Genomic DNA, 1,060,745 nt, shown 5'->3' with positions numbered 1-1,060,745 from the left:
ATGGTGGCCTCGTAGAATGAGTTTGAGAGTGTTCCTCCCTCGGCTATATTTTGGAAGAGTGTGGGAAGTTAGCTCTTCTCTAAATGCTTGATAGAATTCTCCTGTGAAGCCATCTGGTCCTGAGCTTTTTTTTTTTTTTTTGGAAGATTTTTAATCACAGGTTCAATTTCAGTGCCTGTGATTGGTTTGTTTATATTTTCTATTTCTTCCTGGTTCAGTCTTGGAAGGTTGTCCTTTTCTAAAAATTTGTCTATTTCTTCTAGCTTGTCCATTTTATTGGCATATAGTTGCTTGTAGTAATCTCTCATGATTCTTTGTATTTCTGCCATGTCAATTGTTACTTCTTTTTTGTTGTTGTTGTTGTTGTTGTTGTTGTGGTATGCGGGCCTCTCACTGTTGTGGCATCTCCCTTTGCAGAGCACAGGCTCCGGACGCGCAGGTTCAGTGGCCATGGCTCACGGGCCCAGCTGCTCCGCGGCATGTGGGATCTTCCCAGACCAGGGCACAAACCTGTGTCCCCTGCATCGGCAGGTGGACTCAACAACTGTGCCACCAGTGAAGCCCTTACTTCTCTTTTTTCATTTTTAGTTCTGTTGGTTTGAGTTTTCTCCCTTTTTTTCTTTATAAGTCTGGCTAGTAGTTTATCAATTTTCTTTGTCTTCTCAAAGGAGCAGCTTTTAGTTTTATTGATCTTTGCTATTGTTTCCTGCATTTCTTTTTCATTTATTTCTGATCTGAACATTATGGTTTCTTTCCTTCTGCTAACTTTGGGGGTTTTTGTTCTTTTTTTAATAATTGCTTTAGGTGTAAGTTTAGGTTTTTTGAGATTTTTCTTTTTTCTTGAGGTAGGATTGTATTGCTATAAACTTCTGTCTTAGAACTGCTTTTGCTGCATTCCATAGGTTTTGAGTCATCATGTTTTCCTTGTCATTTTTTTCCAGGTATTTTTAAAAAATTTCTTCTTTGATTTCTTCCATGATCTTGGTTATTTAGTAGTGTATTGTTTAGCCTCCATGTGTTTGTATGTTTTACAGATCTTTTCCTGTAATTGATATCTAGTCTCATAGCATTGTGGTCAGAAAAGATATTTGATATGATTTCAATTTTCTTAAATTTACCAAGGCTTGATTTCTGACACAGATATGGTCTATCCTGGAGAATGTTCCATGAGCACTTGAGCAGAACGTGTATTCTGTTGTTTTTGGATGAAAAGTCCTATAAATACCAATCAAATCCATCTTGTTTAATGTATCATTTAAAGCTTGTGTTTCCTTATTTATTTTCATTTTGGGTGATCTGTCCATTGGTGAAAGTGGGGTGTTAAAGTCCCTTAGTATTATTGTGTTACTGTTGATTTCCCCTTTTGTGGCTGTCAGCATTTGCCTTATGTATTGAGGTGCTCGTATGTGGGGTGCATAAATATCTACAATTGTTATATCTTCTTCTTGGATTGATCCCTGATCGTTATGTAGTGTCCTTCTCTGTCTCTTGTAATAATCTTTGTTTTGAAGTCTATTTTGTCTGATATGAAAATTGCTACTCCAGCTTTCTTTTGATTTCCATTTGCAGGGAATGTCTTTTTCCATCCCCTCACTTTCAATCTGTATGTGTCCTTAAGTCTGCAGTGGGTCTCTTGTAGACAGCATATATACGGGTCTTGTTTCTGTATCCATTCAGCCAGTCTATGTCTTTTGTTGGGAGCATTTAATCCATTTACATTTAAGGTAATTATCAATATGTATGTTCCTATTACCATTTTCTTAATTGTTTGGGGTTTGTTTTTGTAGGTCTTTTCCTCCTCTTGTGTTTCCTGCCTAGAGAAGTTCCTTTAGCATTTGTTGTAAAGCTGGTTTGGTGGTGCTGAATTCTCTTAGCTTTTGCTTGTCTGTAAAGGTTTTAATTTTTCTGCTGTATCTGAATGAGATTCTTGCTGGGTAGAGTAATCTTGGTTGTAGGTTTTTCCCTTTAATCACTTTAAATATGTCCTGCCACTCTCTTCTGGCTTGCAGAGTTTCTGCTGAAAGGTCAGTTGTTAGCCTTTTGAGGATTCCCTTGTATGTTATTTGTTGTTTTTCCCTTGTTGCTTTTAATATTTTTTCTTTGTATTTAATTTTTGATATTTTGATTAATATGTGTCTTGGCCTGTTTCTCTTTGGGTTTTTCCTGAATGGTACTCTCTGTGCTTCTTGGACTTGATTGACTATATCCTTTCCCATGTCAGGGAAGTTTTTGACTGTAATCCCTTCAAATATTTTCACAAACCCTTTCTTTTACTCTTCTTCTTCTAGGACCCCTATAATTCGAATGTTGGTGCATTTAATGTTGTCCCAGAGGTCTCTAAGACTGTCCTCAATTCTTTTCATTCTTTTTTCTTTGTTCTGCTCCATGGCAGTTATTTCCACCATTTTATCTCCCAGCTCACTTATCCATTCTTCTGCCTCAGTTATTCTGCTACCGATTCCTTCCAGAGTATTTTTAATTTCAGTAATTGTGTTGTTCATCTCTGTTTGTTTGCTATTTAGTCTTCTAGATCCTTGTTAAATGTTTCTTGTATTTTCTCCATTCTGTTTCTGAGATTTTGGATCATCTTTACTGTCATTACTCTGAATTCTTTTTCAGATAGGTTGCCTATTTTGTCTTCATTTATTTGGTCTTTAGGTTTTTACCTTGCTCCTTCGTCTGTAACATATTTTTTGTTATTTCTTTTTTTTTTTTTTTTCTTTGTGTGTGTGTGGTGCTATATTCCTGTCTTACTTGTTGTTTGGGCTGAGACGTCCAGCACTGGAGTTTGAATGCAGCTGCATACAGCCAGGTGAGGACCTCCAGGAGTCCTCACTTCAATTAATATTCCCTGGGGTCTGAGGTTCTCTGTTAGTCCAGCGGTTTGGATTTGGAGCTCCCACCACAGGAGCTCGGGCCCAACCTCCAGCCTGGGAACCAAGATCCCACAAGCTTTGTGGCACGGTAAAAAAGAAAGAAGGTAAAAAAGAAAGGAAAAAAGGAGCAGTACAATATCAAAAAATAAAAAACAAAATAAAATTAGAAAGATAAAAAAATATTAGGTAAAATAAAACTATAATTGAAACAACTGCAACAAGGTCAAATAAAATCACAACAGAAAGAAGAAAAAAGGAAAAAAATAAAAGGGAGGGGGAAACAAACCAAAAGGAGAGAACAATAACAAAGTATAAAGAATAAGATATAATTTGAAAAATAAAGATTTATTAGGAAAAATAACCATATAAAAGAATCAACAATGAATCAACAAGGTAAAACAGAACCCCAATCTAAAAGAGCAAGAAAGAAAGAAAAAAAAGCCTTGGCTATGGTGGCAGAGTTTAAGCAGGTGTGGGACTTAGGTGGGGTGGGGATTGGGGTGGGGAGGGTCCTAGGTGGGGGGGGTGACGTATGAGCTTGGGGCGGGGCCTAAGCAGAGTGACATTCAAGTGTGGGGCGGGGCCTCTACTTAGGACCTGCACAGAAGGGGAGATGCAGCATGTAGAAAGGAGGGCCTCTGGAGTGTGGAGTTCCTGAGATTGGATGGAGGTAGGTTCCTGAGTGAGGGTGTGTGGTTGGGGTTTAGGTCCAGTGCATTGAAGGGGGTCTCCGAGTGTAGAGGTAGGGCCCTGGGTGAGAGTGTAGGGGAGGAGCTTGGGTTCTGAGCAGCAGGAGGGAGGATCTGAAGGCAGAGGATTAGGCCCGGGAGCCCAACAGCCTCCCCGGTGCTTAAGTGGACAGGGAAAGCACTGGCCGCATTCCCTTCCATTCCTTTGCACCACTCCCCCACTGTCTCCCCCAGGGTCTCCCCCATCGCCGCTGGACCCCTAACTGTGAGTGCATCCCTCTGGGTGTAGGAACTCCTCCCCTCCCCCAGCCACCCCTCAGGGGTGTCAGTCCCAGAGGTCCGGACCTTATTTTTGCTCCCCCTTCCCTCCCTCGCACTCCCTCAGGATGCATGTGGCTGGAGGGGGTCTCAGTGGGTGGAAGATCAGGCCCGGGATCTCAGCAGGTTCCTGGGGGCCCAAATGGGCACGGGAAACCTGACCACACTCTCTTTTGATCCTCTGCCCTCCCAATGGTTCCCCTATTTCCCCCTTCAGGTGTGGGATCCCTTCCCCTCCCCCAGCCACCCCTCAGGAGCACCAGCCCCATCCCCCCTCCACTTCTCCTCCCCCTTCACTCCCCCCATGTCCCATGTCCTACCTGGTCACTGGGGGTTCCTCCCATCCATTTAGGTGTCTGTGGTCCCCTCACTGGTGCCTGGTAATTGCCCTAGTTGTGCCCCCTTCTGAAACTCTTGAGTCACATGTTAGTTATTCTGGTCTAGGTCCACATGTCTATTTCTTTCCCAGTCTTTCTTTGTCTTTATTCTTAGTTTTGTTTATTTTTTCTTGATCTGTCTTTGAGGTCACTAGTTAATGTCATTTCTATGAACAGTGTGTAGTTAAAACGATCCAATGTGTTCTTGTTCTTTTAATTCTTTTTTATAGCTTTTAATAGACTCTTGAAATGTTATACTTTTCCTCTACTTTGTCCATATTTTCTTCTATTTCCTTTTTGTTAATTATAATTATTTTAACATGCTTCTCTAATTTCAATGCATGAAGTTCTGAGCCTGCTTCTATTAATTGGTTTATCTCCTGATTTCCTGTTTTATTTCACATATGTAGTAACTTTTGCTTGTATGCTGGATATTATGAATAATATGCTGTAGGGGCTCTGGATTGTGTTATCTTTTCCCTCCAAATGTTGAATTTCATTCTTTTTGGCAGTTAAAGAATTTATGGATCACTTGGATCTTATTTACATTTGTTTTAGGCTACTTGAGGAGGGTATATTTCAGTTTTGTCCCATCCTAGGTTTTAGTCTTTACTATTATTCCTAGGTATGACCTTTCTAGAGTTAAAACTAAATCTCCTGGGTGTTGTTCAATGTCTTTTCATTATGGCTGGGATGAAATTCTAAACTTTCCCCAATATTGTGCTATTATTACTAATCAGCTCTTAATTCACAAGCAGCTCTTTTCTACTAGGGATATTAGAGTTTCATCCAGTAAATACACAGCTTAGAATTTGGCCAAGGACCCAACAAACCACACCGCTTGTGGAGTTTTGAAGATTCTTAACAACTCATTCCTATTGAGTATCTTGCCCTCTAAATACCAACTGCCTTACCACTCAAACTTTGACACCCCAGAAACACTGATGCTCTCTTCTGGGCCTAATTTTCTTGTGCTTAGAGAATAAGGGAGAAAGCCATGTTAAATATGGGGTTTCTCCATGTGCTTCCTTCCCTCATCTCCTTGTGATAGCTTCTGTCTAATGCCAGAAAGCAGTTGTATTAAGTTTTATAGTTGCTTATGGGAGAGTAAATCTAATAAGACTCTGCCATGGCTACTACTAGAAGTATGCAATAATTCTTTTATTAAAAAGCTGTTCCTTTTCTCTCATATATTGAAACAATTGTTACAGTTTTTCACTTATGATTTGACTTTGTAGTATTATTGCCATTCATACATTTTGCATTCTTACATTATTACATTTTTCAACTTTTCCTTCATTCCTTCTGGGTTTTGCATCATACTTAGAAAAGTATACCAAATTCTAACACTTCATTGATAATTAATTTTTCTTATAGTTATGCTGTTATTTGGGGGTTAATATTTTTCATTTATTTGGAATTAATTTTGATATAAGGAGTGGAATAATAAGGAGTGGAATAATGATTTAGCTTTTATGTTTTCCAAGTGGCTAACCAGTTGTCCCAACACAATTTGTTTCTGGGGAAAAAACACTTTTTTTCACTCACATAAAATACCACATTTATCACCTACTAATCCTCAAGTATATTTTTATTTCAGGGCTCTCTATTATTTTTTATTGATTGTTCAATCTATTTTCTTCTACTACTAAGTTTATTAATTATCACCAGCTACTCAATATTTTAATATCTGGATGGCTGGATCCCTCAGCTCTGCTCATTATACCTCACTAATATCTTTCTAGACCAATTGTAGTTTAATTAAATTTTTGTTAAAAAAATTCGTTTGGTATTTCATTCAGAGTTAAGATAAAAATACTGAAAAATGCCATCACTACAGTATTTAGTTGCCCAAGATTATCTGTCAATTTTTAACTGTTGAGAGCAAAAGATTACTTTTAGCTTCCTAAATAATAAAGACAAATAATTCATATCTATAATGTTAAACTCTTCCCAGAATTCACCTTTGATACTAGAGAATACAAATGTGATAGGTGCTCTACACTTTGTGCTTTAGATGTGGAGTTATAAATAAGGTGATTATCCATCTCACTGTGTCTGGCCTACTCTCCCTTTATGTATATATGAGACACCTTTCAATCTTATAAGTGTCTCAGTTTCGACGACAAAGTATATGTTCATCCTGTAAAGAACTAGCCTTGTTGACAATAATTGTTACCATTGCTTTTTTCTCTTTTATCTCAGTTTTTATCAAATTTTTTCAGGTGTAGAACATTTGGAAATCATGGAACACTTTAAAGAGCATCAAGATATTGCTTTAATTTTCTTATTTTATCACCTGGAAACAACTGTCTCTTAGCAAATTACTATTATTTGTATATATGTATCTCCTTCTCAAAAGTAACATAAAAGCTCTCTTTATTCATCAATACAGTAAACTAGATGTTCAGAGAAATCTCTCCCAATATAGCATAGCTAAAAAAAATGCTAGATTAAAACATCATTTTAATGTATGGTTACACTGAAGAGAAAGTAAGAAAACCCCAGAGGAGTATGCTAACTTTGGAGTCAACTGATCTCCATGACCTTTAACCTAGTTTTGAGAGGGCAACATCTAGGGAGAAAAAGAGTGGGGAGACCTTCCCATGAGTTGAGGACCTCAGGGTGAACAGGATAAAATCGTGCTCAGCAGAGAAAAATTTTGGGGTTTACGTTTTTATCTCAGCCGTTACTCAGGACTGAGTCGAAAAAAGAAAAGCTGCTCTGAGTATTCCTACCTCAGTTTTCCGTCCCCCTAAGATTTCTGTCCTCAGATTTCCCATCACATGGATTTGGGGTCAAAATTCATACTACTTGTGTGGCCCAGCAAAACATAAGCAGAATATTTAGTCTTAAGAGTCTCAGATTGGTTGAGAATTGCTTGCAATTTCAAAGACTATTTTGGCAACACACTGGGGTACATGACAGAGAGAAATATGTGTCTGTGTGTGTGGGTGTGTGTATATAAATAGAGGTAGTTTTATATGTATATATTTTAAAGCAAAATTATATACTTATAAAACAAGACACCAGAGTACATTAAATGAGTATTGATGGCCTATCTTTATGAAAATCTCTTTACTAAATATTTTGTCTACGGCCTCATAGTCTGATATTTCAAGGAACTGTAAATTCATGGGAAGGCTGTCAGGGAATATTTTTGAATCTGTAATGGTTTTCAAGTCCCTCTGCCACCATTCTAGTCCAGGCTTCCACGATATCTCATTAGATGATGGCAATAGTCTGTTTATTTAAGGCATCTGGGTGAATGTGTAATAGTATGGTAGAACAATGTTTTGCATTTCCCTGATAAGAAATGAGATTAAGCATCTTTTCTATATGTTTTGGTCATTCAGGTAATCTACTTTTTAAAAGTATTTGACTAAGTCTTCTGCCTATTTGTTCTACTTGGTCATTTGCTTTTGTTTTCAATTGATTTGTAAAATTTTAAAAATATATTCTGGATGTGAATCTTTTGTCACATATGTGAATTTGCAAACATAATTGTAATATAGTACAATTTATTATTTTTCTCAATGGTTAGCATTTTTGGAGTTCTGTTTAAGAACTTAACCTATCCTAGGATCATCAATATATTCTTCTACTTATTTTCACAATCCATGTAGAGTTAGTTTTTGGTTTTTTTTTTTTTTTTTTTGTATGGTATCAGTTAAGATTCTCTGTATTAGATTTTTATTGCTGTGTACAAATCACCATAAATATAGTAGCTTAAAGCAACACATATTTTATTATCTCATAGTTTCCATGAGTCAGCAGTCCTTGAAATTGCTTAGCTGGGTCTTCCACTCAGAAAACTACAATCAAGGTGTAAACTGGGCTAGGGGCTCATCTGAGGTTCGATGTCCTCTTCCGAGCTAATATGACAGCAGAATTAATTTTCTTGCAGCTTTGAATAATGGCAGCTTGTTTCTTCAAAGTCAGCTAGGGAGAGGGGGATATTTGGCTTGTTTGGGTTGCTCACCCCTAGATCCTATTGTAAAGGGCTGTCTTGGTTAGGTGAGGCCCACTCAGGATTATCTGCCCTTTGATTAATTTAAAGTCCACTGATTGGAGAACTTAATAACCTCTAAAAAATCCTTTAACCTTTTCCATATTCTATTGATTAAAAGCAAGTTACAGGTCCTGCCAACAGTCAAGGGGAAGGGAATTTACAAAGGCATGGATACCACGGGGTAGAAATCATAGGAGATCATCCTTAGTACTCTGCTTACCACAACCTCTATTTTTTTCCCATGGTATAATAGACTCAGGTCCATTTATTGAAGAAACTATCATTTCCCTCACTGAATTATAGTATCACTTTATCCTAAATATATTATGTGTGGGCTTGTATCTGGACACCATTCTGTTCCATTATTTTCTGTCTGCCTTTGTGCCAGTATCCATATTGTTTCATGACTGTAGCTTTACCATAAATCTTGATATCTGATAAGTCCCTCAGCTTTGTTCTTTCTCAGATTGCATTGACTGATCTTTGTCCTTTATATTTCCATACAAATCCTATACAGTAGGTCCCCTACCTACGAATCTTCAAGTTGTGAACTTTCAAAGATGCGAACATGCGTTCCATCAACATCAGGCATGATTGAAATTGCAGCTTGCCCTCCATCTCCTATTGCTGATGGTCCTTCAGCTCTACCATCTCCCACCTCCTCTTCCTCCTCCAGTCAGTAACTCTTCTCGCTTGCTGTCTCAATGCCAGCCCCTGTATGCCAGCTGTTGTACTGTACTCTGTACTTTTCAAGGTGCTGTATTGTAAGATGTTTTATTTTTTGTGTTTATTTGGTTTTTTGTATTATTTGTGTGAAAAGTATTATAAACCTATCACAGTACAGTACACTATAGTTGATTGTGTTAGTTGGGTACCTAGGCTAACTTTGTTGGACTAATGAACAAATTGGACTTACAAATGCAATCTTGGAATGGAACTAGTTCATATGTAGGGGACTTACTGTAATCAATTGTTTAATTTCCCAAATCAATGTGTCAAAAATTTTGAGGGGAATTTCCTTGACTTTATATTTCAAAAGTATCAGATATTCCAATGCATGAACATGGTATAGCTCTTCATTCAGATTTCCTTTAATTTGACTCAATAATGTTTTTTTTTTCAGTGTGGAGGTTCTTATATAATTTTCTTAGATTTATTACTAGATATTTGATGGTTTTTTGATGCTGTTGTAAGTCATATAATTTAAAAATATTTATTTCCTATTAGTATTGTCAGTATATAGGAATACATTTGTTTTTGTATACAAACCTTATAGTGTTTATAAACGTATTGATTAATTCTAATTAATAAAAGGTCTGTAGATCCTTTTGGATTTTCTATATCCACAATGACTTAATTTGTGAATAATGACAGTTTTATTTGTTCTCATACATTCTTTTTAAAAATTCTATTTATTTATTTTTGGCTGCATTGGGTCTTCATTGCTGCATGCAGGTTTTTTCTAGTTGCAGTAAGTGGGGGCTACTCTTTGTTGTGGTGCACAGGCTTCTCATTGCAGTGGCTTCTCTTGTGGAGTGTGGGCTCTAGGTGTGTGGGCTTCAGTAGTCGTGGCACGTGGGCTCTGCAGTTGTGGTTTGTGGGCTCTAGAGTGCAGGCTCAGTAGTTGTGGAGCACGGGCTTAGTTGCTGTGCGGCATGTGGGATCTTCCTGGACCAGGGCTCAAACCGATGTCCCCTGCGTTGGCAGGTGGATTCTTAACCCCTGCACCGCCAGGGAAGCCCTGTTCTCATACATTCTTAATCCATTTATTTCTTTTTCTTGTTTTATTTCACTGGCTAACTCCTCCATTATAATGTTGAATAGAAGTGGTGAGAAGAAGCATCTTTATCTCATTACCAATACTGCGGGGGATCTTTCAACAATTTACTGTTAAATATAATATATTCAGTAGTTTTTTTCTGGTAGTTTCTTTTATCAAGATTAAATATGTAAGAGCTACACCTGATCATAGCAACCTATTTTAAACATAAAGACACAAATAAGCTAAAAGTGAAATGATGAAACAAGTTATATGACGCTAACACTAATTAAAAGAAAGCTGAAGTGCCTATAATAATATCAGACACAGTAGATTTTGAGGCAAAAAAGTAATAAAGACCTAAGCAGAAAATGATGACATAGAAGACCTAAAAACAAGAGAGAAAAATAAGAATGTGGTTCTTTAAGAAGACCAATAATATTGATAAAATCTAGCCAGACTGAGCAGGAAAAAAAGGTGAAGACACAGTTACCAAAATCGGGAATGACAGAGATGATTGATATCCAACAGTTTCAGCAGATATCAAAAGGAAAATAAGGGAATATTATAAACATTCTTTTCTTAGTAAAATCAATACTTAGATGATATGGACAAATTCCTTGAATGACCCAAGCTACCAAAGATCACTCAAGTAGAAATAGATAATTTAAACATCGTAATAACTAGTAAAGAAATTAAATTTGTAGTTAAAAATCTTCACACAAAGAGAACTCCTGGCCCACTTAACTTCAACAGTGAATCCTACTAAATATTTAAGGAATAAATAATACTAATTCTACAGAAATTCCTCAAGAAAAACGAAAGCAGAGGAACTTTTTTTCCTACTCACACAAGCAATAAAACCAGTTTTGCCTAATGCCAAAATCAAGAAAAAAAACCTTATGACTAAATAAAACTACAGAATAACATCCTTCCTGACTGTAAATTCAAAAATTTCTAATAAAATTTTAGCTAATTATTTCAACAATATATAAAGGAATTATATATCATATCCAAGTGAGATTTATTCCAAACATGCAAGGTTGCTATAACATTCTTAAAATGTTATATACACCTCACATATGATCCAGCCATTTCACCCAGAGAAATAAAAGCACGTGTTCATACAAAGATTTGCACACCAACGTTTTTAATATATACCAACGTCTGTAATATATACAGTAACATGGATATATCTTTTTATTGAAGTATAGTTGATTTACTATATTGTGTTAATTTCTGCTGTACAGCAAAGTGATTCAGTTATACATATATATATATATATATATATATATACATTCTTTTTTAAAATATTCTTTTCCATTATGGTTTGTCGTAGGATACTGAATATAGTTCCCTGTGCTATACAGTAGGACCTTGCTGTTTATCCATTCCATACATAACAGCTTATATCTGCTAACCCTGACATCCTATTCCATCCCTCCCCCAACTCCCTCCCCCTTTGCAACCACAAGTCTGTCTCTATATCTGTGATTCTATTTCTGTTTTGTAGATAGGTTCATTTGTGTCATATTTTAGATTCCACATATAAGTGTATCATATGGTATTTTTCTTTCTGACTTATTTCACTTCGTATGATGATCTCTATTCGCATCCTAACATGGATGAATCTTAACATAATTTTATTGAGTGAAAAAAACCAGACCCCAACACCACCACCACCACCTAAAAAAAGGGGGGGGGTATATACCATATAATTTTATTTGTTTAAAATTCTGGAAAATTCAAAGTAATTTATGGTTACAGAAAGTAGGACAATGTATGCCTGGGGTCAGTGGGTTGGGGAGGGGTGAGAGGAGGAATTACCAAGGAGCACACTTAGGTCTAAGTTCTTGTCAATAAAACATGAACAGAATAGAAGTATACCACTTCCAGGATGGAAATGTAAGGCCTATATAACTCCTCCATTCTTTCTTCTCCCTTCTAGCTATCTGGAACCCATGACAACTCACTACCCCAACTATAGATGAAAACAAGGACCTGGACTATAGTGTATCCCTGAATGGCTAAATGAAATAGAGGCTCAACGTTTACCTTGATCATTCCCTCAGACTATTATGTGGGAGGAAAGTAAACTTTAGTCTCCTTTAAGGCACTGAATTATTGTTGGATCTTTTTGTTAGAGTAGCCTAGCCTTATTGTATCAAATATTTATTGAATTTTAAATTTCAATGACATTATTTTTTAACTTGAGGAATTCTCTTTCAAATCTTCTAGGAATTTTTATTATATCTTGTTTTATGCTTATTTTAAAAAATCTCAATATCTATTTTTAACATAGCTTATTAGTAATTACCTTATATTCAGTAGCTGATAATGTCAGTATTTGAAGTCCTAAGTCATCTAAATCTATTGTTATTTCTGTTAACTCTAACTCATAGTGGCTTGTTTACTGTTGAATGTTTTTTAAAATTGTGGAATCATATTTGATTGAACTTCATTTCTGGAAACTATAAGATATCTGAGTTAAACATGCTTTCCCTCAAAGTGAATTTGCATTGTCTTCTGAGTCAGGGGCTCTATCAAGCTTTTAGAACTTTAATTTCACCCACCAAACTGTAAATACAAATTGAATTCCAGTCCATATTCTCATGGGGAGACTTACTAGGGCTATGTATTTTTTTTCTAATCAGAGATGTAGGAGAGACAGACATATTTCCCTATTGGTTCCCTTGGACAGAAAGAGGGTCCTAGCTCTGTGTGACGCTCCCAGGTTTAGCCCCCACTGTTTGCAAACACAAACCTCATCCCAGTAGCATATAAGCAGTAACCATTTGGTCCTGGGACAGTATTATCAGGTAAAATACAGGTCACTTGGTTATATATGAATTTAGGATGAACAATGGATAATTTTTTAGTACAAGCATGTCCCATAAAATAATTTTTTTTCACCTAAAATTCAAATTTAACTGGGTGTTCTATATTTTTATTTGCTAAATTTAATATCCAAATTTTGATTTTCTTATCTTGTTTCAGCTCCCTGGTCAAATTTTTAGACCTTGAGGATTTCATTAACTTTTTGTCCAGCATTAAGTGTTTTGCAGTGAGATGTCTATTTGTTTGAGACTCTCTAGTCTACCCTCCTGTTTAAAGCAGAATCCCCACTTCTGCTTTATGTAATACTTTGGAAGGTCTTGGACCTTATCTAATTACTTTAAGGTGTTGTATATCTGTGAGTGAGATAAGCTCTTTGATTTCAAAGAATAGTTAGGAGAATTTAAGGAAATAAGTGTTTATTTTAAGGAAATAACCTTAGCCAGATAGATCTTCTATGGTATGTTTCCCAATTATTCTGGGAATAATGGAGCTACAAAAGAATCACTTTATCAACCTTACTATTTCAGACCTAATGTAAATCTCCCAAACTCAAGAAGTTTTTATATGCAAGAATCTTTCCTACTTACTACTTTAGTTGGCTCCAACTGCATGTAAAATCTTTCATCTTTGCAGAACTGATATTATTTGAATGAATGGGGATACTTTAGATTTAATTTTGAAAAATTACATTCTTAGTTACCTTAGTACTGAGCACCTGGGCTCTTAGTCTGCCCCTTTTGCTTTCCCTGTGATGATCCATGAACACCCACCTATCCAGCCAATTACTTCAGATTAAGATTGGAGCTGGCACCGGAACCGGAAGCCTGTCGGCGACCGAGGCAGCTCCAGGAGATGCTAATTTCATGATCTCTGTCCCAACTCCAGGGCAGGTTGTCTTTCAGGCATCTCCTTTTCTGAATATGTGTAGATTCAAGCTCTTCTCTGTATTCTACTCTCTGAATAACAGAGGCAGATAGTTTGATTGGTTTCACTAATTTCCAGCACTCCTATTAGGCAGTTCTATCTGCTTGGATGCATGTCGCTTTTAGTCATGCACCCACTGCTGATACAGTCCTTGGGTATCATGTGGAAAGAATTACCTGTTGTTTCTTCCCTGGGGTAGGGCTGGGAGGAAGCTTAAAAGTAGAAGGTCACTTTGAGTGCTGTGTGCTCTAAAGCCCTCTGTGCCACATAGAATTATCACATTTTTACGCTTCCTAATATCATCAAAACATCAGAGGAAAGGATGATTGTATCTAACAAATGAGGTCATTTAAATAGGAAAATGCCAAAAGGAAATGAAAGCCTGGTGAAGTGGATGAGAGGTGCACAGGAGGCAGCTATACTTTCTCAGCTCTGAGGTATTGGATCTGCAGTAGAGGGCACTTGAAGTGAGAAGTGTTCATCATTTTCTCCAGGGCAACTGACCCATTAGAGTCCTTGTAGCAAATTGACTGCCTCAAATTCCCTAAATTCCCCTTTCAGTAACTTCAGCAATATGTTCTCAGCATTTTCTGGTACAAGCCTATCTGCCCTGCATGCTCTGGTCATGAAGACTGAGCAGAGAAACTACTCCCAGCTGAGATCTGCAGATAGATTCAATAGCTCCACCAGATGTGTAGGCCAAGCCTGCTGGAGAGTATGGGGATTAACAGGTGTTTTGGCCATGGAGAGTATAGCATAGCAGAAGAGAGAGAATATTTAGAAAGAAAAATCAGTCTGGGAAGGAAGAGATTCATGCTGTGTAGTACCTGGAAGTATAGAAATGCAGGTCAGCCGTATCAGCCTTAACTTCATCAGAAATATGCACACTTACAGATAGAAAACTATATGGTTTTAAAACATTCCATAGGAAAGGATTAGTTTTCTAAAAATAAAAATTCCTTACAGACATGTAATGTTAATCCTATTTCAAATAGCTAACGTATTATGATCATTACTTTTGAAATCTTACCCAGTTAAAGACTAGCATCTTAAGCACTGGGAGGCATATGCCAGGGAATTTACAAATTGAAAAATGAAGCCATTGGCTTTATAGTAATGGCAAAATGTTAGCTGGAGCTAAACTGTAGCTCTGAATGGCTTGATGTGAATCAGGCCAAGATGGTGTTTTTGTATATTTGTGTTGTCTGCTTTATTACAGCTAGGGTATGCATCAGCTTTCTAGACCAATTCACTTGTACCCCTTGTGGCTACCGTAGGAGCTGGATAGCTAGGTGCATATTCATGAATCATGTCTGGGAAACAAAGAGAGGCAGATTCACTGGCCACGCCCTCAGTTCTAAGGTGACTATCACAGGTAGTTTTTGAAAGCCTAAATCGAAAGTATAACTATTCATTTTCTGTAATAATATCAGTTCTGCAAAGATGAAAAAGTTTATGTGCAGTTGGAACCAACTAACATTCTAAATAGGAAACATTATAGCATATAAAAATTTGTTGAGTTTGGGAGATTTATATTAGATCTGAAAAACTGAGGTTGATAAAGTGACTCTTGCAGCTCCAATATTCTCATATACTGGAAAATGAAGAATATTTATTTAGATTATATCCTTCTTTTCAAGGGCTTATTGTACAAATAATGAAATAATCATCCCCTTCTTCCAAAGCTTTGTCATACTAAAAACATCCAATAACAGCCAAGAGTGTTCTCTTTATCTAAAACTGTTAAGGGTGTGGGGAAAGCTATAATACACACTTGGACATTTACAAATGGACTGGACGTTAGATGGTATCTGGGAATTATTGTTCAACGTTCTTAGGTTATGTAGGAAAATGTCTTCATTTTTAGGTGAGGTATAAAATGTCTATAACTTACTTTCAAATGATTGTATATAAGTATATATACATATACATACATATATAATCTCCTTATGCATACATGTCATTTAAAATGTAGAAAAATGTAAACAATTATTGAATCCAGGTAGTAGATTTGTAGGTGTGCATTATATCATTCTTTTAACTTTCTATTTGAAATTTTTATAATAAAATATTGAAAGAAAGAGAACTATATTTTAAAAAGAAGATACTGGAAAAGATAAGCCTTATTAGCCAGTATATTGTGAACTATTACCTGACATACTTTTTCTTCCCAGTAATTTCCTGACTTCCTTATTCCACAGCCATGTTCCTAGTAACACTAAGTCATGGGCTAAAGTTCATTACTCCAGGGAATGGGGAAGATATATACAGCTCAAAGAGGTCACTTTTCAGCTTTGACTTTCCAAATAAAATTTTTAAGATTGTGGCCAAAATAATAGTCTTTTAAGACTATGGCCAAAAAATGAGTCTTCCTGGAAAGCCAGAATTTCATTTAAAAGAGCCATGCTTTGTTAGTGGTGATAAAGTGCTGCATACAAAGAGCCATAGCTTAAAGGGTTAATATTAGAATTATATTCTAAATAATGCAGAAGGAGGTCTCTTCTCCCAGCATTAGAGTAGGTTAAATAAGTTAAACATTCTTCTTATTAAAAAAACTAGAAATACTCATTAATTATGATAAATATCTTTTTAAATGCTTAGATAATCCCACAAAAATGAAGGCATATTTTTGTGGGCTTAAAACAAATAGGAACTGAAAACCAGAACCGTAGCACCTGAACTTCTGCTGCTGATTCTCTGCACTGTTTGCTGGTCTAACACAGGAGTTTGGTGTTTTAGTAGCATCTTAGGGGCAAATGAGATGTCAAGTCTTTGGGAGACATAGATTTAGAACTAAGATCAGGTTCCTTGAAGGACTCCACCACCAGTGAAAATGTTAGATAAAATTTTGCTATTAGCAAGAGGGAATAACAGTAACCTTGTCTATTTTGTCCTGGGATATGAGTAGGAAAAAATCTTCCCTGAGAATTTATAACCAGAGTTCTGTCCAGGCACAAGTTTGGGAAAAAAATTTATACCCTTTGCAAGGTCTGTAACCTTCAAGTCAAGATGTTAATATACATGTGGTCCTGTGTAATATCCTTACAGCTTTTGCCAAAAGCAAATTCTAAACTACTCTAGAGGGATACATCTTCAATCCAGACTCCACAGGATTACATAGATTTAAATCAGCCAAACATGAACTCACAGTCCAAAATTATGAAACACATGAGGACACAAACATCCATGAATAAGAGAGAGAAGAAAAACATCACAATTAGACCCTTCAAGAATTTAAGAGATTGGAATTATCAGACTCTTAAGATGAATGAGAGTAACTTAACTGAAGTAACAAAGGAATAAAATACATGAGATAAGAAAGAGATATTAACAAAGATCAGGCAGATCTGAAAAACACACAAGTACAACTTACAGAAATAAAATATATAGTTATTGAAATTAAAAGGTAGTGACTGCCACTAGTAAATCTAAGGTACATAGCAGGAGCAATTGCCTTCAACTGAACTACACCTGATTCCCACAGATAACTTTCACTAAAGAGAAGCTCACAATCAAAAGAATAAACCATGCACTATGGAAATAAGTTATCATACCCAATGAAAAACAGGTTAGATACATAAGAACTTTAAAATTAGTGTGCTGATAATAACTAAAGATGTAAAATTAAAAATGGAAAGTGACACAGAAACTCATTATTACTAATCAAACATGTGGATTCTAAAAAGAACTAAATTAACTTCTAGAAAGTAAAACAATAGTCATTACAATTTTAAAAGTAATGGAAAATTCGACAACAGAATAAACACAATCAAAGAGAGATTTAGTGAACTAGGAGATAAAGCTCATGCATTTACCCAGAACGCTGCCCCTAAAAATAAAGAAAAAGAATATATGAAAGAGAAGTTAAAAGATATGCAGGTGAAGAGGAAAGGTGTGTAATAGGAATTCTAGGAAGAGATAATGAAAAGAATAAAAGAACAGTACTATTCAAAGAGTTGTCTGACAGACAATGACTCAGAATTAGAGAAAAACATGAATCTTAAAACCCAGGAATCACAAGGCCAAATTGTAAATAAAACTATATCCATACCCAGACATATGATGAAACTTCCAAACCATGAACACAAAGAAAAGATACTAAAAGAAATCAGAGAAAAAATGACAATCTACGAAGGAAGAACAATTAAACTTTAAATAGACTTCTCAAAAGCAACAGTGGGAACCAAAATAGAATAATATCTGTGAAGTCATGAGAGAAAAGAACAGTGCACCTAGAGTTTACCACTGACAGATCTTTGCTAAAAGAGCCACCCAATAACATTGATAAGAAAGAAATGGGGCTTTCCTAGTGGCACAGTGGTTGGGAGTCTGCCTGCCAATGCAGGGGACACTGGTTCGAACCTTGGTCCGGGAAGATCCCACATGCCGTGGAGCAACCAAGCCCGTGTGCCACAACTGCTGAGCCTGTGGTCTAGAGCTCGCAAGCCACATCTACTGAACCCGCAAGCCACAATTACTGAAGCCCATGTGACTAGAGCCTGTGTTCCGCAACGGGGAAAGCCACCGCAACGAGAAGCCCACGCACCGCAACGAAGAGCAGCCCCCGCTCGCGGCAACTGGAGAAAGCCTGTGCGCACCAACGAACACCCAACGCAGCTAAAAATAAGTAAATAAATGTATTTAAAAAAAAAAAAAAAGAAAGAAAGAAATGGAATTCAGAAGGACAGAGTGAGATACAAGATGTATTCTTCAGCAAACAAATTGGTAAGCATGTGGGTAAGCTGACTGAATTAAACAATAATACAAACACTAACTCACAAGAAGAAATTTCTGCATATAATATTAAAGGATTACCTTGCAAATTTTATATATCCATAGGCACTGCAATGTAACCCTTAAACCTTATCACAAATTCCCAAGCTCTCCCTTGAAATCAACAAACTCAAATGGTGGGTATCTGTAACAAACCTCAGATATTTCTCATGTTCCAGACCATGACTGGGTTTACCCTCAGACCTTTAACCAAAGAACATTCTTTCCTCTTCTGTGATGTCAGACCTACTAATTTGATAGGGAAAGCAGAATTGCAGGATTGTTTTAACCACAAGGATCTGTGGTGATGGCCAACTGATAACAGAGTCTCTAGAAATGAAATGGATGGGCAGTCTAGTAAGATGTTGCTTGACATATATAGGATGAAACTTCGGGGGTTTGCTGAGAAGACATGGGGACCCATAGTGGAGATTCACGACTTCTTACCAGGTTGCTAGAATTAAGCCAGTTTATAGAACCAAAGACCCTCCACAAAGAGAAGCTGCAGCCATTTACTAAGTTAACGGTGCACTGCAGACAGGTAAATACCCAGATCTTCCAAATGTTATTAGATACTCGCTGTGAATTTACACTGATTCCCAGAGATCAGAAACATCACAGTTCCATGGATTAGAGTTTATGGAAATCAGTGATGGGGGAGTCTTGGCCTGAGCCTCAGATTTACGTTATTTCTTTTCCCAGGCCCAGATTATGGAGTGGGCATAGACTTTCTTTGTAACTGTCAGAATCACCATGTTTGTTCTCCGACCCAAGGAATGAGAGCTATTATTGTGGGAAAGGCCAAGTGGAAGGCCTTGGAGCTGCTCCACCCAGGGGGACAATTGCAGAGCTAATTGCCACCATGACAGCTGCAACTGTGGTGCTTCCTATCAGACCTCAAGCAGGGGATTCTTGTGAATCTTCTGGAAACGTACGGTCTCCTTTAAGATGACAGATCTCACCCTAGACCCTCAAACCTTCAAACATGAAGATGACTGCATGAAAGATATAAATCTTTTCCTCCAGATTTGATGAACAAGACATAGATTGTCATGCTTAAATCTTCATTCTTTTGTTCTTTATTTTCCTAGCTATCTTCTTTCCTCATTTTCTAGTTTAAGGCTACTGTTAAATACTCGGATTAACTCTCTGTCCGGCGGCTTACAGTAGCATTGGTGCCACTTTATTGCTTTTCTTAAGTGCCGTCTCCTGGCCTCTACCACACCCATATCTATTTTTCCCATTGAAGCCAGGAGCCCAATTCCACGGCATCATACTGCATGGTCATTTCCAGTCCCAGAGGAGTCACCACCGAGCTCTTCAAGGATGCAGGTGTCTCTTCACAAGGACTTGGTTAGTGAAGGGAGGGTCCTCAAGTCCTCTGAGGAGGGTGTGATAAGAGATCCTGAGCAGGTCGCCCATCATATATCCATTCCAATCCACCTATTCCTCTAAGACTTTGGTCTCCTTTTTCAAAAGGATGCCAAGAATATAGCAACAAAACTGTTACTGTCCTGGGTCCCAAGAGATGAGGGGATGGAGCTCCCACCCTAGAACATGAGAGAGAGAGACAGAGAGAGAGAGAATCAGCCACTTTGAGAGGAGCAGTGGGGTTGGCTGAGGGACACAGAAAACTGGAGGCCTTGCAGCTTCCCTCAGTGAGAGATCCAGGGAAAAACCATGTCAACATTGCTCTCCTCACCTCCCTCCAGTTTCCTCTCAGAGCTTCAACCAGCCAAACCCAACCTGAGAAAGAGGGCTTGGAGTCCCGTTGCTGCAGTCCATACAGGTCAGCCTTCTGGGGCAAAGAGAAGTGTGGAAAAGAGGGGAGCAAGGCAGAGGAAAGGCAGAGAAATGTTTGTATCCTCTCAGCAGAAAAGAAATGGAAATTCATAAGTTAGTGTCTTTGTAGAAAGGAAAACGTTACACTTCTTCCAACATGGTAGTAATACATGTTAAAACGGGCTGCATGAGTATTTTTTTGCTCTTCCTAAAGGAAAGCTAAAGAAAAACACAAATAAGGAGGACCCACAAAGTTCCTTGTCAAGACGTCAGATAAATGAACCTGGATAAGAACATATTGAGAGTTAGACTGTCAGAACACTGACACTCTGGTTCTCACTTAGAACCTGTGAACCCGAAATGCTCCAGTGTGTTCGTGGGTCACTGCCTCACTTCAGGCAGCTCTCTGCTCAAATTGATTTCCTCACCTCAGAGAGACCATCCAAAACCAAACTAGCTAAGTTGTGCCTTTTCAAGTCATTTTTCTTCTTTTTAAAATAAAACCATTCTTTAAAGTTATATTAATAACTTATTTTTTATAGCCTGTATATGTCATTAAAACATAATCTTATAAGTTTAAAAGGGCATGGAATTGTTTTTTCAATTTTATATCCTTAATGCCTAGAACAGTGCCTGAAACAAAGTACACCCTTCATTTTTTTTTTTTCCCGAATAAATACATGTTGAGCTGCTAGAAGCCCGACCATAATCTCAGCGTCACCGGGCTCGTCATCACATTTCAAGCCAGGCACTTTTCAAAGTCAGTCTTTTTCTAGTTGTTATTTTCTGCGCATTGTGCTTTCCGTTTAATAGCTCAGAGTGGCACAACTCAATAAAAATTTAGAGAGTACAACAACTTACATAAATTTTACCAATTCCTTGAAAAACACAAACTACTAAAGCTTAGTCGAAAAGGAATAGTTAACCTCACCAGTTCTATATCTATTAAAGTCATTGAATTTGTTGTTAAAAATTTTCCCACAGGGAAAACTCTAGGCCCAGATGTTTTCACTGATGAATTTTTCCAACTTAAAGGAAGAGACAATACCAATTCTGCACAATCTCTTCCACAATCAAAAAAGAGGAGGAAATACTTCCTAAAACTGGAGCGAAAAATGCCCCAATACTGAAACCAGACAAAGACATTACAAGAAAAAAAGAAAAGAAATACAGACCCAAACATCAACATAAAATCTTGAAAATATAAACCAATCAAATGTCTTATGTTTATACCATCAAGGTCTACGATAGTGTGTGCTACCTAGCAAGTCTTTGGCAACTGTTTATTGAATGTTATTGAACAAGATCAGTTTGAGTCAAGTGTTTAGGACAAAGAAGTGTTGGCATGCTTGCATTGCACAGCAGAGTTAAAAATAAATTAACAAGCAAAAATGCTGGTTTGAGAATCATTTTCTCTGCCTCTTTAAAGCTCTTTGAAATGATACCTCTCCCTATAATAGATAATCTCTTGATTCACCTCACCATTATGTTGTCTTGCCTGCGGCAAGGTAACGGGGCACTTACTGAGAACTTCCCACGTGGCCAGTGTTTTGCTAGTGATTTAACCCTATGTTCTTATTTTAATTAATCCTCATAATGGTCCGGTGTTTTGCTAGTGATTTAACCCTATGTTCTTATTTTAATTAATCCTCATAATGGTTAACATCTGCAGGAGAAAATGGGGCTTAGTAACTTTTCCAATTCAGAACTAGTAAGTGGTTGAGTGAAAAAAGGAGTCCAGGTCTAAAGATTGAAACCAGCTTATCAAATATTGTGCTTCTTATAGGAAAGATCTTCTAACTTGGGAATGTGAAAACCAGAATGGTGGTGGGTGAGGACATAGGATCCCCAGACTCCAAATCTCCAAAGGTTTAGGAGACAATCATGGGCTAATCAACAACGGTGGGACTCATTAAGTTATACATGAGGTGAAAAGAGCATCCATCAATTTAAAAAAAAAAAAAGCACGATGGTTCCAACTCTTCTTTCCCAGTTCTTTGCCCACAGCCCTCCTGATTTGAATTGTGCTCTGCTACCACCTGCTGGTCATCTATGGGAAGCTTCGCATGTGAAGCTGTCATTACCAGTCCAGCCCTACAGAGTGACTACAGCGTCACCTGCAGTTGTTCTTAAGCGGCTGGTTTTGAAATCCTTGGCTTGTCTCTATTTCTCAGGTGTTTCTGAAAAATTCAGAGTGAAGGACTTCTCCCCAGAGTCTGATGTTCCGGCCGGCTTTCAAACAGGATGCCGACAGAGGCCTCTCCCCTGCGTCCCCTGAACCTTTGATATAAATAATGGTTCACTCAGCAGTGCCTGACTGGTGCATAGTGGGCGTTTTCCAAATGAGAGTTCTTCATTCTTCTCCCCGTCCTCCCCAACTATCCCCTGCCCCAAAGGAAATGCTTGGCCCTTGCAGTCCTCCCATTTGGAGCACGCTTAGAGCCTGAAATAGCCCCAAGAATTTGGAGACTTCTTTTAGGAGTCCCTAGCTGAAGAAATCTGTCATGGACTTAGGCAAGAGAGACCCTCCTCATCTGGGGTGTGTGCACCACTGCAGAGTTGGCAGGCAGCTGACCTGGTTATGCCAGGGCTTTAGCTAAGTGGGCTTTTGAGGTCAGCAGGGGACTCAGACTCCAGATTGTGCAGTAGGACTGAAAAACAACCATTAGTGACTTCAGAAGACTGACCATTATTTTTTTCCACCTAAAATCTGGGAGAAACATTAAGAAATAATGTGTGAATGCATATATTCACACATATACAAATAATATAAATTTCTGATAAAAGACCAAATATCAATAGTACTTATCTGAGAAGACAAGGTGATGAGATAATTATTTTCCCTTACTGCATTTTCTAGGTGTTTCTTTTTTTTCCCCTAAAGTGAACATTTATTACTGGTGTAACTTTTTTTTTTTTTTTTTTTTTTTTCGGTACGCGGGCCTCTCACTGTTGCGGCCTCTCCCGTTGCAGAGCACAGGCTCCGGACGCGCAGGCTCAGCGGCCATGTCTCACGGGCCCAGCCGCTCCGTGGCATGTGGGATCCTCCCGGACTGACGCACGAACCTGTGTTCCCTGCATCGGCAGGCGGACTCTCAACCACTGCACCACCAGGGAAGCCCGAAAGGTGAGTTTTTGAAGGCATTTAGGCAGAAAAGTGACTCCTTGCCACAGACCTTATTTTATTTCATCTTTTGGCAGCATTTGAGTCTGTTGATAACTTTTCCTTCCTTTAAATATTACACCGTCTTGGCTTCTATAATGTCATACTCTCCTAGTTCCTCAGTAGCTTGACTAGATGGATCAGGAGGCAATGCATGGAACTAGGTTTGACTTCGTTACTTCCAGTGACTCAGTTAGGGTATGGTGCTTTATGTCCTCACAACCTTCAGTTCTGCTATGTGAGAGGTCCTGATTCCCATGGGAGTGGGAGAGGCCCCTTTCAGGGCAGGCCTCTGCACAGTTTCCTGAATTGGAAGCAGTGACAGCCACCTGGCCACAATGGGCGCCTCATGCATGTAAGCCATCCAGTAAATAAAGGAATTACTATGTTGATTGTCACAGTGGACCCTGATTACCATGAGGGGCTAGTATTGCTGCTACACAATGGGGAGGGGTAGGAAGGAGTATGTTTGAAACTCAGAGAATTCATTGAATTTATTCAAGCCTCTAGATCAGCAATTTGCAAATGTTTTCTTGAAGGGCCAGGGAGTAAATATTTTCAGCATTTCAGGCAATACAGTCTCTGTCATAACTATTTAACTCTACTGATGTAGCAGTCACAGACAAGATGTAAATAAACAAGCCTGGCCATGTTCCAAAAACAGTTATTTACAAAAACAGGTAGCTGGCCTATAGTTTTGGCCTACGGTTTGCTGACTTCTCTAGATTTAACCTCAAGTAACCAAGAATTCCAGAGCATAGAGGAAGTTGTCAAATGATACTATGAAGTTGCCATCAGCCGAATCCAGAATGTGAGAAATTCCACAAAACAAATGACTTGTTTTCTTCAACAGATATGTGATATGTAAACAAAGGAGGAAGAACTTCTATATATTGAAATATACCTAAGAAACATATTAATAAAATTCCATATGTGGACCTTCAATTATAAAAAAATAGTTTTAGATTATCAGGAAAAATCAAACATAGGTTGGGAATTACATGATTTTGGAGAACTGAAAAAAATTTTATTGGGTATTATATTGATATTGTGGTTATGTTCATGTCATATATAGTGTATATGCAAATATATATACAGAGAAAGAATGCAGTATCTGGGATTTGCTTTAATATAGTCCAGCCAAAGGAAAAATAATTGTGTGTGTGTGTGTGTGTATGTACTGTGGTGGGGGTAGGTATCGGTGAAATACTAATAATGGCAAAATATTGACATTAGCTGAAACTGGTTGATGGGTACTTCATTATACTATTCTCTCTGGTTTTGTGAATGTGTGAAAAATTCCATAATAAAGACTTTAAAGAACAGCGAAAATAATTTAAATTGAATGGAAATGTTGAAGATGTTGCCATGCCAAATTTCCGATCACTTGGTTGCTCAACTCTTTACGTGCACATCTTTCTCAGTTTTCCCTGTTGTAGTTGGGTTTCTGATCTAAACCTTTGGGTAAATAATTTATTCTACTAAATTGTAATTTCCACAAGGAATTCTTTAATCTTTTTATGGAGCTAAAGTATGTCTGCTGAGTATGTACAAGAGGACATGAGAGATAACATTCTCTCCCTTCCTTGAGTCTCTCAGTGAAAAATTTAGGGAAAGAAAATGTTCATTCACTTGCTTTTTTCCATTTGAACCTTGGGCACATACACTCCCTGTGCTACACACTCCACATGTCCAGTTGTTTTATAACTGGCCGTTTCCAGCACTAACCTTACCAGCCTGGTGCCTAAAGGCATTTGAGCTTGGACCCCTCTGTGATACCACCTTTGATACCTAGAACGTATCTGTCCCTGCCAGGCTGGCATGTGCTCTAAAGTTCAATCTCCTGTTATAATGCCATTTTTAGATTAGGGAGACTCTTCATCTTTAGCTTCCTTCCCCCATCGTTTTAGTGAATTGTATTGACTCAAGCTTTCAACACCCATGATGAAGATAGTGAACCCCCAAGCCCAAGGATCTTTCAAGTACATATCTTGGGAAAAGTTCAGCCTTAGAGGTTTCAACCTTAATCTTTATTGAAAGCCAGAAAAGATAGACAATAAAGGCTATTAATTAGAAAGTGAGTGTTGGGCTGAGGAATTTAGCCCCCCTGAACATCCTTTGGAGGGACTGCCTGATAAAGGGCAGGGGAAATCCAGGTGAGAAGCCCAGGCCTCCCAACCTTGAGTCTTTAAACTCACCCCACACAGAACCTCAGACCCAACCTCAGTCCTCCTTGGCTTAGGAAGGCAGCTTCTTAGCTCTGAAGCCCCTCCGCCTACCTTCTATCACCTGCTGAATCCTAACTGGAAGTGCAAAGGCCTTGAATTTAACCCAAGAAGGGTGAGCATTTTAAAAAATTCAATTGCCTAGAGGGAGGCACCTTTGTTCAGACCTAAAGCCAAAATCTCTAGGACCAACTTGCAGAAAGCTTATGAAAATATTCAAGGCCTAAAGAACAAAACACATGGGCTTCAAAATACACACACACACAAATGCAAAATTGAAATGAATAAATGAGTAACTACATGTCTTTCCCAGAAAAGTTTGCCACTGAACTGAAACATATTGCACCTGCATTAAATGTAATGCAGGTGGGTGGGATGTGGGTGCTTGTAATATGCTTGGTATTTGAAGGGTGGGCTCTTCAAAAGTAAGAGAGCTCAGGGCCTCTAAAGACTAGAAAACAACCCCACAGGACACAACAACACCGGGGTCCCACTTCTTTTCTGGAGTCAACATAGATTCCATGATAGCCCTTCGGGAATCAGAACACTGACCGTCTCACGCCAGACTCAAAGTGAGAATTTTACTCTGCCCTGGAGTTTTGTCATCTTCCACTCTCAGTGTGGCCCTGGCTTCGTGTATTCCCCTTTCTGAGTTTCCATTTCCTTCTCAAGGAAGTAGACTAGGTTCTGAAGGAAGTCGGGGTCCCGGGTTCAGGAGGAAGAATAGTTTTAAGCTCAGAGCTGAATGCAGTTCTCCAGCCAGTAGAGGTAATCTGGAGCAGAAGTCTCCTCCCACTCCCACAAGGAGTGTCAAGAAGTGAATCTCCTTCTCACACCTCCTAGTCTTAACATCCACTTCACCTCCACCACACACACTCCCAGAAGTCTGTTCAGCTCCGGGTTTCTAGTGCAAATGAAGTGTCTCGGCTGAAATTGATCTGAAGTTCTGCACAGGACTCTAGCCAGGTGCCTTGAAACCACGACTTGAACCCCAATCCCAAAGTGACATTCTGATTTCATTTGTCATCTCAGTGAGTGGCTACCTGGTGGTATCTTGGTGAAAGAAAAGAATACTGTGGCATCTGAAAACAGCCTGTACTTTTAAATGTCTTATTTAACAAACAAATAGTAGCCAAACACCTACTCTGTGCCAGGTTTTTTGCTGCTCATGTCCCCTGTCTTTCCCAAGGCACCAAACCTCTCCTTCCTCAGACCTTTATTTACTTATTTATTTTAATTAATTAATTAATTAATTTTTGGCTGCGTTGCATCTTTGTTGCTACGCACATGCAGGCTTTCTCTAGTTGCGGCGAGCAGGGGCTACTCTTCGTTACGGTGCACGGGCTTCTCATTGCAGTGGCTTCTCTCCTTGCAGAGCACGGGCTCTAGGCACGCAGGCTCAGTAGTTGTGGCACGTGGGCTCAGTAGTTGTGGCACGTGGGCTCAGCAGTTGTGGCATGCAGGCTATAGAGTGCAGGCTCAGTAGTTGTGGCGCATGGACTTCGTTGCTCCCCTGCATGTGAGATCTTCCCAGACCAGGGCTAGAATCCGTGTCCCCTGCATTGGCAGGTGAATTCCCAACCACTGCACCACCAGGGAAGCCCTAGCCCTTTATCTTTTAATTTAAGTGTTTAGCACATCAATCCAGACGGTACCCAAAGGAGCAATGGAAAAAGACTGGAGAGCCTGCTGGAATATGCCTGTGTGGAGTTCGCATTTGTGGGCGCCTCGGTTTCAAGGAGGTGGTGGGAGCAGGAGAGAGCTTGGAATTCAGCAGAGTGTGGGTGGAGCCCCTGCTTTGCAAGTTATCTGCTGCAGGGTCACATAGGTCACTTAATCTTCTTGAGTTCCAATTTCATCCTTTAAAAATAGCAATGACTATAATAACTACCTAGACAGTAATTGAGGGATTAAGTAATATATGTAGGCAAATTGCTGGGCCGTAGTAGATTCTTAACAAATATTAGATCCTTCCCATCCTTCCAACCTCCAGCATGGTCTCACTGAATATTTACTGTGCACCACAAAAGTGCTTTTTATTGAAAAGTTTAAACTGACCCTTCCAATGTTACTGAACTCAGGTTCAGCAGCTTGCTGCTTGAAAGCCAATACTTGAGAGCCAAGCGTTAGATGGAAAGGAAAGTTTGCTTTGTTCAGCAGCCCAGCAACCTGGGGAGAAGGTGGACTCATGTCCAGGAACCAACTCCCAAGATTCTGCTTGACCAGAAAGTTTTTAAAGGGAGAATCATTTGAGGAGTGGGGTCAGAGTCTTCGTTATCTTCCATCATGTGCAAACTTTCTTCTGATTGGTTGGTGGTGAGGTAACAGGGTGGTGTTCCAGGACTCTTGTGTTCAGCCTGAAGTCACCATCCTCCACCTGGTTGGGCCTAGTTCCTGCAGAGGAACTCAAAGACAGTGTCCTGCTGGGTTTCACCAAGAGCTACCCAACAGCAAAGGTGGAAATTCACTTTCATACATGCACTCCCAGTGAAGTGACAAGTGAACAGGAATAAGCAGAAAGTATTGTAGTCACTAATGGGAATGGACTAGAGGTGATACAAATTAATTGACCAAATACAAGGAATGTTGTTTTATGAAAGAAATACATGACCAGAAATGCCACTGAACGTTTGTGTCATTTTCCTCACCTCTTGGCTTTTATCTTTTCCTCTAGACATGGGATTAATTTTGCTGTGTCCCCAGTTATGTATGCATTCAGGTTTCACCCACAAATTGTCCTTACTCTTGGACAGATGCATAACCTCCACCAAGAGCCTGCATTACTGTAACGAAAAAGGACACCCAGCGAGTTCCCTATTTATAATACAAACTTTCTGAAGAGTATCTTTCAAACCAAGCAGGACCCTCGCAGGGACCCTCCTGGGTACAAATTCTTTCTGGGTCTTCCATTTCCTGTTTGCAGGAAAAAGGCTTCAGCCTCCTAGACCTTCCCTGAATTCCAAAGGGCAGATTCAAATAGTGGCTAATCAGAAATGTGAGGGAATGCAGAAACAAAGGAGGAACAATCAAGAAACAATAATGCAGTGATAAAGCAGGGTCCTGCTTTCTCCTCAAGGGATACACATAACAATAGCTTTGAGTCCTTCTGCAGGAACTAAGTCCCCCAGCGAGGTGGAGGAGTACAAGAGTCCTGGAGCACCGCACTGTTACGTCACCTCCTGCCAAACAGAAGAAAGTCTACACAGGGTGGGAAGACAACAAAGACTCTGATGCCCTCCCCAAACGATTAACTGCGATCAGCTTCCTCTTTCTCCCTTTAAAAACTTTCATGTTCAAGTAGAATCTTTGGAGTTGGTTCCTGGACATGAGTCCACTTTCTCCCCAGGTTTCTGGCCTCCTGAACAACAAAGAAACCTTTCCTTTCCAACCAACACCTGTTACATGAATTCGGTAACATCTTGACTGTATGTATACATCGAAAGCCTTAACATGGATATACTCCTTAACTTGGCAATTCTAACTCTAGGAAATTATTCAGAGGAAATAATTAAAATGTGCTAAAAATATATGAACAAGCATGCTATTTATAAATTAACATGGGATGTTATGTAGCTATTAAAAATGTGCTGTAGAAGAATAATGACACAGGGAAATATTCATAATGAATTTCTATTCTGAAAAGCAAGTAGGTCTTATGAAGTCTAGAAAGAAATAGGCAAATTATTTAGTGATTATTTCTGGATAATAAAATTGTCAGGGAGAAAAACTTTCCTCTGTCCTCTTAGGTTCTGGCTTGTCTAAGAATTAAATTGACATGAGACAAACAGGAGAAAATCAAACAAAAGTTCAGTAACATTTATACATGGGAGAGTAGGGGAGTAGAATTTGCCACCCTAAAATATGTCTCTTTGGCATATTCATTGTTTTAGTGTGGTTATTTTTTGAGAAACAGCTGACATGGGAAGGGCTCTGAAAACCAACTAGAAGTTGCCCTTTTGTAAGAAACACATCTGTAAAGGAAACCTCCACTTAAGTGTGTCTCCCTCTCTGTACCTGGAAGAGGAGGATGACCAAATCTCTAGAAACTCTTATCATGAAGAAGGCTACAACTTACATCTGCATCACAATCACCCTTGTTTACTGTGCTTCTCCTAGAAACCTCCCATAACTGACTCTCTCCACCCTCAACTTTCTCTTTTGTCTTTAAGTACAGAATGAATATTTATTATGATAGAGAAGGAGTAGAAGGAAGGGGAGAAGAAGGAGAAAGAGGAAAGAGAAGGGGAAGAAACAAAGAGGCAGAACAGGAAAAATAGGATTGCAGAGAGAATAAAAAGTATGTGAAGCTTTGGGACCATACAACTTACAACCCACTCACCTCTGCTTTGCAGAAATCCTCATTCAGTGATGTAAAAACAATTTTTTTTAAGCTTCAAACTTCTTTTTTTTTTTTTCATCAAGTGACATGTTGTACTGAACACTAACATATAAAACGGATGAGACTGGGATGGAACTTGCTGTATTCACCCAGGTAATTCCTAGCCTCCCCTGGCCCTCCTCAAGCTCTGAGACACCTCTGAAGAATTGTTAGGATCTGAGAAAAATTTGAAAGCCACTGACTTAATTCATTTCTAGGTGATGGTCCCAAGAGTGCCTTTGTGAGTAGAACCCTTATCTCCTATAGGATCAGTGTTAAAATTTGTGATGTTTCTGAGACCCCATTTCAAACCATACTAAATCCAAGATCAGTCATTAAAATAAGGGTAAAGAAAAGTGAAACAGTTATGAAATTGGAATTCACATAAAAGATGTTCCCTTTGGAAGACTTTTTCCTACATGAGTTTTATTGGCTGAAGAATTTATTTAACTTGAGCCTGATAAACATTTCTATACCAAGTATAGGTCGTCTCATTGCTCCAAGGATTTTCAAACTGTTTTCAATATTAGTATTATTTATCCCAAAATTTTTTATGGTTATTTGATATGCATGAATGCCTCTGAAAATGTTTGAATGAAATAAGAGAAGGTGAGGGAGATTTTCCAAGGTCACTTTACCATCTTCATTGATTCTTTGCTCAAAACATAGAGTGTATCTGACTTCAACCAGCTCATCTATTTATTGCCAAGCAGGATCCATGATAGAATTGCCCAAAGTCATTAGCAATTATACATAAAAGTGCTGATCATTACAATGAGGTTTTATTTATGGTAAGGAAGATTACAAAAGCAAGATTTTTGGGGTCAGATTAATATACTGGCTTTATCCTGTACATTAGTTTAGAGCTACCTTTGAGTGAACAAGATATAATTTTATTTCAGCCGTAACAGTCATGGGGAGGTCTTGAGAATGGTATTTATAGATGATGTGGAGGAGATATTTATGTAACATAGGTTATGTTGCAAATGTCTTCTATACCAGTTTACACATCTGAGACACGACGTGTGAAGTATAATATAGCTTCCTTGATAGTAGGCTAGCTTGTGGTAAATTCACGTCATTAACTAGAAAGGACTCTTCAAGTATCTACCTTATAATCATGTATCCTTTAAATAAGTATTGCATTTGCAAATTAACTTTGACATATCTTTGATATTTCAATTGTTTTATGAATCAGGAAAATAGCTGCCATTTATTACTTTCTAAATGCAATCATCTTATCATTAATTTGACATGCATTATCTGATTTTTATCCTCAAGACAACTCTATGAGTAGGTACCATTAATGTCCATTTATAAAAATGGCTCATAGTCTTTGACTTGCCCAAGGTGACACAGGTGGTAAGAAGGGTAGGGGTGGAAAAATTTTCCCTTCTTCCCTTCTAGGTTCTTTGGCTGGTCTGATAATGAAATTGACATAAGACAGAGTAATAGAAGAAAAACAAATTTAATTTTGTATATACTAGAGTCCCAAAGATATGAGACCCAAGGGCAAGTTGAGACTTATCTGCCATCCTGGAATAGGGGCCTGGGGCTTCAAAGGGGAGGAGAAAAATTCACAGAACAATAAAAAGAGCAGATGTTTGGTAATTAGATGTCCACCCTGCCATTTCAAATAAAAAAGTTATCTCTGGTATTAGCTCTCTTTCTGGGTCAGTCCCACTATATAAATTCTTTTTAGTTAAGGGAGAGGTAAATGTTTTTCTTGAGTTTGCTGAATCTTGATTGCCTTCGGTTCAAAACAATCCACATGCCAAAGTGACATATTTTGGGGTCACATATTCTGCTCCCCATTAGAAGTATGGTCAGAAAGCAAACCAGTCCATCTGACTCTTATGCCCATACTCTTGACTGTCCTGCTAAATGGATGCTTGCAATGTTTTCCAGTTAGAACTGTATCTTTATTCATTGTACTTATTCTTCCACAGTCTAGCACATATGCATTTAAGAAATAATTTTTAGTGAATTAATGAATAAAAATGATGATTTGAATTGTGAATAACCAAAATAATATACCAATTACTTCTTAAATACATCTAGGCTCTATTTACTTTTTTCCATTTGTATTGTCAGCATTAGCCCAAGCCCCCATCCGTTTTGCCTAGACTTCTTCAAACTTGGCTTCCTCCAATATATTCTCACTGTAGCAACCAGAAAGTACATTCCAAAATGCAAAACCTTTCCCCCTTTGATGCAGGAAAGAGAGTGGGGTGCGAAAGGATGGTCCCAGGTCACGTCCTAGTCCTTGGGACGGCAGCCAAGTGTGGGTTCTTAGCTTTGCACAGGAAAGAATTCAAGAATGAGCCATAGTAAAGTGAAAGAAGGTTTATTCATGGAGATACACACTCCATAGACAGAGTGTGGGCCGCCTCAGAGGGTGAGAGTGGCACCAGGGTATGGGAGTTGTCAGTTTTTATAGGGGTGGGTAATTTCATAGGCTAATGAGTAGAAGGAGTATTCCAGCCATTTTGAGGAGGGCGGTGGATTTCCAGGAATTGGGCCACCACCCACTTTTGACCTTTATGGTCAGCCTTGGAACGGTCATGGCCCCTGTGGGTGTGTCATTTAGCGTGCTTATGAGTTACAAAGAGCATATACTGAGGCTCAAGGTCTAGTGGAAGTCAACCCATCTTGGACCTTCTTGGTTCCAATCAGTTTATGTCATGTCCTTGGGCTATGTCATTCTTTTTTTTTGGGGGGGGGGGAATACGCGGGCTTCTCACTGTTGTGGTCTCTCCCATTGCGGAGCACAGGCTCCGGACACACAGGCCCAGCGGCCATGGATCACGGGCCCAGCCGCTCCGCGGCATGTGGGATCTTCCCAGACCGGGGCACGAACCCGTGTCCCCTGCATCTGCAGGTGGATTCTCAACCACTGCGCCACCAGGGAAGCCCTATGTCATTCTTTTAAAGGTTGTGCCCTGCCCCCTTCCTGTCTCACCTTCACCCTCAGAAAAAATCTTAAATGGTTTTCCCATGCCTCTAGGATCAAGTCCCAAATCCTTAACACAGGATTCAAATGCCTTTCAGCCTCCTCTCATACTGTGTCCCCCATGGCCCTCTCAGTCCCCCTGTTTGGGCCTTCAGTCCTCACAGTGCTGTTTCTGACCTCAGAAATTTGCCCATGCTCTTGCATGTGTTGGAAATATACTTTCCTCTTCCTTCCATCCTCCACCTCTAGTAATTCTTCTTCATCTTTGAGATCTCAGGTCAATTGTCCTTGCTCAGAAAAGACCTCCTAGACCCCTTAGTCTAGATCAAATTCTTCTAAAATTCCCCCTTTTGGCACCTTGAACTTCTCCTTGTTTGCACTGATCACTATTACAAATTCACACTCATTTGACTTATTTTCCCCCATTTAAATGTAACTTCCAAGGGGCAGGGCTATGACCATTTTTATTCACTTTTATGAAGACCAATTGTGCCTGTCCCATAGTAATCACTCAATAGCTACTTAACATTCAAAGATTTGTTTGAATGTAAGAATACAATCAAGATACTGTGAGCTTGGGTTTTCTCATGTTCCCATCCTCCATCCTTATGATCATGATTGAACATTTCTGGAGCAACTATTTTGCTCAGGGCACAGTGATGTTTAGAGTGGATTTTAAAACTATCAGTACATCTGCTGCCAGGGCTCAATGCTAGGGAAGCTCACAGAGTTAGGATTAGAAAAAGCAAAGCACATGTGTGATAGGCAGGTAATAAAGGGAGGCAACAGTCCCAGCATGGCTGGGTTACTGACCACCTGTGAGCTGCCTTCACTTTCTTCTCATCACCACCCTCTATTTTCATTCAAGTGGGAGGAAAGGCAAGTACAGAATGCAGACCGCCTGCTGGCCTGGGTGCTGCTGAGAGCCACTGATTAAAGCTGGAGAGGAAACTCTTTTTCTCAGTTTCATCTTCTTGATCCTAATACCAGCTGTGTTTCAAGCTGAGCTACTACACACCTGCTGGCAAGCCTTTTGCTACCTGATGTTATGAAAAGGATGACATTTAGTCCTTCAAGTGAGAGAGATGATCAGTTCATTAGGAGGCCAGAGGAAGAAAAAAAATTTTTAATTTGGTGTGCATCTTTTGCCCTGTGACCAATTGAAGGGTTAAGAACAAAAGCACAAGTGTGTGTCTGCATGTGTGTGAGTGTGAGTGTGTGTGTGTGTGTGTGTGAGAAGCAGTGTTGATGTGAGGTTGTCTATTTCCAAAGCATCTATCAGCGTGGGCAAATTTAATTTCATGAAATCGAAATGGTGGGTATCGTGCTGGCTCTTGAAAGTGCCGCTGGCCTGAAGCTCTGGAGTCCTTCCTATGCTTTGTCTCTGACACCCCTGGCTCCACTTGTAGAACTAGAATCTAAAGAGGCAGAGTGTTCGCACCCTCCTTGACTACATTATTAAAAAGCATAATTACTTACCAAAAAGGAACAGAGAGAAGCCAAAGAAAAGAACAAAGCTTTTCTCTACTGGGCACAGCATGTTTTCTAAGACCTTTTAGAACACCCTAGGGAAAAGAAAGAATTCAATATGCAGTTATCTTTCTAAGGGAAAAAATGAACTGTGCTAAGATGGATATTTCTATTCAGATTTGCACATCATATCTGCCCTGAATGATTAGTGCTCTCAAGGAGTAAGAATTTTCTTATTTTTACTTTTTAAAAAAAGCTTCTTTTAAGATTTGAATTTAGAAGTGTTAGATTTGGTGCTGCCTGGGGTTGAGAGCTTTGGGGTCAGATCGTGAACTTTATAATCTAAATATTTCCCACCCTGATTTCTAGGATACCAGCCAAGCAAATTTGTGGAAGTCAGCAGCTCCCTTTCAAAGTAAAGAGCATTTACCTTTCTACATGGTCACTACAAGTTTTTAAGGGTGGTAAATTTGGAATATTGCATAGTATTCATCTGGACCTGCTAGACCATGTCTGTCTTGTTCTCTATTGCATTCCCATTGTAAAGCATAGTGCCTAGGTCATAGTAAAGCCTCAAGAAAATGTTCTGATGGGATGAATAATTAAATGATTCTTTCATCATCATGATCATCATCAACACTATCCTCTTGAGCACCCAAATTTTGTAGGGAACCCAGGAAGGTCCTTATTCCTTCCACTCTGCTTAGCTATAGACATCAATGACCATCATCTCATAGATCAGCACCCAACTCCATCCCTGAGTTTGTGTTAGGAGACTTTGCCACATATCACTTCCTTACCAGTGGGTGGATTCTGGAGTAGCTCTCATTGCCGTAAGCCCAGCATCTGTTGTATCTGGATGAAACCTCAGAGTGAGATGCCTGGAGGTGCTTGACCTCCCAGTCTCATTCCTGTGCTTGGGAATATGTCCCTCTTTTACTGTCTAGCAGGGGTTTTGCTGCAACAATGGCTAACTAATAAACAGCCTTAGACAGTCTGACTGCAAGTTCCACCTCTGCCTGGTGCCTCCTACCAGGCTACGTGCACAGACTTGGCCTTGTAACTGAGAGAAATTAACAAATATAACCAATACTTGCTGAGCATTTATATACTTGGTATAATTCTAAATGTGTTGTCTATTCTAGCATATTTAATCTTCTTAACAACACTGTGAAGAAAGTACTATTTTTATACACCCTTTAAAGATAAGGAGATTGAGTACAAAGAAAACTTTTCTATGGTTAAACAGCCACATGATTCAATGCAGTTTATTTAATTGAGAGCTCATATTCCTATATTTATGCCATAACTAGTATCTCCTTCGGCAGGGAGAATATTCAGCCATTACATGCAGCCATTATAGCTGGTGTCCATTCTGATTGTTTGGGAGTCCATTCTGCTTCAGTATTTTGAGTATCAGCTCTTCTCTTTGTGAGGGAGATTCTTGGCCATCTTTCAGAAACTGCTGTGTAGCTAAGCTCCGTGATGCCACTTCAGCCGGGTATGGATTTTATTCCTTCTCAACTTATTCCACACTGAGAGTATGTGGCTATAGGACAAATGGAGAGAAATGAGGCAAGGTCCTTGATCTCAGTGCTGTTAAGACAGGTCTTGAATATCAAATAATAGATAATGCCTAGTTAGAGGTAGCTACAAGTCACAAGACACCAGCTCAGGGGTATAGACAAGGCCACACAGAAGTTCAGAGAGGGAGATATCGCTGAGACTTCTCACAAAGGAGGTGGACTTGAGCTGAGTATTGGGGGAAAATTTGGGCCAATAGTATAGAGACTTGTATCTTTGGCATCAGCCATTTCTTAAGTAACTTTAATTCAAAGTAATATGTCCCTGAGGCATATTTTGAGACTGCCAGCCCTGGGCTCCAACACTATCATTAAGTCTGCCATTGGGGCTTCCCTGCTGGCACAGTGGTTAAGAATCCGCCTGCCAATGCAGGGGACATGGGTTTGAGCCCTGGTCCGGGAAGATCCCGCATGCCGTGGAGCAACTAAGCCTGCGAGTCACAACTACTGAGTTCGCACATCACAACTACTGAAGCCTGCACACCTAGAGCCCGTGCTCTGCAGCAAGAGAAGCCAACGCAATGAGAAGCCTGCGCACCGCAACGAAGAGTAGTTTCCACTCGCCACGACTAGAGAAAGCCTGTGCGCAGCAGCAAAGACCCAACGCAGCCAAAAATAAATAAATAGTGTTATATTAAAAAAAAAAAGCCCCCCATTTTTCTCATAAATATTTTTTGTTTTTGGAGAGGAAATAGTGCCCTTTTCCTGGATAAAACTTTATTTCTGTCAGGTCCCAAGAGACAATTCTCATTAACTTTCAAATCAGTCTGGATCGTAAGTTTAAAATATCCAGTCCAAAATATTGATTTTCCCTTATAGGTTAACTGAAAAGTTGGACTTCTTCTAGTTGGTGAGCCACCAGCTTCCAGGGCCTCTGCTCTCTGTTCACTTCCTGCCCAAGGAGGCCAACTGCTATTTCTGGCCTTGGCCACATAGTTTCATGATCTTCAAGTGGACTCACTTTTTGGGGGGCTTTTGTGGCCTCAGTGCAGCTCCCTGATGCAGGCAAAGCTTTTCCTTTCACTCTCCACCCAATGCCACCATGCCACGCCAGTCCTTAGTTTTCCAGCCCTCTCTCCAGCAGATTCTCCTTATTGGAGTTCTTCACCCTTCTATATATTCCTCTAGAAGGGGCTTAATATAGCTCCAGGCTGGCCTTCTCTCTTGTCTGGTTCATATCAGACCCACAAGGAACTGGCACTCATGGCTCACCCTGACAGTCTGGGAATGTTGGTTCATAACAAGGCAGTGACTTTTATCCTTTACCTGCAGGTCATGTTAATCTTTCTCATATGAGGGTTAAGGCAACATTCCTTAGTGTTCTTCAGCTTTAGAGAACAATTTAAAGTTCTTGCAGAACTTGCAAGTAGCTAAAGGGGACAGAGATGAACCCTTTTTTCATTTTGGGTGGAGTAGGTTGGGGTATCACAGAAAAGCCAAGCTCTTTCCAAAGAAATCTCTCTACAAGTCCTGTCTCTGTATCCACCCCTCACCCCCTTTATAGGCTGAACCTGTAGTCTGATATCTGCTATGTACCACATTAGTCAAAACTGAGATAAAGGGCTTCCCTGGTGGTCCAGTGGTTAAGACTCCGTGCTTCCACTGCAGGAAGCACAGGTGTGATCCCTGGTCAGGGAACTAAGATCCCACATGCCACATGGAGTGGCCCAAAACACACAAAACAAAACAAAACAAAACCCCCCAAAAAACCCTGAGATAAAAAGATCTCATTTTAACGTTCTGTCATTATTATTTTTTTTAATTACAACTGAGAACAGGAAAACCTACAGAATTTTATTTCTCCCTTTTGCCATATCAAAGACCTGGAGATTCAGCTAAAGAAAAATGTCTGGTAATCTCTCCATTTTGAAGAATATTGGTGAAGAATCACCTATATAGAAGCAGTTAGAAGTTTAAAAAAAAAAAAAAAAAAGCTGGGTCAAATCTCAGTCAGAAGATGGTAGAAGTCCCAAGTCTTAAACTGGCAGCTCAATTTAAGCTTCTTTTCTATTTTGTTTATTTCATTAAACCACTGGGAAAGGATGCCAATATTCAGCCTTACGGACTAGGTTAAAAGCTTTTTAGATTGATAATTGCAGGATCTTGAAATGAATAGTATTCTCAGGTTTAATAGTGGCTTTGTTGAAAACAAACAATTCTTAATACATTTCATTTAACTACAGGAATAATTAGGAATATGGATTTATATTACTATGAGTTAGAGATTGAGATGGGGCTCCATGATGGTTCAGTAAATGGGGAACAACAAACAGACCTTTTGTAATTTTCAAAAAATGATATGATCTTTCTTTCTTTGTTCTTTTAACCCATAGCAAGCACTTTTATAATAAAAATATGCCCTTTAGGAGTGAATTAGCATAAATATGTAAATACTTGGTATTGATGAAGTGTAGGTATATAGGACTTTTACATAATACAGGTGGAAGTGTAATTGCTACAACCTTTTCAAAGAATAATTTGACAAAATGCATCAACAGCCTTAAAAATATCCTACTCTTAAACCCAGTAATACTCTTCTAGAAATCTATCCTACAAAAAGAGAAAACATGCAGAGGTATTTTTTAAATAACATTTTTGTAAGTGAAGCAATCTTAGTGTTCAACGATAAAGTTTTTACTAAATTATCACATATATATATCATGAAATTTTATGGAATCCTATGAGTCTATATTTATCAACACAAAAATGTTCAAATGAAAGCAGGTATGGAAGAATATGTAGAATCAAATATCATGTTTGTTTTACATATTGTATATTAATGCATGATACACAGGTCAGGAAGAACCAACATTTAAACAGTGGTTATCTCTGAGTAGTAGAATTTTGAATGATTCACCTTTTCTGCCTACTGGTATTTTATAATTTTTCCATAACATATATGAATTAAGAACACTTAAAAAGAAGAAAGTAATTAGAAGAGGTTTTATGTGGTCCAGAAGAAAGAAAAAAATCAAAAGATGAAAAAATGCATCTACCTAACATTAAATACAGATGGGTATAAGAGAAAAAAATAGCTTAGTGCTATGGAAAAAGCAAAACTGGAATCTTCTTCTCAATGAATGTTATTGATCACCTGTTAACTATATGGTTCTGTGCAGCAGAGAATCCCTGAGATACCTAAGGCAAAAAGGTGAGGTAAAAGGAGCTTTTTCTTTCTTAATAAGGACACATTTTATAGTTGAATTAAGAGTTCAATTAAATTTCTTAGATTCTGTCCCCAATAATTCATCTACTAATGTCAATAGATTTTGAATTCTATCTTACTTTTTAAAAACTGAATTAGGGAAAATTGGTCTTTTATTTTTGCATGTTTCCCTTCTACAATAGAAGATATCAGTTATGTGTAATTGACATAGGGTGCATGGTAGTTTCATTCCATCTGAGTTCAGCTAAAGTCTCCAGAATGACCCTTATACCAAACTCCCATCTACAATGCAAGTGCATTCTTCTGCAAGGCAAATGTTTCTAAAGAAACTTTATGGAAATGGAAAAGCTCCAAACATACCATCTTATATCCAAAGGAGAAAATGACACACTCATTAATAACAAATGTGATTGTCTCAGGCTCAGTGAAGTAAGAATTTGTTGTTGCTGTTCAGGATGGAAACCAGTAATAAAAGGGGATTCTCTAGCTCTGTTTCTTATGCCAATGAGAGAAATGTGCTCACATTATATCTTATCTATAAATCATGAAAGGGAAAAAGTTTTTGTGGGAATAAATGGAAACCATTAGCAGGTTTCTGTTAAGAGGGCAAGGGAGCTAATGCATTAAGGCCAAACTGGCTTCTCAGAATATGTTTATCAGATCTATCACCTTCTTCCATCAACCTTCTCACTGTCTTCGCTTTCTCTTTTCAGTTGATCTGAAACCTTGGCCTGTAAGAGAAAGAAATTGTTAATACCTAAATTCTATTGGTAAAATAGGTGAACCAACACAGAATAGCCAATACGATATTGCAAGAGAAGAACAAAGTTGGAGAACTGACACTACCTAACATTAAGACTTACTATAAAGCCACAGTAATCAAGAAAAGTGCAGTATAGGAATAGACCAAAAAAAAAAAAAAAAAAAAGAATAGACTAAAAGATCAATGGAACAGAGTAGAAAGCCCAGAAATAGACCTTCATAGATATAGCCAACTGATCCCTGACAAAGGAGCAAAGGCAGTGCAATGAAGCAAAGACAATCTCTTCAACAAATGGTGCTGGTACAACTGGACATCCACATGCAAAAAAAAAAAAAAAAAAAAAAAAAAAAGAATCTAGACACAGACCTTACACTCTTGACAGAATTTAACTCAAAATGAATCATAGACCTAAATGTAAAGCACAAAAATATAAAACTCCCTTAAGATAACGTAGAAAAATACCTAGTTGACCTTGGATATGGTGATGCCTTTTTATATACAACACCAAAGATATGATCCATAAAAGAAATCATTCATAAGCTGGATTTTGTTAAAATTGAAAATGTCTGTTCTGCAAAATACAATGCCAAGGGAATGAGAAGACAAGCCATAGACTGGGAGAAAATATTTTCAAATGCCATATCTGATAAAGGACTGTTATCCAAAGTATACAAAGAACTCTTAAAAGTTAACAGTAAGAAAATAACTTGATTAAAAAATAGGTCATGAACCTTAACAGATGTCTCACCAAGGAAGATACATAAGTGGCAAATAAGCAAGTGAAAAGATATCCCATCTCATATGTCATCAGGAAAATTAAAACAATGAGATACCACTACACATCTATTAGAATGGCTAAAATATTGAACACTGACAACATTGAATGCTGGTGAGGATGTGGAGAAACAGGAACTCTCATACATTGCTGGTAAAAATGTAAAATGATATAGCTACTTTGGAAGACAGTTTGGTTGTTTTTTACAAACTAAACATACTCTTATCATAAGATCTAGCAATTTCATTTCTTGGTATTTACCCAAAGAGGTTGAAAACTTATGTCTACACAAAAATCTGCATAAGGATGTTTATGGCTACTTTATTCATAATTGCCAAAACTTGGAAGCAACCTAGATGTCCTCCAGTAGGTAAATGGACAAACTGTGGAACATCCAAACAATGGAATATGATTTAGTACTAAAAAGAAAAAGTTATCAAGTCATGAAAAAACATGGAGGAACCTGAAATGCATATTGCTAAGTGAAAGAAGCCAATTTGAAAAGGCTATGGATGCATTGATTTCAACTATTTGATGTCTGGAAAAGGTAAAAATATAGATGGTGAAAAGATCAGTGGCTGCTAGGGGGGAAGGGATGAATTGGCAGAGCACAGAGGATTTTTAGGGCAATGAAATACTCTATATGATATTATAATGATGGATACATGTCATTATATATTTGCCCAAACCCATAGAATGTACATCACCAAGAATGAACTCTAAGGTAAACTATGGACTTTGGGTGATTATGATGTATAAGGTAGGTTCAACCTTGGTAACAAATGTACCACTCTTGAGTGGTGTTGATAATGGGGGAGGCTATGCATGGGTAGGATCAGGGAGTGTATGGGAAATCTCTGTATCTTCTTTCCGTTTTTGTTTTGAACCTAAAACTGCTCAAAGAAAAATTAAATTAAAAAAAGAAAAAAGCTGAACCACACAGTTATCCACACACCTATAACCAAAGGAGGAAGAGAAAAGAACCCTCTCCTGGTACTTACCTGGCAGTCCAGTGGTTAAGACTCCGTGTTCCCAATGCAGGGGACACCGGTTGATCCCTGGTCTGAGAACTAAGATCCCGCATGCCGCAAGGTGCAGCCAAAAAATAAAAATAAAAGAAATAACCCTCTCCTTAGAATGGGCTCTATACAAAGTGATGTATTCTGAGATTAAAGGATGGAGAGACTGATCTGTGGTATGTGCACTATACATGCGGTAACTGACAGATAATTTGGTCAGTTTTTAAGATAGATGACATTTTGCTATGGGACATAAAATAATTTAAATCCATTTAGTGATGTATCTTGCTCCAAGATGGGGAGTTGCATTATTGTAAAAATGTTAACCATCCCCAGATTAATTTGACCCTTGATGGAATTCCAATGAAATTCCCCCACAGCAAAATGATTCTAATATTTATTTACAACAAGGGTCTGTAAGCTGAGGCCCAGGAATCAAACTTGGCCTGATATTATTTTTGTAAATAAAGTTTTATTGGAACACATTTATTTGTTTACATATGCTCTATGGAGTCTATTGCTCTACAAATGCAGAATTCAGTAGTGTGACAGAAACCATTAGGCCAGTAAAACCTAAAATATTCACTATTCATAGTAAATGATTGCAGCTCACTGATCTAGAAGGAAAAACAGGTAAAACAGATAAGAATACATTGAAATAAAAATGAGAGGGTGTATGTACTTCCACATTTTAATTCACAATAAACAGCTTTAAGATCCAAAGTTTCTTGTTTCCCAGAAACACATATTTTCTCACCACTTTAATGTCCTAAAACTAATGTGAATGTTACAATAGGTATCAAAATAAACTTGTCATCCACAAGATAGAATAAGTGCCACAGTTGTTAATGCCTATACTTGTATAAATTTGACATTCTGTAGAAAATCTTTCATCTTCTCCACCTTATAGAAGTTGCACATGTGGTTAATAGTATACACTGTTCAGTTGTAAAAAATATGAGTTCACTTCTTTACATCAAAAACATAAACATTCTATAAATATGTCCTAAAGAAAAACCAACGTGGGCATAAAGATGAATTTTTAAGGTTGATAATGAGGGAGTCTATGAATGTGTGAACACAAGGGTACAAGGGAAATATCTCCACTTTCCCCTCAGTTTTGCTGTGATCCAAAAATTGCTCTAAAAAAGTAAAGTATTAATTTTTAAAAAGTGAAAAAAAAGATGAATTTGTAAGGATAGTAGTGCAAATGTTTCAGGCTACAAAACATCAAAGGTGACCCAACTTTTATAAAATGATATGTGTGTGCCTGTTTGTACATACACATTTCTATCCAGTCATCTATGTATCCATCTATCAAGGCTGGACAGATATACAACAAAATCTTATCAGTTGTCTCCAAACTGGGAAATTACTTGAGATTTCTCACTTTTTTCTTATACTTTTAGTTATTTTCTGATTTTAAAAATGGTACATATATTTTAAAAGGAATAAAAGCTAAATATTTTCATTAAAAAATAAAAGGCAAATGGAAAATTGAAATTTTTGGTAATGGATATAGCAAATTATTATTATCCTACCTTATCATGTGTTACAAATCAACATCAAAAGATAACTCTCCAAATAAATATAGTTAAAGTCAAGATGAGGAAATTCACAAAATAATAAAAAGTTCAGCCTTCGAGTAACCAAAGTAATGAATTAAAATGACCCCTTTTTCTAAGTGTTCTCATCACAAGGAAAAAATGCATATATATATTTTCTATTTCACTAATTTTGTATCTATATGAGGTGATGGATATTCACTAAACCTACTGTCATCATCATTTCATGATGTATATAAGTCAAATCATTATGTTGCACACCTTAAACTTAGGCAGTGCCACATGTCAATTATATCTCAATAAAACTAGGAAAAGAGGAAATTGACAATAACACAATAATAGTGGGGAACTTTAACACCTCATTTACACCAATAGACAGATCATCCAGACAGAAAATTAGTAAGGAAACACAAGTTTTAAGTGACACAGTAGACCAGATTTAATTGATATCTATAAGACATTCCATCCGAAAACAGCAGATTACACTTTCTTCTCAAGTGCACATGGAACATTCTCTAGGATAGATCACATCTTGGGCCACAACTCAAGCCTCAGTAAATTTAAGAAAACTGAAATCATATCAAGCATCTTTTCTGACCACAATGCTATGAGATTAGAAATCAATTACAGGGAAAAAACTGTGAAAAACACAAACACATGGAGGCTAAACAATACGTTACTAAATAACCAAGAGATCACTGAAGAAATCAAAGAGGAAATGAAACAATACCTAGAGATGAATGACAATGAAAACACGATGATCCAACATCTATGGGATGCAGCAAAAGCAGTTCTAAGAGAGAAGTTTATAGCAATACAAGCCTACCTCAAGAAACAAGAAAAATCTCAAATAAACAATCTAACCTTGCACCTAAAGGAATTAGAGAAAAGAACAAACAAAACCCAAGGTCAGTAGAAGGAAAGAAATCATAAAGATCAGAGCAGAAATAAATGAAATAGAAACAAAGAAAACAATAGCAATAATACTAAAAGCTGGTCCTTTGAGAAGATAAATAAAATTAATAAAATTTTAGCCAGACCTATCAAGAAAGAGTGGAAAGGACTCAAATCAATAAAATTAGAAATGAAAAAGGAGAAGTTACAATGGACAGCACAGAAATACAAAGTATCATAAGAGACTACTACAAGCAACTCTATGCCAATGAAATGGACAACCTGGAAGAAATGGACAAATTCTTAGAAAGGTATAAACTTCCAAAACCGAACCAGGAAGAAATAGAAAATATGAACAGACCAATCACAAGTAATGAAATTGAGAGTGTGATTAAAAATCTTCCAACAAACAAAAGTCCAGGACCAGATGGCTTTACAGGTAAATTCTATCAAACATTTAGAGAAAAGCTAACACCCATCCTTCTCAAACTCTTCCAAAAAATTGCGGAGGAAGGAACACTCCCAAACTCATTCTATGAGGCCACCATCACCCTGATACCAAAACCAGACAGAAACACTACAAAAAAAGAAAATTATATATATGGCTTCCCTGGTGGTGCAGTGGTTGAGAGTCTGCCTGCCGATGCAGGGGACACGGGTTCGTGCCCCGGTCCGGGCGGATCCCACATGCCGCAGAGCGGCTGGGCCTGTGAGCCATGGCCGCTGAGCCTGCGCATCTGGAGCCTGTGCTCTGCAACAGGAGAGGCCACAGCGGTGAGAAGCCTAAGTACCGCAAAAAAAAAAAAAAAAAAAAAAAAAAAAAGCAAATTATAGACCAATATCACTGATGAACAGAGATGCAAAAATCCTCAACAAAATGCTAGCAAACAGAATCCAACAACACATTAAAAGGATCATACACCATGATCAAGTGGGATTTATTCCAGGGATGCAAGGATTCTTCAATACATGCAAACCAATCAATGTGATACACCATATTAACAAACTCAAGAACAAAAACCATATGATCATCTCAATAGATGCAGAAAAAGTTTTTGATAAAATTCAACTCCCATTTATGATAAAAAAAACTCTCCAGAAAGTGGGCATAGAGGGAACCTACCTCAACATAATAAAGGCCATATATGACAAACCCACAGCAAACATCATTCTCAAGGGTGAAAAATTGAAAGCATTTCCTCAAGATCAGGAACAAGACAAGGATGACCACTCTCACCACTATTATTCAACATAGTTTTGGGAGTCCTAACCATGGCAATCAGAGAAGAAAAAGAAATAAAAGGAATACAAATTGGAAAAGAAGCAGTAAAACTGTCACTGTTTGCAGATGACTTGATACTATACATAGATAATCCTAAAGATGCCACCCGAAAGCTACTAGAGCTAATCAATGAGTTTGGTAAATTTGCAGGGTACAAAATAAATGCATAAAAATCTCTTGCATTCCTACTCACTAACAACGAAAGATCAGAAAGAGAAATTAAGGAAGCAATCCCATTCACCACTGCAACAAAAAGAATAAAATACCTAGGAATAAACGTACCTAAGGAAGTAAAAGACCTGTACTCAAAAAACTATAAGACACTGATGAAAGACATCAAAGATGACACAAACAGATGGAGAGATATACCATGTTCTTGGATTAGAAGAATTAACATTGTGAAAATGACTATACTACCCAAAGCAATCTACAGATTCAATGCAATCCCTATCAAATTAACAGTTGCATTTTTTACAGAACTAGAGCAAAAAATTTTAAAATTTGTATGGAGACACAAAAGACCCCAAATAGCCAAAGCAATCTTGCGGGAGAAAAACGGAGCTGGAGGAATCAGACTCCCTGACTTCAGACTATACTACAAATCTACAGTAATCAAGACAATATGGTACTGGGACAAAAACAGAAATATAGATCAATGGAACAGGATAGAAAGCCCAGAGATAAACCCACGTACCTATGGTCAACTAATCTATGACAAAGGAGGGAAGGATATACAAGGGAGAAAAGACAGTCTCTTCTCTTTTTTTTTTTTTTTTTTTTTTTTTTTTTTTTTTATGCGGGCCTCTCACTGCTGTGGCCTCTCCCGGTTGCAGACCGCAGGCTCAGCGGCCATGGCTCACGGGCCCAGCCGCTCCGCGGCATGTGGGATCCTCCCGGACCGGGGCATGAACCCGTGTCCCCTGCATCGGCAGGCAGACTCTCAACCACTGCGCCACCAGGGAAGCCCAAGACAGTCTCTTCAATAAGTGGTGCTGGGAAAACTGGACAGCTACATATAAAAGAAAGAAATTAGAATGCTCCTTAACACCATACACAAAAATAAGCTCAAAATGGATTAAAGACCTAAATGTAAGGCCAGACACTGTAAAACTCTTAGAGAAAAACATAGGCAGAACACTCTATGTCATAAATCACAGCAAGATCTTTTTTGACCCACCTCCTAGAGTAACGGAAATAAAAACAGAAATAAACAAATGGGACCTAATGAAACTTGAAAGCTTTTGCACAACAAAGGAAACTATAAACAGACAAAAAGACAACCCTCAGAATGGGAGAAAATATTTGCAAACGAATCAAAGGACAAAGGATTAATCTCCAAAATATGTAAACAGCTCATGCAGCTCAATATGAAAAAAACAAACAACCCAATCCAAAAATGGGCAGAAGACCTAAATAGAGGTTTCTCCAAAGAAGACATACAGAGGGCCAAGAGGCACATGAAAAGCTGCTCAACATCACTAATTAGTAGAGAAATGAAAATCAAAAGTAAAATGAGGTATCACCTCACACTAGTTAGAATGGGCATCATCAGAAAATCTACAAAAAACAAATGATGGAGAAGGTGTGGAGAAAAGGGAACCCTCTTGCACTGTTGGTGCAAATGTAAATTGATACAGCCACTATGGAGAACAGTATGGAGGTTCCTTAAAAAACTAACAATAGGATTACCATATGACCCAGCAACCCCACTACTGGGCATATACCCAGAGAAAACCATAATTCAAAAAGACACATGTACCCCAATGTTCATTGCAGCACTATTTATAATAGCCAGATCATAGAAGCAACATAAATGCCCAACAACAGACAAATGGATAAAGAAGATGTGGTACATATATACAATGGAATATTACTCAGACATAGAAAGGAACACATGTCCTTGTAGAGACATGGATAGACCTAGAGTCTGTCATACAGAGTGAAGTAAGTCAGAAAGAGGAAAACAAATATTGTATAGTAACGCGTATATGTGGAATCTAGAAAAATGGTACAGATGAACCAGTTTGCAAGGCAGAAATAGAGACACAGTTGTAGAGAACAAATATATGGACACCAAGAGGGGAAAGCAGTGGGAAGGATTGTGGAGGTGGTGGGATGAATTGGGAAATTGGGATTGACATATATACACTAATATGCATAAAATAGTTAACTAATAGTATGTATAAAATAGTTAACTAATATGAAAAAAATAAAATTAATCCATACTATGGAAAGAAAACCAAAAAAAAATAAGAAAGGAAGTAGAGGAATGGACAAAATATGTGTATACAAGTGTTTAGCATAGTTTTATTTATGATAGCAAAAATTGTTACCAAGCAAAGGGCTCACTGTCGACACCCATAGAAGCCAATAGCATGGCACTGGCTTTTGACAAAAGAAAGAGCTTTATTGCGAGGTCGACCAGCACGGAGACAGGAGAAAGGACTTAAATCTCTCTCCTCATCTGGGGTTCAATCAAATTTTTATAAATTAGGGCACGATAGTTGATATGTGAAGGGCTGGTAGACAGATTTTGGTTGGAGGGTTTGGAACTTGGCAATTTATGGTAAGGTATGGTTAAGAGACTTCAGCACCTGATCTTCCAGATCTGCCTTTAGGTTCTGGTCATATTCTAGTCCTTTGTTTACATGGTGGGGGTGGGAGGTGGAGAGAAAACTTTGATTCCCGTCGTTAGTTGAGGTCAAAATTTTCCTCTTTGCACATGTTTTTGCTGCATGACTTGTGGTTTTGTTCTGTTGTCTCTGAAAAACAACTCAGTATCTTGTTAGAAATAGGAAGGGACCAGTTTGGTCTGGTTCTGCAGTTACAAAATTGGAAAAAACAAATGTCCAACTATGTAGGATAATTAAGAAAAATGTATTTGTATATCATACAAGGATATTAAAAATCATGTTGTGGAAGAGTATTTTTGGTGGGGGAAATTGTTCACTATATATTGCTTTATTTAAAAAATGAGTCTACAGAATGGTGCATGCAATATGATACCAACTTTGCAATGCATTTATAAATCTTATAAGCTTGAATTTAAAAATACTGGTAGAACATGTATGAAAATATTGATAGTAGTTACTTTTATATTATGAGATAATTGTTTCTCTTTTGATTTTCCAAGTTTTATAATGTATTAATAAGGTAATTAGAAAAATATTTCTCAAATATAATTGAATGTAGATATAGCAAATTAATAACCTTAATTTATTACTATATTTATAAAAAGCTTTCTTTCCTTAGAATACCAGCTAGTAATTATGTTCATGTTTAAAAGAATTTTTATATATAAGGAAGAAAAAAATTTAATTAAAATGACTGAATGTACCACAAATCCAAAAGAAGTGGATTAATGTCCTGGCTTTGTTATTTGTATGAATTTATATCTTCTAAAGCTCAGGGGATTATAATACATACTTGCAGAACTGTGGAGGATGAAAGATCATTTATAAATCAGTGAGCCTGAGATGAAATATGATCTCAACAAATGGTTAACATATTATTATTAAAGCACAATGATGGCATTTAGAAGAAAGGGGTGGCTTTCACCTGGGGTCTTCTTAAGAAAATGGAAATTCTTTTCCCATAAGTCTTCCAGCCGACTTGCTCTCATGTCTCATTTGCCAGAACAGATTTCCTTTTCTAAGCCTATGCTTAGAAAAAGGAATGAGGACTTCCCTGGAAGTACAGTGGTTAAGAATCTGCCTGGCAATGCAGGGTTTGAGCCCTCTTCCGGGAACATCCCACATGCTGAGGAGCAACTAAGCCCATGAGCCACAACTACTGAGCCTGTGTGCCACAACTACTGAAACCCGTGTGCCTAGAGTCCGTGCTCTATAACAAGAGAAGCCACTACAATGAAGAGTAGCCACCGCTCGCCTCAACTAGAGAAAGACCCCACGCAACAACAAAGACCCAATGCAGCCAAAAATAAATAAATTAATTAATTTTAAAAAACAAAAGAAAAAGGAATGAGATGATTTCAGTTGGCTTACAGTACTTAGGAGTCGCCCAAGGGGAGCTCTTTTCTTCTGAAGCACATGGCTTTGTGGAGTAATGGTGGTTACTTGAACCAGATCAGAGTTGTTCTAGAAATAAAGAAAGTGAGAGTAATGGAGGTTGGGTCAGCTTCTATAGAGCTAAACACTAAGTTCTTTCTCTGGAGGGAAAATTATGAGAAAAATTACTCTTGTTAAGATTAGGAGATATACTGAGGAATGAGGGAATGCCCAGATGCTAGGGAAAAAGAGGAGAAGTTAGAAAAGAATGAGAGAAAAGATAGAGTATTCCCAAAGAGAGAACACAGAAGGGAACTCATGGTACAAGAATGGTGTACCAAAAGTGTTTGCACAGAAGGTGTGAGCCCTGGTAAAAGTGGTTCTTAGAAGGCCCTCTAAGTGTTTAGATTAATCCAGATTTTCTTTCTATGAAAATCTAATGTCTGGATTTTTTTTTTTTCCTTCTCTCGTGGCCTAAGGAATAATTTGAATGTAATTCTGTGAATGTGTGTGGAAAATTTAAACCAGGGATTTAGCCTTAATAAAGGTAACCTTTCTGACATCTATTATTAGTCCTCCTTTGTACTCTTATCCTGCCTGTATCCGCACTCTGTTGTTTTGAGATGTAACACTGCACATTGTAATGTAAAAATAAAAAGTAAAATTATATTTCAAATTTAAAAAAAAGAGGCAGCAGGATGCAGAGAACTCAAGATTTAGAGAGATACAGGGCACAGTTGGAAGGGTGTCTGAAGAGAGATAAGAAATAAAGTGACAGGTAAGAGAAAGGAAATAAAAGGATGAGAAGCCCTGCTGGCCTGTAATTAGTCAGAGGAAGGTGCTGTTGCTGGGATACCTGTTCAAGGGCTGCTGGGAATTACAGTTTCTGTCAGCTGGGTTCTGAAAAGGAGTGGCTCTTAAATGGCTGGCATCCTTTGTGCCTCTGGTCATTAAAAATACAATTTAATAATGAGGAATTCAGCAGAGCTGTGATTCTGAGGCTATTACCTTGTGCTTACTGTCTGGTAAGAGAAGTTTCACATTCTTCTGTTTTGCTCCTGGATGAATTTAAAGCTGGAGCATTTGAGTGTGTGGGAGCTCAACATTGCAGTGAGTAGCATCTTAGTTTCTCCCCAAATTTTCCCAGAACGTCTATGTTACTAAACCATAAGCCACTGCTGTGTTCCTCTGGAATGCTTTCTGGGACTATCACTGTACAGATGCTTCCAAGGAACCTTCCAATCTTCAGATCTCCATCTCCTGTGATTTCTGTTATGTTGTATTTTAAGTTTAGGTCTATAGTACCTGACAGCATTAAGATCAGATATACAATGATCTGTGAATGCATATGTCAGCTTTACAGGTATCTTATGATCTAGGTATCATATCAAGTGTATAACAAGTGGATATCTGGTGTTTGCATTTAAATGCAGCTGACTTGTCTAAGCATAAGGCTGCAAAAAGATGGAAAAAGCTAGCCTTAGAAAACAGCCCTTTTTCTGGTACCTGCTTAACCTATCACTTTTTGGCTCTTTGATTCTCACATGTATATTCCAACTGCTATCTCCTGGCTGTGGTTTCATTTTCTGTAACCTGTTTAGATTCTGTAGATAATCTTAATATCTCAGTCCCATTCTCAACTTTCCATTCAAAATTTTCCTCTACTTCAAGCTCCCATGGATTTCTATAGAAGAAATTTCCTGTAACAGCCCCAGCTATGGTGGCCTTAGCTCCAAATCTTATAGAAGAAGGGTCAGATAGATGGTATAAATGTTCCTGCTGGGAACATGCTTTTGCCTTTCAAGAGCCAAACACTGAATGCATCCAGCAGATGTGTTAGGCTGATTGTTTTTAGGATGTATTTAAATTAGGATTGAACCACATGTACCACCTGTGATCTTGGGCAGAAAGCAGGGGAGAGACTAGTTTTTCTTTGGAAAATCAAGATTCACTACTAGGAGAAGAAAGCACAGATACCGGGCGCCAAGATAGTAGGTAGCTACCGTAATCATCCACATAGAAGTTTCAGTAATTTAGTGGGTTATCAGCCCTAAGTGTTTACATTTCAAACCTGCAATTGGATTTTTGAATCTTGAAGTAAAGGTCAGATCATGGAGTCTGAGAAACCCTAGATCCTTTATAACCAGCGGTCACCAACATTTTTTGGCACCAAGGACCAGTTTCATGGAAGACAATTTTAAAGCAGGGGCTGGGGACCCCTGCTTTATAAAATACATCTTGGAAACCTCACCTTTCCTCTTTGTTTTATAAATTATGTATATAAAAAAGGCATTATATTTGACTGACTTACATTTTAAAAATAAAAAATCATGTTAAATTCTTTGAGAGACCAATACTAAGTTTTTCTTAGATTACAGAGCCTCTGCTACACCTCATTGTAAGTTATACAAATACATCGATTTCCACACTTGCTAAGTTGGAATAATTCCACAAAATATACAATACCATCAAAAGTGACAAAGCAAGTAGTTTAATATATATTTAAACTTTACCGTACACGTATAAAGCAATCTGAAGTTTAATTTACATGTATAATGCAATCTTCTGGAAAGAAATGTGGAGCTCATTGCAACCTGTGATTTAGTTTCACTGTATAACAGAGTATAACAGACTATACTTATTGCAAAGAAATACCTTAACTAATAGTGGGATGTTATTATGCAGAAATTTGTATTTCTGATTAGAGAACAAATACCAAGTGTTTACCTGCTCCACCGAGACCTTCTAGTTTTGCATACTGGGCACATACCCGGCTACATGCATGGCAGCACTCAATCTGGAAAGCGCTATGCTACTTGATAACATCCCCTGACCTGCTCCGTAACAACTGAAGAGATTGCCAATCACACTCAGTCTTGACAACGCTCTTTGCACAAGCAAGAATAAGAACTAATTGTCATATGATCTCTTCTTTGCTAAATACTCAGGGTAAACTAGGCTTTAGGGCCTAATGAGGTCTGTAATCTCAGCAGCTTCTCTTTCCTATCCCTGGATGTTTGCAGAGGCCAAAGGTACTCCTCTGAAAGCTGAAGAATCTGGAGATAAATACAATTCAGAGATAATTACTTAGTTAATAAAGTAGAATTTCTTTGTTTTCTTGTTTTTGTAGAATCCACACATGGATGTCAATCTATATCAATTACTTTTATTGTTATTTGTGGTTTCAGTTCTACAGTTCTTTGAGTACTAACAGCCTTCTTTTCTGGTACAGGGATCATTCTGCTATTGTCAAAGCTTTTGGAGGAGATAAGAGAGAATAGCAGACATGGCTGGTGATGTAGACAAGATTGGGGATATGAATGATTAACTAGGGAGCTTGAAAAATTTGTAAGTTGCCAAAGTGATAAAATCAAAAGTACTGGCTGATGTAGCTTGGAGAGGTTGGAGAAAAAGATCATGAAAATTTTGCATCATGGAAACCTTTTTTCTCCTCTGGCCCATGGGAGTGTAGCTACATTACTTGGAACAAGTAGGTGTTTCATAAATAGATATTGCATGTTGAATGAATGAAATATAAAAACATTATTTTCCACTAATAACACCTGGGTAAAAATGATGGAGTGAGGATGAATCACATAATTTCCTTATTAGTACTTAACTGAATGAGAAAAAAAACAGTAAAATAAACAAAAACTAGCAAAAATATAATCATAAGAAATCTAACAGGGAAATAGGAACAGTGTTTTATGACATAACATTAAAAAATATATGTAGCCATGGAAAGAAAGAAGACCTGAGCCTTGCTTTGTTGGCACCTGATCTGGCCCCAACTCCACAAAATCAGTTCTAGTGAAAGAAAAGAGGTCAAATTCTGATCTTTTATTTTTCTTCTCTTATCTTGGATGGAATAGAAGTGGCTTCAAGGACAGGGGCAAAACAGGCAAAGTTAACAACTAGCATAGGCTAACTCTGATGAAGTATACGTGGTTCATATTGAATGGTGGTAACACTAAAAGGACTGAAGATACCCCCAGTGAATAGATTATACACCCTCCAGGTCAAGTAAATATTATAAGAGATAGTTAACAGAACACCAAAAGACAGAGCAAAACTAAGGCCATTTTACAAAAACTGCACTAACCCAAGATGATATCTCACCAAACCCATCCCTTATTCTCAAACTACAGCTCAGATAGCATGGGAAGAGAATTTTAGAGAATTCATCAGTAGAATATCAGAGAAATAAAATATATATTCAGAGTAGTCAACATTAACATTAGATATATATGGAAAAATCTATGGCAACTATGCAAACAATATATAATTTAAAAATCTGGAGGAAGGAAACAATATGAAAAAGAAAAGTGGACAACTGAGACTGGAAAAAATATAACTCAAGGGTCAGAAGGCAATCACTTGCAATCATTTTTTTGCTATAAAAGGATTTAAAAAAGCACAAGTTTGGTAAAATGAAAATTCATAGAATAAGATGACAGGAAACTGCAGAGATGAGAAAAAAAATGTGCTACCAAAATAATGACATTATGTAATGAGTAAATAAATGGGAACCACCAAGAACAGAATATATATGACATATTCAAATTACTGACGTGGAGAAAAGGGTTGAAATGATCACATTGAATGAAGAGAAAAGAGATGAAGAGTTTAAAGCAATTTTGTAGATATTAGAAGTAAAGAAAAAAGATGACAAAACATAACTACACTTGGTGTTTTTGAAATAGAGATTCCAACAGAGGCAGAAAAGATCTACAAAAATTTTTTTGAAATGAAAGAACCGAATATGAAGACTGATAAGTAGGAAAATCAATTTAGAATGAATGACATGGACTTTCTTAAGATTCCTTGAAAATTAAGAAAAAAAAAGAAGTAAGAAGTTGAAACCAGAAACCCTTAGAAAGAGTCTCCATCCTTCTATAGGATATAGGAATACTTCTCATGGATTGTTTTCAACTTTGGGTCTGACTGAAATGTTGACAGACAAAAGCAAAAGTTCTGTTCTTTACTCTGTCCCTGCACATATGTACAAGAGGTATTGGCTATTACATTGTTCTCAATGGGTAGAGGAATGTGACTCAGATATTTTTTAAAATTCCATGTATTATTTATAATGAGCCTGTATCATGTTACAAAATTAATTTGTCATTATTCTTTTTTTTTTTTTTTTTGTGGTACGCGGGCCTCTGACTGTTGTGGCCTCTCCCATTGAGGAGCACAGGCTCCGGACGCGCAGGCTCAGCGGCCATGGCTCACGGGCCCAGCCGCTACGCGGCATGTGAGATCTTCCCGGACCAGGGCACGAACCCGTGTCCCCTACATCGGCAGGCGGATTCTCAACCACTGCGCCACCAGGGAAGCCCTGTCATTATTCTTTAAAAAAAGTCTACAGAATATATAAACAATTTTCCTAAAATTGTTTATGTACTTATATATAGAACAGTAGCTATTATTTACAATATCCTTCAAGGAATCCTAGGAAAGACAAAAGAACTGAGTTCCAGTGTCTTCCTTGGCCAGCCTTCTGATAGTACCTTGGGCCAAGTCACTTACTCTTCCTGTTCTTCATTTTCTTTACCCGTCAAATGGGTAGGTATTACTATCCTCTCTTTATAGATGAGCAAACATGCTTAGAGAGACTGAGTGACTTGTCCAAATGCAGACTAAACTTTCTGATTCAAGACATTGTGACTTATCCATTGTACTACGTGTACTACATTGTACTACCTGTTGAAATTAATGGTTCGAAAAGTGCTTCTCAAAGGAAAATGGTGTATGCAAAGTTTATAGTATCAGTTTTGTGGTGGCATTATATCAGTGGAACTTAGAAGTAACGTCATGGTTTTTACCTTTTTATTTTATTATTATTATTTTTATAAATTTATTTTATTTTATTTATTTTTGGCTTCATTGGGTCTCTGTTGCTGCACACAGGCTTTCTCTAGTTGTGGCGAGCGAGAGCTACTCTTCTTTGTGGTGCACTGGTTGCTCATTGTAGTGGCTTCTCTTGTTGTGGAGCAAGGGCTCTAGGTGGATGGGCTTCAGTAGTTGTGGCATGAGGGCTCAGTAGTTGTGTCTTGCAGGCTTAGTTGCTCCACGGCATGTGGGATCTTCCTGGACCAGGGCTCGAACCTGTGTCCCATGCATTGACAGGCAGATTCTTAAACACTGCACCACCAGGGAAGTCCCTATTTTGTTATTTTTTAAAATATTAACGTAAAGCCAAGTGCATGTTTCTATAGCAATGCAAAAGAAAATAATTTCCTATTAATTTTATAGTGTTTTATATTCTAAAAGAATTTTGGGAGCTGAACACTTGTAAGAAATACAGGTAAAAGATGATTTCCTTCTTATTTAAAACTGGTAAATAAAGAAGCATTGTATTTCTGCCAGGCTCATTTCTGTTGGCTCCACTTACTCCCTAGACCCTAGCTTTAACCATGTAACAGAGGACACACTGTTATTTGTCCTCCTATCCCTTTGTTTGTATGGAATGGTCTTCATTTATAATGATATCTGATCACAGAGAGCAGCAAAAATACATTCCCAGGCACGGGGGAAATGATGGCTCTTCCTGTTCCTTCTTTCCACTCCCAAACTGCAGCTAGTTCACCCAACAGGAAGAAGGGAGATGGAGTTTACTAATACATCAATACATGGAATGGAAAAAAAAAACCCACCAGGAAGAAGGCTTCCAGAAGCAACATTTTGTACATTATGTACTTTTATTAAATAAAAGTACATTGAAACATATCTCATCCCTAAAAATCCAATTAAAACATACAGCCTTGATGAACTTGGTATTTCCGAACCAATTCTTGTCTTGCTTTCTTGAAGCTATCCAGACAGCACCAGTTTAGGATCTTTGCAGTGTTGTAAACAAAACATCACCACTAACAAAACCATGTGTTTTCTGTATACTGTTTAAAAAATGTTGTTCTTGAATCATTCATTCAATTAATTCATTAATTCATATTCAATTCAATTCATGATTCAATCATTAAGTTCCTACTGTGTGTCAGGTACTAAATTAAATAAGAAAATGTTCATCGGCAGCAACATGGATGGACCTAGAGATTGTCATACTGAGTGAAGTAAGTCAGACAAAGACAAATATCATATGATATCGCTTATATGTGGAATTTTAAAAAATGGTACAGATGAACTTATTTACAAAACAGAAATGGAGTCATAGATGTAGAAAACAATCTTATGGTTACCAAGGGGGAAAGAAGAGAGAGAGATAAATTGGGAGTTTGGGATTGACATATACACACTACTGTATATAAAATTGATAACTAATTAGGACCTACTGTATAGCACAGGGAATTCCACTCAGTATTGTGTAATGACCTATATGGGAAAATAATCTAAAAAAGAGTGGATATATGTATCAATATATGTATAACATCCACTTTGCTGTATAGCAGAAACTAACACAACATTGTAAATCAACTATACTTCAATAAAAATTTAAAACACACACGTAAGAAAATGTTAATATATTCAACAAGGCACTCTGCCTGTTGCTAATGGGTGAGACTGATTAGTCTCATAGGGCTGATCAGTCGGGACTCTCTTGGCTCACCTACGCCACAGAAGAGCCAAGCTGGCAGGAACTCTGGCCTGGCCTCAGGGGATGCTGCATACAGGGACTTGACTGTTGTATTCCCTGTCTTTTTCCTCTCTCTTCCTTGCTCTCCCTCCTGTACTCCCTTTCTGCCTTTCCATCTAAATATCTCCTATTTCTCTCTAGATGTTAACTTTGTTCTCCCAGGCTACCTAGCCCCATAAGCATACAACTACAGTCACAGGGAGTTCTGGATTTATATCTTTACAGGTTTGTTTCTGGAGAAGAAATGATACTTTTCCCAACCAGCTTCAGTTAAATAGAAGGTTCCTACATGACCTAAGGATGTGCCCAACTTTTGACCAGTTGGTTGGGTACATTATTAGCCCACTCATTGTCATATGCCCACCTCCCTGGGGCCAGGAAGGTAGGGTCTGTTACCAGCCTATAAGGGTGGGGAGAGGAGGAAAAGGGTACAATGTTATGTAAAGAATAGCCATCACAAAGACAACATTTCACTAGTGTTCTGTTCTAAGACATGCCATGAGAAAAACCATCTAAAATTATACATTGTCTGTTTAAAAACAGATGCAAGTTTCAATTAAAAGTGTACAGAACACATGATCATAAAGTCTATAAATGAAGAAATAAAATTTCCAAAAACAATCTTAAAAATGTCTCACCAACTAACACTAATCACCAAGACTCAGCTTAACACTTTAAGTATTTACTCCACACCCAAGACTGGATAGGTCTTCCTTGTTATCCTGGTACTCCCTTGCAGTACCAGTACTTTTCTTCCTTCACTGTTGACACAATAGTAATTAATTAGTTATTTGTGTAGTCTTTCTCTGGTGAGAGTATAACCTCCATAAAAGCAGGGACAAATCCAGAGTCTAACATAATGCTGGACAGTAAGTACTCAATAGATGTTAATTTAATGAATGAAGTGAGATGAAAGCAACAGTTTGATATAATTCTTGCGTTCAAAATTTGCAAGAAGTTTTAAACTGATAATTTTCAGTGTTAGTTAAGATCATTAAAAAGGACATTCTTATACACTGCTGGTGAATTTGTAAATCGATGTCACATCTCTAGAGGGTAATTTGACAATTGGATCTAGAGCTCAAAAATGTTCAAAGCCTTTGAATTTTATTCAGAAATATAACTTAAGGGAATAATCAGAGTTACACACAAGGCTGTTCTTGCAAATGCAGTAACTTTCTTGTTGGTAACTTCTTAACCACCCCCATCCCCAGCTTTAAACATATTTAAGTAGAATATACCACCTGCTACCACTTCTTGTGCAATTTTTTTTGTAATTTTTTAAAGATTGTGAATTATTCCCTCTCACTCAAAGATGTGATCTCCTGACTCACTACCAATATCTCAAGCACTGCTGCTGCATCAAATCTTAGTGACTTCAATATCTGTATCGAGAATCCTTTCAAAACCCTGACCTCTTAGTTAGAAGTATTCCAAAGCTTTCCTTGGGAGGAGCAGCTGTTGGGAAGTGTATGGGAGAACTTAAAATTTTCATTTTCCATCCTCTGGATTGTTTGAATATTAAAATCACTTCATGTTTTATTTTAATTTTCTTAACAATGTCATCATGTGTTACCTACATGATGGAATGATGGTCTTCTTTTACTTTTGTTTCTTTATATATGTAAGAAATTTTAAAATAATGAATTCTACTCAGTTTTTTTTCTTTTAAATCCCAGTAGTTTGGAGTCTGGATAATCCTACATCCTGTATACCCTTCAAGATAACTCTATAAAATGTCCATCTATGTTAATGAGTAGGGAAGTCTGTTCTAAAGAACTTTAGAAGACAAATACAAAAAAATTAAACTTTATTTTGAGAATAGTTTATCTGTAGCTGTTCTCTCTGCAATAATCAGGTAATAGGAGTAGCTGATGTAAAAGTCACTCCTAGATAATGGTATAAAATCATTTTCTCTGTGACAAAGTGATATGAATCTTATTGTCCTTTATAGTAAAAGAACATGCAATCATCTTATCCTAATAGACTCAAGTTCACTTAAGAACACTTAAAAGGTATAGAATTCCACGTTAGAATGTTTTCACTGCCAATTTTTAACCTCTTTTATTGAAAACGGGCACTAAAGAAAAAAGTCTTCGCAGATCTCATGTTCAAAAGCTAAAGAAAGCATATTTACCCAGTATATTATTGTGGTTTCAACAATAATACAGAAATAAAGATCTTTAACATACACTAATTCATTTAGATTGTCAGAACAACCCTTTGAAATTGGTATTATTATTTTATTACCACATCCCTTTTATGGATGACAAGCCGGGGCTTGAAGGAAGTAAGCTTTAGGGGAAGGTTTCAGCACCAAGGACAGTACCTGGAAACCACAGCCAGCAGTAATATATTTAGTGAATGAATAACTTCCTATTATCATAGTGACAGTAAATCAAGGGCAGAGATAGGAAACATATAATGATCACTGATTATGCATTATTAACATACTAAGTCTTTTACATATGATAAATCATTTAATCCTCACAACAATCCTATGAAGTGAACACCATCATTACCTGATTTGACAAACAGGGAAATAGAATCTGAGCAAGGTTAAGTAAGTTGTTCATGTTCTCACAGCATATATGGGCAGCAGTGGCATAGCCAGAAGCCCCAGGCAGCCCAGTTCCTTACCTCAACCCCATGTGCACATACACTGGGGGCCCCATGGAGCAGGCCATCCAGCAAACCAGCCACCAGACTCTTGTCTTGTGCAGCAGCCTAGAGCCACTACAGCCCAAACCATACACAGAAGTTCACTAGGCTTATGAAGGAGGTCTTTCCAGTTCGCAGTTCTAGAAGCACACACAGTGGCACCTTACTCCCTCCACATGCTTATTCATCAGCCTTGGATTGACTGCACCACTGGAAATTTGCTTTCCATGGCCTTCTGATGCAGACGTCATGTGCTTCAGGCCACACATGGACAGTAGGGCTTGTTTCCTTCTGAACTCACTCCGTCTGTGTATCTGCCTCCAGTCTCAGCTTGCCTGCATCCCACTAGGTCGTTTGTGCTTTGCTAGAGGCTATGCAGTGAAACTCAGGGAACTTCTCCACTATCCATTACTTTCTTCAGTAAGGTATGAATCACCCTTCCAAGTTTGTCCTTCTTTGAGTATTCTCCCTCAGTCCTAAAGTATCCTTCAGAGTTCTCTTTCCAACCTTATAGTTAATCTCATATGATGGCTCAACAATTCTTTATATTAAAATGACCCTGTTTAAATTACTCTAGTTTTTGTCTTCTGACTGAAATGTACCTATAGAGAGGGCTTGAAAGGACAGTAAAAGCCTCATTTTGTTATTCTACAACACCCCACCCATTTTTCTAGACTCAAGCATTCATACCTGACTCATTGGTTATTGCTCTTTAATGTCTCTTTATTCCAACCAACTAAGGTAGAAACATATTGATAATTACAAATTACTTACTCCTTGCAAGATAATATACATGAAAATGATTGGGCAATAAATAAACAAGGCTTTTAAATCTTATTGCATACAAATTATGATTGTATTTCTTTAACAAACTTCAGGGCTATTTTGTGTTTACATTTAAGACTCAGACATAATAATTAGATATGTTTCTCAATAGTAAGTTCCTTTCCATGTAAATGGTGAAACAAGAGTTTGCAAATGGTATCCCAGTTGATAATTTCATTTTACTTCTGTTTTGACAGAATTAATGACATTTCTTGTTAGCCAAGGTTGCTGAACTGCAAGGCTGCTGAACTGCAGCCATGCTTAAGGGATCCCTAACAGTTTAATGTGGCTTGACTCTGATTAATCTAGTATAAAGTACAAGAGAGCTAAATAGCTTGATGTATTGTCAAAGATCACCTTTAGTATATTTAGTGTAGGCTGTTTGGTTTACTATAGTTATACTCTGCAACTCCCCTTTATGTCAACACTTTTTGTTGACCTGTGCTGTCATCCACCAAAAGTAGCCTCAAGACCTTGGGAAAGAGATACAAATAAGCAAGGCAACATATGTGCTCCATCTGTTGGAAAGTCCATGCAATGAAGATCACTGAAAACACAGGATAGTCTAACACTATGTTAACATCTATGGGGCATGTGCTCTGTGTCAAGCACTGTGTTAGCTCTTACAGGAAATATATCTCACAGATTCCTGAAAAATTCATTTATTGTACAAATATTTCTGAATTTCCATTATGTACAAGCCACTACTGTTCAAGGTTCAGAAGAAATAGCAGTGAATTAAATAGACAGAGTTCTTGATGCTATGTTTGTGGCAAAGTCAACTAGTCTACTAAAGACTAAGACCCCCTTCCAGAAGGTAGCGATATTATTGAATGTTGAGAAGTGGTTACTCAGATAGGGAATACGTCTTCCAATTCTCCCTCCCCCTCCAACCAGGAGGGCTCATGTGACTGAGTCTTGCCAATAGAATGTGGACAGAAATATTGCGTGCCCCTTCCAGGCCTAAGCCATAAAAACCTTCCATACATTCTCCAAGTGCACTCTCTTTCCCAAGCGACTGGCTAGATATTGCAGCCTAGAGAAACCATTAAAGACTATGAAGGCTTCAATGACTGGGTTCTTAAATAAATAATTGGCAGCAAGGCTTTATCTGCTGCAATGTTATCTGACATATTTTATAATGTTCATCTGAGACTTCTATGGAGAAAAGAATTAAAGAGGTGAGGCTGAAAGCAGGGAGACCATGTAGAAGGCTATTGCAATAGTCAAAGTGACAAATGATGGTGGCTTGGTGCAGGAGGTAGTGGCAGAAGTGGTGGTAGAAGTGATGTCTTTTACTCCTAAGCCTGACCTATTAAACCCTTACATGAACTCTGCTTGCTATCTCCCTTCAGTCAGGTCTTTTGAAGGTAGACGTGACAACTACCATCATTTTATAGACAAAGGTATACATGGTTACACAGTTGAGGAAGATGGGACTTGAACATAGGTCAGACTGTAGAACCTGTGTATAGTGAGTCACCTGAGTGAATCACTGTGGACATTTTAAAAGTAGCAGTTAAGTTTTGGCAAGAAAATGCTTATTTTGTTTCATTGTCAAATTGGGAACACTGCAGCAAGCGTAATATACTCAGAGCATGACCTTGTTGCTCTTCAGCTTCTGGATCTGTCCATGTAGGCTGGCCAGAGAAACAGTTGACTCTGATGTGATTCAACCCCTTAAAGCAGAGACTGTCATGAAGAAAGCAATACAAATCTTTAGTTGAGCATAGTTTCCAAATAGGCAACCAACAGATACACTTACTAATGTACTAGATGGACTACTGATAATCTATGAAGCAAATAGGCTACATTTCCAAAGGTTTTGAAGCAATTCAGGAAAGATAATAACACTGAAAATTTATAACTGGGCTCTTTGAGAGATGTGTTTTGATCAAGGAATCCTTTGGTGCCCTCATACCTGAGATTCCTTACATTTACATAGCAAATTAAAACTTGGTTCTTTATAGTTTACTTGTGTTATCACATGGGTTTTCTCTCTTGAGCTGTGAAAAATGATGTGAAGTAGGCAGGAAGGTATTCCTCCATAGAAGAGGAAATTAAGTTTAAGAGGAGTTACATATTTGGTCCAAAGAGATCAAATGGATACAGTACTCATGTCTGTACATTTCTACCCCTGAATTCTCTCCACTATACCACAGTGTCTCTCAAATACTACCACCTGGGCATCAGCCTGGCTTTCTTTTTCTCTTATGTGGGAAACCAACCCTGATTGCCAGTATCAAGTCATCCCACAGAGAAGGATTTATTATTGCAGAGGAAAACATACACTATAAAACTCAGAAAATATGAAGAAAGCCCTGTGGATTAAAGAAGTGTTTCACCTTTTTATTGGTTTATTACTCATACTCAGAGGCTAGGATCTGCTGGTGTGCTATACACAGTGTGAGCCACATTCCATGTGGCTATCTATCTTACTAATTTTGTACTCAGTCACTTTTTTCTCTTTCACTGCATACAGTAACATTCAGTACTGCACACTCAAAATTATTCTGCCACCGTGCTGTGAAAGCTCACCTCTTTAAAAACATGTAGACTTTAATATATTACTGTTTAAAAACTCTGAAGAAGGTTGGATAGTATATATATATATATAAATCATCTAGGCATTCATCAGGAATTAATTGTTTTCAAATACCAAGAATGCTCAATAAACAGCTGATGAAAGATAAAAGGGTATCTTAGCAGAGATGAATTATCAGGAAATTGGGATCTTACTGTGTGATCGGTCTGTTATGAAAGCATTAGTGAGCTGTTTAATTCTTTATAAGATCTGACTCCAAGGGAACAAGAAACATTAACCTTTTATTTTTTGAAAATAAGAATTCTTATAAAATAGATCCTGAGAGGAATAATTTAATCATCTTGCTTTTTTTCACTGAGAAATCTGATACAGCATAAAGAATAAACACCAAACTTCCCAATGTCTTTTCTTTAGAGCAGAGGTGAGACTACAAACCTTGATTTCTAAACCCACCAGTCATCATTTAAACTTTCTTTTATTGGCCTATTGGTTACCTAAATTTCCAGTGTTGTTTTTTTTAATTAGTTTTTAAAGATCTACTCCTTAAGTATCACACCTAATTTATCTCTTCCATAGCCATCATTTCAAACACGTGGCTGTTCTCAACAGAAAGCCATATAAGAACATCAGAATCACCTACAAAGCATTTCAAAACACAGCTCTTTTTTCTTTTTCTCTTCTCTACCATGCTCTTACCCTACCCCTGAAGACCATTTCTGAAGTCACTTCTTATAAATGTCCTTGGAACAAATTCATGGAAACACTAGTTAGATCTTTCCCTCCTAAGCCTTTTTGACTGCATAATCACCAAGAGAGCAAAAATGTTTACCGACTAGGAACAAAAGTCACAAATCACCCAAGCATAGTGAAACACAGACTATAAACTAAGATAATAAAATATGAGAAGCAAATTACATTTTAATATTCTTTTCATGTTAATAATCTCTAAACTGTTACTGACAATAGTTACAAAGAATTTTAAAATGTATTACCTCTGTACATTCATGCTCCAAACAGTTTACTATAATTAGATTTTAATTTTACAGAGTTTTTCCAATTCATTCCTCCAAGATATCATTACTTTGCAGAATAACTAAGAGATAGTAAGTGCCTATCCCACATACTCTATGATGTTTATCATTAAGCTCTGAATACCTAGACCTGGAGAGCTGAGCTCACTCACTATACTTAAAAATTAACTGGGTGGAAGAAAAAGTAAGAGTAAGTACCTTAGAGACAGCTTGGTGTTTCCCAGAAGAAAGGCCTTGAATTGGGTGTGGGCCAGGAAAAGTTAAGGAGGCAGGTTCAGGATATACTAGAAGAGTGAAGAGGAAGCAGAAAGAACTAGTATCTGATGTTAGATACCCCTGACTTTGCTTATGGAGTATCCTGTTTCTAAGTTGGAAATATCTGAAAAGTCCTGCCCTCTCTGAGGTCTTCCTCCCACAGGTGATTGATTCTCTTCTTGATGTATTATTACTACATGTATTGAACACTGTACCTGCCCCACTCTACTCTCCACTCACTGCCATTGTTGTCCCCCTGCCTATAGCTAATTAGACCAGGAGAAGAAAACGGATCTAAAAGATTTCATCCATAACCTGGCCAAACCCCCTGACCTCGAGTGAAAGTATGGGCCAGGGATTTGGGGATGGAAATCCAGTTCCTGGAAAGAGAGAGCCAAGATGGAAATCATGAAAACTCAAAGGCTGAGTCTAAATCAATAAAAGAAATGACTTGTATACTTACTGATTTTATGAACGGTAAAAAGGGGTATTACAACAGAAAATAGGGAATCAGAAAAATTATCTAAAACGTAGAAATAGGAAAAAGATTATTGGGCATTCCTTCAGGGTGCTACTGGCTGGGCTACTGACTAGGGTATTTTATAACTCAGTGGGAGCAGAAGTTAAGCTGTAGATTTTTGTATGGTATAGAGGCAAATAATTTCCATCCAGTGGAACAGATACAGCAAAGCTTACAATTTGTTGCCCTGGAAGAACTAAACCACTCTTGTATCTTATCCAGCTATCTTATCCTAACATTTTGGATTAAATTCCCTATATATATCTTGTTATTAAAGTGTTCTTTGGGCCAGTTTTAATATCTTTAATAACCTTTTCATTAATTGATGAATTAAATAAAAAATATGACATGTATTTGTATGAAATCATGATTTTTAATCTCTCAAGAATTAGACCTTTAACAATTTTGGAGTTCATCCACCAAGGTGACCAATAAAACTCACCTGGCAAAAACAAGTGAATTGTGTTGACAGAGATGTACACTTCCTGGGCTACTAAGCCCACACACATCTTTTCTTGGCTCCTAGGGTGAATTTCAGTGTCTTTGCGGAATCTCTCGGTTTTTTCCTCTCCAGTTTCATCCCCCACCTCCTCCCCTCACAGCCCCGCTTTGTCCTTTCCTGGCTGATAAGTTATTCTTTGTGTGTAGCAGTTAAAATTGTGTATTTGGCTTTATGATCTGATCACTTGGAAAGTTGATGCAGATCTATTCTCTGCTGGGTGAGAGAAAACAGAATCCAGTTGGGTTGTGTTTTTTGTCTATTAGTGAGCTCAAATCAATTAAAAATTTCATGCACACTAGGAAGAAAAACAGTTGTTTGAGATCTAGATCAGTGAGGTTTTGTATTTTTACGTTGACATCTGACCTGTGAATGAGTTGTAAAACAAGCTAAAAACTCGGTTTCTGTGTGCCTGTGATGAGAAAAGTAGTTTCCTAACTGCAGAACGTGTTAATAGATTAGATAATTGTGTCTTAAAATACAGGAACTTTGTTTGGATTCATTTGATGAGATAAATAAGTGATTTATGAAATAAAATATCTACCAAATTCACAAATAAAAAGAAGCCCAATTTCTATGAATGTAAATATGCTAGACCGTTAAAAAAAAAAATTCTTCTTACATAAGCTGCTGGCTTAGGACAACGTTTGTAGAACTTAAGAATTTAAGTTTACTGGGATTTCCCTGGTGGTCCAGTGGGTAAGCCTCCACGCTTCCAATGCAGGGGGCCCGGGTTCGATCCCTGGTCGGGAAACTAGATCCCGCACGCCACAACTGAAAAAGATCTCGTATGTCGCAATTAAAACATGCCACAACGAAGATCCTACGTGCCACAGCTAAGACCTGGTGCAGCCTAAATAAATAAATATTTTTTTAAAAAAGAACTTAAGTTTACATAATTTTGATGAATATTGGAACAAATTAGACTGGTTTAGTGATTTTGATTTTAAAAAACAATAATAGCTTTTTGTCTTTTCTTTAAATGAATCATTATGGAGTATGAAGTAAGCATACGTTAAAAAAAATTAGGTTTGGATTTGTTTTTCTCATGAAAAGACTAGCTAAGCTAAATATTTTAAACTTCACATATTGGTTTCTTGATCAAATAAGTTAACATTACTCCTACATACAGTTTAAGGTTATGAATAAGGCAAATTTGTGTTCAACTGAATTGAACAATAATTCCAACAAACTTTTTTTTTTTTTTTTTTTTTTTGGTACGTGGGCCTCTCACTGTTGTGGCCTCTCCCGTTGCAGAGCACAGGCTCCGAATGCGCAGGCTCAGCGGCCATGGCTCACGGGCCCAGCCGCTCCGCGGCATGTGGGATCCTCCCGGACCAGGGCACAAACCCGCGTCCCCTGCATCGGTAGGCAGACTCTCAACCACTGTGCCACCAGGGAAGCCCTCCAACAAACATTTTAATAGCAATAACCATGTTTTATAGTGTGTCAACTTAAAATTAATTTCCAAGATCCTTAGATAACTTAAATATCTGTATTAACGTCGTTATTTTTGAACAATCTTTGAATAGCTGGATAATTTGGAATACTGAAACATTGATTATTAAGCATAATTGTAAGTTTATAAACTTTTGCTTCTTATTTTTACATACTCTACAGAGTGGATATATATTTTAGGATTATATTAATGAAAATGTTTATTTTGCTTCTTTAAGATAACATCAGATGGTTGAAAAAAAGAGATGCATTCAATTTATTGAATTATGTGTATTCATGAGATTTGCTGGTTGGCTAAAAGACTTGTGAATGATGGACTGTTACGAATTACCTACCTTTTGGTTTCTCTGTAAAATAAGAGTAGTTACTTTAACTAAAAGTTATAATCAATATGGGTGGTTGAGACTATCTTTGGAGACATACAACTGGGTATATGATTTTGTTTTTCAAGAAAAAGGAGAGTCCTTTTCTCCTAAAATAAAAGCACATCCTGTTCCAGAACAAGAAAAAGCCTAGTAAAGGAGAAAACCTGGGGGAGTAGATGAATGTAGGTTTAAAAGGGATGAATTTACTTGCTTTGGTTTATAATAGTACATAAATCTGTAAAGGACTTATGAAATGTGTTAAATTTGGCAAATTTTATATAATTTTGATGGGCATATTCACAAAGTTAAGGAAGAAAGAGAGCTTATGAAACCTTTATTACTAAAATATATGCATATATATATATATATATATATATATATATATATATATATATGTATTCTACTGTCTCTTTCTGTGCCTTCTCTCAGCTCCCAGGCCAACAGTGGCCAAATCCCTAGTGATAGACAGTGATGCCTGCCTACATCCCAGTCTGGTACCTGGACCTTCACCAGGTGAATAGATGTGTTCTCAGAGTTGTCCCAGGAGGCCTGGAGCCTTGAAAGTCAGTCTTCTCCGTGCCTTGCCTCCTGATGTTTTCTTAGAGCAAAGTCACTTCTCCATCACAACCAGATTTGAGGTTGGCACTCAGTGGCTGGATCCTTGGGCTCAGCCAGTCCTCCTCTCAGCCTCTGATTGTAGAAGGGACCATTGGAGGAACAGGCCCTGGTCCCTGCTGCTCCTGGTGGCTGGGCCTAGCAGGGAAACTTGCTCTTGAAGTTCAGGACTGGCCATTGACCAAGTGGGTCTGTGCTCACTCCCATGTGCTCCATCCACCCAAGGCCACGGTTGCCCAAGGGATGCTCTTTTCCAGGACAGATGGGCACCATGCCTTGGGGAGATAGCAGGAGCAGCCTTTAGAGGCAGCTCACCCCTGCCTTCCCCAGTCATGCACTGGGGTAAGATTTGGAGGCATGGGGAGGGTTTTAAGGATTAGGTATGGATCTTTTCTAAATGTTATTACTTGTAAATAAAGTCTATTTTTCTCCCTTGGGGGGAAAATGTTACTAAATGCAAAACTAGAATTTGGCTATCTCTGTAAGATAATAAATTGATGTTAGAGCTTTACTGTTCAGGTAATGCCCCCAAATAGCAGGAACTTTACATCTCACCAGAATAAGCTCTGCCTTTGGTCAACTGTATCATATCCTTGTTTTGTTGTTGTTGCTATTTTTTTTAATGGTTTCCTTTGCTGTGCCAAAGCTTTTAAGTTTCATTAGGTCCCATTTGCTATTGTTTTTAAGGAACAAAATTTCCTCACTTGTAAAAGAGCTGTTTCCACATTGTGCTTCTATGTCTATTTGAAAATATTTTATTGTCAATTTGACTACCTAGGTAGCCAAGTGTTATTTCTCAGGGATCCAGGATGCAGTTTTTTAAAAACTGGGATATAATTGATGTAGAACCTTATATTAGCTTCAGGCGCACAATATAATGACTCAGTATTTATATATATTGTGAAATGCTCACCACAATAAGCCTAGTTATTGTCCATCACTGTATATAGTTACAAATATTTTTCTTGTGATGAGAACTTTTAAGACTTACTCTCTTAGCAGCTTTCAAATATGCAATACAGTATTATTAATTATAGTCACTATGCAGTCCATGATATCCCCATGACTGACTTAGTTTATAACTGGGAGTTTATGTCTTTTGACCACCTTCACCATTTCATTCACCTCTGATTTGTCTTAATCAAACAACCACATTTTCTTATACTTTTGTTTTCCCTTTTTCATTCTCAAGACTAGATTCTAAATTTAAAAAAATAAAATAAAAAAATTTTTCAGGATATTTTTCAAACCTGAAATTATTTTTGAGTTTTCTTAAAGCCCCTAGAATTGGCAAAAGTTTGTTATTGTGCCTTATAAGAATAGGAGTGCTAAAAATAGGTTTGTTTGATTTGCTCCATATTTCTTAATTAGGTTAACACTATTGTAATTGCTTACTTGGAAGAATCATCAAATTAGAAATGATGCTCAACCTTTCCCTCATTAAGTTTATATAGGAAGCATGCTATTCATAGAGACATTTCACAAAATTTACACTTCGTGGCAAGACCCTGGAGATTTTTCAGTTTTCATAATCTATAATATGCTCTTACCCTTAAGGGAAATTTTGATTAACCTCCTGGAAAATAGTAATGTACTATCAATGGAAAATTTTACTTTCCTCCATTCTGAGATTACTGGTCACTGGATTAAAATAATCACAACACTCAGTCTCATTCTCCAATAGGTTTTTGTGTCCCTCTGATACTGGCTTAAAGAGCCTGCTATGTAAGCTTTAGTATACAATTTATATCTTCAACATATATAGACACACTTTGAACCTTGAAGAAAGGACTGTTCCAGGTTCTCTGAACAATTGATGCTTTGAGAAACAAAATCTTGGATAAAGCCCTCTCAGCTGACATCACTTAGACAATTTTCAGACTGTATCAGTGTACTGAGTCAGCATTTTCAGGATTTTTTCCAGTCTAGAAGTAGATGTACTTCCCAAAAGCTGACTGCTGACACAAGATCTAGATCATAACAGGACTGAAGAGGGAAATTTAATTGGAGTTCGCTTGGATTATTGTTGTTGATATTACCTTTAATATTGCTTACATTACCTATTATTCTCATCATAGCCTACATAGAAAGTATTTTCCCTGTTTTACTGGTAAGAAATTTGAGTCTCAGGGAAAACCGAGTCTCCAAGTTGTACAGCTTGTAAATGGCAAAACCGTTTTAATCCAGGTTTGTTTGATTAGAAAGCTAGTCTCTTCCTCTCTGATGATCAGTCTACTATGCTACTCACCCTCCATTATTCCAGTCCCTATCTTCAAGGTGCTCACAAAACTGAAAGGAAGAACTTTTTATATGTGCAAAAATGTCTGCAATACCTACCTCTGGAATGATGGAATAAAGACCTCCAAATATCTATTCCTCCATAAAAGCAACAAGAACACTGGCAAAATCTGTCAAAATCAACCCCTTCAAACTCTGAAAGTTAAAGATTTGTAACACTCCAAAGAGTGTTTATTCAAGAAAAATGGCTGCATCTCAATAAAACTGAGCCTTTTAACTTGCCCTAACCCCATATCCCTTTCCCCAGCTCCATGGTAGCCTTGAAAATAATCAACCCTGTGTGAAGAGAAAACAGCTATTTTGGGTTGTTGCCTAGGCACTTTACAGTATGACAACCCTGCTCACACCAAGCATGGACATTTAGATAAGGACCTGATTTTAGGAAACCTGCCACAAGTTCCTGCCTTGCTTTCCCCAGCGCATCTTTTAAAATAACTGGAGTTGAGCCCATGAAAAGTTAGTGGCTGTCACCCCAACCACCTTGTAAGTAATAGGTGCTTGCTACTCTCCTCTCTTATCTCCGGCCCACTGGTGACCTGGGACAGAGGACTGCCCTTCCCCCTGTGCATTGCACCCTCCCAACCCTACCCTCCCATTTCTAGAATTTGTAAGTAATAAATCTTGTGACTTTACTTCCTTTGTGTGAGTATAATGAAACTGCACTTTCAATCAAAAACGCCCTGGGCTTCCCTGGTGGCGCAGTGGTTGAGAGTCTGCCTGCCGATGCAGAGGACGCGGGTTCGTGCCCCGGTTTGGGAGGATCCCATGCCGCGGAGCGGCTGGGCCCGTGAGCCATGGCCACTGAGCCTGCGTGTCAGGAGCCTGGGCTCCGCAACGGGAGAGGCCACAACAGCGAGAGGCCCGCGTTACAGCAAAGAAAAAAAAAAAAAAGGCCCTGAGGTTTCCATTTCCCCGAAGTGGGAGCTTGGTTGTTGAGGGACCTGCCTGCTGACCCCACGTGAGTGGCTTGTGCCTCCTCATTTTACAGGTCATAATCCGTGTAAGTTTAATTTAACGCACCAGCTACAAGCCCAACAACACACCCTGCAAATATAGTGTCTGTGAAACTAGTAACCTGGTAGCCAATGAAAGGTTCAGAACAGGTTTTGAGCTCTCTAAAAGCCCCATCTAAAGCAGATTGTTAGTATTGACCTGTCTGGAAGTTCATTGGAAAACTCTATTCTCCGGGTCTTTTACTTGGCCTGATTCAGAGCTCTGCTCTGTGCAAACAGCCTTCCCCACAGGCCATTTGTTGAATAGAATTAGCAGCAGTTATTTAGCATAACAGCTGCCTGCCATGGTATTACCAGTGGGGCTAATAAGAAACTGACCAAAAATCTTTAAAGAAAACCTGGGGAAAAAGAAGTCTATAAGAGTTTTGAAAAGCTCCAAATATTCCTGAGAATCTAGAAAATCACACTCATATACAGGGCTGTAGACATGCAGCAGAAAAACCTGAGAAGGCCCTACACTCTCACATATAGTTGTCCTTGAGGCTTTGTGCAAGCAGCAAGTGAAGCTAAGGCAGAACATTAAACTGACTCTGGGGTGTTGAAGGCATGCCCCCATGCACATAGAGAGTCCTTCAACAAAGGCTGGGAGACCGAATGAGTCAAGACATTAAAGAAATCCCTGTCCAGTAGTTACCTGGCCACACTAAGATGACTGAGCAGAACCCAAAGTGGTTGTACATGATAAAGAATATAGATTTCATAGAATTGGTCCAGGAAAGTCACTAAACTAATAAACAGAAAAGACAAAAACAACAAGCAGCAATAACAACAAACACTGAGGGGTGGGGATCTGATTTCTCAGAATTAATACAATATATTATTTTAAACATCCAGTTTTCAACCAAAAATTATGATTCATGCAAAGAAATGGGAATGTATGGGCCATACACAGGAAAATAAAAACACCAAATAGAAAGTATGCTGAGGAAGCCCCAATGTTGGACCTATCACACAAAAACTTTAAATGAGCTATTAATATCTCCAAAGAACTAAAGGAAATCATGTCTAGAGAATAAAAGGATAGTATGAAAAAAAGTACATGAATGATGTCTCACCAAATAGAGAAGATAAAGAGAACTATATAGGAAGACTTGGAGGCTGCAGGAGAGTAGCTTGCTCAGAGACAGCAAAGAAGCTCTGCGCCATTTCCCCAGACCTTGCCCTATGCATTGCTTCCATTTGGCTGTTCCTCTTTGTAACAAAAATAAGATTTCCAACTTGGGGAAAAAACCTGTTACCTTTCTGTGAAAAGAGTTTAGAAAACCAAATTTTGGAGAGATTGGTTCAAGATAGCAGAGTAGAAGGACGTGTGATCACTCCCTCCTGCGAGAGCACTGGAATCACAACTAACTTCTGAACCATCATTGACAGGAAGACACTGGAACTCACTGAAAACAATACCCCACATCCAAAGACAAAGGAGAAGCCAAAATGAGATGGTAAGAGGGGTGCAATAACAATAAAATCAAATCCCATGACTGCTGGGTGGGTGACTCACAAACTGGAGAACACTATTACCACAGAAGTCTACCCATTGGAGTGAAGGTTCTGAGTCCCACGTCAGGCTTCCCAACCTGGGGGTCCAGTAACGGGAGGAGGAATTCCCAGAGAAACAGACTTTGAAGGCTAGTGGGATTTGATTGCAAGACTTTGACAAAACTGGAGTAAACAGAGACTCCACTCTTGAAGGGCACACACAAAGCGGTGTGCGCATTGGGACCCAGGGGAAGGAGCAGTGACCCCATAGGAGACTGAACCAGACCTGCCTGCTAGTGTTGGAGGGTCTCCTGCAGAGGTGGAGGGTGACTGTGGCTCACTATGAGGACAGGACACTGGCAGCAGAAGTTCTGGGGAGGACTCCTTGGCATGAGCCCTCCTAGAGTCCACAATTACCCCCACCAAAGAGCCAGGTAGGCTCCAGTGTTGGGTCACCTCAGGCCAAACAACCAACACAGAGGGAACCCATCCTCACGTATCAGAAGACAAGTGGATTAAAGTCTTACTGAGCTCTGCCCAACAGAGCAACAACCAGCTCTACCCACCACCAGTCCCTCTCATCAGGAAGCTTGCACACACCTCTTAGATAGCCTCATCCATCAGAGGGCAGACAGTAGAAGCAAGAAGAACTACAGTCCTGCAGCCTGTGGAACAAAAACCACATTCACAGAAAGATAGACAAGATGAAAAGGTAGAGGGATATGTACCAGATGAAGGCAGAAGATAAAACCCCAGAAAAACAACTAAACAAAAAAAGATAGACAACCTTACAGAAAAAGAATTCAGAATAATGATAGTGAAGATGATCCAGTACTCGGAAAAAGAATGGAGGCAAAGATCGAGAAGATGCAAGAAATGTTTAACAAAGGCCTAGAAAAATTAAAGAACAAACACAGGGAAGAATTAAAGAACAAACAAACAGAGATGAACAATACAATAACTGAAATGAAAAATACACTAGAAGGAATCAATAGCAGAATATTGAGGAGAAGAATGGATAAGTGACCTGGAAGACATAATGGTGGAATTCATTGCCACAGAACAGAATAAAGAAAAAAAATGAAAAGAAATGAAGACAGCCTAAGAGACCTCTGGGACAACATTAAACACAACAACATTCACAGTATAGGGGTCCCAGAGGGAGAAGAGAGAGAGAAAGGACCCAAGAAAATGAAAACTTCCCTAACATGGGAAGGGAAATAGCCACCCAAGTCCAGGAAGCGCAGAGAGTCCCAGGCAGAATAAACGCAAGGAGAAACAAACTGAGACACATAGTAATCAAACTGACAAAATAACATACAAGGGAACTCCCATAAGGTTAACAGATGACTTCTCAGCAGAAACTCTACAAGCCAGAAGGGAGTGGCATGATATATTTAAAGTGATGAAAGGGAAGAAGCTACAACCAAGATTACTCTGCCTGGAAAAGATCTCATTCAGATTTGACGGAGAAATCAAAAGCTTTATAGACAAGCAAAAGCTAAGAGAATTCAGCACCACCAAACCAGTTCTACAACAAATGCTAAAGGAACTTCTATAAGTGGGAAACACAAGAGAAAAAAAAGGACCTACAAAAACAAACCCATAACAATGAACAAAATGGTAATAGGTGCATACATATCAATAATTACCTGAAATGTGAATGGATTAAATGCTCCAACCAAAAGACACAGGCTTACTGAATGGATACAAAAACAAGACCCACATATATGCTGTCTACAAGAGACTCACTTCAGACCTAGGGACACACACAGAGTAAAAGTGAGGGGATGGAAAAAGATATTCCATGCAAATGGAAATCAAAAGAAAGCTGGAGTAGCAATACTCCTATCAGATAAAACAGACTTTAAAATAAAGAATGTTACGAGAGACAAGGAAGGACACTACATAATGACCAAGGGATCAATCCAAGAAGAAGATATAACAATTATAAATATATATGCACCAACATAGGAGCACCTCAATACATAAGGCAACTGCTAACAGCTATAAAAGAGGAAATCAACAGTAACACAATAATGGGGGGGAGACTTTAACACTTCACTTACACCAATGGAAAGATCATCCAAACAGAAAATTAATAAGGAAACACAAGCCTTAAATGACACAATAGACCAGACAACTGATATTTATAGGACATTCCATCCAAAACCAGCAGATTACACTTTCTTCTTAAGTGCACATGGAACATTCTCCAGGATAGATCACATCTTGGGTCACAAATCAAGCCTCAGCAAATTTAAGAAAATTGAAATCATATCAAGCATCTTTTATGACCACAATGCTATGAGATTAGAAATCAATTACAGGGAAAAAAACATACAAAACACAAACATATGGAGACTAAACAACATGTTACTAAATAACCAAGAGATCACTGATGAAATCAAAGAGGAAATCAAAAAGTACCTAGAGACAAATGCCAATGAAAACACAATGATCCAAAACCTATGGAATGCAGCAAAAGCAGTTCTAAGATGGAAGTTTATAGCAATACAAGCCTACCTCAAGAATAAAGAAAAATCTCAAATAAACAATCTAATCTTGCACCTAAAGGAACTAGAGAAAGAAGAACAAACAAAACTCAAAGTTAGTACAAGGAAAGAAATCATAAAGATCAGACCCGAAATAAATGAAATAGAAACAAACAGAAAAATAGCAAAGATCAATAAAACTAAAACCTTGTTCTTTTTTTTTTTAAATCTTTACTGGAGTATAATTGTTTTACAATGGTGTGTTAGTTTCTGCTTTATAACAAAGTGAATCAGTTATACATATACATAAGTCCCCATATCTCTTCCCTCTTGTGTCTCCCTCCCTCCTACCCTCCCTATCCCACCCCTCTAGATTGTCACAAAGCACTGATCTAATCTCCATGTGCTATGCGGCTGCTTCCCACTAGCTATCTATTTGACGTTTGGTAGTGTATATATATCCATGCCACTCTCTCAAAAGCTGGTTCTTTGAGAAGATAAACAAAATTGATAAACCATTGGCCAGACTCATCAAGAAAAATAGGGAGAGGACTCAAATCAATAAAATTAGAAATGAAAAAGGAGAATTTACACCAGACACTGCAGAAATACAAAGCATCCGAAGAGACTACTATAAGCAGCTCTATGCCAATAAAATGGACAACCTGGAAGAAATGGAGAAATTCTAGAAAGCTATAATCTCAAAGACTGAACCAGGAAGAAATAGAAAATATGAACAGACCAATCACAAGTAATGAAATTGAAACTGTGATTTAAAATCTTCCAACAAACAAAAGTCCAGGACCAGAGGGCTTCGCAGGTGAATTCTATCAAACATTTAGAGAAGAGCTAACAACCATCCTTCTCAAACTCTTCCAAAATATAGCAGAGGGAGAAACATTCACAAACTCATTCTAGAAGGCCACCATCACCCTGATACCAAAACCAGATAGAGATACTACAAAAAAAGAAAATTACAGACCAGTATCATGATGAATATAGATGCAAAACTCCTTAAAAAAATACTAGCAATCAAAATCCAACAATACATTAAAAGGATCATACACCATGATCAAGTGGGATTTATTCCAGGGATGCATGGATTCGTCAATATACACAATCAATCAATGTGACACACCATAATAACAAATTGAAGAATAAAAACCATATGATCATCTCACTAGATGAAGAAAAAGCTTTTGACAAAAATTAACACCCATTTATGATAGAAACTCTCCAGAAATTGGGCATAGAGGGAACCTACCTCAACATAATAAAGGCCATATATGACAAACCCACAGGAAACATCATTCTCAACGGTGAAAAACTAAAAGCATTTCCTCTAAGATCAGGAAGAAGACAAGGATGTCCACTCTCGCCACTATTACTCAACATAGTTTTGGAAGTCTTAGCCACGGCAACCAGAGAAGAAAAAGAAATAAAAGGAATACAAATTGGAAAAGAAGAAGTAAAACTGTCACTGTTTGCAGATGACAGGATACTATACATAGATTATCCTAAAGATGGCACTAGAAAATTATTAGAGCTAATCAATGAATTTCGTAAGATTTCAGGATATGAAATTAATGCACAGAAACCTCTTGCATTCCTATACACTAATGATGAAAAATCTGAAACAGAAATTAAGGAAACACTCCCATTTACCATTGCAACAGAAAGAATAAAATACCTAGGAATAAACCTACATAGGGAGACAAAAGACCTGTATGCAGAAAACTATAAGACACAGATGAAAGAAATTAAACATGATACAAACAGATGGAGAGATATACCATGTTTTTGGATTGGAAGAATCAATATTGTGAAAATGACTATATTACCCAAAGCAATCTACAGATTCAATGCAATCCCTATCAAATTACCAATGGCTTTATATACAGAACTAGAACAAAAAAATCTTAAAACTTGTATGGAGAGACAAAAGACCCCAAGTAGCCAACGCAGTCTTGAGGGAAAAAAACAGCTGGAGGAATCAGACTCCCTGACTTCAGACTATACTACAATGCTACAGTAATCAAGATAATATGGTACTGGCACAAAAACAGAAATATAGATCAATGGAACAGGATAGAAAGCCCAGAGATAATGCCACACAGCTATGGTCAACTAATCTATGACAAAGGAGGCAAGGATATACAACGGAGAAAAGAGTCTCTTCAATAAGTGGTGCTGGGAAAACTGGACAGCTACATGTTAAAGAATGAAATTAGAACATTCCCAGACACCATACACAAAAATAAACTCAAAATGGATTAGAGACCTAAATGTAAGACTGGATACTATAAAATTCTTAGAGGAAAACATAGGAAGAACATTCTTTGACATAAATCACAGCAAGATCTTTTTTGATCCACCTCCTAGAGTAATGGAAATAAAAACAAAAATAAAGGAGCTTCAAGATGGCAGAAGAGTAAGACATGGAGATCACCTTCTTCCCCACAAATACATCAGAAATACATCTACATGTGTAGTAACTCCTACAGAATACCCACTGAACACTGGCAGAAGACCTCAGACCTCCTAAAAGGCAAGAAATTCCCCACGTACCTGGATAGGGCAAAAAAAGAAAAGAAAAAACAGAGACAAAAGAATAGGGATGGGACCTGCACCAGTGGGAGGGAGCTGTGAAGGGAGAAGGGTTTCCACACACTAGGAAGCCCCTTCACGAGTGGATACTGCCGGTGGCGGAGGTGGGAAGCTTCAGAGCCATGGAGGGCAAAGCAGAGAGATTCCGCACAGAGGATCGGTGCCACCCAGCACTCACCAGCCCGAGAGGCTTGTCTGCTCACCCACTGGGAAGGGCAGGGGCTGGGAGCAGAGGCTCTGGCTTCTGTCGAATCCCAGGGAGAGGACTGGGGTTGGCTGCGTGAGCACAGCCTGAAGGGGGCTAGTGCACCACAGCTAGCCAGGAGGGAGTCCGGGAAAAGGTCTGGAACTGCCAAAGGGGCAAGAGACTTTTTCTTGTCTCTTTGTTTTCTGTGGGGCAAGGAGAGGGGATTAAGAGCGCTGTGTAAAGGAGCTCCAGAAATGGGCGCGAGCCACGGCTATCAGTGCGGACCCCAGAGATGGGCATGAGATGCTAAGGCTGCTGCTGCCACCACCAAGAAGCCTGTGTGCAACCACAGGTCACTATCCACACCTCCCCTCCCAGGAGCCTGTGCAGCCCACTACCACCAGGGTCCTGTGATCCAGGAACAACTTTCCCCGGAGAACGCATGGCACACCTCAGGCTGGTGCAACGTCACACTGGCCTCTGCCGCCATAGGATCACCCCCCACTCCGTACTCCTCCCTCCCCCTGGCCTGAGTGAGCCAGAGCCCCCTAATCAGCTGCTCCTTTAACCCCATCCTGTCTGAGCAGGAACAGACTCCCTCAGGCGACCTACAGGCAGAGGCAGAGCCAAATCCAAAGCTGAATCCCAGGAGCTGTGCGAACAAAGAAGAGAAAGTGAAATCTCTCCCAGCAGCCTCAGGAGCAGCGGATTAAATCTCCACAATCAACTTGATGTACCCTGCATCTGTGGAATACATGAATAGACAACCAATCATCCCAAAATTGAGAAGGTGGACTTTGGGAGCAATGATATGTATATATTTTTCCCTTTTTCTCTTTTTGTGAGTGTATATGCATATGCTTCTGTGTGTGATTTTGTCTGTATAGCTTTGCTTTTACCATTTGTCCTAGGGTTCTGTCTGTCCCCACCCCCCTTTTTTTTAGGTATAGTTTTCAGCACTTGTTATCATTGGTGGATTTGTTTTGGTTTGGTTGTTCTCTTCTTTCTTTCTTTTCTTAAATTGCTTAAATTTTTTTTTAAATAATTATATTTTGTTTTTTATTTTAATAACTTTTTATTTTATTTTATCTTTTTTTTTCTTTCTTTCTTTCTCCCTTTTATTCTGAGCCGTGTGGATGACAGGCTCTTGGTGCTCCAGCCAGGTGTCAGGGCTGTGCCTCTGAGGTGAGAGAGCCAAGTTCAGGACATTGGTCCACCAGAGACCTCCCAGCTCCACGTAATATCAAATGGGGAAAATCTCCCAGAGATCTCCATCTCAACACCAAGACCAGCTCCACTCAACGACCAGCAAGCTACAGTGCTGGACAGCCTATGTCAAACAACTAGCAAGACAGGAACACACCCCAACCATTAGCAGAGAGGCTGCCTAAAATCATAATAAGGTCACAGACACCCCAAAACACACCATTGGGTGTGGTCTTGCCTACCAGAAAGACAAGATCCAGCCTCATCCACCAGAACAGAGGCACTAGTCCCCTCCAGCAGAAGCCTACACAACCCACTGAACCAACCTTAGCCACTGGAGGCAGACACCAAAAACAAAGGGAACTATGAACCTGCAGCCTGCAAAAAGGAGACCCCAAGCACAGTAAGTTAAGCAAAATGATAAGACAGAGAAACACTCAGCAGATGAAGGAGCAAGGTAAAAACCAACCAGACCTAACAAATGAAGAGGAAAGAGGCAGTCTACCTGAAAAAGAATTCAGAATAATGATAGTAAAGATGGAAATAGAATGGAGAAAATACAAGAAACATTTGGAAATCTTGGAAATAGAATGGAGAACATACAAGAAACATTTAACAAGGACCTAGAAGAACTAAAGAGCAAACAGTCATGAACAACACAATAAATGAAAGTAAAAATTCTCTAGAAGGAATCAATAGCAGAATAACTGAGGCAGAAGAACGGATAAGTGGTCTGGAAGATAAAATAGTGGAAATAACTATGGCAGAGGAGAATAAAGAAAAAAGAATGAAAAGAATTGAAGACAGTCTCAGAGACCTCTGGGACAATATTAAAGGCACCAACATTCAAATTATAGGGGTCCCAGAAGAAGAAGAGAAAAAGAAAGGGACTGAGAAAATATTTGAAGAGATTATAGTTGAAAACTTCCCTAATATGGGTAAGGAAATAGTTAATCCAATCCAGGAAGCGCAGAGAGTCCCATACAGGATAAATCGAAGGAACAACACACCAAGACACATATTAATCAAACTATCAAAAATTAAATACAAAGAAAAAATATTAAAAGCAACAAGGAAAAAACAACAAATAACATACAAGGGAATACCTATACGGTTAACAGCTGATCTTTCAGCAGAAGCTCTGCAAGCCAGAAGGGAGTGGCAGGATATATTTTAAATGATGAAAGGGCAAAACCTACAACCAAGATTACTCTACCCAGCAAGGATCTCATTCAGATTTGAAAGAGAAATTAAAACCTTTACAGACAAGCAAAAGCTAAGAGAGTTCAGTACCACTAAACCAGCTTTACAACAAATGCTAAAGGAACTTCTCTAGGCAAGAAATACAAGAGAAGGAAAAGATCGACAATAACAAACCCAAAACACTTAAAATGGGAATAGGAGCATACATATCAATAATTACCTTAAATGTAAATGGATTAAGTTTAACTTTATTAAACTTAATAGCTTTTGCAAAGCAAAGGAAACCATAAACTAGACAAAAAGACAACCCTCAGAATGGGAGAAAATATTTTCAAATGAAACAACAGACAAAGGATTAATCTCCAAAATTTACAAGCAGCTCACGCAGCTCAATATCAAAAAAACAAACAACCTAGTCCAAAAATGGGCAGAAGACCTAAATAGACATTTCTCCAACACTGATATACAGATTGCCAACAAACACATGAAAGAATGCTCAACATCATTAATCATTAGAGAAATGCAAATCAAAAGTACAATGAGATATCATCTCTCACCGGGCAGCATGGCCATCATCAAAAAATCTTCAAACAATAAATGCTGGAGAGGTTGTGGAGAAAAGGGAACCCTCATACACTGTTGGTGGGAATGTCAATTGATACAGCCACTCTGGAGAACAGTATGGAGGTTCCTTAAAAAATTAAATATAGGGCTTCCCTGGTGGTGCAGTGGTTGAGAATCTGCCTGCTAATACAGGGGACACAGGTTTGAGCCCTGGTCTGGGAGGATCCCACATGCCATGGAGCAGCTAGGCCCATGAGCCAGAACTACTGAACCTGTGCATCTGGAGCCTGTGCTCTGCAACAAGACAGGCTGCGATAGTGAGAGGCCCATGCACCATGATGAAGAGTGGCCCCTGCTAGCCACAACTAGAGAAAGCCCTTGCACAGAAACAAAGACATAACACAGCAAAGTAAATAAATTAATTAATAAACTCCTACCCTCAACATCTTCTTTAAAGAAAAAACAAAACAAAACTAAAAATAGAACTACCATATGACCCAGCAATCCCACTATTGGGCATATACCCTGAGAAAACCATAACTCAAAAAGAGTCATGTATCACAATGTTCATTGCAGCTCTATTTACAATAGCCAGGACATGGAAGCAACCTAAGTGTCCATCGACAGATGAATGAATAAAGAAGATGTGGCACATATATACAATGGAATATTACTCAGCCATAAAAAGGAACGAAACTGAGTTATTTGTAGTGAGGTGGATGGACCTGGAGTCTGTCATACAGAGTGAAGTAAGTCAGAAAGAGAAAAACAAATATCATATGCTAACACATGTATATGGAATCTAAAAAAAAAAGGGGGGGTTCTGAAGAACCTAGGGGCAGGACAGGAATAAAGATGAAGACATAGAGAATGGACTTGAGGACTCGGGCAGGGGAAGGGTAAGCTGGGACAAAGTGAGAGAGTGGCATTGACATATATACAGTACCAACTGCAAAATAGATAGCTAGTGGGAAGCAGCTGCATAGCACAGGGAGATCAGCTTGGTGCTTTATGACCACCTAGAGAGGTGGGATAGGGAGGCTGTGAGGGAGACACAAGAGGGAGGGGATACGGTGATATATGTATACATATAGCTGATTCACTTTATTATACAGCAGAAACTAACACACCATTGTAAAGCAATTATACTCCAAAAAAGATGTTAAAAAAAACCCCGTGGAATGCCTTTTTATGTGTTCATACTTCTGTGTCCTTCAGTAGTCTACCAAAGTTTTCTGTGTATAGATCTTATACATTTCCTGTTTAGTGTATTCTTGGATATTTCAGCTTTTTATTGCTAATATAAATTAGATATTATATTCATTATATTGTCTGTTATATGTAAAAATATTTTTATATTGATATACTGCTTATTATTTGTAATAGTATTCAATTTAGTTGCTTCAGTTTTCCAGATATTCTCTCATATTTTCTACAAATTGTGATGAAAAATGGGCATATATTAAGCCATTAAAAAAACTTCAATAAAAATCTAAAAATAAGGAATTATGGACCCAATCTATGCTGAAAATGCAATAAAACTAGAAACCAATAGAAAATCAAAAATCTTTCCACCTGGAAATTATTTAAAAATTCTCTTACATACTCATGAACAAAAATTGAAGGATTTTTAGAAAATAATGATAAAAGAAAACACTACCTAGGAGGATTCTGTGACACAGCATCAGCTTAATTAATTAAATAAGCATCAACTCAAAAATGATAAAAAACACTACTAAGTAAAAAGAAGGAAAACAGAAACAAAGAAATAAGTCATTTAGAAGAAGAAAAGAAAGTGATTAGAATTAATACATAATTCTAAAAGCTGTGTTTTTATCATTATAAAAATAAAACATCTAAAATACTGTAAAATTAATCAAGAAAAGAGATACAAACTACTAAGTATAAAATAGATAAGCAACAAGGATCTATTGTACAGTACAGGGAAATATAGTCATTACTTTGTAGTAACTTTAAATAGAGTGTAATCTATAAATGTACTGAATCACTATGTTGTATATCTGAAATCAATACAATATTGTAAATCAACTATACTTCAATTTAAAAAAATTAAAAAGATATAAATACTAAGAATTAGAAATGATAAAGGGTTAAAGCACAGAAAGAGAATGCTAATATAATCCTAAGGATTACTCTAATCTACTATAATCTAATTGAATATAATGTGTCCCCATAATTTTTTTTCATTTTTGCTTCCCCTAAGAGAAAATTTTAACTTAATTTCTCCCTAGTGAGAGAAATTAAATTGTAAGGAATAATATGTCTTGAGTTAACTATCATAAACCAACTTTCTTTAGTGCATGTTGTTTACTTTCAACATTTAGATTCAGGACATTTTTTTTAATTTCAGGAAAATTCTTTCATAATTCTGTTTGAAAGTATTTGCTCTGTCCCACTGCTAAGGTTTTCTCCTTCAGAGACTCTGATTTTAGGTATGCTGGCTCTTCATTATATTTCTTCTATTGCTGTCATTTTCTTGTACTACTTTAAAAATATATTTCTCATTATTTTCATTTAATGTTGGCCATTCTTCTTATACCTGTCTTCACTGTTACTTACTTATCCACAGTGCTTATTCCTCTCTGTTTCTTCCAATTTGTGTTGTCTTCATTTTTGTGATGGTTTAGTTCTTGTTCTTCTTCATACCTGATTTATATCAGCTCATTTCAGCCTCGTCTCTTTTCTTTGTTTCTTCATTTATGCTGTTATCTTTCATAATAGATCATATTGCTTCATTTACATAATAGTAAATATATTTCATTTAGGGAGGCAATATAGCTTAACAAATAAGTTACAGACACTGGAGAAAGAATGAGTGGGTTTCAATACTGGCTCCTCCTCTGACTAGCTGTGTGATCTTGAACAAGTTATTTAACTTTTAAGTACCTTAGTTCTTTTCATATACATAATAGGAATAACAATAATGCCTAATTTACAGAGTTGTTTTGAGAATCTATTGAGTTCATATCTGCAAAGTGGTTAGAATATTGCCTGGCAACAATAAATCCTATTCATGTTTTATCTATTGGATTCTTTTTCATTGCAAAATACATAGTCACAATTTTCATTGGCTCTGTGGCAACTCTTTTTTCCTCATCTCTTGGTAAATTTTGATGCTTCTTTTTAAATGGTGTCTTTGTATCCTTTTTGTGCCAGTTTCTTCTTTATCACTCCTCACTACTGAATGAATTATATTTTTCTGGTCAGTACTTATAGAAAGTTCCTGACATGGAGGCTTCAAGGTAGCTTTCCTGTTCTCTCAGTCAAAAAGCCCTTACTTTCTGTGGTAGATTGTTGTATTAAAGATCTCCAACAATGATACCGTTCCATATCCATGCCCTCCCACATTGACTCTATCCTTAGCTGTATGACTTGCTTTACCAATGAGACATTAGCAAACATGACACATGCAGAATTCTGAAAGGGTGTCAACATTGGGACCTGCCCTCTCTCTTGCTACTGGGAATTCTTTCACCTCCATGTGAAACAGCCTGAGCTAGCTTTCCGGAAAGAGTCTCCAGGTGTCCAAGCCTTTCCTCCTGAGTCCCAAATACATGAGTGACACCTGCTGACACCACATGGAGCAGAGATCAGCCATCCCAGTTGAGCCCACCCCAATTTTTCACCTCACTGAATTGTAGGCCAATAACTGGTAGCTTCTTAAACCATTGTTTTGGGTGGTTTGTCATGCAGCAGTACATTACAGATTCACTTTTATTGCTGCCTCAAAAACAGACTGCTTCCAGTAATGATGGCTTCTCTGTAAACGTACTCCCTTTGAGTCCCTAAAGTAAATTTGGTTCAGGAGACCTTTTGCTAACAGCTCTGCGCTCCCCAGTTCTTGCAAACAAGGAATAGGGCTCCTACATCTCATAGCAACTACCTCATCTTTAAGGATTATAGTTTTGTTGACCCTGAGACCTGCTACTGGGTTCCCTGGAAATCCTCTGCGCCTCTTATCCCCTCCATGTGTGCCTCTTCTGCCTTATAGTTTAATCGATGACATCATCTTCATACTGGAGTCCATTTAATTCTTTTTTGCAACAAGAACAGTTTGGACATATTTTTCAGAAGAAGATATAATAACCTTGAGTGCTTTAGTAATCGTTAATACTTTTCAAAGTTCTAATATTCAGAGAGGGGGAGCATGCCACTCAGACTGGTTCTATTTTTCTGAGACTGAATCACAGTTTAGGTTCCCATCCAACGCTCTATTCGGGCAACTGTCTCTTTATATTTAATGACTCTGACTAATTAATCATCACTGGATTTCAGGAAAAAGAGATTATATTGTCATCATTTTACAGAGACTGTGTCAGAACCATGACCGCGTTGCAGGATTTATTGGCTTCTCTCCAGATGCTCATTTCTTCCATATTATTAATTTTGGCTTTGGGCTCAATTTCAAGCTAATAGATAAGGTAGATGGTATAGGATGTAAAGCAACAGGTCCAAGAAGGCAGCATCTCAGCTGGGGAGGACCAGGTGTTCTACACTCCAAGGGCTAGTGTTTGGTAATGTTTCTTCCAAAACTGTAACTGGGAAACAGTGCAGGGCAGGAGTTCATTACCTATCTACATTAATAAGCTCTCAGGTGTGACTTTGAATGAGTGGGTATGTAAAGCTGGTTTGGATTAATTGCTGAATAATAGAAGGTTATTGCTACTTCTTTGGGACACTGCTATTTGCCCCTTAATGCACAGTTCAAAAGGGATCGAATTCCATCACCCATTCCCCCTCCAGCTAGAGAAAATTCCTCCCACTAATGTAATTGGTATGTGTTTCTGTTGTGTAATACTTGTATCGTCCATTCTGGGCTTTCATAGTTGCTTCTCCCACTAGGCTGTGAGCTCCTTGGGTTTAGGAACTGTGCCCTAATCATCTCTGTACCCCAGCATCTGGCACAGTATATTGTGCTCACTGCAAATGGGTGTGCCCTAATATTTATTGGCATAAACTGAGAAATAAGCCAATTTTATCCATTAAGGTCTTTCTGGTCTCTAGCTTGTTGGAGCAGCTCAGTAGGCAGAGTTAACTTCATTCCTATCTTTCTCTTTTCCTTGCCAGCTTTCTTCTCTCTTTCTATGACTGCAAGGGTTGGACAACTGGGGAAAAGGAAGCCTGTGTTTCTCACATCGCCCCCCGCCCCCCAAGACCCCCATAGCTGGCAGGCCTCCACGCAGCTGCGTTCTTTCAAGGTGGGGCAGTCAGGTTCCTGGGTGCCTGTTGCTGGGTCACACAAATTCCCAAGTTTTGGGACCCACTCCCAGGGTATCTTGGTGGGGCACCTCCGCGGTGGTGATCTGACCGGTTGGCTCAGTAGCACTGCGCTCATCCACTCTTGGACCTCCTTTGTGCAACCCGACAGCAGCGGGCTGTCACCCTCCCTCGGGCTCCTTCCACGTAATTGCCCCACTCACTCCCTCGCCTCCCCGCACCCGAGCTCTGCCTGAGTGCTCTCCCTCCCCATCCCTCTTTGTGTCACCCTTGGCTGCGGAGCCTCTAGCACCGTATTCACGGCAGTTGAAGAGCGCGTGAGTGACACGTTCCAGGGACTGCCAATCGCGGCGAGCGCGGCCGGCGGGGGGAGGGTGCGTAGTGGCAGACGGCCGCTGGGATTATGAATGGGAGCGGGGGGGCTGGCGAGTGTGGGGTTCTAACCAGGCTTTTCGGCATCTGGCTTTGGCTAGGTATGCAGGGCTGTGCGTAATCCTTCAGCCGGGGAGGAAAGGGAGATGCCGCGAGCTCCCGGCTGAGAGTGAGGGTTATTTTGCAAAACTCCCTTGGTCTAGTGCTGGTGGAGTACTGCGGGCGGTCGGCGAGGTAGGTGGGGGAGGAAAATAAGCGGGGTGGGGAACCGGGGAGAGGCCAGACGGCTGGGGACCGTGTGCCTTGCTCCTTAGAACTGACAGGTGGCCGCCGCAGCAGTTACAACCTACTACACGGCATCTAGTCCGTGCAATATGATCCAATTGTTATTCCCCGCGCCGGGCTGAAGAGCGCAGCGCGGCCAAGTGCCGCCGGCGAGCTGTCTCTTCGGGGGAGCGGGGCAGTGGGAGTCCAGAGGGGGAGTTTGGGGGGCCAGCTGAGGAGACAGGAGCTCTGGGGCGCGCCGCGGCCGTCCGTGTCGCCCCTGCGGGGTGCTCCACGCCGGCGGGTCCGCGCGCGCTCGGCAGCCGCCCCCGGTTTGTGCGCGCCTTTCCGGGCTGGCGGCCCCGCTTCCGCGGTGGCTGCGGGCTGCGGATCGCCGGCCGGGCTGCACGTGAGCGGCGCGCCAGCGTCTCCCCGGCGTCTCCCCGCTGCCTCTTATGCCCCGGGCAGGGAAGCGCGGAGGCCTCTCTCGCCTCGCACGGAAGAGCTGCGCCGGCACGGCCGCGGCTGTGCAGCGGCGGCGCGTCGAACAGGACGAAGGCGGCTTCCGCGAGGGTAGCCTGAGGTAAGGGCTGTCCCGTAGGTTGCGGTTTATTTCCCCCCGTCTCTTACTCGGTCACACAGCGAAGCCGAAATGGAGAGTGTGGGTGCTGCGGCGCTGGTAGAGAGCGCGGGGGAAATATAGGGCCGCGCCAGGATGGTCGTTTGACCGCGACGTTCCTACCCCTTGTGGTAAATCCGCCAGCCGGCCCTAACTCTTCGCTCGCTCCTCCTCTGCCTCTGCCTTCGGCCCTGAACTCCGTGGAAAGTCCCTGGGAAGGAAAGAGCCAAGGGAGGATGGAGAAAGGCAGAAGAATTCGCCCGGGAGTGGGCGAAGGGTTGGCGCGCCGTGCCGGGTGATTGACAGCGGGCACGGGAGGGAGCCTGAAGTACCCGAGAGTTTGCAGGGCTGCGGCCCCAGGACGGTCCTGCGTGCCCGGGGTTTGGGGCACCAAGTGGGTGCACGCAGGCCACGGCTTAACGAAGGCTCCGCTAGGAACTTTTGGGAAGCTTTGTGTCATGTTTGGGGAGGGGTGCTGGCGTGTGTTTAGGGTCTGGCCCTTTCTAAGCTACGAGTGTGTGTGTGTGTGTGTGTGTGTGTGTGTGTGTGTGTGTGTGTGGTTGTTTCCCGCTTCCTTCCTGCCTTCCCTCCTCTTCCATCTTCCTCTTTTGCTTCCTTCTTTCCCTTTCTCACAGACCACCCCCTTCCAAGTGCTGTATTTCAAAATATTATGAACCTACTGTAGTCAATAGCTTTCAAAGCAAGTATGAAGAAGAGAGCACAGAGGAATAGCTCTTAAACAGTGTGGTTCATTTTAAAGACAAATATATGTGTATACACATGCCTGGGATAAATTTAAAGAAATATTTTGAGGCTCCTGCCTAAAATTACATTACATTTACATTATGTTTACATCACATGTGTATGATATTACTAAACAGAAATGATAAATCTGTGCATTTCGTCTCTTCGATCTGTATGAGATACAACTGTTCTTTGAATCACATCTATCTTTTAAATTCAGAGGTTTCCGGCTACTTGAAAGCCCTGGGCTACAGTGTAAGAATAAAAGGCACATTAAATTTTAAAAAAAGTACAGATGCTGGTTTCTTTTTAGTGGACCATCCACGTTCCCCATCTTCCTTTTACTGAAAGCTGGTTGTTATGCCAGTAATTTTCATAAAAGAAAAAATAATCTGGGGACTTTTACCTAGTGTTTTTACCTACGCCTGAGGTGTAGGGAGGGGTCTGGAAGTTATCTGTGCATGAATTCGACATGAAGGTGGATAAGGTAAATGATTTCACTTCAGGTGAAAGGAAATTCAGCTGCACTTCCCTCTGAGGGTATCTCATTTACATTACGATATGCCAAGAGAGAAATCCCCTTAATGTCAACGTGTGTCTTCAGCATAACAATGGTCTATTCAACTTTTCAAACCTGTACTTGTAGGTCTTGGCTAGTAACATCTGCTGGCTGTTTGTGTTCTTTTTCAACAACAGAATCCCAATTACAAAAAATGAATAAAGTTGTTGAGTAGACTGGAATGGTTGAGACGGCATGATTGATACATTGAGGCCATCTGTCTGTATATCTATCATCTCTCTATTTCTCAAAACAGTTGTGAGATAATCAATTTTGCAATATGTCTACTTGTATTTTTTTTCTCAGCCGATCTGCCTTTTAGTTGATTTCTAACTTGACATATTTTACAAAGATAAATTATATTGAATTTCTCTAGAGGGTACCCACTTAAGCATGCTTGTTTCTTTTGAATAGAACTGGTTTTGATATGAGGAATGAGATATCACTCGTAAATGGTTTTCTGATCTTGGAGTCTTTTGCCTGTCTAGAGACAGGTATTTAATAATAGTACTGTGCCCGAGTAAGGATTTGTGTTTAATAAAAATATTAGACACAGAAATGGTATTTTCATGTTGTTTACAAACTGAAGCTTTAAAATTGTGAAGGAATGAAGAGTCCCAGGTTGCTCTTAATCTCTTATTTGGCTTATTCTGATTAGGGAGCAAGAAGTACATGATGTAGTCTTGAGTTAGAAGGATTTGGGGGTTAGATTTATCTTTTATTATTATGGCATAAAACGGCATTGCTCTTTCCAAGAAAATTTGAGCAGCAGGCTTCGGAGAAAGTGTTGGGGATGTTGATCACGGGATAAATGGGTTCCTTTGAGCGCTGTTTTTTTTTTGCAGTCACCTTGTGGTAATATGGCAGACGCTGTGATGTACCAACCCCCTTCAAGGAGAGCTTGTTGCCCCAGCTTGTGGGAGTGCTATCAGCAGACGGTCTTCGAGGGCCAGTCCCTTTGAGGATTGCCTGAACTGTAGAAAGCCCCTTTGTCCAAGGTCACGCCACTTTCCAGGGCAGCTCACATCCAATGGCTGATCCATGTTAGAGTGTAAAGGCCCGGCCATCTCAGTCCAGCTCCAGGTAACTCTGAAGGACCATTCTGGCTCTGGAAACCCCCATGGGGCTTGTGTGGCAGCACCAAGTCTCCCTTTGCCCATGTCTGCTTCCTTCCCCATTCTCAAATGTTGATAGCAAGGCAGTGCTTAATAAAATTGCATGCTCAACTTCATCTTGGAGTCGGCTGCCCAGGGGAAGCCATCCTATAGCAACACCTCCTTCATGCACATTAGTTTTGCCCGTTTTAATCTTTTAAAATATAGTGTCACTTCTCACTGGAGGACATTTCTATGTCCTTGATCCTCTTCTGTCCCTCCTTGTTATACCATTCTTTCCTTTTAGTGGACTTATACTTTCTTTAGTCTCTTTTCGGTCTATTGATTTAAATATTGTATATATTTATATACTTTGAGTAGTAGGTATTTTTATGTTTTCAACATTCATGTTTTGTCTTAACAGATGATATTAATCAAAATATCTACTCTCCTCTCGAATACTAAAAGGCTCTACAATGTTATAATTCTTAGCATACTTCATGTTTCATAATATTGTATAGTGATATAGTTCTACTACATTTTTTACAGCCATTATGTCATTTTTTATATATTTAGTTTTTCCTTTTTTTTGATTGTTTTCATAGTCAATGCTCATTTAAATTTACCCACGTTTTCTATGTTTGCTATTGCTTCTTGCATCCCTCTCTTTCCTTCTAGATTCAAATTCCTCTTTATTAGAAGTATGTAGCTATTTGGTAAGCATATACAGATAAAACTCTTAAATCTTTTTACTGTTGTTGTTTGTTTGAAACTGTATTTCATCCTAACACTTGAATAACAGACTATCTGAGAGCAGGATTCTAAGTTGACAATTATTTTTCTCATCATTTTGAAGATATTGTCTCTCGTTGATGATGAGTAGTTTCTTATTGCTTTTAAGATTACTCTGTAAATTAGAAGTTTGGGATTAACAGATACACACTAATATATAGAAAACAGGTAAACAAGGACCTACTGTATAGCACAGGGAACTATGTTTAATATCTTGCAATAACCTATAATGGGAAAGAATCTGAAAAACTATATGTACATATATATATATATATATATATATAAAACTGAATCGCTTTGCTGTGCATCTGAGACTAACACAACATTGTAAATCAACTATACTTCAATTTACAAAAAAGAGATTACTCTGTCTTTGGTGTTCTGCAGTTTTACTGAGGTATGCCCAGGTGTGGGTTTATTTTTACGTTTTCTTCATGGGATTTCTTATGCTTCTTTAATCAGATGACTCTTCTGTTTCTTGAATTATTAAAATTTCATAGAATATCTCATTATACATTATGTTGCCTTCATTGTCTCTTTTTTCCACTGGAATTCTTAGATATCTGTTGGACCTTCCTGTTTTATGTCTCGTGTCTGTTACCTCTGTATTATTTTCTATTAAGAAATATTTCAAAAAGGCATTTGGGTAATTATTCAGGACTATTTTCCAGCTAACTAATTCTTCACTGATATCTATTGCTTAAATTTCCATTGAGCTGTGATTTATTTTTTTATTTCTAGGAGTGCTATTTGATGCCTTTTCATATCTTCCTGTTTTTTCCCTGAGTTTTTCTATCCTTTTATTTTGGATTCTATCCATATTTTGTCTCTTTAATAATTATACATGTACTTATTTTATAATAAGTATCAGATTGTTTTCTTACTTGAATTCTTCTGGGAGTTACTCGTCCCAGTGGTTGGATCTACTGGTTCTTCCAGAACTATATATCCGCTTAAAGGAGGATCATTTCCTCATGTGGTTTATTATTGGGATTATGAACTCATCTTCAGCTGGGTTTCTGCTTTTGGTTTTTCCCTGTGGTAGCCATATTCTTCCTAGTTTTTGGAAATTTCCCTGTAGAGTGATATTGTGTTTACTTCTGTAGAAGCAAGACACTGGTCTAGGATCCATCAGATTTAAAAAATTATTAAGGTATAATTGACATGTAATATAATTGACATTTTATTAGTTTCAGGTGTACAGCATAACAATTTGCTATTTGTATGTATTGTGAAATGATCACGTTAAGTCTAGTAATCATCCGTAGAATTGGCTTTTTCATTAATTTCTTGGCTTGAGATTCCTATACCATGCAGGTGATGTAAATTCAAACTGTATGGGGGGATGTTGTTTAGGGATTTAATTCAAAGAATCCTTTTTCTTTTTCTTCTATCCAGAGCCCCAGGAAGAGACAAACTTTCTTGCTGCTTCCAGGCCAAACTTCTAGTCCTTCTTAAACTAAATGGTCAATTCTTTCAGGGTTCTTAGGCAGAGGTCTCAGCTCCTTCTTTTCATGGGTCCCAAACTAAATTTCCTGTCCCTAAACACATGTGAAATCTCCAGCCTCTTGGCATTTGTGCCTGCATCTAAGTTGTGTATAATTTTGGGTTGCTGTATTACCGATTTCTGTGCCTGCTATTACCATATCTGTTTCCTTTCTGTTCTGACAGCTACAGATTACCTTTCTTTTTTTTTTCTTCAGGATTAACACTTTAACCTATTTCAATTTTTCTGGTCTTTTAAAAATCTAAGTATATATGTGTTTGTAGCGGGAGGGAATTTGGTTCACATGAACTCAGTCTGCCATGCTGGTGGCATAAGACGTCTTTCTGTGACTATATACACTCTGAGAATCAACTCTTTCAGTTATTTTCTTTTTTTAAATACTATACTCACATTATTTTTAAAAGCTTAATTTATGCTAGTCCCCTTGTCTATTTTTTCTTTTTGTGACATTAATATTTATGTTGAGTCCAGGGCAGTTGACTTACAGAGTGTCTCTAAGTATGGATTTGTCTAATGGCTTACTCACTTGGTTAGGTTCAGGTTAAATATTTTCAGCAAGAATACTCCTACATTGGTGATATGTACTTCTTATTGCATCACAACAGGAGAGTCTGTTTGTCCCATTACTGGTGACTAAGTCAGAGCACTTGAAAGATGGTCCCTACCAAATTGATCCTTTTTTTTTTTTTCCTTGGAGGTTCATATAGACTCTGTAAAGTGATACTTTGAGACTATGTGAAAGACCAGCTTCCCCACAACTTTCACCCAGTATTCTTTCTAATTAAATTTTTTATTTTGAGACCATTGTAGATTTACATGCAGTTGTGAGAAATAGTACAGAGAGATCCTGTGTACCCTTCATTCAGTGTTCCCCAAGAGTAACATCTTGGAAAAGTATAACACAATATCACAACCAAGAGACTAACACGATATAATCTGCAGCTCTTATTTGGATTTACCAGTTTTACACTTATTTGTGTAAGTGTTTAGTTCTGTGCAATTTTATCACATATGTAGGTTCCTGTATTCACCACCACAATCAAGATACAGAATAGCTCCATCACCACAAGGAGCCCTGGTGCTGCCCTTTTTATAACTACACCCACATCCCTCACACTCCCTGCCCCATTCCTAACCTCTGACAACCACTAATCTGCTCTTTATCACTATAAACTTGTCATTTCCAAAGTGTTATATAAATGGAATCATAGGTTGTATAATCTTTGAGGTTGTTTTTGTCCTCCACTCACCATAATTCCCCAGAGTCATCCAAGATGTCATATGTGTCAATGGTTTGTTCATTTTTATTGCTGAGTACTGTCCCGTTGTATGGGTGTACCCCAGCTTGTCTAGGCATTGAAGGACATTTGGGTTGTTTCCAGTTTTTGGCTATTATGATTAAAGCTGGTATGCACACGTGTGTACAGGTGTTTGTGTGGATATAAGTTTTCACTTCTCTGGGATAAATGCCCATGGGTGTGATTGTTGGGTCCTATGATAATTGCATGTTTAGTTTTATAAGAAACTGTCAAACCATTTTCCAGGGGGGGCTGTATCTTTACATTCGGACCAGCAATGTATGAGTGATCCAATTTCTCTGCATTATGTTAGCGTTTAAGTCTGCCATTTTATTATGTTTTCTCTTTGTTTCCTCTGTTTCTTGTTCCTTTATTTATCTTTTCTTGTCTTCCTGTGAGTTATTTGAACATTTTATAGGATTCCATTTTCAGTTATTTATAGTGCTTTTGAGTGTATCTCTTTGTACAGTTTTCTCAGTGGTTGCTCTGACTATTCCTATATGTATTTAGGTCTCTTGGTTCTATTTAAATGCTGTGGTTCTGAGTGTAAGACAGTGTTATGTTATTTGTTTCACTCATTGCATACTATTTAAACAACTCATATTGGGAAAGAATTTGTGGTTGATAGTTCTTTTCACTCAGCACTTGAAAAATGTGTCACTTCCTTTAGGCCCCCATGGTTTCTGATTAGAAAATTGTTGTAATTTGAATTGATGCTCTGCTAAAGGCAATGTGCCATTTCTCTCGGGCTAGTTTAAGATACTTTCATTGTCTTTAGTTTTTTAGAAGCTTAGTGATGTTGTGTATTGGTATAGATTTCTTTGGGTTTATTCTGTTTGAGATTTGATCAGGTTCTTAAATCTATAGGTTTGTGTCTTGCACCAGATTTTTCCTAGCATTATTTCATTATTTCTTCAAATACTCTTCAGCTCTACTGTCTTTCTCATGTCATTCTGGGAAGTGATAATATGAATACTGGATCTTTTGTTACTGTCCCACAGGACCCTGAGGCTCTGTTCTTCTCCTTTTCCTTCTCCTCCTCCTTTTTTTTTTTTTTTTTTTTTTTTGTCTAGTTTCTCTCTGTTGTTCAGATTGGATAAACTCTATTGATCTATTCTGAAGTTCACTGATTCTATCCTCTGTCATCTCCACTATTGAACCCATCCAGTGAGTGTTTTATTTTGGTTGTTATATTTTTTAGTTTTATAATTGCCATTTGGCAATTAGAACTTATGCATCTTCGTTGAAATTTTCCATTCTTTTTTTTTTCAGAGAATTTGAATTTGCTTGTTGAAGCACTTTTATAATGGATGCTCTAAAATTCTTACTAAATAATTCCAAATTCTAACATCTGATTCACTTCAGTGTTGGTTTTAGTTGATTGTTTTTTCTCATTACAGTTGTGATCATGTCTTGGGTATTTTGGCTACAATGTTAAAAGGGTCTGGATCCTATTGAAATCTTATACTTTAGCAGACAGTCACCCTGTGTAGGTTTAGTACACATGTCCAGGATTACGTTTGTGGGCTGTGGTTCCAATGACAATTTACTTTCCAGAAGCTTTATGGTGCTGCTTCAGTCTGCCTGGCTTGACTGGTGCTTCTGGAGCTCCCACTGAACCCTGCTGATGCCCCTGAAGGGGGCACAAAGGGCCTGCCAAGGCCAGTCCCACTGATGCCTGTAGGTGAGGGAAGGGATTTTTCGGCCTGCAGGGATAAGGAGCACTCCTGGGCCTGGAGCCTGTTATGGCAGGATTCCCCCTGCCTGTGCTGAGAGGCCATCTGGTGTTGTTGGCTGGATCGCAGTTAGACACAAGGGAGGAATGTAAGCTCACCTGTATCACCTACTGCTAGATTGGGGGGGGCGGGGTAGGAGACCCTGGACCTGCATAACCTGCCTATTGGGTAGGGGGTCATAAGGTACCTTCTGTGCTGTTGTTCCTCTAGTCCAAGGCCACTAACCAGTCCACCTCCTTTTCACTGTTCTGAGTCCTCCTTTGGTTGCCTCTTTCCTTGTTTTCAAGGTTTAGAGTTATATTAAGTGGGGAGGAGGAAAGTGTATGCCATCTTGTCTGCACTGGCAGTATATGCTTTTTAAAACAACTCTTAACTCCTCAGCCATGTTATCTGTTAATATAGTAGAAAACACTAGTTTGACTTGTGTTTTGTAATTTGCATTTGTTTCAGAGACACAGTATAACCTCAGTTTAAAAGATCAGTACATACTTATTTACTTTAATTAATATTACTATAATTGAATAATTCAATGTTAAGTCACATCTTGCCAGTGGAATATAAGACAAAAAAATCTATGTATACTGTATTTTCTGTATTGAATATTTTTTTCTAAGTTGCCTTAAAGCATTTGAAAAATATTAATATCTTTTATCTGTTGACATCTCTGGGAATTGCTAAAAAAAATCCTATATCAGATGGACTTTAAACAGTAGAGAAAATAAATGACATTATTTGCACAAGCAACGTACTGATATTTCATGTAGATTAAGGAAAAGATAACAGGATTCTGTTTTTGGCTATCCTGGTTTATACCACAGTGCTGACTCATAGAATTACAGCCTTTCTAAACTGAAAGTGAACTTAGAGATCGCCTATTTCAATCCTATTGTTTTATATTTAAGAACATTGATACCTTGAAAGGCCATAGGGAGCTTAATTTATTTTAATTCAATAATGGCAGGGTTTATTTATTATAAGTTGTTAGCATTTCTTAATTTTATGTTTTCTTTAAGAAATCAGAATCACTTTCTTTTGAGAAGACTTAAAATTTATATTGAGGCATGGGTTTTCAGTACCCTTTTCTAAAGAGAAAATAATACTTTAATAAGTTGGGATGGCGTGATGGTACTCTTTAAAAAATATGTTTGAAAATCTGATGAACATATGGACCAATTATCCTGCAAAATTAACATAAACTCAAAAGTTTGCATATAATCTTGGAGATTTATGAACTCCTGAGGAAGAGTCTTAGATTCTGTTTTTGTATTGTTTGTACCATGTGATGATGTCTGTGGATGGTCTTTGCTGGGAAAGTGACTTAAATGTCTCATTTTATAGACAGACTCACCTTTAAAGGCTTGTGGGTTGTGGCACCATGCATTGGTGTGCTGAGGAATTTGTTTTCCTGCAGGTTCTAGAGAGCCAGTATGTGAGAAGGATATAGCAGGACCAGCAGATGTTAAAACAGACTGTGGGAAATAAAAACAGGCAACTCAGCCTACAATACTTGCTCCCTCCTCCTCCATACACACACATACACAGATCTCTAGATTCCTTGGAGAGATTCTCCCTCTGCACCTGTCTCCTTTCACTCTCTCACTGTAGAGAGAAACATTGCCCTTGGAGGCTATTCTCCCTTCCTCTAGTAAGGCTGCTCTGGTGGTCATTTTAACCTAATTTCACCCATATCAAATGTTATAGGCTGAAAGAAGAAAGCATAGAGTGGCATTTGGTGTATTGACTGGGGACTTTTTGAGAGTAAGAAGAAAATGACATCTATGGTTTTTCTGTATTATGGATCATAATAATTTAAGAGCACAGAATGATACATGTCTCTAAATTCAGAGATTAGGAAGTATTTATTGGGGTAGTTGAAATTACTTTTAGGAAGCTACCTAGATATCCTTAAAGGAAGCTACTTGTACTTCTCTGTAACTAAGACCCTGGAATGACTTGAAGTGCCATGATGTATACTATGGTGAAAAACTCAATGCAGAAAAATGAGGCGGTTGTAGGGAAACAAATAATAGAATGACAGGTTTTTCTTCCTAGTGATTTTACATCTTTTAAAAGAGTGAAAGGAGTTTTGTTTTTAGGCTTTGCTCTTTAATAACTGCATAAGTGAGGACTGGGAATAAGAAGCCCTGAGTTTCTGTTCTGCTATGCAACTAAGTGGGTAAATGACATCCCCTGTGTAAGGCTCAGGGTATAATTAAGACTTTGAATTATGATAATTTCTAAGATTCTTTCTAGCATTATGATTTGGTGAAACTTCAGATTAAGAGGTATTATTTGACACAAAATTAGTGGAATTTTCGGGTAAGCCTTTGTAATTAAGCATAGTCAATATCCACAGGTGCCCACACCTGCCGTTGAATGAGGGCTGACCTACTATGTGGGTGTGGAATCTGTGGATACTGAGGTGCCACTGTACTATGCCATTATATATAAAGGACATGATCATTCACATATTTTGGTATCTGTGGGGGTCCTGAAGCCAATTTCCCCACCCTCTTCTCTCCCCGCAAACTGAGGGACCACTGTATTATTCATAAGAAAGCACTCCAGGGAATCAAATTTTTAGTTTGAAGTTATTATAATATAATACCTTGATTTGGTCTGAAATTTACAATAATTAGAGAGGTCATGGTTGGATGAGGACTACCCAACTATATGGATACAACACAACACAATTTGGGGAACAAACACTTTAATGCTGATGGTGACAATTACAATAGTGAGGATGCTAATGAGGATGGCTCTAGATTTAATTGGTCTGGAGGTGTAGCGATATTGTGGATCGTTCCTTTAGCATCCATTCACCCTCTTTCTCTTTCATCTTCCTCTGCTATACAAGCTGGAAAGGAAATTATTCAACTTCCCAGTCTCCCTCGAAGCTAGGAATGGCCCACATTACAAAGATTAGATGGAGATTTCTGGGGACCACGTACATTTTTGAAACAGCAAAGTTTCTCAAGGAGAAGGCTCTTGCCCTTGACCCTTATCATGTTTTTGCTTTGAGGTGAGCAGCTATCTTGCAAGCATGAGGAATAAAACCACAAACTTAGGATGATAAAACTTGGATTTTTGATGACATCTTAAAGTGGATATATCAGCTCTGCACTGCCTACCTCCAGTCTATTATTCCAAGAGAAAAAAATTAAAACTCCTAACTATTTCTTCCACTATTTATTAGGTTCTCTGTTACCCCCAGCCAAATACATTCCCAACTGAATACGTAAAGTGATTGTTAGGACTTTGCATTTTACATTTTTGAAGGATAAAATTAGTGTTGACAGATCTTTGTAATAACTGATCTTGGACTGTGAAATTTAGGCTAGTTGGTATAAATATTATCATTCTGAGGAATCTTGGGTGTGAAAATGTTGGATAACTTGTAAAATTTTTATTTTATTGTTCATAGCATGAAGAATAGCATAAGACTCCAAAAGTCTCTATTTTGTATTGCTCAGAGAATATTTCAGATTTTATTCAATGGGTGAAATTTATGTGAGGAAAACTATTTCTGTGAGTCACACCTCCTACTTATCTGTAATCTTCAGTAAGATGGAGATACAGCTGGAGAATACCAATGAGTCTTGAAAAAAATGTTTTCCTCATTTGGTTTATAGGCAAAAATGTATAGCAGAGTTGGTTACCCTCTTGCTGTTTAGTCTAGGTTTGTTTCCTTCTGACTTCACACTTTCACATGAATGAGAAATACTTTAAAGCTAGACTTTAAAGGTTAAAGAAGGATGGTCATTCACAGTAAGTGAATATAAAAGATGGAAAATAATTTATTGTGTGACAGAGTATCTGCCCACTTTTCATTTGGATTTGCCTTTCTTCAGTGTAGGGGATTAATTTTTGCATTAAGCCATTTGATGAGAGGAAAGAAGAATTCAATTGGGATATATTTGTTATTTTATCAGGATTGTATTCATTTGAGAGTAAAATTTGACATGTAATACTAACAAGGAAGGAGTTTATATATTTTCAAAATTTTTAATTTTAAAATTTTATATTGGCATATAGTTGATTCACAATGTTGTGTTAGTTTTAGGTGTACAGCAAAGTGATTTAGTTATACCTATTCATATATCTATTCCTTCAACGATTCTTTTCCCGTACAGGTTATTACAGAGTATTGAGTATAGTTCCCTATGCTATACAGTAGGTCCTTGTTGATTATCTATTTTACATATACTAGTGTGCATATGCCAGTCCCAACCTCCCAATTCATCCCTCCCCTTCATCTTTTCCCCTTGGCAATCACAAGTAAGGAGTTTATTATTGTTTTACATGCCATGAGATATCTGGAGGGAGAGAGTACAAGGCTGGAGCAACTGCACCATCCTTGAGGTAATCAAGAATTCAGGCTCCTTCTTGCTTTTGGCCCTACCACAGTTAGTGTATGGCTTTCCCTCTCTTGGTGGAAAGACATTTAGTGAGCCTCCAAGCATGGCTTCTGTACTACAGGCAGGAAGAAGCAGCTGGACAACAGGCAAGGCACACATCAGCTGACGGTCCTTTTTAATAAGGAAAATGACAGTTCCCAGGAAGATGCATCTGGTAGACTTCTACTAATATCTTATTGACCAGAACTATGCCAGTACCCATCCTTAATGGCAGGGAGGTCTGAGAAATAGAAGGTTTAAAAAAAAATTTTTTTTTAATCTGGGGAAATCAGTACTTGCCCAAATGCTAGGATTCCATTATTATTAAGAAAGAAGGGGAGATTGGACATTGGGTAAGCAACCATCATTGTCATTGCATTTGAAGAATATTTTTCAGCTTTAAAAATATTTGTTGTGTTGTATCAATAATGTGTAATCTGGAGATTTCTTAAAATATGGCAGTTTTAAAATAGTTATTATTACTTGTCTTAAAGTCCTAGAAGTTACAGTCCTTTAAAGTTTTGTATAAGTTGTTACTTTGTGTCAAGATAGCTGACTGACATATAAAACTCAAAGTATATATTAATAGAAATTAGTATTAAGCTAATTGTGGGTGGAAAAGGTCATAATTTCTTTCTGCAGTGACATCTGTAAGTGTGAAATTCTGACAAATCAGACAGTGACAATATTATATACTATTCATTCATGAAATACTGTGCTTTATTTTTTGTGTAAATTTGCATTTAGTTATTTTGGGCTATTTTGTTGTTCTAAAAATTTTAATGACATATATGAATAATATCCAAGAACAGATATTTATCTTAAAAAGAATAAAATTGGCTGAATTCCAGTATTTCTACTTTGCTATTCTCATTCAGGGTATTGACAGAAATATTCTGTAATTGAGGGTTTATTCTCCAATTGATGTAGGCACTCTACTTAGAAGCTGTTTATCCACATCAAGGATAATAGATCTTTTCTGGTTAAGTTTTTTTCCGTTAAAATAGGGTGAGGCAACTGTTCTCACTACACTTCAGAGGGAGAGTACAAAGATAAATGAAATAATGGATGTGAAGTGCATTTTTTTCCCTCTGAAAGAAGGTGTGATATAAATTCTATTAGTAGTATCAGTACTGTGTAAATAAGATAATGGGTGAACATTTCCAAAAGTGAGTATTATAACCAGGAATTTTGAGTGCCGTCCTTAGTGTCTGTTTGGTTTTTTTTTTCAATGAAGAGCAATATAGCAACACACTCTTACCATTCTTTTTTTTTAATGAAGAGCAATATAGCAACACACTCTTAACATTCTTTTTTTTTTTTTTTTTTTTTGCGGTAACCGGGCCTCTCACTGTTGTGGCCTCTCCCGTTGCGGAGCACAGGCTCCGGACGCGCAGGCTCAGCGGCCATGGCTCACGGGCCTAGCCGCTCCGCGGCATGTGGGATCTTCCCGTACCCACGAACCCGCGTCCCCTGCATCGGCAGGCGGACTCTCAACCACTGCGCCACCAGGGAAGCCCAGACAGTCTTACATTCTTGCATTGATTTCAATGCAAGGTAAAGGTAAACCTCATTGTGAGGGGAAGAGAATATATAGAAAGAGTTTCAGAGAGAGGGATTTATTGAATAATGCAATGTAGTAGTAAGTTTTGTCCAAATATAAAAGGTCTTTGGGTCTCTTAAATGGTTGAAGAAATGGGAAAACTGTGATTAAAATGCGAATGTTGGTTACAACCTAGAATTCAACTTTAAATGGCTCTCTCTTGAAAACAATGAGGCTCTGCCTGACTCATAAAAATCTTCAAAAAAGGTTTTTGTAATATCTTCAGTAAAGGTTTTTGTCATCTCCTTGGCCACAAGATATTTTCCTTGAAAGAAAATTTGAGAAAGGCAGTTTTTCCTTATTTCCGGTTTAACTGCCATGCTTTTTATGTGCTGATCCGCAGTAAAGATGAATTGCATTGTATGGTGATAAGAACCCTTGACTTTGAGCCAGGGAGTAAGGTTCCTGTCTTAGGTTTGCTACCAATTTATCTTTGTAACTGGGAAAGATTTTCAATTGCTCTTTGTGAAGAAACACCTTCAGGCCATATCCTTCTCCTCTTCTGCCATTCTAGACTTAAGTTGCTAAAGTTGACCAATTTGAGGTCACAGGAGAAAGTCATATTTCTGTGGGAAGAATGCTGGGCCTTTTTCACGTCAGTCTTTTGGGATGTGTGTTAGTCGTGAAACTGGCCTGTGAAAGATGGTCTGGAAATGGGTATGAGGAAGGAAGCTTTGCTTTTTTTCTGTCTTATTCACTTGGATGATTTGTGAAAGGTAGTGTTTCATTGTGGGCTTATTGGTGGTATATACTAAACAGACAGTAGCTAAAATGGAACAAAGTTTGCTGGTTAAGGAAAGCAAGTCCTACTTTGTAAAGATTATCCAGATTATTTTTTATCTATCTATCTATCATCTATCTGTCTATCTATCTATCTATCTTCCAAATCTGTAGAAAGTCTTGTTTAATTGTCTTATCTGTTTTATGAAAATTAAGGGGAATATCCAATCCAGCAATAGCTATAGGTGGGAAGAGTGCCCCCAGCCCAAACCAGTGTGGTAATAGCAGAGGAGATTATGGTGGAAATTGAGGAGCTGTGGCTGCCAAACACTCGAGATGTAGCTCCATTTCTCAAATGAAGGCTCTTCTTCCACTGCACTTTAAAAGCTTGGGGTTTACTTTTGTGGAAGATGGTAGCAGATTCCCAGAAGGGTTACAGTTTTCTTATCTAGAAAATGAAAGGATTAGGCCTGGTTAGTTTCACAGCCATTTTTATTTCCCCCCCTCTGACTCCCTTGTTTTGAAATATTTTATCTATCAAATTATTTCCATAGTTATATCTTTTAAAAGTAATCAGCAGCATATAAAGCTGCCAATTAGGGCTTCCAGTTAACATGAGAAAACTAGTGTTACCTTTTGGAGAAGTTATAATTCAGCCTAAAGCAAACAAATTTGGTATTTTTCTTCAAGCAAGAATGTAATAAATGTTGGCACATTTATCAAATTGCAAGTTTACAGTTTGATATATCATCGAAAGCAGTGGTTCCATTGCCCTGTTGTACCCTTTCGCATCTCTGATTCTTACTTCCTAGAGGGATTACCTTCAAATAGTTTACTGTTTTTTCATGTTTGCCTCCATTTTGTGAAAACAAGATGCTTATGATGCTATTTCTTGATTTTTTTAGTTTTCTTCTTTATATAGTTATTTCCTGCTATGGAAGATGACACATATACATTCTCCTACTTTGCTTCCTCAGTTTAATTTTTAAATTGCTCTGACTGTAACTATCACTCACAGCTGAATCCTTTGGCATATTATGATATGATTGCATTTCCTTTCTTATAAATGTTTTTATTGGGTTGGCCGAAAGGTTCGTTCGGGTTTTTCTGTAATATCTTACAGAAAAACCCGAACGAACCTTTCGGCCAACCCAATATTTTCCCCATATTTTATGACTTTTAATTATTTTATTTTGCTCAGTTTTCGAAGTCTCACTATTTTACCATCAAAATCTCCATCTAAATTGTAAATCTTTTCTTAATATATTTAGTTTAATCAGACAACCTATACATTCGTCTTTTTCTTGGCCACATGCATCCTCAAGCTGTTCATACATTTGCTCATCATTGTCATTTTGGAATCTTCCTTTTACATCTAAATTAGTTAGGGTAATCTTAGGCTGAGGGAACAAGTAGTCCACAAATGGATAATGGTTCAAACACAACAGAAGTACATTTCTCACTCGTGTAAAACTACTGAGCTCTTCTACGTGAATAGGGTGGGGTGCTGATCTGTTTCCCGCAGTCACTCAGGGACCCTGGTTAGAGGTACTACTATTTTCAGTACATGGATTCAACAGTTGTCATGGTCAACTCCATTCAGTCAGGCAAGGACATAGTTCTGGGAGTGGCTCACACCCCTCTTACTTGGATATCATCATCTAGAACTCAGTCTTGTGGCCAAGTCTAATTTCAAGGGTGGCTGAGATAATGTCTAACTGTGTGTCCAGAGAAGAGGGATGGGTTTTGGTGGAGAGCTAATATTATCTGCAGTGTAATCATTCTGCAGATTTCTTTACCTCTTTCTTATGTTGGATCCCTTGTTTCCTGATTTCCATATCTTTTGCTTTTCCTTGATTTAGTATCTTGTTTCCATGAATGAAGCACATCCTCCAGTATCTTCCTAACAAAGGATATGTTGAAGGTGAAGTTTTTGAGACGTTTTATATCTGAGAATATTTTTATTCTGTTTTACACCTGGTGGATAGTTTTTCTGGTTGTAGGATTCTTGTTGGAGGTCATTTTCCCTCAGCATTTTGATGGAGTATTTCATTGTCTTCTTGCTGCCATTTTTAGCTATAGAGAAGTCTGATGCTATTCTGAATCTTGATCCTTTAAATGTGAACATTTTTTTCCCAATTTGAAGCTTTTAGCATCATCTTATTATCTTTGGAATTTTGAAATTTCAAGATGATGTGCCTCAGTGTATGTCATTTTTAATTGATTGTGTGGGGGAAGGAATGGATCTTTTCCTTTTGGACATATGCCTTTCAGTTCCAATATTTTTCTTGCATTACTGATTTGATCAATTGTAAAGTCAACTTCCCCCTGCAATTTAACATCTCAAATCAGGATGCATATTAAATTGATGGTGTCTTATAATAGCCATCAGCCAGGTGGCAGTTATGACATGGCTGTGTAAAAAAACATTCTGGGGCTTCCCTGGTGGCGCAGTGGTTGAGAGTCCGCCTGCTGATGCAGGGCCCCGGCCCGGGAAGATCCCACATGCTGCGGAGCGGATAGGCCCGTGAGCCATGACCTCTGAGCCTGTGCGTCCAGAGCCTATGCTCTGCAACGGGAGAGGCCACAACAGTGAGAGGCCTGAGCACCGCAAACAACAACAACAACAACAACAACAACAAAAACAACATTCTGTTGACACTTTCTTGTATGATAAGAAAAGGGCCAGCATCAAAGAATCTTAGGTTCCATGAAATAATGTAAATTCTTTCATTTGGATTTCTTGGTTCCCTCTTTCTAGAACTTCTGTTCCTATATTTCAATTAATCTAATATGCTTTTTGTTGTAAGATACACCATTATTTTATATATCACTAAGAAAAACATACTTTCAATTAAGCTGTAAAAATGTTTTGTTATCGCTTAGAATGTTAATTTTACTCTGATTCAAAGAATATGTTTAAACTTAATTAAATATAAAATGTATCATATATTTCTCCTGTGGGTGCATAAAAAAGAACATGCATTAAAATAAATTGGATAAGTTATTCTAAAAACTTATTCATATTCAGAATTCATCTCTTCTGAATCCCTTTTGAATTCCAAGTCATTCATTTCTGTGCCCATTCATGCACTATCACTTTGTGTGCCAGGAATAGTGCTGGTCCTGAAAAGATGCTTAGCAATCGTGTAGAGTGAGCTTGCTTTGTGATTCCTTCTACAAGAATGTTGTTTAAAATGGTTGATTCTCAACTCTTCCTTTTGCTTCCTTACAAGCATATGGTTTCTAGATGTTGAAACAGTGTTCCATTATTGTCTCTTGGGTTTTCTTGCAACCAAACTAACACTCATTCTGCAGGTTTTCATAAATGTGCAGGTCATGACAACTAGCTCATTACTGCTGCCTCTCTGAGAACAATTGTAAGATACTACCGATTGTGAGATGTATCTGATTCGAGGGCTGTAATAATGTGGAAAATGTGCATGATATTTAGATGTTGAACCAGATGGGCGAATCCTCTAGAAATGTCTTATCTTTTAAAATTCAGTTTTCACATCTTACATGTTGTTATAAATGACATTTTAGTATAGATAGACACTCTCCTACTGTGTGCCTTAATTGTAAGGAAGAACTTGAATTTTCTCAAGATGAAATGGTAAAGATCCTTGGGGGTCCTTGACCTCTAAAATCAGCACATGTGCCAGAAGACTCACCTGAACTTGGAGGTGATCAATACACAAGAAGTACCACATTTATGGTTCAGGAATCCTTTTACAGGTGCATCAGGGAACCATACCTAAAAGCAGTGGAAAACATTTTTCCAGCTGTCGCTCTGTATAGATGGATGCCTTCCAGATACCATAGGTTTTGTTACTTTGCCTGTGGTGTCTTTGAGGACATAGCTGCAACCTCCAGACTGTATGATCCTCACTAATCCCACAGACTGAGTGGCCTTGGGGCAATAAGTAGGGGAGGTGTAAGTGGGGCTTTGAATCAATAGAGAGTAAAGGGAGGGTCTACCAAGTAGGTGAAGAGCACAAGCATTTGAAAGCAGACAGTATAAGGCAGAGTGAGGGAAGTTTAACTATAGACAATTGTCCATATAGGAAAGGAAGGGAGGATGTGTTTGAAAGGTGAAATGAGGTCACGTTGTAAACTTGAGTGTGCCTTGAATGTGAGTCTATGGAGTATGTTATTTATCTTAAGGGCAGAGGGGGACTTCTAAAATTTTTGGAGTCCTAGTATGGTAAGACCTGACAAATGTCATGATTTTGGAAAATTAATAGCATTAGATCTCATTGGAAATGGATGCAGGCAATACAAAAGGTTGTATTCCTGGTTTCTACATGTATCTTACAGTTGATAAAGGCTAGAACCTTTTCTTTTCTTTTTTTTTTTTTAATTTTATTTTTTGGTCATGATGCATGGCATATGGGATCTTAGTTCCCTGACCAGGGATTGAACCTGTCCCCTGTACAGTGGAAGTGGGGAATCTTAACCACTGGACCTAGAACCTTTTCCATGTGGCTGATTTATGTTCAGAATGACATAGAATCAGGTGAATGTGTCCAGTGCATGGTTGTTGTTATTCTCTATTTCCCAGAAAGGAAAGTAGAAAGTAGGAAGTAGTTCATTTTTTGACAGACAGGTGAGGCATTTAGAATATGTATAGGTTGTAACAGAAAGTAAAATTGTTTTTGAACATGTCATGTGGTAGGTGGGTAGATATTGGGTATATAAAAAGGCAAAATGAATTCAGAAACTGCATCAGAGAATCATATAGACTTAACATAAGATCATCAACTTTGCCAAATGGCAGCTAATTTCAAATGGAAAATGCACTCATTAAGCCATTTAGACTGGCAAAGTTTTATGTGTTACATTTTTTATTTCATTTGTATATGGACACATCTTTCATACTTGAAAACTAGAGTAAATAAGATCTAAACATTGTCTTCATTTGATTGGGAAATTATCTTAAGCACAATGGTACAGGATATTTAAAAAGGCCTTAACGTTAATAGCTTAGAATTGGATGGTTTATGATTATTTTCTTATTTTCATTGAAATTTGAACTGTGTTTTCTGAAATAGCATTTATTATACTCTTAGATATAGTCTGCCTTGGCAGTCAGTAACTGAATAGGTAATTTCATCTCTGGTATTACTGCCTGACTAACAGTGACTTTCAGAGATGATCATAAAGCTTCATTAATGATTATTTTTTAGAGGTAGAATGGCAGATGTCTTCTAATAAATCATGCCTTGTGCTTAGCTCATTTATGAATAGTTATTGCTGTGGATCTTTCTGGTTCTCATAAAATGCAGTTACATTTGTAGTTGAATAATTAAATTTCTGTTCTTCCAGTAACTGCAGCCAAGGGCTGTGCTCTCTTTGGGCCTAGGTAAGTCACAGTGGCATTCCTAGGCCAAAAGAGGGATGCTTGTTGAAAGTTGAAGAGTGGTGTGAAGGAGATGCGGTGTATTTGTAACTTCCCTTTCAAATGCAGAGGGCTTCTCCAAGGTGGACTGTTTGTAAATTACGGAGTATTCCCAGTCCTTCTCATGCCAGACTTTCTGCTCTAGCAAAGGCAATTTTTATTATTTGTTTCAACCTTGGTACCTTTATAAAAACTTTTTTTTAACCCTTTTGGGAGAAGGTAACTAATATTTATCGAATACTGCCCTGCCCCATATGCCAGGCACCTTACTCAGTGCTTTAAAATGCTGATTCGTTTAATTCTTAGTGTAACTTTTCAATAGAGGTATTTTATACATATTTTGAAGATACAAACCATAAGTCTCTACTAGATTAAGTATCTTGCTTAAGTTTATATAGAAATAAATGATTTATTTTTCCTTTCACTAATCCAAAGTACTTTTTCTAGGCCCTGCTTAAGCCTCAATATATTAAAAATACTTATTGAGAGTTTTATTATGTTCCAGGCACGTAAATTATCTCATTTAATCATCACCAAAACAAAGAGAAGTAGATACATTTATTTTCATTAGAAAGATGAAGAAACCAAGAGGTTCAAAGTCTGAGTAATTTGTTCAGCATCACACAGACCTGGTATTCAAAGGTAGGTCCATCTGATTTCAAAGCCTATGCTCTTACCTACTACATTGCTGTGTGAAGTCTTTGTCTTTAAAGGTTATGTTTTAAAATTATTATACCTTTTTCACCATTATTTTAAAATTATTAATATTATTTTGCTGCTCAAGTACATACAGTGCCATCTTTTTATGTAAATGCAATAAGAGCTAGTATGAAGGTACTACATACCATTAGCACTCTGCTACATGCTTTTTCTACATTAGGGTTTCTTAACCTGCCCACTGTTGACATTTAGAGCCAGCTGATTCCTTGTTGTTGGGGAGGAGTGGCCTGCCCTGTGCATTGCAAGGTGTTTAGCAGCATCCCTGGCCTCTTGCAATAGCATTCCTACCTTTCTTTCCAGTTGTGACAACCAAAACTGCCCCCAGACATTGCCAAATATCCTTTGGTGGGGAGAAACCAGCTGAGGTTGAGAACCACTGGTCCGTATTTTCCCATCTTATCCTCAGAGGCTCCTATGAAGCTCACACCCTTATGATATCAGTTTCACACAGAAGGAATAACTTGCTCAGGGTTACATTGCTGGGCAGGGGCATCTCTAGGACTCAAACTCAAGGCTTACATGTCACATTGGTCTAATTTTCGCCTTATTTCATGGATTCTGTCTTTAAACTTAACTTCAGAGTTCTAGAAGGCTTGGGCTGTATCGGATTTTTCTTTTTCATTTGCCCCAGGGGTGCCTGGAAAAGTACTTAATATCGCAATGCTTTGACAGCTGTTCATTAAACAAATGGCCCATTTTATGTGGGTCATATTTCAACAAGAATCTTTTAAACAAAATTTAGCTTAGTGCGGTAATGAAGAACACAGGGTTTGGAATCAGACACGTCACAAATTTAAATCTCATTCCTGCCATCTATTAGTTCTAGGATCCAGGGAAAAGTTTTTGACCTCTTTTAGCTTTGGTTTCCTTGTCTGTTTGGGGACTAATAATTCCTCCTGTAGATATCGTGAGGAATAAATGTCACCTAGCACAGTACATGACATGAGGTTACAAAAAATTTAGTAAATGGTAGCTGCTAGTAATACAAATAATCATAATATTAATGATAAAAAATGTTTTGGATTTTCCCTTTATAATATGAGATCATTACATATACTTAATTTCAATCAAGTTAAGAAATATTCTCTTTTGTTTATGTGGAACAACTTGAAAGTTGCTTTTACATTAGCATTAAATAAAAATTACATAAAATAGAAAAGCATTCAGAAGAGAAATGAGGAAAGTAGGGGGAAACATAAAGTAAAACCAAAAAACATAGCATCATTACACAGACTAAAAAAACGTACTGAATTATTTCGGTTTTGACAAAGAATTAAGTTTCGTTCATTTCATTTCAGTAAAGAATGATTAACCCTCTTGGTGGCTCAAAGGAGAGCCCTCTTTTGACCTCAAGAACAGCTGACTTGACTCATCCCTGATCTCAGCCCACAGCCTTCTGCTGATTTGGCATCTCTTGCTTCCTTCCCCAAAGGTCTGACCTTTTATATTTCCTCTGACTCATTTTTGGGTTTTGCTCCTGGCTTTCAGCTTCTGCTCTGAGGATTCCTTTTCTAGATTCCCAGGTTGTCCAGTTAGTTCCTGACTGGATTTAGTTTCTCCCCTGGACTCCTTCCTTTGGTGAGGATGCTCCAAGCCCCGCCATGCCTGAGCTGCACGGACTGCTCAGAGCTAGCATTTCTCACCTTTTGCTGCTCCCCCGGCCATAAACCAACTTCAACAAATCCCTTCCGTGTAATTGACCATAACCATTTAGGTTTAGGTTTTAACTATAGGTTGGTGACATTGAATTCCCCAGGCAGTAAAATGCCATGATGCAAATTCATTGTTTTTAGACTCTTGAGGGTTTTTTTGTGCTTGCAATGCCTCTCAATTTTTTTCATCTTTTGGCACACTTTGGAAATTTTTTAAAAAATTAATTAATTTTTTTAAACATTAAAAGCTATTTATTTATTTATTTATGGCTGCGTTGGGTCCTCGTTGCTGCACGTGGGCTTTCTCTAGTTGTGGCGAGTGGGGGCTACTCTTCTTTGTGGTGCGCGGGGTTCTCATTGCGGTGGCTTTTCTTGTTGGGGAGCATGGTCTGTAGGTGCATGGGCTTCAGTAGTTGTGGCTCGTGGGCTTAGTTGCTCCGAGGCACGTGGGATCTTCCCGCACTGGGCTCGAACCCATGTCCCCTGCATTGGTAGGTGGATTCTTAACCACTGCGCCACCAGGGAAGTCCCCGCTTTGGAAATATTCGTGTTTGTTGGGAATGCTGAGATACATAGATAAAGCTGTTCTTAGTTCCAGGACCTGTGTAGCTATCATGGGGGCATGAATATCTTAGCCTCCTGTATGAAACTGTATGTGTCATACTAGGAAGCTTATTATTGTGAAGTTCCCCAGGAAAGTGCAAATAATAGCACCGGATGTGGGGTGGGAGAGTGTAAACAGTGGTACTCTAGCCTCTTTATTTTCTATTTAATTATCATATGCTTTCTAAAAGGTCCAGGCAGCCCTGGATAAGTTGCCCTAGGGATAGAAAGACTTAAGAAAGAGGATAAGGACACCAGTTTCTGTAGGGCGCCAGTGAGGGAAAAGTTAAATCCACGTTCATACACGGTGAGAGATGTTAGAACTGGAAAAGATTGAGAACAGGGGGAGTTAGGAGGCTCTTGACGCAATCCCAGGGTGAGGTCTTGAGGATTATTGGCTACCAGACTGGAAAGGAGTGAGTCACTTGCTTTATTCATACAGAAAAGACTCGAGTGTATATGATGGGCCATTTACCACCTTGGCGAGTGAAGCTGTATTTACACCCTTGACCAATTTTGTCAGACGACCATCATTACCATTTAGATGTGAGGGGGGTGGGGAGAAAGGAGTTAACAATACTATTCAAGTTACTATTTTAAATAATAGGGAGGACAGTGTTGTGAGTCACTTTAAAAAAAGGAGCAAGAAAAAGGTGCAATTTTGGGTGGGGAGATGGCACATTGAGTTTTGAACGTCCTGAGTTTGAGATATTTGTGCAGTGTAAAATAACAGCTGTCTGGAAAGTACTTGGAAAGTGGTTCTGGAATTCTCAAGGAAGAGCCACATCACAGAATCCCGATTTTAGAAGTGAACAGTATAGAGATCCATACATTTTTGGTTAGGGGTTGGGAGTGGGGAGTGGTCCATGAAAATGAAAAACTATATGAAAATGTTGTGTACCAGTGTGGTGTTTTGGAGGAGAGGGTCCACCATGGTTTCAAGGAATCACTGCCACAGACAGTAAATTAAGACCGGAAGACAAAAATTGGCAGAAATTAGTATTTTTAAAGTAAAAGAGGTGAATGAATCAAAGATAACTTCAGGGTATTTTTTTTCTTTGGCAGTAATGCAAGAGTATGAAAAGGAACTGGTGTGGGAAGATATATGGTTAGAATATTTGAGTTGGAATAGAACTTTGGAAATTAGTGTGTCCAACAGGCCGCAGGGATTGAGGCAAAGGAAAACCAGTGAGAGATCTGGAGTGCAGAATTGTTAGTCTTCAGCGTCACAGTGATGTTGGGAGCCGTGAGTGTATTCGAGCTCTAAGCAAAGGTTTCGAATAAAGACAGAATAGTACACAAGGCCAAATTTTGAGCTCTGGGCAATACCCAGAGTAGAGAGCCAGGTAAACAGAAAGACTGGGGCACTCCGGACACTTGACAGAAAATTCAGTCCTGAGTTGACTAAAGCACGTTGCTTGCAAAGCCTTGCTTGAGACAGCTGCTGGTTGATAGAAACAACTCAAGAGACATATCATCATTCTTTTCCTCCAGTTTTCTGGATTGGTAGTCTTTAAATCTTTTTGCTCCTTTATCCTTATAACTAAATTCATGTAAAGCACACTATCCCAAACTCCTAATTTACCTAAATAAAGAGTTTAGGATTAACAGATACACACTACTATATATAAAATGGATAAGCAACAAGGACCTACTGTATATCACAGGGAACCATATTCAGTATCTTGTAATTATCTATAATGGAAAAGAGTCTGAAAAAGAAGCAGTATGCTGTACACCTGAAACTAACACAACATTGTAGATCACCTATACTTCAATAAAAAGAAAGTCATTTAAAAATTAAAAAGAGTTCATTTTTAAAAAAGCATACTATGTTATATGTGTGTGTAATGTAGAGGAAACATGAAAACAGAAATTTATAATGATGAAATAAATTGATAAAGAATGAGTTGTAATGTATATTGCTATAACAAACAGACTATTTTGTGCACCTTCTGCAATGTTTTGAAAGCAACTTTACTGAGGTATTTCTTAGGTACAATAAACTACACTCACTTGAAGTCTACAATTTGGTGATTTTTTTGGTATTAAATGCATTCACTCATGAAACCACCACAGCAACCACAACCATCGAGATATTTCTAGTAGCATCAAAAGTTTCCTCCGTCTTCAGTCAGTTGTCCCTCCGCCTCAGCCATCCCTCTGCCTCAGCCCTTGGCAATCACTGATCTCCTTTCTTTCACTGTAGCTTAGTTTGTAGTTTTAGAATTTTATATAAATAGATTACAATATGTATTCTTTTTGTCTCTGTTTTTCCCTCCAGTCAATGCCTTTCCTTTTAATTGCTGTATGGATATACCAAACTCTGTTTGTCCATTAACCTACTGATTGGGATTTAGGTTGTTCCCAGCAATGGGCTATTACAAATACACCAGCTACAAACTTTTAAAAAATTAAGTCTTTGTGTGCATATATGTTTTCCTTTGTCATGGGTAAATACCTAGTTATGGAATAGCTTGGTTGTTCTAGGTTATCAAAAAGTATATGACTGTACTAAAATTATCACATTTTGCAGAAAAAATATTCATTCATTCTGCATTCAACACACAGTTTTGAACAAACGCATTTTGTGCTTTGAGAGCCAAAGTTAAATACTGCATCTCTGCTTTTGTAGGAATTTAATTTAAGAAATACAAATTTGGAAGTTATTTATAAGATTAAGTTGGTGTTTGTAGTCACTGGAGAACACAGTAATTACTTGTCAAATGATTGGTCAATTTGAGAGAAGAAATTTAACATTCTTGGCTCTGTAAATTAAATAAAAAAGTACAACCAAAATTAAAAATCAAACTGAGATTAAATGCAATATGGTACCCTGGATTGGATCCTGGAACAGTAAAAGGACATTAGTGGGAAAATGGGTAGACTGTATATAGGAACTCTGTGCAATCTTTGCAAATTTTCTGTAAATTTAAACTTATTTAAATTTACAGAAACTTAAAAAAAAGTTTCATTGAGATACCAAATGCATAATTAAGAGTTTCTGCTCAATAAAATTATAAGCCAAGAAATAAAGTGAGAAAAACAATTGATGTATATATGACAAAGATGCATCCTTAGTTTTTTAAAAAATTCATTTATTTATTTATTCTTGGCTGCGTTGGGTCTTGGTTGCTGCGCGTGGGCTTTCTCTAGCTGCGGCGAGCGTGGGCTACTCTTCGTTGCGGTGCGTGGGCTTTTCATTGTGGTGCCTTCTCTTGTTGCGGAGCACGGGCTCTAGGCGTGTGGGCTTCAGTAGTTGTGGCTCATGGGCTCAGTAGTTGTGGCTCACGGGCTCTAGAGCGCAGGCTCAGTAGTTGTGGCACACAGGCTTAGTTGCTCTGCAGCATGTGGGATCTTCCTGGGCCAGGGTTTGAACCTGTGTCCCCTGCATTGGCCATTACACCACCAGGGAAGTCCCAAGATGAATCCTTATTAAATAAAATGCAGTTGTAAGTCAATAATAAAAATACTAATCCCCTCTAAGAAAAATGGGCCAAGAACATAAAGGCAGTCAATAAAATAATTTGTATGGCTTATGTAAGGAATGGATCCTATTTCCTTGACCCATGTTTCCATAGGAACCCATCAGCCTTAGCCCATTTCCCCATTTCTCACTCTGTCTTACATGAGGAGAATTTACTTATCTGGTTTTAAGGATTTAGGAGAAAAAAATCGCAGATGCATGGCTCAGCTCTTTCTCTATTTTCTCTTTTCTTTGGATGCACCTCTGCTGCTTATGTTTAAATGTTAGAAGAATCTTGGGACTCCCGATTGTTATCTAAAGTTACATTTTCTTTTTTGATCAGACTAAACATTAAGAAAGTTATGGTTAGGTTAATGTGATTCCTGCTTCAATTTTTAGTGATTATTAATGTACTGTTTGTGTGTGTGTGTGAGTGTGAGAATGTGTGTATGTAAGAGAGAGATGGAGAGACAGAGACCGAGAGGGGGTGTGGTGTGGTGTGTGTGTGTGGGTGGGGGGAAGAGTGTTGTTAATTATCCAAAACTCTGACAGCTAATAAACACTTGAAAATATTAATTCTGCATAGTAATCAAAGCAATGCAATTTAAAGCGAGGGTACCATTTTTTTCTGCTACCAGACTGTTAATTTACAAAAGGTTTCAGAAGGAAGGATAGCTAGTATTGAAGAAATTGTTATGAAAGGATCTTTTAAACTGTAGGTAGAAATAAAAATTGGTGTAGTTTTTTCAAAAGGTAAATAAGTCATCAGTTTTTATCAATAACCGTAAAAGGTTGATACTCATTTGCATCTTTAGGATAAAATCTAAGGTAGTAATCAAAGATATAGAAACAAGAATGTGAATCACAGCATTATTTATAATGGGCAAAAATGGGAAACAACTTGTCTATAATAAGAAAATATTGTACTACTTATGATTAAAGCCATAAAAAGCATTTTTTGAGAAGTAAAGAATTGAGAAAATGCATGCGATCAAGTACACATTAAATAAAGTAAGATAATACCATGTGTGTGATCCTACTTTTGTAATCAGCCTTTCTCTATGAAATAAGTTCTGTAAAAAGCATTTTTATAAAATTATAATTTGAAAAAGAATTTTATAACAAAACAAAAACATTCATAAACATAGCCATGGAATAGAATATCAGGTGAGATAATTCTTGTTTTCTGGACTTGCAGCTGAGTTCCAAAGCTGAGAACAGAGGTTAATTACAATGTACCCTGGAGAGATGGTTTTCTGCGGGGAGTACAGTGTTTGGGAAGAGAGGCCCAATGCAAGGGACATTATCAAGATACCTGCTGCATGGAAGCCAGTGTGTCATTATGAATCAGAGAAACAATAACCAGGAAAATAATGGGAGAGGATGCTAGTCTCTCCCAGTAAAACTAGGAGAGATTTGCTCCTTTTACCCTCCCCTCCTTTGGAGGAGTTAGCCTTTAAGAGGAAGGAGGTGGGGTGTCAGGATGCCTCACTTCACTTTCACAGCTTTTAAGAGTCAACTCAGGGCTTCCCTGGTGGCGCAGTGGTTGAGAGTCCGCCTGCCGATGCAGGGGACACGGGTTCGTGCCCCGGTCCGGGAAGATCCCACATGCCGCGGAGTGGCTGGGTCCGTGAGCCATGGCCCCGGAGCCTGTGCTCTGCAACAGAAGAGGCCACAACAGTGAGAGGCCCGCGTACCACAAAAAAAAAAAAAAAAAAAAAGAGTCAACTCAAATCCAGCTTCCACTGGTGGCAGGGGAATAGAAGTGCTTTGAACTCAGTTTAAGGTTGAAATTTTAAAACAAAAGGACTGAGCCTTAAATATCAAAGCGAGACTGTTCTAATAATTGAAGGTTTATGTGTGTGTGTCAGTGGGTGTGTGGTTTATTGAGGAGTCTTAACTCATTGCAGTATACACAGGGATTGATTTTATTTTCTTTCAATCCCAATTGGAAAACTCTAGCCTTCCTTTTTTGTTATTGCAACTTATTATGTCGGCCGGATTCTACATTAAAAGTTTACTTTAAGAAAATAATAGATTTGTGTTTGTGTTTTGTATCTATATGAATGAGCAAAAAGAGCTAGAAGAATACACACTAAAATTAAAGATAGCTATCTGTTGGTAGTGGGATTATTTAGGCATTATATTCATATATTTAGTCTTCCCTATCTTTTCAACAACCAATAAGTATAATTTATAATCTTACCATTATATATATTATAAGAATATGTCTTTTGAAAAATTGTAGTTAAACATAATGTTCATTGTGTTACTTGATTTGCATTTTAGAAGGATCCATATACTGGTGTCATTCTTCAGATATTAAGACCTCAGGAAAATGTTTCTCCAGATAAACTTGTAAGATTTCTTCTGTCAGACAGAAATATGGGACCTCTTCTGCTTTATTTACCAGAACACAAAGCTAAAATTCATTGCTCAGCTGTCACTGCCACTGATTTTGCTCTCATCACATCTCATCTAGAATGACTTGGCTGCCTTCTAACTAGCCTCTGCTCCAGCCTCTTCTACCCTCAACACTGCCTTCTGAGGGATGTTTCTGGAATGCAAATCTGGCTGTGGTTATTTTCCTGTTGAAAGCCAAATCTGAGCCTGGAACACGGTGCCTTTCCCCCGTAGACTCCCCTTAAATGCCATCCCGGGCGTCTTGCTTCTTTCCATATTTGCATCCTATTCTTTAACTTTATTAAATTACTTGTAATTTTCCTAGAGTGCTGTGATCTTTTTTCATGCTTTTTCTTAGTTTCTCATGCTTTTCTTCTCTTCCCTCCTTCATTCTTGCTACTGTCTCTTTCTTTGGAGAAAACTTCTAATTTTCCTTTAATGAGCTTAGTTTTACCTGGCAGAATAATCTATTCCTACCTTGTGTTCCCAGCATCATATATACAAAACCACAATTTTTTTCCTTATTGTGTGCCTTGCATATAAATATGGGAAGTACTCAAAGAACTCAAGCCATGTTTTCCTCAGCTAGCTGAGGGCTTGTTATGTGATGAATGTTTAATAGTTACATGTATAAAAGTTAGGAACTTTATGTACATTGTCTTTTTTAATTCCCTGCAACACACCTAGGAGGTGGAAGCTTAGAGACACATTTATTGTGTTATTTGCTGACAGAACGGCCTTCATCTGGAGTGTTGCCAGTTGTCAAGGAAGCAGAAGGAAAAGGGACATGGAACCACATGGTGGGTTTTGAATATTTGCCCGTTTTATTGACCAAAGCAAGTCACATGACCACTCCTAAGTACTGTACAACAGGATGGGTATATATAATCCTTCTATGAAGATGGCACCCAAGAGAGGAAAAGTGAAATATTTATCAAACATTAGTATAATCTACCACAGGGAACTACTTTGTTTACCACTGCCTATTCAGCACTTATTACTATGCCTGTATGTTGAAGTTCTCAGTATTTGGTGGCTGAATGACTGAATGTCACAAAGCTAGTAGGTGCGCCAGAGCTGTGATTTGGTTAGTCTGACCTCAGAGCCCATTCTGAATGAGTTTGCTGTTTGTATTACTTAGTCTCAGATACTTACTAATATCTCTTTCTCTAATATCTCTCTGCTTATTCTCTCTTATGTTTGCTTTTATTCTGTAAAGTGCAGGGAAATATCTGCAGTGATGATTAAAGAAGAGAAAGAATGACCTCAGAGGTAGAAAGTGGCCAGAAATGTATCATTTCAGAGAAATCAGGTTAAGGAAAAAAAAATTCTGAAGCAAAAGAATGAGAGCAGTATCAAACATAGAGATTGATTAGGAAAAAAGACTGTAAGATTTGGTTAGAAAAGGTCTTTGCTGTCAGATACTTCCGTGAGGCCAAGGGGGCAAATAAGTGAGTATTTGCAGATTTGATTAGACTTTAAAAGGCATAAGTGATAGTGACAATATTTATCTTTCAGAGCATTTGGAGACTGAGATCAGGGGTGGGAGTGCTGTCAAGATCCTGTATCGGAGAGATACAGGTTTTTCTCTCTGCAGTATATTCAGGTGGTCTAGTTCTTCATTTTCTCAGATACACAGAAGGAAATATCTTTAAAAATGAAGAATGGATTCTATCCCTGAATAACCACATTAATCTCCTTGAATAACTGCAGTTAGTCTCAGTAATTCTCTACAGAAAAAAAAGTGGACCTTCAAATATTTAAGTTAGATAGGCACTTTTTGAAATTCTAGTAATCTTATTTTATGGGTAAGGTAAAGTATGAAATCGTAAAGATTAATCGAATCATTGATTTCTCACTTTTGAGATTAGACTGTGTGTGGTCAGAAATGTGTATTAATACAAGAGATTCAGTGGGGGCAATTAGAATTACTTGAAGAGGAGATCTAGAAGCAGCGGAACAGCACACATTTTCAGTAAGATGGATCAAAAAAATTTTTTTAACCTCTTGGATTTAGATTTTGAATTCAGCCTGTACTCCTTGTTAGCAGAGACCCTGGGAAAATTAATCTCTTTGATTCCTCCTTTTTTCATCTACAAAGTAGGGATAATAATGTTTACCTTGATGTTTTATTATAATAAATAATAACGTATGTGGAATATTGACAATCAGTGGTAGCTCCGATGATGTACTAATTGAAATAATTACAGTGATAATGACTCACTCATCCGCTTTTAGTTCTTAGGAACTTGCAGGATAAGAGAGGTTAGAAATAATTTGATCAACACTGATTTACTTTTGGATACTTCCCGTATCCCTGTAAGATAAATCAGGGTTAATAGTGATGCATGGAGGTCCCCAGCAAGGGAAATTTCTTTCCCCAGAGCCTCAGAATCCATTTAACTACTTGAAAACTTAATAAAAAAATTTCCGGTACCCTGACCATAATTTGCAAACCCTACAGCTTGTGTGAATCCATTGAGGAGAGATGCGTGCAGAGCAGGAGACAGGGCACTCTGTCTCTAGTGATGACTCCCAACTTGAACACAACTTGGTCGGGCACAGGGAGCATAGCTCATGCTGCCCTTGGAAATAATAAAGTGGTGTGTCATTTATAAACAGCAGCCTTTTTATTCTTAAGGTTGCAGGAGAGTAATTACCATAGCAACAGCTATCTCCTCCAATGAAGATAAGCACAAGAATATCCCTTATTAGAGAGACTGGCAATTTGGGAGGTTCTAATCCTGTTATGATTTATTTTAAAAACCCTTTAATTTTAAAGCAATTTAATAAGTCCTTTGTCATATTTTCCTGGAAAGTTGCATAGATTCCATATAATAGTTCTTGGGGCTGGAAGCTACCTCCTAAAGAAGTCTACTTTCTCCAGTCCTGGTCTTCGGACAGATAAAGGTTCTCTGTTTAATGAAAATTAACTGAAAAATTAATTGCTTTAACCAGTTACCTTCAACAAATGATCCTGGCCCTATTCGTACCTTAAATTTATCTTGATCATAGTTTTTCCTAATCCAGTTCTCCTTCTGAATTCCCTGTTTTGGTTAATGGTACCTGTATATCTCTCTAGAAATAAAAGTTCACAACTGAGTGTCATTTGATACTCCTATACTACCGCCTAAAATTGTTGACCTCCTGCCAAATTTGCTGTCCTAATACAGTGATTCCTAGCCTGTGTGAGAGTCACCTGTGGAGCCTTTTAAAAATCCTGCTCGTAAAACCCATCCCTGGATATGTTGGAGTATAAGTACCTGTATTTTGGGTCATGAAGGTTTCATAGATATTGAAGAATAAATACAATATAAAATACAAAAATAAAGTGTGGATATAATAAAGTGGTTTTTTAAAGCTACCATGCAGTTCAAAAAGATGGAACATTACCAGTAGAACTGAAGTCTCTTAAGTACTACTGGTCTACCATTTCTTTCTCCCTCTCTTCAAGGGAAATTTCTATTGTGAATGTTAAAATTATTTTCCCCTTAGGTTTCATTGTAGTTTTCTTACAGATATGTGTCTTCCTAACCAACATATGGTCAATTTTGTTTGTTGAACCTTATGTCTATACTCTGTGACTTGCCTTTTTTATTCTCCATTATCATTTTGAGATTCGTCTGTGCTGGTGCCTACAGCTGTGGCTCATTTATTTAATATAGTACCCCACTTGCCACTACAACCCAATTGATTCATCCACTGTTCCATTGATGGATATTTAGATTGTTTTTCTTGTTTTCCCCAGAGGTACATATTATATAACTTTTTTAGGGCATATACCTAGGAGCAGAATTACTGGACTGCATCTTCACATTTACATTTTCAGCTTTCCAAAATAATGCCACTTTTCCCCCCCATAGCGGTTGTATCCATGTACTCCCAGCCATGCATGAGAATTTGTGTTGTTCCATATTTCTGTCTTCATTTGTTAATGCCCAAGTTTTTGGTTTTGTTTTTTGTTTTCATACTGGAGGATGTAAAGTAGAATCTCACAGTGATTTTAATTTCCCTTTTCTTGATAACTAATGAGGCTGAGCATCTTTTCTTATGTGTATTTACCATTCTTGTTTCCTCTTCTGCAGAATTGTGTTCTCTTTTGCCATGCATCTGAATTTTTAAAATTCCACAGGTAATTCTGAAAGCAGCCAGGAGTGAGAGGAACTGCCTCTGTGCCTGTCCTTTCCTCATTGTTCTTACTGTGTCTGCATATGTTCAGGCCTTCATCACTTCGGAACATCTTATCTATTTACAGTACTCCTCTCACTGGTCTCTGAGCATCTGGTCTCCCACCATTAATTCATCTGACTAGGTTCTTCTTCCTGGAACTTAGTTCTGACTGATTATCCAACTTCCTTGTAGAAAATGTTGCTGACTTCATATTGCCTGCAAATAAAGTCTGAACTTCTTGTACCTTTTTGATTAATATCTACCTACATATTGGGTACCTCTGGTTTCATCATATACCTTTTACTTCTGTCAATCCTAATATCATAATAGCAACATGAGCACCACGATTTCTTCTTTCATGCCTGGTCACCCATGAGCTCCACTGCTGTAACATTTTGTAATTGTATATAGTTCCTTTATTCTATTTACCACTTTCTACCTGGTGTTATTGTTGACTTTGCCAGGCAGTGAATCCATGAAGGTACAGTCCTTCATTTTCCCCACCCCATCTCAGTGCCTTTTATATACTAGGTGATAGTAATTTTTTGTGGATGAATGAAATTGTGGAGTGGAAATAGAACCCAACTTTTAGAATTTAGTCTTCTTTTTTTTTTTTTCTGTTAAACCGATCAACTCCTCAAGGCCAAGAACTGAGTCTTATGAGTTGTGTCTATGATTTTTCCTAACTAAAGTAACTTTCACATGCTTGGTGTGAAGATGAAAGAAGGTCATGGGCTTTATTGTTTACAATATTATTGTTTATAATAATACCAAAGGTCCAGTAGACCTAACCTATCTCTCAGAGTGAAAGTAGAAGAATGTGGATATTTCTTTAATGAAATTTCCCAATATCATTTAGATCAGTAGCAGACCTGCTTGGCTGGTAACTCCAAAGTATTTCTTACCCCTTTCTTCTTTTATGTCTTGTCCCCTTACACTAGAAGTTGAAAATCCAGATACTTGGATGTGACCCAAAGAGACTTGGGGAAAGACTATTGAGAACCTTCTGAGAATGATAATTTTCTTCCCAATGAAAAGGATAGGCATATGAAGAGAGGTCATTGGCAATCATTCCTTCCCTTCTTTCTTGGGATGTTGTTGAGGTGATAACTACATATGAAACTGTAGCAGTCATTCTGTGACTATGAGGGCAAAAAGCCAGTGCACTGAGCTGAGGTATGGAATACAAGAATGGAAAGAGGCTGGTTCATGATGATCCTATTAAGCAACAGAATGAACCCTGGAAATGCCACCTCCACACTTGGTAGAAGTGAAAAATAATTGTCTCATTGTTTACTGTTCATTGGGTTTTCTGTTATTTGAAGCTGAATACATCCTAAGTGATAGAATCATCCATCTGTAATTCTCTCTATAATCTTCATGAAAATATCTATCTATCTATCTATCTATGTATAATTTTAACAACCTCTTGGTGAGTTTTTCTGTTATTTGTCCTGAAATGAGCTTCACAAGACTCTCCTTTAATTTCTCTCCCAAGATTTTATAACAACTTCTTACTCATTCTTTTTATATACTACATCTTTCTGGCACTGGGTGTGAATACTCTTATGATGATATTATCATCATTATGGAAATCTGACTCATTAAAATTTCATCATATTTTACATCTGGACTGCCTTAAAATGTCTGTGCTCATCTACATGTAGGAATGCTTGGTTTACAGAAGAATTGCTAATTTTGCCCCTTTACTGAGTTTTAACAAACTCTTCACCTACAGGACAACTTTCCTTCCCAAAGTCCACATTTCCGAGAAATTCATGAGACTTCTTATTTTGGAAAAATTTCCTTACTGGAGCTAGGTTTACCCAGAAATCCTTGTAATGCTTCCTTGCAAAATAACTTTAGTAGATAAGTTGTTATTTATTTTTTTGTCCAGGCTTCCTAACTTCCTGATGGAATTTAATGGAATCATTGAACTTCAACCATAGATTTCCAGTGAATTATGGGGCTTTTTGTTCTAGAGTGGGTGTAGGCAGATTTTTCCTGAAAAGGTCCAGAAAGTAAATGATTTAGGCTTTGCAGGCCATGTAGATGGTCACTTTTGCATATTTTTATAACCCTTTCAAAATGCAAAAGCAATTCTTAATGGTTCATACAAAAACAAGGCGTAGGTTGGATTCTGTCCATGGATTGTAGTTTACCAACCCTTTGTTTAGAGGGTTATTTTGCAATGTAAGGGTAAGAAGCTTCCACAACCCCCCAAATAGAGGTAAAATAGCTGAGAGTACTTAACAATAGTCAAGAGAGGGAGAAGAGAAAGAAAAGAAATATTCTAGCATGTAGCATTTGTTGAATGTAATAAGCGAGAGTACCTGAGTAGACTCAGGTACATATCTTTTGGAGTGGGTTATTTCTACCGAGAACTAATTTTGCCATTTGTGGTTTGTTTCTGAAGGTTTCGTTCTCAGATGGCAACATTAAGTTCCCTCATTGTCATCACAGACAACCTCTTTGAAAGTGTTAAAAGTCAAAATCACAAGTGGTGGAAAGATATGTTTTCTTCTTCAATCAGTGGTTTTCAATAGGGAATAATAGGTTAAAGTAATGATAAATGTCAGAATTTCATGTGTCACTTTTAAAGATCAATTTTTGTATAGTCCTGGTTAAAGTTATTAGGGATATAAGTAGTATATAGTCCAGTGAGTGGAAGGGTGTACTAGGCATTAGTGCAGTTCAATACTGTTTTCAGTTCTGCTCCTCTGAGTATAGGAAGTATGCCCTTCTCTGCTTCTTCCTTGAACATGTAACCTTGTCACTTTCTATGATGAGTGAAAATGAGCAAAAGTAAGCAATGTCACATGGACTTGGAGAACATTTAATGAATGAGAAATAAACTTCTGTCGTATTAAAGCACTTAGACTTTGGGGATCATTTTGTTACTCTTGCATAATCTAGCCTGTCCTTACTGAGACAAAGATATATATTGTTGTGGAAATTTATAAATTGGTGGAAGTATATAATATACAAGTGTATATAATAAGTAATATGTAAGTAATAAGTATATATAATTATAGAAGTGGGTTTCAACTAGGTTTTAAAAATAAAACTATATTCTCAAATACAAGTTTGAGGAGATTTCTATTATATAAAGGTACAAATTGTGCAACTACTTAGAGCAGAAGCTGGAATGGCTCCTTCTAGCCAGCCTTCCCATCCCTCTCCTCACCAGACTTTGAGGTCTTTGAGATCCTTGGGTCCCATTTATAGAACTCCCAAGTCTTAATCAAGCTCAATTTATAAACCACAACTACAAGAAGATAGATTTTAGTTCAATAAAAGGAAATACTTTCCCTCAGTCAGAAATATCCAGAGATGGAGTGGGGCACTAAAGAGGGAGCTGCTGTCACAGGAAATGTTAAAGCACTGATTGATTATACTGGGTATGTGGTAGAAGACATTGTCTCATTGGCTGGCCATTTCTAGCCTCAGGATTTCTGATTCTTAGATCTCTTTCAATGCATAACCTCCTCTATTATTTTTTATTTCTCCCCCCTTTTTCTGGTCTAATCTATCACTTAATTTCATTTTATTAAAAATCCATTTATCTATCAATCTATCTGTATCCAGTAGTGTGCTTGTACAAAGCCAAGATAACCAAATTTTAAATTTTCAGTAATTTTTAGAGCTAGTTGTTAAGAACACAGATATTATTAAAAGTTCAATTATGTAAACTTACAATGAAATAATTTATATTAAAAAATTAGGTAATAACACTAAAAACTCATCACTGCCTAATTACTTTCCTACGTTTTACTATTATTTATGCTCTTGAGATTATTTTCATCGATCACATCTGTATGGTGGAAACATACAATGGCATGCTACTGATGTCTCTCCCAACTTTGCCTTCAGTGATGTACATTGATAGCTTGAAATCAGCTATGGTGGGAGTATTTATAACAAATCATCAAACACTATAAGTCAGAGTCTTCTCCCTGGAGAACTGCTTGCTAAACATTTACCAGCACACACCATGTCCATCTATATCTCTCCCTGCCTCTAGAATTTAAGCTCCATGAGGATAGAGTCTATGTTCACTATTGTTAGTGCTCAGTAAGTGTTTATTTATTGAATGGATTAATGACAGGGCCAGCAGAGTGTTCTTTTGGCTGTGCCTGCCTGGGCTGTATTACACAGACAGTGCATAGGAAATGGCACCTGACATCATCCAGTTTGCAAACAGGGATTATCCTTCCCAGTTCTCCAAGGAGATCTTTCCAAAGCAATCTCTGCATCATTCATAATTTCCTGAAGAAAATTTGACATCTTTACTTTGCTTGTGGTATATAATGCAATTGCATTTGTAGGCAAGGCTGCTGATTTTGGGGGCAAAGAGATAAAATCTTCACTCAGAAGAACCTTAACCCCCAAAACTCACTCTCAGCAAAACCAAAGAAGATAAGGCTGTGAAGTGGATTGTCTATCAGTCTAGAGAAGCCAGTACAATTAGGTGGCCATCAAGGAAAACTGAGAAGGGAAAATGAAGGCAACTTACACCAACCATCTTAAAGAGGTTTCACTGAAAAGTTCCCTAGCCTGAAGTCTATTGGTTATCTTAATGAAGTAACTAGAGACACCAACTTTTGACCAGTTGACCACGTATAAAAAGGTTTTCTGAGGACATTTGAGCCGCTGTACACCAAGGTTCATGAGCTAGCAATCTGTAGGCAGTGTCTGGGCTACAGATATTTTAGGTCTATGTGGAAGTTAAGAAACTTGAATTAGTTTCTCACAATTAAATATCAGGGGATTTCCACTAAATATCTGGATTTCTGACTTCTCTTGAAAATTCAGTATATCCAGTAACAACAGACCTGTATTCCCACAAGGCAAAAATCCACTCGAGTCAAGTAGTTTTACCCTCTTTAGATGGGTCATAAACTCTACAGCTCATCACCTTCCCCACCATGTCCCAATGTCCTGATGTCCATACCTGGTCTGCCCTGTTCCGTTAGGTTATTTGCCCGGTCCTTGTATTCTTTTGATATTGTTGAATAGCCATTTTCCTATGTAATATTGATAACATCTGACAGTTGGGTGGCTAACAGGGGCTACATTCTGTTGTTTAGGAGACAGTAATCCTTCCACTAGACAGTTAACCTCCCTGAGTCTCATTTTCTTAGGTATAAGTGAAATGGTTACCCCACATGATCACTAAGGCTTCTTGCTACTCTGGTGTTCTATGCTCACACTGAATAACCTCAACACTTATACTGTTTTCTTACAGTTTTTGTTTCTAACTCACATTTATATCTCTATGCTCTCTTTCTCCATCTCCACCTCTATCACTATCATTATGCAAAAGATTATTTTTCTCTTACTGTGTATTTTAGACCATGATGCCTAAAGGTTATCTGTGGTAAAGAGAAAGAGTGTGGGACTTGATGGAAGTAAAGAAGTATGCCTAACTATCCAGTCTCTATTCTTTCTTCTTATAAGAGGGAACATTTGCTTTGTTTAGAGTCTTTATGGGGCTTGAAGCAGAAAAAAAATGGTGATTCTAAAAGAGGATTCTACAGCTCAGGGAAAATACTTCTTTTTTTTTTTTTTTTAAGTTTCCACTGTATTTTCTGAGTATAATTTGCTTGAAATATCAAAGAGGTCAGTTGCTGAAAATGTTCATTGTATACTTTTCTAAGTAGAATATAACAGTCAGCCAGGTCTTTGGCATTAAGCGACCATGGTGATAGATATCCTAGACTTACATATATAAAGAAAAAAACAATTTACATTTTTCTTTGTAGTCTACGTAAAATACCCATTTACATAAAGGATAAAGTGTTTACCACATCTAAGTGTACAGCTTTTGAAACAGTATTTCTCAAACTTGATTCACAGTGATAAAGATACTGTCTCTAGTATGCTAGCTTCTGTAGTAGCTTGAGGACCCGATATAAGGTAAAAGCTGATGGGCAGCCTTGTTGGGATATGGTTTTGTTTCAAGCACTTCTAATGGATTGTACTTTTATTTTTATGATGCTTTTTTTTCTGTTTGGATATAAAACATTATAAAAACGGAATACTTTTTTTTCAGTTTCATAGCTGAATGAGATATGCATAGTTACTTGTGTGAAGAGTTTTTTTCCTCTCAATTTTTCTGTTCAAACTAGGAATGTATCTCTAGCCAGTGAAGCCTCTGTATGTAATTTGTATTTAAAGTGCCTAAGAATTGACACTGTCTTTCTTAAGAGGAAAGGTATTTCACTGATACTTTTTGCTATTTTGTGTTCTAGATTATTAAATAAATTTTCAGAATGACAAGAAATTTAATTGGCTCCTGAGTGCAGAGGATAATATTAGAGTTTATGTGGAAATAAAGATGTTAAAAAAAACCCTATAGCAGAAAGACATACTTTTAAGATTTAATAAGGTGTCTAATTTAGAAAATTTTGTTTGTACAATTTACAGTTTGGTCCCACTTATTCTTTCTTCTTCCTCTAGATCATTGCATTTTTTTTTTTTCTTTTCCATTTCTTTATGGCAGGAGCATATAGTGCTAGTGACTGATCTCGTCCTGGGAGATGACTTGAAAATACCATGGTACTCTAATTGCATTCATCCCTTTACTTTCTTTTCCTTTTAATAAGAAAGACAGAAAAAAATTTCCTGTTTTTCCTTGGATTTTTGGGAAAAGCTCTCCTAATGTTAATCATTCCTACTGATTTATAAGCTCTTAGGTTTCTGTTGCTTAAAAATGACAAGTGCAAGTGAAGGTTTTTGTGCAACCAAAAGAGACCTTGAAGCTAGTAAGTGCTTTGTATGATTTCACTGTGTTGAATGATGAGCTTGAAAAGATTGTACTAGGAAAAATAATTTATTTCTGAAACCAGTTGTAACTAGTGGCTTGTGCAGTAGGCATATGTAAGATATGAAATTTTGTTCTACCCTTTAGGATTTGGAAATAACTATAACAGCTGAAGTTAAAATCCCATACTTTTACCTTCAGCTTTCCAAGATTAGGTCTGAGTTCTTTTGTTAGATGCATATTTTTCTGTGATTTTAAATATAGGAAAAAAAGAAATAAGCAAAATGAAGATAGTGTATGTGTATGCTACAAAACATGAAACAAAAAAAGGTGTTCATCAAAGTTAATAGAAAGCTAAACTGGGGAATTCCCTGGCGGTTCAGTAGTTAGGACTTGGCACTTTCATTGCTGTGGCCTGGGTTTGATCCCTGGTGGGATTGGGGAACTAAGATCCCACAAGCAGAGCTGCCAAAAAAAAGAAAGAAAGGAAGAAAGAAAGAAAGAAAGCTAAACTGTGAAATCTAACCATGTCCTTACAATTCAGTTAATAAATAGTATAACAATCAGGAAAGAAGAAGAAATAGAAGGCATCAGAATTGGAAAGAAAGAAATAAAATTGTCTCTATTTGCTGATGACGTGATTTTGTATATAGAAAATCTTAACAACTGTAACAAAAAACTGTTAGATCTAATCAATGAATTTAGTAAAGCTGCAGGGTACAAAATTAACATACAAAAATCAGTAGTATGTCTATACACTAACAGCAAAATTATCTGAAAAAGAAAGAAAATGATCTCATTTATGAGAAAAAAATAGTTCAATTATTCATCAACAAATGTGGTAAGGATTGTGGCTTAAATATATATATAGTTATATATATATATATAAAAATGTATATATATACACAAAACTATGGAAAGCATGAAGAAGTTGTAATGGAAGTAAATGAATGTAAATTCTTCAAAATAAATGTAGATTAAACCAAGAAGCTGTATTCAGTGTAGCATACTTTAAAATAATTTATTTAAAAGAATAAAAGTTTAAAGAGAGAAACATATAGTTATGCTTTTTAAACTTGATGCCAAAAATAACGACTAATTGGATTTTAACAGAATGATTTTCTTAGGACATTAAAAATATTATCCTGAATTTTTAAATGAATAGGTGTATTTTCATTATAACTTCTTAAAAGTTTAGTTGGTTTGTCTTTAGAATTCTTTGGTATTATGATTAGCACTAATGATACTAAAAATTTTAAAATGCAACAGCTTGATGATTCAGTCTGGGAAAATAGAAATAACAATGAAAAAAATTTTCAAGAAAATATGAGCTGTTTAAGGCCATGTACCGCCTCTTATATTATTTTAAACAAAAACCTTAGGAGTGCTCATTAGTTACCAGGACCTGTGCTGGGCACGGGATGAATTAGACATACTTCTTGTCTCTAAGAACAGATGAAGTGGCTAGCTTTGTTCCTTGTATGTGTATTATTCATCTCTGTGCTTTTAGCATCTAGTGCAAAGCTCAACACATAAAAAGCAGTCAATATCTGCTAGACGCATTGAATCAAATATTTGTTGCCAGAGTGAAAAACTAAGATTTTGCACTCACTAAGTTGAGTCATGTTTGGGCTTCTCAGAAGTTTGTAAATGGAAGAAAACACAGGTGTATGATCTCTTGAACTTGCTAGGATGCAAATTTTTTAGCAGTGTTCAAATAACAGCATTGCATTTAAGCATTTATAGTGTTAAACATTTCTATTTGTTTTAACACTTAGTATAGTGGAAAGAGCAGGAGTCTGGGGGTAAGATACTTGTGTGATTGTGGGCAAGTGCCTACCATCTTTGAACTTGAGATTTTTCATCTTTAACACGAGGGCCAAAGAAAGTTTCTTAATCTGAAGTCACAAATGACCTTAATGGAGGCCTTGAATGACTTTATATGGTATACAAAATGATGTGTGGATGGTTGAGAATATATACTTTTACCTGGAGAAAAACTTCAATAGATTCTCAAGAGTCTACACTCAAATTTTCTTTCTGCCACCCAGGTTTAATTTCTGGTCTAAACTGTCTCTAAAGTTTATTTTACTTTAAAAAATAGTCTTTGGCGTAACATGCAAAAATTTTGTTCAGTAGATTAAAGTTAGGAAATAAAACTTTCAGCTTGTTATTATATAAGAGAAATCCCATTTTGGGTCATTCTCTGTTTCCTACCTTAATCAAATAATTAACCTATCAACCCGCTAATGAACACCTATTGATAACTGTTATATATTTTGAACTGTTGTAACAAAGGGGAATAGTGAAGTGTATACCAAGTCTTTCTTCAAAGAACCCGGACTAAAACCCAAAGACTAAATCAAACTAATCTTTCATTTCAGTGTAGTTGTGGAGATGAATCTTACACCATGGAAAATTAGAGGGAAGCTATATTTAATACTATACTGGCTGTAAGTGAAACATATTATTCATTCTAACTGATGTATTTAGGAGATATTTCCAAAGTTTTGTGTTAATCCATGCAAGAGAAATTTATTGAGCACTGACTGTATGCCAGGTACAAAAATACACTAAAAAATAATACATGGTCTTTCAACATTAGGGACTGTCATAGTGTGGGAAAAAGACACAAAAACAAATCATTATAGTGTTGTGATCCAGTATTATATTCAGATATGCAAAAAGTGCATGAGAAAACAGAAGAGTCACTCTAAGCTGACCCACAAAATGGCTCTCAGTGGTCTCAAGTCTAATTGAGTGGTACAATAAATAAACAACTAAAACACAGGACAAAACATATTGTAGCAAAATTTGCTATGAAGTTCCATGCTGCTTCTGAGGACGGAGAGTTCTCTGTCATCTATGGGGAAGGGAGTTTGAGGGAACAATCTAAAAAATGCTTTGAGGGCTTCCCTGGTGGGGCAGTGGTTGAGAGTCCGCCTGCCGATGCAGGGGACACGGGTTCGATACCTGGTCCGGGAAGATCCCACATGCCATGGAGCAGCTAAGCCCGTGCACCACAACTACTGAGCCTGCGAGCCACGACTACTGAAGCCCGCGCGCCTAGAGCCCGTGCTCTGCAACAAGAGAAGCCACTACAATGAGAAGCCCGAGCAACACAACGAAGCATAGTCCCCCCCCACCGCAACTAGAGAAAGCCCTCGCACAGCAACGAAGACTCAACACAGCCAAAAATAAATAAATAAATTTATAAAAAATAAATAATTTAAAAAAAACGCTTTGAGAAAGGTGTGGAACCATGATTTGGATTTAATAATAGTTCAGATGAGCACAGAGGGAGCAACAGAGCAAAGACATTGGCTAAAGGCATATTGTTGACACATATGTGTTTACCTGAAGTGAACCTCTAACATTAGAAATGTAAAGCAGCGTCAAGGGAGGAGTCTGAACCTTATCTGTGAGGTAGTGAGAAAGTATTATTATGGATTTATGAACAAAGGTAAAAATAAATAGAACTATAATAGAACTCTGAAGCTTAACCTGGAGTGCATTGAAATGGGGAGCGGGACAAAGAAAGAGAGCTGCTGTAGCAATAGACCGGAGAGAAGTCATGAGGGGCTGGATGGCGGTAAATGCACTGGGAACTAAAAGGAGGGAACAGGTTGCCGTGGCATTGCAGGGGTGGATGCGGCAGGATTCAACAGCTGCTGAGCAAAGGAAGAGGCAAAAATGAGTCAGGGATTTATTTTATTTTATTTTATTTTTTCAGTACGCGAGCCTCTCACTGTTGTGACCTCTCCTGTTGCAGAGCACAGGCTCCGGACGCACAGGCTCAGCGGCCATGGCTCACGGGCCTAGCCGCTCCGCGGCATGTGGGATCCTTCCCGGACTGACGCACGAACCCATGTGCCCTGCATCGGCAGGCAGACTCTCAACCACTGCGCCACCAGGGAAGCCCAGAGTCAGGGATTTTGCACTGGGTCACTGGGAGGAGGCTGTGGCTGTCGGAAGAAGTAAGAAAGTCAGAATGGTGAATTATAAGAGGAAGGAAAGATGATGGTAGTGAGTTTAATTCTTATGGAGGTCAGCATAGATGAGATTGGTTATGTAAAGCTTGGGAGCATGGAATGTGAGCTGTATTTCGAAGGACAAACTGAATTTGGGTAAACGTGGAGGGAGGAGGGCATTGGATATTCCAGGCCCAAGGACCAGCATGCATGGCTGCTCATGAGTGGGAATATTTAAGCAAACCATAAGGAATATGATTTAATTCAGCAGATACTTATTGAAATTTACTGAAATGTAAGTTCTATAAAGTCAGAGGTCAAGTTCATCTGACTTGTCATTCTGAGATAGTGTGGTGCCTAGTACGTGGCATGTGATGAGTAAATGCTTAATAAATAAATGAAGACCCACTCCATGCCAAGCATTGTTCAAAATACTGAGAATAGAGGCAGAGAAGAATAAATCTGTGCCTTCAAATAGCTCACAGTCAAAAGGTGTGTGTGTGTGTGTGTGTGTGTGTGTGTGTGTGTGTGTGCGCGCGCGCACTCAGAAACATACTCATTACGTTAGGACAGTCCCAGGAAGATCCTTAAAGGAAGATACTTTACAAGATTAATATCCTGGCTTTTCCTCCATTATTTGACTTCAGTCTTTGGAGCTAGATACTCTAATTCCTACATGGGAACTTTTACCCATGTAGGAATTAGAGTTGTATGTAAAGTACCTGAGGTACTTTCAAGAAGGCTTCACATGGGCATCCTCAGAAAATGGGTGGCATCTAGTGGGATGCATGGGAGCTGTGCCAGACATCTAAGGAAGTGGAGGAAGCAACTCCATATAGAGGGCATTGCATGTGCACAGGCATGGAGGTCTGAAAGTGTATGATTGTTGGGGAAATTACTAAATTCCTAAGATCCATATGGATAAGGGAGAGGGAAAAGATGAGACTGGAGATTTAGATGGAGGCCATTTCTTAAAGAATCATATCTATCATGCTAAGGAACTGTGGATTTATTCTGAAGGCCCTGGGGGTACACTGAGGGATCATGAAGAGAACAGGTGATGTCAGAGTTTCATTCTTAGGCACAGTTGCCAGAAAGAGCAAGGCTGAGAAGGCCTAACTTCCTAAACACTGCAAACGTAGTCAGACTCCTTAGGAAGGTCCCAGGAAAAATCCTAAGGAAGATACTTAAAAAGATTCCTTTGCTGGCTTCTCCTCCTTCATTTGGCTTCACTCTAATTCCTGTATGGGAAACTTTGCCCTTTCATTCCCAAGGTACAGCTATTTAGAGAGTCCATGAAAATTTCCTACTACTAAAGCCATGTGTGGCCATGAGAGGCACCACATGTTAACAGTTAAAAACATGAGATATATTTTGGACTTTCACCTTTTTCACTTCCTAGCTATCTGACTTGGGGTAAGTTTGGTCATATATCTAAACTCGACTTTCTTCACCTGAAAAATAAGGCTAAGATTTCATAAGAAAATACATGTAATCACTTTGTTAGATTATTTTTAAATCAGTAGATGTTGAAAGATAGAATATATTTTTTCCAAGCAGCTTTGTTTGTTACATTTGCAAATAAAAAGTTTTGTACCTAAACATATCATTCTTTCAAATGTTTTTAAGGATAAAGATACATATTTTTAAAAACTGTAATCTAAAATTTCCTTTCAGTTAAATATAATTATTCTAAAAATGGCATATCTCTACATATACTTGCATGGTGAAATTGAATATTACTTGCCTGTTTCTAGAGTGTGACGTAAGTGGGAATAAGACAGTTATAGGGCTTCCCTGGTGGTGCAATTGTTGAGAATCTGCCTGCTAATGCAGGGGACACGGGTTCGAGCACTGGTCTGGGAGGATCCCACATGCTGCAGAGCAACTAGGCCCGTGAGCCACAACTACTGAGCCTGTGCATCTGGAACCTGTGCTCCGCAACAAGAGGGGCCGCGATAGTGAGAGGCCCACGCACCATGATGAAGAGTGGCCCTCTCTTGCCACAGCTAGAGAAAGCCCTGGCACAGAAACAAGACCCAACACAGCAAAAATAAATAAATTAATTAATAAGACAATTATAGACAATTCTGGTAACAAAGTTGCCATATAAGGCTTATCTGAGTGGATGGCTTAGTTAGATTTGTTTGTCTGTTTCAGGTAGTTGAGTTTATTTTTTCTTGGTTTTTACTTTATATTTGATCTTGAGGGAAACAAATTACCATCTAACTGCATGTAACTCAAACATTTCTTATCCACGGCTTCAATATATAATCATAATACTTGGTATATCTGAAGTACCTGACGTCTGACATTCATAAATTGCTTTATAAATGTGGATTTAGGCCTGTGGGCAAGATGGGAAAAGCAGCCAGTAGCATAAGAGCATTTATTGGACACTAATGATTTTACTGGTGCTGTAGGAGTGCTGTAGGAGCTAACAAAATTGAGAAAGAAAAATTTTGCTATGCTTTTGGGTAGCCTAATTTAGCCAGGCAGTCCAAACACAAATACTTTTTTGAAGAGGAATAATAGTAGTACACATGAGAGTGTTCAGGATTGCCTTGATGATGGGTCTAACGTTACTGAAGAAATGTGTTCTCAGAGCTGGAAACTTAGAGACCATTGTATTCTCTTAGACAAATGGAAGCTTTCCAGTTAAACTGGTTTACTCATTACTGTTAACTTGGCAGCTGAAAATGGTTTACGAACTCATTTTGTGTTGGATTTGAAATTCAAAACACTTGAAACAAAACAAAACAAAAACTGATTTGCGTTTCTTATAATCTCTTTTGTCACAGGAGTTTTGTTCCAAGACCATTTAGTGACCAAAACCAAAAGCCTGCTTTCTTTAACATGTAGTTTATTTTCCACCTGACCATATTACTTGAAAGAACAGCAACTAAAAAAGGGAGATAAAAAGAAGCAGGGGGCAGACACAGGACATTCTATTTTGCTGCTTCTTGGCTCAAAAGTCAGAAAGAAGTTGTGGTATATGTGTATATATATATATATATATATATATATATATATATATATAAAAATATACAATGGAATATTACTCAGCCATAAAAAAGAATGAAATAATGCCATTTGCAGCAACATGGATGGACCTAGAGATCATCATACTAAGTCAAATAAGTCAGACAGAGAAAGATGAGTATCATGTATCACTTATATGTGAAATCTAAAATATGATACAAGTGAACAACTTGTTTACAAAACAGGAATAGAAAACAAACTTATGGGCTTCCCTGGTGGTGCAGTGGTTGAGAATCCGCCTGCCGATGCAGGGGACACGGGTTCGTGCCCCGGTCCAGGAAGATCCCACATGCTGCGGAGTGGCTGGGCCCGTGAGCCATGGCCACTGAGCCTGCACATCCGGAGCCTGCGCTCCGTAACGGGAGAGGCCACAACAGTGAGAGGCCCATATACCGGGGAGAAAAAAAAAAAAAAAAAAGCTTTAGCTTGTTCAGGGCACAGACAAGTAGATCAACATGATGGAGAAGAGTGTTTAGCAAAACGACAGGGAATGAGATTACAGATGTTAAAAGAAACTAGAACATGAAGAACATGCTTTTCATACATTACCAAGAAATGTGGTCTTGGTGAGTAATAAAAAAAAAAAAGAAAACAAACTTATGATTACTAAAGGGTAAAAGGGAGGGAGGGATAAATCGGGAATTTGGGTTTACAGATGCACAGTACTATATATAAAATAGATAAACATCAAGGACCTACTCTGTAGCACAGAGAACTATATTCAATATCTTTTAATAGCCTATCATGAAAAACAATCTGAAAAAGAATATATATATATATATTCTCTCTCTCTCTCTCTCTTTCTCTCTCTCTCTCTCTCTCTCTCTCTCTCTCTCTATATATATATATATATATATATATATATATGTGACTGAATCACTTTGCTGTACACCTGAAACATTGTAAATCAACTATACTTCAGTAAAAAAATATTTTAAAAAAGATGGTGTGACCAGTTGGACAGCTTTCCAGAATCATAAGCAGAAGAATGGACCAATTGTTTTCATTATAGAATTGTTAAGGAATTATGAGGTAAAAGTGATTTGTAAAGCAACTGTTTTGGAGTAGTTGTTCTTAAGTTTGTATCACTTCAGTGGGCTGTAGTTTGACATCCACAGTGATAACCATAAGCCCAGACAACCCTAGCTGTTGAATTTGTAATTGCCATGGAGAGTTCTGCTCACCCCCGCATCTGGCTAAGGGACCTCTCCACCTATCATTTCTGTGTTCTGGGTTTCTATGACATGACAGACTAATTAGTATTGCAAACAATTTATCCTTCTCTGGATAATAAATATCTCAGCATCCAACAGAACCTCCAACATAGCATCTTTGGCAGTTTTCAGAGGTGAGTTTATATGACGTACTTCTTTCCACAGTTGTCAACACTTGTAAATGATTTTTTGAGGTATATACATTCATTACACTATAAATATGAAATAACTTTATTTTTTCAAGTCTAAATATTTAACTGTGCTACGTGAAACCCCTGTTAGCATCCCTTAACAATAACCTGGATAGATTCTATAACTTTTAAATCATTTTCAGCTACTAAAACTTAGTTTAGTCTAGTTTAAGACTTCATTCTCATATCTGAATCAAGGCCCCCTCCTTCTATACTGTGGGCTAGTCAGGCTGTAACCCTGACTTTATTGTAGGGTTGAGGCACATCTGCCTCAGAGATACCTTCACCACTTTATTCTTCAAGGTTAAGCTCTTTTGGTTTGGGGAAAGGTGGGCAGAATGGAGGAAGACAGAGATCTTGTAGTATAACTGGTTTTATGTTGGTGATGCTGGAAAGTACCTTTGCTGTCACTGTAGGCCATCTTGGATATGGCTGATCTTGGTGGTCTGTTAGTATGCAGGGATGTCCACACAGGTGCTGTGCATATGGTCTTTTTTAGGTAATGGTTAGATTTATGCCTGCTCCCTTTGTCCCCAAGGACCCCTTAGAGTGGGGAAGTCAAATCTTTCTTGAGCTCGGCACCTCCCTTCTCTGGATGGGTGTGCCATTGGAAGAATTCACGAGAACCCTCAAGGTTCTCTTCAGTGCCTTCTGGTAGGCTTAGAATATAAAGAAGAGAGTTCTCTTCTTGTTCTTCAAAATGCACTGTACTATAGTGTCTTTAAGCCTTGCTGGCCTGGCCAGTTCAGTGGGCTCTCTGGCTTCAGAAATCTCTTTTCCAGAAAAGGGCCTCAGGCTCTGTGGTCACCTGTCCCTATAACCTTTGGGGTCTTTGTTCCGCATTGTCTTGGCAACTCCATGATGGCACTCAAGCTGGCCTGCATGTTCTATCTCTATCCAGCCAGGGTGGATGTCAGGACTTCCTAATCTCCATGGAAAAGTTTCTGGGAGCCTCTCTTCCTTAGTTCCAGCAAGAAAAAAGCACAGGATGAGGAGAGACTGGCCTCTCTCCATGAGCTCTGCACTCTTCAAAGCTTGTCAGGACTGACAACAAGCATCAGGAGACTTGGTTGAATATTTAAATATTTGATAAATTATATTTCAACAAATGGATATAGGGAAAGATTGTGAGATTTTAGAGAATGAACCTTGAGGTGAGAAACCATAGGACATGCTTGGACACAAAGAAATAGTCCATTTTGGTTGTGGCATAGAGAGGTAAGCTGTAGAAAGGAGAAACATTTGGGATGTGCTGTGGAGGGCCCTGAATGCTGGGATGAAGAACTTCAATTTAATTTAATTTAGGGAGGGTTATAAAGTCGTTAAGTGTTTTTAACCAGGAGAGGAATAAAATTATGATTTTGTTTCAAACTATTGTTTTGTCAACCATGGGTCCTTTTCTTAGCCTTTCTCCTTACTGGATGTCTCTCAATCACTGTCTGACTGGAACAGATTGGACATCTCTAAATTGTGGGGCCTTGGTGAGGTACCATGCTTTTCTACAGTCTCAGTAGCCTGTATGTGAGTGACACAGCTGCATTCACTGTCCCTGCTTTATTGTTATTCCCACTTTAATGTAATCGTAGCACAGAGAGAACTCAGAAAGAGAGAGTATCAAGGGAAAGTCTAGCAAATGGAACTTCTTTAGTATAAAATCACCATGCAGTACCAAGTCCTCAGTTTTGAATATCTGGAAACTCAGTCTTGTCAGTATATTAAGAGTTGAGTGAGCTCAGGGGGACAACGTCACCAAAATTGAATGAACAGGGACTAATGTATTATTAATCAATTTGTGAACTCATTAATTTTTAAATCAACTATGAGGAATAATTTTTAAACAGTAAAATTGACCAGTTTTTAAGGTGCAGTGTGATGAATTTTACAAATGTATAGAACTGTGAAAAATCAACTACAGTTAACGTGTAGAACTTTCCATTCTTCCTCAGAGTCCCTCATGCCAAGTTCCAGTCACTTCCCATACCCTACTCTCAGGGTCAGGCAACCACTGACAGGCTTTCTCTCACCATAGATTAAATTTTCTTTCTTAAGTTTCATATAAATAGGATCATGTAGTATATACTCTTTTGTGGGTGGTTCTCTTGTTCAACAAAGTATTTCTGAGATTCATTCATGTCATTTCACATATCATTAGTTTGTTCATTTTTATTGCTGACAGTATTTTATTGTATCTATATACTATAAATCGTTTAACCACTTCCCTGATGATGAATATTTGAGTTGTTTCCAACTCTTAGCTATCATAAATGAAGCTACTCTGAATATTTATGTACAAGTCTTTTTGTGGATGTAACTTTTCATTTGTCTTAGCATACTAGTCAGGGTTCAATCAAGAGATAGAAACCACACAGTAATTTGAACATGGAGAAATATTGTTAAAATCATAAAAATAGCAGGTAATTATTACTAGGAGATTATTATTAGAGGATTGGGGTAATGGGAACTTGGCTATTAAGAGGTAAAGAAAATTCTAAGGAATACAGGATTAGCATAATAGGGAGCAGCCATTACCCCTAGGATTGAGATAGAGCACCCACGAAGGAGGCCATTCCCCCTTCCTGAGCTGAGATCCAGGGCTCATTTGAGAGGGTATGTTCATGGCTCAACGGAAGGTGACTATCCATGAGGTGCCTGATATCTGCCTTCAGGAGTGCTGGAGAGGGAGGGCAGCGTCCACAGGGAGATGCTGTACTCTGGAACTCACTGCAGAGATACCCAAGGGGGGCTAGGAAGCTGTTCAAGGGCAGGTGCCTAGATGGCCACACTCAATGGGAAATCACTGTCTGGGGTATCAAGGGAAGAAGATGTTCACCAAGAGGGGCATGCAGTGGCACTCAACAGGGAAGCATCCTAAGGGAGTGCTGAGGGAAGCTGGTAAAGTGGAGTTGCCTTGCCAGTGATACTTTTGTCTGCTGCCAGGGAAAGCTGTTCAAGGGAAGGTGCTTAGCAGGTGGTACTGCTAGGGAAGCAATTATATGGGTCCTGGGGGAAGCTATTCACAGTGAGGTGCCTTGACAGTGGCATTCTACTACAAAGTGCTACATGAAGCTGCTCACAAGAAGGTGCCGTATGCTTTTGATCCCTGGGCACCTCAGGGAAGCATTGTGTATACTTCAGGAGCCTGATGTGAGGAGCATACCCGAACCAGAAAGAGAAACCTCTTCTTTCTCCACTGTTTTTCCAGAACCCTCTACGACAAAGCCTTATGTTGTACCCTCTGGCAGAGGAGAAATATTTACAGGGTTAAGCTCCATTTTCACAGAGCAGACAATGAAATGTGAATATGGAGCTGGGAGTCAATAAACTGATAACTGGCACACTTGATAAATCCATAGAAGTAGAGTTGCTGAGTCATATGTTACTACTGTATGTTTAACTATATAGGAAACCTCCAAACTGTTTTCCAAAGTGGTTTTAACATTTACATTCCCACCAGCCAGTGACATATGAGGGTTTCAGTTGCCCCACGTCATTACTAACACTTGGTATTATCAGTCTTTCTACTTTTAACTATTGCAGTGAATTTGGTATGGTATATCTTTTCAGTTTTAATTAACATTTCCCTGATGGTGAAAGATAAGCTTTTGATTTGCTTACTGGCCATTTGTATATCTTTTTTTGATATGTTTGTTCAAATATTTTGTTCATTTAAAAATGTAGGTTTTGGGAATTCCCTGGCGGTCCAGTGGTTAGGACTTGGCGCTTTCACTGCCGATGGCCCTGGTTCAATCCCTGGTCAGGGAACTAAGATCCCACAAGCCGTGTGGCATGGCCAAAAAACCAAAACCAAACAACCAACCAACCAAACAAAAACCAAAGTAAAAAAGTAGGGTTTTTTTGTCTTCTTATAACTGAGTTGTAAGAGTGTGTGTATCTATGTATGTTTGTATGTACATACATGTGGTATATATATATGTATGTGTATATACACATATATATATATATATATTTTTTTTTTTGAAAAAGATCCATTGTCATATACATGTATTTTAAGGCTTTCTCCTAGTCTGTGCCTTGCCTTGGCATTTTGTTAATTATGTGTTTCAAAGAGCAGAACTTTTAAAATTTGGTGAAGTCCAATTTAACAATTTTTCTTAAACAGTGATTTTCTGTTCAATCTAATAAATCTTTGCCCAGATAACAGATATTTTTCTCCCATATTTTATTCTATAAGTTTTAGAGAGTTACCTTTTACATTTGGGTCTATGATCGATTTCAGGTTAATTTTTCTGTATGGGGTGAGATAAAGATTGAGGTTTATCTGGATATGAATATGAATCCACCCCTCCCCTCACATGTGGGCACTGAATTGTTCTAGCACTATTAGTTGAAAAGACTTTCTTTGTTCCATTGAGTTACCTTGGGCATTTTGTCGAAAATCAATAGACTATGTATGCCTTGTCTATTTATGGATTCTCTGATCTGTTCTATTAATCTATGTTTTATCCTTATGCCAGTACCACACTGTATTGATTACAGTAATTCTATGGTAAAATTTGCAATCCAACAGTATAATTCCTCCATATGTTTTTATTTTTTCAAATTGGTTTTTGCTTTTTCTTTGTATTTTCATACATAGTCTAGCTTTTTTTTTTTTTTTGCATTTTCACACATATTTTAGAATCGTATTGTCAAAGTCTGCAAAAGAGTTTGCTGAGATTTAAATTGTGATTGAGTTGAATCTGTAGGTCAATTTGGTAAGAACTTACATCTGAACAATTTTGGTCTTGTATTCTATTAACATAGTATGTTTTTGTACTTATTTAGGTCTTTTAAAATTTCTTCCCCCCAGTGCTTTGTAGCTTTCATTGTACAAGTCTACACATATATTTTGCCATTTTTTCAATGAATAATTCATGATTTTAGATACTGTTTTATTATTTTTTTTCTTTTTTTCTTTCCTTCATATTTTAAAAAGCATTTCTAATTGTTTGTTGCTAGTATATAAAAATAAACTTGATGTTTAAATATTGGCTTTAAATCATGAGATCTTGTTAAACTTATTCTATAAGCATTTTTTTCTAAATTATTTAGGAATTTAATTATTTCTTTCTAGTCTGTATATCTTTTATTTCCTTTTCTCACCTGCTGCAATGGCTAGGATTACTATTATACTGTTGAACAGAAGTGGTGAGATTGGAATCTTTGCTTATTTTACTGAATATTAAGGGGAAATTATTCATTCTTTCATCATTAGAAGGAGTTTTGATAAGTATGTCTTCTGTTGCTAGTTTTCTGAGAGTTTTAAAACATTTTAAAATCAGGTATCCTTTTTCCAGCATCTATTGAGGTGATAATATATATCTTATTTTATTAATGTGGTGAATTACATTGATTGATTTTTGAATGTGAAACTAACCTTACATTTCTGGGATAAAACCTTTTTGGTTATGGTGTAGTACCCCTTTTTGTATATTGCTGGATTCTATTTCCAAAAATATCTTGAGTTTTTTGTATCTATATTCATGAAGGATATTGATCTGTAGTTTTCTTGTTTCTTTATTTGTCTGGCTAAGGTATCTGAGTTATGCTGGCCTCATAAAATGTGTTGGAAGTATTCCCTCATCTTCACATATCTAAAAGAATTTATGTCGCATTAGTATTATATTTTACGTAAATATTTGATAGAAATCTTCAGTGAAGCCATGTGGGTTTGAAATTTTTGTAGTTGCTAAGATTTTAATAATAAATTTATTTTGTTTAATTTATATAATATAAACACAAGAAAAACACACACACACATCAAAATTAAATTGCCAAAGGCTAGCGATAAACATAAATACTTAAAAGCAGTCAGAGAATATGAGACATATTATATATAGAGAAATGAATATGAGAATTATTTCAGACTTCTCAAGCGAGGATGTAAATGGAACACCCTCTTTAAAGTGATAGAAGATAAACTTTATTATGACTAAAATACTCACATTTGTTATCCTGGGTACTGTCTCCCTAATATCATTGGGTGGATTGCATTAATGATTGAAAGTTTCCTGGTGAGCATGGAATCAACACACAGGGAGATGGAGATTTTTAAGTGTTTGTTTGCCTCAGCCACAGAACAGTCTTGTGAACTCTGTCAGTCTCACAAATATATTCTTCCCAAGTTGCCCCACCTCAGATAACTGCAGCCCTGCCTTGTCAGAGGATCATGCTAAATATCTTGGAGGCATCCTTGACGTCTCACTTTCTTTTGCATATCACCCAATCTCTCAGGAAATTCTGTCAGTTCGACCATCAAAATCATCCAGCGTCTTGTCATAATTTCCACTGCCACCATGCTTGTCACCATTAACGGTGCTTGTCATTATTAGTTTGTGCCTGGAATATTGTAGCTCCCCATCTGTTTTCTCTGCTTTGTCCCTTACAACCTGCACACACTCCTCCCCCCCGTTTAATGTTGACAAAGTACCCAAAGTAATGCTGTTAAAATGCAAGTCAGATCATATTAACCCTCTGCAGTGATTTTCCATTTGACCCTGAGTAAGAGCCAAACTCCTGAGAATAGTCTATAAGGGCCTACATAGACTAGCCTCAGTTGCTTCTTTTTTCCTATGATGCAAGCATTCCAGACATAGTGGTGTCCTTGTTATTTCTCAAACACCCCAGGCATGCTTTTACCCCAATGCCTTAGCATTTCTGTTTTCCTCATTCTTTGTTTTTTGCATCCGGTATCCACATTGCTTCTCTTACCATCAGCAGGTTTAATTTTAAGTCACCTTCTCTTTTAGACCTATTTAGAATTCCCTAATCAACCTATTTAGAATTATACCCCTCTACCTCTTCGTTATTCTCCTTCTTTTCTCTATTTTTTCCCCAATAGGATTGCTCATCATCAAACATAGCCAAATATTTTCTTTTTTGTTGTTGTTTATTTTCTCTCTATTCCACCTAAAATGTAATTTTTATCCCATTTAATCACTAGATTGTCCCTGTTGCCTAAAACACCATTGAGAACATCATACACACTCAAGAGATATTTCTGGGGTAAATGAATATTTGAAGTCAGTTATTTTAGTGACCAGATATTTGTGCCTTGCAAACTCAGTATTTCTTTGCTGTTGGTGGTGTTTTACAAAAACTTGCAGGGACCTGACCTATGACTCCCCCTTTTTTTGAGACTTCATACAGACCGCAATCTCTTCCTGCAGGCAGTTTCACAATACCCATATCTAAGAGAGCTTTCTTTTGTTTTCAGACATATTTTCCTGGCTTTGTACATTAGTTATTTTGCTTAGACTTGAAAGTGTCCAGGTAGACTCAGGTATATACCTCTTGGAGTGTGTTATTTCTACTGAGAATTAATTTCGTTATTTGTGGTTTCTTTCTGAAGTTTCATTCTCAGATGGCAACTTTAAGTTTTAGGGCAACTCATTGTAATCACCGATAACCTCTTTGAATGTGTTAAAAATGAGTTCAGTCCAGCTGTGAACATTCGAATTCATATAATCAGTGTTTATTCCTTGCCACCTCCTTGTTATAAATGGTGGTTAGGTCCACAGAAGTCTCTTTTATCCACATGAAGCTAAACGGTAATTCTAATAATATCATTGTACCTACATGATTTATAAGCTTTTTTATATGAGAAATTATATCTGAGTTCTAAACAGCTGTGAGGGTTATCTGGCTACAAGTTCCAAGTAACTGATTTACAAACACTTTTGAAATATAGCTTGATGACATGTTGGGGATTACGTTTACTTGGAAACATTTCATTATCTTGAATAAAATATGACAATGTTGATTAAATGTAGTATAGAGGAATAAGAAGTTTAAAAGCATTGTTATAACATTTAGGCTTAATTTTGTAGTTTTTTTTTTTCATCCTTCTCTCATACAAACATGTGGCCCTTCTTACCAGCCTGTATACAGCATTCTCTTCTTTTGACCTACATCACCTGGTTAGCAAATCAGACTTTAGGATTGGCCATTTTAACATTTAAAAGACTAGCAATTTTGTTAACAGAAGGACAGAGAATTTACCACAGAATGGCAACAGACCATTCCTGTGGCCCTGATTTTGTTTGCCAAACAACCTGTTAACAGAGGAAATGAGAGATAGGTGATGCAGTTCAGCTCTGAATTCTGGTCTGGAACATTTGTGAAGATAATCTATGTTCCTGCCATCATTATGCTGTAACTGTGGTCCCTTAGAATCACACAGTGACCTACAGACAAAAAGAGACTAGTTCATCCTCTAGAAGACTGAACAAACTTCTCATCTCATGTTGAGATTAGACTGTGCAATGTCTCTGGGCTGATTCAATAACTCTACAGTAGATTTTGTGTATGTCCTTTGTTCTCTTCAGCCTTCCTTCCATTACTTAACAATCCCTATTCTGTAGTAGACCATTTTTGAATGGGATGGGAAGAAAGAGCCTTTTGCTCTCATTTTAGAGATGTTTGCCTTTGGTAGTATGTGAATTCTTAGTTTTCTCTGGATATGTTTGAATTTTATCACTTGCTGTATTACCACATTTTGTCATCCATGTATTCAACCTCAGATATTTGTGTATTCCCCTTCTCTGCCCAGTACTTCTCAAACTGGCATCTACAGATACTGGGAACCTTGACAACTTAGTTTTAGTTATCCATGAATATAAGGAGATTGTTTAGATTTTCTATTTGATGATGTAAAATAATTGACATAAAATATTCTAGATTATCTGGATGCCCATTTTCTGTTGACTTTACATTTACATTGGAACAAAGTGAAAGTCAACTGACATCACCATAATTAATGCAAAAGTTTTGCCCTAGTTTGAATTGAGAAGAGTTGGGAGAATTGAATCATCACAGGACACTGCTATAGGGTTGTCAAATACAAAAGAATATGTACCATAAGGATATTTATCTTGTATGTGAATGTGCTGGGTGATTGTGTGGATTCTACCTTTGTACTAATTGCAACATTTCTTTCTTTATGCTTTGCAATTCAGTGAAGATATTTTCGTAAGCAATATTTAAGAAACATTGGTGTTGCATTTTGGTATACTAATATGTTCTTTGTCACAGAAACCAATTGGTTGTCCAAAGGAGTTTGCCATTAAAAAGGGAAAATAATGAAAGTTAATCAATGATCAAAACATGCTCAAAGCAATAATAATCGAGCCAGTAGCAACTGACATAAAACATATAAATACTGTAGACAAATACAGCTTTCTACTAGTTCACTCAGTTTTAGAAAAACATTATATATCACATTAACTTAATGTAGTTAAATTGATTGGTAATTGTTTCGTAATTTCAGTGAGGGGAAATTTCTTCCCTCTCCCTATTTCTGTGTGGATATATGCCCATTAAAGAAACACTCCTGACATCTTGCTCCAACGCTCATTCTTGTCCACAGAGGTGGAGTGAATTACCTTATTGAAGGATAATAAGCACTCATTCATTACATGTTGTGGCTGCTCAGTAGACCCAAACTTTGTACAAGTATGTTGTCCCGAGGTTTGGACTTGGAAGGGCTAGGGCAGGGAATGCTTATCCTAACACTAAGCCGTGTTCTTTAGCTGCCTTATCAGTATGAAAGATGATGTTTTGATTTCCATCTGTCTGTCTCCTTCTCTTGATTGGTTTCCAGTTTGGGAGGGAGAGAAATTAATCATTACTGAGCATCTTAAACCCTGATAATTTTCTTTTTATTTATTTTGTAAATTTGTTTTATTTTTAAGATTATATGAGAGCAAAATTCAAAGGATTTCATTCCTGTTTAGTGTCACATAAATATAAGAAAAGTTATAATGAAAATAATTTGTCAACACCAAGAATCCCCGAGCATGCTTTTCCTTTAATATGCATCCATATGTCATGTAAGTTAGAGGAAATCTAAGATAAGAGAACTGTCATTAACATACTCAAACTCAAAATAAATACTAAAGCAATATCTCTTGAAACTTTAAAAAATAAAGTCAATTTTAAGAAATATTTTTAGAATATGGTAATGATGATAGCTAGTTTTAAAATTTTCCTGAATTCACCATAAAAAACCAAAAAAGCAGCTAGGATAGCAAGGCCCAAAACCTATAGAAAATACCTGTAACAAAACTAGCTGATGAGGTATGAATTCCAAAATATGACCAGGTTAGGTAAAACTACCAACAGCAATAACGTGTACATCATAATGAGCTCTAGATGTGACTACTCATTTCCTGGAAATACAGCCTAGGAACATGTTGAACCCGGCTATAGGAATACAATCAGCATATTTTAGGTTATGGGGAGAAACCCTGCTAGAGAAAAGGTACCTTTAACAAAGAACTGAAACAATAAAAAAAAAAATAGACTAAAGAGACTTCAGAGACACATTAGTATACTAACCAGTTGCGATGTCTGGATTATGTTAGGATCTTGATGCAAAGTATAAAAATTATTAAAAATTTAGAAAATATGAATAGAACAGTCTGATGATATTAAGGAATTATCATTAATGATATTTTAAAAGATGTGATAATAGTATTTTGGTCATTTTAAAAAGAGTACCTAACTTTTAGAGAGGTATAATGAGGTACTGGAAGATAATATGATGTTTGAAAGGGGAGAAAAAAAATGGTGGAGTAAGATTGGTCAGGAGTTAATAATTTTTGAAACTGGTGATTGAGGTTCATTATAGTAGTCTGTCTCTGTTGTGGAATATGTTTGAAATTTTCTGTAATGAAAATTTTAAAAACATCTACCAAGAGAACAAAGAATGGTACTGATGAACCTAGGGGCAGGGCAGGAATAAAGATGTAGACATAGAGGATGGACTTGAGGACACGGTGTGGGAGGGGGAAGCTGGGGCAAAGTGAGAGTAGCATTGATCTATATACATTACCGAATGTAAAATAGGTAGCTAGTGGGAAGCAGCAGTGTAGCACAGGGAGATCAGCTCGCTGCTTTGAGATGACCTAGAGGGATGGGATAGGGAGGGTGGGAGGGAGGCTCTAGAGGGAGGGTGTATGGGGACATATGTATGCATATGGCTGATTCACTTTGGTGCACAACAGAAACTAACACAGTCTTGAGAAGCAATTATACTCCAATAAAGATCTGTTTAAAAAAAAGAGAACAAAGATGTTTAAATGAGACTCTAAGAACGAGAGGATGGGCCAGTAAGACTTTAGAGAACGTGGTTTTCAGAGTATAAAGTGAAGGAAGGCCAAAGAAGATTTAATAATCCTGGATAAAATCAATCCAGTTCTGTTCAAATATTGTGGTTCCCTGGCAATCTACAATAGCAGTCCCCAACCTTTTTGGCACCAGGGACCAGTTTCATGGAAGACTGTTTTTCCACGGATGCGGGGGTGGGGTCGGGGGATGGTTCAGGTGGTAATGCGAGAAATGGGGAGCGATGGGGAGCGGCAGATGAAGCTTCGCCATTCACCCGCTGCTCACCTCCTGCTCTGTGCTACCAGTCCGCGGCCTGGAGATTCTGGACCCCTGATCTACAATAACAGGTAAATGCAAAGTTTTTTTTTTTTTTTAAACTTTGTAATATATTTGTGTCTTACACTTAAAAAGGCCTGTCTGGGCTTCTCTGGTGGTGCAGTGTTTGAGAGTCCGCCTGCCGATGCAGGGGACATGAGCTCATGCCCCGGTCCGGGAAGATCCCACATGCCGCTGAGTGGCTGGGCCCGTGAGCCATGGCCGCTGAGCCTGCACGTCCGGAGCCTGTGCTCTGCAACGGGAGAGGCCACAACAGTGAGAGGACCGCGTACCGCAAAAAAAAAAAAAAAAAAAAAAAGGCCTGTCTGACAGATTGTCAGTTCCCCCAACTTTTTACCAAACTAGAGTTTCCCAGCTTGCATAATGAGCATGGATTACAGATTTGCTTTAGCCATTAGGGTGCCTGGGATATATAATCTCCTGGGCTACGACTTTCAGTGTCCAGCTGTAAGTAACATTGTCTTTGGCCTTAATATATGATATAGAGATTATAATTTCTTATCTGTGTCATACTCTAAAAATGCTTGGGAAGCACTAGACTAAATTATAAATCTGACTTGTTATCGCCTTTACTTAGGAACTGTTCTCTATGGCCTACATCATTGTTCAGAGTGGTCAGTGTCTTTTTTCAGACAGAGATGCACACTTCAGAAAGGAGCAGATGTAAATCTGTCAACCAACCCCTATTTATTGATTTTCTAGGCGTAGTGGGTGAGGGAAAATACATACTTTGCCTCACCATCCTGTTCTTGGTCAAAATCTGTTTATTTATCCACCGACTCTGATATTGCAAATTCCACTGACACTGTTGTTACAGAAGTCACCACTGCACTCACTTGGTGGTCATTTAATAAACATTTAATGAATGGCTAACAAATGCTGACTCAGGGCTGGGTCCTGGAGATAAGAGGTGAACATATGAGGCATGGTTCTTGCTCCCCTGTTCTTTTTCTTTTTTCTTTTTTTTCCCCTGTTCTGTCTTTTCTTAGTGCTCAGTCTCTTTCTCTTCAGTGCTATATTTTACATTGATGTCCTCTGCTTTATAAAAACATTCTAATTCCTAAGGTCCCAGATGGCTCCCTAGACTCCCTCTGGTGTAAGCTTATTCCATCTCTTGGACAATTCACCAATTGCTGCTGCCTCTGATGAAATATAGGCATTTCTCTCATCATTCCCCATTCATTTAACAGTAGTTGAGCATCCTACTATGTTCCAGGCCCTGGGAACACTGCTCTCTAGTGAGAGACAGAGATGGTTAAACACTCTGATGGTATAAGAGTATACAAGGAACAGAGGGAATTCTGCATGATGCTGCTGGGTGGCTAAGGAAGGGCTTCTCAGGGTGAAAATTAGTTTGGGTTTCAAAGGATGACATACACAATTGGGTTAACATTTTCTTTCCACTGCCCCTCTCTCCTCCATGTAGCTGGGGTTAGCCATAGAGCACTAATTTATTTATTGACTCATTGAACAAATATTTATCAAGTACCTACTATACGGCAGGGACTCTGCTAGGTACTGATTGAGCAGGTGAAAAGGGCACCAATCCAGAGACAATATAGGGAATACTGATAATCTGGGTCATGGACGGGTAGTAGAATAGGATCAGATGTTCACAGATCAAGTCCAGGTATGGGGAATGAGACACTCAGTCTGATTCTTGGCAGATGCTCTTGGATAGGCTCATAATCTGACAGCTTTGGAAGTGCAAGTAGATAAGGCAGGTAAATCATTTTCCATTTCAGGTATCATCAGTGTCATTTCTGTGGATGCAAATTCCAAATGTGTTATCTTGGGCAAAGCTATTCATTCTGTGCCCTCGTTTCCACATTTGTAAAGTGAAAATAAGTATAGCCACCGTACAGATTCTTGGAGTAATAAACATAACTTATGTAACTCAAGAATATTTGTCACTTGGAAGGTGTTCAATAAGTATAATTGTTTAAAGTCTGGGGATTTTGAACCAATGTTAGTTGCAACATTTCCAAAAGGATGAAACAGTAGGGGTCTGGGTTTGTTTGTGTGTGTATGTTATAGGTACACAGAGTGCAGGAGCTTACAGAATGTTACAGAAAGAATTAATTTGTGAACCAGTGATAGTAACCAATCATTATCATGGAGTTAACTATCAGTTGTCAGTTTCCAATGTACAAATTACATCAAAGTGTGTTGGAGTTTCACCTTATTTTTCTGAGAAGGAGGCTACATGGTTCATGCACACTTTTCAATAGCTGAAATCTATTTAAATCCACTCTTAAATTTCTGAGGTGATATTAGTATTAGTTTATTTAACTTTTGGTAACCGGAGTGCTTGAATAGAGCTGCACCTATTACCTGCCTTTATCACATTTTTTTTTAAAAGTGGATTTTTGTGTCTTTTATATGGAAGACAAAATTCCAGTTTAAGGTATAACTCGTGATTTTTTTCATCATCTCATGAAAATGCTCCCATAAAGGCAATTAGAGTCTTTCATCATTATCTCCAGAACTTTGACTGCTTTCATTAGAGATGAGAAAATGTGAGTATGATTGTGGGAAGGATTTGAGAACTGAGATAGCTCACATATGTCATAAGATTAATTTTAGACTAGGTATTTTTTCCATTCAATGCTTGCTTACTTTCTCCATTTTTATAGTATCATGCTAAGATTTAAAATACCCAAGAAATTTTTGACCACAGAGACAGAGAGAATTATTTCCCAAGAGGATTGTTTTATTTTGCATTTATATCCTTCTCCAAGCTGAATAAATTTCAGAGCTAGGCCAAGAAATGTGTAAAAGTTTTGCATATTCTAACCATGTCTCCAGAACCAACATATTCATGCTCTTATGTGTTACTTTGTCTTCAAGTCATGCCCTGGAATGCTCACAATAACGCATTCAGTTGATTATTGAGCACAAAGTTATTTTATCAAAGGATATCATTTCTCAATAGTCTTCCACCAACCCCTTTACCTCCCTTGCCACTAGCCAAAAACAATAACAACAAAAACAAACCAAAACAAAACTAAAAATGCAAAGAGTAGAGGGTTAAAAAATCCCTTTCTACTTAGAACACATTAAAATCATCCAGATCATATTTGGGGTTTAATTAAAAAATAAATTCTCATCTGAGTGCCTAGATGGCACTCCTTGGTAAATGTCTTTGAGACTAACAAGAAAATTAGCAAAATAGTTTCAATGCAGTAATTTATCTTTTAAACCACCAATAACTAAAGTTTATAGTGAGAGGAGAGGGACTGCATTTTCATTTTCCCCACGTAGATCAGACCATTTAAATAAATTACCAACACTAAAATGAGTATCTTATTGTCACTAATGGGTGTGGCTAAGCCTGTCCTTGTTTAATTGAGAGCCATGGAAGATGATCAGAGAGCAGTGTTAGATAGCAATATACTGTGACCTAGGTAGGTTGAAGTATAAATAATTTTAATGGTCTAAAAGCCAAGTAGGTAAGAAAAAGAGTATCCGGGTAAAGAGAGTTGGACCTATTAAATTAGAGATGGCACAATTAGAGGAAGGACCATGCCTTAAGCCTGATGTCCAAGGGCAGCACTGCAGCCCTGGAATGTGATCAACATTGAGATCCTGGGCAGAATAATTTGACCAGCAACAAGAGGACATAACAGGGACTTAGTTTTCAGAACTGGGGTTCAAGGTAGATATTTACTGCCAAGCACAAGATAGAAGCTTGGCTGTTAGGGTAAGACGTACAGTCAGGACCCTTCAAATGGCAGGGTAAATTGAGCTCTTTTGAGTCTGCTTTACATCTCCCCAAATTAAAGTCAGACTTGGTCCTGGACCAGGAGTGCTGAACCAGGGATTGCAGATGAGAATTAAGATCTAAAATATTCACATTCATGATTCATCCCCTGGTGAAACACAGTTCCGCTTTGCTCTAATCTAAACAGATCTGTTAGTTTAACTGCTAACTAATGTATAGGATGGTGGTTAAACACAGAAGTTCTGGTCTTAGACATATCCCTTCACTAGCTTTGGGACCCAGGACAGGTTATTTAACTTCTCAAAGCTTCTGTTTCTTTATCTATAATATGAGAATAAGTAAAATACTTCACAGCCTGATTGTTAGCATTGATGTAAAACCAGTTTGTGTAATGCCAGGCACAGAGGTCATTAGAATTTGCACTTTATTTTTATTTCTAACTAGTTTGGTTGAAGTGTTGATACTCAGACACACAGCCTTCCGTCATCTGACCAGACATTCAGTGGGCTTCCCACTTCTACCTCTTCCCTTGTGCCTGTCAGCCTGGCTGAATCGTGTGGCAGTTCCATAATAAGTATCAATAAAAATACTGAAATCATGCTTGCTAAGAAACATAACATCCTAAATCCTATCTCTAGAGGTCTGTTTAATATATTAATCAATTTTGCCTAAGCTCTGAGTATGACTTTTCTCTTCTGAATACAATATAATATGGAGAGTTCTTGTGTGTGTGTGTGTGTGTATGATTCTTTTGTGAAAATGTTGAGTATTGTACTAAGAATAAGATGCAAATATGCTTTTAAAAAAGAGTAGATGAAATTAATAATTGTTTTCTTAATGGTTACCATTTTGGTTTCATGATAAATTTTATGGGAAAACCCTACATATGTAATGTGTAAGTTATCCAGTTTCTTCCTTTTTGCTTATCAGACTTATTTTTTTTTCAAATTTATAAGTGCCAGATTTAGCCATATTTTAGAAAAGGTAAATTTTTAAAATAATTACCACCTACACAGCAAATTATTTAAAAAAAAAATTTTTGAAATCATTTTTAGAAAAATAGTTATGTTTATGAGTAATGACATAATGAAGGGTTATGTTTATGAGTAATGAAATAACATGCAATTTATTGAATAATTGTTAGTAATTAATGACAAATAATGAAACACAGTCAAGACATAGATTCTAGCCTTGAATAATGTACAGTCCTTAAAATGCAATCATGAGAGATACCTCTCAGTAAGGTCGGTGTTTCATCTGAAACTGGGTTCACTGTGAGAATGGGAAGTAAAGAAAGAACAGTGTACAGTTGAACGACTGTACCTTACTTAGTACTTAGATCAAAGAGTTACTAACAATTCAGAACCATAGCAGCCTTGTAATCCTCAGCACTCAATGAATAGATTGCTGAAGTAAAGGTCAGGTTGCTTAATGTCTAGAGAAGAGAAAAAGGCAGCTAGCTATTCAGCCATCACAGTTTTCAAAGGGGGACAGAATGGCAGTGATAATGGACATGGATTTTTTTCTCCGTCTTCAATCATTCAGCATGCTTCATTGAATACTTATTGCATGCAAAGCACTATGTGCAAAGTACTGTATATTAAGCATTGTGGAGGAATATTAAAAAGTATAATAAAAGCATTTGTAAAACACATTTCAAGTAAAGAAAGTTCTTTCACATATATGATCTCATGGAATCTTGACAACATCCCTGTAAGAAAGAAATACAGATGTTATTATTATTATTAATTTATGTATTTTTGCGGTACGCGGGCCTCTCACTGTTGTGGCCTCTCCCGTTGCGGAGCACAGGCTCTGGACGCGCAGGCTCAGTGGCCATGGCTCACGGGCCCAGCCGCTCCGCGGCATGTGGGATCTTCCCAGACTGGGGCACGAACCCCTGTCCCCTGCATCGGCAGGCAGACTCTCAACCACTGCGCCACCAGGGAAGCCCCAGATGTTATTATTTTTCCCACTTTAGAGGTAAGACAGTTTAAGGCCTTTTGAAATTAAATGATTTGTCCAATCCTCTGCAGAATTGTCATCTGGGTCCATATCTTCATATACAAATATTCATTCATTTGAAAATATTTATTGTGGTCCTACTGTGTGCCAAGCACCATACCAAGTACTGGTGCAATGATAGCCCTTGCTCTTCCAGAGCTCACAGTCCAGAAGGGGAGAGGGGAAAATAACAATCCTAAGTAGAAAATGCTGGGCTCTGGGTGGGTGGTACAGAGGGCAAGTGAAATCAACTGACAGTTTAGAGAGGGAAGTCCTTTTCACTCAGGCAAAAAAGGCAGGGCTTTGAAGTTGTGTGTGTGGGCGGGTGGGTGGGACAGGGGGGTCAGGAGCAACAAAATAGAACCCAGGAAGTGTGAGATAAGGAGTTTTTAAGCATTAGAATAATCTACAAAAAAATAATGAAGATAAATGGTAGAGTGTGATGTGTGGATTATAAAGGGTGAGATAAAGTGCAAGAAACTAGTTTTTTGTTGTTGTTTTTTGTGGTACACGGTCCTCTCACTGCTGTGGCCTCTCCCGTTGCGGCGCACAGGCTCCAGACGCGCAGGCTCAGCGGCCATGGCTCACGGGCCCAGACGCTCCGCAGCATGTGGATCCTCCTGGACCGGGGCATGAACCCGTGTCCCTTGCATCGGCAGGCAGACCCTCAACCACTGCGCCACCAGAGAAGCCTGAAACTAGTTTTCTTAATGATCAGTTTAAAGCATTTATCTTGTAAACCTAACTATGTTGTATGAAGCAATTAGTGTAATAGTCATCATAAAACTTTCCTAAATTGTTCTTTTAAAAGACATTTAAAAATATTTTGGGAATTAATTAGGAATTTGGTATAAAAGAACTCTTTTAATTGAATATATGAAAATGAACAATTATCTTTTGTTATCGAGATATTTTTTTCATCAGATCAGTGTCTAAGACTTATTTTTGCAGAAGCATTGAGTTCTACATATACATACTGGGGCTTGACATGGTACTTCACAAATGGAGCTAGAGATTTTTGCCAAATTCTGATTTTCTTCTCCACAGTTTATTCAAGAGTATTCTCTGTAATTCTTCTTCATTTTTCTTTATATTATATTCTGACCTTCATCCTATTGCAGCTCATTTATTTTCATGTACAAAGTAGTTCAAAAATTGATATAAGGGGGAGGGGCAGGATGAATTTCTCTGGATTTAAAGGTCAATATAGATAAAAAGTTTTATTACATATTCTAAACCTCCAACTTTAACCTGAATTACTTGTTAATTGTTTTATTGTAGTTTTAATTTTAGATTTCCCCATTATTAATCAGTAATACACAGTATTTTTTATCAAAAACATTTCTTTATATAATTTAATGCTGTCCATCCTTACAAAAATTCAATTAACTAAAAGATGCTCTCTAAAAAGTGTTTGTTTAGGACCATAAAGCTTCTTATGAATATCATAGAACACAATGAAAAATACTTAGCATTTTGTCAAATGAGCAAAACAAATATAAACAGTTACATATATATTATATATGTATATATATATGTATATAATAATGTGTGTAAAATTTTATTGTTGGGTTGAGATTGATTAAATTAGAAAAATAAAATGGATGTATATTTTATTTACTATTAAATCTTTCTTTATTAGTGTCAGTGCACAGGCCAAATTCTTTAGTGTCCTCTTCAGTAACTTATTTAAATTATTGGTGGTCAGGGTTCCCAAAATATGATCTTAAAACTGTCAATTAATACATTTTTTATAATTATCACACATTGTAGATATATAGACTTACTAATCACTGTTGTCTCTATTCATACAATTTGAAATATTTTCATGGTTGGGAATGATAGCCTGGAAGTACGTTTCTGTGTAACATTTTCAAATTAATGCAATTAGCAGAGACGTTTTCAAAGATTATAAAGTCATGAAAAATTTTAGAAAGTACTTAAATAATGAGAAAAACTAATTTGTTGAGGCGTTATTATATGCCAGGTATTATTATATTACTTGAACTCTTTACACATTTATCTTTAAGTATACTCTATGAGATAACTATTATTCTCATTTTAGAAATGAAGAAATTGAGATGCAGAAAACTGATACCCTGGATTCTTTCTTCCTCTTGCCTTCCAATCTTCTATCTTTCTTTTTTTTTCTTTTTAGGCAAGGCTTTATTGGGGCCCCTGCTACAGCAGGGAGGAGCAAGAACAAACAACAGGTTCCCCTGCTTGCTTGCTCGCTGAGGGGGGGTGAGCTTGTTCCTTATATGGGGTGAGGGTAGGGGTGTGTCCAGGGGTCGGGTCAGAGGGGTAGCTTAGGTGGTTTGCCCACCCCTTAAGTGGTGTTGTGTGCAGGGGGCATGCTCAGTACGCTGCTTTTGCTCCCGACACCCTGTTTTTGCTCCCAGCTCTTCAGAAGTGGCAGTTGAATTTTTTGGTTTCCGTGTCTTTAGTGCATAATTTTGTCCCAACTGCGCGTTATTTTTAGTCCCGTACAGTTTCTTTGCATTTTGTTGCTTAAGGAGAGGTGTGTCCAGGTGCAAGCATTGCAGCACTGCAGCAAAGGGTCCCAGGTCCCAGACCTGTCTCATTCCTCCCTCAGAGATTCTACACCCTTATTCTTAAGGTGTAAGGGGCCGAAGCTGTCTTTTTCTGAAACTTCTTCCTGCTGGACAGGTGCCGCGGACCCTAGCCTACCCTAGAGGTGTAAAAGTCCCTCTGTGACTTTTCCAAGGACCTGTAGGGACTTGGACCACTTTCCACTGGAATGGGCTAAATTCCTTGAGCCATTGTGAGCCTTACTTCAAACTGTTGAAGCCTAAAAGACACAAACTTAACTAAAATGTTAAACAAACAAAGGCTAAAAAGGAGAAGAACGACAATAGCCATTAAAAGGCCTAAAAAGGGAAGGAACCTGGTTAACTCTGGAAGGGCTTCTTTAACTGTTGACCAGGCAGGGGAGGTGATGTCGCCCCTGCCAAGAAGCCATTCTGCTTGGGTATACATTTTTGTTAATCTCTGGGTTAAAGTTTAACATGTTTCTCCATTTTTAGAATGGAAGGTCTGGATCTGTTGGTCCTAGGTCTCCTTCTTGGACCGAAAAGTCTTAGTCACAAGCTTACAACAGTAGGGAAGACAACAGAGTACTAGACGAAATATGGTATAAATCAGTATGACTGAAAAGAGAAGGGTTATAAGAAAATGAAAACCTTCTGACAGAAATTGTTTTATACCTTGTGGAGAGCCAGTTTTCAATTTCCCTGCCCATATTGAATAGCGAGGATTGGTGGTTAATTGTCTGCTGAAGCCGAGTGGCTTGTTGTTGATTTTTCTCAATATTGGTTTTTAACTGGTATGGGCATCAGGGCTGCTTTCTTTGCCTCCCAGTCTTCCCTGTTGTTCCCTTGGGTACATTGAGAATTTTCCTTTTAGTGCCTATGGCAGTGAATGACTGCTGCTAGTTTTGGTTTTTCTATGAGATGTAATATCTCAGCCCCATATTTCACAGGAGAATTTTTGCATTTAAAACTCCTTTTTTTTTTTTTTTTTTTTTCCAGATAGCTGCATGGGCATGTAAAAACAAGGAAGGCATATTTTGAGTTTGTATATATATTTATAATTTTTCCTTTCCCTAAGGCTAAAGCTTGAGTTAGGGCTATATTAGTTCAGCCCTTTGGGCTGAAGTGTTAGGTGACAAAGGTTTTGCTTTTATAACACTGCAAGTGCTCACATACCCTGCCCTCCTGACTCCATCTTTAATGAAACTACTGCCATCATTAAACCATTCTTCCTCCCAGTTTTCTGTGGCCTGGTCTGTTAGATCAGGCCTGCAGGAGTAAAGCTGGTCAAGGTTTCAAGGCAGGAATGTGTTAGTTTGGGGCTTTCAGTGGGCATGAGTGCAGCTTGATTAAGGGTATGGCAAGTTTTGAGGGTTAGCTCTGGGGAGTCAAGGACTAAAGCCTGATATTTAGTAAGGTGCCTCCAGTTAGCCGTGGTGGCCTTTAATCTCCAGAATCCCTTGTCCTTGATGGGGGTCTGGACTTCCAGTGGCTGTCCAAAGGTAAGCTTGTTAGCTTCTTCCGCTAATAAAGCAGTACCAGCTACTACCTGGAGGCAGCCCAGTCAGCCTTGGGCCATGGAATCTAGTTATTTGGAAAAATAGCCTATAGGCTGAGGAACTTCTAGCTTTTGTACAAGGACCCCCAGAGCTGTCCCATGTTTTTCAGCTACGTACAAGATAAATGGTTTTTTTTTTTAAACTGGGGAGACCCAGAGCAGGAGCTCTGGTGAGGGCTTGTTTGATATTATTAAAAGCCTTTTCTTGTTCCCCAGTTCACAGTAATGGTTCTGTATCTGGGCCTTTACTGGCTTCATATAGAGGCTTAGCCATTACTCCAAATCCTGGAATACAAATTCTGCAAAATCGTGCCATGCCTAAGAAAGTACAAAGATTTTTTTTTTTTTTTTTTCCTTTGGGATGCTTAGGCCTAATGTAGCTTGTTTTCTATCTGGAGATAACTGTCTGCTTCCAAGGTTTATAATGTATGCCAGATATTTAACTTGTTGCTTTGAGATTTGTGCTTTTTTTCTGGGAGATCCTATACCCCTGGGCCCCAAGGAAATTAAGGACTTCAATGGTGTTCTGATCTGAGGCCTCCGTGGTGGGACAACATATTAATATGTCTTTTACATACTGTAGAATGGCCCCTTCTTTTAGGTGTATTTCCCTTAGTTCTTTTTCTAGGACCTAGGCAAACAAGTATGGACTGTCCCGAAAGCCCTGAGGCAATACTGTGTAGGTATATTCCTGCATTTTTGGCCTGAATGAGGGTTTGTTCACTCGAAGACAAACAGATACTGAGAGGAGGAATGAACTGGGATGCAAAAGAAGGCATCCTGAGGTCAAGCACAGTAAACCATTTGGCATCTCCAGGAATTTGGACTAATATATTGTAAGAATTGTCCACAAGGGGTTGTATAGGGGCCACTGCATCATTTACTGCTCTAAGGTCTTGTACCATTCGATATTCCCCATTTGGCTTAACAACTGGTAGAATAGGGGTGTTGAATGGAGACTGACAGTGCACCAAGAGGCCATGTTTTAAGAATTTATCTATGAGGGCTTGCAAACCTTTTCTGCTTTCAACTTTATGTGGTACTGTCTCTTGTTACGTTAAGCGACTTCTGGCTTAAGGCTAATTTTTACAGGTCGGACATTTATAGCCTTCCCAGGAATTTCTTTGCCCGAAACTGCAGGGTTTACTGTGTGTAGAATATGGCTAGGAATAGGACCTTGCTCTTCCCACTGATTTGTCTTAGAGTTGAGAAAAGGGGCTGCTCGGGACCTCCTAATTGTAATATGGCTCTGAGGTAGCCCAGAAAGTCTCTCCCCAGAAGTGGGGTAGGACACTCAGGCACAACTAAAAAGCCATGTGAGGTCAAACACTGTTCAAATTGACAAGTGAGAGGCCCAGTGAAGAAACGGGTGTGAGACTTTCCATCAACACCAGTCACAGTACAGTTTTTGGAGGAAAGTGGCCCAGCATGAGAGATCAGGACAGAGTAAGTGGATCACGTAAAAACAGCCCACCCGGGGCTTCTGGATGAAGATAGACATCTTGCTGGGGGGAGCCACCAGAATCCCTGGGGCCACTTCAGTCATCCAGCATGGCCATCTTGGGAGAGGGAGCCCCCTTCCCCTTTGGGACTGAGGACAGTCCCACTTCCAATGACCTATTTGTTTGCAGACTGGGCATGGACCAGGGAGTTCTTTTTGGCACTTTTGGGCCCAGTGGCTGGTTGACTTACATGTGAAGCATTCCCCCTTGCTGGTTTTACCTCCAGGTGGATGGTTAAACTTCCTTGACTCCCTTGGGTTGTCCTGCGGTTGCAAGGCATGGCTGACAGCTATGGCCATCAGTTTAGCTTGAGCCCTGGCCTGCCTGTTTTCACATTGGGTTCTCTCTTCCTCCTGAGCTTGATAGCGATTATTAAATACCCCAAAGGCCACCTCTAGGAGTTGGGGCATTGGGGTTTGTGGGCCTAATTGTAACTTTTGGAGTTTCCGCCTAATATCAGCGCAGACTGGCTGATAAAATGTTGTCCCAGCAGGGATTGACCCTCGGGAGTGGATGGATCAATGTTAGTAAGTTTTCTCAAAGCCTTCACAAGCCATTCCTGAAAGAGGGCTAGAGTTTTTTATTCTTGGGTCATTTCTTTAACCTTTTCATAGTTAACTGACTTTTTGATACACTTCCTCATCCCTTCTAATACACATTGGATCATGTGCTTCCTAGCTTCTGTTCCCTCCCGGAAATTATAATTCCAACAGGGCTTCTGGTTTGGGACTGTGTCTCCTCCATAACAAAATGTTCAGGTTGGTCCCTGGCAAGCTGGTCACCATGCCCCTGGGCTGCTGCCCAAATTCTCTATTTTTCTTCAGGGGTACAGCAAGTAGATAGAACTATTTTGACATCTTTCCAAGTTAAATCAAAGGCCAGAGTTAGGGCCTGAAACCCTTCAACAAACTTACTAGGGTCTTCAGAAAATTGGCCCAGTCTCTGTTTGCATTGGGCTAAATTGGTTAAAAGGAAGGGCACATGTACTCTGATTGTCCCTTCACCATTTGCTACTTCCCTAAGAGGGCATATTTTTCCTGATCCTGAGTGATAGGAAGTTCCACTACGAGTCACCCTGGAGGGATTAGTTTCTCCCTCCTGGGGTATCAGAGGGTATAAAGGGACATAGGAAGGCAGAGTTTCTGCCTTCTGCCTATTTTCTGGTGAAGTAGGTGCCTCTGGGGAAGCAGGTGGCTCTGGAGAAGCAGGGGAAACTTGGTTCCCCCCCCTGAGAATTGGGAAATGTTAGGAGATCATCTAAAATGTCGGGAGTGCTTTCTGATTCCCCAGGCTTTTGATTACAGGAGCCACATAGAGTGGGGTTTTGGTAAAGGACCATAAAGGCTTGGACATATGGAATCTTAGTCCATTTCCCCATCTTGTGACAGTAAAGATCCAATTGCAAGATGGTATTGTAATTTAGAGACCCAGTTTTCAGGCCATTTTTCTCCATCCCCACAACTTATATAAAGGCCAGGCAGTGTTACAATAGAGGTTAAGTTTTTCCCTTTTCAGCCCATCTATTTTTAAAAATTTCCAATTTTTAAGGATACATTCCAGAGGTGTTTCTTCTGGCTTAGAAGAGGAGCCTCCATGTTGAGTAACGTGCAACCAAGAGTGCTCCTAGAAATGAAGTCTGGCGTCCCGGAGACATTTACCAGGGGGCTTTTGTTGGAAGGGGGTCAGAGTGTCCTCCAAATTCCCTTCTTATCTAATGGGATTTTGAGTGTCCTCTATTCTCCCATCAATTCCTAACCAGACGTCTCTGGTCCCAGTCCCTCATGCTAGGGGTCCCCTATAGAGGACGTTTGAGCCAGGGCCAGTGCATTGCCAGGGCTCTTCCTTGAGGGGGAATCTGTTGTCTATAAAGCTTATGTCCTATAGTAAGTTTCCCTGTGTTGGGGTGTATTCCTAGAGATAGAGTATCTGTAAAGCGTAGGATGTGGGCTGCTTGGAAGTGGCCAACCCAATAGGTAGTCTGTAACAGTGAATGGGATGCCAAGGCCTGGAGTGAAGGGGGTCCTAGAGGTGCAAAAAGGAACTCCTAGAGGAATTGGAGTTGGACGCAATGCAAAATGCCACGGGGGTCAGGATCTGAGGGCCTAGAGGTGGGAGTATTCCACAGAGGATTTTTTTTGGTTATAGATTAAGGTGAGAGACTAGACAGGGGAAGAACCCCAAACCCTTTCCCCTAACTGTTTGGCGGCTGCAATAAAACTGGGGAGAGCCTGATGATTCCATCTGACACAGGCAATAGCGAGTTTGGACAATGTTTCCCATGTAATTTAACATACCAAATGAACCCAATTAGTTTAGGATCTCTCTTTGGGAATGCTCCAAGGGCCCTTTGAAGCACCCCAAAGTTACTTGGAGGTCAAAAGAACTTTAGTTAGAATTTGATATTTGGGAAGTCTGTCAAAAATATTAAAAAATTTAAAAACACCTGGTCAGATAGACTCATAAGTTGCTGTGAAACAATTATACCTTGAGCTAAGGTGAAAAAAGATTTCAAAAATAAGTACAGATCACTTAAAGGCACAGAAACTCACACAATCTAATATCAAAAACAGCATTCCAGGAAAACTTTGTTCTCTTATGAGAGAGAGAATCCAAATCCAGTCTTACATCAGCCTACTCTTAATAAAATCCATTTACCTAATTAAATTTAATTCAACCTTAGAAAATCCTGACCACATACAGAATTCTTTTCTCAATGTTCCTCTTCTGCAAATGTTCTGCTACTTTCTGTAGCCATACTTTGTCCCTTTTCTTTCCATTTAGAAATAACCAGCTTTGGAACAAAAATCAATCTTTTTCCTTTAACAAAATTTATTTCCATTCCTCATACCTTCTTTTCTGAAAACACACATCCTACTTTCCTTAAACAACCATGAACTGTCTTTTACATCATTGTTCTATAGATTGGTAGAGAATGTCTCAAGGTGGCACCAAACATCTTTAGTTTCTCTCTCACAAGAAGACAAAAATAGGTAAATTTAGACCTGTTTAGCAATTAATGTTCCCAATATTTTATCTTATTTGAAATGGCCTGGATAGTCAATGAATTCCTATCATTTAACTTACTTTAAAGTTACCAAAATTTGGAGGGACTGTTTTAGATGGATGTTTCTAAAACATAATTATTCCTATAGAGTTTACCAAAAAGTTCTTATCCCAGTTACATTTACTTAAAAAATTAATCATGTCAGGTTATTTTCCCTGTTGACAAGTTTCATGACAAAAACAATATGCACTTACTGACTTTCAGTAACCCTAGGTACAATAAAATGTTGATGATTCTAAAGACAGGTCTGTATTAATTAAACCTACAAGGTTAAGCTAGTTTTAATACCAGTTATTAATTTAATATTGAATATTTCCCAGATCACATGAACCCAAAATATATTCTGGTGAGCCTCTTTTATATTTCTGAGAATGTATATAAGTGCTTAGTTTCCGTTAAGCTAATTAAATACAGCTCATTTACAAGTGAATTTTTACATAAAGACAGACAGAACCAGAGATCTCATAGTTTTCCTGCTTGAATTTAAAATGGCCCCCCTTTTTTCCCTCAGTCTGGGGGACTACAGATGAATCAGGTAGTTCCTGAGAGCCCAGGCAGAATAGTTAGATTGCAAAGGCAGAGGAGAGAGATGCAAGCTCCTTGAGCTCAGGAAGAAAGAATAGTTACATTGCAAAAGCAGAGGAAGGAAAAATGCAAACTCTTTTCTTTTCTTTTTGTCCTTTAAAATCCCACCAAGTAACCCAAGGATGGAGTCTCAGGCAATGTAGGCTGCGTTTGTATTTCAAGATTTAAATGCTCAACCGTGCCCGTAATTTTGGTAGAGAGTTGCAGGAGCAGTTGGACAGACAAAACTACATAAAACAAAGATACCAATGACAAAAACTTAAAGACACAAACAAGAAGCTTTCAGGATAAAAGGGACAGGAGTGCAGGTATAAGGATCAAGGGAGAGATGAAGGGAAGAGGGACAGAAAAGACTGAAAAAGAGAAAGAGGCAGCAGGAAAATAAAGGTGAGAATACTGGGATGATAGGACTTCCAGCCACTACATGCAATGAGGTTTAAATCTCTATCACTCTCATAAATCTCCCATCAGGGAGAGCCTGATGGACCAGGGTCTGCATGGTGTGAGGCGAGCCTCTCCCACCTCTGCCTGTCACCCGTCAAGGTGAGCCATTGCCGGCCAGAGGGAGCATGGCCTCACAAGCTGAGAGGAGTGATGCTGTAGCTGCCCGATGTCCACTCTCAGAAGGATAGGACAGAAGTAAGAGAGGACAGAGAGTGGAGAACTAGAGAGATATCAGGAGAGAGGAAAGGGGGAGAGGAAAAGCGTTGCCTGAATGTGGGCACTGAGGCCTCCAGGGGCCAAGAAGGCAGACTTAACAAATGTGGTAACACTGAAACAAGAGGTTCAGGTGGCCACTTGTCACCTACGGGGAAGCTGCGTTCAGTGGTCCTGGAGGTGCCCAGATCCTCTCCCTAGAAGAGGACAACTGCCCCACATTGGGCACGATAAATCTGATACTGACCAGGGTTCTTGGCCTTCCCCAATCAATAGAAATTGACTAGAGGCCAGACAAGAAATTCAGGCAAGGCTTTATTGGGGCCCCTACTGCAGCAGTGGGGAGCAAGAACAAACAACATATTCCCTTGCGTTCTCTCTCCCTATGAGTCTTTGTGGTGTCTGAACCCAACCATAAGCCATCCATCAGGGCTTCCTGGGAAATACAGTAGTCAAAGTTCAATACTCCTGAAATATACACCAAACTGGGGAAGGGTGAAGAGTGGATCCAGGACAAACAGGCCCAGAACTAACACATGCCTACTGTGTAGCAGGCACAGGTGTATGCTGTTTTTTGTCCCTGATATTTTCAAGGTTTCATATGAAATATTACTTGGTCATTCATTTGTTTAACAGATGTTAAGTACCTGCTAGTGAATGTGATGAAAAGATATATAAAATAAACAGCTTAGTAGGGGAAGAGTCAAGCTCCCAAATAAACATAGGTAAAACATAAATAATATAAAGTAAATATGTATAAAATGTGTTATAGAAGAACAGGTGAGAAAATATTTAATTCAGACCAAAGGAAGCAAAAGTGTGAAAGGCTACAGAGAAAGAATGTGATAGGAGTGGGTTTTAAAAGAAGTAGGAGATTGGCTGGAACCCAGTTAGGTAGGCATTCAGGCACAGAAAAAGCATGAGTAAAAGCATTGAAAGACTTAAAGGGTTTATCAAGTATAGTGATGAGGCCTCTATAGCTGGAGTACAAGGGATGTGAAAGAAACTTGGAAAGAGAATGGTCAATTGCACTTTAACTCAAGGTCACTTATGCATTTGAAGAGTACTGATTCCTGACCAGACTTCAGGACTGTTTACCCTAGATTATTGAAGATTAGTTGCATCCGTCTTCTTTCTCTTCTCATTGCTTGCATAGACCAGCATAGGTCTAATACTATTCTTGGTCTGAGTATCTTCCTTGCCTTATATAAGAACTCTGAAAAAGAATGACAAAAGGAGGAAGTGCAGCTGGCTTGCCTTTCCCACAACGTTAGTATATGCTGCTTCCCCACATATTCAATCATGATCACTACAAGACAGGATAAGGTGACACAATGGCTAGATTTGAGGTCTGACCAGAAAAGCAATAATCTGGACAATAGCTCCAGCTGTGCTGCTTCAAGTTCCCTTTAATACCTGGACAGAAGGAGTCTCCAATGATACCAGCCACTGAGAAAACCTCTGCTGACTTTTGACTAGTAAAGACTCAGAATTTAAAGAAAAGTGAATCAGGTCAGGACTGAGGAGGTGGCCATCAATACAATTTTAAATCTTCTGAGTAGCAAAATATTTCCCTGCCTAGGCTGGTCTTTCTCTGTTTGTTCCTCCAAATCCATCCTCTGCTCTTCTCTCTTCTAGGAGGCTGATCTCTAGTTCTACATTAATGGTATTCCTGTCCTTTGGAATCCTCTTGATTTTGGCCTCTGGGAAGCAGTAGAGGAAGAAGAAAGGGAAGATGAAGAGAGCTGAGGTGTTCATTATTCCTAGACCATAGTGTTGGCAGTGGCTGTGTTCCTGTAGCTACTGTCAGATAGCCCCTCATTCTTGACTCCAGCTCTTATCAGGTTTCAATGACACTGTACCCTTCCCTCTCTCTTCAGATTGAGGGATGATAACAACTCCCCACTGTTGCTAGTCTTTGGCTGCTTCACCATCTTTTGTCAGTTTCCTTAACCCTGCATATACCTCAGTTAAATGTCCCTTAAATTAATGGATACTGTGCTATACCAAGCAGACCCTCCATCAGGACTGATGAATGGTTCTCAGTTCTCTCAGGAATTACCCTCAATCAGTTGCCCTCACCAAGGTTCTGTCCCCTTCCTGGAGCAGCCTGAATCTAAGGACTGATCAACGTCAAGTATAAAGGGTCCTTTGCACCCAGTATAGGATTGCTCTAGACCTTTGTTGGGGATGCACTGAAGCTTGGTCTCTGCCCCTACCAGACTTGCTTCCTTGTCCTCATTTTCACAAACCTGAATCCTGAGAGTGCTCCCTAATAATTACCTGGAATGTTGAGCTCAGACTCTGCATCTCCCTCACAAGGAGCCCAATTTACAACACTCCCTCTTAAAAAGCATGTGAGCTGGCTAATTCCTCTGAACAGTAATGGTCTTCTCTTGCCTGTAGTTACCAGTAGGACCCACAATGGGCATAATTTTGTTTCTGTACCTTCCCAGTTCACTTCCCTAGTATCCTTTATGGTATTCTCATACTCTTATGTCAATCTGTGCCCTTGAAACATTCTCTAAAACTAGCATTAAAACTAACTTAAACTACCAATTTATGCCTACTAAGTCAGCAAATTTTTTTTGTGGTACGCGGGCCTCTCACTGTTGTGGCCTCTCCCGTTGCGAAGCACAGGCTCTGGACGTGCAGGCTCAGCGGCCATGGCTCACGGGCCCAGCCGCTCCGCGGCATGTGGGATCTTCGCAGACCAGGGCACGAACCCGTGTCCCCTGCATTGGCAGGCGGACTCTCAACCACTGCGCCACCAGGGAAGCCCTAAGTCAGCAAATATTTTAAAATATAATAGCATCCAGTATTGTTGAAGTTGTTAGGGCACAGATATATTTATACACTTCTGACAACATTGATAATCAAAATAACTCTGAGAAAAATGCATGACATTATATGTCATTGTGCTATTTTGCCTAATAGTCACTTTCCTGAGAATTTATTCTTAAACAATTAAAAGGAAGAACAAATCTGTATGCATAAATTATCATCTTTGTTGAGAGACGAGACCATCACTAAATATCTGAAACAAAATACTGAATTTCTTACTATTATAAGCATGGGAAAGTCCTGCATTTTAGGCACGGCCCTTTGTGAGCAAAGCATGAATCTGATTTTGTGAAATTTGAGAGAAGCATAGAGTTTAGGTATTTGGGGGCCTAAAACAACACAGAACTGCTTAGTGATTCGTAGACCGTTTGTTGTAGAAGCATAGTTACCAGTGTATGTCTGTTGTTGATTTTCTGACTTTCAAAATTGTGATCACTGGCTTTCATAATTCTGAGGTGTCATTGATTGGCTGATTTTCAGAAACTTGGTTCTTGAGGTGAGTTGTCACTGACCAGTTAAATAAGTTTGAACCCCCACTGGGTAACTACTTATTACCGTGGTAACTGAATAATCAGTCTTTTCCTAGAAGTATAGGCATTTGAAGATCAAAATGCCTTTAAGATACACATGAACTAATTTCAATTTAGGCCATAAGAGTAGAAAGAACACTGAACTTGGAATTGAGGTCTTAATTTGAGTCCTTAATTTGTATCATATTACTAATTATGTGACTTTGGGCAAACCATTTGTCCTTTTTGAGCCTCATTTGCTCATCCATAAAATGGAACTAGTAATTATATATGTACCTTATGGGGTTAAGAGAATTAGATGAGACTCCTATATGAAAGGGCTTTGTAAAACTGTACAATGTTTTGCAAACTCTATTATTAATATCCTGCTTTTCACACCTTAATATTTACACTATGGGTAACTCATAGCTAATTGCTAAAAATGTAAAATAAAACTAAATCATACATTTTTTTTGACAAATAAAATGCTCCATAAGGTCAAGTATGTTTAGAATTGAAGCCAAGGAAGGCACATATTGCTGCTGAAAATATTTGTCCTTTTAATGAGGTGCCAGATAACTCAGCATCTGACTGAGAGGTGGCCAGGGAAAAGACGGGGACATCTTCCTAGTACTCTGTGGCAGGCCTCACACTGTGTGGTTGCTGCTCTAGTGGGGGCCCTAGAACAGGCACGTTGCATTAACATTATGGCTACAGTGTTCCTCTGCTCAGAAGTTTCCTTCAGTTTGGGGCATTGTGTTCAGTAGACATCCTCATAGAAAAGCTAAAATTCTATGTTATTATGTATTGAATACTACAGAGTACACAGTAACTATAGCTATGAACAATATATGTAGCAGATATTCCTTCCTATTTTAGAGCCTTCACTGGATTCATAATCCTGCCAAAGGTTAAACAATCCCCAACTGAATCACGCCAAGTTTGAATAGATGTTAATTTGGCTAACTCAATAGTTTTTAAGTTTAACTATCTTCAAATTAAATAGCTAATCCATAAATTAAAAAAAATCTCATGGCTATCATCAAAAAGATCACAAATAATAAATGTTGGGAAGGATGTGGAGATATTGCTCATACACTGTTGGTCGCGATGTAAATTGGTGCAGCCACTATGGAAAACAATATGGAGGTTTCTCAAAAAAAATAAAAATAGAACTACCATATGACCCAGCAATTTCACTCCTGGGTATTTTTCTGAAAAAAAATGAAAACACTAATTTGAAAAGATACATGCACCTTGATATGCATAGCAGCATTATTTACAATAGCCAAGATATGGAAGCAAACTAAGTATCCAACACAGGTGAATGGATAAAGAAGATGTACGCACACGCACACACACAATGCAATAGTATAAAGCCATAAAAAAGATTGAAGTTTTGCCATTTGCAACAACATGGTTGGACTTGGAAGGTGTTATACTATGTGAAATAAACCAGACATAGAAAGACAAATATTGTATGATATCACTTATATGTGGAATCTGAAAAATAAAACAAACTAGTGAATATAGCAAAAAAGAAACAGTCTGATAGATATAGAGAGCAAACTAATGGCTACCAGTGGAGAGAGAGAAGGGGAGAGAGGCAGTATAGGGGTAGGGGATTAAGAGGTACAAACTACCATGTATACATAAATAAACTACAAGGAAATATAGTACAACACAGGGAATAAAGCCAATATTTAGAATAACTATAAGTGGAGGATAACCTTAAAATTTCAAATCACTATGTTGTAAAATTACAAATCACCTGAAATTTATATAATATTGTACATTAACTATACCTCAATTAAAAAAATTCTTAAAATCTTATTTGTACCATTGAGAATACAAATGATTTCCACTTATGATGATTTGACTTAACAATTTTTCAGCTTTACAATGTTGTGAAAGATATATATGTTCAGTTGAAAGCTTAAGTTGAATATTTAATTTTGATCTTTTCCCAGGCTAGCTATATGCAGTAGGATACTCTTATATTGCTGGGTGGTGGCAGTGAGCTGCAACTCTCACTCAGTCATGTGATTGTGAAGATAAACAACTATTACACTTACAACTATTCTATACATAGACAACTATTCTCTTTTTCACTTTCAGTACAGTAGTCAATAAATTACATGAGTGGGACTTCTCTGGTGGCACAGTGGTCAAGAATCCACCTGCCAATGCAGGGGACACAGGTTCAGTCCCTGGCCTGGGAAGATCCTACATGCCATGGAGCAGCTGAGCCCATGTGCCACAACTACTGATCCTGCATGCCGCAACTACTGAGCCCGTGTGTTACAACTACTGAAGCCCGCGCGCCTAGAAGCCTGTGCTCTGCAACAAGAGAAGCCACTGCAATGAGAAGCCTGTGCACTGCAATGAAGAGTAGCCCCCACTTGCCGCAACTAGAGAAAGCCCACACACAGCAATTAAGACCCAACACAGCCAAAAAAAAAAAAAAAATTACATGAGTAATAAATTACACTTTATTTTAAAATAGGCTTTGTGATAGATGATTTTGCCCAACTGTAGGCTAATGTAAGTGTTCTGAGCAAGTTTAAGTTAGGCTAAGCTAAGTTATGATGTTTAGTAGGTTAGGTGTATTAAATGCATTTTTGACTTAAGATATTTTCAACTTACAATTGGTTTATCGGCACATAACCCCACTGTAAGTTGAGGAAGATCTGTATGAATGATTTAGTATTGCTGGAACTGTAAATCTTATAATGACTTGGGGAATTTCTGTAATTTAAAGCTTGATGAATTTGTTTTTCCCCTCTATGGCAAAATCCAATATGATCTTTGCTTATTTTTCAAATTTGATTTCAATTCTTCTTCTTAAATGAAACCAAAAGAATTATTTGCCTTATGTTGATTTTCATTTTCATGGAAAGGCTGTTTCTGTGTCTAATCATATGTGATTATATGTGTGAATACATGTGTTTGAGTACATCAAGTTGTATGTTTATTTTAATACAGTTAAAATCTAAACATTTTTTACCCTGGAAGCTAGAGAGTTCTGAAATTTATTATTTTTTTAAATTAATTTTTATTGGAGTGTAGTTGCTTTACAGTTTGTATTAGTTTCTACTGTACAGCAAAGTGAATCGGCTAAATGTATACATATATTCCCTCTTGTTTGGATTTCCTTCCCATCTAGGTCACCACAGAGCACTGAGTAGAGCTCCCTGTGCTATACAGTAGGTTCTCGTTAGTTATCTATTCTATACATAGTATCAATAATGTATATATGTCGATCCCAATCTCCCAGTTCATCCCAACCCCCCCTTCCCCCCTTGGTATCCATATGTTTGTTCTCTATGTCTGTGTTTCTATTTCTGCTTTGCAAGTAAGGTCATCTATACCATTTTTCTAGATTCCACATACATGTGTTAATATACAATATTTGTTTTTCTCCTTCTGACTTACTTCACTATGACAGTTTCTACGTTCATCCACATCTCTACAAATGACCCCATTTCGTTTCTTTCTATGGCTGAGTAATGTTCCATTGTATATATGTACCACATCTTCTTTATCCATTCCTCTGTTGATGGACATTTAGGTTGCTTCCATGTCCTGGCTATTGTAAATAGTGCTGCAATGAACATTGGGGTGCATGTGTCTTTTTGAATTATGGTTTCCTCTGTGTATATGCCCAGTAGTATGATTGCTGGGTCATATGGTAGTTTTGTTTTTAGTTTTTAAGGGACCCTCCATACTGTTCTCTATAGTGGCTGTATCCCACCAACAATGCGAGAGGGTTCTCTTTTCACCACATCCTCTCCAGCATTTATTGTTTGTTGATTTTTTTTTTTTTAAAGAAGATGTTGGGGGTAGGAGTTAATTAATTAATTAATTAATTTTTGCTGTGTTGGGTCTTCGTTTCTGTGCGAGGGCTTTTTCTAGTTGTGGCAAGTGGGGGCCACTCTTCATCGTGGTGCGCAGGCCTCTCACTATTGTGGCCTCTCTTGTTGTGGAGCACAGGCTCCAGATGCACAGGCTCAGTGGTTGTGGCTCACGGTCCAGTTGCTCCGCAGCATGTGGGATCCAGACCAGGGCTCGAACCCATGTCCACTGTATTAACAGGCAGATTCTCAACCACTGCACCACCAGGGAAGCCCTGTAGATTTTTTAATGATGCCCGTTCTGACAGATGTGAGGTGATACCTCATTGTACTGTTGATTTGCATTTCTCTAATAATTAGTGATGTTGAGCATCTTTTCATGTGTTTGTTGACCATCTGTATGTCTTCTTTGGAGAAATGTCTATTTAGGTCTTCCACCCATTTTTTGATTAGGTTGTTTGTTTTTTCAGTATTGAGCTGCAGGAGCTGTTTGTGTATTTTGGAGATTAATCCTTTGTCTGTTGCTTTGTATGCAAATATTTTCTCCTGTTCTGAAAGTTGTCTTTTCGTTTTGTTTATGGTTTTCTTTGCTGTGCAAAAGCTTTTAAGTTTCATTAGGTCCATTTGTTTATTTTTGTTTTTATTCTCATTACTCTAGGAGGTTGGTCAAAAAAGATCGTGCTGCGATTTATGTCAAAGAGTGTTCTGCCTATGTTGTCCTCTAAGGGTTTTATAGTGTCTGGCCTTACATTTAGGTCTTTAATCCATTTGGAGCTTATTTTTGTGTATGGCATTAGGGAGGGTTCTAATTTCATTCTTTTACATGTAGCTGTCCAGTTTTCCCAGCACCACTTATTGAAGAGGCTGTCTTTTCTCCAGTGTATATTTTTGCCTCCTTTGTCATAGGTTAGGTGACCATAGTGGGTGGGCTTATCTCTGGGCTTTCTATCCTGTTCATTGATCTATAGTTCTGTTTTTGTGACAGTACCATACTGTCTTGATGACAGTAGCTTTGTAGTATAGTCTGAAGTTAGGGAGCCTGATTCCTCAGGCTCTGTTTTTCTTTCTCAAGATTGCTTTGGCTATTCAGGGTCTTTTGTGTTTCCATACAAATTGTAAAATTTTCTGTTCTAATTCTGTGAAGAATGCCATTGGTAATTTGATAGGGATTGCATTGAATCTGTAGATTGCTTTGGGTAGTTTAGTCATCTTTACATCATTATTGATTTTTCCAATGCAAGAACATGGTATACTCTCCATCTGTTTGTGTCATCTTTGATCTCTTTAATCGGCATCTTATAGTTTTCTGTGTACAGGTCTTTTGCCTCTTTAGGTAGGTTTATTCCTAGGTATTTTATTCTTTTTGTTGCAGTGGTAAAAGGGATTGTTTCCTTAATTTCTCTTTCTGATCTTTCATTGTTAGTATATAGGAATGCAAGATTAATTTTGTATCCCATGACTTTACTAAATTCATTAATTAGGTCTAGTAGTTTTCTGGTGGTGTCTTTAGGATTTTCAATCATGTCATCTGCAAACAGTGACAGTTTTACTTCTTTTCCAATTTGTATTCATTTTATTTCTTTTTCTTCTCTGATTGCTGTGGCTAGAACTTCCAAGACTATGTTGAATAATAGTGGCAAGTGTGGACACCCTGGTCTTCTTCCTGATCTTAGAGGAAATGCTTTCAGTTTTTCACCATTGAGAATAATGTTTGCTGTGGTTTGTCATATATAGACTTTATTATGTTGTGGTGGATTCCCTCTTTGCCCACTTTCTGCAGAGATTTTATCATAAATGGATGGTGAATTTTGTCGAAAGCTTTTTCTGCATCTACTGAGATGATCATATGGTTTTTATTTTTCAGTTTGTTAGTATGGTATATCACATTGATTGATTTGCATATATTAAAGAATCTTTGTATCCCTGGGATAAATCCCACTTGATCATGGTGTATGATTCTTGTAATGTGTGAGTTGTGAAATTTAAATCATTGGATACATTGGACACCATAGCAAATGCAAATATTCATAGTCTCAGTATTGTTTTTTTTTTTTTTTTTACTGTGGTAACTCAAGTATCAAAACCAACTTAATGAATTAAAAAACTAGATATTGTGACAGATTGAAAAATATATGTTTTCATTATCAATGTGCCTACACTCTAGTTTAGAGTAATATTGACCAATGAAAGAATAATTGAAGTCTGCTGTAATCAGAGTTGAGAGGGGCATAGAGTCCCATGAGAGGGATGAGATTTTAAGCTGATTTTAAAGAATTTGAATACATGGAAAAGAATGGAGAATTAAAATAAAGAAGTGTATGCAAACATCTTGAAGGGATTTCCATCCACCAAGGGATGCCACTTAGATTATTTTTATAGCGTATTGTAAATAATGCTACAATGAACATGGGAGTGCATATATCTTTTGAAATTAGTGTTTTCATTTTCTTCAGATAATATAAACCATACCATTTGGATTACTATAGCTTTGTAGTATAGTTTGAAATCAGGGAGCATGATTCCTCCAGCTCTGTTCTTGCTCAAGATTACTTTGGCTATTCAGTGTCTTTTTGGTTTCATACGAATTTTAAGATTGTTTGTTCTATTTCTATGAAGAGTGCCATTAGAATTTTGGTAGGGATTGTATTGAATATGTAGATTGCTTTGGGTAGTATGGACATTTTAACAATATTAATTCTTTTAATCCGTGAACAGAGAATACCTTCACATTTGTTTGTGTCTTCTTCAATTTCTTTCATTGGTGTCTTATGGTTTTCAGTGTATAGTTCTTCTACCTCCTTGGCTAAATGTATTCCTATGTATTTTATTCATTTTGATGTAATTGTAAATGGGATTGTTTTCTTAATTTTGTTTCCGATAGCTTGTTATTAGTGTATAGAAACCCAACAGATTTTTGTATATTGATTTTGTATCCTGCAATTATACTGAATTTTTTAATTAGTTCTAACAGTTTTTTGATAGAGCATTTAGAGTTTTCTATATATAATATCATGTCATCTGCAAATAGTGACAGTTTTCCTTTTTCCTTTACAATTTGGATGACTTTATTTATTTTTATTGCCTAACTGATCTGGCTAGGACTTCCAATAATATGTTGAATAAACAATGGTGAGAATTGGCATTCTTGTCTTGTTCCTGATCTTAGAAGAAAAGCTTTCAGTTTTTCACTGTTGAGTGTGATGTTAGCTGTGGGCTTGTCATATATGACCTGTATTATATTGAGTTATGCTTCCTCTATACTGACTTCATTGAGAGTTTTAGAATCATAAATGGATATTGAATTTTGTCAAATGCTTTTTCTCCATCTATTGAGATGATCATATGATTTTTATTTTTCATTGTGTTAATGTGGTGTATCACCTTGATTGATTTGCTGATGTTGAACCATCCTTGCATCTTGGAATAAATCTCACTTGATCAAGGTATATGATCCTTTTAATGTATTGTTGAATTCAGCTTGCTAACATTTTGTTGAGGATTTTTGCATCTATGTTCATTGGATATTGGCCTGAAATTGTTTTTTCCTTGGGGTATCCTTGTCTGGTTTTGGTATCAAGGTAATCTTGACCTTGTAAAATGAGTTTTGATGAGTTTCCTCTTCTTCTATTTTTTGGAAGAGTTTGAGAAGAATTGGTATTAATTCTTCTTTGAATGTTTGGTAGAATTCACCACTGAAGCTGTCTGATTGTGGACTTTTGTTCATGGGGAAGTTTGTCATTACTGATTCAACCTCCTTACTAGTAATCAGTCTTCAGATTTTCTAATTTTTCATGATTCAGTCTTGGAAGATCATGTTTCTAGGCATTTATCCATATCTTCTAGATTGTCCAATTTGTTGGTGTATAGTTGTTCGTGGTAGTCTCTTACAATCTTTTGTATTTCTGTGGTATCAGTTGTGATGTCTCCTTTTTCATTTTCAACTTTATTTATTTGAGCCCTCTCTCCTTTTTTCTTCGTTAGTTTAGCTGAAGGTTTGTCAACTCTGTTGGTCTTTTCAAAGAACTGCTTTAGTTTCATTGATCTTTCTATTGTCTTTGCAGTCTTTGTTTCAGTTATTTCCACTCTGATCTTTATTACTTCCTTTCTTCTACTAACTTTGGGCTTCATTCTTCTTTTTCTAGTTCTTTGAGGTGTAAAGTTAGGCTGTTTATTTGAAATGTCTTGTTTCCTGAGGTAAGCATATATTGTTATGAACTCACTTATATGCTTTTGCTGCATCCCATAAATTTTGTTATACTGTATTTACATTTTAACTAGTCTCAAGGTGTTTTTTGACTTGTCTTTTGATTTCTTTGTTGACTTATTTATTGTTTAGCAGCATTTTGTTTAATATCACATATTTGTGAATTTTCCAGTTTTCTTCTTTTAACTGATTTCTGTTTTCCTATCATTGTGGAAAAGATGCTTGATATGATTTCAGTATTCTTAAATTCATTAAGACCTGTTTTGTGGCCTAAAATGATTTATCCTGGAGAATGTTCCCTCTGCACTTGAGAAGAATATGTAATCTGCTGCTTTTGTATGGAATGTTCTGTATATATCTGTTAAGATGATCTGACCTATGATGTTATTTAAGGCCAATGTTTCCTTGTTGATTTCCTGACTGGTTGATTTATCCATTGATGTAAATGGGTATTAAAGTCCCCTAATATTATTGTGTTGCTGTTCATTTCTTCCTTTAGGTCTGTTAATATTCACTTTATATGTTTATGTGCCCCTATGTTGGGTGCATAAATATTTTCAAATGTTATATCCTCTGGTTGTTTTGACCCCTTTATCATTATATAGTGCCCTTCTTTGATTGTTATTACAGTCTTTGCTTTAAAGTCTATTTTGTCTGATGTTATTATATAATTATAGCTAGTCAAGCTTTCTTTTGGTTTCCATTTGTGTGGGACATCTTTTTCCATTCCTTCACTTTCAGTCTATGCATGTCCTTATATCTGAACTGAGTCTCATGTAAGCAGAATTAGATGCTCTGTTTTTTAAATTCATTCAGCCACTCTATGCTTTTTGACTGGAGAATTTAGTTCATTTACATTTAAGGTAATTATTGATAGATATGTACTTACTGCCATTTTGTTAATTGTTTTCTGGTAGTTCCTCTCTGTTTTTTTATTTTTCTCTTCCTCTCTTTCATTGTGGTTTAATGACTTCCTTTAGTGTTATGCTTAGAATGCTTTTTCATTATCTTTTGTGTATCTACTATAGGATTTTGCTTTGTGATTACTATGAGCCTTATATGTAACTACCTATATTTTATAACAGTCTGTTTAAAGTTGGTAGCAACTTAAGTTTGAATGCATTCTACAGCTCTAAATTTTTACTCTCACCCCACACACAAATTTTATGTTTTTCATATCCCATTTTACATCTTTATATCTTGTGTATCCCTTAAATAATTATTGCAATTATCATTATTTTTTTACCACTTTTGTCATTTAACCTTCATACTAGCTCTTTAAGTGATTAATCCACTATCTTTACCAGTGATATTTATACTTTCATATGTTTTCTTGTTGCTAATTAGCACCATTTCTTTTCAGCTTAAAGTAGTCCTTTTAACATTTCTTATAAGGCTGGATTAGTGGTAATGAACTTCTTTAGATTTTGCTTGTCTGGAAAATGCTATTGCTTCTTTAATTCTGAATAACTTTGCTGGAAAAAGTATTCTTGGTTGGTAGCATTTTTCTTTCAGCACTTTGACTATATCATGTCACTCTCTTCTTGCCTGCAAAGTTGCTGCTGAAAGATCTGCTGATATCCTATGAGAGTTCCCTTGCATGTAACAAGTTGTTTTTCACTTGCTGCTTTTAGGATTCTCTCTTTGCCTCTAACTTTTGACATTTTAATTATAATGTGTCTTGATGTGGATTTCTTTGAGTTCATCTCATTTGGAACTCCCTGAGCTTCCTGGCTCTGAACATCTGTTTCCTCCCCCAAGTTAGGGAAGTTTGCAGCCATTATTTGTTCAAATAAGTTTTCTGCCACCTTCTCTCTTTTCTTTCTGGGACCCCTGTAATGCAAAGTTAGTTTGCTTCATGTTGTTCCATAAGTCCCTTAAGCTATCTTCACTTCTTTTTGATTCTTTATTCTTTTTGCTGCTCTGATTGGGTAAGTTCCACTGTCCTGTTTGAGTTCACTGGTCCTTTCCTTTGGTTCATCTAGTCTGCTGTTGAACTCCTCTAATATGTTTTTTAGTTTTATTACTGTATTCTTCAGCTCTGTGACTTCTATTTGATATTTTCTTCTACTTTCTCTTTGTTGAAGTTCTCACTGTGTTCATCCATTCTTCTCCCAAGTTCAGTGAGCATCTTTGTGACCATTACTTTGAACTCTTTATCAGGTAAATTACTTATTTCCATTTCATTAAGTTTTTACTGAGTTTTTATCTTGTTCTTTTGTTTGGAAAATATTTCTCTGTTTTAGATGAAGAAACCACCTCTCCTAGTCTTGAAGGAGTGGCCTTGTGTAGGAGAAGAAGCTTATCATTCAGCAGTGCCCTAGCCCTTGGTTGTCTCCCAAACCTTTGTGATTGTCTGAAAAGCTTATTTTATTTTTAGTAGCTCCCAGTTTTTGAGGTTGTGCCTAGACTTTTCAGTGTTCCACAGTGGGGTATCTTGGTCAGCATCTAGATTTAGGCTGATTGGAAGTCAGACACTCAGTCAACAGCTGTTAAAGTATGCAAAAGTATACTGTCCTGTGGGACCATAAGCATAAGCACTGATGGCCAACCGGGCAGGTCATCTGGATTTGTCCCCTGGACAAGAGTCATAAAAGTTGGGGCTCCAGATGAATGTATAAGTTTCTTTCTAGGAGATACCAGTGCACTGTAGTGAGGCAGAGGGAGAGCACAAGGATGACATCCCCAGCCTATGTTTTCTGAGAGCCCCTGCACAGACCTCTAGATGTGTGCCAAACCTGAAGCCTGTCCCTCAGGCTGAAGCTCCAGAACAAGCAAATAGGCCTCTTTCACACAAAGACTGGAGGTATGTTTCAGTCTGCTGTTGGTTTTGTGCCTGGGGGTGATAGCCTACCAAGGACTGTCCCGTGGGACCTGGGAATCCCTGGACACAAGAGCCAGGCATTCAAGGGGCATCCCATGGGCAGCAGCTGCAAAAACTGGGGCACCAGTTATAAATACTGAGGCACAAGATGTGAAAGAGCTTCCCTCCAAGAGATGCTGGCACTTTGGAGTGCAGCAGAGGGAGAGTACAAAGGTAGCACCCACCTTCTGAGGTCTCTGGAAAGGCTTACAGTCAGACTTTATATGTGTATTTAATTAGAGGCTTGCCCCTTGGGCTGCAGCTATGGTGATTAGCTAATAGGCCTCTTTCACAGAAAAACTGAGCTCCTGTGACTGTTGCTTCTTGCTGAGCCCTGATGATGGTAGCTATTTAAGAACTCTTTCTCTGTTGGTTATAGTCTTATGGGACCTCTGACCATAAGCCCTGCTGGGCACCAGAGCCAAGCGATATAGAGGTGACCCCTGCAAGCAGCTACAAAAATCAGGATGTCAGACGAAGGTATACATCTCTTTGGGAGATACGAGGGAGCTGGAGTGAGGTAGAGAAAGAGTGCAAAGATTGAATCCACCAGCCTCTGTTCCTTGAGAACAGGTCTGGAAGACTCTGGAAATGTGCCAGACCAGGGAGACCTTCCCCTCAGGCTAAAGCTCCTGGACAAGCAAATAGGCCTCTTTCTCAGAAAGACTGGGGGTATGTTTTAGTCTGCTGTCTGTTCAGTGCCCTGGGGCTGTAGTCTGCTAAGAACTCTCTCTACCATTGTTACAGTCTCGCAGGACCCATGAATGCAAGCCCACCTGGCCTCCAGAGTCATTCTTTGGGAGGAATATTCTTTCTGTGCCATTTTTTCACCAATATTTGGATCTTTTAGGAGTTCATGGTTATCTTCCACTCTAACTTCACTTAGAAATAAAGCTATAGTAAGCTTTTAAGATATTACTTAAATTTATATTGAAATATAAAGGGCTTTCGATAGCTAAACAATTTTGAAAAAGGAAAATAGAGTTAGAGGAGTTATACTAACTGATTTGAAGACAGTGTGATGTAGGGATAAACACTAAAGACCACTGGAACATAGTGGAATCCATGCATATATGATTAAGTAATTTTTAGAGTACAGCACCTAAATAATTCAATGAGGGAAATGATAGTATTTTCAATTATTAGTGCTGGATGTTTTAATATGTATATGGGGAAAAATAATCTGGATCATAACTCATGCCATATATTTAAAAAACTCAAATTGGAATTTAGACTTACATTGGAAGTTAAATATATATACAATTCCTAGTAGAAAATGTATGATAATCCATGTGACCATAGGTTAAACAAAGATTTCTTATAACACACAAAAAAACATACAATATAAAATAAATAAATAAATTGGAAAACATAAAACTTAAAAAAAATTGCTTTATAAAAGACACTATCCAGAAAATAGAGCTACATGCCTTAGCTTTGGAGGAAATATTTGCAGAATATATGTCTGGTATGAAATTTGTTTTTAGAATACATGAATAACTCCTACAAATCAGTAAAGAGAAAAACAACCAGATAAAATTATAGACAAAAGATTTGAGTACATAATTCGCAAAAGAAGATATATGAATGAAAATAAACACATGAAAAGATGCTCAACATTATTAGTAAGGGAAATGTAAATCCAAACCATGATAAGATACCATTACACTCCTATTAGGATAGCTAAAATAAGAAAACAAAAAAATGCTGATAATAGCAAGTTTTGGCAAGTATGCAGAATGTTTGGAACTCTGATACACTGCTAAGGAGAATGCAAAATAGTTTAGACGCTGGTAAACAACTTGGTAGTTTTTTAACGAAGTTAAATATACACTTACCAAATGACTCAACTATTCTAGTCCTAGGTATTTACCCAAAATAAATGAAAGCATACATATTTTTAAAAAAATGTTTTATTGTATTTGAATGTTTACTGCAGCTTTTTTCATGGTAACCCAAACCCCAGAGCAACTCAAATATCTATCAACTGGTTAATGGATAAACAAATTGTTGTATATCCATATCATGGACAATTATTCAGCAGTAACAATAAAACTATTGATACACATGACAACATGGATTAATCTCAAAAGCATTATGCTGAGTGAAGGAAGCTACACATGACAGATTACATGCTGTATTATTTTATTCATATTAAATTCTAGAAAAGGCAAACTTACAGAGACAAAAAATATGTTGGTGGGTGCCAGGAGCTAGTTGTAGGAGAAGGGATTTATTGCAGATGGGCAAGAGAGAACTCTTTGGGATGATGGAAATATTCTATATCTTGATTGTGTTGATGTTATAGAACTTTGTACATTAGTTAACTTAAAGTTAGTGAATTTTAACAGGTTATTTTTACTTCAGGTATATTGATTCTTAAAACGGCACTTTAACAATTGGATAAATATTGGAACAACATGACCATTGGTCCTGTCTCCTACCTCATACAGACATTAATTTCATATGGGCCATAGTATTTAACATAAAGAGTAAAATTATAAAACTTCTAGAAGAACAAATAGGAAAAGCTCTTTGTGCCTTTGGATAGCAAAGATCTTAGAATATAAAATACACTAAATGTAAAAGAAAACAATGTATAATTTGAGTTCACTAATATTAAAAACTTCTCACTAAAAAAACACTTTTATTAAACTGAATAGGCATGCCACAAACTGGAGGAGATATATCTAGTAAAGGACTTGTATCAATATATAAGGAACGCCTATGAAAATTAATAATGAAAACACAAATAACTCAGTTAAAATAGTCAATTGTATTTGATCAGACTCTTCATAAAAGATGATTTGCCAAAGGACAATAGCACATGACAAAGTTCTCAACATTACTAATTATCAGGGAAATGCAAGTTAAAACCACAGTTTGATACCACTTCAAACCTTGTAAAATGTCTAAAGTACAAAAACAAAAAACCAAAAAACCCCAAAAACTGACACTTCCAAATGCTGGTGAGAATTTGCAGCTACTGGAATTCTCATATATTGCTGGTTGTCATGTGAAATCTTAAAATCATGGTGGAAAACTGCTTAGTAGTTTCTTTTTAAATTTAAGCATACTCTGTGATTATATTCAGAAATTTCACACTTAGGTAATTCCTAAGAGAAATAAATATATGTGAACAAAAACCTGTACAAAATATTTTTAGCAGTTATATTCATAATATACTCCCATTATATTCATAATACTCCCATAATACTCCCAAATACTCCTGTCAGTAGGAGTGTTATATTCATAATACTCCTACTGGTAGACAACTCAATTGTCTATCAGTAGGAGAAAAGAAACAAATTTTGATATATTTATAAAGTGGAGTTCTTCTCAGCAATATACATTTATTTATTATTATTATTATTATTATTATTATTATTATTTTTGTGTGTGTGTGTGGTATGCGGGCCTCTCACTGTTGTGGCCTCTCCCGTTGCGGAGCACAGGCTCCGGACGCGCAGGCCTAGTGGCCATGGCTCACGGGCTTAGTTGCTCTGTGGCATGTGGGATCTTCCCAGACCAGGGAACGAACCCGTGTCTCCTGCATCGGCAGGCAGATTCTCAACCACTGTGCCACCAGGGAAGCCCAGCAATATACATTTAAAAAAAAAAGAATGAACTGCTGGTAGATGTGACAAAACAGATGGAACTCAGTGACATTAAGTTGAACAGAAGAAACTAGACACAAGAGAAGAGCCTGTATGATTGCTTATATGATACAGTGATAAAAATGTTTACTTTTAGAAATTTTATTAGTGGCCTAATTTTTTTACTAGAATCTACATTTTTTTACTCAGTCCTTTTTTCTCTGGTTTTTTTTTTTTTTTTTTTTTTTTTTTTTGCGGTACCTGGGCCTCTCACTGTTGTGGCCTCTCCTGTTGCAGAACCAGGCTCCGGACGCACAGGCTCAGTGGCCATGGCTCATGGGCCCAGCTGCTCTGCAGCATGTGGGATCTTCCTGGACCGGGGCGTGAACCCGTGTCCCCTGCATCGGCAGGTGGACTCTCAACCACTGCGCCACCAGGGAAGCCCCTCTTTTTTCATTTTTGAATCTATTAACTTTAATAAGATATGATTGTTATTGGTCACTTTTTCCTGGAGCATACTGTATATGTATTCATTCTTCTTCAATGTTCTTTTATTTTTAAAAAATTGTCTTAAATTATACCTTTAGATATTTGTCTCATATTATTGCCTCCTTTTTTGGGGGTTCTTTTTTCAGAGATGCTAATTATGTGTTTCTTCTTTTCTTTATTTGTCATTATTTCTCTAATTCCTTTAAACTCTTTGCTCATTTCCAATTTACTTAGCCTACTTTAAGTGAGTCTGTTACCTAATATGTTTCTAACATCGCCAGTTCGGCTTTTTGCTGCTTCCAATTTGGCCTTTATTTTTATGTTGATTTTATTATGTACTTCATTTCATTAAACTTTGCCAATTCATGTTTATCTTCTTTTGTTGTTTTACAGGTCATTCACTTGACAGATATTTATGGAATGTCTTCTACCATGTATTGGACACTTCTCTCAATTGTTGCATCTCTTCTATGTGATCAATTGATCTCTCTCTCTCTTGCTCTCTTTCAAACACGTGCTCTTTCTTTACACGCACATACACACAGACACAATTTAATAGCAATGTGCTTAATTAAAATTTTTATCTAGTCTCATGATAGTATTTTTCTAGTGGTATTCTTTCATTTACTTACCTCTTTATTCTTTTATTCATTCATTGGTTTGCTCCTTCATTCATTCATTTCCTTGCATAGATCTGTGTTCTTTCCTTTTTGATTCTCATTTATCTTTGAGTAAAATGAGTTCTTCTTGGCCAGTCATTTGTTGGAGATTTGTATGAGGGTGGAGTCAGTACTTTATTCTAGGAATAAAGAAATCCTCCTTTTGTCATAGGGTTGAGTGTATGCTTGATTTATTTTAGACTTTTTTCTTCTCAGGTAACGGAAATTGGCTCTTCAGTATTGTTTTCATTTTGAATCCCACATGGGGAGACACTCAATCTTTTCAGTGCTCAGGGCTTCCAAAGATGTTAATCTCATCCTGTAGACACTCAAATCAAGCTTCTATCCCTCTCACTTTTTGAAGCCTCTTCTTTTCAAAGCTGGTTAATGACCAACTACTTTCTCTGTTTAGTAATTACTTCTCAGTTCTTATCTTGCTTGACCTTTCTGTGTCATAAGACCATGTCCATTGTGCCTCCTCCTTAAAGCTTCTTGGTTTCTGTCACTATTGATGCCTTATTATCAGTCTTCTTACTATCCTTCTTTCAAAATTCTCCTCTTCAGCTTACTTTCTTCTTGCCATAAGAATACATTTTCTAGAGTACAGAGCTGAACATTTCAATCCCCTATTTACATTCTTTCAAAACATTTCCCACCTCCATTTAAAGTCTTACTATTTAACATTACGTTAAAAGATTAACATGTTCTGTCTCTTCCACATTTCTTAAGCTGATTTTCTATTGCTTTTCATCCTTCAGATCCTATTCTTCAGAGCCATTCAAACTGGATATACTTCACCAAACATACCATAATGTTGAACATCTCTGTGATGTGTCTTCCAGTTGGATTATTCTTCCAGCTCTTTTGCTCTCAGGAAATCCATTCATCCTTCAAAACCATGCTCCTATAAATCTATAATCCTCTTATTTATATTAATCAATACTTTTCATGTGTTTCTTCTCTACGTAATGAATAATAATGCTCATTATCACCATTCAGTACTGAGTGTCCTAGACTGTGAACTCTGGTAGGCAAACGGGATCTTCTGCTGGTAGCAGTGCCTGTCAAATAGTAGACCTATGCTATTTATTTTCTTTAAGTAAATGAATAAAGATCTCATAAGATTTAGGCTTGAGACCATTGCCTCATTTCCTGTCTGGCACTTAAAAACATGGCCACTTGATAATGAAACAGGAGAACTCACGGACAGAAATTGTAGACTTTGAAGGTAATTTCCTCTCTATTCAGTATTAATTAATATAGTCCTAGATTTAACATGATTAATGAATGATAATGGTAGTTGTTTTATTATCATCTTGGCAAAGATAAAAAAGAAAATAACAATACTATCTCAAATTATCTATAATTCCCTAAGAAGGAAGACCTGTGTAACCTTTGCATTCTGTTATTCTGTGTTTGAAGTTCATACTTTCACAGAAATTTGATCTGTATTTTCATTATACACACACACACACACACACACACACACACATACATGCACACACACACATATACACAAAACCTGTAAAACAGAGGGAAGGCCAAAAGACTTTTTGTGACACAGATGATGTTATTTAGCTTTATGATAGAAGAGAGAAATAGGTACTGCTTCTTATTCATTAAATACTGAGGAATAGTGTTCTATATTACATTCATGGTTGTATAATAATTTTTCAGTATTGTTATTTCCCACAATCATCCATGAATGGACTATAAAGGACTTGGGATTAATGCCATTTCAGACACTATATTATTTCCTCATCTTATGATTTGCCCTTTTGTAATGTTTGTAGTATTTACCTTGTCAGATTCATCTTGACTCTCTGCTCAGATCCCTGGAGACTGTCTTTCCCCTGTGAAGCAGTTGTTATATTCTCTTGATAATAAAAGTCAGGCATAAATAGCTCTAAAGCACAGTTATATAACGTTGTGTTATTTCAGTTGTGTTTTTTAAAAGGAAAGAAGTTGAAAGAGGGCATCTTTGTGGTGAGGTGTCAAGAGATAAGACTTAACTGAAATGTTTTGATGGGATTGTGATTCAGCAAGCCACTTAATGAAGACCTATTACATACAAGACCCTGCTAGGTATTGCTCACTATTTCATTTAATCCTCACAATAACCCTGTGAGATAGGAGGCATTGTGCCTGTTTTTACAAGGAAGAACACAGTCTCAGAGAGGTCATGCAAATTGCTAACATCCCACAGTTAGTACGTGATAGAGTTGGAATCTCAACCTAGAATTGTCTGAATCCAGTTTCAGAGAGCTTTCCTTTATACAACTGCTGGCTTGCATTGAATGTAGTTTATATTGGAGAATCTACAAATGCCTATCACTAAAACCAGAAATCTTACTGCTTCTGTCATTCTAAAGCACACAACATTTTAACCACATTTAATATTTATTATATGATTGCAGCCATATCAAAAATAGACACAGCAAATTGTTTTTCACCAATAGAAGTACAAGATTAGGAGGATCAAATGACTTAATAAAGATTCCATAATGACTAATTGGTCTCTTACTTGTAGCTAAAGATCAGTGAGAGGGAGTCTTGTTTTGTTTTGAATGAACTGCTCTCCTTCACTTTTCTGATAAAATTTTATTTATCCTACAAGAGCATGGTTCAGTTGTATCTTTGTGATTTCTTTCCTGGTCCTCCTAGGCAGTCTTATATAACCTTCCTGTATGCTGTTGCCACCCCTATAGTTACATCAATTGTCCATTTCCACTCTGTTACTCTACTTAGACTGTACAATCCTTGAAGACAGAGCTCATGCCTTTTCATCTATGTATTTTCAGGACCTATACAGTACATGGCCCTCAGTAGTACTCAGTGAATTATTTTCAGATAAATGAATGAATAAAAGAGTACCTGAGTACATGCATATATAAATTCATAAATGAATTGCTTTGTGTTGAAGCCTTTTGTGTGTGTGCTTTAGCATGCTCTTTAATGTATAAAGTTTTGCTAAAACAAAAACAAACAAAAACAGACAAACCCTTTAATTTAGAGGTAGCAAATGTAAGCACTGAAGTGGAACCAAATCCAGGTTACTGGAATTTTTATCCTCCTTGTGCCATCATTAGGTGAATGGCAAATCAGCTTTTATAGGGTCTATATTTCATCTGTAAAATGAGGGAATCCCATATGGCAAATGTTACAGAGATGGCACTTGAATAAATAAACTTTGAAAAACACTGCTCTAAGAGCTAATGGGGGAGGGGTGTTATAGGCAGTTCTGGTTTTCAGACTTTTCTAACTGGCAGAACTTCTTGTCAAATAAAATCTTGCATAGAGCCCCAGAGAATAAAATAGGTAAAAATTGAGATTTTGTGGCTGCCAAACATCTTTGTCTTCTAATACCTGCTCAGTCTGTTCACTCATCACTTATATATCAGATGTATTAGGTACTTGTCAAGTTCATGAGTGAGCCCATTCTTAGGGCGAGGTCTAATTTTGCATCTTTAAAAATAAACAAAGAAATTATAGTTTCTGAATATGAAGATATTTAAAGACCAATAAAAATATTTCCATATATTCCTTAATGTTCTATCAAAATAATGTTATACAACATTCTGGTATTGCCATATTAGTTTCAGCCTTCTGTTTTTGAGAGATTTCCTCTTTTTTTCATATGTTCACCTCAGTCTGGACCCCCAAACTTTTAGTAGGGCTGGGACAGACTGTTTGGCCCAAAATTGGGTGTCTGCTTCTAAATAGGTGGTAGTCATTGCCAAAATTAATATCCCATTAATTCAGTTAAGCCAGTAAATGGCATGCCATTAATTCATTTGAGGTCCTCAGAAGATTCCTCACATTTTTTGCATCTTTCTCATAGAAAGTCTGTAATGATGTAGTATTTCTATTTCTGAGAAAGGAGCACACAGAAATTGTGTGTGTGTGCTTGCTTGCTTAAAATAATAATGAAGTTTGTTATTTCAGTCTTCTTCCCAAGAAAAGAAGAATTTTACACTGATGATGAGCATTTGGGGTTTTTGAGCCTAAGAAGAAGACTTCGACCAAAATCTTATCCATCTCCCACATGTTCCATGAAACATGTTTGAAAAGCATTATACTGGTGGACAGTTTTAAAAAGCCTACAGACATGGCACTTGTGAATGAATATTAAGAGTCTTCTGCATTAACTTAAAATTATTTTAGATATTGAAGCAGAGACATAATTTAGAAGAAGAAAATACTTGTGAATTCTTGCTCAAGCATAGGAGAAAGCAGAGGCAAATTATTATGCCATTTTAGCTGTTTTAGATCTACAGTTGTTTCGTAGTCCAAGTTTTTCAATTTGATGTAAATTTGTATGAGATTACATAAAGGAGTAGCTTTTCATAGGCTCCATACGTTCTGCAAACTACAATGCAAAATTACGCATTCTTACAAATAAATATATAATTATGATGAATAGTATGAATAAGAAAAAAGTAATGATGTGATAAGGCCCCGTGACACATAGGGGAAGTCAGTAAAGTAGTTTTTGAAGAAATGACCCGTAAACTGAAGGCTGAGGAATGAGTTCACCAGGCAAAATGGAGAGATTCACCAGGCAAAATGGAGAGATTATTACAGTGCAGGAACAGTCCTGCGGCAAGGAAGGCATGTTGGGTAAACCCTAAATGCAGTGTGGTTAAAGATAAATGAGTTAAAGGGAACAGTGATGTGGGGTAAGGTGAGGAAGCGAGTAGCAGCCAACATAGGAAGTTGAGGCTGAAAAGGCAAGCTGGGATGAAATCTGTAGGGACTGGTATGTCACATGAAGGGTTTTGGCTTATCCTAAATGTAACAGGAAGCCATGAGGGATGTAAAGCAGGGAAGTATATAAGGAACTTTGCATTTTCAAAAGGTCATTCTGGAGAATACACAGAGGGGGAGCAGAAGGGCTTCTTTCTTTATCCCTTAGTTACAGTACCTGTAAAAGGACTGGAACCTCTTCTATGAAGCTTTCCTTGATGATTTTTACCCATAGCGGTGGCCTTCACTAATTTGTTCACCTAATGAACCCATTGTTTGTTCCTGTCACAGCACTTATCACTCTGCTCTGTGAGCCTGGCGCCTGCCAAGGAGGCATAAGTGTTGCAGAATGAAAAATTTTGTTGATTCATCTCTCTGAAGACTAGACAGTGAACATTTTAAGGTTGAGGATTATGTCATATTCATCTTGTATTACTCACAGCATCTAGCAAGTCTCTGTCACACGCTGGGTTCTCAATGGTTTTTGTTGCTGCTCTTGGGAAACTGAAGGAAAAGAAGTGTCATTATTCATTTTGGGTGAAAATGGGAATTTGGGATCATAGATGCAATTTAATATGTTATACTATCATTGAAATTTGGTAACATTAATTGGGGTCTTAGAGCAGCTGTAATAGGTTTGTGAAAGTTACTAAGTAGCTCTGAAGGTGGAATTAAAATATTTCAATTTGAGCCTGAGCACGTACCCCACAAATACTTAAGGGAACTGAAGATCCTTCATCCATACTGGCCCTTTACATTTGTTTCTAGACCTTCTATGGTTCACTTCAGGAGGTAGTAAAAATTTCTCATGCTTCCTAAATCTTCCTGATCACATCATCACTTTGGTACAGTGATAACTGAGATGAAAACCCTCAGATGTTGAGAGAGCTTACAATATCAAATTGTTCATTGATCTGAATATATGGCTTGAATATGTCATTTGAATGTAGGGCTTCTTTGTTCTTTCCCTCTTATTTAAGAGGCTGAAAAAACAAAGCAGTTTATATAATGTCTTATGGCACTTTAAACTATAAAAAATTAATCAGTGTACCAGTTGCTTTTTTTAGAGTAGGAAAAATAATTCAACACTTAGAAATTTTTCCATTTAGACAGTTTTTATTGGGGAGAAACTCATTAATAAACCCATTAAGGCATTACAGTATTTATACTAGTAGAAACATGGGAATAGTTTGTCACTTTCTCTCTGTTCTGTTGTTGTCAGGAATTGACATTCATCCAAACAAATTATACAGTAAGAATTCTTTCTTTCTTGTCAACATGTGTATTGATTTCAAGTTTGTGTTCTATTAGTAAGTTACAAAGAATACATTTTATAGTAGAAATTGGTTTTAAGTGGTTGTTTAGGAGACATGTTTTACTCAGAGCAGAATTTAACCTAGCTACTTTGCAGTCTGACAGCTATTAAAAGAATGCCATTATCTCTTTGATACTTATAATTCTCTCAGGCTAAGCTAATGGTTTAAGTACTTATTAATTTTTTTTTTTTTTTTTTTTTTCTATACACGGGTCTCTCACTGTTGTGGCCTCTCCCGTTGCAGAGCGCAGGCTCCGGACACGCAGGCTCAGCGGCTATGGCTCACGGGCCCAGCCGCTCCGCGGCATGTGGGATCCTCCCGGACCGGGGCATGAACCCGCGTCCCCTGCATCGGCAGGCAGACTCTCAACCACTGCGCCACCAGGGAAGCCCCATATTAATTTTTAATACTTCTCAATTCTTATCTCAAAAGTCCTTGATGCTTATTGACTAATTAAACAAACATTTTTCTCTCCCAGAAATGCCTATATCTAAATGTTGGGTGCTTATAGTCTTAAGAAATTTTACGTAAAACAAGTCTTTTTGTATTACATACACTTTTTTTTTTTTTTGTCAATTGTTTTTTGCTCTCCATCATTTGAATCCCATTACAAGAGGTTTGGGGAGGAAGCACATTTGTCTCTCCTTTTTATCTCCCCAACAGTCAAATCCAAAATCAGCTCTAACTGGGCACAGTAGCCCTGAGTTTCTGAAAGTGTGATGAGACCAGTAGATATAAACTCCAGGGAGGACTTCATATTTTCTGTTTTGACTTCTGGACATGTTTATCCATTTGCCGAGTCTAGAGAGTTGGTTTTATGGTTTGTGTTTACTTATGCTAGTTTCCTGGAATTTCATTAGATTCATAAAGTTTGTGGATAATTATACCACAACCCTTTTACAAGACCCAGAGCGAGGTTGATAGCTCTGCTAGGCAGCTGTGGGGCTGTGAATGCGGATAGCACGTCACACTCCTCTTTGGCCAGCATTTCTTCCTTCCAGTCATACTACATTAGATCCTAGCCCCAAACAGAAAACCCTTGTCTTCTTGAACTAGACTTTATGCTATTTATTTTAAAAGGTTAATATCCACTGGTCTAGTAAAGAGGTTCTTAGACATTTGTACTTTATGAATCAGTGAAACTTCCCGAGAACTAGAGGAATGACATAGAAATTGCCGATGTCTAATTTTCTCAATTGAGGCCATTAAGAAACGGAAGAAAGAAATGCTCATGCCTCATTACATTATCATCATCTCAAAAATGGACATTTTCACATCTGAAAGAATGATGAGTAGGCCTTTTCCTGTTTAAAAAAATGGGGACTGTAACCCTAAACAGGGGACCAAGAGCCATCCAAATATCCCACATTCTCCAAGGAGAGCTGTATATAAAAGTGCTCGGGCAGCTCCCTCTGAGAGGGAGCCAGATGGGTTCTGACACCAGTCATCACCCCAGCAATCTTCCAAACCTCATATAAACTGACTCTGGGTGGGGGGAGGATGGTATGTGAAGAGGTGTTGGGGAAGTGAATTGTTGGCCTACTGAAGATGAAGAACCACTTCTAGAGATTGGGGGTGCCATCAATAAAAAGAAGATTAGATCCTATATCCTTTAGGAAAGCAAAAGGGATGTAATATAATAAATTGATTACATAAATATGAATAATGAAAGTGAAAACAGGCCAGCCAGGTAACCCAAATATTAGTGAAGCAGCTACCATTCCTAGTGCTGGGGGAGAAAGGGAAGGTAGTATTATGAGAGTCTAGCAGTGGAAAGGAGGGGTCACCACCTTAGGAGCTGGAACCACCAAGGGGTGGCTCTGAAGCTAGTGAGCAGACATCTGACGGGGTATTGTATGGCTGCTTCTGGCTCTGCCTGGAGGGAGGGCCAGTGTTATTTATGCTCCTGATAAAAGGAAGAGAGTCCCTTCTCTCCAACTCTCTTCTTCCACCTTCCTCCTCACGATTCCTGTTGTCAGCACCTAAAAGAAGCCAGCTGGGAAGAGAATTTGTGATATACAGTTTGCAATGTCTCAACCCCAGTGTCACACAGCAGAGTAACTGAATGGTTGACTTTGGTCTGAAAGACAGTGATAAAAAGACTGACACGGTATCTCATTTCTCCATTGATCATTTATGCAGAAGAATTTCTGATTGGTTCTTTATGTCCCCTTGAGCAAGGGAAAGGGAAAATGGAGAGAGATAGCAGGGCAGAGAAAAGAGATGGCAGCAAAGAAGCTTAACCTTCGCCACTTGGGGCAACAAGGATGCTTGAGCTTATTCTGGATAAGTACATTGTGGATCGAGCCATCTTGTCATTACTTCAATCAGAAGAATAGACTTGCTCAAGGGAACCTTACCAACAAGAGTTTCAATGTGTACCTGTGGGGATGGGAGCTGAGGAGATGAGAAAACATTTTTTTTTTTCCCATTGAAAGCTCCTACTTACCCCTAAGGAGAGAGCCAGCATTTGGACACCTGCCTTAGAGAGGCCATCAATATACAGTCTCTTTTTGTCAGAGAAGCAATGACACTTACCAGAGGACTGCAATTAAATGCCCAGTTACATAAGAAGACTTTCCTTTTCATTAACTCTTCCACTCTGTTGCAGTGTGGAAGCAGCTAGAACCTAAAAAAAAGAGGAGGGAGGAGGAATAAAAGAGTAGATTATTCCTTCTGGCCATTCCAAGTCCTACACACGGGCCACCAAGTGGCCCCACAGATCCTGGCCACTGAGCAGAGAAAAGGGAAGGAGATGGGATTTAAAGCAGTTATAAGTTATGGACTCAATTTGAGCTGCTGTTAAGGAAGAGGAAAGAGATTTAACATTGCAGATGGAAAACAGTTACTAGAGAAAACTTAAAACATGTGCAGAATGTTCAATAAATCAATTATACAAAAAACAAAATGAAACTTTTTTGAACATCATCTCAGAATAAAGGGCAGTCTTTAAACTGGAAAAAACAACTTTCTTAGAAACTCAAAGTATTACCCTTATTTTTTTCATCTCTTCAGGGTTTGGTCATTTCATCATGGTTTTATATCCATAATGTAGGATTTTAGAATGATTATCATTATTAATTGAACTTTCTATCAATCAGGGATTACTAGTACTGATAACTGAAACCTGCTGAAGGAGAAATTTACACTATAGCTATAGCAGTCAAGTCAGGGTCTTTTTCCTCATTTTAGCTTTTATATCTCTGTGGAGAAAGAGGGAAATACATAATTATATGAAGAATACTGTAGTCTTAGAAAATAACAGAATGTTGTGAAAGATTAATATAAGTTTAAAAGCATCTTTTAAGTGGTGAAAGATAAAACCACAGGAAAACCATTCATATATGCCAGAAATGGAATTTATAGTCATCATACTTACTCATAACTTTGAAATTCTTAGAAACACTTTGTTTTAATGAACCAAATGGCATTTTATGTATTGAGAAGCAAATTTTGCTAATGAAAGAATTATCTCAAATTGAGAGAGCCTGACTTCTTCTCTTGTTTACATTTGCCTTAAATTTGAGGTGCTTAAAAACGTCAGTATCTTTTAAAAATTACTGCTTTTTGTCCTTACATGATTAGGGAGCATGATTCCAGAAAACTGATCAAATTAACTTGTATTCCAGTATCAGAAAAATAAATAAAAATCACTTCGCTCACTTCTACCTTGAAAAGATGTGAATAAGACCCAATCAGCTGCATAGTGATTGGTTAAGAGACTTGGCCTTAGAAATAAAGTTCTAGTCTGAACCAGCAGAGTGTGTGACTTTGTGCGTATTTTATTATTGTTTCGAGACTTGATTCCCTCACCTGTTGTGATAATTGTGCCCACCTTATTTGGTTGGCTGCTCTAATGAGACATAATTGAACTCTTATATGTATAGTATAAACTGGCACAAGGTAATTTCTCCATCCATGTTAGCCTAAACGAAAGGCAACTGACACTAGCAATCAGCAATAACATGGCATATATAATCTCTATTCTTCTATTTCATAATATTATAACACAATATATTATAATGTTAAATTATATCGTATACTATTATATAACAACAGTATAATACAATAGTATAACAATGTAATATTAAACATGTTATAACATTTCTCTGAATTCCCAAACAGAATCACCATTGCCACCCACGAGTGATGACATAAAACTATTTCTGCCTCACAAAAGCAATTTGAGATAATGCCTGCTGACCTTCTTTTCTAAAAGCCATAAAACCATTCTAGAACTCCAACTAGATTTTACTTATTCCTTCTCTAATAGTTATTTATTGAGACCCTGCTTTGTGTCAGTCACTGTACGAGGCACTGAGGAAGGATATTTTAAAATTGCCCTCTGGCTTTGTAAACTTTTTGCAGCAAATCTGTTATTGTTAGACCTGAACGGTCTCCGAGGGATCCCAGCTCGCCCAAGAACCGCCAAGAGTCGAGAGTCGCTGCAACACGCAAGAGGTTTATTAGGAGCCGGTGCACCGGGGTTCCTTGGTCCTCACGCAGGAGGCCGAAGAGGAACCCCTCCCAAGCGGAATCACATACATTTTATAGCTTTCATTTTTCATTATGCAAAGTGTGGATATATCAAGGGTTTTTTTTCTCATTGGTTTGTTTGTTCCGGACCGGAGTGGGGACTTGGCTCTAGTTCCTTGATTGGTTAGCTGTCGGATGCCTACTTTACATTTACCGGAGTGGGGTCTTGGCTCTAGCTCCTTGATTGGTTGGCTGTCGGATGCCTACTTTACATTTACCGGAGTGGGGTCTTGGCTCTAGCTCCTTGATTGGTTAGCTGTCGGATGCCTACTTTACATTTTCGTGTTTTTGTGGTGGGGGGTTGAGTCACATGAGTTATGGTTGGCTAGGGCGACCTTTAAACTCTGGCTTAATCATTCTTATCACCCGCCATACTGGTTTGCTCGAGGTCTCATCCCCCGCCATACTTGTTTGCTCGGAACGGTTTCTGCCCAGGGGGGACATTCCAGTATCTTATTGCCAGCCGAAAAAGCTTAAAGCTCAAAAGTATCGATAGGGAAGTAGGGGTGTAAGTATAGTTAAGGCCCTACATTATCAGTCAGGGTCCCAGCAGGAAACAGATTGCACTCCCACAGGGAGTGAAAGAGAATTTAATGTAGGTACTATTTACAAAAGGTGTGGACAAGGTTGAGGATAACCACAAAGGCATGATGCAGCACCATGAGGCTAGCAACAGTGGAAAGTTGCAACCGGCCTTATGTCTGAAGGGTCAAGTGGAGACAGTAGTTAATGGAACCCCGGGAAACCTATCTCCTTAGAGAGGGTTGACTGCAGGAGCTGTGATCTAGAGTAGAGGGCTTTCGCCACTATTACACTCTAGCCAGCAGAAAGGAACCTTTCTTTCCTCCTGTCTTCCTGCTGCACTTCCCAGGAGCCAGAGGGCTAGAGAGCCCATGGACTCAGTCTGTGAGGACCAGCCTCCTAGGGCACAGCCAGTATGGAGAAAGTGTTGGAGTGGATCTTGAGGGGCAAATGTATACTATCTAGAAAGCAATCTCTCTAGAAAACAATCTCTCCTTTCTTTTATTTGTTTTATCGGTTTGGCCAAAAAGTTCGTTTGGGTTTTTGTAAGATGGTATGGGAAAACCCGAACGAACTTTTTGGCCAACCCAATATATAACAGACGCCGGGTTTTATTTCTGAATGTAAAAGTAATATATTTTAAATGGAGAACATTTGGAAAACTTCCTTGTAACTTGAGATCTTGCTTTTTCCTAGCCAGGACATGCTCCCAGTTGAAGGCACATGAATTTATCCAGTCAGCTCTCACAGTCAAAGTGTTTTAAAACATAAGTTTATTTTCATGGCTAAGACCTCACAAAAATACTCTTGCATGCCCCAAATCTACTGATGTTACCCTGGAACATGTCTTTCTGCCTGTCATAAATTTCCTTAGCATGGCATCTTCCTGCATGTGTCACACCCTTAGTACATTAAATTCTTTCCCATATTTTTGCACACCATATACTTTTCTATTATCTCCACTAAACAAATTCTACTTATTATTTAAGGCTAAAAAGAAATGTCATTTCCTTCCCGAAGTCCTCCCTGAAACCTAAGCATTTTAGCATTTAATTATATTCTTTGATTCACTCATTTTACAAACATATTTGAGAACCTACTCTGTAACAAGTGCACATTTAATATATGTAAGTCTTCCCTGCCAGACTAGACCTAAAATTCTTGAGGGCTAGGTTTGCATTGAGCTTCATCTGGATCCTAGAATGCCTTGTTCACATCTGAGAAGCTATAGCTAAGGTCTTACTCTTCATTTCTGCTGGGGAAACTTGATCCTTGTTTCTCCCTGCTGAAGACAGCCTAGAGATTTCTACTCCAGTTGTGTTGTCTTATCCTATTTTTAAGTGCATTTCCTGCCAAGCAAAATGGATCATTTTTCTGGCTCAGAAAAGAATACATCACAAAAATTTGGAAAATATGAAAAAGAAAGAACCTCCAATAACTCTAATAATGTTCACTGTTTTAATTTTACATAGCTTCTTAAATAATTTTCTTTGCTCATATTTTTACAGAATTATACTGATTGGGGATATCTAATCCTATATCCTGCATTTCAAACTTACATCTTTTAATCTTGCTTTTTCTTTGCTTAGGAGTATAAACATTTTTTTTTTTTTTTTCATGTTCGGCCTTATAGAGGCACTCAAGACTGAAAATAACAGAGATAAAATGTCTGTTATTTGTTGACTTTTGTTAAGTTTCGAGCAGCCTTTGAGTAAAAAACTCTAAAATTCTGCCTATTCCTCTTTGGTCAGTGTTAGAGGAGTTCAGTAATTGTAATCATTCCTTGGTGGATGCTGAGGAAATTCTTTTCCGTGGCATATTGAATTGAACACCTGAAAGGCGTGTGGGGTTCTCTCCCTAGAAGACTTATAAAGGCAAAGTTTCTCCCTCCCCCCACTCTCTTATCCACTCTGTCAGTTTCACTGCCAACTCCTGCATAATGTCATCAAATTATGTGTTAGAAGTTCAACCCTGGTTTCCTGGGTGATGGGACAATGCCACTACTTAGTATTCCTAGTCACATAGCTACAATTCCATCACGCTCTTAATCTATATATATCTTCATGTTTGAGAAGCAGACTTTTCAAATCAGGCGTGTATTAAGAATTTTAAATGTACAGAGTGAGAAAACATAGGAGCTTCTTGAGCTCAGCATAGATGCAGGCCATTTTTGATGTTAAGATCTTGAGAATCCGCCATGTGGACCATGCTTCTTGGATTCAATGGTTTCTATACTGTAACATTTCCAGTTCAATTCTGCAAACTCAGAATTCTTCATATTCTCTTTTAGACTATTGTATGTCTGAACTTTAAACTTGGGCCTGTTTTAATAGCCTGAGTTTTCATAAACCAGTGACTCTTTTTCCTCTGGAGCTGGCACAAATGGGGTGCATCCTTAAATTTTGGTAACGTTATTGAGGTTCTTTGTAGCTGAAGTGGCTTCCAGTGATCTACACAAACCAAATGTCATGAACTGTAGTGTCTCTGCTTCAGAATGGCCAAGTTTGTGTGATTTAAACCAGGGAATACTAGCTCTTTCTAACTATTGGTTGCTAAAATTCTCTGTGATGAATACTTGCCTATGTACTTATACATGTAAGAGGTTTAAACTGATGGTAAAATTGAAATTAAGATTTGTTTTGGTCATGCATATTTTTGTATTGGTTTTCTTTCTTTTCCTTTTTTGTTTGACAATAGTATCAATGGATCATATTCATTAAATTCTAAATCTGCCATGTTTTAGCTGTGTTACCTTGGCCCAATTATTTTTCTGATCCTTTGTTCTCTCATTAGAAAAAAAAGATGAAAATAACCTCACAGACTATTATGGGGATCAAATGAAATATTATATGGGAAAGTACTTTGTAAGTTTAAAGCCCTTCACTAATACATATTATTTCTCTATTCTTAAGGATCATTGATTATTTGGGAGCCTAATTGTTATCCTCTATTCTTTTTCTCTCCTCTCAAATATCTTTGCACTGATGTCTTGGGTTTTTGCATTTTGTGAACCTCTTTCCTCACATGTTAGATTTAATTGGCTTGGTAAATTGTGATATTTACTTATACATGTGCATTGTGTACATTCAAATGTTAGTGTGGAGAATACAAATAAGCTACATATTTGTATTTAAGGATACCGAACTGTTCTTTTTTTTGAGTGTCTTGTTTTCCCCTGCAGGTCTTAAAAATTGTCAGCAAAGCTGCACTGAATAACAGATACCCTAAAAGGGGCTGCTTTTCCCCTTTATAATGAAGAAAAGCAGGAGTGTGATGACAGTGACGGCCGATGATGTAAGTTCCAAAAGTCAGAGTTGCCAATTCCACCCACTCTTTGCTCAATAAAGAAGTCACTCCATAATTCTGTTCCAAGGGCAGCCAAGGTTGTCTAATAGTACCACTCTGCCTCTAGGTGCTTCTGTGACCTGGACATTGCCAGCCCTTGTACCCAGCACTCTGCATGCTAGGCAGCAGGAACACTGCCCTCTCTGCAGCTTGGAGATGGGCTCAGTTTGAGCTTTGTGATTTTCATTTACAAAACCACCAATCTGTGGAAATTTTTCTTTTCACCCTTTTTGCATTCTTGATGACTTTCTTGCACACTTTTATCCAAGTTCAGCTGATTCTTGAGTCATCTCCTATGGTGGGGTCTTTGACAGCTGTTTGTAACCCATCCTCTAGGACTTGGCTCAAGTGTGGGCCTCAGAGCAGCAGCACTAGCTCACCTGTGTATTTATTAGAAATGCAGAATTTCAGAACCATCCCTCAGATCTAAAGATCAGAATTTATTCCCTAGGTGATTACATATGTACATTATGTGCATATGTAAATTTCCATTATCTTCACTAAACAAATTCTACTTATTATTTAAGGCTAAAAAGAAACCGCATTTCCTTCCCAGAGCTTTCCTGGAAACCTAAGGATTTTAACATTTAATTATATTCTTTGATTTACTCATTTTACAAATAGTTTTGAGAACCTACTAAGTACCAAGTGCATTTTTAATATATGTAAGTCCCAGGCTGACTACATATGTACATTATATTTGAGAAGCTCTGCTCTGGGTCATTTGAAGAAGTCTGTAGACTCATCATTTTTAATAGCTTTGCATCTTGGTCAGCTGAGATTATCTTTTTTTGCTTTCAATTGACCAGTGCCCCATTAGTGTGTTTTTAATTGTCCAGCATTTACTCAGCTTCTGTTTGTAATTGAGCCAAAAATTATATGCCACTAATCAGATGTGCAGAAAGAAGGAAGGGAGGGAGGAAGGAAAAAGAAGTCATTTTCCTTGCTGTCTGTAATAGCTCATCTCGTTGTTAAACTTCTATTTCACGGGTGGGGGAGGGGCTGGGAGGAACTTGAACTTGGTAATTAATAATGTAAACTGGTAACTTTTGAGTAAATGCCCAGTCTATGAGTATTTCTCCAAGTTGTTACTCCTTCCTTTCCATGTGGGCAAGTGGGAAAACAACATTAATTGACGTTATAGTCACAGGTGTGTGGTATTGTCCTCGTCTTGTATTTCCACTGATTCTTACTGTCGTTCCATTGAGGAATAGCTCATTTCCCCAGATATTTGGTTGTCAGTCTCTGTCCTTGGTCCAGTGTGCTTAGGCACATGGTAGGTATAACAGATGATGAGTGCTCTCAGCCTGAGCAGGGGACCTTAGCTCGCTGTAAATTTGACCTTCTCTCCTGCTGCCTGGGCTCTTCACCTAACCTTTCAGTGGAGCTCTGATTGTTTAAAAGACTCAGCTTTGCTTTCTGTGCAGCCCTTACCTTTGGGCTGCTCACCCCATGAACCCCTGGTCCCTTTATCTTATGTTGCAGAAAACCCCTTGGCAAGCAAGCTGAGGCTAATTCTCAGTTTCCTTCTCTGTCCCTATCTGGGTTTGTAAGAACTTCTAGGACCCGCAAATGCAGAGTGAGACTTAGTTGTGCCATGAGGCTCTTGCCCACCAAAGCACACTCCTTTGCCATTGCCGTTTCTACTCTTTTGTGTTGAGACACTTGGTTAGTGATCTAGTCTCATCGCCTGTGTCATATTTCCTTTTCTTCTTTCCCCCTTCCCTGTTCCTTGACCACAAGGGAACTGCCCTTAAGTCATATTCTAAGTCCTCAGTACCAGTGGTAAAAAGCTGTGTTCAGACCTTCATGCTCTGGTTAGGATATCTAAGGGGAAACTTCTGGAATTTAGAAATTCTGTTTCTCTTTTAAAAAAAAGCTTGGGGTTGTCCCATAATACTATTTGTATACTGTGTGCTCCAGATTCTATTTCTTTGGAAGAATAAAACTAAGCAATGCATCCTGTCTATAAAGGATGATCAATGTTTTTTTTTTTCCTTTTCATTCTATCATTGCAGTAATAATCCTAATCCTCTCTGAGGTAATGGTTACCACAGTCAAAAGACAGGGAAGGTTGCATAGAAGAATGTGCAAAAAAGAAAAGCACATTTGAAGAATACTAACCCCACCTAGACTGGTGGGGTTAGTATTATTACCTAGATTTGCACTGTCTGACGTGGTAGCCTCTAGCCACACGTGACTATTAAGCACTAGTACGAATGGGGAGGTGCTGTAAATGTGAAATACATCTTGGATTTTGATTACATAATAGTACAAATAGAAAAGAATATAAAATCTATTAATAATTTTTGATATAGATTACATGTTGAAATGACAATATTTTGGATATACTAAGCTAAGTAAAATATACTATTAAAAGTAATTTCACCTGTTTCCTTTTTTTTTTACTTTTTAATGTGACTACTGGAATATTTAAAATTATACATTTGGCTCCCATTTGTGGATTGTACTTTATTTCTGGTGGACAGTCATAGCCTAAAACTTTTCACCATGCACCTCAACCTTTCTGGTATAGTACAGAAAATCATATCAAATGTTATACACAGTATCTCTTCCTTTATAACAAAAGCAAATTGGCAGATATTATATTTTTTTTATACCACACTCTGAAGAAAGGTTCACCTTTAAGTCAAGGATATTTTATTATATTCTCATTATTTCAGCTCAACAAACAGTTACTCAGCGATTTAAATATTCACCTAATATTAATTTAGCACCTATTATGCACTCCACACTGGTTAGGTTCTAGGGATTAGAGTCCTTGTCCCTTTGTAGCTTATATTCTAGAGGGAAGGGCATACATCAATCAATAAATTATAAAATAATCCCAGCTATGATAAGAGCTGTGGAGAAAAATGAAGTTGGTCAGGGGGCAAAAAATGGTTGGATGGTGACAATAGGTGTTCATAGAAGGATAACATGAAGAGAGGAAATATGGACAGTGAGGACATATAAGCATTGAGGGAGTGAACCCTGTGCAGATCTGGGGGAAGAGAGTTTCTGGCAAAGGGAACAGTGTGATATCCAAAAGTAACATTCAAATTAATGTTTTTTTCCCCCAAATCTTTGATCTGATGAGTGGTGTAGTTGGCCAGTATCATGCTGGTTAAAATAGGAAAATAAGTCCAAGATCACAAATTCAGGAGTTTATAACTGGCTGAATTAGATTTTGCCTTTGAGGATGTTAGCAAATTTGGGGCAGTAATTATGAGTATGAATTAGAAAGTTTGAGGTAATTATGAATAACTTAACTTAGGTTAATGAGCGTTTGCATAACAATGTTACTGTTTTTAGTATTTAACTTAATTTCTAAAAAGCTATTCCATAAAGCTCTTTTGTGGGAATGCATTTTCACATTAACTGAGGTCTTTTGAAACAAATTCTTCAAAGAATGGCTACAAATCTGTAAATTCAAGCTTGTTCTCAAGTCAGTATGGGATATATTTTGTGATAGGTGTGACTTTGTTACTTTTCAAATAACAAGTACCAAATAAGTACCCAGTTAGTTCATTCACTGCAATTAAACCTGGTTGGTAATATTTCCATTTCTAAAAGAGGAAAAATATCCAATAACTTTATTATAAGACTATTATGGTTGGTGGTTTAACTAAGTGACATCCTCATTTCTGTTCTTTGGTACAGTGTTTCTTGTATAGGTGGTAAAGTATATGCTTTACCACCTATACAAGAAACACTGCTTTGCTTTCCAGATAATCAGTACTTTCTTTACATGCATATTTGGAACAAACTGAGTTATAAAAGTTCTGACTTTTAGTTTGTTCTTGAATCTCTTTAGGAAGACTTTGTCTCTCCTAAGACTTTCTGTCTCCTCAACTAGTCTCTAAGTCTTTTGAGAAAGAAACTTACATATACTATGCTTTCTCCTCAGCCTCTTATTTCTAACACATACACACGCGTGCGCGCGCGCACACACACATAAGTGCTAGGCCTACAGTAGATTTAATATAACCAGTTACTAAACAGTAAAACACTGGCCACATTCCAGAATATTTCAAACTCTGAAAAATTATAAATTGTTTTGTCTCCTTCCTGTTACTGAATTGTGGTTCTTCTGAATTTTATTTCTTATTTTTTAATTTTTCTACTGAATTTTAAATAAGTGGTATTCCAAAACCATAAGACAAGCACAAAAAATATGATGATATCCCATTTCCAGGTGGAGAGAGTGGGGCCCCTGAAAATTGTCAGTCCTATTCATGCCCAGATTTTCATCGTGAAAATGTGGTTTTGCATGGATGAGATAAGCATAATCACTAGAATCCAGGTTCTGTCTCTTTTTGCTGTTGTATCCTTTCTTAAGTAGCACAGAGCAAGACTTTAATAGGTGTGCAGAAAATATTTGTTGAATGAACCCAGCTAGACCCTTACACTTGAGTTAATTATCCTTGTATGAACTAGTATAGGGATGGGTGGAGGAGTGGTGGGTGGAGAACTTTAGTTTGTTTAAACCTAAGGCAGTCTAGTCCCAGGCTCTCCTAAGTCTATTCTGAAGGGCTAGTAGGAAGTACCTGTCTTTTTAGGGCTACAGAATGACTTCCAGGTGAGAGACCTTGGCCTGGTGTTAGGACTTCCATTATTGCTTAAGATACGAGTGGAGAGTGACATTTATAACTTTTAAACTCCAAGTTGCTATCAGTGGCTACTTGCATTGCTGTAACATTTCTTGTCTTTAAGCCGGTATGAATGGTGATGCAGGCAGAGGTTCTTTGGGGGCTTCCACTCCCCACAGTACCAGGAACCAGAGTCACCAAGAGATATAGGAAGAATGAATAACTCTTACTATTGGTTATAATACAATGCCTCTATCTTCTCACAAGTATTTCATTCATGTCAGCATTAAGGCATATATTGAACACATGGCAGTTCAATTCGGGACCAGATAAAGTATATTCTTCTTTTTCTGAGCTCTTGTATGTGTGACCAGAAAAAAACCACCCCCAAATCCCCTCAACTCTGAGGAGATCTTTTATAAGAAGAGGAAAAGTCAGTTACCCAGTTACCCACAATTATGAGTATCTTGCTGGCCTGAGATAGAAAATATATTTACTTTAAAACATTGAACAAGAAATGTTATAATTTAGCTAGTATGGTTTGTTCCCATGTTGCAGAATGATAACACTGATGTCCAAAATATATTTTCTATGAAAAGCTTTCCTTTTAGCAAGTTAAAAAAAAAAAAAGAATAATTTTAAAAAAAGAAAGAAGATAAAAAGCCCTGCAATCCACATGCTTCTAACTGGAAGATATTATCAACAGTCCTAAAAATCACCAAGGCTATGCAACTGATGTGTTTAAAATTTGAGAATTAGCCCTCTGTGCCTATGTGTTTTCTCTTAAACTTTTCACATCAGTGTTTTTATTCTGATTGTGAGATAATGAATCAGGATTTTATGAGTGACAGCTTGATCATTTAGCTTCTTATTTTACTCCATCGTGCATCATTTTAAACATTTGAATTTCATTTTCTTTTTCTCTTTTTTCTTTCCCTGTGGTTCCTCTAGAATGTTAAAGATTATTTTGAATGCAACTTGAGTAAATCCTACAGTTCTTCTAGTAACACACTTGGTATCGACCTCTGGAGAGGGAGAAGGTGTTGCTCAGGAAACTTGCAGTTGCCACCACTGTCCCAAAGACAGAGTGGAAGGGCAAGGACTCCTGAGGGAGATGGCATTTCCAGACCAACCACGCTTCCTTTGATGACACTTCCAAGCATTGCTATTACAACTGTAAGCCAGGAGTGGTGAGTAGCCCCCAACTTAAATGTCAGTTCTAAGTTTTACTTTCCAGTTACTCCCAGTACAATTTCTTGTTATTAAAAGTTAGTTATCTGTGGAGTAACTAAGGCTTTTGACATTTTGAGAATTTGTTTCCCTTTGGGTAGCAAAATGAGGAGTGGAGGTATCTCCTACTTCTTAAGATTGGAAGGGGCCTATTGAGGAAGGAATGAGATGCATTTTTATTAATGACAAGGAAAGCAAAATTACTGCCTATGATCTTTTTAAAAAAACTATTAGTGTATGTCAATATGATGTTTTAATTTAGAAAAGCAAAATTATATGAGTGCCTAAAGAAAGTAAAACATATATATTATATAGATGAATGACAGGAGATATTCTTATTACTGTACTCAAAATATAATTATTCTTAGCTTCTTTTTGTTATAATCCCACTTTACTAATTTCAGTTTGTGATTATCTAGAAAATAAAACATTTCATTATAAATCAAAAGAGGAATGAAGATTGTACTATGAGAGATGCTTGGACTGTTTTGCAGAGTCTATGTTTGTGAAAGAGGCTATTTTAATCTAGTGTTGAAATGTTAATTGAATACATATAATTTATAACTGTGGTTAAAATTGTGCCATGATATTTCTTCAAATACGTGTTTTTAATCACATATTTAGTTTTTAGCACTTTCTCTGGTTTTTCTTTTTGCTCTACATAATTTCCAAATATTTTCCAAGAATAGTCTGCTTATATAATGTGGAGTCTTATTAAAAAGAAAAATATTTTCTCTATTTGTTATGTAATTTTAAATTATAATAATATGGTGCTTTAAAAAATCACTTTTCATTTAACTTGTTTGTAAGGAGAAAAACTAAATATATTAAATCACTGTGCAATATTATCACAATAAATCCTTAACATATGTAGTTTTTATGGTGTGCTGTATACCCTTGCCACATGCTGAGCTGTACAGTGCTGATGAGTAGTCCAATATGTGCTCATTGAATGATGCAGGAAAGCTTTTAGTTGGTCGTTATCAAATACACTAAGAATTAGATCACTGAGACTTCAGCTATCACAGTTATTAGCCTGAAATGGTTCATCAGTCTGTATGTGATAGAGAAGCATGTGAACACGTCGTAGGGGGAATGGGTTAAGAATTTGAAAAGCACTGGCTAACATCTGCTCCTCAGCTGAATTAACATTAGAATAGTCATAACCAATCACTGAGCACTAAAACGGGCATATTGCTTCTGCATTGCTTACTCAGTCACATAACTTATGTGTTTAGTCTTGGTTTGCTTCTGCATGATGGCAGGTTTGGAGTTCAGAAGATTTCCATGGATTTATTTTTCAGCAAGTTGGCACTGGTGCAGTATTACCAGTTGTTACAATATTGAAATGCTTCCATACCAGTTGGTAAATACATACTTTCTTGAGCTCTGATTGCCCTTATTACCATTCCAGACTCTTCCCCAGAAGCAAATTCCTTACAAACCAACAACTAAAGAGGTGATGACTGGCACAGCAGGAGTCCAGTTTTGTTGGGCGTTGGTGTTTTATCTGTTAGAATAACACTCCAGATAAAATATACCTTGCAATGCTGGAGTTCATTTTACTCAAAGACCCTTTGGGAGTTGCAGAATTGTTCCTTCCTTAGAAGTGTCAAATCCAGACTCTGACATGTGGGGCACACTTGCCTACCTTTCTAAATTGAATATATTCATCTGTACAAAGAGAGTAATTATACTCACCTCATAGGCTATTGTAAGGATTAAATATGGTAGTATCGCCAAAGTACCTAGTTTAGTAAAAAGCACATGTTAGGCAATCAACAAACATTAGTTTCTCTTCTCTTGAACATTATCCATTAAAGCCTTTTGAAAATTAGAAACCATGTTTCAAGTATCACTAGCCTCATGCTGAGTGAAATGGAAGATTTAGCTATTATCCAGTTTGTCATGCAGTCAGTCAACACCACATATTAGTAATTCATTCATAATATGTCCAGTTTTTTTTTTCAGTTACCTGGATAGTTTTTAAAGTGTGAGAGTATTCAGTCATTGACTCCAAATTTATTTTTAAGTATAAGCAACTAAAAGCATTTCAATACATCCTTTAAAAATACTTCCTTTGCAATGTTCATGAATGGTGGAATTGCTGGCAGAGGAATCTAAGTGAAAGATCATTTGATTAGAAGTGAGGATGTAGGGTTCCAGATACCATCATTGCCATCAACTTGATGAAAGGTCCTAGAGGTAAGGGGTACAGCCTACAACCATGTGTGAGAAAGAATTGTACTCACTACTTAGAACACGGAGAATGTGGAATCAATCTCCAGGTCTAGACGAGGGGTCAATAAGCTTTTTCTGCCAGTTAGTAAATATTTTTGGCTTTGTGGGCTTTATAGTCTCTGTTGCCACTATTCAACACTGCCACTGTAGTGTGAACATGGCCGTAGACAGTACGTAAATGAATGTGTAGCTCAGCTCCAGTGAAACTTTACTTACATAAACAGGCAGCAAGCTAGATTTTGCCTGCCAGTCAGTTTGATGACTCCTATTCTAGACTAGTAAAAATCTCTAGGATATGACTCCTGCTCTGATAATTGCTTTGACAGTTGTAACTGGATGAAACTGACCTTGAGTTCCTGGTTGGTGTTCTAAATATGTCAAAAGTCTGGGAATATGTGCTACAGATCAAGTCTTTAAAGCCAGTGAAGGAATTTGAGTGAGAGCAAATGAAAGTTACTGCCCAAGGTATATAAAGTTAAATAGAAAAACATTGATATAAATTTAGCCCTTGTTTGGGGAGAGTATATTGGTGAAGGGAGGTGGTCATCACTGCAGGCAAAAGGCCTGGAATAGAAGGACAATAATTTGATTTACTATGGAGAAAGAAAGAGTGAGGACCTGAGTCCAGTAGGGTGGACTTACATCTTGCTACCTTTTGGATGAGTTTCTTTATCCTACAAAAACGCAAATGAATAAACAGTGGAGATGATACAGCTTTTCAGAGTTGTGTGAGAAAGAAAATGTAATATATGTAGCACTTAGTGGTTATTTTGATGTTATTGTTATATTTTTATTTTATTGTTATACATAGACTGAATAGCCAGAAGTACGCATTTTCTATTATTGGGGGTTCTGGAGGAACTTCACCACCTGAGTTATTGGAACCATCTTGGAAATATGATGAAAGAAGAAGTCAGATATGAAAACAAGATGTTATCCTTATTACTGATAAAGTTAATATTAGAATATGTACTCTGTATCTGTGGGCAAATAGGCTGATAACACTGTACACCGTAATCATACAGACTTACCACCCAGCAATAGGAGGTGCTGGGCCTGTGCAGGCAGCCCTCGTCCTCAGAGGGAGAATCTACCTCTATGAAATTTGAAAATGGAGGAGTTGTAGAATCCTGCCCCGGTGAGACAGTAGGAAAGAAGGACTGAGTTGTGCATGTCTACTTTCTCCTTCTGGAAAGACCAGTGCAGATTAAATTACTCCTTCTTTCCAGGGAAGACTGAGTGAAAAGGCAGAAGGAGGTTAGGAATGTTAAGCTGGTGGCATTCCTGACACTTGGAAGACACATCAAAAAGTGGGAAAAATACATTCTTCCTGACATTCCCCAACTTTTTCCCCCCTCTTTTTACCTTTAGTCTGGGGTCACACTCAGGATGTGGCCAATGCCAAGCCTCTGGTGGTCTTCACTTTTTGAATAATTAAAGCAGTTTATTGATCTACCAAATTTATCAAAGCAATGTCACCACAACCAAGTTAGGAAAATAAGCCAATACTCAGCCTTGAATATCTACAGTTAATCTATAATTTTAACTCTCCTCCATGAGGATATTTTAACTCTTTAACTCCTTCTAGCCCTTCCCTGTTTACAGTTTTTAATTATCTATATATTTTAACCCCCAAATACACTAGCTCTCTGTCTGGGATCACTTGCCTTTTTGCTTGAAGTAAGTCCTTTAGAATTTACTCTTATTTTTTGGTTTGTTTCTCTGAAAATGTCCTTATTTTGCTCTCATTCTTGAAAGTGTTTTCTTTTTCATGATGTAGCAGTTTCTTTATTTCAACACTTTTCCCCTTGCCTTTTGGCTTCCATTACTGTTGTTGGGAAAATGGCTGTAAGTCTAATTGTTTTTCTGTGTAAATAATCTGCATTTTTTTTGGGGGGGGATCTTCATTTCTGAATCCCATCTTTGATGTAACTAGGGGTGGATTTCCTTTTATTTATCCTATATGAGATTTACTGGACTTCTCAAATATGTCAGTTGGTATCTTTCTCATCAGATCTGGAATATTCTTTGTTATTATCTCTTCAGATATTTTCTCTGCCAGTCTTTTGCTCCTCTGCTATTAGACTTATGATTAAATATATTTTGAATCTACTTCTTTATCTTCCATTTCTTTTAATGTCTTTCATATATATATAATTAAAAATTTTGTCTTTCTGGGCTGTATTCTGGTAATTGCTTTTGGTCTGCCTTCTGGTTTGCTAATTCTCTTTTCAACTATGTTAAATTGGCTGTTATACCTATTATATTGAGTATTTCAATTTTGATTATTGTATTTTTTGTTTTTAAAGTTTGTATTTATTTAGTTTTTAAATATGTGAGATAATTTTATGTAGTTTTCTTTTCCCTACATGTGTTAGTTATCTATTGCTGCATAACGAATAATCCCCAAATTTAATGGCTTAAAGTTACAAACATTTGTTATCTTATATTTTCTGTGGGTCAGGAATCTAGTTGTGGCCTAGCTGGGTGCCTCTGACTGGGTCCCTCACAAAGCCAAAGTCAAGTTATTAGCCAGTGTTACAATCATTTCAGTGGTTGACTGGGTGGGAGGGATCTGCTTCCAAGCTTACTCACACGGTTTTTGACAGGTTCACCTCCTTGCTGACTGATGACTGGAAACATCAGTTTTTTGCTATATGGGCCTCTGCATTGTGCTACTCATGACATGACAGTTTGCTTTTTATGGAGCAAGGATTTTTGATAGAGAAAGACAGACCAATAGAAGGTGAGCAAGAGAGAAGTCAAAATCTTTTTAGTGACATCCCATCACTTTTACAAATTCCGTTCATTAGATCTAGCCTACACCCAAGAGGAGACACTGTGCAAGGGCCTGAATATGAGGAGGTGGGCATCATTGGCGACAAATTTAGAGGTTGCCTACCACATTGCAGATGTTTCCAAGCTTTTAGAAATTTCTTTAAATATAGCAAGAGTAAGGAGAAATAGACAAATCCACTATTATACTTGTAGACTTCAACACTGCAGAAAATTAATAGACCAAACAGGGAGAAATCATTACAGATATATTTGATGTGAACAGCACTATCAATCAACTTGATTTAATTGAAGTTTTTTAGAATACTTCATCCAACAACAACAGAGTATACATTCTTCTCAAGTTTGCATTGAATGCTCACCAAGATACATCTATCACACACACCTTAACAAATTTAAAAGAGTAAAAATCATATAAAGTACATTCTCAGACCACAGTGGAATTAAATAAGAAATCAGTAACAGAAAAATAACTGGAAAGTCCCAACTATTCAAAGATTTAAAACCCAACTGTAAATAACAGACCAAATGAGCCAAAGAGAAATCTCAAGAGAAAATTAAAAATATTTTGAACTAAGTGAAAATAAAATTAAAATTTACTATTATTTATGGGATCCAAGCAAAAGCAGTGCTTAGAGAGAAATTTATATCTATACCTATATATATGTCTATATATCGGTTTCCGTCTATCTCTATATAGAGATATATTTGACAAGAACAAAAAACTAAAGCAGTAGTTCTTCTATCTTAGAAAACCATAAAGAAAAGGAGTAATTTAAGACTCAAGCAAGCAGAAGAAAATCGATAATTAAATCAGAGCAGAAATCAGTGCAATTGAAAACAGGAAAACAGTAGAGAAAGTCAGTGGAACCAAAAGATGGTTCTTTGTAAAGATCAATACACTGATAAACCTCTGGCCAGGCTCACCAAGAAAAAGAAGAAAAGACATAAATTACTGCTTTAAAAAATGAGAGAACATCACTATTGATTCCCTGGAGATGAAAAGAATAATAAAGGACTACTGTGAACAGCTCTATACCCACATATTTGAACATTTAGATGAAATGGACTAATTCCTTGCAAGACTCAAAATTACCAAAACTCACAGAGGGGAAATAGATAACATGAAAGGTCTGTATCTATTAAAGACATTGAATAGAAAATTATTAACCTACCAAGAAAAAGAAAGCTCTAGGCCTAGATGGTTTTCTTACAAATTTTACCAAACACTTAAAACAGAAATGATACCAACTCTTCACAATCTGTTCCAAAAAATTCAAGTAGATGGAACACTTCCCAACTCATTCTATGAGGCCAGTGTTGCCCTAACACCCAAACCAGACAAAGACATTATAAGAAAGGAAAACTGCAATATCTCTCATGAACATAATAGATACAAAAGTCCTCAAAAAATTTAGCAAATAAACTTCAACAATGTATAAAAAAAATTACACCCTATGGACAAGTGGGGTTTATTCCAGGTATGCAAGGCTGGTTCAACATTTTAAGGTCAATCAATGCAATCTACCACACCAGTAGATGAAGAACAATCATATAATCTTATCAGTTGAGGCAGAGAAAGAATTTGGCAATATACAACACCCATTCATGGTAAAAACTCTCAGCAAACTAAAAATAAAGGAGAATTGCTTCAACTTGAAGACCTCTACAATAAACCTAACATACTTAATGGTCAGAAGCTAGATGCTTTCGTTTAAGATTGGGACCAAAGTAAGGGTGTTCGGTCTGACCAATCCTATTCAGCATTATGCTAGAAGTCCTAGCTAGTGTAATAAGCGAAGGAAAGGAAATAAAAGGCATACAATTTGGACAGGAAGAAATAAAACAGTCTCTGTTTGCAGATGACATGAATGTCTATGCAGAAAATCCCAAAGAATTGGCAAATAAAACTTCTGAAACTAATAAATGAGTAGAGCAAGGTTGCAGATTACAAGGTTAATATATAAAATTCATTATTTCCCTATACATTGGAAATGAACAATTATTTGAAATAAATAAATATTATAATAATATTATTTATAACTGCATGAAAACAAAAAGAGAAGTATTTAGATATAAATATAAAATATGTATATGATATGTATTCAGAAAACTATGAAATTCTGATAAAAAACCAAAGGAATTCTAAATAAATAGATATATGATGGTCATGGATTAAAAGATTCAAAATTGTTAGGGTGTAATTCTTCCTAACTTGATCTATAGATTCAATGCAATTCCAGTAAAAATTCCAGCCAGCTATTTTGTAGATATTGAAAAACTGATCCTAAACTTTGTATAAAAGACAAAAGATCTAGAATAGCCAACACAATAAATACTGAAGAAGAAAAAAGATGGAAGAGTCACACTACCTGAATTTGACTTAATATAAAGCTACAGTAATCAAGATAGCTTTATATTGGCAAAAGAATAGGGGCATAGATGAATGGAACAGAATAAAGCGTGCAGAAGTAGACTGATAAAGTACAGTCAACTGATCTTTGATAAAGGAGTAAAGGCATTTCAGTTGAGAAGCCATAATCTTTCAACAAATTGTGTTGGAAAAAATAGCCATTCATATCAAAAAATTAATAATAATCTAGACAGAAGCCTTACATATTTCACCAAAATTAACTCAAAATGATTATAGACCTGAATGTAAAATGCAAAACTACACAACTCCTAGAAGACAACATAGAGAAAACCTAAGTGACCTTGGATTTGGCCATGAGTTTTTGATAAAACACCAAAAAAACCACCCCATGGTCTATGAAAGAAAAAATAATGATATGTTGGACTTCATTAAAATTAAAAATTTCTGCTCTGTGAAAGGCACTGTTAAAAGAATGAAAAGACAAGCCACAGATTGGGAGAAAAGATTTGCAAACCACATATCTGATAATAAACTTGTATCCAAAATATACAAGAAACATAAAAAATTCAACAATAAGAAAACAAATAATCCAATTAGAAAATGGGCATATGATCTGAAGAGAGAACAAATCAAAGAAAATATACATATGGCAAACAAGCATTTGAAAATATGTACAACATTATTTGCCATTAGAGAATTGTCAATTAAAAAAAAAAAAAAACAATTGCTGGGGAGAATGTAGAGCAAGAGCTCTCATTCATTTCTGGTGGAAATGCAAAATGGTACAGGCACTTTGGAATACAGTTTGGCAGTTTCTTACAAAACTAAACATAGTGTTATCATATGATCTGGCGGTCATGCTCCTAGATATTTACTTAACTGATTTAAAAACTTACACTGTCACAGAAGCCCACACAAACATAGTTATAACAAATTTATTAAAAACACCAAAAGCTGGAAGCAATAAAGATATGCTTTAATAGGTGGTGAATTGATAAATTGTGGTACATCCGTACAGTGCAACATTAATGATGAAAAGAAATAAGCTGTCAAACCACAAAAAGACATGATTGAATCTTAAATGCATGTTGCTAAGTGAAAGAATCAAGTATGAAAAGGCAACATACTGTATGATTCCACTTATATGGCATTCTAGAAAAAAGCAAAACTATAGAGATGGTACAAGATCAGTGGTTGCCAGGAGCTCAGGAGAGAGGGTTGAAAAAAATGAATGAATCTTTAAAACCCACAGATTTAGTAAGAAATGTAGACGTAGACAAATTAATATAATATAGTATATTTAGTTCTAGAATAAGAATACAGGTGAGGAGCAATGAATTCTTCCTTGGAGGGGAGAAGCAACAGTGAAAGCTGTTATTTGTCCTTGACTTGAAGCTGAGCAAGCATATATCTGCTGGACAGAAGTAGAAGTAACATTTCAGACACAGGAAATAGCATGGACAAGACCATGATTCCTTGAGACAAAGTGACATATTCAAGGAATGCAAGTATTCATAGGACATGTAGGGTATGTGAGATGGTATGGGTGGAGATATGGCTTAAGTAAAAGGTGGGAAATCTGAGTTTGAAAAGGTGGGTAGAGGTCAGAATGTGAAGGGTCTTACAGTTTTGCCTTTATCCAAATTAATAAATTGAAGCCATTGGAGTTTTTAAATAAATTGAATATAGATCTGTAAGGTAATAAGATAATGAGAGACAATGTAGAGGCTGTTTGGAAAGACAAAGGTTGAAGGTTGAAAATCTAGAGAGGAAGATTTCAGAGTGAGGTGGTTGATGGATGCTGAGGGATTTGAACAGGCAGTAGGTGTGGAAATGAGAAGGAGGAGGAAAACTGAACAACACTGGGGTTGAATGGCTGGGAAGTGGTACGCAGTTGAATGTGGGTTAGGAGCAAAGAGGAGAAGCCATGAACATGCAGCAGTCTCTTGTTCAGCTGGATGCATGGAAATGCCATGAACAAGGACAAGAAATGAGGGGTTAAGGTATAAAGGGAAAGATGGTGGGTTTAGTTTTGAATAGGGTGAGTTTAAACATGTTACTAAGTGGATATTGTCTGAGAGCTGTTAAAAATGTGTGTGTGTGTGTGTGTGTGTGTGAATATAATAGTTTTGAGATCATAGGTGTACAGGTGGTAATGAGGTAATGGAATGAATGAGATTACCCAGACCAAGTATGCAGAGATTAGTCAATATCAATTTTGTCTTGAACTAAGGATATAGCCCTAAGGAGTAATAATAACGTGGGGTCAAATAAGGGGGAAAGAAGAGCAGGGAGAAAGCAGAACATGAACAGAGAAATAGGAGGAGAATTAGAATAGAGAATTATTATAAAAGGACAGAAGTTGGGCTATAGGGAAGGTTTGGTTGGCAAAAACAGAAGTTGCACAGAGTACAGGTAAGATGAGGACGGAGAAAAGGCCTTCGGATAATTCAATTTAGGGGACATTGGTAACACTAGTGGAAGTCTTAGTAGAATCATGGAATCAGAATGCATGGGATTAAGAGTGAACCAGGGAAGCGGAGGGACGCAGAGGAATGCACAGCAATGCATAGGTCCTGTGCTAGTTCTGTTGGGCAGGTACATATGTTCTTTTGTATATCAGATACTATATTAAAAGTGATACTAGAGGACAAAATACAACTTTAAAAAAGCAAAAATTAGAGCTGAGGAGGAAAGGATAGCAATAAAATATTACTCGTTCAAGTTTTTTGTTAGTGAAGAGTGAGAATGGAAGCTGATTGGGGTAGACAAGATTGTGGAAAAGTGTTATAATGTGGAGAAATTTTTATCTATGCTGAACAGAAGGAACTGGTAGATAGGGAGAGATTGAAGATAAGAGAGATGGGCAATAATTAATACAGACTATAGTAGGAGTAGCACAAGGAAAGATAAACTTTAGACAAGATTAGAAATATCTTCTTTTGAGACATGTAAATCCAATGCAGAAAAGAATGAATATATTGGAAATGACAAGGAGAGAAATAGGAGAACCTTATTTCCAAAGGTAGAGATCAGTGGTTGTCAAATATTAGAGTGGTTCAGAATCACTTGGACAATTTATTGAAAAAGTTGGTTCAACTTATCACTGAACCCCAACCCTAGAGGTGGGAGTCTGAGATAGGGCTGGGGATCTGTAGTTCTAATAAGTTCCTAGGTGAAACTTGTGGAACTGACCTGGGGACCACATTTTGAGGACTCTGGCCTAGATTTTCTCAGAAGTAGGAGGTTAAGTCATCTGCTGAGAATAAGGGGGTGCGGACCCTTTACTGTCCTTTCAACCAAAGGCATACATTGTTCCAGATCAACAAGCATGCGTTTCTGTCTGGGGGTATTTCTTTTTTCTGTGCCATGCCAGCTGACCTGTGGTGGGACTGAACTCTCAGGTGTGAGATAACAGTACTGCTCTAAGAATGCTTACATCTTAATGATGCAATAGAACTATTGTCAGCTGCATTTTCAGTTGAATAGGAAGAGCTCAGAAATAAAGTAGGCAGGGAATCTTGTTTCAGCATTTTCCTAGTGGTGCACTTTTTCATAAGAAACAGTTCTGGCTTCTCCTTTGTTATTCCCTCAAAGAAGATATAAATATCAGTTTGCTTGTTTCCCACCTCTGTCTGCCTGAGGGCTGTGCTTTGCTTCTCTAAATGTTTCAGTTGTGAACATGATGATTCTGTTTGGGCATCTATTAACTTAGGTGTGATGTCCTTAATGTTTGCTGTCCCAACTTTCACCTACATTGGGGAGAGTGGTGTCAGTTGCCCTGTTCCTGTCTGGAAGGCTAGGAGCAATTTCAACTGTTCTCATTATCACGGAAGGGAGATGTGGTCAGTCCGCTGAGGTGGTGGCTCAGAAACATGGGCTATGCTTTATTGCTCACAATCTGTAACAAATTTACAGTCTGATGAGGTTTTCAATAAAAATATTTTATGCTTTGGGGTTGCCTCTCAACTACAGAGCCTAAAGCCCTGTTTTAAAGATCAAAATACCCACAGATGCTGTGCACAAATGCCATAGATTCAACAAAAGCTAGTGTGAAGATGGGAAATTGATGACTCATCTGTTTAGCTCCCACCAGGCTTTACCACCCACTGAAACCTTTTAGCTACAGAAACTGCATTTGTGACTTGTGCATCAGGCATTGCAATCTACAAGTCAGCAATTCACAAAGTTCCCCCTGGATTCCCCCTGTCAGGTATGTGAGATAATAGACAGTGGATATTTAAAATCATGCATCATCCACTCCATACCTCGTTGCTTATATATTCTCAATAAGCTCAAAATTGTATTAGAATATTAGGATATATATTAGGATATATATTATATAGAAGGTACTTAGGATAGGATCTGGTCTATATGATTATAATAATTGGTATAATACTTTAATATTGGTATTAAATATAATACCAATAATATATTATACAATAATAATATAATATAATAATGTAATGTTGGTGTAATATAGATAATATTCTCGCTATAATACATTATAATATATAAGGCCCTTTCCAAATCCTATTTTATTTAAATTTAACTCCCACAACAACCTTGCAAGGTGGGCACTTTTTCCTTAAGGTAAAACAAAAATAGAAATGACTTCAACCTAAGTACGATCATGGGCATGAAAGGTTTCATAATAGAGAAAGACTCCATTTTTGATGATTGGTGGCTGACAGCTTTCAACTCTCTGCCTCTCCCCTTTCCTTTTTGCCCTACATCTAGGAAGGATAAGTAAATCTGCACACTCCCCCCCTTGGTGCGTGTGAAAAGTTCAAAAGATGCAAAACTCTGCTCTCTCTGGGAATCCCCATCCCGGCCCTACCCCCCACCCCTTAATCATAATAAAACCCTAAGCCACCTTCCACCTCCCTCTCAACTTTGTTTCACCTTAGACGGAACCTGAGCCCTTCTCCTTGGGGAATCCTTTTGCTGTTTATTATATGAGTAGTAAACTAATTTCATATCTATTAGTCCTATGTGTCATTCATCCTGACATCCATAAATTCCTGGGCAGGGGCTGCCCAGTATCCTGCAGGGGATGTTAGGTGCCTGGATAAAACAGGTTTCTTAGTTTTAGATAAGCTAATAGTGCTTTATTCCTTCCGATATGTGTTCATTTCAGACAACAAAAATAATGAAAAAATATTGTGGTTAACTCAGGGCTAAGAACTGAAAGATGAACAGGACATGCTCTCTGTCCTTCTCTTCAGTAGTTGTAGTCTCATAGAAGAGGCAGACATGTAAATTTAAAAACTACAAAATTATGTCATATGTAGTATGTACAAGGTACTATGGGAATGCAGGAGAGTGAATGGCTGTGAATCTTCCTGGATTGAACAAAACATGTGTAAAGTCATTAAAGCATGAAAGAGGATGGAATGTCGAAGGAACTGTATTCATATTTATTTGGCTGTAGAACAGGGTGAGTGTGGTGAGATGCAGTTGGCAAGGGTTGAAGGCTCTGCTCATACATTGGATCTTATCCTGAGGACATTGCTGAGCTACTGGAGGGCTTTAAGAAATGGAATCAAAGAAGAATGTTTTTATTTTAAATAGTTCACTTTGATGGTAGTGTGGAAGATAGGTTGAGACACAAAGATAATTTAGATTTGCTGTAGTCCAAGTGAGCAGTGATAATGGCTGCTGAGTCAGGACAAAGGCAAGGAAAATGGTCAGAGGAGGACATATTTGTGCCAAACACTGTTCTAGGAGCTGAGATACAATGGGATGTAATGGAGAAATCTCTGTTTTTATGAAGTTTACATCCTAAAGGGGTACGTAGGAGAGAACCCCTAATGTCCACCCTTTCCTGCTCTCTAACAGTAAGAAAACTTTAGAATTGTAACTGAGCACGAGGCTCCCCAGAAAATAGATGGTTCTTTTTGGCCTTTCCTGCAGCTTCCTTTTAGTCTAGCTAGAACCTAGTTACACTAGATTCTGGCCAGGTCATGCCCTTGAAATCAAAGGGCATCCTTTTCCTTCCATTCTCCCTGTTTCTATGGGCAGGAATGAGTATGCAGTGGTGAGGTTGCTTGCACTTGGTGGCCAAGGTTAACACCACGGGCCTGATGGAGCAGCAAAACTGAAGGGCCCTGAGTATGTGACAACATCATAGCCACCACACCACAGTGGGTTTTAATGTGAAGTAAATACATTTCTATTGTTGTTTTGTGCTTCTCTATGATATGGCATCTGAACCTGTATCATAAGTAATACTGGGAGAGATATACAATTGTAGTGGAGGTTTACATAAAGGGGATGCCCAGATCATGAATCTTACAAAGGCAGTCATCTAAAAGTATAAATAAGTTATATAAGTATATTGTATACAGTTGGATCTGTTATGCTTAATATATTATTATTCAAAATAACTACTAGCTGTAATTTTAATGCAAGGAAGAGGTTTACAGAATGCCCAAGCCAGTTAGTTGGTTGTTCTTCAGACAAGAAAGACCCATTTGTACAAAGTACTTACATCTGAGTATGCCAGCCAATGTGATGAGAGCTGAATATCCCTTCATTATGTCTTCTTATTATCTGATGTACTTACTAATCCAATCTTAAGTAAAATGGTTAGTTAGTTGAGAAAGGCATGAGTCTGTTCATTGAGGTGCAAGCTGATTGCAATAATTAACAGAAAACTATAGACTGAAATAATGTGATGAAGGAAATAACCAGGGTGATGTGATGGAGTAACTATGAGCTGAGCAAAGGAATGGTACTTAGATAAGGTAGCTATGAAAGACCTCTGAGAGGAGATGATATTTGATTGATACCTAAATGATAGAAAGCAGTTAATCTATTGAAAAAGTGGTGGTGAGGGGGCGCAGGCTCTTAATAGGCAGAGGAAATAGAAATGTAAAAGCCCTGGGATGGGAAAGAGCCTAGTATATTTGAATAGGAGACTGGAGACCAGTGTGGACGGAGCACAGAAAGCAAGGGGGAGGAAGTAAGTTGGGATTTGAGAGGCAGGGAGCAGTCAGATCACCTAGTTACTTGTAGGCTATAGTAAGGAGTTTTGTTTTATTCTATGAGTAATGAGAAGCCATTACAATGTTTTAAAAACATGACAGGATCTGACTTTAAAAGAATAGTGTTTTGGGTACAGGTATAATGAATTGCAGGGTCAAAGTGGAAGCAGAGACTATTGCAGAAAAGTGATTTGAAACAGGATGCTTCCAGAGGAGCTGGAGAGAAGTGAAAGGATTTAATTGCTGTTTAGAAGTATATTGATAGGGCTTGCTAAAGGGAATGCATGTAGAGGTCTGGGGCAGGAACAACAACCAATCCTATGCTTTTTGCTTGAGCAGCTGGGTTGATAGTGGTGCCATTTGTTGAAATTAGAAACACCTGGGGAAAGATTTTGGTGGGTGTAAACCAAAAGATGCATTTTGGACAAGTCAAGTATGAAGGTGACGATAGTTTGTGATGGCCATAGGCAGTTAGAGGTATATGGGTCTGGAAGAGAGTTAGAAATTTGATAAGTCATCAGAATAAATATAGCATAAATACTTTAAAAGTTCATTTTGTTTATAAATACTTCAAATAAACTAAAAGTACAGAAAATAATTCAATAAACACTCACCATCTATTGCTATACCTGCTATCTAGATTTAACAAATGTTGACACTTTGCCTTTTTTTGCTTCAGTCCTTTTAAAAATATGATGTTGCAGATAAAAGAGTGAGAGCATTCTTAAAGATGCTGGGAAGACAGTGGCTTAAATGCATTTCAGTTCTCATCCACTCTGATCTCTTCCTCTTCGGCCAGTAGACAGGTCCTGAGGATAAGAAAGAAACCTCAGATTCTTTCACAGCCTTGCCAAAGATAGGACAGGACTTTCTCCCTTCTGGCAAGGGGAGAACCTGGAAATTGGCAGTGAAGTGTCCCACAATGAGGATGAGCATGCCCACATCCTGCGACAGCTTAGCCCTAGAAACTCGTGATCTCATGCAAATTTACATGCATAGGAATATATCTAATATTCTACTTCTGGATTCCTAAACACTGAGAAGTAACTTAACCAGTTGCTGGATCCTTTCTACCTTTCAGGTTGGGAGAGCATGTAGAGGCCAAAGCAAGAATATGAGAGAGGTTTCCTCCTGATGCCTTGACATGATACCAGTGAGGTACCAACCCCCACACTACTGAATTATAAGAATGGAGGTTGGCAAGACTGCTACTGCTTAATGAACCCCATCACCTTAAGCCCCCAGGAGAAGACCAGGAAAAATATCAATGCAACTAAGGGCATTAAGTTACCAGAGAAATGAAGAGCAAGGAGAAAACACAGAGGAGGTTCCTGGGAAGTGGAGTTATTGGGGAAGACAAAGACTTAAGGCAAAAACAAAGTACTTGACATTCAAGTATTGAAGAAAGAAAGACTTTTTGAAACCAAAATTATTTAAAACATTCAGCAGATGAATCAAAACAGAGTAAAATCTTTGAGATTAAAAATAGCACACACACACAGACACATACAAACACACAACTAGCATACACGTACATAAACTAATGTTCTGAAAGATCAAGTGGTAGAACTATCTCAAATGTCAGACAAAAATACAAGGATGTAAAAAACTCTTTAAAAAAATACTAGAAATTTACTTCAGTAAGCCCTAATGTGTAAATAATAAGGGTTCTGGAAGAAGAAAAAGACATAGATGAAAGATAGGCAATAGTTAAATAAATATCAGACAAGTATTTCCCAGAGTTTAAGAAAGACCTGAATCTGAAAACAATGTGCTTACAATTCCAGGCAAGACTGATGACAGCAGATTCACGTCTAGATATACTCTAGCAAAGTGCTGGGATTTCAGGTACATATAAGAAAAATGTCTTTAAGCTTTCAGCAAGAAAGAACAATTCAGTTACAAGAAAAAAATATAAAATGAAATTTGACTATTAATCTTCAACATGAGAAACTAAATAGAAGGATACAACCTACAGACTACTAAGAAAAAAGGACTGCAACCCAAGAATCCTGTATTCAACCAAGATACCAAGATGTAATTCACAACTGTATTAAGGAAAATGATGGGTTTGATTAATATGAAGGATCTTGAGATGGAAAGATTATCCTAAATTATCCTGGTGGACTCAATCTAATCACATATGTCCTTAAACATAGAGAACATTTCCCAGCTGGAGAGAACCAGAGAAACGGTAGTGTGAGAAGGACTTGGCCTGCTGTTGCTGGCTTTAGTGATGGAGGAAGGGGCCATGTACCAAGGAATGTGGGTGGCTTCTAGAAGGTAAAAAAGGCAAGGAAACAGATTTTCCTCTAGAGCTTCCAGAAGGGAACCCAGCCCTGATGACACCTTAATTTTAGCCTGGTGAGACCCATATCAGACCTCTGACCTACAGCACTGTAATGTCTTAGTCAGTTTGGGCTGCTATAACAAAGTACCTTACACTGGGTCACTTACAAACAACAGACATTTACTTCTGACAATTCTGGAGGCTGGAAGTCTGAGATAAAGGTGCCAGCATGGTCAGTTCTCATAAGAGCCCTCTTCTGGGTGGCAGCCTGTGAACTTCTTGTATCCTTGCAAGACAGAGAGACCTAACTAGCTCTCTGGCCTCTTCCTTTTTTTTTTTTTTTTTTGCAGTACGCGGGCCTCTCACTGTTGTGGCCTCTCCCGTTGTGGAGCACAGGCTCCGGACGCGCAGGCTCAGCAGCCACGTCTCACGGGCCCAGCCACTCTGCTGCATGTGAGATCTTCCAGGTCCAGGGCATGAACCCGTGTCCCCTGCATTGGCAGGTGGACTCTCAACCACTGCTCCACCAGGGAAACCCTGGCCTCTTCTTATGAGGATACTAATTGCATTCATGAAGGCTCCACCCTCATGACCTAATTACCTTCCAAAGATCCAACCTCCAAACCACTGGGATTAGAGTTTCAACATAAGAGTTTTGAGAGGACACAAACATTTAGTCCATTGAATGTAAAATAATAAGTTTATGTTGTTTTAAGCCACTACATTTGTGGTCATTTATTATGGAAAGAATAGAAAATGAATATAATCTCTCTTGGGAAAAAAAAGGGTATTTGTAGAGATAGAATGGTTTAGAGCATATATCATCTACATACCCAATCTGAGGAAAATACTCGATAAAGAACTTCAACAAGTAGCAGATTAAAACAGAAAACTCCACATAGATGAAGACAAAGAGCAGAAACAATGATTAGAAATGAATCTTGCAATATATAAAGTTAAAACTAAGTGGACAATTGTGGACTATAAGGGAATATGTAGTACAGTTGATAAATAAGAATTATGGATGGGCAGCCACTATGAAAAACAGTATGGAGATTTCTCAAAAAACTAAAAATAGAACTACTGTATAACCCAGAAATTCTATTCCTAGGTACATATCCAGAAAAATGAAAACACTAATAAGAAAATATACATGCATGCCAGTGATCATAGCAGCAGTATTTACAATAGCAAAGTTATGGAAGCAACCCAAGTGTCCATCAACAGACAAATAGATAAAGAAGATGTGGCATATATATATATATATATATACACACACACACACACGCACACACACATAGTGGAATACTACTCAGACATAAAAAGAATGAAATTCTGCCATATGAAACAACATGGATCGACCTGGAGGGTATTATGCTAAGTGAAATAAGTCAGACAAAGACAAATACTGTATGATATCACTTATATGTAGAATTTTAAAAAATAATACAAATGGATGTATGTAGCAAAAGAGAAACAAACTCACAGATATAGAAAACAAACTAGTGGGTACCAGTGGGGAGATGGAAGAGAAGTGTATGGGATTAAGACATATAAACTGCTATGTATAGAATAAATAAGCAGCAAGGATATATTGTGTATAGCACAGGGAATTATAGCCATTATCTTTTTTTTTTGAGTAACTTTTTTAATAAATAGATCTTTATTGGAGTATAATCACTCACAATGCTGTGTTAGTTTCTGTTGTGCACCAAGGTGAATCAGCCATATGCATACATATGTCCCCATATCCCCTCCCTCTTGAGCCTCTCTCCCACCCTACCTATCCCACCCCTCTAGGTCATCGCAAAGCACCGAGCTGATCTCCCTGTGCTATGCTGCTGCTTCCCACTAGCTAACTATTTTACATTTGGTAGTGTATATATGTCAATGCTACTCTCACTTCACCCCAGCTTCCCCCTCCCACCCCGTGTCCTCATGTCCATTCTATGTCTACATCTTTATTCCTGCCCTGCAACTAGGTTCATCAGTACCATTTTTTTTATTCCATATAAATGCATTAGCATATGGTATTTGTTTTTCTCTTCCTGACTTACTTCACTCTTTATGACAGACTCCAGGTCCATCCACCTCACTACAAATAACTCAATTTCGTTTCTTTTTCTGGCCGAGTAATATTCCATTGTATATATGTACCACATCTTCTTTATCCATTCATCTGTCGATGGACATTTAGGTTGGTTCCATGTTCTGGTTATTGTAAATAGAGCTGCAGTGAACATTGTGGTACATGACTCTTTTTGAATTATGGTTTTCTCAGGATATATGCCCAGTAGTGGGATTGCTGGGTCATATGGTAGTTCAATTTTTAGTTTTTTAAGGAAGCTCCATACTGTTTTCCATAGTGGTTGTATCAATTTACATTGCCACCAACAGTGCAGGAGCGTTCCCTTTCCACCACACCTTTTCCAGCATTTATTGTTTCTAGATTGATAATAGCTATTCTGATTGGTGTGAGGTGAAACCTCATTGTAGTTTTGATTTACATTTCACTAATAATTATTGATGTTGAGCATCTCTTCATGTGCCACTTGGCCATCTGTATGTCTTCCTTGGTGAAATGTCTATTTAGGTCTTCCACCCATTTTTAAATTGGATTGTTTGTTTTTTTGATATTGAGCTCCATGAGCTGTTTTATATTTTGGAGATTAATCCTTTGTCAGTTGCTTTGTTTACGAATATTTTCTCCCATTCTGAGGGTTGTCTTTTCGTCTGGTTTCTGCTTTCCTTTGCTGTGCAAAAGCTATTAAGTTTAATAAGGTCCCATTTGTTTATTTTTGTTTTTATCTCCTTTACCTTAGGAGGTGGGTCAAAAAAGATCAAGCTGTGGTTTATATCAAAGAATGTTTTTCCTATGTTTTCCTCTAAGAGTTTTATACTGTCTGGTCTTACATTTAGGTCTTTAATCCATTTTGAGTTTATTTTTGTGTATGGTGTTAGGGAGTGTTCTAATTTCATTCTTTTACATGTAGCTGTCCAGTTTACCCAGCACCACTTATTGAAGAGGCGGTCTTTTCTCCATTGTATGTTCTTGCCTCCTTTGTCGTAAATTAGGTGACCATATTTGTGTGGCTTTATCTCTGGGCCTTCTATCCTGTACCATTGATCTCTCTATATATATTTTGCCAATACCATACTGTCTTGATTACTGCAGCTTTGTGGTATAGTTTGAAGTCAGGGAGCCTGATTCCTCCAACTCCGTTTTGCTTTCTCAAGATTGCTTTAGCTATTCGGGGTCTTTTGTGTTTCAATACAAATTGTAATAAATTTTGTTCTAATTCTGTGAAGAATGCCATTGGTAGTTTGATAGGGATTGCACTGAATCTGTAGATTGCTTTGGGTAGTATAGTCATTTTCACAATATTGATTCTTCCAATCCAAGAACGTGGTATATTTCTCCATCTTTTTATATCATCTTTGATTTCTTTCATCAGTGTTTTATAGTTTTCTGAGTACAAGACTTTCATCTCCTTAGGCAGGTTTTTTCCTAGGTATTTTATTCTTTTTGTTGCAGTGGTAAATGGGAGTGTTTCCTTAATTTCTCTTTCTGATTTTTCATTGTTGGTATATAGGAATGCCAGAGATTTCTGTGCATTAATTTTGTATCCTGCAACCTTACCAAATTCATTGATTAGTTCTAGTAGTTTTCTGGTGGCATCTTTAGGATTTTCTGTGTATAGTATCATGTCATCTGCAAACAATGACAGTTTTCCTTCTTCTTTTCTAACTTTTATTCCTTTTATTCCTTTTTCTCCCCTGATTGCTGTGGCTAGGACTTCCAAAACTATATTGAATAAGAGTGGCGAGAGTGGACATCCTTGTCTTGTTCCTGACTGTAGTGGAAATGCTTTCATTTTTTCACCATTGAGTATTTTGCTTGCTGTGGGTTTGTCATATATAGCCATTATTATGTTGAGGGAGTTTCCCTCTATGCCCATTTACTGGAGAGTTCTTATCATAAATCAGTGTTGAATTTTGTCAAAAGCTTTTTCTGCATCTATTGAGATGATCATATGGTTTTTATTCCTTAATTTGTTAATGTGGTGTATCACATTGGTGTTTTGAGTATATTGAAGAATCTTTGCATCTTTGGGGTAAATCCCACTTGATCATGGCGTATGGTCCTTTTAATGTGTTGTTGGATTCTCTTTGCTAATATTTTGTTCAGGATTTTTGCATCTATGTTCATCAGTTATATTGATCTATAATTTTCTTTTTTTGTGATATCTTTTTCTGGTTTTGGTGTCAGGGTGGTGGTGGCTTCATAGAATGAATTTGGGAGTGTTTCTCCCTCTGCAATTTTTTTAGAAGAGTTTGAGAAGGATGTGTGTTAGCTCTTCTCTAAATGTTTGATAGAATTTGCCTGAGAAGCCATCTGGTCCTGGACTTTGGTTTGTTGGAAGATTTTTAATTACAGTTTCAATATCATTACTTGTGATAGGTCTGTTTATATTTTCTAATTCTTCCTGGTTCAGTCTTAGAAAATTGTATGTTTCCAAGAATTTGTCCCTTTCTTCGTGGTTGTCCGTTTTATTGGCATATAGCTGTTTGTAGTAGTCTCTTATAATCCTTTGTATTTCTGCAGTGTCAGTTGTGATTTCCTCTTTTTCATTTCTAATTTTATTGATGCGTCCTATCCCTTTTTTTCTTGATAAGTCTGGCTAAAGGTTTATCAATTTTGTTTATTTTCTCAAAGAACCAGCTTTTAGTTTTATTGTTCTTTGCCATTGTTTTCTTCATTTCTATTTCATTTATTTCTGCTCTGATCTTTATGATTTCTTTCCTTCTATTGACTTTGGGTTTTCTTTTTTCTTCTTTCTCTAGTTGTTTTAAGTGTAGGGTTAGATTATTTATTTGAAAATTTTCTTGTTTCTTGAGGTGAGATTGAATTGCCATAAACTTCTCTCTTAGAACTGGTTTTGCTTCATCCCATAGGTTTTGGGTCATCATGTTTTTGTTGTTATTTGTTTCTATGTATTTTTAAATTTCTTCTTTGATTTCTTCAGTGATCTCTTGGTTATTTAGTAGTGTACTGTTTAGACTCCATGTATTTGTGTTTTTTACAGTTTTTTTTTCCTGTAATAGGTTTCCAATCTCATAGCATTGTGGTCAGAAAAGATGCTTGGTACAATTTCAATTTTATTAAATTTTCTGAGTCTTGATTTGTGACCCAAGATGTGATCTATCCTGGAGAATGCTCCATGTGCACTTGAGAAGGAAAGCTATTCTGTCACTTTTGGGTGAAATGTTCTATAGATATCAATTAAGTCTATCTGGTCTATTGTGTCATTTAAAGCTTGTGTTTCCTTATTTATTTTCTGTTTCAATGATCTGTCCATTGACGTAAGAGGGGTGTTAAAGTCCCCTACTATTATTGTGTTACTGTCGATTTCTCCTTTCATGGTTGTTAGTATTTGCTTTATGTATTGAGGTGCTCCTCTGTTGGGTGCATAAACAGTTATAATTGCTATATCTTCTTCTTGGATTGATCCTTTGATTGTTATGTAGTGTCCCTCCTTATCTCCTGTAACAGTCTTTATTTTAAAGTCTATTTTATCTGATATGAGTATTGCTACTCCAGCTTTCTTTTGATTTCCATTTCCATGGAATATCTTTTTCCATCCCTACACTTTCAGTCTGTTTGTGTCCCTAGGTCTGAAGTGGGTCTCTTTTAGATAGCATATATATGGTTCTTGTTTTTGTATCCATTCAGCCAGTCTGTGTCTTTTGGTTGGGGCATTTAATCCATTTACATTCAAGGTTATTATTGGTATGTATGTTCCTATTACCATTTTCTTAATTGTTTGGGGTTTTTTTTATGGGTCTTTTTCTTCTCTTGTGTTTCCTGCTTAGAGAAGTTTCTTTAGCATTTGTTATAAAGTTGGTTTTGTGGTGCTGAATTCTCTTAGCTTTTGCTTGTCTGAAAAGCTTTTGATTTCTCTGTCAAATCTGAATGAGATCCTTGCTGGGTAATCTCGGTTGTAGGTTTTTCTCTTTCATCACTTTAAGTATATCCTGCCACTCCCTTCTGGCCTGCAGTTTCTGCTGAAAAATCATCTGATAACCTTATAGGGATTGATTCCTTTGTATGTTATTTTTTGTTTTTCTCTTGCTGCTTTTAATAATTTTTCTTTCAATTTAATTTTTGTTAGTTTGATTAATATGTGTCTTGGTGTGTTTTTCCTAGGGTTTATCCTGTATGGGACTCTCTGTGTCTCCTGGACTTGGGTGACAATTTCCTTTCCCATGTTAGGGAAGTTTTTGACTATAACCTCCTCAAATATTTTCTCAGACCCCTTCTTTTTCGCTTTTTCTTCTGGGACCCCTATAATTCGAATGTTGTTGCGTTTAGTGTTGTCCCAGAAGTCTCTGAGAGTGTCTTCAATTGTTTTCATTCTTTTTTCTTTATTCTGCTCCTCTGCAGTTATTTCCACCATTTTGCCTTCCAACTCACTTATTTGTTCTTCTGCCTCAGTTATTCTGTTATTGATTCCTTCTAGTGTATTTTTCATTTCAGTTATTGTGCTGTTCATCTCTGTTTGTTTTTTCTTTAGTTCTTCTAGATCTTTGTTGAACATTTCTTGTATTTTCTCAGTCCATGCCTCCGTTCTATTTCCAAGATTCTGGATCATCTTTACTATCATTACTCTGAATTCTTTTTCAGGTAGGTTGCCTATTTCCTCTTAATTTATTTCGTCTTGTGGGTTTTTACCTTGCTCCTTCACGTGTGACATATTTTTTTGCCGTCGCTCTCTTTTTTTTTTTTTTTATTGAGTGGGATTGTGTTCCTGTCTTACTGGTTGTTTGGCCTAAGGCTTCCAACACTGGAGTTTGTAGGCTATTGGGTAGAGCTGGGTCTTGGTGCTGAGATGAAGACCTCCATGAGACCTTACTGTGATAATTATTCCCTGGTATCTGAGGTTCTGTATTAGTCCAGTGGTTTGGACTTGGAGCTTCTACTGCAGGAGCTTCGGCCAGACACCCGGCTCGTGAACCAAGATCCTTCAAACTGTGTGGAGTGGCAAAAAAAATAAAAAAGAGAGAATGATAACAAAGTAAAAAATAAAATTCGACTAGGAAACTAACACATATGTTAGAAAGAATATAAAAATTAAAATATAGATGAATCAACAACTGGAAGGTACAACAGTACCACAATAGTGAAAAAGAGGAGGAGAGAAAAGGAAAAAAAGAGAAAAATGGGGGAAAAGGCCTTGGCTGTGGAGGGCAGGGCCTAAGCAGGGGCAAGGTTTGGGCAGTGGGTGGGGCCTATGCTCAGGATCCACAGGGCTGGAAAATGCCCTGGGGGCTGTGGGGGGTGGGGCTTAGGCTCAACGGAACAGAAGGGGCCCAGGTGTGCCCCCCACTCCTGGTCTCAGAGGGCAGGGGACCTCACCTGGGAGCCCAGCAGGCTTCCTGGGTTTGAGTGTGCAGGGCAACCGCCCTCCTCTCCTCTCCTGCTCTGGTCCCAGAGGGCCCCTCTCCTGTTCTCCCCTCAGCCTCCTTCCTATGCCCTCAGGACCAATGTGGCCAAGGGGAAGGGGGGGTGTCTTGGAGAGCAGGGGACCTCACCTGGGAGCTCAGCAGATTCCTGGGGCCCAAGTGGGCGGGGCAGTCGCCCTCTGCTCCTTTCATAGGGCCCCTCCCACCTGCTTCTCCTTATCTCCCCCACCTCGGGAGCTGATCCTGTCTGGCCTCCACTTCTCCTCCCCCCTCAGTCCTACCATGTCCTATCGGTTCACTAGGGGGTTCCTCCTCTCTACTTGGGCGTCAGAATCCCCCACCAGTGGCTGGCAGTCACCCTAGTTGTGGGGAGACGCTAACTAGGTGTCCTCCCACACCGCCATCTTGACTCCGCCCCCTTGAGTCTATAGCCATTGTCTTGCAGTAACTTTTAATGGAGTATAAACTGTAAAAATACTGAATCGCTAAATTGTATGCCTGAAACTAATATAATTACTGTAAATCAACTATACCTAAATAAAAATAAATCAACTAAGCAACCAACCAACCCAAGCTTAGAGCAAAGGCAAAAAAAAAATTCTGGAATAAAAATGACATGATGAAAGGAAAACTCATAATAATTTGAAAATAAATATAATAACCATTTTAGCATAGCCTGGGACTTGGGGGTTTCAATGAAAGCCCTGCAAAATTTGCTTCTGAGTAGTTGGGGGGTAGGGAAAATATTATAAAAGACCAACTGTATTTGGGAGAAATGAGGGAAGAGCACATAATGGTAAAGGACATAACATATCTTTTGGTCACATAACAGTAGAGAAGCTGTTTTGATTATAAGCACTGGGAAAGGGAAAACAGCTATTAATGGAATACAAAAGTATAGTAGTCTTTTCAAATTAAAATGGGGAAAAAAAGAAATAAAAATCAATGTAATCAAACCAGAAAAAAGAAAAATACAAAGAGGGTACAACAAAGTGAAAAAAATGTCCTCTTGCTATTTAGCTTTATAAGGTTGTTAACTATAAGGAAAATTGGAAGTAAAAATATACATGGTATAACACTAAATGTGAATAGACTGAATGATCTCATTGAAAGACAGAGCCTGTCAGATTGGATCATATGACCCCTAAGCCTCATGCTGTTTTTAAGAAACACAGTTAAAATAAAAGATTAAACAATCTTTGAAAATACATATATAGGGAGTTTTGATAAAATGTAAGTGCTGCTTGAAAAACACAGCCGTTGCAAATGAAAGAAATTCTCTAGACCTGAAATGAAACAGAAAAACAAAACAGGGGATAGGGTTGAAGCCATTGACTGGCTGGTCCCAAGGAGTGGAAACAGAAACTGAAGAAAACTGTTGAAAATGCTCATCCAGGGCCGTAGGTTTTCAGCCTAGTTCCAGAAATGGTGGAACCAGAAAGACTGGAGGACAAAAACAGTCTTACCTTTATAAGGTACTCATATCATTTGGGAAGTGGTGAAAGTTATTACTAACTATGGTGTTAAACTTAATCAAGAATGCCTTTGTAATTTCAGCAAAGGTTATACAGTTTTTGGATAATTGAAATAACTCATAAGATTTCCTCAGCCCAAATTCATGGAAGCCTCTTAATAAAGATAAAGTATAAGTGATTGCAGGAGAAAAAGTGCAGAAGACTTCCAAGAGGAGTCCTCAGGGTCCTTTCTTAGTTGTACAGAATGCACTTTGTCTCTGGATCATGAGCCAGCAAGATGCAAGTGAGGAATTGTTTTTTCAGGAGAGCTCTGGCAGAATTTTCCAGGCAGATCTCTCTCCTATAGTCAAGTTAGTCTCTTTAATTGGTTACAGTAGTTGTAAACCATCAACAATCAAGCTGGCCCTGAGTGCCATCAGTGGTGTTAAACTTTAAACAGCACATTATACATTGTTAGCCTACTCATTGTTATCTTGACCAAAAATCAGCTCCTGATGTCTGGTGGTCCCTGGAGATAAACAAAAACTCTTCCAGTCCAGCTGCAGTGTAACTGTGTTATACAGTCCACCCACCTGACTTTTGGTCAAGCCTCTTAATTATAACTTGCTTGTACTGTTCTTTTTTTATGCACCTTTTGCACCATTTATAGAACCCCCCCCGCAAAATAAGCAGAAATGCAAATAACAAAATACTAATTACTTGTTTCATCTAATAGAGTATAGGTATTGTTTTAGAGAAATATTTTGGTTTTCCAAATATCCAGCACAGGTTTATTTGTAATCTGGCACATGTTTGTCAACCCCTTTACCTCCTTTTATCACCAAAATATGACTTTTATGTAAGGCATTAATAGATTGATTTAATGTAAAGATTAATTGATTGCCAAGTAAATCTAGTTCCTCCTCTAGCCAATTAGTTTCCATTGGGAGAAAATTCTATAGGGATTTTAATTCAATTTCCTAATACATTTGATCATTGATATTAATATTATGGTAGGATTTTTAAAAAAATAAATCAAGTTATCCTTACCAATTTCCTCATTATTATGTAGTTACATTATGAATTAGACTACAATCATTACAAAGTGTCAGTTAGAATAACTTCCTAACAAGAGCAGCTCTTGCTGCTCTAATAGATGTTGATGTTGTAACAACATCTAATAGATGTTGTAATGGACTGGAGTATAAATTAAGTGCCAAATCTCAGTAAGTTCTGATTTTGAGTCTCTTATGGGTATAGCCATATACCCTGTTTCATACTACACGATCTCACTGATACAGGTCCCCAATGGACTTTATATTAAGTGATACCCATCTTTCTGCATCTGTAAACTTATAGTCAATTGTAGTAGGCTTCCAATTCTGACACTCCTATTAGTATATGTTTAGTTTTCGTTATGTGTAGAGACTTGGCAATTACAGAGCATCCTTCTCTATGAACTTCCATAGGCTAGGGCACCGTAAGTATCCCCAAACTTTATGCCTTGTACTTTTACTACCAAGACCTCAGGCTAGGGCAGGGAATGTGAATTGAGTTTGACAATTTGGAGACCATTTATGACTTCACAATCCCCCACTTTAGGCTCTATGAGCCTAGTGGTGCTGGTTCCCAAGAGGGGCACTCAAAGCATGTTAAGAGTATTTAACATGTACAGTGCCCCATGCCATAAGGGTGTCTCCTTCAAGCTAGCACCTCAATAATGACTTTAAGTCCACTACATTCCATTCTAATGCTGGCAACTTCTAGATGGTATAGTGGTAGTAGGATTAGTGTACCCCTTGGCATTTCCTCTCCACCATACCTCCTTTGCTGTAAAGTGATCCTTTGGCCCAAGTTGATAATATGTGAGATTCCAATCTGGTCATTATACAGTTTGAGTCCTTGGCTAGTGGGCTGGCTGAGACACTGTTGGCAAGAAAGGCAAACTCAGACCAAGAATGCATGTTAGTCCTAGCTTGATTAAACATAGATTAAACATTCACCCATTTTCCTGCGTGAAAAGTGTCTTATGTAATCAATTTGCTACTAGGTGGCAGGTTGATCTTGAGGGATGGTCTCTGCATTGCTCTCTGTTGCTGGCAGGCCCAACATTAAGCAGCAGCAGTTACTAGATAAGCTTTGAAGAGGTGGAGCCCATGATATTAGGTCCATTCACATTCTCCATTGCTACCACTCTGGCTGCTCTGTTCAGAAGACCATTGACCAGGCTTCAGGGTAGCCACATGTAGAATCTGGCTGATATCTACTCTCTGATTCATCCTTGGTGTTCTTTTCTCTTCTTCTGCAATGGATTCTCTCTGGTAGGCATGAACATGCACTTTAACAATCCCCATACTTTGTGCCCACCTTCATAGGTTCATCCACATGCCTCTTACCCTGACCTTCCTATACCCATCTTCCAAAGTTGCATATTCCAGGGTTCTGACCAGCCAGTCAACTAAGTCCTTAGTTCATATATCCCAGTCTCAGTCCACTTCTCTTCTTCTTCCCTTAACTACAATTTTCCAGGTCTGCTCTGTAGCACAATAGCAATTCATTCTCAGCTTACACCAACATACTGATTTGACCTAGCCATGTACCCATCTTGGGCTTTTTCCTCCTCATCAGTAGGTCACAGGAAGCCTTCCATGAGTTCATAGTTGTGAAATGAGGGAAAAGCATTGCTGTCACAGTGACAGATGACATGGGGGTTTGGGACATATATTTGTGCAGCTCCCTCCACAAATATATTTCTAGGCCTGCTCACATTTGATCCCAGATGTATCACATTCATGTTATGGTGGATTGCCGCTGGGGTTGCCTAACTGTATGACCTGTTGGGTCTATTAGTATCAATGGTGTGCTGGCAAATGTTTAATAATCACCTCTGGAAAATACCACCTGGTTTTGTAGCATTTGTTGAGTTTTGTGGTGTAAATATTTCCATCATGGCTGATTTCAAGCTGCCAAAGTAAGGTCACAGAATGTGGAGTTGGGAAGAGTTGTGCTTATATGAACTGTCTCTAGCACACCACTGCATACAGCGAGTTGTGGGCAATTCTGGCTATATGGTCTGCTTGATGTCACTTGAGATCCCATTGTTTGATGCTCAGTTTCTAATGGGGCCCCAGGACATGCCAGGTGTTGTTTATCAATAGTTCAGAGTTCTCTGCTATAGATGTCATAGCTTTTCTCTACAAACCTAGGAGTGTGTACTGTACATTATGTATTTTGCTGCCACAAATATCAATAATTCCAGTACCATGGGTGATGTAGTCCAAGCAACCTTCCTAGACCTTATACAGAACCTTTCCTTGTCCTGAGCTCCACTCAATGGCTTTCTATATCATCTGAAAAATGAATCATAGCAGTATTCTCAAATGTATTATATGCTGCTTCTCAAAAGCAAAGATGCCCATCAAACATTATGATTCTTTTTTACTGCTAAGAGATGCAAAGTAATAACTTATCCTTTACTTTCAAGGGAATATCCCAGGATGCCTATAACACTGGACCCCTAGAGACTTTACCTGTGTGCAAACTTCTAAATCTTTCTGGGTTTTGTCTCCCTCTGGAGCACGTGTGTCTTTCTAAAGCATCCTTCTAAGGCATGATTAACATGGCATCATCAATATAGTAGACCAGTGTGATGACCTGCAGAACGTCCAGAAGGCTCTTCTGGCAATATTATGACAAGAGGAAGGAGAATTAAAACAGCCCTGAGGCAAGACTGTGGATGTGCACTGTTGTCTGTCCATGTGAATGGGAACTTACGATTCTTCTTCCTGATAAGAATTAAAAAGAAAACATTTGTCAAGACTATATTAACCTGCTTTGGTAAATATGCCACATGTGGTATAGCAGCTGCAATTGAAGTGACTGCTTGATTAACTTGTGATAGTCCATAAGCTTCTATGGTCTACCTAACTTTTGCAGGGGCCAGACTAGTGTATTAAATAGTGTTATGCTGGGGACTACCACACCTATGTTCTTTAAGATTTTGAGGGTGGCACTGATTTCTGTTACCCCTTTTAGATGCTGTTACAGGTTGAAATGTATCCCCCCAAAGATATATTGAAGTCCTACCCTCTTGTACCTGTGAATATGACCTTATTTGGAAGTAGGGTCATTGTAGATGTAATTAGTTAAGATGTACCCATACTGGAGTGGGGTGGGCCCTTAATCTAGTGAGACAGGTGTCCTTATAAGAAAAGGGAAATTTAGACACAGATACAGATACAGAGGGAAGACAGCTGGAGGGAAGACAGCTAGAGAGAAGACAGAAGGAGGCAGATTGAAGTTGTACTACCACAAATCAAGGGATACCTGGGGGCTACCAGAGGCTGGAGAGGCAAGGAAAGATCCTCCCGTAGAGGCTTTGGAAGGAGCATGGCCCTGCTAACACCTTGCTTTCAGACTTCCAGCCTTCAGAACTATGAGAGAATAAATTTTGGTTGTTTAAAGCCATCCAGTTTATGGTACTTTGTTACAATAGCCCTAAGAAACTTATATGGATGCAATATAAATATTAAAAAAATTATTATTCTCATGGAATGGTTGTAGGGGCACTTTCAGGATCTTCTCTTGGCTTTCCTACAAAACATCTCTAATTTTACAATTCAAGGAACAAAGTTAGGGTTCTGTCAATTGCTAAGTATACTCATTCCAATTATGCATTTGGAAACCAGGGAAATGACCACTGTGAGACAAACATGGTTAGGATACCATTTATCAGCTGACTTCCACACACATCTACTCTTAAAGGGAAGGCCATGATGGTATTCGGGATCTCTGGTTATCAGCATCAATCTGTGTTCAATAGCCTTGAAAGGTCTGCATAATCCACACGGCTAGCTGTGGTGTTGCAGGGACTTCCCTTTAGATGATGTGTTCTGGGTCAGAGAACTGGGCATGTGAACATAGCTTTTCATTGAGGGTGGCTGACCTCAAACTTTTTCTCATCAGTTCTTGATCTCTATTGTATATGTATGTGTCTATACCCTTTTTGGCTGCCCATCTATCTTGTTCCTAGGAACACTGTGTTCTGTGAGCCATTTCTATAAATTTCTGTGGGTTAGGCCTTGCTGACTCATTCTGAACTTGCTACAGTATATAGTAATTCTGTCCAACTCTCTTCTAATGTCTCTGTGCTGCCACCTGGCATCTGCTATTCCCAGAGTCTATCATCTGTACCACTATTAGGGAACACAGTACTATCACAATATCTCCTGATGTTATTTCCAGCCTATTGAATGATGCAGTTGTCTCTCTAACATCATTGCCTTTATAAAGGGAGTGTCTTCTGGACCTTCCTAAGGATAGCTTCAGGGTTTTCTGTCTAATAGAGGACCTATACATGCTTCTGTCTGATTTTTAAACCCTTCTTCTACATTTTGCTACAGCAATTTTGGCATCTCTATTTTGTCTAATATAGCCGTTGGTTTTTTCAAGATTTTAATAGCCTTTGCAACATCCTGTTACAACTGCTACCAGGGTCCCTACTAGGGCATTAAATCCTGTATCAGTGGAAAGTACTATCACATTGCAGAACTCTCCCCAGTTCAGCTTTATATTCTGTCCCCTCTTGATCTAGCCCCATCAGGGACTGCTCCTAGCTCCTGATGGTAATGTGTTATCCAAGTCCTGAAGTTCTTTAGGCATAAACTTTCTCTTCTGCCTTAGCTGGTCCAGCACTTCCTGAGTTAGGTTATGCTAAGATTTGATTCTAGTTATGAGCCAACAGAGGAGGTAGGGCAAATTTTGAGAAGGATAAGAAATAGCGGGACTTCCCTGGTGGCACAGTGGTTAAGAATCTGCCTGCCAATGCAGGGGACATGGGTTCGATCCCTGGTCCAGGAAAATCCCACCTGCTGCAGAGCAACTAAGCCTGTGCACCACAAGTACTGAGCCTCAGCTCTAGAGCCTGTGAGCCACAACTACTGAGCCCGCGCACCACAACTACTGAAGCCTGTGCACCTAGAACCCGTGCTCCACAATAAGAGAAGCCACCACAATGAGAAGCATGCACACCACAACGAAGAATAGCCCCACTTGCCACAACTAGAGAAAGCCCACATGCAGCAATGAAGGCCCAATGCAGCCAAAAATAAATAAATAAAATAAATATATTTTTTTTAAAAGAAGAAATATCTTCTAAGGCACTTGCCTCATTTGAGGCCTTTGTATAACTTCAAGTGTGTGTGTGTGTGTGTGTGTGTGTGTGTGTCTAGCTCTATCTGCCGATAAGGGGGAATCGGCTATTTCTTCAGGCCCATAGGATTCAGGATAACCTCAGGATTTTAGGTTCTTAACTGTATCTTCACAGATATCTCCTTACAAGTGTCAGGACGCCTCTCCTTCCCTGCAGGACCCTGAGTTTGTGTAAGAGACTTGCCTAGGCTGAGATTCAACCTTTTCTGAAGCTCTGCTAGCAATTAAGTTCTGTCCTTGTTTTACTATGACTGCTGTCCAGCTGCAGGAGCAGAAGTTCTCTTTAAATGCTATCAAGGAATCCCTCCTGTTCTCACATTTTGATGAAAATTGGTGATTAACAGATCCAAGTCTGTCATTTTCTCTCTTAAATCAATGGTGCTTAGGAACAGCCAACCATTTCCTCAGTTCTTATAGTTATTATTTCCTCAGACCACTAAAATACTCAGGGTGTTGTTCCAGCCATTGTATCCCCTTCCACCTGTATCCCGTCACAGGTGACCACTGCTGGAAGCCAGAAACATGCTCTAGCATTCCAAGGACTATCCCTGCTCTACCTGTCACCAGTGATGGGGTTCTTATTGGCATCCAGCTTGAAAATGATCTAATTCCAGAATTCCCATCTTTAGAGTCTGCTTCCCAGGATCACTTCTGGTATCAACTGTCTTAGATTGGGTTTCTTAGAACAAAACCTGAAATAGGGACCCATGATTAAGGGATTTATTGGGAATGTGCTCTCAGAAGAAAGTAAGTGAGTAAAACATAACAGGGCAGGGGAAATATGTCAGGCAAGAATGTCATCTTACACAAATGAACTTATCTATGTAACAGAAACAGACACAGAGAACAGACCTGTGGTTGCCAACAGGGTGGGGAAGGGATAGATTGGGAGTTTGGGATTACAGATGCAAACTATTATATATAGAATCGATGAACAACAAGGTTCTGCTGTATAGCACAGGGAACTATATTCAATATCCTGTGATAAACCATAATGGAAAAGAATATTAAAAATGTATATATAGGGGGCTTCCCTAGTGGTGCAGTGGTTGAGAATCTGCCTGCCAGTGCAGGGGACATGGGTTCGAGCCCTGGTCTGGGAAGATCCCACATGTGGCGGAGCAGCTAGGCCCGTGAGCCACAACTTCTGAGCCTGCACGTCTGGAGCCTGTGCTCTGCAGCAAGAGAGGCTGCGATAGTGAGAGGCCCGTGTACTGCGATGAAGAGTGGCCCATGCTTGCTGCAACTAGAGGCAGCCCTAGCACAGAAACAAAGACCCAACACAGCCAAAAATAAATAAATAAATAAATAAAATAATTTTTTTAAAAAAGTATATATGTATAACTGAAATTAACTTTGCTGTATAGCAGAAATTAACACAATATTATAAATCAACTATACTTCATTTAAGAAAAAAGAATGTGGTCTCAGTAAAGACTGGCTTCAGTCTGATCCCACAAGATACTCTAGAGCATAAATGGTGTGACAGAGCTAGTCTCACATTCAGGCAAACGGGCCAGCCTTCTCTATTTCATGCCAGCAGGTCACTGACGGAGTCAACCCTGGTGGAGAGTGGGGAGAGGTATAGCCTCCCAGGCAATGTGCTTTCATTTGGTCCAGGGCAATTCTCTGTATTGTTATCTCCAACAATTACAGCAAACAGGTTAGGGGTGCACCAGCCTGAGGAGGGGATCTGGGTGGACATAAACAGCATTCAGTACAACAGGGAACTCTACACTCTTTATGATCAGTAAACTCTTTCTATTCTGTATCCAAGGTAAGAAATATATTTCTTTGAACTGTTTGGAAATCTTCTCTATGCTTGGGTAGGAAAGTTGTGTTTATCTTTCCTTCCTTTTAGCAAAATTACACTCAATCCCGTTGGCCATAAGTCCCAAATGGCTAATTCACCGTCTTTGACTAGGGACCCTCATGAAAATGAGGTGTTCCCTCCTGCTGCTATCAACTCAGCATCCTCAAATTGAGAATGTTATTCTGCACTGTGACCCTTGGTTAATTTCATCGATTCCCCCCTCCTTCTTATCCTTACTTTTACTCTATAGTAGTTGGAGTGAGAGATTATGAGGACATTGTCCCATTTGGAATGGCACGATTGTACTGTGAACAATGCTTTACCCTTTTACTTTCCATGTACAAGTGAAAATGTCTCTATACCAGTACACTATTTATGAAAAGGGGACAGAAAGTAAAAAAGGAAAGAGAATATAGAAGATCCAAAGGTAGTATACAAATGGATGAGAGTGAGATTTTGATTTTCTGTTATTTCAGTTTGAGTTTGGGAATTCGTACTTTTTTGCCAGCAAAACAATGTATAACCTCACTCAGGACTTCAGTCTTCTTGAAGGGTCTGGAAATAAATCACTGTCTCCCAAGTTGACAAAAAGCAGTTTATGGTTAGGAACATCCTGTTCTTCACTCTACAAAGCTTAGAGTACACTGCGGAATGAGTAGTCCCTGCTCCATAAACACTTGAAAAATGGTGATGCATGCTAACATGCTTTGAAAACTGTGAAAATCCACATTTAAAAATAGGGTATTATGGTTTCTTTAAGCGAACCTCTCCAAAGTCTGCCCTAAAGTTGTCTTTCAGCTTATATTCCATTTCCCCCATACATAAATCCCTTGTTCTAGCTTGCGATTTTTCCTTCTACTTGCTGCAGAATCCCCTTTTCATCTTCTCCTTCCTAGCTGTCAAAATTCCACTCATAATTCTAAGCTTGGTTTGAAACTTGGCTCTGAGGAAACAAATCCTGATACTCCAAGATTTGCCAACAGAAGGTGAATCTCCCTGTGGCAAACCATGGCGGAAACCTGTGGGTTTCACTCTTGTCTACTGCGATTCTCCTTCCTTAAGGGAACTCCTTTCCTTAGGATGATGTTCTCAAAGTGTGGTCTCCAAGCTAGAGTATTAGCACTGGAGAATTTGTTAAAATGAAAATTACTGGCTCCACCCCAGACCTATGAAATTAGAAACTCTAGGTGTACGGTCCACAATCTGTGTTTTATGAAACCTTCCAGGTGATTCTGAGGTCTGCTAAAGTTTGAGAATCACTGTCTGAGGGAGTCTTTTACTGGTCACCTTTGATACATCCTTCTGACCTCAGGGAGTACTTTCCCATGTACCACTGAAGCCAAATAAACCCTTAATTGCCATGACACAATTGTAACATTTAAACAACTTTCCTAATGGCTTGTCCATAATAAAAGGAAAATGAACTTCCCCAGTAATGTAAAATTACATACAATGATTCATCAAATATGGAAATACATTATAGTGGCTAAAAGCACCAGTTTTTTGTTTTTTGGTTTTTGTTTTCAGTACACGGGCCTCCCACTGTTGTGGCCTTTCCTGTTGCGGAGAACAGGCTCCGGACGCGCAGGCTCAGCGGCCATGGCTCACGGGCCTAGCCGCTCCACGGCATGTGGGATCTTCCCGGACCGGGGCACCAGCCCGCGTCCCCTGCATCGGCAGGCGGACTCTCAACCACTGCGCCACCAGGGAATCCCGCACCAGTTTTATAGTTAGACAAGCTAGACTTTGAATCCAACTTGTCACTTAATCATGTTGATATTAAGGCTCTGCATCCATAATAATAATACCTACCTTTTAAAGCTATTGTGAAAATTAGATGAGATGATGAAATTTAAGCAATTAGCAGAGCACCTGACTCATAGAGGGTGTTCACTAAAGGGTAATAAACTGGATTTTGCTTAGTCATCATCAGTGCATAGCCCCCTGTTGGCAGTGGATCTCAGCAACTAGCTCTCAGGCCACCTCCATAGGGCTTGGAACATTTTTCACCATTGGAATTCCAAAGCACCCTCAACAATATCTAGGGTACTTGAAGTCTAGGCCAAAAGAATTACAGGAATTCTCTCTTCAGCCCCAATACTAATTTATCATCTCAGTGCCTACCTATTATCTAGGCTGTCATTTTGAGGGAACATCAGGCCCACCCCCAACATTTACAGGGTTTGGAACAAGAGTATAAATTGGAGTCCCACACAACATACACTTAACATTTATAATTTAACAGGGCAAGATTTTTAAAAAGCTTTATCCTCTGTGTGGGCAGAATAACAGGCCCACAATCCCTGGAACCTGTGGATACATTACTTTATGTGATAAAGGGACTTTGTGGGTGTGATTAATTAAAGACCTTGAGGTGGGGAGATTATCCGGAATAATCAGTCATGTAATCACAAGGGTCCTTATAAGACAGAGGCAGGTGAGTCAGAGAAGGACATGTGACAACAAGCAACAGTCATGGTTTGGTGCCCATGAGTGAGGAATGCAGGCAGCCTGTAGAAGACAGAAAAAGAGAGGAAATAGATTCTCCCCTAGAACCATCAGAGAGAACACAGCCCTGCTGACCAATTTTGGATTTCTGAACTTCAGAATTATTCAGTAACACATTTGTGTTATTTTAAGTGAATAAGTCTGTGATAATTTTTATAGCAGCATTAAGAAACCAATAGCCCTCCTACCTTCATAACTAAGAAATTTTAGAAAAAGTATATATGTGCTTTTACAAGAGTACACATTAGCAAAATATCAATGATGATTAAACTTAATGATTATTTTGCATAGTGAATGGTCTGTGAATGATCCAGTGATATTTAAATGAATAATACAATTAATGTATATCATTAATTATTTTTATTCCATTTAATTTATTTTTCTTACCTTTATTTCAGCATAATTATGAGTTATATTGTTCAGAGAACTTGCTTTTAATAGAAAGTATTGCCAAATTAGATCTTAGATCACCTTTTTTGAGTTATTGTAGTTCTTAGATAATATTTTTTATTAATTACAACATTTGGCTCTACTGAGGCAGTGACAACTGAATTGTCATTAAAACTCTTAATGAATACTTAGATTTAAAAATAAACTATTAGTTTATATATCACGTTCACACGTTTTAAGGGAATTACATATAATAAATTATCATGATCTTGGAAAAAAGACCCAAATATTTAACTTAAGGAAATAGTTCACTGTCATATATAGCTGTGATTTTTCACATCTGCAAAGCAATATCTAGATGCATAGAGCTTTTCGTAAATTCTTTTTTTTTCTTATTTTTAAAAATACTGGGATATGAAGAGAAAATTTTTTAAAAAATATAATGCTTCATTTGTTCAAGCCTCTCACCTCAGCTGAAATTACAGCAAGACCTAGAATGGCCAGAATGAGTCTCAAGTTTATTTGTATACAAATCTTATCCTTCATGCAAGTTTTTCATTTTCTTCTTCCAGTTTCTTTATATTTTATTGGAATGTCACTTTCTTGCATATTTTACATGCAGTTTTTTTCAATTTAGAAACTTTAAAAAAAAAAATTTAAAAATCCTTTTAATTCTTTTTAAAGTAAAGTAGCCAAACTCATGTCTGTTTGTGTTTTTGCTGAAAATACTGTACAATTTGTGAGTACCTCAAGAACCATGAGCAGGAACACAGATGTAAGATAATGGATGCTTGACCCACTGGAAAATGATATGTTATGAGAGAATCTATTGCATTCATTCTATAGGAGAAGATATATTTAAGTAATTTGTGTTGTCTTTTCCTTAAATCCTTCCCCATACTCTGAAGCCATACCCGTCTCAATTTCAGTTATGGCACAGCCCATAAACCTGGTATTGAGACACAGTGACTTTCTATTTTGAAGATTGGGACAAGAAATTTGACAAGTGCTTCTCCAGGCCATGGACAGTTTATGAAATACCCTCTAAAGTCAAGTATGGTATTGGGGGAACATCTACCCATTTAGGGGATATTCTATTCTCTACCCACAGAAATGTGTCTTCTCCCTATTGCCTAAAAAAAAAGATGACAACAAAGGCATAATCCATTACTACAGTATAAGTGGCACATGTGTGCAAGCTAACACACACATACACCTACACAAGTGAAGCATTTAAGTAAGTTGCTCAAGCTTGTATTAATAGCAGTGAGACTTGTGATTCAAGCCCCGGTCTGCTTCACACAAAGCTCATTCTTGTACTCTAGCCTGTTTCCTGAAGAGTAGGGATTTATACCTCTTTCTCTCAGTTAATTGTCTAGTATCTTAACCATAACCTTTGTCACTCAAATCCAGTTCATATTTTGCTTCTTTGGGAATTCCTCCTGATCCCCTTTTGAATTTTGTAAACATAATTCTGATGTTACAAGTAACACATCTATTAATCACCTACTTCAAGACCGACTGTTACTGGCATAAGGATAGACATACAGATCAATGGAACAGAAGTGAGAGTCCAGAAATTAACCCATGACCAATTGACTTTTGGCAAGGGTGCCAAGACCATTCAGTTGAGGAAGAACACTGTTTTCAATAAATGGTGCGGGAACAACTGGATAGCCACATGCAAAAGAATGAAGTCGAAACCTTACTTTACACCATATACAAAAATTAACTCAAATGGATGAGAGCCCTAAGTGTAAAAACTAAAACTATAAAACTCTTTGAAGAAAACACAGAGGTAAATTTTTGTGACCTTGGGTTTGGCAATGGATTCTTAGATATGACATCAAAAGCACAAGCAACAAGAACAACAACAACAAAAAGATAAATCGGACTTTGTATAAATTTAAAACTTTTGTGCTTCAAAGAACACTATCAAGAAAGTGAAAAGACAGCCATAAAATGGAAGAAAATATTTGCAGATCATATATCTGATAAGGGACTTATAGCAAGAATATAAAGAACTCTTACAACTCAATAGTAAAAAGAAAAATAACCCAATTTTAAAATGGGCAAAGGGGAGGGGAATGATGGGAGGAAAGAGATAGGTGAGAGAGATTAAGAGGTATAAACTTCCAGTTGCAAAATAAATGAGTCATGATTATGAAATGTACAGTGTGGGGAGTATAGTCAATAAATATATAATATGTTTATATGGTAACATACAGTAACGACTCATCATGGTGATCATTTTGAAATATATAGAAGTATCAAATCACTATGTTGTATGATAGGAACTAACATAGTGTTGTAGGTCAATTATACTTCAAAAAAAAAAAAGAGAACAGACTTGTGGTTACCAGAGGTGTGAGAGGGGGTGGGGGGAGAGGCAACTGGATGAAGGTGGTCAAATGGTACAAACTTCCAGTTATAAGGTAAATAAGTGCTAGGGATGTCATGTACAACATGAAAAATAAAATTACCATGGCTTTATGTTGTATATGAAAGCTGTTAAGAGAGTAAATCCTGAGAGTTCTCACACACACAAAAATTTTCTATTTCTTTAATTTTGTATCTATATAAGATGATGGATGTTCACTAAACTTATTGTAATAATCATTTCATGATATATGTAAGCCAAATTATTATGCTCTACACCTGAAACTTATACAGTGCTATATGTCAACTGTATCTCAATAAAACTGGAAGAAAAAAATCACCTACTGTATTGCATGCTAGTCTATTGATCTCTGAGTTTCTTGAGGACAGGGAGTGTCTTATTCATTTCTGTATTTCTGAGACCTCACAGCATGCCTGGAATATATTAGGAACTGAACAAATAAGTTTTAACTAAATTAAATGGAATAATAAGGAAGTTATTGATCTAGAAAAAGAAATCCACCTCTTATAATTCAGCAAATACAGAGCCATAAGTATGTCATGACATACAGAAGTCACTCAAATGTCTTTAGGTTCCAGACTGATTAGCCCCTGGGATATTTTAAGAGGGATCCAGAGAAGATTCCACAGTTTTCTTCAAGGCTATTTCATGCTGTCAGCAAATTCTTCGTGATATTTAACTTGAAGCAGTGCTTTCTAAATGATGTGCTGCAACTCTGAGAGAGCTGCTGTAATTGCTAAAGTTTCATTCTTACCACTGGGGCATATTTAAGGTTTGAGAATGTCTTAACTCAGCGCATTTTAAAGAGCAGTATTTTTAGTTTCTTGGCTGAATGGTCCTGTTTTAATTCAGGAAACAAAAGGTGTTGGCTTTAGTAACAGTGATAGCATCTCATTGTTTCCTCTCTTGAGGCCTTTCCATCAACTATTCTCCTTTCCAAGCACAATAGTTCACTCCTTCCTCCATGTTCTCAAAGCCACTTTATTTAAAACACACATACACACCTGCTGGCACACACATATGCACACAGAGTATTACATCATGCATAGATGCTATTTTAGATGTAGATATGCAAAGCGATATAAATATAGATTGTAGTTCCTTGATTTTCTGAGGGTTTTCTCCTTGTGCGATTCTCCGATGACTTTCCAGTGACTTTCAGTAATTGTGAAATACCTGAAATAATGAGTGAGATAAAGTAAGGTGGAGCTTGAAATAACCTTGTTACCTTTGTTTCTATTGTTGTGAATGTTATGTATACTTGTCTCCCTGGTACATTTATGCAAGATTTTCTCTAAGAAATATGCACTGGTGACAATGCTGGCATAGAGGGTGTACACCTTGAACTTTACCAGGAAACACTAAGTTATTTTTCAAAGAGGTCAAAAATGTACATTCCTACCAGCAGTGTGTAAAAGTTCCTATTTATCTATTCACTATCTGACCCTTGATATTTTCAGACATCTTGGTTTTTGCCAATCTAGTCAGTATGATATCTCATTGCAGCTTTAATTTGTGTTACATAATTACTAATGAATTTCAGCACGTTTTCAAGTGTTTATTTGCCATTTTTTGACTTTATTTTTTAGAGCAGTTTTAGGATTACAAGAAAGTTGAGAGGAAAGTACAGAGATTTCCCATACATCCTTTGCTCCCCCCCTCCTCACATGCAGTCTCCCTCATTATCAACATCACTCTTCAGAAATACGTTTTTTTTTTTTTACCAAGGATGAACCTACATTGACACATCATAATCACCCAAAGTCCACAGTTTCCTTTAGGGTTCACCTTTGGTGCTGTACGTTCTATGAATATATATTCATCTCTATAATATAATACAGAGTATTTGTCCTAAAAATTCTTTGTGTTCCACCTATTCATCCCCCACCCACAAAACCACTGATCTTTTTATTGTCTCTATAGTTCTGCATTTTCTAGAAGTCATATAGTTGGAATCATATGTACATATCCTTTCAGATTGGCTTCTTTCACTTAGTTATATGCATTTAAAGTTCCATCATATCTTCTCATGGCTTGAAAGCACCTTTCATTTTAGTGTTGAATAATATTCCATTGTCTGTATGTCCATATTTATTTATCTGTTTATTTACTGGAGAGAATCTTGGTGCCTCCAAGTTTTGGCGATTATGAATAAACCTACTATAAACATCCCTGTGCAGGTTTTGAGTGTACATAAGTTTGCAGATGCTATGGGTAGATATCAAGGAACATAATTTCTGGATTGTGTGGTAAGAGTATGTTTCATTTTGTCAGAAACTGTCAAACCATCTTTCGAAGTGGCTGTGCCAGTTTGCATTCCCACCAGCAAGGCATGAGAGTTCCTGCTGCTCCACATCCTCAGAAGCACTTGGTTTTGTTGGTGTTCTGGATTTTGGCCATTCTAATAGGTGTGTAATGGTATCTTGTTGTTTTAATTTGTATTTTCCCAGATGACATCTGATCTTTTTATATGCTTACTTGCCTTAGTATATCTTCTTTGGTGCAGTGTCTGTTAAAGTATTTGGCCCATTTAAAAATTGGGTTTATTTTCTTATTGTTGAGTATTAAGAGTTCTTTATATATCGTGGATAACAGTCCTTTATCAGATGTCTGTTACAAATATTTTCTCCCAGTCTTTGGCCCGTCTTCTAATTTTCTTGACATTGTCTTCTGCAGAGCAGAACATTTTAATTTTAATGATGTACAGCTTATCAGTTATTTCTTTCTTGGACTGTGTTTTTGGTGCTGTATCAAAAAGCCATCACCATGCTCAAGGTCACCTAGATTTTCTCATATGTTATCTTTTAGGAGTTCTTTAGTTTTACATATTATACCTATGTCTTTGATCCATTTTGAGTTAATTTTTGTGAAGGGTATAGTCTGTGCCCAGACTATATACCTTTTTTTTTGCATATCGATATTCATTTGTTCTAGTGTCATTTACTAAAGAGACTTTGCTCCATGTATTACCTTTGTTCCTCTGTCAAAGATGACTTGACTGTGTTTATGGAGATCTATTTCTGGGCTCTATCTTCTATTCCATTGATCTAGTTGTCCCTTCTTTCATCAGTACCACACTGTCTTGATTACTGTAGCTTTACAGTATGTCCTGAGATCAAGTAGTGTCAGTCCTCCAACTTTGTTCTTCTCTTTCAATAGTGCATGGCTATTCTCCATCTAAATTTTAGAACCAGTCTCTTGATATCCATAAAGTAGCTTGCTGGAAGTTTGATTGGGATTGTATTGAATCTGTAGATCATGTTGAGAAGAACTGACATCTTGACAATATTGAGTCTTCCTATCCATGAACATGGAATATCTTTTCATTTATTTAGTTCCTCTTTGGTTTCATTCATCAGAGTTTTGTAGTTTTCCCCCTATATATAGTGTACATATTTAATTAGATTTATACCTAAGCATTTTATTTTGGAGGGGTGCTATTGTAAATGGTACTGCATTTTTTTTTTTTTTTTTTTTTTGTGGTACGCGGGCCTCTCACTGTTGTGGCCTCTCCCATTGAAGAGCACAGGCTCCAGACGCACAGGCTCAGCGGCCATGGCTCATGGGCCTAGCCGCTCTGCGGCATGTGGGATCTTCCTGGACCGGGGCACGATCCAGTGTCCCCTGCATTGGCAGGCGGACTCTCAACCACTGCGTCACCAGGGAAGCCTGGTACTGCATATTTAATTTCAAATTCTACTTGTTCAATCTTATAATATAGGAAAGCAATTGACTTTATATTAATCTTGTATCCTTCAACCTTGCTTTATTTGCTTATTAGTTCCAGAAGGTTTTTGTTGTTGTTGTTGTTGATTCTTTTGGATTTTCTACATAAATGATCATGTCATCTGTGAGCAAAGACAGTTTTATGTCTTCTTTCCCAATCTATATACCTTTTATTTTCTTTTTTTGCCTTGTTGAATTAGCAAAGACTTCCAGTTCATTGTTGAAAAGGAGTGATGAGAGGGGACATTCTTACATTATACCTGATTCTTAGTGAGAAAGTTTCAAGTTTCTTATGCTTAAATATGATGTTAGCTGTAGGTTTTTATAGAAAGTTTATCAAGTTGAGAAAGTCTCCTCTATTCCTAGTTTACTGGGAGTTTTTACTGTGAATAGGTGTTGGATTTTGTCAAATACTTTTCTGCATCTTTTGATATTATCATCTGATTTTGCTTTAGTCTGTTGATGTGATGGATCATTCTAATTGATTTTCGATGTTGAACCAGCCTTGTGTACCATTTAATTCCATTTGGTTGTCATGTATAATTATTTTTATACCTTTTGGATTCAAATTTGCTAAAATTTTGTTGAGTATTTTTGCATCTATGCTTATGAGAGATATTGCTCTGTAGTTTTCTTTTCTTGGTATATATTTGTCTGTTTTTGGTATGAGGGTAATGCTGGCCTCAGAATAAGTTAAGAAGAATTCCCTCTGCTTCTATCCTCTAACAGAGATTGTAGAGAATTGGTATACTTTCTTCCTTCATGTTCAGTAGAATTCACCAGTGAACCCAGCTAGGCCTAGTGCTTTCTGTTTTGGAAGGTTATTAATTATTGATTTAATTTCTTTAGTAGATATAGGCCTATTCAGATCATCTGTGTCTTGTGTGAATTTTGGCCGATTGTGTTGTTGAAGGAATTGGTCCATTTTATGTACATCAGTTTTGTGGGCATAGAGTTGCTTATTACCATTTGTTTTTTTATTTCTGTGACATGCTTGTGTGTTTTATCCATTTTCTGTATTTTCTTCTCTATTTGTGATTTTCAGGCATTCTTTACATATTCTGAATACTTATGTTTTGTCAGTTGTATGTGCTGCAAATGCCTTTAGTATAATTTTATGTATTCTTGATGTAATAAACTTTCCATCACTATATAGTGACTCACTTTAGTGCTAATAATGATAGACTTTAACTCTATTTTGTCTGATTTTTTTGTTTTTTTGTCCATCATGTATTTGTCTAGGGTGCCCTTTTACATGCATTTATTTTCAAAATTTCCATGTCTTTTTGAGCTAGGAGTGTTTCTCATAAATAGTGTATATCTGGAATGTTTTTTCTTTCTGGTCTCATAATCTCTGTTTTTTAAAGGACAAATTTAAGCCTTTCATAGTCATTATGATTATTGGTACCACTGGGCTTGTTTCCATCATGTTATTTTTGTTCTCTCTCCATTTTTCTCCATTTTTTTTTTTTTTTTTTGGTCATGCTGTGTAGCTTGTGGGATCTTAGTTCCCCAGCCAGGGATTGAACCTGGGCCCTTTGCATTGAAAGCATGAAGTCCCAACCACTGGACTGTGAAGGAATTCCCTCTAAGCATTTTTCTTCTTTTGATTATTTTTGATTGATTGAAGCAGTTTTTCCACAATTTTATTCTTTGTTATCTACTATTCTTAGTGGTTACTCTTAAGCCACGACCCTCCAAAAAAAGCCTCAAAATCTTCAAACATTTTCCTTATTTATCATGCTATTTTAGTTCTGCCCTATTTTTAAACAATTGCCACATATCTGATGATCTTATCATATTTGTTTATTTGGATTAAGTAACACATCTTCCATTTTGTTTGCTCACCATTTGCTCTTTCCTCTTAGATCTGTTGCCCTGGGATCATTACTTCTTGAATTACATCCTTCAGAAGTTCCTTTAGTGAGGGTTTGGTGATGGTCTGAGTTTGCCTTTACTTTCTCTCTTTCTTAAAAGATTGCTTCGTTTGATTGAAAATACTAGTCTGATGGTCATTTTCTCTCAATGTTTCCACCTACTCATTTCTGATTTTCATGTTGGTCAGAAGACTGCTCTCCTGTCTGACCAGCTGTCCTTTGTAGGTGATCTGTCTTTTTGCTGCAACTGCTTTTTTTTCTGATTAACCTTTTTATTTTGAGATAATTGTAGATTCATATGTAGCTGAGTACCCTTAACCTGGTATACTGTTTACCTAGTTTTCCTTAACATCTTGCAAAACTACAGTGTAGTATCACTCTTCTTTGTAATTTTATTCTGCACTTATTTAAACATTTCAAACCTAGTAATTCTACATTCCGTACTGGACAATTCCAACATCTATAGTCCTTGGAGATCTCTGACTTTCACTCATTGCAGCTGACCCTAACGTGCTCTGGGACATTTTAATGTGAGCTCATTACTTAATCATATTATGTGAGAATCCTGCCAGGCTAAGCTGGGGTGGCTTCTTCCAGAGATATTTGTGTCTGTTTTGCTGGTCTGTTTTTGATGCCACCCACCCAGGACCATTTTGAGACCCTTAGAGGCCTGGCTTGGTGAAGGAATAACAGGCTTATTTCCCCCCATTCCGCATCCTTTGGCAGTCCTGTTGTGGTCCTTTGCCCTCGAGGCAACTCTGTCTCTCCTCAACTCTCACTGCTTACTGCATTCAGGGGCTGCCCTGCTTAAGGTTTATTTGTTTTTTAGTGGGGCTTGTGAGCACAGCAATATATCACAAATTAGGTCCTATTGAAGATCCAGCTGCTTTGTTGCAGAAGGTCGGTAAAACTCTTAGCCTACCATATTGCTGGAAGCAGAAGTTCTGGAGAAAAGGTGACAGTGGTTATTGATCTTTGGAATGAGTACTGAATAAAATTGTATTGTCTTTGTAGTGTTCGTCTTGGATTGTTGTCAGTATCCCCTCTTGACCCCACCCCCCCGCCCTTACAGGACTGAAGCACTCATTTCCCCAGCTGCTGGGCACCACTATCCTCTCTGACTTGCCCTTGTCTGAAGAGGACTGTCATGCCCAAGGGTCAATCTGCATCCAGTGACTATTGATGTATCTGTGTGTGCCCAATTCAGGACGCCTCTCAGGGACCATCCTAGCTGAGAGTCCCCTGTGGAGATGGTTGAGACCTTTATCATGACTGTATCACGTTCTCTGCAAATCCTGCTTTTGTCACTTCCCCACAGGTATTGATGATCTTACGGACACAGCCCCCACAATAAACTTCTTGCATTCAAATCGGCCTGAGTCTGCTTTCCTGGAGGACATTGAACTAAAACAGTCTCATTTTCAAAAATTTTTAGAATTTACATGGCCCTGTAGAGTACATACTTAAAATATCTATACCATGTCATGAATTTTAGTCCTGGGAGACATTTAGAAATAATCTAGTTTTACATCATTCTAAAATAAAAAAATTGAGAGCCAGAGTTGAAATATTTCATAAAAAGTCATTAACTCACTTTGTGGTCTCCTGTTGTCTCCAAACAGAGGGGACTGAACTCTGATCTTTACTCTTTAAGTTCTATTATTCAAGTGATCTATGGTTCTGAGCTTTGAGACCAAGACACTTACCAGCCTTTAGTGTTGTGTTCCTTCTTTGCCTCTTTGTGTATTTTTCTGTTCTTTCCCTGGATACTCCTAGCAAATTTCTTCAAATAATCAATCTTGAACGTGGCCATAAAATAGAGTATAGAAAAGGTAGCCAAAGGTGTTATAACAAAGAAATTTGATCTATTTTGCTTGCTTGTATCCTGCAACACCCTCATAACTATTGGGCATGGATGTAGGTGCAGGGCCAGCTTCATGGATGTGTGACTGGTCCCAAATTTAGAGGGTCCCAGCTATTGATTTCATGCTTAGTGGATGCCTTGAAATTCATAATCATTTTTTAACCAGGAGTGCCACATTTTAATTTTTCAATGGACCTCACAAATAATATAGCTGGTCCTGGGTAGACAATTTGGTATAGAAGGAGGAACATGGCCTTTAGATGTCTGAAAGATGTGGGATTGAATCATGCCTCTGTCCTCTATATTTTATGGCCTTAGGCAAAATTCTTAAACCCTCTGGACCTTTTTCCTCATTGAGAAAATATTGATGACAGGGCCTATAAGTATTTGAAATTTGCTAGTTAAAAAACTAATTAACAAACACTACTACAGTAGCTGTCATGTGAAAAAGTTAGAATTAGTGAAGTTAAACCAGGGGGTTCTAGAGTCAGATTTCCTGGGTTCATATCTGAGCTTTGTGATTTACCAATGTTGGTACCTCAGGTAAGTTCCCTAAACATTCTTTGTGTCCCATCTGAAAATCATAGGATATGTGTGAATGTTACATGAGTTAATTGTAACTTCTCCATGGCAAGGTACCTGGTATATGGTATTAATTCAAACGTTAACTGTACTTGGTTTTAGAAAAGATACCCAAATGCTTCTAAAACATGCATGCTATGAGAGAAAAATAATCAAAAGGGTCCTTTGTAGGGAAAAGTTTGGGAACACATGTGAACAACACTGTAGTGAAGGACATCACAACTACAAACCAAAGAGTAAAACGTTTGTCCTGGTCAGCACAGCAGCTCCACTTAACATTCACCTCTGGATGGGTCAATGTGCCCTTGAGGAGAAGAGGTAATCTCTTGTCAATATGTTCTAAATAGTTAATTCTGGTGTACAGTTTTACACAATTTCACCTCTGAAGCAGAAAACCTGGAGGCACAGAGTCCCCATGATGGTCGTATGCCCCTTGTCTTCAATTTTATATATAGTGCCTGTTTGGAGTACAGACTCCTTCTGTCATGATTTACCTCATTAGTCATCCCAAAGTGATGAACTCTGAGAGGGAAGTCCAAATTCTTGCAAAATAGCTCAGGATGTTCCCAAGGTATAGTGCAGTGAATATCTAAACTAAAGCAAATAAGCCCCCTCCCCCCCCAAAAAAGCAGGCATGGGCTTCCTCTAGATTACTCTATCCTTGCTGTGGACTGAACTGTGTACCCTAAATCCCTATGTTGAAACTGTAACCCCTATTGTGGTGGCATTTGGAGAAGGGGCCTTTGGGAGGTAATTAGGGTTAGAGTGGGTTTTGAGGATGGGGCCCTCATGATGGGATTAGTGGCTTTTTACAATAAGGAAGAGAGATATTTCTCTCTCCACATGCTGACACCAGGGAAAGGCCATGTGAGGACACACAGAGAAAGCAGCCTTCTGCAAGCCAGAAAGAGAGTGCTCCCAAGAACATGACCATGCTGGCATTCTGATCGCAAACTCCCAGTCTCTAGAACTGTGAGAAAATAAATTTTTATTGTTTAAGCCACACAGCCTATGATATTTTGTTATGGCAGCCTGAGCTAAGATAATCCTTTTTGACAGTTTTCTTCTGTCATGTGTTTTTTCTCCTATACTCCTTTGGATTGATGCTCTCTGATCACTAATAGATTAATTTACCAGAAATATTTAGGTAAAAATTAATAAATTCTTCCCCGTAAGAGCATTGAGAGAATATTTAGCTTGCTCTTGTGGGTTGAATTGTGACCCCCCCCCAAAAGACATATTGCAGTCCTAACTCCCAGTATCCATGAATGTGATTTTATTTGAAAATAGGGTCTTTGCAGGTGTGATCAAGGTGAGGTCATACTGGAGTAGGGTGGGACCCCCTAATCCAATATAACTAGTTTCTTCATAAGAAGAGGAAAATGCCATGTGAAGACACAGACACACAGGGAGAAGGCCTTGTGATGATAGAGGCGGGTATTGGAGTGGATGCAGCTGAAGGCTATGGAATGCCAAGGACCTATGGCCACTATCAGAAGCCAGGAAGAGGCAAGGAAGTATTCTTCCCAGAATCTCAGAGGGAACCTGGCTGTGTTGCCATCATGATTTCAGACTTCTAGCCTCCTGAACTGCGGGAGAATATATTTTTAAATCACTCAGTTTGTGATATGTTGTTCCACCCTAGGAAATGAATACACTTGCCTTCTTTCATTCAAGCAGTATTTTATTCTTGCTTTTAGTCTCTTCTGTCAGTGATTGTTATCAGTAGAATTGCCTTCAAAGCAGATGAACAGGGCTTCCCTGATGGCGCAGTGGTTGAGAGTCCGCCTGCCGATGCAGGGGACATGGGTTCGTGCCCTGGTCTGGGAGGATCCCACGTGCCGCAGAGCGGCTGGGCCCGAGAGCCATGGCTGCTGAGCCTGTGCTCCGCAGCGGGAGAGGCTGCAGCAGTGGGAGGCCTGTGTACCTCAAAAAAAAAAAAAAAAAAAAAAAAAAAGCAGATGAACAAGATACACAGGTGTGAGGACCTTTTAGTCATCTAGCTTTGTGGAATAAAAGATGATCTGAAAAAGAATAGATACATGTATATGTATAACTGAATCCCTTTGCTTTACACCTGGAACTAACACAACATTGGTAATAAACTATACTCCAATATAAAATTAAAATTCAAAAAAATTTTACTTAAAAAAAGAGTTGCAGGGGGTATGGAATCCATGCCACAATACCACCCAATCCCCCAGGGCCCACACATTCTTTAGCCTGTTAAGTAAACCCAACCAGCCACTAATGAACAAAGTGTACATGCATATTCGATGGTGGATGGGAGACAATTTCAGTCTTGTTCTTGCCAAGTTTGTGATGGATGAAAGGCCACACAGCATGTTTATCTCAGGTGTAGAGAGAGCTATATAAAATAGAAAGGGCAATAGATCTATGTAGTGAGTTGTATTACAGATGCCTTTTATTTATGGAATCTCACTTCCAATTGTGAACATGCTCTTTCAAAAATTCTTCTTGAAATATTTAAGTTTATGTATCATTCAGCCCCTCCCAGATAAGCAGAAATAACATATTTTCATTTGTTTTATTTTCCAACACAAGGGGGCAGCATTGTAGCACTGTTCATTTCCTGTAGGCCTAACATTGCTATACTTTGTGCAGGTTTAAATATAGTGTACCTTTTCCAAATGAATAATCATTTGAGAATTGCACAAAGGATGACCCAGACTATTTAACCCTCACATGATATTTATTTTAATTCAAGCTTTGAAACAGTACCCTATGATGAGCATTCATACAAATTGTATACATTTCATATTCGTTTCATTGTTTCTGATTCTATTATATAATAATCACCCTATTCTGAGAAGAAGACAAGGTACTATTGTGTTTTGTAGTGTTTATGTTGGGTAATTTTCTAAAAATCTGAATTCATTTAAATGGGATTTTCAATCACATTATTGGGAAGTACATAGGGTACCAGGAGATAGGCCTGTTTGACATAAAGGATGAGTAACCCTCCGAGCAGGTGAGCTTCCTGTCAGATGTGATGCAACAAGTCTGTGAGAGAGAGAAACCAGTGCCAGGGGTTCTGGCAGGTCCATACAAATGAATGGACTTGCAGATGGGGGTGGAGTGCAATAACAATTGTAATAATGATTATGGTAAGAAGTACCATTCTTGGCTGCTCATTTTATCTTAGATCCTTATTATTTGCTTAACTATATTATTCTTAATATAATACTCTTGAAAAATTACTCTCATTTTTTATAGGTGAGGAAGTAGAAGCTTGGTTAAGTGATTCACCCCTCAATTCATGAAGTTCATAGGTGGCAGCACTGACTGCTAAACCCAGGCTTCTCCCACCCCTTCACACTGCTTCTCCATCCACAGTAAAAGAGATTGAATTCAGTGATTCACTGTAAAAATTTATTGGATTTGATATTCAAACTTCTTTATCCTTACCCCAGCAAATTCATATATTTGATTTAGTCTATGCTACTGTGATGGTTAATTTCATGTGTCACCTTGACTGGGCTAAGGGATGCCCAGATAGCTGGTAAAACATTATTTCTGGATGTGTCTGTCAGGGTGTTTCCGGAAGAGATTAACATTTGAATCAGTAAAGAAGATGATCCTCACCAATGTAGATGGGCGTCATCCAATCCCTTGAGGGCCTGAATAGGACAAAAAGGCAGAAGAAGGGTGAATTTGCTCTTTGTTTAAGCTGGGACACCCATTTTCTCCTGCCCTGGGGCATCATCATTCCTGGTTCTTGGACCTTTGGACTCAGACCTAGACTTGGCTGGATTACACTACTAGCTTTCCTGGTTCTCCAGCTTGTAGGCAGCAGATTTGGTATTTTTTGGCCTTCATAATAATGTGAGCCAATTTCTACAATAAATTTCCATTATGTATATGTGTGTGTGTGTGTGTGTGTGTGTGTGTGTGTGTGTGTGTGTGTGTATTGCATTTATTATTTGTAGGTCTTTACATCTGAGCATTCAACGCCTTATGTCTGAGAATCTTGATCTCAACAGAACTGTGGAGGAGATCCCGAAAGCATCCAGTCCCTTTAGAGTTGTGTTTCACTGTACTAGTGAATCAGCGACTAAGGAAGGGGTATTTGCTTTTGTATGGTAGCACAGTGGATTCACATCACACATTTTCCTCTGAGAAATCCAAGGCACAGCAAAGGTGGTGGGTTACTATCTCCATTACCTACCAGTGGCAGATATGGAAGACAGCATCTGAACCTTTGAAAAAGAGAAACTGAGGCAAGAACAAATTGCTGAAGTAGATTGCCCGTGATTGCTAATTGAAATCTTTGAACCACCAGTGTTTGTTCCTGAAACAGGACTGTATCATTTGAGTTTAACATCACTTTAGGAGTCAGGCTTGAGTTTTTGTCCCAGGTTTGCCTTTTGCTGCCTCTTGGCTTTGGGCAAGCTCCCTGAGCCTCAGATTCCTCATTTGTGAAAGAAAGATAAGAATAATATCAATTTCTTGGGATTATGAAATAAATATTTGTGTGTATATGTATATGTGTGTGTGTGTATATATATATATATATATATACATTTTTTGGTACACACATACCCATTCAGTAAATAATGGCCAACCTTTTAAAAAATTTTCATTTTAATCTACTCTGCTCTGTGACAAGGGCACCAATCTTTGTAACTCAGAGCCATCTGCAGTTTCGAGCAGTGCCCATTGAGGCCACTGGGTGTCTATAGAAAGCTTGAATTTTAAGAGTAAGAAAAAAGATGCTTGTGAATATTTTTTATAAACTGTAAAGCTTTGTAAAAAAAATAAGATTATAATGTTTCCTTCCCTGAACTCAATTTCTACTTGATACATACCTATATTTTTGCATTTATCTAGTTAGTTCAAATCAATACACATTTATAGAGCACCTAATATATATTAGGGAAATATTCATCCATTTTACAACGTGCACTGTTCTAGGCACTGTATATTCAGCAGTGAACAAAATGGGCTAATCTTTTTCCCCTGGAGCTTATATTTGTAAGGGTGAGAGTAAGCAAACACATACACACATGTAGAACGGTAGAATGTTTGGTAATAATATGAAGAAAAATGAAGCTTGGTAAAGAAGAGAATGATGGTAGTTGTCATTTTAGGTAGTATGTCTTAGAAGCCTTCTTTGAGACGGTTAAAACTGAGCAAAAACCTGAATTAAATAAAGGAATGAGCCGCATATATATCCAGGAAAAGTGAGCTCTCATCAGAGAGAACAAAAAGTAAAAGGCCTTGAAAGCAAGTTGTGTGGTTGTTATGTTTGAGAAACAGCAAGGAGACCAGGGCAAACCGTGCAAGTTGATGGGTTTCGTATGTAATTCATTGTCTCTTTGGGAGACAATATCTATTATAATATTATAACTTTATAGCTCCTCTATTATAAGTGTATTCACCTATAATATTATAATAAAAATAATGATAATAATTAGTACTTATTGAGTACTCACTGTATACTAGGTTAGTCCTTACAACCCGACCCTATTATTCAGAGAATCTAAAGAACCTTCTTAAGGTAACATATCCAGGAAGTGGGTGAGGCAATGCTTTGTCTTGTTTGAAAGTGCAGGCTGCAGAGTAATTCAATGGGAAGACAGATAAGAGAAAAACAATAATGTGACAGGAGTTATGGAAAGCTACCAAGAGCAGGTGACATGTGACTTGTGCCTGAAGGATGAGCTTGGGTTCTTAAGGGAGGAGAAGTTGGGGATGGGAGTGGAGAAAGAATCTCCTGGCAGAAACAAAGCGTTGGAGTCTTGGAAGAGCACCATTTATGCAGGAAATAGCACACAGTTAAGCGTAGCTGGAGAATCTGTAACACTAAACGTAATAGATACGTTCTTGTGCGTACAGGTGCCAGGATGAAGGTCTGCTACTGTGATATAGGACACCTCCCAGCCATGGCCGGGTGGAGATAGAACACTGACCCAAATGCAGCAGAGTCTATTGTCTTATTAGGGACATATGATCTGTGTTGCTTGGCTTAAATGTATGAGTTGGCTGAATCAGATTCTCTCTTTCAAAATTTTGAAGCAAGGATACCAAGACTATTGCTAGTCTATGGAGGGCCCTAAAATAGGGAGGTTATCCGAATTTGGGGGCTCAGGAAGTTATTTGAGGTCATGTGGAAACTGATTAGGAAACTGACTCTAGAAAGAGAAAAACACAGCAAGTGCAGAGATGAGCAAAGATGGAGCATCATTAGGTCTCTGAGGAAAAGAAGTGCGGGCATTAGCTCTTTAGTTTCTGCTGCATTCACAGTTCCCAGTTCTTTAGGGCTCATGAAGCAGGTCTAGTTCCTGTCTTGGATCCCAGAGATCTCTGTATCCTAAAATTGGGGGATCATATAACTGTTATCGAAACTGACATACTTTTGAGAGTGAAAGTGGGTGCTGTTAATAATTACAAGCATAAAATGGACAAGGACAGATAAAAACTGGGATGTAGGCAATGGTGGATGGAAGAACCACTTGCTCTCCAGAAAATAACAGTGATGACGATGAAAACAACAGAGCAAAATTTCATTTGTAGTGTTTGCCGATTTCTGTGGTATAAATACTCCCACCACGGCTGATTCTAAACTCCCAATGCAATATCAACTGGTGGCAAAATTCCTGAAAATTTAATAATCAGCCTTCTCAAGCTGTGACAAGTCAGCTCCAACATCCCACTGGATTTATATTGCCCTGCCTAAAATACTCTCTCTGTCAGGTCCACTCTCCCTCATTTTCACTTAGGTTTTTTAAGTGCATGTGATTCTTGAAACTCCAAAATCACTGATTAGAACAGTGCTGCCTTTGGCTCTGAAACTACAGGCAGGGGGAAGTCTGCCTCCCAGCCTCCCTTCCAGCTCCTTGAAGGGAGAGACTGCCTGCAACCTCCTTTCCACTCCCAGTGTGCCCAGCACAGTGAGGAATATGCAGGAGCTGTCAACTGCTGATTAGTGCTTCAGGGGTCACTCACTGGCTCCCCTAGAGTAAGTTTACTCAGCTGTGGTCTGCAATTTGCCTGTCAACAGTGGGAAGCACCTTTGTGACAGATTAGCAAACAGCAGCTTCTCGGGATTCTGAGACCTGTGCTCTGACATTCTCACCCAGATCTGATTGCTGTCAGCTCAGCATCCCCTGTCAAACAGCAGCCTTCCGTGCGCAGAAAGTGTAGTTTATTCATTCAGTGGTAGGATGGTCTTCCCCTATAGCCACGTGTGTACTAAGTGCCTGATCAGGGCTCCTCCTTGGCTTGTTCACATTGGCCTGAGGCAAGCGCTGACACACTTATTCCTTGGTCTTCATTCTTCAAATAACAGTCTTTGCCTTCTGAAAAGCAGAATCTTCCAAACTGCTCTGGAAATAAACTCGTTACCTGAGGTTATTAGCTGAGCCTGGCTTTGTGCAGATACGTTCTTAATTGGCCTCTAGATTTTTCTTTTCTTTTCCCCCCTTTCTGTTCTTATTTCTGCATGTACGTAAAGATCTTTATACCTGTCCAAAGATTAGTGATATATCAGAAGAATTCAGTTTCTAACAGACTTCCTACAAGCAATTTTCCTTGTTTCTGAGAAGTGATAAGACTGGGAGACATTGCCTCTGGAAATCCTAAATATATTACTGTTCAATGGTTGATAACTGCACTTTTGCTGGGACAGAATTTATTCCAAGTCAGACACGTGTGCTCATACACACACATGCTAACACACAGACACACTTTCTGTTTTAGCAGTTCTCAGCTGAAATGAAATCAAGTGAAATGACAGTTCTTGTACTTGTACTACCACTGTCCTTTTTAAGTGAATTGCTTAAAGAGTTGTTTACTTAAAAAGTCTTCCCAGCTTATGTGCCAACCAATAAAATGATCATTTTCCAAGGTGAATTATTCCGAAGTACTATGAAAAATAAGGTACAAAATCACACCTGTAAACAAAGACTCTTAAGTCTCAGCTTTTAGTAGACATGCACCAGAATCAAGAAGGATTCACTGTTCCTGGTACTTTTGGTCTTAGCAAGAGTAGTTAACTTTCATAAACCATAGTGTGACAATCAATTCACCACAAAATTCTATGTGCTTCCACTGTGTCCATTAATGTCTTTGATAATGTGAAATAATGATATGAATCTAAATAACAGATATTCATAAAGTGGCATATATATGTGTGTATATATATTAAAACTGTTTGCTAAAGCATTGTTTAAAATTCTGTAGAAGGGTAAAAATTCTACAGTCTAATAAGTAAGCATGATTTAATTTGCAGCCACTTAATGGATTGCTATCAGATCATTTAAAACGATGTTGTAGAAGAATATTTGCTGCAGTGGAAAGATGTTCAAAATATATTGCCAAGTGGTGAAAACAATCTACAAAACTTTATGACAACATTTTTACACATATGGGTGTGGTGTGTGTTGTGTGTGTGTGTTTCATAAGACTAGAAAAATGTATACCAACATGATCTATTAACAGTGCTTATACCTGGGTGGAATGATTAAAGTTAAATTGCTGTATTTCCTATTTACCTTGCTCACTGTGATCTGTTTGTACTGCCCTGAGCATGCCTGACTATTTTGTTCAAAGGAAAAGTTATTCTCAATGAACTTACTGAATTTTGAAGGGGGTAGAGTCATACACAATTGACTATAAAGTGAGTCATATATATGTGCTAAACTTATGGATGGAGACATGTGAGTAATTCATTAAATTCCTGTCCTTCTATTCAGGGATAAGCTTTAGAAAGGTGAGCAGGGTGACCTAGAGGAATGGGAACACCTTGGACGACATGAATTGATGCCTGCTTAAAGAGTTAAGGCATCTATCTCATCCCCCCACAGAGCAAAGAGAACAAAGCTTTTACTGTACTATTAATTAGAATTCAGCTTTGCATAGTCTGTGGTTACAAACTTCAGTGAAATTGGTGCAGGATCCTATTCTCAAAGGGTTACAAAGCACATATTGTTGTCAAAGTAATTCTAGTACAGAAAGATGGCATCCTTGGAATAAAGATTAAATGCATTTTATATGGAGCAAACCGCATTAGACAATTTCATAGTTTTAAATGTTAAACAGTAATGAACATTTCCAGGAATTTTGTCAGCTTTTTAACTTAAAAATAAATGCCTTTATTTCCCATAAATGCAAAACAACATATTTTAACAGTTTATCTGGTGGGAAAAAATTGAACTGAATTATAACATTGTTAACTGTGATGGTTCCCAATTAATGGATAGGTAACCATGAATAAATTTCTATAAACCAAACATCATATCTTATCACCTTCTCCCCCAAGTGCTTGGCACAGTGCCTGACACATAATAGGCACTCACCAAAAGTATGCATACTTGATAGAGCTGGAAAATGTGCTTACCTGTACGTCTCCAATCTGTGCTTGCTGTTGAGTAGAATGGCATGATGGAAAGAATAATGGATGGAGAGACCAGTGACTCGAGTTCTAATCCCAGCTCTTTTATTAACTCAGTGTATGACTTCTCTTTGTGGCTTCATTTACCCATTTGCTAAAAAGGCGATTTGTTTCATATTTAAGTACCTAAGATTCTAAGGGATCCCTCAGGGGTTTTTTCCTTTCTCTCCCTATTGCCCAAGCTCATGTATTTATTAATGTATTACACAGATGCTTACTGAATGTCTTCTGTGTGTTAGGCATTGTGCTATGTCATACAGAATAGGCCTGCAAACAAGGCACACACAGTCATTGGCCTTGGGGTCCCTTCCTCCAGTGAGAGAGTTGTGTGCCCTTTTACTCAACAGATTACATTTTGAAACTTTTTATTCGTTGCTTAAAGTATGATCATATAATAATGGGATGTTATTCTTATTGGAGGGGTTGTTTGTAATCATAGAGCTCTCTTTGATAAGATAAGTTAATTCAGAAAGCTTAAACTCATAATTTATATTTCCTTTTTAATTGTTTGGACCAGAACAGTGACAAATTTAGTATTTTCTAGCTTTTTAGTGACATAGTGAGTATACTTCACATTACAATGTAGATGTGTGTTTAAAATACAGTTTATAAATTATATTTTTATAAGCTCATATTTTCATTGTACCAGAGCAAACTGATGATTAAAAGTAATATTTCAGTGACATAATGAAGGCATATTGTCGTGTAATTATGACCCAACCTACATATATTTTTCTATTACTTTAAGATTTTTCTTAATGCAAAGCATCTCTATACTTTAATAAAATGAATTATACTAAAATAATCATAGGCATATTTTGGCACAGCATAGATATTTTTATTACTTTGATCTATTAGGTGATATACTAAAATATTCTATCTAGTTTTACTTCAGAAACATCCTGCTTTCTCAGGGTAAGTCAGAATAAGCTGGTCATGCTGCTATAATAAAACCCCCCAAACTCCCAGAGGCTTAAAACTGTATAGGTTTTCTTCTTGCTCATACTGCATATTCACCTTGGATATGGATGAGCTAGACTGATCATAATCCTTCTGAGATCCAGGGTGACAGTAGCCACCTCAAATATTTTCATAAGACATGCAAGGGGACAAAGAGAGCTCTGGAGGGTCTCACGCTGGCAGTGAATTATTTGGCTACATCCAGTTGCATATCATTGGTCAGAATTAGTCACATGCTCCATCATCTCCCAAGGGGGCCAGGAAGTGTTATCCTACCATCTGCCTGAAAGGAAGACAGCTGGGATATTTGATGAGTAACAGCAATTACTACCATACATGGTGTGAAAGACTTGTTTTCAGGCATTAGCTCTCTTAATTGGCTTGGGAATCAATTAACTGTTGGTTATCCTAGACACTTGTTTAGTTGAGAAACCATTCTTTAAAAATATCAAAGTACCAGGGGTTTCCCTGGTGGCGCAGTGGTTGAGAGTCCGCCTGCTGATACAGGGGACACGGGTTCGTGCCCCAGTCCGGGAAGATCCCACATGCCGCCGAGCGGCTAGGCCCGTGAGCCGTGGCCGCTGAGCCTGCGCGTCCGGAGCCTGCGCTCGCTGCGCAACGGGAGAGGCCACAACAGTGAGAGGCCCACATACCGCCAAAAAAAAAAAAAAAAAAAAAAAAATCAAAGTACCATCTTTCTTGAAAATATCTACTGCATTATATATATTGCTGAAATTTCATCAGCATCTTCAAATTTTAGATTTATGACATTTGCTATGGTGTATATTTCTAAATCTTGCCCATGGACATTAATCAGCTTATTACTATGATTCTTAAAAGCATTAAAAAAGAAATAACTTTAGGTTATGGTAGAGGTTTTATTTCTTTAATGCTTCTTTTACCTTTTGTGATTTCATTAGACCCTTTAAGTGTTTTGCTTTGCATTGCTATTTCAGTATTATCCTTTGACAGCACTCTACTAGTGCTTGCTCATTTTCCATTCAAATACAGTTCTGAGCCAGAGTAGATAGGAATTTGTCAGAAAACCATTTTAGACTCAAAATCCTTCTGAATATCAATCTGGAAGGTTCATTTCACTATTCAGCTTTCTTAGGTAAAATAGTAAACAATGTATTAATGGCTTTTACTTTACATCCTCAAACTAATGCATTTTTATATGCATTAACAATTTTATTCATTTATTTACTTATTCAACAAATGTTTATTGTACTCCTAGTGTAGCAGGCACTCAAACTGATTTAATTATATGACTATTACTAAGAATTTATGAGGAATCACAGGTAATTTTCTAAGTAGTTACACTTTAAGAGTTTTAAAGTTTCTATTCTTTTACATGAAACTGGCAATAGAAGCTTAACAATGGAACATGCACTCTGAAACACATGTCCAGAGGCCGGGGCCAGATTACATTCTTTCCTGTGATCCTTTGCAGAAGAGTAATACATGCATTTGGAAGATTATTGACTGGAGGTACTGGTATGATATGTTTCCATTAAATATTCTGGAATACATACTTTATTCACTTAATTAGCCAAAAGTGACTATAGGTCTACAGTATGCCTTATTTACTCTTTGGTAGAAACTTAGAATATAAAGATCATTAAAATGTAAACCATATTCTCATGGAGTTCACAGTAAACTGGGGGAAATAGATATGTTAATGTATAATTAACAGGTGTATAATGTAATAAGTTTTATGATAAATGTACCTACCGAATACAATGGAAGTACCAAGAGCTTGTGGAAAAGCAACCTGGAGGTGTTGGTGAGATCTTCCAAGAGTGAGGTAATCAACTGACATATACTGGGGTCTTGAGTGTAATTCACTGAGCAGGAGAGGAGAGAGAACGTTGCAAGCATAGCAAGTGACATGAGTTATTAAATGCACAGATGTGTGAAAACATGCACAGCCCAAGGGCTGTGTACATGGGTTTGGGGAGTGTTGGCAGGAGATGAGGCTGAAAGAAAGCCCTGAACCAGACAGAACAGGATCTTGGCTTGGGTTTGCCTCAGAAGAATATATTACTTTTTCAGGATAAGAAAAGAGAGGCATTAACTAAAGGGATTGGAATTTACCTGGAATTGTTGAAACTTACAAAGCAAGAGAATGATAGTCAGGTTGATAAATTTAGGAAGATAAGTAATCATAGTGGGGGATGGAGAGGGAGGAGAAACTAGAAATAGTGAGACTGGGAGGCACACAAAGCTTAAATCTTGTTTTCATCAGCTTAATTCTCCAGCGACTAGATTCTAGGCGATTGAGATAGGTGACTAATTCTTGTACTTTAGCTTATAATATTATGACTGTGTGCTTTGAAAATGGCAGCTGGTCCTTTAATAACTTGACTGCTTTTTCTACATAAGACATCTCTATTAAATTTTCTTTCAAGTATCAATACACTTGTTAGAAAGCAGCATACATGTTAACAGCAGTCATTGCCTTCCTCGGCTATGTAAATCTGCCTTGTACTAAGTACTTATTTAGACATTTCTATTAATAGATAGTAATAGGTATACTGGGGAGATTTCTCAGCAAATTATTTCATGAAGAGCCTCATGTGACTTAAATGCAAGAATGCATCAGTGAATAAGGGAAAGATGTCACATATGTAACCATCAGTAGTTTGAAGAATGATACATAGTTGAAGTGAAATGAAAGTGCTGAGAATGATATTTATTTCAACTATTTCAAAAGTAGAATATGATAGTCCCTGACAGTGTTTAGAGAGGTTGCTGTTATCAGGAGTATTAGCTATTTTTGACAAATCAAGAATAAAAACGAGGGAGAATGATTAGTGCCAAATTGAGTAATTCTAAATAATTATCCCTAGAATGCCTAAGTAGGTGTCTTGCTATAATCTAATATAACAATATATAATTTGAGAGATTTCAGAAATGAGCATCATTATTAATGAAACAAAGTAGGTCATGATCTATTCTTCCTTTGGACTTTCAAATGCCATGTCTCGTATCTTATGAATATGAAAGCCATGTGTTACCAAGAAATATCCACTATTCTTGTGTCTTCCTGTTATGAAATCATACTGTTCTTTCCATCCAGACTGGGTAGAGACTATGGTATAAAAAACTTTGTTAAAATGTTATTACTGTATATTTGTTGGATTTTCTTTTTCTTTTAAACTGATATATTTGATTTTTAAGCTTCTAAGCATTTAGGTCCTTTGCCCTTTCACATACAGGTGTGTTTTGATGCTTACATTTTGTGGTCAGATGGCCAATTGTTTTACAAATCAATTTTCCATTTAGATGGTCAGTCTCCCAAAAAGCTGAGAGGTTATTCCTTCAAGTGGTCTACTGGGTGTGTTTGTACAGTTCCCTAGAGGACGATATTATGCTGTGTTACATAGAAGATTTTTTTGTCATTTGGATTATGTGTTTACAGATCTTGATATCTCAGGAAATCCATGAGATCAAAATCCTTTTGAGTCTTAGGTTGTTTTTTTGTTTTTTTGTTTTTCCTAGAATACTTTCTAGGTCTCGGTTGTTTGGGAAGAGGTGTAATAAAGCTGAATATTTTTCTGAAGAAGGGATAGTTTGTAATCTTCTAGATCAATCTTTCTGGGATCAAAGTAACTTAGGCCAAAGAATGATGATACTTTTCAATTGGTGAGTGTGGATTTGGAAGAGACAGAATCAACCTGAAGGTCTGTGATATTTACCAAGAAGTAGTGGAAGTGGAGGAACAGATATAAGGGATTACATCCTATTTGATATACTCCAACTTGCTGTTTCTGCCTATTTCTGGACAGTATTTTCATTTTTCCCCTTATTTAGATGCAGTTATACTATAACTAATTAGTCTTACCTTTTCAGTGAAGAGAGGAGAAGATAACCCACTCTACTGTTTTTAGCTTCTCTAGGACCAAACGTTTACTGAATGCCTATTTTGTGGCATAAAGTTGATTGTGACAAATGGTTGCCCTAGAGAATTTCTAGTCTAGTGAATATTTTGTCTTGTACATTCTTTTGATTGCATTTAGGTAAAATTCTAGGAGCAAAGTGTTCTTTTGGCTGAAAATCTATCCCTTCTGTTTTTATCAGGAAACCCCAGGGCTAGCCAGCTTTGAGCATTAGCTAATTGACAATATTGGAGAAAATATCAGCTCCAGAACCAAGTCCCTTTTCTCATTGCTTGGAAACCACAAAGAATTATTCCTTAATATAGTTACATTTCCACAGAACTAAACTGAAGATGAATGGATGACAAAGAAATGCTTTAATTCATAGATAATTATGAATGAATGTAAGTTTACTTATATAGGTATTCAAACTCAGTGACTATTTTATGTTTATCTGTAATAGATATTATAAAATAATAAATATATATTATATTTTATAGAGTAATTGATTATTAGAGAAGACACTCTAGTTGGAGAAAGAACTTTGGAGTGAGACAGCCAAGTTTGAATCAAGCCTTCAGGAATTACCAGTTTTCAGCTTCGACCCTTACCTATTGTGCAAAGTTGTTTTAGTATCTGCAAAGCTATTAGAACACCGTGGACACTTCACAATTAGTAGCTATTTGCCTTTTGTTGTTAGCTTATTTTTAAATGAATATTGAAATGCTATTATGAGCAAAAGATTGCAGGAAGATATTATGGGAGGAACGCAAAGAGAAACAAAATAAGATCTGTGTCTTTGAAGGAGCTTTGCACAGTTTGGATGGGGAGAAAGACACATTCATACATCAAATAATTCTGAAACAATCTGAATATAATACATACAAAACAATGCAAAACCTTTATAGGGCAGAAATGTAGTTCTGAAATAATTTTTATGTCACAAGGATGGAAATTCTATATTGTTATTGGCCTCTCTCCCAATCTGTATTTAGAAATCTCCTCCCTGGATGAAGCTGTAATAGAATACTTTGTTTTTTGAAGAAAGACTTTATTTTTTAGAGTAGTTTCAGGTTTACAACAAAATCGAGAGAGAGGTACAAAGATTTCTCATACATCCCCTGCCCCACACATACATAGCCTCCCTCAGTATCAGTATCATTCACTAGAATGGTACATTTTTTTTACCAAGGATGAACCTGCATTGACATTCACGATCACTTCCCAAAAGTCTATGGTTGGTCTTCCCTGGTGGCGCAGTGGTTGAGAGTTCGCCTGCCGAGGCAGGGGACGCGAGTTCGTGCCCCGGTCCGGGAAGATCCCACATGCCGCCGAGCGGTTCGGCCCGTGAGCCGTGGCCGCTGAGCCTGCGCGTCCGGAGCCTGCGCTCCGCAACGGGAGAGGCCACAACAGGGAGATGCCTGCATACCGCAAAAAAAAAAAAAAAATGTCTGTGGTTTACCTTAGGGTTCACTCTTGGGGTTGTACATTCTGTGGGTTTGGACATCAGTATAATGACATATATCCATACATATATACAGAAAATACTCTGTATACAGAGTATTTATGCTGCCCTAAAAATCTGCGCTCTGCCTAATGATCTCTCCCACCCACTCCACCTCTGGCAACCACTGATCTTTTTATTATCTCGATAGTTTTGCCATTTCCAGAATGTTATATAGTTGGAATCACACAGTATATAGCCTTTTCAGGTTGGCTTCTTTCACGTAATAATATACATTTGAGGTTCCAATACAATACTTTTAATAAAGTCAAAGATGTTCTTGAGAATCATTATCAATAACTGGTGTTATCAATAACTGGTCCAACTGCAATAATAGGGCTGTGCTTGTTATTATCATGAATTGCTTCAACTCAATTCTGTATTATTTCCAGTAGGCCCTCCAATCTCTAAAACTATATCTTTAAGCTGGCTCCTTATGTAGGAAGTACTCAGATGTAGATGTAATATGCCTACTCAGATGTAGGCATAATTAGAGGTGCTCAGAGTTGATCACTACACTGCTTGGGTACTTCAGTGTAGTGGATGCCTTCTCCCTGATGCATGGCAGACCTTACTGATTTTTTTTTCTTTTTAATATTTGGCCTCACCACGGGGCATGTGGGATCTTAGTTCCCTGACTAGGGATCAAACCTGCACCCCCTGCATTGGAAGGTGGAGTCTTAACCACTGGATCGACGGGGAAGTCCTCAGACCTTACTAATTGATCACAGCATTCTTTCCCATTGAATGCAGCCTCACAAACCTGGCCTCCACATTTCAGGCAGTCACAACAAATTGATTTGATTTGACACCTGTGATAACATCTGTGTGTCATCCTGACCTAAGCATTTCTTAGGAGTTTGAGAATGTCCCTGCTCACTCTCTTAAATGAAGGCAGATTTCTCTAGCCCAGTAAATCTATATTTAGGAAACTTGACCTATTATTTATTTCTGCATTTTTCCCCTTTTGATCTCATTATATGCTTGAATTCCATGAGATCAACTCCGGAAACATCATGGAATATCATGGTTCACAAACATTGGTGTGCATCATAATCTTCTGAAGACTTGTTACACAGCACGTTGCAGGTCTCGCCATCAGGATTTCCGATTCAGCGTAGCAATCTTTAACAACAGGTCCAGAACACTCTTTAGGAAATATTACCACAAGAGGCAATATAACCTGGTGATGCAGGTTATGCAACTACACTTGGAGAACCACTGGTGTAGTGAAAAGGACACAGAATTATAGACAGAAAAGCCCTGGGGCATCATTACTAGTGCTCTGACTTTGAATGTTTCCTAACCTATCTAGGCTTCAAATGTTTATCTATGAAATTTTCTATGTAATAAAACCTGTATCATGGAATTATGTTAAGCATTACATGAAATGATATTTCAAGCACTTAGTGGAAATAATCCCTCAACAAATGTTTATTCTCTTTGTGTACTTTTTTTATACTTTGTAATTGAAAAACAATCAAGTTGAGCATGTTTTTGGATACTGTAGAGAAACAGAGACAGTCATGTATTGTTCTTGCTCTTTCTTCTAAGAAATGTTACAGATTCTAATCTTCACAAACTAATTCTATGGTATTTTAAAGATAGTTTCTCTTTGCTTTGAAAATCTTGCCTTAGGCCCTGAGGAGAAAGTTTTACTTTATTTAAATTTAGGAAAGTGGACAAATGGTAACTTAGCAGGGAGCTGTGTATATAAAGCCAAGGAGCCACATTGAGGCTGGAATTTCCCTATTTACAGGGAATACTTAAAAGTGAATGTGATTATGTCTGTAACACTTTATAGATCCTCCAAGGGAGTGTACTAACTAAATATATGTACCAGATTGCATTGCAAGTGCAATGCCATTTACATTTTAAATTATAATTTGTTAATTTACATGAATTACCCTGCAAAATACTTGGTATGAACATTTACATCTTACAGGCGAGGAACTGAGAAACAGAAAGTTTGAAGGAATTGCCCAGTGATGATGAAGAAACTGGCTTATTTTAGATCTCGAAGCACAGACTCCTGATAAATAATTCATTCACTTAGGTCATTCTCCTATTTGATTGCTCTTCAGTTTACCAGGGGTTTAATTTGTTTCCAATAAGTATTTTCACATATAGATTTTGTAAACATAGATTGCTATATTTTTGTGCTTAGTAAGCTTAATAAAAAGCATCAAGATTACTCTTTAGGAAATATAATGCTATCTATGGCAAAATAGTTCTTAATTATCATGCAGTGCTTCTGGATGGTATAAATGATAGCCTAGAATGGAAAGGAGAATTACTATGCTTACCATAAATCTCCTTGACAACAAACTCAATGTTTTGAATACTGAATCATTTAGAATTTTATGCAGATTTAAGGGTCTTTCACTTTAGCATCTCAATTTTTTATATATATCTGGGTTTTTCATAGGTAATTTTCAAAACCACATTGAACATTATCCGTATATGTTTTTGTCATTAACTCAGTTATATTTGCACTGTTTCCCTAATTTTTATCATCATCATCATCACCACATTTCTCCAATATTTATTGAGCTGTGAAAAACTGAAAATCAAGTTCAAGAAACATTTTGATTAGTTTACCATAGTGAAGCTCCTTATTGGAACTCCACTCCAGAACAAAGGAGGAATTCACACATCCTGGGTCTTCCCACCTAAGGGACACATATTGCTGCTTGGATAGTTACCATCCCCCCAAATGCTTGTTTCTCATTTTGAAATGAAAAGAAAGCCCTCTCAGCATATAGTATTCTGTACAGATTGCCTTCTTGCCTTTGGCGGAGCTCCTGTTTCTCCTGTGAATCATGCCTCCGCGCACAGTGTTACCATTGTGCTATCTGAATCCTGCTGGGTGGTGGTGGCAGAGCTACTCCACTGGGAAGGTCACAAGTTCATGTCTGCTTTTCCTTCTGTCTAGCAAGAAGTGCTCCAGCTAAGCAATAGATAATTGCAGAATTCCTCTGCATATTGAAGGTTAGACTTTCAGTGGTGTCCTAGTAGTGGTGGCTAAAAGGCCATTAGAAGTGGTGAATTCAAGACAAGTCTTAATCCTCGCTTTTGCTCTGTTGTTCTGAACATGTCTTTCAGCATCCTTTGTAGTGGCCTTATGAATGAATTTGCTTAAGGACCTGATTGAGGTGACTGAGAAGGAGACAGATGGTGCTTAATTGGAGCACAGAGTAAATGCTCTTGCTGTTTAACTAAGTGACCTTTGTTTATTAAGTAGACAAGTATTAAACACCTATTATATGCCAGGCACTATTTTGGGTGCCGGCATCAGTGTGGAAAATAAAACGAATGGAATATGTCCTCATGGGACTTTTATTATAGTGGGAATGACAGACAATAACAAAGTCAAGAGAGCGATAGATGCTGTTAGCAGAAGAAACTGAGTAAGGTGAGATGAAGGATGGGGTTCTTTAAAGAATGTAACTAGGGAAGACCTCTCTCAGGAGAAGATGTGTGAACAGGTCCCTGAAGGAAATAGAAAGCTCTAGAGAAAGAGCTTTCCAAGCAGAGGTAAAAGCAAATAGCCTCTCAGGAGAGCGTGTGTAGGCATGTGATGAACCATGTGTAAACAGCGTTTATTTGAAATAGGGATGTTTTGTTTATAATAAAGAGCATACACATCTATATAAAATAGATTAAAAATATTATATCAAGAAAAAGAGCCATTGCCATTTTAAGGATGTGGTATAAGGAAGGCATAATAAAACATTTTCTGTTATAAATCTTTTCCCCAGTGAGGCCATCACAGGGTTAAAATGGTATATTTCACACATAATGTACTGTAATTGCTTTTTTAACAACTGAAAATGTACAGAAAATGCTGTTTTGACTGTCTATCTTTAGTCTTCAGCTGTTGCCGTCACGATTCAGAAATTTGGATCCCTGCTTTAAAAGGCACATTTCCTTAGCTGTAAAAAATAATCTGATGGAATCTACAGCCGTAATCATAGGCTGTGATTTTAGAATACAAATTACCTGCTATAAAGGGGATAGGGCATTTCTTTTCTTTTCATTTGATTTTCATTTATGTTCTCAATATTCCTTACTTTGAGTTTGTTTATATTCTCATGAAGTTGAAATTTTCTTTGGCTTCTGTGCTTGACAAGTGGTGCCCATTAATTTTAGTGGATACTGTACCAATTGTGTCCCAAAATGTGTCTGGAAATCCAGATAACTGAACCAAGAAATGGTGCTAGGCACAGATTGGAAGGAAGAATTAAAGAATTCCTAGATTTTATTTTGGCAGCTGGTGTGAAGCGGCACCTTCGAGGATCTTCTAAAAGTGGACCTGCTTTCCAAAAAAAGAGAAAAATTAGAAGAGATTAAACAAAAGCAGTATCATTAAGAATTTGGTCTCCCACTTCTAAAATTTCTGAATTACCAAAAATAAGATGAAAATATTGGTTATGGCTAATGTAGCACAAATGAAATGATTTAAAATCTGCGTGTAGAATTTGCAAAATCAGTATAGATTTCATACCAAAATGCTGTTTGTAGTAATCTCAGCCAAGAGAATGAAGTTTCTAACCTGGGAGTCCCCAAAATGTAACTCTCGGGAATGTCTATTAGAAGCTAAAACAGGCTAGAAATAGAATCATAGGAGGATAGTTCTATCTTTAATATTTAAGATCATAAAGAAAGGGAGGTATATAAGACAATTTTCTAGTTTTTAACTACACATGAAGGTTAAACAAATTCTCATTTTGACTTGCAATGAATGAACACGCTAAGGTACGTTAAGCCAATATCTTCTCTTTCAAAATTGACTTAAAACTGATAAAGGTGCATTCAGACAAAGTTATTTTTAAAAAATAATTCATTAGTGAAATTTATGGCTGCCTGGGTGAAACTAATCATTTTTGTTGCATATTCAAATTATTTTGTATTACATTGAAACATGGCATGTATAGAGAAGCAAATCTAGTTTCAGGATATAACAAAATTGGAGCTAACAGGTTTTTATGCATTTGATTATCTTTAGGGCATATCCTTATGCTTCTTTCTCATTTTTCCTTTGCAATGCTGTATGGTGGATTAAAGCATGAGTTTTGAGTTTGGTGACTTTGGGTACAAATCCGTACTGACTGGGTGATCTTGGGTAATTCATCCTATGTTTCTTTAATTCAGTTTCTTTATCTGTAAAGGGTCTATTATATATTTTAAAGGGGTTTTGTGAGGTTTAAATGTGAAAATAATGTGTGCAAAAGTGCCTCAATAGTCCGCCCTCAATAAATGCTAGTGATGTCTTATTCCTCACCTTGTTCTCTCTTTCTCCTTCTGCCTCCTACCTGAGAGAGGCCTGCCTGGAAAAGATCTTTTTTTCACAGCCCTCAGAAGGAACCAACTCTGCCAACACCTTGATTTTGGACTTCTAGCCTCTAAAACTTTGAGACAATAAATTGATGTTGTTTAACCATTCAGCCTGCGATACTTTCTTACAGCAGCCCTGGCAAACTAATAGAGATTTTGGTATCAGAGAGTGGGATGCTGCAGTAACAGGTACTTAAAATATGGAAGTAGCTTTGGAATTGAGTTGTGGACAGAGACTGGAAGAGACACTTGATGGAGGGAGGGAGATGCAAGAGGGAGGCGATATGGGTCTATATGTATAGCTGATTCGCTTTGTTATACGTCAGAAACTAACACACCATTGTAAAGCAATTATACTCCAATAAAGTTGTTAAAAAAAAAAAAAAAGAAAAAGCCTAGATTGCCTTGAGGAGACTTGGTAGAAATGTGAATGTTAAAAGTATTTCTGTTGAGCAGATGGCAATGAGGAACATGTTCTTGGACGCTGGAGGAAGGCGATCCTTGCTATAAAGTGGCAAAGAACTTGGCTGAAATGTGTTCTCATTTTTTTTGGATGGAAAGTAGAAATTATGAGTGATGAACTTGGGTTAGTAGCTGAGGAGGTTTCTAAGCAAAGTGTTGAAGGCACGACTTGGTTTCTTTTTTCTGCTAATACTAAAATGCAAGAGTAGAGAGATAAATTGAAAAAGGAATTGTTAAACAAAAAGTAACCAGGACTTGAAGACTTGGAAAATTCTCAGCCTATTCCTATTGCAAAAATATGAGAAAATATATTCTAGAGAGAACATCAAGGGTGTAACTGGACTACTGTTTGCCAAGGAAATTAGGCATGTGACTCATGGATCCAATCAACTATCTTAGCAAAAGTCAGGAATAGAGATGTGGTTATGCAGGAAGGATCTGTGGGGGACTGCTGACTGATAGTTTGGACCCCCATGAATTGCTCAGGAGGCCAACAAGATTTTTGAGAAATTTATATCAAAGGAAACATTGCCAGCTTTGACTGAAGGATAGACAGGATAAAATGAAGGAAGGCTCTCAGACTTCTGGGATACCATGGGCAGGAAACAGGCTGATATCTATCCAGCTGCAAACATGTGTCATCTTTCAAGGAAAGCGAAGACTGACCTTGAAGGCAATTCAGAGGCCAGCAGATGTTCCCGACACCACAGGCCCACAGGACACACAAGCCCCTGAAGGTTGGGCAGCCTCCTTCTCAGTTTCAGAAGGTGGGGCCACCTTCTTAGTTTCTGAGAATGGAACCACCTCCTTGGTTTCAGAGGGCAGAGCCCTTACTGCTCAGGGCTAAGGGGGTGGGACCACCACCCTAGTGAGCCTAGAGGTTAGAGCATTGAGCCAAAGAGGATTATTATCAAGCCTCAAATTCTAATGGAATTTGTCCTACTAGGTTTCAGACTTGATTGGGAACCTTTTCTTCCTTAAAATTTATCCCTTTTGGAGTGGGAATATCTATCCTATGTCTGTCCCATCATTGTTGTGGTCTGATTTTATAGGTTCACAGATAGAGAGGAACTTTGTTCCAAGATGAGTCTTGCCTTAAGTTTTACACATAACTGATTTGGATGGTTTAAATGATTTTGGACTTAGAGTTGATGACAGAATAAAGACTTTTGGAGACATTAAAATGGGTGAGTGTATTTTGCGTGTGAGGATGTGAATTTTGAAGAGTCAGAGGGTGGAATGTTATGGGTTGAAGTGTATCCCCCAAATTCATATGTTGAAGTCCTAAATCCTATTACCTTAGAATGTGACCTTATTTGGAGATAGGATTGAAGAGAGGTAGATGTCCATGCAGTGACACACACCAACAAATACAAACAAACAAAAAACCTCTTGTTTCAAGGTAACTTGATCACCTTTACAGAGGTAATCAAGTTAAAATGAGGTCATTAAGGTGGACTCTAATCCAGTAGTACTGGTGTTCCTATAAAAAGGGGAAATCTGGACACCAAGACATACATAAAGTGGAGATGATGTGAGGAGATATAGGGAGAAGATGGGTATCTACAAGCCAAGGAGAGTGGCCTAGAAGAGATCTTTCCTTCACAGCCCTCAGAAGGCACTGACCCTGTGAACATCTTGACTTTGGGCTTCTGGCCTTCAGAACTGTAAGATAATAAATTTCTGTTGTTTAAATCACCCAGTCTGTGGTACTTTGTTATGGCAGCCCTAGCAAACTAATTAATATACCTCACAAAGTTTCAGTTTAAGTATTATAAAAAAAAAAATCTAATATGTGTTTCACAAGAAAAAGTTGAAGGAGCTGTAGTTATTTAGGAGGGAAAATAAATGTGTTAGAAGATACAGCTTTGAAGGGCATTCAGTTGATTTATTCATTGTAATTTGAGGTGACAACTAAAATCAATAGGAGGACATTATTGAGAGTCAGACTTTGGTTCAATAGAAAGAAGAACTACTTGCCATTTATTATTAAAATGGGACAGAGGGCTTCCCTGGTGGCGCAGTGGTTGAGAGTCCACCTGCTGATGCAGGGGACAGGGGTTCGTGCCCCGGTCTGGGAGGATCCCACATGCCGCGGAGCGGCTGGGCCCGTGAGCCATGGCTGCTGGGCCTGCGAGTCCGGAGCCTGCGCTCCGCAACGGGAGAGGCCACAACAGTGAGAGGCCTGCGTACCGCAAAAAAGAAAAAAAAAAAAAGGGACAGAAATCATCTGTGCCCGAGTTGGAATTCATGGAGAGTTGAAACAAGAGGTTTTTTGTTTGTTTGTATTTGTTGGTGAATATCACTGCATGGACATCTACCTCTCTTCAATATTAAAAAAAGCATAGGCTGAGTTAGGAGCAAGGAAGTTTGCTCCTAAGGCACTGACAGGGTAGACTAAGGGGAAAACACTTCCTGAAACTCTGTACGAAGAATGTGTCCATATTTCGTCTTGTAGCACAGTCAGGATAAGAATAATCCACTGTGGATTAGGACTACTGCAAGTACGGAGGGAAATAGAAGAGAACCTGGTTTTGACCTCCTTTAAAAGGAGATCAGGTGAATGAGGAGGCAAATTAGTTTTGAATATTGATTAGAATTAGGCTGTGATAGTTGTGCCATTAGACTTTAAGTACCATGAGGGCAGGCATATGTCTCGCTTATTCATTGCACCTTTCCTCAGACTAGCACAGTGCTTGACTCATAGTTGACATTTAACTAACACCGGTAAATGAAGAGATAACTGTTGATTCATATTCCTGGGTTTTTAAACATTTGTTTAGCATGCACAAAACACTTTCTATACTACCAAATGTAAAATAGATAGCTAGTGGGAAGCAGTTGTGTAGCACAGGGAGATCAGCTCGGTGCTTTGTGACCACCTAGAGGGGTGGGATAGGGAGGGTGGGATGGAGATGCAAGAGGGAGGGTATATGGAGATATATGTATATGTATAGCTGATTCACTTTGTTATACAGCAGAAACAAACACACAATTGTAAAGCAATTATAGTCCAATAAAGATGTTTTAAAAAAAGGAAATTTTAATTAAAAAAAAGTAACAGTAAAAAAAATACTTTCTAGTTGTGTGCAAGAAGTTTAGATAAAGAAGCTAACACATAAAACAATATATTCAGAGAAAACTCTAATTCGAAAAGATACATGCACTCCAATGTTCATAGCAGCACTCTTTACAATAGCCAAGACATGGAAGCAACCTAAATGTCCAGCAACAGGTGAATAAGGAAAATGTGGTATACACACACACACACACACACACACACACACACACACACACACACACACACACACACACACACACTGGAATACTACTCAGCCATAAAAAAGAATGAAATAATGCCATTTGCAGCAACATGGATAGACCTAGAGATTATCATACTAAGTGAAGTAAGTCAGACAGAAAAAGACAAATATATGATATCACTTATTTGTGGAATCTAAAAAATATGATAAAAATGAACTTGCTTACAAAACAGAAATTGACTCACAGACATATAAAACAAACTTATGGTTATCAGAGGGGATTGGAGGGAGAGATAAATTAGGAGTTTGGGATTAAAATATACACACTACTATGTATAAAATAGATAAACAACAAGGGCCTACTGTATAGCACAGGGATATACTCAATATCTTGTAATAACCTATACTGAAATGAACAAACAAAAACAAAAAAACAAAAAATAAATTATGGCCTTTACTCTCTAAGAGCATAAAATATTTTGTGTGGCACATACATACAAGAAAGGAATTGTAAGTCTGATGCTGAAACTTTCTCAGAAAGTGTACTGTCACGCCAGTGATGACTTACTATATATGTATAGAATAAAAGATTCTTCAAATGCAAAATAAATTTTAAAAGTTAATTAAAATAATTTAAAAACTGATTAAGGCAGATAAAATTAAAATTGCATGAAGCTTTTTAGAATTATGATTATGTTAGATTATGTTAGTAACAAGTGTGCAAATTTCAAGCAATAACCCAGGCTTACCAAGGAAAATCGGGAATCATATTCTTAGCACAGTACCTACTCAGTAAGTGTATCTTTGAAGAGTGTATGAATTAGTAGAAATAATAGAGAGAACTAAAGAGAAGGAGCAAAAAGATCAGGTTTCTTTAAGAAGTATTCATGGTGCCACAGCTGGCAGTGGGGAAAGAAGATACAGATTGAGAGGCTAGGAGATGCAGACTGGGAGTCCACTAGAGTCCATTTCTAGAAGGGATCCTTTCAATAGCCACAAAAGGAATGAAACCTTCTGCTGTGCCTTGACGGTAGTTACTGCCCTCCGCCTCCCCGCTCCACCACCTTGCCCCAGTGGTGGCATGGAGGACTAATCACTGCAAGAGTGAGCTTTAGGAAATGACTGAAAATGGGCCAAGCTGCAAGCCCCAAGAAGCAGAGAAACAACAAAGTCAAGAATGTAAACATTGGGGGCTTTGGAAAGAGCACTGATTAATTAAAAGGGTTATAAACTATAAAATCAATTTGAAAATTTCAGATTTTGTAACTGATGTTACAACTCGTCCTCCTGCTGATTTGCGGGTTCCACATCAGCAGATTTAATCAACCACAGGTTGAAAATATTTGGAAAAAATCAGAAAGTTACAAAAAGCAAAACTTGAATTTGCTGCATGCTACCAACTATTTACACTATTTATGCAGCATCTACATTGTATTTAAAACTATTTACATAGTATTTACATTGTACTAGGTATCATAAGTAATCTAGAGATGATTTAAAGTATACAGGAGGATGTACATAGGTTATATGCAAATACTACAGCATTTTATATAAAGGACTTGAGCATCTGCAGATTCTGGTATTGTGTGGGGTCCTAGAACCAATCCCCTGTGCATACTGAGGGACAACTGTGTTCTATTAAAGGTTCTGGTTCCAGGGGAGTTGGGAGTAATCACATTCCATTTTGTTTCAACCACTGAATACAGCTTTAAATCCTGGATGGAATGCGTGGATTGCTATTTGAGAACTCTGAAAAGTAAATATTAGTGGGCAGATTGGGGAAGAATACTCAATTGTTAAAAAAGAAACAGCCTAACTAAAAAATGGGCAAGAATCTTGAACAGATACATTACCAAAAAGGATATACTGATGGCAGATAAGCACACAAAAAGATAATCACATTAACCATTAGGGAAATATAAACTAAAATCAGCATGAGATACCACTACACATCTATTAGAATGGCTAAAGTAAAAAATAATGAAAAGAGGTGCTGGTGAGTCTGTGGAGCAACTGGGAACTCTCATAGAGTGCTGATGGAAATGCAAAATGATGCAACCATTCTGGAAAACAGATTGACATTTTGTTGTAAAGATGAATGTACACTTTCGTATGAGCCTGCAATCCTACTCCTGGGTATTTACAATAGAGGAATGACAGCATATATTTATAGAAAGACCTATACATGGACATTTATAGCAGGTCTATTCGTAATTGTCCCAAGCTGGAAACAGCTGTGTTCTTCAATGGATGAACAAACTGTGGTACATCCATACAGCAGAATACTATTTGGCAATAAAAAGGAACGAGCTATTAATAAATGTAACAAAATTATAGTGATGGAGAGTAGATTAGGGCTTGCCATCTTTTAGGAGTGGAGGAGAATATGACTATAAAGGTACAGCACAAGAGAGATTTTTGGGGGTGACAGAACTGTTCTGTATTTTGATTGTAGTAGTGGTTACATGAAGCTATACATGTGTTAAATTTCATAGAACAGTGCACCAAAAATGTTAATCATATTGTATGATACATTTAAAAATAAAACAAAAGAAATAAAAGAGTAGCCAAGGGACCTTGACAAAAATATATATTTTATTTAAAAGTGTTTGCTACAAAGCTCAGCATGCTTATATAAATATGTCTCCTGTCTTGAATTTTACATATGCTAATATTACAGTGTTGATGATATGAAATATTTATATGAAATTAAGTTTGAATTACTTCTTAACACTAGTCGCTCTTGGTAGATAAAATTCTATTTTCTTAATTATGAGTCAAAAAGCCATCATTATTAATGTTACTGAATTTAAAAAAATTAATATGAATAGATTTAAAATTAACAAAATGTGTAATAAGTAAACAAATCTTGAAATTAAGTGAGGCAATCTTGATCTAACCCACTATTTTGGAAATATTTTCCATATTGATATGTATTCTGTACCCTTTTTAGACTCATGCAATTAAAATATTAATTTAGGAAAATTTTGTTTAGCTTGCAAATGTATACTTAAACACAAAGTGGATCCCTGAAAATTATTCTCTTTTTAAGAGCAGTGGCATGAATTTGACTTAATTTTCATGTGTGCTGTATTCTTTCTATGATCTCTGTAGTATCATAATTAATTGGTCTTACAGAGATAATTATTTACATTTAAAATTTTAAACTGTAGATTAATACTACACCATTTTTTCTTACATATTTCATTGAAGACTGCTGACAGGGTGGAAAATAACAAAAAGATGAAAGCTCATTTTAGAGAAAGAGGTTTTCCCAAATGTACTTTTGTATTTAACATATATGTCCCTAATATCGTATTCATTTGAAATCACCCTTTAAGGTAATTTGCTGACAGGCTAGTATTATCTTTGGGAACTGGAGTACCCTCTTTTGATGCAGATTTTAAAACACCAAGGCAAGAGTTTCTCTCCTTGCATATAGGTATCTGACTCATCCCTGCTAATATATCTTGATGTTAACAATGACCTGGGAAACAAAGAGAGGAGCTTCCTTAGTTTTTTTTGTCTATGCAGTCTCCCTTCATAGAATGTGCCTTGTGAAAGAAGCACCTAATTACTCTGCCAAAACCAGAAGCAGTGTGAAGAGAGGGCATAGCAAGTCTGTCCTGCCTGTGTACGACCAAATGAACAGAGATTGCAATGCATAGGTATTCTGCTTTTGTATTGCAGTGAGGATATTAATAATAATGATAATAATAATATTTTTTAAAGAACAAAGAAATGCTAGTTAAAATGGCAAAACATAGCCAAACGGCTATGATTTAGGAAGTTCATTTTGGAATCCTGTGTAAGATCAAGTATAAGTTAGGATATTGACTGGACTAGCTTTCAAGACAGAAAGAAAAATCTGAGACTAACAGGAGAACATGATTTGGGGCAGTACCTTAATTTTCTATTCATATTTTCCATCAATAAATACTAATCAATCAAGATGCAATCTCAGGCTCTGGAGATACAAAGGTAAGTAAAATATTGATAGCTTAGGTCCTTAGAGAGCTCATAGGTTAGTTCAGGAGACAAATGAAAATATGTACTATGGTATACTATGAAACATTCTGAGAGATGAATCCAGTGCTGGTGGAGTACATTAGGCCATTGTGTGGGCTTCTGCTTTTACTCTGAGTGTAATGTGGAGCCCCTGGAGGGTTTTTCTTTCTTGAATAGGATAATCTCTGAGAACCTTATGATACCATGCTCAAGCATTTAGAGTACAGGCTTCCCACTTCCTCCCTAGGATTCAGGTGACACTGCAGGTGGTTAAGGCTAAAACTGATCTTTCTGGAACATCAGTTTACTAATGATGAGTAATTGTATCATATGGATAAAAGTGAAGCCTTCATATCATCGTATAAAATAACATGCTAGATAACTTCAGACTCAAGGCATTTAGTACTTGTGAACATATACTTCTAGTGACATGACTAGACCACCCTAGGAGCCTGCATTCCCTCTTCTATCTCATTAGGTATCTTCTGTTATAAAAAGCTTGGTGTAGGATCAACTCCTTAAATGCTATGCAATTTTGTGTCTTGATATTCTCATTTGAAAATGGGCAAAATAATGTGCATTCGGTCTACAAAATTTATTGAGTATCCACTCTGCCAAACTCTGTTCCATGTCCTAGAAATGAACAAGACTCAACCCAGCCCTAAAAGACCTCATGGTTTAATACTAGGGGGAAGTCCAACAAGCATTTCAATAGCACTTGTCTGATATGTTTGTAATGAGAACCAAATGAAACAATTTATTCAAAATGCTTACAATAATATCTGGCATCCAGGAGGTATGCAATAAATGTAAATTCCTTCTTTGTAATCTCTTAATTCTTAAGATTTGTCAGGTAATTGTTCTTCTCCAAGATGGCTAGACAACTATTAATATTTTCATTCAGTTGAATGTTGTCTTTTCTTCAATCATGTTAGAATAATTCTCTAGTTCCATTTCTGCTAACTGAAATAGAGAAATTGGGATGAGTTGCTGTCTGTGGTGAGTACGGTATTCTGTTGAAAGAGGCAACAGTTGTTTCTTGCTGTTCTGTATTTACTTACTACCTTGTCTGACTGAAAGAAGAGCTTGTGTATTTTCTACTCAATTGAGTAGAGCCTAATGGCGGTGCTCAGATGGTGTGTTGTTTTAAAAAAAGAACTGAACAATGATATAAATAAAGGTACAATCCACAGTAATTTAACTGTTAATATTGACAGTCTTAAATCTGTTCCTCTTTAAAAAGAAACTTCTGAATAAACTCTGTCTTTTCAAATCTCCAGCTTTGTATTTACAGTAAATGTAAGCCATGTTATATTGCATTTAATATTGTTATGTATAATATTATTGCACAGAATCAGTAGTTTTGTGCCTTTGAAATACTTTAGTTTTATAAGAACAGTTAGTTAAAATTTAGTCACTCAGTTCAGAGGAAATATATTCCAAGTTAACTTTTAAAGTCTGAAAGATATTGAATATAAAAAGAGTACAATTATTTTCATTTAAAATAAATTGATTACAAAGCTGTTACCTTTAAAAAACATTTTAACTATTATAATACTTGCACTGTAAGTTTATAATTTTGTTTGGTTGAAATTAATTTTCTTTCCATTTCAATTTAATGAAAAATCAATGTTTTGATTTGTCCATAATATTTATACATAAAACATTATTGACTGTTATTGACCATAGAACTCTATTCAGATCCTTGAATGATACTTTATGATGATCATTCTTGATTCTTGTTGCTTTGACAGGGTGTGGATACCAGGAATTTCATTATTTAAAATTGAGACCTAGCTGTAATTGGAATTCTCAAGTAATTCCCAAGGTGAATTATCTGCACATGAATAAATTGACTCAGTTACTCATTTCTCCCTTTGAGGAGAAACAGCTAAGCCTTATGTGTGGACAGGAGGGTTTTCACTGTGGTTCTTTAGCTCCTTCCGAGGCACTCAGAAGTGCACAATAACTCTGTTTACTTTCTTCTTGGCTTTTTTCTCCTGTTCTCTGGCTCTCTCTCTCAAAACAGTATATTCTTTGCTAAACTATGGCAGGGTGTTATTTGCTTTTACTGTGCTTTTGTTTTACATTTTTTTAAGATACCATCTCCTGTTTTTTACCGTCTATATTCATCTTTGATTTCAATATTTAACACAGTATCAAGTTTTTCTATAGCATTTTGACTCTAGAAACAAACTTTTGTGCATGTATCTGTAAACGTGCACTTCCTTTTCTCAGAGGTAACTAATTCAGACTTTAAAACAGTCTGGTTATCTTTTAAGTTTTGTATTTCAATTAGCTGTCTTTGGTATTTGTAAATGTTATTTATAGTTGGTAGAATTAACCGACTTTACATATTTTTGAGAGTTCTAATTCTTAGGATGATTCTCAAAATTTCTTTAACTGGGACATTGGCTGTCATAGTAGGCAAAGAGAGAATAATGTGAAGTGTCACATAATGTCACGTAAGTTGACAGTAAGAATTAGAAAGTAATTATAATTGTACCGCTATGCTGCTTTAGGTAAGTTTATGTCAACATTTCCTTATCTGAATCCCAGTTCACATACTAAATCTGGGTTGTGAAATTTGCCATGATTTTGAGAGGGGTAAAAATCCCTAAAATGCTTATTGTGTTTTGGCAGCCTTAAAAAGTGAATAAGAGAAAGACTTCAAATTGCTATTTCATTTTTTTGCAAATAAGTCACTCTGAATACTGGCAGGTTCACATATTCTCACATTCCATTTTATATCCCATTATTGTTGGAAGAAAGTCCTAGCTTTGTTTTCATAATGCAGTAAATAATAGATAGCTTTAACTATATTTTCTCTCATGACATTACTAACAATTTATTCTCAAATAGAACAGTTAAAATATCTTCAAATATATAAAGTGCATGTGCTAGGGCTTTGCTGGACAAAATGACTATGTTGACCTCTCTTATCATATAATGTAAGAACATTCAACTGGGAATCAGAAAGCCTTGGTTTTAGCTTTTGCTTTAATGTCAACTACAAATAGGACTTTGGACAAGTCACTGAAGTTCTCTAGGTCTGTTTCCTTGTCTTTAAAATCAGGAGCCAAACAAGGTGATTATTGGGATTCACTCAAACTTTAAAATTCCATGGCTGTGCCTTTGTTCGTAATATATTTTAGGGTACTATTGCAATACTTATATCCTTCCAAGGCAGTACCTGTAAACTCGGAGTTTAAATCCTTCCTATTAAGTTTAAACCATTTCCCCCAAAGGCTAGAGTGGAGTTTATTTTTTCCTATACACAGGTCATCGTCTGCTCTTATTCAGCCCTTTAGATATTCAGCCAGAGTATATGACATATATAAATGATTTTATAAAGGTGGAAGTTCTCACGCCTTAGAGGAAAAAATGAATTTCTTGCTTTTTCACTGAAGTCTTACTGTGAATCAGTCCTGAACTGTCACTCTCATTGACTAGCCCCAGTTCTGTTTTGCCAAATTTGTGTGAGATCAGGCTGGCCCTAGTAGTAGACATTGCAGGTACAGAATTTCACAGCATCTGTACACTTCAAGCACTAAAATATTTTTTTTACTTCTTTTAAAGTGTAGAAGCTGCATGCCAGTATATTTCTAAATGAAATTTCAGGTTACAGTGATCTGCTTTGGAACTTGAGACATTTTTTTGGACTCCCCTGCCCATATGTGTCACTGGCATGCCCTTGTGAACCAAGTACACACACACTAGCAAGTAAAGATACCCACACACAGACACTGTTGTGTACATCTACCTGCACGCGCATGCGTGCACACACATATGCATGATGCTTGACTTTGGACCCTGCAGGTGTAACGGAGCATTCATCTCTCCTGGTTGTTACCTCAATTTCCATTCTAGGGAACTTTGACTTTCAGAAGTGACTTTACATCTAACAGAGAGTGGCTGCTGTGGGCACCTCAGGGACAATGAAGTTAAGCAGAAGAATGAGGGCAATTTTTATTGGATTAAAGATTAGTCTTTAAATTCCTTAGGGGAATGAACCAAATCTAATGTTTTCCTGTTAGCTGACATTTTCTATATGGATGTGGTTTTGGATCTTCTGGAGGAAAGAGGGAAAAAAAAAACTTCAGCAAATCAACTCTTTCATTCAGAAATGGAATTGGGGGGGCTGTTTTAGCTAGGCTTTTTGACAATCCCTGATTTAATGTTTTCACTGATGATGAGAGTGGCTTCACAAATGTTGTGAAAATCTGGGCAATGGAGGGTGTTGTTGAGGGGGAAACAGAGTGCAATTGTTTAAATAGTCCTGGGCCAATAAGCATTTGGTAGGTGGAGTTATTGTGTGCATTACAGAGAAAGATAATTCTGAATGAAGGCTTTAAACATCGCACGTGCTGGATGGGCTCTGGTTCTGTGCTTTGTGCAAACAAAAATAGGTGACTGGATTTTGCTTACTATCCGTTAGTGGATGCAGCATGTTTGAAAAGATTTAAAAAAAAAATACATGCAAAGGATTTATCAGAAGCCCTCATGAATATTTCATGAGTTGATATATTCAGCTGAATGAATTCAGTGAGTGTCAGTGTGTAGCTTGCAGACAGACCTCATCCACAAGGAGGCTACTGACATAGGAAGCACTTTGGCGCATTTTCAGAGGCAAAGCCAGGCTGATAAAGCTCCTTGTGACAGCCTGACTTGCCATTCTTCGACTATGCTGCTCTTCCTCTAAGCAGCTCCTACACTGGAGCCACAGCTTCCTAAATTAAACTGGGAACAGTTTGCAGACTTACCAGCCTCCTAACCTGCAGCTGTGTCTCTGCTATGTTTGAGGTTTTTGTTTTGGATGGTGAAAGCCAGCACTCCATATAAGACATGACAGCAAAAGATTCTTCAAAAGAACTTACTGCTTCTGAATCTGAGGTTTGCATAAAGACTTTCAAGGAGCAAATGCGCTTAGAACTTGAGCTTCCGAGGCTACTGGGAAACAGACCTACATCTCCTAAAATTTCTCCACGCAGTTCGCCAAGGAACTCACCATGCTTTTTCAGAAAGTTGCTGGTGAATAAAAGCATTCGGCAGCGTCGTCGCTTCACTGTGGCTCATACGTGGTAAGATGGGACTTGGAGGTGTCTGGAGTGCTTTTCATTAGCAACAGTGATTTAGAAATGTAGCAAATAGGACATTTGAATTTTGTTCATAATACAGAACACATGTGTGAGATGAATGGCGAGCAGGTCAGCTGAAGAATACATAGTGCTCTGTGCGTTAATATCACTGTGCCACTAGCTGTTTCCAGATAAAATGAGCCTCTCACTGTAGAGACTCTTTAAAATTACTGCTTTTAAAAAAACACCTAGCTAATTCTAGGGCAACCGAGTATTGAAGGAGTTATACAAATTCAGTTTTTTGTTTAATGTCTGTTGAGGTGATTGCTGACTTTTTTGTGTGTATCTTGCGTTTGTTGTTGATGATGTTTTTTAATAGTATATTTTTGGTACAAGGATAAGTGATTCAATCTTAGTTTGGATTTATTTCTTGAGACAATGTATAAAGTCAAACTTAATTTACAGCATTGCCATTTTTGTAGTATGTAAACTAGTGGTTTTGATTTATTGCCTCTATCTTTACAGTACTTAAGGAAAGGGAAAACTAAGTTCCCACTTCTGAAATTACATGGTTAATTAATTTTATTTATGATTCAAATTGCTATTATCTTTAAGAGATTCTTGTTGTAAGGAAGTAACATAAAATTTATAGATAATAATAAATAAATTCCCAATTTACTTGGGAATGCCCAAGTAAATTCCAGAACCCTCTGTAAAAACTATATTGAGGCTGCCACTTTTAATATATATGTTATGTACAATAGAGTGGCTTCCTTAAACCAGTATAATAACCGAATACAAGGAAAAGCACAAAAGAAATTTTAAAACTTTAATTGTAAAAGCTAGGCCTTTTCAGATTTCTTTGAAGGTTATATTTTCTTTCAGATTAATATACCTTTAAAAATTGGGTACCTATAATTTTTATTCACCAGGGACCACAGCAGTGCAGGGAGCTACTACCTCTTAAAGACATTTCGAGCACAGGGATTCTGACTGCATAATAGATTGCCAACCAACATTCTAAACTGAGGATATCTGGTTTTCAAAAATTAATATTTACTTGAATTCTGTTTTTTTACTCATCTGAAATGTTTGTCTGCCTAATCTACTGCACAGTATATTGGCAAATTCAAGTTACCCCTGGAAATATGTAGCTTGCCTTTGATGGACACCACATGTTAAAGCCAGTACACATACTTTACCTAGCGAAAAATGATATGGTTATTTTTGTTTTCTGACAACGCACTGTTGTTCACATAATTGCTTTATTGGGGAACTTTTTTTGGTCATCTTTTTGATGAGTTAAATCTTATTATTTAATTGTAATCTCATATTTGTAGAGTCCACGTGATAAGTTTTTCAAAAACTACCAGTGGTAACATTTAATAAATAGAAGGTTTATATATTAGTATGTATTGATTTGAGGAAGTCTTCTGTCTCATGATTTACCCCACCCCTAATGTGTGTATATTTTCACATAGTTTGCTAAGTAGTATAACTGAATAGGAGAAGTTATATAGGTATATTGTTAATTAGTTCTCATAAAAGGAATAAAGGTGAGAAAACATATAATTAGATACTAGACTCATATGTTTTACTAGTTGGGTTAATAATTTGACAAGAAGGATACTTAATTTTAATTAACTGATTTTCAGATAGTGGTAAATCTTCATAAAACCTTGGTAATATTTCCTTATTGTAGAGTTCCTGAATATAATAACATGACCTTTCTTTTACTTAGAATAGATTTTTGATGTGCTAGGAAGGTAGAGCTATAAATACTGAATTTTTTTCTTTTCAAAAGAACCCAAATTTTAAAATGACTAAAGAGCCAGTTTCACTCCTGCATTATACAAATTTTTTTGCAGCAAATTACACAAAGAACAATTAAATGGTATTTGAGGTAACTTATGCTATTAAAGTGATCTTTTTCTAGCTAAGTTAAAAAAAATTTTCTGCAAATTGCTAAAAAACAGAACACATGACTTTGGTATGATGTACCATAATATAGCTTTAAAGAATCCACTAACCACCAAACTTATAAAATAACTTTAATTATGACCATGATTCATTTTCACCCATTTTTACCTACCAACTCACAAACTCTTCTTCTGTTTCTTAGAAAAGTTGTATAACAGTTTGTTTTAACTCCTAAGTCTATATTTATATTTATTTCTATTGTTTTATCTGAGTGCATGTTTAATATTTTTCAAATTTACTTTCATGAAACATTCAATGAAAATTTCTTTTCATAAAATACACACATATATATTTGAATGACTTTTTCACTAATCCTAAAAATTGTGTGCTCCTTTTTTAAAGCATCATATGTGTACATGAGGAAATAAGAGCATAAGTACTTTATTTTTGCCTCTTTGTCATGATGAAATGTAACCATTCTTTCACGATCAACAATTGGTATTTTCCAAACCTTGCATTTAAGTTAGAAATTCCAAGATATGTACTTAGAAGTCTCCAAAAACATGTTATTACTTTACAGTAGACAGTAGATGTCTTTTAAGAAGACTGGATTGTTTTGATTCCAGCATTGAAATTAAAGTAATTTTCATGATGAAGCTAAACAATGCAGAGGATGCAGTTTATATCTAAACCCACTGAACAATTTTTTTAATCTTCAGTTATTTGTAGATTTCATATTTTGGTCAGATGAATGTGTAGTTCTGGTTTTGAAAACCCAAGTTATGAAGTGTGGATTAATGGCAGAAGATTTAAGAAACACTTGTGAAATACTGACTCTGGGATTATTTTTAGAATATCTGACAAATAGTAAATATTCAATGTGTTGTCGCTAATCAGAGTATTTACGCAATCCTAAATCTGGAAGGAATTTGGATGATTATCTCATTGCTTCCTTTTACCCTTGGGCAGGACCACAATTGCTCCATCTTTGACATATGGGAATCTGGCCTATTTTTAAGACTCTGGAGAAAGCAATTCTATAACCTCACTTAGTACACAGTCTTACTACTTCATAGTCCAGGTATTGAATTATATACGTATAACATATATATATATATATAAATTTTTTTTTTGGTCTTCAATGGATATAAAGAAAAAATTTATAAAACCTTGCATGAAAATAAAGATCATTATTAACCAGTCCCAGGATTATTTTTTTTTCACTCATCATGTATAATTGAGCACTGCTGTGATCAAGAAAAGTAAAAAATGCTGATTAGATCTGCATGGATTCCAACACCTACTATATTTTAGGTTCTTTACTAGAATATTCACATGTATTATCACATTTAAGTTTCATTTGGGGGATGAGAATACTCTAAATTTGTGTTCTTTTCAATGTTGCTTGCTGCAGATATAAAAATGTTCTGAATTGCTTTAGCTTCTTCCAAGTAGTTCTACCCCATTAATCATTACTTTGACTCTGTACCATTATCCCAAATTTCTAATTTCTTCTTTGAATTCTGAAACCAAGAAGTGGACACCAAACTCCATGTTAGTTGAAATGAGACAATATAGATAAAAAACATATCCTACACTGCAAAGTGTCAGTGGAATGTTGAGCATTGATGAGTGGGGAAATTAATGCCAGAGTCCTTAAGGTCGACATATTATTGATCCCTAGCCCCAAATCAGGGATGACAACTCCTGAGACATAACCTTATCCTCCTTGTCTTATGGGGCCTGCTTGTTCTTGACTAGCACTTACCACATGGTGTTCAGCTTTGTCAACCTTCTCTCCGTTGCTCCCTTTCCAACCTCATTCATCAGTTCTCCTCCATCATCAGCAAGCAGCACGATGCTCTGTGATGGAAGCTACTGATGATGGTCCTGAGTACATCCCAGGCCTACCACACTGCAGATGGATTGGTGAGCACCACTCTGTCTGTCTGTCCCTGCTTGCGCATGGTATATGCTTCACAGAGGACAATATGCTTTCAGAGTTAGTATTAGAAACAAGACTTAGGTTCTTCTTCCTTTTCCCCATTTAGTTCTACCTGTACCTTGGAAATATTTCCTCATTTTATCAAAGGTTCATGAAATGTGCACTTTTGTGCCTCATATTTGACCACAGAAGTATTAAAAGACATAGTTCATACTCTAAAGGAACTTACTCCTGACAAGACAAAGCTAGAATAACTGGTGAAGGGTAAAATGAAAGTGATGAATAGTATATGCCTAACCTTTCTCTGAACCTTTAAGCACATTTACTGTCTTATACAATTTAGTCCTAGTTTGTTAGCTAAATCTACTAAATCTGTGCATTGTGTTATTCTTAAATTTCCTTGAATTATTTCCTAGCAGTATTGGACATTTTTTTGAGAAATATCTGTCTTTAAATATTTACTGATTCAACATTTGATTGAACAAAACATTTGTTGAGAGCCTACTATGCTCTGGGCCCTACTCTGGGAGATACAAAATGAGAAAGATAGAGCACTTGCCTTCAAAGAGCGCATATACCCCTGGAAGACAAACTTATGCATTAATAATTAATAAATGGTGTATAAATAATGCTGTTGAAGAATGACACTCATCTTGTCATAAGAGCAGCAGAAGAAATAAATACTGTTAGAAAGTGAGTCAATGTGTTGGGGAAGGTTTGGAGAGGAGATGACATTTGTAGAATGCATAGGAGTTTTTGAGGAGTGGGCAGGAGGGCTTTTTTTTTTTTGGACAAAGAAACAATAATAGGAAAATTCCATCAACAAATAACAGTAATAATAGCTCACATTTATTTTGGCACTAAAAATGCATCTGGCATTGTTTTAAATATATTCGCTTACTTTGTGCCATAAAAGGCCCATGGGTTATATACTGTTACTTCCATTTTATCAGAAAATGAATGAAGCACAGGGACGACAAGTAATTTGCCCAAGATTACACGGCAAGTAAGGGGCTGAGCTGGGATTTGACTCAGAGCGTGGGGGAAGGTGAGCAAAGTTCACTGGAGTTAAAGCCTAAAGTGCAAGGTGGGAGAGCTAGGAAGTCAGACTCCGCCTATAGATTGCAGCCATACCCTAGGGCTTCCAATGTCATGAACTTGGGGCTTTATTCCATCATCATTGGGGAGCCACTGAAAGGTTGTGAGAAGGGGATTGCCATAAATAACTTTTACTTTGGAACGATGTTTTGCACTCCATTGTGGAGAGTGGATTGGAAGATGAGAGGATTAGAAGGAGGGGGAAAAGGGAGAATGTGCATTTGAGAGATAATGACTTCTAATTGTTGTGTATATCCCAAAACATCAAAAACTGTGCTTATGACATTCTTTATGACTTAACAAATTATGGTTTATGGAAACTGGGAGGGAAGTATGTAAATTTGGTAACCCTTGCATTTATCACCTCCAGCATGAGGGTGTGCATAGTTCTAGTCGATGCACTACTTCCAAATGTATCAATCTTAGCGAAGGTGCTTGGGAGGATGGGTGCATCTGGGGAAAACCTAGTATCTCAGTCCTCATTTACTAGGGGTGCTTTGTGTTGTGTTTTGTGTATAATCCTGGTGAGTTTTTTACAAAGATTATTTTAGTCCACAGTCTGAACTCAATGCCAGTGGAAATCTATGCCTCATAGCGTGATTCTATTGCTTTAATCGGAGCAAGCATTTTCTCAGTAATGCAAGTCTATAAATGTTACTTTCCTGGCCTTTTAGTGTCCGCAAGTCTTCAATATATTGGATTTTTAAAAATACTTACTGGAAAAAGGGCTTTGTAAAGTAATGATGACAACCCCCCAGAACACACACCGGAAGGTGGTCCAGCAGGCATGCCTGCTGCCCAACTGCTAAAGTCTAAGCCCTTTTGTGAAATTCCATTTGCTTTCTTTTCCCATTCTTCCTTCTTTTGTTGTCTCCTAGTTTTTCTACTTGGATGTTGTTTATGGTGCTTCCTTCTCTAACATCACTGTCAAGACGTCAGCAACATTATACTTGAGGCATTTAAATGATTCCCAGGAAAGAATCTAAAATGCTTTCCATGGTTTACAGGGCCCTGCATTATCTGGCTCCATGCTACCTGTGACCTCATCTCCTATTCTCCAGCCACGTTAGCCTCCTTTCTGTTCTTCAGCAACCTTGCATGTTTCCACTTCCGGGACCTTGCACTTGGTATTGCTTCTGCCTGGAAGTCTAGCTCCCTAGATGTTGGCGTGGCCCACTCTCTCACTTCTATTCAGGCTTCTACTCAAGTATCACTTGCTAGAGAGGCTTCTGCTGACCCCTCTGTCTAAAAAAGCACCTTTCCCTTTTTTGTCCCTTGTTCTGCTTTATTTATCTTCTTGGGTCTTATCATTACCTGGAAATACATTACTGGAAAAGACATGCTTCTTTGTTACATTGTTTTTCTCTTCTATTGTATACCAACCCAGCAGAATTGCATGAGGGCAGGGATTCTGTCTTGTTTACTATATCCCAGGCACCTAAAGAAAGGCTGGTGCTTGGTAAATACTTGATGAAAAAAATAAAAGAAAAAAATGAATATTGTTCCTATGTCCTGTTCTTTATTCTTATAGCACTTTCTCTTTAGCCTGTTATGAAGGAGGAAAAAAGGAAGTTTTTACTCTACAAGCCTCCTTACTTCATCCATCTCTTAATAGTTGTGTTCCCTTTCTGCCAGTAGGGCTACTCTAACTTGCTTTCTATTTTGTGTTCTATGATACTGTAGATACAGGTTTAATGACAATATCTCACTAGAGGCTAAGTGTTTTACATGGTAGCCTATTTAATTAAGCCCCCGTGTACAAACCATATTACCTAGCCTGTAGTGCTGTAAAGTAAATATTTGTCTGTAGCACTGTACAGTTATTTATTTGGGTGTTCTTCATGTATCAAACAGCACAGTTGGCGTTTCAGCTCAGGGAAGCTCCACATATCTCTTAACTGTCTCAGTGGAAGTGTTGTACAGAGGAATATATTTGTTATTTGGTCTTTAAAATATCTGCATATTATATATTTTCCCATTGACGCAGCATCTAAAAAATATTGACACTGAGCTTTTGATAGAATTTCCCCGGGGAACTTGGAAGTAAGAGTCCATGACTTGTAGAGTGAGGAAATTGTGAATTGATAACCCTGTATTCTAGAAGAGATATCCTCAGGAGTGAAAATTGTCACTTGGTGCTGCCTCATTTTTTTCTGAACTGAGAGGTTGGGACCTCTGTCACTCCTAGTAATTTGTTTGACAGAGATATGTTTGAATCCCACTGTGTACTTTAAGTTAAAAAAATAAAAGTAATTTGTTGACCTTCTCAGATTGCTTCTTGCTAGAACTTAGACATTTTCTCTTTGAGGGAGAATACGAATGACTACTTCTCTTGACCTTTTGAGGAAAAGAACACTTGTCATTTGGCATGCACCCCTGACAGGCCCAGCTTGTCCCCCTCCTCCTCCCTAAACCCTCACAACTCCAACTTCTGCAAATTACACAGATTGGAAATAAAGGGGTAGGGGTAATGTGGCTTTAAGGAAAACTGCTTTCAAACTGTATTTTGTGAAACATTAGTGTTCTTGGACCCATTTTCGGAATTCCTTGAAAAAATAAGATAGTGATGATCTTTTTCCTGGTCCCGGGTCCCAACAAAGAAACATGGATGAATCTAGGCTTGGAGAAGTTTGGAGGAGTCTCACACATAGATTCTGTAATCTCCAGATTCTTGAAAACCACCAATGTAAGAGATAAATGAGTAGATAGGGAAAAAAAATTCTGGGTAGCTGTGCTTGATAGAGTCATAGAAATTTCCAGACAATTTATAACATTAAGATTATATGCATCTAAGATATCCAGGAATGGCAGCAGAATAAATGAGGAGGATGGACCTATCTGTGGGTCAAGGAGAGGTTACTGGTAGTGAAGATTTACAATTTCAGAAGGTTGAAAGAATAGTAGTACAATAAACACCCTCTACCTAGATTTACTGATTGTTAGTGTTTTTACATATTTACTCTATGTCTGTGCCTCTCTCCATATATAGACTCTTATATATGTTTTCTTTAGTTTGAAGGGAGCACACTGAGATGGAAAGTATTAGTTTGGGATCAAAAAGAGCCTCATATTTTAAAAGTACATAACTTTCCATTTCATCATGTTCTCATATCAAAATTTGAGTTTAATTCTTAATAGTTGACTAATATACTGACAAGTTATGAATAAGTTTGTGGGCCATTTTAAAAAGTAAACTATTGAAGCAGTTATAGTGGAGGGTTAGAGGCATCTATAATAGTTTATGACTTTTCTTGGTGATAAATTGTTGGTTTCCGGTACTTGAAACCATTTCTAAGAGGATGGATGTCTGTAGCATTCAATTTTTTCTTCCCCCCAAAAGAGATGGGTTTTTTTCCTAAAACTATAAAACTTATATCATTAATATGGAATATTATATAATTTCTTAATATACTACACATGGGGTTCTATCATTGTATAATTTTGATGTTATCTTGAATTTTATTTTTACTGTTGATCTTTGTTTTATGTTACAGTATCTGGAGTCAAGAAAGCTAGGTTGGGTTTCAGTATTTTCTCTTGACTTGCTATTGAAATTTTAGACCAGTTACTTATCTGTCTTGGACCTCAATTCCTTCATTTTCAAAGTGGAGAAAATAGCCTTATGTTTAAATATTTTCAAATGTTAATTTAATTTAAAAAATGTATTTACTATCTATCCCACTATCTATCTCCTAAGAAAATGTATTAAAGTACTTAGTGGAATACTTCATGCATTATAAGTCACATAATAGATGCTACTGTTTAATTATCTTACCAAATCTCTAGGCATACACAAACATTCACATTATTGTCAACCTTGGTTGGTAAAGCAGAAATTACTTTTCATTATTTGAAAAGCATCAGTGGGTATGAAATGTGCTAATTTGAAAGAGTCAAAGTGCACTTGCATTTGTAAATAAATAATTTTATAATATTCACAGTGTGACCCTTCTACATACTGAGGAAACAAAATATCATTCATTTATTATCATGTGATAATCACATTTTAATGAACCAAGCTAAATTATATTGAAATGCATATCAGAAGACCCAATGTGAATAGCTTACATCCCCAATAAGAAACTTTATAGCCTTGTTTGGCTGCTATCACCAACATATTTGAAAAAGCCATGTGTTATCATATACTGTGCGAAAGAGACAGGAAGAAAAGCACTTTGAATTCCATCCACTTGCACCAATAAGCTTGAGAGGAAAAAAAAGTAAAAAAAGAAAAAGCATAAGAAGATGCCTTGTCTATTTTAGGATCCTACATATAAAAAGCCAATATAAGATTCAGTGAACAAATGCCTTGGAAAAGTTCCAGTGTCATCAAAAACTCATTTTTCTCAAAATGTCTCCTTGCTACTCTTTATATTTCTGCACAAATTAATAAGCACAGACTGTTTGTCACAGTGCAGAGAATCTGAGAGTGCTTTTGTGGCTTATTTGGGCCACAATTACCTCAGCAGTTTACGCAGGAAACCTGTCTCTCACCATCAGAACTATTTAGGCCTCCTGAAGAGCAGTTTAGGCAGGCAGGACAAAGAAACTCAGGGATCCAAGTCTCTCTTGCTGATGTCTTAACTGCCCCAGACTTCCTTCTGAGATGTTACCATTGAAATCCACATGCAGATAGATGTTAACTTCCTGGGGATAACCACAGCCTTTGTTCTTACCTATCAGCCCGCTCAGCCAGGACTGAGCTCACCCAGAAAACAGGGTTATGTCTCTAACATGCTCAAATTTACCAAAACAACATGGGACTTTAGGAAGCTGGGCAGTGCAAAGAGCACAGCATTCGAATCCCAGCTCCACCTTTTACCAGATACTAGGTTTTAGGCAAACCATTTAACCTTAGTTCCTCTTTTCTTCATCTGCAAAATTAGAAAAATACTACTTGTATCTCATTAGGCCACTGTGAAGATTGAATGAAGTAATCCTTAGCACAATCCTTGACCAATGAGAGGTAACCAGCAGACATCAGTTCACAAATGTATCCAGAGCTTATGATTTCATATAACAATTTGTAATATATATATGTATTAATTAAATATTTGATATGACATGGTTTAATTAAATAAGTTATTATTGAGCAATGTTGTACATATTAAATGCATTCTTTTTAGACCACTTAGATATTCCTTAGTTTCATAGGATAGTACGTTATCTTAAAGCCCATATTAAGTGTTCTTACAACAGTAAAATAAAATTTAAAAAGAAAAAGAAATCACTCTGCGTTATGGGGTTTAATCACTCTCATTTTTCACAGAGACAACGGCAAATGACTTTGGCCATAAAATGCTCTTTATTCTTTAAAATTCCAGTTACCTTTCAGAATTTGATACTTGTCTCCATTAGTGAAACTAGATGTTGATGAAACACTTTTTCCTCTAAGTGAATTTAAATAAATTACTACTAAATTGAAAAAAATAATGTTCTTTTCAAAGTACCAGAATGTCCCTGTGTTGTTTTCCCTAGTCAGTAGAATCTAACCTCCTACTGATTTGTTTATGTAAGAAAGTTTATTCAAGAGAGGCAATGGGAAAAGAGCTTAGGACCTAGAGTCATAGACTCTAGACATGCATCCTGGCGCCACCACTTACAAACTGTTTTGCTTTGTTTTGTTTTGTTTTTTGAGCAGCGTAGGGATAGTCATTTAACCTTTTGGAATCTCAACTTCCTCATCAGTAAAGTATAGATAAAAAAATTATTTCCCTATTCATATATGATATTTATACAATTAAATAGAATTGTTGAAAAGCACAAAGAATTGGAACCTGTTTTCTGAAAGAAGAGGAAAGATACGTTTATAGGACAGAAAGTAATGATAAACTATTGCTAATGAGTACAAAATGCTGCAGGTGTATTTGGGTTGTATATAAAGAACATCATTTTAATAAACATGATTAAATACCATGAACACTGCCTCACAAACATTTTATTTTTCAGAAAGGGAGGAGTTTCTGCTCTGTGGAACCACTTAAGGGAGAGAGAAAGGGGAGAAAGGGGCTAGACTAAATGGTACCTTTGGGTCTTACTACCCTCATGGGTCTTTACATCACTTTCATGCTTCCTGCAGAAAGATAACAGAAAGCTCAGATAACCAATGTTCAGTCCAGTGAAAGTTGTATTTCACCTCTATACAGATGACTTTACAGCATTTAAGTCAAATTACTCTGTATTTCTTGGTCGTTTCCAAGAGTATTTAAGGATGAAAACAGAAATAAAGGTTATGGCTTCTCTTTTGACAAAGACTTCCTTCTCAACATTATTGATCAGGTTGATTCGTCTCTGAGCAATTGAAAGGCATTAAAAGGTTATATTTTTAAGACTAGGGGTTCTGTTCAAGTGAATTTGTACATCATTGAAAAATGGCTATCCATATAAACTCAAAGCTTTGTGACAGTGCAATAAAGTAAAGTACTTTTGGGCTTCAAAAGAATTATGCCAAGTTTCTGATTCTGTCTAAATTAATAAAAATAAGATTTTTAGGAACCTATCTGGAAACTGTAGATTAAATTAAGCAACTGCTTCATCTGAATAAAGCTTTGCAGAGTCTAATATTATGAAAGAGCTATCTTATTATGAAAGAGCTATCTTTATAAACACAGTACTTGTTCGGGATTCAAGGGATTTAGGTTTTAATGCCAGCTGCATCCAAAATGCCCAGTAAGCACATATGCATATATTTGTGGCTGGTAGCTTTTTTGTCAAAAGGGATTAATAATTACCTACTCTATCATACTTACTTTATGCATTATGGTATGAATATTGAATGCCAGTGTTTATAGAGTGCTTTGGTTTTCTGCAAAGTAACTTGGCAAAGACATTCAGAAGGAAAAAAAAGGCTTCTAAGAAGTTTTATACATATCAGATTTTCAAAAGTGTGACTCGTCTTTTAAATGTATTAATGAATTTTATATTTTATGTGAACCCTAAAAATGCTTTTGCCAAGTATTTAGTACTCTGGAAGTTTAGATGTTTATGTTTAGAGTTTCTTAAAGCATTACTGTATTTGTGTATGTTAGTCCTTTTTCAATGGCTGAAAACTAGATAGACATTGCTTAGTGAATTAATTCTGATACGTGGCTTGCATTTTTACTTTTTATTGATTCCAGTCAACAAAAGTGTATTGTGGAATGATGCAAACATGATATGCTTTGCCATTAAGGATCTTTTATCTAACCAAGGAGTGTATATAATAATTTGGCATGTGAAATCATTTTATTTGATAGATTCTAGTGTTAAAAGTATACAAGTATAAAATATAGTGCTCTCTCATGACTACCAAGTGGTGTCAATCTGATTATGAAACTAAAGGTCTACAGAGCAACTGTGGTGCTCCCCTTTCCAAATGTCTGTGAGCCTTGAATCAGCATCTGTTATGATGACTTATTTTCTTGAGCAGTTAATCAGTATTAAGTATAGTAAGCTGTACTTGGGAGGAATCTGATGTACCAGCAAGAGGTCGGGTATAAGCAGACTGCTGGTGTGAGCAAGCAGAAAATATGCTCCAGGAGAGGAAGGAACAAGACAGCAGTATTTTAATTTCTTAAATAAAAAATGGGGCAATAATAGAAAAATGCTACCACATACACGTTATATCATTTAATCCTCATCTCTACTTACAGATGAGGAAACTGAGACTCAGGAAGGTCAACTGACTGATGCTGGGTAACCAAGCTACAAAGTGGTAAACCAAGAATTAGCCCATGTGTTCTGATTTAGAGTTACACATCATATAGGCAAGGTCCAAAGATTCAGCGGTGCTCCTTCACACAATCCACTCCACCCCCCTTCTTAACCCCCAACTCCCAACTCCTATGGTAAAACATCCAGAGTTATCATACTCTCATTTTCCCTTATTAAAAGCCTTCTCACAGTGAGGGCCTGATAAATTCTTTCGCACTTAAGCATAATTGACTTACGGGGTTTAATATGTTATTCCATTTTAGCAAAATAAACATTAAACCAGACAAATTAATCTCTGAATTTGACACAATAGAGAGCAGAGGCAAAGGGAATTCTTTTGGAGGATAAAAGGGCGTTTTCCAGTCCCCTCAAGGCCTGGGACACAGATGATGGGCTGAATGTCCCAGGCGTGTAGTTGTGTTTGAAAACCTCTCACTCATTCACTGAATTTACCACCTGTCTGTTCCATGCCCATGTTTCCCGCCCTCCTTCCTATTTCTCTGTGTACCTGGTTAAGGCCAGCCTCTCCCCTCTTCCCCTCAAAGGGCTTTGCTCTTACACTTGTCCCTGCTGTCTTCTGCATCATCAGTTTTCCTTCCTATTTGATTATGTCTATCAGTCTATAGCTCTATTCTTTCAAAGGCAATCTTTGACCCCATGAACCCCTCCATCTATTACCCTATATCTGTTCCCCTTTATAGCAGAACTCTCCAAAATAATAGTCTATATGTCTCTCTACACATACTCTCCTCCAGTCCTTCTTTGAAAACTTCTAATCAAGTTTTCCTCTCACAACTCCACTAAAAGTGTTCTTACTGAGGTTATGGCATCCATGTGCCAAATCTAATGATCAATTAGCAATCCTCATCTTACTTAGCCCATCAGCAGCATATTATACAGTTGATTACTTCTTCTTTCTTGAAACATTGTCTTCACTTGGCTTCCTGGATACTATAATCTCTCTCCTTCCTCAGAGGCTGTTCTTTCTCAATCTCCTCAGCTGGTTCTTCTCCCCAAGTTCTAAACATTGGAATGTCCCCAGAGGAATGTGCCCCCCCACCTCTCTCTCTCTCTCTCTCTCTCTCTCTCTCTCTCTCTCTCTCTCTCTCTCTCTCTCTCTCTCTCTGTTTTGTCTACACTACTCCCTAGGCCAAGTATCTCAGACTCGTGACTTTAAATAATATCTATACACTGATGATTCCAGTTTGTATCTTTAGCCAGACTTCTGTGAACTCCAGACCTATGTATCTATCCAACAGCCTTTTTGACAGCTAAAACTGAGAATGTCCAAAACTGACGTCATAATTTTCATCCCTGACATCCCACCCTTGTTGCAATCTGTTTCCCAGGCTTCTCCATCTTGGTAAAATGCAATTCCATTTTTCTAATTGTTCACGCCAGAAATCTTGGAGTCTTCCATGGCACCTGCTTTTTTCTGGTATTTCACATTCCAAATGCATCAACACATTCTGTCAGTTCTGCCTTTGTAATGTCTCCAGAATCTGACCACTTCTCATCACCACCACTGCTGCCATTCTGATCCAGGTCGCCATTATCTCATACCTGGATTATTAAATTAACCCCTTACCTGACACTCCTGTTTTTCACCCTTTCCTCCTTACAATGTGTCCCCCACGCAGCTGCCACAGTGATTCTTTATAACGTGAGCGATTGTGCCACTCCTCTATTCAGAACCTTCAAGAGCAGCCCATGTCACTCAGAGTGTGGATTGACATGCGTGTGCCATACCCGCAAGGCCCTATTGGTTTCAGCCGATTACTTCTCAAACTCCTTTCTCTCCCCACACCATTCCAAACACACTGATCTACTTGCTGGTCCTCAAACAAACAGTCTAGGCAGCATCCCTTATCAAAGCCTCTGCCTTTTTTTGTTGTCAGAAAACAACATCCTCCAGATATCTGTATGGCCTTCTTCCTTTTTTTCAGATCATTGCTTGAATTCATCTCATTGGAGAGGATCTTCCTGACCATCGATATAAAAGCAATATAAAATAGCCTTCTTCCTATCCTTAACTCTGTTTTTATTTCTTTAGAGTACTTATCCATACCTGATGTATAGCTCTACATCTTTGTCTGTATGTATATATCTACACGCACAACTATATTCATGTCCATATTTATATCATCTCTCTCGGCCTATCATCTATCTTACTATCTGCCTTTTCCCACTAGAATATAAACTCCATAATGACAGAGACTTTGTCTATTTTGTTCATTGCTAAATCTCCTAAACCCATAACACAAGCTAGCACATAGTAGGCAGTTAATACATATTTGCTGAATGAATGAATGAACGAATAAAAAATGAATTGGGCAGACTGTTTGCATACCTTCCAGGTTTAAGCACTGAACCCCCAAGTTGAATAGGAGAGAGAAATGTGAACAGATAATTTAAAGTACAATGAGAAATAATTACTAAATAATTATAGTGATAAATAAAATAGTAAAAGTAACTGCTCCTCAAAGAAGCAATTTTATATGCAAATATACATTTTTTAAATTAAAAAAATATTAAAATTTCACAATAGATAATTATGAGAGAGAGGAGAGAGAGATGCACAGACAATAAGGAAAGTATATCAAAGTTACAATGAAAAAACTTGAATTCCTATTCTGATTATATTGTTTACTAGTTGTATGATCTTAGGTAAATAAATAATCTAGTCTGTTCCTCCCATTATACCCACTGTACCATCGACTTTATTTTTGTGAAGGTTGAGTCAAATAATATGATGCATAATAGGCACTGAGTAGATACTATTCTTTTTTTTCCCTATATGCAGGACTTCAATTTACACTCACAGATTAGCCCTCTACAATCTGTCTTACTCCTCCGCCACACTGAAGTGACTTTCTAAATTTCTGCCCCATTGACTTTCTTCTGTTTTCTTCCTACAAGACTTCTTGGCATCATGTGATATTATAATCAACCTCACCAACCTGTCAAAGATTAATCAAACTTCTCTCCTTGCTTTAACATATACATATAAACTGATGAGTCCTTTAGCTGTATTTCTAAGGGCAGAAAGTTGGATCAGTCTTCAGCATTATAAGACAGTCATACATGTATATTTCTTTAATTGGAAGTATGTTTCTTTGACTCACACTAGAACAGTGGTTCTTCCCATGTCACTAATATGTCACGAATCAGCAAGAGTGAAAAGAGTATTCATAGAGTAAATGCAGTGTGAATTGCACATAAGTTTAAATTACCATGACCATTTTTTCCCCCATGCTACAACCAGGCTATTAAAACAACAACAGCAACATGAGTATTTTTAGGACAGAGTATCAGAATTGTAAATGTCATTCCTAAGACACTATGTTGAAGAAAAAATATCAGAGGTCATTGTATTAGACTAAATTTTTTTAAAAAATTATTTTATATTGGAGTATAGTTGATTAACAATATTGTGTTAGTTTCAGGTGCCCTCTGGTAACCATAAGTTGTATTAGACAAATTTCTTTGAGGCCAGTTGCTATTTCTTTCTTTTTTTTTTTTACTGGCAAAGTATTTTATTTTATTTTGTTTTCATTTCTATTTTTATGGATATATAATTGACATATACCATTTATACAATGGTACAACCTGTGTACACATACTAAAGTGTACAACATGTTGATTCTATATATGTATATGTTTCAAAATGACCACCACAATAATTTAGTCTTATATACCTTGCATGGTGTCTGGCAAGTAACTTTTGAACTGAATTTCTTAATTTTTTTTTCTAAGGTGTCTGTATTTCTGTTGCATATGAGACAGACTTATTTTGGTCACTGTTTTACCACTGAGATATTGGCAAGGCAGAGGGTAATATAATAATGTAACATCCAAAATTATAGGCTGTGAGGAAACCTGCACAGACACTATTTGTCAAACAATTAGAATATTTCTAAAACATGAATGGATGTATAAAATGAAAGACAACCCATTTTTTGTTTTTGATATAAACACAGAGAATTTATATATGGTTTTCTAGGTTATGGTAGTTAAAACTTCTTCCTTCTAGGTACTCAAGAAACTTATTGTTAATTGAGACCTAGAATTTATAATTGTTTTCCTTTTTCTATTGTAATAATGACAGATATCAAGAGTTATGTCTTATCACTTTTTGCCCAGGTCCAAGTGCTGTTTCTTGAACTTCTATACAAGATTTTTTATCCAAGTTTTTACCAGTTGGGAGTTCTTAAGAGTTGTTTAATTTTCAATGAAAGACAACCTTTTTAGGAGTTTATGTTCTAAATATTTTCTGGTTCTGCAGTAGCATACATCAAACATAGTTATAGTTATAGTGTTTGGATTGGGATTTTCATTTTTAACATGTTCTCAATTCTCTAGGCATTTATTGTTTCCATCTGGTTCTCATAAAAGATTTCACATTTGTAATGCAGCTCAGGCTCCTGCTCGGAGAGCATCATTACATTCTATCCATGACTCTACTTTGATAGAGTAGATACGTTTTTAACTTTGCATTTTTTTGTTTTTGCTTTTTCTTTCTTAAACAACATTTGATTTTAATGGTGCACTTCTCTTTGAAAACAATCATAGTGTGCACACCATGACAACGTGCTTGCTCCCCACTTCCTTCTGTGCAGTTCAAAGCTGTGAGGACAGGAGAAGTAACTACACTGTGAGTCCGGTACGAGGAAACTTAGCAGTCGTCACACCTCCTCTTCATTAAACAATCTGTTCTCAGTCATCACAGATGGAGGGGATATTTTCAAGGACTTGAACATTTTCTTGAAATAGCCCAACATCTAGGAATCCCCTTTCACTATGTTAAGTAGTAGGTTCTAGGGCACAGTTCAAGCAAATGTTCAGGCTTCTAGCAGGGTCTTTTTTATTTAATTAGGTGCTCAGCACATGTTTGTGAATTTGTTTAATGAGTACTTATGTAGCCCTTATTACATGTCCGGTAATGTTCTAACAGCTTCAAAAATATTAAAACATTTAATCCTCATAGCAACTTTATGAATAAGGTATTATTAGTAACCCCAATTTAAGGATGAGGAAACTGAGGCAAAAAAGCAAAATGACCACTGCTAGCAAGTGGCAGAGCCAGAATTCAAACCTAGGTGATCAGGCCTGAGTCTGTGTTCTTAACCACTAAACTATGCTATGATTGTGTTCAGCTGCAGATTTCCAAAAATCAACTATTGCTTTCCCAGAACTGAATTACACACTCTTCCTCCCTCAGTTCTATGCTTGACTTATAATCGGCACTGGATGAATTTTTATTTACTTAAGTGTTTAATTAAGAATAAGTGAAATAGTGACTGAGTTTGACATACTTTGAAATATGCAGAACAAAAGGCAAGTCACAGTGGTACCCAGTGGAGAGGCTGCTCTTTTTTCAGAGATGCTGGTGGGTCCTAGTATCTAATAATAACCCATATTTAAGGCCCTGATACTCCTAGGATGATGCTTTGCATCTTGGATTTCCAAATCTGAGAGAATTTGTCTTCGTTTCACTCATCGCTCCTTACTGATAACAATTTTTAAAAATTAATTGTGGTAAAATACACATAACATAAAATTTACCGTCTAAAGTATTTCTAAGTATGTAGTTCAGTAGTGTTAAGAGCATTCATATTATTTTGCAGCCAATTTCCAGAACACATTCATTTTGCAAAACTGAAACTTTATACCCATTAAACAACAACTCCCCATTCTCCCTTCCAGCCTTTGGAAACCACCATATTTTATCTAGTCATTCACCTATGGACCTTTTGGTCTCATACTTCCACTGATTGGCTATTGTGAATAATGCTGCTATGAACATGGGTATACAAATATCTCTTTGAGACCCTGCTTTCAATTCTTTGAGGTATGTGCCCGGAAGTAGAATTGCTGGATCATATGCTAATTCTATTTTTAATTCTTTGAAGAAACATCATAGTGGTTGTTTTCCCTAATGGCTGCACCATTTTACATTCCCACCAACAATGCACAGTGTTCCAGTTTTTCCACATCCTTGCCAACACTTGTTATTTTCTGTTTTTTTGACAGTAGTTGCCCTACTGAGTATAAGATATATCTAATATCTCATTGTAGTTTTGATTTGCATTTACCTAATAGTGACATTGAGCATTTTTTCATGTGTTTGTTGGCCATTTTTATATCTTCTTGGAGAAATGTATATTCACGTCTTTTACCCATTTTTTTAAAAAATAGGGGCTAATTTTTAAAATTTTTATTTATTTTTTGGATAAGTAAATAAATATTATTGGGTCTTCGTTGCTGCGTGTGGGCTTTCTCTAGTTGTGGTAAGCAGGGGGCTACTCTTTGTTGCAATGTGTGGGCTTCTCATTGCGGTGGCTTCTCTTGCTGCAGAGCAGGGCCTCTAGGTGCACAGGCTTCAGTAGTTGTGGTGCACGGGCTCAGTAGTTGTGGTGCACGGGCTCAGTAATTGTGGCACACGGGCTTAGTTGCTCTGTGGCATTTGGGATCTTCCCAGACCAGGGCTTGAACCTGTGTCCCCAGCTTTGGCAGGTGGATTCTTAACCACTGTACCACCAGGGAAGTCCCTTTTACCCATTTTTTAATTGAGTTGTTTTTTTGTTGTTGTTGAACTCTTTCTATATTCTGGATATTAACTCCTTATCTGATATAGGATTTGCAAATATTTTCTCCCATTTTATAGGTTGCCTTTTCACTCTTTTGGGTGTATCTTTTGATGCACAGAAGTTTTAATTTTTTATGTAGTCTAATTTTACTTTTGTTGCCTGTGCTTTTGGTGTCATAGCTAAGAAATCATTGCCAAATCTAAAGTCATAAAGCTTTTCTCCTATGTTTCCTTCTACTTTTATAGTCATAGCTCTTATGCTTAGGTCTTTGATTCACTTTGAGTTAACTTTTGTGTAGGGTGTAAGGTAAAGGTCCAACTTCATTCTTTTACATGTGAATGTCTAGTTTTCCCAGCATTGTTTGTTGAAAAGACTGCTACAAGTTTAAGTGAAATGCAAGCCACATAGCTGTAAACCTGTAGTTCTTCTCATACTTTGGTCCAAACTGCAGTGGATTTAGAAGGAATTATTTCTAGAATTCTCAATTTAGGGCAGTTTTATCCCACTGGGGACATTTAGCAATGTCTGGAGATTTTTTTGGTCATCATATCTTGGTGTGGGAATGGGGGGTGGTTGCTAATTGTATCTAGTGAGTGGCAGTCAGAGAAGCTGCTAAACATACTACAATGCACAGAACACACTTCTACAACAAAGAATTATCGGGCCTCAAATGTCATTAGTGCTGAGGTTGAGATACTCTGGCCTAGTGTATAGTGAGAAAGGGATCCAGAAAATTGGGTAATCCTCTCTTATGTCATTTGAAGGCTTGACAATGGTGATTGCAGAGGTGACTGCCTAGGGGACCAATTTTATGGCTCAGTGGTTTATAAAAAGACCTGAATTTCATATATATCTAGTTAGATTTTAACAATGGAATACTATTTTGCATTTTATTTTTCCCTTCAAGATTGTTCTTTGTCACTTTATGTCACCATGACTTTGCTCATTCGTACGTTAATTTTTTCCTTTTCAGTCAGGAAGCAAATTAATATTTGTAGGGTTAATCATAGAATTTGGGGTGCTATTCGATTGTATAATGGCCAAAGATTACAGGCGGGCCTACAGCTTGTTTTGGCCCAGCTACTCCTCTTATTTCTGAGTTACTTTTGGGAGAAAAATGCCCAAAGGACAATATAAGTTGGAAGTAAGTTACTTTATAATAACCAACACTTGTATCTAAAATTCCAAAGTTTATCTCCCTGCAAAACTGAACTGGAGCACATGGCTTCTGCCTAAGGTAATTTTATATTTGGTCAAGGAAACTTCATTGAGCAGATCATGACTGAGCTGAGATCTGACTGGCTAAAGGTCTCTACCCATGAGAAAATTTGGCAAAAGAGCATTTCCATCAGAAAGAACAGAAAAGGCTTTCAGGTGGGAACATGCTTTGCATGTTTAAGAACTAGAAATAAGGCCAGTGATGATGATATAAGGAAGTGAGGATGACAGCAGTGTGATATAACCGAGATCAAAGTAATATTTCCTCATCCAGAGGCAAAGAGAAAAAAGGGTTGGGCAGAGCATCCCCTGTGATAGGGAAAATGGCTGGGATCTCCTCTCAACTTTGGAGACCTGTAGTTGGCAAGTATGTCAGGAATTGGTTTTACATTGTATGGTTGGTTCATATTATTCATTACTCTTAAGATATCTATGCATTCATTTATCAAAAATTACCAAGCACTTGCTATATTCCAGGTGCTGTTCTATAACTATGCATTGGAGAAACTGAGATAAACAATACAAAATGCTTACATCAAGGAGTTCTTGTCTGTTTGTGGGTGGGCAGTTTGTTGACTGCGTGACCTGAGGTAGGTTAACTTCTCTGTGTCTGAGTATCTTTATCTATAAAATGAGGAGCTTATTGTAGCTACCCTATGGAGTTGCTGTGAGGATGAAGTACGTTAATACCTTGAAGGCATTTTAAATGGTGTCTGACACAAAACAATCTCTCGGTATCTATTAACTACCATTATTGTTGTGATTATTTTACAGAACAGCAGAAAGGGATGAATTAATTCAGTTCCAAAGGTTAGGAAAGTTTAAAAGAAAAAGTGAAGTTTGAGTTCATTCATTCACTTTTATACTTATTTAATAAATATGTATTGAATACCTACCATCCCCCAGACACTATTTTTCTGTTTTTCCACATACTCCTATTTTATTGCCTGTATTATCTTTGCCATCATTATTCGACTGTCATACTTTAACATCTGCATCATCCTCTTTAATGCACCCTCCTTCGGTGGAGGGAAGAATATAGATATTAGAGACATAAATTACACAAATAATTTTTAGGTAAAATTGTGAACTGTGATATCAAGTGTAATGCAGTCAGTGAGAGGAAAAATGCCAAGAGAATCTAAAAGGAATAAAAGATGAAATGTCTTAGCTAAGTGACACAATACAAGAGAGACAAGAAATACAAGATAACATAAGAAGAAATGGAATAATCAAGCATATTCCACTATATATTTATCCAGCCAAAATCAATTGAGAGCCCACTGTGTGCTGAGGCAGAATACAAATGTGTATGATAATAATGAAAAGGTTTTGTGATATAGATTGTGATCTAAGGATAAAATGCTATAAGATGTAACAGTTATATAATTTCATATTTTATAATGATGAAACTACCTATAAAATTGAAAACACCATTTTTTGTTGCCTTTGGGAGTAATTATATTCTTAAATTAATGATAGGAGTTCTTATTTTCACATTCAGATGCATCTAGATGTGATGACATATAGTGTTGATGACCTGGTTAAAACTGGCAAAAACTTTCAGTGTCATTGATGGGGGCTATTAGTTGCTGCACATTTTATTTTGATATTATTGAAGTGACAACTAAATGTATTAGTGCTTTTCCTAGCCTAGAAATCATTAGTTAAGGAACTGAAGCCTAATTTATTTTAAAAGCAATTTTTAGAATAAGTTTATGGTTCACATAGAGTTATTTAAATGTCCCATGCAAATTTATGGGATGCTCCAGCAGCATACTTTAGAAATTATCCAGCAGCATTCTATTGCTCCAGCAATATTTTAGAAAATTATTTTCAATATATTGCATCCTTTGTGCAATCTTTTGCAAATCAGTACTGCATGGGAGTTTCTTTGCATCCAGAAACACAGTTAGATATTTACACATGTAACCATACTCTTTTTTTCTTTTATTCTACTGTATAGCACTAACCTAAATCTAAGCTGGAAGTCTGTCCAGATCTGGTTTGGAGGGCTAGTTAGACAATACACTCAGAGAGTTGCAGAAGCTAAGTATACTTCTCTGGTTCACTTGTAGGCATCACTCAAGCCCTGGGTTTGGCTTCTTCAGTTTAGGTCAGCCGAACAAGAATTCACTGTGTGGTCACTCATGACAGAGGCCTGCACTAGACTGTATACATAGAAGTCAAAAAAAAATTAAGTATCACAGGGAGTTCACCTCTGTGCTTTGTGACCACCTAGAGGGGTGGGATAGGGAGGGTGGGAGGGAGGGTGATGCAAGAGGGAAGAGATATGGGAACACATGTGTATGTATAACTGATTCACTTTGTTGTAAAGGAGAAACTACACACTATTGTAAAACAGTTATACTCAAATAAAGATGTTAAAAAAACTGTGGTATATCCATGCAATGGAATACTACTCAGCAATAAAAAGTAATAAACTTTGGATATACTCAACAATATGAATAAAATTCAGAGCCATTATGCAGAAAAAATAAATAAATAAATAAATAAATAAAAATTAAGTATTCATTATCAACAAGAGTTATTGATACACAGAGGCACAATTTCTCTTTTAAGAGTTTTCATTAATGTTGGGAGACTAGATATATACATTTTTTTAACGCCCATTGGAAATTTGGTCAGGCAATTTTGCTGCTGGTCAACAGTGTAGATAGCCAGGCCAGTTGCAAAAACATGTCGTAATTAAGTCAGGATAATAGGTGCACTATAGCATTTTGCTAGGTACAGTAGGATTCAGATTAAGGCAGGTGTCTGGCATTATAATAGTGAGAGTCACATAAATAAGTATATAAGTAAACAAGTAAGTAAGTAAATAAACAGTGTCCCCTAAAGAACACAGAGAAGCAGAACTCTTACCATTGTGTGGGTAGACTGAGTGGCTGTAGTCCTTTGGTACCTTGGAGAGCTCTCAATAACCTGTAACTGATTTTGCTTAAGGTCCTATTGAGGCTTTTTGTCCTCCTAGGCTTAGGCCTACCTAAGGTTTATCATTGTGGTGGCACTGAAAGATAGTTACTATAGCTGTACTCCAGTTAGCTGCGATTAAACTGCATGGTGCAAGGATATCATCTTCATCCTGTTAAACCTTTTGGCCCTCTCACTAGACCATGGGCAGTGTTTTGGGGTTCCTCAAGGTTCCTATGTACTGAGGAGGACAAATAAGCTTATCATGGGTTCACAACATTGGCATGCTTTCTCTCCAGGGGAAGGATTCTGTTTTTTGGCTTAGACAGCAGAAGTGTTGCCAAGGACAAGGTGGCATATGCTCAGTTCCAATTAGTGGTGGAGACAATAAACACTCTACATAAGAGTTCAGAAAAGGACGTTGTTACTAAGAGCTATAGAACCTTTGAAAGACTCCACACAATAACTGGCCCTGTAGTAATGAAAGAGTTCAGACATCTGGGAAAAGGGAGAGGGACTTCCAGGTGGAGAAAATGGTTAACATTAACATTCTATTGATTTCTGGGGAAAATAATTACAAGACAAAGTCTATCTTTAAATAGCTCTCAATCCACCTGAGGAAGAAAAGAAACACGCAGGCCTGAATCAACATTAGAATAATTACCAGTTATGTAGTAAAAGAATAAAGAGGTAGAGTATAAACTTAATAATGATGCTTAGGAGATAAAGTCTTAGGAATAAAGGATCAGTATGGAGAGGGCTAATTAGGGCAGTGTTATAGAGATTAGTCTTCTGAACTGAGTTACTATTTTCTGTTTCTTATATTAGTACCTCATAAAGTTATGTTGTGTTTATTTACCTGGAGAATTGACCTCAGGAAGAAATGCTTGTAAAATAAAGGAAAAAACTCTTGTATTCAGGAAGATCTCAGTTATACATATTTGATCATTACTTCTGTGGGTTATTTCAGCCTGAATTCATTTTTTAGCTCTTGTACTGCTTCTCCACTAGTGCTTGTGCTTCTGTCTGCCTCTTGGCTCTTTGATTCTCCACTCTGAGAGACTCTCCATGCAAGTATCTTCCATTAATGTGGAGTAGAGCTGCTTGTCCTTATGAAGCATTCTAGAGACTAGAGAAATAATCATTAATAGGTACAAACAATAGAAAAACATTACTTTCAGTAGTATTCTATTAGATCTTTACCAAGGCATTTTCAGCATGTCTCTAAAAATTATAAGTCTAACATCAATATACCTTGGAGTTGGAAGTACTTCAGAGGTTGCCTCATTTACTCCATACCCAATCAAGTAGCCACTCAACCTGTATTACATCTCTGGAAGCTAGTCACCAGGCTCTGTGTGAATGTTTTCAAAAATAGGAGGCTCACTACCTAAGGAAGCCATTCCACTGTTGACTAACTTTAACACTTGGAAAGACCTTGCATTAAGCTAGCGTCTGTATCCAAGACTTTAAATCTATTTTTCCAATTTCTTTCTAGGGAAGCTACACCAAACTAGGTCAATTCATACATTTATTCATCAAAATTTATCAGGCACATAATGTGTGCAAGGAATTTTCTAGACCCACAAATGTTAAAATTATGAATAAGGATATAATGTTTTTCCTGGTAAGAGGACAGATTTTTAATAAATGTTTCTTATATCAGTAGATGGATGGATAGATAAATAAATTATAATGATTTCTCTTTTTCACTATGAAATAATAAACTCTATGTAAGTAAAGTTGACTTATTTCTTGATAAATGAAGAATGGGAAATGGAGCATATTAATATTCTCTAGAAGGATATTATTATTTATTTATTTTTATTGCATAGTATAAAAAATTCAGGCAAATTCAATATATATTTATTTTAATACATATAAAAATTATAACTATGAAATACTGGACTAAAGTATTATGTATTTATACTAAATAGACATATTTTAAAATATTTTATACAAATATATATATATATAAACAGTTTATTCCCATATCTCAATATCTCAGTAAAATACCTTCCATGTCCCGCTTTGAAGACCATGTGCGTGATAGAGAGTTAAGATTTATAGCCTTATTGGCTCTTCAAATTTATAGCCTCTCAACCAGCATTTCAGTTGTCCATTACATCTTTATTCTTTTTAATAGGAGTCCAGTGATTGAAATATGGTAGCATTTAAGATTTGGTTGAAGGACATATTAGAACTTACTAACTTTTAAAAAATTGGCTTTGAGAGAATATTAAGAGAGTTAGGGTATTTTAAGGAAGGCTATGATAGAAGTAATGTCTGAAAAACAAACAATTTATAAGAAAGCTGCATATTTTTAATATAGAAGTACTACAGAAAAATACCCTACTATAGCAGTGCATAAAAAGGAGTAAAAGTTTGAAACAATGCCTAAGAAGCTAATATCTTGATTTCCTCATGGGCCTAATAAACCATTTGGAGTACCACATATAGTAGAAATCTAGGATTTTATTAAAGATAGATATTTTCAAAGAACACAATTGTACCAAGACGAAATGTAAGTGCAACAAAGGGGGAAAAAAAAAGAGAAGACTACCTTTCTACCCTTCATCCCTACTATCTGCTATGCCAGCTTAACCTACCACACTACAAATTTAACAGGCTTGAAATAATTTGAACTAATTTCTTCCCAGACTGATGCTTTCATGAATTTCCTAATTTGGTTTATGGTATCACACCCTCTAAATCTCCCAGGCTGCAAATTTTAAACTCAACCTCCTCTCCCCCATTTCACAACTAATTAGTTACCAAACTCTGGTTCTCTGTTTGCAAATCCAGCAAGCAAATTATTTTATCTCCTTAGGTACAGTAAACACTTAGATCTTTACCAACCATAGAAGTTTTATGCTTTTATTTTCGTTGTGAGTACTGGAAAATTTCACAGTATTAAATGTCAAGCTTAGGATGGCAAATAGATTTAGACTAGCAATTTTATTCTTAGTTTCAGTTTTGAAGAATCTAGTTGAATATATGTTTCAGAATATAAACACTAATAATATACTTTTTTTTGGTTGATGAACTATTTTATTGTTTTCACTGTTCTTTTTAGTTAGTCAGGGTTACAACCCTTAAAAAGAATTTTAAATGTCAATAGCATTTGGTCATTATTGCTTTATAAGATAAGATGTGAATACAAGTTTAGTTTTTTACTTATACAAACCTAGAAAATGCCCTTGAAGTATCAATGATAGGTTTTTTTTCTCAAAAGTTTAACCTGTACAGTAGAAAGGGCCATGGATATGATCAGAACTCACGGCTATACTTTCTGCTTTGACCTAACTGGCTTTGGACCTTGGGTAAATAATTAGTCTCAGTCAGAATAGAGCTTGGACTTGATAATTCCTTTCTAGATCTAGATAACACTGTGTCTCATGTCCTCCATTATCCCCATGTCACCCTAATTAGTAGAGGTCTATAGGATGGCAGCATGGCTTCAAGATTAAGCGCTCAGGCTTTGGAGTCAGGAAGTTTGGGTATACATCCCGGTTCTGTTAGCTCTGATACCAGGGAAAAGGTACTTAATTTCTCTATGTCTTTGTTTCCTGCTCTGTAAAATGGGGTTAATAATAGCACTTAATTCATATGACTGTTGTGAGAATTTCACAAGTGAATATATATTAAAAGTGCTTAGGACCCTGATTAGCACATAAAAACTACTATTTTTTTGCTATTATTGATATTTTTATAATGCACTCAGCGTAGTTTTTGGCATGTAGTGGGTATTCAGTAAAGTGCTGGCTGTTATTCTTATTTCCAGAAACTCCATTCCAATTTCTGTAAGCAGTATTTCAGATTTTGGCCACACAGAAAAACAGATGAGAATATATCCTCTTAACACAAATCTGTGTTCTTTACTTCAAAGAAACCAACAAAATAAGCTGGGCAAATGGCCTTGTGAGGGAGGATGTACACTTCACCTTGTAATGCCATGACATATGCCTGTAAAGGACTACTATACAGTACATGACTGAGTAAACTTGCTCTTTCTCTTTCCCACTTGCAAACCAAGATTTGCTTTGAGTAATACTATCAGTTTGTTGCCCATTGTTACTGTGAAAATGCATATCTATATTTGTTACCCTTATTTTACCTGTTATCTTTATGCACTTTTTAAAAGCATTGTAATCCAGTAAAATTTGAAACTGTATGACTATACAGGAAGATTGCTCTAAGCTGGTAGAATGTAATTTTTTTTTTTTTTTTTTGCGGTACGCGGGCCTCTTACTGTTGTGGCCTCTGCTGTTGCGGAGCACAGGCTCCAGACGCGCAGGCCCAGTGGCCATGGCTCATGGGCCCAGCCGCTCCGCGGCATGGGGGATCCTCCTGGACCGGGGCACGAACCCGTGTCCCCCGCATCGGCAGGCGGACTCTCAACCACTGCGCCACCAGGGAAGCCCAGAATTTAATTTTTTTTTTTTTTTTTTTTTTTTTTTTTCCTTTTGTGGTACGCGGGCCTCTCACTGCTGTGGCCTTTCCCATTGCGGAGCACAGGCTCCGGACGCGCAGGCCCAGCGGCCATGGCTCACGGGCCCAGCCGCTCCGCGGCATGTGGGATCTTCCCGGACCGGGGCACGAACCCGTGTCCCCTGCATCGGCAGGCGGGCTCTCAACCACTGCGCCACCAGGGAAGCCCCAGAATTTAATTTTTTACAAAAGAGTTTGAGTAGAAACATTTTGAGATAAACATGATTTACATTACAAATATTTTAGAGCAAATAATTTTCCAATTTACCATTGTTAAAAATGTTTTAGATTAGAAGATAAAGAGTCTGTTGACTCTTCTTTCTTAAGCAGTGACAATCCCAATATCTATTTATATATGATATTTATGAATGATACTTTTACTTTTTAGGATAATTACAAGTCATGCTACTATAATAGAACTGTGGACAAAATTTCTTCTTAATTGTAATCATCATAACATAATGAAATTATTTCCTTACACCTAGATGTAAAATCATGAAATATTTTGACTCTTAAATTTATGATATTTTTGTTTTATAATCTTAACTTTGAAATGACCAGTTTTAAATTTTTCATCCAATGTACATAATGATAAATTATATTTACTTGATGTACAAAAGTATTTTCAACTGGTATCCTGTTTTTTTTTTTTTTTTTTTTTTTTGCTCACCAGAAATTATTAATCCTAATTTCAGAAAATTCAGAGAAACTAAGTGACATAGTCAAATGTAGTGACAAAATTAGTATTTAAATCTGGGCTTCTGATAGCAAATACTGCATTTTTGGGTATTTAAATAAATCAACTAAAATAGTTGATTAGAGAATCATAGATGAGGCTATAAACTCTTTTGCCATGGATTAATGCAATAGGAATTAATAACACTTCTTCTTTTATCTGGCATTCCTTTACAGAGAAGGGCAATGGAAATGGGGATGGGGCAAGGAGACATGGTCAAAGAGGGAAATGGTTTCATGATCAATATGTGTGGTTTAGCCAGGAGGAAAGCCATCCCCCACTTTTGAAAATTTGGTGCAGTACACCCAAAACGAAAAATCAAATTCATATTTTTTAAAATGACAAAATTTTGGAATTGATAATATAGAAGAAAAATAAAATATTTCAGTGACCCATATATTTACTTTTATGTGTGTGTCTGTGTCTGTGTGTGTGTTTGTGTGTTTGCCTATTCCAGAATTGGGCGCAGTCTGCAAGTAAATTAGAGAGCACTTGTTTTCATTTTTAATTATTGATCAGCTGCCTGTAAGATTCATTTTCTATTAATGCGGAGGTGGAATTGTGTTTTTCCTTTCTCTTTAGTTCTTGATGAACCCCATATGGTTCTGGTACTCACTGCTCTTCAATAATTCATGCTTATCATGGAAAAAAGTCAAGTTTAAAAAATCTAGATCAATGGTTCTCAATGTTTTTCTTTGTTTCCTATTAGCAGTAAAAATAGTTCTTCAAGTTAAATTATAATCTAGACTCAAGCTTTTAAAACTTATTTAAGCAGAGTTGCTTGGTTTGCATTTGAGAAAGACTATTACTCCATGGTCCCCTCAACTTTCCATCCCTCTGTGGTGGCCCCAGAGGTGGCTCCTTTAAAGCTTGGGGCTTCCATTGAACAGAATTTGAAATTTATTGAAGTAGATGATAAAATGATTAGTTAGATAGAACATAGTTCTGGCCCACGGCTGAGACAGACCAGATCTAAATGTAAACCATGACCATACCACCAACTGGCCTTATTACTTGGGCAAGTAGTACAATTTTTCTAAATGTTGTTACCTCCTCAGTAAAAATGGGGATAAAATGGTGCCCACCTCATAAAACTGTTCTGAGAATTGAAGTAATACATATAAAGTGCTTGGCACTTATTATTACTGATGTCAATATTTAATAATCTCTTCTAAGACATTCTCTACAGTGTTACAGTGTTGGCAGTATAATGAAGTGGTAGAGATAATACTGCTCACAGTAATTATGGCTTTCTTTTTTTTTTTGGTACACGGGCCTCTCACTGTTGTGGCCTCTCCTGTTGCGGAGCACAGGCTCCGGACACACAGGCTCAGCGGCCATGGCTCACGGGCCTAGCTGCTCCGTGGCATGTGGGATCTTCCCGGACCAGAGCACGAACCCGTGTCCCCTGCATTGGCAGGCAGACTCTCAACCACTGCGAATTATGGCTTTCTTGATGAGAGACTTAAATCTTTCAATTACAATACCGAGACACTACAGTTTATGCTTTTTTTTTTCTTTTTCAACTCTAAGATTTGTGTAAAGACATATGTAAAAGGCACCCACTTTAAATGATCAACTGTAAAGTATCCTTTAAGATACTGAACTGGTGAAAATCCTTAGGATATGGTCTAATTTTCTTTGATGGTATGTACAAACAGTTAAAATAATTTCATAAGGGCAAGGTGGCATACCTAATCTTTCCATGTGCAAATAGACTCTCAGTTCCATTCAGGGTAGGGTCTCTAAAATAGAGGTTGATATGCCGTGGTATCATTATTCAGTTCTTAATAAACAATCCATTTTGCTTTCTGCCTTCCCTCCCTCCCTTTCTTCTCCCCTTCCCTTACTTCTATTCTGTGCACACACTGTGTTTTAATTATGAAATAAAAAATAAAATGGGTGTCACAACCTAAGAGAGTGGTGGCTGTCCAAAAATAATTGAGCCTTCTATTCCTAGATGTCACTTTAATCTCAACACTATGCAACTGAAATTTTCAGCAAAAGCATCGAGAACTCTCTAGGAGAAGGCACCCTACAAGGCAATATGGGCAGAGTGGAACAGTGAACACTTTGCATCCACCAGACCATCTTGCTTCCCATGGTTTCTACCACCCAGTACCTGACCCAGGCCCTCCTTGCTCATCCTTCCTCACTGCTCACTGGCTTCTTTGAGAGGGGCACTTAGCTTCAAGAGGGTAGTGCCTATTCACCACTGAATCCGAAGACTAATGCATACTATTCTCCAATTTACTGAATGCATTAAGTGGTCTCTTCTTTTAAAATATACATGCCTCTGAGAAATAGTATACAGGCATACCTTGGAGATATTGCAGACTGGGTTCCAGACTACCACAACAAAGCAAATATGGCAATAAAGCTGGTCACAGGAATTTTTTGGTTTCTCAGTGCATATAAAAGTGATGTTTATATTTACTGTATTCTATTAAGTGTGCAATAGCATTGCATCTGAAGAACAATGTATGTACCTTAATTAAAAATACTTTGTAGCTAAAAAATGCTAATCATCTTCTAAGCCTTCAGTGAGTCATAATCTTTTTGCCAGTGGAGGGTCCTGCCTTGATGTCGATGGCTGCTGACTGATCAGGGTGGTGGTTGCTGAAGATTGGGGTGGCCGTGACAATTTCTTAAGATAAGACAATGAAGTTTCCCATGTTGAGCGACTCTTCCTTTCAAGAAGTGATTTCTCAGTAGCATGCAATGCTTTTTGATAGCATTTTACCTACAGTAGAAATTTTTTCAAAATTAGAATCAATCCTTTCAGGCCCTGTGGTTGCTTAATCAATTAAGTTTATGTAATATTCTAAATCATTTTTTCCTCCAAATTCTCAGTACTTCTTCTACTGAAGTCCTGAACCTTTCAAAGTCATACATGAGGGTTGGAATCAGCTTCTTCCAAACTCCTGTTAATGTTGATGTTTGACCTCTTTCCATGAATCATGAATGTTCCTAATGGCATCTAGAATGGTGAATCCTTTTCAGAAACTTTTCAATTTACTTTGTCCTGATCCATCAGAGGAATCACTATCTTATGTAACTATGGCTTTACAAAATGTATTTCTGAAATAATAAGACTTGAAAATCAAAATTATTCCTTGATATGGAACAGCACTTGCTGCTTCACCTTGAGCTTTTATGTTATAGAGACGGTTCCTTTCCTTAAAACTCATGAACTAACCTCTGCTAGCTTCAAACTTTTCTTCTGCAGTTTCCTCACCTCTCTCAGCTTTCATAGAATTGAAGAGAGTTAGGGCCTTGCTTGGGTTAGGCTTTGACTTAAAAGGGAATGTTGTAGCTGGCTTGATCCAAACCACTGAAACTTCCCTTGTATCAGTAATAAGGCTGCTTAGCTTTCTTGTCATTTGTGTGTTCACTGGCTTAGCACTTTTAATCTCCATCAAGAACTTTTCCTTTGCACTCACAACTTGGCTAACTGGTACAAGAGACCTAGATTTCAGCCTGTCAGCTTTGAACATGCCTTCCACACTCAGCTTGATCATTTCTAGTTTTTGATTTATTTAATGTAGGAGATGTTTGACTCTTTCTTTCACTTGGACACTTAGAGGTCATTGTAGGGTTATTAGTTGGCCCAATTACAATAATATTGTGTCTCTGGGAATAGGGAGGAGAGGGAGAGAGGTCGGGGAACAGCAGGTCTTTGTAGTAGTCAGATGGAATACACACGTTTATCTATTATGTTTGCTGTCTTATATGGGACTGGTTCATGGCTCCGCAAAACAATTATGATAGTAACATCAAGGATCACTGATCACAGATCACCATAACAAATAAAATAATAATGAACAAGTTTGAAATATTGCGAGAATAACCAAAATGTGACACAGAGACACGAATGGAGCAAATGCTGTTGAGAAATGACACTGATAGACTTGCTCAAGGCAGGGTTGCCACAAACCTTCCACTTGTAAAAAGCACAATATCTGTGAAGCTCAATAAAAAGAAGTGCAATAAAACTAGGTATACCTGTACTTGAGGGTATACTTTGATTTTTAGTTAGAACTTTAGCTGGAATATGTTAACAGCCAGCTGAAAGCAAGACAAACCCAGGAAAGATGCCAGAAAGCCAGTAGATGTGCCAAACAGGAGAATGGGAGGGGCAGGAAAGGAGGCTGAAAGTAAATTTCTTTTTTTTTTTTTTTTTTTGTAATTTTGCCTTAAACTTTCCATTCAAATCACGTGTGCTTCTTGGACTATCTATTAATATTAGACTTTTAATTAGCATTTCAAAGAGATAGAGACAATGGATGATGATTCTGTGAATCACCAGCTTTGATGAATGACAGCTTGACTAACCCAGTGACACAGGTCCCAGCCCACCCATACGCTGCACTTCTCAGAATTCTCTCCCCTAATCTTGATCTTTTTGTGTTTCTCTGTGATTGTATTTTATCAGACTCTTTTTGCCTCTTCTACTGAATCTTCTGTTTTCCTAATCTTTCTATCTCTTTGTTTCTATAGTTCTTCTCCACCACTATCTTTGTGAATTAGCTTTTTCTCTCCTCTTCTTTTTTTTCCCCTTTAAGTGGTTTCCATACCCTTAACTCTTATGTGTATGTGGATGTTGAATTGTATGTTGAACATATTAACTGTAGTTACTTCGTAAAGATTTACAGCCTCGAGTTTTCCCCCTAAATAACGAATCGAAAGCTTTAAATTTCATGTTTTAAAAGAGAGAAAAAGAGGTTTTTTTGCTATGTAATCAACTCCTCCTTTGGACTCTAGGTCAGAATGTTTCAGTAGAAAAAGAGTCATCAGCCCTAATTTAAGCTATTATTTTAATGTTATTAGACAATAAATTTAATTTATACATGGTATCATGGAATATTGCTGGGTTGCCTGGTCCTCTAGTTATATCCCACATAGTTTCATGAATTGACTTAACTACAGAAAATATTCTCTGAAATATATAACAAACATTAAAAGGATTTAAAAGGGGAGAAAGCATTCAGACACTGAACAATTCTGTACAAACCTCTGCCTGTAAATCTGTTGAACTCACTCACCACCTTTGTTCTTTTTCCTTCTATGTTTTGAGAGACCCTTACTTTTCTGTTCAAACCCTTAGCGTTTCTAGGAACTCCTGCTGCATGTGCTGAATCTTAGAAGTAACCATATTTCCTCTTTATTTCTACCTCTATTCAGTTCCATCTGCTCTAGCTTTCCCCCTCTGGTCCTAAAGTTTTGATATTACTGTCCACTTTCTCCCAGAAGCCCCTCAACTGGACTGGCATTGTTATTTCTGTTTGCTAAAGTATTCACTCCCTCTACTTGATAGAATTGAGGTGGGGGATTACTTAAACCTTTTCACTTTCAGGTCACCATCTGCTTCTTTTCTGGTATCTTCTCTTTGCTGGAGAGGAGCTTCTCAATCTATCTGAGTCCCTCAGAGCCCTCTTTGCAGCTTAGTCTTCGAATACTTCTTTGTATTATACTCTTATTCTATGTAGTTTGGATCATTTCCTGGTGTCAATTGCAAAAATGGGCTAAACTATAATTCAAATTTTAGTTTGATTAAAGACTGTCATCATTTTCAACAATAAAAATATTTTTTAAAATTTTGGGTTACAATAAAAATTATTTATGGAGGGTATTTTTATCATTGGGTAAAAGATTATGAATCAGAAAAATGTTACTGGAAAGAGAATAAGACATGTTGATGCTGCCTTATTCAACTTATGTCTACGTTGTATGATAAATCAGAAACAGAAGAGATCAATAAAATAGAAGGCTTTATTAAGCTTTTTCTAGAACTTTGAAGGATTTACACAATTTGAATAGAGAAAAATTAGGGAGGATCTTTCAGTAGCTCAGAACAGCAAGAGTAACAGGGCTTTAGGTGGTAGAATAAAATTGGTACATGTTGGTATGGTACACACGTAGAGCGAGATGTGTACAGTGGGCAGGATTCATTGATTCAGTCAGTCACACATTTAAAATATTATCTAGTTGCTCTTACCTCGTGCCCCATCATTATACTAGGTTTTGGAGTTTCAGTGGTAGTTAAAAACAGGTAACATAAAATATACTCCTATATAGGCATTAATTGAATAATTGCATAAGAATTTATTGGTAAACCATGTAGTATATGTTTTGCAAGGGAAAGAACTTGAAGTCATAAAAGTATACAGCTGAGGGTCTTGATATCTAGAGTATGGGATCAGAGAATTCCACGATGAAGGGACATTGACTTAAGATTTAAAGTGGGGTGAAGAGAAAATTCTTTTTGTTTTGCTTTGAGATTGGCAACCCACTCTAGGGAGTGGTTGAAAATATGGAAGAAAGGAAGATGTCTGTGAAGTATCCAAAATGGTAGAAGTAGGATATGAAGTTGCAGGATTTTAGATGACAGTTCACAATTTTGTGGTCTTTTTAAAATGGGAAAAATAGTTGAGATTGTTTAGCACATAGGCTCTTGAGCAGGGAGTGAACTGATGAAGGCATTGCTTTAAGAATCTGGTGGCAGTAAATTGTTGAATGATTGGAGTAGGAAAAGGTCAGATGGAAGATTGCTGCATATGAGCAGGTATGGAGTAATAAGGTCATGAATCAAGAGAGCATAATGTCCATGTGAAAAATATGCTGTATGTGTTTTCAGTTTTTGTGACATCTTTTCACTCCTATTTTTAAAAAAATGGAGTTGAGCGTGTGTATCTCAAAAGTCATATATTTAGTAAAATCTCTCCCTATTCCCCCAGGAAGAGTTATAGCTACTCCCCAGAATCCCACAGAATTCTATTTCTACCTCTGTTAGCACACACTTTATGAAATAATTAATTATTTATGTTCTTGTTCTCTGAATAAAACTGGTAACTTCCCATGGGCCGAGAGAGTTGTTATTTATTTTACATAGGGCACCTAAGGCAGAGTTCGGAAAGTAGTGAACACACTGTGGCTATAGTTATTGATTGACTGAGTAACTAAATGAGTAGAATGAACATTTGCATTGTATTGCATTTGCATTATATTTTCCACATGTAGCCTGTCTTGTTGCCTAGCTTCTTAGTGTATCTTCAAGTAAAGGACTTTGTAATTTGGAAAGAGTACCTTTCTTGTTGAAATCAGTTGCATGCCCAAAGCAGAAAGATTCATTACCTTTTAAGACACAAAGAGTGAGTGGTAAATGATTTCTCTGAAAGTTTATTTAGGTTTCAGTATGCTACATACCAAAACACTTTTTTCCATTCTTAGTGGCCGATATCAGAGGTCACCAAAGACAGTATTCACTCTCTCTCTCTCTCTCTGTCTGATCTATCTCTTTCTCTCTGTTTATCTATCTATCTACCTACCTACCTATTGTCACATGTATACGTACTCTGAAGGCAGAAAAACATGGGTTTTAATCTTGGCTTCAGTCAACTGTAACCCAGAAAAGCCATATAGTCATGAGCTTCAGTTTCTGAATCTGAAAAAAGGTGAATAATTTCTTCTGTCTTGTGGAGTTTATGGCAGGATTAGAAAAAATATCTATGAAGGATTTCATAATTGGTATGCAATACAGAGTGGATATTATTTTGTTATATTTTATGGTATTATTGTTCTGCAGTTGAAAATAGGCATACATGGCTATTGCTTTCCATAACTGACTTAATCAATGTTTTCTAATCAATTTTGGTGAGTATTTGAGAGGAAAGTCTGAGTTCAGCAGCTTCTCCATTAAGAATGGAAGGTTGGGAGGATGCAGCTGGGGTTCGGCATTCCCCTCCCTCCATCAGCATCCAAACTGGAGCCTTCAGGATGGAGGATGAGAAGGGTCCTCCTGTCAGGGAAGGTAGTTGAACTATCTGAACACTGGCTGTTCCTAGGACTCTAGGTTCATCTTTCAGCCTTCTCAACTAGGAAAACTCTTGTATTGGCAGGGAGAGTGATTCCTGATATTAGTTTTGTCTATGCCTAACTCCTAGCAAGTAAATCTTTTAGCAGAGGGCACCCAGGACACTCAGGTCCTCATTGTCATTGAATGGAGAAACAAGCATTCTGTTCTCTTTAGAGGAATCTTAAAGTCTGTTAAAGGCATACTTAATTATTTCCCCTTCCTTTGCCAGCAGGAAGAAGGGGGCTGGAGGCACAAACACATATTTCTTTGCATCCCCAAAGAGAAAGGCTACGGAGAGGGAGTAAGTTGGATGTTTGTTTGGTTGGGTTTTTTTGTTTGTTTTTAAAATTATTTATTTATTTATTTATTTTTAACATCTTTATTGGAGTATAATTACTTTACAATGGTGTGTTAGTTTCTGCTTTACAACGAAGTGAGTCAGTTATACATATACATATGTTCCCATATCTCCTCCCTCTTGCATCTCCCTCCCTCCCACCCTCCCTATCCTACCCCTCTAGGTGGTCACAAAGCACAGAGCTGATCTCCCTGTGCTATGCGGCTGCTTCCCACTAGCTATCTATTTCACGTTTGGTAGTGTATATATGTCCATGCCACTCTCTCACTTCGTCACAGCTTACCCTTCCCCCTCCCCGTATCCTCAAGTCCATGCTCTAGTAGGTCTGTGTCTTTATTCCCATCTTACCCCTAGGTTCTTCATGACTTTTTTTTTTTTTTAGATTCCATATATATGTGTTAGCATACGGTATTTGTTTTTCTCCTTCTGACTTACTTCACTCTGTATGACAGACTCTAGGTCCATCCACCTCACTACAAATAACTCAATTTCGTTTCTTTTTATGGCTGAGTAATATTCCCTTGTATATATGTGCCACATCTTCTGTTAACGTTCTTTGTTGCATTAGGAGATTAAAATGACAGGTGACACTTCTCTTGATAAGCCTGACACCTCGGGAGAAAGGTTGTTTGTTTTGGGTTGCCTGTTTAATAAGAAGAATATACTCAGGCACGGGGTATTAGAAAATAAAGAATAGGTAAAGTGTTTGATGAAATGACTGGGAATAAAAGCAGGTGCATTTCTCATGTGGCACACACAAAAATGTCATCCTGAAATGTCTGAGACTTTTTTGGATGCAGTTTTAAAGAAGTAACTTTACTCAGGAAATGAAAATTTTGATCAGAAAGAGCAAAGATAAAGATGGGATTAACAATTTGAGCCCATTTTAAGAAGGAACTCAGGTGTTGTCATGTAAGAGCCATTTGGGAGTCAGCCCTGAGCTCAGGGTATTGGGATAGGGGAGGGAGAGGAAGGCTTATCAAAGGAAGTAGTAAAGACAGAACCAGCCTCATTCACTCTGTAATTTTGCTTAAAATCTGATGTGCCTGATCTTGGCTCCAACTTCTTTGAAATCTTTCAGCCTATCTTTTCTGGAATTGGTAAGGTTGGAAGTGGGTAAGAGCTGAGAGAATCCTCAAATGATTTATTGTTGAATAGAATAATTCCTTCACTAAAACTGACCCATATTAACATTGCGTTGTAAACAGAAGTATTAAGGTCTTAGTAACTGCTTCTTGGGTAAACATACTAAGCAAAGTAGCTTAGAGAGCATGATGGCGCAAAGAAAAACTGCTGGCTTTTCTTTAGTGAAATATTGTTTAAAATGACTCACTTTTAGTAATTGGCTTCTCAGTTTTTTGGCCACTCAGTACTCACATATGTGCAAAAAGCTTCCAGTATTGTCCCAGTAGTCAAATGGGCACTATCTTTGTATTGACAATGCCCCTTTGTATTGGTTTGTTTTGCATTTATGATCCAAAGTCAGAAGTTGTTAATGTGGCCTCAGATGCTTTTTGTCACTAGACCTTACCAACTTCTCTATTTTCCTTTTGTCTTTTTCTTCAAACTTAGGACCCAGCTTCTATATAACTATTTGCAGATTCTACAACATGCTGTCTTTGACTATGCGATACCCAGTTTTGGGAACACTTTCATTTCCTTCTCCACTTGTCTCATTCTTCTGAATTTCAAAACAGGGCTCAATGTCCTATAGAAGCCTGGCTGGTTGCAGATGAAGTCAGAGTTAGCTGTCTCTCTTACGTGCTCCAGTTAGGTTTACTGTGCTTTATAATAACATTTATCACAACATAGAACATGTTGTTTTCCTGCCCCTCTCTTCCTGGGTCATGAGTAACTTGAGGAGAGAGATCGTGTTCTTGCATATATAAATAGAGCGCCTAATGTATGATTCGATGTGTGATTCTGACTTAGTAGGTAACCAGTAGATGGAAAGAATAAATGAATATATGAATTTCAAGTGCTTTACATAATGGATATATATGATATGTTAATATTAAATAAATATTTTTAAAGGAGTTACTTTTCTTGGAGAAAACAAACCCCTCAATTTTATTTTTAATATAAAAGTTTAGAAAGATATATAGGGTTTGATTACCCATTTTCAAAGGAAATGTCATACGTGGAGGTCACTAATCATGCAGTAGTTCCTTTTTAACCAACTTCTGTTTATTTCTTTTTCCACATAGCTTTAAGTAAGTATTAAAATTCTTTGTGTAGAAGTTGGAGTGATTCATATAACTATTACATTTAAATAGCTTTAAAAATGATGTTTTAATATTTATATTCTCAAACCAAAAAATAGCATAAAGTATATTTTCTTCATGTGTTTTCCAGAAGAAGGAATTTATTCTACTGCTACTTAATTCATGAAGTATTTTTAACATTAATAGATGAAAAAATAATAATGCATTTATTTATCTGAAGAAAGTATATGTTGGGGCTCAGTATATCTTAATATACTGGTTTATTACTACATACATAATGGCAGTGACTCTTCTCATACGTCTGAAGTACATTTTTGAATAAGAGATTTACTTACTGAATTTGAGGAAGAGAATAAATTAAAATGAAGTAGAAGGCCTGGCCAGAGTTGGGAAAACAAAACTGTAGAGAACAACACAGTTCAAATTCGGAGTCCCTCACTTAATAGCCCTGAGAACTTAGTAAGTTACTTAACTTTCCTGAGCCCCCATTTCCTCATGTGGAACAGGTTGATAATGTTACCTAGTTCACATTGTTAAGAAGTTTTGAAAGAGATAATGCAGGGAAAGCAATCAGCCCTGTTCCCAGCACACAGCAGGTGCTCAATAAAGCAACATTTTTCTTTTCTTTATATCTTCACTGTTCTTGAGGAAGTGTATTGTGGTGGGTTTTTTTTTGTCAGACAGTCCATATTTAAGAAGGGACTTCACTGGCATTGAAAAGTTTTTGATATGTTAAAGGAAGAAAATTTTTATTGAAAAGACTGATTATTTTGTATTATCAAAAGTAGATATAATTGTTAATATAAAATAGATTGGATGGTTATTATAGTTAATGATATTTCTTATGTACTTGAAAGTTTCTAAGAGTAAATCTTAAATGTTGTCATCATGAAAATAATTGGTAACTATGTGACATGATGGAGGTATTAGCTAATGCTATGGTGGTAGTCATTTTGCAGTATATAAGTGTGTCAAATTGACACGTTGTACACCTTAAATGTACACGTGCTATTCGTCAATTATGTCTGAATAAAGCTGGAAAAAATTAATTGAATGTATTAAAATATTTGACTATGTAATGCCTATGAAATTTCTAAGCAACATCAATAGTTTGAGCCCAGTAACTAGTGAATCAAATTGCAACTGTACTCTAGCAATGGTGTAATTCTTTACAATGTAATCTTCAATATTAACTATCTTCTTACTGTGTGAAATTCATGTGTTTTTTCCATAAATGTACAGTTGTAAAATGTCTGATGTAATTCTGAGTTTAGGGCTATGGGTTGAGCTTTAAGAGGCATCATAAAAGAAAAAGGGGACAGATGGATCAGAGTGCCTACTGTGTGTTCTACTGAGTAGCTACATTTCTTAGTGCTTTTGGAATAAAAATAGGTCTGAGCCCCTGCCTTTAACAATAGCTCTTTAGAGCTTTTAGAAGAAGGAAAGTAAAGTAAAGAGAATTCCTTTGAATTTTGACCATAGATGCAGTTATAAAATAAAGTGAAATGGAGAAGTCAACTAATTGGATTCATTCCATTATTTCAGTTAATCTGTATCAAATCTTTGAGTAAAACTGGTCGAGCGGCTCTACATGACAGCCCTCCAAGTAAATGGAAAATTTCCCAAGCTCATGCTGGTTAGGAAACAGAAAGCCTCTTTTAAAGCAGTGCAAGACTCAGCAGTTTGGGTTTCATGGAACTGGTTTAGTGGTTTCAACTTTATAACTTCCATATGGAAACTCAAGGGGAGCATAGAAACTAAAACCTCCTATTGTACCACCTGAGAGCAGCAGCTATTTCAGGGGTCTCTATTCAAGGGCCCCAGGACCTTGAAGATTTTTTTTTTTCCTGAAAAACTGGATTTCTTTCCCAAAGATGAACAGAACCAATCAAACTTATGTAAACAGATTTCTGACGGCAGTGAAAAGAGGAAATCCAGTTTAATCTCCTTTAAAAAGTTCTGGAACACTTGGAACTGGTTCACCTAAAAATCAGCAAAGGGTCCAAATAGAACCAAATAGGCATCAAAATTGTGTTCTGTAGTGAAACTTGGATGGTGCAATATTTTGTTTTTCTTTTGCAGTAGTCTAGAGGCAAATGAGAAAATTAGGTTAACCATTGTAAATTATAGTCAGTTGGGACACTGATTGGCAAGGACTAAAGGTATAGTCTTGAAATTAAAACAAAAATCTCTTTCTCACTTGGTTATAGGAGGGCACTGAGAGTCACACTGAAGGTTGACCAAACATTATGCTAAGCTTCTTACATGCATTTTCTCCTGTAATTTTCTCACCAACAATATGGGGTAGGAATTATTTTAGCCTCATTTTTAGCTTCTGAAGAAACTGACTGAGAGATGTAGTGTCTTCGGAGGGTCATATAGCTGAGAAGGGGTGGATTCAGGATTGAATCTCAGGTGTGTCTCAAGCCCTTTTCAACATACTGCACTCTATTTTGAGGAGTTTATAATTTATCTCTTATTTGTATGGATTTAAAAATTGTTAGAGTAGGTTGATTCATCCTCAAAGTACTGACAGATTAAAAAATAAAATAAAATAATTATTTTAAAAGGCTTTGCATGCCTAAAAATTTTGACTACTGCTTTGAGTAAGTTTTTACATAGGTGGATATCTGCTGTGAAATGAGAAGACTTATGTTTTAAAAGAAAAAAATAATGGACTATTTGATGACTCAGCAGTGTTTCTATATGCTGCTTGTTTCAAGCCTTAGCGGGGGGACTATAAGCTCAATATTTTTTAGGTAAATGTTTGAAAGATTGTCTATATCTTTCATTAGATAAAACTTTCTGGACTTACAGAGAGCAAAGGAACTTGAGAAAATTGGTATTTTATGCCAATTATATTTGACTATATATTATAGCTTATAGTATTATATTAAAGTCAAAACTCACATGTTCAGCAAAGTTGCACTACATTTCTTTTATGCTTTGCAAGGTGTAAATGAGATATTCCACATCGCTAAAACTGAATTTTAACTCTAAGAGGGAAAGGTATTAGTTTTAGAATTTTGAATAAAGATTTCTATAAAAAATTCCGTATTCCTCCCTTATGTTATTATGTCCTAAGTAAAATTTTACCTTTCCTTGAATCTTGGTCATTATTATATACATCAGCTATTGAATTCTTCTGTTTACTGCCACTGATGACACTTTTATGAAACATAAACTTGAGTAACTACTGGTCCTAGCTTAAAAAGAAACAAAAACCTAAGATACCCATTTCCTTGTAATAATGATGTATTTTTAAGTTCCCTGAAACTGGAATAACCAACCAATATGTGTATTTGACCCACCTGCATTTCAATTCCAACCTCATGGTATAGGTGAAGCTCCTGCTAGGTATATGATGTATGTTTAGAGATAGAACTTTAACTCAGAATTTATGACTCTTTCCCAACTGATCTTTAATCTCCTTTAAATCTTTTCCTTCATTTTAGAGTTTCAAAATAGTGCTTGGTGCCACATTTCTGTTTCTTCTGTTTTGAAGTCTAATTAACTCTTCTTGCTTCCTAGAGACAATGTTGATTCTCAAAGAGAAGGCATCCTTAACTCAAATTTAGATCAAATCCCTACAATCCCTCAGGTAACTCGTTCCAGCATGTTTCACTAAAGTGATTCATATCACAAAATTCTCTTACCAAAATGTTTTCCTAATATGTGCCTCATAATTTTGTTCATATACATAGCTGGAAGTTCATTAAGCATTGATAAATTACCTACGATATGGGAGGCACTCTCTAAGATGCTGCACACACAAAGAAGTCTAAGGCATATACTGAACACCCAAGATGCACTAAGGTAGGGGACAGAGACATAAAGATGTATATGTGTGGATTATTGTAAAAAGATATAAGGTTCAATCAAAGAAGAGTTGTTCATGCAAAATGAGTCTTAAAGAGTGAGTGAGAGTCTGACTAAGAAATTGGGAGTGGACATGACAGGCAGTGGACAAGGGACATGGAAATAAATGCTGTACTTAGGGAACTGCATGCAGTAATATGCTGAGCAGAGAAGTGAGAAAGATTGCGGGTAGAGGGAGAGCAGGCTGTGGAGTGAGAACCAGATCAAGACTGGGGCTGTTGGGGAACCAGACTTGATTTTGTACATGGTGGGGGCACTACTGGAGTGTTTTTAGTTTAGCTAAATTATTTTCTAACAGCAGTGTGCAGAGACACTTGAAATGGGCAAAACTGGAAGCAGGGAAACCAGTTAGGAAGTGAGTACAAATGACCTGCGCTGCATATAGTGAAGACTTGGACTAAGTCTGTGGTGATAGAGGTGTGGGAGGAGACAATTTAGAGAAATAGTTAATAAAGTCTTAAATGACATAGAGATTTCTAAATGTTTACACGGAGCAGAACAAATCCAGGTTTTGTGGGGCCTGAAACTTAACACAGTTGATGAAAAAGAATGCAAAATTTTGAATTCAAAATGAAGTACAAAAGTAAACATTTACTTAAAATTAGAAAAGAAACCACAAAGTTACACATTTTAAGAACATGACAGAAACCATAAACCTCACAAAATTAAGACAGAGAAATATATTTCATTAAGCACAAACTAAACGTATCACCACCTCAACTTTCCTTTAGCCATAGCCCAGAACTGTCAGTACTCATTTAAAGTATCTCCCAGCACAAAGAAATATGACAGAGATGAAAGCAGAGCAGAGTGGAAAGACAGGAGAGAGTAGGACACCCAAAACATTTTGTTCTTGGTGGTAAATTGAGTAATCATGTCTGGCGAATAGTCAACATGGATATATACTATTCTTATTCTTTCTTATCTGCACAAAATATTGTCAACTTTTTATCTATAAGATTCTGAATTATTAGGAATTACATGTTTTTGGCCTTAAGAATAGAATAATGGTTATAACTGTTAACAGTGAGGAGTGAGGAAGACTATACAATGGGGAAAAAAATTGTATCATTGCTTCGCAAAGGAACACTATCCTTCTTCAGTATTTATTCTTTTTGTATCTTACTGGATAAAAGAGACCTGCAGTGTTCACATACATTGGACTCTGGTATGAACCACTCTTAGAGTGTACTTTTTAAGAACCAAAAAACGTGAAACCTCTAATGAGTCAATGCAAATAAACCTCTCTGAACTTTAGATTTTTTTAATCCAGTATGCGATCTCTAAGTGGAAGCAAGATAGCAAAACTAAGAGTGAGAGGATTTTGTAAATTGCTTTATTTAGAGAATAGCAAATGTTAGCCTTACAGTATTAATTCCTATGATTTTGTTTGTAATTGTTAGACAACTGGTCAGTCAGTGAGAAATGAGGCAAGATTTGGTGAAATACAAAATTTATGAAGTTTTCTATCTCTACTTTGAGAAGCAGAACAGCACTGAGATTACGGGTAAGGAACCTGGAGCCTGACTGATTGAGTTGTGCTCTCCGCTTCACTGCTTACTGGTCGTATTTAACCTCCTTGTGCCTCAGTTCCATCAACTGTTAAATGGGTATAATAATACCTACCTTTCTGGATTGTTGAGTGGATGATAGGTATCAATGGATGCAAAGATCTTAGAAACAATGCCTGGCATATAATAATAAGCATTATATTAGTGTATGCTTCTTTTGTTTTCCAAAGAAAAGGAACCATAGTTTTCCTTAGAATGGGCTATATTCCCTGTATACTGAGGGGTCGGATTTCCAAACTTTATCGCTAGCCACTGCGCCAGATATGCTGAGCTCCAGCCCAGGGTTTCCTAAACTCTTCCACGTGGGTGTTCTGAGATAATTTATGGTGCCCCACAAAGGTTGAGCTGAATTAAATTAAATGTTTTAGAGGTAGCAGAAATTTCCAAGTAGTTTTTCATGACCTAGACCCATAACTCCAAATGGTACAGACATGGGCTCTGAAGATTGAACAATAACTTTTCTGTTTGAGGATATTGTGGAAATACTGTTGTTACCATGGGCTTTCACTGATTACGATCTGCTATGATAAGACTTTGGCCTTACCTACTTTGGGTGGTGCAAATTCAGGCCCTTTGAAGAGGCAGATTGGAAGTGCCAGTCAAATAAATCACACCCCAGCATCAGCTGTCCTGCCCTGCCCAGGGAAGTGTCACTTGTTTATTTAGTATTTGTGACCTTGTCAGTACTGGCAATGGCTACCTGTTGGCGTTAATAGGGCTAACGGGGTAAGTGACAGATGAGTCATTTCCACCGGGTGTGCACATCAGTTCTGTTCTTCGGATCGTGACTAGAGTTGTCCTTGGCAGACCATTGCCATTTTCAGATTTGCTTCCAGTATCCTCTCTTACTCATCGCACGCCAGCAACTTGTCCCTTAACTCAGGCAGAGAGCTCACCGTTTCCTCATTGCTGTTCCTCTTGTACCATTCTCTGAACACGAGGTTTAGGTGACTGCCATCATCACTTCCCTTGGCTTTTGATCACTAAAATTCCATTACCCAGGCATCACTTGTATTTATGAGTAAACTTTTCCTTTTGAGCCACCCCCATACTCGAAGGCTTCTAGATGAGCCGTTTCCTGACAGCTAAGGAGCAGTCAACTCCACCATCCTCCTACATAACAATGAGTAATCTTTTCTTCAGTCAATATTACAGGCTCCCACGAGTGTACCCTCTTTCGACTTGGGGATGATGGAAAAGAAACTTGACCAGATATTATCTGCTTTGAGATAGTACAACAATATGAATATGGTATTCAATATGCTTTTTAATAATTCTGTGGAATGTGTAGCTATATAAGAAAATAGTCAAGGAGAAATAAATCATGGAATTCATGGGTGTTTAGTGATAAAAGGAACATGATGGTTGTCTAGTCTGGCTCCTTGATTCAGTAGTTGTGGCAGGTAAGGAGTTAACTTGATCAAGAGCACACATTTAGTCAAGGAGCTGTGGTGATACTGGAATAGCTTTCTGATTCACAGCCCAGTGTTCTTCTTCCTCAAACGAACATTTTATATCTGATAACATGGTTGAAAATGTCTAAACGTTTCTGGCTGGGAGACTACTTGAGGTAGCTTCCTTTTCACTTGATATGTCAGAGGACACACAAGAAGTCTACTTTTAACCTGTCAGTTAGTCAGTGATGGAGTACATATAGTCTTCTTCATATTTAAGTTATATTGTTGGGGGAGGGGAGAAAAATTCCCAATTAATTCGTTCTTGGTTCATCTTGAACCTGTCTGCTACAGTTGCTGCAGTAATTGATTGACCCCCTGAACTGTGGAGCTTTTACTAGATTCTCTATCTTTTATATTTGAATTAATTTTTAAAAAATTAGGGCTTCCCTGGTGGCACAGTGGTTGAGAGTCCGCCTGCCGATGCAGGGGACACGGGTTCGTGCCCCGGTCCGGAAGGATCCCACATGCCGCGGAGCGGCTGTGACCGTGAGCCATGGCCGCTGAGCCTGCGTGTCCGGAGCCTGTGCTCCGCAACGGGAGAGGCCACAACAGTGAGAGACCCACGTACTGCAAAAAAATAAAAACAAACAAACAAAAAAAATTAGTTACTTGTGATTTGGGGAGACGAAAGAGTATAAACTTAGGATAAGTAATTTAAGTTCTACTACAAGTTCCACTTTGAACTTGAAGCCTGATCATGAACAAGTCACTTTACCAGTTTTGGCCTCAGTTTATCCTTTCAGTTATGGATGGGAAAAGCTTCTGGCCCTTGAATGTTACACCTGTCCTGTCAGTTAGCCTCATGTGTTTAATACATTTCCAATGCCTGCTTGTTGGAAGAGGGACTAGGGTGGGAGTTTGGCATCTGTGTTTGTACTGTCAGCTGATGGGCTTTAAAATAGGAGTCTTATGGCTTGAGTAGCAAAAAGACCATCTCGGGGTTTCTCACTCAATAATAAGAGGATGCTGAAGAGATTTTCTGAGTGAGAGCTCTGAGATATTTTTGGAGGTTTTTCAACTAGGCCTCTATTTCATATTTTTTTAAAAAACTCATGTAATTAAAATGTAGCTGATTTGTGTTAAAAATAGTATGTTAGCATATGTTCTAAAACTGGATCACACAATCATGGATTTTCTAAATCTTTCAAGGGAATAGAGCAGGAATTTGGGTTTTAGGGCCTGACCCATGCTCATTTGCAGTGTGGTCTGGGTCTTCCTGAAAGTATAAACATGGAAGGCATTGGGGTGGGTCTTGATACCAGTGATGCCAAGAACTTGCTTTTAGCATCTCTTGGCCCTTGGTATTCCACTGTTATGCACCTCATCAAAATGCCTTTCGCTTTTCTTTTGCAAAAATACAAATTGAACCCTGAGTTACTTTCTGCCTTAGGGAGGGAAAAATCTATTTAAGATTTCCCATACTGATGCTGAAAATTAAAGAAAAGCAGTGTGAAAAACCCACATAAAGAAATAAAAATATATTTTAAAATATTCCTGGAAGTATAACTTGAAATGGAGGCAACTTTGGGGACTAGGCAACAACAACAAAAAATTTCTTTTGACTAGGTTTCTCTCATTCAGTGCTTTGTCATCCAGGCTTATTGAGACAGATGTGGACTCAATGAATTAAAGAATACAGGTTGTTGGACTTCCCTGGTGACACAGTGGTTAAGAATCTGCCTGCCATTGCAGGGGACATGGGTTCGAGCCCTGGTCCGGGAAGATTCCACATGCCGCGGAGCAACTAAGCCCGTGCGCCCCAACTAGTGAGCCTGTGCTCTAGAGCCCGCGAGACACAACTCCTGCCCACGTGACACAACTACTGAAGCCCGCGCACCTAGAGCCCATGCTCCGCAACAAGAGAAGCCACCACAACGAGAAGCCTGTGCACCGCAACGAAGTGTAGCCCCCGCTCGCCGCAACTAAAGAAAGCCCGTGTGCAGCAACAAAGATCCAACACAGCCAAAATAAATAAATAAATCTTAAAAAAAATTTAAAAAATACATAATGTCATATATCCCAAAAATTAAAAAATTTTTTAAAATGAACAGTACAGGATATTCATTGTCACTTAATGAAACACTGAGCAACTTTTAAAATTTGTTTCCGTAAATCATAAGCTCAAGTGAGAATATACATTTAATTCAAGATCAGTAGAAAATCTATTGTTTGTTACTAATGACTCAGCTGCTCAAATGATCTATTGTATCAGTGGCCAGTGGCAGGAATGAGGCTTTGTGCAGTATTGTAACCATGACATTAGTGACATCATTCAGTGGAAATAGAATTTGGAACATTTGGGAAACAAAGCAGTGGCTTCTTTGTTTGACTCTGTGAGAACTTAATGAATACTTAGTATAATGGGCAATGTTGATTTCTCTGCACATATTTAGCAATTTTATATATGTGTACACACATATATACATAAAATGTTTACTTAAATTTTCATACTAATGCATGAGATTCACAATGCTCTATAGAATCTGCAAATAATGTTGTTCTTGTATTGCAAAGCCATGCCCTACTTTAAAAGCAATACCTTTAGATTATATAGCATATAGATTCAACAGGACCCAGAAAACACACGACATTGGTTCCATTCTGAGGTATGCCTTCGTGAAAAAAGATCCCTTCAGCTTTTCCTTTCTGGACCTCACTAACTAAAAATAATGAAAGGGGGGTTATCCTGCAAGGCTGTGTTAGTCAGTAGTGTTGGGAGATCTGTGAGGGGAGCATCATTGTTACCATAGAAATGAATGCTGCTCCTGTTGGGGCAGGAGGACACACACAAAGGACAGACTGAACATTGAGGAGTGGAAAAGCAATGGGAAGAAAGGCTGCCATCCAATGAGAATGGGAGAAACTACACTGAACTACTTTATTGACAAAAGAACAGCATGAAGCAGGGTGGGGGACCTAGATCTTGAAAATTCCCAAAGGAAGTGTGAAAAACAGTATCACAACTTGGGTGGAGAGTGCAAAGAAATGGTGACTTTTCTACTTTTAAAAATTAAACTTTCAGAGTTCCCTGGTGGTCTAGTGGTTAGGATTCCGGGCTTTCAGTGCCGGGGCCCGGGTTCACTCCCTGGTCGGAGAACTGAGATCTCACAAGCTGGAGGGCACAGCCGAAAAAAAAACAAAATTAAATTTTCTTCTAAATTAGACATATTGTATCTTTTTGCTTTTAGAGCTACTTCTTGAATCCTGTAGTCTTTCTTAAAAATTAAGTTTGGAAGAAAACAAAATGAGGAAAATATTAACGTTTGTTCTAGAGTATGTATTTTAATCCTGAGTTCTTTTCTTCCTAGTCTTGGAATTTGGGGCAAGTCACTTGATCATACCTTAAAACAGGGTATTAAATAATACCAACCTCACAGTTAATGGGTTAATATATGAGAGAATCAAATTCAAACCCCAGTCCATGGAGTGAACGTTTTTAACTGGGGGAAAAGATTAGGGAATGGAATCTGAGATACAAATCATTAAGAGAATGACCCATCCATGTTTGATGACCATGGGTAGAGGTAGAAAACAGTATACACATGTGAATATATAAGTGGATGATAATTTGCAAAGGAAATTAATAAAATGCTATTAAAATGTTACTTTTGACCTTCAAAAAGATCTTAATGGACTTAATACTTTCATTTATTTGCTAATTTGGGTAGATTATCAAAGTAAAATTTTATTTTAATCATCTATTCGTGCCATGAATAGAATGCAAAGGTGGTATTTTTATAAAATTTGATATATCTCCTGGAAAATGTTTATCTATAGATTAATATTATTCATGTGCTATGGTGAACATGGTGATATGCCATCCAGATACTCCTCCAGAGAAAAATTTCTTTCAGCTCTGTCCTCCTCATTCAAGATCATGCCATTGCCATTCCCAGATCAGCCCACTTTCATGGCTGATGGAGGCTGCGGGTGTAAGGGTCCAGCCATTTTGCTTCAATATGGAACAACTCTGACGTCCAATGGGGTTAAACCAAAGCAACGGGAGGACCTGCATTGCAGCTCAGACTCTCCCTCTGGCAATTCTGCTCCCTCCCCTCCCTTCCGCAGGTGTTCATCCCCAAAGCACTCCTTAACAAACGTCCTGCATCCTGAACTCCGTCTCAGAATCTGAATTCTGGAGGACTTAATTGGTTTCATAAACTTCTTTCTATTGTGTGCAAATTCTCATATGGATAAATATATATGCATAAAATTTAAAAGTCAATTTTAAATGTATACATGCCATCAAATCATCTATTTTATATTCTTCAAGAATTCACAAGGAAAAGAAGTAATGCTTGCAAAATTTCAGTTTGCTCATGTTTTACATGCAGAGCTTTAGCTACTAAAGAGTTCTAAGGAAATACCTAACTACATTTACAGGGTTTAATGAGACCCTCCAGAGCCCACTAAATGCACTCATATAGATGAGAAAACTGGAGCCCAGAGGGGTAAAAGGACTCAGTCAAGGTCCTACTGTCATACTAAAGGTTAGAACACAAGGCAGATTTACTACTCCTTAGCTTCCTGTGGTCGGAGACATTTTTTCATCGTTCTTCTCTCCTTCTTTCCTCTTCTGTTTCTTGAACCCAGTTTCTTTCCTCATCATCCTAAGCCACAGCTGTTTACCACAAATGTAAAATCCTTTTAGAGAAATGATTGGGAGCATGGTGTGTATAGGAAGGTATACAAAGGGTACGTATAGCTCTTGTAATTCTGTCAGCTTATAACTGTGCTTAAAATTGATCAAATTGGAGGGTGCTTTCTGAACCCCGTGACACAAAGCTGTTCTCCACAGTGCAATGAATATTAGCCCTCTTCCTCTGAGAATGCAGGAGGTGGGCTAAAGGACTGTTTCTTCATTTCACATTCAGGACCTTCTTCCCATGACCACAAGAATTGTATTCAGTATTTCTTGGGAATTAGAGCCTACAAAGTAGAGATATTTCAGTCTAGAAAAATGTATTTTTTCAGAGACCATGTTAGCCTTTGCAGTGTGGAAAAGATGTTATATTTATTGCTAAATGTGTTCCAGAGGGGTGGTCTGGGTGTAGTCTGTATTTATCTCATTCCTGTTGATCTCTATCTGTAAGTAGTTGAGATCCATTTAACCTTCCTCTAATACCTTAATAGTAGTTTTATAATTGTTTAGCATTGTACAAAATGCTTTCCCTTATATACATTAAATATTTATCAAATAAATAATAACGTGATTATATTCAGATACTAGAGAACGGAGTTATATATAATTTCACTTAATATTTACTCACAGTAAACATGTGAAGTAGATATGATCATCTTCATTTTTGGATAAGAAATCTAAGCTTCATCAAGTTTAAGTTACGATAACTCCTTTCACTTGCCATTTATTATGTACCAGACATTCTCTAAGAGCTTTATGTATATTAATTATTTATTGCTCTGAATGGCTCCATTAAAGTAGGCCCCATTATCATCACTGGCATTTTGTAGATGAGAAAACAGACACACAGAGATGAGGTAAACTCGCCAAGGTCTCACAGTGGTTTAACGATGGGAATGGAATTCAGTGCAGGTAGGGTGACCAGCCATCCTGGTTTGCCCAGAACTGAGGGGTTTCCCAGGACACAGAACTTTCATTGTTAAAACTGCAATAGTCCCAGGCAAACTGGAATGATTTGTCACACTACATCCAGGTTGTCTGTGCAATTGCTTGCACTCTTAGGCACTTAGCTCTTCTGTCTCTCAGGTAGAGGTGGTGCATTCAAGGTTTGAACCCTCCTCTATGTAATTCTGAAGGCTGCCTTTTCTATTTCCATCCTGTGGCCATGCTTTGTGTTTTGGTACAAATATATCACAAAAGAGATCATGATTTGCTAACTTGTAATGTGTTTGGACAGGTAGTCATAGACCTCATATTTGTTACTATTCTTTTATTTTAAAAGCTCTATTGAGGTGTAGTTGATATATTAAAAACCACACATATTTAATGTATACATTTTTATGAGCTTGGACTTATGCATACACCTGTGAAAAGATCATCACTACAATTAAAGTAATAAACATATCCAATACTTCCAGAAATTTCTTGTGCCCTTTTTTTTTATAAGTTGTAGAGATCCATCATACAACATAGTGTCTATAGTTAACAATACTGTATTGTGTGATTTTTTAAAAGTTGTTAAGAGGGTAGAGCTCATGTTATGATTCTTAATTGGCTTTGTCTCATTTGATGGCAGGCCATTTATTTTTCTTACACTTTGGTTTGGTTTCTCCCAGGCCTATCCCCTGCTTCCCCTAAGTCACTAGGACTCGTAGTATGGATTGATGCCTTATTTTCCCCTCTCCCATGAGTCACTCCTGAATGACACCCTTCTCTTGTGTACCCTACTTCTACTTCACTTTCCCCCATGGGTCTTGAACACAGGATGCATGCATTCAGTATCCGCAGGTGCCTCTCCACATCCTCTTCCACAGGTGCCTCTCAGCATCCTCTTATGTCATGCTTCCCCCTTAGGCTCCTCCTTCTCTAAGTGTCATTGTTCTCTCTATCGCCCCTACCCCTACTATGTCCTTAGTTTCATGGCATCTCCCTATAATAGAGTTCCAATAAAACTGTCTGAGGATTTAAAAGAAGAGAGAAATCAATTTAGATTATGTTTTCATGGCCAGCTTCGTAGAGAAGATATTAATCAAGCCAGGTTTTGAGAGTGCAGACAATTTAGATGAGCATCACTAAAATCAAAGGCTTGATTTTATTGATCTTGATTTTGATTTTGAGGGAGAATTACAGTCTAGGAACTAAGGAATATTAAATTAGTTTTTTTAAATTACATGATCTTAACCATAAGTAACTTAACCACTGACTATCTTAATTAACCAGTTTTTATAGTCTCTGTATTTGAAGGTAGTGTTTTGTAAATGCCAGGTGGCTGACAGTGCTTAATTGTATTGGAGGTTGGCTTAGTACTGTGAAGAGCATATGTGTAACACTTACCCGGTGAGTAACTTTTGGTTGGCACCCACTTACCTTCTCTGAGCCTCAGTTATCTTCTGGCTAGGAATATCTATTGCATAGAGTTGTTGTGAGGATAAAAATAGAGAAAGTATTTATTAATAATATAGCTAATTTGATGCCTGGCACAAAATAGCTATTATTAGTCTTAGCAAAACAAATTATTCTGTTCATGGATTTAAAAAAGCACATTAAAAACAACTGATTTTTATACTTCTTTCAATACTCTGATAACAAGCAGATGGGATTGGGTGACTGGTTAGTAGTCTAGGTAAGTAACAAGACACTGTTTTTAAACACATCCCAATCATTCTCTCGATAGCTACGCCTTTTCTGTCTGGATTGTGATTTATGTAGGTGCTCTCCCCCTGTGCCTCAATACTAAATGTTTAAGAGGCCAGATATTTTTACTTTTTAAAACATACTTTTTCACCTAAAACGATGTGTCAGAAACCTGAATATAGATAGGTGATGAAATGTTGTGATATAAAATAAATTGTTGCAGCAAAAACCCTGAAAAAAAATTTTGCATTTATATATGTCAATATGTTAGGTTGTTGACAGCGAGGTTGGCAGGAAGTTTCTGATCGAATATTTTGTCCACAAAAAGGTAAATATCAGAAATGGTTCATTGCTCAACAGTTTGAATATGTATTTCAGCAGAGCAGCTGCTTTTTAAAATACAAATATGTGAATCTTCTGGCTACACTTCCCATAGGATGAAATGATGAAGGGCCAAAGTGATTTTAACTATATTTTGCCCATGATGGATGCAACTTTATTATTCGGATATATTTTATAATCAGGTGTGTAGGTGATACTTCATCTCTGCTATCAAATATTTTTTCTCATTCTTCTATAATGTAGGGAGTATTAGGCTGATGGAATTTCTGAAGGCAATAAGAAACAGATAGCCAGGGGGAGTTAAATAGAATTTTCACTTTTAATTTAAATTGCTGTCTGCATGCTATCTCTATTTTTTTTCAGACCCTTGGCCTATTACAGAAAGAGAGAAAGAGAGACAAAGAGAGAATGAGAGAGAGACAAAAAAAGAGAGAGAGGGAGAAAGAGAGATGTAACCTTTCAGAGAAGTAAATATAACCTTTCTCGCTTTCCACCCTGATCGGAAAGGTATGTGACTATAGAAGAATGGTCAGAGAGATGTAATGTCAGTGGCTTCGGAGATGGAGGAAGGTGGCCATGAGTCAAGAAATGCAGGCAGGCAGCATTTAGAAGCTGGAAAAGATAAGGAAATGCATTCTCCCCTAGAGCCTCTGGAAAGGAGCACAGCCCTGCCAGCACCTTGATTTTAACCCAATGAGATTTGTGTCAGATGTCTGACTTCCAGAACTGTAAGATAATAAATTTGTATGTATTGTTTTAACCACTAAATTTGTGGTAATTTGTTAGAGCAGCAATAAAAAATTAATACAAGCATGTACACATTTCATATCACATTGAGGGAAGTGCATTTATTTTTATCGTTTTTCACTTATATTTATTCTACCATGATCTGTTATGTTACATGTGTAATATATGTTTAAATTACCATCCCCTACTGAAGACAAATTTGTTTACAGAAGCCCTTAGTTTGCTGTATCATGAACATTCATTGGTATATACCAGGAACTTTGCGAAGTGCCAGAGATGCTGTAATGAATAATAGCCATTCAGGTCTTCTGCCCATGTTTGGGTTTTTGAAACTTATTTGTATGAGCTCTTTATATATTTTGGATATTAACCCCTTATAAGACATATCATTTGTAGATACTTCTCCCATTTGGTATGTTGTCTTTTCATTTTGTTGACGTTTCCTTTGCTGTGCAAAAGCTTTTAAGTTTGGTTAGGTTCCATTTGTTTGTTTTTGCTCTTTCTTTCCTTGCCAAAAAAATATTGCTAAGACATGTCAAAGAGTACACTGCCTATGTTTTCTTCCAGAAGTTTTATGGTTTCTGATCCTACATTTAGGTCTTTAATCCATTTTCAGTTTATTTTTGTATATGGTGTGAGAAGATGTCCAAAGAAGGCATACAGATGGCCAACAGGCACATGAAAAACTGCTCAATACCACTAATCATCAGGGAAATTCAAATCGACACTATAATGAGAAATTACCTCACACCAGTCAGAATAGCTGTCATCAAAAAAAACAACAAATAATAAATGTTGGCAAAGATATGGAGAAAAAGCAACCCTAGTACCCTGTTGGTGGGAATGTAAATTGGTATAACCACTATGAAAAATAGTATGGAGGTTCCTCAAAAATTAATAATATCCAGTAATTCCACTCCTAGTTATATATCCAAAAGAATTAAAACACTAATTCGAAAAGATATATGCACCCAGTGTTCATAGCAGCATTATTTACAATAGCCAAGATATGGAAGCAGCCTAAGTGACCATCAACAGATGAATGGATAAAGAAGATGTGGTATACACACACACACACACACACACACACACACACACACACACACACACGCACGCACTGAAATACTACTCAGCCATTAAGAAAGAGAAAGACAGATGCTATATGTTTTCACTTATATGTGGAGTCTGAAAAATAGAACAAAGGAATGAATATAACAAAACAGACACAGACTCATAGATACAGAGAACAAACTAGTGGTCACCATTGGGGAAAGTGGTGGAGGGAGGGGCAAGATAGAGAAAGAGGATTAAGAGGTACAAACTACTAGGTATAAAATAAATAAGATACAAAATTGCAACATACAGCACAGAAAATACAGGCAATATTTTATAATAACTATTAATGGAGTATAATATATAAAAATATTGAATCACTATGTTGTACACCTGAAACTAATATAATATTGTGTATCAAGTATGTTTCAATTTAAAAAGAATAGCCATTTTCTTACTATATTATCACAACATTAGTCATGACTAGTTCTGCCAGACTTTTCCCCCTTTTATTTTTTTGTTAAATATTTGTTTACTTATTGAAGTATATTTGATTTACAATATTATGTTCATTTCAGGGGTACAGCCTTTTAGATTGCACATTTCTTGAGGATAAGGACACTTTGTACTTAGCATTGTTCTAGTGTTATGACATAAGCCATTTTTAAAGGATCAGAGTCTTTTGGAAGCTAACACATATATACTCATGTCTTTTAAGATTTCCCTGTATAATGTGGAATCAGGAGACAGCTCATTTTCTTTGCCTGTATTACATTGTTTTTAAGGTACCTCTTACAGTGGAATCCTGGAGAATTTAAACCAATTTTTGGCCAAAACAGCAATGAGCAAGGTAAAAGCCCAAATAGAACTCCAGGAGCAGACACACAATAGTAATCCAACCCTGACTTCAGAAACAGCTTTTAAGTAAGTTGTTCTGTGAAAATTAAATCATAAATGACAGTTCTGCCAAGATTAATTCTTAAACTACTATGGCATAATATATTTCATGAATATATATTCATGAAACCAACATACAAACCAACAGCTCTTATTTGATTCAGAAGGGACTACAACCATTAAATTATGTCTTGTGGTTCCCAATCTGGCTTTATTTTTATCACTGTGTTCCTAAGCTTCAGGACTAAATTTTGTAGGACTAGTGGATATGAGACCTTTCTCAAATGTCCTTGACTGCTACTTCTAACTCTAGGTATTATGCAAAAACTAGGAAGAAAAATACATAGGACCTATTAAATTCTAAGAGTTTTAACATGTTATAAAATTTGTTCTTTCATTTAAAATATACAATACAGTAACTTTTTTTTTCCCCTGAAAGAACATTCAGAGAGATGTAGCACTCTCCCTGTGCTATCTAATATGGTAGCCACTAGCCACATATGTGACTATGAGCACTTGGAATGTAGTTAGTCCAAACTGAGATGTGATATAAGTGTAAAATACACACCAGCTTTTGAAAACTTCATACAGAAGAAAAAATAATGTAAAATACCTCATAGTAAGTTTTGTAGTGATTATATGTTGAAATGATAAGATTTTGGATATATTTGGCTAAGTATATTATTAAAATTAATTTTACTTATTTCTTTTTACTTCTTTTAATGTGGCTACTAGAAAATTTACAATGACATATGTGATTTGCTTTTGTGTCTCACACTATATTCTTCTAGACAGTGTTGCTTTAGATGATTGAATCGGTCATTTCAGCTGTAGAAGAATATAGGCAACCATGTTCAGATTCTTAAATATTAAGTGTGAGGTCAGTGTCTCTTGCTTGTGAGGCCACCCCTGCTTGGTCCTTTCCCTCTTTATGAGCCTGGAAGAGGGGTACCCTTCTTGATAAGAGACAGATTAATAGGTAAAATAGACGTAAGAGAAAGTTTAGAGCAACATTGATATGCCATCAGAAGAGTGGAGATAGAAGTGGGCAGCATATTCTATCAGCTGCAACTAGGTTGTTTGTCCTTTTTCAAGAAAGCTCTAGAACCCACTCCTTGAAAATGACAAAGAGCCTGTTTATTCACCAGATAGAGATTAGGTCATGTCTACAGCCAGAAATGTGAACCCAGGAGAATGTGAGAATGACAAATTTTAACCTTATTTCAGTGGAGAGGAAAGAACTGGGTGGGATAGATTAAATATCATGATTTTATACTGTCTTCAGATTTGATAGTGATGGAAATTGATTTTCAATATAGCATTTATCATTTTATTGCACTAGTGTTCTTACAGCATGGGGAAGTGGTTATTCAAGTGGCCATGCTTTCTAAAGAAGGAGCCAAACATCTGATGTCTCTTGGACATGAGTTCAGACTGTCCTCCCACTAAAAGTAAAGACTTCTCAGTTTCATGAAGAAGAGGATGGAGAGGAGGTTGAACTATAAAGTGTCTAAGCTTTTGTCCAGTTTTAAGATTTTTTTCTTTTTTTTTCAAGGCTTTGTTGCAGTGCTGTGAATTACACTCATTGTTTGGAATTAATGAAAGATAATATTATGACCATGTAATCTGTTTAATCTTATTATGTTACTTAAGCTAATACACTAGAGGAAAACATGAGTTTTGTGCTAGCAAAAAGGGAGAGGTTTTCAATATCCTCTTACTGCTTATGAACATCTGTTTTAGAAGTTCTTAATTACCTCCAGGGAGAGAGGGACATAATAGTGATGTTCATGCGGAAGCAATTTAAAAGTGATCACACTTGGTTACCCAAATGGGTCTTTGCTTGTCTTAGGAGCAGAAGTGGGGGGGTTGCTTATTCATCTAGTTTGCAAAATGTTGAATAATTTAGTCATTTTAGCATTTGAAAATTGCTAATCCATTTCCTGAGCCAGGAAAAAATGGATAATTTTGTCTAGGCAAGCAAACCAAACACTATAATATCTTGGTTAAAATAAAAAGCAGGAGATACTCTGGGTTTCTTTCCAAAATGCATTTTTCTACTTGACAGATAAACTGTTGGATGCTAATCATGGGAACTGTAGTAGTTATAGCACCTAAATAAAAATGGCATTCCATCCATCACCATCATGGAGCATTTACAGAAGAGGCTTTGAAGGGTACACTGGGGAGACAGCTTAGAGATGCTGTATAAGTCTCTTCCAAGAATTTAGAATGCTTTCAGACAGCATAGGAAATTAGACTTGTTCTATGTGGCTTCAGGTGAATTAAGAGGAAGAGATGATGTTAAAGAGGGAAAATTTCTTTTAAGTTTACCAAAGAGCATCCTAATAAATAGAGATAACAGTGAAATTGGTGACGCTTGGAAGTCAGGCTCACCCATGAGAGGAAAGCAGAGGTCTATAAAGTATGCTAGAATGGAATTTCAACCTTGGGTTGAAATTTGGTAGGATATTAGACAAGCTAACTTTCAAAGACCCTTCAATGTTAAGATTGTATGAAAAGCAATGACGTGTGTTAACAGGTTTCTAAAAAGAAAACTTTCGGTATCTGGATTGCATTATCCATTGCAAATCCAATGAAATGCACTTACATATTTAAAACTGTTGACTATTTGTATTATAATTCACATCCCCAGTTGAGTGCAATGAAACACGTTTATTAGCAAGGATCTCTGTGTTCTAGGCATGAGCCCTTTTCATGAGAGGTGACTAAAGAGTGTAGGTGTTTATGCAGCCCTCCCACATGTGGCAGAGCCTGGTAGTTGGTAGTTCTGTTAGTACAGCTAGTCTGTACACTGACCTTATTAAAACATCGATCAGCTAAGACCTTGCGAAGCTTATTTGCATCCAGCTGCCTCGTAATAGATAGCATTCATTGTGTGCCCTAGGATTTGAAGTAGACCAAACTTAAAACCCTCACAAAACTGTGAAGATGGGAATGTGTCTCTTGTCTAGTTTCTTACTAAGTTGTATGATAAGATATTAGAGCAAGAGGAGAAGGTGAAAATTATTTGTTTCATTGGTTCTCAACCCTGAATATCACTTGGAATTTTTAATTTAAAAATTAAATCCAGGTCTGGATCCCGTACTCAGGGTTTTTTTTACTTGAGCTAAAAGTGGTTCCTGGGCTCTGGTTTAGGGTTTGTTTGTTTCTCTCTTTTGTTTTGACAGCTCCACAGGTAATTATAATGTGTAGTCAAGGTTGGGAAACACTAGTCTTTTCTAACTTCTTCATTTTTTAATGGGGATATTAGGACTTAGAGGAATAGTTGTCAAAAACTTTGATGTTTGTAACATACTCTTAAAAGCTATAAGTTTGGGCAATACACTTGAGGGAATCAGAAGACTGAAAACCACTCTAAACCACAAAGTGATGGTTACAATGCGACACCTTCACTGCTGCAGCATGATGATGACGCACAGTGTCTACAAAAGCATCCCTGGTTATTGTGCTGGTGTCTTGGTCAACTTTGTCAACAATTCTTTACTGTCCTGACCTTTCTCTCTCACAGTCAAAATTCTGGCAGCTTCTCCCAATTTATGATCTTTCTTTGTTGCCAGCTTCTTATTAACTCCTAATTGCAACAAGCTTTACTGTCCTTGAAACTCATTTCTATGACCTGCCTTGCTCAACATTCCACCTAACAGTCATTTCATTCCTCCATTCATTCATTGCTGGAGATGTGGTGGTGAGAAAAAACAAACACAGCTACTGTGTTTTTAACAATTGCTACTCAGTTGTAATAAAATATAATTGTATATATTGATCAAAATTTAGCTGAATACCTCAGAATGGTTCCAGTGTTAAAGGATTTCAGTTAGGAATGTAACAAATATAATGAGTTGAAGTGACGCTTTGCAAAGCTTGGAAATGATTAGGTCAGTGAAAAATTGGTTATTGATATTGTTAAACTATTGAATTTGCACAAGTGGTAAGGGATATAATGTTTTTATAAATAGTGTTGGAATCAGGGATGATATAAAAATTTTCATGTATAGCAGCATTTATATCAATGGATCCCAGCAGTTTTGATAGGGATCCTTTTTGATTCACAAAAGAATAGTCAACCTGACCTGACATTGAGTTGTAAAATGAGGTGCTTAAGATGATTTTTAAAATACATTGTGCTTATTTAACCCAGATCAAACCCCTTGCATGTTCTATTATTCCCTTCTAATTTTCTGAATAGAATACATCAGTTTCTCCAATGTGCTTAGAGTTATTTATAAGAATGTAAGCCTGCTAAAGTGTCCCTGGACAATAGGCCCAAGTCCTCCATAAACTTAAGGAAGGGCAGAGAAAATAGATGGATCAGCAATTCTCCAGCCTTTCTGTTGAGACAACGTGATGGATGATATAGTTCTTTGAATACACATTCTTGATCCAATAGTTAAATGTCCACTCCTGTTTCTTCTAATCATGAAAGAATACGAGTGCATATAAATGAGAAGAGTATTGTAGGGCTATTTTTGATGCTTGAATTAAAATAGACGCCTACGTTTCAAACTTCTATACCTTCTTATATTTGATCCATCTCATAATTAATCATAGCTCAATATTTATCCATTTCAACCCTCTGTTTTAAGAATTAAGGGATTTTTAAAAATTAAATTCAAACGTCTTATAAATAATGAAAAAATAATCTTTATTCTAACAGTTAGGCCATTGTGTTGGTATTCACAGAGAAATCTCCAGCTAGGTCTTTTGAGGAGCTTCAGTGAGACAGTCTTCCCCAGAAAGTGCTGCCACCCCTCTCTCTGAATTAACATGACTCTCTCAGAGGTGATGGGTGTTGCCTTGAAGTAAGGGTTAGGGACTGAAGATACAAGGAAAAAATATTATTTTCTGCCTTTAAGCCTTTGCACCTGCTGTGGCAACATATTGACAAGCTCTTCTCCCACTTTATACCAGAGAATGCCTATTCATTCTTTATTTTTAAAATTTAAAAAAATTTAAGTATAGTTGATTTACAGTGTTGTGTTAGTTTCAGGGGTACAGCAAAGTGACTCAGAATATATATATATATTATATATATAAATATATATATATAATATATATATATTTCAGATTCTTTTCCCTTATAGTTTATTACAAAATATTGAGTATAGTTCCCTGTGCTATACAGTAGGTCCTGATTGGTTATCTATTTTACACACAGTAGTGTGTATATATTAATCCCAAACTCCTAATTTATCCCTTCCCCATCCTTTCCCCTTTGGTAACCATAAGTTTGCTTTCTATGTCTGTGAGTCTATCTCTGTTTTGTAAATAAGTTCATTTGTATTTTTTTTTTTAGATTCCACATATAAGTGGCATCATATGATATTTGTCTTTCTCTGTGTGGCTTACTTCACTTAGTATGATAATCTCTAGTTGCATCCATGTTGCTGAAAATGGTATTATTTCATTCTTATTTATGGTTGAGTAATATTCTATTGTATACACACCACATCTTCTTTATCCATTCACCTGTTGCTGGAGATTTAGGTTGCTTCCATGTCCTGGCTATTGTAAATAGTGCTGCTATGAACATTGGGGTGCATATATCTTTTCGAATTATAGTTTTCTGTGGTTGTATGCCCAGGAGTGGGGTTGCAGGATCATATGGTAACTCTATTTTTAGTTTTTTAAGGAACCTACATACTGTTCTCCATAGTGGCTGCACCAATTTACATTCCCACCAATGTATTCATTCTTTAAATCCAACTCCAGTATCACTCTCCCTGAAGGCTTCCTTCATGTCTTCCAGGAAGTATTAGCTACTCCCATCATCTGTGTACTCAGTCCATAGCTGTCCTCCGTGTCATATTCTTGGTTTTACAATTTATTTACCTTCACACAAAACTTGAACTCCTCAAAGCTAGACACTTGACGAAGGTTTAATCTATTGATGTATCTTGTAGGATAGTTTTTGGCGTGTATTACACACCTGAGAAAGGTTTACTGAAATAAAATAAACAGTGGGGTAGGTGCATGCATGAGTGAGTGTGAGTGAAGATGAAAAGACTCTTGTTCTAACAGGGAAGCTGCAACAGAGTAAATAAGCATTAAGGACTGGGTTTCTGCCTTGAACCATGCAAATGCTAAGTATACAAAGAATGTCACAAGAGTCTTGCTTTGATGTGGAATAAAAATATCTAAAATCTTAGGCCCTGGTAACAAAAGGCCATTAAAAAGCAAGGTGGAGGACTCTCAGACACTGGTGATGTCGTCTGCTTTTTAGCAATTTTGTAAAGGATGACATTTTGATGACTGTGAGAATAAGACTTTATTTTTCAAAGTGTCTCAGTGATGTAAGTTGAGTTACAGAAATCTGGGAGCCAGGAGCATCTGACTTACAACCTTCTGGCTGGTTTCCTAGGTATGTGAGTCTAGGAGTATCTGGAGCCTGTTTCCCATACACTGGCTATGACCTTGCACTTCCTGACAACCAGGCTGTCCTCATGCTACTTATTATTCTGGTTGCCTTGCCAATTTTGAAAGCCTTGAGTCCTGAGAAAAATTTTATAAGTCCTTGGCTAATGAGCCACTTAGCTACTAAGCCTACAACATAAAGAGGATAAGGGGTTATCGTCCAGGTGCTCTGTAGTGTGTCTGGTCACCTGTCAGGCAGTTATTATGCGACATCTGTCATTTCTTTCCTGCTCCAGCCCCCTTTCCCTAGGTACCACCTATCTACCATATATGCTTCTGAGGTCTCAGAAGCCCTCCAGGCACGGTTGTACCTATCTAAAATACTATTATATTATGGATAAATGATTTAATTAGTATTCTTTCAAGTCCTAGAAAAAGCTTAGCTTATACCTCAAATAGAGCAATTATTATTTTAAAAAATAACGTTGAGTAAAGGAGTGTTTATTTTTTCCTTTTGGTATGTTCATTTTCTAAATTTCAAAGTAGAAAATTTCTAAATGTTTTAAAATAAATGAACTATCAAATCAGAAGCTGACTGTTTTATAGACGATGCTCTTGCAGAAAGTAATCCATAAAGAACATCCAGCATGTTTACTACTGAAATGAGTTAGAACTGTCAATGCTGAACATCCTAATGAGGTTTCAGAAAGGTCAGGATTAACAATAGAGTCACTGAAAGTTGAGTCAGTGCTTTTCTCCTGAGAGTAATGAGGTAAGTTGTGAAAAAAATGTTGAGGTATAATTAAACAGAATTAGATTTTCATACTCCTCAAGATTATTCATACTGGAGGTTTCACCTGGGTTTCTCCTAGCCTTTGTTAGTCAGACAGCAAAAACAGAATTCAAATCAGATGGTTGTAATAAGGAGATGTTAGTGACGGAACTTCTTAGAGAGGTGTGGTCAAAGTAGGGGACAAAACGAGGGTCTATGAGACACCAAGAGCCTAATAGCAGTGAGAAACCTAGGCCTGAAGTGGCAAGAAGTAAAAGAGTGTTAATGGGCTATGAGCTGAAGCTAAAGACCCGCCCAAAGGAGATGTGGAAATGGAAGGTCATGACTACTTAAAGAAAGAAAAAGAAAAGAAAAGAGAGCAGTCCACAGCTAGAAGGACATGCAGAAGAAATATCCATAGCATGGGTCTCTTTTGCCCTATGGCTACCTGCTGGTGTTTACCATTGGTCAAATCCAAATGGAAGCCAGGTGGAGCTTTCTCCTCAGACCACTTACCAGAAGTTGTCTCACTGGTTATTGTCCTCATGGTCTATTGTTTTCTGGGACTCTGAAGTCTATTTTTTCCTGCTACCTATATGGAACTCTAAAGTTGCAATATGCCTTACTGATTTCTTGCATTTTGCATTCTGATCCCCAGTCTTTATTAGAATGTTATACCATGTATTTCAACTTGAGTGCCAACTCCTAACTATTAGTAGCATTTGTTTAAAAAATATTCTAGGGGGCTTCCCTGGTGGCGCAGTGGTTGGGAGTCCGCCTGCCGATGCGGGGGACACGGGTTCGTGCCCCGGTCCGAGAGGATCCCACGTACCGCGGAGCGGCTGGGCCCGTGAGCCATGGCCGCTGAGCCTGTGCGTCCGGAGCCTGTGCTCCGCAACGGGAGAAGCCACAACAGTGAGAGGCCCGCGTACCGAAAAAAAAATTCTATAAGATTTATGTCTTTGGTTTTTCTTACAGAATCAGAGGACTAAAAAAAACCACCTTCCAATATTATATTAGTTTCAGGCATACAACATAGTGATTCAGTATTTTTATAGCTTATACTCCATTTAAAGTTATTATAAAATATTGGCTATATATAAAAAAAGACACACACACACACAAAACTTTCCAGAACAATTTGCAGTTTTTTCACCTAAATTAATTTGCTTTTCCCATATTTCAACTCTGAAATGTGAATATGGGAATAAGATAAACATTTTGGTTGCTTTTAAATGTAATAAGTATATAATTTGCTGATATGTTTTATTAATATTTAAAACACTTTTATGTACTTCCTTAGGTTTCTGTATAGAACTTTTTCTTTAAATACTTAAAATCAAAGTCCAGCATTTGCACACAGATAGTTTTCAAGAATAATATATTAAATTTATTCTTTTAAATATGAAAGAAATTCCTTATGATTTCATTAATAGAAATGAAATTAGAGACTAAAATCAACTTGTTCTTAGTTCACATCAATCTTTTATTATTTCATCCATTCATTCAAGGAACAGAATATTTACTGATGACTGTTACCATATGCCATTGAATATAAGTCATCAATTTAAGTAACATCCTGATTTCAGAAATATTGAAATGTGAAAAAATGTGCATTTTAGAATTGTTGAAATGATCTATGTGGTGGCTGTATTTCAATTTAGAATAACTTGAGTTGGGAAATAGCTTATGATCTAGAAGTTATAACCAAAGGAAAGCAAAATAAAACAAAAAAAATCAATATCTGGGTCCAGGGTGTCATATTTGTATGTTGTTCTTCTTTTTTCAGTAAGTGTAATTTATACTTTGAATGTAGGAGCTGTGTTATACTTCTTTGACAGTCTCTGTAGTGTGATCACACAATATTATAATAGAATGTCAGTGATGAAAGAGGCTTTAGAAATCATTGAGTGATCTAGTCCAAATTCCTTCTATACAGGAGAGGGAATCAAAGTAGTGGATCAGACTTGCCCTAGTTACTCAGCTAGTCTAAGTGGAGTGGAGACTAAAGTCCAGTTCTCAAATTCCTGGTCTAGTGTTTTATTTATTATCCAGTATGTTTTTAAGAGGTAGATATTGAGTGAATAATAGCACATGTGCTTACTATGTGCTTACCGTTTCATAACTAATTAGTTATTGGGGTTAAATATTAATACCCCACGTAGGTGTTAGAATTTTACTGTCATTTAACCTTAGTACCAAAAGGTTTAGTGATACCTTTGTATCACCTTTAGGTGCATTTGTGTGTTAATAGTTTTTAGTTTAGAAAAGCTTCATCCAATTTTTGTTATACCGAATGGCTTATCCAGTCTTATTTTGAGTGCCCTTATTCTTCCTTCCAGGATCAAGAATTAGAATGAAAGAAATAAACATGTATAAGTAATTTGTATGTTTAAAAAATAGAATATGTATAAATAATTTGATCATTTATTTATTCATCCAATCCTTTTTAAGCACTTAATTATTCATTTTCAGTGATGAGTGTTCTCATTTCCTTAATTAATTTTGTTGTGCTTAGTAATAAGATTACTGCTCCCCCATTTCCTAAGCTAACTATTCATTTTGGAGTCATGTAGATATAGTGGAAATTAGAAATAAATATGTCTTGGACACAGTGAATTAACTTATTTTGTCACAAGAACTATTCTGCTCTAATGTGCTTTTAATCTACTGTTTTCAAGTATATAATCTTCTACATTTACTTTTATATCATTGATTACATAAAAAGAAAAAGCTTACCCTGAAGCCTTGCAAATTGTTGAGTAGTATTTTTTATACAAATTCTTAAGTATTCAAAGACAAATTATTTCCAGCATAAGTAGGAAATGATTGGTAGTATTTCTGTTGAGTAAACAAAACTGATTTTGCCTTTGAATATAACTACTTTGGCACTAAGCTTTGTTGAAATGTTAATGTAGATGTGATGTGTAAACATTCAGAAAAATGTAAATCAAATTGGAAAGTTTCAGGTGGAGACATATATTCCTTAAAAGCCGCAGAATATAATTATGCACATAAATACCAGTTGGCTTTCTTCATTCTGACCACAAAGTTAAAGCTTCATGTCCATTTCTGCTTCTCAGTCCCTTATACCTTACATCTCTTGTTCACCCTCCTCAGCTAATCTTCTGAAGGCACAACACCTGAAGCCCAGTATTTAAGAATGTTGGCTTTGCCATAATTCAAAAAGACACATGCACCCCAATGTTCATTGCAGCACTATTTGCAATAGCCAGGACATGGAAGCAACCTAAATGCCCATTGGCAGATGAATGGATAAAGAAGATGTGGTACATATATACAGTGGAATATTACTCAGCCATAAAAGGAACGAAATTGAATCATTTGTAGAGACGTGGATGGACCTAGAGACTGTTGTACAACGTGAAGTAAGTCAGAAAGAGAAAAACAAATATCGTATATTAATGCATATATGTGGAATTGAGAAAAATGGTACAGATGAACCGGTTTGCAGGGCAGAAATAGAGACACAGATGTAGAGAACAAACGTATGGACACCAAAGGGGGAAAGTGGGGGTGGGGTGGTGGTGTGATGAATTGGGATATTGGGATTGACATGTATACATGGTGTGTATAAAATAGATAACTAATAAGAACCTGCTGTATAAAAAAATAAATAAATAAAATTAAAATTAAAAAAAAGAAAAATAATGATGGTTTTGGAGTTACAAAGGCTTAAATATGAATCTTGGCTCAGACTCCTAACTAGATATATGATTTTAGACATGCTGCTTGATCTGAGACTCAGTTCTCTTATATGTAAAATATAAAATGTAATAGAACTTCACAAGATTACTGTGACAACTTAGTAGGAAAATGAATGGAATTTGTTGTTGTTGTTCAGTGCATAGCATTTGATATATTTTAACTGCTGTTTCTATTTTGCACTACTTACACAGAAAAAATTAAATTCCTAAAGCTAGGGAACACATAAGCTAGAGCAACCAAAGTCAGTGCCTTGAGGATATGATGGTCCTGTCTCACTAAAAAGCCAGGAGTACAGCACAGCTTAGAGAACTCTCACTGAAAGAATAACACAGAGCAGAAATACAGCTCAAAACCAGTGAAGCTATTCCCAGGAAAGCAGGGTAAGAGTCAGCAAGTGTTTTGCCAAGTGAGCACTTAAGAAGAGGAGCCCTCCATGGAGATTTGTGCAGCAGCTATCAGAAATAACCAATAGCTAGAACTATAGAAACAGAGTTGGGGAAGAGTTGATAAGATTTTTGAGATAATAACTTACCGTATTTTTTAAGACCAAAGGACACTCAACCCTTCCTCCCCCTTTCAAAATTTGTAGTTTAAAATTTCTGAATTTGTAATTGACCTTACAGTTGAGCTTAATGTCTTATCTCCTGCCTGGGCATGGAGGGGGATATTAAATTAATTATTTGTCTTATAATAACTCATATCTCTGGGTTGAGGAAATAGGATATGTTTTGCTGTATTAATTAATAACTTTGAATAATTGCAGATGGAAATATGGAAAAATTCTTCTTATTTAAACATAATCCTTAATACAAACCATACTTTTATATAAAATCATAGACTGACATGGAATGTCAAATATAATGGGACACTCAAGAAGACCAATCCAGGATCACAGAAATGGAAAATCCAAAATGGGATCAAGACAGATATTTCCCATTGTTTGGTCAATTCCTTAATACTAGAACCACAAGTATATTTCTTATGGTTTATAGACAGTAGGTTTATGTCCAGTTCACTGTTTGGTTAACTGTACATAGGTTTCACCTCACAGAGTGGCTAAATCCCTTTGAATTAAATTTTATGTTGTCTTCATAAAGTCCTGAATTAGAAGAATTCAGTTCTTTTATAAGACAGGTAGTGAATAAAGCTTTTAATTGTACAGATAGGTGCCAGGACCAGATGGATATCTACCTGATAAATGCAGTAAGAATTATTTAACAAAGAGTAGGTGGAACATGCAAGAAGCTTTCTAAGGATGGTTTCCAGATAAGGCCTGTTTCTGTTTGGTGACTGTGTTAACCCCCTGCTCTGTCCTTACATGGTTCCCTACTGTCTATTTAATTTTGGGTATTGAAGTCCATCAGCAGTCAAGCTCTGACCATAGCTCAACCCACTTTTCCACCCTCATTCCCTCAGCTATGTCTTTGACATCCAGTCAAAGCATATCTTTCTCTGAGCATACTGTTTCTATCCTGCTTCCATGCTGTCACTCATCATATCCCACCATCCTGCCTTATCTCTGTAGGATGAAATCCTAAAGAAACTTCAAAGGATTACTCAAATTGTTACCATCCACTAAGACAATTTTCTTGATTATCATAGGATTAATTCCTACTCTCAGTTCTTCCTTAGCACATTTTTGTATTTCTGCTTTTAGCATTTGCTATGATTACCTTTGCATTGTACTAATTCTTAGACATTATATCTCTGATTATTTATGATTCTGTCTTTCTAGTAAAGATTGCACATTTATTTTATATACATACTGCCGCACATGTATTTTATGTATATTTTAAACACATACTGTGTTTGGACACTATAGCAGTAGAGATGAAATGACCATACTCCCTGCTCTCCCAGATTGAAAATCTAGTAAGGGCACAGAAAAGAAAATCTCTAAAATTTAGTTTGATAAATACCATTGTAGATTTATTAAAAAGTGTCACAGGGTATAAATGAGTGACACCTAAGTTAATCTTCATTTTAGGGATACTGAGGGTCTGGGTCAGAAAAAATTTCCAGGAGGAAGCTAAGTATTAACTTTTTTAATAGCCCTTTCTTTATATTCTCTCATTTAAACCATTTTGGGTTGAGTTCTGTCCACATAATTATTAAAAATCAGATTTACTGTCTTTTAATTCTTTGTTCAAATCTCTGTTCTAATATTTATTCCATGCTTCTTTATGCTTGTATTTGTGTGTGTGTGTGTGTGTGTGTGTGTGTGTGTGTGTGTCAGGTATTTGTGTGTTTATCCAGCAGAACTGTGAAACCTTGATTAGGATATATTGTGTGTCTGTACACTTTGTACTCCGAAAGTATTTGTTTCATGTCCTTACACCTTTACAATGCTGTGAACTCTTGGAGCAAATGCCACCATTTACTCTTAATCATATCCACAGGTACTCAGCTCAATACCTGTAACATACAGGGCAAGCACTCAATAAATATGTTAAACTAGATTGATTAACATGTCTATGTACATTTTTTTTCAGGAGGAAAAGGTCTGCTGCAATTTTTAGTTGGAATATATAAGTGTTCTTGTTACTATATATAGTCTGTAACTACATGGAGGAAAGTCTTTGAGGGTGGAAGAGACAGATTTGCAAAAAGCTGGAGAAAAAAAGTGTGTCAATACACAGGAGAATGGCAGAGGGAGAAATAGATGGAGTGGGAAGCTGGGGGCAGTGAAGGTGGTAAAGTGAAACACAAAATGACAATAAACCATTTAAAAATAATTTGTCCCGGCTAATCTAAATTAATCTTTGCTGAAAATTATATCTTTTTGGTTCACTTTTGGGGAAGGTAGCAATTTAGGCTAGGGTAAAAGTAGATAAGTTCAAATTTCCATGGAAACAATTATCATAAAATATTGATTGATGAGGATATTAGGAAGCAGGAAAGGAAAGAGATAGTTGCCATGGAAACATGGACATTCAGAGAAATGCACTTGAAGAGATTCCTACTTATTTCTTTCAGCTAAATATCGGATTAATCTAAAATTGCTACACCTTAGTTTCTAATTTATTTTTAATATTCCTTAAGATTTGTATAAGAACTTTTTTCTATCTTAGTTATATTCACAGAAATTTAAGGAATTTTTAAAATTTCAATTCTATATGACATCACTCATGATTATAAAATCTTTTTTAAATGATATATTTATTTGAGAAGCTATAAAAGCATTATTTTATAAACATGAATCATTTAGATTTCTTTAAAGCATACTCTTTTCTTTACAGTAATGTTAATAATGACAGTTTTTTAAATGAAATTTCCATTATTGCTTTTAATTTGCACTGAATAGCAGCATAAAATATAAATATTAAGAGATCATTTCTAGTATGATGTTACCATAAAAACAGGCTCACTTTTTCTCTAAGTAAGCTTTTAAAAAAATTTTTATTGAAATATAGTTGATTTACAGTGTTGTGTTAGTTTCAGGTGTAGAGCAAAGTGATTCAGTTATACACATATATGTATAACTATATATATATCAATTCTTTTTTCACATTCCCTTCCATTATAGGTTATTACAAGATATTGAGTGTAGTTCCCTGTGCTATACAGTACATCCTTTTTGGTTATCTATGTTATATATAGTAGAGTGTATATTTTAAGTTTTTAGAACTTGGATTTTGAGATCCTTTTTAGGTTTAGAATTTTATTTGGGTTATTTTGGCTGTCAACTTACTATGGAAATGAGGAAGTTTCTATTATGGACAGTATATTTGTAGTTGAGGAATATGTAGAAATTAGATGATTGAAAAACATCCATGTTTATAAAAACACAACATGCAGAAATTTAAATTGATAGAGCAGGATATTAAACTTTAGTGTTGGGGCTTCCCTGGTGACGCAATGGTTGGGAGTCCACCTGCCGATGCAGGGGACATGGGTTCATGCCCTGGTCCGGGAGGATCCCACATGCCACGGAGCAGCTGGACCTGTGAGCCATGGCCGCTGAGCCTGCACGTGTAGGGCCTGTGCTCCGCAGTGGGAGAGGCCACAACAGTGAGAGGCCTGTGTACCACAAACAAAACAAAACAAACAAAAAAACCCTTTAGTGTTACCTGTACATTGTAGGATTCAAGTTTTAAAGTTCCCGTTGCTGAGTACTTTAGATAATATATCCTGAAGTGATTCTTTACTTTTTTAGTCCTGTAAAACCGAAATGTAAAGAGTTTACAGAGAATACATGATTTCCTGCCAGGTATTGATACACCTTAAGTGTCACACTTAGATTGAATTACCTTTTTGAGAATTGCTTTCTCCTCCTGCTGTCACCTCTTGTCATCTTCTTTGGCATTCAGAATTCAGTGTTTGAAAAGGAGAGCATATAGACCTTTTGTGGATAGCCCGCATGTTATTACTGATCTTTTGTATCTCAAACAATATGTTACAAGAAAAGCCTCACATGAAAGAATGCTCAACATCATTAATCATTAGAGAAATGCAAATCAAAACTACAATGAGATATCATCTCACACCGGTCAAAATGGCCATAATCAAAAAAATCTAGAAACAATAAATGCTGGAGAGGGTGTAGAGAAAAGGGAACACTCTTGCACTGTTGGTGGGAGTGTAAATTGACACAGCCACTATGGAGAACAGTATGGAGGTTCCTTAAGAAACTACAAATAGAACTACCATATGACCCAGCAATCCCACTACTGGGCATATACCCTGAGAAAACTATAATTCAAAAAAAGTCATGTACCAAAATGTTCACTGCAGCTCTATTTACTATAACCAGGACATGGAAGCAACCTAAGTGTCCATCAACAGATGAATGGATAAAGAAGATGTGGCACATATATACAATGGAATATTACTCAGCCATAAAAAGAAACGAAACTGAATTATTTGTAGTGAGGTGGATGGACCTAGAGTCTGTCATACAGAGTGAAGTAAGTCAGAAGGAGAAAAACAAATACCATATGCTAACACATATCTATGGAATCTAAGAAAAAAAATGTCATGAAGAGCCTAGGGATAGGACGGGAATAAAACACAGACCTACTAGAGCATGGACTTGAGGATATTGGGAGGGGGAAGGGTAAGCTGTGACGAAGTGAGAGAATGGCATGGACATATATACACTACCAAATGTAAAATAGATAGCTAGTGGGAAGCAGCTGCATAGCACAGGGAGATCAGCTCTGTGGTTTGTGACCACCTAGAGGGGTGGGATAGGGAGGGTGGGAGGGAGGGAGATGCAAGAGGGAAGAGATATGGGAACGTATGTATATGTATAACTGATTCACTTTGTTGTAAAGCAGAAACTAACACCATTGTAAAGCAATTATACTCCAATAAAGATGTTAAAAAGAAAAAAAGCCTCATTAGATGGTATAAGACTAGGTATTATCCACAATCTTAGGAAAATACAACATGTTGATTTTTCATACACTGCAGGCAACTGAAAGCCCTCTTATTTTCTTAAGGTCATACAACTATATAGGTAGGAAGGACTTAGAGGTGAACTTGTCCAACTCTTTTATTTCGTTTCATTTCAAAGGGAAGAACACTGAGGAAGAAAGAGGTTAGGTGATGAATTTAAGGCTATGTCTTCTGTTTGTCCCTGTAGTGTTCTCTCCATGGCACCAGTAGATTTCTAAGGCATGGCTCGGGTATACTTTAGCCTATACTCTCATCTCTATTAACTTACCCCTAAGCCACCGCAAATAATGTACACCAATAGACTGCTTACTATGTAAATGAAACTTCAAAACAAATCCTGTTCACTGTGTGCTTCTTCTCTACTAGAGGTTGATGAATACCATGGAAAATGCTTGAGAAATAATGACAAAGCTGTAAAGAGTGGTGTGTGTGTGTGTCTAAAAAGGATTAACCTTCCTCCAAAAGGATAAGTATCCAAATCACTACAAGTGAAGGAGGCAGACCTGACTTCTTCTATAATTACTTTAGTAAGACTTTCCTTACTACTTCTCAGTACCTCAGTATATGGAAATTTTCTTCCAATATCTTTAAGAAAAGTTCTACTATTGGGATGAGGTCCCAGGATGGTGAGGTAGAAAGAACCTGAGCTAACCTCCTTTCATGGGCAGACCAAAATTACAACTATTTACAGAACAACTATTGATGAAAAAGACCAGAAACTATCAGAAAAGTTCTTCTACAACTAAAGATATAAGGAAGAAACCATGAGATGGGTAGGAGGGTAGGGTCGTTGTATAGTCAAGACCCATACCTCCAGGTGGGTGATCCACAAATGGGAGAATAATTACAATTGCAGAGGTTCTCCCCAAGGAGCAAGGGGTCTGAGCCCCATATTGGGCTCCCCAGCCTCAAGGTCCTGTGCTGGGAAGACAAGCTCCCAAAACACTTGGCTTTGAAGGTCTGTGTGGCTTACTTTCAGGAGCCCCAGAGGGCTGGGAGAAATAGAAACTCCACTCTTAAAGGGCACACACAAAATCTCACATGCTCTGGGACCCAGGGCAGAAGCTCTGATTTGAAAGGGTCTTGGGTCAGACAGACCTGCTGATCTTGGAGAGATCTCTCCCAGAGAGGCAGAAAACAACTGGAGCTCACTCTGGGGACACAGACACTAGCAGCAGCCATTTTGGGATACTTATATTACCACGTGGACACTGGTGCTGGCAAGTGCCATTTTTCAATCCTCCTTCTAGCTCACTGGCTTGAGGACCCAGCGCTACACCCTCCCACCAGCCTGTAGGCACAACTGCTCAGATACCTCGGGCCAAACAACTAACTGGGCAGGGACACAGCCCCACCCACCAGCAGACAGGCTGCCCACAACCTCCCTTGAACATGGCACTGCCTACCATAGTGCCCAAGTCCTGGCCTCACACACAAGGGCACAGGACTAGACCTAGGACCCCCCTAGGGCCCTGCATCCAGAGACCCCAGGACCCAGCTCTGTCCACCAATGGGCAGGCACCCCCAGAATCCCCTGCCAAACTCACCAGTGAGCCTGCTCTAGCTTTAGGACCAGCCTCACGCATCAACAGGCAGACACCAGCCCAGAACCACTGCAGCCCCCACAACCTGATGTCACAGTACTGAGCCCACCCACCAGCAGGGCACCACCAGCCCTATGACCAGCTGGGTCCTGACCCAACCCACCAGCACGCCAACACTTTGGGACACCCAGGACATTGCAGTCAGCTGTCTCAGGAACTGGCCCCAACCACTAGCAGTTCCACATTAGCCCTGGAACCCTTGGGCGCTGAAGCCAGACCTCAGGACCTGGCTCTGCCTGTCAGTGAGCTAGCACTTGCCCTGGGGACCTGCAGCCACTGCTTTATAACCTGGTCCTGCCAACCAGGGGCCATCAGTCTCCACACAAGGAATGGCCTGGAAATGAACCAGACCAGGGCCCAGTCACACCTATCAGACCACCCACATTAGTCAGCCTACCACAACAGAAGGACCCATGCAGCCCACCTGGGGGCACCCCTAGAGCATACAGCTCTGTTGATCAGAGGCGTGTGCACTGCTGGGAGGCATAAGACATCTCCTACAAAAGGTCACTTCTCCAAGGTCAGGAAACATAACCAACCTACCAGAGACATCAAAAATAAAAACAGCAAGTTAGGCAAAATGAGGTGGCACAAGAACATGTTCTAAATGAAGGAACAACATAAAACTGCGGAAGAAGAACTAAGTGATGTGGAGATAGGCAATCTACCTGAGAAAGAGTTCAAAAGTAATGATTGTAAAGATGATCAAAAAACTCGGGATAAGAATGGATGAACAGAGTGAGAAGTTAGACGTTTTTAACAAAGAGTTAGAAGATATAAAGAACAACCAAACAGAGAAGAAGAATACAATAACTGAAATGAAAACTTCTACAGAAGGAATCAGCAGACTAAATGATACAGAGGAATAGATCAATGAACTGGAAGAGACAGTAGTGGAAAACACTGAAGCTGAACACAACAAAGAAAAAAGAGGCCAGCTTAAGAGACCTCTGAGACAACATCAAGCATACTAACATTCACATTATAGGGGTCCCAGAAGGAAAAGAAAGAGAGAAAGGGGCAGAGAACATATTTGAAGACATAAAGGCTGAAAACTTCCAGGAAGCACAGAGATTCCCAAACAGGATCAACCCAAAGAGGACTACACCAAGATACATTGTAATTAAAATGGCAGAAATTAAAGATAAAGAGAAAAATATTAAAGGCAGCAGGAAAAAGCAACAAGTTACATATAAGGGAACTCCCATTAGGCTATCAGCTGCTTTTCGGCAGAAACCCTACAGGCCAGAAGGGAGTGGCACCATATGTGATGAAAGGGGAAAATCTATAATCAAGAATAGTCTACCTATCAAGGCTCTTATTCAGATTCAATGGAGAGATCAAAAGCTGTACAGACAAGCAAAAGCTAAAAAAGTTCAACACCACCAAACCAGCTTTACAAGAAATGTTAAAGGGACTTTAAGCAAAAAAGAAAAGGCCACGGCTAGAAACATGAAAATCATGAAAGAAAAAAGCTCATTGGTAAATGCAAATATACAGTAAAGGTAGTAAATCAACCACATACAAAGCTAGTAGGGTTAAAAGACAAAAGTAGTAAAATCATCTGTATCTGCAATAAGCAGTTATGGGGTACACAAAACAAATAGATATAAAATAAGATGTCAAAACAGTAATTGTGAAGGGATGAGAGTAAAAATGCAGTGTTGTTTAAACGAGTTTGAAATCAAGAGATAAGCAACTTAAAATAACCAGGTATACTTATAGATTGCTATATATATAAACCTTATGGTAACCATGAACCAAAAATCTATAATAGATACACATACAAAAAGAGAAAGGAATGCAAACATAACACTAAAGACAGTCATCAAATTACAATAGAACAAAATAAGACTTACAAAAGGGACAAAAAAGACCTGCAAAAACAACCCCAGAACAATTAATGAAATGGTAATAAGAATATACATATACTGTTTTTTAGATTCTCTTCCGATATAGGCTATCACAGAGTATTGAGTAGAGTTCCCTGTGCTATACAGTAGGTCTTTATTAGTTACCTATTTTATATATAGTAGTGTCTGTAAATGTCAATCCCAGTCTTCCAATTTTTCCCCCCCTTACCCCTGGATAACCACAAGATTCTTTCCTACATCTGTAACTCTGTTTTGTAGATAAGTTCACTTGTACTCTTTTGTTAGATTTCACATATAAGTGATACCATATGATATTTGTCTTTCTCTGTCTGACTTCACTCACTATGACAATAGGTCCATCCATGTTGCTGTAAATGACATTATTTTGTTCTTTTTTATGGCTGAGTAATATTTCACTGTCCATCATCTATATCCATTCCTCTGTTGATGGACATTTAGGTTGATTCCATGTCCTGGCTGTTGTAAATAGTACTGCAGTGAACATTTGGGTCCATGTATCTTTTTGAATTATGGTTTTCTCTGGATGTATGCCCAGGAGTGGGATTGCTGGATCATATGGTAGCTCAATGTTTACTTCTTTAAGGAACCTCTGTACTGTTCTCTGTAGTGGTTGTACCAATTTACGTTCCCACCAACAGTGCAAGAGGATTCCCTTTTCTCCACACCCTTTGTGGCATTTACTGTTTGTAGATTTTTTGATGATGGCCATTCTGACTGGTGTGAGGTGATACCTCATTGTAGTTTTGATCTGCATTTCTCTAATAATTAGTGATGTTGAGCATCTTTTCATGTGCCTCTTGGCCATCTGTATGTCTTCTTTGGAGAAATGTCTATTTAGATCTTTCATCCATTTTTTGATTGGCTTGTTTGTTTTTTTGATACTGAGCTGCATGAACTGTTTGTATATTTTGGAGCTTAGTCCTTTGTCAGTTGCTTCGTTTGCAAATATTTCTCCCATTCTGTGGGTTGTCTTTTCATTTTGTTTATGGCTTCCTTTGCTGTGCAAAAGCTTTGAAATTTCTTTAGGTCCCATTTGTTTGTTTTTATTTTCCTTATTCTAGGAGGTGGATCACAAAAGATCTTGCTGTGATTTATGTCAAAGAGCGTTCTGCCTATGTTTTCCTCTAAGAGTTTTATAGTATCCAGCCTTACATTTAGGTCTTTAATCCATTTCGAGTTTATTTTTGTGTATGGTATTAAGGAGTGTTTTAATTTCATTCTTTTACATATAGCTGTACAGTTTTCCCAGCATCACTTATTGAAGAGGCTGTCTTTTCTCCACTGTATATTCTTGCCTCCTTTGTCATAGATTAGGTGACCATAGGTGTGTGGTTTAATCTCTCGACTTTCTATCTTTTTCTACTGATCCATATTTCTGTTTTTGTGCCAGTACCATACTATTTTGATGACTGTAGCTTTGTAGTATACTCTGAAGTCAGGGAGCCTGATTCTCCAGCTCTGTTTTTCTTTCTCAAGATTGCTTTGGCTACTCGTGGCCTTTGTATTTCCATACAAATTGTAAAAATTTTTGTTCTAATTCTGTGAAAAATGCCATCAATAATTTTATAGGGATTGCATTGAATTTGTAGATTGCTTGGGGTACTATAGTCATTTTCACAATATTGATTCTTCCAATCCAAGAACATGATATATCTCTCCATCTGTTTGTGTCATCTTTTATTTCTTTCATCAGTATATTATAGTTTTCTGAGTATGGGTCTGTTACAAGACAAAAAGAGGGACATTATATAATGATAAAGGGTTTAATGCAAGAGGAAGATATAACAGCTGCAAATAAATGTGCACCCAACATAGGACCACCTAAATACATAAAGCAAATATGAACAAACCTAAAGGGAGATGCTGACAGTAACACAATAATAGTAGGAAGACTTTAACACCCTAATTACATCTATGGACAGGTCATCCAGACAGAAAATCAATAAGGAAGCACTGGCCTTAAATGACATATTAGACCAGATATTCTTACTAGATATATAGATATAGATATAAATAGATATAGATATAGATAGATAGATATAAAACATTACATCCAAAAGCAGCAGAATATACATTATTTTCAAGTGCACATGAAACATTCTCCAGGACAGATCACATGCTAGGCCACAAAACAGGCCTTGATAAATTTAAGAAAATTGAAATCATATTAAGTATCATTTCCAACCACATCACTATGAGACTAGAAATCATCTACAAGAAAAAAACTGCCAAAACACAAACACATGGAGGCTAAACAATATGCTACTAAACAACCAATGGATCACTGAAGAAATCAAAGAAGAAATCAAATACACTTGGAAACAAATGAAAACAAAAACACAATGATCCAAAATCTATGGGATGGAGCAAAAGCAGTTCTGGAGGGAAGTTTATAGCAATACAAGCTTTCCTCAGGAAACAAGAAAAATCTCAAATAAACAATCTAACGTTACACCTAAAGGAACTAGAAAAAGAAGAACAAACAAAACTCAAAGTTAGTAGAAGGAACGAAATCATAAAAATCAGAACAGAAATAAATGAAACAGACACTAAAAAATATAAAAAGATAACAAAATTAAGAGTTGGTTCTTTGAAAAGATAAACCAAACTAATAAACCTTTAGCCAGACTCATCAAACAAAAAAAAGGGGGGGGGGGGAGAGGGCCCTAATCAATAAAATCAGAAATGAAAAAGGAGTTACAACTAAAACCACAGAAGTACAAAAGATCATAAGAGACTACTACCAACAATTATATGCAAATAGAATGGATAACCTAGAAGAAGAGGACAAATTCCTGGAAATGTACAATTTTCCATGACTGAACCAGGAAGAAATAGAAAATATGAACAGACTAATTACCAGTAATGAAATTGAATCAGTAATTTTAAAAACTACCCCCCCAAAAAAGTCCAGGACCAGATGGCTTCACAGGTGAGTTCTACCAAATGTTTAGATAAGAGTTGACACCTATCCTTCTCAAACTATTCCAAAAAATCACAGACGAAGGAGCACTTCCAAATTCTTTCTATGAGGCCAACATCACCCTGATACCAAAACCAGGCAAGAACATCACACAAAAAAGAAAATTACAGGCCAATATCACTGATGAAGATAGATGTAAAAATCCTTAACAAAATATTAGCAAACTGAATCTAACAATACATTAAAAGGATCATATACCATGATCAAGTGGTATTTATCCCATAGATGCAAGATTATTCAATATCTGCAAATCAATCAATGTGATAATACCACACTAAAAAATTGAAGAATAAAAATCATATGATCATCTCAATAGATGCAGAAAAAGCTTTTGACAAAATTCAACATCCATTTATGATTAAAAAAAAAACTCTTTAGCAAGTTGGCTTGGGGGAACATTACTTCAACATAATAAAGGCCACTTATGACAAGCCTACAGATAACACCATACTCACCAGTGAAAAGCTGAAACATTTCCTCTAAGATCAGGAACAAGACAATGAGGCCCACTCTCACCACTTTTATTCAACATAGTATTGGAAGTCCTAGCTACAGCAATCAGAGAAGAAAAAGACATGAAAAGAATCCAAGCTGGAAAGGAAGAAGTAAAACTCACTGTTGGCAGATGACATGAAACTATACATAGAAAATCTTAGATGCCACAAAATAACTGCTAGTGCTGTTAATGAATTTGGTAAAGTTGTAGGTTACAAAATTAATATACAGAAATCTGTTGAATTTCTATACACTAACAACAAACTATCAAAAGGAGAAATTGAGGAAACAATCCCATTTACAATTGCATCAAAAAGAATAAAATACCTAGGCAAAAACCTACCTATGGAGGTAAAAGACCTATACTTGGAAAGATATAAGACACTGATAAAAGAAATTGAAGATGACACAAACAGATGGAAAGATAAATCATGTTAATGAATTGGAAGAGTTAATATTGTTAAAATGACCATACTACCCTAGACAATCTACAGGTTCAATTCAATCCTATCAAAATATCTATGGAATTTTCCACAGAACTAGAACAAATAATTTTAGAATTTGTATGAAAACACAAAAGACCTTGAATAGCCAAAACCATCTTGAGAAAGAAGAACAGAGCAGGAGGTATACGCCCTGAATTCAGACTATACTACAAAGCTACAGTAATCAAAAGAGTATGGTACCAGCACAAAAACAGACATATAGATCTGTGGAACGGAATAGAGTGCCCAGAAATAAACCCACACACTTATGGCCAATTAATCTATGGCAGAGGAGGCAGGAATCTACAATGGAGAAAAGACAGTCTACTCAATAAGTGGTGCTGGAAAAACGGGACAGGTACATGTAAAAGAATGAAAGTAGAATGTTTTCTCACACCACCATATATACAAGTAAGCTCAAAATGGATTAAAGGCCTAAATGTAAGACTAGAAACCATAAAACTCCTAGAAGAAAATGTAGGCAGAACACTGTTTGACATAAATTGTAGCTATTAATTTTTTGGATCTGTCTCCTAAGGCAAAGGAAACAACAGAAAAAAATAAACAAATGTGACCTAATTAAACTTAAAAGCTTTTGTACAGCAAAGGAAACCATCGACAAAATGAAAAGACAACCTGCTGAATGGGAAAAACATTTGCAAATAATATAACCAATAAGGGGTTAATATCCAAATTATATAAACAGCTCATACAGCTCAATATCCAAAAAGGAAACAACCCAATTAAAAAATGGGCAGAAGACCTGAATAGACATTTTTCCAATAAAGTCATACAGATGGCCAACAGGCACATGAAAAGATGCTCACCATTGCTTAATCATCAGAGAAATGCAAATCAAAACCATGATGAGATATCACCTCACACCTGTCAGAATGGCTGTCATCAAAAAGACTACAAATAATAAACATTGGCAAGGATGTGGAGAAAAGGGAACCCTTGTTTACTGTTGGTGGAAATGTAAATTGGTTCAGCCACTGTGGAAAATGGTATGGAGTTTCCTCAAAAACTTAAAATAGAACTACCATATGATCCAGCAGTTCCACTCCTGAGTATATATATACATATTCAAATAAAACAAAAACATTAATTCGAAATGATACATCAACCTTAATGTTCATAGCAGTATTATTTATAGTAGGCAAGATACAAAAGCAACCTAAGTGTACATCAGTAGACGAACGGATAAAGAAGATGTGTATATGTGTGTGTGTATGTGTGTGTGTATACACACACACATACACACACACAATGGAATACTACTCAGCAATAAAAAGGAAGGAAAATTTGACATTTGCAACAACATGGGTGGACCTGAAGAGTATTATGCTTAGTGAAATAAGTCAGAGAAAGATAAATACTTATATCACTTTTATATTACTTATATCACTTTTTTTTTCCAGCCTCTCCAGACTCACTTTCCCTATTCCTACCCCCTGTCCCTTCTTTGAGATATAATGGTATGACTATGTCTCCCCCTTAAGCTTTTTGAAAAAAAAATCATTTACAGCTACCTTCAAGTTTTTGTTGGCAACAAGCTCAATAGGAGAACAAATAACATGGTGTTCCCTAAATCACATATTAATTTAAACTGCAACAATGCAAGTGTGGGTTCCAGAACTCTGGAAATCCTTCTCTGGCACCTTTGTGGACTCCATTTGGAACTCTGAACCTAGTTTTTGATGTTGTCCTTGAGGACATTAACAAAGAGAAAGCATCCCAGGAAGGGTGTGCAGGTTGTTTCATGCTATGGAAACCACAGTATAGAAGGAAAGAGTTGAAAGACGTAGGGATATTTCATATGAAAAAGAGTAGACACAGGATATAGGAGAGCCATCTTTAAATAAAGAGAGGGCGTTAATGCAGAGTGGAGTGGTCCTTAGGAAAGTCAAGCCCAGAGCCCTTCAGATATTGCTTTTATTTTGTAGTGCTATAAGTAGAGCATAAACAAATACCACTTGCTTTTTTGGCAGACATCTCTGCCCATTTGAGACTCACTCCCTGTGTCAGAAAAGGCTCTGGAGATGTGATCACTCATTGTTATGTCCTTAGGAGGGGGGTTAGAAGTACTCTGGGTTAATGAATTAGTTTGTACACTTATAATGGCAAACATATCCACATGTTTCTTGGTCACAAAATATTGTTAGTTAAAATGACACACTCCTTGTTAAGGAGTAATCATATCATGCCTTCTTTCACTCAATAATTATTTGATATTCATTCACATAGTGCTGATTAAACCATCCATTCACGTAAGAGAAGCTTACTGAGCAAAGATACTTGGACAAAAGAGAACAAATATGGTGCACTTAAAGAACCTAAGTCCTGAAATTCTCTAAAGAAGAAGGGGAAGATGAAAATGGTATCCCCGGCTGCAGCATCGGAGCTGGAAGATAAGGACAAAGATGCTGCCGATAATGAAGCTGGAATGTAAGTTCCATAAGAGGAGAGACTGCTCTGTACCCAGTGCCTAAGACAGTGCCTGCTGTGTTGCGCACCCTTCGCAGATATTTAAGTAAATGAGTGAATAAACCTCGACTTCCAGGACTAAGAAGAAGAAACTGTCATGTGGCGAGCATTGCTCTCTGAGGAAGGCGCCATTAAGACCTTCATAAGCCTCAGGGCCCGATTGTACTCTCCTTGGTATGCATCCTGGACTTTATGGTACAAAGGTAAAAAAGGAGATGGCCTTTGGCCAGATCGCTCCAGGGACCTGCTCAGTTACTGGGAGTCCCTGGTTGTTCCCTAAAGCTAGGAAAAGCAACCCTGGAGGGGAAATTGGTGCCTTTGAGGGAGAAGCCGAGAAGCCAATCAACCAGCTGATGCCGATAAGGCGTGACTAAGCCGAGAAGCCAATCAACCAGCTGATGCCGATAAGGCGTGACTAAGCAAATTCCCTGCTTTAGGGGTATATATACGGCTACGCTTTGTTGTTAAACTTGCTTTGCAACCATCAGTTGCTTGTGCCCTTCTGATCCCATACCTTGGTGCGTTCAGTTCCCTACCCCCTCTCGTCGATTGCTGCTACACTTTGAGGACCAACCGCGGCTGGCGGCAAGTGGCGCCCAAACAGGGACTTGACAAGAGGGACATCTGAATCTCGGTAGGTGAATCCCCGGAGTGAGGAGTGAAAGTGTGGCCACATAGTAAAGTTGATAGTAACTCGGGGCAATAGTCAGAAGTAAAAAAATATGGGGCAAAAAGTATCCAAGAAGCGACCTGAGATCACTGATCAAGAGAAGGAGTTGTCCACCAGTGCTTTCCAGGCTTTCACAGCTGGAAATTATGATGTCTGTCTGCAACATCTTGCCTGCCTACAAGATATAAACAAAGACGATTATAAAATAATTTTGAATACGGCAGTAGCTGAGTTTTTCAAAGGTAACCAGACAACAACAGATAGTTTAAGACAGACACTTAACCAATTGAAGAATCAGGTGCACTCGGCTGTTGAAGAAATGGATGGATTAGATGATCTTGAAAACAGTATGTTGTATTACAATCAAGCAGTCATCCTGTATCATGTCCGACAGTATACAGAAGCCATATCCGTTGGTGAAAAACTTTATCAGTTCATAGAACCTTTTGAAGAAAAATTTGCCCAAGCAGTGTGTTTTTTTGCTCATAGACCTGTATATATTAACCTAACAAGCTGAGAAAGCTTTACATCTTCTTGCTGTTCTAGAAAAAATGATTTCACAGGGCAACAATAACAAAAACGGAAAGAATGAGACTGGTAATTACAGCAACAAAGATGGGTCTAATCATAAAGCTGAAAGTGGAGCTCTAATAGAAGCTGCAAAGTCAAAGATACTATTTTTGTGTTGAAGTATATGTAGGAGGACAAGGGACTTTACAGGCCGGCCATAGTTTAAAGGTAGTTAAAGCTGTTACAAGTTTGAAGTTTCCCTCCTTTTTTCCTTCTGATTTTCCCCAATCTGATTTTGAATTCTCAAATCTGGTGCACCTTAAAATTATAATAATGGTACTATTTTAATTTCTTCAGTTTCTGTTACTAGTAATAGTTTGGTTTTTTATAAGCATTGGGATTTGGGGATGTTTGCATTGTCTTATTCTTATCAACCGGTTATTACTTGTGTTACACCCTCATGCCTTGCTAATAGGAGATTTACAGATTGAGTTTACTTCTGGTTCCTTAGGATATAATATAACTTGTCAGAATTGTATTTTTAGTACTTGCATTCTGCCTATGAAAGGAACTTTTTCTGTTATGATGTTAAAACAACCTTCCTATGTAATGCTGCCTGTAAATATTTCTGAACCATGGTATCATAGTACTAGCATGCAAGCTTGGCTAGAATTATCTGAAGCTTTAAAAAGACCTAAACGATTCATTGGAATATTAATATGTAGCATATTAGCCTTAGCCGCTTTAACAGCCACAGCCTTAGCCGCTTTAACAGCCACAGCCGCTACCACCGGTTTAGCATTAAATAAAATTGTACAACAAGCACATTATGTTAATCAGTTGTCTAAAAATACCAGTATTGCATTAGCATTACAAAGTCATATTGATACTCAACTAAAAACTGAGGTTCATGAGTTAAAAAATGCTCTCATAGGTTTAGGAGACCAAATTATGGCTTTAAAATTGAAAATGCGTTTGATTTGCCATGCTAAATATACTTGGATTTGTGTGACTCAACACGCTTATAATGAAACTGACTGGGATTGGAACAAAGTAAAAATGCACTTTAAGTGTATGGACTGATGGACACATTAGTTTGGACATACAAAAACTTAATGTGGAAATACAAGCAATTCAAGAAGCTCATCTACAAGAAGACGGGCTCCAACAATTAATTCAAGGACTCTTGGATTAGCTTCAATGGTTAAACCCAATGCATTGGTTTCAAAATGGACTCACAGGATTGATTACCGTGGGGTCATGTGTATTGTTGATGTTAATTGCATTACCTTGTTTATTACGCTTTATTGTTGGCCACCTCGCTGCTCTTCGTCAGGAGGTGTATGGGTTGAAATTGCATTATCAAGCTTTAAAAAATAAAAGGGGGAAATGTGGCGAGCATTGCCCTCTGAGGAAGGCGCCATTAAGACCAAAAAAAAAAAAAAGAACCTAAGTCCTGTGAATAATGCCTCTTTAAAAAATTGTGGGGCTTCCCTGGTGGCGCAGTGGTTGAGAGTCCGCCTGCCGATGCGGGAGACGCGGGTTCGTGCCCTGGTCCGGGAGGATCCCGCGTGCCGCGGAGCGGCTGGGCCCGTGAGCCATGGCCGCTGGGCCTGTGCGTCCGGGGCCTGTGCTCCGCAGCGGGAGAGGCCACAGCAGTGAGAGGCCCGCATACCGCAAAAAAAAAAAAAAAAAAAAAAAAAAAAATTGTGCTAAGATATACATAATATTTACCATTTTAACCCCTTTAAAGTATAAAATCCAGTGGCTTTTAGTACATTCACAGTGTTTTGTAACTATCACCACTCTAGCTCCAGAATATTTTCATCACCCCAAAAGGAAAGAAACCCTGTATCCATTAACGCAATCACTCATTTCCCGCTCCCCCAGCCCCTGGCTACTACTAACTTGCTTTCTGTTTCTGTCTCTATGAATTTGCCTATTCTGGGTATTTTATATAAATGGAATCACATAATATGTGGCCTTTTATGTCTGGCTTCTTTCATGCAGCATAATGTTTTCAAGGTTCATTTATGTTGCAGCGTGTATCCATACTGCATTTCTTTTTATGACTGAATCATAGTCCATTGTACTGTATAGATATACCACATTTTGTCCATCCATCAGTTAATGGACAATTGGGTTGTATCCACATTTTGATTATTGTGAATAGCTGTACTGTGAACATTTTTGTGCAAGTTCTTGTTTAGATAGCTGTTTTATGTTGTTTATGTATATACCTAGGAATGGAATTGTGTGATCATAATTCTTTAACTTACTGAGGAACTTCTTTTTCTTTTTTAAGTGAGACTTCAGGCTTCGTATTCTCTGGTTTGCCTACAATTTGCAGTATTAGAATAGGTTGTCAGTACCTTTATTCCCACCTCTTTAGAGATTTAGCAATATCCACTTAGACATAGAAAAAAAATTCTATTTATGATCATGACCAAAATCCTATAAATAAATTTTTCGGAAATGTATAAATCTATAGGGGGATTTCTGCATGTCCTCAGGCCAGTATTCGATATCATTCCTTGTCCACTAGGTGTTGTGCAAGTGGGACCCCGAGACTGCTGCTTTCAAGTTGGTCTCTACACCATACATTGGTATGAGGACATCCAGGCCTTCTGAGCTGGTTAAATCCTGGCTCTTGCTAGTGTTTGCCAGGCAGAAATGTGCTTTCATATTTTTATTTTTTTCAAGAGATACTGGAAATCTAGATTTTATGTAAAATTCTAATTTTTAAATGTTGGCAATGTATTCACATAAATAAATAGATAGATAGATAGATAAATAAATAAATAACCAACCAACCAACGAACCACTGTGTGAGCCAAGCAAAAGAAAACTGGGAATTTAATTTGGCTAACAGACCATCAATTTACTAATTTTGCTCTGTTTTTCTTCATGAGTATACCACCATTCAGAGCATTATAATAACAATAAAGTCAATGATAGCTAGTGCATTTCTTCTGACTACTACATTCCAGGTACTAGTCTAAGCATTTGACACATGTCAACTTAATTTAATTCTCATGACAATTCAATGAGGTAGGTGTAATTTCTTTATCGTCATTTCTGTAGAGCACTTCTTAGAGTATTTCAGTTTCTTATTTATGAATTTGACATCCTTTATATACTGTAGGCAATTTGTGGGCAGGGACAATGCTTTATTTACATTCATGACCCCAGGACTGAGTGCAGTGCCAAGTATATGTAGATACCTTCTAAATTTCAGTTAAGTGAATGAATTGTATCTGTCTCTAAGAATTGTATAATTCTTGTCTGCTCTAAAATAGTAGAAACAGTCACTAATATTTAAGACTTTCTATGTGCTTGGGATATTGTCAGGCACATGTCAGAGCTATTAGGTTATTAATAAAGCACACACTATGAAGAAGTTGGTTTCTGGGTCTCTAGAAAAACTTTCTGATTCTAATCTTGCCTCTGTTAGTTATAATTTGTGTGATCGTGATCAAGTCACACACCTCTATGTACCTTATTTTTATTATCTTCAAAATGGTGATGATGCAGTGAGAATCCTGTCCTCATGTTTACCATGTGCTCTGTGCTGTTCTAAGCAATTTATGGGAATGATCTCTCTTAATTATATCTAGCTCCTGGACTTTGTGAGGATTAAATGAGTTAATTCATGTAAAGCATTTCTAGTTTGCTGGCACACAGTGAGCATTCAATACAGTTGGCTATTATTATTATGCCCATTTTACTAAGAGGAAATTTAGTAGTAGACTGAGTAAATTGTCTAGGGTTACATGACTAGCAAACTGCAGAATTTGGATTCAGACCACTGCCTACCCGGCTTAAAGCTTCTTTCCTTAACCACCATGGCATACTGCCCATCTCCCTGAGTATTCCTTTCCTTTCCCTATGTCTCTGCAGCATCTACTTAGTTCCTAGAATCTGGTCAAAATTTTTTCTCTCTCCCTTCTCTGACCTTCTTTGTTATTTATTGGGCAATTCATTTTGTACAAAGCTGTGACATTTCCCCCTATTATTATTTTAATCTGTACTTTAAATCTTGTCATAGATTTTAGCTCTTGTCTTTCTTTTCTGTACCACAGCCTGGCACAGGACCTCATATGAAAATCACACAATACATGAAGATTCTATCAGGTGGGTAGAAGTACTTTATAACTTTGATCAGAGAATATTCCTGTTCTCTTGAAGTGTGTGTCACAGCTTTGGGGAGGGGAGTGGGCAGTAGGGGAAGGAAAGTGGCATCACTCATGAATTCATTTATTCATGCAAGAAGTGTTTTTGGTTTTAGAGCCTCTACTACGTGCTATAATAGACTCGTTCCCTGTCTCTGAGGAGCTTGACCTCAGGCACATTCAGATCAGATGGGTCTGGTGATCAAAAGAGCGATGAATTTTGCAACCAGGTAGCCTACACATCTTTCTCATTTAGTGTATATTGATTCACATCAAACAGAATTAAAAATTAAAATGTGTGCTCAGAACATTCTCTTTCATTTTCTGAGTTGTCTATATCTCTCTGCCTCTATCTTCTTCCTTTTTGTCTTAGTCTCTCTCAATTCTATTTAAAGATTTCTTAGTGGGCTCTGGGGTGTGGACAGGTATTTCTGGTTAAAATATAACTATTTTTACTTTTTTTGTTAAAAACTCCTGCTGATTGAGTCACGGTTGCACAGGTGTCCTTGTTGGTGACTTAAGGGAACTTGAGGATTCTGACCTTTTATCTCAGTTGTTTTATATACCTGGTAGCCCTCAGGTGACATGTGGAATATGTCATATAAACCTGCTGGGGCTCTAAATTCCCCATGGATATTCTGCAGGGTAGTTAATTAAGTGTACTGTACATAGTTTTTATACTACACCTGTAAAGCCGCATGTAATGCAGTGCAACAAATGCCAGTGAATTAAAGAAACTTCAGAGAATGCACAAACTGATTAAGAGAATGGAGAGAGTTATTTAGAGAAAAGATTAAAGGAGCTAATTACACACAGCTTGACTGAGCAGAAACTAAAGGGAGAGTTAATGACTCTTTGATATTGTTTGAAGATGCTGAATGTTGAGGAGGAAAAAATATTTTATGTAATACAATGAAACTCTATTAAGAGCAATGAGGCAGAATTGAGAATGAGAATATTTAAATGAAGTACATGTGAACTCTATTAAAGATAAAATTTATTAAATTATGAAGTAGTCTTTCCAATTATCAGGTAGAAGCCTCTCCTTGAAGAAATAAAAATAAGCATTTAAAATGGGCTAACAAGTTTAAAAAATATAATTTTAATATTTCTCGGACAGTTTAAATGACCTGCTGCTTTTTCACATTTATTAGTCTTCAATTTGAGCAATCATTTTGTTCCAACAAAAACTCATTCTGTCCCATATGTTTCTACAATGTCTGTCCTGTAAAATCCTAGGTCTCTAACTGTATGAGAGAGGTCCAGTGTAGCAATATTAAAATAATTGCTTTTTAAGATTTTGTTTTATTGGCACGGTTCTGAGAGTAATGGGAGCTGTCCACCAGGCTATGACATTTCCATGTTTCTATGCCATTGTGTTTTCCTTTCCCGAGTGAGAAAGTTATTCCAGTTCACATAGAAAGATTGTGACAAAGTATTACTCTCCAAGCCCCCAAAACCATCGTGAAAGAACCAATAGAACATATCTGTATTGTAAGTTGTTGAAAACTGAATAAATAAAATGAACTTAAGGAATTACTTTGACGAAAATGAACCAGTTAAAGAATATGATCATCTTTTTAGTGAGTGAGCAGATACTGGTTTATAACTAGGATTACAGTATTGAGGAAAAAAGGGGAAAAAAGGAGGCTTGATTGCAAGAGTAAAATTCAAAACATAATCATTGAAAACATTGGCAAAGGTTTTGGTGTTTGGATGTTATTGCTGAGATAGCCTGAACTCATAAGAAAAATAGTAGGAAGTCTAACTTTGATGGAAAATACAGAAAACAAAGTTGGGCGGGGGGATGTCTTCACCAAAGTGCCTTCAAGTGCTAACAGAGAGGCCTCATTTTAAAGGCAACATGGAGGCGGCCACTGTGTGTATTACAGGCGGATTCTCTCCAGCTTTCTCATCCCTTCTGAGAATATTATAGATGTTTAATGAGAAAGAGGTCTCTCACAGTACATTCAGTTCTTAGCATAGACCTTCTGAATCTTCCTCTGCTTTTCCATCATGGTCTTCCTGACTCATTGCTATTGAATATCCCACAGAGTTTTCTGCATGGCTTTTCCCCCCATGTGAGGAAATTCTATTTTAATCTACTATTTCTTGTTTTTCTTCATAACAGGTGTTGTTTAGCCTTCAAGAGGTAAAGCTTCTAACATTTGCATAGGTTGAGATTAGTTTGGTCCAATGTATGTCTTTTCTATTATCAACATTCTCAATCTCATTCAAAAAACATCAGTACTGGATGCCCTCCACTTGGATGTTGATTTCCCCCAGCCTTTGTCTGAGATTCTTACAGAGCTGATATCCTATGTCCCAGCTATTTTGTGGACTACACTTTCTTCATAAAATTTCAATAAAGTTAAATTTAGAAAATATTAAAGTCATTTAAAAAAATCTGATTGAAATATATATATTCTAATCATCATCTGTGTGTACTAATTTCTAAAGTAGAATAAAGGATATATAATAGATATTTCAGGAATAAAGAAAATTCTGCCTATGGAATTAGCAGTTCTATGATGTCAATGACTCTAAAGGAAGCTACGGTTTTTTTGGTAGAGAACTTGGTAGCAATGTGGACTAAGTGGGAAGTGTTCAGCCTATGGTGGTAGCATTGGAGAGATTTGTCACATATCTACTGTCTTGTTGCTTCACCTTGAATTAGTCACCTCTCTGAGCCTCAGTTTCCTCACTGGTAAAAGAAGTCAATAAAACCTTTCTTTCTGTAGGGTATTAGAAGTTTAGTTCTGCCACTTAACCATCTAAGCATCCTCCAGTGAATTACTTAACATCAGTGCCTTAGTCTTCTAATCTGAAAACCAGACATAACATTATACCTACCTCACTGAGCTGTGAGGATTTAATGAGCCAAGATATGTAAGTACTTAGAATAATGTCTGACACAAGCTAAATATTATAGAAGTATTTATTATTATTATTGCAGCACCATATAAGGATTAGAAATTATCTTTATAAAATTTACAGGATAGATTATACTATAGTGACCAAGGAACTAGAATCTGGAGTCCAAAAACTGTCTGTGTCACTAATAAACTTCGTGTATCACTTTTAAGCTCTACCTTAGGAGAGTTATTTAACCTTGTACAGCTCAACTTTTTTTTTAACATCTTTACTAGAGTATAATTGCTTTACAATGTTGTGTTAGTTTCCACTGTATAACAAAGTGAATCAGCTATACATATACATATAGCCCCATATCTCCTCCCTCTCGCACCTCCCTCCCACCCTCCCTATCCCACCCCTCTACGTGGTCACAAAGCACTGAGCTGGTCTCCCTGTGCTATGCAGCTGCTTCCCACTAGCTATCTATTTTATATTTGGTAGTGTATATATGTCCATGCTACTCTCTCACTTCGTCCCAGAATACCATTCCCCTCTCCGTGTCCTCAAGTCCATTCCCTACGTCTGCATCTTTATTGCTGTCCTGCCCCTAGGTTCATGAGAACCTTTTCTTTTTTACATTCCATATATATGTGTTAGCATACGGTATCTGTTTTTCTCTTTCTGACTTACTTCACGCTGCATGACAGACTCTAGGTCCATCCACCTCACTACAAATAACTCAATTTCGTTTCTTTTTATGGCTGAGTAATATTCCGTTGTATATATGTGCCACATCTTCTTTATCCATTCACCTGTTGATGGACACTTAGGTTGCTCTCATGTCCTGGCTATTGTAAATAGAGCTGCAATGAACATTGTGGTACATGACTCTTTTTGAATTATGGTTTTCCCAGAGTATATGCCCAGTAGTGGGATTTCTGGGTCATATGGTAGTTCTATTTGTAGGTTTTTAAGGAACCTCCATACTGTTCTCCAGAGTGGCTGTATCAATTTACATTCCCACCAACAGAGCAAGAGTGTTACCTTTTCTGCACACCCTCTCCAGCATTTATTGTTTGTGGATTTTTTGATGATGGCCATTCTGACTGGTGTGAGGTGATACCTCATTGTGGTTTTGATTTTCATTTCTCTAATGATTCATGATGTTGAGCATCCTTTCATGTGTTTGTTGGCAATCTGTATATCTTCTTTGGAGAAATGTCTATTTAGGTCTTCCACCCAGTTTTGTATTGGGTTGTTTGTTTTTTTGATATTGAGCTGCATGAACTGATTGTATATTTTGGAGAGTAATCCTTTGTTCATTGCTTCATTTGCAAATATTTCTCCCATCCTGAGGGTTGTCCTTTTGTCTTGTTTATGGTTTCCTTTGCTCTGCAAAAGCTTCAAAGTTCATTAGGTCCCATTTGTTTATTTGTTTTTATTTCCATTTCTCTAGGAGATGGGTCAAAAAGGATCCTGCTATGACTTATGTCATAGAGTGTTCTGCCTATATTTTCCTCTAAGAGCTTTATAGTGTCTGGCCTTACATTTAGGTCTTTAATCCATTTTGAGTTAATTTTGTGGATGGTGTTGGGAAGTGTTCTAATTTCATTCTTTTACATGTAGCTGTCCAGTTTTCCCAGCACTACATTAAAAGGATCATACACCATGATAGAATGGGGTTTATCCCAGGAATGCAGGGATTCTTCAATATACACAAATCAATCAATGTGATACATCATATTAACAAATTGAAGGAGAAAAAACATATGATAATATCAATAGATGCAGAAAAAGCTTTTGACAAAATTTAACACGCACTTATGATAAAAGCTCTCCAGAAAGTGGGCATAGAGGGAACCTACCTCAACTTAATAAAGGCCATGTATGACAAACCCACAGCCAGCATCTTTTTCAATGGTGAAAAACTGAAACCATTTCCTCTAAGGTCAGGAACAAGACAAGGTTGCCCACTCTCACCACTGTTATCCAACATAGTTTTGGAAGTTTTAGCCACAGCCATCAGAGAAGAAAAAGAAATAAAAGGAATTCAAATCAGAAAAGAAGTAAAACTGTCACTGTTTGCAGATGACACAATACTATACAGAGAGAATCCTAAAGATGCTACCAGAAAACTGCTAGAGCTAATCAATGAACTTGGTAAAGTAGCAGGATACAAAATTAATGCACAGAAATCTCTTGCATTTTCCTGTACACTAATGACAAAAAATCTGAACGAGAAATTAAGGAAACACTCCCATTTACCACTGCAATAAAAAGAATAAAATATCTAGGAATAAACCTACCTATGCAGTTTTCCTGTATGCAGAACACTATAAGACACTGATGAAAGAAAATAAAGATGATACAAACAGATGGAGAGATATACCCTGTTCTTGGATTGGAAGAATCAACATTGTGAAAATGACTATACTACCCAAAGCAATCTACAGATTCAATGCAATCCCTATCAAACCACCAATGGAAGTTTTCACAGAACTAGAACAAAAAAATTCACAATTTGTGTGGAAACCCAAAAGAGCCCAAATAGCCAAAGCAATCTTGAGAAAGAAAAACAGAGCTGGAGGAATCAGGATCCCTGACTTCAGACTATACTACAAAGCTACAGTAATCACGACAGTATGGTACTGGCACAAAAACAGAAATATAGATCAATGGACCAGGATAGAAAGCCCAGATATAAACCCATGCACATATGGTCACCTTATCTTTGAGAAAGGAGGCAGGAATATGCAATGGAGTAAGACTCAACTTTTATCACCTGCAAAATGGTGATAATAATTATAGCTAGTACCTGTCAAATGCTTATTCAGAATTTCTGGAAGTTAATATCATTATCTCATTTAGTTTTCCCTACAATTGTTTAAGTTAAGTATTATTAATAAACCTATTTTACACGTGAGAAGCCTGAAGTATAAAATAGTTAAATAGCTACCTACAGTAGATTAGGTTAGTAAGTGATAATGATGGGATTTTAATCCAGGTACTTGAAAGTCTGGAGCCCTTGACCCATGGTATTGATCACCATGTCATTATACTGCAACCAAAGATGATAATACTCTAGTACTCACTTCATAGTATTATTATGAGAACTAAATAAACAAATCCATGTAAAGGGTTTAGTCCAAAGCCTGACACATGAAAAATCCTGATTAAATATTAATTCTCATTAATGAATATGATTATTATTATGTGCTTTGAAAATCTTAAAGCTGTACTACATGGAAGGCAATGTTCGTCAGTAGTTAGAAGCATAGATGTGCTAACAGATTTGAGTCAATCTCTTCTTCTTGCTAACTGTGACCTTGGTCAAATTACTTAGTTTTTTTTCTTATCCCTCTATAAAACAGGGAAAATGATAACACCTACAAATGCCAATTATTCATCTATTGACTCTCATCTCCAAACTCCGCCTTCTCCTTTTTTATTTTACCATTCTGTGATGCTGAAAATGGAACTCAGTAGACCACATTTCTCAAACTCACTTTTTAGCTTGCTTCCAGTCAGGTTCTAACAATAGGAGATACTGGCGGGAACCCAAAAAATGGGAGGTGGGAAGAAAAGACCACCTTCCTGATTTCAGATCCTATTAGCATCTTTTACACAGCATAAGAGAGGGAAGGCTCCAGATTTCAGTTTCTGTGCTTACTCCTAGTAGGAGTCATGTCCCTTCAGGCTTTTGTGCAGCACTGTGTGGGGCCTCTTCCTCTGAGGCTGTAAGTTCTATTAACCCCACATCTTCCCTTTTTTTCCAGCCCGAGGATTTTTAGCTACTTCTTGCAGTTACTGATACCCAGTTCACCTCCACTTTATTACTTCTCTTTCAATACCTGTGTAACAAATTCCCTGTAAGGAAATCCCCTTGGTTTGGCTTATCTAGCCTGGTCTTGTTCAGGACCCTGAACAAAATACCTACTCCTAGGGTTCCTGTGAGCACCAGATAGGATAATGTTAGGAAAATCCCTTACTCCAGTGCCTGGCATAAAGCAGACATTCAAGAAGTGATCATCTCTGGCATTATCTGGAGACAAATTTGTGGAACTTTTCTATTTCTAGATTGGTTCAGGCCCTGTAAGCAGTGTGAGCCATACCCTTCCATACTTTAATGATGAAGACCCAGTTCCTGAGTAACCAGAATGAACATAGAGGTTGTGGATGGGAGATCTGAGGGTTGGATGTACTGCTGTTGGCCAGCTGGTGTTGCAAAGCTTTGCCCTGGGTGACTGGTGATATGTTGATATAATGGGTTAGCCAAAACATTCCTTTGGGTTTTTCCATAACATCTTGCAGGAAAAACCCGAATGAACTTTTTGGCCAACCCAATGACAAGCCTGTCCCTTTCAGCAGAAACCAAGTGCTGTGTATGGAGAAGTATACACTGCATAAATGTACCTGACACATAGTGAGGACCTATTCACTCACAAAGAACAAGATTTGGGGCAAATTAAATCATCAGCCTAGGGTCCCATCAATTCTTCCCCATCAGTTTCTATAGCTATGGGTAGTGAATGAAGAAATAACAGATATTCATAAATATGTTTCTGAGTCATAGGCTAAAGTAACGGTTCTCAATCTGGTTTTATATTATTATCATCTGAGGCATTTAAAAAAGAAAGCCTGATGTTCTTGGCCTAACCTTCAGGGATTCTAATTTAATTCATGGGGGGTGAGGCCCAGGAAATGGATATATTTTGAAATTCTCTAGTTGATGCTAAGGTACAACCAAATCTGTGATTTAAAGATGAATTATATATTTCACATACCATCATTAAGGTGTCAGAAGACCATATAGTATGTATTTTAAAATATTTCCATTATAAAATGTCTTTATTTGAGGAATTGGGGTCTTTCTCTTAGCTTTCTGGGAAACTGGGTAATGTTCACTGCCTTAGATTCACCTCCATAACTGTTTCCTCTGTGTACATTTGGTCTGCGGTGGCTCTTCTTATAGTATAGAGATATCTAAAATACTTCATAGAGCTAGGTCCAGTGTTGTAACTCAATAATTCTTTAAAAATGTTTTTAAATTGAGGTATAGTTGACTTACAGCATTATATTAGTTTCAGGTATACAACATAGTGATTCAAAGTTTCTATAGGCTATACTCCATTTAAAGTTATTATAAAATATTGGTTATATTCCCTTTCCGTACAGTATATTCTTGTAGCTTATTTTATACATAGCAGTTTGTACCTCTTACTCCCCTACCCCTATTGTGCCCCTCCCCCCCTTCCCGCTCCCCACTGGTAACCACTAGTTTGTTCTCTGTACTTGTGAGTCTGTTTCTGTTTTGTTATATTTACTAGTTTGTTTTATTTCTTAGATTCCACATATAAGTGATAACATACAGTATTTGTCTTTTTCAATCTGACTTATTTCACTAGTCATAATACTCTCCAGGTCCATCCACATTGTTGCAAATGTCAAAATTTCCTTATTTTTTATGGCTGAGTAGTATTCCATTGTATATACATATACCACCTCTCCTTTACCCGTTCTTCTGTTGATGAACATTTAGGTTCTATATCTGTGCTATTGTAAATAATGCTGCTATGAACATTGGTGTGCATATATCTTTTCAAATTATCATTTTCATTCTCCTAGGATATATATACCCAGGAGTGGAATTGTGGTTCATAGGGTAGTTCTATTTTTAGTTTTTTGAGGAAACTCCATACTGTTTTCCACAGTGGCTGGACCAATTTACATTCCCACCAATGATGTACAAGGATTCCCTTTTTCCACATCCTTGCCAACATTTGTTATTTGTAGTCTTTTTGATAACAGCCAATCTGACAGATGCGAGGTGATGTCTCGTTGTGGTTTTGATTTGCATTTCTCTGGTAATTAGTGATACTGAGCATCTTTTCATATTCCTGTTGGCCATCTGTATGTCTTCTTTGGGAAAATGTCTATTCAGGTGTTCTGCCCATTTTCTTTTATTTATTTATTTATTTATAACATCTTTATTGGAGTGTAATTGCTTTACAATGGTGTGTTAGTTTCTGCTTTACAACAAAGTGAATCGGTTATACAAATACATATGTTCCCATATCTCCACCCTCTTGCATCTACCACCCTCCCTATCCCACCCCTCTAGGTGGTCACAAACCACCTAGCTGATCTCCCTGTGCTATGTGGCTGATTCCCACTAGCTATCCACCCTATGTTTTGTAGTGTATATATGTCCATGCCATTCTCTCACTTCATCACAGCTTACCCTTCCCCCTCCCATTATCCTCAAGTCCATGCCCTAGTAGGTCTGTGCTTTATTCCCATCCTACCCCTAGGCTCTTCATGACATTTTTTTTCTTAGATTCCATAGATATGTGTTAGCATACGGTATTTGTTTTTCTCCTTCTGACTTACTTCACTCTGTATGAAAGACTCCAGGTCCATCCACCTCACTACAAATTACTCAGTTTCATTTCTTTTTATGGCTGAGTAATATTCCATTGTATATATGTGCCACATCTTCTTTATCCATTTACCTGTTGATGGACACTTAGGTTGCTTCCATGTCCTGGCTATTGTAAATAGAGCTGCAATGAACATTTTGGTACATGACTCTTTTTGAATTATGGTTTTCTCAGGTTTGCCCAGTAGTGGGATTGCTAGGTTGTATGGTAGTTCTATTTTTAGTTTTTTAAGGAACCCCCACACTATTCTCCATAGTGGCTGTATCAATTTATATTCCCACCAACAGTGCAAGAGTGTTCCCTTTTCTCTACACCCTCTCCAGCATTTGTTGTTTCTAGATTTTTTGATGATGGCCATTCTGACCGGTGTGAGATGATATCTCATTGTAGTTTTGATTTGCATTTCTCTAATGATTCATGATGTTGAGCATTCTTTCATGTGTTTGTTGGCAATCTGTATATCTTCTTTGGAGAAATGTCTATTTAGGTATTCTGCCCATTTTTGGATTGGGTTGTTTGGTTTTTGTTATTGAGCTGCATGAGTTGCTTGTAAATTTTGGAGATTAATCCTTTGTCACTTGCTTCATTTGCAAATATTTTCTCCCATTCTGAGGGTTGTCTTTTGGTCTAACTTATGGTATCTTTTGTTGTGCAAAAGCTTTTAAGTTTCATTAGGTCCCATTTGTTTTTTTAATTTTATTTCCATTTTTCTAGGAGGTGGGTGAAAAATGATCTTGCTGTGATTTATGTCATAGAGTGTTCTGCCTCTATTTTCGTCTAAGAGTTTGATAGTGTCTGGCCATACATTTAGGTCTTTAACCCATTTTGCATTTATTTTTGTGTATGGTGTTAGGGAGTGTTTTAATTTCATACTTTTACATGTAGCTGTCCAGGTTTCCCAGCACCACTTATTGAAGAGGCTGTCTTTTCTCCACTGTATATTCTTGCCTCCTTTATCAAAGGTAAGGTGACCATATGTGTGTGGGTTTATCTCTGGACTTTCTATTCTGTTCCATTGATCTATATTTCTGTTTTTGTGCCAGTACCGTACTATCTTGGCTTTTTCGATATAGAGTTTTATGATATGTTTATATATTTTGGAGATTAACCCCTTATTGGTCTTATCATTTGTAAATATTTTTCTCCCATTCAGCAAGTTGTCTTTTCATTTTGTCAGTGGTTTCCTTTGCTGCAACTCAGTAATTCTGAATTCAATTGAAATTCTTTACTACAGAAAACTTCTATATGGGAATGAAAAGGGCAATGTGTGTAGCTACAAATACTCTAGCTTTGCCTGCTAAAATGGCATGTGTTCACTTCACAAGTCATCTATTCTAAAGTATCATCAGATGCCTGGAACAAGAGATTTTTTTTTAAGGGGGATTTTTGTAAAATGCTCTTGAAATGGACTGTTGCAATTTATACAGTCTTCTAACAGAGAAATACAATTGGAATTGTATTTGCAGAAAGAAGTAATCAGAGGGGCGTTGGAACAAAGAAACATGGTAGCATTCACTCTCACTTCCCAAATCCTAATGTTTATTAACCTGCATCTTCCTTGCACACCTAATCAAGTGCGTTTTGTTTGTTTGTTTGTTTTTTATTTTTGGCTGCATTGGGGTTTTGTTGCTGCGTGCGGGCTTTCTCTAGTTGCAGTGAGCTGGGGCTACTCTTCATTGAGGTGCACAGGCTTCTGGTTGCGGTGGCTTCTTCTGTTGCGGAGCACGGGCTCTAGGCGCGCAGCTTCAGTAGTTGTGGCTCACGGGCTCCAGAGCACAGGCTCAGTAATTGTGGTACACAGGCTTAGTTGCTCTGTGGCATGTGGGATCTTCCCGGACCAGGGCTCAAACCCGTGTCCCCTGCACTGGCAGGCGGATTCTTAACCACTGCGCCAGCAGGGTAACCTGTCAAGTGGGGTTTTGCAGTTTATCTTTTACTGTCGTATTTTGGCTGATTTTTCTTGTCACATCTACTCTCTTCTACTTGTTTATCCTGTCCTTGAGAACAAGGAAGCTCCTTTTTTTCTTTCTAGGGACCCTGCTTATCCACAGGAGATCACTGTAATTGAATATCTACCTGTGGAATTGATTTGAAGAGTAAATATTTATAAAGTGAAAAGTGTATAAAAGGTAACTGGCTTCCATTACTTCTGCTTTTCTTTTGACAGGACTTTCTTTTTCCAAGGCCCACTCCCACTTTGCTGAGTAAGTGCACAGGCTTTGGCAGCAGAAGACATAGGTTTGAGTCCTGGCTCTGTCATTTTCTAGTTAAGCAACCTTGGGTAAATTGCCTGAATTTGCTGTGCTTCATTTTTTTTTTTTTTTTTTTTTTTTTTTTTTGCGGTATGCGGGCCTCTCACTGTTGTGGCCTCTCCCGTTGCGGAGCACAGGCTCCGGATGCGCGGGCCTAGCGGCCATGGCTCACGGGGTAGTTGCTCCGCGGCATGTGGGATCTTCCCGGACCGGGGCACGAACCCGTGTCTCCTGCATCGGCAGGCGGATTCTCAACCACTGCGCCACCAGGGAAGCCCTGTGCTTCATTTTAAATGCAGATAAAACAGTATCTGGTGTCTAGGAATTTTGTTAGGATTGAAATAAGATATTTAATGTAAATGAAGTCTTACAAAATGCTCAATAGAAAGTGCTCAATGCATGTTCAGTATTTTTGTTTGTGGTAATCATTAATGTTATTTATTTATTCATTCAGTTTATTTTCCATGAATAAAATTAGTTCATGAATTCATTATTCATTAATGTAATGCATTTTAAAATATCATGATTGTCATCTATGCTTGAAATACCATGCTAGGCACTGGTGAGCCAGATAGAAATGTTGTTTTTCCTTACGGAATTCAGAATCTAGTGGGAGATAAAGACAAACAACTGGCAATTTGTAGGACAATTACTATGATAAGACTTGACCCTTCGACTCATTCATCTCCCCTGTATAGTCAGTCACAAAATCCTTTCTAAAGAAAGAAATATTTTCTTTAAAGTGTTTCCAAGCCTCGGCTTTGCAGTCCCCTGCCACCTCCCTCATCCTGTACTTTGTCACTTTATGCCTATCAACACAACAGCCTTTGAGTTAGTGCCCATGCCTGTAGTATTTTCTCCTTCATTTTCTTCCTCTATGACCACGTTAATCTTTAAACACTGCTTTCATCGTGTCACTACCCTGCTTAGTAACTCTAAATAGCTCATTTGTTCCTCCTCTCTCAAGTCCAAAGTTACCTGCTAACTTACCAGACCACCCACCATTTGTCCCCAGCTCTATGTAATTATGTTTTCCACTTCTCAGGGTATAGCAGCTGCTGTAGAAGGAAGGAATCTGCAGGCCAGAGGCACTAAGTCTCACCTCCAGACTTCTCACCATTGTCATAGAGATGGCTCATTTTGAGTGCTTAACCTGTGCTAGGTATTGTATAGCTGTTTTACAATTCATCTGTAATTCTTATCAAAGTGAGACTCTTAGTAGACATCCTTATCCTGATTTACAAATTAGGAGAAGGATGCTGAGAGGTTAAGGAATCTACCTACGTCAAGCCAGGATCCAAACTCATGTCTCTTTACCTCAACTTTCTTTTCTGTTCATTGTGCCTCTATTCCATGCTGTACTCTATATTATACTCCATACTTCATTTGGTCCAGAATGTCCTTCTTCCCATTCTATTAATCTAAAACCTTCAATTCTCTCCATGACCTAAGTGCAAGTTCAAGTCCTATCTCTTTTCAAAAACATCTGATTCTACCTGCCTTCAGTGATTTCCTTCATCTTTGAACTCCAGCATATTAACCATCAATACCACCTTGTCCCTAGCATTTCCCCTTGCATTGTGTTCTCTTGTGCCAGTCTATATGTGCCAGTCTTCTTTCCCCAGCTGCATTGTAGGTACCTTAAGGGCAAGCACTTTGTCTTACTTCAGAATCCCTCAGATGAGTTGCAGTTTTTCTGAGCATGAGGTCGGTATGTAATAGATGCTTGTTGATAGGACCACTGGTCATCCTTAGCCTTTGAGTTATCTTGTTATCTTAGACCCAGTGGGATGAAAGAAAATAGAAAAATAAAACTGGGGACAGTGTTGCTGGGAATGTGACTTAAAACATACAACATAACACTAGAGGTAGTCTTCTTTCTAGCAGTCAAAGTCAAAAACAGAAGCCTTCTCTCTTACAAAATTCAGTGTCCATCATATAAAAAACAAATCAATTGTTCATGGGCAGTAAGTCTATTTTTGGTATCAAGACCAGACAGGAATTTCTCCCTAAGGAGAAATTAAGAGGAAATTAAGTAAATTAGTGAACAACATCTTGCCAACATCATTACAGTAGTTACAATAAAGGGTTTCGTAGGAATCTTTCTTATAATGACCCTGAGTCTAGCCAATGGCATCATAGCAACAAAGTAAAATACAGTAAGAAAAATTTCTCACATGGCAAGCAGGGCAAACACTGTGGTTTTACCCCCAAAACTCTCATCCAGTAAAAGGGTTAAGGGTCTAACTGTTAAGAGAATGTGCTGGTTCTGATGATTCAGACTGTAATTGGGACAGGGCTGTCCCTGATGGAAACTAGGTGGGGTGTTAGTGCCCCAGCAAATCGGGCTGAGATTCTAGGCACAGTTCTCATTCTGGCTGGAAACAAAGTACTAATCAAGAATTATAGCCTAGCACTGCCATGCACACTAAATTAGGGCAGAAATGTTGGAGGATGTGGTTTAGCCTGATGGCTTTCAAATCAGGATACACCAAATGTTAGGATTAGTGAGGATGGGGCTGAAAACATATCTATGCTGGGGCTTTGTTCTCATTGGCTTATGGGTGGGTCTCAGTGTATGGAATAGAATCACTTAGAGGTGCTTATCAGCATTCATGCTCCTGTGCTCCATCCAGGTCCACCCAGGACCTAGTGAGTCAGTAGTTTTGGCATAGGTCTCGGGGAGCTGCATGTTTTACAAACTCCCAAGTGATTGTCATGTAGACTAAAAGTTGAGAACCAGTGATTTAGGGACCAAGTGGGGCAGAACCTACAAGCTTTAGGTATAAGTATCTGCTCTTAGACTGGCTTGGAGCTGACATTAGATACAAAGTAATTTTAGTGGGACTTAGAGAATTAGACGCCATTAAATTTTTTATGAAACATAGAATGATGAAGTGGTTTGGAACAAGTCATTGAATTTTTAAAAAAGGATTTTTTTTAAGAGAAAAGTGCAGACAGGGAAATTTAGAAGTTCTCTTAATAATGGGAGAAGGTACAAATTTAATGAATGGGGAAGTTTTAATATGAGCTAGCAGCATTTCCTGCCATTTACCTTCCTATGAAGCAGCTCTAAGAGCATCTGAGAAGTTTTATTTTGGGAGAAGGGAAATCTAGAGTGGTTCTACATGCAGCTCTGGAAATAATAACTTGGCAGCTGATGAAAACAGAGCCATAGGTTGCCATAATAAGCAGAATGGCTGGGCACTCTGATTCCAGAAACTTCTCCTGGATTCTGGATACATTTGACCAGCATGAACACAAAGATCTGGGACATGCAGCGCACATCGCCCTTGAACTTGACAGGTTAGAGGGAATCATGACAGGCTTTGTTTGCACTAGCCTCAAAAATAGGTGTTTTGACTGCAAGTTTGTGCAGCTGTCATTCGTGATGAGGGGCTCAGCCCACGCTGCTGCTTGTGGTGTTATTGTTTCATTTGTTTGTTGTAGTGATTTTCAATAGAGAAAGAAAGGAATTGGGGAGAAGATTAGAACCAAAGCAGTCAGGCAACTTCAATAATGAAATGCTACCCAGCCTTTTGCGATCTGAAATCTATGCAATCCCACTGCTAATGCTACTCTTGCTATAGAGATTCATTGAGCCTATTTTGTCAGCTCAGCAGGGTTCAGAGCCTCTCTTCTCTGAAGGGTAAAAAGCCGAATTATCACCAGGGTAATGAAACACACCCCTCCCACGTTTATGGAGTGTTTTATTAAAAGCATGTTGCTTTGGTCTCACATACCAGTTGCAATAAGTGAGTATAAAATGCCAGAATAGCTCTCAAGGGAAACACTTTCCTTCATGCTAATTTTAAATTCCTCAAAGAGCATGCAGTCAGGTGTGTGGTTAATATTTGGGCTCTTTGCTACCTGAGAATTTTATAAAGGGGTTGGTCAGTACAGTATCATAAAGGATCAGCAGAGTTTGGGAGCTACGTGACGGGGGCCAGCAGTTCACTATGACCTTCTTTCAAGACCACTCTGTACCTCCTGATATCCCAGACCCTCAAGTTTATTTTCTTATGTCATTAATCATTAGGGAATTCTAATTAGTGAATAGGCCAATAACATTTTTCTTATTAATACTGCTAATAATCACCTTTTATTTTTTCTATCTTGATTTTTTATTTTTCCAGTGGTATGTTCACAATTTACTTAGTTCCTAAAAATTTTAACCCAGCAGTGCTGTTTGCAAACTGCACCATTAGTTCCATCCAATTAGCATTTCATTCTCCAGCTCATCTCCATCATAATTCTTCCAAAACTTTAGGGCCCATGTTAAGTTCTACGACAATTAATTCCAACCACAGCATGTAGTCTAGCAGAGGAGATAGACTTGTAAAGAAATAATTCCAATACAGTGTGATAAGGATAATGATAGAGGTGTTTGAAGAGAGAAGTGTAATTGAGAAAAGTGATATTTGAGTTGGATCTTTACAGACTGAATGGAAATTCACCAGACTGTGAAGAGACAGGTACTCATGCCAGGGAGAGACCTGCACGTACAAGGGCACAGAGTCATAACAGCAGGGTGTTCAGGATGTTCAGAGAATAGCTGGTAGCTTCACGCCAGTGAAGTATGGGTTGAAAGGCAAAAGATGAAACCAGAAATACAGGATCCAAATTGTGAAAGGCCTATGTTTCACACAGTTGGGCTTGAACTTTTTTCTATGGGTATTAGAAGGCCAGTCAATGGCTTTTAAATAGGGAGACCATATTTTAAGAAGTGTCTTAGAAAGATAACTCTGGAAGAAGTACGCAAAATGATTTGGAGTGGACCAAACCGGAGGCACAAAGATCAGTTAAGAGGGTATAGCAATAGTTCTAAAAATAGCAGAGAGGAGCTACAATTTAGGCGAAGGAGAGGCGTTGCTGAGCAAAGATCAAATGAACTCTGTGGTCAGCTGTCTGAAGCAGAGAAGAGGAGTGGGAACAGAAGGAAAGGAGTCTGAGATTTCTAACTTGGGGCACTGGCTTGGGGCCGTGTCAGTTCAGATAAGGCAAATGCGAGGATGTTCCTGAGTTACATTTTAAGGACAAGAAATTAATGAAGTTCAGTTTGGGAATGATGAGTTCCAAGTACCCTGGATATCCAATTGGAGACGTCTAGTATTTCGTTAGATGAAGAGGCCTGAAGCTCATGAAGAAAGTTGTGACAGGAGACCTGGATTGAAAGTGTGGGGATTTTTTATTGGCCTTTCTGAATCATGACTTTATAATGCTATTAGTAAACCTAGTCATGGTGGTTCACTGCAAGGTTCTACTCTCATAAATCTTAAGTATTTTTATACCTCCTGCTGCTGTGTCAGATCTCCTCTAGGCTGTACTTGTATTTCTGTATTTGTTCACCCTAAATGAAATGGAGACCTGTCCATTTATCTTTGTTTTCAATGCCATCCTATTGAATATTCAACAAGGTGAAGAGGAGAGAACTTGAACTTAGGGGCCTGGTAATCACTAGGGCTTTTCACAAATGTTTCAGTTCTTTTCTTACGCCTGGAGCAGCAGGCTTACGTTCTTCGCCCCCTGTAAGTTAGATTTAGCTCTGTGACCAGCTTTTAGCTCCTGGAATGAGAGTACACGGGGAGCGTGGCATTTCTAGGCAGAAGCTCTAAGAGTTAGTTTGCGAATCACCACACTCCTTTTTTCTGCCTCTGCAGCCTTAGAGAGAGGAGCCCTCATCCGCCAGGGTGCCTAAGTGACTATAATAAGCAGAGTCCCCCATATGACCCACTTAGACAGGTAGTATGAGTGAGTAATAAAATTTCCTGCATTAAGCCACTGAGCTTGTTATTCTCAAAGTATAAGCCAACCAGTCAGACTGGTAAAGAGCTAACTAGGCATGGGCACAAGACCTGGCTCTGTTACTAATTAACTAACTCTTACACAACTTCTCTGAGCTGAGCAGCAATTTCTTCATTTTTGGAGTAAGAATAATGATACTGATGTTGCCAGAGCTCAGCAAGGACTAGAGACAAGGTATATAAAGTACCCTATAAATAGGAGCTATTCAATTATACTGCAGCTATTATTATCTTTTTAGATAGTGGCTCATTTTTAGCATACTGATTTTGTAATACCTTCTGGTCGTTTCCCTTTCAGATTTGTATTGTACTCAGGTTCTTTGAACATGTTAGCTATATGTTGATCTGAGTTGTTCTACAAAAGAGGAACAAGATAGAGCCAAGGGGGCTTTCCTGGTGGCACAGTGGTTGAGAGTCCGCCTGCCGATGCAGGGGACACGGGTTCGTGCCCCAGTCCGGGAGGGTCCGGCATGCTGTGGAGTGGCTGGGCCCGTGAGCCATGGCCGCTGAGCCTGCGCGTCCGGAGCCTGTGCTCCGCAACGGGAGAGGCCACAACAGTGAGAGGCTCGCGTACCGCAAAAATAAAAATAATAAAACAAAAAATGATAGAGCCAAGGACAGGACCAGATTGGCGATGCCAACATAGATCTTCTTACAGATATGCCATTTATTAATGGACTATCTTTAGACTGCATTGTACTAACAATGCACTTGCAAAAAATTAAGTTTTTCATCTTGTCCATGAAGATGTAGAGATGTTTTTTTCCCTTGTACTGTATAAAATGCATGGCACTAAGCCAGTCATTTTCCTGAGATTGCATATGAGATAATGCCATAGGCTTCTTGAATATTTGTAAACTATTTGTTTAGTGATATTCCAGCTTTTTCCCCTCCCAAAGACAAGCTTGTTGTTGTGAGTGTTCTGATATACACAGATAGTTTCTTAACTATTCTGTTTACTTCCAGTGTAGTCTTACACCAAAACTTGTCATTCGGCCACCAAAGTTATCTATCATGATCTGATTATTTGCGTATATCATTCCCCCTTATTTAAAACTCTCCAATGGTCCCACAGGATCACTGCCCACAGGATAAAGTTTATGGAAGATTTTTATCCATTTGACTATCAACTGAACATCTAAATTTACATTTGGAGAGGCATACAATAGACCCTTGGATTATGTGGCTGACAAGTTAACTCTTAAAAAACAGAAGAAGGGATGATCAGAATTGTATCCCATATCTTCATTTTTAAAAACATAAGTTGGTAATATGGAGGAGGTGGCAACTTTGGGACAAAGTGATCTTGGAAAACATAGAGGTAGAAGAACCGGAGAAAGAAAAGCGTGTGAATAAGGTAAATGTAGTTCTAGAATAGTAGAAAGAAGGATTACCTTGAAAGTTAGGTTTGAGGCATATAAAAGGAAGTATCACTTCCTGTCATTGTGTGGACAGGCTATAAATCCTAATTTTTCCAGGTATGGTATGAGCTGGAAATATATTTGGAGTCTAACCAAGTTTAGATAGATTTATAAATACATCACTAATAATTCCATGGAGGGAAGGACAGGTGACAGGACAATATGTATGATATTTGAAGAAAACTTCGGATCACCCTGTTTTCTAAAAGGGACCTTATATTGGACCATTCAGAAGCTTGGCCAAGGTTAGCCATTTCTTTGTTCTTATATTGTGTCATCACAGTTCAATTTAAATTTTTAAGAAGGAGGTGTGGAATTCTATTCTGCATAAAGCATACTAGAGAATGTTGGAAGTCATAGGTCTGAAAATATTCAATTACAAGTGTGCGTGATTTTTTTAAATAATCTATCCCTCAGTGGGGGTGACAGTTGCTGTCACTACATCCCTTCCCTAGGTAGCTGAATTAATTGGGAAAAGAAAGAATGTGTGCATTGGAGCCTAGACTCACACACTGTACAGTGCCCATTTCCTGCAGCCCTGGCAGCATCCTGTCGTGGCTCCCTGTTCTACCTTTGTGATGACCTTTCGGAAGTGACAAACATTTCCTCTTAGGTGAAAAGATTTAACTGGCAATTAAAGAGGCATCCTAGGTTGAAAAAAAAAGTAACTGTAACTTCATAATTTTATTTTCCTAGCATCTGTTCTATTCAAACCAAGACTACTGTGGTGATCTTCATAGAGATAATTCAGTGGTTTCCTAGCAACCAAGTTTCCTGTGGTTTCCTTGGTTATAAGCAATGACATAACTCTTGTGGGCAACTTCAAAAGCTCAGAAGAAAACCCTCCTTCTAAAGAATGAGGTTCCATAAAATTCAGGTTACTGCTCTCTGATTGTCTCTGTTTATAAGAAGAACTCTTTCCCCATGGGTATTAATAACTCTAATAAATGATTATGTGGAGACTGCAAAGTAAAATTACATGCTAGATTATACATTCTTTTTCATTGTTTTTGTAATATGCCGATCCTATTTTTTTTCTAAATTAAGATACTTTTCCTATCTCTTCTAATTGACTACTATCCATAGACATACCCAGCAGATGAAATTTAGACACTTTTTAATAATTACATGAGGGGCCATTTATAAAGAGAGCAAGCAGAGTTGAAGTTGCTAAAGAGTGGGACCCAATGACACTGCCTTGTTTTCACTGATGAGTGTATTTTAGAGGCTTAGATGGATGGCAATGTGAAGGATTGCTGGTGGGGTTCATTAAATAACTGTTAACTTATACTGACTAGTAGATTTCCAGTGCCAGCATGATCGGGATTAACCACTTTTATGTATTTTTTCCTTCTATATTCACTTCTAAAGAAGAACTATATTGGGTAGCTGTATTCACTGGTGATATATCTAAAATCCATAATACGGCAACAGAAGAAGGAAATAGAAGCTTACACAATTAGAAGTAGAATTTGTGCTGCATACACTATTCATCTTTGCATCTTCAGTGCCTATCATAGAACATGAGTTGTGACAAACATGAAAGACTGTTTAATTGGTCATTAGTGAATGACCAAGGGTCAACAGTTCTTTTACTTTTTCCGGTGGAAATTAAGATTTTTAGATGAAAATCACCATGCTAAAGTAATGGACATTTGGAAAAAGAGAACACTATAATGAATTCCGTACATAAGAATTTTAAATTTTGAGTCAGTTTTTTTCTTTGCATATTATCCATTTATTCATTCATATATTTATCATGGACCTACTATGTGCCAGGCTGTGTCCTAAGTGCTCAGAGTATGATGATACATAAAATTAAACATAATTCCTGCCTCAAGGAACTTGAAAAATGAAGTTATTGGGAATTATAAATTAATTAAATGGTAGTACAAACAAAAATAAAAACACCACTTTGATCAATACTGTAAAGAGAAGCTACATGATGGCATGAGTTTAGCAAGGAAGCCCATTCAGATTTGGGGCTGGGGTGGTCAGGGGAAATCTCTCTGAAGAAGTAACATTTAAGCTGAGAGATGAAGGTTTGAGTAGACATAGCAAAAGAAAAGATGGTGGAAAATACTAGAGACAGAGAGGAGGGCATGTGCAAAGGACCTGTGAGAATTAAGAGGAACCTGAAAAAGTCCAGTGAGACTGGAGTTCAGAAAGTGGAAGTGAGCACAGAACAGGATGAGACTTCAGTCAGGAAAGATCCCTGAACTGGCCTTCTCTGCCACATTCAGCACTTAGGAGAAACAATCCAGAAAAAGTTTGGAAACATTGCCCATAGTTGTGCTTTAATATTTAGAGTAGTAAGTGTGTTTTAGAAATCACTTAAGACCTTGATCTGAAGGTAAAAATGTAATTCTGAGGTTACAGAGATTGTTGAGTCGCTGTAGGATAGGGCTGGTAGTGTGACTGTGGCATTTGGATAGACTGTGCTAGTGGACTATGGACCCAATTTAGGGAAGACTGAAGGCCAGTCATTGCTTCAGTAATCCAAGCAGAAGGCTAGAGGCCAAACACTCAGAGCCAGGCAAAGAGCACAGCAATAGAGAGGGGGTAGAAAACAGCATTTATTAAAGATGATTTTAGAGTACATGCTCTAGATGCATAACTTAATTCTAACAACTGCAAAACAAGGTGGGTATTGTTTTATCTCTTTTTTTTTTTCATTCTATTAAGAGATTGAGGAATAGGGACAGTAAATAATATACCTTGGATGATGTAATAGCAGTGAGGCTGAGGTTAGGATCTAGGACGCTCTTAGGTTCTAAAAGGTGTGCTCTTTTTCAGTATGATACATCATATTTCCACTCTTCTAGGCTGTAGTTTGGGTCAAAGTGTCTTGTTATCAAGATGCCCTTTCTATAATGGCTGACAGCAGTGAGGGAGGCAAAGACTTACCCTAGTCTTGCTTAACTGAGGCTTCCAGGAAATGGGCAACACTAAATCTAATTTAGCTGAAGTCAATTTCTTCTTTAACGTTTTTCATACAAGCATTTATTTATGTACTTATTTTTTAAGCAACTTTACTGAATTATCCTTACAATTGCTTGTTTAGCAATCATTTTCAAATGGACATATTTGTAATTTGACATTTTAGTTCTGTACCAAGAGGAAGAATATGCCCCTTAAATTTTATACCCCTTAAATTTTAGAGTCAAGCATTTAGAACCAGCACAGACCAAAAGGTCATTTGGACCTCTGAGGCTCATTCGTACATTCAGTTATTTAAAAAATTGAACTGCTACTCTGTGCTAGGTACAGTTCTAGGTACTGTGGACACTCCATCAAAGTCTTTGAAATCAGAAGAAACACACATACACACACAAAAAAAAAACACAAAAAAATTCATTGTAATTCATAGTTAGGGGGTGAGAAATGATATGAAGTAAAAAAAAATGGATGAGAGCAGTAAATGGTGGTTAGGGAAGGACTTTCTGAGGAAGTGATAGCTGATCAGAGACCTGAGGGAAGCTAAGAAATGCTATATGGGGCAAGAGAATTCAAGACAGAAGGAATAGAAAACACAGACTCTGAAAGAGGTAGCAGCTTGATAGGTTAGAAGAAGGGCTGCACTTTAGATTTTATGAAAACTTAATGATTAACAACTTTTCAAACTAATAAAAGGAGTTTATAGTCCTTGTATAACAGAAGAGCCGTTCAAAGATCTCTCACTTACCTAGTGACCTAATGAGTCCCTGCAGCAGAAGACATATACGTCCAAATCTAGCTTCTTTTACTTTGGACAGTTGTATTAAAAGCAGTTTCTTTTTAGCATTAGGGTTTAATCGACTAAGAACTAAAAATCACTGTTAGCTTATAAACGTTGAAAATCACTTTAGAATTATTTAAGGCAAAGACACAAACAAATTCAGAGGGAAAATTGTTCACTATCCATGCACAATAATTTATAAATTGTAAAATCATAGACTTGTAGAATTTAAAGTGATCGCCAAGGTCATCTAGAAGCACAATGTTAATAGCTAACAACATTTATAGAGCCAACCACAATCCTAAATGCCTAAATTATATTAACTTTTTGTCCTCACAACCTTTGTGGAAGTTATTATCCCCTCTTTTTAAGATGGGGGCAGTTGAGGAGCACAAGGGTTAAGTAATTTCCCCAAGATCACAGAACAACAAATCCTTGGAAAACAGAGGTAGAATTTTAGCTTTATCCTAATGACCCTAGAGTTTGAGTTCTTGATCGTTACTTTATGCTACAGATTACCATCAATCCCAGGAGAACACCCAGTCTTAACTCCACCTTGGCAGTGAATGCTGTCTAATAGAACGTACATAGACTTTTTGAACTAGAAGAACCTTTATTTAAATCCAATTCTGTACTTACTAGCTTGCAATTTGAGTAAGTTACTTAACTTCTCTAAGTCTTAGTTTGCTTATCTATAAAATTCACATAATCGTACTTGCTAAATTATGTTGAGGAGGGAAAGGAATGACGTAAAATGCCTGACACAGCACCGAATATATATGAGGTAATTTAAAAGAGTATATATGAGGCAATTAAAAATGGAGCCATTATTATTATTCAGGAGAAGAAACTAAGGTCAGAGAAATTATATCACACAGCTAGCTAGTATTAGAATATCCAGGATACAAATCAGGTTTCTTGATTACGGTATTTCTTGCATTGAACTAAAGGACTTTGTAGTGACAACGTTCATAGAAAAATAACCCGCCTATTTCTCTATATGTCTCTTGCTATTCCAGTTCAGAATCAGTGATATTACTTCGTAGAACTAATTTACTGAACTTGAAGTTGGAACTAAGCTATTTCTGTATTATGTATGTCATGGATTGTGGTGTAATATAATATGTACTACTTTTGCTTTCCCAATTCAATTATAAAATTCTCACATAGGAATGTTTCTTGTTTGTTTGTTTTTATATTTCTTCTGTGTCCTAGAGCCTTGCCTTCCAGGGTGGGAGGAAAGGTCTTTAATGCAAGCAAACACATAAGTCAACTACTTTAACTGTTTTTTTTTAAAAAATCAGCTTTATATCTTTTACATACGATAAACTATAGCAACTTTGAGTGTATGATTCAATGAGTTTTGACAAAAGTGTACAGTTGTGTAATCACCACCACAATCATGATATGGAACTACTCTGTCCAAAATGGTAGCCACTAGCCACTTATGGTATTGATCACTCAAAATGTGGCTAGTCCTAATTAAGTTGTGCTTTAAGTGTGAAATATACACTGGATTTCAAAGGCTTAGTATGAAAAAAAAGTAAATATCCCAATAATTTATATAGATTATACATTGAAAAATATTTAGATATCTCAAATTAAAACATATTATTAAAATTAATTTAACCTATTTCCTTTTACTTTTTTAATGTGGCTAATAGAATATTTAAATTACATGTATAGCTGGCACTACATTTTCTATTGGACAATGCTTATATATAACCTTGCCATCACCCTTAAAAACTTCCCTCTTGCCACTTCACAGTCAATCTACTTCTCCCCCCTCAGCCCTTGGCAATCATTGAGATTCTTTGTCACTATAGTTTTGCCTTTTCTAGAACATCAAATAAATGAAATCATACAGAGTATAGTCTTTTGTATCTGGTTTCCTTCATTTAACATAATGCTTTTCAGATTTATCCATGTTGTTATGAATCAGAGGTTTGCTCCTTTATTGTTGAGTGGTATTTATGGAGGGAAATTCCACAATTTGTTTATCTACTTAGCTGATGGACATTTGGGTTGTTTCCAATTTTTGCCTATTGTAATAAAGCCACTATGGATATGTGAGTACAAGTCTTTATATGTACACGTTTTCATGTCTATTGGGTAAATATAGCAGGATGAGATTACTGGATGGTGTATAGTATAGTATCAATATATACGCAATTTTACAAGAAACAGCTAAGCTGTTTTCTAAAGTGACTGTAACACTTTACATTTCCACTAGCAGTGTATGAAAGTCCCAGGGGTCCACATTTTCATCAGCTTGATATTGTCACTCTTTAAATTTTAGCCATGCTAGTGAATGTCTATGGTGTCTTGTTGTTTTAATTTATATTTTCTTATGACTAATGATGTTGAGGTTATTTCCATGGGCTTATTGATCATTTACATTTCTTCTTTAGTGAAATGTATCATTAAAATATTTTGCCCTTTTAAAAAATGTTATTTGTCTTCTAATTGAGTTGAAAAAGTAAAGAGTTCTTTATATATACTGGATTTGGTAGTTTCTATTTTTATGTTATCAAGTTCAGTTATAATTTTCTTCTGCGGTATTTAATCTGCTGACAATATAATGCATTATTTTTTTAAATTTCAGATGTTACAGTTTTCATCTTTAAATTTCCAGTTGGCTCTTTGTTATAGCTTACATTTTTTTTCTTCCTTATATTTATATTTTCGTCTATATCCTGAAACAAATGGAGCATATTTATTGTAGCTTTTTAAAAAGATCTTTCTCTGCACATGTCATTATGTCTGTTATTTCTGGGTCTTTTTACTGACTTTTCCCCTATTTATTGATCTTTTCCCCCCTTTTTATTGATGCTGGACATTTGGAGGTTTACATTGTTTGCTGCTGGATTTTGTTGTGTTCATTTAAATAGTGATAGACATTTTTCCTGGCATGGTTAAGCCACTTGGAATCAATTTGATTCTTTTGAAGCTTGCTTTTAAGCTAGTTAAAGCAGGTTCACAGTAGCCTTTAGTCTAAGATTGATTATCCTTCACTATTATGGTGATAACTACATGATGATTCATATTGATACACCATATAATCACACTGGATGGTGGAAACATGAATTGTGATTAGCTCTGCATAAACTCTGATAATTGTTCAGACTGGGATTCATTCTTCAGCCTTGGGTAGTTTCCATTCACACAATTGCATATCAGTATTCAGCCTAACTCAATGGGCAACCCTCAGCAAATCCCTGGAGTTCTATCTCTGTACAGCTCCCTCATCTCTAGTGTCCTATCGTGCGGTTTCCAACCCCCTTACCTTCCCTAAACTCTGATCTTCTCAACTCAGTGAGAATGCTGGGCTCTGTCTAAGTTCTTCTCCTTGAACTGCAGCCAGGCAGATACCTGTAGGCTGTATCCTGGGCTTTCATTGGACTCACCTGGTTTATTTTACCTTCTCTAAGGAATCACAGTCCATTATTTTATATATATTATATTTATTTATAAATAAAATATATTTATATATTTCCTTGTTGTTTGAGGTGGGAGGGTTAATTCCTATTCTATCATGGTCAGAAGCAGAAGTCCAAACATTTTAACTTTGAAATCAGACATCATCTTTTAAACCTATACATATTGCATGTGCACCCTGAATTTTTCCTTTCCATCACCAGGTTAGTTGAATTGTTGCTCTCTAGGATCTAAGAAAAATACACTTAAGAATATTAATACATTAACATTCAAGAAAGGTGGTCTAAACCTCTTCAATAAGTGGTGCTGGGAAAACTGGACAGGTACATGTAAAAGAATGAAATTAAAACACTCCCTAACACCATACACAAAAATAAACTCAAAATGGATTAAAGACCTAAATGTAAGGCCAGACATTATCAAACTCTTAGAGGAAAACATAAGCAGAACCCTCTATGACATAAATCACAGCAAGATCCTTTTTGACCCACCTCCTAGAGAAATGGAAATAAAAACAAAAATAAACAAATGGGACTAATGAAAATTAAAAGCTTTTGCATAGCAAAGGAAACCATAAACAAGATGAAAAGACAACTCTCAGAATGGGAAAAAAATATTTGCAAATGAAGCAGCTGACAAAGGATTAATCTCCAAAATATACAAGCAGCTCATGCAGCTCAATATCAAAAAAACAAACAACCCAATCCAAAAATGGGCCAAAGACCTAAATAGACATCTCTCCAAAGAAGATATACAGATAGCCAACAAACACATGAAAGAATGCTCAACATCATGAATCATTAGAGAAATGCAAATCAAAAGTACAATGAGATATCACCTCACACCGGTCAGAATGGCCATCATCAAAAAATCTAGAAACAATAAATGCTGGAGAGGGTGTGGAGAAAAGGGAACCCTCTTGCACTGTAGATGGGAATGTAAATTGATACAGCCACTCTGGAGAACGGTATGGAGGTTCCTTAAAAAACTACAAATAGACTACCATATGACCCAGCAATCCCACTACTGGGAATATACCCTGAGAAAACCATAATTCAAAGAGAGTCATGTACCAAAATGTTTATTGCAGCTCTATTTACTATAGCCAGGAGATGAGCAACCTAAGTGTCCATCAACAGATGAATGGATAAAGAAGATGTGGCACATATATACAATGGAATATTACTCAGCCATAAAAAGAAACAAAATTGAGTTATTTGTAGTGAGGTGGATGGACCTAGAGTCTGTCATGCAGAGTGAAGTAAGTCAGAAAGAGAAAAACAGATACCGTATGCTAACATTTATATATGGAATCTAGAAAAAAAAGAGAAAATGGTCATGAAGAACCTAGGGGCAAGACAGGAATAAAGACACAGACCTACTAGAGAATGGACTTGAGGATACGGGGAGGAGGAAGGGTAAGCTGGGACAAAGTGAGGGAGTGGCATGGACATATGTACACTACCAAACACAAAATAGATAGCTAGTGGGAAGCAGCAGCATAGCACAGGGAGATCAGCTTGGTGCTTTGTGACCACCTAGAGGGGTGGGATAGGGAGGGTGGGAGGGAGGGAAACACAAGAGGGAAGAGATATGGGGACATATGTATATGTATAACTGATTCACTTGGTTATAAAGCAGAAACTAACACACCATTGTAAAGCAATTATACTCCAATAAAGATGTTAAATAAAATAAAATTTAAAAAAGAAAGGTGGTCTACAGATTATAATTAATATGCTTGCTTTTAAATTTTTAGGTTTCATTCCTCTATCAAGTTAGAGCACTAAAAAGCATTTTAACTGGAGTGCTTTCTTTTAACCCTTCCATAAACGGCTTCACTCAGCTATGTAAACCTTATCGCTTTCATGAAGGCTTTATAAAAACATATTACATCTTCTGTTTAAAAACACACGCAACATTGTAAAGCAATTATACTCCAATAAAAACACACACACACACAATGAAAATTTTATTCCTGTAATATACCTCCCATCGCTTTTTTGCCCCCTTGGTTGCCAAGAAGCTCTGAACTAAATCTAATTCTTAGACCTTTTGCTTTTGACTTGGTGAAAATATTGAGCAATTTGAAAGAATAAATTAATACATGCTATTTAGCATATTTTTATAGTTCTGACTCATTTCAACTTTGTTTTTAATGCCTTTTTATGTTATGATTTTAATAGCAGAATATACATTTTTAAATAATAAAAGAATAAAATGTTTTTTACAATGCTGAACACATAGTTGGCAATGCTGAACACATAGCTGTCATTCAGTAAGCCCTGATGAAATGGAAGTCCATTGCTGTTAGAGTAAAGCTAGTGAACATATCCTTTCTTCCTTTCTTGAATCCTTAAGTGAGAAGGCATTGAATTATTTAGTCAATTTATCTCAGTGCCAAGCACATGTCAGCTCCTACAATGTACAAAATACTGTGGTGGGTGCTGGGAAATACATTGAGGGATGTGGTCTCTGTCCTCATGGAATAATTACTCCATAATTTCGTTCTTTATTGATGTTATCAGAACTGGGTGCTTTCTTTGCTTGGAATGTTTCTTTTCCCTATGACACAACTCACCTAGATAATATCCTGTCTTGTTCCTTGCTTCATTTAAATCCATCCTTGCTTAAATGTCACTCTATTGAAGACGTCTTCATTGATTCTTTACTCTGTTCTCTTACCTGCTTTATGTTTCTTCATAGCTTTTGTCACCACCTGAATATTATGCATGTATATGTTTATTTCCCTCTCCCCTGACTTCAAAGTAAGCTCTGTGAGAGGAGGCACTTTGACTGGTGTCTTTATCATGGTATCGATAGGTCCTAAAATAGTGCCTAGTAAAATAAATGCTTAATAAGTATTTGCTTCATCAACCAATGATGAATAAATGAATTCTTTATTCAGATGATTGCAGACATTTTAAGTTTAGCCTAAACTGTTTGTAGCTTGCTAGAATTTCCCATTGTTGGCCAGCCATACAAGAACTCATTGAGAATACAGTTTCCAAACTCACTGTTGTTTGTATGGAGGGTATTCTAGGTGTAGAGTTTAATTGCACGTCCCCAAAAAGCATTACTGCTGAATCAAGATGCCTAAAGCCTTTGCTGTTACCTATCTATGGCTAAACTAAACTCTAAGCTTTTGAGTTTTTATACTTTTATTCTAGTAGCTAATTCAAAGAGACCCTAGTAGTTTTAAATACTAAGAAGATCTTTTAGGGTTTTTTGTTTGTTTTTAAGAAAAAATTTCTGCATTGTACCATTATTCTGCTTTGAATTTATAGCATTATACTTTCAGGGATTTTCCCTGAATAGATGTGTCTACGAATGTTATGAAAATGTAATTAGTCCCAGATAGACTAAATCCTGTAAATCAGAAATTATCATTCTAGCAGCACATGGGAAGTGATGGGATTAATTTTGCTGTGAGTATAGCTGGTAAAGTGAGCAGTATTGTTATTCTTAGAATCTTTGATGTTTTAGAAGGTTACCATTAAGATCTTTTAATCATACATTTTCAACTTATTAGAAAATATCTGGGCTTATTCTAACATCTTTTTCCTAAAATGCCTGAAAAATAGATCTCTTTTCTATATTTTGATTTGACTTGCACATTTTTTTAATATGGTTCATTAAAATGAAGCAAACCAATATCTTTTATTCTTAGATATGGAAGGGATCTGCAAAATCATTTAGATCCATTTCTTCAGTTTACAAATGAAAAAATAAAATTGAGCCCGACTTGCCTGTGTCAGAATATGACTTCCTCCAAGACACAAAGTTAATGGTGGCGAGGACTAGAAATTAGAAACCTCATATCCAGTTTACTAACATGCCAAGTTTCTTTGGCTCCAAATTCTTTAGATATGGTGCCTTAAGTATTGTTTCAATAGTAACATTTTCCTCTTAGAGGTAGATATTCCAGAGAATAAATCACAGTCTACTTTTTAGGAAATTAATTATGTAAAAGAAAAGTTCTTTATGATTCTCTATGAAAATAGTATTTTCTAAAACAGATAAATGAATGTTTGTTATTAGCAATAGAGTAAAATCACATTGCCTCCCCTGGATTAGTTAGTTTAGTTGTAGAAGTGCATTGGAAATGTATTTGTAAATTGTTGATTTTGTTAAAAATTGGCATCTGCTTCTGGACAATCACTATAACTCTTCATGGAAAGGTTAAAATGAGTTGATTTTGTTGAGTAAGAGAAATCCTGCCTTACAAGTGCTTCTTCAAGTTGCTTCCTCCTTCTCTAGATCTTGAGGAAGCTCAAGGACCTGAGACAAGGCTTATGTTGAACATATTTCTCCAAAAAGCTTGAACTTTATTTATTTAGTCTCCCTCCCACCCTCCCTCCTTCCCTCTCTTCCTCCCTCCCTCCCTCCTCCCTCCCTCCCTCCTCCCTCCCTCCCTCCCTTTCTTCCTTCCTTCCTTCCTTCCTGCCTCCCTCCCTCACTCCCTCCCTCACTCCCTCCCTCCCTTCCTTCCCTTCCTCCCTCCCTCCCTCCCTCCTTCCCTTCCTTCCTTCTTTCCTTCCTTTGCCACGCATCACAGCATGTGAGATCTTAGTTCCCTGACCAGAGATCGGACCCATGCCCCCTGCAGTGGAAACATAGAGTCCTAACCACTGGACCACCAAGGAATTCCCAAAAAGCGGGACCTTTAAAAGATTTTGAACTTTTGCTTTCATCAAACTTCCTGGTCTTGCCCTGCTTCTTATTCTGTATCTTAAACTTATGAAATGGGGCCAGCATGTCTGCCACTGAAAAATGGCCTTAGAGTTCCTCTTTTGGTGAAGTTGAATATTTGTCTGTACATGTCCATAGCGATAGAATTTAGACATTGATTTAGCATGATAAATCTCTAGAAGGAGACTTGGCTTTTCTAGTGAAGATCATGGCAACCTTTTTTACTCTATACTTGTAGTTTCCAGTATGGTATTAAAACCACAGAGTAAAACAAGCCAATAAGTACACATAAATAAACAATATAATTCCGTAACATTGAGTTGGAATGATAGCCATTAAACCCAATGAATCATCTATACAAATATATTTCCCCCTGTGCAATCTATCAGAACATTTTAGGCTTCCAAGTAGTCTCTGAATGAAATTCACTTTTCATTACAAAATCTGTTTATACTAAAGCATATGCTCCATTACTTTGCAGAAAATGGGAAGTCATAGCCTACTGTGAATGCATAAAAACATACCAACAGAGTACATACAAATTAAATTAAGATGGATAGCCATCATCCATTATTTTCAGTGCACCTGAAATGAGAAAAGCACAGTAATGAACTTGGGTTGTTAATGCCAACACATTTACCTCTATTTATTCAAGATTATGGTGTACAGTGAACTTTAAAACTATTTTTGTCTTTGCACTTAAAAAAACAGTTTTAAGCTGTTCCAATCATTCAGAAAACAGCAAAAAGTACCTGCCTTCCCATGAGAATTCATGATAAGTCCAGTGTGGCAACCAAAAAGACTTTATTTGTTGAGTCCTTGCCTCAGGAGATGGTATGCTCTCATGCAGATGCATTCATTTCCAGGCAGAACCCCACGTTATTTGCTGGTGTTTTTCCCTTTAGGAACTTTCCTGATTTTAAACATTTTATGAGATGGGTGAAGCAAGTCTTTCTGAAGACAAATTGGATACTGTCGAATACAAAACTATTCTAAGCTACCAGGTGAATATGATCAATCTTAGTTGTATAAGCATCAACCCAAGACAGCAAAAGCTATTTTGCAGCTCGTTGCTATGAATTAAATGTCCATATAAAACAACAATAGCAACAACAAACCTTGACACTTATAGTGAAATGTTCGGAGGTTTCATTTGGCTTTTTTTAAAAAGATGCACATTCATTTTAATATCTTTTATGAATGATAGTATGGTGTTAATATATATTTATGAGTAGTTATTGAGCATAGTATCTAAATATTCAATTTCTACTTACAGAGCTGGTTTAAATTATTTTGATGCAACTGAAAAATCTAGTCAAACAAATGATTTCTTATCATTTTTAATGAAATTAGCTTGCCTAATTTCTAGTTTTTGAGTGATTTTAAGTCAAACCATTGGTCATATAGAAAGTCTCTGTTCTCACAGCACTACCTTTGTCCCATTAGTCTCCTCATCAACTATTTTTCTGCCCAGTGTCTTGATTGTAATGCTCATGGTACATGGATAAATGAAATCTGTACTGACCCAAATAACCAAGTTTTTAAAAAATATTCTTTGCTAATCATTGCACCTGATAATTAAAGGGGAAGGTAATTAATGCATTGTAATTAGGGTATAGAGTTAGTAAAACTCTATTTTAGACAATCCTGGTGAAGATTTATCTAAAATACACCAACAGATGTCTCAAGAAACTTCTTAAAATTATTTTTATTTTTTAGAGTTTCTTTGCCAAGTATATTGGAGAATACACATGTAATTGGTGATGATGGGGTAATTCTTTTAGTGAGCATAGCCATAGTTTTTTAAGTGAAGTTATAAGGCTATATTAACAGTACTAGGATTTTTGCAGTAGATATTTTTGTTAGGATATCAGGTTTCAAATCTGTGGGACTCTTTCTAAAATGATACATGGATGACTCAGTTTATTTCTGTGGAGTACTAGATAAGAGATTTTCTGATTCGTCTGGTTGCAGAATGATCAAGTCATTCACTGTCAACACTTTTCAATTGAAAAGTTAACCTTACTGTAAATTTCCAGCACTTCTGCCGAGACTAGATACCCTATAAACCAAATTCTTCTAGCAAAAAGTTTGAAAGTGTTCATAAATGCAGATCAATACTGGTGAAGAGGGTTCTGATTTTTAAGTCATTCCTTAAACCTAGTTTTTCAATAAGAGCAGAAATTGATGACAGTATGAGATAATACTGCCAATGGACATAGTCAAAATAGTAATTTCTGTCACATTTCTAAGTAGGGAAGTGTGAATGGAGGTGTTTGGAGGAGCTTGGAGCTCCTCACTGCCTCCAACTTAAGCAGCTTTAACTAGAACTACATGTTCCAACGTGTAAGTATTGAGGTATATAGAAGAGCGCGATGGATGGACTGACTCCATAAGTCGTGTCTCCAACTCTTCAGTATGATTTTCTGAGATAATGTATGAAAAAGCCCATAGCATGCTTCCTGGCACACAGTAAGTGCCAAATACATGGTAGATATTACCAAGGATGGTAGTAATGCTTAATGGCTAAGAAGCATAGATTCTGAAGTCAAACCATCTGTATTTTCATCTTCCACAATAACCAGCTGGGTAAAATGGGAATACTATTTATTCTATGAAGCTTACAAGATAATAATAATATCTACCTCACATAGTTGTCAGAAAAATAAATGAATGAATACATATAAAGTAAATAAAACAGTGTCTAGTATGTAGTAAGCCCTCAAGTTAAATATCAGCTATTTCTACTGCAACTACAACTGTGATGATGACAACAACTACTACTGCTACTACCACTGATACTGCAACTACTGTTATCCTTCCTGTCTTGTTAGGAATTGGCTGGGAACTTTTAAGATTTTGGATAAGCAGCATTAGATATGTCACAAGCTGATTAATATGACCCATTTGGACAGGGCAGAATCTTACTTTTAACACTTTTGAATCATGAGAATTAACCTGTGTGGTAAAACAAAGCACTTTTATCAACGTTAGCAAATTATTTATAAGTAAATGATGAAATGTTGCTCTTTTGAACAAAGATTTAAGGTGTGCCAAATTCTTACCAACAGGAAAAGACCTGAGCACCAGGATTCATTAAGAAAAGGCCTTATGTGATATGAATTTTGAAACAGTTTTCTAGCAGTTATTTTTGGTGTTTTAAAAGAATTGACACTTGTTTCTTTTTTTACTGTGGTAAAATATGCATAACATAAAAGTTACCATTTTAACCATTTTTAAGCATACAGTTCAGTGGCATTAAGTACATTCACAATTGTTGTGCAACCATCACCACCATCCATCTCCAGAGCATTTTCATACTCCCAAACTGAAACTACCCATTAAACAGCAACTCCCAATCCTTCTTCCCTGCAACCTCTAGCAACCACCATTCTACTTTCTGTCTCTATGAATTTGACTACTCTAGGCACTCAAGTAAATGGAATCATACAATATTTGTCCTTTTGTGTCTGGCTTATCTCACTTAGCATAATGTCTCCAGGGTTCATCCACATTGCAGTATGTGTCAGAATTTCATTCTTTTTTAAGTCTTAATAATATTATATTGTATGTATATACCACATTTTGTTTACCTATCCATCTGTGGGACATTTGAGTTGCTTCCTTCTTTTCATCTTTTGGCTGTTATTAAATAATGCTGCTATGAACATTGATGTACCTGTTTCTGTTTTAAGACTATTATTTAACTTAGGCTTCCTATTAAAATGATCTTTCTCCCATAATAGTCTGAATTCGTGAGCTTTTTCTTATCTCATATGTTTGATATTAGAATGGTACCTTAAAATAATAGTCAGCAACCTTTAGCATGCATCAGAATGAATCACCTACCTAGAGGACTTGAAAGATACAGATTACTGGTCCTGACTCTAGAATTACTGATTCAGTAAGTCTACAGAAGGGCCTGAGAATTTGCCCTCCTAACACATTGCCTAGTGATGCTATTGCTGCTGATCTGGGGAGCACACTTTAAGAACCATTACCTTATAGCATTGTCTTAGTTGACAAAAATACCCTCTGGTATTGGTTTTCCACTAGCTTTGCCACTCTGAGCAAGCAACTTTCTCTCTCTTCATCTAAAAACTGAAGTGGTACACTAATATATGTGAACTTTCCTCTCATCTAAAATTTTACATATGTATGTGTTAGCCAAGATCCTAATAGGAAACAGATTGTGCTCCCAAATCAGGATAATTGGAGGAGATTTATAAAGAGATTTGTGTTCAAAGGTGCATAAAGGAAGCCACCAAGGATAGTTCAGTCACCCAGATTAGAAACAGCGGTGCCCTCACTCCCCTAAGATTCAAGAGGAGAAAAGAGGGAGCGTTCCATGCAAGTTTGAGTGGAGATAGCCTTCTAAGGAGATGAGCCTTTCAGCAGTTCTCTTGACCCCTCGGGATGTAAGCCTGGAGGATGAATGCCTCTTCAGTCCTGCTTCCACTCCCCACTGGCTGGACACAAAGAGAAGTTGGGGCAAGAGAGGCAGGTGATGTAAGTCACGGTGGGAATCCTTTTGTAGCCTAAAGCAGAGTGGAGAAGGGTGGAGTGGGCATATGGAGGGAGTAAGCAGAATACCCAACACAACAGAACTGTAAATAGAAGAAGCAGCCACTGGAACTCTATCATAGTAAGTTGCTTTAAAAAAAAAAAAAATCACAGCTAATTTTTTTTTCTGTTGCCACTAAAGTGTCTCAAAACATGATCTTAAATCATGTTTCTTGGCCTTTTCAGCTCCAAGTGAGCATAGCTGTCAGTGTCTAACAGATGTTGATTAGTCATACTCATTATAGTCTAGGGCTTTGTTTATGTCACAGAGACATTTGCAGGTGTGATTACATGTAGGCTTGGACGAGAAGGGCACTTCCTCCACTTGATTTCAGCTTTACCACTGGCTGTACATCAACAAGTGATATGTTCATTACAATCCATATGGCTTGGTCTGATTTATAGTTGGTTAGAAGGGCTCATACTTCTTTTGATCAGGTATTTTTGTATCGTCTGCTTATGGTCCTCTATCAAAAGAGAGAGATTCAGAGTTTACAACAGTCACCATTTCCTACATAATGAAGTGACTGAATGGTCCCAGCATCTTTGGCAGGACTAATGTTTTATACTGGAAACTCACAATTTATGTGTTTATCCAAGGATGTATACAAGACAAGTAAAATGACCAAAGAGAGAGTATGAGACAAGTTGATCACTTTATATACATTGAATAAGTATTATAGGCAAATAATTGATTAAGATTCTGGGAGAAATACAAAGAACTATAACTACTGACTCATACTTAGGAGGTTAAGTTTATTTGTAGAGAAAAGGGAGACATGTTTGAAAAATCAAAGTACTCATAAAGAGGTCGAAATCATCCCTAACTCTTCTGAATTGAATGTTCTTGTGTTGCTTCCATTTAATACCTTTGCTTCAGAGCATTCATTACAATTTATAATTATGTACTTGAGGAAATTATTTATTGAATGTCTGTCTCACCCCAGACCTTAATGAGAATAGAATTATATAGTCATTTTTCCCTCCAGTGAAGCATTGTTAAATGTCTATTGAATGAGTTAATTAAATAACCATATAAACATAGCAAAAATAAGTCATAGGTTAGCACTTGAAAGTGATTAAACAAAGTCTTACTGGCTGGCTACTGTGAGCCAGATACTTTGCATAGGTTCTCGTTTAATTGACCTTGTCAGGATGACGATCATAAACAAGGAGGTGAGGATGCACCTAACTGCATGATACTGCTGCCACTCATACTGCCTGATTATTATACAGGTCCAGTCTCCCTCTGTCTCTGCTGTCATGTGCGTTTCCTCACATGCCTGTGGCATTGATGTGTCCATACCTTATCATTTTGAAACATTTTGAAGTGTTTTTCAGTTTACAGAGGACTTCATTCCCATGAACTGACAAATCTCCATAGCGCCTCTAGGGAGGATGTGGTGTCCTCCCCACTTTACAAAGGAGGAAACAGAGACTCAGAGAAACGTGGTGACTTTCCCAAGATAACACAGCAAGTAAATAGCAGAACAGAACTTAAACTGGGTCTTCCACATCCAAATGTAGTGTTGCCCCAAGCAATGAGATGGCACTCCGGCTTGTTTCTAGTGATTGTGACAGCATCTGAAGTGGCCAAGTTTCCTTTTTGTTCCTCCTCTCCCTTGATGTTAAGTTTTAAGACAAAATTGGGATTCACATTTAGAATTCTCAAGTGCCAAAAGGTGCTTTCCCCCATGGATGTGAATCAGATGTGTGAATAGCATGCAAAAAGGTTAAACTGTTTACCGAACTAGAACATTTTGCAGTGCAGAAAAAAATCACAGAGTTGCATTGCTGTGTTGCTCCAGATGTCTTATGCTTTGAGCTGCTTTATTTGCATTTGGTATTTCAAAGCTTTTGATCAACTTACAATTATAATTGCCATCAAAAATTTTCTTTAACTAGCATTTTGTGAGGGAAAACATCAATTTACATTATTTTGCAGAGTTGGAAAATATCTAATGATTTATAAAACAAAAATGGGTTTCATCAAGACAAGTGAGTACAGAATTGCTGTTGCTGCTCTGTGTTGTAATCATTTCCTAATACAAGATCCTGTTATTTTCATACATGTGTTGTACATTAACTGTGCTAGTCCATAATAAGATAATTCTAATCACTGAATTACACAGCTGCTCTAAGAGAATGAAGAGCCCAAATGTGAAGAAGAAAATGAAACATCTGATTACGAAATGTGCATCGAATGTCTGTCTAAGCAACACTTATAACTCGATTAACTACAAGCCTAATTCCATTTGTTAGGTGTTTCTTACTTCTTATCCCTTTTTAAAAACACAAAAATGTGTTCACTACAAACACCGTCAATAGAGTTCTTGTCAGTGAGTTAGAGAAATTCTAATAAAAATCTCCTTTTCTTTAAACTCTAATAATAGCAGGAAGAAAAGAGGTATAAATTATGCATTGAATATATTGTTTTGAGAGTTGATAGACAATAATAAACATTTATTAAGTACTTTGTGTAAGGCACTGTGCTAAGAACATTGTATGCATAATTCATTTAATGCTTGCAAGAATCTTTTGAGGGTAAGCACTTCTACTCTTATGAACCCTTTCTCAAAAATGAGGCAACTAAAGTTTAGAGTGTTTAAGTTGCCTTAAACTTAAAACCTTAAGTTTAAGGTTTTATGGTCAGTAAGGTAGATAAAGCATCAAATAATAAAGTAGATTTTTAAATGAAAGTGAAATCCAGGAAAAGGCAGAATGTACTAATGCCTGGTTCTGAATTTTATTATTAGTCTGATAAAAATAAAATAATTGATGTGCAAATTATACAAGCTTAGAATGAGATGGAAACTTAGATTGAAACCTCTCTGAAAACAGTCTTGTGTTTAACTCATTTTTGCATCTCTTTGCATACAGTAGTCCACAGAAAATATTGAATTGAATTGTGTCCAACTCAAAGCCTTCCAAGGTTAGGGAGTTTGTGATCCAATCTGTTCTTAAGAAGTTCCAGGCATTAAAAATTATTTTATCTGTTAGGTAACAATCTTTCTCCCCATAATTTCCCCCTGTTGAAATTGTCTGATCGTGGAGCAAAAATGAATATGATAAATATGGATAAGGTAATACTGATATCAAAAATAGATGATAAGATTCATACTGGGCTGTCAGCAGCCCAATATTAGTTTAAACTCCTCACCCACAATAACTTACCTCAGAGCAATGGTTCTCTTCTCTCACTTACTTTTGGGTCATTTGGGAAGCACTTATGAATTATCAATGCCCAGGTGCCAGCTAAGATCAAATAAACTGAATATCTGGAGATGGTCCAGACATCAGAATTTTCTTTAACAGCTCCCCAGATAATCCTAATTAGCCAAAATTGAGAATCACTGTTTTAGAAAAATGTACCAAATATAGAGGATTATTGCCAGGCAAGGAGTAACCTAGCCATCCAGTCAAGACATTCTAGAATGAAATTATTTTTGTGAATTCATCAAGAGTTGAGGTACAAAATTTGATTCTAAACTTGCATAGGAGTTAATCAGATCCTAGGAAATTGGTAACATGTTACTCAAATACCAAATTGTCTGCTATAGAATACAGAATGCTGAGACTATGAGGACTTTCTATTGGGCACATCCATTGTCTGAAAACCCCTTTCTCCTTTTTGATTAGCTGGGCAGCTGTACTTATTAAATTATTGCTCTGGAAGGCTGGAATCTGAGCAGAAAGGATTGAGTGTTGGCATATTTTGCTTACGGTGTAGGGAATCCTGATAATAGATTCAGGATCGCATATTTATCACTTTTTTGAAACTGTCCCCTGGATATTCTAAATTTACATTGCCAAATCTACTTTGACTCCAAAGAAATATTTAACATTGGCAACATTCTATTTCTACTGTATTTCCTTGATTGTTTTAGTCAAGGGTTCTAGGGCTCTTGGAGCATAGCTATAGAATGTTCATCAAATGTACAGAAGATAGGAAATTTGGAGGAAATTTGGAGATCAAACATTGGAAGAGCAGTTATTTCTTAACCTACTTTTCTGCTGAGACACTCATCAAGGTGTATGTTCACTTGCATGAGCATACCTAATTTTGAAAACTTTGTCAAATTATCTCTATTTCCTGTTTCTTTATCTGGGGCTCTCGTGTTTTAGGCTTTCCTCAAATGTGTGATGATTTTTGATTGTCCATTCATATTTAGGAATGAGTCAATAAAAGTGCTGATTTGGAATTCCATGTGCAAAAGCAGGTCTAGCTTTAGGGGAATCAGGCAGAGTGAGTGGATAGGACATTGAACTGTGTACTTAGTGCTAGGCTCCCCTTCCATCCCTGGCACCACACACATATCCTGGAACTTTCACCATACAGGTTAGTCTAATTCTTTAGAGGAGCTCCTCTGATTTTTGCCTGAGGATTTGGCATGGGGGTGTAAATATCTTGAGGTCTATCTATAAAAAATCTTTTAACAGCTTTTCCAGTTTTCCATCCTAGAGCTCATTGTGACTTCCTTTTCAACTGCAGCCCCCAGGAAGTCACTAGGCTGGGTTACCTCTTTCCCTGCCTCATCATTTATCACTCCTCAGTCCAGCTTTCATCTTCCAAATGCTGATGACAGACTCCTGCCCCGCTTCACTTTATCATTGTGTATTCATCAGATTTTTTAAAATTCCATTTTTACTTTAAAAATATCTAAGGAAGAAAAGAAGACAAACACCTGTGTGTAAAGTAAAACAGACATTCGGGAAAATTGTTGAGTGTGGGCTGCAGCATAGATAAGTAGATGTAGATTATGCACAACTCCAGCTGCTCTAGTTGCATTCTTTCTTTTTGGTCTGCTCAAGAAGCTCTTACTAATTGAAAAAAAAAAAAAAGGATTGTTGATAGTATAGAGTTTTTTTTTAACTTCTTGAATCAAATTCATGGGCCCAGGTACTTGAGTGTTAATTAGAAATCCCTCCTGACCCTCGTCACAGTTTCATTAGAAAACTTGAGAGCCCAGAGAATCTTCACAAGCTGTAATTATGGAAATTATCTGGCAAGGTAACATTTAATACTGTTAGATATAAGACTGTACTTGATTGCAGAAAAATGAGCAGATCAAGTATACAGGTTGGAAGTGATGTGGTAATAACACACAGAATTTACCTCAATGTTTGCTCAGTTTCCAAGGCTACAGCTATTTCTAAATTATTTTATATCCCCACCATCCCTTAGCATTCAGCTCAGAGCTTTATCCATAGTGAGTACTCAGTTTTCCATTGATCAACTGAATTAGTTTCTGGGACTGGACAGCTCACTTACTTATAAAATATTAGAGCTGGAAGGAATTTATCAGATCACCTAGTTTTTTCTTGATTGTGGGACATTTTTCTTTTTCATATATCATCTTGGCTGAAAATAGGGTGTGCATGAAAATTGAGATGCACAGATAATGTATTATTGCTTCTCTTTCTAAAAAGAATACAACAAAACTGTTATTACATCTCTTACATTGAGGAACTGTCTCAGAGTTCGTGGCATTTAAGAATTAAGTAGATAAATTCCTTGCTTGTTTTTTTCATTCCTCTAGCTTTTGCACATACTTTTACCTTTTTTTAAATATACAAAAATAAATTGTAGTTTTATATACTAGAATGAACAATCTGAAAATAAAAATAAGAAAACAATTCCATTCACAATAGTATTTAAAAGAGTAAAATGCTTATGAATAAATTTAGTAAAACAAGTGCAAGTCTTAAACACTGAAAATTTCAAAACATTGCTGAGGAAAGTTAAATATGATCTAAATAAAAGGAGAGACATTTCACATTCACAGTTAGGAAGACCCAACATTGTTAATATGGCAGTTCTTCCCAAATTGATCTATAGATATGACTCAATCTCCACCAAAATTCCAGCAGGTTATTTTGCAGAAGTTGACAACCTGTACCTGAAATGTATATGGAAATCCTAAAGACACAGAATAGCCAAAATTTTTTGAAAAAGAACAAAGTTGGATAACTTTCATTTCCTAATCTTAAACTTAATATAAACTGCAGTAATCAGAACAGTCTGGCACTGACACAAGGATAAACATATAGATCAATAGGACAGATTTGAGAGTCCAGAAATAAACCCTTATATTTATGGCCAATTAATTTTTTTAACATCTTTATTGGAGTATAATTGCTTTACAGGGTTGTGTTAGTTTCTGCTGTATAACAAAGTGAATCAGTTATACATATACATATATCCCCATATCTCCTCCCTCTTGTGTCTCCCTCCCACCCTCCCTACCCCCCACCAGGTGGTCACGAAGCACGGAGCTGATCTCCCTGTGCTATGTGGCTGCTTCCCACTAGCTATCTATTTTACATTTGGTAGTGTATATATGTCAGTGCTACTCTCTCACTTTGTCCCAGCTTACCCTTCCCCCTCCCCATGTCCTCAAGTCCATTCTCTACGTCTGCATCTTTATTCCTTTCCTGCCCCTAGGTTCATCAGAACCATTTTTTTTTCTTAGATTCCACATATATGTGTTATATGCTTCTATTTTTGCCTGGAATGCTCATTCCCTCTTTGAGTCTTGGTGAATTCCTCACTACTTTTTTCAAAACCAGTTCAAATGTTACCTCTTTGGTAAAGCCTTCTGGGATTCTCACAGGAACATCTAATGCTATTCCCCTCTATGTGTATCACTTTTTTCATCTTTATGTATAACCTTCTTCAACTTCTTCATCTTACAAATAGCAAAATTTGTCCAGAGAAATGAATTGGGTTTTCAAGGCTTCACGTCATAAAGGCCTCAGAGAAACAGAGGAGTCTCATTTAAGATCCGTGTAATCTCCATATATATAGCTGGGTGGCCCATCTGGGTTCTGGGTAATCTCTGTTTTGGTTCAATTCTAATGATATTTGAGAAGGAAATAGAGGAGTAGAAAGGTCAGGTGTTCACTGTAGGGGGGGCTTTCCGAAGATCTCTTCACCATGCAGTTCCTGTATGTGCAGAAACGCAGCAGTGTGTTTTTCACTATGACTTTGGCTAGTGAGCTGCTCTGTACAGAGGCAGTTGGTACATTAAGTCCTGTAGAATCAGGTAGGACCTGACCCTTTAAGGCCATTAGTCTGAAGCAGGACACACAGAACAGCTGCTAGTGCACTTGGCCACATGTACAGATAGCTGAGCATATCATCATATTACAGGGAGGAAGGAAAGATATTTACTTGTTTCTCAGGAGAAATAATATTGTCTTCAGCATTCTACATCACCAGAGTAAAAAAGCATTTCTGTGTCCCAGGACCCTGCCCTTTAATTGATGTTACTGCCCAGTTCTTTCTTCATGGCACAAACTTCTGCTGGGATTTTCAAGGAGAAGAGGGAGCTCTGCAAGAAGCACTGGATTGTGGATGGTATCACTGTTAATGGGATAAATTGTGTTCTCCCAAAAGATGTTGAAGTTCTAGCACCCAGGACCAGTAAATGCACCTTGTAAATAGGATCTTTGCAGATGATAAGTTAAGATGAGATCATTAGGATATGTCCCAAGCCAGTATGGCTGTGTGCTTATATAAAAGGGGGAATTTGGACAGAGAGAGATGCACAGAGAGAAGATGACATGAAGACACAGTGTGAACATCATCTATAAGCCAAGGAGCACCCGAGGCTACCAGAAGCTAGGGGAGAGGCATGGAACAGATTCTTCCACTCAGGCTTCAGAAGAACCCACCCTGCTGACACCTTGATTTTGGACTTCCAGCCCCTGGGACGGTGAGACAATAAATTTCTGTGTTTAAGCCATGCAGATATCATGGCTAGAAGCATCTTACCCTTATCCAGTCTCCTGGAGAAATTTATTGTAAGTGCTTCCTTCGCCTACTCCAGTAGTGATGGTAAGAATTAGAGAAAAGACTCCCTGTGTCTCATATAAACATCGCAGATCTCTGACCTTCTATCTTTCCATCACACCTGCCTGAAAATTTCAGGTCTGATATCAGTAAACTGGTGATCACAGCCTAGATTCAACACACAAATGGGTTTTATTTGCCTGCACAGTGTTTTATTAAAGTAAAAACCACAAAAACAATCATAGTGATTAGTTGCAAAGATATAAAAAATTACAAGATTGCACATCAAGATCTGAATTTCTGGCATAATAGGCTGGTGTTCCCATGCAGTACCAGTGAACTATTTCCAGCTCGTTTACAATGAGCAGCGATTACTTTTGAAGGGTTCACTTTCCACTTCCACTGTCTCCAGCCCTCCCTCTTCTTCCTGCACCAGTACCAGTGCTGGCTTCTCTCACGAATGATACCTCCATGGGCCCTACAGGCATTTGAGTTTGGGACCTCTGTATACATCATTATGAGGACTCTTTGTTTTCTTACTATTTGCTCTGGGAGTTCTAGAACTTAGTTTAAGTCATTTTAGTTGCCCCATGTGTACATTATATATCTACAAAGGGTGTGTGCCCTGTAATGATTATGTATATGCCCCCAATCGTGTAATGTATATGGTGGAAATTAAACAAATATTTATTTAAAACCTGTTTTGTCCACTACCTCAAAATCAATATTTAAAGTACCATGAGGTCTCTAAAGATAGACCAAATAGTGGTGCTGCCTCAGAGGATTACAGTCTGCCCTGAGGAAGTAAGATATTGAATCATCCATGTAAGAGATTCAAGAAGAAAGTGAAAAGTGTAAAGACAAATGCAGACAAAGTTAAACAAGAATTCAGAGGAAGGAAAGAGCACTTCTGGCTAGGGCCATCAGGTAGAACCATCAGGGAAATTTTGTAGTGGCAGTGAGGGGTGTTTTAGCTGGGACTTGGAAAAATGTAGGATTTGATCAAACATGAAGAAAACTGAGCATGTAAGTGGGCAAGTATGGGGTAATTTGAGAAATAATGAATAGTTCAGTTTGCCTGAGCTGAGGGAAGTTATGGAGAACAAGCTAGAGAGGATTATTTGGAACTGTCCAATCACAACATGAATGTCAGATCTAAGGTTAGGCAGTGGTGAGTTATGAGTCTCTTAAAGGATCTCTGTTTATTCTTTGTCTAAGAATAGGCAAGAGTAACTAAGAATTAGCCAGGAACTCTGTGCCTTAACCTCTGTTGCTCAAGAAGAAAACTGGCCATTTAACATTTTCATGGTGGAAAATTTCCCTTTATTTATTTATTTTTCATTCTCTTAGTAGCAGTTTTCAGGGAATGGGTCTAACACAGTTCTTGGTAAGTAGTCCTAAAGAAGTAGTACAGCATTCCTATTTCTGCCACAACTTCCCCTCTCCCAACTTTCTCACATGAGCGTGTTAGCATGCTTCACTTCCACAAAAGTATTCTTAGTCACTTACTAGCTGAGTTTCACAACTGTTCACTGAGAAAACTCATCTGTCCTTTTGAAACTTGAGTTAAATTATTTCCTTTGACATTCTTTTTCTGTCTCCCTTCCACCCTCCCAATGTTCCTCCTCTCTCCCTCCCAGCTCTTCTGTCTTCCTCCCTCCCTGCCTTTCTTCATTCTCCGTTCTTTCCTCCCTTCCTCCTCCCATCCTCTCTTCCTTCCTGCTTCCTTTGTACCTTTGTAACATCATGTAGAGGTTAAGAACGAATAACTTTAGAGTCATATGGCCTGCATTATAATCCTAGAGCTACTAGTGACTAGCTATGCAACACTGAGATAGCTGTTTAGCTTCTTCGATCCTCAGTTTTCTTATCCGCAAAATGGAATAATAATAACACTCACTTCATAGGGTTCTTGAGAATATTCATGTATTAATATATGCAAAACACTTAGAACAGTGCCTGGTACCTGTTAAGTACACAGTAAGTGTTAGCTAGTATTGCTACTGTTCTTGTCCTCGTTGAAGATGGACTCTTTTTAAAATATGGAGAGAAATTATACTATTTCTCACTTAATTTTAGACCTAAAAGATTTATTTTGATATTGAAAAAATTGTTATGAAATAACATGTAGAATCTACAACCTAGGTTCAGATAATGAAAATCATGAATTATTAGAGGCTGACTAATAAATAGGTTAATTTTACAAATATAACCAACCCTTAGATCACTTTTAGGAGAACATAACTGTATTGTAGATGCCTTCTTCTATGCTCTTGAGAAAGAGAAACTTGTCTGTGATATAACATACTTTATACATAAGGCCTGAGGAGTCTCAGGTTTCACTGGGATTTTTCAAGAGCTGTGTGTTTTGACCATTTATCTATTTCTCTTTTCTTTTTCCTTTACGGGAATATCCGCCTATCGTACCTTGACATTTGAAAAGGTCAGTATTTTTCCACATGCTAGTAAGCATGTTCTACTTGAAATATGTGGAACAATGAGACTTTTTTGTTAGGACAGTGATTTTAACAAAAGAACATAGCACAACTTAAGCCTGTTCTAGTTCGTGTGAATTCAACAGGTATGATACTGAAATCCTAATAGATTTGACAAGAAAATATTCAAATGTAACATTCTTGACACCACTTAGAAGGCTGTCCCTCCAGAGTACCTTTGTATATCTCTGTACCTTGCTTCCTGAAATATTTATGTTCATCACCATTTTCAGATATTTGATTTTTTCAAGTGAAGGGGTAGGGTATGAGTGGGAGTGGGCCTGCCTTCCTCCCTTCCTCCCTTCCTCTCTCCCTCCCTTCCTCCCATTCCTTCTTTCCCTCCCCTATTGATTTCTTTTGCTTTTTCCTGAAAGCTTTAGTATCATTCTGATTCTTTTAAACTTGTAAATGTTGCCATTTAATAATCATCACAGACACTTTAGCATTCTGCTCGTCATCAGTTCGTCAAATAAAAACATATTAGCTGTGTTTATAGACTGGCTATTAGATGTGAGTTCCTTTAGGCCAAGGGCAAAATGCCCTTCACAATACCTGGAAGTCACAGGACATGTGATCATGAGTGATCCCTTGGCCAGGCTGTGGTTTTGTTACTTAACTTGTACACTTGGATAATGATTCTCGCTCTGCCTGTCGACCTCCCCAGGTTATCATGTCACCGTAATGATAACAGCAATATATGACTTCTGTTCAGCTCCTAAATATTTTTAACATGTTTCCTTATACAAGGTGATGAATGTGAAAGCCCTTTAAATATAAAATGCAAAGCAAATGCAAGATATTATTTTCATTAGTAAGTTTAAGGCAAACTGTTCTACACAGAAAGAAGTCTATATGATGTCATTAAGCATTTAATTGTATTTATCAAATTATGGATTCGTCCCATGAGAGGCGATGTGCTTACAACATCAGCATTGTGTGAAGCAGGATTAGCATAATTGGTAAATGCTGTTCCAGGGGAGTTGGGAAGGCACCAAAAATGCTTACTTTTGCCACAACTTGAGATAGAAAATGATCATACTCCTTGGTTAGTTCTGAAGAGCTAACAGATTGACAGTCATATGAAAAAGGATCTAATTTTATACAATGATGCAATTTAGATAGAATATATAAATGTTCTGGCATTAGAAAGAACATGTGGACTTGCTTTAAATTTTATTCAATTGGACATTTTGAGTACATATTAGTACAGTATTCATATTTCAGCAATATCCAAATAGACGTTAGAATGATGGAATGTATTATTATTGGAAATAACTTTAGGAATCATCTAAAGTTTGATGGGGAAACTGAAACCCAGAAAGGTAAATGAATTTGCTATGTCCACATGACTTTTTAATGGCTAAGCCAGACTCTTTTTATATATTACCCCCCTTATTTTGCCTGTAATAATTCAAATTATGACTAGATTAAGCTTCCTGAGGGCAGGTGTTTTGGCCCATCCATCCATCCATCTGTCGAGAATTTATTAAACATTAATTTGAAGACCTGTGTGTATTAACCCTGGGTTAAGTGTTGGAAATACAAGGGTAAATCAGATGAGGTGGCTGATCCCAAGAAGCTTGCAGTCTTAGAGGAAAGAGAAAGGGAGAGGGGTCTAGCGCAGGGGAGAACTTCCACAATTGGAATACAATTTTAAAAATTTGGGACTTCCCTGGCAGTCCAGTGGTTAAGACTTCGCCTTCCAATGCAGTGGGTGTGGGTTCGATCCCTGGTTGGGAGCTAAGATCCCACATGCCTCGTTGCCAAAAAACCAAAACATAAAAACAGAAGCAATATTGTAACAAATTCAATAAAGCCTTTAAAAATGGTCCACATCAAAAAAATCTTTTAAAAAAAACAGCAAATATCAGAGGCACACTCTAATAGACAATAAAAAAGGGGTGAATACTCTGCCGAGTAAGTCAGAGAAGGATTTTGAGAAGAGATATTTTAGTTGGGTCATGAAAAATGGTCAGTTCCTCACCTAGCAAAATGTCTTCAATTTATTGAATACATAATTGAATAATCAAGACTTGGTAACTTTCTAATATGCCTCTTTTGTTACTAACATCAAATACAAATAAATTGTTTCAGAGATTGAAATTTTCCTTACAGCATTTGCTTATGGACTCTCTGTCTTTTTTTTTTTTTTTTAAGCTTTAACTTTCTTGGCCCACGGTAACATTTCTTCATACCAACCCCGCCTTATTAAGATAAAAACTTTGATCTTCTAAAACTTAAAATTGTTTCAGAGGACCTAGGACAAAGCAGTAAAATGATTATTTTCAAACCAACCAAAAATAAAAACAAAAAACTGTCCATATAGCCCCTTTTTACAGTGGAATTCAAATTAATAAATGTAGAATGAGAGAAACAGAAAGTCACCATTAAAACATAGCAGTAATAGCTGTAGGCAAGATCCACCAGTAGATGCTAAAACTATTGGGTTTGAGAAAGAACATAGTCTCAAAGTATCTGTCCCAAGATACTTATTAACTACAGAGGCAAAATAGTAATTTTTTTTTAAAGTGGAGAAATCCAGCAGATTCATTCTCAACCAATGATCAAGTTTAACCAATGATCAATGGTAATAAGATAGATTGAAATCATGTACCCTTTCATAGGGTAAACTTAAAGGGTGCATCACTTCTCAGGAACAGTTTACAAAATAACAGACTTGTACTCTTCAGAAGTATCAAGGTCATGAAAGGCAAAGAACGAGGGAGGACCATCAAGGGTTAGAGATGAGTAAAGAAATTTTAAAACTAAATGTAATGTGAGATACTGAATTGGATCATGGGACAGAAATAAAGGATATTAGTAGAAAAACTGGTAAATTATGAATAAAGACTACAGTTTAGTTAATAGTATTGTAGCATGTTAATTTCTTAATTTTGATAATTATACTATAATTATGCAAGATGTTAACTTTTGGGAAACTAGGTGAAGGATGAAGGGTACCCCACAACTCTCTATTTTTGCCACTTTTCTGTAAGGTTAAATTTATTTCAAAGTTAAAAAAATTTAAATATAATTCTGTCTACACATTAGGGATACTTCTTTGTGATTTGAACTTTAAAGACAGGGTAAAATGTTCAAAGCTTATCCAAATCATTTCATTAAAGAAAATTTTGTAACAGAAAAAAGGAGAAAAATGTTCTGTAACATTTTTCTTCTAGAGTTTAAATAAAATATAGAAGCTAAATAAAATGTGGAATTAATTAAAGTATATGATTACTTTTATCAAAGTAATTATTTGAGCCTGAGAAATGTCAGAATTAGTCTTAACTGGTCTAGTGCCCCCCCCCAATATTTTTATCTTTACACTGCAAATAGTACATAATACAAAAAAACAAAGCATGTGATATCTCAAGTATATCCAGGAGGCTGATTCTGGTTGATTCTGTAAAAAAGAAAAGGGCTAGAGATAGAAAAATATCATATGATATCACTTATATGTGGTATATAAAATAATGATACAAATAACATTTACAAAACAGAAATAGACTCACAGACATAGAAAACAAACTTATGGTTACCAAAGGGGAAATGGGGAGGAGGAATAAATTTGGAATTTGGGATTAACGGATACACACCACTGTATGTAAAATAGATAAATAACAAGGACCTACTGTTTAGCAGAGGGAACTATATTCAATATCTTGCAATAACCTGTAATGGAAAAGAATCTGAAAAAGACTACATATATATGTCCACATATATATGTATAACTGAATCACTTTGCTGTACACCTGAAACATTGTAAATCAAGTGTACATCAATTAAAAATTTTCTAAAAATAAGTGCTCAGGGGGAAAAAAAACCAAAGGGCTGTAAGACGCCTCCACACACTTTAGCAAAGAAAACAGACTTCTTGTTTCCCTGTAGAAAACATTTTCTATACCCAAAACTGTTATTTGCTTAAGACTACTGGCCAATAGTCAAAGTACTGCCTTTCTCATGATGAAACTTTCTAATAACTAATATTTGTTTACTCAGCTTGTGCCTTTCTTAGCTCTTTTGGTTAGGACAGATTATTTTAGTCATCTGATGATTTGAACCGAAGGATTTTCTAACCTATTCAAGTATGAGTCCTTAGGTAATTCTATTTCAGTGTTTAGAACGCCAGATGTCTATACTTCTAAGATATGTAAAGGTTATTTGTTTGACTTTAACTGAGCTAACTGGATTTTATTGCACATTACTTCTAATAATATCATGCGTTTGAAAATTCCACTAGTTTAAAATAGGTAGATTCTGGGCCTAATTACTAAATTTTCATTGCTTAAAATTCTGTGCAATGAAGGTGAAAGGGTTTGTTTCCAAGGAAACAAATGCACTCCATTTTCATCACATAAAATGTTTTCTGCAAGAAAATTCTATAACCAGTCTCCAGGGAGATACCATGCCATAAGATAGCTCTCATTGGAGATTTCTCCAAAGAGGCAATTTATTTTATTTTTGTTCCCTTGAAAATTAGCCTGTATTAGTGTAATTGTGAATGTATTAGATTTCAAAAAATTAACAGAGCCATTGTTCACCTTATTAGGGTCATAAATGTACAATTCCAGGAGAATGTGATTTTCCCCTAGCCATTAGGTTTCATTTATATCGGAGTCTAAGTAGCATGTATTCAGGATGTTCAGTTGAGAAGAAACAGCCTGTTCTAAGGATATTTGTCACCCTGAGGGTTAAAAGTGAGGTTAAAAGTGACTGCTTCTTCTTAAGAAATTTGAAAACCATATTAGTAGCCTGACTTAATGATTGAATAACAAGTAAGACACTGAAGGAAGTAGATTCATCTCACAAAGGCCTAAGGCTTTGTTCTGACACATCTCTTGTTGCAGTAGTTGGTTTTACCTTTGTGAGTACTTGCATTTTAGGGACACTGTTACTCGTCTTGCAGTCAGGACCTGGTATATAATAAGTGGTACAAAAATATTTCATAATGGAATTAAAGAATTAACTAATTATACAGTGAGAAAACAAATTTTTGAGAGAGAAAACAAAGTCACTGTGGTATTATTGGAGGTGGACATGGCACAATAGTCAAAATTACAAGCTATATAGCTCTGTCCCTTACAAATTCTGCAACTCAGCAAGTCACTTAAATCTCTCCATATATGGAGAAATATGTATTTATCTCAAAAGGTTGTTAATTAATATGTGTAAAAGTGTATTTATTTGAGGAATTTCTTTAAAATAGGAGATCTATTCCATAAAGAGGAAAATGAATTCTTATTTTGTAAAATAAATAACTATATAACATGACTTTCTCTTGATTCAGATGTATAACATTTGCCTTGTTTCTACTGCAAATCTCATGTATGGGCCAGCTGAATTGAAATAATTAGAAAATATTACCTTGCCAGCTAGCCTTAAAGCTGAAAAAATAGAAGTGATTTAAAAAAAATTCTATAAAAGATTAGATTCTAGTCAGCCTAACTCTGATGATAAAAATCCCCCAAATTCTGTCTTCAAAGGCCCAACATGTAGCTGTAGAACTCGACCCACTTAGTACAGTACTTCCTATAACTTAAAAGTGTAGCTGATCACGCAAAGCAAATGGGAAAATGAACCAATTTGTGAAGTGGAGACAGGCCCCTCATGGTAGACCAAGTAGAGCCTCTCTAAAAAGTTAAATCTTTATAATCACATACTTTATGAAAGAGAGACACAGGTGACAAACACGGGCAGCACACGGGAACTAGCAAATACAACAAAACATGGCATCAGTAAAACATTTACTCATCTTTCTTTTGTTCATTCATATGGCACATTTTTCCTGAGTGTCATCTAAGTGCTTGCAACTAGGCTAGATGCTTTTAACACACATGATCTTGTTTGATATCACGTGAAATCTGGCAAAGAAATATGACCAACCCCACATAGTGGATGCTGTGGGGCACCACCCAGACATCCTTAAGGACCAAGCTACTCACTCCCCCAGCTGCCCCCAAGTATTGGCAGTTGAAGGCTCTGGGCTGACTCCCTATCAGGAATTGCTGTCAACCAAAGACAGCAATTGTCCAGGGTCACACTTCTTCCTGCGGGTAGCCTGTATCCAGTGACTGATTCATGTAGGTTATCAAGATTCAGTACCTAGTCTCAACATCACTGAAAGGCCATCCCAGCTCCAAAGCATCAGTAGTAGGTTCAGCTGAGGCCTCTGTTGCAGCATCACAGTTCATCTGCTCTGCCCAGTCCTTTCTCTTCACCCCTTATAAGTGTGATGTTCCCCAAAGCATTGGCCAACAAACCTCCTGCACACAAATCATAAAGACTAGAAGCCTATTTCCTGGACATCCATTTTACAATCAAGGAATTTGAAGTTAGGGGAGGGTTTTTTGTTGTTTGTTTGATTATTATTTCACCCAAGCCCACACCGCCACTATGCTGTAGAGTCAGGATGCTGCCTCCAAATGTCATGGATATTGTAAAAACCCGGCAATTAGAAATGGGGTTCAAGGTTGCAAATAAGCCCCTTCCAGGTCAGTTTAATTTCTCAGTCCCAGACTGGCAGTCTGATGCTCTCAGAATTGGTTTAAAGGGCTCTGCAGAGCTAATTCCAAGGGCAAGATGGATATGTCGAAATGTCACCATTAGCAGGAAGAAAGAGGGCAGGAGCTAGTGGACAGATGAAACTTGGTGTAATTATTGCCAACTGGAAGAGGAATTTACTTCATTTGTTTTACTGGGACCTTGTTAATAAGTCAGTCCCACTTAGCAGATACTTATTTTATTGTTTTCAATGTGTCACCAATTATTGAAAGATCAAAATAAGAGCTATATATAACATAAAATATTTATGGGAAATCATGTTTTTTTAAAAAAAAAGCTGCTAGTAACATAGAAAACAGATTCTGAATTTATAATAGCTGTGGATATGAGAAAAAATCAGCATTATATTAAACAATAATTGTATGTTGCCCATGAAAATGGCAAAATCAAACTTTATGCCAATATTAACTTTCAATATTTTGTGAATGCCAAATATATATTAATAACCAGGGAAAGGATTATGATTTAACATTTAAAATTTTTCTAGTAATAACAAATGAATTCAGTTAACAAATATTTATTGAGTACCTACTGTGTGCCACATACTGTTCTGAGAGCTGGGGATAGAACAGTGAGTGGAAGGCATGTTCCCTCTCATATCACCTTACCTTATACCAGGGATATGCAGACAGCCAACAAGAAAATAAACACATAAGCAACGCCAGTCTGTGAGCTGACATCTCAACAGTGAGGGGTCATCCATTTCAGGATCTGTGAGAAGAACCTTCAGGCAAAAGACCAATGTAGAACACTGTGAGGGAATGAGGGGAACCTTGAAAAAACAGAAAGAAGGGCAGGATGGCTGCAGCAGAGCAAGAGATGTGGAGAGTGTAGGGGAAGTGCCAGGGTTAGGCAAGGGCCAGATCACTTGCGGACCGTGAAAGAGTGTTTCAATTTTATTCTAAGTGTGATAATTCATTAGCGTATCTCAAGCCATGGAGTGACGTCATGACCTTATTCGTATTTTTTATGAGATTGTTCTAACTTGGAGTGGCCCTGAAAAATGTGGGTCTATTCAATAGCCACTCAAGCATTATTTAGTGTCATGGATGAAAGAGGACATGATGAGGAAGCAGTGCAGTACAGTGGGGAGATCATACCAACCTTAGTTCAAATCCCAGGTCTTCCTAACTGGAAGTTATCCTCTGAGTCCCAGTTTCCCCATTTGTAAAAGGAGGAAATGACTCACGTGCAGTGCCTGACACAAGGTAGATGTTTCATATTTGTCATAGAGATGAATGTGGAGTATAGGACTGAATGAACACTGATGTAAATATGCTGGCTTTTCTCTGATCTTACTTTTGTTGTGCTAGAAAGGCCTAGAAATAAACTCTGACCTTTCTTAAAGAGAAAAACAATTGCTTTATTGGCCTTCTAGCTTCAAAGGGAGTTAGAAGTGAAAGGCTGCTGAGTCTATGAGACTGAAATGTTTCTCTTTTTCTCATTGCCTTGAAATCCTATACCACAGGAGCCTGTTTTTGTTGTCTCCAGATCACACAGTCCTAGACAGCAGCCGGGGTGACACGAGTGATTTACACAGCGTGCATTTGCATTTAATATTCCTCTTCTTTGCTTTCTCAGTGATTCAAGAGCAAAGCACTGGAGAAGACCAAGGTCATCCAACTTTTTTAACAGGATTTTCAGGATTAGGAAAATTCAGATACAGCTCAGAGGCAGCAGCAGCAGTGTAGCATGAAAAATATTATGTTTGGAAAATCGATTCCTCTGAGTGGCAACTGGATACAAGAGTTGATACAACCAGGGCTCCTCACTTAGAGGAACATGAAGGGCAAGGCATGCCAGCGAGGCTTCCAATATTTAAGTTTGGTGATTTTTTTAAAAAATTTATTTTATTGAAGTATAGTGGATTTACAATGTTGCGTTAATTTCTGCTGTACAGCAGTGATTCGGTTATACATACACATATATATATACACACACATTCCTTTTCATATTCTTTTGCATTATGGTTTATCATAGGTATTGAATACAGTTCCCAGTGCTATGTGGTAAGACTTTGTTGTTTATCCATTCTCTATATGATAGTTTGCATCTGCTAATCCCAAACTCCTATGATTTTGTTTAAAGTGAATAGGAAGCACATGGGTGGGGGCAGGAGAAGACCTGGCGATAGACTCAGATACAGAAGTAGGGATGTTGCCTCTGTTCTTCTGCAGTGCTATTCACATTTTCCCCACAATATAATGCCCCCCAAAATTGTAGGCCTCAGGTGGTCCTGCCAAACTCCCATGCAATAGAGGTAGCTTTCGAAACTACTGTCTGTCAGGTATTTGAAGAAATTCCACAGTATATGGTAATGATGGTGATGATGGTGATGATGATGATGATGATGATGACAATAACTTATCTATGAATCTCAGTTCACAAACCTGGAATCGCAATAGCTATCACTGCCTTTACTTTCACTAGCATGCCTTAACTTCTGTTTCTGAGTCTTATTTACCCGGTGGAAAAGTTAAGCTTAGGCCTCCCTGGGGTTCAAGGGTGAGGCAGGGGTGAGTGGTTCAAGGGTGAGTCACAACTCCTGGTCTTACTGCCATGTATGACTATAGGGCAACCTTGTCTTTGGCCATGGAACCTGCAAGCTGGCTTGACCATGAGAAGAAACCTGTTGTCCCTATCCTCATCGTTTATTTAGGTCTGGCATTCTTCTGCTGCTTCCTTGCCATGCTTGTGGCCCTTATGGAATCTTAAGAAAGTCTTCCTCTCATCCTGTGTGCATAGAAACCCTAAGAAGCCATCTTCCTCCTGGGACCTGGACACCTTCCTGGTGATACTGCTGAGGAGCAGATCCCAGGACCTCTGTACTCTCAGGAACCTGGCCTGGGGTAGTGAGGAGAGTTGGTAGCTGAGGTTGAGCCCTCTCTGTGTTGCCGTTATCTGCTGTCCTGAAAGCATTCTGCCTTTCCCCATTCCTCCCTTGAGACAATGAGCTTAGAGCCTACCTCTTACTTTAGTGGGAGATAAGTGAGCAGGGAAAAGGCAGGGAGAGAAAAGCGTAGGTTGTCATCTCAAATATATAGACAAAACTGGAAAAACAGACTCCTAAGTCTGCCATGAAAGAGTGGAAATCTTTTCTAAGATGAGATCGAGATCCAGATGAATATGTTGAAACCAAAAGAACAGCTTTCTTGTTGTGCCAGAACCATGCTGGCTTCCTACGGAAAACATACTCTGATTCAGCCTGAGAGACAATTGTGTCTCAGGCGGAGAGTTACAGAGTTGGCACTGTAGAGTTACTTTGGATAATCCAATGTAATTACGTGGTAGTTTAAAAATTTCTCTGCTTAATAATAGGATGCACTAAGAGGCAGGTGGTGTGTAAAGCAGCACAGCTCTCAAAGGTCCAATGGCCCTTTACCTCATCTCTTCATACTCAGACAGCTCTGGTTCTTTCTTTTACTTTGACTGGAATTTGATTCTTCTTGTCTTGGTGTTTTAGGGCTAGAGGAAACTCCTGTTAACAGTATCAGACACCTCATGCCTTATCTCACACATACATTTAGGTTCAGTGTTCCAAGGTGCCAGTGTGGTTGAGTGGGATCAACATGGATCCTGGTCCTAGAAGACATAGATACATAATCCTTTGCTACACTTGATCCCCTCAGTGGTCGTTAGCAGGTTGCTTATGCTATCCAAGGCTTGGTTTCCCTTATTGTAAAATAGAAATTAAAATATCTACTCCATGATTTTGTTCTGAGGGTCAAATGAAATAATGTGATGAAAGGAGGTTTGTAAAATACTTTTATACAATTCCTTCCTTCTTTTCAAAATTGTTTGTTACATGTGTGCCATGTGCCAAACACTTTGCTTTGGAGCTTTATAGATAAAATTTCATCACTTCCCTCCAGAAATATAATCTAGTAAAGTTGAATGATAAGTAGACAAAAGGGTACAGTGCAAAGCAGGATCTGCAGCTACAGAAATGTGTCATAGCATGTATAAGAGAGGTAACTGTATATAGGAAGATGGTGCTAGAATGGGCTTCCTGAAGGAGCTGATACCCAAATTGACTCTTAGAAGATGAAGAAGAGTTTGGCGCTATGAGGAGGATTGGTGAGAAAGACATTCCAAGGTATCAGTAACAGAACAAGACAGTAAAGCAGCAAACACCCGCATTGGTGTCTGTTGGTAGAAACAGAGGTTCCAGACATATTAATATGGCTGGAGCATGCAATTTGAAGCAACATGTAACTAGAGATGAAAATGAAGAAGTAGTTAAAGGCCAGAATATTCTGATAAGGGAATTCTTTGGGTGATGAGAAATCATTGAAGGGTCTTATGCCATACGATTTTAATTTTAAATAGATAACCACAATGCAGGGTTTCACTGGGTCAGCTGCAGATTTGACATATCAAGACTACAGTCATAGAAAGTCCAGTAGTCCAGGGAAACAATGATGAAGATTTGAGTTAGCACAATGACATTAAGAATAGAGTATAAAAGAATAGAGTGATCCTTGGAACTTGATTTTGTTCTTAGGGATATTGACATAAATATGGAAACCAAGAATGGTTGATGCCATCTGAGAAAAAATATAGAGGTAGAAACAAGTTTAGGCAAGGATGAGTTTAGTTTGGAACATGTGCAGTTTAAGGCATCCAGGTGAAGATGTGTGGTTGGATGTTAGGATTATGAACACAAGGCTCAGAGAAGAGTCTGGGCCAGTAATATAGATGTGTTCATTATACTTAATAAATGCAACTTGAGAGACAGTCATCATTGAGCCCTTCTGGTCACTTTTGGTTCCCTAGATAGTCTCATTTTAGTAATTAAAATATCTGATCTTATGTAGTAGTTGAAATTGCAAATCAGCATTTCAAGTCAAACTTCTGCCTTCCCACTGTGAGCAGGCAATAGACTGGAGGAGAGAGGAAAGTAAGGGTCAGAAAAGGTCTCTCTTGACTGGCACCAGTGTAATATGGTATGGGGTTGCTCTGGCTGTTCCAGATGTTTCAAGGTGGTTCTTTCCCTTTTGAGCACTTCCATGGGCTCATTGAAGAGTTGTGTACTGAGCTATGGTGACTACCACTATGCTAACTACACATGCCAGCAGTGTGTTTCTTTTGGCTGATTACTTATGACCCCTCCCTATCCTCACCTCTGCAGTTCCACTTTGTGAAGATACATTAGTACAGCTGTAATGTAAGATGTGCTTTCCACTTCCAGTTCTGCTCAGGGCTACAGAATTTCATTCTGGAGCATGGGACTAGTTGACATCTGTTGTCTTGGGGCCTCAACCAAAACCCAAGTAGATTGAATCCCACTTTTGGATCCTGTTTCAAAGATGTGTGAATTGTTCCATTACAAGTTGTAACTGAAATGATGAGACTGCCCCCCCCCCATCTCCCCAGCAAGAAGGCTCATGAGGGAAGACAAGTGGAATAGGGACAGATTGCTAGGGGAAATCATCATTCAGAAAGTGAGCTGAGGCAGAGAAGGAGAGAGACAGAAACAATGGTCGAGGTAGAAGAAGAACCAGGAGATAAAGGAGTCACAGAAATTGTAGAGTGGGTTACAAGAGGAGGGCATACTCAGCATATCAGATGCATGTAATTAGATGAGGGCTAGAATACGAAAATGTTGGATTTAGCAATTAAGAGATCAATCATTACCATATCAAGCAAATCCAGTAAAAGAAGGGGAAATGACGAAGCCTTTTGAGAAGTCTAGATGAAAGAGGAGAGATCTTAGATGTTAAAGGGGATGTGGGATTAAGGATTTTGGAATGGGAGAAACTTAAGCAGGCTCACAGGCTGAGGGAAAACAGGCATTAGAGAGGGGTGATTTGAAGATACAGGAAAGGGAGAGGATAATTGCTGGCAGATGTTTAAAGCTGATTACTTCTTTTGTGAGCATTTTCATCATTTCATAGTGTGTAGAAAAGAAAGAGATCAAGGACATAGCTAAGAAGTTAGGGCTGATCAGGAGGGAAAGCTCATTCTCTGAAAAAGGAGGGGAGTCACTTAAGCATATCTTTAGATGTATTTATTCATGGTGGCAGAAAGTTGAAGGAGATCACATGTGATGGCTTTAGTTTTCTCACTGAACTAGGGAGTAAGGCTATTTTCCTGAATGTGATGAGTCACGATCTTAAGTCACTTATTCTTATACACTCATTTAGAAATTCGAAAGACTCAGTTGAGGGGAGGGGTATTATTTTGCCTAACAGAGAGATTTGGAAACAAATGATCAGAACACTTCAGTGACTCACCAGAGGTCACCCAGGTGGCTAAGGTCAGAGTCCGGACTGCATCAGGAGTCTCCAGATTGTTAGTCTATTGGCACTGGAGAGTTTAAGAGGTTTTTTTGTTTTGTTTGTTTTAAGAGGTTTTTATGTTTTATCTTTACCAGTCAATCAAAGAGCAAAGGGTAAAAATAGAAATTTTTAAAAATAGTTTTAAATGTGCATCTCTCATCATCTTTTCACTCTCCTTTTTATGGCTAAACTTTAACAATTATTTACTGAGTATCTCATGTCTTCTATCATATTTTGTGACAGGTGCTATGCTGAGAAACCAAATAAGTAACTGATATTTACTGAGCACATACTATGTGCCACAAACTATTCTAAGTACTTTATACATATTAATGACTAATCCTCACAACAACCCAGTGAGAGTGGAGAACTCCTATTATTTCCATATTACAGATAAGGAAACCAAAGTCCAGTGAGGTTAAGTCACTTACACTGGGTCACACAGATATTAAATGACAAAGCCAGGCTAGACTAGCTCAAGCACTCACAGTTTTATCCATTATAGTATGTATAGTTCCTGCTGTTAAGGGGTTTATCTTCTTTGGGAAAGCAGAAAGTAAACAGAATTGCCTTTAACAAATAAGGCAATCAGTAGCAAGATAATGTAACAATACAAGGAAAGCAGTAATGCAGACCATGATGAATTGCAAAATGACTAGTCCAGTTAGAAACATAAGGAAGGAGATCTCAGTGTGGGCTTGGTTGCCTGGCAGGTAGGGTTAGAATGGTTTGACTCACAAAGCAAGGGAGGTAACAATAATCAGAGCTTGGCAATAGGCAGCAACCCTCTTTTAAGGTCTATCAAAATTTACATTTTCATGAAGAAATGACAAAGCAAGAGCTAGGTTTTAGACAAAGCAGAGGATTCATATACATCCATTTATGCAACCATCTATCCAAGAAGTATTTGTTGCATCTTTGCTCAATGATATGTTCCATGATACAGTTGTCAGGATTCTTGGGTCAGAGACCACACCCTATTTGCTTCACTATCACCCACAGTAATATTTTTTTGAATTTTATTTTATTTATTTTTGTATATAGCAGGTTCTTATTAGTTATCTATTTTATGCATATTAGGGTATATATGTCAATCCCAATCTCCCAATTCATCCCACCACCACCACCACCACCCCCTGCCGCTTTCCCCCCTTGGTGTCCATACGTTTGTTCTCTACATCTGTGTCTCTATTTCTGCCCTGCAACCTGGTTCATCTGTACCGTTTTTCTAGGTTCCACGTATATGCATTAATATACGATATTTGCTTTTCTCTTTCTGACTTACTTCACTCTGTATGACAGTCTCTAGGTCCATCCACGTCTCTACAAATGACCCAATTTCTTTCCTTTTTATGGCAGAGAAATATTCCATTGTATATATGTACCACATCTTCTTTATCCATTCGTCTGTCAATGGGCATTTAGGTTACTTCCATGACCTGGCTATTGTAAATAGTGCTGCAATGAACATTGGGGTGCATGTGTCTTTTGAATTATGGTTTTCTCTGGGTATATGCACAGTAGTGGAATTGCTGGGCCATATGGTAGTTTTATTTTTAGATTTTTAAGGGACCTCCATACTGTTCTCCATAGTGGCTGTATCAATTGACATTCCCACCAACAGTGCCGGAGGGTTCCCTTTTCTCCACACACTCTCCAGCATTTGTTGTTTGTAGATTTTCTGATGATGCCCATTCAAACTGGTGTGAGGTGATACCTCATGGTAGTTTTGATTTGCATTTCTCTAATAATTAGTGATGTTGAGCAGCTTTTCATGTGCTTCTTGCCTATCTGTATGTCTTCTTTGGAGAAATGTCTATTCAGGTCTTCTGCCCATTTTTTGATTGCATTGTTTGCCTTTTTACTTTGAGCTGCATGAGCTGTTTATATATTTTGGAGATTAATCCTTTGTCCATTGATTCGTTTGCAAATATTTTCTCCCATTCTAAGGGTTGTCTTTTCATATTGTTTGTAGTTTCCTTTGCTGTGCAAAAGCTTTTACGTTTCATTAGGTCCCATCTGTTCAGTTTTGTTTTTAATTCCATTACTCTAGGATGTGGATCAAAAAAGATCTTGCTGTGATGTATGTCAAAGAGCGTTCTTCCTATGTTTTCCTCTAGGAGTTTTATAGTGTCCAGTCTTACATTTAGGTCTCTAATCCATTTTGAGTTTATTTTTGTATATGGTGTTAGGGAGTGTTCTAATTTCATTCTTTTACATGTAGCTGTCCAGGTTTCCCAGCACCACTTACTGAAGAGACTGTCTTTTCTCCATTGTATATCGTTGCCTCCTTTGTCATAGATTAGTTGACAATAGGTGCGTGGGTTTATCTCTGGGCTTTCTATCCTGTTCCATTAATCGATATTTCTGTTTTTGTGCCAGTACCATACTGTCTTGATTACTGTAGCTTTGTAGTATAGTCTCAAGTCAGGGAGTCCGATTCCTCCAGCTCAGTTTTTTTCCCTCAAGACTGTTTTGGCTATTTGGGGTCGTTTGTGTCTCCATACAAATTTTAAGATATTTTTTTCTAGTTCTGTAAAAAATGTCATTGGTAATTTGATAGGGATTGCATTGAATCTCTAGATTGCTTTCGGTTGTATAGTCATTTTTGCAATATTGTTTCTTCCAGTCCAAGAACATGGTATATCTCTCCATCTGTTGGTATCATCTTTAATTTCTTTCACCAGTGTCTTATGGTTTTCTGCATACATGTCTTTTGTCTCCCTAAGTAGGTGTATTCCCAGGCATTTTATTCTTTTTGTTGCAATGGTAAATGGGAGTGTTTCCTTAATTTCTCCTTCAGATTTTTCATCATTAGTGTATAGGAATGCAAGAGATTTCTGTGCATTAATTTTGTATCCTACAACATTACCAAATTCATTGATTAGCTCTAATAATTTTCTAGTGGCATCTTTAGGATAATCTATGTATAGTATCCTGTCATCTGCAAACAGTGACAGTTTTACTTCTTATTTTCCAATTTGTATTCCTTTTATTTCTTTTTCTTCTCTGGTTGCCATGGTTAGGACTTCCAAAAGTATGTTAAATAATAGTGGTGAGAGTAGACATCCTTGTCTTGTTCCTGATCTGAGAGGAAATGCTTTCAGTTTTTCACCATTGAGAATGATGTTTGCTGTGGGTTTGTCATACATGGCCTTTATTATGTTGAGGTAGGTTCCCTCTATGCCCACTTTCTGGAGAGTTTTTATTATAAATGGGCATTGAATTCTGTCAGAAGTTTTTTCTGCATCTATTGAGATGATCATATGGTTTTTCTCCTTCAATTTGTTAATATGGTGTATCACGTTGATTGATTTGCATATATTGAAGAATCCTTGCATTCCTGGAATAAACCCCACTTGATCATGGTGTATGATCCTTTTAATGTGTTGTTGGATTCTGTTTGCTAGTATTTTGTTGAGGATATTTGCATCTCTATTCATCAGTGAGTGATATTGGTATGTAGTTTTCTTTTTTTGTAGTATCTGTGTCTGGTTTTGGTATCAGGGTGATGGTGGCCTCATAGAATGAGTTTGGGAGTGTTCCTTCTTATGCAATTTTTTGGAAGAGTTTCAGAAGGATGGATGTTAGCTCTTCTGTAAATGTTTGATAGAATTCACCTGTGAAGCCATCTGGTCCTGGACTTTTGTTTGTGGGAAGATTTGTAACCAAGTTTCAATTTCATTACTTGTGATTGGTCTGTTCATATTTTCTGTTTCTTCCTGGTTCAGTCTTGGAAGGTTTTACCTTTCTAAAAATTTGTCCATTTCTTCCAGGTTGTCCATTTTATTGGCATAGAGTTGCTTGTAGTAGTCTCAGGATGCTTTGTATTTCTGTGGTGTCTGTTGTAACTTCACCTTTTTCATTTCTGATTTTATTGATTTGAGTCCTCTCCTTGTTTTTCTTGATGAGTCTGGCTAATGGTTTATCAATTTTGTTTATCTTCCCAAATAACAATCTTTTAGTTTTACTTATCTTTGCTATTGTTTTCTTTGTTTCTGTTTCATTTATTTCTGCTCTGCTCTTTATTATTTCTCTCCTCCTGCTAGCTTTGAGTTTTGTTTGCTCTTCTTTCAATAGTTCCTTTAGGTGTAAGGTTAGATTGCTTATTTGAGTTTTTTCTTGTTTCTTGAGGTAGGTTTGTATAGCTATAAACATCCCTCTTAGAACTGCTTTTGCTGCATCCCGTAGGTTTTGGATTGTCATGTTTTCTTTGTCATTTGTCTCTAGCTATTTTTTGATTTCCTCTTTGATTTTTCAGGGATATCTTGGTTATTTAGTAACGTATTGTTTAGCCTACATGTGTTTGTGTTTTTTACCTTTTTTGCCTATAATTGATTTCTAATCTCATAGCATTGTGGTCAGAAAAGATGCTTGATATGGTTTCAATTTTCTTAAATTTACTGAGGCTTGATTTGTGACGCAGGATGTGATCTATGCTGGAGAATGTTCCATGCGCACTTGAGAAGAAAGTGTAATCTGCTGTTTTTGGATGGAATGTCCTATATATATCAATTAGATCTATCTGGTCTATTGTGTCATTTAACGCTTGTGTTTCCTTATTAATTTTTGTTTGCATGATCCGTCCATTGGTGTAAGTGAGGTGTTAAAGTCCCCCACTATTATTGTTTTACTGTTGATTTCCTCTTTTAGAGCTGTTAGCAGTTGCCTTATGTATTGAGTTGCTCCTATGTTGGTGCATATATATTTATAAGTGCTATATCTTCTTGGATTTTTCCCTTGATCATTATGTAGTGTCCTTCCTTGTTTCTTGTAACATTCTTTATTTTAAAGTCTATTTTATCTGATATGAGTATTGCTACTCCAGCTTCCTTTTGATTTCCATTTGCATGGAATATATTTTTCCATCCCCTCACTTTCAGTCTCTATGTGTTCCTAGTCTGAAGTCGGTCACAGGCTGAAGCCTGTCCTCGTGATTTAGGGCTCTCATTCTCCATGTGAGGGTCAGGTGTGAGGTAAAAGGATCCTGAGTTTCCCAAGGAGATGATTGTACTTGTAAGGCCACCTCCCAAGCCTGACTGATCCCGCCTTAACCTTGGCTTTGGGGAAGGAAGAGAGGGACTGCCTACCCTGATGAGGGCAAGCTGTGACCTGCTCAGAGGCATTTGGTTTAAATTACAGGAAGATTTAATTTCCAAAAATAATGGCAAGGAACAGCAAAGCCTGGAGACTTTGCTTAAGCTCTAATAGAATGATACCATTTATTTTTGGAATGTTGACGTTTCTGAAACTCTTCAGATGCAAAATCAATGCTAAGTAGTTTTATATAAATTGGATGCATTTTACATAAAATTACCACCAGATCTGAGGACAGTGATTCACAAAAGCAGTTCAGACAGTGTCTCCAATACACTGGAAAGCACAGTCTGGGCCCCTCTCTGGCATCACCTGGCGTCCATACCACATTTTCAAATGTTTGTCCGTTAAATAGTCTGCTCCTCTTGTGGTTTCCAGCTTTGACTAGTTAGTGAGCCTCTCGGCCATTCATTGTACTATTCCTATAATCATCATTGTTTTAAACACATTAGTGAATCATTACTGAACAGGTAATATTTTATAGCATGATAAGAGCAATGATCAAATCACATAGGAAATGAATATAGATAAAGAAAACAGATTTGTGAGCTGAGCCCAGGGACTCTCCCAACATGTAGGGTTTGGGAAGAGATTAAAGACTTAGGGAAGTCAATGAAATAGGATGCAAACCAGGAGAAGATGATATCTTGAAAGTCAAAATAAGAGAAAGATTATGTCAAATGCTCTTGACCCTTTGAGAAAGGTGGTGTCTGAGAATTGATCATTGGTTTGGGCACTGATAATCTTGACAGAAGGAATTTCATACAAAGTGCTTTGGACCAAATCTTAATTATGATGTGTTAAGAATTACACAGATGTTGAAGAAATGGAGACAGCCAATAAAGGTAACTTTTTGAAGAGTTTTGCTTTAAAAATGGTGCAAAAAAATGAAAAAATAGGTGGAGGGTCACAAGTGGTAATCGCAAATTTTTTTTAGTTCATTCCTTTTTATTGCTAAGTGGTACTGCATTATATAAATATTTTGTAATTTGTTTATTCATAAACCTTTACATTTAGGGTGTTTCCAGTTTTTATTATAAGAAAGCTGCAATGAATATTCAACATAGACAATCATATCATCTATAAATAGAAACAATTTTACTTCTGCCTTTCTGATATAAATGCTTTCATACCTTTGTCTTGCCTATTGCAATGAAAAGAACCTCTAGTAAAATGCTGAATACAAGTGATGAGAACAGACATTTCTTTTCCCCTAATTTTAGTGGGAAATAATTAAGTCTTTCACTCTTAATGGTTTGAATTTTTGTGGTGTCTGTTGTAACTTCTCCATTTTGTTTCTAATTTTATTAATTTGAGTTCTCTCCCTGTTTATCTTGATGAGTCTGGCTAATGGCTTATCAATTTTATCTTCTCAAAGAACCAGGTTTTACTTTTATTGATCTTTGTTATTGTTTTTTTTGTTTCTATTTCATTTATTTCTGCTCTGATATTTATGATTTTTTTCTGTCTGCTAACTTTGGGTTTTGCTTGTTCTTCTTCCTCTAGTTCCTTTAGGTGTAAGGTTAGATTTTTTATTTGAGATTTTTCCTGTTTCATGAGGTAGGCTTGTATAGCTATAAACTTCCCACTTAGAACTGCTTTTGCTGCATCCCATAGGTTTTGGATCATCGTGTTTTCATTGTCATTTGTCTCTAGATATTTTTTGATTTCCTCTTTGATTTTTTCAGTGATCTCTTGGTTATTTAGTAACGTATTGTTTAGCCTCCATGTGTTTGTGTTTTCTACATTTTTTCCCCTGTAATTGATTTCTAATCTCATAGCGTTGTGGTCAGAAAAGATGCTGGATATGATTTCAATTTTCTTAAATTTACTGAGACTTGATTTGTGACCCAAGATGTGATCTATCCTGGAGAATGTTCCATGTGCACTTGAGAAGAAAGTGTAATCTGCAGTTTTTGGATGAAATGTCCCATAAATATCAATTACATCTATCTGATCTATTGTGTCATTTAAAGCTTGTGTTTCCTTATTTATTTTCATTTTGGATGATCTGTCCATTGTTGTAAGTGAGGTGTTAAAGTCCCCCACTATTATTGTGTTACTGTCGGTTTCCTCTTTTAGAGCTGTTAGCAGTTGCCTTATGTATTGAGGTGCTCCTATGTTGGGTGTATAAATATTAATAATTGTTATATCTTCTTCTTGGATTGATCCCTTGATCATTATATAGTGTTCTTCCTTTTCTCTTGTAACATTCTTTATTTTAATGTTTATTTTATCTGATATGAGTATTGCTACTCCAGCTTTCTTTTGATTTCCATTTGCATGGAATATCTATTTCCATCCCCTCACTTTCAGTCAGTATGTGTCCCTCGGTCTGAAGTGGGTCTCTTGTAGACAGCATATATATGGGTCTTGTTTTTGTATCCATTCAGCAAGCCTGTGTCTTTTGGTTGGAGCATTTATTTAATCCATTCACGTTTAAGGTAATTATCGATATGTATGTCCCTATGACCATTTTCTTAATTGTTTTGGGTTTGTTTTTGTAGGTCCTTTTCTTCTCTTGTGTTTCCCACATAGAGAAGTTCCTTTAGCATTTGTTGTAGAGCTGGTTTGGTGGTGCTCAATTCTCTTAGCTTTTGCTTGTCTGTAAAGCTCTTTCTCCATCAAATCTGAATGAGATCCTTGCCAGGTAGAGTAATCCTGGTTGTAGATTCTTCCCTTTCATCACTTTAAATATGTCATGCCACTCCCTTCTGTCTTGTAGAGTTTCTGCTGAGAAATCAGCTGTTAACCTTATGGGAGTTCCCTTGTATGTTATTTGTCACTTTTCCATTGCTACTTTCAATAATTTTTCTGTCTTTAATTTTTGCCAATTTGATTACACTTGTCTCAGCATGTTTCTCCTTGGGTTTATCCTATATGGGACTCTCTGCACTTTCTGGACTTGGGTGGCAATGTCCTTTCCCATGTTAGGGAAGTTTTCGACTATAATCTATTCAAATATTTTCTCAGGTCCTTTCTCTCTCTCTTCTCCTTCTGGGACCCATATAATGAGAATGTTGTTGTGTTTAATGGTGTCCCACAGGTCTCTTAGGCTGTCTTAATTTCTTTTCATTCTGTTTTCTTTATTCTGTTCTTCAGCAGTCAATTCCACCATTCTGCCTTCCAGGTCGCTTATCCGTTCTTCTGCCTCTGTTATTCTGCTATTTATTCCTTCTAGTGTATTTTTCATTTCAGTTATTGTATTGTTCATCTGTTTGTTTGTTCTTTAATTCTTCTAGGTGTTTGTTAAACATTTCTTGCATCTTCTTGATCTTTGCCTCCATTCTTTTTCTGAGGTCCTGGATCACCTTCACTATCATTATTCTGAATTCTTTTTCCAGAAGGTTGCCTATCCCCACTTCATTTAGTTGTTTTTCTGGGGTTTTATCTTGTTCCTTCATCAGGTACATGGCCCTCTGCCTTTTCATCTTGTCTGTCTTTCTGTGAGTGTGGTTTTTGTTCCACAGGCTGTAGCATTGTAGTTCTTCTTGCTTCTGCCATCTGCCCTCTGGTGGTTGAGTCTATCTAAGAGGCTTGTGCAAGTTTCCTGATGGGAGAGACTGGTTGTGGGTAGAGCTGTGTGTTGCTCTGGTGGGCAGAGCCCAGTAATAACTTTAATCCACATGTCTGCTGATGGGTGGGGCTCGGTTCCCTCCCTGTTGGTTGTTTGGCCTGAGGGGACCCAACACTAGAGCCTACCTGGGCTCTTTGGTGGGGCTAATGGTGGACTCTGAGAGGGCTCTCGCTAAGCAGTACTTCCCAGAACTTCTGCTACCAGTGTCCTTGTCCTCATGGTGATACACAGCCACCTCCCACCTCTGCAGGAGATCCTCCAACATTTGTAGGTAGGTCTGGTTCAGCCTCCTATGGGGTCACTTCTCCTTCCCCTGGGTCCCAACGTGCACACTACTTTGTGTGTGCCCTCCAAGGGTGGAATCTCTGTTTACCCCAGTTCTGTCAAAGTCCTGCAATCAAATCCTACTAGCCTTAAAAGTCTGATTCTCTAGGAATTCCTCCTCCCATTGTCAGACCCCCAGGTTTCGAAGCCTGATGTGGTCCTCAGAACCTTCACTCCAGTGGGTGGACTTCTGTGGTATAAGTGTTCTCCAATTTGTGAGTAACCCACCCAGCAGTTATGTCACTTGATTTTATTGTGATTGCGCCCCTCCTACCGTCTCATTGTGGCTTCTCCTTTGTCTTTGGATGTGGGGTATCTTTTTTGGTTAGTTGCAGTGTCTTCCTGTCAGTGATTGTTCAGCAGTAGTTGTGATTCCAGTGCTCTCACAAGAGCTAGTGAGAGCATGTCCTTTTACTCTGCCATCTTGAACCAGTCTCTGGTACATGACTCTTTTTGAGTTATGGTTTTCTCAGGGTATATGCCCAGTAGTGGGATTGCTGCGTCATATGGTAGTTCAATTTTTAGTTTTTTATGGAACCTCCATACTGTTCTCCAGAGTGGCTGTATCAATTTATATTCCCACCAACAGTGCAAGAGTGTTCCCTTTTCTCCACACCCTCTCCAGCAATTATGTTTGTGGATTTTTTGATGATGGCCATTCTGACTGGTGTGAGGTGATACCTCATTGTAGTTTTGATTTGCATTTCTCTAATGATTAGTGATGTTGAGCATCCTTTCATGTGCTTGTTGGCAATCTGTATATCTTCTTTGGAGAAGCATCTATTTAGGTCTTCTGCCCATTTTTGGATTGGGTTGTTTGTTTTTCTGATATTGAGCTTCATGAGCTGCTTGTATATTTTGGAGATTAATCCTTTGTCAGTTGCTTCATTTGCAACTATTTTCTCCCATTCTGAGGGTTGTCTTTTCGTCTTATTTATGTTTCCTTTGCTGTGCAAAAGCTTTTAAGTTTCATTAGGTCCCATTTGTTTATTTTTGTTTTTATTTCCCTTTCTTAGAAAGTGGGTCAGAAAGGATCTTGCTGTGATTTATGTCATTGAGTGTTCTGCCTATGTTTTCCTCTAAGAGTTTGATAGTGTCTGACCTTACATTTAGGTCTTTAATCCATTTTGAGTGTATTTTTGTGTATGGTGTTATGGAGTGTTCTAATGTCATTCTTTTACCAGAATCTGTCCCGTTTTCCCAGCACCACTTATTGAAGAGGCTGTCTTTTCTCCATTTTATATTCTTGCCTCCTTTATCAAAGTTAAGGTGACCATATGTGTGTGGGTTTATCTTTGAGCTTTCTTATTCTGTTCCATTGATCTATATTTCTGTTTTTGTTGATGGCTGTTTTTGATGCTCATTTAAAAATGTCTTTACCCAGATGAAAATGATATGAAGGGTGGAGAGCAGTTGGTTAACATGCAATTTGCCCCAACTGGTGGTCTCTCTCTTTAGTGCCAATCTCGCAAGCCCAGAAAGGCCAGCCAGTTGATGAAATTCCCTCAGAGAGGTCTAGAAACTGGGAAAAGGTCAGCAGAGCTTCTCAGATTTAAAAATACAGAGCCAGGAAACAAAGGATTTGAAGCAACTTTTACAACTACAAATTAAATGCAAAGAATGACACATCATTACATAAGCAGCATAAAATATAATTTAAATGTCAAAAGAGCTGAAGATGCTCTAATCATGTAAGAAAGAAATGGCAAAATGTGTTGAACATCTCCATTTGTACTCTACAAAACAAGTGAAAAGTAAAAATGGCATTGTTTTATAATGCAAAAATACAAAAATCAGTCTTTATACTGCTTTTGCACTGTTTATAGGAATCCCTATGTTTATTTTCCCAAACTTTAAAAATATCCATCTTTTAAAAGTTCTTATTACTTTAAGGGACTGTGGTTATATTTGAATACAAGGAGATGTCATTCAGCTTATGGCAGTGCTTGAATGTGATATGTGTGCCCATTAAAGTTATGGTTAAGTCTGATGTATATGAAGGGTACATTTTCATTGGGAGGAGTAGGTGTATTACAGATTGCTCTTGCTGTATTACTTGGAATATGATTTCACGTACATTTTGCTCTCTTGAAAATTAGCTTTGTAGCAGTTGGTTTCCCTACTTCTGCCACCCACTTACATTTTAGTTCTCTGTTTTAAAGCTTGTGAGATATATTTAAAAACATCATATTAACGTTTTATGTCTCTGTCTGGATACAGTGGTTTCACATATGCTATTCTTCAACAGATGCAGAATTTTACTAGTTTTTGGTTGTCAGAGATATCAATCTAATCAAAGCTAAATATATGGATACATATGTATATATATTTGTGCATATATAATATGCATTTATATGTGTGTGTATATATATATATATATGCTATAGCTTAGGAATTTTACTCTTCATTCATTTATTAAACATTTATTAAGCTCCTACTGTGTTCCTTGTAGTGACCTGAACACTGAGAATGCTAAGGTTATTAAGACACAGGATCCTGGTCTCAAGGGCTCTCAGAATTCTGGTTGAGAGAAACTTGGAACAGTATATTGTGATAAATGTTATACTAGCAGCCAGCAGTGAACATAGACAGCTTTGGGAATACACAGGAGAGAAATCTACTCTAAACTAGGACAGAAAGAATTGAGCAAGGATTCCTGGAGATGACTTTATTTTAGTGAACCAGTCTTTAGAAGTAATTTCTTTATTCAGGTTTCTGATATTTTCAATATATTATTACCCAGTTTAGTAAAGGATGAGATGTAAGGGAAAGGAGATTGAGTTAGGAAAAAAAGAGAGAGTGAATAGCCATCTCAGAATGCCTCTGTGGTTTGCCCTGGAATATAACTTCCATTACAGATGATTGTTTTTTGGCTCTGGGTCTCTTAGGAGCAGGGAGTGGGGATCATCTCTCTGATTATGGGAGAAACCAAAACAAGACTATATAATTCTCTCTGGGTCTCTGAGGGGCAGGGCTTGAAGAATTGCCATGCAATTCTTAGAACAATTGCCTTTAGGACCACATTTCCACAGCCAATCTTGGATGGTGATACAGTGACTACATGGACTTCCATTTCAGGTTAGTCATTGCTACAACTAGGAAAGCAACACAATGTGTCATGAACTTGAGGTATCATGAAAGCAAGCAATGAAAGGGAAACAATTCTATATAACCTCTAAAAAAGTCAATAAATGGTAGTACTATAAAAGATTCAAAGTCACTTCTGCCAATTTACGTGTTACTTCCCATGGTTCTCCCCCAGATTAGAACAGCTACAATCCTTCGCCAAGAATTCAGTATGGAAATATTTTCTGATATAGAAAACCACAGGAAGAACTTGAATTTTGTTGCAGTGTGCCAACATACTGACAGTGTTTTGTTTTTTTTTTTAATGGGAAACAACTTTAGAAAGCAAGCACAATAGAGTTTATTTACAAGACATCTGCTTTAAAAATAACCCCTGTTAGGGGGAAACAATTTCTGAACTGTCTTTTTATTTTATTTTATTTTTTTGGCATGGAAAAATCCACAGATGAATTGAAAATGTCAAGTTGCTGTTAGTTATATGTGCAAAATTTGGCTTGTGGGCCACACTTTATATTTCATTTGAAGTACCAGGGTCGTGTTCTGATTTAATGATATTGTAATATCTGTCTTTCATTCTTTTGTTGACATCTGTCTGCACCTGGTAATTTTCATTTATATATATATCTCCATCCTTTGGAAGAGAAGGGCTAGAAGGAAGGAACATTTGAGGGTTGTCTTGAACACTCACATCAGCCACCAGGAAAGATCTCTAAAGAAAACCCCTCCTCCCAGCATAAGGGAATGGATGGATAAAATGGAGAATAAACTTAGGCAGAGAGAACAGTTCCCCTCACGTCCATGCTTTGCATCTGTGTTATAGCAAGTATTTATAATGTAGATGCAGAGTGAGAACCTCAACACAGGAGACAGACAGTGATTTAGAATAAGAAGCACAGAAAATGCTTGAAGAATCAAGAAAAGCATCACAGTAGTATAGAAGATACTTATTGAGGACCTACCTTTTTGCCAGACACTGAACTACAATAAAATATGACATAGCCCTTATCTTTAGGAGTTTGCCTTCTACTGAGGGAAACAGGTCCCTCCATAACTAACTATATCCTAATATAGCCTAACTTATTAGTACCCTAAAATGCTGATTAATTCTGATTAATTAAGAGGTAAGGAGGCGTCACTGAGTAGGAAACATTTGAGTGGAGCCTTGACAAATAGGGAGAATATCAATAGTCAGAGAGGGGAAAAGTGGGAATAATAGGTCAAGATCCAGCATTAGATCTGGAATCCAGGACAATAATCTGATCATGATCAAAGCATCAAGAAGTGACGTAGGGAGATGAGACTAACAAGAATGGTGAATTGAAGCAGGGCAATGTAGTCAGAAGACTCTTGACACTGTGCCAGCCAGGGTGCTTCTAGGATGTGTGGTGGTATAGGAGACACTGCTAGGTGTACAACTTGTATCCATCCTTCCCTTTCTCCTTATGAACAGGGACCTAATTCTAATTGGGGAGCCAAAGTGCCTGCATAAAATTACTTACCTTCTCAGAACTCCCTTGTAGCCAGGGATGGCTATGTAAAAGTTTGGGCCATTAAGATACAAGCAGAAGTTGCTCAGAGGGTATTTTAAAGATGGAACAGACACACCTGACGTCTGTAGTGCATATTGCCCTTGCCCTTCTTTCCACTCAACTCGCAGAGATGAACAGCCATTTCATAACTAGGATGGCAAAAGTCTTACACTGAGGATCATAGAGCAGGAAGGAGCCTGGTTCTTGAGCAATAGCTCTGGGCTACCTACCCTGGGTCCCTTGTTATGGGAGAAAAATAAACTAATTTGTTTAACCCACTGTGGCCAGGTACCTACTAATGCAGTTAAATTCAGTCCTGATTGATAGAGATAGCTTGTGGGGGAAAGCAAAAATAGTTGACCAAAAATGTAAGAGCAATTCTAACTGGAAGTTAAAAGCCCCAAGCATTGTGAAGGTTGAAGCAGGCCAGCACCAGTGCTGAGCACCCTCAACACTGTGTCCACGCAGACAGTTTCATGAGGACCCAGCCTCACCCACCAGTGGCCGGCAGCAACCCTACACTCCCCACCGCAAGGCCATGCAGCCAGCCACATGGAAAACCTACTGTTCCCTCCAGTGGGCATACAGCCACCACATGAGGCAGGACCTTTCAACCAGCTGGGCTGGGGGCCAGTCCCACCTACCAGTGTGACCATAGCAGTCAGCCTTGCCACAACAGAAGGGTGAATAGAGCCCACATAGAAGGCACCCCTAGAACATATAGCTCTGGTGACCATAGGGGAGTGTGCTGTTGAGCCCTATAGGACACCTCCTGTACAAGGTCCCTTCTTTAACATCAGAAAATGTAATCAATCCACCTAACACATAGAAATAAACACAGAGAAGTGGACAAAATGAGGAGACAGAGGAATTTGTTCCAAATTAAGAAATGACAAAAGCTCAGAAGAAGAACTAAACCAAATGGAGATAAGCAATCTACTTGATAAAGAGTTCAAGGTAACGATCATAAAAATGCTCACTGAGCTCAGGAGAAGAATGGATGAACACAGTGAGAATGAGAATTTCAACAGTTAGCAAACATAAAGAAGAACTAAACAGCTGAAGAATATAATAACTGAAATTAAAAAAATAACTAGAAGGAATCAACAGTAGATTAGATGATACATAGGCATGGATCAGCAATCTGAAAGACAGAGTAGTAGAAATCACTTCAGCTGAACAGAAAAAAAAAAAGAAAAAAGAAAGAATATTTTAAAAATGAGGATGGTGTAAGAGACCTCTGGAACAAAATCAAATGTACCAACATTCACATTATAAGAGTTCCAGAAGAAGAGAGAGAGGAAGGACCAGAACTTATTTGAAAAAATAAGAGCTGAACCCTTCCTTAACCAAGGGAAGGAAACAGACCTCTAGGTCCAGTAAGCACAGAGAGTCCCAAACAAGATGAACCCAAATAGATCCACATCAAGACACATTATAATTAAAATGGCAAAATGAAGGATAAATAGAGAATCTTAAAATTAGGAAGAGAAAACAATTAGTTATGTACAAGGGAACTCCCTTAATACTGTGAGCTGACTTTTCAGCAGAAACTTTGCTGGCCAGAATGAGGTGGAATAATACATTCAAAGTGATGAAAAGAAAAATCCTACAACCAAGAACAAGCTAGCAAAGTAATCACTCAGATTTGAAGGAGAGATAAAGAATTTTACAGGGAAGCAAAAGCTAAAAGAGTTCAGTGCCACTAAACTGGCTTTACAAGAAATGTTAAAGGGACTTCTCTAACAGAAAAGAAAAAGCCACAGCTAGAAATATGAAAATTATGAAAGGTAAAATCTCACTGGTAAAGGCAAACATACTGTAAAGGTCATAGCTCAACAAATTACAAAGCTAGTAGAAAAATTAAAAGACAAAAGTAGTAAAATTATTTATATCCTCAATAAGTAATTAAGGAATACATATAAAAAAGTATAAAATATGACATCAAAACATTAAATGTAGTTGGGGGAGTAAAATGTAGAGTTGTTAGAATGCAATTGAACATAAGAGAACATCAAAAGAAATTATATGTATATATGAACCTTATGGTAACTACAAACCAAAAACCTATGATAGATACACTCACAAAAAAAAAGAGAAAGGAATTCTAAACATAACACTAAACATAACGCTAAAGATAGTCATCAAATCACAAGGAAAGAGAGCAAAAGAAGAAAGGAACACAAAAGAACTATGAAAACAACTGGAAAACAATGTACAAAATGGCAATAAGTACATGCCTATCAGTAATTACTTTAAATATAAATGGACTAAATGCTCCAATCAAAAGGCATAGAGTGGTTGGATAAAACAAAAACAAAAAAACACAAGACCCGTATATATGCTGGCAACAAGAGACTCATTTCAGACCTAAAGATACACACAGACTGAAAGTGAGAGGATGGGGAAGAGTAGTCCCTGAAAATGGAAACAAAAAGAAATCTTGGATAGCAATACTTATATCAGATGAAATTAACTTTCAAACAAAGACTGTAATAAGAGACAAAGAAGGACATAACATGATAAAAAGATCACTCCAACAACAGGATATAACAATTTAAAAAGTATATGCAGGGGCTTCTGCAGTGGTGCACTGGTTAAGAATCTGCCTGCCAATTCAGGGGACATGAGTTTGATCCCTGGTCCGGGAAGATCCCACATGCCATGGAGCCACTAAGCCTGTGTGCCACAACTACTGAACCTGCACTCCAGACCCCACAAGCCAAAACTACTGAGCCCACGTGCCACAACTACTGAAGCCCATGCACCTAGAACCCGTGCTCTGCAATGAGAGAAACCATGACAATGAGAAGCCCACGCACCACAACAAAGAGTAGCCCCCACTAGCTGCAACTAGAGAAATCCCTCACACAGCAACACAGCCAAAATATATATATATGCACCCAACATAGGAGCACCTAAATACGTAAAGCAAATATTAACAAACATAACGGAAGAAATTAACAGTAGCACAATAATAGTATGGCATTTAAACATTCCACTTACATCAGTGGACAGATCAATTAGACAGAAAATCAATAAGGAAACACTGGCCTTAAATAATACATCAGACCAGAAGTAATCAATAGATAGATACAGACCATTTCATCCAAAACATCAAAATACACATTCTTTTCAAGTGCTTGTGGAATGTTCTCCAGAATAGATCTTATGCAAGGCCACAAAATGTGTCTCAATAAATTTAAGATAAAAAACATATCACACATCTATTCTGACCACAAGGGTATGAGACTAGAAATCAACTACAAGACAAAAACAAACACAGATATGTGAAGGCTAAAAAACATGCTACTAAACAACAATGGGTCAATCAAAGAAGAAATCAAAAACACCTGGAGAGAAATGAAAATCGAAATCCACAACAATCCAAAATCTATGGACTGGAGCAATAGCCATTTTAAGAGGGAAGTTTAAAGCAATATATGCCTACTTCAGGAAGTGAGAAAAATATCAAACACTCTAAACTTACACCTAAAGGAACTAGAAAAAGAAGAACAAACAAAATCTAAAGTTGGTAGAAGGAAAGATAATATAAAGACATAGTGGAAATAAATGACATAGTGACTTAAAAAAATATTAAAAAGATCAATGAAACTAGGGACTGGTTCTTTGTAAAGAGAAATAAAATAGATAAACCTTTAGCTAAACTTTAGCTAAACTCATCAAGAAAAATAAGCCAAATAAATAAAACTGGATTGAAAGAGGAGTTACAACCAACACCGCAGAAATACAAAGAATCATAAGAGTACTATGAACAATTATATATTGATCAAATAGACAACCTAGAATGAATGGATGAATTCCTAGAAATGTACAATGTCCCAAGACTGAATCAGGAAGAAATAGAAAATATGAACAGACCAATTATCACTACTGAAATTGAATTAATAATTTAAAAACTCCCAACAAACAAAAGTCCACAACCGTACAGCTTCACAGGTGAATTCTACCAAACATTTAGAGCACAGTTAACACCTATCCTTCTCAAACTTTTCCAAAATAATTGAAGAGGAAAGAACAGTTCCTAACTCTTTCTATGGGACCAGCATCACACTGATACCAAAACCAGACAGACACCACAGAAAAAGAGAAAATTACAGCCAGTATCACTGATGAACACAGATGCAAAAATCCTTGACAAAAATATTAGCATACCAAATTAACAGTACATTAAAAGGATCACATACCATGATCAAGAAGGATTTGTCCCAGGGATGCAAGGATGGTTCAATACTCACAAGTCAATGTGATACAACACTTTAAAAAATTGAAGAATAAAAATTATATGATCATCTCAATAGATGCAGGAAAAGCTTTTGACAAAATTCAACATCCACTTACTATAAAAACTCAATAAAGTAGGTAAAGAGGGAACATACCTCAATATAATAAAGGCCATATGTGACAAACCCACAGCCATCGTCTTACTCAATGGTAAAAAGATGAAAGTATTTCCTTTAAGATCAGGAACAAGACAAGGATGCCCACTCTCGCCACTTTTATTCAACATAGTACTGGAGGTCCTAGCCACAGCAATCAGACAAGAAAAAAAAAAGGAAATCTAGATTGGAAAGGAAGAAGCAAAACTGTCACTGTTTGCAGATGACATGATACTATAGAAAATCCTAAAGATGCTACCAAAACTCAGTTAGAGCTAATAAATGAATTCAGTAAAATTGCAGGATACAAAATTAATATACAGAAATCTGTTGTGTATTCTAATAATGAACTCATAGAGAGAGAAACTAAGAAAACAGTTCTGTTTACAATTGCATCAAAAAGAATAAAATACCTAGGAATAAATCTAACCAAAGAGATAAAAGACTTGTACTCTAAAGAATATAAGACACTGATGAAAGAAATTGAAGATGACACAAATGGAAATATATACTGTGCTCATACATTGGAATAATTAATATTGTTAAAATAACTTACTACCCAAGGCAATCTACAGATTCAATGCAATCCCTATCAAAATACCAATAGTATTGTTTACAGAACTAGAAAAAATAATTTAAAAATTTGTATGGAAACACAAAGACCCCATATAACTAAATCAATCGTGACAAAGAAGAACAAAGCTGAAAGTATCACACTCCCTGATTTCAAACTATACTACAAAGCTACAGTAATCAAAACAGTATGGTAATGCCCCCAAAACAAACAGATAAATCAGTGGAACAGAATACAGATCTCAGAGGTAAACTGACACTTTATGGTCAATTAATGTTTGGCAAAGGAGGCAAGAATATACAATGGGGGAAAAGACAGCCTCTTCAGTAAATGGTATTGGGGAAACTGGATAGCTACATGCAAAAGTATCAAACTGGACTACTTTCTCACACCATATAAAAAAATAAACTCAAAGTGGAGTAAACACTTAAATGTAAGACCTGAAACCATAAAAATCCTAGAAGAAAACATAGGCAGTATGCTCTTGGACATCAGCCTTTGCAATATATTTTTGGATCTGTCTCCTCAAGCAAGGGAAACAAAAGCAGAAATAAACAAATGGGGCTACATCAAACAAAAAACTTTTGCACAGTGAAAGAAAATGAACAAATTGAAAAGACTGCCTACTGAATGAGAGAAGATATTTGCAAATTATATATCCAATAAGGCGTTAATATCCAAAATATGCAAATATCTCACACAACAACAAAAACGACCACAACCTTAAAACCTGATTAAAAAAATGGTCAAAGGACGTGAATTTTTCTAAAGAAGACATACAGATAGCCAACAGACAAATGAAAAGATGCTCAACATCACTAATCATCAGGGAAATACAAATCAAAACCACAATAAGATATTACCTTGCACCTGTCAAAATGACTGTCGTCAAAAGACAACAAATAACAAATGTTGGTGAGGATGTGGAGAAAATAGAACCCTCATGCACTGTTGGTGGGATTATAAATTAGTGCAGCCACTATGGAAAACAGCATGGAGGTTTCTCAAAAAATTAAAAACAGGATTGCCATATGATCCAGCAATTTCACTTCTGGGTATTTACCTGAAGAAAACAAAAACACTAATTGAAAAGATATGCACACCATTGTTCATTGCACATTATTTACAAGAGCCAAGATATGGAAGCAACCTAAGTGTCCACTGTTATTTGAACAGGTAAAGAAAATATGGGATATATTAATATACAATGGAAAATTACTTAGCCTTAAAAAACAAAATCTTGCCATTTGTGACAACATGGATGGATCCTAGAGGGTATTATGCTAAGTGAAATAGTTCAAAGACAAATACTGTATAATCTCACTAATATATGAAATCTAAAAGCAAAACAAATAAATAAAACAAAACAAAAGTAGACTCGTAAATTCAGAGAAGAAACTGGTGGTTGACAGAGGGGAGGGGTGTGGGGGGATCGGCACAATAGGTGAAGGGAATTAAGAGATACAAACTTTGAGTTATAAAATAAATAAGCCACCGGGGATATAATATACAGCATAAGGAATGTGGTCAATAATATTGTAATAACTTTGTATGGGACAGATGGTTACCAGACTTATCATGGTGATCATTTCATTATGTATGCAAATATCAAGTCTGTATGCAGTTCACCTGAAACTAACATAATATTGTATGTCAACTCTATTTCAACAGAAAAAATTAGTGAGGATGGAGAAAAGTAAACTTTCCAATCTTCTTAAGTCAGTACTTAGCAAAAGGTTCCAGTTCCTCTTTTCTTTCCTACTGAACTATTATGCATTCTTAGAACATCCATCTATTCATCATTCAAATAAATATTTATTGTGCACTTGCTATGTGTCAGGCATTGTGTTGGGTTGCAGGGATACAAAACGATATATGATGTGGCTCCTTAGGAAGAACATGATCCAATGAAAAAAAGGGTATCAAAGTTAATCATAAATAGTCTGGATTTGAAAAATGTGATTTAAAAAAATTTCTGAAATTCTAACATAGAATAAATTATTCTGTTTCAACTGCACCAACAATTTGGAGTTTAAATTGGTAACTGATACATTAGTAGCACAGAAGAAAAGGGGCTATCATGTTTTATTACTAGTGATCTTGAATTAAGGAAATACACAGTTAGTGTCTTTCTAATGGAAAATGAATTAAGTAGCTGAAGACAGAACATCTCGGAAGACATGTAAATGCCACCACTGGACAGTTATGGATGGCTACTCTGCTTTGATAGACTTCCAGAAGCTCTAATCTCCACTTTTCAAAATCATCACACCCTCTCAAACATCTAACTTCTTAAGGCAGTAAAATGGACTGGTGTGTGTTGTACAACCTCTTTATGCCCCTATAATGCTCTGGTTATTACAAAAAGCAGTCCACAAGGTTGACTGCTAGCTCCTAAAGTAAACATTTAATTTGAGCATTAATGCATCTCTTTCCAGACATTCAGAAAACATTATTGGTCACCTGCTATGTGCCAGACACTGTGTTATGTGATGAGAAGACAGAGTAGAGTGGCAGGTTTTTGTCCTCAAGCTCCTGGTAGCCTATGCATGCTAGATAAAACAGGTAGGTAGTAGTGTCCAGAGCAAGCACCTAACAGAGCTGCAGAAGGTACATGGATGGTTAGTTAGTAGGAAGCCAAACAGCTTTGACGGCATCAGAGTCCAAGAGAATCTTGTAGCTAGTGTAACTCAAGCAGTGCTAGTGAGCCTGTTGCAACAATGGACAAGGCTATTATTTCTCTGCCCAGATATTTGGACCTTACTACAAATAGGTGGAGAAGAACACTCAGGTATATAACTTGAGGTTCTGTTAGCTCTCATATACTGAAAAAGTCAAAACTTGGGCCTTTGATGGCAAGAAGGGCACTTCATCATCCCTCTTTGTATGACACATGCAGTGTGTTTTGAGATCTTGAGCCTCAGGGATTTCTGAAAGTCATTTTCAAACGTTTTATTTAAGTAACAATCTTGTGGTCTTCAGATGATGGTAAGTGATTTCCACAAAAGCTTTTATGCCTTATTATTGCTTACCTTTTAAGAAATGTGGGATGAGATAAATTGAAGAAGTGCCTTTCCAGCCATTTCATTGCTGCTTTGCTTCCCACAGTGGATTGTTGTGCTTTTCTGGACTGAATACTGTTTTTTCTCCTAATTATTTCCACAGAGGGATAATAACTCTTTCACATTGAGTGACGATCCCTGCTATTATTAAGATTTTGTGAGGGTGTGTTTTTAAAATTGTGGCATGGATATATGGCTGCAATATTTGTTTTGTTTCACCAAAGTCAGCAAGGATAGAAAAACACTTGACAGGTCAACCAGTCCACCGCCCACCCACCCCCAACTCATTTCTGAAAGTGACTTCCAAAACCTGCTGTTAGATATTCTTATCCTTTTTTGCTCACAGCATAATAAGAATATATTAAAACCACTCATCCTGAACAAGACTGAGAAGGCCATATCCTAGGCAGTATGACTTTTAGGGACTTAGTCTACCAAGACTTTTGCCTAGATGAGCAGCTGAAGAATTACCACTGTTTCATAACTCCTGGGGGCACTGTTTGACTCAGAGTCTCTGTGGATGGTGGCCCTGACATTGTGCAATAAACAATCCATACAGTCAAACCTCACAGCTTTGAGCGAAGATACTTGAAATCCGCCTACCTTAGCATTATACACTTTGGGAGTCTGCTTGCTCTCCTTAAAGACTCAAGGTTATATATTAAAATTTCATTTAAATTTTGACTCTATTCTAATATATGTCTAAGTTATAAATCATGTTTTAAATTGTTTACCATAGAGGCAAATTAATGCCCCAGAAAAACTTACCATGTTTAAAATCCTGTACTTCTTTATACCCATTGCACGCTAAAAATGAGGGGTAAACACAAAGGATGACTTCTCTGCTGAGTTGCTGTGTGCAGCTCCAGGGCCTGGAAATTCAACCTTTTTTGATTTGTGAGTTCATGCTCTCCAGGCTACATTAATGAACCAGCCAACAGCTTTGACATAGGTGGACAGGCTGTGAAGCCTAATTAAGCCAGTTTGTGTGAGAAGGAATAACTCATGTGGAAGAAAAACAAAAATAGCATCTAAGTTTGGTCAGTATATTATACTTTAGAAAGTGCTCTCACACTAGACTGTGAGCTTCCTCAAGTCAAAGACAATTTAAAATTCATCATGTCATAGTTCCAAGTAGATTCTCAATAAAGATTTGTTGAGCTAGTTAACATTTATCATTCCTGACCCTTTCTACAATATCATAAGTTAAATACTGCCATTTTGAAGAGGATGGATTGGAGGTTGAGTGTCAACTTGCTCAGCATAACATTGTTAGTTCATGGCAGAACTGGGAGGGGGAACGTTAACCCATGCCCACTGGTACATCAGCAATGCACCATCTGTGACCCTAGATACCTTCCACATTCCCACATTCATGCTTTCCTCTCAATAACCACACAATTTCAAGATCCACACATATCACATTACCTTTTCTGGTTCAAATATCTGGTTCAGAGTAAAAGCTTTTTTCTATATCCGGTAATTCTTCTTGTCAGCTTGGATTCAGTCAAACTTCAGGATGGAAAGAACAAATTATAGATGGCAGTAATAGAGTCCTTCCAGGCAAGTATTTCTTACCTACTTCTTACCTACTTTATTCTGCTTCTTGGCATTCCACACGGAACTGTTTTAAATCACTCAGGAAGAGAAACTAGAATGAAAAAGTCTGACTTGTAGTAGGAGCTCTGTCCTGACAGGTATCTAATGATTTTTATTACTCTATCATTTGAGGCTAGAATTATTTGCAGTGTACCAAAATCACCGTACCAAGTTTTGCAGAAAGACAATAGAAATGAGAATAAATATGTTTTCTCCTCTTTTGGGGATGGCTATCTTATCTGTATCATTAAAAAAAATTTGCACCAGTTTCCCCATGGAATTTTCTGTGACCTGCTCCCTTATGTCCAAATCCTGTCTATTTTTCAGGGTTGCTGACATCCCCTTCTTCCCTTAAACTTTCTATGACAATTCTATCTCCCATAGTAGCTTCCATATTTGACTTCAGCATATGTTTGTTGTTTTTAACATCTTTATTGATATATAATTCACATGCCATAAATGTATCCTTATAAAGCATACAGTTGAATCATTTTAGTATATTTACATAATTTGCAATTATCACCAAAATCTAAGTTTAAAATATTCCATCACCCCCAAAATACACCCTGTGTTAGCATTTATTCTCCATTAGCATTCAATCTCCAATCCCACTCTCTTCGGCTCTAGGCAACGACTAATTTACTCTCTACCTCTATGGATTTGCCTACTCTGGACATTTCATGTAAATGATGTTATACAGTATGTGTGGTCTTTTGTGACTGGTGTCTTTCACTTAATATAATGTTTTCAGATTCATTTATGTTGTAGCATGTATTGACACTTCATTTCTTTTTATTACTGAATAATGTTCCATTGTATGGATATACCACATTTTGTTTATCTGTTCAGCAATAGATGGACATTTGTGTTGTTTGTAACTTTTGGCTCTCATGAGTAATGAGAAACATTCATATGCAAGTATATAACTAGGAGGGGGATTGTTAGGTCATACAAGAACTTTTAGAGAAATTGCCAAACATTTCCAAAGTGGCTGCACCATTTTTATAATCCCACTGGACGTGAATGAGGGTTCTGGTATCTTCACATCCTCACCAACACTTGTTATTGCCTGTCTTTATTATTTTAGCTATCCTAGTAGGAGAAAGTAGTATCTAATTGTGTTTTGGTGTGCATCTCTCTTTAATAATGATGGTATCTTTTTATGTGCTTATGGTAATTTGTGTATAATTTTTTGTGAAATATCTTTTTAAATGAGTTATTCTTTAATTAATTGAGTTCTTTATTCCAAACACAGATATATCCAGTTATCAGTTATAAGATTTGAAAATAGTTTCTCCCCTTCTGTTCATCTTTTCACTTTCTTGATGGTATCATTTGTACCACATTAATTTTGATGTAGTCAAATTTCTATTTTTCTCTATTATCACTTATGCTTTTGGTGTCATATCTAAGAAACCATTTCTGAAACTAAGGTCATGAAGATTTACTCCTGTGTTTTATTTTGAAAATTTTAAGTTTTGGCTTTTATATTTAGGTCTATGACACATTTTGAGTTAACTTTTGAATAGGTGTTAGGTAGGGGTCCAACTTTATTATTTTAAATGTGGATAGCCAATTTTCTCAGCACCATTTGTTGAAAAGACTATTCTTTCCCGAACTGAACTGTCTTGACATCCTTGTAGAAAATCAATTAACCATAGACGCATGAGTTTATTTCCGGATTCTCAATTCTATTCCGCTGATCTATATGTCTGTCCTTATGCTAACTCCACACTGTCTTGATTACAAGTTAAGTTTTTTTTTTCATGACATTTAACAATTTATTCTTTACATTTGTTTTGTCAGTACACAGCACTTAAGAAGTTAGCCTTATTCCTAATCCTGTTAAACTTTAAAATTTTGTTTTATTTTGTTTTTCAGTTTTATTGAAATACAGTTGATTTACAATGTTGTGTTAGTTTCAGGTGTACAGCAAAGTGATTCAGTCATATATATATGTAGGTTCCATTAAAGGTTATTACAAGATATTGAGTATGGTTCCTTGTGCTATACAGTAGGTCCTTGTTGGTTATCTATTTTATATATAGTACTGTGTGTATTTTAATCCCAAACTCCGAATTTACCCCCCCCATTTGGTAACCATATGTTTGTTTTATATGTCTCTGAATCTATTTCTGTTTTGTAAACAAGTTTATTTGTATCACTTTTTTAGATTCCACATATAAGTGATATCATACAAGTTAAGTTTTGAAATCAGGAACTGTGAATCCTCCAACTTTCTTTTTCAAGGCTGTTTTTGGCTATGTGAAATCCCTTGGAATTTTATACAAATTTTAGAATCAGCTTTTCTATTTATGTGAAAAAAAAGAGCCATTGGGATTTTGATAGGGATTGCATTGAATTTGTAGGTCACTTTAGGGAGTATTGTCATCTTAACAATGTTCAGTTTTCCAATCAGTAAACTTGGGATGTCTTTCTATTTATTTAATTCTTTAATTTTTTTAAGCAACCCTTCGTAGTTTTCAGAATACAGGTCTTACACTTCCTTGGTGTCTTAGTCTGTTAAGGCTACTATAACAAAATATCACCAACTGGGTGGTTTATAAACAACAGAAATGTATTGCTCACAGTTCTGGAGGCTGGGAAGTCCAAGGTGCCAGCATGGTTGTTTTCTTGTGAGGGCCTATGTCCTTGTTCATAGCCAGCATCTTCTCATTGTATCTTCACATGGTAGAAGAAGCTAGAGGTCACTCTGGAGCCTCTTTTACATGACACTGATCCCATTCATGATAGCCCCACCCTCATGATGTGAACACCTCCTAAAGGGCCCACTTAGTAATACCATCACATTTGAGGGTTAGAATGTCAACTTATTAATTTTGGGAGGATGCAAACATTCAGACCATATCACTTGATCAAATTTATTCCTAAATATTTTATTCTTTTTGATGCCATTATAAATGAAATTGTTCTCTTAATTTCATTTTCTGATTGTTTATTGCTAGCATGTAGAAATACAGTTGATTTCTGTATATTCATCTTATATTCCAAAACCTTGCAGAACTCATTTATTAGCTCTAATAGTTTTCTAGTGGATTCCTTAAGATTTTCTATTTACCAGATCATGTCATCATCAAATAGAAATGTTTCTTCTTTCTTTCCAATCATGGTACCTTTTATTTCTTTTTCTTGCCTAATTGTACTGACTAAAACCTCCAGTACAGTATTGAACCGAAGTGGTAAGAGCAGACATCCTATTATTGTTCCCAATTGTAAGGGGAAATCATTTAGTTTTTCACTGTTAAATATGAAGATAGCTGTGGTTTTTTCATAAATTGAGGAAGTTTCCTTCTATTCCTAGTTTATTGAGAGTTTGTACCATGAAAGGATGTTGGAATTTGTCATATGCTTTTACTGCCTTTTTTGAGATGATCACATGGGTTTTATCCTTCATTCTATGAATATTGTGTATTATATTAATTGATTTTTATATGTTAAACCAACCTTGGATTCCTGGGTTAAATTCCACTTGGTCATGATGTCTAACTCTTTTTATATGTTGTTGAATTCAGTTTTCTATTATGTTGTTGAAAATTTTTGCATCTATATTCATAAGGGATATTGGCCTATAATTTTCTTTTCTGGTGATATCTTTGTGTGGTTTTGAAATTAGGGTAGTACTGGCTTCATAGAATGAGTTGGAAAGTGTTTCCTCTTCTTTTATTTTATTTTATTTTTTTAGAAGGGCTTGATATGGATTTGTGTTAATTTAACAGTGAAGTCATCTGGTCCTGGACTTTTCTTTGTTGGGTGTTTTGGGGTCAAATGATTTATAGGCAAAGAGAACAAGAGGACATACTGGAATTTGACTGGTTTTTCAAAAACAGTTAGAAAGCTAAGGTAACTGGAGCTGAAGTGATTCCCCATTGCCTGCATGTTAAAATTTAATCTCTTTAGCTTGGTTCATGACTCTTCCATGGGGAACTTGCTTAACCTCTCTGGCTTCACCCATCTCTTGCCACTATTTCTGTCACACTGTAAGCATCATCTGTGCTGAAATAATGATAATAATAGTTATTCTCTTCTAGGCACTATGTTAAGTCTACAACACAATCTCAATTAACCGTTATATTCAGTTTCCCAGAAATTAAAGCCCTTCTCACTTCATGACTTTGTTCACGAAGTTCCCACTACCCACAATAAACTATGCCTTTATTCATCCCTGCTCCCTCCCTGCTTCAGTCTTGTGCAGTTGCCAAACACCTACTCATTGTTTAAGACTCACCTCAAGTGTCACTTTCACAATAAAGACTTTTTTAAGAACATTAAATATTTTTTTCTTTATTTTATATGGTAAGTGGCATTTGGAAGTAAATCTTCTTGTTGAAAACTGGGTACTAGTTCTCTTTTTTAAAATTGAAGTATAGGAGATTTATAACATTGTGTTAGTTTCAGGGGTACAACAAAGTGATTCAGTTATATATATATTTTTTCAGATTATTTTCCATTATAGGTAGATATTGAATATAGTTCCCTGTGCTACACAGTAAATCCTTGTTGCTTACCTATTTTATGTGTAGTAGTTTGTATATGTTAATCCCATACTCCTAATTTATCCTTCACTCCCCATTCCTTTCCCCTTTGGTAACCATAAGTTTTTTTTTCTATGTCTGTAAGTCTATTTCTGTTTTGTATATAGAGTCATTTGTATTATTTTTTAGATTCCACGTATGAGTGATATCATATAATATTTGTCTTTCTCTGTCTGACTTACTTCACCAAGTATAATATTCTCTAGGTCCATCCATGTTGCTGCAAATGACAGTATCTCATTCTTTCTTATGGCTGAGTAATACTCCATTGTGATATATATGACATCTTCTTGAGCCAGTCATCTGTTGCTGGGCACTTGGGTTTTTCTCACTTCTTGGCTATTGTAAAATAGTGCTGCTATGAACATTGCGATGCATATGTCTTCTCTAACTGGAGTTTTTATCTTTTCTGGATATATGACCAGGACTGGAATTGCTGGATCATATGATAGCTCTATATTTAGCTTTTTAAGGGAACTCCATACTGTTTTCCACAGTGGCTGCACCAATTTACATTCCCACCAACAGTGTAGGAAGGTTCCCTTTTTCTACACCCTCTCCAGCATTTATTATATGTAGACTTCTTAATGATAGCCATCTGACTAGTGTGAGGTGATACCCCATTGTGGTTTTGAGTTGCATTTCTCTAATAATTAGCGATGTTGACCATCTTTTCATGTACCTGTTGGTCATCTGTATGACTTTTTCGATACTGAGTTGTATGAGCTATTTGTATATTAATCTCTTGTTGGTCACATCATTTGCATATATTTTCTCCCATTCCATAGGTTGTCTGTTTGATTTGTTGATGGTTTCCTTTGCTGTTCAAAAGCTTAAGTTTAATTAGGTCCCACTTGTTTATTTTTGCTTTTATTTATTTTGCCTTGGGAGACTGACCTAAGAAAATATTGCTATGATTTATGTCCAAGAATGTTTTGCCTATGTCCTCTTGTAGGAGTTTTATGGTATCATGTCTTATATTTAGGTCTTTAAACCATTTTGAGTTTATTTTTGTGTATGGTGAGAGGGTGTGTTCTAACTTCATTGATTTATTGATACATGAGGCTGTCCAGCTTTCCCAATACCACTTGCTGAAGAGACTGTCTTTTCTCCATTGTATATTCTTGCCTCCTTTGTCAAAGATAACCATAGGTGTGTGGGTTTACTTCTAGGTTCTCTATTCTGTTTCATTGATCCATATGTCTGTTTTTGTGCCAATACCATGCTGTTTTGATTACTGTAGCTTTGTAGTATTGTCTGAAATCTGGGAGGGTTATGCCTCCACCTTTGTTCTTTTTCCTGAGGATTACTTCAGCAATTCTGGGTCTTTCGTGGTTCCATATAAATTTTAGGATTATTTGTTCTAGTTCTGTGGGTAATTTGATAGGATTATGTTAAATCTGTAGATTGCTTTGGGTAGTATGGCCATTTTCACAAATTAATTCTTCTAATCCAAGAGCATGGACTATCTTTCCATTTCTTTGAATCATCTTCATTTTCCTTTATCAGTGTTTTATCGTTTTTAGCATATAGGCCTTTCACCACCTTGGCTAAGTTTATTCCTAAGTATTTTATTGTTGTTTATTTTTTAAAATTTTTGTCTGCCTTGGGTCTTCGTTGCTGCATGTGGGCTTTCTCTAGTTGCAGTGAGTGAGGGCTTCTTTTGTGGAGCATGGGCTCTAGGTGTGTAGGCTTCAGTGGTTGTGCCATGTGAACTCAGTAGTTGGGGCTTATAGGCTCTAGAGCGCAGGCTCAGTAGTGATGCCTGGGCTTAGTTGCTCCTCAGCATGTGAGATCTTCCTGGACCAGGGCTTGAACCCATGTCCCCTGCATTGGCAGGCAGATTCTTAACCACTGCACTACCAGGGAAGTTCCAGTATTTTATTTTTTGATGTGATTTTAAACAGGATTTTTTTTTTACTTTCTATTTTTGATATTTTATTGTTAGTGTAAAGGTATACTGATACCTTACTGAACTCATTTATTACTTCTAATAGGTTTTGTGTGGAGACTTTAGGGTTCTGTATATATAGTGTCATGTCTTCTGCAAATTGTGACAGTATTGCCTCCTGCCTTCCAATCTGGATACCTTTTATTTCTTTTTCTTGTCTGATTGCTGTGGCTAGGACTTCCAATACTATGTTGAATAGAAGTAGTGAGAGTAGGCATTCTTGTCTTATTCCTGAATTTAGCAGGAAGGCTTTCAGCTTTTCAGCATTGAGTATTATATTGGTTGTGGATTTATTGTAAATGGCTTTTACTATGTTGAGATATGTTTCCTCTATACCCACTTTAGTGAGAGTTTTTATAATGAATGGTTGTTGAATTTTGTCAAATGCTTTTTCTGTGTCTACTGAGATGATCATGTGGTTTTTGTCTATCCTTTTGTGGATGTGGAGTATCACACTGGTTGATTTGCATATGTTGAACCATCCTTGAAACACTGAAATGAACCCAACTGGATCCTGGTGTATGATCCTTTTTATGTATTGTTGGATTCAGTTTGCTAGTATTTTGTTAAGGATTTTTGCATCTATCACAATAAAGACTCTTTATGTACCTGAATAAAATATCAGTGAAGAGCATCTAACAAATCTGAGTATTTTTGTTAATCTGTTATTCTCATGTACTATAAGTAATTGATGGCCGTAACCATGTTTGAGTCATCTCTTTATCTCAAGTCTAGTAGAGTGCCTATCACATAGTAAACATTCAATAAATATTTGTTAAACTAATATTTGTTAAACTAATAGATTCGCTATCCAGAATGAAGTTTTCCCCCAGCATTGTAGGTAGCTGAGATGTTATTGTACTTCTCTGTGCTTCTCACAGCACCTGGTGCAATACTGATAAATGCTCATTGAAGTTAACTCAGCTGAATGACAAATTAATATTATCATGTCAGTAGCACATTTTGAACCCTTCAGTTAAAAGGTACCATAAAAGCCTCAAAGTAGCTGTAGAAAATAGAGATGATAAAAATCTATTTGGATGACATCTGTTTTTGAAAATACAAAAACAAATCTGTTGTGTTTTGAAACATAATTACACTTGAAGATTTTTGGTGTAACAGAGCTGTGTTTAGGGATTCTGGTGATCATCACAACACTGCTTGATACTAGGAGAGGGGAAATCCATTTTAGAAGCTTTTCAGTGACAAGTTTTATTTTCTGTACCTGGAAGCTATTCCCAGTGCTGTTTACTTAAATGCCTTGGAATATGGGAAACTCAGGATCACTGTGGAGTTCCCAATACATTTAGTATTTCTTATATTCTCCCTCTATCACAAGACAAAGGGAGCAGGTGGAGTGGTGGCACTGCCTGTAGCAGCAATGACAATACATGACTGCTACCTAAGCAAGGTCTGTGCTTTTTAACATTGACATCTGGGGTTTGTATCAGTCAGGGTTCTCCAGAGAAACAGAAGCAAGAGAGAGAGAGACTTTTTTTAAGGAATTGGCTCACATGATGATGGGGGCTGGCAAGTTCAAAATTTGTAGGGCAGGCCAGCAGGCTAGAAACCCAGGCTGGATTGATGTTACAGTCTTAAGACTGAAACAGAAGACTGGAAAATCAGGCAGGTGTTAGCGCTGCAGCCTTGAGGCAGGATTTCATCTTCTGGGAAACCTGTTTTCTTCACTGTTAAGGCCTTTGACTGACTGGAGGAGGCCCCACCCACACTATTGAGAGTTATCTCCTTTACTTAAAGTAACTGATTGTAGGTTTTAACCGCATCTACTAAACACCTTCTCAGAGACACATAGATTACTGTTTGATTAAATATTGATTCTGTAGCCTAGCCAGGTTGATCCATAAAACGAATCATTCCAAGGTCCTTTGTCACGTGGGTCTGCCTCGCTCTCCCGCTTCACAATTTTCGAGGCCTTTTTATGCCCCACACCGGACTAATAATCATGCTTTAATGGAATGCCACACTCCTCTGCCTTGCTGGTCCCCCCATACCTACTCTAGAGTCTTTCTCCTTCTCTACCCCAGCTATCAAATTCCTCCTCTTATCCCTTAGACCCCATGCAAATACCCTTTGCCTTCACAAATCTTGGCTGCTTTCCTGTTTAAATATCATCTCTCCCTCTCCTGAACCCCCAACAGATTTCCTGGCAGTTCAGTCACCTTACTTTGCTTTGCATTATTCTAAAGTGTATTCATGGCAACCAACCCCTCTTCTGTGGCTTGAGGAAGTCAAAAATCTCATGCTTTTTTGTTTTGTTTTGTATCAAATATTTATCTTCTCTACAGGGTGTAGGTAGAGCTTTCCTTCATGCACCAATCTTTATACCTACTCTGTGCCAGGTCCTATGCTAACTGCCAGGGTATGTAAAGATCAATTAGACAAATTTTCAGCACTCTGAGAGTTCATAGTCTAGTGGGGGGAGTGAATAAGTAACCTGTAGGTATCCATAAGTGTTTGTTGAACTGAATCACTTCCTGCTGTAGAAGTGTAATCACTTTCCCCTCAGCATCTCCTCACCTTAATCCTCCTACATACAGATATTAGCCAGAGCAGACAGCCGACTGGTAGTAGGCTGGAAACTCTGTCCTCATAAAACCTGTAAAGGAATAATGTGTGTGGTGTGATCTGATGGGCATCAATGAAGTCAACTGATCCAAAAATAGCTCTGTTGCTAAGATGCCATAATGCCTGATATGCCACCGTTGGGAATCCATTCATTTGGGTTTGGAATTATCCAATCTCCAGATGTACCTGGGAGACATTATTTAATACATGTCCTGATATCTCTTTCAAATTCCTTTCTCTTCCTTCTTTACCTCTGTATCATCTCCTCCTTTAAGGCAGCTAAATGGCCCTCCCTGAAGGCTGCCACCATCCTGAGGAGTTAGGGGCTTCTCCCCTAGGTCCCCACAGCACTCTGCCTATTACAACATCCATTTTCCATCCTCTATTGTTTACCTGTTTGATATTTGCCCAAGCTCCCCACTAGACTGAGCTCTTAAAGGAAAAAAAAAGGGTTTTTCACCTCTGTTATCCCAACATCTAGCATAGTACCAAACACACAGTGGGATGCTCTGTAAGGGTTTCTGGTATGACTAAGTGGTTCTTTGATCCTGAGCACATCTAGGGGACAAGCTTTATGAAAGGAAATCGAAGGGCAGAGATGGAGGAAGTCTAAAAAACAGGATCCTTAAAGAAACCACTTTTGTGCCTGGGGCCATCCTTGATCCTGCTTTTTGCTGTTGTCCATTTTTTGCTTTCATTCATGGATAAAGTACCTTGTGAATTAAACATGCTCTTTTCTTCTACGAAACACAATCTGAAACACTGTCAGCTGGCAGGATTTTTTCTCGAAGCATTTGTTGAGTGTAAAAGTGGCTACACATGCTTCATTTATAAAAACAAAATGCTTTCAAAATATCTTTTATTTCTGCATGAACCGAGAACATAAACCTCTTCCCATGCTTGTCTCTCCCATCCTCCACCCTTTGCCTTTGCTCAAAGTTATCAGCTAGTAAAGACAGCCAACAAAGTATTTTTTCTGAGTCCTGTGTAGGTCTGCAAAGAATGCAGACCTATGCAAGTTTTCTCAAGTAATAGGGCTGGAGTTTTCAAGGTGCATCTAGATTGGAGCTGAAGCCAAGATGTCTTTGGAGTCTTATGTTCTTATCTGTCTCTTTCTCATTAGCTGAATGAGCTCTCTATTTTTCATGATGTCTCCTCTGTAGACTTGCTCCATTTTCCTCTTGCTCCTCCAGCCCTACATGTCTCTTCTCTTTTCTCATGTCTTCTTCTTACCTATAATTTCTCCTCCCTCACAACTTCACATGACCCATCATGACTACCCCAGACACTCACTTGCTTATGACTTTTCAGCTTCAAAAATATATGCCTCCAGGGCTTCCCTGGTGGCACAGTGGTTGAGAGTCCGCCTGCCAATGCAGGGGACACAGGTTCGTGCCCGGGTCCGGGAATATCCCACATGCCATGGAGCAGCTAGGCCCGTGAGCCATGGCCACTGAGCCTGTGCTCTGCAACGGGAGAGGCCACAACAGTGAGAGGCCCGCGTACTGCAAAAAAAAAAAAAAAAAAAAAAAAAAAAAAAAATATATATATATATATATATATATACCTCCAAATCGATACCCTCTGGTTCATACGAATTTAAATTTTTCCACAAATGTATTTTTCAAATTAATTCTTAGCAGGTTGATCCACAGATTGGTTAATTTTCCATAATATAACCAAGAGTTGATCATACATTGTAGTTACCTGTCTGTCAATTATTACCAGTGTGCTATTTATTATATATTTATGTTCTAATACACATTATACGGTATTCTATGTATTTATTTATTTAAAAATATATATGTAATAGAGTTATTACCACTAGGGCAGAGTTACATTTTTTTTCTTGGTGGTTTCCCCAGAACGTCACACAATTCCTGGCATCCTGTAGGTACTCCAGACATTGAATGCATGTCTAAATGAGGCTCCTGACACCCTTATTTCTCACTCATCCTCTTCTAATCCACCTTCAATCATTCCAAAACACCAATCAAACCATGATATTCCGTGTTAAAAATTATTAATGACATTTATCATCCAAATTAGTATGAGGATATTTATTTATTTATATTTACTTCTCCAGCTTTATTTCCTGCTCCTGCTCAATTTCTTGTACTTGATGCTTTACAAAGCCAAAGTCACTCATGACATATATTATAGTGTTCCATGTCCTTGCCTTTGTACATCAATAGAAATGCAAAATATGAGACAGAGTGAAGATGGGTCTTAGAGACAGGTTGATAAGATGTCTAAATGATTTAACTAATGTGTAAATCTCACAAAACTTACTATTGCCTTCTAAGTAGTAGGCATTTGGTATGTTCTTATTAGAGTGGATTAAAAAGTGGCATTTGTGTTTTTATCTGGCTTCAAATCCAGTAAGAATGAGTGAATGAAAGGACCTTAAAAGGATAAGTTCATTGGCACATGAACAGTTTCATCTTTTCTCAAACTCAATAGCTATTATTGTGACTAACAAAGCAACTCTTGTGAGTTGAACACAAACAAGAAGTAGTCAGGAGAGTGTTTATGATGTCATCATAAATATTTATAGAAGGGACATGATGCAATGTTTTGTGAGATGTGGGTTATGAAAGGTTACACTGTAAATGTTCATTTAGATCAAATTACTAAACACCTGAAACTTGTATAGTGTTTTCTAATTTACAAAGCACACTCACATTTTGTCATTTAAACTTCAATTTCTCAATCTCCATTGGACCATTATCTTCAGAGTGTAACCATTCTGCAATATCTCCATCCTTAAGAGTCCCTCTCTGGACCTCATGTTCCCCATCAGAAACAAACCTTATGTGTCTTCTCTTTTATAGCAAAGCTGTCACTATCTCTACTTTCTCATCTGACATTCTTTCCTCAGTCAACTCAGATCTGGTTTTCATTCCCACAACTCCACTGAAATTGCTTTTATCAAGGTAATTAGGAATCTACATCTTATCTATTCACTTCCTCCTCCTTGAAACATTCTTCTTCACTTGGCTTTAAACACAGTATACTGCCCTGGTTTTCCAGCTACTCACTGGCTCTTCCTCCTCCAGACTTCTAAGTGGCCCACTGCTCAGGTTTTGTCTCTCCTCTTGTCTCTGTCTACACTCGCAAGGTGATCTCAACCAGATCCTGGTTTTTAATATTGTCTGCAAACTGGTGACTCCCACATTCATATCGTCAACCCAATTTGCTCCCTGAGGCTCCAAACTTGTGTATCCAAGAGTCTTCTTAACTCTCTCTAGATAAGCTTCTCAAGCTTACAGCTCCTAAAGCAGAACTCTGGAAAATCCTGCTCTAATGCCAGTGCTCCCCTTCTTGGGAAGTGGTACTAAATTCATCCAGGTGCCCTAGCCAATAATCTAGATGTTATCCTTAACACCTCTCTTCAGGCCCAGCATTTCATCAGTCAGTCTTACTGACTCTACCTTCCAAATATTACCTGCAATCCGACTACTTATTACCATCTCTACCTCTACCAAACTAGGCAAAGCCACCGTCATCACCAGCCTGGACTTCCGAAATGCCCTTCTAACTGGCTCTCTGCTTCCTTTCTCTCCCCTTTTTATAGTCTGTTCTCCACTGAACAGCCAGAGTAGTCCTTTTAAATGTAAAACCATCTAGTGGGTTCCTTTCTCATTCTAATTAAAACTCACAGTCTCTTTTAGAACCTATGAGGTCTACATGATCTAGCTTCTGCCTTTCCAACCTTATTTCTACTTTAAGGTATTTGTACTTACTAGTCCTGTTTGGAATATTCTTTCACCACATTTTCCCATGATTCAGTACCTGAATTCCTTCTGATTCTACTCAAAGGTGATCCCTCCCTGACAATTCCATGTCCCTTAACCCACTTTATTTTTTATTATTCACTTACCTGTCAATATATTATATACTTGCTTAATTCGTTGTAGTCCCTCTTTTCCTCACTAGAATGTAAGTCCAAGTGCTGTATTATTTCAAGGTGCCCAACAAATCTTTGTTGCATGAGGGAATGAGACTTGAATATAAATCTTTTGACTAGAGTTTGAGTACTCTTTCCCTAACCCAAAGGCTTATAAAAAGTGATCATCTTTCTATTTTGTTATATCTCCAGAATATTCTGAGGAAACATTTGAGAACCTTGATTTCAGATTCTTCTAGATAAATGAAGATGCATCGTATTAGAGCAATTATGTAAATTGCAGTTTGGGTTGGTGTGGTGTGGGCTTGTGATAGGAACATCAGTAGCATTCCACTGGGTAAGAGTCACCTCACACCAATGCGCCACTGTGATGATTTAGGCACAGTGCCAAGAGTGGCAGAAAAGCACCCTAAAAAAAAAGGAATTCTTAGATTAAAAACTTTTGACACTAAATAGTACAGTGTATTATCTCCATGTTATAGATGCGAACCTTTTTTTAAGGTACAGAGAAATTAAATTACTTGCTAACTTGTTAAGTGGCAAAATGAGATTTGAATTCAGGTCTATGGGTATCTAAGCATTGCCTCCTCCTCTGTTGTCCACCACACCACATTGCCACAGCTTTCTACCCACCTAAGGGAGTTAGCACTCAGCCAACAGTTTAACATAACTTAGGGATTTGTTATTGCTGTTGTTCGTTTGTTTTTTGATGGAGACAAGTATCTACTATAGGTATAGAAAACAATTTCTAGCTACTCAAGTGGCCCTACACAAGTTTCTGTTTAAGTTTCTTTATTTGCAAGTTGGATTCAATGACCTCTGAGATCTTTTTTTTTTTTTTTCATGGAAAGTTTTCTAAAGATCCTCGTGCCTCTGAAGATCTAATTATACTGACTTTGCCTCTAAGGTTTATTTAAATATGAAAACAAAGAGCCATCAGGAGGAGGTTCTCCCTTACCCTTCATGATCAGAAGCCAAGTTGGCTTCCAGCCCTCCAGCAATAATTCCAGAGTGGCGCTGTCAGAACATCAATAGATTATTATTTCCAGATCAGAGTCAATGCTAAAGGACATGTGTGCACAGTCAGGAAGGAATTTTAAAATGTCCAGATACAACCAATCTTTTAAAAGATGAAAAAGCAGTTCTTATTTTTTTTCTTGAAAATTATAATACATACTCCCAAATCTTGGAAACGCGTTATTTTGGAATGGTTGCTGTAAGCACCTTTTTTTTGGCATTCGAATTGGGTGCTTGACAACTCCCACAGAACATCTGGACCGCTCCAGATGACCACACTGAGAGGCAAAATCAGTATGGTAAAGCTCATGTTAGCACTGACATGCACAAACAGGAACAGGCATGCAAACCTGAATAGAAACACACACACATGCACACAGAATATAGCCTTTGTATTCTTTGGAATGTGTTCTTAGACTGGGTGCTGGGAAATTGTCTTCCCAGCCTTTTGATAATTACCCAAGTCTAAAGTATCAGGATAATCTTACTCTGAGTTGCTTCTGGTTTAACACTCAATTCTTTGAATAAGAAAATCAATTCATCTTTTTAGAATCTCTTAGTCACAGAAGCTCAAGTTATTTTTAAATTCATATTTATATGGTATCTTATTGTCTACCAGGGGTTTTCATTGCAAACTCTGTTTAAGTTATCTACCAAACCTATGAAGTCGGTAGTATTATTATTTATATTTTACCTATTTGTCTTTCATTATCACAGCCACTCTGTTATTATTTGTGTTTAAAGATGAAGATCCTGAGGCTCAATGATATCAATGACTCATCCTGGGACACACAGCTAATAAGTGGTGGTTAATATTCTACTCAGGCTTCAGATAGCACAGAGCAAGGGCTTTAAAGCCAAATATATCTGGGCTGAATTCCTAAATTCGCTCACAAGTTTTGTGACCCCCCAGCATATAACTTAATCTCGTTCATCTTTGATTGCACTATCTTTAAAATGCAGTTAATGATATCAAATTATATAAGCTTCTTTGGAGAATTAAATGAGAAACCATGTAAAGCTCTTAACACTCATCACAACCAATGTGAGTACTTATCAATGCCAAGTAGGTATTCATCAAATCTAGTTTTAATCCAAGAACTTTTGCTGCTGAAAAAAAAAGTTCTCTAGTCGGTGTTGGTATCGTGAGGGTTTTTGGAAGCTCCACACTTTTATAGTACAAAATGGTAAGTGCTCAGGTACCTTGAGACTCTAAGGATTTTCTACGGCCTCACTTTATCCTTAATTGAAAACTAATGCACAGGACAAGCTGTGCTTTCACAAGGTTCTTTAGCAGTAAGGTTCATGGACTTGCCTACTTTGCTTTCTATCATCCCGGTGACCCTTTAATCTCACACACATACACACAGAATCTAACAATCTGTGGCTTCCAGGCAAGGGAAAGCGGCTGTTCCACAGTCTGTCGATGCTGTCATCTGGGATTAGTATCTAACAGAGCCGGTATATTTTGTTAGAGTGTATATCAGATCTCGGGTAAGCCAGCTAGCTTCTCTCTGTTCTGTAACTACAGATCTCAGCTTGCTGCCTAGTCTATACTGGCTTCCAGTCACAGTGCGTGGACGACTGGTGCTGGACCTAAGATAAACTGAGAAATGAATTACGGGATTACCATTAGGATAATGGATAGATGAATTACCTATTGTGTTTTTGTTTGCGAGAAACAGAAGACCCAATTCAACGTGACTTGAAGTCAATTAACCATATGGGGTCATGGGTAGGTTATTGAAACTTCTCTTAGTTTCAGTTTTCAACATTTTAAACAGAGGTAATAATACAGGGGTGCTATATGGATTAAATGATAATAAGTTCAAAGTGCTTACTTAACCCAATGTTTGACATATAGTAAGTATTCAATGAATGTGAACCATTTTTATTTTTATTGCCCCTGTTGTTTTCCTTGTTGAGGCTCAGATGCAAAATACAACTTCCCATCTTTATAATCACCATGAAAACTTTTGTCAAACAATTTAATTTACAAACATTCTCAGGAGTTATGGTTTCTTACTAGAAGAGCATAAATTTGGAGTCAAAAAAAATTTTGTGCTCAAATTTCTTTACTGCTTCCTACTAGCTATAGAATTGGACAAATTTTAATTCTCCCTGAAATTCATCTGCAGAATGGAATTAACAATACCTTCCTCAAATGGTGTTTTGAGTGGTAGATAAGATTGCATGGGTGGCAGTACCTAGCATACACCTGATACACTGATGTTTGTTGAGACTGAATCTGGATCTGTTTCCTTATCTATAAAATGAAGATAGGATACTCAACCCTAGAAGTTTGTGATGAGGATTAAATGAAACAATATATGTGAAAACATTTTGTAAACTCCAAAGTACTATGTAAAAGGTATTATAATCATCGTTATTATTATTAATCTCATCACTATCACTTAAAATAATACTAGTATTAATAATGTAAAAATAATAATAGTAACTAATTAATATTAATAAGTAATAGTAATTCTTGCTTATAAATAATAATAATTATTGCTTATTACTACTGTTAATCATTATTTTTGCTTTTACTATTTCTAGATCAAAGAGTATAGATTCTAATTTTTTATATCAAAGACCCATGTTAGGAGATGGCTTGGAAATAACTTTCAAATTCCTTAGCCCATAAAATTTTGTTCAGAGCCACATTTATTGTAAGATACTTGAACTACTAAAATCATGTTTCAGCATGTAAAATTGTTTCTGAGTAAAATAATTTTTTTAAATGTCATTTAAAACTAGTGAGGTTAAAAATTAGTGAAATAAGATAAGTGCTGCCCTATTCAAGTAATTAAAGGCTGTCCAGCTACCCATCACACCAGATTTTCAGTGCCAGCCTGGGAAGATCTCCACCCACCACTGGTGCATGACTTATTACTAAAAGAAAAATGGCCTGCTCAGGCAAAGTTGTTTGGTGTCTTTCGTGCTATTAGCTGCTGATGGATGGCCTACGTGTCTTTGTGCTATCAGATAACATTTTTCTTCCCTGTTACTTTTCCTCCTTGTGAGCTTTAAGCACAAATCTTAAGATGTGTTGGTCTATAAGTATGCAAGGCTCTGCCATCACTCTTCTTACATTTATTTCATGATGTTGCCCAGCCGTCTCAGCTGGAAACTGGGATCTGCTCCATCAGCAAGACATGCATTAGTAGTAATCCATTTTGCAGACATAATCCTAGAGTAATGTATTTCATATGTATACTCTTTTTTTTCCCCATCGTGAGGAATTTCTACTACCAGTAGTTCAGCTTTTATGAGAAGACCAACAATATCTGCTATCGGCAGCATGACATACTGCATATGAAATACAGAGTCAGAGGATTTAGGTTTGGGCCCTGACCCTGGGTTCTTCTAGATGAGTGAACATGAGCAAGCTGTCTCTCAGACTTAGTTTCTTTAACTTGCGTTTGAATCCCTGTGCTACCACTCTATCTTGTTAATTATATCCTTGGGCTTCATTGAGATCATAAACTTTTGTGCTTCCAAGGATACCATTAAGAAATGAAATGACAGTCATTAGAATGGGAGATAATATTTGCAAATTATATATCTAATAAGGGAGTTATTTCCAGAATATATGAAGAATTTTTGAAACTCAACAATAAAAAGCCAAATAATCCAATTTAAAAATGGGCAAAATATTTGAACAGACATTTCTCTGAAGAAAATACACAAATGGCCAATAACCACATGAAAATATTCTCAACATCATTAGTTATTAGAGAAATGCAAATCCAAACCCCAATGAGATAACACTTCACATCCATTAGAATGGCTATAACAAAGACAGACAATAACAAATGTTGGAGAGGATGTAAAGAAATTGGAATCCACAGACATTTTTGAAAAAATTGTTATTGAAATACAGTTGTTTTAGAATGTTGTTTGTTTCAGGTGTGCAGCAAAGTGATTCAGTTATGCATATATGGACGTAGGTATAGAATATATCTATATATATTCTTTTTTAGATTCTTTTCTATTATAGGTTATTACAAGATATTGAATATTGTTCCCTGTACTATACAGTAGGTCCTTGTTGGTTATCTACTCCATATATAGTAGTATATATATTTTAATCTCAAACTTTTAATTTATCCCTCCCCCTACCATTCCCCTTTGGTAACCATAAGTTTGTTTTCTATGTCTGTGAGTTTATTTCTGTTTTGTAAATAAGTTCATTTGTATCTATAAGTGATATCACATGATATTTGTCTTTCTCTATCTGACATCCTTCACTTAGTATGGTAATCTCTAGGTCCATCCATGTTGCTTCAAATGGCACTAATTCATCCTTTTTATGGCTGAGTAATATTCCATTGTATATATGTACCATATCTTCTTTATCCATTCTTCTGTTGATGGAAATTTAGATTGCTACCATGTCTTGGCTATTGTAAATAGTGCTGCTATGAACATTGGGGTGCATGCATCTTTTCAAATTATAGTTTTCTCCAGAAATATGCCCAAAAGTGGGATCTCAGATCATATGGCAGCTCTATTTTTAGTTTTTAAGGAATTTCCATACTGTTCTCCATAGTGGCTCCACCAATTTACATTCCCATCACCAGTGTAGGAGGGGAACCCTCATATATTGTTGATGACATTGAAAAGTGGTGTGGCCACTTTGGAAATAATTTGTTTCTCAAAATGTAAAACATAGAGTTATGATATGATCCAGCAATTTCACTCCTAGGTGTATATCCAGGAAAAATGCAAACATGCATTTACACAAAAACTTGTATTTGAGTGTTCATAGAAGCATTATTCATACATAATAGTCAAAAAGTGGAAACAACTAAAATGGCAATCAACATATGTTCATTTATGTGATATATGCATAAAATGGAATATTTTTTAGCAATAAAAAGGAATGAAGTACTGATACATGCTACAATATGAATGGACCTTAAAAACTTTATGGTAAGTGAAAAAAGTCACATATGATTCCATTTATATGAAATGTTCAGAATAGGCAAATCCATAGAAACAGAAAATAGGTTAGTTGTTGCCAGGGGCTAGGGGCAAGGTAATGGAGATGGAATTTCTTTTTCAGATGATGAAAATGTTCTAAAATTGATGGTGGTGATGGTTGCGTGACTGTGAATATGCTGAAAACTATCAAATTGGACATTTGATAAAGTTGAATTTTATGGCATGTGAATTATATCTCAATAAAGCTGTTATTACAAAAAAGGAACTTAAGCTTTTTGATAATCCTATGGAATTGAAAAATAATATAAGGTGCCTTTTTTTCTATTTCCAAGAGTAAACGCATAGTCTCTTGCAGTAGTTGTGGTAGTGAATTAGGCATATATCTTTAAAATTCCTCTTATCAAAGTCTTCCCAGATAGCCTTTACTAATTTTATATTTCCTTCATAATCTAAAAGCAATCCTTTTTAGCATTTTCAAAAGCCATCATGCTGCCCTATCGTATTAAATGAACTACATTCCCCAATGCCTCTCTCTTCTGTTTAGTCCTTCTCAACAATTATATTGCTCCCTAAACCACAAAAGAAAATAAAACTTTTTCCTGTATGAGAGTTATTGGAACATTCATCCTGACCCAAAATATTTTTCCATAAAAACTTCTATTTAATTATGAACTGGACCAACTACCTTCTTTTTTGTGAGCTGTAAGCCTGTGAACTAGACACTAAAGTAGGCACTGACAATAAAGCACCAGGAATCTTTTTTTTTTTTTTTTTGCGGTACGCGGGCCTCTCACTGCTATGGCCTCTCGCGTTGCGGAGCACAGGCTCCGGATGTGCAGGCTCAGCGGCCATGGCTCACGGGCCTAGCCGCTCCGCGGCATGTGGGATCTTCCCGGACCGGGGCACGAGCCCGTGTCCCCTGCATCGGCAGGCGGACTCTCAACAACTGCGCCACCAGAGAAACCCCCTAAGCACCAGGAATCTTGTTTCTCTTGCAGCCACATTCTAGTGCGAGGATACAGATGATGCAAACAATAAATAAATTAGGTATGTGAGAAGGTGATGAATGCTGTGCACAAAAATAATAAAGCAATGTAAAGAGAGTGTCAGGTTAGGAGTGGTCAGGGGAGGTCTCGGTAATAAGGGGACATTTGAGCAATGACTTAAGGAAGTGTGGGCGTGGGCCTGAGAGGGAACTGGGGAAGAACATCTTAGGCAGAGAGAATACACATTGAAAACTCCCTGAGGCAGAAGCATGCCTGGCATGTTCTAGACACAGCAAAGGACCAGTGTAAGCTCAAGTAGAGTGAGGAAGGGGGCGCCTAGTGAGCAGTGGGGTTAGGGAGATCGTGGGGATTGTACTAGGGCCTCGTACATCACTGTAAGGACTTTATCTCTCGCTTTGAATGAAAGGGGGAACAACTGGAAGGTGTTCAGCTGATGAATGATGTGACCTGAGTTAGGTTTTTAAAGAACTACCCTGACTACTATTTTGACAATAGACTGGTAGCGGGGCCAGGACACGAGGAAGTCCAGTTAGAAAACTGGTTTTCATGTCTAAGTTTTGATCACCTGTGAATATATATATATATACATATATATATCTTTTATATATAAATTCATGCCTTTTGCTGCCATTGCATAAAATGAGTCCTATCTTAAGGTCAGCTTCTCTGGGACATAGTGAGGTTTGGGAAGTTGAAATGTGGAGGCAAATCTGAAGTAAGGAAACCGGGTATCCCTTTAGTAGCACAGATCCAGTTAAAATACAGGATTATCAGGATCCAGAAGGACATTAAATAAGACTAAGTCCTATAATAAGAGGCAAAGGGGAAGGCATGCAGACATGTCTCATTTGATTGTAAACCAGTGTTTGTCACTGTGAACTGTAGCCATGATCACATTCCACTCAGAGATCCAGAATGCTGAGACCCTTGTCTTTTCTGTTAAATGTCTTTGGGGTATAATTTGTCACTCTGGAAGATGCCTTTAGTTCTTCAGGATCTGAGGATCTTTGAACCTGTTTACTGCTGTGTGGTGTTAATGATGATCCTAGTGGCTGTTAAGGGCTATTGTATCTGCTTAAAGGCCGGTCTTCCTGGGCTAGAGGTGGAAGTTTAAATGCACACCAACATGCTTAGAGCAGTCAGGGATGTTGATCCCAAACCTGGGCAAAGTAGAATTTGTTATTCCAGTCACGCTGTTATTTCTTTGTGTAACATAGACATTTTCTTTGCTCTGTAATCTCCTGCGATGAAAAGGACTTATAATCTCTCCAGGGTTTTCTCCTTTGTTGTGGTCTAGCATATGTCATTCAGGAAATCTGACCCTGTGTGTTAGGTGTTCTTTCATCGTGCCCCGAATGGGCTAAACAATGCAGAACGAGTCAGACAGGAGGTTTGATAGCTCCAAACGCAAAGCAAAAGGTAGAAGGAGAGAGAATTGTATTTGATTAATCTGATCACTACCTCAGTTAAAAGAAAACCCGAAAACATGCTGACACATCACCAGGCATGGAGGAGAAAATGCAAAATGAGAGAGAAAACAGAGGATACTGTTTAAAGGGAGATTTTTCAACAATTTTAGAAACTCAAATGCTTTCCTTTTCTGAGGTAAATTGGAAGAAATGCTCCACGCACCATGGGAAGCTATCATTCAGATGTGACTGAAAATCGATTTTCTCATTTGATGTCTAAAGGAAACTACTGATGATGTTCCAGTTGAATGCTTACATGTTGATTGCTAAGTCATTTGTATTCATATCGAAAATGATATCTACTCTGCAATGGGAAGTGGCATGCCATCGGAAAGAAAATTAAAAGGACAAAGATCTAGGCAATAACTATGTGGCTTCAAGAACACAGGGAAATTAATGAAAATGAACTAAGTTTCTGAGTGCTGGGATACTGAGACAGCGCCAGCCCTTCAGGATGCTGCATGTTGGAGATTTACCTCCTCCCCGGAGACATTCATGGATATGGTAGGTGTTGGTAACGCTGTGAACAACAAACTTCATCTGACAGTTCAGGAATAGAGCTGAGACATGGTTTCATATTTAAAATCACTGAATAATAAGAAATAAATATAAACAAAACAACGGGAAAATGTTATGTTTGTAAAATTGTGTGATTTTTTTAGGAAAAATACTTTGAGTACCTTCGTATATTAAAAGTTCTTTACATTATCTTTTTTTTTTAGGTTATAGGAGTAGATAGTGAATTGGGTGAAATTTTTCTGTAAGAATAAATTATCTGTTTCCTCAGGCCATGGTAAAATTTGTGAATGATATTCACTTTTCTCAACTTGAAATTTAAAGTAGACTTTCTGAAAAGCTTTCCTTTATTAGACTCTTACAAAAAGAACTATAAGGTAACGAGCAGTTACTACAAATTGTAAAGATTTTTTTAACCGTTCTCAAATATGTATTTTTATGTGGCTAATGAATAGTTGAATATTTTTTAAAAATCTTGTTGTTTAGAGCTGTGGGAGAGAGGTAAACTACTTTGCATTGTTTAAATATTTCGTTGTCTATGAACTGTGTCTTCATTTTGAGAGTTAAGACAATAAGAAACATGGAATTCTGGGTACATGGGAGACAATGGGTGTCACAAACTAGAACCAAGCAGTGATTTTACACTGATTTAGCCTGGTAGCATCTCACAGTCCCAGATTGACATATACATCAAAACAGAGGAATCTGAGCATACATTTTAAACATAGGCATTGCTTATTTGGGGATTTCATTTTCCAACTCTCTGAATGCCAAGGCTTCCAGAGGACAGAAATTACAGCAGGCATAATTTTTTGCCCAGTACGTAGCATAGGTTTCAGGCAGTTCATTCAAAAAATGCTTCTGGTGGTACTGATAAGTAAATCAGAGAAGAAGAATACTTTCAATTTTGAACATAATTAGTTCTCATAAATCAGACCACAGTTTTTCCTGATCATATATTTTTTCCTAGGGTCAATTGAAAATAAAGGGGTCATGAAAGGAAAAGGAACTTAGAATTTCTAATCTTCCCATCAAGAATAAAATTCAAAAGAGGTTAGGGTCAAAAAGAACCCCTTTTACCCTATTTTAATATAACTTCAGTTGAAGGCAGTCATGAACTTTATGGGTGTAATGTTAGTGGTCTGTGAAGAAATGGAAAGGAGGCAGTTTCTTAAAACTTGAAAACACTTGGTTAGATAGTTACGCAGGTTTCTTAATGCTTTCAGAGCTGTGATATACAACTAATGTCATTGCGAATTTCTAAAAAAAGGGTATATTTTAAAAGGGAAAGAGTATTTAAAACTTATCTAACCATAAAACCTTTGGGGGGAGTGGAGCAACCTATTAATATCTTCATAGACCTCTGAAAAACAATTTGGGTGATGTGATGTTGTTTCAATGAAATAAACACAGCCTAGAGAACCAGATCAGTGTGAGAGAAAATCTCAGCTTCATTGTTTACCAACTCTATGAGCTTGGGCAGGTCAGAGCACTAATTTTCTTGTTTGTAAATGAAGTTATAATGCCTCCCTTGAAATGCTGTGACAATTAAGTGGCATGATTTGAATCACCTAACAAAGTTACTGGCACATATGAAACTCTCAATAACTCTAAGTTATAATAAGAATGAAATATGAAAAATGATATAGGTATTATGTGTCTGTGGTATTTAAATGAGATGAAAAGTAGCACAGTGCCTAGTCCAAATAATTAACTCAACAAATGTTAGCTTCTTTACTCCTTATCTCATCACCTTCACATATTTATAAATTGGTTAGCATTTTGTTGAAAATCCAGGGGACTTTTTTAGTCATGGTATGCTGTTCATATTAACTTTTAAAAAATTCCACTTATCCATTGATATGGTTGATTCATTCATCTTTCCAACATACATTTATTGAGCACTTACTATGTACTGCTCTAGGCTTCTGGGATCTAAAGTTGTGTAACCATCAGATAGAGTAAACCCACAAATAAATCACTGATTATAAATCAATGTGTTAAAGCAATAATGTATGTTATAACCTGCTTTGGCTTCACCTATATCAGATGGGGGCATAAGGGAAGTGATTCATAACTAGAACTCTGATGGATAAGTAGGCCAAAACTAGATAGAGAATCATAAGAAAGAACTTCCAGGTGTAACATAGCTGAGCATGATTCATTTGGGGAAACGCTGTTGCTGTTCCAAATCATAAGAAGGGCAATGGATGCCTGAGACGAAGAAAAGACAGACAGGGCTAGATAAGCCCTCATAATAATTTCAACTTTATCCCCAAAACTACAAGGGACCATTAAGGGTCTTAAAGCAGGGAAGGCCATAGACCACTGTGTGGCGCCAGCCTGGAAGCAGAGACTGGTTTGAGTGTTTTCTACGAAAGCAAAGGAGGCTTTTATAGAAGTAGAATAGTATTCTATTCTCAATATTTTTGGAGGAAAAAATTCAGGCAAAAAAAAAAAAAAATTCAGGCAAGTGCTACTAAACCCACAAAAGTCTATTTGTGTGTATAAGAATCTTCTAGGTGACCCAATGGCTTGGTCAACCCTTTGATGGCAATTTGCAATGATCAAAATGGAACTTCACAATTAAATTGTTCAATTAAAATGTTTTCAAGGTTCAACAGCTAAAGGCTTGGAAAGCTGCCTACAGTACCCTTATAGGACCTCTACCTGATAAGATTTATCTCTTTTTATCAATTCCTTAAGAGTTAAGTGTAAAGTTATTTTTTCTAGTTGGGCTCGTTTGACTTACATAATATTTTAAAGTTATTTTATCGACATTTTTTTTCCAATTGAGCTATAGCTAATGGTGAATTCAGTGAGAAAATAAAATTGATCTCTACATTTTCAATGTTTAATTATACATAAACATCACTTAAATGCACTAGGGGAACTAAACTTTAAAGGAACCCTAGGGGAAATCCTTTAGCAAGAAGAAGAATTATTTTTATAGTAAAATTACTTCCCAATTTATTTGTTTTATGTAAACATATATTTTGTACTTCATGGTTCCTTAAAGCAGGGCACACCTACATTTAGTATGTTTAGTAGATGGGATTATGGGCTTAACTTGAAACTGTGTTGGCTCCCAAGGTAATCATATTAGAAGCTAAGTTACAGATTTGTAAATGTTTCCAGAAATCAGTAAATACTTGTTTATTCTTTGAAACAATAGATAGAAAATCTATAGAGCCTGACAGAGTGTATTTGTCACTGCTAAACACCACACAGAAACTAACGTTCAAGAGCTGATTTTTGACCACCATTAGGTTACAGTCCTGTGTGCAATTATGTTGTGAAAGATTCTCTTCTTTTTAGCTCAGAGAAGGCCCGTTGCTTTAATTACCCAAAAGGAAAAAATGTGCCTGAGACCAGGTCCCTGTGATTAAGTTAAAAAACAGTAAAATTTGAATACTCACAAAAATTCATATACATTATCTTCTACTGGTAGTCACTGATAGGTACAGAAAGCAGAAAAACTCATTTCAGTCAACAACTAATTTATTTAGCTGCAATATAAACACCCAAGACTTCCAAAAAATACATTCATAATTTTCACTGTGCTATAGACATTACCCTACTCTTGAGACTTTCACCATAGCACTAGCAGTATGAGTGAATGCCTGTGAGCCTACTTTAATGTGGAAAAGTATATATAATATTTGAAGAATTACATTACTTCCTCCTTCCTATGCTATTTAAAAGAACTACATACAGCCTGCTCAAGCAAAAGCACATGCTTCTAAGTAAGAGTACTTTATTGATCATCACATATTTGCTGTTATCAGCATGAAGCTAAGTGTTGGGCCTATGCAAGAGAAGTGTGAATGTGTTTGCCTCAAATCTGGGGCAGAGAAACAAACCTTTCCCATGAGATTATTTCCTTGACAAGTCAGTAGAGAAAAGATAAAGAAGGAAGACATTCTTATTTAGTATCAACAGCTACGTAGTGCTTCGTATTATGTGCTGGTTAAAGGCAGATGGCTCCAGCTATCCGTTTAGTAGAAGACCTAACATTACCCTGACAGTTGATTGCAGGAAGGGATGTTAGCTTGCTCCTAATACCTTCCTCTGTATCAGAAATGCAGCTTCCTCTTTGACTGCCTAGCTGAATCAACGAACACAACGTTCTCTGGGTTGAAGATAGACTGAAGAAAAGCTAATCTGATAGATAATGTCTTGAAAGGTCCAGCCTACAGAACCACAGATCTAATACCTCAGTGGGGCGGAGACACTTTCTAAAGCCTACGAGGACTTCCGCTCTTGGAATATCCCCTGCCTTAAATTTGCAGCTCCCCAAAGTAATCTCCACTGTGCCAATCACAGTAAGTTAGAGGGCTAAGACTTCCTTCTCAGAGTAACACAGTAATTTAATTTTCTTGTGATAATTAGAACGTTGAAGAAAATAAACATCTTAACTAAACTCAAGCTTATCTAAATGATTATAGCACAGATAAAATTAAGCATTTTAACAGATAATCAAGCCAGATTTCCCTGGTGGTGCAGTGGTTAAGAATCCGCCTGCCAATGCAGGGGACACACGTTCGATACTTGGTCCCAGAAGATCCCACATGCCACGGAGCAACTAAGCCCGTGAGCCACAGCTACTGAGCCTACACTCTAGAGCCCTCGAGCCACAACTACTGAGGCCGTGTGCTGCAACTACTGAAGCCCATGTGCCTAGAACCCGTGTTCGGCAACAAGAGAGGCTACTGCAATGAGAAGCCCATGCACCACCATGAAGAGTAGCCCCTGCTCGCCACAACTAGAGAAAGCCTACGCACAGCAATGAAGACAATGCAGCCAAAAATAATATAAATAAATAAATAAATAAATAAAAGTTTTAAAAAAGCTTCAAATTAGAAAAAAGAATCAATAAAAAGATAAGCAAGCCATAAAATTAGTATTTCTATCAAGGCTATTTGTATCAACTAATTAAAAGTTTGCTTTTGAATTACCATGCCTGCTGAATCAACTATTAGTTAAACAATGCCATTATATTTCACATAAAATAGTTCAATTTCAAGCATAATCTTTCTTAAAGTTGTGTATTAGCCAAACTTTGGTGTGGATTGTGTGCAAGGAGACATCCTAGTCATAGCTAACCTCACAATTAATCTTTCTTTTCTTTATTATAGAATAAAACTGCATTCAGTCTTTAACTGAATATTCATTGAGGGTGCTACTTGATTATGCTCTGTACTGGGTGGCCCTGGTGATACAACACTTACTAAGAATTAGTCTTTGCTAGGTTCCTGCCTTGGAGGAACTTGTCTGCCACTGAGAGAGACAGACACATGTCAATTAGAAGACAATCTGAGAAATGCCATAAAAGAGCTATAATAAAGCTCCACAATGCCCCAAGGAGAGCTAGCATAGGCTTCACAGAGGAGGTGATATTTGAACTTGGTCTAGCAGGATGACAAAGGAGGCATTCCAGGTAGAGAGCAAAGCAAATGCAAAGTAATGATAGTAGATATGGGCATGACTGGTCCAGGGAAAGATAAAGTCTACACTGTGGCTTATGTGTATTGTTATAGTTTCTTTCCCCATTTCTCCCACTTCACCCCATACCCCAAGGTGGAATGTGAACTCCATAATGGCAGGGTATTTTGTCTGTTTGGTTAATGAATATATCTTACATGTGCAGAACAGTGTCTAGCACACAGTGAATGCTCAATAAATATTTGTTAAAAGACTGCATGTGTGTATGTGTGTGTGTGTGTGTGTGTGTGTGTGTGTGTGTGTGTGTGTGTGTGTGTGTGTGTGTTTGAGTTGTAATTCTGTGACTTGGGACTTATGCACCTCCATGAGTTCAAGTGATTTTGGAGAAACAAGCCTTGGACAAGCCTTGGTCTTTGATCTTCTTACCTCCTTGTGAATACTTGACCCAAAGGAGGATTTTATTTTAAAACTAAAATTCACTCTGTAACAGCAGAGTTTTAAAGCCCTGGGAGATCTTTTTGTCATTGAAAGTATCATAAGCTGCAGACAGGAACAAGTCAAGTTTTGGCTTGTGTCCATAGCATGTTGAAGCCAGGCAATAAATATTCAGGCTCTGTGTCATTTTAGCAAACCCTGTTCAAGGATATTTAGTGTAGGCCTTTGGTGTTGATTTCTGAGTAAGCAACAGGAATGCCTTTCTTAAAGGTGGGGTGCCATGATGGCTCAGTAAACAGAGCTTTGGAAGAGTTGTCACAAGCGTCAGTAGGCATTATGTTGCTGTGAAAACCCCCAAAATTTAGTCATATAGTTAAAAATCACTTTCTGTGATACAAAGGACAAGTCTTGAAATTATAATTCAGACTTTAAAATACTATAAAGTCTCACAATGCCTACAATTAATTTTTTAAATACAGTAAAAGAAAGAGATTATCTATGCATCTCTTATTCTCTTATATATTATTTGAAAAAACTCACTATAGTGACATATTCTGAAATTTCCATGTAACAGTTTTCCCTGTGCCCCCAAAAAAGCTCAAAATAGAAAAAAATTATAGTATATCACTTAAAAATATTAAATATTTACTCTATGACAGTGTAGGCTACTTTATACATACTCATTTATTCTTCCTAATAAACTACTGGATAAGCTATCATCCCTTTATTAAAAACTGAGACTTAGATGATATTAATTTTCCCATTTTCATGGAGCATATTATGAACAGAATTTGGACACAAACTCTAGTCTGTGTGATTCTAAAACTCTTACTCTTTATACTATACTTTATACTTTATACTATACTTACTTTATTATGAAAATAATAAAGACAATTTGTATAAGTATTGATTTCTTGATTGCTAATGACAGTGCTTTTAATTTTTAATTTATTATTTATAAATTTATACATATTTACATTTTATTTAGTGAATATATTTAAATTCCTTTGTGGCCTTTATTAACAGAAAAATAGTATTTGTTTCTCAGTTTACTTAAACATATTTGGAACTTTCAACTGAAAATATTTTAATTGCTTCCAAAAGCAACAGTCCACAAATTTTTATGGTAATAATACTGTGGACAAGGAGGTACTATATGAGGTATACTGTGTGCTGAAACTGATGTAAATCAAGGAAAGACCCTCAAGGACCTTATAATTAAGTTTGGAAAATGAAACATTTATGCTCAATACTTAGTTTCTGCCTGTCAATCACCTGTCAGAAAAAAATTCACTTTCATTCTTTACTGCTTTGATTAATTCCAAGTCAATTATTCATTAGTGTTTGCCAAACTTACCAGGGAAACTCACCCAGTACATATTTTTTAAATATCAAAATACCGTCAAATGGTGAATGGCCAATGCCAGACTAAATGCCTGCTCTGCCTGCTTAAAGAAAGCCTTTTCTCCTTAATCTGGCAAGAGACAGTGAGACTACACTTTGTATTAGAACACAGGATACAGTGGAGGGTAGGAACTGCACACAGAACTGGAAATTACATGGAGAAGAAGACCCAGTAGGATGGCGTGAGAGTGAGATCTCGCCGATGACAAAAAGGACCCTCCATCATGGGCTGCTTACACATCAAAATGTATTAGAAGGAAAGAAGCATACCACAGCAGATGCTCAATAAAAGTAAACTAACCTGTTTGTTCACCACTGAATTTGCAGTGTCTAGGATGACACAGTTGTCAATCAACATTTGCTAAATGAATGAGTAAATGATCCAGGATGCTCAGGTCATTTGGACAACAGTAGTTGTCAATAAATGATTAACTTCCTGCATGGGCTGACGTGGGCTCTCATTCTGGCATCCCTGCAATTTCTGGATTGAAATGGTAGGCTATACATTCCTTAGAACTGCAGACATTCAGAATGTGTAGATTTTAAATCTGAATCTGATTCTACAACTTCTAGTACCCTTTCTCATGGCTGTAGAATCCAGTGCCTATTTCCTCAATCAAAACAATGTCCATGGGAAAGGAATAGGACCTAACTGCCCAAGAGGCATGCTTAAGATCCATCCTTGTTCCACAGGAAGAATACTAAAATCTCTTCTTGGTAAGGTAGATCTACTGAAATTATAGATACTGATGTTCATTGATTTGTTCAGGATTTTTCAAAAACAGCATACCATTCTGTGCCTAGCTAGGGGAAACATAGAAATAAACTATAGGTAGTCAATGGATAAAGCTAGAAAGTTAGTCAAGCTGCATATCCTTTAGGATCTTTTGTGACCTTCTGAGACTTTTTCCATAAAAGCTTGAAGAAGTCATGAAAGTTTTTAAGCAGGGAGTGCCATTGCCAGATTATCCTTTAAAAGGATGGTCTTATAGGTAAAGCTCAAAGCAAGGGAACTAGTTAGGAGTCTGTTATCACAATCCAGGAAATAGATGATATTGACATAAATTAGGTCATCTGTGGTCAGATAAAGAGGAAACCAATTCAAGAAGGGTAAAAGAGGTAGAATCCTCTAGGTTGGGTGACCACTTGGCTGTTACTTGCTTGTTTATGACATTGGCAAGGTTTGGCACATTGGCTGATAAGACATTTCCGACAGCTGTGAAAGGGCCCTACTCCGCTTTTGTTGGTAGTGGTAGTGGTGATTAGATGGGAAGGTAAGAATGATTCTCAAGTTGCTAGCTTGGTTTACCCTGTGCATTTTGTGTTATTTTCTGTGTGTGTGCACGCACATGCGTGTGTGTGTGTGTTTTGACTGCATAGCACAGTACTTGGCACTGAAGCACAATAATACACATTTTAAACAAACATCTAAAAATAATAGCTATCACATTTAGAATGCCTACAAATGTTTATTCATGTGTCATTTCATTTCTTTATTATTTTGCAGATTGAGTTATTCAAGGACATATATCTAGATGGAGCTAGGATATAAACCCACATCCACAGGCCTCAGTGCCCATGTTATTACCATTATGCTGACTGAAAGGAATGGATAAAGGAATGATGGATCTCGTGATGGGAGAAACTTTAGGGCTGGATCAGTTAGGAAGTTTTGTAAATAATGTACAAGGTATTTCATAGCGTTAGATATGATTTATTGTCTATTTCACAGCTAAATGGATGAAAGAGGGTGGAAAAAAGGAACTTACTGTTTAAATCTAAATAATAAAGAGAACTTTTGGTACCCTACACTTGGGTAAACATGACTGATGGGCAAGATATCTGTTATTCTAGCTAAACTAAACTCTTAGTGCTGACTTGACACATGTCCTCTTTTTTATTCCTCATTAAAATAGTAAGTCTCCTGCATCATGGCCTTTCCTAGTTTTGGAATCTGTTATGACGATAGAAAAATATACATCATATATAATATTACCTAGTGTGATAACGTTGAGTGAGCTGATGACGCTTCCTGGATAAAAGAGAGCTGCTGAAGAATATTGTTTTCTATATTTCTTGTTTTTGGCCAGTTTGCCTTTCTAGACTAAATGGCTTTGAATCCCATTCATTTTGGCTACATCACCTTGAGACTGACATTGGTATTTTCTCCCTGATTTTTACCCCCAGTTTACTCTCTAGTCCACTTTGCACTTATTTTTTTCACCAGCATTGTGTTTGCCAACAAACACTCCAGAAAGCAAGGAGAGACAGGATAGCAGTCAGTTTTGTATTCTTCCTTCTGGTGAGCAAGTTCTATGCCTAGCTCTTCTAGGCAACTTTGAAAAAAAAATCTGCTCTAAGGCTGTTTATTAGTTAGATTTGCTAAGATTAGCCTTGGGTGTCCTTAGTAGTTTAAAGTTTTCTTCTTTAAAAAGAGAGAGAAACAGACAGACAGACAGAATGAAGACCTTTACTTTAAAACTTTATATAATTAGATTAAGTGCTGTATTTTTTTCAGATTTCAATATGCTATTTTATACTCAGGCAAGGAAGACAATTCCCAAGAAGAGACGCTTGAAAAGTCAGTAAATAATACGTTGTGCTTAACAAACAAAAACGCAGTTGGCTTGGTTTTCTTCCTTTTGGTTTTATTTTAAGTGTTTTTGAAAGAAATGTTAATTTGCAGAGCACCGGTTTCCATCCTGTAAACTGTCCCTGGGTTTTTGTTGTTGTTGTTTGTTGTTTTCTAAATGATAGTAAAGCTTTGCTACTTATGTATCTATATATTTTTGCTGGACATTTGGACATTTCTTGGAAACAGGCTAAAGTTTATCATTTGGCTTTTATTAGTATTTTGAAAAGAGGTAATACTTTGTTTTGAATTTTTTATACAAAATATATGTAGAGAGTGATCTTTAATAATTTGATAATTGAACCATTAAAGAAAGAACTCCCATATTTAAATTAAATATTTTAGCGTGCATTTTCTTGTTTAATTTAGGTTTAATTGCATTATTAATTGTCGTGAACAAGATATTCCTAGGGAAAAAGCTGAGCAGATCATCTAATTGCAGCTTTTACTGCTTTGAATGATAAAGTGCCTTTGATTTGGTGCTGAGCCAGGAGGGTTTGATTGATAATATCTGTCTCAGATGTCACCCTGGGAGAAAAGAATAAAACCTCAGTAGACTTGCTGCATTGCAGCTGTCTCTGCTGCTCCAATTTCTCTGCCCCATTGACGTCATTGCGAGGTTTCAAACCAGTCCAGAGTGTCTAGTAAACCTGCACAAAAATGAAATGAAGGAACAGAAAAACAGTGATTCAGAACCCAGTCCTCACTCCAAAGACGTAGCTGTTATATTTTCTCAGATAATGGACAGACTTTGTCTCCTTCCCTGCACTTAAAAAAATTATTAAAATGTCATCAGCTATCCAGAAATGTGGGAAAGCCTCAGACAAAGAATGTGAGTTGGATAAGCCCTTCTAAAATCAGATTATATCTCAATGAGCCACATTCGTCCAGGGTACTCAGATATCATAACCTGCATCCGGCTTGTCTCTTACCATCAGGGATATCTGAAGCAGAAAGTGGCCTGGGAAATGTCTTTCCCTGGGGGCAGGACTGGTCTAACCGCCCTGCCTAGTTACCAGCACTCTTTCCTCCTGATCTCTACACTATGCACAGTCTTTTGTGTCGAGCTCTAAATAAGCACACCGAAACCATGATATAAGCACAGAGTAGAGCTACAGTATTTTCCAAGGAAAATGGCAGACTCTTATTGTATTTTTTTTAAATGAATTTAGCAAAAAGAAAATACACAAGAGGAAGCAGAGGAGGAAAAAGAAACCCCTTGGCAATTTTTTTTAAGCTGCTTTGTCAGCTTAATACATTAAAAATAAGATAAACTCTAAGCCTCAAAATAATTTATTATAGGGAATCTTTCTGCATGCTGTAACATAGCAATTTAGTGACCTAGCTGAGCATTAATGTTAAAAATATGTGTCCAAATGCTGATTTTTTTCCTCTGCTGGCCAATTGGACTGCTGGCAGGAGAATGTTCTCCATTTCTGTTCTTACGCATACCCAGTCCCCATTCTCCACCAGGAATGGCAGGAAAGGACTCACAATTACCCAGTAGCTTCCATTTCTTTTGAGCCAACGAGTTACATGGCATACAATTAGAAAACTGCTGAATCTTTGTAACATTTGAAGTTTACAAAACTTCCCTTCCATTTTTCACTTTGTCTGGCGGACAACTCTGTGAGGTTGATAAAGTGATTGTCATCATTTTATAGATGAGGAGATGGCTTCAGTCAAGTTAAAAGAAAAATAAAAAGCTTGCCTGAGCTACTCATCTTATAAGGGCAGGGCTAAGATTCAAACCCCAATTTTTGAAACTCTACATTCATCCTCTGCTTTCCCCACCATATGTTCAAAGAGGTAGTATTTTTTGATCCTATGACCGATCTTTTGGATTCCCTTCATCTTAGCAGATATGTATTGACCATTTACTGTATGCTTTAGGATAAAAGCTATGTATCAATAAGATACAGTCGTTGGCCTTAGAGAACTTAGAATACTGGGAATAAGATATGGAACCACATATAACTATATTACTAGGCAGAATAAGATAGGTGTAGAAGATGAAATGATAGTATCTGATCAGTGCCTCTGGAATGAAGTAGCATTTCACATAAATACTGAAGGACTGGTGATATTTCAGCAGATAAAGATTTTGGGTGCAGCCATGTGGGCAAAGGGACCTGCATGAACACAATCAAATAGGCAAGATGGTCTGAGGGGTGACAGGAATGATACAAAGGATCTTATTTTGAAACTGAAGTCTGGGGTCTGGTCAAAGTTTGATTAGGGCCGTTAGTGACAGATTTTAAATGCCAGGGTGAGGAGTTTGTAATAATAAGGAGACACTTAAATGCTTTAATCTAGGGAGTAAAACCATTAAATCTGTGCTTTAGTGTAATTGGTTAAGCAATCGTGTGTAAGGTACATGAGAGAATAGAAAATTTGGCTCATGATGCCAATTAGGAGTTTTCAGAGACAAGTGGGAGGAGGGGTTTGAGGAAATAGAATAATGTGACGATATAGGAATTCATTCATTTGTTTTAAAGTATTTATTGAGCACCTACTATCTGTCAGGCACTATTCTAGGTATGAGAATATTAGAGTCACAAACTGATAAGCTGCCTGCCTAAAATGTAGTGGAGATAAATTCACCAAGAGCAAAGGGGCTAGAACTAACCGCACTTAGTAACAAGTGGTCCTGAATGGAAGAAGAGTCAGTGCTGACTTGCAAATTTCTCTGCCAAGGGAACAAGCCCCACAGCCTGTTTGCTAAACGTGCATTTTCACTATGAAGTCAGCCTCTCCAACAATATAATAATACTTCACATGGATACTCTATAGTTCAAAGCATCAAGTGCTGCACAGATATTATCAATATTATCAAGTCGTGATTGGGGTTTTTTAGTGTATTTTTATTCTAACAAAATATAGATATTTCAGTATGTTTAATCAGGTAACTTGTTTCCCATTTTACTTATCATTTTAAAGCAAAGAGTCAAAATATGTTTATATTCATAATGTGTTTTCAAATAATCTCAGGAAAGTTATTTCAAAGGAATGTTGCTTAGAACTTACCTTGCCATGAAATCTTTTTATCTCATTGCTGCTGCGACCCTGCCTATATGCTAATGCAGTATACATTATGAAAAATATGCATTGTGTGCGGAGCTACTAAAATGAGGGTCTAGGGGGCTAGTGCCCTGTGGGGAGAGATTCAATTCGACCTTATATATTGATACATTTTGTGAGCTATGTCATCTTGAGCATTTAACAGTTTAAACATCTAATCATCTCTTCTGAGGTTATTTAGATGAGTGATAGAGTATAGGTGATTTTTCCTACATATCCACAGGTCTCAGAACTTATTTATAATGCTGACCTGTGAGTTATATTACAAGTAAGATGTTTTTACCAGTGCCTATTTAAAAATTAGCAGACATTAAGAATCCTAACTCACATCCAAGCAAATGTGAGCCATATAATTAGGTTATCATCCGGTCAATAGAAACCCTGAGGATTTTGATAATGACCCCCTTTATTTAAAGCGTCTGCCTTTTGTCAAGTTAAGAATAAGAAACCACATGGAAGCTGAAGTGAGGAGTTGAGAACATTACCTGAATAATTATATTGGAGGAGTTGTGTTGGTAAAAATAAGATGATAATAAAATGACCTTCTTATATTGATCATTACCTCCAACAAATTGCAGATTCACTGAAAAAGATTTACCCAGCAAACAGTTACTGATGTGCCAGGCGTGGTGCTGAAATAACGGTCTCTCTCTCTCTCTCTCTCTCACTCAGACGCTTATATTTTGTAATCCTTTCTGTCAAACTGACTTAAGATGAAACAGATAAGGGACAAATTTGATCAGTGACCTCTTTTAGTTTAGCCTACAAAATCTTAGTTTTAAAAAAACTATTCAGGGATCATGAACCTCCATCGTCTTGTTGCTTAAAATTTAGACTCAGCTGAAGTGATGGAATTTTCTGGCAAGCCTTTCCAAATTCCACCCAACACCCTTCCCCATTCTCCCCCATCCTCTCATCCCGTACTGTCCTTTCTGCCCTCTTTGCCCTGTCATATTGTATTTATCTGTCTATTTGTTTCTTTCAACTCTGGACCATGAAACCCTTGAGGAGCATGACTGTTTCCTTCATTTTTATGTCCACAGCACTCAGTAGAGCCTCTGAAATATACTGGCTCCTCAGGAAATGCAGAAGATGTCAGTTAAACTGAACTTTTGACACTGAAGACATGGATTTCATGGCTTTGGGGGATGCGGGATTGTTTTCCTAAGAAAGAGCTCTTTTATATCTGTATGCCTAATGGAAAGGCTATATTTCTCATCATGTCTCAGGGTAACTTTCTGAGTGTTGAAGTATATGGGAATAATAATAATAGTAACAATAATAATAACAGCAGCGCCTATAGTTTACTGAGCACTTAGTGTTTGCCAGGCCTGTGTTAAGCATTTAATGTAATAATATCTTGGTCAATCTAGGTAAATCTTCATTTTGCAGAAGGGGAAGCAAACAGGTTAAGTTACTTGCCCAAGGCCACAGAAATATTAGCAGTTGGAAAAGTCAAGATTAACCTGTTTTTCTGCCTCTAAAGCCTACTCTTTACAGTTAGGGGAAATTGGCAAGTGAGCATCTATCAAATCCATTAGAAGAGACATGGATTTTATGTGGATTTTATGGAATATGGTAGTCACATATGAATGGAATAAGTGTTACACATGTCTGCCCATGCAGGAAGATACCTGATTTTTAAAAAATTTTTATTTTTTATTGGAGTATAGTTGACTAAGAATGTTGTATTAGTTTCAGGTGTACAGCAAAGTGATTCAGTTATACATATACGTGTATCTATTCTTTTTCAAATTCTTTTCCCATTTAGGTTATTACAGAATACTGAGCAGAGTTCCCTGTGCTGTACAGTAGGTCCTTGTTGGTTATCTATTTTAAATATAGCAGTGTGTACATGTCAACCCCAAACTCCCAATCTATCCCTCCCTCCTGATTTCATTATCATAGCATGGAGAGAAAAGTCAGATGTTTCCACAAGAAAGGAATTTCAAGTTGTTTGTCTAGTCTTTTAGCATCTAGATATATTTGGAAACATGATTATTTTTAAATTCATTTTTGCTTTGGTTCTTTTAATGTGAAAAATATGCTTTATAAAACAGTCACTGTATAAGGAGTCAAAAGACTTGAATTCTAATCTCAGCTTTGTGTTTTGCTAACCTGTATGATCCTGCACTAATTCTTTAACAATTCTGAGCCTATTTCTTTGTTGTCAAATAAATGAACTGAATGGAGTGATGTCTTAGGTTCACCATATCCCATAACTTCCAATCCCTCTTCTGTGCTTGGTTTGCTTCTGAGCAACCTCTGAAGTCCAGTATCAACTTAATTTGGTGAGAAAAAGCTTATGGGGATACTCGTAGGGGGATATTATCATCTCAGAGCTTTATAATGATAATCTCTACTGGGTTCTCCATGGTTTGGGAGTAAAATGAAACAATGAGTGAGGGGGACAACAGTTTACAAAATATTAGCACTTTCCTACATTTGGCCTTTTAACCTTTAGAAACATTGATCAAGACACCTCCAAATTGATTCTAACTGACATTTGGAGAAAAACCATAAACTGAAGCTATTGTCTATATGGAATGTTTATATGGAACTATTAGCAAAGTAAAAGGGAAACTTTAGGTATTATAACTTCAGCATCAATGGGCTTTTGCCACGGTAGGATGTTTTTAGTGGCTGAAATCATCATAGTTATAGAGTCATTAGGATGAAAGGAACCTTGAGGTGCTATCTATCTGGTCCACCTTTCTGCCTGGGTCCATGTCACATTTGAGTTATAAAAAGAGATTAGAAATTTCCTTTTTTGTTTTTTAAGGGAGATTCCACGACTTCCCCTGGTATCCTTTTCCAGTAAGACAATCTCACCTGTCAGCAAATAGCTTTTCAGAGCTAACCTATATCCCTAGGGCTGCAGTTTGAATTCATTTTCTTCCATCCCTAGAGGTAAAACACAGCTGGTATAATAACTCCTCATGTACATGAAGACTGTTATCAAGATGTTATTCAGTTCTCATCGTAAAGCCAAATTCCTTGAACGTTTCTTCATAATTTCTCTTTGTCTAACCCTTTAATCACCTTCCTTTTGCACACATTAACTCTCCCCAAGTCTTTGTCTCAGTTGTGAGTCCCAGGATAATATATAATCGCATGTTTAGCAATTATACCTTGTGAATTGCTTAGTTGAATATTATACATGAACATGATAACTTGGATTCTGTTTCTGCTTAAGCAAACATATGCTGAAAACTTTTCCTTTTAACCTTGGAAATGCAAAGCATTGTGTAATAGCAAGAGAGATTATAAGGGTGCACATTGCCTTTAAAAATCCCAGATTTATAAAAGTCATAAACTAAAAACTAATATATTAAGGGAAACTGTTCTTTAAAAAATCCACAGCCACTTTCCTCACATTTCTACTCCGAAGCTAAGCAGAAGTTTGATGTAGTAAGACAAGAATAAATTTTGGTTTCAAACAACTCCAGTCTCAGTCTGGATATAACTGGACTCAATGGGCAAATATATTCTAACTTATAAGCTTTGCTTGCATACTATGTTACATAAGATGATAATAATAAAAATGGTGAATTCCTTGAAGGCCAGGGCTATTTATTTTTGTATGTCTAGGGCCTAGCACAATTCATAGGATAGATTAACGGTCACTTAATATTTGAATTTTACTGAATGGTTGCTTGTGAGAATTAAATGAGATTTATGTATGTGAAAATATTTGGTCAGCTCTTGAACTCTACATAACTGTGAGTCATTACTATTAATTTTTAAAGAGTCATTATTAGTAGTGAATTTTAAAAAAATTAAACTAGATTTTGATTTGCACTCATCTTTCCAAGAACATTTCTGCTATCCATTTGTTGCATATCTTAGAAAAATTTGATAAAGGTGTGTTTCCTAAAATGAATAATCAATAGTATACACCTTACTACTTGTAGTTTAATGCTTAGTCTCTTCTGATGAGCAATCCGAGAATGACAAATGAACTTAAAATGTGACTAAGGTGGGCTTCCCTGGTGGCACAGTGGTTGAGAATCCGCCTGCCGATGCAGGGGACACGGGTTCGTGCCCCGGTCTGGGAAGATCCCACATGCCGTGGAGCGGCTGGGTCCGTGAGCCATGGCCGCTGAGCCTGCTCGTCCGGAGCCTGTGCTCCGCAATGGGAGAGGCCACAACAGTGAGAGGCCCGCCTAGCACCAAAAAAAAAAAAAAAAAAAAAAAAAAATGTGACTAAGGTGACCTCCTGGGGCCAAACAAAAGTCACCCTGGCACCAGAAGAATAGAGCTACTCTGAAAAATTTATATTTTTCCAGGGCTCCCATGACCTTGTGTACATTTCCGTATGTAGGAGAGAAAATCAGTAAGATCTTTGACTAACAAAAGCACCCAAAGGTTTAAATAACATTGCTTTATGTATTAACAACATAACTAAAAGGAGTCTTTTAGGTTCTTGACCTTCTTCCATGGGGAACATTGCCAGAGGACTAGTGGAGTAAAATAGGGAAAATTTTTATGTCAGAGACTTAAAAAGGAGTTTTTGCAAATCGTAGTTTGATCTTTTTAAAGAATACCCTCCCCCTGTCTTTGTACTTGACTTACAAATATTTGACTCAAGGAGCTTGAGCTTGTAATCAAAGTGGTTCAGGTTGAGATCTTAGCTCTGCCATGCAAGTAGATCCTTGGGAATATCACCCAGTCTCTCTAATCTGTAAAATGGGAAATATGTCACCAAGTTCCTAAGACTCCTGGCCCTATTGGATTTGGGGGAACTTCATTACCTTCTTCATCTTCTGTTATCCTTCTCTTTTGCATATCTTGTTAGTAAGAATCGGCTAGTTAATATGCCTTACAAAACTGGTATGTTCAATGGATTTTAAGAGACCCCTGCAAGAAGAGGCTGAAACTTCGATAAAGCATTTTATTGAATTTCTTTTCAAGAGTGATATTGATCGCTTGATAATGACACAAAGCCACAAAGCTCTGGGAATGTGTTCTTTTTTGAGGAACTAAGTTAAAAAAAATTGTATCTTTAAAAGTGAAAATTGATTACAGCCTGCCAAGGCCAAACAGTATGGGAAAAAAATTCTGGACTAGGAACAGGAGACCTGCTTTGGAGCCAGCTCTGCCACAAATTAGATAACCCTGGGTAAGTCACTTTTCTTTACTGGGTCTTAACTGCTTCATCTTTGAAATGAGAGAATTATATCCAAGGCCTTCCTGTATCAACAGTCTAGGTACTGAGATTAAGACATTGTTATTCTCTCAAAGAGACACTGCGTGGAACGCTGAAGTGTTGACGGTTGTTTTGCCATCCAAACTTCAGACATGGAGAACTTCTGCAAAATGGCATGGCCCTAAGGCCACCACATCTCTCTGTAGGGAAAATATCACGTGACCGGGTGTGAGCACAAGAAGATTCTGCAGGCACTCTGCCCCCTCATATTTCTTTTTTACATGAAGATCATACTGCCTTGATTGTTAAGAAAGTTTGTCACTAATCAGAAATGTAGAAAGAACAATAACAACAAGACAAACCCTAAGCTGGTATTCAGGATAGAAAAAATGACAAAAAAGAGATGAAAAACCATATAAATCTGACATCAGACAAATAATTTACTCTGCTAAATCAAATTTCAGAGATTGAAGTCTGAATCCGTTTTTTGTTGCCGCGGTCTCTGTTGAATTTACCAAGTACGAATATCACTCAGTAATTTAATTTTCATGGAGCCGGCAGGGTGTAGATATTTGTGACTCTCCCACTTATGGCCTAAATTAGATCTCTTTATTTGGAATAAAAAATATATTTGCAAAGCTTGTATTTTTATTCTTTTTCCATGTTCTTTACACTTGAAAATGGACCGTGTCTGTATGCTTGGCCTAGAACTGTATTCTTGGCCATAACAGATGATAAATCAACTCACTTCACCCAACCAAAACAGCAAAATAATTTATAGATGTTAATATCTTATAGCTAACAGCAGTCTTTCCTACTGTTAAAGAGGGTAAAAAAATCAGCCAGACGCACATCATGTTTATTGCTTTTATAAGCAGAATATTCAGGAATGGTGTTTCTCACAGTAAAAATGGAATTGAAATATTCCACAGATATGCCACCTAAACTACAGTGAAGAACCATCTTTGCTCTTTTCCCATTGCTGATGAGGGAAAATACAAAACCTGAAGAGCACTGGTTTCTTTAGAATCTCCGGTCTGGGACTTGGAATCCATATTTTGTATAAATGTATTTTTTTCTCTCTAAAGATCTGAATAAAAAATAAACTGAAACCTAAGGTTAAGGCAAACAAGAAATACATAGACAAAATTTAGAATCCCTAACAACTTAAGATTCATCCTGAAAGCATTTAAAATGCACTAGCATTCAATTTGAGAAAGAAAAGGAAGACCCTACTGCTGTATATTTCTGTTCAAATTTTTCTGCTGTTTCACTGGAATAGGAAGGAACAGGTTTCTGTTGAGTTGGCAAGTTAGTGTGCTTGAATGGAAGAGAAGTAGGCCAAGGAAATCACACTGCTTTTAGTACTTTCTTTGCAAAGAGCTTTTTTGGACCAAGTCCATGACTGCTATAAGTAAGTACTCAGCTGCAAGAAGAATGCAACTGGAGATCAAGTAGGCTGTGGCTTTGTATTAATACATTATTAAGCTACTAATGTTAATTTGAATCTAGAGACTTAGGAGCAAACCAAGTGGCTAATATCCTGCAAGGACCTCAGGTCCCTTTCCTAGTGAGTCTTGGATGTAGAGGTCATTAATTAAACCTGATACAAAAACCCACTCTTCTGAGTGATTGCAAAATAGTTGGTGTTAGAGTTCTACATCTTAATGTTACACTCACTCATCATGGTATTATTATTAATTTCTCTATTTTACATATGAAAAAAGAAAATGGAAAAGTCATACAACTAGTAAGTGGCCCTTTCCAGTCAAAGTTGCAAGTCCTACTCTCTTGTGTCCATGCCCTGTTACCTTCCCTGGTATTCTTCTGCATTCCGATAGGCTGACTAACTCCACTATTCTTCAAGATGCAGTAATATCTGTCCTCCTGCTGGGACCTTTCTGGACACATACAGTGACTTCAGGGGCAAAGGAAGAAGGGAGCTGAAGCAATATACCAGGAATCAGGAGTTCATAAGCGATCATCTTCCAAGGACACTGGTCACTAGTGGCAGTAGCATGGCTTCCAAATGGTCGGGCCCAGTCACTCTTTCCCCAGAACCTCTGCCACCCTTCACCATGGCCTGCACTGCTTTCCACCCTCACACCTGAGTACTTTCTCTCCAGGGCCTCTTTTAATTTCTCTTTCCAATCCAGTTTCCTTCAGGGAAACTTGTAATATACCCCATAGGAGTGAAATCCAGTTCTGGGGTAGGCTCAGATGATCTCCCAGAAGGCCCCTGTTTCAGGGTCGCCAAAGGTTCAGCAACAGGAGGTTGTTTGGCCTGGAGCACAGATAGACCCTCTGCGGGCCATGCAGCCCAGCTCCACATACCAGCATCCCATCCCACATATAGCCCAGTGACCAAAGAATAGATGTGTCTAGTAACCCTGAAACGGAAGGTGGAGGAAGCAGCAAAAACAGAAGTCTTGGGCATGGTAGGTGTATAATCATTTCCTAGATTTAAAAAAAAAAAATCTTTTCAGTGGGATAATAATAAACAATGCTGTGGGACGTGGATCATTTATTGTAAAGACCTTCATTCATTTTGCCAGCAGCTGGCTTGTTCAGCAGTATGCTTGCTAGGAATCTGTCGCAGGTAAAGAGATTGGTTAGTGCCACAGCTGAGATCTAACCCAGGTAGTCCAAGCGTGCCTAGAGTGGGGAACATATAGGGTAGAGACTGTGGAACTCATATAATCATGTGTGGAATTTCAGAAACTGTATGATCTTCCAGCCCAGGACCTGATTTTCATTTGTCTTTGAGTTTCTAGTATATGAGTCTAAAACATGTAAATTAAACTGAAGATGGGTGATTAAAGGGCTAAATATGAACAAGATTCTGCTTTTTGTGCTATGTGGGCCTCTCACTGTTGTGACCTCTCCTGTTGCGGAGCACAGGCTCCGGACGCACAGGCTCAGTGGCCATGGCTCATGGGCCCAGCCGCTCCGCAGCATGTGCGATCTTCCCGGACCGGGGCACGAACTCGTGTTCCCTGCATCGACAGGCGGACTCTCAACCACTGCGCCACCAGGGAAGCCCTACAGCATGTTTAAGCCCTACAGCATGTTTTAAGATGGACTAATTATATCACCGCTTACCCCTCCTGCCCCTTAGTGTTTTCTTATTCTTTCTCAGACAAAACATCCAAGGCTGAGCCCACTTTTTGGTGAAAGATTACCAAGGTTTATACTGAAAGGAAATCTTACTTTTTTTTTTTTCTTTAGCCACAAGCTTTGCTGAAAATAATAATGGAACTGAGTAAATAAGCACAATTTATGGGGCAAAAATTTACAATTCTCAATTCTCTTTGAGATAAATGGAAGGTTAAAAGATTAAGAGTTTTCTCCCCCCAGTTTTATTGAGAAATAATTGATATACATCATTGTAAGTTGAAGGTGTGCCATTTGATTTACATATTTGTGAAATAATTACAAGTTCAGCTAACATCTAAAAAAATCGTTTTTAGTTTTGTTTTAGAATAACTTGTTTATAGTCATGTTATTTCTTTATTACCTGATAAATTTTTAGTCTTGAGTGCCATAATTTATTCTTAATAATATGTAGGTTTATAATGAGGTTGTTATAATATTAACTGATTAAAATTCAGTAGCAGGATTAGAGCAAATGAAATGTTTAATTTATGGTGTTAGTCTCAACATCATGTGATATAGGATGTTAGTCTCAAGAATTCACAAACTATGCCCCAATTATTTACACAGATGGCATTTTGCTATCATAAATATTTATGAAACCACAGGTCACTGAAGATATAAATTAATTTCCTGCCAGTGAAGACCAACAATTTAAGGCAAAAGAAAAACATTTTCAAAAGAGAAATTTCTTATATTTTTAATAATAGCTTAACCCTATTGCTGATCTTGTTACTGGCAAGAGCCTCAGAAACTGAATCAGGTTTGGGGTTTCTAAATTTTTTTAAATTACTGGGAATTATAGCCTGCTTAATTTCTTATACGATACACAACGGGGGGGAAAAAACACCACTATTCTAGGATGCCGTCCCAGTTGTAATGGTGAGTCATTCCCTGCAGCGCTCATAATGATAGAGGAATCTATTCCTGTTCTCTGAGCCTTGCACAATGAAGCCATGCAGAAATTATATAATTATTCCTCCTGAATAAATTTTCTTATTGGTTTGTAATTACAAAACACTCTTTGAGTACTTTTGTATCCTGAAATTAAGTTTTTAGAATTGCATGAAGAGCCATAAGGTTTGATCTCAGCTTGTTAATCCTCTTCGCATTTGATTTTACCAATTAATAGAGTAGCTTTCTAGGTGTTAAAATGTGATTTCTTTATCTTTTGTGTAGCTCAACTACTTAGACTAATTTTGAATCAAACCTAAGGGGAACCTCTTATTTTCACAATCACACCGTATATTTTTCCACTAATTATAACTGCTCCTGTATAAATTAACAGCCTATGTTTTTAATATTCCATGCTGTCTAGGTGTGCCTCCTTCAATATTTTTTGTCATTTTGGGCCATTGATCATAAATGGTTGCTAATCATTCCCATCATCTTCTCTGAAAGGAGCGTTGAGGATGAGCACAGATTCTTTTATACAAGTTATTATTGGTACTGCTTGCTTTTACTCTCCCTCTCCCTGACCCCAGCTAACAACTGTTAAGGGTGTACTATGTTCCATGTGATGAGGGTAGAAAGATGGATGCGTCCTCAAAGAATTCATGGTCTAGATGGCGTCTACTTCCAGCGAGCTGTTCTAGCTAGCTAACCTGCCAGTTCCTGCTATAGATGCCCAAGCAAATTATTAATAAGTGCTTAACTCCCTGAAGATTCTTCTGGGATGACTCCTAAGGTAATTGTCAAGGGAAGAGCTAATATTCTTTCTCTTCAAAAGATTCTCATTCTTCTGAAGAGATGGAAATATGGAGAGCCTAAAATATGCTGTATCATAGTAAGCTTATTGTTATAACCAGAGCCATACAATAAAATTATTAATTTCCTACACTACACTTTCTTGCTCCTCCAAAGTCACTCAAATTTTACAAAACAGGACTTATTCTGTATGTTGTTTAAAATAAAGCTATCACAAATAACACATAGACTACAATGGATGGGTCAATTAAATAAATGCAGAAAAGGAATCAATTTAGTAATTACAAAATAATACTCTGCTAAATGTTCTCCCTGTATTATCTCACTTAATTCTCACAGCAGCCATTTGAAGTGGGTGTTGTATATACTCCCATTTACTGATGAAAATCTGAAGCTTAGGTAGGGAACTTGGCATGCCCCAAGTTCTTAACTGGTAAATAGCAGCAGGGCAGGATTGTCTTGACTCCAGAGAACATGCTCCAACCTTGTACAGCTTCAGACTCTTTCATCAGAATTCTGTTATGCTCAATGGTGTATGCCAGATATGAATCTTTAGTCTCATGTCAGACCACCTCATAAGCTTTAGACCTCTTTTGTGTGTGTTCCATAGATAGTGGTAATTCAGTGTAATGATTTCTTGTCCCACAGGGATCTTCATGCAAAGAGTTGCTAATTCTACTTTCCTCAGAAGTAAGCTGGTGTGTAATATTACTCAGAGTACCATGAATTCAATTCAGTTGTATATTGAAACTATTTCTTGAGTTTCTACTATGTGCTAGGTAGTTTCACATTATCTCCTTTAATCCTCATTGTAAACTAGGTGAGGATTCCAATATTCTAAAATCTGGAATAATTTATTCAAGATTACATAGCTACAAAATGAAGGGAATATCTTAGATTCAGACTCAGCTGTTTGATTCCAAAATCTACACAAAATACCCAGTTAAGTCAGAGCTTACGTTTACCATAAATTTGTGTTTGGCTAGCTTGTGAGTTTTCTAATCAACTTTGTTGAGATACGATTTACGTACAATGGAAAGCGTACTTTTAAGTGCGTTGCATTTGATGAGATTTGAAAATTTTATGTATCTTTGGGACCACCATGCCTCTCAAGCGATACAACATGTCCACCACTCAGTAAATTGCTTTGTGCCCTTTTACAGTTCACCCCACCCCCTTGCCTCAGGCTACCATTGATGTGATTGCTATCAGTACAGATTAGTTTTGCCAGTTCTAGAACTTTGTGTAAAAGGAATTGTACAGTATATACTCTTTTGCATCTGCTTTTTTCACTCAGCATAATATTGTGTGAGATTCACACATACGGTAGCATATACCAGTAGTTCATTTTTTATTACTGAATAATAGTCCATTTTATTGTTACATGATATTTGTTTTTCCATTTGCCTGATGACGGATATATGGTTGTTTCTAGTTAGGGACTATTACAAACCAAGCTGCTATGAACATTCACATTCCAGTTTTATGGGCTCACGGGCATCATTATCCTAAAACATTTCTTGAACTCTGCATTTGTCTTGAGCGATGCTCTGATTGCTCTTCATACAAGCCCAATCTCATGGAGGGTAACATGGACTCCAGCCAATTTCTGAAACTCATGATAAGTGTTGGCATTTTTCTCTCAGGTATTTGGTTATGTATTTACACTGACTTCCATTTGCACTGCAATATGTCCTTCTGATTGATTACATTGCTTTTAGACTCAGTGATCTTTTTACTTCCACGTGAATGATATTTATCGCTCTATCAGTCAGGCTTCTTAGTTCCAAGATTCTGAAATCAATCTGGGCTCCCTTATAAAGTAGATGAATTTATGCAAAGGATATATGGTAGTTCATTCAATCACCAAAAACCTACAGGACAAGGTTTGTCAAACAGGCAGGAGAGAGGAAAGCTAGGCAGCTGCCAGGACCACAGCCAAGGTCACATCACAAAAAGCAGGCTGTTGATGACCCTGCTGTCACAGCCGTTGACACTAGACTCTATTTCTGCTCCTGATCATAAGACCATAATTAGTTATTCCATTTTTAACCTTTGCCTTTAGAAGTCTGTTCCTAGGAAATTTCCAATAGGGCCATTGATATGGGCTGAGGAGGAGGAGTAGAGCGGCACGTGTAGGCACACTAGAGGTGCGTGTTGAAAGCCTTGCCTTCTAGTTGAGACATCAAGACTTGCTTGAGCACTTTCTCCTCTGAAAGAGCATGGCAGGGCAGGGCACACCTGATATTAAGGCTAGAAAGATTAGATATGCCATTCATGATGGACAGCCTGGGCCACATCGTCACCTGAATCCCATGTGGTGTGAACAGGATACTACATGGTTATGAGTCTCTACTAAGACTCAGACACTAGCCAGATACAACTTCTTACTTGTGTAAAAGGCATGGCATTTCTCCAGGCAATCAGGCTATACATTCCAGGTCCATTCACCCTCCTAAAATTCTAGGTGAGTATTTCATACTTCCCCTGCTGCTCAAACCTCAAGACCTCCTCTCTTATCCCTACTCTGAGTTGATGATCCTTTTTTCTAATTCACTGAGTAAAGTGAAGCAATAGAAGATTAATACAGACTCCCAGTTACTAGTGTCTGCTCTCAAATACTCTACCTTCCTGCCTATAGATGAATTATCTATGCTTCTGTCTAAAGCCAGTTAAATAATAATGCTATATACTGGAGTAAATGATAATGGTTTATTAATAATAAAATAACCCTCTACTAAGTACTGTGCATGCATCATCTCATTTAATCATCTCAGCAACATTTTCAAGTAGATACTTTAATTAGCCTTGAGTTATAAAGAAAGAAACTGCAGCTTAGGCGGAACTAAGTAAGGGGTGGGGGAGCTTTGTGCCCAAAGTTCTACAACTAGTACATGGCAGCAAACCAGGTTGGCTTAACTTTGAAAGACAGCTTCAGAAGATGTCGTCGTAACTTGGGGTCGTTCCTAAGCATATAGCAGACTATAGCACTGTTGTTTAGCAGGTCTCTCATACAGAGTTACCAGAAAAGCCTTCAGCCTGTATCTCAGATAGGTGATATTCTTACCCAATGAGGGGAGCCCAAGCCTTTATTCTTTTTTTTTTTTTTTTTTTTTTTTGTGGTACGCGGGCCTCTCACTGTTGTGGCCTCTCCCGTTGCGGAGCGCAGGCTCCAGACGCGCAGGCCCAGCGGCCATGGCTCACGGGCCCAGCCGCTCTGCGGCATGTGGGATCTTCCCGGACCGGGGCACGAACCCGTGTCCCCTGCATCAGCAGGCGGATTCTCAACCACTGCGCCACCAGGGAAGCCCCAAGCCTTTATTCTTGATGGATCAAGTCCTTGCGGTCCTGAAAGCACAGTACTGACAGAAACTTTTCTTGCCTTCTACCACCAGACATGGGGCATCAGAGAGTACACTAGAGAATTCCTTGGATTCCCTCAGAATTTTTTCCTGCCCTCTTTGTGAGCAACTACTGTCTGCAGCCTATCGATAAATTTGGATTCTTACCTTAGTCTTCTCTACCAAGAAAAGTGACAGCAACTTGTATCACATGAGGTTCAGCCACTGGGGAAATTTCTCCTCCCTGCTGTCCTGGTCACTGCTAGGTAACTTCTCCTCTTTCATGTGACAAGACCTGCTTACAGTTGGTTCCAAACTTTGTGTAGAGCCACTATCGAATCTTCTTTCTCTCAGAACCTAAGTAAAGGGCCATTTAATCTGCCCCTTCATTACTTCTCTAAATTCTACTTCTCTGATTTTTACTTTTCTTCTCACTCTTTTCTCTGAGCCACATGGGGTTTTGTGCTGTTCTTCAGTCAGAGCATATGTGCACACCCCTGCCTTATAACCTCTGTTCCAGCAGTTTCCTCTGTCTGAAATGCTCTGCATCCCCGTGTCCACAAGACTAACTCCCTCACCACCTTCAGGCCTTTGCTCCAATCTCACATTCTCCAAAAGACCTAACTTCCCTCACCCCAATTCCTGATCTTCATTACCTTGCTCTGTTTTATTTACTCTTTTCAGTAGCATGTATCACTCTTTAATATACTATGAAATACACTTTATCATTTTATGTTTAATTGTCTTCTCTCTCCACTAGAATGTAATTCCTTCATGTCATTTCTTTCATGTTCACTGACCAATCATAAGCACCTAGAACAGTTCCTGGCCCATTAGGTTCTCATTAAATATTTGTTGCATTGACATGAATCCTGGAGATTGCCATCATGATACACTTTCTGAGACATGCTGTAAACTCCATACACCTTCCTAATCTACACCGACACTGACAGCATCATTGGATAAGCTCAGTACTACGGAGCAAGTAGTAGGGCTGCGTGCACTGGAGTTCAACACAGCACAGCACGGCAGGAGGGCTTTCTCTTGCTCTGGACCTTTCTCAGAGCTAGAAGCCTGCAAGTCATTGGTCAGTGAGTTTAGGCAGAGCATCGTAATATGGTACATATTGCCTCCAAAGTCTATGGAGGCCCCTGAAGTTTTGTTCCTCTTTCTTGGCGGTGGCACAGTCAAGCCTTGTTTTCCAGACATGGGTTTTTATTGTTGTTCTTGTTTCCAGTTAAATCAATGAGGGCCTTAATTGGCTCTATCCATTTATTTCAGCTTGAGACCCTATAGTTAATTAGCCTGTATTCCTATGGACACTATTTCATTGTGCATCATTGAAACTCTCTGAAGAAAATCTCCTTTCTGAGGAAGCTGTATAAAGCTCCTAGAGACTGAACTAGATGTACTTCAGTGACCAAGCATAAATAACTGTCCTAAGAAAGGACCACGGTACCTTGGCTTTTTTCTTATTCAGAGAGATTTTATTGCCCTCCCCAGGAGCTCTTTTCCAGCTATTGCCTTCCAGCTGGAAATCATTAGTCCTAAAATCTCTTTTCATGTGTACCCTTAGATGCCTATTAAGTCTGCAAATAGGACTCTTGGTGCCCAGACATGGTATCCAGGTGTTCCATGGGCTGCCTTAATCCCTAGATCCTTGCTATATACCTGTGGCACTTCTGATTTTATTTTTTCTTTCAGTTTTATATATATAAATAAGTGAGATATAATTTACATATGGTGCTGTTTAAGTTCTATAGCATAACGACTTGACTTAGATATATTGCAACATGATTACCGTGTAAGTTTAGTTAACATCCATCACCTCATATAGTTTTAAAAAGGAGAAAAAAAATGTTTTTTTCCTTGTGATAAGAACTTTTAGGATCTACTCTCTCAACAACTTTCAAATATATTGTACAGCAGTGTTAACTACAGTCATCATGTCGTTACACCCCTAGTACTTATTTATCCTATAACTGGAACTTTGTACCTTTTGACTACCTTCACCCAGCATTTCTGTTTTATATCAACTTCACCTAAGCACTATAAACATTATTACTGCAGAATAATAGGTTTCAAACGGACCTAACATAGTTTGTACCTTTCATTGTTTTAGGCTCTCCTCTCTGAAAACTAAATTTGAAAGCAATAAACAACTGTATATAGTAAAATCAATTTTTTTTCTTCTTCTCGCTTAATGGGGACCACACGTGTGGCTGGACTAACCTGTTTTAATTTGCTTTTGGTCCATTGCTCCTCCACCATGCATTTACTGTGGCTTGGAATTTAAGAAACTTGGTGGCTTTGGGCTCCAGTGTATTTAGAGCACCTCTGCTTTCATTCATTCAGTTCTTTATCACATTGCCCCGGCTGATTTCCTTGGAAATGCAAATATGATGATCCACAGTAAAATTCTTATCCACATAAAATCTTTCCATGTTCTCCCATCACATTCAGGAGAACAATTTGAACTAATTATCATGACCAAAAGTTTCTCCATAATCTTATCCTGCTTAACTTTACAGCCCTTTCTGCTTGCCGTATGGGTGCCTACTGTACAAAAATAGCATGTCTGCATTAAAAAATGGAAATATCCCCCTAAACATACCTGTGGCAAGAGATATACTATGATCTTGGGGATAATACAATGAAAGCTAAGCAACATCTCCTTTTTCTTAGTGAAAAACTATTTTATTCCTGGTCCATGAAATGTTCCCTAACTCCTAAAGTAGAACAACCATTTCGTCCAGGAAACTGTACTTCTGGGATCAGCACTGTTTAGACTTTAAGTGAAAAACAAAAACCAAAAAAGGCTCCATTTAGGCAAAAAGAAAAAATCAAAAAAATCCTCAGATCTTTTATTCATCCCCTACTTTCCCCTTCTGGTGTTTTTTCAAAACTTTCATGGATTTTTGAAGAGGAAGAAGACAGTGGAGTAAAGGGAAATTACAGAGACAAGGAAGGGGAAATGAGTTCCGATCTACTGGGCACTTACTCTTGGTTAGGTATTGGGCTGAAGGGTTGTACACATGTTCTCACATCAATTCTAAGATACATATTTCTCTTAAATATCAACATCCCATAAATGTATCTTAAAATCAATAGTGTCATATCTAATGAAATATGCCTTGCTTAATCTAAGTGTTATCTTCATTAAGTTTTACAGATCAAGACTCTGTAACCAAAGAGATTATTCCTCCCAAGTCACAAGTAGCAGAACCAGGATTAAAGCTCAGGTCTGAGTAATTCCAAAACCCATTAACAAATCATGCCGTTACTTTAAATTTGGGGTGAATACCTACAATTCATTACGACAAATTCAGAATACAAAATAATCATAACTGGCTAGGGCAGCTCAGTGCAAACTGAATGAAATTGAAAGTGCAAACTGAATGGAATTGAAAGTGATCCTCTCTCATAATATGGCCAGGCTGGCAGGGGTGAATTACAGTAGGAGTATAGGAGCAAGAATAAGACACACCTCCTGGAATAGAACAGTTACTGGGGTGGAGTAGTGGTCGGAAACTGAACAGCTGTGGGTAAGGATGAAAGCAGAAAGTCTAGACTTTTTAGTAACAGGCAGTAGAAACCTGCTGTGATGGGTGAGGGAAGTTTAGTAAGAGGTAGTGGGGTGTTCTGACAAGTAGACAGAGCCCAGGAGGTGGAAAGCTCAGCACAGGCAGTATATAAAGATGCAGACAAAAGTCTCAGAGATCTCTTCAGCAGATTGCAGGTCATAGGAAACGTGTCCATGGAAAGATTATAGTTTGAGCTAGTATCTGCACATATTTTCACTCTAGAGGCAAAGAGTTTTGACAGTCAGTGAAGAACATGATTTTTCTAGCATGATACATGAGATTAGATCCTGGGGCTGGGAGATGCCAGGAAAGAGATGAGAGAGCCAGTGGTATCACAGTGCAGAAAACCCTGGGCTGGGTTTCTAAAATAGATAACCAACAAGGACCTACTGTATAGCACAGGGAACTATACTCAATATTTTGTAATAACCTGTAAGGGAAAAGAATTTGATAAAAAATAGATATATATGTATGTAGAACTGAATCACTTTGCTGTACACCTGAAACTAACACAACATTGTAAATCAACTATACTTCAACAAGAAACTCTGTGCCCCGTCTCACAAGGTGCTGGACTGGGAGGTGGAGTGAAGGAGTAGAGGCCAAATGCCTTGCCTGCAGTGAGCAGGGGAAAAACATGAAATTGGAGTTTTAAAGTAGCATGAATTATACTCCGAAAACTGCTTGCAGAGCTATGGTGTCTGCCCAGGATGTTATTCAAGTGTCACAGCAAAGGAAATTTTCAAAAATATATTTGAAGAAAAGAATTAGAAAAAAAAAATCATTCTTATTTTATCCCCAACAGAATTGATATTTTGCTGTAAACTGGCTACACTAGTGTTATCCACTGGTACCACAGTATTTAACTATGAATATTCGACTAAATATCTGAATTTCCTGAATTACTTTCATGGATTCAGTTCCAGTTCATCTAACAAGTTAGTCTTTAAATGCAATATGTTACTTTTAACAAAAGCATACTTTATTATTAGAGAAGGCAATGCAATTTGGCCCTGAGCCTGCTCTCTCTTTTTTTTGTGTGTGTGTGGTACGTGGGCCTCTCACTGCCGTGGCCTCTCCCGTTGGGAGCACAGGCTCCGGACGCGCAGGCTCAGCGGCCATGGCTCACGGGCCCAGCCGCTCCGCGGCATGTGGGATCTTCCCGGACCGGGGCACGAACCCGTGTCCCCTGCATCGGCGGGCGGAGTCTCAACCACCAGGGAAGCCCTGGTTTGGCTTATTCAACCACCAGGGAAGCCCTGGTTTGGCTTATTATTTTTATTAGTCTTACATTTCTTATTAAAATACTTTATAGTGGGGGCTTCCCTGGTGGCGCAGCGGTTGAGACTCCGCCCGCCGATGCAGGGGACACGGGTTCGTGCCCCGGTCCGGGAAGACCCCACATGCCGCGGAGCGGCTGGGCCCGTGAGCCATGGCCGCTGAGCCTGCGCGTCCGGAGCCTGTGCTCCCAACGGGAGAGGCCACGGCAGTGAGAGGCCCACGTACCACAAAAAAAAAAAAAAAAAAAAAAAACTTTATAGTGAAAATGTTTATTTCTCTAACAAGGAGTGGGTTTTTTCATGCAATTATTATTTATTATCTCCTAACATTCCTGGCACTAGAATTGCACCTGGGCTCTTCTAAACAATATATCATTTACTCCTTATTGTAACTGTGAGGGGAATATATTACTAACTCCATTTTGTAGATGAAAAACCTGCTGCTGGTAGAGGATAAACCTTCCCAAATTCTCATAACAGTAAATGGCAGAGCTGAAATTGGCATCCAAGACTTCTGATGCCCAATCCATTTTCCTTTTCATGCACCATGAAATGAGTGCACTTCAGCATGGGTTAAACTGGATCAAACCCTAACACACATGCATTTATACATTCACTCAATCACTTATCCACCCATCCATGCATCCATGCATCCACCCACCCATCCACCCATCCATCCATCTATCCATTCATCCATCCCTTAATTCCTTCTCTAGACTCCTTTGGGGAATGTTCTGAAATGAAGAAATGTACATTAAGTTATTGAGTACTGCTCTGTCACAGCCTTTGTGTGACCGTGAGCAAGTCCCATTAACTATCTGAGCCTCAGGTTTCTCACTGGAAAATAAAAGAAATGGCCTAGATTAGTGGTTTTAAACCACAAGAAACTTTTTAAAAAGTAAGATACTACTCAGAAACTTAAATAAAAATAATGAAATTGCAGTTTTCTGGATGTGAATCCTGGAGAGTAGATGCCTGGAGTCCTGCTCGTATTTTCCTGAATCCTAACCCCACCTGGGTTTACCCTCAAAGATCTCCATAGCGAACAAGTAGACAACCACTGGGTCACTCCTGATTTCTAAGACCCAATCCAAATCTCTAAAATCGTGTGGGTCTGTAACTGATCTCCCTACACTGTGTAAACACAAGAGCAGGGAGAAGGGTTCTGGTCATGTTTCCACTAGCAATTAATGGCAACATACTAGGTAAAATTTCTAGAAGATAAGGAAAAAGCGAATGTTTATAACTTCTCAAGTTAGCAGGTTTCAGCTAATTTGTGAAATCACTGGATTTTTCCAGACCTAAATTTATGATAGGCTATCCTCTATGATTCTGTTTTCTTTCTCTTCTGTTTCTAAATTATACCCTCATCCTTAAACTGTAGTGGTACATTTTTTTTCCTTTAAAATGCAACCAGTGATGAGGCTGTAAAATTGAAGAGTGTAAGTGTTTCTAACTCTAGACAGAAAATGGTGTATATTTCTTCTACTGTGATCCATATAAGAAAAAAAAAAATAAGAGGGAAATTGCCTTTAAACTTCCCCAAAATAGTTTTGTGTGTGCCTGGAATCTAGTAGGAACAGCAGTCATGTTTTCTCAATAAATTTATGTCATCTTTATATTCCCCTCTCCTATTAAACAGTAGATTTCTTAACTGTAACTATTTAAATCCTAAGTGTCATGAATAGTACTGTGCACATAGTAGCTGTTTATTAAATATCTCTTGCATTAATTCAGAGGCTATTAAGCATATAATTTATAGAGTATATTGGAGATATTGTGAGAAAACTTTCTGGAGGCAGCATTTGAAGAGTGCCTTGGATGATGGCTGGGATTTCAAGAGTGGGAGAGAAAAAGTGCTTTCCAAGCAACAGAATAACAGGTAAAATCCATAGGCAGGAAACTGAATTATACATATGCAATTGGAGAAATTCTGTGTAGTTGCTGGTTAAGATTTAAGAAGAAAAGACCAAAAAAAAGGTACAGCTGGAAAAGTAGTTTGAGGCCAGATCACTGAGAACTTTCATTAGCTAGATATAGGCAATGGGAAGTCACTGAAGGATGTTCAGGATGGGAGCGGCTTAGTTAGAAATGGATTACAGAAAGATTAAGCTGACAACATTATATCAGATGGATTGATGGGGGAGAAATTAAAGGCAGGAAGAACACTGGGGGAAGCAGCAGTAGCCTGGTAATAGCCCACCAAACACCTTTGTAAGGCTGTTGGGTGCAAACAGATAGTGGTGATATTACTATTCAGTGCATGGGAAATGCAGGAAGATTCAGCCCCCATCCAAAACAGTAACTCCTAACTATTAGACAGAGGACTAGACAGAAGCTAGGACACTCCCACTCAGGGTCTGCTGAGCTCTCAAATGCAAAGAGAGAGAGAATATCCTACAAAGTCCAAGGGCAGAGTCATTAGGACAGGAGTTTACTGGCCTCTCTCTTTATCTGTCTCTTTCTCAGCTGTCTGGAAAGTGCTGAGATGGGAAGTAGTGAGATGACCCACTAGCTGCATTTACTTCTGTGTCTTGTCCTTAATGGTCTCATTTCCATTTGCTAAAAAGTTATGCTCCTCCTAGGCAATCAATCCTTTTCAATATCAGTGTTTATCACCCTACCTCCAGCCCAACAAATTTTAATCTTTCTATGACCCCCGTGGGACCTCTTCCCTATCCTTCAGAAATGCTGTGATCTTGGACGTAATCTTCTTTCAGATCCTTGTGCATATATTATTCTACCAGTAGACAGTGATGTTCTTGCAAGCAGAAATACTATTTCCTCATCTTAGCGCTCTTAGCATCTAGCATAGGATACTTGTATTTGATAGAATTAAAACAATTTTTGTTTGATTGGGTACATACAGTTATAAGAATAGCAATAGCCATCTTTTACAAAACTGTTTCATTGGGTTTTAACTGTGGGGTTCAATTAGTTTTTATAGAAAAATTATGCTTTCATTGCATTTACTGATGTGCACCATTTCGGCCAGCAGCATTTGATAGCATCAGTAGTCTGTCTTCTCAGATTGAATAAATAAAGTCAAATTACCTCTCATTTAGGGGCTGCTAATATGTAGGAGTCCCATTCTCACAAGTGGACAACTTTGTTATATATAGGCTCAGGAAAGATAAGTCCCTAGAAGATTCTTTTTCTAATATGGTTTCTACTGGAATATGGTCCAGTGGAAAGGGCAGCATAATGGCAGGGGTTGGTCACAGGTACCAGTGGGCATGTAATATATCATAATGTAAGTGGCATGATTCTTATCTAATTCTATTGGCTGCTACTAAGGATCAATTGCTTTTATTGCTGCCATAGAAGTTTCTCAGGTTGAAACTGATTAGTAAACCATCAAAGAGAGAGCTTTTATAGTTGACTCAAATCATTTCCCATGTAAAGCATTTTCCTAAGTTGTGGTTTCAGTTGTGGTCACAAAGTGTGCTGTCTCTATTCTGCCTAGGAAGACCAAGTCATGGGGAAAATTGAAATTCAGAGACTGTCACAAAGTACAGTATTAGCCCTTCCTTTGTCCCTGGCTTACGTTTGGATTCTACACCCCATTTTTATGCTGAAACCTGTTTTAATGATCTGGGTTGGGCTGTGACATTTGAAGAGATGTTACTTCATCTGGCATTGCAATACAGAGATCAAATTATCCAAATAAAATTCTCCTTAATGGTCTCATTTCCATTTGCCAAAAATTATGCTTTCAAAAATTATGGTTGGAATCTTCAGGTCAAGCACTGGCAAGAAGACTGTTGTTGAGGAAGGATTCTGCATGACATTGCAGAGAGGCAGGATCAGACAAAGGCTAGGGATGGAGATGGGCCTCATCCTCAGTAGCAAAATCAGAGGGCAAGAGTGCAAAAGGACTTCCAATCACCAGGATGTAGAAATGAAAGGCCAGAGACTATATACTTTGTACAGTTCAAGAAACCTTTGTCATTTCTCTATTTTATTATTTTTGTGATTCCTTAATAGTTTTTCTGTCATGATTAGCATCAAAACCAACTTAAAACTAGAAAGACCTGACTACTTGTCTTCCAAGGCAACGTGGCATTTGGGGCAGAGGAAGCTACATAATCCAAGCCAGTTTGGGCAGAGAAATTCACAATGGTTAGCAGAAGCTACCTAATGACAGGACAAAATAAAGTAAAAGGAAGGAAGCAGAGAGGACAGGAACATCTCGAGCCTTGGAGGTGGTCTGAGACAAGGCGAAGCAGCCAAAAAGCTCACAAGATTGGATGTTTTACTTACCACAGAAAGAGAAGAGTGGAGTACCTGATAACAAGAATGCTCTTTGATCCCCTTCTATTTCAAAGCATTATAGCTCAGATTAATATTCAGTAATTCTTTGTTCAGGTACTTTTCTCTTAGCCTCATCACCTATACATTAGAGAGAGAAAACATATTACAGTTTCCAAATTGTGTCTCCTTAAATTTCAAGGGATACAATGGGAGACGTTCAGGAGCCTGGCACATCAGCATCCTCTTAATGGAGTATGAAGTTGGGGGGCTTTTAATATGGATATTAGCAATCCAAACTGATTATTGAAATTGCAAAGAAGCTTTGTATGCTGCTTGCAGGCTGAGATGGATGATGACAACGGAGACTTTTGCATTATAAATTAGAATGGATGCTCTCTTTTTTGAGTCATTGCTTTTTCAGGTTGCTAATTTATCTTTTTATCAGTGATTTATCCTTCCCCACTTACATTCTTAAACTGCCTTTCCCTTTCCCAAGTCTAATGGCATAGACTTGGATTTACTGGGACTGGTTTGGCAAATGTATAGCTTTAGAAAGGTGTCTTAAAATTGTTACTGAGAGCCTTGTTGGAGATGGGTAATGACATCAATTAGGATTGATAGTCCTTTGAAGGAGAATAAGTTGAAAATATTGCCAGGGCTCCAGGGAAGAATATGAACTTGATCTCTTCATTTATTTTTCCAATAAAGCCTTGGCTATTTCTGTCTAAAGTGGTAAACAGACACATTGATTTTTACTGCTATTAGTAGTAGCAGTTGCAATAACAATATTTATATAATATATATTAATATATCAGTTAGGTTTCTTTGGTTTCTTACAACAGATATTGATTTTGACTAACTTAAACAAATGGGAATTTATTGAAGAGCTATTGGGAGCTCCTACAATTGTTGGAAGCTTGAAAAGCCAGCCCTGAAAATAGGCAAGAATGAAGGCAGCCCTGGAGGAAAGAAGCAGGACCCCCCAGAGAGCCTCCCAAACAGGCCCATCTGATAAAGACCACCCCACCAGGATGAAAAGGAACTCTAGCCATTTTTAGCTATCTTGTCCCTTTAGCTGAGATTTAAATTCCAAGGATGGGATATCTTGTTTAGCCAGGTTATGTAGGACCTCTGATTGTTTGTGATGTCAACTGACTTTCTCTAATGGGGAAGACAAAATTGCTTAATGGTAAATTAAGATATTATTTAAAATGAAATGCATGCTTGGCAACCAAAAAATAAATCCAGTGTACTTTATTTTTCTTTAAAAAAGTAAAATGTATTAATCAACAATTAGTCTTTGTAGCAATACTATGAGGTATGCAGTATTAAAACTCTTTTATAGATTATGTAATTTAGAATTAAATATATAAATTCTCCCAAGTCACGTAACAATTAAATGACAGAATCATATTCGAGACCAAGTCTCCTGTTATGTACTTTATGTTCTTTCCTCTCTGTCTCTCCTATTCTATGGTTATTTGATATTCAGACAGGTAAGATCCTTGAGGAACTTCAGGTCCAAAATCTTTTCTTCTTTCCTCCGTCTGATTGTCTCACCCTGCATCACCATCCCTCTCCTATTTCTTAGTTCCTGTCTTCCTCTGTTACCATTAAAAGTCCAGGCCTTCCATAATCACCCTGACATTTAGCCCTGTATGGCCTGACACATCCCCCAATATAAACTAATCTCCCCTAACCTTTCCACCATATCACTAGAACTCCTGGTCTGGGAATCATCAAGATTTCCTGCATTCTCAGTCTCTTAGCCCATTGTTCCCTTTCCTTGCTCTGACACTGCCTCTCTCTTGGCCACTGAGCTACCCTTGCAGTGCCCTCAAGAGATAGCTCCCTTTTTGCCTCCCATACTCTGTGCACTATAAGGCCTAGAGGTAGAGGAGGCATCCTCCTTACCTTTCATTGCTGCTTAGGGGCCACTTTATTAGCCTTCTCTTCTGAAAACCTGGCTCCTTTGAAGTGTATGCCATCAGACCATATCACCCACTACTCCTCCTGAGAGCAGTCATCCACCTCTGGGTCCCTCCTAATTCACTGAATATTGCAACATCTGACTCATTCTTTCTCTCCTTTATAAATTTTGTCATCATTTGCAATCACTTCCACACCCAGATATACGATCCATTCAGTCTTTTGGTCTCATGGTTACTTGCTTACTTGAATAATCTTTTCCTCCTCACCAACTAAGCCATTTTCTCCCCCATGTTTATCCTAGCCCTTTTAGTTACCAATAACTGAACCATCTCCAGAATTTTGATGTCGCGTATCCCACTGTCAGACCTCCACTTTCCATCTTTCCAGTGCATCTCTCTGTTCCCCTCTGCTTAGGCTTGTACCCCACGATGACTTCCAATTCACTGACCCTCCCACCTTCCCATAGTCCCTCACTGCCCTCAACTCCTCACACACACATCCCTTATTTCTTTCTGTACCCAGCTTAGACTTCAGGGTTTATCATTAAAATCACCCCTTTATAAACATCCCTAGCTGCCCACCATACTTATGGGCAACATGTCAGAACTTGTTAGACCGGCTCTTCACCTCCTCAGCATCCACGCAAGAAACAGAGCTGAACATGGCTAGAGAATAACACACAACCATGCTTCATGGGCTCATTTGAAATTAATGACCACAAATCTCAAATGAGCTGTCAGCAATACTCAGCAGTTTTACTTCGTGTTTCAGGTCAGTGCACTCTCCCAGTCTCTAAAACAACTATTTCACACAATCTCATTGCTCCTAAAACCTACAGAATCACGTTCATCTACCTCACTTTTACTGAGAAAATAGAAGAAATCACAGGAGAGCTAATTGACCTAATTTTCCCCAAATCTAGCAATGCCCTCTGCCCTTTTTTTGGACATAATCCATGAACCCAGTCCAGGCTCTCCACTGTAGACTAGACCCTCTGCCCTCTTGCCTTCTCCAGGACCTCCCACCTGTAACACTTCTCCTGCACCTTGATCATCATTCTCTCCTCTCAAGCACTCAAACATGGCATTAATGGAGCCAGATGGACTTCAGAGCCCCTTCCAGTGTCTGTTCCATAGCTGCCCTCTCCTTCACAGCAGAACTCTTTAAAAAGTTGTCTTTATCTCCTTCCCTCTCATTCTCCCCTCAACCCACTTCAGTCTGGCTTTTGTCTACTACCATCAGTATTTTTTCCTGTTTCCAAAACCTGTAGCGCATGATCTATCCTCATCTTACTCTACTCAGTACATAGTATTTCTAAGAACTACTGCAATCTTAATGTTAGCTCAAATATTTTTTACCCTCACATTTTATAACGGGAAATCCCGAGTAAGAGGAATTCTTTTACACTCATCAAGTGGATTTGAACTGAATTAAGTGAAGAAAGCCTGTTTCTCCTTGGGTCTAGATGTATCAACTCCCATGGCGTTTCTCCTGATAGACTTTGAAGCAAGATTTATGCACAGCCCCAGCCAGGATGCCTCTAGACTTGGGTTCTAGAAGTTATAAACTGAATATTTGGGCCCAGCAACCAGAGAAAGTATATTTGATGCTTAACCTAGCTATGAAATCTTTTAAAAAAACACCCTCTTTAAAGCCTAACTACTTCTCTCTTTGGGTTTTCATTTCCTTATCTGTGAACCCCTGTGTACATGGTAAAAAAGTTAAAATCTTAACATCAAAAAAAAAGTAAATTAATTAGTTAAATAAAAGCACCCTGTTTAACTTATGTAAATTCATACTTTTTTGAGTCTCCAGTTTTATTTTGTTTTATTTTGTTTTTGGTGACTGGAGGTTTCAATCCCTTATTTTCCTTTGAACACAAATTCATTTTCATGGATTTTGCAACATTGCCCATCAATAAATTTCCCACCAGGGAGAAATAACACATTCATTGTATATGTCATGTTTAAAGAAAGACTAGGTAGCTGGATAATTTCTTCTATTGGTGCAATCACTACAGATCTAGGACAGGAATATTCTGCTGGGAAGCAGTTGCTCATTTGCATACTGAAATTCTGTGTCATTCTGTCTCTAGGTTTTCAGGTCTTCAACCTTATGGAATTGGTGAGGATGGGTCAGGAGGTAAAGTGGTGAGCTACAGGGATTGTCAGTTCTAACAGACCTTTTGATTTGGCCCATAAAGTATTCTAAAGAAATTTAAATTAAAATTTTTTTAAGCTGAATATGCATCTAGTTCATCAAGACCCCAACAATTAGTCCCTGTTACCTTATATTCAACCAATCAAGCAATAAATCAACAAATTTATTTAACAAATCTTTCTTGAAGGTCTTCTATGTGTCAGGCACTGTACTAAGCCCTGCAGATATAGCAGGGAATAAGATGAGGCAAAGTTTCACATCTCATGAGCCTTGCATCCTGCTGGAGAGAGACTGATAAAAATGAGTCAACAAATCAAATAACAGGAAAAATTCAAATAACGATAAGTACATAATGAAGTAAATAAAATAAGATGCTGTGGTGTGGATTGTTGGTGCAAGGAAGTAATAATATAGATGGAGTAGACCAGAAAGGCCTTCTTGAGGTAATATTTGCTCTGAGGCCTCAGTGATATGAAGAACCAGGGGCAGAGGATGATAAACAAAGTCAACGGCAAGGGCAAGACCCTGCAGCAGGAAGAATTTGGTTTGTTCAAGAAAAAGGAAGGACAATGCAACTAAAATATAATGAGCAAGGAGGGACATTAGTTTAAAATGAGGTCAGAAAGATAGCAGAGAGCAGATCATGGAGAACCATATAGGCTGTAGTGAGGATGTGGGGCTTTACTCTAAGTGTGATGGATGGCTGTAGAAGATTTCAAAGCACTGTCTGGTTTACATATTTAAGTTTATTCTGGTTGCTATGGGTAAAGATGGTTATAGGAGCCAAGAATGGAAACATGAAGACCAGCGAGTAGTGAAAAAAATCAAGATAACAGATAACGTTAGCTTGAAATCACAGTTGGACCTGTGAATATGAACAAAATATACAAATAAGGGATAAATAATGGAAATAGAGCCATTAGGCCTTGCTGATGAGTTGGATGTATCCGTTGAGGAAAAGTGAGAGATCAAGGACAATTCCTGGGTTTTTGGCTTACGCAACTGGGCAGATGACAATGCCATTAATTGATATGGGAAACTGAAGGACTGAAGGAGAGACAGATTTAGTTGGAAAAGTAAAGGATTCTGTTTTGGCCATGTGGAATCTAAGATGCCCATTAGATATCCATGTGTAAATGTTGACTGGGCATTGGATATAGGAATCATGGCATGAATTTATGTTACCCCTAAGGGCTTCTGAGTTGGTTACTCTGGTATAGCATGCAGGTTAACAACATCGGTTCAAGAGTAGAAAATCTTTGTATGAACCCAGGTTCTGCTGCTTAACAGCTCTCTGAACTTGAACAAGATTCTTAAGTTGTCTGAACATCAGTATCCTCTTTTATGTAATGAGCTTAAAATATTCTATACCCCATCAATTGACTGGAAAGATTAAATATGTTAGTTTATGCATAGAGCTTACCAAAATTCCTGGAAAAATATAAGAACTTGACATATATTAGGTATTATTTATTAAACATCTATTCTGTGATACCCTTTGTATACATTATTTCACCTAAATCCTCCCAAACTCCTCATATCAACCATGTCAGTGGGAGGAGCAATAAATTAGGAGCTTAGGATTAACATATACACACTACTATATATGAAATAGGTAATCAACAAGGACCTACTGTATAGCACAGGGAACTCTACTCAATATTCTATAATAACCTATATGGTTAAAGGATCTGAAAAAGAATAGATGTATGTATATTTACAACAGAATCACTTTGCTGTACACCTGAAACTAACACATTGTAAATCAAGCATACTCTAATATAAAATAAAAATTAAATTAAAAAAATAAACAGGGCTTCCCTGGTGGCGCAGTGGTTAGGAGTCCGCCTGCCAATGCAGGGGACACGGGTTCGTGCCCCGGTCCAGGAAGATCCCACATGCCGCAGAGCGGCTGGGCCCATGACCCGTGGCCACTGAGCCTGCGCGTCCGGAGCCTGTGCTCCGCAATGGGAGAGGCCACAACAGTGAGAGGCCTGCATACCGCAAAATAAATAAATAAATAAATAAATAAATAAAATAAAATTAAAAAAAACAAATATCAGTATACAAGAGACTGAGAACAGATGGATGCAAATATAAATTTATCTTTCACTTTTCAAAAACAAGAGCATACCTACACAGACTACTCCTGATTTATCAATCTGGGAAATGTTCATATGAACCTGAAATGTGTCTCTCTCCACTTATATCCAGCTGCCCACTTGACATCTCTTCTTTGCTGTCTGTCATCTCAAACTTAACATGATCTGGTCATCACCCCCAGAACCAGAATTGATGCCTTCCACTGTCTTCCACATCTCAGATGATGGATGACATCTCAGGCCTTCTAACTGCTTACGTATAAAACCTTGCAGGCATCATTGGACCTTGTCTTTCTTTCTCACAAATGCTTTATGAAAGACTTGCATAAAATGGCCCCCTCCCCTCATCTCCTGCCTTCCCCCTCACTCACTTTGCCCCAGCTACCCAGGCCTATTTGCTGTTATTCAAATATGGTAAGTGAAATAAGAGACGAATAAAGACAAATACTGTAAGATATCACTTATGTGTGGAATCTAAAGGAAACAACAAACTAGTGAATATAACAAAAATGAAGCAGACTCACAGATATAGAGATCAAACTAGTGGCAAGAGGGGAAGGGGAAGGGTCAACCTAAGGGTAAGGGAGAAAGAGGTACGAACTATAAAATAAGCTACAAAGATATATTGTACAACACGGGGAATATAGCCCATATTTTATAATAACTATACATTGAGTATAACCTTCAAGAATTGTGAATCACTATATTGTTCAACTGTAACTTATATGATATTCGATAGCAACTGTCCTTCAATTTAAAAAATACAAGGATGAGGGGAGACAGCAGAAGTAAGAACTACAATGCTACAGCCTGTGGAACAAAAACCACATTCATAGAAAGATAGACAAGATGAAAAGGCAGAGGGCTATGTACCAGATGAAGGAACAAGAAAAAACCCCAGAAAAACAACTAAATGAAGTGGAGATAGGCAACCTTCCAGAAAAAGAATTCAGAATAATGATAGTGAAGATGATCCAGGACCTCAGAAAAAGAATGGAGGCAAAGATCAAGAATATGCAAGAACTGTTTAACAAAGACATAGAAGGATTAAAGAACAAACAAACAGAGATTAACAATACAATAACTGAAATGAAAAATACACTAGAAGGAATAAATAGCAGAATAACTGAGGCAGAAGAACAGATAAGTGACCTGGAAGGCAGAATGGTGGAATTGACTTCTGAAGAACAGAATAAAGAAAACAGAATGAAAAGAAATTAAGACAGCCTAAGAGACCTGTGGGACACCATTAAACACAACAACATTCTCATTATATGGGTCCCAGAAGGAGAAGAGAGAGAGAAAGGACCTGAGAAAATATTTGAATAGATTATAGTCGAAAACTTCCCTAACATGGGAAAGGACATTGCCACCCAAGTCCAGAAAGTGCAGAGAGTCCCATATAGGATAAACCCAAGGAGAAACATGCTGAGACAAGTGTAATCAAATTGGCAAAAATTAAAGACAGAAAAATTATTGAAAGCAGCAATGGAAAAGTGACAAATAACATACAAGGGAACTCCCATAAGGTTAACAGCTGATTTCTCAGCAGAAACTCTACAAGACAGAAGGGAGTGGCATGGCATATTTAAAGTGATGAAAGGGAAGAATCTACAACCAGGATTACTCTACCTGGCAAGGATCTCATTCAGATTTGATGGAGAAAGAGCTTTACAGACAAGCAAAAGCTAAGAGAATTGAGCACCACCAAACCAGCTCTACAACAAATGCTAAAGGAACTTCTCTATGTGGGAAACACAAGAGAAGAAAAGGACCTACAAAAACAAACCCAAAACAATTAAGAAAATGGTCATAGGGACATACATATCAATAATTACCTTAAACGTGAATGGATTAAATGCTCCAACCAAAAGACACAGGCTTGCTGAATGGATACCAAAAAAAGACCCATATATATGCTGTCTACAAGAGACCCACTTCAGACCGAGGGACACATACAGACTGAAAGTGAGGGTATGGATAAAGATATTCCATGCAAATGGAAATCAAAAGAAAGCTGGAACAACAATACTCATATTAGATAAAATAGACTTTAAAATAAAGAATGTTACAAGAGACAAGGATGGACACTACATAATGATCAAGGGATCAATCCAAGAAGAAGCTATAACAATTATAAATATATATGCACCCAACATAGGAGCACCTCAATACATAAGGCAACTGCTAACAGCTCTAAAAGAGGAAACCGACAGTAACACAATAATGGTGGGGGGGACTTTAACACCTCACTTACACCAATGGACGGATTATCCAAACAGAAAATTAATAAGGAAAGAGAAGCTTTAAATGACACAATAGACCAGATAGATTTAATTTATATTTATAGAACATTCCATCCAAAACCAGCAGATTACACTTTCTTCCCAAGCGCAAACAGAACATTATCCAAGATAGATCATATCTGGGGTCACAAATCAAGCCTCTGTAAATTTAAGAAAATTGAAATCATATCCAGCATCTTTTCTGACCACAACGCTATGAGATTAGAAATGAATTACAAGGGAAAGAAACGTAAAAAACACAAACACATGTAGGCTAAACAATACGTTATTAAATAACCAAGAGAACCCTGAAAAATCGAAGAGGAAATCAAAAAATAGCTAGAGACAAATGACAAAGAAAACATGACAATCCAAAACCTATGGGATGCAGCAAAAGCAGTTCTAAGAGGAATGTTTATAGCTATACAAACCTACCTCAAGAAACAAGAAAAAACTCAAATAAGCAATCTAACCTTACACCTAAAGGAACTATTGAAAGAAGAGCAAACAAAACCCAAAGCTAGCAGGAGGAGAGAAATAATAAAGAGCAGAGCAGAAATAAATGAAATAGAAACAAAGAAAACAATAGCTAAGATAAGTAAAACTAAAAGATTGTTCTTTGGGAAGATAAACAAAATTGATAAACCATTAGCCAGACTCATCAAGAAAAAAAGGCAGAGGATTCAAATCAATAAAATCAGAAATGAAAAAGGAGAAGTTACAACAGACACCACAGAAATACAAAGCATTCTAAGAGACTACTACAAGCAACACTATGCCAATAAAATGGACAACCTGAGAGAAATGGACAAATTCTTAGAAAAGTATAACCTTCCAAGACTGAACCAGGAAGATATAGAAAATATGAACAGACCAATCACAAGGAATGAAATTGAAACTGTGATTAAAAATCTTCCCACAAACAAAAGTCCATGACCAGATGGCTTCACAGGTGAATTCTATCAAACATTTACAGAAGAGCTAACACCCATCTTTCTCAAAATCTTCCAAAAAATTGCAGAGGAAGGAACATTCCCAAACTCATTCTATGGGGCCACCATTACCCTGATACCAAAACCAGACAAAGATACTACAAGAAAAGAACATTACAGACCAATATCACTGATGAATATAGATGCAAAAATCCTCAACAAAATACTAGCATACAGAATCCAACAACACATTAAAAGGATCATACACCATGATCAAATGAGATTTACCCCAGACATGCAAGCATTCTTCAATATATGCAAATCAATCAATGTAATACACCATATTAACAAATTGAAGAATAAAAACCATATGATCATCTCAATAGATGCAGAAAAAGCTTTTGACAAAATTCAACACCCATTTATGATAAAAACTCTCCAGAAAGTGGGCATGGAGGGAAGCTACCTCAACATAATAAAGGCCATTTATGACAAACTCACAGCAAACATCATTCTAAATGGTGAAAAACTGAAAGCATTTCCTCTAAGATCAAGAACAAGACAAGGATGTCCACTCTCACCACTATTATTCAACATAGTTTTGGAAGTCCTAGCCACGGCAATCAGAGAAGAAAAAGAAATAAAAGGAATACAAATTGGAAAGAAGAAGTTAAACTGTCACTCTTTGCAGATGACATGATGCAATACATAGAGAGTCCTAAAAATGCCACCAGAAAACTACTAGAGCTAATCAATGAATTTGGTAAAGTTGCAGGATACAAAATTAATGCACAGAAATCTCTTGCATTCCTATACACTAATGATGAAAAATCTGAAGGAGAAATTAAGGAAACACTCCCAGTTGCCATTGCAACAAAAACAATAAAATACCTAGGAATAAACCTACCTAAGGAGACAAAAGACCTGTATGCAGAAAACTATAAGACACTCATGAAAGAAATTAAAGATGATACCAACAGAGGGAGAGATATACCATGTTCTTGGATTGGAAGAATCAATACTGTGAAAATGACTATACTACCCAAAGCAATGTACAGATTCAATACAATCCCTATCAATTTACCAATGGCATTTTTTATGGAACTAGAACAAAATATCTTAAAATTTGTATGGAAACACAAAAGACACAGAATTGTCAAAGCAGTCTTGAGGGAAAAAAAAAAACGGAGCGGTAGGAATCAGACTCCCTGACTTCAGACTATACTCCAAAGCTACAGTAATCAAGCCAATATGGTATTGGCACAAAAACAGCAACATAGATCAATGGAACAAGATAGAAAGCCCAGAGATAAACCTACGCACCTATGGTCAACTAATCTATGACAAAGGAAGCAAGGATATACAACGGAGAAAAGACAGTCTCTTCAATAAGTGGTGCTGGGAAACCTGGACAGCTACATGTAAAAGAATGAAATTAGAACACTCCCTAACACCATACACAAAAATAAACTCAAAATGGATTAGAGACCTAAATGTAAGACTGGACACTATATAGCTCTTAGAGGAAATCATAGGAAGAACACTCTTTGACATAAATCACAGCAAGATCTTTTTAGATCCACCTCCTAGAGTAATGAAAATAAAAAATAATAATAATAAACAAATGGGACCTAATGAAACTTCAAAGCTTTGCACAGCAAAGGAAACCATAAACAAGACGAAAAGACAACCCTCAGAATGGGAGAAAATATTTGCAAACGAATCAACAGACAAAGGATTAATCTCCAAAATATATAAACAGCTCATGCAGCTCAATATTAAAGAAACAAACAACCCAATCCAAAAATGGGCAGAAGACCTAAATAGACATTTCTCCAAAGAAGACATACAGATGGCCAGGAAACACATGAAAAGCTACTCAACATCACTAATTATTAGAGAAATGCAAATCAAAACTACAGTGAGGTATCACCTCACACCAGTTAGAATGGGCATTATCAGAAAATCTACAAATGCTGGAGAGGGTGTGGAGAAAAGGGAACCCTCTTGCACTGTTGCTGGGAATGTAAATTGATATAGCCACTATGGAGAACAGTATGGAGCTTCCTTAAAAAACTAAAAATAAAATTACCGTATGATCTAGCAATCCCACTACTGGGCATATACCCAGAGAAAACCATAATTCAAAAAGAGACATGTACCACAGTGTTCATTGCAGCACTATTTACAATAGCCAGGTCATGGAAGCAATCTAAATGCCCATAGAGAGATGAATGGATAAAGAAGATGTGGTACATATATACAATGGAATATTACTCAGCCATAAAAAGGAATGAAATTCATTCGTTTGTGGACACGTGATGCATCTAGAGACTGTCATACAGAGTGAAGTAAGTCAGAAAGAGAAAAACAAATATCATATTTTAATGCATATATGCAGAACCTAGAAAAATGGTACAGATGAACTGTTTTGCAGGGCACAAATTGAGACACAGATGTAGAGAACAAATGTATGGACACCAAGCGGGGAAAGCAGCAGTGGGTGGTGGTGGTGGTAGTGGGATGAATTGGGAGATTGGGATTGACATGTATATACTGATGCGTATAAAATGGATGACTATTAAGAACCTGCTGTATAGAAAAATAAATTAAATAAAGTTCAAAAATTCAAAAAAAAAATAACAAGGATGTTCTTGCCTTAGGGTCTTTTGACTTCCGGTTTCCTCAGCCAAATATTTCCTCAGATATCTGCTTTGCTAACCTGACCACTCTGTTTAAAACTGCAGCTGTCCTAGAACTATTGTTCTAGGAGAAGGAGCAATATGTTCCTTCTCCTTCTCCTCCTGTCTTTTCTCTTCCCTTCTCTTCCTTTCTTTTCCAGAAAAGGAATCATACCATGTTGCCTGCAGAGGCAGCAGAAGGTTGGTTTCTACTTCAAATGTTTTGGTCATCCTGAGAGGTACTTTACTCCCTGAAGCCAGTTTCTCCAGGGTCAGTTCTTTGTCCCAGTTAAAGTCCACTGGTACTCTGCCTTCTGACTCAGCACCATGACATCAACTAGGGGTGTTTCCAGTTGCAAACAAGACTCCATACTACAGTGGTTAAACAGTGAGGGCTGTATTTGTCTCATGCAACAGGAATGTCAGGGGTAGGTGGTCTAGGACCTTACTTACTCAGTGGTGTCTGGAGATTCAGTATCCTTTTATCTTCTTTTTCTGCCACCCTGGTGCTTATCCTCAAAGCCATAAGATTGCTATTGATTGTCTGTGCATTGAGTTCTCTGTTCCAGGAAAGAAAAAAAAAAGGGAGAAAGAATAAAAAAGGATGAAGAGCTCTCCTAGAGTGAAAAAGGATGAAGAGCTCTCCTAGGTAGAAAGGTTTGTCTTTTATAGGTTGAACGTCTGAAATTGCTGACTTTCAGCTACTTTTTAACCTACAAAAATGGCAGCTTTGTATGTCTGACCTAAGATTTAGGAAGGTACCCCTTTCCCAGAGACATCCAACTATATCTCATTGGCTGAAACTATGTCACTTGAACACTCTTAACCTCAAAGCAGAGTAGGAGACAAAGGTTGTGTGAGTCTCTGGGGCAGCCAGTCCCATGCCTGATATACAGTTTGGCTCTTCCTGAATTGCTTATCTTCCAAGATTCTATTCAGTCTCCTGGCTTTGGGCCACCCCCCTCCCAGAACCTCTGTTACCAGGTGGCCACCACACCTTCACAGATCTAGGGGTTCTTAACTCTTTCCTGAATTCCTACTCCGCACTTCAGCAGCTTCTAAGGCCACATGAAAACTTTTAGGTCTGCTATGTGATGTCTACAGATCGTGGGGAATTACATTTCAGGAGTCAGGGCAAGTAATGAAAAAATCTCAAATCCTCTGTCTACATAAACTATACTTCCATTTCTGTTCTGCATTTGTTCTTTGCTGGCATTGCTACTGAACTGTAGAACTAAAAATCCATATTTTTACACACATTCAATTTTATGCTCATAGCAAGCCTTTAGTTTTCTCTTCTATCATGATTTTACACATGAGAAAACTAAGGCTCAGAAAGTTTAAATCCAAGCCCTTTTAGTTAGCAAATGGCAGGGCTTCTGTTCAGACCCAGATCTGTTTCATTCCAAAGCCTCTGCATGATCCATTACATTAAACTGCTTCTAAGTAGAGCTTTCCCGGGACAATCATTTCCCACTATATATAGGACCCCTTGAGTCACTTTGAGTATTTCTTTTTTTTTTTTTTTTTTTAAATTTTATTTATTTATTTATTTAATTTTTGGCTGCATTGGGTCTTCGTTTCTGTGCGAGGGCTTCTCTAGTCGCGGCGAGCGGGGGCCACTCTTCATCGCGGTGCGCGGGCCTCTCACTGCCGCGGCCAATCTTGTTGCGGAGCACAGGCTCCAGACGCGCGCAGGCTCAGTAGTTGTGGCTCACGGGCCTAGTTGCTCCGCGGCATGTGGGATCCTCCCAGACCAGGGCTCGAACCCGTGTCCCCTGCATTGGCAGGCGGATTCTCAACCACTGTGCCACCAAGGAAGCCCTTGAGTATTTCTTAATGGGGCTGACAACATAGAGAAGCTTAACAGTCTCTGCACAGTCCCTCCCAGAGTTAGAGCTGCTGAATTCTCCCTAATTCTTGGGCTTTCCATCCCCCACCTAGTCCCTTGCTCACACATGGATTTGGATTTGTGAAAATGTCAGAAAGCATATTCTAGATGGAAGGATAGTCTAGGAAGTAGGAAGAGCATAAGCAAAAGAGAGTAAATATATCTTTGGGAGTGTGTAATTCAACTTGGTTAGAGCATAGATAAGTGATCCTAGCTTAGAAGGTCAGGTTCAGACTATACCATAAGGACCTTGACTACCCAACAGATCAGTTTGAACTTTCTTCTGTCTACAATGGTGATGTATTAGAGGATTTGACACAGGAAAGTTCAATTACACTTTGTATTTTGTGCTGCAATTAAAAAAAAAAAGTTCTTTGAAAAGTGCCTTGAGTACCCAGCAGACATGATAATCCCACTGCAGGAATTATTAAGGGATGTTTCTTGCCCTTTTCTGTCATATTTTTTTCCAAGCTAACAATGAGATTTATAGCTTGTGCATCAGAAGAACTGTTAGCCTAAAAACAGAAAAAAAAAAAAAAAAAAAGAAAAATCAACTATTCCCAAACTAAATTTTCCTAATAAGAATAAAAGTTGCTTCTATTTTCATTAAATAATAAATGGCCTTAAGCAACTCTCAATTCTATGTTAAAATAGTTCCTAAGTTGTAAAACCTACATGGAGAAATAGAAAGAGTATCATGGCTTCCTTGTCTAGAGTAGAATGGTCATACTCCAGAATAGAATTTTACAAATTGTTGAAGAATATTCAAGAAGTGACTCATTTATAAAATTGAGAAGGAAACATGCAAGAAACTTAGCTAGACTGCATAAGGTAGAGGCTTTTATTTGTCCAAGTAATGCTACGTTATTGAGGTGGCACAGAACACAGTACATCCATCTGTGAATCAGAAATATGTGAGTCATAAACACTATGTGAAGAGCCCTCTGTCCTTTTGATTACTGAAACTGATGTTTTGGTTTGACTGGGTAATTTACCAGTAAGTTAAGATAATTGAGTATTAAAGAGGAAATCCATGTTGAGAGAATTGGTTGTGAAAAGATAAAATGAGGAAATGGGATTATTGACAGAAATGAGAAGAAGTATTCAGGGGATGTCTTTATCAAATAAATCAGCCCTTCAAATGACTTGTTTAACTCTTTGTTAGTGAGTCAGTCAAAGCACTGGGATGTAGGAGAAGCAATTGAAAGGAAGAGAATGCTTTGGCAATGTGTTTCTTCAGTACTGAAATTTGGAGGCAATGATTGTTGCTGTTATTGAAAAGCTGGGTTTGTAAAGTAACAATGCCCTTTCCAAAATAAGGAGTCATGAATGGGAGTTGATATCTGAAGAGGAATACGAATTCACATACATTAAAAAAATTAAATCTTCTCTATCTACTTCAAAACACTGATCCTGTAACTCTCTTTTGAAAGGATTGCTCTGGGAAGAAAAGCTGAAGCCTGTCCTCGTGATTTAGGGCTCTCATTCTCCATGTGAGGGTCAGGTGTGAGGTAAAAGGATCCTGAGTTTCCCAAGGAGATGATTGTACTTGTAAGGCCACCTCCCAAGCCTGACTGATCCCGCCTTAACCTTGGCTTTGGGGAAGGAAGAGAGGGACTGCCTACCCTGATGAGGGCAAGCTGTGACCTGCTCAGAGGCATTTGGTTTAAATTACAGGAAGATTTAATTTCCAAAAATAATGGCAAGGAACAGCAAAGCCTGGAGACTTTGCTTAAGCTCTAATAGAATGATACCATTTATTTTTGGAATGTTGACGTTTCTGAAACTCTTCAGATGCAAAATCAATGCTAAGTAGTTTTATATAAATTGGATGCATTTTACATAAAATTACCACCAGAGCTGAGGACAGTGATTCACAAAAGCAGTTCAGACAGTGTCTCCAATACACTGGAAAGCACAGTCTGGGCCCCTCTCTGGCATCACCTGGCGTCCATACCACATTTTCAAATGTTTGTCCGTTAAATAGTCTGCTCCTCTTGTGGTTTCCAGCTTTGACTAGTTAGTGAGCCTCTCGGCCATTCATTGTACTATTCCTATAATCATCATTGTTTTAAACACATTAGTGAGTCATTACTGAACAGGTAATATTTTATAGCATGATAAGAGCAATGATCAAATCACATAGGAAATGAATATAGATAAAGAAAACAGATTTGTGAGCTGAGCCCAGGGACTCTCCCAACATGTAGGGTTTGGGAAGAGATTAAAGACTTAGGGAAGTCAATGAAATAGGATGCAAACCAGGAGAAGATGATATCTTGAAAGTCAAAATAAGAGAAAGATTATGTCAAATGCTCTTGACCCTTTGAGAAAGGTGGTGTCTGAGAATTGATCATTGGTTTGGGCACTGATAATCTTGACAGAAGGAATTTCATACAAAGTGCTTTGGACCAAATCTTAATTATGATGTGTTAAGAATTACACAGATGAAGAAATGGAGACAGCCAATAAAGGCAACTTTTTGAAGAGTTTTGCTTTAAAAACAGTGCAAAAAAATGAGAAAATAGGTGAAGGGTCACAAGTGGTAATCACAAATTTTTTTTAGTTCATTCCTTTTTATTGCTAAGTGGTACTGCATTATATAAATATTTTGTAATTTGTTTATTCATAAACCTTTACATTTAGGGTGTTTCCAGTTTTTATTATAACAAAGCTGCAATGAATATTCAACATAGACAATCATATCATCTATGAATAGAAACAATTTTACTTCTGCCTTTCTAATATAAATGCTTTCATACCTTTGTCTTGCCTATTGCAATGAAAAGAACCTCTAGTAAAATGCTGAATACAAGTGATGAGAACAGACATTTCTTTTCCCCTAATTTTAGTGGGAAATAATTAAGTCTTTCACTCTTAATGGTTTGAATTTCTGTGGTGTCTGTTGTAACTTCTCCTTTTTTGTTTCTAATTTTATTAATTTGAGTTCTCTCCCTGTTTATCTTGATGAGTCTGGCTAATGGCTTATCAATTTTGTTTATCTTCTCAAAGAACCAGGTTTTACTTTTATTGATCTTTGTTATTGCTTTTTTGTTTCTATTTCATTTATTTCTGCTCTGATATTTATGATTTTTTTCTGACTGCTAACTTTGGGTTTTGCTTGTTCTTCTTCCTCTAGTTCCTTTAGGTGTAAGGTTAGAATTTTTATTTGAGATTTTTCCTGTTTCATGAGGTAGGCTTGTATAGCTATAAACTTCCCACTTAGAACTGCTTTTGCTGCATCCCATAGGTTTTGGATCATCGTGTTTTCATTGTCATTTGTCTCTAGATATTTTTTGATTTCCTCTTTGATTTTTTCAGTGATCTCTTGGTTATTTAGTAACGTATTGTTTAGCCTCCATGTGTTTGTGTTTTCTACGTTTTTTTCCCTGTAATTGATTTCTCATCTCATAGCATTGTGATCAGAAAAGATGCTGGATATGATTTCAATTTTCTTAAATTTACTGAGACTTGATTTGTGACCCAAGATGTGATCTATCCTGGAGAATGTTCCATGTGCACTTGAGAAGAAAGTGTAATCTGCAGTTTTTGGATGAAATGTCCCATAAATATCAATTACATCTATCTGATCTATTGTGTCATTTAAAGCTTGTGTTTCCTTATTTATTTTCATTTTGGATGATCTGTCCATTGTTGTTAAGTGAGGTGTTAAAGTCCCCCACTATTATTGTGTTACTGTTGGTTTCCTCTTTTAGAGCTGTTAGCAGTTGCCTTATATAATGAGGTGATCCTATGTTGGGTGCATATATATTTATAATTGTTATATCTTCTTCTTGGATTGATCCCTTGATCATTATGTAGTGTTCTTCCTTGTCTCTTGTAACATTCTTTATTTTAATGTTTATTTTATCTGATATGAGTATTGCTACTCCAGCTTTCTTTTGATTTCCATTTGCATGGAATATCTATTTCCATCCCCTCACTTTCAGTCAGTATGTGTCCCTCGGTCTGAAGTGGGTCTCTTGTAGACAGCATATATATGGGTCTTGTTTTTGTATCCATTCAGCAAGCCTGTGTCTTTTGGTTGGAGCATTTATTTAATCCATTCACGTTTAAGGTAATTATCGATATGTATGTCCCTATGACCATTTTCTTAATTGTTTTGGGTTTGTTTTTGTAGGTCCTTTTCTTCTCTTATGTTTCCCACATAGAGAAGTTCCTTTAGCATTTGTTGTAGAGCTGGTTTGGTGGTGCTGAATTCTCTTAGCTTTTGCTTGTCTGTAAAGCTCTTTCTCCATCAAATCTGAATGAGATCCTTGCCAGGTAGAGTAATCCTGGTTGTAGATTCTTCCCTTTCATCACTTTAAATATGTCATGCCACTTCCTTCTGTCTTGTAGAGTTTCTGCTGAGAAATCAGCTGTTAACCTTATGGGAGTTCCCTTGTATGTTATTTGTCACTTTTCCATTGCTGCTTTCAATAATTTTTCTGTCTTTAATTTTTGCCAGCTTGATTACTATCTGTCTTGGTGTGTTTCTCCTTGCATTTATCCTGTATGGGACTCTCTGCCTGGACTTGGGTGGCAATTTCGTTTCCAATGTTAGGGAAGTTTTTGACTATATTCTATTCAAATATTTTCTCAGGTCCTTTCTCTCTCTCTTCTCCTTCTGGGACCCATATAATGCAAATGTTGTTGTGTTTAATGGTGTCCCACAGGTCTCTTAGGCTGTCTTAATTTCTTTTCATTCTGTTTTCTTTATTCTGTTCTTTAGCAGTCAATTCCACCATTCTGCCTTCCAGGTCGCTTATCCGTTCTTCTGCCTCTGTTATTCTGCTATTTATTCCTTCTAGTGTATTTTTCATTTCAGTTATTGTATTGTTCATCTGTTTGTTTGTTCTTTAATTCTTCTAGGTGTTTGTTAAACATTTCTTGCATCTTCTTGATCTTTGCCTCCATTCTTTTTCTGAGGTCCTGGATCACCTTCACTATCATTATTCTGAATTCTTTTTCTAGAAGGTTGCCTATCTCCACTTCATTTAGTTGTTTTTCTGGGGTTTTATCTTGTTCCTTCATCTGGTACATAGCCCTCTGCATTTTCATCTTTACTATCTTTCTATGAATGTGGTTTTTGTTTCACAGGTTGCAGCATTGTAATTCTTCTTGCTTCTGCTGTCTACCCTTTAGTCTATTTTATTATCTAATAAAAATTTAGTGCTATAGATTTCCCTGTAAGTACTGCTTTAGCTGCATCACACAGATTTTCATAAGTCTTGTTTTGGTGTTTTTTGTAATTCTTAATGAAATTATAATTTTATTAGTAAGATACTGTAGCTATTTTGAGTCAGGCAGATCTGGTTTCAAATTCTAATTTTGAAAAGGTCTACATACTATTTCCCTTGAACATTCTTCCTTATCCTTCCTTTTTTCTTTTTCTTTTAGCATCTTTATTAGAGTATAATTATTTTACAGTGCTGTGTTGGTTTCTGCTTTATAACCAAGTGAATCAGCTATACATATACATATATCCCCATATCTCCACCCTCTTGCGTCTCCCTCCCACCCTCCCTATCCCACCCCTCTAGGTGGTCACAAAGTACCGAGTAGATCTCCCTGTGCTATGTGGCTGCTTCCCACTAACTATCTATTTTACATTTGGTAGTGTATATATGTCCATACCACTTTCTCACTTCGTCCCAGCTTACCCTTCCCTCTCCTGATGTCCTCAAGTCCATTCTCTATGTCTCCATCTTTATTCCTGTCCTGCCTCTAGGTTCTTCAGAACCAATTTTTGTTTTTTAGATTCCATATATATGTGTTAGCAAATGGTACTTTTTTTTCTTTTTCTGACTGCCTTCACACTATATGATAGACTCTGGGTCCATCCACCTCACTAAAAATAACTCAATTTTGTTTCTTTTTATGACTGAATAATATTTCATTGTATATATGTGCCACATCTTCTATATCCATTCATCTATCAATGGACATGTAGGTGCTTCCATGTCCTGGCTATTGTAAATAGTGCTGCAGTGAACATTGTGGTACATGACTCTTTTTGAATTACAGTTTTCTCAGGGTATATGCCCAGTAGTGTGATTGCTGGGTCATATGGTAATTCTATTTTTAGTTTTCTAAGGAGCCTCCATACTGTTCTCCATAGTGGCTGTATCAATTTACATTCCCACCAACAGTGCAAGAGTGTTCCCTTGTCTCCACACCCTCTCCAGCATTTATTTATTTTATTTTAAAAATTTATTTATTTTTGCTGTGTTGGGTATTCATTTCTGTGCAAGGGCTATCTCTAGTTGTGGCAAGCGGTGGCCACTCTTTATCACCGTGCGCGGGCCTCTCACTGTCGCGGCCTCTTTTATTGTGGAGCACAGGCTCCAAACACGCAGGCTCAGTAGTTGTGGGTCACGGGCCTAGTTGCTCCGCAGCATGTGGGATCCTCCCAGACCAGGGCTCGAACCTGTGTCCCCTGCATTAACAGGCAGATTCTCAACCACTGTGCCACCAGGGAAGCCCCTCTCCAGCATTTAATGTTTGTAGATTTTTTTATGATAACCATTCAGACTGGTGTGAGGTGATACCTCATTGTAGTTTTGATTTGCATTTCTCTAATGATTAGTGATGTTGAGCATTCTTTCACCTGTTTGTTGGCAATCTGTATATCTTCTTTGGAGAAATGTCTATCTAGGTCTCCTGCCCATTTTTGGATTGGGTTGTTTGTTTTTTTTTGATATTGAGCTGCATGAGCTGCTTGTATATTTTGGAGATTAATCCTTTGTCAGTTGCTTCATTTGCAAATATTTTCTCCCATTCTGAGGGATGTCTTTTCATCTTGTTTATGGCTTCCTTTGCTGTGCAAGGGCTTTTAAGTTTCATTATGTCCCATTTGTTTATTTTAGTTTTTATTTCCATTTCTCTAGGAGGTGGGTCAAAAAGGATCTTGCTGTGATTTATATCATAGATGATTCTGCCTATGTTTTCCTCTAAGAGTTTTATAGTGTCTGGCCTTACATTTAGGTCTTTACTCCATTTTGAGTTTATTTTTGTGTACGGTGTTAGCGAGTGTTCTACTTTCATTCTTTTACATGTAGCTGTACAGTATTCTCAGCACCACTTATTGAAGAGGATGCCTTTTCTCCATTGTATATTCTTGCCTCCTTTAGGAAAAATTAGGTGACCATATATGTGTGGTTTATCTCTGGGCTTTCTATCCTGAACCATTGATCTCCATTTCTGTTTTTGTGCCACTACCATACTGTCTTGATTACTGTAGCTTTGTAGTATAGTCTGAAGACTGGGAGCCTGATTCCTCCAGCTCTATTTTTCTGTCTCAAGCTTGCTTTGGCTATTTTGTGTGTTTTGTGTTTTCATACAAATTGTGAAATTTTTTGTTCCAGTACTGTTAGAAATGCCATTGGTAGTTTCTTAGAGATTGCATTGAATCTGTACATTGCTTTGGGTAGTATAGTCATTTTCACATTGTTGATTCTTCCAATCCAAGAACATGGTATATCTCTCCATCTGTTTGTATCATCTTTAATTTCTTTCATGAGTGTCTTATAGTTTTCTGCATACAGGTCTTTTGTCTGCTTAGGTAGGTTTATTCCTAAGTATTTTATTCTTTCTGTTGCAATGGTAAATGGGAACGTTTCCTTAATTTCTCTTTCAGAGTTTTCATCATCAGTGCATACAAATGCAAGAGATTTTTGTGCGTTAATTTTGTATCCTGAAACTTTACAGAATTCATTGCTTAGCTCTAGTAGTTTTCTGGTAGCATCTTTAGGATTCTCTATGTATATTATCCCATCATCTGCAAACAGTGACCGCTTTACTTCTTCTTTTCCAATTTGGATTCATTTCATTTCTTTTTCTTCTCTGATTGCTGTAGCTAAAACTTCCAAAACTATGTTGAATAATAGTGGTGAGAGTGGGCAACCTTGTCTTGTTCCTGATCTTAGTGGAAATACTTTCAGTTTTTCACCATTGAGAACAATGGTGGCTGTGGATTTGTGTTATATGGCCTTTATTATATTGATGTATGTTCCCTCTGTGCCTATTTTCTGGAGGGTTTTTATCATAAATCAGTGTTGAATTTTGTCAAAAGCTTTATCTGCATCTCTTGAGATGATCATATGTTTTTTATCCTTCAGTTTATTAATATGGTGTATCACACTGATTGATTTGCGTATATTGGTGAATCCTTGCATTCCTGGGATAAACCCCACTTGATCATGGTGTATAATCCTTTTAATGTGCTATTGGGTTCTGTTTGCTAGTATTTTGTTGAGGATTTTTACGTTTATGTACATCAGTGTATATTGGCCTGCAGTTTTCTTTCTTTGTGACATCTTTGTCTGGTTTGGGTATCAGGGTGATGGTGGACTCATAGAATGAGTTTGGGAGTGTTCCTCCCTCTGATATATTTTGGAAGAGTTTGAGTAGGACAGGTGTTAGCTCTTCTCTAAATGTTTGATAGAATTCGCTCCTGAAGCCATAAGGTCCTGGGCTTTTGGTTCTTGGAAGATTTTTAATCACAGTCTCAATTTCAGTGCTTTTGATTGATCTGTTTATATTTTCTATCTTTTCCTGGTTCAATCTCTGAAGGTTGTGCTTTTCTAAGAATTTGTTCTTTTCTTCCAGGTTGTCCACTTTATTGGCATATAGTTGCTTTTAGTAATCTCTCATGATCCTTTTCATTTCTGCAATGTAAGTTGTTACTTTTCCTTTTTTATTTCTAATTCTATTGATTTTGTGTCTTCTCTCTTTTTTTCTTGATGTGTCTGGCTAATGGTTTATCAATTTTGTTTATCTTCTCAAAAATCCAGCTTTTGTTCTTATTGATCTTTGCTATTGTTTCTTTCATTTCTCTTTCATTTATTTCTGATCTGATCTTTATGATTTCTTTCCTTCTGCTAACTTTGAGGATTTTTTGTTCTTTTTTCTCTAGTTGCTTTAGGTGTAAGGTTAGGTTGTTTATTTGTAATGTTTCTTGGTTCTTGAGGTAGGTTTGTATTGCTATAAACTTCCTTCTCAGAACTGCTTTTGCTGCATCCCATTGGTTTTGGGCCATCTTGTTTACATTGTCATTTATTTCTAGGTATTTTTTGATTTCCTATTTCATTTCTTCAGTGATCTCTTGGTTATTTAGTAGTGTATTGTTTAGACTCCATGTGTTTGTATTTTTTACAGATTTTCTCTTGTAATTGATATCTAGTCTCAAAGGGTTGTGGTCGGAAAAGATACTTGATATGATTTCAATTTTCTTAAATTTACCAAGTCTTGATTTGTGACAAAAGAACTGATCTATCCTGCTGAATGTTCCATGAGCACTTGAGAAGAAAGTGTATTCCATTGTTTTTGGTTGGAATGTCCTATAAATATCAATTAAGTCCATCTTGTTTAATGTATCATTTAAAGCTTGTGTTTCCTTATTTATTTTCATTTTGGATGATCTGTCCTTTGGTGAAAGTGGGTTGTTAAAGTCCCTTAGTATGATTGTGTTACTGTCGATTTCCCCTTTTATGGCTGTTAGCATTTGCCTTTTGTATTGAGGTGCTCCTATGTTGGGTGCATAAATATTTCAATTATTTTATCTTTTTCTTGGATTGATCCCTTGATTATTTTGTAGTGTCCTTCTTTATCTCTTGTAATAGTCTTTGTTTTAAAATCTATTTTGTCTGATATGAAAATTGCTACTCCAGCTTTCTTTTGATTTCCATTTGCATGGAATATCTTTATCCATCTCCTCACTTTCAGTCTGTATGTGTCTCTAGGTCTGAAGTGGGTCTCTTGTAGGCAGCATATATATGGGTCCTGTTTTTGTATCCATTCAGCCAGTCTATGTCTTTTGGTTGGAGCATTTAATCCATTTACATTTAAGGTAATTATCGATATGTATGTTCCCATTACCATTTTCTTAATTGTTTTGGGTTGTTATTGTATGTCTTTTCCTTCTCTTGTGTTTCCTGCCTAGAGAAGTTCCTTTAGCATTTGTTGTAAAGGTGGTTTGATGATGCTTAATTCTCTTAGCTTTTGCTTGTCTGTAAAGGTTTTAATTTATCTTTCAAATCTGAATGAGATCCTTGCTGGGTAAAGTAATCTTCATTGTAGGTTTTTCCCTTTCATCACTTTAAACATGTCCTGCCACTTCCTTTTGGCTTGCAGAGTTTCTGCTGAAAGGTGAGCTGTTAACCTTATGGGGATTCCCTTGTATGTTATTTGTTGCTTTTCCTTTGCTGCTTTTAATATTTTTTCTTTGTGTTTAATTTTGGATAGTTTGATTAATATGTGTCTTGGTGTGTTTCTCCTTGGATTAATCCTGTATGTGGCTCCCTGCGCTGGACTTGATTAACTATTTCCTTTCCCATATTTGGGAAGTGTTCAACTATAATCTCTTCAAATATTTTCTCAGTCCCTTTCTTTTTCTCTTCTTCTTATGGGACTCCTCTAATTTGAATGTTGGTGTATTTAATGTCCCAGAATTCTCTCAGACTAGCCTCAATTCTTTTTTTTTTTTTAACATCTTTTTTTTTTTTTTTTTTTTTTTTTTTTTTTTTTTTTTTTGCGGTATGCGGGGCTCTCACTGTTGTGGCCTCTCCCATTGCGGGGCACAGGCTCCGGACGCGCAGGCCTAGCGGCCATGGCTCACGGGCTTAGTTGCTCCGCGGCATGTGGGATCTTCCCGGACCAGGGCACGAACCCGTGTCCCCTGCATCGGCAGGCGGATTCTCAACCACTGCGCCACCAGGGAAGCCCCAACATCTTTATTTGAGTATAACTGTTTTACAATAGTGTGTTAGTTTCTCCTTTACAACAAAGTGAATCAGTTATACATATACATATGTTCCCATAACTCTTCCCTCTTTTGTCACCCTCCCTCCCACCCTCCCTATCCCACCCCTCTAGGTGGTCACAAAGCACAGAGGTGAACTCCCTGTACTATGCTGCAGCTTCCCACTAGCTATCTAATTTACATTTGGTAGTGTGTATATGTCCCTGCCACTCTCTCACATCGTCACAGCTTACCCTTCCCCCTCCCCATATCCTCAAGTCCATGCTCTAGTAGGTCTGTGTTTTATTCCCATCCTACCACTAATCTCTTCATGACATTTTTTTTTTTTTTAGATTCCATATATATGTGTTAGCATACGGTATTTGTTTTTATCCTTCTGACTTGCTTCACTCTGTATGACAGATTCTAGGTCTATGCACCTCATTACAAATAACTCAGTTTCATTTCTTTTTATGGCTGAGTAATATTCCATTGTATATATGTGCCACATCTTCCTTATCCATTCATCTGTTGATGGACACTTAGGTTGCTTCCATGTCCTGGCTATCATAAATAGAGCTGCAATAAACATTTTGGTACATGACTCTTTTTGAATTATGGCTTTCTCAGGGTATATGCCCAGTAGTGGGATTGCTGGGTCATATGGTAGTTCTATTCGTAGTTTTTTAAGGAACCTCCATACTGTTCTCCATAATGGCTGTATCATTTTACATTCCCACCAACAGTGCAAGAGTGTTCCCTTTTCTCCACACCCTCTCCAGCATTTATTGTTTCTAGAGTTTTTGATGATGGCCAATCTGACCGGTGTGAGATGATATCTCATTGTAGTTTTGATTTGCATTTCTCTAATGATTAATGATGTTGAGCATTCTTTCATGTGTTTGTTGGCTATCTGTATATCTTCTTTGGAGAAATATCTATTTAGTTCTTCTTCCCATTTTTGGATTGGGTTGTTTGTTTTTTTGATATTGAGCTGCATGAGCTGCTTGTATATTTTGGAGATTAATCCTTTGTCAGTTGCTTCATTTGCAAATATTTTCTTCCATTCTGAGGGTTGTCTTTTGGTCTTGTTTATGGTATCCTTTGCTGTGCAAAAGCTTTTAAGTTTCATTAGGTCCCATTTGTTTATTTTTGTTTTTATTTCCATTTCTCTAGGAGATGGGTCAAAAAGGATCTTGCTGTGATTGATGTCATAGAGTGTTCTGCCTATGTTTTCCTCTAAGAGTTTGATAGTGTCTGGCCTTACATTTAGGTCTTGAATCCATTTTGAGTTTATTTTTGTGTATGGTGTTAGGGAGTGTTCTAATTTCATACTTCTACAGGTAGCTGTCCAGTTTTCCCAGCACCACTTATTGAAGAGGCTGTCTTTTCTCCACTGTGTTTCCTTCCCTCCTTTATCAAAGATAAGGTGACCATATGTGCTTGGGTTTATCTCTGGGCTTTCTATCCTGTTCCATTGATCTATATTTCTGTTTTTGTGCCAGTACCATACTGTCTTGATTACTGTGGCCTTGTAGTATAGTCTGAAGTCAGGGAGCCTGATTCCTCCAGCTCCATTTTTCGTTCTCAAGATTGCTTTGGCTATTCGGGGTCTTTTGTGTTTCCATACAAATTGTGAAATTCTTTGTTCTAGTTCTGTAAAAAATGCCAGTGGTAATTTGATAGGGATTGCGTTGAATCTGTAGATTGCTTTGGGTAATAGAGTCATTTTCACTATGTTGATTCTTCCAATCCATGAACATGGTATATTTCTCCACCTATTTGTATCATCTTTAATTTCTTTCATCAGTGTCTTATAGTTTTCTGCATATAAGTCTTTTGTCTCCTTAGGTAGGTTTATTCCTAGATATTTTATTCTTTTTGTTGCAGTGGTAAATGGTAGTGTTTTCTTAATTTCATTCTCAGATTTTTCATCATTAGTGTATAATAATGCCAGAGATTTCTGTGCATTAATTTTGTATCCTGCTACTTTACCAAATTCATTGATTAGTTCTAGTAGTTTTCTGGTAGCATCCTTAGTATTCTCTATGTATAGTATCATGTCATCTGCAAACAGTGACAGCTTTACTTCTTCTTTTCCTATTTGGATTCCTTTTATTTCTTTATTTTCTGTAATTGCTGTGGCTAGAACTTCCAAAACTAGGTTGAATAAGAGTGGTGAGAGTGTAGCCTCAATTCTTTTCATTCTTTTTTCTTTATTCTGCTCTGCAGTAATTATTTCCACTATTTAATCTTCCAGGTCACTTATCCGTTTTTCTGCCTCATTTATTCTGTACTGATTCTTTCTAGAGAATTTTTAATTTCATTTATTGTATTGTTCTTCATTGTTTGTTTGCTCTTTAGTTCTTCTAGGTCCTTGTTAGACGTTTCTTGTATTTTCTCCATTCTATTTCCAAGATTTTGAATCATCTTTACTGTCATTACTCTGAATTCTTTTTCAGGTAGACTGCTTATTTCCTCTTCATTTGTTTGGTCTGGTGAGTTTTAACCTTGCTCCTTCATCTTCTCTGTGTTTCTCTGTTTCTCTGTCTCCTTATTTTGCTTAACTTACTGTGTTTGGAGTCTCCTTTTTGCAGGCTGCAGGTTTGTAGTACCTGTTGTTTTTGTGTCTGCCCCCAATGGCTAAGGTTGGTTCATTGGGTTGTGTATGCTTCCTGGTGGACGGGACTGGTGTCTGTGTTCTGGTGGATGAGGCTGCATCTTGTCTTTCTGTTGGGCAGGTCTGCGTTTGGTGATGTGTTTTGGTGTATCTGTGATCTTATTATGATTTCAGGCAGACTCTCTGTTAATGGGTGTAGTTGTGTTCCTCTGTTGCTAGTTGTTTGGCATAGGGTGTCTAGCACTATAGCTTGCTGGTCGTTGAGTGGAGCAATGTCTTAGCATTGAGACAGGGATCTGTGGGAGAGCTTTCCCCATTTGATATTATGTGGAGCTGTGAGGTCTCTGGTGGACCAATGTCCTGAACTCAGATGTCCCACCTCAGAGCCCAGGTCTGACACCCAGACGGAGCACCAAGACCCTGTCAGCCACACAGCTCAGAAAAAGAGGGAGAAAGAAAGACAAAGAAAGAAAAGAAGTAAGGAAAGAAAGAAAGAATAAAATAAAATAAAGTTATTAAAATAGAAAATAAAAAATAATTATTAAAAATAAAAAAATTAAAAATAATAAAAAAAGAAAAAAAAGAATGAAGGAAGAGAGCAACCAAATGAGAAAACAGATCCACCAATGACAACAAGCACTATAAACTATAGTTTTTAAAAAAAATGGACAGACAGAATCCTAGATCAAATGGCAAAAGCAAAGCTATACAGATAAAATCACACAAAGAAGCATACACATACACACTCACAAAAAGAGAAAAAGGAAAAATATATATATATCGTTGCTACCAATGTCCACTGCCTTATTTTTGGGATGATTTGTTGTCTATTCAGGTATTCCAGAGATGCAGGGTACATCAAGTTGATTGTGGAGATTTAATCCACTGCTTCTGAGGCTGTTAGGAGAGATTTTCCTTTCTCTTCTTTGTTCACACAGTTCCTGGGGTTCAGCTTTGGATTTGGCCCCACCTCTGCATGTAGGTCACCTGAGGGCATCTTTTCATTGCTCAAACAGGACAGGGTTAAAGTAGCATGTGATTAGGGGGCTCTGGCTCACTCAGTCCAGTGGGGGGATGGGTGCAGAATGTTGGGCAAGCCTGCAGCGGCAGAGGCCAGCATGATGTTACAACAGCCTGAGGCATGCCGTGTGTTCTCCCAGGGAAGTTGTTCCTGGATCATGGGACCCTGGCAGTGGTGGGCTGCACAGGCTCCCAGGAGGGGAGGTGTGGATATTGACCTTTGCTTGCACACAGGCTTCTTGATGGCTGCAGCTGCATCCTTAGCGTTTCTTGCCCATCTCTGGGGTCCGCACTGATAGCTGTGGCTCGCTCCCCCCTCTGGAGCTCGTTTAGGTGGTACTCTGAATCCCTTCTCCTCACACACCCCAAAATAATGGTCTGTTGCCTCTTAGGCAGTTCCAGACTTTTTCCCGGACTCCCTCCTGGCTAGCTGTGGTGCACTAGCCCCCTTCAGGCTGTGTTCACACAGCCAACCCCAGTCCTCTCCCTGGGATCTGACCTCCGAAGCCAGAGCCTCAGCTCCCAGCCCCCACCCGCCCTGGTGGATGAACACAAGCCTCTCAGGCTGGTGAGTTCTGGTTGGCACCAATCCTCTGTGCAGAAATATCTCTGCTTTGCCCTGTGCACCCCTGTTGCTGTGCTCTCCTCCGTGGCTCTGAAGCTTCCCCCCAGCCACCCACTGTCTCCACCAGTGAAGAGGCTTCCTAGTGTGTGGAAACTTTTCCTCCTTTACAGCTCCCTCCCAGTGGTGCAGGTCCCATCCCTATTCTTTTGTCTCTGTTTTTTTTTTCTTTTGCCCTACCAAGGTACATGGGGAGTTTCTTGCCTTTTGGGAACTCTGAGGTCTTCTGCCAGCGTTCAGTAGGTGTTCTGTAGGAGTTGTTCCACATGTAGATGTATTTCTGATGTATTTGTGGGGAGGAACGTGATCTCCACATCTTACTCTTCCGCCATCTTGAAAGTCTCCTCACTCCTTATCCTGATATGTTATGTTTTTATATTTATTCAGTTAAAAATACTTTCTATTTCTCTTTTGATTTTATCTTTAACTCATGAGTTATTTAGAATGTTTCCTTTCAAATACATGGAACTTTACTAGAGATCTTTCTGTTATGATTTCTAATTTAATTTCACTCTGATCAGAAAACATACTTTGTATGACTTGGCTTTTTAAAAACCTATTGAGACTTGTTTTATCACCTAGAATATTATCTATCTTGGCAGCATATAGTTGGGTCATGCTCTTTTATCCATCTTGAAAATGTCTGCCTTTTAATTGTAGTATTAAGACCATTTACATTTAAGGAGACTGTTAAGGTGGTCAGGTATAAAGCTGCTATGTTGCTATTTGTTTTCTATTTATCCTATTTCTTCATTATATGCTTTTTTTCTCTTTTTCTGCTCTGTTTTGGGTAATTAAGTGTTTTGTGCTTCCATTTTATTTCCTTAGGTATAGCTCTTCATTTCTTTTTTTTTTTTTGTGGTACGCGGGCCTCTCACTGTGTGGCCTCTCCCATTGCGGAGCACAGGCTCCGGACACGCAGGCTCATCAGCCATGGCTCATGGGCCTAGCCGCTCCACAACATGTGGGATCTTCCCGGACCGGGACATGAACCTGTGTCCCCTGCATCAGCAGGTGGACAGTGAAGCCCCATAGCTCTTCATTAAAAAAAAAAAAAATTAATGGTTACTTTAAGGATTCTGGTGTAAGTTTTAGCTTACCACAATCTACCTTCAAGCAGTACATATAGTATAAGTTCTTTTCCACAGTGTATTTCCATTTTTCCCTTCTTTGCCTTTGTGCACTTATTGTTACATATCTTACTTCTACATGTGTTATAAATATCACAATACATTGTTATTATTTTTGCTTTTCAGTCAGTTATATTTTTCAGATATTTTAATAAGAAGCAAAAAAATTTTCATTTCATTGTGTAGATTCAGATTTCCATCTGGTACTATTTGTCTTCTGCCTAAAGGATTTCCTTGCTGATGTACAAAAGGGAAAATTATGATGCATGAGCAAGTAAAGTAACATAGTCTATGAATAGAGGGAAAGGGTAGGGTTCAGAACAGCAGACTTGACTTCAGATATAATCATGGAGATTTATTGATAGTAACAAGAGGAAAGACTGAGCAGATATTTACTGATGTGAGTGAGTTGATTGAATTTGTTAATGGTTCCAATGCAACTGGGTTTAAATCCAATATCCACCATCCGATAGCTGAGTGATCTTCAGCAAAATTTTTACACCCTTTGAACTTCAGTTTTCACATCCATAGAATCAAGTTAACATCTTTCCCACAGAGTGATATAGCAATGAAATGAGTTAATGTCCACCAAGCACATAACATGTGGCCCAGCTCACAGTGAGTGCTCTATACCTATGAGGAAAAAAAATGTGTCCTTTTTCTTAGCTTTACTGCCTAAGTCAAGGAGAAAATATTCTGTGACCTCATTTTTCTACCTCTACTTTCTCTTATCTTCCTCCTCTCAACCCCCCCCCCCTTCCTTTCTAAAAGAACATATTTAAAACTCAAATACCAGGCTGTCTGCAGGGGCAATGTTCAAGACTGATAACATTTGGAGGCCAGATGTTAACTGATGTAAACACTATTAAGTGTTCTGTAGACCAGAGGCTAAGGCAATGATTTCCAATTTTACAATTATTATTTAAGTTAATAGCAAACCATACTGCCACTCCTTCCCCCCCGCTGACTCCACCAAAAGGGAGGTATATAGCCTATCCATTTTCAAGAGAATATAAGTTTTTGAAATACAAAGTTCTTGACACATTAAGTAATGCCATTTCACAAACTTCGGACTGGAAATGCATTCTCAGTGCAGACCTCAAACCTACTTGAAGCTCTCTCTGAAAGGTCAATGACTTGTGAAATTTGATCTCAAAACTAGTCTCATTTTCTGAAATAAGCCCAGAGTAATAATCAGAAAAAAATGCTTCAAACCTCTAACAAGTATTTATGCCAACTGATGTTTTAAATTTGAGCTACCTAAGAATTAGTGTGGGTGCTATGCCAATGACAGGAAATCAATAAATGAGTCCTTCTCCTAATGAAGAAGAGTTGCTTTTAAAATAGCAATTAAGTTGGATCTGCTATGAATCAGTAAGTTGATTGTTGGTGTTTAATATACTCACACACTCATTTATTTATTCACTAATCCATTGAATAGACATTGGTCCAGGACTAGCAATATGTGCCAAGCACATTGCCAGGCACTAGTTAATACATTGGTAAACACAACAAATGATTCTCATGGAGCTTGGCGTTTTATGCAAGAGGAAGACAATTACAAAAATAATGAACATAAAAATATATATAGCAAAAAGCTGTAATAGTACTGTGATGCAAAAGGGCCCTACTTAAACAATGGATTGGGGAAGGAATTTTTATGAGGTGACTTAATCCAAGGCTTAAAGAATGAGAAGAAGGCAGCCGTACAAAGAGTAGAGGAGATAATAAGCAGAGGGCAGCATTTATTCATTCATTCAACAAATATTTATTCAGCACTTTCTATAAGCCAGGAACTGTTCAAAGCAAAGAAAATATACCAGTGGAAAAAAAAACACACATAAAAAACTGCTGAGGTGGGAAAGGATTTGGCATGTTTCTGAAACAAAAAGGAAGCCCTTGAAGATAAATCATACTGAGCAAAGGGGAGTGTGGCACAAGATGAGGTTGCAGGGGTGGCAGGGGCAATACTATGTAGGGACTTTATGCTAAATGCAATGACATGATTTGCTGTGTGTTTTAAGAGATTGCTCTTGCTGTTATGTGGAGAAGGATTTGGAGGATGGAGGGGGGGTGGAAGCAAGGAGGTTCATAGGGTGGCTATGCTAGTTCAAGTGAGATTTTAATGCTCTGAAACAGTGATGGCAGCAGAGATAGAGTGTACAGTTTTGATGTAGGAGGGAAAGAACTTTCTGGCCAACTGAAAAAGAAGAAGGGGGGTTGAGGAAGGATGTAAAATCATGGATGATTCAACTGAATAGATGGCGGCTTCATTAACCACAATGAGGGAGACTGGGTAAGTGGATGGAGGTTGGTGGGGGTTACTAGAGGAGGTTTGGGCTAAAGATTAAAATAAATTCAATTCTGGCCCAAGTTTTAAACAATTAAATCAATACAAAATTGAAATTCAGTGTCTCATGAGGTTAACATGTCCCCCATCACTGGAGTATATACAAACATGCTAAATGACCATTTATCTACAATATTTTAGCTATAGATTTCAAGCAGAATTCTGGAACAGATTTCCAGATGGTATGTGAGAACTTATAAAAGAAAGCAACAATTTCTTGAAACCATCATTCGTTGAGTAAGAAATGATTTTCCTAGATTGATCTCATTTCTCTCAAAGTTAGTTTCACTTGCCTTTGAGCTACTGGAAGCTGGTACCATATATTTTAATAAATATTTTATTTAATTATTAGAGTTTATTATTGGCAGGGCTACCAATCTTATAAATGAGAGTGTTTTTATTTTGTTAAGAAACCATTTGAATATATTTTATGATAACCTTTTAGGAAAAGTGGAGAGAGTAGGCTGAAAAATATTGAGCTCGTAGGATAATTTGTACATCCAAAGTGCAACTAGTGCAGCAGTAACACAAAGTAGTAAGTTCTCAACCTTGCAGTAAGTTTCCACCCTCCCACACCCCCACTTTATAAAGTCCATGTACAAAACACATTCCCACACAAAATTATTCTCATCTGGGAGGCCCCTACCTTTCCTGGGAATCACTGTCCTATAGGAAGTGACCTTTACTGTTAAGAGTTGTCCTAACTCTTAGAAGGTTTTAGTGGATGAAAGTTTGAGAATGGGTATATGAAATTTCAGCCATAATTATAAAACATAGAGAAACACGCACTTTATAACATTCCTATTTCTGAAAATTATTTTTTACCTGGAAATAGATGGGCAGAACACTTTGTAAACAGGTTATAAATAATAATGTTCTTATAATTATGAGGTAGGATTGTTTACATTTGGTCCTGTTTTTCTTGTGCATCAAATTACATAACATAGGAAAAACACAGTGTGAAGTTATTAAAGGATCATTAAAAAGTGCTCCTAAGCATTTGAAACAATGATTTTTAAAAATGACCCTCATTTTATAATCCCAGTAGAAAAATTAGGTATTGATATTACTTATTTGTTTATGCATTTCCTTAGTGAAATGTTAACACCCTGAGAAAAGATCTCAAACAACCAATAAAAGAACTTGCAACATAGAGTCCTCAGCTAAAGGAACATCAAGAGGAATATTCATGGCATTTCCATCCATCATCAACATCAAGGAATGAGGATGATCATTGCCAAATAGGATCATTTGCCTTCTTGGGCTTGATGCCCTATGGAAGGTATTCCAGCCGTTCATTGCAGGTGGTATTTGGTATTTGGTAGCAAGCCCCTGGTTCTTCTTTATGGAGCTGGCTTTTAGGGGTTATCAGGGCAGAGGGCAGGAGATGACTCCATGTCTCCACACCACTTACACTCCTTTTTGTTGGAGAAGTCTGTGCTGTCTGCGTTGGGCATCAAAGAGGACCTAGAATAAGGTTCCTGGTCTCGAACCATTTATTTCTTCATTTTTTTTTTATTCATCAGACATTTGCTAAGTACCTCTGACAGGCATGACCCTTAGCAATGGGATAAATAATATGAAAAAGGGGTTCTGTGTCTTTGAGGAACACAGCCCTTTGGGGGCAAACTAGAACACTTACTTATAATTATTCTGGACAAGTGTTATGGTAGAGATATACCAATAGATAGATATCAATGCAGAGATAGCTGTATGAGACAATGGAGCACCTAACTCAACTCAGAAAGGGGGGTGGGCAGGGAAGAGGAAAATTAAATCACTAGCTTAATACATGGCACCACATTCAAGCCCAAATATCATTTGACACGATTCTTTGGCTTAAAAAGGTATGGAAATAGAGATTGGAAGGAACCCAATGACAAAATTTACTACTACCTCTATCAGATCTCAACTCAAATGACAGCATCTGAGGAAGATGGGTGGTGCACCCGGTGTAAAGCAATAGACAGTCTATGAGGCTGTGTAGAGTGGGCCTGCTGACCACCCAACCTAGAAACATTCTTCTCTGAACTGGTTTCTACCATACCATTATGCTTTATCTTCTCCATAGCATTTATCACTTTCTGAAATCATCTCATTTGATTTATTTGTTGTCCATCTCTCCCCACAAGGACCTTGTCTTCTTATACATTGCTGAATTATCAGGCCTAGAACAGTGCCTTGTTTCATAATGGATGCTAATAAATATTTGTTCAGTGAATGAGTTACCGTTAACAATGTAAAACCACATTGAACCACACTTGAGAACCGATCTTCTATTTCTAAAATCTCTGTAACACGTTTAATCTCAGAGGCATCTCAAAGATCTTCTACTGATTTATTTCTTCATTCATTTCAATGGGGAAAGACCAAGGCTTGGGGGCCAGAATATGGGGAGTCCCTGTTTCATGTCAGTTATTTCTTCACAGAGCAGGAGCTGGAAGCCAGGGCTCCAGAGTCCCAGGGCTCTTTGGAATTACTCTGCTCCCTCTGGTTAAACTTCTCTGTGGGGAAAGCATTTTTGGATTATTGCAGTGGCTGTAATTTTCAAAGCCCCTAGAAAAAAGGAAAGCAGTGGGAAGATGCTTCTGGAATTCAGATGAGCTGAACATCATAGTTCTCCTTCATTTTCTACGGGAGGGAAGTCAAGACTTTGGAACTGGATTCTTAGGGCAAAACTGAGTTATTCTGCCATAACTGTGGCCAGAGGAGGTCTGCCTGATTTCAGCTGGGACATGGGCTCTACATCATGCTGACTATGATTTTGCACAGTTAAGTTCTTCATTAGAAATTAGGACAGGCTTCAGCCTGCAGCCGTTAATTATACAGAGGTGGGTCACTGTCATTGTGGGAAAAATGCATGCCCCTGTGCAGCTTCCTCATCTACAGGGACCAGGTTGCACATTGAGGTGATGGCCAATGTAAGTATATAAGTGAATGGTTATTTTTATCAAAGTGGTAAGCAAGCATTTGAAGATGTTAGTTTCTAAATATAATTGAGGGAAATATTTTCCAACAGAACTTTAAAGAAACACAGCATTTTTTCACAAATATACCACCGCCCCAAAATACACACATACACACACACTCCACACCCAAACATACACCTTATGATAGACAAAAAAGTTCTCCAAAACTCATGGGATGGAGTTCCTGGCATACTGCAGGGAGGATGGAGAAAGAGGACCCTATTGACTCCATCTGGGGACTCCTCTGAGATCTTTAGCTGCCAGAGGTTTTAATCCAAATAAAAATGGCTTTTTAAATCCAAATAAAAATCCAAATAAAACTGGTGAGATCCTCACATTCATTCAATAAATATTTTTTGGATGCCTTCTGGTGTGAAACTCAGTTCTGGGCCCTGGGAATACAAAATAAATAAGGCTCAGTCCCTGCTTCAAGGTCACAGTCTACTGGAGTGGGAGAGATCATGTAAACAGAGACATACAATCCAGAGTGGTAGGTTCCGGGATCAAGAAGAGTCTGTGAGGCCATGGAGGAGAGGACCCTGGGCACAGATTGCAGGATGAAATTAAAAGAGGTCACACTTGAGAATTTTTCAAATGAAGTTTCACATTTTGGAGGCTTCTGTTTTCTCCTTTGGAAATGGGGGGGAAGAGAATCAGCCCAGAGTTGTGAGAATTCGACAATGTATTACCTAGAGAAGGAATGAGTTGTCAAAGAAAAGTCTCCTCTGATTCAGAAATGAGTGATTCCTAGGATGTTGCTTCATGACTTTTTGTTACAGAAATTGGGGTATGTGCAGGTCATTGGGGATCAGGAAGCAACCACCCTGGCGACAATTGCAGGCAATTCTGCAACCACCTGGCTTAGCTTGAATTCTTGGAAATAGAGCTTAGCTTCGTTTAATAAAAAAGGTTTCATATACACCTTGTGATTCTGTTCTTTATCCCTGATTTTTCCTCCCAGGCTTATGAATAAGGCTTCAGTCCCATTTCTCCCTCCGAGACTGGCAAGCGGCCCTACTTGCTCCAGCTGGAGGCCAGGCAGTGCAGGCTGGGGAAGCTGTAGATGTCTTCTGCCGCCTGCTGGCTCCCTCTTAGCACCAGTGCAGGGCTGGCTTTGTGTGGATTCCTAGGCAATGGAGTCCACCAGGAGAGAAAGTGGGGCAGAGAATGTTCCTGCTTTTATTAAAAAGAAAGAGACGAGAAGATGGCAGACAGAAGCTGGTATAGGAGGGCTTTTCCCATCATGGGGGTTTGTGTAAAGAGATCACCATCTCAAACATCTATGCCAGTGATTTTTCTATATAAGTTTGTTTTGTTCAGGGAGAACACAGCTGTGCTTTTTATTTATTTTTATTTTTAGATCATTGTCTCACAAAGCTTATCAAATAAGTTAATGCCGCATCTGTATAGACTCATTTGAAGGAAACAGCAGAAACCCCTGCCAGTGGAAGTTGAGATGAGGGTAAGGAGGCAGGAAAAGGCAAAGGACAGGAGAAACATTTCATAGTAAATTGACTTTCATTGGTTCAGCTGACGTTTTTTGATAGACCTACTATTTACAAGGCTCCGATCCAGATGCCTGGGATACAAAAGTGAGTAACATTGGGTCCCTTCTCTTTAGGAGATAAGAATCTATCGGGGAGCAGCTAAATAAGTGGATAATTAAATAAATGGAAAATTAAATAGAGATTACAAGTACTGTGATCAAGTACTGCTGTAAAGGAGTCTAGGAGAACACAGAAGCGGAGTACATATCTAAATCAAACTGGTAGCTGCAGTGTTAGAAAATATTTACTGGAGAAGGTGGCATGAGCTGAGTTTGAAGTCGTGATTGATTGGAGACAGTGGAGAGAAGGGCATTCCAGTTACGGGGAGCACCACCTCTCACACACAGCATCACCCACTACCACCGCTACCTCGAGAAGCTGAGACTTCTAGAATCAAAGCAGGAGAAAGGTGTTAAAATATTAGGTCTTGGACAACAAGCAGGTGACTCAGTCCAGGGCGATCTGCCGAGGCAGGCAGAATCATGGGAGACAGCAGCATACAGAATCCTGGACGTCAGAGAGCAGGACTTGGGGGTTGGGGGAGTGTCTCTGATCCTAGAAAAAAGGCCACTTTCAATACTGTTGCAGTCCATATGCTGGCTCTGGGCAGGTCCCGTCAACTATTCATCCCCTCAGTCTATCTGAAAACTTCTCAGTGACGTCATCCGAATATTGAAGTAACTGTAAGCTCAAAGGTATCAATTACAATGTTATTTAAAATTAGAAATTCCATGACCCACAATAGGGAAAATGCCTGAGGAAGTTCGGCACAACGTCTGGATGAACCATTAAGTTCCATGGGCATGGAAAATGATCATTCTGAAAACTGCACACTACGCGAAAAAAAATCATGATTCAAGCCTGCAGGAAAAATATTAACACTCAGAAAGAAAATACTAACCTGCTAATATTTTTTCTCTATTGTTTATATTTTACATAACATTCTTCTTTACTTTTATAATAGTATTTTTTAATATAAAGAAGCCTAAAGGTGAAATATGAGTCCTGATTAAGGCAGGGCTAAAAATTACTCTAAATAAATAATGACCCCATTTGTATGTTCGCTTCTGATATTTCAGATTCTGTTTTTTCCCCAATTGTAGTTCAGTTTATGCAGCATGTTCCTTTTGCTTGTTAAGCCCGTCCTCCGTCTCCCCTTTACCCACACCCTTCTTCCCACCCTGGATCTGTGGGACGTATTGTGATGTCTGCCCACTAATTTTGCTGTGACTGGAGCTGGTGTCTGGTTGGTGATTCACGTTTGTTCCTAAGTTGTACATCTGTGTTGGTTGCTTTGAAACAGTGCCCCAGGGAATATGAAAGGCCATTTGTCTCCCTGAAACTGCTTCTTTGCCCCAGAGAATTCTTCCTTGGCTTTTTCGGAATTCCTGCAAGCTCTTCTATGAGTTTAGGCAGGGTAAAGAAGAAAGAAAAAAGAAAAACAAGAAAACAAAGGAAAGCAGCATGGAGGGAGTTTTAGTGTCTGGGCCTAGTCCCTGCTTACCTGGCAGGACCAAACCTCCTGGTCCTCCTGCTAACACTGGGGGCAGATGCTTTGTGACATCTACTTAAAGGGTAATACTTGTGGACTGACTTTCTGCCCACTAGGAATGCCTGCAGCAGGAAAGAGGGCAGAGTAAGCCCTCGTGGAAATCCTCAATGGAAAAAGTTCTGAGAGTTTGGTAGGCATACCCACTTGGCACCTCTTCTAAGGTTTTAGCACAGATATACACAGCAGTGACATTCATAATATTTAATGACTGGTACCACATGGGCACTGACCAGTTAAAAGGACACAGGTCACCGTGCTGAAGCTAGAGACCCCTGCTGTTCCAGTCATCAGCAGATCCTGGACAGTCTGGGGCAGTGGCTGGCTGCCAACTGTTACAAAAGTATTTCAGGGACTTCCTTGGCCGTCCAGTGGTTAAGACTTTGCCTTCCAGTGCAGGGAGTGCAGGTTCAATCCCTGGTTGGAGAGCTAAGATCCCACATGCCTTGGGGTTAAAAAACCAAAACATAAAACAGAAGCAATATTGTAACAAATTCAATAAAGACTTTAAAAATGATCCACATAAAAAAAAGTATTTCAATGTTTTAATACCCATTAAGGCTGTACAGATAGATACCAAATGAATTACAATATGATTACTCATGAAATTTCAAAGCTTATTTATGCCCACTCTTAAGCTTTATGTAGGCCCATCTTTACCTTTTAAGAGCCTTCCCTCTTTGTCCTTAAGAAGAGTTCAGAGCCAGCATCAAGTCCTAGTTCTACAAGCTGTGGGTGGCACAAAGGAGTCCTTATCCACAAAGGAGCTCTTTATTTTGCTCAACAACTAGTATAGATCTCACCCAAGGAAAGTGTGCAAGTCAGCTTACGTTATATTTTCACTTGCTGCAACGTATTTGCCTTACAACATAGCTCTACCTCCAGGCAGTCTGGCAAACAGGCTGAAATGTGTGAGTGATTGCCCACCTGCCTGCTTACCTGCAGTCTCTGAAACACAGTCCCATCCCAGACTGTGAGCCTGCCGTGAAAATCCATTTGCAGTACCGTGAAAGCCCAAATACATACATTGGATTCTTACGGCTCTTCCTTGTTCTCTTAACTGGAGATTCTCACTTGCTGCTTCTTATCAGACACCCGAGTTTGTGGGTTGGCTAAAAGCAGCTTCTCGGAATGGTCTCCGGGGAAGCATTATGACCCTGAATTCTTTCATTTCTTCTTTCCCTGTTTCAGTGAAATCTACAGCCTCAGGGTAATTTACTGCCTCCCCTGTCTTCATCCAAGATAACAGCCAAGGTTGCTCATAATCCGACTGACTCTCTACATACCAAACACACGTTTCGCTTAAATGTAGAGACTGAAGAGAAACTGCACTCAGTGACCCAGTGAGCCATTCTGGAGTTCTGTGATTACTGAAGTCTGAGGTTGTAGAGGACTGAATTGGAAGACCAAATTGGTCTTCCAATTCTTACTGTACAGTTACTAGCCCGTGATTTTGAGCAGATGTTTAAAATCTCTCTAAGCCTCATTTTCCTCAAATATAAACTGAGATCATACTACATACTTCACAGGGTCGTGATAAGAGTTGTAAATAGAATAATAGATCAGAAAGCAATTTATAAACTAAAAAAATATATGCAAAATCCACCCCAAGAGAGAAGGCTATAAGAACTAATGAACAAAAAGAACCACAAATGTAGAAATAAATTATGGCAGCTGGATGAGTATAAAGGAAGCCCACTACTGTGGTCCAGCTTGGAAAAGAGAGCATCTTTAGCCCCGTTCCTTCTCTAATACCTTTCTGCAGAGCTTTAGCCAGAGAGCAATGAGTGGTGTAGAGAAATACTAGGCAAGAGGGTTACTGTCAATCTGAGGCTAAGGGAGGTTATGCATGCAGGAAAAATGCATAGGGGATGTTGGAGAGCATGGGAATAACACAGTGCCTAAAGTAACACCAGGACCAGGAGAGAGAAAACAACAGCCAAAATGTCTACTGCTCCCACCTGTGTGTTCATTGATCAGAGCTTGTTCAAATAATTCTGGACTTGAGGGTACCTTTCCAGAATGAGGTAGACTGACTAGAAATCTCAATGGCACTCCTCTGCCAGAGTCAGTGGCTGTATCCTCCTCCAGAGAGGAAGCTCTGCACCCCTGGAGGGCTATTTGGCATTATCAGATTAATTAAGTCATTGTCTGTGCTTAAACTTGCATATGAACATTAAGTGTCAGACTGGGCCTCCCATTTAATCAGCCAGTGGATGTTTTCAGGATCGCACTTTGTTCCTGAAACATTCAGAAATGTGTGCATTGTATCTTTAATGAGACTGTGATATTTATTTATGGCAGGAAGAAGCCTCCCAGCTAAGAAAACTCATTCAAGTGATAGTTGAGTGTCTGGCACTTAGAGCTGTGTTAGATGCTGTATCTGGAGTCGCTTATTATCAACAGTTTATTTTATGAATTTGTCAGTGTTGCTCATGCCGCTGAAAGGCCATGGGACTTTGCTCCGAGGGTCAAATTCTGGCTCCAGTCTCTGCTGATGACTGAACTGTGGGACTGTTCCGTATGTATAAAATGAGAATGACTGCAGCTCAGAGTTGTTTGGAGCCTTAAAACTTTCCATGAAGTGTGAAGTGCTATGTAAAATGCCTGGCACGCATAGGTTCTCCATGCATGTATGTCAGATGCCCTTCTCTATGTTTCTCATGTGACCAGTTTTCTTCTTTCTCTTTAAGCTTTGATGTGGAAAATGGCCCTTCCCCAGGTCGGAGCCCGCTGGATCCCCAGGCCAGCTCTTCCTCTGGGCTGGTCCTTCATGCCACCTTTCCTGGGCACAGCCAGCGCAGAGAGTCCTTTCTCTACAGATCAGACAGCGACTATGACTTGTCACCAAAGGCAATGTCGAGAAACTCTTCACTTCCAAGCGAGCAGTAAGTACGAGCTGTCTGACTCCCAGTTTCACACTTACCTCATCTTTAACCCCATCACATCAGAGAATCAACACTGTTCCCCTTTAACCCACAGGAAAGGGGGAGGAGAAAAGTGAACAGAGCAGTGGTGACAACGATGACCACCTTAAGGATATTAATTCTCTCTTGCATGAGAAATATGTAGCCGGGGTCCCCAAGAGTGTTTAAAACCTCAGGCAACAGTGTTTGATTTACTTTGGTTATTGACACTTTAAAAAAAAAAATTATTATTTGGCTTCATTTCCTGAACTGCTGAATTGTTTATGGCATGAGAATCTTAACACTGTTTGCAAACCACACTCAAACTTTCCAAGGCATGCGCAGTTTTCATGAGGCTACAGCAGAGAAGGAAAATGGTGGTTGGTGACACGCATCCTCTCTGAGTGGCCTTTGCTGGGCGACATTTAATAAGCTATCATCTAGTCACATGTCTGTGTCCCTTCTCTGGAACCTTAACACAATGCCCACTTGTTGCCTGGCTCCTGGGTGAGACAGAACATACTCCACCACCCTATTAAGCATGGCTGATGTTTCTGTTTTGCTGCTATTAATTGGAGATCTCTAATTTTTATTTAAAGAACAATGACCGGGTTGTGTTACTTGTTTATTAAGTTTCTGAAACCAAATAAAATTGGATGCTGGAATTCATGCCTTAAAAGGTCTCTAGGCACATGTACAATTGTATTTAACATCATATGTTATAAAAATTTCAGTAGCTCTCTAAAGTCTCCAGACTGGAAATTTCCACTGGGCTCTCTTCTGCTGCTGGAAAGGAAGCTAAAAAGAGTCACCCTCTTGTGAAAGGGGCAGGGGGCATTTTAAAACTACCAATAAAAAGTATTGTCCAGGGCATTTCCGCCAGCTAATTTTAACAGAGGTACCCCTGCCCTAAAATATCTCAATCATCAGGTGGACCATAATTCATTTATTCACTCATTTGGCAAAAATTTACTGAAGCTCTCCTATGTGCCATGCAGTGTGCCAGGCTTTGGGCATAAAAGGTCAGCAGAACAGTGAGAAAAAATCACAGATGCGTTAAAAACAGATATTATTCTCTAAAAGTTTGCATGCTTTCAGGGAGGTTACAGTTAAATAAGAAAGATAAGAGGAACATTGCTACTGTGTGGAAGGAAACATTTAGTGAGTGCTTACTATAGGGCCCTGTTCATTTACATATGTTATCTCTTAATCTTTACAAAAGTCCCATCAGGTAGGCACCATTATTATCTCCACTCTATAGATGATGAAACGAAGACTCTGAGAAATGAGAAACCTGCCCCTCCCCCATGACTCTATGCCATGCTATATACCTTGATGTAGCTAAGAAAGACCATAGGCAAAACTTTGGTACTTTATTTACCTATGTTCTTCAAACTGCAAAGTAGAACCTCTCCTATCAGGTAGAAAAACATGAGTGGAGTAGAGGTAACTTCTTTGCTGTAGATCATGTAGAACCAAGGAAGTTTCTGATCAAGGTTTGGATGGGGGCTTTGACAGTGAACATCCCTGGAATTCTCTCTTCCACCAAAACAAACAGCTTTCTAGACTCCCCTGAAGGAGAGCATAGGAGATGTGATGAGCTGAAGTATCTCAGGGTCACTCTGAGGCTTCCCAGCAGGTTCTAACCAAATTTCATATTAAACTCCAGTGATTCCTTACTTAGGACCAAAAGGTTATAGAAATTTTGAACATGAAGAGACTTTCAAGACCACAGTCCAACTCAGTCTATAGCTGTAGAAACAGACATCTAATTCTGAACGACTCTGCATTCAGGTCCCTAATGCTAATGGTTACCCTCTTTTCAATTTTACCAACCAGGAAAAATTATCCCCTAACTTTAGAACCTACATAGAGTTGCCAACTTTAGATTTAGGCAAGTAAGGATTATATATGTAAGTTAACTAGTATCATTCTCCCTTAAAAAAAAAAAAAGAGCAAGTACCTTCAAGATGGTGGAGGAGTAGGATGTGGAGATCACCTTCCTCCCCACAAATACATCAAAAATACACCTACATGTGGAACAACTCCTACAGAACACCTACTGAATGCTGGCAGAAGACCTCACACTTCACAAAAGGGTCTGGGTTCTCTGGCCAGGTGTCAGGCGTGACCCTCTGAGGTAGGAGAGCTGAGTTCAGGACATTGGACCACCAGAGACCTCCAGGCCCCACATAACATCAATCGGTGAAAGCTCTCGCAGAGACTGCTGTCTCAACGCTAAGATGCATCACCACTCAAAAAACAGCAAGCTCCAGTGCTGGACACCCCATATCAAACAACTAGCAAGACAGGAACACAACCCCACCCAATAGCAGAGAGGCTGCCTAAAATCATAAAAAGGGCACAAACACCCCAAAACACACCACTGGATGTGGTCCTGCCCAGCAGAAAGACAAGATCCAGCCTCATCCTCCTGATCACAGGCACTAGTCCCCTCCACCAGGAAGCCTACACAACCCACTGAAGCAACCTTAAGCACTTGGGCAGACACCAAAAACAAGGGGAACTACAAACTTGCAGCCTGCAAAAAGGAGACCCCAGGCACAGTAAGTTAAGCAAAAAGAGAAGATACAGAAATACACAGCAGATGAAGGAACAAGGTAAAAACCCACCAGACCAAACAAATGAAGAGGAAATAGGCAGTTAGCATGGAAAAGAATTCAGAGTAATGATAGTAAAGATTATCCAAAATCTTGGAAATAGAATAGAGAAAATACAAGAAACATTTAACAAGGACCTAGAAGAACTAAAGAGCAAACAAACAATCATGAACAACACAATAAATGAAATTAAAAATTCTCTAGAAGGAATCAATATCAGAATAACTGAGGCAGAAAAACGAATAAGTGACCTGGAAGATAAAATAGTGGAAATAACTACCACAGAGCAGAATAAAGAAAAAAGCATGAAAAGAATTGAGGACAGCCTCAGAGACCTCTGGGGCAACTTTAAATGTGCCAACATTCGAATTGTAGTGGTCCCATAAGAAGAGGAAAAGAAAGGGGCTGAGAAAATATTTGAAGAGATTATATTTGAAAATTTCCCTAACATGGGAAAGGAAATAGCCACCCATGTACAGGAAGTGCAGAGTCCCACATAGGATAAACCCAGGGAGAAACATGCCAAGACACATAGTAATCAACTTGGCAACAAAGACAAAGAAAAATTATTGAAAGCAGCAAGCGAAAGATGACAAATAACATACAAGGGAACTCCCATAAGGTTAACAACTGATTTCTCAGCAGAAACTCTACAAGCCATAAGGGAGTGATGTGACATTTTTAAAGTGATGAAAGGGAAGAACCTACAACCAAGATTACTCTAGCTGGCAAGGATCTCATTCAGATTTGATGGAGAAATCAAAAGGTTTACAAACAAGCAAAAGCTAAAAGAATTGAGCACCACCAAACCAGCTCTACAACAAATGCTAAAGGAACTTCTCTATGTGGGAAACACAAGAGAAGAAAAGGACCTACAAAAACAAACCCAAAACAATTAAGAAAATGGTCATAGGGACATACATATCAATAATTACCTTAAACGTGAATGGATTAAATGCTCCAACCAAAAGACACAGGCTTGCTGAATGGATACAAAAACAAGACCCATATATATGCTGTCTACAAGAGACCCACTTCAGACTGAGTGACACATACAGACTGAAAGTGAGGGGATGGCTAAAGATATTCCATGCAAATGGAAATCAAAAGAAAGCTGGAACAACAATACTCATATTAGATAAAATAGACTTTAAAATAAAGAATGTTACAAGAGACAAGGACGGACACTACATAATGATCAAGGGATCAATCCAAGAAGAAGCTATAACAATTATAAATATATATGCACCCAACATAGGAGCACCTCAATACATAAGGCAACTGCTAACAGCTCTAAAAGAGGAAACCGACAGTAACACAATAATGGTGGGGGGGACTTTAACACCTCACTTACACCAATGGACGGATTATCCAAACAGAAAATTAATAAGGAAAGAGAAGCTTTAAATGACACAATAGACCAGATAGATTTAATTGATATTTATAGGACATTCCATCCAAAAACAGCAGATTACACTTTCATCTCAAGTGTGCATGGAACATTCTCCAGGATAGATCACATCTTGGGTCAAAAATCAAGCCTTGGGCTTCCCTGGTGGCGCAGTGGTTGAGAGTCTGCCTGCCGATGCAGGGGACACTGGTGCGTGCCCCGGTCCGGGAAGATCCCACATGCCGCGGAGCATCTGGGCCCATGAGCCATGACCTCTGAGCCTGCGCATCCGGAGCCTGTGCTCCACAATGGGAGAGGGCACCACAGTGAGAGGCCCACATACTGCAAAAAAAAAAAAAAAAAAAAAAGAAGTCTCACTAAATTTAAGAAAATTGAAATCATATCAAGCATCTTTTCTGACCACAACACTATGAGATTAGAAATGAATTACAAAGGAAACAACGTAAGAAACACAAACATATGGAGGCTAAAAAATACGTTACTAAATAACCAAGAGATCACTGAAAAAATCAAAGAGGAAATCAAAAAATACCTAGAGACAAATGATAATGAAAACACGATGATCCAAAACCTATTGGTTGCAGCAAAATCAGTTCTAAGAGGGAAGTTTATAGCTATACAAGCCTACCTCAAGAAAAAAGAAAAATCTCAAATAAACAATTACACCTAAAGGAACTGGAGAAAGTAGAACAAACAAAACCCAAATTTAGTAGAAGGAAAGAAATCATAAAGATCAGAGCATAAATAAATGAAATAAAAACAAAGAAAAAATAGCAAAGATTCTATAAAACCAAAAGCTGCTTCTTTGAGAAGAGAAACAAAATTGATAAACCATTAGCTATACTCATCAAGAAAAAGAGGGAGAGGACTCAAATCAATAAAATTAGAAATGAATAAGAAGTTACAAGGACACTGCAGAAATACAAAGCATCCGAAGAGATTACTACGAGCAACTCTATGCTAATAAAATGGACAACCTGGAAGAAATGGACAAATTCTTGGAGAGTTATAACCTTCCAAGACTGAACCAGCAAGAAATAGAAAATAAGAACAGACATATCACAAGTAATTAAATTGAAACTGTGATTAAAAATCTTCCAACAAACAAAAGTCCAGGACAAGATGGCTTTACAGGTGAATTCTATCAAACATTTAGAGAAGAGCTAACACCCATCCTTCTCAAATTCCAAAAAATTGGAGAGGAAGGAACACTCCCAAACTCATTCTATGAGGCCACCATCACCCTGATACCAATACCAGACAAAGATACTACAAAAAAAAGAAAATTACAGACCAATATCACTGATGAATATAGATGCAAAAATCGTCAGCATAATACTAGCAAACAGAATCCAACAACACATTAAAAGGATCATACACCATGATCAAGTGGGTTTATTCCAGGCATGCAAGGATTCTTCAATATACACAAATCAAACAATTTGATACACCATATTAACAAATTGAAGAATAAAAACTATATGATCATCTCAATCGATGCAGAAAAAGCTTTTGATAAAATTCAACACCCATTTATGATAAAAAACTCTGCAGAAAGTGGGCTTAGAGAGAACCTACCTCAACATAATAAAGGCCATATATGACAAACCCACAGCCAACATCATTCTCAATGGTGAAAAACTGTAACCATTTTCTCTAAGATCAGGAATAAGACAAAGTTGCCCATTCTCACCACTGTTATTCAACATAGTTTTGGAAGTTTTAGCCACAGCCATCAGAGAATAAAAAGAAATAAAATGAATCCAAATTGGAAAAGAAGTAAAACTGTCAGTTTGCAGATGACATGATACTATACATAGAGGATCCTAAATATGCCACCAGAAAACTACTAGAGCTAATCAATGAATTTGGTAAAGTAGCAGGGTACAAAATTAATGCACAGAAATCTCTTGCATTCCTATACACTAATGATGAGAAATCTGAAAGAGAAATTAAGAGAAATTAAAGAGAAATTAAATCTTAAAGAGAAATTAATAAAATACCTAGGAATAAACCTACCTAAGGAGACAAAAGACCTGTGTGCAAAAAAGACACTGAGGAAAGAAATTAAAGATGATACAAACAGATGGAGAGATATACCCTGTTCTTGGATTGGAAGAATCAACATTGTGAAAATGACTATACTACACAAAGCAATCTGCAGATTCAATGTAATCCCTATCAAACTACCACTGACATTTTTCACAGAACTAGAACAAAAAATTTCACAATTTGTATGGAAACACAAAAGATCCCCAATAGCCAAAGCAATCTTGAGAAAGAAAAACGGAGCTGGAGGAATTAGGCTCCCTGACTTCAGACTATACTACAAATCTACAGTAATCAAGACAGTATGGTAATGGCACAAAAACAAAAATATAGATCAATGGAACAGGATAGAAAGCCCAGAGATAAACCCAAGCACATATGGTCACCTTATTTTTGATAAAGGAGGCAAAAATATACAATGAAGAATAGACAACCTCTTCAATAAGTGGTGCTGGGAAAGCTGGACAGCTACATGTAAAAGAATGAAATTAGAACACTCCCTAACACCACACAGAAAAATAAACTCAAAATGGATTAAAGACCTAAATGTAAGGCCAGACGGTATGAAACTCTTAGAGGAAAACATAGGAAGAACACTCTATGCCATAAATTACAGCAAGATCCTTTTTGACCCACCTCCTAGAGAAATGGAAATAAAATAAAAAATATTCAAATGGGACCTAATGAAACTTAAAAGCTTTTGCACAGCAAAGGAAACCATAAACAAGACTAAAAGACAACCCTCAGAATGGGAGAAAGCATTTGCAAACAAAGCAGCAGACAAAGAATTCATCTCCAAATTTTACAAGCAGCTTATGCAGCTCAATATTAAAAAAACAAATAACCCAATCCAAAAATGGGCAGGAGACCTAAATAGACATTTCTCCAAAGAAAATATACAGATTGCCAACATACACATGAAAGGATGCTCAACGTCACTAATCATTAGATAAATGCAAATCAAAACTACAATGAGGTATCACCTCACACCAGTCAGAATGGCCATCATCAAAAAATCCACAAACAATAATTGCTGGAGAGGGTGTGGAGAAAAGGTAACCCTCTTGCACTGTTGGTGGGAATGTAAATTGATACAGCCACTGTGGAGAACAGTATGGAGGTTCCTTAAAAAACTAAAAATAGAACGACCATATGACCCATTAATCCCACTACTGGGCATATACTCTGAAAAATCTATAATTCAAATAGTCATGTACCACAATGTTCATTGCAGCACTATTTCCAATCGCCAGGACATGGAAGCAACCTAAGTGTCCATCGACCCATGAATGGGTAAAGAAGATGTGGCACATATATATAATGGAATATTTTTCAGCCATAAAAAGAAATGAAATTGAGTTATTTGTAGTGAGGTGCATGGACCTAGAGTCTGTCATACAGAGTGAAGTAAGTCAGAAAGAGAAAAACAAGTACTGGATGCTAACACATATATATGGAATACCCCAGGGGAAAAAAATATATATATATATGGTTCTGAAGAACCTAGGGCCAGAACAGGAATAAAGATGCAGATGTAGAGAATGGACTTGAGGACACAGGGAGGGGGAAGGGTAAGCTGGGACGAAGTGAGAGAGTGGCATAGACTTATACATACTACCAAATGTAAAATAGATAGCTATTGCTAAGCAGCCGTATAGCACAGGAAGATCAACTCTGTGATTTATGACTACCTAGAGGGGTGGGATAGAGAGGGTGGGAGGGAGAAGCAAGAGGGAGGGGATATGGGGATGTATGTATATGTATAACTGATTCACTTTGTTATACAGCAGAAACCGACACAGCACTGTAAAGCAATTATACTCCGATAAAGATGTTAAAAAGAAAACAAACCAGAACTTACAAAAATAGTAAGGGCACACTTTCATAATAAAGAATAGTCCTTCCCAAGAAAACACAGTTGTAAACATGATCTCATCCTATCAAAGATACTAATAACAAGATATATTAAAAGCTTTGAGTGAATAAAAATAGCCTAGAATTTTGTTTTGCAAATATTTCAGCATGAGAGTACAACTTTCATGTGTTTGTCAGTTTAGGAATTTATATTTCTCAACACAACAAGAAGTAGAACTTGAATATCCAGATTTTTCTGAAATTTCATTTTATCAGGACCATGTTGGAAAATCCAGTTTTAAACAGGTATTTTGAGCTAACTTGAAATAATGCTCTCAAAGCTATTTCACCCGATTATTACTCTTCAGGATGATTTGAAATAGAGGAACAGCAGCCCCTGAACCTCTTACTGCTTCTCCTGCCTTCTACCCATAAAGCCAAGAAAAAGAAGGACAGTAATAGGTTTGGAGTCTTGATGTGAAGGCCGCTGGATGGGGGCTGCAGCGTGTTCCCCGCTCAGGAGCCCCTCTTTCCAGAACAGAACAGTCATGAATTTACACAAGAGGTAGAAAACTTCGCATAATTCCCCAGCTTTAAATCTTAACAGTAGGGACAACACTAGCTTTGTAAAATTTCTCATCTGAGCTCTTTCAGGAGGAAACATATAGGCAGGGAGAATGAGTGAAAAAGATATTGAGTTAAAAAGTGAATGGAAAATTAAAAGTGGCTTTAGCATACAGCAACAAAAGAGAGACTGAAATAATGCTTTCTAGTAAAGAAAACAAGATCGCCATTGGATCCCAAAAGGAAATTTCACATGCTTTCCTAGATGTGGCAATCATTTATTGGTTTCTCTTTTGTTCCTGTGCTGTAGTCATCTTTAACATAATGTGTTTGTATACCAAGGTACAGATTTCCCAATGGGAACATAAAGTACCGGAAACTGATGAGGCCAGTTAGATTGCCCCAAACTGTGGCAGGAACCACCCTGGACAGGCCCAAGTTTTATTATCCACCAGTAAAGCCACAGGGAAGCAAGATCCGTGTTTCCTTCATTTGGTCATCGCATTTGTAGTCTTACACAGACAAGGAACTTCTTTTTTTTTTTTGTTTTTTTTTTTTTTTGCGGTATGCGGGCCTCTCACTGTTGTGGCCTCTCCCATTGCGGAGCACAGGCTCGGGACGCGCAGGCCTAGCGGCCATGGCTCACGGGCTTAGTTGCTCCGCGGCATGTGGGATCTTCCCGGACCAGGGCACGAACCCGTGTCTCCTGCATCGGCAGGCGGATTCTCAACCACTGCGCCACCAGGGAAGCCCAGACAAGGAACTTCTTAAGCCATCATTTGTATGAGAAGTAAGTAGTCTCTAGAGAGAGCGATCAAGGGAAATGAGATCTGAGAACCAAGAAGAAAAGCAGAAATAAGAACCCACTTAAATTTAAGACCTGTTTATTGATGGACTACCAAACAAGTACAATGTGGTGTCTAAGACTTGAGTTACAGCCATCATACTTAACTAGCACCATGGCTTTAAGACATTGAGTATTTTTCGTAGTGTCTAAATTACCTGTAAATAAAAGCACAGGTTTATTAAGCATTTCCTATATACTATTTAAAGTCCTTTACATATTTTAACTCCTTTAACCCCTATAACCCCAAGGTAGTTGGTACTGTAATTTTGTTGTCTTAAAGATGAGGACATTGAAGCACAGAGAGGTTAAGTAACTTGCCCAGTAAATGGGGAATCACGGCTTAAATCCAGGGAGTCTAGATGATTAAACCATATGGTTATCCAGTACATAAACAGACTCTAAATAATGATGAAAAATAAAAAATAATGATACGAATCTCTGCTCTGCTTGCCTTTCCAGCTTTTATGAAGATTATATACATCCTTTCTTTTAACAAGAATTTACTTACCTTTAGGCACTTTGCAAACAAATGAGACATTTTCTTTGTCTTCAGGGGAGCTAAAAGATCAGTAAGTCAATAGGCAGTTGTTAATACCTTCGGAAAAGGGCAATGTCCGTGGAAAGGGATGCACTGGACTTTGAGAGGTCTGGCCAGGCAAGGCGAGCAGCCTGCTTCGAGGGGTTCCAGCTAAGCTAAAGGAGTTAGCCAGGCAGAAAGGTGTGCAGGAGGAAGGGCTATGTGCTCACTAACTCTCTTGTTGTCAAGAACATTTGGGGGAGCCACAGCTCAATATGGCTCAGGCAGAGAACGTGAGAGTATGAGGATGTGGTGAGAGACGAAGCCAGAGAAGTAAGCAGTTCCCTCATCACGAAGGGCCTATGTGAGGAGTTGGCATTTATGCTGCAGATAAGCAGTGGGGCGCTACTAAAGGCTTTAAAACAGGAAAATACATAATCAGATGAATGGTTTTGAAAGATAACTCTGATTTCAGTCTAAAGAACAGTTTGGAGGGTGGACAAGCCTAAAGATGTTTCCAAGAGCCAAATGGGAAGCTGCTTTGGTAATCTGCATCTTAAAGGATGGGGATCTACATTGGAACAGATCCAGTGGACGATTAATAAATATTTGCAAGTTAGGATCAGCAGATGTTGGTGGTTGACTGTGGGATGAGGGAAAAGAAGTTTTCAGGCTTGACCAACAAGAGAGGTGCTTGCACCATTCCCTAGGGTCAAGAACATACTCTTACCACATGAAATAAGGGACATGAAAATGCTTTGTAAACTGTAAAGTACAATATAATTATTAGTTCTCTTGATTGTAATGGGGGCAGAAATGACTACCCTAAAGAAGTTCTCACCAGCTGGGAAGATAGACATGATACCTACTATAATGAAATAATGATACCTACTACTAATACGAATAACTATAACTAACAAAAGTGCCTTTATGTGCCTAGCACTGTTGTAAGAGTTATACATATATAATAACTTATTTCTCACAACACCCCATTTTACAAATGAAGAAAGTGAGGCATAGAGAGGTTGCCTAATGTCTCTAGTTAGTAATAGTGCAACTGAGAAACAAACCAATGCTGTCTGGCTCCAAAGGCTGTGCTCTTAACTACAATAGTATATGTCTCTCTCTAAGGCAGATGGAAATTAGTACTACAAGAAAAGTACGTGTAGTCATGAAACAGAGGAAGTTAAAATTAATAAAACCCAGAGTGTAGCAGTAGGAAGCAGCATTTTTGCTTCCTAGAAAAGCATTCATTGTTGAGAGCAGACCTACATTCAATTCTAAGACCAACAGAGTTCTGATCTCTAATTATCCTACAAAATTGTAATGTGCTAGTTTGGTCACTAGATGGTGCTCGTGCCACGGTTCTGAATATCTGGCCTCGTTCCTGAGAGGTACTGTTCGCTCGAGTGGTTTGGACAGCTAAGAAGTACATCAGTTTTCATAACCAATCAAGCGTTTTGTTACATTCATGCATTTTATTATTAATGTACCAAATTATGATTTTAAAAATTGAGAACGGTTTTATAAATAATCTGGCTATACTCAAATAGAAGTTTTTTTCTTTTGTTTCTTCAACTTGCTATGAGTTATCTATGAATTATCTGATCATTTCCCTAGCAGCTACTGTCTGATATACAGCATTAGCTTTTACAGCTCAAATTCTTTAAGGAACCCAGTGCTGGGGATCTGAAAATTCGTCTCTTGCCTCTGAGTGTCCTGCTCTCCTAAACTTCAAAAGTTTCATAATAATAGTCATTTTGACACCGAGCCCTCTCTTAATGTGTTTTCTCTTTTAACCTCTGTCTAATCATTAGTTTGTACAGTTTTAGTAACTCCCCACTCGTGCAACAATGCATCAGCTTTAGGTACTACATATGTATGAGATTTGCTTGTATTATCTAACTTTTGTTGGACATGTAGACTCCAGAAATCCAGGAGCCATAGATGACCTACTTAAGGCTAACACTATCACTTTATACCCAGCTCACCCTGATGTCTTCTGAACAATGTGAACTTCACAGCAGAAATCTGAACAAATAGAAAGATATTTCACCCATCTCCAAAAAATAGCTTGGGAAGGGGTAGTTCTTGTACTAGCTCACCACCCTGCATTTATCACAACTGTTCCTCTCTTAAAAGAGCCCTGAGGTTCTTCCATTGACTCTCTCTCTATATACACCCCACCCCAGGAAGCCACTCCCTGCCATTGCTTTAAGGGGCGCCACTGTTGTAGGTACCTCCTAAATCTCTAGCTCTAATCCCCATATTTCAGTCTTCCCACTTGCTGTTTCCACCAGGATATCAACAAATATCTTAAAACTCAACATGTGAGAAAGTGACACGTCTCCTCCAACTCCTCCTCACTTTTTAACTTCTACTCACGACTTCACTATTTTCCCAGATACCCATTTTTAAAACTGAAAATAGTATTTCTTTATGACCCCTTATCCAATTCAATGCCAAGTCCTTGGCAAGACATTCAGGGTCTCTTCCAGTTGTCTTTTCCTGTTTCTTCCTCTGCCTCACCAATGTCTTCTCATCAGGATGATGGCGATATCCCCCTAACCCATCTTCCTGGCTCTGTCCTCTCTTCCATCCATCTCTTGTATCCATAGCATTTTATTGGGTTGCCCCAAAAGTTTGTTCAGGTTTTTCCATAAGATGTTATGGAAAAACCTGGGACTTCCCTGGTGGCTCAGTGGTTAAGAATACACCTGCCAATGCAGGAGACACGGGTTCGATCCCTAGTCCGGGAAGATCCCATGTGCCGCAGAGCAACTAAGCCCATGCGCCACAACTACTGAGCCTGTGCTCTAGAGCCCGCGAGCCACAACTACTGAAGCCCGCGCACCTACAGCCCGTGCTCCGCAACAAGAGAAGCCACCGCAATGAGAAGCCCGTGCACCGCAACAAAGAGTAGCCCCCGCTCGCCGCAACTAGAGAAAACCCATGCAGCAACAAAGACCCAACGCAGCCAAAAAAAAAAAAAAAAACCAGACGAACTTTTTGGCCAACCCAATACTTTCTAAAGCACTTTTCTGTTTGCCTATCTCACTAAAAACCTTCATTGGCGCATTTCTTTTACTGAGTTGAGCACCAGCTCCACAACCGTTGTCCACAATATCCATAACGTGGGTGTGGGGGACTCTGAGTCTTATCCCCTACAAATGTCTGTCACTGCTCAGCTCTAAACAGCCACCAAGCATCTCCGTGTTCAGGACTTTCCCATTTCAATGCCTCGGTTCTTGCATTGTTCTCATTAGTAGCACCTACCATCCGTGCCTTTTCAAGCCTGCCCTTCAAGGTTCATCTCGAATACCATTCATTCAATCAAGCCTTTTCTACTATGTCTAATCTGTAATTATCACATCTCCTTTGCACCCCATTAAGTATCAATTGTTTGTATTTCTCATTCTGTATTTATAATATTTACTGCAGTGTTTTGGACATTTTTCTGTCTCCTCTGTTTTAATTTGTGGGGCTCATGAATTCTGTATAATTCAATCAACTATGCAGGGTCATCATAAAACAGGAAACATAATGTTTAAAAGCATAGATTTTTGGAATCAGTCTTAGTTCTTTCATTTATTAGCTGTGTGCTAGTTAAGCAGTTGCTTACCTGCTCTGAGCGTTGATATTATCTATAAAATGGGAATAAGAGTCGTTGCCCCAGTTCTTGTTACAAGAATTAAATGAGATTTCATGCAGGGGCTGACAGATGGTAATCACTCAAAGAATGCTTACTCTTGTCAGTGTTCTTTTTATAGTCAACTTAGTCACTGTACAAATCAGATGCACAGGAAGTTTAATGAAATTGAAGGGGGACTTCTAGCTAAAGACCAAGGTAGAAAGGATAATATTGTATTAAATAATACCCCAAAGTAAAAGACCATGCTAGAGAAGAGGCACCCAAGGATGTAGGTATTATCCAACCCTGGATCCCTAGGCCTCACCTAATGCCTGGTACTGGGCAGGTGTTTAATAACCATTGGTTGCACTCCCGTAGTTAGCGAATAAGGTGCCATATATGTGTGGTGATCGTGAAGACAGAGAAGATGATCAGACAGTGAAGGAAACTCATTGTCCACCACCTTCTGTGCGACTGTTATGATTTACACTGTGATAGCGAATTGCCCTGATTGTGTGTCTGCAGCTCAGGCCAGCCTGTCTTCTAATGGTTTTAATGAAGACCTGCTGAATGTGGATTTAAGAAGAGGTATCAAAGCATGTGTCAGAGAGAGAGTGCACTTCTGAAAACACACTTTTGACTACTCCTAAGTACAGATTTATGTACCACTAGGTTCAGCTTAATCAGATCTTTGGGACAAAATGAGAGACAATGATATAATAGTAGGTTCAGTCCCTACACTACACCCCCTTAAAAGCTTTTCCTTGGGTACTTTAAGAAAAAAGTTGTCTTAAAAACAAAAAGTAATGGGATTCCCAGACAGAAATCTGTGTTTAAATGGCATTAAGGCTGTGGTTCAAATCAACAAAAGCCAGGAAATCCAAAGTTAACCTTTATCCAGACTGTTAGGCCATTTTTTCCAACTCTATGTGTGCCTTTGAGCAGCCCTCCTTTTGAATTTCCTGGCTCTGGCAACCAAAATCCACAAATTGCTCTGAATTACAGTACTCTGGGTCTGCTATTTAATGGGAAAATACCCTGAAGATATATGCTTACTTACAAGTGTTTTTATGTATAGCCACTGTAAATCCAGGAACCATGAACCTGATGGGTTTTTTTCTTTCAAGTTCCTGAAATCCCCATCTGCACCTAAATCAGTCCTGCTTTATATCCAGGTGGAAGAATTTATATAACATTTGTGTTGCTAACACTGATGAAGTTTCATATTACAGCTTATATGACACAGTTATAATTCAAATGCATTTAAAAAATGTTTCTTTTCTTTCTTTTCACCAGACATGGCGATGACTTGATTGTAACGCCTTTCGCCCAGGTATGTATCATGCTGGCCTGGCTCATTCTCACTCTGTCTCCAGGTGTAGTTTCTAAGTGTAGCCTCTAAACCTGCCCATTCCTCTCCTTTTGTTCCTAACCATTCCTAACAGTGGAAACATTTTCCTTATAGGTCCTTGCCAGCTTGCGAAGTGTGAGAAACAACTTCACTGTACTGACAAACCTCCATGGAACATCCAACAAGTAAGCATGCACTTTTTGTGGAGTTATAAATCCTTTCCATAAAGGCAAAACCCTGAACAGCACTAAAAAAACCCACAACCCAACACTAATACATGGAAATTTGCCCTCCTAGCTAGGTTAGGATACATGATAAAATTTAAAGTAGGATGGATCACCGTAGTATTTTAGAACTGGTAAGATGTTAGAAATTAGTCCAGATCTTATTATCTTTGTGCCTTTAACACTTAGTAGACAGGAGTTCAACAGATGAAAAAATGAAATGGGTTTTTTTGTTTTACCTTTGTATTTACTACTTGAATACTCATCAGTAAAGGCCGTAAATTCTATTAAAATCTTTTGGAATAAACTATTAACGAGTTCAGAGAATTCAAACTTAAAATTACACATACCAAAAGTTCAGGTCCAGGTTGCCTATTTTTTGATAATATATAAACAGGTTCATGTAATTTGATGATAAGACTGGGATTATCTTCTCTTCTGCCCATAGCGAGCTACATAAGCTTGGCCATTTCAACTAACAGGGCTGAACATTGGTCTCCTCATCTGTTAAATGAAAGGTTTGAACTTAATAACACTGCAGTAATTTTCTCCTCCGAAATCATTTCAGTCTGTGGGTCTAAGTGCTATGCAGTTCACTATCCAGCAATTTAAAACTCATCATAGGGATCAGAAGGTCATAGAATCAATGATCCTGGGATGGTAGGGCCAGAGGAGAACTTTGAGAAATGACTCAGCCTCTTTGTTTTGCAGAAGGAGAAATCAGGCCCTCAGAAATCCAGCAAGTTGCTAACAACCACACCATAGGCTAAAGATGCACCAGGGCCAAATCCTAAATCTCCTGATTTTTCTCAGCTCGTGTTCACTATAGGACACCCTGTCTCTCCAGTCTTTGTGAAATTATTCATTGACCCTCTACTTCGCTTTTATCCAAATTTTTACTGTGTGGAGTTGTTAAAAGCGAGAGTAAACCCTGCTTTGAAAGCTAACTTTTCCGTTCACTGTTCTATCCCTTTTCCCGGAGCTTCCTGTGAGAGAGTCCTGCATAGCCCCGTGGAGTTTTCCCATCGTTGGTCTCTCCTCCTCTAAACTGTTCTCCAAACTGCCACCAGAGCCCTCTTTCTCACTTGCTGTTTGGCCGTGTCACTCTCCAGCTTGAGGCACTTCAGTGGTTCACTCTGAGCGTTACGATAATGTTTATATGCGTGTGCTTGGCCCCAAGGCACTGCATGATCCAGCTCAAGGTACTTTGATCGATAGTCGATTGGGTCCATATTGGATGCAGTATACAGGAAAGCTAGAGGCTTGCCCAGCCTCATTTGCAGTGGTACTCCCTGTTTATTATTAAATAATTCACTCAACAAGTACTTATTTAGTGTGCTATTCATCCACACGTATATGTGTGTACTTAACAAATATGTATTGAGCACCACCTTGTACCAGGCACTGGTGATATAATAGTGACCAAAACAGACAATTCTCTGCCCTTTCAGGGTTTACATTCTGATGGGAAGTGCCAGGGCCTGCAGAGGTGTACAATCAGACCAGGTCTCTGGCCACATGGAATCACATTCTAACAGTTGTGGCCTGGTTGTTCCCTGCATGTTCTATTCTCTATCCTAATTATGGACTTACTGTTCTCGCTTCCTAAAGTGTCTCTCTCCACCTGCCAGTGATTGCCTCACTGAATCCTGCTTGTCTTTTATAACACTCATTTGTGTTACCTTCACCAGGATGCTTCCCCTGACCCTGCCAAGCCTGGTTGAGCGCCCCCCAGTGGCCCCAGAGCACTCTGCAAATCATGTATGGATCTCTGCCACGACCACTAGACTGTGTGTCCCCGTAAGGACCCTTGAAATTTACAATTACTTTTCCTTGACTTTCTAAGAATTAGCAGAATGCCTGACACATAGTGTGTGCTCCATAAGTATTCGTCATGCATATACATCTCTGAATTACTAATTGTTAGAGAAAGACCACCAAATGTTTCGAAAATTATTTTTTCGGAAGTGATCCTTTCCATTTTTCCATCTCTTTTTCTCTACAGGATATGGCCTCTGGGGCCTTATTTATTGGCTTCATAACTCAGTTCTACCAATTGAAAATTATGTGACTTGGGCAAGTTATTTCACCTCTCCAGAGCTCAGTTTCCCAATCTATAAAATAGGATTGTTCTGAGGATGAAATGAGTTAATATTTGTAAAGTATTTATAACAGCATCTAGCACATAATAGTAGGTGCTCAATAAATGTGAGTTATTATAAGTGATAGTTACGTTTCTCTTGCTGAATCCAGAAACAGTGTAATACTTTGGAGTTTTCACATCCATTATCACAGTTATCATCACCGTGAATGATGTTTATGACCCACATGTTGCCACCACACTATGGACAAGGAAACAAAGCTCAGGGAGATTAAATGACTAGTGCAAAAACAGCTCACTTCTGAGGGGATGAGCAGAGCCAGTGTTGAAACATAGTATCCTGATTCTCTTGCAGTGCTCTTTTGTAAGGAAAACCCAGTTTTTTTCCTTCTTCTGTAGGGAAAAACCCAGTTCTTTCCTCCCCGGTTTGTCTTCCCAGTGAGTCTTCTTTACTAGTCACACAAAACACTTCACTTCTGACACTTCTGGTCACCAAATACGTGGAGGTTTTCCCCTCACAACAGCAAGAAAATGTCCAACACCAGCTGGGTGTCCCACAGTTTAACTCAATCCTGATGCTATCTGACATAGCATCAGATCCCACAGGTTAAGGGCTCAGTCCCACAAGATTGCCCACTGCCTCCCTCCCCACTTCAGACACCAGTTGTAAGCTCAAGTGATCATCTTTGCTTGTGACCCACCAGCTATAAGATTCCAACGACAACCCCCGTAATTAATTTCATTAATTTGTTTAAGCAGCCCACAGAACCCAAGGAAACATTTACTCATGTTTACCAGTTCATTAAAGGATATGATAAAAGATACAGGTGAACAGCCAGATGAAGAGGGCAGAGTCTGAGAGGGTCCCGAGTGCAGGAGTTTCTTCCTCTTGGAGTTGGGGTGCATCACCCTCCTGGTGTGGATGTGTTTACCAGCCTAGAAGCTCTCTGAACCCTGTATTGTTAGGATTTGCTGAAGGCTTCTTCATATAGGCATGATCAATTATTAACTCCATTCCTAGCCCCTCTCTCTTTTCTGGAGGATGAGGGGTAGGGCTGAAAATTCTAAGCTTCTAATCATGGCTTGTTGTCTCTGGGGACCAGCCCCCATGCAGGAGAAATCCGGGACCCCACCCAGAGTCACCTCATTAGGACACAAGATGCTCTAGTGCTCTTATTACTTAGGAAACTACAGGAAATTTTAGGAGCTCTGTGTCAGGAAGCAAAGGTAGAGAACAATATATGTATGTTCTGCTATCTCACATCTTTCCATTTACTGTACCTATTCAGTCTTCTGGGTTATGGGACAAAATCTCTGAAGGCTTTGGAACAGAGTCATTTAGGAAGAACTTATGGAATAGCTGAAGGTCAGAAAGCCTGAGGCAGAGACATGAGCTAGGAGAGCGTTTCAGGAATTAAAATATGAAGAGTAAAACCCTGGACCAAGATGATGGAGGTAGGAATTGAGGAGGAAGAGATTCATAAGGATACATTCCAAAGGCTTCTTTAACATAGCAGGTCTCAAGGCCACTACACTGTACAGCTCCAGGGAGAAGGGGTGTCAGTGGTGATGTGTCAGGGTGCTTTCAGTTACTGGTTCGTTGGCATGGGCTCGGAGGTCCTTCCTCTGTTAAAGCATCGGGGAATTCAGCCTAACCCTGCTTATTATAGGCTGTCAGCTGAAGCTACTTTCTCGAGATCAGATTTTTCCATAGCCTTGGGGGTTTTGAGCCACATAAACCTCCATAGTTGCCATATACAGAGTGCCCTAAGACCATAGTTGCCATATAGAGAGCTCACCCAGAGCCAATTCTCACACTCTGGCTGAGGACCACCCTCCAAATCATGGCTGTTTGTGTCACCTCTGGTCCAAACCACACTCAGCAAACATAATAGACCAGCAGTAGAATAGTTGCGTCTAATGATCATTTCCAAATGCATACCCATATTTGTACAGAGTTGATCCTCCTACTGAGTTCAAGTACTTCCTTAAAACCAACATGTCCACCACTAGAGCTTCACCAAAAGGAGTTGAGATTGCCTTGGTCTAGCTCGGGCTAAGAAGTGAATGATGGAGCAGCCTGGCAGGGGCACATTGGAAAACTGAGGGTCCATTTAATGCACTCTATTCTATTCCTAGACAGTCAATACCCTCAAACAAATAAAGACAACTGAAGACAAGAATATCTGTCAGGAATGGATGCACCATGCTAAGAGCATTCCCCCTCCCACCCCAACCCATATATTCACTTATCTCAACAACTGAAACTGTAAGGTTCATGGAACTCAGAAGTTGTTTTCTGGGATATTTGACTTGGGTTCCAAAGTGCTACTCCTTGCCTTGAATGTAACATTTAAGCAATAATTATGTCCTTGGAATGGTTTTCGTGAGACATTTGGATAATGTGTTGTTTTTATATGAAAAGGAACTCCCACATAGAACTATAATTCTCATAAGTCAAGATTTCCTTTATCTTTTGGCTCTTTGCTCAGCATAAAAGCAGTTCATTGTCTGTCTGAGGTTTACAACCCAAAGGGTGAAAATCTCAAAGTTCCTATTGAGGTGATTTCCTTGCACTTCCTTGAAATGTTCTATTGAGGGATGCTTGATTGAGCTTGTATTTCTTGGCTTCAGATTAAAACCTATATATCCTTTGTCCCAGGAATTCTGAAACTATGGCTTTCCTTTAGAGTTGTTAATTCAGATAAGCATTCCCTAAAGCATTTACTGACTTTAAATGGACTGATGGAGAAATCACATGTGAATGAGAGTACCTACCAGGGAATTGAGCTGGTAGCAAAGAGCTGTCCCCATCATCCAACTCTGTTACTAACATCACACACATCACCGGTGGCTACCGGGAGATCACGTAACATCACTGTATTAACAATCTTCCGAGGTATAATGAAATGAACATGTATGAAATCTTTGAGAAAGAATTAATAACCACTGCTTTTTGTTTTTTCAGTCTTTCATTGCCTTGTGTCCTTTGGCATGGGATTTAAATTAGATGAGAATAATAAAAATCTTGAGCATTCAGAGCTGCACAGAACCTAGCCAAATTTCCTCAGAGTAAGGGAGGAAATATATGTAAAACCTCTCACACAGGAGCTGGCACTTTGTAAATTAGCAGAAAATGTTGAGCTGCCTGTTCTCCCCAGGTGAGGAAGAAACTGAGAAGTTCAGTGAGTTGCCCAGGGCTATATGGTTAGAAGGTGCCAGAACTAGGGTTAGAATTCCTGTCTTCTTATTCATAGTCCAGCTCTTTTTCCACTGTGTTATTCAGGGCTGGAAAGTATTAACTGCTGTGGCCATATTATCCTCCCTATTAATATCACCATCTTTACAACCCAGGCATAGAACTTATGATTCTTCTGTAAGTTAGGGACCTTTGGACTCGTAATGGGCAACCTGTGCCATTTTTTTCTGGCACTCATCACAGTTTTCTCATTGGTACTCTCATGCCCCACAAGCAATAATGCAGCCTCCAGATGTCATACATTCATTTAAAATGTATCGAGCTTCTTCTTTGCACCAGCTCTTGAGAAAAAGTGATGAACCTTTATAAATGTACTCCTTGCCTTTCCAAAACTTACACACACAGATGCTCACCCGAATAAACAACTCTAAATAAAAGTTATATTTTCAGGGCTTCCGTGGTGGCGCAGTGGTTGAGAGTCCGCCTGCCGATCCAGGGGACACGGGTTTGTGCCCCGGGCCGGGAAGATCCCACATGCCGCGGAGCGGCTGGGCCCGTGAGCCATGGCCGCTGAACCTGCGCGTCCGGAGCCTGTGCTCCACAACGGGAGAGGCCACAACAGTGAGAGGCCCACGTACCGCAAAAAAACAAAACAAAACAAAACAAAAAAAAAGAAGTCATTGGGAGGATCAGGTGCTATGTGTCGCTGTGCTATTAAGAAAGCAGAGATTTCCAATATTGAGGTCTCTTGGTTCTATGTCTCTTTTCACAGAAGTCTTCTTTAGAACTCAGGAATATAGTTAAAATAAAAGTATTAAAAATATATTATCAATCTAATCAACAGCTATTGACTACCTATATGGTACCAAATACTTTGCCAATTACAAGGTTACAAAGATGAATGAGATTCAATCTTTGTTTAAATTTCTCACAGCCTAGTTGAGACAGACAAGAGAATGGGAATTGTAATGCAATAAGGTCAGCACTAGGGTGGGACATAGGAAAGTATAGGTAGCCCAGTGACTAGTCACAGGACGGAAGGACCCTCTGAGGTGATGCTGGAGTGCAGTCCTAGAACATGTGAAGGAGTTTGCCGCTTAAAGAGGAGGAGAAAAGTGGTCAGATGAACAAAATATGTGCAAAGGGCCCAGCACCACAAACATATTCTGAGTCTGAGGAACAGTGAGGAGTATGTAAAACCAAGACTATAGAGGAAAAGGAAACCAGATAACACATTCATATGGTATTTGGCTTCTCAAATCATTTTCACATCAGTGGTTCATTCAATCGACAGTTTACCAATATTTATGGAGTTCCTACCTTACGTGAGGCAAGTTGGTAGGTCCTGCAGAGGGCACATGAAAGGGGTCAGAACTGGAGCCCACCATCAATGGGTCATAGATTAAGGGTGGGGATAGTCCATGGCCATATGAGTAGTAACATGAGGGAATAACCCTGAAGGTACAAATGAAGCATCATGCGAGATTAGAGGAGGAATCATTTTTTAGCTTCCTTTTTGGGAAGGAAGAATGTTTCCTGTTTCCTTGTAGGTTCTTCTGGCTGGTCTAAGAATTAAGTGGACATGAGACAGATTAGTAGGAGAAAGTCAAACAGAAGTTTAATAGCATGTATACATGCGAGAGTCCCAGGGAAACTAGGTAACTGGACAAAGTGGCTGAAACCCTCACCTCAAACACCATTTTCAGCTAAAGACCAAAGAGGATATTGTGGGGTAGGGATTTGGGACTTGAAAAGGAAGGAAGGCAATTGACGTGGAAGTGGAAAAGCAAATGTTTGGTAAATAAATGTTTGCCAGACCTTGCGAGAGAGACAATGGCACACAGAATGGAATTTTAACAAACAGACTTTTCTGGGTTCCTCCCTGTCTACCATACCTTGTTCATACTATACTTATCTGTGGTCAGAGCTCCCTTCCTCTATTTACATTCTTTTAGGCTGTTAAGGGAAAGGTCAAAGTTTCTTCCTCAGTCTTTCGGGCCTTTTCAGCTTGAAATAATCCGTATGCCGAAAGCATTTTGGGTAGCAAGTTTTCCTCCCTACAACCACATTCTTTGGAGGAGATGGCATTTGACCTTTGAAGGTATGATTCTGATAATGGGGTTTTTTTTCCCCACACATCCAAGCAATTCTCTGACACCAGCTGTATGTCCTATAATTCAATTCAGTTCTGACATTATTAACTTGGAGATAGCGTCAGATCCCGTGGGTTAAGTGCTCAGTCTTACAAGACTGCACCTCCCCAGCACACCCCTCTCCCACTACACACACTGGGGACACCAGTGGAAAGCCCAGGCTCTTGCTGGGGCTTCTGACCCACTGGCTATAGGTTGGAGGTTCCCATGAGCCCTTCCTTGGGTTCAATGAACTTGCTAGAGGGGCTCACAAAACCTAGAGAAACGTTTTACTTACTAGATCACTGGTTTACTATAAAAGGATATGACTCAGGAACAGCCAGGTAGAAGAGATGCAGAGAGCAAAGAAGAGGGTGCTGGGGGAAGGAGCACAGAGTTTTCACGCTCTCCAAGTGCATCACTCTCTCTGAATCTCCACGTTTTCACCAACCCAGTCTTTTTGAGTTTGTATGAAGGCTTTGTTACAAAGGCATGATTGATTAAGTCATTCTCCATTGGTGACTGAACTCAATCTCCAGGCTCTCTCCCCTCCCCAGAGGTTCAGGGTGGGCCTAAAGCTCAAACTCTCTAATCACACGGTTGGGTCCCCTGGCAACCCCCTCCTTAGGTTACATAGCTGCTGGTCCAAAAGTCACCTCGTTAACATAGCAAAAGACACCTTGATTGCTTTCCTCACTTAGGAAGCTCCAAGGATTTTAGGAGCTCTGTGCCAAAAATGGAGCCAAAGGCCAAATATATATGTATATTTCTTACCATAACTGGCAATGTTATAGAATGGAGGTGATACTTAAATGTGCAGATTTGTGAGAGGAAAGCTTCCTTCACAGAGGAACGGCCTGAGCAGCGTCAGGAAAGGAATAGCACATGTTCAAGAAAAAGGAAGTGATCAAGTTTGGCCTTGGCAAAGTATGAGTTAGTTCTTTCCCTCATTCATTCATTCATTCATTCATTCTTCCATTCAATAAGTATTTACTGAGTGGTTGACATATAAAAGCATATGTTGAGGCCAAAGAGCAGACTTTGAATGCCAGGCTGAGGAGTATGGAATTTAATCTCTTAATATTTCTGAAAAACAGCCCTCAGTATTAGTACAGGTGTTATCAGCAGATGGGACAGTACAAAGAAAATGCACTTGGGATTCAGAAAGACTTAGCTTTGAACCCTGACCTTGCTGTTATAAGCCATGTGTGCTTCAGCATATTTCTTAACTTCTCTGAGCTTCAGTTTCCTTATCCTTAAAGTGAGATGATGATACTCTCGATGGAAACTAAGAAGTACCCAGCACAGTGCCTAGCAGAGAAAAGCACACATTGGATGGCAATTTCCCTTTGCTTGTCACCGCAGGAGAGCAGACTGTGTGATCCCAAAATATGCCACTTTGGCACGTGGATTATTTCGAGCTGAAGGCAATCAAGACCCAGCAGATTCAAGAAAAAACTTTTACCTCTCCTTCAACTACCTAAAATAATTGTAGTTGGGGGCCTGGCTGAAACAGAGACAGAGCTAATATCAGAGATAACTTTTATCTGAATGACCCATCTGTACAGCAGGGCAAACATCTAATTACAAATCATCTGCTCTTCTCATTGTCTGGTGAATGACCCTCCTAAGCTTTGAAGCCCTAGGCTCCTGTTCCATTCCTTAGCTCAGGATGACAGATAAGTCTCAACTGCTTGACTTGCCCTTGGGTCTCATGTTCTCAAGGGGCTCCCTGAAGTATGTAGTTAAATTTGTTTGTCACCTGTTAATCTGTCTTATGTCAATTTAATTAATAGACCAGCCAAAAGAACCTAGAAGGGTAGAGGAAATTTCCTCCCCTACATCATACATGAAAATTTCATGCCACAGAGAGTTTAAAAGTACCTTGCCTAGAATCACCAAGCTAGTAAATGAGTGATAAATATGACCCCTGTCCATCAGACCCTGCAACAATAAGATAGTTTTACCTTGAAACTATGTTACACCTAAGGGACCAAAACTGGATTTGGAATACTTTAAATCTAGGAAAGTAATTTCGTGACCACACCAGTAGGGAAACCCTTCCTTTTCAACCCCTTTGCAGGCCATTTAGAACTTGCCTTCCTTCCCAACCTTGCCTGTGCATCAGAATTCACAGAGCAATAGTAAAATTACAGATTCTCACGCCTTGTCCCAGGTACCCTGAAATAGACCCTCCAGGGATGGGGAAGGGAATCATATTCTCAGTAGCTCCCCAAGTGATCAAATTGTGTCCATGTTTGAGACCCATTGGCCTGGAGTACCACTCTCTTGCTCACTGCTAATACCCTGCTTGCTCTTTGGGGTGGGAGGCAGACGGCCTTCTATACCAATGGCTCTGGAATGTGGCCCCCAGATCAACAGCATCAGCACCACGAGGCACTAGTTAGAAATGCACTCTCAAGCCACCCCAGGCAGACTGAATCAGAAACCCTGGAAGTAAACTCTGCAGGTGATTCTCTGCACCCTAAAGTTTGAGGGCCAGTGCTCTATCCTGTTTCTGGGAGGCTCTCTAGCAATGCACCCTGAATCCTGGAGAGTCTGGCAAAGCATGAGAAGGATGGCAAGAGCAGCAAAGAAAATCAGGGTTTTGGGGGGGAGGGGGGTAAAAAAGATAAAGAAGGAAGAAAGAAAAGGAGAAGGAACCCTAATATTTGTGGAGCGTGCGTTTGTTTGCTGGTTTCATTTGACTTGAGATGAGCAGGCTTACTTTGTGATGTAGAATAATGCCCAGTTTGACCATGAAAAGCCTTTTCCGTAAGTTAGGCCACCTAGATTGCTGTTCCTAATGGCTATGTGACCTTTGGCGAGTGATTTCATCTCTCTGGGTCTCAGATTTCTGAGGTGCAAAAATGGGAGGCCTGGACTGATTAATCTCCAAGGGCTCCTCTGGCTGTAACTTTCTACAGCACTGCCCGAAAGAGTTGGGATTCATGCTTATATCTGGTGTCATTTCTGAGTAAGGGTATCATCTTTGCAGGGCCTCCTGGGGCAGGGAAACCTAAAGCAGAAGGACTGGTTAGGGACCTGGAGTAAATGACTTCCTTCCTGGAGTTCTGGAGGCTGTGCATAGGGAAATTCCAGGCCATCTGGATATGAGAATTGCAGTGAGTTACAGGAGCCCGCCTTCCAGATATAGAGTTACGTCACTAGGTAGCTCATTCTGACCTGGAAAACACCTCAGTGATCATGCGGGTTCAGGGAGGGGCTCATACAGAGACTCAGACCTTCCTTTTTTCTCTCCCTCTCCACAGGAGGTCTCCGGCTGCTAATCAGCCATCTGTCTCCAGAGTCAACCTGCCAGGTAAGCCATGGCTTGAGGCGTATCTCCATGTTTCAAAATAACAAATGTGCCTCTTTTCCAGAACCTTTTGTAGAATAATAGCATTTGTTTGCACATCACAGCCCTCCAAATAGGTCTCTTGGTGACCTTTTTCAAAGGCAGACTTGGAGCTTTCCTTCACTCCATGTGAAACCAAAGGAAAAGCAGTATGAAATAATTTTCCCATCCTGTGCATGCCTTGGCTTTCTGAATGTGATGGATGTGTGGTCATGCTGCTTCCTAGAACAAGAGCAGGAGTGCAACTTTGACCTCAACTTGCCGGCCCCAGTGAACTCCAGGAGAGCTAACGTCAAAGGTCCCAGGTGCTCCCACATTGGCCTCAGGGCCCTGTGGTGAATGCTAGTGGTTTTCCTCTCACCGTCAACTATACATCCCACTTGAATACATCCTTTCCAGGTGTGAAACCAAAGGTTCTTTCCAGGTCACAAATCATTTCTTTTGGAGGTCATCCAACTTTGTTCCTCAAAGGTGGTTTTTTTTTTGAGAGAAACCTAACCTCTCATTTTTTTTTAGTACTGTGCATACACTTTTCATGTGGAGTTGAGAGCTGTGGAGAGGAAGGGCCACCTTGAAGGGACATCTTGGAGACGTGTTGGACATAAAATTCTTCTTGCCATAAGATGTAACCAGTTAGATGACATTTTTGAAAATGCAAAATGGAGTCTTTCCTCTTTAATCTGTCCCACTAGAATGGCAGTGGATTTGAGTAGAACCACAGGAGAAACAGTAAGATGAACTCATGCTGAGATCACCTAACACCTAATGTTGCCTCATAGGTGTCTGTTTCCCTCCGCTTTATTCTCATGATCTTCCATGCTCGGATGTTGTGTTTTCTTGCTGATATGATGGCCATACGTGTAACAGAAATAATACAAAAGTCCAACTTTTAAAAGAAGAGAACAAAGGCAGTAGGTTCCATTGGCTCACTGGCATTTGAAGTATTAATGGTACATGCTTTAAAACATATGTTTGTGAGAAAAATATTGAGAACAAGAATAAAAGTAAAAGGAAGATATTAAGCAAAGTCAAGTTTACCTCTAGAGCCCCATGATATGAAATAGAAGAAAATGGTACTCTATCCATGCACTTTAAAAATGTGGTGTGCTGGGGCTTCCCTGGTGGCGCAGTGGTTGAGAATCCTCCTGCCGATGCAAGGGACACGGGTTCGTGCCCCGGTCCGGGAGGATCCCATATGCCACGGAGCGGCTGGGCCCATGAGCCAAGACCGCTGAGCCTGCGTGTCAGGAGCCTGTGCTCTGCAACGGAAGAGGCCACAACAGTGAGAGGCCCTCGTACCGCAAAAAACAAACAAACAAACAAACAAAAAAATGTGGTGTGCTGATGTACTATGTCCTTTAGAAGTTTTGTAAAATGAAATAACTAGAGTGTTTTAACATGTAACTGGTGTTACATGCTGTAGATCAAAGGGGGTAGTTTCGAAACTCCTGTCATTTCATCATCTTAGCCCACTTGTAAGACACCATCACTACCATTTCTATTAGCCAAATTTACTAAGATGGTTTTGACAACAAATCGAATATTTAAACTATGTTTTCTTTTTCTTGTAATAAATACTGACAAACATCAGGAGAATATGTGATATTTATGGTTCTATAAATTAGCTCATTAGCCAAAGATGCTGTTGGAAAGATCACGTTGTGATTATTGGCACGGTAACTACAGCTTGGCAAGTACAGAGTCTTTTGCTAAATTCTTTTAAAACAATGGAGCAAAGAAATGACAATACCACTTAGGCAATTTGTTTTTGTCTGTCTTTGTGGCAAACTACAAAAATCCTGACTTTTCATGGGCAGAGAATGTAGCGATACCAATTATTACATAATTATAGGTTTCAAAACCTTCTTAATGCTTAACCACAGTCAAAAAAGGAAGGAGGACACACACATCCTGTGTTTTGTTTTTATTATCAGCTTAAATAAGTCAGGCAGATTTTTCCTGTTATTTTAATATTTATCAGCATATGACAAAGAGGTGTGTTTAAATAGAAACTTTAAAGGGGAATGAAAAATAAGTGGCTCACAGCACACACAAAAAAATGAAAGCTGCAGTGCTACTTTAAAAAATGATTTATCGTGATAATGAGATCAGGTTTTCATTTATTAGCACTGATGCTGAACTCATGTATTTCAATTGAAATCTAAGATAAAATATACAAGAAACCACAATAATTTAAACAGATTTAACAACAACCCAGTTTGTTGGGAAAGCCTGGCTGACTTAGGTAACTGTATTCTTGTATGAAAAGCAAGTTTAAGAGAGAGACAGAGAAAAGCCAGAGGAAAGGTTTTTTTTTCCTTTTTAAAATGGTTTTTTTTTTTTTGTTTGTTTGTTTTGCGTACGCGGGCCTCTCACTGTTGTGGCCTCTCCCGCTGGGGAGCACACGCTCCAGATGCGCAGGCTCAGCGGCCATGGCTCACGGGCCCAGCCGCTCCACGGCATGTGGGATCTTCCCGGACCGGGGCACGAACCCGCATCCCCTGCATTGGCAGGCGGACTCTCAACCACTGCGCCACCAGGGAAGCCCTAAAATGGTTTTTAAAATGCATCTAAATGAAGGAAATGCAATTCATTTTAAAAGCTAGTTGTCAAAAACCATGGTTAAATTGGTACATTTGCTCTTACAAATTGATTGTCAACTGAAAAAATTCATAAGGGGAAGTCAAAGCAAATTGCTCAGTCTGCAGTACCTTTCTCCTCACGGTTTAACCAAGCTTATTGTTTTTAGCTCTCATGCTACAATATAGATTTCCCTCTTCTGCAAAGGCATCCAGATTTTTTTTTTTTTAAATCAGTGTAATTGCTCCCTTTTTTGTGCTATGGAGAGAATTCCATTCAGGATAAACTCTAATTTGTGGCTTATATGTCTCCTCCATTAGAGCTCCTTGAAGGCTGGGACTGTCTATACCTTATTCCTCTCTTTATCATTTAAGATACTTTTGCATAGTTATTTTCACATAGTAGGAAGATAGAAGATAGGTAAGTGTTTAATTGAGCAGGAGAACTACATAAAGTTTAGACTTTATCTTAAGGAAAATGCTCATAAATTAAATTTTAATAATGAGTCAGTATTTTACCTCCATGGCTATGAAAAGCCATGCATGTTTTTACTGTTAAAAATCAGTTATTGCACTGAAATTGAAAGAAGTTCGAGACACATTCTATAACTGCACTATCTAAATCTATATATTAGTATGGTCACATAGATTTTGAACAAAAAAAGTTAAATCGAAAAAGTTGGCATTTTATACTTTAAATAGGAAAGCCAGAGTAAAGTAATAGAGGATTTAAAACCCAGAAAATATAGCAATGTGGAAATCATATGCTCCCACATTAAGGAGAAAATGTAGTAAACCCTCCTGGGGGTGTTGAAAATGTTAATGCTGTGGAGTTTAATGAGCATCTCGATTTTTATCACATTTTGCCTTTTCCCAAGCATGAATTCCAGGCCTTCTCTACCTAATATGTAAGGATTGGAACAGAAAGGGGAAAAAAATAGAATTGAAAAAAGAACACTCCAAACAAGGCAGGAACTTGATAATTTATCGAGGAACTTGGGTTCTGTCTTCTATACACACTCAAACTGGAAAATTGAAGTAATTCTCAGGATTTCAGGCCCCCAAATTATTTTCAACAGAAAAAAAAGATAATTGAGGAAAATCACTGTGTATGTGTGTGTGTGTGTGTACATGAGTGAGTGTGTGCATATGTATGTTGTATGTGTAGTGTGTGTGTGTGTGTGTGTGTGTGTGTGTGTGTGTAGGATAATTGTCCCACTTTCCCACCCAAACCATCCCTTGCTTTTGCATGCATTTCAGTAGTGATCATGGGTATGTCATGAAAATAAGAATTTACTGAAAAGATAAATTATCAAGGGTTCACTGCCTTTACGAAATGATCGTTTGCTTTGTAAAGGATTAGAGAAGTATTCCTTTTAATGACCAGCACTTCTGATTATTATAAATGTGACTTGATTTTTAATAATATGTATCATATATGGAACATTTTAGCAGCCAAATCAATGTGTAAGGTGGAATATTCTACACTAATTTTCTTCTTCCAAAGAAGAATATGTTTACTAATAAACATATTGAGCAGGAACATCACCCATGTAACAGATAAGATGTTTTGAAGAACAGCCCCCAAGGCCATGGGTCATCGGAAATTACAGCAAACCATGTCACAAAGATGACTAGAGCATTGCCTTGAGGACTTCAGGCTAGACTGCTGCAGACCCGGAGTGTCTCTCAGCCTGGGTATCCACAGCCTCGGCTCATGATGGTTTTCAACACCAGTCAATTAGTTGTATTTCAAGAAAAGACTATATATGGAGAAATAGGATGAGACAATACAGGGCTTTCCAGTAAGTCTGAAATAGCTGGGCCTAAGTGAGAAACAGACTTAATTAATATTTTTTAGTGCTCATAGGAATCCATTTCTTCTAATACGTGTCCTCTAGGTCATTCTGGGGAGGAAATGTCTTTTTACCGGTTGATAAAACAGAAGAGACTTTCTCCTAAGAAGCCTGTTTCTCAGTATGAGTTCCTCCCATGTCTCTGCTTGATTATGAATATCCCCCTGGAGGTTCATGTGGGTGTGTCAGACGCAGGGTCTATTTGAGGAGTAAACAAGAGGCTCAGTGAGTTACCTTGGATCTTAAGAAATTCGGAAAGTCATGACCTTGATTCAGTTTTCATTCTTTGCCAGAGCAGCCAGAGCCTAGGCTGAGAGATAGGCTGTGTGTGCACCAGTAAATGGCTCTCTGAGAATGACAGCAATGGCCTGAGAGCTGATCTGAGTCAGATGACTGGAAATGAAGCCCAGCACAAGCAGAACGTTTGCTCGGTTTCCACATTAAGCAAGAACTGTCAAGCAGGGTTACAACGCTTACAACAAATACTAATAAAATCAATCTTGTTACCAAAGGCTATGGCCACTCATGAAAAAGGAGAAATTGGAGGGAATTACAAACAAAAAGGAAGGAAGGAAGGAAGGGAAAGAAAGAAAGAGAAAGAAAGAAAGAAAGAAAGAAAGAAAGAAAGAAAGAAAGAAAGAAAGAAAGAAAGAAAGAAAGAAAGAAAGAAAGAAAGAAAGAAAGAAAGAAGAGAAAGAAAAAGAAAAGAAAGAAAGAAAGGGAGAGAGAGGGAGGAAAGGAAAAAAACAAAAATATCAGATATTTTTTTTCTTTGTTCTGAATGCTGTGTGGCCTGAATTATTGGAATAATTGCCTTAATTATTCATCTTGAGTATTTAGGCAGTCTGCATACAGGACGATAGGGCAGATGCACTAGAAAAGTCCTAGTCATTTGGAGAATAATTTCACAAATGGTTGTCTTACAAGAATTGCTTTTGTCTAAATTAGCCCTCCTGTTGTAAGGTTACCTCAGAGCATCAACATTAAGCTTTTTATATGGATTTGTAATTATTCCATATGTGTCTAAAATTAGGTAAGTGTAAGTTGCAAAAAAAAAACATTGACAAGTCAACTAAAGTGTGAATAGTTAAAATGTTACCCTTGAGCAAATGTTACCAAAAATAATACCCTGCTCATTAATTGCTATTCCACTATTTGGAAATTAATTTCTAAATTTAGTGTGAATGTTTCTTAGAATTAAATGGAACTGATGAGACCCTTAGCATTTCAACTCTCACTTGCTGCCTAAAGACTGGAGTTCATTCCGCCTGGATTCCACTTCACGTTTTTTGTACTGCTGAGAAACACCATCCACCCACCCCCCTGAAAGTTGGAATCATGCATGTTAGTAAGTATTTCAGTTATGCTATTGACGTCAATGGAGTCATTAAATAGATTGCTGGCCCTCCCAGAAGCAAATCACTGCCAGGGACCTAGATACAGACACGTTTTTTACAAAGACAACCATCAGGTTTTGCTATAGCGTGAGCCAGAGAAAGGGAAAAGTTTATACTGTAGCGACCTATCTCCAAACACAGTTTCTTTCTTTTTTTTGGCCTCTTAGTTCCGGCCTTTCTTTCTCTTTGGTTACAGTAAGCTCAGACAAAGCTTAGATATTGTTGCCTGAAGGCTTTGTGTGCAAAAGCATCTCCTGTCATTGAGACCCTAAAGGGAGACACCCCACTTTTAAAACTGTGTCTCACCTTTAGCTCTGCACAGCCCATCCTGATGTTTATTTGGTGACATAAATTATCTAGGCAAATCACTATTGTCTACCCGTAAGACCGTGTTTGATAGTTCCCTGAATAGTTTCCTGCACATGCACACGCACACACACACACACACACACACACACACACACACACACAAAATTTTGCCCTGTCTGTTGCTTCTATGTGTCTTCTAGCTGCAGCCTGTCATCTATGAGTCAACCTCTATGCAGCCAGCCGGCACTGTGCTGTGGTAGCACCAGGGCTCTAAAGCAAAGGTAGAGGACGAGGCTGAGAAAAAAGCTTTCCTTGTCTCAGCTGCCTCATCCGCAGAGCCCCGCAGGAGGCTGCCCACGTGCCTGTGTCCTCCCAAACCCCAGCTGCTGCCAGCCTCAAGCCTGGTCATGCAGCTCCCAGGCGTGTCAGAGAGAGCCCTTCAGGAAACATCTGTCTGTTTCTGGGTGTTCTTGACAGCTCTGTTTACCTGGATGGCCCCAGCAGTCAGAGCCAAATCCTCCCCTCACACCTGGAGTCTCCTACCTCCCCCTCCCAGGCTCAGAGTCAGGGAACCATCTTGAGCAGACAGCTTTCTTCATATCCGGTTGTCAGAATCTCCCATGTTGGCTCAGCACTCATCTCCCTTCTCCACCCTGTCCCTTTCCTCCCCGAACTCCTTATCAGTAAGTGTGTACATACTTATCAGTAAGTATGTACAGGAATGCTAGACATCCAGCCACCTTTAGTAACCCCTTTGGGTTCATCTGGAAGCCCAGACCCATCCCTCCCTCCACCTCTTCTTTTCCCATATTCCTGGCTTTGGGTGGCTGTTCACTATCTTTTATCTTGCTCTTTGCCTCCCACAGACAATTCTTGTAGTCATTTTCTCTAATCTTACACCCTCCTTTTCCTCCCCATCTCCTCTCCTTCAGTTGAGCACGTCATTTTCCCTTCCTAAGCCATGGTGGTGGCCCTCCAACTTGGTTTATTGTGCTCAGTTTTTCCCCACTTCAATCCACCTTTTATTCTGGTGCTAGAATTATTCTTCTAAAACCCAATTCTGTTGTTTTCCGAGTTGGTTAACCTTTACCTTAGGGATAAGATCCTCACTTCTTCCCAGGTATGCAGTCTTTCAGAATTTGTTTCTAATTCCTTCTTTGTCCTCACCTCCCCCTTTAACCCCTGGCCCCGTGCATAGCTAATGGCTGAGATGCACTGAACTTACTGTCCCTCAAATACACCAGGCTCTTCCTTGCCTTCCTGCCTTTGTACATGCTGTTCTTTCTGCCTGAGCTGCCCTTCCCAGAAAATATCATTCACGTATTCAGCTCAGGGATTTTCTTACGTTGTCACGGTGAATGAGTTCTTTATACCCTCTGATTATTGGACTCTAGAGTCTGGACTAAACTAAATATAGAGTCTCAATCCAGGGCCTGATATATAGTATATGCTCAGTAAATACTAGTTCCTTTACCCATTCCCATCTGGAAAGTGCATTTCTTATCCTTCAGATCTCAACATATATGCCATCTTCCACAGCTCATCCAAAACCACTCTCAATTATTATCTCAAAATCTCAATTATTGCACTTGTTGTATTTTGCTGTAATCTTTATTTTTAATTTCACCTCTTCTAAACTGAGAGTGTCCCAAATAAAGTATGAATCCTCTTTTTATAGCATAAGATCTGGAACATAGTAGATGCTCAATAAATGCTTATGGAATAATGAGACAAAAGGGTGAATGCTTGTTTCTGAATCAAAAGGGATTGGAAAGGAGCTGAGGCTCATAGTTGGCTTCGTTCGGCCTGGCCTAAATATCTTCTAGCTCTCAGCCATGTGCCCAGTACCAGCATCCCTGGATAATCTTGACTGCAGGTGACTTCCCTTTACTCAAAGTGAACACTTTATTATCCATCACTTCAGCAAGAAGTGACAGTGTTAAAAGAAATGGAAAAAAATGAAAATGACTATATGTGACTAGTTTCTTGCACTATACTATGCTCTTCATGTCTAGCACAGAGCCTGGCACAAAGTAGGTACTCAGCATATTGAACTGAATTGGCTTGGGATCATGGGTTGACCCTTTAGACAAGTTACTTCTCTGAGACTCAGTTTTCTTATCTGGAAAATGGGTATTTTAACATTCTACTCTTAAAATTGCAAGAAAGGGGCTTCCCTGGTGGCGCAGTGGTTGAGAATCCGCCTGCTGATGCAGGGGTCACGGGTTCGTGCCCCGGTCTGGGAAGATCCCACATGCCGCGGAGCGGCTGGGCCCGTGAGCCATGGCCGCTGAGGCTGCGCGTCCGGAGCCTGTGCTCCGCAACGGGAGAGGCCACGACAGTGAGAGGCCCGCGTACCACAAAAAAAAAAAAAAAAAAAAAAAAAAAAAATTGCAAGAAAGACTAAATGAGAAAAGCTATGTATAGGGATTAACAGTGAAGACTCTGGAGGCACACTGCCTCTCTCAAATCCTCGTTCTACCACTGTGTGATCTTGGGACAGTGTCCCAGTTGCCTCTTCTGTAAAGCTATGATGGAAATCGTACATATCTCATATGTTGGTTATAAGAATTAAATACATAAACACATGTAAAACACTTAGAATAGCTCCCAGCCCTTAGAAAGTGTCAATATTGGTATCGATATTATTAGTGTTGTACAACACACTTCCCGTAGCACCCAGCACAAAGCACATGGTCAGTGTGTGACAGGTGAGAGCTCAGGCCTGCTGGCATCAGTAGGGAACCAAAACAAGCCTTGTAGAGATCTTTCTAGAAGGTTCTGATCACGTTCTCTTTCATAGTAATACAATCTAGAAGGCAATCTTTTTTTGAAAGATTCTTTCCCCCTGAAACTGCGAAAATCTGATTTTTTGGAAGTAGATTTAGAGCTGAAGATAGGAGTCTCCAGGACATAGAGTGGGAAGCTAAGGGAGCTGGGGGCAGAATGCAGCCATTACCAAACGTAACAGAACACAACACAAGTGTGACTTTTTCTCTTAAAAACAGAGTGTGAAGAAGAAAGTCCAATTAGCATGCTGATAAGCTGGATCTTAGTTAAGTGAGAGTTTTCTTTTGTATAAACCTGAGAAGACTTCACTTCATAGGATAGAATAATTGCAGCCACACGACCCATTACGGTTGTATGTAAAAACTATATTCAGGGTTGGGCACACACCTACACGGGCACAGGTGCTTCAACCCACAGAGCTCAGCAGAGAACAGCAGCATAAGCTGGTGCAGAGCTTCTTTTTGGAGAGAAGACAGAACCTACTAGCAGAGTCAGCATCTGAGAGGGCTTTGACTCCTTTTGGAAAACTTTTATGCCTCTCTCAATACCCCCCGTGTCCACCTACTCCCTTCTCTCCTCTTTATTAGGAGGGAGGGAGATGAGAAGGAGCTCGGTTGGCCTAGAGAAGGATGAATGTGGACATTGGGAGGTGAAGGAGGAAGGAAGAGGACCATCTAAGTTCCCCTTTCTCCCTCCTGCATCCCCCAAACCACTTGATCCCAGGCGGGCAGGGTGAATTCATCTTGCTTGCTTCCCATCTGGCCAGCACTTCATGGAGTTGCCTCCAGAGCTGTTCTCAGAAACCAGGAGCATTTCAGGGAACAGCCCTTTCACCAGAGAGAAGAGAAACAAAGCAGGGACTGTCCCCTAGAAATAGAGAACAGGCAACAGAACTCACTAGATCTTTGTCTTGGTTTATTGTCTTGACTTACTCCCAGCTAGAGCTATTGACATGGACCAAAAGTGACCCCTCAGATGTTTGTGTACTTTTCCCACCCCCTCTTTGGCTGTGTCCTCAGAGCGAGCTTGGACCATGGCGATTATCCAGCTCATTTGATCCGTGGAGGCAGCCAGGTCAGATAATGCAGCCTTTGACCCTGTCCCTCAGTTACTCTTTGGGCTTCACATTCCTGGGGTCTAGTCTGGCTAGTGCTGCTGGCTAGCACACTAGATCATTTCCAACACCCCACGTGCCTGCCTCTGATTGCAGGAGAAGAACTCCTGTTCCATGCTGGGCACTGTGCTCAGCCCTCTGCAGACATAATTTTCTCACCAACTGAACTGTTTTGCCAATGTTATTGTCCTTGTTTCACAGATTTAGAAAAGGAGGCTCAGTGGGTATATGGGGCTAACTCAAGACACACAGTCAGTAAGTGATTAAGTCCAAACTGAAACCTAGATCTGTGTTTCTTGAAAACCCATGCTCTTCCCTCTAGTCTAGACCACACCGTCCTGGCCTCCCCGCACTGTAAACTTCGGATGTTATAACGAACGGAAAGGGGGTGGTTAGAATTTCACAACAGGAGAGAAACCAGAGGAACTGAGTTATCTGCAGCCTCAATAAGTACTATATGATAGAGAATTTCCCTTAATTCCTTTGTCATCTATCCCTTTCATTGTAATGTGTAAGTCTTGAGAGAAATGTTTCATAAACGTCCATTATTCATTTATTCAATAACATTTGTTAGATGCCTACTGTATATGAGACACTGTACTAGGCACTGGGGATACAATGATAGAGAATTCAGAGAAGAGAATGAATTCAGACCCTGACCTTGTAGAGCTTACTGCCCAGGGAATGTCAAATGAATACGTACATGATTATACATTCGATCATTGTAATGAAGAAAAGTACAGAATGCTATAATATTGCCTCATTTTTTCACCTGTGAAAGTGGGAATAATACTAGTTCTTCCCATAAGAATTGTTATAAAATTTAAATGTTATTGTAAGTAAAACATTTAGAACATTGCCTACCAACTAGTGTTATTTACTGTTTGCTCTAATTATCATTATCATTGGTTATGGTTGAGATTAATGTAGATTAGGGGATGGGGAAGCCCTTTGTAAATAAATGACTTGGACTTGAGACCTAAACACTGAGTAGGAGCTGGGTGTGTGGAGACAGGGACTAACACCTAAAAGGTGCTACAGCCAGAGACCTGGATTGATAGAGGGACGGCAAGGTGCAAGGCCAGAGAGGTCCAGAGAGGCCAGATGAGGCAGAGCATTTGTAAGCCATGGTTGAACGTGTAGCTTTTATTCTAAATCCAGCTGGGGAGCCATTAAAGGATTTTGAGAACGAGGTTGACATGCTCTGATTTGAACTTTAAATGCAGTACTTCCTGAACCACAAGTCTGGGCTTGTGCCCACACCTCCTATGTGCTCCCTAGTACCTGTGCTTTCTCTATCAAGATACTCAGCACCTGCCCCTTCTGTCCACCTGCACAGTTAAGAAGGCAACCTCGGAAGCCAGACTGCCTGAGTTTAGTTCTGGTTCTATTCCTTTCTTTCTGTATGATTGTAGGTAAGTAATTAAATGTCTCTGGGCCATGTCTCTGGTTTCCTCATCTGTACAATGGGGAAAATAATAGGACCTTTGGCATAGGATACTATTGTTATGAGAGCTAAATGAATTTATGTAAAGTGTCTAGAACAATGGCTGGCACTCAGAAAGCATGAAATAAATGCTAATACTCTTAACATACTGTAACTGCCTATTTTCTTGATTACTTACACCATTAGCTGTATGATCAGTGCCTGGCCCAGGGCAGGTGCTCAAAAACCTACTGAAAAAAGAATTAACAATGAAAGAGAGGTAGTGCAATGAATTGTAAGTTAAAGGAGAGAAATATGGCTGTTCTACTCATGGAAAAATGGACTTCCTTGAGTCAGGGGTGGATTCTGATAAGGAGGAGCTTACTTACGGGGGACAGAGAAACTGAATGACTTTGCAGCTGCCCGGCTGCTCCAGCTTTGGAGAACTTGAAACAATGGGACAAAAATTTGTTTCAGAATCTAGATTGCCATCTGCACAAAAAGAAAATTGGGCTCATGAAAGAAAGCCGTTTCATTTTCCTAGGCTGTGTGACTGTCTCTCTGAAGGCAAAGGCAAGGCTGACCCTCCGGAGTTCTCTGTTTGCTCGCTTTGGAAGGACAGTCCCACCAAAGAGCCAGTCATCCTACCGAGAACTTGACACACTGATTTCCTTTTCATACCTGCATTGCTAGTAGGGCCTCAAGCTAACAGAGGCTCAGTTCTAGGAAGTCAACACACACCTTAAGTGTGGTACATAAGCATGGAGAGAGGCTTTTCACATGTTTGTACAGCTGGGCAGTCTTAGGCACTCAGCTCCTTTACATCTTCATGCAGAGTACCTGCCCGGACAATGAATCCTTTGGCTCCCTAAATGTGCCAGCTCAATGCCGCGTGCATGTGTGCGTGCGTGAGTGCATGCGCATGACGGTTTGTTACTTTTTTATCCCAGGGGAAAATGAGGGTTTTTCTCATGCCTTTTGTCAACACGATGCGTCTCTGTCTTCACTGAGCTGGTTTTCCATTATTTCTTCCTCTCTCATCACAGTTTTCACCAGCCTGTCTCTCTTTACCCTCAGGACATTTCTAGGCCTCCCTCTGATTTACCACTCTCTCCACGCCCCTCACACTTCCAAACCACCTTCCCTGAAGTCCTTTTTTTTTTGGGGGGGGGGGTGAGGGGAGGCCATGCTGCAAGGCTTGTGGAATCTTAATTCTCTGACCAGGGATGGAACCCATCCATGCCCCCTACAGCGGAAGAGTGGAGTCCTAACCCCTGGACCACCAGGAAATTCCCCATCCTCTTAATCTGACTCAAAAATTACCTATGGAAAGCCTCCTGCAATTAGTTCTGCCTGGTGTCATAACTGCCCACTCCAATTACATTATATTGGACTATGCATGTCCTGTGTTGCTTTTTAAAAGCATCCTAGTTCTTTAGGCCATGGGCCTAAGTTCTTTCTACATCCTTCATCCATTTGTTCAGGTTTTAGTGTATTCCTTATGCTACATTTTTTTTTTTTATTATAGCCTGTCACCAAGCCGGTGGAGAGGGGAAGTACTAATGTGAATAAGACACAGAATCTGATCTTGATTGCGCACCATGTAGAAATAAGACTTTAGAGAAAAAACTATATGAAGATATGTTCCATATCAGTCAGGATTCTCCAGAGAAACAGAACCCGTGGGTGACTCTATTTACACATACATACATACATACATACATACATACGTATGTATATGTGACTTATTTTGAGGATTTGCCTCATGTGATTGCGGGGACCAGCAGCTTGAAATCCACAGTGCATACCAGAAACTCAGGCGAGAGTTAATGCTTCAGTCTCGAGGCAGAATCTGTCCTTTACCGAGCAACCTCAGTTTTTGCCCGTAAGACCTTCAACTGATTGGATGAAGCCCACCAACATCATCCGAAGGCGTCTCTTTTACTTGAAGTCCACTGATGGTAGCTGTTAACCACATGTACAAAATGCCTACAGCAACATCTAGATCCACGTTGATTAAATAGCTGGGTCCTAGCCAAGTTGACACATAAAACTAATCATCACAGGGACCAACCAACCAACAAAAATCTCATCCTGGGAATCAGACCAGAATTGTGCCCCGCTCTGCTACAAATAAAGTATGTAAGATACAGGAAAATAAAAATCTTTACATTTCTTCTGACTAATCGAGACTATTCTTCAAAACACAGTAAAATAACCATTCCTCTCAGCTCACAGAAATGTTCTGAAAACCATATGATAGTTTTGAAAGACCAGGAGTGCAAAGTGGTGGGATGCTGAACCTGGGATGGTGGCCAGGCAGCTGCAGCACACTGCCTCAGTGCTGGTGACACTGCGTCGTTCTCTCTATTGAGTGGCTGTGAGAGAAAAGAGAAAATCTTGGGCTTCACAGGCTGTACAATAATGCCAGTCAATTTGTGCCCCACGTCTAGAGACCACAACCAATGATCTTAGACTTAATAGGGAGAAATACCTCAAAAAACGTTAATTTTGGCCTGAAATATCTCAGGGTGGTGGGAGTGGAGGAGTGAAGTTGGAATCTTCTTTATGTATATTACTTATTTCCATCAAATGGGGTTTGAAACATTCATGTCCTCTTACACAATTTGGAAATTTTAACACCAACCCTATTCTCCAGGTCGTTCTTGGGACTCCTTCCTTCTCAAATGTGAAGTTGAACATCTCCATTATCTCCATTTCCCCTCTGAGTCCTGTGCTCCTGTCACTGAGAAAGCACGTATTCAGAGCTGAAGCCTCCAGCCCCCGGGCAGAGCACTTTTCACCAGGCAATTCTCCATGCCCTGTTCACAGGCTTCTGTTCACTAGGGTTCCAAGTGGCTGCTCTCACCTCTGCATCTCAGTAAGATCCCCAGGTATTTTAATCCTAAGGCACGTGACTCCTGTAACCTCTCCCGGTCTGGAATACCTCAGACCTATGATCCTGCCTTCAAGGTGCAATTTCCTCCCAAGTCTCACTGATCTTTTGAAAAAGAATTGCTCTCAGCAAATTATTTAACTGTTGATACTTTCTGGAGTTTAGAGAATTAGCATCTCACCAAGTTCCTTTCCCCCAAATCTTAGGTTTTCTTCAGGTCTTGAGTAACTTGTTTTACTCAACTTCTAGAAACACTTACCCTCTACCTCCTCTTTTTCTACAGCACTGGAATGTGCTACTTCTCATCTATTTCCTAACTTTGTTGGAGGAATTACTTATTACCCTCCCCTGCCCCCACCCCTGACTCCTCAAGTCTCTGTGGAGGGAATTCACTCCAGTCTTTGACAGAGAACAGTCTTTCTTCACCATTCTGTGCTACCAGGGCAGAAAGCAAAGGCAGATTAAGTGGGTGGAATTTGTAAGAGAGATTTTTGTGTCCATGAGCCATTTGCCCCGTTAGAAATTTGTCAGAAAATAGAAGGGGTTTCTCTGGGAAAGTGACTCATTCTACCTTTCCCTGTTGGAAGAGCACTTGTCTAGATAGATGGCGAAAGTTTAACTTGGGATTCCATCATGCAGCAGAAGCGTGGACTTGGTCAATTTTGAGACGTTTCTGCATTAGGAGTATCTGTGAGAGAACAGTGGTTTGATCAATTAGTTTCAGCTCTACACTGCCCCCAAAGTGTGTATTTCCAAAGAGCTCTCCATAAAGCACTTGTTTCAATTACAAGGCATGGGAGAGAAGTATTAACATACTATTAGACCTCTACTAAGTAAATACTGTATTTGCTATTAGGAACTCTGCACATGAGATCTCTTTTCTTCTTCAGCAACCCCTTATAGAATCCATATTATTATTCCTTTTTTTAATCAATGAAATCCTGACTCAGTGAGGGTAACTAGCAGTATAATTGCACTCAATTAGTAAGTAACAAAGCTAGGATTTGAACCCTGGCTTGTTTGACTCCAAAGCCTATATACTTGGCACTAGCCCTCTGTGCTATCAGGTAAGTACAAGTGCCTCTGGTGATGGCCACACATTACCTGCCTTAAAGGTACACATGCCCTGGGTTTGGTGTTTACATCTGCTGCTTCAATCACGTTCAGCTTTCTCTGGACAATACCCTTTTGTTCCTGTGCTACATTTAATCTATGCCTTACTCTGGATTCTAGGACGAGAGAAAATCTAGAGGAAAGTGTGATTCAAGCCCTTGTCTCCTCTCAAGGAAATCACTGAGCCAGTGGAGAGGTGACAGTCTTCCTCTGTTCTAGGAATAAGTCCTCTTCACTGAAAGGTATTTCTTTTGGGTATTGAGTAGGACAACCTGGCAGGGGGAGGAGGCTAAGGAGAAATTTTAGGACAGAGCAGAGTAGTGGGGCAATTATCTCCAAACCATTACTCACTGCTGGGAAGATATATCCCCAGCCTCTGACATCACAAGGAGCAAGAGTTCGATTTCAGATCTGTAGTGAAACTGGGGCACGGCTCACTTGAACACAAGGAGGCAGCTGTCCAATTCTAGGCTGGCTCTGGAAAGTCCCATTTTGAATAATTTGCTTCTTACGGTGTTTGTTCAACTTCCCTACCTCAAATGAAACTGTGTGACTTAAATGAAAGAGCACTGGGCTGGAACTCAGGAAACTGAATTTTAGTACTGGTACCAACCAGGTGTGCGACCTGAGGTAAATCTTTTAACCTCAGACTTAGTCATCTTTATTTTGAATTATTTTGAGTCTTTGAGTCTAGAATCCAATCTTACAGAGCGTTCAAACTTCCAAAATGGCTCCTGGCCCAGAAATGGTGGTGTTTGGGTGTTGGGATGGATCATTTTTTGTCAGAGAAGAAATAGCCTCTGAGCTAGTTACTGGTGATTCTGGAGTTCAAGCCCAGGTCTCATGGGTTTGGCTCCAAAACCTCCACCCATTCCCACCCTGACTTTGGCTATATTATTGTTGCATAACACAGTGCATCTTTATTATTTTCCTAATCCCTGCCAGCCGTAGTTGGCACAATTCAATAGCAAATGGTCATTGAGTCCTTATGAGTGCTGGGGAAACAAAAATGAAGGGGAGGTGGTCCTTCATCTCAGCTGAAAAGCATTCTCATAGGGAGTTTCTGGAGCCAGACTGACTGCGTTTAGATCCCTGTTCTACTACTTATTAGGCTAATGACTTCTTAAACCTGCTTGATACCTCAGAATCTTCATTCTAATTTTCTTCATTTTTAATACCTTCCTCTTAGAGTTGTGACTAGGATTCAATGAGTTACTTCATATAAAACATTTAAAATAGTGCCAGTCATAAGAGTAATGACTGAATACATAATTGTTGTTCTTGTTACTATTATATATGTTTGTTAGCCCCCTTATGGCAGGAGTCTGGGAAGGTTGCAGCCGGGTCTTATTCATTGGCACTTAATAAAAGTTTGCTGGATCCAATTATTCAACAACTGTGTACAATGCTTGTACTATGTGCAAAGCCCTCTGCTTTGGTAGAATCCAACAGCCTACTTAGGAAAAAGTCACTATGTCTTAGAGCTTATATAATTATAATTTGAAAACTTTTTCTCCTTAAATATTCCTTTCTTGTGGCCCTTGTTTAGAAAGGGTTAAGGAAGGACTTAGGAGGAAAATATTCTTCATATGTACTTATTGACTTAATCAGGCAAGCCATCTGGAAGCAGAGGGGTTAACAGTAGACCAATGGGAAGATTAGAGTCTTTCTTAAAGGGAAAACCTCTTTTAGAACTCTGAAATCAGACATTCACTCACCGTCTTGTTCATTCATTCATTCATTCATTCACTCACTCTAAAAGCACCCAGTGACTACTCACTATTACATGAATCAGGCATTGTGCTGGGTGATGGGTATACAGGAGTGAATAAGATGCAGTTTCTTCTTTTGAGGAGCTCAGTCTTGTGGGGTAGACAAACATAAATGGTTATATAATAGCATATGATAAGAATTTGCCTGAAGCATGAGTGCTCTGGACACTCAGAGGAAGGCCGGTGGTTAGGAGCAGGCTTCTACCCTCGGTACAAATAACACTCTGTACTGTGCTATACCTAGGAATTTTATAAATAAGTTTTTATTGAATTTAAAAAAATTAGTATTTCCCATAGCCGGATCATTCATTACACAGCTAAGTTTCTTTTAACCATTTCAGCTCAAGTCAGTGTGTTCACTGAGTACCTGTTATAACTAAGTGGATTAGGAGAATACGTGTTAATTGTTTTTCATTGTTTATATAATTATTATTTTTTATGATTTTTTAATTGGAGTGTAGTTGCTTTACAGTATTGTGTTAGTGTATACTGTACAATATTGTGTTACTGTATACTGTACAGCTATATGTATACACATATCCCCTCTTTTTTGCATTTCCCTCTCATTTAGGTCACCACAGAGCACTGAGTAGAGTTCCCTGTGCTATGCAGTAGGTTCTCATTAATACAGGTTAATTTTGTCCTGAGCCACTAGAACGATGAAGGTATGGGAGATATGATTTGAACTCTGCCCTGAAGGATGGGTAAGACTTCACAGGGCAAAAGTTGAGAAATACTGTTCAAGAAAGTAGATCAAGGAATTCATGGAAAAGACTCTGACAAGTACAGGTTTCTGGTAACTGACTCTACTGCTGAACTGAATGAATAAGCATTTTCAGAACTCTAATAGAAAACTGATGAATTCATAAAAGTGCTAACAAAAGATCAAGATGAAAAAAAAATTAATTACATGGGACTGAGAGAACTGATGAGGATGATTATAATTTTTGTGACTTTCTGTTTGAATAAAATAAAAAAAGAAAGAAAGAAAATAGATCATGCTCAAACAAAGGTATAGTGACCCAAAGAGTGTGGGCTGAGTTATTAGAACGAAAGTCATTGTGAAGGATGCGTGAAGGGAAGATAGGGTAGGGGTATGTAGCAGGGGAGTAGGAAGGAAAGATTGGTGGGAAAACAATAGGGGGCTTTGTATACCTAGCACACAAGCTGAAAATTTATTTTACGTGCAGCATGGAGCCACTGATATTTGTTCTGCAGGGGAGCACGTTGTCAGAGCTGTGCTTTTCAGGATGGTTAATGTGGTGTGTTTGCTATGGTGGCAGGAAACAGTGCCAGGCTTGGAGTCAGAAATCATGAGACAATTTCAGTTCATCCATTGACTAGCTGTGTGATCTTGAGCAAGTTGATAACCCTTTCTAAGCTTTATTTTAGCCTCCACCTACATGGTAAACAATATTAAACCTCCTTAAAAGAGCAGCAGCAAAAACAACCACAAGTTTCATTGGTCACTGCTCTCTGTGTAGCATTGGGCTAGGCCATTTCTATGTGATGTTTAAGCCTCAAAACAACTCTATGAGTACTTAATATAAGTTTATCATATGATCACTCTTAGGCATCTATACAAGAGAACTGAAGACATATATATCCACAGAAAGTCCTTTTTTTTTTTTTTCCACAGAAAGTCTTGACACAAATGTTCTTAGCAGCATTATTTACAATAGCTAAAAAGCGGAAACAACCCAACTGTCCATCAACTGGTGAATAGATAGAAATAGGTCTACATCCATGCAATGAAATGTTATTCACCAGTAGAAAGGAACAAACTAAGGATACATGCTACATACAACATGGATGAACCTCAAAAGTATTATATTCAGTGAAAGAAGCCAGACATGAGATACTCCATATTGTATGATACCATAAATTGTATTTTATTTGCATGAAATATCCAGAAAAAGCAAAGACATAAAGACAAAACCTGGGGCAGGGGTAGGAGACAGGGATTAACAGTAAAGGTTCATGTGGGATCATATTGGGGTGGTAAAAATGGTTTTAAGTTGATCTATGTTGATGGTTGCACAACTTAGTAAATCTACTAAAAATCATTGAATTGTACACTTGAAAAAGACGAAGGGGCTTCCCTGGTGGCGCAATGGTTGAGAGTCCGCCTGCCGATGCGGGGGACACGGGTTCGTGCCCCGGTCCGGGAAGATCCCACGTGCTGCAGAGCGCCTGGGCCCGTGAGCCATGGCAGCTGAGCCTGCGCGTCCAGAGCCTGTGCTCCACAATGGGAGAGGCCACAACAGTGAGAGGCCTGCGTACTGAAAAAAAAAAAAAAAAAAAAGTAAAGAAAAAGATGAAGTATATGGCATGCAAAATAGCCTCAATAAAATTATTCTTAAAGCCAAAACAACTCTATGAAGGAATTACTGTTCTTATCCCTGCTCTACAGATGAGGCTACTGACTTTCTCAAAGCCTCCATTACAAAGTAGAGAAGTGATGGATATGTTAACTAAGCTTACTGTGGTAATCATTTCACAACATATATGTGTAGCAATCATCACACTGTACACCTTAAACTTACACAATGTTGTGTGTCAACTATATCTCAATAAAACTGGGGGGGGGGGTGTGAAGTAGTGGAGCTAGGATTGGAAACTCTTTCTACCTGATCCTGAGCCCATGCCCTTGGCTACTGTTCATACTGAACCCTTTCTCATGTGACAAAGTGGTTGTGAGAATTAAATTAAGTGTAGGATACGCATTTGATCACGTTATACACAAAGCAGGCATGTGCTCAGCTCTCAGAAAAATCTTAGCGGATTCTGATTTGGGCAGCTGTTGGCCAGATGGATTAGAGAGGCTTGAAAGGAGGCCTGGTAAAGGGCAGTCCAGGCAGAAGGTACCAGGAGACTGCCCAGGGTTTAATCAGGAGGAAAGAACAGAAGATGTAGAAGAGGAAGGCCAACTAGGATTAGGGTCTTATTCATCACATATTTTAACTTCTCTAAATAAACGTGTAGGATGCTTGGCTCTACTATGAGTTAAAACAAAGAACAGAGGTCTTTCTTTCCTTCAGCAAACAGCTGACACACGTTCCCATCATAAATTTTGTAATTCAGGATGTAAAACCAAATCCAACAGCCCAACCCAGCCAGAAGGTTAAATAAATAAGTGCTAAATAAATAAATGTAGATGTTGTTCCTTTGCCCATGTGTCTCTACAGAAGATGCCACGTGCTTCTGTTCATTGAAGCCTACTAGTCCGTTTCTTTCTGTGTAAATTTGGGGAACCAGCCTACTCAGGGTTGTGAGTTGAAACTTTAAGGAGTTGAAACTTTGGGGATGTTTTGTTTTACATTTTCCCATGAAGAGCACCACTGTTAATAATAATTCTGAATCACAGGTGAGAGATCACACCTAACATCTCCTCTTTTGTTCTGAAATGCCGTTAAAACTCAAAAGGCAGAAACACAGCCCACAGCCTTGGCAGATGTCGGACTCTGCAGGACTGAATGGGGTTTTTCCTGAGTTACTTTCTGTTGGGCTCTGCAGGACTGAATGGGGTTTTTCCTGAGTTACTTTCTATGACTGATACTTTATGACCCAGATATGTCTGCCACATGGAGAAACTTTATTATTAATAAATCCACATTCCCCCCAAACAAACAAGACAGCATGGCAAACAGTGGTGTTTGCTCTGTTATACATTTGGGTTGGTTTTCCATCGTTTCCAAGGACCAAGGCCCTGGATGTTTCCCATTGCACTGGTGAAAAAAAAAAAAAAAGTGAGAATTCAATTTGCCTATTTTGGCCACATAAACATGAGACAATTTGTGGTCACCAAGTCAGGACTCTTCATTCCGGAGGGCTTGGTAGCAGCGGATGGGGTTGTGAGGCTCCCTAGGGAGGACAATATTGAATCTGGAAGTGCATAGGATCTAGGCCGTGTGGTAAGGAGACTATTCAGAACACCTCCTGGTTTTATGGCATTCAGTCTTTGAGTCACAGTCCCCAGAGAGCCAGAAAAAGCTAGTGTGGGTCTGCCATGGTAATTAAGTGTTCAAGTCTGGAGAAGCTTGAAGAAATCTTAAATGTAGCAAAACTACTTCTGCCAGCTTTGTTCACTGTTTGGAGAGCTCACCCAATCAGAGCTCATTCAAGATCCCTTTACTGGACACTGACGCTATGTGTAGCACTGTCCCAAACACTGTAAGCAATATTAAATTAGGGTCCCAGCCCTCGAGGAGATTGCAGTGAGGATGGGAATATTTCAATGTGAAACATTTAATCATTTAGATAACGGTAAAAGTGGTAAGAGGTGGTTTCCTTCTCAGTGAAGCCTTTCAGAGCTGCCCCACCTTTACCACCTGTGTGTTGAGGGTTCATGTCTGAACTCAATTTGATGTAACTCTACTAGAATGGGATCATGGAAAGGTCATAAATTTTAGAGTCAGAAACACTCAAATCTAAATTCCGCATTGCCCATTGAATTAGCTGGATTGTAAGCTCCCAGAGGACAAGTCTGTTTAAACATGCATGGTGTATCTTAGAAATCGGCACAGTGCCTGACGTTTACTAGACACTCTAAAAATATTTGCTGTTGAATACCTAAATTAACCGTAGAACCCTAGCAAAGTTAACCTGTGAGTCCAGAGTCCCCCACTGGGGTGGTGCAGGAGTAATCACACCTGCCTGATAGGCATTAGGAAGTTGTCCAGAATGATGTTTGAGGATGGAGACTCTGGAGTCCCTCTGTCTGGGCCTGAATTCCGACCTGTAATTTATTAGTTCTGTGGTTTTGAGCAAATAACTTGTCTTTGCTTCAGTTTCCCACACTATCAAGTAAGGATAATATTGTAATACTTCCTACCTCTTAGGTTTGTTGTGAGGATTAAATGAATGAACATCAGTATAGTCCTTAGACGAGGGCCTGGCACGTAGTATGTGCTATAAAAATATTTGTTAAATAAAAATAAATTAATAAAATATAAATAGAAAATGGGTTTGCATGGGAATTAATGAGTGTTGATGTTGTAAAATGCTTAACATAACCTGGTTCAAATGATGCTGTATAAATGTTTGTTCAAAGAACTTTATATTTGATCCTCATTTCCTAAGCCAGCGCCTGGCTCATTAAAAAAATGCACAAAATGGAATATAATTATTAAGAGAGTGCTATTAAGTTTTCTGAGGATCACGAGGACCTTGTGGGCTAGCAATACGGGGAGGGGTTTCATCAAGGACAGGGAATTAAAGTTGGCTCTTGGTTAGGAATTAAATAGTCAGGGTTAAGGAGTTCACGGAGGAGGCATATAATCTGCATAAACTGGAGGGAGGAAAAATCCAATCACAGTCACAAGATGCTCCATCATCAACGGGGCTTGGCACTACTTTCTGGAAGAATAATTTGTCGTGGTCCAGCTTTTTAAGTGAGTTTGGCCTGCTTCAATTCTTCTAGCGTTTCAGCTGCTCAAATTAAGACTTTGATGACTGCTTATTTATTCACTCATTTTTTGAGCAAGTATTTTGTAGATTCCACTAAGTATCAGGCATTTTATTAGGGAGTGGTGAATAAAATAGAAATGGACCTTACTCCTTTTGGACCAGGAGGGAGATACAGACTATGAACTGAAAAGTAAACAAATTCTGGTAAGTGCTTTGAAGTATATTAAGAGGGCACAAAGGTAGAAAATAATGGGAAGGAAGGGGAGGTTGTTTAGAAGAGAAAATGTCTCTCCAAGCAGGTGACATTTCATCTGAAGCCAGAAAGCTAAGAAGAAAAAAGGACACCATTCCAGGCAGGGAAATGGAATGTTCAAAGGTCTTGAGCTTCGTGTATTTAAGAAAGAAGGCCAGTGTGGCTGGAGCATAGTGACCTGGGGGAAACAGGTAGAAAATGGGGTTGGAGATGGGCAGGGGTTTAATCTCGTGGGGCCTTGTAAGGGATAGTAAGGAGTTAAGACTATATTAAAGCGAACTGGGAAGGCACCAAGAAGTAGAAGGGAAAATGTTATATAACTTCTTAAAACTCACTCAGGCATCAATGTAGATAGTAAGTTGGATTGGAAAGAAAAGAGGAAGTGAGAGGAATATTGAAGCAGTCTGGGAAAAGAGGTGATGTTTGCTTAGTCCTGGATGGTAGAGAGGCAGGGATAGAAAGAAATGGACAGATTTGCCATATATTTTGGAGATGGGATAGACAAGACCTGCTAATGGATTAAATGGGGAGAGGTAAAAGTAGAAACACTAAGAGAAAGAAAAGCGTCAAGAATGAAATTCAGGCTTCTGGCTCGAGCCACTGTATGGTTTTGTTGCCACTAACTAAAATGGATAAGATTAGAGAAGGAAATTGTAAATGGTGGGGTGGGAAAGAAGTCAAGAGTTTGGTTTTAGCTGCTAATTTTGAGTGTTGTGATGCATCCTTGAATAGATGTCAGGTCAGCATAGGAAAGGTTAGGCTAGAGATCCATATTTGGAGTCTTCTGCATATAAATTGTGAATAAATCCATGGGCTTGAATGAGAGTGTAGAGGGAGTATACAAATCCAGGGAGAATGACGGCATTGAGATTCCGAGTAGAGAAGGAGGGGATCAGGAAGAAGACTCAGAAAGAATGATCTGAGAGGTAAGAGGAAACCATGGAGAACATGGTATCACAGAGCCTGAGTGAGGAGAGTGTTTTGAGAAGGAGACAGCCATCAGCTGTGATGAAGTTGGCTGAGAATAGAAAAGTGACCACTGGTTCTGGCAACACAGAAGTCATTGATGATCTTTACAAGAGTAGATTTATGAGACTTATAAGATTAGAAGCCAGATTCACAGTGGGTTGAACACTTGAGGATGGTAAAGCATATTTGTATGTTGCTGAAAAAAATTCAGAGACAAGGAGAGGTTACTGATGGAAAGAGAAAGGAAATAATCAAGGGAACAATCCTAGAGCAGGTAAAGGGCAGTTGGATCCAGAAAGTAGGTTGAGGGCTTGCCTTTTGACCGGAACAGGGACACCTCTTCAGGTGAAAGAGGAGGAGATGGCTTTAGGCACAGGAAATAATCACCATCCTTATAGCTAATATTTATTGAGTTTATCATGTGCCAGGTAATGTTCTAAGTAATATTCATTTATTAACTCATTTAATCCTCATAACAATCTTTTGAGGTAGGTTCTTACACATACTTAATCAAAATTTAGAGAGTTCTTTCTCATCTGATAGTTTAAATTGTGGAGTGGAAGGCAGATGGGAGGTTTGAGAAGGGAAAATGTAGGACATAGTGTCACAAAAAGTAAGTACTCATTGGGACTTCCAGGCAGTATTGGGAGTTCATTTGAGATCTGAAATCATCAATAAAAAGTGAATCTGGAACTTCCCTGGTGGTCCAGTGGTTGAGAATCCGTCAGGCAATGCAGGGGACTCTGGTTGGATCCCTGGTCGGGGAACTAAGATCCCACATGCCGTGGGGCAACTAAGCCTGCAAGCCACAACTAGAGAGCCCATGTGCCAGAACTAGAGAGAAGCCCACGCACCGTAACAAAGCAAAGAGCCCACGCGCCACAACGAAATATCGTGCATGCCGCAACTAAGACCTGATGCGGCTAAAAAATAAAATAAATAAATAAATAAATAAATAATTTTTTAAAAGTGAATGTAACACAAAATCCAAGTGGTTCTTTACAGCACTCAGCAGTCATACTTCAGTGGCCTGACTTAATTGATGCTTAATTTAGAAGCAGGGGTAATTTCCAATGCCAGGAGTAATAAAATATACTAGAATCCCCTACTAGCATCCTAGCCCTTAATAAATGTTCATGAAGCTGCTTTGGAGACTTGGCCACAAGGATCCCTTCCCCTACCCCACTACCCCTCTTGCCCTGCTCAGAGGGAGGAACCATGGCCTCCATTAGAGAATGATATATAGAATGAACTACCACAGCCCACCAGGATGATGATAGACATGTACTGTCTGATTTTGACTCTTATACGTAAAAGGAGTCCAAGCTGGATGCTCTGTCCCACTGTACCTCACAGCTTGCCAGGTTTCCATCAGCAACAAGGGCACCTCCTTTATCTGAGAAATCACCATTAGCTCTCCCCATTGCCAAGCTCTCGTGAGTGCAGAAGAGGTACACAATCTTTACTTGACACAGAAAGCTTTTGATTGACAACAAATAGTAAGAGCTAAGATTTACTGAGTACTTACTCTATATCAGGATCTGGGCAAAGTGCTTTTTTACTATGCACTGTGTCCCTTAATCTTTAATACAACACAGTGAGGTATGTATTGTTATAATATCTGCGTTATAGATAAGAAAAATGAGCTTTAAAGAGATTAAGTAATTTTTTTAATATCGGGAAGCTATCAAGTGAAGAAGCCATGAGTTGATTCCAGAAAGCCTGACTCCAGGATTTAGGCGCTTTTAACAAGTACATTATAACAGCAAATCAGTGAGCAGCCTTGCCAAATCAAACTGCTGTGCATATTCATGTTATCATATACTGCCACCATTCTATAAATTTTATTCAGAAAACACATGAATTTTGTTTTCAACTATGTTGGAGACCGGTTTCTACTCTCCCATGCTCTAAAATGAGGGATTAACTCATTGGGGGTGATTATAGAATTGATGGCTTTTATTCAAATCTCCCTCTTTTCATAGCAGCCAGCCTATTAAAGAGAAGGGTTTATGGCTGTTGGTTTTTGCAAGCCTGGTGACCTATGTTAATATAATTTTCCCTGAAGTCAAATGTGTTGATGCATGTGACACAGCATAAGCTGAGCTCTGTGGGCTCTAAGGACTGGCAATGACCTGATCTTTTCCCACCACGTAATTATGAATTGAGAATTGTCCTTTACAAAAAATTCCCAGATAATTGAGGTCAATTTGAAAGTTTTAGTCTCAGCATGTGGGTGTCTTTACTGTCCAGGTTATTTGCAGATATACTAATAATATGCTATCATTACAATAATGATAAAAGCCAACAACAGGTCAAATGCTTAGTCTGTGCCAGCTAAGGGCTTTATGTGCCCTTTTCATGTATAACAAATTCTTAGAGACTATCATTAACCCTATTTTGAATATAAAGAAAATGAAATGGAGAGGGGTTAAGTAACTAACCCAAGGTCACATAGTTACTGAAAGGGAAAATGAGAATTGAGAATTTAGAGCTTTTGAAGGCCAAGTCATCATTTGGAGACAGAAAACCACGGAAACAAATCAAAGCTTTACTACTTAGCAGTTTGAAAGATAAAGTTTACAAAACTGACTTTGCAAGGATGGCAGAACAATCCACATAAAGCATCAAGTACATACCTGCCAACTAGTAGATGCTCATTGAATGGTAGCTGTGGTTATTAAATGGAATGAGCTGGAAAATTGAATAAGTATTCCATAATTTTGATTTCATTGGTGAACATACGTTATTTCAAATACCTGACCCATATCAAATATGCTCTTCTCTCCTTATTGTTTTAAGTGTCCAAATTACTCAGGTAATCAACTTGTGCCCCCCTTCCTTCTACCTTTTTGGATGTGAGCTGTGCCTGAGACTCCCTCAGACACACTAATTCTACATAATTTGAAAAGTAACATAAATATTTCTGTTGTCCTTCTGTTCTTTCTAAGTAAATTTGAATGAATTCAAGATATTTTTCCAGCGGCTTTAGGTATAGATGTTTGCAATGTACCAGAGCTCCCTGGGTGTAAGATGAAAAACAAACCCAGCTGGAGTATCCTGGTGACCCAGTAGCCCAGACCTGCCATAATAACCTATTTGGGGATACCATGGTAATCTGGCCTGTGGCATTTGGCTGAGTGGTTCCAATTGTGACATATGATGATTCAAGTTTACTCATGTACACACCAGAACTTCACAAAATGACCTTTTTTGAGGTCCTTGAGGTTAGGGAGGGAGCAGGGAGGAGCACCAAGGCACTCTAAACAAAGCAGCTTTGTTTTTACACCACTTGTTTGGACAAATGTCCCCTCATGTGCAGCAGCTATTTGCTGCCGGACTCTTGGCAGAATGACTAAAATGGGACAGAAATTAAGGACATATTCTGAAGTCCCCTGGAAAATCACCCTCTCCGGCAAATGTTAGCCTTGAAAATCATGTTAAGTACAAGATACGCAGATTTCAACCACCTTCAAAAGGTGGTTGAAATGGCTACTTATTAGGCATCTGCTATGCATATCCTGTACCAGGTCCATGGAGGATGGAGCATGGGGAAAAATCATTTATCATCTTTGGGATTCATTCTCCTGGTCTGTAAAATGGAGAATTAGACTACATTAGTGATTCCCAAGTTTTATACATATTTAATAAAGCATATTCAATTTTTCATTTAAAAAAGAGAAGAAAAATATCTTCAGAAACCACCAAAAATAAAGCTTCACAAACTCTTCTTAGCCAATACGGATATTAAAAGCATAGAATCCCAACAAAAGGGCCATCTGAATCTACATAAGGGCAAGGTATGTGATCTTTTATGTTTTTAACCTTATAAAACCGGTAGAAAAAAAAAAAAAAAAAAACAGGTTGAGAAACTCTGGACCAGATAATCTCTAAGGTTGTTTTCAAGTTCAAGAAATCTATAGTTGTACAAAATTGCCTCCCCAAAACAATTGGTGTTTTTATAGCTCAAAGAAGAGAGATGTATTCTTAGAGAAGGATAAATCATCAGGGCTTGAGAGGTAGTCAGTCATTTCCAACACTGACTTCTGATAGTTGATTCATAAACAAATGTGTGTGCTGACCCACAAAACACAAGTTCTGATTAATTCTACTGATATTAGCCAGCAATCTAATTAATTTAGGCCCAAAGTGAATTTTTGACTTGAATTATCAATCTCTAATATCTTACTAGTCTAAATTAACCAGATAATTTAATGAAGAAGTATTTATTAAACTACTTCGGTTAACTTTCTCTTTAACTCTTTTTTGAGGGTTAAATTATAAAACTTTATCTTAATTACAGTTTAAATTCAGATCCCAAGCTTCCCATCTTTCTGTCACACTTTTGATCTCTCCCTAATACCATCTGTGCATGTCCAATTCCTCCCATCTTCTTAAGAGCTGTTCAAATGGCAGTCCCACAAAAAGGTTTCCTCTTCTTCCACCCTCACTTCCTTGCAGGTGAAAAGAATTTCTCATGTTATCAATTTCCCCAGCACTTGATATTGTGGGATCTCTTTAACTCTTGTACTTTACAAACAAATGAGTAATACATTTAAAAGAAAGAAACAATAACATCTTAAGTTCTTTTTTTTAAAGCTGTATTTTATATGGATTTTCTTTGCATGTGAACTTTTTTTATTAGTTCAGAATGATGAGACAAAAGAGGAGAGAAACAAGATTAGACATCGTAAAGGAAAAATCAAAGAGCAGAGAAGCTGGCAAGAAATTGAATTAGAAGAGAAAGTGAGGAATAAAATCCAAAAAAGTTTTTTTAGGGAAAATCCCTGTGTAAAGGGAAAGAATCCAAAGATACAACACATGTGCTTCATGACTCAAAGGTGTTGGCTTTGTACCTGGGTGATTCATTTGGTGGAAAACATAGCTGGGTCAGAGAACTTTTTTCTGGCCCCAACCTTTCTTGGAGTCATTTGAAGCTTCATTTTGTGTGTGTATTTTTTCTCACTTCTTCAAAGGAAATATTAATTGCTTTTCAGAAATAGCCCTGGTCATTGGAGTTTATCTGTTTGAGCACTTGAGATTTAGAATTAGATCATGGACTTTGGAGTATGGAAAGTATTTAAGAAACTGGGACAGATTTGTTCCAAGTGACCTCTCTTTGTCCCCTGACAGGAATAGATAGATAGTAGGTCCTGCAAGGGAGCCCCGTTGAATAGGTCCAAAGGGGACAGTCTGCCCCTTGGAAAAGATAGACTGGACCAGAGGTTTAGAACTTTTTGGACCATGACTCGCAGTAAGACATATATTTTACATCAAGACTCAGTCCCCACATATGCGTGTGTTTTATAAAACAATATCTTACTACATGTGTTATACCTGATGTTTTCTATTCTAGTCTAGTCTTTTGTTGTTTAAATAAATACTGGCCAAGACCCATTAAATAGATTTCATAACTTATTATTGGATTTCTACATATGTTCCCCAGTTTCTTTCCTGTCTGCAACACCTCCCCCCAGACACACACACATTGCTCAAATACAGTACAGCCCATTTTCAGAAGCAGCCCTCTCACTCTACCCCACACGTCAAAATACTTGCAGTTTCTTGAGCACCATGCTCTCTTTCACTTCCCTGCATGTGTCATTTTCTGTCTCTACTCAAAGCACTTTAGAGCTTTCTCACTCCACCTCCCTTTTCTGCACCAAGCTAACTCCATCTGCTTAAGACTCAACCCAGGGCTCAAAAGTCCTTCCCCTCAGGCTGTGTTGACCTGTTTTCTGCTCTCTCCGGAGCATCCTGGAGACATCCTTGTCTTTATCTCAGCCTCATCTTGCTATGTTATGATGATCCATTTATATGCTTTTCTTTCCCACTAGACTCCCTGAAAGCAAAGGCTATGTCTTATATCCCCAGGAACTGGTCTAAGGTTTGACACATACCTGGTTCATAAATTTTGGATGAATGAGAGCCTGCCTGTTGGTTGGCACATAGTACTGAGTTGCTGCTTCCTTGGTAAGTTGTAGTCTGTTTACCACAAACAAATGAGTATTCTTTAGTGGAAAATATGCACCTGAGTTGCAGTAGATGTGCTGACCCTCAGAATCTTTGCTCTGTTGCTCATAAGATATAGTGTAGCAAAGCAGGTGGAAAACTCAGGCTTTGGAGCTGCACAGAACTGGATTTGAATTCTGGCCCATTGGTTACAAGCTCTGTGACCTTAAGCAAGTTACTCAATTTTTTAAAATCTCAGTTCCCTCATCTGCAATAATAACCTTCTATGGCTGTTGTTAGGATTGTGTAGATGTTAAATAATGGGATATAAGCTCCATGAGGGCAGGAATTTTTGTCACTTCGGTACCTTGTCATGGACTTAGAAAAATGGCTGGCACATATTTGTTGCATAGTTGAATATTTTGCTGCTCTCAATAGGCCCTCAGTAATTCAAAGCAGCTCTTATTCCTGTGAATATCTTAGCAAGTTTTGCACAGGCTTCCTTGGAATATACATGATGTGCATGATAATTCCTTATAACTTCTTTGATCAGAAGTTAGGCTCCTACCTGTGAGATGACACTTTCATACCCTGACATTCAATGATTCAAGATGCAGGTAGAAACATGTGTCTTCCTGAAGAATGTTGTATTTCATGCTGTTAGTCTAGGATGAAGTTTAGTCATTGCAAGGTTGGTTGATTTTGTAGAGGTCCTTCAGTTCTGTTTTTGAGTTGCCATGTATGGGCATTTGATTCTTTCTTCTCCTCTTGTCTCTTTTCTTATTAGACATCCATGAACCATATCATCATTCACTACGTATTAGATAGACTCACACAGATTCTGATTCAGGGTCTTGGGAAACATGACTGAATTTCTCAGTGTTCCTAGAGTTGTTTCATTCTCTCCCTCTGAAGAGATCTTGTGTAAGATCCATAAGGATGGAAAATCCATTATTGCCTAATGTCCTTACTGTTTCCCATTTCATGAATAGATGTTTGTATTCCTAGGTTTCATTTTGGACCTTTCCTATTTTCAGTACTTTCCTGAGTATCTTGTGCCAAATAATGAAAGTATCGTTTTAAGCTTTTTTGAATTTCATTAGCTCATGGACATCTCTCAATACTACATTTCTACCAGGAAGACAAAACAAAGAAAGAAATTTTTAAAAGCAATTCTCAAAGTCTTCCACAAAACAGGACAAATAAAATGATGGTATTGCTTCATTTAAAAGATCCACATCAAAATGTTCTAACCTTAACTGTCTCATGCCCAAAGCCACTTCATTGTAGTATTTACTGCAGAACCTTTTAAGTAGTAGGGTTAAATGATCCAGATTATTCGTCCATTATGGTCGTTTACCTTATATTTCACAGGGTAAAAACAGGGTTGTCCTACTCTTTCATATGTAAAAATCTGCCAAAAACTATTTTACTCATTTGTTAGTGAATTTAGGTGTGAATTCCAAAGTGTGCTCCTTATCATAAATTCCTCAGATATATAATAACAGAGCATATACAAAAAAAAGAATGGTAAATCCTATGACACTATATTAATTTAATATCTTAAGTCCGTCAATGGAACAATATACTAGTATGCTTTTGTTCCCACACTGACTACTGTTTTCAAACTTAAGATTACCCCTAAGTTACTATAGTCATATCAGACTAGGTGGGTCTCTTCATTACATTTTTGAAAGTAAGAGGAGGAATATATTTGGGGGGAAAGAGGACATATTTTGGTAAGTGGAATTAAGAGAAGGGGAAGTTTGCCTGACTAACTAATAGGTTTCACTTAGTTGGTTCAGTGATGGAGGACAGGTAGACCACAGAAGGGCAGAGCTTTCTGGAGAAAAGAGGAGGGTTAACATTTATGGAATGCCTACTACATGCTAGGTGTTTCACAGTCTTTTACACCCTCACACAGAAACTCTGGAGAAGATTATTGCATTAAATTAAAGATATGCTGCCCATAACAAAAATTCAGTCATCTGTCCAAAGTCATACAACTCTGGGCAGGGTCCAGATTTGAACCCAAGCTTTCACAACTTGTGTTCTTTCTACCAACAACACGGTCTTAGAATACTCCAGGTAAACCTGTATGTGTCCAGTCAGGTGAATGTTGCACTTGACATCTTTTAAGTTTCCACTTTACAAACATTTCTTGACAAACTGAGGGAGAAGTTCCACACAATGGAACTGAGATATCATCTCCGCTTTCTACCCCTGAATGGTTCCTCTGAGGGCATCACTGTAGCCTTTTACATGGATGCGAAAACATTTAGTAAAGTGGAAAGCATTGTGTTCATGGTAGCCAAAAGTTCCTATAGTACTTTTTAATAATAATAAAGTTGATTGCAGAATGAGAATATTACAAGGAAAAGTAACATGCTATAATATAAACTCCTAATGATATGAATATTAAAATGCAATCAAATACATATGGAGGACATTTGCTCTATTGCACAAACACAGGCATCCAGAGTGATGTCTTCTCTCTACTGTTCTTGCTTTTATCTTTAGCCATGTGAGAAAACTTTCAAGGGTCCTATTTCATTTCTCAGAGTGACAGGCTCATCCTATGACAAGCAGAGTGACTGGCCAAAGCTAACAGCTTCCTTGAATAAATTCATTTTCTGGTGATTTTGGTTCCCCTCTTCACAAGACTTCCTGAGATACTGATCATGGAAGGGAATATTATCTCTTTAGTTCTGGGCACTTAGTCAGCACTCAGACCACATTCCTGGCTGCAACCTGGAACATCACTTATGGCTGGGATCACTTCTCCTTGCCCACCGAGGAGAGATCAGCCAATTCACTGCACGTTATTGCATTTGAGCTGCTGATTTATCCAGTCTTCTCATTTCATGTGTGAGGGACAGAGATTTGGAATGACTTCCTTCTGCTCACATAGCTGATGATAGAATGTGGGCTGGAATCCACATCTGACTCCCAGTCCAGAGCTCTTTCCATTCCCCGGTCCCTCACTTATTAATACATTCATCAGGTACGTGTTAGATGCCTACATGAGTGTAAGTAGCTGTGACTTAAGACACAGATCCTGCACTCAAGGCCTTTACCCTTCTCTGTGTTTTTGATCTCCAGAGGGTCTGAGTTCCATTAGGAAGATGACTCTATGCCAGGGCAATCTCTCTACCCTGGATGGATTGGATAATCACAACTTGTCACGTACAGCCCCATTTCTAGTATCCAAATGTATTGTTCATAAACAGCCTATTCTCTGGTCTTCTTTTTTATTGGGGTTTCTCACCTAAACGTGACATTATTGAGAGATAATGTTTAAATGGGTGGGCTCTGAAATCAAGCTATTAATACCTCAAGTAGTCTCCATTTTCTCCCTAGTAGAAGATAGCATGGATGTGTATGCGTGTGTATGCGTGTGTGTGTGTGTGTGTGCGTGTGTGCATCGGGTGTAGTGCACTGAAACACTCAGAAGAAAACCATTTGTTCATGAATGGGCCACACTACAAGCTACAGATATCTTCTGGGCCTCACATAGCTGCCACATACACCAGACTACCAATATCAGATAAGCAGATTTTTGTCAACTGGTAATTTTTAATAATTTAAGCATACTTTTTTCCACTATTTTAAGGACTCATTTTGGAGCTTCTTCATTTGAGCAGCAAGTATTTCCTGAGGGCCTGCTGTGTTCCCAGTCCTGTAAAGTTTTGGGCTATGGGAAACTGAGTCAGAGATTATGATCCTCAAGTCACTTTCATGCTTCTTGTGGCTGTCATTCTTGCTTCAGTTGATCCGGAAGTAAAAAGGACTCGTATGTCACAGAGGAGGTAGCTGAGGCCCCGAGAAGTTTAGTGACATGCCGAGATCCCCAATACTAGTAAGTGATAAAGCTGGGGCTAGATCTCTGATCTTTTTGCCACTGGACAGTACTCTTTTTTTTTTTAACTACACCAGATTGCCTGCCAATATTTTTCAAAAACACGGAATATATTAGAGAAAGAATTCTTTGCAAACATATAATTGTGACCTCATGATAGAATAATAACAATGAAATGAAAATGTGAAAGTTCATTTTAAATGCTACCTAAAACTAGGTCATGAATGTATCCTCTAGCCTTTCCTCCCCATGGGCATAAATGAGTTCCTTTCCCAAATGACTGGTTTGGTGTTTTACACCCATGTGAGTTACAAAGACCTTTTTATTACAGGGATCCCTGCTGAACTTATCCTAGGGAATGACTGTGATGGGAGAAATACAAGTAGCAAGTTCACTGGGCGTTTATAACTCGAGAGAAATCTCCTGCTAAAGCTTGGAGCTAACTGCTCATCCAACTGATTAACTTTGTCTGGGAGGTGGTCATTAGCCTCCCAAATCCCAGAGGTTTGGACTATTCAGTTACAGTAAGCCCAGAAGCAGGGAGGGATTAGGACACAGCTTCCCTAGGTGAAAGCAGAGAAAGCTAAACTGCTTCCAGATTGCAGTTCACTGTCCCTATACTGATTTCTGGAGGACTTGAGAAGGTCCTGAAGCAGAAGGGACCCATTGGGTTTGGAGGCAGGAGATGATGGAAATGCACAGTTCATCCACAAGCCAGGGCTTCCCTGGTGGCGCAGTGGTTGGGAGTCCGCCTGCCGATGCAGGGGATGTGGGTTCGTGCCCTGGTCCGGGAGGATCCCACATGCTGGAGCAGCTGGGCCTGTGAGCCATAGCCACTGAGCCTGTGCTCTGCAACGAGAGAGGCCGCAACAGTGAGAGGCCCGCATACCACAAAAAAAACAAAAAACAAAAATATGATCTCATCCACAAACCAGATGCTCTTAGCATCACTCCCAAGCTGGGTGACATTCCTGGGACTCTTCTCCATTGGTTTCCACATTTGTCAAATGAGCAAGAAAAACATGAAGAATTACAGATTGACAGTTTGGTAAGTTTCCCTGATGGTCACCTTACTGTTACCTATTACGTGGGTTATGATGTTGTGTAGCCTGAGAGAATCTAAAAATCTCGATTGGGGGGCCCTTGATTTCTTTGATTTATTGTCAGCAGATGACATTAAAAGTAGCTTGCATTTGCTGAGCAAATCTAGATGGACAATGGTGGGTGGAAACAGGGAGTGGCCTGGGTGGTGGCCGGAATTAGAATAACAATCCCTTGCATTTTAGAGATTGCAAAGCACTTTCCCACACTTTGTGTCATTGGATTCCTGCAAAGTCCTTCAAGGGCAGGTATTCCTATTGATGACAAATGAGATTTGACAAATGAGAAAATTGATGTTCTAAAAGGTTAAGCAATGTCCAGAGCTCACACACACAAAAAAGTGGTGGTAGTATCAAAAGTAGAATATAAGGCAAAGCCCTTGTTTCCTTATTCAACATCCATTTGCTTAAAACATTAAGTTATTCCCAGAAGTAAGACTTAGAGTTGGGAGAGGACTATAATTGTGATAAGGATGGAAGTTAGTGTTTGTGTAACTCTATGGGGAAAGAGGTGAGAGTAGATATTTTTGGAGTTACTGGAAAACTTAGCCATGACACCCTGCCTGCTCATGTGTCTGGTGCTATTGCTGGGAACCAAGCTTCATACCAATCCTCTGTCAGATATCAGTTTCTGAGAAGAGACTTGAACTTGCTATGTGGTTATTTATAACTGTATCTTCCCATTGGGTGCCAGATTAGAAGACCCTACAATACCACTGATATATGTTATCAGAACCACATATCGACAGAGTATGATAATCATGGTAGATGATGAGCAAGGTTTAGGACTCACAAGTCGTGTAAATACAGAACCCAGCACTTTAACCTAGAACCTGTATATCCCCAATCCTTTCAAGTATCTAGGAATTAATGAATGCATAAATGTAATCGTCACATAAAATGAATTAGTGGAGTCCTGGCTGCAAGGCCATTTCTGCAACGGCAGAATCTTAAAGGACATGGAGAGCTTGACAAGGGTTGAGTATTACAAGCATTGTGCTGAACTTTCAGCAAAAGCAGTCCTAGGCAGTGTGTAAACAAATGGACGTGGCTGCGCTCCAGTTAACTTTATTTACGAAAATAGGCAGTAGGCTGTGTTTGGTTCCTCAGAGTTTCCTGATCCTGGTGTAAAGTATAGGTAGCAATTTAGAATTTTATTTCCTTCTGAAAATCCTTCCTTTGTTCTCCTTTGCCTACAAGATGAAGCACAAGTTCCTTAACTCTATTCCAGTCTGAGCAGTACTTTCATACCACCTGAGACTTTACGCTCTTTTTCTTCTCTTTGTGCTCAGTTCACATTGTTCTGTTCTTAAGGCTTTCTGCTTAACCAAATCCTACCCATCCTTTGAGGAAGATGTTCTCAAATGGAGTAGAGGGATTGTATCAGAATCATCTGGGGAGCCTTTTGACATTAAGCATAGTGCTTATCAACCACCCTAAATTCTGATAGGCCCAGTGAGGCGGTGGGGCAGGGCAGGGACTTGTATAGCTTGCAAATGTGCCTAAGCTTATTCAGGTGATAGACACTCTTTCCCCCAAACCAGTGCTCTATGGCATTGCTAAAGTCCCACTCCCTCCAAGAAACCTTTCCTAACCACATTAACCCATACTCAGCTTTCTTCCTTTGGACCCCGTTAATCCTCTTTGGCCAAAAAATTCATTTTTGGCACTTATTGTATTGTTTTGGTTTTTTAAGTGTTTCGTTTATCTGCCATTGTTGTTCTAGGTGCTGGAGACACAGCAGTGAACAGGATAGTAAAGACCCTTCTCTCTGAAGATTACATTCTAGTGACAGAGAGAGACAGGCAATAAGCATGTGCCCAAAGGAACGGAGGAGATAATTTCAGATAATGAAAAGAAAACAAGCTAATGGGATAAGGGGTGACCAGAGAAGGGGGCTGGAAGGATAAGAAGGTGCTGTTTTGGATAGGGGAATCAAAAGGGTTTTATGGCATCTATAACCGAGCTAAAAGCTGAGTGAAGAGATCTAGGGGAAAGGAATTACGAGCCGAGGAAACAGCACAGTTTTATCTTTCCTTTCTCTGAAAATGCTGTTGAATGTAGAATGTTGGAGTATTCAGCCTCAGAGATTATTAACAACAGTTCCCTTATTGAGGACTGCCAAATAAAATGAAGGATGCCCGGTAAATAATTTTTTAGTATAAGGACAGATTATAGTATAAGAACTAAAAAAATATATTATTTATCTGAAATTGAAATTTAACTGGCTGTCTTTGTTTGTCTTCGTTTTGTTTTGTTTTTTGGCTAAGTTGGACAACTCTGTAGTTTACTCATAAGAAAAGTAACCCAGGGCAATTTATGTTTGATACCATCCAGTTACTTGGAGCTGAGTTGGAACAAAATCTGAATCTAAAGCAGAGGCAATTCAATTTGGTGTTGATTTGTTAGAATATCTTACATTGTTTTCTAACTGTCTCCTTGGGTAGTGATTTGTCTCTCTGACAACTCCTTAAGGGCATATTTCCTATGACTTTTATTTTTTTGTCATACACAAGGTACAATATTAAGTACTTAATTCATTCTTTTATCCCCTTTCTATTATAAGCCTACAGTAGAAGTACTGATCTGGGTACAAAGGGGACATGGCCTCTGTCCTTCAGATAATGAAAAATGAGTATATATAAATCACTTTAAATCAGCCAAGAACATGATAAAGTGTCACTGCAGAAGAGCGTGATGGCACTGGTGTTCTGAGCAGGAACATATGGCTTCCAGCCATGGGATTCAAGGAAGATGTCAAGTAGAAGTTCCATCTGACTTGGGACTTGATTGATGGCAAGGATTTCAATAAAGGATTACAGAGAACATCATCCATGAAGAGAAAACAGCACAGACCAGGAGAGCGTGGTGAAAATAACAGGACTTACTTGGGAACAAATCCATCCCTGTGTTTGCAGCTGAGATTTAAGTAAAGGAGAAGAGTACGTGATGTTAGACCTGGGTTAGAAAGAACCTTGAACACCAAATAAAGGTATTTGGATGTGTCAGAAAGGTCATGGGGGGGTCATTAAAGATTTTTGAGCTGGCACTTGATGTAATGAGTCATGCATGAAGAAAATCAATCTTTTGACGATATAAAACATGGATACCAGTGAGAAAGTGACTGCAAAAGCCCTCGTTGGTTAAATGAGGGCTTGACTATAATTTACAATGAGAGAAAGGGAAAGATGGGACTGGATGCAATTGATATTTTTGAGGTAGAATCCACTGAGCCTGCCAACTCATAGGTTGTAGAAACTGAGAAAAAAAGGAGGCATGGAAGATAAAGCAGAGATTTTAAGTTTAGATAACTATGGGAATGTGGGTACCATTAATAAAAATATGGAAGTCAGGGAAAAGGGCAGATTGTAGGTGCGAGGAAGATAATGCCTTTATCTTTTTAAACATAGCATTATAGAATTTCACAGCTATTAAAGTCATTATGATTATGCCCAATCCCTTTGTTTCGTGTAGAAGAAAATCCAGTGAGAGTAAATGACTTGTCTATGATCACTCTGCAAATTAGTGGAATAGCCAGTTGGGGAAATCAGATGCCTTGAACGATGTTTATTCCATCAAATGATCTATTTTATGATGAGTTTGAATTTGTAGAAGTAGAATAATGACGTGGTAAGATGCATTAGTCAGCCGGAAAAGTAGATGTGGCATTTCAGTAACAGATCAGGGACAATGATTTGGGAGCTATCGAAATGAAAATACCACTTAAAGACATGGAAGTAAATGAAATTGCCAAAAGAGAGATTGGAGTCACTAAGTCAAGTGTGAAAGATGTCAATGGATGCTAAGAGGTGCCCACTAAAAAATTAAATTAAATAAATAGGAAGTGCCCACTAAATCTCCCATTCAGGAGGCCCCTGGGTTTTGAGAGAAAGAGAGAGAGAAAGCAGTTGCCATTGAATGGGGGGAACAGAGGCAAGACTGCAGACGTTGAAGGTTGATGGGCTGGTGAAGAGGCGGAACTAGAATTTCAAATTATTTCTCTGGAAGGTGGCAATAAAAGAAGAATGATGTGATAATGTTGAAGCAGGGACTAAAGAAAAGCTTTTAGGTTGTAGGACGGGAAAAACATAAATGAGTGTATAGGGAGAAACAGTGAAGGTCCTGGAGAATAAGTTGTTAAAGGTGTAAGTGAGTGAGGGTATAACTGAAATTATCAAGGTCTTAAAAAAAAAGAAAAGAAACTAGAGTGGAGGAGAAAAAAACGAAAAAAAATGAGGAGAGACACTAAAATGGATAGGTGAAGTGAAGACAAAGAAGCCTCCTGAGGCCTGAAAGGGGTGAAGTTGGTAGAATTCAAGTTGACCTTTATCTTACCAGTGAAGTAGGAAGTTGGATCTTTGGTAAAAGTGAGAGGATAGACATGGAGATGGGGATTTGTGAGCAGTGGGAAAGTTTTCATATACACCTGTGAGGGATCAGTAGCGAGATGATAAAACTGCACTAAGAGCCGTGCTGAGGTTAGACTCGGGCATTTGTGGTAGATGTAATTAACCTAGTATTGATGTTCTTCAACTATGGCAGCAGAAGGGAAAATACAGACAATGGGGGTTACCCAGGAATTCCCAGGTAGTGGGGAATATTATTGTTTTATATACTAGTGTTGATGGGATTCATGCTAGATGAAGATCCAAGCAGAATGGGCAATGTGGAGAGGAGTTAAGGGCAAAAGTCAGATTTCCAAGAGTACCTTTATGCTAGGATTTCTGATGGTGTTTGCACACATTGTTTCATGTAATCCTCATGACGAGTCATTGTAACCTTATGAAGCAGTCATTTATGACCCCGGTTACAGAGGTAGAGGTCCTCAAAGTCACATTGAACAAACAATTGCTTAAGGACTCACAACTGTAAATGGTAGAAATTTTTCTTCTTGAAACCACATTGTCTCTGCCCTCCAGTAGCCATGAAAAAATTACAAAATTAGGCAGATAACAAGGTTGAGCTTAGTAGAGGTGTTTCAGAATTAAAGGTGGAACACTTCCCACTGAGAAGCTCCAAAGGGAAAACAGAAGTGACAGAAGCGACAAGATGCTAGTTACAGATGTCAAGGCCCAAGAAGCTAGAGTTAGTTGATTTTTTTCCAGAAACGTTTTATTGAAATATAACGTGCAGAGAGAAAAGTACACAAATCACAAGTGTAGAAGTCAGTGAATTTTTATAAAACGAACACAACCACGTAGTCAGAACCTGAAACAAGAAATACATCATTGCCAGCCCCATGAAAGCCCCCCTCAAGTCCCCTCCCAGTCACAATCCCCCTCAAGGTAACCACTCTCTTGACCTCTAACATCATAGATTCATTTTTGCCTCTTTGATTTTATTTTTATTTTTTGCGGTACGCGGGCCTCTCACCGCTGCGGCCTCTCCCATTGCGGAGCACAGGCTCCGGATGCACAGGCTCAGCGGCCATGGCTCACGGGCCCAGCCGCCCCGCGGCATGTGGGATCTTCCTTGACGGGGGCACGAACCCGCGTCCCCTGCATCGGCAGGCGGACTCTCAACCACTGCTCCACCAGGGAAGCCCCATTTTTGCCTCTTTTGAACTTTATATAAATTGAATCATATTTTTATGTGCTTTTTAATATTTGATTTCTTTTGCTCGACATTTAAGTTTATGAGATTCATCCCTGTTATTTCATGTGGCAATTGCTCTGATTGATTTAACCACCACACAACCTTGCAAACAGTACTACCTTCTCTAGTGGTAAGAGAGTCTGATTATGTGAGACAGAGAAACAAAAGATTATTTAAATTTCTTTTCTATGTGCTTTCTTTGGGTATATAGTTGGGAAGACTTGTTGGATATGTTTCTGGTGTATACAAAGCTATGTTAAAATTGCATTTAGACATAGTTTGGAGAAAATGTATAAGAAAGTTCTTCATGATCTACTTCATAGCACTACATACAGCCTTACACTCAGAAAAGAAGGTTCAAAACGTTCTGTGAAGTTTACATAAACACTGTCAACTCAGTAAAGAGGATGGGGTTCAATGAATGTACTGGCATTTTGAAAGAAAAAAATTGTATTATTGTGAGGTTTTGGAACTTTAGCATTCACTGAGCTATTCTTAGTTATTTGGGAATCACTTACACTGAGTCCTGGAAGAAGATTTAAGGAAACACCAGTTGCCATTTGGTAATATCTCTTTGGGAAGGCCCTATGTTAGCCGTGCTGCAATGCAAATATAAATAACCGGATACAGTTTAAGACACATGACACAATGTTCTGAAAATTAATGTCCCAGAGTGGTCAGAAATTTAGATGAGTACATGATTAGCATGGCAAGAGGGTTTAAGAAACCTCCAGGTTACTCACTTCCCTTGATACTCAGTTTCTTCTTCTATAAAATAGAAATAGGGCTTCCCTGGTGGCGCAGTGGTGGAGAGTCCGCCTGCCGATGCAGGGGACGCGGGTTCATGCCCCGGTCCGGGAGGATCCCACATGCCGCGGAGCAGCTGGGCCCGTGAGCCATGGCCGCTGAGCCTGCGCGTCCGGAGCCTGTGCTCCGCGACGGGAGAGGCCACAACGGTGAGAGGCCTGTGTACCGCAAAAAAAAAAAAAAAAAAAAAAAAAAAAAAAAAAAAAAAAAAAAATAGAAATAATGCTCCATCTCGCTCTCTGGCTGACATGAGAATCAGATGATGGATTTATAAGAGAGCACTTTGCAAACTGTAAGGTAAGATTATGGTATGATTCGTATCGGCCATTTTACCTCCTTTTCAGTTGCTCACAGCAGGTTAAAGTGAAGGAAGGATACCCAGACCGGAAGCATCGCATATTGTAGCAAAATTGAGCAGGAGGATGAAGTTAGGATTACGGTTAGGGTTAGGATTAGGGTTAGGTCCTGGGTGCAAGTACAGGCTCTGCCCCAGACTGGTGGCTGTGTGGCTTCAGGCAGGTTATTTAACCTTCTCTAGCCACAGATTCATCTCTAGAGTAGAGACAGTAACACTGCTTACATTTGGCAAGAGGAGGAGGTAATTGTCAGCAAAGCACCCCTCATGGCACCTTGTGCATAGAATGCTCCCAGTAAATAGTGTTAATTACCATAATTCTCTAACAGCAACAATAATAATGGTATAACAGCTTCAAGCAGCCACTTAGTGCTGTGGATGTGCAAGGCATCTGAAAAACACTGACTTCTTGGGGTACCTGTCTGTGATTTCATTATTTAGGGGATCCCTTGCAAGTTTGAGGGTGGAAAACAAGCGGGGACTCTGGCAGCTCGCACCATGCGGCTGCTGGGCACCTGCAGGATTGGGGTGCCAAAGGCACCTCCTGTGGGATGGCTTCTGTTGAGGTGAACTACTCTCTCTCTTTCCAGTCTGCCGTGACACGTAAGCTCTTTTCCTCCACTTCCTTAATGAAACAGAATAATAAAATACCAGAGCTAAAAGAGGCCCTAGACATTATCGTTTCCAACACTGGATTTCAAAGCTGCAGAAATGGAACTGAGAGGCTGAGGGTCTTGCTGGGTGAACTGGTGATAAAACTGGGACTGGAGTCCAGATCTCCCAGCTCCCAGTTCAGAACTTTTTCTTCTACCCCACAGTGACCTTAGAAGATGGCTTCACCTCTACTCTCTCAGTGCAAATACAGGATTATCTCCTTAAGAGTTGGGCCTGAATCTGATTCCTCATGGAATCCCCTGCGCAATGCTTTGCCCCTAATAGTTACTCAGCAAATATTTTAAAATGGCATCAGATTTGTGGAATACTCTCTTCTCATGTTCAGTTTTTAGAATCAGGGGTCAAACTTTAAAGATCATCTTTAAATGACCTGGTTCATTCCTCTCTGCCGCATTATATGCACATGTCCCACTTTCTAGGGGCGGTCAACCCATCTTTTATTCTGCTTCTCTAATTCTGCTGGACGGTCAATCCATCTTTCCCCTGCTCTTTCACTGCCCCGGTGTGGAGCTCTGTGCTAGTGCTTATGGTGACATAGCACCGTCGAGTGGCTGAGAGTGTGAGATGAGGAATCAGGAGAGAATGGGGATCCTGGCTGCAACTTAGGAGATACTTAATGACTCTAAAGCTACAATTCCTTACCTGTAAAGTGGGGAAGATGATACCTACATCATAAGATGCTGAACGTTAGTTGTACAGTGCCCAGCACATAGAGCGCTCAGTAAATGTCTTAGTCTTAGGTCGTATCATAGTTTGCACATTGACATGTCTGGCTCCCCTGCCAAACTATGATCTTCCTCAGGTCCAGAACCTTCTTAGTTAACTGTATATCTGTGGGACCTCGAGCCGTGTTGTCTGGTACATAGTAGATACTCAGTGTTTCCAGAAGGGAGGGACAAAGAGAAGGGAGGAAAGGAGGAGAAGTTGTAAGATGCAGATGAACTCCCAATCTAAGACACCAGAGACCTGGGTTCAGGCCCAGCTCTTCCAGCTGCGAGCTGTGGAGTGTTAATCTAGTCACTTAATGCCTATGAAACTCATTCTCCTCAGCAAAATGGGTTTGCTAATACTCCCTTCCTAGCAGCCTTAGGAGGATCATTTGAGACAGTGTATGTAAGGATGTTTTGAACATTGAAATGTACTTTCCAAATTTATTGTGAGAACTGTTATTGTTATGACAAGATCTGCCTTCACCGTCTCCTTGATTTTACTAATCATCAGTTAGCCTCTGGGCAGTGACGCCTGACTCTGGAGTGGAAGGCGCTGCGTTAGCTGCTGTGAGGAAGTCTTTGCTTTCAGGATGTTTACAGTGTGGAAGGGAGGTCAGAACCCATGGCCTCCGCCTCTGGCCACGGAAGGTAGTCTGAGAGGACTCTTGGGCAGAGGCCCTTGACCTCAACCGACCTACCTCTGTGAATGCCCAGCGGCGGTGGCTGTCTCTGAAATGACCCCTAACAGCATGTGCCTGCCCGGACTGCCCAAGCTCGTCTTTGGAATGCTGCCTCCTTTGTCAAATGCCACCAGCTTCACGTTCTCATTTCCCTCGTAACACACACGTTAGGGCAGCAAAGTGTATTCCCTGTGACGTAAATGTTACAGTGGCACAGCAGAGGGCAGAGGGTAGCCTGCCGCGGGTGGAAGAGAAAGTCAGGCGCTGATGTCTGACGGCCCACTTCCCCACTCTGAGCCTGCCTACGGGACCTGCTCTGGGACTTTCATCTGCACCCTCAAGCACACAGTTCTCTAAATCCCCAAGTGCATAGGTCTGGGAGCCCCCTGAGAAACACACGTCACGGGAAAGTTTGTTTCAGTGCCTCCTCTACTCCATCAGGGAGGTGTAAAGCCTCGTCAGTGTAAAAGCAGCTCCTTATTCTAGACACTCCCTGAAGCATGGCGTGATTTCCCCACATCCAAATCCAGATTTCTTTAACCTACCTACCCTTTGCATTTAAATGAGGCACTTAAATGGATGTTAAACCTGAGTTCTTTACTCTGGAGGCTGGAGAGTTCACCACAGTGTTTAGAAGGTTTAGCTCAGGTGAGCGTTGTATTAGTTATCTATGGCCCTTGTAAGAAATTACACAAACTTTGTGGCTTAAAACAACACAGATCAAGGTTTTGGCAAGGCTGTGTTCCCTTCTGGAGTCTCTAGGGGAAAATCCATTTTCTTGCATTTTCCAGCTTCTAGAGGCTGCCTGCCTTCCTTGGCTCCTGGCCATCTTCCACATTCAAAGGTAGCAATAGTCAGTTGAATATTTCTCACATTCCTTTACTCGGACACTGACTCATCTGTCTTCCACTTCCACATGTAAGGACCCTTGTACATAGAGCCCACCTAGATAATCTAAAATAATATTTTTATTTTAAGATTAGCTCATTAGCAACCATATTCCTATCTACTACCTTATTCCTCCTTTGCCATGTAGCATAATATATTCACAGGTTGCAAGGATTAGGATGTAGACCTCTTTGGGAAGCCTTTGTTCTGTCTACCACAGGTATTGAGAGTGATGTCAGGATCTCAGGATGTCTCCGTAGTAGTGATTGGCAAACATGGCGCTCGGGCCGTACACTTGTTTTTGAAAATAGAGGTTCATTGGAACACAGTCGCTTGCATTTGTTTCTGTATTATCTGTGGCTGTTTCCATGCTTAAATGGCAGAGTTGAATATTCGCAACTCAGACCACGTGGCTCACAAGCCTAGAATAATTACTATCTGGTCTTTTAAAAAAAGTTTACTGACTTTTGCTCTCTAACTCTCTATATATCTCTGATTATAACTATAACTCTAAGGAATATCACTTAGGGACTTTGTGGATGTCTTCCTCATGTTTTTCACTCCCCCACCCCCAACACACACACTTTTAAAATTCCTAACAGTGCTCTGTCTGCCTCTCCTGCTGTTCCTTCTCTACCCTCAATTGCCATGAAACTACTAAAAACCCTTAATAGTAACACCAAGCACTATACTGTAACATCTCTTTACTTTGATACACGCTGTTTCCTTTGCTTATAAAATACTTTTACCTTCATTTCCTTTTTTTTTTTTTTTTTTTTTTTTTTTTTTTTTTTGCGGTACACGGGCCTCTCACTGCTGTGGCCTCTCCCATTGTGGATCACAGGCTCCGGACGCGCAGGCTCAGCGGCCATGGCTCATGGGCCCAGCCGCTCCGCAGCATGTGGGATCTTCCCAGACCGGGGCACGAACCCGCGTCCCCTGCATCGACAGGCGGACTCTCAGCCACTGTGCCACCAGGGAAGCCCCCTTTCCTATTTCTTGCTGAGAAAACTCCTATTCATCCTTTAAAACCCTGCCAAGGCATAACTTCCTCCAGGAAGCCTTCCCTATCACTCCTACCCAAGGAAAAGCAATTACTCCTATTCTCAAACAGTCTTTTCTGGACTGTGAGTGCCTCAACGGCAGTGACTGCTCTATTTACCCTTCTGGTAGGTATCCTCTGTGTCTAGCATGGAGACTGACACCTATTATGTGTCTACAAATACTAGTTTAATTGAATGGTACTTTAAATGTTGCCAGTCAGATTTGAGGCACAGTGAAGTGGCAACAACAGGTTCCGTAAAAATTCAAAACTGGTCCCTGCTGTTTCACGGAGGGAATGGCTGTATGATCTTGGAGATGTCCATTCCTTTCTCCTGGCCTCAGTCTTATCACCTATGAACCAAGGAGTTGGTTTAAATATGATTGGTCTCTTGGGCCGCTTCAAGCTTTAGTGGTCCTTTCCACAGAGGATTCGGCCTTGTACCTTGCAGCTGCTGAGAAGAGAGAAATCTCTTGCATTGGGCTTGTGCCCTGCAGAGCTGGAAATCACTCAAGTTGGTGAGATAATGTGCGGGCCATGGGTGGGATCTTGTATTTGTTATTGACCTTTCTCCAGGAACCAATTAGAAGATAGACACATGCCCTGGAGAGTCATGGCCAGGCTGTGTGCGCTCACCGTCCCCAGCTCATAATCGTCAGCAGCAATCCATGCCTGAGCTCAGTCCACTTACTAGAGACCCACCCCAAGTCCTTGTAACCATATGGGAATCACACCAAACTCCAGGGAGTCCAAATTACCGTTTCCCCCTCCTCCCCCAACTCCTTCATATCTGTCAGTGGTTCTGCTCTGTCCACTCCAAGGCTAGAAACAGCGGTGACAGTTTTGCACACCTTCCTCTCCCTGGTCATCTCTCACGGAGAATGGTATATTTTTTGCCCTGTCGTGAATTGGTATATATTTGTTTCCTTCCAGACCTTATTTAGAACTTCTCTCTTTCATCCTATTGTCACCACCCGTTCCAGCCTGCATTGTTTTCAGCTTAGATCCCCACAGTGGGGTCTTCCTGGGGCCCCTGACTCTAGCTGCTTCCCATTGAGAGGCATCTTACACACTCCTGTTGGCTGCGTTGTCCTAAATTCCCTCTTTCCTCATGCCTCGCCCCTCGACCAGAACCTCCAGTAGCTCCTTGCTGCTCGTACGTACATCAAGTCCAGACTCCTGCACTTCACAGTCTGGCCCCGCTCTGACTCTCCAACCATTTTTCTTCAGCAATCTGTTCAGTAAGACTTATCTCCCTGCTGCTTTGCATTTCATTTTGGATTCCATGTTTTTCCACCTAGACTACCGTTATTTGGTTCTTAATTCAAGTTCAGTGCACTTCCACAAGCATGTATTAATAAGCACCTGCTCTTTCAAAGCACAAGCATGCCTTTGCTGCTCCCAATCCTCGGATGGTGCAGCCGGCAGCCCACAGTGTGACCTTGCTGTTTGCCTTCTGTGCCTGAGCGTTCCTGCTCCCTTCTCGGATCACACATTCCTAGAGGACAGCAACGACTTCTCTTTTGCTTCTTTTGTATCCTGGACTGGGGCCTGCTATTGAGCCCAGACACCCAGGCCACCTTTCCAGCCTCATTCACCATTTCCTTTCCCACCTGTTCTGTCATCTATACGTTAATGATAATGCAATCTACCTCACAAGGTTGTCTAGAAGATTAGAGAGATTTTGTTCAGGCAGACTCTCAATTAATGGCTGCTCTGACTAACATTATCCTTATCCATCCTTCCCACGGTCCTTCAGTTTTTGATGCATAAGCACTTGAGCATTTGGAAGTAGAGAAAGTCACCAAAGGGATTTTATCATGATGACTAGACATAGAAATTGTTCTTGCTCCTAAATCTTGATCAGAAGATTCCACACTGAACCCGTAAGTTATAGGAGGTTATTGGATTTCATTTTACTTGTTTATAAGGTAAGCATTTATTAAGTGCTTGCTGTTTACCAGGCACTGTTCAGGGTTTGCCATTAGCAATCTCAGTGGCCTCTTTTGTAGATGAGTCATTCCCTCTCCCTCGTCTCAGACCCAGGCCTCTGTACTAAGAGGAAGTGTGGTATAGGAACTGCAGTTTAAAGTTTTTACTGAGGGGTTGGTCCTGAGCTTTGGCCACGTGAAACTCGCTCAGTCTCCACCCTCTCCAGTCTCCCTCCTGAGGCTGTGGCTGCCAGGTGCCACCTGGGGCCTTCTGTCTGCTGGCTGCCCGGGCTATTCAGTTTCAGAGAAATAATTTCGAATCCAAACTACAGCTATCTGAAATTCATTCAAAGTGTAGCAGTATTTCATTCATTCAATAAATTCAATCAGTGAATAAATTCAATTCAGTAAATGTTTGCTAAATTAATCACTCAAACAAGACTGACTTAATCTCAAAATGTCTGTTGGTGTTTCTGCAAATAAGTTTTGTAGTATAATCTGCTTTGTAAAAGATCAGTATTCCCTTGTTTACTATTTCAAATAATATTAACTCTCATAATTCAAGGCAACCTCTTAAACAAATTACGTGACAGTATGTGATAAATGCTAGAAGAACCACCAGAGCAGAAACAAAACAAGCAACAACAAACCTCAGCTAATAAGAAAACAACTTTAAAAATGACTATTGGAGTCTATTATCTAGATTATTCCAGTTTTGAGACTGTTCAGAATCTGTGTTAAATGGACACATGTGTGAAACTGGCAAAAAAGAGGCCAGAAATGTCAGAAGTGACATGCAAAACATTTACAGTTCTTGTTTGTATGTGTGTGTCCGGGGGAGATTGAGCCAATATTTTCTACCTCGCCTGCACATTTATGTTGGCGGGATTTCCCTGGTAAATATTGGTTTTTACCAAACACTGAAATCTTTAATCACATTTAACAGACACTGCATTATACTGCACTAGACACTCCATTAGAAAAGGAGAGACAGGGAAACACAACTGATAGCTACGATCTTTCAAGGGTGAAAAGGAAAAATCAGAATCAAGTAAAATTCTTTAGAGGCAGAAATGCCAAGAAAACCATTGCTGAAATACAAAATTATGTTTTTCTAAAGTCTGGAGCTGAGTTCAGTTAAGTGACGTAGTTTACAAACCAGGGGAAATTAGGGCAGGAACGGAAGTACTGCTAAATTAGGAGAAATTGGTCAAAGGAAGGCAAGCTAGCTGTGACATACACAGTGTTGGTTTCTTTCTCAGATTCTAAAACAATTCTTGTTTGCTACTGTGTTGAGTTGGGTTGCCAAGAAACCTAGGACCTAATTTTATATTTGTGTGCTAGTCAGAAGTTCTGAATCTGTCACATAAAGCGATTGCTTGTCTGTGTGCAAACAAGGCTGCCAAAAACATAGCTTTCCTACTACATGTGCACGCTCGTGCATGCTCGTGCACGTGGGGACACACACACACACACACACACACACACACACACACACACAACCCCACCCCCAAGAGTCACTTGGTTTTATTCATTCTGTGCTTTCATTCACATCCAGTGGTTCTTAGTGAATCATCCAGGACCCCATAAATCACCTTGAGAGCCTGTGAGTCTACGGCTATGTCCCTTCCTCCCATCCCCCCACCTCTACACTCCGTAAATCTCTGCCTCTCATCTCAGACACAGCCCTGGACTACTTAGATGTTTCTAAGGATGTCTTCAGGAGGACTGACTGTTTTATCTCTGAAGCCTATGATTATCTTTGCTTAACTAAATCATTTCAGCCCATAGTTTAGGGCAGATGATGATAAGATTTGAAAGGAGCAAGGACACTGCTGAGATGAATGGTCAGCCCCACTGAAGCTGCCTAAGGGAAATACTGTTTTTGTTTGTTTCTTTCCTTTTCCTTTTTTTTTTTTTTTCCAACTTTTCATCAGCTCCCAGGAGAGACCGAAGAGGTGGGACTCCCAGGAAAATGAAAGACTCAGAGAGGGCGGTTATCGCCAAACTTTTGGCTGAGGATGAGGGTCACCCGAAGCAATTCTAAGAAGAACAAATTCCCAGAGCCCACCCCAGAGAGACTGCTTCAGTACCTTGGGGTTTGCCTGGGAAGCACCCCCAGGAGATTCAGGTGTAGCTCTTTCACAGACCGGCGTAGTGATGGAGTATCAACTTTAGATTCAGGCCGGATTGTAAACTGAGTTTCACCATGTACCTAGTGTGACTTTGGGCAGGTTGTGCAATCACTCCAAGCCTCAGTTTACTCACCTGTAAAATAGGAATAATAACTACTTAACGGAGTTGTTGCAAAGATTAAATGAGATAATATCTAAAGTCTCTCACATGCTGCCTGAGTTATAGTAGGTCAACAATAAATGAAATCAATCCAAATGTCTCCTTGGGACTGACCCAGCAGAGACAGCCACTAAAGCCTTCCTAATGGCACTGGAGGCAGACTGGCTAAGTCTGAATTCGGATGCCACTAAATCTGTGGCTCTCAGAGAGCTCCTGAATTTCTCTGTTTCTCACCTGCAAAATAAAATGATCTACTATATACAAAATAATACTCAGATCATGAAATATTGATGAAGATTAAATTAGTTCATGCATGTAAAGTCCTTAGAAACTTTGGTAATGGATAAGTAATAAGTCCAATTATTATCCTCATTACCACCTCTTCTAAAGTGAGTGTGTGGGGGGAATGAATGTTGGCTTTGGAGTATTCACGTCAATATCAATAGATTTATGGTCTAGAACAGTGTTGTCCAATTGTCATGTAATGCAAAACCCATAGGAAATTTAAAATTTTCTAGTAAACACATAAAAAGAAACAGGTGCAATTTGTTTTAATAATGTATTTTACTCAGTTCACTATATCCAAAATATTATAATTTCAACATGTCAAATGTAAAACTTTTCAGAGATATTTTACATAATTTTTCTATATAAAGTCTGTGAAATCCAGTGTGTATGTTATACCTGCAGCACATCTCAAACCACATTTTAACTGCTCAAATAGCCACACATGATTAATAACTATCATACTGGACAATGCAGAAATTCCAGATTCTAAAGAAAGTCCCCTTACCTTGATGAGCCTCAATGATCTCATTTATAAAAATGGAGAGAACATTCATGGCTTTGTTTGTAGAAGAAAATGAGCACACTTGAAAATGCTTTGTCAACTGGAAAAGACTGTATGTAGTACTTTTGGCTCTTGGCAAACTCTTGACTGTCAAATGCAATGCCGTTCTCACATGGTGAAGTACCCCAAGTCCTGTGTGATCGGAGACATCACCCAGGAAAGCACTAGGTGAAGGCACTTTCCTATAGGTAAATGAAAGAGATTTCAGCCCATAACGTTTTGAGTGACAGGAAATTTCTACCCCTCTTCTCCCCACTTACCATGTTCATTCCCAATGGCAAACACCTTTTCTTCTGCTCTCCATTGATTCTTGAAATTCCTTTGACAACTTTCACTCTACAAGTAAAGAGAAATTTTAGGTATATATAACCCTTCTATTCCCCCTGATCCCACTCAGTTTGGGACCTCATTACTTCTTAGTGGCTAACTTTTTCTGCAAATAATAATCCCTGATAATAACAATTTGCCAGGTGCTTATTTTCTACTCTATCCTATTATCCTTACAACTTACATCTATCAGATCAATTATTCATCTTATAGGCTTCACTGTAATAGCAAGAGCACGGAACTTGAGGCAGAAAGCCCAGGCTCAGGTCTCCGGGTTCTGCATTTATCAGTTATGGGATTTGGGGTGAGATGCTTAAACTCCCTAAACTTCAGTCTCTTCCTGTGTAAAATAGAGACAGTAAAACACTTCTCACAAGGCACGATGAGGATTTTAAAAGATTATACATATGAAAGAGATCTATAACTGCAAAACATTAAACAACTGTATAGCAAAAAATGTTAAGATATTTGTAAACCACTGTGTGTGCCATCCTTCTGTTGAACAGTTTTCAATGGCTCCCCACTGTCTGCCAAATACAGTCAGATTCCTTGGTCTAGCATAAAACACTCTCCAGTATCAGGCCCTGACCATGCTACTTTTGCAGATGTATTCCAATCTGCACCCTTGCTGACACCCAGTGCTCTAATCAGATAGGACTATTATGCTAATTCTCCCAAACAGGACTGAATGGTGTGGCCTGTTTCTAATTTCATACCTTTATTCATGCTGCTCATTGCCTTACCTCAGTTTTTCCATCTCTCAAAATTCCACACATTCTTCTTTACGTGGCCTCCAATTCTCTCCTGAGCGCCCTTTCCCCCATGTCTTTAAGATCTGTCTGTGCTGCCTCTGAACTTTACTTGTATCTTTTGTATGACAACTGTCAAAATCAATTTGGAATTCTAGTATTGCTTAGTGCACAGACACCTGCAGCTATTCTGTGAGAGTTGAATAACAAATTCTGCATGTGATTTTGCAAAAGTCCCCTTGGAAGACAGAATATCCCCTATATTAAAATGAGCCAGCTAGAAATCTAGTCAAGACATGAATGCAGAAGAAATAGAGAGCTTATTAATTGTGGTAACACTGAATAAATCAGCAAAAAGAAGGTGGTTTATTTGGAGGCTAGTAAAAAAAGAACCAAGAACAGGAATTCCTGATATTGCTTCTCCAATACTGTTCAGTAGCCAAGACCCTATTCCTTTGGGTAGTGGATATCCCATCTACTGATACGTTGGGCAAGTCAGCAGTTGAAACAATATGTTTTTGAGCTTCTACTAGGTAAGTAGATACTGTGCTACATTAAAGACCAGCCAAAAAGATATGTTCCTCACTCTCAAGAAGTCATGGGTAAAATAAACGAAGAGAAAGAATTCCAGTGACAAGGTCAGTTGGAAATAAGAGGCCTGAACACAGTTGTTGTGGGAGCTGAGAGGAAGGGAGCTTAATCCAACCTCAGAATATTTGGAAAGCTTTGTAGAGGAGATAACTCTAGGCTGAATCCTAAAAGATAAGAGTTAGCCAGGTGGACAAAGTTGGGAAGGGCACTTCAGGCCAATGGAAACACTTGAGCTAAGTGTATCAGGCTTGAGTAAAGCAGATTAAAACCATCCAACTAAGTCCCCTGCTCTGATCTGATGCTTGCCAAGCAATCTTATGATAAGAATTTGGTCTCCCATGTTGAGAAACGTGTAATGACTAGATGACATGAAAAGCTTACCATAAATTATTGCTCTCTGTAAATTAATTCATTGGTCTCTGATTTCTCATTGCACTCTTATGAGTTGGACTAGTACTGTAAGTGAAATGAAGTTAAAGCACACTGACAGAAATCACATTCTGACCTGAAAAGCTGAGATGACTGAGAGTTTTGATCACCAACCAAATACCACTGTCCTAGGGATGACACGGTTTCAACTAATAAATATCTCAAATGCATTCACCTCTCTCCATCTGCATTGCTACAATGTAATTCTAGCCATCACTACTTCCTGCATAGGTTAAAGCAATAAAATAAGTAATAATGCTGCTAGCAACTGGCATGAATACTTACTAGGTGCTGGGTACTGGGCTAAGTACTTTTATGTGGATTACTTCACTTAATTCTCATAACAACCCCACCGGAAAGATATACATCCCCTAATTTTAGAAATGAGGAAATTAAGACTTAGAGAAAATTAAGTAACTTGCCCAAGTTTGCACTGCTAATAAAATAAATTACAGAGCCAGAAATCAAACTTATCTGTTTTCCCCCTTATCCTGGGCTTTTAAATACTATCTAGCTAGCCTCCTCGCAGCCATTCCTGCCTTCAAGTTCATTCTCTAGATTGCATGGAGAGTGATTTTTTTTAAAAAGATTTTAATTTATTTATTTATATTTATTTATCTATTCATTTATTTGGCTGCCCTGGGTCTTAGTTGCAGCACGTGCGATTTTCGTTGCAGCATGCAGGATTTTTAGGTGCGGTATGTGGGGTCTTTAGTTTGCATGTGGGATCCATTTCCCTGCCCAGGGATGGAACCCAGGTCCCCTGCATTGGGAGCACAGAGTCTTAGCCACTGGACCACCAGGGAGCGTGATCTTTTTTAAATGCAGATTTGGCTAGGCCACTCCAAGCTTCTCTCCATGGCCTTCCATGGCTGTGTAGGGCCTGATCTGAACTTCTCACACCAGTCTTTTTCTCTCGGTGTGTTCCTGACACATGGACAGATCTTAGTCCATGGAATGCACCCTGATGTTCTTCCTGTCTGGTATGCTTTCCTCCCTCTTTGCACCTAATTCTTATTCCGTCAGATCTCATAACTTTCCAAGTTAGGCCTTCCCTGAACTTTTTATCACATCCCACTTCTTAGACTTTTGAGTCCTCTGTTATCCCTGTTATAAATTCTTAGGGCACTCTAAAATTAGTAGCAGCTCCTTTTCCAATTGTAATTAAATAAGTTTTTGTATAATTATTTGTCTCTTCCTGCTAGAATATAGGCTTCAAGTAAGCAAAAACTATGTCCATAGAATTTACCATTATACCCTTGGAGTTTCATGCTGAGCCTACAATATAATAGGCACTTAAAAAAAATTCACTCATTAAATAAATATTTGTTGTCTCATATTCAACAAACAATAGCCAACATTTATCAGGCGCTTATATTATACCATGGACTGTCTTAAGCATTTTACATTTATTCATTAAGACTACAACCCATTATATAGATACCATTATTATTCTCATTACACGGGTGAGGAAACTGAGGCAGAGAGAAGTTAAGTAACTTTTTTAAGATTAGACAATGGAATATGAACCCAGACAGTGTAGTTCCAGAGACCAGGCTTTTAAACACTACTCTACATTCTTCATAAATATTTCTTGTATATATTTAATGTATTAGAAAAATAATTGGACACCGACTGACCTCCATATCTGATTGCTTTCTTGTGGCATTGCCCTGTAACACCAGCACAGGTGGATAATTAAGTTCCCTGGGCACCCTTTCGCATTTGTGGTACATGTTATTAACTGAATGAGTACAGACTCTCATTAGTAAGTAAAGACAAAGTCAGAGTCCTTCTGGAGAGCAGAGTTTGGCAAGGGTAAGGACACTGAAAGGGAACAGGGCTATGAGGCTGACACATCAAAGACAGTTTCACCTTGTCCAATCTTGCCTGGGTGAAAGAAAGAGAAAGTTGGACCATTTGTTTATAACAGGCCCCATGGCTTAGCAAAAAAGATCGTGGAATTCCGAATCAGAAAACTTTGGTTCTTCTCCCTCCTCCCTTTCTTCCTTCCCTCTCTCTCCCTCCCTCCTCTTCATCTCTCGTCTCTCTCTCTCTCTCTCTCTCTGTCTCTCATCAGATGACTCTGAGCAAATCATTAAACATCTCCAGGACTCAAATTTCTAACATGCATAATGGAAAATGTATGTCATAATAATAATAATTTCTATCTCATGGGGCTTATTTTTCAAGGAAAAAATGAGATCCACAAGTGAAAGTGCTTGGTAAACTGTCAAGTTGTATATACCAAAGCTAGCTGTGATTGGAGTTTTTTTTAACTTGTAGTCTTACAGGAGTTTGCTAAGGAGATCAGCATCAAAATGACCTACTTTCACTGTTATTTCCCTTGAGGGCAGTGAACCTCTTCTTCCGTGAATCCATCCAGAGTGAAATCCCTGTCATGTGCAATTGCAAAGTTCCTCATATTTATAAAGACACATTAACAAAGTCCTGCCTGAAGAAAGGCCATTTGGGGCTTACAGATGGCCTTTGGAAGAACTGTGTTACAGAGTGTATGAGTGTTCTCCAGTTCCTGGGATTTGTTCTAAGAATGTTTTACTCAAGGTTAAAACAACAGCCTTCTGGAAAAGTTGCACTCTAACACAGGTGCATTTCATTTACCAAAGAGTGATCAAAAGAAAATATATAACTTTGGACTTAATAACTTACAATGAAAAGAAAAGCTATTGCTAACTGTCAGGGAAAAAACATCATAACCAAGATCACTAAATAAATAGGCTCACAGCCCCAACCTAACTCCTTTAAATAAAGAGAGGCTGATTTCCATATGTATGAAACAATTTTACATTTTAACAAATACTTATTGCACTTTGAGGAGGAACCAAGGCGTGAAATAAGCCTGCTAACCTCAAGGCCCACTGAATCTAGGGAGGACATCTACAGGGCTAGAAGCTTGTGAAAAAAGCTTGTTATTAGCTGGATGTAGAGTCCAATTCATATAACTTCTTACTTCAGAGAATCAGAAGAGTGGTTTTTAAATTTTCTCCATCAAGATCTCCTTTAATATTTTCCCCAAGGGAGCCCTTGCTTTAGAAATTGTGTCTACAAAAACAAAAACTGCATTTAAAGATAACAATTAGTCTACCAAATTAAATTTTTTTGTTATTTTATGGCGGCTTATTTAATGTTATTTCAGTTATTTGATGATATTCACAAATTAAGGGCTAGGAAAGGTCTTGGGATGCTTTCCTTTCAACATCAACAGTTTATTTTGAGACTAAAAGTGCAGGTTTTGCTGTGACCAGGCAAAGCTTCATGCTAGGTTGCCCCGACTGTGCCATGTGCCACTGGGCCATTGCAAAAGGTCATTGTGTAGTTTGGGTACTGATCAAAGGTACTTAGCCAGGTGGCGAGGGGAGCTAAAGTTCAACCCTTGCGTCACTTCCCAAGCTTTCTGCCCAAGGGCTGTGTCTGCCAGGAGAGATCACATTTTTCTAATTTTCACAAAGGTACTGTATAAGCTTGGGATGGGGAGCAAGGCAGGGGAGGAAGATGATAAGGCACCCAGCTTCACAGACTGACCATTTTGAAGATGGGAAAGGGGTTTCCCATGTAATCATTCAGTTCAATGGACCGAGTCTTCTTCGTTGCTGTGGTCCCAGCACCTGGCAGCAGCAGGTTTGGCATGTAGTAGACACTCAATGTATATCTTGTGGAATAAATGAATGAACAAATGGCTTTCTTATACAATTCTCCATGTCTAAAGGTCCACTGATCTGGTGTGTCAATATGCATTGGGTAAAAGCAGAATGATACATCAGGCAAGTTCTATATTTTAGAAGAGAAAACCAACAAACTCTAACCTAACCAAGAGCCATTTCCCTATCTGAGGTCATGCAGCCAGAGGCACACTGTAGGATTCCGTGGCCACTTTATATGTGCCCCCCACCCCCACCTCCAATGCCCAGGGCCAGAGCACAACTCTACCAATTCAGCCATCAAACATATGGCTATCTACCCTCAGGAAAGTGGCCAGGACCAGGGAGAGGTTTGTAGGGGGTGGGGTGGAGGAAAAAGTTCCTGACAGGTACTAAGCTCTGTATCAAAGCCTCGGCATGCCTCCCTTCACTTAATTCTCATAGCTAGGTTATGCTCTCTTCCTGTTTTACAGGTAAAGACACAGAGACACAATCAGGCTTCTTACCCTGTCTAAGGTCACAGTGCTAATAAACAAATGGCAGAGTCAGGATCTGTAAACAGCTGGGCCAGACACCAATATGTTCCACTGAATTTTGACTTAGTAGGAGCATCCTGGTCTATGCAATGTCAAACCAACATCCTTTTTCAGCTGTGTATGATTTACTCAACTCTGTTTATTTGTCTTTTTTGTATGTTAATCTCAACCTGCTAATTTCTGCCTACCCCCATCTTTCCCCTTGATAACCGTAAGTTTCTTATTTTTTATTTTGTTTTTATTTATTTTTATTTTTGGCTGCATTAGGTCTTCATTGCTGCATGCGGGGGCTACTCTTTATTGTGGTGCATGGGCTTAGTTGCTCCGCGGCACGTGGGATCTTCCCGGACTAGGGATGGAACCCGTGTCCCCTGCATTGGCAGATGGATTCTTAACCACGAGGCCACCAGGGAAGCCCTCAAGCTCTGTTGAAACCCACTGCTACAGTTCAACGAAAGGAAAGGAAACATGTTTTTAGAAACCCTGTTTCTTGTTTCTTTTTTTCTTTTCTTTTTTTTTTTTTTTAAAAACTGGGGTTTCGGGACTTCCCTGGTAGTGCAGTGGTTAAGAATCTGCCTGCCACTGACATATATACACTATCAAATGTAAAATAGATAGCTAGTGGGAAGCAGGCATATAGCACAGGGAGATCAGCTCGGTGCTTTGTGACCACCTAGAGGGGTGGGATAGGGAGGGTGGGAGGGAGATGCAAGAGGGAGGGAATATGGGGATATATGTATATGTATAGCTGATTCACTTTGTTATACAGCAGAAACTAACACAACAATGTAAAGCAATTATACTCCAATAAAGATGTTAAAAAAAAAAAGAGAGAAGCTGATGTGATCAACAACAATTTTATCATATTATACATTATATTATGATGTACAAATCAATAACTTAATTAAAGAGTGATATAATTAAAATTTTTTTAAAAAAGAATCTGCCTGCCAATTCAGGGAACACGGGTTCCATCCCTGGTCCGGGAAGATCCCACATGCCGCGGAGCAACTAAGCCCAGGTGCCACAACTACTGAGCCTGCAAGCCACAACTACTGAAGCCCATGCTCTGCAACAAGAGAAGCCACCCAATGAGAAGCCCACACACCGCAACAAAGAGTAGCCCCCACTCACTGCAAATAGAGAAAGCCCGTGCACAACAAGAAAGACCCAATGCAGACAAAAATAAAATAAATAAAAATAAATAATTTTTTTTTAAAAACCTAGGCTTTCCCTAGGTGGGTCTCTCTGTTGAAAGCATGCACAGAAAATCAGGAAGACAGAGAAAAGTGCACCAATCACAGGTGTAGAAGTCAGTGCATTTTCATAAAATGAACAGACCCATGTAACCTGTGCCCAGACCAAGAAGTACATCATTGTCGGCCCCATGGAAGTCCCACTCCAATTCTCGCCCGGTTGCTAACACTCCAAATTAACCACTATCTTGACTTCTAACGTCATATGTTTATTTTTACCTCTTTTGAACTTTATATAAATTACATCATATTTTTATGTGCTTTTTAATCTCTGGTTTCTTTTGCTTGACATTAACGTTTATGAGATTCATCCCTGCTGTTGCCTGTGGCAATTGTTCTGATTGATTTAACCACCATACTATCTTGCAAATAGTACCACCTCCTCTAATGAAAAGAGTCTGATTATGTGAGGCAGATAAACAAAAGGTTATTTACATTTCCTTTCTATGCACTGTATTGGGGTAGAAAGTCTTGGAATCTTGACAAATACATTTCTGATATATACAGAGCTGTGTTAAAATTGCATTTAGAATGATCCCTTATATTAGGAATCTAAAATACTCAAACTCATAGAAGCTGAGAGTAGAATGGTAGTTACCAGGGGTTGGGTGAAGGGGGATTGGGTAGGTGTTGATCAACAGGTACATAGTTTCAGATCCCCAAGGTGACTAAGTCCTAGAAACCTGCTGTACAGCATAGTACATATGGCTAACCATACTGTATATGTAAAAATTTAAGGTAGATTTTATGTAGCTGTTCTTATCACACACACACACACACACACACACACACACATACACACACAGAGGGAGGGAGGAAACTTTTAGAGGCGATGGCTAAGTTTATGAGATTATTTATGATGACAGTTTCACAACTGTATACTTATCTTCAAACTCATCAAGGTTATACATGAAACATGCCCAGCTTTTTTGTATGTCAATCATATCTCAATAAAAAATTGCATTTAGATATAGTTTGTAGAAAATTTATATTTGGGGTATATTGTGATGCTTTCACTTGCTAATAATAGGGATTTAGGACCTGTCTGAGCCCCAGTTTTTCTCATCTATATTGAGAAACCCTCATACTGAGGGCTTCAAAGTCAAATGATATAAGTACATGAAGGGCCTCCATCCTGATTTTTCCCAGAGATCAGTAATAAGATCGTGCTTTCCTGCACAGAGCTTGGGGCCAACTTTTAGGGCACTTGAGGTCTCTTACCAGCTGGGCCACTGACTTCATCACTGCTAAAATCTGTTTCCATGCTTTCCAGCTCTGAGCAGTTCGCTATTCGTGGCAAGGGTGAGGTATCCCATTTGCCCTTTCCTGTTGCCCTGCCCTTCTCTTCATCTCTCCTCCCCAACACCTTTCTGCTAAAACACACACACACACACACACACACACACACACACACACACACACACTCTACTGAATTTGCATGAAAAATATGGGAATATTGAAATGTGAGCTAAATATTAGCTGAGCTGGAAAATTATTAAATCAGAAGAGGGGAGATCATTGACTGAAAAAAAAAGAATGTTACTCAACAGTTTGTACAGTGTTGTCTATTCTTTTCTCATTTTTTTGGCCATGCTGGGCATCTTGTGGGATCTTAGTTCCCTGACCAGGAATCAAACCCAGACCCTCGTTAGTGAAAGCACAGAGTCCTAACCACTGGACCGCCAGGGAATTACGAGTGTTGTCTAGTTTTGATTATATACATGCATACATGAAAGGATATGCACAAGGGGGATAGCGATGGTGATTTCTGCTTGGTAAAATGTGACATTTTTTATCATTTCAAATTTTTTGCTTCTCTGTAATTTTCTTGCTGTCTACAATGCACCTATATCCTGTCTGTAATAATAAATGTGATATTTGCAAAATGTGCATTATACTTTAAGGTTTAGAGTCTGGCTTTGTGTGTATTCTCCTATTCTACCTTCCTTGTGAGAACAGAGTAAGTATTTTTCGTATGTTCATTTTTCAGATAAAGAAATGTAGCCTCAGCAAAGTTAAGTAACTTGCCTGAGGTTACTCTTGGAAACCAGAGGCGGGACCAGAACCAAGCCAGGTCTTCTGAGTAAATACTGCACAGTAAATATTGGGCTAATGGCTGTGTTAGGTGGATCAGAAAAGGGAAGAGGAGACTCAAGAAATGACAACATTTAGGAAAGCAGTTACACAATTTTAAATAGAAAAGACCCAAGGGTAAGATACCACTTTAAATGCAGCAATTTCAGGAATGCATGCATTTTCAGCCCAGAGGTGAATCCTCTATTTTATTGACCAAGATAGGGTCTTGCCGGGAATCTTGCTCTGTTTAACCTCTGATTTAGCTTGTGCCTTAAGGTGAATTAGAGATAATCATATCTCTTCGGTGTTTATTGCACAGAGATGTTGCAAGGATTAATGGGTAGAGTGCTTGGCGCTCCTTTGAGAAAAGAGCTGTATGAATGTCACGTATTATTACCAGATTAATACTAATTATAATTACTCATCCATCCTCTCTTCCTGTTTCTCAGGGTCAAATGCAATACTTACCAGACCTGCAGAAGGAAGTAAATCTTCCTTTGTCGCTCTTGTTGAAGTAAAAGAGCAAAAGAAGGGGAGAATAGAAGGGAGGTTCTCCCTGCTCCTTCCTCTCTGGAAATTGTTGACAAGTAGGGTCACCCCATGAGCACAGATGGCCTCAATACCTTCTCTTATCCCCTTGAGACTTGCTTCTGGGGTGCTAAGCATCGTTCCTTCTTAGAATCATTTTTGTAAGAAAAGGAACAAAACCAGCTTCATGGGCATGTAACCTGTGCAGCTGCACAGGGGCCCTTTCACTCAAGGGCCCCATAGTTAGTCTTGAAACTCATAATATTATTATCTTTGTGGGGGTTTTTTTTGTGTGTGTGTGGTATGCGGGCCTCTCACTGTTGAGGCCTCTCCCATTGCGGAGCACAGGCTCCGGACGCACAGGCCCAGCGGCCATGGCTCACGGGCCCAGCCACTCCGTGGCACGTGGGATCTTCCCGGACCGGGGCACGAACCCGCGCCCCCTGCATCGGCAGGCGGACTCTCAACCACTGCGCCACCAGGGAAGCCCTATCTTTGTGTTTTGTAAGTAAAGTCGGATGGGAAAATGGAGCATATACTCCGTGGCTTGAAGCCTCGGCTCACGTACTGTTCCATCTCCTGCCACCTACCTGCTTCCCCTGGACGTGTTCTCAGCTACCTGTTTCCCTGATCCTTGGCACCCCAGGGCTCATCCAGCATCCATGTCCCTACCCCTACCCCATGACCACTGCTGCTGTCCACTCCCAGCGGGGGCCTGGGTGCAGGTGCAGAGAGGATCTGAGCTGCACATGGGTGCCTTGCAAAGTCTCAGGTGGGGCATGGGAGCAGCCATCCTTGCCCTGGGCCGGCATGGCTGTACCATGGTTGACAGAGGCCATGTCTTGGTGGGGGTGATCTTCTTGTCCACCCTGATCCAGGTATCTCGCACATCCTGGTGCAGAAGTTGTAGCACCCTTAGGGATCACCTGTCTGCTGTGGGTTGGGGCATTGGTACCATGGTGAAGGGAAATGTCTGCCTTTCTCAGAGCCTGCCCTGGGCCGAGGCATAGCATGCAGTTTGGAAGTTGGCAGGTTCGGGCACCCCAGCAACTGGTAAGCTGTGCATGTGCCCTAAGTCAGAGGCTGCAGGGCCTCTGGGGTCCTGTAAGGGTCTGCACTCTCCTCCTGGTATCCCTCTGCATGAAGTAACACAATTTTAAAGAGTAAATAAAACCCACCATGCCATTCATTAATTGTGACACACGTGCCATTTTAAGATGTTAACTGTTGGGAAACCTGGATGTGGGGTATATGGAAACTCTCTGTGTTAGCTCTGCAACTTTTCTGTAAATCTAGAACTATTTTTTAAGTTTATTTCAAAAATACAATACCACCATGACAGGTCGAGGGAGAGCAACTTCAGAAGAAAGGAAAAAGCTTCATATTTTAAGACCTTTCACAGCACTTTTTCCTACTTTTTGAAAAGGGACTGTGCATTTCATTTTGCACTGGGCCCTGCAAATTATGGAACTGATGCCGACCCTAAAACCCCTTGTTGAATATGCAGTTCTTCTATCTCCCTTCCTATTCCTCCCACCACACATACCAGGTTTGGGGGTCACTTTTACTGCCGTTAATAATTATACTCCTGTGTGCTGATCACCTACTAAGAACTGGTTACCATACTTTCTATACTTTGTTTCATTTAACCCCTTTATAACTTTATGAGATAAATATTCTTCTCCTTATTTTAAGATGTGGGAAATGGAGGTCCAGGATCACACAGTGAGTGGTAGGAGAGAAAGTCAAAATGCCTGAGTCTCAATCCAAAGCTGGTGCTCTTTTCACAGTGCTACAGATGTATCCTCAGCCTCTAGAAACCCAAGTATCAATATTTTCAGGCTGCTTGGGCAGGCACTGTGGTTTCCATTCCTCTGAGTATCTACTAGGTACCAAGCACTGGATCTTGTGCTAGAGCTACAAAGTTCTAGTGTGGAGGCCAGTTTGAGCTGCACTGGTCCTTTCCTTTGGCAGTACCAGTTAGTAGCTGGGGTTTGATGCTCCCATCCTTAGCCCACTCTGACATCTGTGCCTCCTGCCTCAGTTACTGTGATAAGAAGGCTCTAAAACAGCACATAAAGAAGGCCTTGACCATGGATTAAGAATCTGGGAAGGGACAAGTTTTCATTAACTTCAAATTTTAACTTTTTACCTAAAGAAATATTGTGGCTGACCGGAATCAGAGAGGGCAGTGAAATAAGTTCCTGCCATATCCACTGGCCAGTCACTGGCATCTCACTATTGTCCCAACTCTAGGAGCATGCATGTGTTCATTCTGTAATAGACAAGGAATGCGTTGTGGCGATGGCACTTAATTGGCAGATCATCGAAGAGTTCTCCTCCTTCTTCAGTGCTTCACTGCTATAATTACCATGGTTTCTTTGTGGGTGGAGATCGGATCCGTTGTTTCCTCTTCCGGGAGGAGAAGTGTAATATATCATCCCGCAGTCAGTTCAAAAGGCTCCAAGCAAGTTACTTACTCCCCACCACCATGGTGAATGTCTGATCTTGAGGACCACAGGTTGTGATATGGAAGACACCAGGGTCGTGAAGCATGAGTAACTGGGAAGTGGTTGGACGTTTTCTCTTATGAGAGGCCAGGAGGGAGAACGGGAGGATTCTGTCACTTCAGGAAAAGCTACCTTGGCTGAAGCGCTCTTCTGGAAGGGCATAGAGGCAAGGGGGTGTTTCAGACACACAAACGAGTCAGTGAGGAGATTCTTTGTGTTGAAGCAGCATGGCAAGAAAGGAGGAAGAAAGGAGGGAAGGTATGTGCAAGTCTGGCTTGAAATGGGTTTTACTAAAAACACTTCAATTCTTGTCTGCACATTTTTGAGGCGTGTGAAAAGAAAAATGGAGGAAGTCACCTTCAGTGGTTTTGTGGCTTTTTAAGTATGACATACAGGATGCTGAATTTTAACCCCTGTTTATCCTGAAGGGTAAGCATATGTGGGGGATGAACAAGACACCTATTCTTTGAAATGTGCATCAGTGCCAAGTGGCTCCTGTCACTTGGAATCTCTCTTCTGTTTATTCCCTTTTCTGCTTCAAGTGTGAGTGCCACACACATAAAAGTATTCAAATAATAATAAAAAGCTATGTGATCTCCCTAGGATTTTTGCAAGAGCATATGAAAAATGTATTCTAAATATGACAGGAATGTGTGAGTCTTTTCCTTATAATAGAATTTCATGTGAGATTTTTAATTTTATTAGCGCCTATTGTGTGCTTGCATTCCAGAAAGCTTGGTAGAGTTAATGGATGGTGTTCCCTTCAAAAATCGGTCATGTATGCAGGAGAGTGTGACTGGTTTTTATAACTGTCTGTAGCATCATTGGTTCATCTAGCATTTATAAAATTAATTTCAGTGTTTATTAACATAGGGTTCTTAAGTCAATAACCTTAAGTATTAGCTTAGACTCACGAACTTTTGGGTATGAAATGACGTATTGTGAACACTTAAAAAGAGTTTCATTACACAGCAAAAATATGATCTTAAAAGCAATAATTTTTGAATGGACCACTGAGACATATTTACAGAAAGTCTGGATTTCTACAGTGACAAATCCAAGGCCCCGGCTTTAATCAGAAAATCTGCAGCGTTCACATCTGGCTCCACCTGAAAGTCTGGTTCAGAATTTCCCTGTGATCCTGGCAGTTGCAGAAGAGAAGTTTTAGCTTTGTTTAGTATAACAAGAACTGCCCGACTCCCCAGCCAATAAATGTGTTCATGTAAAACTCCAGACAGTTTCTCTGAGACTGCACTCTTATCAGGGAGACCTCATTTTGCCTCTACTTAAAAGGGAGACTCGCAAGAGGAAGACTTGTGCTGGTCAGTGTTTGCTGAATTGAAAGTTATTCCAACATTTGCACATTCCCCAGAATGAATGACTGCTTAGCCTTCCAACAATGTAACTGTCAGTTTCCCCCTCCAGTTTTCGATTGTACGTTTCATTTAGAAGAAAAGCCAAATGAGAAAATGCTTTCCTCATTTCTCCTCTAGACTGCAAACACTCAGAAATGACATCACGCGCCCTAAAGAGCCCCAAGATGACAAAGGCAGAGAGAGCCTGAGAAAACTGACTGCTTCTGCCTTGAGTTTTAGGACTCATGTATGCAGATGAGCTTTTAAGAGCCGGTTCCCCGCCTTCTTCCTCAGAGGAAGTTTCTTGGTAGATCGCAGACACCTCATCCAGCCTGGGGGCGGGGGGGTGAAAACTTGGCACGAGCCATCCCGGGCAGAGCACCACGGTGATTTGTTCTCCTGCTGGAGAGAGCTGGAAGGAAGGAGTCGGCGTGCAAATAATGAAGGAGCACGGGGCCACCTTCAGTAGCGTCGGGATCAGCGGCGGCAGCGGTGACTCGGCTATGGACAGCCTGCAGCAGCTCCAGCCTAACTACATGTCTGTGTGTTTGTTTGCAGAAGAATCTTATCAAAAATTAGCAATGGAAACGCTGGAGGAACTGGACTGGTGCTTAGACCAGCTAGAGACCATACAGACCTACCGCTCTGTCAGCGAGATGGCGTCTAACAAGGTAAGAGGTGACCGTTTTATTCATTAAAGTGTGACCGCGCGGGGAGCTCCGGGCTGCCCTGGCCTCCGCCAGCAGCAGAGGTGCATGGGGACGCGACTGTCAGCTTTGTTGATCTGCCTCCGATGATTCTGTTCCAAAGTGCCACAATTTGCTTGCTTCGTGATCCTACAGCAAAAGTTTAAAATCCTCAGGAGGCTTTAACTCCCAGAGCTTCTTTCTTAATGATGCTGTGCGGAATGTGTTTAAGGTGAGAGGAGTTTATGAAGTGTACCAATCACTATACAAGTGAAAATGCTTTTTTATTTTTTTGTGAACAGCAGGAAGATAAAATCTGAATGAATCCATAGGGTAAAATGTTGCATTGCAATCAGGTGTCATATATGCGTGTCTGAACAAGAAAATAATGTGATTTCTGTATATCGATAGTGAGAATGGTTTGCCCTGAAGTTTCATAAATTCTGAAATTCTCCTCAGAAGGATGTTCTGATAGTCTCCAACATTTCTTTTGTGATGCTGGTATGACCTAAGATTAAAAAAAGAAACAATATACTTTGTCTCCAAAAAAGAAAGTTATTTTTTTAAAGTTTGCTGCTTTGCAAAGTGGAATCATATGAAATGAAGTTCCACCCCTACTGCAAAGAAATGGTTTTATGTACCATGCCCAGACAAAACTTAGTGTTGAAGAGCTTTCATTATCTACCATTGTATCATTTGTTTAAGTAACACCTGGATTTAGAGTGCTAATTTATGTAGTGAGAGTTGTTGCTTTTTGTTTGTATTTTTCTCTTGGAGATTGTTAATTTTATATCCATCTATCTATATGCACATATATGTGTGTCTGTGTATGTATTATTTCAATTGAAAGCCTTAACACTGCACCCTCATAAATACACATTTCAAAATCCCCAATCATCCTAGCCTGAGGTATCATCTTATTGTCTTAAGGTTCTGGGGCTGGGAAGAGATTTTGCTCCACACCTGCCAACATGCCCTTTGCAGCCCCGCATGTGTGCCCCTCCTCCCTTTTTCCTGGGGTTAAAAGTATCACCTTCCCTTCAAGACTTGCTGGCTTCTGCTCAGAGGGTCTGAGTAGAGGAAGCATCATGTCCTGAAGGTTGGCGGGCTGGGGGTGGTGGTGGTATAGAGAGTGGACTTTTCTTACTCTTGTTTATTGGTTAATGAAAGGGCAAAACAAAACTAAGCCTCTCTCAAATTTTAGTTCAGATTCAAGTTGGAAAAAGAAAAGGTTTGAGGTTTAACTATTTACTGACTTTTCTCTGAAGTTCTCAATTGAGGCTAAATTCGGGGTTTTTCCAGGCTGTTGTAAATCTCAACCAGCTGCTTCCCTATGAGGAGGGCGTAACTGCATAACTTCTCCAAACCACACTGGAGTTCATGTAGGAGGATTTTCACACAGGCTTTAGCCTCCTGTGAAACATTCACAGATACTCTGTTCTTTGCATTTTGTGATCATTGATACACATGCAAGATGTAGATCTGGTATTTAGGGGTAGTTTTTTAGCAGGTTTCACCATAAAGGACACCCTGAACTTACTTCTGGAGTCACTAAGATAAAGTGGGCAACTTTCTCCCTCTGGAGAAAAAGATTACTCACTGAGAAACTGCAAATTGCCATTAGTTTTCATTTCGACTGTTGATGCCTTGTAGATTCGAACCAGGTTTGTGTCTGGAGGGCTGAAATTAGACATTGTCTGTCTCACAAATTTATTACAAATAATCTCATATTCAGTGTATAGTTAATGAGGCTCTGACACCAGGGACTGTGTAGGACCTAGTGAGAATTCCAATCGCTTCAGGCTTCCGCTCCTCCTTTATGGTGTCCTGTGCAGGAAGCAATGAAAGTTGAATAGAGCTAACCCTAAAGAAAGGGCTAAACCTTAATGCTGACACAGTTAGCTTAAGTAGAAGGCATGCAGCTTCACCTATTTCTAGAGCTACAGTGGAGAGGTTGTAGGGCAAAGCAATTACCCAGTGGATGAATAATGCCCAGATGACAGCTGAAGTCAGTTTCAATGTTTGAAAAGACCTCTCTCTCTTTACTTAGCTCTCTTTTTACCTACCCCCAATCCCGAAGTCTTGATCATCCAGATAATCATCTCAGGGTTAATCCATGGCACATATAATATAATATAATGTGAATATTATTGTGGCCACCAAAAAGAAATTGATCTATACCAGTTTAGGGGGAACTGAATTATCTGTGGTAAAACTAAAATTCGCATTTAATTTTAAATATTCTCAAAATTATTTGAGTGTTCCATCTGAGCTGCTGTTTAAAAATATCATCATCATCATCATTATCATCATTACTGTGTAGTCTTTTTCGATCATCTTCTGCTTACTCTCACTGAACACAGGAGCTGTGGCAAATCTCTGAGCTACAGACTTGGAAGTAAGTGTGAAGATGTTCTAAACAGGAAGTTTGTGAAAAGCATGGGCTTTGGAGTCCAAAGAACACGGTTCAGATCCTGTTTCTATCATTTACTAGCTACTTGACCTTGGCCAACTTACTTAACTGCTCTAAGACTCAACTTTCTCATCTGTAAAACAGGGATGAAAGTGGTCCCTACCTTACTGGGGTTGCTGTGAAGGTTGAGATAATGCATCTAAAGCACTCAGCAAGGCCCCTGATGTGTAGCAAAAGTTCAATAAGTGATAACTTATTAATAGCATCTGCTACATCTTTGCACACAACTATCTGTCTCTAGTTCTGATCAACTAAGTGACTGCTGAGTTTTGTTTGCAGCCTCCGAACTTGCATGAGAGTGGGGATGAGAGAGCCTGTGTTTTGCGTAGGCGTTTGGAGATTACATGTGTGCCAGTCTACATGCAAATGGTAGAACGTCGACTGTGTCTAGTAGAGGAAAACAAGTAGTCTTTATATTCACTTCATCTGGGTAGGGATGGATTTGTTTGTTGCTTTTTCTTAACCCTTTTGAAGAAAACTGTGACTCAAAGATTGCAACCATCCCAAGTGTGCTTCAGAGCCCAGAGAGTAAGATGAGGAACTGTTTCTGTGACTTACAAAAACATAGTCTTTTCCTTGGCTCAAATTTCCCTCATTCCTTAATGCTGGCCACAGGCCAAATGGAATTCCAGAATTACAGAAAAAGATGCAGCCAGGTAGGTCAGTATTGTAGATTATTTTCCCCAAGAATTACAACAAGATGGAATAAATTAAGTAGGAGTTTTACAAGGCAATAACATTGTCTTTCAAGATGTAAATGATGTCTAGTGAACCTTCTGCCAGCAGCTAGACTCGTGAGAGCTGTTTTCTGTAACCACAGATTGCCTTCTTAGATTTGTTCATTAATTTTTTGTTTCAACTTTTATCACCTCCTGAATTAGAAGAATTGTCTTACACTTCAGCGAAATGCATCAGAGCATGAGTTCCTCAGTGGCAAAACAGTCAGATGTTTTGAAAACAGGATGCTTTTGCTGCGCATTATAAAAAGAGGAACGGAAAGAGAAACAGTATAGAAAGGAAGAAAGCAAATAGCCTCAGCAGGGTCCCCAGCCCAACAGCGGCATAAACACTGACCTATCTTCCTGACCTTCACTGTAGCTCAGTTCCTGACCTCATGTCACCAAAGCCAACCGACGTCATTGGAGGAGGAGAGGAGGAATGGCGCAGCTGCTGTGAGGGTGACTAGAATTTCCTGTCTCCTTCCTGTGACAGACGCAGGCAGAAAAGTACAGAGTTGCAACAACAGTGGCTGAGGAAGGACTGGCACAGAACAATCCCAGTGAGGTGGCATTGTGACTGAGGGGAAAGAGGGAGCTTTGACTGAGAAACAGTGTCTCTGACCTCAAATTTTCAGGTGAAAAATGTCAAAGGGGTCATTTGTACCCGGCATGTTGAATGTCTTTCAAAAGATGTAATACCCAGTAAGGAGCTATCTTCAAGCAGCTGGTCACTGACCTAACTTTCCCCGAAAAGTCCCCCACTACACTTTTCTTTCTCAACTAGCTTTGCCCTGGGGCTATTTTATGTGTAGTACAAAGGTTTGGGCCTTATCGATGAAAATGGATGTTCTATTGTTGAAAAGAGTAGTCCTGAATAATATCAGTACTCTCTTGAGAATGGAGCGCCAGGACCCAGCATTTCAGTAAATGTTTGCTAAGGAAGCCTGGAAGTTGGGAACGGGACACAGACGGACCTTTTTCTCGAAAGCGCATTAGAAAGTCCACTACAGATACCATGACAGGGGAAATGAGTCCTCTCATCTCTACAGGTTTATTTTTCCGATTCTTCCGGTGTAGCCGTACTAGAGTACCAAACATGAAGCCAACTAATTGCCTGTGCTCTTGGGTGGGAGGGAATTAAGTCATCGAATGAATTCTACCAGCCTGGAGCCACCTGGGACCCAAGCTGCATGTCACTGGAATGTGACCATGATAGGTTGATTCCCTTACAGTTGGTGTCTCATTCTCTATCCAATCGTATAATTTGTAAGGATGGGAAATAGATCTTATTGATCAATGGATTCATCTTAGAACTCTGTTGGGAAGATGATAGACAGGTGACCAATTATTGAAAGGGATTAAATCCACTTTGGCGCAAAATTGAATGACATGATTAGAGCAGTGCCCCCCATGGGGCAGGAGGGCTCCTCTTCCTGGGCACTGTGCTTATAGAGAGCCTAGCCTAGTCTGCATCCAGCTGTACTCTGCTCCAGGACGTGGGGAGGTTGCTGAGTTGAGGGAGCACCTGTACTCCCCCTTCTATACTGCATCCACCCTCACACTGTTTGCTCAAATGGTTTTGAAATCACTTCCAGGGCGTATGCTGGCCTCTTTCCTGGGTGTGTTGCAGGAAAGCATAACTTTAAGCCCAAGGAGTAGCCAAGAGGCAGCAATTTGGCGTGAGACAGTAGTGTGAGTGTGGGAGAAGCTTGGACATGCAGGCTGTCTGAGCAGAGGGTATACTTATGGGACCCACATACAAGGCCCCTGGTGGTGCTAGGACATGGGGAAAGAATGGGGCAGGGCGTGGTCCGTGAACTAGATACCCCTGCCCTACCATATCCAAGGTGTTCAAGTTTTCTAAATTCAATCTGGCCTTCCATAGGAAGGGATGTCTGTCAAAGTAGGAGTATTGGAGGTAGCTCAATTATATCCTTATACAATTAGACTTATGATATGTGGCTCCACAAATGTTGGAGGTGACCTCGGATTAGAGGGCAGAATAGAATAAAAATCAGTTCTGATGGCCAAGAGGGGGACTCATACAGTGTTTTGATCCAATTTTTCTTTCTCTACTGCTCAGATGTGTATGGTACTAGAGACAGCAAAGTGGAAAGAGCCTGGGAATAAGCCATGAGTTTGAGTTCTAGATCTGCCTTTATTGAGGTGTTTTATCTTAAACAATTAAATCATTTTGAATCTTTGCCTTTTCTTAACTACAAAAAAAAAAAAAAACTTGTTGGAGAGGACTGTCTCCATGGTCTACTTCAGCTCTTGTATTTATCAATAGAACAATAATAGTGAACAACCAATCTATTTTTGCAGGTGTATACTTTGTGTGCAGATATTGTGCTAAGCTCCTGATATACATTCTGTCATTAATACTCATAGCAACTCTTTGGATCGGTACTATTGTTATCCCCATTTTACAGATGAGTAGAGTGTGGCTTAGAGAGTTGAAATAAATTGCCTAAGGTAAATATGAGAGCCAGGATTCATACCCAAGGCCATCTGACTCACTATCAATGACCCCAATGGAACAGATAAATATAGAAATAAAGAGATAGTTAATCATTCTTATAAGGGAATTTTGTTGTGGTTTCTGGGAGGTCTTATTCTTCTAACTCTGGCTATCAGTGATGGGTAGGTCTGGTTCAGAATCCTAATCTGCAATTACCATATTCTGGGCCTCTAGATTGGCCATTAATAACCTCCAGCTCAGTCTTTGTGGCTGGGAAGCAGTGTCCATTAACACAGAAGAGGGGAAGAGTAGCCATAGTTATAGAAAATGGTTCTAAAGCATCCATAAAACTGTAAATAATTATATTAAACTAATCCACTGTATCAGTTTGCTAAATTCAAGATCTATTTTTTTCCCCAAAGTCTTCTCTAACATGACCTAAGATAGTAAAGTTTTGTTTAAAGGACTTTAGCCTACCCTCTAATTTCCATTTTACCTACCCCCCCCAACCCCCCAAATAAAAAGAAAACAGAGAGAGCCTATCCCTGTTATTTTTTCATTTTATTATGATTAAAATAATTGGGGCAATTTCATCATATACTATGTCCTTTCCAATGCATGCAATATGACCATAAAACAGAGGAGCAATGTTTCTGTAGCAGTAATCAATATAGGGAAATTTCTTAGAAGTAACATGGAGACTGTCTCCCTTAGATTTGTCTTCATGCAGAGATGAAATAGAAAATTAAGTTGTTTATTCTTTATCCAGCATTATTTCAGTTACTCTTTCTGACAAAATAGTCGTATTATTGACTGTAAGTCAGTATTCCACGTTCTATTCTTATCAAAACCTAAATCGAAGATTTTGAAATTTGTTTAGTGCTCTGTAGTGAATTTGATTTGTAATCTGTTTTGCTTAATTGAAATATTTTTGCATTGGTATTTATTTCAATGGTATTCTCCACTGAATTCTGATCCATTTAGCCCACTTAACTCACTTGAAAGCACCCAAGTGAACAAATCTCTAAAAAACAAGCAGGAATGAAGTGAAGGAACATTACTGTTGATTGGTGCACCTCTGGCTAGCTGATAAGAGATGATATTCTCAAAATAGAATAAATAAGTCATTTTAATGGGAGCCTTTGTCTCCACATTAAAAAAAATCAGGTAATTATGTTTAGAGTGCAAGTATAAATCTAGAACACTAGTTTTGAAAAATAGAATTACACTACGTCAATGGAATAAAGGTTTGTTTTACATCTTTTTATACTTCTTTCTCATCTTTTTTTTTTCTTTTAGAGTGTGCCCCAGTCTAGAAGCCTCCCCAGATCCATGCCATTGTTATCTATGTAAGAAAGGGCCAAGGGTGGAGCTTGTTCTTATGCTATTCTTCCAGCACATCTTACTTCTAAGTAAACGTGTGCTCAGCAAGTAGAGATAGCTCAGCTCTGGAAGCCAGGACTTACCAAACCAGAAGATACCAGGGCAAACTTGTGCCACGGTCAATAGATTTCACACTCTAGAAGGCTCTGTGCCAGTTGTCACAGTGCATCTCTGCACATCCCTCCACTTTAGCATTTTCAGGGATCTGCCAAACCCTCTCTGTCTTGCCCAGTTGTACGTGATGTTTCCCTCAACTGGTGCCAAACTGTTTAGTCTCTTGGATATTTTACTGTAACTTCCTTTGTTTGATTTACTTTAAAGTAGCCAAGTGTTTCCACAAAGAAAGGACTGTTAAGTTATTTAGAAATGAAGAAGACAGTAAAACTCTTGTTTCTTTTGTTTCTGTTGTGGGAAGTCACTGATAATCTTTTTCTCTTTAAAAAGTGCCTGATACTTTTTTCCCTTTATGGAGTAGAGTTTAAAAGCTATAAATCATGCAGTTCTGCTCATGAGTCACATGTTTCTTCAGCTAATTACTTGTCATTTAAAAACCTTCAGAGATTGAAGTTTAGTGAACTTATTGAAAAGAAAATTCATCTTCATGGCTCAATTTCATCTCTTTTTTCTTTTTTTAGCTATTCAGAATATGGTCATCTTAAAGATAGTCATTTTAAAACTCTCTATGGCCCAGTTCCCTTTATTCTTTGCTAACAGCATAGTGCATAATATTATAAACCTCAGCAAATTATAAAAATGAAATTTGAGTACAGATACCAGAAGGTAAAAGTGACTTATCCAGTTTTAAAAATTTGCATTTAAGACAAGAGGTTTTGGCATTTTATATATGAAAATTTTAAACGGTTATTTTGGAAAGAAAACAGTAAGAAGAGCTGTTATCATTAAATAAAAATATCTGTCCAACTCAACCACATAGGCTGTGTGCTAAAGCTAATCAAATGGGGCAAAGTGGAGTGATAATTTGGCAACTATCTAATGTCTTTGGTCGGTATGGATGGTAAAAGTTGATAAACCTAACCAAAAGAGACCTGAATGTATTCTTTCTAGCTATAGTCTTATGCGGTTGCATTAGACAAAATTCCAGAACTTTGAGCCCATAAGGGAGCCATAGGTATTACCTATTTTAAGACTTCATTTTATAGATGAGGATTATAAAAACTGAGGGTTAAATATCTAATATGCTCCAAAGATCTTTGTAAAATATAAAAAAGCAATCTAAATGAAAAGTAATTTTATTATGACATGACTTCTCCAGAGTCATCAGGTTAATTAGTGGAAGATTAAGGTACTAAAATCCAGCTTGCTCTTCATCTTCAGCAAAAAGCTGATTAAGCTTAAGAAAGACGTGGGACATTCCCTCTTTAGCTTGCATTGATTTTTAACCTTCTCATTATTCTTCATGAATAAAAGCTATACATGTCTTAATCATTTCAAGTAAAGAGAACTAATTTAGTATTCCTGAAAATTTTGTGATCAAAATCTAGCAGGAAATACTTGGAGCAAGTTACTTTGAATGTCCCTGGCATTGGTTGTTTTGTTTTTCTTCTTTTTGCTCTTTGCTGTTTCAATTTCTGAATAAATATACATATTAATATATCTGAATTAATACATATTAATTTAATAGACATATATATACATACATATATCATCAGATAAAAAATCTCATTAAGGCAAGCAGGATTAACATTTTCATCCTCACATAATTGAAATGCTACCCTACAGATAATTTATTTCCAACTTTTTCAGTTAACATAATAGCCTATTTCTTCATTCTTTTCTTAGGTTAGATTCCCATAAATGGAATTAATGGATTAAAAGGCAACATTTTTAAGGCTTTGATACTTATTTGCTTTCCCACTGATCCCAATGCCAAAGTTTAAGTAGTAAAAACCCTGTGATTAGTAAAACTCCTTCAATTTCTTTCTATTTCTTCCTTTCCTCTCTGAAACTGAAGGTGATAAATTGGAGAGTTTTACCAGCTGGTGGAAAAATAGTCAATGTTCCAATTCTCTCTGCTACTTAGCAGAGCTGTTGGCTTAGGAAGTAAAAATGAAGACAGTGATCTCAGGTTGACCCTATCCCTGTACCCCAGAATGTTTCTGCCCAGTGGCCCAAATTATGCAAAGCTCTCCCAACTCAAGTAAGATTTCTGGATTCTTGAGTTGTGTTCTCAACATCTTGGTGGAGTTGGGTTCAACAGTGTTGGCAGCTACACATTTAGAAACAATATTATGTAATTAATGCCTTGTCAACGTTTTAAATCAAATAAACCTCATTTACAGTAGATAGAGATACATTTTGATGTGTTTAGGTAGCTCAAGATGAGTTTTGATGTTTAACTCAGATGTCTGAGTTAAGCACATGTTGTGAATATCTTGCCATAAAACATTGACAAACTCTGAACTTTCAGCCTAACTACTTAAAATGAGCAGATGCAGGAAAAAATAAAGGGAAAATGACTTGGGAAGAACTGATCATCTCATTTATAATAGTCCTTCCCCCTTATCTGTGGTTTTGCTTTCTACCATTTCAGTAACCTGTGGTCAACTGCAGTCCAAAATTATTTAATGGAAAATTCCAGAAGTAAACAATTTCTAAGTTTTAAATTGCCCGCTGTTCTGATTAATGTGATGAAATCACACACCGTCCCACTCCACCCACCCGGAGGCACGGGATTCACCCCTTTGTCCAGCATATCCTGCCCAATAGTCACTTAGTAGCCAGCGGGGTTATCAGATCAACTGTCCTGGTATCTCAGTGCTTGTGTTCAAGTGACCCTTACTTTACATTTTACATAATAATGGCCCCAAAGCACAAGAGTAGTGCTGCTGGCCATTCAGATATGCCAAAGAGAAGTTATAAAGTGCTTCCTTTAAGTGAAAAAGTAAAAGTTCTCAACTTAATAAGGAAAGAAAAAAATCATATGCTGAGGTTGCTAAGATCTATGGTAAGAATAAATCTTCTATTGGTGAAATTGCGAAAAAAAAAAAAGAAATTTGTGCCAGTTTTGCGCCTCAAGCTGCAAAAGTCATGGCCACACTGTGTGATAAGTGCTTAATTGAGACAGAAAAAGCATTAAATTTGTACAATAAGATATTTCGAGAGAGAGGCCACATTCCCGTAACTTTTATTACAGTATATGGTTATAATTGTTCTATTTTAGTATTAGTTATTGTTGTTAATCTCTTACTGTGCCTAATTTGTAAATTAAACTTTATCATAGGTATGAATGTATAGGAAAAAACATTGTATAAACAGAGTGCAGTACTATCTTCAGTTTCATGCATCCACTGGGGGTGGAACATATCCTCCACCAATAAAAAGGGATTAGTGGATAATGTTTATTAAGGGAAATCATTCCATGCCAAAATATCCTTGATAGTCTAACTTTAGCTCTTTTGATATTTACCCATTGCTAATCATTACTTATTTTATCAAGTAGGACAAAGTTAGAAATGTTCTTAGCATATAATGTAGGAAATGAAAAGAAAAATTTCAATTCCTGGATGGATAAGAAAACTTAGTTTTTTAGCCATTATAATAAGATACAGAAGACTTGAATTTAAAAGTTAAAATATGTAAAAGGAGATTTCACTGCTGGGAGTGAAAGGAGGGAGAGGAGATTATTTAATAAGCAGGATAATCAGCTGAGTATAGGAAAAGAACTGACAGAGTTGAAAAAAATAGACTAAAATTTTAGTAGCTCTGGTTGTTCCCAACAGTGGACTTCCAACTTCCTCTCTACCCTCGATATCAGAAGATCTACTGAAAACAAGGAAGAGTTTTATGATAACCTGAGAATGAAGAAATGTTGGCTCTACCCCTCTCTTGGTATCCTGTTGCCTAGAAAACCTCCCTTTGGCTCAAATACATCATCAGTCCCTGTACTATGAAACTACTCCTGGTCTGCTAGACTTCTTGGCTTTCTTTTTTTGAAACCCTGCCTTAGCTACCCTGACTTGGATCAAATTTTCATAGACCATCATCTTAGCTATCTTATTGGTTAATATCATAGCTAACATTTTCATTATCTGGGGTTTTATTTATGTCTGCTCCAGTTTGCAAGCTCTTGAGTCCTGAAATTCTGCTTTGCATTTTTGAGGCTTCACATTTGCTTATAGTGGTAGTGGGGCTAAAAATTATCAAGGAGGCATAGCTCTACTTCTGTCTGTCAGGAGGGAAGTGAAAAGCAGATGAAGGCTTTTGTCAGTTGGTGGTAATTGATTTTGGTTTTGTTTTATTTGGAAAAGCTCTCTGCAGTTCTACTTGATTTGGTCATTTAGGAAAGTTGTTGACATTGGGAGTTTTGATAGCTTATCCTGGTTTTGACCAATGCTAGGACAGGTAATGACCTCACGGGGTGGGGGGGGGCACAGCACTGTTTAAAGATTGAAAAATTTTTTTGCATTTTCAAAAACTTTAAATTCATGGAACATGCTTAGACTATCCAGGGGTAATGTGCATTTCCAGTATCCTTTTGCACACCCATTTGCCTGTGAGAAGCTAGAAACTTTCTGATGGGTCATTAATGAGATGGACTCCAACTGCTGCTGTAGATAGCCCAGAAGGGTCAGTTTCACTGACCAGATACTACCCGTCCACCAAGATGAAAGGGCACAGTGCCCTCCCTGCCTTAGTCCCTATCCATTTGCGATCGCTACTCCTGGCTCCGTTCTGTAATTGAGTCAGAATGATTTAGCTAGATCTGCGTTTATTGATGCAATGGGTATGTTTTTCTTGGCCAGGGCCAGTACATTACTTGTGTTCTTGACAGGATGAGCTGCCACTGAATTTTTCCCTGCTGTATTTTAACACACTTAAGATCTAGTTGCACCACATTTATTTACATCTGTCTTACCAATTGCATGGGAGCTTCCCTGATAATCTCTCAAGATATATCAGTATTATTTTTGAAACACTTTAAAAATAGTATAATTTAATTTCAGGATGTTCATTTTATTTTGCTTGCAATAATTAAAAATACTCCTTTACTAATAATCTTTTTTTATATGTTTGAGGCATTAAGGTAAGGTCATTGTTGAATGCTGCATAGTAAAATAGTAAAATTTCTAACTGAGAAAGGTCATAGATTGCTTTTCAGAAAAAGGCTTTCCAGGGCCCCTGATAAATCCTAAAATAGGAGAACTTTGACAAAATAAACAAAAACATGAACCCCTGGGCAAGACTGGATTCTCTTTTTTTTTAAGTAAGATAAATATATTGAATTAAAATGAGTAAAAAATGAGCTTTTTGATAAAGCTAATGAAGAAGGAGGAGATACTGGTAAGAAATAATTCAGGAGAGATTTTTCTTCTTTGAACACTTTTCCAATCTAACTCCATGAGCCAGGACTGCACTTTCCCAAGGACTCTGGTTCTGTCTGAGGGAACATTAATTATGGGGCAGTGTAGAGATTTTTAAGGCCCATTTCTTCACTTACAGCTTATTTGCTCTCAAAGCTTCCTGCGGTGCCAAGATAGAGCATTACATAAAGGGCCACTCTCTTTAAGTGTATAGCTGTTTGTTATTTTTTGTTGCCAGATCCAATATAGCATGGTAAGGAAACCTATCTGAAGAGCCCTTTGCTCCATACACAGCACTCTCACCTATGTTATCTCATCTGATGCTCACCAAGAAGAAAGTATTATTATATCTCCATATTCAATGTGAAACCAAGCTGCAAGCTGTGTCCAAGACCCTCAGCCACTAAATCATGATGCTTAGAATCAAATCTGTTCTCTTTGCTTCAAAGTCAAATGACTTAAAAATTATAATTAAAAGGAAAAACAAAAGATTAATATGATGTATGTTTACATTTTTATAAAAGAACAACAGCAGGAAAAACTAATATTTTTTATCAGGATGTTACCTTTGAAATGTGGTGGTTAATGATTGGAAGAGAGCAAAATGGACTTTTTTGCTGGTAATATTCTCCTTTCCCACCTGACTGCTTGTTAAACAAGTATGGTCATTTTGTGCACTATTTTGTGTGTATTTTGCACACCAATAAAAGTTTTAAATAATAATAATAATAATTAAAAGGAAATCCACAGGGTAATTTATCATATTCTTCTATGACTTGCCAACAAAACACATAATCATAGAATTTTAAAGCTAGAGCTCGACCTTCTTATTTTTCAGACCCAGCTTAGATGTTATCTCTTTGGAGAGGTCTTCTCTAATTATCCTAAGTCAGTAGCTTATTTGTTTTACAATTTGCTGTCACAATTTATGATTTTTGACTTTTTTTCTTGTTTTTGTTGTAGAACTTGGTTTTTACTAATCTCCTCCCTTTGACTATAAGGTTATTGGTGACAAGAATTGTGTCTACCTTGTTCATTATTGTAGTTCTGGCATTTAGAATAGCTCTAGGCATTCAAATAAATATTTGTAGGATCATGTGCATGATGGCTCGGAAACTTAATTTGTTGAGGACCAACTATATTGTTAGTGGCAAATCTATTAGAACCCAAGAATCCTGTTTCCTGTTGCACTGTACCATGCTACACATAGGTGCTTCCCATGACCAATTCTAGTTTTTCTAATTGTTAGCTTTGATGAGAAATTCCCATGTGGTTCACAGTGGTTCTTCAAAGTACCCTCAGAAGCAGCAAAAGCTTGCACCAGAGCCTTCCCCAAATGCAATCAGATAACAGAGAATGAAGTCTTGGGGACAAATGTTCTTTCCTCGTGAGCAGAAATATGAAGCACATTTTTGTTGTTGTTTGGTTCGACATCGGGGTATTCAGCTTACCTTTCTCTTGAAAAGTCTGCATCCTGTGGACAAGAATCTAAGCTCTACAGAGGCTGACAATAGCCACCGCACACTCAGCTGGGAGCATATCTGTGAATACATGTTGTGTCTAAAACTCAGCCATTTGCCATATATGTTGTGTCTGTAGCATAGGAGCTTAGTCATTATGCCATTATTTGGTTGTATTTTTCATTCCTGACATATTGCTGGTACTCCTCTCATCCCCACCTTGGCCACATATTCAATTAATTCAAATATGCTGCTGGATTGACCTGAACTGTGGAAATCTGTGTAAAATGCATACTTGGTACAGTTGTCCTTATGTCAGGCAATCTGTGGCCATTCATGGCTTCTGGTTAATACATAAAGAGTTCTGAAGTCTCTTAATTTGAGGAAATTGGCTAAGTCATGAAATCATGAAAGGCTAGATTTGAAACAGCTGGACATCTCCAAAATAAACTTTTTAAAGGTATGGCTTTAACACAAGGCCATTTTGAGTTACGGCTTTATCCGACAGGTTTTATCTATCTTTCTGGCAATTCTGGTTTACACTCCTTAGACTGATGAATAATCTAAATGTCAACCAGAGAGCCAGAACTTCTATGAGTAACTCAAGTTTCACGTAATCTATATGACATAGCACTGATCACACCTGCAGCAGACTATCAGGGGAATTCTCTAGTCAATTTCTTGTCAATAAGGAAAAGAAAAGAGTTTAGGTGTTAAAGAGCCAACCAAAACCTCCACCCAGATGCAAACCAGGTGAAAAAGGTACCAAGAGCTCAGATTCTTTGAAAATTCAGAGCAAAACTCAGTTTTAAGTACAAATTCTACAATAGTCTCAGATACCTTACCAACCACTGTATATATATTGTTTCTAACCTTCCCATTTTAAAGATAGAAAAACTTAGTCTCCCAGAAACTCAACAACTTGCCAAGTTTCTCAGTCTAAGTTACAATATAGGGTTTTATTTTCAGACCCCGTTGTATACTCAGCTGATCCTATGTCATGTTATTATGATGTTGGGTCTGCTGATAGAGTCTTATTTATGCTGTTAGACCCCACCAGTAAGGCCATCCTGTAGTCAGAACCCCTTCTACTTCATGTATAACCTATGCATCCAACTCTGAAACTACTTTTATAAGTAGTTTCATGCACCCAACAAACCTGTACATCTGGGGGTGCACTGTTCTGCAAAGCATCCATCCATCTCTTCTAAACTTTGGTAGCTAATAATAGGAAAAACAAAATGCAAAACAAGTATAACTGTCTTTTTTGAGGATAAAATTATTTAAGACTACTGTATTCATCCTTTCTGGTTTAAAAATATGTTCAAATCTCTAACCTATGGTAGATTCTTCTCAATTTGCAAGGATGTATTCTAGCATAGGGATTACCAAAATACCAACAAATAACATATTTATTCAGGGAAGAAAAGGATATTTCTATGTAACCCAGGGATTTTCTTTATTTATTTGATGGTCCCTAGAGTTGATCTTGAAAATTTCCAGACTAAGGGGCTGTCCCAACCCGGGAAACTGCTAATCCAGAAGCAGCGATTCCCAGGGAAGGTTTTGAAGCATCCCGTTGTCTTTTATCTCAAAGAGTATGTGAAAGTTGCTAGCTGAAATCAATATAATTAATATTAAACACAAGATATGCTGCATATGGTGTTTAAAAGGGGTATAGTAGTAATCTCAAAAATCAGCTATGGTAGATTTTTATGGCTGCAAAAACATTGGAAATTTTAATAAGGCAATATTTAATGCAGGATTTTAAGCAACCCAGGAGATGTTATAGGATAAAACTGGAAATCAGTTCTTAAACAGAATCATGACCAATTTTTATGGGGCTATGAAAAGAACGTAGAATGTTTGGGGGATGATTTTCCTGTTCTGTGGCATTGCTTTCAAGTTAAATATGAAGGCCTTGAAGCATAGGTCGTGTTTTCCGCTGGTCAGGAGAGGACGCTAAACTGAAAGGACCGTGGGTCTGATCCATGGTAAGATTTCTAATTTTAAAAATGTAACAAGTTGTAGAACCTCTGGCTATGAAATCGTTCAAAAGAAACCTTAGTCTTCTGCTTTGGAATCGCATTAACGTCCCATGGCCCTGGAACTGGCTTTAGAAGCTTGAGGTTAAATATTAGCCATCATGCACAGAAGACGTTGTAGAAGGCTTAAATGGAAAAACAAAAGAGTAACTAAATAGTTTACCTTGATTCCTTGATTTTTCTCATTGCTACTGTGATTTTTGTCATCTATAGAAAAATAAAGCCTCTGCTGTAATTATCAGGCCAGCATCCTCAATCTGTCATTGTACCTTTTTGGGGGTCTGTCACTATTAACAACCATATTAAAAGGGAAAGGTCAGGTACATAAAATGAAACTGTGAAGGTTCAGTAACAGTTGCAGGTGTTTTTCATCAGAAGGAAAGACTTCTGTCAAAAAGAACAAGTTTGAATATTTTAAATTATCTAAAAATATACAGTACCTCTAAACCTTACACATTATGAGTGTATGACTTTGCAATCCAGTCTCTTTAAGGGATATTTAGGACATGTAATATCTGGGACATATTTATACTAAAAAGAAACATTTGTTGTTTATCTGAAATTTAAATTTAACTGTGTATCCCGAATTTTTATTTACTAAATCTAGAAACCCTACATATATGAAAACATATATATACTCACACACTATATTTATAAATCATAGCTTATACATATATATACATGTATATGTATATATATATAGTTTAAAATGCATAGTGAAAATATAAGTCTTTGGGTATAAATATAGTGTCTTTCGTCTATTAAATTGTGTCACTGCAGCAACTCTCAGAGTTAGGGGAATGTTAGTTCATGAGAAATTTCTCTAAATATTTTTATGGGGATTACTTTGGGTCTAGGAAAAGTCCATTTTTTTAGCATCCCAATAATGTGTGCCATATCTCCTCTTGAAAAGTTTCCAGAAATTCTGAGAAAAACAGACAGCAGCAAAGAGTATAGATAGACAGTTGGGTAAGAAGAAGCAACTATGGTAATAATTTTGAGAACTGTTCAAGACCTAGTATCAAGTTGTAGAGCAGTTATATTCAAAGTTATATTTAAATTCTTTAGATTTTTTTTTTCAGTTCTCTGTATGAAAGCACTAATGGTTTGTCCCTACCTTGTCTTTTTTGTTGTTGTTGTTGTTGCGGTACGTGGGCCTCTCACTGATGTGGCCTCTCCCGTTGTGGAGCACAGGCTCCGGACGTGCAGGCTCAGCGGCCATGGCTCACGGGCCTAGCCGCTCCGCGGCATGTGGGATCTTCCCGGGCCGGGGCACAAACCCGCGTCCCCTGCATCGGCAGGCGGACTCTCAACCACTGCACCACCAGGGAAGCCCCTAACCTGACTTTTAAAATTTCTCTTGAACAAATACTAGTCCTCTAACCAGTAAATGGAATTTACTCTATTTTAGCTTCATCATAAATGTCAATGTTTTGTTACAGAATTATGGTAGAGATGTCCGTGATTGTTTTTCATTACATATTTATTGTGGATTATTACATCACTGGACAGTTAAGAAGAGAATCACTCAATTCTAATACGTTTAGATGCATTTCTTTCTGCTCTGGCACATGGACAGTTAGAATGACTTAACTATATTCCTTGGAGCACCAGGGGTTTGCTCCAGTAATAGAGCAGAACTTTTCTGCTAGAATGCCCCATCATGGAACTATATAGTCTCCAGTTAAGTAGATATTAATGGACAATGTCAAGTTATTCCTTTCTTAACCCCATTACCAACTCAGTCATTTGCCTCTCAAATAAGACAAATATGTCATTAAAGAAATTGGACATCAAGTTTCAAATAGATGGTAGAGTTCATAGGGAAAGACAAAAAGGAGACAAGAGATGAGATGCATTGTCACATAACCTGAAATGTTAAGAATTGTGAGAATTGTGAGTGTGATAAAGGGGTTTAGAAGAAGTACACTATATTCCCGTTGTTGTTATTTAAATCACATTTTGTAAAGGAAAGTGTAGGTGTTTAGGAATTCGAGTCCTTCACTTCTTTGGGTCTTCGTTACTTCATATGTAAAATTAGGAATATGGAAGAAGCAATTTTTTCAAAATCAGAAAGAACCTGAGAAATTTGCCATTTTACAACTACAGAAACTGGGCCCCAAGAAGGTAATTCATCTTACCAAAGATCACACATCAGGTGAGTGCTAGAACTAAAGGACGAGCTTGCCTTACTTCCATTTCTCACTAAACTGGGACGGCCACTGCAGTTTCAACTTCCTTCTATCACCTCTAGCATTCTGTGATTCCAGGCAGAATTTTCAGCCCCTTCACTTTTTCTTATGCCCGGGAATTCTTATTAAGTTATGACTAACAAAGTGTAAAATATGAGTCAAAATTTAGTCCCTAATAAAGTCATTGTGACTTTAATGACTTTGGCGGTTGTTTCATACTGCAAAAACAGGAAGATCTCACACAATAAGGCGCCTGTCTCACAGATGGGCTTCTGTGCTGACGGCCACCCACAAGGGTGACTCCTGAGGCTGTCTTCCTCTCAGGGGCACCTTTTTTTCATCTGCAGTTTTCATCTACTCACTTCATCTTAAGGTAATCAATGAGAGGAAAGTGCCTGCTTTATCTAGCCTTTGATGGGCTGAAGAATATTTTTGATCACTAAAGATTCACTCTTAAGTGATTTCCAGGCCACCCCCTAACAAGCCCAGATTAGTCTTAAAAGTAGGTCTTCTATGTGCTTGATACTAGTCCCTTGTATTATTACTCTTCTAGATGGTTTTATTCTAAGAAAGACAGAATCACCAAGTTTTAGAACCAGGATGAATTTCTGAGATCATTCTAGTCCAGCCTTCCTGTGTGATTGATTTAACAAGAACTTTTCAAGAGAGTTTCTAGCTTTACTGTGGATCTTTGCGCAAAGCCCAAACTAGTCCTCTGATGAGAAATATAGAAAAATGATGAAGTGTTCCATCCCTTCAGGAGAAATTGGCTCGGAAGAAAATATTCTCTGTATGTAGCATTGAAGCCAAAGAAAAATTGAAGCCATAAAACAAAATGTTTATATTCAATTTCAGCTTTTGCTATTCTATATATTTTAAGTAACTTCCCACTATAAAAGGTAACCTATTCAAAAAAAATCACATATGATTTTATAGAGAAGATGTATGCTAGGCAAACAATATTGAATTATTTAAGTAGAGAATGATATCTTTTCCCCTTTTCAGAAAATAACTAACTTCTGGCCGTGTTCATGAATCTAGTGTTGGGCCTAAACTTAAGGAAGCATTGGAGGAATTTGTATTACTAAGGGTTCATTCACAAGCTTGTCTGTGTTGAAAAGGGGCTTTGGCCGTTTCCTCTGGGGACATTATTTCTAGGTAAGCTCTGACAGGGTTTTCTTGTGAAGGCAGCTTCTTAACAGAAAAATAGGATATGTGTACCTTAGGTTGTAGAGACACATTTGTCTTTGAAATAGTGTGCTCCTGTTTGTGGATTTCTCTACTGCATTTGATAAAGTAAATAATGTCTATTCCCTTTCAATCCCGTAACTCCTGGGGCCACAGTTAACCTCAGGAGCTGTTTAATTTCCTTATCTTGACTGAATACCCAATTTGATAAGGAGACTGGGAGACTCCAAGGGTCTTAGAATATAAAACTCTGGAGGGATGATAACCACTTCTCTTCCTTTGTTTTGTGACCTATTCTTATGGACTGAAGCGTTTCCGATTTGGGTTGTTTTTCTCTGTAGTGTTAAGAGAGTTTTGTTTTCTGGGAAATTTTGGTTGCTGGTAAATAATATGTCCAGACTGTAGGAGGCTGCCACAAAATTTATCATAGAATCTTGACAGATTTGGGCTGAGATCCTAAAATCATGCATCACTCTCATTTTGTATATGAGAGCTAAGGGACTTCACCAGATTGTTACCTGTTATCGAGAGCTGAGAATGAAAGTCTAGATTCATCTACTACATCGTAGCTACCTCTGGCTCAACAGAAGCAACTCCCATATGGGAATCAGACACTGAAAACCCCACTAAGCCAAGCTTCCCCACTGTCTCCTTGGCCTTAACCTCAAACACAAGCTATTCCATTCCTTGATGTGTCTCATCACACAGGCCAGCACTAATCATACTAATTGGACTCTGCATTACTAGAATGTAAAAGATACCCCCTGTCTGCTCCTCCAAGGCCATGTCTGCCTTGCTTAGTTTGTACAGAGCCCAATATAAGTGGGCCCTTCATAAATGCTTTATGATGAGAGCAGTGATTGCCTTAGTCAATGTGGTTGGACCCTCCCTTATGGAGGAGGAAAACCAAAGGCTGTTGCTAAGCAACATTTTAAAGGACTGGGTCAGTTTCTGACACTGAGTGGCCTCCATCTGCGTACTTCATCATGTTGTGTGTTTTATGGTTGCCTTAAAATGACTTTGGGTTTTGGTGGCGTTGTCATGCTGTTAGCAAAAGGCTCATAGGAGAACTAATTTAGGCATGAGAAGGAGAGAGGTGGTTTTCAGCTGTTAACTACTTACATGAGTTCACGAACCCATCTGTGAGCTCTGCAGGAAAGTTGAGGAGTTTGGTTTATTCTCAGCCCTGCAGCTTAGAGCCACCTCCCTGTTGCCCACGTTGGGACTGATTGACAATGTATACCAACAGGATCCTGTGGCAATGGGAGGTGATAGAAAAAAAGTAAGAAGGAAAGTCTTTCCCAGTCTTTTATGATTGAATTTCTAGCTGCTCCTATATTCTGAGCTGAAGGGTCAATACGGCTAATAAAGAGTTGGCCCCAGCCTCAGTAGTCACTGCTGTGGTTAACGAACATGCCCTAATATATCTGACTATTTCTATTAGCATGAAAGCTTATTAAAAGCCTGAAAAGTGTTTTTGTTTGTTTGGGGGAGTGTTTTGTTTTTGTTTTTTTACTGCTATATCCTTAATGCATTGCTTGGCACATTTTGGGGTTCAGTAAATATTTACCAAATACATGAGATGAAATGGCATTATTCAACTAGTACAAACCTGACTGACTCCAAAATCTTCCTAAGTATTTCCAAGGGACCAAAGGAACCAAAATGAGGATGATTGCTTGAATGTTACATTTGGCTAAGTCTAGTGCGGAGACACAATTTAAAAAACCATCTGTGTCTATGCTTTCTACAAGACATTTTTTTGCAATGCTCTGAGTAAAGTTTGCTTCTTTGCCAAAATTCAGCTGATCCATCAGAGCACAGAAACCTGTCTTTTTCAGCTTCTAAGTCTTTAGTGTAAGTGCCTGTCTTCTGAGAACTGAAAATGAGAGGCGATTATGACTGAGCAATTTTGTCTTAAAAAAATAAACAACTTAGAACTTACATGATTCACCTGGAGTTCAAATTGCAGAGCAGTTTGATAAGTAAAACACACTAGCTGAGATGATTAATTCAGGGATTTCTGGTGACTGTTACTAACATATTATAATGGGAAGACCCACACGTACACCAGCAGGGTTCCCCAGAAAGAGGGTGATTGTGCATGCCTCTTTGAGGACAATGCATAGAGCAGTGAGCCAAAGGACGGCAATACTGACTTGCATTGGCTTCACCTCAAAAGGCCTCGTCTCCTGGGCACAGGCAGTGGCATGAAGGGGGCCTGGATGCTTGAAGTGAAGCCATTGTCTGTGCAGGATGCTGATTTGAAAGGGGAGTGCCTCACAGGAAAGAGAGCCAATTGCGTGCGGAGACGGTTGCCATGGTGCTTCGCTATTTCTTTAACGTGCTGTACTTGAACTCCTGGGAGTCCAGGGGTGGGGTAACGGAGGAGGGAGAAGGAGAGGAGTGGGATGGGCCTGGGTAGGGAATCCCACTGCAGGGCTCTAGTCTCAGACTTTCTTCTTGCTTGTGATCTTTCTAAAGCTGACAAGGTGAAAGAGAGAGAGAGAAAGAGGGAGAGAGAGACTATAGGAAAGAATTCCTCAGCATGCTCCAGATTGCAAAAACAAAATAAAAATTAATTTAATTCTTAAATATTTCTAGCATGAATTAGAAGATGTAACACTGAAATACCATAACAGCATAATTCTCCATTCGTGCAGCAAACGATAGCTTGTATTTCCTAACCCACTCCAGATCCTAGATGGAAAGGTTAAATGTGTTTAATTCATTTGTCGAATGCAGTCTCATGTGCATATTAATGAGCTGATGGAGGGCAGAAAATTACATTCTGCGTACGAAGTACTTTTAAAACGAAATCCATTAATTCTATTCCCATTCGTTTCATTGTGAAAGAAGTCTAAATGCACTGGCACGCCGTTGGTGTGCAAAAAATCTCCCCAAAAGCTAGCTTAAAAAATATTCTTGTACACTGAAAGCCTAGTTTGAAAAGAGCCACAGTTCTCGCTTTTTCAATTTTTTTTTTTAATGTTCGGAAAGTAAATTAATCAAACACACCATCACTTCGAAACCCTTAGAGCGGTAGAGCGGCTGAGCTCTGTACGGAGGCTGCGTCTGCAGTGTCCTGGTCTCCGCAGTGGAGAGAGGGTGAAGAACACCTAGATGAAATGGGGGAGGGTACCGACTTCGGATTGCCTTAAATATTCATGGGACTTCCTCCATTTTAATCTTCTCCTTTTAAAAAGATGGCTGTGTTTCCTAGTCTGGCATCCCCTCGGGAAAGAAGAATTGCTCCTTCCTTGCAGAGGTCAGCTGAGCAGGACTAATCTAGAGTGGAAACCCCTTCGGCCACCAGGACTATTGATAATTCATAAGTGCTGCAAACCAGCCAGCTGAATGCATTTGGACAGGCTTTTTGCTCCTTCGTGCACGTCCTGATTTCATTACTCTCTCTGCCAGGGAAGAAGCAGGGAACATAGGCTTCTTGCAAGAATGGAGTGCGAAGATGGGCTTTGTTTGGATTAGAAAATGCCCTAAATTGTGGAGGCTTTGTCTATCATAAGTTTTGATTATTTTACCACTGAATCTGCAAGGCTTTCCCGATCCCTTTGGGACTGCTCTCTCAGAACTGTGAATTCTTTCAAAGGGATTTGTGGATTGTGGCAAGGAGTGCATTCCAAAATGCCTGAGGCAAACTATTTGTTATCTGTATCTTGGGGTTACATCAAGGTGGGTTAATTTGATTCCATTATGTGTCTTTGATAGAATGTGAAACATTTATATGTGTATGTTTTCTGTGAAGTAGAAAACCTCGGTAATGATTTAATTGTGTTATCACTTAGCCCACTGAGGTTGCTTATGGTGAAATAGGGGCATGTTATATTACATTGTATTTAAATAGACTGTGTTGTATTTTAACCCTATTCTTTTTACACATGTCTATTTTAAAAGGATGCTTGTCTTTTCTTTTGTTTTCCCTTAAACTTTTCACATTTAATCACCTCTCACTCTATAGGTTATTAACTGAAATTATATTTTAGAGTTAATTTCCAATAAACATATTTTAAAATGTGGTTACATTTTTAAGTGAAATGATCTTGACCTCTGTAAAGATTCCTTTTCCTATGTTTGCATCTTCAAAAGAAATCAGATGTTAATTCTAAGAAATCTTAAGAAAAGCTTTTTTCCCTAAGGTGACGTTGGAATAATTTCACATTTGTATTTTGTAGAAACAGTATCATTTATCTAATGATATCTGCTCACTCGGTCTCTTGGTTCTTAATAAAGTTGGAAACATCTAAAATGATAATCTGCTATTTTTTAGGTGGTTAATACGTTTTTGTTCTCTATAAACAGTTCAAAAGAATGCTGAACCGGGAGCTGACACACCTTTCAGAAATGAGCCGATCGGGGAACCAGGTGTCTGAATACATTTCAAATACTTTCTTAGGTAAGATATTCACTGGGAAACTTATTCGATAACTGAGATTTTTTTTTTAATATGAATTTCTGCAACCTGTCAGGAACATCACTATGTGAGTTTGGAATGGGGATAAGTGACAGAAAAACAAATCCATTTAAAATAAGAACTAAAGACAACCTTTAAGGTCAAAAAAAAAAAAAAGCCGTAAGGTGTTGTGAAAAAAATGAATGAAAATACCCATCAGAGAGAAGTTTATTATGGGCTAACTAAATTTATATAGACCTCAGGTCACTCTATCTACCCACCCACTTCCATCTCTGTCAAGACCTCTGAAGGAGGGTGGTGATGGGGGTTCCAGTCATCCAAGACTTAGGGACAACTCCAGTTGGCTCCTCTGACATGGTATTCTTTAAATTCTTCCAGTAACTGGGCTTTGAGCAAAAGGTTTCCTTTTAGATGCTTTGCGAGAGATGGCTGGAGAACTGTATGGTGATTTGACCCATGATAATAAGCTTTGGAAATAATTCGACTGTTGCTTTGCTAAGGTATTTCTTTTTTTCTTTCTTTTTTTTGAGTTTAGTAGTAATTTTTTTTTAACATCTTTGTTGGAGTACAATTGCTCCACAATGGTGTGTCAGTTTCTGCTCTACAACAAAGTGAATCAGCCATACACGTACACATGCTCTCACATCTCCTCCCTCCCACCCTCCCCATCCCACCCCTCTAGGTGGTCACAAAGCACCGAGCTGATCCCCCCGTGCCACGCGGCTGCCTCCCACCAGCTATCCACTCCACACCTGGTAGTGTATACATGTCCATGCCACCCCCCACCCCATCACAACCCACTCTTCCCCCTCCCCACATCCTCAAGTCCATTCTCTAGTAGGTCTGCATCTCCATTCCCGTCTTACCCCTAGGTTCTTCATGACTTTTTTTCCCCCCTTAGATTCCATATATATGTGTTAGCATACGGTATTTGTTTTTCTCTTCCTGACTTACTTCACTCTGTATGACAGACTCTAATTCCATCCACCTCACTACAAATAACTCAATTTCGTTTCTTTTTATGGCTGAGTAATGATACATGGGGGGAGGGCAGAAAGAATCTCCACCTCTCTGAAGGAGTTAGCCTTCTGCAAGCAGCATCATTATCTTCCTAATTTGATACTTACCTATCAATCTCTGCTTTCACATTGCTAGTCTTTAATACATGTCACTGACAGGAAAGGTTTGCATCAGTGCCTCTCAACTACTGTCATGCATCCTGTTTGATTACTAGGAATTTCTGATCTCATGTTTAAAGCCATTCTGTTGTGTATTTTTCTTGAATAAGGCCTGCAGAACCTGCAAATCTGTACTTCAGGGTGAATGGGTAGCCTTTAGACTCTGATTCTGTTGACTTTCAATTACCACTGAATTATGCTTATTTAGCAGAACTCCACTTTCCAAGGAAATGACCTATTCTTACAGCTGAACATTACACCTCCCTTCTTTTTGGCGTTGCTGCATATCCATAAATCAATGAGCATTTGCCTTGATGTCTTATGGAAACACATACCTCTTCTAGTTTTATTTTAAAAAATCAATTCTATTTCTCTAATACCAAAGCAGTTCCTGCTATCAGCAGATCACTCTTTGATCAGCCTAGTGGAAAGCTCATGGCGCTACTCTGTGGCCAGTGGGCACTGACATGATTGACAAGTGCCTTTCCAACTGTTTCCAGTATGTGGGTGTCTGCAGCACCTGGTTTTCCCCAACAGCAGTTGTGGCAACCTTTGTCAGAGAACAAAGAGAAGATTTTTTTCATACATCCTAGCTCCAAGAGGAGCTAGAATCTAATTGAACAGAAAGTGTTGTATACTGATCCTTTTCTTCTCCATTATCCCCCTTTATTCTTTTGAAGGCAGGCATCCTCTGCTGTCCATCTGTGTGACACCCAATTATTTTTCATAAGCTAGGGACTGTTTTAGGGACAGTCTCCAGGTTAATGACTGTGGGAAGGAAGAATAAAATCAATAAGTGCAAGAACTCATTTTTGTTTTCATAAACATTAAATGTTAAAATATCAGGGCTTGTCTGTCGTCTCAGAAGAGACTCTGACCACTGGAGTAAAGCTGCAGGAGGTCTCTGAGCCCTTCATCATCCAAGGTTGTACCTAAGCAGTCCTCTTGGCTTGTAGCCTCTTTCACTATCTGCTTGCCAACAACCATGAGAATAGTTTCGTATACCAATTATTCTTATTTTAGCATCAAAGGCTATCAAGTGAGGAGGCTGAGAAGATAATAAAAATGAGTTCTCAGTCTCAACACTTTGCATCTCAAGAATGGGTAACTGTCAACTCTGTTGAATATTCCATTTGCTATGGAGGCATATCTCTTGAGGAAAACCATCATTTGGCTTCTCATTATTCCAAAAAAAATTAAATTATCAACAACAAGTGGTTTGAGGTAGGTTGTTAGAACCTCAGTCCTTATACACTCAACATTAGGACGGTGGTGAGCCTGAGTGTGTGTGTGCATTTGCATGCACACGCATGTGCACACACAAGGTAGACCCGATCAAACAGACTAGACAAACAGATTATATTCTTGAGAAAATTTAGGGAGAAAAAAATCCATCATATAAACAAAAGATTCATCAGCTACTTCAACTGTAAAATGGGAACACTGGAGTAGATGGCACCCTCTGTCCATTCCAGCTCTAACTTTCTATATGGACAGAGTTTATCAGTCTTGCTAAGACATAACTGGCTACCTGGATTCTCTGGAATAGCCCTACAATTTGTAGGCTTACAATTTGATAATCTTAAAAAGCAAACAAACAAAGCTTATTTCCAAACTGCAAATGCAGGACATGGAACTCTACGTCCTGTCTTGTGAGCATGGCGAGTATTCCTGGAGGACCATGAAGCCTTCTTCACAAAATGTCAGATCTGAAAGGGACCTTAATGGCCTCATCCAGTTCCCTCATTTTCCAAGAAAGAAAACTGAGGCCCAGAAGGGTATGTAACTTGACCAAGATTACTTGGCTAAAATGTTCCTGAGCCAGAATTATGACTTTACTCTCTTGACTCCTAGATCAAAATACCTGTCACTTCTTTAACTAGGAAAGGTTATTAGGCTGTCAGAAGAAAATCGCCTTTCAGTAATAGATGTAATCTGTGGAGAAAAGCGTTTAAAATCAGGATTGTTGGACCTAAAAATGTGTTTGTTAACAGCTTCCAGTAATATAAGAGCCTCTTGTCAGAGCACAGCAACCATCTTCAAGAGCACAAAATGGGAAGACCTTATTGATTTCAGTTAAACTTGAAGAGCAGTATCTCAATAGGAGTCATTGAAAGTTAAAATGTATCATCCAGAAAGGAGGGAAATCCCTCACTGCGGGGAATGTGTGAAACTTGTGTTGTTTCCATTTAAAAGGATGGCGTCCAGATGGACAGGCTGACATGCAGGCAAGAGGCCATCAGTGCAGCCACTCTGTGATGCTGATACAGGATAATGGGCTCGGGTTGCTGGTACAGGAGGAAGTGAAGGCCCCAGGGGGAGGGAGCACAGATTAAAGCAAGATATTTAGATGTGATATTACAAGTTAGTTAATATTTTTTCAAACAGAGAAGAATCACTCCTTTAAATCCCCGACTTCCTGTCTCCAAAGCTGGAACATAGAATTCTCAAGACACAGGGAAGAGAACTCAGGAATTTTGCATGATTAAATGCTGTAAGCTAGCAAGAAAAGCACCTCCAATGATGCCATTATCAGAGTTTTGATGTGACATTTTTTGCATCTGTTTATTTATTTATTTATTTGGTACTGTTCCACTCTTTCCTCACTGTAGTCTGACCATTCTGTAAATGTGAACTCACAAAGCGTGTAGTATGATTCTTTGAGTGTGTGTTTCAGGTTATTTCCGCATGGGGCTGGCTAAGCATTTAACAGAGGAAATTCAGAATAGGGAAACCCATCAGTTGTTCCAATGTCTGCATAGGGAAACACCCATTAATGTCAAAATGGCACTGTCTGTGGATAATGGCTTTCTTCTTTATCGTAATGTTCCAGACACAGTAGTGGTTCGGCTCAATTTCTCATTGTCGAAGGGAATCTTTAATTAACAAAGGGAAAAAGCTGTTAGTCCCACTAGAGGTTTTATATTTGCATTGGCACAGAAGAATCTAACAGCTTCGTTAACCAGGCATGAAGAGTGGTGAAGAATGATGGTTAGGAAACGCAGGGGCTATTGTGGCCTTTTATTTTAGCAAAAGTAGTCATTATTAGGAGTGAAGTGACAGGGAGAAAAGTAATTTCAAAAGTAATGTCATATATAGCTTTTATGCCAAAGGTTGAGAGACCAGAAAGAGATTTTAATGGGAATCTGAAGGCCTGGGTTCTAAGCTATTAAATCACTGCGTCTGGAACAAAGTGATTGCAAAATAAATATCGGTTGAATAAATTGCCCTTTGAGCTTGGGAAAGTTGCTGACTTCATCTCAAAAGTGAAGATGTGGGATTATTACTGGTTCCCAAACCTGACTCTGATCATCAAAGTCACTTGGGAAGATTTTTTTAAAACACTGATTCAGTAGGACTGGGTGGGGCTCATAAATCTGTATTTTTCAAAAGTTCCCTGGGTGCTTCTGATGCTGAACTAGGTTGGAAACCCCTGAACTAACTGGGATGACCACTAAAATTCCTCCCTAAGGCAGAGTCATAGGCTGATGAATCTAGGAACTTGGGGGCACCCAGAGACAGCACTGAGATGCTAGGGATAGGGAAATATCTTGCTCCAGCCCTACAGCCAGGTGCCAAGGGTCCAGGACAGCTGCTTCTGCCTTCCTGTGCTCACTTTGCTTTGATGAGTTGTCCACAGGGCTCTGTGAGCAGGCGGAGGTCTCCAGGGAGAACGTGTGACTATGCCATCAGCTGCAAGAGTTGAAAGCAAATCATCTAGATCCCAGCAGGCCATCTGGAAATGTGTCATTTTCAAATAGAGAAGTTGTCTTTGGACTCATTTTCGCTGAAACAAGTAGAGATAAATGTAGGAACTTTTGAAAGCTGCATTAACTCTTTCAGCCACAGGATGTCATTTAGTTCAATGAAGTAGCTGTAGAGCACCTCAATAAATGATTGCCTCAGTGCATTCACAGGCATCCCTGTGGCCTGAGGGAGTTAATGCATTTTTCAGAAGGACTCGGGATCCATCCATCTCCCTGTGAAGTGAAATAGAATATTTGATTGCTGATATTTTTAATAGCATGATATAGAAAAAAGAGCTTCTATGAGCAGGTAGACATGTTTTTCTCACTAACCCTAGCTCTCCTTTTATCTTGTTGTAGCAGAATTTTTTAAAAAATTAAATGAGATGATTATAAATATTTAATAAGCAGAAATACATTAATAAATGTAATGCCTGTTACCAATGAGAGGCGTTGTTTTTATTTACTAGCAGAATTCATAGACACAAGGCATGAAATAAAACTGAAATTACAGTCTTCCTCTTAACCTCAAATGGTCATAAGCCAAGGCTTTAGAGTAATCATTTGAAGATTAGAAGCCATTTATTTCTCTAACATATATACTACTCATCTAAACTGAACCCAGCTACTGTCATATGGATCTTTTAAATTAAAAAATAATTACAAACATAATAAAGTGAGCAAAACATAAAGCCTGTTTTTATTAACCTGGGCTTGGCTACATGAACCTTTTCTATTTTTACAAACATACAAGTTATTCACTTTAATACGAAATTTACATATAAATACTGATGCCTCACCTTGAAAATGTGTGAGTGTAATTGTCCGAAATCACCCTGCAAACAGAAGACATGGGATTGAGTTCTACCTCTGCCACTTCTTGAACAACTTATTTCGCTCCTCTGGATGTCAGTTTGCTGCTTTAGCAATAAAATCATGTATCACCAGATTGTCCTGGAGATCAAGTGAGATAACGCTATGACAGACCTTCATAAGATGAGCCATCCAACATAGACCGTTAGAAGTTGTTTTTGAATATTGCAGTGGGTTCTCATTGGCACACAGGGACTGGAAAACCTATTTTTGTGTTGTTGCAGACAAGCAGAATGACGTGGAGATTCCATCTCCCACCCAGAAAGACAGGGAGAAAAAGAAAAAGCAACAGCTCATGACACAGATAAGCGGAGTGAAAAAACTGATGCATAGTTCAAGCTTAAATAATACAAGTATCTCACGCTTTGGAGTCAACACGGAAAATGAAGATCATCTAGCCAAGGTGTGTATGAGCTGGGTGTGTGCTCGTGTAGCTCTGCTTTATAGCAGGCAGATGTCTAAAACCTCCTACTAGAAAACAGTGATCGCTTTTGCTTTATTATTAAATAGTATGATGAGGCTGATGTAGCCCGTTGTCCATTGTTGAACACCAAGTTTTCTATACCAAAGGACCATACGTTGTCCTGAGTTGGGTCCATTAACCCATGAATGGAGAATCCTGTTGAACACATATTGGGAGAATCCAAGGTGAGGGCAATAGGCAGGGCTGAATTACCCCAGAGGATATTTCAGAGACTGTATGTCAAGGACCGATGAGAAAATCTGCACTGATTGGCAGAGCTGAAGAAGAAATGAGAGAAATTGACAGCCTTGACCCTTGAGCCCAAACCCTAGTAGTGGAGGAAGGCTCAGAAAGAATTCATACCTCCTCTCAGAGGCTGTGCAAGGTGACTGCTGAGGTTCTCTCAGCCTTGTGAGAATATGAAATGAGAACAAATGAACATTCAGTGAGGGAGCATCTGAAAGATGTCATTAGAAGGAGGTTGATTACACATTGGGCCAAGCCTCTGGGGAGAGCCTGGATCCCTTACTCTGGGCAGTAATTAATAATGGAATAAATTGCTCCTTTAATCAGATAATCTTGGAATAATCCCACAACACAGGATGGAATGATGTTTCTTTCAGGTCTTTCTGTGGCCCAGGAGCTCTAGGATGTAATGGATGACTAGCATCTTCATGACCTTTTATACTAAATCAGGGTTGACTTGCACACATTCTAGCAGCTAAGTCTCCTTGACATGGCTCTCAGTGATAATAACCAAAGGGCAGAGGAGTTTCCCTGAGATTGTTTTCTAGCTGTTACTCATGGACCAGTGAGCAGAGAAGGGGAGAGACAGGGAAATGGGGCTATAATGATCTCTAATCACTTGCATCTACTTCCAAAAGCAACATTGGTTGAGGACTGACATACGGCAAAAAATTAGAGGTCAGCAGCAAAATTTATCAATAAACGCACACTCTCCCTTTTCTGAAAAATATATACAGAAACTTCTAACCAGCATGAAGATGATACTCAACTTCCCAGATCATTCCATTTTCAAATGTTCATGCAACCAGAACACTCTAAATAGATACTCTAAAGACTTAGCCAACCCCTGTCCCCAGAATAAATAAAAATAATGAGGCATGTGAACAAAACTGTCCTTATTTCTAAATTTCTCTATTTTTGATGATAGGAGCTGGAAGACCTGAACAAATGGGGCCTTAACATCTTCAATGTGGCTGGATATTCACACAATAGGCCCCTAACATGCATCATGTATGCCATATTCCAGGTGAGTAAACAGGAGTGAATGTTGGTTATCCAATTAGATGCTCTTTATGATTTTTTTCCATCCCAGTTTACTTTTCTGATTTGGCTTTTCTTCATTTTTGGACATCCGCTTATTTATTTTCTAATCCTTTTTGCCACATAGGAAAGAGACCTCCTAAAGACATTCAAAATTTCATCTGACACCTTTGTTACCTACATGATGACTTTAGAAGACCATTACCATGCTGATGTGGCATATCATAACAGCCTACACGCTGCTGATGTAGCCCAGTCAACCCATGTTCTTCTTTCTACGCCAGCGTTAGATGTGAGTAGTTATGATCTGTTTTGCATACCCTGCCCATCCTCTTTAAAAAGTGCCATACAATATGTGATATATTTATAGAAATAATGTAATTAGATGTTTGTGCATACTGGAACTGGCTCTTTATTATGTAGAGCATGTATCAATTGGGTTATTAATATAAATGGATGACATTTCTACTTGCTTTCTTGTATCAGAGTAACCTTTCCTTTACCTTGGTTACAATTGAAAATTTATTTAATTATCAAGCAGTTAATAGGATGCTCTACTTGTCATTGTATCTCTAGTACCTAATATGTGTCTAGTTCAGCATTTAGTATATAGTATATCCTCAGTATGCATGTGCTGATCTGAGCTGCCTACACCATCCCAGGTACTCTGAGGGATAGCACAGAAATATAATATAAAATGTTCTATATAGTTCCTGTTAGGAATAAGCATCCATAGGCTTATTCACCTAAGAATTCATAAAACTAGTTCTATGGATTGAAGGAAAAATAACTGAAAAATCTAGAACTGAGGAATTAACAATGCTGAAGCAAAGAGGGCCAGCTTTCCAACTTGTTAGACATCTCTCTAGAAGGTGGCTGTGACTGCTTCTCTCACAGATTAATGCATTTGTATATTTCACTATAAGCAGCCCAGTGGGTACAGCAGTCCATGCTCTTCCTTGACAGATGGCAGTGGTGGTCAGGTATTTCCAAAATGTGTAGGCTCACTGTGGGAAGGGACTGGCCACGCCCTAGCCAAGCCCACCTCTGCAGATTCAGCTTGGAAGGTGAAGAAAGATTAAACTGACCCCAACTCTATTGCTTGGGTTCCACATATTCTGAGAAATGAAATCCAAGAAGCTAAGACTGTTTTATAGCCCTGAAGGAAAAAAAAGAAACGGTATTATTTTTATGTTGTGTCAGTATCACACGGTGGGCCAACACTGTTTGTCAACTGTCTGTTGCTGTTACCTACTGTGTGGCTAGAAATTAGCTTGAGTACCACAGATGTTTAGAGAAGGGAGAGTTCAATGTGTCCTTGCATAATTAGATTGAATGGAAGGGTCAGAAGATTTAAGTAACCACAGAGAATGATGAAAGACATTTCAGCCAGAAGCAATTTATACCTAAATAAATACTAGGTTTAAATCATTGCGTACAGGTAGGGGCAGAGGAGGGAGGCTTCACGGGATGGCCTGAAGGAGTTGAGCAGTGAGCATTAGGTCTCATTTCTCAGAAATGTCCTCAGATCTTGCCCATACTAATCACTGAGTGGATAGGTATTGATTGAATGGATGAATGAATAACTGTGTAAAAGCTCTGACCATGCTACAAATTTAGCTTTAAGAAATAACTCATTGGCAGGCTTATAAATCTGGAATTTGGCCTTAGTTACTCAGCCTGAAAGTATTTGAAGCTTTTTATATCAGAGCAGAGCCAGTCTGACTTGCTTCTTTGACCAGTATATGTGCTTGTGTTGCATAAGCACCATCCTGGCATACCACTTATCCAAGAAACAAATATCAGGTACCACCTGCTCTCTTACCAGGAGCATTGTGCTAATGCCTTCCCCGAGCCTCAGCCTGCAGCCTCGATGTGGGCATGGGCTCTGACCATCATTCCTCTCACATAAGAGACCTTATGATGATGGACGGAATCTACATTTAATTAAAATAGTATATTGAGACATTGTATAAATCAACAAACCATCTTTCTCCCAATAAGAATGAAATGGGGTACCTTAGTATGAAACTAATTAAGCAGAATAGGCAAATGGAACGTGGAGTTCAGTGCACTCATTTTGCCCTGCAGGCCGTCTTCACAGATTTGGAAATCCTGGCCGCCATTTTTGCAGCTGCTATCCATGACGTTGATCATCCTGGAGTCTCCAATCAGTTTCTCATCAACACAAGTGAGTTCACCACTAGAACGTCATTTGGGATAATTGTATGAGTCACTGCTTCATTTTTTTCCTCTTGATGTTTTCATTATGGATAATAATAAGGGTAATAATGAGGTAATCCTTCCATTCCACTCAAACTGGTAAGATCTTTCCTGGATACTGTGTCCAGTCTAGCAACATCATTTTGAGCTGCATGGAGGACTTGGAAAGGGTCAGAGGGGAGCCATAAAAAGTACTCAATGTTTGGAAAATGCAATATGTGAGGAAAGAGTAACACATGTAGAATTATCCAGTAAGGATACGGAAAGGCTTGGGAATAATGTGGTAATGATTTTTCAGGATTATTCAGGGCTCTCACACAGAGCATGGTGACCCACTAGTAATCCCTCTCTACTGAGGAAGCAGGTCCAAACGTTGTATCTGAGCATGGGAGCCTCCATATAGAAATAAGACTCCAAGAAAAAGCTTTCACAATTCAGGATGAAGGGTCGGGTCATTGAAAGTCTCACACGCTCTTTTCCAACTTCATAGGTTTGATTATACACTGGTCTGTAGTATGGATTGGTCTGACTTCAGTGACCTTCAAGGGCTGGCCCATCCTTAGGATCCCAAGCCCTACTCAAAGCTTTTGTCATGCTCGAAATGTTTAGTATCCATGCTAATGAAAATCCATGATTTTTCCCAGTTAATGTACCATTTCTAAATGCTGAAAATCTAAGTACTTTTTTCTTCTGAGAATACTGGTTATCTTGTTGTGGTCAAGATTAACATCAAGTGCTGACAGTTTTAAGAAATATTGGAGCTACTTGCTTTGAAAGAGCCCTTATCATACTTAATCATCAAGATATTTGAATGTCTAAGTGTGAGGTACCTTGGTTTTTTTTACCTTGTTTTTCTATTGAAGGAACGTAAACTTTGGGCAGCTGCTTGTCTGTGTGGGTTATATCAGCTGGTGTACTGTGGTATCATGAACCACTCCATATGTAGGCCAGTTAGCTTCGCACAGAAAAATGGTCTTTCTGCCAAAGCCACGTACCATAAAAAGCCAGCTTGCAGAGCTATGCCCTTGATCACAGGATGAACAAGGCAAGAGTGCTGAAACGACATCACATATCCCACCACCTTTTCTGAAGTTGTAACTCAAAGCACACTGTAAAAGCAATGGTTTATGAGTAACAACGCCTACAATTAGTAACATATTATCATCACTTGGCTATCATTCTTGGTTAAGAGAAAATGTGGCTCCATGAGTTTGATGACCATGTTCTCAATTGCAGACCATGGCGCTACCTAACAAAGGATGTCTGTGATTCTTCTGTGTGAAAGGCAGGCTAGAAGCTGTAGTTTAGGTACCTAGATAATGCAGTTTCTGTTGTATAGGGCCATAGGGAAGAACTGGGATATCAAGATTGTTGTAAAAAATTATTGTTTTGTTACCATATTTATAGAAAGCTCCAAAGAGCTACATTATTTGGATAAAGTTAAATTTTACACTCACACCATTATCTTATTTGAAAATCCAAAACTCACAATTGATGGAGCTGGGAAACATATCAAAAAGTGAAATAATGTGAAAAATTTTAATACCTTGGGTAAAGTTTAGTGGCATTTTCAGTCTATTCTTTTTTCCAAAGCACACATTTGTGAAGACATAAGGGAAGTTACAAACTGAGATACAAATAGGATTAATTGCTTGGGAATGCCCTTACCTAAAATGTCAAATTCTTCATTTGAAGTGAAAAGGAAAAAAAGGATTATAAAAATACTGTGACTTTTAATCAAAGAGAAAGTTTATGAGCTAATATCTACTGGAAACTTTTTTTTTTTTTTTTTTTTTACTTAGGAACTGACTATTTCTCTTTGTAGAGGGAGACTCTGTCTCTAATAGAAAATGACATATGGGGTCTTGGTTCTTGAAATCATATGGAGAGAACTAGATCTGATTTCACACTGAGGTAATTCCACAGTTTGAATTGTATCCCTTTTTATTAAATCATTATTTTTCCTTGTTCATTAGATTCAGAACTTGCTTTGATGTATAATGATGAATCTGTGTTGGAAAACCATCACCTTGCCGTAGGTTTCAAACTGCTCCAAGAAGAACACTGTGACATCTTCCAGAATCTCACCAAGAAGCAGCGTCAGACACTAAGGAAGATGGTTATTGACATGGTAAGACTTTGGCCTCCCTGTGTTCCTCACTTACTTTTGCAGGAAGAGAAAATCCATTTCCTTGATAAACCGAGTCCTTTTTTTTTTTTAACCTCAGGTCTTAGCAACTGATATGTCCAAACACATGAGCCTGCTGGCAGACCTGAAGACAATGGTAGAAACAAAGAAAGTTACAAGTTCCGGCGTTCTTCTCCTGGACAACTATACTGATCGTATACAGGTATTGGACAGAAGCCTTTGATTTAACACAAAGCCACACCAAATTAATGAAACAACAATGAGGAAAAGAAAAACAAGTTTACTTAGTTGCAGGTCCTAGGTTACTACTACGGCTTTGGGCTTATTTTAAGAACGAGCAAAGGAAAATGGACATTCAAGTTGATTCTCTAATTTACGAAGAAAAACAGAACCCTATTTATTGAATTGCTTAATTCTAAAAATAAACAGCAAAATCTCTTTGTAATAAATAGGGTATACATGACTGCTGATCCCCAAAAGCTCATGTTTGGATATAAATCCCACTGACTTGAACTTTGTTAGGTCTGTTTTGGTTATACAAATTGCCCTCAGTTGGTCTCCTCTTTCCACAAGCGGAAAATATGAAGACATCTACTTTGAGTAATTCTTTGCATTTTTTCCAAACTGAGGAGAAGAAACCATGGCAGCATCTGACCTCTAATGTCCCTTCCAGTTTTTAAATTAAATGACTGTCAATCAAAGAAGACACATTTTTCCCTTTGGGGACTCTTATAATGGTAAATAACCAACTCTGGCCAGCACCATTGTAATCCTGCTTTTTTGGTGCAAGCACCATAATTATAATGCAACTAAAATGTTCTTGGGTTTGGTACCAAGTGTACTAGTATGAGAGGGATGAGATGTTCTGGTAGTATTTATACCTCATTTTATGGGATTTCCAAAATTTGATGATTTCAGGTCCTTCGCAACATGGTACACTGTGCAGACCTGAGCAATCCCACCAAGTCCCTGGAATTGTATCGGCAATGGACAGACCGCATCATGGAGGAATTTTTCCAGCAGGGAGACAAAGAGCGGGAGAGGGGAATGGAGATTAGCCCCATGTGTGATAAGCACACAGCTTCCGTGGAAAAATCCCAGGTATCTAATATAAGATTTCAAAGTTTCTGTGAGCTCTGCTGATGGTTGAACCGGAGGGCTCTTTCTAGCTATTTTCTTTCTCTTTCTTTTTTTTTTTTTTTTTTTTTTTTTTTTTTTTTTTTTTTTTTTGCGGTACGCGGTCCTCTCACTGTTGCGGCCTCTCCTGCTGCGGAGCACAGGCTCCGGACGCGCAGGCTCAGCGGCCATGGCTCACGGGCCCAGCCGCTCCGCAGCATGTGGCATCTTCCTGGACCGGGGCACGAACCCGTGTCCCCTGCATCGGCAGGCGGACTCTCAACCACTGCGCCACCAGGGAAGCCCTAGCTATTTTCTTTTAAATATGTGTGTGTGTGTGTGTGTGTGTGTGTGTGTGTGTGTGTGTGTGTGTGTGAAATTATAAGGAAGCAACTAACTTACTTAGTTCCATTATGCTCATGACTCATTTGCCTTCTCCATTACCCTCAATTTCACAGCCAGGAGATAAAGCAGTCTTCAGAAATTCATCAAAGTTTGGACTGTGTATCCTCAGTTTAGATCATTGTCTATGACCTTAGTAAATCCTGCTGATTTAACTGAATGCTGCCATCTCCTTCATCTCATCCCTCTAGGTTTCCCCCAGCTCTGTCTTTATCCCAAACCTCTGCTTTTCACCCTTGTTTCCTGTTTTCGTTGTCTCTCCATAATCATGCACACTTGACCAGAGGTGACGAATCTCATTCCCACACATCTCTCTGCCTCATGGTTGAAGTGCTGTCCTGTGTCCCCTTCTAAGGTCGCGTCTACACTTCTGAGAGCATGCTGACATCTTTTGGTTGTGTCCAAAGCTACAAACTCCCCGTGTGCTAAGGACTGGGGGGACATTACACTGTAGGCAGGGAGATGCAGAAATGCCACAGATGCCGCTAGCTGCAAAATATGTAGCACTAGATAGTATCGATATTCTTACAAAGGCTTCAGGGCTGGCTGAGATGCTATTTTTTTCAGGACAACAAACGACCTGAGCCAGGCAGTCATGATTAAGACTGTGTCTCTAGGCTGCCCAAGGCCTTTATCACAAAAGCATTCAGAGTATTTTTTGTTAGTGTTTATCCTCTTTCCCCACTACCTTCTACTCCCAAATTTACATGTAGTTATAATATCAATGTACAGTTCCTTTGCAATTATTGTTGTGTTGCTTTTTAAAGAAACCCAATCAAATGAGTTTAAAATCTGTGAAAGTGCTCTGAAGGTCTAATATGCCATAAAAACACATGCTAACATTAAGTTAGGGCCAATTCAAATACCCTAATGCCTTAATTAGAACAAGATATTCATGAATTAGTTAATTAAATAGTATATTTCCCTTTTGTTAGCAACAGTGGTATTTTGTATGTATAGGATGTTCTGTGTGGTTTTCCACACATTTCACATACATTATCCCGTTTGAACCTCCAAACAGCCTTGTGACATAGACATAGCAGGTATTTCCCCAGTGTGTCAGGTGAAGAAGCTGTCCTCTTGGTCCAGTTCACCCAGCTACCCTCCACCCAAAACTCTTCACTGTCCATCACTGAGAGCAGGTCTCACTGTTTCCATGATGTTGTGGTCCACCCTGGTTATTTCCCACAGATAGGCTCTGGTGAGCATTGTCTGAATAGTCTGGCAAGGAAGCCCTTGACTAGGTGCTCTTTGGATCTGTAGAGTTCTCTCGTCCCAGAGCCTAGGAAATAAGCAACTAGAGGCTGCCTTTCAAAAAAGTGCTGAACATTTAGCAGAAGCAGAACAAATGAAGAAAGAAAATGACCTGCACTGTGTTCAGCTGATGGAATTTTCTCCATTGCCTTGAGCTTGTTTTTTTTAGGTCCCTGGAAAACACCTTGAAAATAGTCTCTGAAAACCACTAAACATACATAAAGAAGTAAAAGGGAGGAAAGAGGAGTGGGTGGAAACAAGAGAACTATCTGAATCATCCACAGTCGAAGTTCTTGTAATCAGTGCAGATCAGAGATGCCCTGACTGTGGTATGAATTCTGTTTGTTTAGGCTAGGGAAACACCAGAGAAAAGATAGATAGAAGATAGACAGATAGATAGATAGATAGATAAACGGATAGATAAAAGTCACATGCGACTAAGGTTCTTTGATATGGTACAACTTTGATGTGCTAAATAACTGGCCCAAATCCAGAATGTTGATAAAGGGAAGTTTCCAGCAGTGTGGAAAGACAGCTATGTAATGCCCATGGGTGCACAGAACTTGCCTTTGCTCATCTACCCCTGAATCCCGACCCAGCATCTCTCCAGCTCCCCAGACCATGACAGGGGAATTCCATTCCCTCATTCAACTAGTGCCTATTCTTTCTCTCAGCCTGCTCCCACCCCCAGTGCTTCCTGTTTGTCCCACAGTGGAAAGGTCAACATAAGGCCACAGAGCCAGCTCATGCAGGATGCATAGCCCCTGTGTAAACCATAACAGAACCATAAGCTTCATATTTCTTCACAGGAACACTAGCAAAGGAACTGCTTAATTGTCTTTATTTTTCCTTCTTTCTCCTGATGGAAATGACGGTATGCCCTCTGGATCTAAAACAATTGCAGACGTGTCTGCAGAGGGGATATTTGTTTGTTTAGGGGCTTGAAGTGTTTTCAAGTGTTTTACCTACGTCGTCTACAAACCAAAAACATTCCACAGAACTTGAGACATCGCAGAGTCATACAAGGCCGGCTCCCTTTCATTTTAAAACCACGGCATATTTTAAAGTTATCAGGGAAAGAATGTTGAGTCAGAGCTCAGTAGACCTGGAGCTTCCTTCTTCAGAGAATGACTCACAGAATCCAAGGAGTGACAAAGTCATTCCCAGCCAGGGTTACAGCCAGACTTCTTACCTGGCAGACATCAGAGGAAAAGTAATCAGTTCTAGTGAAACCAACACAGGCTTTGGGATCAGACAAAGTTGGCACTGAGTCCCATCTCCACCACTTACTGGCTCTGTGATCTCTGACAAGATATTTCATCTCAACGAGTCACAGTTTCCTCCTCTGTGAATGGCGAATAACCATACTTACTCTGCGTGATTAAGAGTGATAATGTATATATTGCATTCAGTGCAGGATGCACCATATAGTAGGTACTCAAATAACAGATTCCAGTATTATTGACCTGTCTTGGGTTGTTGTGGCTCTTTCTTTGCATGCAAACCAGGACGGCTTGTTTGGTGCTCCAGGGCCCATCACAATAACAGATGTGTAACCTTATTTTTCTCCAGGTGGGCTTCATCGACTACATTGTCCATCCGCTGTGGGAGACCTGGGCGGACCTGGTACAGCCTGATGCCCAGGACATTCTGGATACTTTAGAAGATAACAGGAACTGGTATCAGAGCATGATACCCCAGAGTCCCTCCCCACCACTGGACGAGCAGAACAGAGACTGCCAGGGTCTGATGGAGAAGTTTCAATTTGAACTGACCCTCGAAGAGGAGGATTCTGAAGGCCACGAGAAAGAAGGAGAGGGCCACAACTATTTCGGCAACACAAAGACACTCTGTGTGATCGATCCGGAAAATAGGGATTCACTGGGAGAGACTGATGTAGACATCACAACAGAAGACAAGTCCCCGACTGACACATAATCTCCCTCTTCATATAGAGATGAACATTCCACCCTTGACAAGCATGCCAGCTGTACGGTAGGGCCAGCCCACCCTGGGGGCCGAGGCCTGCACAGGACAGGGGCCTCCCGGCCTTTCCAGTTACTTGAGTTTGGAGCCAGAATATGCAAGACCGGGAAGCACATAGCAGCTCAGGAAATTCCACAGTTGACTTGCCTTGCTTGCAAGCTTAGTGGAGAGCTGAAGCTTTCTGTGGTTCTGGAGGCCAAGTTCGCATCACAACCGAATGGCTTGAAAATGGAAGACACAAAACTGAGAGATTTTTCTGCACTAAGTTTTGGGAATCTGTCCCCTCTAGTGACTGAACTGACTGACTAATAATGTCATTTCTAAATCTGCTCACCTGTCCCCTTGTCTGCCAACCTGTGTGCCTTTTTTGTAAAACATTTTCACGTCTTTAAAATGCCTGTTGAATACCTAGAGTTTAGTATTAACTTCTACACAGATAAGCGTTCAAAGTTGACATAAACTTTTTGACTCTTTCTGGGGGAAAAAAAAAGGAAAGAAAATGGTCTTCCTTCTTTCTTGGGCAATATCTTTCACCTGACTATGGTTACTTTTGCAAACAGAAAGGCTACGCTTCTAACCACATTCAACTTCCTTCTCCTATGGTCCCAAACAACTCCTCAGTTGCCCTTATAATGTATCTCTGTTTGCCTGCTTCCAACAGTATTTTTTCTCCTCTAGAGTTGCACTCTTTTGCTGTAAACAGAATAAGGTTGAACAAACTAAGGGGTAGTCACGTTGTACACAGTAACAGCCCGTGTAGAATTCAGCTTCATGAGCAGTTGCCCTGTCGGGTCCTGAACCCCTGTGCCACTGGGGTCACACAGTCCCCATCCTGTTCTCTTGCGCCCCTCTTCACGCTAACACCAGTTACACCGTTTCCAGTTTAATGCTGCCGTCTTTCTCTTGCACTGCCTTCCGCGCTATCACCTCCGTTTCTGTTTATAACCGTGTATTTATTACTTAATGTATATAATGTAATGTTTTGTAAGTTATTAATTTATATATCTAACATTACCTGCCAACGGTGGTGTTCAATTTGTGTAGAAGACTCTGCCTAAGAGTTACGACTTTTCCTGTAACGTTTTGTATTGTGTATGATTATAGAACTTGAACATCGCTGAAGAGAGACATACGGCCCCCCTTACCAGTTGGGTCTGCCCTTTTCCCGGTCTGAGTTGCTAATACTGCTCAACCCCTGGAAACAGGAATTCTCACATTAGATACTAATGGTTTCTATTGAGCTTTTACTTTTGTATAGTTTGATAGGGGTAAGGGGCAGTGAGATGCGGTTTTGACCCCTGTTTCATCCAAATCTGTACACATGAGTTGAGTTTTAACTGGGTTCCACTATAATTGTGGCTTCGGTTTAACAAGAAACACTACATTCGGTTTAACAAGCAACTCACAGATGGTTCTCCGGAGAGTCCCCAAACTACTGACTTTGAAGAGGAAGCCCCCTACCTGCTGTTAAGCAGGAATGTCATGTTCCAATTAATTACAAAAGAAAACAATAAAACAATGTGAATTTTATAATAAAATGTGAACTGACGTAGTAAATTATGCAAATGTGAAGCTTCTGATAACACTTGTTAGGACTCTGAGTGGCTTCAGTCTGTTTGTAAAATCTATTTCACGCTTTCAGTTCAGCATTGTGACTCAGTAGTTCAAGAGATGGCACAAATGTGCATGACCAATGGGTTTGTATGTCTATGAACACTGCTTATTTCAGGTGGACATTTTATTGTTTTCCAAAGTTTCTCACAATGTATGTTATAGTATTATTATATATTGTGCTCAGATGCATTCTTAAGAGACTTTTATATGAGGTGAATAAACAAAAGCATGATTAGATTAGACTGTAGGCCCAATTATTTTGTGGTTAGTTCTGACGCATTAAAAGCAGATCTTTTTTTCTCTTCTCTCCTACCATACCCCAAAGAGAAAACTACCCACTTTGCTTGGCCAGCATCACAACTAAAGTTTCATAATCTGTGTCCAAAAAGTCCCCTAGCTTGAAACATTTATTTTTTTAACAACTGTTCAACTAGCTCAGTGGTACGAGAAGGGAGACAGTGAATTAAAAGAAACAAAGCCACTTTAAGAATCTGAAGAGTTTAACCAACGGGATGAATAAAGGGAATCTCCAACTTGGCTGGGTCCTCTAGAAAAATGAATCATAGACTCACAGCACATTAATTTAATGTAGTCAGATGGTCCAACATTAGCTTAGTGTAGTCAGATTGTCCCATTGATTCATGTGACACATGAAGAATCTGAGGTCGAAAGAGTCACCTTAAAGCACAATGCAGGAGTGCTGGCTGACACTCATGGTCATCTCAGTGATCCATGGAGTCTCCTGTTGATCATATGCTTATGCTTTTCCTTCTGGAAAGAACTGTGTAAATATCATAAACAAAATGCTTTGTTGAAAAAGTCAGCTTAAAAAAAAATTTATCCTGAGAACGGTGTGTGTGTGTGTATGTGTGTGTGTGTGTGTGTGTGTGTGTGTGTGTGTGTGCGCATGTGTGTGTTGAGAAAGCCTGCAAATAAGAATCAGTGGATGGCCCATGATACTTTAACCACAGGGGGAAGTGGTTCGTGAAACAGTGAAACAGGAAGGGGTCTGCTCTAGAAAAACTCCACTCAATAAACTGAAATTACTGTATTTCTTTTTAAAGACATTGAAGGTGAGCCACCGTTGCAGAACCAGCTTGCCTGCTGGTTCCAGAGCTAGTGTTTATAGCTCTTTGCCACCATCCCTGATTTCTGATTGCACCCCACTGTCTCTGAGCTTTTACAGATTGAGTGACAAAAGTGAATTGGTTAGAATAGCCACAGGTGTGACTTTAAAATATCTAGAGCTATAAATATTTATAAATATTTTCAGGTCTCTTCCTACAGAGTAGTTCTTACCTTTGGTACAAAATTAGAATCATCTGGGGAATAAATATTTTTTTTAAATACTGATGTTTGAGTTCCATCCTCACTCCCAGATTTCTGTTTGAATTGGTCTTGGGTGGTGCCCTGAGCATCAGATTTTTTAAAGTCTCCCCGGGTAATTCTAACATGTAATCTGAGTAGAGAACCACTGCTCCAGAAGAGAGAAGCACACTTGTAGCTAAGGCTTTTGTCTTAGTCCATTCAGGCTGCTATAACAAAATTCCAGACTGTACAGCTTCAAAGCAGCAGAAATTCATTTCTCAAAGTTCTGGAGGCTGGGAATTCAAAGATGAAGATACTAGCATGATCACATTCTGGTGAGTACCCACTTCCTGCTTCATAGCTGGTGCCTTCTCACTTGTATCCTCACCTGGTAGAAAGGGCTGGAGATCTCTCTGGACCCTCTTTAACAAGGGCACTAATCCCATTCTTGAAGGCTCCAACCCCATGACTAAAGTACCTTACAAAGGTGACACCTCCTAATACATCATCTTTGGGGTTTTGGATTTCAACATACACATTTTAGGGAAACATAAACATTCAGAACATAACAGCTTTCTTTCACCCCAGCTGTCTTCAGACATTGTACACCCATCATGGCCAGGCACTGGTTCAAGTATAGAGACAAGTAGGTATCAGAAATGAGTACGATGGAGCTCTGCACTCCAGGAGCTTACAATGCACTGTTGTTGCTCACTACTTGCCTTCCAGATTGTAAAATCATAATCATGCTCTCAGGAGAACCACAGTGAAGATCAGTCTAAAAGGAAGTTCATCTTCTGACTCCAAAACATAGGCCATAAGAGTAGTCATCCTCCCACCTGATGGCAGGGAGCTACTGCAGAAGCAGAAGTTGCTGCAGCATCTTTGCCAAGGCTGAGGGTGATAATTTGTGCTTAAGAAAATGCATAGGAGCTAAAGGCTGATTTACAGACTCAGGAACTGTCAGAGTTGGAAAGAAACACTCACATACACACACACACACACACACACACACACACACACACACACACACACACACACGCTAGATGGCATTTCCCTGACATATTCCCACAGGCTTATTTTGATATAAATAAGTTGGGGGTCATGGTAATTCTCAGTCCACTGAAGGAAGCCTAATGGAGTCCAAATGAAGGGAGGTGGTTTATTGTACTGATTCTGGAGCCAAATGGCCTGGGTTCAGGCCTAACTCCTTCATTTACTACCTGTACAACTTTAAATAAGTCACTTACTCACTGGCCTGCAGTATAATGGGGATTATAAATCTGTCAGATGGGGATAATAAACCCAGGGCTTTCTCTACAATTTCATTGCTACCTCTCTGAGCCTCATATCTTTTGAGAGTGATGAAATCAACAATTGTATGAGCCCTAAAACCTGTGAACCACGATGGACTAAGATGTCTGGCAAATGCCGTTTATCAACCCACAATTTGTGCAGCCTATGCCCCTTACTGAGAATTCTCCAACCTGGTCATCTCTTACATCCCTCCCTCAAGACTCAGATCAGGTGACCCTCCTACAAGACGCTTCCCTGATCCCCAAGGTTGGGATAAGGACCCTTTTCTGGAAATCCCAGAACATCTCATGCTTTGACACTAATTAACTGTGTAACCTTGGGCGAGTCCCTTAACTCCCCTGTTCCTCAGCTTTATCATCTGTAAAATGGAGATAATTATAATGATACCTAGCTTATAGAAGGTTATGTGAGAATTACATGAATTGGTATACATAAAGTTCTAAGAAATGTTATGATTATTAATATCTACCACTATGTATTTAAGTTAGGTTTTTGTCTTTCCCAAAAGACTAAATCATTGAAGTCAGAAGATGGATCCTATTCGCTATTGAACTTCCAGTACCAAATCCAATTTCTGAAATAAATATACATTTGTCAAACTGAACAGAACCAAGTAGTTTTGTGAAAGACTGAAATACAACCCCATGTCTCAGGCTTTCCAAACCAAAAAAAGGTGTTTGTCTCAGAGGCCTGGAATGATAAGCCATACAATTCCAGAAACAAAATTTCCTCAGAGATCTTCCAGTCTATGCCTTTTGTTTTATAATTAAAGAAAGAGGCTCAGAGGTGGCCAGTGACCTCCCTGAGATGATAGTGTATATTAGTGTCATAGGGCTGCCATAACCAAGTACCACAAACTGGGTTGTTTAGAGAGACCACTCTTTTTTTTTTTTTTTTTTTGTGGTACGCCGGCCTCTCATTGTTGTGGCCTCTCCCGCTGCAGCCATGGCTCACGGGCCCAGCCGCTCTGCAGCATGTGGGATCTTCCCGGACCAGGGCACGAACCCGTGTCCCCTGCATCAGCAGGCGGACTCGCAACCACTGCGCCACCAGGGAAGCCCGAACTGGGTAGTTTAAACAACTGAAATTTACTCTCACAGTCCTGGAGGCTAGAAGTCCAAGGTCATGGTGTCAGAGTGAATTCCTGCTGAGGGCTGTGAGGGAGAATCTGTTCTTCCCTCTCCTCTAGCTTTTGGTGATTTGCTGGCAATCTCTGTCATTCTTGGGTTGTAGATGCAGCATCCCAATCTCTGCCTTCACTTTCACGTGATGTTCTCTCAGTGTGCATATCTGTGTCCAAATTTCCCCTTTCTATAGAACACCAGTCATGGGTTAAGGGCCCACCGTACTCCAGTATGCTTTAACTAGTTGCATCTGCAACAACCCTATTTCCAAATAAAGTCACATTCTGAAGTACTAGGGGTTAGGACTTCAACATATAAATTTGAGGGGGATGTAACTCAAACCATAACACACAGTTACTCACTAGAAGATTTCCTGATTCCTTACACAGGGATTTTTCTGCAGCATCTTGGAATCTGGGAGCCTTAGACATCCATTCAACTTCTCTGCACCTTAATCTCAGCTATAAAATCAGAGGAATGGACTCTATGTTTGAACAGGTACTATTCAGTTATAAAAAGTGTAATGCCTTATACCAAGGTGTTTTTGTTTTCTTAAGGTTTTTCTGAGCTCTTCAAACAAATTAATTATTTCCTTGGTGTAGCTAGGTTCCACATGGAGGGATCAGAGAGAAGAGGAAGCAGGACCTTGGGCTAAGAGGACATACATAGCCCAGGAGTTAAGAGCTTAGGCTCTGAAGGTAAACTGACCCAAGTTCAAATCCCTGATCATCTACTTCTTAGCTGTGTACTGTGGGCAAATACTTAACCTCTTCAAGCCACAGTTCCATCCTCATTAAAGTGAGGATTTTGTAAAGACTAGTGAACATTGCATCTAACAGGCATGTGTTAGCCATTGTATCACAGATGTCAGCTAAGGCTCATTCCTTCCACAAATATTTATAGAGTGGCCAGTCGTGTGCCAGGCACTGTGTGATGAACAAAATAGACAAAGGCCCTGGCCTTATGACGTTTATATTTTAGAGGGGGAGAAAACAAAAACAAACCAATAAATGAAAAGATAAGTAATACAGTATCAGGTAGTATGACCTGTGCTGTGGGTTTGGTGAGTGACAGTGGTTAAGAGCAATGGCTCTGGAGTTCAGCTACCTGGCTTGGAATCCCAGCTTCACCCATTATTAGTGGTCCAGACTGGGGTACAGCAAATACAAAAACCCTGAAAACACAGTGTGCCTGTCCACTGCAAAGAGCAGCAACAAGACCAGGGGAGACAGAGGAGTAGGAAAGCAAGTTGGTGGCCAGGCCACAGGGAGGCCTCAGGCTATTGTAAGGGTATGGGGAAGTTGTTGGAGAGTTTCAAGCAGGGGACTGAGATGATCAGACCTACATTTCTAAAAGATCACTCTGTGAGGAGAATAACAATACTGAGGCCCATGCAGAGTCAAGGAGACCAGCCAAGAGGCTCCTGCAAGGGTCTTCTGAAGTGACCGGAACTTGACAAGATTAGTAGTGGCAGAGGTGTTAAGAGTTGGAAGATTTGGGGTAGATTTTTATTTTTAAAAAATTTTTAATGATCCTCAGCCTGGTTTTATTATTTTTTTATTATTTTTTATTTTTCTTGGTCTCACTGCATGGCACGAGGGATCTTAGTTCTCCAACCAGGGATTGAACCCATGCTCCCCGCAGTGGAAGGGCAGAGTCCTAACCCCTGGGCCACCAGGGAATTCCCTGGGGTAGGCTCTTAAAGCAGAGCCAACAGTACTTGCTGATGGACTTGAAAATGAAACCACAGGGAAGGGTATGAAAAAGATCCCGAAGAGGTAGCCTGAGAAGCCCACTGAATGGTGACAATGTTTCCTGCGATGGGGAGCCTTTGGAGAGGAGCAGAGTTTGGTGAGGGGCTCTTGACACTTGAGGTGCTTTTTGTTCATCCAAGTGGAGATGCTGAGGAGGCAGTCAGATGTATGTGTCCGGAACTCAAGGTAGGGTCTCTGAGAGTCCCCAAGCTAGCAGGGAGGAGACTCCCTATCCACTTGGCCCTGTGTCCACATGGGCTAACTCTGTTTTACCCCAAATCATCCTTCACCCACACTGGGACCCCTTCAGGAGCTTCCTCAGGAAAGCTGCCCACACCCAGCATTTTGTAATTTTGTAGAATTTTCTAGAAACTACAGGGTGTCTGGGAGGTCAGTTGCAACAGCATGCCGCTTTCCGCCACCACAGAGTGGCCTCATTTCCTCTTTCTCCTTTTCACTCTTTCCTCCAACTCACTGAATCTCCCTCTCAGGAGGAGAACCAGTTATTTTCCCTGGCTTTTGCACCAGAGTCAGCATTCATCTTTTATGGGTGGAGCCTGATTTGGGGGCATCTTACCTTCCAAACCAAAGAGCTTCTCAAAAGGTATTTTGTAAACATTCTCTTGCTCTCCCAAGAGAAGTTCAAGTATAAGAACCTTTCTGCCTCTTGTTACATCTTCCCCCAGTAAAAATGGGAAGGCTCAGTCACAAACTTTCTGAGAGATGCGTGAGCAGAAAACAAAACTCAAGAGTCTCCCAAGGCTCCCCACCTCAAGGCCCAAGCCTGCCCACACCCTTGACCAGATTTGCACGGATGCTTGAGAATTGCCCTCTGCTTGGTAGTTGGGACTTGGAGGCTTGGGTAGTGATTTTTACCAGATCCTTCTGTTTTTTGGGTTTTTTTTCCCCCTCAAATTTCACCCCATCCCAACAAGGGCACAGATTCTTCTCCATATCTTTGATAGAACAATTCTACCAGGCCTTTTCATTGCTTGCAAATATTCTTTGGGTCTCCTGCTTTTCCCCAAGCAGCTCTCACAGCTCTCTGTAGTTTAGAGCCCTGAGTGCAGGCCCTCAGTGAGAGTAAAAGTGGAGACACATAAAAATACTACTCCCTCACTCTGTCTCAGTTCCTGCATTGTGATTTCTGACTGTGATATTTAATATTCCAAGATATGATTTTATCATACAGCATGAGCCCTCAAAGCAAGCCTGCTGTCTGGTGCTTATGTAAAAATAAAAACAAAGTAAAAAATGGTCTGTTACAACACCAGGGGATTAAAAAAAAAAAAAAAAAACACCTGGCTGTTCTGGATGATTAGAGTTATAGTATGTCATGTCTGATACAGCAATTTTTAACAATAATCGTGTTTATATTTATTTTTGTCTTTCTCACTGACTTCTAACCGAACATCCAAGTAAGATGTGACTCCACAGTTTCTCTGTTTTCCTATATGGAAACTCCAAGAAGAGTCAGGCCAGAACACATGAGATCAAGCAACTGGAACCTCTGTGAGGGCAGAAACCACATTTGGTGCTTTGCCCCCGGTTCCACAATGCTTTGCATCATGCCTGGAACAGAGTTGATGCTCAAATATTTTTGAATAAATCTGATGTTGAGGACAGTAAACCCCCAGTTAATAGGAAGATGCACAGCAGGCAAGTTGGCTCTCAGTTTTTCTCACTAGTTTGCAATGCCCTGTTTTCAGATTTGCCTCTCTACTCAATACTGAGCCCCTCGAGATAGGACAATGTTTTTTGTTTGCTTGCTTAATCTTTGTATTCCTCCCCAACAATCATTACGCTGGCCCTTAGTGAAAGGAGTGCCCTGTGATGTTCGTTGAGCAAATGACCCAAGAAACAAGGTAGAAAACTGTGTTGTTGAAATTACTTGGGAAATATATCTATCCATCTATCTGATTTTCTTGGGGAAGGAGTAGAGTATGCTGGGGAAAGCAAGGTTTGACAAACCTGTGTTCCAGCTCTTGTTATGCTTTTCCTAGTTGTGGGAATTTGGGCAAATCACTTAAATTTTCCAAGCCTAAATTTTCTCATAATTAACAGGAATGAACAATACGCAGTTAAAAGTGGAATCCTCTGTAACTTTACATATAGTAGGGGATCAACAAATATTTACCATCTGGATGTGTGTTCTTATGGATGGAAGGATTAAAAATCACCTTTTCCTTTGAAAACAGAATGCAACAATACGTTTTGATTAATTTAAGGTTCTGTAAATTAAGTTCCAGTTAATCTAGATTTTTCCAAACACACCTTAAGACTCCAGGAGGATAAATGCTCTCACTTCAACCCACCAATATGGGATTATGCTGACACTGATAGACTCATTTTGAAATGGAAAGAAACATGTAATCATGTTAGTCCATGCTCTTCCAATGCTGTAGAATCCCTCAAAAATATGCCTGATTGAAAGCTTCCAGTGACAGAGAATTCAGCAAGATTCTTCTGCGATGAGGTAAATTGTTAAGTTTTTGAGATGGAATCAAATTGAACTCTTCTAGAGCACCCACTCTGGTTTTTTTTCCCCTTCTGTAGCTAAATAGTTCCTCTTCTAATTTCTTGTTCCAATTGAAAATAGAAGCCAAACTTTCAGAACCTATGTCAAAGATTATTGTGAGACTTAAATGAATTAAGGCTGTAAAATATTCAGGATAGTGTCTGTCCTACAGTATACATTAACACATGCTAACTGTATATAGCTAGAGGTAGAATGGTTTCTATATTATAGTTCCTTCAAGCACTTTCTATATGACTTAAATTCATCATTCTGGTCTAATTATCCTGGGTTTGCTCACATTGACAGTGTTTTCTTAGGATGAGTGTCTAAAAGCACCATGTTTCAGTCACGGTGGAGCACAGTGTGACTCTTGCCCTTCTTTGTTCTGGGCACTGGTCCACAGCCCAGATCATATTCATTTGGTGAGAAGTCAGTGACTCACTCTGGTGATTCACAAGGTGTTTACAGGCAAAGAAGCCCTTCAGACCTTTTCACATGAACCACTGTGAGACCGTGTCTCCACCTTTCTGAGCTTGTAGAATTGAGTTCCTGCAACTCAGTGCATCATTTACACTTTATTGATATGTTTTATCTGAAAAACCAGTGGAGTATAGAAAAGAGGGTTTTTTGTTTGGGTGTCAGACTGACCTGTGTGTCAATCCCAGCTCTAGCACTACCTTTAAGACATTAGAGAAGGTATTTAACTTGTTTGATTTTCAGTTTCCTTTTCTGTAAAATGTAGGCATGATATCCATATCAAAGCATGATTTAGAAAGACTAAGTGACATAACTAATGCAAAGAGTCTGGCACATTCAGACATGTCATAAATGAGAATTATTAATAATATTAACACCCTACAATGATGGTTAAATAATCCTAAAACCAAATTACTTTTAGCCTAAAAAAATTGGGGGGCTTCCCTAGTGGTGCAGTGGTTGAGAGTCTGCCTGCCGATGCAGGGGACACGAGTTCGTGCCCCTGTCCGGGAAGGTCCCACATGCCACGGAGCGGCTGGGCCCGTGAGCCATGGCCGCTGAGCCAGTGCGTCCGGAGCCTGTGCTCCGCAACGGGAGAGGCCACAACAGTGAGAGGCCCGCATGTCACAAAAAAAAAAAAAAAAAAAAAAAAAAATTTGAATTCTGATTCTGATAATGTGTTACCTATGCACCCACCCCCACCCCAACATTTGTAATCTACATCTTTAATAAAAATGTATTCTATATTTTCATTTACATTTTTAGTAAAAAATGTTAACCAAAAATGGAGGTGTGTTAAACCACCACCAGTCTTCCAGATCAGCATCGATCCATTTGTCAGTGTTTCATAGGTGGTCAGTCAATTACAAATTCAGCTTTGTATACCATTCACCTATGTGCAAAATCATATCAGAAAAAATGTGATCAAAGACTTTTCTGAAATTTAGACATATTGAGTATAAAGCACTTCCCTCCTTAGTACAATCTACTAAACCCTAACTAACCGAGAGAAGTGACTATTATAGAATGACTTTTCTAAGGGAACTCATACTAGTTACTTTTCTCTCAATGACCCACACACCATACATTAATCTATTCTAGAATTCTTGATGATCTATTCTAGAATTTTTCATACAACTGATGTCATGCTCAACATGTACTGATGGACTCTATTTCCTTTCTAAAGATTGGGATAATATTTATCTATCACATTCCCCCAGATGTATGACATATTACATGTTCTCTCTGATTCCTCAAAGATCACCCATTATGAGTCAAAAAACACATTGGTTAAGTCCTTTTAACATCCTGGGAAATCATGTACCTAGAGGCATGAAAGCACTTAAAGAACAGAGATGCTCTTCTAACACCTCTGTGCTTTATTTGGCAAGTCTAGCAGAAGAGCATGGGGAAGAAGGTCAGGAAGGTCTGTGTGCCAGGAGGAAGGAAGAGCACAGGACAAGAGTAGGGGTATGAAAGGGTGTCATTGAGGCTCATCCATATACTCATTCATCCCACAAAAATTTATTGAGTGCATACTGTCGGGCCAGAAGCTACACTAGACACTGGAGGTACAGAGATATTTAAACAAATAAAAGACCTACTCGCATTAAATAATGTTATAGTTAGAGAGACATATAGTAATCAAATTTTTTAAATGTAAGTGTATTATTAGGAATTGATATCGGTTCTCCAAAGGATGGAAATACAGTTACATGAGAGTATTAAAAGAAATCACCTGGACCTATTTCTAAGGAAAGGGAGAAGGAAGATTTTCATGATTGTGAAAACAATTTGTGCCAAAGCTCTGTCAGCAGGAGGGAGCAGAGTGCCCACGAGGACCTGAAACAAGGCTGGTTCGACTTGAGATGTTGGCTGGTGAAGCAGGCACAGGCTATAATTCACAGGGCATTTTAAGGATTTTGCTCTTCCTTAAACACGATGAGAACCTACTGAAAATTTGAGGCAGGGAGGTGATATGATCAAACTTGAACTTTGGAAAGATCATTCTGACTACAGAGTGGAGGGCAGATCCTGAGAGGACAATAAAAATGTGGGAGAAAAGTTGGCAGGTGATTTCAGTAGTCCAGCAAAAATGAAATGATATCTTAGACTAGGATGGGACAGTAGAGATGGAGAGAAATGCATGAATGTGGAGCAATTTAGGCCTTGCATTTACAGATCTTGGTGATGGATGATATTAGAGAAGAAAGAGGGAGACAAGACTAAAGAATAAATCCCAAGTCTTTAGCTTATAAAACTGGAAAGGTAGTGAAGTTGTTTACTGAAAAAAGGAACACTAGGGAAGAACTGTTGTGGGGAGGCATATTTCCAATTTGGGGTGTGTTGATTTTTGCTTTGGTTGTCTTTGTGACATCCAAATGGATGTGAAATAGATAGTTTGAATATGACAGTTTGGAATGCAAAGAAGCCTGGGCTATGAGATACCCACAGATCATACATATGGTAACTGAAGCTGTGGGATGTCCTGTGGAGACACTATATAGTGAGAAAAGAGGGTTGGGGGTAGGACTAATCTTTGAGGAACTCTGTTATTCAATGACAGAATATAGAAAGGATAGTCTGTAAAGAAGAATGAGAAAGAGAAGTCAAAGAAGTGGGGAGTGTACCAAGAGAACCTGGTGTCTAAGAAGGATAAAGAAAAAGATTGCTTTAATAAGGAGTTGGTCTACAATACTGAATTCTGCTGAGAGATGAAATAAGTAAGAAGGAAAAAATATTTATTTTATTTAGAATTATGGATATTACTGGTGAACTTAGATCATTTTCAGTGAAGCGATGGCTCAGTGGCCAGTTTTCACTGAATAAAGAGTAATGGGGAAGTGAAAAAATGGAGGCAGTGAGACCAGACAAGAAGTTCAATTATGAAGAGGAAGACTGATAGGGACTGAAGGAAGGAAGATGGAGGGATCATTGATAATGTCTGCTTGGGAAAGCAGAGTGGTGTGGTCCAAAGCACTGGTGGAAGGATTAGTCTTAGAAGAAAAGCTACTTTCTCCAATATACCAGAAAAGGAGGGGTATGTGTATAAGTGGACTTGTGAGTTCAGTGAAGGAAAGTTGAAAGGATTTCTTTCTCCTGGTATCTTTGATATTCTTTCAACAAAAGAACATTGGTCCTTTCACACTAGCCACTTCTTTTAACCAAGAGGAACATTTGGTTAAGATCAAGTAAAAACAATTTTGGAGGATACTAAAGGGACTCAAGCATCCAACTGTTGGAGGAAAACTGAGTGTTCAGCCTGAAGAAATGATAACTCCACTTGGAGAAGGGAAATAGAAGAAATGTTTAAATGTGTAAGTAATTCTTAAGTAAAAAGAAAATTAGTTGGTACTTAATTACAGTAAGGATGGGACCCAGGCCAAAGGAAGATATGGGAAGTCTTGCTTTGGCCCAGAGTTATGACAAACTGGATTTTCTAATTGTTCTTATTGCCCAAAGGTGGAATAATATGATCAAAGATGTGGTGAATTGAAGATATTAGAAGTGGTTGTTCAAGGAGACTTGTACTTTGGGGCTGATGCTAAAGGGAAAGTTCAAGCATGAGATGGGAGGCTGGATGTTGGGAGTTTCTCTTTCTTTGACTGTTTTTCTCCCCTTTACACATGAAGACAATTTGTTCTCTCCTTCTTCAGCATGAAGTTCATTCTCCCTCAGAAGACAGAAAGAGGGGACGATAGGAAAGAAAGAGAAGATAGGATGTGAGGATTATTAGGCTAGAGTTTTCCTGTGAATTATATAACTTCTACACTATCTGCCAAGCTATGACTCCCTGTCCTTCTTTGACTGTGTGTGTGTGTGTTTTGTTTGATTTTCATCAGAGCTTTGAATACTCCCTCTATTGTCCTCAGCAATTTTCTACCTAGCTTATTCTCATTGTTCTCTTGCTAAGCATATATTCATGTTCATCAAGTGGCTGTCTTGACTCTTACGGTCTCAAACTTTTGTATTCATTCTGGGAAAGTTGTTCCTCTTCCTATCATTGTTTATACCTATTATATTACAAACTGAGCTCTTTAGAGAGCATCTTTGTGCAGTCACATGAGTTTTTCTTATTTCCTTTCTAAAATCCAGGAATAATGATCATTTGCATAGCACTTAATAAACATTATAGTATCCATTCATAGGCATCACTGCATTTGATTATTACAAAGACTCCTTGAAATACAAGTTATGTGCCACCCAGCTACAACAGCATCACCACTACCATGATCACCATCATAATCATCTCCACCAACTCAGTTTTATAGAGGCCCAGAGAAGACTAAGAAAGTGTCTCAAGTCATTTCACTGGACTGATGAAAAGCAGAGACTCAAGGGGAGATCTGCATGACGTGAAACTCTAGGCTCTTTCTATATGTAAAGCTGCTGCCCCAAGACTTGTGTCCTCAGCTATTGTAAATTTGGAGTTGGCATGGTCACTTTCTCCAAAACTGCCTGCTATTTCCTCTGTAACACACTCTTCCTCTTTGTTTGAAATTACATGCAATTGCAGTTCCCTTCATTACTTCTCTTAGTTACAAAGAATGTTTACTGAATTATTGGAAAAACTTTCTGGGACACCCTCCTTTATGAAATTCTCTTGAATATTAATATTTCTTAGGTAGTCTGAGCCATCTTCTCGGAGTCAAATTATTCTGTCCCTTTTGAGCTCTCTGTATCTAAATTGTCCCTCTTAGAGGCATAAAAACATCCACCTTGACAGTGTCTCTAATCTTTCAGTCTGTTGGTCATTCAGTCAATCAAAAACTATTTACTGAGTGCCTGACACATGCCGAGCGCTGTCTGGGTTCTTAGGATAGACTGGTGAGAAACAAAAGAAATACATAAACCATATAGAGAAACATTAACCAAATAATTGCAAAAATATGTGTTAGTCAAGTGAGTATTTATTTGTCCTTTGTTAGCTCTTTTATTCTTTCTTTTGTTAGGACTTTTACAGTTAATATGACAAACCTACCTAGAAAATGATGTCTTTAACATACTTTTTAACATACAACTTTCCCACAATGCCTCTTGCTCTCTTAGAAACCATCTTACCCATTTCATAGGCAAAAAGAACTTTGGTTAGAAAGGAACTTTGAAATTAGCCAGTCTGGTACTTCTCAAACTTGAATGTGCATACAAACCAACTGGGAATCTTATTAAATGCAGATTCTGAACCAGTAGATCTTGGGTGAGGCATGAGATTCTGTATTTTTTAGCAAGATCCCAGATGATGCTGATGCTGCTGGTATGGGGACAGTACTTTGAATATCAAAGAGCTAGTCCTCTGGTGTACAACAAGGAGTGTCCATCAGAATATCTTGTTTTGCAAAATACAAATTCTGAATCAGACTTTTGCAGGAGCCAGGACATATGAAATTTTAATATGCAATCTCAGACTCCACTTCCATTTAATATAAATTAACTGGGTTTACCATCTTGACTGAAACAACCAAAATTTTAAAACTTGACAAATTATGATGCAGTGGTTTTCAAAACCCCAGACATTAGTCAATGAAGGGGCATGATTTCTGAGAAACAGAAAACAAATGAGGTGAGCCCAATAATCTCCCTTGAAAGAATTTCCAAACCATGTAACCCAAGCAGAGCCCAGCTGACTCCCTGAGTTGAAGGTAGAGCTAAGAGTCAGAGGAGGACAAGGGGGCTATAGTTCTCAGGATGGAGTACCAGGAAAGAGGAAGCTTAACAAAGAGAACCTCAGAGGTCTGCCAAAAGCCCTTCTCAATTATATGGCAGAGTACTGATCATCACATACCTATGAGAAAACAACCCAAGTCAAAGGTAAGAATTATTGGAATGGATAAGAGATGACAGTCCCCTGTGCTCATATAGAGCTGGAAAGAGTGCCTGTACCTTCCAGCCAGACTGGAAAATCTCATGATTCATGGGGCACTAGTTAGAGTACCGAGGATGAACTGCCTTGGGTAAGGAATAATTAATCTCGAATAAAGTACTGCTATAGTCTCCTTTAATAAATCTTAAAAAACCATAGGATCACAGTGTTTTCAAGTAACTTAACTGCAACACAGAATAAAGGTAAAAAATATTATAGAAATACAAATTATCCAGCACCAAACAAGGTAAAATTCAAAATTTATGACATCTAATGAAAACTTGCCAGGCACAGAAAGAAGAAAATACCACCCATAATGAGGATAAAAACCAATCAAACAAAACTAACACTTACCTAGCAGAAATGTTATAATTAGGAGATAGAAATACAGTTGAAGCTGTATTCCTTATGTTCAAAACGTTAAGGAGAGATAAGAAAGATATAAAAATACATTAAGTAGGATTAGTAACAGATTAGACGTTACAAAAGAAAAGATTAGTGAACTTAAAGACATAGTGACAGAAACTATTCAAACTGAAACAAAAAGAGAAGAGAATTTAAAAAAAAAAAAGAAATGGACCAATCATCACTGTGCTTCAGGACAGTTGTAAGGGGGCTAATAAGGAGTAGATGGAGTCCCTGAGGAAGGGGGAGGGGTTCATTAAAATCTTTTTTAAAATAAATTCTGAAAAATTTCCAAATTTGATGAAAACTATAAGCCCACAAGTATAAGAAGCTCAGTGAAACCCCAGGACAAGAAACTTGAAGAAAATGACATCAAAGCACATCATTATCAAATTTCTTAAAGCCAGTGATAAAAAAAAAATGTTAAAAGTAGCCAAGGCAGGTGGAGCAGGGAATTAGGTTATGTATAGAGGAGCAAAGATAAACATATCAACGGATTTCTTGTCAGAAATAATGGAAACAAGGAGACAATGGAACAACATCTTTAAAGTACTGAAAGAAAAAAACTGTTAACCAATAATTCTATAGCAAGTGAAAACACCTCTCAAAAATGAAGGAGAAACAAAGGTTTTTTTCCAGACATACAAAAGGTGAAAGAGCGTGTAGTCAATAGACTCACACTATAAGAAATGTTAACGGAAATCCTCAAGCAAATGGAAAAGGAAACCAGATGGAAACTTGGATCCACCAAGAAATGAAGAGCCCCAGAAATGACAACTATACCACTACATATATACTTTTTCTTAATTTAAAAAAATTTTTAAAAAGATAACTGACCCTTTAAGCAAAAATGAAAACAATGTAGCATGAAGTTTATAAGATAGTCTGCATAAGGATACTACATTGCTAAAAGCTTTAGATTCAGTGGGTAATATTAATTAAAATGCATTGAAGTTTTACATATAATAACTCATCTAAACCCTACCATAGCCCAATGAGACAGATACCTATATGAGTCCAATTTTATAGATGAGAGAACTAGGAGACAAGCTGATAAAAAGCAGAGACAAGACATAAACCCAGGAGTTCAGACCTGGAGTTTGTAAGCTTGACCACTGCACATACTGCCCTCTCTTTTTGTTTGTTCATTTTTATTTATTAGGGATTCTGCTTTTAAAAAATTTTCTAAGTTAAAATTTGTTGACCTCACTTAGCACATCTAACATTGGGGGGCCTTGACTGTTTCTCTCAAAATGTTATTTGGGGTTTGGGCTTAACTTATTCTTTATATATATATATATATATATATATATATATATATATATATATATATATATATACGTGTGTGTGTGTATAGTGCTGGGGAAATAGATATTTAAAAGATAATCTTTGACTTCACTGAGCCCACAGTTAGTGCGGGTAAGAGGCAGGTAACAGAACGTTTCCTTACTATGCAGTGGGGAAAGTGCATCATTAGTAGAAAACAGAGGGTGTTATGAAATCACAGAGAGAAGCTTTTGCTAGGTCTCCTTATGGAGCTGGAAGAACTGTGGCAAGTATTCTGGGACAAGCTGATTAGAATTCTACAGTAGCTTCACAGTTTAGTCAGTCTTTTAAGATTGCTTTAAATCATGCATGTCTGTGCTCGGTGAGCATATGCACGTGTGTGTGAGGGCCACATACTGCCTCACACAAGAGGCTGGCAAAGAGAAAGTACTCAAATATTTGATGAGTCAACTGAAATTTACACATACACACATGCCCATTTAACCCACCAGAAGCTGTCTTTAACTTTTTATTTTGCACCTCTGTTTCTCTCTACACACTTTGCAACACCTGTAGCTGCCCTGCCTTGGACCTGATGGGTGAGGTTTCTCCTCAGTATGACTTATAAACTTCTTCTCAACACACCTGCCTTTGCGGCTGTAATCATGTTCAAGGGCTACCATAACAAATGACCACAAGGTTGGTGGCTTGCACCAACAGAAATTTATTCTTTCATAGTCTGGATGCCAGGATTCTAAAATCAAGTCATTGGCAGGGCTGTGCTCTCTCCAAAGGCTCTCAGGAAGAGTCTCCCTTGTGTCTTCCAGTTTCTGCCCTTGGTTTGTGGGTTCATAACTCCAGTCTCTGCCTCTGTCTTTACATGGCCTCCTCTTCTGTGTCGCTTTCTCTTCTCTCTTATCAGGACACCTGTCATTGGATTTAGGGCCCACCCTGATAATGAGATCATCTTGAGATCCCTAATTATATCTGCAAAGGCCTTTTTTCCAGATAAGGTCACATTCACAGATGCTAGAGGCTAAATATGGGCATAGCTTTGGGGGTGTATCCACAATTCCACTCATTCCAGAGGCATTTCCAGCAGGGTCAGGACAAGGATGAGGAGAGTGAGGCACTCGACTCAGCTGCAAAACTGAAGGGGACACCAAAAAGAGCTCAGCAGTATAAATAAATTAATAATAGAAATAAATATTTTAATAAAATATTTCCCCAAATCAAAATGAGTGCCAAAAGTCAACAATTAAAAAAATATAGAGGGCTTCCCTGGTGGCGCAGTGGTTGAGAGTCCGCCTGCTGATTCAGGGGACACGGGTTCGTGCCCCGGTCCGGGAAGATCCCACATGCCGCGGAGCGGCTGGGCCCGTGAGCCATGGCCGCTGAGCCTGTGCGTCTGGAGCCTGTGCTCCACAACGGGAGAGGCCACAGCAGTGACAGGCCCACATACCACAAAAAAAAAAAAAAAAAAAATTGAAAAAAATTGAAAAAGTAAATAAGGGCGGAATCAGTGACTTTATTTTTTTTTTTCCTTTCGGGTTTCTAATATGGCTTAGCTTGCCACTCACTTCCAGAAACAACCAAGCCTCTCATCCATAGTGAGCTGAGCCAGATCCACCATTTCCCCTGTCACAATTTGATCACCCTTCCCAGAAACAAGGCTCCCAGGAGTTTTACTCAGGAGATCAGGCCACTATGCACCAGGCTTCTCACTTCTAAAGAAGGCTTATTTGTCTCATGAATTGTGCAAACACCTCCTGAAAAGCTAATTAAAATGGAAGCCTATGCTGCCAAATCCGGGAAGCCTCCAAATAAGCATCATGAGGCAGCCAGAAAGTGTTATAAATACACACACCCAACCTCTCACTGTGGTTTAAAGGGGCAGAGGACTTGGAAGGACAAACTCAGAAAGGTGACTTTAAGGTGGAAGGTGCTGAGCCCCACTGCCAAGCACAGCATGGGACAAACGGAGGACACTCAGTATGTGCGGGAAATGAATACTTGACTCTTGGTGGGTGGGAAGAGTTTAGGAACAGGAATAAAAGCAAATCCCCTGCTTCCTAGCACCAGTAAGAAAGAAGAAATGCTATTTCTGTGCGAGTTGTATGCGATCACCTAAAGCTACACGATTACTATTGATTTTGTAATGCTAAATGAAAGCAGTCATGTTTAATGCTAAATAATCAGCATGAAATAATAACCACAGACAAAGTGTCATAAAAAATATGATCACAGTTACAAGAATATAGCAAAAATATTTTAAAATAGGTAGGAACATACTTAAGAGGAAATAGGCAGGAACTATAGAAAGAAATTGGAACTTAAGGGCATAAAGGAAGACTTTTCTAGATGGCAATATATACTATATCCCTGAGTGGTGAACTCAGTGTCATAATAATCTAAATTCACCTCAGGTTCGCATATGAACTTAATGTAATTTCAAAAAAAGAATCAGTGATAGTTTTTTGGAGAAATTTAACAAACTGATTTTAAAATTCATCTGAAAGATCAAAGCAGTGAGAATAGCTGAAGAACTGTTGAAAGAAAAAGTTATGGACAACATGAACTTCCAGGTAATTAAAATTATTATAAAACTATAATAATTAAGACCAGGGACAGTGTTACAGGATAAGAAAATGGACATATACAATGGAAGAGAAAGTCTAGAAACTGAGCTGTTTATATGACTTCAAAATATGATAGAGACTTCATATCAAATCATTTTTCAAAGGAAGTTGATTAATATAGTTCAAACCTGTAGCTATTTATTTTCAGAAAAAAATAAATTCAAATTTCATATTATATATTAACTAAATTTAAATTAGTTATAGAATTAAAGGTAGAAGTTAATTATTATAAATTATAGGAGACTCTTTTATCTCAAGGTGGAGATACATTTTCCAAGCATAAAAACAAGGAAAGAAACTATAAAGGAAAAGATTGATCAATGTTTCTCCATAAAATTTAAAATGTATGTGCTAAAATTCACCATAAACAAAAGGAAACAATAAATATAGAAAATATATGTCACATATATGAAAGGCAAAGGATATAATTTTTTATATAATAGGCTTCCCAAAGATCAATAAGCAATGATTTTTATACTCAAAATCAATAAACAGTTCTCAAAAATCAATAAAAAAGAAAAGATGAATACTCAAAAAGTGAGTAAAGCCCATAAATAGAGAATTCATTTTAAAAAGAAATAAAAATGGCCAATTATTATGTGAAAAATATTATCCTTACAAGTAACAAAACAAATGCAAGTTACAGTAACAATGAGATACCATTTCTCGAATTGACAAAGTTATTTTACAAAATCCAATCCAATACTGAGACTCCAGTAAAATTAGTACTCACATTCTCACATACTCAGTTTGGGTAGAAGTATCAGTCAATACAAGTCTTCTGAAAGGGATTTGGGTACTAAAAATAATTCTAATTCTTTAACTTAGTAATTCTATTTTTAAGTGGAACTGACTAAGGAAATGATTTAAGTATACACATAGATTTATGGATATTTGCTCTATAATATCATATATAACATATTCACTATAATATTAATTTGGAAAAACAGCTTAAAATAGTCTCAAGGTCCAACACCATGAAAAACAAATAAATGATGGGATTCTATGATGCCATCAAACTAATATTTTTGAATAATTTAATTATATAATATATTTAGGTTAAATTTATTAAAAACTGTATAATAAATATATAAAACAAAAACCACATTAAACACACAAATGTATATTACAAGAAAAAGAATAATTAACACCAATACATTAATATTAAGTTTCTCTGAGGGATAAGATTTCGACTGGCTTCTGTTTTACACTTTTCTATGTTATTCAGATTTTCTACAATTAGAATGCACTATTCTATAATCAGAAAAAAAAAGAAGAAAAGGATTAAAAATATGTTTAAAGATCTTAATCACCAGCTCATAGGATGTCAGCATTTGAAAGAGCATTAGCAAGAACCTAACTCAATTCCCTCGTTTTTCAGACAAAGAAACCAGAAAACTGATGATTGGAGAAGCCAAGTATTCTTTGCAGGTGTAGAAGGTTTATCCCTCCAAAGCCCAGACTATTTTGGAGGGTCCCTGTGCAGTCATGGTGCTCTTGGGGACATGGAAGGCCAATGGCAATTTTCCCATTCATCTCAAGCTCTGGCCATTCCTGCTTGATACCTTAAGACCAGAAAGTGGAGGGTATAACCACGACCCAGGGACTGTGGGAAGTCAAAAGCAGGGGTGGGCAAGTGGGAAGGAGTAGGAAATGGACAAAGCAAGGCCCAAGCCCTGACAGAGGATGAGCCACCACTGACCAAAGGGGGGTAAGCTGACTCATGAAGAGAATTAGAAGCATATCCTGGGGGACCACAGCCAGAGTCAACAAATGTCTTCAGCCTCAGGCCCAGGCCAGTCTGGACAGTCTCAGGAGGAGGATCTGGATTGCCAAGACCATAATCCTGCCCTGGCTGTGCATTTTCTCCTTGTATGGCTGAGAGTGGACAGCTGACACATCTATGGTTTCAAAAGAAAAAGGTGAAGCTGAGACTAAACCAAGAGAAGAAGTGGCAGAACCTTGCTGAGAAGAATTCTCAGCTATCAGGAGAATCTGCCAGAAAGGCTACAAGGAGGCCTGGTCCACAGCTGCTTGGCTGAGAGCTGCCAGCTCAGTTCATGGGTGTCAGAAAGGCTTGGGTGGTGGATAAGCTTGGAGCTGGAGGCCCATGTTCATGTCCCAACTCCACCACTTCCTAGTGATGATGAGCAAGTTACTTATCCTCTCCAAGCCTCCGTTTTCTCATACATAAAATAAGGATAATAATAATCCCTATCTTGTAGGGTTGTGGAGAAGATAAAAGAATATATTGCATGGAGCATGAATAACACTGAATTATTATTATCTTTTCTTTCTCTTTTCTTCTTCCTGGGAGCCAGATCCATTATTTGCATTTATATTAGAAGAGAAGAGGAACGGAATAAGAAGTAAACAGCTACTTATTGAGTCTCTGCCCCACACTTTACACTAACTGCCCTCTTAATCTTCCCCAAGGCCCACGAGGAGGGCAGTAAAATCTTTCAGTTGTAGAGAAGTCGTAACTCAGAGAAGCTAAGTCACTTGTGTAAGATCTAACTTGAAGCAGACAAAGAATTCTGTATTCTTCCAAAATTCCTGCCTGATCTGGCAGTCAGGCTTCCCCCAGCCGGTGCTGCCTTCCCAGGCCCAAATGCCCACAAACTCAGTGCCATGGCCCCTACACACCTGCTGCCATGGGAACCCGGCTCCTGGCCCCTCAGTCACGCAGACCTGGAACACTGCCCCAGTTTTACTAGCCAAGCTGACCCAGGCCAGGACAGAGTCAGATCTGCTATGCCTGAGCTCAGGACTGCTGCGGGTCACAGGCACCCTATTGACAGAGAGACGCCACATGCAGAGTCCACAGCCTAGCAAAACACGGGAATTCAGAGGAAAGCACTGATCAGAAAACTCTGTGTGTGTGCTTCTATGGCACAGGGACTTTCTGGAGCTGAAGGAAGCCTGTGAGGGTAGAGAGAACCCAGAGGGATGAGGGGCTGGGAAGGATGTTAATGAAGCGGGATCGTGGGGGTGGAATCTGTGGTAGGGCGGAGAGTTGCAGGAGACTCCTTCATACTACATGTCCTGTAAGACTCCCTAACATGGCTTAGCCCTTTCACTCCATGAAGTAGGATACTGAGGCTCAGACGTGCCAGAGAGAGGCTGCTTCGCAGGACAGAAAGAGCTGGGCTTGTGATTCTCTGAGATCTTTGCTCCAGTTCTAGTTTCTTTATTTACTTTGCTGTGTGATCTAAGACAAGTGTAATAACACAAAAACTGCAGCTCATATTCACGGAGTGCTTAGTAAGGGTGAAGCCCTGCCCTAAGCTTTGAACATTTATTACCCCACTGCATCCTCAGAGTAACCCTAGGAGATAGGATCCATTCTGTTCTCGCTTTCACGGCTGTGACTGAGGCACTGAGCAGACTCCCACCTCTTCTTAGGGCTCAGAGTGCTCGGCATATGTCCTAAGGCCACCTTGGGCAGACCCTTGTCCTTTATAGTCCAGGGAGACTCTGGCAATCAAAGGGCCAATGTCAGAATTTTTTTTCTATTAAAAACACTTCTCTGGGTAAAGCTGTGTGAAGGACTTTCCTAGAGTGACGTTCATGAAGTTTGTGAAGGGCAGAGGCAGTGTGGCTGGAGCCCTGTCTGCTAAATCTGATCACCAAGACTCCCTCCTATTCAGAGGAGCAGTGCTCCCCTCCCCCATGCTGGGCTCTGTATTTCCAGAACCTTGGGCTTTGCTCTCTAAGAGGCTCAGTTGTGTTGAAACTTTGTAGAATTCAGGGGAAATCTGTGCTGGGTCAGATCCCGTGTAGTTATCCCTGTGGGAGTTTCCAGCTTTGTGTGGCTCGATGTCAACAATTTGTATCCGAGAAACTCTAGAGCTGGTCAAGGGCCAAAGTTCTCTTTACCCTTCCCAGGTTATTGGCAAGAAAACTCAAAGTTCACATTTTTATGAAGGAAAGAGATTTGATTGTCATGAGAGGAAAGAGCCAATGTTTTTGTCTGATGCTGGGCGTGTGCAGGGCTTTTACGTTTGTCCTCTCACATGGCTCCCGCTAGAGGGTGGGGTGGGGAACACGATCTCCATTTTATGTTATTTTATTTTTATTTTTTGGCATGGCATGTGCTATCTTAGGTCCCCAACCAGGGATCGAACCTGCACCCCCTGCATTGGAAGCACGGAGTCTTAACCACTGGACCGCCAGGGAAGTCCCACAATCCCCATGTAAGAGAATGGAGAACTGAGCTGGCCAGGTCACCCACTGAATAGTAAAACTGAGATATTTTTCTCTTTCCAAAGCTAATGATCTTTTCACTGCCTAGGATTCCTTGCTAAATTTCCAGCCAAGAGACAGTATCATGTAGTGGTCTAAGAGTATAAACCAGAGGCAGCTTCAAGATGGCAGAGGAGTGAGACGTGGAGATCGCCTTCCTCCCCACAAATACATCAGAAATACATCTACATATGGAACAACTCCTACAGAACACCTACTGAACGCTGGCAGAAGACATCAGACCTCCCAAAAGACAAGAAACTCCCCACGTACCTGGGTAGGACAAAAAAAAAAACCAGAGACAGGGACCTGCACCAGTGGGAGGGAGCTGTGAAGGAGGAAAGGGTTCCACACACTAGGAAGCCCCTTCACTGGCGGAGATGGGGGCTGGTGGAGGGGGAAGCTTCCGAGCCACGGAGGAGAGCGCAGCAGCAGCGGTGCGGACGGCAAAGAGGAGAGATTCCCACACGGAGGATAGGTGCCAACCAGCACTCACCAACCCCAGAGGCTTGTCTGCTCACCCGCTGGGATGGGCGGGGCCGGGAGCTGAGGCTTGGGCTTCAGTCGGTAGCCAGGAGAGGACTGGGGTTGGCTGCGTGAACACAGCCTGAAGGGGCTAATGCACCACGGCTAGCCGGGAGGGGGTCCGGGAAAAAGTCTGGAGCTGCCAAAGAGGCAAGAGACCATTGGTTTGGGGTGCGTGAGGAGAGGGGGTTCAAAGCACCACCTAAATGAGATCCAGAGACTGGCGCGAGCCGCGGCTATCAGTGCGGACTCCGGAGACAGGCATGAGACGCTAAGGCCGCTGCTGCCACCACCAAGAAGCCTGTGTGCGAGCACAGGTCACTATCCACACCTCCCCTCCCGGGAGCCTGTGCAGCCCGCCACTGCCAGGGTCCCGTGATCCAGGGACAACTTCCCCGGGAGAACGCACGGCGCGCCTCAGGCTGGTGCAACGTCACGCCGGCCTCTGCCGCTGCAGGCTCACCCCACATCCTTACCCCTCCCTCCCCCCAGCCTGAGTGAGCCAGAGCCCCCAAATCAGCTGCTCCTTTAACCCCGTCTTGTTTGAGCGAGGAACAGACGCCCTCAGGCGACCTACATGCAAAGGCGGGTCCAAATCCAAAGCTGAACCCCGGGAGCTGTGCGAACAAAGAACAGAAAGGGAAATCTCTCCCAGCAGCCTCAAGAGCAGCGGATTAAATCTCCACAATCAACTTAATGTACCCTGCATCTGTGGAATACTGGAAGAGGCAAGGAATTATTCCAAAATTGATGTGGTGGACTTTGGGAACAATGATATATATATATTTTCCTTTTTCTCTTTTTGTGAGCATTTATGTGTATGCTTCTTTGTGTGATTTTGTCTGTATAGCTTTGCTTTTACAATTTCTCCTAGGGTTCTGTCTGTCTGGTTTTTATTTTCTTTAGTATAGTTTTCAGTGCTTGCATCACTGGAGGATTTTTTTTTGGTTTGGTTGCTGTCTTCTTTCTTTTTTTTTCCTTTTTAAAATTACTTCTTAATTTCTTTATTTTTAATAATTATTTATTTTTTATTCTAATTATTTTATATTTTTCTTTCTTTTCTTCTCCCTTTTCTTCTGAGCCATGTGGCTGACAGGGTCTTGGTGCTCTGACTGGGTATCAAGCATGTGCCTCTGAGGTGGGAGAGCCAAGTTCAGAACATAGGTCCACCAGAGACTTCCCGGCTACACATAATATCAAATGGCGAAAGCTCTCCCAGAGATCTCCATCTCAACGATAAGACGCAGCTCCACTCAATGATCAGCAAGGTACAGTGCTGGACACCCTATGCCAAACAACTAGCAAGACAGGAACACAACCCACCCATTAGCAGAGAGGCTGACTAAAATCATAATAAAGTCACAGACACCCCAAAACACACCACCGGATGCAGTCCTGCCCAACAGAAAGACAAGATCCAGCCTCATCCTCCAGAACACAGGCACTAGTCCCCTCCACCAGGAAGCCTACACAACCCAGTGAACCAACCTTAGCCACTGGGGGCAGACACCAAAAACAATGGGAACTACACACCTGCAGCCTGAGAAAAGGAGACCCTACACACAGTAAGTTAAGCAAAATGAGAAGACAGAGAAACACACAGCAGATGAAGGAGCAAGGTAAAAACCCACCAAACCAAAAAATGAAGAGGCAATAGTCAGTCTACCTGAAAAGGAATTCAGAATAATGAGAGTAAAGATGATCCAAAATCTTGAAAATAGAATGGAGGAAATACAAGAAATGTTTAGCAGGGACCTAGAAGAACTAAAGAGCAAACAAACAATCATGAACAACACAATAAATGAAATTTAAAATTCTCTAGAATGAATCAATATCAGAATAACTGAGGCAGAATAATGGATAAGTGACCTGGAAGTTAAAATAATGGAAATAACTACTGCAGAGCAGAATAAAGAAAAAAGAACAAAAAGAATTGAGAACAGTCTCAGAGACCACTGGGACAACATTAAATGCACCAACATTCAAATTATAGGGGTCCCAGAAGAAGAAGAGAAAAAGAAAGGGACTGAGAAAATATTGGAAGAGATTATTGTTGAAAACTTCCCTAATATGGGAAAGGAAATAGTTAATCAAGTCCAGGAAGTGCAGAGAGTCCCATACAGGATAAATGCAAGGAAAAACACACCAAGAAACATATTAATCAAACTATCAAAATTTAAATACAAGGAAAAAATATTAAAAGCAGCAAGGGAAAAACAACAAATAACACACAAGGTTAACCCATAAGGTTAACAGCTGATCTATCAGCAGAAACTCTGCAAGCCAGAAGGGAGTGTCAGGATACATTTAAAGTGATGAAAGGGAAAAACCTACAACCAAGATTACTCTACCCAGCAAGGATCTTATTCATATTTGATGGAGAAATTAAAACCTTTACAGACAAGCAAAAGCTGAGAGAATTCAGCACCACCAAACCAGCTCTACAACAAATGCTAAAGGAAGTTCTCTAGGCAGGAAACATGAGAGAAGGAAAAGACCTACAATAACAAACCTAAAACAATTATGAAAATGGTAATAGGAACACACATATTGATAATTACCTTAAATGTAAATGGATTAAATGCTCTAACCAAAACACATAGACTGGATGGATGGATACAAAAACAAGACCCATAAATATGCTGTCTACAAGAGACACTACTTCAGACCTAGGGACACATACAGACTGAAAGTAAGGGATGGAAAAAGATATTCCATGCAAATGGAAGTCAAAAGAAAGCTAGAGTAGCAATTCTCATATCAGACAAAATAGACTTTAAAATAAAGACTATTACAAGAGACAAAGAAGGACACTACGTAATGAATAAGGGATCAATCCAAGAAGAAGATATAACAATTATTAATATTTATACACCCAACATAGGAGCACCTCAATACATAAGGCAAATACTAGCAGCCATAAAAGGGGAAATCAACAGTAACACAATCATAGTAGGGGACTTTAACACCCCACTTTCACCAATGGACAGATCATCCAAATGAAAATAAACAAGGAAACAAAAGCTTTAAATGATATATTAAACAAGATGGACTTAATTGATATTTATAGGACATTCCATCCAAAAAAAATAGAATACACTTTCTTCTCAAGTGCTCATGGAACATTCTCCAGGATAGATCAGAACTTGGGTCACAGATCAAGCCTTGGTAAAATTAAGAAAATTGAAATCGTATCAAGTATCTTTTCTCACCACAATGCTATGAGACTGGATATCAATTACAGGGAAAAATCTGTAAAAAATACAAACACGTGGAGGCTAAACAATACACTACTTAATAATCAAGAGATCACTGAAGAAATCAAAGAGGAAATAAAAAAATACCTAGAGACAAATGACAATGAAAACATGAGAATTCAAAACCTATGGGATGCAGCAAAAGCAGTCCTAAGATGGAAGTTTATAGCAATACAATCATACTTCAAGAAACAAGAAACTTCTCAAATAAACAACCTAACCTTACACCTAAAGTAATTAGAGAATGAAGAACAAAAAAACACCAAAGTTAGCAGAAGGAAAGAAATTATAATGATCAGATTAGAAATACATGAAAGAAATAAAGGAAATGATAGCAAAGATCAATAAAACTACAAGTTGGTTCTTTGAGAAGATAAACCAAACTGATAAACCATTAACCAGACTCGTCAAGAAAAAAAGGGAGAAGACTCAAATCAATAGAATTAGAAATGAAAAAAGAGAAGTAACAACTGACACAGCAGAAATACAAACGATCATGAGAGATTACTACAATCAACTATATACCAATAAAATGGACAAACTGGAAGAAATGGACAAATTCATAGAAAAGCACAACCCTTGGAGACTGAACCAGGAAGAAATAGAAAATATAAATAGACCAATCACAAGCACTGAAATTGAGACTGTGATTAAAAATCTTCCAACAAACAAAAGCCCAGGACCAGATGGCTTCACAGGTGAATTCTATCAAACATTTAGAGAAGAGTTAACACCTATCCTTCTGAAACTCTACCAAAATATAGCAGAGGGAGGAACACTCTGAAATTCATTCTATGAGGCCACCTTCACCCAGATACAAAAACCAGACAAAATGTCACAAAGAAAACCACAGACAAATATCACTGATGAACATAGGTGCAAATATCCTCAACAAAATACTAGCAAACAGAATCCAAGAGCACATTAAAAGGATCATACACCATGATCAAATGGGGTTTATCCCAGGAATGCAAGGATTGTTCAATATACACAAATCAATGTGATACACCATATTAACAAACTGAAGGAGAAAAACCATATGATCATCTCAACAGACGCAGAAAAAGCTTTAACAAAATTCAACACCCATTTATGATAAAAATGCTCCAGAAAGTAGGCATAGAGGGAACTTACCTACATAATAAAGGCCATATATGACAAGTTCACAGCCAACAGCAATCTAAATGGTGACAAACTGAAACCATTTCCACTAAGATCAGGAACAAGACAAGGTTGCCCACTCACACGATATATTATTCAATATAGTTTGGAAGCTTTAGCCATAGCACTCAGAGAAGAAAAATAAATAAAAGGAATCCAGATTGGAAAAGAAGTAAAGCTGTCACTGTTTGCAGATGACATGATACTACATATAGAGAATCCTAAAGAAGTTACCAGAAAACTACTAGAGCTAATCAATGAACTTTGTAAAGTAGCAGGATAAAAAATTAATGCACATAAATCTCTTGCATTCCTATACACTAATGATGAAAACTCTGAAAGAGAAATTAAGGAAACACTTCCACTTACCATTGCAACAAAAAGAATAAAATATCTAGGAAAAAACCTACCTAAGGAGACAAAAGACCTGTATGCAGAAAACTATAAGACACTGATGAAAGAAATTAAAGATGATACAAACAGATGGAGAGATATACCATGTTCTGGATTGGTAGAATCAACATTGTGAAAATGATTATACTACCCAAAGCAATCTGCAGATTCAATGTAATCCCTATCAAACTACCAATGACATTTTTCACAGAACTAGAACAAAAATTTTCACAATTTGTATGGAAACACAAAAGACCATGAATAGCCAAAGTAATCTTGAGAAAGAAAAACAGAGCTGGAGGAATCAGACTCCCTGACTTCAGACTATACTACAAAGTTACAGTAATCAAGACAGGATGGTACTGGCACAAAAACAGAAACATAGATCAATGGAACAGGACAGAAAGCCCAGAGATAAACCCATGCATGTATGGTCACCTTATTTTTGATAAAGGAGGCAAGAATATACAATGGAGAGAAGACAGCCTCTTCAATAAGTGGTGCTGGGAAAACTGGACAGCTACATGTAAAAGAATGAAATTAGAACACTCCCTAACACTATACAAAAAATAATCTCAAAATGGATTAAAGACCTAAATGTAAGGCCAGACACTATCAAATTCTTAGAGGAAAACATAGGCAGAATATTCTATGACATAAATCACAGCAAGATCCTTTTTGACCCACCTCCTAGAGAAATGGAAATAAAAACAGAAATAAACAAATGGGATCTAATGAAACTTAAAATCTTTTGCACAGCAAAGGAAATCATACACAAGATGAAAAGACAACCCTCAGAATGGGAGAAAATAGTTGCAAATGAAGCAACTGACAAAGGATTAATCTCCAAAATTTACAAGTTACTCATGCAGCTCAATATCAAAAAAAGAAACAACCCAATCCAAAAATGGGCAGAAGATCTAAGAAGACAATTCTCCAAAGAAGATATACAGATAGTCAACAAACACATGAAAGAATGCTCAACATCACTAATCATTAGAGAAATGCAAATCAAAACTGCAATGGGGTATCACCTCACACCAGTCAGAATGGCCATCAGTAAAAAGTCTACAAACAATAAATGCTGGAGAAGAGTGTATAGAAAAGGGAACCTTCTTGCACTGTTGGTGAGAATGTAACTTGATACAGCCACTATGGAGTACAGTATGAGGGTTCCTTAAAAAACTACAAATAGAACTACCATACGACCCAGCAATCCCACTACTGGGCATATACCCTGAGAAAACCATAATTCAAAAAGTCTTGTACCACAATGTTCATTGCAGCTCTATTACAATAGCCGGGGCATGGAAGCAACCTAAGTGTCCATTGACAGATGAATGGATAAGGAAGATATGGCACATATATACAATGGAATATTACTCAGCCCTAAAAAGTAACAAAATTGAGTTATTTGTAGTGAGGTGGATGGACCTAGAGTCTGTCATACAGAGTGAAGGAAGTCAGAAAGAGAAAAACAAATACCGTATGCTAACACATATATGGAGTCTAAAAAAAAAAATGGTTCTGAAGAACGTAGGGGCAGGACAAGAATAAAGACGCAGACGTAGAAAGTGGATTTGAGGATAGGGGGAGGGGAAAGAGTAAGCTGGGACGAAGTGAGAGAGTGGCTTGGATATATATACACTACCAAATGTAAAATAGCTAGCTAGTGGGAAGCAGCCGTATAGCAAAAGGAGATCAGCTCAGTGCTCTGAGACCACCTAGAGGGGTGGGATAGAGAGGGTGGGAGGGAGACGCAAGAGGGAGGAGATATGGGGATATATGTATATGTATAGCTGATTCATTTTGTTATAAAGCAGAAACTAACACACCGCTGTGGGGCAATTATACTCCAATAAAGATGTTAAAAAAAAAGTATAAACTGATTAGGTTTAAATCCAGGCCCAATTATGATTAGCTCTGTGACTTTGGGTAAGTTACTTAATCACTCTTAACCTCAGTTTCCTCATATGTAAAATGTAGCTGTTAATACTAGTGCTTGCTTGATAGGGCTCTTGTGAGTTTATTTGTTTATTTATTTATTTATTTAATGCCTATTATAAAACTAACACAATTGCTATAGAAAGTCTGTCATAAGTTTGATTCTGAGCTTTTCAGTAGTCAATTCTACAATAAAAGGGAAACATTGTGGTCAGTTACACAATTCCCAGTGTCTGTATACAGAAACTGTCCAATTGTTCATGAGCCCAACAATGATTCAGGAGGGTGAAGTCAGAGAAGAATATATTCTGGGACTCCTTGTAAAGGTAACTGTGCTATGTAATGTCCCATATCTTCAACAGCATGCTTACAATAAAAGAAATAGCAAGATTTGTAAAAACTGTTTATCTTGTCCCTCAGCTAGTGTGGGGTAACTACAGAAAGCATATTTTAGTTAAAAAAATAGTTTACAGGGGGTGCTGAGTGGTATTAAAAGAAATAAATAGCAATAGTCCTCAAATGTTCAGAAATTCTTACTAAAGACAATATAATGCTGCATTGCCCCAGTGCCTCTTGGTCTCAAGAGGGTTCTCTATGACCTTCCAGAAACAGCTCATAGACCTCCATTGGGCACAAGTGGTTTTGAAACAGTAAGAAGAGATGGTAAGTGGATTCAGGAAAGAAAATGTCATAGTTGGATGATGAACTAATGACTTGATTAAACTTCCAGTTTCTTTGGACCCAGCTATCTTTTTTTTTTAATTTTTAAATTTAATTTTATTTTTTTATACAGTAGGTTCTTATTAGTCATAAATTTTATAGACATCAGTGTATACATGTCAATTGCAATTGCCCAATTCATCACACCACTATCACTCCCACCCACCACTGCTTTCTGCCCTTGGTGTGCATACGTTTATTCTCTACATCTGTGTCTCAATTTTTGCCCTGCAAACGTTTTCATCTGTACCATTTTTCCAAGTTCCACATATATGCATTAATATATGATATTTGTTTTCCTCTTTCTGACTTACTTCAATCTGTATGACAGTCTCTAGATCCATCCACGTCTCAACAAATGACCCAATTTTGTTCTTTTTTATAGCTGAGTAATATTCCATTGTGTATATGTACCACATCTTCTTTTTTTTTTTTTTGCGGTACGCGGGCCTCTCACTGTTGTGGCCTCTCCCGTTGCAGAGCACAGGCTCCGGACGCGCAGGCTCAGCAGCCATGGCTCATGGGCCTAACAGCTCCGTGGCATGTGGGATCTTCCTGAACCGGGGCACGAACCTGTATCCCCTGCTTCAGCAGGCGGACTCTCAACCGCTGCGCCACCAGGGAAACCCGACCACATCTTCTTTATACATTCATATGTCAGTGGGCATTTAGGTTGATTCCGTGACCTGGCTATTGTAAATAGTGCTGCAAATGAACATTGGGATGCATTTGTCTTTTTGAATTATGGTTTTCTCAGGGTATATAACCAGTAGTGGGATTGCTGGATCATATAGTAATTTTATTTTTAGTTTTTTTAAAGAACCTCCATACTGTTCTCCATAGTGGCTGTAACAATTTACATTCCCACCAACAGTGCAAGAGGGTTCCCTTTTCTTCACACCCTCTCCAGCATTTTTTGTTTGTAGATTTTCTGATGATGCTCATTCTAACTGATGTGAAGTGGTACCTCATTATAGTTTTGATTTGCATTTCTCTAATGATTAGTGAGGTTGAGCAGCTTTTCATGTGCTTCTTGGCCATCTGTATGTCTGCTTTGGAGAAATATCTATTTAGGTCTTCTGCCCATTTTTGGATTGGGTTGTTTTTTTAATATTGAGCTGAATGAGCTGTTTATATATTTTGGAGATTAATCCTTGTCCATTGATTCATTTGCAAATATTTTCTCCCATTATGAGGGTTGTCTTTTTGTCTTGTTTATGGTTTCCTTTGGTGTGCAAAAGCTTTGAAGTTTCATTAAGTCCCATTTGTTTATTTTTTTTAATTTCCATTATCTAGGAGGTGTGTCAAAAAAGATCTTGCTGTGATTTATGTCAAAGAGTGTTCTTCCTATGTTTTCATATAAGAGTTTTCCAGTGTCCGATCTTACATTTAGGTCTCTAATCCATTTTGAGTTTATTTTTGTGTATAGTGTTAGGGAGTGTTCTAATTTGTTTTACATATAGCTGTCCAGTTTTCCCAGCATCACTTATTGAAAGATTGTCTTTTCTCCATTGTATATCCTTGCCTCCTTTGTCATAGATTAGTTGACCATAGGTGTGTGGGTTTATCTCTGGGCTTTCTATCTTGTCCCATTGATCTATGTTTCTGTTTTTGTGTCAGTACCATATTGTCTTCATTACTGTAGTTTTGTAGTATAGTCTGAAGTCAGGGAGTCTGATTCCTCCAGCTCAGTTTTTTTCCCTCAAGACTGCTTTGGCTATTCAGGGTCTTTTGTGTCTCCATACAAATTTTAAGATTTTTTGTTCTAGTTCTGTAAAAAGTGCCATTGGTAATTTGATAGGGATTGCATTGAATCTTTAGATTGCTTTGGATAGTATAGTCATCTTCACAATATTGATTCTTCCAATCCAAGAACATGGTACATCTCTCCATCTATTGATATCATCTTTAATTTCTTTCATAAGTCTCTTATAGTTTTCTGCATACAGGTCTTTTGTCTCCCTAGGTAAGTTTATTCCTAGGTATTTTATTCTTTTTGATGCAATGGTAAATGGGAATGTTTCCTTAATTTCTCTTTCAGATTTTTCATCTCTAATGTATAGGAATGCAAGAGATTTCTGTGCATTAATTTTGTAACCTGCAAATTTACCAAATTCATTGATTAGCTGTAGTAGTTTTCTGGTGGCATCTCTAGGATTCTCTATGTATAGTATCATGTCATCTGCAAACAGTGACAGTTTTACTTCTTTTCCAATTTGTATTTCTTTTATTTCTTTTTCTTCTCTGATTGCCGTGGCTAGGACTTCCAAAACTATGGTGAATAACAGTGGTGAGAGTGGACACCCTTGTCTTGTTCCTGATCTTAGAGCAAATTTTTTCAGGTTTTCACCATTGAGAATGATGTTTGCTGTGGGGTTGTCATATATTGCTTTATGATGTTGAGGTAGGTTCCCTCTATGTCCACTTTCTGGAGAGTTTTTATCATAAATGGGTGTTGAATTTTGTCAAGAGCTTTTTCTGCATCCATGAGATGATCTTATGGGTTTTTTTCTTCAATTTGTTGGTATCGTGTATCACATTGATTGGTTTGTGTGTATTGAAGAATCCTTGCCCCCTGGGATAAATCCCAGTTGATCATGGCGTATGATCCTTTTAATGTGTTTTTGGATTTTGTTTGCTAGTATTTTGTTGAGGTTTTTGCATCTATATTCATGAGTGATATTGTTCTCTAATTTTCTTTTTTTGCAGTATCTTTGTCTGGTTTTGGTTCAGGGTGATGGTGGCCTCATAGAAGGAGTTTGGGAGTGTTGCTTCCTCTGCAATTTTTTGGAAGAGTTTGAGAAGGATGGGTGTTAGCTCTTCTCTAAATGTTTGATAGAATTCACCTGTCAAGCCATGTGGTCCTGGACTTTTGGTTGTTGGACGATTTTTAAACACAGTTTCAATTTCATTACTTGTGATTTGTTTGTTCATATTTTCTATTTCTTCCTGGTTCAGTTTTGAAGGATTTACCTTTCTAAGAATTTGTCCATTTCTTCCAGGTTGTCCATTTTATTGGCATAGAGTTGCTTGTAGTAGTCCCTTAGGATGCTTTGTATTTCTGTGGTGTCTGTTGTAACTTCTCCTTTTTCTTTCCTAATTTTATTGATTTGAGTCCTCTCCCTCTTTTTCTTGATGAGTCTGGCTAGTGGTTTATCAATTTTGTTTATCTTCTCAAAGAACCAGCTTTTAGTTTTATTGATCTTTGCTATTGTTTTCTTTGTTTCTATTACACTTATTTCTGCTCTGATCTTTATCATTTCTTTCCTTTTGCTAACTTTGGGTTTTGTTTGTTCTTCCTTCTCTATTTCCTTTATGTGTAATGTTACATTTTTTACTTGAGATTTTTCTTGTTTCTTGAGGTAGGCTTGTATGGCTATAAACTTCCCTCTTAGAATTGCTTTTGCTGCATCCCATAGGTTTTGAATCATCGTGTTTTCATTGTCATTTGTCTGTAGGTATTTTTTGATTTTCTCTTTGATTTCTTCAGTGATCTCTTGGTTATTTAGTAACATATTGTTTAGCCTCCATTTGTTTGTGTTTTTTACGTTTTTTCCCCTGTAATTCATTTCTAATCTCATAGCGTTGTGGTCAGAAAAGATGCTGGATATGATTTCAATTTTCTTAAATTTACTGAGGCTTGATTTGTGACCCAAGATGTGATCTATCCTGGAGAATGTTCTGTGTACACTTGAGAAGAAAGAGTAGTCTGATGTTTCTGGATGGACTGTCCTATAAATATCAATTAAATCTATCTGATCTATTGTGTCATTTAAAGCTTGTGTTTCCTTATTAATTTTATGTTTGCATGATCCATCCACTGGTGTAAGTGAGGTGTTAAAGTCCCCCACTATTACTGTATTACTGTCAATTTCCTCTCTTAGAGTTGTTAGCAGTTGCCTTATGTATTGAGGTGCTCCTATGTTGTACTGTATTACTGTCGATTTCCTCTCTTAGAGTTGTTAGCAGTTGCCTTATGTATTGAGGCGCTCCTATGTTGGGTGCATATATATTTATAATTGTTATATCTTCTTCTTGGATTGATCCCTTGATCATTATGTAGTGTCCTTCCTTGTCTCTTGTAACATTCTTTATTTTAAAGTCTGTTTTATCTGATAGGAGTATTGCTACTCCAGCTTTCTTTTGATTTCCATTTGCATGGAATATATTTTTCCATCCCCTCACTTTCAGTCTGTATGTGTCCCCAGGTCTGAAGTGGGTCTCTTGTAGACAGCATATATATGGGTCTTGTTTTTGTATCCATTCAGCAAGGCTGTGTCTTTTGGTTGGAGCATTAATCCATTCACATTTAAGGTAATTATCAATATGTATATTTCTATGACCATTTTCTTAATTGTTCTGGGTTTGTTTTTGTAGGTGCTTTTCTTCTCTTGTGTTTCCCACATAGAGAAGTTCCTTTAACATTTGTTGTAGAGCTGGTTTGGTGGTGTTGAATTCTCTTAGCTTTCACTTGTCTGTAAAGCTTTTGATTTCTCTATTGAATCTGAATGAGATCCTTGCCGGGTAGAGTAATCTTGGTTGTAGGTTCTTCCCTTTCATCACTTTAAAGTATATCATGACACTCCCTTCTGGCTTGTAGTGTTTCTGCTGAGAAATCAGCTGTTAACCTTCTGGGAGTTCCCTTGTATGTTATTTTTCATTTTTCCCTTGCTGCTTTCAATAATTGCTATTTGCCTTTAATTTTTGTCAAATTGATTACTATGTGTTTTGGCATGTTTCTCCTTGGGTTTATCCTGTATGGGACTCTCTGTGCTTCCTGCACTTAGGTGACTATTTCCTTTCCCATGTTAGGGAAGTTTTCAACTATAATCTCTTCAAATATTTTCTCTGGTCCTTTCTCTCTCTCTTCTCCTTTGGGACCCCTATAATGTGAAAGTTGTTTAATGTTGTTTAATGTTGTCCCAGAGGTCTCTTAGGCTGTCTTCATTTCTTTTCATTCTTTTTTCTTTATTCTGTTCCACAGCAGTGAATTCCACCATTCTGTCTTCCAGGTCACTTATCTGTTCTTCTGCCTCAGTTATTCTGCTATTGATTCCTTCTAGTGTAGTTTTCATTTCAGTTATTGAATTGTTTATCTCTGTTTGTTTGTTCTTTAATTCTTCCAGGTTTTTTTAAACATTTCTTGCTTCTTTTCAATCTTTGCCTCTGTTCTTTTTCCAAGGTCCTGGATCATCTTCACTATCATTATTCTGAATTCTTTATCTGGAAGTTTGGCTATCTCCACTTCATTTAGTTGTTTTTCTGGGGTTTTATCTTGTTCCTTCATCCGGTACATAACCCTCTGACTTTTCATTTTGTCTATCTTTCTGTGAATGTAGTTTTTGTTCCACAGCCTGCATGATTGTAGTTCTTCTTGCTTCTGCTGTCTGCCCTCTGGTGGATGAGGCTATCTAAGGCTTGTGCAAGTTTACTGATGGGAGGGACTGGTGGTGGGTAGAGCTGACTATTGCTCTGGTGGGCAGAGCTCAGTAAAACTTTAATCTGCTTGACTGCTGATGGGTGGGATTGGCTTTCCTCCCTGTTGGTTGTTTTGCCCAAGGCAACCCAATACTGGAGTGGAGTCTCTGTTACCCCCTTTCCTGTTGAAGTTCTGAAAACAAATCCCACTAGCCTTCACAGTCTGATTCTCTAGGAATTCCTCCTCCATTGCTGGACCCCCAGGATGGGAAGCCTGACATGGGGCTCAGAACCTTCACTCCAGTGGGTGGATTTCTGTGGTATGTGTTCTCCAGTCTGTGAGTCACCCACCCAGCAGTTATGGGATTTGATTTTACTGTGATTGCACCCCTCATACTATCTCACTGTGGCTTCTCCTTTGTCTTTGGATGTGGGGTATCTTTTTTAGTGAGTTCCAGTGTCCTCCTGTAGATGATCGTTCAGCAGTTAGTTTTGATTCTGGTGTTCTCACAAGAGGGAGTGAGAGCACATCCTTCTACTCTGCCATCTTGTTTCAGGTTCTGTGAGTTTAAAATAGATTAATATATGAGGAATGTTTAGACCACGGACCATAACATAATGTCAACTGTTTTAATCATATAACTTGATTGAAAAAACTCACTGCTGTTTACCCAGGTATGTAGTGTACCCTGGGGGAAGGTTGTATTATACAACAAGCCGACCTCTGTGCTGGGAGCATGCTTCAGATTCATTAGCCCATTGTGTCTCCCGAGGAATCCTATGAGTGAGGGATTTTACAAATGAGGAAATTGAGGACTAGAGAAGTTAGCCACATGAGAAATGTTGCACAGCTACAGAGTATTAGAGCTGGAACTCAAATCCCAGCTTGGCCACAGCACTTCCACTTTCTCTTTTATCACTCTACCCATTGTCTATGGATGGAAATGGAATAGCCCAGCAAGAGAGCATGTTTGCATTCATGTGACTAGAGGCCGGCTAGGGAAAGGAGAGTTGCCATCTGACTGGTGTGGTTCCATTTCACAAAAGGATTATTTCCTGACAGGTTCTCTGCATGTTTATTATGGTTAATACTTGAAATATTCAAAGGAGAAAGGAAACTCGCAGTTCAGGAGACTCCTGTAATGATTTGAAACTTGAAGACATTGGTCTGTAATTGTTTATTGTCTGCCTACTATGTGCCAGATATTGAGGCTTTGAAAGTAAACGGAGAAGTGATAGAATTGATTAAATAACAACACAATGAGTGCATATTCACAAACCATGGTAAGTTGCATGAAAAAAAGTTCTAGAGTGTTAAAAACGATAGATGGAAGGTCTGATCTGATCTAGCTGGGATGCAAGAGACAGCATATGAAGGTCTAAAGGAAGATGAGAAGTTCACCAGATAAAGAAGAAGATAAATATTACAAGAGAAAGGGCAGCACGTGCCAAGGCTCTGAGGATAAGAAAACATAGATTATTTGAGGGAATGAAAGATTCCCACTGTGTCTAAAGGACAGAAATAGAGGGGAGAAGAGATTCAAGATGAGGCTGGAAAACTGGGAAGAAACTAGAGTGTGCAGGACATTGGTGAGCACCCAGAAGTAGTCTTTGCTCTAAGAGAATGGAAAGGGATTTAGTTCAAAAGAATTAGGATTTTTTGATAGACTGTAAAAATTCAAGTCATCTGTTTAGGATATGGTTTACACAAGAGTACCCATCATATTGTGAAGAGATGAGAAAGTCTTCTGCTTGCCTGCCAACTCTGAAAGGTAATGAGTGGCCATGGGAGTAATGTGTTGGGGACTCTGTGGGTATATCTGGATCCAGTGGGAATAAGTATTGTCCATTGATGATGTATGCCTGGGATAGGCCGGAGCTGGCTGCTCTAACAGTGGCTGCATAAAGTACAGTGGCTCAGACTGACCCAGGTTTGACTCACAGCTCTGCCACTTGCTGTCTGTCAGAATGTAGGCAGTTTACTTAGTAACTCAGAATCTCTGCTTCCCAAGCTGTAAAATAAACAAAGCAGCACTCACCTTCAATAGATTTTGTGAGGATTATAAGAATTAAAATGTTAAACAATCCCCCATGATGGACTCCCTAATAATAAGCTCCCTTAGTATGGAAGGGAAATTGGGGAATATAATCATGGAATAATAAATGTTGAAATTACCTTAGAGTGAGAAGGAAGGACAAAAATAGAAAGGCCAATTTATTTCGTCTATTCACAACAGATTTTTGACCTGTTTTCTGTATACTGCGAAAACTCTCAGCACAGGGAACTGACAGCCAACATGTAGGCTATGTTGAATCAGGCTTCCAGGACACGGAGGAAGGTTTTGGAGAATACAAGCTGGCTTCAAGTATGAATGCTGTGCAATAGACTTGTACAGAAACAGCCAAGTGGGCAGTTTTGCATTTTGCATTCATTTACCAGGTTTGATAACTGAGATGTAAACCAAAGTACCAAGATAGCCTAGATCTTAGACACTGAAGCAAATTTTGAGGCTGTCCACCCAGAAGGCCTGCAGACAGGAAGTAGTCAGGAGACTGCTGGATAACTCAAACACACTGAGAGAGTAAGAGGTTTGGGATGCTGAAGATTAAGAGGGGATTTGTGAAGAGGATTTCTTCAGAGAGAGCTGTCAGTGTGCTGTCAGTGCCAGCCACCCCCAGCATTTCTGAATATGTAGAACCTGAAATAAGCGAGGAATAGGAAAGGAGCATAAAGTTTCTTTAACTTTTCGCCTGTAAATACATAGGTGTTATAACCCATAGGGTTGAGAAAACTAACTGGTCTGATGAGAGAGCAATTTTTCTATGATCTTTAACAAGTATGGAGTAAGGTTCCAGAAGACTGGAAATAAGCAGTTTCTAATTTTCCAAAAGTTGAATTTCAGAAATGATAAGCCTATGCCATTGATTTGGGCAAAACCCTAGAGGATATTTCTAAACATTTAGGCATGAAAATGCTCATCACTAGGAGCTAGCATTTGTCTGAGAAGATTACTGGAGTAGCCTGGTCAGGAACATGCTAAAAAGAATGTATTCTGATTTTAGAGGGAGATTTGACAATTAGGTTAAGTGCAGAAATGTGGGTGCAGTGATAAGCCAGAGTCATATTTGATAATCACTTTACCCACATCCCTTCACAGCTTATTAGTCTGGGCGAGTATCCTTAAACTCATGACGTAGGGCTGTGGTTCTCAGTCCTGGTTGATGGTTAGAATAAACAGGGGAAGTTTAAGAACACGTCAATACCTGGCCCTACCCTCAGACACTCAGATTTCGTTTGTCTGAATTGCAATCAGCTATTTGTGTATTTCAACAACTCTCTAGCGATCTATTGCACAAAGGTTTAGCACTACTTCCTTAGTGTTGTCTTCTTGGCCATAGGCTTTACAATATATTTTTAAAGAACATATTGAAAGAAGACAGAGAAGCCACTTGGGTTATAGTTCAGAGTTTTAATTTGCTTATTTTAACCTTGATTCCATCACCTCCTATGATTGAAGTGATGGAATTAAGGTTAAAATAAGCAAATTGAAACTCTCAACAAGCTAGAAAAATAAGCAGAGACCCTAACAGAATGAAACGTTACAGAGATATCATGCAAATTAAATGAGTCAACACATGTGAAGGGCTTAGAGCAGAATCAGGCACATAATAAGTGTACTGCTCAGTACCGCTACCACATCCAACCCTCTTATCATATGAGGTCAATTCTATCTCCTTGCTAGAAAAACTGAGGCCCAAAGAATGTGTGCCTTCCCACTCCAAGGTCATGAAGTAAGTGGCAAAGTAGGTGGGAGTTAAACCCAGTCCTGGCCAACTCCAAAGCCCAAGCTCTTATTTACTATCTTGGATATTAGCATTAAACTTGATTTTAGGGCTGAAAGAGGTGTTAGAAATCACTTTATACATTTTAGAGACTCAGAGAGGTTAATTTGCCCAAGGGCACATAGACAGTGGTAAAGCCAGGACTTGGAAGTGAGTTTGATTAAAACACACACATACACACATACACACATACACACACACACACACATACACACACACACACACACACACAGATACACGGAGAAAAAAATAAATAAGTAAAGGAGAGAGGATAAAAGGAAAGGCAGGCAGGCAGGCAATTCCTGTGTTGAGGAGCGTCTCCAGAGCAAAAGAAATCTGGGAAGGTTCTGGCTTATCCCACAGAAATGGAAAGCATTAGTAGAGAGTTCTGGCTCTGATTAGGGAAACCCCCAAGGAAGCTTCTGAGAAATGCTCACAAAGAGGTTCTTCTGTGTTCTCACAGACAATGGTAGATTCTTCTGAACTGAAAGATTCAATTAAAAAGGTGAGCTCCCATGTGAAGGAGAATGTTAAGGGGTAGGAATTGAAATTTGTTTTCTTTGGCAAAGCAAAATCCAGGCCTGGAGATATGGAGAAGGATGTTGTAGGTGTTTTATAGTAAAACACAAAATCTTTGACAAGGAGCTAGTTCAGAAGGACTCTGTAACATGAGCTGTGGCTAGCTCTTGCCTCCACTTGTTAATGAAGAACTTTTAGGTCCCTGAGAGTATGCCCCAGTAGTAGGAGTCCCCAGGAGGGGTCCCACATGTACTCATGAATGAGATTTTTTTGGCTACCATGTTGCTTCTACTCGATTTTTCTTCTTCTCTTGCAGCATTTGCTTTCCATGAGACGTTCATCCCATGTGATGGAGCTACCTCACTCACTAGTGTGCATGGGGATTAAATGAGGTGACACATAGTAAGCACTGAACAAATCCAAGTTAGCTGTAATAACAGCATCAATAATGGAGAAAAACAACTCTGCTGGATCCTTCTGCCAATTTAAACTAGATGGCCATAGAAATGAAGAGGGACCTGTAGAAGCTAGTTTGGAATATTGGAAGGGAAAGACCATCCTTTTCTATTGATGATGGTGATTCAGACTTTAAATACAGGAGGACAACCCCGTCAGGATGCAATGACAATTGCAGGCATGAGTCGCTATATGTAACAGGGTCTCTTAAACTGATTCTTGGTGGACACTTGACCTAGAAGCCAGATTCCTCCAGCCTACACCTCTCAGCTCCAGCTACCTTGGAGAATGAGGTTAAAGACAGCAATGCTTTAGAGGGTGTGTGCTGAGGGTCAGGGCCTGAGCTAAATGACCTAGACACATATGTGACCTCACTTAGGCCTCACAGCAACCTATGAAGCCAGGACTCTTACTATCATCCCTGTTAGACAGAAGGGGAAATAAACAGTCTATGGAATTAAAGAACTTGCCCAAGGAAGAATCAGTTTTCTGATTCCAAGACATGTCCTTAACTCCTTTGGATGCCTGAAGAATCTCTGGCAGATATGCTGTACCCAGTCCTGCAGGAGGGCCTCCTGCTTCTCCCCTCATTTGCTCAGACCCTAAGACCATCCCCCCATCTTGGCCTCCTCCAGCTCTAGACAAGGTGCTTTCCTCTGTGGGAATCTTTGTGAAGGACGAATTTAGCTTCTTGCCTCTGCATCTTTGCTTCTGAACCAGACGGAAGACTCATATGACTCTGAGTATCGGGTCCCCAGGGAGAGTGTGTGCAAACACCAGCTGCCACTGCGGCTCCCTTTGCACACGCAGTGCTTGGAGGGGCTCAGACCCATTCTCTGAGGGGCTGAGCACACTGTCCCCTTTTGAATACAGAAGTGACACCTAGGGGTCATCCTGCCTTGCTTAAGATGCCTAATTCTCTGCAAGAAAAGGCAGGCTTTCCTCACCATTCCTAGCACAAACAGGCCTGATGCTGGGGAGAAAACTGCCAGCAAGAGGCAGTGCTGCCAGACTGTACCGGCTCTCCCCTCCCAGCTGATTTTCCTAATTTCCTCTCTCTGGAATGGAGGCAGTATCCACCAGATTCTGTTCCTCCTGCTGGCAAGAAGGTATGGTCTCAGCAGAACCTGCATTTGCATTTTGGGGAAGAAACATTGGTCATTGCCCGAGGTTTGAGGCAGGATTTCCCTGCCAGGTTTCTATGCAGGCCTTTGAAAGGCTTATCTAATTGAGCTGCCCTGTGTGTGTCTCAAACTCCCAAATCCTGCATCAGCTGCACAAGAGGAGGCCTGCCACTTCCTTGAATCCTCATGGCCTTCCAGAAAATATTTGCCTTTATCCCATGTTATTTTAAAATTCTCACAGAGAATTCTCTAGAGTCTATATTGAGGATTTCGGAGGAAGATAACTTTGATCTTCCTCTGTAACACACACCAACTCCTTGTCATCTAAGTGCAATACAGCAAGGCAAACAATTCTGAGCTCAGAGAGACTAAGCTGAAATCACCCAAATTGCCATTGGTCATATTTCCTGGAAATATATTCTGAAAGGGAAACTTATACCCTCAAATTCTTGGTGAGTGCTCTCAGGAACATCTATAAGGGGATGAGGGAAAGGAGACTGGACAGAGGAGAAGTTGAATTACAATGAAACAGAGAATTCAGCTGATCCCATGGGAGAGCTCTGAAGCTGGGACGGCCCTTCAGAGATGTCCTAAATTAGCTTCTCTGTACTTTGAACCTCTGCATAGACCCACCTCCAGGGAGGGGTTTGTGGAACCTGGGATGAGACATTTATCTTTGAGAGCCATTCTGCAAGACGAACTCAGCCATGGGCCATCAGCAACCAACAGACACTCCCTGCCGCTGGGGTTACTGAATGCCTCTGTTCTGAAGGTAGTTTGGGGAGGCACTCCACAGCATCCACCACACAAGTTAACTCTCTCACATTACAGGAAGCAGAGTCCTAGAGCAGGAAGTTGGATGGCCCAGGGTCACATAGTAAGGTGATGAATAAAGAATAGCATTACGCAGTCACCCACAGCAATAGAAATAAAAGCAAAAATAAACAAATAGGACCTAATCAAACTTACAAGCTTTTGCCCAACAAAGAAAACCATAAACAAAATGAAAAGACAACCTACAGAATGGGAGAAAATATTTGCGAACCATGTGACCAAAAAGAGTTTAATTTCCAAAGTATACAAACAGCTCATACAACTCAAAGCAAAAAAACAAACAACCAAATCAAAAAATGGGCAGAAGACCTAAGTAGACATTTCTCCAAAGAAGACATACAGATGGCCAAGAAGCACATGAAAAGATGCTCAATATCACTAATTATTGGGGAAATGCAAATCAAAACTACAATGAGGTATCACCTCACACCAGTCAGAATGGCCATCATCAAAATGTCTACGAATAATAAATGCCAGAGAAAAGGGAACCCTCCCACACTGTTGGTGGGAATGTAAATTGGTGCAGCCACTATGGAGAACAGTATGGAGGTTCCCTAAAAAACTAAAAATTGAGTTACCATATGATACAGCAATCCCACTCCTGGGCATATATCTGGAGAAAACTCTAATTTGAAAGGATGCACCCCAGCATGCACCCCGATGTTCATAACAGTGCCATTTACAGTAGCCAAGACATGGAAGCAACTTAAATGTCCATCAGTAGATGAATGGATAAAGATGTGGTACATATATACAATGGAATATTACTCAGCCATAAAAAGGAATGAAATAATGCCATTTGCAGCAAGATGAATGACCTAGAGATTATCATACTAAGTGAAGTTAAGTCAGAGAAAGACAAATATCATATGATATCACTTATATGTGGAATCTAAGAAATAGTGCAAATGAACTTACTTACAAAACAGAAACAGACTCACACATAGAAAACAAACTTATGGTTACCAAAGGGGAAAGGTGGGGGGGGAGGGATACGTTAGGAATTTGGGATTAACAGATACACACTATTCAATATATAAAATAGATAACCAACAAGGACCTACTATACAGCACAGGGAACTATATTCAATATCTTGCAATAAATTATAATGGAAAAGAATATATATATGTATATATATATAAAATCTGAATCACTTTGCTGTACACCAGAAACTAACACAACATTGTAAAGTAACTACTTCAATTAAAAAAAAAAAAAAGAACAGCATTCAGGACTGTGAACTTCAAAGCAGTGCTTTCCCTCTCATACCAATAACTATATCATTTGCTAAGCATCTCCTATGTGCTCGCCAACATGTTAAGCATATTACTTGGATTTGCATATTAACTAATCAGACCAAACCCCAAACAGTGGGCATTATGATCTTCATTTTCTAATGGAGGAAACTGAGGTCTCAAACGGATTTAGTAGCCTAGCCAAGTGCCTAGCACACATTACACATCTCCAAATCCTGTACTCATAACCCCAACTCTATCCCCCTAAAATTCACCCAGCTGCTCCCCTCTAGTGCTGCACATCATGCTGTTACCCTGATGGTTAACAATGAAACGGAGGCACAAGTTCTCCTTCCCTGCCCAGCAATCCCTCACCCCCACGAGAACCACTGTTTCGGTCGCCATTTGTGAGTCTTTTCTGGCACTTTGCAATTCCCATGCTCGCTTCATGAAATAATTTCTACTTTATCCAAAAAAGGAGGTCCAGGGATCACAACTCTGTGACTGAACATGGTTTCAGCCATTCAACAAATATTTATTGGGTTCTCAGTCTGGGCAACACCATGTGAAATGTTTTGCATTCCTTCTCTCAGACTGTGCTATGAGGTCAGTACTAATTCATAAATGAGGAAAGCAGAGGCTTAGAAAGTTCAGTCATTTACCCAAGCTCACACAGCCTGGATTTAAATGCAGACCTGCTGCGACAGAACTGTCTTCACTTACCATCTGTTATGAAGGAAATATTTATTAAATGCCTGTGCACTGCCCAGCCCTGTGCAGACATGTGCTGGGGACAGAGGTACACTCGGGACACATGCTCACATTTCTTGCCATCACTGATACTGCATTCTAGGGCAAGAGTCACAAAACAAATGCCTACAGGGTCTTTAAGTGAAGTGGTTGGGTAGGGAATATGGGGTAGTGGGGAGTAAATTCCTTGCTACCGGAGACAGAGGCTGCTCAATTCCAGCCAAGTGTTGCCATGTGAGAATATGGGCCCAGAGTGGCCAGATTTCCCATTCTTCAGAGGAGCCAGAAATCTGCATTCTATGTAAAATACCTTGATATTTTAAAGTTGGGAACTAATCCAAGAGTTCTGTAATCACTAATGTGGGCTAAAAGGAATATAGAGGCCAGATTGAACCCTGGAGTCCATAAATGCCATCTTACACTGAGGCTGCGAGAGAGCTGGCCCTCCTTGGGCTTCCCTGGTGGCGCAGTGGTTGAGAATCCGCCTGCCGATGCAGGGGACACGGGTTCGTGCCCTGGTCCGGGAAGATCCCACATGCCGCGGAGCAACTAAGCCCGTGAGCCATGGCCGCTAGGCCTGCGCGTCCGGAGCCTGTGTTCCGCAATGGGAGAGGCCACAACAGTGAGAGGCCCGCATACCGCAAAAAAAAAAAAAAAAAAAAAAAAGAGAGAGCTGGCCCTCCTGAATCTAGATCAATTTCACACCGAAAGATCAAGAGCACCCTACGCTCTCCCCAAGTCTGGGGACTTTGCCCATGTTACAGGAAGCTTTGGATAGTGTCTCTTAAGGTTTCTTGGTAGAGGAATCCTACAGTCTCTGCAGATCGTTTCTCTAATTCCTTGAAGCTCCATTTTTCCTGAACCCAGGCTATTAGCTGACCCACTTCTGTAAGGAAATAGCTTGCTTGTGGGCATCTGCAAACAGTAAGACAAGGCAACGTGACCACTGCTCAGAGCCTCCTTCCCCCTTCTTGTTCCTGCTGCCACCAGATGGTTCTGAGATAATGCCACGTCTTTCCGGCAAGAAATAACATTCCTGAGCCATTCTGCTGATCCCCTGTGATCGTCCTGGGAATGCAATTTCTCAGCTTCTCCTCTCTTGTCATCACTTCCCCTGTCTTATCTTTAGAGGGCTGGGGGACCTGAGCTGGTCACTTTCCAAGCAGAGTCAATCATCCCATGTGCGGAGCTCAGGGGCTCACGTAGATTGTATAAACGTGCAGTCTTGGAGTTCCGGCTCGCCCACGGATGCTTACAATGTATTTGTGACCACCCTATCATTCCCCAAATTATTTATGATACCAATTTCACTCCTTCTATCTTAAGATTCATGTTCTTTAATCAAACAAGTACAGTTTTTGCCTCTCACAATTCCCCTGGGAGACAAAAACAAGATGATGTTAGTTCATAAACCTGGCATCCAGACAAGCTTTGATCTCTGACCCCAGTCCTTCCCGTGGTCCTCAACATGACTCCAGCCAGTTACACAACATCTCTTTCTAGCTCTGCTGATGACAGAGAGGCAAGGAGTGGAGATCGAATCAATAGTTACTGCCTGCTCCTGGATATGAGGGAAAATTAGACCTCAGAGATGAGATCATTGTTAGCTGGAGGAAAAAGCTGGCAAGAAAAGATGGCACTATTATTCTGGATCATTCATCTTTTTAAGTGTGAAACTGATGGCTAACATGCAAAGATCTGAGGGTTTCAAACACAGAGAATATGGAAGATTCTTTGAATACATTGCTTGACATAGGCGAATCTGGGCACTTGATGTTTTCAAATTTGAGGTTTCAGTTATTTTCATGCTACCCTCCAAAGGCCATGCTGTGCCACCATTTAAAATTTTTGCTGAGGCACAAATGTGGATCACACTATGAAAAGCAAGTCATTGCAACTGAGTGAGCTTAGCTGACTGCCCAGCATCAGATTCTCTATGGTGTTTTATCTCTACTTAACACATGATTTCACTAAATTCTCACAAAGAGCCCTGTTGGGTGGATATTATCACCCTACTTTTACAGATTAATGTATAGGAGATCATGGTCTATGGCAATAGTCGTGAAGACGAGGATTTGAGAAAGTCTCAAAAAGTATCTCATTTGGATGTCAAGAATCTACGGGACTAATTTTCCTCTTCTCTACTTGAAACAATCCAGCTAAAAGAAAAAACATAAGTGCAATAACTTGGAGAACTCTTGTAACTGTAAGTCAAGCATCACCTGAGGTCTTTGTAGGCTATAAAATCTCATTAGCTATACTACAACCTTCCATTCTATGATCCACAAAGCTTCCTCACAGAGTCATCTGCCAGCCCCCCTCTGCTCATTAGGCTCATATGGTCAGCTTCCCCGAATACAAGCACTACCTCTATTCCTTTGGGAATACCCCCAGGCCAACCCTGTCAAAGGTTTCTATAAAAATCCAAACAAATGTTTTAGGGTTTTGTAGACTTTGCATAGGTTTTTTTTATTTTTTGTTTTTGTTTTTGTTTTGTTTTGGGGAGTAGGAATTAAAGAGGAGATACATGAAGAAGTGCTCATCATACCACCATTTTACTCACCCTCCCTCCTTTCCTCCTTTTTTATACTCTCATTCTCCAAGCCCTCCGACAGCTACAATTCATCCTCTCTTACACAATCCTGGTCCTTTTCTTTAAAATGGCACCAGCCGACTCTCAGACCTCAAGAGGCTTAGATTGGCCTCAAGTGAGGCTATCGAAGTGTTTTCCTGTGAAAATGTTCTTGTATCTGCTGCTGAAAGAATACAAATCTCTCCCTTTGGTGATTTAACAATGAGAACTGTCCTAAAATGGAACAGGCTGCCCCAGGAAATAGGGAGATTGCTTTCTCTAAGCCAAACACATGGAAAAGCATTTAGGGAGACATTGGAGAAAGATTTCGATGGACGGTTATGCCAAGCTATCTTTAAGATCCTTCCAACCCAGAGATCCTTTACTGCAAAAGCTCTGAGCACTCCCCGACTTTGACAGCAGACAGACCAGGATTAGAGTCCATGCTCCATCTCTCACTGGCTGCAGGGGTGTGGGCACGTAATTTTATCCCCTCCACAACTCATTTCCCACATCTGTAAAATGAGGTGGTAATTAATAAATGACAAAATGTTTCTCAGCTCTTTAGCACAATGCCTGCTACACAGCAGCAGCATGATGAAATAGGGCTGCTGGTATCATCTGTATTTCATTGTCACTGGTTTGTTGGTCAGTTGTCCAAGTCAAGGAGGCAGTAGAATTTAATGAAAACTCAATTAGGAGTCAAAGAAATAAACTCTAGTACCACTTTTGCTACATATTGCCTGAGTGGTGTTAAACAGACCATTTGACTGATCCGGGCCTCAGTTTCTTCACTTGAAACTGTGGGGTGATGATCATGATCCTCCTTGACCACCTTGCACAGTGGGTATGAGAGTGACATGAGAAAATTAAGGTAACCGCGCTTTGAGAATTTTAATTACCTTAAATATTGGTCAAAATGACAGAGTTTGCCACAGCTGCCTTAGATGTCCGTCCCACAGTTTCTGAGTCCTCTTTTCCCTGGTACTTTTGGAATGTTCCCAGCTTGTCTGGGACCCACCTAGGCACACCAGCTTGTTCATGGTCCTCAATAAATAACCCCAAATCTACCCTCTATACCTCCTCCCTCCCTTGAAAAGCTGGCTGTTCAGTGGTCCCTACTCTGCTGGTTCAAGAACTTATTAATGACTTTGTAAGCTACCATTCTCTGAGAACATAATTGTATTTTCAATTGGAGCCTTCTAGAGACATGATCCCATAAACCAATAGGAAGATAAGGATGGTGGAATTATTTTAGAGAAGACAGATCTACTGGCATCCATGCAAAAAACAGCCTATTTCATCTACAGGTAGGCCAATTCCACTCTGTTTTGTGTCTTATTGGCACTTCTATCCAAAGCCCCCGTTGATCAGCCATGAGATCCATGGACAGTCATATCCTTGGAAGGGCTTTCATTTTACGCCAACCTACCTCTTCTTTACGGACAGAGGCAGAGTCATGGATCAGATGACCTTGAGACTTCCCTTCCAATTCTTGGAATTGAATATCAGAATGATTACAAGCAAAGCGACTACAACCCTTTCTCATTTCTCCAACAACAAACATTTACTAAACTCCTACAGTAAACCAGGCACAGTGCCAGAATCTGAGCATGCAAAGCTGAATAAATGCAAACATAGCCCTCACCAGGGTGCCAACCTCTTTCCATGAAGCTAAGTAAAATTACCACTAAGTTCTAATATTTGAAAGAAAAACAAAAACTTTTTACACGCAGTTTCTCATTTGTTGTTCAAATAACTCTGTGATCTAATAACTGATCTGTCCAATTAACATAAGGGGCATCTGAGGCTCGGAGGGCTTGAGGGATTTGCCTAATGTCAAAGAACCATTAAGCAGTAGAGCTGGGATTTAAGAGGGCAGGTTAAGAGAAGGGTGAACCACTCATCCTTAGTCTCTGCCATTTGTCTTAGGGATTCTGGGCTTGTTTAAATCATTAGTGTGAACCAAACAGAAGTACATATTATATGATCAACTCCCCCTAGTCCATCTCATATATCAGATGCCCTCTGTTCTTAGCCCCTTGCTCTCTCCCTGCAATGTAAGCTAGGATAACACAAATGCAAAGACAAGGGTGGATTGGCACGCTCAAAAAAGGCAACACAGACCTTGAGGAGTGTGTCAACTGCTTGAGTCGTAATCGTCCCCTTCATCAGAAGAGCCCTGATTTCACAGTTCATTTCAGAACTAAAATGGGGGAGTAGTGCATAAAATCAGAAGTCTAGTATTAACTTGAACAGTCTTGAAGCTCCTGGGCTTCTTAGCTAGAGACAATAACTTGGTCAGAGGGGTTTTAGCTCCTCATTCGGGTCCAGAGAGGACTGCAGCTATCTGCAGTTTCCATGACAACCGCCTTTTGTTCTATAAGTAGATCTGCCCCAAGCACAGTAGAAGCTTGTAATCAGTTCTTAATAAATGTTCACAAACAAATGATCGATGACTGGAAATACACCTCCCTTCTCCAGTGTACAGCTTTCTCATTCCCAACAGTGAGTGAGTTCTTAAAGGCTTCTTCTGCATTAGAGGGAAATTTACCCCAGTGTTCATGGATGCTAACATAAGCAGATTTAAATAAACACTGTCTACGCTGTTATTATCGAACTCTTCCTCAAAATAGTCTTTAACTAGAATTTCTCTAGGTCAAACCAATAAGTAATAAGTAGCATATCAAAACAGTATATCTCTGGTTCTTCTCCCATCTGCTATGGCAGTACTTCCAGTTTCCTCAAACTCCTCCCTGTTTGTTCTGGGAGTCCCCAGGAAGTTGCCCATCTCATGTAGTGCTCTTGGCTACCATTTTCCTGTTCAGGCTTGTAGCACTGATGTCTTTGGTCATGACCAATGCCAAAGACTCCATGATATAACCTTGTTTCTGGAGAGTGGTGACCTCCCCATTCCAGATGTGAGCTGACTTTGGCTCAGATCGTAGTCCTTCATAGGGACACATCCTTGGAGGCCCAAACCACCAGTGTGCCATATGTGCTTGGAACTGTATCCTAGGACAACTACAACTTAAACTGTCAAGCTGCAAGCCCTGCTACTGCACTGGTTGTAGCAGTAGCCACACTAGTCTGGATTTGACCAAAGAGGTGGTGCTCAGTGATGCTGGTAATGTTTGGGCCTCTTTTATTCCTGGTATAAAGAATTAAGATAATCCTACTTTTCATTCGTAGAGTGACTGGAGGAAGAGAACTGAGCTTGGTAACTCCCTCTCCTGGGAAAAGAAAGACAGAGCAGAAATGTGGGGGACAGTCCCTGGGTGGACCTGAGGGACATATTTCTCTACCAGAAGTGGAGACACATGTCTGACAAGTGCGTTTATGGGGCAATGGAACAGATGATTTGAAAGGAAGGTTCTTTCAGTGCCACATGTGTTTGTTATTCCCTGCCTTGCTCCATAGAGCAGTTGATGTAACTGTTAGGGATATTTAAAAAGAGCAAAGAAACTTAAACAAGAAGCACATATACATAAAAAAAGACAAACATGGTTGGAGCCTAAAACGGAGTTGAAATTAGGGTGATGCAAAAATGTCACTCAAGAGGCTTTGATACACAAAAAGAAAACCTGATTGGTGGGACTTCCCTGGTGGTCCAGTGGTTAGGACTCCACGCTTCCACTACCGGGGGTATGGTTCAATCCCCTGGTTGGGGAACAAAGATCCTGCAAGGTGCGTGGCATGACCAAAAAAAACCAAAAAAACAAAAAACCTGATTAGTTATGGGATCCCTAGATTTCTCAGGATTTGCTTTAAATTTCTCAAGAAAAGATAGCTATTCCTGATACCAAATAGAAAGAAATTGCTCCCAAGAGGTCTTATAAAGTTAGCTCCATGAATAATTTTAGAAAATGCAGTCAACAAAACCAAGAAAAGCACTCAATGGGCAGAGGGCAACTGTAAGTACACAAATCATGAAAGATTAAAGGAATTCCAGCCAGAAACCGTAGGCTCTTGCCCTCTTCTTCCCCATCCACTGCTGGCCTCTCCCTTTCATGTTTTTCCCCTTTATCTGGCACTTCTCTTTCTACCCCTTTTTTTCCTCAATGTCTCTATCCCTTTACCAATCTCTCTCTCTCCCAGTAAAATTGTTTCCTTTCGTGTCCTGAAGTTCAGAAAGGATGTTGCAAGTTATGTGCCTTAAGGCTTTGAGTCAGACCTATGTTTCAACACAATCTCTATCCCTAAATATTTAGCAAGTTTATTGAATTCTAGCTAAGGTGATCATCTAGTCTTAAGACTTGAAACTTCAGCTGTATACTCGTCTCCCATGTTTGTACATCTGGTCCTGACCTCGCGCCTCAAATCCCGACTCTTACATACATCCATCCAATGCCTCTGAACATCTCCACTCAAATCCAGGAAGCCCCTCAAAGTGTCCACATCCAAGTACCACGAAGTCTGAGTTTTTCCTCCAAAGCTTCTCTCGCCCAAGTCTTCTGCACCTCATGAAATGGTATCTCCATTTACCCAGTTACTCAAGTCAGTTTTCTTTCCACCCCCAACCAAATACACTTGGAAACCCATCTGCTTCACCTTCAAAATAGACCCCCCCAATTCAGCCATTTCTTTTCATCCCCAATTCCCCAGTCCAGCAGAACTCCTGTTCTACTGCTAAAATACCTATACACCCCCTATTTCAAATCTTGCCCCACTCCCAGTCTAATTTCCACACGGCCTCTGCCACAATCTAGTTAAAACTAAACCATTATCATGACACTCTCTTGCTCGAAACCCTCCAATGCTGCCCTTGTATTGAGTAAAACTTAAATTCCATATCAGGGAGTGGCTTCAAGGCTGTATATAACCTGCCTTATCTCTCTGAACTCATCTCCAACCACTTTACCCTTTATTTATTATGCTTTAGCCATACTGGTCTTGTTATTCCCAGAACAGGCCAAGTTCATTCTCACCTCAGGGCCTTTGCACTTGCTATTCCCATCACCAAGATCATGGTTCCCCAGGTTTTCATAGGAGTCATTCTCTCCTTCATTCTGGTGTATTGAACACCATCCCAGCAGAGCCCCTCCTCATCACCCCACCCCATTACTTTCTATCCTCTCCTTTACTTCAGTTTCCCTCATAGCACATATTACTTCCAGTTATTTTATACACTTGTTTATTTGTGGATTGTCTGTCTCCCTCAGGCAGGGACCTTGCCTATCTTGTTCCAACAGCACCCTCAGCACCTAGTGACAGTGCCTGGAACTTTAGATGAATTCAGTGTATCATTGTTGAGACACCATTTGAATGTGCCAGACCCACAATGGAAGTTGAGCATCTGTTAATGACTAAATATCAAAGGTGCTGGGCATATAACAGGAAACAGGCCTCCTGTATGCTCATAGCACTTAGCTGAAAAGACAGTTGTTAAGTACATAATAACAGGATAAGAAGAGTGTTATGATAGGGGAAGTTCAGGGAAGTAGCAGGACCTGTAATTTAATCTGGTATAGAATTTAACACCTCAGTTGTATGGCCTTAAACTAACCTCTCCCAGCCCTAGTATCCCCCTGTGTGAAATGGCGATACAAATATTATCAGTTGTGTGGTCCTGCAAGGAAGAAAGGGAAATGTATGTAAAATGGCTAGCAGATAGTATATGCTCAGGAAGTTTCAGCTATTCTTGTTGTTATACGATATTAACATCTGGTATCCCTCATAGAACCCCTCAGCATCTTTTGAACTACATTCCTACCTTTGGGAGAGGGGCTTGCATTCTGAATTCTGCTCTGCAGAGTAAGAAGCCAGAGTCTTTTCCCCAGCCTATCTTGAAGCTCGAATGTCAGTACGTAAATCTGGGCTTCCCCCAGCAACCTCACGCTCTCTGATTAGGAAGAGAGCAGTGTGATGATGCAGACACCCCATGGACTCTATCTTTTAATAAAAAGGGTGGCTGGAGTGTCCAGCTTCGGGGTACAGCATTGGCTGAGATTCGGACATTCTCGATCTAACATGCCCCCTGTAGGTTGAGGTATTTGTCCCCAGTCGTGGAGTGGTATAAACACCTCGTCCACAGAGGGTTTGAGTGTTCTTTCTGGTTGAATAGCTCCTCACACTGATTCTCTGGTCCTCCTGGAGATTTTGCAAGCTCCCTAAGATCCTTAGTAAATTCCTTTTTGCTTAAGCTAGTTAGGGCGGGTTCCTATGGTTATAGCTAAGAACCCAAGTGACACACAGATCATCTGAATGATTAAGTGTTTGAGGACCCTGTGCTGTGCACACCATGATGTTTACTGATCAGGAGTTTGTACAGGCCAAGGGTATTAAGGAAAGGACCCTCAGGTAAAGGGGCATTGCTATCTCAAAGGCAACCTCCTCCACGCAACCTTTCTTGGTGGCAGCTGAAGGGACTCCCTCCCTCCTCTGCCTCTCACGTTGTTGGTGCCACTTATTAGCACTTGTCATAACCACATGGCCTGGAACATGTTATAATCTGTCACATTCTTATCTTCCTTTTCGGCCTGCGTTTATTCGGGTTTCACTGAGCACCTATTATGTGCCAGGCATTAAAGACACAGCTGGCTTGCAAAAATTTTACTGTTTCCCCAGATAACTAGCCTACAAGCAATAGCTGAAAGGCCCTGTGATATTAGGTCAGCAAGATGTTAGTTTAGCAAGATAATGTAATGACCAAATGCCTAAGCTTTGGGATCAGACTGACCTGGGCACAAATTCTGGCTCTGACACCAGCTGATGACTTTTGTTAAACTGTTTAATCTCTTAAGCCTCAACTTCCTTATGTATAAAAGAAAGTTAATAATGATTCAAACATAGGGTGGTTGTGAAAATTACATAAAATAATGTATATGATTCTTTGTAATGTTCAATAAATGTTATTATCATTAACAGCAACAAGTATGGCTGAGGATGCCAGGAAATCCTTCACAGAGGGGAAAAGCTTGTGTTATTACTTAGAGGAAGCATTCTTAATCCAAGCAGGCAGATACACCTGTTCATTTTGTTTCTTGGTCAACAATTATTCATTTTGAAAAAATGGTTTCTTGTAACATCCTGGGATGAGGAGTATCCTGTTTTGGTTCTTGTATTTCGCAAACAGATAAAAATGTCAGAAGTTAATTTAGCTCACTCAGGCTCATACTAGTTTTGCTGTTGAAACAGAGAAGGCCTTCTGTGAGAAAAGACTGTGAAGTACATCTGAATTGAATACCTGCTCTGTGCACAGCCTTGTGGAGGATACAGAAATGCATAACTACTTAGAGACACCACTGTGCTCTAGGTAAGTGAGGAGATGGAGATACACAATGTAGGTAGAAACGTTAGAATGATTGTTTCCTGGTGCTGGGCTAGTTAAAGGAATAAAGAGCTCACGGTCACGAGGAATGGTCAGAAAATACATCCTAAAGGAGGTGAACTTTAAAGCTGTTCTTCAAAAAATGAATAGACTTTAGACAGTGGGTACAGAGGGGTCAAGGGGAAAGTTTCAGGAGGAAGACGAAATATGAGCAAAGGGCTTGGTGGAGAGGACACACAGGCTCATTCAGGAGAGTTCAAGCAGTCAGATTCTCTTTGTGCAGAACATTCCTATGGAGGACCCATGGAAGACAAGGATTTGGAGACAATTGCTAGATTAAGAAGTTTGGATTTCATCCTACAGACAACCAACACCCATTGCATGGTTTTGACGAGAAGATGTTAAGAATATATGCAGACTATGATAAGATGACGTGAGGACAAAATAATGGAAGCAGGAATTCAAATCAAAGGTCACTGCTGTCATACTGACATAAAATTGTCTTTGCTGTGGGATTCAAAGGAAGGGGTGGATGCGGCAGATAATTTGCCTGAATAATCACCAGCACTTGGTGATTGGTAAACTACAGAGAGAGATGAATAATCCACACAGCATGAGCTGGAGGGGCCCTCAGCCTTGCAGTATTGTCTACAGACCACTTCTAGCAGAATTACTTGGGTGCTTGTTAAAAAATCAGATTGCTGTGCCTTATTTCAACCTATTGAATCAGAATCATAGGAACCAAGACCCCCACAAGTACACATTTTAACCCCAGGGGATTTTTTTTGATGAAATTCAAACAGTTTAATCAGATATGTACACTGAGGAATAACATTTTGCTAAAACTGTCTGTTTGGAAACTAGAAAGAAATTAAATGTATAAATTGATCAGTTCCTCTATTTATTATATCCAATATAAATATTATATAATATGTAAGATGTGTTCATTCTTATTGGTGTTTAATATGATGAACCTGTATGATACTAAACCCATTTTTATACCCAAATCTTCCAAGTCATTCTTTTTTTTTTTTTTTTTTTTTCCGGTACACGGGCCTCTCCCTATTGTGGCCTCTCCCATTGTGGAGCACAGACTCCGGACGCGCAGGCTCAGTGGCCATGGCTCACGGGCCCAGCCGCTCCGTGGCATGTGGGATCTTCCCGGACCGGGGCACAAACTCGTGTCCCCCATCGGCAGGCGGACTCTCAACCACTGCACCACCAGGGAAGGCCCCAAGTCATTCTTAATGTCTGTTAAAAGCTTGATAATCACCTGTCTTAGAGATTATTTGACCAACTGAATTTGTTTCAAAGATGTGGAAATCAGAGTTCAAAGAGGTTAAGTGACACTCCCAAGGTCACACAGCTGTCTGTAACTAGGATAAGATCTTCTAACTCACAGGCTTGACTTGTTCTGCCGTGCCATGCATGACTGACTGCATGATACCTTGCAAGACTGCAAGATATCTCATGGTTGGGTGTTGCATGGAAGGTACTATTTCCTCACTTGTAAAGTGGGGAGGCAGAAAAACTAAGGCCTAATGGATGCAGGTGTGGCTGCCTTAAAATTCCAGCAAGCTGTAGTCTCCCTGCTCTGGCAGAGGAAACCATCCTACGGGAGACTGCTGCTCTCCTGGTCCTCTCACCACAGCCTGGCTCTTGGACACTGAGCATGTGGGTTCATGGGAATACCCATGAGTAGGGCCAGATGACCTCCTCAGGGTAACCCGAACACATGACCACACAGAGGAGGTCGGTCCACACAGACTATTCTGGCTCTGAGACAGACAGCTGCGCAGGGGCTTTTCTTGACTTCATTTCACTAGGTACAGCAAGATTTGCGGGACTCCAGTTAACTGCTCGGAGTGCCATCCTCATTGATAAGCCATTTGTTTAGAAGAACATATACTGAATTTGGAAGGAGAAGATACGAGTTAAAGTTCTTTTCTAGCTGTGTGATTTGGGCTAAATTAATTATGATATATTGTTACCATGGGATTAAGCTATGCTAATCCCCTGACTTTGTAGGTTAAAAAACAACAGAAGCCAGAAGAGAAAGAATAACTTGTTCAAAGTTATACAACATGTTAACTCTCTAAATCTCCATTTCTGCAAAATGAGAAAAATAATGTCAAGTCTACCTTCCTCACGAAGCTTCTGTATGGCTCAAATGAGAAAATATATATGAAAACACATCATTGTATTTGATGTGTACATCAGGGGCTTTTAATCTTCTCTTTTCACATGAGTAAGATGGTAGTAATCATTCTCTCACACACACACATACACACATAACACATGTATAACAATATAATATGATGTACATGTACACACGTAAGATTTATTTAGAAGGCCTTTGAGAAGAAAATTGTTAACTCAGGGTAAAAATGTGTTTATGAGCCCATTTCCAGGCCTACATTATGGACTCTGTCTTGTGGTTTCCTGGGGCAATTCCTCTACCATAACTGACCAGTGGTGCTCTGAGCTTTCCCACATCATACATTCTGATAGGCTGTCACTAGCATACCACCTCTATCCTATTCTCTCACTGCCTCACCTTTTCTAGGGACAGGGAGTGGGGGTCTAACACAAGTGTGTTACATCAGGTTGCCTAAAACAAGGGGAGCCTTAACAGGTATTTGAGCTTGGGGTGCACAGCAAAGGGTCAAAGACTTAGAAGACCAGGGAAGCTTGCAGCTTGGCTATTCCACTTGGAATGGGGTTTTTATATAAATGGCTTGCATTCGTTTAAGGGAAAATACCCAAAGTCCCTTTTCCCCAGCTTCAAAATAGATGAAAGTAGAGGAGGAAAGCAGAGAGGGAGAGGAGACAAATTTTTTTTATCTCTAAGAACTAATTTACAACATGAATATCCTGAATATGAGTTACCTTAGAGAAACTAGAATTTTTTTCATTACAAAAATCATTTTCCTCTCACCTTTTGTAATGTCCCCATTATATAATGCAATCAAGCTCTAAGGTCTTACTCCTGTTTCAGCATTTCTCAATCAGATAATCCCAGAGTGCTTGTTAAAATGCAGATCTGTAGGCTACAGTCCAAATCAGCTGATTTAGAATTACTTGCCTAGATAAGTTAAACAAGCTTCCAATGAGATTCTCATGCACACTTGAGTCTGGAAACCACTGCATGTCTCTCCAAGCACTTGAAATTATTTCCATTTTTTTCCTCAGACAAAATGATCTGTTATTTTGACTTCTTGCATATTTGTAGCCTTTGGGTCACCGTGTCTCTTTACAGGTCACCAAGATCTAGCAGTGTTCAGTGTAAGATGCAGTCAAAGATATTAGATGGAGTAAAATGAAAATATTGCCTCATGTTCTCTACTGTAAATCTTCACTCTTCTCTCTTCCTGCGGCAAGTTTCTTCACAGAGACACAGAAGTAAAATATACCCATTTTTAAACTTCCTTTCTTATGCACCCCAAAGCTTGAGAAACACTGCCCTCCCTGTGGTAGGTGCTGTACAAGCCAATGACTTTGACTAGTAGGCCAGTTACATGAGAAATTTATGGTGAATGAGTCAGTGGGAGGAAGGAAGACGCAGAGGGGAAAAAAAATGACAAGAAAAGAAGGATCTACATGGTTGTGTTGCGGCAAGCCAGAAGAATTAGTTTCCGGTCCCAGCTCTGTCATTAACTTAGCACGTACCCTGGGGTGCCTCACACCCTTCTCTGGGCCATGGGGTACTCACCTAGAGCCAGGAAGAATTCTCTAAGGCAGGGGCTTCCCTGGTGGCGCAGTGGTTGAGAGTCCGCCTGCCGATGCAGGGGACGCGGGTTCGTGCCCCGGTCCGGGAAGATCCCGCGTGCCGCGGAGCGCCTGGGCCCGTGAGCCATGGCCGCCGAGCCTGCGCATCCGGAGCCTGTGCTTCTCAGTGGGAGGGGCCACAGCGGTGGAGGTCCGCGTATCGCAAAAAAAAAAAAAAGAAAAAATTCTCTAAGGCACAGCTTCTGAAGCTTTGTGCCATGTTACAATTGTGTGCTGCAGATGGATTCCAAGTGTGCTATGAATTACTGAGTCTCTCAACACTCAGAGTGCCCTACGGGACTTGGTAGCTGAGACTCTGGAGCCAGGTGCCGCTAAGCAAGAGGAATCTCATCACCACTCCCTGGGAAGTGAGTGGTTTTAGCAGTGCTGGAGTCCAAGGACCAGCCTCACAGTCCCCAGAGAAGACAACTAGCACACTGTGCCATATTTACCATGTGTTGCTTCACCATGATACCCTGAGTGTGGCCAAGAAGGTGCTCTACGGCCTGGGCATCTCAGCAGCTGGCTTCAGAGCACGCCAATAACCATCCTGGATAAAGTCTAAGGACCAGAAGGGAGTTTGTTGCCAGGTGCCCAGAGCTTGAAGCTTAGGCCAGATGCAGCCAGTTGGGGATAGATGAGTGCAGACATAATGGTGGGGCTTTCTGGTCTGCCCAGTGACAAATGGTAGACCAGGATTTCTGTGTTCCCATGTATCAGATTCTCTTGTCCATCTGCAGCTGATGGACAAGAAGCCTATTTAGCGGTTTCCACACTGGCTGTAGGACAGCCACTCGTACAATACACATGCAACGTAGAAATTCAACCTTCATTATTATTATTATTATTATTATTATTATTATTATTTATTTATTTTTTTTGCAGTATGCGGGCCTCTCACCGCTGTGGCCTCTCCCATTGCGGAGCACAGGCTCCGGACGCGCAGGCCCAGCGGCCACGGCTCACGGGCCCAGTCGCTCCGCGGCACGTGGGATCCTCCCGGACCAGGGCACGAACCCGTGTCTCCTGCATTGGCAGGCGGACTCTCAACCACTGCGCCACCAGGGAAGCCCTTCATTATTATTTTGAAACACAAGATAGATAAAAGTTCAAATGTGAAATACTTTTGCTTTATCATAAGAAGTTTAAACACTGATTTATCTGTATAAGAAAAGGATAAGCTATTAGGTTCTTTAATATCAAAAGTTACAAATCTTCAATTGACTATAAACAATGATTAAAATTCTTTTAATCATCTGCTTGTATGACTGAAATTCCTTGTTGATAGAGACCACTAAGAATTTGAAGTGATCATCGTTAAAATATCTTGATCAACATTGCATAAAATCATTTCAAGCATAATATCTGTCAGTAAAAAGATATGTCAGTGGAAGTAAGTTCAAATTTCTCATTTAAAATTTTGAAATGATTTTATTTAGAATTTTTTTATAAATTTAAATTTTTAATATTCTGTATTTTATTTTTCCTATAAGTGTATACAGTGTAATGATTTTTTTCACTGAGGCTTCCATAGCTTTTCTCAGAATCCCTCCAGTTTACTCCTTGTCCCCCACCCCCAGGGGACATTTGACAACATCTGGAGACATTTTTGGTTGTCACCGCTGGGGAGCTGTTTACTGGGATCTAGTGTGTAGAGGCCAGGGATGATTCTAACCACCCTACAATGCACAGAAGAGTCTCTCATAAAAAGAATTATTGCACCTTCAATGTCAGTAGTGTCAAGGATAGAAACGCTGTTCAGGGAGTCCCTCTAACTCTAAAGTTCTATGATTCTGACCTATAATTGTTCTTGTTGTTCAGAGGAGATTATGATGAGCAATAATGGGTGTGGCTAGGAATGGCCAGCTTTAATCTCCTAACTTCATTTATAATTGCAGACCCAACAGGCAAATAAAACATGGGGCAGAGCTTCCTGTCTATTCACTGGAAATCCAGCCATGGATATCTGTTTGAGACGGTATACATTTCAAAGCAGCAGATGTGTAACTTCTATGAATATAACCTGGAACCCCCAGGTAAACATCTTCTCTCCTTTTACTTATTTCCATATTCTGGAAATAGCTTTTTTGTTCCATTGGATTAGGACCCATCTTACTTTTCAACAACTTCCCCCTTCCTCAGTCCAGGTCTCACCAGGATTGGCTTGGCTGGGATGTGTCTCCCAATAGGGAGAGACTTCCATGAAAGTTTTTCATCTCATTCCCCCACTCCCAACTCCCCATCCGCACTGCTCCCACCTACAATTTCTTTGGAATTTGAAGCCATCCTGTGTTTTGGCATTAATGCCCTACCTTCAGGGCTAAACAGACCTTCCACATCCTCCCTCTTTGATATATCTTCCCTGTTGACTTTTTAGGACTTCAGGATAATTCAAAGTGGTGGGGGATTAAACCAATCTGGGTGGCCAAACTCCATTATCACTATGGCTCCTACCATCCCTTCAGTCAATTTTTACAACAGATTCACCTCTGCCACGTGGTACCAAGAGCAGTTTAATGGAGCATTAGATACTTATATTTATCCTAGGATTTAATTGAGGATGGGCAATTCTACTAATACTTGCTCTTGGATAGAAGAAAGATCAATAGTCCCAGGATCTGTGCTATGCAAATATAAGCAAGTCATTCATTCATTCAGGGTTTCACTTTGCTCCTATGTGAAAGAGCAGTAACAGCTGGAAGGCTGCTGAAATTCATTCCAACTTAAAAAAAAAAAAAGCACTGAGAAATTTTGAAAAATATATCCATATTAGGAAATGCATGTTTTATGGTATTGACTTGTTGCTAATGGTGTCATTTCTACTGAAATGAGGAAGTTGGTTTTTACAGCTGGAGTCAGGAAATAGTTTATATCCTCTGTAGGGTTTAGAGTCCCTGGAAGATAATGGTCACTGATGTGACCTGTGATAGCACTTAAGTATTGAAGAAACCAATCTATTAATTCACTTAAGGAATAGATATTAGGCCCCTATTGTGCTCTTCAAGAACAATAGTATTTGTCTCTATTTTGCAGATGAGAACATTAAGGCTCCAGATGGTTAAAGGGACTATTCGAGGCAACCTCACAGTTTTGACCAAGGAGGAAGGGGAAGGGCAGCAGGGCCCGAAGAGCTGTGTCCAGAACAATTAAAAACTTTGCAATTCTCGGTTCCATGATTTGAATCCTGAATGTGTGCTTCTCTGGCTAAAACTGCAACTGTTGAAGTCGAATACTCATTATTAACTAACTGCCTTATTAATTCATAGTGTTTGAAGATATCTTTTTTTTTAACATCTTTATTGGAGTATAACTGTTTTACAATAGTGTGTTAGTTTTCTCTCTACAACAAAGTGAATCAGTTATACATATACATATGTTCCCATATGTCTTCCCTCTTAAGTTATTGATCAGAAATAAGAACTTAATGATATTTTTTAAATACTTGATTTATTGTTTTGCTTGTTTGAAAATACTTATCGTGTTTTCCTCACACTTCTGGTAATCCTCACCGGAAGGACAACATCCAATATTTTTCCACAATGCATCCAATATTTCTCCTCCTTTAATTTCCCTTCCATTCTTAGCAGATGAGTTGCAATATCAAACTTCCATTATGATGGGGATTTGAACTGTGAAAACTGACAGTCCAGGTAAGAAAATGTGTCCTGCTGATGTATATCCCAGTTTAGAGACCTCCCTGCCTACCTTCTTTCAGGAGGATCCCTCCTGTGTGGTTCAGTTAGTAACCCCTTAAAGCCTATTCTGTGTTATGTGCCCACTAAACCTCAAAACTCCCAGATCTCTTAGGGTCCCTCACTGTTCAATGTTCCTAACTTGGAAGGCAAATGACCATATTCTCAGGTCTGATTTTACTGCATTTACTTCACATTTTGGTTCCCTAACTAGATATCCCCTTGCAGCGTTGGCAAAGCAAAGCAACTGGAAATGTGTTCGGCAAACTGCCTCCAGGTTCCATACTAGATAAAGCTCTATATCCTCGCCAACATTTGCCATGGTCCATCGTTTCTATTTTTAGTCACTCTAATAGGTTTGTAATAGGATTGCACTCTAGCCTTAATCTACATCTCCCTAATGCTTAATATGTTGAGCATCTTTTCAAGTTCTTATTTTCTATATCTATAACTACGTCTATGTCTATATTTATGTCTATATCTACGTCTATGTCTATATCTTCGTCTATATCTACGTCTATATCTATATCTTCTTTGGTGAAGTGACTTGATTATATATATGATCAAGTCCTTTATCAGACATATGATTTGAAAACAACTTTTGTTAGACCCTAGGCTGTCTTTTCATTCTCTTAACCAGATTTTTCAAAGAGCACGTCTTAAAATTTGATGAATCCAAATTACCAATTTTTTATTTTTGCATATTATGCTTTTGATGTCCTATCTAAGAAGACTTTTCCTAACCCAAGGTCACAAAAGTCTCCAATGTTCTAGAGGTTTAGAAGTTGTGCAGCTTTCGGTTTTAAATTTAGAGCTATGATCCATTTGGAGTTATTTTCTTATATTATACGTGATGTATCAAACTTCATTTTTTGCATATGGATATTTACTTGTTCCAGTACTCTTTGTTGAAGATTATCCTTTCTCCAGTCATTTCCTTTGTGCCTCATTAAAAATCAGTTGTCATATACATGTGATCTACTTCTGGACCCTCTGTTCTGATCCAATGATCTATTTGCCTACCTTGATGCCAATTATGGCACTGTTTTCATTACTGTAATTTTATCATAAGTTTTGAAATAAGGTAGTACTACTCCTCCAACCTTGCTCTTCTGTTTCAAAGTTACTTGGGCTATTTTGAGTCATTTGCATTTCCATTTGAATTTTACAGTCAAATGATCACTTCTACAAAAAGCTGCTCAGGGACCCCATCCTACTTCTCTATGCTCCTCTTCCCCGTCACACCTGAACTCAGGGAGATAAGCAGGGCAAGGGGAGGGCATACCCCATCTGTTTCTCATATCTGGGATATCATTGTCCTTCATTGTCTGATATCCACTGTATTAAAAAAAACATCATTTCACATATTTTGTCTTTTTCTTTGGTTATTTCAGGCAGGAGTGTGAATCCAGTCCCTTAACTCCATCTTAGCTGTCAGCAAACTTGTGGTTACATTTGTTTGTTATCTTTTAGATTAAGGCATTGACCTATGTACAGAAAAGATATGATGTCTGAAATTCGCTTAAACATACTCCTGACCTCAGAAAATGTGTGAGGTATAGATGAAACACCATTGGCTCCTAGTTGATAACTGTTCATACTGGTTGATGAGTATACTGAAACTAATTATACAGTATGGAGGTTCCTTAAAAAACTAAAAACAGAGCTACCATACAACCCAGCAACCCCACTCCTAGGCATATATCTGGAGAAAACCATAATTTGAAAGGGTGCATGCACCCTGATGTTCATTGAAGTACTATTTACAATAGCCAGGACATGGAAGCAACCTAAATGTCCATCAGCAGAGGAACAGATAAAGAAGATGTGGCACATATATACAACACAATATTACTCAGCCATAAAAAGAAAAAAAATAGTGCCATTTGCAGAGATGTGGATGGACCTAGAGATTGTCATACAGAGTGAAGTAAGTCAGAAAGAGAAAAACAAATATCGTATAATATCACTTATATGTGGAACCTGGAAAAATGGTAGAGATGAACTTATCTGCAAAGCAGAAATAGAGTCAGAGATGTAGAGAACAAACTTATGGTTACCAAGGGGGGAAGGGATGAACTGTGAGATTGGGACTTACATATATACACTACTATGTATAAAATAGATAACTAATAAGAACCTATTGTATAGCACAGGGAACTCTACTCAGTGCTCTGTGGTGACCTAAATGGGAAGGAAATCTAAAAAATAGTGGATATATGTATATGTATGACTAATTCACTTTGCTATGCAGGAAGAAACTAACACAAAATTGTAAAGTAACTATACTCCAATAAAAATTAATTTAAAAAATAATCATACTTAAAAAAAGGTTTTTGTATGGGCTTGATGTTTTCCATAAAAAGTTTCCAACAAAAGGGTCTTAATACCTGCCTGTATCGTGAGATTGTTGTGAGGATTAAATGTGGAATTATATGTAGAGTGCTTAGCACTATGCTTACAACTTAATGAAGAGTAGCTATTAATACCACATATGGGATGAAAGCAACCATCAAAGATATACAGAAGTCTGAGTTTAAAAACTTTCATACAGAAACAAACACAACATTGTAAATCAACTATACTCCAATAAAAATTAATCTAAAACAACTTTCATAAAAAAATGATAAAAGCCTTTTCACTAAGTATGATTGCAGCAGTGGTCTCTGGGTCAATAGAGATTCAGTTTAGGTGTCTGCCCCTCCAGGAAGTTTCCCAAACCCACCAACTAGATTCAGTGCCTTCTCTCTCAATTGCCCTAACACCCTATTCCATTCACTCCCAAAGCACTTACATATGGCCTGATGGTTCTCCATTTATGTGTCTGTCTCCCATCTCCTGATATGTCCTTACGTTCTTCTCTGTATCCTTAGAGTGCAGCATACAGCAGACACTCAAAACATGCTTTTTGAACTGGTTTACATTGTTTTCTCACCTGCCCATCTCTGGGACCCTCTCCTCTGTGTACACTTGGCTCCTGCCTCTATGCACAGTCGGCCCTGGGTTGATGCTTTCCTGTTACAGGGTCTTGGCCTTCAGTTTTTGCCTATGTACTTTCCCAAGCCCAGTATAAGAAGTGGGTATCTTTTCAATTAATTGTACTACCACAGTGCTCTGTGTCTCTCCAATCCTTCTCCAAAGACCTCCTCCTAAGTGGTGGCTTGTTTGAGCCAGGCAGCCAGCACTCATGGTCACAGGAAGGAGACGGCACCAAGGAAAGGGCACTGAGGGTGAGCACAGACCTGCCTGCTGCTTTCAGGCTAATCCAGAGCCTCTCATCCTCTTAGCCTGCATGCACGTCGACCAAGGTGAAATATTCAACCAAGAAATGAAAGAACTTAGAACCATAGGCTGTTACGACTGGAAGGGCCTTTGAGATCATTGAGCCTGGTAGTTTGTTCAAATTTTCTTCTGAAAGAGGGTAACATTCTTAAAAACAATGACAACAAAAAGATTTTGTTTCCTATCCCCATCCCTGACATGGAGCTATTCTAGTTGAAAGGGTTGGAAGGAACAGTCCTGCTCTCATTCCCCCTCTGCACATCCTCCAAATGCACACACACACACACACACACACATGCACAGACACACACACACACACACACACCCCTTGGTAGCTGAAAATATCTCTGAAGAATCCTTAGGTCACTGAGGAACAAGAGCACAATTTGAAAATCATTGGTCAAGTTAAACATTTTCACTTTGAGGAAAGTCATAAGGGGATGTTGGTTCTGGGACACAAAGCCTAGAATTCCTGGTTTCCTTTCTTTCTATTAATTAATCTACAACTGCCACCCCTGACAAAAACAACAAAATGCTCCATAGGTGTGTCTATCATCCGAATGTCAGAGCCGTAGAAATCTTCCCAGTGTGGATCCAATTTTAGCAGAAGTGTTGCTGGAACAATCACTGCCTTCAGGAATGAATCAGAGGGAAGGATAAAAAGGCAGAACAAGAGGATTTTTAGGATAGTGAAAAATACTCTGTACGATAATATCAGGATGGATACATGTCATTCTACATTTGAAACCCACAGAATGAACAACACTGAGAATGAATCCTAATGCAAACTGAAGACTTCGGGTGATTATGATGGGTCAATTGCAAGTTCATCAGTTGTAACAAGCGTACCACCCTGGCGGGGGATGTTAATGCAGAGGGGCTATGCATGTGTCAGGTAGGGGATAGATAAGAAATCTCTGTATCTTCTTAATTTTGCTGTCAACGTAAACTGCTCTACAAAAATAAAGTCATTTAAATAAAGAATGAATTGGAAATGCTTTCAGCTTTTCTCAGAAAGAAAAGTGCATGATATCCAGATTAAGGTCATTTGAAAAGCTGAGACAGAGAAATATCTCATGCTTGGGAGGCCAGAAAGCATCCGAATCTGTATTGGGTGTATTTGTGAGTGGTTTTACAGCACCACCCAGTGGCACAAAGCAATTCTGTCACTAAAGTTCAGAAACAGGTTTCAATAATTTTTACTTCATAACAAATTCAATCCACAAGTATTTATTTGAAAACGTTTGATATGTGTGGCTTTACTCTAGCCACTGGTGGTATAACAAGTGTTATTTACAAAAACTTATACACTGATTTCAGAAAGATCTGTCTATGTTAGTTTATAGGCACCCCTAATCTGCTCTCTTCACTACAAAAAGGTGAGCCAGGTTTCTGACAATTCGCTAAGACAGATCTCCCTCCTCACTCCTTAATCTGTGATCCAAAGTGACCTCAGGCCTTCTCAGAGCCCACAAATTTGAGACCTTTTAAACCCCAAGCTCCTGATGTGGACATTTCTGGGCAAGCAAGACTTTTGGAAAATTTCCCTTGTAATATTACAAGCCAGTTGTTGTTATCAATCTAAGAATGCAAATGTATATGCTTTCTTGAGTCTTGAAGAGTAAAGCATCTAGATGTGGGTCATTCCCATGGAATCCTGGAATGAGGTAACTTATTACGTGTCCAGGACACAAAAAGTTATCTGATCAATTGTTAAATTTTCTTTCCTTCCAATTTATCATCCCACCTTGTGAGTGCTGATCATATTCACGTTGGAAAGAACTGTGGTTTGAACCCCAAACGGGTGGAGAAGTTGTCTTTGCTGAATATCCTGGATTGCTTAGACAGGCCAAGCAGTCTGCTGCTAGAAGGGCTCTTATTTTGCCATTTTATCTCAATTTTTTTCTGAGTCTAATTCACAGACCATTGGGTAAACCTGAAAAGTTTCTTTGTTCCTAGTGAGCAGTTCTAATTCTTTTATTAAATTTGTTTTTCAATTGCAGAAATAACTTGGACCAGTCATTTCGCCCCTCTAACCTTCATTTCTTTCATTAGAAAATCAAAGAGTCTGGAATGATTGCACGCAGATAACCAGAAGGTGTGTTATATTCCTGGAGAATGCATACACAATTTTTTTAGAGTTTCAGACAACCCACACTCAGCCTGCCTAGAAAATTTTACCTTATGAAAGAAAGATGTGGTTTTCAATTTCTGGCAATATGGTCAACTAGTTACTTTAAAGGGCTTTCCAGATAAAATAAAATTAGATGATGAATTACACAAACACAGTAAACTAATGTTAATGCATTGTAGCAGTTATTAGAGTGAAGGGAAATTTATGAGGGTCTAAGAATTAAATAAACAATAATAGTAACATTAAGCAAGAAGTAAGCAAGCAGAGGAGGGAGCTGTAAGATGAGATGGCCTGGAAGAAAATGTTCACATCCTTGCAATCAACATGCCCAACATAGGCTCTTGGGATTCTCATAGATTTCATTCAATAAAATATAATCCACAATTTTTTTAAAAACCCACAAAACATATAAGGAATAATTGAGAGGCAGCAGAAACAGTAAAGACTTAGACCTTCCAAAGACTGCAGATATTGTAATGATATGATGAAAATGTGAAATAACCATGTGCAAAAGGTTCAAAGAAATCAGAGAGAAAATAAAAAATAAGGAAAAAAACCCAGAATATTAAAAAAGAAAAGGTAGGTTTTAGAACTAAATAAGATTTGTAGATTTCAAATACACACACAGATCTCAGTGGTTGAGTGAAACAGAAAGTTAAACAGACTTGAAGAGACAACGAGCTGGAAAATATAATTTGAAGGAATTACCTATAATGCAGCCCAGAGAGATAAAGAGGTGGTATATATGAATAAAAGACCAAGAGACACAGATCGTGAAAAGCAAATTCTAACATAACTAACCAGAGTCTCAGAAGTGAAAATTGGTGTGCAAGTGGGAGGGGGCCTTGAAGAATAGCCCTTGAGACGGTGGGACCTGGAGCCACAAGGCCAGAACTCACAAGCCGGCACTCCCATTTCTCAGCTATGTGATTAGAGGCAAGTAACATAAGCTCATTGTGACTATTAAATAGGGATAATAAGAGTCTCTATGGTGTTGTAACCATTAAATTAGTTATTACATGTAAAACACACAGAATATTGCTTTACACAAAAATGTTTTAAAAACTCTTGCCTGGTAATTCAGTATTTTTTTTTCCAGCCAAAGACATGAAGATGTTGTACCTCTATTTGTTCCTCTGAATCTCATTATAAGTTTTGCTTTATAACACTTGGTTATAACCACCTGAAGGCTCCCGTTTGAATTGATGACCAAGATCAAGCTAATTCATTTCTAGCTGAATCTATAACAAATAAAAGAAAATTAAAATATTTTAAACAGAGCAAACAGGTGTTTAGCAATGGAAGTTATAGCACTTTAGCAGTGCATTAGAAAAGTGGCAATGTCTGTTATAAAGACTGACAGAACAACTTAAGAAATGAAGTACGTCCCTGCAAGTAGGAGCTCACAGTCTTTTACTAGTATCAAAAGAAAAAGAAAAAAAATAAGGTGTACAATGTCCTGTGTTTTTATCTGGAAGGCAAATTATATAGGTAGGAACAAGCTTACCCTTTGGGGAGAAATGTTTAGTCAAATACCACAGTTTTTATCCAAGAAGTTCTTTTGCTTCAATCTGTAGCAAACAGAGTCTTCCCTCAAAGACTGTGTATTGTTTCTAGGGCTGTTGTAACAAATACCACAGGTTGAGTGGCTTAAACAAGAGAAATTTATTTTCTCACCATCCTGGAAGCTAGAGTTGAACAAGTTGTCAGCAGGTTTGGTTTCTTCAAGACCTCCCTCCATGGCCTCAGATGGCCTACAGATGGCTGTCTTCTCCACGTCTTTACGAGGTCATCCTTCTGTGTAGTATGTGTCTAAATCTCCTACAAGGACACCAGTCATATTGGATTAGGACCTACCCTAATGAGCTCATTGTAACTTAATTAGCTCTTCAAAGACTCTATCTCCAAATGCAGTCACATTGAAATACTGGAAGTTAGAAATTCAACCCATGAATTTTGGTTGGGCACAATTGCCCATACCAGTTGGTGCCATACATCTAAATAAATAACTTGACTGGGCAAAACTGGTTACATCTGACTAAAAGTTGAAGCTTATTTGAACATCCACCTTGTTCTCATCAGGAAACTGGACACAATGGACTACTCAAAAAAGAATAACCAGTCCTTAGATTTAGGAGATGATCAGCCTCGAGGGAGAATTTGCTCACAAATTCTTTACCCTGACTCTTGGAATTTCCTGGATTCCTTGCTTCAAAGCCAGGTCTTATGTTTTCAATGGATACAGTTCCCAGGGACCCTGGAAACACCATGAATAATGCTTCCCTACAGTTTCTTATCAAGGGAGGGTGGCTAGAAAGTCAACAGATTGAGGTGCTTCGCTTGATATCTTAACATCCAATTCTTTAACAAAGCCTCATATAGTGCATTTGTGTGTGTGTATGTGTGTGTTCTTCCTTTTTTCTTATTGGGACAAAATATACACAACATAAAATTTACCATTTTGACCATTTTTTTTTCTTTAAGAAAGCACATTAAGCTTTAATATAGAAATATTTACGTTACACTTGTGCTCAAGTGATAATAAAACATTTGTTCTTTTTGATCTCATACATTCTGTCCTCAGGAATGGCCCATCTCCTGCACGCTTGGAGCAACCTTTGGCTACGTGGCTGGCCTTGTTACTTCACCACTCTGGATATACTGGAATAGAAAGAAACTTACATACAAGAACAATTATTTGGAGCAAAGGGAGGAGATATTTCTTTGTGCAGATTCCATAAAGACTGTGCAGACATGTATATGGTCTAAGCCAGGCACTTCCACTTAATTAACAGCACTGTTTTTTATATAGTTACAACATGATGTGATTGTAGCTTTTTAAACTATGAAACCCCTGAGAGATTGTACCTTCTAGTTGAAATAAAGTATTTATAATAGATTGTTTCTTCAGATGCTGTTTGTTTCTTCTTGGACCTTTAAGAAACATTCTTAATCAACTTTATAGAATTCTGAGGACAGGGTTGTTTTTTCTTTCCCTTTCAAGTTTTAAACTGCTTCATTATTTTTAAGAGGTCTGGGTATAGCTTTAGCATTTCATATGCTTTCTGAGAGAAATGGACAGTTTACTTGGCCACTGAAGACGTTTCTCACGTAATTAAACAACATCTTATACATCTTGATGCTATTCTTTTTTTTTACTGTGTGTTTCTTTGGAGTTAAAATGGCTAGGATAGCCTCATCAAAAACAGTCTTCAATCCCTTCTGGGTTAAAGCTGAACATTCTACATAGCAGCACGCACCTATCTCTTCTGCTGGTTTCTGTCCTTGTTCCACACATATAGGTTTTTCCTTTATAGCATTCAGTCTTGCTAAAGTTTTGGGGTCATCTCGGAGATGAATCTGAGTTCCTATTAATAAAAAAAGGGTACATTTGGTGCGTATTCCTTATGTTCTGGTACCCACTCCTCTTTCACATTTTGAAATGAGGCTGGATTTACCACAGAGAAGCATATAAGGAAGACATCAGTCATTGGATAAGATAAAGGCCTCAGAGATCTTAGTCTTCCTGTCCGGCTGTGTCATAGAGTCCCAGGAGGTACTGCTTGCCCCCCACGGTGACGCTGACTGAGTAGTGGTCGAAGATGGTGGGCACGTACTCCTCCGGGAAGGCGTCGTAGGCATAGCTCATGAGTAGGCACGTCTTGCCCACCGCCCCGTCGCCGACCACCACGCACTTGAGCATCAGCGCGCCGGGCCCGTGAGCCATGCTGCGGCTGGCCGGTCTCCGGGCATGGTCCCCCCCGGAGCCCCCGCCCCCGCCCCCGGCTCAGCCCCAACCCTCCTGGGGGTTGCGCCGCCGCCGCCGCTCAGCGCAGCAGGGCCGACCCCCCGGCCCCATGCAGCGGCTCCCCACCCCGAGGGGAGGGGGCGGCGGGCCCGGGGCGCTGCTGCCGCCTCAGTCGCTGCCCGGATCCCCGCCCGGGCCCCGGTCGCCGCGCCCGCCCGCTGCCCCCGCCGCTCGGCGCCCGCGCCCTCTCCCCGGCCCGGCCTCCCCAGGAGGATCCGCTGGATCATAAGACAGGCCGGCCCCGGGGGAGACGGCAACTTTGGGGAGGGCGGAGGAGGGGAGGGGCCAGGCGGCTCTCCCTGCCCAGCGCAGGCCCGGGCCCCCTCCACGCTCGTCCCCGGAGGAGGGCCCATTTTGACCATTTTAAGTGTACATACAATTGAGTGGTATTAAGTATATTAACACTTTTGTGCACCATCACCACCAGCTATCTCTAGAAATTTGTGAGTTAAGTTTTATTTGGGGCAAAATGAGGACTATAGCCTGGGAAATAGCCTCTCAGATAGCTTTGAGGAACTTCTCTGAAGGTGTGGGTGCAGTCAGTATATATGTGATTTTTTTTTTTTTTTTAAGATACGCGCGCCTCTCACTGCTGTGGCCTCTCCCATCGTGGAGCAGAGGCTTCAGACGCACAGGCTCAGCGGCCATGGCCCATGAGTCCAGCCGCTCCGCGGCACGTGGGATCTTCCAGGACCGGGGCATGAACCCGCGTCCCCTGCATCAGCAGGTGGACTCTCAACCACTGCGCCACCAGGGAAGCCCTGTGATTTTGGTGAAAGGGGATACATGGAATCAAGCACACATTTTTTGCAGAAGATTATACTGCTCGTCACGAGGAGCAGATGTCTCTGTTAATGATTTCAGTGCTTTTCTAGATGTGAGAAGATGCAAGAATTTGGGCTCATAAAATCTTCTCTGGAAAACATCTAACTATCTGAAGGCCTGTTCTGCCAGAGCACAGAATGCCTCATTCCTGATCTCCACCCCGAACTCACTTCGGGGTGAATTGATGGTCAACGACTACAGTAGCTAGCGACTTAATCCTTGTAGAGGCAGATGGCAAGTGCCAATTTTTCACTGGCATCATCATCCCAAAATGAAACTTTATTCTCATTAAACAATAGTTCTCCATTCTTCCCTCCCTGCTCCCAGCCCCTGATAACCACTATTCTACTTTCTGTCTCTGTAAATTTAGTCAAATTCTAGGTACCTCTTACAAGTGGAATTACATCACATTTGCTCTTTTGTGCTTATTTAACTTACAGTTTTTAAGGTTCATGAATGTTGTAGCATATATTAGAATTTCATTGCTTTGTAAGGCTGAATAATATTCCATGGTATGTATATACCACATTTTACTTATCCATTCATCCATCCATGGACATTTGGGCTTGCGGTCTAGTAAGAAATATATTTAGTCCTTGTCCCTGGTTCCTGGCGCAGAGCTCCTGAAGCTCTTGGAATTTCCTGAGTGGCATGAGTGGTTTTTGTCATTCACTTTTGAGCACATCTAAATTTACGCTAATGAAATGACTTAGGGTGGGGCCCCTAGATAGCCTCTGGATGGGGCTGGTCACCAAAAAGAAAAAGTGAGTAGAGGTTTGGAACTTTCAGCCTCACCCACTGCCCACTGGTAAAGAGGGAAAGAGGTTAAAACTCGATAAAACCTCTTAACCAAATTGGAAGAGGGCCCTCACCAGAACTTGAGCATACTGGTCCCCTGATCTTGGACTTCCAGCCTCCAGAACTGTGAGAAGTAAATTTTTGTTGTTTATGAGCCACCTGGTCTATGGTAATTTGTTATAACCTCTGGAACAGAAAAAGACAGGTTCCTTATCTGTAGAATGGAGATATAATTGTAGTTGCCTCAGAGGGGTGTGAAGATTAGATGGTTTACCTGTATACCATCAATTCTAAGAGCACTTTTTTTTCATGTTTTAACATCTTAAAATCAGGATGTGCTGACAATGAGTGGGGCTTCCACCTGCTGATGTCCACACTGTGGTCCTGATGAAATTGTTATCAGCTGTTCCTGGGCTGAGCCGGCTGTTGAGGTGAGGAGACAGGACCCTTGCAATCACTCCAGGTGTCAGGCCACAAGCCATCTCAGGACGATTTTAGGAGCAATGTGCCTCCTGATTGTTGGAAAATGCTCTTCTAGTAAGGTCCCGAAGCTCCAGTGTCAAAACTGGAAAATGGGTGTCAGGGGCTGGAAAGAAAATCCTGGAACAGGAATTCTGAAGTGGGGACCCTCAAAAGTTACTAAGAAGAGACAGTCTCCAAAGATAAATGAGTTTTAGAAAGACATTAAATAATTTATTTCACTTGTATTTTCCCATTTAATGTGTGAACAATTGTGATCTCTGATTTAAAAAATCCATTAAGTGCCATCTTTGATTAGTATAAAATAAAATTCAGAATGCAAGAAAGCATTGTTCATATTCAATTAGCAGCATATTTTCCCCTAGTGGCTCATAAAACAGTAATGTATCTTACAAATGATGCATCCTAGCATCAGTGAAGTATAGTGGAATCTTTTAGAAGAGTGCCTATTTCTAAGTAAAAGAAGTCAATCTGTAAAGCTATATACTGTATGATTCCAACTTTATGACATTCTGAAAGAGGCAAAACTCTGGAGACAGTAAAAACATCAGTGACTGCCAGGGCTTAGGTGGGAGGAGGGATAAATAGGTGAAGCACAGAGGACTTTTAGAGCAGTTTGGGTCAATTATACATTTAACCCAAACCATCGAAAGTACAACACCAAGAGTGAACTCTAATGTGAAGTATGAACTTTGGTTCAATTTAGTTGAACAGTTACAGACAACGTAGCTTCATCAGTTATAATAAATGGACCCTCTGGTGGGGTATGTTGATAATAGGGAAGGCATACCCATGTCGAAGGGGTAGTCTCTGTACCTTTTGCTTGATTTTGCTGTGAACCTAAAACTGTTCTAAAAACTAAAATCGATTAAAGAAAAAAAAAAGAAAGCTGAGGTCTTGGAATACACCGTAGATGTCTAAGAACATTTTTCTAGTTATTTTTTTCCACTCCATTGTCTCATTCATCCCCCATCACACACGCAAAAAAATAAGTAAGCATAAACACTGAGGAGATGTTAAAATACCTCTGAGTTGAGAAGAGAGAGTTCTAAGAAATTCAGAAGAGAACCTGGTGAGGGGCTTTGAAAAGTGACACTGATCCCTGTCCTTCCTTCAATGTCAAAGTGGTGGGTGTAAAGGAAGATAATGCACTCAGAGAGATGGGAGGGTGTTAGACTAGTGAAGGCCTATGCTCGGCTTCCCACCTGTACTGGGAGGGGGGAGCAGCTGAGAAGTTTTCCCCATCATCAGAGTTATGGGAGTAGAGTGGAGATGCAGTGTGAGGATCCCAGGCCAATGGGCCAGAGGCGGACTCTGAGCTCCTTCACTCAGTGAGAGCAGCAAAATATTTCTGGTGTAGCCAAGAGGATGTGGATGTGACACTGAAAGATGGAGGAGCTGGGGGTACCCGGGAGCTAGGACAATTCCTCCATCATGTAATTGTCAGGAGGCTCTGAGGGCCGCCAGAAACCTAGGTGCCATATCAGAGGAAAAACGACTGAGGAAAAAGTGTGCAGGGACAATACTTTCCTTAAGTCATCTAAAAAAGCCTAAGACGTCAAAGTTTACTCTGAATTGGCCACGTGTCCCATTACTGATGGAGCAAGGGCTTAAGGAAGAAACTAGGTTTAGTCCTCAGGGAAAAAAATTTTATTTCCTATACATATCTAAGCATATGGCTTGAAAATTCTTACCTGTTATATGCATATATCCTTAGAAAAGTCATTAATTTGGAGGAATGGTGGCTGGGGAGCAGTGTAATCTAAACCTACAATGTAAAGGAAAATTTCTTCAACTATCAAGAAGTTTCCCTGATCTTGCAGTCATTTTCTTAGAGGAATCTAGACAAAAGTTTTATTATAAAAGAATAACATTAGCTCCCTTTTGGATGTTTGCTTCCAAAGAGATTCAAGATTAAATTATGTTAATTCGGTGATGCACCCATTTTTATTGTATTCGTGGGGGGTGGGGGACACCAGCCAGTTCTTTCTGCCATGGATACATTAACATACTGAGGAAATACTCAGGGAAGCTTGTTTCCCTTAAAAAAAAAAAAAGTCTGAACTCCCTCCAGTTATATAGAAATTCTGGCAGAAGACTGAGGGACACCAAGGACACGCAGATAAATAGATTTGAGAAAGTTTTATGGGATAATCTCTAAAAAGAAACGGCTGAAATGCTGTATGTGAAGGAAGAGGTAAATGTCAGATTGTGTGGTGAACACGTGAGGGTTGCAAAAGAAGTGTGGGAGTTGATCCTTGAAAGTCATGAGCAACTCTAGACCTGCCCAGGAAGTGATGGATGGCTATATCACCAAGAAAATGTTTCATTCTACAGTAAAGAGTTGTCATATGCAAAACATAAATGTGCAATGTTATAAGTTATGGATTTCTTGATTTCAGATTCTTTGCCATTGACGCACACAAAGCTTCATTAAGAGGTCTGTGACAAGGGTGAGATGATGCTTAGATCTCTCACCTTCTGTCTTTGCCTGGACTAGTTCTAAGCTTTCCTTCTTGTTAAATAGTAATATCATATATCCCAGAATGGAGAGTCAAGAGAGACCGGGGCAGCCACAAACATTCAGAGCAGCACATCTTTCCTGTCTTATGTCCTTTGCTTCAGTACACAAGTCAACTCGGGAGGTGGCCAGTGGTGGGTGATGCTGGGACTTCCTTCAGTTGCCCCAGCACAAAGACGTGGTGTATTTTTTCTTCTTTAATTTTAAATCTTGTTCTCATTTGAATTACATACATTATTAGTTTAAGCAATATATTTAAATTCAAAATCATGTTTCAGACTCTATTTTTCTATCTTGTAGTCTTCACCAGTTTTCCCAATAATGTCCTTCTCTGTTCCAGGATTCAGTTCAAGATCCAGTCATGCATTGCATGTAGTTATCCTGTCTGTATAATCTCCTCCAATCTTCATGAAAAGAATTTTAAATAACTAAAATTTTTGATATCTAAACTTTTTAATCTACTTAAATTAAAAACAAGAGGTTAAAAAAGCCCGGAAGTTAAGGATAGCTATTACATATGTCAAGGATGATTGAGAAACAATGCCGATTGAGATCCTTAATCTAAAGAAACTAATGAATTTACATTAAATACAATTTTTTTATAATGCACAGTCCTGTGAATTTTAACAACCACGTATAGTCGTGCAACCACCACAATCAAAATACAGAAGTTTCATCATCCACAAAAATTTCTTTATTCTCTACTTTGTAGTCACTCAGTCCCTTAAAACACCCAGCCAAACTTTTCCCGAAAACACTCAGCCCATGGCAATTACTTTATTGGCATAAAGTTGCTCATATATTCCCTTAGAATCTTTTCTTTCTTTTTTTTTTTTTTTTTGTTTGCGGTACGCGGGCCTCTCACTGTTGGGGCCTCTGCCGCTGCGGAACACAGGCTCCGGACGCGCAGGCTCAGTGGCCACGGCTCATGGGCCCAGCCACTCCGTGGCACGTGGGATCTTCCCGGACCGGGGCACGAACCCGTGTCCCCTGCATCGGCAGGCGGACTCTCAATCACTGCGCCACCAGGGAAGCCCCACTTAGAATCTTTTAATGTCTGTAGAATATGTAGAGGAGTCACTATTCTCATTTGTGACTTTCCCCTTTCTGATCAGACTGGCTAGAGGTTAATTGATTTTTACTGATTTCAAAGAACCAGCTTTGATTTCTCTCATTATTTTGCTTTATATTTTGTTGATTTTTGTAGGGATCTTTAGTATTTCCTTCCTTTGTTTGTTTTGGATTTAAAATATTCATCCATGTTCTTAAAGTGGAAGCTTATCTTATTGATTAGAGACATTTTACTTGTCTAATATAAACATCTTATGGTAGCAATTTCCTTTCAAATACTGCTTTAGCTATATTACACAAATTTTAATATATTGTGTTTTAATTTTCATTCATTTAAAAATATTTTCTGATTTCCATCGTATTTTGCTCTTTGAACCATGGGATACTACTTAGAACTGTGTTGTTTCATCTCCAAGTTTTTCAGGCTCTTCTAGGTATTTTTCTGTTGACAATCAGTCCTATTTCTATATGATAACATGTTTTATACAATTTCAATTCTTTTGAATTCATTGAAGTTTCTTTATGGAAACATCTTGCAGAAAAATAGTCTATTGTGTACTTCTACCTGCACTTGAAAATAATGTGTACTCTGCTGTTGTTGGGAGGAGTATTCTGCTAATGTTAATTAGATCAGGTTTGTTGATAGTGTTGTTCATATCTTTTCTATACTTACTGATATTAAAAATCCATTTGTTTATCAGTTACTGAGAGAGAAGGATTGAAGTTTCCATCTACAATGTGGATTTGTCAATTTTTTCTTTATTCTACTAGTATTTGCTTCAGATAATTTGAAGCCCCATTGTTAAGTTCATACACATTTAGGATCATTACGTCTTCCTGATAAATTGACCCCTTTAGCATTATGCAATGTCCCTCATTTTTCCTGGTAATATTTCTTGTTCTAAAGCCTACTTGGTCTGAGATTTACCCTTTTTAGCTTTCTTTTGATCAGTGTTTTTATGGCAAATCTTTTTTCCATTCTTTTACTTTTAACCCGTATTGAAAATGAGTTTCTTATAGAGAGCATATAGTTGAGTTGCTTGTTTATCTAATCTGATAATTTCTTTTAGCTGTTGTTTAAACAATTTATGTTTGATGTAACAATTAATATTTTTTTTAATTAAAACCTACCATTTAAAGACATTTTATTTTAAGTGGTTGTTCCAAGGTTCACAATGTTCACCATTAATGAAGCATGGTTTTCCTAAACTAGTATTACACTACTTCAAGTGTTATGTAATAACCTCATAGTACATGCTCCCTAGTCCTCCCACTTATACTTGGATCTGTCACTGTCATACATTTTACTTTTACATGTGCCATAATACATCATTATTAATTTTACTTTAGATAGTCAATTATCTTTTAGAGTGATTAAAAAGAAAACATTTACATTTATTTTCACCATTCCCAGAGATCTTCATTCTTTGTATACATCAACTTTTCTCTCTGGTGGCACATTCCCTTGCTTGAAGAGCTGTTTTTAATATTTCTTGCAGTGCAGTTCTGCTAAGAAGAATTTTCTTGGCTTTTATTTTTCTGAAAAAGTCTTTATTTCTCCTTCAGTTTCTAAATGTCTTTTCACTGCATATAGGATTATAGGTTTACAGATTTTGTTTTAGCACTCCAATAATACCACTCTGTGGTTCCCAGCTTGCATAGTTTTTGATGAGGAGTCTGCTGTAATTTGGTTGGTTGGTTGGTTTCTCTATATATGTCTTATTTTCCCTGAATACCTTTACAATTTACTCTTAAACTTTCATTTCCAGTAGTTTGAATATAATGTCTCTTGGTGGGGGGAAGGTGTGCATGTGTTGGTATTTTTGTACTTAGCGTTTTCTGAGATTCTTAGATTTGTGATTTGATATATTTCACTATTTGAGAAAATTATTGGATGTCATCTCTTCAAATATTTCTTTCCATGTCATTGTCTTTTCTCCTTCTGGAGTTCCAATTATACATATATGAGATGATTGATCTTATTCCATAGTTTCTGAATTCTCTTTTCTGTTTTCTTTTTTTACTTTGTGTTTTAGTTTGGGCAATTTCTTCAGTTTTTTGATTCTTTCCTCAGCCATATCGATTCCCCTGATGTATCCATTAGGTTGCTCTTTATCTTTGCTACCTGTATCCTTTATTTCAAGCATTTCTGTTTGGCATACTATTTCAGTATTCAGTTCTCTGGGTTGATAGTTTCCATATGTTCATGCACGTTGTGCATCTTTTCTCCTAGAGTATTTAATATATTAATCATTGTTGATTTAAATTCCTGGCTGATAGTCCCAATACTTGGGTAATCACTGGGTATGATCCTGTTGATTGTTTTGTCTCTTGACAGTGGTTATTTTTATCTTTTTATTACATGCTGGATATAGTACCTAGAACAGTAGAGAGTGTAATAAATATCAATATTATTTATGCTTGCAAATAGGAATAATGTCTTCTGTTGGGGTTTGAGTCAATGTGATCAGAAATTCAGCTGGTTTCAACTTTGTTGTTGCTTTAGTGTCTCGCCAGTTTCATTCCCCTAGTATTAAATTGTGCTTAAGGTGGGGGCTGGTTTTGTCAATGTTCCTGCTCTACTCTCAGCTTTACACCTTCCCTGTGGACCTGCATATCAGAGAAGTTGTCTCTCCTATACTCTTGCCTTTCACCCAGCAGTAGACTACTATTACTTGATATTTGGTGGTTGCTAGCACAGTAGTGGTAGTGGGATGTGGGAGGTATTCTCTGTTGCCCTGCTTCTGTCTCATTTTTAGGTAGGCTCTATATCCAAGGGTCTCAGAGTTTAAACTTGGTGGTCTTGCCCTTCCCCCAGAATAGGAGATCTCAAATTATCTGAGCCAGGTCCAGTTCCCTGCCCATTCTCTAGTCATAGAGGTTTTTTTCTTTTTCCCTTCTCTCAGCTGAAATGAGTCTTCACCTGTACTCTGGGGACAAAAGTATTTGCTGCCCTTCCATTGACTACCCAAGTATTTGTTCCTTAGGGAAGAAGTGTCCGGGCAGGATTTTTTGCTTTTCTCATAGCAGTGGTTTCTCCCCTGTCCAGGCTTTCCTAAGAAAACTTAGAATTTAGTTGGATTTTCTGGAATCTTCTGTTGTTAGAAGCAACATTCTTTTCAGCTTTCTATATCCTAGATGGAGACTAGAAGCCTCCAGATGTATTATTTTCTGTTGTTCTTTTGTTTATTTGTTTACAAATTTGATGCATGATCACTATAAAAAGTTTAAGCCATGGTGAAAGTTACTTTAAAAAAATTAAGTTACCTGGAAATCATTTCACACAAATACAAGGCCTGCAAGATTTATTTTTCCTGGTTCAATTATAAGCTTTGGAGGAAATGGCTACAAATTCAAACAAAGGTAAAATAACTCTGGGCCTCAGGGTGAGGTGCTAATGCAACACTGGTTAAGGATCTGGACATGGAAAGGTAACACCTAATTGTGGACAGGTTTTAACCTAATGGTATAGAATGAGTGTTCAACAGTGAACTATGTAGAAATGATCAAAGCATCAGTGCTAGAGCACATAGATTTCCTAGTTCTCTCTATCTAAAAGTATCTGAGAGCAGAACTCTTGCACTGTTGTATCTCCAGCATCTGCAACAGTGCCTAGCACATAATGGTCACTCCATAATTATTTTTTTCTATGAATAAATTAATGAATGAGAAAGCCCCATGTTTCTTACACAGCTAGTGCTGAAGCCTGAGGAAGGAGATGCTGGGATTTCTGTTGCTTATTAGGGTTATGAAAGTTTCTGTCACTAACTGAAAAGATGAAAGAGGTATACCAAATTACATCTTAGGCTCATAAACAGATATTGCAAGTTATGCTTCTTTACTGAGATTCATGCTGTTTTGTAAACTGCATTTTCAATCCATTATTAATTTTGGACAAATCTCTACTAAAAAGAATCAAGTAAGAAAAATAAATTTAGAAAATTGGTGGTGGAATATAAAATAAAATAAGAAAACACAAGGAAAGAGCAATTCACCAACAAGTTTAATTAAATACATTCTATTTGTCTAGTTCTATCATAGGCACTGTGGAGTATAAGTACAAAAAAGTATTGAATGAGTCTCATCAGTTAGCTTCAAGAGAGTTGGGAAGAAGTTGATAGAGAAAAAAAATTCAAGGGAAAAAAAATAGCCAGATCTGCACAGACCTGTGTCATATTGATAAGAAATTCAAAAAGTCAAAAAGAATTAGACAAAGAAGTGAAACAAAGCAACTGAGACCCATCATAGAAGGCTCTGACCCTTAATAATTTATTGATCATTTTAACCCACTGAAAAATATCTAAAAAATATTGAATTAAAAAATTAATTACCTTTTCTCTGGCTAACCTATCTCTGGGTATCTAAAATATTCTCCAACAATAAGTTTTGTTTTAGTCTAAATTGCTTTTCACAGTGAAAAAAATATATATTGAAAAAAAGAAAGTCAGTTTCTATGCTGCCCACCTTATTCTACTGTCATGGTCAGACTATGTTGCCTTGGCAACTTCAGAAGATAAAACGTGCTGCTATATCTACCTGTGATGTCATAGAAGATGGCATTGTCTTGGCAGCAGAATAAAATTGTTGCTCTTTAGTTAGCTATTTTCTGTTTGGACTGTCTCAGCGTCATTACTCATAAGAAGGATCCCACACTGTCTGTTCTGAATGTGGTACTGTTTCAAGTACAAGCTCCAGAGTCCTTCATCTTTCTTCTTTCTTGTCAGCCAATCAACATAGGACTGGAATATATGGGGTCCCTGGGTTCCTATAGTTGATACTGTTTGTTGTTTATACAGTATTCATTTCCTCCTTCCTAATTTTGTTTAGATAACCATCCTTCACCACTCCTTGACAGTCATATGTATCTCAGGAATAGCTGAACTTATCTGCACTCCAAAAAATGGATCCTAACAACTAAGCCAATTAGAGTAATACCATTCCCTAGCTAGTGATTTATTCAGGGACCCAGATTTAAGCTAATCAGTGCACAGGCATCCCCCAGGGGCTGTATTGGTGCAGGATTGAGCACATGTCCAATTTGGCTCAATAAGATTACAAAGAAGGACTTCCGTTGTATGGTTGGAGGGAAGAATCTCTTTCACTGGTTAGATAAGAACAAGGAATAATTTTTGCTACAATTACAGTGAGCAGGCATGTTGAGAGCATGAGGGATGAGAGCCTGACCCAAAGCTGACACCTGGTAGAAGGGCAGAGCACAGAGCAAAGTGATACAGTCAGAGCTCTTGATTGTGCCTTGTAGACTGTCCCGTCTCTGGACTTCATGTTACATGATACAGTGCATTCTGCTATTGTTTACACCAGTTTAGAATTATAGTTTCTTACAACCAAGAGCAACCTAACTGATATGGTTACAGTATCCAATAATAAATATGTAATCTTAGCAGACCCCTTCATGTCTTTGGACCTCAGCTCTTCCATTGAACAATTAAGGGATTGGATAGTGATCCTTTAAATTGTCCTGATTTCCTAAACTTCCATGTCTAAAAGGCAAAGCACAGTTATAGGCACCACAAAGTTTCCAAAACAGTATAAGATGTCAGGTGGGCAATTAAGGCCCAAAGTTTAGGGCAAAAGACTCTGCAAAGTATGTCACATTTTAAGAACAAAGGGTCTCCAGAAGTTTGCCTGAAGGGCTTTGTGGGAGGCACCAAAACTGCCCAAACTCTAGTTGTTATAAGAAGAACCAGGAAGGTAAAAGGTAGTGAACCCTTTAGAAAGTGCAGAGTTTACAAAGAGGAGCTGTTTCCTTCCTCACTATCACCTGTGAAGGAGGGGGTGGCTGGTGGCTTCACTTCCTCCTTAGGGGGCTCTGGGAGAATAGCTCATACAAATTCGGGGTGCCTACAAGAGGAGACCTGAATTTATTCCCTAGTCAGAAATGTGCTTGACTAGTGGCTTATTAATCTGACCCTTTATCACTCTGAACAGGGGAAGAGAGAACTAGAAAACAGCAGAACTGAAAAAGGAACATAGTGAAGTAGCATGTCCTGAGTTTACCTGAGATTCCTGAGGACAGCACCAAGAATGATATTAGCCTGGGCTGCCTGCTGAATCAGGTAGCCCGAGCAGGATGGAGCACATTTTAGGGGACTTGGGGGTATGAGTAAATTGGACATAGGCTGAGGTTCCCAAACCATGGAGTTGTGCAGACAAAGGATACCCTGTAGCCTCGAGTGAGGATTTGAATACCTGGTGTATCTCATTCAAGGTCGGCCCTCCCTATTACAGGGGCATGGTCAACGCTTTTGGAAGGCAGGTAGGGAAGAAAGAAGTCAGTTGGTTAGTTCTTTTTGTGCAGTACTTATCAAGTGCCCTGCATAACTATACACGCCTAAATGTTTTTCGAGAAGAGAATAATAAACACTCATTTTCAAGTTCTGACCCCATTCCTTCTCCCACTTCACGTTTGGCTACCTTTTTATATATACCTGGAACTCTTGGCATACTGGTCCCACTTGCTACTCCTGAAATACAGCATGTCCTTTCTCACACACTAGGATATGAGCCCCAAATGTCTTCTCTCCTGGTCCATCTGGCAAACCTTTCCTCCTCTATCAAGAAGGGATCTTGAAGGTTTTCTTGACCAACTCATACATGATTTGGGTCTTCCAGGACATCCTGTGCATCTCTTTTCATTATTCTTTATTTACTTCCTGACTCTTGTATATATGAAGTCTCTTGAATCCAAATTTGGTATTTTTCTAACCTTGAATTAGTACAATTTACTTTTCTCTTTATTAGTTTCCAGTGAACAATTTTCCACTTTTTCTTCCTACTTCTCTGCCATCATAAAATTTTTTTGGAATTCAAATTGCATTTTCCAAGGTGCTAATCTTTCTAGAAAAATATTGACAGAGTTGACCGTATAGTAAAATCTGTTATTTTTATAGGTGGGAAGGTTTTAAAGATTATCTAATCAACATTCTTGTTTCCGTGATAAGGAATATGAGATCATCAGAGTTGAAATGACTTCTCCAATAGAGCTACTTAATAGGAAATCCAAAACACAAATCCTGAAATCCCAAGAGGCAGTAAAGTGTCATGGGATTTTTTTTCCCCCAATACTGAAGGCAAAGTCAAACAGACCATCTTAACTTGAGCTCACTCATGATTCCATAATGGAAATACTAAGCATACTAAACATCTCCTGAGTAACCTTACATTGATTTCAGAACCTCTGATCACAGATTTGAATGTAAGGTACTCCTAGTCAATAAGTGACATGTTTAGGCAGGACCATAATATGTACAAGAAAAGATAGAAAAGCACAGAAAAAGTTACCTAGCAAAAAATATTATATGCTCCCTGCACCATGTTCAGAATTTGGGATTCTTAAAACTGGAAGGAAACCTACAAGTTATTCAGGGGTGCTTTCTGTGTGTTAAGCATTTCAATAGACCATTGACATACAATGTCTCATTCATTCATTACAAAACAAACATGTGGAGGAAAGTGTTACCTCTATTTTTAAAATGACAGAACTCAGGTTCAGGTAAAGTAAATTCCTTACTTATATTTATAGCCAAGAAGTTATGGACATGATATACACACTCAGGTGTGCCCAACACCAAGACCTTAACCTTTTATACCTAAATCAGATTTATTTCCTCCAATCACAGATTACAGGGAGTGGAGTCCCCAGCTTTACCTGGAATATCACAGCCTGGGGTGGATTCTGTTTTAAGAGACAGTTGTTTTTATATTTGAATACCTCTGGGTTTTTTTTCCCTAATTTTATACCCCCAAATTTGTCTACCAGAAACTTGCATGAGCCTTTACACATCCTCTTGGAGTAAACCTAAATAAGCCAATTCTTTGTAACTCGATTTTTCCCAAGCTCCTGCCATCTTCACCAACCCCAAGTCTTCATATCTTCAGGGAAAACATCCAGTATGATCTCAACTATTATTTGTAAAACTTTCTTCCTAAGCTCTTTCCTGAGTGGCACTTCTTGTACCTTACATTTTATAACTGTCAGTGTCACTGTTGAAGTCCAGCACCCAGAACAGGAAACAACACTCCATTTGTAGTCTGTTCTCAACTTCATATTAAATTTCAATGAATGCAGTCTAAGTTTGTTAGCTTTTTCATCAAGATTGCAGCACACTAAAGACATATTTTTCTGAGCACCATTCTACAAGGCTTAAGAGCACTCAAGAAACTCTCAAAAACTAAGCCAACAACATTTAAGATTCATCCCATTAGAACACTATTAATGCAGTGAAATGCAGCTGAATTAGATCTCAAAGTCCCAACATTAAAAACTTTTCAGGAAATCACAAGCTTCTCAGCCCTGGGTTACTTACGTTCAATCAGTTACAGGGCCGAGTTCTATTTGGTGGAACTTTTGCCAGCATCTGTGCTGATATGTGCACAGGTCTTCCTCTGATACCATTTCTATGAACACTCCAGTTAGTGAAACCAGGCCATGAGAGTAATAGAACCACAAATTCCAGACTGGGTCATATGCTAATAAATTTAGTTTATTCCTTTGACTTCACTTTTCACAAATGTGCTTTTATTTTAACAGGTTCCCAGAGCACCTGTTGGACCCTCCTATCCCACACAAGGGAGAGTCAGCAACTATGTAGAGAATCATGTTTCTCTGTGTTCTTCTCAATAGTCAACAGTGCTGGGAAATTTTCAGCCAACACTGAATAACACAGATCTCTTACATTGTTAGTGCAGAAGCAATTTGTTATAAGAAGAAAAATACATCTTTTGAATATCACAGCTAATAAACATGGACTGTTTATATGTTTGTGATAGATAAAAGAGTCAGCTAGATTGTAAACAACATCAGAACACTTCTGTCTTTACCATCATCTTGCATGCATGGTAGATAATGCTGTACACATTTTCATGAATAACTAACTGAACCAACAGGATTAAACCTACAAATGGTTGACATTGGCTTGTATCATGAGGTTTGGGTGTTTCCTGGTGGGGTCTCTAGATTCTCTCTCAGTGAGATGGTCTTTAGATTTTTGCTGCCATTGCTTATTAGCAACTCCCATAACAAAAGCCCTAGACAGAGTCAGATTCTTCAGTTTATCTTCCTTCATAATTTAATTGGATGAATTGGGTGAATGGAGCTCTTCCACATAACCAATTTTAATCTTCTATCTTGGGAGAGATAATATGATCAAAAAGAGTATTTTAGGTCAGGCCCATCTGGTCTGGACACAGATTTTCCAAGCTAATATAGTGGGGTTTATAATATAAATAGGTTTAGGAGGAGGTCAGATGTTTCTAATAGTATCCTTCCAGGATTATTATTTTGTAAGAAGCAAGGTCAAAAGTTATGTTAATAGGACAAATGCATTAGCCTCATAACTCATAAGATATGTAAGTTATCTTAGAAAAAATAATATTTACTTAGGTGAAGAGTGCTTGCTTGTAGGTGATTTGTGATGTAATCAGATCTTGTTGATATAGAGAGTAATCTGAAAGCAGAGAATCCACCGTCTTCCTCACTCATAGAATGAGAAACACATCCCTTTCCATTTGTGAGATACCAAATCCTAGGCTACGGAAATCCTTTTGTATCTAGGCAAAGATGTTACCTAAGATAAAGGACTGGGACCTTGTTCTCATGCACAGATCTTCACAGGCACACACACACACACACACACACACACACACACACACACACACACACACACACATACACACTCACTTGCTACCATGTAGTAGAGTAAAGAGCATCACATGGGAGCAAACGGTGTGGGCAGGGGAAACCTGTTACACCAGAGCCATGATGGCACTTACCTCATGGTATAATTGTATTATTGGGCTAATACTTGTCTCTACACACTGGGATCCTCTGCTCTCCTCTCTCTGTGTCTCTGGTTCCTAGCCTGTTGCCTGGCATGTAGTAATTACTCTATTAAAATGAATGAAAGTTAAATACATAAATGAAAAGCTTCCTTTCTTCATAAATATTAAACCCATAGCTTTCTAGGTTGCAACCAAAAGAAGAATCTTTCAGTGGTGATGGGTGGCTGGTGAATCAACCCAAGTCTGTCCCAGAGATTCATCTTTTCCTTTGAGGTCAGTCACTGATTGTCCCTGACATCTCCATCCTGACCCACACCCCCTTCACCCTCCTATCCAAGCAGGGACACTGGGCCTCTCTCTTCGTATCTCTTATGCCAGATGACGCAGGACTAGAACACTCAAATGAAATTTTATTATAGACTTAGGGATAATAAAGGGGATATAGAGTACAAGGAGCCTCAATGGTCTAGTTTAAAGAAATTTTTTTTGAAATTTTGAATGGTGTAGAAATAAATAACCTGATATATTACAATGAAATTTTTAAAAATCTTAAATAAGTTAACATCTGTTCCTTAATAAAACATTAAAACAGGTTTGTAATATGTTATAATCATGGGATGTTTCAGAACCTAGGACATCATGTAGTCCAAGTTTTTGTATTTTCAGAGAATCTAAAAATATGGAAAGAATTGTCCAATGTAACAGAAGACTAGTGGAAGAGATAGAACTGAAATTCAGTCCTCTTGATACCCAGTCCAGTACCTTGATCGCCCAGCGTAATGTTTATTACCAACTGCCTGACTCTTAAGGTCCCCATAGGCCCTAATTATAGAAATCTAAAACTTTTTATGAATGAAATTAATTCTACTCGTGTATTTTATTAAAATACAGTTTATCAGTTTAATTTTGTATTATTTTGCAACTGGAGACATAACCAATGCATTAGAGAAATCTTGATAGTTGCTGTTAACTGATAATGTGTTTGTAACGTAGAAAGACAGGAGGAGAAAGAATAGTTGCTTGTTTAGAAAAAAGGTAGAGTTGGAAGATAATTGCAACCTCCCTTCCAATTTGTCAGATGGAGTTTTATGGATAATCATACATTTAGAAGATGGTCACATAATAAACAGATGAACTGAATTGTTCTGGGCCAAGGGTTTGATGAAGAAGTCTTCATGGCAGGGTTAAGATGATGACACGAAAAGAATATTGAGTAAATTTGCCTGGGAGAAGCAAGTGGATTGGGCAGAAAGATGGAGATAAGGAAAGCGAAGAAGTTAATTTACCTAGAATGCCAGCTTAGAAGATTTTCAATTCTTTCAGGTAGCCATCTGTCCCTACTAGTTTATCCACCTGGAATAAGAATGCACCATCTGAAAAGGCTGTATCTCCAGGTGCACTGCAATCAACAATAGCTGGTTTGCTAAGTTCTTGGATAAACAATTGCTACTGAGCAAGTTCAATCATTATACTGGAAGAAAGAAATGAAAATAATGATGTGGGCAGAAAGCCTCTGCGAAAGAAGTCTTTGGGCTAAACTATGGAAAGTGGATTAGACCTCAAGACATGATGGAACCTTAACAAAAATGATGGCAGGCATGGTCTTTAGGATGGGATGAGGGAAATTAAGTTGTCTACAGAGCCTGGAGAAGGCTCTAATGGACATTTTTAAGGACTGAGCAAGCTCAGACGTCATTCTGACTGGCATGAGAATCAAAGGGTTTTCATCAGTGGGATGGAGTATGTCCCTGGGAGTTGCCTTAGGAAAGGGAAACATGCCAAATCTGAGTTACTTATTGGGCCTAGCCAGTAGGCTGTTACTGGAAATAAATACAGGGCTAGGCAGATAAACCAAGGCAAAGCTGCAGGCCTATAGACTGGGATAGCCACAAGAGTGCTGGAGGGAAAAAACATGGAAGATACCAGGGCACACAGGGTTTATTCAGCACACTGAGGCTGAGTTTATGGCACCAATGGCCACCTACCTTTGGTGCGCTGGATAAGAGCAGTGACTTGGGGGTTAAAAGCATTTGCTTCTAAATCCTGGCTTTGCTGTTTACCAGCTATGGGACTTCATGGCATAAGTTAATAAACCTCTTTGAACCTCAGTTTCCCCATTTGTAAAATGAGATAATGCCTAACTCATGGGCTTTATCAAGAAGATAATGGAAATACTATTTTAGTTCATAGTTCAGTGTGTGGCATGTAGTAAATATTTAGGAAATGGTCAATATTATTATTTAAATTATTTTTTTACAGACAGGAGCAAAGACTGCTAATATGCCTCTGGCCCTAGTCAGGACTGACTTAGGAACTAGATGAGTTTGCCTGACAATCATGTCATAAGTTCTAGATGAGCAAGTCAAAGAAATTGAGGAATTTAGAGGTACAATCTGTGTCTCAGCCATCAAGGGGACCACCTTTGAATGCATCTCTTTTGTTAATTCCTTCTTAAATTTTGTTGCCAAAAATGGAATACAGAAATTTCATGTCCCAGTCTCTGCAGAGTTATATTGTTTTAAGGGTCAAACAAGGTCCAAAGTTAGCATTTCAGTTCAAGGTTCTATTGGATCTGCTTTACTCAGTAGAGATGAAACATTTAAACCATTAGAACATGGGTATACTGGTATTGCTGAATACTCTAAAAGAAACTTGTATGAGAATTTATTTTGTTAAGTAGTTAATCAGTTTCCCTGCAATCTTGTTCAGACTATCAATTGACACAGCAAAACCTTACTTCAAATAATAGAGAAAATATACTTCATACCAATTCGTAATGCCCATACCATTACAAATTTCTGGGAGCTAAGTAAATGAGATGTTAATGTGTTTGAGAATATCAGGGTTTTTCAATGTAAATCAAAGTTAACTTCACAGTTACTAAGGATTTCTATCTCCCCGATAGTTGTGAACATAGATGCACAGTGTAAACTTAATAATCGTGATAGGAAAAGTCATTTTTAGCTTAATTTGGCAAAGAAGGAAAAAACCCCATAGGCCAGGGGTATGTTCCAAACCCTTTCTGAAATGCATAAAGGTGTAGAGCTTTAGCTCTGCCAAAGACAAGTCCAAGATATGGAATTCATTTATCCATCCATCAACAAAACGTTGAATTGAGTGTCTGTGGCGCTGGGGAAGCAAGTGAATATAAGAGGCAAAGTGCCTGCCCTCACAGAGCTTACATTCTAGTGCACGGAGACTGACAATAAACAAATAAAAAACACAAATATATAATATAATTCAGGTAGAGATTAAAAAGTTAAGACAAAGGCAGCAGAGTAGGGTTGGAAGACTAATGGGAGAAGATGTTTTTATAGATAGCATGTCAGGGGCAGGCTCTCTATGGAGGTGACAGGTGAACAGCGGTCAGAAAAAAGTGAGAAAGTGAACCTAGCAGAAGCCAGGCTGGGCAGGGTCCTCTTAAGTAATTCCATTGGTCTCTGTCCTGCCAGTCCCAGAGGTTTCATCCTTGCCAGCAATACCACTTGGAGATGCAGGCACATGACTCATGTTTTCTCCGAAGATGTGCAGCAAGAGAAACACTCTTATTCTGCCATGTACTCTGCCACCTTTGTTACCACCCAATTTTCACCTCTTTCTACTGCCATCAGTATTATAGTACTAGTGGCCTGTCCCTAAGGATTTAGCAGCTCAACTTTTTTTTTTAACATCTTTATTGGAGTATAACTGTTTTACAATGGTGTGTTAGTTTCTGCTTTACAACAAAGTGAATCAGCTATACGTATACATATGTTTCCATATCTCTTCCCTCTTGCATCTCCCTCCCTCCCACACTCCCTATCCTACCCCTCTAGGTGGTCACAATAGCAGCTCAACTTTTTAAGTACCATAGATGGGTGTCTGGGAAAAGAAATTATACGTGTGTGTGTGTATATATATATATATATATATATATATATATATATATATACACACACACCCTTTTACTTGTTCCTATTATATATATATACAGGAACGAGTTTAGGTAGTTTGAAGAATCTTCTATATCAGAGGATTTTAAAGTTGTTTTGGTAGCAGAAGCCCTTTTCTCGGACAACATCTTATGTAAAACAGATGATATACTATACAGCACAGAAAAAATAACTGCTCTGGATAAGACGAGGCAGAGGTCTCAGAGATGTGATTGCCTGGAGAGTGCTTGGGCCTTCCTCAAAGCCCTCAGAGCAAAGAGGAAGATGATTAAGTTCACAGAGGGTGGTTGTTTGTTTGTGCTTTTTTAAAAAGATATTCAACATTTAATCTTTGAGTTTCTGGTCTGTGCAAGGCACTGCCCTATAAATTGAGGGCAAGATTACAGAGTGGAGAAGGGATAAAAAGAAATCATGTATTGCTCACAGTTTTGAAGAGATAAGCAGTGAGATATAATGGTTAAAAGCATGAGGTTTGAGCCATATCGTTTCAGAGCTTAGATCTTTCACTTTTTAACAGTGTGGTCTTCGGTAAGTTTATCAACCTTACTATGTCTCAGTGTTCTCAGATGTGAAAAAAAACAAGTGAAGGACTTGGCCATTCATCAAATTATTACTGGTCCCTCCTAGGCAATTATCTCCAAATATTATGGATAAATCACACCCCTTATCAAAAAGAGCTTTACTAGATTGAATAAGAATATAACACAGTGAGGATGCTGTATTAGAATCAGGAATCAAGACAGAATGTTCTGGCGCCCAGTGAATGATTCTATATTGGACTTGTTCTGCAGTTATTCCTGGACTGTGGTTACCTCCTATCTATAGGAAGGTATCCAGATAAAAGACTTGGACCTTTAACATGTTAGATGAGATCAAGGCCCTCTGTCCCTGGCCTTGGAAATTCAAAAGTTCCTTTGCAAGGCTTTGCTTTTCAAATAAGTTTCTGGAAAGCAAAGATAGTCTATTCAAAGCCCAAGGCCCCTTGTCCCAGGTCTGCCTTCCACAGTTACCAGGCTGGTGGAGGGACCAGTAGAGAGTATCCACATGGTTGGTCCGGTATTTTTGACAATATCACTCACATATCAGATGCACTTCATTCAGTCATGCAGAAACCCTTTTTCCTTTGGTATTAGAAATAAGCCAGTTCCTTGATAACAGGTATGAATTCTGCCCATATAGCTGCTGATAGAGAAAGGGAAAGGATTTATGTGCCTCTGGGTACCTGTGGGAACACAGTGTGTGAGCCTGTGTGTGTGTGTATACGGAGCCGGGTACAGATAACAGATGAGTGCTGAAGGGAGCCTCTTTGGTTAGTATGCTTATCTCATAACAATGAGAGTATTAAATAAAAGTATTCATATGAAGTAGTTACACAGTGCTTTGCATATAGTAAACATTCAGGACAGAGTGGCTGCTACTCTAAGCAGTAACCATAAAGCATGCTTGTGTTGGTCAGGAAGGATATGCTAGCAAGTGACAGAACCTCAGTTTGAACAACCTTAAAAAAAAGGGGAGTTTTTTTTGTTTTGTTTTGTTTTTACATCTTTATTGTAAAAATTATTGTAAAGCATTATTATACAATTTCTTTACAATGTTGTGTTAGTTTCTGCTGTACAACAAAGTGAATCAGCTATATGTATGCATATATCTCCATATCCCCTCCCTCTTTATTTTTTTTGTGGTACGCGGGCCTCTCACTGTTGTGGCCTCTCCCGTTGCGGAGCACAGGCTCCAGATGCGCAGGCTCAGCAGCCATGGTTCACGGGCCCAGCCACTCCGCGGCATGTGGGATCTTCTCGGCCAGGGGCACGAACCCGTGTCCCCTGCATCGGCAGGCGGACTCTCAACCACTGTGCCACCAAGGAAGCCCTCCCCTCCCTCTTGAGCCTCCCTCCCACCCTCCCTATCCCACCCCTCTAGGTGGTCACAAAGCATCGAGCTGACCTCCCTGTGCTATGCAGCTGCTTCCCTCTAGCTATCTATTTTACATTTGGTAATGTATACATTTCAATACTACTCTCTCACTTTGTCCTAGTTTTCCCTATCCCCACTGTGTACTCAAGTCTGTTCTCTACATCTGTGTGTTTATTCCTGTCCGGCCCCTAGGTTCATCAGTACCATATTTTTAGATTCCATATATATGCATTAGCATATGGTGTTTGTTTTTCTCTTTCTGACTTACTTCACTCGGTATGACAGTCTCTAGGTCCATCCACCTCACTACAAATAACTCAATTTCGTTCCTTTTGAGGGCTGAATAATATTCCATTGTATATATGTGTCACATCTTCTTTATCCATTCATCTGTCGATGGACATTTGGTTGCTTCCATGTCCTGGCTATTGTAAATAGTGCTGCAATGAACTTTGAGGTACATGTATCTTTTTGAATTATGGTTTTCTCAGGGTATACGCCCAGTAATGGGATTGCTGGGTCATATGGTAGTTCTACTTTTAGTTTTTTAAGGAAGTTCCATACTGTTCTCCACAGTGGCTGTATCAATTTACCTTCCCACCAACAGTGTAGGAGGGTTCTCTTTTCTCCACACCCTCTCCACCATTTATTGTTTGTAGACTTTTTGATGATGGCCATTCTGACTGGTGTGAGGTGGTAGCTCATTGTTGTTTTGATCTGCATTTCTCTAATGATTAGTGATGTTGAGCATCCTTTCATGTGTCTCTTGGCCTTCTGTATGTCTTTGGAGAAATGTCTATTTAGGTCTTTCACCAATTTTTGGATTGGGTTGTCCTTATTTTATTTTATTTTTTTTTGATATTGAGCTGCATAAGCTGCTTGTATATTTTGGAGATTAATCCTTTGTCAGTTGCTTCATTTGCAAATCTTTTCTCCTATTCTGAGGGTTGTCTTTTCATCTTGTGTATGGTTTCCTTTGCTGTGCAAAAGCCTTTAAGTTTCATTAGGTCCCGTTTGTTTATTTTTGTTTTTATTTCCATTACTCTAGGAGGTGTGTCAAAAAGGATCTTGCTGTGATTTATGTCATAGAGTGTTCTGCCTATGTTTTCCTCTAAGACTTCGATAGTGTCTGGCCTTACATTTAGATCTTTAATCCATTTTGAGTTTATTTTTGTGTATGATGTTAGGGAGTGTTCTAATTTCATTCTTTTATATGTAGCTGTCCAATTTTCCCAGCACAACTCATTGAAGAGGCTGTCTTTTCTCCATTGTATATTTTTGCCTCCTTTATCAAAGATAAGATGACCATATGTGTGTGGGTTTATCTCTAGGCTTTCTATCCTGTTCCATTGATCTATATTTCTGGTTTTGTACCAATACCATACTGTCTTGCTTACTGTTGCTTTGTAGTATAGTCTGAAGTCAGGGAGCCTGATTCCTCCAGCTCCATTTTTCTTTCTCAAGTTTGCTTTGGCTATTTGATACTATACATAGAAAACCCTAAAGACGCCACCAGAAAACTACTAGAGCTAATTAATGAATTTGGTAAAGTAGCAGGATGCAAACTTAATGCACAGAAATCTCTTGCATTCCTATACACTAACAATGAGAAATCAGAAACAGAAATTAAGGAAACACTCCCATTTACGATTGCAATAAAAAGAATAAAATACCTAGGAATAAACCTACCTAAGGAGGCAAAAGACCTGTATTCAGAAAACTATGACACTGATGCAAGTAATCAAAGATGATACCAACAGATGGTGAGATATACCATGTTCTTGGATTGGAAGAATGAACACTGTGAAAATGACTGTACTACCCAAAGCAATCTACAGATTCAGTGCAATCCCTATCAAATTACCAATAGCATTTTTCACAGAAGTAGAACAAAAAATTTTACAATTTGTGTGGAAACACAAAAGTCCCCAAATAGCCAAAGGGGAGTTTTTTTTAATGGATGTGTCAGAAAGACAGAAATCACAATTAGCTATCTGAGGGAATAATATATAAGAAATAGTTTCACAGATATTGGAAGGCTGAAAGGGCAAAGAGGGAACAGAGATGGTAACTGCAAGAAGAAGCTACCTCCTCCAGACGAGGGGACAAAAATAGAAGGGGTGCGTTTCTAGAACCCTGGATCTCAGAGTAGTGACTGCAGAGTTGATGCTCAGACTTTGAGGAAGGGGCAATTCCCACTCCACCTCTCTGAGGGGCTGCAATAAATCAGCTACTGGGAGTGTCAAAGAAGCTGGAAGCTGTAGCAAACTGTCACTGCTGGGAAGACACTGTTAATAGCAACCAGAAAACAGAAAAGAAGACCCTGCTCTTCTGGGGCCTTCTTATCTTTCTCTAGTGCCTCCTGCAAGCTACCAAAGAGCCTGTTGGTATAGGGGTCTAGGAAATGCAGGTTATAGACTAAAGAAATGTAGGTTGGAGCTAAGAGACAACAGGTAACAAACTGGCAAATTGGCTCATGGTCTGCAAGGAAGGTTCAACTCAGAAACCACGGGAAGCAGGACTTGGATGTTGCCAGCATTTTATTTCTTTTCTCCAACTCCTTCTTTTTCATTGCTCAGCAGCTTAGGCAGTACTGTTCTCTGTGGAAGCACATAGCAGGCTACTTACATTTCCCAAATCTGACTCCCAACAACTTTGGACACCAGAGAGAACCTGACTATTATTTTCCTCAATTCTGGTCTAAAAAATCTTAAGACTGATTAATAAACTTCTGACTGTAGATGGGAGCCCCATCTAGACCAGTCAAAAGTGGCCAGAAGAAACCATAAGAACAAAGGAACTGCCATTGAAAAAATCATAGCAGATGTTGAAGGAACCAAAGTTGGTGTAGCCAGGTCTCAGGTTAGACAAAACAAAGATATCCCCTACAATGGTAGAAAGGGATGTAAAAGAGGAAAAAAATACTATGGAGTGGGAGAAACAGAGATTGGGGAAAGCTTCTTAAATGGCTAATCATGGAGGTGAGTCTTGAAGCAAAGGGCCTGTGGAAACTGGAAGAGGATGGAAGGGCTTCAAGGAGGAAGGAACATTGTATGGAAAGCCATGGAGACCTAAAAATGCACAGGATGTGCAGAGCTCAGAAAGTGTTTGGTAAAAGCTGAAAAGCTAGATTAGGGGCAAACATGAAATACCACACTAAACTACATGCTATTTAGTCTTCAGACATAGAGACTTACCAGGCAGGGAGTTCTATGCTGGAGAGAGATAGGAAGGATGGAAGTAGGGAGAAGGAAGAGGAAGTAGAGAGATAGGGAAGAGGAAATAGAGCACATAGAAGGCTATTGCCACACAGCAGTCTATAGCCTTAGGCATTTGCCCAGATGAATCAGAACTTAACTAAATTATGCCTGCTTTCATTATAGTCTTGCTTTAGTATGACCTTGACCCAAATTTGCAGTATTTTTGAATTTCAGATTTTTTTCCTCTTCAAGGCGGAATGAATAAAACTGTGATAGATGACTAAGATGTTTGTGAAATACTTGACTCTGGGGAAGTAGAGATGAGTGCATCTCAAACTTAGAAGTCACATGGAGTACTTCTATTCTATTTTGTTATATTTTGGTGATGGGTCACTAATATTTTAGGAGAACACAAAATCCCCACAAGAATCAGACTCACAGTCTAAGATTTCAGACATACCTCGCTTCTGCTCCCAGGAGGGTGTAGTTAACTCTTGGGTACAAAGTCCCATTGTGACACCTTCCTTTTCTCCCACTTCCTTTTGGCCTAAATCCCCTTAACAACTGCACCAGAGTGAGAAGAGAAAGAGAGAGATAAAATCAGTGAGATATAATTCAAACTATATTATGTTTGTTCTTCAGGATTTTCAAGAATTTGGGAACAGGGACAGGAGCAAAACATGCTAACAGAGCCTTAGGTTGCCACATATTAGCTCATGACCAGGAACTGGTCCGAGTCTGTTTCTTCATCTTTATAGAGAGAATAATAATAACAATTATATTTCACAGATAACACAAGGACCAAGTAAGGTAATATTTACAGCTGGAAAGATATCATTTCTCCAGACCCTTCTGACTTCCATAGGCACCTCAATGGCCAGCATGAATGGAGCTGAGGGCAAGATCACCACTGGTTCAGCTGACCTTTGCTGACCTTGCTGCTCAGCTCCTCTAACCTGTTCCACTGCCAGGTTTAGAGGTCAGCAGACTCAGAAGGGCTCAAGGTCAAAGGCAAGGATGTTCAAATCTCTAAGCAGACCAAGCCTGAGAAGGAGTCAGAACTCAGAAGGGTTAGGGCTGCTTTGGTGGCAACTTTAGCTATCATATGGATGAATCAACTTGAGTGAAACTGCCAGGATTGATAACTACATGTACAAGTTGATTAACTGGAAGAGAATAAAACGTGTGAATAAAGATATAACAATCATAACTGTTTCTTAACAAAATGTGTCAATTGCAGCCAAGCTGTGTCTTGATTTGGACATTTGTCATGAAGAAAATAGAATTCTATACAAAGATATATGCCTAAATATATTCATGTCCATATCAAAATACATATCAAAACTAAGAGACTCATTATTTAAAAGTTAGCTCTTCAATAAGAAAAATTTCTATGTGTACAATAAGATTTTGCTTTTTAAATGCATTGTACATAATTTTCATCCAAAGTATCACAGACACAAAGCTTTTTTGTGTAATGGAATTTTACTGAAATTTTAATAGAAAATTGGGTTGGAGAAGAATCAATGGATAAAATATAGGACAGGAAGCAATTTCCAGTTCAAAGGCAGATGTTGCCAGACCTAGAAATCTGGCAACCATCAGTCTTGCACTTTTTTTCAGTTTCTCACTGGCTCTGTTGCTTTGTGTACCCACAGCCTCCCACCATGTTGCTAGACCTCCCTGAAATCTGAGCTACTGAATTTCCTTCTACTTTTCCTTGTCCTTTGTCCTGAGCATACAGCTCATCCTTTGTCCTGCACCTGCCCATCTAAATTGTGTTCTGTGTTAAGTGTGTTGGTGGTATATGGTAACAACATTATCTATTGTCACCAGAAAGATCCATCAACAGCTTTTCCTCCTTCTTCTCTGCAAATAAACCAGAATAATAATCTATCAACTAGATAAGAATTTTGCCATTAATCTAGAAGGCAGGAGCAACTGCAGTCAGTTTTTAATAGCATTTCTTCTACCTGTTGAATAAATACATGTATATATTTATATCAGAGATTTAGCAATACTTATTTCTGGAAAGGATTAATGGAAAAAATTATTTTTCCTTTCACGTTATTTTCTTTATTTGCCAAAATTTCTACATGAAAGATGCAGTTGGAAAATAAACCAAAAGACTTTTCTAATATTTTTCAATTATTTTTATTGAAAATGCTTATAAATCATGTTAAGATACTATCCTGCATTTGTACTATTGAATCTGAAATATTAAATCTGAAATGAACATGATGGGTAGTGCTTTGAACTAATAATTGCTATCAATTTATGCTATTATCATTCATTTCTCTCTCCTGAAACACTACACATACAGAAAAAGACTCTTTCCTTGAGAGACCTACCTCATTACATAAGGATGTGTGCATGTGTTTATGTGTGTGTGTGTGTGTGTGTTTATAAAGGAGTGGCTCTGATCCTTAGAGTAAACTGTATGTATTGTGTAACTGATCTTATATGTATATTACACAATGCTCTTTGAGTCTAATTTTCAATTAATTGTTCTATTAAAGCTTCCCAGACTTCCATTCCATCAATACCTTATTTCCTCCTATTGCAAGCCTATCCTCAATCATATTAAGCTACATTTCATTTCCTCTATCCTTTTCATCCTTTCTCATCTACCTGGTGATGCTATTTGACTAGCATTATTACTATTTATTCACTCTTAAACAGCTAGAGTATTCTACTCTAAACCCCATATCTAAATCCAGAAGAGAAAAAAACAAGGCAATTTTCCTGTTTTCTAATCTGCTTGAAATCTGAATTTTCTCATTTTCTTGAATTATATCCTTGACTAACATTTGGGCAAGTTATGAAAAGGGAGGGAATAGAAAGAAACAAGTTCTGGGACCAACTTCAGGAAGTATGTGTCTGGCGGTGTGATCTAGTAAAACAGTGCAAGCTTTTTTGTCAAAGAAAGCTGAGCATCTCCTCTGGCTCCACCAATTTCTTGCTATGCAACCATGAATAACTCACTAAAACTGAACCTCAGTTTCCTCACTGTAAAATGGGGATGGTATACCTATCTGCCAGGGTTATTACAAAGATTAGATGTAATGTATGCAAAGGACAACTATTATCATTACACCCACGTCATGTCTCCAATATCAAATATATCCCCGAATTTAAACTCCAGTGTTAAATATTGAATATAACTTTGGACAGGCAATTTGATTTCTCTGTGCTTCAGCTTTCTCATCTGTGATGTAGGAGTACTAACATTCCTCACTTGCCTCCAATTCTCCTTTCTCTATTAAAAGAGAATGCAAGGGAGAAACTGTGTTTATTCTAGAAGTAAAAAAAAAAAAAAATGTTTATTTTATTTCCCATGACTCATTTAATTAACTGATTGTTTACATATTTACCACCCAGGATTACTGTGAGAATTAAATAACTGATACATGTAAAGAACAGTGACCCCAAAGTATTAGTTGTCACCATCATAATCATCATCATCTATGTTGAATACCTTTATCTTCCTTATGCTGTCAGAGCCAGTTGCTGATTTTTGGTCTGAAAAATATTTCTAAGTGTAGGCATAATATACCCGTTTGGTCTCAGTCAAGATACAGGAAGGCTCCTTTGAGCCATCTGGACTAAACTGTCAACCATTTGCAGGAACAGCATAGACACACCGGGTTCAAGGCTCTATAACATTTGTTCTCTGTGTTCAGAATGATTCACAGCTGCTTGAATCATTTCATTGCTAAAAACTCTCTGCTCACCATAGACATACCAAGGCCCTTTAGCATACTTGGCCAAAACCATGGAAACCCAGTCTATGGAAACATATGAACTTGGAAAGAACAGTGGTCCATCACCAGTGGCAGAGATATGGCACTGAGTACAGTTTGGGTAAACCCTAGGCTGGCTCTTCTCATAACTAACTTGGCATCTCCAAATTAGGCATGTTAATCTATAGACTTTCCCTGTGATTTAGAGGCAGGAGGAGACAACCAATCAGATTTTCCGTTGTCTAATTATATTGCAAAAATTGACTTTTCTTCCATGGCTAGTTTTTGAGTCATTTTAAGGATAGAAATAAAATAGATCAGAGAAACATCATACGTAAAATGATAGCTGCAGATTTTAGGGGAAAAACAAATAAACCAAAAAATAATTGAAAGGTAAATTGGGACTTGGGGAGTAATAAAACAAAGGAGAGCTATAATGAGAGTTATCCAATTAGAATTCTGGGGGAATAAAAAGTAATACCCCATCAAGTTATCCATCAAAAAAGGCATTCATTTAAGGCCTGCAATTGTGAATAATTGTTCCAATCAAAGATTTCCACGAGGTCACAATAGGTAGTATGTAAACAATCAGTTAATGAAAGGAGCCATAAAGAATGAGATAAATTGTCCTAATGTCAGCAGCTTCTCCCTTGCTCTTCCTTTTTATAGAGCAATGAGAAATGGAGGCCAGGTGATGGATAAAACTAAAACTGAGGTGTGTGTACAGTAGAGCAGCATCCTTCAACTGGAGGCCATGTGGCAGATCACCTGAACTCTTCACTCTAGAGTTTCACTGTCTGGACATAATGTTTATGACAAAATCCAGAGTCAGAGCTGTATTCTTACGTCATACCTCATAGGTTTAACTTAAAATCTATTTAGTTAAAATTTTTAAAGTAACCTTAATAGTTATTAGATTTTTTTAGATTATGAAAAAAAAATCTGTTTTTCTGTTTTAGTTTAAATAAAATATAGTACAGAAAAGTTTAAAGAAACATGTTAAACATTAACAGTAATCCCAGCACACAGAAATTACCACTTTTGCTATCTTGTGTACAGTAAGTCCCCTACTTATGAACGAGTTCTGTTCCAAGAGTGCATTCATAAGTCCATTTTGTTCGTTAAGTCCAACAAAGTTACCTAGGTACCCAAATAACACAATCGGCTATATAGTACTGTACTGTAGTAGATTTACAATACTTTCCACACAAATAATACATAAAAACACACACAAAAAACACTTTCAATCTTACCGTACAGTACCTTGAGAAGTGCAGTAGTACAGTACAACAGCCGGCATACAGGGGCTGGCATCAAGTGAACAGGCAAGAAGAGTTACTGACTGGAGGAGAGAGATGGGGTGGGAGATGGTAGAGCTGAAGGATAGTCAGGACTAGGAGACGGAAGGCAAGCTGCGATTTCACTCACACCTGACGTTGATGGCACGTGGTCTTGTTCCTTGCTGGATTCAATTCTACCTACCCTCTTGAAAAAACAATCCAGGGATGTCTGGGCAGTAGCTTTTTTTTTTCTCATCATAGATGACACAGTAGCACTGGATTGCACTCTGAACAGCTGCTGCAGCCTTCATGTACCATTCTATGTTCGGGTCCTGTGCCTCAAAAGTAACAGTGCCTCCTCAAATAAAGAAAATCCCCTTGCCATTTCTGGCATCGTAAATCTTTTTGGTTCTTCAGTTACTTCTTCTTCCTCTTGTCTCTCTTCATCCTTTCTCTGGGCCTCCAATGTCATCAGGTCTTCATTAGAAAGCTCCTCGTGTTGCACAGCGAGGAGTTCAGTGAAGTCGTCCTCTTGCAGATCTAGCTCCAGCTTCTCGCTGAGGGTCACTAAACTGCTGAAGACCTTTTTGGACTCCTCATCCACCTTCTCAAATCCACGAAAATCATGAACAAACTGTGGGCAAAGATTCTTCCAAACCCCATTCATGGTGACGGCTGTGAACTCGCGCCAAGCAAAGTCAATTTTTTTATGGCCTTGTAGATGTTATAGTCTTCCAAAATTGTTGCAAGATTGTTCCTGACTCATCACTTGCCTTTACTGCCTGATGAGAAGTGTGTCGTAAATAGTATTTCTTGAAAGTCACTACAACTCCCTGGTTCATAGGTTGGATGAGTGACATAGTATTCGGTGGCAGATGCACTACTTTGACGTTGGGATGAAAGTCGTCCATGAATGGGAGGTAGCCCAGAGCACTGTCGAGCAGCAAAAGAATGTTGGATGGAATGTCCTTCTCTAAGCAATTTGTCTCTACCTCTGGGAAAAAGTGGTGGAAAAACCAGTCCTGGAAAGTGACCTGTGTAACCCAGGGCTTGGGGTTACTCTTCCACACAACAGAAAGAGAGCCCTTGGCTATGTTTTTAAGGGCTCCTGGGTTCTCTGAATGATAAACTAAGAGAGGCTTCAGCTTCATATCACCAGAAGCATTGCCACCTAATAACAGAGTTAGCCTATCTTTTGCTGCTTTATAGCTTGGCATCAACTTTTCCTCCTTACTGATATAACTTTGATCTGTCATCCTCTTCCAATACATTCCTGTCTCATCCACATTAAAAACCTGCTCAGGTAAATATGTGCCTTCATCAATAATTTCTTGAAGCATTTCAGGAAATTCCCGGACAGCTACAGTATCTTACTCATTGCCTCGCCACTTACTTTTACATTGTGAAGTTTGGCTCTAGCCTTGAACCAATGAAACCAGCCATGGCTGGCATTAAAAATGCACCCTCTGATTCTTTGCCGTGTTTCTTCTTCAAGCCTTCATAAAGACTTTTAGCTTTCTCTTGAATCAGCATTAAGCTGAGTGGGATTCGAGCTGATGCTGATCCTGCATCCGCACACTGAGAAGTTTCTCCATCTCCTCCATCATTTTTCTTCTTCCATATTACTGTCTTCTTCTTAATCACTTTTTCAGTATTATTGTCGACTTCATCAGCACAGCAGACTTCACACGTTCCATGATCTTGTCCTTGTTCTTTAGAATTGGGCCAGTGGTTGAACGATTCATGTTATAAGAATGAACGACGTCTACCATCTTTTCGCCTTGCTCCACTCTCTCAATTGTTTTCACTTTTGTTTCCATCATTATTGGTGCTTCTTAGCAGTACGCAGCTACATCACCCCTGTTTTTATGCTTGCTTCTGGACATCCTGGGCTTGAAATAAAGATACTCTACTACTGTACTATGTACACTACTGTACAGTAAAGTACACAAAAGCACAACCACTTGTAGAGGATGCATGCATGTGACAATGTATGCCAGACACGTGAACTAACTTACATGATTGGACATGCGAACACATGTTTGCATCTTTGAAAGTCCACCACTTGAATGTTCATATGTAGGGAACTTACTGTATTTCATTCTAATCTTTTTTCTTTTGTGTGCATATGCGTGTAAATAAATTGCAAAATGAGAATCATTCTCTCTATGTAAAAATTCATATACTGCCCTTTTCATACTGATTGTTATTTCAAAGCCAGAGTTAACAAGTTTGGTTGTCTAAAATATTCAGAGCAGTTTAGAAGCAGCAAATTAGAAGAGAAATTTGAGGACCATTAAAAGGAGCCATGCTCTGAACTGTTAAATGAAAGTCTGAGAGTACAGCAAGTTCAAAAAATATTTGAGTGAATAAAATAATAAAAATCTCAGGATTAGAGGGAAACTCAGAACATGTAATTCAACCCTTGTGCAAATGTTTAATTCTTTCTAAGTCACCCTTGCTGAAGGGATACCTTAGTCACAAAAAGTACTTCCCAATGGAGCCCATTATGTTTTCACAGTTATTAAGTTAGTTGGGCAGTGCTAGTATCTGTAACAAATAATCTAGTCAAATAAAGTTAGTAAAGTTCAAAGTAGATTACCTGATCGGTAACAGGCTCCCTTCTGAGCACTGATTCAGGGTCCAGGCTTCTTCCATCTTTGACATCCAGCTTCCAGAGCTTTCAGAAGCACAAGCATTAAGCCAGTGGAAGGAGAAAGAGCATGGAAGATTGTACGAGAAGGGTATTAATGGACCAGGCCTGCAACAATAAATATCACATTCCATTGGTCAGAACTTGATCATATGGACACACCTAACTGCAAGGGAGGCTGGGAAATGTTGTCTAACTACATGTGCAGGATGAGGAGAAACAGGTTTGGTAAATGGCCAGCCAGTTGATGCCACAGTTTTATTCATCAGAAAGTTCATTCTCATGTTGAGCCAAAATTCCACATGGATTAGTTCTGATTCTGCCCCCAGGTCAACATAAAATAATTCTAATCTCTCTCCCACAGATAACCCTTCAAATGTTTAAAGAATGGTTTTATACCTCTCATATGTCTTCTTTTTCTTCCATACATATACCCCAAATTTCTTCAGTTTCTTCATGTGACATTACAATTAAAGCATAGTCATTTGGGGCCATTTGATATATAAATAAGCAAATTCACACATGTCAGTACTCTCCAAAAGCATGAATTTTTAGGCATAATAACTAATATGCATAATAAAAATTTTTAGTTATCTATAAATAATTTAAGCACACACTTAAAATATGTGTCACTGAAAAATTATTAAAATAGAAAGAATCCACTGCTTTAAAAAGGTAAGCTTCATGTAAAAAGATGTTGCCATGGGGCTTGTTTGCTCTATCTTAGTATCAGTTAAAGCACTTGTACTGTACATATCAGAATGGTAAAATGAGCCTGAGATAGAATTTTTCCTCCATATGTTCCTATGTGCAGATTTAGAAACTAGTCCAGGTCTCTTTAAACCCTCAGTCAAATCAAAGATAAACGTGGGGTCAGACAGAAAAAATGGGAAAGGAGATATGTTTGAGGAGTGCATTTGCCTTGCTGTGAGTCTCTACCTGGTCTCCTATGAAGCAGAAGTACAGTTACAATCTTCTTACCTCAATCCTAGTGAGGGAATCTTCCAGGGCACCACTTGGAGACATTTTATGTGTCCTCTGCAGTCAGAAGATGTCATGGAGAAAACCGGTATCTAAGAAAGCAAAAGAGAACATGTGGGCTAAGTAGAAGGTAGGAAAGAGGTTGACTGATTAGTGTAGGGACCCAGAATCAGGAGAGCACTGCTACGTTGGGACCAGCTTTTATTCCAGAGTTTATCAGGGCAAACAATGCAGGAATGTTTTCTATAGATGGTGGGGGTCACATAGGACAGTATCAGTACAGCATCTTCTTGGGTCCTACTCAATAAAGTGACGTGGAGGAGTAAGAAGATACCTGGAAACTGAAAAAGTTATCACAAGTCTTACCACCTAGAATAAGGATGAATCTTCCTAGGTCAAAAGAAATGGAAGAAGGTGCCATCAGTACAGCACCTTCACAGAGCCCACAAAAGCACTCCAAGAGAAAGTTAACCTAAATTAGTTGTCAGGCCCAATTTAACCATGTTCCAGGGCCATAGGACAAAAAGATACACAGCCAAATAAAAACCCCTTATCTCACCTCCCCTCCATACTGGTTCCATTTGGGTATTTGGAAAATTCACTAATGTGGAGCACTTGCCTCCCAGATGATTCCAGATAAAAGGGATTTCGTGTAGCTCCAGGATGTGTGACATGAAATGGATAAGTAGGAACATCCTTGTATTAAAACAGGATTGGCTATTTTTAGGTAACAAATAACCCCAGAAACCTTAGTAGTCTTACACATAAAAGTTTATTTCTCACTCATGTGTCCTTTAGGTCAGACAGGTTTTCAAGGCTGTTCCCTTCCAAGCGGGGATCCAGGCCCTTTCCAATTTGTGGTTACACGATCTGGAAAAAATAGCTTCCAAAGATGCAAAAGGGAGAATTGCAGAGATGACACCCACTCTCAAATACTGCTGTGTCACAGACTACACAGACTACTGTCCAGAATTAGTCATTTGGATCCCCTTAACTGTAAGTGCCTGGGACATGTTCCTTTGTGCCCAGGAAAGAAAGGAAAGCTGGATATGGTGAGCACTAATTATCTCCATCATAAACTTCCTGAATGGCTACTGCAGTGTGGATAAGAAGGACATTTAATGTTACATCACTGGAAGGGTCATAATGTCCATGATCCTTCCTGGCTGGAGATAATTTTTAGCTCAGGTCCCTCTTGGGAAGTGACTCTTCTCACCAAAGGGACAGACATGCAATAATACACTATAGTGAAGATATACAACTTGAAGAGTGAACACACATATAGAGAGGTGAGAACAGTCAGGTTACCAAGAATGCTGCAGGTTTAAGTATTATAGACATTCATTATTGTTGGGTTAACAAATATTAGTGACTGGTAAGTTGCATCGTATGTTTGAAGGAACATTCTCTGAGGAAATCTATGAGGAAAATTAATATTTGATGCACATATTAAGGATCAGCATTAAACAGAGACATATGCAAATGATGATGAGTGTCTTAAAAGATCAAAAATAAATCTAGTCATTATAATAATACTGGTTACTAGATGCCCAACAGTGGGCAAGATGTTTTATAAACATTTTATCCTTACTGCAAAACAAAGAATGTTTTATTATCCCCATTTTATGGATGAAGAAAGAAGAGATGAAGAAAGACCATATGAATTAGGATTCTTATAGTTGCAAGCAACAGAAACTCTTTTACTTAAACAATATGGAAATGCAATATCTCACTTAGCAGCAAATCCAGAGGACCAGAGATAGGGCAAACTCCAGGGATTAAGTTTTTATTGTGTTACCAGGACCCCAAGTTTTCTTCCATATTTTCATTCTGCCACCTACAGCATCAGTCAATTCCCCTTTTGGTCATAAGATGGCCACCACCAGGAAATGCTTCCTAATTAACATCCGGAAGGAGAAAGAAACTTGTTTTCCCTTTCTCAGAAGCCACCTGTTTCCCATTAGACTAGTGGTTCTCAACTGGCAATAATTATTCCTCCCAAAGGAAATTTGGCAGTGTCTGGAGACATTCTTGGTTGTTATGACAGGAAGCAGAGGCATTACTAGCATCTAGTGGGTAGGGAGGTTACTGCTGCAGGATAGGCACAGGGTAACCTCCCACAACAAAGCATTATTCAATACAAAGTATCAGTAGTGCTGAGGTTGAGAAACTTGTGTTAGACTAAAGCTTCATCAGGCCAAGAAGCACATCTGTGCTCACCAGTGTATCCCCAGCATATAGCAGAGTGCCTGACACATAGAAAGTAAGTGATAAATATTTGCTTAAAGAATTGATGAAATAAATTTGATCCTCATGATGGTTCTTTGGTATATGCAGGGTATCATTATTCTCTTTTTTTGCAAAAAAAAAAAAAAAGGATATTTAGGTTAAGAGAGCTTAAGTGCCTAACTCAAAATCAAAAAGTCACAGAATCAAGGTTCAAATTCAACTCTTCCAAAAATGTCCAATAGTATTCTTTCCTCTTCTAGTAATAACATTTGCTAGTAGTATTCTTTCTTTCCTCTTTTCCATGCTTCTCTAAGACTACCCTCAGCTAGATTCCAAGAAGCCAAGACTCAGGTTGCTACATACAGATCATTTGGTTCCCAAAGCCAAGTTGCCTCAGCCTTATACAACCTTTCTCTAGATACAGCCCCACACTCAACTTGAAAACCATTATTAGAGTCTATCTACATTGAAAGCCACTGGCCTTGGCCCCAGAGACTGTGAAGCTACTATAGTCTTGTTCTTTAAAGCTGGCCTGAGGTCTCAACTACACCTACAACTTTAGCTAAAGTTTTTGGAGCTGCTATTCTTGCTAACTTCCCTTCTCTCTGCTACTGGAAATCATTTGATAGTTTGAATGATGGGAAACTGGGGCAAGTTGTTCACTCCCTTGATCTGATTCTGGGGGTTCCCATAAAAACACCTTATAAGAGCTTAGGTGAGTGTCCGGGATCTGGGTCAATTGAAGATATCAAACATTGGAATATTCCTGATGATTAGAAAGATCCTTCAAGACAGGATTGCTGAGAGCAGAGGCTTTTAATTCTCCTGTGTTTTGTCATCCCAGCCTTTCCCAAGAGACTGCTGGTATGATAGGACAGTGTATATAAATTTTCCATTGCAGAGTAGGCATTAAATAGATGTTCCCTTCCTGTATCTCTTTTCATCCTTGGACTTATAATTCCCAGTGTAGTTTTAGAACCAAATAATAAAGTTTGGGGTGGTGCAGAAACACTGTTTTTAATGGTGTTGAAGAGAGGTGCCTATAAAATGAGACTTATAATGAAGTGACCTAGCTGATACCTTTCTCTTCATGTTTACTTGATTAGTCCATGGTTTTATGAAAACATAGAAACTAATGTTTAAAAGAGAACTTGGAGAAAGAGGATAGCCTCTTTAAATGGTCATAAAGACAGGGATGCTACCCAAGAGATATAATTGAATCAGTTAATAGGCATTTATGGATACATTTTGTGTGACACTGCGTTGGATACTCTGGATGCCTCAGAAAAGACTTAGAGTTCGGTCCCATCTTCAGAAGCCTACAATACTTGTAACTTAAAATCTCATAGAGATAAAAGACCTGTACTCAGAAAACTATAAGACACTGAAGAAAGAAATCAAAGATGACACAAACAGATGGGAGATATACCATGTTCTTGGATTGGAAGAATCAATATTGTGAAAATGACTATAATACCCAAAGCAATCTACAGATTCAATGCAATCCCTATCAAATTACCAATGGCATTTTTCACAGAATTAGAACAAAAAATTTTACAATTTGTATGGAAACACAAAAGACCCGAATAACCAATACAATCTTGTGAAAGAAAAACGGAGCTGGAGGAATGAGGCTCCCTGACTTTTCAGACTATACCACAAAGCTACAGTAATCAAGACAGTATGGTAATGGCACAAAACCAGAAATACAGATCAATGGAACAGGATAGAAAGCCCAGAGATAAACCCATATACATAAGGTCACCTAATCTATAATAAAGGAGGCAAGAATATACAGTGGAGAAAAGACAGTCTCTTCAATAAGTGTTGCTGGGAAAACTGGACAGCTACATGTAAAAGAATGAAATTAGAAAACTTTTTAACACCATACACAAAAATAAACTCAAAATGGATTAAAGACCTAAATGTAAGACTGGACACTATAAAACACTTAGAGGAAAACATAAGAAGAACACTCTGACACAAACCACAGCAACATCTTTTTGACCCACCTCCTACAGTAATGAAAATAAAAACAAAAATAAACAAATGGGACCTAATGAAACTTAAAACTTTTGCACAGCAAAGAAAACCATAAATGAGATGAGAAGACAACCCTCAGAATGGGTGAAAATATTTGCAAAGGAAGCAACTGACAAAGGATTAATCTCCAAAATATACAAGCAGCTTATGCAGCTCAACATCAAAAAAAAAAAAAAAAAAAAAGAACAACCCAATGCAAAAACTAGTGAAAGACCTAAATAGACATTTCTCCAAAGACATACAGAAGGCCAAGAGACACATGAAAGGATGCTCAACATCACTAATTATTAGAGAAATGCAGACCAAAACTACAATGAGATATCACCTCACACTGGTCAGAATGGCCATCATCAAAAAATCTACAAACAATAAATGCTGGAGAGGGTGTGGAGAAAAGAGATCCTTCCTGTCCTGTTGGTAGGAATGTAAATTGATGCAGCCACTGTGGAGAACAGTATGGAGCTTCCTTAAAAAACTAAAAATAGCATTACCATATGACCCAGAAATCCCACTACTGGGCATATACCCTGAGATAACCATAATTCAAAAAGACACATGCACCCCAATGTTCATTGCAGCACTGTTTACAATAGCCAGGACATGGAAGCAACCTAAATGTCCGTCCACTGATTGATGAATGGATAAAGAAGATGTGGTGCATATATATAATGGAATATTACTCAGCCATAGAAAGGAATGAAAATTGGGTCATTTGTAGAGACATGGATAGACCTAGAGTCTGTCATACAGAGTGAAGTAAGTAAGTCAGAAAGAGAAAAACAAATATTGTGTATTAACACATATATGTGGAATCTGGAAAAATGGTACAGATGAACCTATTTGCAAGGCAGGAATAGAGATTCAGACATAGAGAACAGACATGTGGATGGGTGGCAGGAATCAGGGTGGGATAAATTGGGAGATTGGGATTGACATATATACACTACCATGTGTAAAACAGATAGCTAGTGGGAACCTGCTGTATAGCGCAGGGAGCTCAGCTCGGTGCTCTGTGGTGACCTAGATGGGTAGGATGGGGGGTGGGGTGGGAGGAGGGTCCAAGAGGGAAGGGATATGTGTATACATATAGCTGATTCACTTTGTTGTACAGCAGAAACTAACACCACATTGTAAAGCACCTATACCCCAACTAAAAAAAATATATCATAGGTTGTACAAGATACAAACATCGGTAAAACTAAATACTAAATGTCCATAATTTATAACAATCTATTACAACCCCCAAAGAGAAGTCTCAAGACAATATAGAAGGAATGGACGAATATAGGGTAGTAGAAATTAACTGTAAACAAATTAGTACAAAATGGAGATTGCTGTAAATTGGTTTCATTTGAGGTTTCAGAACTTAGATCAGATATGAGATAATCCTTAAAGAATGCATAGGATTTAGGTAAAATCATTTACAGCATATTACTCAGGCCAGTTTACCCCAAATGAAGAATTTGTTAATGGGAATAGAAGTTGATTTATTTTACTAGCTTCCAAAACATACAGAAATCTAAGAAATTATTCAATTTGTGATATTTTCTTTTTGAATTGAGATTACTGAAAACTCAATAGCCAGGACATGGAAGCAACCAAATGTCCATCAACAAGTGAATGGATAAAGAAGATGTGACACATATATACAATGGAATATTACCCAGCCATAAAAAGAAACAAAATTGAGTTACTTGTAGTGAGGTGGATGGACCTAGAGTCTGTCATACAGAGTGAAGTAAGTCAGAAAGAGAAAAACAAATATTACATGCTAACACATACATATGGAATCTAACAACAACAACAAAATTATACTAATGAACCTAGTGACAGGGTAGGAATAAAGACGTAGACATAGAGAATGGACTTGAGGACACAGGGAGGGGAAAGGGTAAGCTAGGACAAAGTGAGAGAGTGGCATGGACATATATACACTACCAAATGTAAAATAGATAGCTGGTGGGAAGGAGCCGCATAGCACAGGGAGATCAGCTTGGTGCATTGTGACAACCTAGAGGGGTGGGATAGGGAGGGTGGGAGGGAGAAGCAAGAGGGAGGGAATATGGGGATATATGTATGCATATGGCTGATTCACTTTTCTGTACAACAGAAACTAACACAGTTTTGTGAAGCAAATATACATCAATGAAGGTATATTAAAAAAACCCAGAAATCTCAAGGTAAAAACAAATACATACATACACACACACACACACACACACACATATATCCTATTGCATTATTCCCTAGGATTCATTCTACATAATGCTTATGATCTAGATGGATATAAAATCTCAAGGAGATCTTGAGTTAATAGTGCCAGTCTGTAGTTCTGAGCCACTAGTAGCCAAATTTTAGCACTTCCCTAACTCCAAGTTCTTTCTGTCACTCACAATGTCTAAATGTCACATTGTGACAATGTCACAATGTCTTGGTTTTACTCCTTTAACCACTGGTACCTGTCCCTTCATTTCACCCCCAACCTGTTGATCTCTCCCCTCTGCAGCCACAGTGATCTTTCTAACGCTCAAACCTGAACATATCACTACCTTGATTAATGTTATTAATGGTTTCCCATAGCTTGTGGCAAGTTATATATATTCCTATGGATAATTGAAACATTCCAAGTGTAGTTCTAAAGAATTGATTTCCAGATATCTAACTTCCATTCGTACTCTTTTCTGAAATATGAAAAGGCACCCATGGCTAGAATCCCTTTCAACACTTTCCTTCTTTCTACTTTCCCTAAAATAGCCAAACATCATATTATTCTAAATTGCTATGGGAAATTCCCTAGGTTATAAACACCTTCAGTGTAGCACACAAAAAGAGCAATTTGAAATATTGGTGTGGATATGGAGAAAGTGAGTATCTTTAATGAGTGGATAAAAAATTCTATTCCAACTTTGGCAGGTTCCTGTTCCTTGTTTGCAAACATAGATGAAGAAATTAAGAGAACTCAAATTGGAAACTGACTATAAAACAAAGCCTGATAAAGAATCATTATATAATTTTTAGCACATAGCTCATAAAGAATTACAAGAATTGAGTGACATTTCTATCACAAAACTCTTTCCATTTCCATCTACTTACTTACAGGAAAGATTCCTCAAGCATCTAAATCTTTAAAAATGAAAAAAAATTGCAATAGAATTGATGCCTGTTCTTGACTCATTCTAGCAAATATTAGTATTTTCCACAAATTTTTAAACTAACTTTTTTAAAAGGCACTATCCTTTATGTTAAGAGATTCAGTGCCAATGGAATTTTAATATTTATGCTTAGTATTTATCAAAATGTGTAATATATTTATGTCATTTGACAAGCAGTTGAACAGATATTAATTTTGGACAGGTTTACAAATCACATATGTTTGTTGCTAATTTGGAAAAATGTTTTCATTTTAAAATTTGTTTCTGAATTTCAGGATTTGCGGTCAGAGATTAAGAAATGTTCTTATGCTAACACTTATAAGAATAGCTCAATTAAGAAAAATAATTCTATAAAGATTTATTGTTCTAGATATTATTTAAAATGTTAAAATATTTTTCTTTTAGGAAAATGTGATGGAGAGAGTGATCAATGAAATGTTTCATGAATGAAAGTAACTAAAGATAAAATTCTGAACAGGACCACACTTCTGTATAAGCGTTTCACACAAATGGAATAATTGTCCCCATGTTTAATCATCTTAAAAGAAGCCAGTTCTAGGGCAAGCAGGAAGGGTTCAAATGATGGCCTTCTAAATTGTTTGGAGAGCATCTTTCTCTTGCTCATAGAGATGTTACCTGTTTGCCACATAACTAAGCATACTCTGAGACATGTACATGTTGAGGATAATTAGAGTAGTCCCAGTAGTGATGGAGGTGGCAGAGAAAAGTGCCTCCTTACAAAAGGAAGCAGACCTGGAGCCGGGTAAGGCTGCAACCTGAAAAGAAAGCCTGAATTTGGGTCTGTGACTATGAGCTGTATGAGTAGCTACTTTTAGTAGCAAAGAAACATTGCCCTCTGTGTCTCTTCACTGTCAGTTTTAATAAGCTCTCTCTTCTTTTAGAATGTATAACTCTTTAAGATCCTAGATTAATTTAAAATAAGCAAAAGGGCAATTTGGCTGGGATCACCAAAGATCTAAGAAAAGACTGGCAATGTAACAGCCCAAGCTTATTTCAGAAGAATATTACTTGAATCAGGTTTTACAGAACACCCTATTCACAGCACAGAATAACATAATCCTCCAAATTTCAGTACCTCCTGATATAAAACCACACACATTATACAATGGGTTAAAGTGAGAGTAGAGGAAATATTACCAGGCATTTGGGGACAAGTTAATTATCAATGCAACCTTCATTCTTTTCACTGATATATATATCTGTGGACCTCAGTTTCTTCATTGGCAAAATGGAGATAATGGCAATCATACCACTTTCATAGGTCTGATAGTGGGAATTAAAAGAGACAATGTATGCAAAATACTTAAAATGACATCTAGAATGTGTTAAACATTCATTAAAGCTATTGGCAAAAATAACACCTTAGCAACTCACAGATTATTCATGATTTAAATCATTTGTGAGCTGCCTCAAAGGTCTCTAACATGGAGAAACAAGGAATTTTCCTGGAGCACTTATTTGAATGATGACCTGGGAATGATTTACTAAGCTTAGAAAGCCATTGATCCAGTGAGACTAACTGATCCCTCTTGCTCTGATGTTTTGCTCTAGAGATATTTTTGAAATACCAAAAGGAAATGATTTATTCAAAGGATGAATGATTAGATTAAGTAAGATCTATCTATTAGAGAGATTAAAACAAACAAAAGCCTTCCATTCATGGTCTCTGGAGGCAGACAGAACAAGGCTCAAATTCTAATTCTTCCTCTCACTAGCTATCTGCCATGCCATTGGGAAGGTACTTAAACTCTCTGGTCCTCAGTTTTGTTACCTGTAAAATGGAGATAATAACATCTATCTCATAAGGTGTTGTACAGATAAAAGAAATACTGCATTTACTCTGCTTAACATGGCACCTGGCACAAGGTAAGAGCTCAACAAATGACTGTAATTCTTACCTATCTGTATTTCCATGTCCATTTCCCTTTTGAAGTAACTTGGCCTTTAAAACCCTACTTAAACATTCCCTCTTTTATATACAGCTGTGCATGGGAAACTAGGCAAGAAGTCTGCATCTAAGATGAGAATTGAGTATTAAAAGGTAGAACAGCACCCTCCTGAGGAAAAAGCAAATTTGGCAGCCACTGTCAGCTCAGGAGTCACTAGAAGACAGCTGCATCTTAGGGAGCGAGAGTTGGGGATGGAAGGTTCAGTTTGGCTCTCACTTGCCCTGAGACCAGAACTAGCTACATAATAAACAGGGCCTAGTGCAGCATGAAAATGTGGCACGCCCTGTTCAAAAATTATCCAGAATTTCAAGACAGCAATAGCAGAGCATTAAACCAAGCATGGGACCCTTTGAGCTGTGGGGCTGTGTGTGACCGCACAGGTTACATGCCCATGAACCTGGCCTTGCCTAGAAGCATCTCTCCTTACTTTTACTCTTGGAGAAACAGGATTTAGTTCTTATTATTGAAATCAATAAGTCTCATGTATTGTCTTGAGTCAATAATACTTAGTTTCAATTTGGGACTTCGCTTGGAGGCATATTTAGAATGGCTCCATTTCCTTTTGTAGGGTGATTTTGTTCTGTAAATAAACTCTATGTGCATTCTCCTTTTAGCACTGTATATTCACACATCTTAGGAGGAATAAAATATCTCCATAAATATAATTACTTTTAGAATTTATTTCCTTTTAAATGCCTTCCTAAATGGAAGATACCAAATTTGCCATAATGGCTACCTCTGAGGAGGAAGGGAAGTGAAGAGACTTGGGGTGAACATGTGGGAAAAGTTTCAACTGTAACTAAAATATTTCTTTCCCAAATCTAAAGATATTTGAAATTTTAATAAAGCTGGGTGATAAGTACACATATATTAATGTATTAAACTCTATAAGCTTTTGCAATAATTTTTGCAATATTTTACAACAAAAGTATTTCCAAAAGATCCTAAACCAGATAAATGATTATTTTTAAATTTAATTTGGGGGAGTTAAGACAAGAATTTAAATTCCAGTTATGCCATGCAGCATGGTTCATGACCTGGAACATCTTACCTTAACTCCCTATGCTTCCTTCCATTCTCTTCTTATAAGTTAAGAATGTTGAGCGTAAGGTATGTTTAAGAGCCTTAATAAAGGCTCTTAATCTTTATCTCTATGATACAAGGAATATATTTGGAATATAATTTGAAATGCAGTATAATTTAGGAATGTTGATTCATGAGGATAATTGCTTGTGAAGTGGTGGAGCAAGGTGGTAAAACTTCATTTAACTTAAATTCCAACTGAAAAGAGCTCTCCAACACATAAATACTTTTCCTTCTATGAGATTCCTTTTTAAGCATAGCTTTAGCAATCTCTTATAGTCATTTGGCCAAAATATTGCCTATTGATTTGACACAGGATTAAAAACTCAAATGCCTATAAGTGAACTGATAAGTAACTTGGTAAAAGAGGCCAAGTGAGGCACGAGGGAGTGGTGGGGACTGTGGTAAACTGGAGCGAGTGTGTCTTGTTTGATGGGGCAGTCAGCACTCAACTTCACTGTATTATTCCTGTATGTCAGTTTGAGCCCAATATTGACAAAACTTTCCATTTTTCAAGAGAAGGTGGAAACTGGACTTTTATGCGATTCCTTCCATTTTTATCTGTTGACAACTAATCCAAACTTTTAAAAAGTGTATTGTCCCTCAGATAAAAATTTGTCAATGGGCTTGATTTATTCATGGTTCTAGTGCTGTACTGGCCTAGACCTATGGGCTAAAATGTGAGTATTGGTCTTTATGCTTAGTTCTGAGGTTTTTAGTAATATTACTATTGCACCTAGTGGAATCCTGGCTGTTATCTACTGACTCCCAGGTTATCACCCCATCTCTGCATTTTTTGGGCAATTTCAGTCCCTGGCTCACTCTCATGCTCTCCATACTACTTATATCTTAACTCTTGGTGATCTCAATATATGTATATATGAAGCTTTCACAGCATGGCTGCTCACAACTTTAATGTTCTTCTCCCCATGATCTTGCTGTCCACCCTACCTCAGCCTCCTCACTCCCCAAGTCAAACTGTAGACCTTGTCAAGATTGTTACCTGCAACCCAGCCATCATACCATTCCACTCTGATCTCCATCTTTTATCTTTTCAGCTCATTTTCTCTACCCTGACAGCTGGTTCGGTTCCAATGATCTTTGACTCTTCAAATCATCGCCAATCAATTGATCATCTATCTTATCACTATTTCTCATGGTTCAATATCTCCTCTTTCTTCCTATCCAGCTTAAAACTCCAAGGTCAATGTTTGTAGTCACTTGCACAAATCAAATCTCTTGGCCATCTCTCTCATCATCTTACCTGCAGGCAAAACTACAACCCTGGCTAAATCCAATTCTCCTCTATTCCATACCCACATCTCAGCTGGAGGTGCCTAGGGGAAAACATTCAACCGTGCTGACAGAAATCACCTTAAAATATTGACCAAGAACCTCAAGTGGGTCCTTCATGCTTCCAGACAATTGTCCTATATCTCCCTAGTTACCATGAGCAATGTGTGGTAAATGCTAGTAGTAAGAGGTGTATATGTACAATGTATAAAAAACAGATGAATGTTTAAAATTAGAAAGTAGTGAAAAGATTATGAATATTGCAAATGGGTGAATTTGCAGTATGGTGAGAAGGAAAGCTTCTGAAAGGACAGAGATTAGATCATGCCATTGATAACGAATACGGTGCTTCAGCAAGATATGAAGAAGGTTATGAGCAAAATGTATAACCTTCTACATGTGTGGCTAGAGAGTCAGCATCCATGTTGGAAGCCCACTAGTCCAATATTCATTCAGGAGAAGGTGCAAAGTTTGTTACAAGAGTAAAGACTAAACAAGTTGAAAAGGCTCTTGATGGAAAGAAGTTCTAGTGCAGCTCTTGAATGTGCAACGTTTCAACATCTACTGGAATCTAAATATCAAAGGAGTGATGAGGAAGCAAACAGACACAGGGGCATTCTGTGCTTGCCTTGGAGATTATCAGGGTGGGGCGTCTGTGTGTGGGGGTGTATCGGGGAGGTTTGGTGATCAACAGGCTTTGCTAATTTTTAATGTAGATGAAACTGATCTATTTTGGGAAAAGTTCCCTGAGACAACATCCAACTTGAACTTGGCTTTAAAACTGTGAAGGGACAAATCATACCTCACTTTAGTTAGAACTGCATCAAGGAAATACATGTAAAAACCCCTTCCAACATTTTTTTTTTTTTTTTTTTTTTCAGTACGCGGGCCTCTCACTATTGTGGCCTCTCCCATTGCGGAGCACAGGCTCCGGACGCGCAGGCTCAGCGGCCATGGCTCACGGGCCCAGCCGCTCCGCGGTATGTGGGATCTTCCCGGACCAGGGCACGAACCCACGTCCCCTGCATCAGCAGGCGGACTCTCAACCACTGCGCCACCAGGGAAGCCCCCAACATTTTAAAGTTATAAACAAGTGGGTTCGGAAATAGCCTTTGGAACCTAACCTGATTTATATTTTTAAAAAGTAAAGCTTCTTTTTAAAAAATATTTATTTCTAAAATTTTTTTTTAATTTTTGAGTTTTTTTAATTTATTTTTTTATACAGCAGGTTCTTATTACTCATCATTTTTTTAATACACATCAGTGTATACACGTTAGTCCCAATTGCCCAATTCATCACACTATCACCCCCATACCCCAGCCGCTTTCCCCCCTTGGTGCCCATACATTTGTTCTCTACATCTGTGTCTCAATTTCTGCCCTGCAAACTGGTTCGTATGTACCATTTTTCTAGGTTCCACATATATGCGTTAATGTACGATATTTGTTTTTCTCTTTCTGACTTACTTCACTCTGTATGACAATCTCTGGATCCATCCACATTTCAACAAATGACCCAATTTCGTTCCTTTTTTTTTTTTTTTTTTTTTTTTTTTTTTTTTTTTTTGCTGTATGCGGACCTCTCACTGCTGTGGCCTCTCCCGTTGCGGAGCACAGGCTCCGGACGCGCAGGCCTAGCGGCCATGGCTCACGGGCTTAGTTGCTCCGCGGCATGTGGGATCTTCCCGGACCAGGGCACGAACCCGTGTCCCCTGCATCGGCAGGCGGATTCTCAACCACTGCGCCACCAGGGAAGCCCAATTTCGTTCCTTTTTATGGCTGAGTAATATTCCATTGTATATATGTACCACATCTTCTTTTTCTTTTTTTTAACATCTTTATTGTAGTATAATTGCTTTACAATGGTGTGTTAGTTTCTGCTTTACAACAAAGTGAATCAGTTATACATATACATATGTTCCCGTATCTCTTCCCTCTTGCATCTCCCTCCCTCCCACCCTCCATATCCCACCCCTCTAGGTGGTCACAAACCACCTAGCTGATTGCCCTGTGCCATGCGGCTGCTTCACACTAGCTATCCACCCTATGTTTGGTAGTGTATCTATGTCCATGCCACTCTCTCACTTCATCACAGCTTACCATTCCTCCTCCCCATATCCTCAAGTCCATGCTCTATTAGGTCTGTGTTTTATTCCCATCCTACCCCTAGGCTCTTCATGACATTTTTTTTGTCTTAGATTCCATATATATGTGTTAGTATATGGTATTTGTTTTTCTCCTTCTGACTTACTTCACTCTGTGTGACAGACTCCAGCTCCATCCACCTCACTACAGATAACTCAATTTCGTTTCTTTTTATGGCTGAGTAATATTCCATTGTATATATGTACCACATCTTCTTTATCCAACCATCTATGGATGGGCATTTAGGTTGCTTCCATGACCTGGCTATGGTAAATAGTGCTGCAATGAACATTGGGGTGCATGTGTCTTTTTGAATTATGGTTTTCTCTGGGCATATGCCCAGGAGTGGGATTGCTGGATCATACAGTAATTTTATTTTTAGTTTTTTAAGGAACTTCTGTACTGTTCTCCATAGTGCCTGTATCAATTTACATTCCCACCAACAGTACAAGAAGGTTTCCTTTTCTCCACACTCTCTACAGTATTTGTTGATTGTAGATTTTCTGATGATGCCCATTCTAATTGGTGGAGGTGATACCTCATTGCAGTTTTGATCTGTATTTCTCTAATAATTAGTGATGTTGAGCAGCTTTTCATGAGCTTCTTGGCCATCTGTATGTCTGCTTTGGAGAAATGTCTATTTAGGTCTTCTGCCCATTTTTGGATTGGGGTGTTTGTTTTTTTAATATTGAGCTGCATGAGCTGTTTATATATTTTGGAGATTAACCCTTTGTCCATTGATTTGATTCCAAATATTTTCTCTCATCCTGAGGGTTGTCTTTTCATCTTGTTTATGGTTTCCTTTGCTGTGCAAAAGCTTTGAAGTTTCATTAGGTTCCATTTGTTAATTTTTTTTTATTTCCATTACTCTAGGAGGTGGATCAAAAAAGATCTTGCTGTGATTTATGTCAAAGAGTGTTCTTCCTATGTTTTCCTTTAAGAGTTTTAGAGTGTTTGGTCTAACATTTAGGTCTCGAATCCATTTTAAGTTTCTTTTGTGTATAGTGTTAGGGTGTGTTCTAATTTCATTCTTTTACATGTAGCTGTCCAGTTTTCCCAGCATCACTTATTGAAGAGACTGTCTTTTCTCCATTGTATATTCTTGCCTCCTTTGTCATAGATTAGTTGACCATAGGTGTGTGGGTTTATCTCTGGGCTTTCTATCTTGTTCCATTGATCTCTGTTTCTGTGTTTGTGCCAGTACCATATTGTCTTGATTACTGTAGCTTTGTAGTCTAGTCTGAAGTCAGGGAGTCTGATTCCTCCAGCTCTGTTTTTTTTCCCTACAGACTGCTTTGGCTATTCGGGGTCTTTTTTGTCTCCATACAAATTTTAAGATGATTTGTTCTAGTTCCATAAAAAATGTAATTGGTAATTTGATAAGGATTGTATTGAATCTGTACATTGCTATGGGTAGTATAGTCATTTCACAATATTGATTCTTCCAATCCAAGATCATGGTATATCTCTCCATCTGTTGGTATCATCTTTAATTTCTTTCATCAGTGTCTTATAATTTTCTGCATACAGGTCTTTTGTCTCCCTAGGTAGGTTTATTCCTAGGTATTTTATTCTTTTTGTTGCAGTGGTAAATGGGAGTGTTTCCTTTATTCCTCTCTCAGATTTTTCATCATTAGTGTATAGGAATGCAAGAGATTTCTGTGCATTAATTTTGTATCCTGCAACTTTACCAACTTCATTGATTAGCTCTAGTAGTTTTCTGGTGGCATCTTTAGGATTCTCTATGTATAGTATCATGTCATCTCCAAACAGTGACAGTTTTATTTCTTCTTTTCCAATTTGTATTCTATTTATTTCTTTTTCTTCTCTGATTGTCGTGGCTAGGACTTCCAAAACTATGTTGAATAATAGTGGTAAGAATGGACATCTTTGTCTTGTTCCTGACTTAGAGAAATGCTTTCAGTTTTTTACCATTGAGATTGATTTTTGCGGTAGGTTTGTCATATATGGCCTTTATTATGTTGAGGTAGGTTCCCTCTATGCCCACTTTCTGGAGAGTTTTTATTATAAAGCGGTGATGAATTTTGTCAAAAGATTTTTCTGCATCTATTGAGATGATCATATGGCTTTTATTCTTCAATTTGTTAATATGGTGTATCACATTGATTGATTTGTGTATATTGAAGAATACTTGCATGTCTGGGATAAATCCCACTTGATTGTGGTGTATGATCCTTTTAATATGTTGCTGGATTCTGTTTGCTAGTATTCTGTTGAGGATTTTTGCATCTATATTCATCAGTGATATTGGTCTGTAATTTTCTTTTTTTTGTAGTATCTTTGTCTGGTATTGGTATCAGGTGCTGGTGGCCTCATAGAATGAGTTTGAGAGTGTGCCTTCCTCTCCAATTTTTTGGAGGAGTTTGAGAAGGATGGGTGTTAGCTCTTCTCTAAATGTTTGATAGAATTCACCTGTGAAGCCATCTGGTCCTGTTCTTTTGTTTGTTGGAAGATTTTAAATCACAGTTTCAATTTCATTACTTATGATTGGTCTGTTCATATTTTCTGTTTCTTCCTGGTTCAATCTTGGAAGGTTATACCTTTCTAAGAATTTGTCCATTTTTTCCAAGTTGTCCATTTTATTGACATAGAGTTGCTTGTAGTAGTCCCTTAGGATGCTTTGTATTTCTGTGGTGTCTGTTATAACTTCTCCTTTTTCATTTCTAATTTTATTGATTTGAGTCCTCTCACACTTTTTCTTGATGGGTCTGGCTAATGGTTTATCAATTTTGTTTCTCTTCTCAAAGAACCAGCTTTTAGTTTTATTGATCTTTGTTATTGTTTTCTTTGTTTCTATTTCATTTATTTCTGCTCTGATTTTTAAGATTTTTTTCCTTCTGCTAACTTTGGGTTTTGTTTGTTCTTATTTCACTAGTTCCTTCAGATGTAAGGTTAGATTGTTTACTTGAGATTTTTCTTGTTTCTTGAGGTAGGCTTGTATAGCTATAAACTTCCCTCTTAGAACTGCTTTTGCTGCATCCCATAGGTTTTGGGTTGCTGTGTTTTCATTGTCATTTGTTTCTAGGTATTTTTTTTCTTGCGGTACACGGGCCTCTCACTGTTGTGGCCTCTTCCGTTGTGGAGCACAGGCTCTGTACGTGGAGGTTCAGCTGCCATGGCTCACGGGCCTAGCTGCTCTGTGGCATGTGGGATCTTCCCAGACCGGGGCATGAACCCGTGTCCCCTGCATCGGCAGGCGGACTCTCAACCACTGCGCCACCAGGGAAGCCCCTGTTTCTAGGTATTTTTTGGTTCCCACCTTGATTTCTTCAGTGATCTCTTGGTTACTTAGTAATGTATTGTTTAGACTCCATGTGTTTGTGTTTTTTTACATTTTTTCCCTGTAATTCATTTCTAATCTCATAGTGTTATGGTCAGAAAAGATGTTTGATATGATTTCAACTTTCTTAAATTTACTGAGGCTTGATTTGTCATCCAAAGTGTGATCTATCCTGGACAATATTCCATGCACACTTGAGAAGAAAGTGTAATCTACTGGTTTTGGATGGAATGTCCTATAAATATCAATCAAATCTATCTGGTCTGTTGTGTCATTTAAAGCTTCTGTTTCCTTATTTATTTTCATTTTGGATGATCTGTCCGTTCGTGTTAGTGAGGTGTTAAAGTCCCCAACTTTTGTTGGATTACTGTCGATTTCCTCCCTTAGAGTTGTTAGGAGTTGCCTCATGTATTGAGGTGCTCCTATGTTGGGGGCATATATATTTATAATTGTTATATCTTCTTCTTGGATTGATCCCTTGATCATTATGTAGTGTCCTTCCTTGTCTCATGTAACATTCTTTATTTTAAAGTCTATTTCATCTGATATGAGTATTGCTACTCTAGCTTTGTTTTGATTTCCATTTGCATGGAATATCTGTTTCCATCCCCTCACTTTCAGTCTGTAGGTGTCCCTAGGTCTGAAGTGGGCCTCTTGTAGACAGCATATATATGGGTCTTGTTTTTGTATCCATTCAGCAGGCCTGTGTCTTTTGTTTTGAACATTTAATCCATTCACGTTTAAGGTAATTATCAATATCTATGTTCCTATGACCATTTTCTTAATTGTTTTGGGTTTGTTTTTGTAGGTGCTTTTCTTCTCTGGTGTTTTCCACTTAGAGAAGTTCCTTTAGCATTTGTTGTAGAACTGGTTTTGTGGTGCTGAATTCTCTTAGCTTTTGCTTGTCTGTAAACCTTTTGATTTCTCCATCAAATCTGAATGAGATCTTTGCAGGGTAGAGTAATCTTGGTTGTAGGTTCTTCCCTTTCATCACTTAAGTATATCATGCCACTCCCTTCTGTCTTGTAGAGTTTCTGTTGAGGAATCAGCTGTTAACCTTCTGGGAGTTCCCTTGTATGTTATTTGTCATTTTTCCCTTGCTGCTTTCAATAATTTTTCTTTGTTTTTGATTTTTTCCAATTTGATTATATGTGTCTCAGTGTGTTTCTCCTTGGGTTTATCCTGTATGGGACTCTCTGCCCTTCCTGGACTTGGGTGGCTATTTCCTTTCCCATGTTAGGGACATTTTCAACTATAATATCTTCAAATATTTTCTTTGGTCCTTTCTCTCTCTCTTCTCCTTCTGAGACCCCTATAATGTGAATGTTATTGCATTTAATGTTGTCCCAGAGATCTCTTAGGCTGTCTTCATTTCTTTTCATTCTTTTTTCTTTATTCTGTTGTGCAGCAGTGAATTCTACCATTCTGTCTTCCAGGTCACTTATCTGTTCTTCTGCCTCAGTCATTCTGCTATTGATTCCTTCTAGTGTAGTTTTCATTTCAGTTATTGTATTGTTCATCTCTGTTTGTCTCTTCTTTAATTCTTCTAGGTCTTTGTTAAACATTTCTTGCATCTTCTCGATCTTTGCCTCCATTCTTTTTCCGAGGTCCTGGATCATCTTCACTATCATTATTCGGAATTCTTTTTGTGGAAGGTTGCATATCTTCACTTCATTTAGTTGTTTTTCTAGGGTCTTATCTTGTTCCTTCATCTGGTACATAACCCTCTGCCTTTTCATCTTGTCTATCTTTCTGTGAATGTGGTTTTTGCTCCACAGGCTGTGGGATTGTAGTTCTCCTTGCTTCTGTTGTCTTCCCTCTCTCAGTACTCTTTACTGGCTTTTCCTAAAGTCCCCTTCTTCCTTTTAACTTCTTTCTTATCTTCAGTTCCACTGGAGATGACAAAAATCTCTCTATCTTTGAGGTTGATTGATGGATGTGGTGACATCCGGCTCACCGGGGCCAGGCCTAGGCTGCGCCAGATGGACGTTCATGGCAAACTGGGCCACCGTTCTCATTCTGCCCAGGGCCTCTCGCCTCTCCTCCATGCCTGTCAGTGGTGTCCAAAGTATAGCTTCTATAATTAAATAACAACAATGATAACTAAAACAATCCCTTTTTAGTTATGTTTAGTAATTTCTTACTTTTACTATTCATAGCACTACACTGTAAGAATCTTGAGTAAAGAAATTATACCTATTGTCTTTGTATTTCTAGCATCTAGTAAGTTATGTTAGACACTAAGAAAATACAATAGATTAAATGAATCATTGATAATCAATGATAACACACCCATCAATAGATCCTTAGACATCAACAACAAAATAATTCCTGAGAATGCACATATTTTATAGACTATAGCTAGAAACTTTTACAATGTTATTCTTGAAAGGTTTTCAAGTTCAAAGTGGAAAAAAATGAGTGTTGGACTTCTTTCTCAGTTAACCAAATCCTTCTCTTCTCTGAACATTGTGGTTAATTAAAAATTGTATTTTGATTTAACCTTTTGAAAGTCTTATAATGTAAAAATGCTGTTCATTGTGCTCAATGCAGTTCCAAGATAAATATTAAAGGAGATTAAAGGAATAAAAACCAAAGTGCTTAATGTTCTTTTAGATACTGAGAACTGTTTATACCATGTATGTGCCTACTATTTTTATTCACATGGTTTCCTTTCTGAACTATCCTTTTTCATCCTTTATTATCTTCCTTTTCCACAGGGTTGCCAGACAGACCTGAGATCCAGGCAGGTTTGAGAAACAGGTGCTCCAGTCATATGAGCTTAGGCACCATACACACACATGAAATTGTTGCCTCAATTTCCTTATTTGTAAACTCAATTAGGTCTATGAGTGCCTCCTTTATTCCATGAACTGGGCTTAGATATTCACAGTGATGATCTATTTCATTTTCATAAGAATTCTATAGTGTAGCCATTCTTATTCTCATTTTATTTTATTTTTTAATAATTTAGGATAAGTACATTTTATTTATTTTTTGGCTACGTCAGGTCTTTTTTGCAGCATGCAGGCTTCTCTCTAGTTACAGCATGTGGGCTTCTCTCTAGTTGCAGCACACAGGCTCTCTTATTGAGGTGCACGAGCTCAGTACTTGTGGTGCACGGCTTAGTTGCCCTGCAGCATGTGGGATCTTAGTTCCCCGACCAGGGATTGAACCCATGTCCCCTGCATTGGAAGGCAGATTCTTTACTGCTGGACCATCAGGGAAGTCCCTTATTCTCATTTTAAAGAAAAGAAACCTGAGGCTCATGGAGATGAAGTTACTTCATCATGATCAGATGACCAGCAAGTGAGGAATCAGGATTAAAAACTAAATCTATATGATTCCCAGCCCATGCATTTGGCTCTAAAACACACTGCTACCTTTCAGGAAAAATGGTAGTGTGAGTGTAGTCCAATAAAACTGACCCAAATTAATAAAAATAAGTAAAAATAAGGATGAAATTGTTAATCTTGAATCCAAAGAAAGATCCGTGACTCATGCTACAAACTTGATTGCTTTCATTGATATACTAAAAAAAGAAACCAGTCATCCATGCTAAAAATTGGGGGGTCATCTCAGAATGCCCCATCTCCCACACCTCCCATATTCAATGGGAGTATGTGATAGTATATCCTATTTTAAGAAAATTCTATGTACAAGATTCAGTCATACAAAAAAGTCATAGACTCAGAACTGAAATGGACCTCCCTTCAGTTCAACTGCTTCATTTCTCAATGAGTAAACTGAAACTCAGGAAGTTTAAGTCACATGCCTAGGCTCATCTAACAAGGTAGCAAGGGAGGTGGAACTAGAACCGAGCTCTCCTGATGGTCTATTAGCACTCCTTTATTTATATCATGCTGTCACTTTTGCAAGGGATGGCATGAGGCTATCAGATGACACATCATCAAATATTTACTGAGCACCTATTATGTATCAGGCACTGTGATGTAATGGTAAGCAAAACAGTCATAGTCTCTGTCCTCCTGTGACTTGTAGTTCAGTGGGAGTTAGAGCTATTAATCAAATAATGTCACAAGTATAACGTACACACTATGATAAGTGCTGTAAGGGACTACAAAGTACTGCTGTGAGAATGTAATCAATCTGATCCGATAGGGTAGATTAGATCTATGGGAAGTCAGGCTAAACTTATCCAAGGATGTGATGTTTGAACTTCGGGGTGGCGGGATCACAGAGCAAAGGAAATGCAGAAAGGCTTCTATCTGCAGCTACCATGAAGACTTTGTTTTCACCAAAGGATTAACAAAGCAAAATCAAGTTCAAACACATAAACCACCTAGTTCAGTCCAGACACGTGGTCCTTCATGCCAGGGTAGTGTTCCGAAAAGCAGTTAAAACAAATCTTCGGATCAAACGCTGAACAGTCACTTTTAGAATCTGATTCATTAATGCTAGGAAGGATATTCAAAAGCAGATTGTGGTCAAACAAGCAAGAATCGAAATACCAGGGTTGTTACAGGTGGCAAAGTTTAACAATGGAGATTCATGAGTATTTGTAAAATGGGTGAATGTGCTACATTTGTTGTCAACTTTGCACCGTCACCACCAGTCCCTTTAAAGCCAAGAACGACATTACCCAGGATTCCCTTATCTGGGTTAAAATTTGCCAATGAAGGTACTTACATGAATCTGGGAAAGCAGAAGTGAAGCAGAAGCTATTATATTTGGAGTGGTCTAGCAGACATACGTGGCAGGCTTTCAAACACCTTTTTTTTGTTTGTTTGTTTTTTTGTTTTTTTGTTTGTTTTTCAGCATGCGGGTCTCATTGTGTGGCCTCTCCGTCGTGGAGCACAAGCTCCAGACGCGCAGGCTCAGCGGCCATGGCTCACGGGCCAAGCTGCTCCGCGGCATGTGGGATCTTCCCAGACCGGGGCACGAACCCGTGTCCCCTGCATTGGCAGGCGGACTCTCAACCACTGCGCCACCAGGGAAGCCCCCTCAAACACCTTTTGAAGTTTTAACTTTTAAGTTACAGTGGTTTGCAGACTTCTCAAGTGGCAGCTTTCTTTCTCTGTTCCAGGGATTTCGTTGATGTCACAGTGAAAGTTTCTCCAATTCTTCTGCTTCGGCATGCCAGATATCCCAGATCCCCCAGGTCCTTCCATTTTGTAAGCTCTAATTCCTGTATTAAAGTACTTATTTTTATAAAACTTCTTATAGCTCTGTTTTCTCAACCAAATCCAAGCTAATGCAACTTTTGCTATTTAAAATAGTCTTAAGGGCACAGAAATTTGTGGATGGGAGCCTGCATTGGTTCTCTGACCTGATTAGATTTAAAGATATTAATAACCTTCATTTTCAGTGGTAATGAATCATTAGTAGTTTATGGCAGGTGGTAGCAAAACAGTTACTTAAATGAGCACTGTAGTCACCTGGAGCCAAGTACCTATAGGAGTCAAGGCTGTAAGCTGCTGCAATAGAACACTGTAATGGAAATAATGTACTGTCCGATGGATTGGTTTCTTCTAAATGTAATAAAGAACATAGGGAGGGTGAGGAGCTGCACTTAGGGCTCTAATATTCCAGCTCAAAGGTAGGTAAATAGTCAGAAGACTTCTATGACTGTCCAGAAGGAAATCCTATTTCCTATAGCTTCAGAGTTGAAATTTCTGACAACCAAATCCAAAGTTTTATTATCTCATGTTAAATTAAGGGCACTGATTGGGAAAGAGCTGGACCTTTAAAGTTGGAATGAGAAGATCTGGCTATATTTTAATTAAACTGAGGACCTGGAACTTTCAGATTCCCCTGAGTCTCCCTTGCCAGTGGAAGCACCTTTCCTTCCCTATGTAAGAGAGTTACATTATTCTTGCCTGCAGAATCTGTAATGACCATTTCAGAGATAGCTTCCTTGTAGGTGAATGCTGATCATAAGTCCAACCCCCAGCAAACAGTATGAAGTTCCTCAAAAAACTAAAAACAGAATTACTGTAGGATCCAGCAATCCCACTCCTGAGCATATATCCAGATAAAACTATAATTCAAAAAGATACAGGCACACCTATGTTCATAACAGCACTATTCACAATAGCCAAGACATGAAAACAACCTAAATGTCCATCAACAGATGAATGGATAAAGAAGATGTGGTACATATATACAATGGAATACTACTCAGCCTTAAAAAGAACAAAATAATGCCATTTAGAGCAACATGGATGCAACTCAAGATGATCATACTAAGTGAAGTAAGTCAGAAAGAGAAAGATAAATACCATATGACATCACTTATATGTGGAATCTAAAATATGGCACATATGAAACTATCTACAAAACAGAAACAGACTCACAGACATAGAGATCAGACTTGTGGTTGCCAAGGGGTTGGGGGAAGGAAGAGGGATGGACTGGGAGTTTGGGGTTGGTAGATGCAAACTATAACACTTAGAATGAATAAACAACAAAGTCCTAATGTATAGCACAGGGAACTATATCCAGTCTCCTAGGATAAACCGTAATAGAAGAGAATATTTTTAAAAGATTGTGTATTATATATATATATATATATATATATATATATATATATACACACACACACACACACATACATATATATACACCTACATATATATACACATACATATATATATATATATATATATAACTGAGTCACTTTGCTGTACAACAGAGGTTGGCACAACATTGTAAATCAACTTTACTTCAATAAAAAACAAAGACCAACTCCCACCACCTCTACTGATTCTAGGCCTGTAATATAGCTCAGCACTGAGTATAATCCAGATGCACAGGCACAGAATATAAGGTTTATCAATTCATATCAGTAGAAAGTTGGGGAGTATGGATAAGAAGAGATCTTAAGGAAGGCAACAAAAACAAAAATAAACAGGTGGGACTACCTCAAAATCTTCTGCACAACAAAGGAAACCATCAATGAAATGAAAAGGCAACCTACAGAATAAGAGAAAATACTTGAAAATCATATCTGATAAGGAGTTAATCTCAAGATATACAAAGAACACTTACAGCTCAATAGCAAAACCAATCCAGTTTAAAAATGGGCTAAGGAACTGAATAGATGTTTTTCCAAAGAAGATATACAAATGGCCAACAGGTACATAAAAAGGTGCTCAACATCACTTATCATCAAGGAGTTGCAAATCAAAACCACAATGAGATATCATTTCACTCCTGTTAGAATAGCTATTATCAAAAGACAAGAAATAACAAGTGTTGGTGAGGATGTGGAGAAAAGAGAACACTTATACACTGTTGGTGAGAATGTAAATTGCTGCAGCCACTGTGGAAAACAATATGAGGGTTCCTCAAAAAATTAAAAATAGAAGTACTATAAAATCCAGCAATCTTACTTCTGGGTATATATCCAAAGGAAGTGAAAACAGGATATTGAAGAGATATCTGAATTCCCTTGCTTATTGCAGCATTATTCACAATAGCCAAGACATAGAAACAACCTAAGTGTTCATCAAGGGATGAATAGATAAGGAAAGTGAAGTGTATATTTATAACAGAATAGTATTCAGCCATGAAAAAGGAGAAATACTGCAATTTGCTACAAATAGATGGACATTGAGGGCATTATACTCAGTGAAATAAGCCAGACAGAGAAAGAAAAGTACCATATGATATCACTTATATATGGAATCTAATTTTCTTTTAAGTTAAAGTTTAAAACAGAGAGTAGAAAAGTGGTTTCCAGGGACTGGAATATAGGGGAAATAGGGAGAGGTTGGTAAAAAGAGAGATCTTAAATATGTTAGACCAGGGTGGGAGGAATATATTTGATCAGACTGAATTTCTAAATATGGATGCATCAACTAGAGATTCTGAATACAATGCATTAGCTCAAGAAGCTGGGAATGACTTAGTTTCTAGATTTGTCGACTAAAATCTGGGCTCAATAGTGATCTATAATCAATGAAGCTAAGATATCAGAATTCCTGTGGTATACTGTAGGGCAGTGTTTTTTCAGTCTTACCACTATTGATATTTTGGAGACAGATAATTCTTTGTTGGAGGTTGAGGGAGACTGTGGATTGTAGAATGTTTAGATGTATCCCTAGCCACTACCTACTGGATGCCAGTAGCACCTCTCCCAATTTATGATGACAAAACATGTCTCTAGATATTGTCAAATGTCCACAGGCAGAAGCAAAATTGGCTCCAGTTGAAAACAATTGCTATAAAAGAAGGTATCTGAAGGCTTATGGAGATATGAAACCTGGAGTAGATTTATTATGAATGGCCTACTGGTTATATCACCTAGGAGAGTCCAGAGTACATAACCTTCATCAAGGCTTTGAGAAATAAGTTGGTGAAGGCAGTGTCAGCATCCTTGAAAGGCTCTGTAGTGGCAGTTGTCTGCAAAGAAAGCAAAAGATGCTGCCATGGAAATAGGGACTCAGAATTCAGTGGGTGGTGAAATCCTTGAGTGACAGGATACAAGAAGTAATTAGAATGATTTTGTCTGTAGAGATCTTTAGTGGAGACTAATTTATGATGGGGTCCCTAGGACCATGGTGAGCCACCTACTTCATTTGTATAAGCAAGACAAACAAAAACCAAAACTTGATGTGATCACAGACGTTTGACATGAGCCGATATAATAGATGGTCGTATTTCCTTAACAAATTCCGATACTTGAGCCAAATCACAGACCTAGAGTCCTTTTTAAAAGGGAGAGAATAGGTGTGGAGGGAGAATAATGGCTTCCCAAAGATGTCCATGTCCTAACTCCCAGAATCGGCAAATGTATCTTGTTACATGGCAAAGGAGAAACAAGGTTGCAGAATTAAGGTTTCTACTTACTTGACCTTAAAATAAAGAGATTATCCTGGATTATCTGAGTGAGCCCAATGTAATCAAAAGATCCTTAAAAGACGGAAGAGGGAGACCAAAGAGTCAGAACCAAAGAGATGTCATTGTGAGAATGATTCTACTGATCCCTGCTGGGTTTTGGTAGGTTTTTTTTTCATTCTAACTATAAATTTTAATACTATATTTTAAAATAAGTCCCAGTTCATGAAGCAAATGTAAAACAACACCATAGCATAACTAGAAAATAAAGATAATGAATATGAAAAAACTATATTGAAGAATTTATGAGATTTCTTCAAGGCAGTGCTTGGTGGAAAATAAATAGCTTTCAATACCTAGAGAATATGCAAACAGAAAATGGCAAACTATTTAATACTGACTCAGATATTTTAAAAATTTTAAATAAAGAACAAAACAAGGGCTTCCCTGGTGGCGCAGTGGTTGAGAGTCCGCCTGCCAATGCAGGGGACATGGGTTTGTGCCCTGGTCCGGGAAGATCCCACATGCTGCAGAGCGGTTGGGCCCGTGAGCCATGGCCGCTGAGCCTGCGTGTCCGGAGCCTGTGCTCCGCAATGGGAGAGGCCACAACAGTGAGAGGCCCGCATACCGCAAAAAAAAAAAAAAAAAAAGAACAAAACAAAAATTTTAAAGACTATTAAAATTATTAAAACAGAATTTAATGAATATGACAACAGAAAAACTAAAGCAGGTAATTTGAGGCCTTGAAGCAGTAGGCTGAGGAACAGGACACAAAGAAATGTTAGAGGAACAGAAAGAAAAGCCATGAGGCTGAAGCAGTGAGAACAAGAAGGAGATCAGAAAAGATGAGTCCAGAGAATAGGAGCTACCCATCACATAGGGTCTTGCAGATGATACAGCAGACTTTGGCTTCTGTATTGAGAGTGGGCTTCCGGGAAATAGAGAGGAAGACCAGCTCAAATGTTAATGCAATAATCCAGGGGAGAGAGGATGGTGGCAAAACACAGATGGTGAGCCACAGTTGACTTCTGGATGTATTTTGAAGTAGGGCCAATAGGATTTATTGTTGGAACTGTTGTGAGAGAAATAGGGGGAAATGGAAGGGTGACATCACTTGCCTGAACAGGTAGAATGGAAATGTTAGTGACTTGAGATGAAGAAAACTAGAAATAGAGCTGGCGTGGAGAGAGGTCTCGAGTTCAATTTTAGACAAGTTCATTTTCAGATGGCTATTATACACCCAAGTGCAGTTGCTAATTAGGTGGTGAGACATGTGGGTTTAGAATTAGGGGCAGAGGTCTGGCCTATAAACTTGGGAGTTATCAGTCTAGATGTTAAATGCAATGAGTAAGGGAAAGATTGCTGTGTATATTATGCTGCCTGTTGTGTAAAAACAAAGGGGGGATATATAATCATACTAACTTGCATATGGATAAAAATCTTTGGAATCACACATAAGAAATATGCATAAAGATCTACATATGGAAATCTACTTAGTAGCCTGTCACTAGTTGATGGGGAGGAACTGGGCAGGGTTTGGAGGGAGATAATGATGTATATCTTCTACATGTAAAAATATAAACTAGGTATGTTATTAAAGATACCATTAATTTAAAATAAATAAAATAATATAAAACAAAGTTTAAATTAATGAAAAATTAAAGTACAAAGTTTTATAAACAAAAATGAATAAACAAAATACAATATTTGTTAAATGTATGCTTCTGCTATAACTATTTTGAGGATTATACTTACTTAAAATTACTTATACAATAAATCAAGCATCATTTACTACAAATTCATATTATTTAAAGCAACTTCAAAAGACTTGAATTATTTATGATACCTTTAATCAAATCACACTAATCAGATGTTTTTTTGTTTTCTTTTTAAATTTTTGAATTTTATTTATTTATTTATACAGCAGGTTCTTATTACTCATCAATTTTATACACATCAGTGTATACATGTCAATCCCAATCGTCCAATTCATCACACCACCACCAACACCCCACCTCCGCTTTCCCCCCTTGGTGCCCATACGTTTGTTCTCTACATCTGTGCCTCAGTTTCTGCCCTGCAAACCGGTTCATCTGTACTATTTTTCTAGGTTCCACATATGTGCGTTAATATACGATGTTTGTTTTTCTCTTTCTGACTTACTTCACTCTGTATGACAGTCTCTAGATCCATCCACATCTCAACAAATGACCCAGTTGCATTCCTCTTTATGGCTGAGTAATATACCATTGTATATATGTACCACATCTTCTTTATCCAACTGTCTATGGATGGGCATTTAGGTTGCTTCCATGACCTGGCTATGGTAAATAGTGCTGCAATGAACATTGAGGTGCATGTGTCTTTTTGAATTATGGTTTTCTCTGGGTATATGCCCAGGAGTGAGATTGCTGGATCATATGGTAATTTTATTTTTAGTTTTTTAAGGAACTTCCATACTGTTCTCCATAGTGGCTGTATCAATTTACATTCCCACCAACAGTGCAAGAGGGTTCCCTTTTCTCCACACCCTCTCCAGCATTTGTTGATTGTAGATTTTCTGATGATGCCCATTCTAACTGGTGTGAGGTGATACCTGATTGTAGTTTTGATTTGCATTTCTCTAATAATTAGTGATGTTGAGCAGTTTTTCATGTTCTTCTTGGCCATCTGCATGTCTTCTTTGGAGAAATGTCTATTTAGGTCTTCTGCCCATTTTTGGATTGGTTGTTTGTTTTTTTAGTATTGAGCTTCATGAGCTGTTTATATATTTTGGAGATTAATCCTTTGTCTGTTGATTCGTTTGCAAATATTTTCTCCAATTCTGAGGGCTGTCTTTTTGTCTTGTTTATGGTTTTATTTGCTGTGCAAAAGCTTCATTAGGTCCCATTTGTTTATTTTTGTTTTTATTTCGATTACACTAGGAGGTGGATCTAAAAAGATCTTGCTGTGATTTATGTCAAAGAGTGTTCTTCCTATGTTTTCCTTTAAGAGTTTTAGAATGTCCGGTCTAACATTTAGGTCTTGAATCCATTTTGAGTTTATTTTTGTGTATGCTGTTAAGGAGTGTACTAATTTCATTCTTTTACATGTAGCTGTCCAGTTTTCCCAGCATCACTTATTGAAGAAACTGTCCTTTCTCCATTGTATATCCTTGCCTCCTTTGTCATAGATTAGTTGACCATAGGTGTGTGGGTTTATCTCTGGGCTTTCTATCTTGTTCCATTGATCTCTATTTCTCTGTTTGTGCCAGTACCATATTGTCTTGATTACTGTAGCTTTGTAGTCTAGTCTGAAGTCAGGGAGTCTGATTCCTCCAGCTCCGTTTTTTTCCCTCAAGACTACTTTGGCTATTCGGGGTCTTTTTTGTCTCCATACAAATTTTAAGATGATTTGTTCTAGTTCTGTAAACAATGCCATTGGTAATTTGATAGGGATTGCACTGAATCTGCAGATTGCTTTGGATAGTATAGTCATTTTCACAATGTTGATTCTTCCAATCCAAGAACATGGTATATCTCTCCATCTGTTGGTATCATCTTTAATTTCTTTCATCAGTCTCTTATAGTTTTCTGCATACAGGTCTTTTGTCTCCCTAGGTAGGTTTATTCCTAGATATTTTATTCTTTTTGTTGCAATTGTAAATGGGAGTGTTTCTCTTTCAGATTTTTCATCATTGGTGTATAGGAATGCAAGAAATTCTGTGCATTAATTTTGTATCCTGCAAATTTACCAAATTCATTGATTAGCTTTAGTAGTTTTCTGGTGGCATCTTTAGGATTCTCTGTGTATAGTATCATGTCATTTGCAAACAGTGACAGTTTAACTTCTTCTTTTCCAATTTGTATTCCTTTTATTTCTTTTTCTTCTCTGATTGCCATGGCTAGGACTTCCAAAACTACGTTGAATAATAGTGGTGAGTGTGGACATCCTTCTCTTGTTCCTGATCTTAGAGGAAATGCTTTCAGTTTTTAACCATTAAGAATGATGTTTGCTGTGGGTTTGTTGTATATGGCCTTTATTATGTTGAGGTAAGTTCCCTCTATGCCCACTTTCTCCAGAGTTTTTACCTTAAATGGTGTTGAATTTTGTCAAAAGCTTTTTCTGCATCTATTGAGATGATCATATGGTTTTTATTCTTCAGTTTGTTAATACGGAGTATCACATTGATTGATTTGCATATATTGAAGAATCCCTGCATCCCTGGGATAAATCCCACTTGATCAGGATGTATGATCCTTTTAATGTGTTGTTGGATTCTGTTTGCTAGTATTTTGTTGAGGATTTTTGCATCTATATTCATCAGTGATATTGGTCTGTAATTTTCTTTTTTTGTAGTTTCTTTGTCTGGTTTTGGTATCAGGGTGATGGTGGCCTCACAGAATGAGTTTGGGAATGTTCCTTCCTCTGCAATTTTTTGGAAGAGTTTGAGAAGGATGGGTGTTAGCTCTTCTCTAAATGTTTGATAGAATTCACCTGTGAAGCCATCTGGTACTGGACTTTTGTTTGTTGGAAAATTTTAAATCACAGTTTCAATTTGGTTACTTGTGATTGGTCTGTTCATATTTTCTGTTTCTTCTTGGTTCAGTCTTGGAAGGTTATACCTTTCTAAGAATTTGTCCATTTTTTCCAGGTTGTCCATTTTATTGACATAGAGTTGCTTGTAGTAGTCTCTTAGGATGCTTTGTATTTCTGTGGTGTCTGTTGTAACTTGTCCTTTTTCATTTCTAATTTTATTGATTTGAGTCCTCTCCCTCTTTTTCTGTTAAGTCTGGCTAGTGGTTTATCAATTTTGTTTATCTTCTCAAAGAACCAGCTTTTAGCTTTATTGATTTTTGCTATTGTTTTCTTTGTTTCTGTTTCATTTATTTCTGCTCTGATCTTTATGATTTCTTTCCTTCTGCTAACTTTGGGTTTTGTTTGTTCTTCTTTCTCTAGTTCCTTTAGGTGTAAGTTTAGATCGTTTATTAGAGATTTTTCTTGTTTCTTGAGGTAGGCTTGTATAGCTATAAACTTCCCTCTTAGAACTGCTTTTGCTACATCCCATAGGTTTTGGGTCATTGTGTTTTCATTGTCACTTGTCTCTAAGTATTTTTTGATTTCCTCTTTGATTTCTTCAGTGATCTCTTGGTTATTTAGTAATGTATTGTTTATCCTCCATGTGTTTGTGTTTTTTACGTTTCTTTCTCTATATTTCATTTCTAATCTCATAGCATTGTAGTCAGAAAAGATGCTGGATATGATTTCAATTATCTTAAATTTACTGAGGCTTGATTTGTCACCCAAGATGTGATCTCTCCTGGAGAATGTTCCATGCTCACTTGAGAAGAAAGTGTAATCTGCTGTTTTTGAATGGAATGTCCTGTAAATATCAATTAAATCTATCTGATCTATTGTATCATTTAAAGTTTCTGTTTCCTTATTTATTTTCATTTTGGATGATCTGTCCATTGGTGTAAGTGAGGTGTTAACATCCCCTATTGCTATTGTGTTACTGTCGATTTCCTCTTTTAGAGCTGTTAGCAGTTGCCTTATGTATTGATTATGTGCTCTTATGTTGGGAGCATATATATTTTTAATTGTTATATCTTATTCTTGGATTGATCCCTTGATCATTATGTAGTGTCCTTCCTTGTCTCTTGTAACATTCTTTATTTTAAAGTCTATTTCATCTGATATGAGTATTGCCACTTCAGCTTTCTTTCGATTTCCATTTGCATGGAATATATTTTTCCATCCCTTCACTTTCAGTCTGTATGTGTCCCTAGGTCTGAAGTGGGCCTCTTGTAGACAGCATATATATGGGTCTTGTTTTTGTATCCATTCAGCAGGCCTGTGTCTTTTGTTTCGAACATTTAATCCATTCACGTTTAAGATAATTATCAATATCTATGTTTCTTTTTTTTTTTTTTTTTTGCGGTAGGCGGGCCTCTCACCACTGTGGCCTCTCCCGTAGCAGAGCACAGGCTCCAGACGCGCAGGCTCAGCGGCCATGGCTCACGGGCCCAGCCGCACCGCAGCATGTGTGATCTTCCCAGACCGGGGCACGAACCCGTGTCCCCTGCATCGGCAGGCAGACTCTCAACCACTGTGCCTCCAGGGAAGCCCAATAGCTATGTTTCTATGACCATTTTCTTAATTGTTTTGGGTTTGTTTTTGTAGGTGCTTTTCTTCTCTTGTGTTTCCCACTTAGAGAAGTTCCTTTAGCATTTGTTGTAGAGCTGGTTTGGTGGTGCTGAATTCTCTTAGCTTTTGCTTGTCTGTAAACCTTTTGATTTCTCCATTGAATCTGAATGTGGTCCTTGCTGGGTAGAGTAATCTTGGTTGTAGGTTTTTCCCTTTCATCACTTAAGTATATCATGCCCCTCCCTTCTGGCTTGTAGAGTTTCTGCTGAGAAATCAGCTGTTAACCTTCTGGGAGTTCCCTTGTATGTTATTTGTCATTTTTCCCTTGCTGCTTTCAATAATTTTTCTTCATCTTTGATTTTTTCCAATTTGATTATCATGTGTCTTGGTGTGTTTCTCCTTGGGTTTTTCCTGTGTGGGACTCTCTGTGCTTTGTGGACTTGCGTGGCTATTTCCTTTCCCATGTTAGGGATGTTTTCAACTATAATCTCTTCAAATATTTTCTCTGGTCCTTTCTCTCTCTCTTCTCCTTCTGGGACCTCTATAATGTGAATGCTGTTGCATTTAATGTTGTCCCAGAGGTCTCTTAGGCTGTCTTCATTTCTTTTCATTCTTTTTTCTTTATTCTGTTGTGCAGCAGTGAATTCTACCATTCTGTCTTCCAGGTCACTTATCTGTTCTTCTGCCTCAGTTATTCTGCTATTGATTCCTTCTAGTGTAGTTTTCATTTCAGTTATTGTATTGTTCATCTCTGTTTGTTTCTTCTTTAATTCTTCTAGGTCTTTGTTACACATTTCTTGCATCTTCTCGATCTTTGCCTCCATTCTTTTTCCGAGGTCCTGGATCATCTTCACTATCATTATTAGGAATTCTTTTTCTGGAAGGTTGCCTATGTCCACTTCATTTAGTTGGTTTTCTGGGGTTTTATCTTGTTCCTTCATCTGGTACATAGCCCTCTGCCTTTTCATCTTGTCTATCTTTCTATGAATGTGGTTTTTGTTCCACAGGCTGCAGGATTGTAGTTCTTCTCGCTTCTGCTCAATCAGATGTTTAACAACAGTATTTCTTCAGTCTTATAGCTATAAATATTAAAAACTCCGAACTTCCTTTGAAAAATAGAGAAAAATTTTCATTTCAGCTTACTGGTTTCAGGCACTACTGAGTCCTGTCGCTCCAAAAGTCATCAGAGATGTTTCTCTGGTCGTCCTGGCTCTGTTTTTTCTTGTTTCCGGTAAGTTCTTTCCTTTTTCCATGCACTGATGGAGATGGCTTCTGGTCTTTCCAGGCTTCCACAGTTGATAGTATCTGGAAGTGCTGTGGTGACATTGTCTACACAGGTTGTTTCAACTTGAGTTCTCACTTCTTTATTTATTTATTTATTTATTTATTTATTTATTTATTTATTTTTTTTGCAGTATGCGGGCCTCTCACTGTTGTGGCCTCTCCCGTTGCGGAGCACAGGCTCTGGACGCGCAGGCCTAGCGGCCATGGCTCATGGGCTTAGTTGCTCCACGGCATGTGGGATCTTCCCGGACCAGGGCACGAACCCGTGTCTCCTGCATCGGCAGGCGGATTCTCAACCACTGCGCCACCAGGGAAGCCCAAGTTCTCACTTCTTTTCTTGCTGAGTGCTAAATTGTTTTTTCGTCTATCTGGAAATCTGTTATTTTTTTCCTTCAACCCACAGGGTTCAGTAGTTGTCCTTGAAGAGTTGTCAGCAGTGGAAACCTCCTCAGGGACCAGTGCTGGGTTAGAAAAACTTGAGCTGTAATCAATCACTTGCTGGAGACTCAGTCTGGACATCTCTGAGATTTAAAAACTCCAGGGGCATCCCAGCATAAGGGCCCCACAATTTTGTGAGATTTACCTACAGGTACTCTCAGTAGATATCAGAGAACGATCCCCTCAGGCTTCCCACAAGCAGAAGATAAATGAGCCATTTTGAAATACCTGATCCCTGCTGGTTTTGAGGATATAAGGGGGCGATGAGCCATTGCAAGTAGCCTCTAGAATCTGGAAAAGGCAAGAAAACAAATGTCCCCTAAAGCCTCTAGAAACGAACATAACTCTACAAACACCTTCATTTTAGGCCGTTTTGGACTTTTGACCTCCAAAACTGTAAGTTAATAAACTTGTATTTGTGTTGCTTTAAGACACTACATTGCAGCAGCCATAGGAAACTGATATGCTATATTAAAGGTCACTTTAAGTAAAGGATCTGCTATACTTACAAAAGTTGTGCTGTAAGTCTGCCTCCCAACCTTCCCAAAGGGACTTGTGTCCATTTACCGGGGTGAATGCACACTGAGGAAAGGAATGTAGCCAAATCTTCCAGGGATTAATAGAAACTGACTCTGAATTGATGCTCATTCCTGGAGACACAAATGCCACTGTGGTCCACTAGTCAAAAGTAGGAACTTATGGAGAACAGGTGGTTAATAGAGTTTTGGCTCATGCCTGCCTATAAGTCCAAGCTTCTGGATGTTTCTTAGTTCTGAATACATAGGTAGGATAGGCATATGCAGACTTGTCATATTCGCACCTTGATCCGTGGAGTGGGAGGTATTATGGTGGGAAAGCCTCTTCAGTACTCTTCCTACTGAAATTGCAAACCAAAAGTAATACTGATCAAAGACTTGAAATATGGAGAGATATTGGTCTCTACCAATTTACCCATTGAACCTACCTACTACCTACATATTTGGCCAGGACAGAGAAAATATAAATCTTGGAAATGACAGTGAATTATCATAAACTTAATTAGATGGTGACTTCAATTGAAGCTATTGACCAGATGTGGATTTTTACTGAACAAATCAACACAGCTCTGGATATCTTGTAGGTAGCTGTTGATCTAGCTGGTGTTTTGTTTTTTTTTTCTACACTTGTTAGTAAGCACAATCAGAACAAGTGTTCTTTGATATAGGGGGAGTATCAATATACCTTCACTAGGTGGTCTTACCTCAGACCCCTTCAATACTCCAGTGCTCAAGGACCTTGATTATCTAGTGATTCCATGGGACATTATTCTGGCCTACTGCATTGATGTTATCAGGCTGATTGAAATTAGTGAGCAGGAAGTAGCTAATATCCTTGTACACCTTAATAAAACTCATGCATGCCAGCGAGTAAGACCACAAAATTCAGGGCTTGAAAACTCAGTGAAATTTCTAGAAATTCTAGGAACTTCTGGGACACATTGAGATAATCACTACAAAGTGAAGGACAAGTGGCTCCAACCAGTAAGGAAAATGTATAACACCTAGAGTACCTCTTTGGGTATTGAAGCAATCTATTCTTCATTTAGGAACATGGATTTGATCCATTTACTGAGTAATCTGTTAAGACTGCCAGTTTTGAGCGGAAAACAGGACAAGGAAAAACTATGCAACAGGTCCAGGTTGCTTGCTCTTCAAGCTGTTTTGTCACTTGAGCCATATAAGCCTGCATACCCAATGGTGGTGAAGTATCTCTGACACATATGAATGCTATGTGGAGTCTTTGGCAAGTCCTATAGATAAATAACAGTGCAGACCTTTTGAATTTTGGAGTAAAGTTATATTGTCTTTTGCAGATAACTATTGTCCTTTTGAGAAAGAGCTTTCAGCTTGCTCCTAGGTCCTAAAAGAAACTGAATGTGTGATAATGGGCCATCGAGTTACCATGTGACCTAAGCTTTTCATGATAAAATGACAAGCTTTTCTCATAGCCTGTGTGCTGTCTGGCTCATGAAGTTATAAATTTGGATGTGTACAACAGCACTTCATCATCAAGTACTATATACAAGATAGGGCCCAAGCAGCTCTTGGAGGCTCAAGCAATTTGCCCAGATGAATTACTCAAGGCTCCTGAGGTCCCTACTCCTGTTGCCAGACTTGTTTTCCTCGATCAGCACCTCTAGCTTCATGTTGAGTCCTCTATGATCAGCTCATGGACAAACACAGAGCTTGTTTAGAAGATGATTCTGTATTATATCCCAGGAACAATTTAAAGTGGGCAGCTTCAACACTGTAGCACCACACAGGGGTGATCCTAAAGAACGATAGTAAAGAGAAATCCTCCCAGTATGAAGAACTTTGAGCAATGCCCCTTGTTATTCATTTTTCTTGGAAGGAAATGTAGACAGAGGTATGGATCTATACTGTTTTGTGGGCAGTTGCTAACAGTTTAGCTAGATGATCATGGAGTGAGAAGACACAAAATTGGAAAACTGTAGACAAGGAGGTCTGGAGAAGAGATAAGTAGATGTAATTCTCCAAATTGGCATAGAATATTAGGATTTTTTTGTGTCATATAAATGTTCATGAAAGGGCTACCACACAGAGGAGACTTTCAATGATCAGAGGGACAATATAACCCTCCATAGGTTATAGATGGAGGGCTTTAGGTGCTTGACAAACTTTGCAAGTCTGGGAAAATGTCCTCAGGATACTTTACATGGTTTGAATGAGCAATCAATATATGATGTTATTTCACCCATAGCCAGGATGTATGGATTTAAGAACTACAGGGTGAAAATGGAACTGGATTCTCTCATTATTACCCCTAACAATCCACTAGCAAATTTTCTATTCCCGATATTACAACTTGGGTTTTCTGCTTTAAGATCTTAATTCCTAGAATCAGGGGACACAATATAGTTATTATGAACTAGAAACTTCCAGTGCCATCTGGCCACTATGGGTACCTCATGCCACTGAACCAATAGCAAAGGAGGGTGTTACTCTAATAGGTGGGGTAATTCATTCTGATTATATAGGGGAAATTATGTTGCTACTACAAAATTGGAGTAAAGAGGACATGACTATAACCCAGAATATTCTATGAGTGTGTTTCTTAGTACTCTTATGTCCTCTAACAAAAGATAATGAGAAACTACAGAAACCCAATACAGACAAGACTGCTGATGACAGATCCTTCAGGAAGATTTGAGTAATTCCATTGAGCAAAGAACCACAACCAATTGAACCACTTATTGAAAACAAAGAGGCTAAGGAAAGTTTAGTGGAATAAGAAAGATATAAATACCAATTATGGCCAAATCATCATTTGTAGAAGCAATAACTGTAGTGATTACACTCATCTTCCTTATTGCTTTGATTTATTTATATTTACATACATGAATGAATTATTCTTTTCTGTTCTGTCTCTTCATGTTGTATTATCTAACATTAGATATTTTAATAAAACATTAGCATTTATATTACAGGATTTCAAAGGGGCAAGTATAACTTAGCTAAAGAGGGTTAAACATCATTTAGAGATAGTGAAAATGATATATGAGACTTGAGTCTACTCTTTGGGAAGAGGGTTTGTTGGTCTTTGGTTGTCAAAGGATGGTTGCATTGTGCTAATTCAAAGCATGATGTCCTTATATTACTTATAGAGTTAAATGCAGTTAAATGGAATGGGGCATAATTGTCAAATTTCCAAAGGGGTTGACTCTGTTAGATTGTTGTCAATTTAGCAGTATCTTCAAAATCCCCTTTTAGGCCTGGAAGTATGTTTCCTAAAATCTCCTTCCATACATGGTTCTGGATTAGAGTTTTCCGATGAGAACAACTTTCTTGAGATTTGGAAGGTGAAGTAAAGCAAATGAATTTTTTGAAAGTTATTATAATCCCATGTGGTAGGCTTCAAGACTTCTTCAGGAGCTTTCACCTAGCAGTCATACTGGTTTGAAAACTCCCCCCATAAGTGGTATGCTTCTTTCTTTATTCCTTTGCCTCAGTCTGATATTTGTGACTCTTTCTTGATTCTCTAGCTTCAGCCATCCAGATTGATAATCCTGCAGCTCTTTCCATATTTGTGTAAGCCCTGTCTTCATTATTAAACATCAGTTACACCCATCAATACTTGCAATGTCTCAATTTATTTGAACAAACTCAGACTGAGACAATGAGTGATCCTCTATTGCTGGTTTATATTCAGTACTCTTGGCCTCTGTGGCAGTTATGTCCAGTGATGTAAAACTGCAAGTGGAAGATGGATACCATAGAAATTGTTTGGTAAAACCAGAAAAGGTGCCAGAGCCCCTGGTAAGCAGGTCCTCTGAAGAAGCTGGGAGGAAAACTAAGGGGAGATAAGGGATATGGACCAGAATAAAATGATGGAGGGCACTCAAGCATCCAGAGTTGACCCTCAGTACACTGATACCACAGTGCAAACACAAATGATTCTTGGCTTCACCTGCTGGGAGGAATGAATGCAATTACTAACATTCTTTCCAGCTTTTGTCAGAAGAGGTTCATAAGAATTGCAGTTGAGGTTACAGATAAAAGATATCAACAATGTTAGTTCAAAGGGACTGAAAAAGGCACGGTCTGAAAATGGGGTACAAATATACCTCCAGGTTTATTACAGATCATAACTAGAACTAGGGCAAAGCTTATCACCCATAATATTAAATTAACACACTGAATTATAATCAGCTAATGGTTTATTGAATTTAGCAACCACTATATTACTTTGGTTCACAAAGCAAATATATTTCTCATCTCAAATTCATTTCTCAAGTCCACCATGTGCATCCAATTTAGAGTGTAGAGTTTCTCACTTAATAGAATTTTTATTCCTATCACTATTTATCAAGCAACCCTGAAACTGAAATGATTTATTTAGCAAGGACCTTCTCTTATTCCATTTTATGGGTGTAATAATTTGGTTTAATTGTCATCTGTGAAAGTGATAGGATTTAGGGAACTTAGTTATTTGTCCTTTTTATGGTAGAAACACTTCACCATGGCCTATTTCCAATGAAGTGACTAAATGGAGGCACAATGATTTTCTTAAAGAGAAAAAAAAAGCAATTGTATAAGCATCTCTTTTTTGTGTGTAAATCCTAAGCCATGCCCTAATTTTAAAGACTTCAGCAAAAAAAAGTTGAAAGATTAATATTATACCTTGGGTGCACATTTATCCATTTAAATTAGCAGCCCTCAACAATTTTTGATCATACTGCTTGACTGTATTGGTGGCAGATTCTGCAATGAGTTGGATTAGATCCAGCTCTTATTCTGGGCAATGATCACAAAACCCAGAGGAAGCAATTGGAGATTCAACAATTTTTATTCGACTATGCACTATGTGAAAACACTGCCCAGTTTCAACTGATAAACACACTTGTGTGTGTGCATGTACATGTCCAAACCACACATACTGTGTACACATACAGGCACATCACAAAACAGAAAGCGAGTCAAAGGAATGTAATTTACTTCCAGCTGAAAAACCAAAGCAGTTTTCAATTCATGTCACAGGCCAGATTGTAGCAAAAGCTCCCAAGGCTCCTCCCACTTCTGTCAGCTCCCAGCTGTGCTCCCCTCGAATGGGATCTGTTGACAAGGCACCTTCTGGACACTTGCTGACAAGGACAAGAAGCTTATGGGTTTTGAATGGAAAGGATTTGCTAAAAAAAGCTTCAATCCAAGCCTTCACCCCTTTCTCCCAGAGGTCAGGGCACTAAAGTCCGTGGTAGCTTGGAAAATCACTCGGTGAACCAATGAATTATTTACATTTTGGAGCTTGCTCCTTGACACTGATCTCCAGGTAAACCCAGTTAGGAAATTAAGCTCATGCACCTACATTTTTGAAATGAAAATGCAGATTGAGAAAGCTTCTTTTACAGCCATATTAGTGTGCCTCTCTGGTCCATTGTCAAAGATTGATTCTCACCTACTCTAAACCTCAACACATCATCCTGGTGAAATTAAGTCTACCAAGAGCCAAGCCTCTTTTTCTTCTGTAAATTCTATATAACTTTAGTTCTTAGCCAATATGACATATTACATATTCAAATGTCTTTGATTTCCTTTTAATTCCTTCCTTGGGTCTAACATATGATTTATTTAGTTTGTAATGCTCATTTAAAAGAAGGTAGTGAATACCAGTAAAAAACACTCTTTTAAGATGGAGATAGCTTTATTTGGGCTTAATTCTTAAAAGGAATAATTTTATCTTATGAAATTCTGATTATTGCTCCTACTCCATCCATGTCTTTGAACTGAGCTGACCTACTGACTCTTATTTTGGCTAGTGACCTTTAAAAAGAAAATAGTTTCAGGTCTCATAGAGCTCTTCCAGGATAGATGATTTTAGGTGGCTTTAATTCCATTGTCTCTCACCCCTAATCCACTCTTGGTGCTGTCTGATTTGCAACCTCTTGGCTTTGTCTCTTGCTTCCAATATGTCATTTACTTCTTCATTATGCTAATGAGTCTTAATTTTACTGATTTTTGACCTTCAGTACTTCCTGGGTTGGGCTGAATCATTTATGACTCCTTTGCAAGTGACAGAAAGCACTTGCTTGGGCAAAATGGGGAAGTTATTGGTTCCACTCACCGTGGGAAGGTCAGAAGCAGCAAGGGAGAAAAGGTGAGTGGGGACGTTTCACAAGCAGTAGTGCTGGCTCTCTCTCCCTGTCTCTCCATGTCAGTTTTATTCTCTCCTGTGCACAGTCTTCTTTCAGGAGGTGAAGGACATGCCATGGCTTCAGGTTTACATTCGTATAGTTTGAGTACCTAACAGGAAACACTCCTCACTAACAGGTTTAGTTTCTTGAATTTGGGGGAAGAATTCTAATTGGGGCAGCTTGGGTTCTGATCTGGGAAATCAGGTATTGTTGGCTCAGCTTGGGCAGATATCTCTCCCTTGACCAAACATTATGGGTAGGGAGGTATTGTCATGTTGAGAGATGACAGTAACCATTTCTTCTTCATGATGGAGCATGGTGGAAAGAAGAAGGGAATTTATCCCCAAAGAAGGGAGTTGTATTACCAGAGGAAATAAAGAATATTAGACACCCCCCCAAACCAATTAATATTCACAAAATAAACTTATTCTCATCGAATTTTAAGGGTAAGTCATAGGCTTTAGAGTCAGACAGAAGTGAGTTCAAACCCCAACTCTGATACTTGCTGTTCTCTTGGACAAGTCATTTACTACTTCTGAGTCTTTATTTCCTCATCTGTAAAATGGGAATAGAATACCTAACTCATAGGTTTGGAGGAATAGCATGAAATAATAATCAGAAAGTATTTAGTAGACTGCCTATAGAATGCTTAATAAAATATAGAATGCTATGAGATGCTTCATAAACTCTGGCTGTTATCATGGTGCTCGGTGGTTTCTGCTTCTTATTGCTCTAATAAGAACCCCACCCAACCAGGTCTGACTTCTGGATCCAATCTGAGAAGTAATTGCCAGGCTTATATTCCCATTGGGATTTTCAATGGGACCTCTCTGAAGAGATTACACCATAAAGTTTTATTTTCTCCTCAATTTTTTTCACTGCCAACGAAATTATGAGAATAAGCAGAATGTTTTGTTACTGGATTTACATAAAAAATAAAAAATGATATATTTGTTTATCAAATAATTGTCTAAGCACCAAACATACATCCAGCATTGTGCTCTTTGGGTAGGAAATGTCAAAGAAATAGAACGTATGGTTCTTTTCTTATAGATTTCTGTTGGGGCAATGAGTAATAGATAAATAATCTGGAGATAACTTAAGCTATATAATCAAAAGTTGACTTGGGGCTTCCCTGGTGGCACAGTGGTTGAGAATCCACCTGCCAATGAAGGGGACACGGGTTTGTGCCCCGGTCCAGGAAGATCCCACATGCCGCGGAGCAGCTGGACCCGTGAGCCATGGCCACTGAGCCTGCATGTCTGGAGCCTGCGCTCCACAACGGGAGAGGCCACAACAGTGAGAGGCCTGCATACCAAAAAAAGAAAAAGAAAAATTTGATTTGGTTCATGTAGTAGGAGTTAAAGAAGGAAAAATCTATGTGCTTGGTTTCCTGGAGGGAATTTGAGTTTGACCTTGAAGACATTGAAGGCATTCCAGGTGAGTGCCAGTGGAAAATGACTAGAGCAGATATTATTGAGTTTTGAGGGTGGGATTGCTTTCCAGAAACCCTCCTCTTACCTCACCACAGATTTTACTCCCAAGACTACGAGAAGTGAATAAGGAAGCATCACAGCCCTAGGGATCACAATAAGAAACAAAAGCAGATTCAGGAGGTGATAAGGCATACGTATGCTATGTGGAGGGTGGGGAGGGGTAGATACTTAGTTTAGGGGTTAGGGAAATATACAGTGTGAAAGAATAAAAATAAACAAAGATGAGGTCCAAAATATGGTTATGCTTTTAGTGACTAAGATACAACGGAAATTAAGGGAATTAAGGTCATCGGACTTGAGAAAGTCAAGGAACTGTGAAGTAGGTATGCTGGATGATGGAAGGGATGATGAAGTCATGAATAGTAAGGACAGGTAGTGAGATAAAGAGGAGGACTGTGATGCAGTTGCTGAAGTCATAGAGGAAAGTTTGACCTGGAGTTGATCTGGGGTTGACAAAAAGAAAAACAACTAAAGTGGGGGCAAGCAGGCAGGATGGACCTAGAAGCTATTTTTGGCAACGGCAGCAAATGATTGACACAGAAGCCAAAATGGGGAACTAAGAAAATGCCAACCCCTCTTCACCTAGTGAGTTGGGGATGAAGGGTAGGGCGTGGGAGAGGGACATGGTCTCCAGTAGAGTGGACACAGAGGAAAGAGAAAATATGTCATTAAAGGAAAACTAGGGTTGAGTTTAAGCAAGTTGATGCTGAAGTTTGACTATGGGCATTTTTGTCAACCATTGAACAGAACATGTAGACAGAACACTGAAAGTGCTATCAGAGGAGAAATTGAAGTTGGAGAGAAAGGAGTATGGGATAGGGCTGGATAGGGTGGGTCTGTAAGAGCATCTTACTTGCCCTTGAAAGACAGCTCAAGTGGTAACTCTTCTTGAGAGCTTTCTCTGCCTCTCCTCTACCCCAGGTGTCCCTCCCCATGTCACCTTAGCTCTGAACATTCATAAATGGATATATTGTAATTCTTGGTTTGCTCATCTGCCTCCTCCCCTGTGCTAGAGGTTTCTTGAAAGGTTTATGCCTCTTTCATCTTTGTGTCCCCCAACCTGACACAGTGCCTGGGCACAGATAATTTTTAACATTTCTTTGTTGGATGAAGAAATGAAGAAATGTGAATGTGGTAGTGACATACACCCTTAATACATAACCTCTTAAATTAACCCATCTCCTGCTTATGCCAATGTTTGTTAGGCTGGCTTTCTGTCAGTCTCTAGAACAGCCCTGTCCAATAGAAATATAATGTGAGCCACAAAAGTGAAGCACAGGTATAATTTAAAATTTTCAAGTTCACACACTATGAAGAAACAAGTGAAATTAATGTACTAATATTTTATTAACCAAATGTATAAAATTATCATTTCAACATATAATCACTATAAAAATTATTAATGAGATATTTTAGTTTCTCTTTGTTTTATACTCTCTTTGAAATCTGGTGTGCATTTTACGCTTATGTCACATCTCAATTCACACTAGGCACATTTATTTTTAATTTTTATTGAAATATAGTTGATTTACAATGTTGTATTTGTTTCAGGTGTACAACAAGGTGATTCAGTGTTTTATATATATGTATATTGTTTTATATATATGAATATAAAATATATATATTCTCTCTCTATATTTATATATATATATAATCATGTTTAGATTCTTTTCCATCATGGGTTATTGCAAGATATTGAGTATAGTTCCCTATGTTATACAGTGGGTCCTTGTTGGTTATCTATTATATATATAGTAGTGTGTATATGTTAATTTCAAAATCCTAATTTATCCCTCCCCCCGCCACCGGCTTTCCCCTTCGGTAACCATAAGTTTGTTTTCTATCAGACTAGACACATTTCAATTGCTAAAGAGGCACGTGTAGTAGTGACTACTGTATTAGACACAGCAGTTTTAGATTCTAGAACATACCTAGTTCTTTCTCTTTTTTAAAAAAAATCACAAATAAGCTCTTTTATTTGTCACCATTAAAAGTCTGAATTTTAAACAGATTCTTGGACTGGTGACTCATATACATCAGCTGATTCAACCTTAACATCTGTCTCATCTCCAGTAGCTTTTCCAAGAACTATTACCTTCACCATGAAGCTCCTGAGTTTTCCCAATTCAAATTTGGGCTTCTTCAGCATTTTTACTTTTCTAACAAAGAATCATGGAGCAGATAAATATATAGGCAAGCTTTTTCTATGCTTTTTCCAGTGCTGTCTGGAATCAATTTATTGACTACCTCTTTCAAGTCATTTATTTGTCTGCTCCTCTTGGGTCATGATTTCCATCACCTTCTTCCAGATTAGGAGGACCTGTCGGTTCTGGGCATAAGAGGTCTTCTGAATCTCATTGTTGCATTTTTTAGTAAAATGCACACAGAATAGACGAAGCAGATAGCCATGGGTAGTCTTCATATCAACATGAGCTTCAATCATGGTCTCCCATTTTTTGACCATGGAGCACATTTTGTCACAGGTAAGACCCATGCAATGGAAATTAGTCTGGCAGTTTTTGCCCTGAACATCCTCAATAATTAGCTTGAATTTTCTAAATGCAACTTCATCATTCTGCAGATCAGCAAGGCTCACTTCAAAAACATGACCCTTGAGGTCATCAGATGCAATCTTGGTTCCTTGAGTTCTCATGATTAGTGTTTTCCCAATATTTCTTATGCTGAACATAGCTGGTACTTTCACATCATACCAATCTTTCTTAGAAAATGGGTCAACCACTTTCTTCTTGCCCCCCTTTTGGCCACCTTTTGTAAGGTGCTTGTTCTGGCCAACTGCCATAGTGCTGCTCAGTGTTCTCTCCCTTCTGATGGCCTCTACACCTGGAGGGTCCTCTGCTTGGATTACTCTTCCTCTAGCTCTTTTAAAAATATATACTTTGGGATAAATCTTTCATAAAAGATTATTCACACATATATGTGCAAACAATATATAAATATTCACATATATAATGTATATTCATAGTATAGAAATTAACACAATGCAAGTTTATTTCTTGCACATTCAAAGTCTAATGAAGAACACACGGCCTGCCTCAGGCTGGTGCAACGTCACTCCGGCCTCTGCCATCGCAAACTCTCCCCGCATTCCATACCCCTACCTCCCCTCAGCCTGAGTGAGCCAGAACTCACTCACTCACCTGAATCACCTGCTCCTTTAACTCCCTCCTGTCTGAGCGAAGAAAAGATGCCCTCAGGCAACCTACACAGAGGTGGGGCCAAATCTAAAGCTGAACCACAGGATCTGTGCGAACAAAGAAGAGAAAGAGAAATTTCTCCCAGCAGCCTCAGGAGCAGAGGATTAAATCTCCACAATCAACCTGATGTACCCTGCATCTGTGGAATACCTGAATAGACAACGAATCATCCCAAATTGAGGAGGTGTACTTTGGAAGCAACGATATATATATATTTTTCCCTTTTTCTCCTTTTGTGACTGTGTATGTGTATGCTTCTGCATGTGATTTTGTCTGTATAGCTTTGCTTTTCCCATTTGTCCTAGGGTTCTGTCTGTCCATTTCTTGTTGTTGTTTTTGCAGTATGTGGGCCTCTCACTACTGTGGCCTCTCCCGTTGTGGAGCACAGGCTCCAGACGCGCAGGCTCAGTGGCCATGGCCCATGGGCCCAGCCACTCTGCGGCACGTGGGATCCTCCCGGACCAGGGCACGAACCCATGTACCTTGCATTGACAGGCAGATTCTCAACCACTGCACCACCAGGGAAGCCAGTTGTTGTTGTTTTAGTACAGTTTTTAGCGTTTGTTATCATTGGTGGATTTGGTTTTTGGTTTGGTTGCTCTCTTCTTTCTTTTTGTTTTTTTTAATTACTTAAATTTTTTTAAATAATTATTTTTTATTTTAATAACTTTATTTTATTTTATCTTCTTTCTTTCTTTCATTTTTTTTCTCCCTTTTATTCTGAGCCATGTGGATGACAGGCTCTTGATGCTCCAGCCAGGCATCAGGGCTGTGCCTCTGAGGTGGGAGAGCCAAGTTCAGGACACTGGTCCACAAGAGACATCCGAGTCCACATAATATCAAACAGCAAAAATCTCCCAGAGATCTCCATTTCAACGCCAAGACCCAGCTCCACTGAATGATGAGCAAGCTACAGTGCTGGATACCCTATGCCAAACAACTAGCAAGACAGGAACACAACCCACTTATTAGCAGAGAGGCTGCCTAAAATCATAATAAGGCCACAGAAACCCCAAAACACATCACCAGAGGTGGACCTTCCCACCAGAAAGAAAAGATCCAGCTTCATCCACCAGAACACAGTCACTAGTCCCCTCCACCAGGAAGCCTACACAACTCACTGAACAAACCTTAGCCACTGGGAGCAGACACCAAAAACAACGGGAACTACACACCTGCAGCCTGCAAAAAGGAGACCACAAACACAGTAAGTTAAGCAAAATGAGAAGACAGAGAAACACACAGCAGATGAAGGGGCAAGGTAAAAACCCACCAGACCTAACAAATGAAGAGGAAATAGGCAATCTGCCTGAAAAAGAATTCAGAATGATAGTAAAGATGATCCAAAATCTGGGAAATATAATGGAGAAAATACAATAAACGTTTAACAAGGACCTAGAAGAACTAAAGAGCAAACAAACAATCATGAACAACACAATAAATGAAATTAAAAATTCTCTAGAAGGGATCAATAGCAGAATAACTGAGGCAGGAAAACGGATAAGTGACCTGGAAGATAAAATAGTGAAAATAACTACTGCAGAGCAGAATAAAGAAAACAGAATGAAAAGAATTGAGGACAGTCTCAGAGACCTCTGAGACAACATTAAACACACCAACATTCAAATAATAGGGGTCCCAGAAGAAGAGAAAAACAAAAGGAATGAGAAAATATTTGAAGAGATTATAGTTGAAAACTTCCCTAATATGGGAAAGGAAATAGTTAATCAAGTCCAGGAAGCACAAACAGTCCCATACAGGATAAATCCAAGGAGAAACATGCCAACACACATATTAATCAAACTATCAAAAATTAAATACAAAGAAAACATATTAAAAGCAGCAAGGCAGAAACAACAATAACACACAATGGAATCCCCATAAGGTTAACAGCTGATCTGTCAGCAGAAACTGCAAGCCAGAAGGGAGTGGCACGACATATTTAAAGTGATGAAAGGGAAAAACCTACAACCAAGATTACTCTACACAGCAAGGATCTCATTCAGATTTGACGGAGAAATTAAAACCTTTACAGACAAGCAAAAGCTAAGAGAATCCAGCACTACCAAACCAGCTTTACAACAAATGCTAAAGGAACTTCTCTAGGCAAGAAACACAAGAGAAGGAAAAGACATACAATAACAAACCCAAAACAATTAAGAAAATGGGAATAGGAACATACATATCGATAATTACCTTAAATGTAAATGGATTAATTGATCCAACCAAAAGACATAGACTGGCTGAATAGATACAAAAACAAGATCCGTATATATGCTGCCTACAAGAGACCCACTTCAGACCTAGGGCCACATACAGACTGAAAGTAAGGGGATGGAAAAAGATATTCCATGAAAAAGGAAAGCAAAAGAAAGCTGGAGTAGCAATTTGCATATCAGAGAAAATAGACTTTAAAACAAAGATTATTACAAGAGACAAAGAAGGACACTACATAATGAATAAGGGATCAATCCAAGAAGAAGATATAACAATTGTAAATATTTATGCACCCAAAATAGGAGCACCTCAATACATAAGGCAAATACTAACAGCCATAAAACGGGAAATTGACAGTAACACAATCATAGTAGGGGACTTTAACACCCCACTTTCACCAATGGACAGATCATCCAAAATGAAAATAAATAAGGAAACACAAGCTTGAAATGATACATTAAACAAGATGGACTTAATTGATATTTATAGGACATTCCATCCAAAAATGACAGAATACACTTTCTTCTCAAGTTATCATGGAACATTCTCCAAGATAGATCATATCTTGGGTCACAAATCAAGCCTTGGTAAATTTAAGAAAATTGAAATCATATCAAGTATCTTTTCTGACCACAACATTATGACACTAGATATCAATTATAGGAAAAAATCTGTAAAAAATACAAGCACATGGAGACTACACAATACACTACTTAATAACCAAGAGATCACTAAAGAAATCAAAGAGGAAATAAAAAAATACCTAGAAACAAATAACAATGGAGACACGATGACCCAAAACCTATGGGATGCAGCAAAAGCAGTTCTAAGAGGGAAGTTTATAGCAATATAATCCTACCTAAAGAAACAGAAAACATCTCGAATAAACAACCTAACCTCGCACCTAAAGCAATTAGAAAAAGAAGAACAAAAAAACCCCAATGTTAACAGAAGGAAAGAAATCATAAAGATCAGATCAGAAATAAATGAAAAAGAAATGAAGGAAATGATAGCAAAGATCAATAAAATTAAAAGCTGGTTCTTTGAGAAGATAAACAAAATTGATAAGCCATTAGCCAGACTCATCAAGAAAAAGAGGGAGAAGACTCAAATCAATAGAATTAGAAATGGAAAAGGAGAAGTAACAACTGATGCTGCAGAAATACAAAAGATCATGAGAGAGTCCTACCAGCAACTCTATGCCAATAAAATGGACAACCTGGAAGAAACGGACAAATTCTTAGAAATGCACAACCTGCCAAGACTAAATCAGGAAGAATTAGAAAATATGAACAGACCGATCACAAGCATGGAAATTGAAACTGTGATTAAAAATCTTCCAACAAACAAAAGCCCAGGACAAGATGGCTTCACTGGTGAATTCTATCAACATTTAGAGAAGAGCTAACACCTATCTTTCTCAAACTCTTCCAAAATATAGCAGAAGGAGGAACACTCCCAAACGCATTCTATGAAGCCAGCATCACCCTGATACCAAAACCAGAAAAACATGTCACAAAAAAAGAAAACTACAGACCAATATCACTGATGAACATAGATGCAAAAATCCTCAACAAAATACTAGCAAACAGAATTGAACAGCACATTAAAAGGATCATACACCATGACCAAGTGGGGTTTATCCCACTTGCGTATATTCTTCAATATACGCAAATCAATGTGATATACCATATTAACAAATTGAAGGAGAAAAACCATATGATCATCTCAATAGATGCAGAGAAAGCTTTCGACTAAATTCAACACCCATTTATGATAAAAACTCTCCAGAAAGTAGGCATAGAGGGAACTTACCTCAACACAATAAAGACAATATATGACAAACCCACAGCCAACATTGTCCGCAATGGTGAAAAATTGAAACCATTTCCACTAAGATCAGGAACATGACAAGGTTGCCCACTCTCACCACTATTAGTCAACATAGGTTTGAAAGTTTTAGCCACAGTAATCAGAGAAGAAAAAGAAATAAAAGGAATCCATATCAGAAAAGAAGAAGTAAAGCTGTCACTGTTTGCAGATGACATGACACTATACATAGAGAATCCTAAAGATGCTACCAGAAAACTACTAGAGCTAATCAATGAATTTGGTAAAGTAGCCAGAGACAAAATTAATGCACAGAAAAATTTCTTACATTCCTATACACTAATGATGAAAGTATCTGTAAGTGAAATTAAGGAAATACTCCCATTTACCACTGAAACAAAAAGAATAAAATATCTAGGAATAAACCTATCTAAAGAGACAAAAGACCTGTATACAGAACATTATAAGACACTGATGAAAGAAATTAAGAATGATACAAACAGATGGAGAGATATACTATGTTCTTGGATTGGAAGAATCAACATTGTGAAAATGACTATACTACCCAAAGCAATCTGCAAATTCAATGCAATCCCTATCAAACTACCACTGGCATTTTTCACAGAACTAGAACAAAAAATTTCACAATTTGTATGGAAACATGAAAGACCCTGAATAGCCAAAGCAAACTTGAGAAAGAAAAACAGAGTTGGAGGAATCAGGCTCCCAGAATTCAGACTATACTACAAAGCTACAGTAATCAAGACAATATGGTACTGGCACAAAAACAGAAATATAGATCAATGGAACAGGATAGAAAGCCCAGAGATAAACCCATGCACAGATGGTCACCTTATCTTTGATAAAGGAGGCAAGAATATACAGTGGAGAAAAGAGAGCCTCTTCAAAAAGTGGTGCTGGGAAAACTGGACAGCTACATGTAAAAGAATGAAATTAGAACACTACCTAATACCATACACAAAAATAAACTCAAAATGGATTAAAGACCTAAATGTAAGGCCAGACACTATCAAACTCTTAGAGGAAAACATAGGCAGAACACTCTATGACATAAATCACAGCAAGATCCTTTTTGACCTACCCCTTGAAAAATGGAAATAAAAACAAAAATAAACAAATGTGAGCTAATGATTCTTAAAGGTTTTGCACAGCAAAGGAATCCATAAACAAGTCAAAAAGACAACCCTCAGAATGGGAGAAAATATTTGCGAATGAAGCAACTGACAAAGGATTAATCTCCAAAATTTATAAGCAGCTCATGCAGCTCAATATCAAAACAACAAACAACCCAATCCAAAAATGGGCTGAAGACCTAAATAGACATTTCTCTGAAGAAGATATACAGATTGCCAACAAACACATGAAAGAATGCTCAACGTCATGAATCATTAGACTAATGGAAATCAAAACTACAATGCCATATCATCTCACACTGGTCAGAATGGCCATCATCAAAAAATCTACAAACAATAAATGCTAGAGAGGGTGTGGAGAAGAGGGAACCCTCTTGCACTGTTGCTGGGAACGTAAATTGATACAGCCACTATGGGGAACAGTATGGAGGTTCCTTAAAAAACTAAAAATAGAACTACCAAATGACCCCGCAATCCCACTACTGGGCATATACCCCGAGAAAACCATAATTCAAAAAAAGTCATGTACCACAATGTTCATTGCAGCTCTATTTACTATAGCCAGGACATGGAATCAACCTAAGTGTCCATCAACAGAAGAATGGCTAAAGAAGATGTGGTACATATATACAATGGAATATTACTCAGCCATAAAGAGAAATGAAATTGAGTTATTTGTAGTGAGGTGGCTGGACCTAGAATCTGTCATACAGAGTGAAGTAAGTCAGAAAGAGAAAAACAAATACCATATGCTAACACATATATATGGAATCTAAGAAACAAACAAAAAATGGTCATAAAGAACCTAGGTGTAAGACGGGAATAAAGATGCAGACCTACTAGAAAATGTACTTGAGGACACGGGGAGGGAGAAGGGTAACCTGGGACAAAGTGAGAGAGTGATAGTGTATATATGGACATATATACACTACCAAATATAAAATAGATAGCTAGTGGGAAGCAGCCACATAGCACAGGGAGATCAGCTCAGTGCTTTGTGACCACCAAGATGGGTGGGATAAGGAGGGTGGGAGGGAGGGAGACACAAGAGGGAAGAGATATGGGGATATATGTATATGTATAACTGATTCACTTTGTTATAAAGCAGAAACTAACACATCATTGTAAAGCAATTATACTCCAATAAAGATGGTAAAAAAAAGTAATAATGAAAAAAAAAAAGTCTAATGAAGATCAAGTAGGTCTCTGCCATTTGGGAAAAAGAGGTATGTAGAGTATGTAGGATGCCTGTAAATGCCAGGCCTGGAAAATTCCGTTGCCTTAATGCAGTCATATAACTACACCCAGATGCAAGGAAAGCCAACAAATGCAGTCTTCCTGTGTATCCAGATAGAGAAAACGCTGTGATGAATACATATCACTATCTCTGACACAATTTTATACCTTTTATTCCTAATGTTTTGGCTAGCATCCATAGAACAGTATTAAATAACAAGCATGATTTAAGTCTTATTTCTGATTTTAATGAAGATTGTTTTCAACATGTCTCCATTTAACAAGACGACAGATTTGGGGAAGAGATTTGTTTCTCTAATCATACTAAGGAACTTTTTATCTCTTTCTTTGTTAATAGGTTTTATTTATTTAATGAGTGATACAAGTTGAAATTTATCAGATATCTTCTCAGCAATTGTGGAGATAATAACATAATTTTCTTTTCAATAGCTTAATTGTGAATAAGATTTATTAGATTTCTTAATGTTGAATGACTTTTTCTTCTAGAATAAGGCTAACGTTATATATACATTATATATATAATTATATATAAATACATATAATGTTTTTGAAAAGGTGGATTCTGTCTGCTGTTATTTTATTTAAGAGTTTTGCATTGATATTCAGAAGCAAGATTGAACTACTTTTTAATTATTTTTGTCAGATTTCGTAATTCATAAGTGACTTTCAGAGTTTTATCTCTTTCTCTAGTTTCTTGAACTGTTAAAGTTATACCTAAGTTAAATGATTCTACAAAGAGAAAAAGAATTCCATTGTGCTTGGGCCAGTTAATGCTGTTGTGGGTCTATATTTCAAGCACATTACCACCGGGCCTATCAATATTCGCTGCTGGCAGTATCCACCGTATCTTTGATTATAACTATAACATTTAAAATTTTAAATAAGAATATTTTTTATTCCTTCCATGCTCTCTTTCTGGCCCTCAGTATGCTCTTTTACCATAGCAGTCTGCTCTTATTTACTGCTGCTATATCCCTGAATTTTTATCAAAAGTAAAAAAATGATTTTTGAAAAAATGCCTCTCCAGTTTTCTACATTTCCTCTGCTTTCAGTGAGGGTGTTTCCTCTGCTTCAGTGAGCTATAATTGTTTACCTTCTCCCTCTTTTGAAACCGCTGATTCTACTAGTGTATTCAATCTTTACCACTTATCTTTGTCAATGTAGGTCTAGATAAAGCAGTACTCCCGGCTGACAGAAGTTCCTGCAGTACTGGTTGAGGTCTGGATATGTGGTTCTCTGGGCAGCGTTGGACCAATGGGTGGCAAACATTTCAGGACATGTCTTTGGTGTCCATGGGTCAGCATGTAGGGTCAGCTCTCCCCTTTTCTGCCCTCCTTCTCCACAGTGAGGAGGAGGATGACTATAAGGTCTGCAAGCTTCTCTCTGGATATAGGGAGTGAGAATATACAAATAACCTCTCCAATATACCGAATGGGACTGAGTATAGCATTCTGAGTCCTTCCGCCACCATGAATCCTACTGTAAATTTTATCTTAGGTATACTGAGTAATGTCTACATGATGGACAGCTTTTGTTTCATAGTTGCTCTCCCCACATTTGTTCTGGTAATCGTTCCCTCTCTTTCCTCGCCAATGTCTCTCCTACCCCTCCAACCATATTAGGGGTTCATATTATTAAAGGCTGTTTGTCACAGAAACTTGCCTATCTCTCTCCCATGTGTAGTCTCAGTAGTGGGCATGTGACTAAGTCCAATGGTTTGAATAAATCTATCATGAGACCTCATCAACCTGGCCTCGTTAATGGGTTCAAAGGTGGAACAGTGATCCAAGCCAGAGTCAGTCAAAGTTTTTTTTTTTTTTTTTTTTTTTTTTTTTTTTTTTTTTGCGGTATGCGGGCCTCTCACTGTTGTGGCCTCTCCCGTTGCGGAGCACAGGCTCCGGACGCACAGGCCCAGCGGCCATGGCTCACGGGCTCAGTCGCTCCGCGGCATGTGGGATCTTCCCGGACCAGGGCACGAACCCGGGACTCCTGCATCGGCAGGCGGATTCTCAACCACTGCGCCACCAGGGAAGCCCCAGTCAAAGTTTTTTGAAGTAGATCTTGGATAGTCAAGCTGTGAGCTTAAAGGATTTAAATGGCCAGCTCTCTGATCACAGGGAGAAAAACTAGGCAGCAAAAAGAAGCTGATGTGCTGGGAGAAACAGAGTTGTAAGGACTTGGTTCCGGTCACAACATTTCCCGGAGGATTGAATTCCTGCTTTCCCTCAGCTGTGCAGTGCTTCACATATTGTGAGCTACCCAAATAGACCCCTTCTTTGCCCATGTCAGTTCCAGTTGGAGTTTATCCTTTTAACAAAGAGTATAAACATTCTGAGTATGGGTATATATATTTTCTGCCCCTCACCTATTTCATCCTATGGAAATCTAATTCTCTAAGTGGGACCCTTGCTGATTTCCAGGGCTTGGACAATATTTTCATTTCTACATTCATGGAACTGCCTTAGCAGGGATAGCAAGAGGGACAGAGCCAATGTCATGCTGAGATCACTGTCTTGGAGATACATATCTGGATCCATTTTTTAAACTTTCCTTCTGTGTTAATTTTGTTTCCTTCTTCATTTGTGATTCAGTTCTCATTATTTTCTTCCTCCTTCTGAGATATGAGCTGATTTTCCACACACACACTCGACAATTGGGGTATAGTGAAGAAATTCAATGTGCTTAGTAAAGTATAATAGGATTTGTAAAAAAAACAATGTGTAATAGGGCATCATTAGCATACAAATATCTCAGAAAAAAAAATTAAATGTCTAGTGACTTCAGCAATTAAGTTTTTGGTCTTGGACAAATCTCAGGCACTCTCTGAGAGCCTGGTGTGATCTGGGCACACACTTGCTATCCTGGATTAGACTCCTGGGAAGTCCCTGTACTTTGGTGCAAGTCAGGAATTTGACTGATCTTTTCCACAGATCCTTTGACTTTCATTTAAGACTTGAAAAAAGTATTCCATTATTATAGCAGCTAGAAATTCTCCTTCTTGTTGGTAAGTAAAAACTATCCTAGGAAGGGATGAAATTGTGGTTACAATCTAAAGTATGGTCTTTGTTCTTGAGAAAACAATTTTTTCCCCATAAAACCTATGAGAAAAAATTAGACTGCTTAATCTTTTCTGATAACATACTTGAGCAGTTTTTTATTTGAAGCAGAACTTTGTTCATCAGATGCTTTTATAATTGATAACATTTTCTTTTTGATAAGGTTGCATAAAGTTCAACCAGTCTTGATACTGGCCTTATAAACTTTAACTACACATCCCTTTCATGTTCCTTCTCTAACAATCCTAACTAGACACTTTTCTTTTTTCTATAACCACCCCAGTGACCAAAAGAATCTTTGAACCATCCTTCTGTCTCTGGCTAGTTGCTTTGCTCCAAGTCGAAAACAAAACTGATGTGTGCCCACACTGAATCTATCTGAGAGGTTTGCTCTAACACACTGTAAAACTTACATTGGGTGAGAAAAGCCAGGCAGCCTGGGTTTCCCTGGCTCTTCTCTCCCCTTACATCTTTGACAGTGTTGCCTAGCCCTACACTTCAGTGCTTACACTTACCTCCAGATTTTATATTGAGCCAATTTTCTAAGTTAGAGCTCCCTATCTTATTTAGTAATCACTCTTTTACAGACCAGTCTCTGAGAACTCTCTGACACGTTACACCTCTAAATGCATCACCCAGTCTTTCACTGAGTTGTTCTCTGTGCATGTGGTATAACTCTCAGTTGGCTGAAAACGTCTTTGATGCCTCTGGCAGCCCTTTGGTGGTAATAATAGCAATATTAAAAAGCCAACATGGAGGGCATATTATGCTCCAGACACAATGCTAAGTAATTTACTGGCAAAGTATTTAGAACACTGCTTAGCAAACAGTAAGCCATTAATAAAGGTTTGTTATTAGTACTATTTATAGTCCTATGAACTTGGTACTATTATCTTCATTTCGCAGATAAGGAAGCTGTGAGTCACAGAGACTTACATAACTTATACAGGGTCACTAGAGCTCATGAAGTGGCAGAGACAGAACTTGATCCCAGTCTGTTTGACACCAATATCTATCCATGTTCTTAACCATTACAAAACATTTGGCTCAATAGTCCCACACTCATCAATCTTATTTTTGCAATAATACCTTTGTAGTCTTCAGAGCAGTGTAAGTTATACTCAAGACAGGTTTTACTTTGGAATTCTTTCCTCTTTTAAAATTCAACTACCTCACAGATATATGGAATAAGGCACAAGCATTTGTATCTCCCTGGAGAGTTTCATTTTGAAATGTCAAGGCCATTGAAGTATGTGTCCTTAGGGAGAACAATGAGTTTTTCAAAACTTCTAAGTTGCTAAGGAACTGAATTTTTTTCATCTGTTAATATGGTACTTCAGTTAGCTCCTTTAGTTATATTTTCTTCAGTAGTCCTCAGCCACCAATACCTCATATTTGCTCTCATATAAAGAACTAGACTATGACAAGGGCTGGGCAATATCAAAAGTTCATGGGTATATTTATAATATAAATAATTAATAATAGTATTAGAGACCCAACCTTGATGGTCTAATGCATCATACTTCTTAAAATCATTTCATGGGATGCTCAGAATTGTTATGTGATGTAGTGGCCTTTCTCTCAGTCACGTTGCCGGATGTCGCCTAGGGTTCTAGAGAGGACTTTCCTCCCCTTCCCATCTCCCTTCTTTCTCCTCCTCCCTCCTAAACCCCTCCTGCCCTCTCCTTCCTTGGCCCTCTGAGGGCTAAGCCTGCTTGAAAGGAAACGAGGACAGCCAGACCCCGGGGCTTGGAGCCCTCTCAAAGGCTCCTGGATTCCTAGGGACCAGTCGGGTGACAGTCTCAACCCAAGCAGCTGGGGTGTCATAACACTTTCCACTTAAGTAGCAGCACGGCGCCCCGACCCCATCCCTGGAAGCTACGTAACCCTGGGCTCCACCCACCCCTCGGGCCGGAACCCGGCACGTTTGTCTCCCGCCGGATTCCCACCGGAATGAACGAATGGGTTTAACGGCGACTACGGATGCTAGAGGCGCTTGGCGAGAAAGGTGTCATTGAGAAGAAAGTTGGTTTCTACAGGGACTGCGGTGGGCGGCGCGGTGGCTCACGTGTGCGCTGGGCCCGAGGACGCGCCGGCGGCGGGATTCGAACGCCGAGCGGAGCTGCGCCCAGCGGTCTGGTCGGCGGCCGGCGGCCCAGGTCTGAGTGGGAGGAAGCGGCGCGCACAGCTGGCTTCAGTCGGGCTGAGGCCTCCCTTCCCGCCTGCTCCCCTCTCTCCCGCCTCCCGCCCCAGAAATTATCTCAAGCGTTGCCAGTGCGATTCCAGAGCCCCACTCGGGTGGGTTCTTTTGTTTCTTTGTTTTAATGACAGTTCCCAGCCCTTCGGCGTGTCATGCGCGATTAATTCTTTGGCTCTTTTGAAGGCAACTGGGGTGATATATTTTCTGCATCATCCTTTTGGGGATAATTGTTTATGATGTGACGTCAGCCACATTGATTTTTCTCTCCTGATGAGAGAGAGAGAGGGGGGCAGAGAGAGCGCGCAAGACAGGGTCACAGATGTGTGCGGAGGCCACAGATAACTGACATTTAGAATTCCTTCAGGGCAAAGGGAGATATAGCAATGGGAGCTTGAAAGTGTGCAGCCAAGACTTCAGGCTGCACGGAATAATTAAGAAGTTTTTTCAAAAAAAAAAAAACAAGACAGAAAGAAAAGAAAGTCCCCTCCGCAGCGAGCCACTTAGGTGCTCGTTTCATGCCAGAGTCCCCGGTTAAGGTGGCAGCGTCTGATAATTAATCTCGGGTACCCAGACGCTGCAATAGGCTTAAGAAGACGAAGAGGAGGGGCGGGGGAAGTGCGTCACCAGGTGGGGAAGGGGCTGTGCATTTGGTGACAAGCGGAGGGGATGGGGGTGGAGGGGAATGGGGACGGGAAATAGGTTCTGTGTGCTCTCCGGGGGTATTGTGTCAGGAGATGCAGGCTGGCTACCATGTGACGCGGTCCAGAGCTGAAGGGATTGGCCGAGGCAGCGCAGGCGGTGCAGCTTGGCCGGCTTGCTGTTCCTCTCCCTTTCTCTCGCAGCATCTTCCTGGGAGCCTGTAGGTGAAGCAGCACCAGCAGCATCCATGGCCTATCTTTGGGGTTAACACTTGTCTCCTTTGGCTTCAGCATCGGACAGAGCAGATCTCTCAGCAGCAGAAGCAGCGTTGTGAGGACTTAGCTGGGACCTGGAATCGTATCCTCCTGTATTTTTTCAGACTCTTTGGAAATTAAGGAATGCAATTCTGCCACCATGATGGAAGGTAGGATGCTTTCTGCTGTGGTTGACTGGCTTCAGGCAAGGTTTGGGCAGAACAGTGTTGAATTATGTGTACAGTCTGTGTTTGTGGCTGTTCTAGAACCTGGTTGCCAGGATTTGCAAGCAGAAATTCTACAGTTTGCTTGCAGCGGACCAGGGCTCAGACTAATGGAATCAAACCACAGGGCTTCTTGTTTAGCTCAGAACCTACAGAGCTTGCCTAAAGTGCTTGCAAGGAGCTGAGATAGAGCTAGCAAAGAGCTTGCAAAGCAAAGAAGTTGGGAGAGAAGATAAGGTTTTCTGCTCTGGGTTCCTGGGACTACACTGATTAAACATTTACAACGGAAACTTGTCTCCTGAAATTAACATCAGATAGGAGAGGTCATTGACAGAGTTATGCATGCTGTCATTTTCAGTGAACTGTTTAAAAATTTAAAAAATTCTTGTAAGATATTTTTATCTCTGCAATTTACATCATACTGTTGGGGTGAGAGGTGCAGCAAATTTAGTCCATAAGCTATAGTTTTATGGGGCTGTCATTGCAACAGAATGAGCAATATGAGGAAAATATCTGGGACTCTTGGCTTCTGATTAGGGGTCTTATCAGGTTAAAAAAAAAAGAATTTTGTGCTTCCTAAATGTGTTCTCCATGCAATGGTTCTTAGCCAAGCATCAAATGATTACTTAACTGATTACCTTTTTGCATTCAATTTTAAGTGTAAGGAGGAACTTTCCCTGGGTAGATATTGTTTAAACTATATTTTATTCTACTAAATTACCCTTCTAAGCTTGCTTGAGATGGTGACAACCAAGATTGCCTCAAAAAAGCAGCAAGCTGATTAGGAAAGAAGCAGGCAGCCCTACCCTGGCTTTGATTTTCTGTTTTCACACTACAGGATGGTGCAAAACTCCTGGCCTTTCCTAAGATGACAGGCAGAAATTTGTCCCCAGCCTGGATTTCACAATGCGGAATCGAGTGCATAATGGGTCTCAAATCAGCCATGAAAATGGCAGAGAGGCCACCTCTTAAACCAAGGTCTGTCTTACAGATTTTAAACATTCCTTAGAAATTTACCAAAATGGAATAAGAGGAGAATGGTTGCAAAAAACAGAAGCATTGCCTGTACTTATTTGGCAGAAATGAATTCTTTTTCCTTTCTCTGTCATCATGTCAAACATTGTTAATGTGATTTAGGGAGTGAAGAATTCTACAGTCATGGCCCACAGATTTTAGAAAATAGCCTGAAAAGAGAGATTGGGTATCATTTTGCTGTGGAGACTGGTCTTGTTTGCAAACGGCTCTCAAGCTAGTTCTTTAAATATAGGCCTAAATAAAGTGAGATTACTAATGCTCTAAGATTAAATCATTTTCATTAATTCAAAATGAAATCCAAAATGGATTTAACCTTTGAGTAACAAGGCAAAACAAACAAGAAAGAGCATTACTGATGAACTTTTCAATTAAAAGCTCACGTGGATTACCCTCTTCAGAAAAAATTTGTGTCTATAGAGGTGTACTAGGTTTCTCCAGCTAAATTTCACGTAGCATTTCTTGAGAATAAATCTGCACATGTTCTGATTAGATTTTAATCTTACACGGGGAAGTGGACGAGCTTTCCTTTTACTTCTTTCCTTATAAACTATGGACTTAAAGTACCTTTGAAGGAAGTAATATTTTTTGATGCTCATTAATGATTCTCTTGGTAATATTGTCTATTGTGCCACCCCAGAATGTCAGTTCAAAGCCCTGTGATAAGCGTATCCGAGCTGCCTACACTGAAATGAGAACTGTAACAAAGACATGTGTTGGAGTTGAATTAACACTATTGCTCCGCGTTGACCAAATTTATCTAATGAAGGATGCTATCTTAGCACTGTTATGAATTAACGGTGACACTAGGGGTGCGGTGGCCACCCATCAGATCCTTGCAAAAGAAATTGGACAGGTGTTTCCAGTGGCTTAAACATTTAAATGAAACTAATAATTTTTATCTACCTATAGTTCCTACTTAAATACTATTCAAGACATTATCTTCACAGTTCAGGGACCTTAGAAAGGCTGGTGGGAACCTTAATCAGGAATCAGTTTGCCTATCAATGGCCTTCCAACTTAGTTGCCAGCCTTTTTGGCAATATATGCATATTTCTGATATTGCATCTCAGAATTTCACCTCTGAATTGCTCTTACTCTGAAACTGTGTTATAGCAGTTGTCATTCCCACTTAACTCTTCCCTGGAGGAAGCTAGGCTTCCATCTATCATGATAGCCTTGGAAAGATATGAAAGCCCCTAAAAAGCACCCTGAAATCCTGTCATGGCAGCCATCTGCCAAAACATCAGTGGGCTCTGAGAATGTGTCACCAAACATCCAGTTAGGTAACATGCTGTCTTCTCAATTAGTTCATATGCCACACACAGACACACACAGACACACACACACACACACACACACAAACACAGAGTTGCACACGCATATGTCATCCACACATATACAGTATTTTAGAAAGGGAGAGAACCCACATTTGCATTTGTGTGTGTATATATTTCTGTATTTACTGAAGTGTTTTAGTCTAGTGCTCAGGAAAAGCATGGCCATGGCAACTTTTCAAAGCTACTTCTCTACTTTGTGTAAAACGAGAGTAAACAAATATTCATCAGAATGGCTTATGGTTTAATTTTGTGTTCTTATTTTGATGGAACAGGATATAAGCTCCATTTATTCAATGCCTATTGGAAATTCTGGCCATAGAAAAGAACTGTTACTACCTCCCCAGTGATTCAAGTATCACAGAAGGCAGTGAAGTACTTCTGCAGGGACCTCAAGCACGTTATCAGTAGTTTGTGGCTCCATGACTCCTTTCAAATATTTTTCTTTTAAAAAGTATATTTTAAGGGACTTGACTTGTTGATTCTTGCATTCTTTATTTTTTGGCGGTGGTTAGTATTGGGTCTTTCCTAAAGAATGCCCTGTGATGTGGAGTCTTATGTAGTATGACTATGAAGGGAAAGAGGATGGGCCAAAGGGAATTATTTGCTAAAGGGCATATATGTTGGCCAAGCTTACAGTGCAGTCTGTGTGATTAGGGCAACTATTCAGGGATTCTTTTGTTTTTCATATATTATTATTATTAAAGTTTGAAAATGACCTTTTAGCTACTTTTTTTTAAGATAAGTGAAACTAAGTCAGAGTTTCCAGGAACATTTACTAATTTGTAAGGCAGTCTGGGAAATTTTCCCTTGTGTGGAGGAACTGGACTGGAAGTGCTCATGTTTTCAGTTCCCTATTCAGGCTCTTAGGTGTTTTACTGGAAAGAAAAGTTTAGGGGCGGCCAATAGTTTCATTCTATAAATAATTTTTAAAGGTAACAAGCATATTTTAAGGGTTTACTGGGTTTAATTGCAATGTACAGAGTAATTTAATTAATTTTATTATTTTTACGATTCACAATAACCTGCAAGTAAATGTATTCTGCACTGAGTGTTTCTGCAGTACTTTTTCTAAATTGTAAAAATAAAAACTAATACATTGAGACAGAAAAATGGGAGGATGGATTTTGGATCCAAGTTCATTTAACAAGAAAGCTCCTATTTTTGATCCCTCATAACATTTTAAATATGAACTTTTTCTTTTTACTTTGTATCAAGGTGGGTATGTTAACCTGATTGAAAGTTAGGCCTTAAGTTTCTTTGGTTGCATCTGTCTCTTTTTTAAATGTGAGTACTCACAGAATCATACCTCTCAATTCCTTGTTAATACCTTTTACCTCCAAAATCAATATTTAGAAAAATTTAAACAATTCTAGATTAACTGATCTTCTGTTGTGGCAGTGAACCTTGTAACAGTAAAGGCTTTTCTTTCCCATATCTAGAAATGAAGTTTATTTCTTTGGAAATTTCTTTGCTGTAATCAAAAAGGAACGAAGCATTTTGAAGCTGGAACTGTTCATTTTCTAGTTAGCTAAGAAGTTTTAAAGGGAATGCTTCTCACTCTCCTACCAATTCCCTTCCCAGAAATGGTGATGATATTTTGGAAAATCTTAAGCATGCCTATGAGATTATAATATATATTCCATCCCTTATGTAATTTCTTTCCTTCCTAAGGGGCTCAGGGTCGGAAAAAGCCTCCTGTTATGTATAAATTCCCATCCAATTCCCAAGGCCAACTTTAAATCTCTAAAAAGAACATGTAGTCTTTTTAAAAAAATTAACTTAGATAAACCATGCTAGAAGACTGTGGATAATTCTTTCTGTTGGATTTGGCACATACACTATCCATGTTTCAAATAAACAAGTTGCAGGAAGTCAGCAACTCAATTTTTATGTTCCTGAGTTTGTTTGGGAATTGGTCACTTGAAACAAGTTTTCCCGTAGAAATGATGATATAAATGATGGTTGCATTCTTTCAGTAGTCCATCAAAGGCTGTTAACCCGTTATCTACCTGAAACTAACTATTTGCCATGAAATGTATAAAGAACATGACAGTTACTATAGTAGTTAGCCAAAAGAGAACAATGCCATTAAATGTATTTTCAATTTCTAATGTTGCTACTTGAGGGGAAGAAGGTTTACTTAGAGGACAATGAGGAGATGGAGAGAAATTTTGAAGGGGTTTGGTTTTTTAAGGTATTTTTTTAGAAGTTTTAAAGACTTGACACTGGATTTTTCAATTATGTTCAATTTTACATCCATACTTGTGGTTTACCTATTTGTAATTCAATTTTATCATATCTAATGCAGTTTAATTGTGATCACTTTATGGAAACTCACAAATGGAATTAAGAAAGAGAAAGATAATTGTAAAGGAGTTGAAAAAGTTAAGGGATTATAATGGATGTGAGCTCAAGCGTCTACAAACGTCTCTGAGGAGAAATTAACTGGAGAAGAGATCATAGGTAGAAGGGAATTAGGCATGCTAAGTGCAGGATTTCTTTGAGGAGAAAGTAGGGTGTGGGGCAGAGGTATTGGATCTAATGGGTTTGTGCACTGACTACCTAATATTTCTATGGGCTTAGGATGGCTGGCTCACCAGCAGAAGAGCTTTGGGGAAAGAGGTGTAGACTTGGGGAGGAATGAATCTCCATTCTTGGAACATGTATGCCATTTAATTGTACCTACAGGGTGTTAGGAAGATATTCAGTATCTCTATTTAATATTTTCTATCATGTCACTTCCTTATTAAAAAAAACGTCAATACCTTCTCATTTCTCTTAAAATCTTGAGCATACAGGAGCCGGCATGCTCTGGCCTTCTGTGCTTCTTCAAACTCATCTCACATGGCACTTAACACCAACAGCCTTGCTGCCTGTCTCAGAGTGTCTAGAACAAATACTTTCCTGCCTCAGGGCTTTTGCCCTGCCTAGAACACTCTTTTGCCAGCTCATGGAGTAATTGATTCTCTTGTGATTCCAGCAATACCGCCACCTCATTAGGAGGCCTTCAGTACCATCCTTGTTGTCTCAAGCTCCCAGACACACACCCTGGGCCCTGAGTCCATCTCAGTGTCCTCTCTCTCCTAAGACCTGTATTTATTACTCATGGTTGTTTAATGGTATCGACTAAATCTCTCACTCAGAGGTAAGCTCCATGAGGGCAGGAATCTGGTCTGTCATCTCCCCTCTGTATCCTTAGCTCTTAATGCAGAGTGGATGCTTAGATGTTTGTTTATTGATTAAGTGAATAAAACCTGATGTAAATGACTCTGATGACTTCACAGTTTACATTATAAGGTATTATTTGGGGCATTATGGTGGATATAAGAAAAATAAATTGCTCAAATTTATGTTCTTGCTGGAGAAACAAGATCTATAAACATGAGATAACTAGGGGAAAGATATGTGTTATGGAGTACTAATTGTAAGATACAGATAATACCTTTTGAGAAGCAAAAGAAAAGAAATAGTCCATTTGAAAATATGTACTCGAGCTTAAATTATTTTGGTGATTAGCTCCAAGGAAATGATTTCATACTGGAAAAAGACAAGTTATAACAGAGCTCTTCAAAGACATTCCCAGAGGCATTGTTGTCAATATCCTGTAAATTTTTTTTTTCTCTTCCTTCTGCTTTCCTTGTATTTCTGCCTTCCTTTCTCCATTTTTCTCATTCTTCCATTCCTCCTTTTCATTCTGGGGCTCTCTTTCCTTTTCTCTGGTTTATGACCAGATCTGAAAATAATAGATTATAGAGCTAGAAAGTTTTGACTTGGAATTTGGGAAAGGGTTTTTAAATAAATTAATGTATGTAAACTAGTGTAATATTGTACAATGTATTTTTGCATGCAGTGGTAATGTGTTGGTATGTGAGGTTTTTCAGATGCCAGATTATTCTTGATTGGAGAATCTATGAATCTTAGAAACTCAATATGTTCTCTGAATTTGTGCAGACTGGATTTTTTTGGTTGAAAGAGCATGGACCCAGAAGTCACACTTAGGTTTGAGACTGTGTTGTAACTTCTTGGCTATGTGTCTTGAGAGGATTACTTTACCTTCCCGGGGTTCTGTTTCCTTGCAAACAAAATACGAGCATTGATCTGTCATTCCTCTAGAACTTCCAGCTCTAAGAGTCTCTGGCATTTGCTGAATGATTTGGATTCCACATGTTCACTCCCTCCAAGGTTTAAATTCTAATGATTGACTCCTCTTCATCCTACCTCCGAACATACCTTTGCTGACACAAAAAATGATTCAAATATATTACTGTCTGCTTTTATTGGTTTATTCTTCCTCTGCTGTCCTTTTGCACTTATGCTACAAGTTTGTCTTGCATCTTTGCTGTGCTAGAAGACAAAAATGCATGTATGCAACCCTCTTATATAGCTCTTAGCATAGAACTATTTATGTGTCCATTAAAAATTGTATAGTGAATGAATACTAGGTGCTAGGCATGGTTCTAGGTGCTACAGGCTCAATAGTGAATAAAACAGATTCCTGCCTGCACGGAGCTTCCTGTTTGGTGCAAGAGAGACATGATAAAATAAAATAAAATGCAGAGTACATTGGATGGGGGTAAGGGCTTTGGAGAAGAGCCGCGTGGAGAAAGGGGATAGAGGAAGTAGTGGAAGGATCGGGGCAGATGGGGTTGCAGTTATTAAATAGGGTGGTGATGGAAAGCCTCGCTGAGAAGACATTTGAGCAAAGACTTGAGGGAGGGAAGGGAGTAAGCAGCCAAGTAATTACCTGGAGGAACAGTCTAAAGAAACAGGGGGAAGAGCCAGTGAAAGGCTCAGAATGTGGGCGGAACAGCAAGGAGGCCCGTGGGTCTGGAGCAAAGGTCGAGGGAATGTTCAAGAGAGGTACTCAGAGAGGTAAGAACAACTAGACACCTATGAGTCCCTTTCTCTCTCTCTTTTTAAAAAAATTTATTTATTTTACTTATTTACTTTTGACTGCTTTGGTTCTTTGTTGCTGTGCATGGCTTTCTCTAGTTGCGGCGAGCGGGGGCTACTCTTCGTTGCGGTGCACAGGCTTGTCACTGCAGTGGCTTCTCTTGCTGTGGAGCATGGGCTCAGTAGTTGTGGCGCACGGTCTTAGGTGCTCTGCAGCATATGGGATCTTCCTCGACCAGGGATCGAACCCATGTCCCCTGCATTGGCAGGCGGATTCTTAACCATTGAGCCACCAGGGAAGCCCCCTTTCTTTTTCGTTTTTTTGGTTGAAATATAGCTGACTTACAATATTATATTAGTTTCTGGTGTACAACATGGTGATTCAATATTTTTATAGATTACTCACCATACAAAGTTATTATAATATTATTGACTATATTCCCTGTGCTGTACATTACATTCCTATTATTTACATTGTATAATTGGTAGTTTGTACCTTCACCTATATCACCAATACCCCCACAACCCTTCCCTTTGGCAACCACTATCTGTGAGTCTGTTTCTGTTTTCTTATATTTGGTTATCATTTTTGTTTTTTAGATTCCACATATAAGTGAAAACAAACAGTATTTGTCTTTCTCTGTCTGACTTATTCCACTTAGCAGAGTACCCTCCAAGTCCATCCATGTTGTTGCAAATGGCAAGATTTCATCCTCTTTTATGGCTGAGTAATATTCCATTGCATGCGTGCGTATGTGTACATATATATATATATATACACACACATACACACACACATATATATATACATACATATACAAAGCTATTATCATGTCTTCTTTATCTTTGAGGGACACTTAGGTTACTTCCATATCTTTGACTATTATAAATAATGCTGTGATGAATATTGGAATGCATGTATCTTTTGGAATTAGTGTTTTTGTTTTCTTCATACAAATACCCAGGAGTGGAATCTCTGGATCCTTTCCAATGGTAGGAAAGCCAGTTTCCTTTTGCAGAAGTCAGTCTGTATGGGCCTATGTTATCCATGTGTCAAGCAACAGGTGGGCATTCAGAAGCCTGGTATTCTGATCCTAGTTCTGTGCCTGTCTTTTGATGGTTCCTCTCAGACCCATTCTTCCCCCATATTTCAGTAAGTGGATGCATGTCATGCTCTTGCCTTGGCTTATGGTTTCAAGCCCAAAGTTAAAGCTGAGAGTTCAGCTACAATTCTAGTCTTGAACATTTCCACAAAAAGATAGAGCTTCATGATAAGGTGATATCAGAATCAGAATTACACATCCATTCACAAATATTTTGACTATGTATCAGAGGCTTTTATTTTTATTTGGTTCATATAAACTTCTATTATGTACCAGGGCTAGTATTTTAGGAGTTTTTAAAAGGCCCAGAGTGACCCATGTCTCATATCTTTACAAACAATATAAGGAAGATGTTATCTAACGTGTTATCTAACATGTCCTATCTAACTTAGGACATTGTCATAAAATTATGTGGCACTTGAACATACTTCAAAGTTTTCAAAATGTTTCATTCATTTAACAGGTATATCTGGAACTTTTTCCTTAGTCTCATGTGCACTTCTAGGCCCAGTGAATATGATAGCAAAAAGGGGCAGCTGTAGTCGCCATCCTCAGAAACTCAGAGTCTAGTATATATTATCACATATTCTGTACATATTTTATTCTACACTATCTCTGTGTGGTAGAAATAGGTATTACTATCTTCATTTCAGACAGGAGGTAACCAGGGCTCAGTGATGTTAAGTGACTTGTTCAAGGTGACCACCTTACCAAAAGGCAGAACCAGCATTTATTAGCCAACTTGAATCCTAGTCAAGTGCTTTTTGTTTAATGCTGTGATTGGAACATCCTGCTCAAATCTGAAATTGTTTGGCCTGGGTCTCTGGCTGACAAGCCAACAGCAGATTATCTAAATTTGACATGGTATTTCAAGAGCCTTCTTCAAAACTAAGCAAGTTAATTTTATTATTATGTCATGAGCCTTTAGACCAGCCACCATCCTGAAGAAGGCTACCTAATGCAGGAGAGTTTTAGCCCAATGGGCTCCTTTCAATGACAGTGACTGGTTCCTCGAATTTTATGATGGGAAGGGACATGTGATATCACTAAGCCAGTGGACTCTAAACTTTCACAGCTTACATTCTACAAAACACTTTATCAGAAAGCCTGGCTCCCACTATGAACAAAAGCCCTTTCTCTCTGAGAAGGACAGTTCGGTGTTCACTGACATTCCATGAAAGCCTTGACCATTATCATGAAAGCGTGATGGTGTGTGCTACCCCGGAAGATTAACCAATCTAGTCCAACCTCATTTTGCATTGAGGAAACCAAAACCAAATGAAACAACCTTCCCAAGGATTTTTATTCTTTCAGTAAGAGGGCAAGTCAAAGTTTATTTTAGTAATGATTCCAAAAATGTGAATAGACAAAGACTTGGAACCTGTGGTATCTTTCACGTTCAAAGGTGCTGGGGCTGATTGGGTGACTGCCCAAAGACACACAAATGAATGTGTCCCCAGGGCCATCGCTCTACTGAGTGCACATACAATGGGGCCATTTATAGCTGCCTCCTGGGCTGCCATGGCTCCTGCATCTGCTGTTGGTGAATCAGGGCCAAGTGGAGGGAAGGACCAGGACCTGAAGAGGCTGTACCTCCTGAGTAGCTATGTGACCTTGAGTGAGTTCTGGACCTGCTTTGGCCTCACCCTCCCCATTTGTAAGGTAGCAATAATGCTGGTTCCCTCCCTCAGAGTCGTTGTGAAAATCAAATGAGGTCATCAATATGAAAACATCTGAAAGGGTGTGATGCAAATGCCAGTTACTTTCTCAGATGGCTCTCTCTCAGCTTGGTTGTTACATGTGGGTCTGTTAGCATTTGGTGGCTAGGCACTACTGCTTGCTATTTTTCTTTTCAAGTAGATTATTGCTGCATCTCTTTTGCAGAGAAGGCTTATAGATTTCCCTCTTCTCTTCATACTATTAATTTCTAGCATATTCTATCATCCTCTATTCTCAGTGTCCATGTGCTATGCTGCCCCTTTCTTGAACATGGCAGACATCACTAATCAATCATAGTCATATTTCTGTCCGGCCTCAGCACCTATCTCAACATCACATTCCAAGCCACCTCTGCCAGTTGATGGAAGTTGGCACATGAGATGATATCACTTTGCTCTCCCTACCACGGGCAGTTTCCGTAAGTCGAAATACAATGCATAAAACTAGAATACGGGTGGTCTAGCTGTGCACCCAGCCTTTACAAATGCCCTTAGTGAGTCACTGAAAAATAATGTGTGAAAAATTGCCCACAGCCCTGGTTATGGTAGCAATGATAGGAAGTGGTCTGTAAGGCCTGTAACAGGTAGGACCCAACTCCTGTGCTGTTGACCTTAACCATCAAGTTTCTTTTAGCCTCCTTATGCCCTGAATTCAAAGAACTGTGTCTACCAAGTAACCAAGCCAGAGTCCTTGTTGGGATTCGTTCTTGACTCCTCTTTCCTGCCTGCCTTGTGTCAGTAGGTCCTCAAGAGCTGTTGATTACCCTTCCTCAAGAGCTCGTGACTCTGTTCTCTCTCTTTCATCCCCTGCTATCACACGTGACAAGACGTTCCTGCCTCCATCTTCCAATCCATCCTCCTCACAGGCATCAAAGAGATCCCTTTCCTCACCTGTCTTTGATTGTTCCTCATGCTTCTAAGATGAGGTCCAAATGCCTTCGTGTGCTGTGCAACACTTTCACACATGGGCCACGTTATGCCCTCATGTCTCACTGCCCCTGCCAAACAGAAGTGCCTTGCCTTCTCTTTCCCTTGTATATGCTGTCCCTCCCCTTCTCTGCTTGGTAATGGTCTGTTCTGATCATTCAAGGTCAAACAAAAGCAACCCCTTCAAGGAAGCCTTCCTACAGTCTCCCAGGTTGAGGGTGAGGTGCTCCCTTCCCTGTGCTTAATTCTCAATTCCCACTCTCCAAGGCCAGTAGCAGAAGGTTTAAGAGCCCTGGCTTTGGAGTCAGACTGACCTAGGTTAAACTTCATGTGTGTGACCTTGAGGAGTTAGTGAACCTGTTTTCTCATCTGGAAAATGAGAGTGATAATAACAGTATCTTTCTCATGGGTAATTTAATCACATAAAGGTCTTGAGGATTAAATCAGAAAGTGCACTTTTGCACTCAGAGTTCTCTGGAGATACAGAACCAATAGACTGAGAGAGAGAGAGAGAGAGAGAGAGAGAGAGAGAGAGAGAGAGAGAGAGAGATTTTTAGGGAAATGGGTCACTTGATTGTGGGGACTGGCAAGTCCAAAGTCCACAGAACAGACTGGTAGGCTAGAAACTTAGGTGGGGTTGATGTTGCAGTCTTGAGGCATAGTGTTAAGCTCTCAATAAATATTAGCTGCTATTTTTTGTTCTTACACCTACTTTGTTTGTGTCTCCCCCAAGGACCCAAGTACTCGGCTAGAGCCAGGACCATATCTTACTCATTTTTGTATTATCACTGTGTGGCCTGTATAAGTGCTAAGTAAATATCCAGTGAATGAATGAATCCTGTCTAGGGATAACAGACTCTTTGGAGGATATTCAATCCACCCAGTCTATGGCTATCATGAGAATTAAATGAGTTAATATACATAAAACATTTAGAAGAGTATTTGGTCCATAGGAAAGACTTACTCAATTTACTCTGTTGAGCACATAGAAGGCTCCAACATGGTTTCTGGATGCCCGGCAGTACCCCGGGGGACTGTGCTCTCTCTGCTGTCCCCAAAGCCCCCGTCTGCTGCATAGACTCACTCAGGCCGAGAGCCACACTCTGGTTCCAGGAGCATGAAGTTAATCTAGTATCTCACACATTCCTCCTGACTCTTTTAATTGTGTTCCTCTCATTTTAAGGGAGACTAGATTTAATTGTAGAAAACTTAAAAGATACAAAGAAGATGTGAAGAAGAAATTGAAACCATCAGTAATCTCATTGTTATATCAATAAAATAACCAAACATGGTTACAACTTGTTGAGTGTAGAATATGGGCTTTGGGAACGGACAATCTGAAACACTTTAAACCTCAGCAATATCATCAGTAAAGTGAGTTGCCATAACACCTACCACAAGATGGTGGGGAAATAAAAGAAGATAATGTATACACTGCACTTGGAACTTACCTGGCGTATTAAGTAAGCATGGAATACATGCTAGCTCTTAGTAGCTTTATGTTCAAAATATATATTTTTTGTCAAAGAACCCAATTTTATCATTATAAATATGTACATATTTACACAAATTTGTGTGTATATACATACACATGACTTTTTCAGTTTACATTAGATTGTAACCACTATCCTAAGCAGCATGTATATTTGTTAAGCACAGGGGAACTGGAGATAAACTTCCCAGACTCAAATCCTGATCTCTCTACCTTTGCCAACTATGCTAGCTTAGGCAAGTTATTTAACCCCTCTGTGCCTCAGTTCCTTCTTCTATATGAAATAATCCCCAATAATAATGTTATTATAAGGATTAAATGAGTTTAATATAGTTATTATTATTTTATTCTAATATATGTGATATATAATATACTTAAAGAACATTTGGTACAGAGTAAATGCTCGATGAAGAAATGTTAGCTGTCGGTGGGATGCAGCAAAAGCAGTTCTAAGACAGAAGTTTATAGCAATACAATCCTATCTTAAGAAACAAGAAATATCTCAAATAAACAACCTAACCTTACACCTAAAGCAATTAGAGAAAGAAGAACAAAAAAACTGCAAAGTTAGCAGAAGGAAATGAATCATAAAGATCAGATCAGAAATAAATGAAAAAGAAATTAAGGGAATGATAGCAAAGATCAATAAAACTAAAACTGGTTCTTTGAGAAGAGAAACAAAATTGATAAACCATTAGCCAGACTCATCAAGAAAAAATGGGAAAACATTCAAGTCAAAAGAATGAGAAATGAAAAAGGGGAAGTAACAACTGACACTGCAGAAATACAAAGGATCATGAGAGATTACTACAAGCAACTATATGCCAATAAAATGGAAAAACCTGGAAGAAATAGACAAATCCTTAGAAATGCACAACCTTCTGAGATTGAACCAGGAAGAAATAGAAAATATGAACAGACCAATCACAAGCACTGAAATTGAAACTGTGATTAAAAATCTTCCAACAAACAAAAGCCCAAGACGAGATGACTTCACAGGAGAATTCTATCAAACATTTAGAGAAGAGCTAAAACCTATCCTTCTCAAACTCTTCCAAAAGATAGCAGAGGGAGGAACACTCCCAAACGCATTCTATGAGACCACCATCACCCTGATACCAAAACCAGAAAAACATGTCACAAAAAAAGAAAACTACAGACCAGTATCACTGATGAACATAGATGCAAAAACCCTCAACAAAATACTAGCAAACAGAATTGAACAGCACATTAAAAGGATCATACACCATGATCAAGTGGGGTTTATCCCAGGAATACAAGGATTCTTCAACATACGCAAATCAATCAATGTGATACACCATATTAACAAATTGAAGGAGAAAAATCATATGATCATCTCAGTAGATGCAGAGAAAGTTTTTGACAAAATTCAACACCCATTCATGATAAAAACCCTCCAGAAAGTAGGCATAGAGGGAACTTACCTCAACACAATAAAGACAATATATGACAAACCCACAGCCAACATCATCCTCAATGGTGAAAAACTGAAACCATTTCCACTAAGATCAGGAACAAGATAAAGTTGCCTACTCTCACCACTATTATTCAACATAGTTTTGGAAGTTTTAGCCACAGCAATCAGAGAAGAAAAAGAAATAAAAGGAATCCAAATTGGAAAAGAAGTAAAGCGGTCACTATTTGCAGATGACATGATACTATACCTAGAGAATCCTAAAGATTCTACCAGAAAATTACTAGAGCTAATCAATGAACTTGGTAAAGTAGCAGGATAAAAAATTAATGCACAGAAATCTCTTGCATTCCTATACACTAATGATGAAAAATCTGAAAGTGAAATTAAGAAAACATTCCCATTTACCATGGCGACAAAAAGAATAAAATACCTAGGAATAAACCTACCTAAGGAGACAAAAGACCTGTATGCAGAGAATTATAAGACACTGATGAAAGAAATTAAAGATGATACAAATATATGGAGAGATATACCATGTTCTCAGATTGGAAGAATCAACATTGTGAAAATGACTATACTACCCAAAGCAATCTACAGATTCAATGCAATCCCTATCAAACTACCACGGGCATTTTTCACAGAACTAGAACAAAAATTTTCACAATTTGTATGGAAACACAAAAGACCCCAAATAGCCAAAGCAATCTTGAGAAAGAAAAACGGAGCTGGAGGTATCAGGCTCCCGGACTTCAGACTATACTACAAAGCTACAGTAATCAAGACAATATGGTACTGGCACAAAAACAGAAATATAGATCAATGGAACAGGATAGAAAGCCCAGAGATAAACCCACGCACCTATGATCACCTTATCTTTGATAAAGGAGGCAAGAATATACAGTGGAGAAAAGACAGCCTCTTCAAAAAGTGGTGCTGGGAAAACTGGACAGCTACATGTAAAAGAATGAAATTAGAATCCTCCCTAACGCCATACACAAAAATAAACTCAAAATAGGTTAAAGACCTAAATGTAAGGCCAGACACTATGAAACTCTTAGAGGAAAACATAGGCAGAACACTCTATGACATAAATCACAGCAAGATCCTTTTGACCTGCCCCCTAGAAAAATGGAAATTAAAACAAAAATAAACAAGTGGGACCTAATGAAACTTAAAAGCTTTTGCACAGCAAAGGAAACCATAAACAAGACAAAAAGACAACCCTCAGAATGGGAGAAAATATTTGCAAATGAAGCAAGTGACAAAGGATTAATCTCCAAAATTTACAAGCAGCTCGTGCAGCTCAATATCAAAACAACAAACAACCCAATCCAAAAATGGGCTGAAGACCTAAATAGACAATTCTCCAAAGGAGTTATACAGATTGCCAACTAACACATGAAAGAATGCTCAATGTCATGAATCATTAGACAAATGGAAATTAAAACTACAATGCCGCATCATCTCACACCAGTCAGAATTGCCATCATCAAAAAATCTACAAACAATGGAAAGGGTGTAGAGAAAAGGGAACACTCTTGCACTGTTGGTGGGAATGTAAATTGATACAGCCACTATGGAGAACAGTATGGAGGTTCAAAAAAAACTAAAAATAGATCTACCATACAACCCAGCAATCCCACTACTGGGCATATACCCCGAGAAAACCATAATTCAAAAAGAGTCATGCACCACAATGTTCATTGCAGCTCCATTTACAATAGCCAGGACATGGAAGCAACCTAAGTGTCCATCAACAGATGAATGGATAAAGAAGATGTGGCCCATATGTACAATGGAATAATACTCAACCATAAAAATGAATGAAACTGAGTTATTTGTAGTGAGGTGGATGGGCCTAGCGTCTGTCATACAGAGTGAAGTAAGTTAGGAAGAGTAAACCAATACCGTATGCTAACACATATATATGGAATCTAAAAAAAAAAAAAACACAAAAAAAGAAAGGTCATGAAGAACCTAGGGGCAAGATGGGAATAAAGATGCAGACCTACTAGAAAATGGACTTGAGGATACGGGGAGGGGGAAGAGTAAGCTGGGACATAGTGAGAGAGTTGTAGTGTATATATGGACTTGTATACACTACCAAATGTAAAATAGATAGCTAGTGGGAAGCAGTCGCATAGCACAGGGAGATCATCTCAGTGCTTTGGACCAGCTAGAAGGGTGGGTTAGGGAGGGTGAGAGGGAGGGAGATGCAAGAGAGAAGCGATATGGGGATCTATGTATATGTATAACTGATTCACTTTGTTATAAAGCAGAAACTAACACACCATTGTAAAGCAATTATACTCCAATAAAAACGTTGAAAAATAAAAAAGAAATGTTAGCTGTCAGGACTTCCCTGGTGGCGCAGTGGTTAAGAATCTGCCTGCCAATGCAGTGGACATGGGTTCGAGCCCTTGTCCGGGAAGTTCCCACATGCCGGGCAGCTAAGCGTCACAACTACTGAGCCTGCACTCTACATCCCACAAGCCACAACTACTGAGCCTGTGTGCCACAACTCCTGAGCCTGCACTCTAGAACCTGTGCACCACAACTACTGAGCCCACATGGCCTAGAACCCATGCTCCACAGAAAGAGAAGCCACCACAATTAGGTGCCCATGTACCACAACAAAGAGTAGCCCCTGCTCACCACAACTGGAGAAAGCCTGCACGCAACAACGAAGACCCAACTCAGCCAACAACAACAACAACAAAAAGAAATATTAGCTGTCATTATCATACTCATGAAATAATCTCCAAAAATCTTATTTTTGCTGGCTGCATAATATTCCACAACATCATACGTTATTTTACTATTTCCTTGGTGTTACACATTTATACTGTTAGCTGGAGCTTGATTTGCATTTTGAGCTAGAATGGCTCACATTGAGTCTCATGGAATGGTATGAATTCTTGGTTTTCATTTAATATGATAGCTTGGTGAGGTGGTGTGAGTTTTGCATTGGGTTCTAGTCCTGGCACTGCCCCAGCCAGCAGAGGGACCTTGGACAGACATATAACACTGAGAAGAAAAAGCAAAGAGTAGAAAGAGAAATTGATTGTAATTCAAAAAATTCTAGCATCTCTTGGCACCATTCTTTATTAGCTGTGGGTATGAGGCCAAGAATTTGCCAGGTGGGTAGGAATCGATTTTTTATATCTTATTTGAAGGTTCTGGCCGTGTATCTTGGGCAAGTCACTATCTCTTTATTTTCCCATCTGTAGGCTGGTAAATGATAGGAACTTTCCTGCCTTTCTCACTAGGTTATAAATATCAAAGCACAAAATATAATGTGAAAGTATTTTGAAAGCTATAAATTTTTATATAAATGTAGTATAGTATTAGGGCTATAATTACATTTAGTATCTAGGAAACTCTGTTTTCAAGTGAAAGGTTAGGCTAGGTAATTTGGGAGGCGCTAACTAGTTTTAAGGTTCTGTGATCTGGTACTAGGATTTTGGGCTGTGTCCCTGATAGAGTTAACCTCTTTCCCCATACCTCCCACCTTTCATGCATACAAATGGTTTTCTTCATTTTTGGATACCAGGAGACCAACACCTTTCCTAATTTGGTGAATTATTTATTTGAACAGTATAGTATATCATTTTGTTAAACTGGTAAAAATATTGTTTCTAATAATGAATTTGTAGTGGGACAATTTTAAATACATTTAAAAGTATGTCCAACTAAAATCTATCTTGGCATAGTTACAAAACCAAATATATAATCTCAGAAAAGTCTAATCTGCTCAATCTATTTGCCAGATCAAATTACTTAATCTGAATTTCTTTTCTAGAGTTTTCTGGTATCTTCTATCTTCACGGCAACCCACTTCAAGTTGGCACATTGAAGGATAGAGCTCATTGCTTTCTTGATAAACTTTGACTAAGATACAGAGGAAGTTTTTTGGTGACAGTGGAGTGCTTTGAGCTAGCCATGGTTCTAGGTGTGGGATACCTGTGAGCAAGACACAGAGGGTCCTTGCTCTCATGGAGCTTGCATTCTACTATGAGAAGACAAGACTAACAAACCAAAAGAATAAACGAGAGAATTTCAGATGGTGGTAAAATCAATTTTAAAAAAGAATCATATGGAAGAGAATGGAGAGTGGTGGTGAATGCTACTTTAGGGGGTCCAGGAAATTATTTGAGCTGAGACTTCTTCACACTGTGACATGTGAAGATCCTGCAGGAGTGAGGATTGCAAGGGTCAAAGGCCTGGAACTTGGTAAGCTCAAGGAACAAAAGGAAAGCCAGGGTGACTGGAGACCAGTGAAGGAGGGAAGGAAGCAAGAAAGAACGAAGACAAGATTCATGTCAGGGATGTCTTTACGAGGAATGGAGGTGGATCTAAAATTTATTCTGAAGCAATGGAAAGCCATTGGAGGCGTTTTAGCAGAAGGTCATGCTTCCATTTGTGTCTTTAAACAATTACTGTGGATGTTGGATAACTTGAGTGACTAGAGATAGCATTATGGTTTTTTGAGTGGGTTTTGAGGGGGTTTTTTTGTTTTTCTGAGAGATTGTGTTGAATCTGTGTTTGAGTAATAAATACTCTGATTTTATTAAGTTGTGTGTTCATTTTTAGGAAATCTAAGAGAGATTGGAAGGAATTGTGCTGCCCTTCCCCCAACTACTCAGCACCATCTGTGCTGAGGTCTGAGGACTCAAAGTGTGGTTTAATTCGACTTTATTCAATCAACTCTTTGTCTAACCCAAATTGTTCCGACATTAGAATTTTTTCAGAGGCATATTGACAGGTGAACAAATTGAAGGTACTAAAGTATATTAATATGTGTCTGTGTTATGTACTTGTTTTTTTGTTGTTGTTTTTTTTAAAATTTTATTTATTTCTTTATTTTTGGCTGCGTTTGGTCTTTGTTGCTGCGCATGGGCTTTCTCTAGTTGTGGTGAGCGGGGGCTGCTCTTTGTTGTGGCGTGCGGGCTTCTCATGGAGGGTGGTTTCTCTTTTGTAGAGCACAGGTTCTAGGTGTGCGGGCTTCAGTAGTTGTGACATGTGAGCTCAGTAGTTGTGGCTTGTGGTCTCTAGAGTGCAGGCTAAGTAGTTGTGGCACACGGGCTTAGTTGCTTCATGACATTTGGGATCTTCCCAGACCAGGGCTCGAACCCGTGTCCCCTGCACTGGCAGGCATATTCCTAACCACTGTGCCATCAAGAAAGCCCCTATGTACTTATTTGTAAATGGCTTCAAAGCACTTCAATTGTTTGATAGTCATTTTGATACTGAATCAGTTAGTGTTTTAGGCTGGCTTTCATCACTAAGGCTCTTTCTCTCTAGGCCAAATCAGAAAGATGGAAGTACTTAAGAGACCTTGCTGTTGATAGAGGTTGACCTCTCGGTGTTCCATTTTCTCCACAAATGTTTCCATTAACACCACTTGTGTCTTTTCTGAATTTCATTGCCTGAGTCCCTATTGCTTCCATTAAGTAGATTCACCAGTGCACACCTCCAGCTCTACAGCTCTGCCTGCCTACCTGCAAGTGCCCAAACTGCCAATGCTGTATGCGTTTGTCTCCTTCCTGATGGTGACACGTGCTCCTATTCCAATCTTCTTGATAATTAGGACTCTGGTGTTCTTTTCTAAGTATTCATAGCAGGGAATTACAAAGGCTTGGAAGTCAAAACAGACCTGCGTTCAAATCCTACCTCTGCAACTTACTGTGTGCCTTTGGGAAAGCCTAAACTTCAGGGGGTTTTTGTGTGTCTTTCTCAGGTTTTTAATCTATCACAAATTCACAAGATTGTCAGCAAGTATTTATTGATGTTCCAAATACTATGCTTGGTACTAGGTGTCTATGGTGAGCAAACATCAGGCCTTCTGGAATTTACAGAATAGTGACAAAGACATTAAATTAATACAAATTAGTATAGATGAACCATAATTCAAAAGACACATGCACCCCAGTGTTCAGTGCAGCACTATTTACAATAGCCAGGTCATGGAAGCAACCTAAATGCCCATCGAGAGACAAATAGATAAAGAAGATATGGTACATATATACAATGGAATATTACTAAGCCATAAAAAGGAACGAAACTGGGTCATTTGTAGAGATGTGGATGGATCTAGAGACTGTCATACAGAATGAAGTAAGTCAGAAAGAGAAAAACAAATATCGTATATTAACACATATATGTGGAACCTAGAAAAATGGTACAGATGAACCAATTTGCAGGGCAGAAATAGAGACACAGATGTAGAGAACAAATGTATGGACACCGAGGGGGGGAAAGTGGTGGGGTGGGGTAGTGGTGGTATGATGAATTTGTAGATTGGGATTATCGGAAAAGAAGAAGTAAAGGGGTCACTATTTGCAGATGACATGATACTATACCTAGAGAATCCTAAAGATGCTACCAGAAAACTACTAGAGCTAATCAATGAACTTGGTAAAGTAGCAGGATAAAAAATTAATGCACAGAAATCTCTTGCATTCCTATACACTAATGATGAAAAATCTGAAAGTGAAATTAAGAAAACACTCCCATTTACCATGGCGACAAAAAGAATAAAATACCTAGGAATAAACCTACCTAAGGAGACAAAAGACCTGTATGCAGAGAATTATAAGACACTGATGAAAGAAATTAAAGATGATACAAATATATGGAGAGATATACCATGTTCTCAGATTGGAAGAATCAACATTGTGAAAATGACTATACTACCCAAAGCAATCTACAGATTCAATGCAATCCCTATCAAACTACCACGGGCATTTTTCACAGAACTAGAACAAAAATTTTCACAATTTGTATGGAAACACAAAAGACCCCAAATAGCCAAAGCAATCTTGAGAAAGAAAAACGGAGCTGGAGGTATCAGGCTCCCGGACTTCAGACTATACTACAAAGCTACAGTAATCAAGACAATATGGTACTGGCACAAAAACAGAAATATAGATCAATGGAACAGGATAGAAAGCCCAGAGATAAACCCACGCACCTATGATCACCTTATCTTTGATAAAGGAGGCAAGAATATACAGTGGAGAAAAGACAGCCTCTTCAAAAAGTGGTGCTGGGAAAACTGGACAGCTACATGTAAAAGAATGAAATTAGAACACTCCTTAACACCATACACAGAAATAAACTCAAAATGGATTAAAGACCTAAACGTAAGGCCAGACACTATGAAACTCTTAGAGGAAAACATAGGCAGAACACGCTATGACTTAAATCACAGCAAGATCCTTTATGACCTGCCTCCTAAAGAAATGGAAATAAAAACAAAAATAAACAAATGGACCTAATGAAACTTTAAAGCTTTTGCACAGCAAAGGAAACCATAAACAAGACAAAAAGACAACCCTCAGAATGGGAGAAAATATTTGCAAATGAAGCAACTGACAAAGGATTAATCTCCAAAATTTACAAGCAGTTCATGCAGCTCAGTTGAAAAAACAAACAACCCAATCCAAAAATAGGCAGAAGACCTAAATAGACCTTTCTCCAAAGAAGATATACAGATTGCCAACAAATACATGAAAGAGTGCTCCACATCATGAATCATTAGAGAAATGGAAGTCAGAACTACAGTGAGATATCATCTCATACTGGTCAGAATGGCCATCATCAAAAAATCTACAAACAATAAATGCTGGAGAGTGTGTGGAGAAAAGGGAACCCTCTTGCACTGTTGGTGGGAATGTATATTGATACAACCACTATGGAAAACAGTATGGAGGTTCCTTAAAAAACTAAAAATAGAACTACCATATGACCTAGCAATCCCCCTACTGGGCATATACCCTGAGAAACCATAATTCAAAAAGAGTCATGTACCACAATGTTCATTGCAGCTCCACTTACAATAACCAGGACATGGAAGCAACCTAAATGTCCATTAACAGATGAATGGTTAAAGAAGATGTGGCACATATATGCAAGGGAATATTACTCAGCCATAAAAAGGAATGAAATTGAGTTATTTGTAGTGCGGTGGATGGACCTAGAGTCTGTCATACAGAATGAAGTAAGTCAGAAAGAGGAAAACAAATACCGTATGCTAACACATATATGTGGAATCTAAAAAAAAAAGGTCGTGAAGAAAGACGCAGACCTACTAGAGAATGGACTTGAGGACACGGGGAGGGGGAAGGGTAAGCTGGGATGAAGTAAGAGAGTGGCATGGACATATATACACTACCAAACGTAAAATAGGTAGCTAGTAGGAAGCAGCCGCATAGCATAGGGAGATCAGCTCGGTGCTTTGTGACCACTGAGAGGGATAGGATAGGGAGGGTGGGAGGGAGGGAGATGCAAGAGGGAAGAGATATGGGGACATATGTATATGTATAGCTGATTCACTTTGTTATACAGCAGAAACTAATACACCATGGTAAAGCAATTATACTGCAATAAAGATGTTTAAAAAATTTCAAGGAAAACCACATAAAACTGGTTTAGAGTTCACAGGAATGGAATAAAAAGAGACACTGACATTTTAAATTTTCAGATAGTTATTCTGCAAGTATTTGTTAGGTACCTAATATATAGAGTTTCTGATTACCATGAACAATGAAACATATCCAAAAGCAAATAAATGTCTTTTTTAATCAAAAAAGTTAATACCGATGATGAACTGATTGCAAGGAAGCAAAGTGCTGTGAAGGAAGTACTGAATGGGATTCTCACAGAGCTCTTTATTTATTTATTTTTATTGAAGTCTAGTTGATTTACAGTGTTGTTAGTTTATGGTATACAGCAAAGTGATTCATATATATATGTATGTTCTTTTCCATTATGGTTTATTACAGGATAGTGAATATAGTTCCCTGTGCAATACAGTAGGCCCTTGTTGTTTATCTATTTTATATATAAGAGTTTGTATCTGCTAATTCCAAACTCCTGATTTATCCCTCCCCAATTCCCTTTCTGATTTGGTAACTGTAAGTTTGTTTTCTACGTCACAGAGCTTTTTAACTATGGGGCCTAACCTGGTAAGGTGGGGATGAGTCAAAGTTGTTGCAAACATTAACTGATGCTGTACCTATAACATATATCCTGTGACCTTTGCATTCAGTGGATCATCGTTGTCATTGTTATATTATCATTGCTATTGTCATTGTTAATACTACATGCACACCATGTGTGTGCATGTAGTATGTGTATGTGTGTATGGATACACATGTATTGATATACCATGTGTATGTGTGTATCCTTGATTCAGTGAGCTTTCCCAGAAGTTGCTACACGGTGCTCCAAAAATGTCTTTTGACTGCATTCTTGGTTTTTTGCCTGGAGCTGCTCTGCATCTGTGCTCTCTGACGCCTGCCAGTTTACCTAATTTCTGACCTGCTTTCTGAGTAGTTTCTGGGACTAGCCACTCATACTTTGAGTTCCAGCCATGCCTTGACTCACCTGGATTCCTTAGAAAGCTCCTGATCTCCTGATCTTATTGCTTTATCTCCTAAATGAATGTCAACCAGATCCCAACATGACAACTGCCTTGTTGCTATGCTGTTCCAGAAGGGAAGAGGAACCTTTTAGGAGATTTTCCAAAAGAAAAGGAGGAAGCCTCCTTCTCTGTTTAAGCCTCTTTGAAGAGCCCATGGCTACACCCGCTGGACACCATAAGCACCTGTTCTGGCTGAATTATGAGCCTGAGGGAATATTTCTTCCCATTGATTTCCAGCAAGTCTTTCCTATTCAGCACTGCCTTAGAGCCTATGCCATCAATTGAATCCTCAAATTTTTCTATTTCTTCATACCAAAGGCTGTGAAACTATGTTTTTCATTTTTTATATTGTCTGTGCATATGTGATACATACATCTATGCATGGTAAATTGTTGATTTTTCCAGCTGATGGGTGAGAGGAATAGCTTTTTATAGCCATTAGTTCTGAATCACCTCTTCTTCTGAAGTTGCTCATAATTGACTTTAGTTCTCCCTTCCTTTCTTCCTATTCTCTAATTATACCTTATAGAAAGATAGCTGCCCCAGAACAACACTAGATCTCCAGATGTAAGAAAGACTAAGAATAACATTATCCCTGAAATATTCCACAATTGCTCTTAACAAGTAACTACAGATATAACAACTGGCTCCCCAGGAGGAAGGAATGTTCGGGTAGAGCTCAGATTTATTAGTGTAAAACTAGCTACCATTTCTTGAGTCCCTGATATATGCCATAAACTGTTCTTAAATTATTTATAAGCATTTATCTCATTTAACCTTCACAACAATTCTCTGAGGTTGATACTATGATAATTATTCCCATTATATAGATAAGAAAACTGAGGATGAGGGAGTTTATGACTTGCCTAAATATTTAGGACTTGAACACTGATCTGACTCTCAAATTTATGTTTGAATCACTAAATAATATTGTGTCTCAAATTTTTAACCTTGGAGAAATTATATTAATATATTCCCATATCAAGAAAAACAGCGACATCATCACAACAGACAATTACAGCATGCTTGCCTATTTCTTCTCACCAGATAAATTGTGAATTTGAGGAGATTGCTGTTCAATTCCTGCATATATTAGAAAACATCTATAATACCTCACATAAAATTTTCTGGCTAATAAAAAAATGAGTAGACAATGGTAGAGGTAAAAAAACATTGTCCAGGATGTCCTTGTTCTGATCTTAATCAGATTGGTTTGCAGTTTCTCACATTTACTTCATAGGTTTCTATGACACTGTATGGTAAAGCAAACTTTAATAAACGACACTGGATGTTTCAGAGGAATTTGCAATGCCTTTTCAGTACTTAAAGCACTTCTTCTATGCTAGAATGAGAAATCTATTTCCACCTTTTGCTTAATAATCTATTGGGCACATCATACAATTTTTATTTTATAGAATTTCAGAGGCAGTTCAATCACCAGTTCACTTTTGTTTAATATGAGAAATAAAGTCCTTCTGACTGTGTGGTTTGGAAAAGGTTATAGTTCCCAATTCCGTATTAATAGCTTCACTGTAGTTAAGACTTAACACTGCTTTTGATTTTAATATTCCTAACAGATGCTCAGTCTTCAGTAACTATAATAAAATGCATATTTTAGAAATGTGTAAAAATATGCAGATCCTCTCCAAGTTTATTTATAAACCCAAAATAGAGGATTTATGCTATTTATTCTGCAGTAAATATAAATACAGCCCTAGGTATTGCCTTTTTTTCCCCTGTGCACTGTGTTTCTTGTTCTCATTACAAGCTCTTTAGGCAGAGCAGGAAAAACAACAGCATAGTTGAACTCCCTATATAAGGCACATGCCCCTAAAGCGTGCAATAGTACAAAACCATGTAGATTCTCTGAGAGCAAAATTGGCCAGAGCACCCAAGGCTGGTAGTAATGATAGCCATTATTAGTACTATGTATAATAGTAATTATGTGTACAGGGCTCTGAGTGAGTGACTATATAAGTGGTGGATCACCTATTTCTCACCATAACTCTATGAGGGTTATTCTTTTCTTTTTAATTTAAGTATAGTTGATTTACAATAATGTGTTAGTTGTACAGCAGAGTGATTCAGTTATATATGTATATATTTCTTCGGATTATTCTGTTATAGGTTATTACAAGATATTGAATACAGCTTCCTGTGCTAAACAGTAAATACTTGTTGCTTATCTAATTTTATACACAGTAGTGTGTGTCTGTTAATCCTATACTCCTAATTTATCCCTTTTCCCCCACTCCCCCTTTTGGTAACCATAAATTTGTTTTCTATGTCTGTGAGTCTATTTCTGTTTTGTAAATAAATTCATTTGTATTATTTTTTAGATTCCACATATAAGTGATATCATATAATATTTGTCTTTCTATGTCTGACTTACTTCACTTAGTATAATCTCTATGTTCATCCATGTTGTGGCAAAAGGCAATATTTCATTCTTGTTTACAGCTGAGTAATATTCCGTTATATATATGTGCCACATCTTCTTAAGCCAATAGTCTGTTGATGGACACTTGGGTTGTTTCCATGTCTTGGCTATTGTAAGTAGTGCTGCTATGAACATTGGGGTGCATGTAGCTTTTCGAATTAGAGTTTTCATCTTTTCCGGATATATGTCCAGGAGGGGGATTTCTGGATCATATAGCAGCTCTATTTTTAGTTTTTTAAGGAACCTCCATACTGTTTTCCATAGTAGCTGCACCAATTTACATTCAATGAGGGTTATTCTTAATCACACTTGATAAATGAGGGAAATGAGGCCCAAGGTCACATGCGCTGCTAGGAAATGGTAGAGCAGGATGGGACTGCTGAGTCCAGATCCTGTCATCTCTGTGTTTAATGTCTGCCATCATCGCGGGCTTGTCGGAGGAAGCTGGGCTGGTGAAGCTCTCATCCATTGTCAAGAGCAGTCAAAGAATTCACCTGGGACTGCTTTATCACCACTCATCATCCCGTCTGAGCTCTTGAGTGTGCCTGTTTTGCTGGCTATGTATCTTAATGAGTCTTCACTGACTTTGTCAAATTCATGTAGCAACACAATTTCCGGAGCTGTGCTACGCTTGGCTGCTTCACTTGGCCCTTCTTTTCTGCTCTGTGTGCTATTTCACACTGCTTCACTGCTGTCTCTTCTCTCCTCATTTCTTCTTGTGTTCTCTTACCTGGTTTGCATCATGCTGTTGCTTCCTGTGTTCCTGTTCTGTGATCTCCCGGCTTCCTGCTCCCCTCCTGCAGTCAGGTTTGACAAGACAGCAACCTTTTGAGCTCGGCTGCTGGGCTTCATATCCCACCCCCTTCACTTACAAGTTCTGAAACCTCAGCTAATTTACTTCTCTATGCCTTGGTTTTCTGTTTTTTCGGCTTTAAAATCAACATTACAATACTAATACCTATCTCATAGAGTTATTATAAGGAATAAATGAGCTAATATATATAAAGTGCTTAGGTTAGTGCCTAAGCATAGCAATCACTTGCCTAATAAAATTTTTTTATAAATTTTTCAATGGTGAGTAATTTATATCAGGAAATCCCATCATTTCGTTGAGAGAGAAATGACTTTAACCACTATAAGGAAAACCCTTCCCCCAGGAAGAAAACAAGACAAGTTCTCCCTTTAAGGTGCTTCCCATTCCTTCCTTTTCAAGTTCCCCTTGGCCACAAAGCACGTTGGCCTACTGCCACAGCCAAGTGTTGTTTTTCTCTTAACTCTTGCAATTCCTGTCTTACCATATGCCTCCCATATTTCCAGTGCAGGGGGGTGTTGGCAATAGCTCCATGGTTTGGGTCTTGTGGTCTTAGGAGGCTGGGCACAAAACTGGGGGAACAATGGCTTTCTGTTCACTTGCCTGCAACATTCATGCATCAGTGCACATATGATAACTCGTGTGCAGGTGGGGAGGGGCGAGTGTAAAGAATTCAAAAGATGCTCAGAGCCATCTCTGCCTGGTACTTTTCATGAAGCATTTTATTTGAAACCTCCTCTTATGGATGATATTATGTTTTCCATTTTAAAAATAAGGTCATCAACAGTGAGGCCAAGAGAAGTTAAGTAATTTGGCTCAGATCTACGTGATGTGATTCCAGTATCTGTGCTCTTAACACCTCACCATCTTGCTCCCTTCACTTTGCTGCACACCCTCCATCCTACACTGCCCTCTCCTGGCCTCAGTTTTCTCATCTGTAAAATGATTGAGAGTCCTCCAGCTCTGACATTCTAGTGCTCTGGGTCGGTATCTGAATTTAGAAGCACCGTTGCCGGTAGTCCCCCTCTTGAGCATCCATCCGGATGTGTGTGGACTGGCCTCATTTGCTCATTGCTGCTTGGTTTATGCTGCAACTGTCTATGACTCTGTCTCTGAATCACATGACAGAGTCCATTACTGTGTTTCCCATACCGACCAAACCCCCCTTGTTCCATTACCATTGAGCAAATCTTCTAAGGCATCCAATAGGGCTTCAAGGATTCACTTCTGGTAGTTCCTGCATGTGTGCTGCCTTGATCCACAAGTTCATACAATTTCAGAAGAAATCATGCTCTGCAGAGTCTAGTCAAGGTTGGAATACAGTATAGAAGAGAGAGAACCCAACAACTGTTGAGCTCTACTGAGTTAAATATCTTTTGCTTTGTTTTTCACAATCTTATGAGATTAGGTATTTTCTCCAAGGCTCAGAAAGAATGAGGCCCCAAAGCTTGTGCAGAGAATTCAAATTTGAGTCTGCTTATATTTTTTATACAATACTGTGATCTTTCTTTTGGTTCCATAGTAGAAAGAGGCACTAGATTGGAAATTTCATTCCAGCTCTGCTACTAATTTTTCATTTGCTGCTTTGATTAAGATATTCTTCATCTATAAAATCAATCTATAAAACTGATTATCTTTAAATTAAGTGATCTTAAGAGATTCTATTATGTCTTAAGCCATGTTAATGCTTTAGTCATCTCAACCGGTTGGGAGTCAGACGTGGAATTGCCTTTTTTTCTTCTTTCTCCCTATCTCATAAGTTCAATCACCAAGTACCATCACTTCTCTTCTCAAAATGCCTCTCTGTATTCTTCTTTCCTATTGTTGTCACCCTCTACTGTAAATCTGGATCTTATTTCACTCCTGGAATCCTGAAATACATTGCAAGCTGTCCATACTCCCAGGCGCTACCCAGTTTTCCTCCCAATCCTTCTTGTGTGTATACATATTTGCTTACTTCTTGTTCTTGTCTGAAACCTCAATTGTTTCTTCCCTATCACTTGCAATATCAAGTTCTCTAGGCTTCCATAAGCAGAAACTGTCCCAAATAAGCTTTCTGTACTCCCCTGGCCACCATCTTTATCTTATCTCTGAACCTTTGCCAAGACTGTTTTCTGCAACTCTCTCCATTGAATTCTTCCAAGTCCTTCAAGGTCCAGCCCAAGTACAAAGAAGAGCCCTGTCCCTCTCGTTCATCAAGAAAGATGTATCCTGAGCACAGCACAAGGACAGGCACATAAGGAGAACTTAGTAAGTGTTAGTTGAATTAATATATGACTCCCTTCCACAAGGGTATCCTTGACTACTGTATCCTACATTCATGTCAGCATTCTTTAAACCCCAGTGGTACTAATTTATAGCTCTGTGGTCTTAGTGTTAGACAGTTGCTTTGCTTTCATACACTTAATGAAGAATGGAATCAGAGAAATCAAAGAAGGATTTTAAGTTGGCCAAGATCTGGCCATAGTCATTTCTCTTACAGACCGGAGAAGGAGGAAGCTCTTCCTATGTGTCAGGCCCTATTCTGAGTGCTTTGTCAATGCTTTACTCACTGAACCATTACATTAACATGGTGAAGTTAGGTGCTTTATTATTCCCAGTTTATTGATGTGAAAACTGAGGTCCAGAGAGATTACGTAACTTACCTAAGATAAGAAAGCTAGGGCTTCCCTGGTGGCGCAGTGGTTGAGAAACCGCCTGCCGATGCAGGGGGCGCGGGTTCGTGCCCCGGTCCGGGAAGATCCCACATGCCGTGGAGCGGCTGGGCCCGTGAGCCATGGCCGCTGAGCCTGCACGTCCGGAACCTGTGCTCCGCAAAGGAAGAGGCCACAACAGTGAGAGGCCCGTGTACCACACACACACACATACACACACACACACACACACACACACACACACACACACACAAAGAATAAAAAAAAGAAAGTTAGAACATGGTTCAACCTGGATTCAAACCCAGGGGTTACAGAGTATGCGGTTGTCAGCATTATACTGTGCTAATCTTCACACCATTGCAAGGCATAGGAAAATAGTAAATATATTATCAGACTAACCCCAAGAATAAAAACAATCTCCTAAAGCAGACTCTACAATCAGCGAAGCACAATATGGTCTTGTTAGGTATGGATGGCCCTTTTGATTCAGCTCTTGTGTATTCAGAATCCCCAGTGAGATGCTCTCCTAGCTATTTATAAATAGATGTATCCTTGTGTTTTGGCATTAAATAATAGCAACCTTACCCTAGCTCGAGCTCCTCTTTTTCCTTTTAAGGGTCTTCTTTGGCCCTCTGGAAATGCTACATGGATAATGGCAGGATGCGCCTTCTTTAAGGAAGCTCTGCTTCCTAGAGTTTCTCTGGCATGCTATCCTAGGAAGCTCTGCACTGCAAGCCTCTGATTGCTGAATAAAAATGAAGTGGGCATTTGTATTTCCCCACTGATTGAGTTGGCTCAACCTGATGTAGGTTCACATTCACAAAAGCACAGACAGGCTTGCTTCCAGGCTTGCAATGGAGATGGAGGAAGGCAGGCTGTGTGCCCAGCTTCCTTGCAAAGCATGGCATTGGATATGTGTCACTGGTACCCTTTAAAACCAAGGCTCCAGAACTTTCCCTCCTCCACCCACAAGTCACAGGATGGTTTATGCAAGATGCCCTACTTCTGATGCCAGCTGGACCCTGTTCAAATGAGTGTGCAGATCAGAAAGTGTTTTTTAAAGGGTGAGTGATCCATCATGGCTAAAATGATCTGTAACACAAGATGTCTCAAACGGTTCCCTTGTTGGATTTTCAAGCTTAATATTTTTGCTCTCCTTGAAAGCTTTTTCCTCAGAGAAGCCTAATCATGTGAATCCCAGCTATTTAAGAGAATGTCAACCTGGTTAAATTATGTTTTCAGAGTCCATGCTTGACAGACAACTGTTGTATCTTGATATTTACAACTTTAGCATTCAAGTTTCCAGTATTCATACCATGCATTTTAGACTCACAGCAAGAAGTAGTTTGTAGGTCCTAAGTGGTGTCTATGAATCACCGAGGTAGGGATGTAGGGGTTTAGGTTAGAGAATATACCCAGCTGTGCATCCAGCATCCACATCTCTGGAGCCTCTGGAGTAGTCATTGTAGTTTGAAGATTCCTGTCCAAATGTTAAGGGTAAACTCTACTTCTGAATCAGTGAAATGACTAGGACTTTGTACAAATGGTTTTCACATAAGGCTTTCGGAACTTTCCCACGCCACACCCATGGCCAACATTGCTCATCCATCAACTGCCCTGGCAAGATGCAGCCTGCATCAGAATCCTCCACAAAAGGTTAACTGGCTTTGGTGCTTGAAGATGTGAAAATTGCTCACTATTGTTGGGATTTGGAAGGTCTCAAATAAGCTGGCTCTTTTTAATTTAAGCCTGACGTTAAAGGCAGATCTCTCTGTTATCTCCTTGACAAACATTCTCTAAAAACCTCAGGAAAATGGGTCACTTTATTTGATCTGCCCACCTCTGGCAATGGGATTGGGATAGATGTTTTAGGAGGATATAGTGAAGAAAGGAGGAGTAGGGGCAAGATTTCATGAAGGTGAAAAATAAGTAGGTACACACTAGACAAAACTTCCACATAGGCAAAATGATGTGCCTTGTGCCTCAAAAAGAAATTCAACTTGTGGTCCCCTAAATCAGCCTGCTTCTTGGTTTCATTTGAAAAGTTTGCCACACACAAAATTAAAGTTCCCCTTTAGTTAGAAGGGGAAATTTACTAATTTATAGAACAGCCTTAGATTTTATGGATCAGTGATTCAGCTTCAAATACTTAATATTTTTGGATTCTTCCATTATAACAATCTGCAGCCTCAGATTATAAGCCTGTTTTCATGTTAGTTTGCCCACTCGAGTGTGAGCCCCATGAAGATGGAGGATGTCTCTTTCTGAAATTTGTATCCAGGAAACTAGCAATGTGCCTTGCATGTGGTGAGTCTGAATGAAGAAATAATTACAGTAGATGATATTTAGTATGAATGGTTTTATCATGGAGTCTTATTCACCATGAGCCAATCTTAGACCTCTTCCATTGACAGTTTCTTTTTATTGCAAAAGGTTTTCTGAATGCAGAGACAACTGCATTCATATTCTCTCCCTCTCATTTTATCCTGAGAGCAGGCCTGGCTTCATGTTTGTGCAACCTGTCTGGTTGCATAAGGCTTAGAAGGGCCGTGCACTTGGCTTAGTGCCCTGCTGTTACTTGCTTAAAATTATTAATAATTTTTGAGCAATGAATCCTACATTTTCATGTTGCACCAAGCCCCACAAATCATGTACCAGGTCCTGCCTGAACACCTAACGTACACAGTGGGCTAGACTGGCAGCTGTAGAATAGCCTATCTTTCCAATTTGGCTCTTCTTGCCCCAAGTTGAATGCACAAGTAATGGCTGGGTTTGTGATATGTGGTGCCCTTTGTTTAATGAGATCCCTCTCCAACAACCATCATAACAGGGAGACGCATTCATTCTCACCTGGCTGCAAAGGAATAGAGCTACAATCCTGCCATGCAGGTGTTATCATTTATTTCAAAGAGTCAAAGAGAAAAATCTTTAGAGGACAGGACCTGGAGAGGGGCTTACAAGGGTACATGATTTCCAGGCCCTTCCCTCCAACTAGAGACAAGGGAAAGGGAAAGTAGGCTGAGTCTTGAAAAATTCCTCAAGAGATCCCTGGGGAACCATATCGCTGGGCCCATTTCTTCTGCTTTTCTTCCAGGACTCAAGGATCCTAAGATAATGCTTCTCCAACTTTACTGTGTATAGGAAACACCTACCAATCTTGTTAAAATGCATATTCTGATGCAGCAGGTCAGGTGGTGGGGTTGGGAGGTGCGGCGCTTGACATTCTGCATCTCTAATAAGCTCATGGGTGAGGCTGATACTGCGGGTCCACGGACCACACTTTGGGTAGCAAGCTGACAAGTTTGCCGTGTTTGGGGTTTTGGGCAGATCCTGAATTTCTGTTTCATCCTGGCTTACAGTGGAGCTACCACCTTTCCCTAAAAGCAGTCTGGTTTTCCCTATCTTCCTAATACTTAGAGTGACACAGGCCTGCACAAATGCATGCATGCATGCTGGGACTTAGAATCCTTAGAGCTTCAAATAAGGGGAAAGTTTGACTTTGACTCGAACTGCCTTGAACCATGAGATTTATTATTTTACACAATTGAAAGAGCAGAGAGAGTCAAAACAGGCTCCAGGAGCAGTAGAGTCCATGATTCCACAGTGTCATCAAAGATCCAGGTTTTCCTCCATGCTGCCATCCTCAGCATTGCAAAATGACTGTGACTGTCACAGGCATTACCTTTGGATAAAACAATGTCCTGAGCAGAAGGAGCTGCCTCTAGGGTGTCTCTGTTTAGAGCCCAGATACATCTCCCAGAAGCCCCAAGCAAACGTCTCATGTTTCATGTCTTGGGTCTATTCCTAACCCAGTGGTTTAGCCAGGGAAATGAGATGACTGTGATCAGTTTAGGTGAATCAGGATAATCAGGGTCCCCTTGCTGGAGCCAGAGAGCAGGGGGTTAGAGTCCCTTGAAGCACATGGATGTGTGGAAGAGTGGATAGCGGAAAAAAGCCCAGGTAATGTTGGAAGGAGGAAATGTGCTATGACTGAGGAAGGAGGAGATGGGTACTGGGTTGACAACCAACCAAGGGCTACTCACCCACACTTCCCAACAAAAGGCCTTCGTTTCAGGAAGGGCAATAGACCATCTCATCTCATCACAGATCTGCTGCAGGGAAGCCTGGAGACCCAAACACTCTCTTTTCCTTCAACGGATTAAGCATCCCTGAAACTGACCTCAAATAATTTGAACTGCAGCTTTTGACTGGGCAGATGATCACTGATGCTTAATGTACAGTGTAGGACAGGAACAATTGTGTGACTATGAAATAAGTACTGGATTGATATTGTTGGCGTTATTTGATTGAAATACTAAATGTTTTTCAGGCCCGTAAGTTTCATGAGTAAGATCATCTTTGTAGCTCATACACCTAAACAAATACAGGAAACTCTGAAATCTAACACTTTGCCAGTCCAGTTGTTGAAATCTCACGATTTTGGCCAGTATTGTGTACTATGGTTCTTCTGTTTAGACACTGGATGCACTTTACAGTAAACAATGAAAAAACAACCAGACTTTTTAACAACATTCCTGGAAGACCTAGTGAACTGCTAAAAGCTACTTTTAAAAGTGTTTTAAGAGAATTTGTTCCTTGATACAGATTCCTATAGTTACAGTATGCATTAAATGAACCTTCTGTCCTCATTTATTTATGAATGCTACTAAAAAAAACTTAGAAGGCAGAACAACATGGTGGGTAAAAGCACAGACTCTGAAGTTCAATTGCCTGAGTTTAGATCTTAGTTATGCCACTAACTAGCTGTGTGACCTTAGGTCAGTTATTTAACCTCTTTATGTTTCAGTTTCCTCAGATGTAAAGTGAAGATAAGAATATCTATACTCTACTTCTCTGGGCTGTTGTGAATATTAAATGTGTTTAAATAGAAGAGTGCTTGGCCTTGAGTAAGCCCTCTTTAAGTTTTAACACATTTACATGCTTTTATCTGCCTTCCATGAGGCAGGCTTTGTATTCACTTTATCTCTAATCCTCAAAGCAATCCTGAAAGATTATAGTATTGCAAATACCAATAGCTAACAATAGCTAACATTAATTGAGCACTTACTATGACTCTACCAGGCACTATTTGGGGTACCAAGCAGGCCAAGCAGGTATCATCTCATTGAAGCCTCACAATAACTCACAGAAATAGGATTTCCCCTTTTTACAGATAAGGAAACTGAGTTGTGAAACTGCACAGAGAAATCAATTAGAAAAAATACTTTGTTGTTTTTAGATGTGGAGAACTAACCCCAGGGCATGGCCAAGGAGCATCATTAGAAAAGAGAGAGAGAGCTGACCTGCTCTGCAAAATGAAGTTGAAAAAAATTTCAAATATCCAGGAATTGCCAAAGAGAGGACTTGGAATGGATGGCAGTGAGCTAGGATCTGTAACAGAGTGAGGGTCTGAGGGACGATGAAGAAATTTGGCAGAAGGAAGGTTCTCTGTGATCATAATGACTTGTGATTTTTAAGAACAGAAATATTTAAAATTTAGTTTTAAGTAACCTACTTTTCTATAATGTAACATTTCCTTTATTATTGCCTATTTGTTGTTGTTAAAGTCCATTACCCACTACTCTTTAATATGTGATATTTAGAGGAAATTGGGGGGAAACAAAGGAGGCATTGTCCTGAAACATCAGTATGAAGTACAGAGGAAATAAAAATCAGCTGTAAAAGAAAAAAACACATCAAGAATTCAGTGTAAATAGAGATATGAGATATGCCTAAAAGGAATATAACCGGCCCAGTAAACCATGAAGGTACTTAGGAGAGGGTCAGTGGGTGTATCATTGTCTGCAGGGTTGGGGCTTGAAGCATTTCTACTTCCATATTGAGAAGTGTTACAGAGGCCAGGCGACTTGGGGCTGTCCATCTGGCTGACTCCTGGGTTATTTGGAGGAACACACTATGTTGTAGCAAGAAGAGACTTTAGTAACACATACCTAGTCCAGAATCTTCCTTTGACAGATTTGGAAACCAAGACCAGAGAAGAAAGTGACTTGCCCAACTCCAAACAAAGAGAGACAGAGGAGAGACCAGGAGGACCGGGTCTCTTGAGTGGGAGCCTGCGGACAGTCCCCTCTGCCCCTGCCTCTTTCATGAGAGATGATTCTTTGCTTTGAGGATGCTCTGGGAAAGTCCTACTGATTTAGAACTCTGCAATGGGCCGATTGGCTTAGCATCTGGGAAATTCTGAATCACATCGAATGGAATGTCTTGTTTACTTCCGCCTCACAGTGCTAAAGGGGAGAAAGCCTTCTTTTTTCTTCCTCTAGCTAATTTGCTGAAAGCAGTAAATAATTTCCCAGTTCATCTGATCTCACTTGCAACCAGCGTCTTCCTGTGGCCATCTATTTGCTAGTTTCAGAGAAAGAATATCATCTGGAATATTTTACTTCTTTTCAGAAGTTAGCAAAGAAAAGGAAAAAGGTGTCTTCCTAACTCTTAGTAAACCTGCCATGCCTACTACTAGTGGCAAATTTTAACATAGAAGTCCCGCCTAGGGCAGTCAGTCTGGCCAGGAATAGATGTGTATTGAGATTGTTAAACCGGATTGTTAAACCAGGACCTTTAGCAATCATTTAGTTCAATCTATTAGAAGCCCTTTTTTAAACCAAACTAAAGTGAACACCCAGTAAATAAAAAGCAATAAAACTGGAGCTCCTCAGGTTGAAGTTAGGGGTTGAGAACATTTTAATCTCCTCCTCGCCCTGGAGTAGCAGTCCCTGAGACAGCTCCCTATCGAGTTAGTAATTCAATAACTATTACTAAGCTTGTCCAACTTATTCTCTCTATACATAGTGACACTCATGTTTCAGAGTGACCTTCCTAAGGTCCTATGGCTAATGAGTAGCGTGTCTGGAATTGAGCTCAGTCCATTGACTCTCCTGTAACTCACTTAAGTGGTAAATGCTCTTTTGACTTCTTTCTCGCCTGGAACTAAGGTCTCCTTGGAGACAGAGAGTGATGGGATGAGGCTGGACAGGCACTACGTTACTGTGTCCTATAAGCAGGGAAAATTCAGTGCGGTAGGAGCAGAGGAAACTATGGCTGGACCTGACTGATCTAAACTTAATGCATATAAACATGCAAAGAAAGCACACAGAAATTTATTTAGTGTAATTATCAAGACTTGAGATTCTGTGTCATCTGCCATTTTCTCCTTACGTAGGTCCCAATACTATCCCAGGATGGCTTGTAGTCCTGAGGAAATGATAGGAAATCATGCTGCACTGGTTATTCTTTTTGTAAAAATGTGATGGCAGGAGATATTTACCAGGCCATGCAAGGGAAAGGGAATTAACTTTGATCAAATGCCGAGTCACCTAGTGAGCTAGCTGTGGGACCTTAAGCCAGTTATTTCATCCCCCTACTTCAGTTACCTCCCTCACAAGGTGGGAATGAGAGGGAAGTGAGATACTACACATAGAGACCTTGGCACAGTGCCTGGTATAGTAAGCATGAAGTAGTAACTATTATTACTATTATGTAACTAGCTTAATAATAATGTTCCTTACAGTAACCCTGTGGGGCTTATCATTATCAAAGTCCTCATTTTCCAGATGAAGAAACTGAAGTCTGGAGAGTTTAAATGCCTTGCCCAAAGTCACACAGTTAGGAAACGGGGAGAAAATGGATGTAAAACCAGGACGACTTGACTCCAGTGCCCATTTGCTTTCTATTACAAAGATCCCTCATAAATTTTTACTTGGGTTTAATTTCTTGGGGGAAATGTTTCTGCCAATGCATAGTCATCTGACATGTAATTTGGGCATCCCCCTTTTTCTTTTTGGACTGGAAAACTTGAAACCAAATTTATTGCCCAAGTATAATTGTCTAGCTCTGAAAGAATTTATCCCTTCCTTCTGTTGACCTGGACTCTTATTTTCTGTGGCCTGGTTTTTATTTACTTTTTGTTTTAAACAGCATACTGTATTTCTTTGGGGTATTTCTTTTTGAAAACTGTCCAGGTTATCAGAAACAAGTGGAAATGCAAACAAATATTTGAGGGATGTAGGACGTAGTAGGGGGTATAAAAAGGATAAACTTAGGTGCCTGAAATCTAGAAACATAAATTGAGTACAAAAACATACACATGTGAAAATGACAAGACAGTAAATAAATTCCAAGTGATAGAGATATGAAGAGAAAATACAAGAGAGTTCTGAAGAAAAGGAGAGATTTCTAAATTGGAGGGTGATAAATTGAAATTCCAAAATTAGGGCTTAGAGTTCTAGAAAAAAAATATGTCAGAGTGGAATCCCAAATCTGGAAGACTCTTGCTCCTCTAAGAAAGTTAAATGAATTGTTTGCTTACTAATTTATTCAACAAACTTTATTTATCTCTCCTGTACTAGTATCTGTGTATGTGCCAGGCAGTGAGTCCAACAGGCAAAGGCCTTTGCTCTTGTAGAATTTAAAGTCTAGTTTTTCAAGAAAAACTTTTTTAGTTCTACCATGTCCTACTTCTAGGAGAAAGCAAAGAGCAGGAGGTATTGATACAGAATAGTCTAGTCTGAACTTTAAGTGTTCATCCATTTGCCAGCCCATTTTATTAAAAAGCAAATTTTCAATATATCATTCTAAGTTGTTATGGCTCCAGTTAGCCAGTCACTACACTGAGTGAAAGATGTATTCATTTTAATGTCTTTCTTTTATTGGGGAAAGTTAATCATTCAGCTTGAGTACGTTGAAACTGCACAAGAGACTATGTAAATCTTATTAAAAAGACACTAGGGTGATTTCTTTAATGGTAAGCAACCCACCTCAGCGCTTTCTGCCAGCAACTTTGCTATTTGAATCGTGGGATCTTTTTAAGGTCGGTGTGAATTAATGAGCAATTGTTTTCTCTTAGGGCTGTCAACTTTCTTAGGAGCTAATTCTTATTCCATCCATCATTTTGATTTCAGAGAATCAATTGGAATAACAATTGAATAACAACTGAAAATTTGGAAAGAGGAATTTTTACATTTGCCTCCAAAATCTTTTCCTTTGTCCAGCAACAAAAAAAGTACACCTTTTCTGAGGGAAGAGTTCCATTATTCATTTTTGGAGTAATGAATATTTATTCTAGTATGCAGCACAATCTAGTCCAGTGGGATGACACCAAGCTAAGAAAGGGGAGACCTAAGCTGCAGTCCAAATGACACCACTCAGTGAGTTTCAGTTTCTCATTTGTGAGGTGGGGATGATATTCACAATAAAATAATATGAAAGCAAAGTACAAAACAATGTTTTAGAGTTTTTGCCTTGCTAGAATGCATCTACTCTTTTTCTAGTATCCAAAATTTCTTCTGGGAACTAGCCATTCCTCTGTCTGGCACAGAGCATGTGACACAGACCTAGCAAATCAGAACACTAATTGACGATGCTTATAAAATAACCATAGAGATTTGGATCAGGGATGGACAAATTATCCAAACTGGTTGAATCAGAAATGAATTCCGGGAGTTATCTGGGAGCTACTGGTGGTACTCTCTCTGTTCTCTTGAAATTAAACCCAGGAGGATGTGGGCCTGTAGCTAGTCTCTAAATAGTGGAGATTGAGACGGACGTCCCTTCAGAAAAAGGAGAATTGAGTGCTCAAGGTCATGGTGCCCTGATGGTGTGGTTCGAGTCCCTGGAACAGCCTAGGTCTAAAGGCGTGCCATTCCTGAATTTTCACTTAGGTGAACTGATAAATCCCCCATTTGCACTAAAGCTGTTTGAATCAGATCATATTTTTTTTAATTGGTAAAACATATATGAACCTTTCACTTATTAAGCCATTGAAAGGCATGACTGCTACCAATCTGGTAGTAAGGAAGGAATATGATAATACAGACTTTCTTATCTTACTAGGAAGGACACCACCAGATATTTTCAAACATTCAGTACAGAAGAGATAATACAGTCATCCACTTGTATTCATGAGGAACTGGTTTGAGAACCTGCTGCAGATACCAAAATCCACAGATGCTCAAGTCACATAGTTGGCTCTCCATATCCGTGGGTTCTGCATCCATGGATTCAACCAACAAAGGATTGTAAATATAGTACTACATGATCCTGCAGTTCGTGGAGTCCATGAATACAGAATCTAAGGATAAGGAGGGCAGACAGTAATCTATGAAATTTAAAAAGATGTTATTTGAAGAAAGAAAAAGGGAAAACACCATCATTAAAGACCAAAGGCTTTGCCTTAGTGACCTATTTTAAGTCTTTTAAGTTTTATTTTTGTAAGCATCATCATTTTCATTATATATTATTAGGTTTTTAATTAACTTTATTTTTTTCCAGTGTTTTTGAGATATAGTTGACATATAACATTGGGTAAGTTTAGGGTGTAAAATGTGATGATTTTGATATATGTGTACATTGTGAAATGATTACTGCAGCAGGGTTTGTTAACATCTCAGTCACATCACATAATTACAATCTCGGGCTTCCCTTGTGGCGCAGTGGTTGAGAGTCCTCCTGCCGATGCAGAGGACATGGGTTCGTGCCCTGGTCCGGGAAGATCCCACATGCCGCCAGAGAGGCTGGGCCCGTGAGCCATGGCCGCTGGGCCTGCGCGTCCGGAGCCTGTGCTCCGCAGCGGGAGAGGCCACAGCAGTGAGAGGCCCGCATACCGCAAAAAAAAAAAAAAAAAAAAAAAAAAAAAATTACAATCTCTTTTTTTTTAAACATATTTATTGGAGTATAATCGCTTTACAATGTTGTGTTAGTTTCTGCTGTATAACAAAGTGAACCAGATATGCATACATACATCACCATATCCCCTCCCTCTTTCGTCTCCTTCCCCCCCTCCCTATCCCTCCCCTCTAGGTGCTCACAAAGCATGAAGCAGATCTCCCTGTGCTATGCGGCTGCTTCCCACTAGCTATCTATTTTATATTTGGCAGTGTGTATATGTCAATGCTACTCTCTCACTTTGCTCCAGTTTCCCCTTTCCCCTCCCTGTGCCCTCAAGTCCATTATCTACGTCTCTGTCTTTATTCCTGTCCTGCCCTGGGGTTCATCAGAACCATTGTTTTTTTCAGATTCCATATATATGTGTTAGCATACGGTACTTGCTTTCCTCTTTCTGACTTACTTCACTCTGTATGACAGACTATAGGTTCCACCTCACTACAAATAACTAAATTTCGTTTCTTTCTATGGCTGAGTAATATTCCATTGTATATATGGGCCACATATTCTTTACCCATTCATCTGCTGATGGACACTTCAGTTGCTTCCATGTACTAGCTATTGTAAATAGAGCTGCAATAAACATTGTGGTACATGACTCTTTTTGAATTATGGTTTTCTCAGGGTATATGCCCAGTAATGGGTGCTGGGTCGTATGGTAGTTCTACGTTTAGTTTTTTTTTTTTTTTTTTTTTTTTTTTTTTTTTTTTTTTTGCGGTACGCGGGCCTCTCACTGTTGTGGCCCTTCCCGTTGCGCAGAGCACAGGCCCCGGACGCGCAGGCCCAGCGGCCATGGCTCACGGGCCCAGCCGCTCCGCGGCACGTGGGATCTTCCCGGACCGGGGCACGAACCCGTGTTCCCTGCATCGGCAGGTGGACTCCCAACCACTGCGCCACCAGGGAAGCCCTACGTTTAGTTTTATTTTATTTTATTTTTTCTTTATGCGGGGCTCTCACTGTTGTGGCCTCTCCCATTGCGGAGCACAGGCTCAGTGGCCATGGCTTGCAGGCCCAGCCGCTCCGTGGCACGTGGGATCCTCCCGGACCGGGGCACGAACCCGTGTCCCCTGCATTGGCAGGCGGACTCTCAACCACTGCGCCACCGGGGAAGCCCTACTTTTAGTTTTCTTAAGGAACCTCCATACTGTTCTCCATAGTGGCTGTATCAATTTACATTCCCAACAACAGTGCAGGAGGGTTCCCTTTTCTCCACACCCTCTCCAGCATTTATTGTTTGTACATTTTTTGATAATGGCCATTCTGACTGGTGTGAGATGATACCTCATTGTAGTTTTGATTTGCATTTCTCTAATGATTAGTGATGTTGAGCATCATTTCATGTGTTTGTTGGCAATCTGTATCTGTTCTTTGGAGAAATGTCTGTTTAGGTCTTCTGCCCATTTTTCGATTGGGCTGTTTGTTTTTTCGATATTGAGCTGCATGAGCTGCTTGTAAATTTTGGAGATTAATCCTTTGTCACTTGCTTCATTTGCAAATATTTTCTCCCATTCTGAGGGTTGTCTTTTTGTCTTGTTTATGGTTTCCTTTGCTGTGCAAAAGCTTTTAAGTTTCATTAGGTCCCATTTGTTTATTTTTGGTTTTTATTTCCATTTCTCTAGGAGGTGGGTCAAAAAGAATCTTGAGGAGATTTATGTCATAGAGTGTTCTGCCTATGTTTTCCTCTAAGAGTTTGATAGTGTCTGGCCTTACATTTAGGTCTTTAATCCATTTTGAGTTTATTTTTATGTATGGTGTTAGGGAATGTTCTAATTTCATTCTTTTACACGTAGCTGTCCAGTTTTCCCAGCACCACTTATTGAAGAGGCTGTCTTTTCTCCACTGTATATTTTTGCCTCCTTTATCAAAGATAAGATGACCATATGTGCATGGGTTTACCTCTGGGCTTTCTAGCATACTGTCTTAATTACTGTAGCTTTGCGTATAGTCTGAGGTCAGGGAGCCTGACTCCTCCAGCTCCATTTTTCTTTCTCAAGATTACTTTTGTTATTTGGGGTCTTTTGTGTTTCCATACAAATTGTGAAATTTTTTGTTCTAGTTCTGTGAAAAATGCCACTGGTAGTTTGACAGGGTTGTGATTTTCACAATGTTGATACTTCAAATCCAAGAACATGGTATATCTCTCCATCTGTCATTAATTTCTTTCATCAGTGTCTTATAGTTTTCTGCATACAGGTCTTTTGTCTCCTTAGGTAGATTTATTCCTAGGCATTTTATTCTTTTTGTTGCAATGGTAAATGGGAGTGTTTCCTTAATTTCTCTTTCAGATTTTTCATCATTAATGTATAGAAATGCAAGAGATTTCTGTGCATTAATTTTGTATCCTGCTACTTTACCAAATTCATTGGTTAGCTCTAGTAGTTTTCTGGTAGCATCTTTAGGATTCTCTATGTATAGTATCATGTCATCTGCAAACAGTGACAGTTTTACTTCTTCTTTTCCATTTTGGATTCCTTTTATTTCATTTTCTTCTCTGATTGATGTGGCTAAAACTTCCAAAACTGTGTTGAATAATAGTGGTCAGAGTGGACAACCTTGTATTGTTCCTGATGTTAGTGGAAATGGTTTCAATTTTTCACCATTGAGGACAATGTTGGCTGTGGGTTTGTCATATATAGCCTTTATTATTTTGAGGTAAGTTCCCTCTATGCCTACTTTCTGCAGGGTTTTTATCATAAATGGGTGTTGAATTTTGTTGAAAGATTTTTCTGCATCTATTGAGATTATCATATGGTTTTTATCTTTCAATTTGCTAATATGGTATATCACATTGATTGATTTACTTATATTGAAGAATCCTTGCATTCCTGGCATAAGCCCCACTTGATCATGTTGTACGATCCTTTTAATGTGCTATTGGATTCTGTTTGCTAGTATTTTGTTGAGAATTTTTGCATCTATGTTCATCAGTGACATTGGCCTGTAGTTTTCTTTCTTTGAGACATCTTTGTCTAGTTTTGGTATCAGGGTGATGGTGGCCTTATAGAATGAGTTTGGGTGTGTTCCTCCCTCTGCTATATTTTGGAAGAGTTTGAGAAGGATAGGTGTTAACTCTTCTCTAAATGTTTGATAGAATTCGCCTGTGAAGCCATCTCATCCTGGGCTTTTGTTTGTTGGAAGATTTTTAATCACAGTCTCAATTTCAGTGCTTGTGATTCATCTGTTTATATTTTCTACTTCTTCCTGGTTCAGTCTCTGAAGGTTGTGTTTTTCTAAGAATTTGTCCATTTCTTCCAGGTTGTCCATTTTATTGGCACATAGTTGCTTGTAGCAATCTCTCATGATCCTTTGTATTTCTGCAGTGACAGTTGTTACTTCTCCTTTTTCATTTCTAATTCTGTTGACTTGAGTGTTTTCCCTTTTTTTTTTGATGAGTCTGGCTAATGGTTTATCAATTTTATTTATCTTCTCAAAGAAGCAGATTTTAGTTTTATTGATCTTTGCTATCGTTTCCTTCATTTCTTTTGCATTTCTGATCTGATCTTTATGATTTATTTCCTTCTGCTGATTTTGGTGTTTTTTTGTCTTCTCTCTAATTGCTTTAGGTGTGAGGTTAGGTTGTTTATTTGAGATGTTTCTTGTTTCTTGAGGTAGGATTGTATTGCTATAAACTTCCTCGTAGAACAGCTTTTGCTGTATCCCATAGGTTTTGGGTCATCGTGTTTTCATTTGTTTCATTTGTGAAACAAATTTGTGTCATTTGTTTCTAGGTATTTTTTGATTTCCTCTTTGGTTTCTTCAGTGATATCTTGGTTATTTAGTAGTGTATTGTTTAGCCTCCATGTGTTTGTATTTTTCACATTTTTTTCCTGTAATTGATATCTACTCTCATAGTGTTGCACTCAAAAATGATACTTGATATGATTTCAATTTTCTTAAATTTACCAAGGCTTGATTTGTGACCCAAGATATGATCTAACCTGGAGATTGTTCCCTGAGCCCTTGAGAAGAAAGTGTATTCTGTTGTTTTTGGATGGAATGCGATATAAATATCAATTAAGTCCATCTTGTTTAATGTGTCATTTAAAGCTTGTGTTTCCTAATTCATTTTCATTTTGAATGAGCTGTCCATTAGTGAAAGTGCGGTGTTAACGTCCCCTACTATGATTGTGTTACTGTCAATTTCCCCTTTTATGGCTGTTAGCATTTGCCTTATGTATTGAGTTGCTCTTATGTTGGGTGCATGAATATTTTCAATTGTTATAACTTCTTCTTGGATTGATCCCTTGATCATTATGTAGTGTCCTTCCTTGTCTCTTGCAATAGTCTTTATTTAAAACTCTATTTCATCTGATATGAGAATTGCACTCCAGCTTTCTTTTGATTTCCATTTGCATGGAATGTCTTTTTCCATCCCCTCACTTTCAGTCTGTATGTGTCCCTAGGTCTGAAGTGGGTCTCCTGTAGGCAGCATATTCATGGGTCTTGTTTCTGTATCCATTCAACCAATCTATGTATTTTGGTTGGAGCATTTAATCCATTTACATTTAAGGTAATTCTTGATATGTATGTTCCTATTACAATTTTGTAATTGTTTGGGGTTTGTTATTGTAGGTGTTTTCCTTCTCATGTGTTTCCTGCCTAGAGAATTTCCTTTAGCATTTGTTGTAAAGCTCGTTTGGTGGTGCTGAATTCTCTTAGCTTTTGCTTGTCTGTAAAAGTTTTAATTTCTCCGTCAAATCTGAATGAGATCCTTGCTGTGTAGAGTAATCTTGATTGTAGGATTTTCCCTTTCATCACTTTAAATATGTCGTGCCACTCCCTTCTGGCTTGCAGTTTCTGCTGACAGATCAGCTGTTAAGCTTATGGGGATTCCCTTGTATGTTATTTGTTGTTTTTCCCTTGCTGCTTTTAATATTTTTTCTTTGCATTTAATATTTGATAGTCTGATTAATATGTGTCTTGGCATATTTCTCCTTGGATTTATCCTGTATGGGACTCTCTGCCCTTCCCGGACTTGATTGACTATTTCCTTTTCCATATTAGGGAAGTTTTCAACAATAATCTCTTCAAATATTTTCTCAGTCTCTTTCTTTTTGTCTTCTTCTTCTGGGGCCCCTATAATTTGAAAGTTGGTGCATTTAATGTTGTCCCACAGGTCTCTGAGACTGTCCTCTATTCTTTCCATTCTTTTTTTCTTTATTCTGCTCTGTGGTAGTTATTTCTAGTATTTTATCTTCCAGGTCACTTATCCGTTCTTCTGGCTCAGTTATTCTGCTATTGATTCCTTCTAGACAATTTTTACTTTCATTTATTGTGTTGTTCTTCATTGTTTGTTTGCTCTTTAGTTCTTCTATGTCCTTGTTAAACGTTTCTTGTATTTTCTCCATTCATTTTCCAAGATCTTGGACATCTTTACTGTCATTACTCTGAATTGTTTTTTAGGTAGACTGCCTATTTCCTCTTCATTTGTTTCATCTGGTGGGTTTTTACTTTGGTCCTTCATCTGCTGTGTGTTTCTCTGTCTTCTTATTTTGCTTAACTTACTATGTTTGGGGTCTCCTTTTCACAGGCTGCAGGTTTGTAGTTCCTGTTGTTTATGGTGTCTGCCCCCAGAGGGTAAGTTTGGTTCAGTGAGTTGTGTAGGCTTCCTGGTGGATGGGACTGGTGACTGTGTTCTGGTGGATGAGGCTTGATCTTGTCTTTCTGGCAGGCAGGGCAGCATCTGATGGTGTGTTTTGGGGTGTCTGTGAACTTATTATGATCTTAGGCAGCCTCTCTGCTAATGGGTGTGGTTGTGTTCCTGTCTTGCTAGCTGTTTGGCATGGGGTGTCCAGCACTGGAGCTTGCTGGTTCTTGAATGGAGCTGGATCTTAGCATTGAGACGGAGGTCTCTGGGAGAGCTCTTGCCTTTGATATTACATGGAGCTGGGAGGTCTCTGGTGGACCAATGTCCTGAACTCAGCTTTCCCACCTCAGAGGCTCAGGCCTGACACCTGGCCAGAGCACCAAGGCCCTGTCAGCCCCATGGCTTAGAAGAAAAGGGATATAAATAAATAAATAAATAGATAGATAGATAAAATTAAATAAAACAAAATTATATTAAATTTAAAAGTTATTAAAATTTTAAAAAATTAGTTGAAAAAAATTTAAAAATTAATAAAAAAGAAGAGAGCAACCAAACCAATAAACAAATCCATTAATGATAACAAGTGCTAAAAAGTGTACAAAGATAAACATAAAAATCAGAAACTAGTCAGTCACATACAGCAAACCCCAAGTCTACAATTACTCACAAAGTCCATCGCCTCAATTTTGGGATGATTCGTTGTCTATTCAGGTATTTCACAGATACAGGGTACATCAAGTTGATTGTGGAGATTTAATCTGTTGCTCCTGAGTCTGCATGGAGAAATTTCCCTTTCTCTTCTTTGTTCGTACAGCTCCTGGGGTTCAGCTTTGGATTTGGTCCTGCCTCTGCATGTAGGTCGCCTTCTGGCGTCTGTTCTTCGCCCAGACAGGAGGGGGTTAAAGGAGTGGCTGATTAGTGTGCTCTGGCTCACTCAGGCTGGGGGGCAGGAGGGGTACAGAATGTGGGGCGAGCCTGTGGCAGCAGAGGTCACCATGACATCGCAAGAGGCTGAGGTGTGCTGTGTGTTCTCCCAGGGAAGTTGTCCCTGGATCATGGGACCCTGGCAGTGGCAGGCTGTACAGGCTCCTCGGAGGGGAGGTATGGATAGTGACCTGTGCTTGCACACAGATTCTTGGTGGCTGCAGGAGCATCCGTGGCTAGCAACCATCTTTTTTTTTTTTTTTTTTTTTTTTGTGGTACGCGGGCCTCTCACTGTTGTGGCCTCTCCCGTTGTGGAGCACAGACTCTGGACACGCAGGCTCAGTGGCCATGGATCACAGGCCCAGTCGCTCCGCGGCATGTGAGATCTTCCCGGACCGGGGCACGAACCCATGACCCCTGCATCGGCAGGCAGACTCTCAACCACTGCGCCACCAGGGAAGCCCTCGCACCCATCTTTGAGGCTTGTTTAGGTGGTGCCCTGAATCCCCTCTCCTCGCACACCCTGAAACAAAGGTCTCTTGCCTCTTAGGCAGTTCCAGACTTTTTCCCGGACTCCCTCCAGCTAGCTGTGGTGCACTAGCCCCCTTCAAGCTGTGTTCATGCAGCCAACCCCAGTCCTCTCCCTGAGATCTGACCTCTGAAGCTGAATCCTCAGCTCACAGCCCCTACCCGCCCCGGCGGGTGAACAGACAAACCTCTCAGGCACCAGTCCTCTGTGAGGGAATCTCTCAACTTTGTCCTCTGCACCCCTGTTGCTGCACTCTCCTCTGTAGCTCCGAAGCTTCCCCCCACCCATCCCCCATTTCCACCAGGGAAGGGGCTTCCTAGTGTGTGGAAACTTTTCCTCCTTCCCATCTCCCTCCCAGAGGTGCGGGTTCTGTCCCTATTCCTTTGTCTCTGTTTTTTCTTTTTTCTTTTGCCCTACCCAGGTACGTAGGGAGTTTTTTGCCTTTTGGGAAGTCTCAGGTCTTCTGCCAGTGTTCAGTAGGTGTTCTATAGGAGTTGTTCCACGTGTAGATATATTTTTGATGTATTTGTGGGGCAGAAGGTGATCTCCACATCTTACTCCTCCACCATCTTGAATGTCCTTCTCTTTGATATCTTTATTAGAGCATAATTCCCCTCATGTGGTTCTTATACCTGGCTTATTAGATTTATACCTAAGTATGTTATTTTTGGAAATGACACTGACACTGTGTTTAATTTCCATTTTTTCATTGTTAGCATATAAGAAAGTGGTTGATATTTGTGTATCAACTTTATATTCTGCAAACTTGCTATAATCACTTATTAGTTCCAGGAGATTTTTGTTGATTCTTTCAGATTTTCTACAAAGATGATCATGTCATCTGCTAATAAAGCCAGTTTCATGTCTTCCTTCACAATCTGTATACCTTTTATTTCCTTTTCTAGCCTTATTGCATTAGCTAAGATCTCCAGTATAATATTGAAAAGCACTGTTGACAGAGGACATCCTTGTCTTGCTCCTGATCTTAGTGAGAAAGTTTCCTGTTTCTTATCAATAAGAATGATGTTAGCTATTGGTTTTTTTATAGGTGTTCTTTATAAATTGAGGAATTTCTCCTATATTCTTAGTCTGCTGAGGGTTTTATCATGAATGGGTGTTGGCTTTTGTCAAATACTTTTTCTGCGTCTATTGATATGACCATGTGATTTTTCTCTTTAGTCTGTTTATGTGATTGCATTAGTTGATTTTGGAATGTTGAACCAAACTTGTATACCTGAGATAAATCCCACTTGGTCATGGTGTATAATTCTGTATATACATTGTTGGATTCAATTTGCTAATATTTGGTTAACAATTTTTACATCTATGTCCACAAGAGATATTGGTCTGTAGTTTTCTTTTTATGTAATGCCTTTGTCTGGTTTTAGTACTAGGGTAATGCATAGAATGAGTTAGGAAGTATTCCATGTAGTTCTTCCTTCTGGGAGAAATTATAGATAATTGGTATGATTTCTTCCTTAAATGTTTGGTAGAATTCATCAGTGAGCCCGTCTAAGCCTGATGTTGTTTTGGAAGGCTATTAATTTATTAATTCAAATTCCTTAATAGATACAGGTCTATCAGACTTTCTATTTATTTTGTGTAAATTTTGGTAGATTGTGCCTTTAAAGGAATTGGTACATTTAATATAGGTTATCAGATCTGTAGGCATAATATTTGTTTATTATCTTTTTAATGTCTGTGAGATCTGTAGTAATGTCCCTGCTTTTATTTTTTATATTAGTAATTTGTGTCATCTCTCTTTTTTTCTTAAATAGCCTGGCTGAGGATTATTGATTTTATTGATCTTTTCAAGGAAGCAGATTCTGCTTTTGTTGATCTATTATTATTTTTAATGTTTCTTGACCTTACTATGTGAAATGCCACCTGATGGGCATGCATAAATTCTTACATTGTCATCATCCTAGGAATTTCCTAAAACTCTTGTATGATTTGAGGCCCCCCAAAATCACAAAGTTCATTCCTACATTTCTAAAATCTAGATATGCATTCCAAGGAATAAATTTAGATTCACTTGGATCTTTTTTTATATCTCTGGAATGTATGATTTGGAATATACCTTACAATGTTAAGCATTTTCCTGAGGTACTAATAGACAGATATCTTGGAGGCAAGTCAAATTTGAAGAATGTTTCATATTATCTCCCCAGCTACTAGTAGTAGTGTGAACACCCAACTAGTTTTTTATTTTAGTAGCTTCAGCACCATCCATCCACCTATCCATCCAACAATACATTCATATATGGATTTAACATATATTTATCAAATATCTACTGTGTGCTAGGCACAGTGCTAAGCATTAAGGGTTTAGTACTGAGCAACATACACATAATTCTTTGCTATCATGGAGCTTACATTCTTTTGTCCTCATCACATGCTCACTTGCCCTGATTCCCATCCCCCATCCAAACTTATAATAAATTTCCAATCTTCCAATACTTCTACTCCAGAAATATTATTATGTCAGTCTCTCTGTTTATCTATGGTTACTGCCTCACATCACTTCATTACTCCTATTATGCTGCAATGCCTGATCTCCCTGCTACAAAAGTGGCTTCACCATAGTCCATCTTCCACATAGTACTAGCAAAGTCATCTTGGAAGAAAATCTGATCATCAGTGTTAGCATCACTGTGAGTGGGACAACCAGATATTAAGTGCCTCTCAATGGGATGCAATATAAATTATGTAATACCTCCTATGAAGTACTCTTGCCTTAAAAAAAAATAATTGAGGGTGAATGTAACTAAGCCTTTCAGAGTAAACTACCAGTTATAGAAAACAGGAAAAATGTAAAAAAAAAGGTTAAATTATACCAACCAGGAAGCAAACAGATAAATGCAATGTGTGGGACAGACTCCACAACATACCAGGTTTCTTCAGTACGTCAATGGCATGGGGATAAAAGAAGGTGTGATGAAGAGGAAGTGCTCTAAATTAAGATTTTTAAGAATCATTGCAACTTAGGGCAACATGGGAAATTAATTGAGCAAACCTACTATAAAAAAGATATTTATGAGATAATTCACAACATTTCAGTCCACAATGATTAAATTATGCCAATACAATATTATTAATTTAGTTAGATGTAAAAGTGGATTGTGGTTTGATAAGAACATATCCGCATGTAGAGATGTAGTGGTGCAATGAAATCAGGTGGGAAGTTTACTTTAAAATACTTCATTTAAGTAAAATAAAGCAAAAGTGGAAAAATCTTGACAATTGCTGAGTGGTTGATATGCATATGGTAATTTGCATCTTATTGCATCTTTTGTGTGTGTATAAGTTTTCATAGTAAAATTTAAAAAATAATCCAACCATGGAACTCTTTAAAAAAAAAATCTGCTAATTCTCTGATGGCTAAAGAACAAAATCTAAACTCATGAGCTTGCCATACAGGTCCCTTTATAGATTGAACTCAAAATAGTGTTCAACCTACTTCTGCATTCTCTATAATTCTGCCTTGCATAACTCCCTTTTTTCTAAGCCTGTCATGACCTTTCATGACTCCAAATCTTTGTGGATCCCATTCCCACTATCCAGAATTTCCTTGCTGTCCTCACATAGTAAATTACTCATCCCCAAGATCCTACACAATATGTTTCCCATTGAGATCAGGAGTTCAGTCAGAATTAGTCTTTCTCTCCCAGTTTTCCCTTTATCCACGACTCTCTTACAGATCTTACTACATTCTGCTGTAATTACCAAACCAATATCTCTATATCTCTGTATTCCCAGCATCACCATAGTGCCCAGGAAACAAGGGGGGCTTGATAAGTGCCTATCAAATGAATGTAATGCTTGCAGAGTCAGTTCTTTCTTTGTGAATGTCCTCCTGATGACCTAAAGAGAGCGAATACAGAAGCAGCATTTTTCTGTCTTACAGCATTTTTCTCCTGTGTTGTAAATCTTTCCAGAAATTTAACTTCTCTACCATGGAACGGCAATCGCAATTCTAAACTTCCAGGCTATAGAAATATGTTAATATTTCAATTGTAAACAACACCAACAAATTGACTCTGTCATTAAGATTTAATGATTTTCAGACTAGCTGGGATTTATCTTTAGAAAATCACTGAGATTTAATTCCTTTAATGAACTTTTCTTCCTGATCCAGCAATACCTAATTTCTACTTAATTGCTTTCTGTTGACACTTGGTTTAGTTCTTTGGGTTCCTCCCCAGAATGTATCTTCATGGAGGCTGCTGCCAGACTGTTTGGCTGCAATGCATTATTTTTCCTTATATTCTTGAATTAAAAGATATGAAACAATGTGCTTTCCTCTTGTTTTTTTCACTTTGGGGTACCTTGTATGTTATCACTCTAACAAGAATTTCAAGTTTTCTGAATGCTTTTAAGTCAAGCCATTTTTTGGTAAGGTATTGATAGTTGTAACCCACAAGACTTTGAATGTGTGTGTGCATTCTCCAGATGAGTGAATCACCTCTTCAGTATGGTGATAGGATATTTTAAAGCTCCTACAGCAAGGGTAAGAAAAGCTTGGTTAATGGATGGAAGTGTACAATATGGTATATTCATACCATGAGATATTATTCAGCAATGAAAAGGAATGAAGTACTGATACATGCTATGTTGATGAACCTTGAAAACATTGTGCTAAGTGAGAGGAGATGATCACAAAAGACCATATATTTTATTGTTCCATTTATAGAAAGTGTCCAGACTAGGCAAATCTATAGAGACAAGAAGATGAGTAGTTGTCTAGGGCTGTGAGGGTTGGAGGGAAATGGGAGAGACTGCTAATGGGTGTAGGACTTCTTTGTGAAGTGATGAAAATTCTCTGGAATTAGGTAGCAGTGATGGCTCCACAACTCTGGGAACATACTAAAAATCATTGAATTGTAAACTTATTGTATATAAGTTATATCTCAATAAAGCTGTTACTTTTCTTTAAAACTTAGGCATGAGAATTGGATACATTATTTTTTAGGGTAATGCTGGCTGGTGTAACAAAATCACTCAAACATTATGGTGGCTTCACATTAGCAAATTTATTTTCTCATTCCCATAACGGGTATTCCTGGTAGCCAAAGAGTCTCCCATGCATTCACTCAGAGACCTGAGTTCTTTCCATCTTATGTCTCTAGGTCTTCAGAGTCCTCTGTATACAGCTGGTGGATAAGGAAAGGGAGCAGAGAGAGGCACATCCATTTCTCTGCCCTCTCAGCTTGGTAGTACCCAGTATCACTTCCACTCAAGTTTCATTGCGTCACAAAGCACATCTAATTGCAAGGGACTCTTGGAAATGTAACTCAGTTGTGGTCCAGGAAGAAGAGGAAACTGGATAGCAAACGGCTATCCAGTCTCATGTAGCGTTCCCACCCTGCCCACGTCTCTCCATCCACTGTGTCTTTTTCCCCCTTCCCAATTTATGTGTGCTTATCTCCAATTCTTTATCATATTTTACTCATCACCTAATACAATTCTGTATTATATACATTTTCAGTCTTTAATTAGGCACATGTAGTGTACATCTATGAAAACAATAAGATTGTTTTTAATTCTTTAAGTGGAAGGAGAGTATGGTTTTCTTCATATGCAGCACATGGGAAGTTATCACCTTGTCCTTTTGCTCCTTAATTTATAGTCTTTGTCATCAACGTCTTTTCTTTAACAAATCTATTCTTAGTACTCCCCATTTAGAGTGTTCAGTGGCTCCCCATTGCTTACAGATAAGGTTTTCAAATACCAGGCTGTAGACTGCTGCTAGTCCCTGGTGAAGTGATCAAAATAAAGACAATGTTGTGTGTGTGTGTGTGTGTGTGTGTGTGTGTGTGTGTGTGTGTGTGTTTAAGGTGGCCAACAGCCCTTTTTCAAGAAATTTATTAGAGATTATGTCCTTCCAGTCTCTGGGGTATGAAGGTTTTTTTCTTTCGTGACGCCATGGTGTTGTTTATTTTAAATGTCTTTCCATTCTAAAATAGATTTAACCTTATAGTTTTTGTCAAAATGTGGGCAAACATGTACTTTGAGAGCTATAGAGCTTTTTAAAGAGGTGTCTTTTGAGAGCAAAGTTTATCGCGTTGCCACTCACAGAACACTTGGAAGGTACATCCTCTCTGTAGTTCTGATCACATGATGTGTAGTTTTGACCTTCTGCTTAGAAGGCTCAAGTCTATGTATGGTTCATGGGGATAAGAGTGAAGAATCTTCTGGGAATTTAGGGAGTGTTGTAAAGAGGGTGAAAGGGCTTGTACTAGGTCATGTGTGAATTTCCTATAAGATTGGTAGTGATAGAAGAATAGCCCACGGTCTTAACTATTGTCTGCAGAGGAGGAAAAACTTCCTTCTACCCCTTTAGGTCCTGTGGCTGGCCTAAGAATTAAACTGACATAAGGCAGATTAAGAGGAGAAAAGCAAAACATTTTTTAAATATTTTTACATGTACACAAGGGTCTTCAGAAGGAAAATGAAGACCCGCAGAAGCTGTTAGGCCCCAAAGCTTATAAACCTTTTTACACAGAGAACAATAAATTGTGAGGATATGATGAGACAAAGGGGCTTGGGCTAGGGGCAGTAAATTGTGGGACAGTGACTAGGAAATGGGGGAAACCATGTAAGATAAGGGTTATTTTAGTAGGTTTGTTTGTACAGGTCCATTTTGGAGTCAGCTCGCAGTGTCTGGTGATAAGAATGTTCATCTCTCCCTGGTACAGGGAGGGCACCTTTCTCGTGGGAAATTTTTCGACCTGCTTTTAGGTAGAAAGGGAGAAGTCAGAGACCTCTTCTTGCATCTACTCTTTCTCAAGTGCCTTCAGCTCAAAATAATCAAAATGCCAAAGCAACATATTTTGGGTGGCACATTTTGAACCCTTCAAGTCCATAATGTGCATTTAAAGCACCCCGTTTCACTTGACCAAATTTCTCATTCTTAGATTCAAGTTGGCCTTACATTTACTTGGAGATACACCCTCAAATTTTCTCTACTTGCTGATGTTTAGAAATGAGCCACTTAAAAATAACAGTCCAAAACCTCAAAACTGGACTCAAGTAGCCATAGTACAAATTTAGTAAATGTCTATTCTCTCAAACCCATGTATTTGAGACATCCTGCACACGGCTCAGTGTGGGTCCTCATACAAGTCATGCCAGACCTTTTCACCAATAGAAAAGTGGAAAAGGGGGCCAGTCTGATTCCTAATATCTCTTCATTTCGAATGCTGTAGAAACTGAATGATTCATGCTTGGTACCTATGTACTCGGTGGTAAAATCGTATCCAGGGCTTTATTTTCTATCTGTGGTTAGATTTTGACAAACTTCAAAGTGAATAAAATATGTGTTGTGTGTTTATAGCTTAAATGGAAACCACCTGTCATCCGGGTGTCTTGGAAAGAAAACTAGAGACAGAGTTTGCCTTTGTTGTCAGTTGGCCTCCAAATGGATCCAGGCTTCCCCTGACAGTGGCAGCTTTGTCCTTACACCAGGAGCAGTGTGCAACTTATTTGACTTCAGAACTTTTCTTCCTGGAAACATGTGGACACTGGAGCTGGGAGTGATGGCACAAAAATCCAAAGGGAATCAGTATTGATTCATGTATTGCAGCAAGAGGTCAAAAAACAAGAATGGATGGTAACAATATGGAGATGGGACCTGGGATTGGGTCATCCTGGAGTCATAAAGATAATTACTGTTTTCAAATTGTTGACAAGGAAGGAGTACTGTATTAGCATTAACATTTTTCTTCTTGAAAAGGAGGTGCTAATGGAGAATGTATCAATTCGGAATCACTGAAGATGAGGAAGAAGGAGAAAACCTTTCTGTTAGGTAAACTGAAATAATTGTAACCGAATTGCTTCCCACTGCTGAACCTAACTGGTTAAGCCCATTATGATGTAGGTAGGAGCCTTGGTTTCTGGAGTCAGTGAATGGGGTTCAGTCTTTTTTTAAATTCATCCACTTTAAAAAGCTTTATGAATCTATGCAAGTATTTACTTTTGCAAACCTCCATGTCCTTATCTGTAAAATCGAGATGAGAATATAGGGTCATGGTAAAGACGTAAAGAGATAATGATCCCAATGCTCATGGTAAGCTGATAGCTAATTTTATTACTACACCAAACTTTAACACACATTCCGAGATCTCCTGGACCAACCTCTTCTGTCTTTACTAGTTTAGCTCCAAAAATCCATCTCTCTAAATTTTCTGAAACTTATCTGTGGTCTTGTTTCTCATCTTCTCTTCTCCCCTTCCTCTCTTCCTTTTTTCTCATCTGTCTTCTCAGAGTTGGTAGGGACGGGAAGTGGCATATGCCAAACTGTTCTTGAAAGAGTAGCCATGCGTCACCTGAAGTCTGGGCTCTGGGAGTTCTCCTTCAGGGATTACAGAATAGACAAGGGCAGGGACTGTCTCATTTTCCCTCCCACCTCCTTCCCAGGCAGACCAGCTGCCTGCTCAGGGCTGCAGCATCAGCGGGGTCGTGCCTGGGGCTTGGAGTGCAGCTGCAGCTGTTAAGAGTTGAAAAAACTCTGTCTTATTTTTTGGGAAGGGTTACTGTCAGGGTGTAGGGACCTAAATAACTACTGAATTGCTGTGCACTAGCAGGGAAGGTTTTCTCCCAGATAAAGCTCAAGCTGCTACTGGCACCACCTTCTTCCAATCTCTGCTTATTAAATGTTTTTTCCATTCTTCAAAGTCCGTTTCAAACATCAATTCCTCCATAAAGTCCTTTCTTGGCCTCTCCTCTCCCTTTGCCTCTCAGCTCAGAGCACGTGTTTATAGCAGAGGTTTACACTTGTGAGTATCCTTGGCTAATCTGGTGACGCAGTCCAGCATCTCCTCACGTAAAGGAACCCCTTAGAGAATGCTTCTCATTCATAGACTGACCCTGAACAATTTATTTTAATCTTCATGTATCTTGGTTTGATAACCATTCTCTACTTTGAATTCATTCTGTCCCTGATGCTTAAATTAGCTAATTAATTTGATGGCCCCTGGCTTCTGATTCTGACCATGAGGGAAGCTGGTCACAGTGAAGTACACAGAGGAGAGAGGTTACGAGGCTATTTTAACTGGTGGGTGTTACCTTCCCTCATTTTTACTGTAGTGACAGTTGTACTTGTTTCTCTTTCGTAAGCAAGATTCCAGAGACTTGTTTTTCTACATAAAATCAGGCTTTGAACATAGCAGGTGCTCAAATGATTAATAATTTGAATCTGATGAACTAATTTACTTAGCAATATAGAAAAATGTTATGAATCCAGTCCTCTCTATGTGTGTGTGCTGCATGCTGAGAGAGAAAAGACAGAAAGGAGGAATAGGAAGGACATTGACAGCAGGCTCAAGCCTAGATTACATTTTGAAATTTTTTCTTTATTTCTCTTGCATTTTCCCTTCCTCTGTGAAGTCAAGATTCAAGAACAGATGATTTTTAGCTTCAAGTTGGATTTCTAGGAATTATTCTCCTATTAAGATCTACTCTAATCAAAATATCACATTGTCCTTTATAAATTAGTATGACTTTTTCAAGATCTTACAACTTGCAGAGACATTTATATTTTAATCTTTCCACATTATCAGATTTAAGTTCCTGCTATGTACTTATATTGAGTGGGGGCTGGAGAATATCCAGTACCATGTAACAGTAGTTCCCCAATCTGGCTGACTGCCCGAGTCACATGAGAGAGCCTGTTCCTGAGCCCATCCCTGGAGTTCTGAGTCAGGATATCAGGGATGGGTCAGGTGCTGGGAATGTGTATCTTTCAGAAGCTTCCCAAAGGCAGCAAAGGAACAACTGATGTGGGAACCACTGAGGTAAAAAGATTGGGTCCTGCCCAGTAAACAAAAGAAAACACAATCACAAACTTTAATTATGTTCAGAAATATATCATTTACATGTTTAAAGCACTTTACCATTTGTGAAGCATCTTATAAAGTGCTCTCATATACTTCATACTTTCTGAGACATTGGTAAAGCAGTTGTTGTTTTTTTGTTTTTTTTTAAAGCAGTTGTTTTTATTCAATTTTTTTTAATGGGTATTGAGACAAAGACATCAACTGACTTGCCTAGAAACCCAAAGTCCTGGCCAAGCCCAGATTCAGACACTGGGCATCTCATGCCCTTTACTCAACATATGAATTCAGTGGTCCAAGGAATTTGTTCATGGTGAATGAATGTCTAGAACAGCAAGCAGAGAGAATTTGGGGGGCATCTACAAGTGACACTGATGATCCAGGGACACATCAGTAAGCATGCAGTTGCTGGATAAAAATCTAATGAAAGAAAAAGAGCAGAACTTTTTTCTCCTCCTCTTTAAGTATTCCAGTGTGTGGTGTCTCACTTTTATCTATTTTGCGGTTCCTAAAATCATATACACGTTTACTTGTAGGATTAACCAAGCTTCGCTGTTGCCGTTTACTGTCATTCTCTTTTAAGAAGGTAAAGTGAAGACAACATTATATATTGTAAATCAACTATACTTCAATTAATAATGTTTAAAAGAACAGTCTATAAAAGAAAAAATCAATAAACTGAATTTTACAGGCAAGAAAGAGAGAGAGAAGTCATGACTACCCTGTCTTCCCTCTATGCCTGTACCCGATATGCCCTTTCTCAAGGCTACCTTTGCTTAGCTTCACACATTTCTCACTAGCCCAGCCCTTTATGTCAGAGTCCTTGGGGACATCCATTGAGGTATAAGATAATAGGCATACGATGGTGGACATGGGGCTTTCCAATGTCAGAGTTTTTGTAAGGTTTTATAAAATGATAGACATAGCCATTTCATAGAATAGAAAAAGAGATCAATATGGAATTAGAGCAAATATATAGGATAGAAAAGAGATCCAAATGAGATTAAGGAAGAAGGCAGACGTCCTGTGAGAAGAACTTTAAAGCTATGTAGACAGACCATGGTTCTCAAATCCTGTGCATGTGACAAGGGACCTGTAGAATAAAGTGCACATCTGAGAGGCTCTTCCATCATTGGGTCCTGCTGACCTCCCCAGTCTCACACCTTCTGTTCCAGGCCTACCAGACTACCCATGGTTCTCACAACATTCTTGCTTTCTTATCTGCCTTTGCCTTGGCTCACAGCACCCATTCTGATGAAAATAAAAATCATCTGTTCATGTTCCTGGGACATCTTTCCCTAACGTTATAACACCTGTTCAAAATTGGGTTCAAGTGTTATTTCTTCCCACAAAGCCTTTTTGGGCAACATCCTCACCCACATACAACCGGCCATTGTCTCCTCTTCCCCGTCGTAGTAAATGTGGACCTTGTTCTTACAGTTGCTCTCACCAAAAGTCTTGAGTCACACCTGAATTCTCTGTGTCTCACATACCACGTCCAATCAACTAACTATGCTATTATCTCTAGTGTCAGAATATGTCCCAAATACAATCACTCCTCACCATCTGCAAAGGTTTCACCTTGATCTAAGCCACAGTCAGCCTTCAGATGCTTTATTTTAATAGCCTCCTGATTATCGTTTCTGTTTTCATCTTAGCCCCATTCCTGTCTATTCTCTACATGACAGTGAGAGCAAGTCCTTTAAAAATGTAAGGTGGATCATATCACAACTCTTTAATACACTTCAATGCTTTCCATTTTACTCAGAGAAAGAGCCAAACTCCTAACAGTGCCCACCAGACCCTGTGTAACCTAGGGCTCCACCATCTCTTCTACCTTTTTCCACCACATTAGAGTCCTTGTTGTCTCCTGTACCTTCAAGCATGCTCCTGTCTCAGGATCTTTGCACTTGTTCTGCTTTGCCTGGAACCCCCATCCCCTGATAACCACATGGTATATATATTCCTTTACTTACTTTAGGTCTTTGCTCAGATAACACCTAGCCAGAGAGGCCTCTCTTGAGCATACCACATAAAATAGCAACCATGACCTCAAAACTCCCTACCACCTGAACCTGTCTTTTTCTTAGGCATAGCATTTCTCTCCACCTGACACAAGATATATTATTTATTTGTTGATCATCTATCTTTCCATATACAGCAGTAATTTTTTTTTGTTGTTGTTACTGTGTCTTCAACATTTAGTATAGTGCTTGGTACATGTCTTTTGATTTGCCAGCTGTGACCTGGAGAAAAGCCATCATAGGTACCAAAACTTTAAAAAAGGTATGGAAAAAATTGGAGAAATTTTATTTTGTAACTTTTTTCTTGACACAATTACTTGTTTTATTAGTGGGCAAAAATTCAAGACCTTCTCACTCTAAGATGTGAGAGTAAATAATGAAACCTCATTATTACTTTAGACTAACAAAGCCCAATCTGTTTAAACTTCCAGTTTGTTCATTTCAGGCAGTGTAGTACAGTGGTTTAAGGGTCAAGGCTCTGGAGTCAGGCTGTGTATTTTCAAATTCTACCTTGAACGTTTTCTAGTTGTGCGACCTTGGAAAAGTACTTATCATTTCTGGTCCTTGTATATAAATGGGGTTAATAATATATCACTTCATCATGTTCATGAGAGGATTTAATGGCATATATTCATAAAACTCTTAAAATAGTGCCTTATAAACAGGAAAATCTTGATCTTAGCTATTGTTATTATTATTCCAGAATATAGTTTTTATTACTTTTTTTTTTTTTTTTTTTTTTTTGTGGTACATGGGCCTCTCACTGCTGTGGCCTCTCCCGTTGGGGAGCACAGGCTCCGCGCGCGCAGGCTCTGTGGCCATGGCTCACGGGCCCAGCTGCTCCGCGGCACGTGGGATCTTCCCGGACCAGGGCACGAACCCGTATCCCCTGCATCGGCAGGCGGACTCTCAACCACTGCGCCACCAGGGAAGCCCAGTTTTTATTACTTTTAATTGCACATAATAACTGTCAACAGGGTATTTCCTAGTAGGTCCTGCCAGTCTTGACTCAAAGAATAAATAAAAACTATTAATGATGAACATCTATTTCTATAAAAGTAGTTCCTCTATTAGGACCCATACATTTTCCTAAGTTTAAAATGCCTGGCACATCCTCAGCTTAGCCCAAACCAAGTTATTTTACATTTTTCATAAGCAAACTCCAAGTTAGTGGAGTTTCATTTTGTGTTCCTCACTAAAGACTGAAGAATGATTGTCTTAGTAACAACACGGCATCAGACGTAAGTTTGGTCCTGACATAGTTAACACTTTAACATTTAAATAGGAAGACTGGAGACTTTTACCCAATTTTACTTCATCAAATGAAGAAAGACACAAGATGTTCATTAGAGACAAGCAAGTAGATTATAATTTGGTTAATCCTTCTGTGGTGTAATCTAATTTACTTCAAGAAGTATACATTGCCCGCATACCACCTGAGGGTCCTTGTGAGATCACAAGAGATAATCCCTCATTCTGTGTGTTAAATGCTTGATATGGGACCTGATAACCAGTGTGTATCTCAATGGGCTGCAGCATTCCCATTAACCGGTGTCTTACTAGAAACAAGGCCAGGTCACCAACTACTTTGCCATCATAATTATACAAAAAGAAAAAGAGAAACATTGAAGTATAGCCCAGAGAGCAAGGTGATGGATTCTGAATCTCACCTCACAGAAAGAAGAGACAGTCTACTTAGTGGTGACAGCAGGACTGGAATCACTGTTTCCCCAAGTCCATTCAGTGCTCCTTCCACGCTGCTGTGCTCATAGGGCAGGTAAAGGAGGTTATGAGTTATCTAGAAATCTGGGAAAAGGTCATCTTGATTTTAAAAGGGCTCATAAATTCTGAATGAGGGTAAGTGGATTCAAAGTAACAGTATAGATAATATAAAACACCACTTATTGTGAAATGTTGCCTTTGAAAATGAATGGCTTTGCTCTGAGGTGTTTTTTCTCAGGGGAAGCGTCCAGATGAGTTGGCAAGTGAAGATAGAAGGACTTTCCTGTCCAGCATCCCTTGCAGGCATACTTTGTGTGAAACCGGGTCAGGTCCCAGGCCTACAAATATGAATGGAGAGTCATTGTTCTGTGGGAGATCTGGGGAAAGGCAGTTACCTCTGAGTCTTTGCTTAACTGAGGGGAAAACACACTTCACAGACTGAGCACGAGTTTTTTATTTATTTTTTTGGAAGGGCTTTGCCAATTTATATTAGTGGAAAAGCAGTTAATTCTTCCCAATCATAAACATAGGAAGGAATTAGAGTTATTGTTGCATAAAATAAGCTAAAAACATGATCAACTTTGAGTAATCTAAGATTATGTTAAAATAATTTAGCCCCCAAATCTCACTCTTAAACCCTCAGGTCTTTGTTTACCTTAATAGAGTGACAACCACCTGTACTATGCTAGAAAAAATAAGTATTAACCTATAGGCACATCTTACTTTAAAGTAAGCCCAACTTAAATTCAGATTTATGAAAAAATATAGATGGGGAGTGATTTTATTTTACGTATCTTGATAAAATTCTCTAATACATCAAGTCTCTGATGTGTTTGACATCCATTGGTTTGTAAATATCTGAATTACACATGGCTTTTTACACCCTGCCTAAAAAATGGTTCTCAAGGAGAGGGTGAGACAGGTATGCCTATAAATATTTTGAATTATATATGGTTTTTCAAATAAAACATCCAGCTATAATGGGATGCCAGAAAAGTCTAAGTGGTTTGGATGAGACCTGAAGAATGGATTTGTTCAAGAGATGACCCATCAGCTCTGGAAAGCAGCAGAAAAGTTGGGAGTATTCTCAAAGTGTGGTCCATGAACTACTTGCACTAGAAGCTCCTAAAGTGCTTATTCTAAATTCAGATTAACCCCATTCTACTGAATCTCAGGGAGCAGGCCTCAATAATTGCATTGATTGAGTTCCTTAGTTTGTTCTGATGCACTCTAAAGGTTGTCAACCATTGGGACTGACTATTCGCTTAGAGGCTGGGTTTCACCTTTGTAGAAATTGTTGATCCTAATTTTTACTTTAAAATAAAAATCCAAGCTCCTTAATTTGTGATTAAGTACATATAAAGCATAATTCTCTGAGCTCGAACACCCTTTCATTAGGTGAACTAAAGAGCAAACCCCATGCTGTTTCAGCCTCATTTTGTTTTACATCCTTGCTTAAGACCTCCTATTTCCCACCAAGCAGAGATAAGTGGTGTCTTTTTCTTCTGTATATTCCTTTGTCACATGGTGTTAACATTTGTTTTCATGGCTAGCACCTGTCTGCCTCACTACAATCCCCATGAAAGAAGAGAAATGATTGCTAGGAGATCATCTTTTATTACCACTAACTAAAGGTAAATGGAATCACTGCATAGGTATGTGTCCCCTTGAAGCGTTCAAGTACGCTAGTAAAATAATATGCAAGTCCTATCGCCCATACTCCAGGTTGACCCTGACTCACTGTACAGCCTCTTAGAAGGCACTTACCCTCTCTCTCCTTTGGTGCCTTCACCTGCAAAATGTGAAAAGGTTAGACTCTACCCTGCTTCACTGAACTGTTGAAAGAGAAAGTGAAGCAGTGGTGTTTTGTGTTTTCTTCATTTAGGAAGGTTAGATTTATTAATATGCATGATTTGTGAATATTTGATGTCAAGTGATCCAAGGCAGAGATATATTCAGTCTAATAATATATGGTAATTTGATTTTTACCATAAAAGAAAAGAAAGAATAATCAATTGAACAGAATTTATTTTTCACTCTTTCTAGTGGATCTTCCTTCCTGTATTTTCCATTTCACTTTAAGTCTGTGATCTAGAAAGCTCTAAGTGCAATTAAGAGTGCAGATAACCTTCACAATGTCCTATTCTCATTCTTCATTCTTATCTCCCTTCTGATTTCATATTTAATCTGTGTTTCATTCTTTGCAGACCATTAGCAATATATTCTCAGTTGAACATTTTCTCAGAAGTAACCAAAACACTATTATTATCAAATGTTCTTTAAGTTTGTAAAATAAGGGAATTATACTGCCTCCCAGGTTCTGGCAGTTAAAAGAGTAAAATTGGTAGAAATGCAATGAAGAAAAGAAAAAAATGCTTCTATCTAACACAATAAATGGAAGCAGAACCCTTCTCTTCTTTATTTTTTTCCCATCAATAAAACACAGGCCTGCTTTAATCAATAGGAACTCATGTCTCATGTTTTATTTAGCATCTAAATATGTTATCATTAGTTTTCTTCATTTAGATTCCCAGTACCTACATGGTAACTTGAGGATAAAGAGAAGGTGAAGGGTTCAGGGATTTCTCATGACTGGAAGGAAACAGAATGAATTTATTTAGTGTTTGCTGAAGAGGCTAAGACATGCCTATTTTAGACTTTGTTTTCTTAAATCATTTGGACATAAAAAATATTCTCTGTCATTAACCCCAGTTTCTCTTCTTTTCTTAAAACAAAACATAACAAATTCCCTAAACATTGGGCTAGAAGGTCAGAAGTCCTTAAAGCAAATTCAATCTGTTGGCCTTTTTAGCCCATGAATTTTACAAAGATGAGTTTTCCCAGGAGATCTTGAGCTTGTGATGGGAAATTATGCCTCCCCACCTTTTAGTGTCCAAAGGATACCTGTGGTGAAAATTCAGAAACCCATGGAAATCACTCCCCTGATGCTACATTTCTTATGTCTAATGACTCTAAGCCCTGAAGATTCAACAAGTGAGGATATTTGACAACATATTCCTAAAACATTACCTGTAAGTGAAGACTTTTTAAAGGAATCATCTTCAGAAGTCATGGAAACTGTGGGTTATTTAAACTCTCCTCTGGATATAAAAATTTCACATCTCCTTCTGAATATCTTCTTCTGAATATCAAGGACTGGCCTACCCAGTCCTTCTGGCCTTGCCTAGGTCTCATCTTATCTATATGTCTATGTGTCTCATAAAATTTCCATTGTGCTTATAGACAGAAACATACAGTTGCCACATGATGATATAATGCTGTGTGTTCTCTTTTTGTTTCCTGTGTGTTTTACCTCCCCATCGAGTTTTTAAATTACTTGAGGACAGAGATTAGATTAAGATCTCAAGAGACCCTAGGTACTGAAAAAAATTTTGGCATCTCCTCTACTACCACATCTAACTCAAAATAAAAATGATGTTATTCAGGGCTTCCCTGGTGGCGCAGTGGTTGAGAATCCGCCTGCCGATGCAGGGGACACGGGTTTGTGCCCCGGTCCGGGAAGATCCCACATGCTGCGGAGTGGCTGGGCCCGTGAGCCATGGCCGCTGAGCCTGTGCGTCCAGAGCCTGTGCTCCACAACGGGAGAGGCCACAACAGTGAGAGGCCAGCGTACCACCAAAAAAAAAAAAAAAAAAAAAATGATGTTATTCAGTCAAATAAGGATAAGAAAGTCTAACAAATTTCAGAATTTTCTATACTTGTTTTGGGAAATGCTATTCTTTAACATTTTTTTCCTGTTTTGGGGGCACTAAGCAAATGCATAGATGGCCTCTTGAGTAATCCTAATCTGTTTGAAGATAAAAATAAATATTATCCTCCTTGTATGTTCCTAAGAATAATTGGATTCTGTCAACATCTGTTAGTTTGATTAACAGAGTCCTGTAGTAAATCTCTATAAAATTAGAGGACACATTAGAAAATAATTTTCATCTGAATTATTGGCTTTAAGTGTATGTTCTATATATATGAATTCTTTTTAAATAAGGGAAACATTCTACTTCTGTAACTCAGACGTACTCCTTTTCAAACTGCCCCAACAGAAAAATCTACTGTTATTAATGCTTCTGCATTAATGAGCAATGTAAAATTTGCTAAATATTGGTTAGAGGTGATAAAAGCATTTTAATATCATGCATGTACAGTAAACTTGTAATCTTTGGTGTTCATTGATTTTTCTCTAAAGTTGAGCATTGGCTACACTACTTCAGGGAGGGAGAAGAGGTCTCTGACCCTTCTCTCTATCCTACACCCTCACTCCACCTTCCGGATTAGGACCAAAGTCCAAAGCATCTTATCAAGCCATTTCCCAGACAATGCTAGATTTTTTCTTACAGGGAATCTTGACCCAATTGTTAAACAACAAAATTTTCTCAGATAATTTTACCTCATTTAAGCCAAGAATACGATTCTTAGGCTCAAAATAAGCCTGTGAGAACGATCATATATGGGTGATGGACACTTTCTCCTTGACCTCCATTTTGAGAAAGTCCCTTCCTTTGCCAGTTGTGTTCACTTTTTTCCTTCTAATAGACTTTTTTAAGAGAAGTTTTAGGTCCACAGAAGAATTGAGTGGAAAGCACAGAGAATTTACATATCCTCCAAACCTGCACACACGTATAACCTCCCCACTATCAACATCTCCCAGCAGAGTGGTACATTTGTTAAAAATGATGAACCAACGTTGACACATCATCACCAAAGTACACAGTTTACATTATGGATCATTCTTAGTGTTGTATACTCTGTGAATTTGGACAAGTGTGTAATGACATGGATCCACCATTGTAGTCTCATACAGAATAGTTCCACTGCCCTAAAAATCGTCTGGGTTCAGCCCTTTCACCCCTCTAACCTCCACGAACCCTGGAAACCACTAATCTTTTTACCGTCTCCTTGGTTTTCCCTTTTCCAGAATGTCACATAGTTGTAATCATGCAGTATGAAGCCTTTTCGGATGGGCATCTTTCTCTTAGTGATATGCATTTAAGGTTCCTCCACATCTTCACAGCTTGATAGCTCATTTCATTTGAGCACCCTTATCTGGAGGTACCACCGTTTATTTATCCATTCACCTACTGAAGGACATCTTGATTGTTTCCAAGTTATGGCAACTATGAATAAGGCTGCTATAAACATTCATGTGCAGGTTTTGGCGTGGACATAAGTTTTCAACTCCTCTGAGTAAATAACATGTAGCTCAGTTGTTAGATTGCATGGTAAGAGTACATTTGGTTTTAGAAGAAACTGCTAACCTGTCTCCAAGTGGCTGTACCATTTTGCATTCCCACCAACAAGGAATGAGAGTTTCTCTCGGCTCACAGTTATGTTCACTTTTCACATGGGTTGGTGGGGTCACTTGACTCATAGTACTTACTAGCGTAAGTAGCTGATTAAGCACATGGTTCCCTTATTAAGACTGTCTTCTAGTTATTTCGGAAAATGGAATATTAGTGTGAGCTCTAAGGCATAATGAATTCCACTCGAGGCCAAAAACAGACCTAAGTGAGACCCAGTTCTGTTCCTCATTTGCTATGCAATTTGCCAAGTATTTTTTTAATCTCTTATATGCTTAGGTTTCCTATTCTTCTAAATAAGGTTAATAGATACCAACATATTTTAAAGACTATTTATCTAATCATATTCTTAAATTAAAGAATATAACCAATATTCTGATAAATTTTGCAAGTTTCTTAATGAATAACATCATGAGAGGTGAGATAAAAGAATCTTATCCTTGGTTACCCAATAACAAGAATGTGTTTTTCTTCTTCACAACTTAAAGCGCAATGTGAGTATAAATTTAGAAATTTAAAAATACTTCTATATCTGTCAAATCTAGAAGTGAGAATGGAGAATATTCGTGGGATGATCTAATGGGAATAAACAACATATGTGAAAGAAAAAAATGGAAACATTTTTGCTTAAATGTAAAAGGTTTGTACCCAATAAACTCCTAACACTTATTTAGTCCTCAAAATTATTTCTTTCTACCCCCTTGTAGGTCTCATTGGGAAACTCTCAATCTATTAGACCTGTTATTATTAACATAATCATAATTTATCACCCCGGAGGTGCTAAAAAAAAAACAGCAATTTTTTCCCAGTAATTCTGTCTTTTGTGATAAGACCTATGCTGTGGTGTATTAGGGTGATGAAGGGTGTGGCTTAGGACTAAGCAAAGTGGCTTCAGAAAACTCACTTGAGTCTCCATTTGCAAGGTCTGGTCCTTAAACTTGGGGATCCAGGCACTTGATTTTGCCAGTGCCCAGAGGTGAGCAGGCTCTGGGATTGTGGAAACCATCATGTGACTCAGACTCACCAGAGATTTGTATGTTAAACATACCTCTACTTTATTACCTTATAATGAGAAAGGAAAGCCTATGGGGCAGGGGAGGCAGTGGGGACAGACACTAAGGGCTTCCTTTTCCTGGCTTGGGTGGGTACCAAACTTCTCTAAGCCTCAGTCTTTATCTGTGAATGAGGAAAATAATAGGACCCACTTTCACAAGATTGTGTGAGAATTAATGAGATAATGTATATAAAATGCATTAGCACCCTATTTGTCACTTACCAAACACTCAAATATTAGGGAAAGGGGAAACTTTCAGCTGTTTTGGTCAGTGCTTTCTCTCTCAGAATGAGCTAGTTCGTTGAAGTATGTAGAGAGGGAAGAAAAGGGAACAGGAGATTACAGTAAAGGAGTTCCTGGCTTGAGCCATTCCTTCCCACCACTGAGATAAGCTTTCCAATGACACTTTGCTTGCTGGGAGCTCCTTGCCCAAACAATACTAGAGACACATGGGTCAGGTTTGATTTTCTTAACATTGTTTTTATATACTTCATGCTGGTCATTGACCTTTCAGTTGATGCAGTTTTTTTTTAGTTCTAACTGGTGACAAACAACTAGCCCAGATGTGGCAATATCTCCACCAATGCCTAGGGCAGACATCAGGAACCATCTAGTTTCTGTTCCTGCTGAGCCTGGACTCACGCTCTGAATTCTCATCACTGCCCTCCAGGCCGCCACTATCAATGGCTCATAATTTTTACTGGAAATTAAATGTATTTGCAATCCTGGGAACAGACCACTGTGAAATCAGCAGTCCCTGCTTTTAGCTTAAAAACAGACTATTTCTCATCACTGAATGCTATTTCCATTAATCAGATTTTCACCATGCTAAGGGGTCTTGGGTACCCTCCAAATACCTTCCACAACCTCACAAAATATGAGATGATAAAGACAAAAGTTATATTGGGAAACTCCTGAGTTCCTCTGTCAGACATTATGCATGTAAAAGAGTTTGTACTTTTGGCATTTCCATTCACTGACTTTCTTAACCTATTCATAAATTTTATGGTAAGGGCAAATGGTTAAACAGATCTATGGAATCCATACTATAGAATACTACTCAGTGACAAAAAGAATGAACTGATGACATATACAACAGACTGGATGGGTCTCAGGGGAATTATGCTGTGTTGCAAAAGCTAATCTCAAAAGGTTACATGTTGTATGAGTCCATTTATATAATATTCTTGAAATGACAAAATTATAGAGAGGGGAAAAAAAAGTTAGTAGTTACCAGGGCTTAGGAAGAGGGGAGAAAGGGAGGTTGGCTGTGGCTCTTAAAGAGTAGGACAGGGAAAGAGGTTTTGGGAGAAACCAAACCTGCCTAAGTCTTAGTCTTGGACTTCTAGCCTTCAGAATTGTGAGAAAATAAATTTCCGTTGCTTAAGTAAAAAAAAAAAAAAAAAAAAAAAAGAGTAGTTCAAGGGGTCCTTGTAATAGAACTGTTCTGTAGCTTGACTGTAGTGGCAGTCACAAGAATCTACATATGTTATAAAACTGCATTATAAAAACACACAGATACACACACACAACACATATGAATGCATGGAAGACTGATAAAATCTGAATAATTGGGTGGATTGTATCAATGTCAATTTCCTGGATGTGACATTGTGCTATGGTCATATAAGACTTATCACTGGAATGGGAAACTGGGTGAAGGGTAGATGGCTCTCTCTTATTTCTTACAACTGCATGTGAATCTACCATTTTCTCAAAAGATTTTTAAAAGATCTGTGATAAGCATCTTGGGAATTGCAACTGCATTTTCTAGCAATTTGGTATCAAATGAAGAGAATTATTCCTTCAGAATAGTAGCAGAGAACGATGTTCAGGTGTTTTCAACCCTAACATGGCTGTGTTCTTAATATTTCCTTATATTATTATAATGTTGCTACTTTGGGGACTGTTCTCAAAGATACATTTGCTCCCTCATCTGACCTGAATCTATATTATAGCAGAAAGCTATTGATCAAACAATATGTCAACCTGAGAACTTGATTTAAAACTCGAGAGTATTGGTTTATAATTATCTGTTTTATTTTCTATTTTTAATATAAGACAGTAAAATAAGTAAGCAAAAATGAGATCTGTTTCTTTTTTCTCAAAAATGTGAGGGGGGAGTGTTCTGGATTTCTATGTATTTCAGCCAGAAATGGCAAACATGCAGCATATATGCTTCCAATCATCACTAGTGGCTCATGGCACTTAAATTTTTAAAAGCCTGAATTTTTCCTCAGAATCCTTCTTAACATAACACTTCAGAGAGACGTTAACAGTAAATTGCCATTGACACAAGATGGAGCCCCAGAGTCAGCATTTATGTGCTGTTTCTCCTTCCCAGAGAATGAGATTTTTCTAGCGTACTCTACTCCTGTCCATGCCAAATAAAAAGGATTTTATGCATTAACTTTTTGTTTCCTCCCCCAGTTTCACCTCATTTAAGCATGATTCACATGCTGGCTGAAATGCCTTTATTGTTCATAAATAAATATTCCCCAAATTGAGTGTTTTTGCATTTAAATGCAACATTCCTTAAAAAATAATGCCATATGCAGCTGGTAAATTGTGAACAGATTTTATTTAATTTCTTTATAGTTCAAGCAGAAAAAGATCACAACTGGCCCGTGTAGGGGAAAGTAAGTTCTCTTGGGCATGTGCATATTTTTAAAGATATGTACCGCTTTTGCAATGATTAATATATACTGGCGACCTTCAGTGTCAGAGATGATCAGTTTCTAGATGCTGACACCAGTGACTTATTTTGATGATAAAGGTATCTTTTAATCGAGGAGAAAAGGGCAAATAGGTGATTTAAATTTATTTTCTTTACATGAACTCTATCCACACTAGTATATGAAAAGCAATAAAAAAACTAACAAATCATAGAATTATTTACCCGAAAGAGTCAATTCATCTAACTCAGATTTCTCCTGAGTAACTACTATGTGCTAGGGCCATAGTTCCCAAATTTGTGCCAAGGTGCCCCAGGGTACCATGCTGCCACGGGAACTTTAAATTTTCAAGGGGAACACAATAATATCTGTCAGATGCCGAGTGAGCATAAGGTACTTCACATTTTCAACCCTAGACCATGCTACCTTCCTTCAGATGACCTCATATCTTTGCAAAGCTGGGTTTTAGATGGTTACTGTGACAAAAAACAAGTAAAGAATGAAAATCCTTGTGGAGCAGGAAATGAAGGAGGCAGTGTTCCAGCAAGAGCACACATTCTGTTAGTAAGTAATTGTGGTTATTTACAAATATAATAAAATTGTTAATTTTTTTCTTTCAGCGTATATGTATCATTTTTTTCATACAATTACTAAGTTGTGAAGGACCTGAAAATACTCAAGTTATTTGTACCTAACTACTAATGAACAGAGCTGTTAGGTATTTCTATTTTGTGAAAATATTACTTAGACATCAAATGAACTTGGGCACTGGGAAACACTTCAGCCATGTTCTCTTGTTTATTCCTCATGAAATCCCGTAAGGTAGGTATGATCAGCCTAATTTTACACCCAAAGTAATTGAGACTTAACGGAGTTTGGGGGACTTGTCCATCTAAATGGCTGGTAAGTGACTAAGGCTGCAGAGCTAAGTGATTTGCCTGAAAATTCATAGGAAATTAGAGACAAAACTGAAACAAAATCCTGGTGTCCTGATTCTCCTCCCAGGACGCCTTTCACAAAGCCATGCTTTCTCTCCCTATCCTCATTTGTCTTCTTCCTTCCAGGTTTGAATTTACGGAATAAAGCGATAGACTTCCATTCTCCATGTCTTATTTAACGACAGGAATATGTGTGCTGATTTAATCACTGCCCCACTTGATTTTGAGTATGTGAGGAAAATGTACACGGTATTATGGCATAAGGATTTGAGTTTGGTCTGAATAAATGCTAAAACAATATTAAAACAACTTTCAGCTCCTGTAACCAAGGAGACCCTGAGGTCTTTCAAAGGATGATGTCCTCTCCTCAGGTTTCCTGTAGCTAAATGGTTGATTCTGTCTTTCAGGGAATTGGACACTTGGGATCTATTTTCAACCTGCCGAGCTCCAATTTAACACTGAAGAGAGTCTGGATTTTCCCATCAGCCCTCACAGAAATTATCCCTGATACCATCTTTTTAGCCCAGAGGGGCAGGCAGTATTAAAACCCAAGGTCCAATGAAGGCTAGAACTTTTATAAGATTTGACACATTGACGTCTATTGTAATGGGTATTTTAAAACACAGCTTTAGCGAGCTTCGGTGAGCTTTTGCTTTGCTTTTTGTTCAGTGGCATTTAACATGCAGCCTTATGAGCAGCATGTTAAACAGTCAGTCTTTGTGCCTTGGGCTCACTTCAATAAACTTATAGAAATTTAATTTTCTAAAATAGATTCATTACAAAGCGGTGTGACTATGACTCATATCTAGACAAGAAATTTCTATCTAAGATTTAATCTTCCTTTGATTTGGATAGCTTTCATTTGCTCAGATATTTATCAAATATATATTATTTGCCAATCATTCTGCTAGAAACTGGAGATGCAAAGGTAAAGCAAGCATGAGACCTCCTCCTATAAATGGAAGTCATAAAAATGGAAACTCATACTCATGAGGTAGTTGCAATAATAAGACATTAATCATAAGGCAATAATAATAATAGGCATTCACAAGGTCTGATTGTTGCAGCAAGAAAAGAGTTATTGGTTCTGTCTAGATGATGCTACCAAGGCAACCTTTACAGAGGAGGTATGATTAGGTTTTAACCTGAAGCTCGAGTAGGAGTTTTGCTGCATGAACATGTCGAGAAAGGGAATTCAAAGCAGAAAGAAGAGTGTGCTCAGAAACCAGGGGCTGAAATAGCACATTGTTAGGGAGGATGCAAATACTGGAGTATTCTGGGCTGTGGCATGGCTCAGAGAGGGCAGCGGGAGAGAAAGCCAGTGAGTAGATGAGATTGTCATGGCGAATGGTCTTGTACACCATGCAAGGGTATGGATTTGTGGGGTAAAGCACTGACAGATTTTAGGCTGGAGGAAGCCATTATCAGATTTGCAGACTTGAAAAGCCACTCTGCCTGTAGTATAGAGAATAGCTTAGAATAGATAAGAAGCCTGACACAGGAAGACCTACTCCAGAATCTTGCTGCCCTTCAGGGGGATAACTATAAATGCTAACTGTCACTGAATAGGACAGTAATAAGTGGCCTGGATTTATATTAGGACCTAACTGGAAATTGCATTTTAAAGTAAATCAGTGAGAATAATTTAAATGTTATTAAAAGTAATTTTTAAAAAGGCATTAAGGACCAACTTCCCCAACTTGAACTTGCTCACGTGACTGATCTCGTGATTTCACTAATGCCTCATCTGGAAGTCCACAAGGTATGGTGGAAAGTGGAAAGTGCATGGCCATTAGAGCCTGACAGTCATGAGCTAGAATACCATCTATCTGTGTCTTTTTCTTTCAGTGAGCTTTTTAATTCCCCTAAACTTTGGTTTTCTCATCTATAAAAGATGGTTAATAACTGGTCATATTTTAGAGAGGGTTAAGAATTAGCTGAGATTATTTAATCTCGTATAGAGAACAATGCTTAGTGTATAGTGGCTGCTCAATGAGAGTTAGTTTCATTCTTACATTTTACTGCAAAAATGTTTCAGATATTATATTAAGAAATCCAGGCGGACATTGTCACATTTGTAACCTTCTTTTTGTAGCAGAAGGGCTGCGGAAATATGATCAGCTTTTCACTGTTGCAGAGCAAACAGCTCTTCCTCCTGTGTCAACCTTTCAAATATAAATATCTCCCAGGGTTCAGATCTTTCCCTAACTTTCTTCTCAAGAGGCATCATGGCATAGTGGAAAGAGTTTAGGTTTGGAAGTCAGACTTGGATTGGAGTTCTACTCTGCCACTACTGTGGGACCTTGGCAAGCTATTGTATTTCTCGGGGCCTCAGATTTTTCATTTCTTAATTAAGGATTATATGGCCTATCTCCCATGGTTGTTGTAAAGACTAGCAGGGTTTCAGGATTGGCTGTCAGCTACCATGATGGTCCAAGCACTACTTATATTCTAACATTCTTATCCCTGAGCTCAGAGTGCTATGCCCAGATGCCAACCGGATATTTCAATTTGCATATCCCTCTGGCATCTGAAAGTTAACAGGTTTATAATCTTAACTTCCCCTTAAACTTATTCTCTTGTTTTTTTCTTAAACACATGGACAACACATGGCATCATTATTTATTCTAGGTACTATAATAGAAATCTAAAGGTCCATCCTCTGCCTGCATTCAATGATAAGGTCCTGCCAATTTTCACTCCCCCATTCCACCTGTCATTGGCATCATCGTCTCTTACTTGGATCATTGTAAAATCCCTTCCATTTGGTCCTCAGGCCTCTAGTCTTTCCCCCTTCAATTCCTTCCTGCACTTGGTCACTTTGATAGAGTTTTCTGTCAAACAACACATTTGATGATATCAGTATGTGGTATCGGTATTGTCAATACAATATGACAAGTGTCAAGATCTCCTGGTATCTGTCTTTTTGCCTTCCCAAGCCCAGGCAGCAAGGTCAGATCCTCACTTAAATGCTTCTTGAACTGACTGTCATTTTGATTGTTAATTCCACTGATATTTCCTTGATGTTTTCCTTTCTTTCTTTTTTTTTTTTTTTTTTTGAAGCAGGAATTACGTAGGCCGGATGACTTTCTAAAGCCCTTCTGCAGTACCTAGCGTCCTGGAACAGTGCACAGCAAACACTATTTGCGTGTGAAGGCTTATTCCCTGAGACTCTTACTGTTGACAATTCATGGTGATTTAGTATTCCCATCTTTCCCTGGGAGAGAAAAAGTCTCCCCAACATGAACACAAAGCGGGTACTTGGGCTTCAAGAGTACCAGTGTTGGTCCTGTGCAAAAGAAGTAAAAGCAACTTTTATGCTTCTTTAGTAAAACTCATACAGAGGTCTTTTTCCACTATTTTTGTCAAGTTTTTTTTTGGCTTGTTTTTTTGATCCTTTGTGTGTGTGTGTGTGTGTGTGTGTGTGTATCTATAATTGGAATGGAGCTAAATGATCTAGTCTAATGTTATCAAAAAAACACTTTACCCTGACCCCTACAGTAATAAAAACATGTTACATCCAGATTTATACACGGATGTATGTACACAGATTAAAAATATAGTATTTTGCAAACAAAAAACCCTATTTTTTTTCTATGTGAGAGTCACTCTATTTTCTACTAGATTTCATTTTTCAAATGCTTGTCAAAACCTGGTAAATTAATTTCCTGACCCGCTAATGAATGATTGCTTGGTGTTTGAAAAATACTGATCTAGTTCCACTTCCATTCTGATGTAGAGAGCCTTTCCTTATAACAGTCATATTAATAAAACAATATTTTTAATTAGTGTATGTAAATCTCACCTTCCTCTATACATCTCACCTTCCTGATGCCATGTCCCAAGCTTATCTGTGTAATTCTTTTATGTACAGACCAAGGAGCTCCTGGTGTTGGGTGAACATAGAGGAGACTTGGCTGAGCTGAGAAGCAGTGGTCTGGGGAAACTGGAATCTCTGCATCTCAGACCACAGGGAATTTTCTACTAGAGGGACTTAAAGTCAAAGCTGGGTCACTGGTGGGGCACAGAAACTTGCCATAGGATTTGAGAGTTTGTAGATTTTGCTTATGTGACCTGAGCCTCCCAGACACTGAGCCTTGGACTCACTGCAGCAGAATCACCTGGGAAATATTTTAATGTATAAATTCCCGGGCTTCAACCCCAGAGTTCTGAGCGCTGAAGCCAGATCTGGGAATGTAAACATTAAAAAAACTCCCTGAATGACCCACATGTGTGAACATGACTGGAGCTCTCTGATTTGGGCTTCTGAACCCCAGGTTCTTGTTCCAGAGAAGAGTCTGTGATCTGCCTCCTTGTCATGGTTGTGATGGGGGACAAATGAAATAGTGTGTGTAAGAACCCCCTGAACAGCCAAAAGCCCTCTAGGTGCAAGACACCAATATAGAGGTCTGCCAGTTTACCCTGCCAATCTGGGCAAATTATCAATGATTTTCTGAATTTTGAAATTCCAAAGTCAACTGCAGTGTTTACACTGAGTTTAACTAATAAACCCAAAAGGCCAAAGTGTAGAACAGAAAGCAGCATCAGATTATCTCCTAATTTGCATGTTCTCTCCTTGCTCACCTTAAAAATGATTAATTATAACAATGTGGAAAAAAGATTATTTTCTTGTAATACGTTTGAATATTTTGCTTATAGTAACACCAGAAATTTCCTAGAACTTAAAAAAAAGTTTCACATAGGAACTTCCCTGGCGGTCCAATGGTTGACTTCGCCTTCCAATGCAGGGGGTGCAGGTTTGATCCCTGGTCAGGGAGCTAAGATCCCTCATGCCTCGTGGCCAAAAAAAAAACCAAAACATAGAACAAAAGCAATATTGTAACAAATTCAATAAAGATTTTTAAAATGATCCACATCAAAAAAAAATCTTAGAAAAAAGTTCACATAAATGTTTTAAAGTGTTACATAATTAAATTAAGTCCTAAATTAAAACTGACCTCTCTGAAATAAAATAACATGATGAACTATAGTTATTGTCTGTGGAAAATAGTGGGATTTGTTTGTGTGTGTACTTGTTTTCTCCCCTTTTACAAACATGTATATCAGAAGAAACATATGAGAAAATTCACCTTATTGTAAGTGGAGCCTAAATGAATCAGTCCTAAAATACATGATAGATTTTAAGCTCATGCTATTTGACAACAATTTGTCTTAGAAAATGAGGTGAGAATAGAGTGTTCAGCCTTTAAGGAGAGGGTATTAAAGGTTTTTCAGTCTAACTGTGGAAAAACTTTTAGTTCTTTCATGGTACTTCTCAAGTAAAGATTTTTATTTACTAATATAGGATAAATAATAGGAAAGATATGTAAAATCACATCCTGTGCAGCATTTACATATCAAAGCCCACAGTCTCTGGGTGAGTGAATTCGGAGACTGTCTATGCTTAGTGGCCTACAAGAGTTCAATTTCCATTTTAAAAATGAGCAATTAATGTTTTCTCAGTGGTTTAAGACATAATAAGGAGATTTTAAAAACTGAAAGGGAAGCAGTGGAATTAGAATATTCACTTGTATGGCTTCTGATAGAGCATTTGAAGTATAAAGCTATGCATGAAAAAGAATAAGAAGAACCAGTCACACAGACCTCACGGTACTGGAGCTGTGAAACACATTGAGAAACCCTTTACTAAAAGCTGATATAAATTTTTAAGGTAGGAAAACCCAATCTCTTCAGGCAAAATATTTTAGGTAAGGTCTAGAAAGGAAAGAAAATAGGAAAAGCAATCGCTTTCCAACTCTCCTCCAGTATCTTAATTAAAAAAGTATCTATGGAGTATTTCTTTTCTAATTTTCTGTAGCTAGATGTAATCAACACCTAGCTGCTTGAACCTCAGATGAATGTTGGAATGTGCTGAGGTGAGGAGTATACTCAGAATCAGAAAGGAGTCTGAAGGATATTGACGAAAATTTTTGTCTTCCTCCCTTTTATTTCATTATGACAAGAGAATAACAACACAGTACTATGAGTTGAACAGCACTTTATAGTTTATGAATCCCCTTCACATGTATTCTCTTATTTGGCCTTCACGGGAACCCCGTGAGTTACCTAGAGTCTGTCCCTGGAAAACTCGATGGTAATCTAAATATGATGAGATTTCTGAGATCAAGTGCAAGGGGGAAAAAGCCACTCTTCTCCAGATCACAGAAGGTACTAGGACTCCAAAGCTTACTCCTTGGACTTACTCCCAGGGTTCTGAATTTCATCTCATAATGTAGCAGAATAGTCTGTGCAAGAAAACAACTAAAGTACAGAAACAGAAAGATTCTGGTGGGATGACTGAAGAAAAAGCCTGCATTTCTGTCATAGAGGTTTCAGACCACAAGATTCCTCCACTGAAGAATGTACCAGAGTGTTGGGTCGAACCATATGAAATTGCCCAAATAGTCAAAATGGTCAAATATGGACACTTTTATACAGTTTAACTTAAAAAGAAAATCATTTTCTAGGTTACTGGTATAAATCTAGAAAGTCTGAGCCTCTCTCAACCACTGCTTTGTTATATAATCTTGACCAAGTCCATTTAACTTTCCCTGAACCCATTTCCTCATCTGTAACACAGTAGTGTTTTTCTCTTAGGACAGTTGGGAGGATCAAAATGATGTGATGAATATCTAATTCATAAACAATCACTGCTATGTAACTAGGTATAAATTATTACATTGGATTAGCCACGGGTTAGCTGATTGTTTGTATACTCTTGAGACATTTGAGTTTTTCCTAGTCAACCTTTAGCCCCTTATTTCTAACTAGAGTCATCTTGGGCTCTTCTCACCCCTCAATCCAATATCCAGTCATTCACTAAGTTTTTCCTATTTTATCTCCTAAATAAATTCTTTAATCCACTCTTGTGGTCTTCATTCCTGTACCACTGCTCAATCCCAGGTCCCCATCACATCTCTTGACTAGATTGTTGCAAAGATCTTTAAACTGGTCACCCTACTTCTGGTCTTGCCTTCTTAATCCATCTTCTCCACCACATACAAGTCTAAGCATGTAACTGCATTGCTAAAAGCCTTCATTTGCTTCATAATAACCTACAGAATGAAGTCCAAGTTACCTAGTATGGCATAGAGGACTCTCTATGACCAGATCCTTACCTACCTTTCCAGCCCCATCTCCTGTTACTGTCTCCTTTTTACTTAGTTTTAGTAACAAATAGCAAATTGTTGTTACTTGTCCATGCATGTCATCTGTTTCATCCTTCTGTGCCTATGTTTACATGGTTTCCTCAGTCCAGACCACTTTTTTTACTCATCCCACTTTTTTGTTTCCACCAGACTAACTCTTACTCATCTTTTGATACTCATGCATGTTAGATGGGACTCTTCTCTAAGTCCCCAGGTTGAGGTAGGTGCCTTTCTTATTTGCTCTAATAGACTCTAACTACTGCACATAAGCATACCCAAATATGCTCTATTGAAATTTTATACTTATGAATTGATCTTTCTGACTCAGCAGTACTCCTCAAAGGCAGAAGCTCTATCTTATTTATATCCATAGAACAATATCTAGAATGATGTCCAGAATATAGTAGGTGCTCAATAAGCATTTGCCAGATGTTTTCAGGTGAGTTACAGGAGGCTGTTGCCAAGGGAGAAGCCAGGGTCCATTCTAAGCATGACTTTGGAAGACGTCATCTGAAGGCTTTCTTATCTGACTATTCAATTGCTCTATGGCAGTAGTTCCCCAGGTAGAACTCCATGAGCAGGACTTTCTGGAAACATTGGCCCCCCCAGACTGTCTGCATACCTCATCTCAGTTACCTTGCCCAAGAGGTAGAGAAATGAAAGGAGACATAGAAATGGGAAGCTGTCAAAGAAGGTGAAGAGATGGGACACCTCTATAAGACATCTCTCTAAAGAACTGTAATGTGGCTTTGTTATCAACCTAAACACTTGAAATGAATTTAAGGAGAGTAGGGACACAGTCATTATACCAGACTGTCTCTTAATGGGATGTGGGGGGGAGGCAATGAGTCTAGATATTACAGAACTACTGTGTTACTGGATGTGTCCCAGAGTTCTTAACAAATAGAGCAAAACAATGACTCATGACCCCTTTATAGCCCCAAACAAGCTGATATTCTTGCCATGACAGTCCATAAAAGCTTTGACTCTTAATCTAGAAGGAAATACAGGTGAAAGCTAATTTGGTGTCTGAGGGTGAATGGAAAGAGGATACGAAGTTTCATCATGACTGCCTGATACCTCTGATTGTCTCTGTGGTTCAATTAGCCATGTCTTGGGAGTAAAAGCATTATAAGTCTGAATACTCCTGGACAGAAACCCAGTCCTCCAGGTAAGGTTTCAACTGCTTTGTCTTAGTGAAAACCATGTGACCCTAGTGTTGGAATTCACCTGAGTGTTTTAGGAGGTGTATGTCACCTTTTCCTCCATGCATAACTTTTCATCTGAGGAAGCTTTGAGGTCTCTCAGACATAGATAATTTCAAGATACTGGAAGAATGGAGTTAGATCTCAGATATTTTTAATAAGTACTTTTAAAAGCATTATATAGTAGAAAAATACTAGACTTGGACTCAGACACATATATTTAAATATTAGTGCAATTTATTAACCATGGTGTCTTATAGAAGTCACATAATCTCTTAGATTTTTACCTGCATGTAAAAAGTGGATTGATAATACCTACCCAGCAGGAATGATTTACAGATTAAATGAGATAAAAACATGAGAGAGCCTAGCATTGTAATTAACACACAGTAGGAACTATGTTTATTTTTTTCTTCCCTTATCATTGCTAATAACCAAGCTCTTTAGCTTCTGGGGTTTTCTTTCCTCCTACTCAGTCTTGAAAGCTGCAGGTCCAGCCAAAGCACTGTGGCTGTTTGTAATAGAAACAGATGGATGACTAGACCAGCCAGAAGAAAAATAGGGAGGCTCCATGAGTGAGACATGACAAAGGACTCAGCTGATGGACTGTAATTTAGAGCATCCATCATCATGGGTCCAGGGACAGACACTGAATTCTAAGCCTGACTCAGTCCCTGATTCCTTCTGAAGTGTTAAGTAACATTTAATTTCTGACAAAGATTCACCATAATGCTTGGCATTGCTGGGTTGTCTTGGCCACGATCATTTATTATATGCTATTGTTACACATTAATGCAAAAAAAATGAGTTCCTACAAAGGAAGGGGCTTAACCTGAGGTCCGTGATACATTTAGCCAGTCTATAATGCAGGAATAATATGCACAGGTTGGTAGATATATGTCTATGCCAATATCTTATGTGGAAAGGATCCCTATTTTTTATTAGATTCTCAATGGAGTCTGCGACCAAAAAGAAGTGAAGAGCCACTGCTACGTAGTAAAAGACCAAATTTCTTTATAGCTAGAGAGACCGTTTTCATGAGTATGTATTTCCTGGAATTCTAAAATATACTCCCTGATGAAAACAGGATTGGAGCCACGCATTGTTTCTGTGAACTGTACTATCTTATTATGGGGTTTTTATCACATTTTTTCCTCAACAGAATTCAAACAGATATTCCAAGGTCTGTTTTAATTGTTTAATAAACATGCTTTAGTCTATAATACCCTTCCTTTAACCATGAACTTTCCCCATATTTCCTCATATTTCAAATATTTCCTCATATTTCAAAACAAAATACTAACTGTTTGGTTATCTCAAATGACAGTTTCCTTTAGGATGAGGGAGCAAGGCTTGTAGTTTTATTACACACAGTGACCAGGTAGCCTAGCATCCTTGACTATGCATTACTTATAAATAAAACCTGCTAAGTCCTAGAGAGTACCCTTAAGCAGATGTGAAACAGCAAACTGATTGTTTCAAGCATGGTCTACCATTGGGTATAGCTGAGTGAAGGAGGGTGCACCATAGTGGCAGGGTATGTTTTGCTGGCACTTGATGGCTGAGAGTAAGTGAAGTAAGTCACTGTCTCTATCGCTAAAATAAAAGCTGGTAATTCAGAGAGAGAACCAGTCCCTTCTTTTCCCCTTGCCTTCTGATTGTGTAGCTGAACCTGTTCTATGATGGGGGAGTCCTGAAAGGCCCAGAGGGATGCTCCCCAACCAGGGGACACCCCGTCACAGAGATGCCCGATCAATCTCTTCAATTTCTTCAGAGGGGAAGCCTACTCAAAACATTAGGACTTGGTGGCAAGGGAAATATTTCATGCCTACATACCAACCACTGACTTAGTTCTTGCTATTGCTTTTCATTTTCCTGAATGTACACATCTTTTTCTGTAATAATGGCAGCAAGACAATGTAGCAGACCATCTAGAGCAGATATTCCCAGGAGTGCTGGCAGAGGAAAGTGCGGGAGCAAGAGGAGAATCACTGGGTCTCCCGAGTGCCTTCAGCAAGTGCACCGTCAGGGCACTGTGTGCACCCTGCTCTCTCTCCCCAGTCACCCAGCAGACACGTGCATATGGGTCAAGAGCACAGGCCTTGGGTTCCGACAAGCCTAAATGAGACCCCAGCCCATCACTTCCAATCCATGCTGTGTCAGCAAGTTGAGGAACTTCTCAAAGAAGTGTTCCTTGTCTGCCAAGCAGAGATGATTATACCTACGGCACAGTGTGGTGTTGTGCATTTTCATGAGATAATGCATGAAAAGTACCTGGCAGGCATTTAATAAGTGATACCTTAAGAATAGCTAGTCTTACCCCACAGAAATTAATTTTCTGAGGGAAAAATATTATATATTTTATGTGTAATATATATTACATTTTAGAGATATCAAAAGTGAAATTTTAATATGTTTACATATTATAGATATATAAATATATATTTAATATATGTAACATATATTCTGATATATCAATATTCTTATATTGCTTATATTTCTTAAGCAAAGATCATCAAACATCACTTAACCCATTTTTGATGATGAGAAGTAACAGTTTTGTAACTACTTAAAACACCTAAAAAGTGCTTTTTATATTTATCATTGTTCAGAATACCACGTAATGCCCTATGCTATAATTCAACAAAGCTATGAGGCACTGTTGTTACAAGCCAGGCTGGTAGCCTGATGATTAAAGCCCTCTCATTTTCTGAAGAGTGCAATGTGCCATTTCCTCTCTGGCAGCTGCCATTGCTACCTGTGCTTAACTTTGCCTCTTTGACCCATTCTAATTAGCTGCTGCCCTTCTGGTCTGGAAAAGAAGATTAGTAAGATTGTTGTCTCTGTCCTTAAAACAGGAGGGAACAGAGAATGAGAAAAACTGAGGATTTCTTCTGTGTTGTACACACAAGTATTAGTACATCTTATTTGTGTACACACACTAGTATACCTTCTTTCACCTTTGTTTCACTTCTTCATTAACTCTGCTGGCTTTTTAGGATGTTGGCTGTATTTATGATACATGCTCTTGTATACGTGAAGATTAGCAAGTATTTAGTGGAGGTTCTTTTCTCAGTGATGGAAGAAGACTTAACTTGAAAGCTCCTGATTTGTTTGCTTATATCCAGCAGGGATAGAGAAGGTCATTTTTGACACCTGATCCTTGGCTTGGCTTAGAACGCTTTTCTCAATTCAATGTTAACTTAGTTGACATTATTGCAGGGCACTGAATTAGCTTCACTGATGGGGCACAAGATGAATGAGAAGTGGGTCCTGTCCTCATGCAGCTTAAGATCCAAAAGAACAAAGACATTGTAAACTGATATGAGGCAAAATTTGATAATTTCTATTGTGGAGTCTTAAGTTTTGGAAGAACCCAAGAGAAAAAAATCAGTTCTGAAGGAGACCCTCCTGCAGGTGTGGTGGGGTATTTATGAACCAGCTGGAGCATAGGTGGGTTCCTGTGGTTATCTACTAAAGAGAAGGTGGTCCAAAGAGAGAGTCCTCAAAGTAGAAGCTAATACATAGGCCAAAGACGTGCACACTTGTTTAGGGAATGAGGAGAATTTTCATTTGGTTGCAGAGCAGAGTGTTTACAAGTAATAGTGAGAGATAAAACTAGAGAAATATGATAGACCAGGTGTGAAATGCCAACCTGCAAGGAGATCTGTCTTCTGGTAACTTCAGAGCAGACTGAATTCTGCTGAAATCACTGAGAGGGCTCTAATTAAACCAAATGGCGGAGGTGAACCAAGTGTGGGCATGTATTTAGGTGGCTGTAAAAAAGAAGGAACTATAGTCACTTGGGGTTTTCAAATGCATTTGAGAGGAGAAATATCTGGGGCAGCCTGACTAGGATGCTAGCAAACTTTTGAATTTTGCATAGAATTACTCTTGTTAGCATGACTGTTCCAGGAAGAAAAACATACATTTGCGGAAAGTACCACATAATTAGCTTAATTCAGACTCAGCATTTGGATGTTGGTCTTTCTACAAACCCCATTTCTAATGACTTTTTTCTGTTTTGTTTTGTTTTTATCATTATTAAAGTCACCTTTTACTTCCTTCTGCCTTTGAGGTTATAGTCTCATGAAATGAAAAGTCTTTTTAGAGTACTTAACAGAAAATTTAATCAAAATGCTATCCCAAATTTCCACTTAAAATGGTATTAGTGTCATTGGAATTGTGACCCAGATTGTTGGGGGAATGCTATTCAGCCAAATAGGGGTTCATGACACAGTTCTAGACATTTAGAAAGTAATGAGATATATTTAGCATAGAAGTAGAAACAAAAACCATATTCAAACCTAAAACTACTTGGGATTCTAGAGCACTATGGGAGATAGTTTGTGTACTTTCTCTCTCTTTTATATATATATGTATATATAAAAAATATATTTTTTTAATTTTATATACTTATTTTATATAAATATAAAATATATATATATATATATATATTTTAACTTTTTGGCTGCACTGCGCAGCATGTGGGGATCGAACCGGTGCCCCCTGCAGTGGAAGTGTGAAGTCTTAACCTCTGGACCACCAGGGAATGCCAGGCTATTTTTTATATTATTATATATTTATTTATACACACACATACCTATGCCCACTCATACATAATGAAGCAATATGGTAAAGTATATTGAACTAAAGTAAAGGGACAAAGGTTTGAATCCAGCCTTCTCTATAATTTTCTGTGCGGCTGGAGGCATGTTGCTTTAGTCTCCCAGCACTTCAGTTTTTCCTATTAGTTAATCTGTACCCTGATATTCTGTGATTTAACTGCCTATCAGTTGTGCTGTGTTATTTCTCCTTTTTAATCTTTTAACGGAGGCTTATTAAAAGCTTCTTCAAAGAACAATAATGTTTTGCTTAAATTGGGATTTTAGGTGGGAAAAAAAGGAAACAAAAATCTCCAAAGTCTCCTTCAACCATTACCTTTATGGTGAAAAGATAATTCAGTAAACCATAGTATAGATTTATTTTTTATTCCAACAATTTTAATAATTATTTTAAGAATTTTATATCCAGACTCAGTTTCTAGAAAATATTGATTGTGATAAGCCATTGATTTGCTAAACAATTTACATGCATGATTCATTTAGTTTTCATAGCAACCCTATGAGATAAGATCCATTTTATGGATGAGAATACTGAGGTTGAGAGAAGCATAAATTTATTGACAGTAACACAAGTAGCAAGTGGCAGAATCAATTAATTATGTGGGACTAGAGCTCTCAGCTGCAGAGAAGTGAAATGGGAGGTGACGCTCTTCTGTATAGGGATTGGAAGAGACAGCTAGCTGACTTCCAAAGAGCCAAGCTTGCTTTTCACAGTGCAGAGCTGTTGCTGGGGAGTGACTTCACAGCCAGGGACTTTGTTTTCCAGCATCTCTTACATCTAGGTGAGACCAGATGGTATATATGCCCAAACCCTTCTGGTCAATGGTATATAAGCATAACTCTGTCCCTCCTGGCTGAGGTGGTAAAGTATCCCAGGTAACTTCCTCATGCTTTCTTTCCCTTCCACGACAATCTTAGAGGCCATGTCTTGAAGGTGACAGAGATGGAAGGAGCCTGTGTGAACAGACTGGATGTACATAAGAAGCTAACAGCACTCTCTGATGGATTGGCTGTGGAGAGGGAGGGAAAGGAGTCAAAGGTGCTTCTTAGATTTCTGGATGGAGCATCTTGAGGGATGATGGTACTATTTTCCATGGAGAGGGAACCTCTGGCAAAGGAAATGGCTAAGGAGGAAGTTCCAGTTTAGATTATCCATGCCTCGTGTAAACACTTGTCCTTATCTTAATAGATTGTTGAAAAACAAATAAGCAAGATTTTATAGAATTTTAGAGTTAATGCTACCCAGAGGAAGAAATTGGAAAATATGCTCTTAGATGTTTTGCTAGGGAAAATGGATTTTCCTCCCCTTCTCATGCAAACAAGGGAAGAGAGAGACCTTACCATTTACACTGGATTGGATACTTTACTTTTACAGGATATATACTGTTACAGTTTACTATTTTCAACCCTCAATTAAAATGATAATAATAATTATACAAATAGATAATGATATTACTTTTTTCTTAGGTAGCATATTTTTTACATCTCCAGATCCATTTTCTCATTTAATACTAACAATCAGCATGGGAAGCAGGTATTCATAGTTCAGGAAGCTGAATTCTTGAGAGAGTAACTGATTTTTGTCAACATCGCACAGTTGGTTATCAGTAAAGCTAGAATCTGATTTGAGGGCTGACTGCAAATGTAACAAAACTCTAAGGAGTTTCAGTTCAGGAGTTACAGGAGTTTAATTAGTTTGAAGGCTCTTAATTAGTTTGAATCTCAATTAGGATTGTCAAAATTGGTATACGTACATACTGTCACAAATGGTAAACTTTTAAGTGGTAAGAAATGCTCAGATATCCAGCTGTTCTGATAAATATTTTAGTTAGAGAGAGTTTCTAGACAGAACCCAACCTGAATGCTGGTTTTCAAATAATTGGTACAACATAATATTTTTAACACTAAAACAATACTTAATGTGATTGTGTCTTTTGATGATCTAGAATAGACAAGTTACTTATTTAGCAGTCATAGTGACCATAATACAAATAACTATTGGAGCTTTCTGGTACTAAGTAATTCACATTGCTGGTGGAAAAAAAAAAAAGTAGACGATGTCACTTTCCTGCTGCAATGCTTTCAGTGACTGCCTGTTGTACTTTTTTTTTTTTTGACCACACAGCACGGCTTGTGGGATCATAGTTCCCCGAGCAGGGATTGAGCCCACGCCGTTGGTAGTGAAAGCACAGAGTCCTAACCGCTGGAATGCAAGGGAATTCCCTCCCTGTTGCATTTTAAAATCTAAAGTCCTTAGCTTGACCTTCAAGAACTTGCATGATCTGGCCCCTGACATATTTATCTCACATCACGCTTCATCTTAAACACCATACAATTATGCATGCATGTCCCATCAATGAGTAGGAAAGGAGGACCTAAAGTAGGTGGCAACTAATTAATTGCAAGGGGGTGTTTTAGGGTTTTAGTAACTTATCTTTGATTTCACATAATTCAAGGGTCATATTAGACACTGTATCTCTAGTCCAGAAGAGCCCCTGGCACATGATAGACGTCCGATACGTTCCTGTTCTATCAACCATCAAATGAGAAGATGAGATCTTCTGATAGTGATCCCAAGTACAGGAGCTTGCATGACTCTGGGCATTGAATAAAAGGTTAGAGTTATCTCCCTGCCCAATACTGAGAAATTGATGAAGAGAATACTGACCAGTAATGGGGAAAGTTGCCATCTGAGCTTCCTAGGTAAATATGAAGACCTAGAATCAGAGAATCATTTGTAGAGTAACAAACATGAATTTAAGTGATTGGAATATAACACTGGTAAATAAAGCAAGGGAACAATAATATGGCTGTTTAGTCTACCAAGATGCTGAGGGCATGGCTTAATAAATCAACAAGCCTACCAAGGGTTAATTTTCCAAGAGGGTAGACTTGATATTTTCTACCTCCAATGAGAACAGACTAAAGGAGAGTAGATTTTCATTGCAACTTGGTAGATTTATATTATACAACAGGCATAATTTCATGACATTGAACTTTGTTACCTATTGAAATTTATAGCCAAAGGATAGATGGGTGAGTGGGTGGGCAGGGAAATGTATAGAGGACAAGTGAGTAGATAGATGGATGGATGATGATGAGTATAAATCTTACAAACAGAATCAATCCACATGCATTCCAGAGGCCTCTCAAAAGGACTTAGACGTTAATTCTGTATTTAGTTCCTTTAAACCCTTATTTTGTGTATGTTTCTCTGATAACTGATCTTCTTTTTAAAAAAACAACTCCATGTTTATATGTTTTTAACTTTTTAAACCATTTCCATTCCATTTCAGAAGTAGACTTCATGGATTCCCACTAAATAAAGTTGACTAATAACCTGTGATGTATTGAGTCAGCCATGCCATGTAAATCTCCTTTCCTTTGTTCACCTCTCTGCCTCCATGTAGTAAGTTAGAATTAAACCAAAATAATTCTTTGTAGGACATGTTCCAGCTTTCTTTTTTAAATTCACATTTGAAGAATTTAATTCACAGCACTAAATGCCACATATAGTAACAATTTAGAAATTTTACCAAAGGACTTGCTCCTTCCTCTCCAGATGAAATATAAAAAGACAAGAGCATATGAAAAGCATTTCTGTTGTTGTGCAGTTTGCTTTCTTTTGGCTTTATTTTCTTGTTGAAAATGCAGTGTTTGGAAAATGAGATTTGGTGAATTACAATTCAATTGAATTTTTCTGTTTATGCCTGAAAACCAGCGTCCTTCTGTGAAGGATCATTAACTTCAGTTCTGTTCACGTGTCAGTGTCAGGCTGGGGAAGGACTGGAGATGGAAGGGAGAGAAGAGAATCAATGAATGTGGGGAAGGAGAATGGGGGAGAGAAATAGAGAATACGAGGAAAACCATTTTACAAGAACAAGGTTCCCAAGGAACAGGTCAAATTAATTTCACTAGTGTTTGAAGTACTATTCTCCCTACCTGGTAGGAACAGAAAACAAATTCTATATACCACTAACCCAAGTAAAAGTAACACTGGCTTACTTTCAAATCATGCTGGGATGACCAGCTGATTAAAGTTTGGAATAGATTTACACACAGAAAAGGCTTCATCAATGATGTATTTTCCTGCTTCAGGAGATTGTTGTACTTCTTACTGTGAGTTTTTAAATCCCCACTTATCTTTTATGATAGATGTTAGTAAATTACATTTCTTGATCTTCGTTTTATTTCTATAGCTGTAACCAGGAGAAGCTTGAGATTTTGAAATTTGATTATTTTCGAATTTTGATGTTGTATTTTTATTTCTAAAGGAATAGAGCTATGGAGATGCTATAAGTGCTGAAATCAGGCATTTAGTTACTTTTATGTAATCTGTTAAAATAGCTGATTTCTAGTTGCTTTGTAACTATCAAAACTGCAAGAAAAGCAAGAAAAATATGCATAAAGTGATGCGCAGTATATTTTATGTATGATACAAAGCTTTTATACCCATTTAAACTTTACAAAAACCTTTTATGATAGATAGCTGAAAAAACTGAGAGTCGGAGAAGTTATGTAACTTACCCCAGGAGGTAGTGAAGATGGGATTTGAACAAAAGTTTTTCAGAGCTCAAAGCTCCTACGTTTTTTTACAACTGCATGTTTGCATGTTTCCCATGGATCTTGCTACTGTATTTAAAGCTTAATAGAAGTTGTTCACCTGCTTAAAATTCTTCCCATTCCCACTCAACTCCATTGCACTGATATTGGCATAGCAAATACTAAGTCCGTTTGTGGCAAACCTGTTCCATGACCATTTTCTTTTCAACATTTCTTCCATGTCTCCAAAAGGTCAAATATTTCTTTAAAAGTTGTTACTATTTTTAGCCCCTGAAGTCTTAATTGTCTTACGTCAAGGTGCCATCCACATCAGCCTCTTTTAAAATCCAGCACTAATGGAGTGTGTCATTAAGATGCATATTTCCCCCAATAGGCTCAGCTCAGAATAAAGGGGTACCATATTGTAAAGAGGCTCTGTGCTAAGTACAAAGATCACCTGGATTTCCTTTGAGTCACATAAAAATGAAAGTAAAGCATTCAGACCACATGCATACCACTTTTGAACAATCTGGAAATGTGTAGAGCAACCAACGAACTTGTTAAGTGACTACCCTGTGCCAGGTACTGCTCGACAGTGAACTTGACTTTTCATATTCCCTGGTACTCGCCTCTATAAGCGTCCTCATATCTTAGGCAATAGTCTAGACACTGGAAATCATAAATATCATTAAAAATCATGGGAGAGACTGGCCTTCATCTTAACTGGTCTTACATTTTTCTGTAAGACCTTCTTAAGACAAAGAATCTGAATTGGATTATAGTACCTATATTTAAAACTTCAGGGAAGAGCTAATACACAAAGCATTTTAATCTTTCCTGACAGAAATACAGTGGCCATTATAATTAATAGACATTGCCAGTGAGAGTTGCTGTCAATATGTGGCATTACGCCCAGGGCAATTAAATTTGCCTGTTTTTTATTATTGAGACCAAATGTTTGGCCTGGGTTCCTGCAGAAAATAAGTAATTCCATTACATGTGATTCACCTTTGAGTAACCCTCCAAGCTGACGAAGACTCAAGCTTGAAAATTTACATTTAGTACACAAATAATCCATTTAGCAAACATTTATTGGGACTCCTTATGTTCACTGGGCAGCACAAAAAGATTTAAACATGCAAAACACAGTCTTTTTGTTTAACAAATGTACTGCCTAATTTCCCTAAAAATGTTTCTCAATTAAAAAAAAAAAAATCCACGTTTTTGTTTTTGTTTTTTTTTGATAAGAAGGCAAGACAAATTGTCAACTAACAGAAAGATATTCCAAAGACATGAAGCGCATAGACTCTGGAGTTTGGCAAAGGGGACTTTGAAATGTGGTCTGTCCCAACTGCTGGGAACTAAACTCTGAGGGAGCCCTTGGAATACCCTGCCTGATAAGAGTGGCATTGTATATCTGAAACCTTCAGCCATACCAGATAGTTTAGGCTAACAGTGTGATTTGTGGTGAGCTTCTGTCTTTGTATGCCTGAAGCCTTGGGTTTATCAGTTGACATCTAGAGGACTGTAGACTGAAAACCTCAGGTCAGTCATGCAGGTGTTCCATGCCTATGTGAGCTGACCCCCAGTAAAAACTCTGAACTTAGGTGAGCTTTCCTGGTTGGCAACACTTCACATGTGTTGTCATATGCACTACTCATGCAAAAGTAGGAGAGAACAACTGGAAGCTTGCACTTGGTTTTTCCTGAAATCTGCTCTAAGCATCCTTTTTCCTTTGCTGATTTTAATTTGTAATAAGCCTTTCTGTAATAAACTATAACCATGAATATAAAAAAAAGAAATGTGGGGCTTCCCTGGTGGAGCAGTGGTTGAGAGCCCGCCTGCCGATGCAGGGGACACGGGTTTGTGCCCTGGTCCGGGAAGATCCCACATACCACGCAGCGGCTTGGCCAGTGAGCCATGGTCGCTGAGCCTGCGCGTCTGGAGCCTGTGCTCCGCAAGGGGAGCGGCCACAACAGTGAGAGGCCCGCATACCACATAAGAAAAAAAAGGAAATGTGGTCCGTCAATTACCACCTGTGTGACCTGACACCAGTCACTCCTCATGCCCCATGGTATGTAATCAATACAATATAGCTCCCGCTTTATAAGGTTGTGTTGAGCTAAGATAATGAAGTTCCTGATGAATTTCCTCAAACATCTTAAGTACTTAACAAATTACATCTATTGGTTTTTATTCATGATGTGTGTTTTGGGCTAAATTTAGCTTTTCAATGTGCCACATTCTTCACCTAAAAATGTGGTGAGGTCACCCCACACCCATACCCCTGAGTCTCTGTTCCCTGCCGTAATGCACATGCTGTCAGCTATGTCCAGCCCATGAAGCTTAGGGCTCCTTCTCTTTCCCTGATACCTCCATATATACAAATAAATATTCAAAAACTAAACATCAATGGAATGTAGATTGCAAACATCCAGAAAAGTCATTTGGTTTTTCTTTTAATTATTATACAAACATTCAGTGGCTTTTTAAAAAGGTGTTAGGCAAACATGGATGGTGTGTCCACCGTGTACTAGGCATGGCCCTGGGTACCGAGAGAAGCATCGGGACGATGCTTGGCTTGGAGGCATACAGACCTGGCTCAAAAGCTTGGTCTTATCTAACTTGTTTGTTTGGTGATCTTGGAAAAGGAACTTAATCACTTTGAGTTTATTTCTTAATCCATAAAGTAGGGGTTGGTAATACCGTCTGGGCTTGTTGAAAGTATTAGTTTGTGAAAATGCTTAGCATAGTGTGTGACACGTATGAGGGACTCAGTGAAGCAGCGCTGCCTTCCCCTCACTCCTAGGGATTACAGAGAGAAAAACTGAGGCTATTACTCCAAACCTCATGTCCTGGGAGGACATGAATCTTATATTTAAAGTAACACAGTGCCTCTCAGAGTCTCTATACGTTTTGCTGGAAATGACAGCCAGTAAGAGGTCCAATTAAGATTTGATTCCAGTGTTTCCCTGGTGGTGCAGTGGTTGAGAGTCCGCCTGCCGATGCAGGGGACATGGATTTGTGCCCCTGTCCTGGAGGATCCCACATGCCGCAGAGTGGCTGGGCCCATGAGCCATGGCCGCTGAGTCTTCGCGTCCGGAGCCTGTGCTCCGCAATGGGAGAGGCCACAACAGTGAGAGGCCCGCGTACTACATTAAAAAAAAAAAAAAAAAAAAAAAAAAATAGATTTGATTCCAGATCTTTGGATTCCAAAGAAAGCAGTCATTCTGCTCCCTTCCACCATGTCTCCTGCTCTGTATCTGGGAGGGGCATCTTCATGCTTCTGGAGGAGATACACGAGAAGATGGTTTGCATTCCTCTATGAACTGTGTCTTCCATACTGACCCTAGACAGCTGTCACAGCCACCCTCTCCTCTTTCTCCCAAAGCTCTAGGTCACTCTTAGAGCCAGCTCTGTGCCCAGGCCATGACTGGTCCAAGCTCTGCTCAAAGCACTGCTTGTAGAGGAGTGGGAAGCATAAGGATCAAGTCCACCCCAGGAACATGATCTGCAAAAGTGAAGCCTTTTCATCAATTTTAAATGCAAAATGCTTATATGGGGGGGGGGGGGTTAACACCATAATAAAGAGCTGTTAGTGAAAGCAGTGTGTAAGCAAGACTGTGACATGAGTGAGGAAGGTAATAAAATATAGTGCCACATCTCTTCCCATCCCAGTCCCTTTAAGTTATCTTGGAGATAAACCAGTTTGCTGCCAACATGCTGATAGGATGGTGACCAGTCTACCTTTGACCTCTTCTTGTTGTCTTACTAGCTAATAGTGGAATGGTAGGAATTCAGGACAAGGAGAGAAAAGAGGAGGTATTGGTAGGACTCTCCACTTTCACTCCTATGTGGCAGGAGAGCATCTTGTGAAGGCCAGCAGAATCTTCTGTGAGTTTGGTCCTCAGCTCCTGCTTACAGGATGCTCACACCTTGATTTCTCCTGTTTTGGACTCAACTCCAGGACTGTTATCTCGATCTGTCCATCTATAGAACTAGTCTTCATTTTTAGCAAAAAATATTTCAATTGTAATTTTAAGAAATAGAAGATGTGAAACCAACCAAGCAAAAACCCTATATTTCTTTTGAGTATCAGATTTTGATGTTTTACCTAAAATTAGTATATAGTATAGAGGCTAAATTTTTGTTTTGCAAGATCTCTCTGACAAATTCTGTTTTCATGTAACATTTAAAGGCTCAAATTTAGAATTTAGTGTCTGCTTAGTGAATCTCTATAGAACAGTTACACTTGGGAGAAAAGGAAATTGATAAAGGTAATTTTTTGCTGTATTATTTCTTCCTCACCTGTGGAGTCGTATACTCAAAGCCAGGAAGTTCTAAGTTATCTTTATTTTTTAATTAGTTAGGAGACATTTCAGAGAAAAACATAGTAAACACAGTAATTTGTGTTTTAAATTTAAAAGAAAAGGTTTATTTTTTTTAAAGACTTTCAAACTTTTTGGAGCCATCATAAGAAATATATTTCTGGGCTTCCCTGGTGGCGCAGTGGTTGAGAATCCGCCTGCAGATGCAGGGGACACGGGTTCGTGCCCCGGTCCGGGAAGATCCCACATGCCGCGGAGCAGCTGGGCCCGTGAGCCATGGCCACTGAGCCTGTGTGTCCGGAGCCTGTGCTCCGCAACGGGAGAGGCCACAACAGTGAGAGGCCCGCGTACCACAAAAAAAAAAAAGAAATATATTTCACATGGTCACTCAGTTTGCAGACACTCACCACCCACACAGCTGAGGCCAAGAATTTCATGATACAGTCTTCATCCTTTCTACAGGCATTGCACACTTAGTTTTTCTCTTCTACCTCATTTTTGAATGGAGGTTTCACCCTAACAAATTGATTTCATAAGCTTCCAATGGCCTGACTTGCAGTCTGAAAAGAAGGTCAGAAATAATGCCTCTATTTTAATACAATTGAGTAAATCATTTTAAGGAATGTTCGTTCTATTCATGAAACACTATGGGGCAGTGAAAATAAAGACAGACATCTACATAGTAGGGTGGCTGACTTCACAGAGTTTACCATCTAGTAGGGATTAACATAACATTGTGATGTGATGAGAAAAGCTGAAAGGAACATTACATAAAAACGTGTTCATGACAAGCTTTTTGTAAACAGCTGTTATGTGAGAGAGAAAAGCTGGAGGTTTCGTTATAGTTGTAAATTCTTGTGGACATATCACTTTCTCGATGGTGAAAGTCATCATGAACACAGATTTGTGACTATATAGCTCCCAGTTTCTTAACTAAATAGTTGACAACTTTAGCAAAAAAATAAATAAAAAGGAAAAAAAAATGGTTCCAAACTTTTAAGCCAATCTGCCTTGTCTCTTTATTTTCTTTTTCACTCCCTCCTATCTTTCTGCCCTCTGGTCACAGAATAATCTGGCTTGAGCTATTCTGTTTCTTTTTTATTGTGATAAAATACACACGACAAAATTTACCATTTTGGCCATGTTTAAGTGTATTCAGTACATTCTCAGTGTTGTGCAACCATCACCACTATCCAGTTCCAGAACTTTTATATCATCCCAAAAGGAAACTCTGTACCAATTAGGCAGTCACTCCTAATTTCCCCTCTACCCCACCCCTGGCAACCTCTACTCTGCTTTCTGTATCAGTGAATTTGCCTACTCCAGATATTTCACATAAATGGACTCATGCAATAGGTGGTTGTATCTGGCTTCTTTCATTTAGCGTAATGTTTTCAAGGTTCATGCATGTTGTAGCATGTGTCAGTATCACATTCCTTTTAATGACTGCATAATATGCCATTGTATGGGTACACCACATTTTGTTTATCCATTCATTAGTTCATGGAGAGCTATTTCAAGGGGGATTTTATTCAGAAAATAATTGTAAACTAATCGATTGGACATACCTTTAGCGGTTTGATTACATATATGTGTACACACACACACACACACACACACACACACACACACACACATATATATAGGCACCTAAAGGCTTTCAAAGAAATCTGATGTCTATTTGTAGAAGTTTAAGCATGAGAAGAAGCGCTGTATATCCAGAAGCTCATGAGATAGTACTGGATCTGACCTATGGATTTAGGGTTCATCTGCATACAGATGGAAAATGAAACCATGTGAGTGAATGAAATTGCCCCAGGGAGAGAGTATAAAGGAACTTAGGACAGAGCCCAGCAGTACTTTGGGGATCCATGGAGGGAGAAGGAGCCTCCAATTTCCTCCCTAGAGGTGATGATAAATAAAACCTAACTCAGGTGAACCCTCAGGCTCATCATTTGCAAAGAAAACACCTCCTACTTTTTCACAAGGTTTGTAAGAAAATTAAATGAGTCAACATATGCAAAGCAGCTGGTACCTGGCCCATAGGTAGGACCTCAGTAATGATAGCTACAAATATTACTAGATATATTTGTGCTGTCACTGTTGTCAGTTTCTGCATGTTTCTTTATTTCACTATCTTGTAACATCATATCCAGGACTACCTATTTTGAAATAAGCTTTCCTACCCTCTTAAAACTCAGTCTGTTTTTAATTTTGTTGTTGTTGTTGTTCCCAGACTTTGCTAGCTTCTCCCATAATACCGATGGAACCTAGAAGAATCTAAATTAGGTGGAGAGATGCTAAGAGGCACAGGCCAGACTTCTGACCCAGTTCTGCATGCACACAGGAGGATGTTGTCAATTCCATAGCTTGGAAGAAAACTGTTCTAGCCCCAGATCATCAGGACCTTAAAATTCTTTCTCTTTAGATTTCTTTGTTTTGATATTGGCAAGGGAAAAGTTATTTACTTCATTTCTCAAAGGTACTTGATTTTTTTTCCCCTCCCATTTTTGGTAAAGAATAGTTGATAAAAATTCATGACCCAGCCTAAAAACAATTACACTCTTCTAGAGTCAGAAGTGAAAAATCATTGGATATACTGTTTTTTAAGCTTATCATGTTACCATACATAGTGTCTTAAACTTGTTACTCCTGTAAGATTTTTGACTGTCCTTGCTCTCTTCTGAAGAATTTCTTTGAATATTTTTAAGTAAACTCTCAAAAGACTTGACCACACCTCTCCATTCACTTTTAACATGGTTGGCCTGACTGTTTCTTCCTGGGTCTTCTCAAAAAGCTTTTAAGGTATGAATAACTTTTATATTTCATAACTTTGTTTTAGTCTTTCAGAGTTTTCTTCATACTTTTCTAAACTTCTCACATCTTTCCACCTTTCAAGGGGGAAAAATTTTCAGTGCTTTTTCTTACTCAATAATTCAATTAGTTTTGTTTTTCTGGAATGTCACATCTCTAGTGTATTCCTATTTATATTCCATATATGGGAATGTATTCTACATATGGGAAATATGACTTTCAATGAAACTAAAACTACAGAATGGCATTGCATTTTGTGAACATATGCAAATTCTTTCATTCCTTATTACTGGCTGATTTGTTGTACACTGAGAGATGGAAATACCAAAAGAATGTAACTCATCTACACAATTAGAAATGATGCTGGGAATGGACTCTGTCTCCTGAAGCCTGATCCAGGGCACTTTTCGCTGGAAAATGGACAACTCATGACGTTCATGACCTAGTTCATGTTGGCTATTATCCAAGTTCGGTGGTCAAAAACAGGACAGAGTCTATGGAAAATTACTATTGCCTGCTCTGTTACTAATTTAATACAAGAATTACTGGAATTTGTCTGTATTTTCTCATATGTTTGGTAGGGCATGCTATCTCTTGTCTCATGGTCAAGTTACAGAAAATAGAGTAATTTGAAAACATAAGATAATAATAGCATTTGGTTATAATTCTATAAAAACCAGTAGTGACTGGTGAATATGGCATTCATTGTGACTCCAAAGCTGAATTAGAAGCATGGAAAAGCCAATTAAGAGACTTGAAGCCCAAGAAAAATTAGAGGAGGAAAATGATGATTTTTAACTACAATATTTTGTCCCTATAAGGAGATAAGGCAATTAGAGGTGAGAAGAAAGAAGTTTTTCACAATCATCATTAAAAATGAACAGAGAGAAGGTGTTCCTAAATATTATGGGTGGGTAGTTTTAAATGTCAATAAGTTTTCTATAAACTCCTCACGAGGAGGGTAATGGAGAATAGCTTAAAGTGGGAAGAGATTTTTTTTTTAAACAAACATTGACATTTTAAAGACCTAAACATCTTAAATGGAATGACTATTCAAATGCAAAATTAGACAAACAGAGGCATTTTGGAGATTATATTTGAGTAGTATCCTAAGAGCCAGATAATGAATGACTCAGATCATCTGAGTGATCTGGGCTGACTCATATGTTTTAAAAAAAGATGTCATCAAATCTCTGATTTTGTCAGTATTTTTCCCCTTGATCCCCTGGTAATGCCAAACAAATCCTGAACGTTAGTGACTTTTCTAGCTCTAATTTGTCAGGATGAAGTTCCAAACCACCGGTAACAAGTCTAAGATTTTGAATATATAGGCATTGGTATATTTGAATAATACTCACTAACGTGAGAAACACAAGCCACATATGTAATTACAGGACACGTGGAAGATAGGAATCCCAGACAGAGCCTTGACAGGAGAGGAATAGAAGATATAAGACTAGGCTTGGTTTGTCCAGGATGGAAGAAAAGGAACCTTCTTACCCCAATACCACCTGAACGATGCTTCCTGGAAGACATCTTAAATCAACCAATATTATCTGGTTCCTCTACCTGGCGTAGAGGACATACTGAGGGTATCCTTGGTCTCTGTCCTAGAAAGGCTTACAGTCTATGAGGGAAACTGACATAGGAACTAGTAAGTGGAATGCTTTGATATATTGTAATACATATAACAGCAACATTGGGGGGAGCACAGGATAGTCAGTTTCTGACAGCACTAAGATTAAGAGGCCCTCACAGAGGAGGGGGCATTTGACTGGGCCTTGAAGGCACATATGGAAGTTGTAAATATCAACAAAACTGGAAAACCGTTTGAGCCAGTGGCAAGGACCACATAAGGAGAAAAGAGATACAGGAGTACAGATACTGGGGATGTTCAGAGAATCCAGTATAGCCACTGAATTGAGGAAGTAGAAAAAGATGAACTGGGAATATGGGATACAAAGATGTGTCAGGCCAATGTGGCTCTTTCTTATGGTTTACATAATCCCTGTCTTGGAACTATCCCAGTCTCAAGAATCCGTCTAACCTGGAAATTACTGTTCTTCTAAGTCTGTGATGGGGTTTCTCGGCACAGCGCCAATTTGGGCGATGGCTAACAATAGTCTAAGTAAAGCTTGCCAACTTTACTGTACCTTGTCTTGATCTCCTTTCCATTTTTTTTTTAATATTCTTACATTGCTCACAGGGCTAAGAACTTACAGTGCCATGTCCTTGATAAACATCGGTTGAAAAACAATAATGAATCCTATGCACATGCACATGCATACACATGAAGAAACTTTCATTGCTTTTTTTTTTTTTTTTTTTTGTGGTATGCGGGCCTCTCACTGTTGTGGCCTCTCCCATTGCGGGGCACAGGCTCCGGATGCGCAGGCTCAGCGGCCATGGCTCACGGGCCCAGCCGCTCCGCGGCACGTGGGATCTTCCCGGACCGGGGCACGAACCCGTATCCCCTGCATCGGCAGGCGGATTCTCAACCACTGCGCCACCAGGGAAGCCCTTTCATTGCTTTTTGAACATTCAAATTTAACTAATATATTGCAACTTTAAAAATATGTTCACTTGAATGTTGCTAGGAACATTCAAATAGAAAATAGATTTTCTGACCTTTTGTTGTTTTCCCACAGGATTGAAAAAGCGTACAAGGAAGGCCTTTGGAATACGGAAGAAAGAAAAGGACACTGATTCGACGTATGTACTTAAGGAGAACACCACTGCTCAGCATCAGCTGGCTGTGACCGTGTGGAAATGCAGATCTGGTGTGGTCTGCTGTATAGCAGAATAATGAACGTATTAAACCCCTTATTTGGCAAGAATCCCTGAAAGAAAGTTAGAAAATGCAAAAATCAATAGTTGTTTAGGCACAGGGGAAAAGAAAAAAGGTTATGTTGATCTCGCACCTTTAACTTTTCATTCTGTACATTTTTATCGTGCATAAATTTTATCACAAGGTGCTGAGAATTGCCCTGTGGCCTTGTCCTCTGAGAATTTATAATTCATCGAATAGAATATCTATCACACAAATTGAAGTATCTTTCATATAACTAAAAGAGCTAACATTTGATATGACTACCGTGGTAACACGTACTTAGTAAACTCTCGGTGAATGGCAGCAGCCACTACTCCTGTTATCACTAATACAAATTAATACGTGGTAAGTTCCTTAGGAGCGATTAGAAATGGAATTTCCGGGGAATTAGAGGGTGGGAAAGCTCATATTTGAATAGATGATCAGTGAAGCTTCAAAGAGGGAGGAGCCTTGATTTTGGCCTTCAAGATGAGGACATGCGTTTCATGCAAGGGGAACAACAGCCAAAGCAGAGATGTGGAAAAGCCAAGTAGGTATTCAGGACAAGCTAAACAGAGCAGTCTGTCTACTTGTCGGCCGCACGTAAATGTGATAGTGCGAGGCAAGGCTGGAAAGATCAGGGCCAGATAGGAAGGGCTTTAAGTACCAGCCAGGCTGAGGTGTCTGGGCTTCCTTCCTTAGGCAGTGGGCGACCTTGAACCCTTGAAGGCTTTTATGCCAGAGACTATAAAGGATTGGGGGGTAAAAAGCTATTTTTTGTCCAGATATCAAATGTTAAGTGCCCTGTTCTTACCTTTTCTTTGTGTTTTTTCTTTTGGTAAATAATTGTTTCATGGAAGCTGCATTTACTCTAGTCTCGCCAATTTTTCTAAATGATGAAATTAGAAAAAAATTTTCTGAGCATTATATAATTTTCATTATTTCTTAAGAAATTGCCAACTTTGAAACATTAACCAGAATAGAAGATGGTTCGTTCACCAGAGTCGGAAGACCTGGACTCTGGTTCCAGCATTGCCAATAGCTCCACGGACTTAGAATACACTTTCCTCTAATGGGCCTCAGTTTGCACTAGATGGAATCGAATTTCCATAAAAGGCCAGACACTGTAGCAGTCAGTCTGTCAACAGAATCTTTTGCCACCTACAATGTGCCATGTGTTGTGGGGGACACTATTAGACACATCTCAGAAGAACATCATTAGCAGAAAACAAATCCATTTTTCTTTGAGATGGTTTCTGTAACTGACTACACATAATCTCTGGTGTGTGAAGAAAATTAGAAAGGAAAAAAGCTCCGTCAAAAGGAAAAAGAGGTCAAACAACCTCCCCAGAGCAGGCTGAGCTCATTTGCAGGTAGCCAAAGTACCACTCTTCCATCACCACTTCTAAAAACATGAAAATGAGAAAGTTACTCTTCATGGCTTTGTGTAGATGCCCAATATCTCTCCGAAGTACTCTAACAAGACATTTGCTTGTAAAATCCCAAGCATCTGTCCTTTACTTCTTATCATCTGAGCGCCCCAGTTTACTTAGGTGATAGCAAATTAGCTATAAACTGGTTCCACCAGCAGTGATGGTCAAAGGACAAGATGTTTAGTGTAAGCCTTTGCTTTTCATGAGCCCCTGCTCTCTAATTGAGTCATATATCATTCTTGCAGAAGGCTGGAGAAATGTTCTGGCAACGTGCTATCCCTTCAGATTTAGGTAACGCTTACGTTAGTCTGTGATCACTGAAACCTTGTTGATACAAACTGTTTTCAGGGCTGTTGCAACTCCATGAGGATTGCCAAGTAACCTGCTATGGTAGCTGCCAGTTTCAACTTCAGCTGACTGAGTGTCCTTAGATAGAGTGGGGTTAGAACCAGAGCTTCCTGATTTGATCATCGTTACAATGGCTGATAGAAAGAGGAAAGGAGAGAGCCTGTACTAAGTGGCAGGCCCTGTGCAGGGTATTTTGTATGTCCTGATATCCTTTTTAATCCTCATAGTAATTCAATAAAGTTAGAAATAATAATCTCAATTTTGGAGATGAGAAATCAGTGCCAAAAGGAATTAAGTAACTTGCTGAAGGCTACCCAGAAAAATAAGACATGGAGCCAGTATTCTAGTCCAGAGTCAAGTGTCTATTCTTTGATTACCCAGAAGAAAAAAGAATAGATGGGCAAAATTATATTCAAGAACAATAGGAGGGTAAAAGAGAAAAGGCAGCAGTGGCAAGAGGTGACTGTCACTTTTTAAAATAGAGGCAAAGGGTCCCTGGTAGATGATCAGTTTTAAAACAGAATCAGTAAATATAATGGGTCTGCTGTTAAAAAGCAAAAAAAAAAATTATTTAAAAGTGTGTAAAACTTAATAAGAGGGGGTTAGGAAATAAACTGAGGACACATACCCCATTGTCTGAGGCTGCTAAAATCTCTCTCTCTACTCCCCATCCTAGGTCAGCTTATATAATAACTTTATTCTAGATAACATTTAATGAGTATTTACTATGTTCTAGGTACTATTCCAGGCTCTTCATTTATATTAACTTATTGAATCCTTTAACAGCCCTATGAGCTATATGCTGTTATCACGGCTGTTATATAGATGAGGAAACTGAGACACAAAGGAGTGAAGTACTGGTCCAAGGTTATGCAACTAGGAAATCTAAGTTGATTGAACCTGGGCAGTCAGGCACTATAGCTGGTGCTCTATACCACCATGCTTACTGTTGTCATACGGGGAAGCAGCAACCCCATTTCCATCAGTGGATAAGACAAAGGATCAGAATTGACACCAATGCTGCTATGTACAATTACAATTATCCTGATTAAGATTTTTGAAGTGCCATCCCTATAGCTGTAATATGCATGAGACCAAGTGGCCTCCCATTTAAGATCCCCTATAGCTATGTCCTTCTACCTGGACCAATAGTGGGCAACACCACAGCCAGGACTATCTCCAGAGCCTTGTCTTCTCCCATCTATCACCTGCCCCGAAAGACAACCCCACGAGGATCAGTGCCTCTGGATGTTTCCTATGCAAAGTTTGATGCAATCTCCTCTCTATCAATTCCTTTAGCAGAGGCTGAAATCCTAGTAAGAAATGCTCATTTTTTGCAGTGTACAAATCTAGGGAAAATTGACTTTGATGAGTATGGGTTGGTACCTTTCCTCTGTACTTTCCTACCACCTGGGTTTACTGCGGCCATAATAACCCACTGGATTTACTTGCCTGTCTCATTCTCTCTATGATGAGCATGTCTTCTTCATTATTTTATCTCCTGACCCTAGCCTAGTGCCTGGCCTATTATAAGCACTCAATAGTTGTTCAATGAATTATACATAACTTTTATTGGCTAAGACTCTTCCTATCTTTCTATCTTAGATGAAATTTCTTTGAACCAACTTTTTCCCATAGCCAGCGAATGTCCAAAGATCCTAAGATTTCTGTCAACTCCGATGGTCTTTAAATATCAGGATCCTTTCTACTTCTAGCCCCTGTATCACTCATTCATCCCTGCATCCACATGGACACAGAAATGATAATGGAAAATGATGCTCTCCCATCAAGTGTTTTGTAATCGAAGTAGAATATTCTGCTAATTTTGAAGGGGGTGTTGGTGGGGAAGGGGAGTCACATCTTGAAGCCAAGAAGATGTCCCACCAACTCAGCATTTCTCTCTCTCTCCTCTGTCCCACCCTATGAAGCAATAAACAATTTTGTCACTTGGTCCCACCTCCTAAGGAGCAGTTCCAACCACACCAAACTCTTCAAGATTTCATAGTCCACCCAAGCACTTACTAAGGTTTTCTTCCAAACAAGGCAGGTCCCCGTCTAAGCATAATTCTGGTCTCCATGTTAATAGAATAATATTTTTCTAGCTCCTTACAGAATTAATTAATATAAGAAGTTATAAAGTGACTACTCTTTTTCTTCTCTCTTTCTCTGATTCCTCCAGCTCAGTTTTCCAAAGTAACAATAATAATACCCTTCCTCTATTGCTATAAAGTCTAACATGGCTGCAAGTGAACAGTTTGTATTCCTAGGGTAGAGACATCATGGAAGAGGAAAAAACCTGTAACAAACAAACAAACATTTTTGAATACTTAGTATGTGTCAGGAACCATTATAAGTTCTTTATATACCTTATCATATTTAAGCTGGCTTAGAGAACTAAGTAATAAGCAATATGTTCAAGGTCAGAGAGCTAATAAGTGGTGGAGTCTGGACACCTGGATTCATCCTACTCTAAGGCCCTTACTCTTTAGCACTGCAGCCTAGCTTCACCATGGATTAAATACCCTGGACTTTAGTCATCAAAGCAAGCCATTTAGCAAAATTGCCCTCCATTTCCTGTTCTCCTGTAATGAAAGGAGCAGTTACTCTAGAAATGTGGAAGAAAATATAGATTCTCAAAGTAATTTGAAAACTACTTTGTAGTTTTATAAGTTCTTCTTATAAGTGTAAGAAGTTCCTTCTTATAAGGGGAAATTCAAGACCACTTATGGGGAGAAGATGAGAGAGAACAAATGGGTTTGCATTCCTGGTGGTAGTTTTAAATAGAAGGCTGCTGAGTGGGATAGCTCTTAATGAATTCTCCTCTCAAGACACTGCACCAGCAACTTGTGCCTTTTGGATTTCAGTTTTTAATGAGACTCTCCCTCCCACACACACATACACACACTCCTCACTCAAATATCACTCAACCAATCTGTTTTGATTTGGCTTTCATTAGCCAGGTTTACTGGGGTTGGAACTCTGTGACAGGGGGGAGAAAGGTGGTTAATGATTCTTATTGTCATACTTGAGACTATGTAGCAAGAATGATTCATTTTCCTAATAGCTACCAATTTCTTTTTGTTACAGAGGTTCACCAGATAGAGATGGAATTGTAAGTATTTAAATGACCATTTTCAGTAGGTTTGCACTTCAACCTATGCTAGTTTAAATTTCTTAAAGCCCCATTTCTTCTTTTTTTTTTTTTTTCTGCAAGGGAACAAAAATTAGCTTAAATGACTTTTCAATTACAACTTTTTTTGTTGTAAATTTTGTAGTCATTGCATGGGACATAAATGCAGTCTTGGTCAAGTTAAACTTATTTATTGCTTTCACCAAAAACCCTGTCCCAGAGTAGGCAAGCAAACCAGTCATCAATATGGTGGGTCAGAAGCCAAACAGTTCCTGCAGGGGCTGCTACCATCAACTGTTATTTCGTTTCCTATTTAATGATATAAGAGCTCCTTATATGAGAATGTTTTTATCCAGCAGAGGCCACGAAGTCATGATGGATCTGAGATCCAATAAAATTGAAAGAAGCTCTTCCTCTTTCATATTGAGCTGCAGATACATTTTCTATGTTAAATTCATAAGTAGGGAATAGTCTTGAAACCATTTATGCCTGAATTTACAGCCTGGAGGAGGAAAATATATATATTTTCCACTGGGTTTAGATTCAACAGTAACTCTGATTCCTTGCTGGTCACCAGATTTCTTGCTTTTTAAAGAAATCTGTGGTGCACGGGCTTGGATTTATCCGAGTTGTACTTATGCGAGTCTGCACCAGCTTCTAAAATGACTTCCTTCAAATCTAAATCAGATGCCTATTCAGAAGGTTCAAAAGAACAGCTGTTACTGAAGGGAAAAAAAAAAGGGACTCGCATTAGGCTTATTGGGCTGAGGTGGGAACGAAAATAAACCAGATAGTTAAAAATATTTTCTTGAAAAATCACCCTTTATAATATTAGACCTAAATTGGGGTGTTAATTGCAGCTATGGTAGGAGTTTTTCTCCCATATTTGACTCAAGGTTCTTAGCTTTGGGGTGCCTTTTGCATTCATGTAGTTCCCACCATGAAATGTTAAGAAGGTAGACTGAAATTTATCAGACATTGGGTAACACTATAATCAAGGCTCTATTCAGCAGGGGAAAAAAAAGACCCAGAAGACTCAGCTTCTCCTCACCTCTTGCTTCTGGCTCAGAGCCCTCTCGTTAACTCTGTCTCAGGTACTCTCTGCTTCTGTGTCTTCTCTTTGCTTCTGTCTTGGTCCCCTCCCTGAGTTCTCTTGTCCCCTTCATTCTGACCCTTGCAAGGCTCTGTGAGATAGTCTCTGCTTTCCCTCCCTGCTGCTTCCAGGCTGGTTTGCTGTTTCTTGCTTCTCTCCCTGTGGCACCTCAGTCTTGTCCTTTTTCCTTTCTCTAAGGCTTCTCCCACCCTGCTGTTCATTGTCTCCCAAGGCCCCACTGCTATCTCAGAGTTCTCTGGTCTTCTAGGGACCATGAGTTTAAATCTCGAGCAGAACATGCACCCCAGTGCTTGGCACAGTCCTGGCGGGCGTGTAGCAGGCAACTCTGAGTATGTGCTGCGTCAATAAGCCCAGCCATGATTCTGCGGACTTGCCCACCCTAAGTCAGGGCTTCATCCCTGAGTTCCCCGATCCTCCTTCACTGTCACCATTCTCAGTCACATCAAGTTATTTATCAGCAGATGTGCCTTCTTTGTTCCTTAATTGGAAATGCCACGAATGGTCATGATTTTAGGAAGGAAGAACTATTTAATTTCGATTTCTCAGGAAATGACACAGACCTGTTTGGTAAACAGGCTGCATTCAAAATAAATGCAGGTTCTCAGAAACAGGTTTTACAGCTTTCTAGGTAACTGGAAATTATTGGCCAGCTGCTAATTTTACTATTTGGAAATGTGCCTCAAGTTTTTTCCACATACTATGGTCACCAAATTTTGAGAATGTCTTGTGAGACCAGTGCTATAGGGGTCCAAGTTTCTGTTCCCACTCAGTCCATGGAAATCTCAACCTGATTTCCTTTCAAACTCAGACTGATTTCTTTGAGACCTCATGTCTGTGGAGCCAGTCCACGTTTATGTGGCTGAGTTAGCTTTCAAACTACTGCTTTTTGAATATCTGAAGTTGAAATGTATGGTTTCACTAATGTGGTTCTACAAACTACAGGTTGTGGTGTACCCATTTAATGCTTATAAATGACTGTCAATGTAGGGGCCGCACGATAGATTTAACTATTTAAATTCAGTTTCTCAAAAATCCAGTGAAGCCCATCTCTGGTGACACTGCTTTTGAGTCTTTATCTACAGAGCCTCTGTGGCCAGGCTGCATGTGTCAAGGTGGGCTTGCCTTGCTCCCCACTGGCTGAAAATGCCTACCCTTGGCCGAGCTGTCTGTCTTGATGTCTAAAGCTTCAGGCAACTGTGTGTGATGATGCAGTCTAACCCAGAGACAAACTCTGTTTTGTGCAGGATACACTCTAAGTTTTTCCTAAGCAGTTCAGATTTCCATCCACACCTAGAGTGGGGGCACTGGGGGTCACGGCCGTTGCTGTAAGGAGATCTCTTCTCATCCTGAACACGTGTGCAAGAAAGGGTCCGGATTTGGAGCTGTCAACTGTGTGTGCTGTGTATGTTGATGTCTCCCAGGAAGGCTTTGATTCAGGGGAATATATGATGGAGCTAGCCTTTTCAGACGGCCGTTAGAAATGCAACCATTTTTATTAAGTCCTTTGGGTGTGTCCCGGTGTCTGTTCTCAACCTGTAAATTAAGTGCTGGCTGAGTGAGGACTAGATCCACATCATCCCTAGTGCCTGGGATGCCTCTTCCTCCTTCCCTTCTTCTCCTGGCCTAGCCACACTGGCCTGCTGAATAGAGCCTCATTATGGGCCCCAAAGTCCACTCTTTTCTTCAAGAACCCTACCAAGATTGGTAGGCCCTACAATTTGGCCTAGACATTATTTCTTCTATGGTATGCTTGCTGACTCCATGTGATTCTTTATATGTGTCTTGAAGAACAAACAGATCCTTTAACAACTTTTTTCTACATGAAAACAATCAATTCCAGCAGCCCAGCCCACATGAACCACCCTACAATAACAAAGCAGAGTGCGCACGTGAAGGAGGAAAAAAAGTTTCGGTAAGGAAACAGATTTTAGTTTAAGATATCCAAGGGGTTGTAGAAACAGTGAGTAAAATCCCAATTTGAAATTTGAAAAAAACAACAGTAGCATTTAAGAAGACTCTTAGATAATGTTTCCCAATTATTTCCTGAATACCCAGGGCCAATTTTTAAATCAACCAAATAGACTCTATACGTTGACATCCGAATATACTTTTAAAAAGTGATCAGGCATGAGAGATGTGTGATTCCTATGTCTTAGACAAAGGACAGGGATTCAAATTTTAAAAAGAATATGCTATCTATCAGAAAGCCTTGGCTTTCTGAGTAGCTGTTTATTAGGATAAGCACTATCTCAGTAACATCAGGAATTTGGCGGGACCTTGGCCTGTGGGATCTAATGTACTTGACAATGGACTTGGGATGCTGATCCTGTCCCAGACCATGCAGCAACTATAGCTGTGTTGTCCAACACGGTGGTCACACCGTGTGGCTGTTTAAAATTCAGTCCTCACTAAATGTCCATCGACAGCTGAATGGATAAAGATGTGGTGCATATATACACCACATCTTGGAATTCCACCATGGAATATTCCACCATGGAATATTACTCAACTATAAAAAAGAATGAAATAATGCCATTTGCAGCAACATGGATGGACCTAGATATTATCGTACTAAGTGAAGTAAGCCAGACAGAGAAAGACAAATATCATATAATATGATATCAATTATATGTGGAATCTAAAAAAAAATAATGATACAAATGAACCTATTTACAAAACAGAAATAGACTCACAGACATAGAAAACAAAGTTACGGTTACCAAAGGAAAGGGGGGGATAAACTGGGAAATTGGGATTAAAAGATACACACTACTATATATAAAAATAGATAAATAACAAGGGCCTACTGTAGAGCACAGGGAACTATATTCATTGTCTTGTAATAGCCTATAATGGAAGACAATCTGAAAAAGAATATATATATATATAACTGAATCACTTTGCTATGCACCTGAAACATTGTAAATCAACTATACTTTAATTAAGTAAATAAATAAATAATTTTTAAATTCAAAAACATAAAATAAAATTCAGTTCCTCAGTCACACTTGTCACATTTCAAGTACTCCACAGCTCCTTGTGGCTATTGGCTGCCATATTGGACAGCACACATACGGAACATTTACTTCTTCACAGACAGTTCTATTGGATAGTGCTGTTCTATACAAAGTGAGTCAAGTCTGCCTCAATGGCAAAAAGATTATATTTAGGCGGTGTATCATGTGCCTTTAATACTTATCACCAAGGAAAGCTATGTGGCCATGATCTGACCTTGGAAAAGAAGAACATTCACAATGGAAATTAAGAACTTTGATGAATGTGTAATTGAACACAATTGTTACTACGTTTATTGATTTAAACCATGATATTATCTGAAAACAGATAATAAACCTGACCAAAGTAAAATACCTATTAAAACATGATCAACATTGCTGTAAGCCTCAATTATCTTCAAATAACAGTCATATATTCAAGTTGTAGAAGTTATTTATGCTAATTGTGGAATTTTAGAAAATACAGAAAAGAATTAAAAGAATAAATAATTATACTCCAAGAGAAAAATCACTGTTTATATGTTGATGAATAGCCAACATTGCTTTAAATAGTAAGCTTAGTTTTTAAATAATATTTCCCCACTTAACTTACATACTTGCTTGCTTTTTCACTGTTTTCCAATTGAAAATCAATAGAGCCATTACCTCCATATTACCACTGTGAGCTGCTTAAATGGTTAAACCAGAATTGTTTCTTCCTTGGAGTTTGACCAGAAGAATTTCAGCCAGGTTCTGGATTAGCTTTAACTTGATAGTATCCACTTGCAAAAACAAATATACTTGTAAGAATTCACTAGTATGAATGAGACCAAATTGCCAATTTCTCTAATGAAGCTTTGTGTGTGTGTGTGTGTGTGTGTGTGTGTGTGTGTGTGTGTATGTTTGCATATGTTTTGAATGTCTGCCCCAAAGAATGTATTTTTATGATTTGTTGTTTGTGTTTAGTACTTATGTTTAAAATGTTCCTATTTTAAAGGAAAATTTCTTTTTATAGGCTTTGCTTTCTCTTTATCTCAATCTTCCATTGGTTTCCATGGAAATGGAAATTTTCACTCAGCCCAGATCTAGAAAATTCAAAAAATCGAGGAACTTGTTTAGTCATAATGTCGGATATATGTTGTCAGGAAAGAAACATATACACACATATATTTATTTTGTTTTTGTTTAGCTGAACATATCAACTATCTTGGTTTTGAAAGGCTTTGATTATGGAGATGAGCTTATCATGGAAACAAACAACTGTAGAACTTTGAAAATTTTGAACTCACTACTTTATCTAATCTCTTTAGTTTTTAGATAACAATTCTTTGTATTGAAGAATTGTTTGATAACTAAAAGGTCTATTAATAGTACTATACTGATCACAAAATTCATCAGTTTTGTTCTTTGGGATCAGCTTAGTTTATTTGATTTCTAATTATTATACATTACATTTGTATTTTGAATTTATTATACATGCTATCTAAGAAGGGTTTGGAGAATTTTGCAAAGAAGACATATGCAAACAGATTGATAAAGTAGAAATTTTAAAAGAAAGCAAATATGACAAAAAGAAAATAGGAACCATGCCCATTCACTATGAGAGAGATTTTTTTAAATTATTAGACGGCACATTATTTAATGGACCATGTCCTCAAAAGCAGCTTCATAGCTTATACAGGTGCAGAGTTGATGTGGCAGGTTTTTAAAGCAACCTTTGTTCAAAGAAGAAAGAATGTCATTGAAGCACTAATTCAATGAAGGCAATTCTGTGAGAAGGTTAAAATGATGTAGTCTGACAAAGTACATTTTCTTTGTCAGGAGCAAGACACAGACGAAGAGGGGTACCAGCCCTGTATTCTGGGGCGCTCGTTGGTGGAGGTGGGGCAGAGTTGGTGCATTTGGTGCATTTCCTGTACACTAACACCGCATTCCAGTGCAGTGTTAGTGTACAGGAAGATAATGAACACATTATTCCCTAGGCACTTCACCCTTACTAAACTACTGTTAGTTCTTAGAGTGCCCAGTCAACATGCAGTAAGTATTACTCAGTGATGATGGTTACTAGGTTACCTCTGATTTGGTTTTCTAGTGATCCTATATGCATAGATGCAAAGCTTCCTTCTCCTACTTATTTGTCAAATTAAGTGTCAGCTGTTCACATTTTATTTCAACTGGCCTTCATTTGTGACTGTAGAATTACATGTCCTGTCCTCAAGCCTCGTGCGTCATGTCAACATCTGATGCGTGTTGTTGTGAGATCTGTGAGTGCTCTGTGACATGCTGTTGCCCCATGTGCCAACTACAGGAATGTTGTTGAATGGACTGTCCATACCAACCTCATTTGTGTTTTTGTCCTCTGCTCACAAGAAGTAGAGAATCCCAGGAATTTCAATTTGGATGATGCCACATCCTTGCTCAAGTTCTTGTGGCCATACATGTCATGGTTGTACTAGGGGCCAAAATAAAACTTTAAGACAATCCTGAGAGAACAATGCTGATACCCAGTCACTTGTAATGATGTGTGCTCATGGAGGCTTAGGATGTACAGATGATAGAAATCCACGCTTAATCCTCAAATTCTATATTAATAATTTGGTAAGAAAAGCCACTTGAAAAGAATATCAGCACTATTTTTAATACTTACAGGCTGAGTTAACTAATTTGGAGCTGATTTCCTTTATATTCTGTCAAGGGGGTGGTTAGGAAAAAGTTGAGTCAGTGTCAGAAAAGTTAAAAGAAGACTAGTTAATGACTTGGATGAATACTCTTTGGATCTGTTGGAACTAATTGTATATGAGAGTAATGTAGAAGTCAGAATGTTTCCATTTAAATATGTATATACATCTGGGTATGTCCCCTAAGGTATAGAGGATTAAATTATAATGTAGGTGCTGCTGACTCTTTAGTAATTGAATAAAATTTGAACAGCTAGTTGTTAATATCTCTATGCTTAGGTATTCTACAGTCTTTTGTGAAATAAGTGTGTAAGTTCTTTTATGCAGTGTCACAGCAGCTCAATTTACCATTCAGTTACACCAATGTGGCTGCTTAAAAGGCTGCTCTAATTTGTCTTTCTAGTGTTGGATTTTGATAGCTCTTGCTAAATACAGATAAAAGTGAAGTGTTCTTTGTTCCTTTTTTTTTTCATTCAATTGTTTCTCTTCTAAACGTATTTTCAAATTTATTACAGAAGAAAAGCAATGGGGCACCAAATGGATTTTATGCGGAAATTGATTGGGAAAGATACGTGAGTATCAGAAGATTGTTTGTCTTTATAAATATTTCAGAATGTGAAAACGAGCTGAGGCATTCTTGTATTTAAAATAGGACACAGAAATAAGTGAAACATCTCATTAGGAAGTGCCGGCACAGTTAGCATGGTATAGCGGTTAAGAGAACTAGAGTCTATTAGACCTGGGTTCAAGACCTGGCCCTTCCATATATCACCTATGTGTGGCTTTGGTTATTTGCTGGCCAGCAAAATTGAAGTCAGTAGTTATTTTATAGCACTGTTGCGAGAATTCATTGAGCTAATTATTTGCAGAATATTTCAGTAGCCTGACTAGCCTGTAATATGTGTTCAAAAAATGCTTTTTAAAATATGAACTCCAGATGTTTCAGTCCTGGTTACATTTCTAAGCAGCTTTGAGTATTGGGCCTTGATTTCATAATGTCCTAGTCCATTCAGGCGGCTCTAACAAAAATACTAAAAATTGAATGGCTTGTAAACAACAGATATTTATTTCTAACAGTTCTGGAGCCTGGAAGTCCAAGATCATGGTACTAGCAGATTTGGTGTCTGGCTGAGTGCCCACTTTCTGGTTCATAGAAGGCACCTTCTAGCTGTAACCTCACTGGGGTCTTTCTTATAAGGTCGCTAACCCCAACCATGAGGACTCCTGCCTCGTGACCTAATCACCTCCAAAGGCCCCACCTCCTAATACCATCACCTTGGGGTTTGGATTTCAACATATAAGTTTTGGGGGAATACAAGCCTTCATACCATAGCTCATGATAATTATTATAGCCTCGTGGTACAGATTTTTCGCAGGCCAAATAGCAATAACTTGTTGCTTCTCAAGGAGCAAAGGTGAATCCCAGCTGAGACCTAAACTCTCCTCATAATTCCCTCAGAAAGCAATTAACCTCATCACCACACATTTCACCACCAACAACAGAATGGACACAATGGCTCTTAGATTTCTAATTATAGAAAACGTGTAGACCATATTCACATCCAAAATCATTTCTATTGCATAGTAAGTGCCCAAATTCACAATCCCTACAAAATGCCTTTGTACTTATACCTTAGGTGACTATCTGGCCCAGCCTCCCCTTTCATAAGAATTAAGCTTGATGTTAATGCTTTTGCACATTTGTTAATAAGAAGAATTTTATTTTTATAATAACTACCACCATTTATAATATTATATGCTACTGAATTCTTACCACCTTAGAAAGTAAATACATTATCTGCATTTTAGAGAAAAGAAAACTGAAGCTCAGAAAGGTTAAATTCTTCATGCCACCCGTGCAGTCCAAAACATGTCATTCTGTCAACCTCATTACCTGGTCCTCTCTTATATCTGTTTCCCAGGATTGAGATCTTTTGATATTTTTAGCAGTTTAATTCCCTAGATCTATGATAGCCCCTATGTTATCCTACATCCAAATTGTTCACAAATAATGTTATAAGGGAAGTTACTAAAGATATTAAGGAAGGATGATTTCTTTTCTCAAAATTAACACTTTTTCACCCAGAAAGATTTTTGTTATGTTTTGTAGAATTCTTTAATACACAGGAATGGGATACTCTAAGCAAACAAGAAGCATGATAATTAAAATACGAAATTACTCATCAAGTACTTTTGCTACCCTACCTAAACTCTAAACCCTAGTGCTGTCCCTGTCAACATGTAAGTGCTTAAATGAAGCAGAATTTCCCGAGAATTTGCTTGGTACTAAAAAATACTTGGGTCACAGGAATTGTGTTTGTAATTATACACTAGACTCCACTTTCTCTAAGTAATAATAAAGGTTTTATTCTTAATAGATTATATCATTGCGTTTTTGGCAGGGAAGGCCTAGGGAAGGGTGTGGCCTTCAGGCAAAGCCCTAAAGTTTAAGTAGGGTTTAACTGACTGCACATTTGAGGGAGGAGACTTCCAGGCAGAGAGAAGGACATTTATGAGGACCTTGAAGTGGGAAAGAGCTTGCAGCAATCAAATCATAAACGTTAATAATGGGAAGAGGGCCTTGTGGGCTACACAGTGGTGCTGACTATTATTCTAAGTGCAGTGAGAAGCCAGGGACAGGTTTTTAGCAGGAAAGTAACCTTAATACACTTGCATTTTAAAAGTAGCTTTGAGTACTGAAAGGACAGAGGGAGACAATAAATACCTAATAAATGGCAGCTTTTCCATGGCGTTCAGGCCCTCTTCTCTCTCCATGGTCATGGTATGTCTTTTGCTTCAGTGACTCCAAAATCTCTCTCTCCAGCTCTGTCTTCTTTACTTCCAGGCCTATGACCTCAACTTCAAGAGGCTGCCCTTGAACTCATACCCTTTTCCTCTCTCAGGCATAGAGTTGAGCCTCAAAATACCTGGGATCAAGGCCCAGGTCTACCATTTGCTGGGTGTGTTTCCTTGAGAAATGGCATCTAATTCCTCTTAGTTTCCTCCTTGGTGAATGGGATAATTCTTTCTGCATATGATTGTTATGAAGGGTCAGTAAAATAAAGCGTGGATCATAGTACTTATCATATAATAGGAACTAAAATATGACAACTCTAATCCCAATCATGCAAACTATCTTTTATCTTTTCTGTCTTTTTCCTAAAAATGTTACTTGCCTTCTGTTAGAATGAGATCAGCCAGGAGTACTCCCAGAATTTGAGGATAGCAATCTTGGAGTCTTCTTGAACCTTCCATCTTCTTTTTCTCCTATGACCAGTCTGTTACTAAGAACTAACAATTTGTCCTTCCAAATGTCCTTGATTCACCCCTTCCCACCACCAACGACTTGGTCATTGACTTAGCACCTCTCACCTGCATTGATGCAAGCATCTTAAATTAGTTTTCCTTTCTCCAGTTTCTTCTGTCTCCAATATATCCTGAAGCATGTTTCCAACCCTTAAGATTGCATGTCCTACCTTAGTTGAGAAGCTGAAGTAGCCATATCAAGTCCAGACTCTTCCCCCAGCATGTCGCCCCCCAGCCCCCAGCCATGGTCTTCTTTTCCATGGTGTCCCACCATACAGCTTCCTTTCCAGTCCTGTCATTGTCACCATTGCCTCTCCCTTTCCCTACGGGAATCATACTGTGCATTCCTGCCTTGGTGTCTCGGTACAGGCTCTTCCTCACCACTGACTCTCCTCTCCTCTCCATCTGGCCCGAAAGGCACACACAGACTCCCTAATTCTTCCAAACCTCACAAATTTCCTCTCATTTCAAACTCCTATCACTGATGTTTTGTGTTTCGCATTTTTTTGAACTTTTGCTTACCAGAATACAAACGAAAGATAATTTGCATTTTGTATCCCTTCCATGTTGCTCAGCATAGTCTTTGGCTTACAGGAAATGCATGATAAATTCTGTTTGAATGTTTTCTTTCATTGACAGTTGATTCCTAGTTTATTTTCCCAATAGGAAGACTCTCCAAATATCCGTGAGTAAATATCTAAACATATAGGGCCCAGCACTCACCTCCAAAACAAGAGACAAGTCTATATCCTTAACTGGAAGACTCTTGAAGGAAAATGAATAATTCCCTTATCATTGTCAGGATAATAATTGCTAAATGTGCACTTGTATTTTATAGAACTCGCCTGAGCTGGATGAAGAAGGCTACAGCATCAGACCTGAGGAACCCGGCTATATCCTTTCTTTATATTTTAATTTTCATTTGCTCTCAGCAGGGTGATAAATTTTGTATTGAAAAGGTGCTGAAACCCAAGCTTCTCAAGTCCTGTTGTCCCTCGTATTAGAGATGAATAAACAGCATAGAGAACAGCCTGATCACTAACAAGCAGGCATTTTGCCTTGCTCTATTCATAGAAAAGAGAGAGAGAGGAGAAAGAGAAAAATTGTGCTGAAAAACAGTTGTACAAATTGTGGGTACTGGGTTGTCTGCTGAAATCTGATATGACAACGTCACTAATGGCAGCTGGAAAATAGCTCTGACTTGTGCTTTGCCTGAAAACCATCTCTGGTCAGAGCAGGTCACACTCTGAAGCAGTTAAAGTCATCACAAATCGCCCTTAGAGTGGCCTTCCTGTCTCCACAGTAAGAGGAAGTTCCCATAGGCCTGTCACTGTGTGTGCTGAGTGTGACACAAATGGCCAACTTTGTAACCATTGCTCCTTGAAATTCACCATCCTTAATCCTACTCCAAGGAAGGGTGAATAAATTCTAACTCTTTCCTGCTTTACCCTTTGATTTTTGTTTGTTTTGCTTTGATTTTCTACCATCTAAGGATACTTCTGCTGCCTCTATGTGCAGTCACTCATGTCTTATACTCATCATTGCCTCCTAGTAGAAAAAAAAGAGTTACGTATCTTTAACTGTGTTCTACCTACCAAAGGAAAGCACTTTTATTCTTCAAGCGAATCGGAAGAGGAAGAAGAATCACACAAGAAGTTTAATATCAAGATTAAGCCATTGCAAGCTAAAGACATTCTTAAGAACGCTGCAACTGTAGATGAACTGAAGGCATCAATAGGCAACATTGCACTTTCCCCATCACCAGTGGTGAGTGGTTTTTATTCCAAGCTTTGGTGAGGTTGGACAGAGAGCTGTGCTCTGCCCATACACGTTAAGTAGATCAGAAACTTCTTAAACTGAAGGCTGCATATGGTCACCATTTTATGAAGTCTATAAACCTGAAACAGCTCATTCTAGCCATGGAAAGTTATGCTGATTTTATATTGATTTTCTGTGCTTTTCAAAATGGTAAAAATGCACGGGGTCACATTTCTTTTTGACGTTTTCCTGCAAGCATTTTTCAAAGAAGGAAAAAATAACATAAAGATTATCCAGACTCACTCCTGAAACAATTAAAAACAATATGAAGTTAACAAATTTACTAACAGCGATTTTTAAAAACACATCTTAATGTCATCTTTTATGATATAACACATAAAAACTCATGGAAAGAAAACCAAGAAAATTGCTATTTTTTGAGGAAAATAAAAACCCTTTTCATTGCTAATGCTTCAAAAAGAAATATTAATCTAACATCATAGATCATAGTCTAAAAAGATATTAAAACTCATAAGCTTCATTATATTTTATTATCAAATTGTCTTAAATAATCTCATCATTTAGGTACTTCAGATACAGGTATGCCTTATTTATATTAATCAAATTTGTATTTTTCTACAAGTTGTACTTCCTTCTCCAATTCTTATCTACTAAATTTCTCTAATTGCTGCATCTGAGTTCCAACATTTACAGTGTTTTCTCTGTAGTACTTGATAAATGCTGCAATTGTTTTCTAAAAATAGCTGTGAAGAGCAGATGAAGGCTCTCATACTAGGAGCTAATATGTTCTTGGCTTCTTGACATCTTCTTTAGAGAAATGTGCTCTCCCTGCAGCATTTCCCATGAAGGAGGTAGTTAATAACTGCTGAACCATTTTTGAGTTGCTTCTGGAATATCTCGACTAGCCTTTCTAAAGGAGTTGTAATCACCCATCCTTTGGGAATAAATGTTTACCTGCCTGGGATGAATAAAGTCTATAAAGATGCCTTCTTTAGTGCTTAGTGCTTATAATGGCCTTTACCACTACGGTTAGAGCCAACTAACATGATTGCTAATAGTAGTCAACCACAGCAAATGATATTTCAGGTAAGTTTTAATCATATATTCACTAGCCATCTTAAAATGTTTTCTTGAAAAGGGAGGCATAATATGTATTAGTTTTCTTTCCCTTCTGCCATGGAGGGTACAGATTTTAAATTCACATATTGGTCTACAATACAGGTGATTTCTAGTAATAAGGGCATTTTAACTGTACACACTTTCACTTTGCAGTTAACATCTTTCAAATCATTTTTTACGTACTAAATCATTTTTTATTAATTGTAAAAGTTTATTTCAATGCCTGAAACCAGTTTATATCCACTTCTCTATAGAGTGTAATAAACTTACTGGTCATTTGAAAGCTACCAGGATAAGTGTAAGAAGGCAAGTTCATGGGAATTCAGTGAACAAATTTCTGTGAAAGAAAACTTATTAGAACGATCCCAGACACGTGGGATATGTTTGCTGAAAGCTAGTTGAATCTTGAAAAGGAGAAATCCCTTCTATCAAAATGAATATGCCTGCCTAACTCATTCCTCCAACCAGATAATGAGGGTACAGCAAGGAGAGTGGTTGCCACTCTGAACTCTTCCCAACACCAGTTTTTAAAGTGATATATTGACATGACGTGGGTGAGACTGACAAAAAGATGTTAGGGAAACAATGTTAAAACTAGATGGAGACACCCAGAGAAGTAATTGCAGGGTTAGGCAATTCCTGCAGACCTGCAGCCCCACAAACCAAGGGATCCCCCCCCAACTACTGCCTCCACACTCCCAACTGGTTCCTTCTAATGTGAGAACCTGGCTCTCATTACGATGTTTCCCAAAGAGATGTGATTTTTGACATTTACTGTAAGAAAATGAGCTGTGATTGTTGCTTTAGGGAAAGGTAGGCACGTTTCTGGATAAACATAAGTGTAAATAAAGATTGGACTGAAAACATATTCTTGGCTTTCGAATCCATGCCCTCAACTAGATAAGCCATAACCAAATATAGTTATATTTCACAAATGACATAGGTAGAACTTTATCACCAGAACTGGATAAATAGAAATAACTTTCTGAAATCCAGTTATTGCCATGATAAAAATGAGGAATGCTTTGCACAGCTTTAGATGTTTCCAGCCAAGCAATCAGACGTTCACACAGCTACACTTAATTCAGGTACAAAAAGAGAAACAGGACCTACACCAGTTAATGATATATCAGAATATTTTATTTAGGCTATGGTTCTTATGCTACAAAAGCATCAATTGTTACACTACTAGAAATAAAGAAAATTCCAAATGGTAAGCTATTCATAACAATGTCTTATGTTGAATTTCTGATTTCTATTTCTTTTGAAGAATTTTAAGATAAAGTTGTGTTTCACTTGTTCTTTTCATCTATCTGTGAATATGTATTAATGAATTGTAACCCATTTGATTTCTCTTATCATGAATTGATTTTCATTTTATTTGGATAGGTTTCCTGTATACACATCATGGTCAAATGACTCGATAAATGAATGAAATGAATGAATGGATGGATGAATGTGTCATATATATCTATGTGTATATACAGTATAAACAAACCTATCTGAAAATTACTCCTCCTCAAAACAAAGCTTCAGCAACATAGAAAATCAGGGTTTTAACTGCTGGCAAAAATCCTACTCTACAGACAAACATAATTCCAGTCCAGATCTCACCTGGGCACTTGTTTTTTATATAGAAATCAAGTATAGTATGGACCAGGACAAGGCCAAGCACCAAAAAAGAAGACAGGAGGATGCAGAGGTCAACTCACAGGCAAAAGATGTTAATTTCTATTCTTATCATGTTGTGGTCTCCTAGTAAGATATCATGCTGATACGGTAAAGAAGGAAAATCACCCAGGTTTTAGTTGTTGATTTGGGATCTGTATGAGTTAGAATATTGGTAGAGCTGTTTTAACAGAAACCAAAATAGTCATGGCTTTAAAAAAATGGATGGTTTATTTCTATCCCACAAAAGAGTCAAAGCTGGTAGGCAGTCCAGATGGGTAACAGAGTCTTGCTTCAGGGGTCATTCAAGAACCCAGGAACTTTCTGTATTATTGCTCTACCTTTTCAAGGATGCTGGTGCCTTACCACCATGAAACACCTCCATGTTCCAGCCTTGGGATGGAGGAAAGAGAAAATAAAAGGCAAGTGGTTTCTTTTAAGTGTTTAATTCAGAAGTTATACCCATCACTGCCCCCCAGATCCCATTGGCCATAATTTAGTCATATGGCCATATTAGCTGATAGGGAGTCTGGGAAATGTAGTCTTTGGCTGGATACACATATAACCAGCTAAAATTCAGGGTTCTGTTACTAAAAGATAAAGGAATGAATGGATATTGGTAGATATTGACAGAGTTTCTGTGCCACTATATCTTAAATAATCTCAGATAAATTTGGGGAGTTATTGGAAAATGGGATTTGCCCCCCATCTATCTTAAAATTATTCCCAGAACCTATTGAAAGTAGGAAGTTTCCTTTTAGAGAATTCTAATCACTAATTTCTAGATACCAGTTATGTTATGCTATGTGCTAGCCAGCAGAAGGATGAAAAGAAACAAATGTAAGTAAAATACCAACTTATTTGGTTGATAGAGATGCCTCCCACAGTAATAGTGCTCCTTCTATCTTACAAAGTTCACTGCTTTTTGAGGAAGGCTGTTTCTTAAACCCAAATGCTATCTCTGTGTAACTTTTGTTCATGTTATAGTTGTGCTCTTTGGAGGATGAAAAAAAGACAGAGTCCCTCCTTTTCTCAACAGGTTTTCCGTGCAGCATGCTGACTCCAACTCCAAGTTTAGTGTGGAGGATGTTGGGCTCAATACCTGTAGGGTAGGGTGGACAGGGAGAAGTTAAGCTGTTTTGCACATCAAAACAACAGCCTAAGCTAATCACATGGGGAGCTTGTGAGCTAGAATGACCCTTCCGGGTTGTCCTGGGTTTAGCTGAGATCCATAACCTTGATACTATTAGTGCTCCAATATGGGCAGGCTAAGAAGGGGCACGACCTTCGCCAAGGTGGCTCTCTGCAGCTGAGTCAGATCCTGAAGTGTTGACAGTTGAAGGCTGTCTGCCAATAGCACTCCTAACAGCTGTGGGAGAAACCCTTCTGAAGACAAATCTGCATGGCACATTTTGGCACCTCTTGTTACCACATTCTTTTCCAAGTGCTTTCTGGCCATTTGTATAAATAATTTCTTCTAGAATCTTGAGTTAATAGGAGGTAGCCATATAATAATACCCAGGTCTGCCATGTTCTACCTGTGTAACCTTAGGTAAGCCCCATAATTCTTCTGAGCTTCTATTTCCTCTTCTGTAAAGTGAGGATAATAATGGTCCTTATGGAATTTTTCTGTAGATTATGGTTGGTCTCTGGCAGGATCAAATCTTCTTTGACTTTTTGTTCCCTGTGCTTAGCACAGTACATGGCACACATTGAGCATACAGATAGTTATTCAATAAATAAGTGAATGAAGAAAGCACACAGAATATCCTAGTAACAGTACCTGATGTGTACATAGTACTTTGCAGTGTTTGTTTCTGTATTACTGGTTGTATTGTTCAGGGTTCTCCAGAGAAACAGAGCTAACAGGATATATGTATATATGTGTATAGATAGATGAGAGAGAGAGAGAGAGAGAGAGAGAGAGAGAGATGATAGATGATAGATTTATTATAAGAAATTGGCTTCACGTGATTATGGAGGCTGAGAAGTCCCACAATATGCTGTCCACAAACAGGAGACCCAGGAAAGCTGGTGGAATAATTCAATCTGAGCCTCAAGCCTGAGAACCAGAAGACTTGATGGTGCAAATTCCAGTCTGAGGGCAGAAGATGACAAGGTGTGTCCAAGCACAAACAATGAGGCAGAAAAGGGGGGTGAATTCCTCCTTCCTCCACCTCTTTTCTATTCAGACCCTCAATAGATTAGATAATGCTGCCACACATAGGGGAAGGTCACCAATTCAAATGCTAATCTTATGTGGAAACACCCTCACAACACACTCAGAAATAATGCTTAATCTGGGTACCTGATAGCCAATCAAGTTGACACATAAAATTAACCATCACACTAGTATGTATGTATGTATGTATGTATTTATCTATATTTGAATATACATATTTTTTTAATCTAACTCTTGACCCTTTATTGAGAGTCACGGCTTTGCTCCCCCGTTTCTAGTCCCCTACCCTAAAAGCATTTTGTCTTTTCATATCCTGGATTATAATGTATCTGTATCTCAAGTCTTGAATTCAGTTAAAGAGGTTTGGGCAGTCTCTTGCCTATCTTAGATTTTAATTTTGAACCAAATCTCCACCTTTTAGAGGAACTACTTACAAATCAATTTTTTCCAGACTGGACATTTGTGATTGATATTTCTTTAAACACAAATAGAAACTTTGTACTTAACCCCTGAAGGACCTCGCATACAGTGCCAGCTTATCTTACAGGAAAGATATTGGAATCTGATAGACCTGAAACTCAACCTCTTGCAAACTTAGGCAAGTTTCTTAAACCTATTTGAGTCTCAGTTTCTTCATGTCTAAAATGGGAATAAATGAACACCTACCTTACACGGTAGTCCATCTCTTTCTGCTAATAAAATGTAAAGATCTTTCCTTTAAAGGAGAAGATAGAAGCAGAGATATGAGATAGAGTTTTGCTATCTGCTTCCCTTGGTACCACACTCCTTACATTCAGGGTAGAAGCAAACCTCTATTATATAACCACGAGTGGTTTTGTCCTTAAAAAGTAAAAATTTCTCAAAGGGGTTAAATAAATTAACGGGTGCAAGATTGGACTATAAAGAAATATGCCCTTATAAAAACAACAAAATGAAAATTCAATACACAATGGAATACCATTAATTCCCTTTAAGATAATTTGAGGGAGATACAAATAGACATTTATTCCAATGATGTCACAATTACTCAAACAACTGGGCTCTGCCTCTTACCTGGGGCTGCTTTGCGCAAGTTACAAAACCTGAGTCATTGTTTCTTCATTAGTAGGTGAAGATAACTCCCATACCTACTTCACAGGGCTATTGTAAGGGTGGCATGAGTTAATATAGAAAACACTCAGATGCTGCATTTAGGGATTATTTGATTGTTGTTGTCAGAATTGTCTGCAAAGCCTGGGACATAGTTTTAAGAATATCATTAATGGTGATAAATCAGGAAACCCAAATGACCAAAAGTCATTTAGAGCCAAGACCAGTAATTACTCTGGGTATCAAACTGGGAAAATGTGTTAATAAAATAAATTATTTTGTGATGCCTGTGGATTGGTTTTGAAGCTCATTCCAGAAGCCTTCCTGTTTTAGCATTCCTAATTTTGTTTTAACAAAATCCCTTGAATAAGTGTGGTGCTTCTGCAGGAGACCGTACTGAAGGCTAGCATTCCCAATGGGATCCTGCAAATTTATTTCATGGAGAAATGACATCATTTTCCAGCCCTCTTCGAATCAATTCACCAAATATTTGGTAAGCACCTTCTATGTAGCAGGCACTGAGAGCTAGCATCAGAAATATCGGACACACTTTGTCCAACCTTCATGCTAACTAACTACAAGCTTATCAGAAAACAATGTATAGCTGATGTCACAAGCAGCACACAGAGGTTGAACTTCCCCTTGTGGTCCAAACACCTGCCTGTCTTCACTCAGTCCTGATTGAATATGTGGGCCTATGTGGTCAGCTTCTCCTCTGGCCTCCATTTCACAGTCTCCTGACTTCCTCACCCCTCTCAGGATCTCAGAGGTAGACATCTCCATTTCTTCCAGAACCCACAGGGACACATCTTCAGCGACGTGCTTTGCTCACTAGGTACTTTGAATCCAGTGGCTCTCATAGCTTTCCTGGAATTGAAAAGACAGATGCTATATTTTAATTCTTGGTGCAATATCATCTTTTCCTTGTGTCATGAGCTGCCGTTGATTCCTTTACTTTTGTTCTTTGGTGAGTCGACGATCACTGCTGACTTACCTTGAGAAGTTGTCCTTAACTAGAAGCATTTAGTTCTATACTGATTATAAACTTTTGCTCTGGGATAAGTCAGAACTAAGTTTGCATTCTGGCTCTGCACTCATTATCCACATGATTCTGGGTAAGTTACTTAAACCTTTAAGCCCCAGTCAAGGCTTAATCAGGTGTAAAATCATTTTAATAATACTATTCACCTCACAGGATCCTTATAAAAAATTAAGGAAGTAGTGCATGTAAAGTAGTTAGTACTTTGTAAGTATATTTATGTAAGGCCCAAAGGAGTTGCTTAGTAAATGATAGCTATTTTAAATCAGAACAATGGAGTGTGTCTCATGGTGACTATTCATAAACATCCTTAAGGTCAGAGACCACTTAGAGAACTTACGATGGTGATGATGTTGCTGGTTGGTAGCTATGAAAATTTGCTTACTGATTGTGTTTCAGTTGCTTCACATATATTAATTCATTTATCCTCACAACCACCCTATGAGATAGGTACTATTATTACCCTCATTTTACAGATGAGAAAACGGAGGCATAGAAGAATTAATTAACTCACCCAAGATGTCACAGCTAGTAAGTGAAGTTGCTGAGATTTAAACTCAGAAGTTCTGGTTTCCAATTCAGAACTCTTACCCACTATATTATACTACTTTTGATGAAAGCTACTGTTTCTCTTTCCAGAGGAAAAAATTAAAATTTCATTAACTCATACAAAACATTTTACAAATAATTGCTGATTACTCACAAACCCTTTGAAGGCTGTCACTATAATGGTGCCTAAAGAGCCCATGTCACTCTACATACACTGTCTCCTGTGTTCCACGTGACAAGAGAGCAAGGCTGAGCTGATAGGTCAGTCAGGCTTAATTGCTGCTGTGTCACCTTTGTTTTAAATGTTAAAGAAAAACACCTTGTTTTTATATGACTCATATATTTCAGTTCCCCTAATCAATCAATCAGCAAGCATTTTTTATATCGATGGTTATTATAATAATGGTTCATGTTTTACAAAAGCTGTCATGATCAGAAAGATGTAAGGAGCAAGCTACACTGTTAAGTAGGCAGGGAGGTGGTGCTCACCTTATTTTATGGAAGACATTAACTCGGAAAGATCAAGAGGCAGCTGAAGTTTCGAGGGCCAGGACTTGAACTCCAGCATCTGCCTCCTTTCTGCCAAGTTAAAAACACAGTATATTTTCTCATCTACATTGAATCAGGGTCTGTGATTCAATTATTTTTAAATTCCTCTCAACTTTAATACTCTGCTGTGCATATCCTGGCCCAAGAATCTCTGTGGGAAGTGCTCTGTTTTAGGGGCAGGTTGATGATATAGCAAGGGGACCAAGAAAGAGAGCACTTCCTTGAAGCCCATTGGTTAAGTAGAGAGAACACAGGCTTTTGAGTCTGTATCTTATTATCTCTGTGTCCATGGGCAAGCTCCTTAACTCAGCATCTCAGTTCCCAAGTCTGTAAAATGGGAAGAGTAATGCCTACCTTCTCAGGACTGATGTAAAGATGACATGAGATAATGTTGCAAAATGCCTACTTCGGTGCCTATCACCTAGGAAGGGACTCTATAAGTATCGGTTCCCTTTTCAGCTCCATTTCTCTCTTCCTTAAGTTCAGAGACTTGTGGGAGGAAGAAAGAGAATAAAAATAGCGAGGGAGGACTTAACAAAGTCAAGGAGAAGAGGGCTGATAGAAATGATGAGAGAGTAGGAGTTGACCTAGCCTGGCATGTGTGCTAGTGCCTCCTCTCTTTCCCCTGCAAAATTCAGTGACACAAGGCTTTAAAGAATTTGACATGGAGTTATGAAGGGGCAATTAGTTTAATCTTGCTCCTGGAGATTTGCCATCCATAACGGAGTTATTTAATCAAAAAATCTGGGGAGGGGGAGATAACTTTTAATTGAGGACAGTCTGGTGCTGTTTGCCTATTCCAGGTGGCCACCCCCACCCCCAAATTAGCCTGCCAGTGAGCAAAATCCCTGAATTTGCTGCTGCTTGGTAACACCACCCCCTTTCCTGTCCTCACTTGGGCAGAAGGTGTAGCACCCCATTGAGTTCAGTGAAAACAAAGAGTCATCGGTGGGGGAGGAGAACTCCAGTCTCCTACACACTGGCATTTGCTCCTGGTAGAAACTCTGCACGGTGCAAGGGGAGGGTAAAGATTGCATGCATTCTGATACTAAGCACTCAGCCCAGACCTCCAGTGCAACGAGTTGGAGGGGAGAGGCTCAGCTTGGGTTCAGCGCATCAAACATGATTTGGGTTGGGATTAGATCAGGGATGTCAAGCGTGAAGCATATAAACTGCCACACCCCTTCCAAACCCTCAGCAGACATTGCAACTAGATCCCACATCCCAGATGTAGTCTGAGAAGCCCCCTCTAGACAGAGCTGCAAGCAGCCTGGCCAAAATCATCTGGAGTTGGCACATGAGATGTATCTCTTTTTTTCCAGGCCTTATAGAGAAGGATAGATGGGGAGATGGGTGGGATCTTCCTTTATCAAAATATATTCATCTCTTTCCTGCATTATAGTAAGCCATGTGACTTATTCGCAGAAGAATTTGTTTCATATCTGATATGTGTATGTTCTTCCCTTCATTACTAACTATTTTTTCTTAGGGAATTCTCTGTTGCTTCCATTCCCTGACATTTAAAATTAAAATATCATTTTTCCAAACCCTTATACCCAGCCTACGATGGCAAGAAGAAATCCCTGAGCTGTTGTATGTTTTGATCTCCTTGAAAATGAGCAGAATATTAATTCAATCTGGATTGCCTCTGTTATTATTTCTCTAACTAATATTGGTTGTACCCTCTGAGTACCTGGTATTTTGCTTCCCTTTGTGAGATGTAAGAGTTAGAGTTTCCTTGCATAACTGCAGATTCTTTCATTGTGTTCTTCTATCTCAGACAACCTAATCTGATTGGGGGTTCCAGAAACATAAACACCAGGGTCGGAGACCTTAACCCTCAATTTCTGTTACCAACTTAAAATCTAATTGAATGAAACAACAGACTGATAATATTGACACACATAAAAATGTTAGGGTGTCCTCAACCAGAGGTAGCAAATTCTTGAATTATATGCTTTTAATCTTTTAATTACAATGCTAATTATAATCAAAAAGGCTAATTTTTCTATCTTTAAGGTCTTCTGCCTTGGTTGTGTTAGTCCTACCAGCGTAGAGTTGAATTTAAAACCATTTTTATTAGCTAATGGTGTATTCGGGACAGAATGGGCCCTGTAAAGAAGCAATCCTTTGGGAAAATAAGTTTGTAACAGAAACATAACTTGTGAACAATTCAGCAAGTATTGGGTTAATGACAACTCATCCTGCACCCAGAAGTTATAGGTTCTTACTCCTGCTTTAATGAGGCCTTTCCTCTAGAGTCTAGGACATTGAATGGCATGTAATAGGTACTTAGAAAATACTTGTTGGCTAGGAATTCCTTGGCAGTCCAGTAGGCTCTTTCACTGCCAAGGCCCTGGTTCAATCCCTGGTTGGGGAGCTAAGATCTCACAAGCCACGCAGTGCAGCCAAAAACAAAACAAAACAAAACAAAACAAAATTTGTTAGTTGATTGAACAGAAGGACGCTCTTCACTGTGGGAAATATACGGAACTTGGTGTTTCACTGGGATATAAGGCAACTTATATCCCTCGCATTATTTTATAAAGAGAGAAAATTTTTTATCTTTTCCCCTTCAATTCAACCAAGTTTTTCTTCATTATCAGGTGGATGATCAGTATGAACAATAACTGTTCTTCTCTTATAGGAGTTATCTGTAGGTTCTTTTCTAAAGTTTATTAATGTGTCCCTTTCTGTGGCTGCTGGTTTTTTGTCATAATTCTCTTCCCCTAATCCCAAACATCCTAATGAGATGTCTGTTTTCTCATCTCAGATTTCAGTCACTTAATGGTCCATGACCTTGAGAATAAAGGGTAGATACTTTAGTATCTTTTTACACTGTTATATTTATTTTTATACTAAAGAGTTTCTATAAATGTACGAATAATAGTATAAAAATAAGTATAACAGTATAAGAAAAAAGGATCTATCCCTTTGTTCTTTAAAGGAGAATTTTTTTTTTTTAGTGCCAGAAATAATCTACAGCAATGAATGTACTTTTAAATTGTTTTAGAAAAAAAATCTTAGAGTGCGAATCACCCATATTAATTATGTCAGAAAATGTTTCCTCAAAGACTGGAGGAAATTTCATTTCTAAACAGAATGAAGGTGAAGTTGCCTTCTGTCTCTTATATTATCTAAAGGACGGCCACTAACTGGACCTTAAGAACTACTGTTTCAAATCAGCCACCAGCACAGCTGTGGTACAGAGCTGTGCACGCCAGTCTGAGCTATTTGTCCTGAAGTGGCCAACACAGAGGGAAGGCAAGATGGACTGGTCTCATTCTGTTTTGCCCAGTTGAAACTCTCTTTCTACATCCCAGCCTGTGTGAAGCCCATCTTTATTTTATTTTATTTTTAACATGGTACATGGGGAATCAAAAGAAGCTTCCAAAGAGTCATGAAAAACAACAACATATGTCACATCCAGGCATTTTCTGGTCTTGTTTCATCTGTTTCATCAATGCCTCTTCTCAGCAACCAAGAGTGACTAAACGTCCACGCTGAGAACTCCTGCTTTGGAGCAGAGCAAAGCCAATCTTCACATTGGCCTTCAAGACCCTCGCGGTGGGGACACCACGACCCCAGACTAACACCTGCCACTCCTCCTTCTCACTCCACCCATCCCGGCTCCCTGGCTGTGCCCTCTTCCTCTAGATACTGGCACTGCCACCTCCCTCTCAACTTCTGGTGCTTGTTCAAGTCACCTTCTCAATGAGGTCTCTCCTGACCACCTTATTTAAAATCACAAAACTCTCTACCCTGGTATTCCCAAACCCTTATATTTTTTTCTACTTTTAAAAATTGCATTTATCGTCTTCTAAAACACTAAATACTTTGCTTACTTATTATATTTATTATCTTCCTTACTTATTAGATTTATTATTTATTATCTATCTCCTCCCATGTCCCCCAAAAAGCTCACTGAAGTTTTTTGTTTGTTGTTCCTATTGTTTTGTTCACCAAGTTACCAAGAATAGGGTCTGGTCTTTATTAGGTACCCAATAAATATCAGTTAATGTTTTAATAAATGAATAAATAATCCTTTTGCTCCTTGTGAATACCTGACTATTCATATATAACTGATAGGAAGTGGTTATATCTATAAAAAGTCTCATTAGCTAAAATATAAAGACTCAAAATATAGCTATCCTATTTTTAAGGTTAAACAATTGTGGATTCTTAAAAAGCTTCTAAATTAGATCTGGCTTTTTGTGTCTTGATCCCACTCTATGAAACTTGATGCCAAAAATTCCCATGGCAGCTCAGTTCCTTGTTCAGAGGACAGGGGTGTATTTAGAGCACAAAATCTCCATGTAAGGATCATTGAAACTCTGATGTATATTTTCTCTATTCACCTCAGTTAGCTTTGGTCTGGGTCTCCAACAGAATTCAGTTTTAAATGCTGCAGATTTCTAGCCCTTCATGCAGAATGAAGGCTTCAATAAACCCTAACTTGAATGACTACTTGCATTAGAAAGTGATTTAGGATAATGCAGCCAGAGAGAGACTCCATTCACAGAGGGCAGGGGTCTGTGTGCTCCTTGGAAAGCTTCCTTGATCATAAGGATGAGCTACCTTTCAACAAGGCTTGCAAATTGGAGAATTATATTATCTCAGGCCATAGGACAGGAACATCACCGCACTTAGAGACAGTGTTTATATTTTAGGTATATATATTGTTCAATCCAAAAATTCACTGACTTTGTTTCTGTGAACACGAGTACCTGGAGGTATACATCTCTTTTTTGTTTCTTTTATTATCTTTTCCATAATTAAAAATCACTCTGATGCTATTAGTTCATTTTAAATCATGAAATATCTTTGCTTTCCCCAAAGGAGGATTGTCTTATCATGTTTTATCTTTAGTTGTTTAACATTCTGAAGAAACCCTTAAGCCAAACGGCCATAGCCTAGGTGTTGATAGCTGCTAACAATTAAAACAACATATTGAATAAAGATGGTTTAATCATCATCTAGCCTGGAGTGGACAGGAGGGTAGGGCGCTTATCACTCATGTGTTCATGTTTATTCTTCTGATTCTAATTTAATAAAATGCACTTAATTCTAGAAAGAGGCTGAGAAATTTACCTATATAATCAGAGTTTAATTCTAAGATCTGACACCATGCCTAAAAATACAAGCTCACTCTCTGAAAAGTTCATTCCCTGTGACGTGCTATGATAGACAGGCATGACCTATTTAACTCCTTCCATTGGAAAAATCCAAGATTATTTTCCAGGCTCTGTGATCTGCAAGCTATTAGCTCTGTTGTTTCTAAATCCCAGTGCTGATAAGGGCCAAGGGAATTGGGCTGTGCCATGAACCCATCCCTGCCCAGGCTTTCTGGAGTTAGACAAGCTGGGATCTAGTTCCACTCTCATCCTTTGTAACCACGTACTTGGAATGCAACTGAGCTTCCTTTTCCTCACTGGTAAATTAGAAATAATAATGACACCAACCTCATAAGGTAAAACAATTATAGTAAATTCTCAGTGAATGTTATCTGTCACTATCATCCATATCTTTTAATCCTCACAACTGTTCTATAAGATAGCACTCATCCCTACTTTACAAACTATGGAACTGAGGAACAGTGTGTCTTGTGCAAAAGCAAGCAGAAAATAAGGGGTTAAGCTAATCTGAATATATAAAAACTTTTGCACCTCCTTCCATGACAACTTCTTTGAAGCTATTTGATTTTAACCCCCAAATTCTTTCTGTTTGTAAATCGAGGACCTGGACCTTAATAATTTTCATTTTTCTGTGCTACTTAGCAAGGGTCTGGGTCTGAAAGCAGCACCTAGGATGTGGGCCCTATCTTGATCCTCAGTTATGCTGAAACACTAGTTTTCTTTTTGCTATAGGAGAACATTGAGAGCTGATCACATAGCTTTACACCAATGTTTGTGCAAAGCTGCGCCAATTCCTTGGAGCCTTGGTAACATATATCAGCCCCTGAGGTCACTAATGGGCAGAGAGATCAAAAGTTAAATAGGAGCTAAGTGAAACATTTATAGGAGCTGGTGAAGGAACCATTACAACTGGAGCCATATCCCTTGGGCTATATATTATATACAATTCAGCCTTATTTCAGAGAACAATTCATCTTTCTATATTTTAAAAGATACTGTGCTTCAAACATTTGTATAATGTTTTAATGACCACAAAAATAAAATTCATAAACATGCTTTGAGTGCTTACTGTGTGACTTGCACTCTGTTTGGGGCTAGACAGAGGCCATTCATAACCATTACTGGGAGCTAATAATGAATGGAGACATCTAAATAATACAGAACAAAATAAGAACTGCAAAAATATATACTACCCATATGTACCTCTGTTTTCTCTGAGGCTAATAAATGCCAGGGAACAATTTATTCTAATTGGAAAGGCCCTTGGGGAAGGCGCTCATAGAGGACATGCTACTGGCCTTGAAGAGTAAGTAAGATGGTAATTGAGAGGCAGGGAAAAGGCATCAAGCCTGAAGAAGCAGCTTGGGCAGAAGGCAGGGAAGTGTGAGTGTACTGCAAGTTCAGGAGACGAGAAGGAGCGTCTGCAGCTAAGTGTGGGCTTCATACAGACAACAGTGGAAGACAAGGGAGTGGAGGTAATCTGAAGCCCATCACGAAGGCATTAAATTACAGAATGGAGGTTGCATTCTATTTTCTGAATAATAGGGAGGTTTTTGCAGGGCAGAGTAATACATTGACTTCACTATTTTTGAAAAATAATTCTAGGGATGGTACAAAGGATGGATTTAGGAGATGAAATATGGAGGAGGTTGGTGGAGTACTACTGTCAGCAAGAAATGAAGCCGTCATTAAGACAGTTGTGGAGGAAAGAAAAGGGCATTCCCAAGGGCCAGGGACCACACACCAGGAAAATAATATGTCATTGCCCAATGCGGGGTGGGGACAAATGAAGGATGGGATGGAAAAACTGATGGTTCTAGCCAGAGTATCTTGGGAGAGGATACTAGGTACCAGGTTCCCTGACAAGATTAGAATTTTGGGAAAATCTCACATTTTAATTTCATGCTTGGCTGCAATGCATTCATGAAATTTTCCTGCTCCTTTCAATATTACAAAGCATAATTCTCTATTTTGAAAGTACAAATCTATTTGATAAAAGTAAACCATTCAAAAGAGAGCTTAGAATGTGCTCAAATGGAGGCCACACCTATGTCCTCTATCGCTTGAACTTGGAAGGAGGCAAAACTACTCAACCCATCTTAGGTTTTTCAGCTGGGACTCTTCAGCAAAAAGACAGAATTAACAAGAGGAAAATGAACATAAGTTTATTAACGTACCTATTTCTTGTATACCTGGCAAACACTCAGGAAAAATGAGTAACTCAAAGAGGTGGCTTCAGAATTCAGGATTAAATACCGTCTTAACAGGGAAAAGGGAGAGGGATGGAGGCTTCTTAAGGGAGAGTAATTTAGGGAAGATGAATGGACCCTTGGAAGCATAGATGGGAAATATGATAGTTTGTGACAGAGTTTGTCTGGATATGGTGTCAATTTCTGGTCTCCACTCCTATGATGAGTCAGTCCTTCCTGGTTGGTGAAACTCTTATGACAATAGAGTTCCTCTTGGAAGATTTATCTTTAGGCAGATTAGGGTTGTTCAGAGAAAGCCTCTCCTGATTTTGCTGTTTTCAAGTGCCTACAGTTCACAACAATCAGTATGGCCAAGTGGCATGTTTTGGGGTGGTATAAAGCCAGCAGCCTGGGTATGACTATATCAGACATCCACAGGAAGCATTTATAAAAGCCATGCCTTAGAAAGCTGCTTTAAGTAAGATTATTCTGAGCTTTGAGTGGTATCTTCTTGAATATACATTTCACCTCTTTCATTTTCTCTTTATTTTTCCTCCTCATGCCTACGCTTTTAGAGGAAATGTCCGGTAAGAAACAACAAATCCTTTCTACATCTTGGCCAAACATTATTTTTTCTGTGCATTTTCATCATCTGCATATCTAATGACTGACTGTGTTTAACACCTAAACAAGATTCTGAATTTTAAAAACAAAACTTTGTGAACCAAGACACAGTCTAATTATGCCCCATGGGGATAAAAGGGAGCTGGTTGCTAAGTGATTTTCCAGACCTGTTATTAAGGGCCACAGGGTAATTTTGTAAAGATTCACCTCTGCCTCGATCACAGGCATATGTTCAAATATTTTAGTATTAAGTTTCATTTATTGCAGCTTCCACTTGGGTTAGTCAAGCTACATATATTTACCATGAGCCAGGCAAGCATTTTTTTGTTAAATTTTTTTTGAATGTACAACATGATAGCATCTTGAGTGATGCTTGTGAAGCTGGCCTAGGAAAGGGAAGTTATCTTGTTTTCTTCTTTTGTTTTTTAATTAATCAGAAAACTTATCCCCTTCTGGAGTTGTCAGAGACAGAAAAGGAAGATCTTCATAAAGTGCAAATCACCTTTTACATGGTCCTTTTTAACATCAGGGTGATTTTCAGTGGCAGTACAGATCTGTTAGGATGTACCTACATCTTTTTTTTTTTTTTTTTTTAAGAGCAGCAATGAAACAGATCTACTAAAGAAAAATAAAAATGCACTGTTCTTGTCTCAGCTGCCTAGTTTATGGGAACATGTTCCCAGGATGCTAATGCATGGCTGACACACATGACCTCTCCAGTGGAAAATATGAAAATATTGTGTTTCCATGTTAGCACACACCGAGAAGTAGTTGGTTGTCTGTTGACCTCACCTAAGTGGATGCTGTAATAATTGCTAAACCTCCCATCCTGCCCATTGACCCAAGCCTGGCAGTCTCTGTACCACATGCAGGAAATGTACTGGTAGCAATTTCATGCGATTTAAGGAAGGAAGAACAGAAGACACAGAAGGAACAAAAAACAGAATCAAAATATTACAATTTGTCAAAAATGGACCCAATGACATTGCTTCCAAAAATATTAGTACGATTATAATTATTATTATTACTAAATTGAATGGCCCACTTCTGTGTAACTGCGAGTCAACTCTGTGTCACAGGCTATGTGACATGCATATCGTTGGTGGGCTTCAGCAACCTTTCTTTGTATTGCCAACTATAAATTGGTACTTTCCATCCACCTCTACAAGGATTAAATTAAGAGCCACTGCAGCTGCTGACCTTCAACACTCCCTGAAAGGAGTTCAGGGTGGAGATCAGGAATGAGGCAATCTGTGCTCTGGGAAAAACTGGCAGAACTTCAGATGGTTAGATACTTTCAGGAGAAGATTTGACGAGCCCAATTGTTGCATCTCTTCGTATCTAGAAATGCACTAAAATCCTTCATGGTGATGTCTGCTCCTCATGACTAGCAGCAACGTTCTGCAAAAAATATGTGCTTGACTGCATGTACTCCCCCTTCACCAAAATCACATGTATACTGACCTGCCCCCCTACCTCTCTGGAGCAGTTTCTCAGAGCTATCTGAAATGCTGTCTCCCGAGCTATAGTCCTCACTTTGCCCCAAATAAAACTTAACTCACAACTCTCACCTTGTGCTTTTTTTTTTTTCAGTCAACAGTATTTTGCCAATTTCATGTATTTTCTTTGACCCTGAATCTTTCTCTGTAATATCCAGATTTGGCCACTTCAAATATTGACAGGACTAAGTAGTCTGAAATTTATCCGTGGTGCTTTAAAATCTCTTTGTTCCTCATTGGTTTTCCTTCTGTTGTTCTTACAGCAATTTCAACTACAAGTACTCCTTTGCATTGTTAGCTGTGCCTTTAAGGATGAGTCCTTCTCCTGCTTCCCTGCCTCGTTTTTCTTTGGCAATGCCCATGTTGTTGATGTTCAAACCAGTCAACTTTTAGTGACATCTTGGTCAGTAATAGGCTCTTTGTGTCTCTTCCTAAGTGGAATTTCAGAAGATCATCTCTACCAAGACCTATTGGATCTGGCAGGCATTCACAGTCATCTGACTTGTAATAGATATGGGAACAAATTTAAATGTAGACAAACACAACAGTTGGTGGGGGTGGGGACATCAAATAGGTGCTTGCCAGAGAGATTATCTTCACCTGAAGCATTTGAAAGCAAACAAGAAACTGGTTAGGACCATAATAATAAACATAATCATCGTATATTCTAATTCTTTCCTAGAAAATTCACTACCATGAATGACTGAATTTGCTATGACTAGACTGTATAAAAATAATATTTGTTTGGTGCTTTGTGGCTTTACACGTATTTTCCTGTTTCCCTATAGCACTGAATTTTAGCAAATGAGGATGTTGTAAAGCTTCAAAACCTGAGGTTGGTTATTTAGTGATTTTGACAAGCAGGACAGATTGTGTTTGGTTACTTCTTTTTATAAATATCTTAAAACACTTACCCGCATTGGCAAAGACTAAGTTAGCCTACTTAGCTGAATTTAAATTAATCCTTTTGTGCAGAAAAATAACAAAACAAATCTAGTGTGGGGTAAGGACACTGTGGGTGCTGCGAGGACATTTACTGAAGTATTTTCTTTTAGGAAGGCATATTCATATAGCCAAGTATATAAATTTTAGAAATGCAAAACGTTCTGACCAAAGATCTTCGTTCTAGTGACCAAATCATAACTTAGTAATGTATACCCACTTTGAAAATAGCCTCAAAATACAAACTAAGACTTATGTCTAAGTTGAACATCAGAATAAAAGTAGAGGGGAAAATAAAATGTTTTTCAATACCTTCTCCAGAATACATCAGAAGGTCAAGAGAAGTCAAGGAATTGAGCAATTAATGTTTAATTAGGAACACAAGAAATTTGTTCGGAAAACAAATAGACCAACTGAAGAGTCCCTGTTTGAGTAATCAGGTGAAATAATAATAACAGTAGATTTTAAAAAACTTGCTGAGAGCTTATTATGTGTGATACAAATGTCTGCAATCAGAGACAAATTGGCCACCTGCAGATTCTGAACAACTGAATAGATGTTTTGTTTGGTCGTGCAGTTAAAAACAATTTTAACGCCATTTAAAAACCAGAATCTTTGAAGTTAAAAAAAAAAATCAAGATATGTGTCTTCTCTGACAACTCTGAAGACTGGCAGCATTAGGCCCATATTTTCGTGCTGCAAGCATGGTGCCCCTTAGTTGTGGCCATTTCACCAAAGCTTTGTGAAACTCTCATTCCCTCTTGCACAGCACCCCTCCTCCTTGCCCTGCAAGCTTTTGAGTTTGTGATTTAACATGGAGAGTGTTCAGTTTACAGAATATATCAAGATCAGATACTGAATGTTTCCTTCCCCATTTGAAGCAAATTCTATACATTGGTCGAACAAAGATAGAATGCTAAAGGCCTCAAAGTTCCTGGGAAATGACAGGAGAAAGAGGAAAATAAAACTTTTAAAAGGAAAGGCTCTCCCCTCCTGGCGGATAATGATTTTGCTGTCCGTGTTCAGCAGAACCTACAACTGCTTTATGCTCCTTAATGGTGATAATTAGTGTATAGAAAGCCCTTCAATTTGACTTCTGGAATTCCTTTTATTTTGCAGGTTTCAGATCACTTTTAATTATGGACCTTGAGGTTTTCTGGGTCTGACTTTTCCATAGCTTTTAGCTGGGTCTTCTGGCTTTTGGTTAATAAGCCTGTGACTACATGAATTTCAACAGATGTTCCTTGATGTTCCTTTTTTTCATGTTATCTTTTACTAGAAAAGATACAAACAGGAACTATTGATTAAAATATTTATAAGTTTTTAATTCACTGGACTTAATTTGGGTGTATTTATATAATTGAAATTATTTTGAACAGTGTTGTTCTCTATAATCTTAATAAAGCTTATTGAATTTAAGGTTCTGCCTCTATATGGTTGCAGTACACATTTTATTTTGCATTATTCCTCATAATCATCTTGGGGGAAATTGTGTCACTTTTAATCCCCTCTTTGCTGTATTTTATGCTGCTTTTAAGAAGGAAATGTTTGACATGAAATTAAAGCTAAAATCATAAATGCCCACATCTTCTTTAGTGAAGAACTTTAGCCTAGTCATTAAAGAATTATAAAGTCTAAATATATAAAAGAGTGCTTGGATTTCTCTCAAAACACAGTATGAATTCGTCAGTAAAAGAATGTAAGCCCAGAAATATATATTAATGTGTCATTTTTTCTAATTTCATTTAAATTGCATCCATGCATATAGACAGATTTATAAGAAAGATGGGATCAGTATGGAACAGAACTGGAAAAATATGGCAAATAATAAAGTCTAAAATATACAAGAAGGGCTTCCCTGGTGGCGCAGTGGTTGAGAGTCCGCCTGCCAATGCAGGGAACACGGGTTCGTGCCCCGGTCTGGGAAGATTCCACATACCGCAGAGCGGCTGGGCCCGTGAGCCGTGGCCGCTGAGCCTGCGCGTCCGGAGCCTGTGCTCCGCAACGGGAGAGGCCGCAACAGTGAGAGGCCCATGTACCGCAAAAAATAAATAAATAAAATAAAATAAAATATAAAAGTAAAATCGACTGGAGTAGGTATAAAAGACTATAGGTTTTTATTTCTTGTCTATGTTATGGAGAGTAGAATCATCTTTTTCATTTAAGCAACCTTCTAGATCCTTTTGTGTTTGTGCTTCTTGCTTGGATTTTGGAATTTGGCTGGTACTGGGTCCCAGGTAGCCTCTGGTGAGTTCACGGGCTAGCCCATATCCTGAGAGTGAAACTGAGCAACAGCTCTTTCCCTACGCACATCATAGTCACTCTTGTTACTACAGAAAAATCCCAAAGAGGGAGAGCAACCAGAGATTGTTGGGGTAAATTGATAGCAGCCATGATCAAGGTTTGAGGAGTGAAAGAAAAAGTCATAGGTCAGCATGTTGTGTTTTTCCAGGCATCATCTGGTCCACCAGTGTTTTATTGGTGCTGGACAGTTTTCATCATTCCCACCTGTGCTTGTCAGGAGCTCCTCATCTTCCCCTCCACATTCTACCCATTGGTAGAGGCTGCCCAAATCACACCAGCCCAAGAACATATACTTTTAAAAAGTCCTCATCCGCACTCATTCCACAGAACACTAAAGAGAAGAGCCAGGCAAAGAAGAGGTGTCTCTAATCCTGCTCTCTGATTTTTGGAGGCTCCAATTAAAGCCTGAATTATGTGGGAAATGCATCATGTCTATGATGTTTGCTGACACGCTTTTGTGTGGTGAAACAGTTTTCTCTGTACTACCCAGTCTCTAAAAATCCTCTCCTCAAACAATATGAAGAAAAACTCCGTATGACAAGACATTTAAATCTATCAGTAAAGTTTTCTTGTATATTTCTGCTTTGTCTGTATGTACACATAACTGAAACCAGTACATCCCCATTAGCAAAGCTATATTATGCAATGGATAGATTCTCCTTAAGGTTCTCCAAAACCTCATTATGATTTAAATAAGCCACAAACACAATGACTGCCTGTCTTCCTTTGGCCTGATTACCTGGAGTGTGTGTTTAGTTAGCTGTTTATGAAATCTTCTATTACCCAAGCCTGTTGACTGATCCATCATTCTCTGACTAGGTGTCTGTTCTCTCTTCCTTTTTGCTGATCACAGAGGCGCAGCCCGGTAAGAGTCCTCAATATTTTTACCTTAAACATGTATAGAGATAATTCTTGCCTAGGCAAGGTGGTCAGGTTGGCTTCTTGTTAAATTTATGATAACCCAGTATGAATGAGGCAGATGAATTAGGTTTAGTGGCTGAAAGTCTCTGGTCTTATATGTGTCAAGAGCATGTTTTAGGATCATCAGAGCACTTTTCCATAACAAATTAAACTAATACATAGGTACCCCAACTCCTAGTGCTAAATGTAAAAAACGTGGTGTGTGTGTGTGTGTGTGTGTCTGTGTGTGTGTGTGTGTGTGTGTGTGTATACAAGGGCTGGAGATTGTCCAGAAATCACCATAGAAATTTATAGCAAAGTGATAATAAAGAATAAGAAAACTGTAAGGCAAGTAAGGAAAGAATTTGTAAACCACATTGTTTTTAAGCCTGAATTTAATATAAATCCCTGGACCATAACTCAAATTGTTCAGTATACTGATATACATACAGTCATACACAATCATAATTTCTATCTTGGGAGGAAGAGACATACTTTCAAGTCAATCTTTCTAGGCTGTCACGTATATATTTCATCACTGAAGGCAAATCAGTATTAGTCTGCACTGTTCAAAGTAAATCTGTCATTTTCCTCAGGTTGAGAGTGTGATAAATTTGAGGCAACAAGAAGAAGAGACTTTGCTATGTTTGAAATGACCCTGACCTGCCCAGTCAGTCCCTTGAGAGAGGAAATGGAACTGAAACAATGCTGTCAGAAAGTAGGCCTATGCCAATTTGATCAGTCAATTACTACTTGAGACAAATACTCTGCGCCAGCTGACAAGCCGTGGTTCTCTGTTTAAGCCACGTAGTTGATGCTCAAAGATAACATCTACAGGGACTATGTGGCTGATTCCAATCCAGCACTGGGGTTACAGCTCAGATTATGACGAGTTACTCCTTTTTTTAAAAAAAGAAAAAGAGTGAATTAACTAAGGCAAAATGCAGGAAGTCTATTCACAGTCTACCTATAAAGACAGTCCTTGAAAGGAGGAAAATGTGGTCACTTGGGGAGGAGAAGGTTTCAGGATTCAATAGGCTTTTTTCCTGAATGTGCTTTATGTGGTCGACATCACCTTAACCTTGTTCTAGAGTTGTCCTGTTTCGACAGCAAGGCCATCAAAGATCTGTATGCCAGATCATGGGACAATGGGACTTTCTTTTCTGTTGCTAATGGTTTCCTGCTTATTGTTTGAACATCTGTTCCTTTCTAAATTGATATGATTTTATTCTTTCTAATTTCTAAACAACAGTTTTCTTGCATATTTCTGCCATGTCTTGCTTCCTCTTCACTGATGATTGTTCATTCATACGGAATATTTAATAAAATATTACAGAGGCTTCTTGTCTAGTGCCTCTCAACAATAAACATCTATCAAATGAATTGATACACTGGGAAATGATGAATACCAATGAACACCAAAGAAGCTTTGTATCTTTCTTGGTTTCATGAATATTACATTATAAATAAAGGGGTAAGACAGAGACCAAAAGGTCTTCAGTACAGCTTCTGGGGTCCCCTAACTCCTGAATTTCAGGTCTCACTATACTAGGTAGGTCCTATCCCCTCAGTGTCAACCTCGTGATTGAATACTTGGACCTAACGCCTCCACCTGATCTTTTCCTTCAGACTTTATTAATAAAAATCTGACAATCTGAGGCTCTCCAACCTAGAAAAACACTTTATCTCCATTTAAACAATTTATTCTCTTATTATTTTGTCTACAGTCTTATTTTCCAAAAGCCAACCCACATCAAAACTCCTATAATGACCATAACTGATTTAAATGATCATATTTATTTTAAATATTTATTAATTTAAATGAACATGTTAACCTAAACATACTGATTTAAAGTGTTTATTAAAATAAATAAAATATTTATTAAAAAGTTTTTACTAATAATATATTAATAATAATCTGTATATAGCACATACATGCAAGTCACTAAAACACATCTAGTGGATCCTTATCCAATCTGAAACTGCTCCTCTATTGTAAATGAGTTCAAAATGAGACAAAATTCAGATAAATCCTTAAGAAAGAGGGAAAGAACCTTCTTATAGGTCTGTTACAGAGGTGCTACATCTTGTCCTGAGTTGTTTATGTTATCATCTGAGAGAAGAAAACATCTGTGACCACCATGTTGAGCTTCACCAAAGTAGGAAAGTAGAAAAAAATGTGTTTGATTGTCACCCACCAAACTCACAGTCATACCCTTTTGAAAACTTTCTTATACTTCCACTTCCCCAACCTGAACTCTGCCCCTGTCATTCTCCTAAGGAGGCCCTGCCAAGCCATGTCCCATCTTATGAGGCCACGCTTCTAGTGGTCTGCTTTTCTGGAAGCATCACATGCTAAGGACCTTTCACAGCAGTTTTGAATCAAAACTTGAATCAATCCTCTGTTGTCAAAATAATGTTCTCCTAGGGCCTTATAAATCTGAAAATGACCTTCTCACATTATTTCTGCATAGGGAAATTGTCATTCCTGTAGAATCACAGTGCCTTGAGCTAAAGGAATGACACCCAATTGACACCCAATTGATAGATTGGTGCCCCCATCGCAGGCAAGTGAAAGAAATTGGGGTAGGGAAGGCCGGTGGGAAAGAATGGAATTCTCTGGTTCCCTGAATAGAACAGCCCACTCAGTGGTAATGCCTTCAAGTTTTCCTTCTTTTTAACATTTTCCACATGTATCTTAAAAAATTGCTTTCATAAACTAATGACTGCTTCTACAAGCAACTTATGGACCCCATCTGATAAGAGCAGAGAGTACTCCCCATACAGTGTAATTTTTAAACATCAAACATAAGTTAAACATGGATTTACTTTCTTGTCTGCTAGATTTCAAGGTGTTTTTTTTAATAGACTATTTAATATTTGCTTTAATTTACCAAATCTACCCAGGTAAGGGTTTTTTTCTGGTTTGGAAGTCTTATTATTTACTCTCTTTCCTCTCTGTAATCTTTGAATAAAATGAAAAATTGATTTATATGTGTGTGCCTACAATTTCCAACTTGAATGCAATTCTGAGAAAATATTCATTTTTCCCCAACTGCATTTCTTTGAGTTCAGTTTAATTGCAATGACAGAAATATACATATTGTACATAACATATATGTGGTCTTAAACCTTATAGTGTCTATTTCTAATTCTAGGGTGCAATTAAAAGGAACTTATCCAGTAAGTATATCTTAGCTACCAGAAATAGAGTACAATTTACAAGAAGGAATAGTTCCTTGGATCTTGGAGCATATATACATTTGACTTATACACTCTTGGGCTTTATTTTTAAGTCTTACAAATGTCTTACTCTTACAGCAAAGAAATCTTGTAATGATAAAAGAAATCTTGTAATGATAAAAGGGCTCAGTGGGTTCTGAATGACTAACGTTTAGATCCTGAAAGTGAATATGTTTTTGGGTAAACATACTATTTTCTTCCTATATTTGTCAACTCTTACTGTATCATTTGACTTTAGAAATGAATTTAATCAAGTGTGTGTTTGCTGATTGGGGTAGGGAGAGGAGGAGGGCTGAAGGAACTGAAGATAGATGCAACTTACCCCTTTTTGTGTTATTTGATGTGAAAATCTTAGTAAACCAAAGCGATATGAAATAGGTTATAATATACATGTGGCATGACTTTCTTCTGCTGCATACAGCACATTCTAGGAAATTTTAAATGAATGGTTCCTAGTTAAAGGTATAACATTTTCTTGGCATTTCCAGAAAAGAACAGGCAGAGAATGCTGGACTCATGCACTATGTACATATGGCCTGGCTTAGTATTCTCTTATGGTAATTGAGAAGCAGAACTGATCAAGGCAGCAGGCATTCAAAGAATGGTGTGCTATTCCACTAAGCTCTACAGTGTACACATCTTCCATTTGCTGGCTTATCATGGTAATTCCCTGGTTAATCGGTTTTATAAATGCCAAAGAAAATGCTACTACTTATGCCTAATATATGGCTGTTTGCATTGCCAGGGGAGAGGGTTTGTTTTCTGGGTTTGTTTTGCAAAGTTTTCACATGGAGTTGCTTATTGATGGGACTTAAATCTCTAAGTGTTTCCAAACATAGCTCATAAGACATAAAAGAAAAAAAATGGTAAAAATATGCCTAAAAATTCCCTTTGTCCTGTGCATCAGGTGAAGAAGTAGCGAGACCCAGGCGTTCCACACCAACTCCAGAACTCATAAGGTGAGCGTGAAAAACACTAGTTGTGTTTTATGCAAGGCATCATGCACTGTTAGCAATGAAACAAATCTCCTTCGGGCTAAAGTCTCAGCATCTAATAACAAAGGACCTGCCCATATGTGTAGTCGCAGCAGTTTCAAATATCATTTCTCCTAAGTGCAGCCTGAGGGAGACCTTTAGGAACATACTCTGTAGTCATCTAAAGTAACATCTATCAGAATATGGAACCCCTCACTAATGAGAGGGTTAAAGGTCTACATGAAGACGTCATTTGGTGTCTGGAATGCTGATCTGAAATATGATTATATTGCCTTACAAAGAGTAGCCTGTTTAGCTGGCTACAATTTTATGATACATTCTACCTGCCACACACCAAAGGAATCTTCTATTTTGTTTTTTGTTTTTGGCAAAGCATTGTGTTTTACACTGTGTAATCCTTGGGATAAGTAAGTATCGTGCACATAAGCAATGTTTCCCCCAAAGATGCCTATCTCTATCTAAAGGCTGGATCCTTTTAACTTTCCCTCCTTCTATAACCCCTCCCCTCTCCTCTTCACCTCTTATCCCCCAACGCACACAGAAGTCATCAGGATCAATGAAGGGAATCAGATCTGGGGAAGAAATGGAGATAATTATGCAGCTTTTCTTTAATAATCAGTTTAAGTAATAATTAGTAGAAAGGATGAGCATCTAAGTTACTACCTGTCTTTCCCCCCGATTTCTCAATGTTCTTCTTTTTCTAATGTGCAGTATTAAGGTATTAGGAAGTTACAATTAGTCAACTGTGTGGGGCGGTCGGGGGAGGATGGGAAGCTGGTAGACTCAGTTTCTTATTCAAACACAAACTTCCTGGTGGCTTGTTTCTTAACTTCCCTGTGCCTGACTTTCACTAATCATAAACCCACATTAACTACAACACAGAGATGTGGTGAAGACAGATATAAATGGTTTTTGAGATCTTAAGAGAAGAAGGTGCTTTGCAATAAGCTGTTATCTTTAATAATCTCTTCTAGGTATAGAGACTCAGATGCTTTGAAAGAGTTTCTCTCTTCATCTTATTTCTGTTGGACCAGCTCCTTGGTCCGCCATTGAGAATGAGGGATCTTACCTCCTACTGATCCTTTTGTCCATATACATTTGACCTCTTCATAAATATACTTTTTAGCCCCTCAGGAGCTCGAGTACATACATATGTATGTACATAAGTGCACACACATACATTGGCCTTACTGTGGAAAATATTTGAAAGCTTTATCTTTTTTAACATTAATATTTCCTTTCTCTCTGTTTTACTGTAATGTGTGTGATTCAGCAGAAAACCTCCAGATGACACCATGGCACTTGCTCCTCTCTTTGGCCCACCATTAGAATCAGCTTTTGATGAACAGAAGACAGAAGGTAGGACAAACTCTGTATATCTATATATTCGTTTTTCCTTTCAATAAAGTATAACTTACCTAGAGTAAATGTGTTTTGAGGCATGTTTTTAATGTATCACCAGATCTTTATGTGAAAGGGTAGTTCTGATCTAGGTGTGCTCTCAGCATGGGAATTGAGTTTGCAGACTTCTAGTATTTCAGGATTTGAAACTTTACTTCCAGAAGTAGCTGAGAGTTAACAAGTTCACTCTTCAAAAGAGGTCAATAAGAATTACTGCAAATCTCTACAACTCACTGGATGGGGAATAAGTGTTCTATTAGCCAAACAGCCATTATTATAGAGCCAGACCTTCACATTCCCCCTCATAGTCACTGTCATTGTGATATAGCCTCTTTGACCACGTTTTCTGTCTTGTCCACCTCATCAGTGGAGGTGTCAATTGTCTTGCTCACACAATAGACACTGTTTGCAGGTTCAAGACCCAGGAATGACCTTAAACCATTTAGCAACTCAGAAATAAAATGTTATGGGAGAAATATCATTTTGGCTGTTATTGTCGGGTTTACCTATTAAATATTTATTCGCAGAATTAAATATTTTAACTTTTAAACATTAACCATTTTTGGATGGCTGTGAGTAATGTATACCTTGCTGACATAAAAGAAACTCTTTATGCAAGGGATCTAATCTATTCCTAAAATGTATTTATGTCCATGCATGGATCTCCAGCAGCTATATATTTGATAATATGGGATGTTTTTATAGAAATCATTTGATTTAAGACCACTATGGTTATGTACAATCAAAGATGATTTTTCTAGGACCAATTGGTGAAGGAAATTAGATTTCAGTGTTAAGTACAACAGGACTTGAAAGCATAGTGAGTAGGCTAAGATACAGTGACAAAGAGACTCCAAAGTACAGTGAATTAAACAAGATAGAATTTTATTTGTTTCATGTGAACAGCCTCGAAGTACATAACGTAGGACTGGTTGGGCAGCTCTTCTATCCTCCGCATGTGGCTTTCATCTCTGGGTGCAAGGGGGCTGCTCCAGTTCTCACCATCAGAAGAAAGGCAGAGGCTTCCCTGGTGGCGCAGTGTTTGGGAGCCCGCCTGACGATGCAGGTGGCGCGGGTTCATGCCCCGGTCCGGGAAGATCCCGCGTGCCGCGGAGCGGCTAGGCCCGTGAGCCATGGCCACTGAGCCTGCGCGTCCGGAGCCTGCGCTCCGCGATGGGAGAGGCCACAACAGTGAGAGGCCAGTGTATCGCAAAAAAAAAAAGAAGAAGAAAGTGGGGACAGGGGAGGACCCATGGAACTCACTGCCAATTCTTGTAAGAGCAAAACCTGGAAGAGACACACATCACTTCCAAGCAGAGCCCATCAGAAAGAATTTAGTGCCAAATGGCCTGCTTAACTGTTACTGTAGAAGAAATGGAGAATGGATCCTGGGAGACAGCTAGCAGCCAGCCACAGCTGAATATTTTTCAACAATGTAGTTAACAAAGTGTATAAAGAACATCCCAAAATACTCCTTCAGTGATTTAAATGTCTGCAACTTAAAATCCATAAATAAAGGTGGCCCTGCGGTGAGGTTCTCAGTTATCTTATTAACCGATCTGTGATCAGTCTCACTTTTAATGACATAAAGACATGTGTAGTGACTGAAGGTGGGGTTTGATTTGTTGCGTTTGAATCTACCTGTTAAAAAATCCCATAACATTATATAAACCTGATAGACAAAATAGGAAACAGTTCTTAAAAATCAAAGTGGTGTCCCACACTGAATCTATGAAAAACCAAATGCTACATCACATCTTTGGAGAATGTGTGCTTTCATGCTGAAACAAAACAGAGCTAAGACCATCATTGAGGTTTGTGGTGGAGAGGAGATACACACCTGAACTTGTCAATGAGCCTGTCTTGATTGTTCTTTAGGTGGTTTCAGCCCCTAAAGTTCTGTAAAGTTCCAACATTTGCACCGAGCATACTAGCTCTTCCAATATCTGCACCTACTTTTCTTATCTACTCACTCTTACTTTTTAAATTGATTCTTCTATCACTAGTTTACAAGGCTTGAGAGGAAAGTGGATATTTTTGGAGAAAGGTATGCACGCCTGGGATCAGATCTTAGCTCTGCTACTTTCACCATGTATGTCATTGAGCAAGTTGTTTAATCACTGTAATCTTTGGTTTCCTCAATATCAACCACATGGTGGTGTAGTGAGGACTAAAATATATCATAATAGCTACTGGCCTTGTGATGAGTGTTTTACATGTATTTTATATACATTATATTTATATACATTACCTCCTTTAATCCTTTTAGTAACTCTTTGAGATTGCTCTTATTATCTCTACACTGAAGGAAGGGAAGTTCAGAGGTTACACGAATTGCCCAAGGTCCTAGAGTAAGCGTAGAGGCTGGATTCAAATCCACATCCAACTGACTTCCCAGCCTGTTTTACAACCTAATAAATTACAAGGAGTACTTACATAGACCCTGGCACATGATAGGTGCTGAGAAGAGCTAGTTCATTACATTGTTACTATAGCAACAACCAAAAAAAAAAAATAGAAGAAATATTAGATTCAGTGCCCTTAGGCCTAATACCTAATTGCCCTGATTTACTTTAGATGCCTAAGGACTTTTTTATTTTTCTGGTTCTCTTAATATGTTCACCAAACATTTTTTGAATAATTTAATTTCTCTTTATGATACTGTAAAAGGATTGTTTAAAGACACTGTAAGATCTTTTAAAGGTGGGAACCACTGTACAGAATTCAGGCATCTTCATTCTTGAAGTCTATTCATAGCAAACTTTAAATAAACCAACTTAAAACAAATGTCCATGGGAGTAATGCCTGGATTTTCAAGTGGGTGCCAGAAAGGAGCCAGTACATGTATTGACATTTAGAATGTGCTTAAGTGACCAACCAGGAAAAGAATGCAGATGCTCTATTTTGCAAGTTTTTATTTAGCGATATGCGCGCGCACACACACACACACACACACACACACACTCTGCTCCTATGTCCATTCTCTTCTTGAAAAGAATGAGGAACAGCACATCTCTAAATTAATTTGCTAGGACTGAGGGAAGACAGAAATAATTTTGTGAAACTCAACTTTAAATTGAAATTTTAAGTTCTAAACTCAGGACGTTTCTTTTTTGAACTCACCCTGGGAAATTTTCTTTTTATGTTTCCAGTTCTTTTAGATCAGCCTGAGATATGGGGTCCAGGCCAACCTATTAATCCAAGCACGGAGTCGCCAAAGTTAACAAGGCCTTTTCCCACTGGAAGTAAGTTATGTGTCTGCTCTGTCTGGAAAAATAAGTGACTCATTTTACTGTCTGCCTACATAGTGAAATTAGGCAACCCTTACAAAGTCTACATAAGCCACATTTGGACTGTTTAACATTAAGAAGAGATGTTATCCTGATAAGCTTTAGAGTTAAAGGGACCTAGGACAGTTGGTTGAGACAGGAATAATATAATAAATAAAGTAGAATAAGTAACTTGGAATCATAGCTTCTTCTGACATCCCACAGGCTCATTCATTCGTTCAATAGGTTTATGTAGGAGTGAAAAGCAAGTGAACTAAAGACCCTGCTATGCTCCAGGCATGGGTTAGCACACAACACAGAGCTAACCAAATCAGATAAGGTCTCTGTTAGTCCTACAGAACTGAGGCTGCAGAGAATAGAGAGGACACATTGAGAGGAAAGAGAGATAATTGGAGAACAAGAGAAATGATGCCGTATGGTAGAGAGAAGCTTAGACAGGAGATCAGGGCAAATTCATCTCAAAGCAAAGAGAGCCATCTTCTCCACATATTCCAGAATGCCCCCAACCCCTACTCCAGGTGGCTGGGGAAAGAAGTCCTGAAGAAAAAAGTGAACTCATCAAATCTACCAAATATAGCAGTGAGAGGAAAACATACATTTAAAGAAAGAATAAGAAAATTTCAACAGCATACCTGTTGAGATTCTTAACTTTGCCCACAAAATGACAAGCCCAGTTCAGAAGGCTGAGTCTCTGGGTTGGGGCTATAATATAATACTTTTTCTATCTCATGGATTTTTTTTAGCTATAATTTCGTCAAAGGAATCTGTTCATTCTTCCTTGATCCAAATCATTTTGCTTCAGTCTTTCAAAAATATACCCAAATTTAAGACATATAACTTTTAGAAATCTTTCCAGACTCCATCCAAGACATAATATCCTGACTCTATTAAAAAACGCCTCCCCTGAGCCCCTCCCCAAGCTGTTCTCATTGTCCTTGACCATACTCTGGACAGTAATTGCCTGTGACCATGATCTTCATTCATTCAGTAGTAAATTCCTTGAGGGCAGAGGCTCGTTGTAATCAACCCCATGTCCTTCATTCCTAATACAGGACATGGGACCTCATTGGTACTTGAGGTATATTGAAAAAAGGAACCAATGAATGAAATGATGGTGTTATTGTTGTTACTATCTGACTTTCTCTTGACAAATTCTTATCATAAAATGGAAGAATCTGAATGAGTCCTGCTTCAATCCCTTAGCTTTGAACTTTAAAGAAGATGGATTGTTAATGGCTATTCCTTTTCCAATAGCAGAAGTATGAGCGAAAGCCCCAATCCTGCCTACCTAGGGAATACTGTGTAACTTAGGGAGAGTGTGATCAGCAATGCTTGGCTTCTTATCTCCTGGCAGCACCTCCACCATTGCCTCCAAAACACGTACCAGCCACCCCACCCCGAACAGGCTCCCCCTTAACAACTGGACCAGGTAAGCTTTATTTTTTCTGTTCTGGAATAACGTGGCAATCAGCAGTGGCCCCGTACCTCAACATGCTCTTGATGTGTTGGAAGCTATAGGCTAGACTAAACATGAAACTGTTTGTGTTATTGCCATTACATTTCACTATGTAAACTTCTTTTAAAGTATCACTCCCAGGTTTCACAAAAGGGTTCACTTTCCTTACTCATTTTTTCTCTGTATAATGTTGAACAAAGGCCACATTTACTTGTGAGATGGAAGAAAACAAACTCAACATCAAAAGTCATTGTTCAATTGACATCTCACTTCATTGGATCTCACTGTAATGATTTATAAATTAAAAGGCATAACTTGTATTGTTCCAAGAACCAATACGTTTTTTTCTAGAATTAAAACTGTGTTATCACAATGATAATAGAATGGTTCCCGGGATATGCAGCATACAGGTAAGCTTGGGTGGTAGAAATTTTTCCCAGTAGTTATTAAAGTATTTATTATCCCATGGCAAAGAGATGTGTAAGGATGATGAAATATGGCAAGGAATTGCTGCATGCCTTTAGACAGATAATTTCTAAGGCACATCTTTACCGTCTATTAAAATCAATACTATGTATTCCTACAGTTTATAATCTACCTAGTCTTACTGGACTAGCAAGTCAAAAGCAGTAGTAGTTATTTTACGTGCCTGGGTCCTTACAATGCAGTTCTTCATCACCTTTGGAATTCTATTGCAGCTTCATCCTTAGCTATTTATGCAGCCTGGTGAGTTTGATAGCTACAGAGTGGGGTATTTACCAACAAGAGCAAATGCAAGACATAGTCATTTATGAAATTTACATTGATTCAGACCCAACAGAGAGTCATCCAGAGTGTCACAGGTAAAGGTGTTTGCAAGTTCAAATCGTTTTGGCCCCTTGGTTTCCCATGAATGTGTTAGAGATAAATAAATCTACCAGCAACAAAATTATAACTATTGTAGCCCATGCAAACTGCTATGCCATTTATCTCTAGCCTTGGAACCTTGAAGGTTAACTCTTTTCAAATGTGAAATATGGAAATACTAAGCTGGCTCTTATAGCTAGAAGCTTATTTAAAGGTAAAATGGCTTCTGCTCACGCCTTGCAATTATTTAGGTAACAATTACTAATTTAAATAACCTCGGTTTAGTAAAAGGTACACTTCCTCACATTTCAATTGTTATCAAGTATTTCCTGCCAAGCTGTAGAAGATAGTTTTCATTTTTTCTCTTACTACTGATAAGAATTAAAAAGAATAGCTAATGCTAATATTTAAGCAAAAGAGACTTTTTTGTTTTGCGACTTCAGATAGATATATATCGGTTATGCCTTTGATGTTAACAGCTTAGACTTGAGAAAAGAAATTATAAAGATGTTTTTATAATTTTCTTCCCTATAAAACAGGTATGTATATAACAGTTCTAATAAGTAGTAAATGTATTCTCATTATCCTATGTGTGTGTGGTGTGTGGAGTGTGTATGTGTATGTTTGTAAATATTCATGTGGGGATATCTCTTTAAATAATCTTTGTGCTGTGTTTCTGGTGTGTTCAAGGTGGAGGATATACAACTAATTATGATGTGATAATTTTTTTTAACTAACAGATATTGTCATTAGTTTCATGAAACATTTTCATTTAATATGCCAGAGTAGACAATATTTATCAAATGAGGGTGATTTCCAGCTATCAGTTCTTTTTCGGTTGTGTCCTCTGTATTTCAGTAGGCCAGATTTTCCAAAGGGACCTCCCTTTTGGAATTTCCAGTTCCAGAGCTTGTACACTTCTGTGAACCTAACACTGCCTTCTCAGAATGACCACACTTTGCTTGCCTGTGAGCAGCCTTGGAGGGCAGTCACGTGCTCAAGTGCTTTCGATAATGGTAGAAGTAGCCAACTCGGGTCACCCCACACGAGGGTAAATAATAGCAAAAAAGGCGATACTCATATTGTAGACGCAGGGAACTCTTCCCTCCCCTTCAACTCCTATCAAGATTTTCCATTGTGAAATAGGCCCACCTAGGCGCCTCACAAGACAATCTATTTACCAGGCTTTGCCTCACCCCTCCCACTTCCCATACAACTAATTTTAACAAAGTCAATTAAATTTTAAAATCAACTACTTTAACCACAGGAAATGACCAGTCAGCCACAGAGGTCAAAATTGAAAAACTACCATCAATCAATGACTTGGACAGCATTTTTGGCCCTGTGTTGTCCCCCAAGTCTGTTGCTGTTAATGCTGAAGAAAAGTGGGTCCATTTTTCTGATACATCCCCGGAACGTGTTACTCCAGAGTTGACTCCAAGGGAAAAGGTGGTGTCCCCACCAGCTGCCTCAGACAACCCAGCTGACTCCCCGCCTCTGGGTCCCCCGGGCCCTCCTGGCCCCCCAGGACCTCCGAGTCCTCCTCGCAATGTACCATCGCCACTCAACTTAGAAGAAGTCCAGAAGAAAGTCGCTGAGCAGGCCTTCATTAAAGATGATTACTTAGAAACAATCTCATCTCCTAAAGATTTGGGGCTGGGGCAGAGAGCAACTCCGCCTGCCCCACCACCACCCACCTACAGGACTGTGGTTTCGTCCCCCGGACCTGGCTCGGGCAGTGGTACGGGGACCACCAGTGGTACGTCTTATGTTTGAGTGTGCTTCGTGTGACCGGGAATGGCCGTGGCTACTGCAGTGTGAGCAACGCCCTCCTCCCGCCTGGCAGTTGGCTTTAGAGCTTCAGCCATCCCTCCTTTGGTGTGGGTGTCCTGTGCCCTGTGGCATGTCCTAGTCCATCGAATGCTCACGGTCATAGTGCAAGTCTGTGGATGTGTCCTGCCCTGCACTCGCAGTCCTTAGGAGTGCCCTGCCTTCCACCCTGCAGATAAGGTGTATATTTTTTAAAGAAAGCTGTGATGTCATTGTTTAGAATTCAGGAAAAGTTCTAGGAAGACAGGTTTCACAGCAAATGAGTTTCATGTTAAATGTCTGATTTCCTCATCAGATGCCTCCACGAGAGCCCTAGTGTGTTTTTTTGTTTTGTTTTCCTCCACTTTATTGAGATATAACTGACAAAATTGTAAGATATTTAAAGTGTACAATTTGATGATTTGATATACACATACACTGTGAAGAATTCCTCCCACCAAGTTGATTAACACAGTCCATCACCTCACATATTTACCTTTTTTAATTTTTTTTTTTGGTGAGAAATTTAAGTTCTACTCTCTTAGCAAATTTCAGTCATTACAGTGTTATCAACTATAGTCACCATGTTATACATTAGATCCTCAGACATTATTCAACTTATAAGCTTATAAATCTATGTTTGTATTTTTTTCAAGAGTCCTAGTTTTTGTAGATCAATGCGTTTTCTTCTATTTTTTTTTTCTGTTTATTTTCCTTATTGTGAGAGAACTATGTTAACCCCTCTAATTACTTCAGAGAAAAAGAAGTAGGGTTTGAAAAAAGAGATTTTAGAGGACAGCAAAAAAGAGGCTGCCTTATTGCATCCCCAGCCTAATCAAGCTGCCACTGAAACAAACTGCTCTCTGATGTCATCATTTGACATGCTCGTCAGTCTATGAGGTCAACACTAAGTATAGTGACAGGTGATGGAGCAGTTTATCAGAAATGTACATTTGGGGATTCTAAATGCAGATGTTGACACTGAATCTGATTTTTTGGTTTCCCTTATTTGAAGCTTCATTTTGTGCTCTCTAATTATGAAAGGATGGGAACTACCAAGCATATCCAAGAAAGACCAAGATTTTTCTAATGCATCTTCTGTATTATTCATTCCATTGGTGCTCGTGTTTGTCTGACAAGATCCTCCAGTGCCTTCCCAACTGTTCCTGTGGGTTGGTTTAGGTTCCTTTGCAGGGGTGTCAAGGACTATTTGTTTTTTTATTTTCTTTGAAAGAGGTGACCAAGTTTAAGTTATTTAGATCTAGTAAGAGACAGAAAGGAAAGGCATTTGTCTCTGTTCCAATAGTCATCATTGCTTCCACTTTCAATGGAGTATCTTTCAGTGCTTGCTCTGGTTTGCAAACTGCTCTGTGCTTTAAAGTGAGAGCATCCAAGCTGATCAAGGAGAGGACTGGAGAGTCACCTGCACTGCACACAAAATCAGTGTTTTATATCATTAGGTGTGCCCTTCCTCCGCCAAAAATGGAAAAGAATGCAGTACTAAAATTTAAGTTTGGGAAACTATGTTAAAGCAAAATCGGTAGGCTTCTTTACTATAGGACCTCTGAGAGCCATTATTTTGCCAATAAGAGCAACAGCTATAGTTTCTTGTCCTGGCTTCATGCCAAGAACTTTATGCACATCATTTCATCCTTACAACAACCCCAGGAGGTGAATACTCTTATTTCCCCCATTTTACAGATCAAAACACCAAGGCTCTTGGATGTTTAGTAATTTGCCCAAGTTACACAGCTGCAGGTGGTAGACTTGGGATTCATCCTCGGGTCTCTCTGATCTCGAGCCTGTGTTCTCAACCACTATGCCCTCTAGGCACTCTTGTAAGGTTTAGTGGCAAAATATCCCAAACTTATTTGAGACTGACACGCAACTGTACTGCACAGTGTCATCAAGATCACCAAAAGTCTTCTCTCCAAACCTACTCCTCTGTGTTCCTTTCTATAATTCTGGAGGGTTAGAGCCTCACTTCCACCTTCTATTGCTTTGTAGGTCTTTGGGGTTCTTACTTAACTGTAAAGATAATAAAGGGCCCCTAGGTAAAACCTTCAGTTCAGACCTCAATCCCAAAGAAGCTGGTTGTCCTCTGTCAAAGAGGGGCATGTTTCCATTGCCTTGGATGGGACTCTCTTTCCTGGGCCAGACTCTGAGTCTTCCGAAAGAACTTTTCAAGGAATAATGCCTTCTCTCCGGTGGCCCGGCCACTATGCTCTCCTCAAAGTAAACACCTTTGGTAGGGGGAGGGGAGCTTTGTTACTCACCCAGCTCCTCCAACACCTTCCACAAGGCTCTGGGAGATGCTTGTTTGATTGAATTGACCACTGAGCTAATGAGTGACAAGAGAAGCTCTAGCTTTCTTTCTAGAATCCTTGGGAGTTTTGTTGTTTTAATGTTTAGTTTCCATATTCTTATTTAAAATTACTTTAAAATGTTACCAGTAAAGACTATCAATTCTTAATAACTGAGCTGGAAAAAAACTATACTTTGCTGATATTAAAGGATTGAATTTCTAAGTAGAAGACTGAACTGGGCCAATGAGGCTCATGAATAAATAAAACTGTGCACCATTATCTCCTTAATTAAGTCCCAGTTTATTTGCTTGTAAATCTTTTATTGATGAAATATACACAGACTGGCAGAAATGTAAATTTAGGATTAAAACAATAGGATACGGTCTCATGTTTTAAAGATTCGTAGTGCTTATCACTACCTGCTTCTTAAAACTTAACCTGAAGGGAGTAACTCTTCTTGTATACCTCAAACTATATTTAATTAGATACCATTATGCCTACTTTAGAAATTTCATTCACACCGAGATGACTGCCACTGACCAAGTTTAGACAGTACTCAGCCCTCGTGAAGCAGAAGAGTTACCTGCTATTGAAAAAGTTGGAAGCTAAGAATTTGCTCCAAGAACTTTAATTTCCTTATGGCAAAAGTTTAAAATACATAGTTTGGCCAACACATTGCTTTATTGGAATGCAGACACTGATTCTTGGCAAAGGCTATCTCTTCTCCTATGTGGGCTGTGTGTGCCCAGAGGATGGAATGGGGAAAGTGTTTTTTCTTGGACTGCAGCAAGGTTGGAGGCCAGGGAAAGAGAGGTGTCCGTAAAGATAGAACGTTCAGTGCAACGTTTCCCGACTGGGGAAACTAAAGCAATATAAAAGCATGTTAAACACAAACAGACACACACATACAACCCCCCATAAGCAAATAACTTTGAGCTAACTGGGATTGAATTAAACAAATATATTGCCTAACTACATGTCCAATATGGAAGCCACTAGGCACATGGGACTATTTTAATCTTAATGGTAATTAAATTAAAATTAAAAATCAGTTATTTAGATGCAGTAGGCACAATTCAGTACTCGGTGGTCACATGTGGCTAATGGCTATCTTACTGGACAGCACTTGTTCCAGAACATTTTCATCATTGCAGAAAGCTCTGTTGGACAGTATTGTTTTAGGGCTTTTAATGTGCTGGTCACCAAAAAAGAAACGCAGTGTGAAACCATTCCCACATATGTTTAACACTTTCTTCAAAGCAATGGTATAATTGTGTCCTAAGGAACACAAGTTGGGAAAGACTGATTCTTTACATTTTTCGAAGTGCATATATTTTAATTCATTTGATTCTTCTCAACAACATTGTGATGTATTAGCCTCATTTTACAGATAAGGAAACGGATGCTGAAAGATAGGACTTGCCACCATTACAAAGCAATAAATAGCAAAGCCAGTATCTCTCTGACCTCAGGTCTGTTGGATTTGGTTTACCACTTCTCCCCCCACTCCCCTCCCCCACCCACGAGCACACACACTAAAAGAGACATGAAAGTTGAAGTCATCCTTGTGAGGTTCTCATACCAAAGCTATGATCGAACTCCAGGTTGACAGCAGTCAATGGTTGCCAACTTTTTTGAACTCACAAAACTCAAATGATGTACATGTGATTTTTAAAGTTAAACAATGTTGTCCAGTTATTTTCCAGCATTGTTCTTGGGAATAAACACTGCTTGAAGGGAAAATGAAAGTATAATTGAAGGTAGAAGAATGAGGAGAGAGATGTACAAATAATAACCCTCTATATTCTTGCAATACAAAATAATTGTGTAATCTCACAAAATCGTGTGAAGCCTAAGCACAGTTGTGAAATACTCCTTAGGCCCTGACTACTCTCTGCTGAATGTGTGGGTTCTGTCAAGCAGGTTTTGCTTCTTAAACACTCCCTTGGTGTCTTCTAACTGCACAATGAATCAATGAAATCAATTCAGTAAAGAAAAAGTGAGTAAAACAGTAAAGAAAAAGTGCCCCAAAAGGAAAAGGAAACCAGTTAACTAGTCACTTTTTTCCTTGCTTCTAGTTGTGCCTGTATCAAAAAACAATCTTTACCATCATCAACTGCCTTCCATTTGTGTAGTATTTTATAGTTTAGTAAATACTTTAATAAGCATTGTCCATTCCAATTGTTACAACCCCTTTGCAAAGTAAAAACACGTCTTACTTTTTAAAACAGGAAGGTGAGGCTCAGAGAAGTCAAGATCCCACAGCTGATAAGAGGTGGGCAGGGCCAGAACTCAGGTCATCCGACTTTTCATCAGTTTTTTCAGTATTCCACACTGCCTCGGTGACAATTCCTTACTGGTTTTCCAAGTATTACTGAAACTGGATTTTAAAATTTCCCTTCTAGAACTTGTAAGAAAAGGATAAGCAGCTGACCTTTTCCTGAGATTGACTCAGAAGACTATTTCTTGGAAATAGACCCATGGATAGACATTTTGACCCACTCCTATAGCCTAGTTTTCCAGCAAAATAGAACCCTCAAAAAAGCTCCATAAAACTTCCTGACAAAGACTTTGCTGTGTAAAGATTTATTTCCCATCTCTTTGCTGTCACTTCTGTTTTCTGAAAACATCCCGGGTATAAAGAAAACTTTGTAGTGGGACCTGTCAAAATATACCCTATTCTTTTACTCAGAGAAGATTAGCCAAAGACTAAGAATATTTATATTGAGAGAAAAGTATGCAGTCTGTCCATGCGAAAACAACCTTTGTGCAAAATATGGGGCTAAGGTCCACCTAAAGCTACAAGACACTGCATTTAAAAGCTCAGGGTTTGTAGTTACATAGACCATTTGAGCTACGTGACCTTGAGCAAGTTACTGAATATCTCTGAGCTTTACTTTCCACTGAGATAGTAGAAGTACCTTCCTCCAAAGCTTATTGTGGGGATAAAATAAGATAATACATGTAAAATGCCTAACCATAGATACTGTCCCAATAAAATAAAAAGTGAGTATACAATAAAAAGTTGGTAGTGGTGGAGAGGAGGTATCGGTAGGGATGGGTGGTAATAATTAGTAGGGTTTTGCACCAATGAAACTACACTTAGAATAAACAACACAGAGAAACACAACTCACTCAACATTTCAAATTGTTTAAACAAAGGAGCAAGATTTTCACCTCCAGGACATGCCTAAGATGGGAGCAGATGCTGAGGTGATGGGTTTTGCTGCCCAACTCCAAAGCTCCTTGAGAATCTGAAAATCTGGACATGGAGGTGCTGGTCTAGGATTCTCCAGAGAACAGAGTTTTGTGGCATGGTGGAGGGGAGGCTAGGTGGGGACAGATATTTTCCTGGGGCACAGTTTCTTAGACTTTTCTTGGAGTGATTTGATACTTGTGCTTCTAATCAAAGTGAAAAAAACCTCAGGAGTAGTTGGAACTTCTCTGACTGAACAAGAACAGTTTGGAATATTGATTTGACTTTCTTAAGGTTGTTAGCCAAGTAGTTTACCCGTGTATCCTGGACAGATGACTGAAAACAGGCAGACCCCTGAGTCTAGAGACCTCTCTGGTGTGCTCATCAGCGTGCATGCCAACCTCTGTGTGTCCTCTGTGTTTCACATGCTTGTCATTGACAGCCAGAAAAGTAAATCCAAGAGGCTCTTTTAAAAATCATCACAAAAATCATCGCAGGCAACCTCTACACAGACAGATTCCTACGTAGCCTCCTTTGAAAAATAAAATCCTCTAAATTCAATGTGTTTCTGTTAAGATTCTACACACAAAGTATGCACGTACCATCTAATTTACTTTCTTATATTTTGTCCTTTGCTTACCATCAAGTGTTTGCTTACATTTACGAAGTTAGCACTCATATCTTGAAGCACAGTAAGAAGGATACTTCTGCATTTTATATATATAAATATTTATATACATATACACATATTTATATATATGTATATATACATATAATATGAAAAATCTTTTTTTTTCAAGTTCTAAGCTCCATTTTCATCTTGGACATAAATAAATTCTGAATATGCAAAAATCAAGAGAATTTATCATAAGTTTGGTGTGTGCCATGGTCAAAATGAAGGATACCCACCCACCCAGCCAAAAGAGTCTTAAGAATACATTTTCTGTCACAGGGAGTAATGAAAGGATTTACCTTTCACTGGGTGTCACATGACAACAAAAGGCAATGAGCTTCAGCTTCTGCCATCAACCATAGTTCAACCTAGTGATTTTTTTTCTTTATTGAAAAAAAAAAAAAAAAACCCAAACCCCATGTGCTACAGAGTTGACTGTACTAACTGCTGAGGTGAAAAAAATGGCTGTGATTGACACTGTGTCAGGGAATGGGGAAGGTGGGATGCAGTGATGACAGCACTTTTGGCCACCTGCGTTCCTAGCCATTTTTAACACCAGCTTGTTTTTCAGGTGCATCATCCCCTGCTCGGCCAGCCACCCCCTTGGTTCCTTGCAGCACCACGACCCCACCTCCACCTCCTCCCCGGCCTCCGTCTCGGCCAAAGCTACCTCCAGGGAAGCCTGGAGTCGGAGATGTGGTATGTTCCCTTCTGCCCTGGCCTGCTCAGAAACATCCAGTGGGAATGAGAAACAGGAGTCCAAGTGCCTGAACACGGGTCATCTCAACTTCAGGTCTAAGTCTTACTTACAGTGCTTGTACAAATGGCCCTGACAGGTGACATCTGAAAGACAGTCACTGCAATCAGAGTGTACATTTCAGTTGCCCTCAAATCTCTACCATCTTTCGGGCCAAGGTCGAAAATAGTAGGAATAGGATCCTGGGGCCCTTAGTTCTTCTACAGTGGGTTTGATGAAAATTAAGATAATAATGCTCAATTGCGCTAAATCCTTTATAGAACGGGAGGTATTTCCTTTCACCATATTTATCTGATTTTGGAAGATTCCAAGGGAGGGCAAGTCCTGATTTCTGTCCCCAGACTACACAGAAGTTACTGGTGGTAGGCACACTATGTGAATATAAAGGAGGGTGGTATGACCCAATGAGTTTTTTCTAGATGTTTCTTGCATCATGTTTTAAGGCTGAGGGGTGGGAAACATTCTGTGTGAACAATTAAGAGACTTCTGGCAGAGGTAAATTTCTTTGGTATCTGTACACAGGTGTCACAGACTGGTGATGTCCCTGATATCTAGTTTAGCTAGCACAACACAGTATTCTGTATTCAAATATCTTTCAGTGGGTATAAGCTCTCACATTATGTTACTTGCTTAGTCCCTGGGGGCATAAGAGGCCATCCTCCTTAAACATCACTGACCACATCCCAGACCTCAGCTTCTCTAAATGTGATGTTCCTGATGAGTGTAGCGCATTACGGTTGATGGTTCCTCAAGCTCCATCCACAAGCTCCTGTACAGATATAATCAATTTCAGGGTAAAAATGTTGCCACCTGTTCTCTTTTAAGAACCTGAGTTGTCATATCTGGGGCCGGGAGACGCAAAAAATATGGAGGGCAGACCTGTGAATCTAACTTTCCATTTCTTCTTTTCTTCTCCCTGCAGCCCCGACCTTTCAGCCCTCCCATCCATTCTTCCAGCCCTCCTCCGATAGCACCCCTAGCCCGGGCTGAGAGCACTTCTTCAATATCGTCCACCAATTCCTTGAGTGCAGCCACCACCCCGACAGTTGGTAAAAATTATCTCCTCTATTCTAATCCGTGTGTGGTTTTGACTGGCTATTATTTATGATCTGAAAACTCTAATGCCCAATGTTTCTGATCAAAATTGTTTTGCTGTGTGTTTTGCTACTATCATCTGACTCTTCTTTGAAAAGCACCTTCTCAGCAAAGGCAAAGTGCTTTAAGTTAAGCAAATAAGCAAATAAAAGAATGTGAACACCTGTGTTTTGCAGGAATTCTCTTATGCTATTTCCATGCAGAGCTATTCATAAAAGTAAAGAAGAAATCGTCAAATAAGATCCTATAATTTAGATATTATTTCTTCTAATGAAAATAGTCTCCACTGAGGGAGGAATGTTTTTTTTAAATTCCAACCGTGTAACACATCAGAAATCACAAAATTTAGAGCTTTTATTTTCTTGAAGCTTTCATTTCTTCATCACTTTGGTTCTCCTTATGTTGACAGATGGTATAAACATGGGCACTGTGGGACGTGAGAAAACTCTTCGACATTTTTTGTAGTGCTTTTCAGTGATGTGCGGTCAAATTTTCCCCAAGAAATAAGTCATTGCTGGCATTTTCAGTAAAAACCTTTATGCCTCTTTCCTTATGGTGTGATGAAAGTGAAGAGTTGAGAATGGCTGCTCAGCTGGATGGCTTTCCCAGGTTGAAATGCCTCTCTTTGCCTGGAGCATCTTCCCCCTTCCCAAGGCGGTCTCTGTCTACACCTCTTTACCCACCTTCCATAGCTCCTGCTACCTCTCTCGTGTTTGCATGGCATCTCTGACCTGGGCTTTGTCTTCCTTTATTGTCTGAATGCCCTCCAAGTCTCCCGTGTTATAAACCAGCTGGCTCATGCTGCATTGGGGGCATGTGCTCTTGCCAAAAAAAGAGCACACTACAGAGCTGCCCATGTGAGGAGTAATTTGATCAAAGCCTGAAGCTCTCCTGGAGAAGAAATCCCTCTTTTCCCAGGGAAATCAGTTAAGATGTGCCTCTTAGGCCCCCAAAGAGAATTTCGACCATATCACATGCTCTACAGTTTTAATCAGATCAGCCCCAAAGAATTCTTCAAACTTGGTGAAAATATAGCCAGCTATCCAATTTCATATGATTCTTTAACAGAGAGATATTTAACATCATTTATATAACCACGTCTATTCTTTATCTGCATCATCAGCTGGGGCAATTCAGGGCTCCCTAATTTTAGATGCCTTTTAGTTAGTTTCTCTCTGGGTTTTGTTGTTGTTGCTGTTTTGTTTTGTTTTTTTCTGTAACTTCCAACCTTATTTTTGAACTCTTTTTAATACTCTTGATTGCTACAACCATTTCCCCGCCTCCTACTCTGCTGTTTTTCTGTTGTTTTTTCCTCAAGGTCATTTGTTCCACTCACTCTCTGTGATTTTCCTGGTGGTTCAGAGAGGAAAGTAAGGATAATAAACGGTCACTCAGAAAGCAGACGTCAAGTGACCTCAGATGACAATCTAATCTATTCCTTCAACCCATTGAGATTCATAGAGAAAATTGCACACACAGAGCCTTTGACCTGTGGCCATGTTTTGTACCATGTGTTCTCATGCTACCTGCTGCAGAAATCTCAAATCCTGGCCAGTGACTCTGATTCTTAACACAGCTAGTACGCATTCTTTTAAGATGAACCACAGAGGGGCTAAAAAGAGAAAAAAGCCACCTGAGAGGCTGGTCACATTGCTTCATTGCTGATGAGCATTCTGATTTTATCTGTTTGGGTCTGTTATTTGTGTTTGATTTTCATCTTCCTCACTCTCTTGTTATTTATTTCCTGCTGCTGTGGGTCACCTGACAGCCGTTTCTCTCTGAAGTAAATACATTGTCAACGACCACCCAGCGGCACATTGTGTAGCATTGTTTATCTCTTTTTGGAGAGGATGTGCTTTGGCTGTTCAGCACTAAGGTGCTGACTGTTCATGACCGCCTTTGAACATCAACTTAATGTAATCAGATGGCTTGGGGGAGATAGAATTTCAGCAGCAAATTCCTGACATCGATGGCTCAATATTTCCCTCCCTCCACCAAGATATTTTGCTGACATTTCCTGTGACACTTGTGCCAAAATTGGGACATGTGTGGCAGAAACTGGATACTTATTATTTGTACTTGCTTATTGCAAAGTTTAATATAATTCAAGTATTAAATTTTTAAGAGCATGTCTGATCTTCCTACACAACAATTCAAATAAGAATTCGCTCGTGCCAGACTTTGGGTGTAAAATCTTTTTCATGAGACCCGCGATTATAAAGTAGTAAATCTGTTGCCACAACTGAAAACAGGACTTTCTGTGCATTGTCACATTCAAATAATGAAGAGTCCCTTTGCAACTGTATGTCACTGAATTTAAGTTACCTTCAATTGGAAGATGCACTATTATTTTTATATGACTGAGAAAGGGCAGAGAAAGCTGCCAGTTGAGGTAAGGTGCAATACTTTCTTATCGTATTGATTTTAAGACCCATCCCAATTCCAGAGAGGTTAAAAAGTACACATAGTAGAATCAATGAAATACAATAAACTCCTTTTGTACTGAACAAAGCTCACAGGACCTTCACTATTTGATTTTGGGGGGAAGAATCCTATTAATGTTATGTGAATAAAGAAAGTGTTTAAAGTTATTCTATTGTAAGAAACAAATTCCTAGACATTTAGAGATAGAGATAAACAGGGAGTTATCTCTAATTGTATATATCCAATTTATTATTTGTTTCTTATTTCTATAGGTGATACTCATTTTTTTCGATGTTTGCAAAACCCTCCTTTGGTACCCCAATGCAAAAAGACCACCATGAAGACAATATTTCTTCATTGTTAAATTCACTATGAATTATATTCCTTCACTGTTAATTATGTATTTTTAAATTACATCTTTAACATCCCAGGAATCTGTAATGAATGAAAGGTAATCATTTACGGGCACCAAAGGAAGCATCAGATGGACTTTGATGCTTCCTTTGGTGTAGATCTTTGAGCAAAAGTGATTTGTATTCAGTACAAGAATATTAACCATAGAATTTAAAACTTAAAATATTTCCTCCAAGTCTTTGTCTCTCTAAGCTGGGTGGCAATTCTGACTTAGATAAGTTTTTTTAAAAAAATATATCTGTATTAACATCAATTATTCTGGACAAAAAGAAAGACCTTTGGAGGTGGATATTCTTGATCCCAATTTTAAATTCTCACACTTTAGTATTTTTTTCCTTCTGCCTTTTTTTTTGGAAAAGCCTGTCTCGAGTACTGACTTCCCCATCTCAGATCACTCTGAGGCAATTTCCATGGTTAGTTCTTAAGGAAATTTTTCTTCTGTACTTGATTTGAGTGTTGCCCTTATTTAAATTAAGCACAGAGCTATGCAACCACCCATTTTTTAAGTTCTCTGATTTATTTAGTATGTTTTCTTCTAAGCGCTCAATGTCCACAACCACAATAAAAAATGATAGCCACGCTGTTCAACCCTTACGAACCATTCTTTTGTAACTTCAGCTCAAAGAGCAAATGACAGTATTGGAGGAAATTGTAAACAAAAGGAAATTGTAAACAAAAGGAAATTGTAAACAAAAAATTAGTTCTTCAAAAGAAAGGAATATTCTCCACCATTCCCCACTAATAGGTATAAAAAGGCACTGTTACATTCAGTTACTGCCAATGTAACTTTTTTGTGTCCTATTTTCTGGAGATATTATGTGGTATCCTTTTTAGGGCCAGTTCTTGTTCCTCTCCTACAGATATTATAGGAGTTGCATTCGCTTATTCTAGCCACCAAGGAAGCCACATATATATATTACAAACTGCTTGACAGGTGCTATCCTAGAGCCATAAGAATTGACAAAGAAATAGTTTCCCTGCCTTATTCACTAAGTCTAAGGAGGCAAGCTAGTAGAATATTTTCCAAGGAGCAGAGTTTTTCAAATAACTTTACTACCCTCATCCATTTCTCTACGTTCTAGGGAAGATTCTCCCTTACCGGCCTTTGTACAGAATTTATTCAATTTTCTATTAAAGTTAAAGTAATACCCTTCAGACGTGTGGCATTGATTGATCTAAATCACATAGAATAAAACTTCGCAATTGTCTACATTTGTTTGTTGGTGAGGAGGGAGACCGTGTACAGAGATCCAGAACGGTTGGGATTCAGAGCAACTGTTGTGACCAGTTTACAAAGACATTTGGCCATGCCTGATACCATAGCCAAAGATGGAATTACAATAATGCTGTTCAAAATTAACAATCCATAACTACTAAGTACAGGTGCAAGGCAAATTGAATTTGGATATTGATGAAGTTGAACTGGGATACTTCATTCAGGGACCTCAGATTCATACTGTTGCATTTTTATGATCTCATTAAAAGCTTCCGCTTTCCCCATGGGGAGGAAGGTGCATGCTGGGTGATCCCATTGAGCTGTCAGCGCTCTGTCCGGAGGTTCTGTTGATGGATATATGTCCAGCCACTTGAGAATTGTGTCTGAGTGAAATACACCTGCACGAGTCAATTATTAATGACAGTGCTTTTAACAACTCCCTGAAAAGGTGGGGGTGTGATTTCTTCCATGGAGCTGACTTCAGTGAATTCACAGATGCTAAAATCTGGCATTTTTTTAGATTTCCATTTCTTCTCATAGGCTCATCATGAAATAAGCACATCACTTTTTTATACCCTTTCCATAATCTCAGTGTCTTAGGTTTTGTTTCCTTTTCCATTGAAATCATTCCTGTGTTTCGATCAGTAAAGTGTGTTGCTTGATTTCATCTGAGATTTGTGTTTGTGTTTTTGTTTTCCATTCCTTTATATTTCTTTGGTTCGTAGTGTCAGAAGCTGATGTTTTTTATGACAAACTGCCCTCGTTTGAAAGGCGCTGTGAAACGCCCGCAGGTATGGTGCTAGTCGAGTGACCTCTAGATATCTAGACTTTAAAACTCCAAGCTATTATGCCATCTGAATGCTAAACTTCATGGACATGCTCCTCGCCTCATGAGTGTCCAGTGCCAATCAGATGCACCGTCTCTTTACTGCTCATCGTGGAACTCATGCCACTGAAATGTTTTTTGAGTGAACATTTTATAAAGCAGCAGGTTGCATGACAGTTTCTCAGTGAAAAGGTTCAAAAAAGGTGAGATGCTATTGCTTTGTGAATTTACAAAAGGAGGGATAATTTAACTGCTCAGAATTACATGTCCAGTGACGGCTTTTTAATTAAAAATATAGTAGAGCACTGTTAGTAATCTTGTTTTTTCTTTGGTACGTAGGTAAAGGGTGTTTTGTGTCTGGATGCCTAAGGTGATTCCAGGGGAGGGGATGGAAGAAATATGACATCTTCCATGAACTTTCAATTGATATGCAATGCTGTTGTCACTGAAAACCTCAGCTAAGTTTTATGTAACCTATAACTCTGAGTTTATCTTTTTGAAAACATAGAAGGGGATGACATTGAAGATGAAATAAATACAGCAATTGCTGAATGACAGTTTGGCCCAAATAGTGCAGTTAAAATATGCTGACGCCCCTGCATGGCCAGGAAGACATCTGCTCCATGCGCACCAGCACCGAGTACCAAGCTACCGGCAACACGTGCCCATCCCTTTAGGCCTCCATAGCTTTGCTTTTGCTTTCTGTTTCCCAAACTGAAAACAAAATAATAATAATAATAGATTGCCAGCCTTCCCTTTTTCCTGCACGCTAACGGCATGCAGTGAGATTAATGACCTGCTCTGTAACTCATACTGTGTCCTTCTCTCTCCCTCTCCTTAACCTTTCCCATCCCGCTTCAACTCCTGGCCATACAGAGAATGAACAGCCTTCCCTCGTTTGGTTTGACAGAGGAAAGTTTTATTTGACTTTTGAAGGTAAGTAGTACATAGCATACCAGATTCTAATTTCTCCTCCCCTCCTGCTTTTTCCCCATTCACATTTTTAAATTCCAATTCTCTTCAAAAGACCTGGTCTCACTTTCTATATAAAAATGCTATGGCTACTTCGAAAATATTCAATACTAAAGAAAATATTCCATGAATTTGGTTTGTATGGGATCTTTGATTTTTCCATATTAAAAAATTAAAGCTAACTTGCAGTTAATATCGGTTACTTAATTAACTGTGTTAAATTGAAAAAAAACAAACACCTTTTTTGGGCAAGGAACTTAACTCTGTCAACCAGGGCTCTTTCCTAACTCTTTTGCAAATGCAATGCAACAAATATAAGGACATTTTTGGTTGGAATTGGCATTTAACTTTGCTTTGGATAATTAATATTTCAGATACAACATCCATTATTGTAAAATGTAAATGTGTAAATATTCTTATGACAAGGAATACTGCATGGGAGGTCAGAAAAGTGAGGAAAAGAAAAAAAGTATTTTAGTAAGTTCTATTTACATCTTCTGAAATGGAAATTGAAACTGGAATGACTAGTAAAATGGACAGCTACCACTGGACTTGCCATTTTAGAAGATGAAAGAAAATATACGTAAATATAATGTCAGATATCTAACCTCAATGTTGGATAATTTGTTATATTCTGTATTAAGGATTAGCATTCTTCTGTTTTATATTTAAATTCTAAATCATTTTAACAGACCACGCATTTGATAAAATGGCCTGTTTAAACTATTGTATAGGAAAAATTAAGTAGTTCAACTTGATTAAAGGACTATCTTACACATATCACTTAAGCCTCTGCTTTCTACAATTTTAAATAGCTAAGTTTATCTTGGGATAAAAAGTTGGCCAAAAAATATTCTACTCTAGAACTGAACCTAAATATTGAACGTTTTATATTTCATGACAACAAAAAGAACTTTCTTAACTTAAGTGTGTGTTTTAGCACAATTGTAAAAAATCAGAATGACTGATACAGATTTTGAAGTAGTTTTTGTGGTGTGGCTTTTTTGTCTTAACAGTGACTTTTCCTTGCAAGATGGTCCCAGAGATGGAAGTCCTTAGCTTGGAGTAGCTTGGGTAGCAGCAGGAAATATTGTCTGATTTAAAGCTTCCCAAATACTTGATGTCTGTCCTGGGTCAGGCAGAGAACAGGTGGATAGGCAGTCTTTAGGGGAAGATGCATATTTTCCACATGATGTCAGAAACCTTCGTTGCCTCAGGCCATTAATTTTGTGATAACCAAGATGCAAAATCCACAAACTTATGACCTGCTAAACTTTCTCTTCGAATCAGATGGAATTAAAAAGTGCCCAGGTGTCTTTTTATTGATCAGCACATCTCAAAGCAGAAGCTACGGTTGAATAGGTTGGTGAGCCTGACTTATAGCCAATACCTGCATACATAAAGGCCCTTTCTCTGGTTCAGTCTGGCCACAGTAGAAGTTGTAGTTTACTCTGCTTTAACCAGGAAATTAAGCCATATGCTACTGGACACCTTCAAGTAACATCTGGGGCTCCAAAAAATATATTTCATAATTTTTTGTTGGTGTGGTTTGTTTTGGCTTTGGAGTATCTGTTGGTTTGCTTGTGCTTTGGTTTGGATTTCTTTAAACAGAGAGAGGTAGACTTTTTCTGAAGATACCAATCTAAAGAGAACTTTTGGTTGTTGGTTTGTTTGTTTTTAAAATCCACATCAGCAATCAAATATAAGTATTAATAAACATATGGAATAACAATGTGAACTCCTTTTTTTTCTTTTTAGGGAAAGAAAATATTTGTTAGTAGATTTGGGGGTATCTAAAGTTGGTAACATTGCCATTTTAATTGGTAAGATACAAATTCCTTAAGCATCTCAATTTGAGCCAAGAGAAGTCATACAAGAAAGAGGTTGAATAGAAATTAATTGGAATCTCTAGTTTGGTGTTAGCTTCATCTTGGACTTTGCTCAAGGCTGGAAAGTATAGGCAAGGCTTCTTAAGGGACTATAGGAGCAGCCATTTCATAAATGTGTCCCTAGTCTTCTCATCAAGAAACGCTCGTGCAGATGAAAATACATTACAATGAACTTCAAGAGAAGACTTAAGAGAAACTAAAAATGACACCTTACCCCCGGAACTAAAAATGACACAAGGATGGCTACATTTTAAGAATGGAAAACTTTGTTTTCATCATTTATGTACATTAATCTCAGGTAGTTTCAGCTAGTGCAACCTGGAATGATTTTTAAATTTTCTTCTGTGATGATAAAATGGCATAGAAATCGTTAAATTGCCTTGAGAATAGTGCCCCTACCCAAATTTTAAACTCCCAAAATACTGTCATTCAACATGTTTTATTGAGTAGCACTTTTAGTATATTCTTCTAGGGCACTCTAGCTTTACCCACATTTGTTATTATTAATGTTAATTATCATTATCTTCAATTCTTTATTCAGGGAATGCAGAAGAGGAAGAAAGATTCCCAGCTCAAAATATTCACTTGTTCTAAATAGCTTTGAAATTATTATTTGTTGGCATCTAAATAGTGTTTCTATCATGTTCAAAACCTTAGCCTGTCTTATCCATTGCTTTGTTCTTACAGTGCTCTAGGCATTGTGGTTACCCAGTGAGTGTTTGAGTCACTGACCAATCAACCAACTCACTAATGAACATTGCCTTATGAACTTATTTGGAGATAACTTGAGATGCTTCACACCTCCAAATTTAACTTAACAAGAGAGATAGAAAAGCATTAGATGATAGTTCTAACTCAGAAGAGTTCCAAAGCTTGTCTTAGTGGTTTACTTTTATAAATAATTTCATTTTTTAAAAATTCACTGAAATTTTAACCTATTTAAGTTGAGCTGAAAAAAAATGGTGAAGGTTCCGAAAGGTGGTAACTGTTTAAATTCATTCATCCAGGAGTATATCCAACTGAACCTATCAAGTATTCTTCTGAGATGGAAGGAAGGGAAAGATATTCCCATAACAAGTAGAAGATGTGACTGTTAGACATTTGAATAATTCTGTAGAGCATTCTAACATCAGGATGTTTCCAGAAATGTGCTGTCCCTCTCTTTGTTTAACTTATTTAACTACAAAATCATCTTGTATCTGGTAATGGAAAAAAGATGAGCTACAACCATACATTCTTGAGTGTCACCTCTTCTCTGTGCATACAGCCACTTGCACTCTCCTCTCGAGACAGCTCCGTGCTCCCATTTACTAGTCTCACTCCCACCAACCTTTGGGAATGTCATGTCCTTAGCAACACCCTTCTCTGCATTCCCAGGCTCTCTGCCAGACTCGCCCACCTGTTTCCTTTCCTGCATCCCAGCTCTCTCCAGGGGCCATCTCTTCTCCTCTAGCTCTCTCCACGGAAAGTTCCTCAGTCTTCTGTGGGCCCTATGTCATGGGACTACGAGTTCTCCCAACTCCCCATTGCTACTTCCAACTCCCACTCCCCACAGTGAAAAGCAACCGTCTGCTCATTCTACCTTTTACTTATGGCCGTGTCCACCACTGCATCCACTGCTGACTACGGAGCATTCCTCTGCATTCATCTACAGGCTTAGGGGTGCTGGCAGCCCCTTTTCACCCTCTTCTCCACCTCACTCCCTAGCTTCATTTTGTGTCATAGATTCGATGTGGATGATCCACCCAACATCCTCACTCCAGGGCCTCTTGACTTCTTCAGTTCCAATAAACTTTCCCTCCACTCATTAACCCACACCTCTGGCCACATCTTGGAAATGGTCCCTACTGACAAGTGTCATTTTGGCTATTTCAGAACTAACCATGTGTCCCCCTTCCTATACTGCTATACAATGATTCATTCATTCAACAAATATTTATTGAGTACTACTGTGTGTCAGCACTGTCCTAGGCACTCCCCCATAGGGAATAAAACGGGAAAAATTCCCTGTCGCCATGGAGCTTACATTTTAATGTGGAGAATCAAAAATAAAAAGATAAACAAGTAAAATTTACAGCGTAAGTCCTACAGAAAAAAAATAAAATAGGGAAGGAGAATGGAACATATTAGGGGTGAAAATAAATAAATAAGAGGACCTGAGGTAATAAAAGTAATGAATAATGATAACTAACACCTGAGTTCTTACTATGCAAAAAGTACATTTCATCTACTATCTCATTTCATCTGCACAACTCACTGATGAGGCAATTCAGATTCAGCTAACATAAGTCACTTTTGCAGGATCACTCAGCCAAGAAGAGGCAGAGAAGGGATTGAAACCAGGCTCCTAGCTGGAGACCGAGGCTGATGCTCTGCTCTGCGTCCATGATCTCATTCAACCTTCGCAACAGCCCTTGAGATAGGTGATGCTGGCAGGTTTTTCCAACTCTCCTACCTTCCAGCTTCCTGGTCCCCTGACTACACCTTATCTTTGACCTTGTTGAAACCTCTAGTCTCATGTCCACCCCACTCTCGTTCAGTCCACTAGCTAAGCCTACATTCAAGTTTTCTTCTTTATCCAGGTTAGACCCCACAGAGGAAAAGTATGTCTCTATACAGTGGGATCTACATTTTCCTCTTTGGAATTATGTAGTCTATGTGAAAAAAGTAACACTTGGATATTTTTAACTTCTGACCTCCTTCAGTAGGTTATTAAATATCCCTGCTTAAAAATTGGTAAGACATAATCATAGTCATGGACCACTCAACTTCCTTCACCCTGACAATAGTAATAGCATCCTGTAAGAAGCAAACAGGTCAAATTTTTCACGTATGACCAGAAGGTTAGTAATTCATTCATCTGAGAGTCACTAAAGAAAGAAAAATTGAAAGGCATAACCAGTTTTCTGGAAAGCAGCTGTTTTGCTAAATTCACAATATTCTTCAAGTGGGAAGTGTCCACTAATTGCCCTTACCCCCACTGTAGGCCCTTTTCAATCAATAATGCAGTAAACTTATCGAGTACCCAACTCTGCAAATCACAGTGTTAAGTACAACTAAGTTGGGGAAACAATATAGAAACATAAAAAGCAGTGATACAAGACTGTCTTCATTAAAAATATTAAAATCTCACTCCCTAGCTATTCTGAATTTTCATATGTAAAGTACATTGTTAATATAAAATGTAAAGTCCTTTCTATTCATAACTGAAGGTCGCAGTTTTTAAAATAGCCTAAACCTGTGAAGAAAATTCAAGTAGAGCTGAACCTGCAAAATGTTCTACCAGGTAGATCTGCTGAGGGTTTCAGAATTCACTCGACCTCTTCACAAGAAATTAGTGACCTGGTTCGGAAAATCTCTGGGATTGACCAAATGCTGATATTTCACTTGTTCCTATTCTTTGAGGCACGTGCCTTGGCTCACATGTTTTGTGTATGACTGTCATGCTAGAGATAGACAAGAAAGTCAGTAAAAGAGAAGCCTCTCTCTTTATTCTACTCACTCCTGACACCAAACATGTGGGGTGTTTCCCTTCACACTAAACAATTCTGACACTACCTGGAGTTAGGCACACCCCACAGCTCAATCCCACAAGCCTGCCCCCTCTCTTTACACGCCACTCACAAGTCCCAGGCCATCACCTGTACTTCTGATTGACCACCTATAAATTGAGGGCTCTCCACAGCCACCTCCTGGGGTTCGATAACTTGCTAGCACAGCTCACAGAACTCAGGAAAGAGCTTTACTTTCTATTACCCGTTTATTCTAGAGGATACAACGCAGGCGCAGGCAAATGAAAGAAATGACTAGGATGAGGTATGGGGGTAGGGGCACGGAGCTCCCACGCCCTCTCTGGGTGTGCCACCCTGTCGGTACCTTGATGTGTTCACCAACCCGGATGGTCTCCAAACCTCATTGTTTAGGGGGTTTAAGGGAGGCTCATTATGTAGGCACAATTGCGTGAATCATTGACTACTGGTGATTAAGTCAATGTCCAGGCTCTCTCCTCTTCCAGAGGTTGGGAGATGGAACAGAAAGTTCAAACTTTTAACCAACCAGCCCCCATCCTCCAAGAGTAACCTCATTAGTATGGACTCAGGTATGGCTTAAAGAGACTTTTTATGAATAACCCCAAGGCCCCCACTAACCCTCTCACTCAAAAAATCACAAGTGTTTGACGAGCTCTGTGCCAGGAACTGGGACAAAGACAAATACGTGTTTCTTAACATCGTAGTCAGCAAAGTGCTCCCTGTTTTAGCCCTGATGTCCAGGCCAAATTATGAATGGGTTGCTAGGGATGACGTGAATGTACAGAATTCATATTAGAATTCTATCCAATTAAATACTTGTGGGAAAGCTTAAGAGTAAGTGGTAGTTTCTATCCCAAGTCACCAAGCAAAGGGTACCCTTTAGTGAAAAGATGATTTTATTTGGATTCAGCATATCCAGAGTACTGCTGCTTATACCAATACTGCTGATGCAATATCACCAATAAACCCTCACCATGGCTCTCATCTTCTGCTAATTACTCCCTGGCCACAAACTCATGTAATCCACACAGCAACTGTGTGAAGTGGGCACTATCATTATTCACACTTTACAGATGAGTAAACAGAGGCGCTGAGAATTCAGGTTACTTCCCCAAAATAACATAGCTAGTCAGTGGGTAAATCGGTTCAGAGGAAGTTAGTGTTGTGTTATAAATGCTCCTAACCACTATAGTATTCAGATCTTCGCTGTGCCACTCAATAATTATGTGATCTTGAGAATTTAATGTCTCTGAGTTTCTGTTTTGTAATTTTTAAAGTGGAAGGTATAATACTCACCTGGTAGTATAATTAGGAAAATCAAGTTAAGATAATTTGTGTGTGTGTGTGTGTGTGTGTCTGTGTTTGGTTTACTAACATACTACATGGTATGAAAGACTTTTGTGTTTGGTTTTGGTTTTTTTTTAGACTTTATGTTTTAGAGCAGTTTTAGGTTCAAAGTAAAATTGAGGGGAAGATACAGAGATTTCCCATTCATCCCCTGCCCTCACACATGCACAACCTTCCTCATCCGAGTGGGACATTTGTTACAATTGATGAACCTGCATTGACACTGGGTAGTCAAATAAAGTCCATAGTTTACATTAGGGTTCACTCTTGGTGTTTTATATTCTATTGGTTTGGACAAATGTGTAATGACGTGTATCTGTAATTATGATATCCTACGTAGTTTTTTCACCGCCCTAGTCCTCTGTGCTCTGCTTATTCATTCTTTCCCAGTCCCCCAACCACTGGCAAGCACTTATCTTTTTACTGGTTCCCTAGTTTGTTTTTTCTCCAGAATCTCATATAGTTGGAATTATACAAGGTGCAGCCTTTTTCAGATTGGCTTCTTTCACTTAATAATATGAATTTAAGATTCCTCCATGTCTTTTTATTACTCGTAGCTCTGAAATGTTTTTATTTTTCACACTTTGAATTTTCATTCAAACTGAATGAGGAGAATTAAGGGAAGGGCCCAAGAAGATTCTGTAGCTAAGATGCATTTGTTTATTTCTGGTATTTTCCTGGTCTCTAAAGTGACCTCTTGGGTCTCTGGTAGTGACTAAGGCCAGGAGCTTCCTTTCATATCCCCATCACTCACTGATGGTGTATCTTCTTCTAATGTGGTCCAAAATACACAGTTGTTTCTGAATGTGTCCCTCATGAAAAAGAAAATGAAGATAATTCAATAATTTTAAAATATGTAAATGTTGGACAGCCTTTGCTTTGCTCAAGATTGAAGTCTTTTATTCCCCAACAAAGGAAATGAACCCTGAATTTCAGTCACTTGTCTGGGTACAAAAGTAGATTAAATCGTAGTATTTCTCATCTGATTGGGGTTACCAAATGAAGAACAAATAAGAACAGCACAAAACCTTAAGCCCCACAAAGAAGAGTTGTTATGTGTAGACAATTTCAAAACCTGAAGCATAAGTTAAATAGTTCCCTAGATTGGGAAAAGGGAACTAGGGTTAGTAATGAATAGAATAGAAAAGCTAAAGACTGTTCATTCTTGTATTTCTTCTTTCAGTGGTTAACAGGCATTCCCTGAGCTGCTCTTAGCTATCAGCCCCTGTGAAGGAGTTATGGAGGTAAAACAATATGGCTTCTGCCTTGTAGGAATTCACAAGAAATAGAAGAGATAGGATTTTCTATAAAAGGCATACTGTAGTGAATGTCATAATAGAATTTTAAAAACATGCTGGAAATGTATGAGTAATGGATAGATTTTTTTAACTGGGAAGAATCTGGGAAAGCTTTTTAGAGACACAGGGACTTTGACCTGACTGACAGTAAGGGACAAGGAGGACTTCAGACACCTGAGATTGTTCCAATTTGAAGAATGACTTGAGCCAAGGCGTTAGGGTGAGTGATATCCACATCATACCCAGGAATGATATCCACGTTATATTCAGTAAACCCTGGGAGAGGCCAGGAATGTTTTAAGAAATGATCTTGAAAAGTAAGTAGACATCATATTCCAAAAGGCTTTCAATATGGAGAGAAAGAATTTGATTACAAAATTTATGCAAGGTGGAACTTCGAGAATTTTTGGAGAAAGAAAGTGGTAGGATCATCTTTGACTTTTAAGATTAGAGGCACAGAGAAATTTGGGGATTTACTGAAGCAGTTCGGGAGAAGTAGGAAAGAACCGACGGTACCGTTTTCACGGAGAGCTTTGAAAAACACCATTGGGGTAGAAACATCTGACATCTAGTAGGTTGTGGAAAATAAGTGAACACTTCCATTCTGAGACACAGGGAGAAGGGTACTGTTGTAAACCAGGAGAAAGGAGACTCCAAGAGCACTAGATTTGGTCAGAAAGAATGAGTTTCTTTGGAGACGTCTCAGCTTTGAAGTCCTGCACACCATCTATATAGTACGGGTCCAGGAGTAAACAGACTGTGGAAACGTGGGAGTTATTTGCTTAGAGGTGAGGGCTGAATCCAAAGAGGTAAGGGTTTAGCCTTGGGGCAAGCCTGTATCAGGAGCCATATGGGAAAAGGAATGCATTGTAGCCTGGAACTTGCTCCATTGTGTGTTTTCTTTAAATAACCACACAAGTATTAATGGTTAATTTTGAATGCAGGATATTTAATGGACAGGTTTTTGTGGTATATATCAAGTGCCTAGATCTTTTGCTCATCTGTTGTCTCTCAGTCGTTCGTGTTCGGGGGAGAGCGCCTAACTGGCTCACCCGGCTGCACTCTGAGTATGACTATTCACCTAAGTAACAGATAGGAAAATTGCAGACACCAAGCCTAGAAGGAGGATACCAGCTTCTAGAAGGCCATTATTGCAAATAGAAGGTAGAGTAGAGGTGACATCCTGCCTCTTTTCCCTGACTGCTGCCTGTCCACGCCTTTCGTCCTCTCTTGGGCGTGTGTCCTTCTCATCTGTCTTGTAAGCTTCTATCTCTTCCTCCTGACCCACAGATGTGAACACTCAAAACTGAACATCACTTGAGACTGAAGGAATCTTTAATATTTGTTGAGTACATCAAACAAAAACGTAATGACTTGTATAAACCTTACAAATAATTGAGTAATAAATATTGTATTTCTTGGCTTATAAATAGAAAGAAAATTGTTTCTTTTAATAGGGCACTTCATTTTTCTTTTTGCATGAAGTAGGAGCTCTTGCAATAAATTTTAAAGTTCCCTGCCTATCCCCACAAGAAACTTATATGTCATGTTCAGAGGAGCAATTAGTTGCCTGTTATGACATTGCAGAGTTTCTAAACTACTCCTCATAGTAGTGGCAATATGTCTAGACATGCTCACAGTTAATATTCTCTAGCAGGAATTAGGACTGTCTACATATGTTTATATGTATGTGCACAAAATTGATTTAAATGCTAAGGTTTACCATGTTTACTAATTCTACAATAGGTAGGTATCTGATAGGGAAAACAATGAACAAATTTGTAGAACACGGCCTTGATAATATTGCTATAAGGACAAATATTGTTGTGGCTGTATTCATCAGTCAGCAAGTAATTACTGAGTCTCTACTATGTGCTCAGCACTATGAAAGATACTGGGGCTACAGTCGGGAACAAGAAAGGCAAGTTTGTACCTTCATGGAGCATAGAAAAGACATTAAACAAGTTGTTACAATAACGTGCAGAGATTGTTATAATTCAGGAGATAGGGTGTTTGGGGAAGCACCCAGCAGAAAAACATCTGACCTAGAAGTTAGGGAGAGCTTCCAGAAGAAGAGACAGGCATGACTTTTAAGTCTACACAGAGTCCGCTTTAAAGAAAGAAAAAATGTTTTGCTGAGTTAGAGTTCTAATAAAAGTCTTACATAATGTATAAATGTTAATAAAGGCATATTGGGTATTATCCTAGATATTAGAAATAGAAAAAGAGTCCCCATTTAATTTATATACACTGAGTTTACTCTCAGTGTACACACATGCATGCACTCACACATATATCCATAGAGATAGAGGAAAATATATGGAATATGTATATATTTAGAGAGAGGGAGAAAGTGTATGTGTGTGTGTGTGTGTGTGTGTGTGTGTGTGTGTGTGTGTGTGTGTGTGTATGCGCGTGCATTGGCTGTGTGTGTATGTGCATGCATTGGCTTTGGAATTAGCCTTTGGGGTCTAAATTATAGTCTAAGCATGATGTGACTTTAGGGAAGCTACTTAACCTAAATCTTGGTTTTCTTCTCTGGAAATTGGAATAGTTATGGTATTACTAGGAAATAGTAACCTATTTCATAGGGTTGTAGTGGTTATAGTAAAGATTAAATAGTCAAGTACGAGGTCAGTGCATGCAAAGTGCTCAATAATGATTAGCTATTACCACTGTTGTCCAACTTCCCATATCCCTGGACTGTTTTGTTTAGTTATTGCCTGCTTTGAAGAAGGTCGAGTTGTTGCATTCTAGTCTTCTTCCACATAAAGCATCTGGCAACTCAGTCTGCTGTGAGCTGCTACATGGCCCCCTGCTCTTTGTCAGCAGGGACAACGGGCCATCTTTTCTGGCTGCTTATGGAGCAGGAGAATCACGTGGAAGCAGGATGCCTCCTCCTGCTGTACACTCACCTCCTACCACCAGCCTCCACCAGAGCCAATCATTAAAGCTGCCTTGCTGAGGCTAATGATCTGCCTGGTGATACACTCCTCGGGATGCTGTGTTCATGCTGATGGGAGATGTTGGAAGAAAATCTGTTATCATTTCTTTTATTAAGGAATTTGTAAATCAAGGTATTTCAGCAAATTTGACAAGTAACTTCAAACTTCCTGAGAAAAGAATGGAGAAGCTGAGACTCACCAGAAGGATCTATTTTACCTTTGCATAGTTGTGAGCTTTCATCATGCCTAGCTTTTTTTAAACTGAGGTATGGTTGATGTACAATATTATATATTACAGGTGTGAAATATAGTGATTCACAATTTCTAAAGGTTATACTCCATTTAAAGTTATTATAAAATGTTAGCTATATTCCTTGTTTTGTACAGTATGTCCCTGTAACTTATTTTACACATACTAGTTTGTACAATAGTTTTTTATTATGTGTCTTCTAAGAAGAGCTGTCCACAGATGGAGACAGCCCATACATTGTACTCCTGACTCTGACTCCCCCAGACAGAGAAAAGGACCTTTGATTTCCCCCTAGAGAGAGGAGAGCTGACACAGTGAATGAAAAAGGGATTCAAAGAGGTGATGTCAAGACTCGGGAGAATCTCTCATTTCTAAGCCCTTTTATGTATGTGGAATGTATATATTTCATCAATATCAAACATACTCCTAATAGACTTTAGTCAATTACTTGTGAAAGGCCTTTATAAACTATAAAGTACTATACAAATGTAATCATTTCTTAAAATAATAATTAACATTAATGAATACTTAGTATGTGCTAAGAATTTTACATTCATTGCTTTATTTATTAAGTCAAAGATTGATTTGGGGTCATCAAGATAAGGCATTAAGATAAGTCATTGCCCTTAAGATTTTAACCCTTTTGTATCTTCAACTATTTTGCAACATGTATGTGTCAATAGTGTCTGCTAGAGTGTAGAATTTCAGCAGACAGGAATTTTCATGGACGTGTTCCTTTTCTGCTGGCTCTGCTATACTGAGTCACCAGGATATCAGTAAATATGGCCCTGGGGCTTCTTTTGCTGCTGGCACATATTCACACAGACAGTGTTCGCAATTTATAATTGTGTTGCTCAGTCTTATATTCAGAGTAACTGCAACATTGCTTCAAGATTTGATTTAGAGGCTCGTTGAACTATGCCTTTGAGAAACACGAAAGGTTTTTCTGGTGAAGTATCACAAAGGGGCAAGGGTGAGGTTAATTTTTCAGAGATGTTTTGGTGACTTTCTGGAGTTGCAGTCATCATTGCAAAGGGTGAGTCCAGGAAGGAGAAGAATGAGTTACTTAATGTTGATTACTTCTTTCCTAGATTTTGCCTTTTTTGGACTCTGCTCACAGCCCATTCCCCAGGAAACAGGTGGCTCAAATAGCAGGCTTTCAGGCAGTCAGACTAGGACTGACAGCATTCTTTATGCCTCTCCATTCATAAATATCAAATATCATAAAATTCAAAATTACCAGCATCAACTTTTTGACTGTAAGAACAGAAACCATTCAAGAAATAAAGGAGAAATGTAGAAACTTCAGAGTTATTTACGATCCTAGTATAACTCTCAATTTCTTTCTTTTTTAATTTTTATGTTATATTGGAGTATAGTTGATTAACGATGTTGTGTTAGTTTCATGTGTACAGCAAAGTGATTCACTTATATCAATACATGTACATGTATCTATTCTTTTTCAAATTCTTTTCCCATAGGTTATTACAGAGTATTGAGTAGAGTTCCCTGTGCTATACAGTAGGTCCTTATTGGTTATCTATTTTAAACATAGCAGTGTGTACATGTCAATCCCGAACTCCCAATCTATCCCTCCCCCACTTCTCCTCCCCGTAACCAAGTGTATTATCTAAGCCTATGAATCTGTTTCTGTTTTGTAAATAAGTTCATTTGTATCTTTTTTTAGATTCTGCATATAAGCGATATCAAATGATATTTGTCTTTCTGTCTGACTTACTTCACTGAGCATGATAATCTCCAAGTCCATCCATATTGCTGCAAATGGCATTATTTCATTCTTTTAAATGGCTAAGTAATACTCCATTGTATATATGTACCACATCTTCTATTTATAATATTTTTTGCCACATTATCCATAATCATGCTCATTATATAAAATTTAGGAAAACAGAAAGCTATAAAAAAATGAAATACTCTATAATCTAATAACCATAGATAACCATTGTTTTGGTGTATTTTATTTCTAAGATTTTTCTTGTGTAGGTGACTGTGTGTGTGTGTGTGTGTGTGTGTGTAGTTTATATTTTCATACAGTATATAAGTATGCATTCTCTTACTTTAATGTATGATAATGTCCCCCATGCCATTAAACTGTATATGAAAATAGCTCATTGTTTTATTCTGATTGTGAAATTGATGTAAGCACATTACTTTTTAAAATTTCAAACAGTATGGAGAAGTATAGATAAAAGAGTAAATAAAGAGAAAGAAGGAAATCCTGCTATTTGCAACAACGTGAATGGATCTTGAGGAAGAAAACTATTACATGGTATCATTTATATGTGGAATCTAGAAAAGAAAAAGTCAGACTCATAGAAACAGAGAGTAGAAAAGTGGCTGCCAGGGGCTGGATGTGGGGGAAATATGGAGAGGCTGGTAAAAGGGTACAAATTTTCAACTATAAGATGAATAAGGTCTGAGGATCTAATGTATAACATAGTGATTATAGTTGATGGCACTCTATTGTATTGATACAATTAAAATTTGCTAAGAGAGTAGAACTTAAATGTTCTCACAAAAGAAATGAAGAAGGAAAGAAGGAAAGGAAGGGAAGGAAGGAAGGAAGGAAGAAATGTGAGGTGATGGACGTGTGAATTAACTAGATGGGAGGAATCCTCCCATAATGTATATGTAGATCAAATCATCACACGTACACATTATATATCTTACAATTTTATTTCTCAATTGTACCTCAATAAAGTTAAAGAAAAAATATCCTGGAACTGAAAAAAAAAGAGTAAATACAACGCTGAAATCACACGTGTGTGTGTGTGTGTGTGTGTGTGTGTGTGTGTGTGTGTGTGTGCATGCTGCATTTACTTGATTCCAAAAAGCCATCCATTGGGATGTGCTCCATTGGTTTAACAACACTTCAGATGCAAAACAAGCTTCATTAAAAGTATAAAAGCATTTTTTTCCTAACTAACAATAACAGACAAATTGCAAGCCACTATCTTCAGTATAACCATCAGAAATTGAATCTAAACTTATTTCAATTTCAGAATTAAAAATACACCTACACTTAAGTCACTCTGGCCATCAGCAGTTATACTTACTATCACAGTGACTTGATGCTTTTTATACAGCATGTTCATAATCTTGACCTTTTTGTTCTCTTTGATGTTGATGGTTTCATTTGGGAGCACACCAAAAATTCCAAGGTTTTATCTGCATTCGTGTTCCTGAGTTTATTTATAAATTGCCAAAAGGTAACTTTCTTGAAAGTCAACCAGAAGTTGTTGACAGATACAGTTTTAGCACCTGAGTTATATATTCTTTCATGATGCATAATTCAGTCATAACCTACTTGTCCCATCTTTCAAAATTCCATGGTTTACATTTCAAAGAATCTGGCAGTTTCTCCTGCCTGCCTTTGAATAGCTTGGTGTGTGACAGTTTATCTTCTGTGTACAAATAACTTTTCACTTTATTACTGCATCAGATGGAATCTTTAAAGAAAAAACAATCTTAAGGGCAAATAAGGGTCCAAATTTAATCACATGAGTGGCTGTCAATTCAAATAACTCAATTCAACTGAGGGGACCTCGAGATGAGCTGATCACTTCTAATCAAGGTTACATTCCCACAAGTACAAGCAAAGACAACTCTGGAACATGTTCTGTTAGCAGCTGCCAGTTTTCTTTTGACATTGTTTACAAGATGCATCTCAATTTCTGAAATTTTAATATTTTAATGTTTTCAAAAGTATGTTTCTTAACAATCAAGGAAGTATGTACGATTTTATGCAAACAGAAGATAGACTCTGCTCTATAACCTGCATTCAATAGTAGCCATTTAAATTTATGATATGGAGTGTTTGGGATATATATGTGTGTGCATTATATACATATACATCTATATAATCATGTTAATGGTTCCATAGTATTATATTGTATGCATGTACCTTTCTTTTATTAATGGATATTTAGGTTGGTTTTTTTCCTTTTTTTTTTTTTTGCTATTGTGTAAAATGGTGCAATGAGCAGCCTTAAACCACAAGTCCTCACGTACTTGTGTGAATTTTTCCAAAAGACAAACTACTAAAACTGGAATTGCTGTGTTAAAGGGTATGCACATCTAAAATAATACTACATATTGCCAAATGTCCATCCAAAAATTTATACCAGCATTATGATTAACATTTTTTCCATGCACTTAGCAACACTGAGTTATGTCAGCATTTCTCATCTTTTCCAATCTAATAGGTAAAATGTGATGTGTGATTGTTTTTAGCTCCATTTTTAATTACTGAAAACCTTTTAATATCTGCATAGCATTTCATTCTGTCATGAACTGTGATTTATTTCACTTCAGTTATTAGACATTTAAATTGCTTCAGGTTCTCCCACATGCCATGAACATCTTTGCACATAATTCTTTGGCCTTAAGACATTTTCTTAGAATAGACCCTTAAAATTGGAATTATGGGCTGAATTTAGGACACTTTTAAAGGCTCATGATACACATTGCCAAGCAGTTTTCTAGAAAGGTTATACCAACTTTTACTTCCATCTACATTATATTACAGTGCCTATTTCATTATATGCTCACATGCATGAAGTATTGGTTTTTTCAGATCTTTTCTAATCTGAAAAGATAAAAAATTATTTCTCTCTTCCTGTTGTATTTCTTTGATTACTAGTGAGGTTGAACTTGTTTTCAAACTTTTTAGCCATTTATGGTTCCTCTGTGGGGTCCTTACTATATATTTTCCCAATGATCTTGATTAGTCCACCCATAATTTCAACCCCATAGATATTATTCACTCTGTAAGTTTGAAGAAAGAAATAAACCATTATTATCCTTTAGCAAAACCAGTCACTTAGAGTTTTTCCCAAGAGAGTTGATGAGGTGTAAAGGACATTCACAGCCAATGACCCTTTTAAAGCTGTACACCAGATCTTCTCAAACTGTTTTTTCATTATCCCCCTTCCCTTACCCACAGAGTCTTTTTAGACCTTTGTTTCCCCCTCATTGCTCCCCAGTAGAATTTTAATATCACAGATGTACTGTATACCTGGTTATGTACTGTATGAATATCTGTGTGCTTCATACATAAAAAGGTAAAGATTTCCTTCACCTTCCCCTAAGAACCAATTTCTACCCCTTCTGGGGAGAAGCTGCCCCATTGAGAATGCATACTGTGTGCATCCAGCTGGATCTTGGAGCAAAGCTTTCTAACATGAACAGGCCTACATTGAAAATACAATTGAAATTAGATCTGGTTTCAGTCACAGCACCTTTCTACTTACTATAGAGCAAGTTACCTTGAGCAAATTATTTAATTTCACTAAACTTCAATCTCCTCAATGGTAACACATGCCTAATAAGGGTATGTACCTCAAAGAGATATTTGGAAAGTAGAAGACATAATGCATGTAAAGTATTCAGCACAATGGCCATTCCATATAAGTGTTCTACATAGAGGAGCTCTTCATGTCTTCTCCACATTCTTTGTCATACCACGCTCTAGCTGGCTTAGCTTCAGATGCTTAATCACTCTCAGTATTGTCTGTATGAAGTTGTATAGGGTTTGGTCATGTGAGTCCTCACACTGAAGACGTTTTCATTATGGCTTTGTCTCCTGCCTTATGTCCATTTCTAATAATAGTCCTTGTGTTGAATATGCTTGATGTGACTTTGATGATGAAAAGGAAACATAATTTTCCCATTTTCTGAGTCAACTATATTATTTTAGGAAGTTAATTAAATACAGCATTAATTAATGTTGGATGATGGCTTGGGAACTGTAAGCAAAGACCCAGTTTGAAGAAAATTCTCTATAAAATACAACAAAAACGTCGACCAATCACATGTTTATGGACTAAGTGGAATTTGAAAAACAACAGTTATATGCACATGAAATATATATTATATGTGTATATATACATTTTACCCATAAAATATATTTTTATATATTTATATATGTATATATTTTATATATATGTATATCTCTCCAAGGCAGTTGAGCAGGGACTTTTGAAGAGGAAGACTGAAAACAACTTTAATCCTATTTATATACCCAGAAATTCAGTGTCCTTAATTCTACTCTATGATAACTGACTTTCTTAAGTATGCCTTCCTCATTTTCACGAAGGTGTATGCCTTGCACACCGAACAGCATGTAAGAGGTATACCTCACCCAAAGCCACTGTGGGTTGAGATAAGCCTATGGGGCTCCTTATGTGGAAGGAGTGTGGAGTTAAGTGGACCTTCATTTGAATCCTAACTAACTCCACTGCTTACCGTGAGAATGTGAGCAAAAGACTATCTTCTTTCAGATTCAGTTTCTTGATCTGTAACATGTAGTAGTGCCCATGTGAGCACAGGACTGTGGTGATAATTAAATGATGCAGTATGTGTAAAGCATAAAAGAGAGTGTGTAGCCCATAGCAAGTACTCAGTAATGTTGGTGACTCCTCATTTGAGGTTTGCCCTTTTTCCTCTGTACTGGCACTTGGCACTTAGCAAGTCAATTGATGCCCTTTATCTCAGGATGTGAGGAACCAAACTAGCACTTAGGGAATCTTTCTGACTTTCTTAAGCCTCAGTTTTGTCATCTGCAAAATAGTAATAATATTTTTTTTTAATGTGAGGATTCAGTAAGGTAATACATGTGAAACTTTTAGAATAGTCCTGGGATACAAAAAGTATATGTTCAGTTTAGCTATCATCACAGCATTATTATTTATGAGATTAACCTACAGCATTCATTAGATATAGAATTTTTAGACCTAGAATTCTAAAAGAGACAAAAATACACAAATATACCGAAATACACAAAATATTTTACAGGTACATTTTTATATGCAGCATATACACACATATACAACATACACATACAAGATAAATTTCAAATAATTTAAGTCAACTAGTTTATGTAAAGTTGTAACATTCCAAGATGCAGAGAAAAAAAATAGAAAATTTTATATGTAATAACTTTCCTTTGACTCCTTTTCTTACAAACCTATCCTAAAAATTGTTAAACAAAGTTGCCATGATTTTTAAAAACGTAATATTACTTTATTAACCATCACTTCAGCTAGCTAAGATTCACAAGGTCACAAAAGTACAACTCACCTTCTCAAGTTAAGCTCTCATGATAAAAGTACAACTCACCTTCTCAAGTTAAGCTCTCTTTCTACTGGACTAAGAAAAGCTTCTAATCGTCTCTTTATCTTACTTTGTACACTAAATGCATATGGTGTTGAGGGCAGCCTGAAACAATATATTACATATTGTGACTGCCCAGCAAATTTTCCTTCTCTGTTAATGATAATGGCTATTACTTATTGAGTATTTACTATGCACAGGCACTCAGATTTACATATACTGGTGAAACTCCTTACTTTAGTGTCCTTACAGGTGTCTTTGCAGTTATGGGATTTGGTAGGACAGTAAAGACCAACTCGACATGAAAGTATTAATCTAGAACATTAGTCCCCATTCTAAAATCAGTTTACCAAATTAACCCTAGCATCTATCACCGTTCATCACATAATATGCAGATTTAGTCAGTTTCTCCATAAATGTCTGAAACAAACAATGGACATACAAGGCAGGTGCAGTGCACAGTTATTGCAAAATGAAATTGCCAGTCTTAGAAAGGATACAGAATTCCATGAAGTCAAGGAAAGTGATGGTGTAAAGCTCCTTAGGTCATATTCAAAGTCATTATCAGTTGAGGGTTTAGCGGAAATAATACTATTAATGATTGAAAAAGAAGAAATAAAGGAAGCTTACATCATAGCCACTTCAAAAGAAAATCAAGAAATTGAGAAACCCTTAGGAAAATTTATAAAACTCTCAACTAACCCTGTAATATAGGATCACTTTATAATCATGAAAGAAAACCAAATCTGAAACTAGATTGTTGTATGAAGCTATAATACAATTTATCCGAAAAATATGCCTTTCCTCAAAATATCAACACAAATCATTTTTGTTCATTCTAAGAACTCATTGATTATTTGATTGCAGTGTGTTCATAAAAGATTTTTTTCACAAATTTAGTTTACGACAATTTAGAGTGCCAGTCAAACCTTTTTATTACTATATCCTATGAAATTTTGGAAACCGTTTAAATGCATTCATTTCTAAGTGACTTTTTTTTTCTGATACTGATTATCCTCAGATAACAAAGACATTCTATATCATCATATGTAATCTTCACAGTATCTGTAGAAGGTACTATCTCCATTTTACAAAATGATGAAGGTGGACATGAGAGAGGTTAAGTAACCTTCCCAAGGTAACACAATAAGTGATAAAGTCAGGATTCAAATTTAATTCAATCTGATTCCAACATTTTTGTCTTTATCACATTATACAGAATATACTCTATAAATTATAGTTGAATTGACTATAATTTATTTTTTTTTTTTACTAATTCTACTAATATGATTTGCTTTGTTTTAGAAAAAGCTAATCCAGTTCCCACTCTCTGCTTCTTCATACAACTCCTGGAATTTCTCCCCTCTTCTTTCATACATTCTGATGCTCTCTGTTGCTTCCCTCTATTGGTTCTGTCTCCTGCATTCTCACTCCTGGACATAAGGGTCATTTGCCCTGCATGTACAGCGGGCCTGGTGGGGCAGCAGTTGTTCGGGTTGGTAGGCTGCAAGGCTGGTAATGGTCTTCTAAACAAACAAGACTGCCCTCTCCTGCTGTCCATGCTTTGTGTTGTACTTTCAGAGTGACTGTTTCCAAACCCAGATGAAAAGAGAGTAAAATTTGCAGCTCTTTTGACTCCTGACATTTGTAAGTGAAAATCCTCTTTACAGTCAGATAAGGTTGGTGGCACTGACATTGATGTCCCAATTTAATAGGGATGCAGCTAGAATCAGTGACCAGCCCAAGGGCAGATGTTAACTAAGAAGCACAGTCACTACTGAAGCCCACAGCATCCGAAGAAGTTCTAGATTCTTGACTGTAACAGCAAAGCATAATAACTAGAAGTATAGATCACTTGCTCTCTGAGTCTGACCTAGTTACTTACACTTCCAAAGTTTCCTCCTCTGTAAGAAAAGGTTGTTAAAAATAGCACCTGGGCTTCCCTGATGGCTCAGTGGTTGAGAATCCGCCTGCCGATGCAGGGGGCACAGGTTCATGCCCCCGTCCGGGAAGCTCCCACATGCCGCATAGTGGCTGGGCCCGTGAGCCATGGCCACTGAGCCTGTGCATCCGGAGCCTGTGCTCCGCAACGGGAGAGGCCACAACAGTGAGAGGCCCGCGTACCACAAAAAAATTAAAATTAAAATTAAAAAAAAAATAACACCTACTTGGTGAAGTGTTTGTGTGAATTAAAGGAGGTGATGCATATGAAGCATCACACAGAGTTAGGACACAATAAATAACAGCTATTACCATTTACTGAGCCTATAGTGACAAATGCTACAAACACCCCTGAGGGAAGCACTACTCTGACATAAATTCATATTATATTTAAAACAATTGAAAATAAGTCTTCTTCATGAGCTGTCTTTGATGTGAAAAAAGTTCTAAATTTCAACTTTGCAAAATGGAAAACATTATACAGAAAATGGAGTAAATTGTACAGAACATGGGTGCAGAGGGACCGGACAGGCTTGCTCTGGGCACACTGTAAGGACTCGCTTCCCCTCCACACAAAAGACCGGCAGTGGTGTGGTACCAGGCGTCTCTGTGGAACCCAGGACTCGAACAGCCATTTATTTATCAAGTAAACCTTGTACTCTTACTCAATTTCTGTACCTGGGTATTTCGCTTCCTTTTCTCCCTCTTTTTTAATTGTATCTTTCCCTTTCTCTCCTAAAATTGCTCTCCTTTTTCCCTTTTTCCTTTAAAACTTTTACATATACAGCCCCTACTCCATACTCACGTTCATATTTCAATTGACTACTCAGGAAATGCTTTCACAAATTAACAACCTTATCTTTTTTATTGATTTTTTTTAGTTGATTTTCAATGCTGTGTTCATTTCAGGTGTACAGCACAGTGATTCAGTTTTATATATATATATATGTACATATTCTTTATCAGATTCTTTTCCCTTATAGGTTATTACAAAATATTGAGTATAGTTTCCTGTGCTACATAGTAGGATGACCTCTTCTTTTAAAGATGTCATACTAATTTTTCTTTAGCCTTAGGTTGTGTGTGTGTGTGTGTGTGTGTGTGTGTGTGTGTGTGTGTGTGTAACCTTGCTTGGTAATGAGAGTCACAGAAAACTGCCTTTCTGAAAATTTCATCACATGATAGTGACTCTGTGTGCCTTTTTCCATTTCTCAGAACTTCCTAAGTGTGCATGGCAATTGCTTTCCAGGACCCTGGAATTGCTATTTTGTCAGAACTCGACAAGGTAATGGCAGCAACTTGTCCTTCTTGGGGGACCACATATGCACCCTCAGATGCCTAACATAATTTTGTTCTGACTTCTGTGTTCCATGAGCAGAGTAGGTAAGAGTTCAGGATCCAGAGTCAGGAAGTACTGGGTTTTCATCCCCATGCTCTTTTTACTGCTTACTAACTGGGTGACTGTGGGCAAGGCTACTGAATGATTTGTAACCTCAGTTTTCTCCTCTGAAAAACAGGGATAACAATGGTAGTTTCCTAATAGGGGTATTATCAGGATTAAGAGGTAATACAGGAATAGTTCTTAGTATGCGATAAGAGAGGTACAAAGTTTTCGTTGTTGCTACTACTGTTTTTGTTAGCACTAGGAGACCTAGGATTGAATTTCAACTTTACCACTTACTAGCAGAGTGAACTTGGGCTAGTGCAATAGAGATAATTATACTGAACCCGTTTATCCCCTCAATGTATAAAAAACAAAAAGCCATATTAGTGTTTGATGTTTTATTTTATTGTAGGACAGACATAATAATTACTATTTTGACATTGAATTCTTTAAAAATAATCAATAATAATATAATAATTATAATATTTAACTATCAATACTACCTAACTTCACGTGGTGCTTTGTCTTTCATTTTTATTTAATATTATAGTCCCCTTTTATACTATAAACTCCATGAAGGGAGGGGTACATCTCATACATTTCTGTGAATCCCTCAGCAACTAGCACAATGCCTACTTATTGCAGGAACTCACATTCAAATGAATCAACAGACAAATATGCATTCAACCAACTTTCATCTCCTGTGAGTCCAAGCATTATATCAAGCAACTTGAATAGATATGATAGCCACCCATGTAATACACAAAAAAATTAAACATGCATGATAGATTTATTGTTCTTGTGATAAAAGAAATTTGGGGTTGGAAGGAACCTGAAGATGTTGGTCGATCTCCTTGCTCAGTGAGGAGTACCATTTATGGTATCTCCCTTCATCTTCTACCTCAATAACTATTCAAATTCAAAGAACCAACTCTAATTCAACAACCTTAGTAAAACTCACCCTGACAAAATAACAGCAACAAAAACAAGAAGATGTTTTTCAAGTACATACCATGCTAAGGATATCCCATTTGATGTCCACCACAAACCTTTAACATAGATATTATTATCTATTGATATTTTATTTTAAAGATGAGGGAACTGAGTCACAGACAGATTAAATAGCTTGCTCCTGGTCATAACAGATTGTAAGTGGAGGCGTTGGGATTCACACACAAGTCTATGTGACACCAGAGTCTGAGCTTCTTTTTATTAAATCAAGGAGCAGAATTTCCTGTTCTGCTCACTGGACAATTAATCTTGCAGTGAAAAAACCTCATAGTGCTGTCACTTGAGCTATTGTCTTAAGCTCTTATTTGTATATGATATTGTTACTGGGTTTCCTATATGCTTGTATCTTATTTCCTGAAAGTTTACATATTTGTGTTCCCACCACTATCTTACCCATAGTAGAGACCCAGTAAATATTTGGCAGATTCACTAAAACCACCAGTGAAGGGATACAGTTTTCAAAGCAGCTTATTTCTGTGTGAGAAAATTGTTCCTACTGTTTAAAACTCCTTAAACTCCTATAAACAACTTAAAATTATAGAATCCTAACACACAAGGATGATGTGATCTATTGCCTTCATTTTATGGTTGAGAAAACCTAAAGATAATTCACTTGCCCAATGTCACAAAGCTATTAACTTGCAGATCCATGGCAGTGAATTCTGGTCCCTAGAGTCACTGTCTGGTAATATTATTTCAGATATTTGAAAATAGTTTTGAGGCCCCTCTTAGTCATCTTAGTCCATAAGGTTTGAATTTCTCAGCATCTTGGACACTCTCCTGGTTTTAGCTCAGTTTTCCAATAATCATAGTAACAAAGACTCTCTAAGGTACTGCAGGGGAACAGAAGCATTCATTTATTACTAATAGCATTTTCACTGAGTATAATCTTTATGTAAAATAATCTGGGGGACTTCCCTGGTGGTGCAGTGGTTAAGAGTCTGCCTGCCAAGGCAGGGGACACAGGTTCGATCCCTGGTCCGGGAAGATCCCACATGCCACGGAGCAACTAAGCCCATGCGCCACAACTACTAAGCCTGCACTCTAGAGCCCGTGCTCCACAACAAGAGAAGCCACTGCAATGAGAAGACTGCGCACCGCAACAAAGAAATAGCCCTGCTCACCGCAAGTAGAGAAAGCCCGTGTGCAACAACGAAGACCCAACACTGCCAAAAATAAATAAATTTATTTTAAAAAATAAAATAATCTGGCATTCTTAGCAATCAAAAATTTATCTGCCTTATGGTTGGGTCATCCCACTTTGTAGTAATAAAACTATATCTTAGGGCTTCCCTGGTGGCGCAGTGGTTGAGAGTCCGCCTGCCGATGCAGGGGACGCGGGTTCGTGCCCCGGTCTGGGAAGATCCCACATGCCGTGGAGCGGCTGGGCCCGTGAGCCATGGCCGCTGAGCCTGCGCGTCCGGAGCCTGTGCTCCGCTACGGGAGAGGCCACAACAGTGAGAGGCCCACGTAACGCAAAAAAAAAAAAAAAAAACTATATCTTAAAAAAATAATTAAAAGAAAAAGACCAATTTATACAAAGATGGATTTAGAATAATTTGTACCTAGAAATGACCCAACATTTGGAGAATTTTTGTAGAATAATATATACTCGTGAAAATGATATGTAGACCAGACAGCAATAAGGAAAATTGTGTAATAAATGAAAAAAGTAAAATAGAAGATGGCATATTAATTGCAATGTATAGGGATGTAAAGAAATTAAAATTGTAAACTTTGGATCCTTTAAGGTAAAAGGGTTCTTTGTAAAATCTTGATGTTTTTTCCTTCTCTGGCATTATTGATTAAACCCCCAATAAGTACTGTAGTGCCCAGAGGTGAATACAGCTAGGGTATAGCGTTGTTGGAAAGAGAGGGAAGAGGTGAGGAAGGATAGATCTGGGCCAGACTGCATGCCTCAGTCCATTCTGACTGCTGTAACAAAATACCACTAGAAGCATGGCTCGTAAACAACAAAAACCTATTTCTTGAGGACAAGGATTATGTTTAATTATCTCTGAATCCCCAGCACATACCATAATGCCTGATACACAGCAGATAATAAGTCAATGTTTGTTGGTGATCAATTACAACATCCAAGATATTGAAAGACAAGGGAAGATGGAAAATGTAGACACTAGGATGAACTAGAATTATCAAGGAAAACTTTATTGAGGAGGGAAATATACAAAGGTAGATCTATTCATAATCAGAAAAGAGTATGAAAGTTACTAAAGGTAAAAGATAAAAAGCATAACACGTAGTCTGTGATTAGGTGGGGAAGAGTAAATGTGTTTTGTGTGATGAGAAGGAGAAGCAGTGAATGTGTGACATAATTAAATACTTTGTCCTTATAAAACTTTACTCTTCAGTACTATGTCTAGAGATTCTTAATGAAGACAACAATCCTAAACTTCGCTCCTTTTGGAAACCTCAAGTTGTATCAAAAACATACAGGAAAATGTTTCATTTAGACAAACAATATGGTATAAACAGTATGGGGAAAAACATGAGCCTTATAGGATGGCAAACCTAGGTTTGAATTTTAGTTTTGCCACTTAACTAACTATATCTTGGGCAAGTCACTTAGCTCTTTGAGCTTCAGTTTTCTTTCTGTAAAATGGGAATAATAATGCCTATCCCACAGGGCTGATGTGGGGCTTGAATGTGGCAATTCTTGTAAGGTATCCAGTGTAGTGCCTGGTATGTAGTAGATGGTCAGTAAACTGTTATTTTTAATAATGTGAATTGATGCATTGATGTGTTTGTGCTAAGTCAAGGTGGACATTTGGGTTGTGTATGTTTGGGGACATGTACACTTGAGCCTCCTTGATCTGAGGGTAATTGGACTTTTTGAAATGGAAACACCTCAGAAAAGGACAATGTGTAACATGGTGCTCCATGGCTGTTTGTCTCTTTAAAAGGAAGAAATGCAAACAGTTTTAACTGTATGGGCAATTGTATAAGGTGAAGGCTCAAATAGGAAGCTAATAATTTTCTTACTAACTACGCTGCTGTACAAACTGTCATGCAAATACTGCCTTATGCTTTATGTAAAACATTGAAATCCCCTATGACTTTATTCTTCTGCTTGGATTTTTTTCTGTAGTAAAATACATCATTGAATTAACTTCGAGTGTGTTTGTCTGTAAACCAGCCAAATATTTCCTTTTAAATACTTGAGCTCTATGTTGAATATACAGTTATGGCTCTTAGCACATTGCTTTTTATTTCAGTAATTAGATTTCATCCTCTAATCCTTTAATGGGCTTTTAGTTCCACATATACTAAGATGGCTCCAATCCATATTAAATGAAGATTTTTCATTTCATGCAGGTTCTTCCAGGGGACCCAGCCCCCTAACCATGGGAGCCCAGGACACCCTCCCTGTTGCAGCAGCATTTACAGAAACGGTCAATGCCTACTTCAAAGGAGCAGATCCAAGCAAGTAAGCCTGGGGCTTGGTCCATTGTATTCTCCAAACTCTATCCAATTCAGTGGGGACACCCTACATATAATTATTTCATTCCATATCCTAAAACCAAAAAAAAAAAAAAAAATCCAGTCAACAGTAACGGGTGGCATACCTAGAATTAATTTGATTAGGAATATTAATTCATTGCTTTTTAAAAAAATATGCCAAAAGGTCCAGTAATCTAATCTAATACAGAAATCTCTGATTCAGTTTTGGTTGCAGGTTACAGAAACCCAACCAACTCCATCAGCAGTGAGAAAATGTATTATCTCACAAATGGAAATGTCTAGATCATGTCTTTATTGTCTGAGTCTTTCTTGGGTGGAAGTCACCCACATATAAACTGAAACAATGGTGCCTTGGAATGAGAACCTGGAATAAAACCACCTTTCCATAACATGCAGATATGTAAGAGGACAAGTTATGTGTTACCCTTGTTAAGTAAGGAAAAACTAGCCAAAAAATATCACAGCAAAGTAAAAATTTTAGATAAAAATGTACCACTCTATTTACATGAGCCTGATTACACTTATATCAGTATATCTTGACAATGGACTTTACCTGAATGTACATGCTTCTCTATAAGGTGTCCCATGGATAGGGTTCAGGAAGTCTATGGATCCCCTGAAATTATATTTCATATCTAATGTGTGTGTGCACATGTACATTTGTCCATAGACATTCTACATACAGTGTTCATCAATTTCACTAAGGGGTTCAGATTCAAAAAAGAACGTTAAGGGCGATTATTAGTCTACACTGAAAACTAAACACCTAAGTCAAACTGGTTTTCAAGTGTGTCACTAATACAATTCCAGGTCTGAATCTGATGTATAAACAAAGGACAAACCTAGGTGAGGAAAGAATTGCTTTTTATTTTTTACTTGCAGGGACTAGAGCTTAGAAAACCTTGGTAGCCATGGAAATAAAGATGAGAGAAAAAATTAAATGTGCATATAGAACACTAGACTGTTTTATAAAAATTTTTGAAATAGTGATAAGTATAATTAGAACTTGGAACTCTATTTTAAGTGAAAATCTGTATGACAAATTGTTAACCCTCTTTACACTTCAGAAACACTAGTTGTTTTTTTTTTTAAAGTCTAAATCTAACAATATTATGCTGGAAAACTAATATAATTAGTAACTGCACTCCGTTCTAGCCACTGAGATCTATCAATCTCCCTAAATATCCTTTTAAACAGCCTTTAGGTTTTATTCTGGGCCCAGAGTTTTGCAGAGAAACAAATACTGTGGATGCTGGTGTCTTGGTTCATTTGCTCTGCTATAACAGACTAGGTGGCTTATAAATAACAGAAATTTATTTCTCTAAATTCTGGAGGCTGGAAAGTCCAAAACCAAGGCCGCGGCAGATTCGGTACCTGATGAGAGCCAGCTTCCTGGTTCATCGGAATCTTACATACTGGAAAGGGCTAAGGAACTTTGTGGGTCTCTTTTATAAAGGCACTAATCTCATTCTTGAGCACCCTATCCCCATAACCTAACCACGTCCCAAATATCATCACATCGGGAATTAAGTTTAAATATATAAATTTGGGGAGAACACAAGCATTCAGGCTATAGCGTTCTGGTTTCTCCCACGTCTCTTCTTTTTCATCTTCAGAGCAGAAAGGTCATTTGCCATGACCATGCATCAACAGCAACTAAAAGCTCCTCATACCGAATATGCATTTGAACTGTTAGAGAAAAGTAAGAATCATTAGCTTAGGTTGTATACAGACTTTGTATACATACATACATGTTTCTTCTGTAGACTCTTCTTTGAGTAAAGAATTTGCATGACTTTCTGTCACACCAGTTCTAAAGACTACTTATTACTGACTGACCTAGACCTTAGAAAGCTCAGGCTACCGTGAATTGCAGGTAGAAACACACCCTAAAAAAAAATGAGTAGTCGAAAATGTGGAGAGGTGTCTATATAATGGAGTGAAAAACACTACGGATCACGTGAGAATGAATGCTTTTTTGTCTGCTTACTAATTGGCTTTCATTCATTCATTTATTCATTCATTTTTTCAGAGAGATCCAATTGGTAGTAGGGGTACTTCCACTTCTGGTCCCCCCTAAAATCTATTTTCAATGTAACATGTCACTCCTCAGCTCAAAATCTTCCTAACTTGTTCAAAGTTAAAGCCTAATGCTTCATAATGGTCTATAAGATTTGTCCTTCATGACCCATCCCAGGTGCCACCTCTCTGATCTTGCCTCCATCACCCTTGTCCTTAATCACTCCCCTCTAGCCACTCTGGCTTCATGGCTGTTTTTCTTTCATCAGCCCAGCCCCATCTGCACCTCAGGGTCTTTGGATTTGTTGCTCCTTCCACCTTAGTGAAATCTTCTCGCAACTATCTGAGTGACTTGCCCTCTCACTTCCTTCATGATTCTTCAGCAGATTTATCAGAGACCTTCTATGTAAAACAGCAATTCTCCTGCCCCCTCCGCTGTCAACACTTCCTGTCTCCCTACTTCACTTTTTCTTCCTTTGTAGTTAACATACTTCCTGTTTTCTAATTAATGAACATGCTAATTAACATGTTCCATGTTTTCAGTGTCCACTGTCTGTCCCTTCCCCCACTAGAGTGTAAGCTTCACGAGAGCTGGGACTTTAAGTATTTTGTTCATTGTTATATCCTCAGTACCTAAAACAGGACCTGGCATGGAGTACCCAGTGCATATTTGCTGAACAAGTTGAGTTGAATTAACTCACCTAACATTTACAGAATGTCTACTATGTGGCCGCCATTGTGCTAGATGGGGATATATTGGTGGTGAAGACAATTGATATGGAAAATAAAATGTACATAAATATAATGCAAAATCCACTATAGGAGAGGGGTAGATACGGGACAATGGGAGTTAAGAAGTCCTTAATAATAATCTTTTTAAAAATCCCAAGAAGTGGTATAGCAGCCTACCAGTCACCTGCGGACCTGCCCCTATACAAGCTGGGTTCTTCCTCTTGTTTCGGTTTCCCCAGCACACTTTGACAAGTGTCTGCAGAGGTCTGTACCAGTAAGCCTGGTGTCCATGACTTTAGCATTCCAGTGATGTGGTACTTGAGCCAAATTAATATTAGTGCTTTTCCTATGCCCTTCCAAATTAACTAAGCCTTTGATCTGTGGATGATCGCACATATTGAGTCTTTTTTCAATTATATTCCCATAAGTAGTTGTAGTGTATACTGTATGTTGGTAGATGGGAGATTTAGTATATTTCATTGAAATTATGAGAACTGAAATTTATGAACAGATCATGAAGTGACATTCTTCTAAATTTAATTTCACCTGCAAGCAGTGAATCACTTTAATTGCTGTTCCTTTGTTATTCACTTTCAAAGAAACAACTCAAGTTCAAAAGTTCCATCACGGGGAGAGGTGGGGAGGAGGATAAAGCCAAACACAGCGCCACGTAGAGAAATGATGCAGAAAAAGCATGTGGGTTTGCTTTGCCTGTGGTTCTCTCTCATCCTGTATCAAAGACTCCCCCATTTGTTTTCAGACCATACATTGGAAACAAAAATGTACTACTGGTATTCTGACATCTGAGTCTTTCTCAGTAGCTCAAAGGCAGAGAGCTCCTTGACTTTGCTGCCACCTGGGGGAAACACATTTCCTGTTATTAGCTCCTATTTGAACAACTCTGGTGCTAGGAACTAATTCTCTAATTCCCAAGAAAACCTTAGGCTTCTCAGTTATAGTCTATCCTTCCCTTATCACCATATTTCAATTAGTTATTCAAGTGTATATCTCCCTGCTTAAACTAGAAGTTTGTTCAAGACCACGTTTGTCCTGTTTCTCACTGCCCATTCTAGTGCATTACACAATGCCTGGTACATTGATTAGGCGGCCAATATATAATTGTTAAATGTATGAATTTATTTTTAAAACACTTTATTGAGTTCCTACTCTGCACTCGGTTCTGTGTTTTGTACCTTTGCCTTCCCAGAACCTAAGACACAGTACTTGCCTTCACAGTAGTAAATATGTGCAAGAAACTGCAAAACAGTTTTTTTTTTAAATCTCTCTATTAGTCCAAGGAAACTAAAGAAAGGAAAAACTAAAGAAGGCTGAATGGAGAAGATATTAAGGAAGACCTTGGAAAGGCCTGCCTTTGAAATGAGTCTTGAATATGAAAAGGAGTTTTTGCCTGGTACCCAAGTCAATAAAAGGGGATGATAAATAAAGGAAGGGAAGCAGCCTAAGTGCAGAAGTGTGTATGCTTGAACAGAAAACCATGAGCTTAGTTATCAAAGCAGTAGAACTTACACTTTATGAGAGGGATGTATTTCTGATGACCTCACATAAATCAAATCCACACATTTCCTGACCAAAATTGGCCAGTGTTTCTGTTGACCAGCTAACATGATGCTGCCTGTGGTATCAGGGAGAACCCAGTTTACAAAGCACTTGACCAGTTGACTTGGAAATCTTGCCATTCTAGACAGATGTTTCATTTGTGGGGATTCATATGGATTTAAATTTACTTCATAAAGTACCTGTGTCAATATTTCCATATTCAGTATTTCAGATTTACATGATTTAAACTTACATAAAATGTAGCCACATCACACACTGATAGGAACAATCACTACTGTTGAACAAAGACTTTCCTTTAATGAGTGAGCATAGTTGAAAATATTAATTTTTATATAGAAAATTTCAGATCGACTTAGACTCTGGATGGATTAATAAATCACCAAAGGTCTGACTCTGACAATTGAGATGCAGTTCAGAAATGTAATGTAACTGAGGATCCTGGGTGCTTCGTCTATTGGCTTATACTGACTACTTCTTTCATAGCCCACCCGACACTGTAAAGCCCTTTTTGAAGGCAGGGGCTCTTTTGCTCATTTTTCTTTGTGAATTTTATTGTATTTATTTTTTATACAGCAGGTTCTTATTAGTTATCTATTTTATACATATTAGTGTATATATGTCTTTTGCTCATTTTTTAATTGCCTCCCCACTCACAACAAAAACAAACAACCCTGGGCTTCCCTGGTGGCGCAGTGGTTGAGAATCCGCCTGCCGATGCAGGAGACACGGGTTCGTGCCCTGGTCCGGGAAGATCCCACATGCCGCGGAGCAACTAAGCCCGTGAGCCATGGCCGCTGAGCCTGTGCGTCCGGAGCCTGTGCTCCGCAACGGGAGAGGCCACAACAGTGAGAGGCCCGCATAACGAAAAAAAAAAAAAAAAAAAAAAAAAAAAAACAAACAACCCCAACTTACATAGTTAGGCATCCATAAATGTTTATTGACTTAATAAATTCCACCTCCTCCCCTTGCTGACTTTCTTTCAAAAGAGAAACTTTATCCTCCACCAAGACAGAACTTAGAGCTCATTTTGAGCAACCTGGAAAAGAAACTGAGCAGATTCCTTACCAATTAAAAAAACCATTTGAGGGGCTTCCCTGGTGGCGCAGTGGTTGAGAATCTGCCTGCCGATTCCGGGGACACGGGTTCGTGCCCCGGTCCGGGAAGATCCCACATGCCGCGGAGCGGCTGGGCCTGTGAGCCATGGCGGCTGAGCCTGCACGTCCGGAGCCTGTGCTCCGCAACGGGAGAGGCCACAACAGTGAGAGGCCCGCATATCAAAAAAAAAAAAAAAAAAAAAAACCACTTGAGCAACCACTGCTAACAGTGTACTGAGTGATGGTAGGTGCTGAAGTTTAGTTTAACAAGTGCTCTGACTAGTTATTATTTTCTTCTAGAGTCGTCAAATAAAATTTTTCTTGCCCACATATTGAAAAATATTAAGAGTAGACTCAGCTTAAGGGGAAGTCCAGGCTTAGCACCAATTCATCACCAGTAAATCAAGCAAGCCTTATGGATCTAAAAGATAGAGAAGGAAGACAGCAGAGTTGGCACCAAACTGGGAGATCAGCAATATTCTCCAGCAGAGATCGAGGGGCAAACTTCCAGAAACCAGAATTCTTATTCAGAGCAGTTCAGAGTTAGGGATGATATTATCTGAGTGGGAGGAGGGGGCACATGGCAAATTTAGGAAGCTCACCTGCCCTCCACCTCTACCCCAAAGCCAGCCTTACACATACAAGGCTATAGCAGTTCTTCACACAAGCTGTTTTGAATGTGTGCCAAGGACCATCTCATCTGAGCCTCTGTGCCTCATCAATCACAATTACACAGCATACAAGGTGACTATGGGGCAAATAGAGTTTCCTATATTCAAGTGTAAGCGAAGTTTTCATTTATTAACCTCAATTACCCTAGAAAGTACACTCCTGAACTTAAAGTTGCAGAAATGGTACAAAGGTCAATTATCCAGATGTATAGGAAAGTTATAAAGAAGTTCACTCGTTTTAACTATTTACCATTTCCCAAAGAAGAATAATCTTTTTGAGATTTCTGCTTCTGGTTAAGGTGGAATAACAGGGACCAATTTACCCTTCTACCTGAAAATACTGCAGAAACAGACAAAATATATGAAACAATGATTTGCAAGACACTGGACCTCAGGTGAAGGACAGTGACCCCTGAGAGGTGAGATGTGCTATATGATTGCCCCAACTGACTTCCTGGAGAGTTTCCAGGCCACGGCATAGGGAGAGCCCAGCAGACTCACAGGCGTTCATGGGAGGTGTCTCACTGAGGCACACGCCACTGCAAAACTGGCTGAGGAGGGTGCCCGAGGAAGCTAATGGCCCGTGGGTACCACAGACCACCATGCACTGCAGAAGCTGGCTATGGAGAAGGTGTGCATATGACAGGAGCCTGGAGCCAGGGACCCCATCTACGTTAAAAGAGCTGGGCACTGGAACAGCCCAGCCACACGTACCTCAGGAGCCAGAGGCTGTGGAAGCTTCCAGTGTCACTGGGCACTAGCAAAGCCACACAGGTTGCTGTACCCAGACTCTTGGGTGCCACGTGCCTCCTGCACTGCAGGAGGCTAGCTCTAGAAAAGCCTTGAATACTGCAGAGGACTGCCTAGCAAGCACACTGGAACCAGGAAGGGAAAAAAGTCTCTTCTTCCTGCAATGTCTTTCTAGTGCCCTCTACTGACAAAAAGTAAGATAGTGCCTGTTACGTTGGCAAAGAAAAAAATACATTAATGGCCCAATACTAATTGTCTCAGAGCAGACAGTAAGGGGTGAATTGGAACTCCACTGATTTTATGTAGAAATTGACACAGTGATCCTAAGTTTCATGTGGAAATACAAAGAACTTAAAATATCCAAAACAATTTTGAAAGAGAACAAAGTTGGTAGACTAATACTACTTGATCTCAGAATAACTTTAAAGCTACAGCAATCAAGACAGTGTGGGATTGGTGTAAAGACGGACAAAACAGATCAATGGAACAGAATAGAGAATTTAGAAAGAGGCCCACACATATATGAACAACTGCATTTCAACAAAATTACCAAGTGGATAAATTCAACAGATGGTGATAGAACAGTTAGATACCCATATCCACACACTAAAAAATGAACTTGGACCCATACCTCACAGAAAATATGCAGAAATTACCCAAAAATAGATCATAAAGCTACGTGTAAAACTAAAAATTAAAAATTTCTAGAATAAAACATAGGTGAAATGTTTGTGACCTTGGATTTAGCAAAGATTTCTCAGATAAGGCTCCAAAAGAATAAAGTGACTATCTACAACCCATAAAATAATAAATTGATGAATTTAAAATTTCTGCTCTTCAAATTACTCTTAAGAGAAAGAAAAAAAAACAAGCCACTGACTGGGGAAAAAAAAATCTTCGCAAAGCATGTATTTGTTAAATTACTTACATCCAGAATGTACCCCCCAAAAAACCCAAATTAATAAGAGAACAGAAAACTCAATTTAAAAAACTGGCAGAAAATCTGAGCAGACACTTCAGCTGAGTAAATAACTGATGACAAATAAGCACGTCCTTAGCCATTAGGGAAATGCAGATTAAAACAACAATGAGATACTGTTACTCACCTACGAGAATGACAAACTGAAAAGACAGATCCTACCAAGTGTTGGTGAGGATGGGGAGGAACTGAAACTCTCGCACTCGGCTGTATTTTCCACTTCAGAAAACAGTTTGGCAGTTTCTTAAAAAGTTACAGGTACACACCTATCATGTGATCCAGTCATATATTTATCCAAGAGAAATAAGAGCATGTGCCCATACACAGGCTTGTACATGCATATTTATCACAGCTTTATTTGTAATAGGCAAAAGATAGAAAGAATCCAAATGTTCTTCCACAAGTGAATGAATTTTCAAAACGAACCTGTGCTATATCCATATGCAACCCAGCAATAAAAAGTCATGAACTATTGATTCACACACTATATGGATGAATCTCAAAATAATTATGCTGAGTGGAAAAAAAATCAGACCAAAAAAAAAATCACACACCTTACAATTCTGTTTATATAAAATTTTAGAAAGTCTAAACTAATATGTAATGTCAGAAAATATATTAGTAATTACCAAGACATAGAGGGAAAGGATGGAGAAGGGCAGGAGAGAGGAAAACAAAAACACAGGAGGAGACTCGTAGGGACGTTGGATATCTTGATTATCTTGATTGTGTGATGGTTTCATAGATGTAGATTATGTCAAAAATGATGGAAATTTACACTATAAATAAGCACCAGTTATTATATATTGACTATACTTCAATAAAGCCCTTTTTAAAAAAGGATTATTATCCCTTCCAAATTATCATCCAACTGTGTTAACTTATATATATGACTGATTTTATAATTTCAACCAGATAGACAAGTTAATGGAATAAAGATCTAATTAAGTGGGAAGCAGGGAGTTTACCCCATGTGTCCATAAAAGAACACACTCAAGGCATCAATCACATTACTCAGAGAACTAAAATAAGTCCCAGTGAATAGTGTGATAACATGCAATTTAGTATCTTCAAATATGCTGCCATCAATTCAGCAGTCAAAGAGAGAGACTCACCAGAATAAATGATTCTGTTTGTGAGGTGAACATACAGACTTTTCCACAGAAAGAAAAAACCTGCACTTTTCTTCTAACAGTGCAAAAACACCTTCAACAAAATAGCCACCTTTTTTGGAGACGTGTTAAAATAAACCTTTGAGTCCTCGGGTCTTTATAGAAATTGTACGAGCTTACTTTTCCTCTCTTCTGCTGTGTCATATTGTTACAGAAATCTTTGCTTTTCACAACTGCTTTGATTCACAGCATGTTGACCTCGGTTTCCTCTCTTTCCTCTCATGTGTTGTGATAATGCCAGATGTATCGTGAAGATTACTGGAGAAATGGTGTTGTCCTTTCCTGCCGGCATCACCAGACACTTTGCCAACAACCCATCGCCAGCTGCCCTGACTTTTCGGGTGACAAATTTCAGCAGGTTAGAACACGTCCTGCCAAATCCCCAACTTCTCTGCTGGTAAATATATTTTGCACAAATTTTTTTTAGAGATGTGTGTGGCTTAGCACATTATTCTTAGACGAGGGATGTACTTTAGCGAGAGAGATACACTGTACTGAAATTGCCACTACTCAGATATGTTTATAGATTCAATCCCAGAATTTTACCAGCTGTAAAAATTGTTGGTGGGTGATTGTGTGTGTGTGTGCATATATGTATTTTAATGGCCAACTATCTCAAGTGGCTAAAGAGACATTTAGAGTAATGAAATCTGCATTAGTGACAATTTAGTCATTGTCTGTTTTGCTTATCACTGGTAGACAATGGATGAGGATGGAGGAAAATGAGCCTAATAAAAGGAATAAAATCTATCTGTTGTATTAGCATCTTCTAAAATCAAATGATATCTGAACTGTGAGCTACTCTTCATATAAGCTTGAAAATCTCTTTGTTAAACATGTAATTTCATTGTACTGTAATGATGATTGTTTTGATGGAACTTTACATGTATGGCATCAAAGAAGCTTATGTGAATTTGTTTACATAAATACACTTCTTCACATTTCCTATTAAATCTGAATTTGATGTCTTTATCATATATATATATATGCACATGCACATTCACACAACACACACATACATACATGCTACTAAAAAATGATCCACTCTACAAGTTAATTATTGACAATGGATGAGACAAAAAAGTCATTCTTGACAGTTTTTTCCATCAATAAGTCCTGATATTCCATCCAAAATTATCTCTCTAAAGTGGCCACTTTTTCCCTGTTATCATCACTTCTTCTATCCAGATGATGACTGTCATTTCCCTGGACCACAGCAACTGCTTTCCTCCTTCCCTCCCGGCATCCAGTCTTGCTCCACTCCTACACACAATAACCAGATGACCTTTTTGGAGGTCAATCAAGTTGTCCTCGCTCGTAGCCCTCTGATGGCTTCCCAGTGCATCTGTACCAGAGTCCAAACTTGTTACCATTGCCTTCAAGACCCTGAGTCATCCACTCTTGCCTGTCTGTCTGTCCTCATCTCCCACCATCCTCCTCAGAATCCTTGTAGCTCCAGCCAGACCTGCCACTCTTGGGAACTGCTGAGTCCTTTCCCACATCAAGGCTTTGTATGCTTGTTTCCCCTGCCTCCAACAGAATTTCCACCCTTCTTCACGGGACTCTTACTCATCCTTCAGATCTCAGCTCTACTCAGCCTCCCCTGACCTCCCCACTCTCCTCCCCACTCCCACACTAAATCACATCGCCTTGTTATTCTCTCTCAATCTTCCCTATTCTTCCCTTTGTCACACTTACTAAAACTAATAATTACATATCTATTTGTTTTCTTCATCCATCCATCTCCCCCACGAGACTGTAAAATCCATCAGGGAATGGAACACATCTATTGGTTCACCACCGTATCCTCAGTACCTTCCACTATGCCTAATAAGGACTTGAGTAGTCTTTGTTGAATGAACGAACAATTCAACTGTAACTTAGAGAATTTTGTCAAGCTGGATATTTATGTAGAAATAACTAAAGGTTATTTGGAATCTGAGGACCAATACAGTCACTCTCTTTCTCTTGCCCAAATGAGACTTTTTCACTCCCGTGGTGAAAAAACAGTCATCAGGTGATGACCAAGATCACCTCCTTCTCTTTGGTCCTTGTGATGGTTTAATTGGCAAATTTGATTCCAGGCTTAAAAATACAAAAGAAATGCTCACCCTTCAAATGAAAAATAAATGTGAAATGATCAAGATTGGAAATTGGCAACTTCTTATTTCAGTTTCCCTCTGTGGTGTTTTTGATGTGCACAGAGAGCCACACAGCGAGTTAATTTTATTTTTCTAGGTTCCTCCATCTGAAATTAGGAATTATGTGCCACCCTCTCACCAGTTTGTCTGTAAATATCACTGGTGTGATAGTTATAGCTTTTGTTGCATTTTTAGGCAGTTATGTTGCCAAGTTCTTAGGCATATGTGTCAGAGTTTTATACTTATATTAATACATCAGTCTTATGAATTGAACTAAATATCAGTCTGAGAATGTTTTGTGTGACAAAACATTATATGGACCCTTAAGTTGTTTTTTAAGCAAAACAAAAACAAAAAAATTCTAATTAATTTGGACTTTATTAACTGTAAGTATTTGATGATTGTGTCAGGGCTGTGATTGGTGACCTATCAGTCCTAGAGACTGTTTGGTTTTGGTGTGTAGCTCCACTCCACCACCCCTGCTGCCACACCTACTTTTCAAAAGGCCATGGAACCAAGCATTATTCTCGAATGCTGTTCAAGCCTTTCTTCATCTGTTATCTTACACCCAGCCAATCTTCTCAGTTATCCTTACTGAAAGACTTATTTAGGTTAGCAGCTTGGCCCCTGGAGACATTTGGGTTTGCAATCCCTGTGACAGGGACCAAATTGAAATTTACTTCTACTTTTCCCTTATGAAAGGGATTGGCTTACAAGCAGGAGCAATCGCTAAACCAATTGAGTCTGAAGAATTCTCATGGCTTTATGAGTATTCAAGAATTGCATCTCTGTGCAAGCTTTTTTTTTTTTTTGCGGTACTCAGGCTTCTCACCGCTGTGGCCTCTCCTGTTGCGGAGCACAGCCTCCGGATGCGCAGGCTCAGCGGCCATGGCTCACGGGCCCAGCCGCACCGCATGTGGGATCTTCCCGGACCGGGGCACGAACCCGCGTCCCCTGCATCGGCAGGCGGATTCTCAACCACTGCGCCACCAGGGAAGCCCTTCTGTGCAAGCTTTTGATTGACAAACCTTTCTTGACTATTTGTTAAAGCAAGTTATCTGAGGAATTATCATAGATATATGACTTAGCTTATTTTGTTATTAAACATATAATTGGGATTTTCTCAGCTATTTGGATTTAATTAACATAAATTAATAAAATGTTGCTGGATATTAATTCCACACCTCTTTTGGTACAGTGGGAAAGTATGACCTGCAGTAAGAATGACCTGGGCTGGAATCTTGACTCTTACTTATTAGCTGTTCAACCTTCAGTAAATTACTTAATTTTGCTGAACCTCTGTTGTTCTTAGTTCCAGCCTCCTACCACTCTGGAAGCTCTGGGTAACTTGGATGTTTTAGATAATAACAGTTTAGACAACACTTATCAGCATCCTTAGCTTAGCTGGGCCTGGGGCGAGGACGAGGGCCCAGGAGTCTTTTCCATTCACTTCCTCCTGCCCAGAGGCACAGGGTTTTCTCTGTCCTCAACAACCTATAGCAGGCACAACAGAACCACAGGGGTCTTTCTGAGACTTGGTGCCCACGACCACTCGTTCCTAACTGACCAGAAGCAGTTTCAAGGCCCTGATGTGTTTTTTGACTCAGCTCTTGATATATTTGGCTTCTGGAGGCTGAACCATAGGAACTTACTTTCCACCTGCCTTTATCATTGTTTATCACACCCTTCTGTCTCCGTGACCTCTAATTTTCTCTTTTTATAACATGCTTAATTTAAAAAGGAAGATAATTCTTCTTTTGCAGGGTAGATTTTAATGAAATAGTTTATAATGTATCTAACAGACTGCCTAACACATAATAGAGACTCAACAAATTCTATTATTGCATTACATAGGATATTCTGAAAGTGAAATGTCAGTAAGTTACTCAGCCATTTGGGCCCCAGTTTCTTCATCATATGAGAAGTGAGCAGATGCTTTTCACACTAGCCTGATTCTTTTTGCCATTGAGGCCAACATTTTCAAAAGACGTGGGGGGAGTGACCTGTGGACAGGCTGCAGAGTAACACTGACGACCCTCATAGGAATAGAAAACTCCTTAATTCACCAAGACTGTACTCTCTAGTGTAACTACCATGGTTATTAACATTTAAATTCCAGGCTCATCTTATAAATGAGGTGACTTTTTATGATTTAGATACTCTTAGATGAACTGTTGTGAATGCTAAAAAAGCATGATAATTTTAGTATCACCCTTTTCTCCTCAGTTGGAGATAAAGACCGTGTTTACAGATATTTGTTTACACATTTGTTTACAAATGTTTGCTTACACATATTTTACTAAGTAATTTCTGAGAACCTACTGTTCAAGTAAATTCAAAAGAAAATCAATGTACTCGGCTCCTTGATTGCATTAACCAACTAATTCATAGGAAATGGTGGCAATGTAGAAAGGGCTATTAAATTTGGGTTAATAAATAATTCAGTGTTTAAAGCAACCAGTTATCATCATGATTGGTTAATATTACTGGGTAATATTACTGGGTATAAATCACTGAGAGTTATAGCAATACTATAATGCCTCCCTATGGTTATTAATCTATTAACATAATATCATTCAAGACTGCAATTATACTAAAACTATACTATTGTTAATAATATAATCTCTACAAATTGTCAAAGATGGAGATAGAAATCAGATGACAATTTGCTAAGATGCTTTTTTGTGTGGTTTATGTTTGTTACAAAATGCTACTCAATCATTTTTTCTTCCCAATTGAATAGTGATAATACCCAAAATGATGCCAATACCAAGGAATTCTGGGTAAACATGCCAAATTTGATGATTCATCTAAAGAAAGTGTCGGAACAAAAACCCCAGGCTACATATTATAACGTGGATATGCTCAAATATCAGGTAAGCCTATTTATATGGTCAAGGTGTCTCTTTCACATTATAAATGTATATTCTAACATACCTAACATTAAATAAAAGTAGACAAAGTAACATTTCTTTCAATATTATTTAAAAGCTACAATTTATAAGAAAATAGAAACCTTAAAAGACTATTTGGAGGCTATATAGTGTCAAGAATATTCATACATATTCTTATTAGTTGAAACCTGCAAGTAAAATATTTCATTCAAATTTAGGGAAACATGCCAAAAATTGAATTTTCAGAAAACTACATCAATTAAGATTACAAATATTGACAAAATAGTTCACTGTAATTTCCTTAAGAATATTACCGCACTAAAATCTCTTACTTTAAATGATTAAATGTAATTTGGTGTTTTTTCATAACGTGATAGTCTATGAAATAAATTCTGATGAAACTTATGTTAAGAAATAATTTAATGAGAATATTTGGTACAACACATTACAGGATATGAGACCTTTCTTTTTGTGTTTAGGATTTCCCTTTACCCCAAAATATTACTGATTTAATAAATCAGCCTGTTTCAAACCAGGATTCTATAGAGCTTGAGTATCCCACTGATTCCTAGCCACTTGATCTCTTTTGAAAGTTGTATTTTAATAGAAATCAGTGCATCTCAAACATGAGTGTACTTTACAATCACCAGGGAGGTTATAAACAAATGCTGATTCTGAACTGGTGCTAATTATAGACAGACACAGATATAAATATAGATAGATGTCTATATAAAAATCTATTTATAGATTTTTATATAGATAAATAAAGATGGAGATGGGGAGGGGGGAGGAGGGAGGGGAGAGTGATAAAGATAGAGACAGAGACAGAGATATCTACTGGGCCCTGACACTCACAGAGATTTTTATTTAATTGGTTCAGGATGTGACGTAGGTGTATATATTTTTACAAGACCTCCAAATGATTATAATGCACCCTGTGGATTGAAAACCACATGTTCTAAGGGAACCATTGAACGTGAAGCATCTATGTAATTGTACATTTCACAAAAATACAAATGAATATAATGTTTTTCTAGTAAGAATAATATCATCGAAGCTTTGGACATTATAACAAAACGTAGAAAGTAGACAGAATTCACCTATTGCAATATGAGTTTGGTGTAAAGTACGATAATGAAGGCAAGAGACTGAATTCTGGAATTGTCAGCTTCCTACTGTCCACTGACCTTGGGCACTTAATGTCCCTGAGCCTCAGTTTCCTCATCTGCAAATTAGGAAAAAAAGATTCCTACCTAGGTATTTTATAGGCTGTGAGGAGCTCACACCCTAACCACATTTCAAAGTACTATGTGAAATGTAAGTAGCCCTAGGCCTGCCATTTTGTTTTAAAGGTGCTCTGAGGAATCCCTTTTGTTGTGGTTTAGTTGTGTTGTTGTTATTGTTTCTCAACAATGCAAGGGATTGGTTGGGAGGCATAATCAGCATTTTGTGGGATCAAATCACATCATTTTACTTTCTGGCCACCAGTAGCACCCTCCCAGTAACTGGGAAAATCACATATCCATAAAGCACCTCCCCAGGTAGAGGAACTAGTAAGAAGTTGAGAACTCCTGTCGAGGACAGAGTATAGAAATGGGTGGGGAGAGTGAGTCTGCTCTGCTTTTGAGCTATCTTAAATAACAGACTTCTAAATAAGAGTGCATTTGCAGAGGATTGGGCTGCTAAAAATATTTAAAGTTTAAAAACTTTATTATAAGGCTTATCATAGAGATTATTATAAAGTTTTAAAGCTTTTATTATAATGGTCATCAAACTTAAATTATGTCATCAAAAGCCATGTCTGTCATTTTATAAAAGAATCCATGTCTGGGTTTGTTTCTGCAGCAACCATGCCTGACTTTTAAGTGCATCCTGCCTTCAGGACCCTTCCACGTGGTGTCCATATGTGCAGGCATTACTAGGCCAATAAAGAGCTGTTTATATTCTTTAAAATCAGCAAAACTCACACTCCATGAATAAAACTGCAAGGGCACAGACACCACCCACACGGCCCCTGCAGTGCACATGTACTTATAAAAGGTACATAGAAATAATAACCTTGCAAATTTATCACTGTGGGCCTAGGATTCTAGTTGATATTATTGTCTTATAACTTTTTATTGTTTCTTCAAACCTGGCTTTTCCTTAGTTAAATTCACCTTTGTCTAACTCACTGGTTTGTGAAGAGCAAATATAAGAATATTAGTAGGTAACATGTATTAAAATGTTAACCCCTTAATGTATACGAGGCAGTAGGCTGAGTGTTTCATCTAAAACATCTTCAATCTTCCTAAAATCTCTAGGCATAAATATTATTATCATTTCTGGGACTTCCCTGGCAGTCCAGTGGTTAAGAGTCTGCCCTTCTAGTGCAGGGGGCGTGAGTATGGTAAGGGAACTAAGATCCCGTATGCTGCACAGTACAGCCAAAAACTTTTTTAAGAATTATTTAAAATATATTATCATTCCCACTTGGCAGATGAGGAAATAACTGAGGCACAGAGAAGTTTTTAGTGACTGGTCAAAGATCACTCAGCTTGGAAGTGACAATCAGAACTCACACCCAGATATATCTGAAAAAACCAAAAACACTAATTTGAAAAGATACATGTTCACAGGAGCATTATTTACAATTTGTCAAGATATGGAAGCAACCTAAGTGTCCATCAATAGATGAATGGTTAAAGAAGATGTGGGATACATGTATAAAATAGAATACTACTCAGCCATAAAAAAGAATGAAATGTTTCCATTTGCAGCAACATGGATGGACTTGGAGGGCATTATGCTAAGTGAAATAAGTCAGACAGAGAAGGACAAATACTGTATGATACCACTTGTATGTGGAATCCAAAAATTCAACAAACTAGTGAATATAACAAAAAAGAAGCAGACTCACAGATATAGAGAACCAACTAGTGGTTACTAGTGGGGAGAGGGAAAGGGGAAGGGGCAATAGTAAGGGATTAAGAGGTACAAACTATTAGGTATAAAATAAGGTATAAGGATATACTGTACAATATGGGGAATATAGACAATACTTTATAATAACTATAAATGGAGTATAACCTTTAAAAATTATGACCCACTATATTGTGCACCTGTAACTTATATAATATTGTATAGCAACTCTATTTCAATTAAAAGAAAGAAAGGAAGGAAGGAAGGAAGGAAGAAAGAAAGAAAGAAAGAGAGAGAGAAAGAAAAAAAGACCTCACATCCAGGATTGTCTGCCTTCTTGGCCTCAGCTCCTAACCAGTGTGCTACCAGATCCCTATCTGACATAAAGTGCACTGTAAACTCTAAAGTGCTATAGAAACTTTAATAATTGATTTTATGTTTTTACTGTGTAAGAGTTCAGCTGAAGCACCCAGCTCTCACTCGTATGGTGTCCTTCATGGTGATTTTTTTACTGAGTGCTCATTTGTGAGCAGCACACACAAACATGATGACTTTTGGATATCTAAGAATACTCCATTGGGAGATAATAATAGCTTCTGGGTTTGTTTCAGATGAATATTCAAGCCTTAAATGTTCTCTTTCCTGTCTTTGGCAAGGTGTCAGCCCAGGGCATTCAGTCCACACCTCTGAACCTGGCAGTGAACTGGCGATGTGAGCCGGCAAGCACTGACCTGCGCATAGATTACAAATACAATACGGATGCAATGGCAACGGCCGTGGCCCTCAACAATGTGCAGTTCCTGGTCCCCATAGATGGAGGGGTAACCAAGCTCCAGGCTGTGCTCCCACCAGCAGTCTGGTAAGGAGCCATTAGTCCCCTTCCTCTTCACCAAAGGGCTCCTGGGCAAAAGGGATCACAGACTTTTTAGCATTTGTGTTTCCTACAGGAAGCGATCACAGCAGGCCTGGGTGTCAGGGTTCAGGGCAGAAAACAGAAGCTGCTATAGCTAATTTCAAGCAGAAAATGATTTAACACAGGGATTTAGATGTTCACACACAAAAAGAGGAACAAGCTTTAGACTGGATCTCCAAGAATATTTCCCAGAAGATTGCAGAACTGGTCTACCAGGGGAGCTGCTACCTCTGCTACAACCAGGAAGGAGAGAAATTAGAAGGCTGTCAATGAAGCCATTGAATTCAAGAACCCACCACCCTCATGAGAATCCAAGGATAAGAAAGCTCCTACTGGCGCTGCCTAAACTGCTTCTCAACAACTACAAAACTGAGACTGGACTGGAGCACTGTTTAACAAGATCCCCACATCTCAGTTAGGCTGCTGACCAGCAGAAAACAGCCCAAAAAGCATCAGGAAAATGGCCTCTGCCTCCCTTCTATCCTCCAGATCTCAAGTAGTACCTATAATTGATGGACCCTAATCTGCATCTAGGACCTTAATTACAAGGGAGTCTGAGTTTCATTTTGCAGCCTCTGGACTATTAAAAGGCACACTAGAGAAGGTATGGGAACAGAAACAGAATAGACACTGAGTACCAATAGCAGATGTTAAAAAAAGCCTTTTCTCCTAAGGAAAAATACTCCAGTTTTTCCATATGATTGTTAGAAGCAAAAAGTAGAACATTAAAAAAGAGAAAAAAAAAGAATGTCAGCCATGTGACAGCTACAATTTAAATTACCTGAATTAATTGATCAACTTAACACTTCCCATCTATTTATTCAGGAGATGTGTTAAAAAAAAATTTAACTGCATTGTCCTCTAAATGTTTATCTCTCTGACAGTGTTGTGACTAGTTACAATAAGGAAAGAGAAAGGAGAGTATTTATGTATGGATGAATGGATGGATGGATGGATAGATAGATAGATGGAAGGAGGGAGGGAAGGAGGAAGGGATAGATAGATAGGTAGATAGATAGATAGATAGATGGAAGGAGGGAGGGAAGGAGGAAGGGATAGGTAGATAAATAGATAGATAGATGGAAGGAGGGAGGGAAAGAAGAAGGGATGGATAGATAGATGATAGATAGATATAGATAGATAATGCTTTAATTGTAGCTAAAATTTTTAAGATCATTTTTATTAATTAACACTATCTGGAAAAATATGACATCCATTAAGCAAAAACCCTTGCATATGAAAAAGTCTTTTACCTACTTTATTTTTAGGAATGCTGAACAGCACAGAATATTGTGGAAGATTCCTGATATTTCTCAGAAGTCAGAAAATGGAGGTAATGTAATCACAGGCTTATTTTATTTAATATATAAAACTGAAATAATTTAGATATTAGAAAACTATTAACCAAAATACATTTAGCACTAAAAGTAAGCAAAATATTTCAGTTCACTTTGGTATATACTTATTTTAACCAATAAAAGAAAATAGTTCTTCAATGAATCCTCTGCTACCTCTTTTCTGCCCAAGACCCCACATCAAACAGACCATACTTTAAGCAGAGAAGAGCTTTTAATGAGGCATATTTCCATTCTGTATCAGATCTCACACTCCCTGATAGTTAGATATTTTTCACTTTCCTCTGATATTAATCATAAACTGGAAAATACATTGCCTTCCAAGCAGCATGCTTCCAAATTTTGAAGTACCATTTGGCTGAATTACATTTTTATCAGTGTGCAAAAAATGTCATGAATAATATTTAATGATAAATTTTATTCTGTTTGTACTGAAACATATACTATTTTCTAGTAAGTTAGATTTTGCACATTAACTTTGAATACAATTTCCAAAGTTATATCCAGAATGTTGTGTTGACTGTTATCTTGTAATAATACTCTTTTTGTAGGAGTGGGCTCTTTATTGGCAAGATTTCAGTTATCTGAAGGCCCAAGCAAACCTTCCCCATTGGTTGTGCAGTTTACAAGTGAAGGAAGCACCCTTTCTGGCTGTGACATTGAACTTGTTGGAGCAGGGTATAGATTTTCACTCATCAAGAAAAGGTTTGCTGCAGGTAAGTGGGTATCTTGTGAGTTTCATTTGCAAACAATAATGTTGCCTTAGCTACTCTTCCTTAAGAAGGAATAGGCTGTGATTCTCTGATCATCTTCCTCCTCTTCTTCCCCACTCCCAACCCCCATTTCCCATCACAATCAGAAAGCAAACCAATTGTTGAATGAAGTAAAAATAGGACAATGAAACTGGGAATCAGAAATCAGGAAGGTCCTAGATACTTATCATGGCTCTGGCTATTTCTTATATGGGACTGACCTGTCATTCCCATTATATAGGTGTGTACACTGAGGTTAATGGGGGTAAATCCTACTTTTGTTACATTGGCAAGCAAGATAAATGCTAATTTTGAATTTATCTCTTACCTGAAAACTTTTTTTCTTCAACAGGTCTTCATAGATTTTAGACTTGTCTAGGCTTAGCTGAGATCTAAGAGGACCCATCTTCACTTTACTAGTACCTTAAAAAGTCTAGACCAGAGATCAGAACTGGTTGCCTAGAGCTGAAATGTGATAATGAGACAGGTTTTTGGCATACACCAGAGTTTATTGGTGGGGATTCCCTAATATTAAGGTGATTATCTTTGTCAATGATTTGTTGGAATACATCCTGGTTTTTATGTCTGCCGTATTGATGTAATTATTAACTACACCCCTTTTGTTCTCAAAAATGGCCCAGGGTGGAAAGTAATTATATGGTTACTCTTTCTATAAGAAGTTGGATTCTCACATCCAGGAACAAATCTTCCAAGCTATTCTGGGCAAAACCCAAACCTCTGCAAAATATTCCAATATGGAAATGTGAAAAGGCAACTATCTGGTCTGGAAAGTTGAAAACTTAATAAACTTTATGTATTTTGTGTTAGTATTGTACCCTTCAATTACATAGTATTGGCTTCTAGGAGTAGGGCAGGAAGAATAGAAATGTTACCCACATAATAACCACATTATGGAACTAGCAGGTAACCTGTTGATATGTTGTTTTATTTTGCAGGAAAATACTTGGCAGATAACTAATAAAATCTTATGCAAGGATTTGGAGGATTCATATAATGGAGAACTACTGTATGAGAAACAGGTTTTAATTTTGGTTTGATGAAAACAAACCAAAATCTGCACTTGGGGTATATCTGCTGGAAATGTCAATGACTTTCAGCAATGATTTCCCTCACACAATACCATGATGACCAGTCCTACAGTATTTACTTCTAGGTGTAATATTGTTAATGGTTTTAAAATGTAATTATTGTATTTGTAAATTGTACTCATTCCAGTAAGGCAGTTATACTTGAGTTTTAGCATTTTACCATTTCTGAAATGGATGTAATTTAAACTGTGATATGTAAATTTAATAGTAGTACTGTTGAATGGCACAATGCTTACAGAGGTAGATTGCATTTTGTCAATATATAAAATTTAAATATAATATTGATAGCTGTCATAAGGGGGTGCCACACACAAAGAAAATTTAGTGGAACCAGAAAAAACTTCCTTTTCTTCGGTCCTTAGTATGTTTTACTCTAGTGCTAAATAAAAATTCTATCTTCAAATATTTAGTGGGTTAAAGTCAGAAACTATTTCAGAAAAAAAATTCTGAGGTACATGCGCATATTCAAAGAAAAGCATTAATTATCACTTTTTAAAAAGCTTTTTTTTCAAACTGCAAATTTCATAAAAATGCAAACTGTGTAAACAGGGCCTCTTATTTTTATAACTTGTGTAAAAAGGGAAAGCAATTCATATTTAAAGTTTATGAAATTATAATCAAGAGTAAAGAAGATGTCGAAGTCTTAACTACTTCCCCCTCTCTCCACAGTTTAGCAGATGTGGAGATTACTGAATAATCAGACTAAAACCAAAATTGTGATTTTAAAATTTCAAGAATTTCCATAGTTGAACTGGTTAACAACTTTTGCACAATAACTAAACAGAGAGTGCCTCCCATCCAGCATGGGGAATGGTACCAAGCATCTTCCTCTTTACCAATAGGAACCAAAACATTGAGTCTAAATATCCCAAAAGAAAAAGATTTTAGTCCCCTACTTAAATCCAGAAGGAGAATTTTAATTGTCATCATTTATATCATTTGGGAAGGAAAAAATAAGCTTTATAAATCAAATTCTAACCACATTATTGTGCAATAAATTTCCTTTTGGATAAGATTCATTGTATGTAACTATAAATCTTTGCCATTCTTGGGGAATCAAAAAGAGAGTTATCAAAAATGTATGTTATGATTTCATTGTTGCAAGGTATAATAAAAACTGTAATTACTCAGTCTGGCCTCATAATATGGGAATTCAGGATGAAGAAGCTCTTCTTCAGGGGTCCCAGTTGTAAAACCCTCCTTCATTATAATCTGAAAACACGAATTTTCCTTTAAGTCATAGAACCTATTTTAAACATAAACTAATTCCTACTCTAGGTTATACTATTAAATAACTATAATTATTAATTTGTTATATTCATCATTAGTTGATAAATTTTATTTTACGTTCATTCGTACTTGACAAAGAACCTTTAGCCCCTTTAAATTTTAGAATCAAATGAAATTTTGTAAGTCTTACATTTAAAATGAGATTGTGACTGGCAATTGTTTATAGTGAAACTTTTTAAATCAATATTTGTACTTCTCAATCAGTGCTGGCTACCAAGAGTATGTTCAAAATGACCTGTTTTACCTTAGAAGAAATCTTACTGTTCAAACAACTCTCAACTGGCTCGCCAAGCAGTCTCTGGTGTTGAAGTTTTTTGAACAAGTAAGTAATAAACTCACTTTAAGTAAAGATATTCAACTTGATTTTGTAACCAAAATAGTAAATGCAAACTTTTAAATCCCATGAAACACGGGGAAATTTCAGACACTGAAACCAATGGCGAGTAAGTAACAGAAAACTGAGAATTATCCAGGATATGAATATAAAAATGTGTTTTGAAGAAATCAATTCATGAGAAAACATATTGAATATTAACAAAGGCATATTAAAAGTGTATAAATATTATTCGTTCTCATGTCTTGCTCATTATATTTTATTTTATATCTTTCTAGAGTGAATTAGTAATTAAACACAAAGGTTTTCTTTTCATAGAATAATTTGGTTGATATATAATGTAATTTAAAACAGATTACAATGATCTCTAATATTATTCAAATGTCTCTAGGCACTAAATTTGAAACTATGAAGATATCCTATGATTCCATAATTGGTCTTATGAAACAGAATGAAAGTCAGAGTTTTCAAAATTATTAATTTTGAAATATTATTATTATTATTGAATACCAGAAACTTCATAGAGAATATATCCCTTCTTCTTTCAGAAAATAGGTCAAATAATAACACAATAAACTCATATCAGGGATTTAGATTTTGGTGGTTTTTTTTTAATCTTGTAGTTTATAATCTCCTGTTACTCTTGTACCCAAAGTACTGTACAATAAGAATTTCTGTTAGGAAAAATGATCCTAGACAATGAAATTATAAAAGAAACATTAAGTCAGATTCATTATCAATTCCTAAAACAAAATGGGCTAGTACATATTTAGATTTTCAATACCAAGGGTTCAAATAAAAAGAAAAGGTTCTCATTAACCAGAACACCATTTCCTGAGCATTATGATTAAAAAAAGATTCTGCTCTAATAAGATAAAAAGTATGAATGCTTTATTTTGCAACATGGGAAATATTTTTTTTCAAATAAATTCCATATTTCATGTTATTTTTAAAAATAAATTTTTATTAAGAATTAGTCTGAATTTTAGCATAATTGGAACATACAATTCCAAACAATTAAATTTTAAATTATTTTTAAAGCTCTATTCTTCTCTACACGTACAGCCAAAATGAAAATTCACTGCATAGTATTTGGAAGTACATTTCACCTGTAAAGAAAGAATGTCCACATTTCAAATGGTTTCAAGTGAATAGAGAGGA

The 1,060,745-nt window shown here is 38.4% G+C and overlaps 2 protein-coding genes and 2 pseudogenes across 32 annotated transcripts; 2 read left to right on the top strand and 2 right to left on the bottom strand.

The window, feature by feature from the left end:
• Positions 1-86,631: 86,631 nt before the first annotated feature.
• PDE4B (phosphodiesterase 4B) lies at positions 86,632-684,494 on the top strand. Of its 6 annotated transcripts, none has more exons than XM_067006427.1 (17): positions 86,632-86,849; positions 195,958-196,070; positions 201,665-201,903; positions 550,902-551,096; positions 565,905-565,941; positions 566,074-566,144; positions 576,888-576,937; positions 642,170-642,282; positions 665,857-665,950; positions 671,990-672,168; positions 673,403-673,501; positions 673,643-673,807; positions 675,607-675,706; positions 677,715-677,869; positions 677,967-678,089; positions 678,806-678,988; positions 682,232-684,494. In XM_067006427.1, exons 2-17 carry the CDS (start codon positions 196,029-196,031, stop codon positions 682,595-682,597), a joined length of 2,211 nt encoding a protein of 736 aa, XP_066862528.1. In that variant the 5' UTR covers positions 86,632-86,849; positions 195,958-196,028; the 3' UTR covers positions 682,598-684,494. The 6 variants fall into 6 exon arrangements, with proteins under 6 accessions (XP_066862528.1, XP_058931543.1, XP_066862533.1 ...); XM_059075560.2 differs by lacking the exon at positions 86,632-86,849 and adding an exon at positions 87,206-87,462; XM_067006432.1 differs by lacking the exons at positions 86,632-86,849; positions 195,958-196,070; positions 201,665-201,903 and adding an exon at positions 282,297-282,833.
• A 70,566-nt stretch (positions 684,495-755,060) lies between these two features.
• LOC131763559 (rho-related GTP-binding protein RhoQ pseudogene) lies at positions 755,061-755,797 on the bottom strand (annotated as a pseudogene).
• A 77,332-nt stretch (positions 755,798-833,129) lies between these two features.
• On the bottom strand, positions 833,130-833,927 carry LOC131763507 (small ribosomal subunit protein eS1-like; annotated as a pseudogene).
• An 11,868-nt stretch (positions 833,928-845,795) lies between these two features.
• SGIP1 (SH3GL interacting endocytic adaptor 1) lies at positions 845,796-1,059,815 on the top strand. 26 transcript variants are annotated; one of them, XM_067006321.1, is made up of 25 exons: positions 846,651-846,683; positions 846,986-847,119; positions 945,040-945,103; positions 950,069-950,093; positions 953,066-953,137; positions 957,412-957,468; positions 961,041-961,095; positions 961,794-961,969; positions 978,076-978,087; positions 986,928-986,952; positions 987,920-987,971; positions 989,281-989,366; positions 992,561-992,653; positions 994,053-994,127; positions 996,268-996,759; positions 1,003,556-1,003,683; positions 1,004,664-1,004,790; positions 1,010,593-1,010,652; positions 1,036,754-1,036,865; positions 1,046,137-1,046,292; positions 1,050,780-1,050,912; positions 1,054,488-1,054,690; positions 1,056,013-1,056,077; positions 1,056,651-1,056,815; positions 1,057,808-1,059,815. In XM_067006321.1, the coding sequence occupies exons 2-25, from the start codon at positions 847,110-847,112 to the stop codon at positions 1,057,828-1,057,830; spliced, it is 2,466 nt and encodes an 821-aa protein (XP_066862422.1). In that variant the 5' UTR covers positions 846,651-846,683; positions 846,986-847,109; the 3' UTR covers positions 1,057,831-1,059,815. The 26 variants fall into 26 exon arrangements, with proteins under 26 accessions (XP_066862496.1, XP_066862435.1, XP_066862422.1 ...); XM_067006288.1 differs by lacking the exon at positions 846,651-846,683 and adding an exon at positions 951,125-951,205 and having other exon boundaries at positions 846,890-847,119; positions 953,069-953,137; XM_067006284.1 differs by lacking the exon at positions 846,651-846,683 and adding an exon at positions 951,122-951,205 and having other exon boundaries at positions 846,900-847,119; positions 953,069-953,137; positions 989,284-989,366.
• The last annotated feature ends 930 nt before the right edge of the window (positions 1,059,816-1,060,745 follow it).

The sequence above is a fragment of the Kogia breviceps genome, chromosome 1, assembly GCF_026419965.1.
Source record: "Kogia breviceps isolate mKogBre1 chromosome 1, mKogBre1 haplotype 1, whole genome shotgun sequence".
Taxonomy (NCBI): domain Eukaryota; kingdom Metazoa; phylum Chordata; class Mammalia; order Artiodactyla; family Physeteridae; genus Kogia; species Kogia breviceps.
This window is presented reverse-complemented; position numbering and strand designations above follow the sequence as displayed.

Bases quoted from the DNA above. Each gene is read 5' to 3' on its own strand.
- PDE4B (XM_067006427.1), top strand. From the start codon at position 196,029: ATGAAGAAAAGCAGGAGTGTGATGACAGTGACGGCCGATGAT. The intron at 576,938-642,169 runs GTAAGCCATGGC...GTTTGTTTGCAG, and splicing joins CTCCAGAGTCAACCTGCCAG to AAGAATCTTATCAAAAATTA. The intron at 642,283-665,856 runs GTAAGAGGTGAC...CTCTATAAACAG, and splicing joins GCGAGATGGCGTCTAACAAG to TTCAAAAGAATGCTGAACCG.
- SGIP1 (XM_067006276.1), top strand. The intron at 1,056,078-1,056,650 runs GTAATGTAATCA...CTCTTTTTGTAG, and splicing joins TCAGAAGTCAGAAAATGGAG to GAGTGGGCTCTTTATTGGCA. The intron at 1,056,816-1,057,807 runs GTAAGTGGGTAT...TTTATTTTGCAG, and splicing joins CAAGAAAAGGTTTGCTGCAG to GAAAATACTTGGCAGATAAC.